The sequence below is a fragment of the Homo sapiens genome, chromosome 6 (assembly GCF_000001405.40).
Source record: "Homo sapiens chromosome 6, GRCh38.p14 Primary Assembly".
In the NCBI taxonomy this organism is placed as follows: domain Eukaryota; kingdom Metazoa; phylum Chordata; class Mammalia; order Primates; family Hominidae; genus Homo; species Homo sapiens.
The window spans coordinates 71,489,392-72,449,733 of NC_000006.12; the positions used below are offsets into that span (position 1 = coordinate 71,489,392).

Genomic DNA, 960,342 nt, shown 5'->3' on the forward strand with positions numbered 1-960,342 from the left:
TATAACCTAAATGGAGTTGTATACAGACTGTAGTTGACAATATCCCCGTGTTGTCTGTATATCTGGATATTGTATTTCTAGATATCTGTATATCTGGATATTGTATATCTAGATATCTGTATATCTGGATATACTCACTGTATTTACTTTAAGTTAATTCACAGTTCTTAGTGGAGCATGACTTTGATTGTCAGTGCCATTCCAAATCCCTTTCCTGATTCACTCCGCCTACTGCCTACATCCTCCCCTGATTTACAGGTTCCTGACTGCTTTTCTGATGTCTTTTTATAGTTCTCAATCAATTTAATGAAAGAAATTTATCTGACAAAAATTTTGAAAATCAGCCTTGCCTGACCTTCCCTTGCCTTGTTCTTCTGCATTGGCTACATGGTCATTCTCTGAGTGATTTTTTTTTCTTTCGCATATTTGCCCTGAGCTCTGGCTTTTTTTTTCTTTCACATATTTGTCCTGAGCTCTGGCTTTTTTTTTTTTCTTTCACATATTTGCCCTGAGCTCTGATCAGGGGAAGCTCTGACTGCCCTCGCCTTCCTGACTGCTGAGTCACAGGTTTACTCCATCCATAGAACTCTTTGGATTTAAGTGGCCCCCTGCCTTACTGGTACTTCTGGTTTCAGTATGTTTTTGGTCCTACCACCACCAGACACTCCTAATCCCTTCCACATCTTTTCAGAGATCCTTGTCCTGATATACTGATTTATCGTGCAATCCTGGGTAATTTATTTAACCTTTCTGTTTCTTAGTTTTCCTGTTTTACAAAGATGAGCCTTGATAAGCCCCAAACTGCCTTCACACACCTTGTGAGGATCAAGTAAGACAAAGTTTGTGAAAACACTTTGTTGAGTGAAAAGTGCCAAACTAACGTAAGATATTATTTTTATTGCAACACTGTTTTCATTGAAACATCATTCCTAGATGTCATTGTCTTTATACAGAGCTATATGGTTTTAAAAATATTGATTTCTAGTTGGATAGACTAGGATACATGTAAGAAGGAAAATAGTGGTAACTATTGTTATTGACCATATACCATTTGCCAAGTACAGTGCTAGGTGTTTTTGGTCTTATCTATTTTAATCTTTACATCTATTCTGCAATGTAGGTTTTACAGAGACTCAGAGACATAAAGTATCTTGTCCAAGAATATATAGTTTGTAAGTCACAGAACAAAGGAGTGTGTTCACTTCTGTTTTATTGCAGAGCTGTGATGTTCAACATATGCCTTCCTTGAGATGCTGATATATTCCAAATAGTTTTTGCATTTTTTTTCTGGTAATATCATAAATATGTTTCCATCCTATGTACTCCCTGCTCATGACAATCATGATGTATTGGGCAGCCTTTTAGGATGCTAACCAACAATCTCCTCCTCCTGGTAATAAGATTCTGTAGTCTACTCCCCTTGAGTGTGGGTTGGACTTAGTGACTTGCTTTTAGTGAATAGAATACAACAAAGGTGATGGGATATCACTTCTGAAATTAGTTTACAAGAGACCGTGACTTCTGTCTTGCTGGCATTTGCTTGCTTCCTCAGTTTAAGGAAACTAACTGCAGTATTCTGAATTACCCTATGGAAAAGCTCATACGACAGAGAACTGGTGGCAGCCTCTGACAACAGCTGCCAAGGACCTGAATCCTGCTAACAACTGGTGAATGATCTTGGAATCAGATCTTATCCCAGCTGAATCTTGAGATGACTGGAGATACAGCTGACACCTCGATTTTATCCTGTAAGAGACCGTGAGCTAGATAGAGGACCCAGCTAAGCCATGCCTGGATTCCTGAACGACAAAATTGTGAGATAGTAAATGTTGTTTTATCCAGCTACTGCATTTCAGGGTCATTTGATACACAGCAATAGATATCCAATACACATGGTATGTACCAAGAAGCATTATTTATGAGACTCTGCTGTGCAAATTATTGATGAATGAAGAAATTATCTCTGACATGTCCAATTTTCTCACCTAATAAGCAATACCTAATAATAGCTGAAATTGGTACTCATGTCACTCTGAGTCTATGGCATTACTTACTATGCCATGCTGCTGTGCAAGGGCCTTTAGTGGAGGATGAGGGTGGCAAGGCTGCAGTTTTAATGCTCAATGTACAAGTGAAAACAAGTATGAATGTTATATCTGAAGATAGATTGGTAGCAAATACTTTATAGGCCGTGTGTCTTAGGGGGCTTCTCAAATAATAACAGTTAAGTTAGCTGTTGCTCTGCTTGGATATATAGGTACTATGACCAAAAGCAGAGATTAATTTTTGTTTTCTGAAAGGAGTCAGATAGTGCATATTTTAGGCATGGCAAGCTACATATGGCCTGTGTTGCATATTATTCAATTTTTAAAATAAGCCTTTAAATTTTTAAAAGCTTTCTCAGCTCAGAGGTCTTATAAAAACGGTCTATAGGCCATATTTGGCACAGGCTGTAGTTTGCCACCCCTGACTAAAGTTAAGGTAACCCTCAAAGACCATGGATTAATTTTAGTTCTTTATAGGATTCCAAGAGTGAATTAAGCCCCATTGTCCTAAGTCATCTATTGCATGTAATAAATTAACTTCTCACCTGTGGATCTTGAATGGTGTTTGCTATATAAATACTTGAAAAGATTGAGTAAATAATCACTCAGAATATTTTTGTGCTTTGTGGTTCAGATGACAAGCTCTGGTTAGGAAAAGCTAGTGGCACACATACTCATATGATTATTTATTCAACAATCATTAAATAAGCAGTAACTATATGCTAAGTGTTAGATTATGTGCTGTGAAATTATCTCAAAAACATCACCATCATACAGAGTGAACTGCAAGAAATTTTGAAAATAACTTAATTTCTGAAGTCATGCTCTAGCAGAAACAATGTGATGAGCCTAATAACTATTTCTCTTTCACTTGTGTAATATCCTTGCTACAGGATAAGAGCATTTTTTTTTTCTCCACGAGGCTGTGATCTGTGCAGACCTATTGATAGTTGTCTGAGAAATAATAAGACCCCCTAACAATACATGTCTTTAGTAGACCCAGATTAGACCTAATCTTTACCCTGTCACTAACTATGTGACTTCTAGCAATTACTTAACCTCTCCAAGATACCATCTCACCATCAAATGGAGAAAATAATACTTATTCCAGTGGATTGTTGTATGAATTTAAATGAGATAAAACATGTAAAGCACTTGGGCATAATGCTTCACAAGTAGAAAAAGCTCTGCAGAAGTACAGGCATACTTCGTTTTCCTGTGCTTTCCTTTCTTGGGCTTCACAGATACTGTGTTTTTTACAAATTGAAGATTTGTGGTAACTTTTCATTGTTCAAGTCTATTCGTGCTATTTTTCCAACAGCATGTGCTCACTGCATGTCTTTCTGTCACATATTAGTAACTACTGCACTATTTTAATAATATTGAAAATTTTGAAATTATTTATATGAAATAATTTTGAATAAATTAACAAAAATCTTCAAATAATTTTGATTAAATTATTATATAAATAAAAATTGTTTCATAATAATGAAAAATATTTTTTCATTATTATTGTGGTGATCTGTGATCAGTGATCTTTGATATTACTATTGTAATAGTTTTGGGGCACCGTGAACTGCCATAATTGAATAACATAATTGATCAATGGTGTGTGTGTTCTGACTGCTCCACTAAATGGCCATTTCCCCATCTCTCTGCCTCTCCTCAGGCCTCCCTGAGACATAACAATATTGATATTGGCCAATTAATAACCACACAAAGGCTTCTAAGAGTTTAAGGGAAAGGAAGAGTTGCATGTCTCTTACTTTAAATAAAAAGCTAGAAATGATTAAGCTCAACAAGGAAGACATATCGAAAGCTAAGATAGGCCAAAAGCTAGGTCCCTTGCACCAGTTAGTCAGATTGTGAACATAAAGAAAAACTTTTTGAAGGAAATTAAACATGTTACTCCAGTGAACACATGAATGCCAAGAAAGAAAAACAGTCTTATTGCTGATATGGAGAAAGTTTGATGGTCTGGATAGAAGACTGAACCAGCCACAACATTCTGTTAAGCCAAAGCTTAATCCAGATCAAGGTCCCAACTCTTCAGTTCTATGAAGGCTGAGAGAGATGAGGAAGCTGCGGAAGAAAAGTTTGAAGCTAACAGAGGTTGGTTCATGAGGTCTAAGAAAAGAAACCATCTTTATAACATAAAAGGGTAGAGCCGAGCAACAAGTGCTGATGTAGAAACTGTAGCAAGTTATTCAGAAGATCTAGCTAAGATAATTTATGAACGTGGCTACACTAAACAACAGATTTCCAAAGAAGACAAAAAAACCCTCTCTTGGAAGAAGATGCCATCTAGGACTCTTATAGGTAGAGAAAATAAGTCAATGCCTGGTTTCAAAGCTCCACAGGATAGGCTGACTCTCTTGTGAGGGGCTAATGCAACTTGGTGACTTTAAGTTGATACCAGTGCTCATTTGCCATTCCAAAAATCTGAAGGCCCTTAAGAATTATGCTAAATCTATTCTGCCTGTGCTTTATAAGTGGAACAGCAAAGCCTAGGTAAAGGAAATCTGTTAACAGCATAGTTTACTGAATATCTTCATCTCACTGTTGAGACACATTACTCAGAAAAAAAGATTCCTTTCAAAACATTACTGCTCATTGACAATGCACCTGGTCACCTAAGACCTCTGATGGAGATGTATAAGGAGATTAATGTTATTTTCACGCTGCTAACACAGTGTCCTTTCTGCAGCCCATGGGTCAAGTAGTAATTTTGGCTTTCAAGTCTTATTTTTTAAGAAATGCATTTCATAAGACTATAGCTGCCATAGATAGTGATTTCTTGATGAATCTGGGCAAATTGAAAACCTTCTGGAAAGGATTTGCCATTCTAGATGTCAGAAAGACCATTCATAATTTATGGGAGGAGGTCAAAATATCAACATTAACAGAAGTTTGGAAGAAGTTGATTTCAACCTCTGTGGATGCTTTTGAGGGTTCAAGACTTCAGTGTAGGAAGGAACTGTAGATGTGGTGGAAATAGCAAGAGAACTGATATTATAAGTTCAGCTTGAAGATTGGACTGGATTCCTCCAATCTCATGTTAAAACTTGAATGGATAAGAAGTTGCTTCTTATGGCTGAGCAAAGAAAGTGGTTTCTTGAGATAGAATCTACTCTTGGTGAAGATACTGTGAACAGTGTTGAAATGACAACAAGGAATCTGGAATATTACATAAACTTAGTTGATAAAGCAGTGGCAGGTTTTAAGAGGAGTGACTCCAATTTTGAAAGAAGTTCTCTTGTGGGTAAAATGTTATCAAACAGCATCATACACTACAGAGAAATCTTTTGTGAAAGGGAAATTCAATCAATGTGACAAACTTCATTGTTGCCTTATTTTTAAAAAGTGCTGTAGCCACCCCAACTTTTAGCAACCACCATCCTGATCAGCAGTGGTCGTCGAGGCATGACCCTTTACCAGCAAAAGATTAGGACCCATTCAAAGCTCAGATGATCATTAGAATTTTTTAGCAATAAAGTATTCTAAAATTAAGGTAAGTACATTTTTTAGACATAATGCTATTGCACACTTAATAGATTGCAGTATAGTATAAACATAACTTTTAAATGCACTGGGAAACAAAAAAAATAGTATGGCTCCTTTTATCGTGATGTCTATTTTATTGCAGTGGTCTAGAACTGAACCCACAATAACTTCAAGTTGTGCCTTGTAACTATTATTGTTTTCAGGCTCACTTCCATGATGTCAGGGGCATCAGATACATGCTCTTATTTTTTTCTAAAGTCAGATCCAATACTACAGCCAATAATTCTGTATGAGATGTATTAATAGAAAGGAAAAATCTATAGTTTTCTCTAATTGCATTCGTCTTCTCAGAGAACTGGGCACAGCTATGGGGGGTAAAAAATGCCTAACAGACAATCTCGCATCTTGAAAATATTTTGTTTTAGAAGGATAGTTTGATTTTTTTCCTCAATGTAATAAGTTGGCTGCAAAGAATGGGGAAGGAAGGTGGGGGAAGCATAAATTTCTGATTTTAATTTTTTTTTGTTGTTTATTTTTAGAGCTTCTCTCTTACAGAAAAAAAGTGTTTGCTTTTTTGGATTCTGAAGTAAAAATAACAGAACGAAGCCTTAGTGAATTCTTATACCGTGCCAGGCTCTGAACGCTTTATGCTCAAACAGCCCTCTGAAATAGGAAAGCTTTTATCCTTCATAGTTTTATAAATATGAAATTTGATGCACAGATTGCCTATGGAACTTACCCAAGGTCATCTGGCCTGTGTGTCAGTAGCCCAACTATGAATCCAGGTAGGTTTACTTCAGAGCCCAGCTCTTAATTCCAGTACTGTACCACTGTTATATAACAGAAAGATTTTCTGAGTTACAGATGCAATTTTAAATATTCTTGTAGTCACACTTAAAAAAGGAAAAAAGAAATGGGTGCAATTAATTTTAATAATATATTTTTATAGAACCAACTATGTCTAAAGTATGACCATTTCAATATGTAATCAATATAAACATTTTAATGAGATATTTTGTATTTTTTCATACTTCACTTTTAAATCCAATGTGTACTAAATGCTTCTGCAGATCTCAATCTGGACTTGCCACATTTAAATGCTTCATAGCCACACAGGGCTGGTGGCTGCCCCACAGAAAGCACAGCTTCACCATCTGTGCAGCTAAAGTCACTTGACATTCTATTTATATCTTCTATGTTTACATAATCTTTATTCTTTTTGTTTTGGTATCTTCAAGAATGTAGAGACCAGAGCACTAAAACTGAAAGTAACTTTGGGGGCCGGCGGGGAAGGAAGAAAACCCGTAGTAATATTGTTATTGTCTAGGGGTTTCTAATAATGCCTACAGAAACTGATGCTCTTAAGAGCATTTTCTCAGATTTCTGAAATCTTTTGAGTTCCATTGCATGCCCATTTAAGAACATGAGGCTCATTTACCATATTTCCCCCTTGGCCAAGCAGAAATCTAAAAATAAACTCTTAGTTCTTAGGTTTGACCTAACTCTTTATATAAATATCCGTTTGCAGTTGTTATTTTAGAAAAAAATTCAATCCCCTAAGTCTTTTGGTTAAAACTTTAGGAAACTGATTTCTCTCCTGAACACTTCCTTCCTCTAAACCACATAGAGTTTGGGATGTGGGGGAAGGAAGCAACAGTCACATTTTATTTTGTTTTTTGTGTTTCCCACAAGAGAACAAAAGAGACAACCCCCACTCCACAAAATTTTTCTGCCATTTCCCTTTTCACCACCAAATTTTAAATGATGATTCGTGTGTGAAAAATTGGTCCCTTGATATAAAATTGAACTGTAAACTTTGTAGAGCTTTGGTCTGAAAAAGAATATCTTATCAAGTTTGGAAGTGCCCTATGGAAAACTGCCATGTCACATTTTCCCCTTTCTGTATCTCTGCCAATGTTTCCCCAACACCCGATGCACAGCAGACAGCAATAGAGAGTGCTTGTTGAAGTAAATTTCTTTTAATTAATTGGGGGAAATTCGATACAAATTTTGGATTCACTATTTTAAAAGAAAAGTGGTTTGTTATTTCCAAGTATATTGATGGAAACAGGAGAAATATTTGCATGAGAAAGGAATGATTTGTGAGGAAGAAATGACCTAAAGATGAGTTGGAAACTACTGGAACTTACAAGGCTCATCAGCTTCTAGGGGGTTCCTCCTTGACCCTATCTTTAAATGAAATTTTAATATAAACAAAATGTAAAAATTAAAAATAAAACAAAATATTTAAAAATACGTGTACAATTTTGGTCAAGAGAGATGTTAAGGTAGGTAGGAAACTTAGCAAGAAAACATGGTTATATTTAACTGGATTAGAATGAAGGAATATATATATATGTGTGTGTACATATATACATATATAGTCATGCATTACTTAACAATGGGGATACATTTTGAGAAATAAATCATGAGGTGATTCCACCACTGTGCAAACATCATAGAGTGCTTACACAAACTTAGATGGTATAGCCTACTACATGCCTATATGGCATAGCCTATTGCTTCTAGGCTATAAACCTTTGCAGCTTGTGTCTTTACTGAATACTGTGTGCAATTGTAACACAGTGGTAAGTTTTTAATATGTAAACATATCTGAATATAGAAAAGGTAGTGCAAAAATACAGTATTATAATCTTATAGGACCAATAATCTTACAGGAACACCGTCGTAAAAGAGGCCCATCATTAACTGAAATGTCATTATGCAGTGCATGACTGTGTGTGTGTATTTGTGTGTATTTGAAGACATATCTTATACAAAACAATGGATTGGGAAAAATATATGCAGTCAGAATGCCATCAGAAGACATGTAAGTGATATTCCTAATGTACAAATGACTACTAAAAGAAGTTGTAAATAAAGAAAAGAAAATGGGCCACAAACATTGTATTTTCACTAGTGAATCAAGGAAATGAAAAATATAAGAAAATTAGATGGAATATTTCACACACCAGATAAGCAAAAATTTAAAGAAGAAAACACTGTCCAACATTAGTGAAGTAGGCCCTCTACTTAGCTGCTGGGAGTGTGACTTGCTCAAACCTTTTTAGAAATTAAACTGGAAATGGCTATTACAATTTAAAACATCATACACTTTTATTTAGCAATCCCAATTGAGGAATTACCAGTACATAAACACATGTCTATTAAAGGGTTTATTACTTATAAAGTAAAAGCTCTGTAATAAACAGGTGATTTTTCAGGTGGCAAAAACCTGAAAACAAGTTGAATGTTCATTACAGAGGGAATAGTTGAATAAATTATGATATGGTAATAATATGGGACATTATAGATCTATTAAAAATAATGATGGCCGGGCACGGTGGTTCACGCCTGTAATCTCAGCACTTTGGGAGGCCAAGGCAGGCGGATCACAAGGTCAGGAGTTCGAGATCAGACTGGTCAACATGGTGAAATCCCATCTCTACTAAAAATACAAAAATTAGCTGGGTGTGGTGGCATGTGCCTGTAATCCCAGCTATTCAGGAGGCTGGGGCAGGAGAATCGCTTGAACCCAGGAGGTGGAGGTTGCAGTGAGCCAAGATTGTACCACTGCACTCCAGCCTGGGCAACAGAGCAAGACTCCATCTCAAATAAATAAATAAAATAAATAAAAATAAAAATAATGAGATTTTGATGCATTATATAGGATGGTTAGTTTTGAGTGGCAGGACTCTGAGATTCTCCTGGCTTTCCCCAAATCACAATCTGGAGGAGAAAAGAGGGGCTTCCTCTTCCTGTCTCAAAAGCTATGCCTACCAAGCCTCACCCTTCCCATCCATACACAGAAATTTTTCTCTCAGTATCCAGTGGCCATGATTGGGACATTAAGTCTCTGTTTCAGGCCCAGTGTGGTGACTCACACTTGTAATCCCAGCAGGTGGAATGTGAAAAGGTGAGGCAGGAGGATCACTTGAGCCCAGGAGTTGGAGGCTGCAGTGAGCTATGATCACACCACTCACTCCAGCCTGTGCAACAGAGCCAGACCCTGTCTCTAAAACAAAACAACCAACAAGCCTGAGCTTCAGCAGCATTAGTGGTGGGAAATCAGGCCTTCCTATGGCATCTTCCCAGTGGGAGGTAACTTTCGCTGTGTGGTTTGAGGGACAAATCAACAGGGCACCCAGGAAGGTCTGTCCCATCCTGGTTTGAGAAGCCCCACTGTGCCCTCATCCAAAAGGAAGATCCAAGTACACACTTGGCTTGGGTTCTCCCCACTCCAGTTATCTTCTGGTTTCAGTCAGGCTGAGTGCCTGGCATTAATTAGGTACCCCAAATCTATTGCTTTTTCCTTTCATCTCATGCTTTTTAAAACTATTACAAAACTATATATATATTTTAAAAAACTGTTAATGTTAATTGAATATAAGATCCTAATGAGTTTAATTTGGTTATATAGTTATTTTAAGGTAGTGGAAATACAAAATGACACCATAATTTTAAAAACTGGTGGAAGGGTCAATAAGTCATCTGGCCTTATTTGGTTAGAATGCTCAAACAGAGAATTTGTACCTGAAAACATAAAGTGTAATTTAAAAAAAAGCCAAAAAACAATTTTAAGTAAATATAGTAGACTTTATAGAGATTTCCATGGACTGATAGCTACCAACAACATTAACACTAGCTATTTTTGCTCAAAACATTTTATCAAAGTATCTTTCATACCTGTGTGTAGGTTGTATAAAATCATAATTACTATTAAGGTCATATCTTCTCATATATATCTTAGAATTTAAAGTGATATTAATAAGCTGGATAATTTCCTTTAGGTAATAAATTTAACTTCAAAGAACATTTAGTGGCTTCAAATAAGAGTCTTCCTTTTAGGACATTGATTTGTCACTGTTCCAAAGTATGTGATGTTGACTTTGAAGGCAATTCCAAAAGAGGAGTTTCCAAAAATATTTGGACAATGATAACATCAATCAAATTAACCCACAGCCTCCCAAGATGACTACTTAGACTGAAACAACATTCATTTAAATGCAAAACTCTGGCATGTTTGTTAAAAATTAGTAACAATATATAATCAGACTCGAGAGAGAGTGAAAGAAAATAATTGGAAGTGGCTGGGCATTGTGGCTCATACCGGTAATACTAGCATTTTGGGAGGCTGAGGTGGGAAGACCACTCGGGCCTAGGAGTTCAAGGTTGCAGGGAGCTATGATGGCACTCTGCACTCCTGCCAGGGTGAGAGAATGACACCCTGTCTCTAAAACAAATAAACAACAAACAAAAGAAAGAAAGAAGGCAGTTGAAACAATTCAGGAGTGGGGAAGCTTCCACCTTCATGTGGTGAGGCATCAAAAATTTTAATGGTTTCTGCTGTTAAAATCTCCATTTTTCTGGCCTTGTTCTAAAATACTAGGGACTATGTTTCTATTTTTATTTATTTCTATGCTTACATTTTCAGGCCAGCAGTTAAATTCCTTTATTTGTTCATTTTTACGTCATTTCAAATAGAGTGTTTTAGGCAAAACTCCTCTCTAATTTTATTCCATAAAGTTGCTCTCTTCTTGAGAGTCCATAATTATAGTTTCAGGGCAGATAATGTTTTTCAATAAAGATTAAAATGAGTATTTTTTTCAGGTTTCCACCCTGGGCTGCTGTGTGTCCTACAACTCCAGGGGTAGGCTTGCCTTGCTCTTTTCAGATGACCCTGCACACACCACTTACTCCCAGTACACACAAATGGTACTCCCTGGGCCTGGGGATGCAGTAGCTTTGTCATACCTAATGTTATTTGTTGTGCTATATGTTTCAATCTTTAAAGCCTGAGATCCAAAGGGGAGCTTGCATAGCCATAATTATAATTTTTATATGGTTCTAAATACTTTGTCCACGATACTTCGAAAGTGATGTTCATGCCTAATGAGATTATTGTAAATAAATTATATTTTATTTTTACAGAAGAGTATGTTATTTATAAAATATGAAGCTAGAAAAAGATGCAACTTATTTTCAAAAAGATATATCAAGGAGAGCAAACGTGGAGCACAGATGTCAATCAGGGAGTCAGGCAACTTCTTCATTGATTGCTTCATGAAAACACATAGTGTTTAGAGGATTTCTGTCCAAGTAAAGCCATTTAATAAATAACTCCTATCCCAGAAATAGTGTTCAGAAATCTCCATTCTGATTTTCAATAGTCCCCAGCTTCTCTTGCAGTTCAGTTGGCCTAGATGAATGCTCCACCAATGACCACAAGCAGAGGAACAAAGCGAGCTTCAGACCAAGGCTGCTAACGGTCTCAATAGGTTCCCTCCATGTCTCTTCCCTGCTGTAGTAGCCCAGGAGACTCTATGCTCCAGACTTTGTTGCTCCAAGATGAGGAAAGGCTTCCTGACAGAATCAGACCGTGATGTGAGCTGATCTAGAATAAAACCTTTGTTGGATTACTCTACTGAGATTTGAGGGTCAATTTGAGACCATTAAGGCCCAGCCCATCCTAAGATAACAAAATATATGGTATTTGTAGATAGGGTATTTGATCAAATTATTACAAAACAATATGATCTGGGAAAACATGATCCATGTCCCCTTTAATTCTCTGCCTTTAGAGATTGTTGTGTAGTGTGTTTCACTTCAGGGATTTATTAAATAATCTGTGGAATGGGTACGTAACTACAAAATATACTATATATTGCACCACTTTCAAAGAAACATGGTATAATAAAATATCCAGCATTTTAAATTATATGGAAGAGAATTCACTTTACCATATATCTTAGGTTCTAAGTCACACCTGATTCCACATCTTAACCCTCTAACATTCAGATACATCTTACACACAATAGCATCTTAGATTTGATGAAAGATTTTATTTTTTAGCACTTGGAAGCACATTTAGATCCTCTATAACCTTCAGTTTATTATTATATAACTAGATTATCATTAACCTGTAATAATACTTGTTAACAGAGTGTCACACCATGATCTTTTTAAGTTGCAACAGCTACCGTAAAGCTGTTTCTTATACCTGTTCTGAATGTTCCATCCTGACTAACTCTCCATTTTTTGGAGTTCCGATCCTATCACGTGTTTCTTCCATTTTTACCCTTGCTTTTCACATGAGACTTTGCCCTCTGCATTGCTTTTCCAGCTACAACTTTTGTATCTTAACCACATTCTTTTTAAAATGTGGTCTCATAGAAGATTCAGTTTCCTCCTCTTCTTGCTCACCTTGGGCCTTGGACCCAGGGACCATGCTCCTTTGCGCTCAGTGAGGCCTCTTATTGCTGAGTCTTCTGCTGTGTTTATTCAAGCCCCGTGGTTCTTCAATATAAAAACCTCAGTGCAGTTGGGGAGAAGGTTGTAACAGCAATAGATTGCAAAAAACATCATTGCCTTCTTTGCCAAAGTTAGGTTTAATAATCAAACTTCATAACACTCTGGAAATTCCAGGAATACTTGAATTATCAAGCAATTCTCACAATTATTGGCCTCTTCAGAGGACCCAGAATCCCCAGGTAAATACAGTCTGAAAAATCTTGTTCATGAGTTTATCATTTAACAAATAGGCACCTTTAAACTTACCACACATAGTTTTATAGACTCAGCCTTGAAGCCACTAGCTGATACTCTGAGATCCTGTAGGAAATTACTACTTCATAAAGGTACTTTTTCCCCTAGAGAACCAGGATTAATATTTCAATAAGTTTTTTGAAAATACCATAGTAGTAATTTTTTTCCTTAGCGAAAATAAACTGAAGTGGGACCCAAAAAAATCCTAAATGTTTATTAACAAAAGAATAATTATGTATGTTATTTTCAAACTTTGTGATCGAATGAAACTATTAAAATAAAAACTAGAAAGCCAATGTTGATACATGAAAGATTACCATGAAATAATGTAAAAGAAAGCAGAGCGAGAGTTTTCTCTACTTTAAGGTTAAAATCACAGCCACAGTTCCAGAGTAAGGACTTTAGCTCTGGGGGTTGCTTTGAATTCAACTTAATCTAAACATTCTCTATTTTTTTAGATGGACTAACTGGGGAATGAGTGCTGTTGGGGATTCTATTTCTGTGACAACTTAAATAGCACTTCCAGAGAGGCAATAGTTGAACATATTGGAGTTTGTGACTGGTACTGTCACTGAGACTCAAAAGAAATATGGGCTAGGGAGGATGGAGAGGGTACAAGGGCTGTACATGCTGCTATTGGGAAGTTCGCCAAATAAGCCAGAGAGAGCACCATGATTCATAAGCTTGGTGCAGCGACACTGGTAGAGGTTTGGGTGAGAGGTGAAGACAGGAGGCAAGGGTAGAGGCCATTTTGATTGCAATATTTAGCGAATATCACTTGGATTTTCTTCAAACTCAACCTCTCTCCATAGCCTTTTCCCCCCATTCTCAAGCACTTGTGCCAAGTTTGAAGAGAAGCTAAAAATGGAAAAGAAGTCACATAAATGAGCTGAACAATGTGTGTGTGTGTGTGTGTGTGTGTGTGTGTCTGTGTGTGGATGTGTGCGTGCTACAAAGAAGGTAAGAACTTTCTGTCTTGTATTCTAAAAAGAAGTTTTGATAATGTTGAGAGTAGAACCATTTTTCTATTCAGAGTAGTAAAGGCTGGTATAGAAGTGAGGCCAGACTCATTTCTATTACAGAGACTCAAGCTGTGGTCAGAACAGATGCAATTAGATACAAGAGAGGAATGGCATGGCCATTTGGAAACACATCGTTCCTGAATTAAATGGGAGAATACCTATTTTGCCACTACATTTTTAATGTGTATATTTACTACATATTGTCTAGGGAAACATGAGTTATATAACTACATAAAGATACACATAGCAGAAGACGCTGACTAGGACTATTCTTAAAGTCCTGGAACATGTGAGAGTACTTTGAAGTTGTAGACTGTATACATTAGTTGTTAAAAACTTGGGCTTTAGAACAAGACTACCTGGGTTTGAGTCCTGGTTGCACCACTTCCTGATGTAACCTTCAGCAGATTCTGTAAACTTCTTTGTGCTTCAGTTTCTTCATCTTTAAAATGTGGTTGTGTGAGAATTAAATAAGCTAATACATATAACACGATAAGAATGGTTTCTGGCACGCAAAGTTTAGCTGTGAGGTGGTAATAATGACTGTGATCATGACAATGACTAGGGCTCAAAGCTGATGAAATAAAAGCCAGTTAATGACCTGTATTTCAAAGAAAATATCCAACAATTGGATCTAGGCATCTCTATAACTCATTTAGAAGTCTTGCCTTGTGAGCTTCAGTGACTACATAAAAACTCTTTGCCTTCTCTCACAGACATATTACATACACACACACACACACACACACACACACACCCACACACATATATACATATTTGAGACAGAGTCTTGCTCTGTTGCCCAGGCTGAAGCGCAGTGGCATGATCTTGGCTCACTGCAACGTCTGCCTCCTGAGGTTCAAGCAATTCTCCTGCCTCAGCCTTCCAAGTAGTTGTGATTACAGGTGTCTGCCACCATGCCTGGCTAATTTTTGTATTTTTAGTAGAGACAGGGTTTCACCATGCTGGCCAGGCTGGTCTTGAACTCCTGACCTTGTGATCTGCCCACCTTGGCCTCCCAAAATGCTGGGATTACAGGCATGAGCCACTGTGCCTGGCCTACATATATTATTTGGGGGTACTTCTGGGTACTATTAACAGAATGCAGAACAGTCGTAACACAATAGTGATTTACATTTTGCTCACATAAAATCCATGTGTGTATTATTGGTCAGCAATGGCTTTTCTCTATGGAGTCAATTAGGAATCAAAGCTTCTTGCATTCTGTATCTTGACCATCCCTCAGGGCATTAAAGTCCTCTTCATCCAATTGCAGAAGAGAGCAGAGAGAAGTTACCGCTTCTTAAAGGCTTGGGCCCGGTGCAGATACATCACCTTCATTTGTATTTCATTGGTAAGACCAAGTCGCATGGTCCTACCTACATGACAGGGGGGCTGGGAAACACAGTCTTTGAATGGGTCATGGTCTCTTAGAGACATATATACATCACGAAAGGGGAGCATGCATTTTCATAGGCAGCTGGCTCTCCCTTCAACAAAAGCAAAGAGGGAGAGAGATTTGAAGAGAAATCGTGAATTGCAAGAAGGGGACAACAGGCATCTCATTCTTGACTAAATGTTTATTGAGCTGCAGAACTGGTAGAGCCACCCGACACATCCCCTGGACAGAACATGAGGGAGATCTCAGGAGATCTTGATGTTTGTTCCCTGGAGTTAGGGGTCCAAATGTGAACATGAAGACTGGTGCTTATTTCTCAGCCGGTCATTTCATAAGGCAGAAGCCTCACTGGAGCAGCTGCATCAGTGGAGTCACCAGGGTTGTAGGTTACATGGGAGGAACATGAAGGGAACATGGCCACCTGATGGACTAACTCCTAGTCCATCAGGGGTCCCACACAAGGACCTCAGGAGCTGCCATGGCTCAAGATCCTGTCTCAAAGAAACAACAACAACAACAACAACAAAAGAAGGTGCATAACACTTGAGAAAGAGGCAGCAGAAGATGTAGATGATATGGAGCTGTTCAGATGATGCCCTCCCTTATGGAGGGGTTTGGAGGCATAGGTCCCTGTTGTAGCCAAAACAGAGATATGGTTGATCCTTTCTGAAGGGTTATTAAGTAAAGGAGAGATCACAGCAAAGCTGAAGAGTGCCCCTAAAAAATTGTGCATAACAATTATGTAGAGAGTCTCACATTGGTGGAGACTTCGAGAAATAGATTCTAGGGTCACCTTCCCTCAGCATCGGGCAGCCAGCTATGTATGACCCCTGCCATTTCTTCTATTTCTTCTTCCCATGTGACAGCTCACTGGAAGAGGGATGGGATGAGTAAAAGAGCAGACCATGTCTCTTAAGAACTACAGACACCCCCAGGTTAAAGACTAAGCCTTAGCTATGGGGAAGAAGAAATACAACAGTAGAATTTGAAATGTGAAGAGTTGAATGAGGCTGTTCTAATATCTAAAAGGGACCAGAAAGCTACAACATCTTCCAGAGATACAATTAGGGGATTAAAAAAAATCTTCAGATTATGGTTAAGTACAGTGATGGGAACAAAACAAAAATCAGAGCCCCCACCAACATATCAAGTATGTCCACATCAAGACAAACCTGCTGGGTAAACAGGTTTCCTAAATGCATAGGTAGAAAAGCCGGCATGCGGACTGGAAGACACCATTTTCTCTCTACTGTCTGAACTGATTGACTCATATGGAGTCCATTAACTCTTATTTGCCAGCTTGGGTTTACCATAGAGAGGAAGGGACTGTGTGCCTGTTAAGCTTTGTAACATATCAGAGACCAAGTGGTATTTTTGTGGGGCATTTGTAACTGAGTACATCAAAGTGCAGACAGAGGGAGGAAGAAACTATTTTTCTTTTTCCATATGGCATTGAGAGCCTTGGTGCTGGTAGGATTGACAGAGACCTGTTCTTTGGAGGAGCAGAGACCAGGGAGAATCTTGGGAATTTAAATATTTAAGAGGGATATTTTAGGATCCAGGAACTCCTTCACAAGCAAGTGAGGCCTTAAAGCTAATGAAATTCAGTTTGATGATTTAAATGTTTTCATTTATATCTATAAACTGGTGAGGCATTAGGACATATGGAGTTCAAGGATGAATAATTAAGAGGAATATTTATTCATCATTCATTTTTATCAAAATATTGAATACCTACTATGTGTCACACACAAAGTTAGATGTTGGGCGTACAATCAAGGGTAAAAATTTCATGTTCAACTGGGCTAAATTTGTGAAAACAAGTATAGAGAGCTTTAAATAAGTTACCTGATCTGGCCTGAGGGTGAAGAGGATGGCTCAAGGAAGTGACACAAATGTTCAGTGTGTTAGGGTAATGGGAAACAGTGTTTTTATGTTTAGAAATTCCTTTAATGTTTTAATGCTCTTTCATAATAAATAATAATCATAAAATAAAAGAAACAAAAATCTTGACATAGTGAACAAAATGAAAACTGCTTTAAAAGAACCTCACATTTCTCCTTGTAGTCTAAGTAAATCAAAAATTATTTAACTCTCTGATGAAAGGTCTTCGTCACCTAATTTCTACTTTTACTTCTTAATCCAAAGCATCTTTCATTTGTTCATTTCCCCTTTCTTTTATTCCATTTCATGTTGGGTCCTGCCATATCCTGTTCACTTCCCCCTTGAAACAAATCACCTTAAATATTTCTTCTTGGCCTATTCTGTAATTTCAAAATCCTAAGTAGTTTCAGAGGAAGAATATTAAACACAGTTGTGGTTCTGTCACCTTTTCTTGTTATATCCTGAAAAATTAAGAAAAAGATGGCTGCTGTGGCTTTAAGGAATAAATCAAGTTAGCTGAGGAACTCAACAGGCAGGAGTGCTTTGAAAGCAAATGATGAGTCTCTCGTGATTCTCAAGTAAAGCCTGAGAAAGTAGATTTAAATGCCCTGGTGTACTATAGAAGAGGCTGAAAAAACACTGACACAGGCATTCAAACACTGACACAGGCATTCAAATCAGAGCATCCTCAATTCACACCTGTTTTTTAAACCCATGCGTGCGCACACACACACACACACACACACACACACACGTTACATGGAACGTTTCCTACTAGCCTGTAAACTGAATATAGGCTAAAAAGGTAGAACTATTAATAAATTTAGACCTTAATATTAACTGAAACATTTAGGTGGTGAGTGATATAAAATTTTCCTCCTGAAAATTAGAGTTTTCTCTTCATTTCAATGTAATAGCAATGAGCAGTCCACCTCAATGCTGTATATGTGATTCTCCTAGCTTCATTATATAGATATCAATATAATTGCAGGAATATTACAAATATTAAAGACAAATAATAATATTCTCATGGACTCACTTAGGTGCTTGAATTGAGGCAGCCCTCAAAATTTTTCATAATCCCATCCAACTTCCATTTGACTCAGATCAGAGTTCCTGACAGTGGCTGTCAAGAAAGAAATGGGACCTTTGGCTGGCGTGGTGGCTCATGCTTGTAATCCCAGAACTTTGGGAGGCTGAGGTGGGTGGATCACTTGAGGCCAGGAGTTTGAGACCAGCCTGGGCGGCATGTATAAAACCTGTGTCTACTAAAAACACAAAAATTAGACAAGTGTGGTTGTGGGTGACTGTAATCCCAGCTACTTGGGAGACTGAGGCATGAGAATTGCTTGAACCCAGGATGTGAAGGTTGCAGTGATCCGATATCATGCCACTGCACTCCAGTCTTGGCAACAGAATGAGGCTGTCTCAAAAATAACAATAAAAATAAAGAAATGGGACTTTGAATATGATTTCAAAGCATAGGAAAAAGTATGGAGTAAAGAAGAAAAAACACAGATAAGGAAGAAACACTAGAAAGTTCTTTTCCTCTATATTGACTGGATAAAATAAATAACAGTATTTGTAGATACTGCATTTGCTGATTATAAAACAACTATTTTGCTTTCTACACAAAATAGCTTTTTTTCTTCGGAGTTGTATGCTAAGCAAGAGGTCTCTGCTTAGGAAACCTATTTGAAAATATAATAAGATGTATTTCAGTAGGGAGAGAACCAACTAAAACATGAAAAAAATATTTTATAAAACTCAATAAAATACTAATGATTTTGCAAAAAAAAGTGGACTTTCATGAATGCTTAATGCAGTGTTCACAATATGGACAAAATTTTTACCTCTCTTTTCACTTAACATGGTATCAAGAGCATTTTCTTAAGTCTCAACCTTAACTATATACCTTCTTAACATGTGTATTTCTTCAAACCCAGTATATAGCTGCACGTGTGGGCTAGATTTGGGGGATATAAAAAATGTGGAGAAACTTTTCTGTTAATTGGTTTGTTGGACATCGTTGGATACTGTAAGATACTGTTACACAGTATAAGACAAAGATTGACAGATGGAATCCCAAAATATTGGGAAAGTTGAAGTTTGTTCTTTGTGAGAAAGAACTATTCCGCTAACTGACCCTCAGAGACTTATCCACTCTATTTATAATGCTGGAGCCTAGTGAGCCTCCCCAGCTTGCGGGATAAGGGGGGCGTTATCTTGCCAGATAGGATTTAAGAATGAAGGAGCAGAGGGTCTCTTTCTTCCAAAAATGATGGTGGGTGAAACTGAGCTCAGCATGCCAAATTTACCCTTAAATTCCCAGTATGATAGATTTCTCTGCTCCCCAGGAGAAAGGGAGTAAAGGAACAGAAATAGGGCAGAAGTGTTTAGGGAAAATCCCTCCTCATAGAAACCAGAACAGCTGAGAAAACGTGTTTCTCTCTAGTGGAAATGACTCCTTAATCCCCTTGGATTTTTTCATTCAACACTCTTGGTGGCTTCAGCACATGGTTCAAGGTGGCTTTGAGGGATTAAGCATCAAAAATCTAAGAAGTGTAATGCAGTGTAATTGGTAGCACTGTTTTGTATTGCTTTGAATCCTAATGTTTTCTTTTGGGTCCTATGCCCAGAGCTGTGTTAATATGCTTGAATGTTTTAAGCTTATTTTAACTAGCCACCACTGGTAAGAATGCTGACAAGTAAGCCACTAAGATCCACATACTTGACTTCAAATGGTCTAGTTCCACAAACAAATCAATGACACTTTGTCTTGCTTTACAGATGTTTGTTCAAATATATCAGTTACATCATTGTTCAGAATTTTACACCCCAGAGTTTATTCTAAAGACAGATGAAAGATATGTTTCTGAGTTCTTAGAAGTATGGGAAATATTATTCATACAAGATATAAACAATAACATTTCTGTAGACATTTACTTTTCTGTTACTATGTATAATGTGTATATATATATATAAAATACAGGCTGCTAAGTGTATTGTCCACTATGAGGACCAAGTGGGTTATGATTGCCAAAGTTGAAGCTGTTTTAGTAAGAAAAACAATTAGTGAGAGATCTCAAAGTTAAACTGTCTCTATGCCAAATAAAAAAATATGTGTTTTGCAAAACCTACAAATCTTAGTTTTCAAATGATATTGAAAAAACAAACATGCCTGAAGTACAAATGTGATAGGTGTTATTGCCTCAATTCTTACTGACTTCTGATAAACAAGTTTTAAAACAAAAGCAGAGAGAATATTAAATGACATCTTATGATGAAGGAGTTTTACCAGGAGTCTTTTGCATTTAGTGATTTGGTGGCCTTTGAAGATTTCTTACAATTTAGGGAGGGGAATTGTTCTTGGCTGAGGTCCATGAGTACATGTGGGGACTGAGAGAGGCTGACCAGAATTCTAAAATAAGTCTGTGTTTATAGTACTCACAAATCACAGCTGACTTGTGGTTGAGGCTGTTACCCTTCATTTCTAGAAAGGTGCAAGGGTGCCCTCTGGGGCCCTGGTGAGAAAGTTTTTCCTCACACTTTCTTGAATTATCTGGGCCATCAAATCAGAAACCTCAGAGGCCATTGGCAAGGTTTTAGCCAGCTGAAGTGGAGCCTGCGAAGTGGTCGCAACAGCACGATCAACTGAAGTCGGGATTGCCAGTAATTGCCAATTCCACCTCTAATTGTCCTCTAGGCCCTTCTAACAATGTGTGACATTGCCGTGCTGGCCTGCCCATCCCTCAATCAGAATGCCAAACTGCTACTTTAATGACAGGTTGACTTGTGTTGTGACTCTTTTGGTAATAATAATAATGTTCTTTGCAAAACCACACAATACTGTTTCTTAAAGTGCCCTCAAATTACATCATTTGTTGCATTAGCCATAGAGACTATAGAATCTGAAGAACATTACAGATGATCTAATTTAACCTATTTGTTCTGTTAAAAAGGAAATGGAGGGTGAGGACTAATGTGACACAACTTTACTACCACAAGATTTGAATCCAGAATTTGTTATTCTGAATCCAAATTGAGCAAAGTTTCCATTACACAATGTTTACAGCAAATGTGGGCATGAGACAGGATACATATTATTCCCAGTTTATAGATGAAGCTATTGAAGATCATGAAGGTTAAGTGACTTATACATGGGCACATGACCAAGTCAGGACAAAGCTAAGAAGGAACTCACTTCCTTTGATTCCCAGTTAGTGTTTTTTACAAACACACATATGCATGAACACAAACTCAGAAACTGAGATACAAATCTTCCATTAACCAGCTGGTCAACTATTAATCATTTACTGAGCATCAGATATTTTCCTGGTCAGTAGGGATATTTTTAAACAGGACAGAGTCAGGATTTCCAGGGTGTGTCAGCCAGCATCCAAAGTGCCCCCCAAATGATTTTTGCCTCTTTATATATATATCATATGAATATATATTCATATATATTCAATATATATATTCATGTGATATATATATTTTATATATATATATATTTCTACCCTAGTCTAGTCCTTTCTCACATTGAATAGGGATGACCTGTATAAACTATAGGACAGTGCTGGAACAACCATGTGTTACTTCCAAGTCTAGATAAAAAAGCACATTGTGATTTCTGCCTTGCTTTCTCTTGGATCACTTGCTCTTGGGGAATCCAGCTGCCATATTGTGAGGACACTCCAGCAGCCCTGTGGAGAAATCCATGTGGCAAGGAATTGAGACCTCTGTCTGGTCACCAGCATAAACCTGCCTACCATGTGTGTCAGCCATCTTAAAATCAGATTTTCTAGCCCCAGTCAAGTCTTCAGATGACTGCAGCCCTGGCTGACATCTAACTGCAACCTTGTATGAGACTCTGAGGCAGAACAACCCAACTAAGCCACTCCCAAATTCTTAACTCACAAAAAAGTATGTGAGATAATAAATGATTGTTGTTGTTTCAAGCTGCGAAGTTTTACATAATTATGCAGTGATTGATAACTAATATTGAGGAAGTGATAAACACATAATAAATAAAATAATTTCAGATGTCAATAGTGTTATGAAGAAGATAAAGGAGAACAATATGATAGAGGAATGGGGGAAAAGCTGCTTTGCTAAGACTGGGAACCTCTCTGAGGAAGTAACACTTGAGACAAGACTGAGCATAAAGAAGCAATCATGGCTGGGTGCGGTGGCTCATTCCTGTAATCCTAGCACTTTGGGAGACCGAGGTGGGAGAATTGCTTGAGGCCAGGAGTTCAAGACCTCAAGAACAACTTGGCCAACATAGCGAGACCCTGTCTCTTAAAAAAAATCAATCATGAAAAGATCTGAAGGAAAAGAAACCCAGAAAGAAGCAGGAGTAGGGACAAAGACCCTGAGTCAGGAAGATTGGCATGTTTGAAGCACAGAAAGCTACCCAATTTGGCTGGAGGATGGTGAATTGGGGAGAAAGTTGAGCATGGTAAAATCAGAGATACAGGAAGGGGCTAATCACAAAAAGCCCTGAAGGTAATGGAAAGTCATTGGAGGATTTGTGGCTAGAGGAGGCACATGATCTGATTTAAACGTTGGAAAGATCTTTCTGGCTGTGTGTAGGCACTGGATAGTCGGAGGGTGGGAACGCATACAGAAAGAGAAATTAGAGGCTGTTGCAGCTGTTCTGAAAAGTGATAGTTGCCAATTGAACTAGGGTGGCAGCAGTGAAGTGGTAAGAACTGGTTGGACTTGGGATATATTTTGAAGATAGGGCTGACAGGACTTGCTAATGGAATTGGTGTGGGGTATGTGGGAAAGGGAAATTAAGGACAACTCAGCTGTGAGCCATGTGGTTGAGAAACCACTGTTGACTTCAGGTTTTTCATGTGAAAAAAAAAAAGGTAATAACTGGACCTATCTTTGTGATATGACATACTTTATTGGACATTTCTTTAAAAAGCATTCAGCATTCAGCAGCTTCAAGAGATTCTTACTGCTCATGACCTCACTCAAGTTTATTAGAGTTGTTTTGCTTGGGAAGGCAGCAAATACTGGCAGATACCTGGCTGTGTGAAATGAACTCTTTTCTCTTAAATTATTGTGTCTTATGGAGACTTTTATTTAAGGCTTTCTGAGTTCCAGTTATAGTTACTTCTTCATGAAGATAACACTAAAAAGCAGCTTATTTCTCTATTGCTACGTTCTTTCTGCATAGAAAATATGGTCCTGATAAATATGAAAATCAAAAGGCAGTTTTCACTGGAATACAATCAAGCCTTGTGAAAAATCTTAGGCATTCAGCACCTATTTTTAATGTCAGCATGTATTTTTAACAATAACACCTCATGATTTGAAAATGATAAGGCACACAACTATGGGTACTGTTTATGGTTGAAAACTAATAGCAAGTTCTCTTATACTTTATCCTGCAAGGGAAAGACCAGCATGGGTCACTGTGGCCATATTATGTTACAGCCCCGTAAATCAGCTGTTCTCTCACTCATTCACACACACAGATCCTAGCTACTTAATATACAGTTAAGCACATTCTCTAAAACAAAATTAAAATTCATTCAAATGCCGAACAGATGTGAATAAAAAGAAGAGGGTAGTTTAGAAATATTTCCGTTGCTATCAGCAATTATTTTGTTCCATGAATGGCATTGGCTATTGGTGTGGAATGTGAATAAAGCTGGTTTGGTTACTGTGGGAGTTGGAACAACAGCAAGTTTCCCATTTTCAGTCCATGAGATTGTTTATTGAAAGTTCATTATGCTTTTCAAGCTATATTTTAAATAAAGCATCAAATTAAAATAAAAAATATTTTATATAGATAAGAAAAGGATTTTGTTCTACACATTCACATAGATATGGTCATATACAAAATGCTACAAAAGCTGATTTTTAGAATACATTTTTTGAAATATTCCTAAACCTAAAAATAACTACAGCAATAAAAATTATTGCTATCTTTATTAGTACAAAAATATCCCCTTGAACCACATTCAAACAGACAAATCAAATAATTAGAAATTGGTTTGTACTTGTAAGGTACATTTTATTTAAATAGTACTATTAGTTTACTGGAAAATTAGAAAACATAAATGTACTCCAGCTAATCAATTATGTATACCAGTGATTTTAAAAATGCAGGGTAATATGAAGAAATCTGGTGGGTGGAAATGAACTTTCTAAGTACAAAATTTTTATTAATAGGGGCCTCATTTTATAAGGAGTCCATCCAAATGAAATGTCAACCAACTCATGGGAAAGACCAACATGATGATCAAAGGAGACAAAGGAAGTGAATATTACTCTTGAAATTAAAACATGATTCTAATAGAAAAACTGGAATCAGAAAGGCTGACATCTCATATTAACCATGAATGACACTGGGCTACATATATATCTAACTTACAAGGAAACAAAACATTGTGTAATATAACTATATTAGTCAGAGTTCCCCAGGAAAACGGAACCAATAGGATGTGTATATATATATATATATATATATATATATAGAGAGAGAGAGAGAGAGAGAGAGAGAGAGAGAGAGAGATAGTGATTTATTTTAAGGAATTGGCTTAGTGTGATTGTGTAGCCTGACGAATCCAAAATCTACAGGATAAGCCAGCAGTCTAGACACCCAGGAAAAAGTTGATATTGCAGTTTGAGGCTGAAGGCAGCCTTTTGTAGAATTTCCTCTTCCTTAGGAGAGGTCAGTTTTTTTTTTCTTAAGACTTTTAATGATTGAATGAGGCTCACTCACATTATGGAGGGTAATCTGCTTTACTCAAAGCTTACTTACTGATTTAAATGTTAATCTCATGTAGAAAATGCCTTCATGGCAAAATCCAGATGTGTTTGACCAGACATCTGGGAACTGTGGCCTAGCCAAGTTGACACATAAGATTAACCATTACAAGAATATGGTAAATCAGTTCTCTCACAGATTGATGGTAAATGTACTAACTCTTCAATAATTCAAACAATTTGAATGTTTTATCAAGTTTCAACATATTTACAGTTTTTTTAAGCCAAATAGTTATGTTTCTATTCTATGGAAGTAAACCTAAGTGCATACACAAAGAGCATAAATCATAAAGGAAAAGATTAATGAGTGCAATATATTAAAATTAAAAATTTGTGTGACATTAGACATCATACACAGGTTGAAAGTAAGTAATAAGGCCGGATGTGGTGGCTCACACCTGTAATCCCAGCACTTCGGGAGGCTGAGGCTGGAGGATCACGTCAGTTCAGGAGTTCGAGGCCAGCCTGACCAATATGGTGGAACCCTGTCTCTACTAAAAATACAAAAATTAGCCAGGCGTGGTGTCATGCGCCTGTAGTCCCAGTTGCTCAGAAGGCTGAGACAGGAGAATTGCTTGAACCTGGGAGGCAGAGGTTCTAGTGAACCAAGATTGTGCCACTGCACTCCAGCCGGGGCAACAGACAGAGACGCCATCTCAAAAAAAAAAAAAAAAAAGGAAAGTAAGTAATCAAACAAGAAAGGTATGTGGGACACACAGCAGACAAAAGATTAGTAACCAGAGTACATAGAGAGCTCTTACACTCCTACAGTCAATGAGAAAAAGATTTAAAATCCAATGGAAAACGAGCAAAGGTTAAAGGGCAATTCTTGAAAGAGGACACCTGAATGACTAGCAATCATTTGAAAGAATATGCAGCCTAAATTGTAATTAGAGAAATGCAAATTAAGACAACAGTCAATTTTCAAACTATCAGAAAGACCAAAATTAAAAGTTTAACAATGCCAGCTGTTGGTAAGAATATAAATTGTCATAACTACATTGGAGAATAGTTTACCAATACCTAGGAAAACTGAAGATATGTATACCTTAAAACCTTAAAATTCTCCTCCTAGGTCTATGTAATGTAGGGAAATGTTGGCACATGAACATAGATATGCAGAAAGAATATGTATTATTTGTAGTATTATTTATAAATTCAGAAAAGAGCACATAATTTATGTATCCATCAGCAGAAAAATACATATAGCTTGATATAGTTAGCAAATAAAATATTGTATGGCAATTTAAATAAACTAGATTCATATATATCAGCATGGGTTTATCATGAAAACATGTCATGTGAAAAAAGCAAGTTACAAAATTATATATATCGTATGCTTTCCCTTATCACAACTTTAAAGACATTTAGTTGAGAAAGTCGAGTAAAAGTTTAAGAAATTATATCACTATATTATAGCATACTATGTTACACTATACTATACATGCATATGTAGTAATATTATTTTTTAAAGGAGAGCAAAACATCCACCAACATTAAAATATTGTTTATCTTTACAAAGATGGTGAGGGCAATGGGTGGCTGTGTGTGCATGTGGGCACTCATACTGTGTAAAAAGAAGGGAGTGAGGAGGTACAAAAGGGCTTTAACTGAATATGTAATGTTTTATTTTTTTAAACAGAAACAAGTTCAGCAAATATGGCAAAGTAATATGTTAAGAATGTACAACACCAAGAGTGAACCCTAAGGTAAGCTTCAGGCTCTAGGTGATAACGATGCATCATTCTAAGTTCGTGGATGTTTAAATATGTACCACTTTGGTGCCAAATGTTAATAGTAAGGGAGGCATATGCAGGGGCAGAAGGTATACGTGGACTCTCAACTTTCTGTTCAATTTTGCCGTGAACCTAAAACTGCTCTAAAAGTAGTTTACTAATTGAAAATAATGTTAGGTGATGTTTACACTTTAAAAATTATTATTTGGAGATAGACAAATATTTTAAAAATTTAATAACAATATTAGTTTTAGGTCACTTCAAAATTTTATTTCAGGTGCATGCATTACTGCTATGTTAAATATAAATATAAATAAACTTGAAAATTTACGTCTCAAAAAGCTAAGATTGATATTTCTTGAGGGGAGGTCATTTTAGATGATATACATGTACTTATTAGATATATGTAAATATATATGTGTATATGTATGTGTATGTATATACAGTCATATGTCACTTAATGACAGGGGCAGTTCTGAGAAATGCATCATTAGAAGATTTTGTCTTTGTGCAAACATCACAGAACGGTATTTACACAAACTTAGATGGTATAGCCTACTACACACTGAGGCTCTATAGAATAGCCTAAGCTCCAAACCTGGATAACATGTTACTGTACTGAATATCGTAGGCAATTGTAACACAATGGTAAGTATTCATGCATCTAAACATATTTAAAAATAGAAAAGATACAGTAAAATTACAGAGTAAAGATAAATAAGGGTACATCTATTTAGGGCACTTAATAGGAATGAAGCTCTCAGGACTGGAAATTGTTCTGGGTGAGCTGGTGAGTGAGTGGAGAGTGAATGTGAAGGCCTAGGATGTTACTGTAGATGATATAAACACTATACATTTAGACCACACTATATTTATAAAAACAGTTTTCCTTCTTCAATAATAAATTAACTTTAGCTTACTGTAGCTTTTTTACTTTGTAAACTTAATTTTTTTAACTATTAAACTGTCTTATAAATATTTAGCTTAAAACACAAACACATTGTACTTCTATACAAAAATGTTTCCTTTCTTTATATCCATTTTCTGTAAGTTTTTGGTTTTCAAATTTTATTATTACTTTTTAAAAACTAACTAAACTTTTTTGTTAAAAACTAAGGCACAAACACACATTAGTGTAGTCCTACACAGAGTCAGGATCATGAATATCACCGTCTTTCACCTCCACGTCTTGTCCTACTGGAAGGTCTTGAGGGATAATAGCACACATGGAGCTGTCATCTTCTATGATGACAATGACTTCTGGGATCCTCCCTGAAGGACTTGCCTGAGGTTGCTTTACAGTTAACCTTTAAAAAAAAGTAAATAGAAGGAGTATTCTCTAAAATAATGACTAAAAGCATAGCATAGTAAATACATAAACCAGTCACATAATCTTTATTATCAAGTATTATGTATTGCACATAATTGTATGTGCTATAATTTTATATAACTGGTGGTGCAGTAGGTTTGTTTTCTCCTTTATCACCAAACACATATGGGTAATGGGTTATGCTATGATGTTATGACATACCTAGGTAGGAATTTTTCAGCTTCATTATAATCTCATGGGACTGCCGTTGTAGATGTGGCCCCTTGATGACCAAACATTGTCATGAGGTACGTGACTATACATACACACACACACACACACACACACACACACACACACACACACGTAAATACATACACATACAAACATATTTTGCATTTCAGTAACATACTTTTCGGTTTTGCAACTTAAAATATTAATGTTTAAGCTTTTTAGGTCAAATGTGAGTGGTGTATGTATCAAGTATTTGCTTTATCATCTTTGTAAGGAAAAACATGTGATTTCCTCAATGCTTTTAGTTGACTTTCTCACTCTACAGCTCTCATAGGATTCTATAGTTTATTCCCAAACTTCAGTCACTGTTTCTTGTTGCTAGCTAAATAGGAACCTCAAGATAAAGACAAAATTACATATGATTGCTAGAAACAAATGAATCTCTTTATTATTGATAACAGAAAAGTTACTTAGCTCTTGAACAGAAAGGTTTCAGGATATTCCAGTGCAATAGTTCTATAGCTGCAGTTTTTAAAAATTCTGGCTGGGTGCAGTGGCTCACGCCTGTAATCCCAGCACTTTGGGAGGCCGAGGCAGGTGGATCATGAGGTCAGGTGATCGAGACCAGCCTGGCCAACATAGTGAAACCCCATCTCTACTAAAAATACAAAACTTAGCTGGGCATGGTGGTGGGCACCTGTAATCCCAGCTACTCGGGAGGCTGTGGCAGGAGAATCGTTTGAACCCGGGAGGCGGAGGTTGCAGTGAGCCGAGATTGTGCCATTGCACTCCAGCCTAGGTGACAGGGCGAGACTCCATCCCCCTCCCCGCCCCCAAAAAAATCCTAATGCCTAGGGACATCTCATACCAGCACATCAATCTCAGAGTAGGATCTGGCATCAGTATTTTTTAAACTTCCTAGGTATGCGACCAAAAGTCTTTTGATAATGTGTAATTCAGAACTGTAACTTTTCTTCTTCTCTCTTGAAGAAAGGTATGTCATATGAGATTTTACACTTAGATTCCTATAGCAGCCATGATAATGCCTAAAATTGGTATGGTCTTCACAGCTTTGAACCTTATGAACTCTATAACTCTTTGAATTCATAATGGGTCAGGAGCATGACCCCTTATCTTGTTAGATTTATCTTATGAATACTGCTTTACTTATGTATGTTTTTTGTTGCTAATGGCAACAGCATCTAATATTTCAAGTTTTGGCCAAAAATAATATCACAAAAATAGGTTATTTTGAAAAAAGTTACAAATACTTACCTAGAGGGACTTTTAAGAATGATTAGTTCTTAGTTAAAACTGAAAATCTGCAGTTAAGAAACCTCATTTATTTAAATATCTGGATGATATTTATAACATTTTTTATAAACATAGTGATTAAAATTTTCACTTTTCATCATTTCCTGGCAGTTGGGCTTATGTTTACCATTGATTTGTGTTTTGTTTCATGTAAAAAACAATAAAACCAGAAATAGGTGATGGTTAAGATACTTCAAAAGGCAAACTATTCCTGGTTCATAATGTATTTCATGGAAGCTTAGTTACTACTGTTGAACATTGTAATTCAGTTTCAAGAACTGCTGAGAGACAGAATCTTATTCTGGATTTCTGACATATGGTTATAAAGTTGTATGTCCCTCAGTATGTACACAGGTGTCATGATATGCACTGAAGTATAAAATCTCATTTATGGTATAATGATGTACTTTATATACAGCCTCTCTTATCATTTGAGAAACTGATCTTGTAGCTAAATCACCACCAACTTAAAGGTCTTGAAAGGTGGGTCAGACATAACGCTGGGGTGGAATATGCAATTACTGATGGAGCATAATTTCCGTGATAATAGAAAGCTATTGTTTCTTCATTCATGTATTCATTTGTTTACTAAAATTAAATTGAGCACTTATTTCATACCCTATTTTGTATTGCAAATTATTTATTTTGCAACATTAATGCCCCTTAGGAAAAAGGGATTGAATCTCCTTCATTTCAATGAAATGGAAATTTGACATTGACTAGCAGAAAATCTTTGTAATAATTATTTGACTGTTGGCATAAATTTGCTTCACAGATTAATTAGCTACTACAGAGGAAAACAAAGTTCAAGGATCTGTGAGGGGAAAGTGAAGCATTCCTCCACAACTCTATTTCACATATTTAAAGATTTTTCTCTTTTGTGAAAACCCTTCTCCTCTTTTAATATATCCCATAGTCATGTTATAATTTTTTTGCTTCTATTTGCTGTCAACCTTATGAAAGAAGTGTTCTATTATGCTGTTTTCATATCCTCATTAACAATTCATTTTCAAAAATTAATTATTGATTTTGTAAAGATGACAAATGGTTATTATAGAAGGAAATATAAGCAATATTGAAAACTTAGAAAAATAATCTTACCTCTAATTTTCTACCTCCTCAAAATCACAATCATAAACATTTAAGAAGTGTTACTTAGGAAATCTCTCTATGCATAAATCAATAGGGAGATAAATTTTAAAATATTAGAAAAATAGGATTATATTATTTATGTTCTTTTCAAATTCAAGATATTCAATATTTATTTTTCTTATCAACTCAATAAGTGAAATATTTCATATACAATAAACTCCATCCATGTAGGTGCACAGCTCGATAAGTTTTGACAGTTATACACACCCATGAAACTACCCTCACAATAAAGACACAGCAAACTTGCATCAATCCCAAAAGATTCCTCACTCCCCATTCCATGTCTCTCTGCTCTCTGTCCTAGGCAACAACTGATGTGATTTTTTTGTCACTATAGCTTCATTTACATTTTATGTAAATGGAATTATAGAGACTGTACTGTTCTTTGTCTTTCATGGAGAAGTTTTCTGAATATAATGTTGTATAAATGTCAATTAGATCCATGTGGTAATGCTTTCTAGTTCTTCTATGTTTCCAATGAATTTTTAGTCTCAATTTTCTATCAATTGTTTAGACAAGAGTGTAACATTCTCCTCTCAAAATTGTGGAAATATTTATTCCACTAATTCTATTAATTTTTGCTTCATGTGTTTTGAGGCTCTGTCATTTGGCACATATCCATGTATTATTTTTATGTCCTACTGATGAACTGAATCTTTTTTATTACAAAATGTTTCTCTTTATATTTAGTAGTACTCTTGGCATGAAGTCTATTTTTGAATTTTTTTCTGGTATCATTTCTCTTTAGCTTGAGAGAGTCTCTGGATAATCTCTGAACTAAACACTTATGAAACAAACAGAAAGTAACTTGCAGCTAAGAAGTCACTTATATTTGAGCTGTCAACAACTGCAGACATGGAAGTATACAATTTGAGTCCAACCAAGTCAACTATGGACTAAAACAAAAACTTCAACACTCTTTAAAGCAATATGATGGATTCTAGAGTCTATACAACATAATATTTATAACATCCAGGGTACAATTCAAAATTATTCAACAAAAGTCCAGAAAATATGACCCATTGCTAAGGAAAAAGACAATCAACAAATGCCAACTCTGAGATGACCCAGATGTTGGAATTATCAGGTAAGGACTACAAAACAGCTATTATAATTCTCTTCAGTTAAGTAAAGAAAAATATGTTATTGCCTTCAATACAGATCTGGAGGCAATAAGTTCCCTTACAGTTTTTATTTGTTTTACAATCTGAAAATATCTTTATTTCACCTTCATTCTTGCTGGATTTAGAATTTTGGATCAACAGTTTATTTTCTTTCAGTACATTAAGAACATTGTTTTATTGGTTTCTGGTCTTTATCGTTTCTGAGAGGCAAGTGACCATTTAAATCATTATTTTCCCATATGTAAAGTGACGTTTTTCTGTAGCCATTTTTAAGATATACTTGTTATCTTTGGTTTCCAAGAGTTGGACCATCATGTTCTTAGCCATGGTTTTCTTCTAACTAATCCTGTTTGGAGTTTACTGAACTTCTTGAATATGTAAATTTATGGGCTTTGCCATTTTTTAATGCTTTCAGGCATTATATCTATAAATATTTTGTATTTTGCATTTGAGAATGTCCATCCCCAATCTCTATCTCCTTTTTGGGACTCTAGCTACCCATATAAAGACCTTCAGAAATTGTGCCGCAGATTCCTGAAGCTCTGTTCTTGCTTAGTATAATTTCTCTCTCTCTCTTCTTCCTCCTCCTTTTCCTCCTCTTGCTTCCTGTTTTTCTCACTGAATAATTTTTATTGATCTGTCTTTAAGTTCACTTACTCTTACTTCTGTAATTTCCATTCTGCTATTAAGATTTTCAAGTAAATTCTTCTCACTTATGAACATATTTTTCTTTACTTAACTGAAGAGAATTATAATAGCTGTTTTGTAGTCCTTACCTGATAATTCCAACATCTGGGTCATCTCAGAGTTGGCATTTGTTGATTGTCTTTTTCCCTAGCAATGGGTCATATTTTCTGGACTTTTGTTGAATAATTTTGGATTGTACCCTGGACGTTATAAATATTATGTTGTATAGACTCTAGAATCCATCATATTGCTTTAAAGAGTGTTGAAGTTTTTGTTTTAGTCCATAGTTGACTTGGTTGGACTCAAATTGTATACTTCCATGTCTGCAGTTGTTGACAGCTCAAATATAAGTGACTTCTTAGCTGCAAGTTACTTTCTGTTTGTTTCATAAGTGTTTAGTTCAGAGATTATCCAGAGACTTGAGCTAAATTTAAGTGTCAAGTTCGGTTTTTGCTTTTCTGGCTCTCCCCTTTCTCAGGTATCCTTTTCACTCTCCAGCAGGTTTGGTTGTTTTTGGGGTCTTTTCTCTGGGAATAAAAAAGATGAGGAATGTTTCTATAAGAGTTTTAGCCATTTTTTTCTAATCATTCAAGTTTGATTGTCTAGTCATTGTTGACTCCGTCTCTTTTAAAATCTATTATCACTTGTTTCACAAGTACAAATTGTTTTTTCTTTTCTCCTTCAGCTGACTCTCAATGATAGTGATCCATTTTACTCTGTGAATTGTGATTTCTGTCATAGATTGTATGAGAAACCTTAGAGAGTAATTAGTGTTTGCTTCTGCAGGGGACTAATGGATTTTCACTTGTTCCAGATCGTTTTTAAGTTAATTTCTCAGAAAGGGGTTTCTGTACCATATGGGTTGCTTTAATACTAACTGCACATACATGTGGCACAGGCCTGATTTTCCTATTTCTCATAGTTAAATATTTTTTACCCATGGACCTGGTATTTTGACAAGCTTTCCAATTTCTTTCCAGAGTCTGGTAGGTGCTGGTTTTCTCATATCTGTTTTGCCTATAGGGTGAACCTTCTTGATTCTAGGATTTCAGCTCCAGCTCTCAGTGAGCTTCCTAGGGCAAGTATTACTATCCATCCTGATTCTCGTGTTAAGCCTTCAGATTTAACTCCCTATTACCACTCTGACTTTTAGTTCAGCTCAGCTATGGATTTACTTTTGTGGTTGTGGTATATTTCTCAGTGGTAAAAATGGAAGAGGAGTATTTCACTTGGCATCTTACTCTATTATATTGACTAGAAGCCTCTTTTCTATTATTCTTCTCTCACTTGTAGTCAATTAATGAAGCCTGACTTTTATTCCTCTCATAACCTTTCCCATATTTTATGTTTCCTTTTATTTTCACTCTGGTTCTCTAGCCCCAGTCCAGGCTCTTGTCATATCACACTGGACTAGTGCATTCATTTTCTAATTCCTTTTCCTATTGCCATTGTGTCTCTACTGAAATTTATTTCAGATACTGCTATCATAACACTTGTCATAAAAATTGACTGATCATGTCACTTCTCTCTACACAAGTCTTTAATGGCCCTTCAGTGCCAAGTCCAAACTCTGTTTTCAGCGTAACATGACTGAAACCTCTCTTTCTAACCATATCTTTCATTACCCTCAGCACAAACTCTGGGTTTCAGGTGAAGTTTCTCTATTCATTTAGTCCCTTTAGTCTGTTTGGTCATGCAACTTCGTCACTACTACTTTACTTCTGTTCTTATTATATCCCAAATGTGGAAAAATGTAAAGTTCCTTCCCCCAATTAGCGTACTTTTCCAAATAATATTGACAAAGTTGAAGTCTCTCTCCTTCTAAGGGTTCTTTTCTGAGAGTCTCCCACGGGTCCATGTAAATTCTACTAGTTGCCTCACAAGTCTTTTTCAATGTTTTTTTCTCTCTCTCTCTTTGGAAGCTCCTTGACAGCTGGAAGGGAGGTAAGAAACTTTACTGTATGAGGAAAATTTGACTTGTAACATTTATTTTTCATAGTTACAAAGTGTCTTCCACGTAAGTATTTTTTGATCTAGAAAGTGAGAAGGTGAACTTTGATATGAGAATAAAGGGTGTAAAAAGGAACAAGAAGTACAATAATAATTGTCACTGAAATCTGGAAGAGATTTGAGACAATGTCTTAAGAATACAAGCGGCTGAAAATCGTAGGCACTTGATTTTCACCTACTTGATTAGCCATTGTGCTTGGGGCAAGCCTCAGAAGCTGCATGAAGGCATAGTTACTTCGAAAAAACCAAAAACCAAACAAACAAAAAAACCACAAAGATGCAAGCACCAAACACACGGCTCAATTCTAGTGGGACTTATTTTTTAAGAAAAACATAAAATTGTAAGTTGTTTTAAATAGTCATTGCTTTTGCTATTCTCATCTTTAACTTTTTTTTAAACAAAAGAGAAGCAAACAAACAAGATAACCTACTAGAAAGTGCATCATACAGATACATTTTATCCATCTGTATCTAATCCTTGATAAAAACAATGTCTTTTTTGCTTTGTGGCAGAATGTGTAAAAAATAGCTCAGGTTTTGGCTGACCACAGCTCAGTATCAGCACATAAAATAGTGTGGCAAAAGAAAAAATAACTGGACAGCATTGAACAATTCATACTTAGATCTGGGCACTAAGTATGATCTTACTATACACTATACTCCATGTAGAAATTTCTAGAAGCATAAAAACTTTAACATTACTTAGAAACACAAGCATGCAGTTGAATTTGTTTCTTGAAATACAACATCCAGGTAGGTGGGGATACGTGCCCCAGGGCAGTGGTTTGATAAACGTGTTGGTAATTTTCTCATGTTAGAGATGGCGAAAGGTATTTAAAGAGAATTAATTTTCTCTTTTGCAGAAGAGGGAATAAGGTGTCAATGTGTTGCTCTAAGGTGCCATACAAGGACCACTGTGAGTTGTTCTAAAGAGGCAGTTTTCAGCTAGGTATGACAAGACTATAGACATCATGATGCTCACTAAATAGTTGCTCCCCTATATTTCCGAGTCCTCCCGAATTTACACAGTGTGTGTGTGTCTTGTTCTGGATAATGAAATGTGAGCAAAAGAGATGAGTGTGACCTCTAGCTTAAACAGTAAATGCCATGAGTGATTTTCCAGTCGCTCTCCCATCAAGAAAGTGTTCCATAATGACACCAGCCACAAAATCCTGTAGCCTTGTCAGCTAGAATCTAAGAGTAGCTGTTTGAGCAGACTCCGCCCAAACTGCTACCATCACATCCCTTACACCTCACAAAACACTAACAGCAACATAGGCGTGGTTCTTTTAAGCCACTGGAATTTACTACCTGCAGATTAATAGAAGACAGTGAATCTCAACTACCTTTTATTAAGAAGACTTTAAAGACTTTTTTTTCCTAATTGCTGCTCACCCTTACTTCACAATGAAGTTTTTATAATAATAATAATAATTATTATTATTATTATATGGTATGGTAACTCCAGCCTGTTACCCAGCTGGAGTGCAGCGGCGTGATCATAGCTCACTGTAACCTCAAACTCCTGGGCTCAAGCAATCCTCCTGCCTCAGCCTCTGGAGTAGCTAGAACTACAAGCATGCACCACCACCTCTGGCTAATTTTTGTTTTTGTTTTTCTTTTTTTTTTAGAGACGGAGTTTTGATTTGTTGCCCAGGCTCGTCTTGAACTCCTGGCTTCAATAGATCTTCCCATTTATGACCTTCTAAAGTGTTGGGATTACAGATGTAAGCCAGTGTTCCTGGCTTGCACTTAAGTTTTAATAGTACAGATATACTGCATATATATATGTTTATGCACATATATTTACACAAAAAGTAAAATTATTTTGGATTAACCCTAAGAACCAATTCTCCCCCTGTTGAGGGCAATATAATCACAAGAATGCAAGATTACCTATAACAACTAAACTGGTTCAGTAGTGGAGTGCACTACCCTTGAGAAGAGCTTCCCATAACAGGGATTGCTCATCCAGAAGGACATCTGTCAAAGATACTAAGGGCATGCTTCCCATTGAAGCTTCTTGAGTTCTTTAAAATTCTTATAGTATTTGACTTCTTCCTTGTTCCTGGCATATTGTCCTCTGATTTCTGCCATGATAAACCACATAGCTCTTGATGTTTCTATCTTTTATGTCTTTTCTTTCTTTCTGTGCATCTCAATTGCGAGTCTTTTATGAGGCTCAGTCCCTCACAGCTGTTTTTCTCTCTGTATATGCATAACTAATTCAGTCTCAAGGTTCACATTCAGCTCTATGTTTATAAATTCCCTGACCTCTCATTTGAACTTCAAGTTCATATCTCCAATTATTTAAGATGTCTCTACTTAGGTGTCCAGTTTTCATTGCACAAGTCCCCCTGTTTCCAGAAACCCAGCTCTTTCTTCCTACTTATTGAAATTTGCTGAAGCCACAATCCATGTGGACTGGCCTGAGCTTGGGGTCACAGCACTGGAACACATCCAGCAGCAAAAGTATTTTCAAAGGGGTTAAAATTATTTTTTTATGATTGTTAAACATCATGACATAATATGTGTCCACATAAATGCTTCTTAAAATCCTATTTTCCTTTCCTATCTACTTTGCCTGCATACCATGCAGCTATTCCCAAGTATTTCTTTTCCATAAAATTCCTTCAGCCATTCTAGGTCATTTCTCTTTCTCTCCTCTCTTAATTCTGCATCATGAAAGTCTAAATTGCTGTTTGGCACAAAGTTGGGAACATGTGTATGCCAAGTTTGCCATTAACATTACCTATTTCTATCACCAATTGTTGACAGACACCAGCCATCAAAAAGTCTTTTAAAGCTATGTTTGATCAAACCCCTAATCAACACCTGTTAGAGTGTCGGCCCAGCATGCAAGCACTCCCTTATCTGCCTCCCTCCATCATACTGAGGGGCTCTTCGTAGTCACTTTCTACAACATTATCATTTGGGCCTGGTTACAGATAATTAGACCCAGACTCAAAGTGGACCAATCAGAATATGCTTCCAGGGAGTTTTCAAAATAGGACCAAGGGATAATTTATCTTGCAAGCTGGATATGTAACTTGTAAGCTCAAGAACTGGCAGAAGTCAAGAGGAAACACTCATGATTTTCAGAGTGGGGCTACCCCTCTTCTGGCCTCCATACATCTGTTAGAAAGGTTGAAATGACAGCCCTCCCACATGAGGGACAAGTCTGCCCCTCGAAGGCTTTTTGCCCCATTTGCAGAACTTAGCGGTAAACACAGGTACTCAGTGCAAACCTATCCCTGTATAGAGTCCATTATTTCATCAGCAGGGGTCAAGGGGGAGACCTAATTATCTGGGCTGTCCTTCAAGATCCTTCTCTTTCTTTCCTAATACTTGTAGCTTCGATGGGACCAACAGGAAAACTCTTACCATTCCTGTTTATGTCAACTACCACTGGAAGCTGCCATGGTGCTACACTTTCCTTTTCTAACTCCACGTTCAACCTCCCCTCAATACCTAAAATCCTCTCACTGTGCCCTCTGGAACTTTTGCTTAGTCATCAGCATAAATCTTTGTCCCCAAGTTCTTTGCTGATAATATTCCCTTGATGTTGTTCTAGCTGATATCTGGTTCTTCCCTGAGGTCACGTTTTCTTTCATACCTTGGTCTTGGGAGGGGGCATAGATATCTTTCTTGCTCTTCATTGCTGCTTCTAGACCTGTGACTCTTTCTCTGTCCTAAAAATCTCTGGGACTGAATTTCCTATTATATTCTAGTATCTACTCTTTGCAGCAGTCATTGACCAGCCTCTGCATCACTCTCCTTCTTTCTTAAAGACTCCCAGATTACTGCTGGTCTCCAGAACACATTCCCATCACATTCCTCAATGATTTCAAAACCCCAACTTTCTGGCCTTTCAGGAAACTGACCTCTTCTCCACTCATAAACTTCCTTTTAAATTCTCAGTTTCCTCTTTTCAGTAAAATAGATATAATAATGACTTCCTCTTAGAATGATAAGAAGTATTAAGAAATGTTAAAAAAACTAGCTACAAAAGGTTGCCTGAAGTTGAATCTGAATGACTTACCATTTTTAGCCTGGAAACTGTGACATTGCCTTAGATAAAATTTCATGCAGAGGGCTAAAGTATATAAAAGCGGAGCTGCTTTTGTTGAAATGAGGGAGGGTGATGAGAATGGAGAGTTCTGTGGAGAATGGCCAGCTAAGTATGGAGGCCCTAGAACAGAATTTCTAGAGCTTGGCCCAGAACAGGTCGGAAACCACTGAACTACAAGCTGTTTAATTCTTGATCTTTTCTGTGTATGACCTACATATCAATTAGAGTCATTTACCTAAAAATATACTTTATTGCTTCATAAACACTTTTTCACAAAAGAAAGATTGAACTACTAATCTTGGCTATTATGGGTAGTTAATAAATGAAAGCCGGTCCTATGATAAACTTTTTGGTATTTTTGAAAAACTTTTATATGTGAAAAATAATAGAGTTAACTTTTTCTTCTTTAAACTTTGAAACAATCAAATTTTGGGGATTGGAGCTTGAAAATGTTTATCTCTTATGTTAAATTACTACACTTCCTTATGTTGGTTGATCCTTATATAATGTATTATAGTTTATTTTTTGCCTTGCCTGGAAAAATTTATATAAGCTGTTCTTAGCTTATCTTTTTTTCAGGTACAATTATCTTAATACCTTTTTAATTGGCTAATGTTGCTTTATCCTGATGATTTTGGTGACATATATTTTATTATGAAAATTTCAAATGTTTTAGCAATAGAAAATATGTAGATTAAAATTAACATGATCTAAATAATAATGTGTAACTAACTGTAGAACAACCATACCTCAATTTTGTTAGTAATTCATATTTTTAACTATTTACAATACATTTAAAGTTTCAGCAGTTGAAAACACTGCAAACATTTTCCTTCTACAATTTTTTTTGGGAGAAAACCCTCATTTATTCAATAGTATGTCTTTAGGAATTCCAGAAATATTAATGTCCTTAGTGAAAGTGGCTATACCTAGTCAGTCATTAAAGCTATCTTTTGATCACAGAAAAAAAAAAAGAAACATTCTATTCTGTTCAGCTCTGAGTGATAAGAAGTTACTTTATTTTAGAATACTTGTAAAACAGGTTTTAGTTTTGTAATGTTTAATGTTCGTGTCAAGAAAAAGAGTGTCAGCTTTTTGGACAAAGTGCCAATAAACAACATGAAAAATATGTTGTTTTATTATTACATCATTAAAAAACTATAGTTCTTATAACTGACAACTCACTGTGAACATATAGTACGTTGTAACACAGATTAGTAGTATCCTACAATAGTTTTATAAGAATCTATCTCTTGATAGATGTATTTAAAATGATACATTTAAAAGTTGACATTATGTAACAAATAACATTAATCCAAGATTGCCATGTAAACACTACTGTAAGCACATATCCCTCTTGAAGAGCATTCATAGAGATAAAAGAATTATAGAGTTTTAAAAAAGACTGGCACTGAACTTTGAATTTTAAGTACAAAAGAATACTAGTTATAATAAATAGAAATAGGCATAGAGAAGATAATTTCAACACCTAAAAACAGATTCGATCATAAAAACTAACATTAGTTAATGGATTATAACTAAGCAATATTTTGCTTTAAAGGGAAGGCGGGGAGAAAAATTGACCTTTTGTGTTTGTTTGAGTAAATGTATATTTGGCACATTTCCAAAAAGATTTTGGATGGAAGAAAATAGCTACAAAGAAGCCTATGTTTAAATATCACAGTTGTGACATAAACTGACAAACACCAGGCCCTTCAGCCTGTCACTCTCCTAGCTGAAGAAAACAAAGCAGGGACCTGAGTGAAGAGTGGCATGTCCATCAGGACGCACAATTTTCTGGCTTTTGTCATTATGTCACACATTGTATTTCTTTTAAAATATGCCTTTTTATTTTATACAAACCTTTCACAGATTTGGGGCATGTGACAAGCAGCCTAGAAAATAAAAAAATAAAAACAAAGGCAGTGGTGAAATTTAAAAATATATCCCTTAATCAATCATGTTAGGTGACACAAGACATGTCATCGTGGGCAGCATGCTAATGCTGCTGTTAGGGAGACAAGGAGAGGAGCGGAAGACTTTAATGACTACACTTTTACGTTTTTGATCGTCTGAAATCAAGCTATATTTTTGTAGTTTATTTCTATCTCAATATCTCTACCAACATCAGTTGGTGAAAGTAATAAGAAACAATAGGTCACAGATTGCAAAAAAAAAATTGCAGCATAAAACACTATGTTTGGCCAATTCGCCCAGTGTTTATTCCTAATATTTTAGGAATGATTGCCTGACCCAGAATAATGCAGCTTTGTTACTGAACACCAAAGTGTAGAAGCATCCACTCTGGTAATGACATCAATCATCCCTGAAACATTTCTTAGATTTGGCAATTCAAATGTCCATTCTCTAGCATAGAGTACTTTATACAAAGTAAGCATGTGACACATACCTGACCAAAATTCACTCTTGGACTTTAACCTAGGAAACAATGAATTACTTAGGTCTTTGATCTAAAGGCCTCAGTTATTCAAATCACCATAATTGCAGCTGTCAGGACTCTATTCACAACTGACAGAATAAAACTCAAACTGACTTAGGGCATTTATTGTCTTATGTTTCTGAAAACTTTAGATATCTGCAGCCAGAGGCCAGATCCAAGGCACCAAATAATGTCATCTAGAATCCGTTTTTAAATCTTTTGATTCTGTTTTCCTGTGTTTCCCTCTTTATCACACTGGTTCCTCCCATGCACTGGCAAAAATAGTGACTAGCAGATTCAGGCTCACTTCCTAGCAACTCGGCAACCCCAACCAAAAGAGACCTTTTTTTTCCCAAAAATTCCAGCAAAATATATCAGATCACATTCATTAGACAGATTTGTTTTATTTGTCCATCTTGAACTAATCATCATGGTCAGAGGATGAAGAGCTGATTAGCTGGGCCTGTGTCACATTCCCACCATCTCAATATCTTGGAGGAGCTGGAGGGCCTGGGGAGGGATGAATGTTTGGACTAGGTCAAACCCACACAAACAACAGGTTGAGAGTGGGAGAGCCTGGTTTGCCAATGGAAAATGACTACCACAAAAATCTAACCTTATTATCCCTAGTGTGACTCATCCTTTTTATTTTCAAGATGTCTTTGGACATCTTTCCTTAAAAGAACCATATTTGATTAGTTAAATAACTCTCAAGATGTTCCAGAGCTTCATTGCACAAATAACTGATTTACAAATTTCTGTATTTTACACATGCACAAATCAGTACTGTTTGCATGAATCCCATCAGTTAAGGATTAATTTCTACTCTTCATATATTTTACATCCTTGAGAAGAAAACTTAGCAAGCCACACAGCTGTGTGTAACCAGATCAAGTATTCTATTGAATGAATGCAATCTAGTTATTGTTCCTTTCATATACGTAATAGATTCCTTTACTCATCTTAGCTGATTGAAAAATAAGAGGCTGTGTTAGTCTGGACCCAATCAGGAGAGAGTAACCATGCAGTAAGTTGAACACGGAAAGTTTCATATAAAGAATTATTAACTAGAACGGGGATTAGAATACAAGGGGTTGGGCAATAAGAACTGGAAAGAATCGGAAAGAATATATGAATAACAGTGTTAAGGAGAGACACTGCTCTCGGTCTGAGAGAGCTCAGGTTGGAGCGCGCCCTCAGGCTGAGAGAGCTCAGGTGCTAGATCCAGACTTGGTTGGGAAGGATCACTTCCCTGGCTCACTGGCTGACAGAGGAGTTGCTGTGGTGTCCTGTGGGCAGAACTTGTTGGCAATCCTCCCTCGAGAGAGCCGGGAAAGCTGTTCATGGGGAGCTAGTTCACAGGAGGAGCTCCATAACAAACCATATAAAGGGACAGTGGGCGAGGAAGCTGAGTGCGCTGACTACCATACCCTGCAGGAACTGAACGCAGGAGATGCCGCACATGCCACAGGAGTTGGAAGCGCTCTGCTACAAATTCACTGCGTGGGAGGGGAGGGTTGCTGGAAAGAGCTACTGGCTGCTGAGTGCTACTGACTACTGTAGACTGCAGAAACTGGACATTGGTGATGCTGTGAGTACCATAAGCACCCAGTGCTGGAACCTGCTGAGTGAGTACCCTGGAACCAGAAAGCAAAATTCTTTTCCTCCTGCAGTGTCTCTCTAGCACCTTCCACTCACAAAGCTTCACGGCCAGCTGATATATATATTGAAAGGGCCCAGATCCGTTTTTATAGCCGAAAAACCGGGTGAATTTGGACCTGAGAGGCAATAAATAAATAATCAGGCCGGGCGCGGTGGCTCACGCCTGTAATCCCAGCACTTCGGGAGGCCGAGGCGGGTGGATCATGAGGTCAGGAGATCGAGACCATCCTGGCTAACAAGGTGAAACCCCGTCTCTACTAAAAAAAAATACAAAAAATTAGCCGGGCGCGGTGGCGGGCGCCTGTAGTCCCAGCTACTCGGGAGGCTGAGGCAGGAGAATGGAGTGAACCCGGGAAGCGGAGCTTGCAGTGAGCCGAGATTGCGCCACTGCAGTCCGCAGTCCGGCCTGGGCGACAGAGCGAGACTCCGTCTCAAAATAAATAAATAAATAAATAAATAAATAAATAATCAGCACAGAGGCATTGAAAAGCCGTATTTTGACACTGGTGCTGTAATACTATCTAAACTGTGCATATCTTTTATTTTCCTTATTTTCTTAAGTTTCTTTTCTTATGAAGATAGTGAGAATAAACGTATAATTCCATTCCTCAGGCAGTGAGTGCATCGATGATTCTAAACATCATTTGGCCAGCTGTGGAGGAAGAATTCGTGAGAAGCCGTCTGAGTAGCTTTCAGAAGCAAGCATGAAGTTCCAGACAATTTTAATTTTATATAGTAGTTTTCTTAACAACCCATGGGACGTTATTTATACTTTAAATTTAGAGAAACTGATTTTCAGAAGGTTTTAATAACCTTTACCATATATTCAACTCAGCTTATGGTAGGGCTAATTATTAGTATATATTAAATTTGGGGACATAAAAACAATGGTTCTTAAACTTCCAAAAATGTTATTTTCATTTTCAAGTATAATATACAAGCATATTTTAACTGCACAACTTGATGAATTTTCAAAAACTGAACCCACTTGTGTGACTAGTACACAGTTTCATAAATGATTAAGGTGCTAGAAGCTCTTTTCAGAATCCAAAGAAAGTTGAAGCCTCTTGTTCTAAAATAGACACTAACACAAAACAATTAGCTTGAAATTTCAAAATTTCCACAGAATAGCAGGAAAGAATGCCTGTGTTTATTTAATAATAAAAACAAAGTAGATTTTCCCTATGAGAATACAACAGCCTAACTCATTTGGTTTTAGTTTCTTAGTTCAAAGAACAGGAACAAATGCTAATACGGTACTAACCTCATTGATTTTTGAAATCACTAAATAATTTATGTTGAGTTTTACATTTTAATTGGTAATACATATTAAATAATAAATTGGTACTAATTATATTGCCTTGATTAAAAAGTAATGGATTTTGTTGCCGTTTTTCATAAAAAATATATTAATATATTTTTAGATGAATACAAATTTTTCTCAGAAGATAGTTGGGAAATTATCTTCATTTTTCTAAACTAGATTTTTGGCTCTTTTTCAACTTCAACTTACAGTTTATTAATCATATACACTTTGGAAGAAATTAATCACAGGTAGCAACTGTAACCGTCTATAGATTAAATATATAAGAATTTAGGATTATATTCTAAATTCTTCAATATTTGGACCCAATCGGACATTTTCAATTCAAGAAAGCACAGTGTATTAATCATAAACACATTATTGACTGGGAATTATTACTTTGGCCACCAGATGGAGCCAGTATTGTTTCAGAAATGCAATGAATCCTGATATTTTTCACATTTTCCCACTCTAACCCAAACTAAAAGTTTTAAATTTGCTTCTAAATTTTGTCAGGAATTACAGAGCTACTATTATTAATAAAATATATTATTATTATTAAAAGCTATTATCACTATTATCTATAAACAAACACCTAAATTTCCTAAGTGTAAAATGAAGGAACTGTTTTCGGTACCTATTAGATCTCTTCCTAATTTAGAATTCTCTAATACATGCTGAGAATATTTTTGTAGTACCATTTAAATTCCATTATGCTACCTTGATGGCATTCTTTGATATTTTATTATTCACAATCATGGAAGTCATTACCGATATTATAAATGAGAACTTAAAGCATGCATTAGGTAATAAGATGGGGAGAAACAGAGGTGGAATAGAAAAGATTCTTACTGGTATTTATTATGAAAGTCCACTGAATATCTAAACAAAGTTCAAAATGTAGAGCCACCTGGTCCAAGAGAATGTAAATTTGTGTGTCTATCGTCCCAGTCTGAGGCCTCTGCAAGTTCTGCATAACCCAATGTCAATTCTCATCAGAAAGATCTAGGGAGGTAACACTGAAATGTTAAAGTTATTTGCGAAAGTTGGAATGTTTAAACATTATCCTCTGTTCAAATTGGATTTTTAAAAATTTGATACTCATGAGAACTTATGATATATTGAAGAAAACACATGTTCATATATGCATAAATGCATGTATGTATCTCTCTCTCTAATGTTGGTTTCTGCTGTTCCTTTGTTTTCTTTTCCCACGTTTGGTGCATAATAAATACCTATCTTCCAAGAAGTTGATTCATATATGTATATTCTTAATATTTCAACCTCACTCTTTTTGTAGCATACTCTAATGAAATCATCGCTGATACCATGTTTGAACATGAAGTTGCTGGTGAAAGGGAAAATTTGAGCTGAGAGAAGAAATAACCTCACAGTAACAGAAAAGAGTTAATACAAAATGAGGCCATGGCAGCATTTTAGGAAGATTGTGTACACGTTGGTGGCCAGGTCGTGACAGAGCTCAGCAACCTTTCAAAGCCAGTAACTCAGGGGAGTGGAATTCACACAATTAGACTAAGCATGTAGTGTGAGAAATGATTTGACAATATGTGAAAGGCAAGAACAGGATGCTGTAATTGATTTCACCTATAAGAGGGCAGAAGGGAAGTTGTAGGTGAACAATAAGAGAAGTTGAGCTTTTGATGTTATATAAACTTAATGGGCATAGTTCAGAAATGGCATGTGGTCTCTAGGTTACTGTCAATTACAATCTAAAAATAAGGAATGGTTGCTGTTGCTAGGACTGTACCTAAATAGAATTGTGCTATGATTAGGCTAATGAAATATAAAATCTGTTTTGGGGACTCATTCTCTAAACGTGAAATTGGGGGGTGTGAGAAAGGATGAAAAGGAACAAGGAAGTCAAGCTAATGGCTAAGAATATAGACTCAGAGGTGATATTGTGAGTTCTAATTCCTGTGCTGCCACTTTCAAGCTGGGTGAATTCAGCTTTCTACATCTATGTTTTCTTATCTGGAAAAATGGAATAAAAGTGATATTATTGCAAGCAGTTGTTAAGATTAATTGAGATTATATGTAACAATAGTCCTCAATTTGTGATATATGCTTGGTAATGTAATGATAATGGTAGTGAATAGTATTAATATCTCCAGACTATTTTTTTCCAGGAGATACTTGGATGGCACTGAGCAGCAAAGAACACCTCAGAGGAGGCAGTTTATCCTATTTACTTACTGGAGGAAATAGCAAATGGCTAAGATTTGCCAAAGGACTAAGTGCCCCTTACTATGGCAGGAAAAAGTATTCCATTCAGGTAATGAAGTCCCCTGGGGAAATACTAAGAGGAGAAGAGCTGCTACCATCCAAGATATACATTTTCTAAGTGGCTTGCCTGTGGGCCCACTTTCCTGTTTAGTAGCGGGGATCCTTCAGAAATGTTGCTCAAGGACTAGGAAGATTGGACAAATGTCCCACCTACTGCATCTCTCTAAATCTTTATAGCTTGGGAAAGTGTCTAATTCTTAACAGAGCATTTCACTGATAAGGAAATTTTACTTACAAAGGAAAAAGAAAGATGCAAATATAATTATCTACCAGAAATACAGTTCTGCTAAAAGTAGAATTTCTGAAAATTCTTGATTCGTCATGAGGACCTTTGATTGCTCAGAAGGTAGAAGGAGCAATGAAAATATTAGAAACTTCAGAGTTTGCACAGGTAATGTGCTATGGATAGCAAACAAGTCGATGGCAAAGAATGGGTCAGGGAGGAGTTTTGGCACCTGTGGGACCCCAATTATTCCAGTCATGAAGGAGAAAATGTGAGCCTGATTCTTACAGAAGCCCCATAACTACAGTGGGATACAAGCTAATGGAAAATGACTTATCAGGGGTTTATAAATATGGGGTATGTCCATTGGTTTGGAGTCTTGGTCTTTAAAAAAACCTAAGGAGCAACAATTTATCATGTCATATTGGAAAAACCAAAGTAAACTTATGAACTTTAAAAGGAATATTCTCTCCAGGTCTATATGAAAAGTGGCCAAGAGGAGCAGTGGTGTATTTGCCCACCGCTGACATGGGAATCCACATAGCTATGTGCACAGATTTGGTCTCTTATATTGTCTTCACAGAGAAATGCCAGCGTTCCTAGGGAAGTAGCCGATTCCATACCTTAGGCAATGGAAAATTCAAAATAAGCAAAGACCATCTTACTATTGCTGGAAAGCAAGAAATCTTTTCAAGGATGTTGGGGGTAGTGCTAAAAAAACAAAAGCGCAGCTTAATGAAGCTCCTTTTGATGAAGTTGTGACAATCCGATTTGAGTTAATGGAAATAAGTATTTTTTAATTCTTGAAAATTTAAGAGATGTCTATTATAAGGGGCACAGTAATTCGAAGAGAAAAGAAAATCTGTTTTAATGTTTATTTTTGTTTTAAGTTCTGGGGTACATGTGCAAGATGTGCAGGTTTGTTACATAGGTAAACATGTGCCATGGTGGTTCACTGCACCTATCAAGCCATCACCTAGGTATTAAGCCCAGCATGGATTAGCTATTTTTCCTAATGCTCTCCTATCCCCCATGCCACCGCCTGACAGGTCCCAGTGTGTGTTGCTCCCCTCCCTGTGTCCATGTGATCTCATTGTTCAGCTCCCACCTATAAGTGAGAAGAAATAAAAATTTAATGGTATTTGTTGTATTGTCTTTAATTAGTAGAGAATATTTATATATGAATATCTTGATTTATTATTAAATTTATATTTATATAGATATGCATTTCTTTTATTCTGTGTAATTAGGAAGTGAGTGAGTCAAATATATATGAGAAATGTAGTAACTGGAACAAGAATTTTTGGTACTACTGAGTACATTGAACAACCAGATACAACAAGGTCCCACATTCAGAAGTGCTGGTTCACGCAATAATCAAGTAGGAAGAAATCAACACTAGGGGTACTAAGATTGCGAATTAACTAACAAGAGATATAGGAATAAACAACTGAGCAAGCCCTGTGACTTATTTTCTATGAGATGAAACCTCAATGGTGCCTCTAATAATATGCCATAACAAAACATATGTGAGTTTCTGATAATGTTAGCAGTTGAGGTCTACACAAAATGATGAGATGAGTTATAAAACACTGGCCATGCAAGATTGAAAAGGAAATGCAGAAGAGAACGTAAGATGCTAGGTTGCAAAAATCCTAGGTGAAAAAAATGAAGTTAAAAAGCCTTAGTGAGCTAAAATATAAGATTTAACTATAAAAAGCAAAACAAACAATTCAGAGAGATGACTAGAGCTCACATGTGACTCATTTTGGCAGAAGTAGGCAGATTCTTTGCCCAGCCAAAAAGCAATTGGTTGGTTACCCAAATCCTAGAACCTCAACAAATCTGAGATGTTAATTGGATGAGGAGGAAGCAGGTTCAGTTTCAAAAACATGCTATAATACAAGAAGGCATAAAAACAAAAATGAGAAAAATATAAAATAATGAAGAAATACTGAGAAAAAATAAACTCAGAGTCCAGCTTTTTACAAAATAGGTGTAAGTGTAGCAATACATTTTATACTCACTGGATTTGTACACATTTTATCTCTTGTTTTTGGAGTTTAAAAATATTCAAAAGAATTAGTCATAGTAGAATTATAATTATTGTTTAAATAATGGAAGTGACTTTAATTAAGTAAAGCTTTAATCAATGTTTAACTGTTTAAGGAAATTTAATTTTCATAGTTTTGGAAATGTATAAGTTTAATAAATTGGACATTAAATAAAATAAAAGTGATGGTAAGTGCTCTTTTCAAATAACAAAAAGCTCTTCCAGATATTAACTAAGCTAGTCATTAAGTTAAATTAATAAAATCTTTAATTTAAACCAACAATTTGATTCCAACACTGCAGAAATAGGACTACCAGAAACCAAGTAGTGGGCACTGTCATTAGTAACTGGCCTGGTGTTCACAGTGGGGTGGTAGAGTGGGTCAGATTGGGGGTGGAACAAGGAGTGGGACCACAGGTAGAGAAGCTTCGCCCAGTGTTATACTTTCTGCCATTATTGGTAGGAATTGGTGAGAAGTGGTTTGGGAGGGTGGCTTCCTTTTCATAAAAAGAAAAAATTATTTCAAGAATGATTTAGGGAGGATTTCTTCTTTCTCTATCTTTTGGAATAGTTTCAGTAGGATTTCGAAAAATAAAGATATACAAACAGCCAACAAACATGAAAAACATGCTCAAAGTCACTAATCATCAGGGAAATTCAAATTAAAACCACAATGAGATATTAGGTTGTTGCAAAAGTAATTGTGGTTTTTGTCATTACTTTTAAGGCAAAACCGCAATTACTTTTGCACCAATCTAATACCACCTTACTTCTGCAAGAATGTACACAATTAAAAAGTCAAAAAACAATAGATGTTGGCATGGATGTGGTGAAAAGTGAAGACTTTTACACTGCTAGTAGGAATGTAAATTAGTACAACCACTATGAAAAACAGTATGGACATTTCTTAAAGAAATAAAAGTAGACAAGCCTGACCAACATGAATAAACCCTGTCTTGACTAAAAATACCAAATTAGCCAGGTGTGGTGGCCGCTCCTGTAATCCCAGCTACTCAGAAGGCTGAGGCAGGAGAATCACTTGAACCCCGGAGGCGGAGGTTGCAATGAGCTGTGATGGCGCCATTGCACTCTAGCCTGGGCAACAAGAGTGAAACTCCATCTCAAAAAAAAATAGTAATAACTAAAAGTAGAACTACCATTTGATCCAGCTACCCCATTACTGGGTATCTATCAAAAAGAAAGGAAGTCATTGTATTAATATAAAAAACATACATGCACACACGTTTATAACAGCACAATTCACAATTACAAATATATGGAAGCAACCTAAGTGCCAATCGACCAATGAATGGATAAAGAAAATATGGTATATATACACCATGAAATGCTACTCAGCCATAACAAGGAACAAAATGTTTTCTGCAGCAACTTGCATGCAGTCGGAGGCCATTATTCTAAGTGAAGTAACTCAGGAATGGAAAATCAAATATCGTATGTTCTCACTTAAAAGTGGGAGCTAAGCTTGAGGACGCCAAAGTATAAGAATGATATGATCGACTTTGGGGACTCAGTGGGGAAGGTTGAAAGGGGATGGGGGATAAAATACTACATATTGGGTACAGTGTACACTGCTTGAGTGACAAGAGTGCACTAAAATCTCAGAAATCACCACTAAAGACCCATCTATTTAACCAAAACATACCTGTTCCCCAAAAACTATTGAAATGAAAAAATCATTTCAAGCTCCTCCTGAAGATGGGTAATAATAAGGTGGGGCTTGTTCCCTTTTCATGTGTTGGTTCTCATTTATCTGAATGTGAAATATGGTTCTTGTGGGGCTAGAATATATGTAGGTCAGACAGGGGTGAGAGGTGAAGAGGCAAATGCCACGTCCAGCCACTCCCAGGCATTATACAAGGACAAATCTGAGTGACAGGATTTTAAGGCATATTTTTGAAGCTGCCCTGTATTCTGCATGAGCAGCTTTTTGATTCAGATTCTAAATTTAATGCTTGATCTGTCATCCCGACAAACAGCATCATTACTCACTTTTCCGCCTTGGATTGCAAAGATTTTCAGCAGTTTGAATTGAGTAACAAGAAGATTCTTACTATTTGCTGCTCAAAACTAGTCTCAGGAATGTCAATAGTTATTTTTCAATATAAGAGGGCTGTGTGGTCAAAAAATTTTGGAAACTACTAGATGAAACACGATTAAAACTATTTTCTTTATTGTAAGACTTTCTTTGGGTGAGGACTCATTTTTAAGGTAGACACTTGTAAGCCCGGGGCTCCGCAGAACATATTTTGGAAATTGCAGCTACTTCCGGTTTCCTCCCCATTCCCAGTGCTCTGAAGTCTGGTTGGGGGCAAAGAGTGGATCAGTAAACAAAGAGTAACAAACAAGCAAAAATGAGCCAAAGATAAACATGATCTATTATTTGCATGATAGTGAATAACAGACAAAGCAAAACAAAACAAAACAATCTCCTCTCCTCTCCGCTAGACAAGCAAACAAATGGAAACAACAAAAACATGATCTAAGGTAGTAGAGACATCTGGCTTCACAAGGGTCTTTGTTGCTTATGAAACATATGCAGACACTGGGTTCTAGACCCTGCCTGCCCAGCTAAACTAATAGTGCCTTAAAGGATTGTGTTGAGGGCTAAATGAGATTATACAATGTGAAATGTCGAATATAGTGCCTGTTACATGGTAGATGATGTTCAAGAGATGGTAGCTGTTCTTGTAATTTTAATATAAACACATTACATTAAAATGTTCTTTTTTGATATAATAAATGCCTTTGAAAAAAAAAATTTCTTCAAATATTTACACTGTGAGTACAACCAGTGTCTCTAAATCTAGTTTACTGAAATTAAAGTAATACTGTTGATAAATTTCCCAAAATGTCTAGGTAAGTCTCAGTTTTAGATGTGTGCTTTAATTTGATTAAAGAAAAACTCCTAGCAGAGCCAGGATATGTTTAAGAGAGACTGTTCACTAAAAGGGTTCAAACTTCAGGGAAAACTCTGAAGCACAGGCATAGGCTCCACTGGCTCAGACTCTTCCAACTACTGGGGATTGATTGATCTCTCAGGGTTGTACTGAGAATATGGGAGCTCAGAAAGACTCAAGTACAAAACTGGACTAACAGTGCATTTACAATAAAAACAATAACTGCTGAGTGGACTAGGTTCCTAGATTCTTGTGTTTTCTGGCTGGTGTAGCCTTTCTCTGAAGTCAACATGAGAGAAGGCTAAATCGTATTCTGAAGTTGGCTTGATAAGTGAGTCACAGAAGGGAAGTGGCTTATAATGACAACTTGTTTGGTGTCTACTATGTGCCAGATGCTCTGCAAACAGTATCTCATTTAATAGCTTCACAAACATTCTGTGCGTTTGGTACCATTTGAGCCCCATTTTACCATGGAGAAAACTGAGAGATAAAGTAAACTACCGTTGAAGACATGGCTAGTAAGGCCTGAAACTTTTCAGGCCAAAAGCCTTGGTGATGTTCTTGACAGCTGTCTCTCTAACATTCCACATCCAATCTTTCAAGAAATCATATTTTTCTCTCCTTTCAAAATATATCCAGAATGACTTCCTACCACTTTCATTACCACCACCCCAGACCCTGCCACTGTCATCTCACACTTGAATTACTGCAGGCATCCTTACAATGGCGTACAGTAACCTCTTCTTTTGATTGTATCTCTTGCTACTTTTCCATGTCTTCACTCAACTCCTGTCACCCTGGCCTTCTTGAAATTCCTCAAAAGTACCAGCAATGTTCCTATCTTTGAGGCAGTTGCTATAGCTAGTCCCTGCATGGAGTGTTATCCCTCAGATAGCCACTTGCAGACTTCCTTGCCACCTTCAGATCATTTCTCAAATATCGCTTTTCAACAAAAACTCCTTGATCATTCAAATTAATTATATCTTGTTTCTTGTTTTCATTTTTGTAGTACTTATTTGGTTTCTGAAATACTATATGATTTACCTGTTATGCTTAATGCTTATTGTCATCTGTTACATAGAGTAGGGGGCTCTCTTTTTTTCTCACTGACATACCTTGAGTGTCTAGAAAAGGTATTTGGCACGTAGTAGGTGCTAAGGAAATATTTGTATGGTGGATGAAAGACTTACCTGATTGCAAAGCCCATGATCCTTCTGCTGTATGGCCATCATCTCAATGAAAGAGAACTAACCAGTCAGATATTCTGTTCAAAGATCCTCTTACCCAGAGACTTCTTAGATGAATAATACCAAAGTTTTTATTTCTAATTTTGCTTCCAAGCAGATCAGTACCTTTCTGACAAAATTTTCATTTATATAAAGAAAAATCTTTTAATATATAACAGCCAATCCTGGCATACCTGAAGCTAGTATCTTTAAGGTGATTTTGTGTATCTATGTTTCCTGTTGAGAATCATCTCAGGTCCTAGTTTTTGAGCAGGGGCATGTTGCACAACACACTGAAACTGCCAATTAAAATGCTGATATCCTAGTACCCATAAGCCATTGAAATGTACCAAATTTACAATGTTGTATTCAAAGTAAAGTTTACCAACACCTAGGAAGAGCATTAATTTTTTTTTTGATCAAAACTTTTGGCCAGGTTTTTGGGTTGCTACGTTTGGTTATAATGCACATTGGTGACAGTTTTCTTTGCATATTTTGAACAGATGAGAAAATTAAGGTACCATTAAGAAAAGTAAAACTAAGAGGGCAGCGAGAAAGAAAATGATATTTGAATTCCCAGCTGTGGCTGTTGCAAACAAAACAACAACAACAACAACAACAACAAATTAGCCTGTTTTCGTGGACTTTCCAATTAATTACATGAGCCAAATAAATCCCTCCCCAGCAAACTCCCCCACCAACCCACTGTTTAACAAAACTGGTTTAATTTGGGATTTCTTTCTCTTGCAACTGAAAAGTCCTGACTAATAAAACAAGGTTCCACAGTAGAATCACCTCAATGTCCTGCATCTCATTCAATTACACATAGAATTCGTGTATAAAATAATGACGTGATGCTCTGAAATAATAATCAAAAATCAATATTAATCAATTATGTTTTAGTTTCTTCTTTTGCCCCTTATCTTCTTCCCTCTTCTCTTTGCTTCCCATTTTTCCTACTCTGTTAGCCTCTGTCTTTATTCCAAAAGGTTTTAAACTGGTTGCATCTCCTACATAAAAAGGAAGAAAAGTGGATGTTACAAGCAGATATTTGTGTCAATGGTTATAACAACACATTTTCTGATTATTCTTCAGCTATCAAGAAATTAAATAAACCAGTATTCTCATTCCCCAAATGCCCTGTTACCTGGCTAACAAATTTTCCTAGCAAGTAAAGAGTCATTCCATCATTCCATAAGGTTTTGTTTTTTTTTGTTGTTGTTTTTTTTTTTTTTTTTTGCACTTTGCCACTTACTAGTTGTGTTACCTGTTTAAATTATTTAACCTTCTGAAACTTGGTTTTCTTATCCCTAAATGAGAATTATGAAATCTGCCTGGAATGCTCCCAAAGTGTAATAATGTAATAAGACAGTAGATACTGGTCTGAAGTAGATGCTCAATAAATGGCAGTTATTTTTACATTATCTCTATGACATTACTTTTGCCCACTATTTTTAGAATCAGGAAGGAGAATGACATAAAGGTGTTCTTACTCAGTCTTTAAGAATAGCTAAGGAAAATAGGACATTGCTAAGTAAGCAAGAAAACTCCTGTTCCTATTTCGTGCTTACACTTGCAACAATGCAAAAAAGCTAAAAATTAAGTTTATTTTATGGTAACCTCCCAATTTTCTATCCCTGTACCAATGATTTCCTATGTTTCTCTTATTTTAAAGATTTGATCTGAAAGATAAAACCAGTGAGGTGTATCGGCAGAAGTGACAAAGTCCTAAGGGAAAGAATGTTCTTTACTCCCATGCAGATTCAGCATCCCTTTTCTATAACAGAGCAAACCGAGCTTTACTGGGTTAGCTCCACATTTGACTGCAGACACTGTCCCTTAAGCTAGATTTTTACCAACCACAATAATGGCATCTATTTCTCTTGCATCATTTCCATTCAACAAATATACATATTTTCAATGGCCTAAAACTCCAAGTATGCAAAGCATGCAGCCAGGAAGGGTGAAAGAATGCTAAAAGAAGATTGTGAAGCAAACATGGCATGACTTTGTTGTATCGGTTTTTCTTAGGCAGTTTCTTTTGGATGTTTTTTTTCTTCTTCCAGTGACCGATTAAATGTTCATGTCTATAGCAATGAGGACCCTTAAAATTAACTGAATATCTTAAAGTACAGAGTTTTTCATAACCATGCAATATGTCTTGAATTAATCTTTTATTTTTCTCATAATAGGTATCAGTACAAAAATAATGTCTTACATTTGCACAGTGCTCAGAGATTTACAAAATGCTTTCATACACTTTATCTCATTTTATCCTTCTAATAAAATAATAATGGAGGCAGAGTTTGCCTGCATCTGTCTCTCCATTTTAAAGTTGTAAAATTTGAGGTTTAATGTGTGTAAATATTTGGCCAAAGGTCACAAAGTGTGTAAGTGACATATTTGGTATCGATTTCTGGGCCTAAGTGCAGCACCATTTTTTGCTATAGCATATTTCAAGGGTTTTTTGTTTGTTTGTTTGTTTTTCTCGTTTACTTATTTTATCTATTTTAACACACTAAACTGAATACCTTCTTTGTGCTAGTAAAGTCTTGTTTTTCAGATGAATTCAGAACTCCTTTGTTTTCATTTGAAAGAAGGAGTCCATTTACTTTCCTACCAAATCAAGCTCCTGTAAGATACTGATTTGCCTCATCATCTTTTAGTAAGCTGAAAGTGGTTATTTTGGAAGTATGAATAGCTAGCTTACAGCATACTTACTCCACTTCCTTACCTACTAAAATCTTCATTTAGTTGTACATAGTGGGGGCACAAGACTATGCAGCAAATTCTGCACATTCTTGGGACATGTGTTTTAGAGTAGCTGTGAATAAATGGGGAAATCTCATGAAAGTTTTCTTGTCCTAAATTATTGAAGATTGATAAAGTGAGAGAGAGAGAGAGAGAGAGAGAGAACTTCCATGTATGCATTACCTCTTTATCCATGTTTTCTTTTTTTCTTCCTTAGTTGGGTAGTGATAAAAACTGGATGATGATATACTATGCTGAAATAGAATGTCTGGAAAGATTTGTCTGGACTAAGGATGCTGAACTGAAAATAAGAGAAGTGCTAATATTTCTTATAATCCAGGTTTTGCGCAATACTTCCCTCTATGCACCTGGTTCCCCTCCTTATTCCCCCACTCTTTTTTTCAATAATGGACCTTCTTTTCTTTGTTTGATATCTAAATGGTCTCTCTCTCTTTCTCTTTCTCTCTCTAGCAACAGCATATCATTAGTTTTACTCAAGAGTAAATTCAGGCTTCTATTCTTTCAGACCTAATGGTCCAAGGAGTCAACAAACTCATCTGGAACAAGTGCTGGATATTCCAGTACATCTCAGCTCAGCTGAGTGTTCTTGCTCTGGCTCTGTTATTGTTAACAGGGTTCATGTGGAAGTCATAAGTATCAAAAAACAAATGAAAATGCAAGAGCAGCATGAGACTCAGTGAGATGATTAAACTTTTGTATAATTGAAATTTCAGAAATGGGGAAGAGAGAGGATGAAGCAGAAGGAATATCTATGGATATAACTATGTTAAATTCTCCAAAGTAAAGATTCAGGAAGTGCAAGTGCTACCAAATTTAAGCAAATTCATGTTGTATTAAAATGGCTAAAAATCAAAGACAACGCTAAGGAAAATAAGGCATTAAGGAACCACTGGTAAGAAACAGAACTGACCTCTATCACAGAAAATTCCCCATTCCCAGAGTTGTGGGCCTTGACAACAAATGCCTGGCAGGATTGCGTAATTGTTATAAATCGGTGACTGCTATGATGCCTCTGTTGCTCTCTCTTTGGAATGTGAGAATCTGATTGAAGTTATCATCTCCCCATCTCACCAATGTATTTTGGATGTGTGGCATGAAAATAACTACTTAGTTCACAGATCCATGGCTTAAGAAGAGCCTCTCTCAAAATGCTGCCCTTGAGAAATTTCACCTAAGAAGCCTCATTTGCATCAGGACCCCATGCAGATGACTATAGCCTGGACTTCAAGCCCGATGCAGTGAGTGGATGAGATTTTGGGGGTCTTCAGAGGTGGTGAGTAAATCTGGTGTGTGGAAGAGATGTGAATCCATGGGGCCAACAGAAAGACTAGGGTAGATTTTTACAATAATGCCCCCAGTGAATCAAGCCTCCCAGTATCCAGGTGGCATAAAAAGTAGGTATCTTAGTTAGCTAGGGCTACCATAACAATATATTTTAATGTAGATGCCTTAAACAACATACATTTATTTTCTTACAGTTCTGGAGGCTGGAAATCTGAGACCAGGATGATATAGCATGGTTCTGGTGAAGGCTTGCTTCCTGGCTTGCCGATACCTACTTACTCTCTCTGTCCTCACATGGTAGAGAGATAAAAAGAGAGAGCAAGCTCTCTGGCATCTCTTCTTGTTAGGATACCGATCCCATCATGAGGGCACTGCTCTCATGGCCTCATCTGACCCCAACTATCTCCCAAAGGCTCTGTCTCTAAATACCATCCATTAGGGACTTCAACACATGAATTTGAGGGAAACAGCACTCAGTCCACAGCAGTGGGGGAAGAACAAAAAACAAGGAATCAATGCAACACATAGAAAATAGTTATAAAGACAATAGATATTAATCCTTTATATCAATAATCACTTTAAATGTGAGAGGTCTAAATATATCAACTAAAAGACAAAGATTGTCAGAATGGATTACAAAAAAAAAAGACCCAAGTAAATGTTGGCTGCAAGGAATGAATCTATGTTAAATATAAAACTCAGATAAGTTAAAAGTAAAGGAATGGAGGAATAAATACGATCCTGACACTCATCAAAAGAAAGCTGGAAGAGCCACATTAATATCACACAAAGTAAATTTCAGAACAAGAAAGATTATTAGGGATATAGAGGAGCATTACATAATGATACAGGAATCCATTCTCTAAGAAGATATAACAACGCTAAACTTTCATGAACCTGAGAACAGACTGACAAAATACATGAGGCAAAAACTAATAAAACTGCAATGAGAAAGAAAATATTCCGCCATGATAGTTGGTAATAGATCTCTAGAAGTACACATAAACTAACAAGTGATTTTCAGTTGAGAGAGGAACTGTTAATCTGGGGATAAAGACAGGAGAGTGACTTACTTTTTATTTTATGTCATTTTTTAACCTTTTCACTTCTGTATCCTTTACATCTACTTGTATTACAAATGAATACATAAAAAAGAAGGGAAAAAGTCTTTGGAATGAGACTTGAATTCAAATAACAATTCTGCCACATAATTAGTGCCTCAGTTTTCTTATCTGTGGAATATGAACTAGAGTATCACTCTTCCAAAATTGTTGTGATGATTGAGGTAGATATGTATGTCCCATGTGGATGACAGTGCCAGACCCTTGATAAGCTCTTGATAACTACTACTTTTATCTTAGGTATGATTCACATAAAATTTAACTGTGGTTGAGCAGCAAAGTTCTCTCCTAATTATTTTTTAGTGCCCTAGGTTCTCTAAATTGTATTGTGTATGTTAATTCTGTAACTTTCTGCCACTCAAGTTGGATGATTCATATGCACAGAACTCAGGAATTTATTCTCATGTCACCAACTGACACCGGTGCATTAGACACCAGAGCACGTATTATTTGTGTCATCTTAATTGTGTCATTTTAATTGACACATAATAATTACACATATTTATGGGGCACAATGTGATGTTTCAATACATGTATACATTGGTAAATGATCAAATTAGGGTAATTAACATATCCATCATCTCAAACATTTACCATTCTTTTGTGGTGAGAACATTGAAAATCCTCTCTATTCTGTTTCATTGGTTTATGTTTCTGTTTTTATGCCAGTAGTATGCATCTTTGGTTACAACAGCTTTGTAGTATATTTTGAAGTCAGGTAGTACGACACCTCCAGTTTTATTATTTTACTCAAGATGCCTTTGGCTATTTGGGGTCTTTTGTAATTCCATATGAATTTTAGAATTGTTTTCCTATTTCTGTGAAGAATGTCGTTGATATTTTGATAGGCATTGCACAGAACCTATAGATTGCTTTAAGTAGTATGACATTTTAAAAACATTAATTTTTCCAATCCATGAACATGGGATATTTTTCTATTTATGTGTCCTCCTAAATTTCTTTCATCAGTGTTTTCTGGTTTTCATTATAAAGATCTTTTACCTTCTTGGTTAAATATATTCCTAGGTTTTTTTTGTAGTTATTGTAAATGAGATTGTTTCTTGATTTCATTTTCAGATACTTTGCTATTGGTGTATACAAATGCTACTGATTTTTATAGGTTGATTTTGTATTATGCAGTTTTACTGAATTCATTATGGGTTCTAACAGCTTTTGGTGGAGTTGTTAAGAGTTTTCTATATATAAAATCATGTAATCTGCAAACAGAGACAATTTGACTTCTTCTTTTCCCATTTATTTATTTATCCTGCCTAGTTGCTCTGGCTAAGACTTCCAGTACTATGTTGAATAGAAGTGGTGAAAGTGATTGTCCTTGTTTTATTCCAGGTCTCAAAGGAAAAGCTCTCAGCTTTTTCTCATTCAGTAGGATGTTATCTGTGAGTCTGTCATATATGGCCTTTATTGCATTGGGATACATACTTTCTATACCTCATTTGTTGAGAGTTTTTTTTTTTTATCATGAACAGATGTTGAATTTTGTCAATTTTTTTCACCATCTATGGAAATGATCATAGGGTTTTTGTCCTTCTTTCTGTTAATGTGATGTATCACATTATTGAATTGCATATGTTGAACAAGTGTTGCATCCCTTGGATGAATCCCACTTGATCATAGTGAATGATCTTTTTGATATTCTATTGAATTCAATTTGCTAGTATTTTGTTGAGGATTTGTGCTTGTATGTTAATCAGGAAACTCTATAGTTTTTTTTTTTATTGTATCCTTGTCTGGTTTTGGTATGAAGGTAATACTGACCTCACAGAATAAGTTTGAAAGTATTCTCTTCAATTTTCTAGCATAGTTTGAAAATAATTTGTATTAGGTTTTCTTTAAATATTTGGTAGAATTCAGCAGTGAAGCTGTCAGGTCCCAGGCTTTTTGTTGATGAGAGACTTTTTATTACTGCTTCTATTTCCTCGTCATTATTGGTCTGTTTAGATTTCTTTCTCTTCATAATCCAATCTAGGTAAATTGTATGTGTCTAGGAATTTATATATTTCGTCTGGTTGTTCAGTTTGTTGACATATAATTATTCAAGTCTGATTTTATTTATTTGTGTCTTTCCTCTTTTTTTTTTTGGTTTAGCTAATTAATTGTTCTTTTTTGTTTTTTTGTCATTTTAGATAGAGTCTCACTCTGTCACCCAGGCTGGAGTGCAGTGGCATGATGTCTGCTCACTGCAACCTCTGCTTGCCGGGTTCAAATGATGCTTGTGCCTCAGACTCCTGAGTAGCTGGGACTGCAGGCGTGCACCACCACGCCTCACTAATTTTTGTATTTTTAGTAAAGACGGGGTTTCACCATGTTGGCCAGGCTGGTCTCGAACTCCTGACCTCAATTGATCCGCCTGCCTCAGCCTCCCAAAGTGCTGGGATTATAGGCGTGAGCCACCGTAACTGGTCAAGAATTGTTCATTTTGTTTATCTTTTCTAAAAAACGGAGTCTTTGTTAATATTTTGTATTTTTTTCTAGTGTCTATTTCATTTATTTCTGCTCTGGTCTTTATTATTTTCTTTCTTCTCCTTGTTTTTGGTTTAGTTTGTTCTTATTTTTGTACAGTTTCTTGAGTTACAACATTAAGTCGTTTATTAGAGATTTTTTTTAATGAAGCTGTTTATTGGTGTAAACTCCCTTTTATAACAGTTTCTGCTATATCCCATAGGTTTTAGTATGTTATTTTTTCCGTTTTCTTTTTTCTCAAGAAAATATTAAATTCGCCTTCTAATTTCTTCTTTAATCCATTGTTTATTTAGGAGCTTGTTTTTAAATTTCCATGTATTTGCAAAGTTTGTGAAGTTTCTCCTGTTATTGTTTCTATTTTTATATCATTTTGGTCAGAAAATACACTTGATATGATCTCTATTTCCTTAAATTTGTTAGACTTGTTTTGTAGCCTAACATATTTATCCTGGAGAATATTCCATTTGCAGTTGAGAAGAATGTGTATTCCACAGTTATTTCATGGAATGTTCTGTAAATGTCTGTTAGATTCATTTGGTCTGAAGAGCAGTCAAAATCCAATGTTTCTATGTTGATTTTCTGCCTGGATGATCTGTCCATTATTGAAAATGGGGTGTTGACATCTGCTATTTTTTTCCCACTTCCCCCCAAACACATATTGCAAGTATCACAGAAAATTGTAACAACACATGTGACACAGGCTGGTTTTCAACACATAGTGAGCCCAAGCATGAAGGGTGAGTACTGAAGATCTACAGAGGTCAGACTGGGAGCCCTGACACAGGAAGTTTGAATGTCCCAAAACAGCTTTTTCCTCCCACAGTCCAGGCTCATCACTTCTTGCTAATCTAAGGTGGCTTATCCACACACAGAAATATAGGCTGCTCCATATATGTTAATAATTGCTCAGCTGTGTTTCACGAGGGATCTCCACAAGCCAAGCCCCAGCTCAAATTCTGTACAGGAAGTTCCTGTTGCTGTCAAAGAACTCTCGCCTCCTCTGCACTACTTTGCTGCTGAAGCGACCCGGCTCCCCTGCCTTCAACTTCTCCAGCTTCTGATCACTTGGCAGCCTACCATCGTCAGTTCTTCTGGTGCTCTCAGAAGCACTGGAGTACTTGTGCAGCTCTCTCTGATGACCTAGGACTGCAGCAAGAGGCACATAGCTCTCCTTCTTCAGATTCTGGCTTCCTTTATTCCTTCCCTTCCATCTCCTTCGTACATTTGTCCTGTGAGTGTTTGACTATCACTTTCAAAGCTATGGTGTGATTCGGGTCTTTGGATGAGGCTTCATGCCCTGTCATAAGCAAAGAGCCTGAGACAGAGTGGCCTGCAGGGAGTAGCTTTGAGGTATTTCCAGAGCCCTGGAGCTACTGGAGCAAGTGGGCAACCCCAGTTTTCTTAAGGACTTTTTGATCCTGCTTCAGTTTCAGCTCCAATGTGGGTACAAACTTGCTTTTTAAAACTCTTGAGATCACATCAGTGCTGACATCAAAACCTTCAGCCAACCTGGGAACTGACCAGGACTCTGCAAATTCCTTGTGTAAATACTGGATCTACTCCATGGGTTCCCATGTCAGGGTTCTGGGCAGAGCACCAGGTGTCTCCATTTGCCTCCAAATTTTCTGGAATCGGATTGCTTTTTTCTGTCATTGCAGGGTGCTAGAGGAGAGAGCCAATGGCAGAAGCCATGTGTGGAAGCAGGATGGATGTTTGAAGAGCCTCAGGCTAAATCATGGAGCACCTAGCCCTCTTCTCTTTGATAGCAAGGGCAATCGGTCCGTATCTGCCAGCTTGGAGCTGCTCTGTAAACCCAGAAACCTAACACCTAGAATAATAACTGCCTGTAAGCATGCCGAACTCTCTAAACTGGTGATGAAATATGTCACTAGTGAAGGGACTAGTGGTCCCAGGGGAGCTGGACACCTGACACTGTGCTCTGGACATTGGGTAAGAAGAAACAAGGGCCCCTGTGCAGGTAGCAGCAGGACACCTGGAACCAAGGGGGTGTGGCCTGGGGTGCCAGGGCATGAGGCCCTGCTTCAAGCTGAGGGCCCAGGGAGGAGCCGGTACCTCTCCACCTCCTTTAGCTTCCATTCCTCTGGCTCCTAGTCAGAATTGTGTTCCAGCTCCCAGATGATAGGGCCTGGGCCTGCCACCCCGTAGATCATGAACCCACAGTGAGGAATGGCAACACAGACATTCAAGTCCAGCTAGAGACTCAGAGTAACCACCACGTCAATGCGTACTAGCCTTCAGCATCCTACAACATGGCAGCAGCCTGACATCTCCTCTTATTATTGTATTGTAGTCTCTTTAGATCTACTAATATTTGCTTTATATATTTGGGTGCACTGATGTTGGGTGCATAAATATTTATGATTGTTATATCCTCTTGCTGAACCAATTCCTTTATCATTATATAATGATGAATATTTTGTTTCTACAGTTTTGGATTTAAAGTTAATTTTATTTGATATAAGTGTAGCTTATATTCATCCCTTCACTTTCAGTCTATGTGTGGTCTTACAGGTGAGGTGAGTTCTTGTAAGCAGCATATAGTTAAGTCTTGATTTTTTGAAGAAATATTTAACCACTATATATCTTTTAATTGAATAATTTAATTCATTTATATTCAAGGTTATTATTGATTGATAAGGACTTACTCTAGCCATTTTGTTAAGTGTTTTCTGGTTGTTTCATTCTTTCTTTCTTTTTCTTTCATTCGTTCATTCATTCATTCATTTGTTCGTTCATTTATCTTTCTGGCTTGCTGGTTTTCTGCAGTGCTAAGCTTTGATTTTTTTTCTCTTTCTCACATTTATGGACTTCAGTATGTAAAACATCCTTGTATCACTGGTGTAAAACCCACTTGATCATGGTGTATTATCTTTTTGATATGCTGTTGGATGCAGTTAGCTAGCATTTAGTATTTTGCTGAGGATTTTTGCATCTATATTCATCAGGGATATTGGTCTGTAGTTTTCCTTTTTTATTGTCCTTTTCAGATTTTTGTATTAGGGCGGGACTGGCTTCATAGAATGATTTAGGGAGGGCTCTCTATTTCACTATCTTTTGGAATAGTTTCAGAAAGATTGGTACCAATGCTTTGAATATCTGGTAGAATTCAGTTATGAACCCATCTGGTCCTGGACTTTTTGTTATTGTTTGCAATTTTTTTTTATTACTGATTTAATCTCACCATTTGTTATTGGTCTGGTCAGAGTTTCTATTTCTTTCTGATTTAATTAGAAGGGTTGTATATATTTCCAGGATTTATCCATCTTCTCTAGATTTTCTACTTTGTGCATGTAAAGGTGTTTGTAGTAGCCTTGAATAATTTTTTATATTTCTGTGGTATCAGTTGTAATATATCTCATTTTGTTTCTAATTGAACTTATTTGGATCTTCTGTCTTCTTTTCTTGTTTAGTCTTGCTAGTGGTCTATCAATTTTGTTTATCTTTTCAGAGAACCAGCTTTTTCTTTCATTTTTTTTTTATTTTTTTTATTTCAATTTCACTTAGTTCTGCTCTGGTGTTTGTTATATCTTTTCTCTTGCTGGGCTTCAGTTTGGCTTGTTCTTATTTCTCTAGTTCCTTGAGGTGTGACCTTAAATGGTCTATTTGTGTTCTTTCAGACTTTGATATAGGCAGTTAATGCTGGGAACTTTCCTCTTAGCACCACTTTTGCTGTATCCCAGAAGTTTCAATAAGTTGTGTCACTCACTATTACCGTTCAGCTCAAAGAGTTTTTAAATTTCTGTCTTGATTTTATTGTTGACTCAAAGATCATTCAAGAGCAGATTATTTAATTTCCAAATATTTGTATAGTTTTGAAGATTCCCTTTGGAGTTAATTTCCACTTTTATTCCACTGTGGTGTGAGAGGACATAATGTAATTTTGATTTTCTTTTTTTTTTTTTTTTTTGAGACAGAGTTTCTCTCTGTCATCCAGGCTGGAGTGCAGTGGTGCGATCTCGGCTCACTGCAACCTCTGTCTCCTGGGTTCAAGTGATTCTCCTATCTCAGCCTCCCTGAGTAGCTGTGACTACAGGCGTGTGCCACCACCCCAGCCTAATTTTTTTTTTTTGTTTTGTATTTTTAGTAGAGATGAGGTTTTGCCATGTTGGCCAGGCTGTTCTCGAACTCTTGACCTCAGGGGATCCACCCGCCTTGGCCTCCCAAGTGCTGGGATTACAGGTGTGAGCCACCATGCCCAGCCAATTTTGATTTTCTTAAATTTATTGAGACTTGCTTTGTCACCCATCACATGGTGTATCTTGAAGGATGTTTCATATGCTGATGAAAAGAATGTATATTATGCAGTTGTAGGCTAGAATGTTCTGTAAATATCTGTTAAGTCCATTTGTTCTAGGGCAGTTTAAATTCATTGTTTCTTTGTTTACTTTTTGTCTTGATGACCTGTCTAGTGCTGTCAGTGGAGTATTGAAGTTCCCCACTATTATTGTGTTGCTGTCTATCTCATTTCTTAGGTATAGTAGTAATTGTTTTATGAATTTGAGAGCTCAAGTGTTTTTTATATATATATAAAATATCACAATTCTAAATAAATATATATATATTTATTTAGGATAAATATATATATATTTATCCTGTTGGACTAATCCTTTACCATTATATAATGTCTCTCTGTTTTTTTTTATTCTTTTTGCTTCAAGTTTGTTTTGTCTGATATACGAATAGCTACTCCTGCTTGCTTTAGGTTTCATTTGGTGGAGTATCTTTTTCCACCCCTTTACCTTAAGTTTATGTGAGCTCGTATGTGTTAGATAGTTTCTTAGAGACAGAAGATACTTGCTGGGTGGATTTTTATCCTTTCTGCCATTTGTATCTTTTAAGTGGAGTATTTAGGCCATTTACATCACTCGACATTAGTATTGAGATGTAGGGTACTGTTATAGTTATCATGTTAGTTGTTGTCTTAGTATCTTTTGTTTTGTGTGTGAGTTATTGTTCTATAGGCCTTGTAAAATTTATGCTTTAAGGAGATAATACGGTTTGGTTCTGTGTACCCACCCAAATCTCACCTTGAATTGTATTAATCCTTATGTTTCAAGGGTGGGAGCAGGTAGAGATAATTGAATCATGGGCACAGTTTCCCCCATGCTGGTCTCATGATAGTGAGTGAGTTTTCATGAGATTTGATGGTTTTATAAAGGGCTTCCCCCTTCACTTGGCAGTCATTCTCTCTCCTGCCACCCCATGAAGAGGTGCTTCCAACATTATTGTAAGTTTCCTGAGACCTCCCAAGCCATGCCTAACTGTGAGTCAATTAAACCTCTTTTCCTTATAAATAACTCAGTCTTGGGTATTTCTTCATAGCAGCTTGAGAATGCATTAATGCATTAAATTGACACTGCAGAGAGTAGGGTGCTGCTATAAGAATACCCAAAAATGTGGAAGTGACTTTGGAACTGGAAAACAGGCAGAGGTTGAAACAGTTTGGAAGGCTCGAAAGAAGACAGGAAAATGTGGGAAAGCTTGGAACTTCCTAGACACTTGGAGGGCTCAGAAGATAGAAAGATGTAGGAAAGTTTTGAACTTCCTAGAGACTTGCTAAGTGGCTTTGACCAAAACGCTGATAGTGATGTGGACAATGAAGTCCAGGCTGAGGTAGTCTCAGATGGAGATGAGGAACTTGTTGGGAACTGGAATAATGGTGATTCTTGCTACTCTTTAGCAAAGAGACTGATGGCATTTTGCCCTTGCCCTAGAGTTCTTTGGAACTTTGACCTTGAGAGAGATGATTTAGTGTATCTGGCAGAAGAAATTTCCAAGCAGCAAAGCATTCAAGAAGAAGCAGAGCATAAAAGTTTGGAAAATTTGCACCTTGATGGTGCAATAGAAGAGAAAAACCTTTTTCTTGGGCGAAATTCAAGTATGCTGCAGAAATTTGCATAAGTAATGAGGAGCCAAATGTTAATCACCAAGACAATGGGGAAAATGTTTCCACGGCATATCAGGGACTTTCACAGCAGCCCCTCCCATCACAGGCCAGGAGGCCTAGGAGATAAAAATGGTTTCATGGGATGGTCCCATGGTCCCCTGCTGTGTGCAGCCTAGGGACTTCGTGCCCTGTGTCCTAGGTGCTCCAGCCATGGCTAAAAGGGGCCAAGATACAGTTCCGGCCATGGTTTCAGAGAGTGCAAGCCCCAAACCTTGGCAGCTTCCATGTGGTATTGAGCCTGTGGGCACACAGAAGTCAAGAATTGAGGTTTGGGAATCTGCACCTAGATGTCAGAGGATGTATGGAAATTCCAGGATGTCCAGACAGAAGTTTGCTGCAGGGAAGGAGCCCTCATGGAGAACCTTTGCTAGGGCAGTGCAGAGGAAATGTAGGGTTGAAGCTCCCACACTGAAGCACTGCCTAGTGGAGCTGTGAGACGAGGGCCACCATCCTCCAGACCCCAGAATCGTAGATCCACCGACTGCTTGCACTGTGTGCTGGAAAAGTCACACTCAGTGCCAGCCCATGAAAGCAGCTGGGAGAGGGGCTGTTCCCTGCAAAGCCACAGGGGAGGAGCTTCCCAAGGCCATGGGAGCCAACCTCTTGCATCAGCATTACCTGGATGTGAGACATGGAGTCAAAGGAGATCATTTTGGAACTTTAAGCTTAGAAGACTGCCCTACTGGATTTCAGACTTGTATGGGCCTGTTGCCCCTTTGTTTTGGCTTATTTCTCCTTTTTAGAATGGGTATATTCACCCAATGTCTGTACCCCCATTTTATCAAAGAAGTAACTAACTTGCTTTTGATTTTACAGGCTAATAGACAGAAGGCACTTGCCTTGTCTCAGATGAGACTTTGGAATTGGACTTTTGAATTAAATCTGGAATGAGTTAAGACTTTGGTGTGATTTGGGGAAAAACATGATTAGTTTTGAAAACTTGCCTTGTCTCAGGTGAGACTTTGGATTGTGCACTTTTGAGTTAATGAGTTAAGAATTTGGGGGACTGTTGAAAGGGCATGATTGTGTTTTGAAATGTGAAGACATGAGATTTGGGAGGGGACGGGGTGGACTAATATGGTTTGGCTCTGTGTCCTCACCCAAATTTCACCTTGAATTCTAATAATCCCCATGCATCAAGGGTGGGACCAGGTGGAGATAATTGAATCATGGACAGTTTTCCCCATGATGTTCTTGTGATAGTGAGTGAGTTCTCACGAGATCTGATGGTTTTATAAGGGGCTTCCCCCTTCTCTCGGCCCTCATTCTCCTGCTCCCCTGTGAAGAGGTGACTTCCACCATGATTGTAAGTTTCCTGAGGCCTCCCCAGCCATGAAGAAGTGTGAGTCAATTAAATCTGTGTTCTTTATAAATTATCCATTCCCAGGTATTACTTCAGAGAAGCATGAGAATGGACTAATACAGGAAGTTCTATTTTGGTATATTTCAAGGTTTTGTTCCAAGATTTAGAACTTCTTTTAGCATTTTTTTTGTAATTCTGGGTTAGTAGTGGTGAATTCTCTCAGCCTTTGTCTGAAAAAGACTTTATCGCTGCTTCATTTATGAAGTTTTGTTCATTTATCAAAATCTTTTTTATTTGTCTTTGTCTGATTGGGTTAATTCTAAAGCCTGCCTTCAAGCTCTGAAGTTTATTCTTCTACTTGTTCTAGTTTAGTGTTGAAACTTTCCAGTGCAGTTTGTATTTCTCTAAATTTGTCTTTCATTTCCAGAAGTCGTGATTGTTTTTTCTTATAAGATCTATTTTTCTGGAGAATTTTTCATCCATATCTTGTATTGTTTTTTAAATTTCTTTAAGTTGTTTTTCACCCTTCTCTGGTATCCCCTTGAGTAGCTTAATAAACAACCTTCTGAATTATTTATCTGGCAATTCAGAGATTTCTTCTTGGTTTGGATCCATTGCTGGGGAGCTGGTATTATTTTTTGTGGGTGTTACAGAGCCCTGTTTTGTCATCTTACTGGAATTACTTTTCTGGTTTCTTCTCATTTGGGTGAACTATTTTATTAGAAAGTCTGGAACTCAAGGCCTGCTGTTCAGATTCTCTTGTCCCACAGGGTGATTCCTTGATATGGTGCTCTCCCCCTTCCCCTGGGGATGGGGCTTCCTAAGAGCCAGACTGCAATGATTGTTATTGCTCTTCTGGCTCTAGCCACCCAGTGGGGATACTGGGCTCTGGGCTGGTGCTGGGGAATGTGTGCAAAGAGTACTGTGATGTGATCTGTCTTCAGGTCTCCCAGCCATGGATACCAGCACCTGATCTAGTGGAGGTGACGTAGACTCTGTGAGAGTCCTTGGTTGTAGATATGTTTAGTGTTCTGGCTTTCTCTAATGCTGGTTATGCTAGCAGTGAATTTGTTGTGTGGACACACTCAACACCTCTGGTTGGCCAGGCATGGTGGCTCACGCCTGTAATCCCAGCACTTTGGGAGGCCGAGGCAGGTGGATCACCTGAGGTCAGGAGTTTGAGAACCCTGGCCAACGTGGCAAAACCTCGTCTCTACTAAAAATACAAAAAATAGCCAGGTGTGGTGGTGTGTGCCTGTAGTCCTACCTACTGGGGAAACAGAGGCAGGAGAATCACTTGAACCCAGTAGGTGGAGGTTGCAGTGAGTGGAGATCATGCCACTGCACTCCATCCTGGGCAACAGACCAAGAATCTGTCTCAGAAGAAAAAAAAAAACCTCTGGTTATCCAGGATGTTGCAGGCAGTGGAATTAGCTGTTGTCTTCTTCTTCCTAGGATCAGGGTTATTATGTCATGAGTTGCTATAATAACCTAAGTTGGTTAGTCTCCAGTCAGGATTTGGCACTTTCAAGAGAGCACCAGCTGCAGCCAGGACTTCTTTGTTATTATAATGTTTCTGTAAGTAGTTCCAAGATAAGGGGGCACAACAAGCCATGCAGGACCACATGCAGAAGCACCAGGTTGGTCAGGAAGCTGAGGGCACATGATGATTTTTATGTGGCCACATCACCCAATTTTATTTGTCCATTATAGGCTTCTCAGGATCCTGGCATCTTAGCTATGGATATCCCAATACCTGCCAGTCACAGCACCACAGATGTTGGGTGTCTAGGAGCAGAGAACTCAGAGCAGTGATGACAAGATATAACTATTTCTTTTTTCTTTCAGCACTTTGATTATATTGTCCTATTGTCTGCTGGCCTACAAGGTTCTGCTAAGAAATGTGCTCATAGTCTAATGGGGATTCCCTTATATCTGACTTGACACTTTTCTCTTGCTAATGTTAGAATTCTGTCTTTGTCTTTGACTTTTCAAGTTTGATCATAATGTCCCTTGGGGATGACCCGTTTGCATTGAATTTGACCATTAAACTTCCTAGGTCTGATGTCTGTATCTTTCAGAAGATTTGGGAAATTTTAAGCTATTATTTTGTTAAATAAGCTTCCTGTGCCTTTCCCTATCTCCTCCTTCCGAAAATTGCATAGTGAATATTTACTTAATCGTGTCTCATAAGATCTGTAGGCATTCTTTATTCTTTTTAATTTTTGTTTTCTCTGAATGGGTTATCTCAAAATATCTGTCTTTAAATTCAAAAATTCCTTTTTTTTTGCTTGATCCAGTCTGCTGTTGTAGGTGGTAGTTGTATTGAGTTGTATTGTTCCTTTCATTTATTGAATTCTTCAGCTCTAAGAATTCTGTTTAGTTCCTTATAATAATATCTGTCCCTTTGTTGACTGTCTCATTCAGATTATGAATTGTTTTCCTCATTTCATTTCCCGTATTCTCTTGTGTCTCATTGAATTTCCTTAAAATTATTATTTTAAACTCCCTTTCAGGCATTTCCTAAATTTTCTTTTGCTTTTTGAGGTCAGTTATCAGAGAATTATTGTGCTTCTTTGAGGGTGTTATGTTTTCTTGCTTTTTTGTTTCTTGTGTCCCTATCTTGATATCTGCACATCTGGTGAGAGAGTTGTTTCTTGCATTTTTATGGGGTAGCTTTTTTAGAGAAAGTTATTTTTTTTTCCTTGCAGATGTGTCCTAGGATGTCAGTTGAGTAGTGTGCATTGGCTTTGGTTCTAGGTAGGTGCAGAGTATGCTTATGGGGTTTCTTCAGCTGTAATCAATGCCAGTGATGCCTGTGAGTTTCTCAGTGGCCTCGGCTATAGAAGTTTGTGGTGGCAGTGGTATGGCTTTGCTGGGGCCAGGACGGTGGGCTGCTTCTCAAACGAAGGGGGTTCATTGGTTTTGCCTCAGCATCCCTGTTGTGCAGAACCACCTGTACACTGGAGAATAGGACACTACATTGGCTTGGGTGTTGGGCTTACAGCTGTTATACTGCCTAGCTTCCAATTATTGATATTGTGGCACTGTAGCCAGGTGTGTAAGCATGGTGGAATGGCAGTGCAGCCTCAGAAATGGAGGAGCACAGTGGCTACTGTCCCCCTGAACAGAATGTACTCTAGCAGTGACTTCAGTTTCAATTTGGCAGTGTGTCAGAGCAGCTTGCATCACAGTGGGGTTGATGGGTCCTGGGGGTTTGGGGTGGGTTCCTCCTCTGGAATAATGCAGCCATGTGAACTCCAGGCAGTTCCCTAAACTTGGCTCAGGGCCTTGTATTACTGCAGAATTGTCCAGTAGTAGAGACTTCAGGTATCTACAGCGGTAATGGAGTGGCAAACGGAGGGGGCCTCCTGTTTACCTTTTCCCTGCATGGAGGAGTCTTTCTTAGTTTGGAGCTGATCTCAACTAGGGAGATGAGATGGAAGAGGTGTATCATTTTCTTCCCTTCTCTATGCTACCAATCTGAGTTTCTGTTCTCCATATCATTTTCTGTACCACCTCCACCCCCGCCCATACTCCAGTGCTCTCCTTTAGACTCTAGCTGAAATGTAGTTGCTTATTTATTGTTTTGGTCCTTTTTATGAGGTGACAAGCATTAGGCACCTTTAGTCAGCCATCTTGCTGACATTACTCATCATCTTCATTTTTGACTGGGTTTAGTGCCCAGTTCACTAAGACCTTATCATCTCTGCCATCTGTTGGGCACAGCTCTTAGTAATGAATACCTACCTGCAGATCCTTACATGGGTTTTGTTTGTTTGTTTGTTTGTTTTTGCTTGCTCAAGCTTCATAGGGCAAAGTATAGAGCAAAACGGAGCAGAAGCTAAGAGTGCAGGCAGGAAATAAGAAGTAAAATAATTGGACAGATTTTCTGGTTGGCTCAAATTTTTTTTTTGAGATCAATTCCAAAATTATTTGCTTAATGGTTTAGGTATTGCAGGACAATATTTGTTTAGACGTAACATTGTAGTAGATTGAATCAATACAAAATCACTCTTAAGTCACTTCCATTTACAATGTATACGAAATATAAGAAAGGTAGCATAAGTTGGGCTGGGCATGGTGGCTCACGCCTGTAATCCCAGCACTTTGGGAGGCCAAGGCAGGTGGATCACCAGGTCAGGAGATGGAGACCATCCTGGCTAACACGGTGAAACCCCGTCTCTACTAAAAATACAAAAATTTAGCTGGGCGTGGTGGCTGGCATCCGTAGTCCCAGCTACTCAGGAGGCTGAGGCAGGAGAATGGCGTGAATCCGGGAAGTGGAGCTTGCAGTGAGTCAAGATCATGCCACTGCACTCCAGCCTGGGGACAGAGCGAGACTCCATCTCAAAAAAAAAAAAAAAAAAAAAAAAAAAAGTAGTGTAAGTTAAAACAGGTGTCATAATCATAGTCATTATTCAAAAGCACAACGCAGAATTTGACCATGAAAAGTAATTACATCACTTTGAGTAAACTTTTGAAGCTTTTTGACATTTTGAAGCTAAGAATTTATAAAAGGTTAAAGGATCAAAAATTAATTCTAAATAAAGGTTGGTTCATGCATTTTAAGGCAGGTCAGCCTTATATAAATGTACTGTGACCAGACGATGCTGCTACTGTTGTGGTATGAAATGTTTAAAAAGGAAAAATCTTTGTGCTTTGTTGATTCAGAACTATTTATGATGTGCTATCTTTTCCTGTTATCCCCTATTACTTGTGTCTTTGTATTGTCCTTGAATTCTCAAAGGTGACACCTTATTGAGGTTTATATTTGTATTTGGCAATTTTCTTCTTACTCCTACATGTCTAAAGTAACCATATTTCTAATTTTAAAAAATCATGAAGAAGTTATGCTTTCAATCGAGATGTAATAACAGGAACTGGATTTACAGTCTGGCCAAAACAAAAAAAAAGTACAAATATGAAACAATGGTTTTTTTTTTTATTTTATTATTATTATACTTTAAGTTTTAGGGTACATGTGCACAATGTGCAGGTTAGTTACATATGTATACATGTGCCATGCTGGTGTGCTGCACCCATTAACTCGTCATTTAGCATTAGGTATAACTCCTAATGCTATCCTTTCCCCCTCCCCCCACCCCACAACAGCCCCCAGAGTGTGATGTTCCCCTTCCTGTGTCCATGAGTTCTCATTGTTCAATTCCCACCTATGAGTGAGAACATGCGGTGTTTGGTTTTTTGTCCTTGTGATAGTTTACTGAGAATGATGATTTCTAATTTCATCCATGTCCCTACAAAGGACATGAACTCATCATTTTTTATGGCTGAATAGTATTCCATGGTGTATATGTGCCACATTTTCTTAATCCAGTCTATCGTTGTTGGACATTTGAGTTGGTTCCAAGTCTTTGCTATTGTGAATAGTGCCACAATAAACATACGTGTGCATGTGTCTTCATAGCAGCGTGATTTATAGTCCTTTGGGTATATACCCAGTAATGGGATGGCTGGGTCAAATGATATTTCTAGTTCTAGATCCCTGAGGAATCGCCACACTGACTTCCACAATGGTTGAACTAGTTTACAGTCCCACCAACAGTGTAAAAGTGTTCCTATTTCTCCACATCCTCTCCAGCACCTGTTGTTTCCTGATTTTTAATGATTGCCATTCGAACTGGTGTGAGATGGTATCTCATTGTGGTTTTGATTTGCATTTCTCTGATGTCCAGTGATGATGAGCATTTTTTCATGTGTCTTTTGGCTGCATACATGTCTTCTTTTGAGAAGTGTCTGTTCATATCCTTTGCCCACTTTTTGATGGGGTTGTTTGTTTTTTTCTTGTAAATTTGTTTGTGTTCATTGTAGATTCTGGATATTAGCCCTTTGTCAGAGGAGTAGGTTGCGAAAATTTTCTCCCATTCTGTAGGTTGCCTGTTCACTCTGATGGTAGTTTCTTTTGCTGTGCAGAAACAATGGTTTTCAATATATTGGACATCAGGCAATGCATCACAGTGATTACTGGGAGAGAGGAAATGAACAAGGTGTACAACATTAGAACCTTGAGTGTGTTTCCAGGTTGTGGTGTAGGGAGGGGAACCCAGTGATCTCCCTGGGTTGAGGAGACAGAGCTAACAGTCCAAGAGAATATAGTTACTAGAGTTTGCTGGACGAGAGTGCTGGATAAGACAGATCTGTACAGAGAAATAACTCTGAAGATCTGAATAAGGTATTCTTTGGTATCTTTGGATATTAGCATTGCAGAAGGAAATATAATGAACTTGAAGTTAAAGTTAAAGAGTCCTGGCCGGGCGCGGTGGCTCACGCCTGTAATCCCAGCAGTTTGGGAGGCTGAGGCGGGTGGATCACGAGGTCAGGAGATTGAGACCATCCTGGCTAACACGGTGAAACCCCGTCTCTACTAAAAATACAAAAAATTAGCCGAGCATGGTGGCGGGCGCCTGTAGTCCCAGCTACTCGGGAGGCTGAGGTAGGAGAATGGGCTGAACCCAGGAGGCGGAGCTTGCAGTGAGCAGAGATCGCGCCACTGCACTCCAGCCTGGGTGACAGAGCAAGACTCCGTCTCAAAAAAAAGAGTCCTGATCAGTGTATTCAAGTGAGCAAACTACTCAAGGTCCAGAAAATAGCTCCTTGAAAGGATTAGAGGGAATAGCATCCAGCAATTACACAGGGCTAAGAATAGTGCCAGTTTCTACCTGCCGGAATAAAAAATCTTTACTTAATAGGGCATTGAGTAAAGTACACAGGGCCTTTCCTCAGTTGTAGGAAATAGCCATAGACTGAGCACGGCTCCAGTCCTGCATAACAAATCTTAAAAGCAGGATCTGACTTACTCAAACTGTTTGCAGATAATTGTATCCTAGAACAAAAGCTGAGAATATTTATAGCAATACAAAAAATTCAGTACTCAACAAGGTAACACAATGTCTGGCATCCAATAAAAATTATCATGCATGCAAGAAGCAGAAAATCAAGATCCATAATGAAAAGAATAAGCAATTGAAACTGACCAAGAATTGACATCGAAAATAGAATAGCAGAAGAGGACATTAAACAATTATTATGGTTGTATATAATATGTTCCAAAAGTTAAGTGAATACATGTAAGATATAAAAAATGCCCAAATCAAATTTCTAGAGATGAAAACTAAAATATGTGAGTTGAAAAGTATGATGGATAAGACTGATGACAAATTAGCATTGCAGAAGAAAATATAGTGAACTTGAAGTTAAAGCAATAGAAATAATTCAAAGTAAAACACACAGAGGAAAAAGAATCAAATAACAAAGTACAGGACATTGATAAGCTGTAGAGAAATATTAAGTGATCTATGTATGCAATTAGAATCCCTGAAGAGAGAGAAAATAAAAAAACTTCGAAGAAATAATGGTCAAGATTTTTCTAAATTGATAAAAGCCATAAACGCACATATTCAAGAAATTCAATAAATCCCAAGCACAAAAATTATGAAGAAAATTGCAAGAAAGCACATTTTTATCAGATTGCTAAAACTACTGGGAAGAGAAAATCTTAAGATCAGCCAGAACAAAAAAGACACATAAGAGAAACAAAGAATGACAGAATTTTATTTTCATCAACAATGCAAGTGAGAAGACAGTGAAGCAACATTTTTATGTGTTATATAAGACAAAACATTAACCCCAAATTCCATAGTAAAAATATATTTGAAAACTTAAATGAAATAAAAATTTCATAGAATATTTTAAAAAGCTGAAAAAAATTCATCATTAGCAGGTCTGCAATACAGGAAGCATCAAAAAAAGTCCTTTAGTGAGAGGGAGAAATATATCAAATGGAAATACAGATTTACACAAAGAAACAGCAAGCACTGAAAATTATAACTGAATGAATAAGCATGTGAGATTTTTTTCCTATTGTAAAAAATCTGTTCAAAAAATAATTGGCTGTTAAAACAAAAACAATAGCAAAGTAGTGTGGAGTTTATAGCATTTGAAAATGTAAAACATATTGTAATAATAACACAAAAGCAAGGATGAGAGTTAGAGTAACATAACACTGTAACATTCTTATGCTATAACAAAGTAATATAATATAACTTGAAAATATACTGTGATAAGTTAAAGATGTATACTATAAATCCTACAGCCACTACTAAAATAAAAAATAAAGAGCTAGATCTAATAAGCCAATTGAAGATGTAATTGAATCACTTAAAACATTAAATTAATTCAGAAAGGGAAGAAAAAAAACAGATGGAATAAATATAAAACAAATATCAAAATTATAGGTTTAAATCTGACCATATCAATAATAATATTTAATGTAGATTATCTAAATACTTCAATTAAATCAGCAGTTATCAGACTGGATAACAAACCAAGACCCAGCTCTATGCTGCCTACAAAAAACACCCTTTAAAAATAAAGATACAAATAGGTAAAAAATAAATAAATGAAAGCATAGAAAACATATACCATATGAACATTAACTAAGAAAACCTGGAATGGATATATTAGTATCAGAAAAACTCTTGCTCTGAAATCTATGTATAAATATATTCATGGATAAAGAAAGTTATTTCATAATGATAAAGGATCAATTCTTTAGGAAGACTTAGAAATACAAAATGTTTTCATGCATCTAATAACAGCTTCAAAATACATGAAGCAAAACTCATAGATGGAATCTATTCAAAAAACACCAGGACTAATAAATGCTAATGGCAAGGTTACAGGATACAGGATCACTTTTAAAAAAATCAATTGTGTATACTAGCAATAAAAAAATCTGATATTACAATTTAAAATATCATTTAAAATAGCATCAAATATTTAATACCTGGAAATAAATCTGACAAAAGATGCCCTAGATCCACATACTGAAAATTGTAAAACATAGCTGAGAGAAATTCAAGAAGCCCTAAGTAAATAGGGAAACATAATATGTCTATGAGTTCAGAGGCTCAATACTGTTAAGACATTAAATCTCCCAAATTGGTTTACAGAATCAATTCAATAAAAATGCCAGAGGGGTTTTTGTTTTTGTTTTGCAGAAGTTCAGAAACTGGCATTAAAATTCATGTGAAAATGCAGAGGGTTGAGAATAGACCAAACAACCTTGAAAAAGAAGGAAGTTGTAGAATCAAAATTACCCAACTTCAAGAATCTTATAAAGCTACAGTAATTAAGACAGTGTGGTATTTGCATTAAGAGAGGGAAATAGAATAATGGAAAAGGATAGAGAACTCAAAAATAGATTCACACATGTATGAACAAAGGCTATTCAACAAAGGTGAAGTGTAAATTCAGTTGAGAAAGAATATTGTTTGCACTGAGTGATACTGAAAAAAGACCATATCCATATGCCCAAAAAATAACTTCTATTTATGTCTCATAACATATATAAAAGTTGACTCAAAACGGATTATAAAACTAAATGTAAAACTCAAACCAGGCAACTTATAAAAGTAAGCATATGAGAAAATATTTGTTACTTTGGGTTAGGCAGAAGTTGCTGAGATAATATACCAAAACTATAATTAATTTGACTTCATGTAAATTTAAAACTGCTTTTTCAAAGATACTGTTAAGAGAATGAAAAAAAAAAAAGCCACAGATTTTGAGAAAGTATTTTCAAATCTAATAAAAATCTTGTATCCATATTACACAAAGAACTCTCAAACTCAAAGTTAAGAAAATGCTATAGGGTGAATATTTGTGCACCCACTCCCAACTCATATCTTGAAATCTTAACCCCTATTGTGACGGTTTATCAATAGGTGATAAATGCTCTCATAAAAGACACTTAGGAGGGCTCCCTCACCCTTTCTGCCATGTGAGGATATAGGGAGAAGATGATTGTCTGTGAAATAGCAGCAGGCCCTCACCAGCCACTAAATCTGCTGGTGCCTTGGACTTCCCAGCCTCCAGAACTACGAGAAATAAATTTTTGTTGTTTTTTGCCACCCAGTCTATAATATTTTGTTATAGTATTCCAAATGTGTTAAGACAGAAAACAACCTAAGGTAAAAATTGGAAAAATGCTTGGAGAGACATTTCAGTAATCCAGATATAAGGATGGCAAGTAAGCACACACAAAAAAATATGTTGACCATCAGTGGTCATGAGAGAAATGCAAATAAAAATGACACTATACCATTATAAACCTTTTACAATCATTAAACTAAAAAAGACAAACTAAATTTACCAAGTGTTGGCATGTATGTGAAAGAACTAGAACTCATGCATTGCTGGTGGGAATGTAAAAAGTTGCAAACACTTTGGAAAACAATTTGGTACTTTGTTTAAAAGTTAAATAGATACAGTACTTCTCTCTTATCTTCAGTTTTGTTTCCCACAGTTCCAGGTGTCTGCAGTTAACTGTGGTCCAAAAATATTAAATGGAAAACTTTAGAAATAAACAATTCATAAGTTTTAAATCAAGAATTGCACACCATTCTGAGTAGCATGATGAAATCTTTACCACTCTGCCCTGTTCTGCCTAAGACATGAATCACCCTTTTGTCCAGTATTTGTGTGCTGTATACACTACATGCCCATCAGTCACTTAGTAGCCATCTTGGTTATGAGATCTACTGTCTTAGTATTATTTTATTATATTATTAATTATTATGGTTAATCTCTTACTGTGCCTAATTTATAAATTAAACTTTATCATAAACATGCATATATAGAATAAAACATAGTACTGTATATATAGGGTCTGATATTATACATGGTTTGAGGCATCCACTGGGGGTCTTGAAACACATCTTCCATGAATAAGGGGATCTATTATAATATATTCCCTACTATACAATCCAGTCATTCTATTCCTAGGTGTTTACCCCAAAGAAATGTAAACATATATTCACACAAAGAGTTTTGTACAAATGTTCATAGCAGCTTTATTTGTAATATTCCCAAGCTGGGAACAACAGAAATGTCCATCCAGATGTGATTAAATAAATATGCTCATGTCCCGATTGTCCAGTGGGATACTACTAATTCATAATAATGAGTAGCCTATAGATACATAGTATAACTTTCAGCTGTGTCCAACCCTTGGAATGTGAAAACTTTTTTGCTTATCTGTGGTGGCACATATCACGAAAATTATCCACAAACCTTTTTTTTTTTTTTTTTAAAACTCATCAGCTATAGTCAGTGTTGGTGTATTTTATGTGTGGCCCAAGACAATTCTCCTTCCAGTGTGGCCCAGGGAAGGCAAAAGTTTGGACACCCATGAATGAATCTCAAAATAATTATGCTGAGTGAAAGAAGCCAGAGAAATGGAGTATAAACCTTGTGATTTTATTTATTAATATATAACATTCTAGACAATGCGAATGAATCTACAGTGACCAAATTCAGATCATTGTTGCCTGATAATGGGAGATGGGTGAGTGGTATGAGGAAGAATGGGAAGGAGGGACATGAGGAACGTTTTGCGGGTGATAGATATGATCTTTATTTTGATTGTGGTGTGATTTCATAATACACCCATATATATATAATTGGGCACTTTATTTATGTCAATTTTACCTTAAGAAAGCTGTTTTTTAAAAAAAAAATACAGGAGAAAGCCAGGAAAAAAATGGAGACATACAACCTTAAAATATTTTTTCCTGATTGTTGAATTTATAAGGTTAAATACCTTAGAACATACATTTAATAATTCATTCAACAATCATTTTAAAAACTATCTGAAACTATATAATTCAAGGATATAAAAAATGTATAGTCACGATGTGCATATCCCCATCTAACTTCTATAGACATTGATAGTTATCTGACAATTCAAACTTTCTAAAACCAAATAATCTTTTTTAGGAGATAAATTTTGTTATTAGATAACATTAGTAGGGTATTACAGAAAGTATCTGCCGTGGAATCTTGGCTCAGATTCCCGCTGTCTCTGTGAACTTTAGCAAGTTACTTTACTTTCCAATATGCAAAGTGGTGCTCCACCTTGATCTTCTGGTGTCCCTTTTACTGTCTTGGTGGGCCCTTACCCTGACTTCTGTTGGCCTGCTAGTTCATTTTCACACCCAGCCCCCATCCTTACACCTCCGTGGTCCTTAGCTGATGACTGACAGTTGTGGGAGTTAGAAAGTCTTGCCTGCCATTGCAGAGGTCTCTTGCCATACGAGGTTTCATGAAGCAGGACTTTGACTGAAATCCTACGCATATCTGGCTTCTTTCTGTCCTTTTCCTTGATTCCCTCACCCTCTTCCCTATTTTGTTGGGAGTTCTTCTTTCAAAAATCGCTCGCACAAGAATCTTCATTTCAGAATCTGATTTTGGGCAGCCAGATTCAGGATAGTCCTCATAAGTAAATGGGGATGGCAAAACGTACCTTGCAAATTTGTTGCTAGAACCATGATATAAGGTCTAAAGCTACTGACACACAGGGCCTTCATTAAATAGCAAACATCCTCCACTTGCTACCTAGTGCAAGTTAGCTTAGCCTAAATACAGCGTAATAGTAAAGAGAAATATTGTCAAATAGGAAAAAATCATGAGCTTTCTAATCAGAGCCTACTTGGGCTCAAATCTCAGCCATGTCATTTGCTAGCTATGTTGCTTCATAGGTTACATCATTACTTTGTACCTCTTTTTATTCTGTAAAATGGGGATAATAACACCCAAGGTTGATAGAAGTATGTTCTGTGTTATAACTGAGACTTAGGTCTGGCATGAGTTAAGCAATATTCCCTCTTCCCTAAGTATCTATTTAAATATCCTGCTTTATCTTTGAAATGAGAAAACTTCTAGGAAATACAAATATGAAATGCAAAAACAAACAAAAACAATAAACTAAACAAACAAAACCAAAAATCCCTGAACTTTGTTCACAACCAAGATTCAGAAACAAATAATTTTTATCTGGCTTGGGGAAAGTGTGACAAACAAGACAATTTTGGTGATGTGATTTTGGAAGCCCTGAGAATTCATAAGGGGGAGAAGAAGTGTAATACAATGAATCCACTTTATTCAGCAATGGGAAGTGCTATGAGGGGACCAGTCATTCTGGACAGAGCTCAGGAAATGATTACAAAAAGTTCTGACTCAAGAGTTTCCTGAGAGTTGAAGGTGCTCTCGCACTTTGTAATACTTTAGGTTCCAACTAACTATGCTGTTCCATTCCCCAGAGCATTCCTCAGTGGAGCTGTGGTGGTTTCCATCTCAGTCCTTTCATGCTACCAGTTGACAAGAGCCATCTCAAGAGCAGAGGTGAATTGAGAGGATTCTTTTCTTTTTAACTGTGGTAAGAATACTTAGCATAAGACCTGCCCTCTTAACAAATGTTTAAGTGTGCAATACATTGTAGTTTATCAGAGGTATATGTTGTACAGGGAATCTTTAGAGCTTATTCATCTTGTTTAATGGAAACTTTAACCCTATTGATTAATAACTTCCTATTTCATCCTCCCTTCGGCCCCTGGTAACCAACATTCCACGCTTTGATTCTATGAGTCTGACCACTCTAGATACCCTATATAAATGGAATCTTACGGTATTTATCTTTCTGTGACTGGCTTATTTCACTTAGCATAATGTCCGCAAGGCTCATCCATGTTGTCCATTTTGTGGAATTTTTTTTTTTTTTTGAGACGGAGTTTCACTCTTGTTGTCCAGGCTGGAGTGCAATGGCGCAATCTCGGCTCACCACAACCTCCGCCTCCTGGGTTCAAGCTATTCTCCTGCCTCAGCCTCCCAAGTAGCTGAGATTACAGGCATGCACCACCATGCCTGGTTAATTTTGTATTTTCAGTAGAGACGGGGTTTCTCCATGTTGGTCAGGCTGGTCTCGAACTCCCGACCTCAGGTGATCCACCCACCTTGGCCTCTCAAAGCGCTGGGATTACAGGCGTGAGCCACCGCACCCAGCCAGAATTTCATTTTTTTTTAAGGTTGAATAGTATCCCATTATATGTATATGCCACATTTTCTTTATTGATTCATATTTCAATAAACACTTAGGTTGTTTCTACATCTTGGTAATTATAAATAGTGCTGCAGTGAATATGGGAGTGCAGGTATCTCATTCGGATCCTGATTTCAGTTCTTTCAGATATATACCCAGTCATGGGATTGCTGGATTGGATGGTAGTTCTATTTTTAATATTTTGAGGAACCTCCATACTGTTTTCCATAGTGGCTGCACCATTTTACATTCCTCCCAACAGGGTGCAAGGGTTCCAATTTCTCCACATTCTTACCAATACTTGTTGTCTTTTGTTTTTATGATAATAGCCATCCTTACAGGGGTGAGAGGATATATCATTGTGGTTTTGATTTGCATCTCCCTGATGAATAGTGACATTGAGCATCATTTTATATATCTGTTGTCCATTTATATATCTTTGGAGAAATGTCTATTTAAGTTTTTAAGCCCAATTTTAAATCAAGTTATTAGTTCCTTATGTATATTTTGGAGATTAATGCCTATTAGATATATAGTCTGCAAATATTTCCTCCTACTCCATAGGCTGCTTTTTTTTTTTTTTTGAGACAGAGTCTTGTATCATTCAGGCTGGGGTGCAGTGGTACACTCTTGGCTCACTGTAACCTCTGCTTCCTGGGTTCAAGCAATTGTCATGCCTCAGCCTTCCAAGAAGCTGTGTTTACAGGTGTGCACCATCACACTTGGCTAATTTTTGTATTTTTAGTAGAGACAGGGTTTTGCTATGTTGCCCAGGCTAGTCTGGAACTCCTGGCCTCAAGCAATCCACCCGCCTTGGCCTCCCAAAGTGCTGAGATTACAGACATGGGCCACTGCGCCTTGCCTAGTTTGCATTTTCATTCTGGGAAGATTCTGCTCTTCGTGGATGCAGAGGTTGGGGAGGCAGAGGCATCCAGGGCAGTGAAGAGGGCAGGCAACACTGGTGAAAGATGAAGGGAAGAAGCCAATGATAAGTGATCACTCAGTGGGTTCATGAACACATATTGTACATACTATATATTCAGCAATACATGAATGGAGGTTTTCAAGAGATTAGGAATTCTGTACTGAGCAGGTGGGACACAGAGAAACAAGACTGGATATTAACATTAATACAGCCTCATTCTTATCCATGGGCATTTGAGACCTAGGTACATTCATGTTACGTAAGAAACAAGTGAGAAAATAACTATAAAAGGCTTAGTACTAGCCTAACTATACTAGGCACTTATTTTCTTTATTGCTTGCTCTCTTATATCTTACATATATAAGAGCAAGCTATATATATGTGTGTGTGGGTATATACATATATACATACATACATATGTACATATATACATATATAGTATGTATATGTATATATACATATATACTATAGTATATAGTATATATGTATATATACATACATATATATGTATGTATATGTATATATGTATACACGTACATATATATGTACGTATATGTATACACGTACATATATATGTATATGCATACATGTACATATATATGTATATGCATACACGTACATATATATGTATATGCATACACGTACATATATATGTATACACTTATACATGTATATGTATGTATATATATGTACATATATACATATATACATATATATACACATATATATACCCACACACATATACATATATATATACACTCATAACATTCTAATTGACATTTTTAGAAGAAATAAAATGGCATGAAAGGTATTAAAGAGGCTAGAAAATAACAGGAAAAAGTGTACTCACTTCTAAATTAGATGAACATATTTTATCACATAAGCTTCATGAAGAAAAAGCCTTGTAGTAAGGTTTAATACTTGAACCTAAATTTCTTCAATAATTCATAATAGAAAAGCCTTGAAAAATATGGTATCATGCCCAGATTTATTACTTTAAAATGTGAATAAGAATATTCACTTTTTTAACCTCTCCTCCCAAATGAGCCATTTAGAAACAACGCAGCAGTCTAGAACCCAACAGTTTGCAGCCTGTATTTCACAGAGCCTTAGGGTTTCCCAAAAAAGGTATGAAAGGTGTGAAATTGTTAAAAGAAAGCATTGGTGAAAGGAGAATGATCCCTTTACACTTTTTCTGTTTTAAGTATTGTGACTCAAGGCAAGATTTCATTTGAAAAAATAATTCTGCTGTTGAAAAATAAAGAGAACAAAAAGAAGAGGAATAAAAGCCATCATTATAACAGAAAGATAATTGACTAGGAATCAAGACGTGGGATATAATCTAGCCATGTGATTTTAGGCAAATAATTTACATTTTGAATTTTGACCTGCAAAGATTAAGAGCAACATAGCTTCTTTAACACTATTAAAGGACACTAGAATGGATTAACAAGTGATGCTAGTTTCAGCTTAAAAAATAATTTGAATTTCAATTTCTTAGATATGTTCAAATGACTATAATTAGAACATCTATACCAAGTATTTGTTTTTAAAATTATGCTAATATTAATACCTTGCCTATCAATAAAAGTTACTATTTATTGAAGTATTATTTCATTTAACTGAATTCTTCCCAGAACCCTATGAGTTTCTATTATCTCCATTTTATTAATAAAGGACAATGAAGCTCTGAGATATTCAAAGACTTGCCAAAATTAATTGTTCTCCAGGCCTTTATGAGCGATGAGTCTCTCCTTTCTACCCCACAGGCAGTCTTCTTTTAGGATCATTTTGGACCAGCGGTGGAATTTATTTGTGGAATAAATACCTGAGTGTCAAGGATATTTTGGGTTTCTGTAATTTAATGAATCAGTGTATATTGGAATCAGTTTTAGTAAGAACATATACATGATGACCATACGGTCAAGATTTTCTTGAACAGACTCCATTCCAAGTGTTTTCCACCTGCTTTATTAAAGTATAATTGAGAAATAAAAAATGTATATATTTACAATGTAAAATATGATGCTTTGATATCTGTATACATTTTGAAACTATTAAATCAACCTTATTAGCAACTTTTATCTCACATACCTATTTTTTGTGATGAGAACTATTAAAATCTACTTTCTTAGCAATTTCAAGTATACAATACATTATTATGAATTATAGTGACTATACTGTACAATAGATCTTCAGAATGTATTCATCTTAACTGAGACTTTGTACTCTTTAACCAGCATCTCCCCTCTTTCCACGCCCACAACCCTTGGCAACCACCATTCTAGTCTCTGCTTCTGTAAGTTTGACATTTTTAGATTCCATATATAAGTGAGATAATGAATTGCAACTGTTTCTCCCCATTTGTTCACTAAAGGCAGAATTTCATTAAATATAACTTGCTTGGCTAGATAAGTGGGAGAGCAGAGCTGAGATTCAAACCTTCATCAGGTTCAAATAGCTATGCTGTTAATATTTGGCTTCCCAATACTTTCTTATCCAGTGAGTTTTAACGCAACTTACTATCAACATTTTAATTCCAAAATAGTAATCCATTTACAAAAATCAAACTAAAAGGATCTTAAGGCATTGAGCTTCTTCCTCTCCCTTTCAGACTTGACTTGTTTAAGTGCTGCATCATTAATCCTAACAGAGATCTTATGTCTGAGCAACTTCTAAACTATTCAGTAACTATATTAACTCATTCTCTAAATTGTGGTGTCTGGATTAATGAGGTATATTTCTATATACATAGAGTTATGTAAAATGCTGTGCATCAATAAAATACATTTATACAATTTATTAGGCTTTCTTATTCTTGGGTTGTTTGTTACTGGATAAATTACATTAAATGATGAATTTACTCTCACTATTTGAGACAATGGGAAGATGAACATCTTTGAAACATAGCTCAAAGTTATAACATTCAGTCAATCACATAGTTTATTGTTACTTTAATTTCGCTTCTGAGATGGTAAGTTATTTTTCCTGATTGTTAATCCAATATTATAGCTGGGTCTAAACTCTCACGGATCCCCTAAGCCTAAATATTTAATATATTAGGCTGGCTACAATGCAAAATGGCTGAGCTGCAGACTTCCAGCCTAAGGCTGCAGTTTAGATTTTCTTCTTTCTTTTTTTTTTTCCCTGTATATTAAACATCACAGCAGGATCCTGTTAACAATTAGTGTTTATTGGTTATGGGGTATCTGTTTTACAGTGAGAGAAAAACTCCGCACACCACTAGGTACACAGCAAAAAGACTGCTATAATGAAACATTTTATAATTGGGTTGCATTTTATAGTACCCAAAACTGACATAGGAAGAATTAGAGTTCAGACATTTACTCTCAAAATTCAGAATTGGATTAGTTACTAGTGCTACTAACATTCCCTTACCTTATTCATTTCCAAAATGATTATAAATACATATTATTATGGCAGCTGTCCTCCAAAGAGCCTAAGGCAGTTTGCACAGAGTAATTCTCTCCCTGCCTCTGGGAAAAGGGGAGGAAGCTTAACAGAAACTGCTCTCACCCTAGTTCTATTCCATAGTCTCAATGACCTAAGTAATATAATGGAAGATCTGGATTTCAAACCCCATAGGCCAATGGTTATGCATTAAATCAAACATATTACAGTATATATAATTACATGAACCTGACAGACTGAAAAGTAAGATATATTTATTAATATTATTAAATGTTTCAGGAAAGGTCGTTTTGCATGAGTGTTTAAAAGCTTGGGTTCTCTTTTCAGACTATCTGAATTTGAATTCAGGGACCAGAACAAATAGTTTTGGTAGATTAATTACAGTGAATATAGATGAGATCATGTCTCTCTCTCTCCCCTCATTTTCCCTTCATTATTCCCACTTCTCCCTGTTTCTTTATAAGGAACACTATGAAGAAACACTCTACCGTGCGTCACAGTGGAGTTGGTGCGGCATTCCAGTAAACATAAGGCCACCCAACTTCTAATTACAGCTCTGCATCCCAATCCATTGCATAATTCTGCTTCAGTACAATAAGGGGGTTGGGCTAGGCCACTAAATATTTGTTTTCTTTCAGACTACATGGGCATAAATTTAACATGGTTTTTCTTTGTTCATTCGGAACCTGTGCTACCCACTCAGCTACCTACTTAAACAGGCTCTGGAAATATTACTCACCTGCATCCCCACAGAATCCTCACATTTTTGTCTGGGAATGAATGGCAAAGAAAACACATTATTTTTGTAATTTGTGGGCGAACCCGGCTCTTCTAGTTGTAGAAAATTTTGTAATTTAAATCAAATTAAATTTAATATGTGTTAGTTTTTAAATTTAAGGAGTATGCTCCTTCCGGTGGTTAAAAAATATTGTAACTTAATTAAATGCATTCACATTCCCATCCTAGGTCTGAACAAAATTTCTAATTCTGGAACTATCTTTATACATGTATGCATATATTATTAATATCAATAGTGATACCTTTACTCTTGTTTTTTTTTCCAGCTTATGATTTGCCAAAATCTCTAGCTGTCATACCTACTTCTATTGTTTAGCTGTATCTCTTTCAGTTTTCTTTCCCCTATCTTTTATAAATAAAACATGATCCTTAAGAATGAAATATTATTAATGCTGTGTTATTAGACTGAAGGCAGCTCAATATTTCATACACATGTCTTATAATGAATGAAATACAGCCACACAGAGATGTCCACAAAGCAAGCACATAACATAGAAACATGTATTCATACTGAGGATAGAATGCTGAACAGGAATTCTAGTAGCTATATTTTGTGATTTTGTTTTCCCTTTTGCAACTAACCTGGGATAAATGATTTAATGTTGTGTCTTGATCTTCCATTTGTAGAGGAAAACCAATAGCAAACCTGTTTAAACTGCAAGATGAGAGTTGGTGCTGCACAACTTTGGCATTGGTAAATCATATTGTTAGTAAACCTGAAAACAGTCTGAATCTTGAAGCAGTTAAACTTGGGGATAATCATTTACCTTATCCAAAAGATATATCATTTATTTGTAGAACTCCACGCTATGAATGTCAGTAGACACATGTATGAAGAAATATATTGTGGACAAGTACAGGGGACAAAAGTATAGTAAATATACTATACAACAAAGCAGAAGATGATCTGTGCTTCAACACTAGCGTCAAGTTCTACAGAAATTGAAAGGTAGACGCCTCAAGGAACAATTTTACTATTTCGCTGGCAATGTAACCAGAATAACCTGAACTGGAAAATTAAAGGAGTAAATTACCAAATATCAAATACTGCAAAAAAATTAGGTAATATTGTACTTTCCTGAAGATCCTTCTTGAGATTATATGGGTCACATGTTGGATGGCCATGTACTTTATCTTTCAAAACAGGGACACTTTTGAGATTGAAAGAAGATATATTAATTACTCTGGATAACAGGTACAAACTAGGACTGTCTTGGGCAATCTGGGATGCAGTGTTAAGTTTGAAACTGAACACAGTTAGAGACATTAACATACTTGCAAGCTAACAAATTAGCCTGCTACCATATGTCTGCATATGTGCATACATGTATGTGTGTATGTACATATTTATGTGTGTGTGCATGCTTTTACACTCTAACAGAAATACAAGACCTCTAGTCAGATCTGAAAATAGATCTCTTATCTCTCTTAATAGAGCATCTTTGGTCAGTTCCCACACCCCAATTCCCCATGTGGCAATTTTGTGAGAGTCAGATATACCTGCACAGGTGGCACAAGACAGAACACCACATTGTGAAACTCAGAACTTACATAGGGCAGCTGGCATGCCTGCACATCCTCTTTGCTGGGGAGTGAAAGAAAGAGTTAGGGAGATAGAGATAGAGATAGAGATAACTTTGCTCTGGAATGTGAACCAATCCTATCTGGGGCCAGAAGGGGAAGGTGTCTACTTCATCACCTTCACCACTCTGGAATGTAAGTGAGTGACTCCCAGGAGCTAAATATCTGTGGGTCTCTGGAGGTATTGGAGGTATCTATCTTTAAGATTGCTATTCAGTTATCTGTTTTTTTGTTGAGATGGAGTTTTGCTTGTCACCCAGGCTGGAGTGCAGTGGTGCAATCTTGGCTCACTGCAGCCTCCACCTCCCGGGTTCCAGTGATTCTTCCGCCTCAGCCTCCTGGGTAGCTGGGATTACAGACACGTGCCACCATGCCTGGCTAATTTTTGTATTTTTAGTAGAGATGGGGTTTTGCCATGTTGGCCAGGCTCGTCTCGAACTCCTGACCTCAAGTGATCCGGCTGCCTCGGCCTCCAAAAGTGCTAGGATTACAGGTGTGAGCCACTGTGCCTGGCCTCAATGATCTGTTAACCCAGGTGCCAGTGCTCTTTGCTCAGAAACATTACAGTATTTATTAAACATTGTCTGCCAATTGTCACCCTAGTTGAATATCACTGGGTGCATGACTATCTTCTCAAAACCAAAGACAGTTACAGTTAATTTCATAATTTTCAGTGAAACCTAATGCTTCACTAGGTTTCTCAGATAGCATATTTGGAGCTAATTTATGTATTTATATCTGAATTGCACATCCAGAGTGAATCCAGTTGAATTCCCCACAGATTTCTGAGATGAGAAACATAGGCATTAGGTCTATTTTTGGTAGTAAACTACAGAAATCTGATTTCAGCTAGCTTAAGCCCCCGAAATAGAATTTGTTATAAGGCCATTGGGTGTCAGAAAACCTAAGGGAAAGACGAGCTGAAAGGAAGGATTCTGCCGCTCTGCATTTTTTTCCTGATGCTTCTGCCTCATTCTTCTGTCTCATTGCAGATCAGCTCCCTTTGTGTCTCTGTCTATATGGCTTAATATGTAAAATAAAGAATACTTCTGTTTCAAAAAGTCCTAACATAGCTTTTAATGCATATTTTACATATCTCTCTGTCTTAGGCTTTGTGGCAAGAAAAAAAGATTCAATCAAATTACTTTGGGCCATTCGTGTAATAACAAGGGAGGCCCTGTGGAGCTTAAAGAAGCAAGACTCATGGGTTTCCAGATAGGCAGAATCTAACACTGAGTCAGAAACTGGAACTGGGTTAACTTTTAGCCCCTAGGAACTTAGATATTGTTCATCTTTTGCGTTTAACATAATTCAGAAACACACTCTGTACTGGTGCTACCAGCCACATTACCACGGGGCCATCTTTCTGAATGTTGCCACCTGAGCACCCTGGCCTCCCTTTGTATGTTTCCAGCTTCTGGTAAGAACTGCTCAAGTCTCCTTTTAGTGGCATCTTTGGGATTTCTGTATGGCTGAGACTCAAGGGCAGGCATGAGGTTTGAAAAGGGCCTTAAAATGATGTTTTCATTATTAATAAAATTGCCTACGTTAAGGAATTGAGGTGGGGAGTGATAAAGATTATGGAGCAGGAGTGAGTCTCTTTCCCAAGCCAATGTCAGGTCTAAAAATGTACACATTTCTGAAAGAGAAAATCTGATTGGAATAGAAAGTGGCTGTCATCTCTGGGTAGAGCTTTTGCACTGCCCTCAAGTCGTGTGCTCGCTCCCTGGCCTAATCAGGAGTGTCCAGAAAGGCATGGTCACATGGCATAGCTCAGGATTATTTCCATAGGAGCTGCCTGGACCGTATTACCCCAGTTTCCTGTATCATCGCCACTGGTATTCCTTTGATTAAAGCGGAGGGAAGCTTATTTGTAAGAGCGCCAAGTCATAGACTTGAACCACAGCTCTATGGTTTGAAGGGCTGGTGACTTTAGACAAGTTATTTCCTGTCAGTGAGGCTCCATTTTCTTGTGTTTAAGATGGAGATACTGACCCCAGTTGAGAACAGTAGTGAAGACAAAATGAGACAGTGGATATAAAAGAATTGTGTGGTTGGTAAAGCCTTGTGAAAGTAAAGGGTTAACATTTGCAATGCTGTAAAACTTTCAGAAGACTTGGTTAATATTAATAATTAAATAGCCAACACTTCCTGAATGCTTCTGCTCCAAAAACTTTGTGCATATTATTTTAATTAGTCATCATAATTACTATATGGGGTACATACTATTATTGTTTCTATTTTCAGATGACAAATCTAATGTACACAGAGGTTAAGTAACTTGCCCAAGGTCACACGGCCAGTAAGTAAAGTTAGGATTTAAACCCAGATAGTCTGGCTCCAAAACCAGCACTCTGTTCTACCTAGATCTCTAAGACTCTAATGAAGTTTCATGGTAACAAACAGTATAAAAATATAAATTAATCCATAAGGTAGAAAAATCAACTTCTGTACTGTCCTAAGGAGCTAGAGATAACCTTAAGAAACTAAGATTCTTATATAAGAAGAGAGTCTAATTTATACACAGTGAATCAGGCCAAAGTTGTGTCACTTGCTGGTTTAAAAAGATTACTTCCATTTTTTTTTTTTTTGTTTTCACATTTAGATTAGGAGGCTTTCCTTATTCTGTCAGAAATACTCATAGGTGTTAGTGAACACTGTTGGGTGTGTTTCTGGATTAAAGAAGTGCTAGGCCAGCAAATTAAATCTTTTTATCTTTTGTAAAGAAAATAGCTCTATAATTGTAAACTCTTTCTGTTAAGAAACTCAGTGCCCTTCAGCCGTAAGCAATCATAGGCCCGTATAAACATTGATTTTTTTGAATTCCACAGTTTCTAATTTCCCTAGTTAATATCTTGATGTATACATATAGATTTTCTGAAAATAACACAGAAAAATTCTACTGCTCAAAACTGGTTCCATAACAATTATGCAGCTTTTTATAATTGAAAGTTTAGATAGACAGTTTTGTTCTCTTAATTTTCATTTGTTTTTGTTTTAAAAAATTAACATATATTTCATATTAATGCATAGTTATTTTTAAGTTAAGGGGTCTAAATACTTTGCATGATTCTCACTGTCCATGAACATATAGTACAAAAGTAGTAAGAAAACACTAGTGAATAGTAATTCACTAGTAGTGTTATTGTTTTAATAGTTAACAATCATCACAGGTTTACTATGTTTTAGGCACTGTTTTAAATGTTTTTGTATGTAATTATTTTAATCTGCACAGCTTTAAATCACTGGGGTGACAGAGATTACTAGTTTTCCCCCCAGTATCTGTTCTCCCCTCTTGCTATAGCGATAAAGTTTTAGCAAGGCATGTGGCATCCCTTGAAACTAGATGTGGCCATTGACTAGGTTCTGGCCAATGGGATTGTGAGTGGGAGTGATGTGGGAACTTCTGGATCATACTCCTAAAGGAAATGAGGACATATTCCCTTTTTTCTTATCCTCTTCTGCTAGCTAGAATGCAGATATCCAGGTGGCAGCTGGAATAGCCATCATGGTCCATGAGGTGGAAGCCACCTTTTGAGAGAGCAGAATAAAAAGACACAAGGAGTCAAACTCCACAGAATCATGGTGCCACCTTATCAGCCCTTGACTCCTGTATTGAAGAGAAGCAAACTTCTATTTCATGTAAGTGGCTATTACTTTTGTTCTTATTATTATACAGCCAAACCACTACCATAACTACTGAAGTGGATACCATCATCATTCTCATTTTAAAGTTGGATAAACTGAGACACACAGAACTTAAGTGATGGAGTGGCAGAGCCAGGGTTTGAACCAGAAAATCTGGCTTCAGAGTCTTCCCTCTTAACCACAGCCCTCTACTTTTTTACTTTCTCTGATCAGATACTATGCATATTTGTGTTTAATTAATTTTAACATGTGATTTTCTGCCATTTGTGACTTAGGGATGGGAGGATGAGAAGTGTTTTCTTTTTGGTGTTTTTGTTGTTGTTGTTGTTGGTTTTTTCTTTTTTTTTTTTTTTTGCCTTTCTGCATTTTCTATCAGTGAAGAGATCATGTTGAAATCAATCTGGATGTGTCAGATTCATGCAGGGAAGGATGGTGAGGCTGACAATGGAATCAGAAACAGGGAGGCACAAGCGATGATGTGCAGAAGATAGGGATGGGGAGGTAATGAAATGGAGACAGGAATGTGATTAAAGACAGCCAATTTCTGTGCAGCTGATATAGAAACCAAATAACAAGTGTGTGATAAAGAAGAAGGAGATAAAGTAAGTATTTTCATATCACTGACAGATCTGGCCCCATGTCAGGTGCAATCAAGGTTGCCTGCATCTTGCAGTTGGTCCTACTAGCTGCAGGTACCCTGGGACAACAATGATCCTGCAGCCTAAAGAAACGCATAATGTTCTCGAAACTTGAGTTTCAGTGTGACCTTCTCTACATGAATCTTTTCAGCTTTAGGCCTTCTGGGGAGGCCTCAGAACAGCATTTCCTGAAGCTTCATTTAAAGATACTGTTTCGCTCCCCTGTCTGTCCTGGCTTCTTCTCCTTCTGTCAGCTTTGTGGCAGCAAAGGCAAGGTAATGCTTGGTATTAGAAAGGTATGATGCCTAAAATTAGAAGACTCCGAAATCATTTCAAATTGACCCCTCACTTTTCATATAGGTTGACCTAAATTTCATTTCAGAACAGAGATTCTTCCTCTCACCACATAATTTTTGAGCATGTTTCTTCACTTTTCTCTATTCCATTTTCCTTAGGTGTGAACAAAAGACTTGAACTAAGTGAGTGCTGAGGGCATTTACAGGAATAGCCTTCCGTGGTTTGCCCTTCTCCATAGCTTTGAATTTCCAAACCACTGAAAAAGAAGTCATAAACCATGCATTTTCTTCAATACTTCCTTACTCTTCACTGCCTCAGTTACTTAGATAATGGGAAGTTTTGTGTGTTCATGCCTTTATCTAAGAAATCATGAAAGAGGAAGTGTATCATTAGAAAAGGTGACTTCTATTTACTTACATTGAGACTAAGGCAAAAAGACAATTCCATCTTTAGGAAAGTGGATCTGTTCCAGGGAGAACAATGAGAAGATGTATCTGGACTCCACATTTCTGCCATCTGGGCCTGCTCTCTCATTGAAAAGAGAATTTCCTAACTTCTAACTTCATAAACGTTGCTCTAGGAGAGAAGTAGTAATGACCCTCACTGACAAAGAATGCAATACAATTCAGAATATGCTTGATCCAAATCATCATCAAGTTGATAGTGCTTTACACTTGGCAAAGTGCTCTCACACTACAAGTCCCCCTGCCCAATGTGGGCAAAACACAATGAATAAAATATGATCCCCGCTCAGAAGGGGCCTATAATCCAGGGTAGAAAATAGACACACATACATTAATAATTCTAACTCAAGACATACCCCATTTCTGCATTATTAGAGGTACAAAGAAAATGCTAGCAGAACAGCAGAGGGGGAGGTTACTCCCCATAGGGCTGTAAATGAAGGTTTCTTGAAAAAGTGAGAACGTGTCAAGGCTATTGCTAATAGCAAACATAACAAGTTACTTTACCTATTTCTTTAATTTCTTTTGATTTTTACAATAACCCAAGTGAGGACGTAGAAGATGAAGAAAAAATTGGAAAATGCAGGGAATTTGTTGTCTTATGGTTACAGACAGAAGGGGTTGATGCTGCTATTCACCCCAGAGAAAACCACAGATTTGCCTGTGTGAGAAGCATCTAGATTTTAGAGCACTTCCTATAATTGGAGAGTGTGCCCGATGACTTTTGACTTGTAGGCACATAAAGTGAATTTTATGCATGCTTCAATCTATATTTTAAGTCTGACCATACCTAACTTGCTTATCAACAGTAGTCATTTTAGTATAATGAGAATATGTGATTTTTCCTTTTATTTATTTTCCAAATACAATTTAAGGGTAAGCCTTTAATAGAGATATAAAATAAATAAAAATAAATAAAAAATTAAAAAGGAATAGTGACAGAGTAAAAGCAAGAGAGTGAGACATGAAAATGTTTTTCATATATAGGTTTCTTACATTTCATTATTTTGTGAATGAATATATTGCAGTGCTTATCTTGATCCTTGAGAGTGCATATTGTTATTAGCAGACTGTCAGCTGGTGGAGAGGGTACAGATCCAGAGACTTAGAAAGCTTAGATTTTAATCCCGGTTCTCTTGCAAAAAGGAAAAAGAAAAGAAACAAAAAAATCTTTTGGTAATATGCAGTTATGTGCGTCCGCCATCTTTCTTCTTCACTACAGTTCTGTGCTTTTTTGTTATTGTTTTTTTGTTTTTGTTTTTGTTTTAGACGGAGTCTCGCTTTGTCGCCAGGCTAGAGTGCAGTGGCAACTGATGTTGGCTCACGGCAACCTCTGCCTCCCGGGTTCAAGCCATTCTCCTGCCTCAGCCTCCTGATTAGCTGGGTAGCTGGGACTACAGGCGCGCGCCACCACGCCTAGCTAATTTTTGTGTTTTTAGTAGAGATGGGGTTTCACCATGTTGGCCAGGATGCTGTCGATCTCCTGACCTCGTGATCCGCCCGCCTCGGCCTCCCAAAGTGCTGGTATTCCAGGCGTGAGACACCGCTGCCGGCCAGTTCTGTGATCTTAATAAGCCATTTAACCTCTGCCTTAGGCAGCTTATCTGTTGAGCGGTCATTTCCCTCGTCAAGTGCTTGTACAACATTGATAAACATATAATCTGATATTTATGTAAAGTAGCTATTTTTAAAAAAAAGTATGGCTCCTCCCTCGAATCGCAGCCTCTGGGACCAGGGTCGCTCCATCCGTGCTCCGCCTCGCCATGACTTCCTACAGCTATCGCCAGTCGTAGGCCAAGTAGTCCTTCTGGGGCCTGGGTGGTGGCTCCGTGAGTTTTGTGGCAGAGGTTGCCTTTCGCGCGCTCAGCATGCACTGGGCCTCTGGAGGCTGCGGCGTGTCCGTGTCCTCCGCCCGCTTCGTGTCTGTCCTCGTCCTCCTTGGGGGGCTACGGCGGCGTCTTGGCCGTGTCCTACGGGCTGCTGGCGGGCAACGAGAAGCTCAATATGCAGAACCTCAGCGACCCTCTGGCCTCCTACCTGGACAAGGTGGGCGCCCTGGAGGCAGCCAACGGCAAACTGGAGGTGAAGATCCGCGACTGGTACCAGAAGCAGGGGCCCGGGCCCTCCCGTGACTACAGCCACTCTACAAGACTATCCAGGACCTGCGGTACAAGATTCTTGGTGCCACCATTGAGAACTCCAGGATTGTCCTGGAGATCGACAACGCCCGTCTGGCTGCAGATGACTTCCGAACCAAGAGTGAGACGGAGCAGGCTCTGCGCATGAGCGCGGAGGCCGACATCAACGGCCTGCGCAGGGTGCTGGACGAGCTGACCCTGGCCATTACCGACCTGGAGATGCAGATCTAAGGCCTGAAGGAAGAGCTGGCCTACCTGAAGAAGAACCATGAGAAGGAAATCAGTGGGCTGAGGGGCCAAGTGGGAGGCCAGGTCAGTGGGGAGGTGGATTCGGCTCAGGGCACCTATCTCGCCAAGATCCTGAGTTACATGCGAAGCCAATACGAGGTCATGGCGGAGCAGAACTGGAAGGATGCTGAAGCCTGGTTCACCAGCCGGACTGAAGAATTGAACCGGGAGGTCGCTGGCCACACAGATCAGCTCCAGATGAGCCGGTCCAAGGTCGCTGACCTGCGGCGCACCCTCCAGGGTCTTGAGCTGCAGTCACGGCTGAGCATGAAAGCCGCCTTGGAAGCCACACTGGCAGAAACGGAGGCGCGCTTTGGAGTCCAGCTGGCGCAGATCCAGCCGCTGATCAACTGTATTGAAGCCCAGCTGGGCGATGTGCGAGCTGATAGTGAGCGGCAGAATCAGGATTAACAGCAGTTCATGGACATCAAGTCGCGGCTGGAGCAGGAGATCTCCACCTACCGCAGCCTGCTCGAGGGCCAGAAAGATCACTACAACAACCTGTCCGCCTCCAAGGTCCTCTGAGGCAGCAGGCTAAGGGGCTTCTACTGTCCTTTGGAGGGTGTCTCCTGGGTAGGGGGATGGGAAGGAAGGGACCCTTACCCCCTGCTCTTCCCCTGATCTGCCAATAAAATTTTATGGTCCAAGGGGAAAAAAAAAAAAAATATATATATATATATATATATATATATATATGTGTGTGTGTGTGTGTGTGTGTGTATATATACGTGTGTGTGTATATATATATATATATGAAAAACAATACATGCTCGTTGTAGAAATGTGGAAAACATGGCGAACTAATCAGAAATTCATAAATATCACCCGTGACTTTACCACCCAGGGAGATCCACGTTGCTTGCACTTTGTTGAATCTGCTTCCCGTTTGTACTTCTGTTTCTGCATTTCTCCAGGCTAAGAAAGGTGAAAGCAGGGAATCCATCTGCCTTTATCCGACTCAATGATCCTGGTCAGGCAAGGAGGCACTTAACCTTCTGTTGAGTGGATAGGAAATAAGCATGGTTTCCTTATTCTCTCTTGCTCTCTTTTTTTTTTTTTTTTTTTTTTTTTGAGATGGAGTCTTGCTCCAGGCAGTGCAGTGGCATGATCTCGGCTCACTGCAACCTCCGCCTCCTGGGTTCAGGCAATTCTCCCGCCTCAGTCTCCCGAGTAGCTGGGATTACAGGCACATCACCACACCTGGCTAGTTTTTGTATTTTTAGTAGAGATGAGGTTTCACCATGCTGGCTAGGCTGGTCTTGAACTCCTGACCTCAGGTGATCTGCCCACCTCAGCCTCCCCAAGTGCTGAGATTACAGGCGTGAACAGTTGCACCTGGCCACTTCCTTATTATCTTTTTCAAAACTCTTATTTGTGACTCAGGCTGAATTTATTCCATGCCTTAAATATAGGCCTTTATCAAAACTTGGTACCTCTTGATTTTTTTCAGGGCCTGGCTCCTGTTTACCATTTAGTCTCCCAGTTATCTTGTGAGGCTTCTAGGACAGACTTCCCCTGCCCTGGTGCATACTTGTAGAATGATAGAGTGGTAGATGTAGACAGGCCCAGGGAATCTTCTGCTCTCTTTTTTAGTTTCCAAGAGGGAAATCCAAGGCATCCAGAGGGAACTAGATCAAAGTTATAGAGAAGGTTCTCTGCGGAGCCTGGACTCACCTTGAAACTCCTATAGCCCCCAACCCCAGAACAGAACATCTAGAACCTGATGATATAGTCGATCTTGAGATATCCCTGTCCTTGTGTAGAGAAGTCAACTAGAGTTTAATTTATATCTCTACTCCAACTTATGAAGCATTTCTTGGCTGATACAAGGTCTGATTTAGATTTTTTAGGATTTTCTCCCCACTAACACTACAAAAAAGAATCCTTAGGGGTCGTCCTTATAGCTGTCACATTGGCCTCTGTTGACCTTAAGTTTTCCTCTCAGAATACCCTGAGCTGCTTCATTTGCATTATTTCAGTCTTATTTTTCTGTTTTTGGTATTACATGTTCTGTCATCTGTACACATTTTTGTGAGCATAGTCTTTAACACAGGAATAACCAGGAAAGATCTGAAGAATCCCAGTCAGCGGCCATGGTATGTAGTAATTCATGTTAGCGCCTGAAATAATTGTGTTCATTTTAATGGAATTGATATAGTTTAGGCATAAATCTGTGTTGTTTTGGTGCTCAGCTCTACAAAAAACGTCTCCCTTTAATTATAAGAAATTTTCACGTTATAAGAAATAATCCTCTGAAGTATATTTTTGGTGTGGAAAGGCAGGGAGAGTCCATCTTCCATTCATCCTGAGTCTTCTGTCAATTGCTTCCTATGAAGATGCCAGTCGCTCAGTGATCTTGATTACAGGCTTGATTCTCAAGGCCCAAGAGCGGCTGAGCACATTAAAACACACACTTTGGATGCTAAACAAACCACACAGTAATTCCGGGAGAGTTTTAGAAACATTTCTGCTTTGCAAAGGGCTTCAATCACATAATCTTCCATTTTTGTTTCTTTGTTATACATTTTTTTGTTTCTATTTTAATTTACAAATTAAAACTGTATACATTTATGGTACACAACATAAAGTTTTGAAATATGTATATATTGTGAAATGGCTAAATCAAGCTAATTAGTATATGCATTACCACACATACTTATTAATTTGTGGTGAGAATACTTAAAATCCACTCTCAGCAATTTTCAAGTACACAATACATTGTTATTAAGTATAGTCCCCATGTTGTACAATAGCAGCCTCTTCAATAAATGATGTTGGAAAACTGAATAGTACTAGGCCCTTATCTCACACTATATACAAAAATCAACTCAAAAATAAAGACTTAAATGTAAGATCCGAAACTGTAAAGCTACTAGGAAAAAAAAATATGTTTTTAAGAATTTTTGTGCAATTTGTGTGTTATTATTTTTCAATATGGTGCACTTCCATATAATACGTGCAGATCGTTAGTACTATATTCAAGTGTCAGGAAATTTTAATAAAGTAAGGAGATATATATTAAAGGCCACATATCTTCAAACACATTATGCCCTTTAAATTATTTCCTCTCAATCCTAGCAATGACCGAAATTAATCTTTGGTCATTGGGAAGAATGTGGCGGTGTCTCTTTTAGCAGCAGGCACCAGTTGCAACACGACATTGACCATGCAACATCAACTGAAGCAGCCGCCAACTCGCCAGCCAGGCGCACTGGTGGGTCTCCGGCTTCCCCATTGCACTCTGCGCGCAGCGGCGGCGTTTCAGGAACCCAGGCCGGCCGGGCGCTCCTTCCCTCCCAATTCATCCAGGACCTTGCCCTCGCGGAGCCAGTCTCCGCGCTGGCACCGCCCCACTGTAGCTTTCCAGCTGAGCTTTTTAGCCTCTGGTCCCCGCGCAGCGAAATGCGCTTGGGGAAGGGAGCAAGTGGTGGTGGCGGCGGCGGCAACCTAAGAGGCAGAAGGGAAGAAACGTGCAAGGCCTGCGAGAGTTCCCCATGGAAGGAATTCCATTTTGTGCCTGTAGACCGTGGGAAGCTGGGGTCTCCCAGGGTGGAACTGCGGGGCGCTGTCCTCCCCAAAACGCAGAGGACAGGCAGCACCAGTTGCAGAAGGTACCGCGGGCCCATTTCCCACTCGCCACCAGAGTTCAGTTCGGCAGAATTCTAACCCCACTTCCAAGAACCCACCATTGGCCCCTCTGGTTGATTATGATGATTCACTAATTTTCTGTTTAAACCCTGCAGCATTTTCCCAATGTCGGCACTTCTAAATAATTTATCCCCCCCTGGACCGTTATGGAACCTCCATGACCGACCTACCTCTCAGCCCCTTATTTATAGCGTCCTAAAATACAAGGTGTTTTAAAATCCTCAAAAACATGACTGGCTCTTTGAATGCATTTGGGGCAGCCGCTTTCTGGTATTGGTGTGTTAGACTTCTGTCAAAAATACAATTACAATGCAGTTTAAAAATATTGGTTTTTAGCCTTTTTCCCCTCTAGTAATGTACAGCATGAATCACACTAGGAGCATAGTCTGGAATTTTAACCTTATTAATTAACATAATTTCCTCATCACTTCTGTGAGTCACGATCATATGAAAACTGCTGAGAGTTAGAAATAAGGTACAATGCAACACACCTTTTCTAAATGGAGATCCCAACGTCCTCCTCCCCACCCATTACAATTTATCTGGGGATTAATAGGTAAGAGTTTAAAACCTTGTAACTATTAGCGATGGGAGCAACTCGTGAAAAAAGTTGCTAATTTGATTTGGTTCGGCGCTTTATCAATTCAACTAATTTGAAAAATAATGTTAAACATAATGCTGAAATGTAAGTAATGCCTTTTGCTGCCAGGGAGCAAAATCTAAGTGGGGTGTGGTTAGAGATGAAAATACAGACAATAGAAGATTGTGGGTCAGGGTAAGATATTGAAAGAAAGGACCTGGAGTTTCCAGTTCCCCTCCCTCTCCCGGAATAGAAGTTCAGCTGAAGGTGTCCAGTTGTCTGCCCATCTTAGCAGGTGACATTTGGGGAAGCCCCCTTCCAGGGGCTGTGAGATTCCAAGGCACCTCCTGCCAGGGTTGCTTCCACCTAACAGTCTTTTCACTGTTCAATGCCCCTTGTTACTTCTCTTGCTGACCATAGGGCTTGGCCCATCTTCTTAGGCTTCCCGGAGCAGAAAAGGCAAGAATGTTCCAACTTCTCCTGTCCTGTCTCCAAACAACTGTCCCAATCTTCTAAATATTTTGAAGATTTCCAACTCCATCATATAAATATAGAAATTGGAACAATTCTACATCCAACTACATCCTTGGGTTTGAATTCTGGCCCTGTCACTTATAGCTGTGAAAGTTTGGACAAGCTATGAAATCATTTCAAACCTATTTTCTACATTTGTAAAATGGCAATAGTAATAATGCCTATTTCATAAGGTTGTGGTGAGAACTAAATGAGATATTACATGTAAAGCCCATGCTCATCACATGATGAGCTATCAATAAATATTATTTCTTTTATTTTGTTGTTGGCTTCACTTCCTAAAAGCTGTGTTATTTTGGGCACAGTTCATTCATCAAATGGAAGAGGGGCAGGTAATAGTAAAATCTATTGTTGGTGTTGTTGTGAAGATTACATTAATGAGTGAAAAGCATTTAGAACAAGACTGGGCTTATACTAAATGCTAAAGAATGTTAACTAACTTTATTCCATTCATTGATGTTTAGATCTAGACCCTTAATTAATGGTGGACACAGAAGGAACACAGAGTCAGTTCTCTTTTCTGTTCTGTAGGTGTTCAGTGGTGAAGAATGGAGCACATAGTCTTCCTTCAAGAAGTCCCAGACTGCTGTTCTCCTCAGTGTCCACTATCTACTTCCAACCTGCTTTCCAGGCTGCACCACTAGGTCTTGCTCTGACCTGAGGGAGGGACTAAATGGAGGTAGAGTTAGTGTTTGTTTTGGCCCTTACTTGAGGACTGGAAGACATGCAGGGGATACCTATTCCGAAGACACAGAACCATCCTAAATTTATGGGATATAGAGTGATTTGGTGTTCTTAAGGGACACTTATGCTTCCCCCTTCAGGCTGACTGGTCGTGGATATCTATTTTCTAGTCTTGATTACTTCAGTTTGAGGCTCTAGCACTTGCTAAATCACACAAGCCCTTGGGAGGATGTATGCTGTTAAGTTGTCTTCAGTCAACATTCCTCAATTCCTGCAGCCAGGATTGACTGAGCATCTAGTACGGAAGGTTGGGTATTAGAGGCCAGATATACGTTGAAGAGAGCCTATCTGGTAAGCCCCCTTTACACACATCAAAGGCATCCTTATAGCCCTTTATTGGCATTTGCTTTGCAGATTATGTAGTGGTGCAGGTACAGTGAACCTAAAGGTGCTGGGTTTTCATGAAGGAGAGAAGGCAGGCCAACCAGATAAGAGGAATGAAAGAATGGTACCCAAAAGGTCCTTCTTGACATTTTTTTCTAACTGAGTTTTCACAGCTGGATGCTTAAACACCAGGTAGGGCATGAGAGACAGGTGTCTATTCTGCCACTTATCTAAAGTTTCCTAATTGCACCAAAGCATACATCACATACACTTTCGAGAGGCAAAGCTCAGCATTTTAGTCCAACGGCCTGAGGAAACAGATACCCCTTGATCTGGAAAACGCTGTTTCTTGCTCTTAGGGCTCAATATCGCTCTCTATAGTTGTTTTGAAAATAGCATCACAATTGCTCACTTGGCATCAGGAATGGGGTGGTGATAGGGTTGATGAGAAAGAATGTGTTTCTACTATAAGTTAAAATATTTTAAAAATATTTGGATGTCAGATCTCCTTGGCTGCCAAATTCTTAGTTCAACTTTCTCTTTATTTTCACTAAAACTGAAGGCTTTTCTAAAGACAGAAGGCAGAGTACTTCCTGACATCTAGTACTAGATTTTTGCCTTATTGGCTAATGCTTTAGGGTTAAAACAGAATATATTTTGGCCATGTGGTTATCTGAGAAAAACTTTTGGTCATGTTTAGTTTGTGGAAAGAAAATTTTTTATCCCTTTTTAAGGATGATGAAGGATGGAAATGAGAACCAACTCCCTAGAAAAATCTGCAAGACGGCCTGTGAGATACAGATACTTGCCTCCTAAATGTAGGCAGACTGCTGAGTGTTTTAGATCCAGTGATTACACAATCTGTTACAACATAAATAGATATCAATTTTAAACTAAAAATGGATTTTGCTAGTGGGTCATGTGTAACAGCTCTCTCCAAATTAAAAAAAATCTGATTGTAGTTAACTATGAGAATTTTAGCAGACTAGAACTATGAAAAAGATTAAAGAATCTGTTTTCCATACAGTATATCTTTCTAAACCAAAACCAAACAGCTATATGTGCATTAATTTTCTGAATAATCCTGGGAAAGGTCTCAGTTATGCTGGTGATTATATCTGTATAGAAATGATTGAGAACCAAGACACTTTTTTCTTAAAACTATGCTTTTACTTTCATGGAAACTAACCCAGTGCACACTTAATTGGGTTGTTTGGTAGGCAAGATTTTAATCAGCACTATTGTAGGAGAGAGTCAAATTCTTGGCAGGGCCTGGAAAAGAGGGTCTGAGATCCATGGATACATCCATAAATATACTTATCAGATTTAATGTATAACACACAATATATGTGGAAATTGCACAGTCTATTTGGAAACACCAGCATTGCTAATATCCAAAGAAATGAGAGAAAGGCTTTGGCCTAAGTTCCTGGAACATTTGTGATTGCTGTTTTGAGTTACAGGAATAATTTTGCAAAAGGTAAAGGGCTTCAGAAAGACCACCTATCCCTACCCTACAGTGTTTAGTTAAATAATTCATAACTTTCAGCCACATTTAATTAATTTTCCACCTCATTACTCTTAAAAATGCTGTCTCATATTGAATAATGACTTTGTGTTTATTTGCTGAGTAGACAAATTAAGTCAGAATAAAAGTCAGAATAAGGGCTTTAAATTTGCAAATGTAGAAAACTGTTATTTAAACAATCTAAAAAGAAAATAGGAGACATAATTTATTATATAGCATTTAATTATGCTATTTAAGAATGTTCACACAAATTTAAAACAGAATTTCTTAACCTGGGTCTGTGAACTATAGACCAATTGTTAGGCCACACAAGGTCTGTGAATTACTGATATTATAAGCAGAATTTCAAATGTGTGTTCATATGTGCTCTTTATTGGATACAGATTTTCTCACTTACATGAGATTGCCAATGGTGTTCAAGAATTTTAAGAAACCCATTTAAAAACCACCAATTTAAATGAGCCATGCATGCCAAATTTTAAGTAAAAAAATATATGTAGATAATTTGTAAAAGTTGCCATAGAATTAATCTTCTTTTAAATGATAATTGAAGGATATCTGAGAGCATCTCTTCAAATAAATATTTTTCTTAAGTGATTATTACAAGCAAAGAATGCCTTATGCTTTCTTGGCGTAAGGTACTGGTTGCAACATTTAAGGCATGGACTTTGTCACACTGAGTAGTGACATTCATTTGTAAAATTGATAGCATGAAAAAATAGAACAAACTTGCTATCTCAGGGAACTGAATATTTGGATTATTGAAGAATTATATAATGTGATAAACATGGATAATTTTTTTTAGCAATTTAGTACATATCTCTCACTTTTGATAAGTACTTTAGAGTTTCCCAATCACTTTCATATCCACTATCTTGTTTGAGCGTCACAACTACCTCATCATGCATAGATTGTGGGAATCCTCTTGTTTTTTGATAAGCAAAGAGAGGTTGTTGCATGAGTTCACCACAGCTAATATGAGCCAGATTTCAATGTAGGTCTCCTGACTTCTAAAATTGTGGATTTTTAAAATGGCAACTTATTCTTTCTCTATGTGTAACAATAGAAGCTATTATTCTTTAATAACTTAGAGTAGAGGGCACTCTCAGGATCATGTGTTGATTGCTACTATGACTGTTGCTATCACTATATAGTTCAAAATAAAACTTCTCATGATTTAAGGCTTCTGATAATTTGGAGTCTAAGCATGGTGATAAACACTATCTCAGGATTGTTTTCTAATAAAAGTAATTGTTAACAAAGCTCACTTTGAAAGTGGCAAGTTTCGGACTCATTCATAGTCATATCAGTAAAATCATTACTTTTATCATATAGTTCCTGCCTTACCCACTCTAACACATATCCACATTTTGTTTATATGTAACATATAACAAGAAAAGATATTCATCTCTGCAAAAAGCAGCATAAAATAAATATGTTTATGGAATAGGGACATTAGAAAAATTTTCAGGTGATTTACATAGGCATGTTTTGTATTATAAAATTCTAAGTTTGGTTCAAAATTATTGACTGAGTGCTTAAATTATCAGGGACTGTGACAGGCTCTAGGTATACAATGGTGAATATGATGAACCTTGATAGAAGTTCTCAAGGAACTTGTATTTGATGGAGAATTGGGACTCTAAGATCCGGATTGTGTCCACTGATATTTTTTATATACAATATTTGTATAGTGAATATGTGTGAATTTGTAGAAGTCAGGATATCAGGATATTGGTAGAGACCTCTTTCTACCAATTAGTTTCATGTTGTAGATGGAAGCTACAGAGTTCATGATTGGTCTTTCTAGATGCCTGTCCTTTGTAAAGAAGAAAACTTTTCCTATTGAGGATAACAAGTTCTCTGGTATGAAGGATCTTTCAGCAGGGATTTGACAAGCTCTTGGAGAGTTGTGGAGGAAAATTCAAACATAAGTGAGCAGTCACTATAAGGAAAATTACAATTTTCCTCCAATTAGAGATCTCACGACTTCTGACAAACCCTTTGAACTTAATGCAGCCTTAGGTTTCTTCAACTTATGAAATGAATTAAATCTATTTTGTCTATCTACATTATAGGATTGTGATAGCTCTCTGAATAATTTAACAAATATATATTAATGTATAATTGCTGAAGATTAGCAATTTGCCTTGCCCATTTTTTGCTTATAGTTTTGTTTTCTAGAAAAAATCAATAATTTATATTCCTCCCCAAACTAAAAAAAGAGCCCAGATTTTTAATTTTTTGATAAAATCTCATTATTTTGGAAAAATTATTAAATATAGACTCATTGAATTTACCTTTGTTGTTGGTTTATTGACAATAATTAGAGGGAAAATAAGTCTTATTAAGTTATAATTTACATGCAATCAAATTCATGCTTTGTAAGTGACAAATGATTTTTAGTACATTTATAGAATTGTGCACCCATCTAGTTTTAGAACCTCCTACCATCCCCAAAATATCCTTCAAACACATTTGTAACCATTCCTTGTTCCTCAGCCCCAGGAAACCACTGATTTGCTTACCACTTTTATAGACTTGCTGTTACTGGAAATTTCAGATAAGTGAAATTATGCAATCTGTAGTCTTTATAGTATGACTCCCTCTACTTAGCATAACGTTTTTGAAAATCATCCATGTTATAGCATTTATAAGTGTTTCTTTCATTTTAATTCATGAACTTATTGTGTGGTATCAATATATACATTTTGTTGATACATTCACTACTTTATGGGCATTGAATTGTTTTCAGTTTTTAGCTACTATGAATAATGATGTTGTGAACATTCACATACAACCATGTGGAAGTAAGTTTTCATTTCTCTTGGGTAGATTGACACTTTGGAGTAGAATTACTGGAATTTACAGTAAGTTCATGTTTAATATTTTAAGAAATTGCCATATTATTTGTTCAAGTAGCTGTATCATTTTACATTTCCACCAGCAACTCATGAGGTTGCCAGTTTTTTCGCATCTTTGCCAACACTCAGCATTGTCAGTCTTTTTGATTATAACCATTCTAGTCGATACATAGTGGTACTTTATGTGGTTTTAATTTTCATTTTTCTAATGACTAATGATTTTGAACATCTTTTTACATGCTAATTATCCATTTGTATGTATTATTTGGCAAAATGTTGATTCAAATGTTTTGCCTTTATTTTAATTTGGTTGCTTATCTTATTATTATTGAGTTGTAGAACTTCTTTATGTATTCTGAATACAAGCTCTTTATCAGATATATAATTTGAAAATATTTTTTCCTGATCTGTGACTTGTCTTTTAATTTTCTTAACAGAGCTTTTGGAAGAGGATACTTTAATTATGATGAAGTCCAATTTATTAATTTTGGTTTTAGAGATTTGGCTTTTGGAGTTCAATGTAGTCACTCTTTGCCTAATCCCAGGTATCAAAGATTTTGCATGTTTTCTCTTTGAAGTTTTATATTTGTAGGTTTTACATTTACGTCTATGATTCATTTTGAATTAATATTTGAAAATAATGTAAGGTATTTAGAAAATTGGTCAGGAAGACACTTTAGGAGATTGGAAAATAGTGCCTTTAGCAAGTAAATGTGTAAGAAACAAACTGCCTAAATGAGCTCTTATCTTTTCTATTATAAAATGGGGACATTCTTATTACAAAAGAAGATTGGAAGGAACTTCTGATTTGCAACATTGGAGTAGTAAGGACCAGATTTACACTCTAACCTCAAACAACAACAACAAAAGGTAAAAATATACAAAACAATGTTTTTTAAGATACTGGACTTCAGGCAACAAAATATAGTGACCATTGAGAGACAGGAAAATGAGGTGAACCCTATGATTTCCCCAGTTTACTGCCTTGACAGAAATTGCAGATCTTGGGCAAGGAGGGAGAAACCAAGTGGAGCCCAGCAGATTTTCTCAACTAGGAAGAGCAAAGCAGTTAGAATTCTTAGAAGACACTCCTGGAAAACGGAAAGATACACAGGGAGAGAACTCTAGGTATTTGCAAACAGTCTCCTACAGTTTTCAGTTGAGTACTGTTTAGTGCATGAATGTGAGAAAACTATGCTAGGCCAGAAAAAGAACTATCCAAAAGGTTTAGCTGTAACAGTTCATGTGGCTCATATCAGACCCTAAATTGTGTTTGTTCACACTAGACAGACTAGACAGTCTCATAATCCACATAGCATTAGAGAATAATTAGCTCTAAACTAAATATGACCTGGTCCCACCTAACAAATATAAAAAGCAAGGCCCAAGGGGATCAAACTGTTTCCAAGTAACTTAACTGCATCACAGGAAAAAAAAAAAAAAAACCTTAAGTACTATTTATAGGAAGACAAAAATATCCAGCAACAAACAAGGTAAAATTCATGATTCTTGAGACCTAATAAATAATTACTGATCATGCCAAGAAGGAAGAAAATAGGACCTATGATGAGAAAAGAATTAATCTATCAAAATTGACCCAGAACTGATGTTAAAATTTTCATATGAGAACATTAAAACAGCTATTATAACTTTATTTCATACATTTATAAGTTAAGCAAAAACATAGACAATATAAAGAAAAAGACCCAAATCAAATGTCTAGAGAAGAAAACTACAAAATGGGAGATAAAAAATATACAGTGGGATAGCATTATGGCAGATTAAACATTGTAGAAGAAAAGATTGATGATCTGAAAGATATAGCAATATTAACCAAAATAAAACACAGACAAAAATAATAATTAAAAAAAATAATCTGAGCATCAGTGAGTTGTGGGATAACTTCAAACAAAATCCTTGAATGTGAGGAAAACAGAGAGATCAAAAGTATTTGAAGAAAAATGGCCAGAATTTTTCGAAATTTGTTGAAAACCATGAACTGACATATCCAAGAAGTTCAATCAACTTGAAACACAAGAAACAAAGACTACATCAAGGCACATCACAATCAAGTTGTTCAAAGCCAGAGATAAAGAGAAAAATCTTAAAAGCAACCAGAGAATAAAGACACACACACACACACACACACACACACACACACACACACGATATAGAGTAACAAATATAAGTTTGACATCAATATGTCATCAGAAGCAATGGAAGCAAGAAGACAGTAACACAACATTTTAAAAATACTGGAAGACAGAAAACAAAACAACATCAACAACAATAAAACTCTGGAATTCTATACCCAGAATTCACAATGGAGACAAAATAAAGTCCTCTTCAGACCTATGAAAGCTAAAATAATTCATCACCTGCAGACCCTCACTACAAGAAATGTTACATAAACTCCTTCAGGAATAAGGAAGATGGTACCAGGTAGAAATATGAGTGGGTGATCTAAAGAGAAGAGGAGCACCAGACACAGTAACTGTATTTATGTACATGAACTGTTACCACGAATCCTTTTGGATAGTTATTTTTCTGGTCAAGTGTAGTTTCCCTGCATTCATGCAATGAACAGTAGGAGACAGCTGAATACTGGAGGGGACTCTTTGCAAATATGCAGAATTTTTTTCTCTGTGTATCTTTCTGCTCTCCAGTACTCTCTTCCAAGAATTCTAACTGCCTTCTTCTCCCCAATTTAGAGAGAACTCCACTTGGTTTCTCCCTCTCTGCTCCATGATCTGGAATTTCTATCAAAGCAATACACTAGGGCAGTCACAAGCCTCACCCCATTCATTTCCTGTCTCTCAGTGGTCACTGTATTTTGTTGCCGAAAAGTCTAGTTTCTTGAAAAGCATTGTTGTATACATTTTGCCTTTTTGTTGTTGTTGTTGCTCCAGGTTAGAGGGTAAATCTTGTCCCTACTACTCCAACGTTGCAAATCATAGGTCCCTCCCAATCTTCTTTGGTAACAGGAATTTTCTCATTTTCCAATAGACAAGATAAGGGCTTATTTGAGCACATAATGTGTTCCTTACACATTTGCTTGCTAGAGATACAGTTTTCCAAGCTAGTCTCCTGAGGAGTTTTCCTGATCAATTTTCTAAAAAGTGGCAAGATATCTTTTCTTTGACCCCTATTGATCCTTTTAAGGAACACAACAATTTAATTGATAACATTCCTTTTATTATACAGTTTTCAATTAGTCTTGGCAGCTTTCTTTTTATTGCTTTTCTCCTTTATGACTGGATTGCAGTCCCAGCAGAGAAGCCCCACTCCTTTGTCAAATATGCTTCTGAAAAAAAGCTTTTTGGGGCTAACTAGCCTATAGATGGTTTCTTCCAGCTGCAATTTAAAGTGTTGATCTGAAAGGAGAGCCTAATTTATTTGATTTCTGATTTCTATGATAGTATAAGTCTCCCTAAGCACTGTAAAGAGTTAAGGTCAGCTGCAGCTAATCATCGCAGGATTTGAATTTCAAAAAAATGGAAATGGAAGGTTTTTATTGAAAGCCCTTAGATCTTTTGCTTCCTTTCCAAGACTTACAGGAACACATTTTTTTTTTTTTTTCATTCTCAGGGCAGAATGAAATCATTATTCAGTCTTGTCCTAAAGGAGTAAGACTTTAGCTAATACCCATTTAAAAATATTTCCTTTTCTTAGCATTATAGTCCTCATTGGATTTAGCGAGGATTACTGAGCTCTTGTTTTTATTTTTGTTTTTTATTTTTCCTTTTGTAAAATAGGTCAGGCTCCTCAGAGGCAAGTAATTCAATAAAATAGTTGTCTAACATGTGAAGTTTAAAAGACATCTGTTTAAGAGGACTAGACAGGGGAAAAGGGAGGAAATGACCTATATATATATTAAGGCTTCTGCATACAAATATGCCCACTCATTTTGTGGATGGAGACTTACTGGCAAATCCATTAGAGCTGCAGGGGCAGCCAGGGCTCTGAGCCAGGTTGCCTGGATTCAAGTCCTGGTTCTTGCCCTTATTAGCTGAGCAATCTTGGCCAAGTTACATATTAAATAATTTCTGTGTATTTCCATTTCCCCAGTAGTAGGTGGGGGTAGTAAAATCACCTCTTTCATAGATTTGATATGAGGATAATTCAAGTTAATATTTATAAAGCACTTAGAATAATTCTTTGTACACAAAACATACTGTATAAGTGTCATATAAAATATGCATTTTAAAATATATTTACTGGGAAATATAACCATTTGTTGACCCAAGAATCACCCCATATTTGGAACTGTCATTTATGCAAAAGTTATGAAAGTTGAGCTCTAGTAGGAAATTTAATTCAAATATCTGTAAAAGTATTTACATAGAAAAGACTATTGTTTCCTACATATAGGAGCTTATAACAGAACATTTTTAAACTCAAAAGTGTCTCTCCAGGTATTAAGCACAATGCTAGGCACTAAGAATTTAAAGATGCATAAGGCCCAACCTTCATTTAAAGAACACTGCAGTTAAACAGACAAATAATTGGATCACTTAAAAATAATATACAGGTGCAGTACCAACAATGTTTCCAAAGAGTACCGGGTAAGAGCAGCCAATCGCAGGAGTATGGGGGTGGGGGGATTGGGAAAATAGGCCAAAGAAAGCTAACTGGAGTTGTTGGGTGTAAATCAGGCCATGAGGCAGGAAAGGGTATTCCGGGCAGAGGGAGAGAATCGTCATTGTGATCCAAATAACAAAGTCAGTCATATTTTCAGCACTGCTGCAGCTCCTGATGGGTCACTAGGTTTTGGGACTAGACTCAAGCTCTGAACTTTAAGATACAATTTTATTATTTCTCGCACATCTGAGCTCAGTCTCAGTGATGACCCATAATCACTAGATTCATAAGAAGCTGATTTTCAGCCATATATCACATATGACTATACACAGAATTTGAAATCTTGCACAATAGCCAACTGACCATATGTTCACAGAGCCCCCAATTTTTAGCCTGTTTGTTGAACTCATTTAGGAAATCAAATTAGAGATCAGAATGTTGACCACTCAGCATCAAAATGGAACAAAGGTCATAGACATTCTTGGGACACATTTCCAACAACCCAGGTTAGTGGATGCTCTTCACTTTTTCAATTTGCAAATATCTCAACCTCAATGACACCTATTGCTCCTTGAGGGTTAGAAGAAGCATCCTTTTCTGGAGACAACTGAATAAAATCTGTTAACTTACTGCTTTATGGCTCTCTAGTTTTAGAATTTGTGCAGGATTATGGATTTAAGATACCATATTTCAGGCTATTATATTACAATGTGATTGACTTGGCAACAGCTTTCTCTAATACCAAATCAATAATTATGTATGTTGTTTTAAAGAAATGCTATGTATTCTCGATTGGATATGGTGGGCTCATTTCTAGACAAAAAAATAAAAAAATAAAATCCTTTCCCATTGTAAGTTAATTCTGCCATGTTGATATTCATCAACTGTTGATTTTTGTTAGATTTCAAAATTCAGAAAATTTTTCTTTATGTTATCTCTCAATTCAGAGGCTTTTTAAATTTTTAATTTACTTTTACTTTTGTAGCTGACTGCTTACTGACTAATGCATTTTTACTTCTAGGGCCAGGCAATGAAAGAACTGCTTAAATACGCATCTCTGGTATGCAGAGAGTATTAGAATTAAAGCTGAGAAATGAAAACCAAAACACTATGAGAGAGAAAGTTATTATACTTCATTTTCAAACTTCAGACATAGAAGAGAAACCCCAAATGTACTATATTTTCATTTCTTGCATTTTCTTCTTTGGTATGTCACCCAGGCCAAATTCATGCCCTGTCCTCTTCGACACCTTTAAGTCAATTTCTAACCATATAAACTCATTAAAAGTTGTTCATGTTTTTTGAAATTTTGTCTTGCATTTAATAAATCAATAAGTAATGATTTCCCAAGTTGAACATTGTAATATCTACCAAAAGGGAAAGAATCATCTGTGAAAAACATAGTCATAGTTCTTTGTCATTATGGATCTCAGATTATTACTGGGGAGACAAAATACATATATGAAAAGATATCAAATATTTTTTAAATTAAAAATCAGTATGTAAAAATTGCTTTACTAGAGAATATAATCACTCGCATTTCAAAATTTAAAAAAGTTATAATAGGGGTTTAGAGTAGTTCGGAAGCTTTAATAATTCAGGTGGGACTGGTGGTGACTCTTAAAGCATGGATAGGTTAACCAACAAGTGGCACAGATTTTAGAAAAAGACGAGCATGAGAATAAGCAGAGATAGAAATGAGTGTGTGTTTGTGTGTGTGTGTGTCTGTGTTGACGAGCAGTCTATAATAAATATCCCTATTGGGAGAAAGAATGTTCCTGTTCTGAAAGACAGGTAAATATATTTGAACATGTAAAAATAGCTATCATTTATAAAGTGCTTACAATGCTAAATGTCCTACATAAATTATCTCTCTTCATCTTTAACCAAAAATCGGTGAAGTAGATAGCACCATTTTCATCTCCATTTTACTGATGAGGAAGCTGGGGCTTAGTGCCTAAGGTCACACAGCCAAAGAATAGTGGAGCCAAGATTGGTACTTAGAAAGCTTGACTGCTGAGTCTAGGATACTTTTAAAGGAGAATCAGGCCACATATTTAATGACCTTAATTATAAGAAACATGAATTCCAACCTGACATTTTAAAGTAACAGAAGACCATTATAGTTCTGAGTGACATAAAGAAACTGACATCTAAAGATGAGTTGTCTATCAGAGGTACATAGAGTGATTTGGGATGAGCTGATGAAATCAATAGGGAGAAAGGGGTAAAAGTGAGGACAACTCAATAATAAAAATTATCACCACTTCCTTATGTCTCTGCATTGTTTGTAGTACTGACAGATGTTGGGGTATAGTAAAAAGTTGGGCAGCATAGCCTGCACTCCTCCCAGCACTACTCATTCCCCCATTGAGCTCTTTCTGAGGTAGCTGAAGGAGCTAGACTGGGCCCCATGTGTGAGGTACTTTAAGGTTTGAGTAATTTGGCCAGCTGTGGAGATATTATTTTGTGAGCCAGGAAATAAAATGAATAATACTCTAGATATCTGGATTGGGTGTAATTCATTGCTTAAGCATGCATGATACTCACCTCAAGGCTCATTAGACCTGGCTGTAATTCAGGATATGCCCTCATTTTTATTGACAGACACCATGGCCATGAATGGGTTTCCGGTATGCTAAGCATTGCAGTATGATATGATTTCTGACTTTCTCTTTTCTTCTTCTGCTTACTCCTTGGCTTTTAACTAAATTCTACTATACAATAGTCATTTTGATTGATTCGTGCTTTTAATGTTTTCAAAAATTCCAATGTGCTTTGACACTGGTAGTTCTGTAAAACAATGATGTAAGTAGAGAATTAAGTCCAAGCAGCAACAAATTTTTTCTTTTGAATTCAGCAGACAGAAATATTTTAACTTCCTAGCCTATGCAATATAGAAAAATGTTCATGTTTAAAAAAGGAAAAAATAACTGAAGTATATAGGCACTACAGTCCCTGAAATTTTCTGTAACAAAAACAACAAAATAAGAATGCTTTCATGTTGTAGATAGCCATATTTTAAAACTCAATGAGCAGTATTATTGCCAAGAGTAATTAAGTTATTCAGATTTTGACCATATGGCATATAGCTACAATAACTGTTTTAATGTCCCTTTTTACTAATTCTATCATCTATGCTACTTTTTACTTTGGAGGCTGTTTCTATTGATTATTTTTTCCTTCATTATATGGGTTGTATTTCTCACTTCTTTGTATATCTGTAATTTTTGACTGGATGACAGATGTGAATTTCATGTTGTTCAGTGCTGATATTATTTTTGTTTTCTTTTAAATATTCTTAAGCTTTCTTCTGGGTTGCAGTTAAGTTACTTGGAAACAGTTTGATCCCTAAAGTTGCTCCTTTTAAGCTTTGTTAGGTGAGACCAGAGTATTAAATTTAGGACGAAATACTCCTCACACTGGGGCAATACTCTTCCAAATACTCTACCTAATGCCTATTTTATTATGATTTTTCCCCCTATTTTGGCTGGTGGGAATATGAACTATTTCCCACCTTGTGTGAGCTCTGGAGGTTCTCCTGCTTGCTCCTTGCTACTAGTTCTCTCCCTGCTCAGGTGGCTTCCTCACACACAGGTGCTCATCCGTACCCAGCTGAAGCCCTCTACCAATATCTCTCTCTCTCTCTCTCTCTCTCTCTCTCTCTCTCTCTCTCTCTCTCTCTCCCTCTCTCTCCCTCTCTCCCTCCCTCTCCCTCTCCCTCCTCTCTCCCTCCTCTCCCTCCTCCCTCTCTCTCTCTCTCTCTCTCGTTTTTCTCTTCCTTTCTCTTTCTCTCTCACCCTCTCTGTGCAACTCTCTTGGTCATTCTCCTCTCTCTGTGCAACTCTTTCCTATCCAGTATTTTGCTCTGCAAATTCCATCCACCTTTGCCTCTGAATTCTCAACTCCGTCTCCTCAGCGCAGGAAGACCTTCAGACTCCCAGCACGGTGGCCAGGAAACACTCTGCAAGCAGTAAGTGGGGACATCCTGGGGCTCACTTAGTTTGTTTCCCATCTCTCAGAGATCTTTCTCACACTGTCTGTTTTTTGATGTCTAAAATATATTTAGACTAGTTTCTTAGTTGTCTAATGATAGTGAGTATATCTGGTCCTGGTTACCTGTCTTGATTGGGAGTGAAAGTACAGTTATTCAAATTTTTAAATATGTCAAAAAATAAAGTAAAAATTTGAAAACTTTTGGTGCTTACAGTAAATTGTTAGACTTACTTGTGCTCGAAATTCAATCTAGACTCACTTAGAAGATATCCTGCAAGCCCTGTAAGCAGAGGATCTCTTCCAAATTCTCGTTATGTCTCTTCATAGCGAAAATTGATGTTAAAATTATATCGTCCTACATATCAAATTTTTGTGAAGAGAAATGAGCCAAAAAAAGAAAAAAAAAAGAATTTCCAGAACAGCGATTGTGGAAGTCTGTTAACCACATTTGGGATCGAAACAGTGGTGATATGTATATTTATATGTATACGAAAACCTACATACTTTGTTTGGAGTGGTGTTATAACTGATTACTGACAATAAAATGTTTGAGTGCAATGGGTGTTATGATTAATTGAGTTTTTGGTTAAACTAATATTAGTTTGATGCCTCTTGTTTTATTCCTTGCATTGAAAAATTTTCTAATATTGATTATATTCCTGGTAACTAGAGAAAATTTGATGTAATTAAGCTTTTGTGAACTTAATTAAGTTTATATTTTTCATATATCTATGATTCAAGTAGTGTATCTAGGTCAAAGTGTTGAACATCAGTAATCACTTTGTAGCACTGTAGATGTGGCTAATGTGGTTTCACTGGGGCTCAATGGTCAGTATATTGATTAGATAAAAGATATTCAGCATCTAGAAAACCAGACACAGATATATTCCCACATCGGGGCTGGCATATAGTCCAGAGGAGGTTCCAGGAGAGCAAGCAGGAAAGGTCTTGGCTAGTGGGGAGGTGACAACTAAGAATCCAACAGGAAGTAATAGATGGCTTACAGGTGGGAAGGAAGGTCTGGCAGTAAATAGAACACTCCAGATCCAGGAAGACTGTAACTTTTGGAAGACCTGGATGTAGGTAACCTGGGAAAACACATGGAAATTAGAGCATTAGTCTCAGAAGAAGATGGAGTAGGGAGGGACAGGCAAGGCAGTATTCTCCAAGGAACTGGGAGAATGAGAAGAGGGGACTTAGATAAACACGAGAGTAGAAGTACTGAATGGTATTATAAAGTGACTTGATTAAAGTCGTATTTGCTACAGGGATGAGAATGTGGTTTCCCCGGCACCTTGCCTATGGCTATGGATCTGATCTGTTAAAGTGGGGTCACACCTAAACATGTAAATGACTGTAGACACCCATGTGAGAGACCTTAAAAAGAATGAGCCAGCCAGTTTGTTATAATGTTGGAGAATGTGCTGTGTGTACCATTCCTAACCCTTTAAATCAACTCCACAAAACTCCATAAACATGTGCTGAGAGTTAAAAGCTGTCAGGGCTTATCACACGGGGAATCAGTCCAAACCTCCTCTCTTTCACCTGCTTGCAATATTCCCTCATAGCAGCTCTCCTTGTGTTTCAGGACTTCAAATCCTCCAACTACATACTCTCAATTTTTCTTTTGACACTTGGTACCTTGCCCTTGATTAAGGTTTTTGCTTGGCCTGGTCTTTCTGAGCATGTTGGGCCTCCCTCCAGGGCATTGCTTTGGAAATTCACTCTCTGATCCTTTGCTGTAGACCCTGTATGCCATCAAAGACCCTGTGGCACTGATTGGTGTGTGTCCTTTAACCCCTTGATCAGTGGACAGTCTCGACCCTGAGTTCTATCCTAGCAATGACTTATTTGAATAAATACCTGAGGTAAATTTGTTCTCTTTGGTTTGGTTCAACACCCTTATATTAAATATCTATTGTGAGTCAGGGCAGTGATCTAAGTCCTGCAACTGCAAAGATCAGCCTCCACAGCTGAGGAGGTTGCAATTTAGGGTGAAGAACACACAGGTAGCAGATAATTACATTAGGGTGTGATGAGTGCTTTGAAGAAATCCACAGATGCATTTGCTAAGAAGAGGGGGCCATTTATTCAGGAGGAGAGAGACATTTAACCCAGTATGGAGAGGAAGAGGTGGTTAGAAAATAGGAATGGTTTTCCCATTTGCCTCTTTGTGTCAACAAAAAGAGCATGGGAAAATTCTAATCAAATAGTTTTACCAGATGATCATAAGAAGTCTAATAATGGATTCAAAATACAGAACCATCTACAAAATACTTTGAGTGGACAGTTTTCATCATAGTGCTCTTGGGGTGTGGTTAGAGCCTAGTTTTAGAAATTACCAATCATTTGGGGTGCTGAACATAATTTCCAGCTCTATCATTCCCAGCTGCATTCATGTCTCCAAGCCTTGGTGTGTCCTGCGCAAGTATAGATAATAGTTACTTTGCAAGTGTGTCAGTTATTAATTTATTGCCTCTCATTTCCACATGCACTCTTCAGCATATGTTCTGTGATAACAGGAGTTTTTAAAGCATTTCTAACTTAAATTGAGCACAATGCTAGGTTTTCTTAATAGAGGATGCTGGAAGGACAATGGGAAAGAAGAGGTTTCCTGCAATTTCTGGTGTGGGATGGGGAGATGAGCAGTGTGGGTGTGAGGCTATCTGGTAGAGACTGTCCCAGCCACAGGCTCAGGATGCAGTCTCTCTGTGATCTTGCAGCCTAGGCCTGACAATGCCCATTCTGCAGCTCACTTTACATGGAACCTGGAGCACTGTGCAGCTTGTATGCAGCTGCCAGGGCCCAGAGACTCACAAAACAGGTAGTCATTCCTTCTGCATTCTCTGCCACATTCCCTTCACTCTGAAGGCCTAGCCAGTGCCCAGATTCCCACTGCATATTCATGCCACCAGTTCCTGCTCACATGCCCACTACTTACACTCTGGAAGGTGGCCTGTCATTTGCCCAGCAACTCTAGACCAATTCTAGCCTGGCTAAATTATCAAACGTCTCCACTGTCTAGTGGTTGAACCACCCCTTCTCCAACAAAGTCTTACCCTCTTCCAAATTTCCTTTATTGGTTACTATCAGTCCTGGAGTACTATATAAAATTTCTTCTTATCTTTTAGTTTCTACTTTATTATAGTTTAATTATTCTTTATATTCAACTTTCCCTGTTTAACCATTATATGGTTTCTATCTCCTGACTGGACCTGGACTGCAGCAGGATTTATCATGAGGAGTACATGAAGTAACATTTGGCATAATAAACGATAACAATTATAGCTAATCTTGTTATGTCTTCCTTCTCTCCAACAAAAACCTAAAATTCGCTTGTAAAAATATGTGTGTGTGTGTTTAAGGACTTGTCTGTGGGCATGACTAAGTTCATTCAATGCTAGTTGTGCTTGTCCTTCAGTGTGCTACACTGTCACTTATTACCAGAAATGTAGATTTGAGGGCTTTAAAATGTAGATTTTAAAGGAAGCTTTAAGATCATCTAGTTCAACTCCATAGAAAGAAATTGATTAACAGTAAAGCCAAGATTCTTGCTCAACGTCACAGTGAATTCTGGGTGTACCTGTAAAAGAAGCCATCTATCTTGACAACCAGTCCAGGGTTTTCTCTATAGCTGGAATTTATTCTCTATATGAGTTTTAAAGACAGAATAATCTAGATGGCTGTATTAGTTTCCTAGGGCTGCCGTAACAAATCACTACAAACTGGTGCTTTAAAAAAATGGAAATTTATTGTCTCACAGTTTTGGAGGCCAGAAGTTCAACAACTGGCAGGGCTGTACTCCCTCAGGGGCTCTTTGCCTCTCCCAGCTTCTGGTGGCTGCCCTTATTCCTGGGCTTATGGCTATATCACTGCCTCCATCTTCACATTACCTTCTCCTTTATATACCTGTATTCTCTGCTTTGTATCATTTATAAGGATGCTTGTCATTGGATTTAGGTTTTATCTGAATAACCCAAAGTGATCTCCTTATCTCAAGATCCTTAACTTAATTACATCTGCAAAGACCCTTTCTCCAAATAAGGCAGCACACACAAGTTCTGGGGACTAAGATGCACACATACTTTTATTAGGGCCACCATTCAGCCCTGTACAATGTTCTGTGTGTTTTTTTTATTTTTCTTTCTTTTTCTTTTCTTTTCTTTTCTTTTTCTTTTTTTTTTTTAATTAAGATGGTGTCTCACTCTGTTGCCCAGGCTGGAGTGCAGTGGCGTGATCTCAGCTTACTGCAACTTCCGCCTCCTGGGTTCAAGAGATTCTCCTGCCTCAGCCTCCTGAGTAGCCACCATGCCTAGCTAATTTTTTTGTATTTTTAGCAGAGACGGGGTTGCACCATGTTGGTCAGGCTGGTCTTGAACTCCTGACCTTGTGATCCACCCGCCTCGGCCTCCCAAAGTGCTGGGATTACAGGCGTGAGCCACCGTGCCCATTCTGTTTTGTGTTTTTAAAATAGATTTAGATCTCTAAGGTCCAGGATACAGTGCTTCATTAACTCAGTTAATAAAATACAGAAATGTTTTTCCAATAGTTATTTATTCCCCGGGCATATTATTTACCAAAGTGCTTTGCTTAGGTTTTGTAATAGTAGTCATGCTATGTGAACTTAGAGTGGGAAATACTTAGTCATTTTTCTATTATGTATCATAACTAGGTGTTTCACATAGCTGACAGGCTGATCCTAATGCAAACTTATGTATGAGGAGAAGCTGGCTGTGACACACCCTTGTGTAATATCTTCCCCACACCATCAGGCAGGGGCTTTTACTAATATCTGAGGTTAAACTTTAGAGGACATACCTAAATCTCTAAGAACTTACATAAAGCATTAGAAAATCCAAGGAAAATTTTGTCCCAGTGATCACATGGACCAGTCTGTTGGCTACATTTTATAGAGGTTTAACTACAAAAGTTTCCTTCAGGGGTTCAAATATAACCCATTATTTCTATGTTAAGCTGACATGCTGTGGAAGAGTTCCTCTTATATCCTACAACTTTGCCCCTTTTTCTTTCTCTTACATCACTTTACGTTTACTCCCATTTAGGTGGAAGTGTTTTTTTTTAATATTCATTAAATTAAATGAGGTTAATTTTGAGCATAATAATAGACTCTGCTTGAGCGGAAGGAATAGGTGCTGTGGTTGTGGAAGAGGGAAGAAGACATGTTCTCACATAGGAATGTTGGTTAAAAAATATGTATTAGATTCAGGATAATTGCTAGTAATTAATTCTAGAATGTAGACAGCAGGGAATGCAGGCTCACTCACCCTCCTATTACCCAAACTGGGTAAGTCTTCATAAAATTATGCTTTGTGATAGGTCATTTCCATTTCGTACTGGTACTGGTGGTAAAAAAAAAAAAATATATGATTTCTAAAAAATGTATTGGTGACTATCTTTTCTCTCACATATGTTTGTCTTTATTATTTTGGGATATGCTAGGAGTGATAACTTTTTCTAAACCAAGTTTAGGATCTTAAGATACAAATTAAGTTAGATTGGCTGAAAGCTAAATTCAGATGATTATATTTGCCAAACTTAATGTCAAAACACAAGTTGTTTCTTCTTTTCTTGCAGCAGCTAAAAACAAAAACAAAAGCTAAACTCTGCCTTCTAAAAAATGGAATTCCCTACAGAGAAGATTCCCTACATGTTTTTCTTTCTGACATTTAGATGACATTGAGTATCACTGATTCTTCTTACACATGTTTTCTATCAAGAAAAACTCAGAATTTCCTTCATAAAGGACAAAGCCATGAGTATTCTTGATACACAAATGCTTTAGAATCTGCTTGCTTTCTCTTTAAAGTGCTCTCTATTTCAAAGTTCTTATAATTCTTTTGACTTCAGGTAGAAAATCTCAATCAGGATGTTCTCTTTAACATTTGCAAATATCCTTTTCTGCAGGAAGACAATAGCAGTGGCATGGTCAGAGATTGCGGGGTGAACCTCGCAGCATATCAGAGAGTAGCCACTTGTGTTTGGGAACCTGGAAAGCTTTGTCCTGTCACTTTTCACAGTGCAATTGATGAATGGATTAGCGGAATGATAAATTGATGAAATGACAATGGAAGAAAAGAAAGAAATGGGTCTGAAAATAGAGATTTTCTGGTTTGACTGAAAAATACTGTTTATGCTTTCTAATACTCTACTGTCTGCTCTTTGCCTTCTCCTTTCCCTTGCCCACTCTCCTCTCCTCTTCCATCCTGGTCGCAATCTTTCACAGCTCCTCTTCCACTGCGTGCTGGGAAAGTCTACATATTCATTCAGTCAGCAAATATTTTTTGGGTTTAATCATGTGTTCTGCACTATGTTAGATGGTGGCTATAGAGTAACGAATAAACAAGATGGTGGCTCACATGGAGCTTTTAGTCTAGCAGGGAAGTTAGATCCTGAACTAGCAGTTCTGTGTGGCACAAAGTGGAAGAGTTCTTCACCAGAGTTCCAGAGAGCTGTTCCCTGTGAGGGAAGAGCTTCAGCAAGGTAGCCCAGATTCTATATGCAGGGCTGAGAATAGGACAGAGGTTCCCAAGCCCAGTGGCCAAGTGGAGGGCAGAATGGAAGATGGGCAATAAAGGCTCTGGAAGAAAGTGAAGAGACTTTTTGTAGCCACCTAGATTGAGAAGTTTTAAGAAGACAGACAAACATCTAAACTGTTTTTTTGGAAAGCTCTCTGCATGAAACACTATGTAAAATCCCTGGGCTTTTAAGGTAATACAAATAAAGATTTTTAAAAAATATATTCTGGCTGGGTGTGGTGGCTCATGCCTGTAATCCCAGCACTTTGGGAGGCAGAGGTGGGCGAATCACAAGGTCAGGAGTTTGAGACCAGCCTGGCCAATATGGTGAAACCCCATCTCTACTAAAAATACAAAAATTAGCCGAGTATGGTGGCACATGCCTGTAACTCCCAACCTCGGGAGGCTGAGGGAGGAAAATTGCTTGAACCCAGGAGGCGGAGGTTGTAGTGAGCCGAGATTGTGCCACTGCACTCCAGCCTGGGCGACAGAGAGAGACTCCATCTCAAAAAAAAAAAAAGTTATATATATATGTTCTGCAGGGTTTCCAGAATGGGATTTGCGTTTGTTTGTTTCTAGGTAACAACCAGCACTACAGTGCTGAGAGGAGGAAAGGGGGTCGGGCTTGCCTATAGACCGTCATCTCATCAACACTCTCGCTCATTGACTCTCACTCTGACTCTCTCTCTCTCTCTCTCTCTCTCTCTCTCCCCCTCTCTCCCTCTATCTCCCTCTCTCCCTCTCTCCCTCTCTCCCTCCCTCCCTCCCTCTCCCGCTCTCTCTTCCTCTCTCCCTCTCCTTCTCTCACTCTTCTTTTTCTCTTTCCCCTACCTAGTGTTCTTAGCTGGTGCTTATTTAATTGTCAGCTGAGTTTCATCCTAAAGAAATAAACCTTTTTTCCAATAATTCCTGCAAAATTTCTACTAAAACTTTCGATTAGCCCAGCTGTGCTACATGTCCATCCCAGAAGCAATCTGGGCAGGGTATGTAAAACTTTTACATAGGCAGGGTATATAAAACTTTGAAGGGCCTCCCTAGAGTTGGAAGTTGCAATTTATTGAATTATGAAACATCCAAATAATTACTTAGTATGCACGAAATGTTTGAAAAATATTTAGGAAAGATGAATGTTAACATAAATGATGAAGAATATTTACAGCAGTACACACAATTATATAAGCTGTGTGTCATTCCCAATCTTCTATTTATAAATATTATTGCTATTCAAAACAGTAAAAGAAAAGTAAAAGGAAATAAAACGTTAATCTCTAGAGTAGATGAAATTAAGAGTGTTTTCTTTACATTTTGTTAATTTTTTACATTTAAAAATGATGCAGATTATTTTAATAACAAGAAAAAAGAAATAATAAAAGTTGCGATGACTGTTCAGATTTATAATAGCAACACTGAAGAAAATCTTGTTTTGCCCTAATATAGCATATCCCATGCTAATAAACTATAGGGATTTTTTTTTTGCTGTGGTTAATAGCTAATTGTCATTCTTCCATTGTTTTTTATTTCTTGTAACATCTTTCTACTCTTTATTGATTTAGTGGCCTTGTTCTTGGCATTTCTTTGATAATACATAAAGTATCAATTTTTTTCTCTTCTTACCTACATATCTTGACCTCTGTTGCCTTTACTTTAAGCCTTTCACTTTCAAACCTGTTATTTACTTTAGAACCTGTTTCTTTCTTCTTTTTAATTTTTTTTCTATTTGGGGAAAAGAACTCTGCCCTCACATAGTAACTCAGAAATCTAGAAATACAGAATATAAACCTCAGTTACTTACTGTGTAGTTTTTTATGTTCTCAAGTAATTCCTTTAAGGTTTATGGCTGGAAGATCCTCTGGAGAGATCATAGTTCAACCCATTTATTCTTTCTTTGTCTCTTGCATTAAAAAGTGAATAAACTAAGGTTTCGAGGGGTTCAGCAATGGCTGAAAGTCAGAGAGTTAGTTAACTGCTGAGCTTTCTAGGACTCCAGATAGCTAACCCGGTATTCTTTCTTTATACGCTGCTCCTGACTTCTTTCTTCTGCAATTTCCTAACCTGTAAAATGGCGTTAAGTTTTGGCTCCCTAATAGAAAGCAGGTTATTGTACCATGAAGTTTTGGCTCCCTAATAGAAAGCAGGTTATTGTACCATGAACGCCTCTCTGCAGATGAGAGTGTTGTCATTCAATATTGTCATTCCATGTAGATACGAAAGGCAAAATCTGAAGAGACATATGTAATATCAGAACCAAATACTAGAATGTAGGTTATATTTAATGCTGTCAACAAATTTATTACTTCAAATTATTTTAATGCCAAGTGCATTGTGTAAGTGTTCCTACTCTGATTGTGCAAATTTGAATATGACAGAAGCTGAACTCATGAGCTTCCTCTACAATCCTCAAAGCTGTACCATCTAGCCTGTTGAATGAGATGAAACCCAGGTGATTTTACTTTCCTCTCTTCCTCTCTGATGCTTTTTATTCAATCCACTATACTTAATCTGTATTAGTTTTAACTTCAAATTGTCTCTTGCAACCATTCACTTTGTTGCCTCCCTCACCCCTGCCCCTTTCTCACCAATCTCAGACCTGTTATCTCTTGGAGAGGCTCCTGCAGAACCCCCCGATGTCCACCTTTCACTCACGGTGGTCTTTGAGAAATGCAAATCTGCTCACTAGATTCTCCTGCTGACAAGTTCAATGTCTTCCTTTGCTCTAATGATAAAGGGAAATACTCAGCATGACCCTCAAGACCTGCTCTGTTATCTTCAGAATCTAACTCTGCTCTTCCTCTTGCTAGCTTTCAGGCCCTGGTACTTACCGTGCTCTCCCCTCCTTCCCACCCCAAGGTTTGTGCATATGTTGTTTTCTCTACCTAGGCTACGATTCTCTCACTCTTTTCCTCTAAAGAACTCCTACTCAGTCTTCAGATATTTGCTCAATCTCTTCTTCCTCCCTCTGGGAAGGCTTCTTAGTCCATCCTGCAATGGGAAAAAAATCACTGTTAGATGCTGTTATGGCTCCTTTGTCTTTTCCTTTCCTTTTCTTTTCCACTACTGTGATTTTCCATTTATTTGTGAGCTAATTTGATTAATGTCTTATTTCCATTAGACCACTGTTTCTAGTTTTTACTCATAGCATTTAGAGGACACTCAGTAACCAATGATTAAATCAGTGAATGTGTATTTAATATTCTGCAAGTGTTACATTTATAACAGAGAGGCAGCCTATACATTTTCCTGCTGCATCTTGTTTAGGAAGGGGGCTGGTTTCCATAAAAATCGGAATTTATCTTTTAGCTTTCAAGGAAACGCTGGAGAAAATCATGCAACTATGTGGGCTGTTGACCCCCAAGATATGTACTGTCCAAGCTTAACATGGATGTTCCATGACACTTAGCAATCCTTGGCACATACTTGTTCAGCACACTCTTCCATTCATTCCAACTGTTCTTCCAAATCCAAATTGTTCTCTTTAAGTTGCCTACTCTGCCTCCACAGTCTTCATCATTCTTAACTGGAGAGATCTCACCTGAGACTAGTGAATCTATCAAGACTCAAATCGCTTCCTATACACACATCTGCAACTGTGCCTGTCTTTATCCCCTTCCCTCCCATCCAAGACTAATCCATGCTCGCATGTTCTAAATCCCACGTTTTCTTGTTCCCTTTAGAGACTCACTAGACCAATTCACCAGTCTTTCTTCTGTATTTCCAACTTCCTTTCTACTGGCTCTAACCCTCCAATGTTTGTCCTTATAATCAAAAATGTTACAAACAAAACATAATCTATAAATATATCATAAATAAAACCAGAAACCTCTCTGTAAAATGTAAGAAAATTAGATGCACCTTATCCTAAAAAAATGAATGTTTGAATTTGACTAACAGTATCTATACCAGTGATGGATAATATTTTCTCTTTCATTCTGTTCTGGCAACACCGGCATCTTTGCTATTCCTTGAACACCAGAGTACATTCTCAATAGAGGGCCATTCTCCCTTTCCCTGTAACACCTTCCTCCAGATAACTTCATGGCCTCTACCTTTATTCTGGTGTCTTTTCCAGTGTCACTTCATCAGTGAGGCTTTCTATGACGAACATATATTAACCAGCCCTTCCCCAAGCCCCCATCCTCCATTTCTACTCCAGGTTCCTGATCTTCCTTATACTGCTTTATTTTGTGACCACAATATAGTATTTGTCCTAAGCTCTTCTCCTCTAAGAAGACTTGCTTTTCTAAAATAAAAAGATTCACTTTTATTTGCTAATTGATTAATATCTTCTTATCCTTTAAAACTACTTTATGTCAATCCTGGGATTTGGAAACACCCCTTTCTGCCCACACTCTGCCATCTGTCGACTAAACATTGTTTTTAGTAGTTCCTCTTGGTGTCGTCTCCTATCCGCACACTGCATCTTCCCTCCTGACTGGACATCGCTGCTTGGCTGGCTTCCTTATTTAACACTGCTCTTACATGCACCCCATCCACTCCATTGGTTTCCACAGTTCCATGCTGGTACACGTTGCTGTAGAAAGGCCCAGGAACTGTGTCTGCCAGCTTTTCCACTGCACATCAGTGCTTACCCTAAGGTGGGTGTTAAGACACTGCTCAGGGCTAGTTGATTCATCTCCATAAGTCACTTTTCTTGCAGTGACTCTCCCAACCTTTGCAATCCCCTTGAAGATTCATTTCTGCTCTGTCTCTGAAAAGGCCAATTTTGCTTTTACCTCACCACTGGATAAAGACTACCAATTCCCTGATTTATACCTTCTACACAAAACATAACACGCACATGCACACAAATTTTTAAAAACGATCCTCTGTATTTGTTCTTCTCTTTGTTGACTCTTACCTTGGTGGAAGTAGTTCCCTGCCTTGTGATTTGGTACAATATCCTTTGATCATCTCCTGTTTGTTTTATTCCAGCCTCACTCACTCTCTTATTACAATGATTCCCTTTTGCAACCTCTGAAGGGACATTGTAAAAAATAAATAACCCCCAAGCCTCAAACCAAAATCAGAACAAAATTCCATTAATTCTCTCCGTTATGGGCAGGGGGATTTTCCCAGACACAATCTGACCACGTGTCTACCTCCTTTCCTGCCCCTCACCTCAGCACATTTGAAGGCTTAGGATACATTTGAAATTCCTTCACATAATCTGTATAGTTACTCTTTCCTCAACTGTTTTAAGCTGTTCACACTTTGCTATAACTAAATACCTGAAACTGGGTAATGTATAAAGAAAAGAGGTTTAATTGGATCACTGTTCTGCAAGCTCTACAGGAAGCATGGTGCTGGCATCACTTTGGCTCCTGGGGACATCTCAGCAAATTTACAATCATGGCAAAAGACAAAGGGGGAGCAGGCATGACACATAGTGAAGCGGGAGCAAGAAAGAGAGCGGGGAGGTGCTACACTTTTAAACAACAAGCTCTCACAAGAACTCATTCACTATTGTGAGAACAGTACCATGTGGAATGGTGCTAAACCATTCATGAGAAATCCACCTCCATGATCCAACCACCTCCCACCAGGCCCCACCTCCAATATTGGAGATTACGATTCAACATGAGATTAGGGCAGGGACACACATCCAAACTATATCACCAGCTCTCTTCCTTTGACCGGTCTACACACTTTTCTCTTATTTGTGATAATCTAACTTCCCAAAAGAATAAGCTACATATTCAAAATCACTTGCCAATTCCCCCTTAATGCTTTTTTTCAGCATTCTACTGAGACTGCTCTTGAAAAGGTCACTAGTGATCCAAATAACAAGTCACAGCAAAACTAGTAGCCTGTTCTCTATCCTCGTTATCCATTCAAATGTTCGAAGATGCTCTCCAACATTTCTTCTTAAATGCCTTATTTTCTACTGACTTTCAAAGAATAAATTATTTTTTCATTATTTTCCTTCTGTCTCTGAGTTCACTTTTCTTAATGTGTTCTTTCTGGGTCATCTTTCTTTCTCCACCTCCTACAAATAGTTACTCTTCCAAAGTTATCTTTTCTATGTATTTCCCTCTCTACACACCTGACTGGATGATGACTTTATTGCCTTCCTTGTGTTCCCAGATACCTTCGCATTTGAAAGATTTTACTTAGTCAAATCAAATCTGCCTGGTGCTAGTTCTACATACAGATAGTTCTAGAAATGCATAATATATCCCCCTGATATGGTTTAGCTCTGTGTCCCCACCCAAATCTCATCTTGTAGCTTCCATAATTCCCACGTGTTCTGGGGGGGACCTGGTGGGAGATAACTGGATCATGGGGGCAGGTCTTTCCCATGCTGTTCTCATGATAGTGAATAAATCTCACAAGATCTAATGGGTTTAAAAATGGGAGTTTTTCTGCACAAGCTCTCTCTCTTTGCCTGCTGCCATCCATGTAAGATGTGATTTACTCCTCCTTGCCTTCCGTCATGATTGTGAGGCCTCCCCAGCCATGTGGAACTGTAAGTCCATTAAAACTCTTTCTTTTGTAAATTGCCCAGTCTTGGGTATGTTTTTATCCGCAGCGTGAAAATGGACTAATACACTCCTTTAGTTCATTCCAGGACTCTTTATAGAAGGAACTGAGCTTTAATAACATTTATAGCTTCTTATATGCCCATCAATGTGCATGTATATTCTACATGCTTAGTATTGTTTGAATGAAATTAATGGAGTTTGGGCAAGCCAAGGTCATGCACTAGATAGCATCATCCTATTCCAAGACCATAGCTTAAGTCAGGGGCTTCCTAGGTTTGCATTTTCTGCATCAAAGCATGTAATAATCAACAAATATGGACTAATAAATAAAATTTAATCATAGATCTTGGCAAAATAAATCAAAATTATGTATAGTCTGTAGTCAGCAGTCAAGTTTCATTAGGAATTGAGTTGAAAAAATGCTTATTATTTTTCTAATACACAAAATAGAATCCATCTATTGTTTGATCAATCAACCAGTCAAGGAAATCACAGAGTTTTTATTTTTTTGCTTTGTTTTGTTTTTCTTTAGTATTATGTTTGCCTCTTGACTGTGTTTTAGTTCTGCCCATCAATCAAGGAGCTGGGAGATATAAAATAACACTATTTTCCATAGCTACAATAAATATGTGCCAGGTATGAGCGGAATAACTCCATCTAATCCTCACAATGCAGCATGTAAAATGTTATAATCTCCATTTTACAAACGAATAAAATGAGGCTTATGAAGGTAAAATAACTTGCTCAAGGTAAAACAGCTAAGAGGCAAAGCTAGAAAAGAATGAGGTGGTATGTGACTACAATGCCCATGATGTTAAAGAGTATGATTTCTAAGTAAGGATAAGAAACCATGGGCTAGTCCTTCCCTGCAGAGGGGTTCTGTTTGGCTCTTGGAGTGTTTACATATATTTCCATTTAATTTGAATGTTTTATGTTGGGTGTGCCCCAGGCCTAGAATTCCTTCATGAAGATCACCTGGCTGATTTCTACATCTGCCTAACACCTTTAGTCGTGCGAACTCTCCACCTCCATGATGAGGCATTCTCTCTGCCTTTACTGAGTTTGTAATAGAACTGAGGGGAGAAGGATAGAAATGAATAAACGATATCAATATAACAGATCTAGTAGATGTTATGAAATATTTTAAGGTTCTCCATAGGTGAAGGGAATACATATGGAACTGAAGCTCACATTTATCCAGCCGTGTACTAGAAACAGTGCTATTTTATAATCATCATTTATACTTCCCTTCCCAATAATTCTCTGAGGTGAGGCTTTTAAAATCACCTTTTATCAATGAGGTGCCTGGATTCTGGAGAGTTTAGGTCATTTCCCAAGACCACACAGCTGGTAATAGAGGCAAGACTCAAACACAAGCTACCAGACTCCAAATCCAAGATGATAAACAGTCTTTCATGCTGCTTCTGATTTGATCCATTATGGTAAAAAATGGGCATATAAGGGCACTTCTGGTGGGATTTTGAAAAGTAACATTTTATCAAAGCATAATATAACTACAGAAAGGTACACCTATCAGAATGTATTCTGCATTAACTTTTTACAAACTGACTATACTCAGACAATGAGGACAAGATGAGGAAATAGAACATTACCCCCAATTATTCCCACTTAGGCTGAAGCCCCCAGTTGTTCCCACTCTCAAGGCTAAACACTGTCCTGATATTTAATAGCAGAAACAGTTTTACCTATTTCTCTGATAAACAGACTCACAGAGTACGTCCTCTTTTGGCTTTTGTTTTTCTCATGTATTGTTTGTGAAGTTTATCCATATTGTGGCATGTATTTGTAGATCAGTTCTTTTAATGTGGTGAAGTTGATTGGGTTTGTATTATTATGTTTTACTTTTATATTATATAAAGATACCACTGATTGTTTTCTCTCTTGATGCACAAGAAAATTGATGTTTAACCAGAGATTCTCAAAATACTATTATTTAAGCAGATGCAAAAAGTATGAAAAGGTGAGAGCTGCTTATGCCAGGATATTATCTGCGTGTTTTTGTAAATTTATAGTAGTTTTGATGGAGACTGTCACAGTCTATTTTGGAAGATTATATATTATCACTTAGTTTTTATAACCTCCTATGCATACTTATTTTGTTTAATGGGAATTTTTATTCACTTTTTTTGAAAGAGTCTTCATATTTGAAATGAGTCATATAAAATAAGATGGAAAATACCATAAGCAAAATTAATCATAAATATTTACATAGTAAAGTAAATCTCACATCTATGTTTTTAAATAGATTCCATAAAAAATAGGGATGATAAACATAAAAGGGAATGATATGTTTTCACTTACATTCTTTGAATTGTATAATCATTTAAATTATTTTGCCTTTAATCAGTCTATTTTTAATTCAAAAGTTTCTTCAAACAGTCCTTCAACTACTCATACATACACCTAGAGGAAACTAAAGATTTATATTTCATCTTCAATAAAATTTTCCTTTCATTAAGATGCTCTCTCCTTTGGGCTTTTCATCCTATCTCTATAGCCCTCGACTCCTCCACCCAGAAGTATATGTTAAACAAAAATAACAAAAACAACAAAAACAGATGGATCTTCCAGTTATAGACTTGTTTTTTCAGCGAGACCTAGCAAAGGCACAGAAAATACATGGCATACGGTAATTATTATTTTACAGTAACGTCTCCACTGATTGCCTTGTTTTAATCTCTGGTGCAATCTCCTACTTTGAATCACTCTCCTGGTTCTGATCCAAAGTGTGGTTTGGTTGCCGGTTTCCAGAAAGGCCCCAGGCCAGACTTGCTTCTACTCTGCTTCTACTCTTGCTTTAATTCTTCTGGGTTAGACCTCCTGCCATCTCCACAGCCTTCTCTGCTGGATCCTGATGCTTTCAACATAATGTTGAACCTCCTGGCTATGTCAGTCCTCTTCCGGTCCATGGCCTGAAAGCAGCTGATTGGTTATCAGCCTGGGAGTTTGGTTTTCTTCAGAGATGGGCTGAGAAAATTATTCTGCTTGCCTGTCACACTAGAGCAGTGGTCATAACTCTGGCTAGCGATTATAATTAAGTAGGGTGCTTTAAGAAAGTTCTGAGACCCAGATCCCAACCCCAGAGATTCTGAATTGTTATGGGGTATGACCTGGATATTGAGATTTTAAAAATTTATGCAGCCAAGTTTGAGAAGCATTTGTGTTCCTCTTTTCTCTGAAGTATAGGGTACTTTAAATATGAGACAGATTTCTGTTTTGACAAGACTTTGGGGGCAGTATTTAGCTGTTTTCTTTTTGCTGGCACCTTCCTCCTACTATCTAATTTTTTGGCCCAACTGTGATTAAGAATACACTTGTATTCTCATCTGAGTTCTTAATCCTCTTACCTATTTGGACTTTCCTCCAACTGCCTGATTTCTAATTTAGAATCCCACTTCATTTTACATTTCTAAAATAGAAAAATAGAAATCTACATGAAGTGGGATTCCAGGAGCACCCATTCCCTGCTCTCCCTGTAGACCAAGCCCTGATCTTCTCCCTGTGGTTCCTTTGTGAACCCTTGGACCCAGCGGCCTTCCTGGATCTCCCCTATACCTTGTATTGTTAAGCTCTGTTTGGTTCATTTCACTTCTTGTTGTTTGCCTCTGACACTAAACTTTCTTTATGTTGTGGCATAACTTTGAGGTGCAAAGCTGGGGAGTGTGTACAGTGCATTGCAGGATGGCGAGTGCAGAACTTCTCACTGGGGTTTCTCCAGGTCTATTAGTGATCATGTTCTCATCATCTGTTTTTTCTGACATAGCCCCTAACATGGATTAAGTTCTTTTTTTGTTTGTTTATTTTGTTTTGTTTTGTTTTGTTTTGAGACAGAGTCTCACACTGTCACCCAGGCTGGAGTGCAGTGGCATGATCTCGGCTCACTGCAACCTCTGCCTCCCGGATTCAAGCAATTCTCCGCCTCAGCCTCCCAAGTAGCTGGGATTACAGGCGCTCACCACCACGCCTGGCTAAATTTTTTTTGTATTTTTAGTGGAGACAGGGTTTCACCATCTTGGCCAGGCTGATCTTGAACTCCAGACCTCGTGATCCACCTGCCTCGGCCTCCCAGCATGCTGGGATTATAGGCATGAGCCACTGAGCCCGGCCTGAAGTTCTTAACAAAATGAATTTATTAACTTATTCACAAACATTCATTGAGTATCTTGTGAGTCTGTTTTTAGTTTTATAAAGTAATCAAGGGCTGACACATAGAGTCTGTTAGTTATTATTGTATTTTCATCTAGCAGTAAAGATGTCCATAGCAGATAAACATTATCTTAGAGAGTCAATTTGCTGATGACTACCAATTTAAAGATACAATAGAAGAAGTCGTCAATATCTCTGATACTATCAAAACATATTCTAAAATCTAGATTGCTTGAGCAGGGTAATGGGTACTAGTACTACAAAATGAAAGTGACCCTTTTAAAATTAGTCTTTTGATTCATGCAACAAACATTAATTGAGCATTTATTATATGACAGATATTGCTTCTGCCCTTAAAATATACAGAATGTGATGTACAGACATCTAAAAAAATAGTAACAGAGTATGTGCCACATACACACACATATGAGAGAGGAGGATAATAGATAATGTGGTAGAAGCACAAAGCCCCCAAGAAAGCAACTCTACTTGGGAAGAGGGGCAGTTGGAAAAGTCTTAACAAGGAGGCACCATTTAAACTGTGTCTTGTAAAATTTTAGCAGGTGTGAAGAAGAAGAGCATAGTCATTCCAGACACAGGACACCAAGTGTAAGGGAACAGGGCAGTGGGAAGGCTGCTAGGAGCATGAGTGGCTCAAGAGAAGTATGTACCCAGTACATAGCTCTGAGTAGATACCCTCAGAAGGGTATCAAATGAATGACTGTTAGGAAAGATTCCTGAAGGAATTCACTAGGTGGCACTCTTTCTTCTTTCGCAGTGTCTTCATAATAAGCGGCAGAATATTTGGAATTATTGATGAATTTTTGAGTTTCCTCCAGGTGTGTGGTGTAAATAGATACAACCTGAGACAGTATAGCCTTTCTGTCTCTGTAGATGCTTCAGGGAATGCCAAGAATGAGGATTCTCAAGTGACATGAAAAACACAAACAGAATCATTGATTAAGATGCTTGCATTTGTGATAATCTGGAATTCTTTTTGCCTTGGTAGGTTTTTGTCTGTATTTGCAATTCTTCCATTTCAGTCTTCATTTAAAGTTTTCTACTCCTGGAGAATGTTTGTAAAAATATTTTTTTCATATATCATCTACTGACTCTATTAGAATCGAAACTTATTTCACTTTTCATTTTGCAAACAAGAATATTAAAACCTAATAAATGTAATCTAAGTTTCAATAATCTCAGTCATAAATAGAAGATTTCATGGAAAAGGATTTTATTAATATATAGCTAATAATTTTTAATTACAATGAACTCAATGTCTTCTGGAAATAGTTGAAATATAAAAAATTCATAAATAAAATTCATACTGGGTCACATGTTAATTTTGAAATATACAGCTTCACAAATCAATTAATTAGATATTATTTTTGCCATTGATTTTGACATCTTTGGAGAGAGACTGGCAGGTATTTGAATAACATGTGCAGTGAAGTGACAATTAAATCTAAAATTCTCTGGAATAATTACACTTCCAATTATCCTTAATAGTGCTGCCGATCACATTTTGTTGTTGTTGCTTCTTAATGAAACAAAAAAATATTGTCCTGATGTGCCCTTTTCAGGTTCATCTTCTTAAAATTTTTTTAACTTTTTAGAAAAACTATTAAAAGTAGTTGCAGTAGAAATTCACATTATAGCAAGGTAATTTTTTAACGGAATTCTGATAAGAAAGTGGCAACAATGTTTTCTAAGATTCCCAGTTAAACTTGCCAACATTCTCATTGAGGATTAAATAATAAAGCTAGGAGAGGATAAATAAAGAAAACAAATTTTAAAAATCAAACCTTAAAGAGAAAGTCTTTGTGTAGTATTTCTATGTATTAGATACATGATTATGGAGAGTTCATTTTACATGTAGTAGAATATAATAAGCATTGTGAAAGGAGAAGAAACAAAAGAAAACATACAAAGTTTGTTGTTTTTCCATTTTCTTATTGTTTGCACCTAAAGCAGATCTTAGAGATTGATTGCAAACTTGTCTGGAAATTTCCTTGGGGTGAAATACTGATAACTATTTTGAAAGGTAGCTTTCTTTCACATGTAGGATTACATGGTAGACTCCTTCACTTCCGATTGCACTTATCCCTGTATCTCCCTTATGATCCATGATCTATGTATGAACAAGCTATGCCCTTGACATAGTCTGTTCTTGAGTCCCAGAATGCCATCCCTGATTTCCTAGTGAACTGTTCTTCAAGGCTCAAGTTGAACATCACTTTCTTTTAAAATGTCCTAGAATTCTCCTCTCTGTTCTTCCAGTCTGCTTCCATCCTGCCAAAGATAGTTGCTTGTTGTGCAAGTGAATGCTAATGCTTTTTAACTTTTGGGCTTCTCTTCTTCTTCTTAGGTGCCCATTAAATTATTTCCTAGTTCTTGCAGTTGAGGGGTACCACTTTGATTGTAGCCAATTGAATATGGATGGAAGGGATAAATGCTGCTCTAATATTTCATAAAAGGCTCTCATATGCAAGACTTCACTCTCTTGCCCTTCTGACCTTGAAGACAATTTATTGAAAATGATTGTACCACAAAATGGGAAGAACTTGTGTCCCTGTGTTACTGCTTGGATTTGGTCCACTATGAAGAGAGAATGAAAGTTCAATGTATCAAGCCACACAATATTCTGGGGATGATCTATTATACAAGCTAGTATGATTGAGGCTCTTTGTCCTTACTCCATTCCTTGTTCCCAGTTCTCCCCTCCTCTCAAACTACTTTCACTAAGATCTTCAATGGCCTATTTATTGCTAAATCCAATGATCACTTTCAGTTGTTGGACTTTTCATTTTTGGATTACTCCTAAACCAACATCTAACCCTTACTCCTGAGCTTCACATGGTGCATTAAGTACTTGATATGGTTTGGCTTTGTGTCTCCACCCAAATCTCATCTTGAATTGTAATCCCATAATTCCCACCTGTTGTGGGAAGAACCTGGTGGGAGGTAATTGAATCATGGGGGCAGTTTCCGCCATGCTGTTCTCATGATAGTGAGTGAGTTCTCATGAGATCTGATGGTTTTTTAAGGGGCTTTTCCCTCTTTGCTCAACTCTCCTTCTTCCTGCTGCCATGTGAAGAAGGATGTGTTTGTTTCCCCTTCCACCATGATTGTAAGTTTTCTGAGGCCTCCCCAGCCATACTGAACTTTGAGTCAATTAAACCTCTTTCCTCTATAAATTACCCACTCTTAGGTATGTCTTCATTAGCAGCATGAGAAAGGACTAACACAGTAAACTGGTATCACAGAGAGTGGGGTACTGCTACAAGGATACCCAAAATTGTGAAAGTGACTTTGGAACTGGGTAACAGGCAGAGTTTGGAACAGTTTAGAGGGTTCAGAAGAATACATAAAAATGTGGGAATATTTGGAACTTCCCAGAGGCTTGGAAGGCTGAGAAGACAGCAAGGTGTGGGAAAGTTTGGAACTTCCTAGAGATTGTTGAATGGTTTTGACCAAAATGCTGATAGTGATATAGACAATGAATTCCAGGCTGAGATGGTCTCAGATGGAGAGGGACTTCTTGGAAACTGGAGCAAAGGTGATTCTGTTATGCTTTTGCAAAGAGACTAGTGGCAGTTTGCCCCATCCTAGAGATCTGTAGAACTTTGAACTTGAGAGAGATGATTTAGGGTACCTGGCAGAAGAAATTCCTAAACAGCAAAGCATTCAAGAGGAAGCAGAGCATAAAAGTTTGGAAAATTTGCAGCCTGATGATGCAATAGAAAATAAAAACCTGTCTTTGGGGAGAAATTCAAGCTGGCTGCAGAAATTTGCATAAGTAATGAGGAGATGCATGTTAATCACCAAGACAATGGGGATAATGTCTCCAGAGTATGTCAGAGATCTTCCCAGCAGCACCTACCATCACAGGCCTGGAGGCCTATGAGGGAAAAGTGGTTTCCTGGGCCAGGGCCAGGGCCTCTCTGCTTTGTACAGCCTCAAGTCATGGTGGCCTGTGTCCCAGCTGCTTCAGCTCCAGCTGTGACTGAAAAGAGTCAAGGTACAACTCGGGCCATTGCTTCAGAGGGTGCAAGCCCCAAACCTTAGCAGCTTACATGTGGTGTTGAGCCTATGGGTGCACAGAGGTAAAGAATTGAGATTTGGGAACTTTTGCCTAGATTTCAGAGGAGGTATGGAAACTCCTGGATGTCCAGGCATAAGTTTGCTGCAGGGGTGGAGCCCTCATGCAGAACCTCTGCTATGGCAGTGCAGAAGCTAAATGTGGGGTCAAATCCCCCACACAGCAGTCCCCTCTGTGGTACTCCCTAGTGTAGCTGTGAGAAGACGGCCACCATCCTACAGACCCCAGAATGATATGTCCACTAACAGCTTGCACTGTGTACCTGGAAATGCCACAGGCACTCAATGCCAGCCTGTGAAAGCAGCTGGGAGGGGTGCTGTACCCTGCAAAGCCACAGGAGCAGAGCTTCCCAAGGACATGGGAGCCCACTTCTTGCATCAGAGTGATATGTGGATGTGAGACACGGAATCAAAGGAAATCATTTTGAAGCTTTAAGGTTTAATGACTGCCCTATTGGATTGTGAGTTGCATGGCGCCTGTAGCCTCTTTGTTTTGGCCAATTTCTCCCACTTGAAATGGGTGTATTTACCCAATGCCTGTACCCCCATTGCATCTAAGAAGTAACCAGCTTGATTTGGTTTTACAGGCTCATATGTCAAAGGGACTTGCCCTTGTCTCAGATGACATTTTAGACTTGGACTTTTGGGTTAATGCTGGAATGAGTTAAGACTTGGGGGAACTGTTGGGAAGGCATGGTTGTGTTTTGAAATGTGAGGACATGAGATTTGGAAGGGACCAGGGACAGAATGATATAGTTTGGCTTTGTGTCCCCACCGAAATTTCATTTTGAATTGTAATCCCATAATTCCCATGTGTTGTAGTATGGACCTGGTGGTACGTAATTGAATCATGGGGTGGTTCCCCCATACTTCTCTCGTGATAGTGAGTGAATTACTACGAGATCTGATGGTTTTATAACGGCCTTTTTCCTCTTTGCTTGGCACTTTTTCCTGCTGCCATGTGAAGAAGGACATGTTTGCTTCCCCTTCTGCCATGATTGTATGTTTCATAAGGCTCCTCATCCCTGCAAACTGTGAGTCAATTAAACCTCTTTCCTTTATAAATTACCCAGTCTTGGGTATGTCTTTATTAGCAGTGTGAGAACAGGCTAACATAGTACTTATTTGAAATCTTTTCCTAAATGTCTCTAAAATAGCTTGAATTGAATTCACCATCTTCCTTTCCAAATTTGCTTCTCCTCCAGTGTCCTTATCTCAATCACTGTTTCCCTCTAATCAATCCAGAAACCCCACTTTCTCTCTATATTGTCTATCCAATGAATTTCAAATACTTTAATTCCATCTTCTAAGCATCTCTACATACATCAGTTTTCTCCCATTTGATGACCATCACCCTAATCTACAATAACAGCTTATCTATTTAGACCAGTGAAGTCACCTAAGCATTGGTCCCCCAGAGTTTAAAGTAGTCTGTAGTCTGCCCTGAATCAGGATGATGAAATTCCAAAAATTCAAATCTGTCTATTTAAAACTCGTCAGTAATTTCCCCTTGACTTTATGGTAAAGCCCTTGTTTTTTCCAGCCCTTCCATGTCCTGTGCCTGCATACCTTTCCAGTATATTCCTTTCCACTCTCTGTATATGTTTCTAAGATAATAAACTTTTCTCAGCTGTTACTACGTTCAATTCTATCTGGCCTCTAGACCTCCAGACATGCCAATTCTTTTGCCTCAGGTTTGGTAAAATCCTAGTCATTCTTCAGGTAAAAGCTTAAAGATACTTTCTTCAGGGATGCCTGATGGGTCTCCTAGACTACATCTCTTCCCAGAATGTTCCTTGTATTACATATATATAAGATCTTTAGCACTTGCACTTTTCACCACTCTATCATAGTATCTTTGTGCAGTGACTAGCCCAAAGGAGAAAAATTAAGGTTAACTAATTTAATTATTTTACTTATGAGATGGTAGCATAAATGGTATTTTCATGTATATTTCTTCCACTGTATTTTTGAAATCTCTGAAGTCAGAGGCCAGAATTTTCATTGTTAGTGTAGTATCTGGCACAGAGATGATATTTAAAAGCATTGAGTGAATGAATGATTGAATTAGAAAAAAGGATGCTTGTGTTTGTCCCCTGTACTACGAGGTAGGCTGTGGCAGTTAAGTGTGATCAGGGTTATGACTGTGGAGGTATAGAGTGCTGAGAGACTATAATCTCTCAGTCAGGGGCAGGCTCAGGAGGAAATGTACATGCTCTTTAGAGCTCTACCCATCAAGTATATAAAACTGGAATATGAACTACAAATGTATGAGTATTTGTGGGCAGGTTTTTTTCTGACCCCTTAATAGAAGATATTGATGGAGCAAATGAGGAGTGAGGGAAAAGCCTTCACTGGTTGGGTAAAAGCTTTTAGTGCAGAGTTGAAAATGAGGTGTGAAGAATGAAGCTTCAGGCCAGGTATGAGAGAAAAGACAAGTGAAGTGCAAGAAGAATGGGGCTGTACAAGGGAATTTTAAGAGCTTGTGGTTTACAAATTTATGTTCAATGAGGAACATAAATAATGATTTTAATGAATATTTAAGTGCTTCAGATATTGGGCTGTTTGAATTAATATAACTCCATACTGAGTGGGGAATCATATAAAACCAAGGGGTTTAGAAAAGAAAAAAAGAAGCACTTTTTTTTTTTTTTTTGAGATGGAGTCTCACTCTGTCACCAGGCTGGAGTGCAGTGGCACAATCTCAGCTCACTGCAACCTCCTCCTCCTGGGTTCAAGTGATTCTCCTGCCTCAGCCTCCTGAGTAGCTGGGACTACAGACATGTGCCACCATGTCCAGCTTATTTTTTGTGTTTTTAGTAGAGATGGGGTTTCCCTATGTTGGCCAGGGTGGTCTTGATCTCTTGACCTTGTGATCCACCCGCTTTGGCCTCCCAAAGTGCCGGGATTACAGGCGTGAGCCACTGCGCCCAGTCAAAAAGCACGTCTTAATTGAAATTTTATTTTTTTTAATTGAAAAATAACAATTGTACATATTATGGGGTGCAGTGTGATGTTTTTACATGTCTACAATATATAATGATCAAATTAGGGTAATTAGCATATTTATCAGGTCAAACATTTGTCATTTCTTTGTGGTGAGAACATTCAAAATCTTCTCTCCAAGCTATTTTGAAATGTACAATATATTATTTTTAATTATGGCCACTCTATGTGCAATGGAACACTAGAACTTATTTCTTCTTTCTAACTATAACATTGTACCCATTGACCAACCCCCCCCCCCCATTAGCCCTCCTCCTTATCCTTGCCAGACTCTGGAAACCACCATTCTAATCTCTACTTCTACTAGATCCACTTTTTTAGATTCTACATATGAATAAGATCATGCAGTATTTGTCTTTCTGTGTCTGGCTTATCCTACCTAACATAACGTCCCCCAGGCTCATCCATGTTGCTCTAAACTACAGAATTCCATTCTTTTTTAATGGCTGAATAGTATTCCATTGTGCAAATATATTAGTATCCATTCATCTGTTGATGGACACTTAGGTTGATTACAAATCTTGGCTATTGTGAATAGTGCTGCAATAAACGTAATAGTTCAGATGTCTCCTCAACATACTGATTTCATTTCCTTTGAATATATGCTAAGTGGGATTGCTGGATGATACAGTATTTAATTTTTTGAGGAACCTTGATACTGTTTTTCATAATGGCTGTACTAGTTTACATTCCCACCCACAGTGTCTGAGTTCCCTGTGCTCCACATCCTCACCAGCATTTGTTCTTTTTTGTTTTTTTTTCCCACACTGTGAATATATTTAGTTTATTTGGCCTTTTATTTCCAGAACAAAGAGAGTAGAGACAAAAATGCATAAGTGAAGAAGGTATTCAGTATTCAGCTCAACTCTTAGTTTTTCTTTTTCCTTTAAAAAATCATTTAGAGGAGAACAGAATAACCTGAGAAATAGGACAGAAAATTATGCAAAAACAAAGAGATTCTCCCCACACACACTATTTAATAAAGATTGGATCAAAATAACCAACCAAGCACACACACCTACACCCTACCAACCACCAAAAATCTTACAAAATGATAAAGGAGATACTTTTAAAAAGTCAAAAATATCCTTGGAAAACAAGAAAAATTGCCATCAACAAACCAGAAATGTTAAGAAAAGATAGAATGGAGAAAAATTACATCACAGAAAAATAAAATGAAAAGAAAATTCAACTTAATTCATATGGAGGAGGCATCTAAGGCAAACATTGGAGCAGTTGGGGAGGGGGTGTACAAGCTGACAGTTAAGAGATAAAGAAGTGGGGCAAAGAAACTGAGGAATTGGTCAGGGAAAGTAATTGACGAAAGAGATTTGGAGTAGCTAGTCTAGTCAACTCCTTCCTCCTCCCTACCTGGTTCTAAATTGGTGCACAGGAAGCTACAGACTGCCAGGAAGAACAGGCATCTCCCACTTTTTGAAAATGAGCTATTAATACACTCTTGCTTTGATTTTGGAGTTTTAAAAATTAACACATAATTCTACATATTTATGGGATACAGAGTGATATTGTCATACTTTATATAATGTGTAATGTATAAGGTGTAAATGTTCACCTCAAACATTTATTATTTATTTGTGTTAGGAACATTCAAAATCCTCTTTTTGCTATTTGAAAGTATATAATAAATTATCCTCAGCTATAGTCACCCCACAGTATTATAAAACACTAGAACTTATTCCCCTTCTCTAGCTGCAATTTTGTATTATTAACCAAACTCTCCCTACCCTGCCCGCATCCCAGCCTCTAATAAGCACAGTTGTACTCTCCACTTTTATGAGCTCAACTTTTTTAGCTCCCACATATGACTGAGAAAGTATGGTATTTATCTTTCTGTGCCTGACTTATTTCATTTACCGTAATGTCCTCCAGGCTCATCCATGTTGCCATGAGTGACAGAATTTTATTCTTTTTTATGGCCAAATACTATTCCATTGTGTATATACATACTACATTCTCTTTACCCATTCATCTGTTGATGGACACTTAGGTTGCTTCCAAATCTTTGCTATTGTGAATAGTGATGCAATAAACAGGGGTTGTATATATCTCTTTCTTCATAGCTTGAGGTCTTGGATTTAAGTCTTTAATACACTTTGATTTGATTTTTGTAGATGATGAGAGATAGGGGTATAGTCTCATTCTTCTTCACATGGATATTCAGTTTTCCCAGGACAATTTATTGAGGTGTCTGTCCCTTCCTCAGTGTATGCTTTTGGCACTTTTGTCAAAGAATGAGTTTACTGTAGATGTATGGGTTTATTTCTGGGTTCTCTATTCTGTTGCATTGGTCTATGTGTCTTTTTTTTTTTAACCCAGTCCCATGCTGTGTTAGTTACTATAGCCCTGTAGTATAACTGAAAGTCAGGTATTATGCTTCCTCCAGTTGTGTTCTTTTTGCTCAGGATGGCTTTGGCTATTCTTAGTCTTTTATGGTTCTATATAAATATTAGAATTATTTTTTCTATTTCTGTGGAGAATGTCATTGTATTTTGACAGAAATTGCATTGAATATGTAGATTGCTTTGGGTAGTATGGATATTTTAACAATATTGATTCTTTAAGTCCATGAACATGGAATAGCTTTTTTGATTTCAGTTTCAGATAGTTTGGTGTTGGCATATAGAAATGCTACTGATTTTTGTATGCTTATTTTGTATCCTGCAACTTTACTGAATTTATCAGCTCTAATAGTTTTTTGGTAAAGTCTTCAGGTTTTCCCAAATATAAGATCATATCATCTTCAAACAAGGATGATTTGACTTCTTCCTTTTCAATTTAGATGCCTTTTATGTCTTTCTCTTGTATAACTGCAAAAGCTTTCCATTAGTTCCTATTTAGTATGATACTAGCTGTGGATCTGTCATATATGGCTTTTATTGTGTTGAGGTATGTTCCTTCTATGCCCAGTTTTTTGAGGCTTTTTTTTTTTATCATGAAGGATGTTGAATTTTATCAAATGCTTTTTCAGCATCAACTGAAATGATTATATGGTTTTTGTCTTTCATTCTGTTGATATGATGTATCACATTGATTGATTTGTATATGTTGAACCATCCTTGCATCCCTGTGATAAACCTCACTTGGTAATGATGAATGATCTTTTAAATGTGTTGTTAAATTTAGTTTGCTGGTGTTTTATTGAGGTTTTTGCACCAATATTTATCAGAGATATTGGCCTGTAATTTTCTTTTTTTGATGTGTTTTAGTCTGGTTTTGGTATCAGGGTGATACTGGTCTCATAGAATGAGTTTGGAAGCATTCCCTCTGCCTCTATTTTTTAGAACAGTTTGAGTAGAATTGGTATTAGTTCTTCTTTAAATGTTTGGTAAAATTCAGCAGTGAAACCATCATGTCCCAGACTTTTCTCTGCTGGGAGACTTTTTATTATGGCTTTGATCTCAGTAATTGTTAATGGCCTATTCGGGTGTTAGGTTTCTCCATGGTTCAGTCTTGGTAGGTTGTATGTGTCTAGGAATTTATCCATTTCTTCTTGGTTTTCCAATTTATTGGCAGATTGTTATTCATAGTAGCCACTAATGATCCTTTGAATTTCTGCAGTATCCACTGTAAAGTCTCCTTCTTCATCTCTGAATTTATTTATTTGGGTATTCTCTCTCTTTTTCTGAATCTTGCTAAAGTTTTGTGGTTTTGCTTATGTTTTAAAAAATCAACTTTTCACTTTGTTGATCTTTTATATCTTTTGTTTCAATTTCATTTATTTCTGCTCTGATTTCTATTATTTCTTTTCTTCTACTAGTTTTGGGTTTGGCTTTCTCTTGCTTTTCTGATTCTTTAAGATGTATTGTTAGATTGTTAATTTTAAGTTTTTCTACTGTTTTGATGTAGGAATTTATAGCTATAAACTTTTCTCTTAATACTGCTTTTGCTGTATCCCACAGGTGTTGGTATATTGTATTTCCATTATCATTTGTTTCAAGGAATTTTTCAATTTCCTTCTCAATGTCTTCATTGACCCACTGGTCATTTGGGAGAATATTGTTTCATTTTCATGTATTGGTATAGTTTCCAGAGTTCCTCTTATTATTGATTACTGGTGTATTTCCATTGTGATCAGAAAAAATACTTGATATGATTTCAATTTTTTGAATTTTTAAGACTTTTTTGTGGCTTAACATATGGTCTACCCTTGAGAATGATCCATGTGCTGAGGAGAAGAATGTGTATTCTGCAGGCATTGGATAAAATGTTCTGTAAATATCTCTTACGTACATTTGATGTATAGTGCTCATTAAGTCTGGTATTTCTTTGCTAATTTTTTGTCTGGATGACCTGTCAATTTCTGAAAATGTGGTGTTGAAGTCTCCAGCTATTATCATGTTGGGGTCAATATCTTTCAAGCTGTAACAATATTTGCTTTATATATCTGGATGCTCCACTGTTGGGTGCATATATATTTATAATTTTTATACCCCCTTGCCAAATTGACCTTTTTATTGTTACATAATGACCTTCTTTTTCTCTTTTTATAGTTTTTGTCTTAAAATCTATTTTTTTCTGATTAAAGTATAGCTGCTCTTGCTCTTTTTTGATTTCTATTGGCATGGAATATCTTCTTCCATCCCTTTAGTTTCAGTCTGTGTGTGTGTTTATAGGTGAAGCATGTATCTTACAGGCAACAGATCAATGGGGCTTATTTTTTAGTCCATTCAGCCATTCTATGTCATTTAATTGGAGAGGTTAGTCTATTTTCATTCAATGTTATTATTGATAAGGTCTTACTACTGCCATTTTGTTATTTGTTTCCTGGTTGTTTTGTAGTCTTCTCTTCATTCCATCTTTCCTTCCTGTCTTTCGTTTTGTGAAGGCGATTTTCTCTGGTAGTGTGTTTTAATTTCCTGCTTTTTATTTTTTTGTGTTTTATGTTTTTTGAGTTGAGGTTACCATATGGCTTGCAAATAACGTCTTATAACCCATTATTTTAAACTGATAACAACTTAATGGTGATTTCAAAAACAAACAAACAAGCAAGCAAAGAGTAAACCAATTAAAATTCTACCCTTTAACTTCAGCACCCCTGCTTTCTTACTTTTTGTTGTTTCTATTTATACTTTATTATACTTTCTATGGCTTGAAAATTTGTGGTTATTAATTTGATAGATTCTTCTTTAATCTTTCTACTCAAGATATTAGTAATTTACACACCACAATTACGGTGTTATAATATTCTGTGTTTGTCTGCTTACTTCTAATAACCAATGAGTTTTGTACCTTCAGATGCTTTTTTTGCTAATTAGCATCCTTTTCTTTCAGATTGAAGAAATCCCTTTAGCATTTCTTATCAGACAGATGTGCTGTTAATGGAGTTCCTCAGCTTTTGTTTGTCTGAGAAAGTCTTTATTTCTCCTTCATGTTTGTAGAATACTTTCACTAGATATACTATCCCAGGATAAAAGTGAGTGTGTGTGTGTGTGTTTTTTTTTTCCTTTAGCACTTCAAATATGTTATGCCACTCTCCCCTGTCCTGTTAGGTTTCCACTGAAGTTTGCTTCCAGACATGTTGGAACTCCTATGTATATTATTTGTTTCTTTTCCCTTACTGCTTTTAGGATCCTTTCTTTATCCTTGATCTTTGGGAGTGTGATTATTAAATGTCTTCAGGCAGCCTTCCTTGGGTTAAATCTGCTAGGTATTCTATAACTTTCTTGTGTTTGAACATTGATATATATCTCTAGGTTTCAGAAGTTCTCTGTCACTATCCCTTTGAATAAACTTTCTACCCCTATCTAGCTCTCTACTCTCCCTTTAGGGCCAATAACTCTTAGATTTGCCCTCTTGAGGTTACTTTCTGAGTTTCGTAGGCATGCTTTATTCTTTTTTATTCTTTTTTTTCTTTTGTCTCCTCTGACTGTATTTTCAAATAGCCTGTATTCAAGCTCACTAATTCTTTCTTCTGTTTGATCAGTTCTGCTGTTCAGAGACTCCAATACATTCTCTAATATGTTAATTGAAATTTTCAGCTCCAGAATTCCTGCTTGATTCTTTTAAATTATTTTAATCTTTGTTAAATTTATTTGATAGGATTCTGAATTCCTTCTCTGTGTTGTCTTGAATTTCATTAAGCTTCCTTAACACAACTATTTTGAATTCTCTGTATGAAAGATCACATATCTCTTTCACTTTGTGATTGGTTACTGGTGCCTTATTTAGTTGGTTTGGTGAAATCATGTTTTTTCTGTGTGGTCTTCATGCTTGTGGATGTTGGTTGGTGTCTGGGCTTCAGTGGCTTGGGTATTTATGATCATTTTTGTGGTCTGGGCCTCTGTATGCTCATCCTTTTTGGGAAGGCTTTCCAGGTATTTGAAGGGACTTGGGTGCTGTGATCTACATCTTTTGTCACTGCAGCTATATCTGCCTTAGGGGGCACCTCAAGCCCATAATTCTGTGGCTCTTGCAGACTCATAGAGCTACCACCTTGGAGGTCTTGAGTAGAATCAAGAGCTTCCCCTGGATTACTAGGTAGAGACTCTTGTTCTCATCCCTGACTTTCTCCCCAAAAAATGAAGTTTTGCTCTCCATGCTAAGCTGCCTGCAGCCTGGTGGGGGAGGAGTGACACACGACCCCTGTTGCTGCCACCACTGGGGCTGCACTGGGTCAGACCTGAAGCCTACATATCACTGGGTGTCACCCAAGGCCTGCCAGGATCACTTCCTGGTTACCACCAATGTTACTTCAAGGCTCTAGGACTCTACAATCAGCAAGTGATGAATCCAGCCAGGCTTGTGGCCCTCCCTTCAGGGCAGCAAGCTCCCCCTTTGTCTAAGGAAGGTCCAGAAATGTCCTGGAGCCATGGCCTGGAGTCAGTAACCTTAGGAATCTACTTGGTGCTCTATTCTACTACAACTGAGCTGGCACCCACCCAAACCACATGACAAAGTACTTCTTACTCTTCCCTCTCCTTTCCATAAGCAGAAGGAGCCTCTTTCTGTGGCCACCACTGCCCCAGGGCCATAGCAAGTACTACCTGGCTACTGCCAGTTTTCACTCAAGGACAAAGGGCCATTCAGCCAGCTTGTGATGAATGCTGCTAGGCATGAGTTTCTTACTTCAGGGCAGTGGACTACCCTCTGGCCCAGAGTCAATCAGGAGTCAAGGCCTGGAATTGAGTACTCCAGGAGCCTGCTTGGTGCTCTTCCTCACTGTGGCTGAACTGATAACCAAGCTGCAAGGCTGCAAGGCTAAGTTCACCTTATTCTTCTCTCTCCTTTTCTCAAGCCAAATGAGTCTCTTCTCATGGCCACCACATCTGTGAATGTGCTGGGTAACACAAAAAGTCAGCATAGTGCAGGGTCTCATTCAAGGCCTGCATTGAGTACTGCCTGGGTAACACTGATGTTTACTCAAGGCCTAAGGCTTTTTAGTCAGCAGGTTATGAATCCTGCCAGGACTCAGTCCTTCCCTTTAAGACAGTGGGTATGCTTCTAGCCTAGGGTGTGTCTAGAAATGTCCAGGAGCTAGGGCTTAGAATGGGGGCCTCAGGAATCTGCCAGGTGCCCTATTCTACGATGGCTGAGCTGGTATCCAACTTGTAAGACAAAATCCTTTTTACTATTCCCCTCCACTCCTCAAGCAGAAAGAAGGAGTCTCTCCTGGAGCTGTGAGCTGTGCTGCCTGAGGCTGGGAGAGGGGCAACACAAGCACTCACTTGGTTACGCTCGCCAATGGCTCACTAGCTTGCATGCATCCCAAATTCACTGGCTTTGAGCCTAGCACAACACCAGGACATGTCTAGGAATTTCAGCTCTTTTCTACACCGCCTTTCAAGTTTATTTAGGATGTCAGAGCACTTTAGCCCATAGTGTCAGGGCTTTTGGGAACTCACATTCCAACCACTGGGATAGATGATTTCCCTCTGGCTAGGGCTGGTCTAAATGGTCACCAGCCCTGTGGCCTCTGCAGTCACTGGCGATTTCTGCCCTGTGTTGCTTTCCACTCTGACAGGCAGCACTGAGTTCCAATGCAAAGTCCCACAATCACTGTGCTCTCCCTCGCTCAAGTGCACAGATTCTCTGTCTGCACCACACAGCTGCTCCTGCTCCAGGGGGTTGCAGGAAGAGTGGTGTTGGCAATTCAAGTCTGTCTTTTCTTCCCTTTTCAGTGCTTCTTTTATTGATGTAATGTTAAAACCAGGTACTGTGGTCATTCACCTGATTTTTGGTTCTTATAAAAGTGCTTTCTTTTGTAGATGGTTGTTCAATTTGGTGTTCCTGCATGGAGAGGGGCAGCATTTGCTGGAGGCTTCTATTCAGTTATCTTGCTCTGCTTCCCAGCCTTTTTTATTGTTTTGATAATAGTCCTCTCGACTGGGTTGAGATGAATCTATTTGTGCTTTTAATTTGCATTTCCCTGATGATTAATGACAGTGAACTTTTTTTTTCATATAGTTGTTGACCATTTGTATGTCATCTTTTGAGAAATGTCTGTTCAGATCCTTTGCCCATTTTTAATTGGTTTATTTGTGGGGTTTTCCTCTTTCGCTGTTGAGTTGTTTGATTTCCTTGTATATTCTTAAAAGTAATCCTTGTCAGATACATAGTTTACACACATTTTCTCCCATTCTGTAGCTTGTCTCTTCATTCTGTTGATTATTTCCTTTTCTGTGCAGAAGCTTTGTAATTTGATGTAATCTCATTTGTCTATTTTTGCTTTTGTTTCTTGTGCTTTTGAAGTCTAGTCTAATCTTAAAAATCCTTGCTCAGACCAATATCATAAAGCATTTCTTCTGGGTTTTCTTCTAGTAGTTTCATAGTGTTAGATCTTACATTTAAATATTATTCCATATTGAGTTTATTTTTGTAAGTGATGAGAAATAGAGGCCTAGTTTCATTCTTCTGCATATGAATATTCAATTTTTCACAAATTGTTAACAAAATATTAACAAACTGAATCCAACAGTACCTCAAAAATATTTTTCACCGTGATCAAGTGGGATTATTCCAGAGATGGAAGGATGATTCAACATATGCAAATCAATAAGCATCATACATCATATTAACAGAATAAAGGACAAGAGCCATATGATTATCTCAACAGATGCAGATAAAGCATTTGATATAATTCAACATTCCTTTATGATAAAAACTCTGCACAAATTAAAAATAGAAGGAACATGCCTCGACACAGTAATGGTCATACATGACAAACCCACAGCTAACATATTGAATGGGAAAAGTTGAAAGCTTTTCCTCTAAAATCTGAAATAAGACAAGAATGCCCATTCTCATCACTCTTATTCAATATAGTACTGGAAGACTTAGCAAGAGCAATTAGGCAAGATTAAGAAATAAAGGGCATCTAAATTGGAAAGGAAGAAGTTAAATTGTCCTCTTTGCAAATTATATGACTTTATATGTAGAAAATCTGATGGACTCCACAAAAAACTCTTAGAAATAATAAGAAAGATCAGTAAATTTGTGGGACACAAAATGAACATCCCCCAAATTAGTACCTTTTCTAAATGCCAATAGCAAACTATTTGAAAAGGAAATCAAGAAAACAATCCCACTGATAATAGCTATAAAAAATACAATACCTAGGAATAAATTTAATCAAGGGGGTGGAAGATCTCTACATTAAAAACTATAAAATATTGATAAAATAAATTAAAGAGGACACAAATAAATGAAAAGATATCTTGCATTCATGGATTGGAAGAATTAATATTTTTTAAATGTCCATATTACCCAAAGTAATCTGCAGCTTCAATGTAATCCCTATGAAAACAACAATGATTTTCTTCACAGATATAGAAAAACAATCCTAAAATTTATATGGAACCACAAAAGACTCAGAATAGCTAAAGCAATCTTGAACAAAAAGAACAAAGCTGGAGGCATCACACTACCTGACTTCAAAATATGCTGCAAAGGAATAGTAACCAAAACAGCACGATACTGGCATGAAAACAGACATAGAGACCAAAGGAACAGCATAGTGAACCTAGAAATAAATCTATGCATTTGTAGTCAACTGTTCTGACAAAGGCCCCAAGGGCACACACTGGGGAAAGGACAGTATCATCAAACAACAACAACAACAACAACAAAAAAAACAACCACTTCTTACTGATATTCTCACATAGCTGTCTCATCTGATCTGCACTGAAATCTAATGAGTAGTGTGGATTAGTATTATTATACCATTGTACGCACATAAATTAAGGCATTGAGGAGTTGGGTGGCCTAATCAAATTCACAGGTAGTACATGAAAAATGGGAAGTCAGCCAGGTCTTCCCACGCTAATCCCACACACCACATGTTCTCTAGTACCCTCTATGCTACCACTGAAAAAAAGAAGACATAATATTGTATTATTTTATGATTAAGATTTTAAAAATGAAAATGGTCAGAATGAAAAAAATATTACTTAGGAAAAGAATATTTAAAAAGGTACATAGAACTTTATGAAACAAATCTTGCCTTTAAATACTTGGAATACAAAACTCATGGCCTATTTGCTAACAGAGGAACCTATTTCTATTTAAGCATGTTTCTTTCTCTAGGCTACCACATTAACTGAGCTTACGTATTTATACATTAATTATTTCATCTATTCAACCAACATTTATGAGCACCCGTTGATACCAACCAGAAGAATAAAAGATAAATAAGATGGAGTACCTGTCTCAAGAAGTTCACTAATAGCAGGCAAGAAGATGTATTAATAGACAATGAAACACAGTAACATCAAATGCATTGATAGAAAATAGACACAGTGCTATAGGAGCACCAAGATGAGTCATATAATTCATTCTGGAACTGGGATCATGAACGATTTTCTTAGAGGTTGACCTGAGCTCATTTATAGGTTGAAGAAGTAAGACAGTAAGACCAACATAAGTGTAGAGTATAGACAGAGAGGAAAGACACGTGTGTTTGTGAGTATGTGTGTGTGTATTTCAACTATAATCAAGTGTATATCTTGCAGAAGCATAATTACAAAATAAGGGGTGCAGAAAATATGACCAAAATATGAAAGGTCTTGTCTGTCATCCTGCCAAGGAGTTCCAACTTTATGGTAGAGATTCACAATGGAGGAATCATTAAAGAACATGTCATTAATATATTTGCATTCAGATAGGTGTCCCTGGCTATTGGGTGAAAAAAAAATGGACTTAAATAGCTGGACTGGAAGTATTTTAATTATCTTTAGGACAGGTTATCCTCTGAAGCAAATACTAATCTAATTCATATATTCATGTGAATGAAACAATGGCAAAACAAATGAATAACAACAAACCTTACAAGACTAGAACATAAGTCAATTTTCTCATATTTTATAGTTTTGTTTACATAAACAGTGTCTGAGGATTTTGAGACTTTAGATTCTGTGAATTTCAAGTTCATTGGGTAAGAGTAAATAAGTGATTAAATGATGAAAAACAGGTATTCAACAATAATATCATTAAAAAGAGACATTAACTGCTCAACACACAAAAGGTAACTTTTAGTAAGAAGGTGTTTCTGAAAATAATCTGTAAGGAAGAATTTAAAAGAAGGTTGCTGGGAGCCTGTGATATGAGATGGTGAGTGATTAAGTTTGACAGATGAGGGCATACCAAGTTGGTGTAGCACCTGGACATTTGGATCACATGATTGGAGGTTTTTATCTAAATGGATTTCTGCTTGTGAAAGAGCTCTAGTATCTTGAGACAATAGAGGATTAAGAATCCAACCAATGCTTCAAAATGAGAGGACTAGAAGGAGTTAATACAATGGACAAAGTTTTATTTCTCTTATATTTTTCACACATAAAATGATGAATACAGATATACCTTGGATTTAAAATCCCACAAGGAAATTGTATACTATATTTGGGGTGACAAATTGTTTTCTATTGATCAGTGTTTCTAGGACCAGAGAACTAGGCAAGAAGAAAGATCAATCTCAAGCTTTAAAAGCTCAGATTGAGTTTCTGCAGATGGTATTAAGTGTCTTTCTGAATGATAGTAGTTGCTCTAGTATAAAAAATGATATTGTTGAAAATACTCAAAAGACAAAAAATGGTGAATATTTTATCCAAATTTTGCCCCAAAGATAATGGTAGCTCTGTATTGCCTGACATGCTGTTACAAGCAAAAATAAAATTTTAGGACATAAGAGAGTTTTGAGGGAGTTCCCCTTGGCTCTTTCTATGGATCAAGTGAGGAGTCTCAAGGAGTAACTTGCATTTAAATTTACCGCTAAAAGGAAAAAGCAGGTAGAAGATTCCTTTTAAGGAAAAATACCATATTTATCCAAAATTGATCTTTTAAAAATTCTATATCTAGTTGTACTGACCACTTTAATTGTTCTTAAACTTTGTTGGACATCAGAATCACTTGAACTTGCTGAATAAATATCTCTGAGCTCCACCCAAAAACTACTGAGTTGGATTTCAGGGAATGTCTCAGAGATAATATATGCTTTGTGAAACATAAAAAGAGCATTTTTTTTTACATTGGTGAGTTATGGCATGTGCAATAAAGTAAGTTTTAAAAACTGATGGCTACTGTCCCTTGCCTTTGGTCCAGTAATACATATATACTTTTTCAATTTTGTTGAAAAGGGAATTTAAAGGAAAGGTTAGTACTAGTTAGTGTAGTCAAAGATTATTAATCGTGGCAGTTAAAGTTAGTTAAATTTTAGGATTCAGTTGTCCAAAGAGAAAATAATAGTTATGATAACATTTGAATTTTTGCATTGGTTGTTATCTGAGACTTGCTCTTTGTAGAAATATAGGTCTGAAGCGGGAGAAGTGGTCTTAAGTCTGCAGCTTTGGATAGGAACTACAACTAAGAAGAGGATAAATTTAAACAATACATGCAATTTGAAATCATTGACACAGACATTTGAGAGCTAGGAGAGGGAAATGTCAAAGATTACTAAGGCTTTTGGTTATCACTGCCCTCTGGAGAAGGGAGCCTACCTGTATCTCCTGAATACAGCAAACGTCAGGGGTCTAGAAATTATCACAGTTGCCTAATATAGTCAAATTTCTGTATTTGATGGAAATTTATTTATCTTGGGGATTGTTATAAAGTTGATTTAGTTCTTTGTATTTTGTATTCTACAATTGTTACATACAAATTGACTTGAGTACTAGTTTCCTGTTTTAAAAAAATTATTTATTTCTACTTAGCACTGAAAGGAAGTTAAATTAAAGATTGTTGATTACGTATTCTTTGTTAGGATTAATTGTCTTTGGGTGTTTGAGCACCTCCCTCAAATAATGACTAAATAGAACTTAAAAATAAAAACTTCAAAAATTCACAAAATTAGGTGTTCTGGACTGCCTTTACTTGCTTTTAGGAGGTGCACACATTGGAACATGGAAATGAATTTTATACAAATATCTGTTCTTTCTCTGTGTATGTTCTTTGGCCAATATTACATTTGTGTGATATTTATAAGATAGAGGAAATTGATTAACTATCAAAAAAAGATTAAAAAAGGAAATGACACACTTTCTAGAACACTCTGTGATGACCTGTGAGTTGCAGAACATCAAGCTTGTTTTCACAATGGAAACTTTCATTTCCTGTATTAAAAAACAGACCATAGTACAATGATTCCAGAGAAAAGCTTAAAAAAAGAAGTGCCTTCCTAAGTGATTTTTAGTGCTCTTGTAAGAAAATATATTATAAAATAAGAAATAAAACTTTTCATAATCACACATGCATTTTTTATTTCCATATTTTTTACCAATAAATTACTCCAATCTGCAGGAGTTTAACAGTAATAGTTTTGTGTTTCTCCATGTAGGCTACACAGAGGATAAATAAAGAAATAGGTTGATTATAGAAGTAGGTAACACCAACCTACACAAAAGAGTGTGGTATGACTCACAGTCTCACTGAGTGATTTCGCTTTCTTCATTCCTTAAGTAAGGAACCTATTTAACCTTTGTGCATTCTAAAATACACTGGTTTGCCCAACTGCCTCCCCTTTGTTTGTCACCCACTTGACTGGCCTAATTGTATGATCAGTGATGATTATGCACGTGTCTTTTGGTATGTATTCTGAGGGACACAACATTTGTAGTAGTTCAAGCCTTCTGAAAACACAAACACCAGGATAACAGCGTTAACAGCATGGCAAGATATTATGGAAGATGTGGAGAGAGAGGGAAGAAGCATCTAGAATGAAAGAGTAGGTGAGTTCAGAAGATTTTATCAAAGGGACAGCAAATGAAGGGGTAAAAACCCACATGGAATGACAAATGCTCAAAAAGGTGAAAGCTTGGAGTCTTCCCTGTCTTTTATCCCCAGGAGTCCCAGACAATATATGATATATAGTGTTAACCTGTGCTCAGCAGCATCCTCACTTTTGGTACTTGGTATTCTTTATTGTGTCCAGAAATTATTTGCAGGCACATCTCTTTTCTAGAGGAAGTATTCAGGTAAAGGATTCCTCAACTTAACTATTAGCATCAGACTTTCAGCAAACGCCATCATTTTTTGCCTTACGCATTTCGCAACCAGCTTTCATTTTCAAGGGAAATAGAAGGTTAGGTTCTGCAAATTGAGGTAACATACCTTCTGAGCTTTTGAGGTTTTGAGGGAAATATAGTACAGCATCAACTTAACTCTGAGGTGGGGTGGGGGGCGGTCAAACATTGATTAAATTACTAATGTACTTGTTTATAGAATAAATATGTAAGTTTATACTAAATACTAATATACTGATATGGGATAAAATGTACGTATACATTTTAAGATGAAATAGAAAACTTTAAATAAAGTTTAAACTGAGAGTTTAAAAGAAATAGTTGGAAGCAGAATCAGAATAACACCTTATAAAGCACAACAAAGTAGAAAAAAATGAGAAAACAATAGAGGATAAAAGAATATAAAAATATATTAAAAGCAAGTAAATGGCATTAGTCCTTAGCAGAATTAAACTGTTTTTCTATCTTATTTTTCTTTGTTTCACTGGTATATTAATTCTATTAAAGGAACAATTCTGTACTTTCATTTTTTTCTTTGTATACAGCTTTTGTTGTCAGATCACATTTACCAATTTTACTCAATATCTAATTGTAAGATTTTAGTTTTATCTCTTTTTTCTCTTTTATGAATTAACTTTGTATGTTCACATTATCTTGTTTGTTTAATTTTGTCTAAATTTTGCCATACATAGAGACACAAATGATTTTGTATCCAGCCATGTTGCTAAATGCACTTATTAATTATAATGGTTTGTAGATTCTTTTGACTCTTTCTATATATACAAAATTAGGAATAATAAAGAACTTTTTCCAAATTTTTAGGATTTAAACATTTTTGTTCTAACCTTATTACACTGATTAGGACCTCAAGTATAATGTTGAATAAAAATGGCAATAGAAGGCATAGTCTATATGATGTCAATTCTTCGATATTTTTGGAAACTTGTTCTATGGTTCAAACAATCAGTTTTGGTAAATATACCAAACATGCTTGAGAAAAATGCCAATATCAAGGGCAGTATTCTAAATATCTCAATTAAGGCAAGTTTATCAAATTTAGGGATGTTCAAGTCATTTGTATCTTTATTGCTTTTGTATTTACCTCTTCTATCAGTTACCAAGAGTGATGTGTTAAATCTTCCAACTGTAATTTTGGATTTCCCTATTTTTTCTTTTTTTATTTCTGATTTTTAAATTCATGTTTTTAAATTTTTATTCTATTTTTAATTGACAAATAATTGTATATATTTATGGGATAAATTATATATATACACATAAATATGTATATATTCATGCATCATATGCAATGTGATGTTTTGATATATTCACATTGTAGAATGATTGCATAAGCTAATTAAAATATTTATTACCTCACTTATGTTTTTTGGTGTGGTGAGAACATTTATAATCTACTCTTTTAGCAGTTTTGAAACATACAATACATTATTATCAACTATAGTTATCATTCTGTACAAAGGATCACTAAAATTTATTCCTCCTGTCTAACTGAAACTTTGTAACCTTTGACCAACATCTCTCTTCTCTCCATCAAACTTTCTCCCCAGCACCTGGTAACCACTATTCTATTCTCTACTTTTTTTTTTTTTTTTTTTTTTTCTGAGATGGAGTCTTGCTCAGTCGCCCAGGCTGGAATGCAGTGGTGCGATCTCGGCTCACTGCAAGCTCCGCCTCCTGGGTTCACGCCATTCTCCTGCCTCAGCCTCCCGAGTAGCTGGGACTACAAGTGCCCGCGACCACACCCGGCTAATTTTTTTTTTGTATTTTTAGTAGAGACGGGGTTTCACCATGTTAGCCAGGATGGTCTCTATCTCATGACCTCGTGATCCACCTGCCTCAGCCTCCCAAAGTGCTGGGATTACAGGCGTGAGCCACCGCGCTCGGCCTCCATTCTCTACTTCTATGAATTCAGCTTGTTTAGGTTCCAAGTATAAGTGAGATCATATGGTATTTGTCTTTCTGTGCCTGGTTCATTTCACATAACATAATATTTTCTAGTTTCATCCATGTTGTCACAAATGGTAGTATTTCCTTCTTTTCTAAGGCTAATTAATAATCCTTATTAATTATGTATATATGCCACATTTTTTGTATGTTATGTATATATGCCACATTTTTTCTTTATTCATTAATCTGTTGATGGACACATAGGTTGTATCTCTATTTTTGCTATTGTGAATAATGCTGCAATGAGCATGGGTGTGCTGATATCTGTTTAATATACTGATTTCAATTCCTTTAGGTACTGTCTTAGTCTTTTTAGTGCTGCTATAACAGAATACCACAGTCTGAGTAATTTATAACGAATAGAAATTTATTTCTTACAGTTCTGGAGGCTGGAAAGTCTAAGACCAAAGTGCCAGCATCTGATGAGGGCCTTCTTGCTGCATTATCCCATGTGGAAAAGCAAAAAAAAAGGAGAGAGGGAGTGAGAAAGGGAGAGGAGGAAAGAGGGAGTGGGAAAGGGTGATGGGGAGAGAGGGAGTGAGAAAGGGAGAAGGGGAGAGAAGGAGCGAGAAAGGGACGGGGAGAGAGGGAGTGAGAAAGGGAGTGGGGAGAGAGGGAGCAGGAAAGGGAGAGCGGGAGAGAGGGAGCAAGAAAGGGAGAGGGAGTGAGAAAGGGAGAGGGGGAGAGAGGGAGCAGGAAAGGGAGAGGGGGAGAGAGGTAGTAGGAAAGAGAGGGGGGGAGAGAGAGAGAGAGAGAGAGAAGAGAACTGAACTTATTATTCTCACTCCCAAGCTGACACACCCATTCCTGGAAAAAAAAAAAAAAAAGGCAGCATTAGGCTATTCATCAAGGTTCTATCTTCTAACATCGTCACATTAAGGATCAAATTTTCAACAGAAAAACTTTGGGGGAACACATTCGCATCATATCATCTGCTTCTGGTCCCTCAAATTCATGTCCTTCTCATGTGCAAACTACGTTCATTCTATTCCAATAGCCCCCAAAGTCTTAACTCATTCTAGCAGGAACTCTAAAATCCAAAGTCTCCTTTAAAATCAGATATAAATGAGATTCAAAACATGATTCATTCTGAGACAAGTTCTCCTCCATCTGTGAGACTGAAATAAAAATGTATCCACTTCTAAAATACAATGGTGGGACAGGCTAGACATTTCCATTTCAAAAGGGATAAATAAATGAAAAGAAAGGGGAAACTGGTTCCAAGTAAGTCCTAAAGCCAACAAGACAAACAGCATGAAATCTTAATACTCCAGAATAATCTTTAACTCTTTGTATTACCTCTGGGCACACTGGAGCAAGGGTTTGGCCCCCAAAGACTTGGATAGCCCTGCCCCCCATGGCTTTGCTGGGCTCAGCCCATGAAGCAGCTCTTATGGGGAGGCTCATCCCTGCAGCTCTCCCAGACTGGAATTTCAAGCTGGTAGCTTTACAGCTCTGTGGTTTCAGGGGTGGTCCCATCCCCACCACTTTACTAAGCCTAGTAGGGACTCCGAAGTGGCTTCAACCTTACAGCTCTGCTGGGAATTGCCCTAGTGGGAACTCTGTGGTGGCACCCCTCCTGCAGCAGGATTTTGCCTAAGCCCCCAGGCTGCCTGATACATCCTTTAAAATCCAGGTGGCTGCCATGGCCCAATAGCCCACACACTCTGCGGGCCTGTAGAATTAGCACTATGTGGATGCTGCCAAGGTTTATTGCTTGCACTCTCCAGAGTAGCAGTCCAAGCTGCACCTAGTCCCACTTAAGCCATGGCTGGGGTGACTGAGGGGTGCTCTGCCAGAATGTGGGGAGCAGAGATGGGACATGAGGTGGCACAGGGCAACAAACGCTGAGGTCTCAAGGGTGCCTCTCTGAAAACCTTGCCCCAAGGCCTTGCTCTGGGCCTGTGATCAGAGGTGCAGCCTCAAAGATCTCTGAAATGCTTCCTGGCTTATTCTCCCATTGTCTTGATGAATAACAACAGCCTCTCTTTTCTATACCAATTTTTTTCTTAGTCCATTTTGTGTTACTATGACAGAATATCACAGGTTAGGTAATTTATAATAAATAGAAATTTATTTCTCATAGTTCTGGAGGCTGGGAAGTCCAAGATCAAAGTGCCAGTATCTTGAAAGAGACACACATACGGAGAAATAGCAAACTATGCACCCAACGGGGGCTAATATCCAGAATTTACAAAGGATTCAAATAACTAAAAAAATGCATTAAAAATAGGGAAAGGACATGAATAAACATTTTTCAAAAGAAGACATACAAATGACCAATAAGCATATGAAGAATGCTCAACATCACTACTAACCAGAGAAATACAAATTAAAACCACAACAAGATACTATTTTACATCAGTCAGATTGGCTATTACTAAAAAGTCAAAAAATAACAGATGCTGGAGAGGATGTGGAGAAAAGAAAGGCTAATACACTTTGGATGGGAATGTGAATTAGTACAACCTCTATGGAAAATAGTATGGCGATTTCTCAAAGAACTAAACATAGAACTACCATTTGATCCAGCAATCCCACTATTGGGTATCTATCCCTAAGGGAAATAAATCATTATATCACAAGGACACCTGCACTCATATGTTTATAATGGCGCTATTCACCATAGCAAAGATATGGAATCAACCTAAGTGTCCATCAGTGGATGACTAGATAAGGAAAACGTGGCATATATATGCAATGGGATACAATGCAACCATAAAAAATGAAATCATTTCTTTTGCAGCAATGTAGATGGAACTGGAGGTCATTATCTGAAATGAAACAACTCAGACACAGAAAGACAAACTGCATATTTTCATTTATAAGTGGGAGCTAAACAATGTGTACACATGGATGCAAGAGTGTGGAATGTTAGACAATGGATACTTCGAAGGTTGCAAGCTGTGGGAGGAGATTGTATGATGAGAAACTACTTAGTGGGTACAATGTACATTATTCAAGCGATGGATACCCTAAAAGCTTTGAATTCACCACTAACTACACAATCTATCCATGTAACAAAATGACACTTGTAGCCCATAAAATTATACAAACTGAAAAAAAAACCTTTTTAATGATATAGAATTTCAAAGTTATTTTCTTTAATCTCTTTAATAATATAATTTTCTTCTGTTTTATATAATTTCTTCTGAGAAGTTGATTTTTAGCAGTGTCATTGTTCATTTGAAGGTAATATGCCATTTTCCTTTGACTGCTTTAAATGCTGTTGTTTTGTTTTGTTTTTGACTTTCAGAAGTTCAACTATGAGGCACCTCTGTGTGATTTTCTTTTAGTTTAAATTTATTCTTCTACAGATTTGTAGATTTCTGAATCTGTAGCATAATGTCTTTCATCATTTTGGAAAATGATGAAAATCATTCAAAAATTTTGAAAATCATTCAAAATTTTCATCATTTTGGAAAATGTTTGGTCATTTTATGTATTACTTCTGTCATAATTCTCTATCGCCTGTGCTGGGACTACAATTGCACATATACTAGGACTTTTCACTATGTCTCACATTTTTCTCAAGTTGGTTTTTAAAATTTTTTAACTATTTTTTAGTTTGGTTTAATCTGGACATTTTCTATTGACTAGTCTTGTAGTTTGCTATCCTTTTCTTCTGCTGCAATAAATCTGTAATTTTGTTTCTAAAAATTAGTTGTTGCCCTTTGCATTTGATTACATTTTAATAATTTTTACATTTTAATAATTTACATTTTAATAATTTTTTGTAGATTTGATTTGACTTTTTAGTAGAGTCCAATGTTGTGGTGACATTTTCTATCTTTTCATTTATTTTCCTGAGCATTGAATTAGTTATTTTAAAGTCTCCTCTGACAACTTCAGTATCTTAATCACCTAATATTGATGAAAAATAGATCACCACATATTTTTACTGACTTTTTTTCTCTTGGGTTTGCTAATCCTGTCTTATTTCTTGACATTCCTATGTGTTATAGAAGATTGAATAATAAAAAATATTAGAGATATTTGGAGGCATTGGCTGCTGTTTTACTCTTCCAGAGAGAATTTATTTTGCTTTCTCACAGGCAGTTAAAGTACAGGAAGCTGGACTGGAATTAATTCAGTTTTGTGAGATCCACTCTGTTTCCAACTTATTTTCACTCCTATGATACTGTTCTTTCTGACGTTTGCCAGAAATCTTAGATGTTGATCAGGGCCCCTTCTCCGTAGAGAGCTCTGGACTCCATTTTTTTTTTCCTATCTTTATTATTTTTCCAAGATCTCTGCTCATCTTTCCAGAGAACTGGACACTGCTTTGTGCTTGGCATCTGCTTCCACAGAAGCACAGGCAGCTTCTGTGCTGCTCAACAGATAGCACATTCCTTCAAGGGAAACATGAATCAAGGTATTGGACTCCCCAGCTGTGTTTTGTTTCTCTCTGGATTAATTTTTCTTCAAGTCCAACCTGCATGGCTATCCCTGAACTCCAAGTTCTGCCTTCCCAGCCTCCCCAAAATCTCATCTCAGGTTTCTGTTAGCAAACTCTTTCTGCTTTTCTTTTCTTTTTTTTTCCTCCTGCTTAAAAAATAGCAAATGTCTCAAGTGAAAAAGTGCCACAGAGTATAATGTTCACCTAAATGAGTTTATTTTCGCTCTGAAATTCTGTGTCTCATGTCCTGTCTCCTCTGGTCTGTCATTCATTCCTTCAAATAGATGTTTTTGTGCTTTAGTCTAAATTTTCTAATGGTTCATTATGGGAGTATTGGTCAATATCAGCTATTCCACCAATACTGAAAGCAGGAATTTTTGTTGTTGTTCTTGTATTTTCCGTTCTTAAATTTCCATTTGGTTCTTTTTTATATGGTTTTTTTTTTCTGAGAATGTTTGTGTGGTTTTTTTTTTTTCATTTCAAGAGGGTTCATAGTTGCTTTTTGAGGTATGTTTTAAAAAATTATAGATGCTTTAAAATCTGGTCAGATCATTCCAATATCTGTGCTGTGTTGATGTTGTGTCTGTTGATTGGTTTTTCTCATTAAACTTGACATTGTTCTGTTTCTTGGCAAGATAAGTTACTTTTTATTGTATTTAGATCATGTTACTCATTAATACCAGGCTGGCATGGCAGTCAGGCCCCTCTCACACACAAAGCCTCCACAGACACCTATCATCCAAGAGGGAGCACCATGTAGTTGCTACTGGGTTGTGGTGGTAACGTCTGCTGACATAGTCTGGTTTCAGCTGCTGCAAATGACAGGGTGGGGGAGGGCACTTTTTTTCTCTGGAGTGTTTCTGGTGTCACCCAAAAGGTTACGCCCTGCATAGGCACTCCCTTCCAGGTCCTTTGGCTAAAGAAAATGGGCTTATTTTGTTTTGTTTTGTTGGTTGGTTTTTGTTTGTTTTGTTGGTTGGTTTTTGTTTGTTTTGTTTTGCTTTTTGGGGTTGTGCACTTACCATTCTTTCTAGCTTGTGAAATTTTCCAGTGTCCAGGCTAGGATATTTAGGAGGCAGAAAACATCCTGCCAGTTTATTCCTTGAGTATAACATCTTTAAGAAGGATGCCTTCTTTTCTTCACATTTCAGAATCTTCTTATGTTTGTTTTACATATTTTGTCCCGGGTTTTTAGGTGTTATTAGGTGAGAGGTATAGGGTGAAATGTGTCTACTACCTTTAGATAGGATGACATGGAAATCTTCATTATAATTTTTTAACATTTATTTTCCATTTAAACATTGTTTTATAAACTTTTAGCCCTCTAGCATCATGTAGAATGAAATTTTTACAATGATCTTGCTCCTGGGTGGAAAGGAGCAGTCAGGACAGAGCATTATACAAATCACTTAGATTCTGGCCCCTCAGCTCATATGCGGAGGATAAAATCCTGGAGACCTGCATTCTTTTTTTTTTTCTTTGTAAAATGAGGCTGACTGTCCTTAATTTTCTCAATATAAAATCTTTTTTTTACTACAGTAAATTTTTAAAATTCCTATAATTCTAATAAAAGTTTTAAAATTGTTCCAGATTCCCAAATCCAGGCATAAAAAATATATTTTATCTTGGTATATTTCATTACATTATTTTTCAAATTACTTAATATTTTTAAAATTTTAATTTCTAATCTCTTGAAACTTCTTCATTAGCAATTAAACATGTATACATCTTTTATGAAAATTAAACAATAACAGCGTATTTCCAGACTTTGTTTTTTTCTTTGGCTACCATCTAGCTCCTATTTCACTTGCTAGCCAGTTTCTCAAAATATTTAAGTTTCCACTTCATCTTGTGTCACTTCACAAGCTGTTGCTGTCTGGATGCTCTGCAAACCCCTGAATCTTAGCTCCACAGGGTCACCGATTACCTCCCTTCTCCTAAATGTGGTGGACACTTTCTAGCCTGTACCTTGCTTGAACTCTGCATTTGATTACTGTTTGACATTTCCTACTCCTTTCAGTTTTTTACTTTAAGTAAAACAATCAACTTTATTTTTTCCAAGATGACTTTTTAATTTTTTTAATCAGAAATACAAATTCATGTAAAACATTCACATGATACTTAAGAGAAACTCAAATCTGCTTTCCCAGTGTACCACTCCAGAGAAGGGCACAATTAGGTTTCTGCTTATAATTTCATTAGATAAAAACTTTATATTTGACATGATACTATTTTGGTACACTTAAAAATGTTCTTCTAACTCATGGTAATTTTTTTTATTGCCCTTTGGCCATCCCCCTTCAGATGATGTGAGCCCATGTCTTCAGAGAATAAAAGAATTTAAAAAATCATTCCTCAGTTTTCTGAGTTTCAAAATAGCTATTGAAACACATGTTAAAATAATAGTTTTAAGAAAAAAGGATTCAAATTATGAATTTAGTCTATTTGAGTTATGTCCTCAGTGTTTTTTAATCTCAGAAAACGATGCTCACATCTGTACAGTTGTGTAATCCAGAAATCTGGAAGTCATTGAAGCTCCTCACTCACTCTCATCCTCACATCCCATTAATTATAGAGTGCTACCAGTTGTATTTCCTAAATATCACTAAATTATTCTAGTTTTCTTTCATCTTTACTGCCATCACCCTAAACTATTAGAATCTATTGTCGGGATTTCATTCTATAGTAGATATTATTCTTGTAAATCTCCATCCAAAGTGTATGTATCTGGCTCACCTCAAAACTATTTCCATATTTGCAGCTAGAATGATGCTTTTGGAGTGCAAATGTTATTGTATTTTAAAACTTTTTAAACTCTTCAGAAATTTTCTATTGCTTTAATAATGGAATTTTTAAAATCCCAATAATGGCTTACAAAGCCCTGCATGTTATGCCCCGATTTTCACTCTCCAGCCTCCTTATTCATTCTCTATTACCTTACTCTCAGCTATAGTCATACTGGTTTCTCACTTCTTCCTGATATGGTCTGGACCTATTCACACACACTGAATTGACTTCCTGCACTTTCCTCAAAGTGCATTCTTAGATCATTTATCTTTTCTGATTTTTATTACATATTCTAATTTTTCTGGTATATTTTTAAAATTTCCAAATCATTTTATTATCTTGATACTTTCTAGAAATGATTTTCTTCTTTTTTAAAAAATCGGTCTCCTTAGAGACTGTCAAAAATTACCAATGTCAACTATATTGCAAGTCATCATGACAGGGGTTTTGGGAAAAGTTTTCAATGAGCAATAATTGCATCTCAGACCTCAGTGGCTGTGATACTACCACTGTGCAAAGCTAGAACTGATTTTCTATAATTTTCACATATAAAATTGTATTATTCTTAAGTAACATTACCTACTTTACAATATTTATTCTGTCTGATTTCTTCCTTCTTATTTAATTATATTGTTTAATACTTTCAGAACAATATTCAGTAATAATGGAAAGAGCAGGCATCTCTCCTAATTTTCTAATGTGTATGCAACCATCATACTCTCTCTCTCACACACAAACACACACACACGGAGATACATACATACACACACAGAGAGAGAGAGAAGAGTTGACATGGCAAACCTGAGACTGCCCTCTGTAGAAAGACTTGCTTGCAAGGTTGGCCCTTGGGTGGCATCTGGATCATGGTAGGATTCCTACCATTTCCTGTTAAGAATACCTTATATGCCTAAACTGTGCAAACAATATGGTTTATGCTGAACATCTTTCCTTCTGAGGTTTTAGAAAATGCTAGGCAGACAGTGTCTGTGTGACCAGCTCCCAGTAAAAAACTGGGGCCCTGAGCTTCTAATGAACATCCCTGGTAGACATTTCACTTGTGTTGTTATAACTCATTGCTGGAGGAATTAAGCTCATCCTGTCTGACTCCACTGGGAGAGGACCATGGATTTCACCCCGTGCCCTTTTTTCCTTTGCTAGTTTCATTTTATATCCTTTCACCGTAATAAATCATAGCTGTGAGAATATACAACTATATGCCAAGTCCTGAATATACAACTATATGCCGAGTTCTCCTAGTAAACTATCAAAACTAGAGTGGTCTTGGAGACTCCCAAAACACACAACACCTGCATATATACACATATATAAATACACATGCATATATATATATGTATGATTATGTTAAAGGAGCACTTGCCATTAAAATATTCATTAGATTCTACCAGTGACTTTTTCTCATCTGTTGATATGATTATATCATTTTTCTCCTTTGACTTAATATATATTTTATAAATTGATTTCTTATCACCAAGTCATTCTTGTTTCCTGATGCTCTCTCTTCTTGAATTCGGTGACAATGCTGTACACTGGATTATTTCCCTCCCTCTTTGAAGGCTATTTCCATCTCCTTCCTGCATGAGTTTCTCTTTCTTTCTTTTTGTGTCCTTCAGGTATGTTTGTGCCTTGCGCTCGGCTCCTTTTTTTTCTTATTTTTTAATTATAAAGATTATAATTAAAAATTATAATTTAATTCTCAGACTCTCTTATGCATATTCATTATTTGAAGTATGGCCCATATGCATATGACATATCAAACTCTGTTTCCAGCAGCTCTGACCCCTTTCTGCATTTCAGATGCATAGATCAAATTTCCTCCTGGGCATCACCCCTAGATGTCTCATTCTCACTACAAACTCAATGTATTTAACATTGAACTCATTATCTTTCCCTCACTTACTTCTTTGTTTTCAATCTCAGTTAATTACACTAAGCTATAAAACTGGGCTTTATCCTTGACTCCTTTCCCTCACTCATCCCACACAAATTATCATTCTCCAAGTTCAGTTGATGCTGTACATCTTTCAAGCTCATGTAGTTTGCTCCCCCTCCACTTGTACTAGCTCTAGTATGGGCTCCTTCAACTTTGCTGCTATTATTAATAAAGTCTCCCCCTGGGCCCTCTGACTCCAGGCTGCCCATCAGCCAGTACATTATCTACAGTGAATTTATGGATTTTTGTAACTTGCAAATTTGATCACCTCTCTCCCCTGCCCAAACTTATCATAGTTCCATTGCCACTCAGAAGATTAACAGTTTTTACTCTGGCTTACAAAATTCTTCATACCCCCTAACACATTAAGTTATAACCCCTTAAAAACACACAACTTCAAATAGCCACACTAAACTACTTTCTGGAGAAAAATTAACTGGACATGCTTTTCTGATATTTCTCCAAGTTTGAGTTGGGATCTCTTTCAGGATGCTCTCCTATCATGCACACATGTGTACTGTAGCACCACGAACATGGATTTGAATTGCCTTTATTCTCTAAGCTAGAAGAGCTGTGAGAGCAAGGACTATGCATGCCAACGTTGCCACCTTATAGTGAGTGTTCAATGCATACGTGTTGAGTGAGTCAGTGAATGGTGATACCATAAATGTAGTTTTGATTCCTGCTTTATTTAACATCACCATCAATGTTCCTAGCTCCCCACAGGCCTTTCAGAGGGAAACTACTCTTTACTTAACCCAAGCTGAAAGGCAATGATAAACAGCCATATCTGGAAACATGTGGGCATGTGTGTTAGCCTTCTTATTGGCAGAAAGAGAATTAATGGGATGGCTTTGGAAGAAAAAGAGATGCAGAGTGGACAGATTAGCAGGTTCTCTCCCAATTCCTGATGGCTTTTTAAATCCTTGCTAGTTTCACTTCATGTGTATCCTTATGAAAAAATTCCCCTTATTTGAGATAACTTGAGTGGAACTCTTCCTTGTATTGAGAAAACGAGAAAACAATAAGTGTTTTTCTCATGTCATTTAAAGTTCTATAAAACCCCTTTAAGAACTGAATATATTCAATACAAATTAATGACTATTTTACACTTTATGGATGTTTACTCAATTATTTCTTTTTTATTATAAATATCTGTCATATACATTTTTGTACTTAAAAATCCTTGTGTGCATTTAAAACTATTTCTTTAGTGTATAGTCTTAAAAATGGCGTTCTGGATGAAATACGAATTTTTGAAAAGGCTATTGGTAAATATGGTCAAATTATCTAAACTGCTTTCTGGAAATTTTCTACTAATTAATCTTCCACTAAAATGGGTTTATTTTAAAGTTTTTATTGCAATTAAAAGAGGTAAACCCTTTGCAAATAGATAGTCATGGGCTGCAAAGTCAAGCTGGCTATTCAAACTCAATGACAAGTTTTTTTTTTTCCCTCTCAACCCACTTTCTGCTGCTCTCCCATTTCACATACACAATGTGAGATGAAGGTCAGGTGAGATAAGGGTATTAGGCATGACTTACAAAAGCTATAGGCACAGGATAGCTAGCTGACTTCTGGTATGGTAATAACAATATTGGTGTTACTATTTCTATTCCTACTTGCTTTTGGCACAAATGACAGCCAGTTCTGCAAATGCTAAAGCTGTTTTCCACTGCCAACATGTTCTACTAATGATCACTGCAAAAATGCCAGCTGCAGCTATGGAGGGAAGTATTTTTCTGATTTTCCTGACTTTAGGAATAGAAAGAAGAAACAGTACCAAATGAACGTGAATTGGAACCCAGTTAGATAGAAGTCTTTCCTTCTCTGGTTCCATACCTTCTACCCAAAGATGTCACACGACACTGCTAGGGATAAAATTCCCCATTTGCCCTCTACCTAGGTTTTTCTTCTTAGACTGAGGATTGCATCCTCATTACATTCAGAAATTGGTGGGTCTGATCATTATATTCCTATGAAAATAGGAGAAAAGTGCCAACTCTCCTCCTACACTACCCTGCTCACTAACATCTTTTGAAATTTCTGAAAGGTTTGGAAGGGGAATTGATGCTTCAGACAGTCTTCATTTAGTTTCCTCTGATCTCTGGAAGTGGTACTGATCAGGACCACACTGAGGAAGCACAAATGCTGCTTGGAATTAATAGCCAGAACCAAACTCAACGAGTGACAAGGAAATTACCTCTCTGAGAAGAGTTCTGGGAATGGGAGTGGGCAGGTTAATTGCACTCCACAATCCCCAAGGCCACCTGGCCATAGCATTCATATTTATTTCAGCCATGGCCCTGTCATGTTGATTACATAGTTAAAACCAAGATTGTTTTGCATAGGTTTTCTGGGGCAGCTCAGCTGCTTAGCTACTCACAAGCACTAATGACCTGGAATCAGAGTGACAGGATAGTCTCAGGCCCCATTCCTCTACTGTGAGCTCCTGCCAATGTCTTTTTTTCTTCAAAAGAGCAACTAGAAAATAGGAAATTTGTCTTAATGTTGTCTTTTGTGTACATTTTGTCTTTAATAATAAAATGTGTATACTGCTCGAGGGCTTACTCTGTGCTAGAAGCCCTGTGTACATGATCTTCAATTCTTACAACCCTGCTAGATATTTTGGTTTCCATTTTGAAGGTGAGAAAACCAAGGCTCCAAGAGTTTAAGGAATTTCCCAAGGCCACAAAGCTAAAGCTGCTAAAGCCAAGATTTGATTCCAGTCTGCCTGATGACATGAGTTGGGCTTGTCCTCCCTGAAAACACTTCCCACAGTCTCCATTCGCAGCTTCCATGAGAGCAGTGGGTGTATCTTGTCCAGTGTTAGTGACCAGCATGATAGAAGGAAGCACAGAGAGTAGGGGTTCAGGCTAAGAATGGCAGCTAAATACATTAGTGTTGGGAAAGAGATATGGTATTTACATTTAGCTAGAGATTTTAACATAAAGGAAGTTCATTATACTTAAAGCTGACTGTTAAAACTTCACAGTAAAAATTTAAACTGATTCACTTTCCCATTGGCCCAGTGGCTCTAACTTCTCTCTTGTTCTCCCAGTCCACACTAGCAAGGATCAAGGGTGCTCCTCAGGTTGTGTAAATCGGATCATGTCACTCCTTCACTTACAAGCCTTCAGTGATTTCCCATTGCCTTAAAGATTAATTCCAAACTCCATAAAATAGCAAATTAAGTTCTTAACTTTTACTATTCCCCCATTTTCTTCTCCAACTCCTCTTATTCTACCCATACTGAATTACCTGAAGTTCCTTGAGCAAACTCTTTGTCTGTGTCTCTGAGTCATTGTATGTGCTGTTGTTTCTGGCAGTAGTGTCTGCACTCACTCAATTCACCCCTCATCTCACTTCTCTCCTCCAAAACTCAGTCATGTCAGAGTCTACTACTCTCAGAAGCACTCCCTGACTACTTATCCTCAGTTCCTCTCATGAGGCCTGGCTATGCACTCCTTTTCTGTTGCTCTAGCTTTCCATACTGACTGTCATCAGTGCACCTTATAAGATGGCATTGGGCTATTTGACTTCTCTCTGACTAGACTGTGGACTCGGAAATATGTTTTGCTCAGTAGCACATATTAAGTGGTAATAATAAATACTAAATTTAAGAATACGACTATGTTAGGCTCTCTCTGGCAGTTCCTAAATTCTTACCTTCCTTGGTTCAGAGAGGTAAAAGATTTCTGATTTACCACTTTTCCTGAAAGATATAACTAATGTAGAATCAGTTCAATTTCAAATATTTACTGAATTTCTACAGCAAGCTTCTCTTGGAGTCCTATTTCTCCATGATAAATAGAAATACTGTTTATCTAAAATATAGGGCTTATAGAATAGGTTACAAGCAACAGTTTTTGAAACAAAAATTTGTTCCAAATAATGTAAACCATATATTGTATGCCAAATTGATTACATGCAGCAGTATATAACATAAAGACCTGAGTCAGTCTGTACACTGATATTTGCTTTGATATCAAGTGCAATGAGTGGATGATAAGATCCTCTGGAGGAGTCAAATAATGGATGTCAAATATCTGCTTAAAATATATCTTCATGTAAGGCAAACATTTGAAAACAATATGAGTTGATTTGGCTTCAGATATATTCTTTCTTTATATTTTTGGTCTATGTGAATGAGAGAAGGAGTAAAGAATAAGATTAGTTTAATAAAAAGGTTTGGTTAAGCTTGAAATTAACATGTAAATAATTCAAATGCCTTATTCATGGGCAATACTTGTGTATTCTGTTTAGCCTAAGTAATTTAAAATGTGGAGCTGCATTGTATTATTTTACACATAAATATCAATTACAAGTGATTGAACCATGGGATTGGACTTAGAGAGAAAGTCCAGGTTTTCAGTTCACACCCTATCACAGGCAATGTGGTCTGCAAATGGATTTTAGTGTAGACCCCCAGAGAAAGGATAATGGTAGAGCATATGAGTTTCTTCCACATTCATGGGGATTCTATTCATTCACACCATCCACAATGTACTTTTCTTAGAAGAGTGCTTTAAGGATCCCTCTTCTAGAATAAAACAGCATAATTTCTTACTGCAGAAAGGAGTGAAGAGTATCATATATGAGTTTTGTTTTCAAAATAATTTTCAATTGTTAACACATTAAACTAAATGTATGTATGGATTATTTGTACAAGCATTTCACATTCGAGAGTCAAAAACAAACAAAAAGAGTAGAGTTGGTCAGTGTGGTCAAAAAGTAAGCAACCTTTACTAGGGTTAAATAACTTGTTTCTAGGTGGCTTACCCTGCATTTCTCAACCTTTTTAAATGATTGTCCCACTGGACTAAAATGATTGTATAGAGTTTAACTTTTTCTGCTTGCACTATGAGCTTCATGTTATTTGTTTCCCACCTGTAACAACATATAACTAGTACAGCACTATAAGCTTCATATTATTTGTTTCTCACTCTTAACAATATATTACTGGTCCTGTTTTTGCAAACTGCATAGTACCATCACCCTACTACCTTGAAAATCACACGTCAGCTTTTACATGCACAGAAGCTAACCCACCACTCAACCAACCACTAGACATCAAAAGATAAGATTTAGATGAGAAAGTATTTCATGGCGTCAGTTTCCTATCCAACGTTAGTATGTAGTTCTAAGGATATTTCCTTTCTGGTCCAAAAGATTTATTAAGGGAGGGGTATTCAATCCTGTAGGAGGTGAACCCTATCCTGTAGGAGGGGTTCCATGAAGTGACTGACACCTCAAAAAGGTATTCATGGTGTTCACTTCCTTAAAGAGAACAGGGTGCAGATGTAGAAAGATTAGGAAAGTGCCCAGTTATACAATTATATTGTCAGCTTTTCCCTTAAACTTCAAGAACTGATGCTTTGTTTCTATAAATGCTTACTTCAAATCTTGTGGCCAAACTTTCACTTTTAAATATCATAAAAATATCTATTGCTATGTTTTTAAAAATAGAATACAAAAAATCTTCATGTCCTAAAAGTTGAATTTAGGTACATGATGAAACTTCATTAAGTCCACCCTAGCTAACAATCCTGATTAAACACTTGAAATTTAAAAGATGAATATTTTAGCCATTTTCCCCCTTGAGAACTTTCAGTGTGGTAATCTGTTAACTGTTTCATTAGGTGAGCAATATAATCAGAGACCCATAGTAGCTATAGAAATTACTAAGTTTAATGATTCAGGAATCCCCTTGAAGTAGAAATAATAACTGAATAATCTACATTGATTAGTTTTGCTTGTATCATAACATCTCTTGGGATCATAATATAAAACTTATCACTCCAGTATTTTTCATTAATTCATTTCTTGTATATTCCAGTACCCAAAAGCAATTCTGCAAATGCAGTTTACCATTTTATTCTTTTTTTAAAAAAAATTGCTTTTGTCTTTGTTCCTCAGGGACTTTTAGATCTTATAATGAAAACTCATTATGTAAATCTCATAGCAAAATCAAAAGTTGTTTAAAATATGTGGGCCATCTCTCTGATTCTTGAATTATATCATGAAGCACTGTACACATCGTGTGGACTTCTGTCAGTGAATCCACAATAGCCACTTCCTTAGAAATAAAACTATTATGCCTTGTGAAGAATATGAACATATTAGGCAAAAATTCTGACCTCACGGAGCTTACAATCTTTGATTTTTAGAAGACAACATAGAAAACAATAATTTTTGAATAATATGTGGCTGATTGGTGTGATTAAAATACAAAACATAATTTGTGTACTCAAAAAGATATTGTCATTCAAAGGGTCACTTTGGCAAACTAAGTCCGTTGGAACTGCCACAGCATAACAAATTTGGAATGCTGTCACGTGGATTGGCTTTCAGAGTAAGTTACAAAACCACATGAGACTATCTGTCTCTTACTGACATACTTTTTTAAAACCTGAAGATACTATTGCCCAGCTTTATTGACTTGACTTTTACTGGTTTTTCAACTGATTCAAAAATCACATTTTTAATATCCTCATCCTGAGGATTAAGTTAACCTTTATGGTCTTAAAGCTTGAACCTTATATTTGTTTTATCTGAGTTCCTTCCTCAGGAAATGACCTTCAGGCCTCTCAGAAAAGTATCAAAAAACTGAAACTCACCAGTTTGCCACATACAGACAATGAGATGCTCAACCCCTTATTCATCATGATTGCTTCCTTGCCCTTCCCTAGTGCCTGTTTTCTTACACATTGTTACATTTCTTCCCTGCTATATAAACCCCTAGTTTTAGTTGGTTAGGGAGATGGATTTGAGACTGGGCTCCTTTCTCCTTGACTGCAGCACCAGATTAAAGCCTTCTTCCTTGACAGTACCCATCTTCTCAGTCACTGGCTTTCTGTGCTGTGAGCAGCAGGACCTAGACTGCCTGGTGTTTCAGCAACACAATAAGGATAAGTGTGCGCATTATCTTTGAAAATGTATGATATCTTAAGGTGGCAAATTTGTATTTCTAATATTTGCATAAAATGTATGTATATATTTATATAACACATACATATTTGTATGATAGAGAACAATCTTATAGGATTTTAGACGGATGAGATTTGGATAGCAGACAGAAGGGAGGAGAAGGCATTCCTGATAGAGAAAAAAATTAAAGGAATAGTGGAAGGAATTAAGTAATGTTTCTAACCACAGGGAGGAGACCAGTGAACATTTCAAAAGTTGATTGAAAAGTGATTTTGACATATTTCATAAAGGGTAAAAAAGAAGGGCAAAAAAGATCAAACAAAGATTTCTAGCTTTGGTTATTAGTGCCCATTAGAGAAAGAGAGGTGTTGACTCTAAAGTAAAGATGGTGATTTTGCATTTAAAACCATGGAATAACCATTACACTTTATAATTTAAAGAGATGAACTTTATTATATGTGAATTATGTCACAATAAAGTTTCATTAAAATAATAACAATGAGCTTAATCATGTAGTGCTTTTAAAAACTTTAACATTAAAATATTTACCTGAAATTATATATTAATGTGAAGGCTAGCTCTACCTGAATATACCTAATGTGAACTCCCTGGAGTGTAGTCCCTTTTCCACATCTAATCTCTACACATTAGAGAAAAGGCATGGGCTATTGAAAACCTTAAATTATACAAAAAAATTTAAATAATGCAAAAATCTGTTTATATTTATGAAACAATTGCTACTGATTTTAATTTCTAATATTTTATAGTAAAGTGAAAGCATTATGAATTTGAAATACTTCTGGTTTATATAAGATCTTCAAATTTTCAAATTAACAGTAAACTAGTTATAAAAATCCTGAACAATATAAATATTTTATCTGTTTTTAAAACCAGTAGGAATCTGGTAGGTCAATATGCACTTTTATTATTTCAAATTTTTACTTAAGAACTTTAACTGTCCCTCTTTGTCAAGGACAGAGTATTGTAAGTTTACCAATATATGAACAATGAACAGATGTTATAGAAAATAGTACATCATTCCCAAATTAGTAAGTCAACAATTCTTGCCTCATGAAAAAGTCTTATTCTGAAGTGATTCTATTTCTCATGATCATAATGACATTGATAGTTTATAATAACCAAAACAAGCCTATTGTGTTGTTCTTTTTATGTTTATTACAGAAGACCTATAGGTTTTTATTTTTTGCTATTGTTAATTTGTTTCATTATCTATGATATAAAAATAAGGAGGAGCTATGAGACTGCAATAATTGCGTTTAGTCTATAGTTTGCTTTGTTGCCAGACTTTATATTTGGGATGTCAGGAGACACCATTCTTTGTTGCCTAGTCTTTACTGCCTCCATCTTTATTGGCCTAGTCAGTAACTAGTCTGGTATTTTGTTTATTCATCTTAGTGTTGAAGTCCTCCTTGGACATGAAGACCTGCTCTAAATTGAAGCCAATTTGATAGGGAATTCTCATACTTTGTTTAACTCTTACAAAGTTGTTCTGAGAGGGTGGATGTTTTTGAGACATGGTTTTTTGTCCCACCACTTGCAATGGCAGATTCTACCTTCTAATGGGTTAGTCTACCTGTTAAGATACTGACTTCTGATACAACATGGATGAACCTCATAAACATATCCTATGTTGTATTAACTAGGGTTCTCCAGAAAAACGACAAAAAATAGAATATATACGAACAGATAATTGAGAGAGGATTTATTAGGTGAAGTGGCTCACATGATTTTGGAGGCAGAGAAGTCCCATGATGTGCCATTTGCAAGCTGAAGAACCAAAGAAGATGGTAGGGTGGCTGAGTCCACTTTTCAAGTCAACCAGGGGAGCTGATGGTGTGATTCTCAGTTTGAGACCAAAAGCTGGTGGGGAAGGGTAGTGGCTAGTGCGAGTCCCAGAGTCAAAAGGCCAGAGAACCTGAAGTTCTAATGTCCATGTGATATAGTTTGGCCGTGTCCCCACCCAAATCTCATCTTGAGTTGTAACTCCCATAATTCCCACATGTCATGGGAGGAACCCAGTGGGAGGTAATTGAATCATGAAGGCAGGTGTTTCCCGTGCTGTTCTCGTGATAGTGAATAAGTCTCACGAGATCTGATGGTTTTAAAAATGGGAGTTTCCCTGTATAGTCTCTCTCTCTCTCTTTGCCTGCCTCCATCCATGTAAGATGTGACTTGCTCCTCCTTGCCTTCTGCCATGATTGTGAGCCCTACCAAGCCATGTGGAACTGTAAGTCCATTATACCTTTTTCTTTTGTAAATTTTGTGTTTTAAAACCATCAGTCTTGGGTATGTCTTTATCAGCAGTGTGAAAACGAACTAACACACTATGATCAGGAGAAGATGCATGACTCAACCCTCAGCCTATTTGGTGAGGGTGAATCATTTACTCAATCCATTTATTTATTCTTCTGGAAACACTCTCACAGACATACACAGAAATGATGTTTACCAGCCATTTGGGTATCCCTTAATTCACTCAAGATGACACCTAAAGCTAACCATCACATAAGGAAAGAATCTTGTCACACAGACCACATAGTATATGATTTTGACACTTAATAGTCACATCTATAGAAACGGAAAGTAGATTGGTGCTTGCTTAGGGCTGTGACAATGGGGACAGAGGAAAGGATGATGGCTAAAAGATAAGGGATTTCTTGGTGAAGTGACAAAAATGATTTAAAGGTGTGATGATAGTTGCATATATCTGTGAATATATTAAAAACATAAAATTGCATATTTTAAATGGGTGAATTGTGTGGTATGTGAGTTATATCTCAATAAAGACATTTACAATTAAAATAAGTGAGAACAAGGAAACATGAAAAAAAGATTGATCTCTGTAGGAACGAAGTCTGAATTTGCCACATTACTGCATGGGATTCCTAGTTACCCCCTGAACCACTGTTTTCCCTTCTCCATACCCTTACACACAAACACACACCCCTTGAGCTAGCTGCCTGCATTGATTTCTCTGCTTTTCCTTATTTTGCTTGGTTCCAGTTTCCTTCCTTTCGTTCAGGTTCACTGCTCCTAGGACCGCAGTACCTCCAGTGGTTGTGTCCTCTGTGTATTTCTTTGCAATGTCTGCACTCTTCTCACTGACCCTGTGAATTATTTAAGATGTAACACAACGTCTAGTCAAGTTTAAGGCTGTAGTAACTATTTTACTTAATGATAGAAGTCATGTTTTAGTTGGGCCTTGATGGGGTTACTTTGCCCATAGATATGGAGAAGGGTCTATACTCCAGCCAGCAAAAGTCACGATAAGGAAAGGCGTGCTGTATAAAAAAAAATAAAAAAAAGAAACAAACAAAAAAAACCAAGAACGTTGTTAAAGCAAAGTGTAGATGAGATGGATACTAGAAAAAGAGGCACAGCCGCAAGTGTGAGAGGTCTGGTATCTCATGCTGAGAGGAGTAGGGAGGTGGTTAACCTTAGACAGTGGAGAATTCCTGAATATCTGATAACTGAGTCAAATACAGGAGAAATGTTTGCCTGTGTATTATCACAGTGCCTCTTCATGGCATCAAATTCTATTCTGTGTTTGCACCATATGGTCACACAAAACTAATCTTCCCTTGAAATGATCATTTTATGTTTTAAAACCATCATTAATTTAATTTTTATTCAACTCTAATGGTTATCATGAGTCACATTCATTATCATCATTATTATTATATAAGTTTTTGTGTTAAATGTATTAACTAGGCTTTTAAATTTCTAGCTAAATATTTTATCCCAGAACCTTAGGTTTCATGCTAGTTATTTTGTAGCCATGACTGAGCAACCTAAAAGCTTCAAAAGTTTTGGCACACAGGTTGCATAAATTAGAGATAAATAGATTCTTTAAAAATTAAAAAATAATGACAAACTATAAAGTAAAATTGCTAAGCAAAACTAATATAAAACTCTTAGGAATCATATTGATCACATTGTCAGATTGGTTAATTTGCATATCATAGCCACATCAACAAGGTGTCTTTTAGTTATGGGCTCCCTGTAATGTTTTATCTGACACCATTTTAATAAGATTCTGTCAGGATCCAAAGAATCAGTTTTGTTCACTGCCACTCTATTTTCTTTCAACCTATTTAGGTAATTATTAATGTAGCTATGCTAATGATCATTTTTCTATTTACAAACAGTCTCTAGAACATTCTCAAGTGGAAATGATCACTATCTCCCCTTAAGTCCCAGATGTTTCTGTTGTCACACATTATACCTTTCATATCCTACTTTGTATCTAGTTATTGTGCACCTTATCTCTTCCACTACTGACATGCTGCTTGAGGTCCAGAACCACATTGTTTTTCCATTCTCCATTGTGCCTATCAGAGCACCAGGAAAAAGTAGGCACTGAAGTGTCTTTAAACATGAATGACAAAACAGTATCACTACGTTTTCCTCATGATCCTGTTTTAAGCTCCCATCAGCCAAGCATTGAGAGTCCTTTAGAAGTTGTTACTATCCCCCATATTTTAATGTGAATTATCAAATGCTATTTTGGAAAAAAACAATATCTTAACAGGATGAGGAGTAGACATATATATATCCTCTGTATAAACATACCATATATATATTTATATATAGTATGTATTTATATATAATATATATTTGAATTTATATATATCCTTAAGAATATATATGTACTTAAATATTATTAGGGAGTAGTACAGATATGTTTTATACAATTTAGTTACTAATTCTCAAAAGTGAACTAAAAGAAAATTTTCAGAGAAAGACTGGAAATTCATATATTTCAAGCAAACAATTTAGGTTTGTCTGTTGTGACAAGAAGAATGTGTCTGTTTGTGCTGCTTTAAATTTATATTGATAACAGATGAGTTCCTTTAAGTTAAGGTCATGGGTCAAATTTATTAATGTGCTCTTTCCCTAATCAAAATTATGTGTACATTTTGGTTGACAATTTGTGAACTATTTATTTTGACTTATTCAATGATTTGTTAATTCAACTGCTTTAAGCTTTTAAAACCCTCGGTTTCTATATAAAACTATGGCTCATGATCTTGGGATATATCCATGTGTTGTAATTGTTTTTAGTGCCTCGTTGTCAAGTGACACAAAGAAGAATTTGATGGCAGGCTTTGGAATTCTTTTCTTGTAAGTTGATATGCAACGCATTCCAAAATAGAATATCTGATATGTCCATAATTGGTAATGAATTTAGGTTACAAAACATTATTGCTACATTTATATGTTAGCCAACAGAAGGAAGCAAATTCTATATCTCTCCAAGCTTCATCAAGATTTGATGGGTAATTTGGTTGGCCCTAAGGGTTTCTTGGCTGGTGAACAACCTTGGCTAATGGGAAAAGATTCCTTTGAAATACTGTGGATTTTTTTCATAAATTAAATTAGTCGAAGACAATGAAGAATTGAGGATAGAGGATAAATCAGTGAAGAGATGGACCATTGCAAAGGAAGGAGAATCTTGCAGCATAACGACTTTGAGAAATAAGAAACTATAAACCTATGTATTTGAGGATTTGAGGGCTGAAATGAAAATTGAAAGGAAAGGATAGACCTCTATGAATGATTAATCAAAAAATGTAAAACTTAGCCAGAAGTAGTAAAGTTCAAAGTCATTATTGAAAGTAAGAATGTATAATTTTTTAAGTTAAAATCTATAGCAAAATATCATAGAACTTGGAAAATAATGTATCATTTTGGTGCTGCTAAGAGGAGAACATTGAACTAGAGAAAAAAAATTTCAGAATTTAATTTTGATGAGTATGTTTCTGTCATTGTAATTTTGCTGATTATTGTGGTTTGATATTTTTATGCAAAAAAATAGGAAAATCAGAGAAATTAGAACATTAATCCCAATAAAATGTTTAAAAAATAATTTCTAAAATGGCTTCCCAATTTGAATGAAAGTAAAATTCAAAGTATTAACTGTGAATGAAAATCCCACCATGATCTGGCTTTGCTTCTTTACCAAGCTTTTTGCCCCGATCTCCTACACCCATCCCTTACTTCAGCTGCACTGGCCATCTCTGCTATTCCTAGGACATGTCAAGCACATTCCCATCTCAGGGCCTGGCTATGCTTTCCCACTGGAACACTTTTCTCCATAATTTTGGCATGGCCAGCTCCTTTATTGCCTTCAGATCTCTGCTCCAATGCCACTTTATTGATGCATCTTTCCTGACATCACTAAATAAAATAACACTCTCCTTTCCATTTCTACCCCCTTTACCTTGTTTCATTTTTTTCATGGCATTCAATGCCCCTGACACATTATTTGCTCATGTATATATTTATCTCCCACATGTAATGTAAGCTCCATGAGGGCATGAACTTTGATTCATCACTGTCTCCAGTACATGAAACAGCGCTTGGCATATAGCAGATCCTCAATAAATATTTGTCAAATAAATGAATAATAAGTAGTAATATATACAACCTATTGTTTTAGAACTCCCTTAAAATAACATTCGTAAAGGAAGAAATGCTCCTGGTTAGTTGTGAGAACTCGTTGAAGGCAGGAGTAGAGCCATATTTGTCTGCTGATCTCTAGCATCCCGCACTTCTGGAAAAGAAACAGAATGAACCAGCAATGGCAGACAGTTTAAAATGAACGATCAGTGAATAGTTGGAAGAAGCAGTGACACAGATAACCTGATAGAGCAAGCAGTCCTAGAATCTTCAGAGTTGTTGTACAAAGATAATCATATGCACACACATACACAATTGGTGCAAATCTTCCTCTCTGAAAAAAGAATTATTCATAGAGAGAGAGCACCTTCTTTCTCTGCTCATTGTTGCACATCCAGTCTGAACATTTTAATAGGGACTTACAGAGTGGGTAGTGAGATGCAATACTTCTTAATTTACTAAGAATTATCTGTAGAGTAAAATATGCATGTTCATTGATTTACAGCCATGACCTAAGTCTAATTTTTTTATAACTTTTAATCTCGGGTGATTTTCACAGATTGTTTTACAGACACTAATCACTATGAGATAACCACAAAAAAATGAATTTTTCTTCAAATAATGTTAGAAAAGGCTGGGTTAAGCAAAGTTAAGCAGGTTTCCATGACAAGAATTCTCAGGATCCTTAAAATATACCTTGTGAATCAGAAAGAAACAGGCATCTAGATTGGCTCTATGCAGCTGTTGCTGACTGAATACCATGTGTTATCTTTCAGTCTCTTTTTCCAGTGTTTATAACATTTGTAATTTAAAAAGTAGAATGTTCTCATTCTATAACCAGCACACAAAGTAGTTGAGCCAGCTCCAGGCAACCTTATCCTTTATTTCATTTGTTATTTATCTGTCTTAGGTAGAACTGGTTTAAAACTTTTAAAAATTTGTTGGAGAAGATTAGTACTGTAATGTAAACTTTTTTTAATTCAAGAAAATATTGTGCATCTTTATTGGTTCTGAGGAGACAAAACTCTGGGAGGAGAGTTTTAAAGTTCAGGGGACTTTGGATTGATTCTTCCAGGCCTGTCAACCAAGTATTAGTGGTCTTCCTGCTTTCTCCCTAGTTGCGTGACAATAGACAATGTAGAGAAGAGACCTGATGCCAGGGAGTGCTCCTTTTATACATACTATGTGGGCAACCTTCACCAGACTGACTTGCCTAGTCTCCAACCTTACCCTTTATACACTCTTCCCCATTAAGAAGGTATGTGGTGTCTCTTTGGAGACTCACAAAGGGCTGATAATCTATCGAAATGCCACAGTTTGGGGACTGCATTTCTCTTCTTCCAGACCAGCATGAGGTAAAGATCTAGGCAACTGTATCTGCTCTGGAGACCCATATGTTTCCTCCAGTGACCCATTCCAACATCTTTATAGAAAGTACCAAATTCCTAGTGATAAATGGTAGATATGTTATTCTTCCCAATTTAAAAAAACAAACTATTTTTTGAACAGGTTTAGAGGTAAAGAAAAATTCCAATAGTTCAGATAGTTACCACGTACCCCACATCCAGTTTCCCTATTACTAACTTCTTATCATCAGTATGGTACATTTATTCCAATTAATGAACCAATATTGATATATTATTTTTAAGTAATGCCCGTACTGGATTCAGATTTCCTTACTTTTTACCTAAGATCCTTTTTCTGTTCCAGGATCCTATCCAGGATATCACATCACCTTAAGTCATCGTGTCTCCTTAGGCTCCTCCTGGCTGTGACAATTTCTCAGGTGATCCTTGTTCTTGATGACCTTGAGAGCTCTGAGGAGTACCAGTTAGATAAATTGTAAGATGCCCTCCTATTGGGATGAGCTGAGGTTTTTCTCATGACTAGACTGGGGCAATGTGTTTTGGACAGAAAAACTATAAGAATACCATTCTTATCACATCATATTCAAGGTACTTACTGTCAAAATGACTTTTCACTGTTGATGCTGATCTTGATCACCTGGCTGAAGTAATGTTTGTCAAGTTTTTCCACTGAAATGTTACTCTTTTCCCCCCTTTTTATAAGGTATCACAGGCAGCCTCATTGATTGTGCTTCACTTCATTGCAGTCTGTAGATGTTGCATTTATTATAAAGTAATGGCTTGTGTAAACCCTGCACCAAGCAAGTCTATCAGCTCTACTTTCCTGACAGTATGAGCTCACTTCATGTCTCTGGGTTACATTTTGGTCCTTCTCACAATATTTCAAATTTTCATTATTATTTTATCTGTTGTGGTGATCTGTGATCAGTGATTGTTAATTCACCCATCTTTGATATTATTATCATAATTGTTTTAGGGTACCATGACCCATGCACATATAAGATGATGAACTTAATTGCTAAATGTTGGGAGTGTTCTGACTGCTTCGGTGACTGGCCATTTCCCCATCTCTCTCTGTTTCTTCAGGCCTCCCTATTCCCTGAGATGCAATAATATTGAAATTAGTCCTATTAACAAAATTCCAGTGGCCTCTGAGTGAAAGGAAGAGTCACACGTCTTTCACTTTATTAAAAGCTGGAAATGATTAAGGTTAGTGAGAAGGCCATGTAGAAAGCCAAGACAGGCTGAAAGCTAGACCTCATGGGCCAAAAGTTAGCCAAGTGGTGAATGCAAAGAAAAAGTTTTTTGAAGGAAATTAAAAGTGCTACTCTAGTAAACACACAAATGATAAGAAAGCAAAACAGCCTTATTGCTGATATGGAGAAAGTTCAGGTGGTCTGGATAGAAGATCAAATCAGCCACAATACTCCCTTAAGCCAAAGCCTAAACCAGCATAAGACATTTCAAGTCTACGAAGGTTGAGAAAATTAAGGAAACTGCAGAAGAAAAGTTTGAAGCTAGCAGAGGTTGGTTCATGAGATTTAAGGAAAGAAGCAGTTTCCATAAAGGTGTAAGGTGAAAGAGCAAGTGCTGATGGAGAAACTTCAATAAGTTATCCAGAATATCTAGCTTAGATAATTGATAAAAGTGGCTACAGTAAACAGCATATTTTTAATCTAAACGAAACAGCTTTCTATTGGATAAAGATATCATCTAGTACTTTCATGGCTAGGAGAAGTCAATGCCTGGTTTCAAATCTTCACAGGGCGGTCTGACTCCCTTGTTTGGAGCTAATGCAGCTGGTGACTTTTAAGTTGAAGTCAGTGCTCCTTTATCATTATGAAAATCCTAGGGCCATTAAGAATTATAGTACTTTACCTGTGCTCTATAAAGGGAAAAAAAGAAGCTTGGATGACAGCACATCTGTTTATGCCATGGTTTCCTAAATATTGTAAACCACATAATTGTTTGGAAGAATTTGATGACTGGGGGAGAGGGGCTCAAAACTTCAATGGAGGAAGTCACTACAGATGTGGGAGAAATAGCAAGGGAATTAGAATTAGAAGTTGGGCCTGAAGATGTGACTGAATTGCTGCAATCTCACCATCAAACTTGAATGGATAAAGAGTTGCTTCTTATGGAGGAGCAAAGAAAATGGTTTCTTGAGATGGAACCTACCCATACTGAAGATTCTGTGAACATTGTTGAAATGACAACAAAGGATTTACAATATTACAGAAACTTAGCTGGTAAAGCAGTGGCAGGATTTGAGAGGTTTGACTAAAATGTTGGCAGTTCTTTCAGGAGTAAAATGCTATCAAACAGCATTGTATGCTATAGAGAAAGGAAGAGTCACTTGCTGTGGTAAACTGTATTGTTGTTTTATTTCAAGAAATTGCCACAGCCACTCAACCTTCATCATCTACTACTGTGATCAGTCAGCAGTGATCAATGTCAAGGCAAGACCCTCAAACAGCAAAAACACTGTGACTCACTGAAGAGTCAGATGATCATTAGCAATTTTGGGGAATAAAGTATTTTTAAATTAATGTCTATACATTTTTTTAGACATAATGTTGTTGCACATTTAAGAGACCATAGTATAATATAAACATAACTTTTATATGCAGTGCAAACCAAAAAATTCCTATGACTCTCTTTATTGTGACATTCTTCCATTGCAGTGATCTGGAACTGAACCCGCAATATCTCCAAGGTAGGCCTCTGTTTCTAGGGAAGTCATTATGTATGATCTACATTTAGGGAGTGGCACGACCTCCTTGAGGACTGAGTATATTCTGTTCAATTTTACCATCAGGCTTTATATGTTTGTTTTTATGCAACATTTTACAAGGGTTGTGCTAAGTTATTGATGACATTTATGCACTTACAAGACAACTGGCATACTATTGTGACTTGGGTAAAGGTGCAGAACTGGGTAAAGAAAGAAAATGTTCTTTTCATTTACTGGACACTTTGTGGGCAGTAGACCCTGGCCACAAACATAATGCTGTGGGTATCAAAGATCTGCTCTCAAGAAGGTTATAGTTAAGTACAATAAACTAGCACAGTTTTTTAGATAGAAAATCTGTACGAAGGTATAGACAAGAACTTTAAGACATAAATAATTTTTTTTTTTTTTTTTTTTTTTTTGCTGCCTGGAGTCAAATTCCCATAGGGTATTTCAATGTCTCTCAGTCTACTAGGAATTTAGTGTAAATAGATATGCGAAGGTGGGTCTTCCAATTAGCCAGATGTGACCCCGTTGATGTCCTAGAGGAGAGGCATGGTATATAACCCTTAGCTTTTGCTGGTGGGTTCTCAAAGGGCCTGAGAGCAGCATGATCCCTTGAGGCCCCTGTGATATAAGCCACAGAATGACTGGGCCAGTGAAAAAGTATTCTTCCATTTTACCCAAATGACTTTTTCACGAGCTGCGTAAGTTTATTTTTATCTTCCATTTGGCCTAAAATAGTAATTTTGCTTCATTTCTTTAGGCTTTTGAGCCTCAATTATATATCCTTGACAAGAAATTCCCAAAGAGTATTTCAGATCACCAGGTCACAGGATGTCAATATACAGTATACAAAAAAAAAATGATTTCTGTAAGTATATAATCTTGAAGTTTCATTAGGCTTAGTGAACTTAAGGTTTATTTTCACTCTTTTCTTTTTCTTAATTAGACCTAAAATAAACACAGCTAGAACCAAAAGTATACTAATTGAATTCCAAATTATTCCTTTTTTTCTTTTGCCACACTGAAAGAAGCTTAGTTCTGTATGGTGTCCAGGTTGGCCTATAATGGCTGCTGAGTAAATTTTGACTGTTACAAACCGACTACAGTGATCCAGCCCCACCAGCCCAGAGTTTGTTTAGGGTAAATTCTGCCACATTTCTGACTGAGACTTAGAGGGAGAAGGCTGAGAAGGCTTTGGGAAAGCCTTAAATTAGATGAATAAGGAAGAGATTTTGGATATCATCCTTTATGAATTGGTTCCTGGTCTGCTGTGGCTATTTATGAGCACAAAGGGCACTCGCTTGGGGGCAGTCGGACATGCTGAAGATGGCAGAACAGAAAGACGAAAAGAACTTTGCTGCTTATAATGTCACCAAATGACCAAACTGACAAATCCTGGAGCCATTTGTGAGATGACACGTTTTCCTTCTTGTTGTTTTAGCCAGTTGGGTCAATAGCCAGTTATTTTCCATTTGTAGCAAAATAATGCTATAAGATTCTAGGGTTGTATTCATGTAAACCACACACATGAAGGGATTTAGAGCTATTTAAGATAGTTCAAAGGTAATGTTTTCTCTACTTAGTTTTGCAATATGTGCAGACTTTAGAACCTCATCTCTGCTAAGAGGAAATGCCACAGAATAGGTTTATTGAAGAGAGTTCTTCTTGGTAGTATCTGTCTTGTTGTCTTAGACTTATTTTGGGTTAATGTCCTAACATATGTTTCCTTTGGGAAATTTTTCTCCCGATTATAGTGGTGGGCCTCATTGTATCTCAGTAACCTTAACCTCTAGTTATAGTTTTCTTTGAGATAGAAAGGAAAAAAGTGTTTTTCCTACTTTCAAATTCACCACTTAACACTTTTGACATGGGATATACGGGTGTTTTTCACCACACACCAAACAATTCTCCAGTGTATACTGACTGGATGTTTTACAATTTAACTTAATTCTGACACTATTCACTTGGAGTTAGAATAAGATCGTACAAGTTAAGGGTTCATTCCCACAAGACTGCCCCCACTTCACATGCCAATTGCAAGTAGTAGTAAGTCGTCCCTCATACTTTTTACTGACCAGCTATAAACTGGAGTAACCATTACTCCCTTCTTAACTTCAATTAATTTGCTAGGACAACTCACAGAACTCAGGGAAACATTTACTTATGTTTATCAGTTTAATATAAGGAATATTACACAAGATACAGAATAACAGATAAAGAGCTGCATAGGACTAGTTATGTGGGAAGGGGCGTGGAAGCCCTCTGCGTAAGACACCCTTCAGGCACCTTCATGCGTTTAGCTATAGGGAACCTCTCTTTTTACATTTTTATGGAGGCTTCATTATAAAAGCATGATTGATTATATCACTGACAATTGATGATCAACTCAACCTTTAGTACCTCTCCCCTTCCCAGAGGTCTGAGAGTAGGGCTGAGAGTTCCAGCCCTTAATCACATAGTTCATTCTTCTGGCAACCACCTCCTCCCATCCTATCCGGGAGCCCACCAAGTGTTACCTCGTTAGAATAAAAGACACTCATATAATTGAGGAAATTCCAAGGGACTTAAGAGCTATATGCCAGATACTCCTATCACTCAGAAAATTGCCGAGGAGTTAGGAGCTCTGTGTCAGGAACTAGGTCAGAGACCAAATATTAGAACAAAAGATTCTCATAACACCCCTATCTGCAACAAAGGGCAAAGAACAAATATATATTTCTTATTATTTCACAATATTGCAAGTTTGGACTGAGATGCATGCCTGGCCCAAGCTAGGCCACTTAGGCCCAAATACTTCCAAGCATTCTCTTCAGGGCATTTGGATTTGGGTCTTCGAGGCATGGGTCAGTTTTTATTAGCTCTTGAACTGAGAAGTGATGCAAATTAAGGTCTGGGTCAATCATGCTTGGCCTTGTGCATGTCAAAGTAGAGAAAGCAATTTTTTTAGAAAAAGAGAAAACTAAAGGGAGAGAAGCAGAAATAAGAGACCATGACACTTCAAAAAGACAAAGAGTAATTTTGGGTTCTTTATTATCCAGTTTCTGGATCGATTTGCTTCTGAAGGCTAGCCTTGGGTTCCATGAGATAAATTTATGCTTGCTAATGTTTCACTCTTTTTGTTGAAAAATCAGAGGCTTATGTTACTTGCAGTCTTTTAATACTTGACCAAAATACTTGTGAGCTGAAAGAGACATAACAGGATTTAATTTTTCCTGTTTCGATAATGCCTCAGCAATTCACATTCATTTATGGCACTAATTTCAAACTACCTGGTATTAGAGCTACAAGGTGATGTTTGTAAACTATTTTGATAGTGTGTGAGTTTAAGAGCAAAGATTTGCCTTATTCATGTTTTTACTCATTAAATCTGGAGGTATTATTCTTTGCCTATAATAAGAATTTAAAATATTTGTTGAAAGGTAACGATAGCCTAAAGAAAGAGAAAATATTTTCACTGATCCAAATTTAGTGTTTATTTCAGGTATTTTATGAATAGCTCAACTGCTGAATAAAGACACATCTTAATAGAAATTATTTGCTTATCCAAAGTTATGTAACACAATTAAGTCCTTTTTTCAGGATTAATCAACACTGTTACCCAAGGAATATTTCAAAATCATAACAGAAGCCATTGTAAGGTTTTTGCATATTGTTGGAGATTAAATAGTTCTTTTTAAAGCAAACATGTTCCTTTTTAATTAACTTGAAAACAATAAATTCCAAATGAGATTTTATTGACAATGATCTTAGAACATTTTACTAAAAGGAGGCATTGCTGTAGGGGTAGTATTGCTCTAATTACCCTTCTTTTAAGCCGTGCATGAATTATTCTCTTTGAATAGTGAGAGTCAACCCTGCAAATACCGTGAGCAAGATGGGCTTAGAGTTCCCCTTACCTTGATTAAACATTGGATAATCTTCTTCCCAACTCTAGGCCTCTGATCTTCGTTTGCTTAGAGTGTTTACTGTAGAAAACTTGTCATTGCAAATTCTTTCTCTGCCCCTCTGAAAGGTTTATAAATGTCCCAGCCTCTTGCCAGTTTTGCAAGTCAGGAATGTCTTTCTGAAGAACCTGTAAGCTATCCCTTTAAAGTGTAATTAAGGAAGATGGTGCAAGTGGCTATGGCTGGGATATCAGGTATTGCCCAGTATTGATGTGAGGGTAGGAGCCTAGCTTCCTTGGGAATTTTATCTTGAAGATAAGAGAAAGTTTACATCTCTTTTAGGTAAGGCCAGTTAGCAAACACAGATATCCTACAATGCCTTTCCTCTCCCCATAGCTCTTAAAAACTCTCCAGTGCCCCTTTTTATTTGGCAGAGTTGAATTCAGAATGGATTCTGGTAGTCTTCCTTGTCTGTTTAACTTAGTTCAGTGAAATTTTTGCTTGGACAGTTTGGAGAAAAGAAAACGGTAATTTCCCTCAGCAGTGTTTATAAAATGCTTTTGGGAAATTATCATTATTGAACATTTTCAATTTTGAGATATTTAATTGCCCTGTACAATTTATTTGTGAGGTAGTAATAGATTCCCCTTAAATAAGGATATGCTAATAGGCTGTACATCTCTTGCTGTCAGAGAACACCCTTCCCAGATTTTACTTCTGCCCAGTTGGGTGGGGGGAATGGCTCAGATTCCCTGGTAGTGCTGAGGTGTCTGGAGTTTCTGGAGTCATTTGCTTCCAAGACTCAGGGTGCACTCAAAGAGATCACTTTGTTAATAAGCAAGGATTGTCCTATTGAAATCTACCATTGCATACTTTCTGATTTTTACTGATTGTAATGCTTACCTTCTAAATGCTGCAGGCTTTAATAAGTTTTGATAATGGACATTCCCATCTGTGTCAAGTATTTTCCCCTGCTTTGATAAGAGCACCTTTTCAGGTGAGCACAGATTTGTTAGGGAACCTGCTGTAAGCAAATAACTAAGCTGCTGGCAGGACTCTCACCTTCCAACTTTGTTTACCTACTCAAGTACCTGGCTTTTATGGGTGGCCCCCTTTTCCTGGGATTTCCCATCAGAAAGACTGTCTGAGGGCTGGATTGGGGAACTGCTCACAGATGAGAGGCAGTAGAAGGAGGAAGAGGATTTGCAAAGGAGTGTCAAGGAAAGAAGGGTTGGAGGCTAAATGAGAAGAAAGTTACCACATGACATGGAAGAAAACTAGGGGAGCTGGAAGGGATCTTTGACTACAGAATGCTTGAGAAAACAAGAAATTTTTAAAAGAAAATTTTACAGTAAGGAAAAACACAAAAGATAATAAGACACACATTCTCACCACTCAAGATTATTATCTATGAACATAGGATCTCATTTGTTTGCACCTATCACTGCATTCAAGAACACAGTTGAATCTATTGAGTTAACTGATAAACATTTCACCTCTATTCCTCTGATACTACCTATTCTAAAGTGTATTAAAAAAGAATTAAAGAATCATATAAATTTGGACCATAATAATAGGAGTATTAGAATTAGAAAAAAGTTTCTATATAATAGGTATTCATCACTTTTTGAATCTTTGGAATTTTTCAAAGGTTTATTCTAAATTTTAAGAAGTATTTTTACTTTAGAATATCCAAATACCTGGATTGAAATATTTTCTATTCGCCTTCAAGTTTATTTTGACTGATTGCTACTTAATGAGAGGTTTTAAACATAACGAGATGATAGTATTTTTAATTACTTAAAAGGTGGCCTGTCTGCTGAATCTGGTCCAAGAGAAACTTATGATGGAAGATGCATGGCAAAGCCTGTAGAAGATGAGGGTGAAGCCATTGAGCGTGGAAGGTTAGAGAGAATGATAGGAATCCTGGATAGTAGTGTGGCAGAAGAGGGATTTGGAGAAGAACACATATGGAATGTAATATTAACTAAGCTGATTTCTGTGCGGTGTGCATTTAAACTATCCCCCTTAAAATCTTCAGGAGAATCTACTGAAAAAATATATAGGAAATCAAATCTATATTTCTTGCTGCTGCTTTTGATGAGAAAGGATTTTTTTATGGTGAATAAAGATAAGCTAAAGCTGTCTACAACAGAAGTTACACCTGAGCCAGCTGCATGACAGTTACCTCTAAAAGACTTTGTGCAGAACTCCTTCACCATGTACAAATGGAAGAGCAAATCAATTGGTCATATTTAATGAGTACCTACACTGCATGAAATTTGCAATTGAATTTTGTATCTGATAAGAACTAACATATGCTGTTGACACTATTTATCTTACACACTGAATAAGATGGTTTGTTCCATCATTTGTATACACTCTGGCTAGACATAAATATATAAGCATGGCTTTCTTATTCTTTTATTATGGAATTACCCATTTGCTCAGCTAACAGTTATTAAGCATATACTATGCTAGATGTAATAGTGCCAGAGATGGTTTCCTCAAGTTGCTCATGATTGAGGAGCTGGGATAGACATCTAAACAGGTGATTATGGTACAACACAACCTGTGAAATCATAGATGAATTTTTTAAAGTGTTACATAAGCATGGGAAAAGAGAGTAGTAGTTGGATGTAGAGCAGGTTAAGAAAAATACTAAATATTGTATCTGCATATTCTATTACATGCTAAACCAGAACTTCCCTTCAACTTTCATAAAGGCTTTCCAATTAATATTTAGGGACAAGAACTGTTCTAATAACACAGATATCGTTTGTTAGAATGTGACTGTTTTTTGTTTTCTGGTCAGTTAACAAACATTGGCATTCACATACTAGTTATAGAGCTTGGCACCCAAATTTTGGAATGGAGAGGAGATCAAAGCAATCTGCTCCAAAATGAAGCCAACAAGATATTTCTGCCAAGAGATGATGGCAGTGCTCTAAATGGAATCTTCTTGTGATGGTAGAACTATTTCTCACTTTCCTTTCCTTTATAGCATATCCTGTTTACATTTGGTTAATAAATGCAAATGTAATTACCACCACAGAGCGGGCTGCTTTAAACAAGTCTATTTCCAGAGAATTTCATTTAGGCTCCGTTGACCCACATTTACCTATGGAATGCCATCACTGTGTTATCCACATTTCATGCATCTAGATGTCACCTAGTAACAGGACTACTGAAAACATATTTGGTTTTCATGTGAGATGTATGTTCATTTAGGCAGGTATTATAATTTCTGTGTTAGCTGTTGAATTCTGTAAATTAATCAAGGCATTGTGTACAAGTTCAAAAACCTGAAAACCAATAACTGATTATCTCTGCTCTCCAAGTTGAGGCAAAAGAAGTATTTTTAGATAAGGATAATATGCAGGTATGTAAAGATTTAAAATTAAATAGTAGCAATAAAAATTTTAATTAAAAAAACTAAGGAAAAATTGTGGTATAAGGAGGTTAGAGGATACAAAGCACAGGATAATACATTGGAATCTTGGATACAAGATCATAGGAGAGAGAAGGAAATGTCCTCTCAGTAGAATACCATCTACAGATGTGGTTGGTTGGTTGTTGCTGCTGTTGGTGGTAATGGTAGTGTTTTCTTTCTGTCAGTATTTTGATTCCTACTTTAGATAATTTAAAGTTTAACTTCCTGATTAGGATCGTTTGTCATCCTGATTTAGTCATACTCTAATATCCCTGAACAAGTATAATTTCCTCAGTACCAGTGGGACCCACACTTTAGTAGGCGCTAGAAATATTTGTGGGTGCTTAACTGAAAATGCAGATTTCCAAATTTCTTCTTTGAAATTCTGCATCAACATATCAAGAGTGGGGCCTCTGAAGCTGCATCCCTATGAATATCCCTAGGAGATTTTACTTTTATTTACTGTTAATATATTTGGTATACATTTATATATGGCATCTGTATTGCTTCTTTTTTTGTTTTTTTTTTTTTTTTGAGATGGAGTTTTGCTCTTGTTGCCCAGGCTGGAGTGCAGTGGCACGATCTCGGCTCACTACAACTTCCGCCTCCGGGTTCATGCAATTCTCCTGCTTGAGCCTTCTGAGTAGCTTGGATTATAGGCACCCACCATCATGCCTGGCTAATTTTTTGTATTTTTAGTAGAGATGGGGTTTCACCATGTTGGTCAGGCTGGTCTCGAACTCCTGACCTCAGGTGATCCAACCACCTAGGCCTCCCAAAAAGTGTTGAGATTACAGGCATGAGCCACTGCACCCGGCCTGCTTCTTTTTGTAGATTACTATTTTGTGTCCTTTGCCAAGTTTTTACTTTCTTTTTACTAATTTATAAAAAATCTTACAAAACATGTATCATCTTGATATATATCTATATCTTGATATTGATCTATGGCATATTCCATTATTTAGAGAGAACTAGAGCAATTGGTTTCAGTGGGATTATGTCTTTGAAATATTAGCAAAATTTTAGCTAAGTTTCCCCTGGCATTCTCTGTTCCCCTTTTTTCCTCTATTGTCAATTCAATGTGAGAGGTTATTCTGGATTCATGGCTTTAGATTGCTAAAGAATGTGTTGGCAAAAAGCAGCAGAGGAGGAGCTATTTCTGGCTTTTAAATTTCAAGGGTTCAGGCCCTGCCAGTAATAGAAAGGACTAAGGGTAGCAAACAATAAATTTGAGACAAAAACATGATGCAGTCTTTCTGCATTCAAATTTTAGGGGAAAAAAAACTAAGGGGAGAGAAGGAACTCTTAGTTTCCTTCTGACTTGGAAAGGAAACTAAGGGTTCTTGGGGACCAGGAGGCAGCCTGTGAGGAATGGGCCTTGTTCCTTCCCTCCCCAGGAGTCAGTGCAGGAACAGAACCCCTGACAGGCCTGAGAGAAGAGAGAACTTGTGTCTCCTTTTCTTGGTTAATTTGTTAGTTGATCCCTGGGGATGAGACAAGTCCCAAGAAACAATTTCGGTGATGTCCCTAGGAACACAAGACCCCAGCTAACCTCATAAAGTTTCTAGTTCTCCATATATGGTGGGAGGACAGAATGAGTTCTTTATTCTTGAGAGCTGAGAAAAAGTAGCAAGGGTTGAAACTGGATCTGTGAAGAACTTGTAGATAGGAATAAAAGATGACCTGAGAGCTAATTATGTGAAACAACAGTTGAGGATCTCGACCTCTTGCGCTCCCTTCATCCCATACCTTATCAATGTGCAAACTTGATCATCTGGTTGGATGCAGAGCCAACTTCAGGAAGAATGCAGAGAGAGGATCATAAATTAAATCAATTTCTGAAAAGTAGACAAAGGTGTAATCTGTGCACACCCATTCTGTGTACAGTGCTTAGCCTGGTAAGATGTCATCTTAAAATTGTAATGGAAGGCCAGGCGTGGTGGCTCACGCCTGTAATCCCAGCACTTTGAGAAGCCAAGGAGGGTGGATCACTTGAGGCCAGAAGTTCCAGACCAGCCTGGCCAACATGGCAAAACCCCATCTCTACTAAAAATACAAAATAAAATACAAATTAGCCAGACATGGTGGCACAAGCCTGTAATCCCAGCTACTCAGGAGGCTGAGGCACAAGAATTGCTTGAACCCAGGGGGCAGAGGTTGCAGTGAGCCGAGATCATGCCACTGTACTCCAGCCTGGGCAACAGAGAGAGACTCTGCCTCAAAAGGAAAAAAAAAAAAAAAAAAAAAAAGAACTGTAATGGAAGCCAGGTGCAGATGCAGAGATGCAGATGCAGACAGGAGGCATGTTAAGAAGCACTCCAGAACCTGGAACACTCGATTCCTTTCCAGATCACCCCTGTCTTCAAACAGCTTTGTGTTAGTTGCATTATGAAAGTCCCATCTTTATCCTGGTTACCACTGTGGGAGAAGGCAGAGTAAGGTTTTCAAAACAGGTTATTATCACATTTGCAGCAAAGCTTTGCCTGCTCTGTTAGCCCCAGGTTTGACCTTGTGAAATCAGTTGGGTATTTACAGAGTGAGCCACTGAATCTCCTACATCATCTTCTTTTATCTTTGTTCTCTTTCTTGATTCTCTTTTATTGGGTCTATAATTCTCTGGTGCAGGTTCAGTTTATAATTCTCTGGTGCAGGTTAGTTGCCTGGGCTTATTCACCAGGAGGCCAGCTTCTGTCTCCTAATCTAAGGCTGTATTTCCTGATTTAAGATCAGAGATTGGCAAACATGTTCTTCAAAGGCCCAGATAGCAAATATTTTAGGCTTTACAGGTTACACGGTCTCTTTTGCCACTCTTCATCTCTGCTATTGCAGCACAGAAACAGTCATGAACAGTATGTAAATGATAGGCATGGTTTTGTCCCAATAAAACTCTATTTACAAAGCAAGCAGCTGGCCAGATTTGGCCAGTGAGCTTAGTTTGCCAACTCCTGTCTTAGTAACTCCCTCCATTTTTTTATCTAAGAAGCTGCTTGTTGGAAATCAGGACTTGAACTATGGTAGGGGGAATATTCAAACGTAATCTGTTCACCTTTCCAAACGAGGTACTGGAATGAGCTTGCACAGCACCACACTGACTAGACTATTGGTGTTATTTAAGGTTGACTAACACAAACTTTGAGAAGTGAGTTGAGCTCTGATCCTAACTATAGGAGTCAGACAGTCCACATTAATGGGGATAAGAGCCTGGGGTGGTAGCGCACATCTGTAGTCACAGCTCCTTGGGAGGCTAAGGTGGGAGGATTGTTTGAGACCAAGAGTTTGAGACTGCAGTGAGCTATGATTGTGCTACTGCACTCTAGCCCAGGTGACAGAGTGAGACCCCATCTCCCCAATCAGCCTAAGGCATGGACAGCATCTTCTCTCTTGAGGTATGAGCATGTGAGCAGTGGGCTTGGGTTACACCTCATTTCTGATATATGGAGAGTCCTTTTGGGAAGGGTTGAGGGCCCCTCACTGTGTGTGATCTTCTTGGGTCCTGGTAGGTCCTTAAGGTGGGGTTTGGGATCCTTTCTGGGCTGCCCTTCCCTTATCCCTGAGTTCTCAGAGAGACATAATAAATGTCATAGTTGTTCTCGGTTGTGCTGAGGCAACAGAGGAGAAAGTGCCTCCTCCATAGGCCAGAGGGGCACTTCAGTCATGGTCACTAGTTGTTCTAATGGACAACCATCTGTAGCCAAGTGAGCGAGTGGCTGTGGGAGCCAGGGGAGATGGAAAGCAGCTGAAAGGCTCTCCTGGAGCATGTATGGGCTCCTGGAAACTTCCAGAACAGCTGCTAGAAACTCGGAGCAGAGCAAAGTTTTGACAAACACACCAGTGGGGACTTGAGTTACAGTTGGAATATAAAAAGAACTATAAGCTCATTTCATATTCAGCAGCTGATGAGGGCACTGAAATAGGTTAAAACTGCTTTCTAAAGCCCATGGGTATATTTATCAATATACATATATTGTATTATGAGTTTGGTTTGTTGTGTACACCTGTGGTCTGTTTTATATGGGAATTTTCTCCAAATATTTAGGATTCAAACTTTTCACTGTTATAAACTTTATAACTATCATTGTGAATACAGTGTAGTCTGTTTTTAAAATGAAGTCCTTGAGATACATTCCTAGAAAGAGATCTGCTGAGTTAAATTACATGAACCTTTTTAAGATTCCTGGTATGCAATACCATCTTGTTTCTGACAGAGTGTGAAAGTGCCTGTCTCATTTAGCCTTCACCAACACTGGATATTTGGAGAGGTTATTGCTAACTCGATAGATATTTTAATTTTATTTATTTGTTTACTAATTAAGTTGAATACTTTATGTGTTTTTGACTATGTGTATGTTATTTACTTTTTGAATTGGCAAGCATCATTAGCTTTGTTCTCCAGGTGAGGAAGCTAAGGCTGAGAAAGCTTAAGTGACTTGCCTGGGGTCAAACACAGAAAGTTGTAGTCCTGGGATGCCAGCCTAAATTCTGGTTCTTATTCAGTGCTCATTTCATTGTTCAATAATATCCTGAAAGAAGAAGAAATAGGGCTTTCTCAATTTTCTGTTTCTGATACTCACAAAGCATTCTTTTTTATTATTATTAATTCCTGGAAATTGCAACTGACACCAAAAATCTCAGGAGAAATTTATTATAAGAGCATACAAAGCCTCATTCAAAGATGAAGGTCAACAGAGACAAAGTAGATACAATTTCAATCTGTTTTAATGAATCAAGACTGATGGAATGAATTCCCTTTTGTGAAAGAAAAAAAGACTGTTACTGTGATTTCCTTTCAAAAGAAGATTTTATTCAGTCTTTGATTAGACTAAAGAGAACATAATATTTCAAGGACAAAATTCACCTTTCTCCAGATGTAGAATCATTTTTTTTTTCATTTGGAATCCATACTTATTTTCCATTAAAAATTAAATTTGTGGGAAAGTAGAATTGGGGTTATGTCAAAAAACATAGAAGAAAAGACTAAGAAAGTCCTTCAGCAAAAGCCGAAAGAAGTCTTCACTCAAATTGATCCTTTCTGTTGAGTCCTCTCCCTTCTCAACTGTAAAGAGCTGTTTGAAGTTCTTGTCCTGAGACTCTTGTTTCTCCTTCTGCCTCGTCCTCTGATGTCCCTCCAGTCTGTAACTCCTGCTTCCAACTTTTAATTTCCCTTGTTTTTTAAAATTAAAGTTTTTTTATGTGTGTATATTTAAGGTATACAATATGCTGTTTGTGGATACATATAGATAGTAAAAATAGTTACCATAGTGAAGCAAATTAACATATCCATGATCTCACATAGTAATCCATTTTTTCACATTTTCTCCCCTGGGGAATTCTTCTCAAAAGATTTCTGGACTGGGGCAGCTGCTATGGGTGCTTTCCCAGCCTGCGCACTTGGGATCCCAGACAAACATTCGCTTCTAGCAGATGCTGCTGCTGAAAATTCCTACTGCCCCGAGCCTCTGAATTTCCTGGGCACCTTTCCCTCTTCTACTGTGGTGCACATTTCCTTTCCATCATCATCATCTGCTGTGAATCTTTTCATGAGACCTCTCCTTTCAGTTCAGGTATGAAGGCTCAGGGGTGCATGAGTGGAACTGCTCTGTAGAAATGACTTGGGTGTGCAGGACTTTTGGTTCTGGCAAGGGGAAAAAGTAGCATCCAGGAGGAAGGTCAAGGACTTTTCCCAGGTCCATGTCTAGTTTGAGCCTGTGTGAAACAGCCAGAGATCTCAGAGACTCATATGAGGGCTAAGCCTTTTTCAAAAGTTTGAAACCAGATGGAAAGTTGGGGTCAGGCTTAAGTTGGTGAAAAGCAATGACTTGAGAACCTAATGGATGGTGCTCTGGCTGTAACAGGAAGCTGTTGAAGATCCAGAGACTTGGAAAGGTATCTTTCAAGTATCTTTTAAAGGTAAAAAACATTTGCCATAAGCAACTATGTTACTTTGTTGGCCCACTGGTGTTAGGAACATTTTGAAGTGGGTTTAAGGGTATGGCATGGGTACATATGTTAAGACCAATTCATATTTTGTGGGACATATTATTTTCTATTTACTGTTGAAGATTATCCTTAAGTACCAAAGCAATGGAAGTTCTTCAAAAGCAATTGTGAATATAAATTAATTTAAACAAATTATTAACTGGTACCTGTGGTCAACATTTTCATTATTTAATGCTTTCTTGATTTTCAGGAAACTCAAAAGTTCTTGTTTGAATTGCCTGACTTTTTTATGCTTTAAAATATTAGACTCCAAATTCTGGTATGCTTCAATTTGGATTTTTTTATTTGTCTCTTAACTATTTTTCTTGTCTCACATAGGAAAATTGGTAAATTTACCATGCACATAGGTAAATTTTATTTTAAAGCAAAAATTTTAGATGATCTATCTAGAAAGATCAAATTATTTCCTAAATATATTTCTCTTTCCTTAATAGCAGAATTTTAATAGTGCATAAATCAAAGTGTATGAAAATAAAGATTACATTAGAATATGAAATAACTGGAGAATTAAGAATTCAGAGTTAAAGTTAAGTGTTGGTCTTCTGAACCTCATTTTAGTTATTTAGAAACAACTAATGAGATATTAATTCTGGTTACTATTATTCTTGTGTCAGTTCCAGCAGGAAAAGTACCAATCCCAAAAACTTTTAAAAAGTTTTCTTTTAATTTAAACATCATATTGAAAAAATGTTTTATATAGCATATGATTTGACATCCTAAGATTAAAATGTTTAACCTAATATTAATATATTTAACTAAAAATAATAAATATGTAAATTTTAAACATTTGTGGAGATAAATCTAGAACTTTCAATTGCATTTATTACAAACATCTATAGTTGAAAAGTTATTCCAATGTAAATGTTCTAAAGGAGAGTATTTTGGGAGTATAGGTTTGTCATTGTAGTTAATAAAACTGTGATTTTGCTTTAATTGAAATTTTATTAACCAAGTTCTCCTGAAATGATGAGCTTTCTTAATTTGGCAACATCCAATATCAATTTAAGAACTTCCAATGACTTCCCACTTATTGGTTCCTTGCCTAGTTATTTAATTTAATCAACAAATATTGATTTCATAATAAAGGAAAAAAGTCCTGAACGTTTCAATGGTTAATGAGAAAACAGAAAATAATTTCATGTCTGTTTAAGAGAATAAAATAATGAGGTATTGACAGGTGACAGCGTGCTGGCAGCCCTCACAGCCCTCCCTCGCTCTCCGCGCCTCCTCTGCCTGGGCTCCCACTTTGGTGGCACTTGAGGAGCCCTTCAGCCCACCGCTGTGGGAGCCCCTTTCTGGGCTGGCCAAGGCTGGAGCCGGCTCCCTGAGCTTGCAGGGAGGTGTGGAGGGAGAGGTGCAGGCAGGAACCAGGGCTGCACGCGGTGCTTGCAGGCCAGCGGGAGTTCCGGGTGGGCGTGGGCTTGGCGGAACCCCCACTCGGAGCTGAACTGGCGGCTGGCCCAGGCAGTGAGGGGCTTAGCACCTGGGCCAGCAGCTGCTGTGCTCAATTTCTCACGGGGCCTTAGCTGCCTTCCCCCAGGGCAGGGCTCAGGACCTGCAGCCCGCCATGCCTGAGGCCCCCCTTCTCCGTGGGCTCCTGTGCTGCCAGAGCCTTCCCAACTAGCGCTGCCCCCTGCTCCGCAGCGCCCAGTCCCATCGAGCACCCAAGGACTGAGGAGTGCGGGCACACAGCACAGGACTGGCAGGCAGCTCCACCTGCAGCCGTGGTGCATGATCCACTGGGTGAAGCCAGCTGGGCTCCTGAGTCTGGTGGGGACTTGGAGAACCTTTATGTCTAGCTAAGGGATTATAAATACACCAATCGGCACTCTGTATCTAGCTCAAGGTTTGTAAACACACCAATCAGCGCCCTGTGTCTAGCTCAGGGTTTGTGAATGCACCAATCGGCACTCTGTATCTAGCTACTCTGGTGGGGACTTGGAGAACCTTCGTGTCCACACTCTGTATCTAGCTAATCTGGTGGGGACTGTGGAGAACCTTTGTGTCTAGCTCGGGGATTGTAAAGGCACAAATCAGCACCCTGTCAAAACAGACCACTTGGCTCTACCAATCAGCAGGATGTGGGTGGGGCCAGATAAGAGAATAAAAGCAGGCTGCCCAAGCCAGCAATGGCAACCCGCTGGGGTCCCATTCCACACTGTGGAAGCTTTGTTCTTTCGCTCTTTGCAGTAAATCTTGCTGCTGCTCACTCTTTGGGTCCACGCTGCCTTTATGAGCTGTAACACTCACCGCGAAGGTCTACAGCTTCACTCCTGAAGCCAGCAAGACCATGAACACACCGGGAGGAACGAACAACTCCAGACGCTCCAGATGCGCCACCTTAAGAGCTGTAACACTCACTGCGAGGGTCCGTGGCTTCATTCCTGAGCTAGCGAGACCGGGAACCCCACCAGAAGGAAGAAACTCTGAACACATCCGAACATGAGAAGGAACAAACTCCGGACGTGCAGCCTTTAAGAACTGTAACACTCACCGCGGACGGTCCGTGGCTTCATTCTTCAAGTCAGTGAGACCAAGAACCCACCAATTCCAGACACGGTATCCTTGCTGCAAGGGACTTAGAAATAACAGAGAGTTGGAGCAGTGAGGGACATCACAACTTGAGACTTATGAGTATAAACTTTTGGATAGAACAAACAAAGGGCCATATCCTAATCTGCCGCTCATCAGCTGTGTCACCTTAGGTGAGACTCAGTTTCACCACCTGTAAAACACAGATACTAACAGTCTCCTTCTCGAGGGATTTTGCAAATATCAAATGTGATAATAAATGTAATTGTGCTTGGCCTAAAGTAAGTACTCAATTCATTATAGGTTTTATTATTATCATGAATGAGACTTTCTTCATTTTATTAGATGAGGAAGTTGAGGTCCAGGAAGATAAATAAAAGCTCAAGGTATTTCAGCTTATCTTTTTCATTCTATGTTAGATTTACAGAATCTAACCTGGTTAGCTAATTGAAATAAGAATTACAATCTGAACACTGGGGTCTCCAAACATTCCCTAATATATCTCTCTCTGTCTTTCCACAAATATAAATATAAGGCTATTAAACACTTGAGGAGGGCAAACTCAAATCACACTTCCACAAAGCAGAGCTATACAAATACATACTCACACACACATATTGAGAAAAAAATGCATTATGTACATTTGCTATGTCATTATAGAACAATTACTCCCTGATGATGGACAGAATGTTTTGTATATATTTTTATGAATGTTCTATTCTAGAGACATCTGTGAGATAGCCAAATCTAACAATTGTCTAAGTCTCGGGACACCTGTATTCTAGCTTTGGCACCCTTTCTAAGCTATGTGACATAAACGAGAAAATTAACCTTCCTTAGTCCTTATGTTCTCATCTATATGGGGGGAATGATTATGTTTACCTCCCAGTGCTATTATAAAGTTCAGTGCTTTTAAGGGTATAAATATGGATTTCAAACTCTAAACACTATACAACTGAAAAGGATTAGTGAACAAGCTTTAAACCCCAGTGAGTAGCAGGTAATTACGAAAGTTTATATAAAAACATGTTTCAGTTAACAAGATGAAAGGAAAGCATAGATTTTTGAGCTAAGGGGAAAATGTATCAATAGATTTGAAAATTTTATTTTAGCCTGATCTGCCTTGATAGTGTTGTAATTTAAGACTGATTTTTTCCCTATAATTCTATGTTGTTTTATTTGCAGTACAGCCTTCCAAATAATTTTATGTTTTGATTTCAACCCAATGTATAATTTATAGCTAAAAACCAAGCCATTTGAAATAAACTTACTTACAAGCAGTTGTTCATAACTCTTATGTGTAAGCTGATAATTTTAGGAAAATTAAAACTTTTATTTTGATTCAGAGGGTACATGTGCAGATTTGTTACATGAATATATTGCATGATGCTGAGGCTTGGGGTAAAAATGATCCTGTTACCCAGGCAGTGAGCATAGCACCCACTAGTAAGTTTTTCAATTCTTCCCCCCTTCTCATCCTCCTCCCTCTAGTAGTCCCCAGTGTCTCTGGTTGTCATCTTTGTGTCCATATGTACCCAGTGTTTAGCTCCCACTTATAAGCAAGAATAGCCAGTATTTGGTTTTCTGCAAAGGACATGGTTTAGTTCTTTTCTTGTGTGTGTGGTTGTATTCCACGGTATCTGTATTCCACAATTTCTTTATCGAATCCACCATTGATGGGCACCGAGGTTGATTCCATGCCTTTGCTGTTGTTAATAGTGCTGCAATAATAAGTGAATATGTCTTTCTGGTGGAAATATTTATTTTCTTTTGGATATATAGCCAGTAATGGGATTGCTGGGTCAAGTGGTAGTGCTAAGTTGTTTGAGAAATCTCAAAACTGCTTGCCACAATGGTTGAACTAAAATATATTCCCACAAGCAGTGTTCCCTTTTCACATAGCCTCGCAAAAGTCTGTTGTTTTGGGGATTTTTTTTTTGTATTTAATGTTACTGAAGGCTTTATTAATGCCTTAAAAACACAAAAGTTCTTGAACATACATTTATTATCTGGAGGAATAAATGCACTCCAAATGCTTATCATCAGAACTCTGGAAAAAGACGTATAAGTTCTGGGCATTTTGGTAATAGCTGTTCTGATGGGTGTGAGATGCTATCTCATTGTGGTTTTGATTTGCATTTTTTTTATGATTAGTGATGCTGAGCATTTTTTAAATATGTGTGCATGTCTTCTTTTGAGATGTGTCCATTCATTTTTTTTGCTCACTTTTTAATGGGTTTTTTTTTTTTAACTGTTGAATTGTTTAAGTGCCTTATGGATTCTGGATATCAGACCTTTTTGGATGCACAGTTTGTGAATATTTTCTCCCATTTTCTAGGTTGCCTGTTGACTCTGTTGGTAGTTTCTTTTGCTGTGCTTAAGCTCTTTAGTTTAATTAGATCCCACTTGTCAACTTTTGTTTTTGTTTAATTGCTTTTCCTCAAAAAGCATTTAGGATTTAGTAATAAATTCCTTGCCAAAGCTGATGTCCAAGTTGGCCTTTCATAGGTTTTCTTCTAGGATTCTTATACTTTGAGATCTTATGTCTACATCTTTAATCCATCTTGAGTTAAATTCTGCATATAATGAAAGGTAGGAATCCAGCTTCATTCTTCTGCATATGGCTAGCCGCTATCCCAGCACTATTTATTGAATAGAGAGTCCTTCCTCCATTGTTTATTTTTGTCAACATTGTTGAAGATGTGATGACTGTGTAGCTGTGTGGCTTTATTTCTTAGGTTCTCTATCTGTTCCACTGGTCTGTGTGTCTTTGTATCAGTACTATGCTATTTTGGTGACTACAGCCTTTTATAATACCTTTTGTAATTGCATAGTTTGAAGTCAGGTAATGTGAGGTTTCCACTTTTTTTGTTTGTTTGTTTGTTGTGTAAGCAGATAATTTTGAAGACAAAGAGGAAAAAAGATAATCAAACTTGCAAGTTTGAGAAGTATAGAAGAAGAGAATAAGTAGTGCAGATCAGAAAAAGGAGAGTGGAAAAGATTTAAGAGGACAAATGGTGTCCTTAATCTTTTCAGTGATGTTGAATTTGACTTTGTCATTAGTCACTGTGATGAAATCAGTTAGATATTGGGACCTAAAATGCTGTGATTATGTAGATGGCAATTTAACAGTTATGAGATGAAATCACCTTACAACAAAGTAAGGAAAATAACAAAGGCCAGAGACTGAGAAAGGAAACATCATTATTATATTATTTCTAAGCAGTAATGAAAGATGTGAAAAGACAACCAGCAGAGGATATAATCGCTAAATCCAGGGCAATAGCAAGAATGTGGAAGCTTAAAGGAATGAAAGAAGGGGAATGAGGCCAGGTGCAGTAGCTCACACCTGTAATCGCAGCACTTTGGGAGGCCGAGGCAGGTGGATCACGAAGTCAGGAGATCAAGACCATCCTGGCTAACACGGTGAAACCCCGTCTCTACTAAAAATACAAAAAATTAGCTGAGTGCGGTGGTGGGCACCTGTAGTCCCAGCTACTCAGGAGGCTGAGGCAGGAGAATGGCGTGAACCCAGGAGGCGGAGGTTGCAGTGAGCTGAGATTGCACCACTGCACTCCAGCCTGGGGGACAGAGCGAGACTCCGTCTCAAAAAAAAAAATAAATAAAAAGTAGTTACTCAGCAAATAGCCATTCTTTGATTAACTCACTCTCAATACTCTCAACACATATGAAATAAACACCTACTAGTAGCCAGACACCACTCTGCATCCTGAGTACGGCAGTGAATAACACAGACACAAGGTCCTGATCTTGTGTTGCAAGCATTTTGGTGGGAACACACAAACAATAAGCAAACAAATATGTATGTCGGTTAGTTATAAGGGCTGTGGAGAAAAGTTAAGCAGAATAAAGAGGGATGGGGTCTTACATCTACATCTTTAATCCATCTTGAGTTAAATTCAATGTTTAGACAGGTGGTTAGGGAAGACCACTCTAATGGAAGGTATTTGAAGAGAAACATGTAGGAGAAGAGAAATAGCCACGTGGTTTTCTAGGAGAAGAACATGCTAGCTAGAAGGAACAAGAGCATGCTTGGAATATTTAGAATTGTGAAGGTGGAGAAAGAGGAGATAGGAGAGTATGTAGAGGGCTTTAGAGGTTACTGTAGGACTTACTTGGAAGAAGATCGAAAGCTATTGGAGAGTTTTGAACAGAGGCGTGAAATGATCTGATTTATATGTTTAAAAGATTGTTTTAGCTCTTGTGTGGAGAACAGATTGTAGGAGGAAAGGCACAATTAGGAAGACCAGTTATAGTGATAAACAAATGCTAGACAAGAGTGATTTGGAGCCCAATGATAGGATAAATGTGATAAGTGGTCATAATCAAGATAGATTTTGAGCATAGAGCCTACAGAATTTGTCAGTTGACTGACTAAGGAGCAAAATCCAGGAAAATAGCAAGAATGTGGATGCTGTTGGATTAAAGGAATAAAAGAAGAGGAATGAAGCAGAGTAAGAGGGAGAGAGAGAAAGATGAACAATATATGGAGGATATGTTCCATAAATAGAAACATAGGCATTTTGTAGAGCTATTTGAATTCATCCAGTTATGATCAAGGAGAAGGTTCAGAAGGAAATCAGATTATTTCACTCCTCTGTTCGAAATTCTCCAATAGCTTCTGATCTTTTTCCAAGTAAATACTACAGCAAGGAGGAAGAGAAGAATGAGTCAAGGATGATTTCAAAGTTCAGGGCCTGAGCAACTGGGTGAAGTGTAGAATCAAATACTAATCTAGGGAACACCCCATGTAAGGGTCAAGTTTTGATGGTGGGTTTGGGAATGATCAGGAGAATAGGTTTGGGTGTGCTAAGTTGGAGACGCCTATTTGACATACAGGACTCCAGAGCTCAAGTGAAAAGTATTGAGTGGAAATTTAATTTTAGACGTATTTGGCATTACAGATGATATTTAAAGCAATTGGACTGGATGCACCATCTAGAGCGTGTGTGTGGCTGAAGAAGAGAAGAAGCTCAAAGGTCTGATTCTTTCAGGATCCTAAGGAGGCTCTCCAGCATCTGAAAGTTGAGAAAGTAAGGAGGATTCAGTAAAGGAGGACTAGCAGAAAACACCAGTGTGTTAGGAGTTGAAGAAACTGTTTGAAGGTGGGCGTGATGACCTGTGTCAGATATTGAGTGACCATTCCATTTAGCAGCATGGATGTGAATGATGATCTTGACAAGAGGAGATTGGTGGAACAATGGTCATGAGTCTTACTGGAGAGTATTCAAGAAAGAACAGCATTAATGGAAGTACAGACAGAGGAGTCACCACTTTGCAGAGTTTTGCTTTATAAGGAGGCAGAGAAAGGAGAATAGTTTTTTAGAGAAGGATTAGGATAAGTTGAGTTTAAGTATCATTTCAAAACATTTTTTATAACTCAGATAATACATATGATCGGGAATGATAATATAAGAAACCTAGTTATGTTATTTTCAGGTATTCCAGGTGCTTCATTTGCATTTCTGAAAATAAATTTATGTTTTTGTGCACACATTATGCTTAAAATTCACTGTGAAAAGTTGCCCAAAGCACTGACAATGCTTCTGTCTTTTTTCATCCAATCACTTGTGATCTTTGTATCTAAATATTACATATACTTTAACTTGCTACAGGTAATTTCATTTGTCTTTGAAAGTACAACCCAGAACATTTTTAAACCATGAAGATTGTGTTAGACATTGTTAGCTGCCTGCCAGCAGCCATATCTCCTTCTTTTTTAATAGAATTCCAGTTTTGTATAGAATGGCAAGCTGTTTAGATCCAAGTAATGAAAATTCCATTCCCCTTTGCCAGATATCATATGTTTGCATTAATAGCTGCAATAGCCATCTTGTTATCATGAGGGGAAAAGCCAATCAGCTGAGGATGGCAGAGGAGAAGGATAGTAAGAGACTTGGTTTTGTGTGATACTGTTGCAGTTCTGTACCAAATCAGTAAACCCTCACCACTAGTCTTACGTATATAAGATAATTAAATGTCTTTATTGATTAAATCATACTTCCTGGGGAAGTAAAAGCTGTCACTTGTAGCTGAGAACATATGTAACTGATACAATTTTGACTTTAATTGGTGGCTAAAAATCAGAGGTGGAAGTAGCTTAGATTTCTTACTGAAAAACATCCTTTATTTCCATTGTGGTGCTTTCATCTAAAGGAGTCTATAAATGCTTTATTAATAATAATAATATCAACAGTAATGGTAGCTACAGCTTATATAGTACCTACTTATATGTTCCAAGCACTGTGCTAAGTACCTTAGTTATATCATTTCATTTAACCCAATAAGGCAAATCATATGTTTTCCATTTTACAGATGAGAAGAGAGAGGCACAGAAAAATTAACAACTAACCTTCCAAAGGTTATACAACTAGTTATTAGCAAAGTTGAGATTAGAACCTGTGATGTCTGCCCCTGAAGTGTGTACTCACATGGCCAAGACTCCCAAGGGTTATGAAGAGGATCTCTGCTTGCCCCTGTCTTCAACATTTTCCCCTTGCTTTCCCATTGTGTTCAACAAGTTCTAATTGCCAGTTACCCTACCTAAATTTTTTCTTTTTCTTATTAAGTATCTTAATCATCTTATTCTTATTGTAGAGTGGAACAAATTCTTTATTTTCCAGGAAGAAGGGGCTCGAATGCAAGTATCCTCTCTTCTTGATACTTTGGGCTAGTCCACAATCTTGCAACACATTCTTGGACCTTCTTTCCACTTAGCAATTTTGTGTGATTATCAGTGCTGATTATTCTTCCATTTTCTTGGTGAAAGTAGTATGTTTCCTGTTATTATATCAATTTTCTCTGTCAAGCAGCACTGCTAACATAGATTGTAAGGAATTCATAGAATATATATGGGCAACCAAAAAATAGAATGTCTGCATATATCCATAGCAACTAATATACATCATGTACAACCACTAAATAGGATATTTCAATGGACATGTGTATATTCTATAAATTGTGTGTTTTAAGGTATAATAATATAAATTAGCTACCTATACACATTATATATACTGGGTATATTGTCAGCTAATTTTTACAAATCCCTATGACGTATTTTTAGCCCTCATTATATAGAGGCTCAGAGAGGTTAAGTAACTTGTCCAAGATCACACTGTTACTAAATAGCTATATCATCTCACCGTAAACTTTTATGACATCTGGTACATCTTCCTAATGGTTATCCTCAATTGTAATGTGTACTTATTTTTATGATTGTTTGATTATTGTTTTACTGATCTATAAGGCAGAGCTTATGTCTTTTTTTGCTTAGCATTTTATTACCATAACCAAAAACAATGACTGATGCATAGTAGCTGCTCATGAGATATTGAAAAAAATTAAATTGTAAAATTATATTATTGTATTAAAGTAAAATATTTTTATACTTTTTTAAAAGTAAAATATAACATAAATAAAAGTTACAGAGCCTATATTCAGACAAAATCTAACTCCAAACCCAGTCTTCTCTGGCTAGTTTACCGCTCTTCCTTTCAAAGTATCTTTCTTTTATTTTTTTTATTTATTTATTTATTTATTTATTTATTTATTTATTTATTTATTGAGACGGAGTTTTGCTCCTGTTGCCCAGGCTGGAGTGCAATGGCGCGATCTTGGCTCACTGCAACCTCCGCCTCCTGGGTTCAAGCAGTTCTCCTGCCTCAGCCTCCTGAGTAGTTGAGATTACAGGCATGCACCACCATGCCCAGCTAATTTTTTTGTTTTTGTATTTTTAGTAGAGACGGCGCTTCTCCATGTTGGTCAGGTTGGTCTTGAACTCCCAACCTCAGGTGATCAGCCTGCCTCGGCCTCCCAAAGTGCTGGGATTACAAGCGTGAGCCACCAGGCCCGGTCCTTCCTTTCAACGTATCTAAGAAATCATCTTAGTTACTACCACAGGGGTGCCATCTAAGTTCAAGGCGCCAAGTCAAGCATATACCCTGCCACTCTCTCCTTTTGTTCCCATGACATACACTGCTGAACAGTCATTGCCCCATTTCCCACTGAGCCTAGATTTGTATTCAGAATTCTTCTCCACTCAGGACTTTAGACAATTACTACCTCTCAATTGTTGTTGACTAAGATATAAATCTAGAGGATAACTGAAATAAAAGTTTGTCCAATTAAATTTATAGTAGCTATTTCTTCCACAAGCTATTCCAATACTGTGGGGGGTGGGGGCGCAGTCAGAACACTAATATTAGGAACAATTAATTGTATTATATCATCACATTTATTAACATATTCTGAAAGTGAAAAATATCTATTTATCTATTTACCTATCTAAACATATGTGGAGGGTGAGAGAAAGAAAACACGTTACCCTTCTGACAGAATCCCGCAGAAATCCCTTCTCTCAACACATAGGCCCGAAATGATATGGGCCAGAATAATAGATGCTCCTTTATCTCAAGTGAGTTATGTTTTTTCACAAAGATGTCTGTACAGGGAAACTGTTGTCTCGATTGGTCTTTGCTTCACATAACAATTTGTCCTTTCAGGAAGACTGCCCATCGATTTTGTCACACACCCATAGTAGGCAAAACCAGCCTCAAAATGGTTGCCATGCTCACAGTTCCCTTCTGAGGAAACTTGCACATTTCCCGATGAGGGAAGTATCCCTAGGTAGTCCCTTAATAAGCTACCTGACTGGTACTGCATGACCTCAGCCTTGATCACAAGTGATGGAATTGGATGTGGATATTGATGTAAGGAAAGTACAGTAATAGGCTGGGAAAATGGCTTTAAGGTCAAGTAACCTGGGGATTATCTCAGAAACTTTAAATGAGAGATACTGAGAAAGTTGAGGGTGTTAGCAGTAGAAGCAGATGCTGAAAAGACACAGACACAACAGTAGGCAGAAGTCATGAGGCAATGGGCTTAGCAAGAATATATTTTTTAAATTTGTATGTCTGTACAAAAAAATAAAAAAGTCAAGGCATATGAGTCTAATTGGTCTAATGTCCTGAGAAGTAATATTCTCTGTTAATGTGCTAAGACATGTTTTACATAAACCGGGACTTTTTTTTTACAGTATCTTTAACCACAAATTACTTTCAATAATATTCCTGCAGCAATTTCCAAAATATAAAATTAAAATTTATATTTTTTACAATTTCCAGATTTGGCTGTCTTTACCTTTCTAACAGTTAGTTCCTATTTGATTTGTATTCCTGAGAAAACACTTCATCTGTTTATAAATTCTCAGAACTTTATGTGTGCAGTTCCCAGGGTGTTCTGCAGGTTATAATGCCAAATGTTTAAATTGGTCAATAATGACAAAGGATGTTGAGTACTTTAGGAAATGGAATTCTAACTTAAGAGACGCAGTACCTCACAGAGGAAGAGAGAAGGAGATGGTCATTGATTAGGTGTTCGATGAGCGTATGATAATGATTTGGGTAAATGGAATTTGCTAATTTTCTGTCTGAGTAAATACACTAATAAGACTCACTTAGGTGGCTGTTAATCAGCATTTCTGTTAGCAATACGACTGAGAAATATTGATTTGGCTGTGATTGTAGACGTCCAATAAATGTTGTGTGGTCCCATGACTGGTTTGTTGCCACAGGGTATATTTGGCATAAATCAGGGGAATCAGGAAGCAATAGAGACACGTTAGACAATTCAATATGATCTGATGTCTTTTGCAATCAGCAATGTCATCATTACTTATATTTTCTTTACTAATTAATGTGTCAAGATATTTTGAATTTAATATATTTTTATTTGAGGCTAATCATGACAATTTTCTAGTATTAATTTAATCGATTCAATTTAATTCTCTTTTTCTAATATATATCTCAATTTTATTTGGTTTTCTTGCTCATTTTTGTTTTGTTCTATATGGGGTAGTAGTTATAACTTTTGTTAATATTTTATAGATAATTTTCATTATCTTTGATTTTCATTATCTTTGGTTAAATATTTTTTTCTTGATTAAAATGCAACAGATTTTTATTGAAGAAAAGTTAGAAAATGCAGAGAAGTAGGAAATGAAAATAAAAATTCTTGAAGTTACAAAGATGGCCAGTCTTTGTTCTGGAACGTAATAAATTATTATAATAGTTGGAAGAAAATAAGATGAATTTGGGTGTTAGAGAGCTAATATTTATTTCAATTTCATATTTAATAGACATAAGTTACAAGGGTAATCATATGTTTTTAAACTATAAGATGCAAAAAAATTTGTACCAACCTCTTCTATTCTGAATATTAATTAGCTATTTTTACTGGTAAAAATATGAGCAACAAGATTAACTTCAAGTTTTGAAGAAGGAAAGTTAATCAAAATAAGAGCAGAATTAGAAAATTTATATATAATAGTAAAGATCAATTACAAGCAGTAATTACAAGGATTAATAATTTTTCCTTAATATCTATTCTATTTTTATTCTTATTAATACAGCATCCAATATTTAGATAGGCATAAGGTGGCCTAGAATAATAAATGCAATTGCAACTAGGTGTAATTATGGGAATACACTTTGATAATAAATGCAATTGCAACTAGGTATAGTTATGGGAATATATTCTGGCCAATCATGAGTAAGTGGACATGTTCTGTAGAAGCTTTGGAGAATCTTCCTTCAAAGAGAGCTACTGAATGTCTTTGCTCCTTTCTTACTTTGCTTTTCCTCTCTTTTGGACCATGAGAACAAAGGTAAAATGATGTACTGGAATAAACCTAATACTTAAGGTCTCCATGAATAAAGGCACTAGTCTGACTTAAAGATCCCTGTCTGAACTTTCTGGGAGACAGGGATAAAATTCTACATTTATCAAGCAACTGTTAATTGGAATTTCCTTGTCTCTGTCATCTAAGCTAATTCTGCCTCATAAAATCAACAAAGCTAAAGAATGGCTCTTGGAAAAGTAATATATTTGCAAATCTCTAGGTACATTCACCCCCGTTTCCAAAAAAAAAGGAAAACAAAAAATGAGAGAAAGAAAGAAGGCTCAAATTTGCAATATGAGGGAATACAAACTGGTACCTAAGTTCTACTGTCATCAGGAAGATAAAAAGAAGATATAGAAAAAGTTGTATCAGTAAGCTTGAAAATATAGATGAAATTCTAAGAATTTTATTATCAAATTGACTTAAGAAAAGATAGAAATCTTGAATAGTCTTATAACCATTAAGGAAATTTAATCAGTATTTTAAAACTTCCCCATAAATAAACCACCGAAACTATTTTATATGTAAGTTCTACAAAATATTTAAGGCATAGAATATTAGTCAATTTTTGCCAGGTTATACTACATACAAGAAATCTTAAAGTAGCAGTGTCTTATGCAGCATGTCATATTTCTTGCTCACATGATAATATTATTTTGCTGCAGCTTTGCTGTAGCTCTTCTCTAGCTGTGCTTTAGAATCATGTCTTCTACATGTGTCTTCTAATTCTGGGACTCAAACTGAGGAAACTTTCTCTATCCTGGATATGCCTTTCTCACCATAGGGGACACAGGAAGAAGAAAGACTGCATATGTATCCAGTTGTATTATGGCTCCTTCTTGGATGTGGCACATATTACATCCACTCACATTTCATTAGACTGAGCAAGTCACGTGACCAAGTCCACAGCAGCGGGGTCAGAAAGCATACTGTTTTCAGAAAGTACAGGGCTAGGGAAGAGAGATATTTCTGAAATAGAACAATGGACTATAATATAGTAAAACATAATATTCAGATGAATTCAGTGTACAAACAAAAGTAAAAACCCTCCAACTTGCTTTGAGAAGATATTACGAAATTGAAACAAAACAAGCAGGAGCAGTACAAGAGAGAAATATGACAGCCAATCTTACTCATTAATACAGATACAAAAATTCCAAACAAGACCAAAACCAATACAGCAATATTTGAAAAGATAATATTTGATGACAAAGTTGTTTTATGCCAAGAGTGCGAGTTTTGATTAGCGCTAGAAAAGTAAAATAATGTACCTAAGTAGTTTACCATACTAACCGATGAAAGAAAAAAATACTACCATCATGATAGATGCAGGGAAATCATTTGATACAATTCTCTTTTTTTTTAAAAAAATTATTTTTTAACTTTTACATTTAGGGGTACATGTGCAGGTTTCTTACATAGGTAAACTTGTGTCATGGGGTTTTGTTGTACAGATTATTTCATCACCCAAGTGTTAAGTGTAGTACCCATTAGTTATTTTTCCTGATTCTCTCCCTTCTCCCATCCTCCACCCTCCTATAGAGAGGCCTAGAGAGTGTCGTTCCACTCTATGTGTCCAAGTGTTCTCATCATTTAGCTCCCACTTATAAGTGAGAATAGGCGGTATTTGGTTTTCTGCTCCTGCGTTAGTTTGATAATGGCCTCCAGCCCCATCCATGTTCCTGCAAAGGACATGATCTTGTTCTTGTGAATAAAATTCAAAATTGAATATTTCAATTAAAAATATTAGCAAATGAAGAATAAATGAGAACTTTTAAATTTTTAATTAAGAAATTGTTCCTTATGAAACAAGTTTAACTTACCAAAAACTTGCAAAAGGATTTCTGTATACACTTCCTCAGCTTATCCAAATGTTAAGATCTTACATAACCAAAGTGCAACTATCAAAACACAGGAGTTAACATCAATACAATACTTATTGAGTAATCTACAGTCCTTATTCAAATGTCATCAATTATCCCACTAATTTACTTTCTCTGAGACAGAATTTAATCCAGAACCAGACACTGATTTATTTTTCATATCTCCTTTGTCACTATTCGTTTCTCAGTTTTTTCTTTGCTTTTATAAACTTGATACTTTTGAAGAATAATGGCCAGTTATAGGCACACCTTGTTTTACTGCATATTGCTTTATTGCGCTTCACAGATAACTGTGTTTTTTACAGATTGAAGTTTTGTGACAACCCTGCATTGAGAAAGTCTATTGGTATAATGTTTATAATAGTATATGCTCACTTCATGTTTCTGTGTCACATTTTAGTAATTTTTGCAATATTTTATATTTTTTCATTTCATATGCTACAGTGATCTATGATCAATGATCTTTGATGTCACTGTTAATTATTTAGAGGTTCTGTGATCAATGCCCATATAAAACTGCAAACTTACTAAATATTGTATGTGTTCTGACTACTCCACTGACTGGTTTTCTCTGTCTCTCTCCCTTTTCTTGGACTTTCTATTCCCTGAGACACAACAGTATGGAAATTAGGCCAGTTATCAACCCTACAATGTCCTCTAAGTGTTCAAGTGAAAGGAAGAGTTTCAGGTCTCTCACTTTAAATCAAAAGCTAAAAATAATTAAACTTAGTGAGGAGGGCATGTAGAAAGTTGAAATGGGCTGAAAGCGAGACCTCTTGCACCAGGTAGCCAAGTTGTGAATGTAAAGGAAAAGTTCATGAAAAAAATTCAAAGTGCTACTTCAGTGAACATGAATGATAAGAAAGTAAGTAGCCTTATTGCTGATATGGAGAAAGTTTAAGTGGTTTGGATAGAAGACCAAACCAGCCATAACATTCCCTTAAGCCAAAGCCTAACCCAGAGAAAGACCTTAAATCTCTTCAATTCTGTGAAGGCTGAGAAAGAGGAGGAAGCTGCAGAAGAAAAGTTTGAAGCTAGCAAGGTTGGTGCAGGAGGTTTAAAGACAGAAGGTCTCTACAGAACATAAAAGTGCAAGGTGAAACAGCAAGTGCTGGTAGAGAAGCTGCAGCAAGTTATCTGAAGATCTAGCTAAGACAATTGATAAAGGTGGCTACACTAAACAGATTTTTAATTTAGATAAAATTATCTTTTATTGGAAGGAACTGCCATCCAGGACTTTCATAGCTAGAAAGGAGAATTCAATGCCTAGCTTCAAATGACAGGTTAACTTTCTTGGTAGGGGCTAACGCAGCTGGCGACTTTAAGTTGAAACCAATTCTCATTTACCATTCTGAGAATCCTAGGGCTTCTTTAAGAATTACTCTAAATCTACTCTGCCTGTGTTCTATAAATGAAACAACTTGACTCCAGCATATGTTTACAGCGTAGTTACTGCATATTTTAAGCCCACTGTTGAGACCTGCTACTAGGGAGAAAAGATTCCTTTCAAAATATTAATGCTCATTGACAATGCACCTGGTCATCCAAAAGCTGCGATGGAGATGTAGAAGGAATGCACCTGGTCATCCAAAAGCTGTGATGTAGAAGGAAATTAATGTTGCTTTAATGCAACATCCATTCTGTAGCCCATGGACCGAAGAGTAATTTTGACTGTCAAGTCTTATTATTTAAGAAATATTTTTGTAAGGCTATAGCTGCCATAGATAATGATTCCTCTGATGGATCTGGGCAAAGTAAATTGAAAACCTCTAAAAATGTCTCACCCTTCTAGACACCAGTAAGAACGTTCATGGTTCATGGGAGGAGGTCAAGTATCAACCTTAAAAGGAACTTGGAAGAAGTTGCTTCCAACTCTCATGGATGACTTTGAGGACTTCAAGACTTTGGTGGAGGAAGTCACTGCAAATGTAAATGATTGTTACCAGAGACTTAGAAGGGTGACAGGGAGGTGGGGATAAATTGGAGATAGTTAATGGGTAGAAAAATGCAGTTAGAGAGAATAAATAAGATCTAGTATTTGATAGCACAATAGGGTGACTATAATAATAATATCATATATTTTAAAATAATTAAGTGTAGAATCAAAATATTTCTAACACAAAGAAATGATAAATGCTTGAAGTGATGAATACTTCAATTATCCTGATTTCTTCATAACACATTGTATACCTGTATCAAAACATCATATATGGCCCATAAATATATACAACTATTATGTACTGATAATAATTAAACATAATAAAAAAGAAATAATAGAATTAAAACTGAAGCCTGAACATATGACTGAATTGCTGCAATCTCATGACTCAATGTAACAGATGAGGAGTTGCTTCTTATGGATGAGCAAAGAAAGTGGTTTCTTGAGATAAAATCAACTCCCAGTGAAGATTCTGTGAGCATTGTTGAAATGACAACAAAGGTTTAAAATATTACATACATGTAGTTGATAAAGCAGTGGCAAGGTTTGAGAGGATTAACTCCAATTTTGAAAGAAGTTCTACTCTGAGTAAAATTGTATCAAACAGTATGGGATGCCGCACAGAAATCTTTTGTAAAAGGAGATTCAATCTATGCAGTAAACCTCTTCATTGTTGTTTTATTTTAAGAAATTGCCACAATCACTCAGCCTTCAACAGCTACCACCCTGATAAGTCAGCAGCCAGCATCGTGGAAGCAGGACCCTCTACCAGCAAAAAGATTATGACTCACTGCAGGCTCGGAGGATTGTTACTGTCTTTTTTTTTTTTTTTTTTAGCAATGAAGTAAGTTTTAATTAAAGCATGTATATTGTTCTTGTAGACATAATGCTATCGTATACTTAATAGACTACAATATAGTGTAAACATAACTTTTGTATGCACTAGGAAGCCAAAATATTCTTGTGACTCCCTTTATCATTATATTTACTTTATTGCAATGATGTGGAACCAAACCCACAATATCCTGAGGTGTGTCTGTATTTTGTAGCATGTTCCTTAATTTAGGTTTGTGTTATGACTCCCAATTGTTAAACTCAGGTTTCACATTTTTAGCAAGAACATCACAGAGGCGAGGTACCATCTGTGTACATCCTACTAGGAAACTTACAATATTGATATGTCTCCTTAATGAGAATGTTATCTTTATTCAACTCATTAAGGTAGGGTTTGCTGGGGTTTTATTCATTGTAAAGATACTATTTTCCTCTTTCTAAATAGGTGTCTTGTGGAAATACTTTTTGACTGTGTAAATATTCTGTTTCCCACCACACTTTTGCCTGCAATTTTCAATATCCATTGATGATGCTTGACTGCAAAAAATTATTACTGTGGGATTTGCTAAAATGGTCATCTTTGATTTTCAAGATTATATCTTTGTCTAATAATTGAAATTCAACTGTGAGGAAGAGCTTCTATTCCTCCCCTTTTATTTATTAATTCGTGTATTTATATTCAATACAGACTTGTGAATATTTGTATACTCTCTGGGTTATAATTCATTACTCCCATTATATCTTTTATTCTTCAAATTGTCCTAGTTTTGATAATTGGGTGCCACTTCAAGTTCCGTCCTATGACCTTCTAAAATATCCCCATCATTTTTTGGAGCACTTTCTTCTTTTCTAGGCTGAAAAGATGTTCCAGGCTCATCATGTACTTTATGTGTCCAGCCTGAGAATCAGTCATTTCTTCAAGAAACTCTAGTTCTTTTTATTGGAGAATGATAATTAGAAATGAAGATCTGGGTGCAAGATGTACTTGGTGTTACTGGTATTACTGCTTTTAGGCCTCCATCAGCAAAACTGAGCTAGAAAGTATAACTATGAATATATATTAATATTTACACACGTCTGCTTATAAATATATATTTAAATATATATTAAAATCATGAGTTCATGCTGATTATTCCAATCCCATGTCTGAATGTATTCTAGCCTCTGCCCTGTCTCCTGAGGATCTGGGTGAGAATTAAATCCTAGTTTCTTCCCATTTCAGGTGGCTGCCCAGCATTGCTAGAGTTCCTTGGCTGTAGCCACATCACTCCAGTCTCTTTTTATGCCTTCCCATCACCTTGTTCTCTGTGTGTCTGAGTGAAACTCCAGGCTGCCTCTTTCTTAGAAGGACCTTTGTAATTACATTTAAGGCCTAATCAGATAATCCAGAATAATCTTCCCACCTAAACATTCTAAATAATATTTATAAACCATTTTCCCAACTAAGGTAATAATCACAGGTTCTGGGGATTAGGGCATGAACAAATCTTTGGGAGCCATTATTAGCTTGTCACAGTAACCAGTCTCACTAATTTCTGGTTTATCTTTTCTAATTTTTTTTTACTTTTTCCAGACATGAAAAGATATATAAATTTTCTTATTCCTCTTTCTTTTAATAGTAAAGGTAGCATACAATAGATAACCTTTTACATTTTACTTTTTTCATTCAACAATATATCGGAGAAATAAGTTTGTATCTATTCATAGAGATATTTCATTTTTTACAACTTCATATAACTCCACTTTGTGGATCTACTATGGTTTTTTAATCCATTCTCCTATATAAGGATATTTAGGTTGTTACTAATAATTTACAATTTCAAATAGTGCTGCATATGTATTTTGGTGTTGCTGGAGATGTATCTTCAGGGTGAATTCCTACAAGTAGAATAGCTGGGTCAAAAGATAAGGGTATATATAATATTGCTGGTATTTCCAAATTCCCCTCGAGAAGCATCACACAGGTTTGCATTCTTACCACCAATATATGTCAGTTCCTGTTTCCCCAGTAGCTTCCCCGCAGATTATATTGTCATAATTTTTAATAGTCACAAGCCTGATAAGAAATGTTTTAATTTTCATCTCGTTAGTCATGAGTGAGGTTGAACGTCTTTCCATGTATTTAAGGGCAATTTTAATATCTTTTTATTTTTAACTGTCTTTTCATGCATAAGGGAACTTCTGAATTCACCTAGAGGCCAGGTGAATTGTGCCTCTAAATAAATCTGGAGGCACATCAGATTAATAAAGAATTGCTTAAAGTATTTCATTTTAGATTAGAAACAATAAAAGAATGATATTATCACTTTTATTCAACATTGAATTAATTGTCCTGGCTAGCGAAGTAAAGCATGAAAAAAATAAAAGGATTAGGAAGGAAGAAAATAAAACCATCATTATTCATAGGTAACACAGTTGTCTGTATAGACAAACAGAAAACATTCACCAGTAATATATTAGAACTATTGAGATGACTTAACAATGTTTCTAGTTATAGAATCTAAGACAATTGCATTTATAAATATAAAAAAAGTAATTTATAAAAACATACAATTAAAACTGAACAAAATGTTAAATGCCTAGACATAATTCAACTTAAACTTTCAAGGCATTTATTGAGAAAATTATAAATTTCATATTTTATTGAAAGTCATTAAGGAAGATCTGATGAATGGAGACATGTTTATGGATAAAAGACACATTGTATAAAATATAACTATTCTTCTCAGGTTGAGAAGTACTAGATTCTGTTCAAAATCCCAAGCCATTGCAGTGCAACTTGTCTAGCTGAGCCTTACATTTACATGGAAAAGCAAAGACATTCCTGAAGAATTAAGAACCAGATGGAGCACTGGTCCTATGAGACACCACGACTTCACAGAAGAGGAAACCCAAGTGGTTAATAAGCATAGGAAAAGATGCCCAATTTCACCCATATTCAGGAAAGTGTATATCAAAAATTTTAAGATATCATACCACATTTATCTAGTTAGCACAAATGATAAAGATGAACAAGCATAAATAGAAAGCAAGTGGATACTTTATACTTTGCTGGTGACAATGTAAAATTTAAAAAGATAATCTAAAGCATTTGATTGTATCGAAAGAAGGTAAAAATGGGCATGTATTTTCATTGGAGAAATTCCATTTTGAGACACATACCTAAAATAAATTATTTGATATATATACTCAGAGATAAGTACAGTAATGCACCTAATAGCAACATTTTTAAGAATAAAACATTGGTTAACAACCCAAATTTTCTTCTGCCAAGGAATAAACTATTGTATCGTCAGACAATAGCAAATTTCTATAGTGGTGAAGATAAATGACCTTCATCTGTAAGTGTCAATGTGGATAAATCTCAAGAACAATACTGAGCAAAAATCAAGCTGCAGAAGAATATATATTCTGTAGAGTTCATAAATAGATAAAGATAATGTATTGTTTAAGGATACATTGCTAGGGATATGTGGTAAAACTATTTTTAAAAAGTAAGGATATGATAAACACAAACTTCTTGATAGTAACTACATTCAGATGTTGGAGGAGAGAGTAGGGTGATATCAGGAAAGGTCACACAAAATTTTAAGGTTCTAGAGTGTTTTATTGCTTAAAACAGACATACTCATCACACCTTACATATATGCCACACATACTTTTGTGAATATATAAAACCTGGAAAAAATAAGCATTGAATATATAAAACCTGGAAAAATATAGATATTAATTGGAAGCATCAACATGACTCATTATTCTTTGAGAAAATGGTTATTTATTTTTTTTTTATGAGAGGGCTGACAGCTTCTCTGTTCCTCCTCCACTTATCATTGGCACATACACTTATTCACCACTGGCTGATTATGTTGACCTAGAATATTGTTCTCCACTGAAAAAAAAAATCCAGACTCAGAATCCAATTTTATGTCTTGGGACAAGCAAAGCCCAGATGAGCTGTGACATCTCAACAGAAAGCAAGAAACTTTCAGAGAGACAGAGGAAGAGCCTTCAGCAGTGTCAGAAAAGACAAAACAGGAAGTGAATGCTGCTGGTTTACTAATACTGATAATTTGAATGTCTAAAGGAAAACAATACCATTATTTTGAACCAATCGAGTTTGGAAAAGGTCATGAGTCTATAATAATGCTTGAAAAGAGTAAAATGCTATAAGCTGCTGGAGAAGATCATATAGGTCAATAGGAGCCAATTTAGTAGGAGCCCAGTTTCTCATAGGTGAAAAAATGGGTTAAGTCAAATGATTAAAGGGAAAGTGGACTAAAAGTGGACTACTTTTATTTGTTTAATTAGAACAATACTATCCTCTCATTGACTAGTTCAAGTAGTTATTGAAGTATTAGTAAGGAGCATTTGCTCTACTCTGGCTGAGGTATAAGATGTGTCTTACAATGACAAAGAAAGACGAGCCTGCTGAGTTAATACTGTGAGATATTGATCTGAGACCAGAGGCTGGATTGCAAGTGCAGGCTTTAGGCATGGCAGAAGAGATATACATCTGAGTGCTGAACTTTCGGGAATAAGCTGCAATGTACTTCACCTGGTGAGCAGGCAGGTGTGGAGCCAGTATGCAGAACAGTTGAGGCGCTCTCAGGAGCTTCATGGAATGCTCAGTCCCATCAGGTGGAATTCTTGCCCTTTTGTATAGCTGTGAAGGTAGCATTGTTGTGTCCCTGTTCTGCAGATATATCTATTATATACTTTACTTGCATTAAAGTGTATGCATTCTTGGCTTGGGTCTGCCTTTTCATCAATCACTGACATGATTGTGTCAGCTCTGCATGTTCCAAAAACACTAGTTCTAAGGCACTTTGAAAGTGTTATTAAAAATGAAAAGTATTGTGAGATCAAATAAAATTGGAAAATTCTGTGCCAGTCAGCATTAAACAGGAGTCATTGAGACTTCCTAGAACCTTTAATAGGTATTGTGAATCTCCATAAAAGGAATTGCATGTAGTCAAAATTTTCTACCCTGATTTTACCATTAATTCCATATATCAAGCAGACTTTCTTCTGATTCATGTTCAGAGAAATATATTATGAAAACTGTAAGACTATTCACTATATGGATCATTCCTTTCCCTTCACTGTAAATACCATATTTCCCTTCCTGAAGACACGCAACGTCCTGTCCAGTTGCATAAACCAAGTGGAAAATTTGTGTTTCTGGGTACTTCTCCCTGCATTACACTGGATTCCTAATCATCTCCTTCCTGGGCCACAAGAAAACAATTTTCCATTCCATTAAAGATTAGAATTTTGGATTTGTTGATAAAATTACTGGTAACATTGTTTGGGCACATATGAAAGGATAGAAACCATTAATAATAGATAACTTATTGGGGACATTGGAGCAGACCCTTGTTATCTTCAGAGAAGACACTTTTCTAATAGAGAATGGAATCCTTGGACTTAGAAATGATAAGCTAAAGTACAAAGCACCAATACATTCATTTATATGGAGGGCATGATTTTGGGCTATTACATTAGGCTAGGCATGGAGTCTTACCTAGAGATGCAAAGATGTACCCAAGGAGCTCACTCACAGACCAGTAGGGCCTGAGGAACCAGCACAATCATCAGGACAGGGAGATGCATCCATGACAGGTGTGTCAAGGAAGCTACTGGCATACAAGAAGGAAGGCACACAGACTAGAGGGGAACTGATTGTCATTCTGACTGACTTAGAGATCTTCTTTGACCCCCTGTCATGTTGTCATTAGGTCTAATAGCTCATAAATATGTCCAAAAGTGAACTCTGGTCCCTATTTTCCAACCACCTTCTAACCCTGTTCCTTTTCTATTCTTTATCTAATGAAGTAAATGCCACTGCCCTCCACCCATAAATTTGAGCCAAAACCCAATGAAACATCCTTGAAGGTTCTCTTTCTAGGATAAATTTTACTTCACTGTCCCAATATAATGCAAATCTTACTGTTCTGTGATGAATATGCCTATCTTTAATATGTCAGCCACTCCTAACAGATTAAACACAGGTCATCCTATGTTTAACCTCTGTAATCTTTTCTCAGGAATACAGAAATAACCTCCTAGTCTCTCTGACTCCACTCTTGTCAACCCATCTCTTCCTTCTACATTCAAATCTATTCCCTCTATCATTTGGTAAAATTGCATATGAAGGCACGTTATCCTTAAGTATCATAGTTTGATGTTTCGTCATTACTTTTAGAGTAAAATCCTCAGTGTTTACTCAAGGCCCTAACACCTTGAATAATCTGGCCCCTGCCCCATTCTTCAGCATCATTTCCTACCACTTTCACCATTGCCTACAAGACTCCTGTTTCTCCAACACATGATCCTCTGTCCTGTCTCGGTTTGTTTACATTTGCTGTTCACTTTCCTGGCTCAGATCTATCTTTTGGGTGGCAGCTGAAATGTCATATCCTAAGTTGCATTCTCCCTGACCATCCCATATCTCCTCTCCACCCTACCCAACTAGTCATGGTCACATTACCGTCTTTCTCTCCTTCACTGCACTTGTCACAATCTGAAATAATATTGTTTGTATGTTCCTGTTTTTTCATTTGTATTGTTTTGTTTTTGTCTATTTCCCCTTGATTAGAATGCAAGCTCCACTATGTAAGGCAATTTATCGATGTGGTTGTCTTATACATCCTCAGCACCTTGCACAAATGGATGCTCAATGAATTCTTGGTGGTTGAATGTGGAAGAATTGAGAGACCTGACTGCATCAGTCCATTGGGAAGGCTGGTCAATATAGTAAAGCAGGAGCAACAAAAATATCTACAATACTCGTTGTTTATTGAATGTACTTTTATGCAAGTTATGATTGTAGCCACTTTAAACACGTTATCTGACTTAACCTTTATAACAACACTGTGAATTAGATATTATTATAGATAATGCAGTTGAGGCTCAGAGAGGTTAAGAAATTTGTCTGAAATATAACTTGTAAGTAGAAGAGAAGGGATTGAAACGTAAGTCTGACTTTAACATTTGTACTCCTGATCGCTCTTGCATCCAAGTTTCCACAGAGCAACTGGTGGGAGAGATTTGAGGAATCCATCAGTTATGTGATGACCATTCTGTTGGAATTCCTGCCATCCAGGTTCCTCCTGGAGGTAATCTATTTGTATAATTAAGGCACAATAAACAAGCTTGTTAAACTATTAGCTAAATTAATTCATTTGTCTGATTTATCATTTTCTCCTTTCATCTGATACAGAATATTGCCCCAAGTGAAATGAACATGGTAAGATTGAATTTGATAAGGAAGATTGCTGGTAGGGGGAAATTTAGAAGCTTAATCAAGTAGAAGAAGGAGAGACTGGGAAACTTAACAGGAAAATAGATAAATGAATAAATGTTACCATTTATTCATTTTTGTTAAATTATTCTTCTACTTGATTAAGCTTCTGTATTCTCCCAAATATAGACTTGAGTTTCCATATTAAAATAATATAATTACAGATTTTGTAGCAAGAAGGAACCCACATGAAATCATGCTGTCCACTTTTGTACCTTCAGCCAGCTAAGGTATTATTAACTATAGTTTGCCTGGCAAAGCCCAGAAAAGTTAAATATTTGCCCACATTTGGCCTGAAGTAAGGGGTATGTCTATAGAGAGGTCTCTGAGTTCTAGGTGAAGCGCTTCTTCTAGAGATCAGGTTCTTTATAAAATATAGATGGCAGAATGTCCTCTTCTTACCCCTTGGATGTCCAAGTCCTAATCCCTAGAACACATCAATATGTTACCCTACGTGACAAAAAGAACTTTGCAGATGTGATTAAAATTAAAGACTTTGAAATGGGAACGTTATTCTGAAATATGCAGATGGACTCATTTTAACCCATGAATTTTTTTTTTTTTTTTTTTTTTTTTTTTTGAGGCGGAATCTCGCTCTGTCGCCCAGGCTGGAGTGCAGTGGCGCGATCTCGGCTCACTGCAAGTTCTGCCTCCTGGGTTCACATCATTCTCCTGCCTCAGCCTCTCGAGTAGATGGGACTACAGGCACCCACCACCACATCCGGCTAGTTGTTTTGTATTTTTAGTAGAGACGGGGTTTCACTGTGTTAGCCACAATGGTCTCGATCTCCTGACCTCGTGATCCACCCACCTCGGCCTCCCAAAGTGCTGGGATTACGGGCATGAGCCACTGCGCCCGGCCTAACCCATGAATTCTTAAAAGCAGGGGACCTCTTCCCTGTGTAGTCAGAGGGAGCCATGAATACATAAGAAGAGTTGGAGAGATACAAACTTGTTGGCTCTGAAGATGGAGAGAGGACCATGGTCTGAAGAATATGAGTAGCTTCTAGAAACTAGAAAAGGCAAAGACTTCTCCACTAGAGCCTCCAAAAAGGAATGAGGCCTGCTGATACCTAGAATTTAGCCCTTGAATTTGGACTTTTTTTTTTTTAAGACGGAGTCTTGCTCTGTCGCCCAGGCTGGAGTTCAGTGGCGGGATCTCGACTCACTGCAAGCTCTGCCTCCTGGGTTCACGCCATTCTCCTGCCTCAGCCTCCCGAGTGGGACTACAGGCGCCCACCACCACGCCCGGCTAATTTTTTTTGTATTTTTAGTAGAGACGGAGTTTCACCGTGTTAGCCAGGATGGTCTCGATCTCCTGACTTCATGATCCGCCTGCCTCGGCCTCCCAAAGTACTGGGATTACAGGCGTGAGCCACCGCGCCCGGCCAGAATTTAGACTTTTAACCTATAGAACCATACGATAATTTTTTTTTTTTTTTTTTTTTTTGAGACAGAGTCTCGATCTCTAGACAGGCTGGAGTGCACTGGCATGATCTCGGCTCACTGCAACCTCTGCCTCCTGGGTTCCAGCGATTCTCACCTCACCCTCCTGAGTTGCTGGGATTACAGGCACGTGCCACCACACCCAGCTATTTTTTCATTTTTTATTTTTAGTAGAGACAGGCTTTCACCATGTTGGCCTGGATGGTCTTGATCTCCTGACCTCGTGATCCACCTGCCTCGGCCTCCCAAAGTGCTGGGATTACAGGTGTGAGCCACCACACCTGGCCATAAATGTGTGTTTTTAAGCTATGAAGATTGTGGTAATTGTTATGGGAGCAATAGAAAACTAATATATAGAAAATCAGAATTGTAAACTATTACTAACATTTTACATAGAATGACTCAAAAGACAGCACATTTCAGTAACTCAGGTTGAAGGCCTGCATGACTTTATTACACTCAGGATGCTCTCGAGTAAAAACATTCATTCAGTGAACATGGGTTACCTTCTTGCTTGTTGAAGGGGCTCATTCAGCTAGAGTTCAAAGCCTAAATAATACAAATTCCTCTTTCACAAAAGAACACAAACATATTTCTTCCTTTGTCAGATGATGAGAGACAAAATTTCATGAGGGAAGCTATGGCTCTGATTCTAGCCAACAGACTTTGCTTATTGTTTGTTTTGTTTTGCTTGTAATATGGTTACTTAATATCTCATCCTTATCATGAATTTGAGTCAGTTAATGAGAATTTAGAATTTTTATACTATTAAAAGATCAAGTGAGAGTTTAAATTCAATCTGTGTTTTTATGAACCTACCTGCTTTTGGTTAATTTCCTGTTTATTTTTAAGGCTATGTGAGGGTTATTATTGCTTCACCTCATTGTAGAAAGTACAATCTCCTGATTTTTAATTCATCTTCTTTTCCTCCTTCCCCCAGAAGAAAACAGAAAACAGCTGTACTGAGAATTAGAACTGTTATCAGGCTCAAAACATTTAATTAAACAATGCATTTTATTATTTCTAATCACGTTGAATTAATCTTCTTAGTTCTGCCTTTATATTAGTCAGGGAAGGCTGGGCTATGTTATAGTAATAAATAAATTATCAGTGGCTAAATACAACAAAAGTTATTTATCATTCAAAGTCTATAGTATTTCTAAATCAGGTTCCTGCATGTAGTAAGTTAAAAAAATCCAGATTTTGTTTTCCAAACTGTGGCTTAACGTCTCATTTCAAGACCTCCATGTCTGTCTAGGCAAGAGAAAAGAGAGATTATTCTAGTGCACCAGCTTTTAAATGCATTCCTCTTGAAGTGGCATGTGTCATGTCTGCCTCGTATATTAATAGCAACCCTAACTTCATAGTAGCTGGGAAATTAAGAGGAGTATATGGGATTCAATGAGAAATATACACCTGCCACAGTCTTTCAAGTCCTAATATTCAGTTTCACAAAAATGTCCCTATTACATGTAAAATTACTACTGGGAATTTAAGAACAAGAAATGTTGTAAGTTGCATGTTGTCATAAGGCACCAGTTTATCTGTCTTTATCTTAAAAACTCAAGCACAAGGAAGGAAAGTGGAAAAAAAACTAATAAATACAAAAGTTAGATCTGAGGCGCCTCAGTTATAAATGAAAGCAGAGCATATGCAATATGTATTAATAGAAAGAGCATTGGTGAGGAGTTGGCTTCTGTTTCTAGCTCTGCACATAATGGTGCTTGGTAAATACTTGAATGAATTAATAAACTGTCATTGTAATCAGGATAAAGCGTCTTGATTCTTGTATTTTTATCTATAAAATGAGGATTCTGGTTGGCCAATATAAACTTTTCCCATCTCTAAAACTCTATTAATTGCAGAATTAGAACAACCCAAACTTCAAAGTGAATAATCCTAATGATTTATTTAAAGCAATCATTTTCAAAGTCTGTGGACCCCTGCGGGTTTCTGAGACATTTTCAGGATTCTATGAAATTAAAATCACACATGAGTAAGAGATCCATTCAAAGTGAAAGGTAGACTGCTCAATTTTAATGTAATAGAGTGTGAAAGTTGATCGTAATGATTTTAGATTCCACATTGCAAGTAATCTTTAAGAAATTACTACCTATTAAGTGTTGATGTAGTATTAATGAAGGATATCCATGATTATTTGAAAAGGCTCTTAAATTCTTTTCCTTTTTTTGACTACGTATCTCTGTGAAATCAGATTTTCTTCATGTACTTTAACCAAAACAACATATCATATTCGATTTAATTTAGGATCAGTTATGAGAATCCAGCTGTCTTCTATTAAGCCAGGCATGAAAGAGATTAGCAAAAATGTAAAACAACACCACTCTTCTCACTTGCTTTTTTTGAAAATATAGTTAATTTTCATAAAAATATGAAATTTATGTTAATATGTAATGGGGTTTATTATTTTTAAATGAAATAAGAAATCTGTATGTGAAACCACTAACTTTTAATCTCTACTATGGTATATATTCATGTTTAATCTAATAATCTAATCTCTAAAATGGTACATATATCAAGAAATATAATGTATTTAAACAAAAACTCTTTGGGTGCTTTAACAGTGTTAAAAGTGTAAGAGGGTCCTGAAGAGAAAAAATTGGGAATGACTTGTTTAGAGGGTAAGTATAGCATTTGACATTGAAAACAACATGTCCTCAAATGTGAATTTTTTTCCATTATAATTAGAGGGTTTTCATTTGTTTGTTTTTGAGACAGAGCATTGCTCTGTCACCCAGGCTGAAGTGCAGAGGTACGATCACGGCTCATGGCAGCCTCTGGACCCACTGAGTGAACTCTCACTCAGCCACTTCTGGGCTCAAGCGATTTTCTCACCTCAGCCTCTTGAGTATGTGGCTATAGGCATGTACCACTATGCCTAGCCTACAGATATGTTTTTAAAGGCACATAAAGAAATAATAATACTGTATTCCAATTGAGGAATGTGAAATAATTTACAGATTGCTTTTATATACTTTTCCCCTCTGATATGCATTCTCTCTTTCTTTACTAAGAAAGCTAAAACCTGGAAATGGGAGGCGGGTTCAATCTTATCAGCTGTAATGAACTACCCAGACTCCCTTGAAGATAAGTCAGTAAGTACCAACCAATAAAACAGAATTGATGTAATTGAAAGTTACTGAGTGGGACTTTGGAAGTTTTTAAAGGACAGGGATTTTACTTGTTTTCTTTTTTTACTCTTGTTCCTTTTGCTATTTGCCCTTCTCCTTTTGCAAGGGACTATGATGTATTTGCCGGAACTCAGCATCCATATTACCAGTATGAGGAGAAGGTTCATAACATAAGGATGAAAGAATAAAAAAGCAGAAGCAGGTTTAGTCCCTGATAATATCAAACCACCACACAAATCTGGACCTGCCTACTCAGTGTATTTTTGTTCTCAAAGAAAGAAACAAATTCTTATATTGCTTAAGTCATTGGTATTTGTGATTTCTCAACTGAGTTCTTAACTAATGCACAGGTATTATCTCACTTAGTTTCAATAATTCCTGAGGAGATCAATAAGAAAGTTGTTCTAGGGCTGTCATATTAAAGTATTGCAAATTGGTTGGTTTAAACAACAGAAAAACTTATTGTCTCACAGTTCTGGAGTCTAGAAGTCTGAAATTAAGGTCTGTGCAGGGCTGGTTCTTTCTGTGAGCTGTGAGACAGAATCTGTTCTATGCCTATTCCCCAGCTTCTGGCAGTTTGCTAGCAATCTTTGGCATTCTTTGGCTTGTAGATGCTTCAACACAGTCTCAGCTGTAATATTCACGTGTTCTACCTGTGTGCATGTCTCTGTGTCCAAATTTTCATTTTTTTTTTTTTTAAAGAACACTGGTTATACTGGAGGAACACCCAAACTAATGACATTATTTTAACTTGATTACCTCTATAAAGACCCAGCCTCCAAATAAGGTCACGTTCTGAGTTACTGGGGTTTAGGACGTATTTGGGAGGGGGTCACAATTCAAGTGATAATAGTATCCAAAGTCACACAGCTATTAATTGGCAGGATACTATAATCTTCTAACTTTAAGTCCAATGCATTTTCTTCTAAAATGATGTTTTTTAAAGTATGAATCACCTTTGCTGGAACTACTTGAACATGCATCTGTGTTTATGGTGTTAAAATTCAGATTCCTAAGCTCTGCTTCAGGCCTACTAAGTCAAATACTTTGAGTGTGAGAGCCTTGGACTTTATTTGTTAATATGCAGTAACATTGATTTTGGGGGGTATGAAGTTCTAAGAGGCTTAATACATGTACAGATTCATGGAACCACCATCATAATCAGGATGCAAAACTGTTTCCTCATTCCCCAAAAGGTCCCTATGTTATCCCTTTGTGATTACATCCCTATAACTAACCCCTACAGTACTGCTCTGTTCTCCATTACTACGGTTTTTGTCAAGAATATAAATAAATGGAAACATATAACATCTTACATTTCGGAACTGGCTCCATCTCCTCGTGATGCCTTTGAGATTTATCCAAGCTGTTGCATGTATCCGTGGTGCCTTCCCCTTGGTTGCTGAGGAGCACTCCACTGTGGCGATGGAGCAGGTTTGGTTGATCCATTCATCCATTACAGCACATTTGCTTTGTTCCTAGGTTTGGACAATTACAAATAAAGCTGCTATATACATTTATGTACAGGTTTTTTTGAGGATATAAATTTTCATTTCTCCAGGGTAAATACCCACGAGTGGGTTTGCCGGGTCATACAAAAAGTTTATGTCTAACTTTATGAGAAGCTGCCAAATTGTTTTCCAAGGTGGCTATACCATTTTGCTCTTGAATCAGATTTTTTAAACTAGCATTTTAGGTGATTCCTAGGAATAGGGCAGTTTAAAAATTCCTCACAAATGCCTCTAGTGGCTCATCCAGAGAGGAAATCTATTAGTTAATAAGATTATGGTAAAATAGGATTTGTTTTTTCCTAAAGGTCTGTTAACTTTCTGTATCAAGAAAATTATAATCTATGTACAGAATTCTATACTTTTCACTAATTTTCACTAATCTCCACTTCACTAATTTTCACTAATCTCCAAAGACAAGAATACAAATATTCACAGACAATATGCCTTTACATCTAATAATAACTTGTTCTTTATTACGAAAATGCTTATTAGAGCAGTTTCAAAATGAACTCTTAAAATACACAGAGAGTGGAGGTTACGTATAAATATTGTGCTGAATAATTAACCCAGAATTTTCTCTAGAAGTATATATTATTTATAAAAACTGTCTCAGGTATGTTTTTAATTTTTAGGATTTCCTTAAATAAATTGAATAAAAACTGATTTGAGACCTACAACAATAAAGATGTAAACTCTTACTAATTCTTGGTTTTAAAAATCTCCTACAGACTGAAATTTGTCTCTTTATTCTGTGGGATACTGTCCATCACTACTGCATGCACACAATAGAATTTGCCAGGTATAAACATAATAAACATCTTTGGACCTTATACCTAGTAGTAGAGTGACATTGATCTAAATCAGTATCACTACAAAATGCAGCTGGGCCAGCAAAAATCATTAAGGGCTAGCTAAGATTGTTTAAAGAAAATAACCTAGACTCCTGGGTACACTCTTTGGGTAACATTGATTTCTACCTCTATTATTGTAATCAATTTGGTATCATACATATTCTGTAGAATAATTAGTTAATTTTTTGAGGGCATGAAGTTGACTGAAATTTTCAAGTATTTTGTTGTAACTGAGAAATGTAACATGCAAAATAACTTTTGGTAGAAATATATTTGGCAATGTGCCATATGGGAGACTCTAACATGAAAGAAAAATTGATAATAATAAGAGACTCTTCTCCTTTCAGGTGTGTATTTTGTGGCTCTCATTAGTCCTTGCATTAGCCAAATTACCTTCATCTATGCTTTTTCCCCTATATTTGGAACCAACTAACATTATTGAAAATTGCCCAAACCATCTCTCTTGTTGGGTTTTTGGGGGAATTATTAATGAATATAAAGTGCTTTGTAAATTTAATATACTATTTAAGTACTAGAAATGTCTTTTGTTGCTCAATGAAAAGATCTAATCATTACAGAAAATTAAATTTTGTTTTCATTTATCAGATTATATTTTTGCAAAAGCATCATATAATTAAATGTTGGTGGTGTCTTTTTTCATAAAGATTTCAATTTTTATACACTTTTGTCATGAATGCTTGAAGAACAGCCCTTCAGTAGCTACTAGATTTCATCAGAAGAGTTTCTAAATGTGTTTGATGACAAGCATTAACACTATGGAAAAAAATATACCCTCTTTGACATTATAAAAGCATCAGAACTACTGTATGATTTATTTGCTTATATGCTAAGTTACCATAATGTTTTTGGTGAATAAATAGCATATCAACATATGGCCTATGGCCTGGTTTATGAATTTTTTTTTTTTGAGACAGAGTCTCACTCTGTCCCCCAGGCTGGAGTGCAGTGGCACAATCTTGGCTCACTGCAACCTCCACCTCCTGGGTTCAAGGGATTCTCCTCCCTCAGCCTCCTGAGTATCTGGGACTACATGCACATGCCATCACACCTGACTAATTTTTTTAGTTTAGTAGAGACAGGGTTTCACTATGTTGGCCAGGCTAGTCTTGAACTCCTGACCTCAGGTGATCCGCCCACCTCGGCCTCCCAAAATGAGGGTTTTATTAGTATCAGTGCTGGACATATTGATTACTCGTTTGTCACTAAGTCATACTTAATATCTCTGAGCCTCAATTTCCTATATATGATGTGAGGATTGATATTTTACTTCATGGAGTTACTGACAAGGCTAACTGTTATTGCAGAATTCAGTTTACTCAATCTTGGAAAACTTTCTGCTTAGAAGCTATTTAAGAAAGACTAAAATTAGCTATTCAAAAATTTACTCATTTGATATTTTCTACAATTTTCAGAGAGAATATATTTAAAATATTTTGTGCTTGTTATGAAGTGTCATTAAATAAATGTTCCTCAGACAATCTCTAAATACTAGTGAAGTTTACTTTTGCTGCTTAAAGGGCAAACACAGAAACCTAGGAGCATAGAACTGGACATATAAATGGTGCTGAATAACTGTATTAATAAGTGAAAAAAGGGATTTAAAATAATTGAGTTCAGCTATCAAGCCAGGTATAATGATACATCTTCACGTTTGTAAGTGATATGAAATAAAATCCTATAATAAGCAAATTGAAACCCCTCTATCCACACTAAAATTATAACTAAAATGGAAGAGACTAGAATTATAAAATATGTCCTACTTATTATTGTTCCAATCATATACAGTTTGCCTGTCAATGGATGGCCTTAAATGGATGCCAGTAGGAAGATAAGAGCACCTAAATCTCAGAATTAGCCAACAGGGTTAGGCAATGACCATTGCTGATATTCTCATGCCTGAACATAAATTCTTTGTTTCAGTAGATCAATGTACATGTGTTCAAATGATCAAGAGAAAAAGCAACATGTCTACGGTAAATCAAAAAGATCAAACAAAAACAATCTCTGAAGAAAATGTTCTCTATAAAATGTCAGAGCTTGACAGGGCAAGGGTGCTAAGAATTGAATACACTATCCTAGAAAAGTATTTCTTATTATTTAGCAATTTCCGAGTTTCATTGAATCTAAGATGCCATTTATTGAAAGGAACACTATTATTTTAGATGTGACTAAGGAACAAAAATGTCACCACCAATTGTAATTATCAGATGTTATTAATTATATAAATTTCAGACATAAAAATTGTGTATCATAGAATGAACAAAATACAGTATGCAAAGCACTAATTGGAGATAAAGAAATACTGATCAGGAAAAAAAGAAATAACAACAATGGTCAAAGCCAGAACAATTCGAGCAACAAAATAATGTATTATGTTGGTGCAAAAGCTATTGCGGTTTTTGCCATTACTTTCAATGGCAAAAACAGTAACATTTGCACCAAACTAATAATACTGTATCATGGCCCAAAGTATAAAATAAATATCTGTAAGTCCACACTTATATAAATAATTGAATAAATAAATTGGGGAGAATAGAGAAATATGCCTTGCAGGAAAATTCCAAGTAATTTATGTAGGTACTCTGCCATCAAGGAGGTAGCACATAACTCTCTACTGTTTTCGGTTTGTTTGTTTCTTTTAGACCAAGTCTCACTTTGTCATCCAGGCTGCTTGAGTGCAGTGGCACGATCTCAGCTCACTGCACTCAAGGAGCCTGGATGACAAAGTGAGACTCCCAAGTAGCTGGAATTACAGGTGTGCAGCAGCACGCCCGGCTAATTTGTGTATTTTTAATAGAGACAGGGTTTCACTGCTTTGGCCAGGCTGGTCTTGAACTCCTGGCCACAAGTGACCCACCCGCTTCAGCCTCTCTCTACTTCTTAAGTGTGGACTGTGCATAGGGACTTCCTTCAAAGAAGTACTGCATAGAAAGGAGTAAAAAACTTTGTAGTAGAGAAACTTGACAAACACTACCTCAGCCAGGTAATCGAAGTCAGCATCAACAGTGATATGTCATGTTGATAGTACATACCCTTAATATGATGTGATGAAAATGACACTTTACCTCTGTGGTCTTCCTTCCCCAAAGCCATAACTTCAGTTTCATTAAGTTTCATTAACTTTCAGTTTCATTAAGAAAACAGCAGCAAACCCCAATAGAAGGGCATCTTATGATATACCTGACCCGTACTCCTCAAAACTCTCAAAGACAAGGAAAGCCTGAGAAATTAACAGTCAAGAAGAGCCTAAGGATACAGGATCACTAAATGTAATATGGTATGCTGTATGGGATTCTGGAGGAGAAAAATCACATTAGGTAAATGGTGAGGAAATCTGAATAAAGTATGAATTTTAGTTAATAATGTATCATTGTTAATAATTAATTGTAACAAATGTACCACACTAATGTAAGCTGTTAATAATAGGTAAAATGGGGTTTGGGGGAGATGGGAACTCTGCACTATCTTTGCAATTTTTCTGCAAATCTAAAACTGTTCTAAAATAAAAAGGGTGCTTTAAAATATGCATTGCAGAATCAAGAAAATACAGTGTATAAAGCACTCATTGGGGATAACAAATACTGCCCTCCCATCTTCCATCAGAAGAAAAACACTGGGAATGTGATATTGATTTGTGTATTTGCACCTAACGGATCCTTAATGAATTTGCCAAGGATAATTAATAAATATGCCAGTTCATGTTGTGAGCTTAAGTGAAAAATATAGTTCTTATATTCCTTGAGCAAATTCATTTTTCAAAGCATCATGCTAGGCACTTAATTATTGAATGATCACATCAAGCCCATGGGGATTACGCCTTTAAAAAAATAAAAAAAACTAGGATCTAAGCTGTTAAGAAATGTTTGCTAGGGCTGCCATAAAAAAGTACCGCAGACTGGGTGGGTTATTTTCTCACAGTTCTAAAGTTCAGAAGTCTGAGATCAAGGTGTTGGCAGGGTTTATTTCTTCTGGGGCCTTCCTCGGGTTTTCAGTTGGCTGTCCTAATTTCCTCTTCTTGAAAGGACACTAGTCAGATTAGGGCCCACATGAATAATTTCATTTTAACTTAATTACCTTTTTAAAGACTGTATCTCCACAGTCACATTCTGAAGTACTATGAGTTAGGATGTCAAATTATGCATTTTGTTGGGGGACACAATTTAGCCCATAACAATGTCCACATTGATCTCTTTGACTACTACCCTCACCCCAGTGATGGAGGTATGATTCTAATCGAGATCTTTAGTACTCCAAAGCTGGTGCTCATTTCTTTATAGTATCATAGTGGTCACCAGCCATGGTTTATTTATGTCTTCTAGAATACTTCAGCCACAGGAGAAGCTAAATTTGTCCAGCTTTGTTTTATCTTTTTTTTTCTTTTACATGATATTCCATAGTAAACATTTTACTTAAAAGTGGGAACTAGTGCTATAGTGATATAGTAGATTCCAAGACAGACCTATATTTAGACACTGTTCTGCTACTCTATACTGTGCTCTGTTTCTCCCAAGATTTTTAGTGAGCATTAAATGAGATACAGATAAACACTTGGCTTGAAACAAAAGATGATCAGCATTTCCCTTATTAAGAGAAAATAGTATTATAGAAAATCTACCTCTCAAGTCAGTACAGTAAATACATGAGGAGTTCAGTGAAATGTTCTTTAAGAATTTGGAAGTGAAAGAAATATGATTGCCTTTTGAGAGTTAAACTTTAAAATCATCACATAATGGATAAAAACAGTCTCTTCTAGCAGCAGGAGTTGATGTAATATGACTGGAGCTATTAATACAGCTAACGGAAGGATGTGTCACTCCAAGGTAGGGGGTTGGACAGCCCATGGGAGCTTAGGAAAAGGAGTCACAGAGACAAATATTAGCAGAACCCATCTGGGTACTTTTGGGAAACAGGAAATTTGAGCCAGTAGATTTTTTTAAATATTAAGTTCCCATTGCCAAGTTTCCAACTGTGTGATTAATACTTTAGCCTGTTTTAGTCTTAAACCATAAAACATTCACACATTCCAATGAGCTTCTTGTACTTGAAAACCAATTGTACCTGATCTCAGTATGATATAGATGTGCTTACAGAGATTGTGTGGGTCTATCATGCTAACCTGGGTATTTAGCAACCTGTTGTTTTTTTACTGTAATTAAATAGAACTTTATGTATTTGGTTAATGTGACTGAGCAATAGATCCATTATTTGTGTACTTAGAAAGTCTGGTTTCTGCCTCTGAATGACTATGAACCCAATTCTTCCATATTTTGACTTTAACCTATAAGGGCTAAGATTTAGGGTTATTAGATTTAGCAAATAAGGATATAGAAAAACCAGTTAAATTTGAGTTTCAGATAAACAATGGATTTTTTTTTTCAGTATAAGTATGTTTCAGACAAAATTTGGGATATGCTTGTGTAAAAAGTGTTGAATGTTCATTTGAAATTCAAATCTAACTGGCCATTCTGTACTTTACCTGACAACTATAGAGAGACCTCTTTTAATACAGCTGCTAGTATTAATATACTTAAAGCCCTTAGCACAGACTCATACATAAACACTATAAATGGTAACACATTTCCTGTCTTATGTAAACAAAGTTATAGTATATGAAAAGTAATCACCTTTGTTGACACCTATTAACTAAATAGAAGGCCCATAATCCTGTGCCCTTTTACTCTTCACAACGGAGACCTCAAAGGTCGGTTATTGACTCTTCTGTTTAAGCAAGATCATGTTGCTTGTATTTTGACCATGAAGTTTCCAAATAATAAAATATTTATGAAATGGCCAAAAACTTTTGCTTCCCCTCTAAACCTGAGTGATTATAAAATAGTCTAAACTCTTCCCTTCAACATTCCTTCCTGCTGGCTGGGACGGACTTATGGTGCACCTTAACCCAAGTGTCCCAGGGTTTAAAAAGTGCTTCTTTTCAACAGAGCCATACTACTTCTAATCACTTTCTATTAGCACAGGGGGCGTGGCATGAACATGTAACTGACATGAACTGCTCTAAAACTTGTGTAGGCAATTTTCCTTCAAGGTAAATGAATGTCAGTGTAGGAGAGGATAAACATCTTTCCTTCATCTATCCTAGGTTCATAGCTGAGGCCCCTATAACAAAAGACAGATTGGCAAAAGAATAGCATACCGATTTATTTAATTTGTATATAATATACAAATTTGTATGTGATACAGGAGCCTTCATAAGGAAATAAAGACTCAAAGCAACAGTTAAACATGACTGTATTTTATTGAAGGTTTGAAGAGTGGACCACCGTGGAGAAATAAGATGGAATAAAGGGGATATAATCTAATGGAAACTAGGGGAAATTTAGAAAAGCCTGTTTGTTCAGATTCCTCTCTGTGTCCTTTCATCTTCAAAGATAAGGATGGTCCTTTCCTCTGGATATAGGGAGAGCATTTCTCACAAGAGGGTCTTATGACTTGCTTTAGGGGAAGGTCAGAAAAACCTTCCTAGGTGTTACGACCTGTTTTACAAGAAGAGGGTAGAGGAAGATGAGAATGAACTTTCTACCTTGTGGTTTTCTCAAATTCCTCAGCTTCAGCTATTTTAGGGTAGCAAGCCCTGGACCTCATCATTGGAAGAGTGAGTAAGGCTTGGCACAAAGAAGCAGCTATAATCTAGGCTATCCAAAGCCCTAAGAGACTTCTAAAATAAAATAAGAAAATCTTGATGAGTAATTCAATATTCCCTTTTTCCACATTTGTCTGCTACACCAGAAATTTTCGTAAGATTAAAAGCTGTTAACTAATCTTTTCAATTACTTGGTTTATTAAGCTATCCAGGCAGCAACTTTCTCTAGATAATTTGTGTCAAGCTAATCAATACATTCTTCCATTTGTTTTTCCTTCTTTTGCATTGTTCTTTAAGGAAACCTCTAATGTCACGAAATACACCAATGGGTCCACTCTCTGCTAGATGGAATCTACTTAAAATGCACCACATGGAGCAAAAATCTGCCGTTCTAAAGCAACGCTTTATGTAGTTCCTGGCTTGGACACATATGACCAGGTGGAAATGACCAGCAAAAATATATGGTTAAGTTAGAGTTGGGGAAGCACTGTTTTTTTTTCCTAACTGTAGTTTTTAATATCTTTTTTCCTGTTTTATGAAAAGACAATGACGTTATCAAAAAGTAAATGCAAAAAACATGGGAGAGGAGCAGAAAAGATATCTATTGGGTACAGAGCTTAATACCTGGGTGATGAAATAATATGTACAACAAACCCCCATGACACACGTTTACCTCCGTAACAAACCTTCATGTGTACCCCCAAACCTAAAATAAAAATTTAAGAAAGAATGTGTGCTTTATATTGTCACTCAGCACTCTACATCCATGTGTGCATCTATTTTAACCTAACAACAATAATTTGAAAGGAAAAATAATGTATCGTAAAGCAAATTTTCATTGATGGGAATTATATGTAGAAACTCTGGCCTTTCTTTTCTAGCCTGCTTTAAAGGCTAGCTTTCCTCCTGTTACTTAATTCAACAAATAAGATAAAATGGTGGTTTAAATTATGTGTCTTGTGGAGGGATTTCATTGGCAAAGTCAGAGTGTGTGCATTCCTTAGGAAATAATTACCCTGACAACAACAAGCACTTACTCGGCTTCTTTTACAGAGACTCACAAGATGCTTTACAATTAAAACACAGCAAACTGACCTACTTTCTTAAGGGTGTTCAGGAATAGGGATGAACAGATATGTCTTTAGTTTTAAGTCCAGACAGAAGAGTACTATGAATAGAATCTGCAAAGAAATTCTAGGACTCCAAGAGCCTGGAGCTCATGAGTGGGATAAAGCAAATAGCCTGCTGACTCTGACCTTAATGATCAACCAGGCACATATGGTCATCACAGAAGATCTAACAAATTTCCTGGGACTCATTCATTAGCCAAGTCATCAGTGACTAATATACCATTTAAGTTGGTATTGGGTTTTATGGGGATTTAATTCTGGAATGTATAACTGGAGGGCTCAGCCACCTGAGCCAGGCAGCCAAAACCACTGACTGAGGACTACTCCATCTTAAGCTCCAGGTCACAATAGATTCTTTTATCACTGATGACGGAAGCCAACTTGTACTCTGAAGTAGAGTGTGTAGGGGGTAGAAGAGAGATATCTACAAGATAGCAGCCCAAGCTGAGGTCAGAGCACTTACGGAGTAGAACACCCTGGAGCCAGCAGTATATTAAATACAACCCTGGAGAGGCTTTTGTCACCAACAGTTCCAAAGGCTTTATCTATATGACTTTTTAAGCCAAAACAGCTTTAGCCAAGTTGATCAGGCATACACTTTGAATGTTGAGGGCATTTATCATCTCTGGCTGGCCTTCTTTACCATTAGGATTCTCTTACTGAGAGAAGGAAGAGCCTGAACATTTCTTAGGGATTTGGGCTCAGCCTTCTGGTATTCCTCCCAGAGGCTCCAGGCCCCTAAAGGCGTAGTCATCTTCAGATACTTGCAGACGGTCAGCCTGTACTATTTTAGTATGGAAATTACAGTTGATAAAAATCAAGTGTTACACCTAAATTTATGTTTTAATAACAAACATAAAAAATATTTCAACATCAGGGTAGATCAGTAGTCTTCAACCAAGGGAAATTTTGTCTTTTCAATTACTTGGTTTTTGATTTACAGGGGATATTCAGCAATGTCTGGAGACATTTTTCACTGTCACTACTCAGGGTGCTACTGGCTTCCAGTCGGTATAGGCCAAGAATGCTCCTAAATATCCTACAATGCACAGGACAGACGCCCACAACAAAGAATTATCTGACCTGAAATGCTGATAGTGTTCCAGTAGAGAGAACCTAGATTAGATTATGTTGCATTCAAATTATTTTGATCTAGTTGGGGATACATATAAATTGAGAAAATTTCAAGATAGTGAAATTATGACATAAATTAGAATATGGGGCATATGCTGCAGGATTTGATAGAAGAGTCCAACCAGGATTTTATAGAATGTGTAGAGAAGCTTTCAGGGAGGAGGGAAGATTTCAGCTGGACTTAAACAATTGTAATACATAAGCAGCAAGGAGCCAAGAAGAAACAGCATATCACCCCCCAGAGAGAAGTGGTCAAAAGTGCAGCATAATGATACCATTCTTCCAGTTCCATGTGAATACACAGAGTATTAGGGAGCCTCCAGGAATTTTCCTGTGATTGAGCGCCTCACTTCCCTTTTCTGTCCCTTCCATATCCCAGGAAGTACACCTAATGGAGAGATAAAGCAGAGAGCAGGTACTGGGTGGGGACTGTGGAATAACTTGCCAATAGCATGATGGTGCCAAGAGTGCTGCCAGTAAGGTGACCATGCCAACAGCCATGCAGGCTTTTTGATCTTCAAGAAGACTTAAGTGCCAGTACATTTGTGCTTTAGTCAGTATGGGCTACTATAACAGAACATCATAAACTGTGTGGCTTGTAAACAATGAACATTTATTTTGCGTGGTTCTGGAGGCTGGGAAGTTCAAGATGAAGGCAATGGCAGATTTGGTGTCTGGTGAAGGCCTGCTTCTAGGTTCATAAATAGCATCTTCTTCCTGTATCTTCACATGGTAGTAGAGGTAAGGGAGATCTCTGGGTACTTTTTTTTTTTTATCAGGGGCACTAATCCCATTCATGAAGTCTCCACCCTCATGATCTAATCATCTCTTAAAGGCCCCACATCCAAACACTATCACATTGGGGATTAGGTGTCAATGTGTGAATTTGGGTAGGACATAAATATTCAGTCTACAGCAATTTGGTAGTTTACTAATTAATGTGCATCTCAATTTTTTCAGGCCTTTTCCATTTCCTATAGTTGAGGATATGGGGCTCTGCCTCACTCACATGGATTTATTAACAGCATCTGTCATGTATTTCTTTGTCCTGTTTAGTAGCAAAAGTCACAGGGGTCTCAACCATTCTGATATTTCAATTGGTCTGAAGAAAGAAGACTTTCTTTCATCCTTCATAATCAATACATGTAGACACAGCAAAGTGGGGACAAGGTCAGGAGAGACTTTGAAACTGGAGATAATAATGAATGAAGTTATCCTTTTGCAGATGGAATTTATCCTACTCCAGTGTAGGTGGTAACATATTTCAAGTCTCTATTTAATAGATCAGAATATATGTCCAGGTAGAAGGGTTTCACTTCAACAAATACATCAAAACTGTTTTCTACAAGATACTGTGTTGGGCTACATGACTAGAATTAAGTGTGTGATAAGTAGTACTAGTAGTAACTGGTAGTAAGTGGATCTTAGGTAATAAAAATCAGAGGATCTGACTGGCAATTTGCTACCAGGAGGTTAGTGATCTATATGAAGTGCACAGAAAAGGAAGCCAAAGGACAAGTATTTGGTAGTTCATATTCACTAGTGTTCAGAAACAGAATACTTTAATTCTAGAAACTCATTACCTATTCTTGAGTTAATTAGAAACACTCCTCCTAAGTAAGATGGGTTATTTCAAGCACTTTGTGACCATCTTTCCCCAATTTATTTTGATGCTATTTTATTTAGTGATCCTCTGACCTTGAATTTGTTTCTTTCAACAGCCTTGCCTAGTAGATGGAAATGCCCTGAATAGTAATAGGCTTCAGGTCTCAAGTTAAAAACCTCTACCAAGACTTTCCACTTACAAAATATTTGAACTTTTGCATAAGCTTATTGTACATGGTTGCAAATCCAGTGAGGCTGAGTGAACACTGATTTTTATCAATGCATTCTATGGAAAAGGAAAGCAAGAAGGCAGATTGGTTTCTTGAAGTTAGTCAGTTAATCTGTGCCAGAGCTGAAACTGAAAAGCAAGCCTACCTACTCTTTCCATGATACTAATAATCTAAGAGAATTGATAACAGAAAGATCAAGAGGTGAAAGAATGAGCCCCAGAGAGAAAAAATGTGACGGCTTCCCTCTGACACTTCTCTCAACCTATACTCCTTCCACTTTTGCTGCCCTGTCTCCTTGTGGTTTCTAGGACTTTGGTTTCTATTCAGGAGCCTGCTGGGTGATTCACATTTCTCTCTTGCACCCTGGAGTCATTGGGGATGGCATCAGAGATGAGGGGAAGAGAAACTGTGGCATCTCTAGAGACATGCTTAGAAGAGGGAAGATTCTTCCACGTGGCCTGTAAGAGGAAGTGACACTCACAGAGATGAATGCCAGAGTGGCCTGGGGAGGCAGATATTTTGAATCTTGAGCTTATTATGTCTTTCTGGATTTTTAGGTTTGGACAAATTGCTGCATCTGTCTGCCTTGGTATTGTTGTTTGTAATTCTAGAATGAGAATGCAAAAGTGCTAAAAGGAATGTTAGATGCTTTACTTTTAAAAATCCTGAGCTAGCAAGTAAATATACTGGAAGGAATTGGATTTCTCAGATCATTTTGAGATTTGGCCAATCATTCATTTCATATACTCACCACATTTAATTAACCAGATATAGTAATCATTGTAAGCCCTAGAAAAACATTTTCTGCATTCTTTGTTTCTTAATAGTTAATTGATCCAATTCCTTTGGGAGGGTGACATACATGAGACTCTTTTTGGGACTTAGCTTTCTTTCCAAATTTTAAATATCACATATTATTGTCAAATATGCTATATTAGGAAATTCTGAAAAATAAATCTTTAAAGAAAATTCTATAATAGAAGGATTGTGGATAAATTCATCATATTTAAGATAATACTTAATTATCAAAACAATTCAGTAACATGTTTTAGGGGAATTTTACATTAACTTTTGTAGTGATATATAAAAAGTAAAGTAGGAGTTTGAGAAGTGGAATTATTATTTTTATTATTACTTTTGAGTCAGAATTTCACTCTTGTGGCCCAGGCTGGAGTGCAATAACACAATCTCAGCTCACCACACCTCTGCCTCCTCTCCTGGGTTCAAGCTATTCTCTTGCCTCAGCCTCCCTAGTAGCTGGGACCACAGACACATGCCACCATACCCAGCTAATTTTTGTATTTTTAGAAGAGACGGGGTTTCACCATGTTGGCCAGCCTGGTCTCAAACTCCTAAGCTCAGGTGATTCACCTGCCTCGCCTCCCAAAGTGCTGAGATTACAGGCGTGAGCCACCACTACTGGCCAATAAATACCTGCTCCTTACTCTTATTAGTTGTAATATTTGGCCTGAGAAGTGGAATTATTAAAGTGCCACAAAGTCTTAGGCAAAGAGATAAAAAACCTCAGGAAAGTGAATCCCTGCCAGTAACAAGTCAATTATTCTTTTTTGCTTTAAACTGCCAGTTATTAGATTCCAAATTTATGTAATAGCTTTAGGGAAAACCACATTTGTTTATAGTTATGTATCTTCAGATGCAAAGGTTTGTCACCTGGTTTCAGCTTGAAGCAATTCCTTTAAGCTTTGAGCTTTTCTCTTCAGAGCAGCAACAATGTGGAATGTCGAAACTTAATTTTTTTTGTGAAGTGCCACGTGCCTCTGGAGCTGCCTAGGTTCCATGACTATGTACTTTGTGTTCTGCCAATTTTGATTCATTTTTATTCCTTATGAAATCTCTGTACCAGAAGATTTAGGAATAAAAAGACTTGCAACAATAACTTGTTACTGCACAAGAAGCAGAAACTGCTGCTGCCTTACTGTTTTTTTCTTCCCTAATTCAAGAAAGAAAAATGTTCTGAAATTGTATACCATAAAGCCTCCAAAGAACTTTTGCCTGTATCAAAACCCAAATTCAAAAGCCACAAACTGGAAAATTAAAACTTTAAAATACCCTTGACTAGTGTTTGTCGTCTAAACTTAACTGCAGTACATGGACAGGTTTTTAATTAGGAAAGTGTGAAAACAAATAGAATCTTAAGCAAATTTCTTATTTTGGAATATTGTTGTGATGTTGAGGATGAAAGTTCACAAGAACGTGCCTTAGTTTTGTAAAACTTTTTCTAAGAGAAAAGAATTGGGGAGTGATACATTTCTATTCATTTCAATATTGTATGTGTGTTTTTAATACCACATGGTAGGCTCATCAATTGCTTGCTGGAAAGCAGATTCTTCTTGCTGTGAATCTGATTCCCGAGACTCTCTTGATTCATTTAATGGTTTATGCTAGGTAAATATTTCTTGAAATTCTCCTTCTCTTTGAGTGTGGTCAGCAGCAGGCAAACAACAACATAGTATTATAGTCTAAAAATTTCAGACAGGTAGATGTGATCATATTCAGGAGCCATATACTTTTGGAAAATAATTTATTTGGATGTTTTAGAATAAGGGATGTTCCATTAATATGATACAATAAAGAGGAAAGATAAGAAACTATTGTTCATATTTCAGTGGCTAGAACCTCAAAATCTTGGAAACGGTAAGAGATGCTCCTACTAATCTGCTATTCAATTCTGAGAAATGTCTTTCTTGGCACAGTCACACTTGGGAGCACTCAAATGAATTCAACAGAATTGAATTTAAAGCACTTTAGTAAGTATAGTGGAGGACACAAAAGTTAAGACAATGTACTTACTGTATTCTCCCATAGTGTGCTTTGAATGACACTGACTTAAGAATTCAATAAAAGCACTTATATTTATTATTTTTGGACTGCTTTTTCCTTCCTAATAAACTGCAAGCGCTTTGCACAGGAAAGCAGGATCTTGCATATCTGTGTCACCAACAGGTAGTACAGTGGCAGACTCATAATAGACACTCGAGTGTTTGTAGAGTAAATGCTAAATTTTATTTTGTAATAGGAAAATAACTGTTATCTTATGTTAATATATTTAAGTGTAGTTTCTTCTATTAACCAACCTTGCTAGGCCTGCTAGATTGAAATAATAATAAAGAAAAAGAATTCCAGCTCTCCCTTCATTAAACCAAGATATGCTATGTTTACTAGGGGGTAATATCTAAAAGCAATTATTAATATTTCTCTTTTACTGTGCTCTCATGACTATGAATGTCACCCTAATTGCCCAGAGCCATCTTTTGGAAGAAAAACTTAGGGTACGGAAATTAAGACTGTAACAAGATAAATGTAAACAAAAAAATACAGGTAGGATGCAGCTTTGGATGCTCAAAGTTAGAAACATATCCTTTCAAGTCATGTTATTTTTCTGGAAAAGGATTTTCCGATTCCTTTAGCTCTCATGTAGCATACCAAGGGTTTAAATTGGCTTTATAGTCAGATAGAAGGATTTCATGTAGGGAAAGTAAAAGGAAACTCAGGCTCTTTCCAATGCCTGTGGATTATGGAACAAGTAACAGGCACAAGGAGAAAGAGATATCAGAGCTCATCAGATATATATGTCCAGATTTTACTTTCTATGTGCTTAGCTCACTAAGGGCTGATAAGGAAGGGTCTCATGCTAGCATACAGTGCCCTGGGTGCCAAGCAAGGGCATCTGCTGATAGGCATGGACTTGGGGTACTCTTGCCTGCACTCCTAATTTTTAACTTGGGAAAGAGACACTTTCTTTAGCTTCCCCTAAACAACTAGGGCGTGGCAACATCAACTGGAAGGCTCAGGGAGAAATTAAAGGCCTGAGGCATTTTTGTTCTCCCATATTACCCAGAGTTACCATGGGGCATGAATGCTTAATTGAGGTGTAGAGGGCCAGCCATCAGGTCCTTTATGGCAATGGAGGCTGAGGGTAAATGACCAGGCCAAGGCACTGAATGGAGAAAGTGTGCAGATTTAGAGGTCTTTAGGGCACAGAAGTTGAGAAGGGACCCAATCAGCCAGGGAGCTTCACCTAGTTCTGACCAAGCCAAGATCACACTGCACATTTCACCAGTCGTGAATTCCACCAGCCATGAATGAGGGCAAGCAGAAAGCAGATGAATAATCCCCAGAGACTACATGGCTGAACTTGACAACTTGTAAGTGAGAACTTCTAAAGGCTATGTAATCATATGTGGATGAAAACTTTACCTTGTTTCTGCACATCCAAATTGTAATTAAATTCTGCAAACCTAATTATGAGATAATAGTTGTTTGTCAAAGTCTGGGAATAGAATGGTCTGGTTTCAACCTGTCAATGATCAGGCAGTATTAGCACAGGGCAAGGTCTCTCTTAATAGCTATTTGGAGCAATGCACTTGCAATTCTTTAATCAAAAACTGTTACTGATAGGAGAGCCTCATCCTGCTAAAGTCCTCTGAAATTTGTCATTCCAGATCAATTATAAACAAACTTGAGGATATTTATATTGATGGTTATATTGATGGATATAATGACTGCTTTCAATTCATTTTTGATATCCATGATAATAATGACTTTTAATCAAAGATGTAAATTCCTAATTAGAAATTCTTGTTCCATTATTTCCTATGCAGCAACAGAAATAACAATTTACTGTATATTAAATTTAATTTACACATATAATCTTTTACAATCTCCCAATCACTCTGAGGATAGAAATTATTATCCCAATGTTTGCAACAAACTGACTTTCCAAGATTTCAGGTAAATTGCCAAATATTACAACTAGTAAAAGTAAGGAGCAAGTATTTATTGGCCAGGAGTGGTGGCTCATGCCTGTAATCCCAGCACTGTGGGAGGCCGAGGTGGGCGGATCACTTGAGGTCAGGAGTTCAAGACCAGCCTGGCCAACATGACAAAACCTCATCTCTACTAAAAATATAAAAAGTATCCAGGTGTGGTGGCGGGTGCCTGTAATCCCAGCTACTAGGGAAGATGAGGCAGGAGAATCACTTGAACCTGGGAGGCGGAGGTTGCAGTGAGCCAAGATTGCACCACTGCACTCCAGCCTGGGCGACAAGAGCAAGACTCCGTCTCCAAAAAAAAAAAAAAAAAAAAAAAAGTAAGGGGCGGGTATTGATTAAATAAATCCTAATCATAAGTCAAGGACTTTCCATAAGTGATTTGAATTAATCTTCAAGACAACCCTATCAAATGAATATTCATATGTCTATTTTATAGAGAAGAAAAATTAAGTAATTTGCTTTAAGAATGCATAGCAAGATTAGAACCCAGGTCTGATTTGACTTAAAAGCTGCTGTTCTTTCCACTTTCTATTTTGCCTTATAATTGTGTCTGTGGAAGATCAATTTTACCACTGTTTAATGTATAATGTATTAGAAAGCCTCATATATTATTGGAAGGATGAAACAGCAAATTAAAACAACAAATTGCAACACAGTCTAAACTTACTGAGTTCTTATTATTCTATGTTTAATTCTCCTATCTTGTAGGAATGAAATGAGCTAATATATTAAAAGTGAAAAAATAGGCCTGACACATAGTACATGTTTAAATCATTTCACTTTTCTCTTCCTCTATAAACTTAGAATATAGAGAGATAAATGGACAGACAGGTATGCACACATAAACACATGCTCCTCTATATATCTCTATATCATATATACCTTTATATAGTGTATAATACATATAATTAAAAAACCATGAAATAGTATTATAAAACTATAAAGGCTAAAAATAAAATATTTGAACTACTTGCATTTTCATTTTTTAATGTAATGCAAGATACTTTGTATATAAGTGAAAAATAATTTAAAGTGAAATTCTTACAAAGAATACTTAATGACCACTTAAATAAAAAGAAATATCAGTTTGATCAAGCCTAAAATCATTCAATTAAATTATTAAAATTACAAAGCTTTATTTTAGTGTTAGTTGACTATATATTATTATTGTTGATGTCAAATAAATGGTATTGGCTATAGTCAGGAAAAAGAGCTTAATGTTATTTGAAAATCAAAATGTTTGTTCTCACTCATAAGTGGGAGTTGAACAATGAGAACACATGGACACAGGCAGGGGAACATCACTCACTGGGGCCTGTGAGGGGGTCCCCTGCCAAGGGAAGGGAGAGCCTTAGGACAAACACCTAATGCTTGTGGGGCTTAAAACCTAGATAACGGGTTGATGGGTGCATCAAACCACCAAGGCACATGTATCCCATAACTTAAAGTAAGATTAAAAAAATCAAAATATTTTAAAACATACCAAATTATGAGTTTGAAAAAACCTATAATTGGAGAAAATATACTCTGATAAATGCACACAGCAAAAACACTCTGAAATGCTGGACAATGGGATGTCTGGATGGCTCTCTTGCTCCCTGGGACTTCAGCCAGTCCATATGGTCATCTAATAGGAAGCCTGAAGACTGTGGGTGATCTTGCAGACCATATGTGCTGCAATACCTAGGAACAACTGGGGCTTGGCTAATGACGTGGCAAAAACCTAAATTTAGATTTAACTTGTTTTTATTGAGCAGAACCCAAACCTCATTGGTATTTTTGCACATTGCTTGCTTTGTTTATCAATAACTTTGAAATGAGGCTGCAAAAATATAGCCCTTTCCACTGCAGACATGCTTCAAATGACCTATTTTGGAATGAAATGCCTTTCATTCTACAGAAATATTTTAAAAGCCAAAAGAAATAATGTTGTTGCAATTCTCCTTGTGCTGAGAACTAAGACTGGAGCCCACCAGTGGGTTGGCATTATAATTGCATCTGTAAATGATCCAGGGTACCTGTCTAAACCAAGACTATCCTCTAATCTTAGAGCTGACATTAAAGAAAAGAAAACAAAAACCATGAATGTGTAGTTGCTAGGATTCTAGAAGTCCCTGGGGAGTGCTTAAACTCAGGAATGGGCAAGAAGAATGTCAAAATAGATGGAAAATAAAGATCTGATGAGATGATCATCAAAATCATGAGATATAGCATTCTCCCTAAATCTTCACTCTGTTGTCTATCCTTAGATGAGCATCCTGTTTTGTGAGAGTCAATTTCATTTGAATACTTCACCTTCTTTATGTCATTTTAGCACCACTTACAAATACAGCAAAATTATCACCAGGAAATAGAGTAAGGGAGACAGGGACAAGTAAGATAGAATTTAGGGGGTGTGATATTCTGAGCTGTGTTCTCTGTTTAAACTCACCAATTAATTTTTTGCTTAACCTCCAATTTTATATTGATTAATACACATCAACGAAGTACCAATAATATTAAGAAGCTTACTTTCAACTCAAGATTAATGAAGATACATTATAAAATGGAGGAAAATTCCTTTACACAAAAGATAAGCAAGGAAATACTTTAAGACAACGGATGCACTTATTTTGAAGAAATTCTACACCTCCAACAAGAGAGATGGGTGTTTTCCATCAACAGAACTACTTTTCTAGCTCAGTATCCTTGTGAACAATTTGCACTCGATTAAGAGGCGTTAATTCTGATCCTCCTTCTTAGGTTTCACATGTCAAAGACTACATCTGATGTTTAGAAGCAAATTGACATTCCAATTAAGCTTATGTAAATGTCAACATCTATTTAATTTATTTTTACAGGTTAGAAATCAAACGGGTGTGGGGCTCTCTTTTAGTTGGTATTGTGTTGTTTAAATTTCTGTTTGTTCCAGATTATGATTTTAAAACTGGTAAATATGCCAAGGAGATGCCACATTTAATTCAGCACTGTGTTGTCAGATTGTTAGGAAGCAATTTTTATTTTCTTGAACAGAAGTGAGATCACTTGAGTAATATTAACTTTAATGTTCAAAATTGGCTTGGGTTACCCTCAACATCACACTTGATGCAAGATTACAAAATGGGAGAACTAATGCTTAGGTGTTTAGAGGGTTCTGAACATGTCAAGCACTAAATTCTCTGTTAATTTATCAGCAGGCTATTTGATTATCACCAAGTAACAAATTTGTTTCTATATTTGTGGAAACTAATATAGAGAATGATATTGAGACCACAAATTGCTTCTCCATGTAGCAATGGTGTCATAAAGATGAGAAATATATTTCTGTTACTGGTTTTAAACCTTGAAGGCTGAATTTCACACGGAACAGAAACTCCTATATAGTTTAGATGAGCCACTATAGTTAAGAGGACAAAATAATACTTTCATTCAATATAGAGACAATAAAAAAGAACAATGAGCAAGTAGAACCATGAAATCATGGTCATTGAGCTACATATAAAAATGAAATTAATATTCCAGATGATAGGAATTTCTATAACAAAAGTCCTGTGGGCATTCTCCCTGAAAATGTTGTGGAAGAATCCCAATAGGAATAGATTTACTGATCCATTAGCAAATATTTATTTTATTTATCGACCAAGGACAATTCAAGAGACAAAAACCACATCAGTTATGTAAACAGAGAGAATTTTATATAAAGAATGATTAATTAGGTATCCAGTTATTAACTAGATACCTAGTTAATGTCACAATTATTGTAATGAGCATCAAGGACAAAGTGGCACTCGAGAGACCCTGACTTTCAGAAAGCTATGATGATGTTTAATAAAACAGAATGATAATCCCAGAGGCAAAATAGATGGGAACCAAATGAGGGTTTTGTTTAATCTGTACAACCCAAAGAAATCAAGGTGGATATTTAAGGGGCTGAGGCAGTACCCAATAAACTACTACAGTTCCCTTGATCAGTTTATATACTTGGGCTAGTTTTCAGACCCAGAAGCCACAACTGAAGGAGAGGCTGAGTTTCTAGGAGGAAGAACTCTGCAACACCACGACAATTGCATGTAGAGTAGTTATCCCTGCTTTCCTCTCCCAAAAGGACCTTCCACCATTTACTCAGGTTATCATACATTGATTAAAAGACAGTATTAACAGCTTTGAGAGCTATTCAACACTATATTTGTGTTGACACTTATTCCTGGAAACCCACCAAAATTTTGTCATCTTGTTCCTTCTCTTAGAGTAGAAGGTGCATGGGCAACAGGTAATGAATGGAGTTTTGGCTCAGGTCCATACAGCTCACAGTGGGCTGTCTATATCCACCCACCCAAGCAGGGATCATTTTCCTGGTTTGTCAATGTATTTTACAGTGGACATATTTTGTAGTTACAGAAACTCACACTGGTTCTTTGACCTGTGGAGTAAGAACTATCACAGGAGCCAGGTAGAAACTTTTTTTTTTTTTTTTTTTTTTTGAGACAGAGTTCCACTCTTGTCACTCAGGCTGGAGTGCAATGGCACGATCTCAGCTCACTGCAACTTCCGCTTCCTGGGTTCAAACAATTCTCCTGTCTCAGCCTCCCGAGTAGCTGTGATTACAGGCACCCACCACCATGCCAAGCTAATTTTTGTATTTTAAGTAGAGACAGGGTTTCACCATGTTGGCCAGACTAGTCTCGAACTCCTGTCCTCAGGTGATCTTCCCGCCTCAGCCTCCCAAAGTGCTGCCCCATCCCCACTCCCCAAATCAAGATAGTAAATCAAAAACAACATTGCATCCTGAGGAGACATCAGGGATTAGTGCCTCCCATAAGGACCTTAATGTACAAGGAAGGGATTTGCCATCATATCTTCACTAATTCACCACCTGTTCCCTGTGTATATGACATGGATACTAGAGGGTAGCAGTGGAATACTACAAACTTAGCCAAACAAATAGTATCATTTATACCTGCTGTGCTAGATATGATAGCTTTGCTAGAACAGATGAAACAAATTAGATATACCAAATACAAATTTGCTAGAACAGATTAATACAAATATAGGATCATACTACATCTCTCACTTCTCACAGCTAAGAAGGTAGCATAATGCCCTAGAAGCTTCCTTGGATTCTCAAGTTCTGGAGGGGGCATATTACTCACATAGGAGTAGTGCTTAGACCCATTTACTGAGTGACATAGAGGGCTAGCTTTGAGGAAGGCTCATAAGAGAAAACGGATCTAGGAGTTAATGGTTGTAGTCCAGATGTTCCTGTCACATAGACCTTGTGACCTAGCAGATCTCATCCATTAGAGGTAACCATGATGGGAAAAGATGCCACAATGGAGTTCATGGCAAGCTCAGATATTAGAATCACAAGATAGAACTCAAGAGTTTTGGAGCAAAACCATGTCATCTGCAGCAGAAAATTTAAAACTATTCAAAAATCAGCTCCCAGCATGCTATTGCATCCTGATAGAAACAGAGTCCCTGGCCATGGAATAAGTAACCATATGTCCTTAACTGTTCATTATGAGCTAGATTCTACAGGGTTGCATGGGTCTTGTAGCAATCTTTTATAGCACAGAAGTATTATATCTACTATTGGGCACAAACAAGGCAAGAGGCACAGAGTGTGAAGATCTTTGCATTATATATTAACAAACGCCAGAGACACATTATCTCCAAAAGTGTGTAATGAGTCAGCTAGTTGTCATACAATCTCTGTTACAGCTACCCCAGTGTTAGCCCCATGGGAGCATAAAGAGAGTATTGTGGTGCAGGGATAAAGGCTATCCAATTGTACTACTCTGTTATTGTATAAATGATAGTGTGTCCTCCAAAATTCATGTTGAAACTTAATTCTCAATGCAAAAGTATTAAGAGGTATGGCCTTTGGAAGGTGCTTAAGTCACCTCCATCCTGAATGGAACCTATTATCATTAATGGGATTGGCATCCTTATAAAAGGGCTCAATGTTAAAGGGAGTATTTTCTTGCCCTTCTGCTGTCTGCCATGTGAGGACACAGCAACAAGGTGCCATCTTGCAATCAGTGAGCAGCCCTAACCCGGTACTGAATTTGCTGGTATTTTGACCTTGGACTTCTCAGCCTCCAGAACTGTAAGAAATAAATTTTGGTTTTTTACAAATTATCCAGTCTAAGGTATTTTGTTATAGCAGAAAAAATAGACTAAGACAAACTCTCATACACTTAAGCTGACAACAATTGCTGCTACTGTCAAGTGTTCAGTTTGCCAAGCAACACTGACCATCCCAAGCTCCTGATATGGCACCATCCTTTGAGAACACCAGCCAGCCACTTAGTAGAAAGTTGATGTTATTGAACCCCTTCTACTCTCCTACAGACAGCAATTCATCGTGACTAAAATTAATGAATATATCAGCAATCTGTTTGGCTTTCCTGCCTTTAGGACTCAAACACCACTACTATTCAAGCTTACAGGGTGTTCAATTCAAAAATATAGGAAACTGCCTAACATTGCATAAAACCACAGGACCTATAGGACCACTGCAGGACCATGGGATCCACTGTTTCTATGACATACTGCACCATGTAGAAGCTGCTGGCCTGATAGAGTGATGGCCTCTAGAGATGCTGGTAGGTGATTGGTAAAGAAGCCAACAGCAAAAACTCCAAAACCTGTATGGTTCACTAATTTGGGAAAACTCAACATTCTCTTTCTCTTTTATTTATAGAATACAGAGGTTCCCAGATTTGGCTGCACATTAAAGTCATGTAGAAAAGCTTAAAAAATCTGGATGTTCATGCTATACATCATACCAATTAAGTCGGAACTTCTGGGGGTCAGACCAAGGCATCAGAATTTTTAAAAATTAAAAAAAAATCCCCAGGTGATTTTAATGTGTAGCAAACACTGATAACTGCTGCATGAGAGATTCTTGAGGCACATTTGTGATTAAAGAGCCTGAGGCGTAGTGCAGTAAAATATTTGTTTTCTTTGTTGAACCCAGTTTGCAAAATAAAGTTGTTCATTCTTTGTGTATCATTTATAATATCTCAAGTAATCCTCGTATCGCATTGATATATTCTGAGAATACTTCTTCAAATAATTTAAATATAACCTGCACCTTCCAAGTATGTATATCTGAAGGGTTAAACATCGCATCTCATTGTTTTATTCCATTTGCATTTCCTTGTTTATTAGTGAGGTGAACATCTGTTCAAATGCTTCTTTAAAGGTCAGAAAGCTTTCAGTGTTGCTGCTTGTGGTTATGGACAATTCAAACAAGGGATTAGGGGAAGAAGGTTCAGAACATAGAGGAGAGGGAAGCCGGTGATCTGGGGAAATCAGTCATTTGGACTCAAAGCCCTGGGTTTTTCACTGGTGTCAGTGTGGCAGCGTGCTTTGTCCATGAAAATTTAGAAAGGCGGTGACGTTAAAGAACTTGTTCTCACATTCATCTGTGTAGCCAGAAATATTAGCACAGTGCATGTCGGGTTCTCCAAACACATTGGTGAATGAACTTGTGAATGCAGTCTACTGCCATGGCATTCCTGGACCTCAGTAGGGGTTCGTGGAACTGCATTAGTTTTCCAGGGCTGCCATAACACAGTACCACTGCCTGGGTGGCTTAAACAACAGAAATTCATTTTCTCACCATTTTGGAGTCCAGAAGCTCAAGATCAAGCTGTTGCTAGATTGTTTTTTTCTGAGACTTTTCCTTTTGGCTTATAGATGGCCATCTTCTTCCTGTGTCTTCCCATGTTCTTTTCTCTGAGTGTATCTGTGTCCTCATTTCCTCTACTTAAAAGAATAACAGTCATATTGAATGGGCCCACCCCACTCACCTCCTTTTAGTTTAATTACCTCTTTAAATACTCTTTAAAGATCCCAGATACAGTCACCTGCAGAGATGCTGGGGGTTAGGGCTTCCACATTCTACTTAGGAATTTTCTATGAAACACAATTCAGGCTGTGACAGACACTCTGCAGGCAATCATATTTCCAAGTGGTCTAAAGAGGTGGCTTTGGCGTTGTATACAACTTACCGTGAGTCATGTATCTAGCCTGAACTTTTGTGGATCTAGAAAACTTTTTTCTTCCTCCCTATCAGTCATATGTGTGCGTGTGTGTGTGTGTGTGTGTGTGTGTGTGTGTGTGTCCCACAGAAAGAGAAACTGTTAGAAAGGGGTCCTCTAAATAAGTTGGATTATTGGAATATGCTAACAGGACCCTGGTCTGCACAGGCATTAATAAGGGTGAGAGACTGGTCATATTTCTCCTCTCCTGTCTAATTCCCATGGAGAGTTACATCTTTGCCTGACAGTTTAGAACCTCTGAAAAGATTCTGGGAGATGCCTGGCAAATGTAGCATTGATGATTGTCTAGCCTCAAGACTGACTACAGATATAATTCGTTCTTAATATTGCTTCCTTTATGCCATTGTAAAGAGGTAGAATTTAAGTCAAGAAGGGCTTTAAAATACTGTGATAAATTTCTTACAAAGTAGAGATTATCTTTAAGAGTCCACTTATATCTAGAGCTATTCTTTGCTCACTGAAGAATTCCAGCAGTGTTTTCTCCCATCTTGGGGTTTCTAATCATTTCCATTTCCCTTGTATTACTGGGTTATTTTTACCTCTGTTTAAATGATGTAATTAAAAACAAAATACAAGAGAAGGCTGATAGAATAATATGTGGAACCACTCTTTTTCTTATTGAGTTTTCTGTCCATTGGGAAGACATTGAATTGCTAATGTTTTCTTCTTATTTGGATTAAGAGATTTAGGACCTGTCGATATTTTCAGGTATTTTGTATCTTTCTTTGCAATTCTCAGTCACTTGAAGAAAATACTTATATTTTCATTTTCATTAAAGAGGAACAGAAAAGGCAGCAAATCAATCCAGAGCCCTCAACCCCATCATGAGGGGCTAAATTTCATACTACAATAAAGAGATAACAATTGCAATACTTCATTAAATTTGATATAGCATAATTACTGATTTATTTACAAGAAACTTAAAACTGTCATACTTATGAAAATTTAGTTACCTATATATTTCATGAATTTTTATATGACAAAAGAAACAAAAATATCTATAAGCTAAAGATTGCATAAAACATCATACTTAGGGAAATTGGAGAAGAAATCTATGTGTGATCTTGCTTTTCTCGCTAAATCTAATGCTTATAATTGCAATTAACATGTCTCTATAGTAAGGATAATTTCAATTCTGTAGTAATATTTTTCTAATAATGAATGTAGGTACTATGAAGACATACAATGTCCCAGTTATATCATTTATCTATACATTTATCTATTTACACTAGTTTAGTGAATTCTACTCTACCTCAGCTACCTTAGCTGTTTTAATGTGTGATTAGAAGCTACAGTGCATATTTTGGGGGGGTTAGGGTGGGCTCTTTAGAAAAGTTTTACTTCTGGATCAACTTCTTAAGGTGAGTGTGCTTAATGAAATAATTCAAGCTATAAAATGGGTGTAATAATTGCATATTGAAATTGTGGTAACAAGTAATTGTATTAATATATTAATAAAATACATAGGCACAACACACTAAGGGCTTGGCAATTGATGTAACCAAGGTTGTAGATTGCAACCAAGATTGTTTCAAGGACTCTTGCATGATAGCTGGAACAAGGAAGTAGAACATAACTGGTATAATGAGGAGCTTTGACTTATTGAGGTATGAAAAAAACAGTTTGATCATCCCAGTAACTATACTATCTGTGTGCTGCAGAATTCCTGTTTTACTCTGGAGGATGGCTCTCTTAACAATAACCCCAATCAATCCTATGATTTTCAGTCACTTTCGATTTTGTTAATACTGAAGACTCAGTTACGTTTATTCAGACTAGTGGTTAGTCATAATCTTTGTGCTGGCTCATTGTTGATAGCCCTACAGCAGTACCTTTGACACCCGGGGAAGATAGTTTTATTTGTTTGTTTGCTTTATCAGCTCTCTCTCCCATAGAGCAAAACTATGTTCAGTAATAATCATAAAATAAAATAAATAATATTAATGGCCAGAAAATAAGATTTTCTATTTAATTTCATATATATAATCATGCCAGTAAAATTTTTAACTACAAAAACTATAAAAGTACAAAAAGGAAAAAACTAATGGTTTGATACTGTTCAATTACACTAATAAATCTTTTGAAAAAGGAGAAAAAACTTGTACCTAAATGTTGGGTTGTCACAGCAAAGAATAATAAAATTACAGTTTCTGTTTCAAGACAGTTTTATAAATTTGTCAATGATTTTGTCATAATTGCTGTCTTTTTTGTGCACATACGTGTTCAATAGACAGTATATATAGATTCAATCCATCTTTACTTATACTTCATTAATTAACACTTATTAATTTTAATTTTTAAAAAGTTTCATTTTCTTTAAGCAACAGCTATTCCAATTATTAAGAAAAGTTTTCAACATAAGGATACATCTGACAGAGATTTGTAAAAATTTCATTCATAAAAAATTCTTGAAATTTCAACATGTATTTCCCCCCAGGATTAACTGTATTAGCTTTCAAATGTCTTTGCAATGGAAAAGCAATTAGACACAGTTAAAATCCTCCAAACAGTCACACAGCATGGCAGAATTGAATTAACTCAAGTTGTATCTCTTTGTCTTTATGATCCTTGTGCTTTTAAATGTTTTAACTCTGAAATGCGTTGTCCTTCATGGGTTGGACTTACAAACTACACCCAAAGTGAGCTTGAATTATGCTGAATTATTTGCATCCTTTTGAAAACTTACTCTATAAAGGAACATATGTGACAGTCTTGTGTGTTGAAACACTTACTGTATAACTGAAAGTTTCCCCAAATTAACTCTGATGTACATGTTATTTTTGTTTAAGGATAAATAATCAAATATTCTAATTTGAATATTACTCATATATTATTCAACTCACCTGTAATTGAAACAAATGTAAAATTAGAGCAAAAAAATTTGTTTTGTTGTATTTTGTTTTCAGGAAAGAGCATTGATCACTGATATTATTGAAGATGCTGAATATCTATCTTGCTTGCACCCAGGGCAGCCCTCTTCCATGTGTTCTATTCTTAGCCCTACTGTTAGCAAACAATATTTTATGGGTCTTTCATATTTCTGATTGCTTATAAGTGGCGGCACTAACTGCCTTTGTCCTAGACTGTCTTTCCACAAATGTTTGTACTGAGAACAGTCTTGAAAGATAGAGATAGTGTCTTCCTCCAGATTAAAGGGCACATGTGCTTACTGTCCAGTGTATTAAATATAGTCTCTTCCTCCACAGCAAAGGACAAGCATAATGTCAACTGAAAAAGAAATTGAAGTTCCCTAACTTTGGGGTTCTCTTCTGTAACATAACCCTCTGCATGGACAAGCATCACCCGGTCTTCTTCACATGACCCTGTGGAAATTGGGCTCAGGAAACTGACATAGATGCTGACAATTTGTGCTACTGCTATTGCTAAGAGTAATAAAGTTCTTTATTTCTGACCCAGTAGTCTCATGTCTTTTACCGGCATCCATGAAACTGTACCAGGCTAACTTGCTACCTTGCAAATAGGGTAAAATCTCACTTCGCGTATAACATGATTCTATTATAAATATTTTGAAGACAAATTAACCTGTTAAAAGTGCAAAGGAATGTAGATGACCTTTAAAAAATGAATAAGAGGCTTTCTTGATTTCTTAGATGGATTATATATAAAATGCTTTGGTCTTTAAATGTTACCTGCATGATGATTGGGTCATCCGTGTGTTGACACAGGACAAAAACCAGAGACATTCCAGAGTCATGCAAGAAACAAAGAGTGAGCAAGTGTTAGATATGTTCCACAGAAGGTAGTGGTTTACTGGAAGGGATGCAGCTATGGTTTAGTGTGAATGGTTAAACAGGAAATGCTATAAGGGAGCTGAGTGAGAGGTAAAGGACAAAAGTCAAAAACAAATGATGCCAAAAGAAGGTAAAGTAGCTGAAGGCTGGCTTAGAAGAGGCAGTGCTAGTGCAACCTCATGACCTTTGTCAGGTCTCCAGTCTTTTAACCCTGCTAAAAATACACATGGGCAACTCCACATCTTAACCTGCCATCTCAGATCTGAAATCTGTAGGCATATTATATATCTGACTTGCTTTCTGTTTCCTTTCTTTATGTATTTTTTTTTTCATGTTGGATTACTCCCTTTCAAATTTGAACATTTAAAGAGGAAAATCAATTAAAATCTGTTCATTGCACTTTCCCACCTTTGGAGGTTGTTGTGGAAGGGTTTCGTTTGTTTGCTTTCCTTTATTTTAATTTACTGTTCATGATCTCCATTACAACTCATTTAGAGACTCCTTTTCCCTGGTTACTAATCCCTTTAGAACTGGTGGCTATTTCACAAGTACTAATATCATCATTATTATGCACTGGCATGTTCTTAGGGAGACAGAGTAGGAAACAGAAAATATCTACATCTTTTCCCTGGAGGAAACTCTAAATGGACCATGATAGGGGCTAAAGAGACCATATTAATGTCACAGACTGTAGGGAATATATTATCTGCAGACTTTTACAGTCATATAGATAGTATATTACATTAAAGTTTAAAAATTGTATTTTAGACTAGAATTCTACTCTAACTATTAAAGATGTAAAAATTTACATGAGACCAGTTGAAAATGATTCCTTATTCCCTGGTTTTTAGAGTTAACTTAAAGCTGTAAGGGAAAGCTCTAGATTGAGAGACTAAGACTATCTGGGCATGCAATTCCATGTTTATTGAGCACCTACTAGGTTCCAGGTTGGGAGTCAGTGCTACGGATCAGAGACCTATTAAGCAGCAGGACCTGCTCTTTAAAAACTATAATATTAATTTAAGAAACTGAGCATGAGTATGAATTTCTTGAAGAATATTTCCAACATTTTAGGAAGGAAAAAAACTTTAAATATTAATTCTAAATAAAAAATGTGAGTAATGCTATCTCATTTTAAAATATGGATATATTTTTGTTCATTATTGGCGACAGAAATGTTGGTTTTAACCAGGCAAGCCTCTTGAATAAAACAATTCGCTTTAGTTATTTTGTGCAATAAGCAACATTTTAGAGGCAACTTACAGAAATGACCAATGTTTATCAGTACACGCTCTGAAAAAAGCTCAGGATGAGGAATCTCATTAAAGAGGTAACTCGATGTCTTGAGACTGCACCTAATCACATCCTATCAGTCACGGTTTCAGATATGAAACTAGAGCATGTGAGTGGGAGTGAAATGAAACTTCCCTCCTTTGTGAGCAAGCGTCAGCACAAGTGAGCGAGGCCAAATGCTTCTCAGGAGGCTCAGGCTGGGCCCATGCAGTGAGAGGCTCTGTATCCTCCTGCTTTTATCTCCACCCCACCCCCACCCCCAACCTTTCTTCCAACCACCTTACACTATTTTCAGATATTTGCTTGCATTTTCTCCACCACAGTTTATCAAGCTTATCAAAAAGGGGAAGATCAGCACTTTGTTATTATGGGAAAAGGAAAAATGATTGGATACGATGAAAATCTAAAAATTAATTCAATTTTTAAAATCATCAGATAAAAAATTATTGAAAAAATTATGGAGGCTAAAAATAAAACAAATTTTAAAGAGAATATGTAAAGAATATTTACCACCCCTAACTTCTCTCTTTATTCGAAGTACTCAACTTTTACCAGTTGATATTTATGATGGATAGATTTGTAATTATCAAATGTGGAGCTATTTGAGCCATTTCCAAAGGAGTTAACATTGCTGTAGATACCTTGATCATGTTCATTTGCTGGTTATGTACTAACGAAGGACAGAGGCTATGTTCTACTTCTAGTGACCATCAAAGAGGGAATGCAACAGAGTCTCCCGTAGACACTCAAAAGTGTTTGCTGAATGAACTCATTTGCATGTAAAGAAATGGGAAGGGAAGTTTATGAAGAATTCTACAAGAAGGTTTCTAAATGCATCTTTTTTTTTAGGTGATCTTATACATGTTATGTAATAATAATGTACTTATATTTTTTCTTTAACTACTGGACCTGGAAATCTTTTCAGGACAGCAACTATACTTTTTTTCATTTTTGGTAATCCCTCAAGCCAGCACAGTGCTAGAAACATGACAGATGCTCAACAAGTGTTTATTGTTTTATCTAATTACTTGTGGCTATTAATTCTTGCTGTGAGCAAAAAGAGACCCTGCTCTCATGCAAAGTTAAAGAAAAAACATGAAGTCTTTACCAAACGACATTTAAAAAGAAAAAAAAAAAACTAAAAACTTGAATAAATGAAAGACATTATGTTCCTGAATTGAAGAGATTGAATATCTTAATATTCAAACCAATTTTAATGTTGAATGCAATTCAATAAGAATGTCAATGAGAAAATAGATGGATAGATAGATAGATACATGACAGAGATATCAATACGTTTTGGAAACTTATAGGTGATTTCAAGTTTATTCTGATAAAAATAGCCATTTCGGGGAAAAATTTGTCACGAGTGGGAAATGTACTACCAGATATAAAAATAAAAAACCTCATTAATTAGAAACGTGGTTCTGAGAGAAGATGTACAAGCTCAAAGAGATCAGACTAGATAGCTCAGAAATAGATAAGGCATATATAGAAAATTAGTGTGTGATAAACATGGTATCATAAAATATTTGGGAGAAGAATTAATAAACTATGCTAAATATGTATATAGTTAAATGTTCTTTCATCAGTGATGCTGCTTTATCAAAATGGATTATAGAGATATTAAAAAGTTAAATGGAAGACATAATAAATCTATTAGGAAAAAGAAAGACAATATGAAAGGTTCTTTTACTGATCTTGAGATGGAAAATTAAATTCTACATATAAAAGGAATGCAAGAACACTCAAAGGAAATAATTTATATTTTTATTACAAGAAGTAAAGAATTCTGTGTTATTATTCCAATTCAAAGAAAAAGCAGGGTAAATCAGAAAACATATTTGTAACATATACAGCAATTTTTTGTCATTTATATATAAAGATTTCATGGAGAAAACTCACTAAATCTACCCATTAAGGTGAACAAAGGGCATCATGGCAGAGAGTGCCAGTTGGCCAACAGAATTTCCCTCTTTTCAGTAGTGACAGAAATGTAGTCTGGCACATGGCTAGACTCATTCCCAGCCTACCTCATGGCCACATGTCTAAGTCATCTCCAGTAGAAGAGAAACAGAAATGATGTGCCACTTCAAGGCCAGGGCTTTTCAGGGGGTCTGCATACTGCACCTTCCCCTTTCTCCATCTTTCCTATTCTGCCTGTGTGGTATGACCCAATCTCAATAATAAAGATTTAGGGGGTGGCAGAGCCTGGGTCTCAAACAGCTTGTGTCCACCTGCCAAATTAACACCTACTGGACAGGGTGATAAATAAACCTCTGTTTATTTCAGACTTTACTTAATATTAGCTCACCTTAATACACAATGCTTAAAAAAATGCAAATGACTAAAATACACTTATTTTCATTAAAAACCAAGAAAAATTAAAACACACTTTTTGTCTACCAAATAATTATTGCAAATATGGAAACAACAAATGCAAAAAAAGTTTATTTTTAGTAAAGGTTCAGGGAAACTACAATTCTCATATAATTATTGAGAATGCATGCTGGTCCCAATTCTTCCAATACTATATATATATATATATATATATATATATATAGATACAAATATATATAAAGTGTCTTGAACAAATCACATATTTTAAATTAACAACTTGTCTTTGATAAATTTATTCTAAGTAAACAGTACTCATGAAGATATATGTGCAAAGATGTTCACTGCAATGTTCCTTATAATGACACATTTGGAAGCAAGTTAATACAAATAATAAGATGAATAACAGTAATTTAATTTAGTGTATTGATATGGATTGTTTAGACCCATTCAAATTGTGTTTAGTAAATTTTATTTTATTTTTTTTGTGTGTGTGAGCAACAAGGCTGTTTATTTCACTTGGGTGCAAGTGGGCTGAGTCTGAGGAGAGAGTCAGCGAAGGGAGATGGGGGTGGGGCCGTTTTATAAGATTTGGGTAAGTAAAGGAAAAAGGGGGATTGTTGTCTGGCGGGCAGGAGTGGGGGGTCACAAGGTGCTCAGTGGGGGAGCTTTTTGAGCCAGGATGAGCCAGGAGAAGGAATTTCACAAGGTAATGTCATCAGTTAAGGCAAGGACCAGCCATTTTCACTTCTTTTGTGGTGGAATGTCATCAGTTAAGGCAGGAACAGGCCATTTAAATATCACTCTTTTGTGATTCTTCAGTTACTTCAGGCCATCTGGATGTATACGTGCAGGTCACAGGGGATATGATGGCTTAGCTTGAGCTCAGAGGCCTGACATTCCTGTCTTCTTACATTAATAAGAAAAATAAAACATAATAGTGTTGAAGTGTTGGGGCAGCGAAAATTTTTGGGGGTGGTATGGAGAGACAATGGGCGATGTTTCTCAGGGCTGCTTCCAGCGGGATTAGGGGCGGTGTGGGAACCTAGAGTGGGAGAGATTAAGCTGAAGGAAGATTTTGTGGTAAGGGGTGATATTGTGGGGTTATTAGAAGAAACATTTGCTGTATAGAATTATTGGTGATGGCCTGGATATGGTTTTGTATGAATTGAAAAAAGAACAGAATAAGACAAGGAGAAAAACAGGTATTAAAGGACTAAGAATTGGAAGGACCCAGGACATCTAACTAGAGAGTGCCTAAGGAGGTTCAGCATAGTCCTTCCAGCAAAGATTATTTATTTACTTTAAGAGGGAGTTAAGAGTGGCAGTTTGGGGATAGCACCAGGAGATATCAGCTGTGATGGCTTGGAGAAACAGTGTAAACCAGCAGTGTAAACAAGAGCATGGCATTTATGAGTAGTTGAGAACGGTGAATAGGAGTATGACAGACAGAAGATAGTAGGGATGACAAGTTTTGTTTTTTTGTTTTTTTGTTTTTTTTGGTGGGGGGGTGCAGTCCAAGTTGGTCTGGTGTCTGGAATGAGACTGGGGCCTAATAAAAAGGAGCGTCTATACAGGAGCTCAAATGGGCTGTACCCTGTAGCATTCCGAGGATAGGCCCGAATTCTGAGAAGGGCAAGTCGTAAAAGTATCGTCCAGTCCTTTTTAAGTTGGTGGCTGAGCTTGGTGTGGTGTGCTTTTAAAAGACCATTAGTTCACTGAATACTAAGAGCCTGAGAAACTGCTTGGGTGATTTGACTAATAAAGGCCAGTCTGTTATAGGACTGTATAGAGGTGGGAAGGCCAATCTTCTGACAGAAGGGAAGAAATGACCGTGGTGGCCTTCTTAGACCCTGTGGGAAAGGCCTCTACCTATCCAGTGAAAGTGTTTACCCAGACCAAGAGGTATTTTAGTTTCCTGACTTGAGGCATGTGAGTAAAGCCAATTTGCCAGTCCTGGGAGGGGGCAAATCCCCGAGCTTGATGTGTAGGGAAGGGAGGGGGCCTGAATAATCGCTGAGGAGTAGTAGAATAGCAGATGGAACACTGAGAAGTTATTTCCTTGAGGATAGATTTCCACAATGGAAAGGAAATGAGAGGTTCTAAGAGGCGGGCTAGTGGCTTGTATTGTAGCATAGCCTGCCTTTGCTGGTGTGTGGCGATTAGGCCTGGTGGAACTGCCATCAATAAACCAAGTGTGATCAGGGTGAGAAACAGGAAAGAAAGAAATATGGGGAAATGGGGTGAATGTCAGGTGGATCAGAGAGATACAGTCCATAGGGGTCAGGTGTGGCATCAGGAATAATGTGGGAGGCAGGATTGAAGTCCAGGCTAGGAACAATGGTAATTGTGGGAGACTCAACAAAGAGTGAGTACAGCTGAAGGAGCTGGGGAGCAGAAAGTGTATGTGTCAGGTGTGAGGAAGAAAATAGATTTTGGAAGTTATAAAACTGTAGACAGTGAGTTGAGCATAGTTTGTGATTTTAAGGGCCTCTGAAAGTATCAGGGTGGCAGCGGCTGCTGCACGCAGACTTCAGGGCTAGGCAAAACAGTAAGGTCAAGTTGTTTGGATAAAAAGGCTACAGGGCACGGTCCTGGTTCTTGTGTAAGAATTCTGACTGCACAGCCCTGCACTTCAGCTGTGGGTAATGAAAAGGGTTGGGATGAGTCAGGGAGAGCTAGGGTGTGGGCAGTCTCTAAAGCTGTCTTCAAGGAAAGGAAAGAGGAGTGGGGAAAGGATTTAGAATCTATGGGATCAGCTAGGTTTCCTTTTGTGGGTTTATATAATGGTTTTTTAGGATGGCAAAACCAGGTATCTAAAATCGAAAGTATCCAACCATGCCTAGGAAGGAAAGGAGTTGTTTTGTAGAAGGTGTTGGGGTTTGAGAGATCAGTCGGACACTATTTTGCAGGGAAAGCATGTGTGTTTTTATGACAATTATGCCAAGACAGGTAAAAGATGAGGAAGAAATTTGGGCTTAACTGAAGTAATGGGGGCCGTCTGTGAAGGCTTGCGGCAGTACAGCCCAGGTAATTTGCTGAGCCTGATGGGTGTCAGGGTCAGTCCAAGTGAAAGTGAAGAGAGGCTGGGATGAAGGGTGCAAAGGAATAGTAAAGAAAGCATGTTTGAAATCCAGAACAGAATATTGGGTTGTGGAGGGAGGTATTGAGGATAGGAGAGTATATGGGTTTGGCACCACACGGTAGATAGGCAAAACAATTTTGTTGATAAGGCACAGATCCTGAACTAACCTGTAAGCCTGGTCTGGTTTTAGGACAGGTAAAATGGGGGAATTGTAAGGAGAGTTTATAGGCTTTAAAAGGCCATGCTGTAACAGGTGAGTGATAACAGGCTTTAATCCTTTTAAAGCGTGCTGTGGGATGGGATATTGGCATTGAGTGGGGTAAGGATGATTAGGTTTTAATGGGATGGTAAGGAGTGCGTGATCAGTCACCAAGGAGGGAGTAGAGGTGTCCTATACTTGTGGGTTAAGGTGGGGGGATAGGAGAGGAGGATGCAAAAGAGGCTTTGAACTGGGGAAAGGGGTGGCAATGAGGTGTGGCTGTAGTCCAGGAACAGTCAGGGAAGCAGAAAATTTAGTTAAAATGTCTTGGCCTAATAAGGGAACTGGGCAGGTGGGGACAAATAAAAAAGAGTGCATAAAAGAATGTTGTCTAAGTTGGCACCAGAGTTGGGGAGTTTTAAGAGGTTTAGAAGCCTGGCCGTCAATAGCCACAACAGTTGTGGAGGCAAGGGAAACAGGCCCTTGAAAAGAAGGTAATGTGGAGTGGGTAGCCTCTGTATTGATTAAGAAGGGGATGGACTTACCTTCCACTGTGAGAGTTACCCAGAGCATCTATGATGGTCCTGTAGGCTTCCGAGGCAATCGGGCAGTGTCAGTCTTCAGCTGCTAAGCCGAGAAGATCTGGGAAGGAGTCAGTCAGAGAGCCTTGGGCCAGAGTTCCAGGGGCTCTGGAAGTGGCTGCCAGGTGAGTTGAACAGTCCGACTTCCAGTGGGGTCCCGCACAGATGGGACACGGCTTAGGAGGAATCCCGGTCTGTGGGCATTCCTTGGCCCAGTGGTCAGATTTCTGGCACTTGTAGCAAGTTCCTGGGGGAGGAGGTTCTGGAGGAACCCCTGGCAGCAGCGGTTCAGCTGTTTTGAAGTTGTTGTGTGCTAGAGATGTGGCTGGGGTTTCTCTCACAGTGGAGACAAGGAATTGCAACTCAGAAATACATTGCTAATTGGCTGCCTTTACTCTATTATTGTACACCTTGAAGGCGAGGTTAATTAAGTCCTGTTGTGGGGTTTGAGGGCTGGAATTTAATTTTTGGAGTTTTATTTAATGTCAGGAGCAGATTGGGTAATAAAATGTATATTGAGAATAAGACTGCCTTTTGACCTTTTAGGGTCTAGGACTGTCTCAGGGTTGCTGCCGAACGAGCCATGAACTGGGCTGGGTTTTTCATATTTGATGAAAAAGAGCCTAAATGCTAACTGATTTTGGGAGAGGTCAGATAAAGAAAAAGGAGTATTAACCTTGACTATGCCTTTAGCTCCAGCCATCTTTTTAAGAGGAAATTGCTGGGCAGGTGCGGGAGGGCTAGTCGCAGAACAAAACTGTAAGCCGGACAGGCTGTGAGGAGGGGAGGTAATAAAAGGATTATAGGGTGGGGGAGCAGAGGCTGAGGAAGAGTTGGGACCTGGCTCGGCCTGGCGAGGGGCAGCCTGGGGAGGAGGGGAGAAGTCAGATGGGTCTGTAGAAAAGGAAGATTAGAAAGACTCAGCGACGCTTGGGGTTGGGACTCAGAGGACAGGTGGGAGGGAAAGAAGGAGGATTTGGGATGAGTCACATTGGGAACAGAGACTAGGGAGGGAACAATGTGTAAAAGAATGCCTGGACATCAGGCACCTCAGACCGTTTGCCTATTTTACGATAAGAATTATCTAGATCTTGTAGGATGGAAAAATCAAAAGTGCTGTTTTCTGGCTATTTGGAACCACTGTTTTGTTTGTATTGGGGTCAAGCGGCATTGTAGAAGAAAATAAGGCATTTAGGTTTAGGTCAGGTGTGAGTTGAAGAGGTTTTAAGTTACTGAGAACACAGGCTAAGGGAGAAGAAGGAGGAATGGAGGGTGGAAGGCTGCCCATAGTGAAGGAGGCAAGCCCAGAGAAAAAAGAGAGTAGAGACATGGAGAGAAGGTGTGGGGAGTGCTTGCCCCCCCAGGAAAGTGGAGAAGGGATAGGGACACGGAGAGAAGGGGTCTGGGGGTTCTTGCCACCCAGAAAAGTGGTACTTGCCACTAAGGGTGAAGGACCAAGGCAGGCATCCCCGCATGGTCAGACATCTCTGAAATGTGGGTGAATAATCAGGCAGGTGTCCCCGTGTGATTAAACACCAAGGGAAGACTGTCTTCCCCAGTCTGTGACCCACGCTGGAGTTTTGGGTCCATGGATAAAATGCGTCTCCTATCTCTACAAGAAAAGGAAAGGAACTGAAATTAAGAGAAGGGAGAGATTGACGTGTGGTGCCAAGATTGAAAGGAGAAAGAAGTTGAGGGATAGTGACGGAGGTTGAAGAAGAGAGTAAAAAGAGGTCGCTTACCTGATTTAAAATTGGTGTGATGTTCCTTGGGCTGGTTGGTCTGAGAATCTGAGGTCATAGGTGGATCTTTCTCACGGAGCAAAGAGCAGGAGGACAGGGGATTGATCTCCCATGGGAGGCCCCCAATCCGAGTCACAGCACCAAAATTTCACTCGCGTCCTTGTGAAGAGACCACCAAACAGGCTTTGTGTGAGCAACAAGGCTGTTTATTTCACCTGGGTGCAGGCGGGCTGAGTCCGAAAAGAGAGTCAGTCAGGAAAATTTTTAAATTACATTTAAATACTCATATCGTAATGGTTAGTATAAAAAAGCAGCACATAAAATGAAATGTAGAATATATTACCTAATATATAGAGGGAACACCAGAACTGTATATATTTATAAATATAGACAATTTAATTACACACACTCATATATTTGACAGGATATATGACAAAATATTGTGTTTAAAACAAGTGATTTCTATAATCTTCCCTTTACCTTTCCATAATTCTTTGTTGAGTTCTCCACAATAAGTGTGTATTAGTTTATAGTTAGAAAAGAAGCAATTTTGAAAAGAGAAAATGGGCTGTCAATAAACTAAAGTAGATTTGTGAAATTGTATTTGTCAATATAGCAATCATTATAGCAATTGATTTAAAACTGCTGCTTTTTAGAGGACTATGTTAGCTTTATTTAGTTTTGTTCTCTGTTTATAAAACATTTTATAGTTTTAGAGTTTCCAAGATGTAGAATTTTCTACGGAGTAGTATGAAGCTGACACTTCAGATATCAAATACTTAAAAAAGCTTTTTATTAACATATACATACAGAAAAATGCACATATTTAAAATGTATAATTTTATGAGTTTTCACAACTGAGAGGACTCATGTAACCCATACCTAGAAACATCATCAGCACCCAGAATACTTAACGTTCCCTTCTAATCACTTACACCCAAGGTAACTGCCTAGACTAATTTTGTATATATTTTGAAGGGAATGAAATCACATAGTATGTTTTCTATTGTGTTTTGCTTCCATCACTCAACCTTACAGGTATGCAATTTATCCATTTTGTAGCATATATATATATTTTGTTTTGTTTTGTTTTTTGAGATGGAGTGTCTTTCTGTCGCCAGGCTGGAGTGCAGTGGTGCAATCTCAGGTCACTGCAACCTCTGCCTCCCTGGTTCAAGCGATCCTCCTGCCCAGCCTCCCGAGTAGGTGGGACTACAGGCATGTGCCACCCCGCCCAGCTAATTTTTTGTATTTTTAGTAGAGACAGGGTTTCACCATGTTGGCCAGGATGGTCTCCATCTCTTGACCTTGTGATCCGCCCACCTCAGCCTCCCAAAGTGCTGGGATTACAAGCGTGAGCCACTGCGCCTGGCTAACATATATTTTTAGATTATCCATTCTCGTTGCTGTGTGGGATTCCATTGTGGAAGTACATTCCAATTTATTTGTATATTCTACTCTTGATAGGCATGTGAATACTTCTGATTTTTAGCTGTTATGAATAGAGCCTATAACATTACTATACATGTCTCCTAGTGAACATATGTATGCAATTTAATTAAACATGTATCTAGATATTATTGCTAGATAATAGGGCATGTATATGATCAGCTTTAGTAGATATTGCCAAACATTTTTCCAAAGTCGTTTAATCGTTTATATTCTCATCAGCAGTGCATGAGTTTTAACTGCTCTACATGCTCACTAACACTTAGAAGTATCTTTTTTTTTTCTGTTTTTTAGTCCTTCTGGTAGTGGTGATTGACATCTTAACAATATTAAGTCTTCCATTCAATTAATATGGAATATTTCTCACTTTATTCATATCGTCTTTATTCTCAATAATACGGATTAGTTTAGAGTGAGTACATATTCGTTTACAGAAGTACACTAAATTTTTCTTTAGATGTATTCCTAATCATTTGATGTTATTTGACACCACTGTAGATGGCATGTATTATTTTCTCTTTTTAAAGTGCTCTGTGGTGCTCTATCCTAAGAATTCTAGCTGCCTTGCTATCCCCAGACTTTCATCTCTGTCTTCCCAACCCAGGGAGTTCTCCCTGCTTATCCTGCTTCTTCCTTCTTGGGTTATGGCCTAGACGCTCTCTCAAAAACTACGCTGGGACAAGTTTATGTCTTGTCTCATTCAATTCCTGTTCCTCACAGATCATAGCCCTTCATTTCCTGACATCCAGTTTCTTGAAAACCATTTTTTTTTCATATATTTTATCGTGTGTGTTGGGAGGGCAGAGTGTACAGATTGTTTCAGGCAGGAGTACAAATCTTGTTCTTTTTCCTCCATCCTGGCCAAAAAAACCGCAGAAGAAATAAAGTCCGTAAGCGTTTATTTTATTATCATTTTAAAACAATATGGATATATTTTAGTACTTTTTATATGCATGTCAAGTTTTACATACATACAATTTTTAATGAAATTCTTAGGAGCTATGGAGTCCCTATTTTGAAAAGTTAACACAGTTTGAAAATAGGTTAGCATATTATAAGATGTTTTTCAATGCTTTCTTTTGAAACATTAGCAGAGGAAGCAATAGGGGAGCCAAATAGAGACTGTGGAATAACAACTGGGGTTTCTGTCACTGGTAAATAGAGGTAGTAAATGGACAGCTATTTGTTGCTTCAATGATGATTAGGTTACACAGGAAGCCTGTAGAAGCAGAAAGGTGACAGAGTTGTAGAGTTAGAAATGTAAGGCCTAAAAGAGCCCTGGTCAATTTAAAAATATACAACAGAACAAGACCATTCTTTCCAAGTTTAAGGGAAAAAGCCTCACTAATTTAATGAAGCAAAACTTGATGACCGTTTGGACATTTCAATGGCACTAATTCCCACTTAGGTTTTTGTACTCTTTTAGGATCCTTCCCTAAATTATGTGTTTTTCAAAACACATCTACTTTGCTATCCTCTTGGGCTTACATCAGTCACAGAAGACTCCAGCTTCAATCTGTTCTGTAGGGAAGTTAATTTGGAAGCCACAATTATAAATTCTCCAGTCCACCCTATCCCCACCACTTACTGTTACTTGACATTGGGTCATTTTCATTCTCTTACTCAGTCTCTTGAAGCATCTGAATTTGTGGCTCCTCTTACTTGTACCCTGCTGTATGTAAAGTGCTTTCACATGTGATGTTTAAGACAACAATCCTAAAAGGCAGGAAACTGAAGTTTAAAATTATACATTATACAGTCAAATGAAGATTTGAACATCAATCTCTCCTTATTCTAGCATCTAATCCCTTTTCACACCATCATTTGATTCTCTCCTGTCCTGATGGTGATGGTGAGGACAGGACACAAAAGGAGAGTCAACCATCCGAACCCACCTATATGAGGTGACAACTGCCTTTCACCTGAAGTTGAACACCTGCAATCTGGAAGAGGAGAGAGGCAAAGCAATTCTAACTGGTCTTGCAGACTCAAACCTAAAAGTGAAAGCAAAGTCATTATAATAAATTTAGGTATCAACCCTAAGTCAAAACATTGAAGAAAGGAGTATGTGTTTTATTCAGGCAATCCTGAGTTCTAGTCAGTCATATCTCTTGCACTTACTAGTGGTTCAACCTTGGGCAGGTAAGTACACTTTCTGAGCCCCAGTCTCCTACTCTGTAAGATGCAGGTAATAATACTCATACCAGTGGTGTGCTGGTAAATAATTAACAATTGACTCTTTCTGGAAAGTGTTTCCATATTTATACCTATTTAACTTTATTATAAATTTTTGATATAGACAGTACAAATAATAAGATACGCAATATTATTTTTTGCAAAGTGCACCTAACCATAGTAATTTCCATGTGATTTGCCATTTCTTTATAAATCCACTATCATTTTTATAATCCAACAACAGCATCACAATATCAGACTATGAATAAATGCTTGATTACTATCCAATTCAGCAAAGAAACTCTTCATGTCATTGACAAGTGAATGTAGTTCTGATGTGAATATTGGTTGATAATTTTATTTATGTTAATGAGTAAGACAAAAATGAAACAGTGAAGACATGCTAGAATTTCACTCATTCATCAATGATGTGAATGAATTCTTTGTTGAATCTAATAATAGTTATCAAATACTGAAAGAATGTTTTCTAAATTTTTTGTCCTATTCATGGTGTAATAGCTACTGACACATAGAAGCAAGAAATGGTCAGCTGTTTCCTGTTTTAATGAAAAGTAGGCTAAGGTATATCAAGCTCTTTTTAGTGTGGTTGATTTCTATGATATAAAGACTCTTGCCATGGCCAATTTGAAGCTCCCTATGTGATGTCACTAAACATGGAGTTGGGAAGAGAAGTGCAGAAGCACACCATTGTATGTTTCCACTACATGTGTACAAAAAGTACAAGGAGACTCAGCATAATTTATATAAAATGTCCTAAAATAATTAGGAAGTATTTTTTAAAAATTTAATACCTGTGTTCTTAATGCAATTTATTTTTAATGTGAGTTTATATAATTTAATTTTTAATAAGGATAATGTTTACTAACTATCTCAAAAAGTTCTGAAAATATAACAATCAACTCTCACTAGCTGGTGTGAGCTGGCTCCATCACACTCTTTCTTCACTACAGGACAATTGAGATGCTCAGAAATTGCATAGCTAACGTTCCTGATATATAGAACCTGCTAAATATGTAGCTATAAGCTACACAATCCCCCCACCCCCTACTAAGGAAGATAGGCTCACTAGAAATATTTTTACTTTGTTGTTTTAAAAAAGGCATCATATTGTGGAAAGATCTCTAGGGTCAGGATTCAGTATTTACTATTACTAAGGTTTACTATTCTAAGCCTGCTTCTTCATCAGTAAGTACGGATAAGTATTATGTATGCATCATAAGGCTGTTGTACATATTAAATAAAATAATGTCACAAAGTCCCTATAACAGCACCTCCTAAGTATAAAGTGCTAAGTTAAAAAGTTATGGGGCAGCAAGTTTATATCTAATCTTGAAAGAGTTCGCATGATCTGACAAAGGTCTTATTGATCCTTTCTGGCTCTATCTGTACTCTGTTGTCACTCATCTTCACAGCACTAAAAACATCTTCCAGACCCCTTCCTGCAACATTTGAATGTGCTCATCACACATTGTGAGCTTTTTTGTTAAAGTGGAAGAAACAACAATATGAACAAGTCAGTATCCACCCTTGGGTCATTACGCCCCCCAAACTGTATGAATAGTGTATTACCCTCATTATAATGCTGTAAAGCATAGTTTTGTTATTTAAAGTGATTTAAAGTTTGATATGGCTTAGAGAATTTTTGAGAATTACATGATATTCCTTGAGATAATTGAAAATACTCCAGGTGTCACAAAATAGGAAAGGGAATTACTAACAGGAGCTTAGGCAAAGTGCTAATAAGCAGGGAAGAGAAAGTGGGCTGAGTGCTTAGCAGCAGCTGCCTGATGGAGTGAGCCTGGCAATGAACCTAAGCCCCTAAAGAAGTTTGTACTGAAGAAAACAGATCACAAAGGGAACCTGCAGTGACTCTCTTCCCTACATGGGGCTAAACGTGGGGTGGATTGGGAAAGGAGGACACTGCAGAAAGAGGAAGGGAAGAGAAAGGAATGCAGTGTTCTTTTCCCTCCCCAAAGGCCATTTTGCATGGGATCTGGAGCTTTCAGAATAATTAAGGAGATGAGAATAAAGCTAGAAGACTGTAGAGTTGTATATTTTCCAAATCTGATTGTAAGAGCTCTGTGAGTTCTTCATTCAAATAAAAAAAAAAAAAAGAGGTTTTGTTGGTGGAGCAGAGATCAAGAAACTTGAAGCAGGAGGATCTTGCATGTCTGCAAGCATTATGAATAAAGTCAAAGATGTATAATGGTCTTAAGGGATCAGACAAGGCTTATCAGTCTCCCACATCATTCTTTGATAGACTAGTTTAGTTTATGGATGGGATTATACTGTAACCAGTTTTGTTGATGGGCTGAGCTCAGCAGTGCACACTTTATTTTTCTCTTTCATTGCTTTGAAATAGGTTCCATAAGATCTGTCAGCACTTGGCTAATGTCATAATTTTAGATTACTTTTAGGTGTAAAAAACATATTCATTATCAGTAAAATCTTAGGCTACTTTAAATACATTCTATGATTATTCCCTTTTTAGAGCCCAGGTTTGATCCAGAGAATGGAGAACAGCAGAAAAAATATGGATGGGTTGTAATTTTGACTTTCATCTTTCTCTTCTTTCTCTCCCATGTACTATGCTATTCCTCTGGCTTCTCCAAGTTTGAGAGAGGAGAGGCAGAAAAGAAGAGAAAGAAGAAGGAAAAGAGTAATGTCTTTTTATTTAGCCAATGTGGCTTGTGATTCTTTCTTGGGGACTGGCATGTCATGGTAGGTACACAAATACCTGGTCTTCCATAGAGCATCTCTCTAGAGATCCCCTTCTGAGAACCTGCATACTGCACTCTTCCCCAATATGGTGTTATTCTCTCTGGCTGATTTCCTGATCTCTTGCTTCCTGTAACACATCTTTGCCTTTTCTCCTGGAGTCCCCTCTCCCCCACAAAATGCTTTCTAGGTGGAGTCATTCCAAATGACTTGAGTCAAGCTAAGTGCTGTGGCATCCACTTGACTCCCCAGGTGAAAAGCAGCTGAAAGTTTTGAAATGCACATGTAGTCTTAATATTCCTGGGTGCATATGTCAAGTTCTCTCAATATCCCTTGTGCTCTATTCTGAATAGTTGAGGAGAATATCAAAATTCCTACAGCTCAGTAGCCATTTAGCTAGGGCAGTGGCAATAGGGGATGTCTCCCTGGGTGCAGATCATAAGGAGAAGCATTTGGTGTAAAAATTTTAAAACAGTAATAAAACTCACCAAAAGTCAGTTTTTAAAATTATTACTAGGCACTTGACAACTCTAAACAGTATCAGTGATAACATATTCCTTGTGAAAAAATATTTTGTTAGTCTAAGTTCTTTTTGAGTATTAATAATACATAATAGGCTTCAAATTAGCATATTGTTATTACTTATCCTTCAGCAAAGGTCTCCATAAGGACATTAATTTGGAGAATCCTTACTTATACAGTTGCCCCCTGATAGACAAAGTCTTGGCTTCAGGGATTCATATTTGAGAGTAACTTCCTAATAGTATGTAATGGTTGACGCTCACTTCAAGTGTGGTTTGTGTCTCCACCCCCTGTGGTACTACATATTCCTGCATTTAAATGGTAGATTACAAATAAACAGTGACCGCACAGTGATCATAGCGGCAAAGGAACAGAACACAAGTTACTTCATTCCTGTCATTCATTGTGACCTCTTGGAGTTTGTATTTGTGTTTAAAATTTAAAACAGTGAAATAGGTGCAAACTGCAAGGGGCAATATTTTTGTTTGGTAAATATAAATATTGGTTTACTCATAAAACACTTTATTAACTTTAAGGCCGGACACAATGGCTCTCGCCTGTAATCCCAGCACTTTGGGAGGCCATGGTGGGCAGATCACTTGAGGTCAGGAGCTCGAGACCAACCTGGCCAACATGCTGAAACCCCATCTCTACTAAAAACACAAAAATTAGCCGGGTGTGGTGGCGCATGCCTGCAGTCCCAGCTACTCAGGAGGCTGAGGCACAAGAATCCTTTCAACCCAGGAGGCAGAGGTTGCAGTGAGTTGAGATCGCACCACTGCACTCCGGCCTGAGCAACAGAGAGTGACTCTGTCTCAAAAACAAAAGAAAACAAGACAAAAAACACTTTATTAACTTTGAATAATATTTTTAAACTGGAAACATTCCTTTAAAAAATGGCTTGTGCTCTTACTTTTTATTTAATTGTGCTAAATCGTAATGTTATTCATTACTGTGACAAATCAATATATAGATAGAATTTTACGATGTATATATTAATGTAATTAAAATGTTCATTTGTTGTATATTTCTTTTTTGTGCTATAATATTAATTTTGGCCGTGCGTGGTGGCTCATGCCTGTAATCCCAGCACTTTGGGAGGCCCAGGTGGGCAGATCACCTGAGGTCAGGAGTTTGAGACCAGCCTGGCCAACATGGGGAAACCCCGTCTCTACTCAAAATGCAAAAATTTAGCCAGGTGTAGTGGTGTGCACCTGTAGTCCCAGCTACTCAGGAGGCTGAGGTGGGATAATTGCTTGAACCTGGGAAGCAGAAGTTGCAGTGAGCTGAGATCGCGCCATTGCACTCTAGCCTGAACAACAGACCGAGACTCCATCTCAAAATGCAATAATAAAAAAAATTTTATCGTTACTTTACTTTTTACTGACATGTTTATGTTTATGAAGCTCAATGAAGATTTTTCACAGTCTGCATTTATTTTCTGGCTAATATTATTATTTCATTTTAGGGCTATTACTGATGAGATGTTTAAAAACTACCCATAATCAACTCTAGAGGTTACCATTGAACTGGGGCTAAGATACCAATCTCCCCACTTAGTAAACAACTTTCCCGGTCTCTCTAAAAAGTTCTCTTCAGGCTTTTCCCTTGGCTCACCATTATTCCAAATTGTTTAGAATTTGAGATTTAAGAGAAAGTTCACAGTAACTAGAACTTTTACATCATATTTATTTGTATTAAATTCCTTTCTAAAATTCCTCTACTCCTTCAGTAATATATTTGTATGTGCTTCTGCAGGCTGGAGTATTAATCTAATGGAGATCAAAGGAATATGGTGGCAAGAAGGGGGTTCTTTCTGACCCTTTCCTTTCTGAGCTTGTGTTCATAGAGGGGAAGTTGGGGTAGTGGATTAGCAAGGGCACTATGGCTTTACATAAGGGTTCATAGGTCATGCTAGAGAGCACCTGCAGAGGAGTCAGCACAGCCGGAAGACCTACCTGGTACAAAGATGTACCAGAAAGTTTCTAGGCTGAAGACTGAGACCAAACTCTGATTTCCTTGTCAGTTAGGAAAGCCTGCACATTTGAAAAGGGAGCAAGCAATCCCAAGGGAGCTCCTGGGTTACAATTCTATTCTATAAGTGTTTGCAATTTATGGTGTGCCAGAAAAGAACAGGACTGGGTTCAATGTAATAGATACTCCCTGGTGTACTATATACCCCACAAAGCAGGCCATTAATTCTCATTGATTTGTGTCCGCAAGAGTCAGCACAGAGGTGACATTCAATTCTGACACATTTCTTACTACAGCCCCCAAAGCCCTCTGCCCATTTCCAATTAGCCCCTCACTGAATGCATGATGCATGATGTATTTCAACATCTTCACATTTTGTTGTTAAATTATTTTCATTCTCTAAGTCTGAACTCGAATGCCACTTCCTTGCTTAAATACACCATAAAACCCTAAATTAACTATGTTTTCATCTGTGTACTCATGATATTCTGATTTCACTTCTTTTATCATTTTTTATTTAATTTTCAATTGTACTTGATTTGTTTTCACAGCTGTTACCCTTGACAGAATTTAAATGCTTTGAAGTTAGAGTTCATATTCTGTGTACTTTCAAACCTGTATCTACCTTTCTCTTCAGGGTTTAATGAAACACATGAAACTAACACATTTAGTTAAATGCTAAAATAATGACCATGTTGATCAGAGTGGTTGCTGCGTAGTAATCAAAAACCAGTTTCTAAAAAATCTAACCAGTTTCCAGTTTTTATTGAATACCTGTTATACTCTATATCATATTAGTAACACAGTAAATATTTCAACTAATGAAGAAAATGTGAAAAGGTTTGCCCAAATACTTTGAGGATTCAAAATATAATTGTCAGATGAATTGGAACAATTAGGGAAAGAGAGTGTCTTAGTTCATTTTGGGCTGCTGTAACAGGATACCTGAGACTAGGTAACTTACAAAGAACAGAAATTATTTTTCTCATAGTTCTAGAGGCTCAGTAGTCCAAAATCAAGGTGCAGGCATCTGGTGAGGACCTTCTTGTTGTATTATATCATGGCAAATGTATCACATGGGAGAAAGGGAACACCTACTTCCAAGAATATGAACCCACGGCAGCAGTATTGGCATGAATCCATTCAGGCGTATGGTCCCCCCTTGACTCAAGCACATTCCACTTGACCCCACCTCCCAACAACATTGCATTGGGGATCAAGTTTCCAACAAATACATTGTTGGGGACACACATCATAGCAGAGAGGTACCTTTCTTTGCTATAAGATTTCTGTTATCAGTCTCACTGGGATTGATTTAATGAGTCTAGGCACAAGCCAAGGTCAAGACTCCTGAAATCAGATTGTCATACAAAGGATGCAACTAGGAGTTAGAATAAAGTTACCTGCCCAAGTTTAGAGACATCAAGAGAGGGAGACCTGAGAGTGAAGAAACAAACAAAAACCATAAACTAGCATAAGCCTGACATCAGAGTGAGGTGGTAGGTGGAGGTAATTTGGTTCAGCCCTTACTGAAACGAAATGGGCCAGAGAGTCAGATCATCATCAGGAAAGAAACTTTTAGGGGCTTTAAAGTTAGTAGAATCTATAAATGTCTTTTTTTTTACTTTTTGCTCCCTTTTATTTCTCTTTTGCAGGCTGTATTCCATGTGCCTGGACTAGCTTCCATTAAGGATCCTGATTAATTTATGATTTTAATACAAAATAAGCATGTAAATAGATAAATAAATCCTCAACTAATTACATGGAAGCCACTTACAAGTTGGTGTATAGTTTTGACACAGAAAAAAAATCTGCTTCAGTGTCTTATTCCTCATCTAAATGTTCTCCTTATATTCAAAGTCTCAAATAATACAGATGTGACCCCACTTTCTTAAGAGGAATCAGCATGCAAGGATTCATATTGTTATGATAGAATACCCTTATTTCATTTATCAAAGATGTGTTTAAAATATTGATATTGCAAATAACATATTTTTTGATTCCACTAAAGGTAGGTTTTTGTCCAGTTTTTTTGTTTGTTTGTTTTTATACAATTGTGGTTTACAGAGCTTGACCTGGGGAAAGGGACAAAAAATTTAACCTAACAGGTCGGAAATACAAGCAATTAAACATTCTTCAAATGCCAACTGAAATTTTACTTCCTGAGTGAAGCCTTCCCAAGTTTCCTAGTCAGAATCCCTCGTGAAAAATCAGGAAGGAAACTGAATCACTAAAATCATTTTAGAAGAATATTCCCTAATATAACAGAAAATCAATTATATAGAACTTCAGAAACTAAAATGTTGCATAAAATTGTACGTATGACATAGAAAACCTACAAATGCCGGTACTTTTGATCCCCCAATTTAAGTCTTACGTTTATATCCACCATTGCAGAAACAAGCAAGACTAAAGAATGCTCTTCATTGTATTAGATAGTTTTCTATAGGTGTGCTATTCACCTCTTATTAGAAAAAACAATTAATTATGGTTTAGTGAGAAAGCATTGGCTTGAAAAAAGATCTGGTTTTGAAAATGGACTTCTCCATTTTTGGGGTGGGCGCATTTGAGGAAGTCTCTCTACCATTCTGAGATTTAGTTTACTTGTCTATAAAAAAACATAATGAACCTACTTCACACAACTGTTGTGCAAATTTATTGTGATCATGTCTGCAAATCATATTTTATACAATAGATAATCATATTTGTAATTTATGATTTCAATAAGTTGCATATGTCATTACCACTATGTAGAAGGTCAGTACACCTTGCTTATTTGGTTTTCACTTTTAACAACATACTGACACATTGTCTGCTCTTTTGTTTATCTGTTACTTTCAAAAGAAAAAGATGGGAGACACTAAAGGATGATATGGGATAATGTAAACTGGAGAGAGGTGTGTGTTGTAGTATAGCTTCGTGGAATTTTTCATAACTGGAAAGAGCCATACGTGTAGATACTGAAGGCACCTTGGAAAATCAAGGGGAGGTTCCACAGCTCCAGGAATAAGTATGGCCAGTGGATATATTATTTGTTCACTGGGTGGTGGGGACTGGTTGAAGAGCAGCCAGCACATAGGTATATTGTTGATATTGGTGTTGCTTTAATTTGAATTAAGTTTCCTAGATTGAGCACTTCTCCTAATTTTCATATATGCCCCTTATAGTACATACACAATGTAGAAGTTGCTGTACCTTAACCCTTACAGCACGTGAATTTAGTCTCCTCCATCCCTTGGTTTACAGCTAGGTATCTAAGAAAGGTAACTGACTGATCCAGGGCAACAGAGTTCTTCATGGACAGAACCACCCAATTGAGTGGGAGGGTGCTAGCTCCATCTTCCTCACTTCAATCTCTCAGAATTTTGTTTCCTTTTTTGTAAAATGTGGGATTTGGCTAGCACCAGATGGTCTCTGAGATCTTCCCTAATTCTAAGCCTCTGAATTCAAGTCTTAGGAAGCTGAATCAAATGTTTTTTTCTCTACAATAACAATTTCTCCATTCTCTCCTTTGAGGGAATAGGACTTATATACTTAGGAGCCAATATAATTCTGACTCCAAAAAAGTTCCTATGTATGTATTTCATAGATTCAATTTTGCATATCAGAAATAATATACTGCCAACCTATGAACTGCTAAAATTGTTGATATGTAAAAGGAGAGGAAAAGGCCAAATAATTTGATTTTTTTCTGATGCAACAAAGAATAAAAGTAATTTTGCCTTTACTATTATGGTTATTGCTGACAATTTGTTATATCAGAAAAAAAATGGGTCAGGTTTAAATACTCTGCTGCTTATAAAAATATCCAAAACTATAAAACAGTCTTTGTATGTCTTTTCTTTGAAAGGGTGGATATTTTAAATGACCTGGCTGGCTTTGTGGATCAAGTCTTTGTTTCCATGACACTGCAACTAGCAGAGGGCAAAAAGCTGGTTGATTCACTGGCTTTTTCTAAGAGGCAGAGCTGACTGCAGCAAGTTTCCTAATACCTACAGGTACTAAGAGCTTGTTGTATTAACTTGAGAAAGGATAATAGGAATTATAGTTTCTTTTAGTTAATTTTTACCCAATTCTTAACTTCAGTTCAAGAGACGATTAGAGAAATTCCCCGAGACAAGGTTATACATTACACATTACACTCTATACTGATTTCTGGTCTTCATTTTATGACTCTTGTCATCAAATCCCATATCACACATAATAAAGATTTTGTCTCAGTGCCACTCAGTAGGATGATCAAATCACTTATTTTTATTGCATTTTCATCCATGTACAATGACAAGATCTATTTTGTTTTTATCTCATGCTGAAAAATAGAATTTCTGGAGTCTGTCATGTGTTCTTTTGTTTTGGGGCAATTGCCATAATCTATTTGCAAGATTATAAATCTATTTAAATAGCATAAAGCTATCAACCTGACACTTAACTAAAAATGTACTTAATTTTGTTGTTTTTTAAATTCATCTCTCTCATTTTGATTTCCACCCCTAAGAAGGTCATAGGGCCACTTAGTTAAGGGGTGGAAGGGGATGAGGAATGACTTATTGCTGCCTATAAATTGAATGAGTGCGGCAGAGAGTGACGAGAGAAGATCTGAAGTTACATAGACCTTGAAGAGGCCACTTGGGGCTGCTTTTGCTGCCAAACCATCAGTATTTATGACATCTTCTTTCAGGTTGTAAAACGCTGGCCCTGGGTATTATATGGCAGTTATATTACAAGGGTCACCTATCCTGCTTCTGAATTTTTGCTCAAAATATTCCCTATGTCTAGACTTGTCCCTCCCTGCTCCCTATTAAGTGTGACTCTTGTACCTAAATTTAAATCTAAACTCTAAACTTGATTCTTCAACAAATCTTGTCTGAGTTGATACAAAAAGGCATACCATCCTACCCCTCTAAGCATTCTTTTTAACTTTCTAAGATAATTATTTCTATGAAGTGTAAATTTTAAAAGTATTCTAAATACCTACTATAAGACAAGCACCATAATAGTTAATTTTGTACACCTTTGTGTGCATTGTCAGAATTTGCAAATATAAAATCTCAGATGTGATGAGAACTGGGTAGGACCTTCTGACCCAAGACAACCTCCCTCCCGTAAATCAGGGCAGGAAATCCAATATGCCTTGGCCTTCTCTCTGGTTCTAAATTAAACAGTCAAGCCATGAGTGAAGTGACAACAAAATTTGTCATTAACACTTAGATGTGATAGGTTTACCCCTCAATATTAAGGGTCTAGAGAACTCTTATAAGGAAGAGAATGTGCTATAACTGTAGGGCAGTGGTGACCATCTGAATCAAGCCCACAGCTTCCACATGCATCTTGAGCCATGCAAATCAGCTTTCCAGTGACCTTCTAGGAATTACTAGGAGCTGTCTCTGTTAGTCTTCTCTCTAAGGCCTTCTCTTCAGACAGCCAACTTTAAAAAAGAGAGACGTATATTGCACGTTCAAAAGTATTCTTTTTCATAGAAAATCAAAGAGCTCAAAATAGTTCATTCCCATCTCTAAAGGAATACTGTTACAACATGAGTTTTCCTGAAGCAGAAGCTCCTGACTGTGCCCTTGCTCTCATGACCTGTTTTGCTGTTACTTCTTGTAATGATAAAAAGGTCTTTCTGGTATTCCTCTATCTCCATTAAAGTTGCTTATAAAGCAAAATCGTTTGTAGCAAACCCAATCTCTCCATTTACACACATTTAGAAGTAGGACATGGGTTTCAGTGAGGTGCCAATGAATCCCAGTCTCTGGAAGCCCTTGCCCCGACCTTATTGCTCAGGTTGCTTGTAAGATTCCATTATGTGCAGCAGAAAAACACTATGCACAGCTCTGTTCTTATTTACTTAGGCAAAAATCTCCAGAACTTGTTTGGAACGTCTTTGTGGAGGGTATAACTTAGTGGGCTCTTTGCCTTATCAATTGTAATACATTAAAAATCTGTATCAAATATCACTGCATACCTATGAAGGAAACTCTCAGTATCCCTGAAGGCCCTGTAGTAAATGTTTGAAATGAAAAAAGAAGTAATTAAGTACAGTTAAAAGAGGTGGCTTATCTGAGAATAGAAATCTGACCTAGATAAATTGGCTCTTTCTTCCTTTCCTTTCTTTCCCCTTCCTCTCTCATACACACGACTCTCACTCAAAGGGCTGATCTCACCTAGTGTGATCTTTTTCCAGCAGGTGACAATGAAGTGTGATGGCTGGGAGGTCTAACCTATTCAATGAAAACTTTTTAATTCAATTTCTCATTTCTTTGAGCTACCAGCCTTCCTGTGTCCCTGATTTGTTCTCAGAGGTCCCTAATTCCCTTTTTCCTTTTAGAATCTGGACTGCCCTTGCCACATGTGCCTCTGAACTTGGTGAGGTGTTCAACATGTCACAGAGCTCAGCAACGACTCCATTCAAAACAAAACATTAAGATCGTCAAAGCAAATAAAAAATCCCAGCAGAAATTCCCCCTTACAAAGGGTTTGAGTAATTCAGTTGTGGATGTAAGTGCTGCTGTAACAAAGAATTCATTATTATTTCTACTGTTACTTCTGAGTACCACATTTCCCCCTTTATTTTTTCAAAATAACTTCCAAAATATTTTTAAATGATTCAAAAGTTGTTTGCCAAGCTAATACTTGCACACAGCTTAAAAAGTCAGTGTGTTCTAAATGGCAGGCTTTTACTGTGTCCTTGCCCTATTCCCTAGTTTTGATCCTTATAAACAATCACATTTAACTCTTTTACCTGTTTCTCTGGCATCCGCTTTCATATTTGTAGCTAGTATTCTTATTCTGCTTTTATTTATTAGTGAGGTTTGGCCATTACCTTTTTATTTGAAGACAGACAATTTAACTTGAAATCCAGTCTCTTCCTTGCACTGCTTCTTTCCCATAAAGGGTAAATCAAATATTCTATGTTTAAATTACTATGATTATGTGAATGTTGTTCTTACTCTGCCAAATACTGCACAATAATTTCTTTTCTTGTACAAATTTTTGATAATCCTGAAGTTAATAATTAGCTTGTTTTGTCATTTGATGAGTTTTATTTGTAAAGATTACTAATTCTTTCCACAACTTTCTTACAACTTCTTAGTGCAATTTGCCATATAGTCTTATGTTTCATTTTTAAATTTTTTCTAGAGACTTTCCTCCCAGAGCTCTGATTCCTCCAGTTCAGTCCAGATTGGCGGCTCTCAAGGCCTGCTTGCAGACGCCATCTTGGAACTTCCCTGCACCAGCATCCAGAGACTTCCTTTTGCCTCTTTTCTGTGTGGAGTCTCCTGATAGCAGGACCCCCATGCCTTCCCCTTTCTTGGTTAACTTCTTGGTGTTGTAGCTCATACCCTTGTTTTACTTTCTAAGAAAGGATGCCTAGGAGGTAAAATTTTGAGATCTTTTAAATCTGCATATTTTTAATTCTACTTCCTCATTATTTAACCAACAGTCTAAAAATCTAGTGTAAAAATTATTTCACTCAGAATTTTGCAATTTTGCTTCTCAAAGTGATGTTGAAAAACTGATATCATTCTAATTTGTATTCCATTTTTATGTAATCTGTGTTGTTCCACTCTGGAAAATTTTAAAGATTGTCTCTTTATTCTAGGTATTGTGAAATTCATAATGCTGTGTCTTAGTGTGTCTTTTTCTTTTTTCATGTATTCTGCTTAACTTCAGTAGACCATTTTAATTAATTGATGTATGGCTTTTGGTTTTAGTAAATGTTTTGTATTATTGCTATTATTTTTAAACATATCTGTTTCTGTTACTTGGGTGTTTTAGTTGGACACTGAAACCTTTAGAATTATCCTGATATTTTCTTATATTTTCTCTTCTACTCTTCATCCCTTTGCCCTTTTGTTCTACTTTCTGGGAGTTGTCTCAATTAGATATCTTGGGTAGATATTACTGGTGCTCATCAACATATATGGCTCTCCTCTCTTTCCTGAACATGTGAAATGATTACAATTCCTTGTGTCCTTATACTTCAAAGAAGCTATGTGACTTGGTTTAGTGAATGAAATACAGGGACTTAGGGTAAAACCATTTAAGAGCTGCTATGTGATTGTCCATGTTCTCTTTCCCTTCCATGGTGAACCCAGAAGTATCATATTTAAATAGAAACTTCACAAGTTTGGAGCAGCCTAGTGGAGAAGCTAAGACTCCATAGAGAGAATAACGATGTTGGAGAACCACCCAGGTTAACAACAGATGGTACAAACAAGAAATAAATTTTCATTGTGTTAAATTCTTGAGTTTTTTTGTTGTTACCACAGCAAAATTTTGTAGATCCTAAATGATTACATTTCCAAGATACTTTCTTGTGATTTTATTCGTCTTTTTTTGTGGCAACTCTTACTTGATTCATGGATGTAATAGTGTTTCATAACCTAAAAGTGATAAGAATAACATGTTACCTTCCTTTGCTTCTGTATAATCTGGGTACATTGTGATTTCCTAGTCTGCATTTCTTGACTTCTGGCTTTCCTCAACTTTCAGGGGATTCTTAGCTCTCAGTTCCTTTTAGAGTGAGGCACTAAGAAGCTGATTGGAAGCACTATTTGCATGACATGGCTTGTTGGTTGTTGGACTTCACTGTAGCATAGTCAGCATAGTGAAATGGAAGCCTGAGAAGTGTTCCTCTCTCCTGCCACTATTTTGCACTTCATGATATAAGCCTAGTTGCAAGTGTTGGGGGAGATAAGTAGATGAAGGGAAGTAGGAGAAGATTTCACCTCCCAGTATGACTATTTTAAATTAACTTTTCTATTTCTTAATCCATACCCACTTATGTGCTCTTCTACTGTCCCTGAGTCTCCTTCTCTGGTTCCAATTTTCCAGACAAAAAAATAATAAATCTCCATGCTCATGTAGGGCTGGGGCAGAAATTGGACCGTTTAGGGGCAGTGCTGAGGACCTGAAGACCTAATTGTTCCTTGGGCAGGACTATAACCAATCCTTTTTTTTCTGGCTTCATTGTCACCCTTGTCTTTCACAGTAATCACACCTATGGAAATTCTGAGACAAGCTGCAGTTCTATGAGCAGTTCTGCTTTCTTCTTATTGTATCCCTTCTGTCTGCATTTAAGTTCAAGTTTCTCTGCTCTTCCATGTCACTCATCTCTCCTCTGCCTGCTGTTTATATTCTAACAATGGGTTGAAGTCTCTCATCTGCTGATGCTCTCATTTTCTGTTCCTTTCAGTTTTATACCTCATTTATTCCTCTACTGACATTTTGGAAGAGATTTATTTTTGAACAAAGATAAAGAGATATATGAAATCTGCCTGGTTTATCTAGAATTGTCTCTGAAAAAAAACTCATATTATGAGTTAAGATGGTCAACATTATTAAGACACTGATTCATTCTATGAAATGTAATGTGTGCCTTTATGCCCTACGATGTGCCAAGTCCTACATGAGAGGCCATAAAGAATAAGTTGGAAACAAGGTAAAGTGAGAATGAGGTGTGCAAAGACACAAGATGAAAGAGTCAGTAATTGAAAGAAGGTCAGCTAGTTGGAACACAGCACGGAGAAAGATAATGTTGGAGAGAATTGTAGGAGGAGTCCTGAATAGCCATGTTAAGAATTTGGAATTTTAATTGAAGGGCAACAAAGAGCCACCATTGCCTTTTTAGGAAGAAAAAAATTGACAGATCAAATTTGCATTATGGAAAAATAATTCTGGCTGGAGTATGGAAAGACTAGAGGCAAGAAGAGCAATTAAAAAGTTATCAGAAATGGTAATAAAATGATGGATGTTAACAAAGAAGTGGGTATGGAGAACATGATGTGATATTTAGGGATACTGAGTTTGTCAATGATAATCCAATATGATCAGTAGACAGTGGGAATCTGAAACTCAGAAAGTCAGTATGACTTTTAAATGTATATTTGGGAGCATAAATTGTAGTAGAGTACATGGGGGTTAGTGAATAGCCAGAGTATGTGTAAAAATGAGAAGAACAGCTGGCTTAGGAATCAACATTTGAGAAATGGATAGGAAAATTATTATCAAAAAGAGTCTGAGGAGTGATCAGGTGGAAAAACACTAAAACCACTAAAGTACTAGGCTATAGAGACCAAGGAAAAATTGCCTTTGAAGAGGATGATCCATAGCATCCACAGCTGAAAAGATACCAATCAGTTTGAAAACGGAACAGGATGAGATTGAAGGATATTTAGGAGGTATAACTGACAGGAATTCTAGATTGGTTGACTGCAGTGTGAGGAAAAAAATCTCCCATGTTTCAGGGTTGGGTCCCCAGATGAACAATGGTACTATATCCTGAGATTAAAACTCCAGGAGAATGGTAAAGTTTCAGGCTTGGACAAGCAAAGTTCTGAGAGTTTGAAGTACCTCTCAAACATCCAAGTCAAAATGTTCGGTGTGGGTGTATTTTTTGTTGTTGTTGTTTGTTGTTTGTTTTGTTTTCTTTTGAGACGGAGTCTTGCTTTGTTGCCCAGGCTGAAGTGCAGTGGCGCAATCTCTGTGCACTGCAACCTCCACTTCCCGGATTCAAGTGATTCTCCTGCCTCAGCCTCCTGAGTAGCTGGGATTACAGGCGTGTGCCACCACGTCTGGCTAATTTTTGTATTTTTAGTAGAGATGGGGTTTTGCCATGTTGGCCAGGCTGGTCTCGAACTCATGACCTCAGGTGATCACCCACCTCGGCCTCCCGAAGTGCTGGGATTACAGGTGTGAGCCACCATGCCTGGCCCAAGACAAAATATAGTTAATGAAATTTTATATGTGGGTCTCAGGCTTGGGATAGGGATCTGGTTTTCCTGATGTCAGGGAAGGTAAGGACTAAGAAGACAAGAGTTTATTCAATAATGAGGGCATTGTTTACCTTGGAGAAGCAAATGCTTGGTGCAAGAGAGAAGTCATATTACAGTGACTCTGGGAGAAAATGAGAGGGGATGAAGTAGACTCAGCCAGTGTATGGGTCCACCACCAACTGCATGAAACTTTTCCCTACAACTTAGTTCAATAGTCATATCCACTCTCTATCTCACTCCCTTTCCCCTTCTGCTTCTCCAAACTTTCCATAACTTTCTGGTGTCATCCCCATATTTGTAAAAAATTGGCAATTCTACTATACTTACCCTGCCAATCCTTAAGACTAAATTAATACAATCTCTGGCTTTTCTGCTCTATACCCAAGCTGTTAAATAATTTGATTAAATGCACACAACTGTACGGTTTGTTTCAAAAAAAAAAAAAGTATGATCACAAACCCTATTGCAGCATGGAAACCTTAAATAACTATTTGCTTTCTCATAATTCTTCAGAATTATTTCAAACCTCCAAAATTGTTATTGAAACTGAATGCTAACAACTTGCTCCCATTGGAAAAGTTCTGAACACAGTGAGCAGGAGGAAGTCCTTCACATTTGTACCTGTAAGAATATGCATCTCAAATCTAAATATTCTTTCCTTCTTCTTGTAAAGGATGGTTTAGCATAATTATCACCTACTTCCCACCATGGAGGAAACCACAGGCAATCTATAAAGTACCCGTATAGATAGGCCTAGAAGACATAGTTCCACTTGTCCAAACAACCCAGCTCAAGCCTCGATCCATCTTTTTAAAATGCAAATGTAACTATGTCACTGCCCACCTTGACTTGCTTCAAAACTTCCTATTGCCTTCAGATTGAATCCAAATTATTTGGCATCCCTAAAGTGCTGTATGCAAATGCATAGAATTATGAACAAGCATGGTTCTTTAGGAGAACTGAAGTAGTTTGGAGGTTGATAAAATATGGCTTGGTATAAGACTGAAGAGGTAGGTAAGGAACAGAACATGAAAGACATTGTATCACAATAGTAAGTTGTTCTGTTAGTGCTCAGAAAGAATGAAAATAACAAAACCACAGCTGAGATGTCAAGGTGCAAATGTTGGTCTCTGTTGTGACCAGATAGAGGCCATATGGAAAGACAACTTAATATTTTATGTGATGATCTTTTGGTCTTAGGGTGAGTTCCTTCCTATTTCATTATCACTTTGAAGAATGTGGCCATTGCTAAACTAGGCTTGTGGGCAGGGTGGATAGGCTGTGTTCACAGCCTCAAGTAACAGTATTCATTTTCAATTCATGTAATTATTTTCCTCCTATTGGAGTTCCTGGTCAGGTCTGCCTTGCTTGCCTCTTTCTCCCTGTACCTTGTGTACAACCAATTGTAAATCTGAAATTTGAGTTAACCTTATATATTGGCAATGAGAAAGTACATGTCTAGTCATTATTAATGTGCTCCACCTGTCCCCAGACAACTATTGATTTGCTTTGCGTCAGGTTAGTTTATATTTCTTAGAGTTTTATATAAAGGAAATTATGTAATATGTACTTTTTGGCCTGGCTTCTTGCCCTGAACATAATTATAATGAGATTTATTCATGTTATTGCATGTATCAGTAGTTTATTGTTTTCCCTTGATGAATAGTAGTTCGTTTTACAGAAACCAAAATTTTATTTATCCATTCACCTGTTGATGGATAATTAGGTTGTTTTCAATTGCTGGCTATTACAAATAAATCTGCTATAAACATTGGCATACAACTCCAAGTTCTTAAATAAACATATGCTTCTATTTCTCTTGAATAAATACCTAGAATTGGAATGGCCTGATAAACATGTATGGGTATATTTAATTTTTAAGAAACTGCCAAACTATTTTCTAAAGTAGTTTGCCATTTTTATAATTCCACCTGTGGTGTAGCCAGTTGCCCCACATGGTCATCAACCCATAGTATGGTCCATTATTTTTTAAAATTTTAGACATTTTAATAGGTATGTAATGGTATCTCATTGTGCATTTATTTTGTATTTTCCTAATAATTATGATGTTGAATATTTTTTCCGTGTGCTCGTTTACCATATGTATATCTTCTCTGGGACAGTGTTCAAGTTTTTTGCCCATGTATATGGGTTTCTTATTAGTGAGTTTTGAAAGTTCATTATAGATTTTGGATAAAAGTTCAGTATTATACATATTCTTTGCAATTATTTTCTCTCAGCCTGTGGCTTGTCTTTTTATATTCTTTTAAAAATGTTTTCAAAGGGCAATGTTTTAAAATTTTGATGAAGTTTAACTTATCAATATTTTCTTTAATAGATCAAAAGTTTAGTGCTTTATCCAAGGTAATTTTGCCAAACTTAAAGTCATAGTGATTTCTTTTATGTTTTCTCACAGAAATGTTAAAAGTTTTAGAATTTACTTTTGTTCTATGGCCAAGTTGAGTAGTTTTGGTATTTGGAATGAGTATGGACTAAGTTAAGATTTTTTGGCATAGGGATATCTGGTTGTTTCAGTTCCATTCATTGAAAAGCCTATCATTGATCTACTGAGTCAATTTTGCTTCTTTGGAAAAAATCAAATATATATGTCTACCTCTGAGCTCTCTATTCTGTTCCATTAATATATTTGTCTAAGTTTAATACCACCCTGTCGTTGTTACTATAGCTTTGTAATCGTTTTTTAAATCAAATAATGTTTTTCTTTCTACTTTATTTTTTCAAAATTGTTTAGGCTATTCTAGGTCTTTGCACATCCATATGAATTTTAGATCTCCATCTCATTTTCTAAAAACAAACACAACCCTGAGATTTTGATTGAGATCATGGTTAGTCTATAGATCTTTTTGGTGAAAACTGTCTTCTTCACAATATTGAGCCTTCCAATCTAGGAGAAATCATATCTTTCCATTTATTTAGATCTTCTTTAATTTCTCTCTGCAATGTTACAGAGATTTCACTGTACAAGTCTAATCTATGTTTTGTCATATACAAATGTGTTCCTATTTTTGATGCTGTTGCAAACTATATTGTTTTTGAATCTCAATTTCTAAGTGTTTGTTGCTAGTATATAGAACTATGATTGCTTTTTTGTATTTATCTTGTATCCTGAAACATTATAAAACTCATTAGTTCTGGTAGCTTATTTGTAGATTCTATTGATTTTTCTACATGAACAAACATATGAACTGTACACAAAGACAGTTTTACTTCTTCGTTTATCAGGCCGTACGGCATTATTTTCTTTCTTGCTTTATTCCACTCTCTAGAACCACTAGTGCAATGTTAAACAGAGTTAAAAATAGACATTCTTCTTTTGATTCTGAACTTAGGGGTAAAGCATCTGGTCTTCCATGAATAAATATGATGTTAACCATAATTTTCTCAACAATAATGTTTGTCAGGTTAAGAAAGTTTTCTTTCATTCAAAGTTCTCTGAGAGTTTTCATCTGGAGTGGATGTTTGGCTTTGTCAAGTGTTTTTCTTTATTAATACGATCAGCTGTTTGCTTATAAAACATGTTTTAATATGGTGAATTATACTGATTTATTTTGAATGTTAAACCAAGCCTGCATTGGTTTTAATTGATATCATTTTGTTAAAAAATTGCACATCTCTGTTCGTGATGTGTATTGGTTTGTAGTTTTATTTTCTTATAATGTCTTTGTGTATTTTCATGATCAGGGAAAAGCTGGCCTCAGGGAATGAGAGATACCTTCTTTACATTTTTTCTGAATAAATTGGGGTATAATTCATATGACTTCATTTTTAAATGCTTGGTAGAATTTTCTAATGAAATCATCTGAGCCTAGAGTTTTCTTTGTGAAAAGTTTTAAACTATAAATTCAATTTATGTTGACCATTTCTTTTTGAATGGGCTTTGGTACTTTGTGTTATTTGCTGCATAAACGTTTAGGATTGTTATGTCCTTTTGACACATTGATGCTTTTATCATTATGAAATTATATTTTGTAGCCCTGGCAATATCCTTTGCTCAGAAACCTGCCTTGTCTGATACTAATCCAGACACTGAAGCTTTATTTTTGTATTATTACCATGGTATATATTTTTCAGTCTTGTATTTTTGACTTATATTTGTCTTTGTATTTAAAATACATTTATTCTATGCAATATATTGTTGGGTCTTGTGTTTTTTTAAAAAATCAATACAACAATCTTTATCTTTTACTTAGGGTGTTTAGGCCATTTGTATTTAAAGTGATTATTGATTTGATTAATTGTTCATCTATTATCCTGCTATTTGTTTTCTACTTTTCCCCTTGGTTATTTATTTTTCTTCTTTTTCTGTCTTCCTTTGTATTTTAAAAAATTATTTTATTGTATTTCTTTTACTGGCATATTAGTTAATAACTAGTTTTGTCATTTCAGTTGTTGCTTTAGGGTTCATAATATACATCTTTAACTTATCACAGCCTACCTTCAAACAATATTTTAGCACTTAATATGTAGTATAAGGACAATACTTTCATGTCTTCCCTTCCATAAATAGCCTTTATGATATTGTTGTCATATATTTCAAGTATACATATGTTATAAACACTACAATACATTGTTGTTATTTTTGCTAAAGTGTCAGATATTTTAACAGAGGTTTAAATAATAAGAAAAATATTGTATCTATTTACTCACATAGTTATCATTTCTAGTGGTGCTTGTTCTTTGTACAGATCCAGATTTTCATGCAGCATCATTTTCCTTCTGCCTGAAGTACTTCCTGTAACAGTTCTTTTAGTGATAGTTTTCTGGTGATGAATTCTTTCAGTTTTTATATATCCTCGCCTTTGATTTTAAATATATTTCTGATGTCTAATGAATTTTATACTGAGTTTTCTTTCAGTGTTTTTTGTGTTTTTCCACTATCTTACCAGCCTGAATTTTTTACAGTAAGAAATCTGCTGTCATCCTCATCTTTATTTCTTTTTACATGGTGTGTCTTTTTTATCTCACTACCTTTAAGATTTTTCTTGTTATCAATGATTTTGAACAATTTTATTAGTTGTGTATTAGTATAATCTTTATCTTTCTTGTGCTTAGGATTTGTTCAGCCTCTTGTATTTGTGTATCTATAATTTCATAAACTTTGGAAACATATTTGGTCATTATATTTTCAAATTTTTTTTTCTGTTCTTTCTCCTTTCTATCCTTTGGAGACACCATTTACACATATATGAATACATTTGATGTTGTCCTAGCTCAATGATGCTTCTTTTATTTTGATTCTTTTTTCTCTTTCAAGGTTTTTTTCAAGTAGTTTCTATTGTTATATCTTTAAGTTTACTAATTATTTATTCTTCAATGGCTGGCATTAATCTGACATTGATTCAATTCTGTGTATTTTTCATCTCAGACATTACAATTTTCATCACTAGGAGCTTGATTTGTATTTTTACATTATTCATGTCTCTACTTCTCAAATATATGGAAGATGTTTTAATGTTTTTTTAATGATCTTGTCTGCTAATTCTAATATCAATATCACATCTGAGTCAGTTTCAATCAGGTGAGATTCCCCATTATGGGTTATATTTTCCTGTTTCTGTGTATGCCCTTTGATTGGGTATCAGATATTGTGAATTCTGCCTTGTTGAGTCCTGGAAATTTTTGTATACATATAAATACTCCTAAGTTGTGTTCTGAGATACAGCTAAGTTATTGGAAACAGCTGGATTCTTTCATGTTGTGTGTATAATATTTTTAGATGTGATCATTTCAGTGGTTAGTCTAGGGCTAATTGTTCTTCATTACTATTCAAGACCAGTCTGAGTACTTTACTCAATGGCCTGAGAATTATGAGTTTTTTTCAGTCTGCTGGGGAGTATGAGTACTATTTTAAGCCCTGTATGACCACCAGGTACTGTTCCAATTCTTTTTCAAACATTAGATAGTGTTCTTACACACATGTGTTAGTCAGTACTCAGCTAAGTATTTGAAGGGACCCTCTGCAGATCTTCAGAGTTGTCCCCATGTGCAGTTCTCTCCTTTCCATTACTTGTACACACTCTAGCTGTGTCTCTCTGGATGCTCAGTTCCATCTAATCAACTCTGAAATTCTGCTAGGGTCCACTTGGGTTAAATCCTCCCTTCACTGCATCCTAGATATTCACTCAAGGAAATGACCTGAGAGAATTGTAGGGATCCCCCCACTTGCATGCCATTTCTCAGAGATTATTGGTTTTTATTACCTGATGGGTGGTATCCTGAAAACTGTTCTGGAGATATTTTGTCTGGTCTTGTGACAATTTCAGATGGCAGAGCAAATCCAGTCCTTTTTAGTCTACCTTGACTGGAAGTGAAAATCCCGACTCATTTATTTTTAAAGTTTGCTTTTAAATGATAGGAAGATTGGTCTCTAGTATATCATTTTAGCTCACAGTATATTTTTATGGTAGATAATAGTAGCTTCAATTTATGCCTCGTAAATCATTGATGTAATTTTTCTGTCTGGTTATTTTCCTTATCCTTGTATTTAGGGATTCCCGTCAGATAGCTTTTGATTCACAGAAAAATGTTTGTTTAGATCATAATTTTTGCATTAAAATCTCCTTAAAAGTCTCTATTTTTACTAATTCTTTTACATATTTTCTCAATTTTATAGCATCCTATTATTAATTTTCACCTTTCTTAAGACCTATATAACTACAATTAAAAAGATGCTGAACACTAGTCAAAAACAGCGGTGGCCATTATTTCCACATGTGATGTAAGTTTTTTAGGTTACAATTTTTTAATAAGTTGTAACAAAGTCAATTTTCTCATGAATACACTCATTTTAGAGCAGGTGCACAGATTTTTAAAATGTAACTTAGTATTTATATACTCCAATCCAAGGTACATTTTGCCCTATATATTTATGAAAATCATTATTTAAATGAAGTGTTTTGCTTTCCTGGGGCAAGTATGACTCAGGAAAGATCTTCCCTGAAGCAATCTGACTATTAATATACTTCTTGGCAAGAGTCAAGGTCATATTTATAAGGGGGCATGTGATAGGTCAGTTCAAATTTTATCACATGTATATCTTCTCTTTTCATTGAAGTTTAATGTTGAGAAGCCTTAGTAATATCTTTTAACCTTTATTCTACTTTTTTTTTTTTTTTTTTTTTTTTTTTTTTTTTTTGCCACAGACCTGTTGTTTAAGACCCAAACTCTTACTTGAACACTCAGTATGAAAAACATGAAAGCAGGCTGTGCACTGTTGGATTACTGACATCATGGAAGCACTGAACCAGGAGGTATTTATCCCTTTTGTACTATTTCACTGGTGTCTTTTGATGTTACCAAAGTGTAGGCAGAGCACCCCATATTTTCTTAGACAGCCAGTAGTCAACATCTGATCCCAATCCAGAGTTGGTGTGGATGAGCAGTTAGAATTATAAAGATTAAAAAGTTGTTTCCTGTCTCTTCCAAATTGTGTGATAGAATATGGAAGCTCTGGCTCAGGTTGCTCATACCTGTAATTCTAGCACTTTGGGAGGCCAAGGCAGGAGGATTGCTGGAGCTCAGGAATTCGAGACCAGCCTGGGCAACAAGGTGAAACCCAATCTCTACCAAAAATACAAAAAATTAGCTGGGCATAATGGCATGCACCTGTGGTACCAGCTAATTGGGAGGCTGATGTGGGAGGATGGTTTGAGCCTGGGAGGTGGAAATTGCAGTGAGCCAAGATTGCGCCACTGCACTCCAGCCAGGGCAACAGAGCCAGACCCTGTCTCAAAAATAATAATAATAAATGAAATTTAAAATATGAAAGTTCTGATGGATGGGGGTAGCTTAAACAACCATATTTATGGCTTTTACATTGCTATGTGTGTTCATTCAATCAACTATTTTTGAGTATTATAAGTTGAATATTATAGAGAATATTATGGGAAGTGAGGCAGGCAAGTGGTTCACACCTGTAATTCTAACACTTTGGGAGGCTGAGGCAAATGGATTGCTTGAGCTAGGAGTTTGAGACCAGCCTAGGCAACATGGCAAAACCCCATTTCTACAAAAATACAAAAATTAGCCAGGCAGGGTAGCATGTGCCTGTGGTTCCAGCTACTCAGGAGGCTGAAGTAGGAGGATCACTTGAGCCCAGGAGGTCAAGGCTGCAGTGAGCCAAGATCATGTCACTGTACTCTAGCCTTGGTGACAAAGTAAGATGCTGTCTTAAAACAAACAAACAAAACAATATTATGGGGGACTAAGAGAAATCGAATTTATGGCTCCTGGCTATAACTTTGAGTTCATCTTAAGCTCTAATGTCCTCATTCTTTATGAAATGAGAGTATGAAACTGCATGTCAGCATTCAGTATGACAGGAGCATTGGAGCAGATTTGAAAAGGTGAGTTTCAATGTTTATAACTGCTTAGGGCATAAAACTGCCCAAATAGGTAGATCATCTAGTGATGCTTATATGGTATAATTTGTGAGCCAAAGATACCATAATTCCTCTGGTATAAAATGTGTTTTCTCCCTGCTGATCATACGGAGATTTTAAATCACTATTGCATAAAATTAATTCCAACTTTTCTAAATTGGATCCACTGTCAATAAAAAACTGGACTACTATTTTCAGGGCAAATCTTTTATTTATTTATTCATTCATTTGTTTGTTTATTTATAATTTGGGTAAAATATACATATATAATTTATCATCTTTACCATTTTTAAGTGTACAGTTCAGTGGTAATAAGTATATTTATTTTTTTCCCTCTTTATCCCTCTCTCCTTCCTACCCTTTCTGACCTCGGCTAACCGCCATCCTAATGTCTGTCTTCATGAGATTCACTTTTTAACCTCCCACATGTGAGTGAGAACATGTGATATTTGTTTCTCTGGGTTTGGGTTATTTTACTTATTATAATGGCCTCCAGTTCCACGTATGTTGCTGCAAATGATATGATTTCCTTCTTCTTATGACTAATATTCCCTTGTGTATATGTATCACATTTTCTTCATCCATTCACATGTTGATGGGCACTTACATTGATTTCGTATTTTGGTTGGTGTAAATATTGCTACAATAAACATGGGAGGGCAGACAATACTTTGAGCCTGGAATTTCATTTCCTTTGGATATATACCCAGTAGTATAATTGCTGGATCATATGGTAGTTATAGTTTTAGTTTTCTCGAGAAACTTCTAGACCATTATCCATAGTGGCTGTACTAATTTACATTCCCACCAACAGTATACTAGGGTTTCCCCTTCTCCATATCCTCACAGCATCTATTATTGCCTGTCTTTTTGATACAAGCCATTTTAACTGAGGTAAAATAATATCTCATTCTGACACTGATTTGCATTTCTCTGATGGTTAGAGCTGTTGGGCAGTTTTTCACATACCTGTTGGCCATTCATATGTCTTCTTTTGAGAAGTATTTTTTCAGATCTTTTGCCCATTTTTATTGGATTATTTCTTTTTCTTAATAATTTCAACTTTTATGTTAGATTCATAGAGTACACGCGCAGTTTAGTTACATGGGTATGTTGTGTGACACTGAGGTTTGGGGTAAGAATGATCCCAACACCCAGGTAGTGAGCACTATGTCCAATAGGTAGTTCATCCCTTACCCCCCTTTCCAATCCTCTCTAGTAGTCCCTATTATCTATTGTTTATTTTCTATATTTGTCTGTTCTCACACTGCTATAAAGAAATACCTGAGACTGGAAAATTTACAAAGAAAAGAGGCTTAATTGGCTCATGTTTCTGCAGGTCCTGTAGGCTTCTGCTTCTGGGGAGGCCTCAGGAAACTTAGATTCATGGCAGAAGGTGAAGGGGAAGCAGGCATGTCTTACAAGGCAAGAGAAGGAGGAAGAGCGAGGAGAGGGAGGTGCTGTACACTTTTAAACAACCACATCTCATGATAATTTGCTCATTATCACAAGAACAGCATGATGAAATTCTACCCCCATGGTTCAATTACCTCCTATCAGGCACCTCTTCCAACACTGGAGATTATAATCTGACATGTGATTTCAGTGGGGACACAAATCCAAACCATGTTTTTCCACCCTGACCCCTCCCAAACCTCATGTTCTTCTCACATTGCAAAATACAATCATCCTTTCTTAACAGTCTCCCAAGTTCTTAACTCAAAAGTCCACAGTCCAAAGTCTCATCTGAGACAAGACAACTCCCTTCTGCCTATGAGCCTGTTAAATAAAAAACAAGTTAGTTACTTTCAAGGTACAATGGGGATGCAGGCATTGGGTAAATACTCCAATTCTGAAAGGCAGAAATCAGCCAAAAGAAAGGGGCTACAGGCCTCAGGCAAGTCCAAAACCTAGGAGGACAGTCATTAAATCTTAAAACTCCAAAACAATCTCCTTTGACTACATGCTTTACATCCAGGGCACACTGTGCAAGGGGTGGGCTTCCAAGACCTTGGGCAGCTCTGCCCCTGAGACTTTGCAGGAAAAGCACCCATGGCGGCTTTCACAGGCTTCTATTGAGTGTCTGTGGCTTTTCTAGGTGTATGGTGCAAACTGTCAGGAGGCTGCACACTGCAGCACATCCCTGGGCCTGGCCTATGAAATTATTCTTCCCTCCTAGACCTCCAGGCCTGTGATTGGAGGGGCTGCTGCAGAGGTCTCTGAAGTATCTTCAGGGCCTTTTTCCCATTGTCTTGGCTATTGCTCCTTGCCTTCCTTTTAGTTATGCCAATTTCTGCAGCCTGCTTCAATTCTTTCCCTGAAAATGGGGTTTTCTTTTCTAACGTATGTCCTAGCTATGAATTTTCCAAACTTTTACACTCTGCTTCCCTTTTAAATATAAGTTTCAGTTTCAGGTCATTTCTTTGTTTCCATATGTGTGAATAGGCTTTTAGAAGCAACCAGGCCACATCTTGAACACTATACTGCTTAGAAATTTCTTCCACTAGATACCCTAAATCATCACTCTCAAGTTCAAAGTTCCACAGATCCCTACAGCAGGGGCACAATGCCACTGGGTTATTTGCCAGTGCATAACAAAAGTGACCTTAGCTCCAGTTCCCAATAATTTGCTCATCTCCGTCTGAAACCTCATCAACCTGGCCATCTCTGTACAGATCACTATCAGCATTTTGGTCATTCAAGAAGACACTAGGAAGTTCCAAACTTTTCTTCATTTTCCTGTCTTCTTCTGAGCCATCCAAACTGTTCCAGCCTCTGTGCATTACTCAGTTCCAAAGCTATTTCCACATTTTCAAGTATCTTTATAGCAATGCCCCACTCCTGGTACCAATTTTCTGTATTAGTTTGTTCTTGCACTGCTATAAAGAACTACCTGAGACTGTGTAATTTATAAAGAAGAAAGGTTTAGTTGGCTCAAATTTCCATAGGCTGTACAAGAAACATGGCTTGGAAGGCCTTGGGAAACTTTTAATCATGGCAAGCCTCACAGATTGCTATTTCCAAAATGGCAGCATAGAAGCAAACTGGCTTTGCTCCCCCACATCCCCTCAACACAGAAAACCAAAAACAAACATATAACACTGAGATTATTATTATTATTTTTTTTTTGAGATGGAGTCTTACTCTGTTACCCAGGCTGGAGTGCAGTGGTGCAATCTCGGCTCACTGCAATCTCTGCCTCCCAGGTTCAAACAATTCTCCTGCCTCAGCCTCTCGAGTAGCTGGGATTACAGGCACATGCCACCATGCCTAGCAAATTTTTTGTATTTTTAGTAGAGATGGGGTTTCACTGTGTTAGCCAGGATGGTCTCAATCTCCTGACCTCATGATCTGCCTGCCTTAACCTCCCAAAGTGCTGGGATTATGGGCGTGAGTCACCACGCCCAGCCAACACTGAGATTTTTACCAGCAATGTACCATAACTCAAGTATAAGGATGAAATAGTTCCCACAGCCACAGAGAAGTGAAAAAATTTCAAGCAGAGGGTAAGAGAATCAGACTTCTACATCCACAATGCCCGATCTCCCATTCTGCTTGGTAGCAAACACTTGGAAAGTCTCCTCCAACTCATAGTTTCTAAACTGGAAAGTGTCAGATTGAGGCTGTTAGCCATTTTACCCCATCTTGGGTGCCTTTTCAGCAGACTCATCTTTGCTTTAAGCCAAGAGTTCTGGGAGCATTATAAGTATGTGAAGAGAGAAAAATCCCTGAGGACAGCCAGAGACAAAGGAAAGAACTACTGAGAGGTGAAGTTGGCTGGGCTTCCGGGTGGGGTGGGGACTTGGAGAACTTTTCTGTCTAGCTAGAGGATTGCAAACACACCAATCAGCGCTCTGTGTCTAGCTAAAGGTTTGTAAACACACCAATCAGCTCTCTGTAAAAATAGACCAATAAGCACTCTGTAAAATGGACCAATCAGTGCTCTGTAAAATGGACCAGTCAGCACTCTGTAAAATGGACCAATAAGCAGGATGTGAATGGGGCCAAATAAGGGAAGAAAAGCTGGCCACCCAAGCCAGCAGTGGCAACCCACTGGGGTCCCCTTCCATGCTGTGGAAGCTTTGTTCTTTCGCTCTTCACAATAAATCTTGCTGCTGCTCACTCTTTGGGTCCGCACTACCTTTAAGAGCTGTAACACTCACCGCGAAGGTCTGCATCTTCAATCCTGAAGTCAGCGAGACCATGAACCGACTGGGAGGAACAAACAACTCTGAATGTGCCACCTTTAAGAGCTGTAACACTCACTGTGAAGGTCTGCAGCTTCACTCCTGAAGCCAGTGAGACCATGAACCCACCAGGAGGAATGAACAACTCCGGACGCACCACCTTTAAGAGCTGTAACACTCATGGCAAAGGTCTGCAGCTTCAGTCCTGAAGTCAGCAAGACCACGAACCCACTGGAAGGAAGAAACTCCAGGCACATCTGAACATTTGAAGGAACAAACTCAGGACATGCCATTTTTAAGAACTGTAACACTTACTGCAAGGTCCGGGGCTTCATTCTTGAAGTCAGTGAGATCAAGGACTCACCAATTCTGGACACATTTTGGTGACCATGAAGGGACAATCACCAAGTAGTGAGTACCATCGGACCCCTTTCACTTGCTATTCTGTCCTATCTTTCCTTAGAATTCGGGGGCTAAATACCAGGCACCTGCCAGCCAGTTAAAAGTGACTAGTGCAGTGACCAGACTAAAGACACGGGTGTCAGCCTTTCTGGGAAAGGGCTCTCTAACAACCCCCGACTCTTTGGAGTTGGGAGTGTTTGTTTGCCTAGAACCAGCTTCCGCTTTTCCTGTACTTCTGGGCTGAGCTGAGGGTTGACAGAGAGGAAAGCCATTCAGCTCCAGGGTCCTGACAATAAGTTGGTTGACACTGTGGCCATGAGCAGAACTCTCAAAGTCACGTCACCCAAGTGAGACTCTCCCCTCTATCCTATCTATCCTAATCCTTGCCTCCTGGGTCCTAATGTTTGTCAGGCAAACTTTCTCTCACCTCTCTTCTCTGAGGATAGTCCTGCTTCTAGAAACCACACCCTGTCTCTGGTGCTTTTCTAGTTTATCTTATAAGAATGATTTCTAGTATAAACTTCAGGACTCTGTTACCTTCTTTAGGCACCTGGGCTCACCAATCAGAAAGACATAATTTTTGCCCAAAGCTCCATTGTAGGGGGACTATCTGGAATTTTAGGATCCCTCCTCAGACAAGCAGATCTAATAAAAGCTATTCCTGAAGCTAGGATATGGGGAGCTTCAGAAATTCTATCTTTCCTATTCATATAAGTGAGGACAAAAGGCATCACCCTTCCAACACTGGAAATCCCTTCCCTCCCTCAGGGTATAGCCCTCCACTTCATTTTTGGGGCATAACATCTTTATAGGGCATGAGTAAAATCCCAATACTAAAAGGAGAATGCTTAGGACTCTAACTCTAACAGGTTTTCGAGAATGCATCAGTAAAGGCCACTAAATCCAACCTTCCCCAGTCCTCCTTGTGGTCTAGGAGGAAAACTAGTGTTTCTGCTGCTGCGTCAGTGAATGCAACTATTCTGTTCAGCAGGGTCCAGGGGCCATTGCAGTTTCTTGGGCAAGAGGTGTTTCTGCTGCTGCATTAGTGAGCACAACTATTCCGATCAGCAGGGTCCAGGGACCATTGCAGGTTCTTGGGTGGGGGAGAAACAAACAAAAAAACAAACCAAAACTGCAGGCAGTTTTGTCCTTCAGATGGGAAACACTCAGGCATCAACAGACTCACCCTTGAAATGCATCCTAAGCCATTGGGACCAATTTGACCCACAAACCCTGAAAAAGAGGTGGCTCTTTTTTTCTGCACTACAGCTTGGCCCCAATATTCTCTCTCTGATAGGGAAAAATGGCCACCTGAGGGAAGTATAAATTACAATACTATACTGCAGCTTGACCTTTTCTGTAAGAGGGAAGGCAAATTGAGTGAAATACCTTATGTCCAAGCTTTCTTTTCACTGAAGGAGAATACATGCAAAGCTTGCAATTTATATCCCACAGGAGGACCTCTCAGCTTACCTCCATATCCTAGCCTCCCTATAGCTCCCCTTCCTGTTAGTGATAAGCCTCCTGTAATCTCCCCTTCCCAGAAGGAAATAAGCAAAGAAATCTCCAAAGGACCACAAAACCCCCTGGGCTATCGGTTATGTCCCCTTCAAGCTGTAGGGGGAGGGGAATTTGGCCCAACCCGGGTACATGTCTCCTTCTCCCTCTTTGATTTAAAGCAGACCAAGGCAGACCTGGGGAAGTTTTCAGATGATCCTGATAGGTATATAGATGTCCTACAGGGTCTAGGGCAAACTTTCTATCTCACTTGGAGAAATGTCATGCTATTGTTAGATCAAACCCTGGCCTTCAATGAAAAGAATGCGGCTTTAGCTGCAGCCCGAGCATTTGGAGATACCTGGTATCTTAGTCAAGTAAATGATAGAATGACAGCTGAAGAAAGGGACAAATTCCCTACTGGTCAGCAAGCTGTCCCCAATATGGATCCGCACTGGGATCTAGACTCAGATCATGGGGACTGGAGTCATAAACATCTGCTGACCTGTGTTCTAGAAGGACTAAGGAGAATTATGAAAAAGCCCATGAATTATTCAATGATGTCCACCATGACTCAGAGAAAGGAAGAAAATCCTCTGCCTTCCTCGAGTGGCTATGGGAGGCCTTAAGAAAATATACTCCCCTGTCACCCAACTCACTAGAGGGCCAATTGATCCTAAAAGGTAATTTTATTACCCAGTCAGCCACAAATCAGGAGAAAGCTCCAAAAGTGAGCCCTGGGCCCTGGACAAAATCTAGAGGCATTATTAAACCTGGCAACCTTGGTGTTCTATAATAGGGACCAAGAGGAACAGGCCCAAAAGTAAAAGCGAGATCAGAGAAAGGCCACAGCCTTAGTCATGGCCCTCAGACAAACAAACCTTGGTGGTTCAAGGAGGACAGAAAATGGAGAAGGCCAATCACCTGGTAGGGCTTGTTGTCAGTGTGGTTTACAAGGACACTTTAAAAAAGATTGTCCAATGAGAAACAAGCCGCTCCCAGTCCATGTCCGCTATGCTGAGGCAATCACTGGAAGGTGCACTGCCCTAGAGGACAAAGGTTCTCTGGGTAAGAAGCCCCCAACCAGATGATCCAACAACAGGACTGAGGGTGCCCAGGGCAAGCGCCAGCTCATGTCACCCTCACTGAGTCCCGGGTATGTTTAAGCATTGAAGGCCAGGAAATTGACTTCCTCCTGGACACTGGTGCGGCCTTCTCAGTGTTAATCTCATGTCCGGGACAACTGTCCTCAAGGTCTGTTACCATTCAAGGAACCCTGGGACAGCCTGTAACCAGGTATTTCTCCCACCTCCTCAGTTGTAATTGGGAGACTTTGCTCTTTTCACATGCCTTTCTTGTTATGCTTGAAAGTCCCACACCCTTATTAAGGGGGGATATATTAGCCAAACCTGGAGCTATTATCTACATGAATATGGGGAACTTAGTTACCCATTTGTTGTCCCCTGCTTGAGGAGGGAATCAACCCTGAAGTCTGGGCATTGGAAGGAACAAACTCAATCCCCAGCCTTAAGCCTTCCCACAGGAGAAAACTTCTCTTTATATGTCACAAGGAGAGCAGGAATAACTCTTGGAGTCCTTACTCAGACTCGTGGGACAACCCCACATCAGTGGCACACCTAAGTAAGGAAATTGATGTAGTAGCAAAAGGCTGGCCTCACTGTTTAAGGGTAGTTGCAGCAGTGGCTGTCTTAGTGTCAGAGGCTATCAAAATCACACAAGGAAAGGATCTCACTGTCTGGACTACTCATGATGTAAATGGCATACTAGGTGCCAAAGGAAGTTTATGGCTATCAGACGACCGCCTACTTAGATACCAGGCACTACTCCTTGAGGGACCAGTGCTTCAAATATGCACATGTGCAGCCCTCAACCCTGCCACTTTTCTCCCAGAGGATGGGGAACCAATCGAGCATGACTGCCAACAACTTATAGTCTAGACTTATGCTGCCCAAGATGATCTCTTAGAAGTCCCCTTAGCTAATCCTGACCTTAACCTATATACCGATGAAAGTTCATTTGTGGAGAATGGGATATGAAGGGCAGCTTATGCCATAGTTAAGGTGATGTAACTGTACTTGAAAGTAAGCCTCTTCTCCCAGGGACCAGCACCCAGTTAGGAGAACTAGTGGCACTTACCCAAGCCTTAGAACTGGGAAAGGGAAGAAGAATAAATGTGTATACAGATAGTATGCTTATCTAAGCCTACATGACCATGCTGCAATATGGAAAGAAAGGTAGTTCCTAACCTCTGGGGGAACCCCCATTAACTGCCACAAGGAAATCATGGAGTTATTGCACTCATGCAAAAACCCAAGGAGGTGGCAGTCTTACACTGCTGAAGCCAACAGAAAGGGGAAGGAGAGGGGAGAACAGCACCATAAGCGGCTGGCAGAGGCAAGGAAAGACCAGCAGAGAGAAAGAGAGAGACAAAGTCAAAAACAGAAGGAAAGAGAGAAAGAGACAGAAACAGCCAGAGAGAAAGAGAGAGAAAGAGACAGAACCAGAGAGAAAGAGAGAGAGACAGAAACAGCCAGAGAGAAAGAGAGAGAAAGAGACAGAAAGAACCAGAGAGAAAGAGAGAGGAAGAGACAGAAAGAGAGAGAAAGAGAGAGGAAGAGACAGAGAGACAAAGAGGGAGAGAGAGAAAGAGAAAGGAAGTCAAAGAGAAGGAGACAGAGAGGAAGAGACAGAGAGACAGAAAGTCAGAGAGACAGAGAGGAAGAGACAGAAGAAGTCAAAGAGAAAGAGAGATATAAGTAGTCAAGAAAAAACAGTGTACCCTATTCCTTTAAAAGCCAGGGTAAACTTAAAACCTATAATCGATAATGGAGGTCTTCTCTGTAACCCTATAACACTCCACCTTGTTGTCAGTGTAAACAAGGGCATAGCCTGAAAGCACTGAGGCCACTGACAACCTGTAGCCTTCCTATCAAAAATCCTTAACCCAGCAGGTTTCCTAACAGGGGATCTAAATTTTAATTAATTACCATACAAAGGTCCGACCAGATCTAGGAGGAACTCCCTTCAGGACAGGATGATACATGGTTCCTCCCCGGGGATTAAGGAAAAAAGACACAATGGGTATTCAGTAAATGATGAGGAAACTCTTGTAGAAGCAGAGTTAGGAAAATTGCCTAATAATTGGTCTGCTCAAATGTGCAAGCTGTTTGCACTCAGCCAAACCTTAAAGTACTTACAGAATCAGGAAGGAGCCATCTATACCAATTTTAAGTTAACATGGACTGAACGAGGTCTTATTAACAGCAAAGAATAATTGGAATCCCAAACTTACAAGGTTTTCAACAAAAGTAAAGTCTGCTAAAAGTTAACAGTGTAAACATACATTATCCTAATTTCTAATCTTGTGGAAATGAGACCCTATCAGTACTGCTCAAAGCTCAAGTCTGTCAGCACAGAGCCATACAACTAATACCCCTACTTATAGGGTTAGAAGTGGCTACTGCTACAGGAACTGGAATAGCCAGTTTATCTACTTCGTTATCCTACTACCACACACTCTCAAAGGATTTCTCAGACAGTTTGCAAGAAATAACAAAAGCTCTCCTTACTCTACAGTCCCAAATAGACTCTTTGGCAGTGGTGACTCTCCAAAACCACTGAGGCCTAGACTTCCTCACTGCTGAGACAGGAGGACTCTACACTTGCTTAGGGAAAGAGTTGTTTTTACACTAACCAGTCAGGGATAGTGAGAGATGCTGCCCAGCATTTACAGGAAAAGGCTTCTGAAATCAGACAATGCCTTTCAAACTCTTATACCAACCTCTGGAGTTGGGCAACGTGGCTTCTCCCCTTTCTAGGTCCCACGGCAGTTATCTTGCTATTACTTGCCTTTGGGCACTATATTTTTAACCTCCTTGTCAAATTTGTTTCCTGTAGAATTGAGGCCATCAAGCTACAGATGGTCTTACAAATGGTACCCTAAATGAGCTCAACTAACAACTTCTACCGAGGACCCCTGGACCAACCCACTGTCCCTTTCACTGGCCTAAAGAATTCCCCTCTGGAGGACACTACAACTGCAGGGCCCCTTCTTCGCCCCTATCTAGCAGGAAGTAGCTAGAGTGGTCATCGGCCAATTCCCAACAGCATTTGGGGTGTCCTGTTTAGAGGGGTTATTGAGAGGTGAAGCTGGCTGGGCTTCTGGGTCGGGTGGGGACTTAGAGAACTTTTCTGTCTAGCTAAAGGATTGTAAACACACCAATCAGTGCTCTGTGTCTAGCTAAAGGTTTGTAAACGCACCAATAAGCACTCTGTAAAAATAGACCAATAAGCACTCTGTAAAATGGACCAATCAGCAGGATGTGGGTGGGGCCAAATAAGGGAATAAAAGCTGGCCACCTGAGCCAGCAGCAGCAACCCGCTGGGGTCCTCTTCCACGCTGTGAAAGCTTTGTTCTTTTGCTCTTTGCAATAAATCTTGCTGCTGCTCACTCTTTGGGCCTGCACTACCTTTATGAGCTGTAACACTCACTGCAAAGGTCTGCAGCTTCTCTCCTGAAGCCAGCGAGACCACAAACCCACTGGGAGAAATGAACAACTCTGGACATGCCACCTTTAAGAGCTGTAACACTCACTGTGAAGGTCTGCAGCTTCACTCCTGAAGTCAGTGAGACCAGGAACCCACCAGAAGGAAGAAACTCGGGACACCTGTGAACATCTGAAGGAACAAACGCCGGGCACACTATCTTTAACAACTGTAAGACTCACCGTGAGGGTCCATGGCTTCATTCTTGAAGTCACCGAGACTAAGAACCCACCAAATCTGGACACACTACCATCCCCAGCCCTGGAAACTCTGCTCTGCTACTCAGCTAAGGGAGATGCTAAATCAGAGTGGCTCTTCAGCATCATCATGGGGTAGGAGATTCCCTGGTTCAATATGCATAAATTTCCTGGTTCATAAATCCCTAGATCCCTGGGCATAATCCCCTAGAAAGCCTTGACACATTCCTGGGATAAATCCTTTGGAACCTCCCCATTTCAGGACAGGCTGCACTCCAATCATTTACCTGAACTAAAGCAACCTTGGGCTTAAGATGCCAACTAGAGCAGGAAAGGAGGCAGCGATCTAGTGGTAAACATTAAGCAAATATATTCAATAAAAACCAAACAGGCCATACATAGAAAACTGGAGTAAATAACTAATCCTTCAATGAAAGACATAAATATATACTCCCCAAAAGGATGAATCTAACATCCATTGACTGACCCTAATGAGATGGCAATGTGTGAGCTCTCTGACCAAGAATTGAGTGCAAATCCTGAACAAAATTTCATAAATGATAAGATGTTCTTGGTGAGTTTCAGAATCCTAATTTTGAACTTTTTCCCCCTTAAACTATATTCTCCAATATAGTGATTTCTATGTTTTCATGTTGACCTGTGTCAGCATTAAAAAAATTCCAAGACTGTTGCTTGGGAGATAGGCATGCTAACCTTGTTTCTTCCACTAAGTAGCAGTTTCCTCATCTGCAAAATGTGGAACTTTACAGGCATAATCTCTAAAGTTATTTAAAGTTACCAAATTCTGAAATATTTAAGGTTTCCATCAAGAGGGAAAGGACTTAATATTTCCACGTAAAATGCTGGTAACATTTGTCACAAATAAAATGCATCTAAAAGAGATACACTTAAAATGGATGTGCCAAGTGTTGACAATTTGGGAATTAGAGCTTCATTATTTCTGCTAACACCATCATTCTGAGCCACTCAAACACACTTTCTCTTTCCATTTGGATATGCTTTTTATTCACGTATGTACTTCATGAATACTAACCTAATAAATATTTACTGAGTGTATTTTATGTAGTTCTAGGTGCTGTTGCAAATACTTCTAATTTCAGAATTTTTTTCTACAAGCTAATATAAAATGTAGAAAATTGTAGCGTCTGAAGCAAGTACTCTATAAAATTATGACACTGAAATGCATGTAAGAGGATGATCTGTACACCAGCTACCTCTCTCCCTGTTCCTATGCCCACCTGCGGCAATGGTCCTCTCACGGGGGCAGCAGCTGCGAGGGGTCTATCCCTTGCAGACCCCTGACCCGAGGACGGATGAATGAAGTACACTGACACACAGATATTCCGCTTTGCCAGTCCAGCTGAGGGTGTCCAAGCCTCTTACAGACTCCCTGCTGAATTCTGTAAACAGCTGTGAATATGGCGCTGATCAGCTAGTGAGATTCGCATTTATTCAGTAAGATTAATTAACAAAGGCTTGAGTCAACACCGTTAGAGGGTAATTGACATTGTGGACTTCCCAAGTAAAAAGCACTTAAGCACCTGCCATACCTCAAAGGTTAGTCTTAAGATCATATGAGTAAACAAGCTAGCTAGGTAAGCTACTCTGTCTTCCTTTATTACTACTTTAACTTGTTTAACTAATGGTAAAGGGACCAGGCTGACTTCAGCCAGATCTATTACTGAAGTTATGCAAACTTCTCAGCCTTCCAAGGAGATTTGTGTCTATCTCTGTAAATATCTCTAATATTTTTCCTACCAGCCTGATTGAACCCTAACACCCATCTACATCCTGGCCAGTCCTTTAAAGTTTCTTCCCAAATATTTTGGATGAAAGGGAGGAGATAATTTTGATGTATGAGGCAGAAATTATAGAAGGCATTATTTGTGTAAAATACTGAGGTGGGCACTCCATTTATCCAAAGGATAGAGGAAAACATAGCCAGATGAGATGGAGGAGTCTAAGAGTAAAAGTGCATATCTATATATATGTATTTTTTTTTACCAGCAATGTACCATAGGCTTGTCTTCATGCATCACAGAAATAGATTTTTTTTGTAAAGGTGCAGCCTGAATATGTGTGCATGTGTGTGTGTGTGTGCATGCACACACATTTGTGTTTCCCCCCACATAGAATATATGTTTTAAATGGGGAAAGGTTTTTCCTTTGTGTTTTTTACCTGCAGACATTCAAATATCCCATTTATTTTATCATACTTATGATAAGTCTGCACTTTAAAGGAAGTCCAGATATGCAAAACTATAATTTAAGAAGACACTTGCATTAGAAATAAATGCCTTAAAGTAACGCATGCTTCTATGAGCTCACAACTGAATCCTTCATGTCTAAACTATAGCATCCATTTTTTAAGGTTTCTCCAACTCTCAGACTGTACATTTGTCATCATCATTTCATTGTTTACATGTTTATTTTGGGAATGCAACATTTAGAAAGCTGAAAGCTACTTCAAGAAATGTGAAGTGAGAATTTCATCACAAAGTAAATACTGAAATCAAGTGGCATTTATTTTCACACATCTTTTATTGAATTTTATATTTTTGGATATCACCTTTTAACAAGCTTGCAACGAAGAGGATATACAACACACACCAACTGTCAACTGAAATTCATATGTTAAATTGTGTTAAAAGTTGGAAAATTGGAATTGATTATAAGGCAGTCTTTTTTCCTTTTGACTTCAGAAAGCTGAAAACCTAATCGTTAAGAAACTGAACAATTTTTTAAATTCAAACTGCAAGCTAAATATCCGAAAATATCAGTACTGAAAGGCTTCAGAATGTTTTCTGAAGCCGTGATTTATTTAACAGATGATATTGAGAACCTGAGATGTGTAAAACATGGTGATAGTCATCAAACAGGAAAAGAAACAATTACAGAAAAGTATAAGGCAGGGGACTAACCCAAAAAAGTTTACAATAGAAAAAAATAAGAATTACCTCTGCAACTCTAGTAATTGACTTGTTGATAAAATATATGTCAGACACTTATAACATTTTTATATCTTTGGACAAACTAGAAATCATTTGCCTCATGGCTTCTAATATTATAATACTAAGCAAAACTGATCTAAAGCGAAGCTCTTAAAATTCAATAAGAAAAGTTCATCACAAAAGGGAATCTCCATCTTAGAAAGAAATCACTATTCTTGTCATTCATTCAACACCAGCTCAAACAGATCACAAAATAATAAGGTTCACTCAGTATCCTGAGGAAATCACAATGGCTCCTCCATACCACCAGCATGACACACCTGGCATTTCATGTTTTCTAGAGGTAAATTAGTATGTTGCAGGCTGCCTGTGGGGTGACCATCAACATCATCACCTTCAGTTCCACTGACCATCTATGTTCACAATTTATAATGTAGGGGTTTTCCAGAAGCAAAACAAGAAAATGTGTAGGAATTGAAAGAATGGCAATCCATTCTGTAGATGAGCTCTCTGTGGTCAGCTGCCACAAAGGATGGTAACTGCACCAGGTTGCCAGGTGAACTTATTCCACAAATTTAAACATGGATCCAACTCAACTTGTCTTAAAGATTATCTTATCTGTGTCTGCATTACCCAACTTAAAGTCCTGATACTAATTTATCACTACCCTAGACATTAAGACTAGACTTATTTAGAACCCCTAAATCAAAACAATGTAGGTTTGGATTGCAATGATTCCCAGTTTTAGGGTATCTGAATGTAGTCTCTGGAATAAATATGCTAAATGGATAACTGAAAATATTAAAAGGAACACTTAAAGATAAAGTGAGGACTGAGAACCAGATATATAGAAAATTAGTTTCTAACATTTGAAAATACACATTTCAAAACAGTAGTGGTAGTATTGGCAAATGAAAGAATTTACAGAAAGTTAATAAATCTAGGTGGTAAATACAGAGAAATTGTCAAAAGAGGCAGAATCCTCAAACTTTGAAAAGTAGATTTGGGATGTTAGAAGCTATAGGAGTGTTAAGTCCAGGAATAAAGTGGAGTCACTGGTTATCAGGGAAGATAGGAAGTTTTTTGACCTCTACTCACATCACTCTATAGGGAGAGTTACATAAGTTTGGTGATTTTGTTTGTTTCCTTGCAAAATACTTATTTTATAGCCCTAAGATCTAATTGATTCCAACTAAATCAGCTGCATAATTTTGTGAACCAAGAAATAAAATTAGATGTAGTCTAAAATACATCATAATTTTTAAAGTTTTATTTTATTTTTAATTGACAATAATAATAATTACACATATTTAGGGCAATACGTGTATACCTTGTGTAATGATCAAGTCAGGATAATTAGCATATCCATCTCAAAAATGTATCTTTTTTTGTGGTGAGAACAATTAATATCTTTTCTTCTAGCTATTTTATAATATACAATACATTATTGTTAACTACGTTCACCCTCCTGCACAAACAGAACACCAGAATTTATCCTATCTTTGTGTACTACTTTTAAGTCCAGTTACATGAGATGCTAATGCGTTCAGTTATTAAAATATGACATATGTCTGTGCAGGAAAGAGGAGAGCCAGAGAACTTTTCATGTGATAGTAAGATGTAGCACAGAGTGGGAATCTGGCCCCGTGTTACATATGTGTGTGATCCAATGGAGAAATCTTCACCTCATGGACTAGGCATGACTGAAAAAACACTAGATGGCACAGCCATATTTTCAAATCTACCAATGTTCTTATCTTTGCTAATTGCTTGCTAGAATCTTAGCGCCAGGAGAGCAGGGGCTTGGCCTATTTGATTCATTACTGTATCCCTATAGAACAGAACTCAGTAGTCATTAAATAAATATTTGTTTAAAGAATTTACAAATGGATAAATTTGTCTACTAGATAGACTTTATTATTTTTAACTAAGTTTCAATCAAATTGTTTAAAAGTTTCCATGTAAATGAATTTTTAAATAAACAATATCTTAAATGCAATGGGGAAAACTTTTTATTGAGTTCTCTGATATTTTGAGATGTGAAATACCTTCAGTATTAAAAATTTTAGCTTTGTGCATTGGTATATACATACGTTTTCAACATATTCCACTACATTTTATAAATTGGGTGTCTATTAGAAAGGTATTTATATATAATAATATTTATGAATTATGATACATAATATTTAATGATGTATTGTGTGTGACACTATTTTATTTTATTTTATTTTATTTTTTTATTTTTCCATAGGTTATTGGAGTACAGGTATTGTTTGGTTGTATGAGTAAGTTCTTTTGTGGTGATTTATGAGATTTTGGTGTACTCATCATCCGAGCAATATACACTGCTCCCCATTTGTAGTCTTTTATGCCTCACCCCTCTCTCACCCTTCTCCCCAAATCCTCGAAGTCCATTGTATCATTCTTATGCCTTTGTGTCCTCATAGCTTAACTCCCACATTTCAGTGCGAACATATGATATTTGGTTTTCCATTCCTGAGTTACTTCACTTAGAATAATAGTCTCTAATCTCATCCAGGTCACTGTGAATGCCGTTAATTCATTCCTTTTTATAGCTGAGTAGCAGTCCATCAAACCCAGCTGAGTGGGTTTCTTTACCCGCTTATTGATTGATGGGCATTTGGGTTGGTTCCACGATTTTGCAACTGTGAATTGCACTGCTATAAATATGCCTGTGCAAATATCTTTTTCGTATAATGACTTCTTTTCATCTCAGTAGATACCCAGTAGTGGGATTGCTGGATCAAATGGTACTTCTACTTTTAGTTCTTTAAGGAATCTCCACATGGTTTTCCATAGTGGTTGTACTAGTTTACATTCTCACCAGCACTGTAGAAGTGCTCCCTGATCACTGCATCCATGCCAACATCTACTGTTTTTTGATTTTTTGATTATGGCTGTTCTTGCAGGACTAAGGTGGTATTGCATTGTGGTTTTGATTTGCATTTCCCTGATCATTAGTGATGTTGAGAATTTTTTCACGTTCGTGGCCATTTGTATATCTTCTTCTAAAAAATGTCTATTCATATCCTTAGCCCACTTTTTGATGGAATTGTTTGTATTTTTTCTTGCTGATTTGTTTGAGTTCGTTGTAGATTCTGGATATTAGTCCTTTGTGAGATGTATAGATCGTGAAGATTTTCTCCACTGTAGACTGTCTGTTTACTCTGTTGACTGTTCTTTTTGCCATGCAAAATCTCTTTACTTTAATTAAGTCCCAACAATTTGTCATTGTTTTCATTGCATTTGCTTGTGGGTTCTTGGTCATGAAATCCTTGCCTAAGCCAAGGTCTAGAAGGGGTTTTCCAATGTTATCTTCTAGAATTTTAAGAGTTTCAGCTCTTAGATTTAAGACCTTAATCCATCCTGAGTTGATTTTTGCATAAGGTGTGAGATGAGGATCCAGTTTTATTCTTCTACATGTTGGCTAGCACCATTTGTTGAAAAGGGTGTCCTTTCCCCATTTTATGTTTTTGTTTGCTTTGTTGAAGATCAGTTGGCTGTAAGTATTTGGTTTATTTCTGGGTTCTCTATTCTGTTTCATTTGTCTATGTGCCTATTTTTGTACCAGTACCATGCTGTTTTGGAGACTAGGGCCTTATAGTATAGTTTGAAATCAGGTGAAGCTTCCAGATTTGTTCTTTTTGCTCAGTCTTGCTTTCACTATGTGGGCTCTTTTTGGGTTCCTATGAACTTTTCAGAGTTGTTTTTTCTAATTCTGTGATGAATGATGGTGGTATTTTGATGGGGATTGTATTCAATTTGTAGATTGCTTTTACAGATGGTCATTTTCACAATATTGATTCTACCCATCCATGAGCATGGGATGTGTTTCCACTTGTTTGTGTCATCTATGATTTCTTTCAACAGTGTTTTGTAGTTTTCCTCATAGAGGTCTTTCACTCCCTTGGTTAGGTGTATTCCTAAGAGTGTGTGTGTGTGTATATTACATATACACACACACACATATATATACACACACACATATATATATACACAAACATATATATATACACACACACACACACATATATATATATATATATATATATACATATATTTGGTCCTATTGTAAAATGGGTTGAGTTCTTGATTTGATTCTCCACTTGATGGCTGTTGGTGTATTGAAGAGCTACTCATTTGTGTACATTAATCTTGTATACAGAAACTTTGCTGAATTCTTTTATCAATTCTAGGAGCTTTCTGGATGAGTTGTTAGGGTTTTTGAGGTAAATGATCATATCATCAGCAAACAGTGACAGTTTGATTTCCTCTTTACCAATTTTGAAGCCCTTTATTTCTTTCTCTTGTCTGATTGCTCTGCCTAGGACTTCCAGTACTACGTTGAAGAGGAATGGTGAGAGTAGGCATCCTTGTCTTGTTACAGTTCTCAGAGGGAATGCTTTCAACTTTCTCATTTCAGTATGATGGCTGTGGGTTTGTCATAGATGGATTTTATTACAATGAAGTATGTCACTTGTATGCCAAGTTTGCTGAGAATTTTAATCACAAAGCAACGCTGGATTTTGTCAAATAATTTTTCTGAATCTATTGAGATGATCATGCGATTTTTGTTTAATTCTGTTTATGTGGTGTATCACATTTATTGACTTGCAGATGTTAAACCATCCCTGCATCCCTGGTATGAAGCCCACTTGATCATGGTGGATTATCCTTTTCTTATGTTGCTGGATTCGGTTAGCTAGTATTTTGTTAAGGATTTTAGCATCTATGTTCATCAGGGATATCCGTCTGTGGTTTTCTTTTTTGGTTATGTCCTTTCATGGTTTTGGTACTAGGGTGATGCTGGCTGCACAGAATGAATTAGGGAGGCTTCCCTCTTTCTCTATCTTGTGGAATAGTGTCAATAGGATTGGTACCAATTCTTCTTTGAATGTTTGGTAGAATTCTGCTGTGAATTGATCTAGTCCTGGACTTTTTTTTTGTTGGTAATTTTCAAATTATCATTTCAATCTCACTGCTTGTTATTGGTCTGTTCAGGGTATCTAATTCTCCCTGATTTAAGCTAAGGGGGTTGTATTTTTTCAGGAGTTTATCCATCGCTTCTAGGTTTTCTAGTTTATGCTCATAAAGATGTTTATAGTAGCCTTGAATGACCTTTATATCTCGGTGTCAGTTGTAATATCTCCCATTTCATTTCTTACTGAGATTATTTGGATTTTCTCTCTTCTTGTCTTGATTAATCTTGTTAATGATCTATAAATTTTATTATCTTTTCAAAAACCAGCTTTTTGTTTCATTTATATTTGTATTTTTTGTTTCAATTTCATTTAGTTCTGCTCTGATCTTGGTTATTTCCTTTCTTCTGCTGGGTTTGGGTTTGGTTTCTCTAGTTCCTTGAGTTGTGAACTAAGCGTGTCAGTTTGTGCTTTTTCCATTTTTTTGAAGTAGGAATTTAGGGCTATGAACTTTACTCTTGGCACTACCTTTGCTGTATTCCAGAGATTTTGATTGGTTGTGTCATGATTATCATTCAGTTCGAAGAATTTTTTAATTTCCAACTTGATTTCATTTTTGACCCAGTGATTATTCAGGAGCAGGTTATTTAATTTCCATGTATTTGCATGGTTTTGAAGGTTCCTTTTGGAGTTGATTTCCAGTTTTATTGCACTGTGATCTGAGAGAGTACTTGATATAATTTCAATTTTCTTAAAATTATTGAGAATTTTATAGACATCATATGGTCTATCTTGGAGAAAATTCCATGTGCTATTGAATAGAATGTGTATTCTGTGGTTATCGGATAGAATGTTCTGTATATATCTGTTAAGTGCATTTGTTCCAAGGTATAATTTAAATCCATTGTATCTTTCTTGACTTTCTGTCTTGATGACCTCTCTAGTGCTGTCACTGGAGTATTGAAGGCCCCCACTATTATGGTGTTGCTGTCTATTTCATTTCTTAGGTCTATTACTAATTGTTTCATAAATTTGGGAGCACCAGTGTTAGGTGCATATATTTTTAGGATTGTGATATTTTCCTGATGGACAAGGCCTTTTACCGTTATATAATGTTCCTCTTTGTTATTTTTCACTGCTGTTGATTTAAAGTTTGTCTGATGTAAGAGTAGCTACCTCCACATGCTTTTGTGTCCATTTGCATGAAATTCCTTTTCCCACCCCTTTACTTTAAGATTATGTGAGTCTGTATGTGTTAGGTGAGTCTCTTGAAGGCAGCAGATTGTTGGTTGGAGAATTCTTATTTATTCAGTAGTTATCTTTTAAGTGGCATTTTAAGTAGTTATCTTTTACTGTATCTTTTTTGGAGCATTTAGGCCATTTACATTCAATGTTAGTATTGAGATGTGAGGTACCACTACACTTGTTGTGCTATTTGTTGCCTGTGTACCTTGGTTTTTTGGTTTTTGTTTTTGCTTTTTAAATTGGATTTTTGTTTTATAGGTCCTGTGAAATTTATGCTTTAAAGAGGTTCTGTTTTGATGTGTTTCCAGGATTTGTTTAAGATTCAGAGCTCCTTTTAGAAGTTCTCATAGTGGTGGCCTGGTAGTGGCAAATTCTCTCAGCATTTGTTTGTCTGAAGAAGACTGACTCTTTCCCTTATATATGATGCTTAGTTTCACTGCACACAAAATTCTTGGCTGATAATTGTTTTGTTTAGGAGCCTAAAGATAGGGCCTTAATGCCTTCTAGCTTGTAAGGTTTCTGTTGTTAATCTGATAGATTTTCTTTATAGGTTACCTGGTGTTTTCATCTCACAGCTCTTAAGATTTTTTCCTTCATCTTAACTTTAGGTAACCTGATAATACACCTAGGCGATGATATTTTTGCAATGAATTTCCCAGGTGTTCTTTGTGCTTCTTGTATTTGGATGTCTAGGTCTCTAGCAAGACTGGGGAAGTTTTCCTCAATTATTCCTTCAAATATGTTTTCCAAACTTTTAGGTTCCTCTTTTTCCTCTGGCACACCAATTATTCTTAGGTTTGGTCATTTTACATAATCCCAGACTTCACTGAAGCTTTGTTCATATTTTCTTATTCTTTTTTCTTTGTCTTTGTTGGATTGGGTCAATTCAAAGACCTTGTCTTCAAGCTCCGAATTTCTTTCTTCTACTTGTTCAATTCTATTGCTGAGACTTTCCAGAGCATTTTGCGTATCTATAAATGTGTCCAATGTTTCCTGAAGTTTTGATTATTGTTTCTTTTTGCTATCTATTTCCTTGAATATTTCTCGTTTCACTTCTTGTATTATTTTTTGGATTTCCTTGCATTGGGCTTCGTGTTTCTCTATTGCCTCCCTTATTAGCTTAATGATGAACCTCCTGAATTATTTTCCAGGTAAATCTGGGATTTCTTCTTGGTTTGGATCCATTGCTGGTGAGCTAGTGTGATATTTTTGGGGTGTTAAAGAGCCTTGTTTTGTCATATTACCAGGGTTGGTTTTCTGGTTCCTTCTCATTTGGGTGGGCTGTGTCAGAAGGAAGGTCTAGGGCTGAAGGCTGATGTTCAGATCCTTTTATCCCTTGTGGTGTTTCCTTGATATAGTACTCTCCCCCTTTTCCTATGGATGTGGCTTCCTGAGAGCCAAACTATAGAGATTGTTATCTCTCTTCTGGATCTAGCCACCCAGCAAGTCTACCAAGGTCCGGGCTGGTACTGGGGGTTGTCTGCATAGAGTTCCATGATGTGAACCGTCTGTGGTTCTCTCAGCTGTGGATACCATCACCTGTTCTGGTGGAGGCGGTAGGAGGGTGAAATGGACTCTGTGAGGGTTCTTACTTGTGGTGGTTTAATGCTCTATTTTTGTGCTGGTTGGCCTCCTGCCAGGAGGTGGGGCTTTCCGAGAGTATTAGCTGTGGTAGTATGGAGAGAATCAATGGTGGGTGGGGCCCTAGAACTCCCAATAATATATGTCCTTTGTCTTCAGCTACAAGGGTGGTTAGGGAAGGACCATCAGGTGGCGGTAGGGCTATACATGTGTGAGCTCAGATTCTCCTTGGGTGGGTCTTGCTGCAACTACTGTGGGGGATGGGGATAAGGTTCCCAGGTCAATGGAATTCTGTACCTAGGAGGATTATGGCTGCCTCTGCTTAGTAATGCAGGTTGTCAGGGAAGTGGGGGAAAGCTGGCAGTCATAGGCCTCACCTAGCTCCCACACAATCGGAAGGCCTGGTCTCACTCCCACCATGCCCCCCGACTAACAGCACCAAGTCTGATTCCAGGCAGTGGGAAAGCAGGGCTGACAACTTGATCCAGGCTACCTAGTTCCCAGCTGCAAAAGAAAAGGGCTTTATTTCTTCCCCTGCCTATTGAGCCTGCATACCAGATTCACACCCTCCCCAAAGTTCTGGCCAGGAAGCTTCTCAACTGGTTCAAATTGTTACAAAGTTTAGCTGGAGACTTCCTTCTCCCTGTGACATTTTGCCCACACCTCTGGCCACCCACCCAAACGATCTGTGCGATGCCAGGCAGGAATGGCCCCCTCGGAGACCCAGCAAGCTCCCAGGCCCTTTCTGCCTCCTTCATGTAGCCCTATATTTCACTCAGCTCTCTAAATTGACTCAGTTCCAGGTAAGGTCAGAGTCTTCTCCCACAAACTAGACCTTCAGTTTCCCCCATGCGGATCTGTTTGGGGCTGGAGGATCTCCCTTTGCCACTTCCGCAGTTTGGGGACTCACAGTATTTGGGGTGTCTCCTGAGTCCTGGGGGAGCAGTCCTCTTCCTTTAGAGGGTCTGTGGGTCCTCTCAGGATTGAAGGAGGAAAAATTCACAATGCAAGCCTCTGCACCCTGCTCTGTCCATCTGAGTTGGAACTTTAATCTAGTCCTGCCTCCCATCTGCCATGATGATCCACAATCTCTATTTAAAAGAGAATTTCCTTTAACTAAGAACAGTCAAATTAAAAGAAAAAAATCACTAAAACCTAAAAGCTTATTCACAATTTATAAAATTAATTTTAGCTTATTCATTTAACAAACTATTTTATAGACAAGACACTTTATCATACAGATGTAATCATGATCTTAAGTAATGAACTTTACTGATAGTGTTTCTTCACTGGGCATACATAGCTGAGGGATGTGTGCAAAATCCTCTGTACATTGAAGAAGTATCTTATCTGAGTGCTTGGGCAAAGCCAATGAGATCATTAGGAAGGAGGCCTTGCTCCTTTTCTCTCTTATACTTTATAGCTTTATCTCTTCTTTGGCTCCTCAATCTCAGTATATAAATGTTTGTCTCCCCATATTCCTTTTATAAACTTAAGGATCCTCTAGGTACCACTATTTTTTTCCTTTCATTCTCTAAAAAGCCACTAAAAAGGTAACTAAGAAAGAAAAACAATAGGATAACATCTGCCTTTTCCGTTGCCATCTACTTCACCCCATCCTTCTCTAACTCATTGATATGGTTTGGCTGTGTCCTCACCCAAATCTCATTTTGAATTGTAGCTCCTATAATTCCCACAAGTCATGACAGGGACCTGGTGAGAGGTAATTGAATCATGGGGCCGGGTCTTTCCCATGCTGTTGTCATGATAGTGAACAAATCTCATGAGTTCTCATTGTTTTATAAAAGGCCATTCCCCTGCCCACACTCTCTTCCATGCCACCATGTAAGACGTGTCTTTGCTCCTCCTTCACCTTTCACCATGATTGTGAGGTCTCTCCAGCCATGTGTCCATTAAACCTCTTTTTCTTTATAAATTACCCAGTCTTGTCTATGTCTTTATTAGCAGCATGAAAACAGACTAATACACTCATGATTAGGCAGCACATAGCATAGTAGTTTGGAATGTGGGCTCTGAAGCCATACAACACAGTTTCTACTCTTTATCTTACACCTCCTGACTTTGTGACATTGGTTAAATATTTTTAATTTTTATATGCTACAATAACTTCATTTGTAAAATGAACGTTACGATTGTACCTACATCTTAGGATTGCTGTGAAAATTAAATGAGATACTTTTAACTACTTAAAAATGATAATACACAGTACTTAGTGTGTGCTGGAAATTGTCATTGTTTTTAGCCCATACTTCTAAACCCATCATCTAAATCTTTTACTGGCACAGATCATGAATGTCTCAAGTGACTATATTTCAAGAATTCCAGGGACAGTCCCAGTGTACACCTGTTGTCTCAGCATAATGATTGGTAGCATTCTGTTTTAATCTCAAAACTCTCTCAGTTTGGAAATAAATTAAATGCTCATCCTAACACTGACTTGTAATTGAAAAAGCCAGTAGGCCCATTTTTGTACCTTCTCAGCATTACTTTAAATTATAGTGCATACTCTTATTTCTAAAATTCTTATTCTGAGGCTTCTGTAATTGGAAGAATCATGCCCATATCCACTGTACCTTCCCATGAGGGTCGCAAGCACTAGCAGGTGGCAAGCTCTCACACAGCTTCTCACTGTAGTCCAGGACTTCCAAGGGAATGCTTGCTCATGGATTTGACCAGGTTCACAAAGATTCTACCACTTCTGCAATAGTCCCATGATTATTATGTTCATATGTATTTATATTGAATATCACCTATACAACATTTAGAAAATAACTATGTCCCATTCCTATATTTTGCTAAATCCTTTCAGTAGCTGGATTTCCATTTCTTCTCCATGTTTTTTATTTAATGGCTTTAAAGATTAACGATTCTTGCTTTAAGTTCAACCCATGACCTCTTTAATGAGTTAAAAGCATCAAGATACAAAATAGCAGATTTCATCATTGAAAAAAAATCACCCATCTAATTCAGAAAGTCTGTTTCTCTTAAAAAAAAAAAATTTCGCTGTGCCAAAACATGTGAAACCCTTGTCGAATCTCAATCCTGTGCATTCACTTTATGCCCCAGGATGCATTTGGAATAATGGAGCATCAGGTTAACTATAGCTGAACCAATGACCAGAAAATATCTTCTACCAGCATCACACTTTTTAAATCTTGACCTTATTTAAGAGAAGGGATGAGAGATGCCCAAGTAACAGCTGAAACTAAGCCACTCCCCTTCATTTGAGAACAGATAATCTAACGCCATTGATTCTTCTTAATCCCAACCAAGTCATCCTTTTAATCAATTAAAAGCAGGGACTAATGCACCAAGGTGAAACTCTTACCTGTGTGTAGTAACAGTATTGCAACATTCCCTGATTATTGTCAGGCTGTAAGACTCAGATTCTGCTCTGATTCCTTAATTGACCATCTTTCCAATTAATACAAAATCTTTATGGGCTTGGATCAACTTTAAACTTGCAGTTCATTTAGCAGAGGCCCACATGTTTTTCCTTATGCTTCTCGCTATCATTCTAGAAGCTATTTTACCCTATCCATACTTCCTTGTCTGGATCTTAGCTATACGGAAAGAGAGCTCAGAATCATTGTTGCTGTAGATACAACTCTTAAATATTACCTATTAACCACATTCATTGCTTCCCACTTAACTGGATGTTCTAATAATAATCACTTGCAGAATTTGTTAGGTGGCAGTAGAGTATTCTTATTGGTTAGTTCTCCAGTTCCTCCCTTTGCCCCAGGCCTGGAGTATGCCTCTATTATAATATTCTCCCATGCTTTTGGGCTTCCAGAATGCTCATGTCTGAATATATCCAAGCAAAAATAGTATTCTTTTGCTGCCACTTATTAGCCGTGAGACCTTGAGATATTTACATATTACTCCTGTGACTCACTTTTCCAATTTGTACAAAAGAGGATAATAATACTTTATTTGCCTATTCAACAGGTTTTCTATGGATGAAACAAGACCGTGATGTTATACATGAAATGCTTTTTAATTATAAAGTAATATACAAGTTAAAGTATATTATCATGATGCTACTGATTCACTGATGGATATGTATATAACTCTACGTATAATGTACTTTATTAGAAATAGAATCTTTGGTGTGTCAACTTAAATGTTAAATTTTAGTGTTTCTTAATGTCTCAGGCAAAACAAGGACTAGCTAATACATTATTTACAATGGGGAAAACAGCAGAGAAAAATATCTTGTGACTATTATTTCTATTTTTTTGTGTACCTTGTAGCATTTTATATAAGCCTGATTCACTTGTCATTTTCAACATGTAGGTGACTGTGGTGACAGGATAGTCAGCTTTGTAAAAAATGCATTCAAACCTATTGCTCTGGACAAAGCCTTCAACATACATTTAAATCACAAAAAGTGGATAGGGTGCTGGACAATGTAGTCCAAAGACTTGTCACCTTAGGTGAGCATAATACTGGAAGGGCCCTAAAGCTGCAAGATGTTATCTTTTGAGACATACTTTTTTTGGATGATTAATTTTCTTATTATTTTACCATTCTATTTCTGTCTTGCTTTTACTCACTGACCTTGTTCACTTTTACTAATAACATTGTTTTTGTATCTAATTTATTTTGCTTATACCTTTCAACAGTAGATATTTTTAAAATATGTGTAAATTTATTTGTAATAGCATAGCACCATAATTTTATACAAAGTAGGTAGGATTATTTGACAAAAAGTATATTTGAAAAAAAAATTCTGAATACTACTGAAGTAATATAAAATGACAGTGGTTGATGAATTTCCAATGCTAGGTTTACAGTACTGAATATATTCCTGAAAACATGAATTTGTATTGCTAAACCTTCTATACCAAGACTTTTCAGATATACTAACAATAGAATCTGTATTTATTGAGCTTACTCATTTTAATTAAAACAAGTATTGAATACTGACAGATTAAATACACAGTTACAAAGAATCATTCACTTCCTGAACCCTTACTTTAAAAAGGAAAATTTTAGAAAATAACAGTGAAACTTAAAACATGTTGTAAGAGAGAAAAGAAAGGAAGCTTGTATTTATAAAGAGGCATTGTATTAGTCCATTTTCACACTGCTGATAAAGACATACCTGAGACTGGGCAATTTACAAAAGAAAGAGAGAGGTTTATTGGACTTACAGTTCCACATGGGTGGGGAGGCCTCAAAATCATGGCAGATGGTGAAAGGCACATCTCACATGGTGGCAGACAAGAGAATAGAACTTGTGCAGAGAAAGTCTCCTTTTTAAAAATCATCAGATCTCACATGACTCATTCACTATCATAAGAACAGCATGGGAAAGACCCACCCCCATAATTCAGTCACCTCCCTCGACATGTGGGAATTGTGGGAGTTACAATTCAAGATGAGATTTGGGTGGCGACATGGCCAAACCATATCAGGCATATTCATAAATGGGGAAATAAAAGAGATTAAACTTAAGATTTGATTGTTATGGCCAATGGGGCACAGGGTCAGGAGACAAAACTCAGAGGTAGAACAATGGGGAAAATATCACTGGAAACATCTTCACAAAAGTCTGGGACTCCAAAGGGCTCCTGTGTAAGAGTATAGTAAAAATAACACCTGTTATAAACTACAAGAAGAAAAAATTACATTTCTCAAATCTTGGCATTGAATTGAGTGAAAAACTCTCCCTTGGTTTATAACCATAAACTGTTCTTTTTTTAAGTTTGAGGAAACACATTTCTTTCATAGGTTAAAAATAAAGTGAAGTGGGAAGCCATGTTCAAGTTGACATAGTGGTTGCAGCCGCTCAGCACACTGATCATCCTGGCACCCCACCCCCAGGGAAGCCACACTTGAGTCAGCAAATCAGCTGTGCCCCCTCAGTGCCTGAACTGACATGGCATAATCTACCTTGCACCACAAATGCCACAAAACCCTGCAGCCTAGGCTGCTGAGGCACCTGCAGCCACTGTTGACACAGATTACAGCTGAAGAAGCTGCACACATGGTACACTACTACACCCACCCAGAACCAGAGCCAACCTACCCTACTCAAATGATATCCTAAGACACATCTGCAGATGATAGTGTTTCCTTACAAAACACACTTTATGAAATTGGAAGAGGGGTCTTTTACCCCATCTGCATAGATATCAATGCTAGGACACAAGAAACATTAAAAAGCAAGAAAACTTGTCACCACAAAGGAACATAATGTTTTTCCAGTAACTGACCCCAAAGAAATGGAAATTTATAAATTGTCTGAAAATGAATCCAAAATAATGGTCTTAAGAAACTACAACGAGATACAGGAAAATACAGATAGACAATTCAAGGAAATTAGAAAAGCAATTCATGGTCTAAATGAGAAATTCAACACAAAAATAAATGTAATGAAAAAGAATGAAGCAGAAATTTTGGAACTGAAGAATTCAATGAATGAAATAAAAAATGCAGCTAAGAACTTCAACATCAGACTAGATCAAGCAGAAGAAAGACTCTCTGAATTTGAATACATGTCTTTTTTTATTTTATTATTATTAAACTTTAAGTTTTAGGGTACATGTGCACAATGTGCAGGTTTGTTACATATGTATACATGTGCCATGTTGGTGTGCTGCACCCATTAACTCATCATTTAGCATTAGGTATATCTCCTAGTGCTATCCCTCCCCCTCCCCCCACCCCACAACTGTCCCCGGTGTGTGATGTTCCCCTTCCTGTGTCCATGTGTTCTCATTGTTCAATTCCCACCTATGAGTGAGAACATGCGGTGTTTGGTTTTTTGTCCTTGTGATAGTTTGCTGAGAATGATGGTTTCCAGATTCATCCATGTGCCTACAAAGGACATGAACTCATCATTTTTTATGGCTGCGTAGTATTCCATGGTGTATATGTGCCACATTTTCTTAATCCAGTCTATCGTTGTTGGACATTTGGGTTGGTTCCAAGTCTTGCTATTGTGAATAGTGCCACTATAAACATACATGTGCATCTGTCTTTTAGTAGCATGATTTGTAATCCTTTGGGTATATACCCAGTAATGGGATGGCTGGGTCAAATGGTATTTCTAGTTCTAGATCCCTGAGGAATCACCACACCGACTTCCACAATGGTTGAACTAGTTTACAGTCCCACCAACAGTGTAAAAGTGTTCCTATTTCTCCAAATCCTCTCCAGCACCTGTTGTTTCCTGAGTTTTTAATGATTGCCATTCTAAAGCAATGGCAACAAAAGCCAACATTGACAAATGGGATCTAATTAAACTAAAGAGCTTCTGCACAGCAAAAGAAACTACCATCAGAGTGAACAGGCAACCTACAGAATGGGAGAAAATTTTTGCAACCTACTCATCTGACAAAGGGCTAATATCCAGAATCTACAATGAAAACAACCCCATCAAAAAGTGGGCAGAGGATATGAACAGACACTTCTCAAAAGAAGACATTTATGCAGCCAAAAAACACATGAAAAAATGCTCATCATCACGGGCTATCAGAAAAATGCAAATCAAAACCACAATGAGATACCATCTCACACCAGTTTAAATGAATACATGTATTTTAAAATAACCCAGGAGAATAAAAAAGAAAAAGATTGAAAAAGAGCAAAGTCAGTCTATTGGACTTATGGGACAAAATTAAGTGAATAAATTTTGGCCTCATGGGAGTCACAGAGGAAAAAGAAATGAAGAATGTCACAAAAGTCTTATTTAAGGAAAGAATTGCTGAAAACTTCCCCAAGTCTTGGGAGAGATATAGACATCCAGATCCGCTGAAGCTCAAAAGTACTCAAATAGATACACCCCAAAAGGGTTCTCTCCTAGGAACATTATTTCAAAATGTCAAAACTCAAAGACAAGGAAAGAATTCTAAAAGCAGCAATAGAAAAGCATCAAATCTCATACAGGGGAACTGCATTAGACTCTCAGTGAGTTTCTCAGCAGAAAATTAGCAGGCTAGCAGAGAATGAGATGATGTATTTATACTGCTGAAAGAAAAAGACATCTTCTAGACAAGAATACTATACCCAGAAATGCTACCTTTCAGTTATGAAAGAGATATAAAGTCTTTCTTAAACAAGCAAAAGCTGAGGGAATTTATAACTACTAGACTGACATTAAGAAATTCTTAAAAGAATGCTTCTACTGGAAGAGAAGGAACAATAATTACAAACACAAAAACATATAAAAGCATAAAACTCACTCATTGAGGTAAATTCATAATCAAATTTATGACACTCCATTATTGTGATGGTGATGTATAAATATTTCAAATATCTAGTATACAGGTAAAAAAACAAATGGCCCAAAATAACTATAATAGCTACAATAAGTAATAAAGGAATACACAGGCCAGGCATGGTGGCTTACACCTGTAATCCCAGAACTTTAAGAGGCCAAGGTGGACGGATCACAAGGTCAGGAGATCGAGACCATCCTGGCTAACACAGTGAAACCCTGACTCTACTAAAAAATACAAAAACTTAGCTGGGCATGGTGGCACACATCTGTAGTCCCAGCTACTTGGGAGGCTGAGACAGGAGAATCGCTTGAACCCAGGAGGTGGAGGTTGCAGTGAGCTGAGATAATGCCACTGCACTCCAGCCTGGGCCACAGAGTGAGACTCCATCTCAAATAAATAAATAAATAAATAAATAAATACACAATATAAAAAATGTAAATTTTTGCAAGAAAAATATAAATTGTGTGTGTCTAGGGGGTAAAAGTCTAGATACATGTATGTTACCTAAATTAAATTGCTATCCGCATAAGATAATCTATTTTAATGATGAGACATTCAATGTAAGTCTCAGAAAACACAAAGTAAGAAATGACATTGCATACACAAACGAGAAAGAGAGAGGAATCAAAACAGCACTATAGAAAAATTACCAAATTGCAAATATATGCATGAAGAGGGGAAAAAAGGAACACAGGATGTACAAAACAACCAGAAAACAATTAACAAATTGGTAAGATTAAGTTTTTACCTATCAAAAATAACCTTGAATGTAAGTAAATTAAATTTTCCAACCAAAAGACACAGTGACTAAATGAATTTTAAAAAATGCGATATAACTATATGCTGCCTAAAAGAGTCATTTTTAGCTTTAAGGACACACATAGGCTGAAAATAAAGGGATTAAAGAAAATATTTCATGCAAGCAGTTACAAATATAAAGCAGGGGTGGTTGTACTTATATGAGATAAAAAAGACTCCAAGTCAAAAACTATTATAAAAGAGTCAAAGATAGTCATTATTTAATGATAATGACTCAATTTATCAAGGGAACATAGCAAATATAAATATATATGCTCCCAACATTGGGACATCTAAATATATAAAGCAAATATTAATGGACATAAAGGAAGAAACAGATAGCAATACAATAATAGTATGAGACTTAAATATCCCTCTTTCAACAATGAACAGATCAATGAGACAACATTAACAAGGAAATGCTGGGCTTGAACTGTACTTTAGACCAAATGGGCCTGACCGACATACGTAGAACTTTTTATCCAACAGCAACAGACTGTACACCCTTATCTAGTGTACATGGAACGGTCTCCAAAATAGAACATATGTTAGGCCACAAAACAAGTTTTAACAAATTCAAGAGGATTCAAATTATATCTATATTGTTTTTGACAACTGTATGTAACTAGAAATCAATAACCAAAAGATTCTTAGAAATTTTCCAAATATGTGGGAATTAAGCAACATGTTCCAATGAGCCAAAAAAAATACCAAAAGGAAATTTTAAAATACCTTGAGATATAAATGCCTACGTTAAAAAAGAAGATACATTTCAAATAAATAGCCTTGAATTATAATTCAAGAAGCAAGAAAAATAATAAAATACCAAGCCCAAAGTTAGCAGAGAGGAAGAAATAAAAAAGAATAGAACAGAAATAAATCAAATAGAGAGCAGAAAAATGGTATAAAAATTAGTATAACCAATAGTTGATTCTTAGAAAAAATAAACAAAATTGTCAAACTTCTAGCTATACTAAGAAAGAAAAAGAAAGAAGGCTCAAATAAACAAAATCAGAAAAAGAAGTAGAGATCTTACAACAGATGCCTCAGAAATAAGTATTATAAGAGACTATTATGAATAGTTATGTCCCAACAAATTGAATAACCTAGAGAAAAAGGATAAATTTGTTGAAAAAATGTGACCTACCAAGATTGAATCTGGAAGAAATAGAAAGCTTGAGAAGACCAATAACAAATAAAGAGATTGAATAAGTAATTAAAAACCTTCCAATAAAGAAAAACCCAGGACCAGATAGCTTCATGGCTGAACTCTACCAAACATTCAAAGAATAATTATGACTAAGACTTCTTCAATTCTTCCAAAAAAATGGAGCAGAGGAAATGCTTCCAAGGACAGTTCATGAGGCCAGCATCATATTGATACCTAAGCAAGGCAAATACACTCCACAAGCCAATATTTTTTCTAAAAAAAAAAAACCCACAAGCCAATATCTCTTCTAAATATCAATACAAAAATACTCAATAAATATTAGCAAACCAAATTCAGCAACACATCAAAAAGATTGTACATCCTAAACAAGCAAGATTCATTTTGGGCATGCAAGGCTGGTTTAATATTCACAGATCAAACAATATGATACATCAAATTAACAAAATAAAAGATAAAAACCACATGATCATTTAAAGCATTCAACAAACTTCATCATTCTTTCATGATAAAAGCTTTTAACACTTAGAGCAGAGAAGGAAAGTTCCTCAACACAATAAAAGCTGTTTATGAAAACCCCACAGCTAATTTCATAATCAACAGAGAAAAACTGAAAGCTTTTCCACTAAGATTCAGAACAAGGCAAGGATGCCCACTCCTTTCACTTCTATTCAACATAGTAATGGAAGTACTAGCAAGAACAATCAGAAAAGAAAAATGAAATAGAAGGCATTTAAATCAGAAATGAAGAAGTGCAAATTTCACTATTTACCAATGGTATAGTTTTATATATAGAAAACCCCAAAAACTTCACACACACACACACACACACACTGTTAGAACTAGAAAATAAAGTTGAAGAACACAGAAATCTACATACAAAAATTAGTAGCAATTCCAAACAAATAACCTAGCTGAAAAAAAATCAAGGAAACAATCCCACTTATAATAGCATTTTTTAAAAGTACTTAGGAATAAATTTAACCAAGGAGGTGAAATATTTATACATTGAAGATAGTAAAATATTAATGAAAGAATTTGAAGCAGATACAAATAAATGAAAAGGTATCCTATGTTCATGGATGGAAAAAAATATGCTTAAAATGTCCATACTATCCAAAACAATATATAGATTTAATGCAATCTCTATAAGAACTCCAATGGTATTCTTCACAGAAATAGAAAAAACAATCCTAAAATTTGTATGGAACCACAAAAATACCCTGAATAGCTAGAGCAATCTTGAGAAAGTAAAACAAAGTTGGAGGCGTTACATTTTATAATTTAAAATTATATTGCAAAGCTATGGTAATCAATACAATGTGGTGCTGGCATGAAAACAGACACATAGGCTAATGAAACGGAAGACAGTTCCCAGAAATAAATCCAAACACGTATGGCCAAATAATTTTTGACAAGGGCACCAGGAGAAAACAATGGGGAATGGATAACCTATTCAATAAATTTTTCTGGGAAAACTAGTCTTCCACCTGCAAAAACATGAAACTGAAAACTTATCTTACACCATACACAAAAATCAATTCAAAATAGGTAAAAAACCTAAAACCACAAAACTCTAAGAAAATAACATAGATTAAATATTAATTAAAATTTTAAAAATTAGATTAAATGATAATAAAACCATACAATAGTCAAATTTGTGGTATCTGGCTAAATAGTATTTAAAGAGACATTTATAGTGCATACATTAGAAATATAGAAATTGTGTAGATGAATTTCCTAAACATCTAACATAGAAAGTTAATAAAGAACAACATAATATACCCAAAGGAAATGGAAGGAAGAAGATAATACAGATCAGAGAAGAAGCTAATGTAATAGGAAATAAATATAAAATAGAATCTATAAAGTAAAAAGTGAAAAAAGTTACCTGAAAATATTAAGTATTGAAGTGAATATAGTGCTATGATTAGAGTACTCATGTACTGCAGGTGCAAGTGTAACTTGGTACAACCACTTTGGAATACAATTAGACATATATACTATAGTTGAAGATGAACATACTGTACAACCCAAGAGTTCTAGTACTAGTTTTTTGTATAATACAGAAACTATGGAGACTGTGCATCTGGAAATAGATGCAGAAATCTTCATAGATGCACTCTCTGAAATAAAAATGTATTATTTTTTTAAAAAGGTATGCATAACACAAATGACATTAAAAGTAAAATGGCCAAATTATGGTATATTCATACAATGAAGTCCTAAAAAGTAATAAAAATTAAATTATAGCTATATGCAGTAATACTGACAAATCTTTGGAAAATAATATTGAAATAAAAGAGAAACTCAGAAAATAACCAGTGCTATATTTTTTAAAATTTAAAAAACATGCAGAATAAATAATATACTATTATAGATAAATAGGTATATGGTAAAAGTATAAAGCAAAGCAAATAAATAAAATACAACATCAGGATGGTTTTTTTTTTTCAGAGAGAAAGAGAAAAAATAAATTTTTTTTCTGATGGAATCAGAAAGGGGCATGCATGCATCAAAGAAAATAATTTTCTCTTCTGATATTGGGTTGTGAGTGTAGGAATGTCCACAGCATTAGTACATTTGTATCTTAGAGATTATTTGTTTATTTATTTATTATTATACTTTAAGTTCAGGGTACATGTGCACGATGTGCAGGTTTGTTACATATGTATACATGCGCCATGTTGGTGTGCTGCACCCATTAACTCGTCATTTACGTCAGTTATATCTCCTAATGCTCTCCCTCCCTCCGCCCCCCACCCCATGACAGGCCCAGATGTGTGATGTTCCCCTTCCTGTATCCAAGCATTCTCATTGTTCAATTCCCACCTATGAGTGAGAATATGCGGTGTTTGTTTTTTTTTTCCTTGCGATAGTTTCCTGAGAATGATGGTTTCCACCTTCATTCATGTCCCTACAAAGGACAGGAACTCATCCTATTTTATGGCTGCATAGTATTCCATGGTGTATATGTGCCACATTTTCTTAATCCAGTCTATCATTGTTGGACATTTGAGTTGGCTCCAAGTCTTTGCTATTGTGAATAGTGCCACAATAAACATACGTGTGCATATGTCTTTATAGCAACATGATTTATAATCCTTTGGGTATATACCCAGTAATGGGATGGCTGGGTCAAATGGTATTCCTAGTTCTAGATCCCTGAGGAATCGCTACGTTGTCTGCCACAATGGTTGAACTAGTTTACAGTCCCACCAACCATGTAAAAGTGTTCCTATTTCTCCACATCCTCTCCAGCACCTGTTGTTTCCTGACTTTTTAATGATCGCCATTCTAACTGGTGTGAGATGGTATCCCATTGTGGTTTTGATTTGCATTTCTCTGATGGCCAGTGATGATGAGTATTTTTTCGTGTGTCTGTTGGCTACATAAATGTTTTCTTTTGAGAAGTGTCTGTTCATATCCTTCGCCCACTTTTTGATGGGGTTGTTTGTTTTTTTCTTGTAAATTTGTTTGAGTTCATTATAGATTCTGGATATTAGCCCTTTTTCAGATGAGTAGATTGCAAAAATTTTCTCCCATTCTGTATGTTGCCTGTTCACTCTGATGGTAGTTTCTTTTGCTATGCAGAAGCTCTTTAATTAGATCCCATTTGTCAATTTTGGCTTTTGTTGCCATTGCTTTTGGTGTTTTAGACATGAAGTCCTTGCCCACACCTATGTCCTGAATGGTATTGCCTAGGTTTTCTTCTAGGGTTTTTATGGTTTTAGGTCTAACATTTAAGTCTTTAATCAATCTTGAATTGATTTTTGTATAAGATGTAAGGAAGGGATCCAGTTTCAGCTTTCTGCATGTGGCTAGCCAGTTTTCCCAGCACCATTTATTAAATAGGGAATCCTTTCCCCATTGCTTCTTTTTCTCAGGTTTGTCAAAGATCAGATGGTTGTAGATGTGTGGTATTATTTCTGAGGGCTTTGTTCTGTTCCACTGATCTATATCTCTATTTTGGTACCAGTACCATGCTGTTTTGGTTACTATAGTCTGATAGTATAGTTTGAAGTCAGGTAGTGTGATGCTTCCAGCTTTGTTCTTTTGGCTTAGGATTGTCTTGGCAATCTGGGCTCTTTTTTGGTTCCATATGAACTTTAAAGTAGTTTTTTCCAATTCTGTGAAGAAAGTCATTGGTAGCTTGATGTGGATGGCATTGAATCTATAAATTACCTTGGGCAGTATGGCCATTTTCATGATATTGATTCTTCCTGTCCATGAGCATGGAAGGTTCTTCCATTTGTTTGTGTCCTCTTTTATTTCATTGAGCAGTGGTTTGTAGTTCTCCTTGAAGACCTCCTTCACATCCCTTGTAAGCTGGATTCCTAAGTATTTTATTCTCTTTGAGGCAATTGTGAATGGGAGTTCACTCATGATTTGGCTCTCTATTTGTCTGTTATGGGTGTATAAGAATGCCTGTGATTTTTGCACATTGATTTTGTATCCTGAGACTTTGCTGAAGTTGCTTATCAGCTTAAAGAGATTTTGGGCTGAGACGATAGGTTTTTCTAAATATACCATCATGTCATCTGCAAACAGGGCCAATTTGACTTCCTCTTTTCCTAATTGAATTCCCTTTATTTCTTTCTTCTGCCTGATTGCCCTGGCCAGAACTTCCAACACTATGTTGAATCGGAGTGGTGAGAGAGGGCATCCCTGTCTTGTGCCAGTTTTCAAAGGGAATGCTTCCAGTTTTTGCCCATTCAGTATGACATTGGCTGTGGGTTTGTCATAAATAGCTCTTATTATTTTGAGATACGTCCCATCAATACCTAATTTATTGAGAGTTTTTAGCATGAAGGGCAGTTGAATTTTGTCAAAGGCCTTTTCTGCATCTATTGACATAATCATGTAGTTTCCAGATAATTTATAAATATTGGTTTGTTTCTACTTAATACTTAATAAAAAATATTTTTTAAAATGAGCCCTACAGTTATAAGATGAGACCTAAGGAGAAAGATCCCCTCACTAGGGTAACTTGGACTTGGTACGTGGGCAAGCTGTGGGCAGGCTAGACAACCTGACCTACAAAACCTGTTCACAAATAAGAAATTCAGAAAATTTTTAAAATGTGCTTTTTGAAATAAAAATGTCCTCTGTAAGAATCAAGCTCATAAAACCTTTACATGCCTCTGAGCATTGCTTCAACCAGCCATTCCTTTCATCTACTCAGTTCTCTCCATGTCTGCACTGCAATTAGTCCAAGTTGCCATTCTTTCTTCTTGGACTATTGCAGTCATCTCTGAACGAGCTGCCCCACATTTGCCCAAGCTTCCTAAGATCCATTTGTACTGTGTAGTCAGAGAATTTTTTCCTCCAAAAAAAAAAAAAAATCCTATTACCCTCAACTCTTCCCTAAACTCCTACTCAAATTGTGCTTTCAATGACTTGTCATTGCTTTCATAACAAACACAAATGCCTTAGCTGCATCTGCAAGGCTTGGCATGGTCTGGCCCGAGCTTCTGCCTCTTTCTTTTGCACTTCCCTCTGCTTGCTCTCTAAAATGTATCCATACTATCTTCTTGGTTCCTGACAAGTATCTGTGCTTATTCTCACTTTAGGGCCCGTGCAAATACAGTTTCCTCTAAGAAATATTCTTTATACTCCCCAATTTCTGCTGCTTTACATTTCTCAATGATTTCTGTTTTCATCTTTACTACCCAATCAAAAGTGGAGATGTAAAAGGAGAGAATAAACAAGCATGTGAAAGAAGGATCAACATCACTAATCATTAGAGAAATTAAAAAGAAAATTTATGATGAAATCTTCAAAATCAACTGCACCAAGAGCAAAAATTGGTAAGTAAGACTGAGTTAAACTAAAGTACTTCTGTCCAGCAAAAGAACTATCAACAGAGTAAAAAGACAACCTACAGAAGGGGGGGAAATATTCACAAATTTTGCATTCAACAAACATCTAGTATCCAGAATTTATAAGGAATTCAAGTTTAACAAGCAAAAAACAAATAACCCCATTAAAAAGTGGGCAAAATACATGAACAGACACTTCTTAAAAGAAAACATACAAGCAGCCACAAACATGAAAAAGTGTTCAACATCACTAATCATCAGAGAAATGCAAATTGAAACCACAATGAGATACCTTCTCACATCAGTCAGAATAGCTATTATTAAAAAGTTATAAAACAACACATGCAGGTGAAGCTCCAGAGAAAAGGGAATGCTTATACTCTGCTGGTGGGAATGTAAATTAGTTGAGCTACTGTGGAAAGCAGTTAGAATATTTCTCAAAGAACTTAAAACAGAATTACCATTCAACCCAGCAATCTTTGATGGGTGTATACCCAAATGAAAATAAATTATTCTACCAAAGACACATGTACTATATTCATTGCAGCACCATTCACAATAGCAAAGACATGGAAACAACATAGACACCCATCAACAATGGATTGGCTAAAGAAACTGTGGTACATATACATTATGGAATACTATGCAGCCAAAAGAAAGAATGAACTCATGTCCTTTGCAGCAACATGGATGAAGCTGGACGTCATTATCCTAAGTGAACTAATGCAAGAACAGAAATCAGAATACCACATGTTCTAACTTATGAGTGGGAGCTAAATATTGAGTACAGCAGGACAACAATGGACACTGAGGCCTAATGAAGGGAGAAGGCTGGGAGGAGAGTGAACGTTGGAAAAAAAGACAAAAAAAAAAAACAAGGTGAGAATAGGAAGAATTAATTTAAACTAGAGGGTTAAAAAGGAAAGACTAACTACTATAAATCTTATACCATCAGGGGACATGATGTGAAGTGGTATGACAAAGAAAAAGAGAATAATTCTTGAGTTAACAGTGGAAAACAAAAACAGAGTTAAATCTTGTGTTATGATGAACTTCGAGAGTCAAGTATTAATAGAAGAGGACCAGTAAAGAAATTAACAGGAATCTAAGGCCTGTCATATTCTGTGCCCATCCTGGCATCTCTGTTTTCTGAAATAAACGCTTCTCTACATCCAGATTATTTAGTGTGCACCAATTGGGATTTGCTGGTTTCTGTCTTTTGCCTTTGTTCCTGCTGCAACTTTCTCCCAGAATGCTATGCTATTCTCTCCTTCATTCATATCATGTATTTTATTCAAGACAGAGCTGAAGTTTCACCTCTCATAAGAAGCCCTCACTAATCATTTCCTACTCTAAAGTACTGTATATGTTCTAGTACTTAAGATTCCATTTAGCACTTAATTACTTGAGGTGATGTACCCAATTACCTGGGAGTCAGACATCTTCAATTTCAACCATCCAGAGTAAAACAAGGAATTGGAAGCAATTAAAAAAAAAAGAAACCAGATGACTTATAGAAAAAAAATAGCACTCTTTTAATCCATGTACACATGAGTCAGTGTCACTTAAGAGTCTAAATGTACCGAGGAGCCTTCTGGTTTCCCCAGAACACACATATGGTTCACGAACTCTACCCTACTCTCTCAATTCCCTTTACAAGGACAATCAAAATTCTGTTTTGTTTTCACTGTCTGACAGCCTAACTACCTAGCCCACTGTATTGGTCTGTTTTCACACTGCTATAAAGGACTGCCTGAGACTGGGTAATTTATAAAGAAAAGAAGTTTAATTGACTCACAGTTCCACATGGCAGGGGAGGCCTCAGGAAATGTGCAATCATGGTGGAAGTGAAAGCAGGCATGTCTTACATAGCAGCAGGTAAGAGAGAGAAGAGCACAGGGGGGAACTGCCAAACACTTTTTAAAACCATCAGATCTCCTGAGAACTCATTCATTATCAGGAGAACAGCCTAGGGGGAGACTGCCCCCATGATCCAATCACCTCCCACCAGGTTCCTCCCTCAACATGTGGGGATTATAGGGATTACAATTAGAGATGAGATCTGGTTGGGGACATAGAGCCAAACTATCAACCACTGAAAATCAACTTTGAATCAACTCCTATGAAAAGGCTGTAATATCAGGAAGCAATTAGTAATAAGATCTACAACACCAATGTTATTTTTGAGAGGGAGACTTAGATGAGAGGCTGTGTTAACTATATTTAGGATAATTTTTACTTGGGTAATTTTGAATGGAATTCCACTCATATTCGAGGCATTATTTAAATCTGCCTAGAAAATAAGTGGAGTTGGAAGAACACTGAATCTTAAAGGAAATGGAGTATCTATGCAATATTACAGAATTAACATTAGCAGAACTTCATGACACTAATGTTCAAACTTTACAGCTTATACCCTGCTGTTAGATAAAGTTTTATTTTTCTAACTTAGTTGCCCAAACCTTCATAGTTCAAGAGGACTAGGGACTTATTTAGTGAGTTTTGGAAAAATTGTCCCAGGCCCTAGTGGAATAGGAAACATCTGATAAGTCAAAAGGCAAGCCCCATCTGCTGTTTACTTCTGAGCTTTTTGTTGAGTAGTTGCCTCAAGGCTGTATTTCTCAATCCATTTATTATTATTAATTATTATTATTACTGCCCCTTTAAGGAGCCTTTAAAAATATTTTTCCTGATCACTCACCCATCAAATTTTAATATCACAGGTGTAGTCTATATCTGTTTATATACTCTATGTATATAATAGATATGTATATCTGTGTTTTATTTGCAAAAAGAATAAGTATAATTATTTTAATTCAGTATAAGACTAAGTACAAATTTTAAACTAAAAGCTAAATTAAAAATCGCAAAGCTATTAACATTTAACTTTTTAACTGTATTTGTTGACTAACTTATTTACTTACATAAATTTTCAAATTACACATTTAAGATATCAATTTATATAAATTTTTTTTTTCTCTCTCTCTCTGTGACTGGAGGCAAGTTTGCTAGCTGAGTTGCAAGGCCCTGAACTAAGTCACTGACTGGTGTCCACCTGGGAAGTTGCCAGCAGTAGCAAGGCAGGCTGCTGACTGGGGAGGAAAGCTTTGGGCACCAGGAGAAAACAGGGCAGAGGGGAAACTCTGCCTCTTGTTCTCTGCAGTTCACAGTGGTACCCCTGTCTGTTGTGCTGTATGTCTAGATTTGGCCTGTAGGTCACACTTTGCAATCCAGTAACCAAATTATTAACTTGTAAGGCAGTAAATAGATTTAGCAGGCTAATGTGTTATGTGAAATTGTTCCATTGCACAAAATGTTACATCAATGAGTAATATTATTATGCTGTCCTATATTTCTTTTTGTTTCCAATTAGCAGGGATATTTTTATTGTATCTGTTGATGGAAGTGTTTCTTTAGAAACAAAGTCCTCTAAACCAACAGAGACCAGTAATACAAAAATAGGAGGCAACCTTAGCAGGTATATTATAATTAGCAGTGATGATATATCTACTCATGATTCCCAGATGTGTTTATTTTGACTATACCCTGTTCTATGGCAGAACACACCAATTCTGCAAGGTGTAATTTTGCAGATGGCAGTATAACTGAATCTTCCATGAGCCATTTTATCATTCTGCTGAGCCAGCAATTTCTGAGAAATGGAGTAAGTTGTAAGATTACTGCAATTCAGAAACATTGTCACAGTTGTTATGTTTCTTTTGTGGTGAAATGAGTCACTTAAGTGGAAACAATGTTATGTGGACTGAAAACAGTCACTATGGCAATTTGAAAGTTCATAGATGATGGTGCTAGCAAAAGCGTGCGACAGCCATGGAAGACAAATCTATATCTGGAACATGTGGCTTTTGCTCTGAGGATATATCTTCACCTCTACTATGATGAAGCAGATCTGATGTAATTTATGGGTTAAAGTAGGGGGACCAAGGAACAGCTGGTCCCCCCAGGGCATGATGATTATTGACAATTAAACATTGGCTCCTAATGTTGGTAGGTTGGGCATTTAGCAGTGGTGGTAGTTGTCTCACACTTGATGGGGTAGATGCCCTGCTCTTAAGTCCCTGCATAAGCCTCTATCACCACCTTCATGGTCACTTTGTACATGGGTCCATTTGGCAAGTAGCAGGTGGCTGAGTAAAGAGAATGACTGACATTCGCAAGATGGTTCATTTAATCCACCTAATTATTGATAGCCTCTCAAAATTATAAAATACATGTTAATATTTATGTACCAAACATCATGGTGGTTTAATAAACAAAATAAATTCTTCTAGAAAATCATGAAGAGCTAAAAATTTGTGCACAAAATTATGGTGTTAGATTTTAATACATTTTCTCAGAACTTAAACATCAGTAGATAAAAGAAATCAAAATGGTATTTGAAGATTGACTAAATGAGCTCAGTTTTTATTCATATAAATATACATATAGGTATATATGTGTTTGTATCTATACTCAAGACATTTTTCTATTATGTCCATAAAACACCAAACTAATCATATGTTAGACTGAATCACAGAGAACAGCCATTTTTATGGATCAAAGCAGTAAAATATTGGTAATTTCATACAATTTGATCTAATAATTATAAAAAAAATTTAAAGAAATATAATAAACTCTATAGATAGTAATCAATGAGACAAACAAACAATAAAACCTCTCCTGCAAAAAACAAAGATTTTAAGAAACTAATAATCAAAACTAAAATTACAAGTTCATTAAAAAATTCAAGAAAGGAGGGGACAACATAAAAATATATGGCATCTACATAAACTAAACTCAGAATAAATTGTATTCTTAAAATGTACAACAGCAAGTTTTAAAATCAATATATGAAATGTTAAAATTAAGAAACTGGAAAAGTAGTAAATAACTTTAAAAAATAGAAGAAAGGAATTATTCAAGATAAAATTTTAAATTTGATCTTAAAACCTTAAGATTAAAAAAACAAAAATAGGGTAGTAGGGAAAGACAGAAGCAAACACCATATATATATATAGGTTTCTATATGTGTGTGTGTGTATATATATATATATAGAGAGAGAGAGAGAGAAGCAAACACCATATATATATATATATATATATATATATATATATATATATATATACACACACACACATATTTACATATAGAAATAATATTGATTGGGCCTGGTGTGGTGGCTCACACCTGTAATCCCAGCACTTCGGGAGGCCAAGGCAGGTGGATCACAAGGTCAGGAGATTGAGACCATCCTGGTTAACATGGTGAAACCCCGTCTCTACTAAAAATACAAAAAAAATAGCTGGGCATGGTGGCGGGCACCTGTAGTCCCAGCTACTCGGGAGGCTGAGGCAGGAGAATGGTGTGAACCTGGGAGGCGAAGCTTGCAGTGAGCCAAGATTGCACCATTGCACCTCCAGCCTGGGGGACAGAGCAAGACTCAGCCTCAAAAAAAAAAAATTGATTCTGGCATTGTGACCTTGAAATCTGTAACCTTGGTGAAGTTATTTAGTTATGATAACTTTTTACAGGTTCTTTAGTATCTTATATACATTTCTTCTTTTCCCATCTGTATTCCCTTCCTTTATTTTTTGTGTTAAACTAACTAGGACCTCTAGTGAAATGTTGAATTTAAAAAGTGAAAGTACTTAGTAACCTATCCCCCGTAGGCTGTAGGTTGTAGGTTTCCTAGTCTAATTCTTTAATTACGTTTAGCAAATTATCTTCATTACTAATTTGCTAATAGTTTTCATCATGAATTAATATTGAACTTTGCCAAATGCTTTCTCTGGACTGTTGAGATATGTTTTGTTTTATTCTTTTTGGTCTGTTAATGTGGTGAATTATTTTGATTGATTTTAGATGTTGAACTTATCTTGTGTTTCTGGGATAAATATACGTTAGCAATTAGATATTATTTTTTAAATATATTGTTGGAATCACCTTGTTAATATTTTGTTAAAGATGCTTACATCTACATTCATGAGAATGACCCCTTGTCACTGTTTTGTGTACAAGGCATCTCTCTTGTTTTTGTATCAGAGTAATACGGGCATCAAAAAATGTGTTGGGATACATTCCATCTCTTCTACTTTCTGGAAGAGTTTGTGTGGGGCTGGTATTATTTCCTCTCTATGTGTTTGTAGAGTTCTCTGGTGAAGCCATCTGGACCTGGATTTTCCTTGGAGGAAGGTTGTTAACCATGAATTCCATTTCCTTAATAAACACAGAGCTTTCAAGTAATCGATTTCTTCCTGTGTGAGCTTTGGGAATATATGTACTGTAAAGAATTAGTTTGTTTCATTTAATTTATTGAATTTATTGGCATATAGTTGCATAATATTCTCTTACCATCTTTCTATTGTCTGCTGGATGTGCTCTGATGTTCTTTTTGATTTATGATCTTGTTTGTTAATTGGTGCTTTCTTTGTTTCTTGATAATTCTAGCCTGAGGCTTATCATTTTGTTGATATTAAAAACTACTTGTTGTTACACTGATTTTGTTCATTATTTTCTATTTTCTGTTTCATTGATCTCTGCTGTTGTCTTCACCATTTCCTTCCTTATGTTTACTTCCAGTTTAGTATCCTCATTTTTTCTTTCTAATTTAAGATGGAAGATCATAGTATTTATCTGAGACATATTTCCTTTTCTAATATATGCATTTAATGCTTTAAATTTCTCATTAGCATTTAGCTACACTACATAAATTTTGATATGTTGTGTGTTCATGTTCATTCATTACAGAATATTTTTATTCTCTGACTAATTTGAATTTTGGGTCCATTTTCTATTTATAAGTATGTATTTGTGTATTTTCTAGACATATTTCTAGTTTAATTCCAGTGTGCTCAGAGAATATGTGTTGCATAATTTTATTTCTTAATTAGTTATTGAGATTTCTTTGATGGCCCAGAAAATAGTCTATCTCAGTGACTATTATCATGAATACTTCAAAAGAATGTGTGTTCCACTGTTGTTGGATAGAAAGTCTTATAAATGAACCAGGCACGGTGGCTAACGCCTGTAATCCCAGCACTTTGGGAGGCCAAGGCAGGTAGATCACGAGATCAGGAGATCGAGACCATCCTGGCTAACACGGTGAAACCCTGTCTCTACTAAAAATACAAAACAAATTAACCAGACGTGGTGGTGGGCACCTGTAGTTCCAGCTACTCAGGAGGCTGAGGCAAGAGAAGGGTGTGAACCTGGGAGGCAGAGCTTGCAGTAAGCAGAGATCGCACCATGCACTCCAGACTGGGTGACCGAGGGAGACTCTGTCTCAAAAAAAAAAAAAAAAGTCTTTTTTTTTTATTTTTATTATTTTATTTATTTATTTATTTTTTAAATATAGATACATCACAAATTTAGATTTTTATTATAATTTTATAACACAATTTTAGTACATAAATTTAAATCATACTAAACTTTTAAGAGCAAGTTATTTACATAGATTGATCTAGTTGATTTTCCAGAATTTGAACCTTTTTATTATTTAAATTATTATTATTATTTTTTTTTCCATAACTTCTTTTTTTTATTATTATTATACTTTAAGTTTTAGGGTACATGTGCACAATGTGCAGGTTAGTTACATATGTATACATGTGCCATGCTGGTGCGCTGCACCCACTAACTCCTCATCTAGCATTAGGTATATCTCCCAGTGCTATCCCTCCCCCCTCCCCCAACCCCACCACAGTCCCCAGAGTGTGATGTTCCCCTTCCTGTGTCCATGTGATCTCATTGTTCAATTCCCACCTATGAATGAGAATATGCGGTGTTTGGTTTTTTGTTCTTGCGATATTTTACTGACAATGATGATTTCCAATTTCATCCATGTCTCTACAAAGGACATGAACTCATCATTTTTTATGGCTGCATAGTATTCCATGGTGTATATGTGCCACATTTTCTTAATCCAGTCTATCATTGTTGGACATTTGGGTTGATTCCAAGTCTTTGCTATTGTGAATAATGCCGCAATAAACATATGTGTGCATGTGTCTTTATAGCAGCATGATTTATAATCCTTTGGGTATATACCCAGTAATGGGATGGCTGGGTCAAATGGTATTTCTAGTTCTAGATCCCTGAGGAATCACTGACTTCCATAATGGTTGAACTAGTTTATAGTCTCACCAACAGTGTGAAAGTGTTCCTATTTCTCCACATCCTCTCCAGCACCTGTTGTTTCCTGACTTTTTAATGATTGCCATTCTAACTGGTGTGAGATGGTATCTCATAGTGGTTTTGATTTGCATTTCTCTGATGGCCAGTGATGATGAGCATTTCTTCATGTGTTTTTTGGCTGCATAAATGTCTTCTTTTGAGAAGTGTCTGTTCATGTCCTTCGCCCACTTTTTGATGGGGTTGTTTGTTTTTTTCTTGTAAATTTGTTTGAGTTCATTGTAGATTCTGGATATTAGCCCTTTGTCAGATGAGTAGGTTGCAAAAATTTTCTCCCATGTTGTAGGTTGCCTGTTCACTCTGATGGTAGTTTCTTTTGCTGTGCAGAAGCTCTTTAGTTTAATTAGATCCCATTTGTCAATTTTGGCTTTTGTTGCCATTGCTTTTGGTGTTTTAGACATGAAGTCCTTGCCCATGCCTGTGTCCTGAATGGTAATGCCTAGGTTTTCTTCTAGGGTTTTTATGGTTTTAGGTCTAACGTTTAAGTCTTTAATCCATCTTGAATTAATTTTTATATAAGGTGTAAGGAAGGGATCCAGTTTCAGCTTTCTACATATGGCTAGCCAGTTTTCCCAGCACTATTTATTAAATAGGGAATCCTTTCCCCATTGCTTCTTTTTCTCAGGTTTGTCAAAGATCAGATAGCCGTAGATATGTGGCGTTATTTCTGAGGGCTCTGTTCTGTTCCATTGATCTATATCTCTGTTTTGGTACCAGTACCATGCTGTTTTGGTTACTGTAGCCTTGTAGTATAGTTTGAAGTCAGGTAGTGTGATGACTCCAGCTTTGTTCTTTTGGCTTAGGATTGACTTGGCAATGCGGGCTCTTTTTTGGTTCCAAATGAACTTTAAAGTAGTTTTTTCCAATTCTGTGAAGAAAGACATTGGTAGCTTGATGGGGATGGCATTGAATCTGTAAATTACCTTGGGCAGTATGGCCATTTTCACGATATTGATTCTTCCTACCCATGAGCATGGAGGCTTCTTCCATTTGTTTGTATCCTCTTTTATTTCATTGAGAAGTGGTTTGTAGTTCTCCTTGAAGAGGTCCTTCACATCCCTTGTAAGTTGGATTCCTAGGTATTTTATTCTCTTTGAAGCAATTGTGAATGGGAGTTCACTCATGATTTGGCTCTCTGTTTGTCTGTTATTGGTGTATAAGAATGATTGTGATTTTTGTACATTGTTTTTGTATCCTGAGACTTTGCTGAAGTTGCATATCAGCTTAAGGAGGTTTTGGGCTGAGACAATGGGGTTTTCTAGATATACAATCATGTCATCTGCAAACAGGGACAATTTGACTTCCTCTTTTCCCAATTGAATACCCTTTATTTCCTTCTCCTGCCTAATGGCCCTGGCCAGAACTTCCAACACTATGTTGAATCGGAGTGGTGAGAGAGGGCATCCCTGTCTTGTGCCAGTTTTCAAAGGGAATTCTTCCAGTTTTTGCCCATTCAGTATGATATTGGCTGTGGGTTTGTCATAGATAGCTCTTATTATTTTGAAATACGTCCCATCAATACCTAATTTATTGAGAGTTTTTAGCATGAAGGGCAGTTGAATTTTGTCAAAGGCCTTTTCTGCATCTATTGAGATAATCATGTGATTTGTGTCTTTGGTTCTGTTTATATGCTGGATTACATTTATTGATTTGCGTATATTGAACCAGCCTTGCATCCCAGGGATGAAGCCCACTTGATCATGGTGGATAAGCTTTTTGATGTGCTGCTGGATTCGGTTTGCCAGTATTTTATTGAGGATTTTTGCATCAATGTTCATCAAGGATATTGGTCTAAAATTCTCTTTTTTGGTTGTGTCTCTGTCTGGCTTTGGTATCAGAATGATGCTGGCCTCATAAAATGAGTTAGGGAGGATTCCCTCTTTTTCTATTGATTGGAATAGTTTCAGAAGGAATGGTACCAGTTCCTCCTTGTACCTCTGGTAGAATTCGGCTGTGAATCTATCTGGTCCTGGACTCTTTTTGGTTGGTAAGCTATTTATTATTGCCACAATTTCAGCTCCTGTTATTGGTCTATTCAGAGATTCAACTTCTTCCTGGTTTAGTCTTGGGAGAGTGTATGTGTCGAGGAATGTATCCATTTCTTCTAGATTTTCTAGTTTATTTGCGTAGAGGTGTTTGTAGTATTCTCTGATGGTACTTTGTATTTCTGTGGGATCGGTGGTGATATCCCCTTTATCATTTTTTATTGCATCTATTTGATTCTTCTCTCTTTTTTCTTTATTAGTCTTGCTAGTGGTCTATTTTGTTGATCCTTTCAAAAAACCAGCTCCTGGATTCATTAATTTTTTGAAGGGTTTTTTGTGTCTCTATTTCCTTCAGTTCTGCTCCGATTTTAGTTATTTCTTGCCTTCTGCTGGCTTTTGAATGTGTTTGCTCTTGCTTTTCTAGTTCTTTTAATTGTGATGTTAGGGTGTCAATTTTGGATCATTCTTGCTTTCTCTTGTGGGCATTTTGTGCTATAAATTTCCCTCTACACACTGCTTTGAATGTGTCCCAGAGATTCTGGTATGTTGTGTCTTTGTTCTCATTGGTTTCAAAGAACACCTTTATTTCTGCCTTCATTTCGTTATGTACCCAGTAGTCATTCAGGAGCAGGTTGTTCAGTTTCCATGTAGTTGAGCAGTTTTGAGTGAGATTCTTAATCCTGAGTTCTAGTTTGATTGCACTGTGGTCTGAGAGATAGTTTGTTATAATTTCTGTTCTTTTACATTTGCTGAGGAGAGCTTTACTTCCAACTATGTGGTCAATTTTGGAATAGGTGTGGTGTGGTGCTGAAAAAAATGTATATTCTGTTGATATGGGGTGGAAAGTTCTGTAGATGTCTATTAGGTCCGCTTGGTGCAGAACTGAGTTCAATTCCTGGGTATCCTTATTGACTTTCTGTCTCATTGATCTGTCTAATGTTGACAGTGGGGTGTTAAAGTCTCCCATTATTAATGTGTGGGAGTCTAAGTCTCTTTGTAGGTCACTCAGGACTTCTTTATGAATCTGGGTGCTCCTGTATTGGGTGCATCTATATTTAGGATAGTTAGCTCTTCTTGTTGAATTGATCCCTTTACCATTATGTAATGGACTTCTTTGTCTCTTTTGATCTTTGTTGGTTTAAAGTCTGTTTTATCAGAGACTAGGATTGCAACCTCTGCCTTTTTTTGTTTTCCATTTGCTTGGTAGATCTTCCTCCATCCTTTTATTTTGAGTCTATATGTGTCTCTGCACGTGAGATGGGTTTCCTGAATACAGCACACTGATGGGTCTTGACTCTTTATCCAACTTGCCAGTCTGTGTCTTTTAATTGGAGCATTTAGTCCATTTACATTTAAAGTTAATACTGTTATGTGTGAATTTGATCCTGTCATTATGATGTTAGCTGGTTATTTTGCTCGTTAGTTGATGCAGTTTCTTCCTAGTCTCGATGGTCTTTACATTTTGGCATGATTTTGCAGCAGCTGGTACCAGTTGTTTCTTTCCATGTTTAGTGCTTCCTTCAGGAGCTCTTTTAGGGCAGGCGTGGTGGTGACAAAATCTCTCAGCATTTGCTTGTCTGTAAAGTATTTTATTTCTCCTTCACTTATGAAGCTTAGTTTGGCTGGATATGAAATTCTGGCTTGAAAATTCTTTTCTTTAAGAATGTTGAATATTGGTCCCCACTCTCTTCTGGCTTGTAAGGTTTCTGCCGAGAGATCCACTGTTAGTGTGATGGGCTTCCCTTTGTGGGTAACCCGACCTTTCTCTCTGGCTGCCCTCAACATTTTTTCCTTCATTTCAACTTTGGTGAATCTGACAATTATGTGTCTTGGAGTTGCTCTTCTCGAGGAGTATCTTTGTGGCGTTCTTTGTATTTCCTGAATCTGAACGTTGGCCTGCCTTGCTAGATTGGGGAAGTTCTTCTGGATAATATCCTGCAGAGTGTTTTCCAACTTGGTTCCATTCTCCCCATCACTTTCAGGTACACCAATCAGACGTAGATTTGGTCTTTTCACATAGTCCCATATTTCTTGGAGGCTTTGCTCGTTTCTTTTTATTCTTTTTTCTCTGAACTTCCCTTCTCGCTTCATTTCATTCATTTCATCTTTCATAGCTGATACCCTTTCTTCCAGTTGATCGCATGGGCTCCTGAGGCTTCTGCATTCTTCACATAATTCTCGAGCCTTGTTTTTCAGCTCCATCAGCTCCTTTAAGCACTTCTCTGTATTGGTTATTCTAGTTACACATTCTTCTAAATTTTTTTCAAAGTTCTCAACTTCTTTGCCTTTGGTTTGAATGTCCTCCCATAGCTCAGAGTAATTTGATCGTCTGAAGCCTTCTTCTCTCAGCTTGTCAAAGTCATTCTCCATCCAGCTTTGTTCCGTTGCTGGTGAGGAACTGCATTCCTTTGGAGGTGGAGAGGCGCTCTGCTTTTTAGAGTTTCCAGTTTTTCTGTTCTGTTTTTTCCCCATCTTTGTGGTTTTATCTACTTTTGGTCTTTGATGATGGTGATGTATAGATGGGTTTTTGGTGTGGATGTCCTTTCTGTTTGTTAGTTTTCCTTCTAACAGACAGGACCCTCAGCTGCAGGTCTGTTGGATTACCCTGCCATGTGAGGTGTCAGTGTGTCCCTGCTGGAGGGTGCCTCCCAGTTAGGCTGCTCAGTGGTCAGGGGTCAGGGACCCACTTGAGGAGGCAGTCTGCCCGTTCTCAGATCTCCAGCTGTGTACTGGGAGAACCACTGCTCTCTTCAAAGCTGTCAGACAGGGACATTTCAGTCTGCAGAGGTTACTGCTGTCTTTTTGTTTGTCTGTGCCCTGCCCCCAGAGGTGGAGCCTACAGAGGCAGGCAGGCCTCCTTGAGCTGTGGTGAGCTCCACCCAGTTCGAGCTTCCCAACTGCTTTGTTTACCTAAACAAGCCTGGGCAATGGCGGGCGCCCCTCCCCCAGCCTTGCTGCTGCCTTGCAGTTTGATCTCAGACTGCTGTGCTAGCAATCAGCGAGACTCCGTGGACGTAAGACCCTCCAATCCAGATGCGGGATATAATCTCGTGGTGTGCCATTTTTTAAGCCCGTCAGAAAAGCGCAGTATTCCAGTGGGAGTGACCCGATTTTCCAGGTGCCGTCCGTCACCCCTTTCTTTGACTAGGAAAGGGAAGTCCCTGACCCTTTGTGCTTCCCGAGTGAGGCAATGCCTCGCCCTGCTTTGGCTGGCGCACGGTGCACGCACCCACTGACCTGCGCCCACTGTCTGGCACTCCCTAGTGAGATGAACCCGGTACCTCAGATGGAAATGCAGAAATCACCCGCTCTGCGTCGCTCATGCTGCGAGCTGTAGACCGGAGCTGTTCCTATTTGGCCATCTTGGCTCCTCCTCTCCAAAAAAAGTCTTATAAATGTAAATTAAATGTAAATTCATTCATGATGGTTAATAGTATAATTCAAATTTTCTATATTCTTTTTTTTTACTTATATCAATTACCAAATGAGTTATGTTTAAATCCCCAGGTATAATTGTGGATATGTTTATATCTCCTTTCATTTCTAGAAGTTCTTGTTTTATCTATTTTGATGTATTGTTATTAAATGTGTGCATATTTAGAATTTTTTTTCATTCTTGGCTTGACCCTCTTTTCATCATGTAACATCCCTGTTTAACCCTGCTTCTACTCTTTGTTCTAAAGTCTTCTTCATCTGATATTAATAAAGCCACTCCAGATTTCTTCTGATCAGGCTTGGATGGTATATCTTTTTTGAATTCTTTTACTTTCACCCTATGTATAAGTTTATATTAGGGTAGGTTTATTGTAGACCATTAGTAAGTGGGACTTACATATTTATCAAGTCTGGCAATCTCTGCCTTTTAATGGACATGATGAGATCATTTACATTTAATGTAAATTTTATAGAATTGGGTTTAAACCTATTGTTAGGCTATCATTTGTGATTTTGATCTAATTTTCTTTGTCCTTTTCTCTTTTTCTGCTTCCTTTTTGGATTATGTTTATGATTCCCTTTTATTTCATTTATAGACTAGTTATACTTCTGTGTTTTATATTTTTAATGGTTGCTTCAGAATTAAAATATACTTTTATTTTCTTTTACATATTATGGTCTACTTGCAATTAATACTGTGTCAGTTTACATATAGCATAAAGACCTTTTAGTTACATTAAGTTTCCTCTCTCTCTTTCTTTGTACAATCTTTATCATATATTTTACTTGTAAAAATTTTGTAAATCCATAATACATTGTTAATATTTTTGTTTTAATATGTCAATTATCTTTCAAAGGGATTAAAAAGATCCAAAATGCATTGTAAAATTTATTATCAATTTTATAATTCTCAGTTTTTTTATTCCTTTGTGTAGATTCAGATTTCTATATATAATCATTTTCTTTAGTTTTGAAGCATTTCTCTTAAAAACAGTCCTTTTCTGTTGGCAATAAATTCTTTTTTTGCTTTTCTAAATAATGCTTTATTTCACTTAAGCTTTTGAAATTTATTTTTGTTGGATCTAGAATTTTAGGTTGACAAATTTTATTTTCTTCTGTCAGTAATTTACAATGTTGCACCATTGTGTGTTGGGCCTTATATAAGTTTCTGAATACAAGTCTTCTGTCATTCTCTGTTCTACTATACAAAATATCTATTTTTTTCTGGATGCCTTCAATATTTTATTTTTATCTTTGGATTTCAGCAGTTTGGCTATGATATGTCTGCATGAGTTTCTATTTATATTTACTTCATTTAGAATTTTCTGAGCTTTTTCAATTTGTGGTTTGTTGTATTTTATTACTTTTGCAAAATTCTCATCTATTATTCATTAGATATTTCTTCCATCATTTTTTCTCATTCTCTCTCCTTTTGGGACTCCATTTAAAAGTATGCTAGTTTGATATTGACCCATAGCTCCAACATGCTTTGTTCTTTTTGTCCCATTCTAATTTTAAATTTTTTTCTGTTTGAGTAAATTTTATTGACTTATAATCAAGCTCACTGATTGTTTTCTCTATTGTAATCAGGTTGTAAATAAGCCCCTCAAAAAACTCCTCTGTTATCATGGTTTTCCTTTCTAGAGGTTTCATTTGATTCTTAAAACTCCTTTTCTGTTCATATATGTATTTTACCTTTTCCACTAGATTCTTTAGCATATTCATCATAATTACTTTGAAGTCCATTTTAGATAGTTCCAATGTCTGGCCTATCTCTGGGTCTGATTCTGTTGACTCTTTCATGTATTGAAAAATGGGCCCTTCCTTCTTATTTTTATATCTATCTTATGGTATTTGATTGAGTGACAGATATTATGTGTAACAAAACAGTCAAAATGAGAAAACTGTATATATGTCCCAAATGGGTATGCCTCTTCAACTTTTAGGCCTTTAATGTGGGGGTTAAGTAGATCCGGTCAGTAGTTTTAAACCAGGGTTGAGTTTTCTTGTTGCCATAATTACTTTCAGTGTTTCATAGGCTTCAAATTCCCCCAATGGTAAATTGCTGATATCTTATGACTTGACTGAGATCAGGATGACCAGAGAATGGTTTTCATTGTTCCTCCTCCATCTTCTGTGCCACTGAAGCAGGTCTCTCCCAAGCTATCTCCATCCCTCTGCAATAGATTGCTATTTCTTGTTATTCAGGACAATACTTTGTGAGCAGAGAGTAGAGTTCTTGATTCTTCTGCTCCAGTGTCAGCATTTGGCAGAAACTGTGCATCTAAATTTCATGGGCAGGGCAGTCTCAGTGTGCCAGGCTGTCCTTTTTTTTGACTGGGACTCTCTCTGTCTTCTGTCACCCAGGCTGGTGTGACCATAGCTCACTGCAGCTTTGACTTCCCAGACTCAAGAGATCTTCCCACCTCAACCTGATGAGTAGTTGGGTCTACAGACATGTGCCACCATGGGCAGCTAATTTCTTTTTCTTTGCTCTTCTTTCTTTTTTTCTTTTTTGTAGAGATGAGGTCTTGCCATGTTGCCCAGGCTGGTCTTGAACTCCTGGGCTCAAATGATCTGCCAAAGTGCTGGGACTACAGGTGTGAGCCACAGCACCTTGCCCCCCTTTCTTAATGCAGGGTTTAGGTGCATTTGGTTTCCTGCTTTCACATTTCCCATGGCAACCAAATTCTGCCTTATATCATTTGGAGTCTTTAGTGTGAACAAACATTTGAGAAGCTGATCTGACATGATATATTTACAATACCTAGTGTGAATGTATAGAGTGACATATTTATAATACCTATAGTAAATGAAAAAAAAAAGAAAATGTGAGATCCCATCTGAAAGAGTATAGATTTAAAACCTCATATCTTGGTCTTAATACTATAAATCCTTGAGACTATGCCGATTAAGGTTAGTCTAAATGTTTGAAGTTTTCATGTTTCTATATTGGACACTTGCTTGAACCACAATCTGTCAGGAGACAGATCAGGAACTTCAGATGCTCATGGTAGCTCAGAAGCACAGAGACTGATGTTTAGGGAGGTAATGCACGTCAACATTTTGAGCTTAAAACTTACCAGGAGTTTTCGCATTGTGAGATTCTAAGAGATTACCACAGAGTTTCTAGAGATGAAGCAGAGATTCTTCTACCCTATGTTCCCCATGACAAAGTCCAGTTTTTAATAAAATTAGATTCCAATTCTACTAAAATGAGTTTTTCTCTATGGGTTCTATAACATACTTGATATGGCATGTGGAAGGAAATATGTTAAACTTTAAAAACTTCAAAGACTCTAACCTTTTAAATTTTGAGATTACTCTGATAAATGGAGGAGGCAGTTTTCCAGAGATTGGAAAAGGAAAAGGCAAGCCGATGAGAGACCCAGACAAAACGTTGAGAATTACAGGCAGATTTGGAAGAATTTGGGGCTGTATCAGCTGCTTTTTATTGAAAGAAAAAACATACCTAGCTGCTTTAGATGAGTTCAAGTTTCCAGGCACTGATGAATTTCATTTCGAAGTACAGAAAATACTTGCAGATATGATTATATAATCAATGCTAGTCATTATAAGGAGTTGTGGATCAAAAAAGAGGATTAAGAATATGAGAGATGAATGAGCTTTTAATTTTCAAAGTTCAAGAAAGCAGTAAATTCTGACTGGAAATAACATGGGTTTAACATAAATTCTCAGTAAAATTTTACAGCTATTTATTAGGCATATGGCTAGTGACAACTGATAAAAGGAGTTCACTAAAAACATTATGAATTTTCTAAGAACATGTCTTATCAGCCAATTTAATTTTATTTCCTTTTAAACATAATGAAAATACAGTGTATTCTGAGGCATTAGACAAAGTCTCTCATGAATATATTGTAGACATGTGGAAATAAATGGTGAAGTTGATTTATGGTCTTGATTACAGGGTTCAGGTAGCTCTGTCTTCAGCTCTGCCCTGTTTAATATTTCATCAACAACTTAATTGAAGATAAACATGTCATGCTTAGCACATCTGGAGGCAGCAGAATTAGGAGAATGGTTAACATGTTAAGTGGCAAAATCAGAAATCTAGAAGAACACAATAGCTAGAAATAACACATTGAGATGGTATCTAAACAAAGTAACATAAAATCCTTCATTAAAATTTTAAAAAGTAAATCATATAGCCATACACAATTAACTTTGAGCCTAAAAACTATTTATTTACTTCTTTTTGTTTAGCATAAGCTTATACTGACACATAGGCTGGGAGCATTGCTTTTTTTTCTTTTCATTTTGCTTATTCCTCTAGTAAGTCTGCCTATATTAAGGCATTGCCCTTTGGAAGGGAACAATGCTTGTGACAACGCACATTGGTGCTGGCTTGGCAGGAATCAGCGAGCCTGGTTTAGGTCAATTCAGTGACCCAGACTGTGGTTGGTCTTTTGGTAAAGGATTTACAAAATAAGGACGTTTTTCCAAGTCCTGAGGTTCAATATTTTGAGCAATGGTAGGCATAATCAGGGCCTCAGACCAAATCCAGTCTGCCTATTTTTATATGACTGGTAAGCCAAGAATGGCTTTGATGTGTTTAAATGACTGAAAAAGAAGATCAAAAGAATAATAATATTTTATGACACTTGAAAATATTTGAAATTAAAATTTAAGTGACTATAAATAAAGTTTTATTGGAATACAACCACCATATTTTGCCGTTAATACATTAGGTCTTCTACTTCATTCTTAATGACCCTAGAGCATCCTTTTTTGGTGCCAAAAATATATGACGAATCTCTTAGAGTACCTTTATGCTTTTTGAAAATATTTTTGGAAATGCTTTTATAACCAGTGTCACTTGCAACAAACTTCGCATGTTCATCAAAGTAACCAGATACAGACAGAAACTTCCTGAGCTCTATTTCTTACAAACTTTAAAGCTTTATTGGGTATAATCAGACTAACTTCCATGTTTATACTTGGCTAACTCCTTCACCTTCTTCTTAAGAGGTCTTCCTTTGCCAACCTATTAAAATTACAATCTACCCAAACATCCATTCTTGAATTCTATAGCACTTACTACATTCTAATATACTCTATTTTTTGTTATTTATTACACTTATTGTTTATTATGTTTCCCTTTCCACTTTGGCGAGATATTTGTCTGTTTTATTTATCAGGTATCATAAAACCTGAAACAATGGTTGTTACACAGCAGTATTGAATAATTATCTGCTGAGTGAATAAAGAGAGCAAAATAGTTTATTGCTAGAAATCCTCCGTTTTCCTGAAGTAAAATGTAATTGTGACATCATGATTATGAAATCTATTTCTACCTTAAAACCAGGCAGAAAATTTCTGATTATTCCTGCCACATGCTCCATATTTCCTTAGAAAAGATTATTGTGTGCATTCCCAGGTTTTAATTTATCGGAGTCGCCACCAAAGAAATTATGCAGCTTTGTAATTAAGTAGGGCATGTATATGCTTGCTTTTGTGGCAAGCATAAATCACAGTCTACCAACTTAGCTGTGCAAGTCTCTTTTCATTTTTTATAACTCAAATTAGTATCTAACCTCAAGCTACTGTTTTACTGATCTAGTAGAAAACTGAACGTCTGTCCATTTAGAGACAGAACCAAGACATTGGTAGAGAGTGAGCTGAGGGACATTAGTTCTCCATCATAGATCTAGCAGATGCTATAGAGACCAACATCACCCATATCCGCCTTTCCTTTTCAGGTTCAGTGGTTGTGCACTGGGACCTACGGCTCTATTGCAAGAATGTCTGTGACCAAAAGTACTGCTTAGGAAGGAAGATATAGCTTCTCTTTTATCTTCAGAACCATAGTCCTCTCTCTTGGTTCTACCTAACCAGCTGCGAAAATCTCTTTTTAATCTTGGGTCTTTGGTTTTTCTAGACATTCTGTCTATGTCTTCAAATTCGTTTCTCCCTTTTAAATCGTCTTTAAATGTTCTAAGTTCTCCTAAGAGCCTAGGCTTTCAGAAAGCAAAAATCAGAGAGACTTCCATGTTATTTTGATTTTGACTCTGTCATACAGTTTCTCATGGGCATGAACAGCTAGTGGCTTCTTTACAGAAAAAGGGAGAAAAATGGGGGAAAATAAAAACAATGATATCTCAAATTATACAACACTTATTTTTAAAACTACCTTTACTCTGGTGAAAATCAATGCCTCAGTGAGGTTATTAAACTCTTCTCTTCCAGGCTTTGCTAAGTGATTTTTGTGTCGAACAGGTAAACTGTCAGATAAATTGGGTAGGCATTAAAAGATAATTTTGAACATTTCACTATTTTTTCAATCAAATAATTTTTAAAAATAGCTTCTTGCATGGTATTGATTATAGAGCCTTATTGATATAAACAATCCGAGCCATATTAAGAAGAAACAAAGCTTTATATAATTCAAGAGTAGTTTTAGTCTTAGGTGTTTTATGAAGACGGGAAGGCAATTTAAAGTGAAAACTACTTAGGCTTTAGGAAATTTTTCTGTGCTGGAAATTATTCCTTTGCCTAATTGTTATTGAAAACATCTTTTAAGCATATATATATATGTGTGTGTGTGTGTGTGTGTATGTATATATACACATATGTGTGTGTGTATATATATATGCATGCTTAAAATACATATATATGCTTAAAATACATACACATGTATATATGTATTTCTCAGAAAACTTTCCTTTGAACCATTTCTTGCTAAGGATTCACTTCCTTCAAATAAAGTTACATAACCTTTTCAGGAAAGGGAAAAAAGCAACTTCCCCCCTTCTCTAATGCTCATATCTAGCAATTCCTTTTTTAAAACATTTTTATTGTGGTAAAAATATATATATTACATAAAATTTGTGATTTTAACCATTTTAACTATACAATTCAGTGTTCTAAGTACATTCACAATGTTGTACAACCATCATCATTATCTGTTTCCAAAACTTCTTCTATCATCCCAAACAGAAACACTGTGACTATTAAAAAACAACTCCTGCCAGCCCCTGGTAACTTCTTATTTGTTTTCTGTCTCTATGAATTTGCCTATTTTAGATATTTCATGTAAATTGAATCATACAATATTTTGTCCTATTGGGACTCACCCATTTCACTTAGCATAATGTTTCCAAAGTTCATCTACGTTGGAGCATGTATCAGAACTTCTATCCTTTTCATAGCTGAATAATATTCCACTATACATATATAACACATTTTGTTTATTTACTCATGTGTTAATGGACCCTTGTGTTATTTACATCTTTTGGCTAATTCGAATAGTGCTGCAATGAACACTGACGTACAAATATCTGTTTGAGTCCCTGCTTTCAATTGTTTGAGGTATATACCTAGAAGTGGAATTGTCTGATCATATGTAATTCTGTTTAACTTTTTGGTAAATTGCCAAACTGTTTTCCACAGTGGCTGCACTATTTTACATTTTCACCAGTAATGTATGAGAGTACCAATTTCTTCATGTTCCTGCCAAAACTTGTTATTTTCTTTTTTATTATTTTTATTACAGCCATCCTAGTAGGTGTAAAGTGAGACCTCATTGTGGTTTTGATTTGCATTTCCCCAGTGACTAATGATGTTAAGTATCTTTCCATGTGCTTATTGGCTATTTGCATATCTTCTTTGGAGAATTGTCTATTCAAGTACATTGCCCATTTTTCAAAAAAAAAAGACTTGATTATTTAGAGCAGTTTTAGGTTCACAGCAAAATTGAAGGATGGTACAGAGATTTCACACATACCCCTTCCCCCACATAAACATAGCATCTCCCAGTATCAAAATTCTGTACCAGAATGGAGCATTTCTTATAATTTATGAACCTATGTTGACACAAAATTATCACCCAAATTTCATAGTTTACATTAGGATTTTCTCTTGGTATCGTACATTCTATGGACTTTAACAAATGTGTAATGACATATACTCACCAATATAGTATCATGCAGAATAACTTAAGCACTAAAAATAGATCTGTCCCTCCACCCAACAACCACTGATACTTTTACTCTCTCCATTGATTTACCTTTTCCAAAATGTCATGTAGTTAAAATCATGCAATATGTAGCCTTTTTAGATTGGCCTTTTTGACTTAGTAATATCCATCTAAGTTTCCTGCATTTTGTTTCATTACTTGATAAATCACTTCTTTTTTAATGCTGAATATTCCATTGTCCTAATGTCACAAAGTTTATTTATTCATTCACCTGCTACGGAACATCCTAGTTGCTTCCAAGGTTTGGCAATTATAAATAAGCCTCCTATAAACATTCATGTGATAGTTTTTATGCAGACACAAGTTTTCAATTAATCTGGATAAATACCAAGCAAGGCAATTTATGGATCATATGGAAAGAGTGTGTTTAGTTTCTTTAAAACTAAATTGCCAAACTGTCTTCCAACATGGCTGTACTATTTTGCATTCCCACTAGCAATGAAATAGAGTCCCTGTGGCTCCACATTCTTGCCAGTATTTGGGGGTGTTATTGTTTTGGATTTTGGCCATTCTGATAGATGTGTAGTGGTATTTCATAGTTTGCAATTCCCTAGTAACATATGTTGCTAAGTATCTTTTCTTATGCTTATTTGCCATCAATATAACTTCTTTGATGAAGTGCTTGTTCAGGTCTTTTGCCCCCTTTTAAGATGTGTTGTTTGTTTTCTTATTGTTGAGTTTAAAGAATTATTTGTATATTTTGGATACGGTTTCACATATGCAGTTTGCAAATGTTTTCTTCCAGTCTGCAGCTTGTATTCTCATCCTCTTGACAGTGTCTTTCACAGAACAGAAGTTTGTTAATTTTAATAAAGTCCAGCTAATCGATTATTTATTTGATGTTTTGTGCCTTTGGTGTTATTGCCACACTCAAGGTCATTGAGGTTTTCTCCTATGTCATCTTCTAGGAGTTTTACAGTTTTGCATTTTACATTTAGGTCTGTGATCCATGTTGAGTTAATTTTTGGGAAAGGTGTAAGGTGTCTAGATTAATTGTTCTTGCATGTGGATATTCAGTTGTTCTAGGTTCGTGTTTTGAAAAGACTATCTTTGCTCCATTATATTGCCTTTGCTCCTTTACTGAACATCAGACATTTATGTAGGTCTATTTCTTGGCTCTCCATTCTGTTCTATTGATGTATTTGTTCTTTCACCAGTACTGCACTATTGTGATTACTGCAGCTTTATAGTAAGTATTGAAGTCATATAGTGTTAGTCCTTCAACTTCTCCTTCAAATGGTGGCTGCTCTAGGTCTTTTGCCTCTCCATATACTTTCGAAACAGGTTATCAATAAACACAAAATAACTTGCTGGAATTTTGACTGGGATTCCATTGTACCTATAGATCAAGTCGAGAAGAACTGACATTTTGATGTACTCAGTCTTCTTTTCTATAAACATGGGCTATCTCTTCATTTATTTATTACTTCTTTGATCTGTTTTAATAGAGTTTTGTAGTTTTCCTCATATATATCTTTTGCATATTAGATTTATACCTAAGTATTTCACTTTTTAGGGTACTAATGTAACTAGTATTTTGTTTTCAATTTCAAATTCCACTTTTTCGTTGCTGGTATATAGGAAAGTGATTAACTTTTGTATATTCACTTTGTATCTTGCAACCTCAGTGTAATTGCTTATAAGTTCCAAACATTGTTTGTGTGTCTGTGTGTCAATTCTTTTCAACTCTGTACACAATCATGTTTTCTGTGAACAAAGACAGTTTTGTTTCTTCCTTTCCAATAAGTATATCTTTTATTTCCCTTCTTGTTTTATTGCATCAATTCAGATTTTCAGTGTGATGTTGTAAGAAGGTTGTGAGAGAAGACATTCTTTATCTTGTTCCTGGTCTTAGAGGGAAAGCCTCTAGTTTCTCAGCATTAAGTATAACATTAGCTGTAGGTTTTTTGCAATGTTCTTTATGAAGTTTAGGAAATTCCCCTCTATTCCCAGCTTGCTGGGAATTTTTTTTTTAATTGTGAATAGATGGTAGATTTTGTCAAATGCTTTTTCTACATCCATTGATATGATAATGTGATTTTCTTCTTTAGCTTGCTGATGTGATGAATTACATTTTTGAATTTAGAACCAGCCTTGCATACCTAAGATAGATCCCACTTGGTCATGGTGTTTAGTTCTTTTCATACATTATTAGATTTGATTTACTGAGACTTTGTTGAAGATTTTGACCCTGGTATTTATGAGAGATATTAGTCTGTAGTGGGTTTTGTTGTTTGTTTGTTTGGTTGGTTGGTTTCGTTTTTGTCTTTTAATGCCGTTGTCTGATTTTGGTCTGATTTAAATGCCTTAGTCTGATCAGTCTCACGGAATGAATTGGAAAGAATTTCCTCTGCATTTTGAAGAGAAAAGATTATAGAGAATTTATATAATTTTTTCCTTAACAATTTGGTAGAATTTGCCAGTAAGCCCATTGGGGCTTGGTTCTTTCTGCTTTGGAGGGTTATTAACTATAGATTCAATTTAAAAAATAGATATGGAGCTATTCAAATTGTCTATTTCTTCTTGTGTGAGTTTTGTCCAATCATGTTTTTCAAGGAATTGGTACATTTCATCTAGGTTATCAAATTTGTGGACATAGAGTTGTTCATAATATTTATTATCCATTTAATGTTCATAAGATCTGTAGTGATATCCTCTTTCACTTCTGATATTAATAATTTGTATGTTCTTTCTTTTTTTCTTAGTTACCCTGGCTAGAGGTTTATACATTTTATTGATCTTTCCACAAAACTAGTTTTCAATTTTGTTGATCTTCTCTATTGATTTCCTATTTTCAATTTCATTGATTTCTGCTGTAACCTTTATTATTTATTTTCTTCTGCTTAATTTGGATTTCATTTTCTCCTCTTTTTCTGGTTTCCTAAAGTAGAACTTAAATGATTAATTTTAGATATTTATTCTATTCTAATATATGTGTTGGATGCTATAAATTTCCCTCTAAGCACTGCTTTCACTGCAACCCACACATTTTGATAAGTTTGATTTTCATTTTCATTTAATTCAAAATACTTTTAAATTTTTTTTGATATTTCTTCTTTGTCCCAAGTGTTATTTGAAAGTGTGCTATTTGATCTCCAAGCATTTGGGAATTTCTCAAATATCTTTCTATTGTTGACTTGTAGTTTAATTCCATTGTTCTTTGAGAGCAGACATTGTATTATCTCTATTCTTTTTAATTTGTTAAGGTGTGTTTATGCATCAGAATGTGCTCTCTCTTGGTAAATACTCTGAGTGAGTTTTAGAAGAATGTGTAATCAGCTGTTGTTGAATAGTCAGTTTATTGGTGTTGCTATTTAGTTCAACTATGTCATTATGGATTTTTTGCCTGCTGGATCTGTCCATTTCTAATAGAAGAGTGTTGAAGTCTTCAACAATAATTGTGGATTCATCTACCCCTCCTTGAAATCCTATTAGTTTTTGCCTCCGATATTTTAATGCTCTGTAGTTAGGTGCATACACATTAAGAATTTTTATGTCTTCTTAAAGAACTGATCCCTTTATCATTATGTAATGCCCTTCTTTGTCTCTGATAAATGCTCTTGCTCTGAGCCTTTGCCTCTAGACTATAAACTTCACAAGTGCTTCTCAGTTTTTCCCTCCTTAAGGTGGGCTGGGATGAGTAGAATTGGCTGGAGTTGGATATTTCCATTCTCCTACATGAGAGGCTGGAGAGGGCTCTAGTTGGGTATTTTTCTTGCCCCAGGTTGGTTAGGTACTGAGAAAAACCTGATAGTTTATGCTTTGGTAAATAGTTTCTCTTGAGGGCAGGCCTTAAAAATAACATAAGGCTCTCGTGTATTTCAAAATGGTTAATTTCCCCTCCCTAGGCCACTAGTATGAGGGAATTTTTCTTCAATCTTTCCTTTGAGAACCTGGTTGATCTCCTAGAGGTAAAAGTCACAAATGTGTGTGCCCCCCCCTTTATAATTGGGTCTTCCTGGAGTTTTTAACTCTCTGACTTGTCCACGTTTACCTCGAAGCAATTCGTTAATTGCAGTTTAGGTTTTCCTACTACTGTGGTAGTGGGCCCCTCAGAGGTTTCTACTTGTGCTCTGGTAACTTGGTGATTCTTTGTATTCACCTGTCAATTCATCCAATTTGTGGGGCAGCAGTTTGCCCTGTGACTTCACTTCTCTGACAGATCTATGAAGAGTTGTTGATATTTCATTTTGTTTAGCTTTACTTTTTGTTAAGATGAAAGGAAGACTTCCAAGCTTCTTTCATGCTGAATGAGAAACCAAAGTCTCTCCTTTGTTTATCTTTAAATTCCGATTTCTACAAGATTTTCTGTTTCACCTAGGGTCAGTTTAGGTAATTTGTTTGTTTCTAGGAGTAACAATACCTTTTTAAAAGGATTTGTGTTTCTTGTGTAAGGCAGAGAGCTGAAGTTTACATCACTTTATTTCAGCCATAAACTTTCACCCTGTACCTGAAAATCATCCTATAGCTCTTCTTAAAACTGAAATGTTTAACTTTCTCATTAGTTATCTGAAATTATTCATCTCAATCTTTAAAATAAATTCAATAAGCCTCTTACACAATCATCTATATACTATGACTAATTTTGCCTCATCAGTAGTGTTACAGAGGGCTGTGATGTGTGGTTAGGTGTTTAAGAACCAAATTTCTACCATCCTACCCCATCTGTCTCCTTTTTCCTCACTGTTCAATGGAAGCATATCAAGGTTTCTCTTGCAATAAGTCTATTCTAACTGTGTAGGTGCTTATAACTGACTCACCACTCAACTACCTGAGAATGGTCACACTAATACATTTTTTAACAGTATTCCACTTCTTAAAGGTGATAAGCTTCCAATATGCTAAAATAATTATCCTTTACAAATATCACTCTATGTATACAGCAATGTTTTACCAATATTAGCAGTGATACAGTAATAGGAAAATAAGCAGAATGTAGATGTCAGATCAATAGGCCGAGCTCAGAATTTCAAGAGGTGCTTTATAATACTTGGTCATGTTCCTGTACGATGATCTCGTGATATAAGTGTTTTTTCCCAACCAGAATGACTATATTGTGTATATCACTATATACAATAGATAAATGGCTAACATACAAAAGAGAGGAAACATAGCTGTCATGTAAAAAATGGTTTTAGTTTCTCTTTATCTCTTTTCTCTTTTTAAATAATGACAATGGTTTCACAGATGTAATTTGTGAGGAAAAAATTATAATTGAGATTAAAAGTTTAGTAAGTGAAAGAAATATGAGAATTATGTTAGCACATTAAATTCTATGATAACACAATTTATGGTAAATAATTAGGCATCAGGGCAATTATGAGCAGATGTCTTAGAACAACTAACCTCTCAGCTAGCCTTTGGTCATGTGTTTAGACATTTGACTGTTGGTACTGGTTCTTCTGAGAATATTGTCTCTGGAAGCCTTCCCCAAGGAATTTCTTTCCACCTTCATCTTTTCCTAAGCTGGTGATGGCTATAGTCCCAGTGGGCTTCTGTTTTGCTTCCAGGGCTCTGTGACTATCACTGCCTCTAGTAGGAGACTCCCCGAGGAGCTCACAGCTACCTCCAACACCAGGCTCTCCAGAACTGAAGCTGTGCCATCTTCATTAAAGAATAAGCTCCTGTCTTGCCTTGAAATTTGGTTACTTATGCTGTAACTATAAAATATCATAGAATAAATCAAGATAAATCATGCTAATAAACACAAATTTAAAAAAAAAACTGTAACTATTACTGAACTGCTGTCTAAGTTATTCCCACACCAAATACAAAAGCTACTACAGTTAACTCTAAGGCATAATAATTTCTACTTTCTTCTGAAAAGGAGCATATCCATGCTGTCATCACAGGCTAAGGACCATTTCCCTAAAAATTGGAGGAATGTTGTGCTGTCTGTCGGTAATTATGCTGCTTTCACAAAACATTTATCCGAAGATCCAAGAAGTAGTATTCCATCTGGAAAACTAGCAATTTCAAATTCAGTCTTTTCGCTAATTATTATGGTATAGGGCTTCCAGGTATAATTTTAGGGATTCCAAAAAGCATTTTGCTAATGATAAATTAACTATGAACATTTTGGTTCAATATATGTACAGAATCATGCCATCTTTATCTTTCACTCTTACAATTACTTAGAGAAAAATACATTACTTAAAATATAGTTCTTAATTTAAGTAAGCAACATAAAAGTAAATATTTATGCAACAATAGATTAGAGCATGACTACTTATTTTACAGAAAAGAAACACAACCTTAGTTTATATCCAGGGCTGGTAAACTATCATCTGCAGACCACTTGTTTCTGCAAATAAAACTATATTGGAACACAGTCATGTCCACTCATTTACATTTTTCCTATGGCTACTTTTCTGATACAAAGGCAGAGTTGAGTAGTTACAACAAAGATCATATGGCATGCAAAGCCTAATATATTTACTATGTGGAACTTACCAAAAAAAGTTTGCCAATACCTGGCTTAGATTTTCAAACAAGAGTGTTTTCAATGGTGGGCATCTCTGATGAATTTGGGGGTTTTCTTAATAAAACTTTAGCTTACTCATGACTTATTGTGAGTGCATCTGCTATTTGTAGGAGATCCACCCATACTTATAATGACTTTGAAAAACCCCATAATTTCCTTTTAATGCAGAAAGTCATGGGTTAATGTTCTATTAAAGGAAGAGAGGTGATGCATAATTCTATCCTTTTTGTATTAAGGACAGAATTGGTTGTCTATTAGCAGCAACCTATGTTTATATTAAGTGGCCAACCATGTTCATATTTTGTACCAATGGGTGGGATATGGTGGGGAATGGGAACAAAGACTAAATTGGCCTTATGGTTTTTAACAATATCTGCAACTTTTTTGCTGCTTAGCTACAGAAAAAAATACACTACACTCACGTAGTGCAATCCTCTATCTTTTCTGCAGTTGTACCCAGGTTGCTTAGTACTGTTGGAGAAAATGTGCACACAACTGCACATTGGAGACACCAGATGCCCATGATCTAACCTCAGTCAAGCTTTCCTAAAATCCTTGTTTATATGGTCATCTCCATTTCCCATTCCCATATATTTGTTATATAACTTCATCATGATTCTTTCCTCATGAATTACTCTCAAAAGATTATCTTTACCTCTTCTTTGATCAAACAGCAACTTCCTCTATGTCCATCTCTTTCCCTCCAACATGCATTAAATCTCTATATTCAGACTTATTATCTGCTTTTCTTTCATTTCAAGATAACACAGAGGATCGCACTATAAAATCAAACTCATGTGAATCAGGGCTCTTATCCCTAGAAAGCTTGCTAATAATTTCAAAGATACAAGCAATCAAGAGGAAGTGATGAAGCAGAGAGAAGTCCAAGACCTCCAGTGCAGCCTCCACACCCAGTATTTCATTCCTGAAACACCCATCCTAACCCTTGTTCCTGATCCCACCCCAACTTTTCTTACTAACCACTCTCCGCCAGTGCAGATGATGCCTCTTCATTTGTTACAACTCAATTTAGATGCTGCTGCTTTCAGTAATCCTTCTCTGAATCCCTGTCTGGGCAGAGATGCTCAACCCATATGATTGCAGACACCCCATGCTTGACTGCATCATGTTACTCTCCTCGCTATATTGTATATGTTTTTCTATCTCCTCCCTGGATGGTAAGCAACTTGTAAGTAGAATTATGTTTTTCTGTATCTCTAGCTATTAGCCTGGTGCCTGCACCAAATTAGGTGTTTAATAAATGCTTGTTAAAGAATAAAAAATATTAAGGATCTCTGCCCTCTGGTACATTATAGGTTAGAATGGGAAAAGTCACATGGGGAGAAGTGATATAAATACAGTGTAACAAGGGCTTTAATAGATGAAAAAACTATAAGAAGATCGGGGGGACCACTAACTCTGTCCCAGGTAGTCAAGGGGAATTTCATAAAGGCAGAGAAAAAATAAAGCTGCATTTTGAAGAGAGAATAGATTTTTTTCCAGGCAGAGACAAGAAGGAAGGATGTGTGGGGTAGAGAGAATGCTGCACCTGAAGTCATGATTATCATTCTGCAAAACTCAAATATAACGATGAAAATTAGGTACCTCATGTGATAAATTATTCAAGTGTTATGCTTTTGTTTTGTTATAGAAGGCATCTGGTATTTCAGTATTTACAAAGGAAGTGAATTTAGCCTAACATTTGTATTATTGGATGATGGAAATATTTTTAAAATTAGTGCATAACTTGAAGACAAACTTTTCGGTGGCTCATTATGCAATGATTATTAAAGATATACTGTGAATTATTGATTTAGAAAGCAATTGAGTTTTAAAACTGATAAAACTAAACTAATAAGCATTTCTTTTTTATGATTCATGCATCTGAGTACACAAGCCAATTATTTATATTTGTTAATTAAACAATTATTATTATTAATTGAATGTTCAAATAACAAGTGGAAGTTCTCCATCATTTGCCCTAACATTCAAGATGAACTTTAAGGTAATATTGAAACCTTAAGGTACTATTTTCATTGTGAAAATGGATAGGAAATATAGTTTTGTAAAATAAACCAATGACACATAAGCTGGTTTTAAAGGTTAGTGCAATGTACAACAGCTGATAAACATATCAAAATCTTTAAAAATTACATGTAGTGAATTGTAATTTGCAAGAAGAACTTCATTTATCACTGGTTGTTAGTATTCTCATTGTGATTTAATACTCATTACAGACCAAGTTTGGAGAATGAATGGGCTGGGAGAAGGTATAGCAGATACATACAGATTATGAAAGTTTCCTGTGCTTTGAGTATTTACCCAGACAATTGTTTGTGGGTTCCTAGATCTCCAGAGGAAAAAAGGATGCGGTCCACAAGGACATTTACATACTAGGGAAACCAGGCCCTGTCCACAGAGGATTACACATTCTACATCCCTGGAGAAACTAAAGATAAATGATATAAAATGGAAATAGTGCAGAAGGGACAGAGAAGGAAGCTCTAGAAGAGTGATTCTTAACCTGTGCTGATTGTGTCCTTCTCCTACCCCCAGGAGGGGATATTTGGCAATGTGTGGAGACATTTTAATTGTCACAAGCAGAGGTTGCTACTGGCATTTAGTGGGCAGTGGCCAGGGATACTACTAAACATCTTATAATGCACAGGATCATCTTCACAACAAAGAATTATCTAGCCCAAAATGTCAAAGTAGTGCCAAAGTTAAGATACTGCACCATTACTGTCTGCAGTTGTTTTTATGTGAAGAAACAAAAGAAATATGGATAAGAAATTAATAGCATTCACTTTTAGGTTATAAATGAAAAATATAGTTTTATATGGTATGCAAAATGAAAAATTTATTTGGCATATACAAAACAATATAAAGAAAAAATAAAAAATGTCTTGTCATCTCATCATCCAGAGGAAACCATTATTACATTTTTAAACTAATTTCTAGAAGTTATTGTGCAAATAGGTTAGAAGGACACTATTAATCAGATGGTAAAACTGCTGCATTGGACAAGGGTATGCTATCAAGGTAAATTGGTAGAAATAACATGAGAGAAATTAGTAAAATTAAAGAAGAAATGTACAGGTTAATGAGAACTTGTGAAGAGACAAGCAAGGAGAGAGAATCCCAGGAATCTATTTTGAATGAATTGAGTAGAGTTAAGTGTTTGCAGTGACACACACACCCTAATTCCTATGATTCTAGCGATGGGGCTAGTATCTTCTAATAATGTTGAATTAGAAAATAAAAACAAAACACTTGAAAATGAAATAAATAGTAGAAGCAGACACCTTGATTGGCAGGGACGAGTATGCGTACTACAGTCAGAATATGATATCTTTTGGGAAAATTTTGCATTATGTATAAATTGGTTTAACTAGACTTGCATGAAAGATAACTTTTGTATGTGATGTGCATTTGTTTCTTCCAGTGGTTTGTCTCAACCAGTGCCAATCACCGTAGCAATTAAAAATGCATACATCTTCATCTGTTCTCTATTTACTGACATTATTGCACAGAAAACTTCGTATTAGGCAATGACAAAACATTTTTTCTTGACGGCCTATGTCAGTGGGTTTAGAATTGGAACAATTGTTAGTCACTCCAACAGATCCCTCCTGTTGACTAAATCAATGAGAGGAACAACAGGAATAGTACAAGGGGTTAACAACATGCACTATGTGAACACACGTGTGTTATGTAAAAACTTGGGGTCGTAAAGCATAGAGATTTAGTAGTCTGTTTTTTCATTTGGCATATGACATGAGCATCTTCGCATTTTATTAGTCTTCTAGACTTAATTTTATCTTCTACACACAGAGAATTCATCACATGGCTCTACCATAATTTACTAAACTAATCCTATTTTTGAACATATAAACTGCTTATAACTCTTCTCTGTTATAAAATACCTCACATCAAGCATCATTATACAATAGTTTTTAAAATGAAATATATTTAGAAATAAATGTTGGGTGTATAATCAATTCACTGGACTTTTTGCTATTAATAGCTTTATTGAAGTATAATTTACATATCATACAATTTACCCATTTTATACATATAATTCAAAGATTACAGAATCATTGAATTGTGCAACCACCACTAATTCAATGACTACAGAATCATTGAATTGTGCAACCACTACTACAATCTAATTTTAGAATATTTGCATCACTCCAAAAAAAAAGTCTTCTGCCCATTTACGATCACTCCCTTTCCCTAAGCAAACACTGATTTACTTTCTGTTTCTATAGATTTGCCTTTTTTGGACTTTTCATATAGATGGAATTGTGGAGTATATGTTCTTTAGTGTCTGGCTTCTTTCACCAAGCATAATGCATCTGAGGTTTATCCATGTTGTGACGTGCATCAGTACTTCATTCCACATTGGGCTTTTAAAGCTATCAATCACCTATCATGAGCATGCATGCTTTAGGTAATTTGACTTGGAAATTTCTTTTTTTTCTTCCAACTTTTAGGTTCAGTGGGGACGTGTGCAGGTTTGTTACATGGGTAAATTGTGTGTCGCAGGAGTTTGATGCGCAGATAATTTTGTCACCCAGGTAATTGGCATAATAACATTTGCCAATGGTACCATTAGGTAGCTTTTCAATCTTCACCCTCTTCCCACCTTCAGACTCAAGTAGGCCCTGGTGTCTATTGCTCTCTTCGTTGTGTCCTTGTGTTCTCAATGTTTAGTTTCCACGTATAACTTCTGATGTGTCTCACTATCTGGTGAGTAGGGTTGATGGCAGATCTTGGCTGAGTATCCACATGCCTCTTACACACCCAGATGTGAAGTTAATGACCTTTATTTTAATATTTGGATGCAGTTTAGGGCCTAAGAATTTCCCTGTTCTTCTCAGTTGGAAAACACATGATTTCTTCTTGCATTCCTTTTTTTCTAGATGAGTATTTCAGTCATAAGATTATCCCATTAGCTCTGATAATGATTGATCAAAAGACAAAATATATATGTTTGACTTGAAATTTTAACCTAACTAAAGATACTTTGCTGGTGATTAGCGATGGATTTGATTTATCATGGTAAGATATCGAGAGACACAAATTTTTTTTTAAAAGGGAAGTCATGTTTTAAAAATCCGTCAATCCAGAGTACTTAAACTTAGTAGAGGACAGTTTACTAAAACCTCATAAACAAGAGTAGGGAAACAGTAGAATGGCCCAGGATACATTCTAAAATATCTGAGGGGAAGGGATGTTTTTGGAAATATTATTAAATGTCAAATTGTTCCAAAAATAAAAGCTAAGAATATAGATAGCTAAGGTAGAGTGTGGTAAGCAGCATGATGACCCCCAAATGTGTGCACATACTGATCCAAAATGAACTTGGCAGATGTGATTAAGGATCTCGAGATGGAGAGATTATCCTGGGCTGTCTAGGTAAACTCATATAATCACAAATGTCCTTACAAGGGAAAGAACAAGATATGAGAGTAAAAAAAGGAGATGTGACAATGGAGGCAGACATCAGAGTCATTCAGAACCATGGGCCAAAGAGTGCAGGAGGACACTTGGACTCCTGTAGCTGGAAAAGGTAATGAATGGATTATTCCCTGGAGCCTCTAGAAGAAACACAGGCTTGATTACTCCCTAATTCTGGCCAAGTTCAACCGCTTTGGATTTCTGACCTTCAGAACTATAAAAGCATATATTTATTGTATTTTAAGCCACTAAATTTTCGGTAATTTGTTATAACAGCAATAGGAAACTAATACATAGAGGCCTATGATAAGGAGAGAGGGAGAGGACTCTGACCAGCATTCAGGGGGAAATGTGAGGGAGAGGAATGCCAGGAAATCCTGAGCAAACCCAGCTTCTGGAAGACATGCTGGGAGCAGGCCTCCAGCAGCGGTATCCGGGCTGGGGCCTGGGTTGTCCTCAAAAAGCTCTGAAATTCAAGCATCACATATCTTTCTGCTCTCCCTTCCTGCAGCACACAAATGACTCCAAAATGACTAATTCCAGTTTACCTTCAAGATGGGGCTTAACTAAAATATAACTTAAGTGCCCCTTTGTCTTATGTTTTTACTTTGCTTTGTATGAGATTGAAATTGATATTATTAGGCAGATCTAGTTTTGCACTTTGCTTTTCCTACCTTCTAGCCATGCCGTGGTAAGCAAGTGACATAACATATTTACAATTTAATGCCCTCATCTGAAAAATGAGGAAATATTCGTATCTACCTCGTGGAGTTGCTAAGGAGATCAAATGAAGCAAAATGTTGGTGTTTAGACAGACATTGAAAACAGTAGCCATTATTTTTATCACCATCACCCCCATTATTATCGTTTAAAATCCCTTAGTACCTGACACATAGTAAATGCTGTATGTGTTGCCAATATAAATAAAAACAAATTAGGGGTCAGGTAGGGCCTGGAAATTGATGACCCTGAAAACAAACTCTGTGGATGTCACAGAACTGCTGATGGTTGGCTCCACTTATTTGCAGATGTGCTGTGAAAATAAAGCTACACACAGAGGTATTTCATCCTGCTCAGCAGGGCAGCCTCTTACTTTACCAGCGTTAAATAAAGTGGGATTACTTCAAATATACTTCTAGAGCTTACTTAATGGAATTAACAATAATTTGCTATTTTTCCTTTTCTGTATGATCATATAGTTGTGATTACAGGAAAATTTTAAGAAAAACCCTTGATTTGTTCCATTAACAAAAATTATATCTGTGAATAGCCTTGTTTTCCCACTAAAATATCCCTGCATTTTCCCACGTTACTTATTATGTTTTATTTTTTACTACATGTAGTCTTATAACATATCATGTGTTAAGACTTTATTTAACTCATTTGCGAGAATGGGATGTATCTTCAGTGTCAAGTGTGCAATTAAAAATATTTTTTTCACAATGACTATGTACAAAAAACATGGACAGTGTCAGTACATTTTCCAGAGTAAATATATTGCTCTAATCACTTGACTTGATGAAAAGAGCCAGTGTCTGCTTCCTCAGGAAAGTTCATAATGCATCCCTCATGTTTGATTATCTGTGTGGCTCCCTCTCATTCCTTCTTCAGATTGCTTTCAAATATTTTCTTCTCAGGAGGCCTTATTATCCAACAACCACTTTATTTAACTATTGACTGTTCCTTTTTCAGCATTCGTTCTCTTTACTCTTCATCGTATTGTATCTTTCTCAGAAACACAATCTCCGACACAATATATATTTTATTTATTTTCTGTCTCATCTCTATATATTTCATGAGGGCATGATTTTTGCATATTTTGTTTACTTCTGTGTCACCAGCTCTTACAACAGTGCTAGGCAAATTGCAGGCATTCAACAAATATTTATCGAGTTAATTAATTAGCTGTGCTTTGTGTCTTGCTTCTCCAGTTCTGTAGTCCCAACAGGTTGAAGTAAAACTGCAAACTAGTCAAAATCTCATTTAATGTATTTACTGCAATTTGTGGGAGGGTATAAGAGATAGCTTGGTGGCTGTTGTCAGGACATACCCCTTGTCCTCACAGAAATGTTGACAGATTGCTAGGCTTCAATTAGGGAATTAAGGGATGATGATTATTTCCGGGCTCGGAAACTCAGGTGTAAGAGAATTTGAAATGAATTAGATCTGTATAAACCATCATGTATCCCCTTAGACCATTAGGCCTCATAGATTATTAATTAGACCATTATCCCCATAGACCATTCTGTCAGATCTATGTGGCAGGCAGAGGAGCCCAGGTGATAAAGCAGCCAGGCATGGAGACCAGTGCCTTCCACATGGGTACACGGAGGATTTGGCTACCTAATGAGGAGTTGCTTTCTTTCTTACCACCACTGCATGGAAAAGGACTAGTGACAATTTACTTAATTTTGAAGTGGCTTGAGCAATGGTGGCTACTATAGTAGGGAGAGTGATAGACCTGACCTGTCAGAATGCAAAGCACATTTAGGCGCTTATACAACCTGAATGAGAACATGTCTAATGACTCACGGTGCCCTGGCTCCAATTCCAAGCGGCAATGCCCCTATTTTAGGAAGATTTCCCTTGCTGGAGTAGAGCCCTCTTCTGGTTCTTATCCGATTACCCTGGATTGAGAATTAACAAGGCATTATTTCCTAATTTGTTAGGGCTTAAACTCTTAGAGTGACCTTTTACTCTGTTTCAATTAGGATTGTAGAAGAAATCCAACCACACTGGTTTAACTAAATATTTTATTTTCCTGTCATGTAAAATGAAGTTCAGAGATAGCTGTACAATGTTATGAAGATTCTGTCTGTTTCTACCTTTCCCTGTAGGTGGCATTCATCCCCTTGTTTACAAGATGATTGCTACAACTCTAGACATCATGTCTATGTCCGTTTCCGATGTTAAAGGAAGTGGGTGGGGGGAAAAGACAAAAGGGAGATGCTAGCAGAGACTGTCGTCTTTTAATCAGGAAAATAACCATTTCCCATTAGATTTCTGCTTACATCTCATTGGATAAACTGGACCACATGGCACTCCTACAGGCAAGGGAATATGAAAAGTATTTTTGACTGAAATCACTGTGACCCTCAACAGAATCGGAATGTTCAGTTAGCATGGAAAAAGAAAGAGAATCAATATTAGTTAAGCATTTAATATTAGTTAAGCAATATTCGTTAAGTTAATGTTAGTTAAGCAGATCGTGCCATAAACTATTACCGCTTTCTTGCCTTCACACCTGCTTGCTTTTTCTTCCTCTCAGCCACCTTCCTCCAGTTTCCATCCCACTGCGCCATCCCTATTCACATCCTTGCCATGTCCTGCATATATAGAACAGAAGGCACTCGCCACATAGTGATCCCTGCTCTGCTTTCACACTGCCATCCCCAGATTCCTCTTCCTAAAGGACCACTCTGCATCCTTCCCTCACTCAGAAGCTTTCATTTATGAAACTTAGCTCTGGCCGGGTGCGGTGGCTCACGCCTGTAATCCCAACACTTTGGGAAGCCAAGGCGGGCGGATCGCGAGGTCAGTAGATGGAGACCATCCTGGCTAACAGGGTGAAACTCCCTCTCTACTAAAAATACAAAAAATTAGCCGGGCGTGGTGGTGGGCACCTGTAGTCCCAGCTACTTGGGAGGCTGAGGCAGGAGAATGGCGTGAACCCGGGAGGCGGAGGTTGCGGTGAGCCGAGATCGCACCATTGCACTTCAGCTTGGGCAACGAGAGCGAAACTCAGTCTCACAAACAAACAAACAAACAAAAACAACTCATTGGGTTTTCCACACTTACAGAGTGGGAAATTATGCTCCTTTCCTTTTTTTTTTTTTTTTTTTTTTTTTTTTTGAGATGGAGTCTCGCTGTCTAGCCCGGGCTGGAGTGCAGTGGCGCAATCTCGGCTCACTGTAAGCTCCGCCTCCCGGGCTCACGCCATTCCCCTGCCTCAGCCTCTGGAGTAGCTGGGACTACAGGCCCCCATCACCACACCCTGCTAATTTTTTTTTTTTTTTTTTTTTGTATTTTTTAGTAGAGACAGGGTTTCACCGTGTTAGCCAGAATGGTCTCGATCTCTTGACCTCGTGATCCATCTGCCCCGGCCTCCCAAAGTGCTGGGATTACAGGCATGAGCCACCGCGCCCGGCCTATGCTCCCTTCTTGAGGGTGAAGTACCCACATAAATTATTTGGAATTCTTCTGCATAGGATGTTTGTTTTACTCCCCCATTTATTTATTTATTCAATCATTTATTTTATCAATATGAAATCATGGCTATTTTATTTTATACTTTGGGTTTTAATTCTGTAATGCACTGAATGTTTTTGTCTCCCCAGAATTCTTTTGTTGAAGTCCTAACCCCAATGTGGTGGTGTTTGGAGGTGGGGCCTTTGGGAGTAATTGGGTTTGGATGAGGTTATGAGGTGGGGCTCCAGGATGGGGTTAGCGTCCTTATAAGAAGAGGAAGAGACAGCAGAGCTCCCTCTGTCTCCACTAACTGAGGACACAGTGAGAAGCCAGGGCAATCTGGTAAAACCGCTATTCCCACAGGGATTATTCAAGCCTCCTTTCCTTGTTTATCTATAAGCTCTTGCTCTGGCAGGGAGAAACATGGTTCCCATGTACTGCCATCTCATGACATAATTATTCAATTCCATTATCAGAACTGTTAACCTGTACTCCCACAGGTAGTAACTTTATCAAATGAGAATAATGTTTCTTCTTACATTTTGAAAGTTACTTACACCAGTACCTTTTACACTACTGTCTTCAGTGAAGTTGTTTCACACATGGGTAATATGCTTAGATTTTCTTATCACAATCTTTATTCTTTCCTGTGACCTTCTGTCAACCTTCTAAATATATTTTTAATTAGCATGTATTAAGATTCACTCTGTATTGTATAGCTCTATGGGTTATGGCAAATGTATTATGCCATGTCTTCACCATTACAGAACATTCAGAATAGTTTCACTACATTAAAAATATTCCTATGTTTCATCTATTCAATCCCCCTTCCCACTGGCAATCACTGGTCTTGTACTCTCTCTATAGCTTTGCCTTTTACAGAATGTCATAATTATAATCATATAATATGTAGCCTTTTTAGACCTGCTTTTTTCCTTAGCAATATGTGTTTAAAGTTCATCCATGTGTTTGTGGCTTGATAGCTCACTCCATTTTATTGCTGAATAGTATTTCATTGCACGAATGTACTGATGTTTGATTATCCATTCACCTATTAAAGGATATTTTGATGGTTTCTAGTTTTTGGTGATTATGTGTAAAGCTGTGTATTTGCATGCAGATTTTTATGTGGTTATGTTTTCAACTGAATTGGTTAAATACCTAGAAAAGCAATTGCTGGATTGTATGTTTGGCTTTGTAGGAAACTGTCAAAACTGTCTTCTAAAGTGGTTGCACCATTTTGTATTTCCACTAGCAATGAAGGAGAATTCCTGTTGCTCAGCATTCTTGACTGCATTTTCAGTTTGTTTGTTTGTTTTTTTCTCATTTTAGCCTTCCTAATAGCTGTGTAGTGTATCCCATTGTTTTAATACACAATTCCGTAATAGTAAGTTGTTTGTCATACTTTTTTTTTTGTCATCAGTAGATCTTTTTTAGTGAGATGTCTGTTCAAATCAAATATTTTGCCCATTTTCATTTGGGTTGATTTTGTTCTTGTTATTTGAGTTTTAAGAAGTTTTTTTGCATGCTTTGGATACAAGTCCAATATGATTAGATATGTATTTTGCAAATATGTGTATATAAATCTAATATTCGATATGTGTATTTGTAAATATTTTCTTCCAGACTGTGGCTTGTCTTTTCATTCTCTTAGCAGTATTTTTTCACAAAGAAGTTTTTTATTCAAAAATGCATAACATCATTCTTTCTTTAATCATCATGCTTTTGATGTTATCCAAAAACTCATCATTAAGCCCAAAGTCACTAAGATTTTTCGAATGTGTTATTCTATAAGTTGCATAGTTTTGCATTGTACATGTAGATCTATGATTTACCTTTAGATAATATCTGTAAAAAGTGTAAAATTGATGTCTAGATTCATCATTTTTGCATATGAATGCCCAATTGTTCTGCACTATCTGTTTAAAGAACTACTTTGTCTCCATTGAATTGTCTTTGCTCCTTTGTCAAAGATTAGTTGACTGTAATTGTGTGGATCTGTTTCTGGGCTCTGTATTCTGTTCCTTTGAACTATGTTTCTATAATTTCGCTAATAACACACTGTCTTGATTGCTGGAACTTTGTTGTAAGTCTTGAAGTCTGGCTGTGGGGTCCTACAACTGTATTCTTCTTGGTTTTTACTATTATTATTCTTATTTTTAATTATACTTTAAATTCTAGGGTACATGTGCACAACGTGCATGTTCAGAGTGAACAGGCAACATACAGAATGGGAGAAAATTTTTGCAATCTATCCATCTGACAAAGGGCTAATATCCAGAATCTACAAAGAACTTTAAACAAATTTACAAGAAAAAAAAACCCCATCAAAAAGTGGGCAAAGGATATGAACAGACTCTTCTCAAAAGAAGACATTTATGCAGCCAGCAGACATATGAAAAAATGCTCATCATCACTGGTCATCAGAGAAATGCAAATCAAAACCACAGTGAGATACTATCTCACGCCAGTTAGAATGGTGATCATTAAAAAGTCAGGAAACAACAGATGCTGGAGAGGATGTGGAGAAATAGGAATGCTTTTATACTGTTGGTGGGAGTGTAAATTAGTTCAACCATTGTGGAAGACAGTGTGGTAATTTCTCAAGGATCCAGAACTAGAAATACCATTTGACCCAGCAATCCCATTACTGGGTATATACCTAAAGGATTATAAATCATGTTACTATAAAGACACATGAACATGTATGTTTATTGTGACACTATTCACAATAGCAAAGACTTTGTACCAACCCAAATGTCCATCAATAATAGACTGCATAAAGAAAATGTGGCACATATACACCATGGAATACAATGCAGCCATAAAAAGGATGAGTTCATGTCTTTTTCAGGGACAAGAATGAAACTGGAAACCATCATTCTTGACTTGTTTTTTTTTTTTAACTATTTTTGGCTTTTGCCTTTCCATATGAACTTTAGAATCAGTTTGTAGGTATTTATGTAATAGCTTGTGGAATATTGATTAAAACTGAGGTAAACCTACTGGTAAATTTAGGAAGAATCAACATCTTAACAGTCCTGAACCTTCCTACCAAAGAATATGAACTATGTCTCTGTTTATTAATATTTAGATCAAATTTGCTTTATCTCATTGGTGTTTTGTAGTTTTCTGTGTATAGATCCTATACATATTTTATTACATTTATACCTAAGCACTTCTCTTTTTGGGGGTGCTAATTTAATTTTTAAAATCTCAAATTTCAATCTTTTTTGCTAATGTGGAAGAAAGTAATTCAATTCTGCAAACTTACTATAATCTCTAGTTAATTCTAGGAGTTTTTCTGTCTTCTTCTTTGAGGTTCTTTACTTATATAATCATCTGTAAACAAGGAAAGTTTTATTTCTTACTCTCAACTGTATTTACATTTTATAACCCATTTCACTGGCTAGGACTTCCAGTATGATCTGGAATAGAAATAGTAAGAGGGGATATCCGTGCCTTATTCCTGATCATAGGGAGAATGAAAATGCCCTGCTTCCCACAATTAAGTATCATGTTAGCTGTAGATTTTTTATAGATTTTTTTAATCAAGTTGATGAAGTTTTCCTATGTTCCTAGTTTCCTGAGAGTTTTTAATCGTGACAATTTTAAAAGCCTGACTTACCAATGCTATTTTCATGAATCATGCTTTGATATTATCAAACATGTAAAATATTTTTTCTACATCTATTGATATGTTTATGTTATTTTTCTTCTTTACTCTGTTGATATGGCAGATTCTATTGTCTGATTTTTGAATATCAATTCAGCTTACATACCACTTGGTATAATTATTTTGTATATTATTGGATTTGATTTACTACGATTTTCCTGAGGATATTTGCATCTGTGTACAAAAGAGAGAGTGGTGTGTAGTTTCGTTTCTTTTTTTTTTTTTAATAATGTCTTTACCTGGTTTTGGTATTAGGGTAATGATAGCTTAGTTAATTAAGTAAGTTTAGAACTATTCCCTTGGCTTCTATTTTCTAGATACATGATGAAGAATTGATATCATATCTTCTTTAAGTGAAGTAGAATTCAACAGCGAAACTATTTAGGTCTAGTGCTTTCTTTTTTAGACTATTAATTACATATTAAACGTATGTAATAGATATAGGCCCATTTATATGATCTACTTTTCCTTATGTAAGTTTTGGCAGTTTATGACTTTCAAATAATGGTCCATTTCCTTTAAATCATCAAATATGTGAGCATAGGGTTGTTTATGTTTATTCATTGTCCTTTTAATGTTCATGGGTTCAGTAGTGATGACTGCTTTTTCATTTCTGATATTAGCAATTTCTCTCTCTCACTAATTTTTGAATAGCCTGGATAGCAGTTTATCCATTTTATCAATCTTTTCAAAAACACCAGTTTTTGAGCTCATTGATTTTCTCTACTGTTTTCCATATCACTGATTTTTGCTTTGTTTTTTATTTCTTTTGTTCTGCTTGCTTTGAGCTTAAATTATGCTTCCTTCTCTGATTTAATAAAATGGAAGCTTAGATTATTATTTTAGCTCTTTATTTTTTACTAATATATGCACTTAATGATAAAAATTTTCCTCTAAACACGTCTTTGCTGTATCGCTCAATTTCTAATATGCTGTATTTTCATTTGGTTTAAAATATTTCTTAATTTATCTTGAGAGTTCCTAGACTCATGTGTTATTTAGAAATGTGTTATTCAATCTCCAAATATCTGAGTATTTTCCAGCTGTCTGTTATTGATTTCTTATTTACTTCTATCATCTTCTGAGAACATTTTTCATATTATTTCTATTCACTTAAAAATTTTAAGGTGTGTTTTTTTTTTTTTTTTTTTTTTTTTTTGAGACGGAGTCTCGCTCTGTTGCCCAGGCTGGAGTGCAGTGGCGCGATCTCGGCTCACTGCAAGCTCTGCCTCCCGGGTTCACGCCATTCTCCTGCCTCAGCCTCCCGAGTAGCTGGGACTACAGGCGCCCGCCACCACGCCCGGCTAATTTTTTTTTGTATTTTTAGTAGAGACGGGGTTTCACCGTGTTAGCCAGGATGGTCTCGATCTCCTGACCTCGTGATCCGCCCGCCTCGGCCTCCCAAAGTGCTGGGATTACAGGCGTGAGCCACCGCGCCCGGCCTTAAGGTGTGTTTTATGCTCCAGAATATGATTCATCTTAGTCTGTCTTCTACATGAGCTTGAGGAGAATTTGTATTCTGCTGTTGTTGGAAGGAGTCATCTATAAATGCCAATTTGATCAAGTAGATTGATAAGTACTCTTAAGGCCAACTATATCCTTACTGGCATTCTGACTCCTTGATCTATCAATTACTGAAGGAAGGGCATTGAAGCCTGCAACTATAGTAGTGCATAGGTCTATTTTTCCTTGAAATTCTATCAGTTTTTTTCTCATGTATTTTGATATTCTGATGTTAGGTTCATACAGGCTAAAAAATGTTATGTCTTCTTGGACACTTGATCTCTTTATCATTATGTCACGCTATCTTTTTCCTTGATAATTTTTCTTGTTCTGAAGTATACTTTGAAATTGATATAGCCACTCCCACTTTCTTTTGATTAGTAATAGCATGGTATATCTTTCTGAGTAAAGAATATCATTGGTAGTTTTTTATTTGGTAGATAAAATTGCATGTATTTGTTGCATACAACATGAGATTTTGAAGTATATTTATATTGTGAAATAGTTAAATCTAGCTAATTAACAAATGCATTACCTTACACAGTTATCTTTTTTTATTTTTATTTTTATTTTTTTGGTGAGAGCACATAATATCTACTCTCTTTGCATTTTTCAAGAATACGATATATCATCATTTCCTAAAGTCACCATGCTATATAATAGAACTCTTGAACTTATTCCTCATACCCAAATATAATTATATACTCTTTGAACAACATCTTCCCATCTTCCCCGCCTTTCTAACTATCCCAGCCTCTAATATCCCCACCCCAATCTCATCTTGAATGAGATCTCAAATTGTAATCTTCATGCGTGGAGGGAGATAAACAGTAGGAGCTGATTGGATCATGGGAGTGGTTTCCCAATGCTGTTCTTGTGATAAGGAGGGAGTTCTTGTGAGATGTGATAGTTTAAAAAGTGGCAGTTTCCCTTTCTCTCTCTCTCTCCTGCCACCATATAAGAAGTACCTTGCGTCCCCTTCACCTTCCACCATGATTGTTAATTTCCTGAGGCCTCTCCAGCCATGTGGAACTGTGAGTCAATTAAACTTCATTTCTTTATAAATTATTCAGTATCAGATAGTATCTTTATAGCCATGTGAAAATGGACGAATTCACCACCATCCTACTCTTTACTTTTTTGAGATGAACTATTTTAGACTCCACATGAGTGAGACTATGCATTATTTGTCTTTTTGTGCCTGGCCTATTTCACTTAACATAATATCCTCTGGGTTTATCCATGTTATCACAAATGACAAGATTTTGTTCTGTTTTATGGCTGAATTATATTCCATTGTGCAAATATACCATGCAATTTTTATCCATCTGTTCATTCAATGATGGACACTTGAGTTTATCTCCTGTCTTTTGTGAATAGCATTGGAATAATCATGAGAGTGCCATATCTTTTTGACAAACTGATTTCATATCCTATGGATATTTACTCAGTAATGGAATTGCTGGATCATGTGGAGTATTATTTTTAATATTTTGAGAAAACTCCATACTTTTTTCTATAATGGTAATAATCATATGCATTCCTGCCAACAGTGTGCAATGGTTCCCATTTCTCCATATCCTTGCCAACACTCATTATCTTTTGTATTTTTGATAACAGCCATTATAACAGAAGTGAGGTGATATTTCATTGTAATTTTGATTTGCATTTCCCTGATGATTACTGATAAACGGGTTTTCATATACCTGTTGGCCATTTGTATATCTTCTTTTGAAAAATGTTTATTCAGGTTTTTACTCATTTCTACATTGGATTATTTATTTTCTTGCTATTGAGTTGAGTTCCTTATACAGCAATACATAGCTAAAATATGATTATGTGTTTTGAGGAATACGTTATGTGATTTTGTTATGTGAACATCATAGAGTGTACTTACACAAATATAGATGGTATAGCCTATTGCTCCTAGGTCACAAACCTGTACGGCGTGTTATTGTACTGAATACTATGGGCAATTGTAGTACAATGGTAAGTATTTGTGTATCTAAACTAAAAAAGAACAGTAAAAATATGGTATTATAATCTTATGGGACAATGGTTTGTTGCTGACAGAAACATTGTTATGTAGTACATGACTGATATTTTATATATTAATTCCTCATCAGATGTATAGTTTGCAAATATTTTCTTCTATTCTATAGGTTGTCTCTTCACTCTGTTGATTGTTTCCTTTGTTGTGCAGAAGCTTTTTAGTTTGATGTAGTCCCATTTGTCTATTTTTACTTTTGTTGTCTCTGCTTGTGAGGTCATATCTAAAAAACCACTGTCCAGACTAATGTCATATAACTTCTCACCTACAATTTCTTCCAGTAGTTTCATAGTTTTGGGTTTTACATTTAAATTTTTAATCCACTTGAGTCAATTTTGATATGTGGTAAGATATAAGGATCTGATTTCGTTTTTTTTTTTTTTTTTTTTTGCAAAAGGATACCCAGTTTTCTCAAAACCATTTATTGAAGAGATTTTCCTTTGATTGTTATGTATTTTTAGCATCTTTGTCAAAAATCAGTTGGTTGATAATGCCTGGATTTATTTCTGGGCCTCTTTATTCTGTTCCATTGGGTGATATGTCTGTTTTAATTCTAGTACAATGATATTTTGTTTAATATAATTTTGTAGTATATTTTAAAATCAGGTAGTGTCATGCTTCCAACTGTGCTTTTTTTGTGCAAGATTACTTTGGCTATTCATAGTCTGTTGTGGAGCCATACAAATGTTAGAATTATTTTTTCCATTTCTGTGAAGAATGTCATTGGTATTTTGATAGGAATTGCACTGAATCTGTATGTTGTTTTGGATAATATGAGCATTTTTACAATATTTATTCTTTCAATCCATAAATATGGGAAAGCTTTTCATTTGTGTTTACTTCTTTTTCTGATAAATGTTTTATAGTTTTCAGAGCAGAGATTTTTCACCTCCTTGGTTAAATGTATTCCGTGTATTCCTATTTTTTGTATCTTATTGCAAATGGGTCAATTTATTTTTTTTACTCCGCATGACTGTGTATTTAAAGTGAGATTTTATAGACAGCATATAGTTGGGTGTTTTTGAAAAAATCTACTCTGACAATCTCTGTCCTTTAATTGGTGTTTTTAGACCATTCATACTTAAAATGATTATTGATACAGTTAGATTCATATCTACCATGCTTGTAACTGTTCACTATTTCTTTCTCTTGTTTTTGTTGCTTCCTTCTACTCTCTGTCTGACTTCTCTGGTTGCATAATAATTAAGCATTTTATATGATTCCATTTTGGTTCTTTCTTAGAATATTAATTAGAGTTTTTTTTCCTTTTTTTCAGTTTTAAGTTGTTGCCCCAGAGCTCACAGTATACATTCACCATTAATCCAAGCACGTTTAAATAACATTCTACCACTTCATGTGCATTGCAGGTACCTCTTAATAGAGTATTCCCAATTTCTTTTTCCCATTTTTATCATTTATTGCACTTATCTATAAGCTGTAATATCTATAAGCTATAATATTTATAATATCTATAAGCTATAATATCTATAAGCTATAATATCTATAAGCTATAATAACACAAACCATGGCTATTATTTTTTTTAAACTGTTATCATTTAGGTCAACTAAAAATAATAAAAATAAAATATTTTATTTTACCTTTGTTTATTCCTTGTCCTATCTTCTTTTTAGATGCAGATCCAAGTTTCTGACTTAGATGAATTTCCTTCTTCTTGAAGAATATTTTTTTAACATATCTTACAGAACATGCCTATGGAAATGAATTCCCTCAATGTTTGTTTGAGAGAGTCTTAATTTCTCCTTCACTTTTGAAGGATAGTTTTACTAGATATAGAATCCTATGTTGGTAGCATTTTTTCTTTTAACACTTTAAGAATTTCATTACACTCTCTTCTTGCTTACATGTTTTCTGAGGAGAAGTTCGCTGTAATTCTCATCCTTATGTGTTTTTGGTTGTCTATAGTTTGAATATGATAAACCAAAGAATAGGTTTTTTAATCATTATTTACTCTTCTTGGCGTTCTCTGAGCCTCCTGGATCTGTGGTTTGATGTTTGTCATCAATTTTTGTAAAGTTCTCAGCCGTTTTTCCTTAAAAATGTCTTCTGCTCTGCTCTTTCTTCTGCTTCTAATATTTATGCACATATTACAGGTTTTGAAATTGTTCCACAGTGCTTAGATATTCTGATTATCATTACTGTTAGTGTCTTTGATATCTATCATTTTTTATTAGAGGTTTCATCTCTGTGCTTATGCTACCCACTTGTTCTTGCATGTTGTCTACTTTTTCCATTAGATCCCTTAACATATAAATCATAGGTATTTTCAGTTTCCTACTGATAATTCCAAAGTCTGTGTTTATATCTAGGTCTGGTTCTACTGCTGGCTTTGTCTCTTCTGAATATGCTCTTTCTTGCCTTTTGGCACACTTTGTAACTTCTTATTAAAAGAATAGCTTCTTATTCTCTTCAATACGAATTGAAGAGAAAGGCCTGTAGTGTGAGGTTTTGGTTGATATGGCTAGGAGTTGGCTGTGTTTACTGTTTGCTGTGGCTGTAGTTGCCAGAGGCTTTAAGTTCCTCTAGGATTTTCATTTTTATTTTCCTGTGGGTTTCCCTCGAACACCTCCTTAAATAGTTTTTGCGCTTTGCAGCATTTGCAGCTATAATTCAGTCTTATTTGTTGGAACTCTGTTGCTTTGGTGATAAATTATGGAGGAAGGAGAGTACTTCATGATCTTTTGATTAAATCTCAGTTTTTCATTAGGGCTTATCCCTAGAATGTGACCTTCACAGTGTTTCCTAACTTTTCTCCTCCCCGTAGGAAAGAGATTGCAAGACTAAAGTTTTCTAAAATTGAATAAATACCCTTCTCCTTAGGTGTAATAAGGCTATGGTAAAGTCTTTTCCCTAGAGAGTAGCTCTTTTCAATGAAGAAAATTCTGAGTATATTGCAAAAAAATTAATTTCCATCTCATTAGAGCCACAAGAGTGTTTTTGTTTTGTTTTGTTTTTTGGCTCTGAGAACCTGGTGGGGTTCCTCAAGGTAAAATAGATGAAATGTGGGGCTCCTCCTAAGACAGCAGCCTCCAGGAGTTCCCCATTCTCACACTAGTCCACACTCAGCCCCCAGCAATTAGTCAAAATTACCATTAAAGTTTTCCTACCAGTTACTGGCCCCAGTGGTTCTGCTCCCAATAGGCTCATCTCAGCTGTGATTTTCTGTGTTCACTTGTGTTTTGAGATTTCAGGGTAGTAGTTTGCCCTGCAAACTCAGTTCTCTAATGGATCTAAGAAAAGTCATTAATTTTCTGTTTGTTCTCTTTGGTTCTTATTGTGAGGATGGCAGTGACAGCTTCCAAGCTCTTTTCATGTCAAACTGAATCTAGAAACCCCCATATAGTTTTTCATCTTTCCATTGATTGCCACCATGCATTATCTGCCCAGTGACATCATAGGCTCTCAATATATATTGATCAAATCTAGCCAGGCAGTATTGATTACTGTAGCATGTAAAGTGTAAGCAGCACCATGATGTAATACCTCAGTTTCTCCTCCTGAACAAGTGGGGTCAGGACAGGGCATTGTTTTTATTTTCATTGGATCAGGTCAACTTGGCCTTTGTCAAAATTATCACACTTATTAACATTTGATATTCAACATATGATTCTGCTTGATTGAGTTCTATGTGAGAATGATCAAGGAGAAAAGGGAAAAATGATCTCTACTTGGTATTAAAATATGAATTTCCTTAAAGTTCCTAGAAAATGTCTGGATGACAACAGGGAAGATTTACTTCCTTGTCTGGGAAAAACAAGACTATTCTATTATTACAAATATAAGAAAGAAAAAAAGAACTGTAAGGCAGTTCCTTTCTGGGAAGCATTGATATTTGAGTAAATCATACTATACTTTTCACTTGCTGAGTCCAAAAACATTATCAGAAAAATGATATTTAGGCTTTTGTAGTTTGGGCATGTAGTTAGAGAATTTTCTTGATACAAGTAAATATTCCACAAAATATATTTTTATGAATTAAGTATGATACAGGTTGAGGGGATACATTTATCCTAAAAATATCAATGATAGATTCTAATATTCCAGTAGTTAAGTCTTAGAAAATAGTAGTATTACTTGTAATTAAAGTTAATAAGTAGAATAATACTCAAATTTGAGGCATAGATCGAGAATTAAAGGAAGAGGGAGGAAGGGAATAAAACAGGGAGAGAGAGAGAGATCACATATGGAAGTAAAAAGAAGAGAAGCTCTAATAGTTTGGATGGGTTTTGGGAAATTGTGGATCATAAAGTAAAGTTTCAAAAATATAAGTTTTCAAAAATAGGAGCTTTAGTCTGGAACATATGAGTATGCTAAGGTCACCTGGACCTGGACACAGGATTCACTTGGAGACTGGAGGCCAGTACTAGATTATTTCTCATGACTCAGGGAGTAAGTAGAAGTCAAAGGCTTAGAAGGGGCTCTAAGCTAAGCCTGACAAATGGGACTGCTGAGGCAAGTATAGGAGGCCAGGGCTGGGGATGGTGGCTCATGCCTGTAATCCCAGCACTTTGGGAAGCCAAAGCAGAAGGATCACTTGAGGCCAGGAATTCAAGACCAACCTGAGCAATATAGTGAGACCTCATATCTATAAAAACATAAAGAATTAGCCCCCCACACATGCCTATAGTTCCAGCTACTCAGAAGGCTGAGGCAGGAGGATGCCTTGAGCCCAGGAGTTCAAGGCTGCAGTGAGACACACCCATGCCACTGCACTCCAGACTGGGCAATACAGCAAGACCCCGTCCCAAGAAGGGGCAGGGGGAAGTACAGGAAGCCCTGGAACAGAAGAAGCCATAACTAAACTCAAGTTTGCCTTTGAAATATTGTTTTCCTTCATTTTCCTGAGTGTAGCCAGCCAGCTTGGGAAAGCTAGCCAACCTCATCTGCCATTGCAAAAACTCAAGAGATTGGTGCCAGGCCTCACAAACAAAAAAAGGGAAATGAATGGCTATGAAAATAAAGTAAGGGTCATAGTAAAATCTGATGAGTCTCAATCATAGGAATTGTGAATCAAAGAGAAGTATAGTAATCTCTGACTTCAGAAATTGTCAATTCAGCCAAAGAGAGCAGCAACTATGAATGAAAAACTGATACATTATCCAAATATAGTCCATTCTTTGATAAATGTATGAGCCCATGTTGCTGCTTGTTGTCTCAATCTACTTCACTAAACATATGACACGATTTATAAATATATATATTGGTCCACACACTTCTGCTGCTCAAACTACTGGTTGTCAGGGATAGAGCAATCTGTTCAATGCAATCGGAAAATGTCAGCCCTGCCTTTAACTCTTCTGTGACTTCCCTCCCCCTTCTTATTAGGGCCAGAATTCGTTGTTACCTACAAGCTTTTACATGACCTGGCATTAACTACCCTATAGTCTGATCACACACTCATGATTCTTTATGGAAGCAATATTCCATAGAACTCTCTGCAATGATGGTAATGTTCAATACCTTTAATATCCAATACAGTAACCAATTGTCACATGTGACTATGTTAGTTAAAATTTAAAATTTAGTTTCTCAGTTGCGATAACCAGATTTCAAGCACTCAATAACCATATGTACTAGTGGCTATTGTGTTAGACATTGCATAGAGCTTGCATCAATGCAGAATGTTCTATTTGACAGTGATCCTTTAGATAGATTAACCTTGCTTCAGTTATTCAAATACCCTAAAATTCTTCTCACATAAAAGCTTTTCCAGATGCCCTCTCTCTCCCTACCTCTTTGCCTAGCTATTTCCTATTCATTTGGGCAGAGGTTTTAGAACCCAAACGTTTTATATTCCTGTGGATTACTTCCCCTTCACAGTACTTTTACTAATTTTAATTAATTATTGATTGATTCTTTCTCACTGCATTGTAATCTTTATTATGGCAGAGACTATGTCTGTACACCCATTTATAGCACATCTGACAATTAGTGAATGGTCATTAAGGGTTTATTTAGTAAAAGAATAAATAAATGGGTAGAAAATAGATGACCATATGGGATTGAGGATATTTTTCTTAAGAAAATGTTTAAATAAGAGGGTCGAGAAAAAATTAGTTTTGGTAAGAAGCTTAATATTAGTTTATTATTAGACATTTTATCTTTGAGGTGATGGTGGGCCTGCCTATTTAGCCATTGGAAATGTGGAACTGAATGCTGGGAGAGAAAATTGGGCTGGAAATGTAAAAGTCACTTGCCTAAATACAAGAGTTGAAGGCCTGGGACTGAGTGAGATCTATGCAATAGTATAGTCAGAGACCAGGTGACAAAATGTGTGCCACCCACCAGATGGGGAGAGAGAAGAGAGAAATCACTAAATAAACCAAGGAGGGGTCACTCAGGGAGACTAAAGTGCTCCCAAACTATCTAACATCATGGAAGCCAAGGAAGGAGAATGTCACCAACAGGGTCATGTGATAGGCCCAGTCCAATCAGAAAAATTTGTCATTTAATATCCTGCTAGAGAAAAAAAGGGTTAACCAGGGTTGGACATAGGTGCAGTCAACATTGTAGAAGAAAAAAAAAAAAAAGAGTGCTATGGTTTGAATGTGGTTTCTTCTCCAAAATTCATGTTGAAACCTAATCACAAAGGTGATGGTATTAGAAGATGGTTGAGTCATGAGGGAACCTCCCTCATGAATTGATTAAGGCCTTATAAAAAGGGCTTGCAGGAATGGGTTCACTCTCTTCCATTCTTCTGCTATGTGAGAACAGAGTTCACCCCATCTTTCTCTTCCACCTTCTCCCATGTGAGGATGCAGCAAGAAGGCCCTTACCAGACACCTTGACCATTCACTTCCCAGCCTCCAGAACTGTGAGAAATAAATTTATAATGTTTATAAATTACCCAGTCTGTGGTATTTTGTTATAGCAGCTCAAACAGACTAAGACAGGGAGCAAAGTAGCCTATGAATGAAGGCTTAATCTAAGCGGGAGATCCTGGAGCCCAGGTTGGTTAGCTGTCATTCTATTCACACAGGCAGGAGTAGATGGGCTTCCTGGGATGGAGGATTTAGTGATCACAGATGGTGATTTGAATAAATGTGCATAAGGCATTGAGAAGTGCGATGTATGTTTTACAGGTCAGGTTCTCCAAGAAACAGACTGTAAGACTCTGATATTTGTGCACAGGAAGTATTTATTATAAAGTGTTCTTGGGATCAACACCGGGGAGGAAACAAGGGAAGTAGGACTGACCAAAGCAAAAGGCTGGACTGTGATGAAGGGAAGTATAACAGTGACTTCAGCCAATCCTATAAGGAGCTCTGAAACTGAGATGGCCCTAGAAATGTCACTATCCTTTCTTTAAACTATATAGATGGGGCAAATCCTTATTTTATAGATTTGTAGAGATAAAGCAATTAGCCATTTCCACAACTGCCACCCCTTCAACCTTCTTGCTTATTATAACTGTATCCGTCTGACCTCTATAATTTTGGCATCCTGTCATCCTCACTTCTGTCAGGGAGTCTAGTCTATAACAGCATCTCTTAATATCACTTCTGGCATAGAGAGGGCAGCCACAATTGAGGTTTTAAAGGTGCTGGTGCCTGTTCCACAAGCTTATTTCTTATTGTTTTGGTAAATGGAGTGTACTCCAGGCTCTTGTTCAGAAGATATTTGGCTGTTGGTTTTTTTGGCCTTCTATCGTAAATCCACTCTAGCATGCTCCTTTCTCTGATTTTTTTGATCCCGTCTCCCGCTGTCTGCCCCAGAAGTTCTGGCATTTCTAATTCACTTATTGTGGTCTGACACTTCTCCATGTTTCCAAGAGTAATCCCAGGAATGTGTCACCACTGTCTCCCAGAATCCTTGTGAGGATGTGCATCCTGTATCATGAGGAAGTGCTTCTATATCCACATTGATAAACATTCCACTATGTAACTTTATTTCCAGTCTCTCTTGATCTAGTACATTCAGGATCCAGGACTGTAAGTACTTCTCAACTCCTACTGATACCTGCTGGCAAGGTCCTAGCATTCCTTCAGAGTATAGTCCCTGTTCTCTGTAAATAGGCTCAGCATTACTCTGGCTGGGTTATATTATGACTTAACCATAGTTACCATTGGTCAGGTGGTCAGAAAGAAAGGTGAGGTAATATCTTATGAGAATACTGAATCTGTCTTCAGATGAGGACACCTAGCCTTTAACACAAAGGAATGAGCTATTTTGGCTGAGAGAGTTCAAGGTAATCTGGGTATTTAACCTTTCTGAATGCATAGACTTACATATTCTTATCCCATGTCTCAAGGTTCCGAGCCTTCTCAACTCAAGCTCTGATCTTGGTGGAGCAGGGTTACTGAAGTTGAGAATTAAATCAACTAAAATGTTTTATTACTATTAGAATTCAGACCTGGGTCTGAATTTCATCTTTTTTTCTGTTTTCCAGCTGCAGGAGATGAGGCTCTTTTTTACATGCTCCTATCTTCATCTGTTTTGTGCTGCTATAACAAAATAACTGAGACTGGATAACTTATAAAGAACAGAAACATATTTTCTTATAGTTCTGGAGGGTTGGAAGTCCAAGATCAAGGTGCTTATAGGTTTGGTTGTCTGGTGAGGGCTGGTTTCTGCTTTTAAGATGGTGCATTATTGCTGCATCCTACAGAGGAGAGGAATGTTGTGTCTTTACAGGGCAAAAGGTGGAAGGGGAAGGACAAGCTAACTGAATGTTAGGTGTAGCTTCTTTTCTATGAACTTTGATCCCATTAACGAAGACAAAATCCTCATGGCTAATCACCTCGTAAAGGCCCACCTCTTAATACTATCACACTGGCAACACCTGAATTTTGGAAAGAACACATTCAAACTATATCAGCCACCAAGGAGGTCCTTTGACTTTTACACCTAGACATTATTGGTGATTAATCACCCTAAGGCACTCAATGTCTTTCTCCAATGCATCAGTGAAACCTAACAGAAACCATCCGATTCCATAGTCTTCATAGTTATACTTCTCCCGTGCCTCTCAAATGCCTGGGATATTGCACTCATAAGTGAAGTCCTGTCTGTTGGTGTCCCATCCCAGCTCACTACCAATACAAATTGTAACAATTGCATTATTGCTAAATGGCAGGGGCTATACATATTCTGCCTACAATTAGTGATAGGTTCTTCATTGTCAGCTGGCCAGCAGGTGATTCAGCTCCACAATTACATTTCTGAGTCTACTTTATTGAACCATTTATGGTAGAAACTGTTGAAGTTCAGGTTCCCAGGGAAACATATTCTGAAACTCTATGATTAGCATGCAGGAGGTTTACTGTGGTATACTTTAGAGAACACCTGTGATGGAGAAAGAAAATATGAATTGGGCAGGAAGAAAATTTAGCTGCCACACAGCTGCAACTGTAAACTCCACCAATTGCGCAGGGACCTCTAAGGTTAAGATGCCCTCCTCCTTATACCAAATGAAAAGGCTGATTATTTGTAATTTTGCAATATTAGCCAGTCATTGAACAAGAACACTTCTTCTCAGAAGGGTATATAAGGCAAGAGTGCTTTCTTAGTCTCAGGACACAGCTGTGATTTGTGATCAGCCAAACTAGTGGCCTCAGCGGTGATATGTACTTCAGTTCTGAAGGGGGATCTCAGTGAAATATGACAACATCCACTACAGTATAGATTCCATTGGAAAAATCAGAAGGTACTACATGTAAGATTTCTGAAGTACAGTTGACTGAAAAATATAACGTTAAGTTTATGGATTGAGGAAAACATGCAGAAAGTTAAGTCTAGAAGGAAATGGAGATAATATGTTGCCATGGATATCAGAATTCCCAAAGACTTCATGAGACTAGTGATTTCATGACTATGATTTTGTTAATTCTATTATGCTCATCTATATCTTGCAGTAGGATCATTATTGTTATACTATACTCACTGCATAGTTTGTACTATAACAGAGAAGGGATAAAATATATAACTTAAACATTACATGGATGAAATGTATTTTGGTGTAGAATGAAATGATGTGTTATTTTCAACATCAACTGCATAGAATGTGCCTACCTATCAACAGCCACAGGCCAACTTTTGAATCAGTACCTGTGGCCAAGGTAATACTATACACTATGGTGAGAAAAAGACAGTTCACAGCATGGCTTAGGCAACTAAGTCCCAATTCTGAAACTAGGGTCAACCCCCAAAGCCACACATTTATAGGGGTAAAATAGATGTAGATGCGAGCACTATTCGATGTAAATATGAACTAAGATAAATGGCAACTTTTTAAGCTTTTATTTTGAAATATTTATAGACCCACAGAAGACTGCAAAAATAGTAGAGTCCAATGTACCATCACTCAGTTTCCCTCAATGGTGACATTTTATATAACTGTAGTAGAATATTAAAACCTGGAGGGAATTAACGTTGGTACAATTCTGTTAACCAGACCCATTCCATTTTATTTATTTATTTATTTATTTATTTATTTATTTATTTATTTAGAGATAGAGTCTCACTCTATCTCCCAGGCTGGAGTGCAGTGGTATGATCTTGGCTCACTGCAACCTCCGCCTCCCAGGTTCAAGCAATTCTCCTACCTCAGCCTCCTGAGTAGCTCGGAATACAGGTGCCTGCCACCACACTCAGCTATTTTTTGTATTGTAGTAGAGACAGGATTTTGCCATGTTGTCCCGGCTGGTCTCGAACTCCTGACCTCAGGTGATCCACCCGCCTCGGCCTCCCAAAGTGCTGGGATTACAGGTGTGAGCCATGGTGCTCAGCCCCATTTGCATTATTTTTTAAACATTGATTCGTATATGTATGAGGGTGAGGTGAAAGGGTGTAGTTCTAGCAATTATATCTCATGTATAGATTCAGGTAATCACTACCTGCTGTTTTATCAGCATAAAGAAACCACCTCATGTTCATGCTATACATTTATATTCACATCCATTATATTATCTCATCCCTATCCCCTAGCAACCACTAATCTATTCTCCACCTGTATAATTGTATCAATTAGAGAATGTTATATAAATGAAAATATACAGCATGTGACTGTTTGCTCTCATCTTTTTTCACTCCATATAATTCTCTTAAGATCCATCTGAGTTGTTGCACGTATTAACAGTTCATTACTTTTTTATTGCTTAGTAACATTCCACAGGTATGCCAATTCCAGGATTTCTTTAACCATTTACCCACAGAAGAACATTTGGTTTGTTAAAATTTATTTGCTATTACTAATACATCTGCTACAACAGGTATATTTATAGCTTTTTGTGTGAACATATGTTTTCATTTCTCAGGGAGTAGTGCTCACTAATGTGACTGCTGGGTCATATAGTAAGTGCAAGTTTAATTCTATAAGAAACAACTAGACAATTTTCCAAAGTGGCTATAACATTTTACATTTCCACCAGCAATATATGTGAGACTTATTTTCTCTGCATCCTTGCCAGTATTTGCCACTGTCACTATTTAAATTTTAGTTCTAATAGGTATGTAGTGATATCTCATTGTGGATTTAATTTTCATTTCTCTAATGACTAACAATTTCGAAAAATAATTAGGTTTTTTTCTTCTTTTTCTTTTTTTCTTTTCTCAAGCTTATGGTCAACCAGGAGATAAATGATCAGCTTTGATTCAAATAAATTTGCTAGGTTAATATTTCTGGTTTTCCTTAACATACCTTTTCATTATATGATACTCTTACTTCATGATTCAAATAAATTTGCTAGGTTAATATTTCTGGTTTTCCTTAACATACCTTTTCATTATATGATACTCTTACTTCATAAAAGAATTCTTAAACTCTGTTAAATTCTGCCTGCCATATATTGTTCACTACCTTTTTGTACTTTAGAATGTTGGAGATTTCTAGATCCTTAAACACTACTGGTGAAATATGTAATTTTACAAAGTAGGAAACTGAGGCCTCGGAATATTAAGTAATTTGTTCAAGATCACACCATCAGTGTGGAACCAGAATCCAGACAACCAGTCTCTTGGTTCAGTACCCTTTTTCATACCACTGTGTCTTGTGAAACTGTATGCGTGTAACCACACAGGTATGTGTGGTTGATGAATGGTTTTAGGTTTAATACTTCTTTAGCACCTTAGCCTTCCAGTACCATTAATTGAAAGAATAATAAAACATCACATATCATTATTTAAACTTACACAGCATTGCAAGTTCCATCTAGCTGGATCCCTGGGGACATACAAAGCTAAGGGAGTGGGGATAGGGTGACCAGGGATAAATAGGGTAGATGTAAAATTCAGTCAGTAGAAAGGTGAGTGGAGCCTTTGAACTGCTCAGTTTTGAAGATAGAGAGAAATAGAGAGAAGTAAATCTAGGGAAAAGAGAATACCTTTAGAAATGGATACTCCCATGAGGTAATAAACTGGGAAAAACTTAACTGCTTGATAGCTTTTCCTTGAACTAAAATAAGGTCACATATAGCATTCAATTTAAATTCCTTCCCTTATATTTTGCAGTTTGCTTTGGTTCCTACTATATTTTTGATAAAGTCTGATATATTCACTGCTATGGTCCAGATGTTTGTGTGCCCCCAAAATGTATATGTTGAAACCCAGTCCCCGATGTGATCATGTGAAGAGGTGAAGTCTTCAGGAGGTATATCATGGAGAGAGCCCTCATGAATAGGCTTGGTGCCCTTAAAAAGAAGCATGAGGGAGCTTGTTTGCTTCTTCTGTCTTGTGGGAATGCAACAAGATGAGACCTTCAATGAACCAGAAGATGATTCTCACCAGACAACAATTCTCCTGTCACCTTGATCTTGGACTTCTCAGTCTTCGGAACTCTCAGAAATGAATTTATGTTGTTTATAAGCTACCCACTCTATAATATTTTGTTGTTGCAGCCCAAATGAACTAAGACACTCACCTTGATAAAGTCTGAGATACTCTCCTAACTCTCTGTGGAGATGGTAGATGGAAATAAGAGTCAAGACCAGGTGAAAATGGCCTTATCTTTCTTACCCCTTCACTATAATGGTTCTGAAGCACCATAAACCAGGATGCTGAGGGTCTGTAATCTCCAAGTTCCAGTTGATCTTGAGGAAATTGTGCAGTTGGCCATGGCAGAGAGAAGATAAAGACGGCCAGAGAAGTAGCAGGAAGCAGGCAGTCCAACTAAGAGAATACATGAGACAGCACACTCTGCTTGCTTCCCTCTTCAAAAATACTAGAGGGAGATAACCACATGAGGAGAAATCGGATTTTATATCACTAAAGAAGGAATTATGTAATATCAGCTGAATATGAAGATAAGTAAAACTCAAATCAGACTAAAACATAAAAAATAAGGTATCAGTGGATTTTAGGTATCCAATTTATCAAAGAACTGTAGAGAGTAATGGTACTTGTAGTCAATAAAGGGAGATTTGAATTGGGGACTTTTGGAAATGATACAGTTTATACCAGAGTCTAGGGAATGGCCATGAAAATGGATGCTGAATGGAGTAGATTTGAGAAAATTGAGATATGCAGTGATCAAGGTATTAGATGGATCATCTATGGGGATGTTGAATATATTTCCCATGAGAGCAGATCTTGGGGTGAAAAGGAAGACTGTGAACTAAAGTCTTTGGTAAATGAGATCAGGGCGTGGTAGAACAATTCTGAAAAGGAGAAAGGGGTGTATGCAACAGAGTAGAACACATTGTACAAATTGGAAGGAGAATAATAATCTGAAAGCTGCACTACTTGAGGGACCAAGGAAAATACTTGGTCTATCTCCTGGTGCTGTGAAACAGAAGATGAAGGACAATGATCTACATCAGTCATGCTAATATAATAGAACCCCAAAGGATATTAATAATGCATACCCATTGTTAGAAGAAAAAATATGATAATGCATCTAGAACATTTAACAAAGGCCAGGAACATTTAATAGGCTCAGTACATGTTATTACTTTTATGCAAAAGCTGGGTATATTTAAAGGAAATATAACTTTCCATCTTACAGCTAAGAAAATTCAAACTCAGGGAGATTAAGTGACTTGCTCAAGTCTGTAGGCCTGATTAGTGCCTGAATAAGGAGCCAAATCCCTGTATTCCTCTATCAGATTTCCTCTTTGCCTGCAAGGGCTGTGCCATTATGGATAGAAAGGAGTTTTGTCTAGGGCTTCTTTGTGTGGGGTTGGATTGCCCATCTCAAAGTAGACAGTGGAAAAGAGGAAAATAGTCAAAAAATCTTCCCAGGAAACAGTCTCAGGGTTTCAAATTAGAGCATTCTAGGACGGAGTGTTTATTTAAATCTGATTTTTAAGTATCTCTGTTTAAATCAAACATTATTTTAATAAAAATATAATTAATAAAGATTAAATCTAGTAATTGTGTTTTCCAACTTACTAAAAAACTAGTGCTTATGAAATAATCTAGCCTTAGAAATTATTACCCAAATCCATTTCCACTTAGGAAAGTGAATGTTTTTAGCTTTTTAGATGGTAAAGGTAACATTTTCTTTTAAAGTCAATTTAATATGTCATATTCTCAAGCAGAGATCCATCATAACTGGAGAAGAATCTTACTCAAAAGCTGGACTGGGGAGAATGAGCTCAAGACTTTGGCACTTCAGCTGGGCTCAGTGGCTCACCCTGTAATCCCGGTACTTTGAAAGGCCAAGGTGGAAGGATCCCCTGAGGCCAGCAGTTCGAGACTAGCCTCTGCAACATAGCAAGACCCCATCTCAATACATACATACATACATACATACATACATACATACATACATGCATAAAAAGTCTTTGGCACTTCAGTTCATCCAGCATTAACTTGCAGAAGACACTCTCAGAAGACTAAAGCCAATAAATTGTTAACATATCTAAAATGAAGACTCTTCATATCAGATAAAATCAAAATTAAATAACTCACAAGAAATTAATGAATGCAAAAAAAAGGAAATTGGAAGAGAATAGAATGTGGAGAAATTATTCTAAAACATTGCCAATTAAACATGGTAAGTTTGACTAATATGGAAGGTGATCAGCCTGAAAAGAATGCACAGAGGCTGTGAACTCTGATTTTGAATCAGGAGACAAGTATTGAAGAAAAATACCTCAAACTAAAAATAGCTAAGAATGTTAATCCTTGGAGGAAGTATATCCATGGCTGGTATGACCAACCAGAAAAGAACAGAATTATGTCCCTTATTCTAGGTCCAAGGACAAAAACATTCCCACTGATTGAATTCCTCATGAAATAAATTACAATAGTGGAAACTTACCAAAAATCAGATTAAAATAGGTATTTGGCTGAATTTAAGCCAAAATATGATATCTAGTTTCAGCCAAATACATTCAGTGAAATCTCTTCAGAGCCAAATGTTCTTTGAAGCCAAAAGCCTGTATTTTTGCAAATTACTATAACTGTGTATAAATAGGGTGGCAATATAATCTATCATACAAACTAGGACACTTTTAAGTGAAAGGAGGTGCTGCTGATAATTAATGCCAGTACAACAGGGTCTAACTCAGATGGTCCTGGAAAAATCAAGACATATGATTACCTTATATGTTAAGCATTTTATTGTTTAATATATTATGGTGGTGCTCACAAAAGAGTGCTGAAAAATCATAGGTGGATGTGATGATAACTTAAGTCAAAACTCTAGGATTTGAGTTCATTGGTTAGCCAAGATTCCATCTCATTAGGTATTGCAGACATTCTGAAATAATTTATTTCAAAACTTTCTAGAAATTAAAAACAATTATAGCTTGTGTGTACAAAATCTTGAAACCACAAATCTGTTACTGGCTTATTTTTTGGAGTAGAAATTAATTAGTACCTTGTTCTTAGTTCTTATGTGAATGTGCATGTGTGCACAAATTTCTACTGATTAGACATTAATGGAATCTTCACTTTTCCCATCATCAAGAGAGCTGCAAAGCCCCTTTCAGTCTTCAAGCCAATCTTTGATAGAATTTTCAAAAGAAAAAGAAACATTGCTTTTTTAAATTTTAGGGGAAAAAATTGGCCAGAGAAATCAATTAACAAATTAAATTCAAACATATTTCTCCTTTTGAAAGTTTTGCTGCTGATGATGATAGTAATGATGATGATGACAAAATGATGATGAAAGGCTCTTGATATCCCTAACTCACCACCTGTTCCTTCTCAGCACACACCCAAATTCCCCATCTCACCATATGGAACTACGACCAACTGACTTACTGCTCGAACCAAACAAGGAATCGTAATTGATCTTCTCTTCATACACTCCATGCCTCATCACTCAACAGATCTCCAGGCTCTATTTGCAAAGCACATCTTGCATGTGTCCACTTTTCTCCATTCATATCACACTACACCAGCCCAAGCCACTTTAATTTCTCCTAACCAGAGTTCCTATTTCTGCACTCCTTTGCTGCCACAGTTTTCTTGCCACCCACAGAAGGTATAATCTTTTCCAAAATGCAAAGCGTATCGTTTAACTTCTTACTTAAGCTCTTCAGTGGCTTCCCATTGTACAAGAATAAAATTTCACTCCTTGACCTGGCTGACCAGGCCCTCTGCGAGCTCATCTCCTGCCATTTTCTCCTCCCTTCGCAATGGTCCTGCCTCATTGGCCTACTTTCTGTTCCTCCAGAACACTACTCTTTCCTGACTCAGGGCTTTGTCTTTAGCTTTCCTCTGCTTGTAACACTCCGTGTTGAGCTCTTCTTAGGCTAGTTCCTTTTTATCCTTCAAAACTCTGCCCTACAGGACCCCTTCTTAAGATTTCCATGGCTACCTATTTTCCCAACAGTTAGGCTTTATTATATCTGGCAAGTTTTTTCTGGAGTAATTATTACACACTAATTGTTCTTGTGTGTTTATTTATTTATGCCTATTTTCTCCAATTTCATTGTCAGCATCTAGAGCAAGGGTCAACAAACTTTTTTCTATAAAGAGGCAGATTGTAAATATTTTAGGCTTTATGAGACATATGGCTTCTGTTGCATCTGCTCAACTCTACCCCTATAGCATGAAAGCAGCTGTCGACAATACATAAAACAATTGGTGTGGCTGTGCTCCAATGAAACATTATTTACAAAAAAAAAAAAAAAAAAAAAACAGTCATTTGGCTAAATTTGGCTTGTAGGCCATAGTTTTGTCAGTCCTCTGTAGGGCCCTTATATGCTTTTTTCCCTACCATATCACCCTCAGCACCTCACACAAAGCAGGTGTTTGGGAAATACCGAAAGAATGAATGAATGGAGTTCCTTCTATTTTCCAAGCACTATATACATATTCACAACCTTTCATCCCTACTAAATCCCTGGAAGCTAATCATTTTTATTTCCATGTCACAGAAGAGTAAAATAAGGCTCAGAAAAGTTTATGAATTCATCAAAACTTACACAGCTATTGCATTAGTTTCCTAGGGCTGCCATAACAAAGTACCCCACACTGTGTGGCTTAAAACAACAGAAATGTATCCTCTCACAGTTGTTGAGGATAGGAGTCCAAAATCAAGATGTCAGCAGGATCATGCTCTCTCCAAAGTCTCCCGGGGAGAATGATTCCTTGCCCCTTCTAGCTTCTGGTGGCTCCCGCCATTCCTAGGCTTGTGACAACATAACTCCATTTTCTGCCTGTGTCTCCACATGGCCTTCTTTCCTTAGTGTCTCTCTGTGTCTTCATATGTGGCCTTCCCTGTGTGTCTGTGTGTTCTTTCCATTTATAAAATGCCAGTCATTGGGTTCAGCACCCATCCTAATCCAATATGAGTGCATTTTAACTATTTTCAATCTGTATGGTCACTTTCTGTGTTTCTGGATGAACATGGTTTTGTAGGAGGGATAGTATTCACTCTGCTACAGCTATAAAGTGGTAGTGTGAGGGTCTGAACCTAACACCATGTCAATAATTTTTTATTCTGAAGTTATTACCTCAGCTATTAAGTTAAATTAACAATTAACAGTAGTGTCAAACTTTAGAGTTATTTTGAGAAAAGATGATGTGAGAGCATCAGTGGAAAGGAGAGCGAAATACCTACCTTTCAGGAGCTTTGTGTATGTCATAGTTTCTGACTAATATCCTAAAAATAATGTTACTGTTGAATTTAAGGGCATTTGATACATATTTTATGACTAGAGATTTAAGATGTGTTTCTACAGATATCATTGGTTGAACAAGGATAATCACATCCAAAGTTTCCTGTTTCTTTGATTAATATCTTTGCATACTAGGCCTGTAACTCAAGGTTTTTCCCAAAGCTTGTCTAAAGCGTGTTTCCTCCATCAGGGAAGAACATAATTCTATGGTCTAATCCATTTGGGAAATGCCAAACCAAACCAGGTAAGACAGATTTCTTTCCTGCAGTGAATACTTGCTTGTTAGCATTGTTTTTATTTATTAAGGTGTAAGAGAGAGGTATTATGAACATTTTTCCACACTGATTGAGCATTTTCAGAAACTAATCTGTGCTACACACTTTGGCACACCTACTTTGGGTATTTGCTCACTTATCTAAGTGCAGATAAGTTCTCTTTTTCTGGAGGTAAATCTGTGAAGACACTTCTCTTGGGTTTTAGAAATTGGTTCTGAACCCCTCTGTAATGGATGAGATTCCTGATAGAAGAGGAGACACTGATGGGCTGAATCAAGGCTCTACTAATTTACTCATTTACTCATTCATTTATGCACTCATTTATTTCACAAAGACACATGGAGCCCAGGGAAATAACTATAAAGATGACTGAGACATAGATTTCTCTTCATTAAGTTATCCAGATAATACACATCAATCATCATTTCTTACAGTAATTTTAATGAATGGAAACCACATATTATGGACTGAATTGTATCCCTCTCAAATTCATATGTCTGAGTCCTATCCTCCAGTACCTTAGCATGTGACTGCATTTGGAGATAGGGTCCACATTAAAGAGATAATTAAGGTTAAATAAAGGAGGGTCCCTAATCCAATAAAACTAGTGCCCTTATAAGTAGAGGGAGAGACACCAGGGATGCATGTGCACAGATGAAAGGCCATGTGAGGACACAGCAAGAAGGTGGCCAAAACAAGCCTAAGTAAGAGAGAGGCCTTGGGAGAAATCAAACCTGTTGACACCTAGATCTTGGATTTCTAGCCTCCAGAACTGGGAGAGAATAATAATTTCTGTTATTTAAGCTACCCGGTCTGTGGTATTTTGTAATGACAATTGGAGCAAATTAAAGCACTGCTGTTACTTGTTCATTAGGTCCTTGACTTCAAGAGCTTTCCTCAGCTAGTTCTAATGTCTACTGAAGCTTTATAATTCCTTTACTTGTATTTTAGAAGAATTTTATTAGAACCAACTAGATTGTAAACCTCTTGAGAACAGGGAATTTGTCCATTGTATCGCTGCATTTCCTGACTGACTGACAGAGAGAAAAGCATCTGGTAGAACAAATATGTCATCTACATTTCTACTTCCTTCTGTATATTAATAATTGAGGGATGACCTAATACATCTCTTGGAAAGAGAAAGAAATAAGAAAAAGAGAACTACAAAGTGTTAAGCCCATAGTTAGATGCTTCACACGTCTTCTTATTTAATACTTTTCTTCTATTGTGAGATAAATATCTTTATCCCCATTTTGCAGATGAAGAAACAGAGTTCAGAGAGGTTAAGTGATTTGGCCAAGATCATAAAATCATAAAATGTCAATGATTGCTTAATTATAGGAAAGGGGAAATCTGGCTGTACAGCAGAGCTTATGAAAAATAACTGAAACTTTTAGTGGACTACATGTTTATTTCAGTGACATTCTTATAAGTGATATGGCCATCAAAAAGTTAGAGCAATATTAAGTTACACAAATAAAAATAATGACTATACTGCGTTATTGGGCATTCACTAAATGTCAGGCACTGTTCTTGGTTACACATATTCTTGATACATATTCTGGAAGGCTAGTGAAAAAAATTTAAGTGTCTTCAAAGGCAGATGACCAAATGATCAGTCTTTAAAATGAGGCTATACTGGTTGGATAAACTGTGAAGATTTACTCTGGAGAAGATTGAAGAGGACATGATAACTGTGTCAAATATTTGAAAGGTTTCCAGTAAGAAGAGGGAGTTAGATGTAGCAATGGAATTCAGAGGAAGTGAACCTTCCACTACTGAAAGTATTCAAATAGATGTGTCCATGTAGAAGCAACTCCTGCATTTTATGGGAAATCAACTAAAGTCTTAAGTTCCTTAAACTTGAAGATTTTAAGATTAATAAATATCATCATCCTAGTCATTTTCTTCTCCATTAACAAAGTTAGGCTTGGAGGAAAAAAAATGAGTGCTGACTTCCTTCTGGAGCTATTCTAAACAGCAAAATAAACTATCATCAAGGTGAACAGACAACCTACAGAATGAGAGAAAATTTTTGCAATCCATCCTCCTGACAAAGGTCTAATATCCAGAATCTACAAGGAACTTAAATAAATTTACAAGAAAAATAACAAACAACCCCACTAAAAAGTGGGCAAAGGACATGAATAGACACTTCTCAAAAGAAGACATTTATGCAGGCAACAAACATATGAAAAAAAGTTCAACATCACATCCTTAAAGAAATGCAAATCAAAATCACAATGAGATACCATCTCATGCCAGTCAGAATGGCTATCATTAAAAGTCAAGATACAACAAATGCTGGTGAGGCTGTGGAGAAATAGGAACACTTTTACACTGTTGGTGGGAATGTAAATTAGTTCAGTCATTGTGGAAGACAGTGTGGCGAGTCCTCAAAGACCTAGAACCAGAAATACCATTTAACCCAGCAATCCCATCACTGGGTATATGCCCAAAGGAATATAAATCATTATAAAGATACATGCACATGGATGTTCATTGCAGCACTATTCACAATAGCAAAGACATGGAATCAACCCAAATGCCTGTCAATGATAGACTGGATAAAGAAAATGTAGTACATATACACACCATGGAACACTATTCAGCCATAAAAAAGAATGAGATCATGTCCTTTGCAGGGACGTGGTTTGAGCTGGAAGCCATTATTCTCAGCAAACTAACACAGGAACAGAAAATCAAACACCATGTTCCCACTTATAAATGGGAGTTCAACAATGAGAACACCCGGACACAGGGAGAGGAACACCACACACTGGGGCCTGTGGTGGGGCACAGGGAGAGAATCAGGACAAATAGCTAATGTATATGGGGCTTAATACCTAGGTGATGGGTTGATAGGTGCAGCAAACCACCATGACACATGTTTACCTATGTAACAACCCTCCACATCCAGCACATGTACTCCAGAACTTTAAGTTAAATTAAGTTAAAAAAATAGCCTAGGAGAGAAACATATCAATTCTCTCATCATCATTGCTAAGGAGTCTTGACTAGGAAATTGTTGTTCAATTTAAACCCTTTTCTATATTGATTCTTTTATAATTATATCAAGAAAATTCAGTCTCCAGGTTTCAAAGCTGATAACATTACCTATTTTGAAAAGATTGCCTATTTATTTCTGCCTTTATCAGCAAGAGAAGCTCATCCTTAATGCCTATCATTGGGCTAGGCATTAGCAGAAGCTTCTTAAATACAATAGGATATGGTTGAGTGTTTTTCTTATCTGGGATCAGTGTTTCTTGGGAAGTACCTACAGAGATACTCTGAACTACATGTGAGTGAGTATGATGATAGCGAACATCATTAGAGGAATTAGAGTAGATAACTCATGTGTAAGCACCAGAGAGCAGTTATGTGATGTGATGGGGCTACCTAGAGCCAAAAAACACAAATTAAAGATTTACCGTGTTGTGGGGCATCTTGATACACTGCAGAACAGTCCTAGCGAGGACGGGTCAAGAAAGACACTGCATTGATGAGTACAATATACCCAGAAAATCCAGGCTGTTGGAGGATGTGTGTGTGTGTGTGTGTGTGTGTGTGTGTGTGTGTGTGTGTATCAAAAGCATCCAAAAAATCACATTGTTGTGGCTGTGAACACTTAACTAGTAAATAAGAAAGACACGGTGGCAGGGAGGAAAAAGAAAATGTATCCACAGGGTGTTCCATTCTGCTGTTCAGAACATTGTGGTTGCTCAAATAATATTAATGCTCTATGATGAAGATGGTAGCGAGGATGATGATGATTAATGCGACCCATGCAAAATAGGGCTGGGGAGGATGACATAGGCGAGGGACCAGAAGAGGGAGGATGACTCATGGGTGAGGGGTACCTGGGGATAGAGCGAGGTGCTGTGCACGTTGGCGACTGTAGGGGTAGCGGCCGGGGCACGCGTGGCTCGGACCCGGGGAGTGGGCGGGTGGGTGCCCGTGGGCGGAGCGGCGCCGGGACTGAGTGGCTGGCAGCTATGTCTGCGAGAGCAGCGGCATCACCCTGGATGGAAGCCTCTGAGACTCCGCCTAACTGACACCCAAACTCTCCCTCTCCCTCCCGCAGCCCCAAATTGGAGGCAGCAGAGCCTGGGAGCAGCCTCCACGGCGGCAGCGGCCGCCCCAGTCCCAGCCCCAGCCCCAGCCCCAGCCCCGCCCCCGCCCCGCGCCCCGCCGGAGACGCCCGGATCGGCGGAGCCTGGCGCGAGCCCTCGCCCCCTCGCCTCTCCCGCCGCGCCTCCGCCTGCCCGCCCCCGCCGGCCGAGGCTGGGCTGCGGGAGGCGGCCGGGCGGCCCCGAGCTTCGCTAGGGCGACCAAAACAAAGGCAGCATCCGGGGCTGGGTGGATGCAAACAACCATGAAAGACTGGGTTCTCGCTCTCCCCGGCTCTGCTGCTGCTGCTGCTGCCGCCGCCGCCGCTGCTCCTCCTCCTGCCGCCGCCGCTAGGGCTCCGCTGTGAGGGGGAAGCAGGGGCGCAGCTGCTGGGCGTGCATCCGAAAGGTGAGAGCCAGAGAGCGAGCAGAGGGGGCGGGCAGGCCACGAAAATGTCCTCGGCCGTGGGGCCCCGCGGTCCTCGCCCACCCACGGTGCCTCCCCCCATGCAAGAGCTGCCCGACCTGAGCCACCTGACCGAAGAGGAGAGGAACATTATCATGGCAGTGATGGACCGGCAGAAGGAAGAGGAGGAAAAAGAAGAAGCCATGCTCAAGTAAGCCAGCCCCAGCCGCGCCATCCATGCCTCCGTGCCTCCATCCGTCCATTCACCACTCACTCCCCTAGTCCTCGCGGCTGAGTGTGGGGAAGGGGCTGCCAGGGTGCTGGGTGCGGACGGAGGCGCCCGCCTTGGGCCAGGGGCGCGGGGCTTGAGCAGGGAAGAGGTCAGGGGACCGGAGGAGGGAGGGGATATGCCACAGATCCAGGAACCCAAAGGCCGGGGGAGGATGACTTGAGACTGGGGTGCAGAGGAGGGATGGGTGGACGGGGGCCACGCTCGTGGTGGGAAGTGCAGAAGCTGAGAGGTGCTGATCCCACCCAAGTGGAAGGTCCCTGGGCTGGGAGCAGGTTAGGGGGCAGGGGATGAGTAGAAACAAGGGGAGGCAGGATGAAGAGGTGCTGAGGACAGCTCCTCTTCTCTTCTTGGAGTTGTTTAGCTGGTCGGGGTTACCCCAGTGAAGGCTGCCTATATTTATATAATAAAAATGCTTATTTTTAGTGTTCATTTTAGTAATCATTCATCTCACAGATCAAGGTTGGGTCTTTTTTTGGGCAATTGCCATCTTTGGTAACCTGCCTCCCCAGCTTCTCTTTAACCTTTTATTCAGAGTCTTCTACACAGCATACCTGTGTGAAGACAGATTCTCTTCTCCATATGTAATGCCACTGGCAATACAAAGTTTTTAATCATGGGAGAAGCTGACAGGGACTCTGGCCTGAATAACATAGAGGTTCCTCTTTAGTGGTTTCCAAGAGACCTCTGGGGCCTGTTCAGTTCCTGGAGGAAACAGTCCAATAAGGGATTGGGAATTTGCACTCCTCCTCACTTCTTTAGAGCGCATCAACCCTTCAAGGGATTTCTGTCTGATGCCCCATTTTCCTGGTGATGGGGAGAAGATGGGACTACTTGCTGGTGGTGCAGGAGTGTGTGACACTGTGCTGCTGCTTGCCTCAGACAAAACTGCTTACAAGGGACTGGCAGAGAGACGGGGCTTTCCTTGCTTAGCATCACCCATAGAGTAGAGCTGAAGGAGGCTTCAACCCTGCCTTTTCTTGGGAAGTCTTCATGTATTCAGGAAAGTTTTCACTCTGAAGCAGGGGAATGTAGGGGCCCTGACTGTGACTGACTCCTTGGTGTCCCCTGCTTAGGCTGGAAGGTGTATCTGGGGCCAGGGGATTGGCATGAAGAGCCAAAAGGAACCTGTTGCATCTGGAGTTACCTGATAGCAAAAGAGGGGTGGGGAGGGAGCAGGGGTGAAACCCAGACACAGAGCACATTCTGCATGGCCTCTCCCCCACCCCCTAGAAGTGCCTCCTCGAGAGAAGATGCTGCCGAAGAAGATTTCTTCTGCTTCCCCTCAGTGCAGCAGTGCCTCATAGGAGAGGAATGGAGGGAGGCTGCATTCACAGACCGATGGTTCCCCAACCAGGGCAACTGACACTCAGATAGGGGAGGGGGATACTGAGGGAGAGATGTGGCTGTTAGGTCACAGCAAAATAGTAGAAATCCAGTCATTCCTGTTCTTTCATTGTAGATTCAGAAAAGGGCCATTAACTCCGAAGGCCAGAGCTGGCCTGGTTCTATAAAGAGCAGCAGGTTTCTGAATTCCCTGCTCCTTCTCATCCAAAAATCAAATACTTTAAGCCTGCCGGCTTGAGGGAGGCAGAACCCTCGTTAATCTGCTGCCTGTCCCTAGTGGAAGAATGACGTCCCTGGTGCTGCAGGCTTCCCCTCTTCTGAGACTGGAAGTAATGGATGGTGTCTGATAGTGCTGCTGTCTGTCTGTCTGGTTGTCAGTCCGTCTGTACTCACTGGTTACAGCCCCTGCCACCTGTCCTGAACACCTTTTCGGCTTGTCAGGATTTACAGGTTTGCTGCTGTTCCTTTTGCTGTTTGCTGCAGACAGCAGGTGGATGGAGGCCTCCAGTAGCTAGTGGAAAATATAGGCTGCTGCTTGCCAGAGTCCGGATAGGAAGGGGAAGGCACGGTGCAAGTAGTGGCCATCATGCCTCTTCATTGGCTGTCTCAAGCATGGTGGAGAGTGAGGGATTTTAAGTGGGAGTGGGTGAGTTTTAGGACAGAATTCCAAACCTGCTAACTGCCAAAGGACAGCAATTATAAGATTGTATGGGCTTATATGGGCAAATAAAAATTAGGAGCACTGTCCAACTGCTCATGTCTAACACATCTTTTCCGCTGCTTTTCCTGTGACTGCTTTCTACTGGCTTGCATATATTGTTCCTTTGTTGCATGGATTCACAAAATATCACTGTATATGATGCTGTTATACAACAGCTCTCTATAATCCTGGACCTCTGTATTAACTTTATCCATCAGCCTCCTCTGCTAATGTCTTGGCCTTTTGTTCAGTGACAGATTGGTGAGTGTTTTGGAATCCCAGTTTGCTGCCATGTAAGCATGTCATATTGTCTGCAATTAGTGGAAAAGTGCTGTAATTTTTTTTTATAGGGGACACTTTATGTCTTAAAAACTGGGGATAATGGGAACTATTTAGATGACACATATATATGAGGACATAATGACACATAGTCATAGATGGTGGCCTTTTTAAAACTTTGTGTTAAAATAGATTGGAAAACAGGATTCTTTTAACAGGGCTTTAAAATATTGTTACATCAGAGAAAAGTTTTTGTGGTAATTATGGGTGATCATAATCACACATCTGAGAAATTACTTTCACAAAACGCTCTACAAAGCTTAAGTTCTGGCAATACGGCAATTAGACTTAAAATTCACTTGTGTTATTGGTGCAGAACTATCTCCTTAAGCTACCTACTGTGCATGCTGTCTCTTTTCACAATGTATAAAAATAGGCGCAGAGAGAAAATAGAAAATGATGGATGAATATGTGAAACCAACATTATAAAATATCAATTAAAATGTATTTGTAAGTTTCATCGGCCTTGATTGTAAATTACTAGTTGAATTTGGCTTTGAGAATGTCTTTAAATATGTATAAATGGAAAAAAATCAAGCTACTTTAAAATCAAGATTTTAGAAGATTTTATTTGAAATTGAAAGTACTTTATCATAAAAAGAATTCGTTTTGTTGGCAAAGTACACTAATTTTAAGTTTAATGGCCATATAACTGGAAATAGTTGGCTCCCACAAATTATGTTTAATGATTGACTTAATTATCTGCAAATTAGAGGTCTTTTCTTAATCTTAATAGTGTTTTGGATGTGAGTGTGTGTGTTCTGAAGGCTTTCTGAAACCTAACTTTCTCGATGAATACTCCTTCAAGTAACTGTTACTAGACATCATGAGCCAATATATTACATAGGCTGAAAACTGCATTATCTGGGACCTAAATCAGAGAAGATCTCATTAGATCTAGGATCTTACTCCTTTTTGTAAAAAAAAAAAAAAAAAAAAAAAAAAACTTCATAGAGAAAGCAGCTACTGAATAGTAAGAGAAGAGAAAAAATGTAGAGAGTTAAGGCGATGGTTTGAGGATGAGAATCGAGTACCATATTGGAATATAATGTAAATAGGTAACATTTATTGAACATTAACCTCACACTAGCTCTTATTTTAAGTTATTTAATCTAATGCCAAATAGTTAAACTGTGCTCAAGTTTATTATAAGTATAAATATTTGGATTCTCACAATAGCCTGTGCAGAAGGTAAACCAAATAATATAATTCTCACATCCTCACACTACCCTCAGAGAATTTAGTAATATCCTAAACTGACTCACATAACATGGTCCAATCATGATTCAAAATCAGACCTTTTAGTCTAAATCCAAGTATTTTCCCGTACACTACACTGTCTTCCTACCAAGAAGCAGCCTATATTTCATTTATATTTTCTTTAAATGAATTTATAGTCTTTTCTCAGTTGCAGAGAAGTGGCTTGGCAAAAAATTAGGCTGATTCAGATCAGCTGCTGATCACAGCAGAGCCTGGGGCTTCACCTATACTCTTTCATAGAGTGTTAGAAGGTAATAAAAAGCATCACAGTGTAGTGGAAAGACCATTAAGTTTGTATCCGAGTGTTTTTAGGTTCTAGTTCTAGTTCTGCCACTTACTGTGCAAACATGGGCAAGAAAATTAAATTGAGATTGTATGAAGTTTCATTTTTTTCCTACAAATCCTTCAGTCCATGGTATGAATTGATTTATAAAGAGTATTGACTTTGGGCTTCTCCTTCTCTTCTTAACAGGTCACCTAGCATTTGCTTTCTAATCATCCATAATTACTACTTTTTTCCTGGAAAGGAGAGAGAAAGTAGAATGAGAAGAATTCCTGTAACTTCAGCTTTCCTCCTCCTTTTACTTACTTTACACAAATATAATACTGTGGCCTGAAATATATCCATAAGGTTCATTATGAGAGATCCCAGTTACCAACTGGGAAAAGAAGAAAAGTGGAAGGAAAATCTGGGGAACCTTGAGGGGGATGAGGATAGCGTTCCTATGTATGCAGGTATCATATTTTCATTAGGGTTTGAAAAGATTTTAATATCTTACACCCCAAAATATGAAAAAGGCATTATTTAAGTAAATACATTACTAAATTAGAAGGAGAATATGGAAACCAGTGTGGGCTGGATGTGCTACTGCTGACTTGACTAATAGAAGCATAATGTCTTGGGAATGTTATTTGCTCAACTTTTTAAACGAGGAAAACAATTTTTGTAAACTTGTGCAGTGAGCTTCCTGGAAAGATATCAAATATGAATTCCTAAAATCATATTATTATCCGCCCATACCTGTAATAAGCAGATGGATGAGGTTGCAGTACCATGGCTTATAAAGTCAATTGTATTGCATTTAATTTGTCCTCATGGGCTGTTTTCTACTTTTATACATTTGGTCCTGTGAGTTGGGTATTTTAGAGTTGGTCCTGAGAGTCAAAGTAAATTTGCCTGAGGCACGTGGCAGCTAGCATAATGAATCCAGAATCCATGTACACTGACCTCAAACCATTATTGTTCTTTTAAGTCTTTAAAAAAGTGCATTGAGTGCTGGCTATTATGATTTGTTTCCCTCATCTGTTGGAAAGGAAACTAACATTTATCGTGTACCTTCTATGTATTATGCATTTGACTGGATGCTTTACAAATTTTACTCACCCAGGCTCACCTCTTGAAGAGAATTCTAGCCTGTGAGTATTTATTAGTTTTCCAATGTTAGTGAAATTCCCAGAACTAGCTTGGCATCTTCCTGACCCTTTGCTCATGACATTTGATTCTGGAGTCCAGAGAACAAAACTTAAAGGAGTGAGAGAGGAGCTTCATGTGGCTAGTAACATGTTCCACCCTTTTCTGAGGGTGGACTCTCCAGAACTGTCTGGCTTCCGCAGTTCTGGCCCCAGGTGACTCTCTAACCCCATTTGTACCTGGAGTTTTCCTTATCTGCTTGCTGTTTTGCCCACAGGGTTCCCTAATACCATAGCATTTTCCCACCATTCCACCTAACCATGAGTTATCTTTGTTTGCCACTATTGTTCTGAATTTTATTTATTAAATAGGCTATTTCTAACAAAGTGTCATATGATATTTAATTCAACAAGACCATTGTTTCAGGTATTAGAATTAGGTCAGGCATTAGGCTGCTGGGGTAGAATAAAGGCGAATCCTCTGCTTACAGCCCAATGTTGGCTGAGTTCCTATCATTTTAAAACTGCCGTAGTCAGAAAAAGAGGTGAGTGCTGGATAGTTGGATAGAACACTGGACTAGATTCTGGTCTTAACATTATGACTTTTTATAGGTGTGAACATTGTCAAGATAATCCATCCAAGCATCAGATTTTATATGTAAAGTGGAATTTATAATGGCAGTCCTTCTAATCTGTGAAGCTTTAAAATGATAGTGGAGTCATCATATCCTCCAAATTGCTGTTTCCAAGAAAGGTGCCATTATTATGCTTATTTGTTAAAACTGTAGAACACCAAGATTATATTTTCCAGTAGTCTTTGAAGGTACTAGGGGGCTTGGGAAGATGAGCTCTTGGAGAAGAGCCCACCTATCCTTTCATGCTAGCAATGCAGTGTTGCCAGGGTTGCAGCTCCCAGTGTGAGAATTTGACAAGGAGTTAAAAGGTAAAATGAGTTCAGGGCTTGGTCTGAGACTATATTTACCTTCTTTCTTTTCTTTTTTTTTTTCCCCTCTCATTAAATAGCTCGTACATGTTTTTAGCACAAAAAGCAATGTGGGCAAAGTGATAAAGTTTGAAAGATCTAAAAGGCAATCCTAATTCAAAAATGAGAAGAGAAATTAGCTTGGGGTAATTTCCTCATCTTTTACAGAAAAAAATTTGGAGAAATACAGTAATAATTTTAGTGTCACTGGGTTTAATAAATTCTTCATTTTCAGAATTAGCTGAATAAGGGGTCATGTATATTTGTCAGGTAGTTTTCTTTCATGTCAGTTTACCATTGAGTGATGTAATAAATTGCATGTGTTTAAGAACTTTTTAAGATTCTTTATTGGATGCCTTAGGTTTTCTGTATTTATATTCTCACATTCTTACATCGAGTTTATATACACTTATTTTGACTAGATTACTTTTCTGTGGACAGCAAGAGGGGGTTATTCTGCAGAATTGATTTTAGATGTTTCTGCTTCTGTTGCAATATTGTGAAAACTTCCTGTTCATACGAATGCTTACTTAAAGGCAAAATAGAGCTGTTTAAAAGGAAGGTGACTGTACATGTTGATTTTCCTTTATCTGTTTATACCAATTTCCTGCTATTATTATGTATGGTAACCCCTTCTCTCAATTTTGAGTTTCAACCCGGATGACAAATTATATTGTCTTCCTCTTTTTAAATCTTGCTTTCTCTTCCCCAAATTCTTCATTTATAACTTCAGAAAATCAAGCAATTAACAGTGTTAAAATATATCTCAACAATAAGTAATGCAAGCAAGTGGTAGATATAAAATCTTGATCATTGTTTGGTAAATGGAGAACACTTTTTCTGAGAATGAGGTATTATCAGCCAGGCGTGGTGGCTCACTCCCGTAATCCCAACACTTTGGGAGGCCAAAGCGGGTGGATCACTTGAGCTCAGGAGTTTGAGACCAGCCTGGCCAACATGGTAAAACCCCGTCTCTACTAAAAATACAAAAAATTAACCTGGTATGGTGGAGTGCACCTGTAATCCCAGGTACCCAGGAGGCTGAAGCAGAAGAATCGCTTGAAACCAGGAGGCAGAGGCTGCAATGAGCTGAGATCCTGCCACTGCAGTCCAGCCTGGGCAACAGAGTGAGACTCTGTCTGAAAAAAAAAAGGAAATAAGGTATTCTCTTTTATGGAATCTCAACAGAATGATGCTTTTTATGGCAAAGCTGAATTTAAAATTTCAAAACATTTTTCAAATAATAGTAGTTATGAATTGCGACTTCATACAGGACTGTCTTTATGAGAATTCTCCTTTGAGCCTTGCAAAGAGCAGCCTGCAGTTTACCAAAGACATCTTTAATGTGTGAGAATTTATTTAAATAGATTTTGGGATGTAATATTTTGATATTCCTCTGAGTTTAGATGGCAAAATGAGGTAATGTTACAGAAAGTAATTGCATGTTATTTGTAATATTTTGATAATTCCTCTGATGTTTAGATAGTAAAATAAGGTAATGTTATAGAAAGTAATTTCATGCAATATGTAAGTAATCAATGCACTTAATTATAATATTAGCTATTTTAAAGCATAATGAATGAAAGATATTTTGTGTAATATAGAAAATAATACCATGCTAATGATTTATACATTATTTAGTATTTGTTTGTATTACCCATCATTATGCCAGGTAATTTAATTATCATCTGGAAGATGATAGTATATTTACATAGAGAAGGTATGTAAATTGAAAACCAATTAAGATATCTGTACTGTCATATAAAAGTCTTACACTACTTAGCTTCTTTTAATGGACTCTCATGCATAATATACACACTCACAAGTGGAAACTAATGTAGTAATCTTGATGGAGTTTTCTTGCTGTATTTGCTGGACTTTACATCGTCCATTTGATTAGTTCACAATTTACATACCTACATATGGCTTTCTGTACTTAAAGCAGTATTGCTTAATATTTGAAGACTATTTTTAATCTCAAGAATATATTTTAAAGTTGTAAGTTATTGGTGCACAAGCATTGTGTGCCATATTATTGTTTTTGTTGTTTAAACACAGCTTTTAACCAATGTAACAAGAAACTCTTTGAGGCCGGGTGCGGTGGCTCACGCCTGCAATCCCAGCACTTTGGGAGGCTGAGAAGGGCGTATCACCTGAGGTCAGGAGTTTGAGACCAGACTGGCCAATATGGCGAAACCCCATCTCTACTAAAAATAAAAAAATTAGCCGGCGTGGTGATGCATGCCTGTAATCCCAGCTACTTGGGAGGCTGAGGCAGGAGAATTTCTTGAACCCGGGAGGCGGAGGTTGCAGTAAGCTGAGATTGTGCCTCTGCACTCCAGCCTGGGTGATAGAGCAAGACTCCCTCTCAAAAAAAAAAAAAAAAAAAAAAAAGAAGGAAAGAAAGAAACTCTTTGATAGGATGTCTAGCTGCTAGCTGTTTTGTTTTCAATTTATGTGGTTTTTATTCTGGAAAAAATAGGCAGATTGTATATGAAGTACCTAGGGTATGTAAAAATCAATGTATTGGGTTTCTTTAACTATATGGTAGTATATATCCACATTTAGAGGTTCTATCCAGGTCAGAAAGATTACTTAGCGTATTGGTAGAAAGAGATGAAAACAAAAGTAAAGTAACCAAATGGCTTTTCCTTTTATATTTCACACAGCTTAGCAGATTTATCTTCCTTGGCTATCTCTGTATTGCAATATATTGGAGCTTAAGCCTTCTTTCCTAACCCCTTTGTTTCTGGGAAAAAATGAAGACATTTTACATCCTAGTATCTGGAATAAAGGGATATTGAAATGAACAGTCTCATTTATTTTAGATATTGAAATTTTAGTAAGATCCAAAATCCTAAAGAGATTCTAATTTTATATTATTCATGATTGTGACAGTTTTCATAAAAGTGTAATTTTGAAAAATAAAATACAGTAAAGTCTTCTTATATTGAGAATGGATATTTCAATTTACAGCTGTCTGCATACCCTAGGTCAAATCTAGCCACCTAATATATAGCAACCTGAAGTAAAAACTTGATGCTAGTCTGAAAAAGATATTATGGTCTAAGTATCATGCCAGACACAAGCATTAGAAAGGGATTTTATGGTATTTAGAGCTCCAAAAGCCTAAGCTTTAACAGTCACTATTGGGTACAACTATGATGGATAATCAGTCCAGGGGCTATCTAGTCCCTGACTTCCATAAATGCAGCATAGTTAAAGGCTATAGGAGGTCCACATGCAATAGAAGAGAAATAAACATGGTACCAGGCCACAAGAAGCAGATACTTTTGCTAGTAAGGTTGTGCAAATTAAAAAAAATATGACATACGCACTTTGGGAAAAGACTAAATACTCAAGAACACAAAATAGTGCAAATTGAGTGGTGGTTATGATAAGAGGTGAAGAATCTTTTGAAGCTCCCTCTTGCCCTTGCTTCTATAATTCCATATCCTTTTGATTTGCCTTCAATGTTTCTAAATGCTTCTATTTTATCTTCTCTTGAATCTCAGATGTTGGCGTTCTCATGGGGTCCTATTCTCCATATTCTCCCATTTTATATGCAGTTCCTTGTGTATCTCCGTCAATGGCTCCAACCATGTATATGTCAATGATCCCTAGATCTATATTACTGCATTAGAATTTACTACTAAATTCTGGATTCATGTCCTTAGCCACCTGTTAAATTTCTCTACCTGAGTGTCCTATAGGCACTTCAACTTTATTGTGTCCTGTTATAAATTTCTTGACTTTCTGCCTAAACGCAGTGTCTCTGTATTTCTTGTCTGTGTGGGTAGCATCACCACTGCAACTCCTCACTTCACCCATCATCAAATCCTACAGATTTAATCTTTTGGAATCTTTTAAATGTCTGTCTTATTTTCCAATCCCATTGTCATTACCTTAATGTAGGCTCTCTTCAGTACTTATCTGGATGCCTGAAGGAACCTCTTGATTCATTTTTCTGCCACTAATCAAAATTCCTCCCATCTGATCTGATCTCCACATTGCTGCCAGAGGAATCTTTCTAAAATTCGTCTGATCATGTCTCTCCCATAAAACCCGCTTGCTTTCAGAGTAAAGTTTAAACTTTGTAATCTGGATCCTACTTGCTATTTCTGTTCTTTGGTCCGTGAATACATTCCTGCCATAATCTTGCTGAACTAGTTTTCAAGGGTAATTGCTATTTCACAACATGGTAACCCAACTCATACTTTTCTCTCCATCAGAAATATCCTTTTACATCTGACTAAGTTTTACCTAGCCTTTTGAATTAGCTCAAGTGACACCTTATCTGGTATATCTTCCCAGACTTCTCAAATAGATTTTGGTATTCGTCTTAACCTCTTTTGATTGTTTTATTTGATTTTTCTATAACCTCTTTCTCTTAACAGTGTCCTCTCAGTACAGCATAAATTCTGGAAAGGAGGACCATTCTTATTTGAATCCCTCATATAAGCATATTGCCTGGCATAGAATAGGTGCCCATTTTTTAAAATTGTATATGGATGGATGAATGAATGAATGAATGAATGAATTAGATTCAAGGAATGTGGACTGGAGGAGTCACCCAGGGCTGCTAACGGTATAAGTAGGAGGATAGAGTGGGATGATTATTCTAACCACGGGAATTCAGTCAGCAAATTTTGAAAACAAGAAGTGAGTTGAGTGCTTTTAGTTATCGAGAGAACCAGGTTGACCAGAACTTATGAGGAAAATATATTGGATACTAGACATTATAAGGTAAAATTAACATGTAATTTTTGATGGCCTGTTGTATCTTGATTTATCATTCTTAGGTTTTTGAAAGACAGCATTCTTAAAGTATTTGAATATAGGTGAGGATGTAAATTATATATTTTAAAAAGTAATCCTCTGGACAGACATGCTTAATGGAAACATTTTCTTTGAAATAAAACATCACTAACTTCCATGACAGTTTATAGCATAGTACTGTTAGTTTTCTGATTTGATATTTAGAATTAGATCAGTAGTGTATTGCCAGAAAGCATTCTACTGGTTATATTTTTTAATAAAAAAGGATACCTCAGTTAAGCCATCTTCTAGACTTAAAATCCTTGAAGGAAGGTATCTTATATTAATCATCTTTTCATTTTCATTGCCCAACTCTGTAACCCATACATAATAGGCCTCCATCAAGTGCTGTTGAACTAAATTGTATAGCCTGTGTGCCCAGGACACAACAGCACTGACTTTTGCATTTCAGAATTAGGCTGAGTTGAGGTGTGAGTGGGAACTCAGTGACTATGTCATCCAACACTGGTAAATTCTCAGCTCACCTGCAAATACCTGTACCTAAAGCAGCATCACTAATACATGTCAGATGCCTCAGAACCTTTCTGAACATAGTGCTCCAGGCCATCAACTGATAAGAGTTGGCAGGAAAGATGGCAATAAACATTCTAGCCACTGAGGATTTATTTTTACTCTAAGAAGAGAAAACTGAGGCCAGAGACTCAGGATTTCATTTTTCATTACTGAGAGAGCTAGGGATAAGACTCCAGGTCTTCTGTGTCCTAGTACAGTGGTTTTTTTCCACCGTCACCCTTTTTACACTTGGTTCCATTTTAACTACCAACACATTCAAACATTTAATTTTTTTCATTTCTGTTTTTATTTGCTTTCTCTTTGAGATACTATTTGTTATAGAAAACTCCATGAGAACTTATAATTACTTTGTTCATTTTGAATTTGGTTTTATTAAGTAAATAATATATAAGTAAATTATTGCCAGATTATATAAGTACATTATTGCCAGGGACTAAGAAATATTTTATTTAAAGATTCCCTTTGGAATCATATTTGTTGGAATTTTATTTAAGCTGTATCAACATTTCTTAATTGTGATAATTTTATTTTTAATTTTAAATTTTTCCCTGAAAGGTACATTTTTACTAGCAGTAATTTAGTTATGATTCCAAATAACTTTTCCTATTATGCTTTTGAATTATGTATATATTAAAATAATGTTTTGGTTTTTTTTACTCTTAAAAGCCAGTTGATTTTTGCTTACAAAGAAGAGCTTTCTTTGGTTCCTCTTCACTTGGAGGTTTGACTTCAATTACTGTGGGTCAGTAATTCAAGGAAAGTTAGTGGGATGAGGTGTGAATGGCTACTCACATATATATCTAAGAACTTGTATTTGTATACACACACACACACAAACACACACACACATATATATATATACTCTCATCTCACCTGTGCCTCCATACATGTAATCTCACATACCCACATCCCTGAAGACTTGAAACATTCTTCTATAAAGTCTTAAGGAAGTTAATTCTATCTAATTTACCAGAATTTGTATATTTGTATGATCTAGACATGACTTGCATTACCTTTTGCACCCACAGCCCTTTCTGTGGATTTTATGGCAGTGGCTATTCTGGAAGAAGCAGCCCTACATCCATATGATCCCAACATGGCTGTAGCTAACTGGACTAATGGTGGACAGTTGGCCCAAGGCCAGGTAATTTATCGACTGGCCAAATACTAATGAGAGTGTCTTTCAAATTTTTAAATAGAAAATCATCAGAGGGCCAAAGAAAATGAATGATCCACATTCATTTGTTCTTGAAGCAAAAATAGATTGGGCACTACTCATGATATGCTAGGTGTGGTACTAGAATTAATAGCCTTTTGTAGAAGGAAGTAAATTTTCTTGAATAATCACCCACGTAAAATTAAAATCTATGATAAAGGCAGCACAGAACATTGTATAATATTTTGATAAAATAATACTTTATCAGGAATTTTGACTAAGATCAGGTTATCCAGGTGTGCTTCCCATGGAAATGACAGTAAGGACTGAGCTAAGATCTGAGAATGAACAGAAGTTAAGCAGGCAAATAGGGGTGAAGTACCCTCTAGAAGTAAAGAATGAGAGCCAGTGATGGAAGGGGGAGTGGTAAGCCTGAAGCACTGGAAGGAAGCCAGTCTTGTGGAAGAGGAAAAAGTCTGCAAAAGGCAGGAGTGTGGTTTGAGAAGAATTTGGAGAGGTAGGCAGAAACTAGACATGGTAGGGCCCACCAGGTCATGTTTTAGAGTTTTTTCTTTATTTTAAGAGCCAAAGGGTTTTGAAGAGAGATATGATATAATCTTATTAGCATTTTTAAAAGATCATTCTGGCTGAAGTATCAAGAGCAGATTAGATGAAGTCCTGGGGCATGTATGTGTAGAGACCAGCTGGGAGGCTACTGTAGAAATCCAGGTGGCAGATGTTAGAAGCAGAAACTTTGGTGGTGATGGCAAAATGTTAAAATTTGAGAGAGATTTGGGAAGCAAAAACCACAACTGTTATTGTTGTTTTAATTGATTGAATATGGGTTGATGTCAGACTTGTGCCACCAAGTTTTGGGAGTATCTGGAGTGGTGGAAGAGAGATCCCAAATTTAGTCCTGGTTATTTGGCTTTGTGGTAACTTTGAGAAATCCGAGAGAGATATTAAGCAGGTTAAAGGTCAGGAACTCAGAAGAGAGTATGGGTTAGAAATGTAAATTTATGAGTCATGTGTACACAGATGGCCATGAAGCTATGGGTGAGGCTGAGTGATTAAATTCAGACAATAAGAAAGCCTAGGAGTAAGCTTTAATGAAGTTTCACTTTTAAAAATTGATAGAGGACAATAGCCCTGCAAAAGCATTAAAGAAGAAATGGCCAGAGATATAGGATAAAAACCAGGAGAGCCTTGTCTCACTAAATCAAAGGGAAGAGAGTATTTTGAGGAGGCTAAGGCACACTGACTATGATAGCTAAAATTAGATGAACAAACAAGGAAGACTGGAATCACCTAATGTTGATAAAGATAATGAGAAACTAAAAGTCTTATATATTGATTGTGGGCATGATAGAGCCACTTGAGAAAACTCTGGCAGTTTCTTAAAGAGTTTAGCGTGCATCTACACTATGACATAGGAATTCCATTCCTAGATATTTATATAAGAAAAATGAGAACATACACTGACAAAAAGACTTATTTAAGAATCTTCATAGCAACCTTATTGTTAATGACCCTAAAATTGAAATAGCTCAGACGTCCATCAGTAGAATGAATTTAAAAGCTGTGAAATACTCACACAATGAAAAATTCACTATTCCACAATAAACAGGAATAAAACATTGATACATAAACAACATGGATGAATCTCAAAAACATTATGGTAGATAGGAAAAGCCAGACACAAATCAGGCAGACTGCATGATTGATTCCATTCATATGAAGCTCCAAAATAGGGAAAGCTAATCTATGGTGGTGGATATGAGATTGGTAGGCTCCTCTATGGTGGCAAGGGTGAAGGACTGGCTGGAAAGGGGTAGGAGGTGACTTTCTGGAGGGTTGTAAATATCTTAAATATTGATAGAGGTATGTATTATACATATGTATGCATTTGTCAAAACTGACCAAACTGTTTACTTACTACGTGTGCATTTCACTGTATTTAAATTTTACCTGAATCAATTTTTTAAAATGAATTCTGCAGAGACATCAAATAGGATGAGAACTACGAAAGAGCTATTGTATTCGGTAACAAGGAGATCACTGGTAACTTCAGGAAAGGCTTTTTCTACAAATTTATGGGGTCAGCACTAGATTGGAATGGGTAGAATGGGAGAAAGATGAATAAAAACAAATAGTTGTTGCATGTAAATCTTTCAAGGAGCTTGGCTAAGAAGGGGAAAGAAGCATGAGAAGATAGCTAGAGGAGAATGAGGAGTTCAATTTGGGTTTCTTTAAGATAGAATTTAAATGGATAAAGTTAAGAATGTTTAGAAATCAAAGAAGGAGAGAATACAGTGGAGGAGGTGGTTTGAATAAAAGAGAGAGTGTATTTTGTGACGGGAAAGAAAAGATGAGGGACCTTCTGTCTGTTTCTATTTTTTCTGTAAGTAGGAGTTGGCTCATCTTTTGAGAGTGAGGGGAGTTTGAGATTTGAGGATAAAGAAAAAAGTCTGAAATAGTTGAGTTGGGGAGCAAGAGTGTGGGTTTATCAGCAAGACAATTGATTACTGATCTACAGATGAAGCCATGCTGGGTCATGTATAAGATGAGTCAACAGAAAGGGAGAGACTGACAAAAGCATGCAGATAAGAGAGGCTTTTTGGCCCATGAGACACAAAAAGAAGAGTCTTTGATTTGACCTCTCAAGCTGAATCATTGTGAAACCTGGGTCAACAATTTCCTATGTATGTGATCTTTCTTTTTTTCTTCAACAGTTATTTTAAGTTCTGGAGTACATGTGCAGGATGTGCAGATTTGTTGTAGGTAGTTGCTGGTTTGCTGCACTCAGATCAACCCACCTCCTAGATATTAAGCTCAGCATACTTTAGCTATTCTTCCTGATGCTCTCCCTCCCCTGCCCCCGACAGGCCCCAGCGTGTATTGTTTCTCTCCATGTGTCCATGTGTTCTCATTGTTCAGCTCCCACTTATAAGTGAAAACATGTGATATTCGGTTTTCTGTTCCTGTGTTAGTTTGCTGAGGATAATGGCTTCCAGCTCCATCCATGTACCTGCAAAGGACAGAATTTCATTCCTTTTTATGACTGCATAGTATTCTGTGGCGTATATGTTTCACACTTTCTTTATCCAGTCTATCACTGGTGGCCATTTGGGTTAATTCCATGTCTTTGCTATTGTGAATAATGAAGCAGTGAACATACATGTGCATGTGTCTTTATAATATGATGATTTATATTCCTTTGGGCATATACCCAGTGATGGGATTGCTGGGTCAAATGCTATTTCTGAGTCTATATCTTTGAGGAATTGCCACACTGTCTTCCACAATGGTTGAACTAATTTACATTCCCACCAACAGTGTAGAAGCATTCCTTTTTCTCTGCAACCCCACCAGCATCTGTTGTTTCTTGACTTTTCAATAATCGCCATTCTGACTGGCGTGAGGTGGTATCTCATTGTGGTTTTGATTTGTGTTTCTCTAATGATTGGCGATGTTGAGCTTTTTTATCATATGTTGATTGGCCGCATGAATGTCTTCTTTAAAAGTGTCTGTTCATGTCCTTTGCCCACTTTTTAATGGAGTTGTGTAAAACTCAAAACTATAAAAACCCTAGAAGAAAATCTAGGCAATACCATTCAGGATACAGGCATAGGCAAAGATTTCATGACCAAAACGTCAAAAGCAATTGCAACAAAAGCAAAAATTGACAAGTGGGATCTAATTAAACTAAAGAGCTTCTGCATAGCAAGAGAAACTATGATCAGAGTGAACAGACAGCCTACAGAATGGGAGGAATTTTTTGCAACCTATCAATCTGACAAAGGTCTAATATCCAGAGTCTACAAGGAATGTAAACAAATTTACGGGAAAAAAACAATCACTATGTAATCTTAAACTGACTTCGTTTGAGTAGGTTTCTGTTTCTCCCAACCAAAAGAGCCCTGATAAGGATTAGTAGTGTGTGTGTGTGTTTTTTTTTTCCCTACATGGAATTTGACTAAGTCTGCATGCATATTAAGTCTGCACTAGAAATAGACTAAGTTTTGAGTTTCCATGTTGAGACAAAAGAAAGATATTTCCATTTCAAAAATTAATACATCTGTTTTCATACATGTATGTATATATGCATGTACATATACACAAATTCATATGCAGTCTTCATAAATTGGCATTCTTCCAACAAGATAAATTATCCTTCCTCTTTTTCACATGTATCTTTCATCTAGTCAGTTTATGTTTTTGTCCTTTCACCTGGGATGACCTTGTTTATTATTATTTGAAAGGTCTGGAGGATACAGAATAAAGAATGGCATTATTTCCTTCAGATCTTTTACCATGAGGGACAGTCTGATACCCACAGTGTGATAGGGAAAGCTCTGACCACACTAGTTTGACTTGTTTCCCATTTCATGGTTGCAGAGTAATTTGGATTTGTTTTAGGCCAGGCCCCTCAGAAGCAGACTCTGAGATGGAGATTATTGTGCAAGACGCTTATTAGGGAGTACTTTCAGGATCAACACCTGTGTGGGAAGGGAAGTCAACAGATTGGAAAGTAGGAGAAAGTGGGCTATAATACAAATACAGTAAGGCCTCAATGAGTCCCTTGGGAGTTCTGAGACTAGCTGGAATATCTTGCTTTGACCAGTCACTGGATTTAGGCTGCCTGGGGAAGAGGATCTAGCCTTAGGAGAGGTGGCTGGCTTCAGCAGAGGGCAATTTCAAAGGGAAGTCTGATAGCTAATAGCATCCTGACATCTGGAGGAGTAAGACCCCAGCCTCGCAATGGACATCTGGGCTTAGTGCAGCATCCACTCACTGATTTTAGCTGAAAATTAAAATAACAAGTTTGGGAAAGCTAATATTTCTTAACTACCTAAACATTAAAGGAATTCACAGGTTAAATATCAAGTCAACTATAGGATGATGAGAAACCTAAGATTTATTGACAAAATGGAATATATAAGTCAACTGGTAAGACTGTCCAGATTGTGGACCTCTTTTGGGGATTTACAACATCATCCAAATCTTAAATTACAAGTCTATCTATAGAACACTTGCAAATGCCTGTGAGGCAATGAATAAGAGTTGTGGAGGGTAGTGACTTCACTGAGGACATTTAATTTGAAAGGTTTGGTTTCATGAAATCGTTAGCTCTATAAGATTTCATTTCACTAATTTTTTGTAAATAAGACAATATAGCAGGAATCTTATACAGTATTGAAGATATGCAATAATGGGATTTTACTTCAGTGACCTAAGTTATAGGGCAACTATGGCATATGGTCTTTGGAAAATTCCCTCCTCCCATTTAAGCCATTGTTCCAAAAACAGTCCTTACCTCTTCCTTTGGTGTGGGTGCCTTCTGTTAGCACTAAACTCTGAGGACTTTTTTTTTTTATATGGGAAAATAGAGCGGTACATTTTAGAAGATCTATTCCATAATTTAGTCCAAATATCTCCACTAAATTAGCAGTGTGTTTTTGTTAGAAAAATTAAGACAAACAACTTTCACTTCTCAGTAACCTAGCATGATACAACTTTCTCACTAGCATAGTTCAGTGTGAATCAGGTGGCCCTCTTCTATCTTGAAGCAGTGATCCCTGAAACACATGGCCACAGCTGGGGAAGAGAGGGAAAGAGCAGGTAGAATTAACATACATTATTGTTGCCATTGGCCAGGACCAGGCAACTGCAGGAGATGATAGGAAATGTAGGAGAGCACATGGAATATTTGCTGAGCACTAATTTCAGAAATTTAAGTTAGAATAATTTAATAAATTAATATTTTATCAATTAAGCTACCTGTTTCCAAAAATGTACCTAGTTTACTTTCCTTGATTTAAAAAAAATTAACTTGTTGAAGACAGAAAAAAACTGGGATGCCTGGGATTTGAGTGAGAAGAGCGTTAGCAGCCAGATCAGTGGTTTCCACACTGTGTCTGGTGCAGTTATCCCAGAGTGTTGGGGAATAATGTTGACTGGACAAGAAGGCAACAGGGCAGGCTCCAGGTGTCTTGGCTCTACACCCTACTGCTTGATTCCCAGCTCTCTATCTGTTTTGTATTTTGTGGGGAAAATGAGTTCTGCTGCAAAAAGAAATATCTGATAACTACTCATCTACTCTATCACCCTCCTTTTAAAGCTATGGAGTTTTACACAACCATCTAACCAATATTTTGGGGCTATAGGGACAAAGTCCCTGTCCTCCTTATGCCTGTACTCCAGTGTGTCCCAGAAAGCTCCAGTGATTTCCTAACATCAGAATAAGATCTAGAACCCATTTTTCTAACTTTCAGTCTGGCCTGAAGTGACAGTGAGATTGTCAACTGAGAATATTCTGAAAATTTTGGCATGGAAATGACTGTCTAGGGAGTGTCTTAAACAATGGCTTCTATCTTGGAGAAGGGACACAAACCTCCTAACAGTTATTTTAAGTCTAATATGTGGGCCTTGTTTGGACTTCACTTCTTTCTCACTTATAACCTTTAGTGTTGAGCAAATTCTCCTCTCAGAGTACAGTATGTTTGTTTTATAGCACAGTGTCATAATCAACAAATAACATTACACCAACAGCAAAAAGTGCTCATATGTGCACTCCTTGTTATTCTTACTTTGACTCCATGCAGTTGGTGTGACAGTTATGGATGCTATCCCTACTTTACAGAAAAGAAAACAGAAAAAATAATTTAAATAAAGGTTACACAGCACAAGTAGTAAATGTTCCACAGAACTGGGAAACAAAGTTAACTATTATTACAACTGGATACTAAAATGCAGGTAATAACTGAGAATTTCTCTAATGTAAACTCTTACCACTAGTAGTAGTAATAATTATTATGGGATGCATGGAGCGGAGTGCCTGAGTGTGTGGATTTCTAAATCAATGAGGCCTGGGTTCGAATCCTGAGATCCACCACTTTTACTATATGATCCTGATAGGTCATTTAAACCCCTCCCAATTGTCTTATTTGTGAAATGGGGATGGGTGGGAGGAGCAAATAGGATAACAATGGTAATATATTAAGAATACACTTAGCACAGCTTTTCACATGTGGGCAACATTAACAACTTTTGGCTATAATAATGATTATTTTATAACAATGTGAATTCAAATAGTACTACACACTCAGTATTCACATCTCTTTGAGTATAAAGACAGGTGCATCTACACTGTGTGAGCACTGTTTAAAGGAATTTTGAATCACAATTGGAGCTTTGGTTCTTACATTGTGCTAAGCCAGAAGACTCTTATTCATTGTAGTGATTTTAGCACAATGCAGTTACCTGAGCTTTGGGAATACACAGAAGTTGGGTGCTTTCTTTTGAACTAGGGTAGTAAACCTTCTTTTAGCAGCACTTTGGAATAGATTTACCCTGCATTATGCTTACAGATTTAATTCCTCACATTTGTTGTTTTACTAAGGAAGCATTTTGGCTTACCCCTCAGTTTATAATCTCATATGAATGCATGGGAATTTATATACATTATTCATATGGTCTGTCTTCAATGGAAAAAAATACCCTATCTTGAGTTTTTAGCATGGAGGAATACCTCCAACTAGGAAAACTCACTGTATAAGAATACCTTACTTAAACAATTAACAGATTTTTCACCCTTAATCAATGGCATTCCTGAGTAAATATTTAAAATAAATGCTGTAAAAATATTAAAAATGCTCTCTAAAATGTTGCTTGAATGTAGGTCTAATGTGGACTTACAGCACAGAACAGCTGACATAATGCTGACATTTTCACACAAAATTAGAAGTGATAGAAAGTTAAAAATTTTTCTAATATTTTAAAAATACAGACATCACAGCTCTACACCTTTGCTGAGATCAAAGGTGTAATAAAAATACTCAAAAAATAATCCAATGTGTAATAAAAATTTCTAACTATCAATACCAAGTTTTAGCTCACAGCGTATATACATACTTCCATAATACCGCTTATATGTCAAATTATCTACATTTAACTCATGAGAAAATCAAGTGCATGGAACAAAGACCTGTGTTTTGTTGGTGAAACTCTAGTAAGTTGGATATATTTTCCATAGCATTTATGAAAATTTTCTAAAAGATAAAATCCTACCAGAATTTTATTTATACTTAAGCTGGAAATGACTTAAAAAGGATTTGGGTAACCCTGAGAATTAGTCCTTAATTGTTTTTCCTTCAAATTTGAAAGTAAGAGACTTTTGCCTTTATTATAGCAGGCATTGCTAAACCTTTCACACCACATGGCATGAAAAGTGGGCAAAGTGTTTCTGTTTACCTTTTTGGATTCTTGGTTCAAGACCAAGGCTGGTCCTGGGCCCCTGCCTCTACCCTGACCCCAAAGAGGCAACTCCTTGGCTTTTAGTTTCTGTTTTTATTCCTTTAGGGAAGAATTGATGGCTAACTTGGGAGAAATTTAGTCACTTTATCTTCTTTTTTCCTTTCTTTGCTCTCTCCTTCTTCTCATTACAGGAGACAGAAATATGAGAGCCCCAGTGGGGAATTTTCCCAGAAGAGAGAAATGAGGCATCCGTTGGTCTATAATGCCAGTCATTTCCGGAGAGGAGTGATTTTTCTTGTCTGGCCCTTAGGGCTCTCTCCTGCTGGATGAACCCAGCCCTTTGTGCCATCTGCCTCAGGGATACTGGGAGGGAGACCTGGAGAGGAGTGGTACAGATAGGAGGTGGACACTGCTTCATATGAGCCTCCTCTACATGACTGCTCCTTCTTAGAGAGCCTTCCTGTCAGGGTGCAGTCAACTTCTCTAACTTTAAATGGGTGGCTGCATATAAGTATCTAATTTACTCATAGGCTCTGAGGTGTTACAGACAAAACGGTAACCCTGGGTGAGGCAGAAAGCACATTTAGAAAGGAAGAGGATGCTGCGTTGGCAGCACAGTCATTGGTAAATTTTGAACACCCCCTGTTATTTTCCCTTCAGCATGATGTTACAATATGTTTTGTTCAAGCCTAAATGAACCTTTTCATCTTGTAATTAACATTTTTACAGTGTTTCTCCTACCACCATATATTTTTGTTTAGAAAATTAAGACCCAGAGCCAAAGTCAATGAGTAAAAGTGTTTGTTTTGCAAAGAGTATGTATTTAAGCCTGTAAGAGATGATTAGAGAAAATCAACAATAATTTAATCTAAACTTTCTTGATTTCCTCATATATCAATATTTAGATTCTACTGTATTTCTTTTTATTTTATTTTATTTTGAGGCAGAGTCTCGCTTTGTTGCTCAGGCTGGAGTGCAGTGGCACAATCTTGACTCACTGCAAACTCTGCCTTCCGGGTTGAAGGGATCCTTCTGCCTCAGCCTCTGGAGCAGATGGGACTACAGGCACCCACCACCATGCCCAGTTAATTTTCTTTTCTTGTATTTTTAGTAGAGACGGGGTTTCACCAGGTTGGCCAGGCTGGTCTCAAACTCTTGACCTCAAGTAATCCACCTGCCTCGGCCTTCCAAAGTGCCGGGAAGTGCTCAGCCCTTCCAAAGTGCCCAGCCTGCTGTTTATTTCATACTTAAAGTTTTAAATATATTGATGAAATAGTCTTTTTCTAACATTAAGTGATAGATACCACGGAGTGTGTTTAGTGGCATACCTTTCATGACATGCATTTTGACATATATGAAGAGTTGACTCTCTGAATTCTGTGGGGCAAATTGACATCCAAATCACAAGTTAGCTGAGGAATTCCTTGATTCTAATCTTGATTCTGCTGTCTCTAATCTAACCCTCTAGGGTCTCTGAGTTTTCAAGAATGTTTTATTCATTTTAATTAATTAATTACTTAATTAAAATAATGTTTTGGCGCTGGCTTGCATTAGAAAATACAGAGGTATACTAAAATTAACAATAATTATGTGATTCTGTAACTTACTGCCAAGCCTATTAAACTCTCAGGAAGCTCTATTTTTTATGTATATGTCAGAGCTAGTTTTTAATTTATCTGAAGTGGTTTGTAATTATTGATAATGCTGATAATAAAATTTATATTGTTTGGATCAGAAAAAAAATTTAAAGTAGACTCTGCCTTTTATTAAATACAGTTTGGATTCTAAAATTTGCTTGCTGGCACAACAATCTGCGTATTGTTGGTGTGATCCTGTCTGCCCTCCTCTCATAGAACACAAAAAAGCAGCCCGGATGAGGAGTCAACTCACCTCTTTCTAAACGCTAATTATTTGCTGTAAGTTAAATGGTCAGAGGATGTCAGTGTGACTGTCTAGGTCTTTGTTCAAAGATCTAAAAGGTAGCAGGGAAAAGTTAACTCAGGTGTGGCAAATAACTTTTCAGTAGTAAGAACCTCTGGAAGGCTGTGAAAATCAGAAAGAGAGAGAGGTACTTATCTGCACACACTTTTCTCCTGGTCAGGAGAAAATTAAAAATGACTACCCATTTAACGTAATGTCTGTTAGATAAGCTGACAACCTTAGGTTTAAGTAGAAATACAAAAACTCTGCATTTTAAAAATATATTATTTTAGGAGGAAAGAACACAAAGTAAAACAAAGGTTTCAGTGTATTTGTCTGACTCTGGAAGCTTTGGAACACAGCAAAATATTGTGCATTCTTGGACTGGACATATTTTAGTCAATATGCTGACTATGGGATCCCTGGGCTGAAAAGAGGATCTGGCCCAGGCAGTGGTAGCCAGTTGGTATACAATGTCCCGTCCATGCGTACACACTAGGCCACATTATGAATACTGTCCAAATTTTATGACTTGAACATACTCATTCCTACTCACTTTCTAGGTCTTATCAAAGCACCTACTCCCTTCACTGTGTTCTGTATCCCTCATTATCCAGGATTGATTTTAGAGATACTTCATATATGTTTTTTGGTGATGTGTAGCACACATAATGTTGTTTGTGGAGAACCTTTGCATACGTACTGTGTGCCTCTGGCAGAGTGCACACACAGGGAACAAAGGAAGCTGGTTGGGGTAATTTCTAAGTGAGTTTGAATATTCCAAGGAAAGCATGTAAAAGGTGCCCTCTGATAATTTGAGCATTTACCCTGAGCCAAAGTTTAATTAATTTTTCACTACCTTTTGGCCTAGTAAACAGTGGAGAAGAACTTGGGGAGAGTTGGCAGCTCTGGAGGATGAGATGATCAATCTGGCTCCAATAGGAAGATTAGATTGAAGGAAGATAAAGGGATATCAGGGTGATTAAAGCTGTGCCAGGGTGAAGGTTATAGAGGAGTCAAATCTAATTTAGGCATTAGGTTCTAAAGGTAGAACAGTATAGAAGGTGCCACTTGAGTATTGTTGAAAACCTCTTTGGAAGAAGCCATATTGAAGACAAACATCATAGTACGTCCCACACAGGCAGTTTACCCTTCGACATTGAATTATGCAGTTCTGTTGAGCTCCAGATTCCATTGTTGGCTTATGTTTTAAGGGCCATGTTGCATTAAAAAATGTGTCCATGTGTCATTGAACTCATTGAATACCATAGTCTTACTCAACTTGGAGAGTTCATCTGTGGATGAGAGCCACACAAGAACTGAGTTGGCCCCTTGGGTAGAAGATCTTTAGGCTGATTTAGGGTAAATACTTATGGAGAGAATTAGAATGGTAAATGGACTTCTGCCCACTATTTAAAACAATTTTCTTATCTATCTCTCTGTCTCATGCATATGGTTAAATTCTTATAAGTTAGATGCTTGTATGATGCAGATGGATTGTCCTTGTGGTCACTTGGCAATAGTAAAGGAAAGAAGCTTCCCTTAGATCCCCATACTCTGGCCCTTGGTGGATTTAGCACTGGAAATATAAACATTCATTTAAATGAAGTATTTCTCTTTTCTCCATGGATCAACTCTATGGAAATAGGCTACTGTTGTTCTCACAAAATCTCATTCACCAAAGCTTTGAACATGCAAAAGTTTTGAGATCTTTGCTTAACACATATCAGTCTAAAGGTGAAGTACTGAAGGGTGTTTATTTGTTAAACATCTGTTGGTGCTTTCAAATTATAAGACATTGGTCCTGATGAGTCAGTATATAGCAAGAAACACATATTTCAGGTCTTGAAGGGATTTCCATTTTTGGCCTTGCTATTGTTTACATTTGATATTTCTTAAATTTGACCTCCCTTTACCTTGGTTTAAGACCCCTGGGAGTGAACTCCTATCAATGGTACTTGTGCTGAAAGGAGAAAATGCTTTCCCCTCACCAATGTCAAAACTTTTGTATTCAGTATCAAAAACAATGTTCTGAAATTTTTACTGCTTTTCTGTGGATATAAGATTTTTATTAAGTCTTCAGGTTCATATCTTGAACCTAGTCAGTTGAGTCAAGAGAAGAATTTGGAATTAGGTATAGAAGAAAACTGAAGATGAAGAAGTTAGCTTAAAATATGGAACTTAACCCTGCCTCTTCTGTGGTCTATAAACCTACATCAGAAGGAAATACACGTTTCAAAGAGGCAAAGACAATTCTCTTGTTTAAGATAACACATTTTTGAGTTAGTCATAATTTGTTTTGTTACTGAAACATTTGAATACAAATCTCTGATACCCAAATTAATTATTTCTCACCATTCCTCCCTTCCCTGGGCTATTTATTTCTTGCTTTGTTGTGTCTCCAATAAAGCAAACATAAAATACAGATGTAAAATGCTACAGTAGAATTTATGTAATCTACCTTGTTATTGCTGTTATTATAACTGCTATTAAATTGTAATAGTTTATAAAGCCTGAGTGTCTTTAATGACTTTTTTCATATGATTACATATTTATTTAAAATGTCATTGCGTTATTCTTAAGGATAGTTCCATAAGCTTCTCAGAGCAGTGACTCGTTGCAATGACCAAGAACATCTTAAATGGTAAAGAAGGTGTTCAAGAGGTCTCGATGAAACATTTGGCAAATATTAGACCTTAGAAATGAACACAAGCTTAAACATTTAATTTAATTGAACAAATATTTATTAAGTATTATGTGTCAGGTACTGAATCATATTGCCCAATAGAAAAATCTATTAGCAAAATAAATAGAATTTAAAGGAGAAAAGTATTTGCTGTCTACTGTGAACCCAGTGGCATGGGAAAGAAGGATTTGATGTTTCAGTATTATTTTGCAAACAAAAGACCAATACCTTTATTTCAAAATTCTAAGTAAAAACAAATGTGAAAAATGAGCTTCATGGAAGCTTCTTAAATTTCACGCACCATCCTTTGTTCTGAAAACAATTGAATCTAATCAGGTGTGGTTTGAACTTTTTAAGGCAAATGGACTCAGACTCTCTTTTTCTTTATTCAACCAAAAGCTCCTTTGATTGAATTACTAAATCTATGTATGTGCTAATGCCTTAATATAGCCCAAAGTTTCTATATTGTCTGTTTTTATTAAAAGATGTCTATTTACTTGAATATGTGAAATATTTTATCATTAAAATTAGTAATATAATTGTATGTTGTAAAATATTTAAATGTGGGTCTTATTAAAAAAGTTCCAGGGAGATAATTAGGCTTGGCACCTCAATCCATAGACAAATAGATGAATTGACATGATGCGAAAAGGAGGGGCTTGAAGGGACGGTTACTTGGTAGAGCACCAAATGTATTTTGACAGACACTAAATGCTTTTTATAGACAATAATGTTGTTTTGGGAAAATCAGTTTATCTTTTTATAAGTTTTGCAATCTACTTGAATGTGCTTAAAGAATATATTTTATATTTCTCCTGCCCCCGCCCCATCTCTTTGTCTATACTGGGAATTCCATAATGTAACACCCTTAAATAGAAAACAGTTACAGCTAATCCTATTTAAAATGGTTGCTAAGGGACTATTCATAGGAGCTTAGAAATGACTCAAGATCTCCCTTTAAGGAGTAAAGCAGGAAAAGTAAAGAAAAGAACACTTCTAGGAAGAATTTTAACATATGGGTTTGTGTCATGTGGTTTCTGGTATGTAGGATGTAGGAATCATTTCCCAATCTGTGAGTTCCAGGCCTTCCATTGAGCCCTGAACCTAATGCCAGCACACTTCTCTCTCCTCAACTCCTGAGGACACCCCTGGGCAAATGGGGCTACACAGCTGGGGTTAGGGTAAGAAGGACACTTCCTTTCTCTACAACTCAGGTATGGTAGAAAGTGACCTTATGATAGCTAAAAGAGTATCTATAGCACTACTAACCAACTCCTTCAGAAGAAGAGCCAAAGTAGTCATTGGGGTGTGGTGGGGAATAAGGATAGCTGACCAGCTGTACTCCACTCTTTACTGCCCATTTTAGGAAAGGCAGAGTCCTATTTCATTGTGCTCTGAATGTATGACTTCTGCTTTTCCTGTTTCAGGATGAATGTGCAATATATAGTTTTCCCTTCATCTATGAGAGTGACTTGTATATTTCTTTGTGAATAGGAAAATATGATCCCAGGGTTTGCCATGTACCAGGCAGATTATGCTTCTACTATAAACAATGTTTTCTCTCTTTTTTTTTGGCCAGTTGCAAATATTCATAAGCTTATAAGAGAAAACTTAGAATGCCAAACCAGATATTCCTTCTGACAAACAGGAAGTTAGAGATTTCTTTTTTCCACAAAAAATTTAAGAGTGGATACAAGGACTTCTTTAAAAATTAAAACTTGGCCATAGAGTTTAGAACAAATAACACAGTCAGAAATTTCTAATTCTAACTAACAAAAAGGTTAGGTTGAATTAGTCCTCAAAACTAAAAGTAGAATTAGGGTGTGATTAAATATCTAATTTTAATGATAAATGCCTCAAGTTATTCTTAGATGTTTATGTTAAGAGTAATTTAGATATTTTAGAATTTATATTTAGAGTAATTCAGATATGTTTATAAACCTATGTTAGCTAACACTTACTGATTACAAAACACAGACTTCTTATTCTATAAAACCACCGAATCGAGAAATCATTGTAGTCTCCATTGCACTTTGCCAAAAGGCTTTGAGATCTATCTGAGGCACCATAATTTTATTTGTTCTTTACAGGGCAAAGTTAACTCTTCAGGGATAAATGGCCTCTGATTACAAGCTTCTCAAATCCAAACAAATCAAATGTTAAGAAACAAAACATGCTACAAATTTAGGGCCTCTTTTGCTGGCTTTAGGTTGCATGAGGGTCATAGTCATCCTAAGTTAACAAGCGTTGTGCTGCCTACATCACTATCAGAGTACCTTAAATACAGTGGACACTCAGCAAATATTTGAATGAGTTTAAGTATAAAAGGAAATGTACTATTTTGATTTAATTCTATTTGAGGAGCTTGTTTTTTTATAATGATGACATCAATTTCCACATGGCGAAAGTATCCCTAAATGTTGCATACAGACCCAAGGCCTTCTATTCTTATTTGTGGGTATTATTCAATGTTTTCCTATCTGTCTAAATCCTGTACCCTTATATATTGACAACTTTTCTATTTACAGTTATACTGACTAATGATATGTATGTATATGTTTTCTTTATTTTCCATATATTACTTTTTATCCTTCCCCAATTCTGTCACATATACTTTTCACTTTTATCTCCACTTTCCAACTATGGTCAGGCTGATCCAGAAGAAATCAGTCTAGTGACATATGAGATAACCTGCCTTTCTTTAAATAATAGTTCTGAATGTAAAAGGCCAGCATCATGGAATGTGTTTGCTCTGTGTAGGTGGTCCAAGCTATTTTCTGATTGTTCACATGCCTTCTTTCCACACACCTGTGAATCTTTTTCACTTGAGAACACCTAGTATCCCTTGCTCCACAAACTCTGTTTCTTCTCCCTCACATATAACAAATATGGCTACTAAGAATGTCAGGGAGATAGCAGAGCTTAGGCAAGTCACTTAGCTGCTCTCTGACTCAGTTTCCTCTTCTCACAGGATTGTTTGGAGGATTACATGAGTTAGTATTTATAACTCATGTTATATATATAAAGCATTTAAAACAGTGACAGACACATAGTGAGTACTTGTATTAGTCTGTTCTTACACCGCCAATAAAGACATACCTGAGACTGGGTGATTTATAAAGGAAAGAGGTTTGATGGACTCACAATTCCACATGGCTGGGAAGGCCTCACAATCATGGCAGAAGGCAAAGGAGGGGCAAAGTCATGTCTTATATGGCAGCAGTCAAGAGAGTGTGTGCAGGGGAACTCTCCTTTATAAAACCATCAGATCTCATGAGACTTATTCATTATCATGAGACCAGCCAGGGAAAGACCCTCCCCCATGATTCAATTACCTCCCACCGGGTCCATCCCACAACACATAGGAATTGTGGGAGCTACAATTCAAGATGAGATTTGGGTGGGGACACAGCCAAACCATATCAGCACTCTCAAATTCTTTGATAAATAAAATGGGTATGGAGGAAAATTAGTGGTGAGAAAAATGGCAATATTTAGAAAGCAGAATAGGAATTTCTCACTTCCAATGTGAAGAGTTTAAGAGTTTTGTGGGTTAATGCTTGAAAAAGCTGGAATGAGCTCCCAGGATAGGTTTTCACTCAATAGTCAAGTTGTTTCTAGCAAAAGCCAATTAGAGTAACTAGCATTCAAAAAGATCATTTCATTGATGAGAGTGTTTGTAGGCTGTTTCCAATGTTACAGAGTATTTTCTCACAGACTCCATAGCTGAAATCATTGTCCTACGAAGCGGTAATAAAATTTTACTTTTCTCTATCTCTTCTAAAAATGTACTGCCTGCTCTCCTTCCAGTGGTTAATGAGTCACCTGAACCAACTGGTATTTGTATTCTAAGAATTCACTCTATCTTTGAGTAATTCTAAGCTGATTTTAAAATTACCCTTATAAAATTATTATTGCTCTGGATTTCTGAGTATATAATTAATTTTGTAATGTGGAGATCATTCCTTTCTAGAATTATAGCGAACCGGAATACTTTTTTGAAAGATGCCTTGAGAATTCAAAAGGGATATTGCTCAGTTAGTAAATTTTATCTTAAAGACTTGATTCATAGGCAGACTTGCAGGCTCACACTGAGCTCGTTTATTCTAACTTGTCTAGGTTGTGATGTAATTAAGTAAGTCAGTTAATTAGTTAGTTATTGCCAGTTAGGATGGGAAGTGGGACAACCAGAGGCTTTATTTCTTCATTTAATATTTATTAATTGAGTGCCTGTGGTTCAGAAGATATTACAGTAATGACAGCCAATGTTCCTACCCTCACAGAGCTTGCATTCTGGGAAGTAAATGTAGTATTATGGAATTGGAGGTGTTTATATTCCAGTGTTTGAAAAAAGACTTACATTACCATTCTGCTGCCTACTGTGTGACCATGACAGATTTTTAACCTCTCTGTGCTTGTTTCTCTATATGTAAAATGGTAATAATAAAATTACTTACTTCGTAGGGTTGTTTTAAGATTAAATGAGTTAAATACACATAAGGAGCTTAAAACAGTGCCTGTCACATAAGGGCTATGTAAACACTGGCTATTACCATTAATTAGTTATGTATCATTATATGAGGTAAGTGTATAAAGGGAGGCAGAATAAAGGGATAGAGAAAAATAGGAGCTGCTGTTTCAGGTAGGATTGTCAGGAAAGCCTTCCCTGAGAACAGGATAATTTGAGCCAAAACCTGAATGAAACAGAGAAATGAACAGTGCTAACATCTAGTGGAGAAGAATTCCAGGCATAGGGAACAAGTAGTGAAAATGGCATGAGGTAGCAGAGTGCTTACATGTTGAGAGTAGCTGGTAAGTCTGTGTGATAGAAGTTCCATGAGCCAGGGAGAAAGGATTAAGCTAAGAGACTAAAGAAGAGGGAAGAAGGTCACCTAGGGCTTGGTTGGACAAAATTTTCAGCAAGGAATTATAAATTCTAAATAACGAAAAGCCAGCAGAGGCTGAATCAGGGGAGTGACAGGATTCTGTCTGAAGAATATACTGTGAGGAGACAAGTGTGGACCTTAAGAGACCATTCAGTAGTTTATTGCAGATATTCAGGTGAGAGACGGTTATAGCTTGAACCAACCAAAGCAGTAATGAGGATGGGCTGGTGTTTGAGCGATTGACTACAAAACATATTTCAAAAGTGAAGCGAAAAGATTTTCTTATAGGTTTGATTTAGTGTTAGTAGAACAAAGGAGTCTATGATGTTTCCACTTTGGGGCCTGGGCATCTGGATGACTAAGGTACCATTTGCTGTGATGGTGTTCACTTGGAGAGGAGGTCCAATTGATGGGTGGCATTTTGGGACATGTAAACTTTGAGATGATGATTAGCTATGCAGTTGGAGATGCTAAGTACGTAGTCGAATATTCAAGTTGGGGAGTTTAGGGAAGTATTTGGGGCTGGGGATATAAATTTGGAGTGGTCAGATTGTAGATGTTTTAGGAAGCCACGGAACTTGAATTAGATCACCAAGACTAAAGGAGATGAAGAAGAGAGGAGAGGTGAAGATTAGCTGTGGGAGTGCTAATTATTAAATGGAGAGAAGAGGATGCAGAGCCAGTAGAGGAGATAGAGAGAGGTGATCAATGAGACAGAAGATGACCAGGAAAGTGTAGAGTTCTGGTAGCCAAATGGAGAATCATTTTTAAGAAGGGTAGAATTAACTAATCCTGCCAGATGCTTCTGAGGAAGGGAGTAAAGATGAAGGTTGACAGTTGCCTGCTGAATTAGACACTGTGGAGGTCACTAGTACCCTTGTCAAGAGCAAGACCCTTGCAATGGTGAAGACAAAAACATAATTGGAGTGGATTCAAGAAAGAATGTGAAATTGCAAAGATGGACAATCCTTTTAAAGAGTTTGGATGTAGAGGGGACAGCAGTATGGGGATAATTTGACAGGGTCATGAGGTTTAAGTTTTTCTTTTAAATGAGAAATATCACAGTGCATGTGCTGTTGAGAACAGGCCAATTAAGAGTTTAAAAGAAAAATCTTGATGGTGTACAGAAGAAAGGGCATAATAATGGGATCAAAGTCTTTGCATAAGCCATTGTGGATGAGCTTGAGCAGAAAAGAGGAAGAAAAGACTATAGAGCCAGGACAGTTCATGCATTGAAACTGATAAGAGGTAAATTAAATGGGTACAGACCAGGAGGGTAGTAGATGTTAGAGTGAAAGGCGTTTGCTTGGCATTAGCATCCTTCTATCTGACTAGGGCCAGAGAGAAGGCTGGGCAAGAAAGAGAGAAGGCTGTAGTCAGATAGAAGGATACTAATGCCAAGGAAACGCCTTTCACTCTTAGGCAGCAAAGATTAAAGCAAATCTTAAAGGCATACCTTAAGTTTTTAAACAAAAGAACAACGTAGTTAGATGTGGGTTTCAGGAATATAAATTATGCATCCCAGTGTCCATTATTGGAGGAGGAAGAGTTTGGGGAAAAGAGTCAAGTTAGGAGGTATTAAAATAGCACAGGCAAAGGGCACTTTATATTTGTTTTATAACTTATAAGTGCCCACTATGGTTGGTGCTACTAGTGATAGTGTCAGTGGGGAGAGATAGGTGGGAAAAATTAATGAAACTAATAGAGATTCAGTCAATAAATGTGGACGACTGATTAGATGTGGTATTGAGGAAAAGATAAATGGGGGTCAGGAAAATGGCAAAATTTTGACCGTGGCTAACCTGGGAGAGCATGGTATAATAAATATAAACAGAGGACACGGGAAGGAAAAAAAAACAATTATGGGTGGGAAGATTATCAGTTCGGTTTTGGCATATTGAAATGCCAGCTGGCAGTTTGAAATGCCAGCTAGCATCTAGGTAAAGTTGTCTAGTAGGCAATTTAAAATTTAAGACTGGCACTTGGGAGTCATCAGGATACTGCTTATGGTGAAAGTCATGAGAATGGATAAGCAAGCCATGGAAAGGGTGAGTAGAAGAGAGAAGTAAATAATGTCAGTGATGCAACTTCATAGCCTATTTACATTATGGAAGGAGAATGACGTGGAGTAGCCAGAGATTGAGGTAGATACGGGGCGGTGAGAGCCAGCTAAAGAGTAAGCCCTGAAGACTGTAATGTTACTGAATCCAAGAGAAAAATGAGAATGTTTTAAAGAATGAAAGGCTGTTCAATGGTATCAGAAAATCCAAAGAGGTTAAGAACGAGAACTCAAAATATGTTGCTGGATTTTGATCCTTTGCAATTGATGGATGATAGCCAAACAACATAAGTAACAACAAGCACCACAACTCTGACTTCAACTCCAAGCTTCAACTCTGACTATCATGACCAACAAAACAACAATATTTTGCCACCAGGGGAAGAAACAGACAATAAAAACACCATAAACATGAGAATATACTCAAATGTACAACTGTCTGGGGCCAGTTAATATAAGATTCAAAGAGTGCAACTCATTTCAACAAACCCTAAAGGAATCAGTAAATTATGGTTTAGTATAATTGATGCTTATAATGTTGAAACATGAGTCTTTCAGAGAAGATTCATTCACATTAGAAATTCTTGGTTTAAAAATCAGTTGCACTAAAATGCAATGTAGTATCCTGAATTGGATTCTGGAACTGTGAAAGGACATTAGTAGTAAAACTGGTGAAATCCAAATAAAGTCTGTAGTTTAGTTAATAGTCATATAGCATGGTTGATTTCATAGTACAATATGTCTGGTAATATATAACATTAAGGGACACAGAATGAAGAGTTATGTGAACTCTCTTTACTATCTTTATAACTTTTTCGTAAACCTAAAATTATTACAAAATAAAAAGTTTAATTTTTAAAAATGACCAAAAAAAATCCAGTGACAAATGTAATTTAGAAAGATTTTCTACCCAAATAATTAAATGAACAAACTCTTGGTGCTTATGTAGGTAAAATTTAATTAGTGGGTACTCTGTTTATGAGAATTAACTCATTCCATCAATGTTTTTATACAAATGAGGTATTATGTCCTGAGACTAAATAACACTATCAATAAATTTTCCTATAAGTCACCTGCTTTCTCCAGTTGACTTTTAGATCTGTAGCTTAACTAGCCAGCATTAAATGAGCCTATTTACACAACAAAATGAACTGCAGTTCTGCTTTTGTATTTGGTCTTTCCTTACAAAAAATAGTCAATCATATTCCTTGCTAAGAACAAGAAAGAGAAAGGTACCCACTGTTAATTAAACAAACCAACAAATAAGGTGTTGTAATATTTTTAAAAAGTACTTATTACTTATTTGCCCTTCCTGAGACATATATCAGATACTTCTAATGGGTGATTATTTGCACATGTAATTCATATTAATAATAACCAAAGCCATTCTTCTAGAAGTCCTGGATAGGAGGACATCTGTGCAGCGGAGGCAGACATGCCTCTCCCTGGTCTCATTGAAGTCAGTGAGGTTGTTAACTAAAACTCTGGTCTTCAATACAAGCCATTATTTTATTTTATTTTATTTTTTGAGACAGAGTCTTGCTCTGTCACCCAGGCTGGAGTGCAGTCTCAGCTCACTGCAACCTCTGCCTCCCAGGTTCAAGCAATTCTCCTGCCTCAGCCTCCTGAGTAGCTGGGATTAGAGGCACCCGCCACCATGCCCAGCTAATTTTTGTATTTTTAGTAGAGACGGCATTTCACCATGTTGGTCAGGCTGGTCTCGAACCCCTGACCTCGTGATCCACCCGCCTTGGCCTCCCAAAGTGCTGGGATTACAGGCATGAGCCACCGCACCCACAAGCCATTATTTAGCTACTTTCTTGTCAAAGGGAAGCTAAAGTTCCAAACTCCCATTTTCCAATGCAAGTATTAAACTTTACAGACAATTGTTCTGAGCATAGTGATTCACAAACACAGACTTGATTTGGCCTCTTGCACAATCATACTTACTGAATTGCATTTTGGCCTTACAGGAAGTTTGCCTACTGAATTAGCAAGCATTAAAACAAATTTGCTTATGAAAAAGAGATGACAAGTTTTTGAAGGCTTTTTTCATAAGTAGTGAATCATTCAAAATCTAAACTTTGTATATATAGCATACTTCCTCTAGTGGGAACCATAAGTGTAAAAAAAAGTAGTCATTTAATACAGATAGCAACCATAAAGAAACCTATTTTTGTCTTTATTACGCAAATGCAGTTGAGGAAACTGGCCACCACATCTTGAGGTATTTCCTTTATGGGAATTTCTGATGACATTTCTCTCTGGTTTCTTTACCAGCACTTATCTCAAGTGATTGTTCTGGTTGTCATTTTGTGGATATTGTAAATTTTTGTTTTGGTTGCCAAGAAAACCAGAACTAAATTTGCATCTTACCTTTAATCACTATATAGAATCCAGTGGCATACATATGTATACTCACCCAGCTTCGGTCTATTTCCCTGTTCTTATTTCCACATAGTTCCACTTCTCACATATACATAATGCTGTTTTTACATTTCTTAGTTCTTCCTCAAGTCATTTTTCATTGTGCTAATATATATATAACATAATACTTATCATTTTAAGCATTTGTAAAGTGTACAATTCAATGGCATTAATACACTCACAGTGTTATGTGATCATCATCAGTATCTATACTCAACTATATCTTGGTCCTCAAGAAAAACCCAGTACCCAATAAACAATAACTTGCTCTTCCCCTCTCCTCTCATCTCCTGGTAACTCTATTATACTTTCTGTCTCTATGAATTTGCCTATTTTAGGTACCTCATATAAATGCACTCATGCCATATTTGTCTTTCTGTGTGTGGCTTATTTTTGAGGCAGGTGGATCGATTGAGCCTTGGAGGTTTAGGCTGCAGTGAGACATGACCCCATCACTGCACTGCAGCCTGGACGATAGAGCGAGATCCTGTCTCAAAGACAAAACAAAACAAAAACCAGAATGTTTTCAAGGTCCATCTACTTTCTAGCATATGTCAAAGTTTCATTCCTTTTTATGGCTGAATAACATTCTCCCAAAATCCTTTTTGAATGAAGTAAGGTATAAAAAAGGAGGAGGAAGAAGAGGAAGAGAAGAAAAAGGAGGAGAAGGAAAGCTCGTATAGTTTATTCCTATGAGAGGAGTATTTAGGTTATGTGTTAGCAGAAATGGAGTAGGATGTTAGTAGATGTTAGCAGAAATGGATATTGCTGCCTGCTAATTATGACCTTGGAAAAGTCATCTTATTTTCTCAGCAGTAATTTCTTGTGCTCAATAGGAGCAGTGACCAGACTCCATGGAGGAATAAATAAAATAAAATATGAGAATATGCCTAAGGTGTACATGCTCCATAAAAACGATAGCTTAAAAAAAATTAGTGTTTAATTGGCTGGCACCCAAGATCTGCCTGTGGGCTAACTTGTGAGATAAGTGAAATTGATATTTAGGACTTTTCTCCTGTCCACTGTCAGGGCCTCTCTCTCCTCCCACAACTTCCATCCTACTCTTCCAGATCTCAAGGCACTCATGTTCCATTTGTAATGTTCTACAGTTTCCGCAGATAGGTTTCTATATTTAAAACAGTTTCTAAACAGTTCACAACTTCTTTAGAGTTCAACTCCTAATTAACCTTAATAGGCTAGCATGTGATAGATTCATGAGGGGCATTAATATTTAATAACAAGCAAAAAATCATGCAGTGCTCTTTGTTTGATTGAAAGGCGTTAGAATTCTCATTTAGAATTCTGATCCTACAACTGTCTTATGTAGTGCGGATTTTCTTCAGGATACAAGGTGGTTAGATGGGAGCACTGTCTTTCTCAGTCTCCTTAAGCCATATTAAATGGAAAGGGGCATGCGTCACTGTCATCTCCACCCTGTGGTAAAGACATGCCTGTTGATAATGGTTACAGGGCAAGTTCCACACCTCAGCATGCTGCCTAATACTATACCTCTTTTTGTGACTTTTCTTTTTTTTTTTTGAGACAGAGTTTCGCTCTTGTTTCCCAGCTGGAGTGCAGTGGCGTGATCTTGGCTCACCGCAATCACAGCCTCTCAGGTTCAAGCGATTCTCCTGCCTCAGCCTCCCGAGTAGCTGGGATTACTCATGTGCCACCATGCCCAGCTAATTTTGTATTTTTAGTAGAGACGGGGTGTCTTCATGTTGATCAGGCTGGTCTTGAACTGCTGACCTCAGGTGATCCACCCACCTCAGCCTCCCAAAGTGCTGGGATTACAGATGTGAGCCACTGCGCCTGGCCTTTGTGACTTCTTAAAATGGCATTTGAGGAATCACACTACCTAGATATATTTTGATGCTTTTTCTGCTTAGAAAAGAGGGACTGATTCTACTCTTGTTTTGGTAATTAGCTAATCATGTTATACATTTTCCCTGAAAGATCTTAGTAAACTATCTTTCCTTGCCATTGTATTCTTTTTGCCCTCACTTTCTGCTAAATTGTTTGTTTGATTGTAGTTTTGTCTTATTAGGCACTTGCATGTTTCACACTTGAAGTAGTTTTATTTTGCTATTGGATAAATTCTACCATCAAAATATCTGGTAATTGGGACCTAGGTTAGAGTTTATAATATGAGGAAGAATACAAAACACATATAATGTCCTCAGCTCTCTACAAAACGTTTGGTAGACAGGCTGAAAGAAGATTCACTATTTAAAAAAGAACAAGTTTCTATTTTTGCCTCTAAGGGAAATGAGCTTTGCCCACCCAGTAACCAGCTTGGTAATATCATCTGCAGGGACTTACCCTCAGGTTAGTTCCAGTAAAGGAATTTAGGGACGTAAAGAGGACGTAAAGATTGTGAACTAATAATTTATCACAAGTCAATAAAGATTTGTTCCTGTCTCTGCATTTTTATCTTTCTTTATTTGTTTTAAACATAAGAAAATAGACTGGGCGTGGTGGCTCACGCTTGTAATCCCAGCATTTTGGGAGGCAAAGACCGACTGATTGCTTAAGTCCAGGAATTTGAGACCGGACTGGCCAACACAGCAAAACCCCATCTCTGCAAAAAAAAAAAAAAAAAATGCAGAAAATTAGCTGAGTATGGTGGTGTGTGCCTATAGTCCCAGCTACTCAGGAGGCTCAGGTTGGAGGATGGTTTTAGCCCAGGAGGAGGAGGTTGCAGTGAGCCGAGATCGTGCCACCACACTGCAGCCTGAGCAACAGAGCAAGACCCTGTCTCCAAAAAAAAAAAAAAAAAAAAAAGATTTAAGTGTAAGAAAATATTGCTAAAAAATCTCTTTGAGGGTGTTGCCTTCACCAACAGCATGCTACTTCGAATATTAAGATGTTACATTTCTTCCTTTACAAGAATGTTCTGTAACAGAGTCTGGGTTCCTCAGTGGTAGGGACTGTGCAGTGCTGTCTTGGCATGTGAATTGCCTAGTACCTAGTAGGTGGTGAATGAGCACTCAAGTGCATACATCAATGTTTAAATAACTGCTTATTGGAAATTGGTATATATAATATTTTCCTTTCAATGATAATGGGTTAATGAGGAATAATTTGGAAAGAATACTAATTTCACTTTTGAGGTTTTCTGCCCTCTTTTATTTTGGTACTATTACACCTTTTGAACAATTGGATTTGTCAGTTTGGATGATTAAATGTGACTCCGTCTGACCTTATCCATCCGTTGCCTGCCCTCCCTCCCTAGCTGCAATATAGTGAAATCAGTGTGATAAAGGCTATGACAGAGCTCCATTTATTATTTGTAAAATGATGGAGTTGATGAGACTTCATAGAGATCTCATGAGAAAAGAAATCAGGAAATGGTCAGGCATACGTTAAGTTAAATGTTATTTTCCTTTTTTGTTTGAAACAGGAATTATAGAGGTAAGGCTGATGGGAAAAATGATTGCTAAAGAGCAGGTAATTAGGTATAAATGCAATTGAGAACAATGATTTAATAGACAATTGGTGTTCTACTAAGTTGGAATATCTATTTGATGTGGTATATAAAATTTGACTAGTTAGATGAAATTTCTAACCACCATGTTGGTTGATATTACAAATTATAATGTCATAGAGCAGAATTTGTGGGAAAGGCAAAGGTGCAAAATGGTCCAGCTGTTTAAGTTAGTGACTGGATTACTGCAGAATCTAATTTGAATAAAGAAAGAAAAATTGAGACATTAAAATAGGACTTTGTAAAAACTTTCAAAACTAAGGATTGGCTTTAGTCCAAGTGATTATGTCTTTGGACAACCATGTTGTTGTCTTACCAATTACATTATTTTACAGGTATTATCCCTGTGGATTTTTTTACAAGAAATGTTTTTACTGAAATATACATGAAGAAAAGTTAACATATCATGAATAGACAACTTGATACATTTTCATAAAGTGAATACATCCTTGTAACCACCCAGCATATCAAAAAACAGAACATTTCTGCTCTCTCCCCATTTCAACCGTTACTCTCAAAAGTCAATACACTCTTTTTATTGTTGTTGTTGTTGAGACCCAGTCTCACTCTGTCACCAGGCTGGAGTGCAGGGGTTTCACCATGTCGGCCAGGATGGTCTCCATCTCTTGACCTTGTGATCCACCTGCCTTGGCCTCCCAAAGTGCTGGGATTACAGGTTTGAGCCACTGCGCCCAGCCCTTCTGGTGCTTTTTAAAATATCACCAAAGATTCTATTATATGTTTAATCTATTAGATAGAGAATTGGTGAAGTGCCCAATTAATTCAGTAACTTTAGATATGAACTTTGAATTGCTAAACTAAAAATATTTTTCTCCTCTAGAAAACTTTCCCATGTTTAGCTGTACAAAAGTCTTCCATCTCAGGTCACATTAATAATGACACAGATTTAAAGACCCAATATTTTCAAGTATGAAAGAATATAACACACATTAAAATACTGCTATAAAGTCATCTATATAAAGCTGATTTAATTTTTACATGTCCACATAGATCTCTGCTCAGCATTGTACAAACAAACCCAAACTTGTCTCTCATTTCTTCACTATAATGAAAGACCAAATATTCCTATTACTTACTTTGGGGATATGGTTGATACCCGTCAATTAAGTTAATGAACAAACCTATTATAGAATTCAAGATATAACAGCAGCCCAAACACTTCTAAGTGTTTAACTTCTAAGTTAACACCAGCCTAGTAACTTTTGTATTAGTCATGATGTGAATTTTAACTACATAGGTACGATTCATGATATCATTTTACAAAATCAGGATATAATATTTGTTAAATACCACCTAGACCAGCAGAGATAATAGGCATTGTGCGGGGTGTAGAATAGAAGGATGAATAGGTGTTATTAAATTCCTTTCAAATATTAGAAAACAGAGTGAAGCTTATACACCCAATAAATGGCAAACCAAGCTATATCCTGAGTCTGGATCCAAAGTGAGTGTTCTTTTCACTTTGCCATATTGCCATTCCAAAGTACTGCCATTCCAAAGTGAACTTTATCTGAACTGATTAGAGGTACAGAAAGAAGGCAGAAAAAAATTTAGAAGAAATGAATGGCAATTAATAATTTATCCACATATATATTCACTCTAAGACAGGAAAATGGAGAGAATAGAAGAATCTTTCTCAATACCTGTGTACCACTCTACTCTCTTCAGCAACCTTCTATTTTAGATTAACAGAACATGGCTACTTAATATAAACTTAACAGAGTTACTCTGAAGGATAAAGACATTCGGACTGATTCACAATTTTCTTACTTGGTACTGCACAATTTTGTGCAATGGTTTGTAAAATTATTACAGTTAACTGCATAACATAATAAACTCAAACAATGTTGAATATGTATAAGTGTATCCTGTGATGAATAAAAAAAAGTCACAGTGAGTTAGAATTAAAAGGCTAGTCTTGGGTGAATAAAGGCAGATGTTATTAATTGACTGATTAGACAAAATTCGTTGAAATTCTCAAGGGCATACAGTATGAAATACATGACTGTGAACTTGACTGTGTGAAAATATGTTAGGATTATTTTTGATTACATAGTAGGGAAATATATTATTGAATTATACCGAAGATTATTGTTTAATTTCTAGGGAAATCTATACTCCTTAATATTCTGGCCACATACCAACTAATGGTTAGCTCTTCTTTTTTGAACTTTATCATTACTTTGAAAAAAGAGGAATGTATTAGCATCAGTATCCTAAAACCACATATGTTAAAATAAAAAATTAAAGACAAATTTATAATATTTGAAAAATAGAATTCAATTGCCAGGTAGGCAGAAAGCATTTATAAATTGCCACTTGCCAATTTTATTTTTGAAACTACACAATCTTTTACAGAATTCTACAGTTATTTTATGGTTGAAATCATGGAAGAGTCTTCATATTTTTCATAAGCTAGAAAGTTAGTATGGTCTGCAGAAATTGTAGAAATCGGAATCTTACATTTTTCAAATAATAGAATGCATGCGCATTTTTGTAACAGATGAGCAATATGTTAGTGTACGAATGAAAAGACAAACTCTTTGCCCTGCCCCAATCACATTCTGCAGAAAAGTATGTGATGATTCCAGACATTCATTCTTTGCATATATAAACAAATTTATAAGTATTTATACGTACATCTTTGTATACACATATAGGTACAACAGATAAATAATTTCATTAAACTCTTGAAATCCGATTTTTAAAAGATTTAACAGTATACCCCGATCATCCTTTTATTCAGAATGTGTAGAATGACATTACTATTTTAAATGTTACTGTATTCATGTAACAATGTTTATTTAACCAATTCTTTATTGATAGTTTTTCCTTGTCATTATTTGAAATAATGCTCAAAGTCCATCTTTCTACATATATCCTCTAAACTGATTAAATTTGAATTTATTTTTTCCATCTTTTATCTGATTATCCTATGGAGGGTATATTAAAATCAGTATTAATTACTGAGTTTTGGAAAATTTTAGTTTATACCTATTCTTATAGAAAAGAACATGTACAAACTGAAATTTCACTCAAATAACATTTATATCTATATATTCTTTACTAATCTATCATTTTGACTAAAAATTAGCTAATACTTTTTTTCTTCATCAAGTCCTTGAATTTCTAGAGAGCACTGCATACAGCTGTGTTTCTCAATCTTGACTGCATATTAGATTTTAAAAGTCTAGATTCCCAGGCTGCATCAATTGAATTTGAATCTACAGGGGTGGAACCTGGGCTTAGTAGAGTCATCCAGATGATTTTAACATGCAGCCAGTGTTGAAAATCATTGACACAGAATAGCTTATTTTGAATGAGATGTTTCCTGGGGAAAAATAGAGAGGAAGCAAGAAAAAGTTTAATAAATCTCAAAAGAAAAATTTTGCCAAGTTAATGTGTCATCAGGAATTTACTATATGTCAAAAACATGCTCACATTGTGCTATTTTTTGGTAAGAGACTGAAAGGCTTCATTTTCAGGCTGAATTTGGTTAGTGAAAGTAAAGAGAGAAATTGCAGCATCTTGCACCTCTCCTTAGCACTTGTCTGGGTTGCACTGTCTATTTTCTGTTTTTCTACATCATTATTTAATTCATGTTTCTCTTCCCTGGTAGAGGGTACTCTCCATGAGAGCAGAGCTTCAGGCTATTTCAGTTCATGCTGTGTTCCTAGGGTCAGGTATAGAGCCGACACAGTTGGTGGTCAGTATTGGCTCCATGAGTTAATGACTAACACTTTGGTAATTCAAAAGAAGGTAGAAGGTAATCAGAGCATAGAGGTGACAGCATGGGAGCAGATAGCTTTTATTTTGTATTTTTAAAAACTCTTATATGCCACATTTAGAACAAAGTACATTTTATTTGGAGAAGTCAAATGGGGGAAAGTGTGAGAAAATGATAATAAAGAAAATTATTGGAGAGAAAAAAGACTATTTAACAAGTTGGTGAGCACATATTTTAGTAAGGGAGAAAACCAGTATATACTATTCTGAAAAGCCTGTCTTGTATTTAGGCAGGAAACTATTCAAAGAGGACTTGGTTCCCATAAAGTCCATTTTAATCAGAAGGGAGAAGATTTGGAATGGAATGAAGATACAGTATAAAAGATCTGGGTCAGTTCAGCACTAGAGGGAGGTTTTGAAAACCCTAAATTATAAAAAAACATTTTTCTAAAAGTTCAGTTGAGGCCGCGAAAGATATGAAAGTTATCATGTTTAACATCTAATATTAAAATTAATGGGACTGGCATCATGTGAGAAAGAATAAGAATGATTCTAATGTGCTCCAGGACTCTGTAAAACTTGGTGTGAAATGTCTATTCCAATTGCTGAGAAAAAAAAAACCAGAATATTTCAGTCTAGTTTTGAGAACTTTTATTTGTATATTTGAGGAAATAATGAGTAATATTTTAATGGTCAATGACATTATGCAGATGATGACAAGTATTGCCAGATTAAGATAGACTTGGTTTTATTGTGTAAATCCTGAAAGTCCCAAGTGAATGGGAATAAGGGTGTGAATACATGAAAATATGTATGTGTAAAAAAGAAAATAAACTAGGTGGCCTATTGAAATGTTTATAGTTCATTATGTTGTTGTATTCTCGTTTCTACCAATACTATTTCTCACTCTTTGCCAACTGAGAAAAGGACAGAAGAGTATTGTAATAACGCTAAATGGTGGCATTAAGAAAAGCTCTAATTAACATTTAGAGACATATTTCAAGACTATTTAAATATGATATCTTCCATCTTAATTTATTTTAGAATATTTTTAAAATTGACATAACAGACATGATAAACAATAAGGTTATTATAATAAAACCTGAAATTCAATAAAACTTGGTATCATTTTTGTTATGCTAGTCTTTCAGATTTTAGAAGGTCTGAACATTTCGTAGAATCAGATTTCTGTTGCTGATGGAAAGACCCTAGAGATTAGTCAGTCTATTACCTTGTTTTATAGATGAAAACTGAAGCCCAGCAGGTAGTTACTTTGAAGGCTATGAGCCATGATCAGAATCCAGGCTCCTTTAATTTCTTTTCTTCTGCTCTTCTGTATAATATTTTACTGGTTTTTGAGTGAATCGGGTCCAAGTATATGTCCCCTATGATTTCCCTTGTCTTTGACAAACTCGAAATTCCTTTTCATAACGAAAATCAAAACTATCTTTTCTCTATGCTCTGAAGCTTGCCTGAAGATTTACAAATGGAAATAATGTTAGCACAACCCAAATCTGAAGATATCTGGTATAAGTGTTTAGATTCTTTAAGGTAAAGGTCAGGACTGGAAAAATCAGAATGGATTAAAAGCAGAACCAGTGTAAGCACAAAGACCAGCATCTACTCAATATGCAAAGCAGAGATTGGCCTCATATTGACCCTTTTATATTATGAAGCCACTAAAAATAGAAATAAATCCTGATATAACTAAATGCATATTATTGACACTAGTGTTTTTGACACTTGGAATAGATTTTTGTGTTCATAGTTTCATGTATTCCTGTATAACTGCTATTTAAAACACCGAATTCAAATACATTGACCCTTAAGGAACTTAATGCTTTCCAGTTCAAAAATAGTAAGCCCTAAATAATTTCATCAAATTATTTTGCATTTAAAGCGGTCATGTAAGACCTCAGGAGAAATACTTGCTTAATGTCATATATTTAAATACAGGGCATTTACATCCAAACTCTAATTTACATATGCTTATGAAATATAAAAGAGAACAGCAAGAAAATCTGACAGTAATATAAGATTTGACCCGAAGAAACACAATCTTATTTTCAGTGAGTAAGCTCTACCATGTATAGAGGAATTTAAAAATAGCCATTTGCAGATATATTGAATTATCTGTCATCTAATAATAATAATAACAACAAATTCATCATTAGTGATGACTAGTGAGTGTCATTCAAGGAAAGATAGCTTGACATTCAAATGTTCTACAACATGCCACGGATTTTTTCTTTTAAGAGACAAGGTCTTTTGAAAAGTGTCTGTTCGTGTCCTTTGCCCACTTTTTAATAGGGTTCTTTTTTTTTTCTTGTAAATTTGTTTAAGTTCCTTATAGACCCTGGATATTAGACCCTTGTTGGATGCATAGTTTGCAGAAATTTTCTCCCATTCTGTAGTTTGTCTGTTTACTCTATTGATAGTTTCTTTTGCTGTGAAGAAGCTCTTTAGTTTTATTAGATCCCATTTGTCAATTTTTGCTTTTGTTGTAAATGCTTTTGGCATCTTTGTCATGAAATATTTGCCTGTGCCTATGTCCCGGAATGGTATACATGCAGCCAGCAATTGTATTAAAAAAAGCTTTAACATCACTGATCATTAGAGAAACACAAAAATCAAAACCACAGTGAGATACCATCTTACACCAGTCAGAATGGCTATTATTAAGAAGTCCAAAAAATAGCAGATGCAGGCAAGGTTGTGGATAAAAAGGAATGCTTATACACTGTTGGTGGAAGTGTAAATTAGTTCAACCATTGTGGAAGACAGAGTGGCAATTCCTCAAAGACCTAAAGACAGAAATACCATTTGACTCAGCAACCCCATTACTGTGTATATACCCAAAGGAATATAAATCATACTATTATAAAGACACATGCACACGTATGTTCATTGCAGCTATTCACAATAGCAAAGACATATAATCAACTTAAATGCCCATCAGTGATAGACTGGCTAAAGAAAATGTGATGCATATAACCACGGAATACCATGCAGCCATAAAAAAGAATGAGATTGTGTTATTTGCAGGGAGATGGATAGAGCTGGAGGCCATTATTCTTAGCATACTAAGGCATGAACAGAAAACTAAATACTGCATGTTCTCACTTATAAGTAGGAGCTAAATGATGAGATTACATGAACACATAGAGGGGAACAACACACAATGGGGCTTTTCAGAGGGTTGAGGGTGGGAGGAGGGAGAAGATCAGGAAAAATAACTAATGGATGCTAGACTTAAAATCCGGGTGATGAAATAATCTGTAAAACAAACCCCTGTGACACAAGTTTAGCTGTGTAACAAACCTACACTTGTACCCCTGAACTTCAAATAAAAAGTAATAATAATAAAAAGAGATGGGGTTTTACTGTGCACTATGTTGCTCACTCAGGCTAGTCTCTAACTCCTGGGCTTAAGCAATCCTTCTCCTTTAGCCTCCAGAGCAGCTGGAACTATAGGCATGTATTATCATGATCCCATGGTAAAATTTTGTGGAGTGAGATTGGGAAGTAAGTTAATTTGAGAAAAGAAACTTCATAAAAGTGACATGTTTGGAAAAAAATTATAAAAAAAGATAGAGGAGCAAAAGGAACATAAATTTAAAATTCTTCATTGGGCTCCTAATATTCCTTTTTGAAATACATTTTACTGAGCACATACTTTTATGTGCAAGGTGCTGTTCTAGGCATTAAAGGATATAATAGCGACCCAAACTGACAATAATCCATCCCATCAAGGAATTTGCATTCTAGTGATTTGTACTTCCTATTATCAAAGGCATATCATCAGTGCTTCAGATATGTATAAAGAATGGGAGAGTGGGGAGTAAGGTGGAAGATAAAGAGAAAGAGGATAGAACAGGAAGCAGTGAAGGGTGGAAAAATTGTGAAACAGAAGTAGATTAATTTCTGGGGCTATGTCTGTTGTGAAACCTCCTCTGACTCCACTTCTACCTGAGGTATCCTCTCATGTACCCTAGTAGGTTTGTCTGTTTTCACCTCGGCATTCATCATCCCACTCTTTTCCCCGTGTGTTTTCTTGTCTTTCTCCCCAGTTGACTCTGATCTACTGAGTCGTTGATCTTTGTATCACAGAGTCAATCATGGTGCCTGGCACACAGTAGATGCTCTAATCTATATTATTTGTTCAACAAATAGTAATTGCAATTATCTGACAAAGTATTCAGTTATTATGGAGAAATATGCATCTATGTATTTGACCATCTGCATTACACTGGAAACGGAAATGGACTTTTTTATTGATACATAATTTCCCTTTGAATTTTTGAAGACCAAAATACCAGTGGCAGAGAGAAGAGATGGTGTGAGGGAGAGGATTTTAGCTGCCCTACTTCCCTCATATAAATGTCTATCAGCTCTTCCTCAATCACACACACACACACACACACACACACACACACACAAGTTGTATTAAAATACAATATGAAATTAGCTTCAAAAGAGTTTCATAGGACTTTCTTCCAATCAGATTTCCATTCTAACACAGTCGTTCCAGAGCTGATACCATCCAATTACTATCCATTTGAAATAATTTCAAATCTTAGGAACACCTTAATATATCTTTTAATTATTTAATAATTTTATAAAAACACAATATGCAAAACAAAAGTCCAACCTGAACCTCTTACTTTGTGGGCCTTACTGGACTAAGGGAAATCCATAACTTTGATGATTGCAGGTAAAGGTATACTTGAATTAGTGTCTGGAGAACTCTCCCACCTCCTCAAGTTTCCATGGCAGTACAGTTTTAAGTTCTCTCTCAACCCTGTGCAGAAGATCCGGGATGTGGGAGTAAAAGGGTGAGCATCAGTGTGTGCTTAGTTCAGTTAAAATTAAATTCCAAGAGTTCCCTAGAGCACTTTTATATCAGCTTGACCCAACATTACCTCTGGTATTTGCTTCAGCAAATCATTTAAAACACATAACTGTTGTCTTTGTTTTCAAGTTTATAGTCAGAGTGGTTTGAAAACTCTTGGCGCCTAACATAAAAGCCAGAAATAAATACGGAACATATTAACACTGAATATAGGTTGCGATGAATCACAGTTTGTCAGCTTTCAAGTATTACAATTATCTACCTAAAAATACCCTACTGTACTCAGTCACCCTCCCTAGCTGTTTACCCTGCTCGTCACTGTAACTTCTAATGCTGTTACACGTTTGTTTTTAGGTTGTAATGTTAGCAGCCCTCAATATTTTATACTTAACAGTTATCTTTTAATTACCATATGTTTATCTTTTGAGATAAATACAGTAGTTCACTAATCACACTAATTGTAGGTGGGCATTGCTAGCATTACTGAGATTTATAGATTAGTCATTGTGGGAAGGAAGGGGAATCAATATTAGCGGGATTATATTAGTGCTGGCTAATTGAAGAGGAAAAAAGGTTAATGCAGACTTTGATCTTGGACTCAGTCTCCTAGGAATAACTCTCAAATGACACCAAATTCCTGCTGTTTAATATTAAATATCTGAAGCACACCTGTGCGATTATTGGAGCGCTCTGCCATTATTATGTTTATTTATAAATGCCCCTGAATTGTATTTGTAGAAAAACCACCTTTTCTTCTAGAATTAATGTGTATTTGTGTTCATGTGTGCATGTATGTTCACCTGTAACAATAGAGGTGAGATAAAATTCAGAATTAAAACCCTAAAATTGAACTATTTTTAACATTGAGACCAGTGATAAAGTAAGCAAGTTGAATAAAAAGACAAATTAAGTAAGTGCAGTTTGAGTGGGGAAAAAATATACAGAGAGAAAGCATCATCCTAAGGTAGCCAGATGGATCGGTTTCCTTGGAGCTTTCCTTGCAGTTCTGAGTGAGACAAAAATTAACCTAAAGAATTAACCCTTTCCTCTCACTTCTCAGAATACTAAGTTAGGTGTTATATTGAAAACTCTTGAATTCAAACAGAGATGAAGAGTCAATATTTTATCAAGTCATATGGATTGATGAGGCAAAAGGATTTCCTTTCCACCCCATATCTCATTCTGTAAGCAAGACAAGATAATTTATGTATCAATTAATAGTATGTCAGACACAATCTTACCTGATTTAAGTGTTATGAAGAATTTTTCTGATGCCATATATTTTCACATATGTGTTGTTTTCATTTTGATAAGAAAAAAACAAAAAATTTATAATCACATAATTAAAATCTGTTAAAAATGTTTTAAAAAGCATAGGGTTTTCTTAAGCAAATGTGGTTTGGTGTAGATGTGGTAGCTGGGCAAATTAAAGGAACAAAATAGCTTGTTCTTGCTTTTATAAATATTTTCCCTCTGGCCCGTTTGCTGTTGGCCTCTCTTCCTATTTATTGCTCTGTCTGTCCTGTCTGGACTCAGACCCATCCTGATATGCTCTTAAAAATATGTACAAATACGAGTTGTAACTGAGGGCTGCAGGAACTGGCTGGACTTTCTCCTGTGCTGTCAAAGCCATGACTAAAAGTTTAAAGTAGATTCTGCGAACACAATTTCAAAATCTCCCTCTCATGATTTCTGCTGTTCTCTCTAAAATATTATGGACATAGAAATTTTCCTGAAGTAATCTTTCACCGGGAGCACCAAAGAATCACAACTGAAAGTATGAACTATTGAAAAATTAATCATGGCTGTTTATGCTGGAAGCTGACCAGGTAACTTCTCCAGTTCATATCTCAGAAAGAAAATACTGAGAAATCCCAGTGACTGTCCTTTGGGCGCTGATAGAACACAGTTTTAAGCTTGAAGAAAAGGAAGGTGTGGGCCGGGCGCGGTGGCTCACGCCTGTAATCCCAGCACTTTGGGAAGCCGAGGCGGGCGGATCACGAGGTCAGGAGATCGAGACCCCGTCTCTACTAAAAATACAAAAAATTAGCCGGGCGTGGTAGCGGGCGCCTGTAGTCCCAGCTACTCGGGAGGCTGAGGCAGGAGAATGGCGTGAACCCGGGAGGCGGAGCTTGCAGTGAGCCGAGATCGCGCCACTGCACTCCAGCCTGGGCGACAGAGCGAGACTCCGTCTCAAAAAAAAAAAAAAAAAAAAAAAAAAGAAAAGAAAAGGAAGGTGTGAGGGATGGTTATAAGGGACTGATGACTGTAAAGTACGAGTAAAAGGGTTCTGCACCTGTGGATTAGTTAACCAGCTGCCTCCCTACACCACCTAAAGCAAAACTAATCAACAAAAAACCAATAAAATGCCCACACAAAGCAGAATGTTTAGTTCAGTTCTTCCCTTTGGAAATAGTAATTTAGAACAATGAACAGTGTTATCTTGAGAAAGAAAATAAAGCTTCCTCTATGGAACATGCCCTAGATTTTTGTGTTTTTATGTTGGAATTAAGCACACAAATAGCTGAGTTTAGAGAATGATCTGGTAGATGAGAGGAGTCTTAGAAGATTGTTTTTGGCTTTGGGGAATAAAATGCCTTCTGGTGACTACTCTTTATCCAGTGCCGCATCCGTTTTGTAAAACTGATTCTGAATAAGGAATCTCTGTAAAGCCCACTTTTGCTAAAGGGGGTTGTGTGTACAGTAGAATTAGAAGTCACTCCCCACGTCCTTTTACAGTTCTCTTAACCATCAGCTGAACAGTGGTGTAGTCAAATGGCTGACAGTCAGGGAAGACTAAAGTATTAGCTTTCTATCACTGTCCAGTTCTGCTGTAAAACTCTGGGAATCTGGAGGAGCTTGAGAAGAGGCATCACTCTCTGGCTTACCTCTTTGGTCTCACCAGCTGATGGTCGGTGCTTTCCTTTTAGCCAGTGTAACTATTGGCTTTTCTGCTTCAACTTACCTGTGTAGGCTTAACAGAGGCAAGCACTTTTCAGAGTCAAACTAATGGGGAACAGTGTCTTAGTCCATTTTCTGCTGTTATGCCAGATTGCCACAGAATAGGTAATTTATAAAGAATAGAAATGTATTTGGCTTATAGTTCTGTAGATGGAAATTTTTTTTAATTTAATTAATTGATTTTTTGAGGTAGAGTCTTACTGTGTCACCCAGGCTAGAGTGCACTGGTGCAATCACAGCTCACTGTGGCCTCAACCTCCCAGGCTCAAGCGATTCTCCCACCTTAGAATCCTGAGTAACTGAAACCACAGGTGCACGCCCAGCTAATTTTTGTATTTTTTATAGAGACAGGGTTTTGCAACGTTTCCCAGGCTGGTTTCAAACTCCTGGGCTCAAGCAGTCTGCCTTCCTGGGCCTCCCAAAGTGCTGGGATTACAGTGATGAACCACCACACCTGGCCAGAGGTGGGAATTTTAAGATTAAGGGCCACAGCTGGTGAGGGTCTTTTTGCTGCATCATAACATGACAGAAGGCATCACATGGTGAGAGAGGGTGAGAGTACATGAGACAGAGAGGGAAAATGGGGGCTGAACTCCTGTGATAATGGCATCAGTCCATTCATGAGGACAGAGCCTAATCACCTCTTAAAGGTCCCACCTCTTAATATTGTTTCAATGTCAGTTATATTTCAACATAAATTATGAAGAGGACAGTTAAATCATAGAATTCTACCCTGGGTCCCCTAAACTCATGTACTTCTCACATACAAAATATATTCATTCCATTCCATTAGCCTCTAGAATCTTAACTCATTCCAGCTTCAACTCTAAAGTCCAAAATCCGGAGTCTCATCTGAATAAAATAGGGGTGAGACTCAAGGCATGATTCGTCCTGAGGCAAATTTCCTCTAGCTGTGAAATCAGACATGTTGTCTACTTCCAAAATACAATGGTGAGACAGCCACAGGATAAACATTCTCATTCCAAAAGGGAGATACAGGCAAGAATAAAGGAGTAACTGGTCCCAAGTAAGTCGAAAACCCAAGAGTGTAAACAAAATTTAGTCTTAAAGCTGGAGAATAATCTCCTTTGACTCCATGTCCCACATCCAGGTCACACTGAGGGGGTAGGTTGGAGTTGTGCCTGCAGTCTTCCCATGCTAGAGTTGCATGCTGGTGGTGGATGTACTGTTCTAGGGTCTCTGAGGTGGCCTTGCTTTCATGGCTCCACTAAACATTGCCCTTGTGGGGACTCTGTGGCAGCTCTGACTTCACATGTGCACTTGGCATTGCCCTAGTAGGGGCTCTCTGTCATGGCCTCACCCCACAATAGTTTCTGTCCATGACATTCTTTGACGTCTATGTAGACAACACTATGCCTACACAACTGTTGCATTCTGCATGCCTGAAAAATTAGCACCACATGGATTCCGTTCATGTTTATGGCTTGTATCTTCCAGAGTGGCAGGTCAAGCCACACCTGGACATGCATGAGCTGTGGCTGGAGTGGCCACAGAGCACTGTGCCAGAATTCAGGGAGCAGAAACCTGAGGTGGCTCTGGGGAGTGAACATGGTGGGTACGCTGGGCCCACCCCCTGAAACATTCCTGCCTTCCTACAGCTCTGGACCTGTGATGGGAGGGGCAACCTTGAATGTCTCTGAAATGCTTTTAGGGTCTTTCTCCTATTGTCTTTTGAAGGCATAGTACCTGGCTTCCTTTTATCTATACTTATCTCTATATCAAACAGTCCTTTGATCACACCCTCGGTTTGCTCTCCTAAAAAACATCTTTTCACTCTTTACATGGTCAGGCTGTGAATTTTCCAAATCTTTTCATTCTACTTCCTTTTAAGTTATAAATTCTGTCTTTAAGTCATTTCTTTCCTCTCACATCTCACTGTATGCAGTTAAAAGAAGCCACCCAGCAGCCTGAATGCTGAATGTTTTGCTGTTTAGGTATTTCTTCTATCAGATATCCTAATTTATCTCTCTTAAATTATGCACTCCATAAATTCCTAGGATGTGGACACAGTTATGCCAAATTCTTTGCAACTATATAACAAAGATGGCCTTTACTCCAGTTTCCAATATCTTGTTCCTTAGTACCATCTGCGATGTCATAAGAATGGCCTTTGCTTTCCATACTTCTATCAACATTCTGATCACTCAAGTAATCTTTAAGAAGTTCTAGACTTTTCCTACAGCTCTCCTCTCCTAAGCTCTAACCAGGATCAATCTTCATGCTCTACTCCTGGCAATACAGGCTTTTGGTAGCCCACTTCTCCAGTTTCTTCCAATCTGTACACATGACCCTGTTCCAAAGCTGCTTCCACATTTTCAGATATTTGTTATAGCAACAAGCCCTCTTCCAGTACCAATTTTCTCTTTTACTCTGTTTTCTGCAGCTATTACAGACTATCACAGACTAGATAATTTATTAAAAATAGAGGTATATTTGCCTCACAATTCTGGAGGCTGGGAATTTCAAGATGGAGGGGCTGCATCTGGTTAAGGGCCTTCCTGCTGCAACTTAACACTGTGGAAGGCAACAAATGGTAGAGAAAGTGAGAGTGCAAGAGACAAAGAGGGATAAAGGGGACCAAACTCCATTATAATTGATCTAATTTATTCATGAAGGCAGAGCTTTCATGACCTAATAACCGCTTAAAGTTTCCACCTCTTAATACTGTTACAATGGCAGTTAAGTTACCATATGAGTTTTGGAGGAGACATTCAAACAGTGGTTAATATTACTAACTCTAATTTGGCCTCCTGAGATAAATAACTCAATTTGAAATAACCAAATAGTGGTAAATGGAGCTACTGGGCCTGGAGTTAAATACCTGCTCTGTTACTAAGTATCTGTGTGAACTTAGACAAATTAATAAAGTTCTCTGATTTTTAATTTCCTTATCTGAATGATGATAATCACCATATTCACCTCACTGTGTTGCTATGAACATTAAATAAGACCATTGTCATGAAGGATGGTGTCTGTTCCTTAATAACTACTCAAGTTATAATGATCATTCTTATTAGGAATTACAGTGGTGTTTGGGGCTATGGGATGGCATTTTAACTGAGATTCTGGAATTCTTTCTTCCAATCACATCCATATTTCTGTTCTTGCTCCTTTCACAAGCATTACTATAGTAGCATATATCCAAAGATGAAATAAAATATTACTGTACTATCAGCTGGCAGAATTTTTCAAAATCACACTGGAAATTCTGCTAAACACAGGGTTCACACATGGAGTCCAGCAAAAATCTAAACTCTCTGCAAAAATTTAAACCTTAGGATATTACTATATCAATATGGTTGCATGGATGGAAGAGTGAAGAAGAATGCTGAACTACCAATCTCATGGAATGGGTCAAAGAGAGTGCTTTTAAAAGCACAGTAAACTTGCCCACAAGTAAAGTGTGGTCTGTCAAAGAAAAATGTACTGTGCAGAGTTAAATGGGCAAGGAAGACTTTATTCAAGACTATTGCAATAAGGGTTAAAACTATTGCAATAGGGGAGAGAGATTGAACTGAATTCTGCTAAAACAAAATGCAGAAGGATTTTCAAGTGCTAGGGTGAGCTCATGGAAAAGTAATGGAAGATTTGGCGAGGTAAGTTGGCCAATGGGATTAGGCCATCTGTGTTTGATAATTGGCACTTAATGGAAGTTAGGTTTCCCCATTCCACAGAGAAGGGAGTTAGGGGCACTATCTTCTGTTAAGATTACATTTCAAAGGGATGGCTCCCAGGTCCTTGAAAAAAGACATGTTAGGGTTGTGAAACTGGCAAGAGGCTCAGAAGATTTATGTCTCAAAAGGGCTGAGAAAAAGTTTATAATTGCAAGGTTTTTTTTTAAGTAAATGCTTTGAGAAATGGGAAGTCAGGGTCTCATAGTCAGGAAGAAACTTGTCGAAAATTTAGTCAAGTTGAGGAGAACCTTAAGGCTGGCTTGTTCAGGTCTATGATTTTGACAAATATAATTCCTTTTTCCTTATATCATGATGTATCAATGTAGTTTTTTTTCACCCGGGCATATTTAGTTCAGTACTCACCGAATAAACCTATGTAATTGTCCATTTATCCTTTTTATGAATAAATATGTTTTTCTAATTATAAAAATAATTTTTATTGTATAAAAGTATTGTACCTAAACTAAGAGAAAGAAAATAAAATTTACCCACTACTTAAAGATAATTACTGTTTGCATTCTGTTGGATTTATCTATCCCATCTTTTGCTAGTTATACACATTTGTTTTACAAAAGTGGCAATCATAATTGGAATATCCATTATCACCTGCCTTTTTACATAGAAGTGTGTTATAAATATTGTTCTGTTATTGTTTCACATTCCATGTTTTATTTACATTTCTTTACTTGTCCCTCATTTTTGATGATTGATGTAGCAATTTGATTTTATTTTTTGCTGTGGTCTAATATGCAGGGTTTTCTTCCCCTTCTTATGCCATCTTCTGAGTTCTCTCATCCTTTCTTCTGTTTCTTGCTGCACAGAAGTCAGCCCTTTCCTCCACAATATCTCCAGCTGGTGGAGCTAGCCTTTTGCTCCATATTATGTCTGCTTTGAATCTACTTGTCACATTCCTACTTACTGCTTCTCTGCCCAGATTCTTCTGAGTAAAACTTGGCTTGAATTGTCTGCTTGGTTTTCGTGGGACATTATCTTTCAGAACTCATACATTACAGCTTTTGACCAGGTGCTACACCAATCCAGGGCAAGCCTAGGCTTCGTGATCTGGAATAGGGGGTCCAGGACCATACAGGAAATTAACAGTCACTTCCCATCAGTACTCTTCTAATTTGATGCCAGTTTTACAAGACTGTCTTTTCTGCCAGTTGACAGCTTGCCTTTGAAAGAACAAATCCTTGGTAGATGTAGGTGTAGGCACTGATTGGTCAAATTATCTTCTTTCCCTTTCTTTCTGGGTTTTCTAGTACTATGCTTTAGAATGTTGAGGAGTGACAGTATGCACCACCATGGTGCCAGAGTGGAGACTGAGAGCACTTTCTTTTATTCTGCAGATCTTCATGGAATTCCTTGTCACGGCCTTAAACATAGCATATGGCAATCATTGACTCCGTGTGTAAGGCCAGTATAGGTAACTCCATAACTGCTAAAACTGAGTCAGGCAACTAATTCTATGTTCATTGCTGTGCCATTAATATAAGAATTAAAAATGAACTGCTTAAATCCTCCCTTGACTAGACTCCATAGAGAGGAATCATTTAGGTTGTAAATGACACCTAAAATTGATCACTCTAAATTTAGTTAAATATTTTTAGTAGAGGTCATTTTCCTTGGTTTATATAGATATTATACATATATTCTGGCAATTGGAATTTTTTATTTGGATGTCAAAATATTCAAACATGTATAGTAAAATACTTTGTTATTTTTCCACAGCATATTTTATGTACATTATATATTATGGTTATAGTTTTATGCTACGTTTAATTGTAACATTTGTTAAGCAACACAGAGATACAGGTAGCTCTTTTAGATTCCTGGAGGGTTTTTTGTTTGTTTTTTAAAAATGTATAACCTGTTACTATATTATCAGAAGTTACCTGGTATTTTGTAAAGAGATATCAAAAGTGACAAAAAAATTAGCTTTGAATCAAGAATAAAAAAAGAATATCACATATAAAAATTAGATGCTTATAAATTATAATTTTTTCTGAATCTCTGAATATATGTGTTTATCCATGGACAATTTATCTAAACATGCACTAATTTTGAGCACTACTTTTAAGTGAAAAATGTGTACAAATATTAAATGTAAATTTATATAAATATTAAAACTAACCATAAGTATTTAACGACTTGTGCTTTAAAAAGGGAAAATGAGTACTAAAAGGGAAAGACATGTATTAAGATAAGATGTAAGTCAAAATATATTATAACTTGTATTTTAAAGAGTCAAGATACCGTCCAGTTTATTTGAATATGTTCTCACATACCATGGTTACTACTAAAATAGTACTGGCATGTCTTTATGAAAAGAAAGAAAAAATATTTTTACCTACCACTGAGTTGTAAATAATTAATTTTCATTTGTAGCTTGAACTATTTTTAGGTGACATTGTACCCTCAAATTTTAACTATAATTTTCTAATTTGGTTACCATAATTTCTGACTATGCTTAGCTATTTGAAACCCATTATACTGGTGATCAATCAGAACAAGATTCCTTTGGGAACAATTTGTTGATTTCTGTTAATTTTAAGGTTGTCTAGGAGGGATGACTTTATATATAATTTCCCACTGGATTATCCCAAACACTTTTTGCCCAAAGACTCATCATTCTGAGTGGGTTAGAATTTGTGATTTCTGTGAAAAAATGTTCAACATGGATGAGGAACCAGTCACTCTTTGAGAAGGACAAACTTTCCTCTTTAATTTGTTGAATTTTTACCTGTGCTTAAATTTAGCACTGCTTTAATAATCAGTAATTCTAATGATGCAGTGATTCTGTACACATCAAAGGACCGGCTGTTAGTGTGAATGCAGCATAATGCAAGCTGGTTACTAAAGGGCAGTTAATATATAATAATATAGGCAATAAGCATTTTTTCCTTTCAAAAGCAGCAGTTAATTATTATAAATGTCAAAATTGTAGCTGTCATAGTTATTTTGCTTCCAAATCATTTCAGCGTATCAGCTTTCCGATGGCGTATTCGAACACTAAAGTTATGATCCATTCTTTGAGTGGAAGCCCTCACATGTAAAATTGCCAATCCAAAGTCTTTAATGGCTTCAGTCTATTAAGTGATAGGAACTTACAAACTGATAAACTTAAGTTATTCTAATATTATTCAACAGATACAAATTGTTTAGTTAGAAATTTTAACGTGTAATATAGGAAATCAAATTCCTTTAAAACTTTTTAATTAATCATTTTTACTTAATTTTCTTGAAACATATCATGCCTACATAAAATATAATGCCTAAAATAGATGATGCCTGTCAAACTCTTTAAACATTACATCTATTACTTGGTAAAATACTATTATGGTTAATGTAAAATCTAAGATGAATTAGGTATTATTTTCATCTTCATAATGCGTCTTATTACAAAAATTAACTAATGAGATGTTTAGTATTTAAAAATAGGCTACATACATGTATGTGATTCTGTATTGCTTAAGACTTGTAAGTGAATGCTGTGTGCATAATTTTGAGAAGATTGTTAGAAAATAGATGTATAAGCATAGAATTGTGTAGAGAAGAAGAGGCACCCCTTTCTCTTGAGGTTGTAGCCTCCTACCTGGGGCACAGTGTTGGGAGTGGAGGACAAGCCGGCACTTGTCGGGGCATAACGTGCAACCATTCTGGGAAGCTTTGCTTAACTCTGATGTGAGAGAGGGATTGAAGGCTATGTTGAGGAAGATGGAGTAATATTAGAAAATGTACAGTTGGTGTGAAGTGGGTGTTAGAGAGAAGAGAAAGGGAAGTTGCCATCCTGGTGTGAGGCAGAAAAGTAGTGAGACCATTGAGAAGTGAGAGAAAATAATGGGAAATAAGGCTGGAGAATTTTTATGAAAAACAGGCTAAAGATTTCATAACATTATCAATAAAATCCATTTGTAACATTGGTGTGTGGACTTTATCTCGTGATCTACATAGAAATCATGTGAGATGTCGGCCGAAGAGTACTCAACTAAAATATTACAATGTATGCACTGGCATTCAGATCATACATTGATATTTATCTAGATTATAGAAAAAGCTCTTTTTTGACAATGTACCACTGACTTTCAATGAATTATTTAGACATTGCGTTGTTATCTTAAAGGTAGTAACAGGGGTCTAGATAGTAACAGAGGTGGTAAAGGGAAGGGTCCTGCAGATTTGGCCCCATACAGAAAAGTATAACATCTATGTTTTCCTGAGTTACTATGTGCAAACTTTCAAGACCTCTATCTAAATTATCTCCTGTACTAGTAGGGTTCTAGTAGGAAAGAGATGGCATGGAAAAAGTGGTAATTTGGACAGAGTTTAATAAAAAGACTAGCTACAAAAATGTGGGCAGCACTTACGACAAGCAGCAAAAGATGGTGAAGTAATTCAGAGCCAGTAACAGCAGAGGACTGTGCCTCCCCAGTCCTGAAAGAATAAGGAGAAAGAATTCTGAAAGACAGAAAGACAGCTATGGGGAAAAAAAGAGATATTGAGGGTTGCAGCTCTCAGTAAAGGGACACAGCACTGGAGGGACATACACATGGATATGATCTAAAAGGCAGGGTGCTGTGGGGATAAATACCTCATCCAGCTCACTCTTCACCTTCTAGTTTGCCTGTGTGTCCCTTTCATTGGCAAGACCAATCCAGAGCTAGAGGGAAGGAATTCTATTGACAGTACAAATAAATAAGCCTCCCAGGCCTCAGAGTATTGAATACATGAACACAATAAAGATCATGTATGACAAGCCCATAGCTAACATCATACTCACCAGTGAAAAGTTGAAACCTTTTTTCCTAAGATCAGAAACAAGACAAGGATGCCCACTCACACCACTTCTATTCAACATAATACTGGATGCCCTAGCCAGAGCAATTAAGCAAAAGAAAGAAAGAAAAGGTATCCAAATTGGAAAGGAAGAAGTTAAATTGTCTTTGTTTGCAGATGATGTAATCTTTTTTTTTTTTTTGGAGATGGAGTTTCACTCTTGTCGCCCAGGCTGGAGTGCAGTGGCATGATCTCAACTCACTGCAACCTCCGCTTCCTGGGTTCAAGCGATTCTCCTGCCTCAGCCTCCCAAGTAGCTGAGATTACAGGTACCTGCCACTACGCTCAGCTAATTTTTGTATTTTTTAGTGGAGATGGGGTTTCAGAAAACCTTAAATATTCCACCAAAAAACTGTTTGAACTGATGAATGAATTGAGTAGAGTTACCTGATACAAAAGCAAAATCCAAAAGAGAAATCAAGAAAATAATCCGATCTACACTTGCTTCAAAAAATAAAATAAAATACTGTGGAATAAATTTAACCAAGAAGGTGAAAGATCTATACACTTAAAATTATAAAGCATTAATCTATGAAATTGAAGAAAACACAAATAAATGGAAAGATACCTGTGTTCATGGGTTGGAATGATTTACAGATTCAATGCAATCCCTATCAAAATTCCAATGACATTTTTTAAGTAAACAGAAAAATACAATTCTAAAATCCATATGAAACCACAAAAGACCCTGACTAGCCAAAGCAATCTTGAACAAGAAGAACAAAGCTGGGGCCATCACACTATCTAATTTGAAAATTTACCACAAAACTGTAGTAATCAAAACAGCATAGTGCTGGCATAAAAACAAACATGTAGATCAATGGAACAGAATAAAGAGCATGGAAATAAATTCATGCATTTATGGTCAATTTGTCTTTGACAAAGATGCTAAGAACACACAATGGGGAAAAGGCAGTTTCTTCAATAAATGGTGCTGGGAAACCTAGATATCCACTTGAAGAAGAAAGAAATTAAACCCTCATTTCACACCATATACAAAAATCAACTCAAAATGAATTAAACACTTAAATGTAAGACCTGAAACTCTAAAACTATTACAAGAAAAACTTAGAGGAAAAGCTCTGTGACATTGGCCTGGGAAAATAATTTTTGGGTATGACCCCAAAAGTATAGGCAACGAAAGCAAAAAAAAAATAGACAAGTGGGATGATATCAAGCTAAAAATCTTCTGCACAGCCAAGAGAACAATAAACAGAATGAGGAGACAACCTAGGGTTTTAGAGAATATATTTGCAAAATGTACATCTGATAAGAGGTTAGTATCCAAAACACAAAAGGAACTCAAACAACTCAGTAGCAAAAAGATAAATAACCTGATTAAAAAATGGACAAAAGACCTAAACAAACATTTCTCAAAAGAAGACATACCACTGGCCATCGGATATGTGAAAAAGTGCTCAACATCACTAATTCTCAGAAAAATGCAAATTAAAACCACAGTGAGATATCACTTTACACCGTTAAAATGGCTAATATAAAAAAGATGAATGGTAACAAGTGTTGGCAAGGATATAGAGAAAAGGGAACCCTTTTCTCTCCAGCAATGCCACTATTGGATATATATATCCAAAAAATATGAAATCAGTTTGGTGAATATATATCTGTACTCCCATGTTCATTGAAACATTATTCACAATAGCCAAGATATAGAATCAACCTCTGTACATGAACAGATCAATGGATAAAGAAAAAGTGGTATATATACATAATGGAATACTGTTCAACCTTATAAAAGAAAATCCTGTCATTTTTGACAACATAGTTCAACCTAAAGAACATTATGCTAATTGAAATAAGCCAGGTACAAAAAGACAAATACCGCATGATTTCACTTATATGTGGAGTGTAAAAGTCAAACTCAGAAACAAAGAATAAAATGGTGATTATCAGAAGTTGGGGTGAGTGAGAGGATTGGGGAGATGTTGGTCAAATGACATAACATTTCATTTAGATAGGAGCAATAAGTTTAAGAGATTTATATTACATCATGATGGCTGCCGTTAATAACAATATATTGTATAATTTAATATTGCTAAAAGTAGATTTTAAATGTTCTTGCCACAAGAAAACAATAAGTATTTTAGGAAAGGCATATAGTTTAGCCACTGCATAGTGTATACATATATGAAATATGTTACAAACCATAAACATGTACAATTTATACTTGTCAATTAAAAATAAAATTAACAAAATACAAACATATACATACACATATATATTATATATGAATGTACTATATATCATAGTAGATATGTTTGTACAGGCACTCTAAATTTCTTAGCAGACAGGCATTATATTTCATAACTAGTTTTAGTTTAACAAGTACCTAGCACACTAATCTCTCATTAAATTCTTACTAAATAATTATAGGTGAATATATTCAAGGTGGATAAATGAATGTGTTCAAGATACTGAAGTAATGGGATTAATTTCATGAGACATCAATTGAAATCAATATTATTAGCAAAGAGTCACAGGTTGTGTATCTTATACACCATACAGTGAAAATATTCATTTAGTTCATTTCTCCAGCATCCATCAAACAGGCCTCATACATATTACTAAATGCTGAGGATATCAGATGAGTTGTTCTGATCATTAGTGTTGTTCATCAGATATTTTTGGTTTTCTTTCTTCTGTGCACTTGCTAGGATTATGCTTCTCCAATCTCTTAAATTAGGCATGATCATGCAACTTACTCTGACCAACAAAATATAAAAATAAGTAACATTGAATATTTCTTAATAGAAGCACTTAGGAGGCAGTGTTCAGTTTGCCACCTTTCTCTCCCTTTTGCCCTGGCAATTTATGATGACACTAATTGTAAAGCCTTCTTGAATGTGAACAGTATAGAACAGAGCCCCTGCCTACCTGACATGGCACATGCTACATGGCTTTCTGATGATACACAATTTCTCCTCTGTAAATTAGAGACAATAAGACCAACCTCATAAAGATGTTGTGAAGATTTAATGCTCTTAACAAAGTGATTGGCACATAATGAGTGTGAAAAACATGATTTTTATAATTATTACTAGTAATACTACATAGGCCATAATAATTTCATTGATGGAGAGGATAATAGGTTGGGCACTGGGGATGGGCACAGCTAACCTAGAGGAGAAGGCAGGAAAGAACACTACAGGCTGAAGTGACCTGCGAACTCCTCTGGGCTGTCAGAACAGGGATGCCCTGGGGAAGTGTAAAGATTCTGTAATGCTGACCTTTCCAATTCATATCCCCTTATGTTTTCAGTCTTTAAAGATTAAGGAGAATCTAAGTTTACTCATCAAACCTATAAATAGAGTGAGGGCATAAGCTAATTCAGGCCTGCAAAGCAGAGGCAAGGGACAATTAGCAGGGCTTCAAGTACAACCATCATATGTAAAGGCTGCCTTGTCCCTGGTGATTAAAGTACATTTCAAACTCTGCTGAATACCTTTTTGTAGTATGAGAATTTGTCCATCTAAGTGCTTATGGGTGTATTTTTATGCCTTTCAATGCAATATGCTAGTGCAGATTCAGGATATATTGAAATAGGAATGAAAGAATGAACATAACTTGCAACTCTGATCTCAGTACCCTATATTAGGATGTATAATTTTTGGGGACATCACCTCCTAAATTCCTGGTTCTGGGCATAGCAAGTTAACAAGAAAGGTCCTCTAAATTATATGATTATCTTTTTCTCTTCTTTCTCCAACAATGGGGAGAAAAAAGAGTGAGAGAGAACAACTGCTCTATTCGCCATGCATCATTAAATACATTTTTTGCAAGCAACCACCAATTTTCTTTTACACACTGAAGTAGGCTATGACTGAGGCTATAGACCACCTCAGATAATGTTTCAAATTTGTCACTTGTTTTGTGGGCAAAGTCGCCCCTCTAAACTTCAGTTTTCTCACCTGAAAATGAAGAATAAGTATACCCTCTTCACAGACATATAGGAAAAATGAAATGAGCTAGCCATGCTGATAATCTCCGTAAATGTTAAACTTACTTAACTCAAATGGCTATGAGTTGTCAAGTCATCATGTGGTATTACATACAGTGTTTAATTATAAGATCTCCATTTAACAGTCAAGGACAGAGTAACTGGAATTCTTTTACACTGCTGGCAAAAATCTAAAATGTTATAGCCATTTTGGAGAACAGTTTGACAGTTTCTTATAAATTAACATACACTTGCCATATGATCCAACAGTTCCACTCCTAGGTATTTACTAGGGAGAAATGAAAATATATGCCTTCACAAAGACATGGCTTCAATATTCATAACAGGTTTATTCATAATAGACAAAAGCTAGACACAATAAAATGGCCATCACCTGGTAAATGAATAAACAAGTCATGGTAAATCCATAAGGTAGAGCACTACTCACAAAGAAAAAGGAACCAACTACTGATACATGCAAATGCAAATAAATCTCAAAAAATTATGCTAAGTGAAAGAAGTCAGACAAAAAACTACATATTAGATTATTTCATTTACTTGACACTCTAGAAAGGGCAACATTATAGAGATGAAACAGACATCATTGATTATCATGGGGTCTAATGAGGAAAGGGGAAGGAGGTTGACTACAAGAGATAGTAGAGAAGTCTTTTGGGTGATACAAGTGTTCTTGTTTTTACTATGGTGATGGCTACAGGACTGTGTATATTTGTTAAAGCATCTCTAACCGTACACTTAAAACAGGTGAATTTTATTGTATAGATTTTACCTTAATCTGAAAAAAAAAGCAGTTATAATGGAAACCTCTAGGTAGTAAGAACACCAGAAACTAGTCAAGAATTGCAACCCAGAAAATAATTCCAGAAAGGAGAAAACCAGAACTTGGATATTGAGTGTTTAGCCTCCCTGTTCACAGTAGTAGACACTGGACATTTGAGCCTATCATTAGGATTTGGTGATAGCAAACTAAGTCAAGATGTGAATTAAAAGAACAACCTTTAGGAAACCTTCAGTTGCAAAGCTATTAGAATAATTTTGGAAGTTTCTTCTCTAATTTCTGTATGTGTGTCTGAGAACTAAGATTTGTCCAAACATTTCAAGATTTATTTTTAAAATAGCTTGTTTCCCTCCAGAAACATTTTTTTCCGACTGAGGCAGCTTCTACCTTTACAGCTAGTTTTTAAGTATTATGGTCTGATGCATTTTTTTCCAAAGTGAAGAAATAACATGACTTTCTTTTTAAATTGAAAAAAAGGAAAACTCAAAAGGAAGAATGCCTGAAGCATGGCTTTTGTGCATGCTGGTTTTTCTTATTTACGTATTTTATTGGGCTGCCTTGACAAAGAAAGCCAGCATTTTAAGATGTTATAACATTTTAGATGAGAAGACATATACTGTTAAATAGCTGTAAATCTTGGCATTTAAATTCTTTCTTAAAATCAGCATGCAAACATCAAATACACTAATGGTCAGTCCAAAGTTGTAAAATTGGAAGACGTGATAAATCAAAATAAGCACATATGGAGGTTAAGATGCTGTTTTTATACTTTTTTCCCTTTTCTTACCTATGATGGACTGTTCAGATTATGTTTCCTTTAGTGGATGGATAACATGGTAAATGAAGACTTGTTTTCTTTAATTATTTTTCTACCTAAAGCTTGTATCAACTTCAACTTGGTTAGCTCTTTATTGCGGGAGGTTTTGTTTTGTTTTTTCTTGTTTTCAGAATCACCTGATGCTGACAACATTGCCATCACTGTATTAATAATGACGACATTCACTCAACTACATTCTTACATTCAACCAAAAATTTTGGAGTGCCTTTCTAATGTAACATTTCAAGTAGAGTAAAAGACCATTTTTTCCACTTTTCTTTTTCTTTTTTTTTTTTTTTGTGTGTGTGTGTGTGTGACAGAGTCTCCACTCTGTCACCCAGGCAGGAGTGCAGTGATGCAGTCATGGCTCACTGCAGCCTTGACCTTCTGGGCTCAAAGGATCCTCCTGCCTCAGCCTCCTAAGTAGCTAGGTAGGACCACAGTTGTGCACCACCACGCTTAGCTAATTTTTTTTTTTTTTTTTAATAGTGACAGGGTCTTTCTGTGTTGCCCAAGCTGGTCTCGAACTGTTGGGCTCAAGCCATCCCCTGCCTCAAATCCCAGCACTCTCCCAAAGTGCTGGGATTATAGGCGTGAGCCACCATGCTTGGCCTGTTTACCTAAAGTTTTCTACTCAGTCATGTGGTAAACCAAGCCTCGAACTCAAGTCTTTTGACTCCTTGCCCTGTTGCCCTACCACACTTGCCTTTCTTTATAAGATAATATCCCTGCTCCCTAGTAAGGTGAAAATTGGACAATTGAATGTGGATGTGAGGTTGTCATGCTTTCTCCACCCAGGTCTCATGGAATGAAGTCAGATGAAGTGTTAAAAGACAGTCCAGATTGGTGGCCCTATGACAGTTCCATCATGCATGGGCAGGCCTGACCCTGACTTACAATGTCTAATGTACAGTGTTATGTACTCTTAGGTGGAGTTGTTGGGAAACCTACGTGGGATTATTTATGGAACCCTAGGAAAAGCCTTGTGAATCTCCAGCTTACCTCCCACTGCTCCCACTTCCCACCATCACTCTATGCCAAAATTCTCTAGTAACTCTGTCATTTGGGTGAATGTATCAAAGTGACCTGCTAAATATAGTCATTATCTATATTGAAAAAAAAGTTCCAGTATGTTTATTCAGTTGTTCAGCAAATATATATTGAGCACCTATTATGTGCCAGACAATTTTCTAGGAACTAGAGATATAGTAATGAATAAAACAAAGTCCTGTCTATCACAGAGACTCTAATCATTCTCATTGATACTACTACAAATTCACTTCTGAAATCGGGAAATTCGTGAGGCCCTTGGGAATCTATATTGAATGAGGTAAGTAGCTGATGGAGGAAGGTGGTGTCCCCTCAGAGAGCAGCCCTAGGGCAGGTTCCTACTGCGAAACACCAGGAAAACTGGAACTTGGGCATCATGAGAATATGCTAGGAAGTTTGGATCTGCAATGGGAGGAAACGTCTTTTTTGAAATCACATAGCTGGATATCCCCACAGGGCTAAGTAATGATTCTGGAGCAGAGAGGAGAAATATGAATCTCAGGGCACAGCGTTTATTTCTCAGGTGGTCTGTGGGACAGCTGGAGGGTCCCTGCTGATCTCAGCTGGGGTTACTCATGCTTCCTCAGGTTGGCTGGGTGGAAGTCACCTATGCTAGGCTTGGCAAGTCCTGGCCTTCAAGCTGCAGATTGGGCTCAGATTTGTTCCATGTGTTTCAGGTTTGTCTCACAGTAATGGCAGTCAAGAAGGCAAGCTCCAATGCAGAAGCGCATCTTTTTTTTTTTTTTTCATTTTATTTTTTGAGACAGAGTCTCACTTTGTCACCCAGGCTGGACTGCATTGGTGCGATCTCGGCTCACTTCAACCTCTGCCTCCTGGGTTCAAGCGATTATCCTTCCTCAGCCTCCCAAGGAGCTGGAATTAACAGGTGCACACCACCACACCCAGCTAATGTTTTATATTTTTAGTAGAGACTGGTTTTCCCTATGTTAGCCAGGCTGGTCTTGAACTCCTGACCTCAAGCCATCCACCCGCGTTAACTTCCCAAAGTTCTGGAATTACAGGTGTGAGCCACCTCGCCCGGTCAAGGAGCACATCTTAAGCCCTTTCTTGTGTTATTTGCTAACATCCCATTGTCCAAGGCAAGTCACATGGCAAGGCCCAGTTCACATGGTGGGAAATAAATACACCTTGGCTACTGTGAGTTTAAAGCAAATGGCATAGCTAAACTTGGTAACAAAGAAGTGGGACGGTGGGGTGGAGGTAAAAATGAGTCAATATTTTTGAACAATACTTTAAGCAGGGGGGAAAAAGCATTAAGTGTAGAGAAGTAGATCCATTGATGTAAATTGTTTTTGAAAGCATGTTAACATTCTGACTTATTTCTCATTATTTTTCCATTATTTCATATCCTCCCATTACCACTGTACTTTCCCTTTCAGAATTAGTTTCTTTCCTAAATATAAAAACATACTTACCTATTAGAATAACAGTACATTGAAATAGCTTAATTTAGTGACTTCCAGCTGACTCTCCAGGATTCTCAAACCACTTAGGGCTGAGTTTTCAATGAGGAAGAAAGCCAAAGCAAATGCACCTGCTCTTCTGTTGAGACCACTGAGTTGCAACAGCTCTAATAAGGATGCGAGAATTACAGCTCTGAGACTATTTTCATGCTTCTCCCCAGCCAAACAGACTGAATTAAAGGACTGTTGCTTTTTACCTTTAGGGTCTTAAACTATCTATGCCTTTAGAAGAGTTAAACAGGGTTAGAACATAGTGATGGACAACTTCCACTTATTTATCTAATTTTTAAAGTAATAGGAGTAGATGAGACTTTCATGACTTTTTTTTGCCTTTTTAGGTATGTTTCTAATTAAAATAATTTTTAAAGCCTTTGGTATGAGATGTTGCTGTTAGAAACTGCAGCTAATGCCCATGATTTGTTAGAAAATAAATGTCCTTTTCCTTATCGTAAGATATATGATATAAGACATATTTTGGTTCTACAGAGAATGTAGATAAAGCCTTTCAAAATATCAATTTTAGGATTTTCCCAGCAATAAATCTTAGTATAATCTTAAGTAATATTTTCTGAGAAATACTGAATGCAAATTTACCTCTCAAATCATCTACATAACAGGTAATGCTTTTTTAAGATACAGTAGCATGGTTTGGACTTTTCCTGAACTCTGCTTTAAAGCTCCTTTAAGATTTTCATGTATATGAAACAATTCATCTTGATGCAAAATTTTCCTACATAAACCTGTTTCTTAGCTTTAACTGTATTTACATTTATCCTTCTGATTCCAACATGGTAAAAAGAAGTAAATTATTTTCTTTGAAAAAGTGTATTAATTATTTGACTTCCGTAGTTGTTTATTGGAGTGATTGCTTTCCAAAGCACATTAAATTATATTCTACTGGCATGAAGGATGACATATCCTTAAATTAGTAGAATTTTGACGTTTTTTAGTCTATTAGTAATTTTTCTTTTTTTTTTTTACTTCTTTATTGAGATATAACTTACGTAAAGTAAAATCCACAGATCTGAAGTTCTTAGTCTGATGAGTGTTCACAGTTGCATCAGCTGTGTTACCACAACTCAAACCAAGCTATAAAACATCACAATACCACTCCTCAGCACACACACACACACACACACACTCCACACACACACACACACACACACCTAGAGGTGACTACTTTCTGATTCTTGTCATCATTGATTACTTTTTACCTATTCTTAGGCTTTATAAAAATTGAATTATATAGTAAGAACTCTTGTGTCTGGCTTCTTTGCTCTAAAAATATTTGAAATACATCCATATCATTGCATGTGTTAAAAATATATTTTATTCTATGAATATGCCATGATTTTTTTTAGTTAGTTATTCTATTGATGGACACCTAGATTATCACTAATTTTAAGCTATTATGAATAAGACTACTATGAATATTCTATGGACATTTTTTTTTTGTGAGACAGAGTCTCGCTCTGTCATCCAGGCTGGAGTGCGGTGGCATGATCTCAGCTCACTGCAACCTCTGCCTCCCAGGTTCAAGCGATTCTCCTGCCTCAGCCTCCTGGGTAGCTGGGATTACAGGTGCCAGCCATCATGCCTGGCTAACTTTTGTATTTTTAGTAGAAACGGGGTTTCACCATCTTGGCCAGGGTGGTCTCGAACTCCTGACCTCAGGTGATCCTCCCATCTCAGCCTCCCAAACTGCTGGGATTACAGGCATGAGCCACCGTGCCCAACTTATGAACATTCTGGTACAAATCATTTTGTAGACCTATATTTTTATTTCTCTTGGGTAAATATTGAGAAATCAATTCCTAAGTCATAGGATAGGTTGCTTTGTTACTGATTTATAGTAATTCTTTATGTATTCTGGATTCAAGTCCTATCTGTGTACATATATGTAATGTATATGTATATGTACATATGCACCTAATTATATGTAATGTATATTTAAGATATGTAATGCAAATATTTCCTCTGAGTCTAGGAGTGCATATTTTTAATTTTAATAGTGTCTTTGGGGAAAATTGTTAAGATTTTGATAAAGTTTAGTATTTAAATTTTTATTGTTAGGGAAAGATCAGTAATTCTTAACTACTTAGTGTCAAAACTAAAAGATTACTTCTAAAGTAAGGGGGTTATTTTGAGTTACATAGCAACAAACTATGGGTGATTTGAATTGATAAAGACAGTGTCACGTTTACTGTTTCTTGCCAATGTTTTAATTGGCTAATTTACTACTTAATGTTATATATAAGAGGAAAAGGTAGAAAAGTTTTTCAATGAGGTAATTATGTAGTATTAGAGACAATGTCTCACAAAATTTCTCTATAGGTAAAAGAAGATATAGTTATTTGCCTAAAAAATATATATATATATGAAATGTATGTATGAACAGTAGAAATGTTTAATCTGTAATATTTCCACTCTACTGTTACTATGACATATGTAGTCTTCTTACTGCAAGGATTAAATTTTCCCACGTATCTAATTTAGAAAATGCAAAAGTACTTTAGGATTTTAAGATTGTTGTATTGTTAGGTTTTAATCTTTCTCTTTCTTTCTTTCTTTCCACAATTCTATTTTGCTTCTCTCGACAGGATTTCACATAAAGCCTTAACATAATATAAGTTGAAACTTACAACCAAGAAAAAATTGATATTATTAACATGTTTACTATGTAAACAGAGTTATTATAGTAAACTTTAAGTTTTGCTCTGAGCTTCCTTTGATCCCTGACCAAAACAAATCATGATAAACATTTGTAATATAAGAGGAATATCACTTTTCTTGGTGTTAGATTTTGAAAAAATTAATGTGGAGTTTATTAGAATGGAATCAAACTGATGCAGTAGTCAGTGACTTCACCACTATTTTACAGTAAAGACAGGAACCGACTTCATACAGCTATTTCTTGTATCGACCTCTCATAAAAGCTGAGGGTATAACATTAAAATGGAGTTCATGGAAAGCTCTTTTATGACCGACTATGATAACGTGGTCCAAGTTATGGAGTCCTCTTGTGGTTTAGCTTCCTCTAAGGAAAGGACTCGTTTCATCTCGTTGCGCGAATGAATGGCTCATTCTTCAACAGCAGTTCCCAAACACCTGCTTGAACACATTAGAGTCACCCAGGAGAGCTAATAATGTGAAAATTTCTGAGCCCAAATCCCAGCTCTGTAGGTCTGAGCTGGGACCCAAAGAAGTCTTTGCTTTAAAAGCTTCTTTAGATATTTCTGATATATAGCCAGGTTTGGAAGCCATTCATAGATAATTTGCCCTGAATTTCATTTCTGTCCGTTGGCCTTTGTATATGGCCTGGTTATTAGAGAAGTTTGTAAAATCTGCATTTGTATTGGACCTAGAGTAAAAATATTGCACAACAAAGGGAGTCAACTTTTAAGAAAGTTATTAACCAAAAACTTCTCTAGAGTAATTAGGTCTCTGGAATATATGCCTAGTGAGAGATAGTTGATGGACTGGTGAAAAACAGAAGTGAAGAGAGGATAAAGGGGAAACAGGACCACTGAATTTAAATTTATGCAGAGATGGTCTTTTAGAAAAGCAGCAAACTTACTCTATGCAGCTTTTCAAGAGCAAAGTTATAGGAGTGATGTGTGAAAGTTACATAAAGGCAGATTTCAGTAAACATTTTTAAAATAATATTCCAATAGTAAGGAATTTTTAACAATAGAGTTGCTATCCCAAGGCTGATGAATTCTCTGTAGTTTTAGGTTTGCCTGCAGTAGAAGCATGAATGCTAATGAACAAGTTAATGACTTTGACAAAAGTGGTGACAAATTTCAGTCTTAGAGTTTGAAACCCTCTGATGTTTTTCTATGTACATGAATCTATAAATAAGTACATGCAAAGTAAATACCAGGGTTAATTAGAACTCTGGAAGTGACACACTGAAGAGCAAGGTGAATATTAGTTATATGTGATAATATAATTAAAATTATTTTACAACCCTCAAGAACACTAAATGACATGACAGTGTATAGACATATTAAAAGTATAATAAACTAAATTTTTAGCCGATAAAATAAATATATTTTAAATGACATTTTAGGAGAAAAAGAGTCAGCCTTTATTATAGTATTAATTCAAGATTCCTATGCTTGATCTTGTTGTTTTTATCTGTATTTGGATATAATTAAATTTTAATTAAAAATTAATTTAAGCAACTTCAAGGAAATAAAATGGTTTAGTAATAAAATAAGAGTTGAGCTTGTGAATCTAATGCTATGGCAACTTATACAGGGCAGAGCTGTATAAAGGCTTTATCAAGATGTTGTTATTTAACCTTCTTACCACATAGAGTTGCTTTGAGGATCAAATGAGTTAATGCATATAAAGAGCTTAAACGAGTCCCTATCATAGTGCTTAATAAATCTAAGTTATTATTATTGCTACTATTATTGATGAATAGAGTGACTTGTTTTTGGTTGGTGATCATAACATTTGTCATGGTACGTGGCACAGAGCAGGTTTCCTGTATTTGTTCATTGATTACATCCAATCACTATGTAAAGATTCGATGTCATAATCATCAGGGTTTCCCAGTGAAGCTGTGGAACACACTACCATTTCATATATTTCCAATGTAGACATTTCTTGAACTTTTTCCCAGTAGTTGGATTGTTGCTATTAAACAAATTCTCTTATGCCTATATAAGAACGTGTGCTTCCTGAAGAAGTTGGTGGTGGATAAATGAGAGTACTCAGTCTGAAATTATTTCTGGAGTTCATTACATTTGAGTTTTGAAAGGACTAAAAATTAAAGGAATGGGAGAAGTGGTCAGGTAATTTGAGGTAAGAAAAGTAGGATACGGAATGGAGATCAAAGTGACAAAATGATGTTCTAAAACTGTGATGTAGATTTACCTGACTTAGGAAATAAGATATAATAGGAATTGTGAATTTTTGGTAGATACAGATTTAATACATGACAGGTAATGGGAGGTGAAGTCTGGAAATGACAGTTCAGGAATAATTAGCTCAGGTGAGGCCATAAAAATGACAGCCCTATCAGGTCAAGGGGGAAGCAGATGTCTTAGAGCATGTTCACCTTTGTCAGTGAGGAGTAAGAAATCCTGTTTGCTAGATTATCTTTTCAAATGCCATACTATTCATCCATTTTTCCCTAAATGTTTGTTCATATTTCCATCAATTTGGATGAAGGGGATGAAAAAGTTATTTACAAGATTTATTTGCTTTTCTCATTCTACATGCAAAAGATAGACAAAGAAGCAATCATATTCCAGTATTAAAGTTGCCATGTAAGTGTCAAATTGATTTGATTTCCTTTTTTTGGTCATATTTTAGGAAAAAGAGGCCTGTGACCTCTTGACAAAATAAAGAAATATTCATTCACAATAGAAAATGAAAGGTGTATATTTCTCATGTGGCACTTTAATATTTTTACAAAAGTAAAAGCCCAGGTAATAACACATTTTCATATCTCATTGGCTCCAGTTTTTCTCTAACTTTCTAGGCAGGTGAATCAGTTGAAAAAATAGTTACAATTAATTGAAAGTAGTGCCTGAAATAGTTCATTAATGCTTTTCCAAGTTCCATTTTCCCATTTTATTTTAGCTATTTAAAATCCACTTAAATCCCACCAAGGAACCATTGTGGGACCTCTCAGTAGATATTTATTCAGCTATTGGGCTCCCAGATGAGGGAGGAAAATGAATGCTTTGTGGGGAAAAGACATACTTACATACATAGAAGTATCTAAAAACATTATTCAAAGAGCTGTGGTTTTGTGATACAAATAGAAAACAGAAAACTCATAGTTGTAAAATAGCTCTGGCAATTATCCTTACAAATGGCATCAATTTCCCCCTCTGCTACCAAATTTCATTTTTTTATCCTTTTTTTTTTTAAAGTGTGGACAACCATTATCTGATAACTATCTCTTACTGTTTTACAACGTTGCAATATGGGAAGGGGATGTGAATTAAAGACTAATGCTTACAACTCGAAATATTCTATTGTAATTTTGTGGCTCCTGCTACATCTTGAATGATAATGAAATAATTTATTTGCTCAACACAAAATACTTCACAGATATCAGGTAATTTTGAAATGATGAACTGTGCTTCTAAGAAGAAACTATGGTATTTCACAAATAAATTTTGTAATTTGGGTGACATTATCCTTTTTAAACTCACAAAGCACCAGTCATAATATATGATATGTGACTATGTGACATGACCAAAAGCATGTGGGATTCGGAGCATGGTTCCAGGCCCACTGTAGGTGCCAGAAATCTTAGCTGGTATTATTAACTGTTGTTTTCCTGTTTTGTTGTTTATTGCTTTTCATATCTAAATAGGTTTACATTTCTTGACATTCATCTTGTTTTACTGAATTTATTTTTTAAGTTAATCAAGACCATTTTTAGTTATTTGCTTCTCTTTGAGAGAGTTAATATACCTGTTTAAGTTGATGTTATTGCCTACTAAACAATCTCTCACCTCTCTCTCAATGAAGTCGGTGATTGTTTCTTATGATGGAGAGACTACACACAGCCTGGCTTGGGACAAAGCCAGCAGGTGAGACTAGTGGTTTTCAATGGGGCACATAAGTTAGCTGTGAGGGGTGCTGGAATTTTTTACTAGTAGAAATGGAAATACTAAAAGCTATAAACAATTTTATCTTTAAGATAACCTATGTTAGTTCCAAGATTATTCCTGTAATACTGTCATTTTCACTTTTTGATCAATATGCTTTCTTTAGTGGAAAATAAAATGACTGGGACTTTTGTTTATACAACTAAAGCCCATGATGATGTTTCACACAGAAGCACCTTCTGTCATGGGTCGTGGAACAAAACAGGCTGAATCTGTGGATCCAGACTATGTTTCCTACCTTGCTGGAAATATTAGATGTCCTTGTAGTTTTTCTCATGTCCTCTCTAATTACTGTAGATTGTCATTCCCAAATTAGTTTTCTTTTTTTAAAAAAACTCACTCTAAATCTAAAAGACTAACCCTTCTAAGCAGGCTTCAGATGTGTTTACCTAAATATTCAAGTAGACATGGGTTAGTGAGAAAGAAAGAGAGTTAGCTAGAGTTAGAAGCCTGGCAGAGTCTGCCCTACCCAGGCCTACCCAAGAGCGCTTCCTGTAGAGAAGCTGGGTACTCAAGAAGAAGTGAAAAAAAAATTTTTTTTTTGCACCCAACAAGCCAAAGAGGAAACTGCCAATTTCTTCCTGCAGAAGACATAGTGACCCCACTAAATAGTGAAAACATAACTATTAGTGAATGATAGGTGGAAAGAGAGAGCCCTCTCAGATGTCTCCCTTCTTCCCCACCTCTGGCACAGGTACAGGTGGGAAAGAAGTATTGAGGCAAAGTTTCTGCCTCTAGGAACTGAGTTAGAAATACGTGAAGAGGTAGAGAAATAATTTTCATTCTCTAAACCTTTCCAAAATGAATCTAATGCAGGATTGTCCTGCATGGATCTTTCTGGAAGAAAATGGAGATGGCCATTATGGTCAAATGAAAGGTGACATTTTGAGAAATAATCCCTTATGTGTTTATTTCATGTAATCTGCCTTTACCTCCTCAGCAACTTTGTTTCGTCACTAAACTCTTCTCCTCTTCTCTCCGTCTTCCCCTTCCTCACCCTACCGCTTGCTTCCACTTCCCCTTCTCTCCTCTCTTTCTGTATCTTTAACTTCTCCCTTTCCCATGGGTAATTACTCACCTAGATTTGTACCCATAAGTAAAAAAGACCATCTTCCCTTCATTATACCCTCTTTTCTCAGTACAGCTTTCATCTATGTTTGTAGCAATTATCTTCATTTTCTCTTTATTTTCACATCACCCTATTTCTCTTCAGCCCACTGCAGTTCCACTTGAGCTTCACCTCTTTCTCCTTCTGGAGAGTTCAAAGCATGATTTCAGACCTCATCTTATTTGATACCTCCCTCTGATACACTGACTATTGCTTCCTCTTCTAGAAATTCCTTACTTCTCAGTGGATAGGTTTTGTTTTGTTTTGTTTTGTTTTGTTATGTTATCATATGGAATGAACAGGTTTTCCTTTGCAGGTTTAGTGGCAGAAAATTTCTGGCATTCTAAGTTTTTCAAAAGTTGTGTTGGATTTGCAGGCAGCACACGGTTTTTGGAGAATGAATGCAGGTTAGTAAGTAGAAAATAAAAGCAAATGGGAGAATGAATATGTAGGGAATGATGGCAGATATAAATCCATAAGTAAGTAAAGTAAGTATTACATTTTAAGAATTGCTGAATGGAGAAATAAACTGATTGTGTTAACAGAAAATAATAGCTTGAGTAAAAAGAGGTTAATTGGACATGTTGCCAAAATCTTGGAGACAATATGAGAAACTTATAGAATCAAGCCTGTTTTTATTCTGGAGATCTAAAGGATGATAAATGGGGTAGACTTCAATGATTAAGAAGACCAGAGACTTTACTTTTTACCTATTATTTTCTTTTCTTATCAGTCTTTGAAAAAATGGATTTCCAAAACTTAAAATCTCTTATTAATCTTTGTAGTGAATCTTTAGTTTATTATCACTTTTATTTTAGACTCCTAGACTTTTCATATTGTTTTGTGAATAATTTCCTGGCCTCTTCAGGGGAAGGTCAACATTTCTCATCACTCACTGTTAAAAATGGCCAGCTGGTTTCCCTTGCCTTATAACTAGGAACCTACTGCACCTATCTTCCATGCCTTTTGAAAGTAAAAATTACTCTGATAAACTCCCGAAGCTTCCCTGAATGCACACTGGTGGTGTAACAGGACCTGATGGTTTGTGATTAGTACATCTGGCTTTTTGAAATGTCAACATTCACTTTTCCCTTATGGTGTAGAATTTTCACTGTTCCATCTTCATCTTATGGATAACAGTCATCACGTTCATTTGTTCACTGATAATTGACATGAATATACAAATTTTTATATAAAATGAGTTTTAAAATAATATTCTTCAGCTTTTCTTCATTTAGAATTTGTGAATGGAAATGAGGTTGCTTTTAAAGACCTCCTTTAAAATATATATTTGAAGATATTTTTATCAATTGCATTCTACTTGTCTTGCAAATGAATCTTTTGTCTTTTCACCTTTATTTTTTTGTATTATAGAAACCCTTTCTCTACGTACCAGATAATTTGTCTTGCATTTCACATTTCATAGTATTCCAGTATTGCCATTGGTCTTAAGGTCACTTTACACTTCTAGTTTAGCCAGCTCAATATTCTGATGTCACCATTGTTCTGCTTTTATGTAATATTTCGTGAATATGGTCTGGTAATACTAGAATAATGTTTAAAGAACATTGAATTATGTAGGATGATTTGAATACTTTCATCAATATACCTATATCAGGAAATCAATGATATTGAAACACGTCTGAGGTTGCTGGACTCTGTAACTTCACAGTTGATGTTTATCAGTTTCCATTCATCTTTTAAGTATTAAAGACAGAGGGCTGCCTGGAATGGTGGAAAGGACATTAGTTTTAATACCAAACCAACCTTGATTAAAATCCTGACTTCTTAAGGTATGAACATTTGCCATTTATCATTGGAAAAATAATTTAACCTCTTAGATCCATACTTTCTTCATCGGCCAAGTAGGAGAATCATATGCCCCGGCAGGGTGGTAAGAAGAATACGTGAGATATGCTGTGAGTATTTTGGTACATGATAGGTATTAAATATGTAGAAGTTCTTCTTATTTTCCTGCTCTCTTTAGAAAAAATCAGAAAAAGAGGATTAATTTTCTCTTTACTATTAAGAAATTTCCCCATATTTAATTACTTTAATGTCTTATTTGATAAAATATTGATACATCAGATGTTAAATAGTATTTCACTGGTTCAAAGCAGTAATTGGATATTAAAGAGTCCTTTCCACTAAATAGGTCATATTCTGTGAAATACTCTTTTTCTTGTGCAGAAAGAGAGTGAACGTTACTCAAACCATATGAACACAAATTTAGTGAAGTTAATCAAATCATAAAACTTTTTGGTTATTTATTTTTATTTTATAAATATTTTATAGAAACTTGCTATAATATGACAAAAACTATTACCTAGAATCTGTTTTAAATCACTGTGTTTTACCATGTTAAATTAGTTACTGAAGCTTGAAATCTATAGATTTTCATTCTTTTTATCTTCTTTATTCATTTAACAAATATGTGGTGAGTTGCTATTACATGTAAGACACTGTTCTAGGCTCTTAGCATATGTCAGTGATCCAAACAGACAAAGATCTCTGATCTTGAGTAGTTCGTATTTCAGCAGTAGGAGACAGTATATCTCAGAAAACAGTAGAGCAACGTGAAGGGTGCATGGAAATATCTGGATGTGGTGAGGGGAGCAGATTGTAGTAGTAAGTAGGATAATTAGGGTAGGAACCATCAAAAACTCGACAATTGAGCAAAGACTTTAAAGAAGTAAGGGGTTTAGTCATACCAGTATTGGGAAGAGCATTCCACACAGCAGGAAAGGTTGGTGCAGAGATTTCAAGGCAGGAAGGTAGATGGAGGGATTAGTGATGGGAGTCCTGATGCTATCCTAAGGACTCTGGCACTTCCTTGTGAGTAAAGTAGGGAACTATTGGGTAGAGGTGGCAGGACCTGATTTATCTTTCAAAAGAGTCACTCTGGCTGTTGTGTTGAGAATAGACTCCAGGAGGAGAACAATAGTAAATGCTGGGTGACCAGTTAAAAATCTATGGTGAGAATTCAAATGAAAGACAATATTGGCTCAGGACAGGGTGGCAATAGTGGAGGGGCTGATAAGTGGTCAAATTCTACATAAATTTAGAAAATACGTCCAGTCTGGTATTAGGACACAGGATGTGAGAGAAAACAAGGAGTCAAGTCTAAAGATTTTCACTTGAACTGCTGGAGAAATGTAGTTATGATCAGCCACGGTGGAGATGGTTGCTGGAGAATCAGGTTTAGGGGAAAAAAAAAATGAAAAGTTCTATTTTGGAAATGCTGATTTTGAGAGGTCTGTTAAATACCCAAGTAAAAATGTTGAGGAGGCAGTTAGATGTTAGAGTTAAGAAGAAAGAATCAGGTAGGAAATAGGAATGTTGCATGTATTTGGGGTACTTTATGGTTAATGTCATGTTGAAGAATGGCATGAAGCACTGAATGGGGGGTGTAGAAGGAAAGGTGGCCAGCTACAGAGCCCCTGAAGTCTCTTCTTGTCTGTTTCTGGTTACTTTTAATCAGTGATCAGCAAATCAGAAAATTGTATATTTGAAAAACATTTCATTTTGTCAACCTCATATTATCTTAACTGCTCCTAAGGTCTCTTAGGACCAATGTGGACCCTACAATAACACTTGGGAAGTAGACACAAACACATGTATTTCCCCAACACTATTTGGAGATAATTGTCTCCATTTATGATAGGAAAATTCAAAAACCGTAACATTAAGAACAGAAATGTAAATGTCCTATAGTCTACTATTTGGCCGCTTCCTGCACAGTAACTAGTTTCCTGACATTAAAGATAAAACCATTTAAAGTTCAAATTCAGATAAAGTTTCACATAAAATAGTGGTGGTTTTTTTTTGGGAGGGAGGGTAGAAGGTAGTGATTGCAGGCACCAAAATGGAAAGTCAAAAGAGAGAAAGTAATTATGTAAATTGTGTTTCTTGAAGGCATTTAGAATTTTTAATTCACATACTCTTAAGTATCTGAAAGCACATTTAGTTCCTGTTTGGAGAGATGAAAGCCTTGCCATAGCTTCATCTGCAGGCTTGTGGCAATGTTAGTTTCTCCCGTGTGTACGTGCACTGAAGAGTGGAAGTGGCTGAGTGGGCAGTTGGCAACCATTCATCGCATTGATTGCAGTCATTCATAAAACCCAGCAGCGCTGAGGGCGGAGTCAGGAGGAGCATTCCCCTGAGGCGGTTGCAGAATGTCTTATTTGCATAAATCTTCAGTGATGCTTCAGTGATGAGGGAATGCTCACATGCAGTTAGAAGACTGTCGAAGAGCCCCAATCTGATAAATCTGAGTAATTAAAGACTTTGCAAAAAATAAGAGGTCAAACTCTTTGAATTCCTAGTCCTTCAATCCGTGGTAATTCTGGGAAGTCAGCATTGTGGCAGCTTTTGTGGTCTCCTTATGTCGGGCTGAAGGAGTGAATTACAGAGACAGACCCCTTAAAAGCTGCAACATACTGAAATATCATTGTTGTGTCTCTTAAAGTATTAGGGGTTTATATTATTATACCAAGTCTAATGCATAGGAGATAGTGGAAATTGCTGAGGTTACACAGTTTCCATATGTTAAAACGGTCAAAACTATTAAGGTTTTATCCTTCCAAACTATGATCCAATTCAATTATAATTTTAAAGAAATGGTAATCCACACAAGCAAACAAAAATCTTGTGATTAGAAGCCCCCGAAATTGGGTAAATGATTAGCAACCTGAAACAATTAGTTTCCTCCCTTCAAAATGCAGATTCAATAGCTAGCTACATTGCTCTATTCTTGAATATTTGTCCTGTGGCCAGGATATATCTTATTATGGAAAATGTGTTGTTTTCCTGTTATATTCAGATTAATTCTAAATATATTGCTTTTGAATATTAATGTGTTTATTTTTATTATTCAATAAAACTTTAAAATTCAAAAAATTGAATGAAGTTTTTATCAGAAAGATTCTATAACATACATAGACAGAAACAGTATATTAACTTGAAATTTTAAACCAAAACCACTGGGACTTGAGATTAGACAAGAATTTTCTTACAAAGATAGGGCCCTTTTTAAATTGTTATTTTGTTTTATTTTTTTATTTGAGTTGGAGTCTAACTCTGTCGCCCAGGCTGGAGTGCAGTGGCACGATCTCAGCTCATTGCAACCTCTGCCTCCCAGTTTAAGCAGTTCTCCTGCCTCAGCCTTCTGAATAGCTGGGACTACAGGCATACCCCACACACCCGGCTAAATTTTGTATTTTTTTAGTAGAGATGGGGTTTCACCATGTTGGCCAGTCTGGTCTCAAACTCTTGACCTCAACTGATCCACTGGCCTCAGCCTTCCGAAGTGCTGGATTACAGGCGTGAGCCACCATGCCCAGCAGATAGGGCCTTTTAGTCAGAAAAAAAAATGTTTGCTTACAAACCTATCTTTAGTGTTGCTTAATACCTTATATTTGTTAGAAAATAGTTACTTCAGCACATATTTTTAAAAACTCTTAAGTAGTAGATTTGTTTTATTTGAAAGCTTTGTATGAATACCTAAGACTTGAGGGGAAAAAAAGAGATGAATTAAGATTTCTCATAGATTTAATTCTTTAGAATTTTTCCAAGTTGGTGATATTCCAGATATTTTCACAAATCAGTGCATGTAGATTAAAAATGCTGCGGCCAGGCGCAGTGGCTCACGCCTGTAGTCCCAGCACTTTGGGAGGCCAAGGCGGGTGGATCACGAGGTCAGGAGATCGAGACCATCCTGGCTAACATGGTGAAACCCCGTCTCTACTAAAAATACAAAAAATTAACCAGGCGTGGTGGTGGGCGCCTGTAGTCCCAGCTACTCAGGAGGCTGAGGCAGGAGAATGACGTGAACCTGGGAGATGGAGCTTGCAGTGAGTAGAGATTGCACCACTGCACTCCATCCTGGGCAACAGAGCGAGACTCCATCTCAAAAAAAGAAAAAAAAAATGCTGCATCTGCTATTTTTAGTTAAGTGAGAATTGCTAAAGATTTTCGAATGCTTTGAAGTTTAACTTGCTGGACATTTTAGCTTGTGTAAGTTATATTAAAATTTCAGAGCTCAGAAATCCTAGGACATTACACTTCCCTAGCAACTGCATTCCTGAATGTTTTGAAGGCTGATGCATGATTGGCCTTCTCCCACCACACCGGGGAAAGAACACAAGGCTTTGTGGTTTCTGTGGATGTTGTTGACTCACATCTCTTGACCAATTCATCGAAAGTTTAGCATCAACTCTTGATGAACACCACTTTTTAAAACTTTTATGCAAAGGGAAGGTGTGTTGAGGTTTTGAAATAGCACCGTTTTCTTTTCTTGTCATGTAACATATTGATTTCGGCATCTTACTGACCTTGTTTGGAATGAGCAGTGTGTGTGTGCACGTTTCTGTGTGTTGTGTCCATGTTTTCCTGTATTATTTCTTTCAGAAGTGGAGAAATTTGCCATGCAGCCTTAAGCTCTGGGAAAACAGTTTATCTACCACTGCCTCACCAGTGATCCACTTCTGGAATAATATGACTGGCCTTAAATATGAGCAGGGTAGTCAAATCTCCAAGAAGCCTCCATGAAAGCTCTTAAGAACCAGATTCATATTTGAAGCCTTCTGGATCCTAAGGGGCATTCTGTTTAGCAAAGACTAAGATGTGAGGTCTAAGTTTTATAACCAAGCCTTCTCTATTCAAAGCCATGTTTATTTTAAAGCTTTTGAGAAGAAGGAATATCTGGGCCATCCATGTTCATCCTCAGATGGAGGTGTTTTCTGATTTCTGCCAATAAATGTCACCAGTGCTCTGTAAGCCCTGTTTTCATGAAAGTAGGAGTATCTCCTCCTGCTGCCCTTTGGAGCTTTGTTATATTGTCTACCATCTGCATTTATTTTGTGATGCATGACTTAAGGCACAAAGACATTTAATTACTTTTTTTCACATTTTGGAGGTATCTTTTCTTCTTTTACACACACACACACACTCTTTATATATGAACATTTCTTTGATCTTTTCCTCCCCTCCTAGCATGAGGAAATTTTGAACAAGGGGGATGCCTTGAGGCCTCTCAGATCTTTTTGCATAAACAGAAAGACCTGTGTGGTGATTGATGGTGTGAAAGAAAAGTCTGTATTTTTTAGTAAAATAGCAAAAGTCACAGAATATCCTGCTCAAAATTTAACATATCAACGCAACAGCTGTTCCTATTTTTAAGCTTTCAGACATCTTCATATGGTCATGCCAAAGCTTTCAGTAGCTTTTCTGCTATGGGAAAAGCTGCTGACAATCATGTTATTGATGCTAAAAGGAAAGTCAAATACAGAGGCTAGCACAGATTTTATTCGGGTATAATTGAGCTTTTGGAAGCCTGAGTCAAAGGTTTCCAACTCCAAGGGCTTTGCTGGGGCCCCAAGGTTAATGTTGAAGGGGCTTTCAAAGACTTTCCCTTAGAGTGTTTTTCAGTACCGTGTTTAATTTCTAGATGTGTTCTACCCTTTTTATAATTAATAGTGCGTTGTGCTGTCTATCATGCGCCCCAGGTGTGTTGTCAGGGACATGGCGAAGCCTGCTGCCTGCAAAACACCAAGAAATGCTGAAAACCAGCCCCACCAACCTTCACCGTGAGTATGGCATTGGTTTTATTGACTGAAAATGTCGTCTCTTACACAGATCATGGTTACAGATTTATTCACATTGCATGTGAGAGTAGATACTCTGGCTGCTCTTGTATATGTAACAAAAAGGCTACTGTTGAATTAGATAAAATTAGCTGAGCTCTGGATTTAATATTTTTGTTAAGTGATGTTTCTAATACCATATTGAAAGGATTAAACTAGTTGAAGAAAAGGGACAGTTTTCTTAGGGCTCTAAAATGACAGCAATTCTTTTTTGTTTGTTTGATTGTTTTAGATTTGGAATGTGTATGAGCTGGAATATAACACCTCAGAGAAGTATGGAGGCAAGATACAGACAGGGTGCTGAGTGGGGGCCAGTGTGTTTAAGGGAAATGCATAGGTAGTCCATTATCTAACCCTCAACATATATTATTTAAAGGTAACTGACAATTTTTAAAAGTTGATTGTCGGCTGGGCACGGTGGCTCATGCCCGTAATCCCAGCACTTTTGAAGGCTGAGGCGGGTGGATCACCTGAGGTATGGAGTTTGGGACCAGCCTGGCCAATATGGTGAAACCCCGTCTCTACTAAAAATACAAAAATTAGCTGGGCGTGGTAGTGGGCATCTGTAATCCCAGCTACTTGGGAGGCTGAGGCAGGAAAATCACCTGAACCTGTGAGGTGGAGGCTGCCGTAAGCCAAGATCGTGCCACTGTACTCCAGCCTGGGTGACAGAGTGAGACCCTGTCTCAAAACAAAAACAAAAACAAAAACAAAAGTGGATTGTCCATCTAGTTTCATTTTTATTATTGAATTCTTAAGTGTAGATCCTAATGATTAATTAAATGACCAACAGAAAGAGTTTCATTCACATTTGAAACTCAGAGTTGACTGATTTGATTTCTTCTCTACTCCCTGCTTTACCCTTTATTTGGTCATTGAAATGCTTATATTTTGTATATTACATACAGTAACATATCATTTAAAATTATTTATGTTTTAGGATATGAAATGTGGTAAATTTCAGGAGGCTTAATAGGTGTTATAGGTTTTACCCCAATAAGTATACTTGAATATCATCTTCCACATTTAATCAGTATTTTCCAAGAAATAAAAATAGTTTTGAATTAGCAATAGTAAAAATGATTGATAATTACATTTTAAAAAGTACAAACTTGGAAGAAGTACTTTAAATGATGTTGTCATTTTTCTTTTGCCTATAGATATTCTGACTGTATGTAAAGCCATTTTTGTATGATGGAACTTTTTGGATAATTCATAGAAAACTTACATCCCCAGTTTTCATCTTATATTCTAGGAATTAGAAAACATTTTATTTATTTTAGAATTCAAATTCTTTGAGGAATTAACATTGATTTTAAAATCTCTTTATATTCCACGTATCGAGGTTTCATTTTAATTGGTCTCACCTATTCCAAAGTTCATTTTAAATTACACATTATTAGATATGAACTAGCATTTGCCATCCTCCAAAACAAGACATTAGATAATTTTTCTCTTACTTTGTTTTCACTTTCACAGTTGTAGAAATCTGTCGTCACTTTAATTGCACCTTGTGGAAACTTCCCTGTGGCTCTTTGAGTTTAGTGGCCGAGAAGAAGCAACTATAGATTCTTTGGATCCTGCTTTTTGACAGTCTCTTTGCTCACTCAATTCTTTTCTGTTTAAAATAATGAACTTCTCTGCCAGTGACTTGAAGAATTTAAAGTTTGCTTTCATTCCTTATGATAGCTGATTCTCTGTAGAGAGTAATGTTTGTGAATGGAACTCTCCATAGCCACATAAATCCCTTTTTAGGTTAACATGGAAAGGACAAAAATAAATTGGGAGGGGGTAATTGAGGACAGGCTTTAGCTTATAGATCAGTATTTTTAAATTTGTAATTTATGATTTTCAGTGGGTCTGAAAATCAATAGAGGCTAGTGACCAGACCTCTTTTAATATTTTTTTTAAAAATAAAAGATAATAGAAAATATGAGTGCCCCCCAGGTTAGTATTTTAGGACAGAACTTAGATTTCTCTATATGGTAACTGTGTCAAAATATAAAATTTAATAAACATTGCAGTTATGAGGATTGCATTAATGGGTTTTAATTAGAGGAATGGCATAATCAGATTTGCTTTATCAGTGGATGTGTGTGTATAGATAATATGTATTATTTGCTTTGAGAGAAGTAGGGAAAATGGACTATGAATGTGAAGTGGGCAAAACTAGAGACAAGTAAATCAATTAACAAACTATTGCAATAGGTCAGGGAAAGATAATAAGGTCTCAACTTAGAGGAAGGAGTAGTAGAGGTTATGAGAAGGAGACATTTCAAGAGCTAAGTGAGAAGTAAAATGGGCAATGCTTGATTGCCAATTGAATATGGGTTTTAAGGAAAGAGTTTAGGGGGATTACCATATTAATGGCTTGGGTGACTAAGAGCCACTACCAAGAAGTTGAATTAAAGCTGTAAACCAAATCTAGGCATAGATGGTGTATTAGCCTGTTTTCATGCTACTGATAAAGACATACCTGAGACTGGGCATTTTACAAAATAAAGAGGTTTATTGGACTTACAGTTCCACATGGCTGGGGAGGTCTCACAATCATGCTGGAAGGTGAAAGGCACATCTCACATGGCAGCAGACAAGAGAAGAGCTTGTGCAGGGAAACTCCCCCTCATGTTATCATCAGATCTCATGAAACTTATTCACTATCATGAGAACAGCATGGGAAAGACCTGCCCTCATGATTCAATTACCTCCCACTGGGTCCCTCCGCCAATACATGGGAATTCAAGATGAGATTTGGGTTGGGAACACACCCAAACCATATCAGATGGACAGTGGTGAGTTCAGATTTTCATATAGTGATTTTGTAATACCTGTAAGTTATCCAAGCATATATATCTAACAAGAGGTTGGCTCTGTTAACCTTTAGCACTCAGTTAACTGGGGAAATAGATGACATCACCACAGGATACATAGAAAAAAAAATAAGAGCGAGCCCTAGGTAAAAGCAATGTTTAAGGAATGAGTAAAGTATGAGGGTCCCCCAACTCAGCCAAGAAGTAGTAAAGAACCAGAAGCCAAGGTAGTAGAGGGATTCAAGGGGAATGCCCAACAGTGTTAAATGCAGCAGAAAATCAAGAAATAAGGGATGAAAAGTGTGCTTTGGTTTTCGTCATATAGAGGCCATTGGTGGCATTTACCATAGCATTTTCAATATATAAGTGGGTGGAAATGCTGTACTTCTGTAGGCTTGAGGAGGAAATGAGAAGTCAGGAAAAGGAGAGGGTAAATGTACATGACTTTCTCTAAAAGCTCAACCGAGTAGGGAAAAAGAAAAAGAGTAGTTGGTAGAGAGACAGGAAGCAGGGTGATAGTACTCATATCACTTGGTGTATTCTATTATGCAAGTCTAGACTGATGGATACACATGTCAATATACTTTATATTTTTGATAACTATGTACATAAACTATCCAAATGTTCCTTTTAAGTTATTGTTAAAATGTCACTCAGTCATATTTTAAGCATGCTGCCTGAGTTGTCATCACTTAATCAAAGTAATAAATATATCAAGATATTACTGGAGTTCAATGAATTGAGTCATATGCCTGCTATTCCTTGGGTATAAGATAGAAAAATGAGATATATAAATGAGATAGAATCTTTTTCTTAAGAGTTTCTTCTCAAGTTGGGGGAGGAGAAGATAGATAATCAAATAAATTATAATACTGAATAATAAATACAATACTAAAATGCGTTTAAAAAGAGAAAATGATTTATTCTGTTTGGGCTTGATGTGGTCAGGGAAGGATTTACAGAGCTGCAACAGTAATACGGATTTTTTGTTTGTTTGTTTTTTGAGACGGAGTCTTGCTCTGCCACCCAGGCTGGAGTGCAGTGGCATAATCTCAGCTCACTGCAACCTCTGCCTCCCGGGTTCAAGTGATTCTTCTGCCTCCCAAGTAGCTGGGATTACAGGCATGCGCCACCACACCCAGCTACTTTTTGTATTTTTAGTAGAGACAGGGTTTCACCATGTTGGTCAGGCTGGTCTTGAACTCCTGACTTCGTGATCCGCCCACCTTGGCCTCCCAAAGTGCTGGGATTACAGGTGTGAGCCACTGCGCCCGGACAGTAATATGGATTTTAAAGACTGAATAGTTTAGTAGGTATGTAAATTTAGGTACCATCTTCCAGAAGCAGAAAACAATTACCCTGAGACCCAGAACATCAGGTTGTGCTGGGGTAATTTAAACCATATACTGACTACTGGAATCTGTATGCATTGTATTTTTCTTATTTGGTCTTAAGGTCTCTCTCAACAGTGGCTATAAACTCTAGCCCTGTGTCAATGGGGCTCCGGGTGGGTGGTCATGGATGTTTACAGTGTGCCTTTCATGGAATAGTTCTTCATCTTTGTGAACGGCCTAATGCTAAAGTGACTGACCTGTGACCAAATGCCCCTCTCAAAGGAAACTTGTTCATAATGGCAGATACCCCTGTGGCTCTTAACTGACCTGTGTCCAGTTTATTCCTACCAAGATGTCAGGAGAGTTGTCCAGGAGAGCCCTGGCTAGGAGGAGAGTTAGGTTCAGGTGTGTCAGTCAAGTGAGACACAGAGGAGGCAACACAATAAAACACATGAAATAACAGAAGCAGTGTGTCACTGATAGATCCTAGCGAGAAGGGGCCGGCATACCTCCAAGGGCCAATAGGAAGCTGGGAGCTGTCTTAGAAATACACGTGCAACTAGCTAGTGGAGAGCAAGAGAGAGAGAGTGAGGGACTCATAGGCCAGAGCCTTTACTGGTGTCCAGGCTCTTACCCACGCAGGTTTTCCTCATGGAGTTCTAATTGGTCAGTGTAGATAGAGCAAGGGGGCACTAGCTCAGTGGAGTCATGCTGTACTGAGAGGTGGTCCCTGTGGCATATCTGGGGAGGTGTTGGGGGTCAGTGGGCAAATCACATATCTTGTAACTAGCTGTCCCATGGGAAGTTGTTTCACCAGGAGGCAGTTGTATGAGGTAGATCTGGATTGATCACCTTAAGGAACAGGGAGGAGGCAGAGAACTGGCAGCTGTGCCAATGGTTGCTAAACTCTGCTTCTGGTATGAGAACGTTCAATTTATATTTAAAATGGATGCCAAGGTAACATAAAATTATAGGAATTCACTGCAGTGTGTGTGTATGTGTGTATGTGGTTTCGTGGGTGGGTGGGAATTTGTGTGTGGGCATGCGTATAGGTGTAAGTGTGTTAAAGAGGGAGAAAGATCAGAGGCAGGAAGTGCTGCATCAGAAGAATAGGACAGTTATCTAATTTGGAGAAAATAAGCAACTCGTACCTTGGCTTTGGTTTTACTTTTAATACTGCGTTTTATTTTGAAATTTGATTTAAAATAATCTTTTTTGTGTGTTTTTCAGAGTTATCATGGATTTAAAAAGTCCGAGAAAGACTTGGCTACTCTTCAGTCTCAGGCACATATGTTAGGGGGACCAGGTAGGAGAGGCAGGAGGTAGAGAAGATTTGAGAAAATTTCATGTGTGGTATAATTAGAATATAGTGATTCATTAGATGTGATAAGAAAACAAAGGAGGCAAGATAAGTCATTTTAGCTCAAGAGATTAAATGGATATGATAAAATCAAGAAGAGAGCTAATTTAGGCACTAAGGCAGGTTTACACACAGCATTAGATTCGAGTATTAGTAGCCAAGGAAATCTCCAATTGCAACACTCAGAAAACAGTTGGCTATTCTATTTCAAACTCAGGAGAGACTTAGAAAAGATACATTAATTTGTAAGCAATTACCTTATAACATAAACCATTAAAACAAGTGAAATAGCATTGGGAGGAGGTGTAGAGATAAAAGGAAGGAATATAAACGGGTGATGGGTGCACCAGGTTCTCACAAATCTCCACCTAAAGAACTTACTCATGTAACCCAAATACCACCTGTACCCCAATAACTTATGGAAAAATAAAATTTTTTAAAAAGCCAGACACCAGTGATATCGAGACATAAGTGTTATGTCATTGTTTTGCATAGACTAGGTGATAAACATCATGTTATTAAAAATTCTGTCAATATATAAACATTTCATATATACAAAAAATAAACAATCTATAGTGGGTATAACCAGTACTTAAACGAGGATTGGAGGACTTAAGAAAATTATGCAATGTCATGCAAAAACAAACTTGTCCCGGTTTTTCTGGAACTTTCCGTATTTTAGCACTAAAACTCCCATGTCCTGAGAACTTCTGTTAGACCTGGGCAGACTGAATGGTTGGTCACCCTAGAACTAATAAAGTTAGAATTTGAAGGTGAAAATCCAGAAAGAGAATATGATAGCCAAGGAAAAACTATGCTTAGCCAAATTATGTTTGCTTTTCTGTGGAAGGTGACATTATCAGGAGTAAATTGAATCATGGTACATGAATCAGTAAATTCTGATGTTTTGTTTTGTTTGTAGTTTTTGCTGGTGATTACCTGTTTTTAAAAAATTGAGATACAATGCACATACCATACAATTCACCTTTTTAAAGAGTACAATTTAGTGGTTTTCAAAAAGCTGTGCAGCCATCATCACTATGTAATTCAGGAATGTTTTCATCACCCTGAAAAAGAAATTTCATACCTTTTAGCTTTCATTACCCCATTCTCCTCAAAATACAGCATCTGAAACCATTACTTTCTATATTTATGAGTGTGCCTATTCTGAACATTTCCTATAAATGGAATCATATTATATGTGTCTGTTTATATCTGGCTTTTTTCATTTAGCATAATGTTTTCTAGACTCAGAGCTTGTATCTGTACTTTATCCCTTTTATTGCCCAGTGATTGTATCGACATATCAGGTTTTGTTTATTCATCCATCAGTTAATGGACATTTGGATTGTTTCTACTTTTTGACTATATTATTAATAATATTGCTATTAGCATTTAGGTACAAGTTTTTGGGGATATGGATGTTCTCAATTCTCTTGAGTATATACCTAGGAATAAAATTGCTGGGTCATATGGTAACTGTATGTTTAACTTTTTGAGGACCTGCTAAGCTGTATTTCAAAGTAGCTGCATTATTTTACATTCCTATCAATAAGAGAATTCCAATTTCCCTAAATTCTTGTTAACACTTGTTATTGTCTGTCTTTTATATTATGGACATCCCAGTGGGTATAAAGTAGTGTCTTACTGTGGTTTTCATTTGTGTTTCCCTAGTGAATAATGATATTGATGAACTTTTCATGGGCTTATTGGCTATTTCTATATCTTCTTTGGAGAAATATCTATCAAAATATTTTCTTCCGTTTTAAGAATAAAATTGGGTTTTCTCTAAGGATGATCTTTCAAAATATGTGTTATTTGTCTTTTTTATTTTTGAGTTATAAGTGTTCTTCACATGTAATGGATAGAAGATCTTTGTCACAGAAATGATTTGCAATATTGTCTCCCATTTAGTGAATAGTCTTTTCATTTTCTTGATAGTACTTTTGAAGCACAAGTTTTTAATTTTGATGAAGTCTAATTGATCTATTTTTTCTTTGGTTATTTGTGGTTTTGGTCTTGCATCCAGGAAATCATTCTCATATCAAATGCCATTAAGATTTCCCCCTGTGTTTTCTTCTGAGAGTTTTATACTTTTAGATCTTACATTTAGGTCTTTGATTCATTTTGAGATAGTTTTTATATATGATGTATGTGTTTTTATACATGTGTTTGTGTGTATACTTTTCCCATAGCAGATTAGGAAATATATATTTTTATGCTTGAAAATATGATTTCTTATTTATAATCACATCTCAGATTTATGTCTTACATCAATTAAAAGATTAAACAAAAGTGTGAATGGGTCTTTGATATTGTGAATAGTTGGATAAAAGCTCTTGTCATTATTTCTCTATGACTTTAAGCTCTGCATACTAGACATGATCTTCAGACTGCGTGGTCTAATGTTCACAACTCTGTGTCCTACAATAGCGGATGGCAGAAATGTCAGGGACAACACAAAAGAATGGATAATCCACTTGTAGACTGTTACCACCTCAGACACATCCCCATCATGAATATAATTTCTCTCAATGTCTGGGAAAGACCCTATAAACATTGGAAACTGGCCCACCTTTCTCTGTTTTGGGAGCTCTTGCACCCTTGCTGCTGCTGAGCCATGTGGTCTTTCCTTCACTGCTAAAACAGCTTTGGCTGAGAAGATAGCGTTAAAAGGAAGAGAAATGAATTTCTTCAACAGGTGGAAGAGTATGCAGTAGAGGAAACAATTCACTGCTTTTATGCAATGAATTGGCCTATTTATTCTCTCTTCAACAAATATTTAGTTTGTACTGTGTGCATAACATATTGCCAGGCCCTGGATATTATCATGAACAAAGCAGAGTCTTTGTCCTTGTAAAGCTTGGAGTATGGGAGGAGACAATCTAAACAACAAACAAAAATAGATGATAAAACCCTTCTCTTTTAACAAAGGCCTAACCTGAATGCAATGAAAGAGAGCTACACTGGGAAAACTATTTAGAAAGACTGCTCAAGGAAGGCTCTAAGAGGAGGTGACATTTAAAAAGAGACTTGAAAGATAGAAATCAGCCCTGTAAAGAGCCAGGAAAAGGGAATTCCAGGCAGAAAGGATGATGGTATGTGAAATGGTCCTTATGTGGAAAACAGAGTATCATGTTTAGGGAAGTAAAGAAGCCCAGAGAAAGCAAGTGAGTAGAAAGAGGGCAATGGCTGAGACAAGCAAGGGTTCCATCCTAGAGCTCTTGTGGGTCTTTGGATTTTATCTAAGACTTATATTGAGAAACCCTTAAAGCACTTTAAAGAAGGGGGAATCATGATCCAGTGTTGCGTAGCAAACGGGTTGTAAGGAAAGAGAACTTTTAGGAGACAGTTGTGGCAGTTAAGGCAAAATATAATGGTGGTCTGGACTCTACTGGTGGCAGCTGAGATGAAGCATGTGGAATTTGGCCACATGCCAAAAGTCATGAAGTTTTGAAAGCAGTGAGGGAGAACAGAGAAGAGGAACTTCTGTGCACTAAGGGGAGGAGGCTCTAATCGTATGTCTAATCTCTAATATGCTTAAGAGGGTCACTGTTCTTTGAATGCGGAATGCATATGTACATATTTTCTCATGAAATCCTAAGCATCCTACTATGGATGCAATTGTATCTTAAATGGTATCTATTGTTGAATACTTTAGAAATCTCACTTGTATTACTGTAGGTATACTTATATAGCACTTCAAATATTGAAGACAAAAATTATGTAAAATTGAATAAAAATTGAAAGACTGCTAGATTTTTCCACTTATTTAAACTTATTTAAAATTTTTTATTGTGATTTTTTTTACTCTGATAGTCTGTTGGGACAGAAGATTCAATAATTTTCTAGGTGTTTGGATACCCGTGAAGAAACTGATTTTTAAAATATATGCTAGATACAAATATTGCACCTTTTAAAAATATAGCTCATTTACTGAGTAAAATCCAGTCAAGAAGAAAAAGAATATGTCATATGCAAAGGATCTTTTAGTCATATATTTTATCATGAATGAAGTTATTTTTCTGAGACAGGCCTTCTCTGTACTATTTTTAGCCATGTTTATAACAAAATTGCATTGAGTCTTAATTTCTTGCTTCGTTAAAAGTTGTTTTCACATAAAATAAGAGATGTTTAATGTCACAGGCTATAGTTGTATTACCACCTGCAGTAGGGATCAATATCAATTTTCTATTGATATTAGAAAAAATGTCCAACTAGGAAAAAAAATGTTTTCGCATTTTAGAATAAAGTCAGTAGAGCCAGTAATTTGAAAATAGAGAATTCTAGGAACACTGACATTTCCAATTCATAGTTATAATTAGGAAGTGACAGAATTTTAAAAAATTGTGTGGCTTTTATAGTCTTCATTCTTTTTATATGATTTGCTGGCTTATGCAAATCGTTCTATGCCAATTCACAAAGTCTTACAAAGCCCCTTGTTCTGCCATAGCTATTTTAATGATAATATTGTGTTTTTCTCTTTCTGAATGCTCAGAGAAGATGGTGCCCTCTTCAATTTCTTGACTATTAAAAGCATTTAGTTCTGGAAGAGTAGAACTTAAGTAGTTCTACTATGTATATGTGTGTGTGTATGTGTATGTGTATGTAACTAAGGTCATGCAAGCCCAAGCAGACTTTTGATTGAGTGTATTTAATGGCAGCTTTACATTAAGCCACATGATGTGGCAACAGCTGAGATTTGATGATGCTTGTACTTGGCTGGCATATGGAAGACAAAACATGACCTATGTTAGTGGCTTGCCCCAGGGTCACCCAGCAGGACAGGGGAAGATAACTGAACTCTAGACCTGAAAATCCGTGAAATTTTAGTCATATACATGACAGCATTGTGTATTCCATAAAGTAGTATATAAATATTGTCCATATATTCTACTCAAGTAGCAGTGAAAAATCTCTACATTATTCATTTATTTTGTTAATTTAACAAATATTTACCATGATCTTACAGTGTACTTGACACAATTTGAGAATAATTTTTTTGGTCAATCCTCTCAAAACATAGACTGTATCTTTATCTCTGTATGTTTCTTATTCAGGGGAATGATGTAAAAATGCATAGAATCACTTTTTAGAAGTTTATATTCCATGACATACTACCCCATTATGTATCAAATGCTCCTTACTATGCATGAGTAGGGTAGCCAGGAAACGTGTATTTGGAAAATTTTCCTAAGTGATTTTGGCATATTCTCTTGATTTAGAATCACTGATATGTACCACTAATATGCTCAGTAAAAATGAAGATTAGATGGGATGGGTGATAATTTTATAAGTCAAAATTAATGTGAATATCACTGAATTGGACCTCTCTTTCAAAACTCATGTACAGATATTGCAAGGATAAATAAATATTGGCAATATTATTATTAGAAAGTTGCTGTGCCTCAGGGCTCAGCCTGGTTACTCTGTGAATCACTGCTATTTCCTCTGCTCTTCTACAGAGTCATTTGTCCAGGATGAGAACAGTCTGCCCGTGCCAAGAAAATAGTTGGTTGTTGTGAAAAAACAGGAAGCTTATAGCCAAAGGAGGCAAAATATAATGGTGGTGTGGACTCTACTGGTGGCAACTGAGATCGGTACCCACTGGCTACTGCACTAGTGTGAGAAGGAAGATATTAAATAAAAGAAAAAGATAATGCCTAGGACCTTGGGCAAAGCATGCAGTGAATTAATGTGTATTTAGTGGAAAATGATAATGGTGAATAAATGAATGCACTCATGTATTATATGTATAACAAATCTTAAACATTATTAATGTGGGTAAAAGTTCAGGAGTCAGAATGAAGCCATCAGGCAAGGGGGACATTGAATATATAGTCTGATTTGAAAAGCATATTTGGCCAATGAGTTGGAGGAATACAAACCTGTGAAAGGCAGTTGAGGCCAGTTTATGAATGTCCTTGAAGTCCAGCTTTGATAAATGGATTTTACTCTGAAGGGAGACACCAAAGTATCTGAACATGGAGCTATCTAGTTGAAAGGAAAGTTTCAGGATAATGAATTTTTCAGGAATATGCATGATGGATGAGCGTACGGCATTCCTGGAGAAAAAGGGACCAATTAGTAGATGATTAAAATAGATGAGACATGGCTAATAATAGTAAGAATAATGGCAATGACTCCAGAAAAAATGGATGAGAGAGACATTTGAAAGAAGAAACTGGTACGCCTTAATGACAAGTGGATGTAGTTATGAAAGGGACAAGTAAGAGATAAGACAAAAATTTTCTGAGATTTTGGGACTGGGAATTACCAAAGGAGAGTTAATAAAAAATAAGGATAGAAAAGGCAAGTACTTCTAGGGAATTACATTCCTAAAGTATGCATTTCTTTTCTGATTCCTGAGAGAAATCCACAGAAAAGAAGATTCTGTGGCACAGTGGAGAGAATCATTCCATATGGGAACATCAAAAAGAAAAAGAGCACACATCTAAATTTTCAAAACTGCTCACCAGTCTAAGTTCTGCATAAGATTAAAGCAGAAGAGTGTCTAATTTTAGCTTTTTGCTGATTTTCTATCAACTCTGGTAACAATAACTGCAATTATATGCTGTTGTGTTTTAGGCACTTTATGTGCATTTAACCCTCATGAAACTTTATAAAGTATTGTTACTGTCTCCATTTTACATATGAGGAAACTGAGGCACATAAAAGAAAATCATTTGCTCATGTTCATTTACCCACTAATAATCACATTCATTTACCCACTAACTTCTGGTTATTCATTTTAACTATTCAGGTCAGGATTCATTGGCAGCATTCTTCTTGCTCAATCTTGGGCTAGGATCTAGTGGGGTTAGAAGACAAGAATACCATAGGATTCTTAATTCAAATAATTCATTCTAATATGGTAGACATAATATATAATCAGTGAGTAGGTCACACTCTTTGTGGTATTCACCCCACATTAGAAAAAATTCATAGAAAAGATGAAAGTTGACAGAGAATGTACAAAATTGCCATTGGTAATGTTTTCATCTAAGTTTCCTTATTTATAAACCATGAAGGCTCTTCTTTATTTTGCTTGCAGAAAGGGGGTTTAATCTCTAATCCGGCAATACTTTTAAAGAGCACTAGTCATTTGGCAGTAAGTCGTATGCTATCTTGGGATATGTTTTCTCTGGTTGCCTTAGTTTATTTTTTTTTAAATCATTCACTTTTTCATTTCTTTTGCCTTGTCTCCCCACCTGCAGTGTTCACCTCTTGAAGAAAGAGACTGTATTGCAGGGAAGTCATTGGTGTACTATAATGCATACTACTAAGCTATGCCATTGGAACTTGATATAAATTGCTTTTTTTTTTGGTTTGAACTATGATTTGATTTGATTTGAATACTGAATGCCAATTGACAAATGATTTCAAGATGGATTATATTATCTCCCTTATTGATAATGGCAAACCAAGCCGCTAAACATTATGGAGTAGAGGATATGGAGGATCAGGGAGGAGAATAAAGGCATCTTTCATTTTATCACTTTGATTTTTCTAACTCTGCATTTCCATGCAATTCCAGGGAGCCATTTCCACCATCTATTATCCTTTGAAGCATTAAAAGTGTTAAAATACTTGGACTGGTTCTTTGCAGTCTTATTTTACTATGAGACCTTGTTAGTATGATACCTCAGCTGATAATCTTGGGCCACATTTATGAGAAATGTTCAGGCTTGGAAAACGTGTGACTTTGAGTTCTATTTCAGGGTGTGTGTGACTGTAGGTATTAACACAAAATTTAAAGTTCTTGCCTTCTACAGTGCATGCTACTTTACACATAAGAGTGCTCAAATATTATGTTGTTTGTTCCAAGTTTAAATGGAACTGAACTCAGTATTTCCTTCCACATCACACCCCAACAAACCCAAGCACAGTCACACTCATGCATCCTTCTTCACCTTCTCTCATCTATTTATGACATTTCCATTCTCACAGTCACACAGATGGGAAACCCCTGAGTCATCTTCAGCTCCCCACTTCCTTGTGTGCTCCCTAAGTGTAATCAGTCACTATGTCCTGTCAGGTCTAATTCTGAATCTCTGAATCGTCTCACATCTGTTCCTTCTGTCAGTTCTCACTCCCATCCTCATATTTCAGGCTCTCCTTTTTGCATGGGGTTGGATACCCCTTGGCCTTTTGTCTTCTATTCCTTTACTAGTCTAATTCATCCCACCCAGCTTTGCTCAGAGCACCTGCCCTCTCTGAAGGCCTTTAGGTCCAATAGTCCATGTATAAATTAAGTCCTGCCTGCACAGTGCCTGATTGTCTTCTCTTCAACACTAACTTCTCTGGTCTAAATGTTTTACAAAACCACAATATTCCCTACTCATTGAAGATGTCCTTCCCTTCTATTTCTACCCCGAGCTTTTGCCACTGCTTGTTTTAATATCTCACCCACTCCTCTTTTTCCACCAATGATAATCCTGCCTGTGACTCAAGTCTCTGCTCCAAAACAATTTCCTCCAAAACGTACTTGACCACCCCCTTCACCAAAATTTTTTCTTCCCTGAGCTTTGGTTATACCTGCCTTCCTAGAGCACACATTATGTTCTATTTGTGTGTTTCTTGGATCTGCTGTAAGTTTATGAGCTCTATTTTAGTTCTCTATTATTTTCCTAATTGTTGTAAAAAAGGGTCAATAGGTTCTTAAGTGGGATTGCATACCAGAATGAAACCACCAAGAGCGTGCTTATGCTCTCACTCTCACACTTGGTCTCTCTTTCTATTTCTCATTTAAATATTAAGTTTAGAGATTAAGTTATACAGGGAAAGGCCCAGTCAGTATTGTATAATCAGAAAAAAAGGGTTTTTTTTATTATTGACATAAACTTGATTTTTTTTTCTTTTCTTTCAACATTGGCATAGGGACTATGACTTTTTTCTTTTGAGAAAATTTGAGATTGTACAGCCAGCCTAAGTAAATTCTCAGTTAAAAGTAAATAAGTCATCAGATGTGGTTACCAGAAGAGGGATGTTGCAGAATACACAACAAGAGAAATGACTACTTGCCATCTTCTTTGTGTTTTCTTTCCAGACTGTCCTGAATGCTCAGATGTGGAGCACAGGGACTGATTTATGTTTTTTCTGCACAGATTTTATGTCTACTAACTACACAAAACTTGGGGGAAATAAATCGTGGATAAATTTTAAGTACAAATATGAAGAAGCTACTTACATAGCAAACCATCTTGTATATTTAAAAGATGTTCTTTCTTAAATTCCATTTTTATCATATTACTGTCTGATTAAAAAACGTATTTTGGTTTGCTGTTGCCTATTATGTGAAGCCTAAATTCCAATGTCTGGATTTCATGGCATTTATCTTATCTTTGCTAATTGCTATTATGTGTTTATCATAGGTTTCCACATGCTTTCAGTAACATTCTGTAACTTATGAAATATGTTAATTTTTACTTATTGATTGATTTATGTATAATCAATTGTAAGTATAGTTGGTTATTTCAATAGCTATAACCAGAATGTATTAGAGACAAGGAAACTGTATTTTTAATTGAACATTGGATTTCTCTAATATGTTTCTATCAGCCTGAGAAGAATGCAAAAAGGCTTAAAAAACATCTCTCTATTCTGAAATGCTAAATAATTCTTAGATGAAATAGAAGGAGGCACAGAAAGGGAAATGGGAAGTAAAGGTTGTGGACATGCCTAGAGGGACTCAAAGCTAATGTTAAGAGGATGATCTTTGAAGGAAAAGAAAAAAAAAAACTGTACTGCTGGAGCTACACTGTGACAAATAGGGCTGTGTCTCTACCTTTTACAGAAGCAGCAAATGCACAATCTTATGAAAAAAATGTAGAAACCACAGTGTTACTAAAATTTTTTATCTGGCAATTTATAATTTACAAGCCCTCAACACGTTAAACCTTAGTTAATTTTTTTCCCAGAGAAGAAGGCATTATTATATTATACTTTGTGCTTTGAGAAAATTAATGCTCAAACTGGTTGCCAGTACTTGATGGAGCTATTACTCAGACGTCTGTTTCCAGGTGCTCTTTTTATTTCATTGCATAGAAACAAGCAGAACATTGTAAGTTGAGTCCTGTAAGTTGAGATTGTAAACCTTCATATCTATGTATCCATCTGTGTATGTATGTATGTATGTATGTATGTACATATCTATCTATCTATCTATCTATCTATCTATCTATCTATCTATCTATTATGTTTGTATCTATCATCATTATTGCCTATCCATCTATCTATAAGCTGATGAGGGTGGTATAAAAGGAAAGTCCAACATCCTCCCCTTCCCTATTCCTTAGCACTCCTACACTCTTCCTCCTTCACACAAGCACTTTGTACTCCACCAATACAGATTGTAGTTCACCAGCACACAGCAATGTACATGAGACAGCCCATACTAGCTTGGGAGAGTCAACTGTTAGATATTCAAAAAGTTTGCAATCTAGTTTAAATAGGGCTATTATTAAAACTGAATTATGACTGGGCATCATGGCTCATGCTCGTAATCCCAACTCTTTGGGAGGCCATGGCAAGAGAATTGCTTGAGCCCAGAAATTTGAGACTAGCCTGGGCAACATAGTGAGACTTCTGTCTCCAAAAAAATTAAAAAATAAAACATTAGCCAGGCATGGTGGCGTGTGCCTGTAGTCCCAGCTACTCGGGAGGCTGCGGTGGGAGGGCCACTTGAGCCCAGGAGTTCAAGGTTATAGTGGGCTGTGATACACCACTGCACTGCAGCCTGGGTAACAGAGTGACACCCTGTCTAAAATAAAATAAAATAAAATAGATAAATTATATTAAAATAAAGGTAAATGCTCAACTCACCAACTTCCTAATTATTTTGATACATGTCACGGTCCATGCTCTTGAGTTATGTACGTCCATTATATATTATATCTTCATGATGGAAATACTGCACTAAACATCTTTTACCAATTCCATGTTAAAGTGACATCCTATTTAAAGTTTGAAATATGTCTTGGGTGGGAGTATTTACACCATGGAAATTGACAAACCCTATAATTCAGTAATTGGTACTTTCTTTTTTCTTTTCTGTTTTTATTTAGTTAGTTTTTGAGAAACAGCCGTTAAACATTTATCAGCAGACCACTGCAAACACACTCTGTTGAGTCTCTCCTTCTTGCCTTTGTAAATGTTCTTTCCTCTGCCTGGAGTGCCCCTCGCTATGTCTGAGACATACATGTATATGTATGGACACACACACACACCAGTAAACTTCTTTTAATCACTTTAACTAGTGTCATTTCTTTCCAAAAGCTGCTTATGCCTCCTAGGCAGGGTTAGTCTCTCTACTTTGTAGTAGTTCTATACTTTGAATATCTTTACTTTAACATATGTCATCCTTTATTACACTTAGAATTGCTAGATTTAGCAAATAAAAATACCAACCCTCATGAAATTTAAGTTTCAGATACAGTTAATATTTTTTTCATAAAAGTATGTCTTATTCAATACTTGGGCATACGTATACTGAAAAATTATTTGTTGTACGTCAGAAATTCAAACTTAACTTGATGTCAAGAAACCATCACAACTTTGGGTTTTGTTTTTTTTTTTTTTTTTTAATGTTTCACCCTCTTAGTAGAGAGATACTAGGTCTTTTCTCATGGTGTCCATAATGTCTAGCACAAAGAATGGCTCATAATAGGAAGCTTGTTTGTTTGTTTTAATAATATGCATACCATGATTTTTCTTATTCCTCGTCTGACTGAATCATTTCTAAATATTTCTGGTGGACAAAATCAGGAAAATGGAGATGGTGGAATTAGGACAACCAGATAGAAGGCTAAGGCAATAGGCCAGATGAGTGATGGCAATGTGTGATCAAGAAACTGATGATGCCTTGTCGTGGGGAGAAGAGCATGGATTATAAATAAGAATCTAGTGCAGAAACAACTAGACATCATGACTGGATATAGATGTTGAATGAGGAGAAAATAGAAATGACTCTGAAGTTTCTTATTTGGGCAATGGAGTTGATGGCACCATTAACTGAGAGAGAAACAAAAGATGTGTAGTTGATAAGAAGCAGTAGAAATAATTGAGGGATTCCATTTGGGATATTCTAAATTGGATGTGTTGTGACCAGGCATGATATGAAAAATATTTTTCCACCAGTCCAGTGTGGGCATTGCCATTAGAATGAATATCAATCAGTTGGAATGGGCAATAGCCCAAGGGTGCTGCTGTGTGAGAGTGCTTTTGACTCAGTAAAAATGTCCAATAGGGAATCATAACTAAGGGTCTGAAACTCTGGGCAGAATTTGTGTCTAAAAATTTTGGGGCTCCTGACTTAAGGTGACACTGATGCTCAGGGTGTAGATGGTAGCGTTTACAGAGTATTTGGAGAAGAGGATAAATGATGGAGCCATAGAGAATATTTATATTTACATGACATACAGAAGAAGTAAAAATAGTCAAGGAGAAATATGCAGAGTGGTTAGATTTTATATATGGTAGAGGTGATGGATTATCTTGCTTTCATGTCAAGCTCCTCCACATTTTTTTGGTAGAGCAATTGTTACGTTATAAATGATACTGTATAAACCTAGGGGCTTCTGTAAAATGTCATCTTAGTTCCAGGCTGCTATTAAAAAATGCTTTTGACTAGGTAGCTTTAAAAGCAGACATTTATTTCTCATAGTTCTGGAGGCTGAAAGTCTGAGATCAGCGTGCTAGAATTGATCAAGTTCTGTTGAGGACCCTCTTCTTGGTTTACAGACAGCTATTTTCATATGGTGTCCTCACAGGCGGAGAGCAGAGATAGAAGAAGCAAACTCTCTTGTGTCTCCTCTTGTACAGGGCACTAATCCCATTTATGAGGGCTCTGCCTCATGACTTAACTCTCAAAGGTCCCACTTCCCAATACCATCCCATTGGGTATTAGACTACAACATATGAATTTTGGGACGGTACAAACATTCAGTTCACAACAAATATCAAACACCACAGATACCTAGGGGCTTGACCTTTTGTGCTACAATAAGACTACACTTGGCTGGATCTAGTGGTTGATGAGAGATACACAATATCATTATCAATCCAGAAGGGTCGGCTACAATAGAAAACAAAGATATGTAGACTGGGAGGAAGGTGGACTTATTAGTCAAGGGTTTGAAGTTGATTGGCTGAGTAGCCTTTCTGGTTTCATTTTGTGAAGAGAAGAAAGGGCTGGGAATAGAGAGTTGCCTGTGGTGTGTCATTGATTGTGTCCTTAGAGGGCTTTTGCTGTTGTCATATTTCTCAAACTTGATAATAGGAGCAATTTTGAGTTGATGAGAAGGCATTTGCATTTGAACAGTGAGTGTTGTTCTAGTTCTGTTACTCAAGGAGTTTCTAAGGAAAGTAAGACTGCCAAAGTCCATATGGTCTGGAAAAGAACACCATGCTCAAATATGTGTGGGTCAGCAGACTGCTGGAGTTTTTTTTTTTCTTCCAATTCTGAAAGGATGCTTAATCATTTGTCCCATTATTGAAAATGTCACAATAATAATTATAAATGGTTCTTTGCTTCCTGTAGCAGCAAATCTAAATTCTTTCAGTTGACATCAAGATTCATGCTAGCCTGCTTTCAGTAACCAATTTTTCATATCTAATTGCCCCAAAATTATACCACCAGCTTTACTGAGTCTGAATCCTGATTGCCACATGGGCTCATCTTGTTGTTTCCTATTGCCATTTCCTTGTCTATCTTATTCTTTTCATTCAAAATTCCATCCAGTTTCTGCTTTGCCTATCCAAGTTCTTTGGGGTCCATGAGAACTAAATTCAAAATCCGAAATTCTTTACTTAGGAATTAAAAAAAAAAACTTGTGTGTTCTCATTGAGCTAGTAATCCCATTTCTGGGAATATTTCAGGCAGAAATCCGATGTCAGTATGTAATAATATATATACAAAACGTGTTTACTGTGATAAATTGGAAAAACATGAATGTCTACCCATAGGAAAATGGCTGAATAAATTATGGTATTGCCCTGCTGTGAAATTCTTGTTATTCTTAGGAGCTCCTGAAAAGAATTGAGCATCTTCAACTAAACAATGGGTGAACCTAGAGAGTTGTTGGAATAATTAATTAAACTATACAATTGTGACTGGCCCATAGCAAACTGTAATACAGAGTAACTGTTATTACAACTATTGGTAACATTATTTTTTTATTTTTTATTAGAAAACATAGGAATGGGATATTTTTATGTGAATAAAGTAATTTGTATGTTACCATCTACATGTGGGGGCCATTTGTTAATACAACAGCATCATATATACATGCCTAAGTGGGACTGATTCAGATTATTAAACAATTTTTAAACAACTTGTAAGGAAAAGGCACAGCTTAATAAAAGGTACGCTAGCTCTGAGCAGCTGGATTGCCAACACCAGTTTGTAGCTAGCTCTTTAAAAATCCAACACCAAAGACTAATGTATAAACAATGGAAGAAGTATGGAAGTATATGCATACCATTGTCAATAGTGGTGCATTATACACATGGGAAGGGAGAGGAGGAGATCATTCTACTAGAACACTGCTCTTGCCTGAATTGCTACAATAAGCATATATTACTTTCTAATTAAACTGACTCAAATTAAAAATAATGCTTCTTTAGTACAGTGACTAGCACATAACAGGTGCTCAATATTTGCTAACTGTTATTTTCATTATAGGCAGTCATTATTACTGCCTCAAGTTCCATAAACTCCAGAAATCTTCACTAACAACATCTCCCCTATCCTTTGGAATGAAACACTGATATGTGCAGCTTATTTACAAAGCACTTAATTTCATGGGTGAAGCTTCACTCACCAGGGGGTAGCCTGCATTGAAGTTTTGTTTTGCTCTAAGGGCATAATTTTATTTAAGATGAATTCACATTTTGTACTTAATTTGTCTCATCTCAAAGCATGAGAAAAATTACAATTACAATTAGTTACAAACAAAATATTGGCAAACAGTTGCAATCAATTTATTCCAAATGGATAAGAATGTAGGTGCTACAGTTTCTTGATTACATTTGGTCGTAATCATTGATCGATTCATTAATTCAGTAGATATATGTTGAGCATCTGCTACGTACCAGGTACCGTGCTAGCAACCAGGAATAGAACAGTTAGTTAGAAAGATAAGGCCCTCCCTATCATGGAATAGGAGCTATTCCACTGTCAAACTCGAAATAAGATGCACAGTCTTTGCTGTGTCCTGCATGACCTGGCCTAAGCCTGCTCCTCCAACCCCACCTCAGGCCACACTAACCCTCACTCAAAGTGTTCCAGGGACATATGGCTTCTGATCTCAGAGCATGCTGTCCATCGTGTCAGGGACACCCACGTCCCAGCTTCTCCCAGACTGTGTCTCCTCACTGTTCAGCCCCCAGGTCTCTCATGGAAGCCATCTCTGATTTCTGTATTAAAGTAGGCCCCTCTGCTATTCTCTACCATTGCCCCTATTCATTTAATTCCTACCTCCTATCACAGCCTCTATTTATTTTATGTAGTTATATATTTACAAATATAGATTTACACAGTTTTATTTGAATGTCACCCAGAATGACATAAACTCCACAAACTCCAGAGATGTTCCATAAGCTCCAGAAATCTTCACTAACAACATCTTCCCTATCCTTTGGAATGAAACACTGATACGTGCAGCTCATTTACAATGCACTTAATTGCACGGTGAGGCTTCACTCACTACAGGGTTACAGGCATTGAAGTTTTGTTTTGCTCCAAGGGCATAATTTTATTTAAGATAAAGTCACATTTTATACTTAATTTGTTTCATTAAACAAATTGAATTAAAGATAATTAAATAAATACATTTAATGAAGCCTTGTAAGACTGTGGTCAGCTATTATTAACAGGTGATATTATTTGAGAATGCCACTATCAAACTTGAAATAAAACCTGCAGTCTCTGTGTGCCCTGCATGACCTGGCCTAAGCCTGCTCCTCCAGCCTGCAGAGGCCCAGAGGGGCCTAATTTAATAAAGAAATCGGAGATGGCTTCCATGAGAGACCTGGGGGCTGAAAAGTGAGGAGAAGCAGTCTGGGAAAAGCTGGGATGTGGGTGTCCCTGACAGGATGGGCAGTAAGCTCCGAGATCAGAAGGAACGTGTCCCTGGAACACTCTGAGCGACAGTTAGTGTGGCCTGGGGTGAGGCTGGAGGAGCAGGCTTAGGCCAGGTCATGCAGGACATGGTTGAGACTGTGGGTTTCATTTCGAGTTTGATAGTGGTATTCTCAAATAATATCATCTATTGATAATAGCAGACCAGTCTTATAAGGCTTCATAAAATATATTTTAAAACAATTAAGATAACAGAATTCTGTCACATCTAAGAAGGCATATCTAACAATGCTCTAAAATATGTTTATGTACATTAGATTTTGGTCTCAAACTATATTTGAGGAAACAAAATGAATACAGAAAGATCAATGGTTTTTTTATAAGGTCAAAATTACCAGCCTCAGCTATATTCTATTTATTTTATCTAGGACTTGCTTCACTAAGCCATACTGAAAGGAATATAGTAACCACTTTATTTTTATAAATGCCTTCCTTTAAATTGCAGACTTTATTTTTGAAATTGCCTCTGGACTATATGAATCACTTGTCTTTTTAATTAAAAAAAAAAACTTTAGTTTTTTAACAGCATTTTATGTCGATTTCCCCAGAACATCTGAACATGTCTTTTAAAAATGCCTAATTCTATACTGTTTACTTTATCATTTACTTGGCCATATTCTTTTTTGGTAGCACATCCTGAAACCCAGATTCTTTCCGTATTTTTAGGTCATACAAATGACTGTGATCAACAAATATTCCCCAAACTGAGTGTAGTTTATTTAGTATTCATTTAGTCATTGAACACAAGCACATGCTGTATACAAATCACTAGGTTAAATATTATGAAAGATATCAGACCGGATTCCTGCTCTAAGGATATTCTATTTCATAACAGAGTTTCAGTCTAGTGCTCAAATGAAATGCAGAGTCCTTTATATGTTACATTAACAAGGGAGAAATAAAGTACTGTAGTTTAGAGACTTCATATATCTAGTGGGAAGTACAAATGTATTGTTATGAGAACTTACTTATTTAAAAAATTACTTGTATGTTAACCCTTAAAATTATATAAAATAGGCCGGGCCCAGTGGCTCACGCCTGCAATCCCAACACTTTGGGAGGCCAAGGTGGGTGGATCACCTGAGATCAGGAGTTTGAGACCAGCCTGGCTAACATGGTGAAACCCTGTCTCTAATAAAAATACAAAAAGTTAGCCAGGCTTGTTGGCAGGTGCCTGTAATCCCAGCTACTTGGGAGGCTGAGGCAGGAGAATCACTTTAACGGGGAGGCAAAGGTTGCAGTGAGCTGAGATCACGCCACTGCACTCCAGCCTCAGCAACAAGAGTGAAACTCCGTCTCAAAAAAGAAAAAGAAAAAAAAAAGAAATTGTATGAAATAGAGAAGTCAGGATTTTAGAGCTAAAAGAGGTTGAAAGGATCATCTAATTCAGCTCCCTTGCATGACCTGTAATGCCACTGAGGTTCAGAGACGTCACATTAGAATATCCTGCCCAGTGGTACACGGGGAGTTTGGGTGGGGTTTTCCTGACTGTCAGAGGTACTTGCCTCCACTGCAGTGGAATCATTGGTGCCAATTTGCACCAGGAATGTTATGCATGACAGCCAAGGCCTATCTGGAGAATATAGTTTAATCTTTTTTCCTTTTTCTTTCTTTGCTTGCTTCTTTCTTTCTCTCTCTCTCTTTCTTTCTTTCTTTCTTTCTTTCTTTCTTTCTTTCTTTCTTTCTCTTTCTCTTTCTTTCTCCTTTCTTCCTTCCTTCCTTCCCTTCTTTTTCTTCTTCTCCTCCTCCTCCTCTTCCTCCTCCCCTCCTCCTCTTCTTCTTCTCCTTCTTCCTCTTCTTCTTCTTCTTCTTCCTCTTCTCCTTCTCCTCCTCCTTCTCCTTCTCCTTCTTCTTCTTCTTCTTCCTCTTCTTCCTCTTCCTCTTCTTTTTTCCTTTTATTTTTTTGAGGCTCAGTTTTACTCTGTTGCCCAGTAGGGAGTGCAGTAGCGTGATCACAGCTCATGGCTCACTGCAGCTTCAACCTCCTGGGCTCAGGTGATCCTCCCATCTCAGTGTCCCAGGTAGCTGGGACTACAGGTGCACACCACCACACCTGGCTAAGTTTTTGTATCTTTTGTAGAGATGGGGTTTCACCATGTTTCCTAGATTTATCTGGAACTCCTAGGCTCCAGCACTCCACTGGTCTTGGCCTTCCAAAGTGCAGGGATTACAGGTGTGAGCCACCATGTCTGGCCTTTGTCTTTTTTAATTTTCAAATAATCACATTTCACTTTCAGAGGACTGCTAATTGGAATTTAAATGAGCAAGTGCACTTCAATCAGGTTCTTTTTATCTAAACACACACAAGATTGTTAAGGAAAAATTGGATTTAATAAAATCAGTTGAGATGTTGATTAGTTATAGGTAAAGCTGCTTCTTGATGTTCAGGTAGTTATAACACCAGAATGATCTGTTAAGAGAGGTTTTTAAGACTCAGTCCCCATCATTTTAAAAGAGAGAAAAGAAGACTGTTTTGTCTACAGGTCCCAGACAGTAACTGGCCACAAAGTCTCTCAAGGCCCCTCTGTTCCGTGACTTTATTTAAATTTTCTTTTGTTTTGTTTTCAACACTATGTAGAGAGGAAAAGCTTCAGGTGGAATCTATGCTCATTTCTGTTTGTTCTCATGCCCAAAGTTCATGACATGCAAAGCAGAAACATAAACAGGAACATTGCTATTTTGGTGTGATTGGCATTTTGACTTGGCATATTTTTGGTGTGATTGGCATCTTAAATTGGCCTAATTTTTAAATGGGAAGACTTCCTTGGTAGAAATTAACCATGGAGTGAAAGGTCTCTGTTTCTTCTTTCTGTCTTCGGTACATAAGGACAAAACAACCAGAAACCTGAGGACAAAGCAACAGCAATCCAGGTGAACATGTCCACTCACAGCATACAGACAGTGACAGCTCTGTGTGAGTTTCAAGTTGAACCTACATCAACCGTTTTTATTCTTTTCTAGGTTTACAATTATTTTCAAATTGCAAAGTTTATAGAGTTTGGTATATAGGAGATTCTATCTAGATTTCATATAGTGGTAGGGGGCTATTTCCTTATGATTTTAAAAACTGGAGTTCTTTCAGAAATTATGGCTCAGATATGCACACAATATATTTTTATTTCTATTAAATGGTCACAAATTGAAGATTTTTTAATACTATTGTTGGTTAAATGAACAATGTTTAAGCAATTTCGATAGTCAATATTCTCACTGTGATTTTTTGCAGTGCTTTATTTTCTAAAAATGTATCTTTGTGTGACTACAATTCAAGAGCATTGTACTCTTAAGTCAGTGAGAGTGGAGAATGATCAGTGATGGTTATAGTTTGTTTTATCAAGACAGCTCGTGGGAGATGGTAATGGGAATTCCCCTAGCTACTTTTGTTTATTTTTATCTCCCTTGTCATTTTCAATATGGAGGATTTATGTGGGGAATTTAGTGTTATTACTTTAAAATTGATCTTCAGAAAGATAAAGCAAAAATCATTTGGGGTTTGGCAAAACATTTTATTAGAAAAGAAGAGAAAATATTTCCAGCAAATACGTGTAGTAGAAACCCTCTTGGCTTCTTTACCTTACCATATGTTGATAGGCTAGCTGTTGTTCAAATAATGGCATGAAACTACTAGATAATTGTCATTGGAAGGATAAATGTGCCAATAGAAAGTAGCTGCCCTCAAGAAGCATAAAACATAAGACACAGCATGGTATTGGTATAAGGCATTTTAAGAGCACTCTTTAGACAAGTCATTTTGATAATATAATGGGGACATTTTGTCACATCTTAAATATAGTTTTTTAATTGCCCAAGGAGTCTCAATCTATTCCTGAGCCTTATCCAAATGGTATTTTTCTACTTAGCTGCCTCAGAATGCTTCACCTTGTCATCATAGCTACCCAAAAGAATGTGTCAATCTCACCAGCTATTCTTTTGAATAAAGGAAAATAAACTGAAGTGGCAGTCCAGTTTTGCTAGTGGAATGAAGATTGTATTTTATACATATTAAAAAGATGAGTTATAATTTCTCCCTTAAATTATGTTTGTTGCCTTGCATGCTTCTTTCTCTAAAGCTGAACCATGATACTAAGTGCCTGGGGAAGGGAAGGGCGGGTATACTGCCCAGAACACAAAGGCCTTGTTTTGCTTTTGCATCTCAAAGCCAACTCTTTTGTTCTAGTCTTCAGCAAAGAAATTATTTTGAAATATTGCCTTTGTTAGAAAGAAATAGATGTTCTGAATTATGTGAGATCTATTAACATATCAAGAAGTAAGCTAGCATCACAGAATTCTTCATAGTGTAGATCTAACACTCTTTCTATCATGAAGGGTGAGCCATGTTTCTCTGGGAAGAAAAGACATGTGATGTAGGGGAGGTCCATTGAGCCACTCCTCAGGAATTATTTATAAAAAACAGAGAGAAGTTGAAGCAGAACTTTAAAAGCTGAGCTTATGTCTGAAATGCACTGTTCAAAACTAAAAGGAAATTAATTTAGAAATGACTGTTTCCAAATTGAATTTCCAAATGTTAAGCTAGTTCCTCAATCATTTCTGCCTCAGACTATATTTTCTTTGTACTCTTGAGGATAAGTAAATTGTAAATCACTATCCCCTTTTACAGTGATGCAGTATGAACTGAGGCAAGCTGTTCTGTCTCTGGTTTCTGATTATTTTAATCTGTAATATGACGTGTGTGTGTGTGTGTGTGTGTGTGTGTGTGTATGTTTGTGTCTGGGTCTGTCTGCTTGTTTGTGTTTGTTTGTGTGTGTGTGTTTACTGGATGTGTTCTAGATTATCTTCTTTGTATTAGTTTTCTTGGGCTGCCATAACAAAAGCTCATAGACTCAGTGGCTTAGACAACATAAATATACTTTCTGGAAGTCCAACATCAGTTTCTTCTGGGTTTTCTGGTAAGAGCTCTGTTACTGGCTTATAAATGGCTGCCATCTTATGTCCTCACATGGCCTTCCCTTGGTGCCTTACTGCACGCAAAAGAAGAGAGCTTGAGCTCTCTGGTATCTATCTATTCACATATTTTTTTTTAGACAGAGTCTTGCTTTGCCGCTCAGGCTGGAGTGCAGTGGCGTGATCTTGGCACACTGCACCCTCTGCCTTCCCAGTTCAAGCGATTCTCCTTCCTCAGCCTCCAGATTAACTGGGAGTACAGGTGAGTGCCACCATGCCTGGCTAATTTTTGTTATTTTAATAGAGACGGAATTTCATCATGTTGGCCAGGCTGGTCTCAAACTCCTGACTTCAGTGATCCACCCACCTCCCAAAGTGTTGAGATTACAGGCATGAGCCACCACTCCCAGACATCTATTCTTTTAAGGATACCAGTCCTATCAGACCAAGGCATCATTTAACCATAATTTAACCATCTCTTCCTTAGAGGCACCATCTCCCAAGTATAGCCACGCAAGAGGTTCGGACTTCAACATACAAAATTTGGAGAGCCTCAAACATTTTGTCTATAACACCTTCAAACCTAAAATTTTGTATTCAACATATAACATGACGTTAAGTCAATCCCATTTTTATATGATCAAATTGGCTATAAATAGCATCTATGTCTAAGTTCAAAACCTTATTAAAACCTTGCCTGCCTACTAATGCTAAGTGCTTGTGTTTTATACCTTTACACTCTATACTTTCACTATTATGTTTTTCAAATTTATAACTAGCAGAATCAAACTTACAATTGCTAAAGGAAAGATAATTTAATGGAGAGATTCAGGGGTATATCAAGACCTAAAGCTCTCTTTCCTAATTTGTACTTTATTCCTTTCTCTTTGAACGGATATTTTCTCTGCACTACTTATAAAGATGGCAGAAAATGACAAGCTCGTCCATGAGCCTACATTATCTCCCAGTCATAGTGCCTGTGATCACGTCACTGATGTCTATTGTCTTTGTACAGAGGGACTGTGAAGGTACACACCAGGGGTTCTTCCTGGCACAACCTCTGTGTAGATAGAGGTGACAAAAACAAGGCAACACAACCTTGGAGATCCATCATGCTGCTGGAGGAGCATTTCCTGGGGAAAAAAAGGAGTCTTACTGCAAAGATACTTTATACTCTGCCCATTAAAATTGCACTGGATTTGATTAATGATGCAAGTTTCAAATTAAAAATGAAATTAATTTGTAGATTTTATAATTGATAGGTAATAACTAATCAGATGTAGTAACTGCTCTATAATCATAAAGTGTGCATATGGAATGACAGATCAATTTTCATCAGTGTGGTCTTATTGATATTTTAAATTTATTTTGATAAATCTCTAAAGCAATAAAAACATTTTGTCTGAAACATTTCTTAATGACTACTCTGCACAGAATGTATAATATGAAGTAACTTAATTACTTTTGAAGAAAGGCAAAGTTCACTTTCATGTAATTTTAGAATAGGGATAAAATAAACTTTTTCATATTAATGAAGAACTCCATTACCTGCCCCTAAAATGATTAAACCTTGACATAAGTTTTCAAATTTAGCTTCATTTTAGAATAATAAGAACTAGAAATAAATATATTTATAAACTAGATGATAACTATATGCAGCAAGGTTTCTTTGAATACAGTATCAAAATTCCTGGTTATAGAAAGCAAGCCAGCTAAAATTCAAAAGGAATGCAAAAGCCATAAAATAAAATAGCCATTTAAAATATTTAATGAAGTGTGAACAAAGCTCATGTGCTTTAAATTGCTGTCCCTTTCATTAATTTCTTCTCTAAAGCCTAAACAATTAAGCTGAAATGTTAGAAATCATCACAAAATTTAAATAGCACTTTGGGGAATGATGTGTTTTGAAGGAGGTGTTATTGCATAAGAACTGCAAACATGAAAATAATTTTATCTCATCACAGCAAGTTAGATGCGTGTTCTATATAGAATGGTAAAAAGAGAAAAAGGAAATGTTAATGCAATTACAGGCAACAGGAACCATTACAAATATGCATGTTCTTATAAGAGAAGCTGGCTAATACAGGCTCCTATTTTAGAATCTCAGAGTTTTTAAAATGCTAAATGAAGTTGATAGGAAAACAAAATAGGTACAACATATCCAGGTGACTTTTTTAAACCTATCTCTGTGGTTACTACTGTGCCACTCTATTCTAGAGAAAAACAAGTAAATTAGCTTGCTCTTCTTAAAAACTTTTAATGGTGGAATAATATAAAAATGTATAAAAATTGAAGGAAGTTGTCCAGCATGAACAAATGCTGGACATTTGTTCATGTCCAGCATTGCCAGTAAAAAATATTGGCATCTAAAATGTTTAATGATTACTGGCAAAGATTAGAGAAGCTTCTCTCAGGATGGGATCTGTGGGTCTCCTGCCACTGCCTTCTCCCTTTCAATATGGTATTATGCTTAGAATGTTTCTCAGCACTTTATTATTTAGGAACATTTATCTACTTTATGTGGATTTTCAATATTTTTGTTTCTAAAATTTAGAATATTATTGTAATCAGCCTCAGTGGTCGACTCACTTATTTACTGCTCTCCTGGACATGTGCATGGGTGGCTGTCCCCTCCACTCTTCAGTTTCCTGTTTCCTTTGTTCAGAAGGAGCTTTCCTGGTGCCTTCATCTAGAGCAGCGCTAGAGCAGCACTGTTTCTCGCGCCTCTTCCTTGTGCTGTGCTATTATTCCTTATGTTGCTCATCACTACTTTAGCTGAGTTGTGAATCTGTTTGTTTATGGCATGTCTCCTCCATTAGAATGTAAACTCCAAGAGAACAGGGAACTTTAATCTCTTTCCCACTCCCTGTTCAATATTTAGAATAATGCCTAGTAAGTTGTTGTTGCTCAATAAATCTTTGCTGAATAAAAGGCTAAATAAGTAAATCCATATCATCGATTTGAAATTGCACATTTGTCATATGTCTATCTGCATGCCGATAGTTTTTAGAGTCTCTTTTTCTTTCAGATCTATTTTTGAATACTATATTGTGTTCATCAATATTACTTTAAAATACACTTTCATACTTAAAAAAGCAAAGAGCAAGGAGCTCCTCATTTCCTTGCCACTTCAAATACATTCTGACTATTCTATATTTATTTTCCAGGAGGAGCTTTAGAATAAATCTGTCAGATTCCAATGAACCTCTCATTCATTAAACTAAATTTATAAATGAATTTGCCTCTTTCAATATTGTCTTCTAATTCCAGATCAAGACTAGCATTACCCTTTTTCTCATTTATTTTTATGTCTATTGGATTAGTTCTGTAGTTTTCTATGTAGGTCTTTTGCAATTCAAGTTAGGATATTGTTATGATGTTTTTTCTACTTTTTAATATGATCCCTTTTACAATATTTTTCTCTGACTATAGAAATATCTTTATTTTAAGATAGATTATAACTGATCACCTAATCAAAATCTAATTTAAATACATAATTTTATTTGTCTGTTATTCTTTCAAGATAGACTATCATACCAAATGTTGGTAATCTTGCTTTCTCTTTTCTAATTTTTAGATTTTTAATTTTATGTCCATATTGAAATACATTGGAAAGGACTCCCAGAAGAATACTAAATACTAATGATGATGACGATGATCCTTGTTTTGTTCCTGACTTGAATGAGAATGCTACTAGTGTTATCAATACACATAACATACATAGTCCTGGCTATTAGTTGGTGGGATGAACAAAAAAATACACAAAGATTCAGTCAAAGATAAGGATATGAAATGATTATCTTTTGTTCTACAAATTATGTATTTGTGCTATCTTTGTTAAGTTTTCCTTTCAGAATTCTGTTGATTCTGCAAAATAAATTGGCAAGAATCCTAACCTTGGATGGTTTTAATAGTATATAAACATTGACAGCTTGAAATTTGGTCTCAATCTGGCCTTTTGAGGTAAGAAGGTGTAATTCTTTGGTAATTAAAATCGTCCACCTTTAATAATATTTAATGCACACCTCTTTTAAATTAAACGATGTTTACTAGTGTGGCATTAAGCAGGCAGGACAATTACCTGAATTTTCTAATTACTTTTTGTTGGTTGTGGGGTAAGATGTCTTTAGTGAAGTATTTTCATCTTTTGTAGTCAGCACATATTTCCAGCCTATCGTTCTCATAATTGGATGTTGATTTTTTCATAATTTCTTCCAGTTCCTGTGTCATTGTACTGTTCTGAAGAAGGATAGTTGAATGTCAGATTCCACCATCTTATTACACTTTAGATTGAAATACTCTCTACCAGATAGTTCTCAAAATTTAAGATATTAATCTGTTGTTCATATTTTTAGCATTGATGAACTTTTCTTCTCTAATTTGTTCTTTTTAGTCATTTTAATCAGTTTCTGAGAATGGATCAAATGAGGGAAAAAAAACAGTGTAAACTTACAATTTACCCTATCCTTCTTGGATATCAGTATATGATATGATATATTAATAACATAAATCTTATATGATATTAATACATCTTATAAATCAAGTGGAAAAACATATCCTGATTCACAAGTGATGCAAAAAGTTCTTGGGATATAGTATAAAATAACAACCCAAATTTTCTCCTGTAGGTAATTTATTTTTCATCAACTGAGTTCAAGATATGACAACATTTCAAGTTACATAAATATATTCCTCAAGCATATCTAGCAGATTTATAACACTGTTTTTGGAAAATAAATGACTAATAAGTTTATCACCTCTGAGACTTAGTGTAATGATTGCTACTACATTCTTTCATTTTCTGTTTCTCTTCTCTACAATCTTTTCTACAACCCATAATCACACTTAAATACTCTTACCATTTGCAAATAAACAAGTGGATGAGCCTTTCCCTAATGCATCTACCCCACTTCTACTGCTGTTCTATCTTCCTTCTCTTTTCTACCACACCTCATCAAAGGGAGGGCTGCTTCTAAAGTCCTAAAGTTTGACTGCTGCTCTTGCCATTGCATTCAAGTCTGCCCCATCTAGCCACAAATACATTTCCAGTTACCAACTCTGTTTTATGTTTATTGTCATCAGACTTCCTCAGCTTTAGACATTTGCCATTGTTTATAGTCCTATCTTTTATGAAATTCTCTCTTCTCATTACTTTTACAGCTATTAACCTTCCCACATCCTCCTCAATAATCCTTCCCTCAAAGTCTTTTTCTGTCAAACCTCTTCTGCCCACTTCTCAAATTTTTTTTTAACTACTATTATGTTGCACATACAGAGATACATTATGTTGTACATTCTGTCAACTAAATATTGCTGTCTTTGTAGTCTGTGGTCATCCTAAATTTAAAACACCTGTAAAAAAATTCATAAATTCATATTCTCTGCTTCTAGTCACTGTTTCTCAGTTCAATTAAGGTCATCAATTTCACTCATTATCTGAAGCTGAAAATATCAGAATTACCTAAAGGAGGAAACTTGATCTCCTTAGCATACTATATATGACCCTCTAGAGCCTGACCACACACTACATTTCCAGGCTTTCTGTCACCCCAGCCTCACTGCACATTCTTATCATGCTCTTCCAGTCTTCATCCTCATGCATTCTTACACATCGATATATTTTACTTTGTTCTTCTCTTGTCCTGAAACGAATTTTCCATTCTTCTATATATGAAAAAACGTTACTCAGACATTAGATTGCAGTTCACATATAATCTCATCCTCATAATTGGCATTTTGTTCTCTATGATCCACCATTCTTGGACATGTTACCATTTTAGAACTAATTATATTAGTATTTATTGTTACTGATGCCTTTTTCTCTCTTCTCCCTACTCACCCCCTGCCCCATATACACCTGAATGTGCTCTTTGTTAGGGAAGGAATAATATCTAATGTGATCGTATTATATAAACAACAAAGTTTTGCTAAATAATAAGCATAAAGAAGGATGGGGGAAAGGCAAGCATTTATTCCTATAGGTTACTATAGACTAAAACTTTGACTAATCTAATACTGATTTTGATTGTATATTGTATCAAACACGACATATTATGGTTGTCTGCAGCAGTATAAATAGTTTTCTAGGGCTAAGTTTTAATGAATTTGTATTCTTTGAGGTTTCATGACTGTCAGTAACCAGGGACATCCCTGTGATATTTTGGATAGTAGAAGGATCTTATTCTGCTTAAAATGTGGTACAGAACATTCCACAAAATAGATAAGTAAATGAATGAATTATGAGGATGAGGATATGGAAATCCTCAAAAGAGCTTAAAATGTTCATTTTATCTTCATATCTCTATAATGTAAGCTGTTCAAATGACTTTAAAAAGTCATTAAGTTAAAACTAAGGACATGGTAGGGGAGAAGTTTGTTAAAGTTTGCCACTGTGTTGGTAAGAAAGCCAAAGATGAGATCTCACACTCCATTTTCTGGCTCTCATCAGTCCGTCTTGCTGCTAAATGCATGCTGAGTTATTACTTATAAAAAAGTTACAAATGGCAGTAGGTTAAGGAACATAAAGGAAAAAAATGTCAAAAAATAGGAAGTATCAGAACGTTTTTAAAAGTTGCTTGAACTCTGTCCTGGGAGCAGCTGTTACTAAGGCTCCAACAGGAGGAAAAGATGTTATTAGCAAAAAAAAAAAAATTACAAAGTTCTAAAATGTATAGAATATGAAAGGTGATGTAGCAGCCGTGGCACTATTATTGTCAGACTTGGCAACAATACCCCAGAAGTCTGGAAAAGGGGAAAAAAAAGGTTCAAAATAGCATCCTAAAGATAAAATGTTTAAAAATACCTCAGTGGGACTGGAGAGAACAAAAGACCAAAGATGCATGGGGTAGGAGTGTGCAGACGCTGCCACAGTGCTCCTATAAGCACATCATCCCAGTCAGGGAAGCATGCGTGGCAGCCTGAGGAGGTGGCAGTGACAAAGTTGGATTTCACTGAGCAAAGGCAAAAAGCTTGTGCATTCAGAAACAAGATCACCAGTGATGCCTGTGGAACCCGCAGAGCTGTGTGAACGGGGAACTCAGGGCAGGATCAGGCAGGATGTAACAAAAATAGGATTGGGTAGGATGAGTGATGAGTAGATGAAGTTGAAAGTCAGAAGTACAGGAAAAAAATAGAACTCACCTGGAGTGTTGTTTACCCTTTCATCCAATGAAAGAAAATGGCTACATCCCATGTCAGAAATCCCATAAAGGAATAAAGACTCAGTGGAGTAATTGTCCTTTTACATAGCAGAATCTGTGGGTCTGAAGCTGCTAGTCTCCTTACTTCTGTCTCTATCTCCTGCACCAGTGGGGTCACAGGTATGCTTTCTAGCCACTAATGAAATATCCATTTTTATCTTTTCTCCAGAGCAGTCAGCTTACAGGGTGGCCAGATTATAAGAGAATTACCAGAACTCCGTGGCTGAAGTAGGGGAAGAGATGAGGGAGGACTCAAAATAACACTTAGGGTGATTATGGGGGTGACTGTGATAGGTTGGGTATAGAGGGAATGATCTCATCGACACCCTGATGTGCTTAGAGATCTCTTCATTGTCAGATCTTATGGCTCTTTTCTTGCCTTAGTTCTCCTTAATATTTCTGTAGCACTGGACACCCTTACCTAAACTTTTCCTTCTTGAAATGCTCTCCTTTTCTATATTTCTTGGTATCCGATTTTAAGTTCCATAGGGCAGTGATCATGACTGTCTTACTCACCACAGTACTTCACAGAATGCCTTCCTGCTTGCCTGAGTGGATGAATACATGAATGAATGAATGAATGAATGAATGACAGTTGAGCCATCTTCCTCACTATTCCTTTCTATTTTCTCTGACACCTAATTTTCAGCTTACTCAAGTTAACAGATTTAGCTAGCAATGGGTTTCTGGGAAAGAAAAAATAATAAAGTTATCGATATACAATTTTGCTTGCAGGTGTGTGTCTGTGTGTGTGTGTGTGTGTCTGTGTGTCTGTGTGTGTGATAAGAATTTACGTAGACTCTCTACCTAAAGTATCCCTGCTATATGACTGTGTCCAAAATGTATGTCTCCAACAAAAGTGGTCAAGTCACCTACTGAATATAGCTATGTACTTTTAATTAACTGTTCACAGTGGTCGTTCTTTTTCTTCAATTCAATTTTAAGCAATTTGAGGAATGAGGCTAAAGATCATTTTTCTTTTTTTTTCGATTTTCCTTTCTTTTTTTTAATTATTATTATACTTTAAGTTTTAGGGTACATGTGCACAATCTGCAGGTTAGTTACATATGTATACATGTGCCATGCTGGTGTGCTGCACCCATTAACTCGTCATTTAGCATTAGGTGTATCTCCTAATGCTATCCCTCCCCCCTCCCCCCACCCCAAAACAGTCCCCAGAGTGTGACATTACCCTTCCTGTGTCCATGTGTTCTCATTGTTCAATTCCCACCTCTGAGTGAGAACATGAGGTGTTTGGTTTTTTGTCCTTGTGATAGTTTACTGAGAATGATGATTTCCCATTTCATCCATGTCCCTACAAAGGACATGAACTCATCATTTTTTATGGCTGCATAGTATTCCATGGTGTATATGTGCCACATTTTCTTAATCCAGTCTATCATTGTTGGACATTTGGGTTGGCTCCAAGTCTTTGCTATTGTGAATAGTGCCGCAATAAACATATATGTGCATGTGTCTTTATAGCAGCATGATTTATAGTCCTTTGGGTATATACCCAGTAATGGGATGGCTGGGTCAAATGGTATTTCTAGTTCTAGATCCCTGAGGAATCGCCACACTGACTTCCACAATGGTTGAAGTAGTTTACAGTCCCACCAACAGTGTAAAAGTGTTCCTATTTCTCCACATCCTCTCCAGCACCTGTTGTTTCCTGACTTTTTAATGATTGCCATTCTAACTGGTGTGAGATGGTATCTCATTGTGGTTTTGATTTGCATTTCTCTGATGGTCAGTGATGGTGAGCATTTTTTCATGTGTCTTTTGGCTGCATAAATGTCTTCTTTTGAGAAGTGTCTGTTCATATCCTTTGCCCACTTTTTGATGGGGTTGTTTGTTTTTTTCTTGTAAATTTGTTTGAGTTCTTTGTAGATTCTGGATATTAGCCCTTTGTCAGATGAGTAGGTTGTGAAAATTTTCTCCCATTCTGTAGGTTGCCTGTTCACTCTGATGGTAGTTTCTTTTGCTGTGCAGAAGCTCTTTAGTTTAATTAGATCCCATTTGTCAATTTTGGCTTTTGTTGTCATTGCTTTTGGTGTTTTAGACATGAAGTCCTTGCCCATGCCTATGTCCTGAATGGTAATGCCTAGGTTTTCTTCTAGGGTTTTTATGGTTTTAGGTCTAACATTTAAGTCTTTAATCCATCTTGAATTAATTTTTGTATAAGGTGTAAGGAAGGGATCCAGTTTCAGCTTTCTACATATGGCTAGCCAGTTTTCCCAGCACCATTTATTAAATAGGGAATCCTTTCCCCATTGCTTGTTTTTCTCAGCTGTGTCAAAGATCAGATAGTTTTAGATATGCGGCGTTATTTCTGAGGGCTCTGTTCTGTTCCATTGGTCTATATCTCTGTTTTGGCAACAGTAGCATGCTGTTTTGGTTACTGTAGCCTTGTAGTATAATTTGAAGTCAGGTAGCGTGATGCCTCCAGCTTTGTTCTTTTGGCTTAGGATTGACTTGGCGATGCGGGCTCTTTTTTGGTTCCATATGAACATTAAAGTAGTTTTTTCCAATTCTGTGAAGAAAGTCATTGGTAGCTTCAAAGTGATTTTTCTTTTCTTTACCCCTTAGGAACTAATACAGAGCTGATCAGTAAGTATTTGCTGATTAATCAATTGCTGGGAAACAGGTTACTTATTTTAGCTTAAAAATTATTTACTGTTTGAGAAAATTGTATTTGCTTTCCCTTAAATTCAGGCAAATAAATAGACTAAAACCATAATCAGGTACCAGGAAAGACACTGACTTGCCTCTATTACAGTACTTCTGGAATTCAAAGGCCTGTTGTGCTGGTAAAGAAGGCTGTTTTTAACAGTATTTGCTTATTCAACTAAAAAACATGCTGGATGGCTCTTCTGAGCTTCATACTAGAGATAAAGTAAGGAATTCGATAGTTTGATCTCTCCTGACATGGGACATGTAGATTAGTGGGAGGCAAAATATGGTTCAGAAACCAAGTAAATGAGATATTTACGAAACTGGAGTTCTATCAATGTAACACAACATATAGTAAATGGAAAGACTGAAGTCTTAGTCAATTCAAGTTGCCATGGCAAATTACGATAGAGTGGTTGGCTACTAAACTACAGAAATTTATTTTTCACAGTTTTGGAGGTTGGAAGTCCAAGATAATGGTGACAGCATGGTTGGGTTCTGGAAGTGGGGGCTTGCTTCCTGGTTTACCGATGGCCTTCTTGCTTTGCTCTCAAGTGGTGGAGAGCAGAGAGCGGAAGCAAACTCTCATGTCCATTCTTATCACAGCACCAATTCCATTCATAAGGGCTCTGCCCTCATGATCTAATTACCTCCCAGGGGATCCACCTCATAATACCATCCTATTGGGGATTAATATTTCAACATATGAATGTTGCAGGGGTCCCAAACATTCATTCCGTTGCAACTTAGTTAGGGTTTTCAAGAAGCACCTATTTAGGAAGATAACATTAAAGTTGAGACTTGGAGGGCGGTTCCAAGATGGCCAAATAGGAACAGCTCCAGTCTACAGCTCCCAGCGTGAGCAACGCAGAAGATGAAGGATTTCTGCATTTCCAGCTGAGGTACTGGGTTCATCTACTGGGGAGTGTTGGAAAGTGGGTGCAGGACAGTGGGTGCAGTGCACCGAGTGTGATCCGAGGCAAGGCGAGGCATTGCCTCACCTGGGGCAAGGGGTAAGGGAATTCCCTTTCCTAGCCAAGGAAAGGGGTGACAGATGGCACCTGGAAAATCGGGTCACTCCCACCCTAACACTGCGCTTTTCCAATGGTCTTAGCAAACGGCACACCAGGATATTATATCCCGTGCCTGGCTCGGAGGGTCCTATGCCCATGGAGCCTTGCTCATTGCTAGCACAGCAGTCTGAAATCAAGCTGCAAGGCAGCAGTGAGGCTGGGGGAGGGGCGCCTGCCATTGCTGAGGTTTGAGTAGGTAAACAAAGCGGCCGGGAAGCTCGAACTTGGTGGAGCCCACCACAGATGAAGGAGGTCTGCCTGCCTTTGTAGACTCCACCTCTGGGGGCAGGGCATAGCCAAACAAAAGACAGAAGAAACCTCTGCAGACTTAAATGTCCCTGTCTGACAGCTTGGAAGACAGTAGTCATTCTCCCAGCACGCAGCTGGAGATCTGAGAACGGACAGACTGGCTTTTCAAGTGGGTCCCTGACACCCAAGTAGCCTAACTGGGAGGCCCCCCCAAGTAGGGGCAGACTGACACCTCACATGGCTGGGTACTCCTCTGAGACAAAACTTCCAGAGGAACGATCACGCAGCAACATTTACTGTTCACTGATATTCGCTGTTCTGCAGCCTCCGCTGCTGATACCCAGGCAAACAGGGTCTGGAGTGGACCTCCAGCAAACTCCAACAGACCTGCACCTGAGGGTTCTGACTGTTAGAAGGAAAACTAAAAAACAGAAAGGACATCCACACCAAAATCCCATCTGTACATCACCATCATCAAAGACCAAAGGTAGGTAAAACCGCAAAGATGGGGAAAAAACAGAGCAGAAAAACTGAAAATTCTAAAACTCAGAGTGTCTCTCCTCCTCCAAAGGAATGCAGCTCCTCACCAACAATGGAAGAAAGCTGGACGGATAATGACTTTGACGAGCTGAGAGAAGAAGGCTTCAGACAATCAAACTTCTCTGAGCTAAAGGAGGAAGTTTGAACCCATGGCAAAGAAGTTAAAAACCTTGAAAACAGATTAGACGAATGGATAACTAGAATAACCAATGCAAAGAAGTCCTTAAAGGACCTGATGGAGCTGAAAACCATGGCATGAGAACTACGTGACGAATGCACAAGCTTCAGTAGCTGATTTGATCAACTGGAAGAAAAGGTATCGGTGATGGAAGATCAAATGAACGAAATGAAGCGAGAAGAGAAGTTTAGAGAAAAAGAATAAAAAGAAACAAACAAAGCCTCCAAGAAATACGGGACTATGTGAAAAGACCAAATCTATGTCTGATTGGTGTACCTGAAAGTGACGGGGAGAATGGAACCAAGTTGGAAAACACTCTGCAGGATGTTATCCAGGAGAGCTTCCCCAATCTAGCAAGGCAGGCCAACATTCAAATTCAGGAAATACAGAGAACTCCACAAAGATACTGTTCGAGAAGAGCAACTCCAAGACACATAATTGTCAGATTCACCAAAGTTGAAATGAAGGAAAAAATGTTAAGGGTTGCCAGAGAGAAAGGTCGGGTTACCCACAAAGGGAAGCCCATCAGACTAGCAGCTGATCTCTCGGCAGAAACTCTACAAGCCAGAAGAGAGTGGGGACCAATATTCAACATTCTTAAAGAAAAGAATTTTCAAGCCAGAATTTCATATCCAGCCAAACTAAGCTTCATAAGTGAAGGAGAAATAAAATACTTTACAGACAAGCAAATGCTGAGAGATTTTGTCACCACCAGGCCTGCCTTAAAAGAGCTCCTGAAGGAAGCACTAAACACGGAAAGAAACAACTGGTACCAGCCACTGCAAAAACATGTCAAATTGTAAAGACCGTCGAGGCTAGGAAGAAACTGCATCAACTAACGAGCAAAATAACCAGCTAACATCATAATGACAGGATCAAATTCACACATAACAATATTAACGTTCAATGTAAATGGGCTAAATGCTCCAATTAAAAGACACAAACTGGCAAATTGGATAAAGAGTCAAGACCCATCAGTGTGCTCTATTCAGGAGACCCATCTCACATACAGAGACACATATAGGCTCAAAATAAAAGGATGGAGGAAGATCTACCAAGCAAATGGAAAACAAAAAAAGGCAGGGGTTGCAATCCTAGCCTCTAATAAAACAGACTGTAAACCAACAAACATCGAAAGAGACAAAGAAGGCCATTACATAATAGTAAAGGGATCAATTCAACAAGAAGAGCTAACTATCCTAAATATATATGCATGCAATACAGGAGCACCCAGATTCATAAAGCAAGTCCTTAGAGACCTACAAAGAGACTTAGACTCCCACACAATAATAATGGGAGACTTTAACACCCCACTGTCAACATTAGACAGATCAACGAGACAGAAAGTTAACAAGGATACCCAGGAATTGAACTCAGCTCTGCACCAAGCGGGCCTAAAAGACACCTACAGAACTCTCCACCCCAAATCAACAGAATATACATTCTTCTCAGCACCACACCACATTCATTCCAAAATTGACCACATAGTTGGAAGTAAAGCTCTCCTCAGCAAATGTAAAAGAACAGAAATTATAACAAACTGTCTCTCAGACCACAGTGCAATCAAACTAGAACTCAGGATTAAGAAACTCACTCAAAACAGCTCAACTACATGGAAACTGAACAACCTGCTCCTGAATGACTACTGGATACATAACGAAATGAAGGCAGAAATAAAGATGTTCTTTGAAACCAACAAGAACAAAGACACAACATACCAGAATCTCTGGGACACATTTAAAGCAGTGTGTAGAGGGAAATTTATAGCAGTAAATGCCCACAAGAGAAAGCAGGAAAGATCTAAAATTGACACCCTAACATCACAATTAAAAGAGCTAGAGAAGCAAAAGCAAACACATTCAAAAGCTAGCAGAAGGCAAGAAATAACTAAGATCAGAGCAGAACTGAAGGAAATAGAGACACAAAAAACCTTTCAAAAAATCAATTAATCCAGGAGCTGGTTTTTTGAAAAGATCAACAAAATTGATAGACCGCTAGCAAGACTAATAAAGAAAAAAAGAGAGAAGAATCAAATAGACTCAATAAAAAAATGATAAAGGGGATATCACCACTGATCCCACAGAAATACAAACTACTATCAGAGAATACTATAAACACCACTACGCAAATAAACTAGAAAATCTAGAAGAAATGGATAAATTCCTCGACACATACACCCTCCCAAGACTAAACCAGGAAGAAGTTGAATCTCTGAATAGACCAATAACAGGCTCTGAAATTGAGGCAATAATTAATAGCTTCCCAACCAAAAAAATCCAGGACCAGACAGATTCACAGCCGAATTCTACCAGAGGTACAAGGAAGAGCTGGTACCATTCCTTCTGAAACTATTCCAATCAATAGAAAAAGAGGGAATCCTCCCTAACTCATTTTATGAGGGCAGCATCATCCTCATACCAAAACCTGGCAGAGACACAACAACAACAAAAAAGAGAATTTTAGACCAATATCCCTGATGAACATCGATGCAAAAATCCTCAATAAAATACTGGCAAACTGAATCCAGCAACACATCAAAAAGCTTATCCACCATGATCAAGTGGGCTTCATCCTGGGATGCAAGGCTTGTTCAACATATGCAAATCAATAAACGTAATCCAGCATATAAACAGAAGCGAAGAAAAAAAACACATGATTATCTCAATAGATGCAGAAAAGTCCATTGACAAAATTCAACAGCCCTTCATGCTAAAAACTCTTAATAAATTAGGTATCGATGGGACATATCTCAAAATAATAAGAGCTATCTATGACAAACCCACAGCCAATATCATACTGAATGGGCAAAAACTGGAAGCATTCCCTTTGAAAACTGGCACAAGACAGGGATGCCCTCTCTCACAGCTCCTATTCAACATAATGTTGGAAGTTCTGGCCAGGGCAATCAGGCAGGAGAAGGAAATAAAGGGTATTCAATTAGGAAAAGAGGAAGTCAAATTGTCCCTGTTTGCAGATGTTATAATTGTATATCTAGAAAACCCTATTGTTTCAGCCCAAAATCTCTTTAAGCTGATAAGCAACTTCAGCAAAGTCTCAGGATACAAAATCAATGTGCAAAAATCAAGCATTCTTATACACCAATAACAGACAAACAGAGAGCCAAATCATGAGTGAACTCCCATTCACAATTGCTTCAAAGAGAATAAAATACCTAGGAATCCAACTTACAAGGGATGTGAAGGACCTCTTCAAGGAGAACTACAAACCACTGCTCAATGAAATAAAAGAGGATACAAACAAATGGAAGAACATTCCATATTCATGGGTAGGAAGAATCAATATCCTGAAAATGGCCATACTGCCCAAGGTAATTTATAGATTCAATGCCATCCCCATCAAGCTACCAATGACTTTCTTCACAGAATTGGAAAAAACTACTTTAAAGTTCATATGGAACCAAAAAAGAGCCTGCATTGCCAAGTCAATCCTTAGCCAAAAGAACAAAGCTGGAGTCTTCACACTTCCTGATTTCAGACTATACTTCAAGGCTGCAGTAACCAAAACAGCATGGTACTGGTACCAAAACAGAGATATAGACCAATGGAATAGAACAGAGCCCTCAGGAATAAAGCCACACATCTACAACTATCTGATCTTTGACAAACCTGACAAAAACAAGAAATGAAGAAAGGATTCCCTATTTAATAAATGGTGCTGGGAAAACTGGCTAGCCATATGTAGAAAGCTGAAACTGGATCCCTTCCTTACACCTTACACAAAAATTAATTCAAGATAGATTAAAGACTTAAATGTTGGACCTAAAACCATAAAAACTCGAGAAGAAAACCTAGGCAATACCATTCAAGACATAGGCATGAGCAAGGACATCATGTCTAAAACACCAAAAGCAATGACAACAAAAGTTAAAATTGACAAATGGGATCTAATCAAACTAAAGAGCTTCTGCACAGCAAAAGAAACTACCATCAGAGTGAACAGGCAACCTACAAAATCGGAGAAAATTTTTGCAATCTACTCATCTGACAAAGGGCTAATATCCAGAATCTAAAAAGAACTCAAACAAATTTACAAGAAAAAAACAAACAACCCCATGAAAAAGTGGGCAAAGGACATGAACAGACACTTCTCAAAAGAAGACATTTATGCAGCCAAAAGACACATGAAAAAATGCTCACCATCACTGACCATCAGAGAAATGCAAATCAAAACCACAATGAGATACCATCTCTTACCAGTTAGAATGGCAATCATTAAAAAGTCAGGAAACAACAGGTGCTGGAGAAGATCTGGAGAAATAGGAACAGTTTTACACTGTTGGTGGGACGGTAAACTAGCTCAACCATTGTGGAAGTCAGTGTGGCAATTCCTCAGGGATCTAGAACTAGAAATATCATTTGACCCAGCCATCCCATTACTGGGTATATACCCAAAGGATTATAAATCATGCTGCTATAAAGACACATGCACACATATGTTTATTGCGGCACTATTCACAATAGCAAAGACTTGGATCCAACCCAAATGTCCAACAATGATAGACTGCATAAAGAAAATGTGGCACATATACACCATGGAATACTATGCAGCCATAAAAACTGATGAGTTCGTGTCCTTTGTACGGACATGGAGGAAGCTGGAAACCATCATTCTCAGCAAACTATCACAAGGACAAAAAACCAAACACCGCATGTTGTCACTCATAGGTGGGAATTGAACAATGAGAACACGTGGACACAGGAAGGGGAACATGACACACTGGGCCCTGTTGTAGGGTGGGGGAAAGAGGGTGGGATAGCATTAGGAGATATACCTAATGTAAATGACGAGTTAATGGGTGCAGCACACTAACATGGCACATGTATACATATGTAACAAACCTGCATGTTGTGCACATGTACTCTGAAACTTAAAGTATAATAAAAAAAACTGAAAAAATTATGAAGTTGAAACTTGAAGGATTAATAACTAGTCATTAAAAACAAATAACAGAAGTGGAGCTTGTGGGAAAAAAAAGCAACCTGGGTATATGTTTTGAGGCATAGAAGAGAACTTGATGTATGCTGGGACCTAAGAGGACCTGAGAATGCTCAAGGGAATGATGCCACAAGGTAAGGGTGGAGAGATGTACACAGCAAGGTTATAATAAAGCTGCTTGGCATTGGTAAAGAATCTAGATTGGATTTGGAATGTGATGTGAAGCCTTTGAGACCTTTAAGCTAGAGAATCACATGACTTAAATTATGTCTTAGAAAAGACCACTCTGTTATATTTCTGGTATTATGGGCTCAGGCAGTAAATTAGAGGTGTTTGGGTTAAATTGTATGTTGAGACCATTCATTTTGTGAAAGCATGCATTCTAGGGTTATTTGGTCTTAGAGCATGTTTTGCAAAGGCATCACTGCATTTGGAATCAAGACACCTGTGTTTAAATTATGCCTGTCTCTATGTCTATGTAGGTGACGCTGTGCAAACCACTACTTTAGTTTTTGGTTTCTTAAACACTGCTAGGGTGGATTTTATCCCAATGACTCTTAAAGTCCCTTCAAGCACCATAACTATATAAACCTATTCACATATTTGTGTGCCAATCACACATATATTGTGCCAATTAGACCTATTTAGAGAATGCCCAGAAAATAACCCCAATATTGCCTACGCCTGTCTGGAGACAGCTAACAAATCTCTGAACATTGGTCTTTGCCCATGAAAAAAACAGCAATATAATTTATAAATATTATGTCATAATAAGTACAGGATTTATAATTGAGAATGTTTTACTCTAATTCTGATTATTCTGACCTTTTATTCACCAACCATCTTTTGAATGTCCAGTGTATATATTAACTGTGCTAAATGCCATGGCTATGTAGATAGTATAAGACAAAATATGTGATCCTTACAAGTAACTAGAGAAATGAAAAAGACTGAAAAAGACTGACCTGGGAACATATGATGACAATATACTGTGATTGTTGTGTGAAAATGTGGACTAAGTGTCCTGAAAATCCAGGAGAGAGGCAAGCAGTTTGCCTAAGGAGACAGCAGTGACGTTTATAAGGCTAGGTCTGTCATTTTACTTCTTGGCTCAGTTTCTCCTTCATTTCAAATGCTAGATTTAGGAAAGCTTAAACTGAGTAGTCTTCTTTTAAAATAACATCTTTACTGATATATAATCTACATACTATAAAATTCGCTGTATGAAAGTGTGCAGTTCACTGGTTTTTAGTTTATTCACAAAGTTGTGCAACCTTCACCACTATGTAATTGCAGTACATTTTCATCACCTCAAAAAGAAAACCCATACTTATTAGCAATTGTTCCCCATGTATTTTACACCTAATCCTTGGTAACCACTAATCTACTTTCTGTCTCTGTGGATTTGCTGAACCTAGACATGTCACATAAATGGAATCACACAATATATGGTCTTTTATGACTGACTTGTTTTCACTTAGTGTATTAGTCCATTCTCACACTGCTAATAAAGACATACTCGAGACTGGGTAATTTATAAAGCAAAGAGGTTTGATTGACTTACAGTTCAGCATGGCTGGGGAGGCCTCAGGAAACTTATAATCATGGTGGAAAGGGAAGCAAACATGTCCTTCACATGACAGGAAGAGAAGTGAGTGGCAAGTGAAGGGGGAAGCCCCTTATAAAACCATTAGATCTTGTGAGAACTCACTCACTATTAGGAGAACAGCATGGCAGAAACCACCCCCATGATTCAGTTATCTCCATCTGGTCCCTCCTATGACACGTGGGGATTATGGAAACTACAATTCAAGATGAGATTTGGGTGGGACACCGCCAAACCATATCATTTAGCATAATCTTTCAAGGTTCATCCTTGATGTTGCATGGAGCATATATAAATATTTCATTCTTTTTTATTGCTGGATAATATTCCATTGTATGGATATACCACTTTTATTTATCCGGACATCAGTTGTTGGACATTTGGGTTATTTCCACTTCTTGGCTATCATAAATAATGTTGCTATGAACATTCATGTATAGGTTTTTGTGTAGGCATTTGTTTTCAATTTTTTTTGATGTATAAATAGTCATGTGGTAACTCTATGTTTAACATTTTGTGGAACTGAAAAGCCGTTTTCCAAAGTGACTGCATCACTTTATAATCCCACAGGCTATGAATGAGTTATCTAATTTTTCCACATCCTTGCCTTGTCATTATCAGTGATCTTGATTTTAGCTATCTTAGTGGGTGTGAAGTGATATCTCATTGTGGTTTTTATTTGCAAATCGCTAATGAATAATAAGGTCAAGCATCCTTTCATGATATATCCTCTTTGGAGAAATATCTAATCAAATTCCCTGCCTATTTCTTTTCCGGCTCAGATTTTGTATTAGGTTATTTCTCTTTTTATTATTGTATTATATTGTTAACTGCTAGAGTATAGAAATAAAAGTTGAATATCCCTTAGCCAAAATGCTTGGGACCAGAAGGGTTTTGCATTTTGCATTTTTTTTTATTTTGGAATATTTGCATATAGACAAGGAGATACCTTGGGGATGGGATGAAAGTCTAAACATGAAATTATTTATATTTCATATACACATTATGCATATAGCCTGAAGGTAATTTTATACAATATTTGAAATAATTTTTTGCATGAAACAAAGTTTTGCCTGCGTTTTGACTGCAACACATCACATGAGGTCAGGTGTGCAATTTTCCAATGTGGTATTATGTTGGTGCTCAAAAAGTTTTTGATTTTTGAGCATTTTGAATCTTGAATTTTTGGATCAGGGATGTCCAAACTGTATAACTGATTTTTTGTATATTGATCTTATATTCATCACCCTTGCTGAGCTTGTTTATTAATCCTAACAAGTTATTTGTGGCCTGCTTAGAATTTTCTATATAGAAGATCATGTTATCTGCAAATAGGAATAGTATTCTTTGTTGCTTTCCATCTTTTCTGGATATCTTTTATTTATTTTTCTTGCCTAACTTCCCAGCCTACATTCTTTAGTACAATTTTTTAACAGAAGTGGTAAGAGCAGACAATCTGGTCTTGTTAATGTCACAGGGGAAATAACTTAATATGTCTCTGCTGGCCAGGCGCGGTGGCTCATGCCTGTAATCCCAGCACTTTGGGAGGCTGAGGCAGGCAGATCACGAGGTCAGGAGATCGAGACCATCCTGGCTAACATGGTGAAACCCTGTCTCTACTAAAAATACAAAAAATTAGCCGGGCATGATGGCGGGTGCCTGTAGTCCCAGCTACTTGGGAGGCTGAGGCAGGAGAATGGCATGAACCCGGGAGGCAGAGGTTGCAGTGAGCCGAGATCGCGCCATTGTACTCCAGGCTGGGTGACAGAGCGAGACTCTGTCTCAAAAAAGAAAAAAGTATATTAGGTGCTTCTCATAGAGGACATTTATCAAATTGAGAAAGTTCTATTTTAGTTTACTGATTATTTTATTATGGAAGATTTGGGGTTGTTTCAAATGCTTTATCTGCATCTTTTGGATGACCGTGTGGTTTTTATCTTTTATTCTATGAATGTGATATATTAATTAACTTTCAGATGTTAAACCAACCTTGCATTCCTTTGATAAGTTATATTTGGTCATGGTGTACATAATCTTTTTTACGTGTGGCTGGATTTAGTTTGCTGGTAATTTGTTGATGATTTTTTTATAAGGGGTATTGGTCTGCAGTTTCCTTTTTGGATCATATGTTTGTCTTTTGATGTCAGGGTAGTATTGTTTTTTACTCTCCATTTCATTTATTTCTGCTCATGTCTTTATTATTGTCTTCCTTCCATTTGCTTTTGGTTTAGTTTGCTCTTCTTTTTTGAATTCCTTCTACAAGCTACCTTCTGGGATTTTAGTATTTACAGATACTTTGTTTCTTGGGGCAGCTGGTTTTGAAGGCTGTTGTAGATAGGAAGAAAGGAATGGAATAAGTGAAAGTGAAAATAGCATAAAACATACTGTTCTTTCCATCTTATTCAGTATCTTTTCTTGAATAATTGCTCCTTGGATTGTTGAAAGCTTGTGGTTAATTTCAAAAGTTCTCAAAAAATTGATTTTGACAAATTTTGCCAGTGTTCTTATTGCTTTTATGGAGGATATAATTTTTGAAGGCCCTTATTTTTTATTCTAGAAGTGCTTTTTTTCTGTAGTCTTCTTTTAACTGTATTTGACAGAAAGAGAATGATCTGCAATATTTTGAGGAGACAGTTGTACATTTATGTGAACACAAAGTAGATGATGATATGATGTAGATGAGAATTAAAATTCCCTTCAATGCTTATAATAGGGAGAATAAAACATTCTGGGTAGTCAGTTTGTGAGTATGTACCATTGACATGGGACCCTGGCAATTCTTATACAGTGGGAATCCTGATTATCTTTGCTCTGGTGAGGAAATGGTAATGTGCTAATAGACATAACTAAAATATTTCATATTATTAGCTGAGTTCAGTCCATTAAATCTTTAAAAGATTGCCTCTTGAGAAAAGCGCATATGCCAACACACCCTGTAGGGTCTACTCATGATGGCCCGTGGTATAGACATAGGCAGAGACAACATGTGTTCACTACAACTGATGTAAGAGAACATGCTTCCATCTCTTTCTCTTAGTGTTTATTCCCTATTTTTATCCCTGCTCTATCTTAATATTTACATATTTTGATTCAGTTATTAATACTTAAATTTCATTTTAATGGGAGCACATTAAGGCTGAAATATATTGCCAGTGAAAACAGTGGTAATAATAATTTGCTTTTTTTGTAAATAACACAAATGCCATTATGGTAGTTTGATAAAAACTATACTTTGCTTCTTGAGATGGTATACAGTGCCTCTGTAGATGTGACTCTTTCCATTTTACCAATTGGATGTGAAAGAGACAAATTTCTTTATTTTAAATAAGAAATAATGCACACAATGGAGAACTGATATTAAAAATAAAGTAAGGTAAAAACATTAGCATGGTGGATGTACACAGTGCATCACAATGGTGGCATTTGTTTATTTATTTAAAAATATTTCAGAGCATTTATTATGTATTGGAAACTGTTCTGGATTCTAGAGATACAGTAGTAAATAAGAAAGATAAATTCTGTTAAGGAAGAGTCATGATAAATAGATGCAGTTTAATTTTCAAAAATACTTAAGGAGAAAATTTTCAAAATAAAGAGAATAGGGGCAGGGAGTATTGCTGCAACATATTGCAATAATATGTAGGTACCCAAGAAAGGGCTTAACTAAGAAAGTGACATTTCAGTAACAACCTGAAAGAATTGTGTGTGAGCCATTCTGGGCAGAAGGACATGCAAGTGCAATATCCACAAAATGGAACTGTGCCTGGATCACTGGGGAGGCATGTGTGCTTGCAGCAGAATCAAGACCAAAGAGGTTTCAAAGTGGCAGATCTTTATTAGCCAATGGAGGCACTTTGGATTCTGCTTTGTGTGAAGTAGGGAGACACTTGAAGAGTTTGGCCTGAGAAGTGATATGATCTGAGGTACCTTTGAACCATATCACTGTAGCTGCTGGGCTAAACAACCCATAAGAGTGCAGGCTAGAAACAAGGATATTACTTGAGGGCTATTGAAGTAATATAGATGAGAGGCAATGACTTTGCTAAGGGTAGTAGCAGCCTAGGTTTTAAGTATTAGTTGAATTTTAGATATATTTTGGAAGTAGAATTGAAAGGATTTCCTGACAGATAAAATATGGAGTGTAAGGAAAAAGAGTCAAGAATAATTAAGTTTTTTTGGTCTCAACAAACATAAAAATGGAGTTTCCATTTACTGAGATGGGGACGACTTTTAAAGAAATGGATTTATGTGTTTGTGTGTGTGTGTTGGTAGGGGTGGAGGTTGAAATATCAATAGCTTGATTTTAGACACGATAAATCTGAGGTGCCTATTAGACATCATAGATGGAGTTATAGAATAGGCATTTATATACACAAATCTAGAGTTTAGGAAGATGTCTGAGCTGGATAAATATACTGAGAGTTATCAGGATACAGATGTCATTTAAAGCCATGGGCTGGGAAGATTACCAAGGATGAGAGTATTGGGAGAAAATAGCAATGATCCCAGGTGTGAGCCGTGGGACATTTCTCCATTTAGAGGCTGGAGAGAAAAACAGGAAACCCAGAGAGTGTAGTAACCTGGAAGCCAGTGAAGAGTGTCTCAAGGAAGACAGTGAGCAGATTAGGATTGAGATTTGGCCATTTGGTTCAGCAATATAGAAATAATTGTTTGATTGAGCAGATATTCTCCCCAAGAATGTAAAATTTATAATTTCAAGGAATTATGTGCCATATCTTAGACTATAGTGCTCAACATTTTAATAGATGTTAGAAAAGATGCTGAGTTGGAATGCACAATCATAGCCATTAGGGAAGAAGGCCTCCACTGGCTTTTTAGATGACCTGCTTGATTAGATAAGAAATTGACTAAGAGGCGGCAGTGTGATTCCTGCCCTGTGTTGATGTATCATGGAGTTGTTTTAAGAGAAGTGCAAACCTTATGGCTCTTACTATATTTTCATACTAAAAATTCCTTATGTGGTATTACTTCATATTTGAGGTATGATAACTCCAAACCCATAGGATGAAAATACTTATATGAATTTTGAATGAAATCAGATTTGTAGGTGTTTGTACATGTATACACGTGCTGTCAGTATAGTGTAATTGGCTTTCAATTTAGAAGTTTATTTAGGCATTAAACTGTTATATCTGAGATCCCTTTATAGATTGCAGTCAACACAAACCTTGGTCAGCAAATGAGGTCACTAATATTTACTGTGTTCACTTGCCAGTGCTCAAGTGAGGATCAGATAAGAAAATTAAAAGGAGAAAATCATGTGACATTGTCATGTTATGAATAACATGTGACAATCTTTTCTTACATATAAAAACCTTTGCAGGTGTTATAGCGATCACTATAGTAAAACCCTTTTACATTTTCTATTTGAGGGAATTTGTGATAGAGATAATGCAAAACATAGACTAATCAAATGTGGATTTATATTTTGGATTTTTGTAATGTAATTTGAATGGCTGTAGACTTAACATTCTGGAAAATTATTTCACCTTGATAATCTGACTAAAGGAACTAGGAAATTATTTAAATATATTTTCCCTTTCCTGTTCTTCTTGGTTTCTGTGCTGAATCTTGGCTCCGTGGGAATGTGGGTCCTATGTCTTTGGAGGGGGATGAGAGTGATGGCATTTTATCAGTTTAGTTTTTGAAGTCTGGTTAATTGTAGTTTTTTTCCCCACATAGGCATGTGAATTTACATATATTGTCCAGATAGTTGGTCCTAATGTGGTATTCACCATTGTCTTGTAAGATCCTTGAGGATTGAGGGCATGTCTTGTTTTGCCAAGCTATACCAGATATTCTATAACTCTGAGAACTGATGTAACACCATCCCAAAGAGCTTAGGCTTCAGAGGCAGAAAACTGGGGTTCAAATCCTGCTCTGTCACTTCCACAACAAGTCACTCAACTTCTCAGAGTGTTTTCTTATTTGACAATAACAGTAATTACACTTATTTGGAATAACATATCAAAGTTAGTTCTACATATAGTCAGTTCTTACTCTTTTTAATATAGCAGTCAATTAGTATTAATTAATAATTGCTACTAATACTATAATGATAACATTCTATGATGCAAGTTTGTCCTACCTTCTTTAGAGGTACTGGAGATAATAAGGTGTCTGCATTGCAAAATCCTTTTCAAATAGTCTGCACAATAGCCGAAGTAAACCCTTAAAATCACATAGTTTTTCCTGCTTAAAACCTATTGGTGTTATCTTTGTAAAAACATCTTCACTTGTTTGGAAAGCCATGTTCTAAACCCAAGCCCTTGGCCCACTCAGCCTCTTTGCACCATGTACCAGCAGCCCTTGCCTTCTGCTGCTTTCTTATGCCAAAGTCCTTTATGCCTCAGGGTCACTGCCTCCTAGGGGTCTTCTCACTCTCCTTCCTTCACTACATCTGTTGGTCAATTCCTGCTCTCCTTTTATTTCTCCATTTGCAGTGCACTTGATATTTCAATGGTATTTGATGGTTTGTGGCTGGAGAAGTCAGAAATGTTGGACTATTCTTCCCATGAAATTCTCAAAGAACAATAATATATGGCAAAGAACTACTGTCTCTTTAGTGGGATAGTGCTGGGAACTCGCAAAGAGTACTTTGGTGAAGCAAGTTGGAGAACATGGCTTAGACTGGATAAAAGAGTGCAAGTAAGATGCCCAGACTCCAACAAGGAATCTGACTGAATTTACCCACATTTTAAATGTGAGCATTCTTTTCTGAAACTAAACCCTGTTAGAATACTAGCCACTCTTTTAATATGTTATCACTGAGTACCTGCTATATGTGATACTGTACTGATTACTGTATCTGTTTTATTTTAATTCCAAGATATTCCATATTCATTTTCTAACTAAAGTTGTAGTGAATGTGATAGAATAGATGATTCACTCACTCTCTAATTTGGCTACATTCATAAGAACATGCCCATAGATAGATAAAAGTTAATGATCTTGCCCCATATTTCATCATAAAGAGTTGGCTCACTTTAGATTGAAATTGTCTCTTACTTCTCCCTCTAAGAAGGCATTCTATGTGAGACCATAATTTTTTTAAACAATAATCTTAATAAATGTGTTTCCTTCTGTTGAAATTAAAGAATTCACATGTTTGTACTGAAATAAATTGTTGTTTAGTGCAAATATACTAGAAGCTTTCAAAATGTGATTATAGGGGCTTTGGGTATTGAAGCTGACAGTTGTTGATGAACAGTATTTGCCAGTGATATACTCAATTTGGTATACAACAACTCTTTAAACATTTATCAGATCTATACTATTTTCCATATGCTTGGAGTATACAAGGGTAAATATGATGCAATCCCTGTCCTTGAGGTCCTTATCTAGATGAACAGATAATAGCAGCAGCATGTAGTAAGTTATGTGTAAAACTTAAGCCCAGTATACCTGGTGCACGAAGAAAGAACACAGTGTCAGTTGGGGTTATATTTGTCTTGGAGTAGTAATAACAACAGAATACCCCAAATAACAAGATCAAAATTTATTTTTCTCTCAGGTCTAACAAGGTATAGTAGGAATTGTGTGGTGCCTCACCAGGTCCAGAGCTCAGGCTTCTCTCCTGTCCTGTTACTCTCCTGTTTGTGGCTTTCATTCCCAAGTTTTCTCATGGTCCCAAGTGGCTGCTGGTATACAGATAGGTCTGCATGGAGCCATCAGAAAGCAGGAAGGGGAGAATGCAGAATTCACCCTCACCTTTGAGGAGTAAGTCCCAGAAGTTGTACATAGTACATTGGCACGTATCCCATTGACTAAAAAGTGGCCCATGGCCATCCATACCTGCATATACTGAGAGTTTGAAAATACAATTTTTCTTCCAAGCAGTTTTATCCTCAAGTAGAATGATAGGTTATCTTGTTATGAAAGAGAGAAAGAATGGATATTAGGGGACAACTAAGTATAATAAAATCCCACCCAGCTAGGAGTGAAAGTGAAAAGAACTATGAAGTGTTAATAATAAAATGATAATATTAGTGTGTGATGTTTTAACTTTAAGCTATATTGTTTTCCAAAAAATATTTACAGAAAATTTATAGTTTAATTGAAAACTCACTGTAACTTGCAGCCATTGACAGCAAAACGTTTAAGTTGTTTACACATAAAGGTGGAGCATGCTGCAGGGGTATCTTAGCAGTTCTCCCAACAAGATGGAGTCCCCTGTTCCCCTTGTTCAAACTTGGGCGTTATCATTATTATATTTGCCAAATTATTACATGTAAATGTTTATGTGAATGTGAAAAACTTATAAGGAGAGTAGGTGATCCACCTTTCTAACATATTCTAATACATTAGGTACATTTATATTACATATTTGTTGTAGTATAGAAGAAAAATATTCAATACCTTAGTGTATGGTTGTTAACTTCAGACAAAATATGTAACCTCATTAAGCATTAAATAATTAGGCAATTAGTGTCTTAAATGCTTTACATTATGCAGAAAACCTTGGTGAATTGTTAAGTATGTTTAAGAAGATTTTAGTCGTGTTCGATGAAATTGGTTTGAGATTTTTGGATAGGCTTTAAACTCTTTATCATTTTTTTCCCATTTAAAATATTGAAACAAAGACTCTCTCTATCTGAAAACTTACTATCAAACCCATTTTCTGGAACATATTAGGTGCAAATAAAGAGGAATGCCTCTAATGAATGAATCCTAAAGCAGGAGGACACAGTGGGGAGGAGACTGACTAGAAAGGCAGAGGCTTTATTCATAATGTATTCTTAATGTAATATGAATATTGAAAGATGATTTTTATAAGTGACATTAAACACACACATCCAGATACACATAAATGTACAGATTTTAGTCCTTTCATTCCCTTACCTTTGACTGCTTACTCGTGCATGAGTTCTCCATCTGTGGAAACAGTTGAGAATTGCAGGCTGTTTCTGTTTGGAGTGATTTTTGAATTATTTTGCTTTCTACAGAGAAATTCAACAAAGGAAAAAAATAGTCATTTAATCTTAACTGGGAAGCTTTTCAATGTGATTTAAATTACCCAAATCATGCAAAAGACTCATTTACACTCTGAAAGAGCAAGAAAAATATTGTTAAACGTTTGATTTGATAGCTAACATATACATTTTAGGTCTGATTTATGATATAGAACAGTGTCATACTTACGTGTTGTAAATAAATAGCACAGTAGCTTTCTAATGTAATTGAAGTTTTTAACACACTTGATAGTTTTAAATAATTCATATGTAATTCCAATAACTTAAATTGTTACAATATTTTGTAGTTGTAGGGTTTTTTTGTTATTAAAGTATCTAAAATTCACTCTCAAGAAATCTAGATTTACATATATTTCCTGTAGGAAAATGTGTCCTTATTTGATAAAACTTTTTTTCTAGTCAATGTTTAAAAAATAGAGAAAGAGAAAAACTTTCAGTAAGTATGATGTTATTTGAGATATGGGAGACATAGCTTTGTGATCTTTTTTAATTTGTAAGTTTTTTTTCATTCCCATGCTATTTGTAGCTAAGTCAAGAATTTCATTGATTTGGATTAGACAGAATTGTTACATAGTATCGTTGTACTATGCAGGTATCTTGTTTGTGTAAAATATTGAAACCAAATTTATTTCATGCTGAATTTATAGAGATATTTACTTCATAGAGATATTTACTTCATAGAGATATTAACTCATAGAGATATTTAAATAAATACACTTTACATGTACTAAATATTATTTAATAAGAATCAAGTGTTTTGCACATAATATGTTTCAGACACTATACTGAAAATTTTTTGTAAGCTAACATGGAAAGGTTGACTCCTTCAAAGACATGTCCATCTAGGAGGAGAAGACTGTGTCTTAATGAGGTGAAACTACAAAGCTTTAGTGTCTCAATAACTTATCACAAAAATCAGCCTATAAAACATGATTTTAATGTACTAATTAGCTTTAAAGGAAATCTGCAGGTGAACTTACGAAGCAAAGTTCCTTTACTTGCCTCTCAAGCATTTCTCTTACTACATCTCTCTTTCTGCCTACTGGTTTTTTATTTTATTTTCTTAGCTCTTTCTTCCTTCTTGGCTTCTTTGTTCCTCATTGTAATGTATGCCCATCTTCTTCTGTTCCTAGGGTTTCTCTACAAATTCTCATTTTTACTCTTATTGTAGTTTTCTCTAGCAAGATGCACTCCTACTTCTGAATCTAATAGACTTTGACTTTATCAAAATTTACACATCATCTCTTAGTCTTAGTCTCTTCATTTGTGAAATGGAGATGCCAATCCTGACCTCATAAAGTTATTATGAAGATTAAATGAAATAATGAATGTAAAGTGTTTGACATATACAAGGCACTCAAATAATATTTGTTATTTGTATTAAAATTTAGCTCCCAGGATTTCACCTAATATCATTGTCAATATATTTAGTCAGCAATGGCTTCTTTACATTTTCTCAGTTTTCAGGGGTCTGCAGATGATCACTAGGCTACAAATAATATCTCCACCAGCTTTCAACTTAATAAAACCAAAATAACTTAAAGTAAAATGTAATACTTACAAAGCCTACTCTATAACAAGCAAATATTGGGCACTGTCCCATATATTATCAATTTAAGTCTCATAGTACTTTCCTATTTTTTCTGAATAGAATAGTAATAAATTGAAATTTAGAACAACTGACTTGTCCAATGTCACATAAATAATATATTAAATAATATATAGTAGAGCAGAGATTTGAACTCAGGATTCTTAAAATCTGTGGGTTTTTTTTTTTTTTTTTTTTTTTGAGGCAGAGTCTCTCTGTTGCCCAGCCTGGAGTGCAATGGCACTATCTCGGCTCAGAGCAACCTCCGCCTCCTGGGTTCAAGCAATTCTCCAGCCTCAGCCCCCAGAGTAGCTGGGACTACAGGCTTCTGCCACCATACCCGGCTAATTTTTGTATTTTTAGTAGAGACAGGGTTTCACCATGTTGGCCAGGCTGGTCTCGAACTCCTGACCTCAAGTGATCTGCCCGTCTTGCTCTCCCAAGTGCTGGGATTACAGACATGAGCCACCGCACCTGGCCAAAGTCTGCGTTCCTTTTTTGCCACGTGCTCCTTATATTTGTTTTAGACTTTTACAGACATTTGCTTCTTTGAGTTTGGTTTTTCCCCAAGGATCCTTCTTTGTGATGGTAAGTAGGGCAGCTTCACACTCACACATAGTGTGAAGAAGTGAAGGGATTTACTCACATAGGTGGAAGAGCTGAAATTTAAAAACAGGTTAATCTACTTCAATGTCCTGCCTCTGCTGCTTCTCTAAAATGAAGCTAGTAGTTTGCAAAATATTTATATATTGCTAGATAATACTCTTAACTATAATGCGATATAAGTAATATACCACACACCATTATTCTACCTATAATGGAATGTGTGTCCATACTGCACACATAGTGCACACAGTTGCACTAATTTTCCAAAATAATATTTTGTCTAGTAGAACTCCCAGTTGAGTTGATGGCTAGGACCTTTTTGTACTAGTTATCTATTGCTTCACTCGCATAAATTACCCCTAAATGTAGTGTCTCCCAACAACTATAATCGTCTCTTGTATCTCATGGCTTCTATAGGTCAGGAATTTGAGAAAAATTTCTATGAGTGGTTCAGGCTTGGATTCTTTCATGAGGTTACAGTCAGATGTTAGCTGATGCTATATTCAACTAAAGACTTGACTAGTGCTGGAAGATTCGCTTCCAAAGTGATTCACTGATATGACTGGCAACTTGGTGCTAGAAAAGGTCATCCTTCTACAGATGGATCTCTCCATGGAGCCACTTGTGTATCCTCCCAAGATGGCAGCTAACCTCCTCTAGAGCAAGAAACCCAAGAAATCAAGGCAGAAGCTGCAATGTCTTTATGACCCAGACTTAGAAATTGCATACTGTCACTTACTTCATATTTTATTAGCCTTACAGACCAGCCCTGCGTCAATGCAGAGAAGGCCTACATAGAGCCCGAATTTTACAGGTGTGGATTTTCAGTGGCTATCTTGGAGGTTGGCTACCACATTTCAAGAAAAACAGCAACATTTTATTATTTGTTCAGCATAGAGAGGCAGTGTATTGGGCCTGAAAGAGCACAGATGTTGAATCTGATGGCTCTACTTTCCACCTCAGATTTATCACATACCAGCTGGTGGCCTATAGTATATTATATCTAAATTCCCTTTTACAAAACTTTGGTGATTCTTTATTGTCAATTGAACAATGTATAAACACCATAGCCTGGCATTGTAGACTCAAAAATTCTGTGCCTAATGTATTCTTCTCCCCCAGCACCGCCCCCCCCCCCAACTTTTTTTTTTCAAACTATTCTTTTTGACTAGGGAAGAATCTACCAATGTGGAGTCCATTTGGGTTTTTGGAACTCTTCAAACCTCACAAATTATGTAAAATAACATATATAGGAATATGTCCTTTGTTTCTAGAGAAATTTGCCCAGATGTTCTACCATTCCTTTCTTCTAGGAACAACTTAAATGAAAACTTATACATGAAAACCTTATCTAATCAACAGATAGAAAGATCATTTCCACCATCACCTCACACAACCCCTCAAAAAATTAAATAGTATTTTGTTTTCACTATGTAGTGGCACTTTTTGTATACTGCCTTGTATCACCATTTTATAAGTTCATTTCATATCTCTTCAAAAAGCTTTTAAAGCCCTTGAGGGCAAAAGTCATTTCTAAATTACTTCTGATTCTCCCAAGACTTTTGATCTTCTAATTCAAATAAAAAGTGTTCATATTAGAAAATTTGGAATGTATAGAAAATCAGATGGGAAAATCATTTTCTTCCATCATCTGCAGTTTAAGCTCTAAATTCAGTGAGAAAAATGAAGAACAATACATTAATGAATTTTAATCATGTGTGCATATAAATATGAATGATTTAAAATGTACTAATATATTAATATTGGCAAAATTATTTGGACAGGCAAGACTTTTTTTATTGTGTAATGTGACCCCTTAATTTTCTATGCATTCTAAGACCAAACTGGCATTCTTCTGGTTTATTGGCTGCTACGCAAACTCAATCTTACATCGGAAATAGATGAACCCGGAACCTGAGCCCAGGAGGCCTTGTGGTTCATTAGCCTGGAAGACTTGAATTGCCAAATAGGTCATGTGGCCCTGTGGCTGGGGCAAACAATTTTTGCCTCTCTGAAGGGGCAACCACTAGAATGAGCTATACAAAATGATCAATTTGACCACATCTCTACCACCAAAACTCTTAAAAATTAATATGACACATATAACAGGTACTTCTTGGGAATGCCCTCAGAGAATGTAAATAATATATATATATCAAAGCAGATTTATTATTTGCTGATAACAATCTAATATAAATATTCCCTTTTTACATGACCTGTAGTTCTATCTCCCTATCAAGTTCTTGGAAATGAACTAAAGGAATACTCTACACTTAGAAATGTACACTTGACTCTCTCTTCATTTAAAACAACAGCCCTAAGAAATTTCCTTGGTCTCAGCCTCTTTCATAGATAGCTTCTTACTGTCATAAAGTTATCACCTGAGACTGTATCCCATGCTTTAATTAATCCAATAACAACAGTTTCAATTTTTATGGGTTTTTTTAATGGGAGTATAGGAGAAATTAGAAACTCAAGGATTATCAGATATACATTGCATGATTTAGATTTTGGATACTTATCTAATAGATTTTCATGGTAGCATCAATAATAATAGTCTTGATTGTTGTCTTTTGCTATTCTGTTGAGGCATTAAGTATATTGGAGACATCCGTTTTCATTTCCATGTATATTTGTTTTTGCTCAGTAAGAACAGTGTGCAAAATTACTTATCTTTAGAATTCAGATTAAAGAAAAGCCTAATCAAACTGATATGTACCAGGTTGTATAGGCTATCAAATTGTTATTAAATGGAGGGAAACATATTCTGAATTCTGACTGGATGTGTTAAGTACAATGATTATTTGATTTAGCCAAGCAGTCAACAATAATTGGTCTTACCTAGTAATGCAATATTAATTTAGTAAAAAGAATCATGTAGCCCAGTGCAATTCTTAACACTTTTGTCATAATATTTCTAATGTAACATTTCTAAAAGAATATCTCATAAGAAATAAATATTTAGTTATGTTTGTTAAACTAGTAAATATATAGACCTAAGAAGTCTATGTAATTATTTGGTTACTATAACTTAACTATGTAGATATTTCTTGTAAATATTTAATTTTTAATATCTGTAACAACCTAAGAATTTGAAAATATATTTTGCAGTGTGAAATTTCATATATAATTTGGAAATCTAGAATCTGCCAGATAGGCCAACAATGGAAGCTGAGTAATGTTTGACAGTCTTGTCCTAAATCAATACCATTTTCAACATGATGGAAAATGAAATGCTTCCTTTTTCAGCTTCTGCATTATCACATTGGTGATGAGTCAACACACCTTTCTACCAAACTCCCTGCTAAAAAGACAAACGAAAGCATGGATGTCTTTCAGTTATTTTAGTTGAATTTCCTTAGATTAAAATAGGATATTTCTTAAAATATTTTAGAGACTAAAAGTACTCAGAAGTATTCAGAATACATATTTATTTTACCAAACATACAGACTCTTAAAATCATCTGGATGCTGAAAGAAAAGTCTGTGTAAAGATGGAGATTCAATAAACATACATGTATTGCGCACCTTCTGTGTGCTCATCTTTCCTTTATATTCTGCAGAACCAGTTGGACACTAGCTTTACTTATAGTCAGAAATGTGCCATAATGGTACTGAAGAAAATGGATAATCAAGTTGTTAGACTTTTGTCTTCTCATATCTGACATTAAAGTTTTTATTGAAGTTTAAAGAGTTTGCTTGGTAACCACAGTTCATGTAAAAAGGGAATATGGAAAAGAGTTTTGCTTGGAAACTCTTTAAGCTTCAGTAAACAAAATCCAAGAGGAATTTTTGCTTTATTATTTTCTATGATGTGGCTTGATCCTATCACCTCTCTTTCTGCATTTTACGTACCAAAGTCTCAATAAAACTATTGAGGTTTTTGGTCAAATGCAGCAAATATTTGGATCAAATGCAGAAAAAATACTTTGTGATTTTTATAAGTTAGATAAGTAGCTCTCCATATAATTTTCATGTTAAGTTATAAATAATAGTTTCTACATATTATAGTCTGAATGTGTCTCCTCACAAATTTATATGTTGAAACTTCATTGCCAATGTAAGAGGTTGGGCCTTTAGGATGTGATTAAGTCATGAGGAATTAGGGCCATTACAAACGAGGCTGAATGGAGGGAGGTGCCTTGCCCCTCTGACATGTAAGGACACAGCAAGAAGGTGACATCCAGAAGGAACAGGGCCCTCACCAGACACTGAATTTGTTGGCATCATGATATTGGACTTCCCAGCCTCTAGAACTGTGAGAAATAAATTTCTGTTATTTATAAATTATCCATTATAGAATATTTTGTTATGGAAGTCTGAACAGGCTAGGACTTTCTGCAAGTTAGCACCAAAATCTTTGAAGTAGTGAGATGAAGGTGGGAGATGGAGGAATACCAAAACATCTGTCCCATATGCTCGAACACTCTAGCTCCTGGCATTTTATTATCTCCAAAATTAAGATATTAAGCAATTCCAAAGATGTAGCTAATGTAAGTTACTGCTGTTATATTTGTTGAGTGATGTCATACTTAGGCAAAGCAGGTAGATACCTCAATTAACATTGTCACATAAAAAGAGAACATGTGAGCTAATGGGAACTAGAAATGGCATATTTCAAAGAAGGGACAAGATGCATGTAGAGAACAATCTAGATACGATTTGGCCTCGAGAAGTCACATGCAAGTAAGGACCCGAGATGCCAAAGGAAGACTAAAGGAAATCAATGTCAAAAGTTTATTCAGGGCCAGACCATGTCATAGATATGAATGTTCTTTAATTTCAAAATATGGACCAGTGCTTTTCAATCTTTAATGAACATGCAAATCACCTCAGGGTTTTAGCTAAAATGCAGAGTTTGATTCATTAGGATGTGGTGGTGCCCAAGATTCTGCATGTCTAACAAGCTTCAGGTAATGTGATGCTGTGGGTCTTTGGACTACATTTTGATGTGGCTATTGGTTGCTAAAATTATTTTACTTGATTCAGAGAGACTTTTCCCTCTATTAGTTAATAAAGAGACTTTATCTATAATTTTAGCAGAATATACTTTTGACCTTTTATTTTTACTTAAGCTGTTGTAGTGTTAGGACTATCATAATGGATGTTTGAAAGTAATGTATTAAAACATAATGGAATCTAGATGTGTTATGTTAAAATTTATAATTGCAGTGACATTTCTCCATAGTTTTTTGCATTAATTTGCCATGTCATAGGCCATCATTTATTTCTATGATTATAAAATAACATGAATTTTAAAAGATACACTACACAATTACATTTTAATTATTATAATAAACTTGAGATTTAGTTTTTAAGTGGAATTTTTAATGTTATATTCACTTTTCTAAAATTTTAAATGATGTAAAGAAATCTTTGAATTCAAAATCCATGTGATCTTTTTAAACAAAACAATTATGCCATATAAATAGAAAGGCAAAATTTAAGAAACATTACTTTCAATTGCTAACTTTTATTTCCATTCTATTTTCACCAAAATAGATCACAGATCAAAGAAAGATTTAGTTCAAACTCTCTTTGTTTTACTCTTCTATTGTTAGGAAAGACGGCACACAAAGTAAAGAGCACAGAAGGAATTGAAACATACTTTCTATGGATTTTTAACTTTGGTTCTATTATTTGTCTACCATCCCTTTCTAACAAATCTCATGTGAAGGCTTTGAGGTCTTCTTGTTAGAATAAAAACAAGTAAGTAAAATAAATACAACACATGGCATGACAGTTTTTAACATTATATCTTGTAATTATGAAACTTTCTTTTGCAAACCTTTAGTTTACCTGTGATCACTCCCATGTGACCAAAGATTACACAGATGGTCATAAATAGCAATAAGAACAAACTATAAGATGACAGCTTGAAGCTACATTAAAAGAAGTGCTAAAAGAAGAGATATCACCTCTGATTTTCTGTCTGAGGGAAGTGTGGGGATTTTAGTTCCACCACTTCCTGTATATATTTAGCAGTATATAAATGATTAAACAATACTTCTGTCAGAGCCCCTACCCCATTCTTTATATCTCAACTCATCCACCCAAGAAAGCATTTTCATTTATAGCTTAGAATAGCAGTTTATGCTTGAGTATAATTTGCTAGTGATTCCAAATAAGGAAGTGTTATTCTTGCAACTGGGATTAAAAATATAGAAAATGTTTCTCAATATAGGAAAGTAATTATAGAACTCAGATTCTCTTGAATTGATGTAAACTAAAATCCGGGGGAAATAGTTGGATAGGAAAAAATTTCATATGAGTAAACACTCAGAAAGCAATAAAAACAAACCTACGGCATTATGGTCCAGCTTCTGAAGTATGTGGTGGTTAATGCCAGGCAGAGGTAAAAGCTCCTCTGAATGTCAGTATGATTCATTTGTGGTGAAATCCTGAAATCCTTACATTTCAACACCTATTTATTTCTATTTAGTTCTTTATTTATTTATTACTCAAATATCTATTACTTGAACATTTATTAGATGCATAGCAATATACTCTGTGTTATTAAGGGTGAGAAAAAGCAGATTAGAAGAGAAAGGTTTTGCCTTTGAAGCTGTAATAATAGAGATGGAAATAATAAGCATACATAAAATAATTAGAATGCATAAGCAAGGTTTTATAATATAATGTAAAGTATTGGCTTTAAGAGAAAACAATGAGGAATATATTCAAGGAAGTCTTCTTGTAGAGGGTCATACTGGAGACTAATGATGCATTTATATCAGGGGAAAGGAAGGAATGCAGAGTCTAAAGAACATAAGCAAAGTTGTATAGGAGAGAGTGAGAGGTGTGTGTGTGTAGGGGTGTGTGTTTGTGGGGAGGTATGTATGCATGGAAATGTGTGCATGTGTGTGGGTATTTCCGTGTGGCCTTAGAAACAATGAATCACCCGTAATTAAACAGAAAGAATGGAATGTGTGAGAGGACTAAAAATACAGCAAGAACTGATTCATTGTCAGTTAAAAGTACTGTCTTCCACAGTTGTTTCATGTGTGAATTTCCAGACTCCTCAAATAGACTTTAGCTTCCTGGAGCTCTCTCTGCAGTACTCACATTATACTGATATATATGGGTTTAAGTTTGGCTTGTCCTAGAGTACTGGGCTCTTTCATTTTAGCTGGAAATGAATGGTATCTGGGAGAGAAGACAGGATACCCCTGGCACATCATGGATTTATATTTATTCATGAGGGTTTGTTTAAGAGGAGTTCTGTCTGTATAAATCCTCTGTAAATAAAAATGCTCTATTGCATTTCAATCAGATTTCACCCCCACTCCTTAAGAAGAAATGTAGAATTTTAAAAAATAAAATGTGTAAAATAAATTCACAATGGGAAGCAGACCACGGAAGAGTGGTATCTGAATAAAAGATCTTGTATGTAAAATTCTATGATCTATATGTCTGATTATTTCTACCCTCTATCTCACATGACCACTTATGCATTTATTCAGAAGGATCTACGTGCCCTTATGAGTGGCATAACTCCTATTCTCAAATAGCATTTGCCTTGTAGGGGAAAACAGACATGTGGACACCTAACTCAATCTAATAAGACACTGGCTATGTGGGAGTACTGAAGGGTATATAAAAAGTACCAGGGAGTTCTAAAGAAGAAATAACTAGCCAGGCCTGCAGGGATTTATGCAGATGGGATGACAAAAGACTGAGAAAGATTTGCAGAGGAGGGACACTGGAATTGGGTCCTAAAAGATATGTAGACATTTTTCAGGAAGTGAAGAAGAAAATGAACATTCCAGGCTTGCCTGACCCTCCCGTTTCTTTGTAACTGGATGTTGCATTTTCCAGAATTCATCTTTGTATTCTTTGTTCACCTTAGATCTACAGTTCAAAAAACAAAATCACGGCTGCCTAGTTACCTTCTGTTCACTAACCATCCAAATTAAAGCCCTCTTGACAAGTTGCATGTTACAGTATGCTGACCTCAGTGGCAGTGTGGGGTTATGCGTGGGCATCTTGCCCTTATTCCACCAAATAAGCTCCTGCCTATTGCTTGCCCTACCCTGGGCATGTAATTGTTGCATGTTAATTACCTAATAAACAATCATTTACATCTATACTTATCACATCGTGTGCCTCTTTTCAAAAACAAATTTCAGTGGTCATCTCTTCCAAAATTGCCAATTTTTTTTCCTTTTAGACTGAGTTTTGCTCTTGTTGCCCAGGCTGGAGTAGTGCAAAGGTGTGATCTCGGCTCACTGCTACCTCCGCCTCCCAGGTTCAAGTGATTCTCCTGCCTCAGCCTCCCGAGTAGCTGGAATTACAGGCAGGTGCCACTATGCCCGGCTAATTTTTGTATTTTTAGTAGAGACAGGGTTTCACCACGTTGGCCAGACTGGTTTCGAACTCCTGACCTCAGGTGATCCACACGCCTCAGCCTCCCAAAGTGCTGAGATTACAGATGTGAGCTACCGTGCCCGGCCATGTTCTTTATTTTGTTGTTTGGCATGAACATTCCTTTCTACTAGCGTAACAGTGACTAAAGAAAAACCATTAGGAAATTAAAGAACAACTCTGAGAGGGTTGGTTTATAGAAATTTTTTTAAAAAATATTTTACTGCCCATAGCCTGTTTGAATAGTAACTAGTGTTATAATTTAGTCTTTTTCTATATAAGTGATAATTTGGTGTTGGGTAGGCACAGATGTCTACAGAATGAGGAAAATTAAATGATACCTTAGACTAGCATTTCTCACATGCATGCTCAGTGGTTCATAAGTTCTAATTATTTTGGTTTTGGTTTTGTGTTTTCACCTCAAATGAGTGATTCATTTACTGGTAAAATTGCCAGAAAAAATTACAAGTACCCAGTAAAATTTAAATTTCTGATAAACAATGAATGATTTTTATTATGTCCCTAAAACTTTTAGTATGGGACATACTTATCCCTTATATAGGGATGTCCCTCAGTAGGACATACTAAAAAGTTATTCTTTGTTTATCCAAAATTCAAATTTAACTGCTGTCCTCTATACTTATTTGCTAAATCTGTCAATCCCGCTTATTAATAATAAAAAGCAAATTTCTATTTTGTAAGGATGATTCACAAATACAAGATATTTCCATGGTACAAGACCTGAGTTTTTTTAATCAGTATTTCTCAGACTGGGAAACTATGGAAATGTGTTTTGCAGCTCTCAGGAATTATGTTTTCCTGGAACAGGTGTGGTGCTCCATACGCTAGCTTTTAAAACTCTGTTTTTAAAGTGGTAAACTGTAAAATTATGGAATTGCTTCCTCATTATCTGAGCTATTATCAAGCAGATAGAACAAATATCAAGAGACAATAGAGTTCTAGGAATCTGGAGTTGCAAGAGATATTAAATGTCACTTTGTCTAAGTAATTTTTATTATCACTAAGAAATGAGCCACAGCTTCTGATGTTAAGTGACTTATTAACGAGTTAGGTTAATAAACTGAGACGGATCCCAAGTCTTCCAGCTCTCAGTCTGATGTTATACAGGTATGTAAATATGAAATATACAGGTATGTAAATTAATTGCATAATTAAGATGCATAATTGTTTGGTTATTTAAATGAGCAAATTAATTGAATACAAGAACTTTGAAATGCTTCTGTTTGGACATTATAAGCCATAATAACAATCTCCAATAGTACTAATTGTTTACTATATTCAACTAGTTATCCATTGCCAGTTGCTGACAGCTGAGAGCCATACTGCTTGGTTTAAATCCTTGCTGCACCACCAGCTTGCTATGTTACTCTGGGCAAGTAACTTTTTTGTTCCTCAATGTCTTTATCTGTAAAAAGGGATTATGGTAATGATAGCTACATCAAAGGCTGTAGTAAGAATTTATGAAGATCTCTGTAAAGAATTTCTAACAATGCCTCAAATTGGTAAGGGTCTAATAAGAATTGCCTATTATTACCTTGTTATTCTTCATGGTGTTGTTAATATATCAGATACCTACAAATGGTGAGGGCTGATTATTTCCCAACCTTTATCAGAGTATATGTGATTAAGAATGTGATAAAAAGCTATAGTTTAGATATAGATTTTTAGTAATTTTATGGAAGACTCAAAGGCAAAACATTCAATGCTTTGTAGGGTTGGTGCTTTAATGTTTTTAAAGGGCATTAGACCCCCCTCCTTTAATTTAGCAACAAAGACAAATATCCAAGTTTCTGTCTTACTTCCTTCAGTGATACCATGTCTGAGATTCAGCCCCCATTTCTTCTCTCATCTTTTTAAGATTAATTAGAAAAATGTGCCCACAGTAGAAAATTATTATTTGAATTTGTGTGTTTATGCAATCCTTTCAGTGACTCAAGAAAACCAGTCCTGTTAAGCCTCAGGTTGCCTTAGTGACTTCCCAAGAGGCTTAATTATTCACTCATGGGAAGAAGAGAAAGAGTAGCTTTCCACTTCAGTTCTGGTAATTCCAGGTAGGGGTTTATACCAGCAAAGTTTGGGATATGTTTCCAAATTTAGTGGCTGTAGTGTGTTAAATTCTGGAAAAGCCACAGGGGAAACTGATGTATTTATCTCAGTAATACTTTTGGACAGAAAAGACCAAGTAATACTTTTGAATAGAAAGGTACTTTAAAAAAATAATAATAGTAAAGTAGTACTTTACCTGCTTTAAATTTAACTAAAGAAGTAGGTAGCTGTTGTATTGTTATTTGGTGGATTCAAATCTATTATAATACTCTAAGGCACAGAAAAGCTGCATATTTTTCCCTGAAATACTCAAATTCATAAAATTCTGCCAACAGTTTATGGCAACATGATCCAGATCAATTTCCTTTATGTTAGTCTCTTAGCATGACTGTGGCAAAGAGTGAATCATTGTGTGTTCCTAGTCCTCTGTGAGACCTAGGGAGACCTATTACTTGTTGTTCTTTTAAGAGCTGGAATTTAGTTAAGGAGTTTCTTAATTTTCCAAAAGCTGTAGATAAGGAGAAGTGAAATATAATACAGAAAGGCAAGACTCTCCTGGTTTGCAGTAATGTCGGGAATATCTACTCTGGAAAATCATACCCATTCATTTCTTCACAGAACTGTTTGTATGTTTATTCATGCATCCCTGCACTTATCTATTCATTCATTCATGCCCAAGGACTATGCAAGGCATAGGAGATACAAAGACAAGTAAGTACAGTTCCTGTACCCAAAGCTGCTGTTTGAAACTTATACCAAAGCCTACAAAGTAAACAGATCTACTTCCATCCTCAGCTCTGTAAGTCTGAGTCTAAAATAAATCTAATAAAATATTGGAAAATATTTTCACTTAATAACTGAGCTTTGAAGCAAATTATAATCTCCATATTAGCAGCAACCACATATTTAACACTATATCCTCACTGTGCATGACATATAGTAGGTAAATAGTTGTTTAAAGAATGGAGTAATAACTAGATATATTCTTCAAAAAGCTTTGTGTTTTTTAGGTTCAAACAAGCTGAAGCCATCTAAAGTGCAGAGCTGTTAAAGTTGTCACGCATGTAGAGTTGTTCTCAAGCTAGAAATGAAAGGGGGCAACATGGGAATTTTTAATGCTATAGTGGGAGGTATAACCTCCACTTTGCTTTTAGATCAATCAGTAAATCTTAGCCTGAACTTTCTCGTAGCAACCAGAATCTCTGAGTAAGTATCACATTCATACCAGAAACAACAGCTGTGATTTGTACATATTAAAATGATGAAGTTCTTTCCAGCTATCAGGCCCAGAACCCTTTGCCATCACCCTTTGCCATTATAAAATCCTTAGTGAACTGAGTTATGTATATTTACTTCCTTATAGCAAAGGCGGTTTGGAGGTTGGGGGTGGGGGTGGCAGGCAGCATTCTATTTTGGCATGTGGCTGAGGTGACGGGAGGATTTTAGCAGCTCGTGGGTGGGTGTTCAGGGAGCAGGTGGCACTGGGAGAAGGAAGTGACTGTCAGGATTTAGTGGCATTTGGGGGCGTGTATAGGCAGGCATTAAAAAAAAGAGTTGGATATTCTAAAAACACTTTGGTATTCTCATAATGAGAAATGTAATCCAGGGCTTTTGCTGTTCTAAGGCACAGCATTTTAGTTTGTCACCCTGTGCAGTTTTAGGAAAAGAGCCCAAAGGGTTAAAGTTAAATAAGAGCAGTAACCAATACAAAGAGTATATTAACAAAATACAGATGATCCCTTGAGGTTTTAGTTTTTTTTTAACAGCTTTATTGAGGTGTAATAGAGATATCAAAAAAACCCTACGTATATTTAATATATACAATTTGATGAGTTTGGACATATGTGTAGACCATGAAACCATCATTACAATCAAGATAGTAAACATATCCATCACCTTCAAAAGTTTTCTTGTGCCCCTTTGGGTTTTTTGTTCTTTCTTTTGGTGTTTGTTTGTTTGTTTTAAGGCAGTGCTTTTGCTGGTCAATAGTAGGCTTTTTTATGTTCTTACTTTATCAGAGAACAAACAGTTTTCACCTCACTCTTCCTATTTTTGGTTGATTTGAGAGACATCAATTGCCTCAAATGAAATGAAGCTGTTTCTGTGTATCAATTAGAACCACATCAACAACTGATGACCTTTAACATTTGGTATTACTTGGCATATATGTCCTGAACTGCACCTCGAGTTGCTCATTTCTTAAGATATCTGGGCACTCTGACGTGTACAATGAAAGCGTTTCTTCAGTTATTGATCTAACCTATGATCCCAGCCTCTTTGGAGGTATGGGGAGAATCAGTTTTGATTCAGTTCTCTGTTGAACAAACAAGCAAAAAAAAAAAAAAAAAAAAAAAAAAAAATATATATATATATATATATATATATATATATATAAAATCTATGTATAACTTCCCCACCCCCAGTTTTCCAAGGACACTATGGAAGTCTTCAGTAAAAAAGGTTAAACAACAGAGATATGAAAAACCCAGATATATTAACCACAGTGACGTTACAAAGATATTTCTAGAAATGAATAGCAAGTCTCTTTTTTAAGTAGGCTTTTGATAATCTGTGGTAATTTGTAAACACTGTCATATCAAAGCCATACAAAAGATAGTATTCAAAATCTTTGGGAAAACAGTTTTTCATAATTCAGTGCAATGTTTAAAGATAAGAATACCCTTCAAATGTTCATGTCACTTTAAAGACGTGTTAGGGCTTAAACACCTTAAATGTAGAAATTCAAATAGAAACTGATGTATTAGGCCTTAACCACTGAACATTTATAAGCTCATATTGAAATGGGAAATAGGGAGTTTTAAAACAAATGTTTACTTAACCATTTATTAGGGGTTATGAAGGGGAAAGAATCAAGGTCAGTTATGCGGCAAATCAATGGTTGTGTGGTGAAAGTAGCGTCAGTAACAGATAGCCCCAACTGCATATTTTGTTCCTCAAAGGAAGAGTGTTCAGGCTGCAAGTACATCAGAAATAACAAGGATATGTCTCGCTGTTCTGCACTTTGCAAGAACCTGCTGGGAATGAAGTATCCAAGGCTCTTATGTGGTTTGTGTTGGGATTTCTTCAAGTTACCATAATGAGGTGTTTTCCTATTGCCCTGAACTGGCTGGGCTATAAGAGTCTTCTTGTACAATGATTGTTTTAAAGTATCTCCCTCTTAGGTGTCTCCTGATGTATTTACGGTTTATAACTTGAAAAAATATTTCTTTTAATTAGCAGTGATAATCTGAAAAAAATTAAAATAGGATTTCACTGACAATTCAATATTGAAAATGACCTTATTTGACTTTTCCTAACAGTTTTCAAGTGGTTTTTGAATGCTCTTTTGTTTGTATTCATTTCTTCTCCAGAAACTACCATTCATTAAGGGCTTTCCAAAAGAAGTACCAGTATTTTTCATAAGTGCAGGTGTGAATTAGCAACATACCTGTTTCAAATAATGTTGATTGAAACATTATAGCATATTGTCATCATTGGTGTCAAATATAGAAACCAATTTAATGATTCTTATATATTTTTGGCAATGAAAAGCAAAAAATATGAGGCATATTTCTCTTAATCTCACAAATACAGAGAGAAAATGTTAATTTTTTTCTGAAGCAGATCTTCCTTTGTACCTGACATTCATTTTGACAGTATGAAGAACCTGTGAATGGATTGATCAAAGTGTGTTGACATTTTAGTGGGTTTTAAATGATTCTTGGTATTCAGGCAAGGCTGATGGCTTCATCTGCAGGTGAGCCATATTGTTAAAATATTGAAACACTTCCTTACTGCTCAGAAAAAGGTGCCCTTCATTAAATGCTTCCAAAGTACCTCTGCCTCCCAAGCACCAAGACTCTCTGTGATCCAACATCCAGGGGAGTTTTGGGACAAAATATTTTTTGTATCGGATATTCTATCTGGTTCTGTGATTTGGGTGGAGTTATTGGTTTGCATTTTAAAATGTATATTCAGAAATATTAATGGGTTACTATTATTTTTAATACCCCAAAGGAAGTTTTAGCCCAGTGTGTATTGTATCAGAGACACTTATCTAATACAGGTACAATGATTCAAAGCATTCACTGTACTTAAAAAAAATGGTATAATTAATATGGCATTCTTTGGTGGGCAGGCTTAATAAGGCAGGAGAAAGAAATACTGGATCATACAAATTATTACAATATTTGTCTTAACATTGTTTTCACTTTTTTTGCATAACTAAAGGCTGTAAGCCAGAACTGGTAACTTAAACTCACAGACACTGCAAATTAGCATTGTTTACAGCACATAGGTTTAGCTACTAACACAAAAAATTTTTTAAATAATTATTTTGCTACTGTTAGGCTCTATGATACTGGATAGAAGGTACTTAGTACCTAGGGACCTTAACTTTCTCATCTGCAAAATGAAGAGTAGAACTACATTCTTTCTCCACTTCTATACTTTGTATTCTTATGTCCCATTTTCCCTTATGCATGATAATTCCCCTGGAAGACTAGTGAAGATAGAACCTGGTGTCCAGTTACAGTTTTCAGCCATCTGTTGTTTGGACCTAAAGTGAAAGCAATAACAGGACTTAATGAATAGTAGTCACAGGCTTTCCTAGGCAGCATGATGATAATGTGATGTTTGGAAATGCCTGTCTAGATTTTGAATTCTAGCATTTAGGACAATACTTTTATTTTACAGATGAGAAACACTATGCCCTGAGAGTTAAGCCTGAAGTCAAGTTAGACAATTTCTTGAACTGAAATTTACAATTTGGGCTAGTATATTTGGGGGACATAGGTAACAACCTGAAAATTAGACCTGTACTGTTTCATATATTTTGATTACTATTATATAAAATATGTAAGTAGTTTTAGGATGAGATGTCTCAGCAAGCTACAGAATCTACAATTAAAAGAATATTAGTACCATACACTAGCACCTAATGACTAAACAAACTTGAAAAGCTAAAATAAATCTAAAAAATAGTAGATTGTTAGGTAAAAGACCATTTTATTGTTTCACTTTACTTTTGTTTACTCTTGATTTTTCTAGTATTCATTTAAATTTGAACTTTAATTTTATAAATTCCTTTCAGATGTTCAAAGATGTAATTTATTTTATTAATAATAATATGGTTTAAAAAATATTTGGTGTGTCCCTACAACCCTACAACCCCCCAAAAGCCTATTTGTTATCTGGCGATCGTTTCAGATGTTTTCTTTTTAAATTGTCCTGCTTACCTTATAGACGATACAAATTGACCTTTAATATTTGTTTTTAGAGTATAATGACTGACTTCATGCTTACAGATGCTTGTGTGCTTATATGTGTATGTGTGTATGCACATAGGAATACACATTAAGTAGCTCCAGATGGGCTTTATGCACATAATTATTCAATTTTGAAAAAATAAACAAACTGAAGTTCTTTCTGTCTATCTGTCCATCTGATTGGAATCACACTTATTGAGAAGACAGAGCATTGCATTCTGGCCATGAAGAAAAACCTGAATACCTGGCTATACCTGCTAAAGTCAGCCAATGCCAACAAATTTTGTAGATTTTTATTCATTTTTAGATAATAGAGGTTTTGAAAAGGCTTTATAAGAAAGTTGTACATTGTGAAATCCTAAAAAGCTGTCTGGATATGGTATCAAAAGTTATAGTTTTTATCTTGATGACTTAAGATGAAGGGAGGATGCTTATCTATTAAAAAGCGGAAAAATGAGATCAAACTCTTTTCTTAGGTTGTATCTCAACTTTAGGGCTTTATGAAACTTTATATGTGTATGAAATTTGTTTTACTAATACATTTTAAATTATACTGCTGCTATTACTCTCTCTTGTCTAATAAGACGTGGCCTCACTCCCTCTTCCATGCAAGTGAGGTCTCCTTCCACACAACTAAGCCTTCACTGAACAAAAAATAACTATAGCATATGCATGAGTTATCAGGGAGTATGGACCCCTAGCATTGATGTATATTTATTACTGAGCACATGCTCAATGCTGTGCAGACACAAAACACATATCTTCCTTGTATTTCATCGTTGAATCTTCACAATAACCCTATAGGATAGATACTCTTCTTATTTTATTTAACAGTTAAGGAAACGGAGACTTAATAAGGTAATTTGCCTACGTAAACACAACTGATAAATGGCAGAGCAAGGATTCACACCAAGACTGACCTAACGCCAGACTCCAACTCTAAACCATTATGTTAGCCTACTTCTCCCCATGATAGGAAAATTTTATTTACATTTGTATCTGAGAAGCCCAAGTCTTGCTTTATATTTTTGTCTTCTTATAGTTAAATATTTCTTGGTATCACGAAAACATTTTTTCTAAATGAGCATATTTTAAGATAACACACAATATTGGTATTAGTTTTGTCACAAATTGACTAAACTTTCAACCCAGATCAGACACTATAGAAAGCTAAAGTGTCTTGTATTAATAGTAGAAAGAGGTCTCTGCTGCACACTCACTACAGTTGAGAGAAGAAACCCTGCTGATCAGGAGCTGCCCTCTTATGGAGAAAGGCTATGGCAACATACTTTTACGGAAGTATTATTCCAATAGCTGTGCCTTAAGATCTCACAAGTTTCTACTGTTACTTACAAAGATTTTTTAAGATACTGGATAAATATAAAACAGTTATAAAAATTAGTCCCAATTTTATTTCCATGTTTAATCAGGTCTTAAATTATATATAACATTTTATATCAATGAGTGTTCTTGAACCACATTATGTTTAATATTTGGAGAATATTTCCTTGTATACATGTGCCGTAATTTATTTTTAAATTTCTTTACCCACATACCACATAGGGTGTCTCCAATTTTTCCAAATTACTAACAGTGCTGTATAACACTTGTACTTTCTCTGCATGCTGCATTTCTTTTCTAAGTTTTTCCTCTGTTGAGGTTAACATATTGTGCTTAGGATTTACAAATAAATAACAATCTGTTCTATCTTTAGGAGTATTTCTAATGGAGTTGCCTTTCCCTTTCACATTATAAATGCTTTTAATATGCAGACCACGATAAAAACTTAAAAATGGGTCCCCAGATTTTCCCCAAATGATGTTTGAATAAGATGTAAAATGACCACCCACAATACTTGGCCAAATAAGTATTCCGTGAAATTAGTCAGTGGAAAAAGCAATATCCTTTTACTACTCAAAATGCTCAAAAGAAATATAATTTTAACAATCAGAAATCACCCAAGAGCTAGCTTCAGACACTTGAATTGGATATGAAAATGAATTCCAACTTCTACTTTGCTTTTTTAGCTCTTACACTACACCCACTTGGTACTAATTATAATTTTTGCCATGTTTCAATTTATCTTAGACTCTGTGCTGTATAATGCTATAGTCATAGAACTTGCATGCACACACACACACACACACACACACGCCTGCAAGATCACTTACATCACTGACACTGTGAATGCAAATAAGAAATTCCTGAAAAGGCAAGTTTCTCCCTGCCAAAACTATCATTCTTATGAAATAGGAAAGAGAAAAGGTATGATAAAGAAAGAGAAATGTTTATAGTTGTCATTTTTATCTTTCTACTTTAAAATCTAGGAAGAAAATCTTTTAAAAGAAAATCAAACAATTATTCTTTATGTTTTGTATGGACTGTATGATACTAGTGGAAAGTTCCTGATGACCTGTGAGTGTGAGGAAGGAGGTCAAAACTAGAACAACATTAAAATTGGATGTTATGGCACAATGAAATTTTATGGCTAAATCATTCATTGACTTTTTATCTTCTTAAGGATATGTTCTGTTGAGAACATTTGGTTTAACTTTAAAATTCTGAGTGTGTTCCTTTGAGAACATTAATTTCACAGTAAAATTGTCAAATATAATCTGATGTTGCTTTTAGTAAATGCTAATGTACTATTAACTAGACTTTTTTCCCCCTTTTCTGCCTGACTGAGTACAACCTTACTTTATTTACTGATGTAATTATTAATTCTACTCATAGCTTAAATAAAAAGGTAACTCTGAAGAAGCATGGAATCAAAAATTTAATGAATAAAATTTCAAAGTGTTTATTGTAATTTATATATACATTAATGAAGAAAAATTTAATGAAACACATAAAAGAAAAGTAAAATTACCCATGATTAACCCAACAACCCCTGTGTGTATATTTTGGTACATATAGTCCAGATATGTATACACTGTTTTGCTTTGCCAGCTTTTTCTTTTTAATGATGTAATTAACATTTTAATATATTATTAAAAATTTATTAAAGGATTTATTAAAAACTGGTGTGTATTTTTCTGAGAAATCAGTAAATGTTTAAAAATAAATAGGTTTTTTAATTAAGTGTGGAAAACTTTTCAAATATGCTAAAGTAATTAAATAGACATTGCTGAAACAACTGGATATCCAGCTACAAAAGAAAACAACAAAAAAAATTAGACCTTTACCTCACACCGTATATAAAAATTAACTCAAAATGGATTATAAACCTAAGTATCAGAGCTAAAACTAGAAAACTATTAAAATAAAACATCAGAGAAAATATTTTTGTCTTTTAATTGGGTGAACATTTCTTGGAATGGCCACAAAAGCATAAAACATAAAAGGAAAAAATTGATAAATTGTATTTCATCAAAATTAAAATTTCAGTTCCTTGAAAGACACTGTTCAGAAAATGACTGAAAACCAGACTTAAAGAAAAAGTTTATAAAGCACATTTTTAATAAAAGACATATACCAAAAATAACTAAATAATAAGACAGCAAACGACCCCCCTGATAATGGGCAAAATATTTGAACAAACCCTTCAAAGATGATCATGGCAAATTAGCATATGAAAAGATGTGCAACATCTTTAGTCACCAGAGAAATACAAATCAAAACCACAGCAGCATACCCTTCATACCCACTAGAGTGGCTAAAATTAAAAACACAAACATTAACAAGTGTGGACAAAATCTTGGTGTAGTTGAGATTATCACAGGTTGATGTTGGGAACATAAAATGGAAAGCTACTTTGGAAAGCAGTTTGGCAATTCCTTAAGTTAAATATATGTTTAATATATTTCCCAGCAATCAAACTCTTAGATATTTAGCCAAGAGGAAGAAAAACTCACATGTGCACACAGATATATATGCCAATGTTCATAACAGTTTTATTCATAATAGCCACAATCTGTAAACAACTCAAATGTCTTGGCTGGTGAATGAATAAACAAATTATGGTATATCTATACTACTACTAGTAAGCAATAAAAAGGAACAAACCATTGATACATACAACAACACTGACGAATATCAAAAACGTCATGCTAAGTAAAAGAAGTCAGACTCAAAAGGCTACATTCTATAGGATTCTATTCATATAAAATGCTAAGAAAAGCAAAAATGATAAGGTCAGAAAACAGTGACTCGGGGAGAGAGTGGGAATTGACTGCAAAGGGATATAAGGGTACTTGTAAAGATGATAATGTTTTATATCTTTATTGTCAAAATGCATCAAACTGTACACTAAAATATGATGAGTCGTATTATATTGCATTATATTTTATTTTATTCACCTGACATAAAAAATAAAAGACAGAGGAACACTAGATCCCTCTTAGAGATTCACCAAACATATTTATTATCTTAAAAACTCTAAGACCTGAAGAAAACAATTTTTATTTCACTTTAGTAGACTGGGAAATCCATAGTATTTAATCTCATGGATAAAATATATTCTAAGTTATTTAAAATGCTTTCAGCATTTGTAATTATTAAAAAAGCTACAATGCTATTTTATTAAAATTAATTAGAATAAATTAAACAAGTTTAATGCTTTTGTTATATTGACAAATGTCTTCCTTAAAGGCTGTGCCAATTTTCATGACAGTGACTATTGCCACAGATGCATAGGACATCGTATGTTTTAAAATCTTTTCCAGCTTTATAGGTAATAAGTGGTTCTTTTTTATTATTTTCATTTGTATTTTTTTACTACTAATAGTAAATGTAAATATTTTCCAGATGTTTATTGGCCATTTATAATGTTTTCATTTTGAATTTTTTATATATATTCTTTATTCTTTCCCCTCCCTCAATTTGGGTCTTTGTATTATTTATTGGTGTTAAGTTTTTTTTTTTAAATTGAAACCCTTTAATTTAAGATGTTATGCTAAATTTCAGTATTGTTATTTTTGAAATACATTTATTTTTAATGTTTTGATAACAGAAATTTTCCCTTACAGTGTGTGTGTCTTTGGAATAATGTCAAAGACATAATTTTCTTTTAAAAAATTATCACTGCTAATGTAAAAGCAAAGTATAATATTTTGCTTCACAGATAAGTGGTTTAATAATTGGACTGATAGTGACTGATTCAGCACTTATGTGTCTCTTTTGAACTCTCAGGAAGTTGTTGAACTCCTGGGACCAGCCTATGATGATATTAACCTTAGTATCAGGTTTTCTATTTACGTAACCCTCTGGTTGGTTCAGAAAGTGCTGCCTGGTGCTGTTCTCATATCCATCATTGTGTGTGTGTGGAAAGGGGTTGGGAGGGGAGTGAGATAGGGTAGAGATTTTATTGTTGGGGGAAGGTGTTGACATGGAAGAACTTTGACCATGTTTAGATGCTGGAGTCAATAATTCCTGAAAAGTTTGAAAATAGTATTGCTGAGAATATTGCAGGGGTCCACATCCAAACACATTAAGAGGGATTAGCCTTGATTAGAAGAAAACTATTGCCTACTAGGCCACACAGAAGGATGGGAACGGGGAAAGGTATATTTGCAAACAAGATGTGGGAGGACTTGAGGTGAATCTTACCCAATTACCCATGTCATTTCTATGGAACAGGGCAAGGTTGTTTGCTATAAATTGGGGGTTCAGGGCAGGTGCCAGTTATTCATTTGAAAATTTGTACTGAGAATTGGAATTTTAAAATTCATTTTTGAAAACAAGGAATTCCAGAAGAATATTTCTTACTTTTGTAAGAAATATTTGCCTTAAATATTTGTTTCAAGCCAATAGATCATATAAAATAGATGTCTGCGACTATTTTAACAACTTCTGCTCCCATATTTATACTTCTCTGTTCTTTAACTATAAGCTATAGTGTTATATAAAAAACTACAATAATACAAATAAATTACCCCAAAGAATGCTTTTTGTTTTGTATTAAGGAAATAAAATTTGAAGTCATATGACTCAGGAAAGTAAATAATATTTATTAAATAAATTACTCAAATACCTTTTTCACTGTAGGAAGATTATGATATACATTTGACCAAAAAAAGTCTGTTTTACTGTTATATAGCCTAAAATGAAATGTTTTTAATTTACAGTGTCCTGTGTAAAGAAACAATAGATATTTTTTAAAGCAACTTCAGGTTTCTAGTTTTAGCTCCTCATTGCTTTTTTGTGACCCTCCAACTTGCAGATTGATTTTCTATTTGTGCTTCTGTTGCAGTTTTGAGATTCTTTGAATAAGCTCATCAGACATAACTACTTAGTAGAGCTTTATTTCTGAGAAGCACCATTGTGACACTCAACAATTCCAAATTAATTCCCAATGCAAATCATGGAATTTTCAGCTTCTCCATTTCTTTGAAGGCCTGATAAATGCTGCAGAGGAGGGATTCTGGGCTGGAGTAATTCTAGAAATGATGATCACATTAGACATTGCTGAGCTACCTTATTTTAATTTTCACCAGCCTTAAGCAGTTTGTTAATCTGCCTGAACTAAACACCTTGTAATCTCAAAGCTAAAGATTTAAGCATAATATATGAAAGAAAGAAGTTTAATGGAACAGAGAAACAGCTTCTAAAGCATGTAGCTACTAGATCTATAAACTGTGCGGGCTAGTTTGCAGCTATTTTGGCCTCATTGGCAATCTGGAATGGAATAAATTAGAGGACATACAAATAATCTAAATTCCCTGCTTTGATAAAATTTACACTAGGCCACTAAAACAAACAAGAAGTTAGTATCAATTACATGATTGAATTAGGTTACTTTTAATATCGTCTTCCCAATCAGAAAGTCTTTGTTAATTCTATTCTCTTTGTGTGGTTTGTGACTGAATAAGTCAGTTGGATACTGCTTGGGACTATTCACCAAAATCTTTGGGTTTATTGGGCAGTTTGTCTTTATTTGCTTTCTACTTCTATTATTCCAGTTAGTAAGCAAGTAGTAATGGATTCAAACCCATCACTACTACTAGCAAAACAACTTATACATTCAAAAATTATTTGCGGAGTGCTTGGCACTTTTCTATGTAGTTGGAACACAAACTGAACAAAGCAAACAAAAATCCCACTCTCATGAAGCTACATTTTATTGGAGAGAGACAGAAGATAAACAAAATGCAATGTTTTTAAGTACGAATGGTGGACAATGGAGCACAAAGTAAGTATTTAAAAAATCTTCATGTGGCAAATATAACAAGAGCTATTTTGACTCATAGTCCAAAAATCTAGCCCTGAACCAGAGCTCTTGCATCCAAAGCAGAAGGATTTCCCACTAAAACATTTAAAAATTATCAGCTTCATGGGTGTCTGAGTGCTTGCTTTCTTCCAACGAAGTTCCTTTGCTGGGGCTTAGCCAAGATGGCCTGTGTCCTTTTTGGCTAACACTGTGGCCTTCTCCTGAGTCCTGAGCCAAAAGCACAGTATTCTTTAAAGCTGACAATAATATGTTTTCATTCATCAGTGACTTTCAGAAAAAATGTGGACTAAAAGTTGCCTTCTCAAGAGTTGTGTGATAACATCTATAGGATGTAGAAAACAAAATAAAATAGAAAAAAAAGTTTGAGAAAAGACAAACCTGAATCTGCAGCAGTGGGTGATACTACCATAATGAAGGATCTGGACCTGGTGGATGAGGTGTTCCATCAAGAGCCTGCTAGGAAATAGGTTAAATGTAAAAATGTTAATGAAAAACGGTATCCTCCTATCAAAGTTATTTTCTTACCTTTAAAAATTTAATCATGAAAATAGGTTGAGACCAGAGAGTAAATTCATTTCTTATGTCTGAGATTAAACTCGAATTCCCACTGGAGTTAAAATATTTGAGGAAGGGGTGGACTGCAGTCTGTATAAGCCCTACCATGTGTTGGCTTTTTGCCCCTGACTTGCTGTCCCTATCCTGCCCTCATGGTGGGCATGATCCAGGGCTTTGGCAGGTGAGACAGGGAAGAAAAGGGATGCAGGCAAAGATTGCACAAAGCTGGGAGGCTGGACATAGGGGAGAAGGTGGAGTGCTGCTGATGCAGAGGACTCAGAGTGAGGCTAAAAAGCAGGACCACCAGGGGCTGAGCTCAGAGCAGACCAAGCTTACACTGATTCAGGAGGGCACAGGGCCAGAGACCAAGATCAGAATTCAAGTTCAGGGGATCCAGAATCAAAATAAGAGGTTGAAGAAACAAAAGTGTCTGAATCCTGGCAGCCTGGGCCCCATAAAGGACATAAGAACCGGGAAAATACTGCCTTGCCCTGTTGTGGGGAAACAAGTTTTTTTTTTTCCTTATGTGTTCACTGACTGGGTTGGAATGAACTTCCAGAGTTCAGAGCCCGTATTTGGGAACTCAACCCCTCTTATGGTTTAGCATGAGGGCAGAGATGACTGAGAACTTCTTATTACAGAAGCATCCATCACAAATTGCAACATCTGATTACACTTTATTTCAGATATTGTCAAATTCAATAGCAGTAAGATAGTGAACATTCTAATAACAGCAAGTGTAGTATCAGGAATTGACAAAGTGGGAGGATTAAGTGTCATTGCTTAACTTAAGCAACAGAGAAAGAACAGTTTCCCAAATTGCTTAGGTTTGCATAATACTGAGGTACGAGGTAAGGTCAGCAAACAACATAAAATAAGTTCTTACTTCACTCCCAACCCTTAAAAAGACTTTGCGTATAATTTTTGCTTTGTAGACATACGGCTTTCATTTGGGGAAAAATATTAAGGATAATGTTGAAGAAAATATTAAAGGATAATTAAGGAAGGAGAAGTACAGTAATATTTCTTAGTGGTTCCATTATTGATCCTTGCTATCTATTTTTAGCATTTTCTAATATTTTCAGTTTTTTTCAGAAAAAGCACTTATTTTATGTCATAAGCTCCACATTGAGTGAGTAAGTATATATTACTCTTGTGAAAATTCTCTTTTTAAGTGTAAAATTGAAGAAGCCATGATGAAGGCATGGTCAGAAAAATTAAAGAGAATAGGATGACTCTGCTTCCCAGAACTTACAGAATTACTTAGGGAAAAGGAAAAATGATTTTTAAGAGGCTAAAATGTTAATTAGTGATAAAGAGTTTGCACCTGACCCCCACCCCTTCACACATACACACACACCCCACCACCATCGGTTCTGCTGAGGGATGGATCTGGGCTGAGCGGAGGATGATCCTGAGCACAGACCTGTGTAGTGTTCTTGACTGTGGCAGAGATTGTAATATCTATTTTTTTAAGAAAATGTTTTGATTGACAACTCTCAACTCACAAGGACTAGACATCAAATTATTTGTTTTTTTTCCAGTGAAAACTGCCTCCTGAGGATTCTCCTGCTGTTATTCTCCTACTATGAATTCATCTCTCTTAAAGCCTTCTCCATCCAATTCTGTCCTTCTCAGTCACTTTCATTTAGTAAAAATAAGCTGGTATCAAGAGTGAGTTATCCATCCTCTTTAATATTTCAGACTCACATTTAATCCCAAGTTTCTTCCTTCCACACCTTGCTCTCTTCCGTCTCCTCAGTATATGTCACTGTGGCCCAGACCTGTGGTGGAGGGTGTAGGCTTTGGGGTGTGAGTGTGTCTTCTCTCCTCAGATACTTGACTCCCTCCTCCCTGCCTTGTCCTCCTAGTACTGGGGCTTGGAGCTGGGAGGGGAGAAGACTAGTCCTCCTGTGGCATCCAGGGTGTGTCTGGCCTCCTTTGGGGAGTCATCACTGCTTCTCTGACTCACACTGATGAGCCCTTTGTGGGGTGTATATCCAAATGTCTGTCTTTTCGTAAGGTTTATGTGGTAGACTTTTAGAAGCCTCTATGGGAACCTGCACAGTGCTCCAGTGTGGGACATCCAGGAATGACTCTATTTTATCATCTTTCTATCTTTCCTTGCCAAATGGTGGGAATGCAGTCTGCTAGCACTCTTCATATTGCCCCTTTCTCCAGTTCCAATGACATCAGATATACCTTTGAGACAAGAAGCAATTACCAGTTCCCAAGTCAGTGGACAGAATTATCAGTGTGAATCCAGTGTGAATTATCAAATTTCACACTTGAAAAAAGGAAGTGTGAAATTGAAGGGAGAGTGAAGAGAGAGTTGCCGCTATGTCAATTCAGTACCTCTTCCAAAAGATCGTTTCTTTTTTCCTCCTACCCTTTTCGTTATCTCAGTCTGACAAAGGCCGGAGACTGCTTTGTCTTCTTTTGCCTTTGAGGGTATGAAGAATAGGACCCACTTTGAACTTGGCCCTGGAAATTTTAGGGTTTTCTTCCTCAACTTTTCTTTTATCAAGGCACCATCTTTGCAATAATCTCATTCTGTTTTGTGAAGGGTAGGGAGAGAAGGAAGGACTTTACATTATCCTTCTAGTAATAGTGAACGTTTACTATGTGTTTAGAGGTATTACCTAACTCATTTGAAACTGAGGCCCAGAAGAGTTTGTCTTGTCTGTCCAAGGTCACACGCTAGTAAGTGGTAGAGCCAGAATTTAAATCTGGGTAATCTAGCGAGAGAGGCTGAGTTCTAACTACTTCCTCTTGACGCTTGTTAGATGTAATGCCTAGTCGTGGCTTGTGAAAGCCTAATCCTAAAACAGTAGGGTGTGGCTCTTAGAGGACACACCTGAGAATATTCCTCTTACCAGTGAGAATTCCAAGTCATAATGCTGTGAAGCCTCATTAAAGCTTGGTATCAACTACAAGACAGTAAATCACTGACCCCAGAGATGGTAAGATCCTAGTAAATTTACTTTCTGTCTAAATAAAAAGCTTATTAAAACAAATGATAATTATTTTAGTGTGCTCTCCTTCTGTTGTCTAATTAACTACAAAAGTGGTTAATCTTGCAAAGTATTATATAATTTAGTGCCCATTTAGCTGTTTTTTTTTCAATTTAGTACACCCAAGCATAATCAGTAGTAGATTTATTAGATGACCAAAGAAGTTTTAAAAAATGATGCTCACAGATTAGTGGTGGATTCAAACAAGGTGGAAACAAATGAATAATTTTATGCACTCTTCATGATATATTATGCTTTGCGAAAATTTCACAATCAATGGCAAATCGCAGAATTCTAAAGCTATTTATTGTAAAGATAGTGGTGTACATAGTTTCAAGTGGTTAAAACTGTATTGAGTCCTCTGGAATACAGTTGCACTTTCTCAAATGAAATGTTGATTCTGTCTTCCAACAAGATGAGTGTGTAGTCCTCACAATATTAGAGGGATTTGAAGCTCCTCCAGCTTGCTTGGTTACCAGTTAAAGACCTGCTACCTCTGTAGCACATGTATATAGTAGGATATTTTCCATCGTAAGTCAGGGAACTCCATCTAGGTTGCTTAAGGGATACTGTAGTATCTTGTGGAATTCCAGGAGGAATGATGTAGAAGGAACAGAGTAATAGTGAGAAATAGGGACAAGAGTATTTAGAGGAACTCTGGAAACTTTTACTTCCACTTTTTTATCTCTGCAGGTGTACTTCCTTGGTTGACCACTCATTGACCTGCTTTCACTCTTTTTCATCTATTAAAATTAGAAAATATTCATCATCTACATTTCTTTGGAGTGTAAGCATGGTGGACTGTAAATATCATGGACTTTGAAATTGGACCAACCTAGATTTTGTATTTCAGTTTTGTCACTTGCATACATTGGGCAAATCATTTAATCTCAATTTCCTTATGTGTAAAAATAATATGAGATTTACTGAGGTTTAATGAGAGCTAAATGAGATGCTATAGGTAAAGCATCTATTTTTTGCGTATGTGTTATTCTCTTCCTTGTTGATTTAGTTGTTGCTTGACTAGTAATATAGCACAAACATAATTATACCATATAAGACACTTTATTTGATCTGTTTTTTGTCAGTTTACACTTTTAGTATGAAAAGGGAAAGCACAAAGGTTGTATTCACAAGCTGGTGGGGAATTTGCTTCTGAGTGAGAGGATCCCTGCAGTTACACTAGTTCTACTATGTTGGACCACAGGGTTAATCTTATTTAACCCATTTACTAGCTGGAGAGACAGGAAGAGCTGAACGATAGCCTCATACTTCCTGAAGTGAACCTTCCAAGTTTAATTACGTCCCAGAACCCAGGCTGTTTCTATAGGCATTTCTCTCAGGATCTATCCCGAAGTCTAACCAACCTTGGCATAGGTCTGACTCCTCTCTCTAAAGTGTCCCCAGTCCCTATGTTCCTCACCATGACCAGACTCTTTGAACTGTGTTTCTTTCCTCCCCATGGCTCATACATACATTCTGGTAACTGTAGCTCATGTAGAAATGTTTACACCATAGTCTCCTTCAATCTGATTTTTTAGATGGCATATTTACGTTGCCTATTTAATTTCTTTCTGTGTTTCTCAAATTTCTGGGAAAGAAAACAGAGAATCAGTAGACCCTTGGCTTTGGTGGAGAAATACCTTACTCTTTACGAGTGACCCAATCAGCCCTGTTCCTGTAGTGGTTTGTTACTTTGTAGACACAGATTTGGATTGTTTTGACCATGAGATAAGATAGACAGGAGTAAAGATTACACAGAATACTTGCCATCTACCTAGAGTGTTTTTGGCATCTGCTTGAAAATTCATGGACTATACACATAAAGATATATGCAGTTATTCTCCCCAAGTGAGGTGCATTTCATTCCTTTGTGAAGAATGGTCCTGGAAATGAAACCTATTTTAATGGCTGGTATTGGAATAGAAAAGAACACAAAGAAGTCTAAGGAAATAATGCTTTTGAATCAGGAAATAAATTCAGGTTTACAAAACTTAAGAGTAGAATATCAGATTTGGCAGTAATTAATATATATGACATGAATAAGTTTACAATACTCTGTAAATACAATCAAGCAGTAATAATTCATGAAACTGTTTCACAGAGTATTGAAACCAGTCCCCAAATTTCATTGTATTATTTTTATTTTTATTTTTTTATTTTACTTTAAGTTCCAGGATACAAATGAAGAATGTGTAGTTTGTTACATAAGTATACGTGTGCCATGGTGGTTTGCTGGACCTATCAACCTTTCATCGAGGTTTTAAGCCCTGCATGCATTAGCTATTTGTCCTAATTGCTCTCCCTCCCCTTGCCCACCACCCCCCAAACTGGCCCTGGTATGTGTTGTTCCCCTCCCTTTGTCCATTCGTTCTCATTGTTCATCTCCTACTTATGAGTGAGAAAACGTGGTGTTTGGTTTTCTGTTCCTGTGTTAGTTTGCTGAGGTTGATGGCTTCCTGTTTCATCCATGTCCCTGCAAATGACATGATCTCATTCATTTTCATGGCTGCATAATATTCCATAGTATATATGTGCCACATTTTCTTTATGCAGTCTATCATTGGTGGGCATTTGGGTTGGTTCCATGTCTTTGTATTGTAAACAGTGCTGCAATAAACATATGTGTGCATGTGTCTTTATAGTAGAATGATTTATATTCCTTTGGGTATATACTCAGTAATGGGATTGCTGGCTTAAATGGTATTTCTGGTTCTTGATCCTTGAGGAATCACAACACTGTCTTCCACAATGGTTGAACTAATTTACATTCCCACCGACAGTGTACAAGCGTTCCTATTTCTCCACAGCCTCGCCAACATCTATTGTTTCTTGACTTTTTAATAATTGCCATTCTGACTGGCATGAGATGGCATCTCATTGTAGTTTTGATTTGCATTTCTCTAGAGATCAGTGATAATGAGCTTTTTTTCATGTTTGTTGGCTGCATAAATGTCTTCTTTTGAGAAGTGTCTGTTCATATCCTTTGCCCACTCTTTGATGGGTTATTTGACTTTTTTCTTGTAAATTTGTTTAAGTTCCTTATAGATTCTGGATATTAGACCTTTTTCAGATGAGTAGATTGCAAAAATGTTCTCCCGTTCTGTAGGTTGCCTATTCATTCTGATGGTAGTTCTTTTGCTGTGCAGAAGCTCTTTAGTTTAACTAGATCCCATTTGCCAACTTTGGCTTTTGTTGCAATTGCTTTTGGCATTTCATCATGAAGTCTTTGCCCATGCCTATGTCCTGAATGGTATTGCCTAGGTTTTCTTCTAAGATTTTTATGGTTTTGAGTTTTACATTTAAGTCTTTAATCCATCTTGAGTTAATTTTTGTATAAGGTGTAATGTCCCTCTATTATTTTCATCATGAAATAATAGAGGGACATTTGAGAATTGGGGAGTTCACAGAGGCCTTGCGATGTAAACTTTGTGACTGTCAAGAAATTGCTTTTTATTTCTTTTTAAAATAGAATAATAGTGGCATTTCATGAGCACCTGCTACATTCAGAGCACACTCCTGGGTGTTCCTTATATATTATTATATTTATTTCTCACAAGTACATGAGGGAGATCTTAATCTTCCTTTAAAGATGAAGAAACTGATTCAAAGATGTGAATTTTCTTGTCAAAAGTCACACAGTTTGTATTTCCACGAGTAACCCAAAGACATTTTCAAAAATACTGTAAACAGATATAGTTTGACTTCTTCTCTTCCTATTTAGATGCTTTTATATTTTTCTCTTCCCTTATTGCTCTGGCTAGGATTTCCAGCACTGTGCTGAATAGGAGTGGTGAGAGTTGGCATCCTTGTCTTGTTCTGGTGTTCAATGGGATTGCCTCCAGTTTTTGTCCATTCAGTATGATGTTGGCCATGGGTTTTTCATAGATGGCTCTTATTATTTTTACTTCACTAATTATTAGAGAAATCAAAATCAAAATCATAATGAGATATCATCTCACTTCAGTCGAATGGCTATTATTAAACGTGAAAAAATAACAGATGCTGGTAAAGTTGTGGACAAAAGGGAATGCTTATGAACTACTGGTGGAAATGTAAATTAGTTTATCCATTGTGAAAAGCAGTTTGGTTATTTCCCAAAGAACTTAAAACAGAATTAACATTTGACCCAGGAATCCCATTATTGAGTATACGCCCAAAGGAATAAAAGTTGTTCTACCATAAAGACACATGCATGCATATGTTCATCGCAGCAGTATTCACGATAGCAAAGATATGAAATAAACCTAAATGCCCATCAATAGTAGACTGGATAAAGAAAATGTGGTACATATGCACCATGGAATACTATGCAGCCATAAAAAAAAAGAGATCATGCCCTTTGCAGCAACATGGATGGAGCTGGAGGCCATTATCCTAAGCAAACTGACACACGAACAGAAAACTAAATACCATATTTTCTCCCTTACAAGTGGGAGTTAAACACTGAGTGCATATGTACACGAAGAAGAGAATGACAGACACCAGGGCCTACTTGAGGATGGAGGGTGGGAGGCAGTGAGGATCAAAAAAAGCTACTTATCAGGTACTATGCTTATTACCTGGGTGACAAAATCATCTGTATACCAAACACCCATGACATGCAGTTTACATGTCTAACAAACCTGTACATGTAACCCTGAACCTAAAATAAAAGTTAAAACATAAATTTAAAAATGTAAATTATAGAAGTTTAAAACATACTATAAAAGAATGCCTTATGCATTATTATGCATAACTGAAGTTGTTGCTCTGATTTTTCTCCTCCAAACTGGAAAGACGGTAGACTTTTTACTTTCATATTTTCATATTTTGACTTCAGTATATGAATGACTCTCTTGCCTAAAAGCTTAATTCTACCATGCCAGCCCTATGAGTGCTGCATTTGGCCTCTAATGACAAATATGACCATTATCTTTTAAATGGGTAGTTGTCTTAGAATATTTGTCTCAATCCTTAATTTCAGTATTCATTTAGCACTTTTACTTTTACAAAGGAAGTTGAAGTTGTTTATAAGTTAAACATAATAGAAAATAAGAAAATTAAGGTTAAATAATAAATAGATTACCTAAACTATATACAGTAGATATTAAAGGATATCTAAGAAAAGCTAATTTGCACACCTAGATTCTAAAATAATTCTGTTTCATGACAGCTAAAACAAGGAAAATATATATTATAATCTACATTACTTTTCCAACACAAAGTAATCTGCAGATATTTTTCTGAAGCTATGCTTAAGAAGAGCCTATCAGAGGGTGGAGGGTGGGAGCAGGGAAAGGAAAAATAACTAATGGGTACTTGGCTTAATAACTGGGTGATTAAATAATCTGTACAACAAACCCCCATGACACAAGTTTGCCTATGTAACAAACCTGCATTTGTACCCCAAACTTAAAGTAAAAGTTAAAAAAAATTCAAACTCACATATTCAGTTGTGGCTCTCCAAACTGGTGGATTTCGTTTGTTGCTGAGATAACATTGTCTGAATTCACTGCTTTCTGGACCTCCAACCATATAACCAATACATACGACAAATACAGGAGAATGGATGCTACCACGCCAACAAAACTGTGGCATATATTATCTAACTAAAAGAGAATCATTAGCAGTGTTTGGATGCAGCAAATTCAGGCTCGGATTCTTTGACATGACTGTATGGGGATAACCTTCTCTACTAGTTAAAGGTTCTGTTGTTATGTAATTATTGTCCAAATCAGTACACCTTCTTTTTCTTTTTTTTTTTTTTTTTTTCTTTTTTTGAGATGGAGTCTCGCTCTGTTGCCCAGGCTGGAGTGCAGTGGCGCCATCTCGGCTCACTGCAAGCTCCGCCTCCCAGGTTTACGCCATTCTCCTGCTTCAGCCTCCGGAGTAGCTGGGACTACAGGCGCCCGCCACCACTACTAGCTAATTTTTTGTATTTTCAGTAGAGACAGGGTTTCACCGTGTTAACCAGGATGGTCCCGATCTCCTGACTTCGTGATCTGCCCGTCTCGGCCTCCCAAAGTGCTGGGATTACAGGCGTGAGACACCACGCCCAGCCCCAAACCAGTACACTTTTGACAAAAATATCCCAACAGAAACTGTCCCAGGCAAACTGGGATGAAGGTAACCCTAGTAAAAGTAATCATTTGTTTAGACACCAGCCAGAATAACAATTGTTAAGGCTGTTGGAGAACATATTTACATATCCACCCATGTAGAGGCTTCCCTACTTAATACAGGTGCAGTTGCATAGTTGCTTAGAAATCAGTATTGCTTTACAAAATATTTCCAACCATCTCATGAATTTATAAAGTACTTACTTGATTCACCTGAAGGTGGATATAAAGTTGTTAGGGAAACCAGCTGGTCCTCTTAAAGCAAAATAATCAAACCCTGATCTTGTAAAATGTATATAGAGAAAAGACTTCACAGCGTGACTTTCTGACCTTGACCTTTATTCCCAGAACTTACCTTACTTTTGGGATTTCTCACTCATCACCAATGAAACTCTCAGACTAGCCTCAGAGAGGTTCTGTAAAGACAAATGTTCTGTGTGATTCTTCTTTTCAGAGATGACACCCATCTTTATCATTTAAACAAAAGTTTACAAAAGGCTCCAAGATTATAGATAGAAATACCCAGAAACTGATAAACATCTTGATTACGTGGTTTGATTACAAAATGGTCTACCCATCTTCATTTTGGAAGCCCCTCTGGGGTTGCACTGCCTGCCAGGTTCTCAGTGTATCTCCACCTGACTGAGTCTGTCTTTCTCCCATCCCTTGTAGGAACCCTTTCATATGTGTTTGTGCTCCTAGAGGTTCATGTAGAGGAGAGGGTAGCCCAGAAATTGATGTTTTCTCTCTTCCTGCTTTGGGTTCTCTCCTAGGTTCTGGTTCCTCCCCAAAGACCTTTTTCTTGAATTATTGACAGCAGGTCTGTGGACCCATTCAGAGGAGTCCTCCTTCCTCTTATTTCTTGCCGAGGACATCCCAAATTCTATGAGCACACCTTATAAAAAAGCTTAACATGAACATGAGAAACACAAAGTTTCGGGAAAAATGTTTTGCTTCACATAATTCACAGAAGCAGTGCACTTGGTCTGAAAATATTTATTAAAGTAGTACCAGATGACCTCTTTATCTGTATAATAAATATTGAAAATATTTGCATTATTAAAACTAGCTGTGGAAGAAAACAGCCTCCTGACTGGGTGTTTAAAGTACTACAACAGAGCTATTAATTTACTCATTTAAACATATTAATAGTGATAGTAAAAGGAACCTCCATTCAGAACTATGTATCTACTACCTGTACTGTCTTCTTATTTCTAACTTTAAATTCATGATTATCACTGGGAACAACTATATGGTATATACAGAGAATTTAACAATGACATGGTTCTATCAGATTTTTCATACAAAAGATATGTTTCATGAATTCATATAACTATGACAGGTTTCTGCTAGGCATTTTGTTTTATTTTTAATTTTTTTGAGACAGGCTCTCGCTCTGTTGCCCACGCTGCAGTATAGTGCTACAATCACAGCTCACTGCAGCCTTGACCTCTTGGGCTCAAGCAATCCTCCCTCCTCTGCCTCCTGAGTAGCTTGAAACCACAGGTTTCTGCTACCACACCCTGCTAATTTTTTAAACTTTTTGTTGAGACGGGGTTTTGCCATGTTGCCTAGGCTGGTCTTGAACTCCTGGGCTCAAGCCATCCATCCCCCTCGGCCTCCCAAAGTGCTGGAATTACAGGTGTGAGCCACCATATCTGGCCCTCTACCAGGTATTTTAAATACCTTCTAAATCATATTGGTTTAGACTTGTTAACTACTATGTATTAAAATTCAATTTATTGATTGATTAAGCTGTAAGAAGGAATAATTAAACATAATGCCACTATACAATTTGATGCCTTATTAATTTATGCTAAAATCATTCTAATGTACTTATTAGTGGTGGTCCTGTTAAAAACTGACAGCCCGTGAACTGAATTCGTCTTTCAGTCATCAGTCAATGAATCAATCAATTAAATGTGAATTATTTTAAATTTATGAATTAGAAAATTTCACATCAAAATCTGGATTTGCAGTTTTTCTGGAATAACTGAAATATTTGGCAGAATTGGATATGCCAAATTTCATATGAGCTAGAACTGAGTAGGTCCTCAATGAAGCGGCTTTTTATTTTTATTTTTATTTTTTGAGACGGAGTTTTGCTCTTCTTGCCCAGGCTGGAGTGCAATGGCACGATCTCAGCTCACCACAACCTCCGCCTCCTGGGTTCAAGCGATTCTCCTGCCTCAGCCTCCCGAGTAGCTAGGATTACAGGGATGCACCACCACGGCCAGCTAATTTTGATTATTATTATTATTATTATTTATTTATTTATTTTTTAAGTAGAGACAGGGTTTCTCCATGTTGGTCAGGCTGGTCTCAAACTCCCGACCTCAGGTGATCCACCCGTCTCAGACTCCCAAAGTGCTGGGATTACAGACATGAACCACTGCGCCCAGCCTGAAGCTGCTTTTTACAGAATCTTCCTGACCTTGATAAGCACTTGAATTTGCAGCCCCGATCTAAACACTATTTCAGTGCATCCTACACTCTGCCTCCAGATTAAACTTCCATCTGCATTACAGTAAGTGTGCCATTCTCCCACTTCTAATAAGCTTCCTCAGCTCCTCATTGACTCTGTGATCTGACCTCCAAGGCCTTCCTGTTCTGGCCTCTACCTGTTTTGTTCTGCCTTATTTTCTGCTCTCCACCACTGGGTACTATTGTTCTGATTAAGTAGGGCTACTTGTTACCAGATCACAGCTTGTACATTTATACCTCTTCTCTTTCTTATGCATTTTCTTCTCCCTCAAATTCCTTCCCATCTGTAGTTGGGTACAAATACCAAAGCCATTTTTTTAGGTCCTCTAAGCCTGGTTCAGCATCTCAGTTATATCTTCCCTGAACAGCGAAGATGGTAGTAGTTCTTCCCTCTTTTAGACTCATAACACTGATTTTTCTGACTTTCAAATTACTGAATGTATAATCTTTTATACTGAAATTATGTGTGACCAAGGCTTTTTTCAACTACTGGACAGGGTCTAAATCTTGTTCACTTTGAATTCCACATGTACTTAACACGTTTCCTTATATTTATTTGCCACTCAATAATTATTTGTTGAATGAGAAAATTTTCTTCTTTTTTTCCAGTATACTTTATGTAAGTAACATCTTCTGAGATGCAGATATTGATATTGATATTTGCGTTTCAATTAGGTAAATGATAGATGTGTGTATTTAAAATATTGATTTTTGTGAGGTATGTGATTATTTGGAACTCTAGAGCCTTGTATATAATCAAATATTTGACCTTCTTATTTAATCTTTTTTTTCCATAATTACCATGATATAGCTTGGTTCTTAATAACTCAGACCTACTAAAATAATTCAGAAGGAATTATGAAATACCTGCACTATATCTTTGTTGACATTATAATACTATCATATACAAACTATAAAAAAACTGTTAATTCAAAATTATAATGTGGTATTAAAGATTAGGTTAACAGGATTAAATGTGAAGCTTAACTGGAAATATTGAGGCATGACACCAAAAAATTTAATATCCTTTTAGTTACACAGTTAGGCTGGTCATTGCTCAATGTTGCTAACTCAAAAGCATGTGCTTACATTTAGATTATGTTTAATAGTAAGTATGGGTTGACAGTCTGTTTGTTTCCACGGATGGACTGGTCCGCTTTGCACTCACTCAGCGGCTGTGCATTACGCGCTTTCTGACTTCTGATCCTCTTCTGGCTTTTCTTCTGTTTCTTGTCAAAGTGTGGGTATAGATAAGGCAGTGGTGGTAGATGGAGAGGCCTGGAGTTCACCCTTTGTTCCCGGACCCTCCTCTAGTTTTCTGCTAAGCCTGTTTCAGCATCTCTGAGAAAATAGCTGACTGTAAAATCAAAAGAGCCGCCAAAGGTGGTCAATGTATTACATGCATAAAGTTCGAGTGAAAGTTTTTTTTTAATATTTGAAATATGTTACCAGTAATTCTAGAAAAGATTTATAACACAATAACATTTTTATTTTTCCCCTAGGGGGAATCTTTAATTGTTTTTAAAGACAGAAACAATTGCATTCTCATAAATATATTCATGGCAGTGTTCATAAATATAATTATTCAGCACAGCTATGTCAGCAAGAACTACGGGGATAACTTGTGCTTGACCTTTACTCACGGTAGAAAAGAAACCATTTTATGTTGGCACTTTAAATCTCTCAGGGGACTATTGGGACAGAGGAATATAGCCTGCAATGAATAGCATTTAAACTTATGTAGTATCTATCTAACAGGGAACTTTGAAAATGTTTTCAAATTCATTATTAGATTTAGGGGTTTTTTCTATTTATTTCTTAATATTTTATATTTTATTTAAAAGGAGTCATGAGGCAACTGAGTATGACAATTCTGTCCTTGTGACACAACCATAAACTGGCCATTTCCAAATAGTAGTTCAACTTATTTGGTCTGTATTTTTTTTTCAATTATCTATGTTTATGTGCACAAACTACTTGGATCCTATGGCTTTTTTTATACCACTTTCTCCCTTCTTGCCTCCTTCTTTCCATCCCTGTCTCACTTCCTTTCCAAACCTTTGTTAAGTACTGACTATATGGAGAATAGTTTGCTAGTTATCAGATGGGTTAAAAACAGCAGAAACCCCGTTTTTTCTAAAGAATCTCAAAACCTAATTGGAAAAATACATTTTAGTTAAGCAGACTCTGAGATAATAGTTCGAGTTCAAGTAGTTTATTTGGGAGGTAAAGGAGCTACCTGTAGGAGAATGGTAAAGTGAGAAGACAGGTATAATGATTTCCTAGGGCTGCCTTAACAAAGTACCAAAAACTGGGGGGCTTATAGCAACAGAAATGTATTGCCGCACAGTGCTGGAAGCCAGACATCAGAATTTGGGGATTAGCAGGGCCATGCTCCCTGTGGAGGCACTAGGGACAGAATGGTTCCATATCACTTCTGTAGCTCCTGGTAGTGTCAGGTGTCCCTTGGTTTGTAGAGGCATCACTACAACCGCCATCTTCACAAGGCACATCATCTTTCCTCTGTACTTCTCTGTCTCTGTGGCCAAATTTCCCCTTTTCATAAGCCCTAATGGATTAGGGCTCTCTCTAATAATCTCGTTTTAACTTAATTACTTTATAAGGACTCTGTTTTCCAAATAGTCACATTCAGAGGTACTTGGGATTAGGACTCTAGGACTCCAACATATCTTTTTTTGGGAGGTCATAATTCAACCCATAACAACAGATATGACAAGGAAGATGAAGAATGAACTTAATTCCAGGAAAACAACACTGAGGAACACGTTGAAAATACAAGCTTCAGAGTTATCACACTAAAAGGGACAAAGGAGCAGGAGTATGTATTTACAAACCCCTATCAGTCATGGGAGAGGAAGTATTAATTCCCCCTTACCTTATTTCTGCTCTGCACTTTAGGCAAAGCAGGCTCCAGTGGTCAGAGAAAGCCCTCAGGCACAGAAATGCAAGTGATGGGAGCTGGGGGCATGTGACTCCCCAGTGAAGTAGAGGAAGGGAACGTGGGAGGGACACCAACAGCATCTGCGACAATACCTGAAACAATAAGTGTAAAAGCAAACAACCCAAACTGTACTAGGGAAATACAAAGCAAGTTAAAATCTGGAGTAGCAGATGTTAACCAGAGCAGGACTTTGGGCATACCTTCAAACCCTGAAGGAACTGGTGAATGTTGTCCACTAGTGGGAGACCGACCAAGGAAGTCACAACACTCAAGGACTGGATAAAGTAGGAAGCAATCCGTGTGGAATAGATCAGAGGAGGGACCCTCCAACTATAGTGGTGTCTCATTCTAGGCAGGTGATTCACATTTACTTCTAGGTGGAATTTCACATTTTTAAATGTGGTTCTTAATGATGTGGCCACTGCATGTTTCTTAAATCTCATCTCTGTTTTAGTTTGTATTCGTTTTATCTGTAAAAACTAAAATTGCCATCAGTTTGCTAGGGCTGCTGTAACAAAGTACCAGAGACTGGATGGCTTCTGGAAGCAAGAAGTCTGGGATTGAAGTGTGGCTGTGTGGTTCCTTCTGAGGCCTCATTGGCTTGTAGATCACTATCTTTTCCCTGTGTTCTCACATCATCTTCCCTCTTTACCTCTTTACTTGTCTGTCCTAATCTCCTTTTATAAGGAGTCCAGTCATATTAAATTAGTCTAATGAAATTACTTGGCTGGATGTGGTGGCTCACACCTGTAATTCCAGTACTTTGGGAGGTCGAGGTGGGTGGATCACCTGAGGTCAAGAGTTCGAGACCAGCCTGGCCAACATGGCGAAACTCCGTCTCTACTAAAAACACAAAAATTAGCCAGGCATAGCAGCAGGCGCCTGTAATCCCAGCAACTTGGGAGGCTGAGGCAGGAGAGTTGCTTGAACCCAGGAGGCGGAGGTTGCAGTGAGCTGAGATCGTGCCATTGCACTCCAGCCTGGGCAACAAGAGCAAAACTCCATAGAAAGAAAGAAAGAAAGAGAGAGAGAGAGAGAGAGGGAAGGAAGGAAGGAAGGGAGGAACGAAGGAAGGAACGAAGGAAGGAAGGAATTACATTTTGAGGTACTGGGAGTTAGGACTTCAGCATATGAATTGTTGAGGGGATATGACTTATCCTGTAACACTCTGTCCTCTGGGAGGGAGGGAGGTAGGGAAGGAAGGAAGAAATGCATAAAGGGAAGAAGATCAGCCCACTTGACAGGAAGCTGTGAATGCAATGCTGTGACAATGTGGTTCCAGCACAGCTGGGTGCGTCATCTCGATCAAGCGATTTAACCTCACTGGACTTCATCTGGCAAATAAAAGAGCTAGACTTTGTTTTTCATTTCTATGATGATGAAGTTTAAAAAAAAATGTTTTTCAGCAGCTGAGAGTGGACTTAAGATGTGCTCAGGGCAGGCTGGGCTCTGAAGGACCACCCTAGGAGTCTCTTGTATAAATACAGGTGCGGGGTTCTGTTTGAAAGAAAGTTAAAATGATGAATTTTGTTTGGGGTTATGGTTTGGACATTCAACGCCTGCATTTTGTTCCTGTTTTTTCTAGTGTATGCCTTTTGCAGGCATGCGTTTGCTGTAACAGGCGTGGTGTATACTACAGTCACCTCTTTAAAATATTGTTATTCATTTTCAGTATATAATAGAGAGCAATAGTATGAAGGTTATTTATTTGAAGTCCTGTTTAAAATATCTGTTTATGTTGTTAATCTAAATTATGGTGATATGATTAGTTATTAATTATCTGTGATTAGAGAACATGTCCTGGTGAAAGGTGCAGGGAAGTCTTCCATGGATTAACATGGAGCAAAAAGAGAGCGATTTGGAGCTAAACAGGTCTTAGGCCAAACCCAAGCCTGAGAGTGATTTTGTGGTGCCTAATGGATACCAAATTCTTGTCAAGGCTCCTGTCTCATCTGCACTTGTATTACCAGTAACTTGACAGAAGAAGGAATTATTTTTATGAGTAGTTGAATCACAACATCCCATCGATATCTGCTGAAGACATGTATGAAAGAATAATAACACTGCCTAATTTTACTAATAGAAATTGCAAAAGGTTTGTCAAAAACCTTTTGTCCTTTTAAATGTTAACTTTTTAAAATTATTAATGTTGTTAATTTTACTTTTTATAATTTTTATCTTTTTGTTAGTTGTTTGTTCCTCTCCGAGGAAAAAAGAGACCAAGGACACTTGGAATTCTAAGTACATGTAAAAATAATAGAAATAATAGAATAACAACAATAATAATGTTAAACTTTTATTGATCTCTTACTCCATGCCATGTACTTTATCAAAGGTTTTGCCTTTATTTATCTCAATTGATACTCATATGAGGAAGATTCAATTATCATGTCCATTTTACAGGTGAAAGTTTCTGTAAGGCACAGAAAGGTTCTATGACTTGCCTTTGACCATATAATGGTAAATGATGGAGCTGAGATTCACATTCAGGCTAGCTGAGTCAAGAAGTCATGCTTTTAACCAGATATGCTATATTTATAAAAGTTGAGAAATAATCGCTTGCAGAATAGAAATCATAAATAATGTTGAGAGAGAAACAATAGAATGAGAAGCCGAAAAAAAAAAAAAAAGGAATTTTGGATGTGGATATTCCAACTGAATTTATATTGTTTTGGGAATACTCCAAGATTAAGTACAGGAACACATGCCTTTTCCATTCCATTGAACTTTTTCTCAGGGGTAGTTGTATATATGCAGGTGAAGACCATGGAGGAACTCAGATTAAACTAAGTATGTGGACAACCTCCTTTCTTGAGATATTTAAGTGCGTTTGAGATACACACAAGTTGCTAAATGATTCATTATCTTCTTACATATCTACAGATTTCAATATTCCCTTCAAATATGTAGTTAGCCGAGAAAAAAATATTTAGAGTTTTCAGTTTTCTTCGTTGCTTTCCAGGTACATCCTTGGCAGATTGGACCTATTATGTACCTGTGACTTGATAAAATATTTCCTTGCATTTCACTGACTGTAAAACTGGAATCTTCTTTATGAGGTCATTCAGTATTATAATAAATGCTATTATTGAATCTCAGTCAATATCCAAGTTTGTTTTGTCATCATACATTTTCAGATTTTTGCTACTGACTGCAGATGGATTTATCTCCTCGGCCAACCCAAATATTAGTCCACCTATTTATAAAGAAACTGGATCCTTTTCTTCTTTTGTTTTCTTTATAACTCTTCCCTGTGCTCAAAAGCAAATTATTTCATTTCTTCAAGCCTGTTTTCTCTTCTGTAAAACTGAGATAATAATAGTTTTTATATCTTAGAACAATATGAGCATTAAGCAAGACTTACATGTGTATCTCTACCCCAAACCACTTTCCCGAGGTCCCAATACTTGTAAATAACTGCTTATTCAACATCTTCATTCAAATATCTAATAGGCCTCTCAAACCTAACTTAATCTAGATGCTACTCTTGAATTTTCTCCCTCAAATAAACTCCTCCCCTGGCTTTCTAATTTTCATAATTTACCTAATTGCTGGAGTCAAAAACTTAGGAGTCACCCTTAAAACTTCTCTTTCATTCATACCTTCTAGCTGATACGTTACTAAATTCTGTGAGCTCTACCTTCAAAATAAGACCTGAATCTGGCCATTTTCAATACCTCCCTTGCTATCACCCTAGACCATCCTCCACTTCATACTACAGATATGAATTGCTTAGGTGAACCCCATCTTCTTCACCAGAGCAATTCATATCTGTTCTTTCTACCCCCTACTCTTGACTATGGATTCCTCCTGCCCCTAGAAAAAGCCAGAGTGATCATGTACATCTTTCAATGAGATCATGTCTCTCCCCTGATTAAAATACTACAGTCAGGTCTCATCCCACTAAGCATAAAATGTATGCAATTTGTCATTGATAATATGACCCTACAGCATCTGCCACCGGCCATGTATTCAGTTTCTCCTGAATACGTTGCTCATGCTGAGGCTGCTCCACTCACCTTCCTGCTGTTACTTAGTTACTTCAAGCTTGTTCCTCCCTCAGTGCCTTTGTACTTGCTATTCCCTCTACCTAGAATATTCTCCCTTAGATATTTGCATGACCTGTTGCCTCACCTTATTTTCATCTCTATTCAAATTCACTTGCTCATAGAGGGGCTGGTCAGGACTTTTTAGGATAATTTATCTAAAACTGCCCTCCCACATGCCTAGTTACTCTCCAACCTCTTACTCAGTGATCATAGCATCTATTATTTGTTGTGTGATGTCTTTATTTGTTTATGTGCTCTCTCTCCATCTAGAACATATACCCCTTGAGTTCATGGTCTTTGTCTTACTCAACATGATATCCCCAGTGCCTACAATAGTACCTGGCACATGGCAGATTTGCAATATAGATTTGTCAAAATAAGAATAAATGAATAAAATCACTTAACATATATTGCCTGGAGCATACTGAGTACTATACTCTTTTCCAATGATACACATTAGAAAATCAGAGCCTGTTATATTCTTCATTAATGTGAGTCAAGTACTTTTAAAAATCTATTTATATATTCCTCATAAATTATGTGAGGGCAATGTTTCCATTTTACAAATGGAATAACTGAGAGCTTAGAAAGATGGATAACTTGCCCAGAATCACATTATCATTAGAAGTTCATGCTTGACCCAAACTGTTCAGGAATCATACAATAGAAGGTGATTTAAATGAAAGGATGTCACTCTTTTGATCACAAGATTTGGCTGATGTCACTGGTGGGCCAGTGACTCTTCTTTTTCATGCCTGGAAGAAGAAAAAAACATCCCACAGGGCAGGGGACCAATTTTTTTGGTCCATGGTAACGAGTATACTAGAAAATGTTGTAATATCCAGTAATATTCTACCATGTTCCATCTGCCTCACAAACCTCTGCCATGAAACCAGCCTCAATTCTTTTTTCTGTTAACCTTTGTAGCTTTTTTTTATTGATTTTCAGTTTACATGGTATGGGTAATTATTATGCAAAACAATTTGAAACCACTTTTTTGTCCACAAAAAAATCATCGTGCTTAAGCACTGATAGATAAAATATTTTCTTTACTCTTACACACTAATTGCAGGTCTGCTCAGTTGTCCTCAAAGGCAGAAAAGAGGTGAGGAAGAGAAAGCAGGTAACAATAAAGCTGGGAGAAGTGGAGGAGTAGGGGGAGTAAATGAGAGAGAAACAGTTCAAAGCTATGAGAAGATTGAAAGGAGATGGCCAGAATTGCAACAGTATCATCAATGATGAACAAGAAGTGGCAATGCCCAATAGGAATTTATGAGGTGCTGGCGGGGCGTGGTGGCTCATGCCTGTAAGCCCAGCACTTTGGGAGACTGAGGCGGGCGGATCACGAGGTCAGGAGATCGAGACCACGGTGAAACCCCATCTCTCCTAAAAATACAAAAAATTAGCTGGGCGTGGTGGCGGGCGCCTGTAGTCCCAGCTACTCGGGAGGCTGAGGCAGGAGAATGACGTGAACTCGGGAGGCGGAGCTTGCAGTGAGCCGAGATCGCGCCACTGTACTCCAGCCTGGGCGACAGAGCAAGACTCCGTCTCAAAAAAAAAAAAAATTTATGAGGTGCAATGAGCTGATGGGACTGCTGAAAGGAATTGAACTGAAGCAAGCAGAGGAAGAGGAAACCTCCAGAAATAACAAACTGAGGGAGTAATCTATAGTAGATGGTGAGGTGTTTGGGAGTAATACAATTAAAGTACACTGGATGTACAGTGGAGGCTAACAATGGTTGTAACAGCTAAGGAAGTGAATGTAATATTGTCATACGGTGGAAGCATGACTTTAATGCTCTACTGAGTTGGGGGAGAAATGGGAAGCTGGACCTAATTTTCCCTGCTTCTGATTTTACTGCTGTAGGAGATGCCAGTGGCACCTAGGTGCTTTGCTGCTGTTAACGCTGCTATAGTATTAGAATAGCAGCAGCTTCTGTTGTGGCAGTGCAAAGGCGAAAGGTAGCTGAAGGCCCTGAACAGTCAGGGAGCTAACAAACTGTAGCTCACTGTCCAGCTTCTCTAATAGAAGTCTCTGGTGGTTTGTTGAGCCTGTAAGGGCAAATTCAACAATGTTTGTGATAAATATCAGATTGAAATTATTTGAGGAAGCTTTAGTTCTGCAAGTTAGTGTTGTGGCAAAGGTAAATGAAAAATATATGTCTCAGGATTTTAAAAACTGATGCATTTGTTTCTGTTTCTTTTGAATATGAAGTCAATGCTTTGTTTCCTGAGCACCTGCATTAATGCAGGTGAGCACTTGCTTTACTCACCCTATGATCTATATGTTGCTGCTCAAAACCTTCTTTATTCTTGATGCTCCTGAGAGATGAAGCTCTCTCTTTTGTTCTTACAGTATCTTTGAGCGTAGGCCAATTGTATGATTTTCGTTTTTTACTAGTGAATTGAGGCTTCAGATTGAAAAGTTCATCTTAGATCATCACTACAGCAGTCAAGACCACTCCTATCCATGCAAGCATTCTTGGTTTTGTTTTCTGGTCCATGCTTAACTTAATTTGATTTGTTTGTATGTGTTGGGATGAGATAGAGGTGCAGATACAGTGCTCAGAATAACTATATGAATTGTTGCTCCCAGGAAAACATGTATGACACTTAAATTATGTTATCAATAGTTTCAGCATACATTTTAATTTGACATACTTGTTTTGCTTATCATACCTTCCCAATTTTTCCTTTAATACCTTGCATATTATTCTCTTATATTAATGTATTTAATTAACATACTTGAATAACAAATATTCTATATGCTAGGCAAGATTCTAGGGACTAATAATACAATGATCAGCAAGATTGTGTGTAAAAATTAGCACATAGACAATTCTTGGATCATTTAATAAAAGAGGTCATTTGAAATGTGTCGTTTAAAAATATGTAAAATGGAAAATCATGAATTATTTTTATTCATATTTCATATTTCCTTTTATTCATATAATCATATGAAATATTATTACATTGATGAACTCATATTGATTTCTGATTATGAATAATACAATGGTATTAGCCCTAAGGAGCTTATGGTCAACTGGAGGAAAGGCATTATAATAAATGATTTCAACAAAATATCATTATATGATGAAGTCTATTAGGGCAAGTACTGTTGCCTGTGTTGCTCACCATTATATTCTCAGTACTTAGTCATAAAAACAATAAAGACATTCTTCAAAAGAAATTCAAAATTTTGAATTTCTTATTCTTAACAACAACTTTAAAATCAAGTTTTAAAACCTGTGCTGTACGTAAGAGACGTCCAGGGAGTGTTTTCAAAATACACATTCCCAAGCAACTCTCCTGAACCACTGAACAAGATTTTTGGGGGTAGAGCCGCAACTTTACATTTTAAAATTTCTTTGGTCAATTTTATTGCTAAGCCCTCGTTATGAAGGAATAACCTGGAGGGAGGTTTTTGTGCATGTCAAGGAGCTTTGACAAAGGCCCTCACATTCACATCACTTTTAGATTAGGAGTCAGCAAACCATAGTTTGGCCTGTAGACCAAATCCTTCCTCCCAACTGTTTTTGTATAGCCTGTGAGGTATGAATGACTTCTACATTTTTAAATGGTTGAAGGAAATCGAAAGAATAATACTTTGTAACATGAAAATTACATGAAATTTAAATTTCAATGGGTACAAATAAGTTTTATTAGAACACAGATGTCCTCAGGAAAAAGTTTGCCTATGGTGATGAGAACAGAATATACATTACACTTCACAAGATATAAATCTAGGAGAAATAGGCTCAGCACAGTGGCTCATGCCTGTAATCACAGCACTTTGGGAGGTGAGGCAGAAGAATCACGTGAGGCCAGAAGTTCGAGATCAGCCTGGGCAACATGGTGAGACTCCCCAATCTCTACAAAAAAATTTAACAAATTAACCAGGTGTGGTCATTCATGCCTGTAGTCCCAGCTGCTTGGGAGGCTGAGGTGGGAGGATAACTTGAGCCCGGGAATTCAGGCAGCAGTGAGCCCTGATTACAGGCACCACTACACTCCAGCCTGGGTGACAGAGTGAGACCTTATCTTTAAAAAACAAAGAAAGAAAGAAAACTTGGAGAAACAGTAAGTTAGATAAGATAGTCACAATCTAAAAGTATTTTGTCCTTATGGAGTTATGGGTTAGATCTAGCAAGATAAAATTCAACAGGTGAGACAGTAAGGTCCTATATGTTTGCATAAATAAAACAACCACACAATTAGAGCAATTTAGCTTTTGGAAGTGTAAAAATGATGTTGGAGTTTTAGTTGACATTAAGTTCAAATATGTGTCAGTTGTATGATTATGACCAAGAAAAATCTAATGTGATATGGACCTATAAATAGAAGTATAGAATATAAAATAAGGAATAGAAAGACTACACCTAAATAATTGATTCCAGTTTGAGATGTCCTACTTTCATAATGGAATAGATATCTGAAGCATTTTCATGGGGGAACTATTAGGGTGGTGAAGGGCTAAAAAATCGTTCCAAATAGTAAATGACTTAGCCTGAGGAAAAGAAGACTCAGGGAAGGACATAACAGATAGCAGTCTTCAAATATTTGGATTAATGTCATGTGGAAAAAGGGTTAGGTTTATTCTGAATAAGCCAAAAGGGTAATGCCAGTTATGGAGATAGTGCAGACATGTTAAGCTCAATATAAAAAATATACTAATTATTGTAAAGATGGAATTATATGCCTCACAAGGTGATTCCCTTATCTCCCTTGAAGGTGTGGACAGAGTCTGGAAGAACTCTGGGTCAGGATGATGTTGAAGGGATTTAAGGATCAGAAGGAAATTTAGATTAAATTACACCTAAAATCTCTCTCTACATGAAGTGTCTCAGAGAATAATTTTGTTGTATTATGCACATATTTTAATATTCATTGAGCATTCACTATTTGCAGAGTATTTTTTAAATAATTGTGAAGGATACAAAGGGAATCCAAGATATGGCTTCCAGGAGACAAAGGAATTTTGCAAACAAGACAGAGCCACATAAAACATCAGGAGGAATGGTACATAAACTGAAATTCTATAGTCATTCAAAGAAAGTGGGATCAGTGAAGACCTCCAGAAGGAAGTGAGCTCTGAAAGGAGCTTTGAAGATTGGTTTGAATTTGGATAAGTGGTGGTAAGGCACAGAGGTTCTAGGTAATGAAACAAGCAGGAACAAGTATCAGTTAGGAAAGTAGATATGTATGGCGGGGAAGAAAAATGCTTGCTAGAACAACATTCATTTGTTATTCATTCAACACTTAAGGAGCACCTTGGGAAACCACAATGCAAAGCAAGGTGTGAAGGGGGTTACAAAGATGAGCAAAAAAAGATTCCTGCCCTCAAGCAGCTCCCAGCCCAGTAAAATGAAAACTAGTGTCAACACCACCCTTCTATAGTAACTTAACTCCTGGGTGATTCAGCCATAAGATAAGTTACTGGAAATTTCTTGGACTGTATTCCTCCAGCTTAAAAAACTCATCAACATTTCATTCAACAAATATTTATTGAACTTCTGAATTGTTCTGTCTCCTTGGGATATTATCAGTGAGCAAAATAGACAGAGCCCTCATGCAGAGCAGAATGTAAGCCAAACATATTTTTTTGTTATTCCCTGGTTCTCCAAGAAAAATAAAACAATATTTATTGTTTTACAAATTTTGAGAGAGCAAAATCCATAGAGAAATACCTCTTGGGGTTTTCAGAAGGGTATTTCGAGCCCTGACTGTGGAGCAAATGGCGTGAGATACTCAGCAGTATCTCTTTAAACCTGTGCTCCTTTCTTGAGCAGCATTTGTATTTTTGTCATCTATGCCATTTTTAGGGGGTTTTGTTTTTGTGTTTTAGCACCTGCAAAATTTAAACTGGAAATTTCATCCTTTGTGTCTTAGCTCTTGTCACTCTAAACATCTCTTGTTGTATGAATCCGTATTGGCTCTTCATACAAATAAAATGCAAATCATATCCTTGCCAGAGCTAAACACTTATCTCAACGAAATCAGAACAAATACTTGAAGGTTAAAACTGAGACTCATTGCTAGCAGAATAAAGAGAAAAACACTGAATGCAACATGAATTTTCCACTGAGATGAATTCAAAATGTGAGCCAAAAATTCAGTAAAGATAAAAATACTTCTCATGCCAAATGATGGGTTTCGCTCTTGATAGATATCAGACTTCTATCTCCACCATTTTTCTTTCACATGAAACTTAACACTGAGCGTCTGATTGCTTCTCACTATTGAAAAATGCCATATTAAATTTCACAAAGGGAAGCATGTTAACTTTGGTGTCCAGGTCAAATGACTATTCAAAAGGAGTGGCTTTTCTGGTCAATCAAATACAACTAAGTATTCTACTCACTGATGAGTGAGTGGCCTGGATTTTGTTCAGTTCTGCCTTTATCTATGTAATTACTTCTCTGGTCCATGGTTCCCTCATTGGTTAACTCTGTGGTGTGAGGCTATGAATATCACTATAGCTAGGTCATTGCTTTGCCCCCTTAAGTACACATCAGTTTATTATATTCCATTTTTTAAAGTATTCTCCTTAATGTGTCCAAGAACTTAAAATGACTGTATGTATGCCTAGGTTAAAATTTTATTTAATATTTTGATAGCATTTTAAACATAATTGGTTGCCTTTATTATTCTATGTATTTTATGATATATGCTTAAAAATATTAATCTGAGAAGGGATCCATAAACTGCCGAAAGAGTCCATGACACAAAAATGGTCTGGAACCTTTAAGTCTCATACATTTCTGGTAAGGGAGTAGGACACATTCTCTGACCCACTCTCCATTTGCCCGTTACTACCTTAAGAGAGGTAGTTTTCTAACTAGATATGCTAAAGGGATTCATGAAATAAGATACCCACAAAGCAACATTCATAATGGATTGTGTTACATAGCTGGTATTCATAGTTATTTTTTGTGTTCTTGGTATATTTTTCTTTTGTTTGAAATCTAGGCAGAAGCAGAAATACTAAAATGTAGGTCTGACTTATTGAAAATCATATTAGAGGCTGAGTACAGTGGCTCATGCCTGTAATCCCAGCACTTAGGAAGTCTGAGGTGGGTGGATCACTCGAGTACAGGAGTTCGAGACCAGCCTGGGCAATATGGCAAAACCCCATCTCTACAAAATATACAAAAAATTAGCCGGACGTGGTGGCCCACACCTGTAGTCCCACCTACTCAGGAGGCTGAGGTGGTAGAATTACCTGAGCCTGGGAAGTCGAAGCTGCAGTGAGCCGTGATTGTGCCACTGCATTCCAGCCTGGGCATGAGAGTGAGATCCTGCCTCCAAAGGGGAAAAAATATATCATATTAGAGTGAAACATTGTGTCCGTTAGCAGGGAAGTATCTTGAAGATGATTGAGCTAAGGTAATTAAAGTATGTGTATTGTTTCTGCAGTTTAGATAGCTGCTGCTGTAAACAGTAAGTACTTTCCAAGGGTGTAAAATGATTTCTGGGTGTAATTAACATAAGCAAATATCCATCAGTGAATTCGTAGACATGAAGTCTATGGATTAATTAATGGAAGCTGTGCAATTGTAGTTATCCTTTTAAGTATTTTCTTTTTTATTTCTTTTTAATTAAAAAAATTAAGACATCAAATCTCACAGTATTACCAAGGCTGATCTCAAATTCTTGAGTTCAAGGCATAGTCCTGATCATCCCTGAAGTAGCTGGGAAGACAGATAGGAGCCACTGTGCCTGGCTTCAGTCTTTTATTTTGAGACAGGGTCTTGCTCTGTCACCCAGGATAGAGTGCAGTGGTGCAATCACAGCTCACTGCAGCCTCGACCTTCTGGGCTCAAGCACTCTTCCCACCTCAGACTCCCAAGTAGCTAGGACCGCAGGTATATACCAGCACACCTAGCTAATTAAAAAAACAAAACAAAACAAAACAAACAAAAAAAACGTGTAGAGAGAGTGTCTTACTAGTTTTTCCAGGCTGGTTTTGAACTCCTGGGCTCAAACGATCCTCCTGCCTCAACCTCCTAAATTGCTGAGATCACAAGCATGAGCCACTGTACTCAGCCTCTTTAAGTATTTTCAGACAGGAAAAGGGGGAGATATCCTTCTAATGATAAAGTCCATTATTCAGAAATCATTTTAAGAAACATGTAATAATCATTTGGAAGAGATGTTACTTTATGTCATATTCTGGTTGTGGTAAACTTCATTTTTCACTTCTACATGGACTATCATGTAAAGAGCTTTAATCCTGGCATCCATGCTTAATGAAGTTAAAAAAAATTATTTAACTAAGATTAGAAAGATGAAAACAGAATGCTCACCAGCCCATCTATAATTCTCATCAGTTCATTAGAAATCCCTTCTGTGGGTCTCTAAATAACACAAAAGTTCAAAAATTCTGGGGGGACACAGATATTCAGTCCATAACACTGAGGGTTAAAGGAGGTAGAGTAATTTGCTTAGTGTTACAGAGCTATCTGTCTTATAGTTCTGAATAAGTTTTTTAAAATTAAATAGTAAGAATTGTTTTTATAGAATTCTTCCATGAAGGCTGTTCTTTTAGACTAGACCTTTAACATATTCATCCAGCTAGGGGAAAAAAGAAATAAAAAAATTCTCTATGAGTAAATATGCGAGTATGTGACCTGTTTGTTCATGTGTAATTATATGTAAACTACATTTATTGTAAATATTAACTGGCAAGCTTTAAGACTTTTAAAATTACTATTCCTAGGAATTTACCCTTATTAATCATTATGACTTGAGAGGATTTTAAATGACATTAATTGTGGCTGCTATTTATCCAGACACTATGCTAAGTCCTTTACTTACCTTATTTCATTGAGATCTCACAACAATACTAAGGAAAAAACAATATTATTATCCCCATTTTACCGATGAGGAAACTCAGTATATTAGCTTAGGCTTCCATTACAAAATACCATTGGCTGGGTGGCTTAAAGTCCATGATAAAGGTGCCCATCAATTTTGTTCCCTGCCAAGGGCCATCTTCCTGGCTTGCAGATGGCCCCCTTCTCACTGTGCTCTCACATGGTGGAGAGAGGGAGAGGGTTCTGGTTTCTCTTCCAAGTATTATATGGACACTCATCCCACCTTGAGAGCCCCACCCATATGGCCTCATCTCCACCTAATTACCTTTCAAATGCTCCACCTCCAAATATGACTCCTCCACTGAGGGGTAGGGTTTTAATATTTGAATTCTGGGTTCAATTTAACATTTGAATATTCAGTCGATAACACTGAGGGTTAAAGGAGGTAGAGTAATTTATTTAGTGTTACAGAGCTAGTAAGTGGTTAAAAATAAAGTGCGCTCCAGAGACTTCCAGGGATGATGCTATCCTGGGAAATAATTTTCTGCACTGAAATAATATTTTACATTGGTGTGAGGGCTTAAAAAAATCCTCAGCTTGACTTTTCCTTACTACCTCCAGCATAAGCACTCTTTCAAAGAACCATGTGGCTTGCCTCTCTCCTGGACTGCCTTGCTTATGGTCTGGTTTCCCTGGGAAAAACAAAGGGATTCTTTCAATTCTCTGTCCCATCACATAAATTTGTCAATAAAAGTCCTTCAGTGACCTCCCATTCCGCTTAGAAGAAAATAAAAAATTCCCTCCATGGTTCTCAAGGCCTTCTTGACTTCATGTAACTGACCTTATCTCCAATCCCCACTCCACTCTGCCTCGTCTGCCCTGACCCAAGCTCTTTCCTGTCCAGCCTTTGCACGGGCTGCTCCATCTGCCTGGAATCCTCTTCCCCACATGAGTGGAAGGCGTGTTTCTCCTCGTCCTTCAGGATCCCACTCCTCACTCAGGCTTCCCTGACAATCCTGTCTATGTAGCCATGTCCTACCCCTAGCCAGGGGCGTGTCTGTATGTTTCTCTCTTTTATTTGTCTTCCTAGCTATTAAAGCTACCTGCTATTTCTCCATGTTCTTTTGTTAATCTGATTTATCACCTGCCTCTCTTAGTTACCTACAAGTTTTCTGTGAACAAGGACTTAGTTTTGTTCATGTTTATATCACCAGTGCCTCAAAAGCACCTGGTATGCAGTAGATGATCAATTATTATGTGTTGAATTTATGAATGTATCACTCTTAAGAGACAGAAAGAATCCCAGTTCAGAAGTGCTAAGGGGCTATGTCCAAAGTTGTCCGGGATGTAAGAGACAAAACCACAACTCACACTTAGGTCTTCTTACTTTATTGGTCTTTCCATTCCTCTCTCCTACCCTTTTCTGTAGAAACAGAATAAGGAGCAAAACACACTCCTCTGAAAGTTGAAAGTGGTGAAAGAGAACTGAGATCTACTAAGCATTAAAGCTGTGTCAGATATTACACCAACATTCTCTAAAGTCCTAAGAGGTACAGTTACTACCCTCAATTTACAGATGAGGGAAATAAAGCTTAGATGGACTAATTCACTTATTCATGATCACTCAGCAAATCACTGGCAGAGCCTTTGTTCCAGCCCTGGCTTGTATCTGGTAATAATGCCCTTACTTAGGGGATGCTGACCATGGACATTCGACGAAACCCTTTTCTGGGCTTTCATTAACCTAGGAGTAAAAGAAAGGGGATAGCTTCACTTTAGATGATAGTGAAATTTTCTAAAATTTATAACACAATCCCCCCTTGCCTCATGCCTCTACGCTTTTGTTTACTATGATGGTATTTAAAGCTAAAACAAAACCCAGAAATCTTTGGGTTTTGAAAGCAATCTGTTAAAAACTATAATAATCCATGTATCCTTAGACTTGAGAGCATTTCTAAATGAAGCTTGCAATCTGATCATTTGGTGATGTTTGGATTATGTGGTTATAGTAGGATTTAAAATGCCTTTTCACACAGATACTATAGAAAGGTGAGCAGCAGGTTGCACACAGTGACAAATTAGCGGTGCTCTTAGCCAGGCTGTTTAAATTATTTTTAGGCAGGAGACATACTGTACACACCAGGTTTTAGATGCAAGTAATTACTATGAAATGTTACCTCACTCTTTGCCTGTAGTTAATCTGAGCTCTCCCTATTTCTCTCTCTTTCCTTCCAGTTCTATTCCCTAATACTTCATGTATTATCTTCCTTGCAAGTTCCCTTTTTTCTGTGAAATATTTTCTTGTTATATTGGCAAGGATACTTATCCTTACAAAACTGGTAGTGGCTGCAGCAGCCATGCCCAGAGCTTACTATGCAGAGACTAGTGCCTATATCGGAAGTTGAGACAGGTTGCTATACCAAACCTATCTTTAGTTCACTACCTGTTTGCTTCATTAGGTAGAAGCTTTCTCCTAGACTTAGGAGAAGCAAAAACAAACACAAAAAAACAAGCAAACAAAAACAATGCTCCTTTATTTAAAGGAGCATTTTCTCAGCATCTGAACCAATTATACATGCCTACTTTCCATATCTAAATTTATAGCATAGCACAATGAGAACTCATATTAAATGGAAGACCTTGAGGCTCTGCAGTATCCTGGATCATCTAACAAAGTTTTTTTATATATTTATATGTGTATATATATCTATACACACATACACACAGATACACCCAAACACTATACATACTAAGCATTTAACATATTTGAGGAAGTTAACTTTATCACATCACAGTTCACGTTTGTATAACTTCCTAAGAAAAGGTGGAATCTATTACAAAACAAACAGAAAAAGATGATTTAAAAAGCCCTAAGAGTTGGAGCTGTTTTTATTCCTTCATAGAGCCTGCATTCTAATAACCATTTAATATAACCTCTACCTTGATTTGTACATGGACTAAAAAGGTATGACCACTGGGGCTTAGCACTGAAGCAAGAAGAAACAAAAAGAGGTTGAAGGAACACTACTTACATAAGATTTCCAGATGTGGGATTACTGTGTATTCAGATTCCTTACACAATATTAATAGCACATATAAAATAATTAAAATTTCTGGGAACTTTTAAGCTGTTTGATGTATCAAGCAGGGTCTACCTTCATGTTATAGTGATTGCCAGGTTTCAGATGCTGGGTAGGTGTCAGGTGGATACTTCATTCATGATGCCAATAGAGTGTCAAATAAATATGGATTTTTTAACTATGAGATAATATATTATCATACTTCTGCACCCTCTTCCAATTATGAGACACAGTTTTCTTTGATGTCACTCAGGCTCAGAAAGTTGAACACCCTTCACTTGATGTGATTTGGCAATAATTGTCTTTGATGCTGAGAAAACATGCACAGTATGAAGCAGAAAAATACAGCTGGGTGAGGTGGCTCATGCCTGTAATCCCAGCATTTTAGGAGGCCAAGGCAGGAGGATCAGTTGAACCCAGGAGTTGGAGACCAGCCTGGATAACATAGTGAGACCCTGTATCTACAAAAAAATTTAAAAATTAGCCAGGCATGGTGGGGCGTGCTTGTAGTCCCAGCTACTTGGGAGGCTGACATGGGAGGATTGCCTGAGCCAGGCGATTGAGGCTACAGTGAGCTGTGATTGTGTCACTGCACTCCAGCCTGGGTGACAGACAGAGACTCTGTCTCAAAATTCAATCAATCAATAAAATAAAATAGAAAAATGCAACCTGACAATCGTTTTTTTAAAAAACAAAACGGGCTGAGCACGGTGGCTCATTCCTGTAATGCCAACACTTTGGGAGGCTGAGGCAGGTGGATCACTTGAGGTCAGGAGTTCAAGACCAGCCTGGCCAACGTGGTGAAACCGTGTCTCTACTAAAAAAAAAAAAAAAAAAAAAAAAAAAAAAAATACAGAAATTAGCCAGGCATGGTGGCAGATGCCTGTAATCCCAGCTACTTGGGAGGCTGAGGCAGGAGAATCGCTGGAACCCGGGAGGCAGAGGTTGCAGTGAGCCGAGATCATGCCACTGCACTCCAGCCTGGGCAACACAGCGCGACTCCATCTCAAAAATAAAATAAAATACAAAACAAAGTACATAACAGTCATGAACATAAAATGTGCCTACCTGCACAGACTCTGGGAGAGTTAAAGCAAGGTAGAAGGAAGATGTAACTGAACACTCCCCACCTCCACTATCAGAGCTATGGTCCAGACTTCCATTGTCTGTAAGCTGGATTATTGCCAGGCCTCCTGACTGGAGTCTCAGCTTTCCTCCTTGCTGTCTTCTATTACAAACATAGGAGCCAGAGGGAGCGTATGAAAATGTAAGTCCAGTTATCTGATTCCTCTGCTCAGACTCTTCCAATGGCTTCCCATTCACCCAGAGTAAAAGCCAAATCCCGATGATGATGAAGAAAGCTCACATAACCTGTGTACCCTCTTCCTCCTCTGCCCTTGCTCAGTCCATTCCTACCACAGGGGCCCAGCCACTTTGCCTCAGCCTCACCAGGTGGGCTCCCACCTCAGGCCTTTCACACTTGCTGCATCCTCTGCCAAGCCCCTCTCTCTGTAATGTGCTCCCTCACCTCCTTCAGGTCTTTGCTCAAATTTCACCTTTTGGTGAAGCCTTCTCTAACTACCTTACTTACACTTTAAAAAAACAGGGAAATCAGTAGTAACAAAACATTACTTAGCATTCAAAGTCCTCAGATGATAATATAATATGAATTTCACTCTGAGTAGCTACAATGTTTTCAATATGCTAAGTTTAACCCTAAGAAGGGCAAAGGGCAATAAAACTTAAAGAGTCAGAGGACAAGTAGATTTCTCCTTAGAATCACACACAGGGTACGTTTCCTGGGCTACTCCACTGAACAGCTTTCAGTTCAATTGAACTCTAAATATTTACCAATTGCCTGTTCTAAGGGACTTGATGCAGGGGTTACTGAATTGGGTAAGAAAGGATGAGACCCAGATTTTAAGGTTAAGATGATTTATCAGAGGGGATTACTCAAATACTCAAAGGAAATGACCAAAAATAGATAAAATAGGGTGTTGCTCATAAGTGAAGTATAGCAAAGTGTTTTCATTTTGACCAATTGCTACAAAATCAATAGAACTGTTGACTTGGAATTAGATCATGGTTAATTTGATTGGATCATGACAGTGACAAAAACTGCAAGATTTTCTGTCCAGGGTTCTGACACAGTCTATTGAATTAAATGCGGTTCAAATTCAAAGTACCTTCATATTATTCAAAGTTTCGCATAGATGGTGCAATATTATGAAAGGTAAAATGACTGCTCCTAGCTTTGTATGCACTGTGATTAGTGAAAGCATTATGACACTTTTTTTTTAGTATCTAAATATACCATACCATAAAATGGTAAGTTTTAAAAATAGACTTGATTATTACCAAGCAGTGGCTGGTGAGGGTAGAAGAGGTTGTCTGGAGTTGATTAAACAGTGGTAGGGGTTCTGGGTTACATGGGACAGATATAGAATACATCTGCATTTGTATAAATTAAAAATCCTTCTGATAGTCTCTGGAATTTTATATTCTACATTAGCAGTAATATTTGAATTATTGGTTTTATGATCTCTCTTTCGTGGATATAAAAGAACTTAAGTTATTTACAACACCTGTTATGTTATTTAGATGATAGTTAGGTTTTATATGCATATTAACAATGTATTTTAATTAAATGATGAAAACAGATGTCATCATTAGCAAATGTAATGGGAAGAAAATTACATCTTGTCACTTGCCTTGAAATGCACTCCAGAATGCATTAGAAAATACTGTACCTAATGATGGCTGACTAATTCAGTATACTGTGCAAGTAAAATTCAGGAAGCTTGTATTCTTCTGCTTTTAAAACTGAAAAAGAGGAAGCCTTTTTGGAATAAATTTTTTATTACTCAGCTATTCAACTTAAGCTTTACAAATAGAATATTTGATGGCACTGCTTTTAAGAATCTGGATTCAATCTATGTATTTTATTTCATAGTTCTAGATCCTATTTATGTATTTCAATCCATTGAATAATGTTACACTTCACAGGACCATAATAGATGTTTTATCTGATTTTTGTTCACTGTTTCCTCTATACATTATAAAATAGCTAATATTTTACTGAGTACTTACTATTGTCTCACACCTCCCTAAGTGCTTTGCATATACATATTAGCCATTTTAATCCTCACAACAACCCCACAGTAGGTAGGCATTATTATCCTCCTTTTACAGAGGAAGAGGTGGAGTCTTTGCATGTTAAATAACTTGCCAGATCAGAAGCTAATAAGAGGAAGAGCCCAAGAAAGTTTTGAACCCAGGAAATTTGGCGCTAGAACCACTGGGCTCTGCTCTTTTCTCAAGTATTGGCACACATGGAGATTAAATCTAAAACTAAGAAATATGCTTGTGCACTCACTTCTTGGGGTCAAGAAGCAAGTAATATACTTTCCTTCTACACTCAGAGTAGGAGCGGCATATCTTCATTATACCCTCACTAGGGATAAGTGGGTGTTCAGAACCTCTGAACAGACAAGACAGGAATGTCACAAGTGGCCACATAGAGACCCTGGTAACCAGAATGGGTGAGCACAAACTTTACCAACAGAAGAGTTTGTCCAGGGAGATGAAGCCATTAGATGTTGTGGAAATTAGGGGACATTGCACTTCTCATTTATTCCCTTGTGGCTCTGTGATTTCTGAGAAACAAAGCAGGTTGAAGAGCTTTATAGGACCATTGATGTTTTAAAGGAATTATTCTGATCAAATATTAAAAATGTAAGGTAATGATACTTTGTCAAAGTAATGTTGAAAGCTCCCCTCCCTTAGGTAACACATGCCTGAACATAGTTTTTCACCTAAAAGAAGAAAAGGCAACAAAATTTGGTTAACTCACTAATAAGAAGGATACATTTGATGTATGTAAATTTATCAGATATTAAACATGAAAAGGAAAACAAGTCTTTCACGTTAAAATTTTTCTGTATATCATTCATTCACCAAGTATTTCAGAGCATTGGAAATATTTGTGATTCAGCCAATTTACATTTATCAGTGCAGTGATAATACTAATGATAATACTCTTTTTATAAATATCAGATTTTTAGAATCTCCTTTCTTTTTTTTTGTTTGTTGTGAATCAGCAATGACCATAAAAATGCCGAAAAAATTTTCAGACAAAATTACACGTGTTCCACCAGTGGTTGTATCTTCTGGAGTTTCCACAAAACAAATTTTGCTTGTGGGCTCATTTTTCACTCTGACTTCCATCTCACAAGATGACCTATTTGCCCCTCGCTAGTGGTCTATTGATAGATCATCCAAGCCACTCATACTGATCCCCATCTGCCAGGAAATCCTGCCAGTCATCACTGCCTCCCAAAGTTATCAGCTAAGTGTACTCAGAAACTTAAAAGCGAAGTACTCTGTTTCCCTCATGTATTATCTATGTCTACGTATAATAATAATAGCTAATATTTATTGAGCTTTTACCATAGGCTACACACGGTGCTAAGCACTTTACATTGATTATCTCAATTAACCCTCCCAATAATCTTACAAAGTTGCTATTATTATCACCAGTTCATAAATGAGGAGACTGAGGAACAGAGTTTAAATAACTTCCTCATGGTCATGAAGCTGAGAAATAGAACTAGATTTGATCCTGACCAGGCCAGACTCACACTTATGCCTGAACTATTATATTTAATTCCTTCCAAAAAGTGTCCAGTTGTATAATGTAGTTGGGTTGGTTTTTTTCCCTCTTTATAGTAACATAACAAAGCAATTTGGTGAAGATAGTCAACAACAGAGCAAAGGCAATGTTTACAGTGTGTTGTGCATTCCAGAAGATGCAAGCATGAATTGGTTACTTAACACTTTGGCTTGCTCATATGTGTAGACACCACTGTCTTCTAAATTGCCAACACATGGAGTTTGCTCTTTATGCATTAGTTAGGTTGGCATGATCACGTGACACATTCTGGAAAAGTTTGCATGGAGTATGATTAGACCTATTTAATATCAGTTGATTACATATCTGTTATATAGATGATCCCAATATTACCTATTAAGATTATTTTCTTAAAACTTACTTCATTCCTTTTAAAAATTACATTCCTAATTCATATCCTACTTTATGATTTCTCATAATTTTACTTGATTTTCTTCTCTTGAATTGTACTGTGAATGAGATAACTTGTTTGTCAAAATATTAAAATTACCCTTTCTTGAACGAGGTTTTCAGTTTCAGACCTCTGATATATCTCCAATATTAGAAAGCAGTAATATTGTTCCATAATCTAGAAACAGTATTTCTAGGACCCAACACATGAGCCTTCTACACATGTAGCACCTCACAGCATTCAGGAACACAGTGAAGGTATTTATTGGGAGATGGAGTGCAGCAGAAAACAAATCTATGCTAGTGGGCCTCCATGTCCTCAGATGTCTTCATTTAATGCTTACTCGGGAGTGGCCTCCTATGGTAAATTGAAAATGGAATTAAAAATAAATGCTTGACTGAAGCAATAGACTATAAAACACTAATAGCTAATCATCGGTTATGCTCTTATTTTTTGTAAGTGTCATCTCTCAGTGCTTTCAGAACACTGTGGGATGCTGATTGGATGAACTTCATTTTTAACAATGCTAAATGGGGGACCATAAAAACTACCAACAATAGAAAAATATACAAAAACCCTTAATATATAATTTTTTAAAAGGGTATGTAGAATGATAGTCATCTGCAAAAGAGCAGAAATTGCAACATTTTATAAATTTTTCTTTTGTTCTTTTTCAGCCACCTCTGAAAACACATTTTCCTAATAAGTCAAATCTCCTGCTGATTGTACTAATTTTTTTTTAACACATAAGATGTTGTAAAGAAAAGTAATTTAAATAACTGTGACAGAATTGAATGCAAAAATAAAATGCTTTAGTGCCATCTGCTGGACATTTGCAATAAGAAAAAAGTATACTCATTTTAAACTAAAGACCAAATACGTTTTTAGATACAAACTGATAATTTGTAGAACTGTAGTAATTTTCAAAAATTACTCAATAACATCTGGGGTAAATTTCTGAATTACTGAGATATTTAGAATATTGCCTCTGAAGCAACCTATGTTTAAGCCTGTGTACAAAACACTGTGATGCTTTTTAAAACTCACATATACAAATGTGCACATTTCTGTGATTCACAAAATTGTAAGTTTTAAACAGTGATGGATATCAGGTTAAATATGTGTATATAACATAATATTAAATTATTCAGCATATTTTCAGAGGGGTAGTGCCCCAGATTTTGCATTTATGCTTAAAGTTTCATTGGGATGATTATTTTTATGAAATGAGATGACAGATCTGTGAAAAAATTGCCTTCATTTTCAAGTTTATTCTTAATGTTTGCAGTCTCTGCCACATGGTGGTCTCTGGATAATTTGCACCAGAACTACTAAAAAAGCTCCTTCCTGGAATTTATCCCAAACCTACTGAATCAGAAGCTCTGTAGGTTTGTCCAAAAATTTGCATTTTAACAAGCCCCTTAGATAATTCTAATGCATATTAAGTTTGAGGATACCAAGGAAACACCTCTTACAAAGCAATAACTTTCCGTTCCTTTAGCCATAATTAAAATTAGCATTCTGAAAATAGAATGGTGTAGTGGAAAGTTTGAAACAGAGGACCTAATTATCACCAACCATTTTACCAGCCTTATGTAAGGCACATAAAGCGTGTCCCTAAATTTTCCCATTTATAAAATGAGGAAATTGTACCCACTAATCTTTGGAGTTTCTCCTGTGTCTATATTTTCCCAAATGTTTTCATTTTACACTGGATTTTGGAATCCTTCCTTCATCTTGTCTCACTCTAAGAAAAGTGCTTAAGCGAATGCCATAGTGATGAACCCCAAGTCCTGGCAAAGAAGAAAACCTTGGTTTTAAGCTTGTACAACTAGATTTCTTAAATTTCAGAAGTGATTCACAAAAAGCGTTGAAGGAGACGACAAAGGCAAATGGTAGAATAATTCATATTTCTTCCAAAGGAGAGCCTGTATGCTCATATCTAGAATAGCATATTATATTCCTACAGCTGGTGTTAGGTGAAAAATTCACCTAAGTAAATTTAGATTAGTAAAGTATTGATAATTTTTAATGACACTTGGTAAGAGTTCAAGCTATGAAAGGAAGTTCAAGGCTGAAGGAAAAATACACTGCTGTAAAAGCGATTTCATCTGAGTTACATACGTTTGCAATTGCAATTGCTTCTTTTTGCAGGATACTATGCATATGCCTGACACCTGTAAACAACTTGTATTTATAATATCAGGTAATAAAATAATAGAAACTCAAGACCTTCTTATGCTACTTTCTTTGTACTCCCAGAGCCTTAAGGAGTGTGGGTTGTGCAACAGACCTCAGTAGATGTTTGTTGAATTGATGTTTGGAAGATTCTACTGTGTTTGACAAACAGCTGGAAAGTTTAATTTGATTGTAGTGTAAGATGTATGAGAAAACGTATGTGAGAGATGCTAATAGATAAGTAAGTGGGGACCTTGTACCACAGGATGAGAAATTGAACTACCTCAGAGATGATATTTAATCAGTAGATTGACATGATTGGTTCAGTTTATTAGGAAGATCATTCAGGCGGTATGAAAGATGCACTAGAATGATGGAAACCATCGGCAGGAAGCCTAGTTAGAAAGCTAATGAAATAATACAAGCTAAGAATAATGAGGGCCTTCATTCACAGGTGATAGATTTGTGCTGTGCATTAAATCACTACAGAAAGAAGGAGGTTGTTTGTTCGTTTGATTGTATATGTACCTTGTATCTCAGTCCAAGTTTTACGTTGATTTGCTGTCCCTGCAGCTTCTTAACCAGATAAAATGAGCGAGACAGACACAAGTACATATATCCACAAAGCTTGCAGAAAAAAGATATTAAAAATAAAAAATTACAAACTTTATTTCTCAACATAGGATCCATGAAGTTCAAGATGCTTTTATAACCCATGATACCAGCCATTTAGTTTATCCCTAAAGAACTGAGAGTCCTGGGGATTTTACCATGCCAATGCAGTATTTTTTATAACTTTAACTGAAGAAAAATTAGTGCCCTTCACAGACATTTTAAGATTAGGAAACAAAAGGAAGTTAGAAGAATTCAATTTAGGACTGTAAGGTAGATGCCTAATGATTGCCTATCAAAACTCTGGCAGAATTGCCCTTGTTTGATGAGAGGAATGAGCAAGAACATTGTCATGGTGGAGAAGGACTCTCAGATGGCATTTCCCTGGGACTTTTTCTACTAAAGGTTGACTAACTTTATCAAAACACTCTCATAATAAGCAGATGTCATCATTCCTTGGCCCCCCAGAAAGTGAGCAAGCAAAATGGCTTGAGCATCCCAAGAAACTGTTGCCATGACATTTGCTTTTGACTGGTCTGCTTTTACTTTGACTGGACCACTTCCACCTCTTGAAGGCCATTCTTTTGATTGTGCTTTGTTTTCAGGATCATACTCATAAAGCCATATTTCATCTACTATTAACAAATCTTCAAATAAATACTTTAGCATATTTATCCCACTATAAAATTTCCATTGAAAACTCTGCTCTTCTCTGCAGCTGATCTGGGTGCAATGGTTTTGGCACCCATCAAATGGAAACTTTGGTCAACTTTAATTTTCCAGTCAGAATTGTGTAAGCTGAACCAATTGAGATGTCTATCGTGCTGGCTACTATTTCTGCTGTTAATTATCAGTACCCTTCAATTAGGATATGAACAAAATGATTTTTTTCCTCACAAATTGATGTATGTGGTCTGCTACTACAGGCTTCATCTTCAACATCATCTCATTCCTTCTAAAAATGAGTCATCCACTTGTAAACTGCTGATTTATTTGGAATATTGTTCCATAAATTTTTCATAAAGTGTCAGTGATTTCACCATTCTTCTGCCCAAACTTCACTTGCATTAATTTTTATTTTATTTATTTACTTTATTTATTTATTTATTTATTTATTTATTTATTTATTTATTTATTTTGAGACCGAGTCTCACTCTTGTCACCCAGGCTGAAGTGCAATGGCCTGATCTCGGCTCACTGCAACCTTTGCCTCCCAGGTTCAAGCGATTCTCCTGCCTCAGCTTTCTGAGTAGCTAGGATTACAGGCGCCTGCCACCACACCCAGCTAATTTTTTGTAATTTTTAGTAGAGATGGGGTTTCACCATGTTGGCCCGGCTCCAGGCTGGTCTCGAACTCCTGACCTTAGGTGATCTACCTGCCTCAGCCTCCCAAAGTGCTGGGATTGCAGACGTGAGCCACTGTGCCCGGTCACTTGAAATTTCATGTTTGTTCTTGCTTCAGTTTTAGAGGAATTCATGTTGCTCTCATAGAAGCTCTTTTCAAACTTATGTTTTATCCTTCTTAGTGGCTCAAACTATTAGTAGGTACTTTTCAGACATGTTATAACAGTTATTACAAGTTCATTTTGGTGCAAGAAAGTTTTGAAAATGCATAGTTTTTTAGTAATACTAATTTTCTATGAACTTTTTGAAGACCCCTCATATAAGTAATTTGCTTGGGGAACTGAATCTATTTTTTAAATTTCCTGGTGGTGGCAAAATGCTTTCCATAGTAATGTATGCTTAGTGTATGATGAAGAAAAAGAAAGGGAGGGAGAGGAGAGAAGAGAAGAGAGGGAAGGAGAGGTGAGGAGGGGAAGGAAAGGAGGGGAAGAGAGGGAGGGGAGAGAGATAAAATGGAAAATGAATGGGAAAGGGAGATCTTAGACTTAGACTCAGATATTGTTCACCCCTGGTACAGTGGAAGGAATTAAGCAATTTGACATAGATTAGAGGATTGTAGCTGAAGTGGAAGACTGACCCTCACAATATACATTTCAAAATCATTTTAGGAAGTCTTACGAAAAAGCTAGAAATCTGAAAACTGCATTTCATAGACTCTCCTGCAGCTAGAATTCCTGATGTAATTTAGGTTCCATCAGTCAAATGGGCTTGCATGAGATTTGAATTGAAACTGATTTAGATGCAGAGCCACGACAACACACTGGGCATCATTTTCCCGGGATCTCCTGCTGTGGCTCTTGTGGTGGCTTCTAGATCAGAATACCTTAGCTGAGGTGGTAGGACACTAACACTAGCCATTTGGACAGTAGGTTTCTGATTTCTGCGGCTTCCTGATTGAGGAATTTGGTATTTTTGTTTTGTTTTGTTTTTTGTATTAGACAGGGTCTCACCCTGTCAACCAGGCTGGAGTGCAGTGGCATGATCATGGCTCACTGTAGCCTTGACCTCCGAGGCTTAAACAATCCTACCATGTCAGCCTCCTGAGTAGCTGGGTCTACAGACATGCACCACCATGCCTGGCTAATATATTTTTATCTAGAACTAGAAATACCATTTGACCCAGCCATCCCATTACTGGGTATATACCCAAATGACTATAAATCATGCTGCTATAAAGACACATGCACACGTATGTTTATTGCGGCATTATTCACAATAGCAAAGACTTGGAACCAACCCAAATGTCCAACAATGATAGACTGGATTAAGAAAATGTGGCACATATACACCATGGAATACTATGCAGCCATAAAAAAATGATGAGTTCATGTCTTTTGTAGGGACATGGATGAAATTGGAAATCATCATTCTCAGTAAACTATCGCAAGAACAAAAAACCAAACACCGCATATTCTCACTCATAGGTGGGAATTGAACAATGAGATCACATGGACACAGGAAGGAGAATATCACACTCTGGGGACTGTGGTGGGGTGGGGGGAGGGGGGAGGGATAGCATTGGCAGATATACCTAATGCTAGATGACGAGTTAGTGGGTGCAGCGCACCAGCATGGCACACGTATACATATGTAACTAACCTGCACATTGTGCACATGTACCCTAAAACTTAAAGTATAATAAAAAAAAATTTTTTTTATAGAGATTGGGTCTAGCTTTGTTGCCCAGGCATTTCTCAAATTCCTAGGCTCAAGTGATTCACCCACCTTGGCCTCTCAAAGTGCTGAAATTACAGGCATGTGCCACTGTGCCTGGCCTGATGGTGGAACTTTGAGTAGTTAGCTTGTGATTTTGTTTTGAGGGGCATTCCAAGAGATCAATCCAAGACCCCACAACCATCCCTCTTCCAACTATTTTGTAGCAGAAAACTCCATTATTTAACCTTTTTGTCTAAAAGACTGTGCTGTTTGTTATTTTCTACTCAACTCTGACACAAGAAGCCACGATGTACAAACATCATTAAAAAAAAAAATAGTGACCCTTGAAATTTTGCAAACTTTTATAGCTCCTCTATTATAGAGTGGAATCAAAAAGGCAGTTTCACTAAAAGGGGGACAATTGTGTTGTGGGGACAACAAAGAGTTTTTTAACTGTAAAACTATATGACTTACTGTCCTTCTTTGACACTGGTACATGCTGTCATGAACTGCTAATTTATATTTATGTATAACTTACTTTCTAAATTGATTATACATTCATTGAAGTCAAGAACTGTGAATTTATGTTCAACAGTGTAGTGTGATGTCAAAATGTGTATAAACAAGCCTCCAACCTACTAGACTAGCAAAACATTGAATTTCAGTCATTATTAGGGCTCCCTCTTGGACAACCCCCGTGTTTTTTGGAGGCTCTTAATCAGTCCATCGTTCTCAGAACAACTCTCCTGGCTTTAATATCCATGCCACTAACTTCATAAGGACTTGGTGGTGCCCATGTGCTAAGGTTGACGAAGGGAACGCGTGATGGCACTGATCTGTTTTCTGTGCCAAAGGCGTCAAGGGAAACAGAGGCCATGCTTATTGTTTTCAGCACCTATGCCCTTCCACCATTGTACACACATCCTAAAGCAATCCTCCTGTTGGAAGTCCTGCATGCAAACTATCCTGGCCTCTGCCCTGCTTTTACCTCAGAGAAAGCCCTCACCTGCTCTCAGAACCTACCACTTGGAGTTTTAAAACTTTAAAACAATAGCTTCCATCCTTTCCTCCTCTGGAAAAATCCAGTTCTATTTGCCTAGACTTCATAAAGGAAATCCAGGAAGAAAGGTAGAATTTTCTCCTAGATTCTCATTACTTTGGGAATGGGAGAAGAAAAAATACCAAATAGAAAAATGTGAATTTCTGCACTAATTAGAAGGATTTCTCTACATTCCACTATTATGATTTACTTGTTCAACAAATACATATTAATTTGTACAAATGTCATCAATAATTGCTTGTTTAAATTATTTATTTTGCATTCATAGCATGATATTTAGATTTTCAGACATTTATAGAATAATATTTAGTTTTTTAGGCATTCATCTTTGTTTCTTTTGAAATATATGCTATTAATCACCCAAACAACTTTTTTACAAATTGAATTTTAGAGTTTCTTGAATTGAATGTACAATTATTAAAATAATGCAACAATTATTATATAGTGAAACAATGAAAAAAAACAGAACCTCATATCCTGGGAGAAAGTTTCAATATCAATGCTTTTCTTTTGATAGCATTGTGTATTTTACAATACTCTCCATTTTCCATGTGGATAATTTAAATCTGTGATTTGTGATCATATATTTTGTTAACCTCACTAGTCAATAAGAATATATTGTTAATTCTAAAATCGAAGTGTACAAATAAATTTCACAAAAAGGTTTTACATTTGCAGTCCCACATTTACTGTAAGACCATTTAATAAAATATGTATTTCCATTTATTATTCATAATAGAACACTGTCACAAATCTTAAAGCATTAAAACATCAGATACAAAAAATAAATGTGCTGTTTATGGTTTCACTACCAGTATCTTGCTTCCAAAGGCACATTTTATTATGAGGACAGCATCTTGACAACATGAGATATCAGAGTAATGTAAGGGGAATATGAATTGAGAAAAGGGCATTAAGGTTGTATTTTAAGAGAACAATTTAATAGAACAGTGCAGGTTATGGAATAGGTAGATTTTAAGGACGTAGGAGTGAGGAATGCCCTCTCTCCCTTTCCTCCTTCCTTCCCTCCCTCCCTCCCTCCCTCCCTTCCTTCCTTCCTTCCTTCCTTCCTTCCATAATATTGGCTGGTAAAATAAGGAGCATTGCAGGAAATAAGTTGGAGAAGTTGACAGGGACCTGAGTTGGACTTTTTCTTCCAGAGCAGAATAAGAGAATCTTATCTGTAAGTAAAGGAAGAAACCCAGAAAGAAAAAATATTTGAAGATTAAGAGAGTTATAGACTGAGAAAAAGCAAGCTCTTTCTTCTCTCATTATACTCCCTACTGGGACGTCTATACCAGTAGTTTAAACAAGACCTGCTGCTGAAACAAAAAAGGAATTTCTAAAGCACATGAGAGGAGGGCATAGATGGGTACAGGTCACCAAGGGCCAGCATTGAGAAGGATGTGATTCCCTGTAGAGTTTGGAGTGATGGCTGTGTGAATGGCCTCATGAGCTTTGGGATGAAGCACTTGGTGAAAAGCTGCCCCAGGCCACTTAGGTATGTCCCTCTGGGAGAAGAACATGGTGCCCTGGTGGCTGTCTTCCTTAGGACCTACTCCAAGATCCCCCATGGAGAAAGTGAGAAGCTAGAGATCTCACCGTCATACCTCAGTGGAGAAGTCTCATCCAACCAACTCACTTGCCATGACCAACTAGAAAAGGAATAATTGCTGCCTGCCCACCTGTCACAGCCAGGAGACCTTCAATTCTATGTAGCCCTGATTTGCTATTCAATGCTATTTGATGAGACAGAACTGAATCTGAATCTTTTTCTTTCTAATATTAAATCATTCATACATACAAAACAGTATTATAAAACATACATGTAAGGTGTAAAGAAAAAATAAACTACATCATGTAACCCCTCCGCCACTAGCTTAAGAAATAAAACGATTTTAGGAATTTCGGGTCCTAGAGAGTTTGGGAAAAGTTTAGATATGTATTAAGCATATGTATGTGAGTATATATATATATATATAAAAACATGTGTGTATATATGTATATACATATATGTATACACACACATACACACACAAAGAGAACTCAATAAGATTAACTAGTAAGTTTAATCTACTGGATAGATATACATATGTTATATGCAATTAAGTTTATCATTGTCATGTGCAAAATAAAATGAATACTTTTTACTAGTAGTTTACACTCTGTAGTAATGCTTTTAAATTTAAGCTCTATACCAGTTTTTGTTTTTTTGCTTTTCTGTTTGTTTTTCTTAATAATTCCCTGAGATCTCTTTTTTCTATCCTTTTATTTCAAACATTCTGTGCCTTTATATTTTGGGTATATCTCTTCAAAACTTCATTTAGCTGGATTTTTAAAATCTAATGTGATGATCTTTGTCTTTTGATGATACTTCTTGTAATGTATAACATTTGTGATTCCTCATGTGTTAGATTTTTTTTTACCATGTCATACTGTAATATTTAAATGTTCTGCTTTGTCTATGTTTATGTATTTATTTATTTTAACTCTTATCTTCTTTTAGATTGACTTTTTTCTCATTCCGTATTTTTTCCGCTACTGGTTTGGATATCATACACTCTATTTCAATTATTTTTGGTGAATACCTAACTAAAATTTTATTTTCAATCACTTCTACAGGAGTTAAAACTGAAGTTCTTGGTCACAGAACCTCAGTACATGTTTCTTGGCATCTGCTTCAGAGATATGTTACTTTTCTGAATTACTGCTTCTCTTTCATTTTTGTCCTTTGAGAATTTGCATACTTTCCAGCTCAAACGTACATTAAAAGTTACCTTTTTAAATATTACACCCAGAATTTTCAGTGTTTTGTGAAGTAGGATGTATTAGGATATGTTGTCCTCAATATGAACTTGTTTGTAAGTTGTATGGACTTTTTTCTCAAAACAGACTAATTTATACCTATATGTATAAATTTTCCATTCAGCAAATATGGGTGTGTATTGGCTGCTACAAAGGAAGTGTATGCCTGAACTATTTGCTAAACTGCATTTCCAATATTGTTTACTGTTTGGTAGAAGAGAGGTGTTATGTACGGTAATAAAACATAGTAAAAATATTAAATGGTCTATGAGTGACCCAAATGAAATGCTATGAGATTGCAATAGAGTAAGGTTTTATCTCAGTGGTCAGTGCCCTGCCTGTATATATTGCACAAAGATTTCCTGAAACAGGTTCCCTTTTGATTGCACCATATAAAATTCCCGTATGTTTGAATTTAAAAACACACAGAGGCTTTGGTTTTCAAGCCATTATATCTTAGCATAAAGCACGTACTAATGAGGAATTGACAAACTGCTGTATGGGCAAAATCTGGACTACTATCTGTTTTTGTAAATAAAGTTTCATTGGAGCATATTTACATTCATTCATTTACATACTATCTGTGGCTACTTTCCTACTACAGCAGAAATGAGCAGTTGCAAAAGAAACTACATGACCCTCAAAGTCTAAAATATTTACAATCTGGCTTTATTCCAAAAAGTTTGCCAACACTCATACTACATCATGTTCTATATTTTAGAATAAGTGTATAGGGAAACTTTTTCCTTAGCCTAGTTTTCTCCTTCTCATTTATATTTACTTAAATAGATTTGATTTGGTGGTTCTCACAATAAATATTTATTTATGTACTCTCTGCTTAGAGTTTCCTTGGTTAGATATATTTCCTTGCTCTTATTACTTAATTATTATTATTATTATTTTACTTATTTATTTATTTTGACAGAGCCTCGCTCTGTCACCCAGGCTGGAGTGCAGTGGTGCGATCTCAGCTCACTGCAAGCTCTACCTCCCGGGTTCATGCCATTCTCCTGCCTCAGCCTCCCAAGTAGCAGGGACTACAGCCACCGCCACCACGCCCGACTATTTTTTTTTTTTTTTTTTTTGTATTTTTAGTAGAGGCGGGGTTTCACAGTGTTAGCCAGGATTGTCTTGATCTCCTGACCTCATGATCCGCCTGCCTCGGCCTCCCAAAGTGCTGGGATTACAGGCGTGAGCCACCGCGCCCAGCCCTTCCTTAAAATAATTTTCTTTAGTGGAAGAAGTAAGATTGCCGGTGCCATTTTGCATGATAACTTTTGAAATAACAAGTGCCCACAGTTGTTTTCTACTAGCTTGACCCTAGATTAATTATACTTAAAGTATAAAAAGTTCAGTGTATCAAATAACTCTTCGATAAATTGACCAGATATTCTTGCATTCATTAAATGAAATATCACATATATTCCTTTATGAAGTGATATTAGCTGGCCTTTAAATTGGGAAATATTTCAGATCCTAAACTACACTGTTATGTGCTGGTGCTTGGATGTTTGCTTTAATTATTGGAATTAAATAGAAAAGGTGCCAACTGGCAAAGCAGCAAAGGGATTTGAGAATTTTTAAAGTAATCACAGAAGTTCTGCTTAAGAGCTATTAAGGTTAAAAAGAAAATATAATGAAGTCTCAATACCTCAAACACTGCAGTACCTGGACCTAACTTATTTGATTCTATTTCCAGGGAGTATCAGTTCCTCACAGTTATCTTAGATTGAGAACATCAAACTAACTGCCTGAATTAACAAAAGCATCTGTGTACTCTGTGTCCTAGGGAATACTCAAATCCAAAAAACTAGCTCAGATACCCAGATGAATTTGAGCAGGAGTCCCTCTTTTGGCGAAATAGCCAATGACTATTGGCTAGGCTCAGGACAACTCTCAGTTCTCATTTTCAAAACCAAGACATCCTTCCACTGGGGCATTCACTGGATGTTCTTGTGTTCTATTCAGAACAGCAAACAGTTCTATTTATAGAGATTTAAGATTGGGATTTGAACTGATGTCGATGGGAGGAGACTTTAATCACATTAAATGTGAACATTCTAATGGGAGGTTTCCCTAGACAACTTTAGTTGTCCCCACAGTCAGTAGTTAATCAGGAGTGGTTGCTAGCAAGCTTCATACATATTACCTGGTTAAAATAATGAAAAATTGAACTATGTAAAAATCTGCATATCTACAAGGTAAGATTTAGAACTTTTGATGTGAACTGCAAGAACTAGGAGCTCAAATATAATGTAAAAGCTAACATTCTGTGTACTGTATTAAATTAGATACTTGATCCCAAATAGATAAGTAGCCTCCAGGAATGGGGGATAGAAGACAGATTGCCCAGCAACATAGTCTAAAACAGTATTTGTCAAAGTATGCATCATGCTCAAATACTGGGTCATGGAATCAATTTATTGTGACAAACTTATTTTTGAATTATATTCAGTATTAAAGTTAGAATAGGATAGAAAATAGTAGAGTACATCATATGTATTTAGGCTAAATATTTTGTGTAATTTTTGTTTCAGTTATATGCACACATGACTGTAGTTGTAAAGTGTTGAGCTCTCAGTTGAAATATTTTGAAACATCTAAAAGAAACAGGCATGGAATAGATACTCAAATTTCATTGCTGGCGACAAACAGGGCTTATGTAGCTTCTACATACACATAGTTCAGTGCTAATAAGCAAAACAGGGATTATGGAATCATGCTAATACATATCCTACCTTTGAAGGTAAGGTTAGTGGGGAAAATAGTTTTGTATGTTTTGCTTTAGTTCAAAGAGCTATGCTTCCTTTTTGTTAGGAAATATTCCTTGTTTTGTTTGTTCTTGGTTTTGTCTTCCACTATTTACTTAGTTTGCTACCATTTTCTCTTTTGCCTAGGAGATTGCATCAACAGTTTGAAAGCTATAAGGAACAAGTGAGAAAAATAGGGGAAGAAGCGCGGCGTTACCAGGGCGAGCACAAAGACGATGCTCCGACTTGTGGAATCTGTCATAAAACAAAGTTTGCTGATGGGTGCGGTCATCTCTGCTCCTATTGTCGCACTAAGTTCTGTGCGCGCTGCGGAGGCCGCGTGTCTCTACGGTCAAACAACGTGAGTATTCCATGAACATAAGGGGCGTTGTGAATGTGGATAAAAACTATTACGCCTTCCAAACATGAGAACACGTGCATCTTAGAAAGCAGACATGTGCATAAACATACACGTTAAAATGAACCTCCCTCATTTTGTTCATGTCCTTAATAAGGTAGTGGAATGCTGATGAAAGTAATTCCTAAAAAGAACTTACTTTATCTTTGTTTCTTAATACATGATTCCAATTCAAAACCAACAGATTACCTGTGAGAATTCATTTGGTTTTTGAAAAATGCAGTTAATGTAGATTTAATATTATCATAAATTATAAAACTCTTGAAAGTTATGACCAATTCTTTTAAAAAAGTTAACTACTTTTGATTTCTGTAACATTAGTATTCAGATTGAATGCACGTAAAATGCAAAATAACTGAATGTCATATATTAAGCAATGATTAGCCTCTATGAGAGTAAATTCAGATTTACTGATATGTTAAAGAAATACAGTGGCAAGCTTATCTCATGGAAATTATTTAGATATTTAAAGTCTATTGAGATTTGCACTTCTCATTTTCTTCTCTATAAGATATATTCTTACCTGATGATGTTTCCTTATTTGGCTTAAATAAGAGCTACCTACTCCTGTTATGCCAGTACTTTAAATAAATGCAATTTTTGAAGCGTTAAGATGCTAATATGATAGGAACCAATATTATTATTTATGAAATACTAGAGTAATTCTAATAAATATTTAGTTTAGAATACATTTTAATGTTATACTTTATCATATTCTCTAAAATAGTGCAGTATAATTATTTATAGGGAAATCTTGATAGATTTCCTTGATAGAGATCTGCAGCTTAATGTAGAACAGTTACAAGCATGTAGCTAAAGAATTCCCAGTGTTCCTGTAAAGAATTTGTCATATTATCTAATCATTAATAGATTATAATACGAAGTCATGTTTAAAAATAACACGAAATCTTTAAGCCCTCTTGATATTTCTCTATTTTGCACATTACAGTTAAATTTAAAACAAACCTCCCAATCAACATTATATTCTTTAGTAGTCTAGTTGAGTTACAAGTCAGATATTCTAAACTTTATTCCAGTGGACTTAAGACACTGAGTATGATCAATATATCTTTTTTTTTTTTTTTCTTTTTTTTCTTGAGACAGAGTCTTGCTCTGTCACCCAGGCTGGATTGCAGTGGCATTTGGCTCACCGCCATCTCCACCTCCTGGATTCAAGTGCTTCTCCCACCTCAGCCTCCCGAGTAGCTGAGATTACAGGTGGCTGCCACCATGCCTAGCTAATTTTTGTATTTTCAGTAGAGACGGGGTTTCACCATGTTGACCAGGCTGATCTCGAACTCCTGACCTCAGGTGATCCGCCCGTCTCGGCTTCCCAAAGGGCTGGGATTACAGGTGTGAGCCACTGCACCTGGCCGATCAATATATCTTATACTTTAAGGTGAGACTGTTACTACCTCTGTGGCTTTAGGAAGATAACTTCTCTGAACAGTTTCTTTACCTATGAAGACTGGATAGTAATATTTACCTTGTATGGGTGTTATGAAAATTAAATAAAAATAACTAAAATCTAGGTCTTTATGATATGTATATTTAATCTTTCTTTAGGGTCCCATTCTTATGACTCCATAAGTTTTCTTTTCCTCTCCTAATAGTGGTTTGTTATAGGCAATCATCATATGCCACCTTATAGGCTTTCTAAAATAAACTTGGATATTAAGGTTGTATCTGGCACATAGAAAGTACATAAGATCTATTTGTTAACTTCCCCTTCTATAGTGCTCTTTAATACACTATTTTGGAATACATTCTTACAGGTAAAACTTGGAGGCAACATCAAAATACTTAACAACCCATGTGGTAAGGACATTGTTCAGTCTGAAAAGATGTTGGCAGTGAACAATGAGGCGCAGATCAGCTGAGTGCTAGTGCTTGCTAAGCACCCACAACTGTTAAATGCTTTTAACTTCCCATTATAGGTTTGAGACATGCCAATAGCAATACAGTTAATGATTGATATATTAAAGTCATCAGGTCTTAAAAAGGAGAGGGTGTTTAAAGAAAATTGAGGTAGGAGGTACTTACGCTTTGGAGAGGACACTCACGCCTAGTGTAGTTCATCTTTACTAAACCCATCCAATCTTGGAAAAAATATTTAAAGGAACAAAATAAAAGAAAGCACACATCTTAAGATATTTCATTCGGAGCACAAGACAAAAACATTGTATAAAGTTGTTTTTTTCTATAACAAACGTTGAAATGTGTATCACAAATAAATATTGCCTGTGGAATAATTTATTGCCAAAATAGTTAACATATTTCTCTTCCCATTTTTATTTATTATAAACATTTCTCATTCTTTACATTTTCCCAAATTGTGACTATCAATATTTTAACAATAATTTGACAAAATTATTGATACAATTTTATGCATTTTAATAAAATATTTTTCAATAATAGGTAGACTACATGTGGTAGTGAATTAACCTTCTTTATGAAGAATATTTTAAATCTAGATTTACTAATCCAAGTTCTAAAATATTAGGAAATTATTGTGCCTAACTCTTGTATCTAACATATAGCAGGACCCATAATGTTTGCATTTTCAATGAAGGATTGAACAATTACTATTTTTTAGGAAAAGTAAACATTTACTTTTCAAAATAGTTGTGCTTTAATACTTTGAAGAAACACATAATTGTTTTCTTAAAACCAATTTATTAATACATGGCTCAATTTTGTTTTTCTTTTCTTTGTCTTCTTTCTCTACTCTGCTTCCTTGGATGCTTTCCCAAAGGAGGACAAAGTGGTTAGAATCCATACTTTCTTTTCTATCATTTGTTATTGTATTGTTGTGAACTTTATTAAGTGAATGTTGCACCTAGTATTGTTAATAACTATATTTCACAAGAAATTATATACTAGGAAGAGCTCATTTCCAGCTCTCATGAAAAAAATAAACATTTAGGAGCATTACAGAGTTTGATATTAATAGATAAAGTCTGGATAGTTTGAGTTCATGATGACAGTGAAATTTTAATATAATTTATATCATTGCAAGCTCATTTATCTGCTTGACTCTGAGTTTTGATGATTATTCCAACTGCTTTCAGAAACAATAAATTCTAATGGGCTCTACCTTTTTCAGCATGCAAAGGCAGGTGATTTGAAACTTTATTGCAGAAGGAATGGAAAACACTTAGTAAAGGGAATGGATCAAATTCAAGTAAAGAGGCCAAAGTATAATTATTTTTCTATAGAACACAAGTAGCAGAGTTGTCATACTGAACCACATTTTGCCTTTTTCTTCTCTCCTATGAATATGAATAACTTGTTAGGAGAGTAAAAGGTCACTTTTAACTCTTATCAGCTGTAGAAACCACAGAGGCTCTTTGTGCCTGGGAAGATAGGCTCCAAGTAGAATGTTCAGTCAGCCTTTCCTTTGTATAAACACTATACACCTTCATTTGGTGTAAATTTTATACATACTATACACCTTCATTTGGTATGAATTACACCTTCATTTGGTGTAAACTTCCTCGCAGCTCATTAATCTACCAATATGAGAATGAGACAATGAGTATTTCAGGTTTAATATATCAACTGAGCTGCCTTTGTTCAAAAATTTTAAAGCTTATATGATACACTGCAGTGCATAATTAGCAAGTGTGACATTAAACTGAACATTAATCTGTGTTTCTAAATTTACGCTAGGATATGCTTATTGATTTTTTCTATGAAAAAGAAATAGAGTTGAAAAATTATATAGGATAATCTATTTTTGGTATTTATTTTTGTCTGTACCATTGACTGTATGTGGGATAATTTTAGGGGATATTATTATAATGCCAATTTCATCAATATTATTACTTTGGATGAGTTCACAGTTGAAACGTGGGTAAAGTTCCTTTAAAGAGTAAAAGTGTAAGTAAATAATGCTGGTGTTTAGGCAGATTTGGTGATAAAATTTAAACTGCTCTCCTGTAGGGCTGGCCAAACTCACTATCCCTTTGACAGCGTTACCCATAATGGTAGGTTATTTGTGCTTGTTATGATTATAGTGTAATGAGAATACAGGTGGGTTTTGTGGACTCAGACTAAAAATAGAGTGGAAAGACCTGTAAAATATAATCACTTTCAATTATTTTCTTCACTTTGGTTAGAATGTATATATCTATCACTTTATTTTTAAGTACTCTGTCATAATTTCTTTAAACACCATTTTAGCTTATTGAAGGAGTTCAATGAATGGCCTTTCTAGCCAAGGGAAACTGAAGCCACATTTTGTCTTAGCCATGTTAAAGAGAATAACTGACTATTAAATGAAATACTTTATTGCCAGTTCTTTCCCTATTCCTCTAATCTCTTTTATTTTTAGTAGAGAAATTATAATTTACATGTGTGTGGTGTTGGTATGGGTGGAAAGGGAAGAGAGATAAGGGTGAATAAAACTTTTCTAAAAGTAATCTTCATCTTGATCAATATAATAATAATACATTCTACTTGATCTGTTAAATTGGTGAAGAACTGTGATTAAAATAAAGGAGTATGTGATATGAAGTCCTAAGAATAGCTAATTTATAAATGTTTCCTTTGTTAAGCCCGGCAAAATTATTGTCATATTTTCCATATCAGCAATATTTTATTTTAAAACTTCATCCTCAGCCTAAATCATATCTAATAATAACTTGGAAGATTTTGTATTTACTTATAAAGAAAATTGCTGTCATAAAGAATGACTTTGTAATGGGCATATGTAATGGTTGATAAAAGAAAATTATGTTGTCAAGTGCACACTCTCATTGGCAAAATTATGATTATATTTTTTACTTCATTAAAAGCCCTCCTTGAAGCCTAAATATATAGCAATACTCTAAAATTTCCCATAGCCAGTTTAAATTACTTTTATCTTTGTTTTACTATTTGGTGGCAGAGGATTGAATTTAGATAGCTCTCTTGATAATATTTAACACTTTGCTGCTGCTAAGCCAACTGAATTGAATCCTGCAAACTTAATTCCTTTGGGATTTCCCATAAATTTTCATCACTATTTTTTTAGTAAGGATGATTGGTTGATGAATATAGCAACTAAAATGAACTTGCTACGTTTCTTGTTTATCTGTATTTTCACAAAGAAAGTGTCAGGTTTTATAAGTTAAGATTATTCTACAATAAATGTTAGCATTACTCTGAAAAACAGAACCTTACTATTTTCTTATTCTTTCAACATATGAAAGCTGCACATACCTACCTTTTAAGTATCACATATAAAAAATAATTTTTATATCAAAGTAATAACAAGACACTAAATTGACAAAGTTACAATTTTTCAACTAGTTTTTCGTAACTGTCCATTGAAGTTTGTTTTAAGACATCATAATAAATGATATGTTAGTAAATAAATATGCTTTTATAGAAAGGCTTATAAAAGGTGGGAATTGGCTTGGATGGGACAGGATGTTGGCTTGAATGGTATAGTGCCAACTGAATTTGAACCTGGCTGTATTATAAGGTGTTGTCTGTGGGATGGTTGATTCTTAACAGCTTAAAAAAACATTACTCTCAAAGACTCAACTCTTAAATACCAAAGTGATGATTTGTTTCTTTCTCTGGCTAGCATTAAAGGCAACCAAGAAAAATAACCATTTTTAAAATGATTTGCATGATTGCATTAAATATTTATTCTTGTTATGAAAAGTCTTCTCAGAGTTATCCATATTTAGCTCATGGCATGATGAAGCATATGATCCTAATTTACAACCTTCAGTCTTTTGAAAAAGTGATTATAAGAGTTTGCCTGGACCCACTTTTATGTTTTCTTCTTTTTATCTGGATGTTTTGATAGATTTCTCTGACAAAAGTTCTTTTGAAATTCTTCCCAGAAAAATAACATAGGTCTATATAGAAAGTTTATAAATATAGATAAATACATCAATAAGAAAAGTTTAGAATGTATCAAGAGAACTTTCATTTGGCAATTTGGCTGATTAGATTTCACAAGCTGTCTGGTTTTGCTGAGCTTATCCTAGAGAGGAATAAAACATCAAATTGCAGAAACTTTTATGGAAGATAATTCAGAAAGCTGTGAATTTTTAATGACAAATCTATTTTTGAAATTTGCTAGCCTGTTTTTGAGATTTGCTAGCCTGTTTTAACCTCTTGCATTCAGCATTACTATTCTTTAAACTTCGTATGATTATTGCATATTGCATATTATTGCATATTATCAAAGTTCTGGTTAGTCTTGGTTTTGTACCTTCCTGCATCATCTTTTAGTACAGTTATAAAATCTGTTTCAAGAAATTATAATTTTTCAAATCAGTATTAAATAAGGATTCATAGTAGGACTATGGGAGCTGCTCAAGGGTTAGAAAATTAGCCTTTTCTAGTATAAGGAAAGGGCTATGGTAGAAAGAGCTTCCAAAAAGTTAAGGACTATGGACAAAATTCTTGATATTTTTGTGAACATACGTTGTCAAATCTTACGTTTATGTATCTAGGAGTGGAATTACTGGGTCACATGAAAACTCTATGTTTGTCCTTTTGAGGGACTGCCAAACTTTCCCCAAGCAGCTGCATAGCAATAAATGGGGGTTTCAATTTCTCCACATTTTTATCAATGTTTGTTATTGTCTTTTTGATTAGGAGCCATCATATTGCAAGGGAATGAAGTAGTATCTCATTGTGGTTATCATAAAACTTTTTTTAGCCAAAATTATCAAACTTGTTTGATATCTCCAATGATTCAGTCTGTGTGAACTTTTATTCATACATAAAAATGCTTCTAGCTTAGTAATTTCTTGAGAATGAATTTTTTTAAGACATATTCAAAGTTTTAGAAGTTCATTTTTTTCTTCTCTGGGGATTCTTTATTTCTCTAAATTAGAATTATATAGGTACTTATTAATCCGTATAAGTCAATCTAAACAGGAACTCTGAAATTTAAGATTACTTGGAATTTAATATCTGTCTGTCTGGACTAACTATCCCTAGGATGCAAAGTAAGAGATTTTTATGACCAGTTGAAAAGACTGCTTTTTAAGCTCACAAAGAGAACTAGCAGTTTCAGTTTTATCTCTCAGCCATAGGTCCAAGATTAACAGAGAAACTTAAGTGCCTACTTTAAAAGGCTATTCTTTCATGGTGCATAATATATTTTCTCTAGTGAACTTTCAGTAGCATTTGAACAGATGCACATAAATACTGACAACCAAATTTTCTGTCATCTGCCACCCAACTTTCAATATATGCCACATACCTGCCATCCAACAGATTTCATGGACAGGGAGCTCCTGACCACTCAACAGCAGTTACTTATAATGGAGCTTCTGCACCATGGAGCTGGAAATGGGGATAAGAAATGTTGGTAGCCGTTTCCTCTGGGACTGATACTGTAGTCTTTCAGAACTGGGGAGAGAGAGAGCCCATTCACTTGGCCGTACCTACCAAGAATAGAATTTGCATCTTGCTGAGCATGGAGCAGAGAAGAAAGGAAGTTGGTTGTGGCTCAAGTCTCTTGCTGTTCTTATAAAAATTTAGTAGAGTTTCTCTAACAGATGTTTCTACATTTGCTGTATACACTTCAGACAATTTTCAGATACTTTAAATGACTGTTTTTTTTTAAAAAATAATTTTTATTAGTTGTAGTTGTTTTGCTGGGGAGAAGGATCTGCAGAGGTCCTCACATTACCAGTCTGGAGTTACTCAAATAGACTCTTCATAGTTTTGTGTTAATTCATCCATTCACTTATTTATTTATTGAGTTATTTATTTTTGAGACAGAGTCTCTATCACACAGACTGGAGTGCAGTGGTGCAATCACAGCTCATGGCAACCTAAACCTCCCAGGCTCAAACCATCTTTCCACCTCAGTCTCCTGAGCAGCTAGGACCACAGGTGTGTCTGGCTAATTAAAAAAAATTTTTTTTTAAATTTTTGTAGTTATAGGGCCTTCCTATGTTGCCAATGCTGGTCTCGAACTCCTGGGCTCAAGCGATCCTCCTGCTTTGGCCTCCCAAAGTACTGGAATTATAAGTGTGAGCCACCACAGCAGTCTTTTTATTCATTTTTTATTCATTTATTTATTCATTTGTTGGCTTACTGTCATCAGTAGTCTCATATATAATTATTTTTATTTCAAAATTACTATCTCATTCTTTTCAATAAATGCATTTTACATGGTAATTCATGCCAAGATGCTCTCTTTCTGTTCATCTTAATATAAACGTTATTTGTATTCAAGAAAATTCAATTGCATTTCATCACTAAGCTTACTTTTGTTTAACCAAGCAGCCACTAAAATTAATTATTATAATTAAGAGTAAATTCTATTCCTTGGGTTACATGAACTCATTCATTTATTCATTTATTCAGGGATTTTTAATTTAATTTTATTATGACTACATTAGGTTAAATAGTTAATATGCAATGCAGATAATAAACACTTTCTTTTGCAAGTTTATTATTTAATAAATTCAACTTAAAATGTGTATCTATATGCATATGTATACGTATAGTATAACTATAATGCTATGTTGCTGCATAATAATTTTATGAATGTTATATTAAAGAATAAATAGAATTCCCTCAGATTTCCCCTTAGTGTACAGGATGACAACTGTCTAGTAATTCAGCCAGCACCCCACCAAACCTTTTAGTGCCAAAAGCATCTTGTGCTGATTTTCTTATAAGCCTCAGGTCTACTAGACTATGACTATTCCTCATATTCTATTTATTAAAGCAGGTTTGAAGATATTTTTTAAATTTTGGAAAATATGTTCTAAATTTATTAGTTTTGCAGTTACTTTAAAAACTTTAAAAATATGTTCTAAAGCTTGTAACCATAACATGAAATTAGATATGTAGATCTTAAAAAGTCCTTGTTTTTATATATGGCCTTACTAAGGCATTTAACAAATACATTTATTCATTGGCCGATTTATTTTGTTTTTGTATGTATATATGCAATAGTTTTTTCATATGTAAACTTCAACAGCAAATATTTTGTTTTCAGAAAGTAATCCTTTTGAATCACTTTACAATGGTGGCAAAATAATTTTGTGCATTTAATTTATGAACATCTTTGTTATAAAAGACTTAATTTTTATAAAAATCAATCAAGTTGTTTTTATTGACCAATAAAGTGCTGTTACAGCAAATTACATGGGAAAGAGTAGAAAACTAAATCTTTCAGGGAGAAAATAATATGCCTTGTGACTCTTCAACTACTTCTATGGAATTTGAAAATGTCTGTGTCTTTTAAACTACATAGAAACACAGAAGACCAACAATGTCAGTCACTGAGCCAATGTGCAATTATAATGTTTTTCAGTACAAGCTAAACCAGGAATGACAATCACAAGGAGAAGATGCACTTGACGGACAGTATCACAGAAGTTTCTAGGTAGGGCAGTAAGTCAAGCCTCAGATCGGTAGTTGGGATTTTTCTTGTTTTGTTTGTTGCTGTTTTTATTGTTTGTTTGTTTGTTTTATTTTGCTTTTAGACATGGTTAAAACTTGTATTACTTTTTACAATTACTTTGTTAAATTACGTGTCAGACTAGTGTATGATGGTTCCCCTAAAAAATATATCTTCTGAAATCTATGTATTTTAGTTCTCTTTAAAATTTACTATTGCTAGAGATGCTTAAATTGTTATTAGATATCAAAGGACCATTTGGGAGGACTCTTGTATATGAGATTTATGCGTCATATGCAGATTAACTTCACTTACCAGCTATCAATAACTACTAACTTCTCTTAGTATATCTTTCTCTTATATACTTTCATACCTATTTTCAGTTTTTCTCTTTGTTGAAGTACTTTTTGTCAAACTTTTTCCAGTTGATGAAGAGCTGTCTATCAAAGGGTCAGAGCAGCTCAAATGCCATCCTCCATGCAGAGTGCTCCCTGAGTGTACCAGCCAGAATTAGCTCTTTCTGCATCATTTACACTTCATCATTATCACAGATTCCATTTTAATGTGTGAGTTTCTGGCAGGTAAGGAAAGAATATATACACCCTTGAATACTCTGATAAGCACCTGGCTTGAAGAACAAATAAAAGAACATAAAATCCTGGTGGATAATAGAAATGAAACCCCACCAGGAGCGGTAGCTCACGCCTGTAATCCCAGCACTTTGGGAGGCTGCGGGGAGTGGATCACCTGAGGCCAGGAGTTCAAGACCAGCCTGGCCAACATGGCAAAACCCTGTTTCTACTAAAAATACAAAAATTAACCAGGCGTGGTGGCAGGTGCCTGTACTACCAGCTACTTGGGAGGCTGAAGTGGGAGGATTGCTTGAATCCGAGAAGTGGAGGTTGCAGTGAGCCAAGATCGCATCACTGTACTCCAGCCTGGGCAACAGAGTAAGACTCCATCTCAAAAGAAAAAAGAAAGAAAGAAAGAAATGAAATACTAAGTTAGGTGACAGTACTGTTTTGCTTCTTAAAATAGTTCAGTGGTGATGATGTGGTCAAAGGACAATTAAAAACAATGGAACTGGGTAGGGGCCAGTTAAGGGGTTATGAGAAGACATTTACACAAAATATACCAAATAAATTTCATATTTGTTGGGAAAATGCTAATTAAATGAGAGAAGAAATAGGTTCGTTTCAATTCTGACATATTATATGTGTATTAAATATTAATAGTGGTAGCTGCAGTAAATCATTCTTAGAAACTAATGTTTATTAGGCATGTCTTTCTCAAACACTAGATTGATCACAAGGCCTAATTCCTGTGATGTTTATATCAGAGATTACACAACAGCCTTAGCATTTGCTGGTATCAGCCCGATTCCATTCTGTTTTTTTGTTTGTTTGTTTTGTTTTGTTTTGTTTTATTGTGTTTTGTTTTTGAGACAGGGTCTCATTCTGTTGCCCAGGCTCTAGTGCAGTGCCATGATCAGGGCTCACTGCAGCCTTGACTTCCCTGGGCTCAGGCCATCATCCTACCTCACCCTTCTGTAACTGGGACTGAAGTGAAGTCTCCTGTAGCTGGGACTGAGGTGGCTGAGGCCATCTTCGCTTCCTGCAGCTGGGACTACAGGTGCCTGCCACCATGCTTGGATAATTTTGTGTGTGTGTGTATGTGGAGACTGGGGTTTTACCATGTTGCCCAGGCTGGTTTGGAACTTGTGGGCTCAAGTGATCCTCCTGCCTCTGCCTCCCAAAGTGCTAGGATTACAGTTGTGAGCCACTGGGCCTTACCCAGTTCTATTGTTTTTAATTGTTACTCTTTGACTACATCATCACCACTAAACTATTTTAAGAAACAAAACAATACTATCACCTAACTTACTATTTCATTTCTATTATCTACCAGGATCATATATTCCCTTATTTTTTATTTAAACTTCTGTCTTTTCATGGAGATTGAGGAAACAAAAGACTATCCTCCTGCCCTCACTGTGGGTTAACTACAAGTACATGTATCTCATTTTTCCCAATCTATATTTGATTCTATTTTTCCTCTAACTTTGAAACTTTAAAACTAAAGTTTCAGTTTATTTTATTTTATTTTATTTTATTATTATTATACTTTAAGTTTTAGGGTACATGTGCACAATATGCAGGTTAGTTACATATGTATACATGTGCCATGCTGGTGTGCTGCACCCATTAACTCGTCATTTAGCATTAGGTATATCTCCTAAAGCTATCCCTCCCCCCTCCCCCCACCCCACCACAGTCCCTAGAGTGTGATGTTCCCCTTCCTGTGTCCATGTGTTCTCATTGTTCAGTTCCTACCTATGAGTGAGAAAATGCAGTGTCTGGTTTTTTGTTCTTGCGATAGTTTACTGAGAATGAAGATTTCCCATTTCATCCATGTCCCTACAAAGGACATGAACTCATCATTTTTTATGGCTGCATAGTATTCCATGATGTATATGGGCCACATTTTCTTAATCCAGTCTATCATTGTTGGACATTTGGGTTGGTTCCAAGTCTTTGCTATTGTGAATAGTGCCACAATAAACATACGTGTGCATGTGTCTTCATAGCAGAATGATTCATAGTCTTTTGGGTATATACCCAGTAATGGGATGGCTGGGTCAAATGGTATTTCTAGTTCTAGATCCCTGAGGAATTGCCACACTGACTTCCACAATGGTTGAAGTAGTTTACAGTCCCACCAACGGTGTAAAAGTGTTCCTATTTCTCCACCTCCTCTCCAGCACCTGTTGTTTCCTGACTTTTTAATGATTGCCATTCTAACTGGTGTGAGATGGTATCTCATTGTGGTTTTGATTTGCATTTCTCTGATGGCCAGTGATGGTGGGCATTTTTTCATGTGTTTTTTGGTTGCATAAATGTCTTCTTTTGAGAAGTGTCTGTTCATGTCCTTCGCCCACTTTTTGATGGGGTTGTTTGTTTTTTTCTTGTAAATTTGTTTGAGTTCATTGTAGATTCTGGATATTAGCCCTTTGTCAGATGAGTAGGTTGAGAAAATTTTCTCCCATTTTGTAGGTTGCCTGTTCACTCTGATGGTAGTTCCTGTTGCTGTGCAGAAGCTCTTTAGTTTAATTAGATCCCATTTGTCAATTTTGGCTTTTGTTGCCATTGCCTTTGGTGTTTTAGACATGAAGTCCTTGCCCATGCCTGTGTCCTGAATGGTAATGCCTAGGTTTTCTTCTAGGGTTTTTATGGTTTTAGGTCTAACGTTTAAGTCTTTAATCCATCTTGAATTAATTTTTGTATAAGGTGTAAGGAAGGGATCCAGTTTCAGCTTTCTACATATGGCTAGCCAGTTTTCCCAGCACCATTTATTAAATAGGGAATCCTTTCCCCATTGCTTGTTTTTCTCATGTTTGTCAAAGATCAGATAGTTTTAGATATGTGGCGTTATTTCTGAGGGCTCTGTTCTGTTCCATTTATCTATATCTCTGTTTTGGTACCAGTAGCATGCTGTTTTGGTTACTGTAGCCTTGTAGTATAGTTTGAAGTCAGGTAGCATGATGCCTCCAGCTTTGTTCTTTTGGCTTAGGAATGACTTGGCAATGCAGGCCCTTTTTTGGTTCCATATGAACTTTAAAGTAGTTTTTTCCAATTCTGTGAAGAAAGTCATTGGTAGCTTGATGGCAATGGCATTGAATCTATAAATTACCTTGGGCAGTATGGCCATTTTCATGATATTGATTCTTCCTTCCCATGAGCATGGAATGTTCTTCCATTTGTTTGTATCCTCTTTTATTTCTTTGAGCAGTGGTTTGTAGTTCTCCTTGAAGAGGTCCTTCACATCCCTTGTAAGTTGGATTCCTAGGTATTTTATTCTCTTTGAAGCAATTGTGAATGGGAGTTCACTCATGATTTGGCTCTCTGTTTGTCTGTTATTGGTGTATAAGAATGCTTGTGATTTTTGTACATTGATTTTGTATCCTGAGACTTTGCTGAAGTTGCTTATCAGCTTAAGGAGATTTTGGGCTGAGACAATGGGGTTTTCTAGATATACAATCATGTCATCTGCAAACAGGGACAATTTGACTTCCTCTTTTCCTAATTGAATACCCTTTATTTCCTTCTCCTGCCTAATAGCCCTGGCCAGAACTTCCAACACTATGTTGAATAGGAGTGGTGAGAGAGGGCATCCCTGTCTTGTGCCAGTTTTCAAAGGGAATTCTTCCAGTTTTTGCCCATTCAGTATGATATTGGCTGTGGATTTGTCATAGATAGCTCTTATTATTTTGAGATACATCCCATCAATACCTAGGTTTCAGTTTTTAGTGAAGAGTAAAAGTTGTGATCCTAAGATGAATTAGTGGATATGGTGTATAAAAGGTAATAGGGAGTGTCTAAAATAAATTAAGAAATTGTATATTAGCACTTCTTGTGTTTCCACCTCAAAACTATTCTTTAAAAAGCAAAGTAATTTTGATGAGTCTGTTTTGGATGTCTTTAATGTTTCCTTGTATTCAAGATAAAAGAAAAAATTGTATAAAGACATGGATAATTGGCATTGTCTTATTAAAGTTGCTTAGTTCTTTGTGTGGTCTTTTGATCTGTAGGCATGTCTTTCTTTATCCTTGATCATTGTTTCTCAGCTACCTACTTTGACCTCTCCTTTCTATTATCCAATGTATGTTGAATTTTCTGTACCTACCTTCTCATACTTTTTCTCATCATCTTCACCACCTTCCGTTAGTAATATTTTTCAAAATCTCAAAGCTACTCTTATATGATTATTCATCCAGGTAAATTTGAATAATCTGAAAACAAAATTTTGTTGATAGCAGGTTGTCCTGTTTTCATGGAAGAAATGTCTTCTCATAACCCCTTAAGAATATGAATTGCAGTTTTCTTTTTAATGTGATTTCCCCAAATTCTTGTAATACTGTATAATATGGCTGTCTCTTAGAGAAACATTTGCTCTGATTCCTCAGTAAAGTTCCACTTTTTCAAGTTTTCATCCATTGGTTTGTTTTTGGACTTTTATATTGATCTTCTTCTAAATTTTAGTTTTAGATAAAGAGGAGAGTTTTACTTTTCTATGAGTCCCATCTGTCCATTTCTTGAAAAGTCTATGAAAGATGCAACGAGTAGGATGCCAGGCAGCAGGGAGTTCAGGGCAGGGTTTCTGGGAGAGGTCTCTCTCTGGGCCACTCCCACTCTAGCATTCCTAGTCTGCATTCCTTTGGTAGCGTCCTCAGTAGTGTTCAGGGGATTCAGATTTCTTTCCCCACAGTTGTCCCATGGATCATACTTGTCTCCAGCCTCTGGAGGTGCCTCTGAACTTCCAAGTATCTATAACAGAGTTCTAATTGTCCTAGTAAACAGTGAGGAGACCACCAAAGAGGCTTCAGCCTGGTAGTCAAATATATTAGCAGATGTTTAATAAGCATCTCAAATTTAATGTGTAAAACCCAATCCCTGCTTTAGCTCTCCAAACCAGCTTATTCCAGCCTTCTTCACTGTAGCAAATGACTAACACATTATTAAAGTTAACAAAACTAAAAATCTTGGAATCCTCCTGGCCTTTCCTCCCCCTGCATCCAATTCATCAGGAATTTGGCTCTGTCTTCAAAATATATCCACAATGCAACCTCTTCTTACCACCTCCACTTTCGCCAAACTGGTCCAAGACACCATCTAGTCTGGTTTATTGCATTGAACCCCTAATTGGCCTTTCCTTCTCAACCCCTCATCCCCCACCCCACTCCCAAAGACAAATCTGAGCAAGAATAATTGTTTGAATGTGTAAACCAGACCATGCCATGTACATCTCTGCTCAGAACCCTCCAATGGCTTCCCATCTCATCCAAAGTGAAAGCAAAGACCCCTACAATTGTACCCAACACCCTGCATCATCTGTACTCCACACATACACACATCCTCTCCTGTCACTGTCCTATCTGCCTGCTACCTTCTGCTCACTGTATTCTTCCTGGCCCCAGTGCATACTAAACAAAGCCCTGCCTCAGGCTGCTAGCATAACTCTCTTTTCCTGGAACATTATTTCCACTCCTCACTCCCAAACTCTCTTCAGGTCTCTGCTCAAACATTACCTTATCAAAGAGGCCCACTGTAATTACTCCATGTAAAATTGTAGCCACAGCCCAACCATAGAACATCCTTTCTTTTTACCATGTTTGATTTTTCTCCACAGTACTTCACCCTGTGAAATATATATCTACCTCTTTCTTTTCTCATTGCTAGCTCTGTAGAAAAGGGGGACTTTAACTTTGCAGTATTCTCAGTGCCAACAAACTTGCCTGGCACAGGTAGCCACTCTAAATATGTGATGAATATTGAGAAGTAAGTGTTTGACTTCTGAGTTTGTGGAGTCAGCTTCATGTTACCAGGGCAAAGTATCACTTCTAAATTGGCACAATCCCTGTACCTTGAGAATCCCAACAGGCAAAGCCCTGCTGTACCTGGTATGCTATATTTGCCATGGAAAGGTAATGAAATAAATGAAATTTGCAGCCACAGGGCAGTGTGCAGAGTCATGGTATAGTTATTAAAGGCTTTTTCTGCCCTCACCCACTTCACCCCCAATCTATCCTTGCTCTAGGATCATGTGTCATTTAGTTTAGGGTTCTCTGGGGAAAATCTGTTTATTTCAAAGCCTTCCATTCATCCGTCTTGGATCATGGATTGACCATTGTTTTACTAGGCTTGATTCTCGTCTGTATGACTTCCAAAATTTTCTCAAGGTTTCTACTTGATTAATGATTTCCATCCTTGTGGCATGGAATATGTCTATATTTTATTCTTATTTTTATGCTTTTATAGCATTTGAAATATTAGGAAATTGTGTTTTTGAACTGAAACTTTGTTGAGTAATTTTGATAAAGTTGAACTTTTGGAAAAATAATGAAAGGCCTTGAATAGAATAGTAGCCCTCTGCCAATTGAATAACTTTTAGCTTTTATGTTGACATTTTACACGATTAATTTTTAAACTTTCTTTTGAATTCTAGAATAAGCAGCAAAAAAGAATTAAAAATCACTTTTTTAGTAAATATATTCAAATATTACTTTAGTACTTTTATTTTCTTTCTTATAAACCCCAAGTGTTTTTTCTTCTTTAATTCTTAATATTTGCAACTGTAACTGGGCTGATCACCAATTAGTGAAATTCAGTGAGTTTGTATCCTAGTGACTGCAATGGGAAAATACACAGCAAAAATGCAAATGATATTGAAATATCAAATAAAAATATAGGATTCTCAATTAGTGGTTAGTCCTATGCAATAAATGCTATATGCAAGACACTTTTTAATCATTTCACTCCTTGCCCTAAAATACATAAAAAGACACCAATAATGTAACCTGTAGTATATTCATTTTTTAATAATGAGACTGTTTTATGAACTATAATTATGTCAAATATCAAATGAACATTAAGTAATTATTCTTTAATGCATCTCAAAGTTATTTTAAAGAGAAAAAAGTTTCAAATGTAGAAACTCATTGTTGAACTGTAGCTACTTTGTCATTGGTGAAGTAAGATATTGTGATGATTAGAGAAAATGAGGAAATTAGAATTTGACTTGACACAATGTAGTAAATGTAAGTAAGTCAAAAATATACTTTTATAATTTGTTTTTAAATTTGTGTATTATTTTAAATGTGTACAGAGTAGTTTCTAATATGCATTATTTCATGGAATTGTATTCGCACTGGAGTCGTATTAGTTATTACAGGCAAAATTCTTTATAGGTATATAAGAAAAGTGAGGCCAGAGAAGTTTAGTGATTTTCTATACATCATAAAGTTGACAGCATGTGGTTGAAAATCCAGGGCACATACCTCAGAGCTCCTGACTTTTAAAATAAGATCATTTGATTAATTTATGTCAAGATAAATTATTGTTATAAAAATTTTATGCTGCTTATAACAGATTTTAAAGGAAATATCAAATTTTTTTTGTTAATTCCTTCACTTTGCTGTTTGCTTGGGTGACATGAGCCATGCTTAATTTTCATGGTGCTTTTGCTCAGCCTTTATAGTGCTGAAAGTATAGTAAGCACTCAGTGAACTTTGAATGAATGAGTGAATGAATGAATGGTACTTCTCTGTACCTTTTTTTTCCTTAATTATGTTGTTTTGAAACTCCAGTGTTTAAAACTATAAAACATAATTTTGTATTTTAGGATATGTTTCCTAAAATAAAATCATTAGAACTGTACTTAGCTATTGTTGTGGAGCTGTCTTATCAAACCTATGATCTCTGGCTTTGCATTCTCTACTCTATTCAGATTTTATGGTATGAGAGGGATGTTTGGTCTTCTTCCTCACACAAAGTTCTAGAAGATACTTGAGTTGAGCAGAATAAAAAGAGGCTCCCACCAGCTTTTTTGTTTATCCATGTCCAAATATAAATTACCTACTGAACGCTGCATATATGATAAGTGGAAACAGATAAATTTTATTGTTTTGGACCATTCACTCAAATCTTTCAAGTAACCCAGTTTCTGTTTCATGAATGTTTCTTAATCTTACACTTCTTGGTCAGTGATTTATTATTAATTGGAATGTATTGCTTAAATTCATACCTTTGATTGGCATATGAGTTTGATTACAGACATTCAATTTTCTTAGACATACCTAAAATAGCACATTTTTAACAAAGAATAGTATTATTAGAAACTGATTTCATCCATTATTTTAATTCACTTTTTTATTAGAAAGAGCATCTATTGAGAATTCTGTGACCTAAATACATAATGTATATAGTATTTTTGCTATCCTTCGTATGTCAATCAAATGTACAGTGTCAAGTTGATGAATTTACAAAGCGATTAAATTTGTTACCTATATTTGAGATTGCCTTTATCTAGGTTTGTCAATGCTCTGTAAGAATTTCTTCCCGCTTAGACTTTTGGTTAATGCATTAGAAAGTATTTGAGTAAATATAATTTTCTAAAATAATATTATTCCATAATAAGTTACCCTATGTTTTTGTGATTTTTAAAGGCTTTTGCTGGTGTTATTTTTGCTTTTTAATTTCAGGAAGCTAAAACTTTGTAACAAATTGTACTATGTGAATTGGATATAGCAAATAACTAATTTCCTACATCTCACTCAACTGTGGGGTTAATATTATTTAATGTATGGTATATATGCAAAAATCACAGCTCGAGGTTCATTAATATCCTTTATTTCTTTTTTCATATCTTTTATTTCTTATATTAAGATGCTTTCATTTGAACCCAGCTTTTTTTTGCTTGCATTCACAGAAACCTTCAAAAATATCTTTAAAATATTTCATTCTAAATTGTGTTACAGATATAATTGTACATGTTTAAACATATTTTAGAACTAGAGACTATGGCTAGCAGAAATAATTCTTACTGACAATATAAATATGTAATTACTATATATTTTTGTTTAGGAATAGTATACATCTTTTCTATTCCTACTTAATGTATTTCTTGTGACATTGCTGAGATGACTACTGAGGCAGTCTGGACTAGAGTGAGAAGCACTGCAGTGAATGCTAGAGAATCTGAGTTTAGTCACAATCTAAACTGTCTTCTAAGGATTGGCAACTCACTTGAAGTATCTCTGCCTCAACTTTTATACAGAAAAATAGGCAGTACCCAACACCAGTTCTCTTACTGTTTGGCTTAGACCATGGTGAGCTTTATTAGGTTGGTAACAAGAGTCATCAAGATGTGTAAGTACAGATGTTGGGGGAAGGGATGTTGTCACATCAGAAACTAATTCTGAGTGGGGGTCAAGGTGTACAAAAACGAGATGAAAGAGAACTAGCTCAAAGACCATTGTCAGAATCCAAGAAAACTGGAAGTAGTCTGAAGACAGTTGTACTGTTTCATATAAATGTAACACAGGATGCAGTTCCACAAATTTATACTCACATGATTTACTCTTTCAAATCCCCACTTACTTACATTTAGGCAACTATTTAATCATCTTAATTTCCCTACTTTATAGAGGTCTGCAAACTTTTTCTGTAAAGGATGAGAGAGTAAATATCTTAGGCTTTGTGAGCTTTACAGTCTCAGTTACAACTACTCACATTTGTCTTTATGCCTCTATATAGCCATAGATAATACAAATAGATGTGGCCATGATCCAATAAATTTACATATGGAAACTGAAATTTTATGTGTCATGAAATATCAATTTTTAAATTTCTTCTCTCACCATTAAAATATAATAGCTATTAATTTACAAAACATTACCATTGAAAATATCACCAATTGTGGAGGCAGACATTTTTGGACTAATATTTATTGAGCACATAATATTGTTACAGTGCTGTCAGTTGTAAGTGTGTGTGTATATCATAAATTCGTGTGTTTTTATTTAATCATCATGACAACCTTATTAATATCTCCATGTGACAGATGAGAAAATTGAGTCACAACCCAATTGCTCCAGGTCATGTTTGATTTGCTCTATGCTTGTCTTGGAGAATTCCGTTCCTCATATCTGGTCACTTTAAACTCTAAGCAAGTGTATACAAATCTTCTGAGGTGCTTGTTTAAAGGTAGATTTGTTGGTGTCACTCCCAGAAATTTTAATTCAGTAGGTTTGGAATGGGGCTAAAAAATCTGCATTTCTTTCTCTTAGTTCCTGGGCCATAGAAAATGGATGGCAGGCAGGATTTGGCCTGTAGGTCATAAGTTTCTGACCCCTCTTTAGTACAATAGCTCTCTCTTCTGATCATTACTGCCAATCAGTCCTAAGTGGAACAAAAGAAGCAGTAAGAATGTTCTGTAAGTATCTGTTAAGTCTGTTTGTTCTCTGGTATAGTTTAAGTCTATTGTTTCTTTGTTGACTTTCTCTCTTGATGATCTGTCTAGTCCTGTCGGTGGAATATTAAAGCCTCTCACTATTATGGTTCTCATCAGCACATGTAACATTCTCCAAGATAGACCAAAACAAGTCTAAATAAATTTAAGAAAATTGAAATCATATCAAGTATCTTCTCAGACCACAGTGGAATAAAACTGGAAAGCAACTCTAAAAGGAACCCTCAAAACTATAGAAATACATGGAAATTAAATAATATACTCTTGAAAATTATATTTAGGTTAACAATGAAATGAAGATGGAATTAAAAAATTCTTTGAAATGAATGGTAGTAGTAACACAACTTATCAAAACCTCTGGGATACGGCAAAAGCAATGTTAAGAGGAAAGTTCATAGCGTTAAATGCCTGCATCAAAAAGTCTGAAATACCACAAATAGACAACCTAATGTCACATCTCAAGGAACTAGAGAAACAAGAATAAACTCAACCCAAACCTAACAGAAGAAAAGAAATAACAAAGATCAGAGCAAAACTAAATGAAATTGAAGTAAAATAATACAAAAGAGATATGAAACTAAAAATCAATTATTTAAAAAGATATACAAAATCAATAGACCATTGGTAAGATTAACCAACAAAAGAAGAAATAAGATCCAAATATGCCCAATTACAAACAAAACTGGAGATATTATGACTGATACCACAGAAATACAAAAGATCATTCAAAGCTACTATAAAAACCATTATGCACACAAACTGGAAAATCTAGAAGAGATGGATACATTCCTGGAAATATACAATACTTCTAGATTAAATCAGGAAGATATAGAAACCCAGAACAGATCAATAACAAGCAGTGGTATCTGCCATTATAGGAGGTTTTTTCCACTGATTCCCCCTGTTATTTTTTTTTTATTTTTCAGTAATTAAAAAAAATTGCCAGTAAGTAAAAGTCCAGGGCCAGATGGAATCACAGCTGAATTCTATCAGGCACTCAAAGAATTGGTACCAATATTACCGAAACTATTCCAAAAGATATAGAAAGATGGAATCCTCCCTAAACGTTCTATGAAGCCAGTATTACCCTAATACAAAAACCAGGAAAGGACATAACAAAGAAAGAAAACTATGGACTGATATTCCTGATGAACATAGATGCAAAAATCTTCAACAAAATACTAGCTAACTAAATCCAACAGCATATCAAAAAGATAATACATCATGATCAAGTGGGTTTCATACCAGGTATGCAGGGATGTTTTAACATAAGCAGGTCAATAAATGTGATACATCACATATACAGAAGTAAAACAAAAATCATATGATTATCTCAATAGATGTAGAAAAAGCATTTCACAAAATCCAGCATTCCTTTACGATAAAAATCCTCAACAACATAGTCATAAAAGGTACCTACTTCAAAGTAATAAAAGCCCTATATGATGGATCCAGAATGAACATTATACTGAGTGGGGAAAAGTTGAAAGCATTTCCACTGAGAACTGAAACAAGACAAGGATACCCACTTTCACCACTTCCATTCAGCATCATACTGGAAGTCCTGGCCAGACCAATCAGACAAGAGAAAGAAATAAAGGACATCCAAATTGGAAAAGAGAAAGTCAAACAGTTGCTGTTCGCCAATGATATGATTGTATACCTAAAAAACCTTAAAGACTCATCCAAAAAGCTCCTAGAGCTTATAAACGAATTCAGTGAAGTCTCAGGATACAAAATAAATGTACACAAATCAGTGACACTGCTACACACCAACAATGACTGAGCTGAGAATCAAATAAAGACCTCAATCCCTTTCACAACAGCTGCAAAAAATTTATAAAATACTTAACCAAGCAGGTAAAAGACCTGTACAAGGAAAGTGCAAAATGCTGCCAAAAAAATAATAGATGACACACAAAAAATGAAAACACATCCCATGCTCATGGATGAGTAGAATCAATATTGTGAAAATGACAATAATACCCAAAGCAATCTACAGATTTAGGGCAATTCCCATCATCATTCTTCACAGAATTAGAAAACACAATTCTAAAATTTATATGGAACCAAAAAAGAGCCTGAATAGCCAAAGCAACACTTAGAAAAGAGAACAAATCTGGAAGCATCACATTACCCAACTTCAAATTATACTACAAGGCTATAGTTACTAAAACAGCATGGTACTGGTATAAAAATAGACCAGTGGAACACAATAGAGAATCAAGACATAAAGCCAAATACTTATAGCCAACTGATTTTTTTTTAATACTTTAAGTTCTAGGGTACATGTGCACAATGTGCAGGTTTGTTACATATGTATACATGTACCATGTTGGTGTGCTGCACCCATTAACTCGTCATTTACATCAGGTATTTCTTTAATGCTATCCTTCCCCCACTCCCCCAACCCCACAACAGGCCCCTGTGTGTGATGTTTCCCCTCCTGTGTCCAAGTATTCTCATTGTTCAATTCCCACCTATGAATGAGAACATGTGGTGTTTGGCTTTCTGTCCTTGTGATAGTTTCCTCGGAATGATGGTTTCCAGCTTCATCCATGTCCCTACAAAGGACATGAACTCATCATTTTTTATGGCTGCATAGTATTCCATGATGTATATGGGCCACATTTTCTTAATCCAGTCTATCATTGATGGACATTTGGGTCGGTTCCAAGTCTTTACTATTGTGAATAGTGTCCCAATAAACATATGTGTGCATGTGTCTTTATAGTAGCATGATTTATAATCCTTTGGGTATATACCCAGTAATGGGATGGCTGGGTCAAATGGTATTTCTAGTTCTAGATCCCTGAAGAATCACCACACTGTCTTCCACAATGGTTGAACTAGTTTACAGTCCCACCAACAGTGTAAAAGTGTTCCTATTTCTCCACATCCTCTCCAGCACCTGTTGTTTCCTGACTTTTTAATGATTGCCATTCTAACTGGTGTGAGATGGTATCTCATTGTGGTTTTGATTTGCATTTCTCTGATGGCCAGTGATGATGAGCATTTTTTCATGTGTTTGTTGGCTGCATAAACGTCTTCTTTTGAGAAGTATCTGTTCATATCCTTTGCCCACTTGTTGATGGGGTTGTTTGATTTTTATTGTAAATTTGTTAAAGTTCTTTGCAGATTCTGGATATAGCCCTTTGGCAGATGGGTAGATTGCAAAAATTTTCTCCCATTTTGTAGGTTGCCTGTTCACTCTGATGGTAGTTTCTTTTGCTGTGCAGAAGCTCTTTAGTTTAATTAGATCCCATTTGTCTATTTTGGCTTTTGTTGCCATTGCTTTTGGTGTTTTAGTCATGAAGTCCTTGCCCATGCCTATGTCCTGAATGGTATTGCCTAGGTTTTCTTCTAGGGTTTTTATGGTTTTAGGTCTAACATTTAAGTCTTTAATCCATCTTGAATTAATTTTTTATAAGGTTTAAGGAAGGGATGCAGTTAACAGCTTTCTACATATAGCTAGCCAGTTTTCCCAGCACCATTTATTAAATAGGGAATCGTTTCCCCATTTCTTGTTTTTGTTAAGTTTGTCAAAGACTAGATGGTTGTAGATATGTGGTGTTATTTCTGAGGCCTCTGTTCTGTTCCATTGGTCTATATCTCTGTTTTTGTACCAGTAGCATGCTGTTTTGGTTACTGTAGCCTTGTAGTATAGTTTGAAGTCAGGTGGTGTGATGCCACCAGCTTTGTTCTTTTTACTTAGGATTGTCTTGGCAACATGGTCTCTTTTTCAGTTCCATAAGAACTTCAAAGTAGTTTTTTCCAATTCTGTGAAGAAAATCATTGGTAGCTTGATGGGGATGGCATTGAATCTATAATTAGTTTGGGCAGTATGGCCATTCTCATGATATTGATTCTTCCTACCCATGAGCATGGAATGTTGTTCCATTTGTTTGTGTCCTCTTTTATTTCGTTGAGCAGTGGTTTGCAGTTTTCCTTGAAGACCTCCTTCACATCCATTGTAAGTTGGATTCCTAGGTGTTTTATTCTCTTTGAAACAATTGTGAATGGGAGTTCACTCATGATTTGGCTCTCTGTTTGTCTGTTGTTGGTGTATAGGAATGCTTGTGATTTTTGTACATTGATTTTGCATCCTGAGACTTTTCTGAAGTTGCTTATCAGCTTAAGGAGATTAGGGGCTGTGACAATGGGGTTTTCTGAGTACACAATCATGTCATCTGCAAACAGGGGCAATTTGACTTCCTCTTTTCCTAATTGAATACCCTTTATTTCTTTCTGTTGTCTGATTGCCCTGGTCAGAACTTCCAACACTATGTTGAATAGGATTGGTGAGAGAGAGCATCCCTGTCTTGTGCTAGTTTTCAAAGGGAATGCTTCCAGTTTTTGCCCATTCAGTATGATATTGGCTGTGGGTTTGTCATAAATAGTTCTTATTATTTTGAGATATGTCCTATCAATACCTAGTTTATTGGGAGCTTTTAGGATAAAGGGCTGTTGAATTTTGTCGAAGGACTTTTCTGCACCTATTGAGATAATCATGTGGTTTTTGTCTTTGGTTCTGTTTATGTGATGGATTACGTTTATTTATTTGCATATGTAGAACCAGCCTTGCATCCCAGGGATGAAGCCAACTTGATCGTGGTGGATAAGCTTTTTGATGTGCTGCTGGATTTGGTTTGCCAGTATTTTATTGAGGAATTTTCTTATAGATGTTCATCAGGGATATTTGTCTAAAATTCTCTTTTTTTTGTTGTGTCTCTGCCAGGCTTTGGTATCAGGATGTTGCTGGCCTCATAAAATGAGTTAGGGAGGATTCCCTCTTTTCCTTTTTTCTTTTTTTTTTTTTTTGAGATGGAGTCTCACTCTTTCTCCCAGGCTGCACTGCAGTGGCGCTATCTTGGCTCACTGCAAGCTCCACCTCCCAGGTTCATGCCATTCTCCTGCCTCAGCCTTTTAAGTAGCTGGGACTACAGGTGCCTGCCACTGCACCTGGCTAATTTTTTTTGTATTTTTAGTAGAGACGGGGTTTCACCATGTTAGCCAGGATGGTCGTGATCTCCTGACCTCATGATCCACCCGCCTCGGCCTCCCAAAGTGCTGGGATTACAGGCATGAGCCACCACACCCAGCCAGATTCCCTCTTTTTCTATTTATTGGAATAGTTTCAGAAGGAATGGTACCAGCTCCTCTTTGTGCCTCTGGTGGAATTTGGCTGTGAATTTGTCTGGTCCTGGACTTTTTTTGGTTTTTAGGGTATTAATTATTGCCTCAATTTCAGAGCCTGTTATTGGTGTATTCAGGGATTCAACTTCTTCCTGGTTTAGCCTTCGGAAGGTGTATGTGTCCAGGAATTTACTCATTTCTTCTAGATTTTCTAGTTTATTTGTGCAGAGGTGTTTATAGTATTCTCTGATGGTAGTTTGTATTTCTGTGGGATCAGTGGTGATATCCCCTTTATCATTTTTTATTGCATATATTTGATTCTTCTCTCTTTTCTTCTTTATTAGTCTTGCTAGTGGTCTATTTTGTTGATCTTTTCGAAAAACCAGCTCCTGGATTCATTGATTTTTTGAAGGTTTTTTTGTGTCTCTATCTCCTTTAATTCTGCTCAGATCTTAGTTTTTTCTTGTCTTCTGCTAGCTTTTGAATTTGGTTGCTCTTGCTTCTCTAGCTCTTTTAATGTGATGTTAGGGTGTCAATTGTAGATCTTTCCCGCTTTCTCTTGTGGGCATTTAGTGCTATAGATTTCCCTCTACACACTGCTTTAAATGTATCCCAGAGATTATGATATGTTGTGTCTTTGTTCTCGTTGGTTTCAAAGAACATCTTTATTTCTGCCTTCATTTCGTTATTTACCCAGTAATCATTCAGGAGCAGGTTGTTCAATTTCCATGTAGTTGAGCTGTTTTGAGTGAGTTTCTTAATCCTGAGTTCTAGTTTGATTGCACTGTGGCCTGAGAGACAGTTTGTTGTGATTTCTGTTCTTTTACATTTGCTGAGGACTGCTTTACTTCCCACCATGTGGTCAGTTTTGGAATAAGTGTGATGTGGTGCTGAAAAGAATGTATATTCTCTTGATTTGGGGTGGAGAGTTCTGTAGATGTCTATTAGGTCCACTTGGTGCAGAGCTGAGTTCAATTCCTGGATATCCTTGTTAACTTTCTGTCTCGTTGATCTGTCTAATATTGACAGTGGGGTGTTAAAGTCTCCCATTATTATTGTGAGGGAGTCTAAGTCTCTTTGTAGGTCTCTAAGGACTTGCCTTATGAATCTGGGTGCTCCTGTATTGGGTGCATATATATTTAGGATAGTTAGCTCTTCTTGTTGAATTGATCCCTTTACCATTATGTAATGGCCTTCTTTGTCTCTTTTGATCTTTGTCAGTTTAAAGTCTGTTTTATCAGAGACTAGGATTGCAACCCCTGCTTTTTTTTGTTTTCCATTTGCTTGGTAGATCTTCCTCCATCCTTTTATTTTGAGGCTATGTGTGTCTCTGCATGTGAGATGGGTTTCCTGAATACAGCACACTGATGGGTCTTGACTCTTTATCCAATTTGCCAGTCTGTGTCTTTTAATTGGAGCATTTGGCCCACTTACATTTAAGGTTAATATTGTTATGTGTGAATTTGATCCTGTCATTATGATGTTAGCTGGTTATTTTGCTTGTTAGTTGATGCAGTTTCTTCCTAGCATCAATGGTGTTTACAATTTGGCATGTTTTTGCAGTGGCTGGTCCCAGTTGTTCCTTTCCGTGTTTAGTGCTTCCTTCAGGAGCTCTTTTAGGGCAGGCCTGGTGGTGACAAAATCTCTCAGCATTTGCTTGTCTGTAAAGGATTTTATTTCTCCTTCATTTATGAAGCTTAGTTTGGCTGGATATGAAAATCTGGGTTGAAAATTCTTTTCTTTAAGAATGTTGAATATTGGCCCCCACTCTCTTCTGGCTTGTAGAGTTTCTGCTGAGAGATCCACTGTTAGTCTAATGGGCTTCCCTTTGTGGGTAACCCGACCTTTCTCTCAGGCTGCCCTCAAGGATTTTTCCTTCATTTCAACCTTGGTGAATCTGACAATTATGTGTGTGTCTTGGGGTTGCTCTTCTCAAAGAGTATCTTTGTGGTGTTCTCTATGTTTCCTGAAGTTGAATGTTGGCCAGCCTTGCTAGGTTGGGGAAGTTCTCCTGGATAATATCCTGCAGAGTGTTTTCCAACTTGGTTCCATTCTCCCCATCACTTTCAGGTACACCAATCAAATGAAGATTTCATCTATTCCCATAATCCCATATTTCTTGGAGGCTTTGTTTGTTTCTTTTTACTCTTTTTTCTCCAAACTTCTTTTCTCACTTCATTTCATTCATTTGATCTCCAATCTCTGATACCCTTTCTTCCACTTGATCCAATCGGCTACTGAAGCTTGTGCATATATCACATAGTTCTCATGCCATGGTTTTCAGCTCCATCAGGTCATTTAAGGTCTTCTCTATGCTGTTTTTTCTAGTTAGCCATTCATCTAATCTTTTTTCAAGGTTTTTAGCTTCCTTGCGATGGGTTCAAACATCCTCCTTTAGCTCGAAGAAGTTTGTTATTGTCGACCTTCTGAAGCCTACTTCTGTCAACTCGTCAAAGTCATTCTCTGTCCAGCTTTGTTCCATTGCTGGTGAGGAGCTGCAGTCCTTTGGAGGAGAAGAGGCACTCTGGATTTTAGAATTTTTAGCTTTTCTGCTCTGGTTTCTCCACATCTTTCTGGTTTTATCTAACTTTGATCTTTGATGATGGTGACATATAGATGGGGTTTTGGTGTAGATGACCTTTTTGTTGCTATTTATGCTATTCCTTTCTTTTTGTTAGTTTTCCTTCTAACAGTTGGGACCCTCAGCTACAGGTCTCCTGGAGTTTGCTGGCAGTCCATTCCAGACCCTGTTTGCCTGGGTATCACCAGCAGAGGCTGCAGAACAGCAAATATTGCTGCCTGATCCTTCCTCTGGAAGCTTCGTCTCAGAGGGGCACCCGGCTGTATGAGGTGTCAGTCGACCCCTGCTGGCAGGTGTCTCCCAGTTAGGCTGCACAGGGGTCAGGGACCCACTTGAGGAGGCAGTCTGTCTATTCTCAGATCTCAAACTCCATGCTAGGAGATCCACTGCTCTTTTCAGAGCTGTCAGACAGGGACGTTTAAGTCTGCAGAAGTTTCTACTACCTTTTGTTCAGCTATACCCTGCCCCCAGAGGTGGAGTCTACAGATGCAGGCAGGCCTCACTGAGCTGCAGTGGGGTCCACCCAGTTCGAGCTTCCTGGATGCTTTGTTTAACTACTCAAGCCTCAGCAATGGTGGATGCCCCTCCCCCAGCCCAGGCTGCCACCTCGCAGTTGGATCTCAGACTGCTGTGCTAGCAGTGAGCAAGACTCTGTGGACGTGGGACCCACCAAGCCAGGTGTGGGATATAATCTCCTGGTGTGCTGTTTGCTAAGACCGTTGGAAAAGTGCAGTATTAGGGAGGGAGAGTCCCGATTTTCCAGGTACCATCTGTCACGGCTTCCCTTGGCTAGGAAAGGGAAATCCCCTGACCCCTTGCGCTTCCTGGGTGAGGCGACCCCCTGCCCTGCTTTGGCTCACCCTCCGTGGGCTGCACCCACTGTCCAACCATTCCCAGTGAGATGAACCAGGTATCTCAGTTGGAAATGTGAAATCACCCATCTTCTGTGTCGATCTCACTGGGAGCTGCAGACCAGAGTTGTTCCTATTCGGCCATCTTGGAACTCCTCAGCCAACTGATCTTTAATAAAGCATACAAGAACAAAAATTGGAGAAAGGCACCCTGTTCAATAAATGGTACTGGGAAAACTGACAAGCCACATGTAGAAGAATGAAACTTGATCCTCACTTCTTACCTTAAACAAAAATCAGCTCAAGATGAATCAAAGACTTAAATCTAAGACCTGAAACCATAAGTATTCTGGAAGATAACATTGGAAAAACTCTTCTAGACATTAGTTTGGCAAAAAGTTCATGACTAAGACCCCAAAAGCAAATGCAACAAAAACAGTAATGAATAAATGGGACATAATTAAACTGAAAAGCTTCTGCACAACAAAAGAAATAATCAGCAGAGTAAGCCGACAACCCACAAAATAGGGGAAGAGCTTCACAAACTATGCATTCAACAAAGGACTAATATCCTAAATCTACAAGGAACTCAAACAAATCAACAAGAAAAACAAAAAAAAAATAATTCCATCAAAACATGGGCAAAGAATGTGAATAGACAGTTCTCAAAAGAAGATATACAAGTGGCAAACAAATATATGAAAAAATGCTCAGCATCACTGATTATCAGGAAAATGTAAATTAAAACAACAATGATATACCACCTGCAAGAATGGCTGTAATTAAAAAGTTAAAAAAAAAAAAAAAAAAAAAAGATGGTGACCTGGATGTGGTGAATAAGGAACACTGCTACACTGCTGGTAGGAAGGTAAACTAGTACAACTATGGAAAACAGTTTGGAGATTCCTTAAACAACTAAAAGTTGAAGTGCCATATGATTCAGCAATCCCACTACTGGGTATCTACCAAAGGAAAGAAGTCATTATGTGAAAAAGATACACGCACATGCATAATTTTGAGAATGAAGATCCAGTTTGCATAATTTTGAGAATGAAGATCCAAAGTTCCTTCTCAAAGCTTCTCTATATTCATGTTTTATAAATTTGCTTATATCAGAGAAGAAACACCTACCCCAATGAATATTTCCCCATCACCAGAGTATTTTTCCATATATTTTGGTGCGTAGTGATGGTATTATTGATGTTAATATTTTATATTTGTCTCTTTTCAGCAAAAGGAAAATATCAGTAGTTTTTAATTTGTGAGCTTCAATTTACTTCACCAACTATATCTGCATTCTTCTTTCTCAGAGGCTAATACCAGTACATGCTGTGATGTTTTTTTTTTCCTCCTTGTGTGTTTTGTGTCACTTGTGTATATTCCGCTGAAATGTATTCTGTTTTTCAACTTTTAGGGATAAAAACTGTGCAGTGTACATAAAGTTATTTAAATTATCTTAATTGATTTTCATTAACTTAATTATGTCTTGAGAATTTATTTTGTGAGGCCAGCAAGGAATTCAGTCTCAGTAATCATTGAAATTTAGTCCTCCAATTCTCCCAGGACCTCAGAGACATGCCTTATATAGACACTATCAAAGCATTATAAAGGCCCCTCCAGTCATCAATTCTACACTGGCTAGTACAGACACTCTCCAGAGGTTCTGTGCCTTACTTGAAGCATGGCTATGTTTGATGAAGCTGAGGCCCTGTTCCTCTGGTCCAGCTTTTGAGGGAAATATAATTAAAAATAAAATCTTCTTCCAACCCAGAAATCTTCTCCATGAAGGTAGTAGAGAAAGAAAACACTTTTTTGTTGAATAAGCATTAAGCCAATATGTGATGCCTATCACAGGCAATCTGCTGAGATTGCAGAGACAGAAATAAATCTTACGCTTACATACAACCAAGTAGGTACAACCCACTCCATACATGATCTCAAGATTAAAAATAACTAATCCTCTAGTAAGAAGACTTGGCAGCAGCAGTTAGCGCACATAGTTTGCCCTAAATTGGTAATTTGGGTAAATTGATAACTAATGTATGTCAGGGAATTGGCTTTGTCCAAAGGGAAAATAAGCTTCTCCTATCCTTATGACAAGAGGTTATTTGGCAATGTGGAGCAAGGTGCCTGCTGAAGTTAGACTACTCTTCCTCACAAACCTAGAGAGGGGCGCTATCTTCCTGGATGATTGCATTTCAAACAGATGGCTCCAGGTCCTTAAAAAAGACAATACTGGGTGTTAAAGCTGGCAAAAGTCTTATTTAACCTTAAAAAAGATGTACATACATTTCAAAGGACAGAGAAATTTTGAATTAAATGCTCCAAGAAAACCAGAGAAGGAGGGAGTCCTTTCACTTACTTTTAAGAAGGAAAACTGTCTCTTCCTCTCCTCTCCACTTCCTTCCCCTCCCCTCCCCGCTTCTTGTCCTTTTTTAAAAAAAAATTGTATTTGCCCCCTTTAAAAAAAATGTATTTGCCCTTACAGAGCTTCCCTATACCCAGAACACAGCCATCCTCTTAAAAGTGTTACCACATTTCCCAGGACATGACTAGCTAACCACGAGTGAGTCTCTGCTGGTCCCCAGGCTGCCAGCCTCCAGTTTCTTCAAGAATGGGGAATCTTCCAGGATTCCTCTCTTAAAATTCACAATGTGTTTTCTATTGTACAGAAAAAATAAGAAGTCCCTGAGACAAATAAATCAAGAATATTTAATATTTTGTCTGATTTGAATGTGACTTTAAAAATCCAGGAACAACAAACACAGATTAGTATCTTAAATTACTTTCCACCACACCACTATCATTACTTTTACTCCTTAAATATGTTTGAAATAAACCAAACTGACCAGACACAGCAATTTTTTTGTGGAAATATTTCTTCCTTCTGTAGCTTTACTACCGTATACATCATTGAGGTGTTAATTTCCTTTGTGAGAATAATATTCATCTTTAATATTCCCACATTGCATACAGTAATTCCAGATCATTTTATGACATTAAATCAACTCAGAATCTGTAACATAGCATAATTATTGTTCCCATTTCATTACTGCCTTTAACAAATTTTACAGATGTTTCCTCCACATTTTAAATTGTTTCCTTCAAAATTGTTTTTAATATTCTTTGTTAGCTCTTCTGGACTCCAGGAAGCCTGTGTCTTTTTATCTGTCTTGCCCTAAAATTATCTTTGAAAAGTTAAACTGGTGGCAAGTTTACATATGGTTAAAGAACCATTTATATTGATCTATCCTTATGAAATATTATCTGTGAAGCATCATAATATTCCATAATTACCTCAGCAGCATGTGAATCTGTGTGTCAAATGGCATATACATTTCACTATATAGAGAATTAATAATTTTCACTGGGTATAAGAGGTAGCCATGTTTAGGATGATGAGATTAGTGACACACTAGGAGTTGGATCATTTTGGTCTGAGTTGCAGTCCTGTCACCTGAAAAAAGAAAAATCACAGCTTCCCTAGATTTTTTTGCTTACTTGTAAAAATAAGAACAACAGTATTACCCAATACATACTTCTCAGAGCTATTGAGCAGATAGAAGTAGTAAGAAATTTCTAACGTCAGATTATATTTTATAAGTATAAGAGTTTTCTAGTTTATGTTTTCTTGCATATGATTTGGATTCTAAGTAGAACAGAAAGATCTAGATAAGCCTTAATCAGTACTGCTCATTTAATGCAGATGGGACCCTATGTGATTTACTTCTCTTAAAATGTATTAAACCAGAGAAAACTGCTAAAAAAAAAACGGACAGTTCAGCTTTGTTGGCTTGTAATCTTTGTGGTAAAATGGTAACTGCATTCAACCATTACTTTAGGGCTGCCTGACCAAATGGTCTCGAGAAACATACATGAATTTTAATAAACAAAACATGGCCTGGTAGGTCACAGTGCAAAACTAGATCATTTGTAACTTATGATTTCTGTTCAATTATTGTGATGTATGACTTTTCTATGACTCCTTCTTTACAAGTTTTCTTTTCTACCTACATTATTTCAGGATAATATCATTTTCAGTCTTGTAAAATAAGTAGAATTAAAACCAGTTTAATAAGTTGATTTTAGTTAGAAATCTCAACCGATTTTGTTTCACTTACTCTGGAAAAATATATTTATTTATTTATTTACTTTATCTTGCTGGCTATTTTGAAGTTGAAATTATTGTTTTCTCTGAATGCACCAATTATTTGTGTGAGCCCAAACTCTCTGACTAGATGATTATTCCAGAAACCTTATTATTTAATATGTTGAATGACATTTACTTTTATGTGGTGTAAGCCATTCCCAGCTACTTTTTTTCTGAATGTATTATTTTGTATACTCGCCTTACTTTTCAGAGAAAATCATTTTTTACCTTATTCATATATTCATTTCTTTTCTGTGAGGTTTGAATATTTTTAGGTCAAAATTTAACAGTGCTACTGCTGTGCCATTAAGCGTAAATTGTGTATATTCTGCTTCTGTTTTTAAAGTATAATATCAAGATAGGAACCGATTATGAAAGTAGGTCATAATGAGGGATAATCTCCTTAGAGACATGTGTTTTGGGGATATTGTGCTGCTTGATCCACTAAATTCTATTATGGTAGCAGCAAGATGATAGTGTTATTGGAAATTTTTAGTTTAGTCCTTTTATTGTTTTAGTTATTATCTTTTCTTCCACCAACACCACATTGCTTTGAAATATATTTTGGAATACATATATGATAGACATTTGTGTTGCAGGAAAATATTATGTCCCACAACTATTTGGGGAGTTCATAAAAGGTAAAAATATTGACATTTTGATATGCCTTGAGGAAAATACACTAAGGCACTGAAAAATAATATTTATAAGCCCATAGTAAGAGATACAAAGGCCAGGCATTTCTTTGCAAAAATAAAGAAATTGGCAAAATATTTATCAAAAAGCCTTGAGAGACTCCCCAAAACAGGAAATATTCTATCTTGTTATTTCAAAGAAATTCAACAGTTCAGAAAGTGCAAAGTTAAAAATGAGAGGGAAAGAAGGAAATAGAAATTGATCAATTTGGTTTCCCAGGCATTGATTAATTTCCTATGGTGTTCTTAATATATCTTTTTGACTTGGTTCCTTCCTTTCTAATAGAGAAAGTACCATCTCCTACATCTGTTGATATTTCAAACTGTGATTGGAAAGGAGAGATTCATTAATCTTCATTCTTCAACATTAAGAGAGTTAGAACTCTCCTATACTGAGCATAGTGGAAAGTGGACCTGTTTCTCTCTAAAGATAAAGTAGGAGTATGATGACCTAACAACTGTGACTAAATTAGCATTATTGACAATTAGTGTCAATAATATCATAAAGTTAATATCAGGGAAACCTGCCCCGATAGTCACGTAGGTTCTTTTCTGTTTTCCCTAAGTGTCGGCAGGTTTGAGAAATAAAGGGACAGAGTACAAAAGAGAGAAATTTTAAAGCTGGGCGTCCGGGGGAGACATCACATGTCGGTATGTTCCGTGATGTCCCACAAGCCACAAAACCAGCATGTTTTTATTAGGGACTTTCAAAAGGGGAGGGAGTGTACCGATAGGGTGTGGGTCACAAAGATCACGTACTTCACAAGGTAATAGAATATCACAAGGCAAATGGAGGCAGGGCGAGATCACAGGACCACAGGACTGGGGCAAAATTAAAATTGCTAATGAAGTTTTGGGCACCATTGTCATTGATAACATCTTATCAGGAGACAGGGCTTTGAGAGCAACTGGTCTGACCAAAATTTATTAGGCAGGAATTTCCTCTTCCTAATAAGCCTGGGAGCACTATGGGAGACTGGGGTTTATTTCATCCCTACAGTCTCGACCATAAAAGATGACCACACCCAAGGGGGCCGTGTATAGACCCACCCCCAGGCGCATATTCTCTTTCCCAGGGATGTTCCTTGCTGAGAAAAACAATTCAGTGATATTTCTCCCATTTGCTTTTGAAAGAAGAGAAATATGGCTCTGTTCTGCCCAGCTCACTGGCGGTCAGAGTTTAAGGTTATCTCTCTTGTTCCCTAAACATTGTTGTTATCCTGTTCTTTTTTCAAGGTGCCAAGATTTCATATTGTTTAAATACACGTGCTCTACAATTTGTGCAGTTAACGCAATTATCACAAGGTCCTGAGGCGACATACATCCTCCTCTGTTTAGGAGATGACAGGATTAAGAGATTAAAGTAAAGACAGGCATAGGAAATCACAAGGGTATTGATTGGGGAAGTGATAAGTGTCCATGAAATCTTCACAATTTAAGTTTAGAGATTGCAGTAAAGACAGGCATAAGAAATTATAAAAGTATTAATTTGGGGAACTAATAAATGTCATGATATCTTCACAATCCATGTTCTTCTGCCATGGCTTCAGTCAGTCCCTCTGTTTGGGGTCCCTGACTTCCCACAACAAGTTAATTCATAAAACATGTATTACTTGAAAATATCACCAGTTGTTGAGGCAGACATTTTTGGACTAATATTTATTGGGTACATAATATTATTGTAGTGTTCTTAGTTGCATATGTGTATGTCATATATCCATATATTTTTATTTAGTTGTTAAGGTAACCTTATTACTATCTCCATGTGACACATGAGAAAATTGAGTCATAGCACAATTGCTCCAGGTCATGCTTGACTTGCTACATGCTTCAGTTGGAGAATGGTATTACTCAAATATGGTCACTTTAAACTCTAGGCCAGTGCAGACAAATCTCTTAAGAGACTCATTTAAATGTAAATTTCTTGGGCCCGCCCCAAACATCTTATACTATCATATTATGTTCTAAACATAGAATGTGGTTTAGTAATGAAGTAATATCTCATTTATCCAAAACTCAGCTCTCTATCAACTTCACCTTTCTTGTCTGAAAAACAGATATTTTTGGACTAATATTTATTGAGCACATAATATTAATACAGTGTTATTTGTTGTATATGTGTGTAAAATATCCATATGTTTTTTATTAATTGTCAAGACAACCCTATTACTATCTAGTCATGACAAATGAGAAAATTGAGTCACAGCACAATTGCTCCAGGCCATGCTTGACCTGCTTCATGCATCACTTTGAGAATGCTGTCTGAAAAACAGACAGGCAACAGGAAATAAGCAAAAAGGTAATGTGGAATTTCACAAATAATTTGATCATGTCAAATCCATGCCATTAATTCATAAGAGAACTTAGTGTACTCATAGTTTATTCATAGCTCTCTCTCTTTTTTTTCTTTTCTCTCTTTTTTTTTTTTTTCCTGATACAGAGTCTCACTCTGTTCCCCAGGCTAGAATGCAGTGGCTCAGTCATTCATAGCTCTTAAAATCTAGGTTTTGTTGCTAGCCTTCAAGTTTGTAGAATGCGTTAGAAAAAAAGAAAGGCTGCTCCAATTTAGCAGATATGCTGGGTGACAAGAATCTTACAACTTCAGAGGATATTCAAAACTAGAAAAACAGACACAAGAATTCAAAAACTTGCAGTCTGGATCTGACATGCACAGTGCAGCTGGCTTGCACATATCAGTTGGACTTGACTATTTACAGTTCTCCTTTGCTGCAGCATGAGCAAATAAATCCACTTCTTCCAGTGATGGCTATAGAGAGAGAAAAGAGTATGTAATTTAGAGTCAAATATACTCCATTTGGAGTAGTTTCAAATCTCAGCTCATCTACTCACTGACTGTGGATGACACCAAGTTTTCTGCAACTAGGTTTTTTGTTTGTTTGTTCTTGGTCTATGAGGCAGTCATAGCAACAACCTCCCTAGATAGAGTAAATAATGCAGGTGGGAAAATTCCCTATCAGGATACCTAGCACATAATGGAAATCCAAAATCTTTCCTTTGTCATCTTCCAAAAGCATGAAAGATAGTTACAGAGGGTGGGATATGGTGTTAGGCAGCTGAGGACTCAGATCCTGGCTGCATACTTATAAGTTGGATAACTTTAGGAAAATGATTTCAACTCTCAATGCCTCAGTTTTTTCATTTGCAAAGTGGAGTTAGTAATGCCTATTTTTCTAGGTTAATATAAGAGTGATCAATAATATACATACAGCACCTTTAATATATTAGGCCTTCAATAAATGATGATAGTAATGATTATATTTCTAATTTTCAATGTCTTCCTTTAAAGACAATACTGCAGATGTGTTATACATTTTGGAAAGATTTGTATCCTAAATCATAAACCATTAGTATTTCAATATAATTTATTCATCAGGTTCCTGGTTGTTTATAGGGTAATGTTTAAGCCTTACCTTCATACAGAAAAAATACATACTTTATTATTGTGAATTTTTATTGTGATATATATTTATACTTATAAAAATATGTATATATGTGGATTTTCATTTTTCCTTCATTCTCAGCATTACACACAGCTTTATATCTTTATTCTTACAACATTAGCTTGTGTAGATTTATTTTGAGATGAGAATTTCAGATTTTAATACACTTTAATATTGATATTATTACTGTTCAGGAAAATAACAGAAAAACATAGTTAGGATTCTGAACTTAGAAGTGTAAAAGAATTAAAACCTGGCTTCTCTACTCATGAGTTTCGTAACTTAAGATGATCTATGTAACTACACTGAGTCTCAGTTTCTTATTCATAGAGGCAATAATATTCTCTACTTAGTATTTGGGGATGATTACTAGCATTTATAATGTGCTTAACATGATACACATTATAAATTCCTAAGATGAGGTAGGCTAGTCTATTTTTCATTTGACTGTCACATTTGATAGTGATAGTAATAAAATTTGATCACTTAGTTTTCAATAATTAAGTTCTAAAAAAGAAATAAAAATACATTCTCCCTCATCTCAAGGACAACACACTTAATGGATAGACAAACATGAACAAATACCAGTAAGGGTCACAGATGTTTTAGATGTTTTGAGTAAGTTAAATGGGAGAAAGAAAGGGAGTGATTATTCAACCTGGAGAGATAAAGGCTTTCCAGAATGTGACATTCAGTTTGAGTACATTTAGTTCAAGCACAAAATTTTCGTTAAATGATAATAATAAATATATAATGCAGAAGACTGGATCAAAATGCTGCATAGAACACATATATAAACACCTCACCACCCACCCAAAATTCCTTTAAATAACAAGGAGAATTCAGAACAAAGTTAAATGTAAGAAAAGGTGTTATTAGCAGACCATAACTTTTTAGATACTCCTCAAAGACAGAAAGCCCAAAAGAGTTCATTAATAAAAGCAAACCACATGTCAGCTCAAAACACAAGCAATAGAAAATTATTACAAAGATAAAAGCTGGAGAGTTTATTATGTTTAATGATACTCAATATAAATATTAAAAGAAGAGGAAACTGTCAGTGCAATTATCATGCATAATGTCACCTCACTGTCAAAAATATCATGCATACTGTCAAGAACATTTGAATTCACCTCACCTCCCAACACTACTCCTTACATGTCCACTTAAAGAAAAAATGCAGCAGCTAACTCTCTAACACTTGAAAACTTGTAGACAGTACTCTAAGGAAATTTAGCTACTTATTTGAGGAAGATGCTTAGAATGGGCATCGGTGTCTGAGAATGAATGTTTAGTGTGGGTGTCAGGGTATGAGGGAATAGGAGAGCCTGAGGTGACTTGATATCCAAAACTGACGTGGAAAGGAGAAGAAAAGAAGTTAAAGCAGCTACATCACAGGGAAATTCACTAGGATATTCTACAATCAGAGAACAGCCAACTTTGTTTCAATAAGTGAAAAATTGAGAAATGTTTTTGCGGGTTTGGGTAGCAGTGGGTGGTCACTGCCATTCTGCACATGTGTAAGATGCCTAAGTGATAAAACAAAGCCAGTCAGTCAAGGTACCTACCCATTTACACCAAACCCACGGTGACCCCATCTGTTTAGAAGATGGGGACCTTTAGAAAATAACCCTATTACCTGCACAATGGCAGAAGAAATTCATTCCAGAATGAACAAAGATGATTCCATGACATTTGAAATAACAAAGATTTGCATACACCAAATAAAAACAGTCTGCTGAGGAAAGGGGCAATGAGAGGATAAGAATGAGTTAGGAATTAAAATAGATTTGCAAAAATTATCTTTAAAAGTCAATAGAACTGGTAAATAACAGACAGAACTGAGGACAGAATCAGTAATCTATAAGATAAATATATGATATTTTCACTGGTTTAAGAAAAACAAATAGAATGTTAGAAGAGTTAGTCATAGATGCTTAACCAAGGAAGTCTAACTTCAAGTAATAGGAGTTCCAGAAGATGAAAAAAGAAAATAATCGAGAACATAAATACAAAATAGAGGAAAATATTCCCAAATTGTTAAGCATGATTGTTGAAAAAATACTTACACAAATATGCATCTTGGTGGAATTTTATTACTCTTAGTATAAACAGAAGAATCCTAAAATATTTCAAGAAAAAAAAATGAAAAGGTTTACTTACAAAGAAAGGAGAAACATTGCATTCTGATTTATCTTTAACAAAATGTTAGAAGTTAATTAAGCAATATATTCACTGTTCTGAAACAAACATAAATTTTTGAAATCGAGAATTCTGTATCTAACTGGTTGTGAGGGCAAAGTTAACAAATTTTTGGACGTGAAAACATTCAGAAAGTTTACCTTTTACATTCTCTTTCTAAAATAATCACTCCAAAATTTAGTGCAAAAAATGATCAAATAATATTTACTTTAGGAAGATAAGGATGACTTAACACCAAAAAAATCTAACAACATAACTCAGTGTATCAAACAAGTAAAGTATAAAATTATATGATTAAATCAATAAATGCTTGAAAAATGTTTGGTAAAATTGACAGCCATTTCTAATGAAACACTAGCTTTAAATATAATACAGCCTCCTAAATATAAATAGGAACATTTACCAAAAATTAACAACACTTATTATTTTTACAGGTGAAACACTAAAACTATATTAATAAAAATCAAGGAATGGGACACTAACCGATTATCATTTAACATAGTCTTGGATGTTTTAGTTAATATAATAAGGCAATAAAATAAAATAACTAGAATAAAAGTGGAGAGAAAGAAGTAAAGATGTATCTTTTTGTTGACTATAAAGTTGTATACCATAATGAAAATTATTGAGAAATTTAGTGAGGTGGCTAAATATAAATTTGAAAAATCCCATATGTATATCCCATAATTTATTCATCATTCTTGTTGTTTCAAGGGTTTTTAAGAACAATACCACAGTTTTCCTTGTGCATATATTCTTAGTAGCATTTTATAAGAATAAATTCCAGAAAAAAGTTATTTTCAAACTGCTTTCCAAAAATGTTTTAGCAATTCAGCAGTGTTTGAAGGTATACATTTCTCACATAGCACCAATAATAAATGTTAGTACTTTTCTTGGAATCTTGTGAACATGATACATATAAATTAACATTGTATTATTAATTTAATTATTTGTATTTCTTTGATTTGTTAAGCTTATGCATTATTTCATGTGTTTTGAGACGTTTAATTTTTATTTTTCTGAGAATTATTTGCTCATAACCTTTGCTTATTTTTCTATTGAGTTGTATTTTTCTTGTCCATTTGTAAGCATTCTTTGTATATTAAGTACATTAGCATTTTATATATTAAATGTGTTTTAAATATATATATATATTCCAATCTGATATTGTGTGTTTACTTTATAGCTTTCTTGTTTTGTTCTTCTGTCCTAAAATTAAGATGCAAAGTTGTCTGCAAAAATTAAGTCTATACAATCTTTTTTTTTTTTTTTTTTTTGAGATGGAGTCTTGCTCTGTCGCCCAGGCTGGAGTGCAGTGGCACGATCTCGGCTCACTGCAAGCTCCGCCTCCCGGGTTTACACCATTCTCCTGCCTCACCCTCCCGAGTAACTGGGACTACAGGTGCCCACCGCCACGCCCGGCTAATTTTTTGTATTTTTAGTAGAGACGGGGTTTCACCATGTTAGCCAGGATGGTCTCGATCTCCTGACCTCGTGATCCACCCGCCTTGGCCTCCCCAAGTGCTGAGATTACAGGCGTGAGCCACCGCGCCCGGCAAAGTCTATACAATCTTAATGCAAAGATCGTATGTGAGTCTGTGTGTGTGTGTGTGTATGTATATGTGTATAGACGGTTCAAAAAGGTAGGTAGACTTTCCTCCTTTTAACTTGTAGGGATATCTATGATACATTTTTATCTAAAAAAGCAAGTTGCTAGAAATGTGTATACATCATTTTCTTTAAAGAAGTTAATTGATATATACAAATGAAACTTATTATTTTCAAATGTACAATTTAATGTTTCTTAGTAACTTTCAGTGTTTCTTGGTAACGTTACAGAGTAATGCAATCATCAGTACAAACCAGTTTTAGAACATTTTAATCTCCCCAATAAAATCCCTTAAGCCCATTTACAATTAATCCTCATTCCTCTCCCCAGCTTCAGGCAAAAACTAATCTACTTTTTATCTCTATAAATCTGCTTTTTCTGGATTTTTCAAATAAATGAAAATCAAATAATTTTATATATGTGTAAAAATGTTTGTATACGTTTGTATGAACAGGAGAAAGCTGAGAAGGCATACACATCTGGCTGTTGACATTAGTTAAAGTCAGAGAAGTGGGATGAGAACAAGGGAGGCAAAACAAAAACAACTAAATAGACACTCTTAAATAAAAAATAATTCAACAAAAAAATATAAAAAGTAAATTTGCATAAGGCACATTACAAAAAATGAAGAAATATATTTTAAAAAATCAACTATAATGAACAATGAAAAATCATTTTCACTATCAGATTGACAAAAATTCAGAAGACTAATAACACCCAGTGTTGTTGGGGGTTTTGAGAAGTGGTCACTATCTTATGTTGCTGGTGGAAGTGTAGGTTACTACTGCTTGTTGTGAAGGGCAATTTGTTAGCCTCCATGAACATTTAAAAGGAGTTTACCATGAACAATTCTACTTTTATATTTTTAAATTCTAGGGAAATTACAGATGAGCAGTGCTATATTTTATAATAACTAAATTAAAATTCCTATAAACACAAACATAAATGCATATAACTGTTTATATGTATATATATGTAGATACACACACGTAGGTATACATAAAGATACATGCCTGTTTCTGTGTGTCTGTGTGTGTGTGTATGTGTGCATATAGTGTTGGAAGGATACATATGAAAAGACTCTGGCCTTTTCTAGGACCTAAAAAGTCCTATTAGAGCTGTAGGGCTCCTCGTCTTCACCACACCTCTCCCAACTTGATCTCATCCTCTCATATAATCCCCTTCACACACTGGTTACTTTGCTGTTCATGAGCACACCAAGTAAGGTCTTGACATTTTCAGTTTCCTATACCTAGAATGACTTCCTTTATAAGTCTGGCCCAAGGTTTGTGCCTCTGCTCATTTGGCATCTCATCAAAGAGGCCCTTTCTAAAAACTTCTTAAAAAGCACTGCCCACCCACTGCTCCTACTCTGCACTGGCCCTTTGTGCTAATTTACATTTCATATAGCACTACCTAACATAGTATATATTGTCAGTGTATCTGCTTCTTCCCACTAGATTATAAGCTTTGTGATCTTGGAGACTTGTTTCCCTAGGGTCTGGTTAGTACCTGGCACATAATAGACACTAAATAATATATATTAAATGTTATGTGGATGGACTAAATTATAATAGATTTGGTATGAAGGGAAAGTTTCAGATTTCAGTTCTTAATATATATAGTTCTTTATTTTTAATATTTTTTTCAAAAGAATACATTTCCCTAATGTGTACATTGTTGTTTTATTAAGTTATTTAAAAATCACAGACCAAATGCAAATCAATCTCTCATCTTTCCAAATTAATTCAGGAAGCATGTTTTTAGTTACATTCTTCCAAATCACCTAAACAAATTCTAGCTTAAAATTAATTAAAGGCCTTAATTTTACATAAGAGGCTTGAAGATTGATTTAAGATATTACATGAACAGTATGAAGGAAACAGCAAGTTAATTTCTTTGTATTTAACTTTGTGGGATAAATGTAGCATTGGTCCAGACAGGGAACAGCTTACCTTATTTCTACTATTATGAAAGAAAAATGTTCCTCATTCTTGTGGACGTCTGAGCTCTGACTAAGTGGAGCTATCTTGGTTTAGAAAACTGTTCTGATCAGTAATCTATAAAAGACTGATTTATTTTATTGTGACCTTTTTTATTTAAAAAAAATCACTTGAACTGCCAACCTTTCTAAAGAATATTGTCTTCACTTTAATGCTTTTAAATGTATAATTATCAGCAAGGAACACTATTATTTTAGTTTCTGTATAATCCTATCTGCCAAGTAGTAACAGAATTAAAAATCAGAAATTATATTGGTAACATAGTTAAACAGAGGCTACAGTCTGTAAGGAGGTTATCTAGATATCAAATAATTCCAAGGTATTTCAGTACATTTAGAATTTTAAAAATTCTTTAATATTTTCCCTGGTAGAATTTACAAAGCATCAGGAAGAGAAAATGTCCCTGTCATACAGTATGACAGATAATGGTTAAATATTTCCACTTGGCATGATTACTATATTTAAAACTTAACACCTTCCACCCTTTATGATAGTTATTTGTATTTTGTCTGAGTGTGTGAGAAAAAGCACTTTGATTTCTCCAACAAGAAAGCAGAGCCCTGTTATGTGTGTTAGTGCTGTAAGACCTCTAACTTCCCAGAGTTTTTGAGATCAGAAAAGAAGACATTTGGATTGCATTTCCCATCTTCAGATTATCAAGGATTACAGACCATTTTAGTTCAATTTCGTATTTCTGTCCTTAAGAGACATCAACATTTATATGATATATACTCAAATATAACTGTTTTCCTGTTGTCATATAGATGTAAAGATACTTTTTAGCAAAAGTACATAGTTTTCCTAAGGGTTTGGGGTTGAGAAAAGTAAGTTGGGAACAAGTCTTCAAGGAGGGAGGAATTTATTTCTTAAGATGGTGATGTTCTCTATCCTTCCACAGGATGGCAGGAAAAACTTGGTAATTTACCCAGTTGATGAGTAGTAGGTTATACATATCTGTATTTTAAGGTGGGTATGACTTCCAATATTTCCAACAATATTTTGATAGACATTTCTGCATATCTTCTAGGAGTAGATGTTTTCACTAATAGTTTAACAAACTATTTGAAACAAATCTATAAAGTTAGCCATCTAATAACACAGTTGTGGAGTTTAGATAAAGATTCATTGAGAAACTGTATGGTCTATGAATATATGGGAGGGATAATAAAAGCATCAGTGACATAGTGCCAGACAGTTGAGCATGAAGGCCATCAGCATGCTGTTACTAGAAAATAACTCTAGTGGAACTTTTAATGCTATTAAATTTCCAAATTCCCTCCTCCCCCTCAAAAAAAGTTTAAATGTACTTCCAGGTTTTGGGTATTTAAGTCAAATGACTAGTAAATCTGATAATCCATTATTGTGACACTTGGTAAATTAGAGGCTGCAATTTGAGGCAAAGTTCTCATTAATAAGTTACATTTTCCCTAAGAATAATAGTGTTGAATGGTGTCCAGCATGCTTAGTACTCAGAAGAATAAAACTTGCCTTCAAATGAAAGAAAATAAGGAGAGTCCTAATTAATTTTCCTTACATTTTGACATTTTATAAATTTATTTAAATTTTACCACACAATTTAAATAACCCGTGATAGAGTAAGTACTAAAGTTTTAAAGTTTTAAATAAGTGTTTAAGCATAGTGAAAAAAATCTTTGGTGTTATATTTTTAAAATGTGTTTTTCAGAATTTCATGATAAGTCACTAGACTTGGATTAAAGTGGTTGGTTCTCACCTCAGCTGAGCTATTAGTAAAATGTATCACTGTGGACAAGTTATCTAAATGTAGTTTCCTTTCCTAGAAAGTAACAGGTATTGAATTAGGTGGCCTATTAGCTTCCTTCAAGTTCTAACATTTTTGTAATAAAAATATTTTTACTTTGTGTTCTTTGATAAAATATTTTATATTATGCTTTTAAAACATCTATTAAAAGTGACATACTGCATTTGTCTTAGTTGCTAGTGGGTCTTTTAAATTTTGTATGATGTCCTATAAGAGATCACTGTTTTTAAATTTGTACACTAAGTATGTGACTGGAAATTAATTTAATCTGGCCCCTCTAAATATCAAGCCATTTAATATTTTATCTCTTCTGGCAGAAAAAAAAATCATTGGGTTAACCATTATTGTCCTCCCTTTATAGGAGAAAAGTAAATTGACCTGCTATATTTACAAAGCAGGTATGCCTAACTCCAAAGATGGTGATTCCCCCCCTACAGTGCCATTTTAAATGAAAACACATTATTTTTTCCTTGGAACAAAATATGTGGTATTTTGTTATTATTTTAAAGTGATATTCTGACAGAAAGTAGTAGAACATCGTTTTATGTATTTTAACAGGTTAGATGGTAAATTCCTTGTCTATGATATGACCTCTTTCTACTTCCTGAAAAAAGGAGACAATTATTCATATATTATTTTCAAAATCTATCAGAGCTACCCCAGATCATCAATAAAAGATAGCTCTTTTATGAGTGGTCACAGACTGATCTCAGTGTGAAATCACTGTCAAATAACATTTTCCATTATGTATATAGAAATGAGGTTATCGCCAGCTTAAAATTAAGCAGCAATCATCTTGCAATGACAGTTGTTTCTGCTTTATTATAATATCATTTCCATGGTAACTAAACAGAGCACCATAAAGGAAGGATTATGCTAGCAGGTGTGAAATAAACAGCAGGAGGACACTTACAAAAACTTTATAAAAACTTGAAGATAGATGACATTTTTAATAAACATTGCAACCAACGATAATACATATGGACTTAGGAAGGGAATAACAATTTAACCTAGTATATGAAGTACATGGTTAAAACTCTTCTAATACTAATTTATTAGAAGTAGAGAAATTTATGCAAACAGCTTTCTCCATAGGACAGTTTTATTAAGCAGGCTATTTTTGCAAATTCTTTGATCACCATGTAATCGTGATCAAAGAATTGTGATGTGATGTATTGGTATGTAGTGGATAAAATTATGTCCAGAATATAGTGTTCATGGTGGTTGATGTGCCTGTTTTCCTTTATTTTTAATTGAAAGCTGTTTCCATTTGTTTCTAACATATAGGCTAGTGATAAAATTCTCTTAAATGTGATATTTATCTCAAGACTATGAGCAGAAAGATATATTATTTCTTTTTAAATATATACGTAGTTGTGGTTTCTGATAGAAAGAAATACATTTTAGATGACTGGGATATGGATTTAGCCTTGTTTCTATTTCAATTTGAGCCATATCAAAATAGGATATTGTTTAAGTGCCATGGTTTTGGAGAAAAGACAGTCAGCTTAAATTACTTAATGAGAGCTGGGCATCATAAAGAGAGTCCAAAGCAAAATACTGGGTTCACAATGTCTCAACCTATGGCCTTGGTATTTGGGAAAAAATGGTCAATTCCAGAAGGTAGATCTTGGTGGAAGTCAGGATGAAGTCAAGAGGCTGTCAGCAATGGAATGTGGAAATGTGTGCAGTATTTCACAGCTTCTGTGATTATGGGCTATGGTACTGAAGGCAGAGAAAGGAAGGTTCTACGTTGAAACCTTGGTGATGAACCAGCCTTCTATCACGCTGTGTTGGTATTTAGTTGATGTTTAGCACTGCCTGTGAAGATCAAACTCCAGTTTGAGCAGAGGTTGGCTCCAGACAATGCCAAAGAGGATACAATTAATTTCTAAACATACTTAATAGTTTCTACATTATCGTATTTTTACGTCTTTTCTGCTAGAAGCATTGCACTTCAACAAATGACACATTACTGCATAAAGCCCCATTTCTTGAATGAAAACTCTGAGCCATCTATAGTTTTTAGAAATTAAAGGATAGCATATGTATCCTGGAATTGGTGAGTAAAAGGACAGGGAAAAGTAAAGAAAGGTGAGGATGGCAATAATAGCAAGTAAACATGTCCTGGACCACAGTATTTTGGGTGGATAAAATTATTGCATGAAATTCATGGCTTCCAGTTCTTCCACTATAGCAGCGAACGCAGGCCCGTATTACTAAAGCAGCATATCATTATTTAACCAATTTAAGATACAGTCACAACAAAAATGACAACTATTCATTATGCATCTATTAAGTGTTATTCAAGCAGTTGGCCATTAACAAAGTAGTGTACTTTAAGGCCATATTCATTTTTACTCAAGATTACTTCTTGCCAATGCCTCAATGGTTCTGAATTTCAGAAAAGCAGCTAATATGCACTCTGTTAGAGAATAAATAAGGAGTAACATCTACTTAACTTCTTGAGTAGAGCAGGAGTTTGAGATGGAAGTTCTAAAGAATGTGTCTCCTGTCTTCATGAAATATCAGTGATGTAGTATTTTTCTTGGTCACTTTGCCCGCTGGGGTCCTCCGTGAAGAGACATGTATCAAGACGTAGACATTTATCAAAATGAAAGTAGAGGATAAAGACAGCTCAAAAGTCCTAAGGCTGCTGACATGAACAGATAATTGGTGGCTACAGTTGTGCCTGCTAAGATTTGGGTGCATGGGGCTTCGCTTTGGTTAGCTCCCATGGTCTTCTTTTCCAAAAAAAAAAAGAAGCCTTCAGGTTAAAGACACTCCATTTACCCCCAGCACCTGGCAGGATTTGCAGGATAATTGCCCAGAATTAGAATATTGATCTAGTTTTTTACATTACCCATCCCTTTTATTTCTTTTGAGCTACAGCTGGAGATCACTGATTGGTTCACAGGAATGAGGGTTAGTCTAAAATGCAGACAAAAACTTAAAAACAACTAATGAGACTAGAATGTAATGACAAGTGTATGATAAGGATTTTTTTTCTTTCTTTTTTCTTTTTTTTTTTCGAGATGGAGTTTCGCTCTTGTCACACAAGCTGGAGTGCAGTGGCGTGATCTTGGCTCACCACAACCTCTGCCTCCTGTGTTCAAGTGATTCTCCTGCCTCAGCCTCCTGAGTAGCATAATTTTTCTCTCTCCAGTTCTTTTGTTAAAAACAAATCATAATAGAACTGAGTTGTTTGTAAAATAAACTTTAGTCTTATACTTGGCCTGATTATTTGCATAAAGTGCAGCAAAAATAATTATGTTTCCCATAGGCTTTTTAAAATTGGCTTTGATGGAATTCTGCTTCATAAGGAATCTCAGATAAGACCTTTTAAAGCCAAGCCCAGCCATGGGTTTGCACCTTCAAATACCTATGAATTGGGTAAATTCCTCTCTTCTTGATGTCCCCAAGATAACTTGGGCTCCTGGGCCTATTAGAAAGTGACATTTTTGGCCAGGTGTGTCGGCTCACGCCTATAATCTCAGCACTTTGGGAGGCTGAGGCAGGTGGTCCACAAGGCCAACAGATCAAGTCCACCTGGTCAACATGGTGAAAGCCTGTCTTTACTAAAAATACAAAAATTAGCTGGGCCTGGTGGCACACTCCTGTAGTCCCAGCTACTCAGGAGGCTGAGGCAGGAGAATCACTTGAACCTGGGAGGCAGAGGTTGCAGTGAGCCCAGATCATGCCACTGCACCCCAGCCTGGTGACAGAGTGAGACTCCATCTCAAAAAAAAATCAAAAAAGAAAGTTACATTCTTTACTGACCACAGGTTAGGAACCCCGTATAAAGACTGTGTAGACAAGTTAAGAGGCCAGTGTTCCCAAGGGGCTTTTATTGGCTCTGCAAGTCAAGCTTGATTCCTTAAAGGGAAGCACACCCTTCCAGTCAAAGCTTTGGCAAAAACAAACAAACAACAACAAACAAAAAACAGTTTCTCCAATTGCATCCTGTTGCAAGAGAAAATGGATTCTTATTGCACTTATGCAAATAGCTATATTGTCATAAGTTAAGAATACTCCCAAATCGTTTCCAAATTGTGGAGAAACCAGGCAGAGAGAAACAAATACGCTGGAAATTTTGTTCACAGAAGTATACCTTACTCAATTGTTAAAAGCTGTAAATAGTTCAAAATAAAAATTTTCTTGACTCTGAGAAACAAAGGATCAGCAATATTTTAAGCAAAAAGTAAAAAATGATTACTTCAGTCCTTTATTAGTTTAGTTCATTCAGTTAATTCTTGTTCTGCATGACATTCATGAGTCCTGAACATTTTTCCTCTATTTTAATGTCACAATCTCTACAGCTATCGGAAACTGGCATTGTCTCAAATATTTTTAAAAAGGCAAAATCTTTACGCAACAGGAGGGAAGACTTAGCTTTCCAAAAAATCTGTCACGTGTCTTTCCCTTCTTTCTTCAGTAGTTTATTTGCAAGGCAAACAAAAATCTTTCATTATCCTTTTATGTTACACGAAAATCTTGTTCAAGAGGTAGAAAGCTTGATTTCATCCTTGCATTACTCTACCATTAAGGTCAAGCCCATTTTTTAAATAAAACCTTAAGGATAAATCTTAACCAGTTTGACCATGAGGTGAAATTCTTATAAATCTTTTATAAACCTTTACAAATTTTTGTTAAAGAGAAGGTTAGTGCCTTTAGAAAACCCTGTTGTGCTTTTATTTCAGTGTTCAATTTACCAAATTGAAAAACCAAATAATAACCTTTTGAATTTAGTCAATATGTTCATACACAGAATTTCTTTTACAAGATTAATTTTTACAAACCTTCCACACCTTGTTCAAACCTTTAGATTTATTTAATTTAAAACAATCCTTTAACCCTCTAACCTAGACAAAAATTTATATTCCCATGCCTTCTTATAATCTTTTACTAAAAACACATTTTACTTTCCTTACATACCTATCATGTAAATCTATTTTAAGTAGTCTCAATTACATGTTATAATGGTAATTCTTAGCAATTTTAAATTTTGATGTAAAACCTAGTAAGTTATTTTAATTATGTACTAGGTGTAGATACGGTCTGACTCTTTCCAGCATAATCAGGGGCATGGTTAACTCCGTATGTCCCCAGACCTTACCAACTGTAAAGCAGGCAAGTCAAACGATTTTCAAAAGCCAAAGAAGCAGTTTATGACCTTAAAGCATTTAGCAAACCTAATATCTGACCTGTATAATTTAGACCACATGTCTACATTTTGAAGACATTTTTACTTTACCAATAATCTTTAAAGCTGTTTTTATTTCTCAAAGATTAAAGTCATATGAATTAAAAGGCATTACAGCTTTAATTTTTCCTTCAAAAATATTTGATCTATGCATTTATTTTTCTTTAGTCAATTAATTAGAGCTCTTCTAAATAAACATCACATACATAACACATATATAACTACACAGAGAGACAGAAAATTGAGTAGTTGTAAGATTTTTCATTGGGCAGTTTCTTAATTGGATTACTGGCCTCAGGGTGGAGCCCTTGAAGAAACAGGGCTAGGAAAGCATGTGGTTTCTAGGGCCTAATAAGCAGGCATATCTGAAAGACAGAAACAAATTTTGAGAGGGCTCTATCCTGGGGGTTCCATGAGGAAAACAGAAATTTTTTCCAACACAGGGTCAGTGGCACCTCCTCTGTTTCCCAAGGAGTCCCAGGCTATCAAAAGCTATTCTAGGGCCTCTCATGTGTGTGTGCATTAACAGTGAAGAAAAATAATTCCATTGACTGAGAAGAAAAGAATGTTTTTCTGGCAAAACAAGATCCACAAAGAGAAAAGACATAAAGGCCTTTTAAATATACCTATAGCTTGAATATCCACTTTTAATTAAGCTGACTTTTAACTATAGTGCTCTGTTTTTAAAAAAGTCCTTTTGAATCTTTTATTACCTGACCTTAGCCATGGTATATGGCCAATACTTCTGGGTTTTGAACTCATAGAGGGGCAGAAAATACAGAGATTTTTACCATTCCTGCAACTATTTTGCACAGAGAGTGGCCAGAAGTCCAACTGGCAAGAAATTTTATGTTTTTGCCAGCATCCCAGGCTTCTGGGTTCCATTCCCCTACACTGTGGAGCCCTATTGACCCTGGAGTCCTGTGATGGGGAAACAGACAAAGAGGTTACCTTCATGTTGTAAAAGTTAGCCCCTCCTCAAGAGATTGCTCAGCTAAATTTGTAATTTCTTACCAGCTCATTTTTAAGCCAAACAGTTTAAGGCTTCAGGAAATTAAGCTTTTTCCAGTTTGGGGGATTCATCTGAGGGGTGTGTCCTGTGGTACAGGGACACAATTAACCATCTGGGAAGAGAGGATAAAGGAGAAAAAGGAAAAAGAAAGCATTTATTTTCCAAAGAGTCCCAATGATTCAAGATGCACTCAAGAGAAGTACAGACTGAAGATGTTTGGTTAACCATCTGGAAAAAGGAGGAAAAGGCATCCCTTTGTTCCTTTCTCTTTCTAGAAAAACCTGGGATACAAGAGGGGGAGAAAAAAAAAGATGTCCCCATTTTCTCTTCTATCCTTATATCCTCGAGTCCTGGTGACCTTGGCAGTGCCATCCATGGGTGCCAGTGTGACCTTCACCACGTAGCAGGAAGGCCTAGAGGGTAGGATTATTTGCACTCACCTAATGCACTGGCCTATACTCCCTGCTGTCAGTAACCTTGAGTTCCCTATACCTCATCTATGCCATGGATACGAGCATGACCTCCTTCCATGAAGTGGGGAGCCCAGTCAGCAGGAATTAGTTATGCTTAACTATGTTGTGCCCCTAGACTTGTGCTGTCACTAACCTTTGGGTTTGCGGAGACTTGGGTTTTTTTTTTTTTTTCTAGGGCTTCAATCGAAAGCTCAGGATTGAGTTTGGGACAAAAAGGTGCCTCAGTAGGGTACACAGACTCATTAAATTAAGTCCAAGGTGACCCTCATGTTTGCAGTCAGTGACTGGTGGGGGTAGTTGGGGCCACTTCTCTGTTGCTTCCCTATCATAAGCAGAGTGCTAAGGTGAAGTTGTGGAACCAGGGCCTCCTCAAATAAGGGAGAGAAAAGGAGTCCCAGGAATTGGGAACCTGCCCTAGTAAGATGCCTCCCCAAAGGAAAAAAAAAATCTGCCACGTAGAAAAGCTCCCTTTATTCACAGGACTTTGTGAACTCCTGACATGGTGGAGGAAAGAAAAAAAACAGCTTAAGTGCCTGTGGGAAAAAGCCTCTTGTTCTATGCAAATGGATTCCTTCAACAGGGGAAAAAAAAACTTTAATTGCTGCATCCTCCCTGTTTCTAAGAATAGACAGAAACTGCATTTCTTATGACTGGGCCAAGTGCCCATTCTACCCAGTAATATCTGTGTAGTTTGCAACAGCACCTTTAACATTATAAAAGAAGAGCTAGCAGCCATCACAATCCATGAAAGAAAGAAAAAAAGTACCATTGAAAAGTCTGGGCATCTTGGCTAACACCCTAACACCCCCTCCAGTTGCAGACTGGAGCCGGTCTAGGGGCCTTAGGACAACAATGAGGTGTTGCCTTGGCCAGATGCCTTCAGTTTCCTCAGGACCTTATTCTGATCCCATGTGACAGCTAGACGTCTGTGAAGGGAAACAAAGTGAAGATTCCTTACACCTGAGAGTGATGGGGGTGGGGGTGGTGGCAGAGCCCTCCCCACATCCTGTCCTCTGTAGCCATGCCATTCACTCTTAACTGGCTAATTGGAGGTACAGTGCTTATCTGCCTTCAGAAAAAAGTCTGAGGACAAAAAGTCTTGGGAAAAAAGTGAAGAATTATATGCCCACATTCACTCACCCTCTGACAATCCTGGATGAGCCCCTAGAAATGATGCAGGATTTTTCTTGTTAAGTTTGCTAGCTGGGGGCTTCCACAGCCAGCAACATCCTTGATTGAGCCTTTCTTGGCCCTAGGCCTGCTGCAGGATGTGTCTCATTCACTCGGCCCACTGGGCCACACCTGGCTTGCAGACCAGCCTGTATTCTGTGCTCACCAGGGGATCCGTGCTCAGCCTGTGGTTTGGCATGACCTAGCCTGCCTGTTTTACAGCTCATACTCATGTTCAGTGGCTCCCAAGTTCTTTTTCTGCATCCAAGAAGAATGAGGTTACACTGACAATCGAAAGGTGAGGGGGGTGGAGAGGAATTTTATTTCATGACAGAACAGCTCTCAGCAGAGAGGGGATGTGAGGGTGGTCCCCCATCTGAAGTCAAGTGGTTTCTCTCAGTGTGGCTGGGCCTGGGGCTTTTATGGGCTCAGAATGGGGAGGGCATGCTGATTGGTTTGTGAGTATGCAAAAAAAAAAGGCTAAAAAAAGGCCAGTCAAAGGTGGGCATGACAGTGTAAAAAAAACAATTATGGAAAGGTAGGTATATGTAAAATATGTGAAGGGTGAGGATCAATTAGAAGAAAGCACCAAATGGGAAGAGAGGTTCTCAATTTGGTCTGTGGATTTGACTTGTATTTTGGCTTTCAGACTTTAAACTGTCTTTTGGCTTGAAGGTGGGGTTTCACCAGGGACCCACCCCTATCTGTTTAGGATTTGTCTGCCTCCTGCCACTATTATCAGGACATAAGATATTGAAGACATTGAAATATGGGTTGTGAAGACTTTTTCTCGTATTTGTGAGGAAAAATATTCAAGAATATTTGACTCCATTGTCCTCATTAATCATAGATACAGGTTATTGTGCAGAAATCTCTCAAGCTAGTATAGCCAGAAATGTGTCACCTTACATGTGATCTAATGTCACGAACTAGTTTCGTAGGAATTGAAGTAAATGAATATGCAATAGTAATTGCCTGTTCATTTTGTTTGTTCATTACTATTCCCATGTCTCATTCCCCTAAGTCTGACTTTTTGTTTTCCTTTCCATTCTACTTTTCAGGCTTCCCCTCATGCTCTTTTCCTCAAATTGAGGACATCTGCTCTAAGGTGAAGGGCCACAAGTTCCAGATTATATTGTGCCATTTGATGTCTTTTTCTGCTTTTTAACCTTGAGGAATGTAATAATTGCAGACAGAATTATTGTTATATTTGGTTTAGATGGACCATGGTGACAGTCATAAATGCATTTGAAATCATTTTTGTTTAGGGTTTCTGAAAGCAATTAACATAAAGTTGGAAAGACATATATTCTATTTTTTTTTTCTTTTTTTTGAGACGGAGTCTCGCTCTGTCACCCAGGCTGGAGTGCAGTGGCGCAATCTCGGCTCACTGCACGCTCCGCCTCCCAGGTTCACACCATTCTCCTGCCTCAGCCTCCCAAGTAGCTGGGACTACAGGCTCCCGCCACCATGCCTGGCTAATTTTTTGTATTTTTAGTAGAGACGGGGTTTCACCGTGTTAGCCAGGATGGTCTCGATCTCCTGACCTCGTGATCCGCCCGCCTCTGCCTCCCAAAGTGCTGCGATTACAGGCGTGAGCCACTGTACCCGGCCCATATATTCTATTTTAATGGAAAACGTAACCAGCGGAATCAGGATGAAAGTCTAAAGATGTGATATCTGAGTCTTAAAATTATAAAGAAGAAATCTTGAGAGGGTTTCTGATTTTTCTATAGCTTCCTCATTATAACCTACTCATATTAGTGAACTAACAATAATCTGATAGGGAAGAAAAACTTGCAGTCCTTATTTTCTGAGCTGTATTTGGCATCTTGTGTTGTCAATAAGTTCTTCCTTATATCAGATGCAAATCCTTGCCAATACAATATGGGCTCTTGTCACTAATTCTTTGTTTTTCTGTAACCAAGAAAAGGAGTATCATATATCTCTCTCTATCTGTCTGTCTAACTGTCTCTCTTTTCCTGAAATATGTCATTTCAGGGCAGTACATTTTACTTTAAGAAAGGATAGCATGATGTGTTAGTTTTTGTGTTGCTATAATGAAATACTTGAGGCTAGGTCATTAGTAAGGAAAAGAAGTTTAACTGGCTCACAGTTCTGCAGGATGTACAGAAGTGTGGTGTCATATCCACTTCTGGTGAGGGCCTCAGGAAGTTGCAAACATGGTGGGAGGCAAAGGAGGAACCAGTGTAGCACATGGCCAGATTGAGAACAAAGAGAGATGGGGGAGGTGCAACACTCTTTTAAGAGAGCTCTCCCATGAACTCATAAGGAGGACTCGCTGATTACCATGAGAATGGCACCAAGCATTACTGAGAGATTCTCCCCCACGATCCAAACCCTATCAGGCCCCACCTCAAATATGAGGGATTACATTTCACCATGAGATTTGGAGGGAACAAACATCCAAACTATATCACATGGGTTGGATGCGAAATGCTCATTTTTAAGTGCCATATTTCATTTTCTTAACCAACATTTTTATAGCACTTACTATGTGCTAGGCATTATTCCAAGCACTTTGCAAATGCTAATTTAACTCTTACAACATACCTATGGGAGAGGTACTATCACTATGCCTATTGTACAGACAAGAAAACTGAAGCAGAGAACAGTTGGGTAGCTTGTCTAAGATCACAATTGGTTAAGTGACAGAGGTGACTCTTAGCCACTATGCTATGCAGCTCTTTGTGAAATCATCTGTGTGCTTTTCTGACATCTTTAAGGCATTTTTTATGGTTCTGTTCTCCAACTGTATCACCAACTTTGGATTTATACTACAGATTTTCCCAGTGTTCTTGTGCAGTGTATATCTACAATGTATGTGCATGTGCTTGTAAATATGTGCTTGCATGTGTTTGATATTATCACAGCACTCATGGAGATTCTGGCACAAGTGGAACCTTACATTAGGAGGAAAGACATATATATTCCATAGAGATACATTTGGAATATATGTATATATATGTGAATATATATATATGGAATATATGTATATATATGTATATATATGGAATATATGTATATATATGTATATATATGGAATATATGTATATATATGTATATATATGGAATATATGTATATATATGTATATATGGAATATATGTATATATATGTATATATATGGAATATATGTATATATATGTATATATATGGAATATATGTATATATATGTATATATATGGAATATATGTATATATATGTATATATATGGAATATATGTATATATATGTATATATGGAATATATGTTTATATATGTATATATATGTGTGTGTGTATATATGTGTGTGTGTGTATATATATGTATATATTCCCTATGTATATATATGGAATATATGTATATATTCCCTATGTATATATATGGAATATATGTATATATTCCCTATGTATATATATGGAATATATGTATATATTCCCCTTATGTCCTCCAATAGACCTCATAACGAATTGCATGTGAGACCATGGACAATTTATGACACTTCTGAATCAATTTACTTATATTCAAAATAAGAGAGTTGGACTGGTTGATTTTTTTTCATCTTCAAATTCTAGAACTGAATCAGGAACTTCTAAAGCAACCAGTAAGGAGATTTTTTTTCAGTATAGAGCAAACCCTTGACATTTGAAAGAACTACATCCTATTTTGGTCAAATATTTTAAACCTTAAACAATCCTAAGACTTTTAAAAATCTCTAAGTTTGTAAGAACCACAATAACATATCATTTTCTAGTATAAAATAAATTAAATGTTTACATGGCCATGTTCTAATCTCTATTAGCTCTAAAAATACTGAAGTAAATAATCTATAGATTTTTTACAATAAATTATGCAATGAAATCAAAGTGGACATTACTGCATTATATAATAATCAGATAAAACTACCCCCAGTATACTTGCAGTCAAACAAAGCTTGTGCACTTACTGCGCTAAGGGATAATATTCCAGAGGAACTTTAGAAAACATTCAGAGGAGGGGCTATGGAAGAAGAACTAATTTGATTGGGTCTGCCCATTTATACTGGTATCTTCTTAAATATTTTGAGAAATCTGATGAGTATAACAAACAGCTGCATTCATTTGTTTGTACAGGTGGTTGTAATCCTATATAAACTTTTTTATAGTTTAAAATTTTAAAAACGTACAAAATATTGAAATGTATAAGGCATGAAAAAATAGAACTTCTTTGCATGCTAGCTAGGTATAAAAATGCAGGAGGAGATGCTATTGAGAACATAACTCTTACCTAATGAAGGAACATAATTATTATCTTGAATATGCAAGTAATTATACTACTTCATAATATCTCTGCTTAGCAGAGTGCTTGATTCCTGGAAAGAAAAAAAAATACACACACGCACGCACTCACACAGACAAGATATAAGGAATAGCTGTATATGAAATAGCTACAAATTTGCATGCTAGGAGAATAATTACATGTGGAAAAAGTTATGTGTTTTACAGACAGCAAAATCTTTCTATTTTATCTTTTGCTTGAGGTTTTTGGCTCCTTCTATGAAGGACTATGTTGCTATGCTTGCAGACAACTGACGGATAGATGGATGTATTGATTGTATAATTATAAAATACATGGCATTAGTTATGCCTAGGACATATGATGTTTGATAAAAGAAAAGGAAAAAGATTCACCTGTCAAGGAATTGCAGTTTATTAGAGATGAAAACAATGATCAAAATAGCAAAAAATCTAAAGACTAATGTAAAGGCAAAAATACGTCAAAACATAATATGAGAAGTTAACAAATGAGAACAACCTGGTGAGTTGAATGAGTAACATCAGCAAGATGAGAGACTAGACTCTTTCTATTATCATGCCCTTGCGCAAGTATCAACTTTGACAACTACCCACAGATAAGAGTACATTTGTGAGAATCTAGGAGTTCACTGAAGTTCCAGCACATCATCAAAGCAAGAAATTTAAGAATAGAAACATCAAAGAGGATAAAAAGAACAGTTTCACTTCTTGTATCCCACTTTCCTCAAGGTGGTACAGCTCAGTGCTAAGAGAGACTTTTGGCCCACTATTTATCCCATGGGGAAAAATGAGAACATAGTGTTTGAACTCCTGGCTCCTTCTGGTGTGCAAGATGCTGCCCTAGAGGCCCACTTCTTTCTTGCTTCACCCAGATTACTGAGATAATCATCATAGCCGAATGGTTGAGAGAGGCTGGGAGCAGGAAGAGAGGCTGTGGGCTCTACTTACCACTCCATGGATTCTATCAGGAAGCCTGACAATGAACTCCTCTCATGTTGACACCCCTTAACCCTCTCATGGGCACCCCAAATGTGTCCCCAAGAATCTTGCTGCTGACACTAAATATAAGCATCTTGCATAGAGAGCTGGCTGGCCAGGAAACCATTTTCTCCTAGGCCTCCAGGCCTGTGATGAGAGGAGCTGCCGTGAAGTCCTCTAACATGCCCTGGAGACATTTTTCTCATTGTCTTGGGGATTAATCCTTTTTCTATCACATTGTCAGGCTGCAAATTTTTCACACTTTTATGCTCTGCTTCCCTTATAAAATCGAACGTCTTTAACAGCACCCAAGTTACCTCTTGAATGCTTTGCTGCTTAGAAATTTCTTCCTCCAGATACCCTAAATCATCTCTCTGAGCCCTCCAAACTGTTCCAAACTCTTCCTGTTACCCAGTTCCAAAGTTGCTTCCACATTTTCAGGTATCTTTTCAGCAACACCCCATTCTCGTTACCAATATACTGTATTAGTCCATTTTCACGCTTCTGATAAAAACATACCCAAGACTGGGCAATTTACAAAAGAAGGAGGTTTAATTGGACTTACAGTTCCACATGGCTGGGGAAGCCCCACAATCATGGTGGAAGGCAAGGAGCAGCAAATCATTTCTTATTTGGATGGCAGCAGGCAAAGAGAGCACTTGTGCAGGCAAATTCCCATTTTTTAAAACCATCAGATCTAGTGAGACTCATTCACTATCACGAGAACAGTTCAGGAAAGACCTGACCCCATAATTCAATCACCTCCCACCAGGTTCCTCCCATGACATGTGGGAATTATGGGAGTTACAACTCAAGATGAGATGTGGGTGGGGACACAGAGCCAAACCATATCACTGGCCCGTAGGTATATCAGTAGGGGCTCAACATCACTAATCATCAGAGAAATGGAAACCACAACCACCATGAGATATCACCTCACACCTATTATCAAAATGTTAGAAGATAACAAGTGTTGGTGAGGATATGGAGAAAAAAATAACACTTATACCCTGTTGGTAGGAATGTAAATTGACATAGCCACTATGGAAAACAGTATGGAGTTCCCTCAGAAAATTATAAATAGAAGTACTATATGATCCAGCAATCTCACTTCTGGATATACATCAAGAGCAAATGAAATCAATATTTTGAAGAGATATCTGCACTTCCATGTTCACTGTGGTGTTATTCACAATAACCAAGAAGTGGCAACAACCTAAATGTCCACTCACAGATGAATGAAGAAAATGTGATAAAAACATACAATGTAATATTATTCGGCCTTAAAAAAGAAGGAATTCCTATTATTTGTGACAACCTGGATGAACCTGGAGGATATCATGTTAAGTGAAATAAGCTAGAAAAATACCACTTATTTAGAAAGAAATATACCACTTATCACTTGTATATGGAATCTGAAAAAGTTGAACTCATAGAGACCAGAAGAATGATTACTAGGCAGGGCCTGGGGGATGAAGGAAATGGGGAGAAGTAGGTAAAAGGGTACTACCTTTGAGTTATGATCAATAGGTCTGGATGCCTAAAATACAGCATGTTGACTGTACTGAATAATAGTGTATTGTATACTTGAAATCTGGTAAGAGAATAGATCTTAAGTGTTCTACCTCCCCACACAGGCGGAGAAAAGATAACTACTACTACTTAAGGTAATGGATATGTTGATACCTTGATTGTGGTAATCACTTTACAATGTTTATGTATTAAAAACATCACTTGGTATATCTCAAATATATATAATTTTATTTGTCAATTACAATTAAAGCTGAGAAAAAATGCAAATGGATTAATGTGAAAATGCTTACAAGTGCGAAAGCATTTATCCACATGTAATTAAACATTTTATTAATTGACATTTACGGAAATAATTAAATTTCATGAATGCAAGACTACCAGATAATCCAAGATGTAATCATGTATAGGTATCTTATACTAATTTCTTTTAGAGCAGATAATAATCATCTGCCTAAATAATATAGAAATATCTGTGCAATTGGTCTAGTAGCACTGATGCTTAAAAAAGCAATCTGTCCGTACTTAGGAATGCTGGAATAAAAAACAGTATAAGTCTCTGAAGTTTTTCTCTTTCAAGATTGTTTTTGTTCTTCTTTGTCTTCAGAATGTCCATGATAATTTTAGACTCTCTTTATACAATTCTGGAAAACCTTTTCGGGATTTATGTGTCAGGCATGTGGGGAACAGACTGCATCAAATATATAGAGCATTTGTAGAACAACAAATTTATACTTGTTATTCTGTATTTAACAAGCACAGCTCTTTTTATATGTGTCAGTGAGATCAAATTTTGTCCAACTCTTCTATATCCTTGCTGTTTTTATTCTGTATGTTCTGTCAGTTACAGATGTGTTTCTGTCTCCCACTGTATTTGTGATTTGCCTATTTTTTTATTTAAGTTTATATAGGTTGAGACTATGTTGTTACTGCATATGAAATCAGAGTTGTGTGTCTTTTGGGTGAATTAATTTTTCATCATAATTAAATGCTCCTTTTCATCTCTAGTAAGGTTTACTGCATCAAGTCTACTTTGTGTGATGGCTGTACTATCGTTATTATAACCATACTGGTTTTCTTCTGTTTAGTGTTTGTATAATATTTCTTTTACTCTATCTTTCTGTATCCTTATGTTCTAGTAGTCTTTCTTCTAATTAGCAAATCATTGGCTTAGGTTGTTTACACAGTCCATTGTGATGATTGTTTAAATGGGAAAATTTAATTTTCTTACATACTGTAGGTGGCACTATATTTGTATTGAAATTTGTCATCTTTATATTTTCTATTTCCCATTTTATTACTTCTTTTGGATTAGTTATATTAGCATTCTATCTTTTCATTTTCTTGCCAGCAATACACTCTATTGCTATTATTTTGTTATTCATAAAATCTTATGTTATTAATGCTTAGTATATACTAACATATTTACCACAATATAAGAACCTCATTCACCATTAACATAGCTTATCCCCACAAATATTTTATGTTATTATTGTGTGATTTATTATAATGACAAATATGTTAAATTATGCTTGTTTGTCATCAATATTCATTTATATTTACCAACTGTTGCTGTTTATTCTTTCCTGTATTTTTATTTCCATTTAGCTTCATTTTCCTTCAGCTAAAAACACTCTTTAGTATTTCTTTTCCTGTGATGCTTCTGGTAACACATTCACTTTTTGTTTGAATCAAAATGCCTTTATTTTTAAAAACATGTTTTCCTGTTACAGAATTCCATTTGACATTTATTTTCCTACATCACCAAAGTATAATTGCATTGTCTTTTCTTCTGTTATGTTGAGAAGTTAGTTATCAATATTATGGTTACTCCTTTGAAAATAATGTGTCTTTTATCTCTGGTTGTTTTAAAAAGATTGTATTTTTTTTAATCATACTCTAAGTTTTAGGCTACATGTGCACAACGTGCAGGTTTGTTACATATGTATACATGTGCCATGTTGGTGTGCTGCACCCATTAACTCGTCATTTAACATTAGGTATATCTCCTAATGCTATCCCTCCGCCCTCCCCCCACCCCACAACAGGCCCTGGTGTGTGATGTTCCCCTTCCTGTGTCCATGTGTTCTCATTGCTCAATTCCCACCTATGAGTGAGAACATGCGGTGTTTGGTTTTTTGTCCTTGCAATAGTTTTCTGAGAATGATGGTTTCCAGCTTCATCCATGTCCCTACAAAGGACATGAACTCATCATTTTTATGGCTGCATAGTATTCCATGGTGTATATGTGCCACATTTTCTTAATCCAGTCTATCATTGTTGGACATTGGATTGGTTCCAGGTCTTTGCTATTGTGAATGGTGTGGCAATAAACATATGTGTGCATGTGTCTTTATAGCAGCATGATTTATAATCCTTTGGGTATAAATGGGATGGCTGGGTCAAATGGTATTTCTAGTTCTAGGTCCCTGAGGAATCGCCACACTGACTTCCACAATGGTTGAACTAGTTTACAGTCCCACCAACAGTGTAAGTGTTCCTATTTCTCCACATCCTCTCCAGCACCTGTTGTTTCCTGACTTTCTAATGATCGCAATTCTAACTGGTGTGAGATGGTATCTGACTGTGGTTTTGATTTGCATTTCTCTGATGGCCAGTGATGTTGAGCATTTTTTCATGTGTCTTTTGGCTGCATAAATGTCTTCTTTTGAGAAGTGTCTGTTCATATCTTTCACCCACTTGTTGATGGGGTTGTTTGTTTTTTTCTTGTAAATTTGAGTTCACTGTAGATTCTGGATATTAGCCCTTTGTCAGATAAGTAGATTGCAAAAATTTTCTCCCATTCTGTAGGTTGCCTGTTCACTCTGACGGTAGTTTCTTTTGCTGTGCAGAAGCTCTTTAGTTAGATCCCATTTGTCAATTTTGGCTTTTGTTGCCATTGCTTTTGGTGTTTTAGACATGAAGTCCTTGCCCATGCCTATGTCCTGAATGGTATTGCCTACGTTTTCTTGTAGGGTTTTTATGGTTCTAGGTCTAACATTTAAATCTTTAATCCATCTTGAATTAATTTTTGTGTAAGGTGTAAGGAAAGGATCCAGTTTCAGCTTTCTACATATGGCTAGCCAGTTTTCCCAGCACCATTTATTAAATAGGGAATCCTTTCCCCATTGCTTGTTTTTCTCAGGTTTGTCAAAGATCAGATAGTTGTAGATAGGCAGCATTATTTCTGAGGGCTCTGTTCTGTTCCATTGATCTATATCTCTGTTTTGGTACCAGTACCATGCTGTTTTGGTTATTGTAGCCTTGAAGTATAGTTTGAAGTCAGGTAGTGTGATGTCTCCAGCTTTGTTCTTTTGGCTAAGGATTGACTTGGCAATGCGGGCTCTTTTTTGGTTCCATGTGAACTTTAAAGTGGTTTTTTCCAATTCTGTCAAGAAAGTCGTTGGTAGCTTGATGGGGATGGCATTGAATCTATAAATTACCTTGGGCAGCAAGGCCATTTTCACGATATTGATTCTTCCTACCCATGAGCATGGAATGTTCTTCCATTTGTTTGTATCCTCTTTTATTTCATTGAGCAGTGGTTTGTAGTTCTTCTTGAAGAGGTCCTTCACATCCCTCTTGGATTCCTAGGTATTTTATTCTCTTTGAAGGAATTGTGAATGAGAGTTCACTCATGATTTGGCTCTCTGTTTGTCTTTTGTTGGTGTATAAGAATGCTTGTGATTTTTGCAAATTGATTTTGTATCCTGAGACTGCTGAAGTTGCCTATCAGCTTAAAGAGATTTTGGGCTGAGACAATGGGGTTTTCTAGATATACAATCATGTCATCTGCCAACAGGGACAATTTGACTTCCTCGTTTCCTAATTGAATACCCTTTATTTTCTTCTCCTGCCTGATTGCCCTGGCCAGAACTTCCAACACTATGTTGAATAGGAGTGGTGAGAGAGGACATCCCTGTCTTGTGCCAGTTTTCAAAGGGAATGCTTCCAGTTTTTGCCCATTCAGTATGATATTGGCTGTGGGTTTGTCATAAATAGCTCTTATTATTTTGAGATGCATCCCATCAATACCTAATTTATTGAGAGTTTTTAGCATGAAGGGCTGTTGAATTTTGTCAAATGCCTTTTCTGCATCTATTGAGATAATCTTGTGGTTTTGTCATTGGTTCTGTTTATATGCTGGCTTACGTTTATTGATTTTCATATGTTGAACCAGCCTTGCATCCCAAGGATGAAGCCCACTTGATCATGGTGGGTAAGTTTTTTGATGTGCTGCTGGATTTGGTTTGCCAGTATTTTATTGAGGATTTTTGTATCGATGTTCATCAGGGATATTGGTCTGAAATTCTCTTTTTTTGTTGTGTCTCTGCCAGGCTTTGGTATCAGGATGATGCTGGCCTCATAAAATGAGTTAGGGAGGATTCCCTCTTTTTCTATTGATTGGAATAGTTTCAGAAGGAATGGTACCAGCTCATTCTTGTATCTTTGGTAGAATTTGGCTGTGAATCCATCTGGTTCTGGACTTTTTTTTTTGGTTGGTAGGCAATTAATTATTGCCTCAATTTCAGAAGCTGTTATTGGTCTATTAAGAGATTCCACTTCTTCCTGGTTTAGTTTTAGGAGGGTGTATGTGTCAAGGAATTTATCCATTTCTTCTAGATTTTCTAGTTTATTTGCATAGAGGTGTGTATAGTATTCTCTGATGGTAGTTTGTATTTCTGTGGGATTGGTGGTGATATCCCCTTTATCAGTTTTTATTGCATCTGTTTGATTCTTCTCTCTTTTCTTCTTTAGTAGTCTTGCTAGCAGTCTATCAATTTTGTTGATCTTTTCAAAAAACGAGCTCCTGGATTCATTGATTTTTTTGAAGGGCTTTTTGTGTCTCTGTGTCCTTCAGTTCTGCTCTGATCTTAGTTATTTCTTGCCTTCTGTTAGCTTTTGAATGTGTTTGCTCTTGCTTCTCTAGTTCTTTTAATTGTGATGTTAGGGTGTCAATTTTAGATCTTTCCTGCTTTCTCTTGTGGGCATTTAGTGCTATAAATTTCCCTCTAAACACTGCTTTGAATGTGTCCCAGAGATTCTGGTATGTTGTGTCTTTGTTCTCATTGGTTTCAAAGAACATCTTTATTTCTGCCTTCATTTCGTTATGTCCCCAGTAGTCATTCAGGAGGAGGTTGTTCAGTATCCATGTAGGTGAGCGGTTTTGAGTGAGTTTCTTAAGCCTGAGTTCTAGTTTGATTGCACTGTGGTCTGAGAGACAGTTTGTTGTGATTTCTGTCCTTTCACATTTGCTGAGGAGAGCTTTACTTCCAACTATGTGGTCAACTTTGGAATAAGTGTGATGTGGTGCTGAAAAGAATGTATATTCTGTTGATTTGGGGTGGAGAGTTCTATAGATGTCTATTAGGTCCGCTTGGTGCAGAGCTGAGTTCAATTCCTGGATATCCTTGTTAACTTTCTGTCTTGTTGACCTGTCAATTGTTGATAGTGGGGTGTTAAATCTCCCATTATTATTGTATGGGAGTCTAAGTCTCTTTGTAGGTGTCTAAGGACTTGCCTTATGAATCTGGGTGCTCCTGTATTGGGTGCACATATATTTAGGATAGTTAGCTCTTCTTGTTGAATTGATCCCTTTACCATTATGTAATGGCCTTCTTTGTCTCTTTTGATCTTTGTTGGTGGAAAGTCTGTTTTATCAGAGACCAGGATTGCAACCCCTGCCTTTTTTTGTTTTCCATTTGCTTGGTATTTCTTCCTTCATCCCTTTATTTTGAGGCTATGTGTGTCTCTGCATGTGAGATGGGTTTCCTGAATAGAGCACACTGATGGGTTTTGACTCTTTATCCAAGTTGCCAGTCTGTGTCTTTTAATTGGAGCATTTAGCCCATTGACATTTAAGGTTAATATTGTTATGTATGAATTTGATCCTGTCATTATGATGTTAGCTGGTTATTTTGCTTGTTAGTTGATGCAGTTTCTTCCTAGCCTTGATGGTCTTTACAATTTGGTATGTTTTCGCAGTGGCTGGTACTGGTTGTTCCTTTCCGTGTTTAGTGCTTCCTTCAGGAGCTCTTGTAAGGCAGGCCTGGTGGTGACAAAATCTCTCAGCATTTGCTTGTCTGTAAAGGATTTTATTTCTCCTTCACTTCTGAAGCTTAGTTTGGCTGGATATGAAATTCTGGGTTGAAAATTCTTTTCTTTAAGAATGTTGAATATTGGCCCCCACTGTCTTCTGGCTTGTAGAGTTTCTTCCAAGAGATCAGCTGTTAGTCTGATGGGCTTCCCTTTGTGGGTAACCTGACCTTTCTCTCTGGCTGCCCTTAACATTTTTTCCTTCATTTCAACTTTGGTGAATCTGACAATTATGTGTCTTGGAGTTGCTCTTCTCGAGGAGTATCTTTGTGTCATTCTCTGTATTTCCTGAATTTGAAAGTTGGCCTGCCTTGCCAGATTGGGGAAGTTCTCCTGGATAATATCCTGCAGAGTGTTTTCCAACTTGGTTCCATGCTCCCCGTGACTTTCAGGTATACCTATCAGATGTAGATTTGGTCTTTTCACATAGTCCCATATTTCTTGGAGGCTTTGTTCATTTCTTTTTATTATTTTTTTCTCTAATCTTCTCTTCTCACTTCATTTCATTTCATCTTCCATCACTGATACCCTTTCTTCCAGTTGATCGAATCGGCTACTGAGGCTTCTGCATTCATCACATAGTTCTTGTGCCATGGTTTTCAGCTCCATCAGGTCCTTTAAGGACTTCTCTGCTTTGGTTATTCTAGTTAGCCATTTGTCTAATTTTTTTTCAAGGCTTTTAACTTCTTTGCCATGGGTTCAAACTTCCTCCTTTAGTTCAGAGTAGTTTGATCATCTGAAGCCTTCTTCTCTCGACTCATCAAAGTCATTCTCCATCCAGCTTTGTTTCATTGCTGGTGAGGAGCTGTGTTCCTTTGGAGGAGGAGAGGCACTCTGATTTTTAATTTCCAGTTTTTCTGCTCTGGTTTTTCCCCACCTTTGTGGTTTTATCTACCTTTGGTCTTTGATGATGGTGATGTATAAATGGGTTTTTGGTGTGGATGTCCTTTCTGTTTGTTAGTTTTCCTTTTAGCAGGCAAGACCCTCAGCTGCAGGTCTGTTGGAGTTTGCTGGAGGTCTACTCCAGACCCTGTTTGCCTGGGTATCATCAGTGGAGGCTGCAGAACAGCAGATATTGGTGAACAGCAAATGTTGCTGCCTGATTGTTCCTCTGGAAGTTTTGTCTCAGAGGAGTACCCGGCCATGTGAGGTGTCAATCTGCCCCTACTGGCTGGGGGGGGGGGGCCTCCCAGTTAGGCTACTCGGTGGTCAGGGACCCACTTGAGGATGCAGTCTGTCCGTTCTCAGATCTCCAGCTGCGTGCTGGGAGAACCAATACTGTCTTCCAAGCTGTCAGACAGGGACATTTAAGTCTCCAGAGGTTTCTGCTGCCTTTTGTTTGGCTATGCCCTGCCCCCAGAGGTGGAGTTTACAGAGGCAGGCAGGTCTCCTTGAGCTGTGGTGGGCTCCACCCAGTTCGAGCTTCCCGGCCACTTTGTTTACATACTCAAGCCTTGGCAATGGTGGGCGCCCCTCCCCCAGTCTCGCTGCTGCCTTGCAGTTTGATCTCAGACTGCTGTGCTAGCAATGAGCGAGACTCCGTGGGCATAGGACCCTCCGAGCCAAGTGCAGGATATAATCTCCTGGTGTGCCATTTGCTAAGACTGTTGGCAAAGCGCAGTATTAGGGTGGGAGTGACCCGATTTTCCAGGTGCCGTCTGTCACCCCTTTCTTTGACTAGGAAAGGGAATTCCCTGATCCCTTGTGCTTCCTGGGTGAGGCAATGCCTCACCCTGATTTGGCTCACACTCGGTGCACTGCACCCACTGTCCTGCACCCACTGTCTGACACTCCCCAGTGAGATGAACCCGGTACCTCAATTGGAAATGCAGAAATCACCCGTCTTCTGCATCGCTCACGCCTGGAGCTGTAGACTGGAGCTGTTCCTATTTAGCCATCTTGGCTCCACAAAAGTTTGTATTTTTCTGTAGTTTTATTATGATGTTCCTATATGTTGTTTTCTTTGTATTTATTCTACTGATGGTTTGCAGCAGTTCTTAAATCTGTGGCATAATGTCTCTCATTGGTTTATTAGACAGTTCCAGCTGCTATAACAATATACCATAGATTATGTGGCTTGAAAAACAAACATGTCTCTCTCACAGGTCTAGATACTAGAAGTTCAACATCAATATAACAGCAGATTTGTTGTCTCAAATCCTGGTTTGCAAACAACAACCTTCTTACTATATCTACAAATGGCAGGGAGAGAACAGTGTGGTCTCTTTCTTCTTATAAAGGAATTGATCCCATCATTGAGGTTTCACACTTATGACCTCAAGTAAACCTAATTACCCTCCAAAGGCCCCAACTCCAAATATATTTCAGATAAGGGCTTCAATAAATGAATCTGGGGTGACAATAACTTTAAATTCATAGCAATTGATTTTGGCAAACCATGGCCAGAAGTACTGCTTCTGCTCCATACTCTATATTATTTCCTTCTACGACTCCAATTATACATATATTAAATATTTTTTTCCATATTTTATGTGTTTATTGTAATCATCTTTGTTTTGTATTTTACATTTTATTCTCCCTACTTAAGGCTATGTATTTTATTCTAATTTGAGTTCACTAATCTTACTGATCTTATATTCTGTTTTGTCTAATTTGAAAATACACAAGTCTACTTAGTTCTTAATTACATAAGTTCATTTAATGTTTAGTTTTAGTTCTAGAATTTTCATTTCTTTTATGTAATTCCTGGCTCTCTGTTTAAATTCTCCATGTTTTTATGTAACTTACTGAACTTGTCAAACAACATATTGAAATATGTGCCTTACACATCCACTCCATTATCTCTGTATCTCCTGTGGGTCGGTTGGTCTATTTTCATTATGTATGTTTCCCTCTCTCTCTCTGTCTTCCTCTCTTTCTGCCTTTATATCTATCTGTGTGTGTCTCTCTCTTTTCATGTGGTATTGCCTATGTAGGGATGCCTTATATTTTTCTTGAAAAATTATAGATATAATTTGAGGTTTATGTCCTGTTACCCACTGAGACAATGTACTTTTGCTCCTTGCATGCAGTAAGAGAAGAGGCAGATTATTTTAATTCAATCAGAGATTGAACAGATTTGAAGCTGGAACCCATGAATATACCTAGATCTAATGAGTAAGGAGAAAAAATGCTGCTAGTAGGGCCATAAGAGAATAATGAATGAGGAGGCCACCCAAAAGGAACCATGATGGGATGAAGTAAACAGAGGGAAAAATATCTAAACTTTTCTCTCCTGACCTCTGGTATCCTACTGGTACCTATTATTTGGGGGAACTGGCACCTTAACAATACTGAGTTTTTCAGTCATTAAATATGGTATATGTCTGCATTTATTTTGCTCTTCGTATTAATATGTTTGGGTTTCCATAACAAAATACCATAAGCTGGGTAGCTTAAATAACGTAAAATTATTTTCTCACAGTTCTGGAGACTGAGAAGTCCAATAACAAGGTGCCAACAGGGTTAGTTTCTGTTGAAAGCTCTCTTACTGGCTTGTAGTTGGCTACCTTCTCACCCTGTCCTCAGAGGACCTTCCTCTGGGCTTATGTGAAAAGAGAGCTAGAGAGAGAAATACACAAATACACACACACATGCACACATACACAGTGAGAGAGAGAGAGACAGAGACAGAGACAGAGAGAAAGAGAGACAGATGAACTCCTTGGTGTCTGTTTTTTTTTTTTTTTAAGAACACTAATCCTATTGAGCTAGGCCTACACCTGTATGACCTGATTTTATTTAAACTTGATTACCTCTTTGTAGTCCCTCACAATACAGCCACATTCAGAATTAGAGCTTCAACATACAAATTTTGTAGGGATACTTTTCTCAGCAATATTTTCCCAGCAATATTTTGTAAATGTTAGTGTAAAGCTCTTGGACATATTTTGTTAAAATTATCCTTATGAATTTTGGTTTTTTGGGTATTTACAAATAAACTGTATTTTTAAAAATTATCTTGCTAGGTAGAGCATAGTGGCTCACACCTGTAATCCCAGAGATTTGGGAGTCCAAGGTGGGAGGATCACTTGAGCTCAGGAGTTTGAGACCAGCTTAGGCAGCGTAATGAGATCCCGTCTCTATTTTAAAAAAAAAAAGTAACTCTCTTAATTGTTTGCTTCTGGTGTATGAAATAAAATTGCTTATGTTTATTGACTTAGTATCTTGCTAATTGCTAAACTAATTTATTAGTCTCAATAGTGTTTTGTAGATTTTTTTTGGATTTCCTACATATACTATCATAACTTCTGCAAACATGGATTTACTTTTTCCCTTTTAATCTTTATTTATTTTTATTGCTTGATTAATTTGTTATGATCTCTATTACACTGGCGTATAGAGGTTTAAAAAGTATATATATTTGCCTTGTTCCTGATCTTAAGTAGAGAACATTTGCCTTCTATCCTTAAATGTACTGTTAGTGGTAGGTTTTTTGATGATTACTTTATCATATTCAGGAATTATTCTGAAATCTTTTTTATGTCTAGTTTGTTGAGCATTTTTTCTCATTAAAAGTGTTGGATTTTGTCAATACTTTTTCTTAAATATATATTTATACACACATACACATATATTTTATATATAAAATGTTTATTTTGCATATATATGTGTATATATATTTCCATTGCTAGGATAAATTTCACTTTGTAATAATGTTTTTATATGGTTATATAGTACTGTATTAAGTTTGGTAGTTTTTTTCTTAAATGTTTTTGCTTCCCTGTTTGAGAGACATTAGTTTTTAATTTTATTTTTAATCATTTTCAAAAATTTGTTGTGTCAGGATTTTAGTATTAGGGCTAAGCTGATCTGATAAAGTGAGTTCAGAAGCGAATGTGGTTCTCCTCCCTCTTTTTAAATAGTAAACTTCAAGTAAGATTGATATCATTCGCTCTTTAAATATGTTTTAAGGAATTTGCCAATGAAGATATTTGGTTCTGGCATTTTCATTAAAAATTGGCTTTCAATTATTAATTCAACTTTTTTAATAGCTAAAGGACTATTCGGGTTTTCAGTTTCTTTTTTGCGTCAGTTTTGGTAGTTTGAGTTTTTGAGAAATTTCTCTATTCATGTTACTGAATTTATTGACATACAGTTGTTCATAGTACTCTCTTATTTGTATTTTTAATAATTCTAGGCTCTGTAGTGCTGTCCTTTCTTTGAGTAATTATATTTTCTGTTATTTTTCTTGACCAGTGCTGTGGGATTTTATCAATTTTATTAATCCTTTCAATAAACAAATTTCTGGGTCCATTGATTTTTTTCTAGGTTTTATTTTTTTTTTTAGTTTATATTTCATTTATTTTCACTCTAATATTTATTATTTTCTTCTTTATGTGATTTTTGGCAATTTAAAATTTTGAAAGATCTGGAAATGGTATGGATAATTTATTGCAGGAGCAATAAAAGAGGCAAGAACATCAATTAGGATATTGCTATTAGAGATGATGGCCCAAATAAGGCAGTACAATGGGGATAGACATGAGGGAATAAATTTGAGTCATTGTGTTCCAGAATCAGAATTAAGAAGATTTGATGAAAGATTGGGGAAAGGGTGTTAGCAGTGGCAAATCCTTATGGGTGTGCAGCAACCTCAATTCTTGCCTTCTTAGATGAAAGAATTTGACTGAGGGGTTTAAGGCAGATGAAGAGACTAAGGCAAGTTTTATAGCAAGAGTGAAAGTTTATTTAAAAGCTTTGGAGCAGAAATGAAAGGAAATAAAGTATACTTGGAAGAGGACTAAGCAAGTGACTGGTGAGATCAAATGCATGGTTTGAAGTTTGGACTGGGGTTTTATATGTTGGCATACTTCTAAGGTCTTGTGTCCCTTCTTTCCTGATTATTAGTTTGGGGTGGGCTGTCCACATGTGCAGTGGCGTGCTAGCACTTGGGAGGGGAACATGCACAGTGTGTTTACTGGAATTATACGCAATGCTCACTTGAGTTGTTCTTCCTTTACCAGTCTAGCATTCCTAGACCAAGGTCATATACCAGTCAAACTCTGTCATTTTGTCTCATAGTGCACATGCTTGAGCCCACTCACCCAACTCCTGATATCTTATTGGGAAGCTGCTGATCACTAGTTTCAGGGTTTTTTTTTTTTTTTTTTTTTTCTAGTGGGAGACTGCCTTTTCCTGGTGCTGGCTGAGATTAATTATTATTTTAGAGAGACAGTTAACAACTTTGCCTGACCATCACTTGATAGTCGCCTGACATTCCTGGTGGTGGTGGGGAGCCCTCTCCTGCCCTGCTCATGTCTGTCTACTGTAACAAGGGTAGGCTAAGATCAATTTTTGATCAATATATTGGGTTACTCTGCAGATGGTGTTACTGTTAACTAAAACAAGAAGTACTGGACAAGAAAGTTTTTGAGAAGCATGATCATTTCTGTTTTGTATATTTTAAGTTTGAGGCTCCTGTCTAACATTTAAGTGGCCATATATAGTAAATAAGAAGATAAATGGATTTGGATAATTGTAAAGATGTCTGAGCTAGAAATTATGATTTTAGAGTCAGCAGTTTATAGTGCAAGGTATTCTTTTTGGGTACAAAATAAAATTGAAATTCTATTTATATTTTTATCTTATTTTAATTTCTACTTCTGCATGTTTTACAATGCAAATACTGTGTTATTCTAATAGGCATGCATAATGCATTACACAAATATTTATTATATAAGCCTTCTCAAAAATATTTTTTCAGAGGGCTTGAGATCAAAATATTTGGAAAACTTTACATCTTTCATGAAGCCTATTTAAGTAACAAATGTAGAAGAGCAAGAATTGAGTCCTGTGTAACATCAACATTTAATAAAAGAGTAAAGAAGGAAGATTTTAGCCAGGAATATGAGAAGAGGTGATACAAATAGGAAAAAGACCAGAAAAGAAAATTGTCACTGAATTTTAGAAACCAAAAATGAGGGATGGTTAGGAATTCCCTATATTTTATTCTCAATCAACAACCAAAGAGATCCTATTAAAACCCAAGTTATATCTGGACACGGTGGCACATGCCTGTAATTGCAGCACTTTCGGAGGCTAAGGCGGGCAGATTGCTTGAGCTCAGGAGTTCAAGACCAGCCTGGGCAACATGGTGAAAGCCTGTCTCTACCAAAAAAACACAAAAAAACAAAAATTAGCTGAGCGTGGTGCCTGCCTGTGGTCCCAGCTACTTGGGAGGAAGAGGCGGATGGATCACCTAAGCCAAGGAGGTTGAGGCTGCAGTGAGCTGTGATGGTGCCACTGCACTCCAGCCTAGGTGACAGAGTGAGTCCCTGTCTCAAAAACAAAACATATGTGAGATGACTTCTCTCCTCAGAATCTTCCAATGGCTCGTCATTACTCATCATAAAAGTCAAAGTCATTGCTATAGTCCACAAAGACCTACTGGGTCTGACTCATTACTTTACTGAACATATCTTATACGACCTGAACCATCACTTACTCGGCTCCACCTGTGCCTTGAAACCACCAGGTATAAGCTCCACAAAGTCCTTTTTATTTGCTGTTTTTACAGCCTGAGATGCTTTCCTCCAGATACCTGCATAGCTTACTCTTACTCAAATATCACTTTCTCAATGAAGTTTTTTTGACTAGCCAATTTTATATTGTACTCTACCACCACTCAGAGTGCCCAATGCCTTTTCTTTTGCATTTATTCCTCAGTACTTATCACCATCTATAATACCACTTATGTTTACCATTATGGGTTTTTTAAATTTTTTCTTTTTTTGAGTCAGAGTCTTGCACTGTTGCCCAGGCTGGCATGCAAGGGTGCAATCTCTGCTCACTGCAACCTCTGCCTCCCAGGTTCAAGCGATGCTCCTGCCTCAGCCTCCTGAGTAGCTGGGATTACAGGTGCCCACCACCACGCCTGGCTAATTTTTTGTATTTTTAGTAGAGATAGGGTTTCACTATGTTGGCCAAGCTGGTCTCAAACTCCTGACCTTGTGATCCACCCGCCTCAGCCTCCCAAAGTGCTGGGATGAGCCACTGCACCCAGCCTACCATTATGTTTTGTTTCTGTCTGTCTTTTTTCACTAGAACATAAACTCCGTGGGGAGAATTTTTGTCTATTTTTTTCAGTGCTGCATCCCTAGAACCTAAAACAATGCCTAACACATAACAGGCACCTAAAATATTTGTGGAAATCAAAAATATGTACTGAGTGTATCACTTTATATTGCAAAATAAAATAATATTTATTTACCTTTAGTTTGAAGACACATCAGCAATAAATGTTGTATGATGCTAATAAAAATATTATTGAATGTTTACTATGTGTCAAACACAGTTTTGTATAACTCAATCCTAACATAGAGTCTATGAAATCATTATTATTATTTTCCCTATTTTATAAATGAGGATACTGAAGCACAGAGAGAAGATATAAGCTGTCCTAGGTGAGATAATGAGAACGTCAGCAAATAAGGATTCAGGACTATATATTCTACCTCCAAGGGCTGCTCCTTAACCATGATTCAGTATTCATTGCTGCCTCTTACCTGCCATTACCTACACAGAATCAGGGTAATAAAAATTTTAGTCATTTACAGAAACAAGAAAAGTGAGTGACAGACCATTAGATAGTGTGTAAACTAAACTTTAAAATGTAGAAACTTTAAATAATGTAATATAATTCATATTGAATTTATATATAATACATATATTTATACCTAATACATATACATACATATATAATGTATAAATATATATTACGTGTGTGTGTGTATATATATATATGTGTATATATATATGCACACATACACACACACACACCTCCATGGGAAAAAATAATTTTCTTACTGATATTGTATGAATCTGATAGCCCCCCCGAACCTTTCTGATAATGATAAAATAACCATTATAATGCTGATAATGCTTACTTACTATATTTCAGGCACTATGCTAAGCAATTTAGATGTATTATTTCATTTAATTCTCAAAACAACTCAGTGAGATAGGAACTATTATTACCCCCTGTCTATAGATGATGACAATGAGTCTTTGGGAGGCTTTGCAAGTTGGCCTGAGTGAATTGCAAGTAAGTGGATTGACAGATGGACGTGAGATGAGAACCTAGGCAGTTTAACTCTAGAAATCACTCTTCTTTGCAGGTTGACAGTGAAATGAAGTATCCTTCAGTAAACATGTTGAGACGGTTATCTATGAAAAGAAATGAGTGTAGTTCCCTAACTCTTGTTATACCTCAAAATAGATTCTGAGAGATCAAGAAAGACAATGTAAAATGTTCAACCATATAAATAGTCAATGAAAATAAAAGTGAATATTTATAAAAGCACTTTCTGAGCTAAAGTACAACAGAAGGATTGCAAAGGAAGAGAATAATAGAATAGATGATATAAAATGAAAACCATCTTTATGATAACAGAAAAAAACCAATATGGCAAGCAACAAAATTAATAAAAAAACTATATCAAGGAGTTAATAAATCAATTAAATTGGTAAGAAATACTATGAATTTAATTCATAAATACACAAAAACCTGATTAGTTTACATGCTAACAAACACGGAAAACATTCGAAACAAAGTGTTTACCTTAACGGTACAACTTAAATGAATAAAAAAATGATAAAATCATCAATAAATGGTAAATGATCAAAAAAATATTTTTAATCATGTTATGAATATGTTAAAAGATAAATGTATAGCTATATGTAATACCACATATAACTATGTAACTGTGTATATGTGGATAAAAGATGAAACAGAAGGCTAATAATAAAGAGCAAAAGTCTTTTGACTATTCTCCAACTTTGTCTATTCATGAGAGACAAGGCACTATTAAGCATTTATATTTGGGCTAATAAACTCTTCACAGCTCTTGTAGTATTGCAATGACATATAAAAATAAAGGAAGATACTAAAGCACAGAGATGTCATTAACTCCTCTGTCCTTCCACCCAAAATCTCTATTTTGTTTCTTCTGTGGTTCACTTCTGCAGCTTAACACAGTCATTAACCAGAGCCAAGCAATGAATTTAGATTATGCTTCATATTCTATGGATTGGATACCATGACCACTGTCCTACTTGATGGGAAATGTTCTTAGCTTCAAATGTAAATGGGTCCTCCCTTTAGCTAAATTCCTTTATCCTATGAAGTTTTTGTTTCATTTGTTTTGTGTTCAAAATCGCACTATGCATTTGATCAATTTGCCTTTTGTGTTGTTGCTGTTGTCTTCTGGTTTATTTAATTTTTGCTCCCAGAATCCTCATTCTAGAGTCTCCATCCTCCTGCTCGAAATTTCTCTCTAGGGTTTCAAAGAGGGCTCTTCATCATGGGACTTCCCTTAACATTTGCTCTTCTGTGAAAACCATTTGCTTCCTGGATTCCCTCTTTCTTGGTAGATTTTGTTTTGCTAACAAGGATATGTGAGTGGTAAATTTTCCAAGTTCTTCCAAATTCTGAAAATTTCTTAAACTGCCTTATATTTGATTGATGGTTTACCTATATATAAAATTTCAGGACCCATATCATTTTCCTGAAGACTATTGATAGTATTTCTCCCTTGTCTTCAAACATCCAGTATTGCTGATGGGAATTCTGATACCATTCTATTTCCTATTCCTTTCTCTAGGACCCAACATTTTCTTTCTGGATACTTTTAGGATCTTTTTTTTAGCTTTGTTATATTGAAATTTCATAATGATTTTTATCTTGGTGGTTTCTTTTTCCATTCATTGTATTAATATGCAATGACTTCTCCATTCTGGGAATTTGTCTTCTATTATTTTTGCAACTTTATTCCCCTCCATATTTTGTTCTTTTTTTCTAGAACTTTTATCTCATGTTTTTTATTTCATGTGTTTTATCTCTCTAACGTTTTATCTCTCTAACATTTTATCTCATGTGTTTTCTTATCTCTTGTTTTTTCATACATCCTTTCTTTTAAATTCTTCTTTTATTGAGACAGTTTTACCATTAATTTTAAAAGCTCTTTTAAGGTTGACATCTGAACACTAATTAAAGGTTATTTTAAGGTTTCTTTAAGATATTTCCTGGAATTATCTTTTACTCTTCCAACATTAATTCTTCTCTATGTTGATTTTAGCCTTTCTCTTTAATGTTATAGTTTTTATTTTAATAGTTTAGTGTTCCTTGATTAGCCATATATAGGGGAATAAACAAAAGCGAGGCATGAGAATGGATGATTGGGGTGTGTGTTTGTGTGTGCATATGTGGGAGGTGTTTTTAAGTGAACAACTGGAGAATCAGCCATTAGGATGGAGAAAACCTACCTGCCAGAATGAGAAAGGCTCTTTGCAGGTCAACAACACCTGTCTGTTTCAGATTTGTGGGAAAGTGGTCATTCTGCATATGGAAAATAAACTTAAAAAAAAAAAAGACAAATAGTCATCTGTTTTAATTCTATTTCTCACTTCTCTCCTGCCATAGTATCTGCCATCTAACCTAGATCTTCTCATGGGTTCTGCAGAGAAAATCAACTCCGTTCTTGGTTACGGCCCTCCTCCATCTGTGATTTGAGCTACAGCTTCCTCCATTTTGTTTCACTTACCACCCTTTTACATACATACACTTAGCAGAAATTCATTGTTATCTCCCTTCCTTGAGGGTCCTCTTTTGCTGTGGGGTTTATGGTTCTATTATCTAAATGAATCTCACTGTATTATTTCAAATTTGAAATATTTGTAAGAGTATAGGGTTTGGGGGCATTATTAAGTCATTAGATTTTAAAATGCAGAATTGATATTGTCACTTTTGGGTTACAATTTAGCACCCCTTTTGGGAAGCTATTTTGCAAATTATACAGAGAGCCCCAACTGTTACCACACAGTGATTATATAAGAGGAGCTTTAAATATGTTCTAAAATTTTACCAAATAATTTGATTTTTTCTAATGTATCCTAAAAAAAGACCATAAATATGAAAAAAAGTTTGATCAACACACTTTTCACTGCAGAGTTCTGTGTTAATGTGAAAGGTTATAAGCAGTTTAAGGACTAGGTAAGTGATATTCCAACTCTGTAGAATATTTTGCAGATATTAAAATGCTTTAGAAACGTTTAGAATCACATAGAAATACTTGTGCCATAATATTAAATATATAAATAGGATATAGAGTAACAGTGGAATCTCAGTTATTTTAAATTTGCATAGAAAATTGTATTAAAATGCTAATAGTAAGACAGTGGAATGGGAAGTGATTTACCCATTAAAAAGAAACATTCTATATCATATTTTTGTCTTTCATAAAACCACATATATTATAAACTTCCAAAGGGAAATAAATTTATGAATAGCAATAACAACAATAAAAGACTAAGAGAAACATACCCACATACACCCACCCATTCCCACCCACATACACATTCACACTACAAGAACCAAAGAGAACTCATTCTCATTTATTCTGACATCTACTCTTTTCTACCCTCTCATCTACTTTTGTCAACAAAGTTGAAATATTACCTTGATAATTTTGTCCCCAGTTTCTGCTAGAGTGCTTACTGAATAGAGAAAGGAAAATGAGCAACTGTAATTGACTATCTCGTCTTCTTTTTCATGTTTTTCAAAATGGTACCATAATAATTTTTAAAAACATCCTATATTCATTGAAAATTGATCTTAAAATTTATCTGTAAAAGTATCAAATGAAAATTGAATCACAATCTCTTTTTCTAAACCTTCATGCTTATATTTATTCTTTATATTATAATACTAAGTACCTCAGATGGATTCTTATAAGGAAGACATTTGTGTTAATATAAGAATTCTGAGTTGGGTGCAGTGGCTCACGCCTGTTATCCCAGCACTTTGGGAGGCTGAGGAGGGTGGATCACCTGAGGTCAGGAGTTTGAGACCAGCCTGCCCAACATGGTGAAACACCGTCTCTACTAAAAATACAAAAATTAGCTGGGCGTGGGGGCAGGTGCCTGTAATCTCAGCTACTCGGGAGGCTGGGGCAGGAGAATCGCTTGAACCCAAGAGGCGGAGGTTGCAGTGAGCCAAGATCGCGACACTGAACTCCAGCCTGGGCAACAGGAGCAAAACTCCATTCCCCCACCAAAAAAAAAAAGAAATTATTCTAGACCTCGTCGTGAATCACCTTAGTAATATCATCAAGAATAAATCAAGGGCACATTTCTTTTGTTCTGTGTGTCCGGCTCTGTAAATATTTTAATATTTCTTCCACTTGAATACCTTTTTAGTTTTTCTGCCAAACTTGTGGTTTTATCTATGGAATTTTCTGTATATGTATAGTAGAAAGTGTTGCAATTTTTATTTCTCTGGGTAAAAAATTCCTATGGGTTTTATAAAATAGTTTATTGTACTTCTTAAGAATTAAGAGGAAAAGACAATTAAAAATGCAGTTACAGCAAAAGGTCAGAATACAATTTTCAGTCCTGCATATTTTCTGATATGTGGCATGGTGTTTCAAAAGTCATGTAACTTCACGATAGTATTTGAATTGAGTTTGTGTGTGATTGCTTAACATCTGTAAATTGTTAAGATAAGTTATTGCACAGGCCTACTTTAGTTTAGATTAGTTTGGAACACATCCCAGGGTATTTAATCAGGGTATAATCCTGCATAGTGCAATTTCTAAAAGGTGTGTTTGTGTGCTTTAAATAAATAGCATTTTTTTGTAGGCAAAGTTACGTCTTATCCTCTTTTCTAAAAAAAAATCTGTTAAAAATGACTCCCTACAGCACTCTTGTATTATCTATAGCTTCAGGCAAATATAATACTTAATACTGACTTCAAAAAATGTACTGTAGAGGTCTGCAATGTTTGGTATTAACTGTGTTGAAATGTATGACAATATTCTATTGTAATCTTATATATTTTTCTTTATAACTTATATGAGCAATTTATTTTTTATTTGTAAAATTTGTGGTATGATTAATTTGTAGAACTGAAAATAGAGACTGGGAGGTGATATTTTGATAAAAATAAATATTTTAACATTGCCATGGTTAATTTTACTTTCAGTTTGGAGGATGGATTGACTACACTTATAGTTAATTTAAAAATACAAATTTAAAAATGTTGTGGTGTACAAGGAAATAAGACATAGAAAAAGTTTGGAATTATACAGTATTTTACTAAATGTTAAAAACAAAAAAATTAACAAAGCATCACAGACTTAAATGAATACAAAGTATTTTAAGAATAGAATTTAAAATGCCTATGCTGTTTTGACATAGTCACTAATTGTAACCTTTTGAATAAACTGGAAATGAAATTAAATTGTAAAATTCAACTTATTTAATAATAATAAATTGTGTTTCTTTTAATTGATCTGGTAGCAGTTCTGCACATACTCAAAATTTGGAACATGCCCAAATCTGGCAGTTAGTTCTCATTGACCCATTTTTTGTAACGTTTAAAAATGTGAAGCAATCAAAATAAGATTGTGATAATAATTTCTAGAGAATATTCAAATGTAAAATGAAGAGTATCCTTTACCCTTCATCAGTATTATTGTGCTCCTTTCTGCTTCTTTATTTAGCTTTATTCAATTTTAGAAACTTTGTAATTGTAAATTTGTGTTTTCTGGTTTTTTAAAAACTGCATATTTATCCTAAGTATACCTTGATATTTCTGTAGAAAAGAACCTACTTGATTTTATTTTATTTCTTATTATTTATTTTGAGATGGAGTCTCGCTCTATCGTCCAGGCTGGAGAACAGTGGCGGGATCTCAGCTCACTGAAACCTCTGCCTTCCGGGTTCAAGTGATTCTTCTGCCTCAGCCTCCCAAGTAGCTGGGATTATAGGCATGCACCACCATGCCCGGCTAAGTTTTGTATTTTTAGTAGAGACGGGATTTCACCATGTTGGCCTGACTGATCTCGAACTCCTGACCTCAGAAGATCTGCTCCCCTCAGCCTCCCAAAGTGCTGGGATTACAGGTGTCAGCCACCACACCTGGCTGAAAAGAACCTACTTTAAATGATGATAATAAGTTGCTTACTATTAGTCTGAGAAATACAAATTTAACGTCTTCTTATTTGATGTAAAATAGTCAAAATTTCATACCAGTCTTGTTGAATTACATGATTTCAAACTTTCTTATTATGGTCTGTCAGCTAAAGAGACAAAAAACAAACCAACCAACCAAAACCTTCCCACCACACACGTCCTGTCCCCACTCAGGGTTCTGGGCAGAAGAGACTCAGTGTCACTGACTGTTCATGAAGGTCCTGGCCCTGGAGTACTGCACCTTTTAATGTTACCCTTAATATGTCCATGTTCAAACAATCAGGACTTCTGAGGGACCTACTCAGTAATAGATTTTGTAAAATATACCCTTATTTGGCTAGCACTTAAATTGAAGTTACTTTCCATAAAATCCTTATTTTGATATAGGTTTATGCAATGAATTGTTCATCTTGTTTGACATCTTAGTAGATGAGAATTCCGTAATATTGGTTATAATACTTTGTGTAGACATTATACCTAACTGCTTTTTTGAACCTAGTACACTTCATTTTATGACTGGGAAAGTCTAAATAAATCAATTAACCTTCATGAATTTTAAATTTTTTATAGCAAGTATTTCTCTTCAGTCTTAATTTTTCCTATATTATAATTCATTTGAGTTTTCTTTCCTGGAAAGCAGTTCTTAATTCACCTGCAGTATTTTCCTTTTAAAAAAGTGTATTACTTTTTTCCTGTCTTTTTCTTATTCTTATTTTAGCTTCATCTTATTCTATGGCTACAGTTACAGTTTTTCCCCATTTATCTGAATATTTTCAGTAGTTCATTTTCTTCATTTGACCTACTAAACAATGCTTCTTTTACTATTTTCTATTACTTATCAGTTAATGTTTCTACGATTTATTCATCCTGATGCAATATTTTTGAGTACATGTTGATTGAGTCAGTATTTGTGAAAAGGAAGCCTAGAGTTTGGTAATTAGTTTTTCCTGTGGAGGTAGTTTCTGAAGTAGAAACAAACACAAAACACCTGAAGTGCTTTTGGAGGCATGTAACTGAGGCAGCGATGTAAAGTCACAGCACAAAGAAACAGAGGTACTGAGGATATTTGAAAAGACAGCTCATGGAGCTGTTAGCACCTATCTTTGCCCTGTGACAGCTAGTCATTGCTGCTATTATTATTTTTTATTATGATAATCGTCCTCATTATTACATTCATTTTAAAGGTCATCAAATGGAGAACAGACATATAGTTTATTTTAAGTGGTGCTACATCTTATAATTTATCAGTGGATATGTTGCTAAATGATGGTTCCCCAATAGCTCTCCTTGGGGAACATTACATTGGAGTGGTCACATATGAATAAACTCAGAGTCACATTTATTGCTTTAGTAAATATGTGCATGGAAAATTATATTTTATAGCATAAATAAGCTTAAGGTTAGTTTATCACTAAGAAACTAGAGAAAATATACACATTGACCTTTTTTGTGTGCTTACTTTGTATGTTTCTTCTATGTGAATATTTTTAATATTGCCTTTAATTGTGGGTGATTTTTGAAAAGACAGACTTTTTAAAAATACTTGCAAGTACTGAGGTTTATGTATTTACGTACTGATTCTGTAGTTCCTGGTAACATTTTTCTTTTTTTTTCCTGGTAACATTTTTCTAATCAGTTAACTACCTTGCTTAGAACATTTTTGCTAACACTCCAGAGTCAATTATAAAAAATATGACAGATATATGGTAAAAGGAAATTCAGAATAATCAAATCAGAAATGCTGAGAAAAAACCTCTACTCTGGCTGCTGAGAGGCTCTCTAGTCTCAGACAAGTCCCTGTCTAGGCATTCATATATTTGACTGTGACTTGTGGGAGGACCATTTTCACAAGAAATTTGCAAGGATAAATATGAAAATGAATACTGTTCTTTTTTTCTTAAATATATTTTAAGATACTGAAAAATTATTTCCAAGAGGGCATAAAAATTTATATTGTTCTTTCTTCTTCAAATAGGTTATGTGGGTATGCAATTTATGTCGAAAGCAACAAGAAATCTTAACCAAATCTGGGGCATGGTTCTTTGGAAGTGGCCCTCAGCAGACAAGTCAGGATGGAACCCTGAGTGATACAGCTACAGGTGCTGGCTCTGAGGTACCAAGAGAAAAGAAAGCACGACTCCAAGAGCGATCGCGGTCTCAGACACCCCTAAGCACAGCAGCTGCCTCCTCCCAGGATGCTGCTCCTCCCAGCGCACCACCAGACAGGAGCAAAGGGGCTGAGCCCTCGCAGCAAGCCTTGGGGCCTGAACAGAAGCAGGCTTCATCCAGGTCTAGAAGTGAACCTCCTAGAGAGAGGTAATAGTTCTTTCACCCTGTAAGCAAAAGGCAAGATTTTGCTAGGAGAGCAAAGCCGTTTTCAAGAATTTAACTTCTATTACGAGGAATATGTGGAAGTAGTACTTCTCAGGCCCCACATGGAAAAACAAAAGGCCTGAGGGGCGTTGTCTATCTCTAGAATGTATTCCTTAGGAGACCTTTGTTGAAAGCATTTCTTTCATATCATGCACAGATGTAAACATGAACTAAGTCACCCAGCTGAGCTACCAACTTCCAATGATGAACTCAGAAAAGCTCTTAGATCATGTTTCACTTATAAACCTAGCCCTTTAATTAAAAGTGTGCTCTGAGAGGATGTGATGGGGGAATCTGACCTATCAGAAAGTATGTGGACACATCAGAGAAGCCTTCTTTAAGGGTATTTCTTTTATGCTGAGCTCTAAAGAGTGACTTTGAAATTAACCAGGAGAAGGGAAGGATGGGTGCTCCAGGTATCTGCACAGGCACATGGCCTGAAGGAACAAGCCCAACGTGAGGGCCTCCTAAAGGATAGCTGCTGGCTACAGTGCAAGTAGCAGAGGCAATGTGGAGGAGAAAAGGCTGGTGAGGTGGTGAAGGGACAGGTTACATTTTATAGCTTTTATTGTAGGTGAAAGGGAAGCCACTGAATATTTAAACAGGGACGAATATGATCAGATTATTTACTTTGATTGATTCATTCAAAAATGTATTCATGGGCAAACATGAAGCTATGCACTGGGAAAAAGTGTTGACAAAGAAGACAGAGCCCTTATCTTCATGAGGCTCATGATTTTGGGGCCAGGACTTTTGTTAGCACCTAGACTGGGCTTATTGTTTTTGTATGTGTAACCATTACTTGGAGAAAGGAGGCTCCAAGGAAAGCTTTTGAACCCCTTTTCAAGCAAAGCCCATACAGTAAAAGATCAAGGACTTCAAAGTTAAATAGGTCTGGATTCTAGTCCTGGCTCTGCCACAATAGGCAGTAAAAACTCACTTGCAGGGTTGTGGCAGGTATTAAAAGAGAACATGTGTTCCCAAGCTGGCACATAGTAGGCTTTCAGTGAATGTAGCTATTATTCAAGCCAGTAGTCATTGTGTATTTACTACAGATAAACACTGTGCCAGGAACCAGAGGGCATAAAGATGATTAGAACATACATGGTCCCTTTTCTGACAAATCCTAGGGAAGAGACCACACACTATTCTAGGGAAGACAGACACCTAGGTAATTAACAAGGATGCTAATTTGATCAAAGCTAGGCAATATGTATAGTATTTTGAGAGCCCTAGGAAAGAGGAAGTGACTTCTCAATTAAGCTTTGTAAGATACTCAGGAGTTGTAGGGGAGCTACACAGCGTATAAGAGGGCAGTACAAGAGAATGAGTGTTACTAAGCTATTTGGAGAAAGGATAGAAAGGACACCAGAGATATCTCAGGGAACGTAGAATTAATAGCATTTGGTGACAAATTGTTGTGGGAGAAGAAGAGACAAAAATACTGAAGCTGCAGTTTGGAACTGGTTGGAAGATGATATCTTTAAATAAGATAGAGAATTTGGAGCTGTAAAGTTTCTAAAGAGAAAAGAGTTCTGTTTTTGACATATAGTGAAAAACTATAAAAATTTCAAGAACAAGGGCTGAATAGATACTTTTTGTTCTGACTTTTTAGTTAAAATTTGAAGAAGATTGATAGGGACAAATAACTTTACTAATGATATAAATTCACAGGAAAGCAATGAGGAATTGGGAAGTACAGAAGCAGGAAGAGAGGTGGCCAGTGTAAAGAGCTGGGCAACTTCAGGGAGAAGCAAGATTGAAAGAGACACTGTTTATTTGTTTTAAATTACTGAAGAATTCTTGACCGTATTTTGTACTGTCAAGGAGTTAGAAACAGAAAATTAAAGGTAGAGATGAGAAAAAGTATAATTAGTAGAGCAAAGAATCAGAGACACTGGAGAACTCCTTCCATTTGCATGACACTCTACCCTTTCATAAAACATCTTCACAGATGGTGTCTCTAATCCTCACATGAACCTTGCAAGGTAAGTATTTTTCAGCATTTCAAGAAAAGTAAATTGATTCAATGTAAACTTCTAACAAGAGCAACTATGCTTCAATGAGCTGCTAAATGTAGTACAAGCATGACACTCTTATGAAAACTATATTTGGTAATAATTAATATGTGTTCCCATTAGATCCCTTACCTTGTAAAATTCCAACACCCTTACAGTTCCACCTTCAGATCCAAATCCCTATAACTAATTATTGTAACTGAAATGATTTAAGACTGGAATGAGAAGAAAACATGTTTTTTATGTCTAGTCTTTATAAATTGCTCTCCTTGACGTTCCTTTGTATATCATAGAAAGAAGACCCCAGGGCTTTCCGAGCAGAATGGCAAAGGAGCCCTGAAGAGCGAGCGGAAACGCGTGCCAAAGACCTCAGCGCAGCCCGTGGAGGGGGCCGTCGAAGAACGGGAGCGCAAAGAAAGGCGGGAAAGCCGAAGGCTTGAGAAAGGGCGATCACAGGATTACCCAGACACGCCGGAAAAACGGGATGAGGGCAAAGCGGCGGATGAGGAAAAGCAAAGAAAAGAGGAGGATTATCAGACCAGGTACCGCAGCGACCCGAACCTAGCTCGGTACCCGGTGAAACCGCCGCCTGAGGAGCAGCAGATGCGCATGCACGCCCGGGTGTCCCGCGCCAGGCACGAGCGGCGCCACAGCGACGTGGCGCTCCCGCGCACCGAGGCGGGCGCGGCGCTGCCGGAGGGCAAGGCCGGCAAACGCGCGCCGGCGGCAGCCAGGGCCTCGCCGCCGGACTCGCCGCGGGCTTACTCGGCTGAGAGAACTGCGGAGACCAGGGCGCCGGGCGCCAAGCAGCTAACGAACCACAGCCCGCCGGCGCCCAGACATGGGCCGGTTCCCGCAGAAGCCCCGGAGCTCAAAGCCCAGGAGCCCCTCAGGAAGCAGAGCCGCCTGGACCCCAGCTCGGCGGTCCTCATGCGGAAGGCCAAGCGCGAGAAGGTGGAGACCATGCTGCGGAACGACTCTTTGAGCTCAGACCAGTCCGAGTCGGTGCGGCCGTCCCCGCCCAAGCCGCACCGGTCCAAGAGAGGCGGCAAGAAGCGGCAGATGTCGGTGAGCAGCTCTGAGGAGGAGGGCGTGTCGACGCCCGAGTACACCAGCTGCGAGGACGTGGAGCTGGAGAGCGAGAGCGTCAGCGAGAAAGGTAAGGGGGCGGCGCCGGCCGTGCGGGGACTTCAGCCAAGTGAAGAGGCGTGGGCAGAGGTGCAGGTGCTAGGCTAGTTGCTGGGTTCAGCATTGAGGCTGGGAATGCTCACAGATAAGATAGCGTTACCGCCAGTGGAAGGTCTTATTTTTATTAATTTAATTTTATTGATTGATTTGTGGGATTTTAAAACACAACAAGCTCCAAACTTAGGCTACAAAAGTTCTTGGTGATTTTGCATTCTGTCATTCTGGTAAATTTGGTATGCAGTCTAATATTTTTAAGATATTATTTTAGAGTGGATTTATTATTCTGTGAAAAACAATTTGTTTGCTAGAAAATGAAAATTATGCCTTATAAAGGAAGTAGACATTAAAAAAAAACCACATCAGTTACGTAATATTACAGTTGCAAAGGTAGTTTTTTTTTTTTTCAAACTTCAAATTAACCTTTCTCACAATTTGTGAACAGATTACAGTTTATTCTTGGACAATACGGATTTGAACTGCATGGGTCCACTTATATATGGATGTTTTTTCAATAAATATACTGGATTTTTTTTTTGAGAATTGCAGCAATTTTAAAAACTTGTGGACGAACCGGGTAGCCTGGCAATATTTTAATAAAATAAGAAAAAGTTAGGTATGTCATGAATGCATACTATATATATAGATACTAGTCTGTTTTATCATTTGCTATCATAAAATGTACATGAATCTATTATAAAAAGTTAAAAATGATAAAACCTTAAACACACACTTATAGACTACGTGGCGCCATTTGCAGTGGGAAGAAATGTAAATATGTAAACATGCGGTATTAAATCATAGCTGCATGAAATTAACTGTAGTGCATACTGTATTACTGTAATAATTTCCTTAGCCTCTTCCAGTGATTTTAGTGTTGCGAGCACCACTTTAAAATGCCCTGTGATGCTTATCATCTCCCTTTGAGCAGTTTCTTTCTCCAGTAAATTGCGTGGTATCTTGTGGTTCTCACGTATTTTTTGTGATGTTTAGTGCAATACCATTAACTTTGAATAATACCATGAGACCCATACAGAGTGTCATTAGTGACACTAGAAGTGCTCCCAAGAAGCAACGTCATGACATTACAAGAAAAAGTTGAATTGCTTGATGTGTACCGCAGATTGAGGTCTGCAGCTGCAGTTGCCCACCATTTCAAGATAAATTCAACCAGTGTAAGGACTATTGTTGAAAAAGAAATTTGTGACGCTGTTGCTGCAGCTACGTCAGCAGGAGCAAAACCCGTGCACTTTTTGTGAAAAACTTTTATCTTGCCTTAAAAATGCAGCTTTTATGTGGCTGCAGGATTGCTATAAAAATGTGTATCTATAGACTCTAATATTAGGAAAAAGCAAAGTCGTCATATAACAAAGCAGAAGGATAGTCAAGGACCTAAAGCTAGAGAATTTAATGCCGGAAAAGGATGGCTTGATCATTTAAGGAAGAGGTTTGGCTTTTAAAAAATGTCAAAAGTAGAAGCAGCTTCTGTGGACCAGCAGAGACGAGTTCTAGATGCCATTAAGAAAATTATTGAGGAGAAAGGATATGTGCCTGAACAGGTTTTTAATGCAAGGTGCTTTATTCTGGGAAAAAAAAAAAAGTGCCAAAAAGGACATTTAGTAGTAAGGAAGAGAAGCAAGCACTAGTATTTAAGGCAGGAAGGGTTAGGCTAGCTCTACTGTTTTGTGCAAATGCAGTAAGGGCTGCCTCTATGTATAAAACTATTAACCCCCTGAGTGTTGAAGGGAAAAAATAAACAATAACTGCCAGCCTTTTGGTTGTACAAGAAGGCCTAGACAAGAGTTATTTTCCTGGACTAGATACATGGATGTTTTGTCCCTGAAGTCAGGAAGAACATTGCTAGTAAGGGACTGTCTTTTAAAGTTCTTTTTATATTGAACAATGCCCCTAGCTACCCAGAACCCCATGAGTTCAACACGAAAGGTGTTGAAGTGGTCTACTTGCCTTCAAACACAAAGATTCCAGTTTGGCTTCTGGACCTTAAAGGCTCATTTGACATAGTACTGTATGGACAAGATTGTAACACTGTGGAAGAGAACCCCGATAAATAGAATATCATGAAAATCTGGAAGGATTACACCATTGAAGATGCCATCGTTGTTATAGAAAAAAAACATGAAAGCCATCAGACCCAAAACAATTCATTCCTTCTAGAGAAAATTGTATCAGATGTTGTGCATGACTTCACTGGCAAATCAAGGAAATCATGAAAGAGATTGTGGATATGATGAAAAAAAAAGGTGTGGGGTGAAAGGGTTCTAAATATAGATTCCAGAGTTAATAGACACCACACCAGAGGGATTAACAGAAGATAACTTGATGGATGAGTGCTTCTTAAGCAATGACAGACACTGAGGAAGAAGAGGTAAAAGAAGCAGTGCCAGAAAACAGATTGACATTAGACAGTCTGGTAGAGGGTTCCTGTTGTTCAGGACTCCTTTTGACTTCTTTTACCACATGGATCCTTCTATGATAGAGACAATGACACTAAAGCAAATGGTGGAAAAAGGATTGGTACCATACAGAAACCAATTTTTAGAGAAACAAAAAAGCAAAAATGTCAGACAGAAATTACTATGCATTGCCATAAAGTTACACCAGGTGTGCCTGCCTCTTCTGCTTCCTCTCCCATCTCCTCCACCTCTTTTGCCTCTGACATCCAGAGACAGCAAGGCTCTTTTTCCTTCTCCTCAATGTGAAGACGACGAGGATGAAGACCTTTAGGATGAAGACATTTTTGGTGATCCACTTTTACTTAATGACTAGTAAATATATGTTATCTTCTTTATGGTTTCCTTAATAACTTTTCTTTTCTATTGCTTACTTTATTGTGAGAATAGAGTATATGATACATATAACATACAACATTTGTGTTAATTGACTGTTTATGCTATCAGTAAACAGTAGGTTCCTGTCAACAGTAGGCTATTAGTAGTTAAGGTTTTCTGGAGTCAAAAGTTATACTCAGATTTCTGACTACTTGGGGGTCAACCCCTAACCCCTGTGTTATTCAAGCATCAACTGTACTTCACAAGTATTGTATCAAGCAAGGTGTTATGTATGGTGTTTTGGGTAGTAACTTTGAGGTAAAAAGTTCATACTCCAAAAGTTGTGGGAATATTGTGTGATGGTCTGAATTTTCACTATATAATGCTGTAGCCCCATGTAGCTATTTAAATTAAATAAATGAACTTAAAACTCCTCTTCTTCTGAAGAACTAGCCAAAAAGCCTGGTGCTCGAGAATGATTATCACAAAAAGTTCCATTAGATAGTGCTTATGTAGAAAAGGTTTCAATGTAATATTAAAATTATGTGCTTAGTTTGAAGATTCTCCTCATTTTGCTTCTGTTCACTCAGATTTAAAGTGGCCACAGTCCTAAATTTAATGGTGCTGGTCATCATCCTTGTAGAAGTGTTGGAGCCCTTCAGTGTTTCTTAATGTTTTTGTATTTAGGGGGACTGTTTGCAGTTTTTGGCTTTGTTTGTAATTGCCAAATTGCATAATAAATTATATACAAAATATTATAATTTAAGAATTACTTCACTTCCTCATTCTATGTCCGAACTGCATGTATATATGTACCCCCCCCCATATATATGTGTCCGAACAATCTCATACTATATATAGGAACAATTAAGAAAGCTCATTCTGGCCGGGCGCAGTGGCTCTCACCTGTAATTCCAGCACTTTGGGAGGCCGAGGTGGGGGGATTTTCCGAGCTCAGGAGTTCGAGACCAGCCTGGGCAACATGGTGAAACCCCATCTCTACTAAAATACAAAAAATTAGCCAGGTGTGGTGGCATGCGCCTGTAGGCTACTTGAGAGGCTGACACAGGAGAATTGCTTGAACCTGTGAGGTGGAGGTTGCGGTGAGCCGAGATTGTGCCACTGCACTCCAGCCTGGGCGATAGAGCGAGACCCCGTCAAGAAGGAAAGAGAGAAGGAGAGGAAGAGAGGAAGAAAGGAGGGAAGGAAGAGAGGAATGAAGGAAGGAAGGAAGGGAGGGCTCATTTTGTTATTATTGCTGCAACCCAACTTAAAATAGTGTCTTTGGAATGTAATATATGTATATGGGATCAGTCAGCTCACCTTCCAATGACTTCTCTTTATAAGTTGCATATTATTTATGGGCTTGTAAAAAGTCAAATGGCGGGTAGATTATCTTGACTGCCTTTTGTGCCTTAATATTGTTGTATGAACACATATTTTTCCCTGAGGTAATAAAGTAGGTATTAAATAGAAATGTAGATATACTTAATTTGTGTCCAGATATCCTTTTTGTTTTTTTTTTTTTTTTGGAGACAGAGTCTCGGTCTGTCACCAGGCGGAGTACAGTGATGTGATCTTGGCTCACTGCAACCTCTGCCTCCCTGCAACCTCTGCTTCCTGAGTTCAAGTGATTCTACTGCCTCTGCCTCCTGAGTAGCTGGGACTGTAGGTGCGTACCACCATACCCAGCTAATTTATGTATTTTTAGTAGAGACAGGATTTCACCATGTTGGTCAGGATGGTCTTGATCTCCTGACCTCGTGATCCGCCCACCTCGGCCTCCCAAAGTGCTGGGATTACAGGTGGGAGCCATCGCGCCCAGCCCAGAAATCTCTTGATGGAGATTGATATGTGTATTAGGGTTCTCTAGAGGGACAGAACTACAGGATAGATGTATATATAAAGGGGAGTTTATTAAGGAGTATTGACTCACAGGGTCACAAGGTGAGGTCCCACCATAGGCTGTCTGCAAGCTGAAGAGCAAGGAAGCCAGTCTGAGTCCCAAAGGTGAAGAACTTGCAGTCAGGTGTTGGAGGGCAGGAAACATCCCACACAGGTGGAAGGCTGAAAGACTAAGCCAGTCTAGCCTTTTCATGTTCTTCTGCCTGCTTTTATTCTGGCCGTGCTGGGAACTGATGAGATTGTTCCTGTGCAGATTGAGTGTGGGTCGGCCTTTCCCAGTCCACTGACTCAAATGTTAATCTCCTTTGGCAACACCCTCACAGACAACCCAGGAACAATACTTTGCATCCTTCAATCCTGTCAAGTTGACACTCGATATTAACCATCACAAGTCCACCCTTGTCAACTTGAACCCATACACATCTGAAATCATATGTAATCTTCAAATAAAGACAATAATAAGGTAATAATTATGCCGAACATAATACAACTATCCTTCGTACAACCAGAAAGTACCAATCCCCAACCCAAATGCTGTTACATAGAGTTAACAACACTGAAATGCTGATATGAAGTCAATAAATCTTATGTCACATGATAAAGGAAAAAGGAAATAAGATGAAGATATTTTCTTAGCACAAGTGTATACATGCACAAATATGTTCTTAACAAAATAAGAACTCATGACAATTACAGTTCTCATTTCTGCACTTGGTCACATGGCCATAGCTGGAATTGATGACTACCTTCTACTACCCATTCTTTATTTCCTTTGCCTTCTGCAAGCACCTCAGCAGTTTGTGGTTTTTTACCTGGTAGAGTCACCCAGACCATCATTCCTGAGGGTCTGGGCCATTTGTAATCCTGCCTGGATTGGGCTGTTGTAGTTTTCCATTTACCTCAATCACAGGGCATGGTAATACTAAGAGACGCCCTAAGGGATCTCCTGTATTCCATGCATACTTTTCCTTACCTCCATTATGGAGTAGTAGACTGATTTCATCTTGATAGTCCAGGTCATTCACCCAAGCCAACACTGCAATTCCCTTCTTGGCCTGTTGACTTAAAGGTAGCAGTGGCCAGGTGGCAATATTAACTTACAGTTTAATGGAATCATTGTGTCTCCTGGTGACAGGTTCCTTCCTCTGGAACTAAGACCTTTAGACCAGCAGAACATAATGTTATGGGAACAGGAAGCAAAAATTTTGCTAGTGGGTCTCTAGGGATGATGGTGAGTGTTGCCACTTCCACTTCTACCTTTTGATTCCTGGACCTGTGAATCCTGGCTAAGGGAGAAACAGTACCATGTATTGGACACTGATTCAGAGCATACACAGCCCTCTGGAGAACTTTGCCTGAGCCCTGCAAAGTATTATCACCTAGTTGGTGTTGTCATTGCGACTTCAAAAGGCCATTCCACTGTTCTATCAATCCAGCTGCTTCAGGATGATGGGGAACATGGTAAGACCAGTGAATTTCATGAGCATGAGCCCACTGCTGCACTTCTTTAGCCGTAAAGTGAGTACCTTCATCAGAGGCAATGTTGTGTGGAATACCATGACAGTAGATAAGGCATTCCATGAGTCCATGGATGGTAGTCTTGGCAGCAGCATTGCATGCAGGATAGGCAAACCCATATCTGGAGTAAGTGTCTGTTCCAGTAAGGACAAACCACTGCCCTTTCCATGATGGAAGAGGTCGAGTGTAATCAACCTGCCACCAAGTAGCTGGCTGATCACCCCAAGGAATGGTGCCATATTAAGGGCTCAGTGTTGGTCTCTGCTGCTGGCAAATTGGGCACTCAGCAGTGGCCATAGCCAGGTCAGCCTTGGTGAGTGGAAGTCCATGTTGCTGAGCCCATGCGTAACCTCCATTCCTGCCACCATGGCCACTGTGTTCATGGGCCCATTGGGCGATGACAGAGGTGGCTGGGGAAAGAGGCTGAGTGTTGTCCACACAACGAGTGATCCTATCCACTTGATTATTAAAATCCTTTTCTGTGGAGGTCACCTGTTGGTGAACACTCATATGGGATACAAATATCTTCAGTTTTTGACCACTCAGAGAGTTCCATCCACGTACCTCTTCCCCAGATTTCTTTGTCACCAATTTTCCAGTCATGCTTCTTCCAAGTCCCTGACCATCCAGCCAAACCATTGGCCATAGCCTGTGAATCAGTATGTAATCACACATCTGGCCATTTCTCCTTCATGCAAAGTGTACAACCAGGTACACTGGTCGAAGTTCTGCCCACTGGGAAGATTTCCCTTCACTGCTGTCCTTCAGGGATGTCCTAGAAAGGGGGTGTAGTAGGCTGGGGAAGCTGGCTCATGCCTGTAATCCCAGCACTTTGGGAGGCCGAGGTGGGCGGATCACCTGAGGTCAAGAATTCGAGACCAGCCTGACCAACATGGAGAAACCCCATCTCTACTAAAAATACAAAATTAGCCGGGCATATTGGTGCATGCCTGTAATCCCAGCTACTCGGGAGGCTGAGGCAGGAGAATCATTTGAACCCGGGAGGCAGAGGTTGCCGTGAGCTGAGATCGCGCCATTGCACTCCAGCCTTGGCAACAAGAGTAAAACTCTGTCTCAAAAAAAAAAAAAAAAAAAAAAAGAAAGAAAGAAATAAAGGGGCTGTAGGGGCTATAGTGCTGGAGCTGTCCGCCTTCATTTGGTGCCTGCATATGGTGCAGAACCATCTGTGAACCAGGCTCTAGTCTCCTCTTCCTCTGTCAACTGATTGTAGGAAACTCCTGATGAGACCATAGGTGCATGCTGTGGGGGAGAAGGCAGGGTGGCAGGAGTGGAGATGATGGGCATTTGAGCCACTTCCTCATGTAACTTACTTGTGCCTCAGGACCTGCTTGAGCCTGATCACATATATGCCACTTCCATTTGATGATGGAATGCTGCTGGGCCCCAGTTTATGGCTAGATGGGTCAGAAAGTACCCATTTCACAATAGGCAGTTCAGGTTGCGTGGTGACTTGACCCATGGTCAAACATTCAGTTTCCAGTAAAGCCCAGGAACAGGCCAAGAGGCTGTCTCTCAGAAGGAGCGTAGTTATCTGCAGAAGACAGCAGGGCCTTGTTCCAAAATCCTAGAAGCTTCTGCTGTGATTCACCTATGGGTGCCTGCCAAAGGCTCCAAACAGCATCTCTATCTGCCACTGACACCTCAGACACCATTAGATCTGCTGGATCATATGAACCAAGTGACAGAGCAGCTTGCACAGCAGCCTGGACCTGTTGTAGAGTCTTCTTCTATTCTGGACCCCACTCAAAACTAGCAGCCTTTTGGGTCACCTGATAGATGGGCAGAGTAACACACCCAAATGAGGAATGTGTTGCCTCCAAAATCCAAATAGGCCCACTAGGTGTTATGCTTCTTTCTTGGTTGTAGAAGGTTGCCAAATGCAGCTATTTATCCTTTACCTTCCTTAGAGGGAATATCTTGACAAGCCCCACACCACAGGACCCCTAGAAATTTTACTGAGGTAGAAGGTCCCTGAATTTTAGTCGAATTTATTTCCTATCCTCTGGCATACAAATGTTTCATCAGTAAGTCCAGTGTGTTTGCTACTTCATGCTCACAGGATCCAATCAGCATAATGTCATCAATGTAATGGACCAGTGTGATACCTTGTAGAAGGGAAAAGCAATCAAGCTCTCTCAGAACAAGATTATGACACAAAACCAGAGAGTTGATATACCCTTGAGGTAGAACAGTAAAGGTATATTGCTGGCCTTGCCAGCTGAAGGCAAATTGCTTTTGATGGGCCTTATGGACAAGAATAGAGAAAAAGGCATTTGCCAAATCAGTGGCCGCATACCAAGTACCAGGAGATGTGTTAATTTGCTCAAGTAATGAAGCCACATCTGGTATAGCAGCTGCAATTGGAGTCACCACAACTTGGTTAAGCTTATGATAATTCACTGTCGTTCTCCAAGATCCATCTGTCTTCTGCACAGGCCAAATAGGAGAGTTGAACGGGGATGTGGTGGGCATCACCACCCCTGGGTCTTTCAAGTACTCGATGATGGCACTAATCTCTTCAGTCACTCCAGGGATGTGATATTGTTTTTGATTTACTATTTTTCTAGGTAGAGGCAGCTCTACAGGCTTCCATTTGGCCTTTCCTACCATAATAGTCCTCACCCTACCAGTCAGGGAGCCAACGTGGGGGTTCTGCCAGCTGCTAAGTACGTCTGTGCCAATTATGCATTCTGTTACTGGGGAAATGGCCACAGGATGTGTCCGGGGACCCACTGGACCCACTGTAAGTTGGATCTGAGTTAAAACTCCATTAATTACCTGACCTCCATAAGCCCTTACTTAAACTGGAGGACCACAGTGACATGCTGTGTTCCCTGGAATCAATGTCAGCTCAGAGCCAGTGTCTGGTAGTTCCTGAAATGTCTGATCATTTTTTCCTTCCTCCAGTGCACAGTTACCCTGGTAAAAGGCTGGAGGTCTCCCTGGGGAAGGATAGGAGAAAGAGTAACAGCATAAATTGTCGATAGTGTAGTGGGGTCCTTTCTCAAGAGCCCCCAGCTTTCCCTTCATTCAATGGGTGCTGGGTCTGTAAACTGTCTCAGGTCTGGAAATTGATTGAAGGGCTGTGATTCTCTGTTTTAATAATTCAAATTAGTCTTTTTTCCACTCAACCTGGAAGTTTTCTGCTTATATAAATTAAGAATGCAGTAGGCGTCCTATCAATTTCACTTCTAGGAACACTGTGATTAATTAGCCAATGCCAGAGCTCTACGTGAGTCAGGCTATTCCGATTGCTGCTTTGCCTCTGCTGTCCATTATGGTAGCTATGCCCACCTTGCCTTTGATGGTTGAGTGCTGCCCTTGGCTCCTGCCACCTTAGTATCTAATTATTCCAGTTGCACAGATGGAGGGCTGAAAGGCTAAGCCAGTCTAGTCTTTTCATGTTCTTCTACCTGCTTTTATTCTGGCTGTGCTGGCAGCTTATGAGATTGTGCCCACTCAGATTGAGGGTGGTCTGCCTTTCCCAGTCCACTGATTCAAATGTTAATCTCCTTTGGCAGTACCCACACAGACACACCCAGAATAATGCTTTGCATCCTTCAATCCAATAAAGTTAACACTCAGTATTAACCATCACAATATGTATATTCTCCCATTCCTTAAAGGGCTCTTCACCAGTTTTTATTGAATATGTGTTATAAATCACAGTGAGCATGGAATCAGACATAATTAAATCCTAAAATTATTTACAATAACAGCAGATAATGAAAGAAACCTGACTGGTGGCATGGGTAGTTGGAGGGTTGGAGCTTGTCTGATGTGAAGAACTTATTGCCTCACCATGCTGTTTCCCCTCCTTGGGAATTTATCATTCTGGAGACTTTGGTTACCATTTGGGTTGTACACATCTCTGAAGTTAGTGTTAAACCTGTGCATCTGGGAACACAAGGATACCAGACGCTCATTTATCTGATAAAGACAACCTGGTTCCTCTTAACATAAATGATCTCATTCTCAAATAAATTGTGTGACTATACCTTAAAGTGGTCATCCTACTCTAATATTTTAACCAATCTCAGCCTTTACAAAATGAAACACAAAGAGCAACACCTTTTATCACTGTAGCATGGAGATTTGCTTATTTCAAACTTAATTAGAAATGCCATCTGTAATAGCTATTAATAACTTTATTAGCAAACTCCACCATTGCCTACTAAGGGTGATTTTGGGAACCAGCCATGATAATCTCCAGCACCTTGTGACACTGCACAAGTTACTTAACTTCCATAAATCTCCATTTTCTTATTAGCACAACTGAAATAAAAGTATCTACCTCATAAGGTTGTTGAGTGGTTTGGATGAGATAATGCATCTATAATAGGATGCTAAATTAACATTCTTCATATCTTTATTTTGCCTGTGGTACTAATACCATATATGTTTATTATCATAATTATGAGATAATTATCAATATCTATAATATACAAAGAAAAGGGAAAAGAAACAGTTTTGTATGTTATGAGCCCCAATAGAGTGAGAAGGCAAAGGATGATCTGGGAAGAAATTTTTTTTTAGAGTAATTCAAGTTTTCTTGATATTTAGTTTAAATGACAATTGAAAATCTAACACTTTGTGGAAGATGTGTTCTATAGGAATACATTTAACCGAGGAGGTGAAAGATCTCTGCAAGGAGAACTACAAAACACCGATGAAATAAATAGATGACACAAACAAATGGAGAAACATTTCATGCTCGTGTAGCAGAAGAATCAATATGGTTAAAATGACCATAACCATCCAAAGCAATATACAAATTCAATGCAATTCCTATGAAATTACCAATGTCATTCTTCACAGAATTAGATTTGTTAAAAAGAATAGTATGTCATTTTTGAATCTCAGGTGGGGGAAGATTATCCTCATGGAATAAAATTTAAAAGGACAGTTTATCAGTTACACATATAAGTTAAACATTTAACACAGTACCTGGCATATGGTAACTACTTAATATATGTGTACTATTATTGTCATAGATATATACTACTATTTGTATTTTATGCTGAGTTTGTTCTTATGTTTGTTAAAAAAAGGTATTTCACATTTTCTATGTATTTACTGAGGTTAAAAAAAATATGCTTCCTACTCTAATGGAGTTTATATTCTATTGAGAAAAATAAACAATAAGGAATAATTACACAATAAAATACAACTTGATAAATGCCTCAAAGGGACATTTCTCCTTGATGTATTGATATAATATTCCTATGTGTTTTGCTGTCTCACAAAACCAAAAGGTAACCTGGTCAAAATGGCATCTGAAAGATAACACAGCCTTTATAGTCAATATAATCTTTCAAATACAGTTTAATTCCTTTGAATACACATGCAAAGCACACACACACACTGATTAACAATGGGCTCTATCTGGTGGGATTATCTAAAAATTGAGATTAACAACCACGTTTTACAAGTGATTGCCATTCATACTGCTATTGCCAGGTGAGAAAAATTGGGCATCTCTTGTCTTTTAGCTTATAAATACTAACTAATATAAATCTCTCTAAATGGAAGAAAAAGTGAACTAAATCCTGCTTATAAAATAACAGTTAAAGTTAAATGAAATATGTAATATAATTCATTGAAAGAAGGTCTACTGAAGATTCATACTGAAGATTCGTGCCTGTGAGGAATTGAGTAAAGAGGCCTAAGAGTAAACAGTGAAATTAAGGTGCTGTCTTGATCCAAGGGAAAGCCACTTATACTTAAGGAACTTAATATATAAATCCTAAGGCAGGGAGTTGGAAGAAGAGCCTGGCATAGGATAACAGGATTTCCTTCCTTCTTTATCTTCTCCATGCTGACTTTCAGTAAACTGAGAAAGTACAACACAAATTAATTATGCCTTTGAATTTCTACAGTGCTTTGTGAATGGCTTCAGATGTCAACCTATATAACAAGGGGCAGTTGGTTGGTTTATAGCTGTTACTGCTAGGCAGTGTTTAGCAGTCTTTTGAGGAGCATAAGGTTTCTGGATTAGTCTAAGAAATGATACATGCAAGAATATCAAACAATGAGTAGCTGAATAAGACTGAGGACCCTTAATAACAGATGTGACTTTTACCCCTAAATATAGAGATGGTGTTAGGGTACCAAGTGTAGATTGTGGCAATATGAATAATTGCCTGTTAAGTTTGGGTACCTGACAATCATTGGAGAATCGGGAACTCTTATAAGATGATACATCCTTTAAATGTAACTTATGCAATGCTTTATATGGTCACTTAGTTCTTAAACTAAACGTACTGGGAGTATCCTCTTTGGGCTTCAGCAGTATAATGCATACTGCTCACATAGTGCTTATAATTTTGACTAGAAGTGTATTAGTCCATTCTCTTACTGCTATAAAGAACTGCCTAAGACTGAGTAATTTATAAAGAGGTTTAGTTGACTCATAATTCTGCATGGCTGGGGAGGCCTCAAGAAACTTAGAATCATGATGGAAGGGGAAGAGGCACGTCTTACATGACGGCAGGTGAGAGAGAGCGAGAGTATGAAGGAGGAACTGTCAGATACTTATAAAACCATCAGATCTTGTGAGAACTCACTATCATGAGAACAGCATGGGGGACACCGCCCCCATGATCCATCACCTCCCACTGGGTCTCTCTATTGATACATGTGGATCATGGGGATTACAATTCAAGATGAGATTTGGGTGGGGACACAAAGCCTAACCATATCAAGAAGTTATTGGTTTATGTATATTTCCTGGGAGCAAAGAATTCATTTTGTGTTCTTCTCATAGTCCTGGTATTTTTTCTTGTAACATTAAGAGGGTTTGCAATTCAAAAATTTGGCTATTATTTATTCATGTAATAATTTATTTAATAAATATCTAAAAAGAACCTACTGCATTATGAGTGCACTCTTCTAGCTAGTCAATTGAAAATGCCATGAATGCAAGGACCATGGCTATTTCCTCTGTCTGTCTGTCTGTCTGTCTGTCTGTCTATCTATCTATCTATCTATCTATCTATCTATCTATCTATCTAACTGGGGACTTTATAGAGAGACAGGATGCTTCAAAACAAAATCAGGCTCTGTGGTAAGAATTTAGCTACATATATTTTAAAAATTGTAACCTTAAAACAATTACAACTTAACCCATTTCCCGTTTGCCCTAAAAGTACTGTGCTGGCAGCCAGCTGCACTTTTTTTTTTTTTTTTTTTTTTTACCTATACAGGAAATGGGTTAAAAGGAGCTTTCTCTTCAAATGGCTGTCAAATCTCAGCATTTGTTTTTCTTACTCCATGAGACTCCCATAAAATACTCATAAAAGTGATGAGAAAAGGTGAACTATGAGTAGATGAGATGTTTATAGCAGATGGAAAGGCGAATATAGCGTGCTTTTCCACATAAGAGCTTGTCAGGTAGGCATGAGGGTGTGGTGGTGGAGTAGAGAGCTATTTGCCATAAAGCATCTTTGTGAAGACTTCAGGCTCAGAGACATCAGATTCAATGGAGCTGAAGTGAGAGGGAGCACTTCAAGTTGGCATGTTCATTCAGTATTTGTTGACACACACTTTTACATCACTCTTCTTACCATTCCCCCTTCCTCTTTATTGCCTTGCACACACTAAAGGCCCAAGATTTAAATCCTAGGTAAATATCAAGAAGCAATTCAGCACACTGCTTGAGCAAAAATCAGATACTAGGAGTAGGTGCCTCCCCACTGTGGAACCCCCATCCATACCATCCTAAAGTTGAGCTTCACACCTCATTCATCCTAAAGTGAAAGCTATCCATTCACATACTCTATTCACAAATGTCAGAGATACACTTAGTATCTACCAGAGCAGCCTATCTAAAATGATCTACGTGGAAACACTCACCAGCCACACAGGAAAATCCACTGATTGGTTGCTCATTTTAAATGTGAATGAACAACAAAACCCAAAAGATAGGAAGAACCACGATAAACCAAGACACATTGACCCTGGAAATAAGAGATCATTCAAGAGCAGAAGAATGCTTAAAAAACAAACAGAACAAAATGCCACACATGTTGCTCAAGTTTAGTATAATACTTCCTGAAATGTCTAACCCACAGGGAAATTTGTTCACCCAAACACACAAATATTCTGTGTAAAATACTTTTTTAAGTATTAAAGTTATTAACAGAACTCAAGATAAAGAGAAAGCTCTGGGTACCAAAATTTATAGCATTGAAGTGCTTCGACAAAGGTGACTGGACAAAATACAAGATTATATGACCAAACTCAGTATCACACACTTGCCTACAGGTATGGTATCTGGGCAATTCTCCAAGCCAGGAAATAAAATAACCTGATCTTAGGCATTAAAACAAAAGCTGAAGTAAAAGTGATGAATTTTGAAACTACAAAGAGGCAACCATTAAACTTACCTATGAGGAAGCCCATACAGCCATGGGGATGCCCAAAGATGAGTACAAAGATTATAATTGTGAAACATAAGAGGAACTCCAACACCATTAAAGATGCCAAGGAAAAGGGGAAAAATGTATAAGCTTTTGGAGGTTAAAAAATAAACCAGGTCATATACAAAAAAGAGTTAACTGCCTTTATAGTTCTCATCAGCAATGATGAACTACAGACTGAACATAAACTACAGTTGATGAATGCCTTCAAAATTTTGAGATTTCTCTAAAAACAAAATAGAACAACCATATAATCCAGTAGTCCCACTACTGGTATTTATCCAAAGGAAAGGAAATCAGAATATCAAAGGGATACCTGCGCTCACATGTTTATTGAAGCACTATTCACAATAGCAAAGATACTGAATCAAACTAAGTGGCCATCGGTGCATGAATGGGTAAAGAAAATGTGCATATACGCAATTAAATACGATTCGCCCATATGAAAGAATGAAATCCTCTTATTTGCAGTAACATGGATGGAACTGGAGGTTATTATGAAATAATAATCATCATCATCATCTGCAGTAACATGGATGGAACTGGAGGTTAAGTGAAATAAGTCAGGCAAAGAAAGCAAACATCATATACTCTCACTCATATGTGGGAGCTAATAGAATTGATTTCATGGAGGTAGACAGTAGAGTGATAATTACCAGACATGGGGAAGGGTGTGTTGAGGGGAGAGGGATGGAAAAGAGAGGCTGCTCAATGGGTACAAACTTACAGTTAGATAGAAGGAATAAGATCTAATGTTTGATAGTAGAGTAAGTATACTATAGTTAACAACAATATATTTCATATTTCAGAATAGCTAGAAGAGAGGACTTAAAATGTTCCCAACATATAGAAACAATAAATACGTGAGATAATGGATATCTTAAATACCCTGACTTGGTCATTACATATGCTATGGGTGTAACAAAATAGTACATGTACCTCATAATTATGTATAAATATTATGTGTTAATAAAAATATACAGAATCAATTATGAGCAAAGTAATTTTGAAACCGCAATTCTGTATTCATCTAAACTATCAACTTCAAAGTTCTCAGAAAACCTGCATTTTATTCTCGTTCTGAGAATGTTATTTAAGGATATATGCACCCAAGAAAACTGAATAATAATCATGTAGTCAAGACAAATAATAAACAAGAAATAGTAGAACTAACCCAGAAATTCAATGCAAGGAAGTCCCTGAATGACATGTGCAAAAAGAAGTTTGTTCAGATTAAAACTGGAGGTCATTTCCAGGAGGCTCCAATAAGAAAGTCTGTATTAAGAAGAAGGTCATGGATTCCAAGAAATATCCAATGACTAATGAATGAGTTACATGACATCATAGACTTGTTAAAGAAAGGCTGTGTCTTCTTTCAACAATAAAAAGGGGCAATTAAAAATTGATAAAAAATAAACTTAAAAAAATCCTTGTCCAAATGTGAAGCAAGAAAAAATATGATGTAATTTAAGTAACTGATACAGCCAATTGGGCCATAAACTTAACTACATTTTTCTCTGAGTGCCTGACAGTGCATCTATAGAAAAGGAAATTTAACCCTTGCACATTATTGCCATTTTCTTGGTTCTAGGGTATTTAGATGTAATGATATTGTAAAAGTTGCTTATTGGTTTTCAATTTTTAGAATAAACCCTTTTTTTCATTTAATACTTAAAAATGTCAACACAATTGAATATGAATACTGTGTCTGCATGAAAATAAAGGTAAAACTGACAGATATGGGAGTTGAAATGCTCTGGAGAGGGCAGAGGTGGAGGGATAGGCAGGAATATGAATAGTCTTATGTAAAATATTGAAGAGTTAAAAGATTGTGTTCAGATTTTAGGACAAGAAATAGAGGATTAAGTATGTTTAAATATAGAATTGTAGAAAGATAAAACTATTGGCTTCTGAAACCAAAATGATGTAAATAAAGTGAGCATCTTGTCTTTAATCAGTTTTAACAATAGGTAATATTTTAAAATTAGAAACCAGTAGATAATATTACAAATAAAGCAGTCAACATATAGAGACAAATTATTTTAAAATTAGGATGTTTTCCATTAGAACGACTAAGAAAATATCTAAAAATAAGGTTGGGAAGTAGAATTGATACTGTGGGAAGAAGGGATATGAGGAGAAATCAATTACTATAGTTATGCATGGGAAGCTCTTATTTATTTTAATTTTTATCATATGCATGCATTAATTTGATATCCTTTAAAATAAGAAAATAAAAAATTCTATCTAATATTTCTTTTATTAAATTGCAAGTAACCAATTTTGGTGTCTTCTGGGGCCTTCCATAATTGGTATTTTAGCAATCAGAACATCAAAGAGCAGTGGGTTCACATGGAACTGTAAAAGCCTTGAGTTCTCTTTTTATACTAGTTTCTCTTTCCTTTCTCTTCATATATTAATTTTTCATTGAGCTTCCACTATATGACAGGCACTTACCAGGTTTGGGGAGTATATTGCTTAGAGCATAGTCCCTGACCTCAGTGGCCCTCTCAAAAGAGTCCACCTGATTTCTTTTGTGCTTTTCCCTTTTATCTACATCTGCCCTGGGCCCTTTCCCACACAAGGTGAGGAACACACTTTCAGAGACCTCTACCTCCACTTCTTAACCTTCAATGAAAGGCTTTCTGTAGTTTCTTCTTTAATTACTCCAAAAGAGGAAAGAAATTGCCATAGGGAAACATTTGGACAATTGGACAGGTTGACATTTAGCACTAATGCTCAACAGTTTTACCTGGCCTGACTTTTTCTGGTCTTATGAAGGATAGAGATGAGAATAGGCATAAAACAGAAGAGAGACTACTGTCTGCCATTGATGAGGGAAGGATAAACAATTCTCCCTCTTAACTACCGAAAAGGAGACATATGACTTGGGGCATTAGATGCTTCAGTTTAATGCCTTAGAGAAAGTCTGAGAACTAATTTCTTCTTACTGTGGATATGGAGTGGACATTAGCCGTTTTAATCATCTGTGCAATTTAAATCTTGAGAAGAGATTGAAAGGACACAATTGTGTGTGTGTGTGTGTGTGTGTGTGTGTGTGTGTGTGTGTGGTCTGAGCTAACATGCCAATTTCTTATTTCTAAGAATATGCATTAAGAAAAATTTGGAAATCATGGTGAGAGGCTGGATTTTCAGTTTCAATTTCTGCCTAATATATAAACGACCAAAAAAAGTCTCCTTGATTCTAAAACAGGAGTTATGACGAAACATAAGTTCTATAAAAAGGAAAGAAATTAAGTTGGTAAATCTAACATGATTATACCCAATAATATTTCTTCCAAATTAGTCCATGGCTAGAAATATTAGTCATTTAGTTGCATTTGAAAGAAATTTCTATTCTTGAATCAGGAGAAACTAAATTAACATCAGGGCTACATTTTCAAAAATAATCATACAAATTTTATGTGTAATATATGCTTACAACTTTAATATAGAACTTTTAAAAAGATGTGTAACTAAAGGTCATTTTAAGGGGAAACATTTACGCTTCAAAGTTCATTTAGAAAAAGATTTGATATTGAAGATTTCAGTATCACCTGTTTTATCTCAGTAAGTTGTTCTTTGGTATCCTTTTAAAATGCAGAATCATACTGCAGTGTTTTTGACCCATTTTATCCAGTGAATGAAAAGGTTGTCCTTATTTTGGTTCAATTTAACAGAATAACAGAAATCTCAGACCTGGAAGAGGGTTCAGAAGCAAACAAAAATCTCTCCTTTCACACACTGTTGATCAGAGAAGGAAACATGGGTATTGAGATCTGCCGAATTTCTTGCCTTTGAAACCCTTTATTATATGCAGATGGAAGAGCTTGAAACTCATCTTGTACCCTCTGAGGACAAGCATTTACTCAGTCCTTCTACTTATTCTGTCTGCAGTCTGGGCTCAACCCTAACAATCTAAATTTTAACATATTCCTGAGTCCACATTCCAGAGTTGTGCCTTGTTTTGGTTATTAGATCCATTTCCCTAGATCTTGTGACCAAATCTGATTCTGTTGCCCAAGTCTTCAGAACTGAAGCTTTTGCTTGCCGTCACCAGTCCCTGTCCAGGAGTTAGATAGAAGCTGGATCCCTAGATACTGACTGATGTCAACTACTGTATTGGAAATCCAGATACTACCTTCCGTATCATACTTATTCATACCTCGTGGGGCATTTCTGATTCTTACTGCTATTCTAGGTTTATTGTATTTAGCCATCTTCTTTGTATGTCTTGTTTTAACTACTGAGCTAAACTTGTGCAATTGTGTCTTTTTTAAAAGCACATGTTTCATCCCAAAGGGCAGATCTAATTTTAATTCCAGTAAACCCTTCTGAGGCTGCTGTGTACCACATGAGATAATAATTGTATTAGTTTCCAAGGGTTACCATAACAGGATACTGCAGACTGGGTGTCCTAAACAACAGGAATTTATTTTCTCATAGTTCTGGAGGCTGGAAGTCTGAGATCAGGGTGTTGGCAGGGTTGGTTCCTTTGGAGGAACCTGGGGAAGGATCTGTTCCAGGCCTTTCTCCCTGGTTTATGGATGACTGACTTTTCTCTGTATCTTCTCATGATCTTCTCTCTCTGCATGTTGTGTCCAAATTTCCTCTTCTTGTAAGGATACCAGTCATACTGGATTAGGAACCTCCCTAATGGCCTCATTTTGGTTTAATTGCATCTTTAAAGACTCTGTCTCCAAATATAGTTACAGTCGGAGGTAATAGGGGTTAGGACATCAACAGATGAGTTTGGAGGGGGACATAATTCAACTCAATGATAATATTCATAGGAGGAAAGAGACCAAGTCCTGTAGATGTTTGTGTACGTACATGATAAATACTGATTTTGGCATTTGTCTCCATGGTTGTCTATGAAAAACATGATCATGAAGAACCTTATTGAGCAGTTGCTTTATGAAGAGGGTTTAATATCCCAGATCATGAGGACATAAATAAGTTTTAGGCATAGCCAGAGACTGATAACCCAGGACATGTTACTTAACCCCTAAGTCTCAAGTTCAATCGTTTTAGAACCTGGAAATAATAATTGCACATACCGCATGGAGTAGTTGTAAAGATTAAATGAGATTATTCATGGCTCTGTGTGCCTTGTACCTGATACATAGCAAGTACTCCATAAATATTCTTTCTTTCTTTTTTTATTTTTTATTTTTTGAGACGGAGTCTCCCTCTGTCGCCAGGCCGGAGTGTGGTGGTGCGATCCCGACTCACTGCATGCTCCGTCTCCTAGGTTCACGCCATTCTCCTGCTTCAGCCTTCCGAGTAGCTGGGATTACAGGTGCCTGCCACCACATTTGGCTAATTTTTTGTATTTTTAATAGAGGCGGGGTTTCACCGTGTTAGCCAGGATGGTCTCGATCTCCTGACCCTGTGATCCGCCCACCTCAGCCTCCCAAAGTGCTGGGATTACAGGCATGAGCCACCGCGCCTGGCCCCATAAATATTATTTCTATGGCACCAAATAGGATGCATAGATAATATATTTTACAGTAGTGAGGAAGGAAGCTTGAATGCCGACGTTTAATATTAGAGCTGGGGTAGATTTTGGGCAGAAAGAACCAATGTGTCATTCTAGTGAGGGAGACTGGCATGAAGAAGGAAAGACAAGCATACACACTGTTCTAGGAAGAATAAGCTTATAGACCTGTAGAGAGAAAAGAGCCCAGAGGTTACAGGTTGAGGGAACAGGTTATCCTAGTTCTGTCAAGAACTGGGTTACCTTGGGTAACAGAAGGAGAGGGTTGGATTAGATCAGTGATCCTAAAATTTTTATGTACTTTTAAAATTATCTGAGGAGCATTTAAAAATATGTGCTGGAGTAGCACCAAAAACTAATCTGGTTTAGTCAATGTGGAGCAGTGCCCCAAATTTATTTTAATGTGTAGTTGAATAAGTTCAGTGCACGTTGCAATCACTTGAGGGAGGAGATTTTTGAAAAACCTGCTAGTATTCAGGTCCCAAGCCCAGAGATTTTGATTTTAGTGTTATGGGTTGGGGCCTGAGTATTGTTATTGGCAAATCTCAAACCTGACCCTTCATAAATTATGAAGTGCTAGTCCTCCCATGAGAATTTTTTTTTGGTATCATAAGATGAGCTTCCAATAAAAAGTTGAATATTAATTTGAAGACACATTTGACTGGGAAAGTATCCAAAATGATTTAACTTATGTTTGGGGAATAAAATACAGAGTTATATGAATCCAGGTATGTTTTGGAACTTCTTAACCTTCACTTTCTGACTGACTAGCAGGTGTGAATTCTGCCTGGGATAGCTCTGTAGTGCTTGGGAGCACATAAATGAGGGAGGGATTAAGGAACAGAAGAGTGACTTTGCATATATTTGGAACAGAAACTGAAAGTCCTGTCTACTTTGAGATAATAAATGGGAAAGTATTGCTCAGAGTCTTGAGGATCATACAAAGGTAGTAATTGTAACTGTCCTAACACTTTGTCATTCCAGTCGGTGCGGTGGTGAAACTCCTGTAGATTAGGTTATCATTATATACAGAATGAAATCCAAAAAACTTCAGCCATGCCCTTCAATCTTCACAGTGTCTTGTGTCTTGACACAATCACCTCTAGAACTCTGTTCTTCCTGACTGATTAGCATTTATTTCCTGTATTTCACACTTACCATACACTTTTCCATCTCCATTATTTGGCAGTGTTCTGCCTTTTTAAAATGTCCTCTATCTCTAGCTGTGATTTAAAACTAAAATCAAATTTCGCCTTCTCCTCAATCGTTCTCTTTGAATACCCAATTTTATTCTTAATGTTTGCATGTGCTTTCCTAAGGGAAATTAATTATAAGCATAAACGGAGAAATCATCTTTCTACATTTATATATTGTTTTATGGTTACTAAAGTGATAGTTTATAGTTACATACATGGAATTATAGTTGTTGGATTAAGTTGTACATTGTTGAATGTTTCTTTTTTAATTTATAGAAGTAATTAGAAAGTAAGAAACTAATAAATTTTATAATTTCATAGGGAGAAAAGATGTATATAAAAGTACTGCTGAGGATGATTGGGTTTGAAAAAGGGTAACTTTTCTTGTCTTCTAATTCTTGGCATATCTGTTAAGTTTATTGATTTAATGGCCATGCATTTGGGAAAAATTACTTAGGTCAATAAGTACCTTTTCATTGGATGACAAGACATTATTTACTTTGTTTCTTGTGTAATTACAGAAACTTCTCCTAATTACAGAGAAGTAATTACTTCTGTGTTCTCAGGATTCTGTTTCTTTAATTATTTTAGTAATTTGGACATTAATTTTTGAACTACAAAGAGGTAACTGTAATATTCCTACCATTAGACATTAATTTAGTGTGTATTCTAATGACAGAGAAAAAAAATTATGCATGGAAAAAACTACCTGAGTTATTAAGAGAGAATTGCCATTAGATTTAAGAAAGAAATAAAGCAACATCAATAACATCAATAATAATAGTGAAACACAAAACAGGTTAGGAAGCTCAGACTGACAGCTAAGTGATCAGAAGGGAAATTTTAATTGGCATAATCCCCAGAAAGAATAAGAGCTCTAAATTAGGTGTAGGGGCTGCCAAGACAGCTCTTTCTTTGGGAAACCATGAGTTAGGTTAGAAATTAGGGACTTTGGGGAAACTGAGTTGAATTGAGCATGAGATTGTATATTTCACAATTAATGGGGGAACTAGAATAGTGATTAGAGTGGTTCAAACTCAACCAAGCCTGGTGTTTGGAACTGAAATCATGTAAGAACTTTTCTGTAACCCAAATAATGAGTCAACTTGTCAAATTTATTTAATAGCTGCAATCATTACCTCTAACTGACTTATTTATAAATTTAGTTTATAAAATGTGATTGCATCACAAAGAGTATCTTGGCATAATAAATACTTTATGATAGATATGGACAAGTATTTTTTATGATAACAAACTCTATAATATAAACACTGGAAGTCAGCTTAGTTTCCAACAATAAGATACTGGTTAAAAAGCACTGATTATAGGAATATTGTGTAGCCATGAAAATCTTGTTATATATTGTTATATTTAATGACATAAAAATATATTTGTGATACTTGAGGGAAAGGGATTGCTAATTATATCTATACTATATGGTATGTTTTTGAAAAAATGATTACATATGTGCACAGAGAACTAACAGGATATATACCAAAATGAATATACTTATATTTTTTTCTGTTGTCTCTTTCTGTGTGTGTTTTTAAACCCCTACCATAGTTATATTCTCTTGTATTTGTATTTGCTCAGGTTTTCTATTTACCATTCATTCCTTGGCTTTGCTTTTTTACCTTTCATGCATTCTTAAAGACCGATCAAGTTGTTTTCTGTGTCTCTTCATTTCTTTTAGAGCTTAAGGCATTATGCATTTCATTTCTATCATTTAATGCAAACCTTCACTTTTCAATGAAGTACTTAATTTTAGAACTTTTTAGTAAAATCTAAAATTAAATCATATGTCTATGAAAGAAGACTTTAGCATGCTTTCACTTTTCTCAAAAATTTACTGTCTTTATTCTATCTTCTATGATATGATTTGGAATTTAAGTTCAACTTGTGTTTCAATATTCACATAAATAGATATCAGTGTTATTATTATAGTTAATACTTAATTGCCAACATGTTTAAATGATTTCATTTTTCTTGGTTACTTCTCATTTTCCCTTTCTGCTTTATTTTTCTTCTTGTCAGGGCATGCTTTGTTAATTTTTTCAGTGAGCGTCTGGGGGTAGTAAGAAGCCATTAGTTTGTTATCATTTCTTGAATGATATTCTAGTTGCGTATATAGCATAGACTTTTTTCTTCCATAGTTTCCAGTACCTTGATCCCAAGTCACAGGTATAGCACATTGCAAGTGGCAACCCTGGGAGAGATTGACTGGGGTTACTTTTAGCCTAATTAATGGGAGGAGCTTTAGGCCTGGACTGACTTCTCTACTGGCAGGACAGGACATTGCAGCGACAGTAGCCTCTACCCATCTGCACTACCTTTCAGTGGGTTGGGTGGCTTCAGCCACTTTCACCACTTTGCATTTTAAAGATTCCAGTTCTGCATTTATCTTATTTACGTTTTGTAGTATGACTATTTATTTTTTGAAATAAATATTGTTTTAGAGGTAGAAGACTATGTGTATTTATATCTTGACACAAAGTTCATAAATATTTTTAAGAAAAATTTTTGAAAATTATTTGAGAGAGGAATAAACAAGCAAGAAGTAGTCTGGTCCTATAGGCAAGGTATAACCCAGAGAAAGTACTGGCCTTTATGTTATTTGGTTAGAAATTCAGCTGAGATAGAATTTAGGGAGCCTTCTATTCTGGAAAACCACTGGTTTTGATTTGTTTTGTTTAATTCCTAATAGATTTTCAAAATACTTCTCACATAGAGAGGACAACAGGTGGATACATATAAATAGAAAAGTAGAATGATGTGTAGAAATAATAGAGTGAGACATACGCTCCTGTGTAGCATTTAATTACTTAGCTTGTACATCATGTAAATGATCTTGACTCTACTTGACTATGTGCTTTCTTTAATAACTTGGTATTTTAAGTCTTATCATATTTTGCCTAACATTTCTACTTAGCTTCTTTAATTTGTTGATTTTTTTTGTGGAGAAATAGCTGATGTCCATGACTATACCTAGGAAGCAACTAGGTGTGTGGGCAATAGGATGATAAAGAAGGCACTATTACTTCAGATAGCATTACTTGAACTGTAGTTCTGTGAGGACAAATAAATATATCCATTTAATGGCGTTTGAACTGACAAATCAGATTTAAAACTGTCAACATATCAAAGGGAAGAAACTAACTAGGACACCACTTGAAATTACTTCCAGTTTACACTAACATTGCTGCCAAGGCTGAGGAAATTAAACGTAGGCAAAACAAACAAACAAACAAACAAAAAAATTCTCCCCAAACCCCCCAAATTCCACTGAGAAAAACCTATAAATGATTCATAAAGATAACATTTTTTAAGGCATAGTGGAGTTTGTGTGAAAGAGGAATCTCTAATCTCCAAGTGCCAGAAATGAAATGAGAAAATTAGATCTGTAAGTATGTGAGGTGATACTTCAGCAATATGCCTGGATAAATCAAGACTTATAATGGTTGGGGGCTTGCATTTTTAAACCACACAGGGCCATGAGAATGTTTCCCTCCTAAGAAGCGGAAATGGCAATTTTTTAACCTCTTTTTTAACCTTGCATCTTTATACAAGACCAGGACACTCAGAGTGCTTTCTCCGTAATGAAAGAAGGATGAATATAAAACTTGACACAGCTTAGGTAAATGAGTAATCTTATTTCTGTCTGAACCGTGGGTGAAAACAAAAACAAGCAACAAGTCTGTTGTAATAAATTGAAGTCTCATTCTGCTCATCTGTTCATTAAGTGGATTTTATAGACTGAATTTATATTGCCTACATTGTAATGTAGTCCCGCATCAAGAAAATAACATTAAATTTGGTCCTTGGTCAGTGATACCTCATTCTATAATACCTTTCCCATCCAGTTTTAAGCTCAAAACTTTTTCCATTCCCGTAAGATCAATTATTAAAGTTACAAAGAACAGGCAAATGCTAAGAAATGGAGCTCAGAGAGCTAAAATGTTGGCTTTGTAAATTGGAATCCTTTTTCTTCTGACATGTTTTTTGTCTTTTACAGAGAAATACAGTAATGACTAAAACATTTGTGCCAAGCTTGAGGCTGAAATTGTCAACTTCTGATTATCCTTTAAATATCTAATCACCATGAAAAGCACTCAAAAGGTCTCCTGTAGGTAATGTGTAAGATCAGTCAGAAGTTAAAAATTGGAGGAGAGACATTCCATGGTAGTAGGTGAATCAGGTTTATTAATTAGGCACACTACAAACTTACCTTTTATATCTTTCTTGATGTTCCTTTCCTACCCAAACGTCTTCTCTCCAAATATCTTAAAAATATTATCTCTGAAAAATTCCCTACTCAACCCTGGCTCACATCCTGGCACTGTCTGACATTTTGACATGTTTGCTATTCTGATCCCCTTTATTCCATATCCAGTAATTGCCTCAATTACTCCATATGGTTGGGTCAGGGTCTGGAAGCTTTAGGGCTCTGTAGCTTAGAAGACATCACAAATCAAAGCAAATGATACAGACCAGTTCTCATTGAAGATCTCTTTTAAACATGCTTTTCCTTTAACACACTGTAAAACAAAGAATAGAATTCATTGGATACTCATATTCATTTATATTATAAATGGCATCATTACTACACTTTGAAAACAATAATTTACATACCTGTAACTTAATTTGAATTTGAATTTCAGAGCAATTTGGGATCCAGAGCCCCCTTGATAGATAGCGTCAAATACTTTGAATCTTTTTTAACCTTTTAAATTTTTCCAGTTAGGCATTTTATAACCGGAGTTGCTTCTAATGTCCAAATCACCCTTGTGGGAAGCCTGTAAATAGTGATATAAGAGGCATTGAAGCCTTATAACTCAGGAAATTGTAATTATGAAAGAGGTTCTCAATCCTGGAAGAAATTGAACTAAATATATTAATTTCCCACATCCTAACATTTTGAGAATTCTTATGTCTTCGAAACTAATTTTGCCTTCTATCTTGTTATTGTTACTCCACAAATTGTGTCTTGAATATTGATTTATTCTGTTTTTAGCTGTATGCAATCGGAATTTACTGGGCTATGTCAGTTGGACTTTGTCTTGAAATATTTTAAGTTTCAGCAAAAGAAATAAACACAGGCCGGGCACGGTGGCTCATGCCTGTAATCCCAGCACTTTGGAAGGCCAAGGCGGATGGATCACGAGGTTAGGAGATTGAGACCATCCTGGCTAACACGATGAAACCCTGTCTCTACTAAAAATACAAAAAATTAGCTGGATGTGGTGGCAGGCGCCTGTAGTCCCAGCTACTCGGGAGGCTGAGGCAGGAGAATGGCATGAACCCGGGAGGCGGAGCTTGCGGTGAGCTGAGATCACGCCACTGCACTCCAGTCTGGGCGACAGAGTGAGACTCTGTCTCAAAAAAAAAAAAAAAAAAAAAAAAGGGAAAGAAACATAAAACAAAAAACATTTGCCTCCATATGATTATGTAGAGTTGAATAAATGGAACTTTGGTACAGAAGCTGTCCATCTGGGTCAGGAAAAGGAGAGCTGAGCTGATAGTTTGTGGTAGCTGAATCACAGATATCCCAGTGACAGAACAAGACATGAGTCCCTTTTATTACAGAAACTACCCAAAGGAACAACATGGTCCTAAACATCAACTCTTAATCTATGAAATGGGATCCAATACTTCTCTTTCTTGTTCCTTAGGATAGCTTAACAAAAATCAGAATACACAGTATTGATAATGCAAGCATTTTTCCAACTATTTCTGCAAAATAGCAGGCTTAGTAAATATTTCCAAAAATATTGTTTATGCTCAAGTAAGTTTAGCCAGTGCTAACTTTAGCTAAAAATGTCCTCAATGCAGGACTTCTGACCACCTTTTCTGGTAACGTGCCTTGTTATTTTTCTAGAAAAGAATAGAATATGCAGTGTGTCCTGAATACATGTGATTGGGGCCCTTTTATTTTAAACCATCTGCTAACATCTCTGTAAACTGGTGTTGTGAGATCAAGACATGGCAGAGCTATACTATATTCTCATGGAGGATCTTAGCCAACAGCAAAATGTATGTTCTACTTAGTGCGGATTTATTTGCCTCAATCACAAACTGCCAAGAACACAGCCTTGAACCAGATATTAAGTGAGAGTCCCCAAATTTAAGGAAGTGGTAATCTAAAGTGATATTAGCTTTGATTATTATTGCTTTTGTTGAATTCAAATTCTGGTGTTGCCACTGACTTGATATGTCATTTATCATACCTAAGCCTCGGTTTCCTCATCTGTAACATGGGAATAATAATAGCAATAAACCTTTGAGGCACAGACCTGTTCTATGTATTTTTTCTTTTACTCCAGTGCTTAGTATAGTTGATACTCAGAATTTTTGTTTGATGAAAGAAGTTCTGAATGCATGCATGCAGGGATCAGTGAAAATTGGAAGAAATAACAGAATGAAATATTATGCAAGGCCGACTGTCCCTTGAAGACCTAAAGGGAAGTGCTAAACAATAAAAAGATTAATGTGCATTGGGTTTAGTCAATGAAAACCTCTCAGAGGAGGTATCGTGAACCTGAACATGTTTTTATGCCATAACCTTTCATAAATATTATATTCTACTACTGGTTGTAAAGATTAAGAATCTTGGTATTACTAAAAGGATCTGGAGTTTCCACATGTACAGATTAAAAGACAATATATTTGCCCTCTTCTGTCCAGAGTTTGTCCTGCTATTGTTTCTTAAGTGCCAATACATTAATACAATATAGCAGGGCTCACACAGCAGAGTTAGCCAGTAAACTCAGTAGTAATGTGTTAGTTCTACCTGGGCAGTCTTCATTCTGTAGTCCCATAAAGAATGAGATGCTAGATTTACATCCTATCAAAGTAAATTATGTAGACATTCTCATTATTTAAAATGATTAGCATATTTGTCTATATGGAAGTTTACATTTTTTACAAGATATAATTGTGAGCAACAGGATATTACATAAGTGAGTCAGCTGTAGATTAGTAGAGATGTTTTTCAGCTTTTGAAAGTACTTTGGAAGAGTTTGGAAATAATATATACATTTTTCATATAGTACTTCAGTACTGTCCTTAATACGCTGGTGGTGTATGGAACTTAGAAAATCAATACATTATTGATTATTACTTCAAAGGATACTTGTAGGAGATTTGTGATTTGAAAGTCAGATTAATTTTGCATATGGAATTAATAGGACTATGGAGGAATAAAAAGGAATTTCTAAGATATTATATGTGATCAATATTTCAACATTAAAAATATTGGCATTTGATTGTAATAGGTTTTTATCTGTACTTTCTGGCTGTCATATTAGTACCAAAGTTTAATTTGAAAATGAATGTTTGGTGAAGTAGAAGCCTTAGGTTAGTGACTTAGGAATTTCATTTCCAGGATAAACCAGTCTTGGTAATACTCCATGTCTGTTTCTCTACATGGTTGATTCTCTTGTTAATGCTATCCATCTTTGTTACCTCTCAGATTCATTTTGAAGCATATGAATATTATTTAGGAAGTATGAAATATAGGCAAATGCAAGGTGATTGTGTTATTTTTGCTATTTACAACATTTTCTGTATTGAAATCCAAAACAATAATAACTACCTGCAGGAAAATATGCTTACATTAAAATTACATGTGAAATTTTTAGTTTGTTTGTTTTAGTGAAAAGACTACAGTTAAGGTAGATAAAAATATATAATTTTTTTCATAAATTAGGAATATGCATCTCATTTATCAGAAGGTACAGCTCTTCATATTTCAGAAATGTGTATTAGTTTTGTAGCATGTCACATATAATAGGAATCTATATATAATATATAATATATTCACATATATATGTATTTGCATCTGATAGAAAAATAATAGGAAGAGGGAAGCTACCTTAAAAAGTTTATGTAATAAGAGGTAAGTACTATTTAAAGAATATGTAACAGTTAAAAATACAGCCTAAGTTCAAATATTTCAAGAAGAAACAAAAGTGTATTTCTTCATAAATCAAAGATATAATAATAAGTGCTCCCATTTAATTAATTTTAATGGTACTGAACAAAAGCAGAAGAGTTAGGTTAAGAAATCATTCTATGGGCCAATGGCCATTTCATTGTCATAAAAATCCTTTATTTAGCCTTCTCCACAAATAAGCTCACAGCACGACAAAGGACACTAGTTAGAGTAATTTGGGCGATAAGTAAACAGAAGGAATGGCTAGGAGCATAGTGTCATCTGGCAGAGAGCTTATTTCCTGAATCCTGTGGATCTGGTTAAAACCCAACAGAGATGCCAATATGCTTCTCCTCAGTAAATGCTACCAGTCCCCACACCACCAGGCCCACCGAAGCTTGTCTACAGTATTTTATCCAAGCAGTCCTTTGGGTAACTGCACAGTGCCTGCAGTGACCTGAGTCAGTCATGCAAGGAGACTTTCTTGTTCTCACACCAATGTTTTATTTCAGTTTCCATTTTCTGCTGGTCCTGTTGTTCAATGATATAAGCAGAGTGATGAAGGAGGCGCTTCACACTCTTCTTAGATAAGATCTTGAGCAGCAGAGAGTGGTTTAAACAGCAAGGCTTAAATCTCTCAAGCTGGATTTATTTCCAAGTTTGCTGTCATGTGTGCACCTGGGATTCATGTCTCTTCAGAAGGGTGGGAAGAAGTGAGGTCTGTTGATTCCGAAGAGGGAACAATTGAAGCTCGACGAGCAGTTGCTGGTAAGCAATAGATAATGGTAATCCCACTTCATTTTGTCCCAGTTGTACCTAAATCTATATTTAACACTCCCTCTGTATCTATTTTCCAGTCAAAATATTTCTATTCTCTGTGTGTCAGGTGCACAGTGTTCTTAATTGAATAAAGTTTCCAGTTACCAACTTTATCTTTAATCTGTTACTCTGAAATGAGATTGTAGGGTTTATAATATAGCTCTAAAGATTTTAAGATGATTAATTATGTTTATGATTGATTCCTGTGTAATAGCCACATCAAGGGAGATTTGAAGATTAGAAAATCAATGTTCTGTGAAAATAATTAAAAAAAAATAGCAGGCTACCTAATTGTGCATGGGTTTTTTTTTCTGTAAATGTGTTCCATGCTTTACTATCTCATACAAAGAATGAGAAATACATGACAAATTGCAGTAATCATTAGTGGAATGTCAATGCAAAAATAGGAAGTTTGTGTCACTTTTTTAAAATAATGGTTCCTGGGTTCTTGCGAAAGTACCAAAACCTTTTCACAAATGCAGGCCTTGACCTAAACTACAATAGCACAAGGTCAAATGGAATATATGAAGCAAGCTCAAAATTGCATTTGATGTTAGGTTTTATGTATTCTCTCCCAAGGGAAATCAGTTTTCTGGTCTTTGATATAGCTGTGGAATCACAACTAAGTATGAGGCTGTGAAATATATAACCCAGAAGAAGGATATATATAGCTCAAGATGGAAGAGTTGTAGAAATATTTTAAATGAGTAAATATTGTTAACATAAATTTTGGAATTTAAAAAATGAAAATAGAAGGATTTTTTCTACTTTTACCTAGACAGTGGCTCCAGTGAATAACACTTACTACTATGCATGAAAGCTCATAGTATGTGGTACCCAGAAATAAGTAAGGATATTTTAGAATAAGGTCAACATTAATCTCTTCTAATATTGATTCTCTGCTTTGATTCTGTAATTTTGAAATCCATGAATACCATTTTGATTAATAAACCCTGTTTAGTTTATTAAATTGCATTTCTAACAGAAAATACTTAATAAACCAAACAGGGTTTGGTAACAAATTGCATTTCTAACAGAAAATACTTAATAAATCCAAACAGGGTTTGGTAAAAAATTGCTTTTCTAACAGAAAATACTTGATAAACCCTGTTTGGATTTATTAAGTATTTTCTGTTAGAAATGCAATTTGTTACTATTTGATAAATTTTCTTATATCAAGGCACTTTGGGGAACTCACGGTAATTATACTAAATTAATATAAATTCATGAGATGGAATGAGGGACAAATATTAGATTAATGACATTCAAAATGACTTTATAATTTGAAGTAAGCCCATACTGGATAATAAACAAGAGAAAAGAAATAGGAATAGAGAAATAAATATTTTTTTAAATCTCAAAACTCAAGCACAACAATAGACACATGCAGTGTATTAAAATGTTTTATTTCAGTTGACTTGAGCCTACATAGGCTTATATGATTCATGCATTCTTTTTTTTTTTGGGAGATGGAATCTTGCTCTGTCACCCAGGCTGGCGTGCAATGGTGCGATCTTGGCTCGTTGCAACCTCTGTCTCCTGGGTTCAAGCGATTCTCCTGCCTCAGCCTCCCAAGTAGCTGGGATTACAGGCACCCACCACCACACGCAGCTAATTTTTTGTATTTTTAGTAGAGATGGGGTTTCACCATGTTGGCCAGGCTGTTTCAAACTCCTGACCTCCGGTGATCCACCCGCCTCGGCCTCCCAAAGTGTTGGTATTATAGGCGTGAGCCACTGCTCCCAGCCTGATTCATGCATTCTTAAATTCTAGTCAAAGAACATTATATGGTAGCGATTTCAACCAGACAAAATGAGTATATTGGTTGTTGAAAGTTTTGACTCCCTTTCTATTGGTTCTCTTCTGTATACTTGCTGGACCAGCAGATCTATCTCTAGACCATGCCATCTGTATGTCTTCTTAATGACCATATCATAATGGAAGCAACTTAAGTTCAGCAAGTATAAGACTTCAGCCCCAATAGCTGCTCCGGAAAATCTTCACCACCTCAAAACATGGGAAATAAAAGTATATCATTATAGGCCCCCCGCTGCACCTCCAACAAGTCACGAGTACTTTCACAAAAACTGACATAACTTTGAAGTAATTCAACAAAATAATTGCAGTAACTCCTAACTACTATGGTGTAGTGAAAAGCTCATACATGGCTTTCAAAACAGACAAAACCAAGTTCAAATCCCAACTCTGCTACTTATAAATCATGGACTTCGGGCAATTTAATTAGGTTTTCTAAACCCCATCTCTAATATGGGATAAGTGTTGTTGATTTTTCCATATGCCTATGAGAAATAAATTAACTAAATAAAATTAATAGACAGTATAATATTTGGCACTTAATAAGCATTCAATTGATGTTTATTTCCCTTTTGCTTTTCCCAACAATAACTTGGTCAGGTTTTGACTACAGCCAGCTTTAAGCATAGGCGGAAGTTTGGGAAAAGAAAAAAAAGCAAACAGATTCTGAGTGAGACCGTAAATATGTTCTTTTAAGAGAGAAAAATTGTTCAAATTAGTCATTTCATTTAAGGCTGATATTTTGCAGTTGTTTTTGGTAATGAGATGATCCATGGCTCAGTTTTAATTTTTTTTCTCATGAGATAATTATTTTTGACAAGTACATGTAATTTAAGTAAACACAGCACCATTTGTTTTAAATAAATGAAAGATGTTCCTAATTTTCTCTCTATCCTCATTTGGCCATTTCATTTTCTAAAACAAAGTAGAAGCAGTCCACCTTGATTTTTCAGCAAATAATCCCTAGATGATTAGAGAAGTGTATCATTATTCATTGCTGTTTCTGGGATCTGAATGTTGTACTACAATAAAAATGTAATTGAGATAGTAACATAATTTCAAATCAACTAATTTTGTTGTTACTGTTGCTGTTGTTCTGTAACACAAAATATGGGTGGATGAAGTAAAATGTAGGTGACCCAATGAGAGGATAATTATTCTGTGTCTCAGTGAGAAAAAAAAAATCTATTGTATTATGAATTATGCATCTACAGTCCTCAAAAATATGCATCTTTAAAAATATCAGAAATACGAGCCACCTTCTCCTGTCCCCAGCTCTCTGGCAAAACCTGTTTGAGGTTGTCCTTTTGCCCTCTGGAGATGAGCCACCGTTAGCACTAGGCTGGCCGTACCAGAAAAGCCTGAAGAAGCACTTTTGCCTGTGTTCCCAACAATCAATTGTGTATACTCTTGGTTTATGCTTTCTGGTGCCAGTTGTCATTGAGCTGAGTAAGATTCCTCAGTTAGGGAAACTGCAGAGGAAATGATCTGTTACACAGGGCTTGGCAGGACCATTGCCAGTGATTGATAATGGGACCAAATCATTTCAGGTGAGTTTTCTGTGGTCTGACAGGCATCTGCTCAACCTTGTCATCTTAATCCATGGGTATCCCAGTGAGTGTCAGTGGGAACAAGATGAGCTCCTGAACATTTGCCTGAGTCTTTTCTTCTGTGTTAGCTTTAAGGACCACAACGTTTCATCTCTCTGGCTTCAGGAAGGTAGCAGCTTCTGTGCATTGTTTTAGGAAATGGTTAATTGAGGAGCTAAAAGAGCTTTAGTGTATGCTACACTGGGAGCCACTTTAGTACAGCACAGAGCACTATAGATTAATGCTGTAATCAATGAGAATCTGTTCACTGCAGAGATCTGTTTTGATGACAGCAGCACTTATGGCCTTGTTTAGTGTCACTGTTGTATAATGTTGGACACTGCAGGCTTTTTTGGCTTTGATTTAGAATGCAAGGACCACAGGGAATTTTATTTAAAATGTTGTATTTTGGTGGATTTTTTAATTGTGTTGTGCATTTGCTGCCATTGCTAGCTGAAATTTAATGATTTGATGCCAGTGGCATTTAGTTAACCACTCCGATGCTGCTGTTATGTTTGCTGGGTTTCTGCAGTTTCTACTACTTCATACATTGCACTCAGGAACAGGTAAACTAAATTATATTAATCTATGGATAAATGTAAAGTTAATGTAATTTATTGTTTAATTATCCAAAAGAGTAAGATACTAAAATGTTTCATTTAGATTCTATCAGTAGAGAATAAGGATGTTTTGCTTTATATAAATATGTAATTTTAGGATGCAATAATGATTACTTGTATTACATAAAGTTATTTTTATGATTTAAATGTTTATCTGAAGTACACATTAAATTATATACATTTTAGTATTACATTTAAGTCTTAACTTGAGATATATAGATAATATACAATTAATTCAGAAAGATACATTTTTCTTCTCTGATGGATCAAAGAGTTTGCTTTCCCTATTTAGTGACTTTCACTAAAATTAGAAAATGTCAGAGCTTAATCTTCTTGAAAATACAAAGATTTAAGTATATATAGATTGTTCTTTTCAAGTGTTTAGAAAAAATGCTGACCAGGTTTGGTTTCTCCTAATTGACAGTCCTGATTATAGAACACATTCGTGGAAATGCCTGTGTTTTCGGTGATGTTAAGCTGTGGACTAAAGGGGAAACTGTTCAGATGAGGGGAACAGAGAGCCCAAGACACAAAGAAGGAAAGAGAAGTGTAATCTTTTGCATCAGAGATTTGGGTGTGTGACCTTGGGTTAAAAGAGTAACTAGTGACTAACCCCTTCTGGCCCTTGTTTCCCTTCTGCCAGTTTGGAAAAAGACTCTCCTGTTATTCTCTGTAGGAATGGCAAAACATTTTTTCAGATGCTCAAGATCATCTATTGATGATTTTCATGTAGAAAAAAGACACAATTATTAAATGTTCAAAGGTATGCAGTTTTCCTAATACAAGAGGTAAATACAGCGGTTTTTTTGCTTTTTTTTTTTTTAATTGGCTTCATTGTAACTATTTTGCCAAATAGGCATTGAGTAAGTTTGAGGTGTCCCAAGGGCACCTACTATTAAGACTGCACTCCTTGGGAGAGGAAAGAGGCATCACAGTTGTGCTGCAGCCTGATGAGGACCTGGACGCAGAGAGGCACTGGGGCTCTCTGAAAGTCGGCCAGGGACAAGGGCTGTCCTCACTGCTCACTTGCTCCCCCTCAGGTTCAGTGTGTATTGCTGAGGGCAGCTGAAGAGAGCTCCTGCCTTCTTTTCTCAGCAAATGTTTTTCAAGAGGTCTACTTTGTGCTGAAGGCAAGCTCAAAATCCAAAGGGTCAGAGGCAAATGGAAAAGTAGCCACCTTCCACTGGCAAAAATATGAATCAGATTGCTGCCTACCAAATACTAGTTAATGTTTGTGAGTCTAGCCTAATTAAATATATTTTTTAGTGAGGATGGAAGGATTTTATTGTAAATTGAACAATGTGCTTACAGAGTGGCTAATAATTGCCAGTTTATAATGATCATGAATCTTCTGTTGATGTTTATACTTGCTGTTTCTTCTTAATAGTAGACACCCACCATTATGAGAGGAAGGCTGAGGCAATGATGGTTCATGTTCCCAGATATATGTACATGAGAGACGAAAGAAAAAGAGAAACAATGTGATTGATTTCTCTGTCTAGTTCTGAGGAACCAGTCTGAATTATAGTCTCTACACATATATTTATGAGGGCAATAACTTTATTAGTAAAGTGATTATGAATTCCATAGAAGTTTGTCTGCTCAAGTCTCTTCCAACTTCCTGATTTTATGGGGTGCTGCTGTTTATTAGTGCATAGTTAGGAAGATCTTCAAGGAGAATAGATATTTTCATTTTGAAGTATTACCTGTGAATGTTCCTGGCAAGGAGGGTTCTGTTAGAGAAATGAAGAAGTCATTTGGAAAACAAAAACAAAAATTAATCTCAATGAACAGCAAATATATATTCTCCCCTATCCTTCCCCAGGTCATCTGTAAACACTTTTAATAAGTAAAACAAATGCTTGCCATTCTCAATTTTCTAAGGCTAGGGAGATTGGGAAGAAGCATGTCAATTTATCAAAGAAGATACATTAATGAAGGAATTTGTAATTATTTGATACTATGATAATTGTCAAGAAAACTTTTAAATACTTATCATCATGCCTGTAAGTTGTAGGCTAATGAAATGGTTTCAGATATTATATAACCTGCTTCACGTAGGCCAATCTTTTGTCTTTAAGAAGGGAATCATCATAATTATATTATGAGTGGGTCAATTACTTGCAGAAGTGTAACCAAAAATCTTGATTGCGTAGTTAATTTAAATAAGTTTTAGAGAAGGTTTTACGTGACTTCTATGAGTCTTGAATATCTGGGAAATAAATTCTTATGATGAACTGTAAACATTGAACAAATTTCAAAACTGACTTCAGAAAAGGGGGTATATTGATATAATGACTGGTGAGTTTTAACAAATGTATTTCAATACTATAATATCTGTCTTATATTTTAGGCTTATAAATAGCTTTGAGGGTTTTTTTTTGTTTGTTTTTGTTACAAGAGGCTGTTAGCCCTGCAATGTTTGTGGTTTTTCTCTCTAGAGAATGCTTAGCCCTTGAAACTTGTTCTTCTGAGTAGGTTCAAATTGCAACAACTTTTTTATCCACTTAATTTTTTTTTTACTTTTATTTCAGGATTATGTTCTGTAATCACTTATTTAGATTATATAAAGTTTGTTATTATATTTTCTATATTTTCCTATTTAGCATATATCTGAAATTGTCTAAGGTATTCATCAGAGAAGAGATGTTAGTACATTTGTGTGTGATATTTCTCTTGCCTATTCTATATTAAAGGCTTTTGAAAAATATAATTCATTGGAGTGTTGCTAGGTCATGAAAGTGCTTTTTGAGGTGAGTTCCCTTGCTCTCTATATGTACTCACAAAGCTCATTTTCTCTGAGTATGGTTTTTTGATTTCCTAAGTGCCTGGCTTAAATAGTGATCTTCATGAAAGCATACTGCTGAGGCTGAGGACCTGCAAGAGAGGATAATTCTGGGAGCTAAAGGTAAAGCAACAAGTCCATATCATAATACCCTACTCAGGGTCACTCATTCCTTTAGTCCCTTTAACCATTTGTTCTTAACTTGGAGAGAGATCAGAGGCCTTTGAGAAATAAAGGAAGCAATGGACTCTTGAGGGAAAAAATACTTTTGCACACAAAATTTTACTTGCAATTTAAAAGAGTGTGTGGATCCCCTAAATGTAATTATGGACCATGTAAAAGGACTTGCATAACTCAGGTTTATAATCCTTTCCTTAAAAGTCACAACAAAGAAGTACTTGACATTCAGTGGTAGAAAAAGTCCTGCCTACACAAAGGTACACCACTTCTCATCTATGGTTAGTGGATAAACTCAAGACCAGCTTCAAATTGCTCTTGCTAAAAAAACAAAACAACAACAATAAAAAACCTTAGTTACTAGTTGGTGTTTTCATTGGCTCTGCCATTTTATATCATAAACAAATACACCCAAAGCTTAAATCTCCAAAAGATAAATATGTGATGATTAGACAGATCATTGGCATAAGCAAAAACATTAGGAATGACTGCAAATTCATTGAGCTTGTTTCTGTTTAGAATGGCTTGACAGAGACTAGGTTTCTCTTGACAATAGGCTTCTTTGACAAATACGTTGTGATTTCTTGATTTCAGAGGCTAGTTTTGTTTTAGGCAGACATTTAGTTATAGAGATCTCTATGTAAGGTTTGTTATTATGAGATTTTACTGTAATCAGAGCTATTCAATTAAGACATAAAAGTGATGGAAAAATTAAGCACAGAATAAGGGGCTCTAAAACATCTATTTAATCTGAAAGACCCTTTGAGTATTGGTAAGAAACATGTGGTTTGTAACAAGAATAGTCTTTCTGAAGTTTTTGCTTGAAGCTGTCCCCTTTGAGTTTGCTATATAGAGTCTTTAAACGTAATATCTTTATTCTCCACAGATTTCCTGGATGGTTTAACAAAGCTAAATTGCAATGGATACAGTTTGCATACTTGTGAACTAAGTACACATCCATATGTGCGATCTAAAATGTGATACAGTGATAATTATGTCAGAGATTATGGTAGGCCCAAAGATCTGGGGTGAGTGTGTGTGTGTGTGTGTGTGTGTGTGTGTGATTTTTTTTTTCTCATTAAAACTATTAGTACATCACTTTGAGAAACAAATAGAACCATAGAACTTCTTGGTAATAATGGAAATTATAAAGGCCAATAAGATGTTTTTCAGTGTTTTTAGTCCCTTTCAACTGTAAATAATGCAAAATGGCTAGCCTAGGGTAGTAATGAGTTTCTCATTTGAAAACTAAGCCATTAGAATACAGTTGCAACAATTATCACAAATTATTTACAAATATATTTCAAACGTGAATAATAAACATTTTATTTATAAGCTAAATGCTACTTATGGTCTTGCCAGTTAAAAAGAAACTGAGGTTGAGTTTAGGAGGTGCTATTGACTGGCTCTTTTATTTTGAAATGGAGATCAGACTTTAGTTTTATTTATAGTATACCTGTATATAACATAATGCCTTGTTTTATAAAAGATAAAATTAAGCTATGATATTTTTTCTTAATACTGAGATTATTATAATTACTATAATTTGGTATTTCTCATGGATTCTATATTTCTCCAGCTCAATCCTGCTGTGATCAATAAGATATTTTAGCTAGCATTTGGGTTGGTTTTTACGGAAATTAGGTGAAATAGAATGATTTTATATTGTTAAGATTGGTGATATTATTAGGTCAGTCTTCAATGTGCACATTTTTATTGACAGAACTGAGTTAAACATATTTACTGTCTTTGTGAGTGATGTCACCTTATGTCTCAATTGGGAACGTTTTGTTATGGATTTATAAAAAATTATAAAATATGAAAAATTGACTTTTTAACATTACTGAAATAATATTCAATTTAATTTTTTATAAATGTAATCTTTCAAATGGTAATTTTAATTTTCAGATTTAGTGTTATTGAATAGTTTATCAGTGCTAATGGTTTGCAATTTTATTTTTTTGACCTAATGTCTCTTAATTTCACAATTTAATTCAGTTACATAATTCTCTAAAAAGATAGTTTTGTTCACTTGGTTTGCTCTTTCTTAAAAGACATTGATTTAAGAATCTTTAAAAGACAATTCAGCTACTCTGTGTGGGGAGTATTATGCAAAGAGCACTTGATCTTTTCCATTTTTTTGTACTGCATTCAAAAAATATCAGGAAATAGAATATGCAAAGGGATAAGAGTTATTATTTACAGTGCATTTAATCTTTAAATTAAATTCATGATTAATCTGAAGCAATATTTAATAAACAGTTGCTGTATGTTTCTGCTTTTTGTTGCGTTGATAAATAATGACTTAATTGTAAAAACTTAGCTTCTGATCTCTTCTTATTTACAGCTGAGTTTTTCGATGTGCCAGATATTTGCCAACCAGCTTATTGTTATGATTATTGCTATTTGTTTACATTGTTTTAATTAAAGTTTATCTCATCAGAATTATAATTTACCAACCTTTGTTTTTAATTAGGAGGGCTATAAAGGGATTTCATCCTTGTTTTTATAAAAATTTACATGCTGTAATATTTTTAGTTGTTGCCTAATGGATATTGTTTTAACATCAATGTTTTGCCCTTTAATCCAGTTGTTTTCATATATAACTGTTCATGCACTCCTTAACACAATTATGTTCATAGAGCTACACACAGTATCACAGTGTTGAGGGCACATAGACTCTTAGCTGATTTGTTTGTTTTTGTGTATTTGTTTGTTTAGGTTTCCCTGCCCACTTTCTTGTTAATAATTATTGCTGTCAATGTGCTTGTTTGAACAAACCATTTTCCCATTTACAGTGTGCATCTTTAATGGTTTTGTGGGGTTGAATACCAAAGAAACTCTTGTATTATTGTGGCTATAAAGTTATGAGCGAGGTGCTGGTGTGTTTTTCTAGGAATAAAGTCTAGGAGCTCAGATTTTGTTCTATTGCTTTTTGCCAGATGAGAAGACCTTTTCACTTACTTCCCATCCTTTGGCAAGACTCTCAAATAAATTAAGATAACTTGCTATTTACTGTAAAGTAATACCTGCACATCAGTTCCATTTTGTTGTTTTCTGTTGAATCAAAGTTATTTTGAGTTTGAAGGAGGGAAAACTGCATTTTAATGAAAATAGAGTTACAATAAATATACTAAATTATATTGTGTACATATCATTTAGTAAGATTTTAATTGCTATGTTAATATCATTTTAAAGCCTATTTTAATATCAAAAGTGATTTACAGTAGCTGCGAAAATGTAAAAATGTAGCCAAGTGAAATAAATTTAAAATACATAGAAAAGATCAGTAAGGGGAAATAAGGGTAAAAATTAGGCTGCATATTTAATCACAAATATCCCAACACAAAAAAGTGTAATTCATTACAAATGCACAACATCTTTAATACAAAATAAGCCAGTTGCAGGCCAGGTGCGGTGGCTCACACCTGTAATCCCAGCACTTTGGGAGGCTGAGGTGGGTGGATCACGAGGTCAGGAAATCGAGACCATCCTGGCTAACACGGTGAAACTCTGTCTATACTAAAAATACAAAAAAATTAGCCAGGCGTGGTGGTGGGCACCTGTAGTCCCAGTTACTCGGGAGGCTGAGGCAGGTGAATGGCGTAAACCTGGGAGGTGGAGTTTGCAGTGAGCCGAGATCGCGCCACTGCACTCCAGCCTGGGTGACAGAGCGAGACTCCGTCTCAAAAAAAAAAAAAAAAAAGCCAGTTGCGTAAGTGCACACTAATTATTCCTGATACCAACACCAAAAGAAAGTTTCTTTTCTGTTATTTCATAGAGGAGATTATCAGCAGGAGCAGAAGCAGCATGATCCATATGAGAATCATCGTCACCATGATCCATATAGTAAACAACCTGATATAGTAATGATAAAGGACAGTACAATGAAAGGAACTGTAGGTGCAGTGAGGGGAGAGGGACTGTCTAGAAATATAGTGTGTTCCAGGTGCATGGTTGTTTGATGGTGGGAATTAATTCGTAGTTTTGTTTTAGAAAATATAAATTGATTTACCACATAGCCCTCACAAAGACTTCTGTATATATTGTTGCTTTGTGTTAAACATTTCAAAAATTTGTAGGGCAGTATCTTCAAGGATAAACTCTCTAAAGTGTACTTGCAGGTAGTTCCATGCAGCTAGTTATTGTGAAGTCATATATTTAAACAGCCAGTAAATCTGGGAATTGGATTCTCTTGCATCTGTGACAAAGCCAAGAAACCAGTGTTGAACAATTTTAGTCTAGGTCAGTGAGGCTTACTTATTTTTTAAAGTAACAGTTCCAACATGAAGATATTTTTAAATAATTATATTGGAAATATAGATTTAAAACGGTTTATTCAGTCAAATATTTAGGACCCCTGGAAGATAATTCCTTTCTTGAGTCAATAAGTTAGTCTTTGACCGACATTAACGTAGTTTGCTTTTTAATGAAACATGTATATACAATCTATATGGATTTGTTGATATTGCTTCTTTATCCTCATTTTTTTGTGGTTTATCTTATTTCAGTTATTTACTTCTGTCACATGGAGTTGGAGTACAGTTGAAAGAACATGACTTTATAAAGCTTGACCAGTTTTTCATTGAGTCAGAGATTTAGACCAGTGACTGCAATGTTTTGCAACCTGATTTCCTATAGCTGTAGTTTTGGAGTTTTATTAATATGGCTATCTAGAAGTTTTCTCAACAACAATGCGAAGGCATAAAATAAAATGTTCTCCAAACTTCTGTGTCTGGTGATTTTCCACTGCCAGTCAAAGAATTTCCAACTTAAAAATAAAGTCCTTTAATGTATCTATAAATTATTTGTTTGCATAGCCAAAATAAAAACAAAGACAAACAAACCAAAAAATAAGTAGAATAAAACAGAAAAGAAAGGCAAAAACAAACTATTCATAGTCACTTGAGGGATCTCTGGTGTCAAAACTTGTTTATATTACCCACTATTTGCTACAGTATAAACTTTTCTACTTTTTTGTAGATTAATAGTATATTTTAAAATAAGAAGTATCAGTCCCACATAATTACTTCTGTTTTGTTCTACATATCCTTAAAATTCATCTTTATTATCATTTTACTATTTTCATTTATATCACTAAAAGCATGTATCCATCTTTACATTTTTTATTTCCTTGTCTTTGGGATATAGAGGCAGGTAAAAATTGATTTGACATTCAGAATATTATTTCAACTTAATGCTGTTTTGCTAGTATTGCCTGGGTCTGGATAAGGACTAATATTTTCCTTTATCAAAGATATTTATATGTAGAGTTTGTTCTTGTAATGTCTTTGCTGTGAACTTGCCCAGCACAACAATTTCTTAAACCTATGGTTAACATCCAGTCCCCAAACAATGAAAACAAATAAACCCCAATTTTTTCCACAGGGTTTCCTGGCTGGTTATTCCGAGACTTTGCACTTGACAACCTGTTCTCCCACGTGAATGGAATACTCAGTGTCAATGTGGAAGCCTGGTCAGTTGGAAAGTTGCAGTAAAATATTTCCTTCTGCTGTACAGCACTTCCCAAATTCTTATTTATGAAGAGTCATTGTGTTGAAACAAAACAAGTATCCCTAAGATTGTCAATTTTGTGATTTGTTATCCAGGTTATCTTACTATTCTATATTTAGATCCTGGGAGGGAAATTTCTCAGTTATTAGGCCTCAGGTCATATTTACACATGAAATTTATTCTTCTCCAAACTGTTTTGTGTGGAAAGCATTTTGGCCATTATCAATGACCTTGAAGACTTTTCTTCAGATACATTTTCATTGTCATTTAATACAGATAATACAGTATGGTCTAGATTTCTTGAAGACCATGACCACATTCTTATTTTATAATCCTAAGGCACTAAGTTGTGTGCGCATGCATGTGTGTGTATGTGTTTGTGTGTTTGTTGTTCAAGTTTTCCGGAATTTTAATTTATAAAATTTATCTAAGGCATTATAGCACCAGGCCAATGTAGAGGTAAGAAAGATGGCATTGAACATCATGGTGTTTTGGGAATGTTTCTGGACCCCAAAGCTTCATGTGATCTCAAAATCTAAATTTATATAAATGTACATAACTTTTAAAACTAGGAAGAATTAATCTGATGACTGATGTTTACTGTCTCCAATTTCTTTTAATTTCTCAATATCGATTACCCTTTTCAAAGCAAACCCACAATGTTTTCTGTTTTCTCAAAGCCCCATTATCTACGGTATTTCATGTTTAAAATTACAATAGTTATTTTCTTACTACCATCAATCCTGCTATTGTTTAGATAATTTTTAAAGGAATATAAACTAAAAAAATGAATTACCGGAAGTTAGGAAGCTTACAACCTATTAGAAAATAAATATTAAAATATATTTTACATCTAATGTCTACTAAATAATTTTTAAGGTATAATACAAGCTGTCTTCAAGGAAACATTGTTAGGGATATCTTGAACAATCTGGCCAATTAATAATTTTTACAAACAACAGGACTTCAGCATTTTTCTAAGCCCATTTCAAAGCATGTTTTGCAAAGATTACAGATATTACATCTATTTTGGTTACAATCACTAATTAACTGTAAGTCTGATCTCTAACACCACGATTTCATATTCTTCATCTCAATTGTGTAATGAGACATTAAGCTCTATTTCTAAACTCCTTTACAATTCACAATACTGACATATCTCAGTTAATCCTCATGAAGTGTTTGTGAGGAAAGGCACTATTCTTATTTTGTAAAAGAGGACAAGGTTAATAGAGATGAGGAGATATTATCAAGAGAATGCACCTAATATGGCAGATTTAGGATTAGTCACAAGTCTCCAACTCGGAGTACAAAGTTCTTTTTACTGCATAATCGCTGATTTTATAAGTGTTATATGAATATGATTATAAATATTAGCATATAATGTTGATGGAGAAATTAAAACATAATGAAGTTTTGTTGATTACTCAAGATTTCAAATAAGTAAACTGCTGGGTAGAAAAATATATTTTTCTTAGTTTGTACGTGCTATTAGAATTGACAGAAATGCTTATAATTATATAAAAATGCAAAATGTTTTTAGTATACATTTTTATACTCTGACAATGTGGATTTCTGTGGTGCTCTATAGTTATAATGCAGTTTCGTGCACATTATCTCATTCTACCCTCAGAAGAAAGAGGGGTTCTATGAGAGTTAGTTACCTTCTGAGTCGAATGACTGAGCTCATGATTCAGCCAGAAATTTTGATTCTGAGTTCCATATAACTGCTTTGTAGAGTTGTGTCATGGTGGTGTTTGCATCCCAAAACTTTGCTCTCAAATTCAACAAACTATACACACAACCAGAAAAAGTACTGCCTCTACCAAATATGTTAATAAAGTTTCCCTTTCCTGGACCAGCTACTGAGTTTCCTTGCCTGTGTCCTAAAATTATAAAACATAAGGATGGCACCACAGGGCTTCAAACAAATATTTAATCACTCTCTGGGGTAGTTCAACTCCGGAGGTTTCATTGAGTACGAATATTTTCTGAATACAAATATCTTTGTCACACCAATAACTTAATAAATAATAATTGATGCATTTACATGAATCAACTTAATAATACTTCAGTTTACCTGAATTATCAAAGTTACATATCAGAGAGAAAGACACAGGGGATGTTCTTGGTTTTAGGATGGAAGCAGAGTGCAATTATGAACAAAGGGGAACTTTTAAAAGGGAAATATTTTTCTTTTTTTAAAAACCACTTCACTGAGGTATATTTGACATAGAAAAAACTGTGCATATTTATTGTATACAACTTAATGAGTTTGGAGAGAAATATACACTCATAAAACTAGCACCACATTCTGTGCCATAAACATATCCGTCACCTCCAAAACTTCCACCCTGTTTATTATTATCTTTTTTGTAATAAGAACACTTAACGTTAAGATTTACCTTCTTAGCAAATTTTTAAGTATGACACACAGTATTGTTAACTCTAGACACAATTCTATACAGTAAATCTCTAGGGTTTATTCATCTTGTATTACTGAAACTTTGTACCTTTTGACTTATACCTCCCCGTTTCCCCTGTTCCCCATCTGCTAGCAACCACCACTCTATTCTCTGTTTCCATGAATTTGACTATTTTAGATTCCTCATATAATACTACTTATACTCCTCATTATGTTCCTCATATAATATTTTCCTTCTTATCTGGCTTATTTCACTTAGCACAATGTTCTGAAGTTTCATCCATGTTGTCAAAAATGGCAGGATTTCCTTCTTTTTCAAGGCTTAGTAATACTGTGTTGTATGTTTATACCACGTTTTCTTTATTCATTTGTCAGTGAACATTGTTTCAACCTCTTGGCTATAGTGAATAGTGCTGCAGTGAACATGGGAATGCAGATATATCTTTGAGATTCTGATCTCAATTCCTTTGGATAAGAAGTGGTATTGCTAGACCATATGGTAGTTCTATTTTTAATTCTTTGAGGAAAGTTTATACTGTTTTCCATAGTGACTGTACTGATTACATTCCCATCAGCCATGTAGAAAGGTTCCAAAATTTCTCCACATTCTCATCAACACTGACTTCTTTTTAAATTTTTATAATAGGCCATCCTAACAGGTATGAGGTGCTTTCTCATTGTGGTTTTGATTTGTATTTCTTTGATTGTTATTTATGTTGAGTATCTTTGGTGGTAAACATAGCTGCCATCCAAACTGAAATTTCTAACATGCATTTAGAAAACAATAGCGCTAACAAACTCCTAATGGCTAGAGATAATATGCAACTCTCCCAAGGATTTATACCTTTTTTTTTTGGTCCTGGAACCAAAACCAGAAATTTGATTTTAAGTTACTTAAAATTGTTAAAGAAGTTCTTGCTGAAGCCCAGTGGTCTGAAGAGGCCTCTAGCCCTGCTTTGGGCCTTGAGCTCAAGGGACAAAAATCTGTATTACCTAATTTTATGCAGTGTTTGCCTTCAGATATGTTTAGGGAGTGAATATTGGCCTGAATTTAGAATAAAATTAACAGAAAGTATTTGAGGACCAGTATTTTCACTATACTAGGCACTTTGACAATAATTCAATCATGAATGACAGTAATTCAGTTGTGAAAGATAATTTATGTAAATTTTGCAACAGTACACATAGATTTATTTATAAAATACACTTTAATATTTTATAGATTGTATGATTAATGATTAAATTTAACAAGTATGTCTTCGCATTTTATTGTAATGCCTAGATAATAAGCCCTATTAAATAATATTTATTTCTTATCCCTGACCTGTAGTTAGGTGAAATTAGACTTTCTAGGACTTTGCTGTATAGCAAATTATTGCTTATTTATCCCAAAGTTAGCTCCTCTATTATGTATAATTTAGGGTAAGTGGAAGCACACTTTTCCATTGCAGGCATGGAAACATCTTAAATAGACTTCTAAAATATGAAGAAACATTTCAAAATATATTTTCAGTATATTAATCCAGAGTTAAGAGTTTATCTTAGTTCTTAGACTTCAGATTTTAACTCTTGTGTATGAGACTGTTTCCCAAATGAATATCCCTGTAAAATATTAAAATGTTTATATTTTTAATATCACAGTGTAACTAAAACAGTATTTAACTCACGTATGCTGACCATGGTATGTGTCCACGTGTCAATATCTTACCTTGTCTCAACTTAAAAACCTATTCTTAGAACTCAGTTGGCTTTTTGTGTATGCAGTGCATAAAAACATTCAATAAACATATTTTGTACAATGCTTCATTCAGTTCCAACTCACATCCTGCTATAGAGGACTCAAAAAAGTAAAAGAGGAAAATATTTTAAGAGGTTCAGGAAATACCTGGGAAGGATAATTGTGATTTTTGGTCTGTGAAGTTTACATTTTTTTGAATGAAAATCTATTCTATTAATATCTAGAAAGAACAATCTCTTTTTGAAGGTGACCACATGTATGTATTTGAAATTGCTATTCATTGCTGTGTTGCTGTGAGCCAATCTTAGAATTGGTTTGAATTCCATCTTTTACTATTATTCATTATAATGATGTTAAAAATATGCTGCATATTACTTCTAGAGATAGTCAAGAAGTTCAAATTTTCTAATACTTCAAGGCTTTGGGACAGATAAGCTTTCCTTTACTACCTGCACATTAGGTACACATTCCACTTGGTCAAGTAGAGCTGTCATGTAAATTGCTAAATAGATATTTAATATATGAAATTAGAGGAATGGTTTTTTTATATTTTTAACATACACATGCTCAATCGTGCCTGTATATTATTTTGAAGGGATTTTTGTTTAATTGGCATTGATCGATCTTATTGAAATCCATTGCGCTTTAACACTAGACATCATGATACACAATTCTAAATTATAGAGATAGAGTTACATGTTTATGCCTTGTTACATACTCTAATCATAATGACCTGGGTTTAGGAAACACTGGTTCTCTTTAGAGAAAATGTATGTGTAATTTAGCTGACTTTTATTTCTGCACTGATAGTTGGGTGTTTATTAAGTTTAATAACCTACTTTTTCACAAGGGATAGTATAAAAATTTTAAAATCGCTCACAAAATATAATGCTCAAAATTATAACACTTCATTGAACTTGGCTAGTTATGAACTTGAGACATTTCCATAGACACAAGCAGCTGACGTATTTCCTGATTCTAAATTAATGGTAATAGTGAATTAGTTCCTAGGACGTTTTATTGACTGTGAGGACCAAGGTGCTTTTGTATTGACTCCATAAGCAAATACCATGAATTTATCATTTTGCAGCTATGCCACCTGGCAGCCAATATCTTTAATCAACTATTAGAAAAGTGATCAAGGAAAATGTTTTGTGTTAATGAAATATTAGACTCTGAATATTTTAGGAGCATGTTTTGTTGAGTGTTGCTTATTCCGTTAATAATAGTGAAATCTTAGTTATAAAGACAAATTAAGAGTGCTTCAAAGTTCAGTAATATCTTTCAAACAGTAATTAGAGGGATAGAAGAAACAAAGGTAGTTTACAACTAAGTATTTAGATTTTAGATTTTATTTTTTGTAAGTCTTTAAGCAAAAGTGTTATATTTTAATGGGTAATGATGAAATTAGTGATAAGAAAACTATTAGCCATTCAGAATATGAAGGAAGTATAATTGTATACTAAAATATATACAAATATTGTATGCTAAAATAATGAATGTGTTTTTTACATTTACATTTGTTAGCAATATTTAGTAGATAGCTACAAAACTGTGTATGGCCAAAGTTGGAAAAAATAAAATTTGTTTAAGCTGCAATATCTGTAGCATCCATTTTATTACGGGATACTGTATGAGTCCTGGCTCCTCACTGGAATCATCTGACAGACTATGTGTAATATTTATCCAGTACCAAAGCAATTAAATTAGATTCTTCATTCAGCATCATTATTCTGCAAAGCTTATATATCATAGAATAGCACTGCTTGATAGCACTGTTTTCATAATAAAGTGTGTTGAGTATCACCATTGAATCTTACCCAGAAACATCAGCTTTTGGTCCTTTGCCTATAAGAACAGTTTTTTGCAGATCGAATATTCACGAATATATGTATCTCATATGGTGGTTCAACTCCATGTTTTACTCATATTTGATTTATAATATTAATAGATTTACTTAGGATAATATGAGCGAAACAAGGGGTTGAACCGCCATATGAGAAATTGGGGCATGAACCAGAGAAGAATCCTGAGGAGTAGTTTTCAAGACCTAAGTCAGGTTATTGAGGGATACAATAAACTTTTGTTTTCTTGAAGTGTTTAAAGTAGAAAGAATTTTTGTCATTTTTTTAAACTTCAAAGACTTTTTAAGGTAGCTTTTGAATTAATGATCAATTTTTCTTTTTGGGGGAAATATAATTTTCTTTCTCTTCAAATATCTCAGTGTTTCTATTAATTTTCACAGAATTTCAAAATGAATCAGCATTCAGGAAGTCATTAGGCATTTTTACTAAGTATATGAAATTATAGGATAGAGTTTTACAAATTGCAATAATTACCTTTTGAATTATAACATTTGTGTTAGTAGTAATTTCAATTTTATTAATATAGTTTTTCTTTCAGAACAAGCTGTCATAATACTAAAGAGAGAGCTACTTTAAGAATAGTCGTGAACTTTTACAAATAGTAAATATGAAAGAGAAGAAAAGTTCTTTTCTGACTTCCTAATATTCCATTAACTGAGGTGGCCCAGTAGGAGTATAGAGATTTATCTTTTTTGGCATCAAACCATGTATACATTTTTAAAGTATGTGATTTGGAGAGAGATATGGAATCTATGTGAAGTAAATTTTAACAGAATATAGTTTTTTCTAATGAAATTTCTAATATTAACCCCTGCATAGAATATACTACTGTAATCTACATGAACATTTGAAAAATGTTTATTGTAGTACCTGTATAAATAACGTTTAAGGAAAAGGGAAGCAGTTCCTAAAAAATTGAAGTGTATGGATTGAAGTGTATGGAATTGAAGTGCCTGAATATTTTAAATATTATTAAAAATTATTTCATGTAGCATTTTGTTTATAGTGCCTGTATCTGCAGTGCCTGTCATGTACATACAATTCTTTACCTATGATCTTTACAGGCATCAACCAAGCATATTTTCCCAACAGTTGATAGCTCATTATTAACTAGCATGCTTTACTCACTTTATGTTTTTCTCTTTCAAGATCTATGCAGAGAAAAATTTTATTGAGTTAATCTGATGTTGAAAATTTAAAAGGGAATTATTCCCCTGCTTTCCCTAATATCTCTTCTCATGTAGGTTACCCAATTTTTCTCCGGCCTTTCATCCTATACAAATACTGAAAGCACTGATACTTTCCATTGAAGTTTTTTCAGTTTTTCTCAGATGCCTTCTTTAGCATTATATTGTTAAGCCAAAAGATCAAAAATAAAGGTTCATAAACACATATTTACAAAGTTAGAACTTTTGAGTACTCTGTCATTTGTAGCCAGTCTTTTGGAAAAAGTTATTTTTCATATTTATTTACTCATCACTGTGTCCCAAAAAATGTATGTTATGTTTTTTAGTTGATGAGAGAAGATAAAGATCAGATAATAATTTTGAAAGATATTATTTAGTTCAGAAAGTATAAAGAGAGACACTATATTTTAGTACTTACCTCATGTCAATGAATAAAATTTTAGCCAGCATCACTAGATAGCAGGTTGTGGCTGGGTATGGACTGTCCTTTAAGGCTAGGAGGGGCAGATTAACCCTGTTTTTTTTTTTTCTGTACATTTATATGTTTCCAGACTGATTTATGAGAGAAAAAGGTAGTCATTCATTGTATGAAGTGCATTTGTAGCATACGTTCATTCCAGTGATTCAAGTCACAACCTTTGCAACACAGGTGTGCATCATTCTGCGATGTACACGCTCAAGCTTATGATATTAAAACTCTTTATAGATCGAAGAAGTAAAGCTTAAAGTGATACACTCTTCTCTTTAATACCATTACACTTTTCATTCTTTTTGTATTGCACAGGTGATTTGGATTATTACTGGTTGGATCCTGCCACGTGGCACAGCCGGGAGACATCACCTATTAGTTCGGTAAGTTTTCTGGAAAGTGTGTTTGGAGTTTAGGGAATATGTGTGCTCGTTAATTGTCCTTTGTCTGATATGTGATATCTGCTCTATTATTCATTTGGTAAGGGCAAATATTGATTTCATTTAAGATAGTACAATTTTGAAGAAAAAAAGTTATTACTGGATAATTATAACAAATTTTAAATTAAGTAAAAAACAATTATTAAATAATTACTATAAGTAAGATTGAGATGTTTGGTTATGGATATTGACATTAACAAGTCAACATACAGAATCAGTTTTTTTATGTAAGCAGATATATTTTTAAATTTTAATTAATTCCATTTTAGAACTATTTAAAAATGTATACTTATTTGCCAACCACTTTAAGAAACTTTTAGTATAAATTTCTGCTACAAATGAAATATAGTTCTAAATGAAAATTTTTATAAGCCAAGGATGGAGTCCACTGAAATAATTTCCTCTAGAGTGTCTTTTAACTGAAGAAATTGCATCATGCTGCAACCAATAACTTGTGTCTATAGGAAAGAAAGCAAGTTGTTTATTTTTAAAAAATTTAATAGGCCTTTTTCGAGCAGTTTTAAGTTTACAGAAAAATTGAGGAGAAAGTACAGAATTCCCATACACTTCCTTACTCCACCCCTTTCCACCTGTTTACCTTGTTATTAACATCTTGCATTAGTGTGGTCCATTTGTTACAACTGATGAGCCAATATTGATGTATTATTATTATTGACTAAAGTCCATAGTGTACATTAGGGTACATTCTTCATGTTATACATTCTGTGGTTTTTAACACATTTATAATGTCATGCGTCCACCATTACAGTATCACACAGAATAGTTTCACTGATCTAAAAATCCCTGGCACCACTTATTCATCCCTCTCTCCTTTCTTCCCCACTAAGTCCCTGACAGCCACTGATCATTTAGTTTCTATAGTTTTTCCTTTTCCAGAATGTCACATGGTTAGAATCATACAGTTTATAGCTTGTTCAGATTTGCTTCTTTCACTTAGCAATATGCATTTAAGGTTCTTCCCTGTCTTTTTGTGGTTTGATAATGCTTTTATGTTTGTTTTTATCACTGAATAATATTTTTGTCTGGATATGCCCAGTTTGTTCATCAATTCCTTAGGATTTTAAAATATTTTTAGGTTGATATTATAAATGAAAATATTTTTCAATAATGATTTCTAAGTTACTCTGCCAGTTGTTCCTATTCTCTTTTATTTTATTTTTTAATTGACACAATAATTGTACATATTTATGCAGTGCATAGTGATGTGTCAGTACCTATAATGTATAGTGATCACATCAGGGTAATTAGCATATCCATCATCTCAAACATTTATCATTTCTTTGTATTGGGAACATTCAATGTCCTCCTTCTAGCTTTTGGAAACTATATATTATTAACTATAGTCATCCTATAATGCTATAGAACACCAGAACTTATTCCTCCTGTATAGCTGTAATTGTATATTCTTTAACAAATCTCTCCCTACCCTTTCCTTCTCCCTACCTTCCCAGCCTCTATTATCCTCTATTTTACTTTGTACTACTACAACATCAACGTTTTTTTAGCTTCCACATGTGAGTGAGAACATGCAGTGTTTAACTTTCATGCGGGAACTAACATGTTCCTGGCTTATTTCACTTAACATAATGTTCTGCAGTTCTATCCATGTTACCTCTAATGACAAGACTTCATTCTTTTTATAGCTGAATGCATTACATTCTGTATATATTACTTTTTAAACTCATTCATGTTTTAACAGCATCCTGTAACGTGGCAACCATCTAAAGAGGGGGACCGATTAATTGGACGTGTTATTCTTAACAAGAGAACAACCATGCCCAAAGACTCAGGTGCATTGCTGGGTCTGAAAGTAAGTATGCTGGTTTAAAATGTTTCTTAAAGGGTGAATTACAGTATGGTCTGCATTCATCGGAGTTTCTGGCAATGATTTTTAAATGTCATTTAAATATTTTATATAATTTTATTGATATAGCATATAGATATGTTAGGAAAATTGAATAAAATTTAGGGAAACTAATGTATTCTGACTATAAAGTTCAGGATGATTTTTTGCATTAAAAAGATTTAAATGGAAAGTAGCATAGGTAATGTGGACTTTTGTTGTAACTTAAGCAGCAACATAAACATCATTAAAGGGATCACTTTCTAATTACAATAGTTTTGTAAGAATTTTTTAAAAATTAATGTACTTAATAGTGCTGTCTTATTGATTATTACCATTAATTACTCCTGCTATGAAATAATTCTGATTACCTCCACTAATGGGTATGCCACTAAGAATTGTGGATGAATCTCAACTTTTGGTGATATTCTCTTCATTTTAAATTATATATATTTGAGCCCCTGCATTGGAAGAACTTAAACATAGATTTTAAAATATTCTATAATAAAACTCAGACTTTGATAGTCTTATGGGCATAGATACATGTTTCAGATGAGATGGTCAGCTGCAGAGATGCATTTAGGCTATTAAGCTTTGCACAATGGTAAATTGCTTCCCAAAGGTGTCATTTTCTTGCTTTGAATCTACAGTCTTTATAGTCATAGACCTACATTTTACTACACATATACAAAAGAGATTAAGATCTGATCAAGAACTGATCTTGACAATGGGATATTATCTTCATGTAGAAATAATAATTCAACTGGTACACATGAATTTGGATGATAAAGAAAAATGAATTTTAATGTAAACAGTGTCAAACACTTGCTGTTTGATACTAAGTAGGGAAGACCTGGCACCTGTCTTCTATGTATATGCATTATTTATGGTGCCCTTTTATTGTTAGGTCACTTTAAGACAGGGCTATTTAATCTTTTAGCTTCCCTGAGCAACATTGGAAGAAGAAAAATTGTCTTGGGTCACACTTAAAGTACATCAACACTAACAATAGCTGATGAGCTAAAAAAAAAAAAAAAAAAGCAATGTTTTAAGGAAGTTAACAAATTTCTATTGGGCCACATTCAAAGTCATCCTGGGCCACTTGTGGCCCACTGACAGCGGGTTGGACAAGCTTGCTTTTAAGAAATCACTACAGCCTGGGTGCAGTGGCTCATGCCTTTAATCTCAACACTTTGGAAGGCAAAGGTGAGAGGGTCACTTGAGCCCAGGAGTTAGGAACCAGCCTGGTCAACATAGCGAGACCCCTTCTCTACAAAATTAAAATTAAAAAATTATCTGACTGTAGTGTCTGCACATGCCTGTAGTCCCAGCTATTTGGGAGCCTGAGGTGGGAGCAACACTTGAGCCTGGGAGTTCACGGCTGCAGCCATCTATGATCACATCAACACACTCCTCTGTGGGTGACAGAGTGAGGCCTTGTCTCAAAAATAGAAAGAGAGAGAGAGAGAAAAAAAAAAGGAAGGAAGGAAGGGAGGGAGGGAGGAAGGGAAAGAAAGAAAAGAGAAAGAAAGAAATCAGTACACAAACTTCCTTAGGACACATAGTCATCTCAAATATGAGATGTTTTGTTTTCAAAACTGTGCTCCCAGCTACTTTAATCAAAAATGTAGGTGAAGCCCTGGTGGCTCACACCTGTAATCTCAACACTTTGGGAGGCCGAGGCAGGAGGACTGCTTGAGCCCGGGAGTTCAAGATCAGTCTGGGCAACATGGCAAGACCTTGTCTCTACAAATAATTTTAAAAATTAGCTGGGCGTGGTGGTGTATGCCTGTGGTCTAGGCTACTTGGTAGGCCAAAGTTAAAGGATCACTTGAGCCTGGGAGGTCGAGGCTGCAGTGAGCTGTGATCATGCCACTGCATTCCATCCTGGGTGACAGAGCAAGATCCCATCTCAAAAAAAAAAAAAAAGTGCTTCACTTCATTAATGTTTCTACATGCAATTTCAAGTGTATCATAAAAGAATGTAGGATTAATTCCTCAAACTAATAAGCTTATGTTTTAGTATGAGTCTTGGAAACTTATAAATTTGTAATTATCCAGGTTGTTGGAGGAAAAATGACTGACTTAGGACGACTTGGTGCTTTCATCACCAAAGTAAAGAAGGGTAGCCTAGCAGATGTAGTTGGACACCTAAGAGCAGGTAAAGTTTCTTTTTTTAATATTTAAACAGTGTGTTCTCCATGCATGAACATGAATTGGTGGTTTTCAATTTGGGGTTAGTTTTATATATACATACATACATACATGTATGTATGTATATATCAATTAAGTCACTAAATTTTAATGCACGAATAAAGACTTATTTCCTGATATAAATATTTACCAATTGCAATAATAAGTAACTCTACATCAGCAGCAATCTGGAGAGTAAGGGTAGGAATCTTCTTTTTATAAAAATAAATAGATGTAAAATATAGAAGAATTACTCATCTTTGTAGATGATGTCATAATGCTACAAAACTTGAAATCTAAAACAATTTATCTTTGAGAAAAAAATCTTATATCACTATTTAGTTATTTAGTTTATATTTTAAGCTACAGTAATTACCAAATTTTTTTCAGAGTGGTCCTAAAACACTTATTCAGGGGCAGTGTTTTTTATAAAGCATAATCATAATCACATTTCTTATACAGATTGTATAATAAAATATTAGTAAATTTAAAAGTGACTCATGTAGATGTGCTAATTCTTGGTATTTAGAAATTTATTTTTGTTGCCCTATAACTGAACATGACACAATGAAATTATTTAATATATGTAAATGTATCATATATTAAATAGTAACACATTTTAAAATCCATTTTTGGTAAATTGTTTGCTTTTCATTTTTGTTAAAATCACATTAAAATATTTCTTCCAGTTGACTTGACTGCAGAGCTTAGTAGAAATCTTTTGGTTAGATGGCTGTTTATGTATTTGCCAGACAACTATAAAGGAAACAGAGTTGGCTGAGCTGTAGAATTAAAGATTAATAACCCATAACACAAAGAGTACATTTCCAGGTGATATTCTTAACTTTTAAACCTTAAGTTTGTGATTCTTGAAAACTTTGGCAAAATATTCTAGGACTCTTAAAGACTTTTCAGTATATTTGTTTACCAGGATATCAGTTCAAAATCATTTTCATTTTTTTTTTAATTTGACAAGGACTTGCTGTGCAGGTGTATAGGAAGAAAACTCTAATCGGATTTTTCTCCATTTGCTATACAACTTTGAATATGTATAGAGATATGTTACACTGTTATTTCTTATGAAGGACCAGTTATGATTCAGTAGGAAAATAACTCAATCAGGGTTGACTCTGTCAGTAAACTGAGTGTGTGTTTGTCTAATGACTCAAAAATAAGCCTCAGAAAGTCTGAGAATCCCTTGTTGGCTAATGTAAAATAACTTTAACTACAGAAACCTGAGTTTGCAGACCACATTATAAACATTATATACACATTATAAACACATTATTATGTTTTAATAGGAAGTTACTTAGGAAGTAAAAGAAGAGGGGTGTTCTATATAAAATATCTGTTAGTGATTCATTTCATTTAACACCCTTATGAGCCAAGAGCCTGAGAAACTTAAATCTGAAATGTTAAAAGCTCAACTTAAAGAACTATAAAACAGACAAGTGTACTTTTCATTCTAAGCAATTTATGTATTCGAAGAAAGTGAAGTGATTTTGCAGACTCAATCATATATCCTATTTGATTTACATTATAATTTAGGAACTGACTAAATATTTGCATTTATGCAAATAGAATTATTTGCATATAAACATCCTTAGCCTATAAAACTACGGTGCAATCAATGTGACTTTTATTTAACATTTGCAATCTTGTTTTAATCTTGCAATATCTTTATCCAGTCCTGCCCCGCTTTAAGTCTGTGCACTCTACTGCTACTTCATTTAACCTTCTAAAACACAAAAATGACACTGACACTCTGTTTATTATGAAGATCCTTCGGTGTTTCCTAGTTATCATTTGTTCAAGTCAAAGCTCTGTAGCCTTGTCCTCTACTAACACTTTCAGCTGTCCAGGATGTTGGTCCACCTGTAGGTTCCTGTCAGGCTGTTTCCCACCTAGAAGATGTGGTCAATGCCTCTTGTCTACCTAGTTTTCTACCACTCCTGTTGAAGGCCTTTCCATCCTTCACAATTCATCTGAAGTTGCCTTAATTCTGAAGTGGTTCCTAATATCTCACCTGGAACAATAACTAACTACTATGTCCCTGGCACCACTTGACTCTATTTCTGGTCCTCAAATGAACTTCTATTGTTGCATATAAAATATTTTATTAGAGTTGTTTCTTTATCATTTCTTCATGACCAAATTTAAAGACAGATAAAATGTCATTTTCATCTTTGTACCCTCATTGTCTACATCCCTGCTTGATTATCCATACATAAATAATGTAAAAAAAGCATTATGGTTTAGGAATTATTAATCTGTAAATAAACGTATGTATTAACTTAATTTGATATTAAAAGTTATGCGTCCAGGTTGCCGCTTATAAAAAGGAGAGTTTTAAAATGCAGTGCTTTTGCAAACTGCTGGTTGCAGCTCATTATTGGGTAGTAAAATCAATTTAATCGTTTGCATCTACCACTTTAAAAAATTGAAGTAGAACATAATAGAATAGAAAAATCAGGGTAAGTATTGTTTCATAAATGTTTTTTAGTGTATATATATATGTATGTACTCATATAATATGAATATATATACACACGCACATATATACATGTTCATATTATATGTGTACAGGATCATGATGTCAACTTTGTTTCTTGGTCAAAATATTTTGAAAGCACTCTTAATATATTATAAATTTGTAATTATTATATTTCTTTTTTCTTTTTTTTTTTTTTTTTTTTTTACAGTGAAGTATATTCATTGCCTATTTGAAAAGCTTTTCTAGGTAACAGCTTAGGGCAGTCTATTAGAATTGGTGGCCGGGCACGGTGACTCACACCTGTAATCCCAGCACTTTGGGAGGCTGAGGTGGGTGCATCACCTGAGTTTAGGAGTTCAGGAGACCTGGCCAGCCTGGCCAACATGGTGAAACCCCGTCTCTACTAAAAATACAAAAATTAGCTGGGCGTGGTGGTGCATGCTTGTAATCCTAGCTACTCAGGAGGCTGAGGCAGGAGGATCGCTTGAACCTGGGAGGCGGAGGTTGCAGTGAGCCGAGATTGCGCCACTGCACTCTAGCCTGGGCAACAGGAGTGAAACTCCATCTCAAAAAAAAGAATTGGTGATTACCATAGTATTTTACCAAACCAAAGCAGCATCATGTACTTTTTGCATATTTACTTTTTACTCTTCAGTGAGCAAACAATTGGAAAAAATAATTACTTTAAAGTAATACTAGCAAAGCAATTTTCCTACTTTTATTTAAAAAATTCTAGGTATACATTGAAAAGATTTTATGCTTATACTTGGCTATAAAATGTATACTGATGATATTGATCCAGTATTTCAACACAAATTTACTTTGCTCATAAAATGTTCTAGACACTGAGAACAACAAAATAAGCATGAGCATCAACAAATTAAGACACCTCAGTGCATCGAGGTTGAAATATTTCAGCTGAGACTACCATTTTGAAGTGAAGAGTCTAAGGCAGAGAACCGTTTGGTACCTACAACTTCTTAAATATTTATGAAAATAAATACTTTTTTTCACGTGACCTATGGTGTGAAAACCCTAGTTAAAATAACAACTGTAAGTTGTTAGCCTGTATTTTTTTAATGCAACATCTTTTAACTCCCCTTGATTAATCTTAGAATATTTAACAACTATGTACTGTATTAATGTTTGGTTATTTTAAAGTGTGTTCTAATTGTACTTTAATGTTCACAATATAGATTATGTATAGTACATATGTGTTTTGAACATCTGGAAGTGGGTTGACTGTCATGCAACAGTTTTACATCTGCTTGCTTTGTAATTTTGCCATAGCTACCTGCGTTAACTGATGGGTGTGAATTCAAATCCTTTCATGCATTTTTATTCTGTTGTGCATCTGGTGAAGACACTGAAGCATGACTTGTAATTGGGAAATTCATGCTAACAAATATTAATTGCTCTTTCTTCCAAAAATAAAACAGGATTTATGCACAGTTTAATAAGAATCTTTCAAAAATAGAGCCGCCTACATTTATTATATGGAGGGCATGCTGCTAATTATTATTTTTTAATGTTTCCAAATAGGCTGTGCTAATTCCATCCCATAGCATGAGATTATTTTTATATGATTTCTGGTATATCTCAAAAGATAAAGGTAGTTTTGTATTGTACTGTTTCCAGTCACCAGTAATATTCTGGGGGAAAAAAAGAAAAACAAAAGAAAAGAAAAAGTGTTTAGAAGAACCATTTAGCTGACATTATATGGCAATCAATTTGCTTTTGAAAGCAGAGCCTAGACAATTAAACTATTTGTATATGTTTTGCATTTCTTTGTTAAAAAAGAGAAAAGATACGAAAAATAAACAGAATATATAAGGTAAAAAAATACCCTTTTTTTTAAATTCAAGGGGATGAAGTTCTAGAATGGAATGGTAAACCCCTGCCGGGAGCTACAAATGAAGAAGTTTACAACATTATTTTAGAATCAAAATCAGAACCTCAAGTTGAAATTATTGTTTCAAGGCCTATTGGGTAAGGCTAAAAAAACTTACTTCTTAAGTTTAGTAAATTACATGTATTAGTAGGGTTTTAAAAAGAATTTTATACATTCATACAGTACATGTTAACATGGATAGTTTTTGCATCAATTATGGGCATACATTTTTAGATTACTAAAAATTTCTTAATTTTTTAACTGGAATACTGAGTTTACTTCACTACATTTTAGAAGCTCCACACTTTAACAATTGTAATATCAAAAAATATCAATATGTACTTTTTGCAAGTGAAATATAAAGTAAAATATTTTCTTTTAATGGCAGATATATTTAAGTAATTCTAATTTAATAAGTAGTATTTCCTTTAAGAGAGGCACTAACAAACTCCTCTTCTTGTGATATTTAAAATATTAATGATTTCATATGTCTACATGAACTTTTTATTATTCTACGAAAGAATAAAATATTTTTTCTGTCTCTTTAACCATGAGTAATTTCAACTTTTATTTAAAATCAAGCAAGAAGTATTAAATATTTTAACATTTTAATTGGTCATAATGATATTTTTAAAACCTCAATTTTCAGTACAATTTAATTATCTATAGCCAGTGGGATATTTTCTATGTATGTATATAGATTTCCCCATATCGTTGCCTTTTTCTGGCAAACCCACATGGTCCAAAATAAATATTCATTTTGCCAGTCTATAATTTTTAAGGGCATTTTGAACTGTTTTATTATACTTGGCTTAATGTTTGAATGTGTTCTTGGAAATGATTCTTTTTTTCCCTATTCTCCAAAATTTAATACAGCCATTATTTCAAGGCTTTTTATGTTGAAAAAATGCTAACCTTTAATTTGTATCGGCCTCATGAATATATGTCAATGCAAAACATACAAGAAGATATAATTATCATAATTCTCAAAGAATGAAAATGTATGATCATATATCAAATAATATTAATATATAAAACTCTAAAATAAAGGCAAGCTTTTAACCAATTTTAACTGGTTATTATTAAGAGTGAACACTGAAGACATTTGCAAAAGTGTTGTACATTTCCATGTAGATTTTTAAAATAACAATACTACAATTTATGCTAGTTTTACATGACATATGTTCTAGTGCTGAGGTAAATATAAGGCTGGAAAAGAGGTAAGTAAATTGGAAAATGAATCAAAAGTATGAAAGCTAAAGTTTAGAATCAAGCATTGTGCACTTGCCAAATACTTTCAAATATATAGTGGTTTAAAAGTAAACAGCAAAAACAGAATTGATTCATGGTGACTTAAAAAAGTAACAGACAATTAAAGTAGACTGGAATAACATTATTTTTACTTTTTATGAAAATTAATTAAGAAGTAATCATCTGCACAGCCAAATTCTAAACTATTATAGATTATAGAATTGAAAGGAACATGGAATACAAAAATTATAATTTAAAGATTATAGAATTCAAAGGACATGGAATACAAAGATTATAATTGAATCAGAATCAAAGGTAGTATCAACTTTCTTTCTAGTGAATACATTATTGGAATCCTAGAAAAATAATTTTAGCTGCTTTTTTTTTTTTTAAAGACATGGTCTTGTTCTGTTACCCAGGCTGGAAAGCTATGTTTTAATAATAATATTTAATGTAGTCCTGTTTAACAACTATAATTAAAGGAAAAAGAAAATATTTATTCATAATGTAGTGGCATAGTGATTTCAGGAATCATTCTAAATATAACTTACAAGCACATTGATCAGTACACACTAAGAGGCATCAGCCATCTTGAGGTATTGACTTTTTTTGTGAACCCACCAAATACAATATCCTTGACCTTTATGCTTTTAATTGTTATTAAAACTACTCTACTACCTAACTGGTAAATAGAACTAATAAAGAATTCCACTGGATATGTAAACATCCAGTGGAAATTTATGCCTGAAAATATTGCTGAAGCAATTAACATAAATAAATTTTAACTAAAAGTCACTTTAACATATTTTCAACAACTTTGCCACCATTCTTTTTTCACAGGCATGTAAATTCCAAAGTTTGTACCTGGCTTTAGAACTTCAAATTCTGATTTCATAATGGACTATGAGGCTGATTTTTTAAGAAGTCATACTATCTAAAAATTGTTCCTGGATTTTTTTACAATTTAATTTTATTTGCTTGCATTAATTTAGAAGAAAGTAGCAGAATATATAGTTTTTTCTGTGTTTTGGGTATTGTAAATTAGTCTTTTAATTCATTCAAATGATTTTATATAAATGTATAGTCATACAAAAATATATAATAAAATTTATAAAATACACAGCATAGGCCAGATTGTCATTTTTAGGAAGTATAAATTATAGTTGGTTATGAGAATTACTTTGCACAAAATAGTCAAAATGACAACTGCAGAGAACAAACAGGGAAAACTCTTTTTGTTTTCATTCCCCCCAAAAGTGAAAAGAAAAAGTGAAGTCAGCTCATAAGGTAGGTGGTTAGAAATTCTTAAAAAATATGCTTATAATTTTGTTGGGACTAGCTAACTCCAGTCTGCTTTAATATGTCATGTTAATATTTGCATATTGTTAATCTTAAATTGATATTAAAACGTCTTTGGAAAATGAGAAGTAAAATAGTCCTATGCAGTATAATACCTAAACCAAGGTGATCTAGGGTTCTTAAGGTCATAGTGGGTAATGGATTAAGTTGAGATTATAGTACATATATTTCTTCAGAGTAATTTGTCAGTGTGGCAGGAATGGGTGGTCTCACAAGTCACTTTCTAACCATATGGTAAATAGTCATATATTTAGCTAACTTCAGTATAGAGATATGAATCTCTATAAAGGGTATATATGTGTATATATATTATATATTCACATATATAAAATAATTTGGCTTTTTTGTTGCAAGCTTGAACCATTTTTACTTTCCAAAGCAACTCATCCTTTTCATTTAACTTTGCCCATGATATTCACCACATCATTTTATTATTGAGATGTTCCCATCCCTTTCACTTGGTAAACTCTTTCAGATGTGTTTGTAAAGCATATTACTGATGTGTAAAATTTGTGTCATTTTGATTTCCTATAATTGAAGGAAAGTATTACCTTTAACATTTTTTATTTCCAAAACCTGCTGTTTTGGTAGTAAAAATATTGTGGTGATTTTAACCACAATATTAGTCTGATTGTTGTCATGTTAAAGTTTTGCTCTTAAATATGTAAAAACTTTTTTATTGCAGTTTTTTTTGTGTGGTGTTTGACATTCATGCACATTAGTAGTTGCCTTAATAGTAACTCCTATTCATTTCCACACCTGTAAAGACCCAGCAGGATTTTTCACATCACGTATAATGGGCTATGATTGCCTCAGGCAGGGTCATTTAACTAATGGGATTTTCACCATATCCTGTTTCTTTTAGTGACATTCCCCGGATTCCTGAGAGCTCCCACCCTCCACTGGAGTCCAGTGAGTATAAGGTTTCTTTGTTATTATAAAAGTATTGAACTAATTGAAAGTAAAGATTTCTAATTTTCTTTAGTTATTTGATATAATGAATTGGGGTTACTATACTAAAGATGTCTCCATTGGTACTAGATGTTGGCAATGATGGCAATAACTGGAAATCCAAAGAAGTCCTACTTCAGGATTTTTCTTCCTCTACTTTTTTATGTGATTAAAAAAAAAATCTTTACTGGGAATACTCTTCAGCATCATAACAGTCAGGACCCTTACAGAGCTTAATATATCAGGAATAGTTCTAGTTACATTAACATTTATTGTGATACTGGATTATTCAGTTTGATTGCTAAGCAGCTCAGTCTCAAGAGCAGCCTAGTGAAGAAACTAGGTAGACACTTTAACAAATAATTGTATTACTGAATAACAAAGTGTGTGGATTGATTTTGGAAGTGAATGGGTGGAGTAAACTTCATTAAACATAATAGGTCAAGAGATTGTGAAACCAGAGGGTTGAAAGAATTATCTATATGGGAATTTAAGTCGTTTCTGTATGACAGAAGATGATATTGTGTGCAATAAAATATAGACAATTAAGTTTTCAATGATAATGCAGAAGTGACCCAAATATTTACTTTGCAATGGATGGGAATTAAGTTAATACTTGGGCTTGATTCCCCAGGTGTTCTTACAGAACCCAAGTTAAAGAAATAGAAAATAAAAGGTGATTTAGGGGAAAACCAGTGATAGTGATTAGAAGGGAGAAGAAAATATGAAAGTAGGATAAACAAGGAAACAGACACTAGGTTATCATATAAAATGCATACCATCATGTTCTGCTAGAGGTGGACCCAGTTTTGGCTTTGAGCTTTCTGGTGACCAATACAAAGAGGGAAGTGGGACTAATTGCATAATTTATATTATTGATATGATTAAAAAATACACTGATTGCCATAATATTACAAACAAGCATTATTAGAAATAACAGTGTTCCTGTTCTGAGACTTAAGGAAAATGTATTTTAAATATACCTGGGAAAAGACACATAGTAACAATTTTATATAGCTGTTTTTTATCACTAAATGTTTTCGGAGGGCACAAAAGGATGACATGAGAATTAATTTGTACTTATAGAAAAAAATGTGCGGATTGCACATACTCAGGCAATGCTTCATAAACAGTATTTCTCAATGAAGCATTGGCTAAGTTTGAATGGTGGTGAGTTCAAGGTTGTACTTGCTGGATCAATAGCCTTCTATAAACACTCTGTATTGCTCTCTGTGTCAGGGTATACTTGGAACAGTGAAGAACTCCACCAAGTGGCTGAGAGGAGACCCAGCCTCCTCCATGTGAAGTTGAAACAAATCACTAGTGGTGAATTACTTGAAGCAGCATTTTCAGAGGTTCAGGATACTCATTTATAAGATCAAAACTAAGATAGATGGGGAGGCCGAGGTGGGCGGATCACCTGAGGTCAGGAGTTCGAGACCAGCCTCAACATGGAGAAACCCCGTCTCTACTAAAAATACAAAATTAGCCGGACGTGTTGGTGCATGCCTGTAATCCCAGCTACTCAGGAGGCTGAGGCAGAAGAATTGCTTGAACCTGCGAGGTGGAGGTTGCGGTGAGCCAAGATCATGCCATTGCACTCCAGCCTGGGCAACAAGAGCGAAACTCTGTCTCAAAAAAAAAAAAAAAAAAAACCTAAGATAGATGGTATATCTGATTTTAAAACAGTGGCAAAGTCTTGGCTTAGATGTGGCTTATAAATTATATTATGTATGCATTCATTTTAATTTCTCAGTAAGGACAGTTTATAATAGATGATCCATTAGCCAAGATAATTAGTGTTAACAGGCACTATCTTCCTTATCTCTGAAGCAGACCTTTACCCATATGTGAAGTCATGCAAGAGCCTGTGCAATACCATGCACTCCAGAAATGTAGATCAATTCTTTCCAGTTGAAATAAGCATAATACTTCGTTATATCATTCTTAATATTTTTTAAATAGACAACTAAAGACAATCTATCCCATTAAAAGTAGGTTCTGTTATCAGTGATAGTAATTATGGTTTTATACAAATAAAGGATGCATTTAACATTTTATTAAAAATATTTCCTACACTTACAAATATTACTTACTTTTTTTTCTCATTTTAGGTTCAAGTTCCTTTGAATCTCAGAAGATGGAAAGGCCTTCCATTTCTGTTATTTCTCCAACAAGTCCTGGAGCTCTAAAAGATGCCCCACAAGTCTTACCAGGGCAACTTTCTGTATGTATTTTTTGTACATGTTGGAGGCTGTTAGTATTTGCATACACTGTCTGAGTCTGTCTTTAAATATGTTCGCCTTTCCTTGAAGCCTGCAATAAATACATAGTCATTTAACACCATAATCTACTTCATTAGTTTTTCATGCATTTTTTATTATTCCTTTATTCACATATTTATTCAGAAATACTTACTGAGTGCTTGCAGTGTGCCAGATACTCTGAACATTAATTGATGAATGGTAACATAAGTAAATAAAGAGTTCATATTTTTTGTGTGCTATGTAAAAGTTTCTAAGGTAAATAATTGTTTACACATAATATTAGGAGTTCATACCCCATTTATGTAATAACCTTATGAGCCTAGAGCCTGAAGAGCCTAAATTTGGAATATTCTTTTTAACTTCCTAAGGCATTTGGCAAAACTCTTCGTTGCCACTGAAAGCTCTCTGAAAAAGCTACCATTTTCTCACTATTGCCTTATTATGTGATCTGGGGAAACCTGGAGTGAAGAAACTAGGGTTAAGGATAATGAAGAACCATATATTTGTAGATTATGATGGAAAATGTGATGTTGATATTATAATTTAAGGACTTCAAACTATTTGTTTCAAATTGTTACACAAATAATGACCTTTTGCTCCTCTGATAATGTGTGGATTTCTGTGGTTTGCCTTTGTGGTTTTCTCTTGATTTTAATGAGACAGAGAAGATATATGTAAGCTTATTGCTCAAGGGCTTTTATGGTTTTAACTTTTATTTTTAGTATATTGAATATCTTTGTAATACCCTTTGGGTTTATCTGCCGGCCATCTTTTTCTTCAGTGTATGTGTAAATCTCTCATATTCTCCACATATTTTGAAAGAGGATGGAAACCCATTCTGGTTCTGTGAAACCCCATCTTAGGTATCAATTGGGAATCAGAGAAATGGATTTACACAGATCCAGGTTTGAATTCTTAATCTGTTCCTTACCATGAAAAGCTAATCCTATGTTAAATTAGTTTATTTTGTTTTAATGACTCTCAAATATGTTCTAACATATACCTATTAACAGCATATGCTTACTTAAACATAAAATGAAAAGTAACTTCTAAATTAAAGGAAAAAAATTAAAGTTAACATTGTTAAAGTGTCATCACCACTGCCAGGGCAGATACTGTAATAATGACTGATAAAATTCCAATTCTTGTGAGTTTGACAATAGGATTTTAGTACGTTACTTCCCCATTATTCTTTGGTCTACTGTCATGAAATCTTGGTTAATAGAAATATCATTTGGCCTTCTTGTAGTTTGAAGATGTCATTTGTGTATTGTATCCTTAGTTTTTTCCTCCTTCTCTCATGAAAAATAACCTGTAATAGTTTAATTCTAAAAATTAAATGACGGCTTGGTGCAGTGGCTCACACCTTTAATCCCAGCACTTTGAGAGACTGAAGAGTTCAAGACTAGCCTGGCAACATAGCAAGACCCCCGATTCCACAAAAAATTTAAAAAACTGGCCAGACATGATGATGTACACCTGTGGTTCCATCTACCTGGGAGGCTGAACTGGGAGAATTGTTGGTTCCAGCAGTTTGAGGCTGCAGTGAGCTATGATCATGCCACTGCATTCCAGCCTGTGACAGAGTGAGACCATGTCTCTAAAAAATAAAAAAATAAGTGAGAAAAAATACCAGGAAATACTAAACGGTGCCTGTATAAAATAGGCCCACAGTAAATATGTTTTATGATCTCTTCTAATTCTTTGTATTTCTTATTCCTAATATCCAAACTCTTGTTTTTTTTAATTTTAACTACCTGTGACACCAGAGAAAGCATTTAGTCACGCTATAATAATTTAGACACATATAATCTTCAAACTCTTATTTTTAACATTTAAGAACAATAATAATGATTTTATGTCTCCCTCTTCCCTTAGTTTTTTGGAAAAATTATTATTAGTTTTATTTTATAAAATGATATGTGAGAATATACAGTAACACTGAAGGCCTGCCAGTTGTAGGTTATGTTTAAAGTACTCAAAGAGAAAAGTAAAGTTCTGTGTGTTTATGCTTTCAAATTGGTGTGTTTTTAGAAATATCTGTAATTGCATTATATTGTAATTCAAAATTTCCTCATTTAAATATAACTTGAATTTTGTTTTATGTAAAATTGTAATGCCTCATGATTTTTACAAATAATTCCTTTCCTCATTGCTCCTAGGTGAAGTTGTGGTATGATAAAGTGGGACACCAGCTGATTGTAAATGTTCTGCAAGCAACAGATCTACCTGCTAGAGTAGATGGACGTCCTCGAAATCCCTATGTAAAAATGTATTTTCTTCCAGATAGAAGGTAGTGAATAATTTTAGAAAAAAAAAATCTTAAAATCTGTACTAATAGAAAAGGTAGAATTTTCTCTTTTGGGATGTTTTTAAAAAATATAATAGATAATTCTGAGGAGATAAAAGTACATTATCTCTGAAAAAAGAAGTCCCTCAAGTGTTGGAAATTGTGTTGGAAATATTTGAAAATAATCTGTCAATTAAAAAAATCTATTACCTTGTTTATAGGTATATTAGTCTTTGATAGCGACACATCATTTAGAATGTACCTTTGTATGTGTCCCTATAATTACAATACTGCTTATATTGTAACTGAAGTTAGAATATTATTAAACTCTATTATCTTTTTATAGACTTTCCATGAGTTATTAGTTAAAATAATATAAATATCAATGGCAGTTTTACATGTAACTACAGTAGATGGCAGCATGTACTTGCTTTTTCATTTACAAAACATACTTATTTTTCAGTGATAAAAGTAAAAGGAGGACCAAAACAGTAAAGAAAATACTAGAACCAAAATGGAATCAAACTTTTGTCTATTCACATGTACATCGTAGAGATTTTAGAGAACGAATGTTAGAAATAACTGTGTGGGACCAACCAAGAGTGCAAGAAGAAGAAAGTGAATTTCTTGGAGAGGTGATGTATATTTTAAAAACTCAAGTCAAATAGTTAATAAAGTTTTGTGATATTTATTATGATTACTATTACATTATGTTTTGATAAAGGTACTTGATTTAATTTGAGAATTACCCTCTCAGATCCTCATAGAATTGGAGACAGCGCTTTTAGATGATGAACCGCATTGGTATAAACTTCAGACACATGATGAGTCTTCACTACCTCTGCCTCAGCCATCACCTTTCATGCCAAGGCGACATATTCATGGAGAAAGCTCTAGCAAAAAGCTACAAAGTAGGTTAAGGTCCTTTTAGTTGCCACAAAGTAATTATGCTGTAATGATCTAATTAGTGATTAATAATTCAAGATGTTTTTTTTAAATGTTTTATTAGAGATCAAAATACTGGAAAATTGTTCATCTTTATGAAGCAACTTGGCAAAACTGTTTCTACATTTTCACAATGAAAATAATGTAGATAGCATAGCAGAGTAATTGCAGAGCTGCAAGCCAAAAACCTCTGAATTAAAATTCTTGCACAGGGCCAATTGAGCTGTTGGTTATTGACTGATGGAATAATTTCTGTCATCACTGGTGAGTTGCCACCTGTGAAGTCTTAATAACTTTATAGTTCAAAGATTTTTTCTCCCCCCACCGAGAGAGAGTCTCACTCTGTTGCCCAGGCTGGAGTGCATTGGCGTGATCTCGGCTCACTGCAACCTGCACCTCCCGGGTTTAAGCAATTCTCCTGCCTCAGCCACTGGAGTAGCTAGGATTACAGAAGTGCGCCACCATGCCTGGCTAATTTATTTTTGTATATTTAGTAGAGATGGGGTTTCACCATTTTGGCCAGCCTGATCTTGAACTCCTGACCTTGTGATCCATCCGGCTCGGCCTCCCAAAGTGCTGGGATTACAGGTGTGAGCCACCATGCCCAGCCAGTTCATAGATATTTTAATAGTTATTCATAAGAAATGTTGTTTAAAATATTAGAAGGTATGTTTATTGCTATTCATCTAGTGATTGGGAAAAGCTATTTTTTTCTGTACTTATTGAGTAATTTTTGTGTCATAACTACATTTCTAAGTTAACAGCTGAAAGAAGCCTCATTTTGGTAATCTGGAACTAAATTATTTTTCTCACATAATTAAATATTTCATGTTGATGCTTCCCTGATCAGTAATTTCCTCAAAGTTAATGTTTAATGAAGTATAATGACTAATTTGGGGAGCTAAACATAAATATTTTATAAAGGGCCCTGATGTTTTTTCATTAATATAGGCTGAATAGAGCTCCAGCCAAGAAATGTCTCTGAACCTTTCCACTCAGCCCTATTCTCTCTGAACTGCAGAGGAAAGCACTTAATTGTGTAGAAAACAATGTACTGTATATACTGTGCTGAAGGCTTTTAGTATAATATTTTAATTAAAGAATTAATCTGAAAATCTTATTCTGTGAAGTCCCCTTGTTTCTATATGTCTTTGGTGTAATGAGGAAAAAAATACTGATAAAATGTTATCCTTAGAGAACAAACATTTCTTTTAAAATTAGCTCAGTGTTTACTGTATTAGTCTTCATAAGTTTTCAGTAATAATGCAATTCACTTTTTAAAAAAAGTTTGACAGTGCTCTTTACGTTTCATAAACCAACCAGACACAGAAGTATCTCTTTGCCTTACTGTTGTGCAGGATCTCAGCGAATCAGTGATAGTGACATCTCAGATTATGAGGTTGATGATGGTATTGGCGTAGTTCCTCCAGGTGCGTGGGTGAGGAGCATGACCCTGCTTCACTGTGCTGCTTTGCTTGTTTTCTCTGTCAGCTTCCGGACCTCTTTAGGATACTAAACTGAAGATTTATAGCACAGAGAAATCAGTATTATATTATTCCATGGTGACTTACATTTCAAATTATTAAGAAAGTTTTAAATGGACTAGTCTCTACTAATTAGCATTCCCATAGTGAGGTTCTTCCGTAGAAACATGTCTAACTAGTGAAACAAATCATTATTTCACAATGCTCTGAGCGTAAGTGAAAATACGAATTTTATTTTGAAAAGATGGGGTTATTAAATAAAAATTCCATTTTTCTGTGTTTTATATTTGCATTTCTATGATTTTCCTTCCACCATTTCTGAAAATAATGTAGCCCTCCATGGAATATACTGAGAAAGGTGCATGGCGGGGTTTAAAATTGCATGTGGCATGGCTGTAACTTTTAAAGCTTTTGTGATGTGTTCCCACTGATTATACCTAGAATGTGTGTATATGTTTTAATACAATAATATGTTTAAGAAAGATTAAGTATTAATTTGAAGTGAACATCTCTTTGTCATTGTGTAAGTTAGTAAAACTTTTGTGATGTTGTAGGGTTTAAATGTTTCTCATCTGACTTCTGTCAGAAAAGTGTAAAATCAAGTGGTAAAGACTTACTTTCTTGGCACTAATTCTATACTTTTTAAAAATTTACTAATGAGAGGAGAAGTAAATATGCAAATAAGAAGAAATGAAAGAGACAGTCTTAAAATGTATAAATATGAATTTTAAAGGCAGTTTTTAAAGACAGTATATATATATATGCCCTTGATATATATGCCCTTTATTTACATAATTTCTCAGATGGCAGTGTACTTAATTTGAGGGCAATGGTTTTGCTCAAATTGGTAGATTCTACGATACTAACTTCACAGTTTGGAGAGATGCATACAACTATTAAAACTGGGAGAAAATTATGGAGAGTTCTCTAAAATCAGGTTTCATTTGTTCCCTATAATTCAGAGAATATATGGTATTTATTTATTTATTTATTTATTTGAGACGGAGTCTCACTCTGCTGCTAGGCTGGAGTACAGTGGCACAATCTCAGCTCACTGCACCCTCCACCTCCCAGGTTCGAGTGATTCTCCTGCCTCAGCCTCCTGAGTAGCTGGGACTACAGGTGTGCACCACCATGTACAGCTAATTTTTATATTTTTAGTAGAGACTGGATTTCACCGTGTTGGCCAGGATGGTCTTGTTCTCTTGACCTCATGATCCGCCCACCTCGGCCTCCCAAAGTGCTGGGATTACAGGTGTGAGCCACCATGCCTGGCCAAAAATGTAGTATTTAATCACTGTGTGAAAGTAGAAAATATTGTTAAATTTATTATTATAAATCTAGTGCTGTGAAAATCTATATACTTATATATTAACCTTTGATGTCAGTGTATCAGTGAGAGATTTAGATCATACTGGAGAGAAATTCACTTTTGCTCTCTGTTTTTATTTCTTAGAAGGCCATAGTAATTACACACATTCTCAACAGAAAGGTTCACACAAAATGTAACATCATATTAGTTTGTCATGAAATTCAAAGAGTAAAGTGATTATAAATTTAAATTCATTTGGGATATTCAAATAGGAATTAGATTATACCTGGTAGAAAAATCATCACCTCTAACAGGAATCTTAACTATTAGTCAGCCTTAATGTTGTCATTACCAATTTATCTAAATAGAATTTGCTTCGGTGAGTGGTTCCCAAATTTCATTCACCTGAAATTTCATATTTTTAGTTATGAGACAGGGAAGTAAATGATGAATAAATAAATGGCCAATTAAATAAATGCTTGCACAAATGATGAGTTTCTTCCTCTTTCTCTGAGAGAGCAACATGGATAACGCCTTGTGAGAAGTCAAAGTGAGTTATGGAATCCACTAGAGATGGGATTAGTGCTTGAGTACCACCAAGGAGCACTGAATTCTAAATATACTTATATTCCATACTGAAATATACCATGTCCCTCAAAGTGTTTGCAAACATGCATAATCTCTGTTATCATACAAAGCAATATTTTTCAAATAATATTGTTCATTTTTATTTAGCATTTAAAAATGTAATGAGTCAAACTTTAATAGAATATGACTAGTAACTTATAAAACTGATAAGTAATATTTTATGTTTCAAAGATCTCCTCATAAATTAAAGGAGAGCATGTAATTCATTAATATTTTCAGATATACTCTTCATTGATCCATTGTAATTATGTGGTAGTATTTGTATGGCAAATATAACTAGTCACATAGTAACATGCAATACATTTTAAATGAAGAGGAAAAATGAGTCAGTAAAATAAGGGCAAGAAGCTAAAATAAAGTGAGGTGATAAGTTAGCACAGTGCATTCTTATGTACTTTTAGATGTTGGTTACAAATTTGCGTCTACGTTTCCTAGCATCCAATATGAAGAAAAAATTTGTTTAGATATGGAAGTCGTCTTCTATATATGTTTAATGTACTCAAGGAAGTTCCTGGTTGTTTATTATCTAGAGAAGCTCAAAAGCTCTGTACAAAATGTTCTACTACAGCCAAAACTTAAACTTCCTAATGCCTTGGCTTTTCTAGAACACGAAATTCTCTGTTTTTATTTGATGTGTTTACTATCTTTTTCCAGTTAGGGAAATGTAGCAGGTTTTCAGCAGTTGAGACTGCCAGAGCCACATTTTATTAACTTTGTAGTTATAGCCTTATTGTTATTTAAAGTAAATAATTTTAGCTAGTTAAGAAGAATAAAAATAACCATATACAGAATGCCCTCATCTGAGGTGAGGAATCTAGCAACTTCAACCAGAAAATGAGAAAAAAATTCTCTAATCTCTAACCCTGAGTCAACTAAAACACTGGGATTACCATAAAATAGTTTCATCCCAGCCGGGCACGGTGGCTCACGCCTGTAATCCCAGCACTTTGGGAGGCCAAGGTGGGCAGATCACAAAGTCAGGAGTTCGAGACCAGCCTGCCCAATGTGGTGAAATTTCATCTCTACTAAAAGTACAAAAATTAGCTGGGCCTGGTGGCGCACGCCTGTAATCCTATCTATTCAGGAGGCTGAGGCAGGAGAATCACTTCAACACGAGAGGCAGAGGTTGCAGTGAGCCAAGGTCATCCAGCCTGGGTGACAGAGCGAGACTCCATCTGAAAAAAAAAAAAAAAAAAAAAATTTAATCCCAGTCATGGTTCTGAAGATAGAGTGCATGTTGTCAACAATAACGTAAACATAATGTGAAGAAAATCAAATTTTTTGTAAAAAGCAACTATAAATGTAAAAAGCAAAGAACTTTTTCTTTGTAAAATGCAAAGAACTATAAATGTATATTTATTTAAGGTCATTCACTATAGAGTCAAATGTTAAAACTTTGAATATTATAGCATATGTTATATTCAAAATGACTTTGAGTCACCAAAATAGTACACATTGCCGTCAGTATACTTTTTGAATTCAGAACTTTCTAAGTTACATTAAAAGTTGTTAATATGTTAAAAGTTTCAAGATTTCACTTGTTTCCTTAAAGTCCCTTCTTAAAAGGATAAAAGAGGCATTAATTTCTATATAACCACAAAGAATCCAGGAAACAATTATATACCTTTTACAGCAAGATGCCAAAATTCTCTAAAATTTATTCTGTAATAATTAATTATACAAAATCTATTTATATACCTTGAATACTCACTTAAATCTCGAAATAGGGCTCATAAGTCAATATTGGCCTTCCATAATTATTGTGTAATTGATACCAGATAGCAATTAAAAATGTTTAAGTAATTCAGACTATGGATTAATTGTCTTTATAAATAGTCACCCTTTTTTTTTTACAATGAGCTATGTATTAATAGTGTATTCACTACATGTTAACTTAGTTGGTCTCTTTCTAGCCTTAATATTATAATTTCTAGTCTTAAAATTACAATATAATATTACATCTGAATAACAGACTTTTTATACAAAACTCAATAGCTTAGTTGATATTTTGATAAGAAAAAATTAAAGTATTTCAAATTATAAATTATACCATTTATGAATATTAAACATGTTTTTATAGAGTGACAAAATGTTTGTATTTCTTTAGTCTGAATATTGTCAAAGTACACTTAATGAAATGTTTGAAGTCCCTTAAAATTCGGCATAAGATCATGGATTCACAATATATAAACTGCTAGGGACTATTAGCCTGCCTTTAATCATGATGTTTCATAACATATTTTTGAGATAATGTGAGAGTTGTCAAGTAAAAAATGAACAACAGTTTTAGCTTCCCAGTTAAATTTAACATATTTATGGTTTATGTATGTTTTATGTAGTTGTAAATATAGTTTTTTTTTTTACTTTGGCCACATAATTTTTTTATTTTCCTTATGATAATAAAAAACAGTTACCCTTGTGAAAAAATTTTAAACTCTAAACTCTTCTTTTGGTTTTGAGATTACTGTCTTATCTTAACTAAATCGCAGACAATATAAACCTTTTTACTTCAGGGAAAAAGTGACTGTTATAATTTATTTTAAATTGCAATATGTTAACTATATTATCTTAGTTATGCTAATTAAAATAATTATGGAGTAGTTTCAGATGTGTAAGGCAGATTTGGCGATTGGTTCTTCAGAAGGGTGCATTTTCTCTACATTATTGTGATAGTCATCTTCAGTCATATACTACATTTGAAAATTGCAGTATTATTTGTGGTTTGCAAAATTCACAATGAGTATAATGGTGAAGATCTGCTACTCTTCTTTGTTAATTAAAACTGGAACAATATATTTGTTTTCTTATTAAAGAGGCCACCTGCAATCCAACTAAAATAATTTATTCTCTAGAATAAAAATCGAAATGAAGAATTTATTTAAATTTAAAGAGACTCCAAACTTCTAAGCATTGACTTGTATATTAACTATAGTTTCATGTCAAGCACTTCATTTGTGTTGCTAAGTCACGAACTCGTTCATTATTTAAATTGAAACAGTATCCCAACTCATCGTAATGTCTGAGGCATCAACTGTCATATTCATATTATTATCTCCATGGTTCCTTTGAGCAAAACTGTAACCTGTTTCAATGCATGTATATGTTACACTCTGTGTAGGTATACTTAATATTTTTGAAGATAAGGCTATTAATACCGATTGCATGACATTTATTCTTCATAGATCAATGGCTGCTTTAGAATAATTTTATATTCCTGTGTTAATGTTTGCATTATAGAAGAATACTGACTAAATTTTTTCTGTGTGTACTTTTGCCAGTAGGCTATAGGTCTAGTGCTAGAGAAAGTAAATCTACAACATTAACTGTGCCAGAACAGCAAAGAACAACTCATCACCGCTCACGTTCAGTATCTCCTCATCGCGGCAATGATCAGGGAAAGCCGCGTTCACGTTTACCAAATGTGCCATTACAGAGGTAGGCTTTGAAATGGGCTCAGTGTCCCTGACAGTACATTTTTATTATAATGCAGTGTAAATTGCTGCAAAACTAACTGAAATGAAAAAATAGTTTGGTCAAATTATTTTTTTCAGAATTAATTGTAGGCAAAATTTTTTTTATTCTTTATCCAACCTATGTGGCAGTCTGTTGTTTAATCTGAAGAAATTTCCCAGGGAGCAGAAGTTGTTTATGTCCCAGGAATAGTTTTTGAATAATTGTCTTGTATTCTCTTTGCTAGTTTTCTTTCTTGTTAGAAAAAAATGGTAACAAATCAGAATTGTGGAGAGAAGTGGCGAAGAGGATAAGGTTAAGAGACAGAATGGACTTTGAAGAGATTTAGGATTGTCTCTTTGAAGCACTTTAAATGCTTGGAAACATAAATAAAACATATAGTGCTCTACTTCATTTTACTCTGATATACACTCCTGAAATTGTAATTAATTATGCCGATAAAAATTGATTTTGATAGAAGTATGAAAGAAGGTTGGAGAAATGCAGCCACAGGCAAAAACTCATAGAAAACAAATACCCTTAACTCATTGATAAGTAGGTTTTGATTATGATGCAAATACTTTTCAGTGTTTATTTGCATATTACTCTCAGTTCCTTCACTTTAGTCTGTCTGCCTGTTTTGGGAAGATGATACAATTTGACACATAAGAATTTTGTAATCATTTTAGGAGTTTAGATGAAATTCATCCAACAAGAAGGTCACGTTCTCCAACCAGACACCATGATGCCTCCCGAAGTCCAGTTGATCATAGAACCAGAGATGTGGATAGTCAGTATTTATCAGAACAAGACAGGTATTTGTCAAAATTATGATCTCAACGTTATGAATTTTTTGTTCTGTTTTAATATATACAGATATTGTGGCATAGCACATTAGAGAGTAAAAGTATTTATCACTCAAAAATGAGCTGCTCTCAAGCAACAACTGTTAACATATTGTAATAGAAATGTAACTCTAGGAAATATTTGGCTAATATTATATTGTTATAATTATCCAATTTCTTTTACAAAATCAGAATTTATGCTTAGACAGCTTTAAAGGTACAGCTTGTTGACTTAGATATTGACCTAAATTATAGAAGGGAGTCTGCATAAGGAGTTTTCAAATATTTTATTTATTGTGGGTCACAATATTTGAGGTATGAAGTAATCATAAAAATTATGTTATTTATATAATTTAAAACATTGTGGATACATGCCATTTGAAAGTTAATTGCAGAGTTTCTATGAGAACTTCAATAATAATGTTTCTGTTATATACTTCTTTTCATAAAATCTCTTTCTAGAAAATGTCTATAGAATACAATTATTGAGATGGGTTCTTATGGGGATATGTGCTTAGATTTAATTCTGCATTTGTGAACTAATATTTCACGGAAATAATTACTATAAGTCTACATTATGAATCTGTTGCTCTGCGTGCCCACAGACTTTCTTCTTGAAGTAACCATATACCTGTACAATTAGCCTGATTATAAGCTCAGGATCTGATTTAAGGTTTTATAATACCCACCTTGTTGAATATTCTCTTCTGGCTTTTTAAAATGGAGAAACTTTCAGTGAGGAGAAGGGTCATGATAGTGGTGCTAAATAATTTTTCGCCATGGAGTCAAGGACACAAAGTAGAACTTCTTAACCTACCTAATTGCCATCCTACTGTGGAAAGTAGCGTTGTGACCTTCAAGAATGGAGTCACAATAGGTACTAGGATGAAGAGCTGCTCTGAGGAATAGGATTCCAGACATCTCAGCTTGAGTTGAATGAGGGCTATTTTATCAACATTCATTTGGGCCACCATGAATTTAGGTGAGGAGGGAAAACACAGGGCTACTTGACCAGGGCAGTCAATATAGTGAAATTAATTTGGATATAGATAAAGTATTAATTGTAAAATAAAAATTCTAATCAATTATATTGTTAGTTGGTTAATAAGAAACATAATATGGTATTGCATTTTCAGTGGCTATAAAAGCCAAGAAAACTATCACGCTTTAATTTGTTATAAAGTTATAAAAATGTTCAGAATTCCCATTAGTATCAGGCCAAATTTATAGTATTAAAAAAATACTCAGTTGTCTATAATTGGAAACAGAGTCCTATATCTTATTTGAGGAATATTTAATTTTGTTTTGTTTTAATATTCTATAAAATCATTTTGAAATACAATGGCAAATCAGCAACAGCTAGGACTTCAACCATAATATTTGTACTTTATTGTTTAAATTTTTTAAATGCTTTTATGTTTATTTTTGTTTAACCTCTCAAGCAAATATGCTAGTGCAGACAATCTGGTTTCTTCCCTTTTCATGTTTTCATTGGCATACCATTGGCATAACCCATGTCTCATAATTTATCTGTTTCACTCACCACCCATCCTGTCTGTGCAGTGAGCTTCTTATGCTGCCCAGAGCAAAACGAGGACGAAGTGCAGAATGCCTACATACTACCAGGTAAATACAGGGATTTGGTAATGGTGACTGTGTGTGATGACTCTCTTTCCATTCTATTATTCTTCCGTCTCTCCCTTAGTGGTATTATTACAAGCAAGTCAAATAAATTTCCCAAGTATTTGAAATTTGTTTTGTTTTATATTGAGGTTATGGAAAAGGTTCCAAATATATTTCAGTTCCGATTCAGGCTGACTGCTTTGCCATCTGTAGATTCAAAAATCCAGAGACTAGTGGGCCTCTCTGGGACTGTTTGCGTTCCTAAAACTGAGGAACCAGTTTCTGCAATTAAAATTCTAAATGCTCACTGTGAGTGCCCCCAACTTTCCCACACATATTCCTGTCTAGTCACAAGAGGTCTAATCTGTGTATGGCAGTGTCATTGTTTCATAATTGTAAGTTTGCTCTGTTTTAGCCTTTTTTAATTTCCTTTTAGAATTTATTGTTGTTTATATTCTGTTTGCTTTTGATAAAATCTTTAACAGTTCACTTTTAATGGCTGAGCTTCAGCTTCTTTCTTGATGAAAAGTGAAGATATTCAACCTGATCTTAACTATCCTAGCCCACCAGTTGTCAGAAATGCTGCAGTACAAACTTTCCCACAAAGGCATATAACAGTATGAATGCCTCTTTAGAAGCGACAAAAGATATAATTTTTGCTTCTAAATTGGAGCTTAGAGCCTGATGCTTTATGTTAATCTCATTACATCTTTAATTTCATATCCAAGTAAAACTTCTTACAGATTACTCATGGAACATATTCTATAAATACTTAATGTATATTTGAAATGAATATAGAAGTTAAGGAAGTAGTAAGTCAGTGAAACAAACTAACACAAAATAATCGAACTCAAATATTTTAGCCAATAAAAAGCAAGAGGAAAGAGAAAGAAAGAGGTATTACCGCAGTACTTGGGATGCAAAGACAAATGCATGATTTATTATGTCTGTGTGTAATATGTAGTTCTGCCCAATAATGCAAACAAAATTGGGCTAATAAAAATTGTTTGAACTTTTTACAGTCTGAAGTTATACTACTCATAACTACTGCCATGTTTGCTTGGAGTGCCACAGGAAAAAATCGAGGAAATATTAGTTCTGCTTGCTGAGAAAAAAATGTAAAATCATGCATATTGTAAAAACCTACTGAAGGTCAAAGCATGAACTATCCAGGTTTATTATTACTTGTTCTTGACAAACAGTTTCTTAAAATAATGGTTTATTTACTAATTCTGAAAGTTTTCTCACACTCCTCTTGATGTGACTAAAGCTTCAAAAGAAATAAAAAACATGCACACAAAACAAACACAAAAAAAATCCTTATATTTTAAGCTACTTAGTGTGTGCCTGGCACTCAGTGTGTGAATATTTCTAGGATACTCACACCAGTGGTCTAAATATAATAACTAAAAATATTTTTCTTTCCCTTATTTTGTACTTGTAAAATATTATATACTTATATAATATTATATAATAGTTGCATCATTTTATATAATCTTATACTTAAGATTGGTGCTTTGCTAATAATTCTGAGCTCCACAAGTCCTATTTAATAGTCTCTGTATGTTGACTTTGCATTTCCTGATTTAAGCAAATAATCATATTTGTATGTATACAATTTAAAAATAAATGAGTATTCAGCGAGGCAGATAACATCCTGTGGACAGGTACTACGACAATAAGATAGGGAGTGGAAGGAAGCTGAGCTAGCCAAATGTGTCAGTGCGAAACATATGTCACCAGTGTCTTTTCTCCTTCCTGTCTTTCATTCTCTAATGTGTAATGCTAAAAGTATGGAGATAGAGACAACATGAGTTCAAAAATACGTGCATGTATGTATATATAATCTCTTCTGTGTTTATATTCATGTATTTATAAAAACATTAATTTATATCTGTATAAAAATGAATGTCAAAATGTGTACATATAAATAACCACAACTTTATATGGATATATCAATAATATAGTTTGGTTTCATATAAACTATGGACACTTATTATTTCTATAACTATCCATGGCTAAAATCTAAAGCTTTCAAAATACATCATACCATGTTCACTTAGGACTTATAAAAATAAAATCTGAGGATTTACTAGTCTCTAGTAAACATAAGGAAAATAACATTTATTTAATAACAAGCACAGTGTTAAATATTTAATGTACTTTGTCAATTTCCTGACAATAATTATATGTTATGAATATTATTATCCTGATTTTAGAGATGAGGAAAAAAGCTACGAAAGTTTATTTTACGACTAATAGAGTAAGGATTCAAAATCAGATCTATTTGATATCTTCTGTTTAACTAGTTTTTCCAAAAATATGAAAACTTGTCCTATGAGATGTTTCACCAATAAGAGTTTTTGTGAGTCAAATACATTTTGGAAACTTTGCAACTGAAAGTGTCTACCTTGAAATTTAATACACACAGCATATTAAAGTCATGTTCTAAAGAAATCTGTATGTTTAGTTTCTTTTCTCCCAAATTGTTTAATTTCCCAACCTTTTTTTAGTAAAACGTGTCTCGAGGAAGTGGTAGTATAGAGAAAATGCTATAGTTGCCTTACTGTATCCTACTGTGTCCTAAATATTGTGTACATGTTACCACACACCCCTGTTAAGTGGAAGTTATTTCCCACATTTTGTGGATGTAGAAACAGGCTTGGAGACTTAATCGAATTACCCAGGTCACAGCCAATAAGTGGCAAAGCCAAGGCAGGAACTTGAACATTCAGACTATAAATTTTGTGCTATTTTCTAGCTGTTTCCCATTCTATGTTGATCCCATTCTTGAAAAAAAAATCACTTTTGAAGCAATGCTTAGAAAAGTTTTATAGCAACCTATTACTAAAGATATTTGCCTGAGGTTAGGAGTTGAAAAGAAGAGTCGACTGTCTAGAAAGGAGGCTAAATCCTTAGTTTCAGTAAAATTTGTCCTCAACTTGTACTTAATAAGGAGGAAGCTGAAGCGGGCAGATCACTTGAGGTCAGGAGTTTGAGACCAGTGTGGCCAACATGGTGAAACCCCGTCTCTACTAAAACACACACACACACACACACACACACACACACACACAAATTAGGTGGGCATGGTGGCAGGTGCTTGTAATCCCAGCTACTTGGGAGGCTGAGAGAGGAGATTTGCTTGAACCCAGGAGGCAGAGGTTGCAGTGAGCCAAGATCACACCATTGCACTCCAGCCTAGATAACAAGAGTGAGACTCTGTCTCAAAAAAGAAAAGAAAAGAAAATGGCATTTTAGTTCATTTTTTAATTGAAGTTTTAAGGGATTTCCTTTGATTTGATCATTAATATAAACATGATTAAACCAGTGAGGTGTTTGATGTTTAGGAAGCCTTTGATAAATGTTTATTCCCTTCCCTCTTGATTATGCTTTACTGCTAGCTGAGATAGATGATGGATTTTCATAATTAGTAATTAAATTTATAGAACATTATTAAATTATCAAAAAAAATATGGCTGGACCTAGTTTGTCCTTCATGGCATAGACAGTCCAGAAACCCTCACAGATTTTAAAGGAATCAGATGCCGTTGGGCCAATTTTCTGCCAATTCAAAATCCATATTCTGGTTTGCATCTAATGCCTATCTTACCCTACTTCCAAAGGAAAATTTCCTGTGGTTGGGTCTGGATCCAGACAGAAGCTGATAAGTAGAAAGAGCTTGCTCCTTTGCAATCACTTCTTGGCCTTTTTCTGTTTCCTTTTTTTTTGCTGCAGTCTGGTACTATGACCAGCTTTGTCCCTGGAATGCTAGTCAACACTTTGTTTTGTTTTAGAACATTAAAATTCTTTTAGTCATATTGTAACTCTAAAATTATATAAATTAGTTGATTTTTACTTTTAGCTATGAGTTTACTTTCGTAGAAGTAGGCATAATATTAAATCAGAGATTAAGTAGCACATTTACATATTGATCAATGATAATTCATAGAGTTTGGTTAGCAGGTATTTTTCTAATTCAGATAATTAAATAATAATTTTGAGTATTTTATGAAGTCAAGTGTCTATGATTTCATATTTTAATAATTGTAGTCTTCCCTTCAAATAGTTATTGTGGTTCTTTTGAGAAAAAAATGACCAAAGATTTATCTATATAGCTTTATAGGCCTCCTACTTTCTGAATATCTTAATAAAATTGGTTTCATATATATTTTTCTGTTTCCTGCGTGTTTGTGTTGCTACGTTCCAGACATCTTGTTAGGCACTATAAAACATTACCTCCCAAGATGCCTTTATTACAGAGCAGTTCTCACTGGAATATTTACAGGTAAGAGCCCTAACAGTGAGTCCCACCCAGTTATAAAGTAATTCCTAATCCCTTGCCTACTAAAAATAGAAAATTCACATTCTAATAAAATATTAAATAGGAAATTTACATTCTAATAAAATATTCTTTTGAAATAATTATACAGTGAGAGACATTAAATTAATGATATCTAAAATCGTTTTAACTATAAAACTTAGTACTAGAATAATTCTCTGAATGACATCTACTAACTCAAATGTCAGAATTCTAGTTGCTTTGTCATTTGTATATTGTTGTACTTGTTGATTTTAATTATAATTTATTTTATTTTATTTTTGTGTAATTTTAATTTGTGGAGCTCAATTCTGCCTGCACATACTAAGACCAAATCAGTGACTAGACAGGACATTTCCCTTCATCATGAATGCTTTAACTCAACAGTATTGAGATTTACTGATGAAATACTGGTTAGGTAAGAACATTTGGAAGTGATATCTTCCGTTTCCCTTGTTTATTGTTGTGAACCAAAAAAGTTGAGTTGTAAAATTATTTCTCCTCTGATGTCCTTCATTTTGTTTTGGTGTGGCATCTGTTCCTGGTAATGAAATTTTAGGCATTTTGTTTTAGTGCTTTCTGTATCCAGTTTTTTTCATAAGTAGGTGTGATTTAGTCTCATTTTTCAGTCTGAGACACTTTTAAAAATTATGCAAAGCAATTTAAGCATAATCTTTGTTTAGCTTCATTTTCTAAACAAAATTTTACACTGTCATTCTGTCAACTCTCTCACACCCTTATGAACTGAATCCCAGTGATTCTACATTTTGTGTAAAGGGGACATTATTTTATGCTTTACTCTCTAACATGGTCTTCCTTTCTTTGTTTTCTCTGTCTTTCTCTTCTACCACTGGATGCAATGCACTGGCACTAGTGAACTGCAGCCCTTTCTTGACAGGGCTAGGAGTGCTAGTACCAACTGCTTGAGACCAGATACTAGTTTGCATTCACCAGAACGAGAAAGGTATAAAATAAAGACTTTCTTAATTTCTTATCATTTGTACTAGTGATTTTTTTCAGTCACTTTGTTTTGTTTCATGACAGCCTTACAGGTTTATTCATTCATGTATACTTTGCTAACTGTCTACATTTCCCCTTCCCTTATTATACATGTCTATTTAGAGATATGCGTATGTGGATAAACCCAAGGGTACACATACACATATTTCTATGAATGTTGTTGCAAATGGCGTGGTGTAATTTGTAACTGCTTCTGGCTGCTGCTTTTCCCCTTTTGTTGCTGTTCAGTCATTTTATTGACTATTCAGGAAACCTTCAGTATGCTGATAATGTTATAAGGTCCAGTGAATTATCCGAAGGGGAGGATCACTTTCCTCTTAGTACCACTGATAAATAGTATTTATAGGTTTAACAACAATCTTCTATAAACTCATAACAGGAAGTATTTTTAAATAGAATACTTCCTTTGTATATCTACATTCATTTTTAATCAATCTACTCTTTGATATAATGTTTTACCTTAAATTATACTTTGACAACAAAAAATGATGTTATTCATAAATTTCCTGATGCCTAACAAAAAGAAATACATATATATGTACACAGACAATTTTGCTTAAAACTTTAATTAATAAATTCTGATATATTCATTGATGTTGTGTTACACTATCTCCTAGCTGTAAGCATCTAATTTTTCCACTGTGATGGAACTCTTTTAATAGACTTAGTTATAATTTTAATAGACTTAGTTATAATTGATAGTCTTGTTTATAATGGCTATCTCTTTTTAATTAGAAGTCATTCAGAAGACATTTGCATACTACCTCTTTACAAATCCTGAAGAAAAATATTTAGTTGTACTAATGTAACCCGCTCCTCCTTCTTAGTAGGCTACTTAAAGCTTTTCTTTAGGTAACTTTCTAATCTGAGTCTATTCATTTATTTATGAGATATTTATTTCTGGAATTGAACAATAGGTACACGTGTGTATATACCTTGTTTTAGTGCCTTAAGAATTTACTTTTAAATTGTGTATTCTTTTACATTTGTAAACTGTGTAATAGAAAAAAGTGAAATTTAATTTCTGTCTTGTATCCCTTTACTTTTGTAATATAAATTTTAGTTGAAAGGACTATAGAGTCTCTAAAATCATAATTGGAATTGTTTTATCATTCTCTTTAGTCAAATATAACCCCTTCCCCAAATAATTTCAAGAGTAGCAAGAAAATTTTAAAATATGTTTAGTTATTATTTTCTTATATGTTTCTGGTTAGTAGTAAAACAAGGATAGAAATTCTCAAGTTAGTGGAATCTTCTGACCATAGCAGCCTGACATTTTTAATATTACCCATATCAGTGCCATCTGATAGAAACATAATGCAAGCTGATACTTTAATATTTCGTAGTAGCCATACTAAAAGGATTAAGTTAATTTTAATTTTTAACCCTGTATATTCAAAATATAATTTTCACATGTCATTATTATACAAACTATTAGATATTTTGCACTCCCTTTTTTACAGCATAATAAGCCATAGATACTAAAGATAGTTTGTACTTGCACCACTCCCACTTTGGACTAACCACATTACGGTGCTCATTGGCTTCATGTGGTTTGTGGCTCCTGTACTGGACAGTGCAGGTCTATTCTTATGGTGAGCCTGTCTAGCATATGTTCCCTTGTGACACTGAAGCCACAGAGTTTATAAATCTCCATGTTGGCAAATTTAATCTGTCAGATAATACCCTTAAAGCAGGTCAACCAGCAGGCAAATAATCTAGGGACAGTTATTGTACAGATTGTTGTAAAGTCCAAGTGGGTGTATTTACCTTGAATAAAAGAAGAAAAAATATTGAAAACATATATTCACTCTACATATTGAATAAAAAGGAATTTTTCATTTAAAAACTCAATGAAACAAGTCTTGGTATTATCAGTGATCCTAAGTTTATTGGGATCACTTTATTGCCAAGAAGAACAGCAATTATTTTATGTAATGTAAAATAAACAATTATTTTATGTAATGTAAAATAAAACTTAGATAAGGTTTCATCAAGTAATTACAGAAGCTGTAGATGCTTATTGGTTTGGAGGATAGAGACTACAAGTACCCTTTGTGAACACGCCTATGAAGCAGCTTTGAAGCAGAAGATAACAATATCAAGAGTGGTGACTTTGTTATCTTTGGAGAGTGCATCTAAAGCCCCTAGACAGTATGCGGAGAGTATGAGAAGGGAGGCTTAGAGGGTTTTCGAGGCTACTTAATTTTTCTAATTTACCGCAGGGATTATTGTATTAATGCCTAATATATACATAGTAGATAAAATGTTAGAGCAAATGTTTTAAAAACTTAATTTTATATTCTTAAGAGATGAACATTATTTCTACAAATTTGTCAACTATGTATGGTCAAACGATTTTGATTAACATTTACATGCCTTTATACCAACTTAACTCCTAACCTTTAACACAAGTTTTCTGTTAAGATAAAGGGTGAAATTGTCAAAGCACACTCAGTACTCAATATAATACTTTTCTAATGATTCAGAAGATAAAAGAGCAGCATTCTTTTCCTGAAGGAATTGAAAACCATCAGATACACCTATCGTTTCTCCCTTGTTACATAGTTTGGCCTACTTTAACAGATGAGTTTTGAATAATGCATGTAAAAAGCAGTTTGGAAAGGAAACCGTTTTAGTTTAGGAGCACCTCCATTTCATGTTCTGTTGATTACACAGATGGAAAACATGCTTATGGGTTACCATAATTCAGTGAATTATTCCAATTCAGTTATGCTTCTTAAATCAATATATTTGAGGTTTATTTGTAATAAGAAATAATTTATCATTTATATCTTCCCATTTCCCTTGCTTCCCTGATTGGCAAGGAGTGAGTTACAGGCCTGCTATTAACCTTTGCTTTTCTAGGTTTTCAAACAAATTGTTACTTACATGTTCAGAAGCAATGATTTTTAGAGCCACTAGAGAAAACTTACTTTTCTTGGATGGTTTACCTTCTTCCTTGGCCTTTCAGAGCAATCATATCCTTGATGAAGGCTTATGAAAGGGTAGTTTAAACTTACCGCCTGCATTTTTTACCTTCCAGTAATTCCTGTAATCTGTAGCTGTACTGAAGTTCTTCTGTGGTTTACATTGGCTCCCTAGTTGTTCAGCAACATCTTGCAACATTTTACATTACCCACCCTGTCACTTGAATCTCTCTTCCATTAAGTACCTCTACAGATTTTCTTAAACCTCTGTTATGATGTCTGCTTTGAAGGCTTGTCTTACTCCGCTGTCCTATAAAGATAGGTATTTCCCTAGCTCCACCTCCAGTTTTCTTCTTTTGCCCCACCCATACTGTACTGTTCCTTAAATTTTATTTCTATAAAAGGTTCCCACTCCAATACATATGAAGACAACCCTCCACTATGATTGACCAGACCCTGTCAGGCCTAAATTTCTAAATGATGATGTCTAAATCAACTTCATTATCCCCACTTCAGTCCCTTTACAGCAAAATCCTTCCTCTTTCTAAATTTTTCTCTCATTTTATGGTTTTGACATATAACCAGCCACACAATCTGCAACTACTTCTCTTCCTGCTCCGTCACAAATTCAGTCACAATAAATTCAATCAATTCCTTCGGAACAGGTCCCTCACCTTGAATATATTAATAGATAGCCCTTCTCCAGTTCCAGTGACACTCCTGCTCCCATTAATTTTCTTAAGTTCTAATAGTCTTTATTAACTTATATCTCATTTTCTTCCTATTAAAATTAAAATATTCTTCTTCCTTTGTTGTCTGATTAAAAATTCTGCTCACTGTTCAAAAATACAGGTTAAATACCATATCTTTGTAAAACCCTTCTTAACCTCCTCCCCTGTCCTCAGTCCCGCCACCAACACACGCACATACTTCCTTTTCTTTTGCCAGTCAGAATTATTTACTATCTTTTCTGGGCCCACCTAATTTTATATACTTCTATTAAAATACATTGTATTTTATTTAGTACTGTAGTATGTTTGTGTCTTCCACTATATTGTGATATTCTTCCACGATATCACCATATAGTGGAAGAAACACACACACTAGCCTTAAGGGAAAGGAAGTTCTTGGCTAAAAATCAACAGCTATAAATTGAATTGAAATAGATATCATAGGTCTTGTTTCAGAGTATAACTATGTGTATTAATTAAAATAAGTTAAATTTAGTTTAAAACAATATTGGGGGAAAAATATTTAAGGACTAAAATGAATAATTAGAACAGACAATAAAAATACATATGTGTGTAATCAGTTATCTCATTTTGTTTGGTTTTTAATGTTATAATTTCTAATTGAGGGCAGGGATAATATCCTATTTCTCTTTTCCATCTATAGTGACAACATGATGTATTTTTTACTTGGTAAATCGTTCATTTGGGGAGTTTAGGGGCTTAAAAAACACCTTCTACTTTTCACTTCAAAGTTGGATTGAGCTGTGAGTTAGACCCAGGTACTAGAAAGATGGGAGATTTAATTTTCAATATAAGTACTTTGAACAGAATTGAAAGCTGTGGCTTTGAGTCTGCAAGATGGCTAATAACTAATCCCAGAATCAGCCAGATTCACTGAGCCACACAAACTTCTGCTACAGGGTCAGGCCTCAGATCTCATCACTGCTTTACAAGTTTGTTTGTTGTGCTGTTTGCAGGCATCATAATTTGGAAAAAGGAATCCAGAAAGGGCTAAGTTTCCTGTGCCCAATTCTTTACCATGGTCACCTATCATATAAGCCACTCTTTCTTCCTTGGGGTGCAATGAGGAAAGGCTTACTTGAATGAATTTCCCTCAAAATGGAAACATGAGACTTAAGGGAAAGGAGGTTCCTACCTAAAAATCAATAGTTATATATCAAATTGAAATATGTATCATAGATCTTGTTTCAAAGTAGAAGTACTGCCGTGGTGGCTCATGCCTGTAATCCCAGCACTTTGGGAGGCTGAGGCGGGCAGATCACTAGGTCAGGAATTTGAGACCAGCCTGACCAACATGGTGAAACCCCGTCTCTATGAAAAATACAAAAAGTAGCCAGGCGTGGCGGTGTGCACCTGTGGTCCCAGCTACTAGGGAGGCTGAGGCAGGAGAATCGCTTGAACCCGGGGAGCAGAGGTTGCAGTGAGCCAAGATGGTGCCACTGCACTCCAGCCTGGGTGACAGAGCAAGACTCCATCTCAAGGAAAAAAAAAAAAAAAAAATATATATATATATATATATATATATATATGTTAATTAAAATAAGTGAAATTTAGTTTAAAATAATAGGGAAAAAATTTTAAGGACTAAAGTTATTAATTGAAAACACAATAAAAATATATATGTGTATAATCAGTTATCTCATTTGTTTTGGTTTCTAATGTTGTAATACCTCATATTTTTAATTTGTGCTATTTATGGAATTAATGACTTACATTTTTATTTAATGCCTTTTTTAGATAGTTAAGCTTCTTAGCCATGTTCTGCCAAGAGATATGCACCATTGAAAGACGTGTGTATATGCAAGTACAGGTATTAATAATACACATATACATTTGTTTTAAAGTTTATCAATGCCTGGGGGAGAGGGAAGAGCTGCAACATAAGTATCATTTAATTGCTTTCTGAGGCCTATCAATTCTCAATCCCCTTATGTCAATAGCACTGTCTATTTCTTGGTTAAGGTTCTCATTATTCTTTATCCCCAAAGCCAATAGCCTTATGTCATTATTTACTTAAACATTCACAAATATTTGTTTATTCTGTGCTATGCATAATGGATGCAATTATCAAAAAACAAAAAAGCCTCACTGTATTTCCTTCTGCAGGGAGTTCACAGCCTTTTTATTCAATCCTGTAGCCTCCAGAGTGATCTTTCTTCTTTTCTTCTGATCACAGTGAAAGGAGTGGGCTCCCAAGAAATAGATGTTCCTCAATTAATGAATTTAGAATACCTGATACTAAAGTATGAATAATTTACTAAGTAACTAAGCAATGAACTTTTAGGTAGGCTGGTTTGGAAATACAAATCAAGAAAGGACCGGTTTAGTTCAACTTTATGATTAAAATCTCCAACGTAGCCTGCCATATTAGCTTGTAAAATGAAAATAGAAATGAAAGTTGAAGCTATGTATATTTCTCAATAACCAGAGTTGGGAAGAGAGATAAAGATTCTAATTTTGGTCATTCCTTGTAATAGGGAAAAAAACCAGAAGTAGCACCTATTATAGAAAGCATATAAAATATGCTAGTATATTTAAAACTTACAAAGATGTGTTATTAAAACTTAAGTGACATCTTTTCTTAGGACAAAAGCTTGGATATAAATTGATCCTGCTCTCGTTGTATCCACTGTATGTGGGAAAAAGCAAACAGATTTATTATATTGGTACTACATATCAGCATATTCAGAAGGACTCTAAGTGTACAAATATACGTGTATTAAACCAAATATTCGTTTAAAATTACCTTTTAATCGCTTGCATTCACAATTGCTTGTTTCTAAATGTACATCTTTCTCCTCCACAGCTTTCACTGCATGTTTCATAATTATGCCATTTTTACTTGCTTTTTCTTTACTTTTATGTTTAAATAAGCACAAGGACTGGAATTTTGCCCTAGGAAGCAAGGTTATTCATAATTCTGTCCAGTTAATATTGTTACTTCACAGAAAAATACTAAGTCTATATTTATGTTTCCAAATAACACCAAAAGTTTTAACACAACTGAGTATATACCTTAATGTAGAAAATGCTGTCGTCGTAATTCTTTTCCAATTATTTTACAACTATTTCTTCATTTTATCTATAAACAAAAGCCAGTACAGTGAAAAGAAACTTTTTAAAACATTCAGATTGGATTGACCAATCCTTTAAATAATTTTTAAAAATTAAATAAAGTTAATGCAAAATGTTATTTCATCAACATTTATCACCTTTAAGAGTATGTTCCACACATTTTTATCTTCTGCTCAAAATCTGCTATTCAGTATTTTCACTTGCTTCATGGCTTCTTCAAAGCCTGACTTGAATCATGCCAAGTTTGTCTATTTAAGATAGATTAAACAAAGGCTTCCAGAGAATTTCAGAATTGAGTATCTGATGACCTCGCATATCCTGAGTGACAGAAGCCCTTTGCTATGTTTGGCCAGATGGTCTAAAATATTCAGTAAACCAAGTTATATCTGGCAAGTTTTCAAAAAGAAAACTTTCTTTTTGAAATGGTAGGACTAGACTCCTTTGGATAATTATAAAATCTTATACCTAAATGAGTCCTTTAAGACTATCCAGTTATTCCTTCTTTCATACAAGAAAGCCAATATCTAGAGAAAAATATCCTGTTAGAATTTTCATATATAATAAATAAAAAATTTTAATTCTGACCCATTCAGTGTCTTATTTCCTCAGTTTTAACTAGATGTTTGAAATTTGTGTCTGTGCACAGACAGAATCTAAAGGTAGCTTAACAAAGGAATGAAACAGTTTTCTAACTTGTGTTTACTGTTAATCGCAAGAAAAGTATTGTAAATGCTGAGCTAAAAAGCATCCATTTAATTGACATACTTTTGCAAATAAAAACCAGTGAAACTAAAAAAAATTAATGCTAATTTATCATTTCATGTATCTATGTTCTTTGCTTTTATTTATCAGTATCGTTTACTTACAGCTTTTAAAGTTCAGTAATTAGCCCTGTGGTTTTTGACAAGAAAACTTAAGAATTCACTTGTAGTTTTCCCATGAATTATTTCTTCATGTCACGGTTTCAACACTGAAGAACACTTTTATTTCTTCTACTTAACTGTGCTCCTTACTTTGTATTAAATTCACACATCCCCACCTTTGCAACTCTACCCAGTAATTTCAAGGCCTGGTATCACAAAATCATTGGTAGCTTATTAAACCTATTTATTCAAACATAAGCCATATTCCTAAAGATGCATCTTTAAGAACTTAAAGTTACATTAATATTTGTATATTTATAGATTAAATATGCACATAGAAGCACATTTTGGAAGAAAAAAACTACACTTAATAGGCGGATTCCAAACATCTTCCCGAATAAATTGTTTCTTTATTCACTTATAAGATTATAGGTTTTATGTTCTTAAAGTATTGTAACTTATCTTTCCAAGGCTTATAACAGTGAAGATTTTAAATTATGGAGCAAAGAATCTACACTTTGCCTTTATGGGGTGCTTTTCCAGTCCTCTTGTTCCATGTATTCTTTTATTTTAGGAGTTACTAAATGTCCTGTTTTTTCCTGTCTTGTTCACTGGGCAAACAGGGGTAGATGGTCCCCCTCCCTAGATAGGAGACGACCTCCTAGTCCCAGGATTCAAATCCAGCATGCGTCTCCGGAGAATGACAGGTACTAGTCAACTCCTCCTCACAGACAAGTGGCTTCTAGAAGCTTATAGGCCACCAACTGAAGGATAACCAAGAGAAAAGTTGAATATGATGTACTTTATTCCAGGAGCCAGAGCCAGATATGTTAGATGTAGCCAACTCTGGTAAAGCACCTCAGAATATTTACTGAAATGAGGATAGCATACAAATGGCAGAGTTTAAACCCAGTGAAGTCAGGATCCATTGAAAGGATGTTCTGTTTTGAAGAGCATTTGATTGTGTTTTGAATTTCTGGAAACAAATTTAAATACTGTTTTTGTTGACAAGTAAATAAAAATTCTCAGGTGCTTTAGAGTATATTAAAATCTGTCACAGAGCCTATTTGTTATATTGGTTGATGGTTTTATCTCAGTTGTCTTGTTTTGCTGCTGTGTACACTTGTTAACAATGAAGTTTAGGCTTTGATTATATTAAATAATGTCTGTCTTATTAAGTAAAATACCTGGTTTTTATATATTTTATAAATATTGTATTGTTAAACACAATATTGTCCAGGGCTAAGGGGTCAGTCCCCAAGGTAGGTTTTTAAAAATAGCATCAGTGCTTTGAATCCACTTTATGCTGATATGTCAGAAGTGCCACAACATATATTTTCCATTACTTTGTTATTCTTCTCAGTGTGAAGTTGACCCAGTTTTCCTATTTTATGGTATATATATATATATATATATATATATATATATATATATATATATATATATATATATATATGCTTTATCTTTAAATGTGTTTTCCTGACTGGTCACAAAGGTTTTTGGGTGTTTGAGATGCTTCTCTTCTGGTTCAAGCAGAAATTCAGCCAACGCATTGGTAATATTTATTCAGCAGATAAGTAGACGTGGTATCTCAGAAGCAGCATAATTAGTCATGTAAATGTACAGATTTTTTTTAGTGTGTGTGCGTACGGCAGAGTAATTTAAGCCCTAGTTAACCGTGACACAATTTATTTTATGTATTTGTAAACAATCAAGATATCCTCAGGATTTTAGCTTGAAAGAAAAAGGAAACATTGTCACCAAGAAAAAAATTAAGGTTGTTTTACAAATACTGGAAAAGACTACAAACTGATATTTTATGAAGGTTTCAGGAACATTTTAGCATCTTTTAATCTCTAAGATACTTGCCTCAATATGGTTTACATTTACATATTTGGAAATTAAATATAATTCTTTCTGCTACTGTCTGATTTCTAGGATAGAAATTCTGGGACTAGAAAAACTAGTAACCAATCTAAAAAGTATTACAAATGTAGAGTCTTCTCAAAAAAGAATATAAAATAATTGTGTAAATTCAATAAAAATTTATATCTATATTGCTACTCATTTATTCAATAAAAACTTATTGTACCCCTACTATGCACCCTATCCAAATGGCTAGGTCACAACAGTGATTAAGACAGACAAAGTCCTGGCCATCAGGGAACTTAGAATTTTCTTTTAGAAAAAATACTTCTGTGCCAGGCATGGTAGCTCACACTTGCAATCCCAGCACTTTGAGATGCCAGGGCCAAGTGGGGAGGATTACTTGAGCCCAGGAGTTTGAGATCAGCCTGGGCACCACAGTGAGACTGCATCTCTGCAAACAGTTTCAAAATTAGCTGGGTGTGGTGGCACATGCCTGTAGTCCCAGCTACTCAGAAGGGTGAGGTGCACACACAGTCTGTGAGCCCAGGAGGTCAAGGTTGTAGTGAGCCATGGTCATACTACTGCATTCCAGCCTGGGCAACAGAGTGAGAACCTGCCCCCTCCGATCCCCAAGAAAAGAAAAAAAGAAAAGATAATTCTAGAAAACCTTTGTATGTATTCCAAAACAAATAAAATAGTAGATTTCATCTTCTGTATTGATTGAGTATAGGAAAATTAAACATGATGATCTTTGTAATGAATATAAATGTAAGTTTATCTGGGCATTGATTAAGCAAAATGGAAATTCAAATAATACTTTCAGTTCTTACATACACGAGATGTTATTAGCTTAATTTAGTGGTATATGAATTATTCCATTTGATTGTCTCGATAGTATATGTAACTATAAGAGTAGATTTTGGGACCAGAAATGATCCTTTTAGATAAGATTATTAAAATAAATTATTATTAAATACATAATTTTGAATACATATTTTGCTTTTTTATGATAACATATTTATAGATAAGTCCTATGTTCGACCAAAATAAATACACTTTACATCTCTTGATACTATTATTTATTACTATAGAGAATAGAGAATTATTTACAATACAATTTTATTAAAATATAAGACAAATATGTACGTATAAAATGAGAGATAAATTATGTCCACTAATGCTACATTCATAGGTTATATGTCAACCACTTGGCAAATCGTAATGAACGTTGGCATTTCATTTCTCATCAGCTTTATTTACTCATTCAGAAGTTTCTACCAATTTCTAAATGAAGTAAATATGGCATCAGATTTGGATATAGTGAATGTTCATAAGAATTTCAGCGTTAGGTGACTTTTATTGTTGGACACTGGTAGCCAGGAAAATATTCTAAAGTTAATGACAATTTATACAATTCAACTTTGGATATCTTCTATCAGGGCCATAGTTGATTATTTTGAAAATAACATTGTAATGCAGAACGTAAATTATTCCTTAAGAGAGTTATCCAGTACATTCAAATAAATTGAAAAGCTTTTAGTTGCCCTCTTGTTTCCCACAGCATATATGTGTACACAGACACACAATTTTTAGAGAACCATTTCTCCATAATTTAACAGTAAGCATTCTCAGTTTTTCTCAAGTGATACCATAGATTTATTTGGAATTAACATGAAGGTACTTTTATCTAAGAATATTTTCTAGAGGCCGGGCGAGGTGGCTCACGCCTGTAATCCCAGCACTTTGGGAGGCCGAGGCGGGCGGATCATGAGGTCAGGAGATCGAGACCATCCTGGCTAACACAGTGAAACCCCGTCTCTGCTAAAAATACAAAAAAATTAGCTGGGCGCGGTGGCAGGCGCCTGTAGTCCCAGCTATTCGGGAGGCTCAGGCAGGAGAATGGCGTGAACCCGGGAGGCGGAGCTTGCAGTGAGCCGACATCGCGCCACTGCACTCCAGCCTAGGCGACAGAGCCAGACTCTGTCTCAAAAAAAAAAAAAGAATATTTTCTAGAAATTGAGGAAATTTAAAACATTGATGAAGAAAAAATACATAAATTTGGAATCCCAGGGGATGTTTTCGATTTTAAAATTGTAGTGAAAATTTCCTTGTAGTTTTATTTCTAAAAATGTTGACCCTTAAAAAATCATCATTCCAATAACAAAGCATCTCTTTAGAAATAACACTATTTTAATACATGAAAATGCTAATGAACCTATATATACGTAATTATATGAGTGTAAATTAAATGTAGATTGAGTTGTAGCTTGAAATTAACCAAAATTTGTAAGTAGCCATTTAGAAAAAATATATTTTAATATGGCCCTGAAGCATCAGAGTTCTGAGTTTAGTGCTTACAGTTTAATCAATCGTCTTTAAGAATGAAAGGCTAGTGTAAGTTATTATTAAATAAAACTTTAAACTATTTTGGTAAATGTTTTATTCAAGAAAATGCAATATTTTCATTGGGTACATTTTGAGGTATATTTTAACATGTCACTGGCTTTACAAATCACTGCAGTTACTATCTTCAATATTTTGATTGAGAATGGTTTTTAATCTATCTATCTATCTATCTATCTATCTATCTATCTATCTATCTATATATGATTTTTAAGGGTACAATTTAGTAGTGCATGACTCAAATACCAAAAATATTTGGTTAAATAATCTTATTTCCAGAACTTTAAATTTTTCAATTAAGTAAAGCATCCCACTATGTTTAATTCCTGAGTTGTTCTGCTAAAGTGGCTCTAGTTTCTTTTGCAGATAACCAAATTTGTGTAGTTTCCTATACCTATTAGTTGGTAGCAGCTACTTGTCTATAAGAATCCTCAACCAAGAGTATCAAGTGATTTCTTTTGATTTAAAATGAATTAATCTTATTTCTCCTTTGAAAATATTCTGGGACAAACAAATCACAAACTTTTTGCTTCCAGGATTCATGGCAGTTGCCACATATTTTCAAAGTTAGTGTAGAACCACTTATAAATAAATACAGTACATTACTTATTATTTCTTTTTGTTCTATAATATCCTTTATTATCTGTGCTTTTCAAAAATACTCTTTCTTTGAATGAACAAAGTGTATCCATGAACTAAAATATGGTGAGTCTATTTAATAGCTACAGTCGTATACATAAATATCAATAATATACAGGAAGGTAAATGTATCTTAATTGCATGCATCCATCTTCACTGCATAGGAACATCTCTTATTTAGGTTGATTCTATTCAAATTTAATTTTTCCTTCCCAAACTTAATGAGTAAATAGGGTGATAGAGATTTGCTTTGCACATTAAGACAGTATAAGCCATGTAAGTAGTAAGCCAAAATATAGACATATTCTTATGATATCAGTGTTAGCTCTAATTAAGTGAAAACATTATGTAGTAGACTTTTGTTACAGTATTTCCAAGGCAGAACAGACTATGTTTTCATTGTTATAAAATAGTCTTAAATAATTATGATTTTATTAATTTTGTCCTTTAATAAAATTTTAGTATTTTATCCTTTAATAAAATTTTAATGCCTTCAGAAAAGCTTTATTTACCAACGTCTTTAGAGAGTTACCCTAACTGAAATTAGTTATTGAAAAGGAAAAGAAAACACATAGATTTTAACAATTACCTCTGTTTTTCATCAGTTCATTTTATAAATCTTCACACTAAATTAATAGAAAGGAAATAATCACAGAAAATGGAACTTCAAAAGAATTGGGGTTTAAGTAGAAACATCCCATTTTCTGATTTTTACTCTAGCTTTGATTTAATAATAAAATAATTGCTTTTATACCTTACAGTTGAATGTACTTTTATAGCTTTAAAAGAATTTCTTTAGTACATTGTGAACTAGAAAGCATAAGGCCAAAAATCACACAACTATTAAGTTGTGAATAAAGGGAGAAAAACTCAAGATTTCTGATTCTTGCATGTTTAAAACCAAGTAAATATTCTTTATGAATAATATTGTAAAGATAAAAAATTTATGCCAGAACAAAAAAGCATGTTTAAACTAAAAATAAGACATAATGAAAACACTGAAACAGTGTTGTCTTGTTCACTCGTGCCCAGGGATCTCTCAAATAAACATCTAATCATTCAAAATGAACATGTGGCAGAGTCAGCAGAGAACTTAAGCACATAGGGGTGTGATGGTGTTATCCTCATCAACTTATTAAGGTCTATCATAGCTTGGATGAGACACTTAAACTTTTGTGGACTAAGTTTCCTCATCTCTAAACTTAACTGGTTATACATGGGATAGCTGAATTTTAATGTCCTATAGACTCTAAAATTGAGTCTATACTGCCTTGTTGCATCATGTTAAAACATCCATTAGGCCCTGGATAATGACTGACAGTTCATTATGTATTATTCAGTAAACCAAAGGTCATGTTGTATTTAAGTATTTTATATTTTGCTGAAGGCCAGAAAATTATGCAGTTTTATTTTTAAATTTATTTCATTTGAGGCAAACTAGATTTTATAGCCCTAGTTAGTTCTTTTTTATTGTAATTTTTGGGCTTTCAAATTTAATGATAATACTCAAAATATTACCTTTTAAACTATCCATTCAACAAATAATTATTGAGCAACTACCATATGCTAGGTGTTGATATTACACTGATAATCCAAACAGACACAATTCCTGACCACAGGGAACTTAAAGTGGTATAAGGTAGAAAGTAATTCATTTTAGTATGATCTATTTTGTGATTACACAATTAATAGTTTCAGTAGTATGGTACATGAATATAGGTGGATTGTTCTAACCTTTCCTATTTTATATATCTCAATCCAATTTATTCTAAGACATGGCTGTGTTAAAATATACAATATTTTGGCTATAATTTGGATTCAAAATAGAAAATAACATTAGAATTTTCTATTTTATTCTCTGCTCCTTTACAGAAAATTATTGCAATTAAGTGCATATCATTTTAACTTAATTTACGTATTCTTTTAAGGGGTTAGAAGAATTATAAAGACATATCCTTTGTAGTTATCTTTAGAAGAATCTTTAATGGAGGTAAATTTCATTGCTATTTGAAGAGAAAAAAGGGGCATCCTCAATAAGAGGGTTAAAAATGAAAACAAAAATTAAAAGGTTAGATTATGAGCCTTTGCATGAATATTTGTTATCCAGTTATAGAGCACTGGCTCTAAGTTTTATATTTTTATAGATGAGTAAGAAAACCCTTTGCCTTCAAGAAACAAATATTTAAAGCAATATTTTCATAGCACCACTTGCTAATTCCAAGTAATGCAAAAAACATAGTCAATTCTAGTTCTGTGTAATACTACAAATACTACAATACTGAGTACTACTGAAATATTTAAAATTAGCAAAACCTGTGTGTGTGTGCAGTGGTAGTGGTATTATTGCCACTTTTTAGGTAAAAGAAAACTGAAGCACAGAGACATTAAGTAATTTCACCAAAATCGCCTGGCTAGCCAGAACAGAGCTGAGATTACACCCAGTTCATTATTTTAGCCATTTATGCCAGAGATACAACATGATTACTGTTGTTCAGATTATGGACTCTCAGTTCACCTCCTGGCTAGATGTTGAATGACCATGTAAGCGAGAACAAAGTGTTCTCTAACTCTCAATTTTCTTATTCTTAAAAAGGATAAAAGAGTAGTACCTACCTCTGGATTGGAAAGAAGATTATATGAGATAATGCAGATAAAGTGAACATGCTATCACAGAGAAAGCTCTCAGTAAATGTTATATATTATTAATATCATAATCACTGTTACAACAATCATTGATTACTGTGATAATCTAATATATGAATCCATTACATTTTAGGAGATGAAAAGAGGAGGAAGAGTTTGAAAGTTTCACAGAGGAAATGAAATATCACTTGGGTCTAGAAATTAATAGAAGTTGCCAGGGATCAGAAGAAAAGCAGGCTATTTCAAAAAGATGCCAATAGCCCTTTGATTGTGCAGAAGTTTTATTCAAGGGTCCACCAGATTCTACACAATTTCTCTGCCTTCTCCTGCAAAATTTTTCATCTGAATCATCTCTCTTGACCCCTGCCTTCTTATTATTTCCTATTATTTCTTCCCTTTTCCTGAGATACTTTTTCTCTAACAATATACATGGCTATCTCCTTCACTTTACATCTTTGCTAAAATGTCACCATTTCAATAAGTCCTTTCCAACCACCCTACTTAAAATTGCAATATGCTCCTGCCCCTAAACTCCCACCTTCTTACCCTGGTTTACTTTTGTTGTTGACATGTATCACCTTTTCCCATACTACATAATGTACTTGTTTGAGCTACTTTTTGTTGTTTATTTTTTGTCTTGTATCAACAAAGTGTACATTTCTTGAAGGTAGAGAGAATTGTGTTTTTTTTTCCACAGACATATTCCAACCACCTAGAACAGTGCCTAGTATATATACATGCACAAGTGTTTGTTGGATGAATGAATGAATGAGTGGAAATTTTAATGACAGTAAGTTTTGTGGGTCTTCCTGAATCTCTCCACTCTCATCTGCTCTACTTGTGCTGAAGATGAGAAAAGGAGCATTTGATCTTCCAGTCAGTTGCCTTGAGCACTGTGGGGACCAAGCATAAATTTCCCATAACTATTTTTATTTTGAGCTCCAATACCTCCTGAGCCTGCAGATCTAATTACTAATCCTTTCTTCTCCCCTTACTTCTCATCTTCCCACTATGCTTATGCCTTCTTCCCTGTGCTTCAGGAACAAGATTCCATTCCCAACAACCATGTCTCATTGATTTCAGCCATGAAATCAATCATGGAATCTCTGCCCCCCTACCACCCATGATCCCCTCTCCTGACCACAGAAGCAATAAAGTAAATAAGAACCTTAATGTCAGAGAGAGAGAGTCATCTGTTAGTGATATCCCAGCACCTGATTTCATGGTTTCATTTCTTCCTTCCAGAACAGATACACACATAAGGCATGTGCCAGAATCTCTCTCTTCCACTCTCTTTGCTGTATAGTATAGAACAGAAACAGCTTAGGAGCCAGATAAACTTAGATTTTAATCCTAGCTTTGCCACTTTCTAACTGAGTAGCCTTTCCCTGAGCCTGTTTCTTCACCTATAAAATGGAAATGACACATTCTTAAAGGATTTTCATGGAGTTTAAGTAAGTTCATATCCCCCTCAGTGCCTGACATAGTTATCCCTCAATATATTGAGTACGCTCTTTTCCAACTGGTAAGGGAATATGATGTCTCACTCCTCTATTTCTTCCTTTTTTATCTTAAAAGTGGTATGTCAGATTAACATGAGTCTGAAAACACACAGCTGAAACCCTGAATTGAAGGGGCAAGAGAGTGTGAACACAATTTCTGGCGAAAGCGGAAGAGATTGGGAGAGATGAGCAGTCCCAGAACTCTGTAACAGCCTGTGAAGGCTTGTACCTTGATATGTGTTCCTAGTGCCTAGCAGAACTTGGTATATACTAGATACTTAATTAGGATGTCACACATTAATAAGTAAAGACAGATATTTTTCTCAACATTGTTGGGAGAAAGGGATATCAGTAAAGAAAAATAAGCTTAATTTGTAGATAATTAATATTAAATACACATTCCTAGGGTTTCTCTCTTTTTTTTTGTAATAAGTGTGAGCTTCTTGACCACAATATTTTACATTACTTATTTCAAATATATGGTACTGAAGACATTTTAGGCTAATTAGACATATGTAAGCTGCTGTGGGGAAGCAAACTTTTTATAGAAAAATTATTTCTGTGGGAAAAATGCATTTCAAGTGTTCAGTGCACATATGTACTTTTAAAAAGTAGAATAAACTGGGGAATATGATTTGTAATGTGATTAAAATGCTGTGTGCTTTTAAAAATGCTATGTAATTTATAAAAGCATCTTTATGAAAAATTTTAAAATGATTTTAATACTTTATATAAATACTTTCATTTATATAAAACATCTTTAACTGTAGCATTTTTCTTCTCTTTTCTTCACAATTTGTGGGGGACAAATCAAAAAAAATCTTTGTAGCACCAAGTTTCAACTTGTAAAAGTAGGGGGCATTTCACCCCTTTGAAGCCTTTCAGCACCTAAACTATTACCATCATCACATTTATCATTATTACACTTCACCATTGCATTTGTTTGCTCATCAGCAGAGGCCGAGTTGCTCAGTAGGGGTTCATATTAGATCATTGTTGTAGACGTACTTGTCTAGACTAATGAAATGTCAGCTTCTCGTGTCTTCTATTGGGCAACTTGTGTCTTCCACTTGGCACCAATTCTGGTTTTCATTTTATTCATTCATTCATTCATTTATTTGTTTATTTAGTTTTGAAAAGTACTGACTGACAAAATCATTTAGGTAATATAGTTGCCATTTTTCATGTCTATTGTGTTTATCATTGTATGATGTTAATGTAGCTTTATTCATCATATATTTTGTGTTTAACATTTCATTCCACAGGCACTCCAGAAAGTCTGAAAGATCTAGCATCCAAAAACAGACTAGGAAAGGCACTGCCTCTGATGCAGAAAGGTAGGCTTGGTGTTGTGGTGTGCTGACATCTTCCATTTTAGGAATATATTTAGGGGTGCTGTCACTCTCATTTTACATGATCAGTTCTTAAACACAAATTGTGATGTTTAAAGGCATTCATGTAACTAAACCTACCCCTAAATGGAAATGATCTCATTGAAGAAGTAAGAGAAGGATAATTTCAAGGCGGTTCTTAAATCTTAGGGTTTAAAAAATAATTATGTATTTCTCTTAGTGATCATTCTGATTACTAATAAGGATTAAATCCATACTCATTCCTATATACATATTAGGACATTAATATTTTGTTTCTGATATCTTTTAAATGTTACCAATGAATGTAGTGCCTGGAATATGCAAATTATTGACTGTCTTATTTATCTAAATAATGCCATCTTTTAAAAAAATCACTTTTCTACAAATATATATTCTAATATTCTACTGGTATATTATAACCAAGGATATACATTGAGTTAATGTAAAATTATAAGGGATTACTAACCTTTTGTTTGCAATTTGTCCAATTCCACAAAGGTTTTAAGTATTTTTAGGTACAACATATTGACACTTTTTTTTTTAACATAGTGTTAAAAGACCTAAGAATTGCAACTAACATATATTCATTCACCCATTCATTTATCCAACAATGACTGAGAGCATGTAAAGGGACACAGATGTAAATGAATGAGTATATTCAAGTATCATAGCTTTCATTATAGAGGCATGCACAGGTACAGTATGAACACAAGAAAAGTTGTGCAGTAAGGATGAAATTAGGAAATGCTTCATAAACAGATGTCCCTTGAGCTAAATCCAGATACATAAAAGTATGTGTGAAGAGTGGAGTATTCTGAGAGGGGACAACGTGAGAAAACACTGAGATTGGAAATACTATCTTGAGTTTGGGGAAATGGTACCAGTTTTGGGATGGAGAACAGGATTCAGTGGATAGAAAAGAGGCCTGAAAATAAAATTGGAGAAATTCTGAGAGGTTAAATGAATGACATCACTATGCCATGTTAATACCATGCTAAAGAATTTCAACTTCTTTATTGATCTGTGAGCCACAGATGTGCTTTAAACATGGGAGGCAGAGGATCAGTTTTGAGTTCCAAAATTATAGATCACTTTGACTGATTTTTGGAAGGTAGATCAAAGGATCTAGGGGTAGATGCAAGGCATCAGCCAGGCTATCTCAATAGGCCTAGTAGAGATAGAATTTGTACAATTCAGTGATTCATTCAGTTAACAGATATATACCAACTATGTGCTAAGTTCAAGTAATAAAATAGCAAGTAGCAAAAAAGAAAAGCTTTCCAGAGGATGTTAACACTGAGTTGAGATCTGAAAAATGAGTAGGTGTGAGACATATCAAGGGATGTGGTATGTAAAAGGGAGATGAAATTTATTTCTGGACAGTGGTCCATGGAGAAATTGACTATTTAGGGAACTTGATTCACAATGGAATAAGGATACAGGGGACTCATGAAAAGTGTTGAGTAGTACAAAGAGTTGGACTTTGAGGAAGGAAATTGATCAATCGATAGATAGATAGCCTTTGATGAAACAATGTTTGTATTTTCACATTCTTTAATCCCAGCTCAGTTAACTGCAGTTTCTTTACCATCATTGTAAATAACTATAATTTCTTAGATAAATTTTCAATCTTCAACCATCATTTTCAGCCCCCTCTACACAATTTCAATTATTTTGACATGATTAAACCTTTTCCTTGAAGTTGTATTCTTTTAATTCTATTCAGTATTCTTTCATTCATTTTTTAAAAATACTAGTTGAGTCTGGTCATGGTGGCTCACACCTGTAATACCAGCACTTTGGGAGGCCAAGGCGGGCAGATCATCTGAGGTCGGGAGTTTGAGACTAACCTGACCAACATGGAGAAACCCCATCTCTACTAAAAATACAAAAGTAGCTGGGCCTGGTGGCACATGCCTGTAATCCCAGCTACTCGGGAGGCTGAGGCAGGAGAATTGCTTGAACCTAGGAGGTGGAGGTTGCGGTGAGCCGAGATTGCGCCATTGCACTCCAGCCTGGGCAAGAAGAGCAAAACTCCATCTCAAAAAAAAAAAAAAATTGCTAGTTGAGTGACTACTGTGTGTAGTTATATATTAAGGATACATCAGTGAACAAGTTTTTTTGGCAATAAGATACTATTTTAGAAAATGATAGATGATGCCAGTGTCAGCTGGAGGTGCTTAACTCCAGATTAATGATATTGAGGCATCTGCCTTTGCAACTCTGAAATGTAATCTGTGGATAAACACAAATCCTCCAATCAGAATAGCAAGGATTTGATTGACTTTCATTTTCAAATATATGACACTTATGAATCATATTCATAGTACTCTTGCCTTTCCTTTGCTTATAGTTTAAAGTAGAAAGCTGTAACCTTTTAGATGTGTTTGATTATAATTAAAGCTTTTCATTGATTTTTATTAGAGTGTAAACTACATGCCTAGTTTCTTTGTGAATTGTTGAATAGCAGGTTACAAAAGAAGAACTGGCCTGGGTTTTCTAATTTATGTTAGCTCTGAATAAGAGCTGTTAAGAAGATACCTTGAATTTACATCTAGCTACACGTGAACCGAAGACACAGTATAAATGCTTTGGACACTGACTCCTGGCCTTTGAGAGTTGATAACTTCCCAAAAGGAGTCATACTACACAGTTTTGCACTGGTTTCTGGCGAAATTTGCTGTTTAATGATCATAATTTTAAAGGCCTTTTATTGCCCTCAACAAATGTAACCTCATGACAGATAGCCTTTTAAGAATATATTTTGAAAGAGATGATGACCAGTTGTCATTAGGAGACAAGTAGAACTGATTTATATTTTTTGTGTCAAGCCACTTAAAGAAATGTATCATATTTTCTTTGGAAGCTTCTTGATAAGATAAAAGTCTAGCTTTTCATCTTCATGTGAATTCACCCTTGAGAACTGCTGCCCATCATTTCTGCATTCCATTCTAGTGACTTTTCTTCCTGTAGAAACTACACTCTACATTCTAACTTGGGGATGCTTTATTTCTTTATTTGGACTACTATTTAGAATTGCTTACATATGCATTTTATGGTGTGTTATTGCAAAAGAGCCTGTGCAGGCCTGTAACGGACCAGCACAGTAGGAACCACTTTGAAAATTTGACCTTAAATACCACATACATGTCCATTCTTTAACAAGTTGTTTAAAAACAAAAACAACAGAACTACATTGTTTTTAGGCTTTGGTAGAAGCAATTTACTGCAAGTCCATTTGCAGCAACAAAAATGTCTGACTAAAGACGCAAATTTTTATTGAGAAGTATGTTTTACTTAAGTGTAAATCAAAACTCTAGTCTTAGATGAAGGAGAGTAGGCATGGATTGAACTTAGTGGTAAATGTTTAGATACATACTTGAAGATGGTAAACTTAGGGTCAGGCATACATAAGTTTGAATTAAACTTTTGCTCTGCAAACTTTTTTTTTTTTTTTTGGAGATGGAGTCTTGCTCTGTCACCCAGGCTGGAGTGTGGTCACACGATGTTGGCTCACTGCAGCCTCTGCCTCCTGGGTTCAAGTGATTCTCCTGCCTCAGCCTCCTGAGTAGCTGGATTACAGGTGCGTGCTATACGCCCGGCTAATTTTTGTATTTTTAGTAGAGACGGGGTTTCACCATGTTGGTCAGGCTGCTCTTGAACTCCTGACCTTATGATCCACCCGCCTCAGCCTCCCATAGTGGCATGAGCCACCACGCGCGGCCGCAAACCTCATTTTTTAAAAATGAGGAGCTGTAAATATACATAATAGAGTAGGTATTTGTTAAATACCATTGTCCATATATTTTGATTCCACAAACTCTCAAACACAGTTCTGTTAAGTCCTGCCAAATAATTTGATACTTGGACATATGGTTTGTGTTAAAAGATTCATGGTACATCCTGAGATGTGAAATTACCACTTTTTTCTCATGATACACAAACAATCCTATCTCACTAGACAGAAAAGAGAGCAAGCATTGGAGCTGGACAGACCTGTGTGGATCCTGCCTCTACCACATTTTAGCTGTTTATCTTTCTCCAGGTCACTCTATGACCCTCAGTCATAATAAAATAAAATAAAATAAATAAAATTAAATAAAATAGTAGTAATAACGCTTCTTAGTGTGTGAGAATACAAAAAGGTACATATGTATATACTTGTATGTATAAACCTATAGATACATATATGCATGAATACATGCATGCCTGCATATGCGCACAAACACTTTCAGTTCTTGGCATGAATAGATGACCCTATATTGATGCTCAGTAAGGAATAGCTGTTACTGTTATGTTATTTATCCATCCTACACTCCCTGTTTCATTCTCTAACAGGTTGTTCTAAATCTCTATCATTCTTCTTACATCCTTACATTCTTAGCACATCCCATTTCATTGAAAAGATCAGGGCACAACAGCCTGGATTCTTTCAACTTTACACTCTGTACCTCAGAATTTCTTGATTAATTGTCCTTTCCTCTTGCCTAAAAACAAACTATACTTGGTTCTATCATCTCTCCTCTGCAAAACCTTGCTCTTCTCTCTCTAAGCTCTGCATTTTTCCTCTACCCAGCTTCCCCTTCATAATTCAGCATTGCTACCACATTCCTTTCTTCCTCTGGCAAAGTGGCTTTCTACGCTTCTCCTTTGGTCTGTGATCTCATGCTTGTTACAGAGTGGCTGGGGGCAGGAACTCTTTTATTATTGAGGGACTTTTCATGTCAAAGAAAAAAAACATATATTGTGCTAAACGATTAACCTCAAACATTACAGGCTATTTTCAGACACTGCAAGCCTTGTGGCTCAGGAGATGGAACACTATATGTGGTTGAGCTGTGAATATTCACCCAGGAAGCCATTTATTTGCTCCTGAAATTGCTTTTTATACTTTTGCCATTTAGTTTGATGCCACAGAAAGTTCACCGAAATTTTTTACATTTCAAGTCACATTTGAGTTTTTCTTTTAGTGCTTGTGAATTGCTTTAAGGAATGGAGCAAGATTTAAGTGAAATTGTAATATCCGTGAAATTTCTCAGTACTAAGGTGAAAACTGTATAATTCCATTTGCGAGCCACGTTTAGAAAGAGTATCTTGAACAAAGATTGAAGTTTATTGTCATGATAATGACTTTTAAAGAGTAATAGATAAAACTCTCATCACTGGAAAGGACTTGATCATTTACTCTATCCCATAGAAATTCATTCTATGTAGTTGAGTTAATGTGAAAAGCCAATTTGGAATAAACAGTTTTAATATATAGAACCCTATGAGTTACTTTTTATTTTAATTTGGAAATTGAGGTAACAGCCCAGGTTTCAGCGTTTGAATTATGACGTGATAAAGCATTAATTTATAGCTCAAGAAAGTAAAATACGCCTTTATTAAAGACCTAAGCTGAACATCTTTTTGTTATCTTCAACCTGACATTTTCCTGTTTTGTTGTTCTTGAATGAATAAGATACTCAGAATCAAAATCATTATAGCTATAAAAATCATTTTACTTAAAAGAAAAATTGCCAATCTGAATAGAAGTTGAATGACACTCCTTTATGTGCTTTTGGTGATAAATATGTATTCTTTATTCTCACACATTTTTAGTCACTAAGTGAATTTTACAGTATTGCTTTAAAAAGGGATGAGGTATCATTTTATTCTTTCTGTCAAAATAATACCTGCTAGGTGTTTTAATCATGCATTTTATTTAAAATAAATACCAAAATCAATGAAAAAGGCAAAAGCATGCATTAAAAAAATAAGTACATCTATATAAACATCAGTTGTTTATTTTTAATTCATTAATTGGCTTTATAATAATTTTAAACGCCATAGTAATATAGTTGTCAAAATATGGACACATACATTTTCAGGTATTGTTATATCTGAGAGAACATGTTTTTATCCATATTTCAGCCATTTATATTTAATCAGATGTATAATTAATGGAGCATTCTCCACCTTATATTGTTTTAATTTTTGTCTACTTAGATTAACCTCAAAAGGCAGGCTTCTTTCGTTGTTTTTGGCATAGTCTTGCTTATTACAGAGTAAAATTATGAACATTGTAAAAATATAGAGGCCTACAGTATTTCTTCTTGAAGGCAAGCACTTGAAGCTTTCCTGTATTCATCATCCTAATTACAGTCACTCATTCAAGCAACATACCTTTATTGAGCTCTTGCTATCTGTGCAGCTGTGTTGTAAGCACTTGAGATACAGCTCTATAAAACAAAACAAAACAAAACAAAACAAACAGACAGGAGTCTCTGCTGTTGGTGGAACATACAAGAGGTTTATTACATTAGAGCAACACCAATTAGTCTTTAAAAACCACATGGCGTTCACATTTGCAATAATAACTTGTCAGTTTGATTTGAATTCCATTTCAATAATTGCGTGATGGGTTCTCTTCTTTGAAATTACTGTCATGTACGAGTAACCAGGTTTTCCTTGGACAAATGTGTTGGTATCAAAGTTAATGTGAACCTGCTGACTGAAGATCTTTTTTGGCCCTAATGTTTTAGGGTTCTCCCAACATGTCTTTCTAGAAGGGGACACGCAGCCCCAAGAGCAACTGATCAGCCAGTCATTAGGGGAAAACATCCTGCTCGCTCAAGGTCGAGTGAGCACTCTAGTATCAGAACACTGTGTTCTATGCACCACCTTGTCCCTGGAGGGTCGGCGCCACCTTCTCCGCTTCTGACAAGGTCGCTATTCAGTGTCCCCCTCAGCATTCATGTCCTGCCTCCGGGTGTTGGTGTGGTGTTGTACCTTCCTGAGCACTTGAAGCTTTCACTCATTTTGACACCATAACTTTTAATCCTTTCTTTGTGACACTTAAATCTCTCTCACATCCTCTATTACTTGCATCTATCTTCACTGTGCTGGTGGTATACTATAGTTTCTGCCAATTAGCTCTCATTGAAAATTAAATTTGGCTGTGTTATGTCCTTTCATCTGTTTGTGGCATATTCATATATAATTTTTTTAATTATGTGAAATTTTTATGATAAATTACCTGGAGTTAAATGTGTGCTTACTTTAAAAAGCATAAGAGGAAATTTTAAAAATCTTTTATATGTGTTCAGTAAAGTGTTAAGAGTGTTTTAAAGTTCTTCAGTTTGAAAAGTGTTTAAATGCCAACAGATGGAAGTCCGCTTAATCCTGGGCAGTAGTAATATATCGGCACACTTCTCAAACTTTTATTTGTAATTTTAATGCTAGCACCAGTGTATTTCATAACATATGTCCAGGATTATTTTAAATATCTTTCAAATTTGTTCCTATTTAGAAATAAAGTACAAGTGAGTGGTAATTTATAAAAGTCTGCAGCTAGAATTCTTATCAGTTATAAATAATTCTATAGTCAATATCAATTTAAGAGTAGCAGTTTAGGCAACAGCCTTTCTTGCCTCATTTATCCATATTGTTAAGATCCAGAGGCTGTAATTAGATGTATTTGGTTCAGTACTGCCAAAACTGAATAACTTGCCCAGGTAGAACAACTTAATAGAAAGTTAATGAAAAGAAGTGAATTGGATTCTGCTCAGTTTAAGAATTCATTATGTAGAACTGTGTGTGGTGCACATTGCCCTATCTCATTTAACCCCTTTTTGTAATATTCCATTTACACATATCATAAAAAGTGTTTGATTCTGCTCCCATTGGCCCAGTGAGGGGGTTTATGTCTATTTTAATCGTAACAGAAAGGAGGAAAGATTTTTGTCAGACCACATTGGAATTTCATTGTTTCATGCCCGCTTTGCTTTTTGCCTGCAGAATGCACCGACAGAGAAGTCCAACACAATCTCCTCCAGCAGACACATCGTTCAGCAGTCGCAGGGGAAGACAGCTCCCACAAGTGCCAGTGAGAAGCGGCAGTATAGAACAAGGTATCCGATAAAGAGAGATCATTGTCCAAAAATCTTGGATTTGAGAACCTCCTCTATTTATACCCCTTTTATTAAATGAATAGTATTTTGATTATATGTAGTTTGCTGCATCCTAAAAATTTGATTTTCTTACAGTTTTATCCCCAACACCTAGTGACAGTGGTTCATGGCATGCACTCAGTTTTTGCTGAGTGAGTTTTGCTGGATGATTGAATTTTAGATGGTCATTTAACAGAAGGGATTTAGGGCTAGAAACATCTTATTCCAAAGTGACAAAGGAAAAAAATAAAATTTAAAAATCTCATTGCAATATGGCATTTTATGTGTTAAAAGAATATTTTATCTTTTAAAAGATTTTTTAAAAATTAAACACTTAATCATACTGAATCCTTTACAAATTTTTTAATTTAACTTGATTAGCAGTAGCCTATATTTTAAGTTTGATGATGAAAAAAATGACAGAACACATGTTTTAGTGTCTTCAGCAGTTCATATTGCTTAAAGATTTCCTTATTTTATGCATATATTATTTCATTTTCTGAGCAACAAAGAAAGAGAAAGAGAGAGAGAATGTATACGGTCTGATTTTAGTAGAAACTAAATTTTCTAAACTACCTGAGCTAGATGATTTAGACACTACGTTAAAATAGTATTCTTCATGTGACCCAAAGTGCTATCACATATCTTAGTAGATGACATGACTTGTTATCATTATTTTTTATCACATGTTTTTAATCAGGAATTTGGTAAGCAATTTACTAAAATAATTTCTACTTTGGGATTGTAATATAAATGTAGTAGAATTACTTTTAAGATATTTATTAAAAACCTTTATCCCTATGAAACAACTGAAAGGTTAACACTTTGAATATTTTTTTCAGCAGTGTTATTGTTGCTGATGGAAAACTTGCATTTCATTTTATATTGAGGGTACGGGGGTACATGTTTTTCTCACTTAATTCAAGTGATTTACTGAATGTATCACAGATATGTCAAAGATCTCAGAAGGTAAATGCATTGTTTCAAAGACTGATGTGGCATAGATTGCCATGCAGAATACTTGATTATGGAAAACTTAGTGTAGATTTTTAAAGGTATCAACTTATTAATAGAGTAACACTGGTGTGATAAACTCTGAGTTTATATTTTTTAAAATACATTCTATTGATACTCCATGCTTTAGTTTTCAGGGTTGCTAAAATGGTATTCATTTAGTGAATCATGAAAATATGATGCATTGTGAAACTCTGACTTTCTTTTTTAAAATCGCAGTTAATTCATTGGAATTATTCATTGACATGTTTAACATTTTTCCTCTCCTCTCTGGGAACATTTTAAAATTATTCATAATTAATCTGGCAATAACCCAGATGAAATTGTTTTAAAATTTATTTTTTAAAGCAAAAGTTGGTGTTTATTTAAATTATCTATTCATGAGCTCCTGTTGCACAACTGAAAGAACTACAAATGTGGGTGTTTAGTTACAAACTCGGTCTTACCGATCATATTTTGCTAAAGATTGATATTCTAAAAGTCATGTGCTCCTAAAATTCTTTGCATTTCCTTCAGTTGCAAATAAAACATTTTATGGGTTCAAAAGCATATAAGGGTACTGCATATAACTCTCCTATAGTGAGATTCTGATTACATTATTTCTGTAGAAATAAGAATTCCTTCCACAAAATAAGTTGTATTGTATGTTGGATTTTGGTTTTTTAAAAAAGCTCATGTTCTATTGTTAATATAAATGTTACTGTTTATGATATTCATATTCACAGTTGTCTTTCAGAGAAATCATCAATTTGTAAGGATTGAATTGAGGTGGGAAGAAGGGAATGACTACATTGGTGGAGTTACTTTGATATTTAATATGACAAATACACTAATAAACATTTTGGTTATTTGAGTTTCCTGAAATATATGATCTTTAGAGTTATATACATACAGCTTTTAAGAAATGTGACAACAAGCATGTATTTTATATATCTATATATATAAATGTTCTATAAATAAAAGAGACCTGGTTGGTGTTTTTTATGATATAAATATGTGCTTTAGGACTTTTGGTAAATGATTATACCGTCTGCCATCATCTTTTTATGGTTCTATTTCAAAATGAACAGTCCACATGACAGCTTTGTTTGTCCTAAAATATGTTTAAAAAAGTAAATTTTAATTTGATTTATGAGTTAGATAGGATTTAGCATGTTCTATTTAAGATTGATTTCATTGTTGTTCTTAAGGCTGTAGAATTATGCCATTTTATTATTTTGAAATTACTTGTTAAACTTTAGTTCCATCTCCCATGAAGATTAATGCTGACCACAGTCTATTACAATTGGTTAAGCCCCTACTGCACTTGACTTCCTTCCCATTTTTTAAAAATGTTTAACAAAGGGTGATTTTCTGTTTAGAAATAATTTGATAAGCAGCTGATTGGTAAGAACAAATATTTCAAATGGTTTAGATTACTAGATACTGATACACCTTCTTGAGGCACTTATAAAATAATTTTATTAATATACCGTTTCTGGGTACAGTTATCTACATTACTGATTTTGGAATGTATGCCAGGACAATTTGACTGTTTCACTGGAAGTATTTTTTTTCTTATAAATCAAATATACCACTCTCTATTTATACCATAAAGGCAGTATCTCTTAAAGGCTAACATATCATTTGGAAACACATGTTTAATCAATTTTTGAAAAGGTGTTTTAAAGTTCATTTTAAAAATTGAGAATGCTAGCCTATTTGCTACATAGAGCCAGATTATGTTGAAGTAGATTTAGGGGAAAAACAAAGAGGTGATCACAATACAGATTTTTGCGGTAGAGTACTTGAAACAGTAGCCTTATAATTTAAGTAACTCTAATGGTATGTGATAATTGAAAGCAAAGACTTCCACAAAATTTTTCTGGTTATATTTCAACACAATATCCCAGCATATCCCTTATGTAGAGTAAGGCTGAAGATAACTTAATTGGTTGTATAAAAATGGATTTCTGAAGCCAACCAGTAACTTTTTTGTGCTCAACTGGATCTTTTAAAGAAGGATTTAGAGATGATTCACAAACTAACAGTAAATGATGTGTTAATTATGTTTTATATCTTCCATTATTATATCACCTATCTAAAACTCCAATGATATTCCTCTTCAGAAATACAGAAACAGGCCATTAGTCCTCTGTAAATGATACAAAACAAAGAGGTGGATATAAAGCCTTATAAAATGTCTAAGAAGTATAGTCTCTACAAAACAACTAATTTTACTTTGGGGTATTTTAATCTAATTAATTTCAGAAGAAAAAAGGATTACTTAAATTAGAATTTTCTTTCATGTGGAAAATGTTACAGAATAGTTTCCGTGGTGCAAACAAAGTGTAAAAATGGAATTTATTTTTTGCTTATCAGATAAAAAAATAAATTTCATTTTATCATATGAGCCTTTATCACATGAACTTTCATTTTTGAAATGATAAAAATTTTTGTTATGAAAATTAAGTATGCTTTTAAATGCTTTTCCAAAAAAAATCACAATGGATTCAAGTTAAGATGTTTTAATAAAATTGGTACTGAAATTTTATACAGCTCTTAAAAGGAAAGAAAAAATAATACAGAATATATTTTTCAAATGCCAAACATACTAATTTCCCAATGTTTTTGTTTCATTTTAAATCTTTAAATTGCTGTATTCATTCTTTCTTTGATTAATTTTAGTACCATATTTGGGAACTCATGGTTTTTCATTGCAATTTATCATGTCACATTATATGTTATGCATTTTAATTATTCATGCCATTGTGTTAATTCACATTTCCATGTCTAACTATAAATTTGCTGATTTCTTTCTTTTGTTTCCATCATTATGTGCATTTAATTCATTGAAGAACAAGAAAAATATAACTCTTCCACAAAAGGTAAATATTAACATAACTTTTTAACCATTTAATATTGTTACTTTTAAAAATATAATATACAAGAGTTATATAACTGTATTTATTGAAATAATGAGCAAAATTAACAGGTAGCTATTTTCCTCAAATGATTTTGTAGTGTATTTGATATTAATTATTTCATATTCTATGTTCACATCAAAGAAGAGAAGATTACTTTAAAATTAATGTTTTTTAAAAATTTTATTTAAAATTAATGTTTTTTTAAAAATTTATTTATCTATACTGACAACTAGAAAACAATTCTCCTAGGAAAATGACATTTTCTTTGTTTCTGTTTGTTTGCATTTCCCTGCTCTCATAGATAAAAGATTTAATTCTATTCAGGGTAATACCTGGTAAAAGTAGAAAATCTCTGGATTTTACTTTCCAGATAGTGGTAACCTTAGTGAATGTTCTGGCCCTGGCTGCAGTCATACATCTGAGAAGCTGCTGCCTAAATGTTACTTCTGTTTGCCTCAATACTGTTAAAATACCCATTAATTTTATCTTTCTGAGAGTCATGGGAGAAGAAAACCATTCAGCATTTTTGGTCTTTGCACTTGAATTTCAAATAGGTTGCAGGCTTCCCCCTACAGTCATATGCTGCCCACACCATTTTCTGTTCAGAGTTGCTGTTGGCCTGATAATTAACTATTTGAACATGAGTTTTCAGCTTAATGTGATAAGGTTAATTATATTTAATAATTATATAATTCTGTATAATTTAATAAAAGTACATTTTCTCAATATTTGAAAGTGGACTGATTGAATTAATTTGTTGCCCATAGTAACAACAAATTAACTCAAAGCTAGTTCTGAAAGTAACATCATTCCTATTTTAGGAATAAGGACACAAGTTCAGAGAGATTATGACATTTGCCCAAACTGCTTGTCAGTAGTAGACTACAAACCCAGATCTTTTTACTTTCGACCTTTTCCTCTACATGTTGGTGTATCCTATTTTAGTAAGTACAAATACCAAATATATTATTTCTCACCCTTAGCATATTTAGTTATGCATTATGTATCTCGGTATTACAAAGAGAACAGTTTCAATTACATATTTGATCTGTATTTATAAAAATGTATTTAACAATATTTATATTCAGGCACTATACATATATATATTATTCTGGCATAGTGTCTGATATATTAGGCAATACATATATTAATTAAAAAATTAAAAAATTCAGTGAGATCAAGATGTTTTGGCCATAGATTTTGCATAGATTTCTAGCCATCTTGCTGCATTTTTATGTCAGATATTGAAAACACAACATTAGATTCAGTAGTACAAGAATGACCAATGTACTTTACTTAGGTCAGAAGAATGTAGTTGGATTTGCAAGATAAATTTTAGTGGGCTAAAAGTATTAGATTCATATTAGAAATGGGCCATGATCTAATTCCTTTATCCAAAAGAAAGAAAAATGTAATAATTCTTCATTTAGAGCCCTTTCCATATATATTACTAGGCAAAAGCTGTACCTAGCTAAATAAAACAAAACAAAATCCATAAGTATAACCTAAAGTCTGCATGAAATATGCACATTTAGGGCCTCTGTGCAGAACATGTCAGTTTGTTTTTATACAGTCAGTGTGTCCTGGCTGAGAGGTGTCATCACCCCTCCAAGCGTTCCTTGGAAACAGGATGTAGAAATGCCTCACAGAATAGACCACATTTTTAGAAATAACCAAAGAAGCACATCCCAAAATGCGTCCAGGAAGGTATAGGTCAGAAAAAGAATGCTGCGCCTCTCCTTAGGGATTTAAGATAACACAGTTTAGCCACTGAACGTGGCTCTCAAAACTTTGAAAGAATAGAAGCAAGGTCAAGAAATTTCATTAAAATCGTATTTTAAGCTCACGTAACCCAAAAGAAAGGAAAAGTTCACAGCATAGAAATCCTACTTCTGTGAGCTGAAGTTTGTCTTTGCTGGGATCTATCTTATTAGAGAATTCAGGTTATTGTGAGTACATCCCGGATAAATGAAGACCAGTACACAAGCCAAGGGGTTCATTAGGGTTTATTTTTTATTAACTGTAGATGAACTTGTAGGACAACCAGTGGTTCCAGTTTGTCAGGGACTGAGGGTTTTCCCAAGATGCAAGACTTTCAGTGCTGAAACTGGGACAGTTCTAAGCAAACGAGGATGGTTGGTTACCCTATAGGGAACCAGTCTATTAATTTTACAGCATATGTTTTTAAAGTCACATAAAGAGAAGTGTAAAATACTCAAAGCATTACTAATGGTAGATAGGCTATATTGAGCACTTACTATATGTCAGTGACTCTACTAAAAGTGTTACATATTTATCTCATTATATTTTCACAACAACTTGAGACCTAACTATTAGTATCTTTATTTTCCCGCCGAAAAGCTAAAAGTTAGGTTAAAAACTTGGCCCCTTATCAGTCAGTATTTCATTTTGTAAATGATAGAATAGGAAACGAGACACAGATCCCCCTCCAGGGAACTTGTTCTCATCCACTTTGCTCTGTAGACTCTTCAACATTCAGACAGCATTTACTGAGTAACTGCTTTGCATGCATCACCACGTAATTATAGTAACACATTTACAACTGCAAGGAAGGCTTTTTTCACCCCTGTTTTATTGAAATAGAGTGAAAGAGGTTAAGTTGAATGCCAAAGGTAAAAAAGCTGCTGTGAGGCAGAACCAGATTTTGAATCCACAGCCCATGTTCTGTGCTCCACACCACGTTCCTGTAACAATCACCACTCAGCACTGGGATTTTGGAGAAGCCCACTTAGTTTCTCCTCCCTTTCCCTATTGACCCAATTTTGCAGCATTCAGTTAAACCTTCTACATCTGGCCTGCTCCTCCAATTGCCATACAGATAACAAATCCTTTGGCTTGAAAGTTAACAAAGCTAACAAAGATAACACATCCTTTGGCTTGAAAAGTTAACCAAGGGACTATAAATGTTCATAGTACTTTGTTTACATTTTAACTCCCTCTTTTATGTTGAAAGCTGAAAGACCATATCATTTTAGTCTTCACAAACTGCTTTATAGGCCTATTTTAAATTATTCATTCTAAAAGTAAGCCAATTTTTCCCTCTCTGCTACATTTCTTGGACAGTTTTAAAGAGCCCATGAATGTAGTTTGGGGGCATCGAAATAATGATATAAGAAGATCAAAACTGAACCAGAAATTAAATGACTTCAAGGTGAGAAAAATGTTATTGTCGTAATAAATTTATGATTTATATGCCTTTAGATACTATTTTTTAAGTGCATTAAGTTTTTGGCTCTTGGAAGCAATTTTGAATCATAACAAAACACATCATATTATCTCTTCTACAAATATGAATTTCCTTAATCATAATAGTGTGTAATTTATACACATGGAGAATGAAAGGCAATTAAAGTAAGTAAATTATTATTTATAGGAACAAAGTAAATAGCATTTTGGTGCTTTTTGCTTTTCTGTTTCACTAATAAAATATGTGATAATTATTGTAACTAGATCATAGAGATTGTAACTAGATCATTAGGATTGTCTCTAGTCAACTATATTTTTTTTAAGTACCAGGTTTCTTTAATAAGTTCTCAAGTAAGTTAACTGTGTTTTCCTTCTTTAAATGTCAGCAAGAACAGTTTGAATGCTAAGTTATGCAAACTATATTTTCCATGAAACTTATGAGCATTAACTTTACTTTAGTGGAATTCAAGTAAAGAAGCGAAAAACATTAATTTTAGCATTTTTTGTACAGTTGTATAAATAAAAATTAAGCACATTTCAATAGCGTACTGTGGTTGTGAAACACTATAAGAACAAATTATGTACTCTTTTTAAAATAAGTAAACCAATTTTTGTGTTTTTCAGAATCAGCATTCTTTTAACTGTCATTAAGTAGCAAAGGTCTCAGTTTTATTTACATTTTTATTAGTAGTAGTAGATGCATATTAGTCCAGGTGAATCATTTTCTGTTATTGTGTGTTAAGATTTCAAAAATACAAGTTTCTTAATATTCCTGGGCATTGCTTCTCCTGAACACTTATTATGAATCTTAATGAATATTTACTCATAAATATTTAGAGCTCCATTAGGAAAAGTAATTTATCCATCTCTTTTTTTGGCACAATCTCATAAATATATTGTCATTGTAGCCTTCTCTTTAAACTTCAGGATCCCAGAGGGTTAAGCAGATTGATTAGAAAAATTCAGAAGTAATGCTTTTGACCCTGTTTTCCCATTTGGTGATTCAGATGTGTTTATTTATAGTGTCATAGGCTTTTAAAGCTTCAAAGGATTTAACACATGTTAACCAAGACACAACTTGCAAGAGAGACCTAATTGAGGAAAACAAATGTCTAACCATGGACAGGCTCTTTGATGTATTTTCTCTAAAGTTGTATATGTTCCCCAAATATTGTAAAACACAGGAAAAGACTTTCAAAAATCAAATTTAAATTTAGCAGAATTGTGCCAATCAAGTCTTTCAGGATAGATTCTGTATCCATTAGTATTATTGGAGTAATGAGAAATTATGGCTAAACATTTTAGAGATCACTTGGTATAAATAACATGGCTTCCTCAGTGATTGGTTTTGTTATCCCCCAAAGAAGGCTTAATTACACAGGTTGCTTTTTGTAAAAATTGTATTTGAAGTGCATCTTATGGGAGATAGTGTTCCCTCTCAAAACCTAAACATGCTTTTAAAAATTGTTTAACTTTGTATAACCCTAAAGGACAAGATATATAACAAATTCTTTTATAAGAGCCTGACTTTCTTACTTGCCAATGACTAGTATTTTCAGTGACACTCTGAGAATTGGCAGTTTTACATTGAGAAATTATGTCTGGAGTTGGACATCCTGAGCTTCGTTTTAGATAGTTCAATGGGAATAGGTGTGCTAAAACAGGAGATGGTCTTGTGGTTTTGGCTGCAGTGAGACTTAAGTGATTATATATACAAATTGCCTCTTTCACCTATGCCAATGTTAAATTTCACTTATCTAAACATAGGTACTTTGCTTTAAAAGTCCGTAAGGCAATGTGGTATTTTCACTTATGTGTTACTCACTTATTGCATTTTCTGTTTCTCATGCTGGTAGATGTATGCTTTATTGGTAGATGATGGGTAAATGTTTATTTTATTGGTAGATGCTGGATAGATGTTCTTTTATTGTTTATATTACTGTAGCATAATCCTTAACATCCAAGAGAAAAGGATGTTATAAGGGAAAATGGGAAACTACTTGGAACATTTTTACACTTACAAGTTGAAAGGGGTCATTTTATTCCAAGAAAGTGTGCCAGAACTAGGGCATTTCTATGTAGTCAAAATATTTTAAAATTTAATCTTTATGTATAATATATATGTGTGTGAAGATGTAGAAGTTGGATATGCACTACATCAAAGTCTCTCACTATGTTTGCATGACTCCAAAAATAAGGATCAACATGAAAATAAAACATTGCAGTTGGCCCACAGTATCCATGGGTTCCACAATGGTGGCTTTAACCAACCATGGATCAAAAATGTTTGGGGGGAAAATGATTGGTAGCATCTGTACTGAATATGTACACACTTTTTTTTCTTGTCATTATTCTATAAACAATACAGTATAACAGATTCATGAGATTTTTTTAAGTTGTAAGCCATTTAATAATACGAAAGGGATAGATTTAGAAAAATGCATATAGGCACTATTTACATGACATTTTCCTTGTATTAGCTCTTATAAGTAACCTAGAGATGAAAGTATATGAGATGAGGTGCTTAGGTTATATACAAATACTATGCCATTTTATATAAGAAACTTGAGCATCCGTGAATTTTGGTACATGTGGTGGGTGGGTTCCTGGAATCAATCCTGAACAGATGTTTTTTAAATTGGGAAAATAACATGATAGAAAATAGTGGTGTAAAATACAACTGGTGAATTTTTTTCCTCGTGATACCTATAGTCAATTGGAAAATTTTAAAATCTGGAAATTAGGTAATAAAGCAAGAGACAAAGTCATTGAGATTCCTATTTTTGCAAATATAAGAAAAGTATTTTAACAATACCCTATTGAAATACTATAGAATCATAGACTACAACTGCTGGAAGGTTCTCTGAGCAGTCTCTTCTTTTTACAGATAAAAATTCTGTAATGGAGGGATATATCAGGAATTGATCAAAGGAACATTGAGGAACTGATGAATGGTGATGGATCTAGGACTGTAATCTATGCCTAGTAATTCCCATTCCTAGGTTCTTACTATTTTGCCACATTGATTCCAGGTATATGCAGAATGCTTATCCATATAAACAATTCCTATTTCTCTAAAGTCTAAAAAACTGTGGGCAGAGACTAGTATTGTATTTTTGAATTTTCAAATAAACCATCTTTCTTGATATATTTTAAGATATAGTTTATACATTAAATATTTCTGATATTTAATGTATCAGATCTGATCTTCCTATTCAGTCTTGGTATAGTCTATACTGATTCAATTAGCTAAACCTTTTTCATCTTTTCTTGTTAATCTCAGCTTTTTTTTTCCACTGCAGTCAATAACTGAAGCATAGGAGGTGTGTCATTTATATTCTTCTGTCTACCTGACAACTTCCAAATAAGCGGTCATTTATCACTGCTCTTCCTGAGAGATGTACTGGAACAAGAATGGGACTGCACTATCATGGAGCTCTCATTGTGTTGCTATACAACAAGGAAGCAGAGATGCTAGTTTTTTCATTCACAAAATATGATAGCACATCATAGTTAACTAGACAGGCTTAAATATCCTGTCCAGGTGTTATTGTGTGTCAACTTTGATACATATATGAGCTGACCTTGTTAAAAAATAATTTTTACATTAATATATTTAATAATATAAAAGTTCTACTTATTTCTGTCCTTTTACAGTCATATTTCATCTAATGCTTGAAAATATTAGGAGGTTTAACAATATATCAATATAAATTATTTTTTGCCTATAAACACAAACGTCTGAAATTTCAAATTCATTTTAATTTCAAGGTGCATAGAGAGAAATGTGAAAGATTTAAGGAATTTTGAGATCCAAACAAATTTATTTTTATATAAATTAAATTTATGAATATTTTAAATATATTACTGCAAGTTTAAATTATAAGCGTTCTAAACTATGTATAACTATAATGTTTACAATATTTTAAAGCAAATTACAAATATGTGATAAGTCAAAGAGGTTTCCTAGAAAATTACTTTATCTCTTTGAAGGAGGTTATATTATAGAAAATTTTAAATGATGGATTAGGGAAGATTTATTAAGGATTTTTGAGGGTTTTTTAAAGTCATAGGCCTTTTAATAATATGAAAGGGATAGATCTAGAAAAATGCATATAGGACAAACAAGATTATAAAATGATTTTAGTTTCTTCATAGATTTATTAAAGATCATTGATAACACTAAATTAGGAATCCTTAGCAAAGAATGTGAAAAGAGTAGTTATTTTAATATCTTTATTTTTAATACTAATACTTTACATTTGAAAATTGTAATAATTACAGTACTTTGTAAATTATATTTATTTTTCTTATCTTGCATACTCCAGTCAGATTCCTTCTTGTTGAGCTTTAGAAGACAAGAAATTATTTCACAGATATGGTTTTCATTTAACTCTTAAAAATAAGTTCCAGTTTTATACTTTCTTAATTTTAACATTGAATTGATTTGTGACATACATAGATTAATATTAAAAAAGCCATAGTTTGGAAAGAACAATGTATATAAAGTTGGAATAAATAAAATGGATCTTGTTCAATAAATACATTTTTGTAAACTAATAAGTGCTTTTTGAAAGTACCATTTTTTTAAAACATAAGGCACATAATTCAGTTGGTACCTTATAGTGAAATATTTCAACCCTTCAACCCCATTTTTATAAAATTGTAATATTACATCTGAGGAACTAAGATACATACATTTTGATCTATAATCACAAAATCTATAATTAATGCTGAAATATAGTCTATAGTAAATATCTTTATCTTTCGACTTTATTATACATAAGCTAAATTTTCATTAAAAGACTAAATGAAATTGCATGATAATTACATTTCTTGTAAAAAATGAAAGTTATTATTTAGCTCTTGATTATGTGGCATTTATGAAATTTTTAAAAATAAAAACCACAGGGCCTCCCAGTTTTAAATTTTCTATAAAGAAATAGCAACTGGCATTTTAATGATTTAGTTAGTTTACAATACTATTAACATTCAGAATGTTCCTAAAATGTGAATGTAATGCTAGGATTTGTGGGGTAATTGGAAAATACTTTATTTACTATTTTAGTTTTGCTCTTGGGTTTAAAATTGTTAAAATAATATAAAAATTTTAAATGACAGTAATCTTTTTTTAAAGGAAGATATTTGAGCTGTCTGAGTTACAGTTAATTTTACTTATACTAAGATACTAGAGAGACAGTCACATTTCAAGAATTCAATTAACTTTTAATCATTACTACTATTCTCCATATAAATCATATAACTTATTGGAATCGTGCCTTCTGGTTCAAATTTGTGGTAATTGTCTTATTTTATAAATTTGTCTTAATATTTGGCTTGACACATCTGCAATACAGAAATAATGTCATTTTATTCTAGATATATAGTTGAAAAATAAACATGGTAAAATCTTTAGCAAAGTTAAAGAATTTCCACATTTACACTGAAGGTTTTTCAGCGATTATGAAAAAACTTTTACTGAAGCACAATAACTTGTATAAACAGTTATTTCAGAATATGCACTAAGGCACATGTCATTGGGAAATAATGAAAAGTACTAAAAAAAGTGTGTGATATTATGTAATTATTTGGCTTTTTGCTACGAGTAAATAATGATAAGCTATTAGCATTTTGGTTTTGTTGGAATCCGAGAGCAAGAGTGAGGATAGCATAGCAACTACATCTTTGATTGAGAGTCAGGGGAGTCTACTCATCATTTTGAATCATAATGTTAATTTGGAGATTTTTTTTTCCTTTCACAGATTAAATAAGGTCAGTTTTAACTTCATTGGGAGTAAATATAGTATAGTAATGATTTGAGGGAGGTAAAATGAAATCATTTAGAACCATTTTTAGATTCATGTTAGTTGTATTACCAGTCTTTTTATGATTTAGTTTTACATTTTGCAAATAAAGATTTAAATGCAGCTATAGCATAAGCTAAGTAATCCTATTAATGTTTAGAGAAATGAAGTGTTGTCCTAGCAAGGTTCAGTCCCTAGATCTGTGTCAGACTGCTTCTGGCCAGTAGCTATTGGGATATAATTATCCGTGTCTAAGTAACCATCTACCCTGAAAATTACGTGGCACTAAAAGTGAAGCTTGCAAAGCTGTGGGCTAATCAATGTCAACATATTTTTAAATAAAGTTAATATCATTTTATGAGAATAGTTAAGCTAACACCATTTAAGTCTGTTTTTATTACAAATTGAGATTGTTTTGAGTTGCTTTAAGCTTTAATTATAGAGCAGAACTAAATTTGCAGTCCATTTGACTTACTCAGAACTCAAAGCAAATGATTGAGCGTGTACCCAGAAGTACTCACACCATAGGCAAAAGACAGAGAACAGATATTTTCACATTTTCTATATTGCATATGTCTTTTGTAAATATAACTCACATTTTTCAATAACTGTCTCAGTTTCTAATTACTCTTACATAGCATTTTACTGTATAATACTCCTTTTAACTCCTTATATGTTGCCAAGTAATGAATTTCTGAACCACATTGCTCAAGCTCTCCATTGAACTATCCTGTAATGGTAATAATAGTCACCATTTATTATCTCTGAAGTCAACATTATTAAAGCAGGGGTGTATCATTGCTTAGTTTGCATAACTAAGGGTTGTTAGGGATTTGAGATTGGTTATCTAATTTGCTGAATTTAAACAAAGTGAAACATTTTATAATTTACTGATAAAAGTATGATTAAAACACTTAGCCACAAATTCCAAATTTTATTATCTCTTGGGCTATTGGTCTGCACTTGAACACAATAAAAGTTACAGACTGATTTCTTTTTTTAAAGTGTGTGTTGGCGTTTTATAATCAAGGATGATAGGCCACATTTAGTCATTGCAATGGAAAAAAAATTGTCAGCAAATATCTTTATGAACTCCTTGTAAGAGATAAAATCAGCAGCCAAGTCAATCAAACATATCAACATTTCCATTAACTTGTAAACCATTAGTCTCTTGGCAGAAGTTCCCACTACATCAGTGACCAATAAGCAATTTTCCATACACACACACACGCATGCTCACACACACACACACACAGCCCTACAACTTAAAAATCTGAATACTTGTTGCAGAAGTTGAGTTGTCTGGGAAGTTGGCAAATGTTGTATAAAGTAAACATAAGTCTCATACAACATAGGTATAAGCTTTTGAGTCGTTTACCCTACACATGACTGTACCTTAGCTGTTTCTTTCTCCTTCATTTGTAAAAATGCAAAATTTAAAGGCAAGGTTTTGAAGTGATGTTGCTGATGGTGGATTCTAACTTAGAACAATTCATACTTTATCAAAGGCTGCAATTCTTGCCCTCCTCTGCTACTTAGGAGATTAATAAAAGCTTAAAAGTATTCTTTACATATTATAAATTAAAGGGCTGAAAGTCATGTATTCATTTTCAAACTTACGAATTTCATTTATGTGGTCCGGATATAGCCATAAGGAATAGTGAGCTAATCTTTTAGTAAGTCAGTTTTAAGGACTGGGAAATAGTCATGAGAAGCCACGGACAGAAATTAAAGATTTATAAGAATGCCTCAATAAAGTAGATACTTATTAATTAAAACAATTTTTAGGTGACTACTGTTAGCTGAGGGTGTTAAGTGGGTGTGTGCATGCATGTAAGCATGTGCATATAGTGCGATGTGCTAAGTATGCATACTTGTTTTCTCTATATATGTACATGCAACAAACAGTTGTTTAAATTGAAAACATTCTTACAATTAAATTTGGTTTCGCATAATCATTTATGAAGGAAATTGAAAATATTTCATATAAAATCAAGAAATAGAGTATATTTTGTTACTAACATTTACGTTCCCCATTCTGTGTAATTTGAATCATGTTCATCTTTAGATTAACAGTTGCTAGTACTGTATATTCTGCATTTTTGTTTAATTTATTAATCATGTGTTATTTCTAAATTTTATTTAATTGAAGTCATTTCAAAAGCATTGAAATCTTAAACCATTCAGTTCCTGAAAGGTTCTTCACATGTTTTAATAGGCTTCCATTATGTGTTTTTGCAGCAAGCTTAGTAGTGGAGGAGCGAACAAGACAGATGAAAATGAAAGTGCATCGATTTAAGCAGACAACAGGGTCTGGTTCTAGTCAAGAACTTGATCGCGAGCAATATTCCAAGGTAAAATTAGTAGTATCCAACAAATAGTTTCCCTTTTAAAAATGTGTAGTGTGTGTACCAGGCAGGATTAGAAAGCACCGAATTATATAAGAGAAGTTATCATTTGGGCCGGGCATGGTAGCTCACACCTGTAATCCCAGCAGTTTGGGAGGCCAAGGCAGGCACATCACCTAAGGTCAGAAGTTCAAGACCAGCCAACATGGTTAAACCCCATCTCTACTAAAAAATACAAAAATTAGCCGGGCGTGCGCCTGTAATCCCAGCTACTTGGGAGGCTGAGGTAGGAGAATCCCTTGAACCTGGGAGGCGGAAGTTGCAGTGAGCCGAGATCGCACCACTGCACACCAGCCTGGGTGACAGAGCAAGACTCCATCTAAAAAAACAAAAAAAGAAAAGGTATCATTAAATGATAGTCCTGCATCATAATTTCTACCAAAGCCAAAAAAACAAAAAACTCTTTCCTCTTGATATTTTCGTGTGATATAACTTCATTGAAATATTAACTTGGATTTGATTTTTTTCTAAAAATATGTAAATATTTGATATTAAAATCACTTAATGATTGATTAGCATTAGTCAAATTCACATAAATAAGCAAGATATATGAAGCCATTTTGTTGCTTGAACATTATTTAAATATTCCATTTAAGATATTAAGGTATATATTTATAGTCTTAAGTACAACTTTGGATTGATATTTGACTATTGATATTTGTGAATGATAAAAATTATGTGATTTGAGATTTCTTACAGCTCTGTCTTTAGTAAGAAAAGTAACTGATTTCAAACTTCTAGAAGCTGAAATTTACACAATTTCAAGTGCTAATAAGCATTTAATTTTTATTTCAATAATATTTTCTAAGGAAACACCAAGGAGTTTATAAACTGCTAATATCTGATAATTTTAAATAAAATAGCATAGATTTTTGTTCTTCATGAAGTAATTTTAAATATATTATCTGGTTTATTTAAAAGCTTTTTTTCTTTATAGAATACTACAAAAGTAGCAGCAGCCATTATAGGTTGACCTTTGTTGTAATTTAATATCAACAAACTCTTTGGGAGGTAATAAGCTATTAGAAATCAAAAGTAAATAAAACTACACTAAATTAATATTATTAGCTTGAAATATGGACCTAGAAAAACCTACTTATTTTTAAGCAGTGTAAGTGGTTCATTATCTTTCCAGATATTCTGTGACTAATAAAAAAATAAAATAAAAAGAGGTGGCTACAAAATACGATTTATCACCAAGACTACCATAGAGTCATGTGTGTTTGATACAGTCTGTCACTTTACATGTTAGGTTAGATGCAGAAGGGCTTCCAAATGAGACAGTGTGGAGGGTCACTGTGATTCAGTGATGCTCAACTCCCTAAGAGTCTTACCAAAAAAATGGTAAGCAAAATAACCTGATGTCCCGTAGTATTGCCTATTTCAGCTCCATACAGGTTTATCTTGTCTGCAACTTGTTATTTATGGTATTATCACCTAATCAGCCTACTTATCTGTCTTCATAGATATCATCATCGTTTTTGTTTTCTTACTACAAATGCAGTGAGAATTAGAAGGCAGGGTAATTTGGGGTTTTGTTTTCCCTCTACAGTTGGATGCAGTTATTTGAAAGTTTCTTTAAACTGGAAATGCTCCTTTTAAGCTGGAAATTTTTATCAGTTTCTTAGCTTTATTTCAAAAGATGAGGTCAAATAGAACAGCAAGGAGAGGTAGAGCCAGTATAGGAAACAAGAAAGAGGCGAGTAAAGAATCAGGGTAAAATACTGAAAGCCTTTCTGGATCATCCTGAGCTGGGATTCTGATCATTAATTAGTCGATCCAAAAAATCGACAAAATGAAGTACTCAGAAGTCTAAACCACCACTAGTAGTCATAGTAAACCAAAGGTAGGTGTGCAGACTCCAAATTCTCTGACTCATAACTTAAAAACTTGAAAATAACTCAAAATCTTCTACTCCAGCTCACTTATTTACCAAATTTATGACAACTGGGGCTCAGAATGAAAGAGGTAATTAATTAAAATTTGTGTTAAAATTAGTAGAGCCTCTCTGTATAGTGAAGAGGCCTATAACAATGGATTTGGGACTTAGGGTATGACTTTGTTCTACTTACATCATTGAAATGAACACATTACTCTAGATTGATTCAAAGGTCTCCATGTGGCTTTCAATTTACCTAAAAATTAGATTAGCATATTCTATCTTTCCTCCCTCCTTTGCATAGGCACCCTTTTTCTTTTCCTCTCTCTCTTTGCATTTGACTATTTTAAAACCTATTACTTTCAGATATAGTACTATGGCTCTTACTGAATAGATACTACTATGTTAAATAAAATTGTAATAACTAAATATGAGATCAAAGATATGGTAGCTTTAAAAACTTGTAAGAATATAGGATAGGAAATTATATAAAATAAAACAAATGATTAGCCTTTTCTTATATGTCAAGTAGAAGATAAAATACTCTCCACATCTCTAATATTTATATTATATACTAACACATACAATAGAATTTTTTTGTTTTCAGTAGCCATTTTTGTTAATTCAAGCCTTTTGCATATACTTGAGAAATTATCTTTTTCATTTTTATTCTACATCAAGTATTTTATAACTATTTTATAAAGATCTATTTTTATGGCTATAATTAAGAGCCAGTATTGGCACAAATTTTATATTCATTAAATTTTGAACTTTATTCTGTTATTGACTCTTTTTTAGTATCTTAATCCATTTGACATTTTGGACGAAGCAATGAACATTAGTTGAAATTTATGCCAAGCCAAAGTTAGTTAACTATTCTCAAATACTTTTAACCAACCACTAGTAGAACTGGACTTTTTTTCAGGGCAAAACATTGTCAGACAACTGTAATTCCTGAGATGCTTCTTGAAACCTAGTATGTCTTTTAGAAGACTAAATGACCCTAACATCCATCCTGAGTAAGGAATTAGGACTAACTTTGCTTTTGAAAAAGCACAACAATGCTGTTTAGGTATCCTTGAAATGTGTCACCATTCTATTTTTTTTTTATTGGTGGTATACAGAGTGGCATACCTTAATGATGAAGTGAAATTCATAATTAGAGGTGAATTCACATTTAGGTACTCACAATTTAAAGAATGTTTATGTTTGTGTTTATGTAACCCAGGAACAGCAACCGAGAGTGATGTGATGGGTTTTGTAGGTAGCTGAAGAGTGTTTATTATTACTTACTTCTAAAAATAGTAGTGTTTAATTATTTCTCTCACATCAATGACTTATTTGCCCTCTGTAGGATCGGTAGAAATTCCTTCTGAGGAATTATGTTCCTCAAAATATATTTTATGTATTTCCATTAAAATATTAAATTGTTACATTCAAAATTTAACAGATCATGCCTGATGAAATTCAGTGATTAAAATGTTAACATATTAGTTAAAAGTGAATATAAAAGTATTTCACTTTCTTCAAATAATCAATGTGAATAAAACTGTGATATCATATCAGAATGATAGATTATTCTTTATCTCAATATAAAAAATGTATTATGACATAATTTTTGAAATCCCTTTTTGTCCACTTTCTGGAATAACAAAGGTCTGTATACAAAAAGGTTGAAGAAAAGATGGCTTAAGTAAAGCCATCTTTTGGCTTATTTCCAACTAAAAATATTTTTGTTGGAAAAATATTTTCATATACATTCACATACCTTTATGCTTTAGTGTACACTGCTTAATATTGTCAAATATCAAATAAGGGGAGCATTTGCTCTGGGTATCAGCACAATGCTAACACCCAAAACAGGGATTATTTCATATTCTGTCATGGGCAAGGTATCATCCCAATACATTTGGAGACAATAATTACATAGCATCTCTCTTTTAGCACAGTGTTTCAAAAAACCAATAATACAGGAGTTGTGTTTGTAACGCAGCAACAGTGTTAAATTCAGGTTCTACTCTTTGAACATAATTGAGTTTTTAGCACATATACTCTGTAAATTGAAAACAGATCTGATTAAAATGAATTGTGTTAGTCAGAATCATGTTATTAAATATAACTGAATTTGCTGGTAAACCATATTGTCACATTGCTTTCAGTACATTGTCTTAAATCACATTAATTTTAGATCAAACATGAAATCATATAAATATTAATAGCTCAGTTTAGATATAATAACATATGAATTTCCTTTGAATTCTAATTTGGCATATGACTTTGAGAGATAAATCACACAATTATGAAAAATCCTTGGGAAAACTAATTGTATATATATCCTATATGTTGGGAATTATTTTCATGCCTGATATGAAATTCTTTTATCAACACATACACATGAGAGGTAAAGAAATAAAAATCACATTTAGGGAGGCCGAGGTGGGTGGATTGTCTGAGGTCAGGAGTTTAAGACCAGCCTGGGTAACACGGTGAAACCCCGTCTCTACTAAAATACAAAAAACTAGCCAGGTGTGGCACCGTGCGCCTGTAGTCCCAGCTACTTGGGAGGCTGAGGCAGGAGAATTGCTTAAATCTGGGAGGCTAAGGTTGGAGTGAGCCAGGATCGCGCCACTGCACTCCAGCCTGGGCAACAGAGGGAGAATCTGTCTCCAAAAACAAGAACAGAACTCACATTTAATGTTTCAGTCCTAAACTACTCTCATGTAAGAAATTATTAAATAAACATGAGACCTTTCTCTAGGGTAATTTTTAAGTGTTATTGTCTAATCTTCTTTTTAGTACCTATAAATCCAGGTTGTAGCATCAGTTAATTTAGTATGTTTTAGCAAGACAGTTCAAATTCATTAAAATTCCTCTGACATGGAACATCACAAAGGATAGATGACTTTTTCTACAGGTTTAATAAACATTTGATATTTCATACTTTATTTCTCATAAATCTAAAATTAAATTGCTTGCTAAGAAACAAACACCCATATGTTATTTTGTTTTACAGAAGAAGTTATAGTATCTTACCTTCCAGTATCTAAGAAAACTACTCACATTTTAGGTATCTTTCAGTTATTTATAGTTATGTAACCTATTTATTACAATTATAACATATATAAAAATAATATGTAATATATAAGCTATTCACTGTGTGGTTCATCACAATAAGACAGTGAAGTAGAAATAAGAGTAGCTTAACTGCTTTGACAGCTTTGCATATTTTAATCTTTTATTTGATGATTCCTAAAATTTTAGGAAATGAATATCAGAGACAAATTTAAAGGCATCTTTGAATAAAAGATATAATGTACAATGAAATTTTAATAAGGATCCAGTATTCTACTTTTGATTCTAAGTTAGTAGGTTAAATCTGAAACTGTCTAATGAAGCCATAGTAGAAAGCTAAAGACCAGTCACTGCCTCTTTGCTCAGTTTATATCAGCCCTTGTTTTTGAAAAGTTATATATTTTTAAGAAATGTTAGAGACACTATAATGTCTTAGAAAGTATTTAACTAAATTGACTAGTTTTAGAAAGTATCAAAAACTATATACAGGTGGAAGCAGTCTATACAGGTCAAGTATCCCTTACCCAAAATGCTTGGGACCAGAGGTGTTTCATATTTTGGATTTTTTCATATTTTGGTATATTTTTTCTATATACATTATATATTTTCCAGTTGAGCATCCTAATCTGAAAATCCAAAATGTTCCACTGAGCATTTCTTTTACACATCATGTCAGTGCTCAAAAAGTTTTGGATTTTGGAGCACTTCAGATTTTGAATTTTTTGATTAGGAATGCTCAGCCTATACTTTGACTAGAGTAGAAGGTGAATAAAATGGACAAGAATGAAAATGAAAACAAAAAAGAGAAGCGTATGTACTAGAAAAAAAATGAATAATACACTTTTGAGGTTCTAAATATGTACAAATAATTTAATGACTTTTCCAATCAGGCATTTAATGATTGTGTTTAATTTATATTTCAGTCTTCATAAGCCATCTCTTACCACTCAAAGGATAATGTTTTTATATTGGAAATCATATGGTAGTATTTGGATTATTTTAGATATTACAGCTACTCTTATGAAGGTACACCTTTATTTGGTGTGGGCTAAGTAGTCATTCATCTCACCATCTATGTTTTTTCCATTGTCTAATGATGGAGCTCACACTTTCTTGTTTTTAATCTTTAGTATAACATACATAAAGATCAGTACAGAAGCTGTGATAACGTCTCTGCCAAATCATCAGATAGTGATGTCAGTGATGTTTCCGCCATTTCCCGAACCAGCAGTGCCTCACGCCTCAGCAGCACAAGCTTTATGTCAGAGCAATCTGAGCGCCCCAGGGGTAGAATCAGGTGAGTTGGCAATACTGTTTATATAAACTGGATCTTTATCTGTGATATAAAAATACAACTAGCTTCCTGAATATTTTTTCTATAATACAGTTTAGGTCACAGTGGGTTAAGTATTTATCGACTACTATGTAGTATTGCCAACAGAATGTTTAGTATTGACTACTATCAGATACAGCTTATAACCCTAGTCACAATTTTAGAGATCACTCTGAGTCACATTTGTAGTAGTTTCCTCTAATATGATTAAATTCCCTTCCTTTAGTCCAACATCAGAAAGTGTATTCTTTAAAGGGACAGACAGTAAATATTTCAGGCTTTGCAGAACAGTCTTTGTGGCAACTACTCAACAATGTCATTATAGTGTGACAGCTACATAAATAAATCAACATGGGTGTGTGTGTGTATGTGGGTGTAGTGGATGTGTTAACAAAATAGACATCCCTAGTTACGTTATGAGTTGAAAGGCATTTGCGTCAATTTTGTTTAAGTCACCAGTAGTGCTTTTGTATTCTTAAAAGACAAATACCCTGCTGAAAGGGAAAAGACCCCAGACATCCAAGTGCTATCTAAACTAAAGCAGATTGATTATGGACAAAACATATTTTGTATTAGTTCTTTACTAGTTTTCAGAAGTCAAAGTTTCATATAGTTATAGTCGTGTAACCTAAAAATTTATTACAATTTAAGGAATTTTGGTGTTGATGAGAGGTCCAATAAATATAAGTGTTAAAAATATGAACAAACACTTTTCCAATACTCTGAAAGGCTGATGTTAGTGCACATTTTGATGATGTACAATGAATTGAATTTTGAAAATTCTCTCTTGTTTGTTGAAGCAAATTAAAAGTAATCATCCTGCTGTTATTTAACAATTTCATACTCTGATAATCTAACATGAGCAATTTCAACTGATAAAGATATTAGTAGAAAATCTTTTATCTTTACTTTTGGTGTTCTCAGCATCTGACTCTAAAAGAATATAAAGTTCTTTAAAATTTAAGGAAGAATTATAAGAGCTCAAGAATGTAGCCATATTAAGCTAAGATCAAGGGGTAAGAAGTATTCTTATAGATTCCTTTTTATTGAATTCTTAATAAGATAGAATGTTTTTTAAACTGTTGAATTACCAAAGAATGTAATAAATAGGATGTAACCAAGGACTTTTTTTTTACCTTATTCACTGAAAACAATTTGAAGTAATTTTTGTTTGTATTCACTGTAGAGCCAAGTACCTTGAGCCCTATGCTTTAAAGTAGTACTAGTGAATAGAATTTGTATTACTAACCAATTGCATAGAATAACTTGTGAGTTCATTTTCATTCTCCTAAAATTTCAGAAGTAGGATTCTTCAAAAATTTATCTTCCTATAAAATTTGGCTATGTGATTTCTTTTAGAAAGAATAGGAAAACAATGACAAGAGACTATGATTTTATACAAGGAGAATGGGGAAAACTACATGTTAGTAGTGTATTGGAACCAGTGTTACTTTGTGGAGAACATGGCAACTCAACAAATCAGCATGGACTATAACCATATCATGACAAGAAGCAAAAGATAGAGGATTTTTTTGCTTCATTGCTTCGTATGAATTTTCATATTTAGTGAAGATGGTGAGAAGAGGGGTGGACCTAAAAAGAGTATAAATAAACTTCTTAGTGATAAATCTATTTTCTCTAAGCACTTTTTTGTTTTCAGCTTCCTTTCCCTTCTTTGTAGTTTAAAACCCATATAAACTGAGAGTTTATTTTATGTAAGTGGATTATGTAAATTTAAGCACTACAGCTAATAGTTAAACAAGTTTCCCCTTAAGCTAACATAAAGAGCTACTTTTCTTGTAATCTCATACTGTATGTCAGTGATTTGTCATATGCGGTACATATTTGCTCTTAGAATAATTAGGAAGAATAGAGAGAAAAAATAAGATGTGACACGTCTTCTCTTCTGACATTCGTAGACTAGTTATCCCTTCATATGCATTCTTCTGTCTACATATTCTCATAGACACACATGCAGCAGTACACACACACACACACACAGAGACACACAAACACATGGAGTTATTTTGCTTCCCTCGTCAATCCTGTGGTAAAAACCTGAGAGGTGATAGTTTGGAATGATAAAGAATAAAATGACATCAGCATAAAAGCATCAAAGTCCTGTGAACAAGCATTGCAGGCTCTTCAGATGTAAATATTCCCTGCCCTTATAGGTAACACTATGAGGAATAATTTTTCTTAATATATTACTGTTTCTTCTTTATTTTTTAGCAACTAACATCTGCATAATTTCTATAGTTGTTTACTCAGCTAATTAATTATAATGATAGAATATATTTACATATAAGTTGTAATAATAAGCAGCAAAGTTTTTTGTTCCTATCATGTGTAAGGACTTTATTATCTTCTTTTTAAAACAAACAAAACAAAAAAAAACATTGTAAATTCCTGTTATCTTCCCCACCACCATGACCATGTAGGGTCCAGTCTACTCCCTAACCTTTTTCCCAAAAAAGGTGCTACCTCCTTCCCAGACAGATGAGAGAGGGCAGGACTTCAGGCTGGATCTACCATTAGGCTCTCCCTCCCCCAGCTTGGAGCACAGGAGGGGAGGTGATACCTGGTGACAGATGGATGGGTGGTGGACAGAGAAGAGGAGACAAGGAAGGGCTATTCCAGGCTCAGCCCTGCTCCTCCAGCCTTGCCTCTGGGTATAGGGGAAACAGAGGCATGACCAGGATCAGGGTCATGCCCAGCTGGCCACAACCACGCGTGGGGTAGTCCAATAAATACCGTGGATGCTCAGCAAGGCTGCTACCTGGTGTTTTGAGGCTGCTGTGGTTGCAGACACCCTCCTGGCCTTGGCTCCCTATCAAGAAGCTGGGGATGGGAGGTGGAGGGAGGAGGAGCCCCTGCCTTAGGAGCCTCACAGGCTGCACCAAGAGAGCAACCAGCCTGGAGCAGGAGCCACCAGGTCCCAAGCATGGCTGACCCAAATGTCATAGATGCTTTTATTGGGTGGCACCTCCTGGAAGAGGGTGTCTAGATCCCAGAGCAGCCTGGGGGCCCTCTGGTTTCAGAGGCCACTCCCTAGTAGGCAGGGCCAGTTGACGGTAGACACTGGGGACAGTAGGTGGGTGGTGGTGCCAAGGGCATTACCACATTGGGAGTGTAGATAGGCAAGTAGGAGGTGGGCAGCTGCCCCCAGGGGGAGGCCCTGTGTCCCCCACTGGACAGCCACCCAAGAACTGAGGTGTCCTGCAGTAGAGTGGAGAGACCAGGCCCTAGGCTCTGTGGAGAGGGTCGAGGGCCCAGTGGCTCCCTGCTGGGAAGCCTCCCCCTCCATTCTTATGGGGCTGGGAAGAGGGCAGAGAGGCCACAGAGGCCTCTCAGAGGAGGGCAGGGGTGGGGTGGGCACCACCTCCTCCCCACTGCTCCCCATGCCTGAAGGAGCTGGGCTGCTCTGTGGCACCAGTCCCGACCAGGGTGCCCCCTCCCCAGAGTCCCCTAGCAGGGACTTGATGCTGAAGCCCTCACGGGGTGGCAGCAGGGGACTGGGAGCATCTCGCAGCAAGTAGGGCCGCAGGTCCTTGGTGAAGGCTCCACATGCACCCCAGTTCTGCCAGCACCTGCACAGGGCTGTGTTCTGCCACCATAGCGACTCTGCTGGGATCAGGCTTATGTCGACCGCCCAGAAGTTGCCCTTGGCCTGGAGCTTTGCAGGGTCCACAACTATACATTTAGTAAAATTTGGCATTTGATGTCAGTAGGCATAATAATCAGTAAGCATATACTGAAAGGAATGTTCTTCTATTTATTTGAGGATTTTAAAACAATATAGATTAAATTATTTTATATTTTAAGTTGTGATAACAAATATAGAAGTTAATATATTCTGGAATGTCAATCTTGATATTACAGTTATGTTTGAAAAGTGTTATAGAAAATAATTTCAAATGCCCCTTATTTCACAATAGTTCTTCAATTCAGTAAGGCAATACAGGATAAAATTCAAAAGTAATCCTTGGATTTTTGTGATGCATATGAAAATCTTGAGTTAGAGTTATCTATATATCCAATACATGAAGCTTATTATCTACACTGTTCCGAACTTCAATTGCTTTACTACTCTTTTGCCTATTCGATTTGGTATTTACTGAAAATGCTCAGTTAAGATCTATGAAGAGGATTTGTCAACTTCTTTATTATTCTGTCCATTTTTTCTTATATGAGATTACTTAATTAGGTTCAAGTTCAGAATTATTTTGTCTTTCTGGCGATTTAACCTTTTATCATTATGTAATAAATCTCTTTATTCCTTATAATATTATTTTGTTTTAAAGTCAGTTTTTCTTACATGATAACACAAGCTATTTTCAGTTAGTGTTCAATCTAACTATTCACTGTTCACATCTTTTTGTGTCAACTTTTCTATGACCAATGTGTTATACTCACATAAACAGCAAATAGCTAGGTTTAATTTTTTTCTGACCACACAATCTCTATCATTTAATTGGCTAGCTTATCAATTTGCATTTATTTTGATTCTTATAGACTTGGAATTACTTCTATATTGGTGTATGCTTTTAATTTTTCTTATTCTATTTTTTCTCTTTCCTGATCGGTTTTTAATTGAATTATTTTTCTTTCATTTCCCCCCTCCATTACACTGGAAATTATGCAGTTTCTGTGATTTTTACTGACTAGTTTCTCAAGTATATAAATTTTGTTAAGTAGTCAATTTAAAATTAATAATTACCTCTACTTTCTCCTAGGAAAAAAAATGACTGTCATATGCTTCGCTGTGCTACTATCCCTCCCCCATTTGCATATTCTTGTACAATGTTTTAATTATAGATTGGTTCATTTTCCCCTTATTGCATGTTATTTTTTTAAATGCCTTATATTAAACCATATGTATTCTAGTTTCTTTGCTAACCATTTTTCGTGCATCTTAGACCTTCATTCTGGATCATTCTCCTCTCTGAGAAAAGTGCATTAGAAAGCCACCAGTGAGGGTCTGTGAGAGCTTAGACTGAGACACACGTTTTTCCTTGTTGTTCTTTAAGGGTCTTGACTCATGAGGATTTCAGTTCTAACTCCTCACTAGACCTGAAAGGTTTCCAAAGATTCATCATTCACTTACCGACCTGTTTTAGTTCTCGTTTGGTTTTTGGCTAAGGACATATGCCTTTCTTTCTTGTGACCTCAAGTTGGTATTTTAACAGGCATTTGTTGTAATTTTCCCATCATAATTACTAGGCATTTGGAAGTGAAAGGATTTTTTAGAATCAGAATATATCATCTACCATACTGCCAGAAATAGTTCATATTTGATGTGTTACCATTTTTTAAAATTTTTTTTTAAATTTGCTTACTTGAAAAGGATAATATTTAAAAATAATTAATAAATAAGAAAAAACATGTAGGTGTGAAAAGTAAGAAGGATCATGGCCCTAGAGACTTTATCCCAAGTTAGAGGGCAAATGCCAAGGCAGAGCAAGCAGAGTTGGATGTTAAACTGGAAGTAATATCTAAGGGGCTTAAGAAAAATAACAATCAGGAACATAGAAGGAGATGGTGAAGGGAGCCAAGAACTGGAAAACTTTCAGGAAAGAAGAGAGTGCCAGCAGAGACAGGACCATTTCAGTCATGAGGTGTAATGGAAGGAGGAGAATGAAGAACTAATGTGGGAGGTAAAGGTTGATACAGCTCAAACTGAGAAAGAGATTCTGAAGTCTCAGAGGATATTGAATATAAGGGAGAAGAATGAAGTGAGCCTGAAGTTAAGGGAATGGTTAGTGATTGCTGAATAAACAGCATCTTGTGATCAGAGTTCCTATGCCAGGACAATGTGAAGACTACCAGCCTGCCCTTAAAGACTGCTTTTGACTCAGATGTGAATCTTTGGTTCTGTCAGCTATGGCTCAGTACTTCTACTAACCAATATTGAGAGCTTCATTCAACAAGTGTACAACTTCTTTAGACCTTGATTTTTTTTCACTTAGTCATAGATTTATTCATTTACTTATTCACCAGTCATTTATTGGGTACATCTTATACGCAGGTGCCGTACACTATCTAGTATAAAACAAAACACATGATTCCTAGATCTATGTTTTTAGTGGATTTTCATACAAGTGTAATAATAATATTAAATGTATATTCATCTGAAAAATGTGAATCATACCTGCCACTCCTACCTTACCAGACTGTTTGAGAATAAAATGAAATAGTGTATATCAGAATACTTTGAAAATATAGCATTTTGCTTTATAACTCAGTTACTGCATACATGGTATGAAGTATTAGATAAGTTACTTTATACTTTTAAGTCATCCTTGAATGTCTTCTGAGAGACGGCTAACACATAATATAGTGCAACGGCATTTAAAATTCGAATTTTGATTACTAATATTTAACTTATCCACTTCACAGTGCTTCATGGTGAGTTGGATGAATTTAACAGTTGGATTTGACACTTGAAGAGTTCAGTTTTATTCGAGTGTTTTTCAAAGTTATGCCCATGGACTGTTGGTGTTCTAATGAACCTTATTGTCTCCAAGAATTGCCTGATAGACAGGAGAAAGTTGTCCAAGGAGCAGGAGAAAAACTAAACGGGGAGGAGAATTCCTAGACTGCAGGACTTCAGCAACTTCAACTAAAGCAGTTCTACTAGTATTTGTTTAGTACAACAGAAGTCTGTGAAGTAGTTTATTTTTAAAAAGGAAGCCAGGCACTGCTGCTTTAAAAACATATTGTAAACCAAAATATATGGCACAGTAAATTCTAGTGCTATTACTTCCAAGGAGAAAATTAAAATATGAGATGTGGTTCTACTTCTCTAGTTATTACCTGTTTTTAAAATTCAGATAGTACCATAATTTGGCTGAAGGATTATGCAATGTATAGTGAAACTTCAGTATAATACACTAAGAAAAAACAAATTCCAAAGAAAAAGAAAACTACTAGAATGTTCTATATTGGTCTTAGTTGGTCTGTTTTTCTACTATATATTATGTTTATTATACACTTGGTATATGAGATAAATACTTATTATTGTTTTTTAGCATTTTAGCTTTAAATAGCATTATATAGATTGTCCAGGGAAATATATATTATTTCCAAGCTCATTACTTCAGCTTGTACAGTTAATAGACTTTATACTATGCTTTTTTATACTACTCTTGATATATGTTCAATTTAAAGCAATATAGTAAAATTTTTAAAGTATATTTTTACTTTATCTTTTTTATTCATTTAGAAAGTCATCATTTAAAGCTTTGTTTCTTTACTCATTTTAACATATGATTACCTTGATTTCAGCTAGACTCTCTTAAAGCATAGACATGATAACCAAGTGCGGATTGATTGATATTTGCTAACTGTATACGTACTACTTATGCAGCATAATGAATAAAGAAAGCATAGACCTTGATGTATCCTCAAGATGGCATATATGCTATTTCCTTATAATTAGTGGAAATATTTTCAAAGCTTTCTGAATCACTAATACAACAAATTAGTTGTATTATTTGTTACTTTGTAAACTACAACAGATATATCAAGGCAGCATTTGTGTGTATTCATCTTTAATTTTATGACTTTATTATTTGTGACTCATTTATATAGTTTTATGGTCCATACATGATGTAAGTAATTGTTTTCTCATGTTTTGGTATTCACTGAGTATGTATATCAGCTTTTGTTTAAGTATGCATTTGTTTTTGTATGTGTTGCATTTACAATAGATTAGAAATACATGAGCAGATGTATTCTTAACTGGTTACTTGTAAAACAACATTTATTAGAACAAGTATGAAAACATTATCGGCTTGTTTAGTATTTTAACAGAATAATTATATGCTTTTTACACCATTATCCACCCAGTTCCCAAATCAAAGAACTGGAAGCCACCCAGATTTTTACCTCTCCCCAGTCCTCTTCCTAATTCAATATTTCTCAATCCTTTTTATTATCACTCCCCTAAGGGATCTTTTAGGTGTTCCTTTCCTAATTGCCCTCCTTACATGAAATTTTAATACTAGAGACATACTATTTATATACTGCAGGCCTTTGGAGGACCACTAACCATTGTATTATCTAAGATTTTTTTGTTCCCTCTACCTTCACCAAGAATCAGTTATCCCCTTCTGGGGACAGTATCACTCCCAATGGGAATGCATGTTCAAATGAGTCATCAAGGCCTACTCATTTTACTTCTCAAAGAGAACTCATGATCACAGATTTAAAGTTACAGAGAACAGATGTGTTTACTCACCTCAATTTTATAAGAAGACTAAAAAGACTAAAAACTCCATCTAACATGAAACTAGGATTTAACCACATCTGTAAATAATAAGCTATAGAAAGCAATTTTCAAATTCAGTGAAATCTGAACCAAAATGAGAGGAAATGCCAAAAATAGTTGCTTACTTGTTCAGCTATTGAACAGAATGTGAAGCTCTCTAAAATAAATGTCACAGCCTTAAAAAGTCCAATGAAAAATTCCCTTCTAGAATATGTAAGAGCTAGGGGAAGTTTTAGCCCTGGAGCACCTTGAAACAGTATTTTATACCTCATAGTAGCAGACTACATGGACTCAGAAGAGGACCATCTCAGGTCTGCCATTCTGTGGCAGAAGCAGGGTATTGGGGGACTGTATATAGGAATCAATGTGGCAAAAGCTATTCAGTATAATTTACAAATAAACTGGTATAGCATGATTTTAACGTATGTCTTCATTATGAAATCCTATGAACATTTTGATAACAACATAACTGGTCTAATTCTACCCTTATTCAAAAATAAGCAATAATATTACATGGTCACAGTTCCCCAGGCATGACAGTATAGTTTATATCAGACTAACTTCTCCACATATAAAACTATAAAAGCTGAACAAGAACAAATAATGAACAAGAACAAATAATGAACAACAACAGCAAAAACTATTGGAAGGCCTTTGAGAGCAACAAAGCAGGCAGAAATTTGAGTAGTTTCAATTTTTGAAAGGAGGGGAAAACACAAGGTAAGTGGTAAGTTCATCCTAGTTTCCTCTGAAGTTACTTTCCAATTTGGTGACATAGGATAATAGAGCCGTAAGCAGAGAGCAGTGTTCTTACTTACTAGGCTGAGAAAATAAATTTCACAATTCAGGAACTGACAGAGAAACTGGAAATTGTGAGGGTGGAAGGCTTCAAATTTTGCTATAGAATTCCTTCATACGTTGACCAGTGACCTGTCTATGCACAGGGAAGTTTCCAGGAAAGCAAACAAAAAGCAGCAGCTGGAAGGCCAAAGAGCCAAGCACAAATTCCAGCAGCTGCCAGTGCTGGGGAGATGGATTGGACTTCAAGTTCCCATAGTTAGAGGGGTATGACAAACACTTTTGATTTCTTTTAAATATCTCAGAAGGGCCAAACTCTAGAAATAAGCATTACACTCTGTGAATAATAGCAAATCTTTAAACCCAAACTCTGTACAAGAACAAGACGAAATCTTTCTGTCAATCAAATGAGAATTTTACCTATTTTGGAGGAAAATAATATCATACAGAGCCTCCACAGGGTTTCATCCACACAGTTTTACATCTGATTAAAATTTATGAGTCATGTTTAACAACGAGAAAAAGGACTACCTGGCTAAACACTAACAAGAGTTATCAAATAGAGAGAGACTTTAAAATATCTGTGATTAATATGTTAAAGAAATCAAAGGAGGATGGATTATTTAACAGAGACCTGGAATCCATTTTAAAAAATTAAATTATAATTTAAAAATTAAAAAAAAGTAATAGTGGGTTTAATGACATATGAGAAACAGTAAAACCAAGGATTAATGAACTAGTCAGTAGAAAGTATAGGAGTTGATGTACAGAGAGAAGAGACAGAAATTGGAGGAGAATATAAACAAGTTGAACATGATGAAAAATTCTAATGTATATAGAGTCCCAGAAGGAGAGGAAATGACAGAAGCAACACTTGAATACTGAATTACAGACCGACAATTTTCCAGGACTGATAAAAGACATCAAATTACAAATCTGAAATCTTTACATACCCAATAATATATGTAAGAGAGAAAAAAATCAGCATTATTGTAATCAAAGTACAGAAAACTAAAGGAAAACATTTCTTAAAAGAATCTCAGGGGAAAAAAGAGATAATATCTTTGGAGAAGCAAAGATATGACTAGCTGAAATTTCAGCACATATTATGAGACCCCAAATTTGATGGAATGGCCAAAAGAAAGAACTCTGAAAGGAAAAAACAAAAATGTCCAACTTACAATTTTATGCTTAGTAAATATTACCCAGAAATATCTTTCAGGAAATAAATAAATGAGTGCATGCATGCATAGATAGATAGATAGATAGATAGATAGATAGATAGATAGATAGATAGATAGAGAACAAAGAGAATTCATCATGAGGTGACCAGCACTACAAAAAATACTAATGGGAGTTCATGTTGAAGAAAAGTATCTCCAGTTGGAAGCACTAGCCTTGAGGAAGAATGAAGAACATTGGAAAGAGTTCATAATGATAAAAACAACATCTTGTGGTAGTTAAAACATATGTAGACGTGAAAAATATATAAAATACCTGAGTGAAAGGTGGGAGGGGAGTAAATGGAAGTAAGTTATTGTACAGATCTTGCATTATTTTGAAATTGGTTAAAATGTCTAACTTGAGGATTTAAGTAAGTCAAAGTGCATATTTTAATCTTTAGGGTAGTCACTAATAGCATAATAGAAGAATGCACAACTCAGATGCTAATAGTTGAAAAAATGTGGAATAATAAAAATACCTAATTAGGCAAAAGGAGAAGTAAAACAACAAACAGATGGGATGACTACAAATAAACAGAAAGTGGTGGATGGAACTACATCTGTATCAATAATTGCATCAAAAGTAAATGTACTCAGTAAAAATTACCAATATCATAGAATGAAAGGGGACAATAATACATATTATAGATATATAAATGATATTGTAAACAACTTACGATAGTAAGTTTTTCAATTCAGATCACAGTGAGCAAACTATGGCCAGCAGGCTAAATCTGGCCCACTGCCTATTATTGTGAATAAAGGTTTACTGGAACACATCTATGCCCATTTCCTAATATATCGTCTATGGCTGTTTTCCCGCCACAACAATTGAGTGGTTGCAACAGAGTCGAGTAGTTGCAACAGAGTCAGTATGAAATATTTACTATCTGGCCCTTTACAAAATAAATTTTCCTAACCCTGACTTACATGAAATATACAAATTTTCTGAAAAGTACAACTTACTAAAAATGACATAAGAATAAACTAAAAAGCTGAAGAGTTATATATTTAGTTTCTTAAATGATTCTGTAATTGTTTTCAACCTTTTCACCAAGAAATATCCTGACCCAGGTAGATCCTGATAATTACAAATATTTAAAGAATAAATACTCTTATCTTCCACAATTTTTTCCTAAGGAACATTTTGAAACTCGGTGATGGCAGCCTTTCCTTGATGCATTTGGTAAGGACATTACAAGATAGAAAAAATAGGACAAAATCTCTCATTAAAATAGAGAGACCCCAAACAAAATTTTAGCAAATTGAATCCAGATAGAGAGAGGGATGATAAATGATGGATGAATTCATAGATCATTATTTACAGTTTATGTGATTATGCATATAGGAAATATATAAAATATTTCTCTTCATGACAAACTTAGCTTAAAAACAATTACAGTCCATTTACATATATTCAATCCACTAAAAGAACCTAGAAGTCTATATAAATATATATATATAATAACTATTAGAATTAATGAATTTTGCAGAGTCACTGGGTATAAGGTTAACGTATGAAAAGGAATTTTATTTTTATGTACTAGCAACAAACAAACCTTAGGAAATGAAATTTACAAAATGCCATCAATGTAATATAGTCAGAAATATAAAATACCTAGAAATAAATCTAAGACCTAGGAATAAACTAACAAAATGTGCATAAGCCCTCAACACTGAAGACTACTTATAGCTTCACATAAAACTCAACACATGTATGTGTGTGGGAATGAGATTTAATAAAAATTACAGAGATCATTACTTCTTAAGGTCCAGCTTACTTGAAGAGATTGAATATAAATAGTGATCTAACTTGAGTTCATTTTTTAGTTCTGATTCTTATTATCAAAATAGGTCCACCAGACACCTTTAGGAGGTATTTAATGCCACCTTGATTATTAATCACCAGTCCCTGTGTTATGACCACTGAAAATTATAGGATGGATGCCTGGAGATGGCTTCTTAATATTGATCAACAATATTGATCTACTGTTTGTGGTTAGTAACTTGTGTATTGATCCAGATGTAAGTGTAGGGCTCATATAATTTTTGTTATTTAACTTTTAAAATTTTTGTAAACATCATTGTGAACTTATATGCATTATTATTCTTTATACTACTTGTTCCTTCTTAAGGCTTACAATAGAATTATGGTAGACTTCTAGGTTCTTTTAGTGGATTGAATGTATGTAAATTGATTGTAATTGTTTTTAAGCTAAGTTTGTCATGAAGAGTGGGAACTATCCTGACATAGCCCCTCGTGTCTTCTGAAAACATTCTTGCTTTCTGAAAGAAGGTGTTTTAGGACTTCTGTTTTTTATCCTCTTCCAAAACGTTGTGTCAGCCTCCTTACATTGTAATAATGGGCCAAAGTCTGGCAAATGAAGGTACAGATTTGATTGTCTTACATTACCCATCACTTCTGTATCTATAAGTAACAGTCTATGTTTGGGAAAGTAAGCTTCTGATGCTTTAATGTTATTTTATTATTTTTAAAAATTCTTGTTTAAATTGGTTTCTTGTTTGTCTGTTACCATAATTTAATTGATTTTATCCACATTACTTGTTTGTATTTTACCATCTATACAATCAGTACATATTCTACAATTGATGGCATGTCATCGTTTAATTAGCATTTTTCTTTCTTAGGAGAGAGACTCCATACCCCCATTCCAGAATTACTTGGTCTGATAGGCAGAACAATGTGCCCCCGACAAAGGGTTCCTATATCATAATCCTCAGAAAAATGGGGAATTGGGGTGTCAGATGGAATTAAGGTTGCTATTGTCTGAATTTAAAGTAGGGAGCTTGTACAAGGTTATCCAGTGGGCCCAGTGTAGTAACAGGAGTGCTTATAAGTGAAAAAAGGAGGGAGCAGAGTCAGTCAAAGACAGAGATATGACAATAGAAGCAGAGGTCACAGTGATTCCACATGTATGCAACCAGCCATTGTTCCCTTTGATGACAGAGGAAGGGGCCATCAGTTAAGGAATTTGGGCAGCCTACATAAACTAGAAAAGGCAAAGAAACATATTCTCCCCTAAAGCCTCCAGATGAAACATAGCCCAGCTGACACCTTGATTTTAGGGCTTCTGACCTCCAGAACTGAAAGATAATAAATTTGTGTTGTTTTAAGCCACCAAAAAAAAATACATAAAATAATGATGTGTCTTAATACTGATGGCATCTTTGATTTGGCTGAATGCGTATAGACACTTTATCACCTTTTCCATTTAATGCTTAATTATTTCATACCAAATCATATGTGTAATTTATAATGTGGACCAAAGTGTTATTACCACCAGATCTCATTTTCCATACCTATCAGTATGAGGTCCCCAAAATTCATTTCTTTTTATGGTTGATAATATTTCATTGTATGGATTTAACACATTTTGTTTCTCTATTCATCAGTTGATGGGCATTTGTTTTGTTTCCATCCACTTTTTGACTTTTGCGAATAATTTTGATATGAATAGTTCATATATGTTTGTGTGGATATATATTTTCGATTCTCTTGAGTATATACTTAGGAATGGAATTGCTGGATCATATGGTAGCTCTAGTTTACCTGTATTTAAAGTGCCATCATATTTTCTAAAGCAGCTGCATCACTTTACATCCCCATCAGCAATGTTGACGGCTCCAGTTTCTCCTAATTCTAGTCAACCTTTGTTATTGTCTATTTTTTATTATAGCCATCCTAGTACATTTAAAGTAGAATATCATTGTGGTTTTCATAAACCTGCTGTTAAGCCAAAATTATCAAACTACTTTGCTATCTTCAAGAATTCACTTTGATTCTACTGAGTTAGCAATTTTTTGAAAAGGGAATTTTCTTAAAATGGTAGCATTTTTAAAGTATTAGAAGTTCAGTTTCTTTCTTCTCTGGGATTCTTTAATTCTCTATGCTAGAATTAGGTAAGTACTCACCTGTACAGATCAATCAGAACAGAAGTTCTATTAAATGTAAAATACCATTCTACTATAAAGACACATGCACAAGTATGTTTATTACAGCAATATTCACAATAGCAAAGACTTGGAACCAACCCAAATGCCAATCAGTGATAGACTGGATAAAGAACATGTGGCACATATACACCATGGAATACTATGCAGCCATAAAAGGGTGAATTCATGTCCTTTGCAGGGACATGGATGAAGCTGGAAATCATCATTCTCAGCAAACTAACACAGGAACAGAAAATCAAACACCACATGTTCTCACTCATAAGTGGGAGTTGAACAATGACAACACAGGGAGGGGAATATCACACACCAAGGCCTGTCAGGGGGTAGGGGGCTATGGGAGGGATAGCATTAGGAGAAATACCTAATGTAGATGATGGGTTTGATGGGTGCAGCAAACCACCATGGCACGTATATACCTATGTAACAAACCTTCATGTTCTGCACATGTATCTCAGAACCTAAAGTGTAATAAAAAAAGAACTCCCCCCAAAAAATCTTATGTACCCCATAAATATATATAGCTACTATGTACCCATGAAATCAAAAATTAAAACTTATTTTTAAAACAAAAGTATAAAAACAAAATACCTTGGGATCTAATATTTGCTACTTGGACAACTATCCCTATGGTATACACAAAGTAAGAATGTTTTTGTCACCAATTAAAAATATTTTTTTTTAGCAAACAGAACTAGCAGGTTCAGTGTTACCACACAGCTATAGGGTTAAAATTAACGTAGTAATCTAAGCCTATATTTTAAAGGGTTTTTCTTCTTTCAGTATGCACAATATATTTCTTGAGTGATGTGAGTTTTTAGTAGCATTCAAAAAAAAATACTTGCAAAAATTCTACCAAACTAGATTTTCTGTCATCTGCCACCCAGCTTTCAATGTATTCCTGACACTGAAATCTGCTGGCCAGCCGTCTGACAGATTTCACCCATAGGTAGATTCCCTATTGTTACTGCCACTAGTTGGGAAAGTATTATTAGTCATAAGCAATGCAGAATCAGAGTCAGTCTTGCCAAGAACTGGAACCAGAAAGAAACAAAACAAAACAAAACAAAACAAAAACATGCATAGAAAACCAGAGTCAGAAAAAAAGAAAACAGAAAGAAGACTGTGCTGTTGCCTCTTGAGGTTAAATCTAGAAGCCAGGAAAAGGCATCCTTGGGCTTATAGAGCCCATGAAATGCCCTGCTTGGACAACACAGCTAATTGGCTTAAGTAGGGAGTTCATTTAAGTGTCTTTGGTGGGACTTCCAGTACTATCAGAACATAATTCTCCAAATTAAAACACTAATCACCAGAAAAATAGCAAATGTTGGAGCTTTAATTAATTAGTGAGAAAACCGACAGTATAACAAGCTGTTTCCAAAGATGATCCAAGAAACCCTTGTAATTTTGTACATGTACATATAGTTATTGGGGAAAATGGAATACTAAAATTAGATTACTAAGTTAGATTCAAAACTGGATAATGTATTCTAAGTCAATGAAACTATGACTTACCAGTTATCCACTCTAGAGCCAGATAGTAATCATATGCCCTTTATTAGTTTTTTTTTTTCAAATTAACATCTAACTTTACAAAGAATATAAAATGTTTGGACTACAATTATAAGAGTAAATACTAAGTCAAAATTTTACACTTCTGTAGAGAGTCAAATGACCCTTAGGTGCTCTTGTTAGCCAATGCACAAGCATGTTAGGGAATGCTCAAGAAAAGTGGCCAGAAAACCAATTTGGTTGGTTGGTTGGGTTTGTCTTACTTCCAAGATTGGATATTTTGTTCTTACTCTGAGCAGTTGGGTAGATGGGTGCCTATAATGTGATATGGAAGATTGGAGAGGGAGCAGGTTTTTTGAGGGTTGAACACTTTATGTTTGAGAGCCTTATTAGATATATCCAAGCAGATACGTCAGTTGACAGCTGGATATATAAATCTGGAGTCCAGGGCTGAGTACAAGGTGCAGGAAAACAATTGGGATCTGCAGCATATAGATACTACATAATGCTTGGAACCAGGTGAGACATCTGTGGAGTTCAGTTCATGTAGAAGAATATAGGCCAAAGGGCTGGGCATTGAGGAGCTCCTACATTTAGTGATAAAAGAGGATCAAGGTCCTGCCAGTGAGGCACAAGTTTGGAAAATCCATTAGAATAAAGTATTTCAAGACAAGGGAATCAAATTCTTTGACAAATGCATGACATATTGAGAGGTCAAAAGGATAAAGACTGGTAAGTGACAGGATTTGCTGTGTGGAGTTATTAGCGACTGATAAAAGACAGTTTTAGTGAAATGTTAGGGACAAAGCCTGATTCAAATTACTTCAGAAAAAAATAGGAGAGGATATATAAATAACTACTTGAGATTTTTCAGCAAAAAGTCTACAAGAAGGGGGGGATCAAAAGGAAAGGGATTTTGTTTGACTTTTAAAGATGGGTTATAGCACAGTATATTTCTATACTGATCACTTTTTTTCACTTCCTACTCATAAATCTATTCATTCAGCAATGGGAAGGGGGCTGTAGCAGTTTTAGTGGTGCATAAAGTGCATGCTGTTATGAAATATCAGAATCCCAATATAACCAGTACAAAATGTAAAACAAAGGACCAGGAGACAACAGTCATGAAGCTAGAGAGACTGAGTAGCTTTATAAAGCAGAAAACCTTAAGATGTGTCTTAAAAGATTCAGATATGTATAAGCGATAGGAATAATTTTTCAAGAAACAGAAGCAGAACAAATGAAAGGTAAGAAATGGGGCAGTAGAAAGCATATTTGTGCTGTAATCTTCAGATTGATTAGATTAATCTGACTGATTAGATTCTATGAACTGCCTCCTCAGTTAGAAGAAATGAAAATACCTTAAATGTTTTTCATTGAATATTATAATATTATAGACTGTTTAGGAAGCTACACAGGTCCTCATAAAAGAATGCTTTTAAGCATCTGGACATATATTTTTTGAGAAAAAAAAACTCATATTTTATTCAGCCAATCATTTTTCATATAACTTAACCCCCTCCCAATGATAACACTTGTTATACATATTTTTCTATTTTTTCCAGAACTTTTATTTGTCAAAATTGTAGAATATTTCACTGCTAAAATTGGATACCCGTGAAATAAACTTTTGAATCTTCCCAGTTCATCTTAAATTTTAATAATAAAATATGATAGTAGACATTTCCCTATACTCTTAAACTTCTTTATAAACTAAAGAACATTGCCCAGAATTTCACAATGGTGTTTTTTTGTGACTGATATTAGAGATGGAAATTTCAAGCTGTAATAGAATTCCATCTTTATGGAAATAATGGGAAGAAAAAAGGGTACATGTTAATTAATTCATACTTTCCTTTAAAGGTTAGAAAATCATCAGAAGAGAAGTTTTCAATAACCATTGTGGAGAGTGGGCTAAAATAATTGATGAGAGATGAGAAACCACTGCTTTCTCTGTTGTAGGCATTCGATTGAGCATGGACATTGTAACTATGAAATTGACCAAATCCTGACATTTCTGTAGATTCTCCAGCAGAATTCTGCAAGTAAAATAGTAAAGAAAAGCAGATAGAGTAGCCTTAAGGATGGGTGGCGTATTAGATAATGCATTCAAATATGTTGGTGAAGACACAGAAGAAATTGACCATAATACTTATCAGGAAAGAAAGTCTCCTGGAGTTGGGAATATAAATCCCACAGGAAACAGTTTGGGATTGATCATACATAATAATACTCTCATTTGTGTCTCAAAAAATGTACATAAAATGCATAGCAAAATTATCAGATTTGCAAATGACTTAAAATTTTGAGTTAATGAAAAACTGACTGGAATAAGTTGAAAGAATAAGAATCATTTATTATTATCAGAATTTTGATGTGGACAAGTTCAAGTAATGCAGCTAAGTATTAAAAATTACAAATTGTCCTCATCAAGTAGAGGTCTCAATTTTCAATTCACAATCCATGAAGGATCCTAAGGACCAGTCTTACCTCTTTTCCGTAGCTTATAAACTCTCCTTGCTGATCTTGCTCTCCCACCTTTATGAACTCACCTCATACCAATTTCTCTCTCATTATATATATGACAACAAACTTGTTACATAATCCCAACACTTTCTGTTTTATAATTTATAATCATATTAGGATTTTTTCTGACTCACATATTAAATGTCCTCACTGTTAAAGATGCTATATCAGCTAGTGTGTATTTTGTAGTTCAAAACAAGAAGTAGAAAATGAAGAAGATCAAAATGGTAATAAGGGTCATATAATTAGTTTTTGCAAATATTTTGAGGAAACATAAAATTAAGAGGGTCATTTTAGGTGTATCAAACCAGGTTTTTATTAGACAGAAATGTACTGGTCTAGATGGATAATAAAGCTGCATATGCATTGTAATTTAAAAGGTTGTAAGAATCCTAACATCATTCTCAGTAAACTATCGCAAGGACAAAAAACCAAACACCACATGTTCTCACTCATAGATGGGAATTGAACAATGAGAACACATGGACACAGGAAGGGGAACATCACACTCTGGGGACTGTTGTGGGGTGGGGGGAGGGGGGAGGGATAGCATTAGGAGATATACCTAATGCTAAATGATGAGTTAATGGGTGCAGCACACCAGCATGGCACATGTATACATATGTAACTAACCTGCACATTGTGCACATGTACCCTAAAACTTAAAGTATAAAAAAAAAAAAAAAGAATCCTAACATCCATGCTCCCTGCTTGCTTGCCCTACCTCTCCTCAACTCTCAGACGTAGTTTACTTTGGCTAGTAGAAAGGAGTTTTTCCCAGCTAACTTTCTATGCTGCATAAAATAATTAACAATAATATATTCTTTGGGGAGAGAAGGAATCTATTCAGGTAAACTGGTACAAGCTGGTAACATAGACAAGTTTTGATAGGAAAGAAAAAAATAAAAAGAAATCAGCCTACATCATGCGAGTGTGAGGCACTGAAAGAAGGAAATGAGATGAAGAAGTTTGTGTGGAGGAAGTGGAGCATGAGGGGACAAGGAAGGAGGAGGGAAAACTTAATCCAAAAGCATTTTGTTGTTGTTGTTTTAGTTTTAGTTTTTGCTTTCTTTGCAGTCTTAGACTCATTAAGCAAGATGTGTTAGTTAGAATCCCAAAGGGAAATTAGAACAAATACTGTTTTCATTTCTTAAGCCTTGTTATGTGGCACATTTAAAGAGTGTACGTTTTTAAAAATATTTTTCTCTCTGGAATATATATGAACTTTTCTTAATAATTGAAATATTTTAGTTTTTCTCTGGTAACATAGTAACTATACTGTTTACAAAATTGGTCAGTAACATTCATCTCCCCATGCATGGCATTTGTTGCACTTATTTTTACAATCTTTAAAAAGATTCTAAATTATTCCATGTTGAAATGGCATTGTTTTAAGCCATGTCTAGTAATAAATACTTTGCAGGTGGTGGTGTGATACTAAAGTATTTGTAGGTATAGATCCACTACTCAACTGCATTTTCTCCCTAAAAATGTGTCTGGATTATTTCAAAATAAATTAGATTTAGAATTTCAGTGATGCTGACCTGTAATTTATGGATGCATATATGTTTTTACTTTGTAAATATAGTTCATTTACCCCCAAAATGCAAGGCAGACGGATGGGGACTTCAGGAAGATCCATCATGAAGAGCACCAGTGTCAGTGGAGAGATGTACACACTGGAGCATAATGACGGCAGCCAGTCAGACACAGCTGTGGGTACAGTTGGAGCAGGTGGAAAGAAACGGAGATCCAGCCTTAGTGCCAAAGTGGTTGCCATAGTGTCTCGAAGGAGTAGAAGCACATCCCAGCTTAGTCAAACAGGTGAGTGATGTGAATTCAACCTAAACAACTCAATTCTTTTATGGAGAGAAAAACTTGATCTTCATGCTATGGCTTGTGATGGAATTGTGGCATATTTGGTTCTTCTTTGAAAAGAAAATTTATTTTTCTGTCTCTGAAAATCTGCTAAATTTATGGGTTTATTTTTTCTGTACAGCTCTCTTCACAAGGTATCACTTTTAAATCTGTAAAGTGGACAGATTTTTTAATTAAAAAAATTAAGGTCATATTTGCAAATATGCAAGGAAATGCAAAGAAGTATTAAACATCCAAATTTATTTACATGCAACGAAAGCAACAGGGTTCTCTTTTTCAAAATGTTCCATAATTCAATTACTTATTTTTGGCTATATCTATACTTTTTATAGAAAAGAAGGTCAGTTGTGCAACGTGACATATACTCTTCAAGGTACTGTATAAATATAATAATTGAACTGTACTTGCTATAGTTTCAATGTAAGTAAAAACCCAGCAGTGATTTTTACTTTAGAAAAATGGGTCAGTGGTTTTATGCAAGGAGTAATGTTTTAATACAAATATGTGTTTCAGATATTTTCTGCTGCTTATAAATTTAAAAGCTTAATGTCCTAAAGGTATATATTTAAAAAGCAAATACAAAAGGGAGAGTGGCTATTTTTGTATTGTAAAATATAACAAAACACTGCTTAAAATTATATAAAATTGGCCAGACAGATTAGATTATTCATTACTATGCTCAATACTATGTAAAATCAAAGGTAAGTGAAATATTGAAGCAATTTAAATAGCCAGCAACTGTTTTTTCTCTTAAAACCAACATTGGTTCCATTTTCTGTTCCTTAATAGCAAGAGCCTTATCACAAAATTTACTTATACCAAAAAGCTTTCACAAAATCCTTTTTATATCTCACTCAGCATTCTGGAAAGTACCTATTTTAAATTATTCATTCTACTGGATATATTGGCAAATAAATTAGAAGTAGGAAATTTGAGTCATGTCTTAAAATTACAGGATTAGAATGAACTTAGAATAGCTAGCATCCCTGTGATAGATCTGCATCTTTGCCCTTCCAATCAGATGAGCTGTTCTATTTGTTATGAAGGAGAATTATTTGTCTTCTTTAGAGTCAAGTTCCTTTACAGTAAGTATAAGAGGCATTTTTCATTTGTGTTGTTTCTTTTGTTTAAATTTTTTATGGTGGTGCTTCCTGGTTTTTGGTGTTTTGTTTGTTTGTTTTTTAAATTACACTTTAAGCTCTGGGATACATGCGCAGAAAGTGCAGGTTTGTTACATAGGTATACACGTGCCGTGATGGTTTGCTGCACCCATCAACCCACACCTACATTAGATATTTCTCCTAGGCCTCCTAGGAGATATTTCTGCTATCCCTCCCCTAGGCCCCCACCTGCTGACAGGCCCCGGTGTGTGATGTTCCCTTCCCTGTGTCCATGTGTTCTCATTGTTTAACTCCCACCTATAAGTGAGAACATTTAGTGTTTGGTTTTCTGTTCTTGTGTTAGTTTGCTGAGAATGGTGGTTTCCAGCTTCATCCATGTCCCTGCAAAGGGCTTCATCCTTTTTTATGGCTGCATAGTATTCCATTGTGTATGTGTGCCACATTTTCTTTACCTAGTCTCATTGATGGGCATTTGGGTTGGTTCCAAGTCTTTGCTATTGTGAACGGTGTTGGAATAAACATACATGTGCATGTGTCTTTATAGTAGAATGATTTATAATCCTTTGGATATATACCCAGTAATGGGATTGCTGGGTCAAATGGTATTTCTGGTTCTAGATGCTTGAGGAATCGCCACACTGTCTTCCACAATGGTTGAACTAATTTACATTCCCACCAACAGTGTAAAAGTGTTCCCATTTCTCCACATCCTCTCAAGCATCTGTTGTTTCCTGACTTTATAATGATTGCCATTCTAAATGGTGTGAGATGGTATCTCATTGTGGTTTTGATTTGCATTTCTCTAATGACCAGTGATGATGAGCTTTTTTTTCATACGTTTGTTGGCCACATTAAATGTCTTCTCTTGAGAAGTGTTTGTTCATATTCTTTGCCCATTTTATGATGGGGTTGTTCTTCTCTTGTAAATTTGTTTAAGTTCTTTCTAGATTCTGGTTATTAGCCCTTTGTCAGATGGATAGATTTTATTGGTATTGAAGTAATTCTTTACAGCATGAGGTGGTGGAGAAGGTTTTGACCACCAGACTTCAAAATACTTAAATGAAATGGAAACGTTATTTGATGTCCTTGAAGGAAACCAGTGTTTCCTATGTGAGAGATTGTAAGTTTACAAGTTGGTTTTACTTCTTCCCTCAACTTTCCAGTCTGTCTTTTTCTCTCTCTTCTCCCTCTTTACCCTCTTTTCCCCTCTAGCTAGTTAGTACCCTATCATTCATTACTTGAGCATAGTTTTCTTATAAAACACAGCAGTAATTTTGCATAAAAACTATACTTGTGGCTCATCTTTGTATTAATAAGTAATGGGTTCAAATTATGGTCATCAAAACACTTAGCCTCTTTGCTTTTTTCATTTATGTTTTATCTCAGTTATGGTCAGATGTTGACTTCAAATAACATCTTCCTTCCCAGAAGATGTATTGTTAATAACTTCATGGAATATCCTCTTTTCAGAGACTGGATTCCAGTGTACAGGTGGAAAAAGGAAATGGGATTATGAAGCCAAGATACCAAAATATGTAGTTCTGTTCCAAAGTGACTCAACGAATGAACTTTGACTTCTCTCTACAACTCAGTTTTCTTATATAATGATGGGTTGAATGGGATGTCCTCCTGTGAACTTTCTATGTGTAAAATTTTATGCTTCTCTTTCTACATAATAATTTTACCTTTCATTTGATAGCCTATCCTTAGATTTCAATCTTCTTGATCTTTCTAAAGCAAGTGACAAATGTTGATAACCCTCAATTATCACTCCTCTTTGTTTTAGTGCATAGCCTGATATTTCTCTTTCTTAGGACTTCCCCTAGTGATTTTTCCCATTCATTTAATTATCTTTCATCTCTCCTACAGAGATTTAACAAAATTCAGAATTATTCTAAGAAATGTTAGCTTTTATTGCTTCAGATTCTGCATTGACCATGAGATCTGTATTTCTGGATTCCTCTTCCCCTATGAAATATTACTTAATTTTAATCTCCCATAAGAAAGCCCCTCTTAGATTTCTCTCTTAAAATAACTTCGGATTCTCTTAATTTTCAGCCCTTACTTTCAATATAGATAGAAAGGGTATGACGTAGTAAAGAATGGTAAATTTTAAGAAAATGTCCCCAAGCCAGAAATATTTTGGAATTGAATGAACCTCCAGGTAAACTGCAGGTTGGGTTTTAAAATGTAAAGTTTTTAATCTCTGTTGATTTTAGTGGCCCAGCCTGTGTAATGTAAGGAATTGTCTCCCCTCACTCAATACTAACTGTATAATATTCCATATAATATCCTATATCTTCTCCTCACTTGAAAATGAAGGCATTATTGGGAAGGTTCTACAAATCTGTGCAAAGTCATTTCTAAATACACTTTTGAAATTATACTAATCAGTATCATAAGAATGATAAGTATTCATGTTTCTAAGTGGATAAAAGTAATATGTCTACATTTCTAGAGCTTTTTCCATGCTCTCTTAAGTTATGTTTGTGTGAGTGTATACAATTTCACTCCTTCATTGGTCACAAGAAACTTATGAAATGTTATTATTCCCATTTTTTTCTTTTTTATTTCATTTTATTTATTTTTTAAATTATACTTTAAGTTTTAGGGTACATGTGCACAATGTGCAGGTTTGTTACATATGTATACATGTGCCATGTTGGTGTGCTGCACCCATTAACTCGTCATTTAGCATTAGGTATATCTCCTAATGCTATCCCTCCCCCCTCCCCCCACCCCACAACAGGCCCTGGTGTGTGATGTTCCCCTTCCTTTGTCCACGTGTTCTCATTGTTCAATTCCCACCTATGAGTGAGAACATGCAGTGTTTGGTTTTTTGTCCTTGTGATAGTTTGCTGAGAATGATGGTTTCCAGCTTCATCCATGTCCATACAAAGGATAAGAACTCATCGTTTTTTATGGCTGCATAGTATTCCATGGTGTATATGTGCCACATTTCCTTAATCCAATCTATCATTGTTGGACATTTAGGTTGGTTCCAAGTCTTTGCTATTGTGAATAGTGCCGCAATAAACATACGTGTGTATGTGTCTTTATAGCAGCATGATTTATAGTCCTTTGGGTATATACCCAGTAATGGGATGGCTGGGTCAAATGGTATTTCTAGTTCTAGATCCCTGAGGAATCGCCACACTGACTTCCACAATGGTTGAACTAGTTTACAGTCCCACCAACAGTGTAAAAGTGTTCCTATTTCTCCACATCCTCTCCAGCACCTGTTGTTTCCTGACTTTTTAATGATCACCATTTTAACTGGTGTAAGATGGTATCTGACTGTGGTTTTGATTTGCATTTCTCTGATGGCCAGTGATGGTGAGCATTTTTTCATGTGTCTTAAGAAAACCTAGGCAATGCCATTCAGGACATAGGCATGGGCAAGGACTTCATGTCTAAAACACCAAAAGCAATGGCAACAAAAGCCAAAATTGACAAATGGGATCTAATTAAACTGAAGAGCTTCTGCACAGCAAAAGAAACCACCATCAGAGTGAACAGGCAACCTACAGAATGGGAGAAAATTTTTGCCACCTACTCATCTGACAAAGGGCTAATATCCAGCATCTACAATGAACTTAAACAAATTTACAAGAAAAAAACAACCCCATCAAAAAGTGGGCGAAGGATATGAACAGACACTTCTCAAAATAAGACATTTATGCAGCCAAAACACACAAGACATACTATTCCCATTTTAAAGTTGAAGACACTGAGACTTAGAGGGATTGGGTAATTTGCCCAAGGTCTCATAACTGATTGGGCCTGAATTTAAACCCAGGCTACCTGGTGCCAAACCCATGCTTTTAACCAACTTGTGAAGAGAGAGAGAGAGAGAGAGAGAGAGAGAGAGAGAGAGAAAGTGAGTGCAAGCACATTTGAGATTTTGAAATAAGTTCAAGCATTTATTGAACATCTATGTGGTTAGTACATGCTAGGCATCATGCCAAGGCACTGGGATAAGAGCTAGGGATGAAGGGATGAATGGCATACTGTTCCTGCTCTCAAGGATATCACAGTATCATAGAGCAAATCACATATAAATATTTCAGCTCAGAAAAGACAATTATATTAAATACAAGTGTCAGAGTGGTAGAACGGAAGCACAGGAAAGGACGAGAATCATTCCAAGAGGCTTTCTTGAAGAGGTAAAGCCTGAGCATAAAAACACAAATAAATCAGGATAAGTACACAAGGAAGGACTTTGCACAACTGAGGGAAGAGTACTTTTTTTTCATTTTCTGAATTATTTATATCTTTTTTTAAAATTATACTTTAAGTTTTAGGGCACATGTGCACAACGTGCAGGTTTGTTACATATGTATACATGTGCCATGTTGGTGTGCTGCACCCATTAACTCGTCATTTAGCATTAGGTATATCTCCTAATGCTATCCCTCCCCTATCCCCCCACCCCACAACAGTCCCCAGTGTGTGATGTTCCCCTTCCTTTGTCCATGTGTTCTCATTGTTCAATTCCCAGCTGTGAGTGAGAACATGCAGTGTTTGGTTTTTTTGTCCTTGCAATAGTTTGCTGAGAATGATGCTTTCCAGCTTCATCCATGTCCCTACAAAGGACATGAACTCATCATTTTTTATGGCTGCATAGTATTCCATGGTGTATATGTGCCACATTTTCTTCATCCAGTCTATCATTGTTGGACATTTGGGTTGGTTCCAAGTCTTTGCTATTGTGAATAGTGCCGCAATAAACGTACGTGTGCATGTGTCTTTATAGCAGCATGATTTATAGTCCTTTGGGTATATACCCAGTAATGGGATGGCTGGGTCAAATGGTATTTCTAGTTCTAGATCCCTGAGGAATTGCCACACTGACTTCCACAATGGTTGAACTAGTTTACAGTCCCACCAACAGTGTAAAAGTGTTCCTATTTCTCCACATCCTCTCCAGCACCTGTTGTTTCCTGACTTTTTAATGATCACCATTCTAACTGGTTTGAGATGGTATCTGATTGTGGTTTTGATTTGCATTTCTCTGATGGCCAGTGATGATGAGCATTTTTTCATGTGGTTTTTGGCTGCATAAATGTCTTCTTTTGAGAAGTGTCTGTTCATATCCTTCGCCCACTTGTTGATGGGGTTGTTTGTTTTTTTCTTGTAAATTTGTTTGAGTTCATTGTAGATTCTGGATATTAGCCCTTTGTCAGATGAGTAGGTTGCAAAATTTTCTCCCATTCTGTAGGTTGCCTGTTCACTCTGATGGTAGTTTCTTTTGCTGTGCAGAAGCTCTTTAGTTTAATTAGATCCCATTTGTCAATTTTGGCTTTTGTTGCCATTGCTTTTGGTGTTTTAGACATGAAGTCCTTGCCCATGCCTATGTCCTGAATGGTATTGCCTAGGTTTTCTTCTAGGGTTTTTATGGTTTTAGGTCTAACATTTAAGTCTTTAATCCATCTTGAATTAATTTTTATATAAGGTATAAGGAAGGGATCCAGTTTCAGCTTTCTACATATGGCTAGCCAGTTTTCCCAGCACCATTTATTAAATAGGGAATCCTTTCCCCATTTCTTGTTTTTGTCAGGTTTGTCAAAGATCAGATAGTTGTAGATATGCGGCATTATGCGAGGGCTCTGTTCTGTTCCATTGGTCTATATCTCTGTTTTGGTACCAGTACCATGCTATTTTCGTTTTTGTAGCCTTGTAGTATAGTTTGAAGTCAGGTAGCATGATGCCTCCAGCTTTGTTCTTTTGGCTTAGGGTTGACTTGGCAATGCGGGCTCTTTTTTGGTTCCATATGAACTTTAAAGTAGTTTTTTCCAATTCTGTGAAGAAAGTCGTTGGTAGCTTGATGGGGATGGCATTGAATGTATAAATTACCTTGGGCAGTATGGCCATTTTCACGATATTGATTCTTCCTATCCATGAGCATGGAATGTTCTTCCATTTGTTTGTATCCTCTTTTATTTCGTTGAGCAGTGGTTTGTAGTTCTCCTTGAAGAGGTCCTTCACATCCCTTGTAAGTTGGATTCCTAGGTATTTTATTCTCTTTGAAGCAATTGTGAATGGGAGTTCACTCATGATTTGGCTCTCTGTTTGTCTGTTATTGGTGTATAAGAATTCTTGTGGTTTTTGCACATTGATTTTGTATCCTGAGACTTTGCTGAAGTTGTTTACAGCTTAAGGAGATTTTGGGCTGAGACGACGGGGTTTTCTAGGTATACAATCATGTCATCTGCAAACAGGGACAATTTGACTTCCTCTTTTCCTAACTGAATGCCCTTTATTCCCTTCTCCTGCCTGATTGCCCTGGCCATTGATTAAATGTTGAAAATGGTGCTTAGTTTCCTGGGATATGAGAAAGAAATCTGTGTGGAATCTAAAACTATATGAAATACTTCTCTAATTCCAGTGGTTACCTCATCTCAGGACAGATCTCAAATCAAATAAGCTCCGTACAACTGAGACTATGATTTCTAATAGAACTTTTAAATTTTATGAAGAAGACATCTATAAATGTAAAATATCAGCTTTATAAACTAGAAATTACTCAATTTACTTTAACTTGTACTATTGGGTAACTGTATCTGCAGTACTATCCCAGGCACAGTGGGTGTTTCAAAAATAGAAGTATCATTTACACTGGAAGGAAATCATTCACACCTGAAATACACATGAACCAAGCAACAAAGTGAAAAAACATAAAGTAAAATGCCCGAAATAATAAAATCTAGTTCTATTTATGTATGTTATCAAAGGTAGTGGGGAGACAAATTGGTCAAGGATCTAAGTCCCTAGGATGAGGGCACATACAGAATTGGTAGATGATTTGTTCTAACCATTTAGTAAAATTATTTATTATATCATTAACAGCTGAGAATACTTTGTTAGCATAATATCTTTTCTCCAAATACTGACAAGATGTTGATGTTTATATTCTAATTATGGAAAATATTGCAGGACTCTTTCACAATTTTCAAACAGTTGTCAATTATGATGTGCTATGAATGTGTTAAAAATCACTTGTATGCTTCTTTAGTAATAGGTATTCTGTACCTTTCCAATATTTTTCCACTATCAAAGTTTATTTCTCCCCTGTGCAGATCCTTTCCTTCAAGACCCTGTTTAAGACCCTCTAACTCTATATGTTGTCCCCAATTATTTGAACAGTTTGTTTTTCTGAATTCCTAAATAGAGCTCTCTGACTTCACTGTCAACTTGCTGCCCACTCCACTCTCCATTTTGTCATTCATTTCAGCTCCTTCTCTCTGACCATCTCATTCATCTCTATCTTAATTCCCCTCCACAATTAGATTTAGCACGCAGTTCTTGTCATGGGTGGGAAAGGCTAGAACAGGATGTACTCTGGGTGGGAGCCCAAGGGGATAGGGCTAAAAGGTCTACAATGGGTTAGAGTGAGGCTGCCTTCACCATCCCTAAAATCTGTTCACATGCATGGTGCTGGGGCTGGCAAGATGGATAAATGGAGGTAACTCTTATGAACTTTTCTTCAGGGAGCTTAGCATTAGGAAGGAAAGAGATCAAATGTAGCAGTCCTTTTTTCTTTGATTCTACCAACATTTATTAGCACTTTTCTTGTACCAGACTCTGTAATTGAGGGAGTAGTAAGAGTAAGATGGGTGTGTGTGTGTGTGTGTGTGTGTGTGTGTGGGCATGCATGTTTCAGAACAAAGGAATCTGATCATTTTTCCAGGTGAAGAGTGGATATAACACCTCTAGATGGAGAGACTGAAAGATGATACGAATAATTTTAATTGTGCAGAGTTCCAGAGAACAGAGGCGATAATTCAAGAACACAAGTTTATTCTTGGAGACAGAGAAGGTTGATTTTTTTCCTTGAGTATGACAGAAAAGAGGAAATGGCTGAAATACAAAGGAATATTGCAATGGGGATATTGAAAGCTGAAGGAGCTTGAGTCAGAGGCTGCTTGATCTTCTCAGTGCAAATGAGGTATTAACAAATGGAGAGAGTGAGGATATAGGGTGAGCAATGTTGTAAGAAATTAATTGGTATGAATAAAATCCTGCTGAGCAGCACTTATCCAGCTAAGTTTGGATAATGCAAGTCATGTGGAAAGTAACTTTAAAAAAACATTTATCAGGGATCAAGGCCTCCCTTGCAGGTATCTGGTTCACATTAGCTATTCTTTTGTCTTTCAAGATTGTCATCCCCTGCCTTTGTGCATCTCCAGTGTCCTTGCCAAGGTGTCTGAAATGACCATAAGATTCTTTGAGAATATATTGCCACATTCTTTAAGACTTAGAGAAAATATCTGGTTAAGTCTAGATTCTTAAGCCCATTTAATGATTCACCTGTCTTGGGCTGCTATTTACTGTTTAGTTTGACTCTTTTTAGCATGCATATTATTATTATTATTATTGGAGAAAATTGAAGCTCTGCTCTTTCATTCTTATCTATTAATATTGTGTCTTCTCAAGGAAATAAGAAAATCTTACTCCTTTCTTTTCTTTCTTCTTCTTCTTCTTTTTTTTTTTTTTTTTTTTTTTTGTGTGTGTGGTCTTGAACTCCTGGCCTCAAATGATCTTCCTGCCTCAGCCTCCCAAAGTCCTGGGATTACTGGCATGAGTCACCACACCTGGCTCATTCTTTTTCTTAATATGGCTCTAAATGGCTTTTTATTTTTTTTGCTTTGGCAATTTATTTCTAGGAAATTAAATAATTCTTTCATTATAATCAAGGGAATGAAAGACTTCAGGAGGTCCATAGTGGAGTTCAAAACCATATGGAGTTCACTATTCTACAAGATTATACAGGCAATAATATAAGTATTCTAAGGTGTTTTAGGTAGATTTATAGATGTTAGATTTCAAAATGGGTTAATAAGTGTTTATGAATTTCCAAGGTGTATCACTAACTTCTCAAGATGAAATCATATATAGAAACTATCAAAATTTTCCTTGTTCTACTGTCAAGAAATGAATAATATACACTGATATAACTGTAACTCACATCTAAAGGGATAGTGCTTGAATAAGCTAATTTACAATGAGTTCAAGGTATTATTTTAAAATTCTTATGGTCCTTAGACAATAATTATGCCAACAAATGTGAAAAATATTAAATCTCCTTCTGTTAATTTTTTCCAGTTTTATTACCCAAAAGTCACACAGGTAATGCAAGTCATGAAATAAATCAAATGAGCACCTTCCTGGAGAGCCTACTTTATTTACCTTGGGAAAATGGATGACATTTGCCCTAGGACTTATTTTTCTCCTTCTAACCAATACAGTTTACCAAAATGTTCTCTGGTAATTTTAAGTCTGGTATGGCTTTGTGAAGACTCTCTGCCTTTTCTCTTAGAAAAATAATGTTATAGCTGCAGGGAAGGAAGGCTAAGGTGGTGTCTTTGAACATTCTAAGAAATGTTTTCTTGGCTCTGTTGATTATTAACAATATAAGCCAAAAATTCTTACAAAGTATGTAGGCCCTTCCAAAGTTTCAGAAACTGAAAGCTACAGTGGATCAAAATATTGCTGAAATCTAAATTCCTTATTTGTGCCTTATTGCCTCATTTACTTGATTCATTTAATGGCACAAGAAAAACATTCTGAAGAATGTAATATTTCATGTTCTTTGTTTCCTGAACACAAAATCATGGTACCAGAAATGATTCTCAAGTTGGCGAAACCATCAAATGAATGTAAGCATGGGTTCTTTTATTTACTGTTGCTGTCTGCCTTAGGAATTCACTACTGTTAATAGAGATTCAATTCAGCTAAAGTAACTCATCTTCTAAAGAGATGCCCTAATAAGGATTAGTATTTTCAAACATACTCCAGCTGGTCTATGTTTGTTCTTTTCCTTGCTCTGAAATATAAATTTTACGTTTGGCTAAGATATAGATATACTTTTAGGTTGGCTTGGCAGAAAAAATTATTGATTTCAGTGGAATTAATTTTTATAATTAATTTGTATTTCAGGGTTTGGAGGAGGGAAGGAAACTAAATTTATTAAGTGCCTTCAAAGCACAACACTTAGCACTAAAATAATTACACATGTTGATATTTTTAACTATACTAAGATGATTGTTAAGCATGAGATCAGTTTCAAAATAGGTGTCACAAAACATTTCAGGCAGCTAAAGATGTAACAAGAAATGTGTCTGATTATTTTTAAGATGACCAATTTTAATACATCCTTATTTAATTCAGAGTGTTTTTTCATAGAGATTTTTGTTGATTGATTTTCACATTTTAAATACAGAAAGGCAAAAAGAAGATATATAAAACTCCTGTGGTATCACCACTAATTGCAAAGTCAGTGTGAAAATGATAGTTTATTATTGGATAATTTTTCTATGCATTTGTATTATTAATATTGATAAAACCATTAGCAATAATAGTTGTGATTTAGTGAGCAATTATTACATGCCAACCAGTGTTTTAATTTTTTACATGTGTTAATTCCTTCAATTCACAAAAAACAGCCATGAAATACTCTTATTATTTGCATTTTACAGGTTCCATGACTTGTCTGAGGTATCACAACTCTTAAAACTTGAAGTAGAGCTTATGTTCTCAACCACTTTACTATAATTCCGTTCCAACTGTATGTTCACACAGAGAGATACCTTTTTGATAGAGATTTTTTAAACAAGCATAGATTTATAATATTTAATTTTGTTTTATAATCTTGCCTTTTTTCACTTTAAAAAATGTGTATTTAAGACCACTTAGTACACCATCACGGGATGCTTGTACTAGGGTGGAACTGGAAGGAGCTTAGAATTATGTCTTAGAATAAACAGTCTTTTGTATCTGAGCATTTGGGCAATAGGGAGAAGAGGAATATTAGAGATAAGGTTACGTGATGTTACCATTTACTAAGAGGGTGGTTGTTGGGAAAGGACCACATTTGCCAATTCTGGCAGTGTTGAGCTTGGGACCATCATAGGAAATGTGTTTTAGGCAATTTGAGGATCAACAACATAGAACTGGCAATTGAAATCAATGAAGTTACTTAGGAAAGAAGTATAAAATACAAGTAAAGAGGATCTAGAAGAGGCTCCTGCAGAAAACAAAAAGTTAAAGGTCCTTTTTGACCCTCCATTTTCGCAACTATAATATGGAACCATAAATGGTACCTACCTCAGAAGACTGTTGTGGAGATTAAATAAATGTTTTAAACAATTTAGCAAAGTACCTGACAAGGGATCAGTAATAATAATTAGCAGTTTTAATAATTCTGGGGAACCAAATACAAGGGTAAGTAGATAAAGAAAAGGTATCAGTGACATCGTTCATGAATAGCAGTCAGAGTTAGATTAATCCAGCTAATATTTTTATCTGTTCATTACATGTAGTTAATAGAATACAAGAATAGAATCTTAAGATCTAACGCTTGAGTTCTTCTAAGTCAGTATTTCTCAAAGTTCCTCAAGTCAAGTCCACCTTTGAGGATCTGGTGAAATCTGTTAGTCCTAGCCTCAGTAAATTGCACTTGTTCACATACGCCACTGTGTAAACAAACATGAAAGATGTTTATGAACTCCCAGAAGTATGTTCATCCCAAATTAGGCATAATCTGCCAGACAGAAATCCAAGTTTTCTTTTTGCCAGTTCCCTCCCTTCTGCTCTGTTACTCAGCCTTCACTCTATTAGGTTAGAGGTCACCAAAGTCTGGCTTAGAGTCTGGTTTTTAGGGCCCATGAGAGAATAAATATTTTTATGTTTTTTAAATGGTTTAAAAAAATAAAAATGAGAATAATATTTTGTGATATGTGAAAATTCTGAGAAATCAAATTTTTATGTCAATAAACATAGTTTTATTGAAATACAGCCATCTTCATTCATTTACATGTTGTCTATGGCTACTTGTGTGCTACAAAGTCAGAGACCGCTTAATCCACAAAGTTATAAATATTTACTGTCTAGTCCTTTAAGGAGAACATTCCTTAAGGTCTGCTGTAGGCCAACAACTTAGTGCCTGCAATGCAGAAGAAGGTATTAGTGAACAATAATCATTTCTATCATTGTTCTCTGCTTCTCAGAGTCAGGAGTTAATTTACCCTACTTCCATGACTTTATTTTTTTCCATATACCTGTCATGTTTACATTTATACCATACGTCTATTGATATCTCTTGTTAGACACAGTGATTCTCAGAACGAAGACTTATGCCCCCATAGATAAGACTCTTTATATCTTCAACTTTGCCCTAAAATTGATACCTGGCTTAGCTGTTTACATAAAGTAGTAAAAGCACGTCACTCAACCCTAATTTTCCCAGTTGGGGGCTCAAGGACCAAGTCTGTGATTTCAGTGATTGTATCCCAGTATGTAGCACAAAGCCTGTACCACATACAGAAAAGTTTTCTGGAATGAAAGAAACTTTTGGAAGAGTTTTCTGTATTCCCTTTCTTTCTGAGGCCACTCAGTCCCCCTCACTGCAGTCTGAATTCTGTCTATTCGATTTCCCCAAACTGTTCTTAGTAGATCACAGAAAGTTTATAGATATGAACTTATTTTAATAATTTAACTTATGGTGTAGGCCACAGATATTGTGCACATGTGAAACCAATGTGATGTATGTAACAGAAAAATAGTAAAAAATGTCCACTTTTATTTGACATGAGCAAATGATTCTTATTTATGTTCCATCTCTTAAATGTGTAACTTCATTTCTTTCTATGCATCAGACCTATCTTCCTGGGGTTCACAGAACACAACTTAAAGCTTCTTTCTTTGTACCTCTCTACAGGTGCTCTACCCAGAAAATTCTTAATCTGTCAGTTTGTCTGTCAAAATCTTTCTCTTCATTCAAGCCCTACCCAAATATCAACTTCCTACCAGGACCGAAAGTAATTTTTTTAAGTCCTATAAGACTTTTAGGGAGTTCTCATGTGGTGCTGTTTACATCTGTAGAATTCATGTCACAAAATGAACTCCGAAGTAAATCAAGGGTAATGACCACGCAACAGGTTTTTTCTGGTCTTTCACAACAGTGCATTTAATGCAGAAGAATCTTGATAAACGTCTGTTAGATAGGTGAATGTGATGTTTGCTTAGTCAAAACATAATGCTCAAATGGTAATTAATTGATCAAATCATGGTATAATATTTCATTTAACATTGTGACAAGCAAGCTCTTCTTAGTGGGTAAATTTTTCTTCTATGTTTGGTTTGTTATTCTTAGGAAATAAAAACATGTTTTTTAAGTTGTAACAAGTACAGTTGACTCTTAAACAATGCAGTTTGAGCTTCGCAGGCCCGCTTATACACAAATTTTTTTGTCAAACAAATGCAAATCCAAAATAAAGTATTCATGGGAAATATTATAGAAACCTGCATATGCGGAGGGATAGCTTTGATTTTGGTATACATGGTGGTCATCCTGGAGTCAATCCCCAACGTTTACTGTCGGACGACTGTAGAAGTGATTTGTCTATTACTTTGCAACCTCCCTTTTCCTTTCTTTCTCTTCTTTGCTTATATATCACTTCAAAAGCACCTGAACATTGCTCTCGATAGATTTAACCAGTTAATTCTACCTTATTGCTTTTAAATATTAACTCTTTTATAAGCAAGAATAAATAATTATCATTTTAAGATTTTGATTTTTTAATAGATTCAGAGGGTACATTTGCAGGTTTGTTACATGGATAAATTGCCTAATGGTGAGGTTTGGGCTTCTAGTGTACCCATCACCCAAATAGTAAACACTGTACCCGATAGGTACTTTTTTTCAGCACTCACTCCCTTTACTGCCCTCTCCCCTTTGTGGAACCTCCAGAATTGGTGCTGATTTAACTACTTTACCATTACAGTAAATGTCAAATAAAGTAATATTTTATTAGAAAATTATTGAAAGATAAAAATGTACATTTATGAGAAATAATAATGATTGATAAAGATATTAATTTACAACATCCTTTTATATCATTTATAAAAGGTTTATTAACCTTATGAAAATACTTAAGTATTTAAGCAAAAATGCCCAGATTTTTTGGGAATCTTTCTTTTGTTGGGCATAGGGCCAGAGGAGGCTTGTGAACAAAGGATCTACTGTAACTGCTTTTCAAGTAAGCTAGTGAATTCTTACTTGGGAAACAAACCTCTGATATTGAAGCAGTACATTGTGATACTCATTACAAAATCATTTATACTGTAAAGATTATTTTCTTACAACCGAAAAATGTGGTACACCCAATGATTAGTCATAGTTTTAGTGAAGCTTAACAGACTTTATGTTCTAGGTCTACAAGGAGGTAAAAAACATTCTGTGTTCCAGATTCAAAGTCAGTGCCATAGGATGTTTTTGTAAATGGAAATACCATACTTATTTTTCTCTTAATTTGAAACTATGAAGATTCTGACAAGTAATCAAATAGTAAATAATTATACTACATTTAGGAAAGTTTCAACTGAAAGAGATTAAAACTTATTTGTAATAACTAAAGTTACATTTATAAATAGGCATATAGTTGCATTGAAACACTGCTATATCTAGTGATGTAATGATGTAAAAGTATATTAGTTGGGAAATATAAAAATTAACATATATATTAATATTTTTATCACTCTGAATTTGAAATTGTAAGAATGAATATTTGACCTGTCTACCTGCATTATGGAAACTGAAAATGGATGTAAATACTCTAATGAGGAAGGATTCTTTAAAGGAAAGGATATTGATTAGAAACTTACCGGAAAGGGTTGATTAGAAACCCACAGGAAAAATAAAGCCAAAACAAAGTTAATCATCTTTAGGTAACTTAACCTGCTGCTGAAAATACTAGTTCCTGTTTATAGTTTCTACCTTGGGAAGTACACTCAACCTATTATTCAATTGTTTTTAAAAAGGAAAAATAAAACAGAAGAATCATTTTAAGAAAATATTACATAAAATTTATAGAGATTTATAACTAGTGTAGGATTCTGTGATCTTCGGCTAATCAAAGAAGAAAACATACTAATTGTCATAGGTTTTGGAGACTTATTGAGAAGATTGTTGTGAATAGCAAGGAAAATAGTAGGAAAAATTTACCTTTGAAGTAAAAATTTACTCTCACTTCAGTTCTTTGGCTTTCTATAATGCTTAATAATTCTGTCTTCTCATGGATCATTCTTTATTCTCTTTCAAATCACAGTTTGAAAAGTATATTTTTGTGGGAAAAATATTTAATAAATCACAGAATTTTAAAAATCTAATTTTTGTACACAGAAAAAAGGAAGGAAAAAAGACTAAATTCAGATATTTTGATGTTGCAGTAAATGTGTTGACCATGATAATAAAGCATATTTTTTCCAGAGCTGCTTGAATTTGCTCTCAGTGCAATTGCAAGTATTGACTTTAATTTCTGAGAGGTTTGTAGCTTCAATGATGAGTCCCTTGGTGCCTAAATCAAAGTGGCTCTGTAATAAGTGAGTTCTGTTGTCTCCTTTCTGCTGATGGCACTGGAGGCAACAGCATGTCTTCTAGAGGCCTCTGTCTGTGCTTTTCTTTTCATATTCAGCATGTCCTAGATTCACTGGCCCAGATAGCACAATACAGCAGGCAGCTTTTTACTCTGTAAATGGCTTAGTGACATTATTTAAAGTAATGCCAGTTGTCTATTCTTTTGTTCTGCTTTTATATTTTCATAGTTGTTACCCATTGCATACCCTTTGGCTGAAGCGTTTGAAAATATCCTATGCCCTTTAGAATTTGGCACTGAGCACTCTTTATGGTACATAAGAAGTAAAAGCATTTATCTTGCCCTGGAGTTATTTACAAGCTCATTTACTAAGTAGTATATCAACAGGCAAAGAGAGATTCTTTCTTTATAGAACTTTAGCTTTTACAAAGCCCTTTCATGCTCACCAGCTCAGAGTGCAAAATTATTGAAAGCTTTTAAAATAAAAGGCTGATCAGATTGGGAAAGATTAGGAATGCATTAACTAAGGAAAGCGTCTGGAAGAAAGTGACTTTTAAAGTAGAATATAAATATCTGCTTTTTATTCCTCAAAGTTTCCATAAATTTTAATATATTCTTAATAATTCACTTTCTTCTCATCTAAAAAATAATTGTGAGAATTAAATACAATTTTAAAGGAGCATAAACATTTCATATTTATATACATGGTATATGAAATGTAATTTTTTAGAGAATTTGTTTTTAGTAACATATCATATTGCATTTATCTTATTTATTCTTAGTTGTATCCTACTCACCTCCCCAAGATGTAAAAAAAAAAAATGCCATTAGCTCTGTTTTAAGCTTTACCTTTGTTCCCACCATTAAATTTTTAGGTCAGCACTGCCTGAAACCAGCAATCATTTCCACTGAACTTAAATGGCTACTGTTTTTATTTTCACTCATCACTGACAGTCATGTTTAGGTGATGTCAAACATTTATTTCATTCATTCCACAGATATTGATCAAGTGCCTAATAATTACTAATAAGAATGGCTAAGAGTTGTTCAGCCCATATTATGTAAACTGGTCCTTTGTAAGGCTTATAATGTGTATTGTCACATTTAACCCTGTCAGCAACCCTATGACATTGATACAAGAGACTGTGACACAGGACCCTGACAATTGGCTGGATTCTTCAAGGAAAACACAGAAGCTGAGAGAAGTTAAGTCACTTAACCATTGTCACACAGCTAGTAAGTGGCAAAGAAATAATTAGAATTTTAGTCTGTGCCTATAGCCTCAGTCCTTAACCACTACACCACATGCCTTCAGTATGTTTAAAATGCTATTATATACTAGTTAAATGTATAATTGCCTGTAAATATCCAGAATCTTCAGTGTCGATGGTGAGCATTTTGTCATTTATAACCAGAAAAATATTTAATTTGGACTTCATTTTTTTACAAGGAGAAAATTATAACATGTATATCTATATAATTTTATACCCTAAGACTAAGCTGAAGCACACCACTATTTTTCATCTTCAGTGATATGCCTCACTTTATTAGTCCCATTTACTTATGAGGAAATTGAAACACAGAGAGGTATGTAACATGCCTGAGTTCACATAGTAAGGGCAGAGCTGGAATTGGAATCCAGCAGTTGGGCTACAGAGTCTGTGCTCTAAATGGGGCATGTCATTGAAGTTGGCCGAGGAGGTGGCACTGTCAGTGAACCTTCTGACTCTGCAAACGTTTTACTGTACAACCATGCCAGCTTCTTGGTAGACTATCTTAAACTGTTCAGAATGTTTCTGTATACTTACAAGAAAACTGGATTCATTTGTTCTGCTTATTTAGCTAATTCACTCATCCACAGGGATAAGCCTAATTGTAGATATTAATGAAGACTGGGTTTATCAGGTACATACAATGAGTCATACTGGCACAATTCTAGCACTCTAAAACAGGTACCATTATTATCATCATTTTATTTAGATAAGGAAACTAAAACTCAGAAAGATTAATTTGCCCAGGATCACATAGCTAATAACTGATAGGCACAGTATTTGTGTGGTAGAATTTATTCTTAGCCATCATACTATTATATCATCCTCAAGTAATTTGATATATTAGCTAACGTAATTCTAGTTTTTATAAAAATTTACCCTAAAAGTATAAAGGCTCACATTTAGTAAAATTCTATTTATTGTTAATTTAATAATTTGAGGCAGATGCTCATGGCAGGCAGTCAACTCTCCTCTGTGCAGTGGTTCAGGTGCCCAGGTTCTTTACATGTTATGCATTTTTGTCATTTGAATCCATATCGCAAAAGTATAAAAGGGAAATGGAGAACATATATCTGACTACTAAAAGCCTTGTTCTAGAAGCATCACACATCATTCCTATTAATGCTCTATTAATGACAGTTAATCACATGGCCAAGCCTAGATGCTGGGGATGGGACCCGAGAAATAAAATCCCTGACTTAGCAACCACTTACTATGAATTCTGTAACTGGAAAGGGGAGAAACCACTAACTGACTGTCACACACACAACTTGAAAAGGCTTTCATTATAAATAATTAAGTCATTTGAGAGTTTACATTCTTTTTTCTTTTTTTTTTTTTTTTTTTTTTTTGAGATGGAGTGTCAATCTTGTTGCCCAGGCTGGAGTGCAATGGCGAGATCTCGGCTCACTGCAACTTCCGTCTCCCGGGTTCAAGTGATTCTCCTGCCTCCTGAGTAGCTGGGATTACAGGCACCCACTACCACGCTCAGCTAGTTTTTTTATTTTTAGTAGAGACGGGGTTTCACCATGTTGGTCAGGCTGGTCTCGAACTCCTGACCTCGGGTGATCCACCAGCCTCAGCCTCCCAAAGTGCTGGGATTACAGGCATGAGCCACCACGTCCGGCTGAGTTTAAATTCTGTTCTAAAGTAAAGTCTGAAAATACTGGTGCTTTCTTATGTTACTGTAAAATTTGTGCACTGACAATGTAATTTGAGAGCCCCTTTATCCGAGTTTCAAAGCCTGTCAGAATCCAAAACTGACCCCACAATTTCTATTCATTCGTCAGTTTTAAAATTTCCTGGCCTCTTTTGACTCTTAGAGTCCAGGTTCCCCTGTTCAATACAACATAGACTGCATAAAGCTTAGCCATTTCCTTGCTTTATAAAACAAAACAGAACAAAAAACGTTTGTTCATGTCCAGGCTTTATGAGTTTAATAGACTTTGATGAAGAAACTGTTAGTCATGGGGGGATTGGAGGGAAGGTGATTGGGAAGTGGTCACGTCACAAAGCACACATTATTTTGCTCTTTTTCTCTCTCTTCTCTCTCACCTCTGATACTCAGTTACTACTTCTGGCTTGTTTATGTCTACAAATAACAGGCATGTACATTTATATATCATTTACTCTTCCAGGTTGTTTTATCAACACTATTTAATCTTTAAAACAAGCCAATGGAATAGGTTCTGCTAACATTTTTCCTGTATACAGTAAGGAAATTAAGGTATAGAGATTAAGTAACTGGGGGTTGGCAGAGCTAGTATTAAAACCCAGGCTTTGGCCGGGCACGGTGGCTCACACCTGTAATCCCAGCAATTTGGGAGGCCGAGGAAGGTGAATCACCTGAGGTCAGGAGTTAGAGACCATCCTGGCCAACATGGTAAAACCCCGTCTCTACTGCAAATACAAAAATTAGCCGGGCGTGGTGGCACGTGCCTGCAATCCCAGCTACTAGGGAGACTGAGGCAGGAGGATCACTTGAACCTGGGAGGCAGAGGTTGCAGTGTGCTGACATCATGCCACTCCACTCCAGCCTGGGCAACAGAGTGAGACTCCGTCTCAATAAATAAATAAACAAACAAACAAATAAATAAAACCCAGGCTTTGCGCCTACATATTCTGTCTTCTTAGCTACTCCATGGGGACAGTTTTCTCACTATGGAAAATTCTAGCTCTTAAGCTAGAACTCTATTTTATTAAATTTACTTCTAACACTAAGCCCAATTTTTTTTAATTTTTGTATGTACATAAAAGGTATATATATTTATGGGATATATGAGATACCAATTTTTAACCTACTCATGTATTTGCTGTAGTTAAAATAATTGTAATGATTACAGAGCACATCTTTAACAAAAAGAAGTAAAATGTGTAATATCTAAAATTTGGAATTGCATACATTTTGTTTCTTAGATGCTCTGTATGCTATGCCCAGTGTTACTTTTTAAGTGAGAGAGTTGCTGTTGATTAACTATAGGAGACTTGATTTATTTCTAATTTTTCCTAGTACTGTTTTGCTATGTAGAATATAAAGATTCTGATGGGTATATTCAGTTTTATTCACCTTGTATTTGTAAACCCATAGAACATCTACCCACATCTAAGTGTAGTTGGCAAACCTCTTTAGTGCTTTAGACCTTTTGGGGTTCTGTTAACATAAGTCTAGGCCAAGAAGTAAGTCTAAACATCACCTGAGGTCTGCCCTGTTGCTACTTTATACATAAAACCCAACTGCCAATGTTAGATTTTACTTTTTTAATTCTTTTTTTTGTGCTCAGTGGCATGTTTAAATATTAAACGCGAGGAATGTTCATAGACCTATATAGCCAAATTGGTGTGGGGAGAACTGTTATGTGTTGTAATAGTGCACCGAAAATGCTATCAACCAATAAGGTAGACAATATCTTAGAAAGGAGAGTGAATACATGCATTTTGTATACTTAACTAAAGTTTTATTTTCTGTTTTTAAACAACAGTTGTGTCACTTAATAATTTTTGACAAAATGAAAATACGGGTTAAAGGGACATACAACTATCTTCTAGTCAATCCATAGTTGATTTTATATTGTCTCTAAACTTTTATATTGTCTCTAAACTTCATCTTTCACTACTTACATAAAAATCCCTGTAAGTATTACAATTTATCATACCCTTAAAAAATAGTTTATTTAGAGGATTTACTTGTATTACAACTAAATCTTAACTTCTCAAAACAAGAAAATATATGTATTTACATACTGTTGTTAGAGCAAAAATAACCTGGAAAATAATAGCATTACAATATATTTGGGGTTGTAAAGATTTTTAAATTATTAAAATTATTGTTCCTTGATTGTTCCTTTTTTCCTTATATCCAAAAGGCGAATTGTGTTATTATTCCTCTTTTGTATGCATAAAGATGGGTGAAAACACCTTTAGAACAAGCAGCTGATTTTTTACACTGAAAAATTGTGCAGCAGTTATGTTATCAGGTTAGAGACTGCCAGTTCGAGATGTTGGATATTTCCACCTCCTATTCTGCATGATATTTTAATAAACATACATGTCTCCCATCTAGTTTCCCAGTGGTTTATTGCTTGGTTAAATGAATCGTTGAGCTCCCTATGAAGTCTTCTGACATGTCTAATTCGATACCTGTCATTTATAACCATCTTTCCTTCCTCCCCCAACAATAACAAAAATATCATAATGAGCATAATAATCAGATTTGCTGATAAAATACACTTTTGACGTTTCTGTGATTACACATAACGACTCCCACTGTTCTCAGAAGATTCTGTTGTTGCGTTCTAGATACTTATTTGGCTTAGACATCTCAAAAAGTACAAAGAATATTGTATATCATCATTGACGTAATTCTTCCACATAATCTGGAAGGTGATTCCAGTCTACTATATTAAGCTTTCCTGTGATACCCCAAACACAGGTTAACATTATATATCCAGTCAGTTGACACAACAATCTCTAAATTATGTCCACTTTATGCTGACAACTGACCTTAACGGTATCTTTAGAACATAATTATTTCCTATCTTTGGAACGTATGAACTAAAAACTACTTTAACTCCAAATCACTAAGCTTCAAGAAGACTTGAAATTCTATGGCTTGCTTTTTGGAATTTGGAAATGTACTGCCAAGGTAAGTTTAAAAAAAAAAAAAATGATGTTCTGTGTTTCTTAAACTCTTCCACTGAAAGGCCTCTAATGGCAAAGGGAAGTAGTGCATATCTCCAGAAAGACAGGGCATAGCCTCAAACAGCAGCTAAAAGAGGAATATTCTTTTAAGTCTTCAATTTTATCTAAAAAATAATGAGATGTGTCCAGGCACGGTGGCTTACACCTGTAATACCTGCACTTTGGGAGTCCGAGGCAGGTGGATCACCTGAGGTCAGGAGTTCAAGACCAGTCTGGCTAACATGATGAAACCCCATCTCTACTAAAAATACAAAAAATTAGCTGGGTGTGGTGGCAGGTACCTGTAATCCCAGCTACTCAGGAGGCTGAGGCAGGAGAATCGCTTGAACCCCAGAGGCAGAGGTTGCAGTGAGCCAAGATTACGCCACTATACTCCAGCCTGGGTGACAAGAGCAAAACTCCGTCTCAAAAAATAATAATAATAAAAAATAAAATAAAATAAAATGAGACTTTAGCCTTCTGCTTATCATATACTAATGTTTACTATAAAAAATTTTCCAAAATATTTTAGTATAAAAGAGCATTCTTCTCTAAATTCTACCTTTATCTTTGAGCTTCAAATATCCTCTGAAACACTGCTTAATTCCTCCTATGAATATAATTCAAAATTTTAAAGCCAGACATACATATCTGTGGGTGAACAGCAAAGATTTTTTATTGCAGCTATAGGATCTGTGACTACAGGATAAAGCACAGCTAAATACCACAGATATCAAACTTCTTTTTACCTGGCACCAAAATTTGTCTAAGCTATTCAGTAATTTGTATTGAGTTCAGTTTAGCCTGTGGGCCAGAGAATAAAGATTATTTTCCATGGAGCCTCTAGAGAAAATATTTCCCATTAACCTTGCAGGTTTGGGGTGGCTTTGATGTTTAATCCTCAACTAGGTTCAGTTGGAGGGTGAGTGGGACCAGCACTTTGGGCTGAAATGTTCTCATAGCAGCCCAAGGGCATCCTGCAATCCACCATCTCTTTACTCAGATGAAGGATCAGTTCTGCTGCTGAGTGGTGCACATACATGAACTGCACCAGCCTCTCATCCTGGGATAGGAATATTTTATGGGTAGAATATTCTAAGGTGTAACAAATAGACTTAGGGGATTGTTCTGTATTTATGTTTACTTGTATTAGAATATGTACCGTACTGAGAGTCAACAGACCTGGATTTCAGGTGCCTCTCTGCCAGAGGCTAGCTATATGACTTTGGCAATTTTCTTTTCACCTTTTCAGCCAGTTTTCTTTGCAGCAGGTTCATGGCATTGGATTCTACAGGGTCTCTAATACTTCCAAGCTCTTCAGTCTATGGTTCTGTAACTTGTTTTTCACAACAGTGACTTTAATCAAATCCTTCTTTACTTGATTTTTACATACATATGATATTCAACATTTAGCACTTCTGTAAGCTTGGAACCAAACTTGCTCATAACCGTATCTCAGTCATAATTCCACTCTGAAATTTTCTGAAATTTGCATTATTGGTAATTGACAATGCTAAAAGTATCACCTAACTTTTTAATTTTCTCTAAAGATAAACATATATTAGGTCTGGTTCTTCATAGAGATTGAGACATCAAAAAATAGCAGTTTCTGAGTGATGCTCAACGTCTTTACATTTCACTTTTATGCAACTATAACTTTCACACATTATACATTGATTTCAAACACAGCTGGTGCCCGTTAGGAAACAATTCATTTTAAACAGTATCACCACCTTGTCTGTACAGCACAGTAGAGTCCCAAAACAATTACTGGATTTATATATGAAATTATTTTTTCCCTTTTGCTGCTCATAGAAGTAAGTAAAGAACAGAAAGAAAAAAAAAAGGTGCTGATAGATTAGAAGCATAGGTACTGTAAAATATAATCCAACAAAATATAATTAAAGACTATGGCCAGGAGTCAAGGTAGATAATGAAAGTGATAGAGAAATCTTTACAATTCTGTTTTTAAGATCATTATTTCTGAAACATTTCAATGAGTATTTTTCTCTTTTTTTAAGTGAGTACTTTTCTCTTTTTTTTAGTGAGTATTTTTCTAATACAAAGTAAAGTTCTCATTTGTATGAGAACTGGAACAAATATTTTGAAGTGGCTGCTGAGATTCCAGAATTACTGGTTAGCAAAGACTGCTTTGATAAATTCAACAGAATTTGTGTTTGCAAAATATTACACTTTCCAGAGATTACGTGGGGACAGAGAAAGAAGACATTTGTTTAAAAATTGTTCTCTGAGATATGAACAAAGAAGGGGAGGCAGTTAAGTTTGTCAAGGAAAAGCATGGGTTTTGAAATACTTATATTCTATTGAAAGGAAGATTTTAAGATAAAAAGATGAGAGAATTAATCAATAGAGCCTTGTCTATTGATTGAAGGCAGGAGGGATCACATCCAGCAAGAGGAAAGACACCTTTTGCATTGTTACAGGAGAGAAAGAGGGAAAGAATAGATGTGGGAAGTTTAGTGGTACAGTGATCTGACACATCAGGCTCCAGCTAACTACCTAGGTGCTACCTAAGTCCATAGGTAGGTCTTCAGATAATACACTGACTGCCCTCAGAGGGCATAACAGAGCCTTAGCCATAAATATCAGATCAGATGAGACATCTTAAACCTCAAAGAGGCCACCTAAGGGTCATTCTTTAATCTCCTATTTATTGTGTTCTCTAGGCTTCATCTTTACTTTTAACTTACATCATTAGAAAGCAATGTTCTGTGTTGAGCAAGTAAATGCAAACCTACCACCAAAGGCCAACAGAGCTGAGAGGCCAAAGAAAGAGGCTAACAAATACAGTTTATCAGAAAGAATTATTAACTAGGGACTTACAAACAGAAGTGATGTCTCAGGTGGCTGCAAGATGGTGGATCCTTGCACCAATCTCCAGAAAGAATTCTTTATATAGCAAGCTTTTAATGTGCTGGTCACATCTTCAGACTTTCTTACCAAATGACCACTGGGGAGATTAGATAAACATCTTCATGATTATCTATGCTGCAGGCATTGTTTAAAGATGTTACTGAGAACACCTTTACATGTGGGAGTCAAACATTGGTTATTAGGGTGGCTTCACTTCAAGATAGAATCGCTCTTGCCATGCAACAGGCTGTTTCCCTAAAAGCAATTTGCTTTTTTTTTTTCTTTAATCCAGAGACTGACCTTTCCAAATATCACAAAGCCAGTTAGGCACGTCTTCAATGACCTGCCTTAATATTGACCATTTCACACTATAATATAAATAGCAAAGCTCATTAAATTAACATATAGCACCCATAGAGTCATCAAAACGTCCCTAGTACAAGAAAATTAATTGACTACTATATTTTGATGTGCATTTCTTTTAACTAAATGTGTAAAATAGCAAGGGTTCCTTTCCAGTTGAAAATCTCCCTTCAAGGGTCATGTGAGAGAAATAACACAACACATAAATCACAAAGTGCATCCCAAGTTTGAGTTTCAAAATACGTTATTATGTTTTAAAGTGATTTCTTCCCATGAGCAGATATCTAAAGAATTATTGTCCAAAATCATGACAACAACCCACCATATAAAATACTTGTTTTACCCAACTCTCTGACAGCATCGTGTACTCTTTTAACTACAGAGACCTTAACATGGAGACTTAAAATGCAATAGTTTTCATAGATTTCTAACACAAGTTGTATAAAATTTATCAGATAAGTTTATTTGCCTTAATTGGAGTGATTGGGCTAAAACAGAAAAATTTACAAGTCAGAGTTTTGTTCACCCTCCAAATTCAAATTGTATAGCCATCTCAAACTGCCAAGCAGAGACTAGTTTCTGCTTACTCACTGAGTGACTCCTGCATTTCATCCCTTCCTCACCATACCTTGAAAAGCAAGAAGTAGCATCTAGCTTTTGTAGTATTTTGATTTGTATCAAATAATAGACTATAAACACCCTCTGAATAATCATAGTTAATGCTAATTACAAGTTTCTATTTTCATAAAATTAATCTATTTATCACATACCTTCTGACCAGAGCACTGTGTCTTTCTGTACAATAGTCTTTCTGTTAGCATCTGCTTTCAAACATATATGGAAATGTTATTACTTGGAATCTGTATTTGTGAGAAAATGCCAAAGGGTCTACAGTACACTGTTATTCAATGGATAAATCTATCATTTCCATTCCTCCCAGGAAACTGAGCAATTTCCACTTTACTTAAAAAGAAACTTAAATAACTTACCAAAAGTCGTATCAGTGCTAGCATTTGGATTTAAATCTAGATTTGCAAAGAGTCTTAATAAAAGGGAAATACATATCTACATGTATATGTGTGTATATGCATACTATATTTATATATTTAATATATTCTATACTATATATGTATACTATATTTTTTTTACTATATATATAAAACTGTGGCTACAGTCCAGCTATCTAAAAAAGATAGGAAAAAAGACGGCGTTTTATTTTTTGTGCGTAGTTCTTTAATACTTAATAAATATTTGACTAAATGCATTCTAATTACAAACAACTCTATTTTCCATAGGTGAGAACATAATAATGGGTATAGTGGATATGTTTCCTAGCCTTAGAAATCCTCTGTTTAAGTGGTAGGTTTTTTTTTTTTTAAAAGTTATTTGGAAACCTTCATATTATTCTCAGGATTTGGATCATGAGATCATGAGATCTTCTTATAAATAAAAGAGAAATTTAGGGAGGTTCCTTTTGTAAAGTGATAACTTTTTGAGTAATCTTCTGTAGGAACGGGTCTTTCTTTCTTTTTTTTTTTTTTTTTTTTTTTTTTTTTTGAGACAGATTCTCACTCTGTTGCCCAGGCTGGAGTACAGTGGCACGACTCAGCTCACTGCAACCACCGTCTCCGGTTCAAGCAATACTCCTGCCTCAGCCTCCCAAGTAGCTGGGATTACAGGCACATGCCGCCACGCCCTGCTTTTTTTTGTATTTTTAGTAGAGACGGGGTTTCACCATGTTGGCCAGGCTGGTCTCGAACTCCTGACTTCAAGTGATCCACCCGCCTCGGCCTCCCAAAGTGCTGGGATTACAGGTGTGAGCCACTGCACCGGCTGCTATTACTTTCTTATTGCTGCTTAATAAATTAACAAAAATCACAAATTTTATATCTTATTCCAGGGGTCAGAAGTCTAAAATGGGTCAAAGTATTTTCAAGTATTTCAAGTATTTTCAAAGTATTTCAACAACACAGTCAAGGCTGTGTTATGAGCTTGGCACAAAAGTAAGTGTGTTTTTTGCAATTATCACCCTTAATTAATTAAGAGTAATTATAAATACCGCGATTGCTTTTGCACCAAATTATTACTTCTGGAGGCTCTAAGAGAGAACTTATTTTCTTGCCTTCCTAGCCTCTAGTGGCTGCCCACATTCCTTGGCTTCTTTTATCATCAAAGCCAGCAATGCTAATGAAGTCTTTCTCACATCACTTCTGCCTCCCTCTTCCTCTTATAAAGACTCTTGTGATTATACTGCCTTCACTCAGATAATCCAGGATAACTTTAACTGTTTGGCAAGCTTAATTCCATCTGCCAGCACAATTCCCCATTGCCATGTAACATAGCATAACATGTTCATAGGTTGTAAACATTAGGACATGAACATCTTTGGAGGACCATTACTGTATTGTATTGTATTGTATTGTATTGTATTGTATTGTATTGTATTGTATTGTAATTTTTTCGCCCAAATTAATGGTTTTATTTCCATCTTTAATGCTAGCAGAGGATTCCAAAGCACACTGATATCCATGGATATAGTTTAAATGTAACAAAGAGTTGTACTATATACACTGAGAAAGGGAAAGGGATTTTTTTTTCATACCAATCTTTCCCTAGGTCACAGTTTCTGAATAGTAGAAACTAAACATATTGTTTTCTTACCAATTTAATTTAGGATGAAGTAGTACAAGTCTGCTAATCAACCACTTAAGTTTTCTTTAAGGATAAAGCATAAAGAAATTTTAAAATGAGTATTACCATATTTATTACTGGACTGGCTCCATGGTTCCCTTGCTCCAAGTCGGGACATCATGGTATGGAGGAGATTATTTTACTTACCAGAGACAGATTTAGGTTTTACAGGGTCGGAATTTTGTGGAAAGCCCTCTTGAAGAAAATGAAGAAATAAAATTATGAATACAAAATTAGACACTAAAATGTATACTTATGTGTAATGAGGGGGGAAGACAACAAAATACAAATTTAAAAAAAAGCAAACTGCATCTCACTTAATCCCAACTAATTTTATCCCCAGTTGTTTAATATACCCATATAGTAGATAAAACAACTGCATGATAAAATGCTTCATTCAGCACTTCTATATCTTTTGACTAAATTAAAAATAAATAGGTAGAACTCTTGTCAAAATTTTGTCTTCAAAGTTTGATTTCTAACCATCTCTTCATCTTTATTCATTTATTTATGTCATTTTCCCTATAGTTCAGTTGTTCAATTCCATGTGTTCTGGGAGTTGTAGCACAGAGAATATAGAATTTGGGACCAGAAGACCTTGGATCAAGTCCCTCCTCATTTGTTCATTCAAAATATATTTATTAAAAATCTGGTACATGCCAGGCACTATGCTGGGCTTAGAGAATACAGTAATAAGCAGGACAGACATGGTCCTTACCCTCATGGATCTTATAATGTAACAAGAAAACAGAAACAGGATGGTCATCTCAAATGCATTAAATGTTATGAAGAGGTATAGGGCCCTGTGAGTGTCCTACACGGGGACTTAACCTAGACTGGTGGCAATGAAGTCTGCTACTTCAGGACCTGAGGGATTAGAAAGGGTGTGCAAGGCAGAAGGGAGTAGTGCAAGGGAAAGAAGAGGACCTCATACAAAAGGAATATTATAGATAATGACCTATGATGGAAAAGGTGAAAGTAATTTTAAGGAAGTAAAAAAAGGTCAAAAAAGTAGAGTATAGGGAGAAAGGGAAAAAGTGGCGCAAAAACATTCTTAAGAGCAAGTTAGGGCCAGCTCCAGTAAGGCTTTGTGACCATGTTTGCAATTTTGGTTTCATCTAAAGTGCAGTAGAATGCCATTGAAGGGTTTTGAGCAAAGATAGTGCATAATTTGATTCGCAGATTTAAAGATTTTCCTGTTTGGAGAATGGGGCTGGGGCAAGAGGAAATGGCAAGAGTGGATTTAAGAAAATGAGTTAGGATGAAGAGAAATATTTGGAGTTGAAATATATAAAGACAAGTTAATTAGCTTCTAAAAAGAATTCTGATATGCATGCCTTTTCATTGACAATGACTCTTTTTTAAAAAATATTATTTATTAAGCACTACTGGAAACATACAAAAAAGATTGAAAGCATACCTCATTGACTGCTTTTGTGCTGAGATTCATTTGGCTTGTTTCTTTAACCAGGGGTTTGCATTTTATTTCAAATTGTATAATGAAAACAGTTTCCCTAAATACAGGCATTTCAGGCATCAACCAACTGGTTAAAGGGATAATTCGGGTATTAAAAAGCTCCTTCTCAAATCACACCAAGATTTCTTTAACTGATTTTAAAGATTATTTGATTTAGTACTTGGTGGTAGTGTGGGGGAGGAAAGGCAACCTCATCCCACACAGCTTCCCGTTCCTGTGGGCTTAAACACTCCAAGACTGCTGATCCCAGAGGCACCATGCCTTCCTCACCAGATTCCATGGAACATGAGGTGTCTTGAGATGAGTCACCTGGCACCAACTCCTCCACTCTGGGCCTTTCCTTTTGCCTTTTCAAGCCTGGCAATAGGCCAAGCCCTCTCTTTTACTTCTATTAAAATAACTCTATTCTGGCTTTCCTGTTTTTCTGCCCTAATATTGCCAGTGACATCACTTGTTTTCTCTGTGGTTTTTGCATATCTTTATCCAGCTTTTTACACTGTTTTGTAAAAGCTTACTGCCCCTTCTGACACATTATAACGAGGAAATGTATCACTGGGATACATTTCTCTGTTGATCAAGATCTAATTACACCTTTAAAAATAGTCAAGATGGATAGCCATATAAAAATTATTCCATAGAGCATGAGTATCTGAAGGAGGCTGTACTCTATGTGCAGTCCCCGCATGCTACCTGTGAAATGTGAATCGTTTATAGTCTGTGGCAAATAAAAGTTATGTCATTCTAATCTTTATAAAATACTAATCAATTGACTAATTCATGAAAAATTCTCTTATCTTTCTCAAATATTGGCTAAACCACATAGTCCTCCAGCCTTACAAAGTAGAGTAAGCTTCTCTTTGGCAACTGTGTTGGTCAGGCTCCCCTAAAAACAGACCCTGAAACAAAGATTTGAGTGCAAGTAGTTTATTTGAGAGTTGATCCCCGGGAAGCACGAGTATTGATTGTGGGGAAATGAGACAGGGAAAGGAAGTCAAAATACGGTGTTTAATTATCAGATTTCTGCTGTAGGCAATTGGGGTTCTATGGGAGACTATGAGAAGTGTTTCCTCTGAGCGTGAGGAAATTGTAGGATTTATCCAACATCTCTCATTTGTCCTTGGCTATGGGACTGCTTGCAGAGTCACTGACTTCTTCAGGCCTGCTTTCCTTATGCTCACAGCTGACTACACAATTGGAAGGAACCCTCAGCAGAGGGTTGGAGGTGCTTCCAGTAAGACAGCATCCTTGCATACAGGAACAGTGAATGTCTACGGGGCATAGCCAGGATACCAATAGCATCTGCTCCCGTAGTTTTCTACCCAGAGTCTCCACCTAATTGTGTGGTTTGGTCTTTGCACAGAGGTGCCCAGCCAGTGAGGGGCTCTAAGGCACAAAAGTGCTCTTTGCCCAACCACAAGTTCTATGAGGTTATTTCATTTCTGATTTGTTCAAATTTGCAGTATGTGCTTGAGGAAGCCATTCTTTTACGTTCTTTCTCTGTGCCTTCTCTTCCCTGCTGGGGTCCTCTGGCAGGATTTTAACACTGTTTATATTCCACCTTTATTCAGGGCACCCAACCATGGCATTCCACATGGATATGGCAGCCTTCTATAAACCCAGATAAATACTCCAAGTTCTGAGAGGCAGATACATTGTTTACCAAGGTACCAGTAGGCTAAACTTTTGAATTACATAGACTTCATCCCTTGCCATTTCAATTTTAATACCAGTCCTGTCAAAATTCCAAAATATCACTTGCAGTTTTGAGGCAGGTTTAGTTTAACTTGTATTGCTCTACCACTTATATGTCTATTGACTATATAATTTAGCATCCAAACTGGAATATCTTTGTAAGTAAAAGAGGGCCACCATTAGTAATATGCTAGAACAGGCATAAACCAGGATTATCCTGGTTAACCATGAAAAATGATCACTCTTGCTGACTTTTACTCCTTCATGCTGTTGACACAGCCCTGGAGGGAAAAAGAGGAAAAACAGAACACTCTAGACTCTAATGTTTTTAATTCCTTAGTGCCATTATGGAGGTGAGGAGGAGCCACACAGAAATATGCTCTTACGGTAAAATCCTGTTGTTTCCATATTCCTTCCATGAACATGATGTTATAAAAAGAGCTTAAAGAGCTTACACACGTTTGAAGAAGACGGGCCTTAGAATTTGGTTGTGTTTTGGAGGGTTTTGTTTTCACTTGTGGTGGTAGCTGTGACACTTACTACTTCTTAACTCTCTGAACCTCTCATGCATGTAAAACATAGCAATACCAATACCAGAGAATTATGATAAGGGTTAATGGAAATGTGTGTAAAGCTCTAAGCATAAGGCATGGTATGTAAAAAGTGCTCAACAGAAGTTAGAACCTTTTTTTTCTAAGTTTTTCTATTTCCAGTGTTCTAGTGTTTTTCTCGTGGCAGTAGGGTGGGACGTGAAACGACACAGGGAAAGCAGCTGAAACCTATCAGTGTTTAATAAGTATATATTGAAAGTGATAATTTTGACAGCTTAAGTGTATTAAATGTGTATTACAAGTGCCAAGTGAGTACAACACAAGAGATCGATATAGAACCTTCCCCTTAATTGTGTAAAAACCTTTTAAACAAACTTATCCTGGAAATCACGTATTAGCCCTGAGCTTTACTTCTCTGAGATTTCTTACCTAATTGGAGAAGCTATATTATATTCAATAAAGTAGGCAACATATTTTCATTTCATTTGATTTAAATGTCTTTGTTACATAGTTTGTTTAAAATGTTGTGACTGTGGCAGTTTTCAAATTGTGGCCCTTTAGCAGTTTTCAAATTTATGACACATGGCAAATTTGCTTAGTGATGTTACACTTCATGGTCTTACAATAAGCTATAGGAAAGAAGCACTCTTGACAGAAGCAATTTAATTATATTCTGTATATGCATGAGAAGGAGAGAGTGTCGGAGGGTGAGGGAGGAGGAGAGAGAATGGGAGAGAGACAGAGAAGACAGTTCACAGGCAGCTCAGACAGATATTCCAGCCAGCCACCGCACAAGTTATTTAAACCAGGTCAAAGCTTCTTTGGCATTCAGTTTTCCCCAGAGAACAATTTAATGCTGATACTTAATTTTTTCAAGATAGACAAGGTAAGTCTATGTTCCTTATATGTATTTACTAAGTTATAAGGGGAGTTTGTTTATTTATAACTTTTCATAAAACCTAGCCAAAAGCCAAATTTCTATATTTGTCTGAAGCTTTCAGTGTTGTTTAACAGTTTTCAAAGGTAGTGTTATACTTCAGATTGCAAATAATTAAATGAAAATGAAAAAACATAAAAATTATGCAGTGGACGAAATAATTAAAAAATGATGTTGCAACAGTAGATTTATTTATAGCATTGTAATATCCAAATATGATTAACTTTAAAGCTAGACTTACAGGATTTTAAAGCTGGATTTGAAGTTGAGCAGTCCTTAAACTCATTACTACCAAAACATAAATCTTAACGGTATCATAAAGTTATATTTTTCTTTAAAACAACTTTATTCTTATTTAAAATTTGTCAGCTATACTGTATACAATATAGCCCTTCTAGGTACAATTCAGTGCAAATATATGAGCATTTCTTTTGGAAATTCAGAAGTATATTTACTTTGCATTTTGAAATTATCAGTCACATTTTCTATTTAGGCTTCCTAAATTTTGCCTTTTATTTTGTTATTTTCAGGCAAGGACCAGGGAAATGTCAGCTTTTAGATCCAAAGGAAACATATGTGTTAATAATTTGATGAAATTTCAAAAATAGATTTATTTTGTGCTTTCAGAAAAAGTGTGGGTAGAAGTATAACCTCATAATTTATTTCTAGAATCATTTTCTTATTCACTGATACTCTGATGTCACAAACAGCCTGGCTGAAATTGAAAGTGTACAGTTGTCACCACTAGAGTTTGAAAAGGACAGTCTTACATACATATATATATTCAAAAACAGTGCTGTTCTCCAAAGACTAAACATATAATCTGTGCAGTACTATCCATATTTATCAGTAACTTCCTTTCTTACTTCTTTCTAAAAGAACTGTCAATCAAAATATGATGGAGAATACTTTTGCAAATGAAGGGTTTCATAGATTATCCAAGAAGAGTCATCTACATGTTGCTTGTGTTTTATTTATATATTTTTTTATATTCTGAGTAATACTTGTATTAAATTAATTCCTAATTTCAATTTTATTTAATAATTACCTTCAGAAGCAGGGCTTATCCGTGGAATAAAGGTATAAATGTACTTAGGATGGCTTTAATACATTTGTAATTTATATTTTTGCCTCCCATAATTCCAATTTAGTTTCATTCATTTGTCTTAAAAGGAATCTTAACATCTATTTGGTTTTATGCCATCATTATGCTTAACCAACTGCATAAAATGTCCTCTTATTTCTTATCTGTGCTTGTTATAATATTTATAGGCAGCAAGAAATTATTTTTCTACCTAAGTAAAAAAGTTTCTTTTTTCCCCCTTATGTTATAAACTTGGTGTAAGACCAACAGTACAGAATCAGTGTTGTCTGATTTTTTTTTTTTTTTTTTTTTTTTTTTGAGACAGAGTCTCGCTCTGTCACCCAGGCTGGAGTGCAGTGGCGCAATCTCGGCTCACTGTAAGCTCCGCCTCACAGGTTCACGCCATTCTCCTGCCTCAGCCTCCCGAGTAGCTGGGACTACCACGCCCAGATAATTTTTTTTTTTTCTATTTTTAGTAGAGAAGGGATTTCACCGTGTTAGCCAGGATGGTCTCGATCTCCTGACCTTGTGATCCACCCGCCTCGGCCTCCACTTTGGGCTTCTTTGAAGATACATACACAGTTAATGTTATAAGTTTTAGTTACTAAAATTCAGTCACCAGCTCACTCAATGAAGATGCGGTAAGCACGAGTCTTCACAAAGCACTCTGGCAGGAGTGTGTTGAGGGGAGAGATTTAGAAGCATATAAATTCAGATGACAAGTTAGATAAAAGGGAAAGATTTTATTTAAAGTTTATTGCATTAATCTGTTTTCATAGAGTAGTTCATGGTCAATTATTTATTTACAGGGAAAATAATATAGGAGTTCAGAGAGCAGTATCACTACAGCTTAGGGTGGTCACACTTGGTTGTTGGGAAGATGTTTTGAGGCAATCTTAAAGGATTGGTAGGGGAAACACAGGAAGGGACATCCCAAGTAAATGGGATAAGGAAAAGCTTGGAGGCAGAACATGTCAGCTCATACAGAGGAAACAGGATGTAACCAGCTTGGTTGGAGCAGAGGGTTGCTGTCAGGGAGTAGGAAGAGGTAAATATGGCAAAGGTGGTGTGAATCTAGTATGGGAGCACAGTAAATGTTATGGTAGACTAGGAGAGAACCAGTAAAATTTGAACAAGAGATCAATATGCCATCTCTATGAAAATTAAGCTGTTATGGTTGTACCAAGCCAATTGAAATGATAAGAATCTCAATATGGGAAGACCAATTGAAATAAGAAGGGAGGAACAGGTAGAGGAGATAAGGCAGTTAAGATTAACAGTCATGTTTTGATAGTGAGAGGATAGTGAGTGATAGAGAGCAGTGCCTTTACCAGAAATGGGAAGTTCATAGGAGGCCGGTTGGGTCTGTATATCTCAGTCAGATTCTACCCAGTGAAGCAGAATCTGTAGGACATGTATATTAAAAGATGTGTTACAAGAAACTGCCTTATATGACTGTGAGAAGTGGCTAGGCAAGTCTCTAGGGCAGGTCATGAGAGAAGGGTACACTAGAGCTCTCAGGCACCGGCTAAAGCTGCAGTCTGCAGGTAGATTTTCTTCTGTCAGGGAAGCCTGGACTCTGCTCTTAAGGGCTTTCCACTGATTGAATTAGGCACACTCAAATTATCTGAAATAATCTCCCTTACTTAAAGTCAAGTGATTGTAGACTGTATTCACAGCTACAAAATACCTTCACAGCAACACCCAAATTTGCATTTGATTGAAACCCCCAATTAACTGGCAACAGTAGCCTGGCCAAGTTGACACATCAGAAAACCCCAAAGTATTGTAAACACTAAGATGCTGGTAGGATTGCTAGGCGAAAGCAGCCAGAAGTCTATTGGAAATTATGATTTGCAACTCATGAAAGCTATGGAGATTAGAGATACCACCCTGGGAGTTATCCACCTGAAGAGTTAAGAAGATCTTCAGAGAGTTAAGGAGATCCTCAGAGAAGGCTGTAGAACTTCTGCATCAAAGATTAATTCTTGGAAGAAACCATTTTTAAGGGGCAGAAGAAAGAAGAGTTAAAGGGAAAAAGATTAAAGAGCTAAGAAAAGAACTAAAATAGCACATAGTCATAGTTGTTCCTCTGTTTGCTACACTTTCTCCCTGGTTTTCCAAGATTTCCAGTGGGGCAGGGAACACAGCATTGGTTCCCCTGTTTTCCACCTGTATTTGGGGTCCTTGCTACCAAAGTTTCAGAGAAAATTTGACCTGAGAAGAGGCTAGTGGTTTTATTGTGAACTTTGAAAGTACAATTTAAGTAAGATTGTTAAAAGGGTTTCCAAATCTCAGGTATTTCAAGACACAGTAGATAATAATGAATTAGAGGTACAACTGTTATGATTACTTAGTGAAAAGACCATTCGGGACCTTTGCCCCCACAGTCATGAATGCCCTTTGCCTTTCTCATCTGTCTAGCAAGTTATATTTAACTTTCAAATTATAGTTCAAGTATCTCCTCCTCAGCAGGAAGTTCTTTAACTTACCCCAGGAGAGATGCTAACTTGATCCCCTGTCTCATCTCTCACTTAGGAATATTTTTTACTTCTGATTCTACTGAAATAGAATTGCTTATGTGGTTTCCTTCCTCCCCCACCAGGTTGTAAGTGTCTTTTAATTTTTAATCTACAGTGCTTATAACAATACCATTTAAGTGCTGCATATATATTTGGGGAGTGAAGGTATGAATATTTGTACATGTATGGATAGCATTTAGAAAGCAGACATAAATATTTATAAGCAGCTTGTGAAAAAAGAAATTTGGGGAGTACTGGGGCTTAAAGAGTACAAATAAAGAGAATAAAGTAGAGAAGAAAAGGGAGGAAAGGAACTATATGATAGGAATGCTGCAGAGGAAGAGGAGGGATACCTTCTCCCAGTACAGAAAAGGAGGAGAGGTTTGATGTAGAGAAGAATGTAGTTGGGAGGAAGTATGGGAGAAATTTGTCTTCCCATGAAAGTTAAAGACAAACGGATATGAGAAAATCTGCCTTCTCCTAAAAATATGAGATTTTTTATATGAAAAACTTGAAATTTTAAAATTATATTTGTCAACTCTGATCAAAAGCATTTAAAGCATTTATAACAATGAAAGCTATTCCTTTTCTCTCATATCTCTGTGTGTCTGTGTCTGTATGTGTATGTATGTGTGTATGTGTGCTGTGTGTGCACATGTGTGGTCTGGAGGGTCTATTATGGGTGGTTCTTATGCAAATTTATTTAATTGATATTTCACCTATGTGTGACATCCCCCCAGCCATATGCTATCATAGGATTAATTACAAGCGCTAGTAAGTCAAAATATGTCTTTGAAAAAAATTCGTGGATTATTACTCTGGTAAAATAACAGTACTCTCCTGGAGAAACATGATTTCTGCAGATGCTAAGATGTGTAAGCAAACTGTCATCCTGTTTTTCTTTCTAGTAGAGCACTACTTTAAAGTGCTCTACTTAAAAGAGACAACTTTAATTAAGACTTGAAACTTTGTCCATATTTGAATTTTACAGTTTTATGTTTATTTGCATATGTAGTTGAAGTGTGAAGTATACCCTGAAAAGTTGACTAACTTCTCTCCCAAGGACACCAGAAAGGTAGAAGGAATCAGGAATCAGTTGAAGGCCAGAGTTAGGAAGACAGAAATGTAGTTTGTTAGGTCACGTCCTGAAGTGCTGGCCAGCATTCAAGAGGAAGTTAAGAGGCAATGGGCAGGACCCAACCAGTCCCTGTGTAGATAGACGAGCCCCTTAGCCATAGTTCACCTGGTGCCTTTTAAGGGGCAAAGCTTTTGGTAACTTGGAGCTAGAAGCCCTGAATGTGAGTTCTAATTCTGCCATTTACTGGCGATGATCTCAGCAAAATAATTTAACCTCTCTCATCCTTGGTTTCCTCATCCAAAAAACTGAAAATATTTATCAAATAGTGGAATTCTTTATGAATATAATTATTCTACTCTGGGTTGCAGTCTAACCAGGAAACAGTCTAGATCATCTTGGGCTCACAGCAAGTCAGAATGTGGAGTATTAGAATAAAGGCAGCAATCTTAAAGGCTGTTTCAAAACAAGAATCTAAAATACCTGGGCCAAGGATTCTAGGCCTGTGGTTCTAGAAGCCTGTTTGAAATTTCTGGATCAGAATCAGACCTCATAATCTGTGTTGGACAGGCCATAAACATGTGTTGGTGAGAATCATGAATTTTCATGTCAATATTATATTGTGTGTGGTTTCTTGAAAGGAAAATAAAAGGTAAAAGTATCTCATTCAACAATTGAGATTGAAGATATATATTTCCATGGCATTTAACCTTTACAAAATTACCCATCATTTCTCATCAAAATTGTTAATGTACTCCTGAGATAATTATTTTTGCCATGCTTTCTAGGGTTCCATCTTTTTAATGTTTTAAAGATTTTTTTATGTGTTTAACTTAGCAAATGGTAGGTGAAACATTAAAATCTACAAAAATGCTCTTTTTTCCTGAGATTGATTTAGAACTTGACTGCTTATTTTCTTTCCAAAAAATGTGAACTTATTGTACAGAGAAATACAGCCAAAATCAATTTACCAAGAATTTAGAGTAAACAGGGACATACAGTACTTTTCTCCCTTTTGTACCTTTGTAGGGGCAATTTGAAGGAGCATACTTAAGAATTAGGTTTGCAAACAAAATCTCCCTGTTTCTAAGAACATCGGAAAGAACTAAAAGTGGTTTCTCTGGACTGTGTCTAATCTTCAGCGATTGGTTTGCTATTCATTGTTGGGAAACTATATATGGCTGCCGCCAGGTTGCATGACCTGTTACATAACAATTTATTGAAGCAGGGAGATGCTAAAGTCACTGGAGGTTGGACTTGGCCTGTTAAGAGTGTGAACAAATGGAGTGTAACAATGTGTGTGATTTCTGAAACAAACAATCCTGGGAATAAAGGACACAGTCCACTGCTTTCATAATAAGACAATTCTTTTTTAAACAAAATTAAAATTAAAGTTTTATCTACAGTAAAGGTCAAAGACTTAGAAGTGGAAAAATTAAGGCTCTAATTTTCATTGTGTTGGTAAGGAGCTAAGTAACCACAGGCTAAGGGTTTAACCTTACTGCACCTTGGATTCTTTGATCAGACTTTGGATTCCGTCATTTATTTTTAAGGTTTCAATGCTAAGTTTCTGATCTGTTCTATTCTAAAATGGATCAATTTAACCCACCGATAATTTGAATTTCAGGGTTTTCAGCTCAGTGCTTATTTTTAGTACTGCTTTAGTATTGCATAAGCCAGTATTTAATATTCTTATAAATATACTCCTGCTCTAATGAAAAAGTATCAGGTTTGTTTTTACCTTGTGAATTACAGTGTTTTCCTTCTCAGGAAGAGTTATCAATTCCACATTCATGGCCATGTTCATTCATTCCCACTTATTGAAGTGTGGCTGAACCAGAATCAAACATTTTTGTGTGTGATTAACACTGAACACACCTCCTACTCCTCAAATTATCAGGATTGTCATTGTTTATAGTCAATTTAGGACAATGCCTTGAGAGTAATAAGCAAACTGGAAAGAAGAGAGGCAGAAAGTAATTGATTCTGCTAAGGATGTCAAATTAAATTAGAGTCAGTAATACGTTATCATTCTTATCTCACATTTTGTTAACATTTTCATTCATTAAAGCTTAGACATCTGCTTAGGCACATTTTTTTTTCTCCCACAGAATCATTAAATACTGTACTTGAAGTAATTTAGTCAATTCCTTAAGATACAGTAATGCAGTTCTGAAGATTGGTAAACCTTAATCCACCAGATTTTTTCTTCACCAGTATACTTTTTATTGTATTGCATATTTCAAGTTCATGTTCATCTAATTTTTAAAAGATGAGTAGTGAGATGAAAACTAAAGACCTAATTTTATTATTTATTTTTTATTTTTATTTTTTTGAGTTGAAGTCTCACTCTGTCACCAGGCTGGAGTGCAGTGGCGGGATCTTGGCTCACTGCAACCTCTGCCTCCCAGGTTCAAGTGATTCTTCTGCCTCAGCCTCCCAAGTAGCTGTGACTACAAGTACGCACCACCACACCCAGCTAATTTTTGTATTTTTAGTAGACATGGGGTTTCAGCGTGTTGGCCAGGATGGTCTCGATCTCTTGACCTCGTGATCCGCCCGCCTCGGCCTCCCATAGTGCTGGGATTACAGGCGTGAGCCACTGCGCCTGGCCCTAAAGACCTAATGTTTTTAATACTTCATTGTACCAATTCTCACCACCAAACCATTTCTTTTTATGTCCTAAGAGTTTTCTTTTGGTCTTCAGATACGCAACTATGTTTTGTTATTTAGTACCTATTCTAACCACAGTCAGTGGAAAAGCAACCAGTCAGCAGTTTCCCAAAACCCTTAGGGCACACAGGCTCTAATTAAGTTTTTATGCATAAGTTATATTCTTCCCAGTCATGGAATGATTCTTCATTGGTGTCACACAACCTGCCCTCAAATTACTACCAAGGCCTGTGTGGCCAGGCCTCAAATTAGCACAATTTACATTATTTGCCTATTTTCTCTCTTGTCATATCCATACTTTGAGCTAGAGTAGATCTCAGTGCCAGTCTGAAATGAAGTGGTCAGAGTATTTTGCGTTAAAACAGCAGTCAGCAACCTTTTTGGCACAAAACCAGGGACCAGTTTTGTGGAAGACAATTTTTCCATGGACCAGGGGGTAAAGGGGGAGGATGATTTCAGGATGATTAAAGTGCATTACTTTTATTATGCCCTTTATTTCTATTATTATTACATTGCAATATATAATGAAATAATTATACAACTCACCATAATGTAGAATCAGTGGGAGCCCTGAGCTTGTTTTCCTACAACTAAACAGTCCCATCTGGGGGTGATGGGAGAGAGTGACAGATCAGGTATTAGATTCTCAAAAAGAATGCACAACCTAGATGCCTCAGATGCACAGTTCACAATAGGGTTCATTCTCTTATGAGAATCTAACGCTGCCTCTGAGCTGTCAGGAGGCGGAGCTCAGGCAGTAATGCAAACAATGGGGAGCAGCTGTAAATACAGATGAAGCTTCGCCCACTACTCACCTCCTGCTGTGCAGCCTGCTTCCCAACAGGCCACAGACTGGTACCAGTCCATGACCCTGAGGTTGGGGACCCCTGCTTTAAAAGGACTAGCCAGTCAGAATCACATTGTGCTGATGGCCACCCTCACTCTCATGAGCTCTTTGCCTCATCAAGTTTAGCGTTTCTGATTTTCTCTTGGCCTCTCTAATTAATTGATTTTTATCTCTCTTCTTACATTTTACAGAATTTCTCCTGTATTTACTAATAACTCGTTCTATACCTACTAAATAATCTTGATACTTTTTTTCTCCTCTAAAAGCATAAATTACCTTTCTGATCACTCAGTAAATATATAACTTTTTTTTTAAGTTTTCATTACATTTCCTCTAGAATAGGTATGTCAGCTGGATGTTAGAAATTACACTGATGAACTAACTTGTACCAGCCACATGTAGTTAGTTATCATAAATCCAAATAAGCCTCCAATTATGATATAACTAAACAGAGTGAAACATTTCTAGATGATAATATTTTGGGAGAGTGCAGCTACCTTGAGTAGTTATTGCTTTTCACAGTTGAATTTGCTTTTTCTATGATGACAGAATCTCCTAGAGTTGTATGCAGGTACTTCTGGAGGGAGTGGGGCAAGGTTTGGGTACACAAGGGACCCAAACCTGGATTGGATTTGGATTGCTTTGTAACTAAGATATGGCCTGTAGGGGATCTCTGCAGTTTTTGCTGGCTTGCTCCTTGGGAGCTTACTGGTGAAAATGTTTGTAATCTTTGCCTACTGAATTATCTGCCAATAAAATTCCAAATTTCCCTTTTAATAAAATGGAAATGGAATATTTTTAAGTTAGCAGTGGTAAATATCTCTGACCACATTCTTGCCTCTTGGTTTTATAAATGCAAGAGAAAAGAGATGGTTTCTGGTACATCTGAATTTACTTTTTCATGAAAATTCTGAAGTTAGAAAAAAGACTATATGATTTCCAATAAGTTTTGGAGGGACTGACCCTAGCACCCCAATTTTCTTTTAATCTCTTCTTAAATCAAATCTTTGTAAATAATGCTTTCACATTCTATTAAAAATGTATAGAGAAATATTCACCCAATTATGTGAGGATCGTAAACCAGTCATTACAATATGTGCTAGCATACCCTTGTTTTAGTCTGTGAAGTGTAAGTTTTGCTACCCTAAACCTCTGACTACCCTGCTGTCATCCTGCCTCACTTCCATGAGGAATATTTTGTCTGGGTCTATAGATTTTCCCAGTCCCCGGTGTGTTAATGTGAGAATTGAGTCTCCAGTAAGAGCTGTTACTCTTCCACATCTGCTCCTTTCCTTGTAGGCCCCCAAGTCTTCTGAACTAAGGAGAGAAAAAAACTCTATAAAAAAGAAGAAGGGCTGGGCTCCGTGGCTCATTCCTGTAATCCCAGCACTGGGGGAGGCCGAGGCAGGCAGATATCGGGAGCTCAAGACCAGCCTGGGCAACATGATGAAACCCTGTCTCTACAAAATCATACAAAAATTAGCTGGGCGTAGTGTTGCATGCCTGTAGTCCCAGCTCCTTGGGAGACTAAGGTGGAAGGATGACTAGAGCCCAGGAGGCAGAGGTTGCAGTGAGCCAAAATCACATCATTGCACTCCAGCCTGGGTGACAGAGAGAGACTCTGTCTCAAAAAAAAAAAAAAAGAGAATCAGATTTTGCTACTCATATAAGATTTCCCTGGGTTTTTAATCACAGAAATTTATCACAGGTTTTTCAGAGTCTGACCAAAACTCCAAACAAAATTATGCAACAGACTTGTTCTAATGATAGTTCCTTCAAATGGATCAAAATAAAGGATTCATTGTTTACGAAGCATGGGACAGTTTTACGCTTGAGAGATTCTAGGCTTACTGGAGGCCCTGAGCAATAAATGGAAGTACACATTCATATATGCCATTTAAAAGTTATAAACCAAACTAACAAAATGCCAAATAAAAGGTCTTTTAGTCTCCTTCCTTGACAAAAATATCTTTTTAATGACCAAGGAGGTCACATTTCAATTTAGAATTCTCAGGCTCTCCAGAGTTCTGTGCTTGGGCTTGGCTTACCCCACCTCCTGCTGAAACCTGTCACCCACCTTCTTCTGTTCCCAAACCTTGGCTCCGTCCTGTACCTTGAGTGTCCTTGCGCACGTGTTCAAGCTGTGTCCACTGCCACTTGGAATTTAGGGTGTGCACACTGCTGATACTATCCATCCTCAGGAGAGTAAACCCTAGAAAGACATCTGGGCTAGCTCTGGGATTGGATGCAGGGCCATTGAGGCAGGAAATTCTAGGATTCCATGGATCTGAAGGTTAGTTCAGAAGGGAACATGGGCTCTGAGTGGGCATGGACTCTGGGTGGGCACATCCTCTTGGCCCCCTCTTGGTCTATGGGACAGGGAAGGCTATATGCTATGTGAAGAGGTAAGATAAGAAGAGGGCAGAGCAAGACCCTTGAAAGCAAGAACAGAGTAGGGCCCCAAGCAGAGGTTTGAAGGCCAAACTGATACTATCTTTTCATAGTGTCTTGAACATAATATATTCTTATAAACTGCCTGTATTGATTAACTAACTCACTGATTCCATCTTTGTGAATTTTTATTTTATATATACAGACATATATTCATCTTGTTCTTAGGAAATCATGGCCAATCCTGATATGATCAATGTATACAACTAAAAGATGTAAAGGAATCAAAATTCCTCTTTACACAAACTTTGCCTTTAGGAGATCATCAAACTTATTTTATTCTTTCCTTGTAACATTTAACTACTTCATATGAACGATATTAATGTTGACTTCTCAGTAATGGTCGTGTAAGTTGTTCTAAGTGTTTACCTCACCCATCCTTACAAAAGTATACTTACACATGCTGTCTGCCTCTCCATTGTGAATTGGGAAAATCATAAGCACTCAAGAATAAATAAATACCTGCTCTGCTGTTGTTTCAAGGTACATTGAGTCCCCCAACAGGAAACTGCCCAATTATCCCTTATCACCCTACCATTTAGAGTACCTGATGCTGTGATTTTGATTTTCAGTGTGGGGGCTTCTTTAGTGATAACTAATTACATATGCCACATCTCTCCTAGATCAATTGTACTTCTGTTTCAGGTTTTCTCAAGAATTGCTGCCTATCTCTTTAAGTTGCCCTGCTGGGTCTCCCAACAGGAATTTCACAATACTGCATAGCTTCTATTCTAAATCAAACCACCCCAATTTTGATGAAAATCCATCTAATTTATTTTGTGGAATGTGGTAAGAAGTACAGAGAATCTATTCCATTTTACAGAATATAGAAAACACTTTTTCTTAATTTTCTTTGTGACCTAAAACCCTCTCTTCTATCTATAACTTGTGCAGTACAGTCATTTCCACACAATAATTAAGAACTTCATACATGTGTGTTTGTTTCAGAATATTAAACTATTAGAAAAGGACACCTCAGGGCAGGTGTAGTGGCTTATGCCTGTAATCCCAGCACTTTGGGAGGCCAAGGCGGGTGGATCACCTGAGGTCAGGAGTTCACGACCAGCCTGGCCAACATGGCAAAATTCTGTCTCTACTAAAATAATAATAATAATAGTAATTAGCCAGGCGTGGTGGCAGGTGCCTATAATCCCAGCTATTCAGGAGGCTGAGGCAGAAGAATCGCTTAAACCTGGGGGATGGAGGTTGCAGTGAGCCGAGATCATGCCACTTCACTCCAGCCTGGGCGACAGAGTGAGACGCCGTCTCAAAAGACAAGAAAAGAAAAAGAAAAGGACACCTCTGTTTATTGTACCCTGTGGGGTGCCATGAGGGTATTTAATAAACGGTGTTTATTGCTAGAATCTTCCCCTCTAACCCAATATTCTCTGAGACTTTGTGGGGAAGAAAAATTTCCATTAACTCTCTTATTAGAAGAGGAGCCTTATTCTTCCAGACATGAAACTGTAGAGGACTAAAATGTTCTATCTGAAGCTACAGAACTGAGAGTATTCTTTATTATTCCTAAAACTAATTTTATTATTTCAAAAATCCACACTGGGTTTGATTTAGAATATTATCTTCTGTGGTACACGATAGGGTGCTGTAACAAGGCACACACAGATAGTGTTTAATCAAGACTCTTACATAATAGTCCCAGTGGTCATCCCAGTCTGGGCTGTTATGGCGACTCCTTTATGTCAGAGGACTAGGCTTCGCCAGCTTCATCAAATTCTCCTATCCTAGACCCAAAGTAGCTGCTCTAGCTCCCACCATCATGTCCCCATGCCTTCAAGAGCAGAGGAGGGAAGGGAAATGTGGTCAGTCCTTAACTTAGAAGATAGGAAGTTTACCAGTAAAACAAATGGTGAGAATGAATAGATATTGGGGGCACATGTAATTATCTGTGACATGTTGCAGCTTAATTTTACGGCATTCTAAATAGCATTTGGAATTAAATGTGAGGCCCGGAAAGAACATGTGCTTTGAATGGAGCAAGGAGAATTGGCATTATTCTACTTGAAGATGTAATCTGTGCAGAATACTTTGAGATCTTATTCTGTAACAATAGATAACTTTAAATAGGTTCCAGGCACTTTCCTGAGTGCTTTACATGAATTATCTCGTTTAATACTCAACCCTATGAGCTAGGTATTTTGATTCCCCCATTTCATAGATGAGGAAACTAAGGTGTAAAAGGCTCAGTAGGCTGCCTGCAGGCACAGAACTAGTAAGTGGTAGAGCTGGTACTTGAATCCAGGCATTCTGAGTCCAGAGTTGCCCCTCAAACCACTTCTGGTCCAGGCTCCACTTGGAATATTAGTCTGCCTGTTGAGATTGGATAGGAGGAAAGATTCCCCAAAACCTTGAGTTTAAATAAAAGTTTTTAAAAATATATATTCACAATAGCAAAGACTTGGAACCAACCCAAATGCCCATCAATGATAGACTGGATTAAGAAAATATGGCACATATACACCATGGAATACTTGCAGCCATATAAAAGGATGAGTTCATGTCCTTTGTAGGGACATGGATGAAGCTGGAAACCATCATTCTAAGCAAACTATCGCAAGGATAGAAAACCAAACACCGCATGTTCTCACTCATAGGTGGGAATTGAACAATGGGAACACTTGGACACAGGGTGGGGAACGTCACACACCGGGGTTTGTCGTGGGGTGGAAGGATGGGGGAGGGATAGCATTAGGAGGAATACCTAATGTAAATGATGAGTTAATGGGTGCAGCACACCAACATGGCACATGTATACATATGTAACAAACCTGCATGTTGTGTACATGTACCCTAGAACTTAAAGTATAATATATATGTATATGAAACAATGCAATAAAGCATTTGCTTCTTTCTAGGCTTCAACCTGAAGTATTACTTTATTATTATAGTCAGGGTGGTAGACAGTAAGGAGATATTCTAGGTTTATGCTTAGTAAATGAAATCCAGCTTCATCTGAGGTATTAACTTAGACCAAAGAAGAGTAAAGAAAACGAATGTGAAGTAAATGTGCTATTTTTACTACTACTGAGCAAATAAAATCTGAGCCTTTATCTTCCTGTTGTCAAGAGTTGTTAATAAATGATTTCAGTATACTCGTGTAATACTTCAGATTACTTTTTTTTAAAATTGAGATAGGGTCTCTCTGTGTTGCCCAGACTGGTCTTGAACTCCCAGACTCAAGCAATCCTCCCACGTCGGCCTTCCAAAGTGCTGGGATTACAGGCATAAGCCACCATGCCTGGCCTTCGGACCACTTCTTATTTAAGGCAACCTGAAAAACAAGTCCATTCCAGTATTTGGGGCTTAATCTCATCCTCAGACAATTTAGGTGATTATTTATCCCCACATGCTTAAAGTATCTCAATCATCACAATTATTAAATAACATGATAAAATAATAAAATCCACTCCCTAAATGTGTTTATTTACTAGGGCTGCTGTAACAAAATGCCATAGACTGGATGGCTTAAAGAGCAGATATTTATTTTCTTAACATTCGAGAGGTCAAAAGCTCATGATCGATGTGTCAGCAGGTTTGGTTTCTTCTGAGGCTCTCTCCTTGGCTTGCTGTTGGCCACCATTTTGTTGCGTCTTCCTAGGGTGGTCCCTCTTGTGCCGGTGGCCCCTGGTGTCTCTGTGAGGCCTGATCTCCAGCTCTTATAAGAACACCAGTCAAATTGGATTAGGGTCAACTTTAATGATCTCGTTCTAACTTAATCACTGCTTTAAAAGGCCTTTTCTACAACTACAGTCACATTCTGAGGTACAGTGGTTAGGGCTTCAACATGTGTTTTAGAGGGACATAATTTAGCTCCTAACACTAGAAATACTTTGGAAACATTGAAGCTGTGAAATCAAACAATTTACACGAGTGAGAAGTTCAGCATTTGGATGTTTCCCGCTCTCTTATCTGGCTTTAGCCAAAATAAGAGGTAGTACAGATGGTATGTTTCAGTGTATACAAATCTCTTTACTTAAATATTTTTGGGCAGCCTTATTAAGTTTAATATGAAGATTATTTAAAACATACGAAAAGCCATGTTGAACTTGCTATTGTTTATACTTTCAATAGCTCAGCGAATGGAAAAAACAAAGTTATGTTAGCTAACATTTTGCTGAAAATGTAAGTGTAACTGAGTGATTTAAGTAGATCTGACAGGCAAGGCTTTATAGTCAATCATAGCAATACCAGGTTTTTAATGAAAGAATAGCTATTAGCCATGGAAGAGCTGAAAATAAAAATAAAGGTCAATGTTCGAACAGATGAATCCTTTTCTGAAGTAGTATCTGTAAATAACTTAAAGTACATTGTAACAAAATAAAACATTTTATATCTTTTGGGTTAGGGAAATGCAATAAAAGTGGATAAGTACATCACTAGGAAAGATTTGAAATATTCTCTTGAAGGAAAATATCATCAAAAGAATGATTCCATCTATCTCACAAAAATACTCAGAATGATACTGTTTTTAGTTTCTTGACCACTGTATTCTTTCATTAGAAATATCTTTGGAAAATGGGAAAATGGAAGGAAAATAGTGGAGTTTATGACTGATAGGATTAACCTGGAGAATAAGTGAGAGAAAATGAGGAAAACAATGAAAGCCAAAGAACCTTGTGCCATTTTCTAAAAATAATCCTCCAACCTATGAAATTTTTACAAGTTGTACTTATCTGGCTTAGGATAAAATATATTCAAAAACCTTGGCACAACACAAAAGGAACATTTGTGTTTATTTGCTTAAATACTAAAGAAAATGATGGCACTATTAGGGAAGACTAATAAAAAATTCCAACTATATGGTTACCACACATTGGAAGCATCTGACATCAACAAAGGAGAGCTGCTGCATATTTTCTTTTAAATAATAATTGTTGGAGATAGATGACAATATTACTATATTATATTGCATGTAATACAAACTACACACAATTGTATATGGGTAAAATTGTATAAGGAAGACCAGGACCTTGAGATTATTAAGGATAGCATTAATAACACTACAACATCAGTTCAAATGATATGTCACTGTGCACCCTGAGGGCCTTAGATAAAAGACCCTCCAGTGTTTACTTCTCTGGCTTCACACCTCACTATCTTCAATCACCATTAAATTAACTCTGGTGATTCAGGAAATGTAGTTAACTCGAGGGACCATACTCTTTCTCTTCAGGACCTTTACCTATGCTGCTCTCCTGGCTTGAAATACAACTATACAATTCCCTTCCACCCTGCCTCCATCCGTCCTCTACCTCTACACAGAGTTAAAATTTCCTGTGAAAATCTCTTAAATAGCAATCTACAGTCTCTCAATAAGTCCAATACTGTCTGCTTTTACACAGTTTGACTACATTGGTGCTGTTTTGTTTAAATCCAGATAAAGCCATTGGCTTGCTTTTAGGCAGCCTTTTTTTAGAAATCTTCATAAACACAAGAATTATCTTGAGGAACTGAAACAAAGAAGAAGATTTGCATTTCTCAGCTCATGATCTCTCCAGTTTACATGCTCATTAAGTGGCATTGCAAGCTGCGACTCACACTCACTGCTTGAATTATTCTCTCCCCTTCTCTTCTTCTCTTCATATCATTGAATTTACATAACATAAATACATAAAGTTAAATACATATAAAATAAACCCACTGCACAGCACTTATACCACATCACAATGAGACTTTTACTTGTCTATGTCTCCTTCTAGACTATGAAATGGTTGATGGGTTTCTTTCCTTTTCACACTTACATATACAGTATTGGGGCACAAAGCACTAAGGAAATAGTTTGTTGAATGACTAAAGGACAAAATGAACAAGTATAATATACTAACCACAACAATTTTTTTTAAACTGAATTTTCAAGTTCTCACTGCGGTTCCACAAAAAGAAAGAAAAAAACAACTGAATTTTGGCCAGGCACAGTGGCTCATGCCTGTAATCCCAGCACTTTGGGAAGCTGAGATGGGAGGATCACTTGAGGCCAGGGGTTGAAGACCAGCCTGGGCAACATAGCAAGACCCCATCTCTAAAAAAAAAAAAAAAAAAAAAAACTAAAACAATTAGTCAGGTGTGGTGGCATGTGCCTGTAGTCCTGGCTGTTCAGAAGGCTGAGAGGAGAGGATCGCTTGAGCCCAGGAGTTTAAGGTAACAGTAAGCTGTGATCACACCACTGCACTCCAGCCTAGTGATGGCATAATCATAGCTTACTGTGATCTTGTTACTGAGACCTAGCAAGACCCTGTCTCTTAAAAAAAAAATTAATTTTTACAAAATAACTGAATTTGTCACCTCAAAAATAAAAAAAATATATTATTTCAGAATAACCAAAAAGGTTATACTTACTTGATACTTTGTTTTTGTGAGTTAACAAACCATTATTGCATTTATTTTGGACCTAAATTGCTTAATCAGGTGATACTCTTTTATTGATTTTTCCAATTAATTGATGGAGTTGGATAGTGTATCCAGTTCCATCAGAGACTGCTTTGGCCTCAGAGACTGCTTTGATTGGAAGATGATTTATCTGATGTTATCTATCTTTATACATCTCTCCAGCCGATAATGTTAAGTCTAACAATGTGTTTTTCCCTGTTCATCTAATTATTCCAATCTACATAGAAACAAGCTCTACTACCACACATCTTAAAGAAAAGGACAACCTCCCCTAATACTGTGTGACTTTCCAAATACTACCTCTCAATCACAACAAACCTTTACAAAATAGTCATAGGAGCTGTCTCTATTTACTCACCTCTCATTCCCTCTTCTGACTGGCCACTCCTTTCAGGCACCTAATCTTACTGCTTCACTGAATCTACTCCTCTCAGTCAGTTATCTCCATGAAGCCAAGCACTGTGGTCACGTCTATATTTTTTTCTTACTAAACCTCTTAAGTAGTAATCAACATTATTTTTTTAGTTCTTGACACACTTACTTCTTCTGATTTCTGTACCATTGCACTTACTGCTTTTCCCCCACCTTAAAAGGTCCTCCTATTCAGCCTCCTTGACAGTCCTGATTTTCTTCTGTACCTCTAACTGTGGGAATATTCCAAGCTCCATTCTCTTTACTCTTTATGTGTATTTCCTCCCCAAGTTCTTATATTTACCAGCATAGATTTTAATTGTATCTGCATGTCAATATATTCTATCTCTCTATCTTTCTAGCCTTGACCTGTTTCTCATGGTCCTAACTTAAAAATACATGTTTACTGTATTCCCTATTCTATCTTATTACTGTTGTATCTGAAACACCTAGAACAATGCCTGTATCATAGGTTCTTGGTGATTAATGAGTATTTATAGAATGAATTAATAAGTCAGTGGATGTTTCTAAATATAACACATATCTCTAAATAAGCAAAGAGAGAAAGAGTTCACCTGTAAATATGACATCTTTTGGAATACTCTTTGAGAGAAAGTTTGCCCTTCCGGAACACGGGTGAAATATTGCCCCCAGACATTTTGGATTTTAGTAATTTTTCATGTGACTAGAGAATATTAAAATGCACTACTTTTCTAATCTTTTTTATTCTTAATAGAATACTTCAGATGGTGTTCACAAATCAAAGGTTTCATGTCATAATTTGTAGTAGACTTTATGTCTTTATAAGGTTAATGATTCTTCAATGGATACAAATAATTAATAACGATGGCATTCCTAAAAGCATAAAAGCATTTTCTAATATTGTATATATTTTAATGGACTATATTGACATTAAACATATTACATAGATGTAACACATATTTGTTATAATTACAGTATATGTACATAGATGCAGATAATTATACATTTGTGCTTGTATAGAATATATGTGCTTTTTAACAAACTTTTACAAACTAACTTGTAAAGCCATATGTGAATGTATACATAAAAATACCTGTGTAGATAACCATTGTTCTATTTGCAAAATAAATAAGACCAGACTTTACATTTTCCTAAAATGTTGTATAATGGAATGATTGCAAGACTAAGATTTAGAAAGACAGGTTTCTAATTCAGCTTTTGCTGCTAACTAATGTGATGTTAAGCAAGTCATTATATCCACTAGAATGTAACCTCCATTGGGGCAGGGATTTTGTCTGTTGTGCTCATTGCTGTATTACCAGCATCTGGAAAAGACTGGACCCAGAGTAAGGGCCGAACGAATTTGTTGCATGAATTCTGTTTCTCCAGATTTACAGTTTCCACATCTATAAAACAATGTTTCTTCTAATCCTCACATTCCAAATTAATATTGGGACCCTTATGAATTTAAACAAGGCAAATTTAAAACTAGAACTGTTTATTGAGCTTCTGCCTGGACCTTTATATTGCTTAATCAATTGAAGCTCTTTTCATGAATATTTATTTATATGAATAAGACAACAGTTAGATGTCAGTTCATCTGCCATCTTCATTCAGCAGGACTAAAACAAAAACTTTAATATTAAAAATATTCAAATTCACAAAATCAAGTAAATATAAAAGAAAATTCAATAACTAGCCCCTCAAATGATATTTTTCAAGCATTTGTGTCCTTTACACCGTGGAAGCTATTAAAGTTTAAAACTGCTGTAAGAATTTTGAGACACCCTGTAGATATACCTTTCTTTAAGAAAACTTGATATCCCAACTAAAATATACAAATGAATAAAGATTATTCACTTTTAAAGTTTTTCTTTTCAGTTTTCATTTTCATTTGTCACCAAATATGTAATGAACAACAATCATGTGAAACCTGTGTTAGATAATGCAAGATAAGTCAGTTATTGACAGTCTGCACTTCACCGTCATCTGGACTGCCAGCAACACACAGAGCCTGAGATCACTGGTGACAGAGCCTCTGGGTTGGAGTCAACATCGACATTACAAAGACTGGAGAGGAAGCCTGGGGACCTGTGCACTACTTGCAAGACTGCAGCCCTCCCCTTCCCCTCTGCCACAGCCACCATTACTCACAGCCTCCCGTCAGCAGGACTGATCCCCGCAGTGTACTGCTTCCCTCTTTCCTCATAGCTTGTGTCGTCACTTCCCCCTGCCCTGCTTAATCAGACCCTGGCTCCTTTTCAAACAAAATAATTCCCGCTCTACCTCATCACTCTCTACCCCTCTCATCCTGCCTAATTTTTTCCCTATCAGCGATATTGTATCTTCGTTTCACTGTCTTTCTTTTTTTTTTTTTTTTTTTTGAGATGGAGTCTTGATCAGTTGCCCAGGCTGGAGTGCAATGGCCCAATCTCTGCTCACTGCAAGCTCCGCCTTCCAGCTTCACGCCATTCTCCTGCCTGAGCCTCCCGAGTAGCTGGGACTACAGGCGCCCGCCACCACACCTGGCTAATTTTTTTGTATTTTTAGTAGAGACAGGGTTTCACCATGTTAGCCAGGATGGTCTCGATCTCCTGACCTCGTGATCCACCCGCCTCGGCCTCCCAAGGTGCTGGGATTACAGGTGTGAGCCACTGCGCTCGGCCTATTCACTGTCTTTCTTGTATACACACGCAAACTAGAATCTACGCTCCTTTAAAGCAGGAAATTTCTCATCCATCCATATATCTCCAGCACCTCGAGCAGTGTATGACACATAATAGATGCTCCATAAATATTTGTAGGATAGATGAATGAACAAAAAACAGAATGAACTAACACTCTAACCTGAACCCGCCATATTGTTGATCCTCTTAACTGTTTCTCCTCCAGTTTTCAGCAGCACCTCACCGTTTAGATTTAATGTTCCTGCAATTTCTCTAGCCATGATCCTCGTGATTTTCAATAACTGGTGTTCTATGCAGATTTTATTATCTCATGCTGTCTTGGATAAACACTTGTAATTCATCTTGGCTCAATACTTTGGTAATATACCCCTGGGGCTTACCCCTGTCCTTTAAGTGAGATCTGGCCAGTATGTGGCCATGAGTGGCCACTGCTCTACCATAGTGACTTCACAAATGAATTACCTCTAGAAAGGAATCAACATATAAATGAATAAATACCAAAACTAAACTAAACAGCATTTACAATGGCCATAGATGAAGTCCCTGCCTTCGGTAAGTGTGCACGTTCCACAATGACAAGTCAAGTGGACAAGACAGAGTCCAAAAAGGGGATAGGAAGAGAATTCTTGAGCCATAGGTAGGTAAGTGGGAACATCCATGTGACTCTTGGTAGGAGTATAAATCACTACAATGTTTCTAAAGGGGAATTTAGAAATAGCTATTTAAATTAAACAGATTCCTACCCTTTCAGTAGCATTTCAACTTCTAGTAATTCATTCTGTAGAAGCTCTCCTATAACAACTGGAAATATCCAATAGCCCATCAATAAAGAGATGGTTTAATGATGAACCACATAGTCATAAAGTGGAATAGTGCAATCTTTAAAAAGAATAAATATATACCTGTTTGTGTTACATTATATTAAATGGAATGTGAAAATTGCACATTAGTATATGTGGTGTGATTTCACTATCAACAGTTTATACCCCTGTTCTAGATACGAGGAATAACAGTGAACAATACTCACAATGACCCTGCTCACATAGAAATTAAATTCTAATTGGAAAACAGACCACAAACAGATAAAGGTTTAATGGCAGATGAAGCAGTGCTGTGAAGAAAAATAAAGCACAGCAAAGGGATACTATACAAAGCCTCCCTGAGGAGACAGCCTGTCTTGAAGCAGAAATCTGAATAAGGAGCAAGGCAAGAAAGTCAGAAGAGACAAACAGAAGTAAAAAAGGCCCAGAAGCAGCATGCTTGCAGGCTTGAGGAAATGCAGGGAAGACAGTGTGACTGGAGAGCATTGATCATATGGAATGAGGGGCAGAAGATGAGATGTGAGGTGTCCAAGGACCAGATGATATGGCATTTCCTGGGCCACGATAACAATTTTGGATTTTCATTTTACTTTGGTGATTAATCATTATAAGATCTTGAGCAGGGGAATGATATATTCAGATTTACATTTTTAAAGACTCACCATGGCTGTTATGTCAAGAATATTCTGAGGAGGAAAGGAATAGAAGCAGTGACACTAGCTGTACGGGTATGGCACTGCTCTTTTGAGTGATGATAGTGTCTGGACATAGGGTTGGAGCTGTGGAGAGGAAGAAGAATGACCAGACTTGTGATGCATTTTGAAGGCAAAGCCAAGAGGATTCGCTGATGGATTGGGTGTGGGGTGTGTTAGAGGAATCAAAGATGATTACAAGGATTTAGGCCTTATCACCCAAGTGAATTGTAGTACCATTTACTGTGGGAGGAGGATTTAGTAGTGGGAGGTGGTAGTGTGGTGGAGGTGGGGAAGAGTTCTGTCTTGGATATGTTAATGTTGAAGTGCCTATCAGATCTGTAAATGGAGCTACTAGGCAATTGGATTAATGACTTCAGCATTTATGGGAAAGGTTAAGACCTTGATGTATATTTGGGAGGCACAAGGGCATAGGTGGCTTTGTTAGCTATGTTAAAGCTATGTTAGAGATCACCTAGGAAGTAAGTGTAGAAGAAAGCAAAAGGTCTGAGGCCTGAGGTCTAGGGATTGTCTATTTCTAAAAATCTCAAAGAGGAAAAATCCAGCAGAAGAGACTGGGAAGTAACAACCAATGTCAAAGAAGGAAAAACGGAGAATGTGGATCACAGTAGCCAAGTGAAGAAGCTTGTATAGGTATAAAGAAAAAATAGTTCCCAAATTACTAACCATTGTCTTCCTTGAGTGGTGAAATTATAGGGGGCATTCAATGTTGGCAATTTCTGTAACATTTAAATATTTTGTAATATACATATATTGTCTTTGTAAGCAAAAATAGCAATAAAAAGGTTAAGAACAATAAAAAATAAAAATTTTAATGAACATACTAAATGTGTAGGAAGGATCAGCATTAAGTTCATATAGCATAACCTATTATATCTTTGATTAGACAATTTACAAAAGGAATCCAGTGACCAAAAATGAGAGGGAAAAAATGCAGTGTTTCAAATGGCTTATCTAAGAGTGTATTTAGGTACCTGCTTTGTAAAGGTTTTATGTGGATTGAAAAGTTAATGTGTTTATATAGTAGTTATGTATGTAATTATGTATATAGAGCATTTTTCATATATTATTAATGGGTATTATATGATACTATACAGAAACTAAAGCGAAAACCAGAAATTTATATAGGACGTATAGATGGAATAAAGTCTAACAGTTTTCCTAACCTATTGATACTGCTTATACATGTAAGCAAGTAAATATTTTAGAATTTATTTCCATGCTATGAATAGAATGCTGGTTAGTGCATTTCAAAGTGGCTCAAGAAAATTCCTCTGAGCTTATCAAGAACTGAAATGCAAATGTATGTAATTCCCAGTACAAATGGAGGTGTACACCCCAAACTGCCAGTCAGAACTCATGCAGCTGAGTCAAAAGGCCATGAGGTAGCTGTGTAGTCTTTGAATTAAGATAAAACCTGTTACACCTAACTCCATAATCTATATGGAGTAGAAATAAGTATAAATATTATATAGTGTATGTTAAAGTGCTGCAAAAATCATCAATTAAAATACTAGTTTCTCTTCATGAGGATTGCTGATACGTGACAGTAAAACTGTGGTATTTTTCAAACTGGGTTCCAAATGCACCTTCTCCTTAAAAGAACACGACCTGTCCTTTGGGACTATTCATACACATTTAGTGAATTCCGTATTAGGAGAAACCTATTAGATTGTTCACCATTATCTTTCCACAGAACAGTTGGGTGCCAAATTCAGATTTTCATTGAAGTTGTCACCATCAATAATACAATGATTTCATTTTGGCTGATTGAGATTTAGGCAGTCACTGAAACTGTGGCCATGGCATAGCATCCAGTGGTACTCCCCTTAGCCAAGCATACTTTGGCAAGGAGCCTGAATCAAGCAAAGTACTCCCTTAGGTTACTATTTTTCTGATTAAATTTGTAATTATGTGTAAAATTAACTATTGTATTTGCAGGATCAATTGATATTCAGGAGTAAACTGTCTAAATAAAACTTAGAGTTTCTTTTACTCTCTCCTGTCAGAGTCGGGCCACAAAAAGTTAAAAAGTACCATCCAGAGAAGCACAGAAACAGGCATGGCAGCTGAAATGAGAAAGATGGTAAGGCAGCCGAGCCGAGAGTCTACTGATGGCAGCATCAACAGTTACAGCTCTGAGGGCAAGTAAGTGCTGTCAGCACGTCTGCATGGCTGTGGAACCAGGAATTGTGTACTAATCAGTAAGATAACAAAGCCACTGAGTGTTACTGTGCAGCTTCTCTATTTAATCAGAAGTTCAACCATCCATTTTAAACCACCCTGATGGCTTATAAGTAAGTACACATGGACACACCTCTACACCTGGTCATTCATACCTTTCAAAGGGTGAAGAAATTCTGAGTCCACATGAACAAATTGATTTCTTGCATCTAGGAAAGCCCAGACTAGTTCCTTACTGGATGTTTAGTGTACAAATGCCACAGGTAATGGACTCTTTCATATGGGAAACTCATAGTCTGTCCCTGTCACCAAAGTCCAAGTTAAAATTTATAAGTAAGGAACTGATTTCCCATTTTCTTAATTTTCTCCAAGCTATTTTGGACCCTAAGCTTTTCTAAGTCTAACACTGTCATATATGTAAGTTACATTTTCTTGTTTTTAAAACATTGCTGACTCATTTTTACCTTAGGAAATAATCCAGGGTCTATCAGCTTCATTATTTTTCTGACTAAAATGTTTTAGTTAATTCTGAAAAAATAGAATACGATTTTTAAAAATTTACTCTTTTCGATTCTTTTTCTTTTTTTTTTTTTTTTACCATTTCATATGGATCCTGCACAAAACCTGCTTCTTCCTATGCTTGAGAATATTTCTGGTAAAATTGAATTTTTATTGAGGTAGTGGATCTTACAAATAAGTAATTAATGTGTTGTTTTGGATTACATGGAGATTCACCACATATAAATTTTCCATAATTATTTGTTCATTACCATTCACATTACTCATATACCAATTTGATATTTCTAATTTCTTGTCTTTACTGGAATTTTTCTATATTGTTTAGAAAATTTAACAGAATTATGCCAAGTTACTGTTTGTGATATTCCTTCCCATTCCTGAAACTAGTTGGTCTCTGTTTAGTTGGTCAAATGATTGGCTTGTTATGCATGTTTCCAGTAAGGAATATAAGAACAAAAATCAGCAGGTATGAAAGTTACAGAGATAAACTTACTGACAAAATACCCATATTTGATGAAGTAGCATAAAGTAATATACAAATGAGACTTGAACACATCATTTTCTGATATAAAAAAGTAACAAATAAAATTTGCCTCCATCATAAACCATTTAATCTCTTGGATTTATTTTCATGGTCTCTGGATGGGATTATAATCTGTGTCCCATTTAATTTCCTTGGTTAAAAGAAATAATAGATGTGAAAGCACAATGGAAAGAGTAAGTCTCTATAGAAATATGCTCATTCAAAAAATGCTTATTGAATGCCTATCACATAATGAGCATAGTTGTCATTACCCAGTGATAACTACATCAGTCAACAAGAAGAGAACAGGCACTGCCCTTGTGCAGCTTACATCCTGGGGCTATCAGGAAGTTGTATTATAGGAAGAAATACAGATTTTTTAACCAATTAATTTCCATTGGAACCAAATAAAAGTCTCAAATAATTCATCTTTGAATCAATTAAATGTTTATAAATAAGAACTTGAACTATGTTATAACATTTATTCAAGAAATTATTGGCCACTTTAAAAATTTAGCATGAATGTTACCTAATGTTCATGAGCAAGTATCTGTGTGAAGTTTATGATATAAAAATTCGCATCTTATGTTTTTTTGTCAGCAACACATTTATATAAGGATTTGGAACTTGGTATATTAAAAACTATAACTGAGCCCTCTTGAATAGAGCATTAGGTGTTAAATTGAGAGTTTACACCTTTCCTCAGTCAATGTTAAGCCTCATATGCTTGGCTCAAAGGCAATGCAAAGAATCAATTAAAAAAACAGATTGTCTAAGTAATATTTATGTTTCATGATCATAATTAGTCAAGTGGAAACTAGTGAAAAGAATTCTAGAAGATTTCATGGGTTTTTTCCTTTGGTTTTTATCCTTTTGCTGATAGTTTAATATTTCCTGGAGTGCGACTGGGAGCTGACAGTCAATTCAGTGATTTTCTTGATGGATTGGGACCAGCCCAGCTTGTTGGCCGCCAAACCCTTGCCACCCCTGCAATGGGTAAGAATCATTTTTTTTTTCTACAAGAAAATTGATGTTTTGTGTTTGACAAAGTCATTTAAAATATTTAAAATTGTGTAATAGCAATACAAGTGAGAAGCAACATTTTAGCTACAGAGTTACTGTTTGCAAACAACTATTCTAATTTCAAGTGCATTTTTCTAATTTGAGATGTTATGAAAAAAGAAGTAAAATTAGCTATAAATATTTGAATTACCAGAAACCCTGATATAATAGATGTAAATGTAGGACATGGGTGGCATTTCACAGCATGGAAAAAAAAAAAAAAAGACTGTTCAGTAAAGTATAGTAACATAACTATTTACCTGTGTGAAAAAATTAATGGAATTCCCTCACGCCTACACAACTTACCAAAAAAGTTAGTATTTTAGACTCAACTATAAAAAAGAAAAGGGAAGGTGGAGAAAAACACTAAAAAGTACTGGAGAACACTTAAGTTAATCTGTCTGTAATCTTGCAGTGGGAAAGAACTTCAGCAAAATGCATGAAAATAGATCAGCTTGAAGACACAACATAGTGGAATTTCACAATACTGAGGCTTGATAGAAAATCATGCAAGCTTCCTAAGAGGAAAAATAATTTTACAAAAAAACTATCAAAAATCAGATTCTTGCCGGGCGCTGTGGCTCACGCCTGTAATCCCAGCACTTTGGGAGGCCGAGACAGGCGGATCACGAGGTCAGGAGACCGAGACCATCCTGGCTAACACGGTGAAACCCCCGTCTCTACTAAAAATACAAAAAAAATTAGCCGGGCATAGTGGTGGGCACCTGTAGTCCCAGCTACTCGGGAGGCTGAGGCAGGAGAATGGCGTGAACCCGGGAAGTGGAGCTTGCAGTGAGCCCAGATCAGGGCACTGCACTCCAGCCTGGGCGACAGAGCGAGACTCCGTCTCCAAGAAAAAAAAAAAAATCAGATTCTCATTGAGCTCTTCGTATTTTCATTGGATTCTTCAATATACTGGAAGCCAGAAGACTGTTAGCATTACCTTCAGAATTCGGAGGAACAAGAGATTTCCAACCTAGAATACAAAAGCCAGCCAAACTATCAAGTAATTTTGAGGCTACAGTAGGTACATACTCGGCCCCAAGCAAGGCCTCAAATCATTTTCCTCATTTCTAACATTTCTCAGAAAGCTACTTGAAGATTTACTTTGACCAAACGAACTAAACGACTTTTCAAAATTATGAACTAAAAAAAAAAAAAAAAAAGATGGAACCAAAAAACAAATGCTTCCTCACAAGGTAAATATGATTGGGATACCCAGGATGATAGCAAAGGAAGAACTAAAGATAGCTGCAGCTAGGTTTCAAAGCAGCGTTCAAATTGGGTCATGTCAGACTTCATGAGATAAAATCTATAGAATACCTAATGGGTTTGATTTTTATGGAAGAGATAAACAACCAGGAGAAACTAAGATTTGAACTAGTGAGGTCTTCATAAAAATGTAAGCAAATGCTTTTTTAAAAGATACTAATTAAGTGTAGGGAAAAAGAAGGTCTGTCTAAGAAATAAGAAGTAGTTATAATATTCTAGTTCACAAAGTTATGCATAAGGTTACATAGTCAAAATAATATAAATATTAATATTGGGAGAATGGGATGACAGAAATTGTCAAGTATGTAGTAGGGGTAGGAAGGCAGTGAAAGAGATCAAAATTGAAGTCAATAATAATATCTAAAACTGCAAAAAGGAAAATATAAGTATAGTGCTTAGAAATAAGGAGGCAAATTCCAGAAAGTAAATCAGATAAAAATATTGAAAATTTTGGAAGCAATAATTTTTGGAAGACAAGAAGTTGAGAGACAGGTAGAAGTTAGTTATGCATAAACATAACAGGTTTTATAGAACAATTGGGGATATGTGTGTGATTTAAAAAGAAATCTTTAAGAAACATTAAAAGGACAAAAAGAGAACAAAAGACTTCTAGGAACTGAGGTCTAAAACAGAATTATAAAACTAATGAATGTCTAGAACAACAAAGTTGATCAACTGACCAGACAAATAAAGAGAATCCATGCCTGAGAAAATGGAAATGATTCAACTAAGTAAAAATAACTTAGAAATTTTCAGAGATAAAGTATCATATAATCCACAGAGAAAAACACCAAGAGATTATTAAACAAAAAGGAAGTATATATTTTTAAGAAAGAAAGTTAGAGAATGGGAAATATAGTGACTTAAAATTTAAAACTCTGGATGAGCTAAATAGTATACTGAACAAAGCTTAAGATATAATTAGCTACAAGAACTATAGAATACCACCAATAACATGGCTTATATAAATTTAAAAAAATCTTTTGTAAGAGAGGAGAATTCAGGATGTAGGAAGAATAAACCAAAAAGCTCAAACTTACTCTAATAGGAGCCTAAAAAGAGAATAGAGAGACAGTTTTTGGAGAAAAATAATGATGCCTGAACTGTTTTAAGAAAAACATAAAACCTGAGAGATTGAAAGAGCACACTGAGTGGTGAACTGAACAATCTGTACAAAACAAACAAACAAGGAAAAGCTTCTTCATGCAATTTCAGGACATCATCTCAAGTCATGAAGAAGAAAAAGAAGATTACCTAAAATAAAAAACATGATGGAGAATTTCATCAGAAAACTCAAATCTTTAAGAGCCCAGTAGAAATTATAGAATTGAAAAATAAACTAAACTTAAGAATTCAATGGATGAGTTACCAGCAGTTTAGACAGAGTTGAGGAGAGAATTGGTTAATGGTTAATTGGAGGACAGAGCCATAAGAAAGTATCCAGAATTAATTGGACACATAAAATAATGGAAAATATGAATAAGAAGTTATAAGACCGAGCAGAAAAGTGAGGTCTAATATATGTCTAATTAGTCCCAGAATAGGGAAAGGAGTATAGGCCAGAAGCCATTGAAAATATAATGGTTGAGTGAGAATTATTCACATGTTTCTAGCATAAAAGAAAAAACAAATATTTAAGGTAATGATATCCCAATTACACTGATTTGATCATAACAAAGTATATGAATGTATTAAATTATCACACATACCTCAAAAATATGTACATATATTATGTACATATTATGTATCAATAAATAAAAAGTAAAATGGAAAATAGACAATAAAATGTAACAATAAAAATTATATATATAATTGAAAAATTTTCAGAACTGAAAATAAATATAGTCATACTTTCCAGAGACCCTCATGAACCCCAAGAAAAGCAAATTCAGCAATGCTAAAAATAATATTATCACAACCAAATGGGATTTTTTTTTCATGAACACATGGTTGGTTTAATATTTGAAAACTAATATAATTGATCACATTGCTGTAATAAAAAAGAAAAAATGACCATCTTAAGTATCCAAAAAAATGTTTGATAAAATTCAGTTTTAATTTATGATAGAAAATTATCAGACTGAAAATAGAGTGGAGTTTACTTATCTGTTAACGTTTCTACAAAACACACGTGTGTATGTGTGTGTGTATTTGTGTATTTGCACATCAGATTGTCCAAATTGTTTAAATCTTTTAATATAAGTAGCAAAGACATTCAGAAATATGCATTCTGATACACTACTATTAGAAGCATAATTTGGTGCAGTCACCAATTGGAATAATATGGCAGCATCTAGTAAAAATAAAAATGTAGATGTGCTGTGACCCAGCAATACAACTTCTAATTTACATATCCTCAAGAAACTCTTTGCAGCATTTTTTTGTAGCAGCACCAAATAGGAAAACCAAGACCCCTAATTGGAGAGTAGATAAATAAATATGACATTCATGTAATGGAATATTATAGAGAAATTAAAGGGAATGTCCTAGATCTCAACACATCAACTTGGATGGATATCTAAGAAAATATTACTAAGTGAAGAAGGAAAATTGCTGAATGATACCACTTATACAAATGCTTAGGCTGGACACGGTGGCTCACACCTGTAATCCCAGCACTTTGGGAGGCCAAGGCAGGCAGATCACCGGAGGTCAGGAGTTTGAGACCAGCCTGACCAACATGGCAAAACCCTGTCTCCACTAAAAATACAAAATATAGCCAGGCATGGTGGCACATGCCTGTAGTCCCAGCTACTCAGGAGACTGAGGCAGGAGAATCGCTTCAGCCCAGGAGATGGAGGTTACAGTGAGCCAAGATCACACCACTGCACTCCAACCTGGACGACAGAGCAAGCCTCTGTCTCAAATAAATAAATAAATAAATAAAGCTTAAAATTTGGAAATTTATTTAAGATGGACAGTTGTTAAAAAATATAACCTACCACAAAGAATTTAAGAGTAAATAGAAAGCTGAAAAAACCTGAGTAGAACTATAACTACCAGTATTTAACATTCTACTTACCAAAAAATGGGGAGAATACACCCAGATATTTTCACAGATGAGTTCTAATAAATATGAACTCAAGAGACATGAAAATTATGAAACAAATATTTTCATGAAATAAAAAGGAAGGGACTCATTCTAGTTGCTAATCTAATTTTGTATCAAACTATACATGGGCTACATAGTGCTCCTTAATAATCAAAGAAATGCAAATTAAAATATCGTTTTAACCAGATTGGCAAAAATTAAGCATTTTTTTGATACTGATATTAGACATATTGCTAATACCAATGTTAGAGTGTGGGAAGCAGGAAGAGCTATATTTCTGGTGATAGTGCAAACTGGAACAACCTTTCTGGAGGAGTTGGCAGTATGCATGGAATTTTTGGATGTCCATACTATTAGATATGAAAATTTAAAATCTTGGAATTTGATGTTCAAAAAATAACTGATACAAGAATGCGTACAAGAATTCTTATAAAACTGTTCATTATAACCCTATTTACATACACTGCACTATAAAATAGTTTATGTAAATAACCTTTATTTCCATCAATAGGAGTCTGATTTAATAGGTAATGACATGTCCATGCAGTAGTCCATACAGTCAATAAAATGATGGTGTATGATCATGATTGCTGATAGATAGATAAATAGATAGATAGACAGACAGGCAGAGAGATTGATAGAAGTATAAGAATGCTAGGATATTCACCAAATATTAATGGTGGCTTTCTCTGGATAATGAAAATACATATGGTTACAATTTTTTATTATATACTGGATGAAATAAGAGTAAGAAATCTTATTAAGTACAAGAATTATAGAAATACTTTAGTGTTGTTATAGTCATTTATTAACTAATTTGCAAATCTCATAAGAGGTATTAATACCAGAAAAAATAAGAGAATGGTTTCCAAATTTGATTTGGAAACTGAGAAAGAAAAGTGGATTGTGGAGTGAGGGGTCTAAATATTAGTTTCTTATCAAAATCATGAAGATAAAAATCTGTAGTCTGTTACGGGCTCTCCTTTTTGTTTTAACTGCACATAACTGCAAAGAAGCTGAAACACATCTTGCTCCTTTCCATTTGCAGGTGATATACAAATAGGAATGGAGGACAAAAAGGGCCAATTAGAAGTGGAAGTCATTAGAGCACGAAGCCTCACACAAAAGCCTGGTTCCAAATCTACACCTGGTAAGGAGAAGTATTCCTGAATTTGGTGAAGGGACTATTTAATAGGCAAACAAATAAAAACATTTGCTGCATTTGAATTTCATATGCTCTGTTTTGCATCATCTGATTGATTAAAAAAGCAGTGTTTCTGTGTTCTTTGATGTTATTAAAACGGATTTGGGTTTTCCTTGCACAGTTATTCTTTCAGAAGGTGTTAGGAAGTATGTTATAATATTTTTTTTAAAGTTTAGTTATGGTCGTTTCTTAGCTTGTGTCAATTATTTTCTTTTTGCACACTTAGAAAGGCAAAAGAAAAAAAGAATATAGTTCTAATCATAAAAAGGTAACAATGAGCTTTAAGATATAAACCTGCATTGTAACCCAAGTAAGTCAAAGTCTTCAAATAACTTTGTATACATTGAGTCAAAATGAGGAAAATGGCAGTAATGGTAACATATAGATTTAAGGAACAGAATTTATGGAGCAATGGAAATTTTAAGTAATTTAAACAGTCAATGGGAAACTTTCAGTAAGCATCTCTAATTCTCTAATAGGGAATTCTCTAATTAAAAAAATAGTTGAATTTAAGGAATAATTTCTTATATGTTAATATACCTTTGTTTAGCTCCATATGTCAAAGTATATCTTTTGGAAAATGGGGCCTGTATAGCCAAGAAGAAGACAAGAATTGCACGAAAAACCCTTGATCCTTTGTATCAGCAGTCTCTGGTTTTTGATGAAAGTCCACAGGGTAAAGTTCTTCAGGTCAGTAATAGTTTGTTTGGCTTTTTACATTGAAATGTCTGTTTTACCCATACATCGAAGAGATGGTCAAACACAAAGAGAATAAAATTTGGTAAAGATAAATGTAGGATAATATTCTTGAGTAGACAAAATTCAAATGGTTAGTTTATAATATAAATAATATATAATATCAAAAATATTTGGTGGGTCTAATAGAGAACAATTTTATTTTATCTCTCTCTCTTCTTGTCTTTTCTCTCTCTATCCTCTCCTTCTAGCTTTGCCCTGTTCCCAGCCCTCCTCACTCCTCACTAGATAGATAGATGATAAATAGATAGATAGAGATATGTCCTCACTAGATAGATAGATGATAGATAGATACAGATATAGCAAACAAAACAATGTTAATAATAGTTGGTTGAGCATTGCTATATACCAAACATGGGGTACAAAGAGGAAGAGGGAGAGGAAAAGAGAAGTGTGCAGACACCAGCAAATATTGAGCCCTGGTGGAGTACCAGATGCATTTCTAGGTGCTTATATACATTATTTAAATTTTGTAACTAACATGTGCAATAAGTATCATTATCCCCATTTTAAAGATTATGTCTGAGATTCAAGAGGTAAAGTAATTTCACAAAATTACTCAGTAAATTTTAAAGACATGATTCACCACCAACTCTGCTTGTGTAAAACAGGTGAATGAGTTCAGTTGAGAACCTTTACAGACGACTGAAGTATTAGAAAATAGAACCTGGGAGTATGTGAAATGGAAGGCTTGTCTGACACTAGTAGCCAATAGAAGTTGACCTAGATTGTGGTAATTTTTAATGATCTAATTGAAATATTAATCATCTAAATCAAAATTGGCAGGCAAGTCCTCAAAAGGTACCAGCTCACAATTATTTTTTGACCTACCCCTTCACTAAAAAGACCATAATACGAAAGAAATCAAATGAATACTCTCATTCTTTGTACATACTTTCTGGTACATACATTCCATGGTATACTGAGTTGGATTGCTCATCTTGCCCTCCTAAATTGCACAAATTTTAATTTTTAGATTTTTATGGTCCTGTACATCGCTAATTAGATAGTAGTTACACAAGAAAGGTGTTGCATTCATATAAAAATACTCTTATGTATTTATTTCTTTAACATGGCTTATGTAGCTAATACTCCTCATTGACTAGGAACACACAATCCTTCATTCCATCAGACTAAAATTATTGTGAAGTGTCTATGAGCACCTTAAGGTTAGTGTATCTTCTTATCTGTGCCTTCTCCTTGGTGATAGTTGTATTCATTATTCTTTTCCTCTGCTTCACTGACTGGCCCACTTTTACAGCATAGTTGCTTTGAGCCCTTCGAATGTGAAGCAGAGAGAAGTCCAGGTAATGTTGCATTTCTCTATCTCTGCAGGTGATTGTCTGGGGAGACTATGGCAGAATGGACCACAAATGCTTTATGGGTGTGGCTCAGATCTTGTTGGAAGAACTCGACCTGTCCAGCATGGTGATCGGATGGTACAAATTGTTCCCACCGTCCTCACTGGTGGATCCCACACTCACTCCCCTCACCCGGCGGGCTTCCCAGTCATCTCTGGAAAGTTCAACTGGGCCTCCCTGTATTCGATCATAGTGAACTCATACCAGAGTCATTCCAATAAAACTCTACTTTTCAGGATAATAATCTGAACCAGATATTTCATGATCGAAAGCATTGTTGGAGACAGACAATCAACTTGTGTTTTGCCTGTAGTAGTTTTTCAATAATATGTCCCAATTGTTATTTAAAACATGGCTTCATATGACAGAACAAGGCAATCTATCAAATTTACAGGAAGAATCAACATGCTGGTGAGAGTCACTGATGCTTCTAACAAATAGAAAAAGAGGAAACTTTAAATCCACGCATACACGTACACACACACATGCACACACACACACACCAAATTGAACAAACTGGAAACTCTCACTCTGTGAAAAGTTGTATTCTACACATTTCTGCACAGACCACAAGCAGTGTTATTTCCCTGATGTTTGAGTTGTTTTGTTCTTTTGTGTGTTTTGTTTATTTGTGTGTTGTTTGTTGGTTTTCGTTTCTTGAGTTTTTGTTTTGTTTTCACCACATCTGTTATTTCCACTAGTTTTTTTTTGGCTGTGTCATGACAGGCCTCATGATGCTAACAGAGATTCTTCCCTTCTTTTTTCCAAAAGCACCAAAAAAAAGGGCTGAAGTAGTCTCTGTAGCATCTCCCCAAAGTGTTAAACAGCTACATAAGGTGAAGCCAAGGAAGGGTTTCACTAGCTTTCATTTTATAATTATTTAAAGTCTTATGTGTGGATACCCAAGAGACAAAAAGTTATCTTCCAAAATAAATAATCACAGAAGTACTTTTTTAATGAAGAGCCTATCTGTTTGCATTCTAGAAAATTAATTTATGGTTTCCATTGTTTTGCATGGAAGACTTTTAAAGAAGTCAATCTGCAACTAATGCTGGGGACTAAAACTAACTGCATAATTGTACTTTGAAAACACTCCTTGTAATGCCTTTTTCTTCCTGATATTAAAAAAATGCTCATGTGTATAAACCATACTTTGACTTCCCAAAAATGGTGACTAGGAATGGATTTGAGCCTAAGACACTTTGAGCTATGCCCAGGCTTCTCAGCCATACCTCAGTGTAGACACATCCATCTGCCCTGGAAAGAGCATGGTATGAGCTGTTCAATATTCCACTGGAAATTCCAGTTGAAATATTCTGCACTAAACTATTGTTTTTATTGAATTTTAGTTTACATTTCTTTGAGATTGATGCAAGCACAAAGCTTGATTTTTTAATGCAAAGTATCTTACTTTTTGGGGGGAAAATAAACAAAATGAACTTTCAATTTGCATTTTCATTTAGTTTCTCTTGGCCTTGAATTTCCCTTGTGACATTCTGTACATGTGCTACAAACTGCAGTCTCTGCAGGTGCATTGATATGTTCTCCCTCCTTTTATGAGTCACTCCACTTTTGTGATTACACAAATAGAGCAGCATGACTTGGAACTGTTCAGAGCTGCATGCACATTTTGTAAAAAAAAAAAATTTTAAAAAGAAAAGAAACAAAAGGTTATTTAATAATGTATGTTAGTTCCACATAGGCCAGCTTGTATGTTGCATGTACTTGTACAGTTTGCTTGTTAATTACTATACCGAAATAACCAAGAAATCTAAGCCATCCACTTTTGTTATAGACATTTTGCAGGTTTTAGCCAGACTCAGTCTCTGGGTCTGTGGTGAAATGTCTATAGATGGACTTTATTTTTTACCCTCCGGAAAACGTGATGTAGTACGGACCAAATTCCTTCTAATAAATATTTTGGTGTAGATTCCTACTGTGGGGCTGTAACACATGTAGACACTGTGTACACACTAGGTTTTAATTCATAGACATACTGCCTGCACCAAGTGAATTATTTATTATTATTTACACATGCCAGAATTATCTGCCCATCATTCCACAGGGCACAGATTGACCACTGCTCACCATGCTGAGTAGGAGGAACTGAAGCATTGGTGCACTTCTACTAGATTCCGTTCTGTCTTAGTGGCCAACAATCAACTGATTATAATTGGGTAGTATCTTTCTATTTTGACCACTTGTCTTAACACTCCCCTGTGCTTTTAAATGAAATTCCAATTCATGTATGTAAACATGTTTAATAAAATTTACTTTTCATGTCAGTCAGTAGCCATATGTGTTCTATGTCTTGCCAGATTTCCATTGTGGGTTCTATGGTGCAAAATGGGAGCCAGGCCATGGGAAGGGGAGGCTGGGGTTTGTTGTCTGCTGCGGGCATTTGACTTGACTTGTCACTGCACTATATTATGTCTTAATCGATGGCCCAAAGGGTACTTTGCATCACATACAAGTTTTCACTTCGTCAGCCTGTCTAAGTGAGCACATGACTATACTTCTGAAAAGTGGCATTATTAAAAATAATAAATCTCAGTAAGAATCAAATGGAAGGTTGTTTTCTGCTGCTGTTTGAATGTGCTAATAAAAGAGACAACTCTATTGTCCAATTGCCAAATTATTTCAAGTTACGTGACATATCAAAAAATTGATTCCTGCGTCTCTCGTCATAGTATATTTCCTCTTTCCATCTTTTTCTTCTGAACCCATGACTAATTTATATAACTTTGGTTTAGAGGAGACCAATTTAACAAAAAATAAGCACTACATTTACACTGAATTATCTTTAATAGAATCTTAGATAATAAAAGTATCTTCAAATATAGATAGATATCCAAAATAATATATTCAAAGAGACATTATTAACTTTTTAGGTTATTTTATTATTTTTTCTTACCTGAAAGTGTGCTCATGTATTTAATAATCATCGCCTCTCATGAAACACTTGGTAAGCACTACTTTCATCTTGCATTGTAGTAAAATAACTTTTGTGATCTAGTCTTGTCTTTCTAAGAGCTCTTAACTTTTTATAGACCACGCTGGCTTTAACTTGTAAAGCAAAGTAAACACAGTTACATCAACATAAAATTTGAGGCAATAAAGAGTTTGGAGACATGAATGCATCAGTTATTTATAGTTTTTAAACAGTTGACTGAATTTTACCCTATTAAATCATCCATTTGTTTGGTCTACAAGACACAAGATTATCTGTTAGGCTGGGTCAGTAAGAGGCAAAAACAACTGGTCAGTTCAATTTAAAACAGTCAGATTTAAAGCTGTTTGATGCGCGTGCATTAAGAAAGCTCAGAGCTGGGTGAGGCCAGGAGAAAAGTCTGCCACTGAAACAGGTGATGAGAGTGGGCTTCAGAATTATTGTCTAGACAGAAGGAGAAGAGCAGTAATCTTGCTTCAAACCATATAAAGCTACCCGGTGTTGGGATTTCAGAGCCTACAGTCATGGGAGGAAGGAACCTGAGGAAAGGCAATTTTGCTAAGTCTTCATGGTTTCTTGCTGACTCTGACAACTTATTTCTTGAAATCCCAGCCCCATATGTATCCCAGATAATATATTATCTGATTATACTTAACCAACATTATTAAGAATTTTGTTAAGTACTAGGTATTAAGTACTTAGAATATAAAGTAGCCCTGTATTAAAGTAGCTCCCTGTGTATTGAAAGAGATCATTATATATATATAAAGAAATAATTATGATAGCATACAGTAAATCCTCAATGTCATTAAGTTCTGAGAAACTGTGACTTTAAGTAAAATGACATATTAAAAAAACTTTTTTTTTTCCTCTGTCAATGTTATCGAGGACCTGCTGTACATTGTTTCACTTAAAATCACAGTTTCCAAGATCAGGTGATTAAGTTAGTCCAAGTTAGGACTTACTGTATTTGATTTGTATACAAAGGCTATGGGATTATATTTACTCCCTCACAACAGTCCTATGAGGTAAGTATAGGACCCCTATTTCTCATAGGAGGCTCTGTAGCTTAGACAAGTGAAGCAACAAGCTAAGGTCACATATGCTGAGAGATGAACCAAAGTCTGACCAACTCGGGATCCTGCCATGCTAAGTGCTCTTTGTCCTCTACTAACTGCTGACAGTTAAGCTACATATTAAAGAATGAAGAGTTCACGAGGTGAGAAAAAATCCTAAGCTATTTCTCTGTGACGAGGCAGCTCCTGGCCAGCTTGGTCTCCCACAAGTTGCCTGAACGACTCTGCCTTACGATGGGGGTGGGGGATAGGAAAAGGAGGCAGGTGGGCTCTTCTCCATTCCCTGAAACCTCTTTGTAAGCCTCTCTCTCTCTCTCTCTGTCTCTCTCTCTCTCTCTCTTCCTCCCTCTCCCTCTCCCTGCTCTCTCTCCCCCCTCCCCTGACCACTCACCATTTGCACTATCAAACTTCATGAATACATAATATGCAGACTTCAGGAACAGTTTGAGTAAAGGAGATAGAACAAAGAATTATTCTTTAAATTTTCAAAAGTAGTTTTGTCTACCCTGCCTCCTCCGATTACCCCACCTGCTGCTCATTAATAACCCCAGTCTAGGTTGTCAGACCCAATAAAACAGGGGTCTCCAATCCCTGGGCCACGGACTGGTACTGGTCTGTGGCCTGTTAGGAACTGGGCCACACAGCCAGAGGTGAGCCAGGCAAGTGAGCTCTGCCTCCTGTCAGTTGGCAGCAGCAATAGATTCTCATAGGTGTGTGAACCCTGTTATGAACTGTACATGGGAGGGGTCTAGGTAGCGTGCTCCTTATGAGATTCTAATGCCTGATGATCTGTCACTGTCTCCCATCACCCCTAGATGGGACCATCTAGTTGCAGGAAAACAAGCTCAGGGCTTCACTGATTCTACATTATGGTGAGTTATATAATTATTTCATTACATATTATAATGTCATAATAGAAATAAAGTGCACAATAAATGTAACGCACTTGAATCATCCTGAAGCCATTCTCCCCCTGGGTCTATGGAAAAAACTGTCTTCCACAAAACCAGCCGCTGGTGCCAAAAAGGTTGGTGACTGCTGCTCTATAGCTCTTACCACAGAACTCCTTTAATTAAAGTATATACCTATCTTATCACATACTTGGTGGTCAATTGGTTTTTGTAAATGTAAATGTATTAGTTGGATTAAAAAAACCCACAATTGTCCCATCATCCCAGCAGAATCTCCTTTGGATCATCTTGATCCATGCCTAATGCTGAACAAATATCTCTGACCAGAAAAATGAAATACCTTGATAGACAGGCTTGTGTCAAGAGTCCAGCCCTGGATCTAGGAAATCCAGGCAGTTGCACCCAAACCACATAGAAAAGTTAGGGTAGTTCTCCCAAGGCAATATGGATGCTACTAGAAAAAAGAGAATGCTTCTGCCTTAGAGAAGGACATGTTGGGAAAGTTGTGTCTGCTCTAGATCCATTTTTTCTCTTCTCTCAAGACCTAGGAAAGGTGGGACAAAAATTCTCAAGATTGGCCACATCCAACCACACTCACTCTGATGACACTCATCTTCTCCTCTCTTCCAAATTATGGAGCCACTCATCTGGTGCCTTAAATATTTCTAAGACTCCAGACTGACATTTTGAGGAATATGGCATTATAATTATATCTATAGCACGCAGGAAGACATACGGCTAACATAAAATACACTAAAACATATCTGTTAAATGGAATAATAATAACACCTACCTCATACAATTATTTTGAGGATTAAAGTAAATAGTAAATATTACATTTTTAGGACAAAACCTGAATTCATAGTAAGTGGCTTAATAAATGTTAGCACCTATAACCATTATGCATAAACCTAACTTTGTGAAGTCTAAGTTAACCTTGTGAAGACTTCATATGAACACAAAACTCTTGGACAAATCTGGCCTTCATTTCCTGATCATTTATCTGATCCACCACCACTGATACAATGTCCCTTTCCAGTACTGGTAGATAAAAACAGAGGAGGATTTGTCGTCTGTTCAGGTGATAGGAGTGCTAATTTCAATAGCCCATATCACATAATGCTGTCTTCAGGCCATTCTGTGCATCTTTGTCTTCAGGCCATTCTGTGCATCTTCAGTAGGGCTGGTTGTTCCTTCCTTTTCTAGACCAACCTTTGCATTTAGTGAGCACCACCTCTTAGAAGCAGACAGAGAACACCCTCTCTGACCCAGCCCAACAGAACGAGTCTAGCTTTAGAAAATGTGCTTTCTAACCACCATTTTCAGTGCCATTTCCTGGATGATTTCATTAGCAAGCCTCACAATCTTTCTGTTCCAGAAATTCTCAGCCTCTCAAGGTTCTCTAACTGCCTTCTGCAATGCAAGGTTCCCAACCTATTCTCTACCTGCAAATCTGCTCCCATATCACTGAATTCTCCCCAATTTCTCCAGGAGCAGAGGAACTGAGTCGTTTCACTGAAATTACCACCTTTTTCTTTCTCCTTTTCTGTATAGTCAGTCTAGGTTCTCTCTTCAGATGCTGGATCATCTCTTTCATCCTCCTTTGCATGTACTTTAATTCTATCACTCCTTTCCCTATTTATGTCCCGCAACATGCAACTGCGGCTTTTCTGATTATGTGTGTTATCTTATCTATTCATTCCTCTGCATTTTCCAAGTTCTATCAATACATAAAATCATCAGAAACCACACGCCTACATCACTCTAGCTTGTTCCTGCCATCATGTTCACTCCACCCTAAATTCATGTTTTTTCCTAATGTTTTGCCTTTGGTTTTCATTGAGTGTTTATTAAAGATGCTTCTTGCATTGGCTATGCGTTTCTGTCAACTATTTTTTCCAGTATGTCACTGAATACTTTTTGCAAATATTTTTGTATGATTGTTTTACATTTTATTATTTAGTGTCTGCAAAAAGAATTTTTTTCTACTGAGTGGTTGTGTTTTCTTCTACTATAGAGTTCTTTTTTAAGACAAAATATACTATTCTTTATTTTTATCATAGAACAGGCATTTTCAGTCTGTTAAAAAGTATGGAATGGGATCAAGTGTAATTTTAGAGGCTTCTCATGTTTCTTTTTTTATTCCAACTTTTATTACAAGTTAAAGGGTACATGTGCAGGTTTATTACATGGATAAACTGCATGACACTGAGGCTTGAGGTGTCAGCAATCTCATTACCCAGGCTGTAAACATAGCACCCAACAAATGGCTTTTCAGCCCATGGCCCCTCCCTCCCCTCACTAGTGATCTCAGTGTCTATTGTTCCCATCTTTATGTTCATGTGTATTCAGTGTTTAGTTCCCACTTATAAGCGAGAACATGCAGTATTTGGTTTTCTGTTCTTGCCTTAGGTCACTTAGGATAATGGCTTCCAGCTCCATCCATATTGCTGCAAAGAGCATGATTTCATTCTGTTTTATGGCTGCATAGTATTCCATCATGGTGTATATGTACCACATTTTCTTTATCCAATCCACTGCTGTTGGGCACTTAGGTTGATTCCATTGTCCTTGCTATTTTGAATAGTGCTGCAATGAACATATGGGTGGATGTGTCTGTTTTGATAGAATGAATTCTTTTCCCTTGGGTATATACCGAGGAGTGGGATTGCTTCTACCATAGGGCACTTAACTTTTCATATGCTTTGGTTCCCTTTGGTGCCTGGTGATACCTATAGACTCCTTCTCAGAATAATGAAGTTAAACTCCTTTAAAAAGTACATAGGAGGAAAATGAAGCCAATTATATTGAAAGAGTTAAAAACATTTTAACAACAAATTTTTGGTCTGGCGTGGTGGCTCACACCTGTAATCCCAACACTTAGGGAGGCTGAAGCGCGCGGATACTTGAGCCCAGGAGTTTTGAGAGACCAGCCTGGGCAATATGGCAAAAACCCATCTCTACAAAAAAAATAAATAAATAAAAATTTTAAAAAAAGCCAGGCACGATGGCACACACCTGTAGTCCTAGCTACTTGAGAGGCTGAGGCTTGCAGATTGATTGAGCCTGGGAGGGAGAGGCTGCAGTGAGCCTTTGTCACACCACTGCACTCCAGTCTGAGTGACAGTGAGACCCTGTCTCAAAAAACAAAATAAAACAAAAATTTGTCATCTAGCAATACATATGACTTCTTTACTGAGGTATTAAAAGAAATCTAGTGACAGGTCCAATAACTACAGTGTTTTTGAAGCTGTGATGAGCATAAATACTAGTTGATATTATGAATATGTGTGATTCTGTACTGACAGCAAGGTCACAGGTACTACTATGCTATTGTGGTTTCTTACCTACAGTGATAAATGAAAGAAATTTTAAATTACAATTAGAGATTAGAAAAAAGAAAAGATGCACTTTTTTCTCTTTTAGTTCACAGACTTCCTGAACTCCTGCCTGGGACTATTGCAGGAATAGTATAATAACCCATTATACGAGTTTAATTTACCCTGTCTCTCCAGGACTTTGTAAAACAATTATACTCTCACATCAATCATAAAAGAATTCACAGCTAGTATGTATTTTTTCTTTTTATGATTTATTCCAATAATGTTATTATGAAACAGCTTCTTGAAACTCTTTGTAAATCCCTTTGAAATAATTCAAGTTAAAAATAATGACATAAACAAGTAGCTTAGTGTATGGCACAGGGACTGTACACAAACACAAGATGGTAGAATGAATGCACAACACAGAAACTGAGGACTCCACATTGTTCTGGATCACTGCTGTTCAGTCTACAAAAACTCAATCTCCTTTTCATAAATCCCAAAGTTTCACCTCCAACTCCCAAAACAGCTAGTTATAATGCTAAAGGGATCCATAGCTATTTCTTCAGTTGAGAATCAAAATAAAGTCTATGATTTTGTTGCCCCTAGCCAGGATTTTCTTTCATGCTAGCTTGTATTCTAAAAACAACACTTTTGTTTTGTGTGGCTTCTGCTTTTCTTTGGTCTAATTTCACCATCTGACATAGTTTGGATGTCCCCTCCAAATCTCATGTTGAGATGTAATCCCCAGTGTAGGAGGTGGGGCCTGCAGGGAGCTGCTTGGGTCATGGGGATGGATCCCTCCTGGCTTAGTGACGTCCCCACCACAAAGAGTGAGTTCTCAGGAGATCTGGTCCTTTAAAAGTGTGGGGCACCTCCCCCTGCCCTTGCTCCTGTTTTCCCCATACGAAGTACCAGCTCCCACTTTGCCTCCCACCATGAGTAAAAGCTCCCTGAGTCCTCCCAAGAAGCAAGCAGATGCCTGCACCATGCTGCCTGTACAGTCTGCCGAACCGTGAGCCAATTAAGTGTCTTTTCTTTATAAATTACCCAGTCTCAGGTATTTCTTTATAGGAATGCAAGAATGACCTAACACGGTATTATATCAAATATATTGTTTGATTTCTCAACCATGTACACTAAGGTGGAGACTTCTACACTGGAAGTATAATAATTGGGCTCAATAAAATTGCAAGTAACCAATATGAAGTGCTCTATGACACACAAATTAAAAAAAAAAACACTCCTATTTGAAGGTTTTTTTTCTAAATCATAGCAACAGTAAATTTTAAAATTACAAATTAATTTTGACTTTATAAATCCACCACCTGTATTTCTGGCAGTTAAACTATTGGAGTCCCCTTTTCCTTGGGGTTTTCTTATCCTTCTGAAAGCAGCTACAGGCTGAAGTAAAAGTATTTTCCAAGATGTTCTTTTGTAAATGTGTAACCCCCCGATGACATAAAGCAAAGTGTGCATGTTGAGTTTGGAAGGGTTGGAGATTTGAGAGCTAGAAGGGTAACAGAGGGGAAAATGTCTAGAAACAGTGGAGGGATAAAGGGCAACTTGGATCAATGGGGAATCCTGTCTCATTCCATAGTAGAGCAATAGCTCAACAATGGTCAGGCTATATCCTAAAGCCAGAGAAACAGTGGTCAGTCATGGTTCAATTTCACTTTTGTGCTCCAATGTTAGAACTAAGTTTTTCAAAAATTTATGACAGGTCACCAAGTTATAAAGGAAATGGTTTATGAGAGCTGGTTCCTGTACTGTAAAACAATTTCCACTTACTCTCCTCTCTCTCCCTGAATTTCATCATCTCCCAAGTGCCCCCCACCCCCAGGCTCTCTGCTTTTTGATTCTTCCATTCTGAAGAGGAGAAGGCAGATCTTCCCCTGCATTCTCTGCCAAGGACTCACCCCCTGCTCACTCATCTGCGTTCTGCCACCACAACTTCATAGGCAGCTAAGATCAGTGCTCAAATTTTAAAGTTGCAACCATTTACCTTGGGATCCTGTTAAAATACACATTCAATTTTAGAAGTCCAAGATGAGGCCTCAGATAATGCATCTCTAACACACTCCCAGGCAGGACCTATTATGTCATTTACGAGGTCTAGTACAAAATAAAAATCTGAGCCCGCATGTTAAAAAATTCTTAAGATTTTCAAGATAGCAACAGCAGAGCGTGAAGCCAAGAGCAGGCCTCCTGAGTGCGAGGGCTGGTGTGACTGCCCAGGACCCAGGCCTATGAAGCCGGTCCCACCTCCAAGTGATGCAGGGGTTGGAGGAGCTCAGTTTGCACAGAAAGATTGAATGCCCAGGCCTGGAAAGCAGAGCCTTGTGACGGGCCACACTTTCCACTGGCCTTTCTATCTACTAAGTAAAACCAGCAAAAACACTCATGATTTTTCAGTCTAGATCTCTGATTCATCGATTAAAATTGATAAGTTGGTGACCCTAGAGTAATGCTCCAGAAATGCACTTCTTTTTCTTTAAAACACTCTTGATGAAAGCTTTCCAATTATAAAGAATTAAGAAACATTCTTTGAGCCTTTCTTTAGACAATGATGGAAGAGGAAGGAGGCAGGACAAATGGGAAGGCCCCAGAACCTTCACTCTTGCTCTGAGCTTTGCTCTGTTTGACGATTTTATTGGGGGTAGGTGAAGGGGGATGTTGATGCGGGTCAGTCAGGCAAATTTCACTTTTGTGAAAAGATAGATGGAGACTAAGAAAGATAGATTCTCTCCCTCTCTCTCTCTTTTTTTTTTTTTTTTTTTTTTTTTGAGACAATATCTCGCTCCGTCACCCAAGCTAGAATGCAGTGGTACAATCATGGCTTACTGAAGCCCCAAACTTCTAGGCTCAGCCTCAGCCTCCTCGGTAGCCGGAACAAAAGGCATGCACCACCACACATGGCTAGTTTTTAAGTTTTTTTTAGAGATGGGGGTCGGACTATGTGGGCCAGCCTGGTCTCAAACTCCTGGCCTCAAGCAGTCTTCCTGCCTTGCCCTCCCAAAGGGCTGCGATTACAGGTGTGAGGCACCACACCAGGCCTGATTCTTTTACTCTAATAGCAACCACAAACCAAATATAACTCTGAGCTACATAAATCCTCTTTCCTAGGAAATCAGGCTATCAGAACCCTAGTTGTTGGAGAGTTAAACAAAGTTCTACCACTTTAGGGTTGGATTGCCTCTCAGTTCCAAAGGTAACAGGAAGCCCAGTGTCAGGGTATCACCTGGCCTCCTGCAATCCCAACCCTCCTCACCTTCCCACGCTGGACTCCTCCCTGTTAGCTGCCATTAGGGCATCAGATGGATAGGAAGTAGGAAAATAGGAAATTCAAAATAGTGTATCTAGTGGCATGTTCTCACCTCCTAGGAGGCTGTGAAATATTTGTGAATTTCCCCTGCTTTATTAACAGGCAAATAGCAGTTGTATTACCTGGTTCTTCTCAAAATTTAGTTTAAAAAGAAATCTCACTCTGCCACACTAGCATTTGGCTCAAAATTATGAACAAGGGTTTGTCTGCAGGCAGGGGCCTCAACCCTGCCCTCTGTTGGTGAGAGCTAGAACCTCATAAAATAAGCGGGTGTAGTGGCGCATCTCAGCCACAAGATGGCAGCAGTGCTTCGTGCAGGTCCGAGAAGACGCTGAATGCAGAGGGATCTTTTGAGAGTCAATGCTGATGCGCTAGCCTTCAGTAGGGAAAATTTAACTAGGACTGACTAAACCTTAAGGTTAAGGACTAATCTTGTGGGGCAACTGCCTTTTATATGGTGTAAAAATATCTGCTTGAGAATACAGTATAAGTATTTTATAATTATATGCATACTCAAATCTTTTTCATCTTTATCTCCACCAAGAATCAATCAAGAGGTTTTGTTTTGGTGAATGAATTCTGAGTTTTGACTCACCTCCCTTGAGATTATAGGTTCATTTCCAGTCCCCAGGTGTGTGTGGTCAGAGAATCTCTGTCGTTTCCACTTATGGAATAAAGTTGCCCTGTCCCTGGGACCAATGCCACCATGCTCAAGCACAGCCATGTGTGGACAGGCCACGCCAAGGCCAAGTACCCGGGACAGGGGGGCAGAGAGGAGGCATGAGCAGCAGGGAGAGAACTTCTCAAGGCTGGACCATGAGCCACCACTGGAAGGTGCGTAAGGGGCTGCGCACTCTTTCCGGGGGCTGCCACAACAAAGTACCCAAAGCTTGTGGCTTAAAACGACAAGAACTTCTTTTTAAAACAAGAACTTATTTTACCGTTCTGGAGGCCAGAAATCTGAAATCAAGGTGACAGCAGACCCACACTCCCTCCAAAGGCCTCAGGGAAGAATGCTTCCTGCCCACTCCCAGCTCCTGGAGCCTACTGGCACTCCTTGACTTGTGGCAGTAGAACTGCAGTCTCTACCTCCATCCTCACATGGCCTCCAGGTGCCCCCTCTCTTCTTTTTTGATCTCTTATAAGGACGTTTGTCATTGGACTTGGGGCCCACCCTAAGTCAAGGCCTTCTCATCTCAATATCCTTACCTTAATTATATCTGCAGTGACCTTTCTTCCAAATAAGATCACATTCAGATGTTCTGAGTGGACTTTTATTTTGGGATGGGGGTCATCATTCAACCCACTACAGGTGGGAGGTAGGAGATTCCTTGACACCACTCTAATTATTCTCACCATGATTATGGAATTTCAATCAATGTGGAGAAAAGCCAGTAAACATCAGGACAAAGCAGCAAAGTTCACCTGACTATGAATGTGGGAGCTTCTAGAGATGCATCATTGGCAAAGGCACCCTCTCTCCCCAGAGATGTCTCTTTGAACCCCTCTGTGGAATCTGTGAAATAACTCCCTAGTAACTTGAACCCACTAGGATTTACAGCATTTCAAAATGTGTGTGATTAATAACAATCTAATAACGACACTCTAATTTGTGTACAAATACCATAATATTAACAAAAATACTATAATACAAACATATTCTAATTCAATTAGTCTTTTGTGGTGAACAGGTATGAGCAATTGGATCTATAACCTCATAGTTAATGAGATTATATAACTATATACCATTGGGCAGAAAAAACTGTGATAATGCTACCTACCCTGCTTGCCTAAGAGAAATGTCTATCAAAGTGTTTTTAAATATATAAAACCCTCTAAGAATGAAAGGTGTGCTTTTCTTTCTCGTCCACTTCTGCAGCACATACAGGCGTGTGTGAGTATGTGTAAACAACAAACACTGAACCTGATCCCGTGCGACTCAAAGTCCAGTCCTCTGACCAGTAGCACCAGCAACAGCTGGGAGCTTGTCGGAAATACAGACCCTCAGGTCCCGCCCCGAACTGACTGAATCAGACTCTGCTGTTTAACAAAATCCCCGAGTGATTCATAGAGATACTAAAGTTTGAGAAGCCCTGCTCTAAATAATCTCGTTTGGTAAGTTTTATTCACTAAAATGGGAGTCCTAAATATTTTTCTCATAATTAGCTCCATAGGAAGCATCAGGTGTGAGCAGTGGTTGGCACAGGGAGAGAAAGAAGGCACTTTTACCCAGTATGTGGTCCTCCTTTGCTGACAATCCACCCTCCTTCCCCAGCAAACCAGATTATGAACCTCAGGAGCAGTGCCTGACTTAGACATCAGTTGGGTTCACCTTTTATGACTATGAAAGATCAATGGGGCTGCCCTGATTGAGGAAGAGTAAGTACTGTGATCTTGACTCTGGCCTTTTAATGTGGCATTTTCCAAGACAACTGAAAAAGTAACTGCAAGGGCGTGCCAGAAACATTGGTTTAAAAAAAAAAAAAGGAAAGGGAAAATATTAAAAGATAAGAAAGACAAAAGAGCCCATTGGAGAATCCTTTGATTTTTCTCACCCCTGATTCCTTATAGGAACAATGTGAATAATGATAACATTCATCTCAATCAGGTAAGACCCCTGTTGTGAAAGCATTCCGCTTTGAGGTGCCCAGATGGAAGGTGCTTTACAAATAGAGAATGATGGCAGCTGGGTTGGCATTTGTGTGGTCGCTTACTATTTAAAAGCAGAGAGTGCCTGACAGTGCTGCAGGGTTTCACTTGGTCCCACTGTGGGTTGGCGAGCTCCCTGGCTGGGTCCTGGTTGCCAAGGAAACTGCTACAGAAGAGATTGAGACTGTCTGGGTTCTTGGTTGATTGGTGGAGCTGAGAGCAGCATTTTATATAAGAAATACGTATTTTCAGTGACCAGAGCAAAAGTAAATAATGGCTACTAGAAGGAATCACATCCATCTTCTCCAACAGAGTTCATTTGGATAGAAACTCTTAGCAATGAAGAAGTAGCCTTCTCAGGAGCAATAAATAGGACTTAGAAATCTCCAGCTCAAACTTATGTGCTCTATGGGGAGCCATTGCCTTAGCTGGGCACAGGAGTTTTATCATCCTCTTTTAGGCAAACCTGGGAATGTAATGACTAGGTCAGCCTCAGATCACATCCTTGCCGTATGTTGGCACACCACTGATTAAGGACAGCAGAGAAATGCTGTCTTGCCATCTTTTCTTAGAGGGGGGACAGGATTTGTATGTGGCATTTGTTGATCTTGCTCACTGCGCATCTGTGAACTTTTCTTGACTGCCTCCCAGGTAACATCAGCTATTCCTCTGTGTTCCCATAGTACAATATTCAAGTCTTTATTATCACATTCTACTACAATTTGTCGGGGGGTGGAGAGGGATCTACTCCTTTTACCAGTCAAGTAATTTGCTTAAAGTCAAAGATTATGTTTATTGCTCTATTACAAGTGCCTGGCACAGTATCTAACATAGCAGGTCCTCAATAATTATTTGAGTGAATTGCCTGCCCTTAGTGTAGGCTGAGTGAAGGTTGAGCAGACACAACAATGACTTTTTCAGAAAACCTCAATGAAGCAGAAACAACACAATCATTATATGAAAGACATACTAATCGCCAGTAGTTTACATAGTTATTGCATCTAACTTTCGTATTCCTGCTAAAGCTGTAAGGTACGTAGCATTGCCCACACTTACAGGAAAAGACAGTGTATCCCAGAAAGGTTAAGTAAGTGACTTTGCAGGTATCACAACTAGTCAGTTAAGGAGCCAGTATTTGCATCCAGGTCTATCTGATTGCAAAGCAGTGTTCTTAGCCATCATGCCAGGCTATCTCAGAGCCTTCTAATGAATCATGTAGAGCCCTGCATATGGTGTTCCCCAGAGTTGAAGGACACAAGCCCCTTGCAATGATAGAACTGTCCTTGGTGAAAAGGCATAAGGTAAGATAACAGGTTGGATGGGATTCAGCTGGGACCTAAGATGTGTGCATAATGTTAACAGCACAATAACAGAGAAAAGGTATGCTGGGGGTCAAATCCAAGCTCCAGAAATTACTAGCTTTGTAGCCTTTTGCAAGGAATGAAAATACTTTGTTCTTCAGATCCCTCATCTCCAAGTTGAGGCAAGTTAATATTATTTTCTTAGAAGGAAAAATTGTAAGAATTTTAAAACAATATTTGCAAATGTGCATAGTACAGCTCCCAACACATAATGCCTAATGAATTATCACCATCATCTTTACTATCAATACTATCATGCTCATTATAGGTGTTATTTTCATTATATAAAGTGTTTCACTTAAAAGCCTAAGGAGCTGCCCAAATTTAAGCATAATTTGAATATCATTGCAAAACCACCTCCTTTAAAAGGTTAAAGAAGCTGGGAAGATGTTACCCAAGAGAAGAAAGGATTCTGTCTGGTCAGTTGACATTCTCATCACAACCTGCCAACAATCCATTGTGAGGTTTGCATAAGTCATTTGACGTCATTGCCACAACTGTTAAAGAAGGTAGTAAAAGTGAAGGATAGTTTGAAAACTACAAAGAACCATACAGAGGTTCTTACTCTCTGCTTGTCAACTAAAATTCACAAAAACATTTCAGTTTTTCTTCCCTTTTTAAGACAGGTTGGGATGCCTTTGGGTCTCCTTACCTAGCCACACTCTCCCCACCCCTCCGCTGCCCATGGCCACTAGCTCGTCAGGGATAAAGAGAGGAGAGAAATGTGTATTCTTTCCATTAAACTCATGATTAAATAACAACATTTTAAGGATGAGGTCTGCACTTTCTATTTCTTGGTGGCTTTTCTAATTCTGTAAATATGCTGACATGTCTTTATAGGTAGAAGACTCTCTATGGCCTGGAGAAGCTATCCTCAAGTCATTTGACAGCCCAGGAGGCATATGTTGTAGTTACTTCACAACCACCAGTTGCTGGAGACCACAGTTAGAGCCAATCAGCAGGTTCTCTGAAGGGTGGGAGCCTCCTGATTGCCAATTTGTAGTATTTGCTGCCAAGGCTCTCTGTCCTCTTCAGATCAGCTTTCCCGGACCTTATTGTTTAACAGGCATTTGTGGCAGTAACAGTTCTCCAGTTACTGTGTTTTTCGGCTGTCATAAGACCATGGTCTTGTGGATGCTGCGTCAGTGTTCATTTTAATTGGACATCTTGATAACATCCACAGAACACAATTATCCAGTCTAGGGATGACCTACTTCCTCCTAATAGCTTCTTGAAAGCCACAGTTCCATGAAAGCTGTGAGATACTAAATTTGTGTTGTTTTCAGCCTCTAAATTTTTGGTAGTTTTATGCAGCAATAGAAAATAATATAATAACTGATGCGCACTCTCCAAAACTTTCAAGGTCATGAAAGACAAGGAAAGATTGAAGGCCTGTCACAGATTAAAAGAGAACAAAGAGAAGTGACAACTAAAGGCAATGTGAGATCCTGAGTTGCACCTGGGGACAGAAAAATACATTAGTTGTATAACTGGTGAAATGTAAATACAGTGTGTAGTTTAATTAAAAAAAAAGAAAAAAAGAAAGCCACAGTTCCAGAGCCTGTTAACTTTTATTCTATGGTGTTTATCCAGCTGAATTTCCTTTCCTCCCAAATGTTCTGTAGCTGATGGGATCTGTGTAAATAGAGATACTTCAGCTCAAATATTCATTCATTTTACTCAGTTAATGAAACCTCTACCTTTGCAGTTATCCAGTTATTAAGACGACAGCCCTGCTTGAGATTCTTGCTGCTTTCCATAGACAATTCCAGAAAGGCTGCAATTATAAGCAGTACAGTCTGAACGTGCTCAGCACACTCGGGCTGTCTAGCTTTGAACCAAACAGGCTTATCTTGGCTTAGAAAAAGAAGCCATAAACAGAGACAGAAATGCAGTTAAAGCATTATATTTAGCATTGCATATGCTTAGGTCAAAATCAACCTTCCAAAATAGTAGTGCCAGAAATTCATTTTAACTCCTGAAATGTGAGTGAATCCTAAAATGTTAAAGCTGGAAGGAACTACTCATTTTATAGAGGAAGTAACTAGGTCTAGACAGGTAAAATAACCTTTTAAGCTCCTCACTGGTGACAGAGCCAGCACTAGAACCCATTTATCATGAAGCCCAGTACCACCCCCACTAGTGTCTTAGAGACTCGTTTTTGTTTGCCCATTAGAGTTAATAAATGGTTCAAACTGTTCACAGACATTATCTCATTTGATTGGCACACATGTTGTATTGATTTCTATATAAAGACCTAGTAAGTGAAATAGAAGAATCCTGAACTGTTTTACAATTCCCTCTTCTCCACCTCTGGAGTTCACTCCTCAACTGGAAAGATCTCAATTTGAATCCATTTGTGTAATGTCAAAACGCCAAAGCCACATATCCATGTGCACAGAGGTAGCTTTGCTCTCTTGTTTTTCCTTGATACAGGCACAGGGATTCAGTGTAATCTGAGCAGGCTCAGGAGAATTATTCAGTGACAGATCCACAAAGGAAGCAAGGCAAAAAAGAGAGCACATGGGAGAGATTAGTTTGGAAGTGACTCTGTTGCTTATTCCTGGCTTTTGCTGACATTCAGAGGGATTAAGACAGCATGAAGGAAGAATGACTAACACAGCCGCCTGCTCGCCTCAGAGGGTGCAGCTCTTGTGGGTCTCTGCATTGCAAGAGGAATGGAAGGCGGGTGTTCAGGGCAGCAGGATCCCTGGGGAGGAGCCGAGTCCGCAGAACTGCCCATGGTCTGAGGGTGGTCAAGAGGCCTGGATCCCTATCTGGGCCCTGCCACAAGCTTGGCCGAGTCATTTACCCACCCAGAACAGCTCTCCTCACCTAGGACGTGGGAGAGTTGAACCATATTGGGGTATTAAACATCATGATTACTAATATTACTACTATCATTATTATTATTATTATTTGCAAATAAGAAGATGAACATGAAAAAGAGATTTTTTTAAATACATGGACTGACTTCGGCGATTGAGTGGGTGAAAACACTCCCACTGCAGGCGCTCCCCTGCCTGGGTCCCTGGAGCAGCCCCTGCACGCTCTGTTGAGCAGAGTCTGAAAGCGAAGAGCTGGTCTTTAAGGGTCTCTCATTTCTCATCTTATATTTTCACTTCCATGTAAATCCATCCTTTGTGCCAAGTACCTTCTAACACATCACCAGGAGGGTGAAGGGAATGCACACGCTCCACCTCATCCTGTGATCTCCAGAGTCAACTGAACATCCCCATCCAGATGGCACTGAAAAGAACCTCTGCCAACCCTACAGCCAAGTGGTTTTAGACTCATGGCTGAAAGGTAGAACTTAAGAATATATATATATATATATATATATATATATATATATATATATATACACACACACACACACACACACACATACACATACACACCTATAAAATGAAATTTCTAAACAACCATTTTATAAAATGCTATTTGTCTTAATCAATACAAGATAGGAGCTATATGTAAACTGATGTAAAAGCCTTTTAAAATAAGAATGACATCAAGTGGGTCCATTTCTCAGTTTCATCTCTTGTCACTAAGCAACTCCAGGCCTTTCCCTGGTTCTGCATTTTCTGTTTGGACATTGTTAAGTGCTATGCACTGGCATCTTCCCCTCTAATCATTTTATCTCTGGCCTCAATTTCTGTATTTGGTATGAAAAACAGTGTGCTCTGTATCACGATTCAACAAAACACAGATTTTTCTAGGTAATTTAGGTGGAGTAGTAACAGGTCACCTTTTCCCCAACTCCCATTCATTTCTTTGGCCCTTGGTCTTTAAAATCACGAGTCTAGTAATTTTTAGATGCAAATTATGAGCCTTTTCCCATAATATTCCATGTCAATCATTGCTAGGTACCTATCATGTTTGTTGTTTATCACCCAAAATATATTTTTATTGCCTCCTAAGAGGTTTTACATAACAACCAACAACACTTTGTAATATATTTGCATTTTTTCCTGAAATGTCACGAGTAACATTGCCTTAAAATGATTCCAAATGCAAGAAGAGCTAAGTGTGAATTCCCTGTTGTTTTAGAATTTTGGCAGAGGCTCCAAAGCTGATAAGGAAGGGTGTTAATTATCTGCACAGTCTAAAAGGAGATGCCAGAGCAGCTAGGAAAACCTTGCTGAGGGGTAAGCCAAAACACAGTTTGGTCACCTTTAAACCAACACTCTTCATCTAGGGTATTTACAAACAGAGGAAATTGGCTGCGGGAAGATTGAGAGTTGAAATTTTTCTCTGGTGAGATTTCCAGAGTATGGAGTATCACCCTTTGAGGTAACAAAAGAGGGCTGCCCCACATTGCCCCCTGCAACAAGCTTAGTAAGAAAAGCACCTCAGGGGCCCCTTCTGAAGTGAACAGGCACTTGCCAAGACTGGGGAGACTGACTACCCGTTCCCTAGGGATTTTTGCAAGCTGCAGCAACCTGAAGGCCCCACGGCCTCCCAGTTCTTACTGATCACGTCACTGCTGGGTGTGGCCACAGAAGGTCTAGAATCTGACTCTCCCCTGGTTAAGTGGGAAGGATGGAGGTAGACCACAGATTACCTCAAGGCAGAGAAAATAAAGAGTGCTCACAGTATGAGGAAGCATCACTCCCATTGTGGGTATCCCTTGAGCTGATGGATGCATTCAAAATCACTGGTCTTGAATTACATTGATATAGCTCTGCTCTAGAGGGCTTCCTTCCATGAGTGAGGCATCTTTGGTGGAAAGATAATAGAGGTATCCAGTTAGAGGAAATGAAGGTGGGCAGGGGGTGGTTATACATGGCCGATCAGAGATTGAATTACTTCACATAAGAATTAGGGCTGCAGCAAGTCTCGAGTGGAAGGATTCAGAAAGTCAGTATGAAACCATAAAAGTAAATGCCCCCAAACTCAGTATTTCGGTACCTCTCACAACCATGAGGGCAACCACTGCTAGATAACAACTTTCTCATTTCCTTCCTTCTCTTCCCAGCTTTCAACACAACCCTGGAGCATTCAGACACAACACAGAGATAAGAGGAATTGAGAAATTTGTGAAAATGGAAAAGAAACTGATCATCTGATCATGTGTCCAATCTCTACTACAGGTTTTGAGCTTGAATTAGGCTCATATTGTCAAAAAGAGAGAAGCTTCACTTGCATGAGAAATTGAAGTTTTTATGTTAGATTTATCTTCATCCTTTTTATGTTGCTATAACAGAATACCTGAGACTTGGGAGTTTACAAGAAAAGAGATTTCTTTAGCTCGTGATTCTGACAACTGGAAAATTCAAGATCAGGCAGCTGCATCTGGTGAGGGCCCCATGCTGCTTAAACTCATGGCAGAAAGTGGAAGGGGAGCTGGCATGTGCAAAGAGATGACATGGTGGGAGGAAGGAAAAGATTGGAACTGAGGAAGCCAGACTCTTTTTAACAACCTGCTGTCAGGAAATAATCCATTCCTGCAAGAGGAAGAACTCACTTGCCCCCACAGGAGGCCATTAATCTACTCATAAGAGATCTGCCCAATAACCCAAATACCTCCCACTAGGCCCCACCTCCCAACACTTCCACATTGGAGATCAAATTTCAGCATGATCTTTGGCAGAGACAAACCAAATCATAGCAAGACTGGACTCGGGTTTTTAAAAACTTATAGAAATTTTCGAACATACGAAAATAGAATAGTATAATGAACTTCCATGTCCTTATCACCCAGCACACTACCCTGATATTCTACATATTAAAAATTTGGAGCACAAGTATACTTGACTATTTTAATACCTAAATGTGATGACTTCATTTTGATGTTTAATCACTGGCAGCTTTCAGGCCCCACGCTTCTTCCTTCCCCTTTTACCTCACCCGGAAGCCAATAAGAAAGCCTAGGATTCTCCCTCATGTGATTGTACAAATTCCATAGGTTTTCTGGTCTCTTTTAGATGACATAAACAGTCTTATTTTTAGTGTTCTGTGGGTGCCCTGTTAGGGAAGGATCAATTCCCCACTCAATATCATTTTGGGTATCAGGACTGATGGTGTTATACATGCACCCAGAGGGTATGAATATTACTCATATAATGAAACTCTAGGGAGAATATGGCAGGTATTCAAGCTCTTCTGGAATGGCTTGAGTCAAGAGAAGAGCAAGTACTTTGGATTTTTATTATAGTTAGGGGATGGAGCCTGGGTGAGTTTCACATAGCTCAGGGATTACCTCCTCTACCCACAGGCATCACCTCAGGGTATCCATGCTTCTTGTGCCTACACCTTCTCCTGGCTGGCTGAGTGTTCTGGAAGTCTAAGCGCAGAGAGATAAAAGTTTCTGCAGAGAGCAGTTTCTTCCAGCAGAACAGTGCTGTGCCAGAACACTGAGGCCAGCAGTGGCATGGCACTTTTCCCAGGATCAGCTCTCACTGGGAACACTGAATATATATTATAAATTATACCTTTTCATAGATGAATTTCTAGGAAAATTTTATTCCCTATTTTCATGAGTTGTTCCTCCCTAACGATAGATGTTAAAGGCTCTAATTGTCCCACTGGAGAATTAATTCAGCAAATTATCCAGCACCAATGTCAGAGGTGTAGCTCTCCCTTCTGGATATTCAGTTGGATAAACTCATTGCTTTCAACTTGAAAACTTTGGAATCAGCTCACAACCTGAGAAACTATTCAGGCCTTCCTAGGTTTTTAATGGAATACCATAAAATCTACGAGGGAGAATTGCTTCATTTCTCTAGATTTTTTTTAGGAATGAGCTCAATGAACAAAAAATAGCATAGATTCCAAATCTCTCAACCCTCAAAACAGTTTTCTTCTGGAATTTATCACTTTTTCAACTACTAAGTGAATGCTCCATTGTGGCAGGTTATAAACAGTGTGACATGCTGAAGCCAGTTTATAAGAGCTGTTGGTGTACGTCTCTTCCTGTGAGGCTTACATAGAACATTTATAGTTATATCAGGTTATTTTTATGGTTATAACAGATTATTTTAAGCTAATAACAATTATGATCACATACAAAACCTTTACATTTTTGCTCCCCCTGCATATTTTATGTTTTTATGTCGTAATTCACATCTTTTTATATTGTTCCCCTAACAAATTATTGTGGTTATGATTACTTTTAATAGCTTTGTCTTTTGACTTTTATGTTAGAAATATGTGACTTACACACTACCGTTACAGTATTAGAGCATTCTGATTTTGACCATATATTTACCTTTACCATTGGGTTTTTAAATTTCATATGTCTTCATGTTGTTAATTAGCATGCTTTCATTCCAACATGAAGAACCTTTATCATTTCTTGTAAGGTATGTCCAGTGGTAATGACCTCCCCAACATTTGTCTGCCTGGGCATGTCTTTAGCTCTTCATTTCTGAGTACAGCTTTGCCAGGCATAGTCTTGTTGGTTGGCATTACTTTTTTTCTGCCCTTTGAACATATCATCCCTACTCTCTCCTGGCTAGCAAGGTTTCTGTTGAAAAATTTCTGATAGGCTTATAAGGGTTTCCTTACATGTGACAAGTCTCTTGTCTATTGCTGTTTTCAAGAGTCTCTCTTTGTCTTTGACTTGTGACTAATTGATTATAATGTGCCTTGGAGTATTCCTTCTTTGTATTGATCTTGCTTGGGCTTCCTTAATCTTTCATTAATCTTGTGTTGATCTTTTAGGCTTCGTTAATCTGAATATCCATATCCCTCCCAACTCACATTAATAGCATGAAATCACCCATGGTGTGATTACTTACACCACAGAAACTGGCAAATGTTATAAATCAGGGATTTTTATTCCAAAAAATAGTTGTTAAAAACTTACCAGCACATCATGAGTTAAGGTAGAATGAGAAAAAAATAAGTAAACAAAACAAATGAAACTCTGAAAATTTTATCTAAATACGGCGAAAAGGTATAATTTGTAAAGAGGAATGACTTGATTCTCATTTCTCTTTGCGTAGCTCTCACTTATCTCCTTGCTCTTCCCATATATAAGAACAAACTTATGCACTGCAGTTTATCATCATAATTCCAGGTTTGATGCATTATATGAGGCAATATAGCATCTGATTTAAGAGCTTGGGCTCTGGATACAGAATTCTGGCTCTGCCACTTTCTAATTATTTTACCATGAGTAATTTCATCAAGCTTGAAAATCTCAGTTTTCTTATCAGAAAATGTGCATAAGAATAGCTCTTATTTTGTGGAGTTATCATGAGAAAGAAATAAAATAATTCCTGGCATATGGTGGGCACCCATCAAATATTTGTTATGTAAATGTATGAATGCCTGTAAAAGCATTTTGTCAATGTCTGGCATAAACCAAGTGCTTAATACATGTTAAATAACATAAAATTAATTTTGATAGCCTAGAATTACCATCAGTATTAGTTTATTTACTTCTTTAAACCTTTCCACATATATACCAGTCTCTCAAAGTGGTATAAGTCAGGATCTGTTTTTTGAAAATGTAACTAGTTACTCTCAGATGAAATAATACACATTTGTTTCTTCTCAAACAAAAGTCCATTCACTGCTCAAACAAGCTGGAGGAGAAGAAACTAGCTTGAGGATGGCAGACAAAAGTCGGTGTATCCACATGTGACAGCTTGCAGATTGTGGGCATGCTATGACATATTCCCAAATAATATTCATCAGCCATTTCTTCCAGGTCTACTGCTTTATATATATTGACCATATCATTTCTGAATATGCTCATTGTAACATCCATTTATATGTTTGAATTTTTAAATTTATCTGAATAATATAACTACTTTAGCCCTTACGATGTTCGGTTATCTTAGAGATTTAAAAAATAAATATAAAAAAAAGATTTAACTAAAGAATATAGCTCAGCTTAACATTGCATTATTTTTTGTTTAAGTATCTGTATATTTCTTTGAGTGCCTTTCTTATCTGGTATTAGGGGTAGATTTATGCCTCTCTGTTAAACTCATTGGAGAGATTAATGGTAGCAATAACAGTTACAGGAAATAGAGACAATAACAGCTATTTGCTTCGGCCAAAAAAAAGGAAAAATAGAAACATATTGCAAATTTAATGCACTGGTAGTCAGCTGTCGGAAGAAGCTATGCTTTCATATACCAGTGAGTACCTAGCAGCTTATAAATCATATTTAGGGACAGGCAGAACTTTCATAAGGAAAAGTAACCAGAATTAATGGAAGTCCACACAGAATTCTTTTCTGCTGATTCTCCACCACTACTTCCACTTACCATTTCTCCTTAATTCCCTGAAAATTCGTATGAATTCAAGTGTTGACAAATGAATTGCATGAGCAATTAACAGCCCATTCTGCAGGGAGATTTCAATTAGTAAGTCCAGGTCATCTCCTCAGTATGTTCTTCCCTCCCCTTTAGCAAGCCTGTGGGAAACTGTGACTTAAGTAATAAGAATGTGCTGAACATATGCTCAGAATTTTCTTGGAGTGGACACTACAAAAGTATGAAACATGATGCCTGCTCCCCAAAGTTCACAACCTACATAGAGAATAAAGATGTAGACACATGCCACAGTACTAAGCAATGTTGCGTTGTATATCCTTAAGAGCTAGTTACACACAATTCACCAATTAGTGAAGTAATCCAGATGGAAGCGAAATTGAGAGGCTAGTCCATCACAGTTGAGACAGGACTGAATTGGACTGTGGGGAAAAGCTAGTATTTCGATATTCCAGGGAAATTGAGGACTTAGGAATTGGGATGGAGGCAAAAGTGCCTGCCGATGGGAAGGCCAGCAGGGCTTCTGGAAGGCACTAAGGACAAGTTATTGGATCTAAATCTAGTCCTGATGAGGGTGAGCATATTCTGCAGAATAGTCCGTGTCTTCGTGGAGTTCATGTTTCATTTCCTCAGTAGGTACCTGATCTCTGTTGCTATTGAAATCACAGAGTATTGGCTTTTCTTATGACTTCCACGCACTTCCTACAATCTGGTTATAATGCATTTAAATCATTTTAACTTCTACTAGGTACAGGTTTCCAACAGACAAAGAATTAGCTAGAAATCTGATCCAGTAAACTTGCTATATTAAAATGCACCAATATTTTTCTTTTTTTTATTATTACACTTTAAGTTCTAGGGTACATGTGCACAACATGAAGGCTTATTACATATGTATACATGTGCCATGTTGGTGTACTGCACCCATTAACTAGTCATTTACATTAGGTATATCTCCTAATGCTAACCCTCCCCTCTCCCCTCACCCCACAACAGGCCCTTGTGTGTGATGTTCCCCTTCCTGTGTCCAAGCGTTCTCATTGTTCAGTTCCCACCTATGAGTGAGAACATGCGGTGTTTGGTTTTCTGTCCTTACAATAGTTTGCTGAGAATGATAGTTTCTGGCTTCATCCATGTCCCTACAAAGGACATGAACTCATCATTTTTTATGGCTGCATAATATTCCATGGTGTATATGTGCCACATTTTCTTAATCCAGTCTATCATTGATGGACATTTGGGTTGGTTCCAAGTCTTTGCTATTGTGAATAGTGCCGCAATGAACATACATGTGCGTGTGTCTTTATAGCAGCATGATTTATAATCCTTTGGGTATATACCTAGTAATGGGATGGCTGGGTCAAATGGTATTTCTAGTTCTAGATCCTTGAGGAATCACCACACTGTCTTACACAATGGTTGAACTAGTTTATAGTCCCACCAACAGTGTAAAACTGTTCCTATTTCTCCACATCCTCTCCAGCACCTGTTGTTTCCTTACTTTTTTTGTTTTGTTTTGTTTTTATTATACTTTAAGTTTTAGGGTACATGTGCACAATATGCAGGTTTGCTACATATGTATACATGTGCCATGTTGGTGTGCTGCACCCATTAACTCGTCATTTAACATTAGGTATATCTCCTAATGTTATCCCTCCCCGCTCCCCCCGACCCCACAACAGGCCCCAGTGTGTGATGTTCCCCTTCCTGTGTCCATGTGTTCTCATTGTTCAATTCCAACCTACGAGTGAGAACATGTGGTGTTTGGATTTTTGTCCTTGCAATAGTTTACTGAGAATGATGGTTTCCAGCTTCATCCATGTCCCTACAAAGGACATGAACTCATCATTTTTTATGGCTGCATAGCATTCCATGGTGTGTATGTACCACATTTTCTTAATCCAGTCTATCATTGTTGGACATTTGGGTTGGTTCCAAGTCTTTGCTATTGTGAATAGTGCCACAATAAACATACGTGTGCATGTGTCTTTATAGCAGCATGATTTAATGATCGCCATTCTAACTGGTGTGAGATGGTATCTCATTGTGGTTTTGATTTGCATTTCTCTGAAGGCCAGTGATGATAAGAACTTTTTCATGTGTCTGTTGGCTGCATAAATGTCTTCTTTTGAGAAGTGTCTGTTCATATCCTTCACCCAATTTTTGATGGGGTTGTTTGTATTTTTCTTGTAAATTTGTTTGAGTTCTTTGTAGATTCTGGATATTAGCCCTTTGTCAGATGAGTAGATTGCAAACATTTTCTCCCATTCTGTAGGTTGCCTGTTCACTCTGATGGTAATTTCTTTTGCTGTGCAGAAGTTCTTTAGTTTAATTAGATCCCATTTGTCAATTTTGGCTTTTGTTGTCATTGCTTTTAGTGTTTTAGACATGAAGTCCTTGCCCATGCCTATGTCCTGAATGGTATTGCCTAGGTTTTCTTCTAGGGTTTTTATGATTTTAGGTCTAACATTTAAGTCTTTAATCCATCTTCAATTAATTTTTGTATAAGGTGTAGGGAAGGGACCCTGTTTCAGCTTTCTACATATGGCTAGCCAGTTTTCCCAGCACCATTTATTAAATAGGGAATCCTTTCCCCATTTCTTGTTTTTGTCAGGTTTGTCAAAGATCAGATGGTTGTAGATGTGTGGTATTATTTCTGAGGGCTCAGTTCTGTTCCATTGATCTATATCTCTGTTTTGGTACCAGTACCATGCTGTTTTGGTTACTGTAGCCTTGTAGTATAGTTTGAAGTCAGGTAGTGTGATGCCTCCAGCTTTGTTCTTTTGGCTTAGGATTGACTTGGCAATGTGGGATCTTTTTTTGGTTCCATATGAACTTTAAAGTAGTTTTTTCCAGTTCTGTGAAGAAAGTCTTTAGTAGCTTGATGGGAATGGCATTGAATCTATAAATTACCTTGGGCAGTATGGCCATTTTCATGATATTGATTCTTCCTATCCATGAGCATGGAATGTTCTTCCATTTGTTTGAGTCCTCTTTTATTTCATTGAGCAATGGTTTGTAGTTCTCCTTGAAGAGGTCCTTCACATCCCTTGTAAGTTGGATTCCTAGGTATTTTATTCTCTTTGAAGCAATTGTGAATGGGAGTTCACTCATGATTTGTCTCTCTATTTGTCTGTTATTGGTGTATAAGAATGCTTTTGATTTTTGCACATTGATTTTGTATCCTGAAACTTTGCTGAAGTTGCTTATCACCTTAAGGAGATTTGGGGCTGAGACAAAGGGGTTTTCTAAATGTACAATCACGTCATCTGTAAACAGGGACAATTTGACTTCCTCCTTTCCTAATTGAATACCCTTTATTTCTTTCTCCTGCCTGATTGCCTTGGCCAGAACTTCGAACACTATGTTGAATAGGAGTGGTGAGAGAGGCCATCCCTGTCTTGTGCCCATTTTCAAAGGGAATGCTTCCAGTTTTTGCCCATTCAGTATGATATTTGCTGTGGGTTTGTCATAAATAGCTCTTATTATTTTGAGATGCGTCCATCAATACCGAATTTATTGAGAGTTTTTAACATGAAGGGCTGTTGAATTTTGTCAAAGGCCTTTTCTGCATCTATTGAGATAATCATGTGGTTTTTGTCTTTGGTTCTGTTTATATGCTGGATTACGTTTATTGATTTGCATATGTTGAACCACCTTGCATCCCAGGGATGAGGCCCACTTGATCATGGTGGATAAGCTTTTTGATGTGCTGCTGGATTCAGTTTGCCAGTATTTTATTGAGGATTTTTGCATCAATGTTCATCAGGGATATTGGTCTAAAATTCTTTTTTTTTGTTTTGTCTCTGCCAGGCTTTGGTATCAGGATGATGCTGGCCTCATACAATGAGTTAGGGAAGATTCCCTCTTTTTCTACTGATTGGAATAGTTTCAGAAGGAATGGTACCTGCTCCTCCTTGTACCTCTGGTAGAATTCGGCTGTGAATCCATCTGGTCCTGGACTTTTTTGTTGGTAGGCTATTAATTATTGCCTCAATTTCAGAGCCTGTTATTGGTCTATTCAGAGATTCAACTTCTTCCTGGTTTATTCTTGGGAGGGTGTATGTGTTGAGGAATTTATCCGTTTCTTCTAGATTTTCTAGTTTATTTGCGTAGAGGTGCTTATAGTATTCTCTGATGGTAGTTTGTATTTCTGTGGGATTGGTGGTGATAACCCCTTTATCATTTTTTATTGTGTCTATTTGATTCTTCTCTCTTTTCTTCTTTATTAGTCTTCCTAGCAGTCTATCAATTTTGTTGATCTTTGTTGAAAACCAGCTCCTGGATTCATTGATTTTTTGAAGGGTTTTTTTTGTCTCTATCTCCTTCAGTTCTGCCCTGATCTTAGTTATTTCTTGCCTTCTGCTAGCTTTTGAATGTGTTTGCTCTTGCTTCTCTAGTTCTTTTAATTGTGATGTTAGGGTGTCAATTTTAGATCTTTCCTGCTTTCTCTTGTGGGCATTTAGTGCTATAAATTTCCCTCTACACACTGCTTTAAATGTGTCCCAGAGATTCTGGTATGTTGTGTCTTTGTTCTCATTGGTTTCAAAGAACATCTTTATTTCTGCGTTCATTTCGTTATGTACCCAGGAGTCATTCAGGAGCAGGTTGTTCAGTTTCCATGTAGTTGAGTGGTTTTGAGTGAGTTTCTTAATCCTGAGTTCTAGTTTTTGATTGCACTGTGGTCTGAGAGACAGTTTGTTATAATTTCTGTTCTTTTACATTTGCTGAGGAGGGCTTTACTTCCAACTATATGGTCAATTTTGGAATAAGTGCGAAGTGGAAAATGCACCAATATTTTTCTATTTACTACCCAGATTGTGGGAAAATAAATGATCAGAAATCTAATTTTACCTTTTATGTAATAGAGTAATGGTAAACATTATGATTGTTTAATTTTAATGTATTCATTTTTGATAAATGTAATCATGGAGAAAATAACGCCAATCACATAACCACCAGCCCCTACTGAAATGTTCCTAAAGGTGACAGTGTGTTCTGCCAAAACCATATTCACAGTTAGTAAGTATTATGATGCTAAATAACTGGAGTGCATCTATACTGGACTCATAAAAGCACTTTCCTTTTCATCAATAAATCTAGCACATGATTTTCACAAGATAAAAGTGACTTGGGGTTTTCATTTGCAACATCACAGGAACATTAAAATGGTGGTTATAATAACTATATTAAAGCAGAAAACACTGGCCTAAGCCAAAAAAGCAAAGATAGTTGGCCAGAACAGAAAAATACCCAGGAAATTAAAAAATAAATAAAAACAAAGTAAAATTTCATAGTTAAGTGAGTTTTTAAAACAGATTTAATACCTAAAGCTTTGGCAAAACTTTATTTTACTTCATCATCACTGTTTACTTAACGGATAGTAATTTTTTTAAAAAAGTAGAGGCTGGTTGGGTATGGTGGCTCACACCTGTAATCCCAACACTTTGGGAGGCCAAGGCTTGTGCCCAAGAGTTTGAGACCAGCCTGGGCAATATAGTGAGACCCCTCTCTAGAAAAAGTAAAAATGAAAAAAAAATTAGTTGGGCATGGTGGCACACACTGTAGTCCTAGTTACTCAAGTAGCTGAGGTGGGAGGATCAGTTGAGCCCAGGAGGTCGAGGCTGTAGTGAGCTATGATTGCACCACTGCACTCCAGCCTGGGAGACAGTGAGACCCTGTCCAAAAAAAAAAAAAAGAAAGAAAGAAAGAAAGAAAGAAAGAAAGAAAGATGTAGAAATGTAGAAACCTAAGGGCATATTAAAGTGACAACATCTTAAAAGTTTTAAGGCTGTCCAAAATTTTGACAATTGCCAGGTTTACATTTTCATTCACCTCTGTTGAGCGTATTCTGTTCCTTGACTCTTTAGTCATAGGCTCACACTCACATGTACTCAGACCACCTCACCCAACTCATCTGTTCAATATTCTTGACCAACCTCTTGCAACATTTACACAACAGAAGTCAAGTCCAAACAACTATTATCATTGTTTTCAAATCATCTGTGGGATATTTGGATCTTATCCTTAGCCAATTCAGCAATGGTTATGGTTATGAACAAGGCCCAGTAACAGTGAAGATCTTTTGGTGTCTAGTCGCTAAATCAGTGGGACTTGGCCATTGTTATTCAGACATTGCTGTTAGGTCTCCCATGTGTCCCTAAGCTGCCATCCCAGTCCTTCTCACATCCCCCATCCTAATGCCACAGGCTCTTGCATTTTTGCTGTCCCCAAGCTGACATGGACAGAGGTTTTCTTCTGTTTTGTCAATCTTGTATCTCTAAATGAGAAAGGTCCCACTTTCGTTTCAATTCAAACATCTCTGTCCTTTTATTTTATTTCCATTAATGAGGTCATAATATACTCTTCTCTCAGGGTGTACCTCATTATGGAAGCTGTCTGAGAGTCTGAAAAAAACACTATGCTTCCTCAATTTTCTAATGGTCCCCTACATTCTATCATTCTCCCTCCCATGATGGTGCTTCCAGAAGCACCTGGTCTCCTTGGCCAGACATGCCCCAAGAGTCTTCATCATCAAGGAGCTTCCGGTTTAATAGGATAACAGGCTTATAAGCCAGTATTTACACTGCAGCATTGTAAACACTTGCAGAAGTAAATAGGAGGTACCGTAGGAGCAGAGTAGAAGAGGATGCCGACTGTGCCTAAGGGTGTCAGAAGAGCTGAGTGAGGGGATGCGTCACAAAGGAAAGGAGGCACACGAAACTAAGCCAAGAGGGAGGCACGGGCGAGGCTCAACTGCCTGAAGCACACCAAAGATCCCATAATTACAAGCAATGGGACCGGAATTCCTACTACACACAGAGAAGTATTGGAAGATAACACTAGGAAGGAAGAACCCAGATTGTGAAGGTCCTTTTATGCTTAGCTATGGAAATTGGGTTTATACACTAGGCAATTGAGTCCCTCTTAAATAATTTAAGGAAGGAAATAAAATCCACCTTTTATTTCAGAAAGATAACTCCAATGGCAATGTTAGAAAACTTCGGGTATAGTTCAGGATGTTTTGGTTTCAAGCAGCAGGAACAAATGGATGAAATTTAACAAAGAAAAGGAATTTGTTGCAAAGTGTTGGGTTATCTCATTTAGCTGAATAAATTATTAAATAACTAAGACTGCAGACAGAACCATGGGAGCTACAGAAGTCATGGACAGTCTACTTAGAAAGATGTCATTAATGTGTCTCAGTTCTACCAACTCTTGTCCCTGTATTCCAAAAATTAATAACTCCCATCTCCAGGAAAAAGAATCTGCTTTTCCCAGCTTGGATCAATCATTCATGTTTAGGTGATAGGCTGCTAACCAAGACATGGCCGTTAAGAGTTCTGTCTATTGGAGTTGTTAATGACTTCTGTGAATCGAGCAGCCAATTACCAAAGAGAGTTGGAAAGCAATTGTTCTGTGCCAATATAGAACAGTCAAGATTTAGGGGAAATGGTCTAGAAAATATGCTACATATATTTGTTACTCAAAAGCAACATAATGTGGTCAATAATTGGACATGGGAAGCAAATGACGTAAACCAGAATGACTCTTGTAGCTTGGAGAATAAGGTAATGCCAATACGAGTCATCAAGGTAGAAAACAAAGACGGAAGAGAAGGTTGGAGGGGGCAGAGATTAGTTCTCTTCTGGACCTTTTGTATTTGAGATACCTGATGCCTGCGCAATACACCCAGGAGGAGATACTCAATGGAGACTTGAGATCTGATATGGGAGTTCAAGAGAGACACCATCCCTGGATGTCATTAGTGTGACTGCATCCCTGAAAGCCATGGATGTGGATGCTATCACCCAGGGAGACCATGTAGAGTAAGAGAAGAAGCAAACCCTGGAACTGTAAGCAGTGACTCATGACATGAGGAGGACAAGTAAGAAAAAGGAGAAGGAGGTGTTATTATATCTGTTATTTAGAAAATTATTGGTGACTATGTGAGCAATGGGCTGGCATCATGTGACAGAGAGCTAGTAGGATGGGACTGAACAAATCAGAGGTGAGAAAATAGAAATAGTGAGTACAGAATAGCATTATTCTTTCAAGAAGTTTGTCCAGAGAGAGAGAGTACATTACATTACATTGTTTTGTTTTGTATCTGGTAACAAAAGCAATATATAGTAAGTCTGGAAAAAATAGAAAATCAGAGAAAGCATAAATTATAGACTTTAATAACAGCATAGAAGAAATTGACATGATTATATTTACTAGTGGGGGAAGACACATTTATTTAAGAAGTGAAAAGATAAAAGAATTGATGACAAATCTTTAGAGAAACCAGGAGTGTTTTAAAAGGATTAGTTTTAGAAAGAAAACACCTGTTCTTGTGAAGGGGTAAATAAGGAAGAAGGAAGATGAGGGAGCTTGTTAGTTTCTCTTCACTGGGAGGTAGGAGACAAGGCCATCTGCCAAGAAGGATGGGGTAAGGGACTTGAGTTGAAGTAGGTGTTGAGTTGAAAAGAGTGGTGGGATGTGGGAAAGTAATCTTTCCAAGAACAAGGAATTGAAAGGCTCAGCTGACGTTGGAAAGCATACATTTGTACAAATTCCAATCTGAAAAGTTTTGAGACTTCTATTTAATCTTTAGCAGGCTTCCCAACTCTTCATGCGGGAAGAGAAAAGGTAGATGATTAATGCAGAAGTGTGGCTTCACATATCAGACAGGACAGAAACACAAGTAGACAAGACTTTGAGTCATTACGAAAGACTAGTAGAAATGGTTTGACCATAGTATTTAAGCCGCTAAGGGAAGAAGAAAAGCCAGTAAAGAATTTATCAATTGGAATTAAAGACAGCAACCAAAGACCTAGAGATCTCAGCTAATTAAAGGGAAAATTTAATGGAAGTAATTGACCGAGTAGAGGAAGAGAAGGGTGTGGTTGTAGAGGAGAATAACAAAGTTATCATTTCTAACTTAACAGAGAAATATTGATTGAAAACAAGATAAAGACAATTTGGTTTAAAATGATCATGAAACTGAGCTTCATCTACAGATGGGATGGTTTATTTCCTTTGGAAATTAAATTTCTCCAAGGTTATGGCAGGAGTTGGAAGAGAGACGATAACAGAGCCAGTTATTAAAATTGTCAAAGAGTGTGCATCAGTGACAGGAAGAACTGTGCATAATTACACTGTTTATGACCAGCAGGTGGTAGAGCTGTATGATATAATTCCAGAAATAATTCTTTGATTTTTAAAGAAATGTGGGAAACCAACAATCCTAAATGGCAATTGAGAATAATATGAATGTAATTCAGAATGCTTTTAATTTTTTAGGAGTGGAGTAAGAAGAATACTGTTTAATTGAAGTGCCCTATTAATAAATATTATACACTAATTTTTATAACTCATATGTTTGATTGTTAAAGTTATGTTCAATACGTGGACAATAGCACAATAAGTAAATAAGATAAATTTTTAAATTTAAATATAAGTCTAATGGAAGGCCTACTATTTTGTGAGGAACAGACCTATTCAGTGTTAGAACAGTGAGTCATCTTATTTGTCAACAGAAAAAGTATCTGCTAATTTAGTGCTAATATTTTATGTTCGTGATAAAAACAAATTCTTAAAACCCCCAAAAAGTTGCCACCTAAGAATATTGTACTTTTTCAAATGACCTGGGGTAAGAGGTGAAGGAGAAAGAATGAATGAAAGAAAAAGAAGCAAGCAAGGAAGAAAGGAAAGGAAGGCAGGAAGGAAGGCGGGAAGGAAGGCAGGAAGGAAGGCAGGAAGGAAGGAAGGGAGGGAGGGAAGGGAGGGAAGGGATAACCTCTAGAAACTATTCGTAAGAGCAGGTGGATTTTACATACACCAAGTCACTATTTCAGTTATGTGTCCCTTTTAAGTGTTAAAAGGGACACTAGCCTATTAAGTGTCACAACGCTTAAGCACCCACAGCAAAACAAACAAACAAACAAAACACTTTGCTGGTGTGTTTGCAGTCAGAAAGGGTTAACTACTGTTTATATTTACAGATGATTATACTTTATAACAAAATGTTCAAAATATTAAAGAATCTACTGATAAATTATCAAAATATTAGAGTCACTTTTCAGGAAAAAAATTAGTGGAAAATAACATACCAAAATATTAAAAGAATATCTATCTGTGATGGGATTACAGTTGTTCTTTTCAATAGCTTCCAAATTCTCTTTAATGAACATCTATAAATTGTTTCTGGAGGCCATTCCTTTACTTCTTTTGATTATTAACAACCTGTGATGCTAAATGTTCAATATTCCCTTTATAATTGGAATACAGAAATAAATACTACTAAAATAAATATAAAAATAAAAGATGAATTATAATTGTAAAAAAATTGTTCCTGGTTCAGTTTAATTGATAGGTTGATTCTGAAATAGCAGCCAGGGTCTACCTTAATCTTCAAGTGTCCGTAATACATTTATGGGAAAGAAAAACACATAGTTCAGCAAGAAAATCTATGAAATGATATGACTTTATTGTAAATATATGGGACTGTAAGTTTTATTTAAGCTTTAATTTTTCAATCCTTATTAAAATCTCTATGAACACTAATAAACATAAAATTTGCATGACCTGATAATTATAAATTATCTTGATAAATCTAGTAAATAGATCTATTATCTATTAAATAGAGCTAGAAATTGCAGTCTTGATTTCTTTCAATACAATTTATCAGTTAGCTGCCAAAATAGGCATTAAGAGGAAAAAGCTTTCATTCATTGGGCTGTTAGTGCTAGGATTTTAGAGGAATAGAATCTTCCTCCTCCTCTTCCTGCTCTTATCTTCCTCCTTGCCTAATGTGTACTGAGGATGATCTTTAGGTCAGACACTTCTCCAAGTATTTTAGATGTATTAATTTATTTATCACCCACAATAACCCCAGGAGAGAAGTACTGTTAGTACCCACAGTTGATAGAAAAACTGAGCCAAAAAGAAGACTGGCAACTTGCCTGAGGTGTAGCAGCCTGAATAGTGGACCAGGATTTGAATACAGGCAACCTGGCTACAGAGCCTAGCTTCAGCTCTCAATCACTATGTTGTTTTAAGTATAATTTAGATTTTATTCTCCCATTGTAAGATAAATTATATACCAGTTATAGAAGATTCATAAAAATGCAGAAAAGATAAACTGTTTTTTTTTTTTTTTGAGACAGAGTCTAGCTCTGTCGCCCAGGCTGGAGTGCAGTGGCATGATCTCGGCTTACTACAACCCCTGTCTGCCAGGTTCAAGCGATTCTCCTGCCTCAGCCTCCTGAGTAGCTGGGATTACAGGCGTCTGCCACCATTCCCAACTAATTTTTGAATTTTTAGTAGAGACGGGATTTCACTGTGTTGGCCAGGCTGGTCTCGAAGTCCTCCTAACCTCGTGATCTGCCCACCTAGGCCTCCCAAAGTGCTGGGATTACAAGTGTGAGCCACTGCGCCTGGCCCATTTTTAATATTTGCATACTTTTATTCAAATTTTAAAAATTGAAAGTATGTAAAAAAGAGATTATGATTAGGTCTTTAGTTCTTCTCCCTGTCTCATTCAAGGCCTGATTTGTCTCCAGAACTAACACAACTTGCTTTTATCTCCCAGATACCTGAACTCCTACAGTACTAAATGTATCATTTAATTTAGCACTTTAAAATTTTGTGATTTTAATAATAAGGGTAAGCAGGCCAGGCACAGTGGCTCACACCTGTAATCCCAACACTTTGGGAGGCTGAAGCAGGCGAATCACCTGAGGTCAGGAGTTTGAGACCAGCCTGGTCAACATGCTGAAACCCCGTCTCTACTAAAAATACAAAGAATAGCCAGGTGTGGTGATGCACGCCTATAATTCTAGCTACTGGGGAGACTGAGGCAGGAGAATCACTCAAGCCCGGGAAACAGAGATTAGAGTGAGCCTAGATCGCGCATTTGCACTCTAGCCTGGGCAACAGAAGCAAAACTCCATCCAAAAAAAAGGGTAAGCAAAGCTGTACTTTACAAAATACACACACACACACACACACACACACACACACACACACACACACATACACACATGACACAGGCACACAAACATACACACACACAAATAGTAGCAAGGCACTCTGTTCTTCTCACCAGTTGGTGAGACAGAATGCCTCCCATCATAGGCTTTCAGCCCTTGGTTCTGCCATTATCTCTAAAATCCTAGCCAGTCTAGGACTTCCTCTGAGTTGAAAAGGGCATAGGTCCTCCAGAGGCTCAACTGAACACCTGCTCCTGAATTGCTAATCACCCACAGGATTAATTCATGAAAGAATTAACAAGATGATCCTTTTTGAGAGAAGCCTGGACATGCCTTCCTTTCTGTCTAGAAATTAGTTACATTAAGACATCAAGAAAGAAAGAAACTCTACAGCTTTGACAGTCAGTACCAATAAGAACTTCAAGAACCTATTCATAGAATGGAATCACTCTTTCTAGGCGATTTGCTAAAATGCATTTTTCTGCTCTGGGCCACCAAAATATTAATCCTGTGTAGACATACTTTTAACAATTTGACATGAGAATTAATTGTCATTTTCTCCTCAAAAAGAACAGAGTGCAGGGTGCCTTGTCACTGTGAGCACGTTCATGTGATTTTGCGGGGAAAGTATGGATTTGCTAAGCTTTTATCTTTGAAATAACTTTCAAAAGTAGCAAATTCTCATTGCCTGGCACGTGACAGTTTTGTTGTTCATGTAATGGATAGAAAGGAAAACTGAAAAATGCTTTGAAAGCTAGACCAATCTAGATTAGAACGGAAGAACAGCATTTGATGGACAGCTTAAAAGATCCAGAAAGATGGTAGGAGGTACTCAACCTAACATGGACTGGGTTTATAGAGTTTTGGAGGATAGAGAAGAGAAATTTCCCAACAGCTTGTATGCCTGAATAAAGAATCAGAGAGATAGGGGAAAAGAGGTTTTAAAGTTATTTTCTCAGTGATATGAATGTAAACCCTTTTTGACACTGGTGTGAGCCATTGTAGAAGAGATTTTAAATGGCTTCTTAATTTTCCTGGATTTCAGATTTGTGTCTCTTTGCCTGCAGCAGCATGTTGAAATTGGCTAAAAGGCTGCCTGGCTTTGAGTAGGTGATAGCAAACTATCAACTGGGAAAGCTCTTCCACTAATCCAAAACACTAAACAGTAGAGAAGGTGCCATCCTACAGATAATGGCTATGATTGCATTTCTACTGAGAAGCAACTTACCAAACAGGAGTTTCACCAATTGTAAGCAGATACAATGGTGGAAAGGTCTTAAGCAGACAACAAATGTAACAGACCACACAGAGGTGTTATCCTGCCAGAAGAAAACAGAGTGCTTCAGCCCAGCTTCATCTGCAAATGAGTGTTACACTGAAGCTGAAAAATTACATTTAAAGAAGACCAATGGATGGAAAACTAAAAGTCTGGGCAGGCTTTCTGGGAAGTGAGCAGGTTCTGTTTTGGTACAGTAAGTTCCACTCCTTAATTGTATTTAATTAATCGTGAGTCTCTCCTGCTGTCCTGTTGGCATTTTCAATACTAATAGATAGTTTAAAAGTTTACAGAAAACAAATATATATTCTGAAAAAATGCATGGATTTTAAATTTTTTGCACCAAAATATACTTGTACTAACTTTTTATAACATGCCTCAACAGCATCTAATTTGAGCCACTAAGAAGGATAAGATATGAGTTTCAAGAGAGCCCCAATCAGAGCAACATGAACTCTGCTAAAATTAAAGCAAGAATGAACATCAATTTATGGTAAAACTTGCGTGGAAGAATGATGAAATAAATAATGCTTTATGAAAGTTTATGGGGAAAATGTCCCAAATAAATCAGCAGTTTACAAGTGAATAACTCATTTCAAGAGGGAATGAGATATTGTTGAAGATGAAGCTCACAGTGCCATACCATCCACACATACTTGCAAGGAAACACTCATCTTGTTTGTGTCCCAATTGAAAAGGACCAGCAATTAACAGCAGAAACAGTAGCCCAACACCATAGGCATCTTAACTTATTCAGCTTACACAGCTGTGAACTAAAAATTAAAGCAGAGCAAACTTTCCACTTGGTAAGTGCCAAAAATGTTGTGCCCACTTGAGCTACAGACAAGATCAGAGTTTTCAATTGAAATTTTAAACAAGTAGGATCAAGATCCTGAAGCATTTCTTTGAAGAATTGTAACAGGAGATAGACAAGGCTTTACTAGTATGATCCCAAAGACAAGCACAATCAAAGCAATGGCTACCAAGAGGTGGAAGAGGTCCAGTCAAAGCAAAAGTGGATTAATCAAGAACAAAGATCACGGCAGTTTTGGGGATGCTCAAGGCATTTTGTGTGTTGACTTTCCAGGAGCAGGGGGTGGGACGCAAAAACAATAACATCTGCTTATTATGAGTGTGTTTGAAGGAAGTTAGCCAAAGTTTTAGAAGAAAAACACCTGGGAAAGCTTCACCAGAGAGTCTGCCTCCTCCATGACAATGCTCTTGCTCATTCCTTTCATCAAACAAGGGCAATTTTGTGAAAGTTTTGATGGAAAATCGTTAGGCTTTCACCTTACAGTCTTGATTTAAATTCTGCTAACTTCTTTTGTTTCCTAATATTTAACTAATCTTTAAAGGGCACCATTTTTCTTCAGTTACTAATGTAAAAAAAGATGGCATTGACATGGCTACATTCCCAACTCTCATTTCTTTAAGGATGGACTAAATGACTGGTATCATAGCTTTCAGAAGTGTCCCGAACTTGATGGGGCTTATGTTGAAAAATAAAGTTGGCAATTTTTGTCTTTTAATTCCATTTTTCCATGTATTTTTTGAAGTCCCCCCGTATTTGGGTTGGTCCTTGTAAGAAGTAGTGAGCCATTTTCTCTCATCTTCCTCACTGCTGAACATCTCAGGTCACACGTGATTTTGTCAAGTGCCTTTCTTCCATGGCCCTGAGGTTTGCAGTGAGTAACTCCCCAGTAAGTGACGTTTGTATTCTCCCATCCTTAACCCCTAACTCACCTCTGTGCTTGCCCATTTTCCCCATCACACAACCCCTGCCTAAAAGAAATCTGTGAATTTTCCCCATGAGGAAACTAATGAAGTCCTAACCCCAAATGAAGAGTGGGTTCCTTCCTTCCTCCAAACAAGTTATATAAAATGCTTCTCTAAGCTTCACCAGTAGGCTATACTTCTGGTTTTTTTGTCTGTTTGTTTTTTGCTTTTTTTTTCAGAAGATATATTATTCTGCTAAGAATCCTAGTGGAATCATCAAAGGTCACTACTACTAAGAAGAGCATTTTGACAAAAGACCCTTCCTCAAGGACCTCTGTGCTTTCTGACAGAGTGAAAATTTAAAAAAAAAAAATCTCTGAAAAGGAGAAAATCAAATGAAAGTCATTCCAAAAGAGCACCATATGGCCCACAAGATGTGTGGGTATGGAAGACTCATGCAATGAGGGAAACACACAGATTCTGGAAATCAAAAATGAGCCCCCCCACCCCCCACAAAGTAGGTCATCCCTCATAGCCAAATTCTGAGACCAAATTTCTCATCGCATACTTCTAATTTAGTTTACCTCTGTTGGCATAAGTATGTTCATTTAAAAGTGAATTTCATTCTCACCTCAGCATGGCTCATATTTGTGGTATAGCTAAATGGCTTCATCTTGAGGGTGATGTTGTGCAGCATATGTTACTAAAGTATAGCATCATCTTCTGATTTGAAAAAAAAGAAATGTACATTTGAACTCACTTTGGAAGCATATGTATACAAAATTGTTCTCCTTTACAATAGCTAGCATTGTCATAAAAATTGAAAGTAGGTTCAGAATTAGTAAAGAACTCTCATGGCTTCCTTCAGGACAGGGTTTCTCAACCTTGGTACTATTGACATTTGGGGCTAGATAATTTTTAATAGATTTCACTTTTTAGAGAAGTATAAAATTCGAGCAGAAGGTACAGAGGAGTCTCTTCTACCACTGTACCCAATAATTCCAATAATTTTTTTGTAGGGAGATGTCTTGTGCATTTTAAGATGTTCAGCAGCATCCCTGGCCTCTTCCACTAGATGCCAATAGCATCTTGCTGTTGTGAGGACCAAAAGTATCACCAGACATTGTCAAATGTCTCCTGGTTAAAATCACCAGGCAAAATCACCACTAGTTAAACATTATTCTTTCAGAGCTGGGCCTTACCCCTACAGGAAAGATAGAAGGTAGATTCTGTCTTTGAATTTATTAAGGAGCATCATTTTTTAACCCGACTCTATAAAATAGTACAACATGGGTAGATGTTTTATGAGTATTGATTTCTTCAGATAAAGCCACTACAAATTCATTATAAGCATTTGAGGAAGATGAGACAGTTGGAAGTGGGGTAGAAAAGATGTCAGCAGGAGGCCAGGAATGCTCCATAAGAAAGACACACACAGTGGTAATCCAAGGTCCATCTCCAACCCTGCATGTTCACAAGCTCAATATAGCTCAAGAATTATTAGCTAATTGATCAGACTTGGAGTTTCAATTCACAGGAAAAAAGCTAATGAGACATTATTAAATGGAACAACCATTGATAATTGGTAAATTTGCAATGAAAACGTCATAAAAAGGATCGTAAAAAGGATCAAAATCCATATGAGCTTTACCTGCACAATTTCCTCCAGTAGGTTGAGCTGCATGGAAACTAAATTGTCAGAGAGTATGCTGTAAATATGAAATCAAAACATGGAAAGTAAGACTTGTGATCTGATAGTTTAAAGGGCATCAGGGTTTACTCAGTCTGACATGCTCATCTCCACAGTGAGGCCCTTCCCCCTGCAGCTCTGGGGAAAGTCACATCTGAATTAATATTTCCACAAGTTAATGGGCTGAAAAAAGATCCAAGAAGCTTGCTAAAATTCAAATTTGTGGACTCTATTCCCAGAGATTCTGATTTACTAGGATGGAGGTGGGGCCAGTCATCAACATTTCAAACAAACATCCCAGGTGCTTGTGAAACACAGACCTGCGATCTCCTTTGTATCTGCCTTTTTCCCTTTGCTTCTGTAAGGTTCTGCTTCCTCTGGTCCACATAGTCTTTCTCTTAACATGTTAACACCTTCAGAGGTTGCAGTAAAGCCTGCCAGCCTGGAAAACTCTCTGTCTCCGTAGGTAATGCTGGAAATATAGGTATTGATTTCCACTCTATCAAAATGTCAGCATATCTCCTTTATTTCCTTACTGGGAATGAAGGAAGGCAAAAGGTACAGACCACAATGTTAGTCCCATGTGACACCTACAGGTAGTAAAAAGATGATTTTCTTAAATTATTGTTGAAATAGCAAACTTGAGGAAAGGTTGTTCCTCTCTTTGAAGCAGGCTACGACTTTTTGTTGTTGAGTTTAGGTTATTGATTTTAGTGAAATTACCAAACCAGAGAGCAGAATATTACATACTGAGTAATAGGCACCCCGACTTGTCTCCAACGCCCCCAATTAACTAAACTGAATGTCCTGTTCTTCATATTATAAGCCCATCTGTCCATTCATTCTATAAACATTTGCTGAGTATTATTGGGATAATTGTTATTTTTCAGGTTTTGAGATGTAAATTCTCCACTCTAGGGTGCATAGTTGTAGGATGGGGACTAGAGAGGGAGTAGAGAAATAAATAAAGGAAGCTCTAGGTGGAAGAAAAGAGAAATAACTTAACTCTAATAGGGTAAGTGTGGTCTGGGAGTGGAAGGGAGGCAGCAAGGCTTCTCGGAGTAGGTTACACGTGGACCGTATAGAGGGGGTGAGGAGGAGCCCATCACACACAGGATGGAAGAGATGACATTCAAAAACGATGAAATGTGAAGTGCAAAGACAGAGTACGGTGAGAGAGACTAGTGCTTCCTGAGATCTCTCAGTGACTTGTTTGGCTGAAATAGGAGGTGCATATGGAGATGTATCATGTCAGGAGGTAAGTAGGAGACACTCCATGAAGGGCCTTGTACAAAATGCTGAGGACTTTTGACTTGGTGAATTAGTGTAGAAATGAGTTCTTAGTTATTTTAAGCCGAAGAAAGGATACGAGTGGGTTTATGTTTAAGAGAGATCACCCTGTAACAAAGTGGTGGTTTCCTAGAGTCAGAGATTCAAGAAGAGGCTAAAAGTTTTTGGCTTGAGAAAAGATCATGAATAAGGGTAAGGCACAGCGTCATCTTGTCGAACATAAAATATAAAAGTTTTAAAACCTTCATCCTCTGAACAATCCATTTGCTTTAAGAACATTTTCTGGTAGTGCTCAGAGTCTGTTGTATAGCAAAGAAAGATGATGATTGAATCCACTCGCTGTTGTCATGTATAATTTTTAGACCATGGAAGTGACAATTTGTAGGTTTGAACAAGAAGTGTGGTAGAAGAAAATAATGAAGAAGGAGGAAGGAGAAGTGTCAAATAATATATGAAGAGCATATATTACATTTGAAGAGCATATTTGTAGTGGTAGTTAGTTAGGAAGTGAAAAAAGCTAGGGAGACGGGCTGTGATAGGATGAAATACTGAAGATTACCATATAAGCGCCAGTGAGGGGTTGGCGGAAGGTGGGGATGGTTAATGGGCACAAAAATAGAAATATTGAATAAGACTATTTGATAGCACAATAGAGTGATCATAGTAAATAATAATGTAATTACATATTTTAAAATAATCTAAAGAATGTAATTGGATTGTTTATAACTCAAAGGATAAATGCTTGAGGGAATAGATACCCCATTCTTCATGATGTGCTTATTTCACATTGCATGCCTGTATCAAAACATCTCATATACCCCATAAATACATACACTTACTATGTACCCACAAAAAATTTAAATAATTTAAAAAATTAAAAAATATATATAAGAGGCAGAACAATTCTAGGTGATGAGTCAATATTATGTACAACTATTGCAAGAAATCCCTGCAATAGATGGCCTTTCAAGTATATTTGTAATCCACCACTCACGCTCTTTCTCTTACTCCTGAAGCCACAGTGGGCAGGGTGACAGACTCTATGTCCATGTTCATGATACTGTGTTTTACCATAGACCAACTGGACCAATCAGTTTCTCACTTCAGGAATGTGACATAAAAATATCAACCATTCTGTTTTGCTTGAACTCTGGTGCTGTGGAGCATCATCATCTCTGGCATGTCCCTGTTCAGCAGAAGAAAAAAATGTTAGAGAGAGAGAGAGAGAGAGAGAGACAGAGAGAGAAAGCATGCAAATATGCAGAGAGAAACAGAAATGAGAACCTTTATGTCCCAATGGCTTTTCAGTTCTCTGTTCACTTCCTTGGGTGTTCTGCCTGTAATTTGTTTACCTGAGCTGGACTTCTGTGATATAATTATTTAGGGAAGAAAGCTCACCCACACTCATAAATTAAACACTGCAAATTTAAGTAACTTTATTCACTTATCAGCTTGGCTAAGTGTTACCATTAAATAATAGCTTCCATGTGGAGGTAGAAAAAAGGTATTCTTATATTCATTTGGAAAGGAATATATAGGCACCACCGTTTTGAAGGGAAATTTGGCAACATCTGTAAACATTTCATATGTACATTCCTTTTGACATAGAGATTCCATGTTACATACTCTCAAAAGTAAACAATTTTCTCTATGTATAATTCTATTCATTGCAATATTGTTTGTAATATTAAAAAACTAGAAACATGGTATACATCCACAAACAGAGACTGGCTAGTTACTTACATTATGATACACATACACAATGCAATACCTATACTATACAGTCCTCAAAGAGAATGAAATATGTCTATATTTGCTAATATATAAATATTTCTAAGACATATTATTGAATGAAAAAGCAAGGCACCAAACAGTGTGCATACTGTAATTCTGTTTGTGTACATTTTATAAGTGTAAACTTATATATGCAGTTATACCCATAATATTTTCCGGATACACAACAAATTGGTTACAGTGATTAATTTGGGGAGAAGAACTTGAGTGGCCTGTGAGATAGAGGAGAAAGGAAGCTTTTTTCTTTCTTCTCAACTTTTCTTTTAGATTCAGTGGGTACAACACAGGCAAGGCTGTATTGCGTATGCTGAGGTTTGGGGTGTAATTGAACCCATCATCCAGGTAGTGAGCACAGTACCCAATGGTAGTTTCTCAGAGCTTGCCTTCCCTTTCCTCTCACCACTCGCTTGTGCCCCCAGTGTCTATTGTTCCCATCTTTATGTCTGTGTGTACCCAGTGTTTAATTCCCCCTTATAAGTGAGAACATGCCGTATTTGGTGTTCTGTTCCTAAGTTCACTTAGGATAATGTCCTCCAGCTGCATTCATGTCGCTGCAAATGACATGATTTCATTCTTTTTATGGCTATGTAGCATTCCATGAGATATATATGTACCACATTTTCTTTTTCTAGTCCACCATCAATGGGCACCTAGGTTGATTCCATGCGTTTGCTATTGTGAATAGTGCTACAGTGAACATACAGGTGCATGTGTCTTTTTAGTAGAATGACTTATTTTCCTTGGATATATATCCAGTAATGAAATTGCTGGGTCAAATGGTAGTTCTATTCTTAGTTCTTTGAGAAATCTCCAAACTACTTTCCACAGTGGCAGAACTAATTTACATTCCCACCAACAGTGTATGAGTGTTCTGAGAAAAGAAACATTTTTCTTTTCAGTCTATGCGTTCTTTATATGCTATTCATTTTTTTTAGTATGTCCATATGTTATGTTGGTTTAAAGAATAAAATAAACTTGCTTTCAATAGAAGTTCTAATATGGGTCATTTATAGCAAGGCTACTCAAAGTACTAGTCCATGACAGACTCAGGTGTGTATGTCAGAATGTAAATCAACACTCTGTTTCCTTCAGTAAATAGTCTTCCTATTAAAAAAAAATGACAGCTGAACTAAACAGTGTGCTTAGTGATATAGTTGATTTACATTCCAGGGCAACCTCCTTATCCCTCACTGGCCAGCATCAAACAGTCCTCATGTGATTTTCAGACCAAACTTTAAATAACAGTGATTTTATACTTTAATACAATTTTAGAACAAATTCTCACTTTCCCAAGTTTACTTGTATGTTAAGACTCATTCTTAGCTTTAGAAGATAATAAATTTTGAAAATATGGTAAAGTTATTTTCTTGAGCAAAATTCTTTTCTTAATGCCCCTGGTCCATGTAGGCACTCAGGGGACCAGGCTGACAGTGGCTCTGTCATCTTTAACAAGTGGCTTTAAGAGTAGCACTGTGTTTCAGCAGTGGCAAGAACTAGGATACAGTCTCACCTAGATGCAAGGCTCCTGGGATAGTCAGTCCCTTGCTGGACAGCTCCTTCCTAGAAACAATTTCACATTGTGGAAGGGAAATCATCCTTTGGCTAGCTCTGTCACAGCAGTCGATTATTTGTTCCAGTACTGAAATGCAAAACCATAGAAATCAGATGCACTATTCTCAGATAAGCATTTATATATAATAAGTGTTATAATTCTGACCATTAACTTTAAATATACCTTTTTTATATACATGGGTGAAATATTTTCCTTAACAAACTATGAATGACAATCAATATAACATTTTCTAAAGTATAGTTAACTTGAAAAAACAAGGCATCATGGTAGCTAGCTGATGACAATGTGATGCAGTAACCTAATCTACTCTGGGGTCCACATATTTTGATGGCCTCCCCAGCCTACTGCGAATAGCTCACCCACCCTAGCCAAACAACCCTGAAAATTTTGTTTAAATTCCATAACCCAAACTTTTGCCCATTGCCCCTAAATATATGGGCCAATTAGGGAGGCAAAAACCAGTTAGGGGTGGCAAGGGTGCACGTGGAGAATAAAGGTCAATCAGTAAAGACAAGATAATAAAGGTGACCCACAAAGAGAAGTGGAAATGAGTAACCATGTGGCCCAGAAGCAAGATTTACTGATAAAGGGATCTGCCTCCTGAAGGCTTTTCTGTTCTTGGTTCTAGTTTACCAAGGTCTCCTTGTGTTCCTTATATCCTGATGACTAATTACCTCTTCATTTTTTGTTTAATAACTTCATATGAGTACGTTTCTGTTATTCGCAAATAGCCATAGGACAACTGTTTATCATTAATTCCTTCCAAATTTCTTGCTCATACAAATCAGGTGGTGAAGGAAAATCTTCATTAGGCCCATAGAATTCAGATGTCTAAAATTTCTTTAAATTAGGGCCTCTAAATCTATTTTTTGAGCAATTAATGCAGACAGAGTCTGCTCCCATCTTTTGCTCATGCAGATTTATCTCTTGCAAGAATAGGTAAGAGGCATAGAATAGTCGGCAATTTTGCTTTTAAAAATATATTTTCTGCTTTCTTATGTGTTCACCTCACATAGCACTCGTAGTCTCAGTTTGCACTTGCACCCCAACTTTGTACAAGACAAACTGGACTCTAAAATGTGTGAACTTACCTAACCTGCACTAAATTTTTCATCCTCTGGTTCTTCCCTGATTGTAGATTCACAATAAAAAGTCCTCCAAGTTTTTGTTTGAATGACAACCAAACTCAAATTGCTGATTTTGACCCTGCAGTTGTAACACTAAACATGTTTCTTTCATAGGCCCACATTTATAAGGAAATAAAATTGTTTGAAGAGCAATAACTTTAACTAGTCATTGTCAATAATCAATTCTTTTATACTAAAGTGCTGAGAATATTTTTCTTTAACCTACTTGCCTCACCAGATAAATATTTTTCTTCTAAGTGGATTTATCAGAATACATATATACTCATTCAAAGATGTATCAAGTGATCATAAAGAATGTCGGTCTCATGACTTTATAATATACACAAACTCCCTGATATGGTCTGACTCTGTGTCCCCACCCAAATCTCATCTTGAATTGTAGTAATCCCCACGAGTCATGGGAGGGACCCAGTGGGAGGTAATTGAATCATGTGGGTGAGTCTTTCCCATGCTGTTCTCGTGATAGTGAATAAGTCTCATGAGATCTGATGGTTTGATAAATGGGAGTTCCTCTGCACATGCTTTCTCATCTGCCACCACATAAGATGTGCCTTTGCTCTTCCTTCGCTTTCTGCCATGATTGTGGGGCCTCCCCAACCATGTGGAACTGTGAGTTCATTAAATTTCTTTCCTTTATAAATTATCCAGTCTCAGGTATGTCTTTATTAGCAGCACAAGAACAGACTAATACACACCCTCTGTAAAAAATATTTTCCCCTGATTTCACTCAGCAAATCTCTTTGCTCCTTTCGTACTCTGAATTTCCAATGACCCCTCCTTCTGGTATGAGGGACCGTAAGAAGGGAATTGTGAGCTGTGGGGCCAGGCCAAGCTCAGATTCTCAGGTAAGGTACCATTCCTTAGGTACATTTTCTCAGGTAAGTCTGAGGAAAGGGCAACATCAGGACATTTGGTCAACCTTTCTGCTTGTTGCCACCCTGAGATTAAGGCATTAATGTGTGAGTTTGGGAATGAGACTCATCAGAAAAGGAGTTTTAAATCAGCACTGTAAAAAGATTTACTCAGCTTGTATTAATCTGAGATTCTTCCATTTCTCCCCATTCATAAAAATTATGGTGTTTAAATGTTTTTTTCAAGGAGAATTAGAGTGTTTGTTAAAAACTGAAGAAAATCAAAGGCTTCTGGGTAAGACAAGATCCAGGAGAAATCAATCTTATTTCAGCCAATAGCTCTCTCATTTTCATGAGGCAGTAAGGTCTTGGTTGCTCAGTGTTCTTATTTAGGTGACTTTTTTTTTTTTTTGGTTTTGTTTTGTTTTTTAATTGCATGAAATACTCACCAGCCAAAGAGGATAGCATCCTTATTTTCTCAATGGACCTTTATTTAAATCAATAAAATCTAACCCATTTCTATAGTCTCCATCTTGCTCCCATCTCTTGTTCTCCCTCTAATTCTGGCTCTTGACTATCTCTCCCTTGCTTGCATTACTTGAAAACAATTAGTGCAATTATCCTTATTCAGTCCCTTCTGACACTCCCTCTCTCTTATACCTGCAGATTTGCAGCCACATGGTGATAGTTACGTGAATATCAAATTCGATTATTCTAATGAAGGCTTTAATTGGAGACTGTCATTTGCTCTCAATCTCATTCTAAGTGATACTTATTCTCTATTTGTAGCTTTCTCCTCCCACAAAGGTGGTCTCCTCAGATCTCTAGTCCTTATATGTTATTGCTCTGTGTAATGGCCTGTTTTAAGAATTTCACATTTTGATAGCAAATATCTTATTGACCACTTAAATGTGGTGGTAATGTGCTTAATAATTAATTGCTTTCTATTTTATATACATATATTTAAAAAAAACAACATACTATTTTTTTCAGATATATTCTCACTCTGTCACCCAAGATAAAGTATAGTGGCATGATCATAGCTTACTGCAGCCTCTAACATCTGGA

At 36.3% G+C, this 960,342-nt stretch overlaps 1 protein-coding gene, 1 long non-coding RNA gene and 4 pseudogenes across 94 annotated transcripts, besides 10 other annotated features; 2 read left to right on the top strand and 4 right to left on the bottom strand.

Moving 5' to 3' along the window:
• Positions 6,644-6,843: an enhancer, noted in NCBI's record as "active region_24735". NCBI's record gives its function as "activates an Ori minimal core promoter by ATAC-STARR-seq in GM12878 lymphoblastoid cells {active_cell/tissue: GM12878}" and the evidence as "EXISTENCE:reporter gene assay evidence [ECO:0000049][PMID:35858748]".
• On the bottom strand, positions 61,368-62,279 carry NGRNP2 (NGRN pseudogene 2; annotated as a pseudogene).
• Positions 95,269-96,642, top strand: KRT19P1 (keratin 19 pseudogene 1; annotated as a pseudogene).
• Positions 95,423-95,592: an enhancer, noted in NCBI's record as "experimental_94343 CRE fragment used in MPRA reporter constructs". NCBI's record gives its function as "activates a minimal promoter by MPRAs in K562 erythroleukemia cells, with activity observed for both the introgressed and non-introgressed 6:72294602 variant alleles {active_cell/tissue: K562}" and the evidence as "EXISTENCE:reporter gene assay evidence [ECO:0000049][PMID:34662402]".
• Positions 163,083-163,220, bottom strand: RNU4-66P (RNA, U4 small nuclear 66, pseudogene; annotated as a pseudogene).
• Positions 279,611-280,810: an enhancer, noted in NCBI's record as "BRD4-independent group 4 enhancer chr6:72478705-72479904 (GRCh37/hg19 assembly coordinates)". NCBI's record gives its function as "activates an origin of replication core promoter dependent on BRD2, P300/CBP, MED14 and CDK7 cofactors, and independent of BRD4, by STARR-seq in HCT116 cells {active_cell/tissue: HCT116}" and the evidence as "EXISTENCE:reporter gene assay evidence [ECO:0000049][PMID:35650434]".
• Positions 342,118-342,916: an enhancer, noted in NCBI's record as "NANOG-H3K27ac-H3K4me1 hESC enhancer chr6:72541212-72542010 (GRCh37/hg19 assembly coordinates)". NCBI's record gives its function as "activates a minimal SCP1, AML or CMV promoter by ChIP-STARR-seq in naive H9 embryonic stem cells {active_cell/tissue: H9 hESC(naive)}" and the evidence as "EXISTENCE:reporter gene assay evidence [ECO:0000049][PMID:30033119]".
• Positions 342,917-343,714: an enhancer, noted in NCBI's record as "NANOG-H3K27ac-H3K4me1 hESC enhancer chr6:72542011-72542808 (GRCh37/hg19 assembly coordinates)". NCBI's record gives its function as "activates a minimal SCP1, AML or CMV promoter by ChIP-STARR-seq in naive H9 embryonic stem cells {active_cell/tissue: H9 hESC(naive)}" and the evidence as "EXISTENCE:reporter gene assay evidence [ECO:0000049][PMID:30033119]".
• On the top strand, positions 397,159-913,754 carry RIMS1 (regulating synaptic membrane exocytosis 1). 93 transcript variants are annotated; one of them, NM_014989.7, is made up of 34 exons: positions 397,159-397,796; positions 479,592-479,672; positions 607,558-607,771; positions 610,584-610,595; positions 690,184-690,524; positions 692,893-693,758; positions 744,382-744,449; positions 746,227-746,337; positions 748,432-748,531; positions 752,923-753,046; positions 756,424-756,470; positions 758,624-758,736; positions 760,939-761,069; positions 761,530-761,701; positions 761,824-761,977; positions 763,370-763,441; positions 768,734-768,890; positions 769,595-769,720; positions 771,314-771,376; positions 775,584-775,661; positions 775,999-776,112; positions 776,569-776,658; positions 784,958-785,041; positions 794,656-794,727; positions 801,288-801,470; positions 802,543-802,655; positions 817,867-817,979; positions 824,115-824,281; positions 844,209-844,444; positions 901,207-901,345; positions 903,307-903,419; positions 908,858-908,959; positions 909,564-909,703; positions 911,105-913,754. In NM_014989.7, the coding sequence occupies exons 1-34, from the start codon at positions 397,633-397,635 to the stop codon at positions 911,321-911,323; spliced, it is 5,079 nt and encodes a 1,692-aa protein (NP_055804.2). In that variant the 5' UTR covers positions 397,159-397,632; the 3' UTR covers positions 911,324-913,754. The 93 variants fall into 93 exon arrangements, with proteins under 93 accessions (NP_055804.2, XP_024302137.1, XP_016866006.1 ...); XM_024446369.2 differs by lacking the exons at positions 775,584-775,661; positions 775,999-776,112; positions 784,958-785,041 and adding exons at positions 806,546-806,575; positions 807,436-807,558 and having other exon boundaries at positions 768,737-768,890; XM_017010517.3 differs by lacking the exons at positions 775,584-775,661; positions 775,999-776,112; positions 784,958-785,041; positions 801,288-801,470 and adding exons at positions 806,546-806,575; positions 807,436-807,558.
• Positions 397,287-397,436: a silencer, noted in NCBI's record as "silent region_17327". NCBI's record gives its function as "represses an Ori minimal core promoter by ATAC-STARR-seq in GM12878 lymphoblastoid cells {active_cell/tissue: GM12878}" and the evidence as "EXISTENCE:reporter gene assay evidence [ECO:0000049][PMID:35858748]".
• Positions 397,557-397,646: a silencer, noted in NCBI's record as "silent region_17328". NCBI's record gives its function as "represses an Ori minimal core promoter by ATAC-STARR-seq in GM12878 lymphoblastoid cells {active_cell/tissue: GM12878}" and the evidence as "EXISTENCE:reporter gene assay evidence [ECO:0000049][PMID:35858748]".
• Positions 693,669-693,808: an enhancer, noted in NCBI's record as "active region_24736". NCBI's record gives its function as "activates an Ori minimal core promoter by ATAC-STARR-seq in GM12878 lymphoblastoid cells {active_cell/tissue: GM12878}" and the evidence as "EXISTENCE:reporter gene assay evidence [ECO:0000049][PMID:35858748]".
• On the bottom strand, positions 827,011-828,006 carry LOC100418957 (forkhead box H1 pseudogene; annotated as a pseudogene).
• On the bottom strand, positions 891,658-894,054 carry LOC107986611 (uncharacterized). The gene is made up of 2 exons (XR_001744197.1): positions 894,022-894,054; positions 891,658-891,851 (listed from the first exon to the last, which is right to left on the bottom strand). It is a non-coding gene; the product is annotated as an uncharacterized LOC107986611 (long non-coding RNA).
• Positions 897,042-897,242: a silencer, noted in NCBI's record as "peak5889 fragment used in MPRA reporter construct". NCBI's record gives its function as "represses an SCP1 promoter by STARR-seq MPRAs in K562 erythroleukemia cells {active_cell/tissue: K562}" and the evidence as "EXISTENCE:reporter gene assay evidence [ECO:0000049][PMID:32103011]".
• Positions 901,323-901,523: a silencer, noted in NCBI's record as "peak5890 fragment used in MPRA reporter construct". NCBI's record gives its function as "represses an SCP1 promoter by STARR-seq MPRAs in K562 erythroleukemia cells {active_cell/tissue: K562}" and the evidence as "EXISTENCE:reporter gene assay evidence [ECO:0000049][PMID:32103011]".

Coding starts and splice junctions, on each gene's coding strand:
- RIMS1 (NM_014989.7), top strand. CDS start 397,633: ATGTCCTCGGCCGTGGGGCCCCGCGGTCCTCGCCCACCCACGGTGCCT. Junction 744,450..746,226: donor AGACATCACCTATTAGTTCG/GTAAGTTTTCTG, acceptor ATGTTTTAACAG/CATCCTGTAACGTGGCAACC. Junction 801,471..802,542: donor CCTTCTCCGCTTCTGACAAG/GTCGCTATTCAG, acceptor TTTTGCCTGCAG/AATGCACCGACAGAGAAGTC.